This window comes from Anoplolepis gracilipes, chromosome 5, assembly GCF_047496725.1.
Source record: "Anoplolepis gracilipes chromosome 5, ASM4749672v1, whole genome shotgun sequence".
In the NCBI taxonomy this organism is placed as follows: domain Eukaryota; kingdom Metazoa; phylum Arthropoda; class Insecta; order Hymenoptera; family Formicidae; genus Anoplolepis; species Anoplolepis gracilipes.
The window spans coordinates 937,501-1,832,778 of record NC_132974.1 but is presented as its reverse complement, the minus strand read 5'-3'; the positions used below and the strand labels follow the sequence as shown (position 1 = coordinate 1,832,778).

At 34.6% G+C, this 895,278-nt stretch overlaps 44 protein-coding genes and 3 long non-coding RNA genes across 110 annotated transcripts; 26 read left to right on the top strand and 21 right to left on the bottom strand.

Moving 5' to 3' along the window:
- Positions 1-4,143: 4,143 nt before the first annotated feature.
- LOC140665767 (general transcription factor 3C polypeptide 6) lies at positions 4,144-9,212 on the top strand. Of its 2 annotated transcripts, XM_072892274.1 has the most exons (5): positions 4,144-4,250; positions 4,789-5,017; positions 5,122-5,380; positions 5,488-5,583; positions 7,241-9,212. In XM_072892274.1, the coding sequence occupies exons 2-5, from the start codon at positions 4,859-4,861 to the stop codon at positions 7,252-7,254; spliced, it is 528 nt and encodes a 175-aa protein (XP_072748375.1). In that variant the 5' UTR covers positions 4,144-4,250; positions 4,789-4,858; the 3' UTR covers positions 7,255-9,212. The 2 variants fall into 2 exon arrangements, with proteins under 2 accessions (XP_072748375.1, XP_072748374.1); XM_072892273.1 differs by lacking the exon at positions 4,144-4,250 and having other exon boundaries at positions 4,485-5,017.
- Positions 7,179-9,612, bottom strand: LOC140665764 (amidophosphoribosyltransferase). The gene is made up of 7 exons (XM_072892268.1): positions 9,396-9,612; positions 8,918-9,210; positions 8,531-8,780; positions 8,197-8,436; positions 7,985-8,112; positions 7,627-7,848; positions 7,179-7,532 (listed from the first exon to the last, which is right to left on the bottom strand). Exons 1-7 carry the CDS (start codon positions 9,610-9,612, stop codon positions 7,260-7,262), a joined length of 1,623 nt encoding a protein of 540 aa, XP_072748369.1. The 3' UTR covers positions 7,179-7,259.
- Positions 9,613-12,581: 2,969 nt separating this feature from the next.
- On the top strand, positions 12,582-15,618 carry Paics (PAICS bifunctional enzyme). The gene is made up of 6 exons (XM_072892272.1): positions 12,582-12,744; positions 13,262-13,585; positions 13,681-14,024; positions 14,111-14,386; positions 15,103-15,247; positions 15,326-15,618. The coding sequence occupies exons 1-6, from the start codon at positions 12,738-12,740 to the stop codon at positions 15,484-15,486; spliced, it is 1,257 nt and encodes a 418-aa protein (XP_072748373.1). The 5' UTR covers positions 12,582-12,737; the 3' UTR covers positions 15,487-15,618.
- Positions 15,619-15,726: 108 nt separating this feature from the next.
- LOC140665765 (xaa-Pro aminopeptidase 3) lies at positions 15,727-19,052 on the bottom strand. 2 transcript variants are annotated; one of them, XM_072892271.1, is made up of 5 exons: positions 18,940-19,052; positions 18,298-18,480; positions 17,179-18,123; positions 16,729-17,091; positions 15,727-16,651 (listed from the first exon to the last, which is right to left on the bottom strand). In XM_072892271.1, exons 2-5 carry the CDS (start codon positions 18,344-18,346, stop codon positions 16,479-16,481), a joined length of 1,530 nt encoding a protein of 509 aa, XP_072748372.1. In that variant the 5' UTR covers positions 18,347-18,480; positions 18,940-19,052; the 3' UTR covers positions 15,727-16,478. The 2 variants fall into 2 exon arrangements, with proteins under 2 accessions (XP_072748372.1, XP_072748371.1); XM_072892270.1 differs by lacking the exon at positions 18,940-19,052 and having other exon boundaries at positions 18,298-18,670.
- Positions 18,959-38,118, top strand: Herc2 (E3 ubiquitin-protein ligase HERC2). Its single transcript, XM_072892240.1, has 14 exons — positions 18,959-19,098; positions 19,278-19,929; positions 20,196-20,396; positions 20,556-20,766; positions 21,010-21,267; positions 21,990-33,118; positions 33,187-33,510; positions 33,748-34,057; positions 34,155-34,876; positions 34,972-35,410; positions 35,805-36,028; positions 36,285-36,439; positions 36,528-37,568; positions 37,997-38,118. The coding sequence occupies exons 2-13, from the start codon at positions 19,737-19,739 to the stop codon at positions 36,759-36,761; spliced, it is 14,400 nt and encodes a 4,799-aa protein (XP_072748341.1). The 5' UTR covers positions 18,959-19,098; positions 19,278-19,736; the 3' UTR covers positions 36,762-37,568; positions 37,997-38,118.
- Positions 38,010-44,647, top strand: LOC140665758 (sarcosine dehydrogenase, mitochondrial-like). 4 transcript variants are annotated; one of them, XM_072892249.1, is made up of 16 exons: positions 38,010-38,139; positions 38,275-38,371; positions 38,607-38,866; positions 38,961-39,173; positions 39,382-39,705; positions 39,821-39,983; positions 40,076-40,223; positions 40,442-40,580; positions 40,703-40,903; positions 41,003-41,270; positions 41,358-41,487; positions 41,599-41,855; positions 41,934-42,096; positions 42,195-42,302; positions 42,376-42,518; positions 43,822-44,647. In XM_072892249.1, the coding sequence occupies exons 1-16, from the start codon at positions 38,116-38,118 to the stop codon at positions 43,875-43,877; spliced, it is 2,694 nt and encodes an 897-aa protein (XP_072748350.1). In that variant the 5' UTR covers positions 38,010-38,115; the 3' UTR covers positions 43,878-44,647. The 4 variants fall into 4 exon arrangements, with proteins under 4 accessions (XP_072748350.1, XP_072748353.1, XP_072748352.1 ...); XM_072892252.1 differs by lacking the exon at positions 43,822-44,647 and adding an exon at positions 43,304-43,433; XM_072892251.1 differs by lacking the exon at positions 43,822-44,647 and adding an exon at positions 42,733-43,125.
- Positions 42,982-43,883, bottom strand: LOC140665768 (peptidyl-prolyl cis-trans isomerase-like 3). Its single transcript, XM_072892275.1, has 4 exons — positions 43,743-43,883; positions 43,586-43,660; positions 43,179-43,459; positions 42,982-43,108 (listed from the first exon to the last, which is right to left on the bottom strand). Exons 1-4 carry the CDS (start codon positions 43,743-43,745, stop codon positions 42,982-42,984), a joined length of 486 nt encoding a protein of 161 aa, XP_072748376.1. The 5' UTR covers positions 43,746-43,883.
- Nocte (no circadian temperature entrainment) lies at positions 44,506-65,271 on the top strand. Of its 7 annotated transcripts, none has more exons than XM_072892245.1 (20): positions 44,506-44,647; positions 45,815-45,962; positions 46,210-46,458; positions 46,739-46,895; positions 47,932-48,171; positions 50,227-50,307; positions 50,401-50,699; positions 50,809-51,316; positions 51,404-52,114; positions 52,449-52,885; positions 53,061-54,617; positions 56,355-58,289; positions 58,854-59,048; positions 59,149-59,457; positions 59,552-59,737; positions 59,821-59,956; positions 60,045-60,389; positions 60,576-60,721; positions 61,071-61,338; positions 61,424-65,271. In XM_072892245.1, exons 2-20 carry the CDS (start codon positions 45,870-45,872, stop codon positions 61,576-61,578), a joined length of 8,007 nt encoding a protein of 2,668 aa, XP_072748346.1. In that variant the 5' UTR covers positions 44,506-44,647; positions 45,815-45,869; the 3' UTR covers positions 61,579-65,271. The 7 variants fall into 7 exon arrangements, with proteins under 7 accessions (XP_072748346.1, XP_072748344.1, XP_072748345.1 ...); XM_072892243.1 differs by having other exon boundaries at positions 47,911-48,171; positions 52,452-52,885; XM_072892244.1 differs by having other exon boundaries at positions 47,911-48,171; positions 58,869-59,048.
- A 917-nt stretch (positions 65,272-66,188) lies between these two features.
- Positions 66,189-69,223, top strand: LOC140665761 (protein-associating with the carboxyl-terminal domain of ezrin). Its single transcript, XM_072892257.1, has 5 exons — positions 66,189-66,700; positions 66,960-67,413; positions 67,544-67,733; positions 67,828-67,964; positions 68,084-69,223. The coding sequence occupies exons 1-5, from the start codon at positions 66,506-66,508 to the stop codon at positions 69,016-69,018; spliced, it is 1,911 nt and encodes a 636-aa protein (XP_072748358.1). The 5' UTR covers positions 66,189-66,505; the 3' UTR covers positions 69,019-69,223.
- A 61-nt stretch (positions 69,224-69,284) lies between these two features.
- On the top strand, positions 69,285-71,875 carry LOC140665769 (GSK3-beta interaction protein). Of its 3 annotated transcripts, none has more exons than XM_072892278.1 (2): positions 69,285-69,891; positions 71,737-71,875. In XM_072892278.1, exons 1-2 carry the CDS (start codon positions 69,582-69,584, stop codon positions 71,787-71,789), a joined length of 363 nt encoding a protein of 120 aa, XP_072748379.1. In that variant the 5' UTR covers positions 69,285-69,581; the 3' UTR covers positions 71,790-71,875. The 3 variants fall into 3 exon arrangements, with proteins under 3 accessions (XP_072748379.1, XP_072748377.1, XP_072748378.1); XM_072892276.1 differs by lacking the exon at positions 71,737-71,875 and adding an exon at positions 70,221-70,479; XM_072892277.1 differs by lacking the exon at positions 71,737-71,875 and adding an exon at positions 70,221-70,475 and having other exon boundaries at positions 69,582-69,937.
- Positions 71,876-71,943: 68 nt separating this feature from the next.
- Positions 71,944-84,156, top strand: Dmtn (transmembrane and coiled-coil domain 2 protein Dmtn). 10 transcript variants are annotated; one of them, XM_072892259.1, is made up of 12 exons: positions 71,944-72,188; positions 73,289-73,590; positions 75,233-75,449; positions 75,680-75,893; positions 76,420-76,585; positions 76,718-76,946; positions 77,140-77,184; positions 77,393-77,475; positions 78,447-78,775; positions 78,978-79,378; positions 79,698-79,858; positions 80,022-84,156. In XM_072892259.1, exons 3-11 carry the CDS (start codon positions 75,307-75,309, stop codon positions 79,852-79,854), a joined length of 1,767 nt encoding a protein of 588 aa, XP_072748360.1. In that variant the 5' UTR covers positions 71,944-72,188; positions 73,289-73,590; positions 75,233-75,306; the 3' UTR covers positions 79,855-79,858; positions 80,022-84,156. The 10 variants fall into 10 exon arrangements, with proteins under 10 accessions (XP_072748360.1, XP_072748368.1, XP_072748367.1 ...); XM_072892262.1 differs by lacking the exon at positions 71,944-72,188 and adding an exon at positions 72,206-72,336; XM_072892261.1 differs by lacking the exon at positions 71,944-72,188 and adding an exon at positions 72,495-73,008.
- Positions 84,157-84,251: 95 nt separating this feature from the next.
- LOC140665760 (uncharacterized) lies at positions 84,252-89,002 on the bottom strand. Of its 3 annotated transcripts, none has more exons than XM_072892254.1 (5): positions 88,521-89,002; positions 87,659-88,096; positions 87,134-87,376; positions 85,444-86,971; positions 84,252-84,472 (listed from the first exon to the last, which is right to left on the bottom strand). In XM_072892254.1, the coding sequence occupies exons 1-4, from the start codon at positions 88,659-88,661 to the stop codon at positions 85,490-85,492; spliced, it is 2,304 nt and encodes a 767-aa protein (XP_072748355.1). In that variant the 5' UTR covers positions 88,662-89,002; the 3' UTR covers positions 84,252-84,472; positions 85,444-85,489. The 3 variants fall into 3 exon arrangements, with proteins under 3 accessions (XP_072748355.1, XP_072748357.1, XP_072748354.1); XM_072892256.1 differs by lacking the exon at positions 84,252-84,472 and adding an exon at positions 85,140-85,304; XM_072892253.1 differs by lacking the exon at positions 84,252-84,472 and having other exon boundaries at positions 85,140-86,971.
- A 684-nt stretch (positions 89,003-89,686) lies between these two features.
- LOC140666271 (RNA helicase aquarius) lies at positions 89,687-112,310 on the top strand. 2 transcript variants are annotated; one of them, XM_072893280.1, is made up of 15 exons: positions 89,687-89,943; positions 90,062-90,698; positions 90,848-91,026; positions 106,719-106,832; positions 107,135-107,238; positions 107,344-107,455; positions 107,546-107,759; positions 107,916-107,964; positions 108,050-108,285; positions 108,510-108,897; positions 109,208-109,456; positions 109,555-109,912; positions 109,989-110,245; positions 110,320-111,454; positions 111,553-112,310. In XM_072893280.1, exons 1-15 carry the CDS (start codon positions 89,860-89,862, stop codon positions 111,784-111,786), a joined length of 4,350 nt encoding a protein of 1,449 aa, XP_072749381.1. In that variant the 5' UTR covers positions 89,687-89,859; the 3' UTR covers positions 111,787-112,310. The 2 variants fall into 2 exon arrangements, with proteins under 2 accessions (XP_072749381.1, XP_072749383.1); XM_072893282.1 differs by lacking the exons at positions 89,687-89,943; positions 90,062-90,698; positions 90,848-91,026 and adding an exon at positions 106,547-106,591.
- Positions 91,237-94,924, bottom strand: Mthl5 (G-protein coupled receptor Mth-like 5). Its single transcript, XM_072893285.1, has 2 exons — positions 93,586-94,924; positions 91,237-92,991 (listed from the first exon to the last, which is right to left on the bottom strand). The coding sequence occupies exons 1-2, from the start codon at positions 94,433-94,435 to the stop codon at positions 92,339-92,341; spliced, it is 1,503 nt and encodes a 500-aa protein (XP_072749386.1). The 5' UTR covers positions 94,436-94,924; the 3' UTR covers positions 91,237-92,338.
- On the bottom strand, positions 97,056-105,374 carry LOC140666275 (G-protein coupled receptor Mth2). The gene is made up of 7 exons (XM_072893286.1): positions 104,628-105,374; positions 100,922-101,186; positions 100,290-100,597; positions 100,055-100,133; positions 99,768-99,928; positions 99,385-99,625; positions 97,056-99,301 (listed from the first exon to the last, which is right to left on the bottom strand). The coding sequence occupies exons 1-7, from the start codon at positions 104,680-104,682 to the stop codon at positions 99,103-99,105; spliced, it is 1,308 nt and encodes a 435-aa protein (XP_072749387.1). The 5' UTR covers positions 104,683-105,374; the 3' UTR covers positions 97,056-99,102.
- Positions 110,318-114,449, bottom strand: LOC140666276 (uncharacterized). Of its 3 annotated transcripts, none has more exons than XR_012046738.1 (4): positions 114,154-114,442; positions 113,539-113,762; positions 112,356-113,267; positions 110,318-112,117 (listed from the first exon to the last, which is right to left on the bottom strand). XR_012046738.1 is itself a non-coding variant. In XM_072893287.1 (4 exons), the coding sequence occupies exons 1-4, from the start codon at positions 114,187-114,189 to the stop codon at positions 112,057-112,059; spliced, it is 1,152 nt and encodes a 383-aa protein (XP_072749388.1). In that variant the 5' UTR covers positions 114,190-114,449; the 3' UTR covers positions 110,318-112,056. The 3 variants fall into 3 exon arrangements, 2 of the variants coding, with proteins under 2 accessions (XP_072749388.1, XP_072749389.1); XM_072893287.1 differs by having other exon boundaries at positions 112,437-113,267; positions 114,154-114,449; XM_072893288.1 differs by having other exon boundaries at positions 110,318-113,267; positions 114,154-114,441.
- A 153-nt stretch (positions 114,450-114,602) lies between these two features.
- On the top strand, positions 114,603-116,453 carry LOC140666279 (protein C3orf33). 2 transcript variants are annotated; one of them, XM_072893290.1, is made up of 6 exons: positions 114,603-114,835; positions 115,143-115,356; positions 115,430-115,489; positions 115,583-115,784; positions 115,851-115,960; positions 116,058-116,453. In XM_072893290.1, exons 2-6 carry the CDS (start codon positions 115,282-115,284, stop codon positions 116,313-116,315), a joined length of 705 nt encoding a protein of 234 aa, XP_072749391.1. In that variant the 5' UTR covers positions 114,603-114,835; positions 115,143-115,281; the 3' UTR covers positions 116,316-116,453. The 2 variants fall into 2 exon arrangements, with proteins under 2 accessions (XP_072749391.1, XP_072749392.1); XM_072893291.1 differs by lacking the exon at positions 114,603-114,835 and having other exon boundaries at positions 114,971-115,356.
- A 692-nt stretch (positions 116,454-117,145) lies between these two features.
- LOC140666273 (adipocyte plasma membrane-associated protein Hemomucin) lies at positions 117,146-124,303 on the bottom strand. Its single transcript, XM_072893284.1, has 4 exons — positions 123,560-124,303; positions 122,884-123,089; positions 120,058-120,343; positions 117,146-119,296 (listed from the first exon to the last, which is right to left on the bottom strand). The coding sequence occupies exons 1-4, from the start codon at positions 123,667-123,669 to the stop codon at positions 118,216-118,218; spliced, it is 1,683 nt and encodes a 560-aa protein (XP_072749385.1). The 5' UTR covers positions 123,670-124,303; the 3' UTR covers positions 117,146-118,215.
- Positions 124,304-124,635: 332 nt separating this feature from the next.
- LOC140666280 (uncharacterized) lies at positions 124,636-126,094 on the top strand. Its single transcript, XM_072893292.1, has 4 exons — positions 124,636-125,082; positions 125,338-125,451; positions 125,533-125,651; positions 125,725-126,094. Exons 2-4 carry the CDS (start codon positions 125,448-125,450, stop codon positions 125,947-125,949), a joined length of 348 nt encoding a protein of 115 aa, XP_072749393.1. The 5' UTR covers positions 124,636-125,082; positions 125,338-125,447; the 3' UTR covers positions 125,950-126,094.
- A 157-nt stretch (positions 126,095-126,251) lies between these two features.
- Positions 126,252-130,933, top strand: Ttc30 (tetratricopeptide repeat domain 30). Its single transcript, XM_072893283.1, has 9 exons — positions 126,252-126,493; positions 126,714-126,779; positions 126,859-127,197; positions 127,265-127,400; positions 127,485-127,649; positions 127,730-127,998; positions 129,753-130,160; positions 130,222-130,606; positions 130,702-130,933. Exons 1-9 carry the CDS (start codon positions 126,428-126,430, stop codon positions 130,842-130,844), a joined length of 1,977 nt encoding a protein of 658 aa, XP_072749384.1. The 5' UTR covers positions 126,252-126,427; the 3' UTR covers positions 130,845-130,933.
- On the bottom strand, positions 128,041-129,175 carry LOC140666278 (zinc finger CCHC domain-containing protein 17). Its single transcript, XM_072893289.1, has 2 exons — positions 128,916-129,175; positions 128,041-128,840 (listed from the first exon to the last, which is right to left on the bottom strand). The coding sequence occupies exons 1-2, from the start codon at positions 129,030-129,032 to the stop codon at positions 128,181-128,183; spliced, it is 777 nt and encodes a 258-aa protein (XP_072749390.1). The 5' UTR covers positions 129,033-129,175; the 3' UTR covers positions 128,041-128,180.
- Positions 130,934-131,471: 538 nt separating the features above from the next.
- On the top strand, positions 131,472-134,955 carry LOC140666231 (AN1-type zinc finger protein 2A). The gene is made up of 2 exons (XM_072893171.1): positions 131,472-131,864; positions 132,253-134,955. Exon 2 carries the CDS (start codon positions 132,307-132,309, stop codon positions 132,937-132,939), a length of 633 nt encoding a protein of 210 aa, XP_072749272.1. The 5' UTR covers positions 131,472-131,864; positions 132,253-132,306; the 3' UTR covers positions 132,940-134,955.
- A 754-nt stretch (positions 134,956-135,709) lies between these two features.
- On the bottom strand, positions 135,710-137,663 carry LOC140666229 (RNA transcription, translation and transport factor protein-like). Its single transcript, XM_072893170.1, has 4 exons — positions 137,448-137,663; positions 136,797-137,018; positions 136,511-136,609; positions 135,710-136,423 (listed from the first exon to the last, which is right to left on the bottom strand). Exons 1-4 carry the CDS (start codon positions 137,506-137,508, stop codon positions 136,056-136,058), a joined length of 750 nt encoding a protein of 249 aa, XP_072749271.1. The 5' UTR covers positions 137,509-137,663; the 3' UTR covers positions 135,710-136,055.
- A 220-nt stretch (positions 137,664-137,883) lies between these two features.
- Positions 137,884-139,225, bottom strand: LOC140666232 (uncharacterized). Its single transcript, XR_012046732.1, has 4 exons — positions 139,090-139,225; positions 138,287-139,031; positions 138,039-138,213; positions 137,884-137,898 (listed from the first exon to the last, which is right to left on the bottom strand). It is a non-coding gene; the product is annotated as an uncharacterized lncRNA (long non-coding RNA).
- On the top strand, positions 138,585-151,841 carry Ranbpm (Ran-binding protein M). 3 transcript variants are annotated; one of them, XM_072893166.1, is made up of 9 exons: positions 138,585-138,792; positions 143,759-144,141; positions 144,527-144,714; positions 144,965-145,077; positions 145,309-145,737; positions 146,009-146,329; positions 146,445-146,628; positions 146,926-146,956; positions 147,239-151,841. In XM_072893166.1, the coding sequence occupies exons 1-7, from the start codon at positions 138,585-138,587 to the stop codon at positions 146,576-146,578; spliced, it is 1,776 nt and encodes a 591-aa protein (XP_072749267.1). In that variant the 3' UTR covers positions 146,579-146,628; positions 146,926-146,956; positions 147,239-151,841. The 3 variants fall into 3 exon arrangements, with proteins under 3 accessions (XP_072749267.1, XP_072749268.1, XP_072749266.1); XM_072893167.1 differs by lacking the exon at positions 146,926-146,956 and having other exon boundaries at positions 143,786-144,141; XM_072893165.1 differs by lacking the exon at positions 146,926-146,956.
- A 576-nt stretch (positions 151,842-152,417) lies between these two features.
- Positions 152,418-183,378, top strand: Galphao (G protein alpha o subunit). Of its 2 annotated transcripts, none has more exons than XM_072893168.1 (9): positions 152,418-153,411; positions 157,800-158,452; positions 165,024-165,066; positions 168,513-168,654; positions 169,939-170,099; positions 174,181-174,309; positions 174,987-175,116; positions 176,105-176,258; positions 176,333-183,378. In XM_072893168.1, exons 2-9 carry the CDS (start codon positions 158,335-158,337, stop codon positions 176,518-176,520), a joined length of 1,065 nt encoding a protein of 354 aa, XP_072749269.1. In that variant the 5' UTR covers positions 152,418-153,411; positions 157,800-158,334; the 3' UTR covers positions 176,521-183,378. The 2 variants fall into 2 exon arrangements, with proteins under 2 accessions (XP_072749269.1, XP_072749270.1); XM_072893169.1 differs by lacking the exon at positions 152,418-153,411 and adding an exon at positions 153,577-153,699.
- Positions 183,379-185,150: 1,772 nt separating this feature from the next.
- Positions 185,151-205,136, top strand: LOC140665854 (uncharacterized). Its single transcript, XM_072892435.1, is given in 18 exon segments — positions 185,151-185,384; positions 185,798-185,938; positions 186,268-186,399; positions 187,093-192,281; positions 192,741-192,854; positions 192,856-192,898; positions 192,900-195,520; positions 195,969-196,445; positions 197,333-197,458; positions 197,580-197,758; positions 198,232-198,404; positions 199,300-199,490; positions 200,020-200,276; positions 200,577-200,843; positions 201,152-201,341; positions 201,396-201,516; positions 201,637-201,795; positions 205,052-205,136. Coding segments are annotated over 18 exon segments (10,677 nt in total). The 3' UTR covers positions 205,115-205,136.
- Positions 205,137-215,794: 10,658 nt separating this feature from the next.
- Positions 215,795-442,842, top strand: LOC140665970 (uncharacterized). Of its 3 annotated transcripts, XM_072892627.1 has the most exons (12): positions 215,796-216,046; positions 217,527-219,631; positions 228,634-231,964; positions 379,005-379,192; positions 381,285-381,474; positions 389,735-390,343; positions 390,977-391,890; positions 397,768-398,057; positions 405,345-405,699; positions 417,028-417,340; positions 436,680-436,889; positions 438,938-442,841. In XM_072892627.1, the coding sequence occupies exons 3-12, from the start codon at positions 228,701-228,703 to the stop codon at positions 439,574-439,576; spliced, it is 6,972 nt and encodes a 2,323-aa protein (XP_072748728.1). In that variant the 5' UTR covers positions 215,796-216,046; positions 217,527-219,631; positions 228,634-228,700; the 3' UTR covers positions 439,577-442,841. The 3 variants fall into 3 exon arrangements, with proteins under 3 accessions (XP_072748730.1, XP_072748728.1, XP_072748729.1); XM_072892629.1 differs by having other exon boundaries at positions 215,795-219,631; positions 397,768-398,051; positions 438,938-442,842; XM_072892628.1 differs by lacking the exon at positions 217,527-219,631.
- On the bottom strand, positions 235,797-239,265 carry LOC140665974 (retinol dehydrogenase 11-like). Of its 2 annotated transcripts, XM_072892633.1 has the most exons (6): positions 238,840-239,265; positions 237,398-237,479; positions 236,893-237,197; positions 236,657-236,776; positions 236,057-236,273; positions 235,798-235,961 (listed from the first exon to the last, which is right to left on the bottom strand). In XM_072892633.1, exons 1-6 carry the CDS (start codon positions 238,955-238,957, stop codon positions 235,814-235,816), a joined length of 990 nt encoding a protein of 329 aa, XP_072748734.1. In that variant the 5' UTR covers positions 238,958-239,265; the 3' UTR covers positions 235,798-235,813. The 2 variants fall into 2 exon arrangements, with proteins under 2 accessions (XP_072748735.1, XP_072748734.1); XM_072892634.1 differs by lacking the exon at positions 236,657-236,776 and having other exon boundaries at positions 235,797-235,961.
- LOC140665975 (uncharacterized) lies at positions 281,659-323,630 on the top strand. The gene is made up of 3 exons (XM_072892635.1): positions 281,659-284,369; positions 316,931-317,598; positions 318,537-323,630. Exons 2-3 carry the CDS (start codon positions 317,315-317,317, stop codon positions 319,225-319,227), a joined length of 975 nt encoding a protein of 324 aa, XP_072748736.1. The 5' UTR covers positions 281,659-284,369; positions 316,931-317,314; the 3' UTR covers positions 319,228-323,630.
- Positions 442,843-443,183: 341 nt separating the features above from the next.
- On the bottom strand, positions 443,184-447,045 carry Znt86d (solute carrier family 30 member 7). Of its 2 annotated transcripts, none has more exons than XM_072892631.1 (2): positions 446,782-447,045; positions 443,184-446,248 (listed from the first exon to the last, which is right to left on the bottom strand). In XM_072892631.1, exon 2 carries the CDS (start codon positions 446,203-446,205, stop codon positions 445,126-445,128), a length of 1,080 nt encoding a protein of 359 aa, XP_072748732.1. In that variant the 5' UTR covers positions 446,206-446,248; positions 446,782-447,045; the 3' UTR covers positions 443,184-445,125. The 2 variants fall into 2 exon arrangements, with proteins under 2 accessions (XP_072748732.1, XP_072748733.1); XM_072892632.1 differs by lacking the exon at positions 446,782-447,045 and adding an exon at positions 446,626-446,774.
- A 93-nt stretch (positions 447,046-447,138) lies between these two features.
- Rps25 (ribosomal protein S25) lies at positions 447,139-448,513 on the top strand. The gene is made up of 3 exons (XM_072892636.1): positions 447,139-447,225; positions 447,924-448,016; positions 448,209-448,513. The coding sequence occupies exons 1-3, from the start codon at positions 447,223-447,225 to the stop codon at positions 448,470-448,472; spliced, it is 360 nt and encodes a 119-aa protein (XP_072748737.1). The 5' UTR covers positions 447,139-447,222; the 3' UTR covers positions 448,473-448,513.
- Positions 448,514-448,742: 229 nt separating this feature from the next.
- On the bottom strand, positions 448,743-455,876 carry LOC140665971 (uncharacterized). Of its 4 annotated transcripts, XR_012046680.1 has the most exons (17): positions 455,487-455,876; positions 455,144-455,271; positions 454,856-454,957; positions 454,588-454,712; positions 454,337-454,520; positions 454,079-454,182; positions 453,753-453,869; positions 453,561-453,676; positions 453,428-453,476; positions 452,984-453,169; positions 452,659-452,857; positions 451,571-452,060; positions 450,733-451,487; positions 450,372-450,454; positions 449,677-449,842; positions 449,164-449,587; positions 448,743-449,114 (listed from the first exon to the last, which is right to left on the bottom strand). XR_012046680.1 is itself a non-coding variant. In XM_072892630.1 (16 exons), the coding sequence occupies exons 2-16, from the start codon at positions 455,264-455,266 to the stop codon at positions 449,234-449,236; spliced, it is 3,153 nt and encodes a 1,050-aa protein (XP_072748731.1). In that variant the 5' UTR covers positions 455,267-455,271; positions 455,487-455,875; the 3' UTR covers positions 448,744-449,233. The 4 variants fall into 4 exon arrangements, 1 of the variants encoding a protein (XP_072748731.1); XM_072892630.1 differs by having other exon boundaries at positions 448,744-449,587; positions 455,487-455,875; XR_012046681.1 differs by lacking the exon at positions 448,743-449,114 and having other exon boundaries at positions 449,455-449,587; positions 450,372-450,477; positions 455,487-455,875.
- Positions 455,877-458,301: 2,425 nt separating this feature from the next.
- Bark (C-type lectin domain-containing protein bark beetle) lies at positions 458,302-480,303 on the top strand. 3 transcript variants are annotated; one of them, XM_072893348.1, is made up of 29 exons: positions 458,302-458,874; positions 460,022-460,363; positions 460,462-460,906; positions 465,015-465,184; positions 465,252-465,445; positions 465,692-465,866; positions 466,445-466,614; positions 466,728-466,966; positions 467,203-467,452; positions 467,551-467,936; positions 468,500-469,152; positions 469,550-470,021; positions 470,154-470,544; positions 470,888-471,321; positions 471,571-471,816; positions 471,892-472,832; positions 473,441-473,916; positions 474,057-474,253; positions 474,328-474,726; positions 474,792-475,069; positions 475,162-475,415; positions 475,570-475,781; positions 476,030-476,154; positions 476,216-476,446; positions 476,549-476,674; positions 477,069-477,327; positions 477,467-477,668; positions 477,765-478,012; positions 478,112-480,303. In XM_072893348.1, exons 3-29 carry the CDS (start codon positions 460,562-460,564, stop codon positions 478,937-478,939), a joined length of 8,901 nt encoding a protein of 2,966 aa, XP_072749449.1. In that variant the 5' UTR covers positions 458,302-458,874; positions 460,022-460,363; positions 460,462-460,561; the 3' UTR covers positions 478,940-480,303. The 3 variants fall into 3 exon arrangements, with proteins under 3 accessions (XP_072749449.1, XP_072749448.1, XP_072749447.1); XM_072893347.1 differs by having other exon boundaries at positions 460,025-460,906; XM_072893346.1 differs by having other exon boundaries at positions 460,022-460,906.
- An 87-nt stretch (positions 480,304-480,390) lies between these two features.
- On the bottom strand, positions 480,391-485,709 carry LOC140666313 (uncharacterized). The gene is made up of 3 exons (XM_072893350.1): positions 485,262-485,709; positions 484,789-484,991; positions 480,391-484,375 (listed from the first exon to the last, which is right to left on the bottom strand). Exons 1-3 carry the CDS (start codon positions 485,263-485,265, stop codon positions 484,187-484,189), a joined length of 396 nt encoding a protein of 131 aa, XP_072749451.1. The 5' UTR covers positions 485,266-485,709; the 3' UTR covers positions 480,391-484,186.
- Positions 485,710-487,405: 1,696 nt separating this feature from the next.
- On the bottom strand, positions 487,406-519,527 carry LOC140666311 (RNA-binding protein fusilli). The gene is made up of 10 exons (XM_072893349.1): positions 518,836-519,527; positions 504,176-504,370; positions 502,454-502,682; positions 499,168-499,257; positions 496,051-496,105; positions 495,868-495,978; positions 494,752-495,022; positions 494,407-494,622; positions 494,098-494,325; positions 487,406-493,263 (listed from the first exon to the last, which is right to left on the bottom strand). Exons 1-10 carry the CDS (start codon positions 519,007-519,009, stop codon positions 492,298-492,300), a joined length of 2,535 nt encoding a protein of 844 aa, XP_072749450.1. The 5' UTR covers positions 519,010-519,527; the 3' UTR covers positions 487,406-492,297.
- A 137-nt stretch (positions 519,528-519,664) lies between these two features.
- LOC140666314 (uncharacterized) lies at positions 519,665-523,781 on the top strand. Its single transcript, XR_012046741.1, has 3 exons — positions 519,665-519,753; positions 520,884-521,248; positions 523,218-523,781. It is a non-coding gene; the product is annotated as an uncharacterized lncRNA (long non-coding RNA).
- A 5,300-nt stretch (positions 523,782-529,081) lies between these two features.
- Pig-b (phosphatidylinositol glycan anchor biosynthesis class B) lies at positions 529,082-531,328 on the bottom strand. Of its 2 annotated transcripts, none has more exons than XM_072893044.1 (2): positions 531,098-531,328; positions 529,082-531,030 (listed from the first exon to the last, which is right to left on the bottom strand). In XM_072893044.1, the coding sequence occupies exon 2, from the start codon at positions 530,896-530,898 to the stop codon at positions 529,426-529,428; it is 1,473 nt and encodes a 490-aa protein (XP_072749145.1). In that variant the 5' UTR covers positions 530,899-531,030; positions 531,098-531,328; the 3' UTR covers positions 529,082-529,425. The 2 variants fall into 2 exon arrangements, with proteins under 2 accessions (XP_072749145.1, XP_072749144.1); XM_072893043.1 differs by having other exon boundaries at positions 529,082-531,009.
- Positions 531,329-531,857: 529 nt separating this feature from the next.
- Positions 531,858-533,298, top strand: LOC140666366 (protein phosphatase 1 regulatory subunit 42). The gene is made up of 5 exons (XM_072893490.1): positions 531,858-532,054; positions 532,224-532,529; positions 532,660-532,894; positions 532,963-533,085; positions 533,144-533,298. The coding sequence occupies exons 1-5, from the start codon at positions 531,914-531,916 to the stop codon at positions 533,296-533,298; spliced, it is 960 nt and encodes a 319-aa protein (XP_072749591.1). The 5' UTR covers positions 531,858-531,913.
- Gale (UDP-galactose 4'-epimerase) lies at positions 532,960-537,313 on the bottom strand. 3 transcript variants are annotated; one of them, XM_072893489.1, is made up of 7 exons: positions 536,808-537,313; positions 536,201-536,346; positions 535,802-535,920; positions 535,422-535,712; positions 535,181-535,361; positions 534,703-534,987; positions 532,960-534,454 (listed from the first exon to the last, which is right to left on the bottom strand). In XM_072893489.1, the coding sequence occupies exons 2-7, from the start codon at positions 536,328-536,330 to the stop codon at positions 534,402-534,404; spliced, it is 1,059 nt and encodes a 352-aa protein (XP_072749590.1). In that variant the 5' UTR covers positions 536,331-536,346; positions 536,808-537,313; the 3' UTR covers positions 532,960-534,401. The 3 variants fall into 3 exon arrangements, with proteins under 3 accessions (XP_072749590.1, XP_072749589.1, XP_072749588.1); XM_072893488.1 differs by lacking the exon at positions 536,808-537,313 and adding an exon at positions 536,690-536,796; XM_072893487.1 differs by lacking the exon at positions 536,808-537,313 and having other exon boundaries at positions 536,201-536,368.
- A 545-nt stretch (positions 537,314-537,858) lies between these two features.
- On the top strand, positions 537,859-561,019 carry Cora (erythrocyte membrane protein band 4.1 like coracle). 5 transcript variants are annotated; one of them, XM_072893483.1, is made up of 16 exons: positions 537,859-538,500; positions 545,663-545,823; positions 548,699-548,887; positions 548,992-549,139; positions 549,230-549,524; positions 549,633-549,971; positions 550,067-550,239; positions 550,557-550,699; positions 552,381-552,467; positions 553,127-553,357; positions 553,792-557,319; positions 558,112-558,219; positions 558,516-558,626; positions 559,124-559,228; positions 559,759-559,965; positions 560,042-561,019. In XM_072893483.1, exons 3-16 carry the CDS (start codon positions 548,729-548,731, stop codon positions 560,219-560,221), a joined length of 5,814 nt encoding a protein of 1,937 aa, XP_072749584.1. In that variant the 5' UTR covers positions 537,859-538,500; positions 545,663-545,823; positions 548,699-548,728; the 3' UTR covers positions 560,222-561,019. The 5 variants fall into 5 exon arrangements, with proteins under 5 accessions (XP_072749584.1, XP_072749586.1, XP_072749587.1 ...); XM_072893482.1 differs by lacking the exon at positions 545,663-545,823 and having other exon boundaries at positions 537,860-538,500; XM_072893484.1 differs by lacking the exons at positions 537,859-538,500; positions 545,663-545,823 and adding an exon at positions 548,298-548,321.
- A 36,790-nt stretch (positions 561,020-597,809) lies between these two features.
- On the bottom strand, positions 597,810-702,235 carry Unc-13 (unc-13). 11 transcript variants are annotated; one of them, XM_072893172.1, is made up of 21 exons: positions 702,101-702,235; positions 657,672-663,741; positions 644,673-644,716; positions 643,315-643,402; positions 639,721-639,729; positions 636,657-636,731; positions 633,250-633,469; positions 630,131-630,251; positions 626,540-626,646; positions 614,951-615,092; positions 613,597-614,043; positions 612,912-613,062; positions 610,998-611,732; positions 610,690-610,911; positions 610,154-610,606; positions 609,878-610,009; positions 609,587-609,812; positions 609,164-609,313; positions 607,826-607,930; positions 607,247-607,409; positions 597,810-607,157 (listed from the first exon to the last, which is right to left on the bottom strand). In XM_072893172.1, exons 2-21 carry the CDS (start codon positions 663,240-663,242, stop codon positions 606,860-606,862), a joined length of 9,459 nt encoding a protein of 3,152 aa, XP_072749273.1. In that variant the 5' UTR covers positions 663,243-663,741; positions 702,101-702,235; the 3' UTR covers positions 597,810-606,859. The 11 variants fall into 11 exon arrangements, with proteins under 11 accessions (XP_072749273.1, XP_072749274.1, XP_072749278.1 ...); XM_072893173.1 differs by lacking the exon at positions 626,540-626,646 and adding an exon at positions 622,738-622,844; XM_072893177.1 differs by lacking the exons at positions 626,540-626,646; positions 639,721-639,729 and adding an exon at positions 622,738-622,844 and having other exon boundaries at positions 657,672-657,922; positions 658,001-663,741.
- On the top strand, positions 636,727-645,077 carry LOC140666237 (uncharacterized). Its single transcript, XR_012046735.1, has 2 exons — positions 636,727-637,332; positions 639,796-645,077. It is a non-coding gene; the product is annotated as an uncharacterized lncRNA (long non-coding RNA).
- LOC140666236 (uncharacterized) lies at positions 689,898-781,036 on the bottom strand. Its single transcript, XM_072893192.1, has 17 exons — positions 780,089-781,036; positions 765,648-765,677; positions 762,658-762,760; positions 761,643-761,877; positions 750,612-750,735; positions 742,921-743,010; positions 736,252-736,371; positions 734,266-734,435; positions 733,822-734,018; positions 733,507-733,539; positions 732,601-732,722; positions 731,930-732,119; positions 731,661-731,855; positions 729,389-731,440; positions 729,219-729,313; positions 728,922-729,124; positions 689,898-718,020 (listed from the first exon to the last, which is right to left on the bottom strand). The coding sequence occupies exons 1-17, from the start codon at positions 780,108-780,110 to the stop codon at positions 717,931-717,933; spliced, it is 4,071 nt and encodes a 1,356-aa protein (XP_072749293.1). The 5' UTR covers positions 780,111-781,036; the 3' UTR covers positions 689,898-717,930.
- LOC140666234 (unconventional myosin-IXb) lies at positions 774,721-808,440 on the top strand. 7 transcript variants are annotated; one of them, XM_072893186.1, is made up of 16 exons: positions 774,721-774,843; positions 790,220-791,219; positions 791,297-791,601; positions 791,706-792,323; positions 792,401-792,699; positions 792,776-793,035; positions 793,125-793,432; positions 793,507-793,844; positions 793,960-794,020; positions 794,383-794,430; positions 795,018-795,350; positions 796,261-797,178; positions 797,253-797,336; positions 797,405-799,656; positions 799,747-800,757; positions 801,000-808,440. In XM_072893186.1, exons 3-16 carry the CDS (start codon positions 791,306-791,308, stop codon positions 801,095-801,097), a joined length of 6,924 nt encoding a protein of 2,307 aa, XP_072749287.1. In that variant the 5' UTR covers positions 774,721-774,843; positions 790,220-791,219; positions 791,297-791,305; the 3' UTR covers positions 801,098-808,440. The 7 variants fall into 7 exon arrangements, with proteins under 7 accessions (XP_072749287.1, XP_072749288.1, XP_072749284.1 ...); XM_072893187.1 differs by lacking the exon at positions 774,721-774,843 and adding an exon at positions 788,060-789,003 and having other exon boundaries at positions 790,224-791,219; XM_072893183.1 differs by lacking the exon at positions 774,721-774,843 and adding an exon at positions 788,060-789,003.
- A 39,418-nt stretch (positions 808,441-847,858) lies between these two features.
- Positions 847,859-865,323, top strand: LOC140665601 (neurotrimin). The gene is given in 7 exon segments (XM_072891894.1): positions 847,859-848,747; positions 855,601-855,752; positions 857,555-857,762; positions 857,864-858,160; positions 858,470-858,621; positions 858,623-858,747; positions 858,749-865,323. Coding segments are annotated over 7 exon segments (1,077 nt in total). The 5' UTR covers positions 847,859-848,677; the 3' UTR covers positions 858,822-865,323.
- Kdsr (3-ketodihydrosphingosine reductase) lies at positions 865,211-868,634 on the bottom strand. The gene is made up of 4 exons (XM_072891895.1): positions 868,390-868,634; positions 867,391-867,820; positions 866,709-866,950; positions 865,211-865,842 (listed from the first exon to the last, which is right to left on the bottom strand). Exons 1-4 carry the CDS (start codon positions 868,504-868,506, stop codon positions 865,630-865,632), a joined length of 1,002 nt encoding a protein of 333 aa, XP_072747996.1. The 5' UTR covers positions 868,507-868,634; the 3' UTR covers positions 865,211-865,629.
- Between the last annotated feature and the right edge of the window lie 26,644 nt (positions 868,635-895,278).

Sequence of the window (895,278 nt, the reverse complement as noted above, 5' to 3'; positions counted from 1 at the left end):
CTCTCTCTCTCTCTCTCTCTCTCTCTCTCTCTCTCTCTCTCTCTCTCTCTCTCTCTCTCTCTCTCTCTCTCTCTCTCTCTCTCTTTCTCTCTCTCTCTCGTTCTATTTTAGAAACAAGCAATTTATTTTATAATATTTAATCTTATTAATTTCTTGTATTATTAACAAAAAAGTTGATGCGAGACACTTTCTGTAACAACTAATCATGATTTGAAAAGAAAAGGAAAATTACTTATCAAAATTAATTATCCGAGATCATTGTTGCAAGAGACTCTTATATAAGTATATTTATAATATAATTTTATTTTATTTAATTACTGTAATTTTATACATCTATTGACTCGTTTAATTCATCTATTTGTCGCTTTGAATTTAAAATTTTAATAGCAGGACGTTTGATATATTAATTTCGGAAAATGAAACTTTATTAATTACTGTTAATTAATGCCGATTATGCAATTGACATACTTCTACGCGATTAATAATATGTGTCTTCTAATCTTCTCGAAAGTTCGATTTTTATTAATAAAAGATGTTATATAAATATCGACAATGTAATTCACGAGCGGTAATGTATTTTAAAACGCTCGAAAATTCGCTTCTGAATGAATAGGAAAACATATTTCGCAAAGAAGTTATCGCTAAAATCCGCGGGAAGAACGATACCTTCTTTGCGGATTATGTTTTCCTATTCATTCAGAAGCGAATTTTCGAGCGTTTTAAAATACAATACCGCTCTTAAAGTACATTGCTCATATTTATGTAAAATATTTTATTAATAAAAACTAAACTTTCGAGGATATTAGAAGACACATATTACTAATCGCGTACGAGTATATGTTAATTACATTAATTAACAATAATTAATAAAGTTTCTTTTCTCGAATTTAGTGTATGAAACATATTCCGTTGTTAAAATTATAACAAATTAAATAGGTGAATTAAACGTGTTAAACTAATAAATAATATTAGAATAATTAAATATAATTAAACTAAATTAAATAAATATAAATAATTTATATATATTCTAATATAAATATATATAAAATATAACTTTTCAATCATTCAATAAAATCATTTAATTTTGTGCTTATATATATATATTACTCCACTATATATATATACTAAAGTGAAAAAGACTACGCGCTATTAATAATATGTAATAAATCATACTAATATAAATCCATATTGTTTCATATTTTGAGATCCACACAATTGTGGATCTGACACGGACACGAACCTATCGATCGTTTTACCATGACACCGAAAAGTGGATCTAGCCATGTAGTTTCGTTGGGTAAAATGGATTTAGTTAGCGCCATTGTACCGCGGAGAAAAACCATCTCAAGAAAAATGTGGGTCTGTGCCTCTCAAATTTCTCTCTGTTTTTACTATAAAGCATTAACGAAAACCGTAATATCGCCCTTTGTAGGTCTGCAATAAATGGCGCGTGCTTATAGCAGTCTAGTTATTATAAAATATTATATGCATACATTTTTCTTATCAGAGTAATTTCGATTATTCAATTAAAATAAAAGTGACGCTATTAAATTTACAATGAATATTTGATTAAACACGTATTCCATTTATAGTGCAACATTTGTTTTTAATATTGCATTTAATATTAGTATTTAACATATTTTTTATTGAAGTTCTGAGTAATACCGAAGCGCTCAAACCAATATATGCCAAAGCATATCGATTTTTCGTATGACATTTTGCGAAAACCGGACGATACTTCTTACTGAGCGATTATATAGAAATTCCCGAAAATAGTCTAGATTTTCAGTTCCAACCAACACCCGTGAAGGTAAAACCTAAGGGGGTTTTAGTGGGTATTCCCGAAAGGGTGAGTCCCACATAACCCGACGCCTCTTGTACATAGAGCGACGGATATGCGTAAATGCATTTCCCCCTCGTTAAAAAAAAAAATATTTAAACATGCAAAATTTATAACGCTTCTAATAAATAAAACTATTTCGAAATCGATAAAATATCAATACTATGAAAATAATATAAAAATTAAAACAGATCTCCGTTTCGCGCGCGCGGAATCGACAATATTTTTATATATCAATATGTACATAAAAAGTCTTGAAACATAATCGGTTCATTAATAAGATTTTTAAATATAGTGCACCGCGAAATATAAAAAATGTCTTTAACATTTAAGTAATAAGATATATTGCAAAAATATTGCGATTGCTCGCATGACATAATGCGAAAATCATATAAATTTCTCCTCCAGGCGATAGGATCATACAATATAAATGTGAAATAATTGATTATTACTGCTAATGAATAAAACTCTTTTCAACTCTTAAAACTCGATTCTTTAACAAGGTAAAAGACATGCAGTTCACAAGTAATAACATATCTTTTAATATGCTTCATTTCTTATTAGGAGAATATATTTTGCAAAAAGGTACGCTGCAGTAGTTATTATGCACATCAAACAATAATAATATGCCGTCAAATATTTTAGAAACTTCCTCTCTGAATTATTAGAAAATATTTTGCGAAGAGAGATCGAACTAAAAAATTCAGTTCAAGCGGTACACTCGGAAATTTTTATTCTGAGTTACTAGGAGAACATATTTCACAAAGAGCTATTGCTACAATCGGCGGGAAGAGCGATACCTTCTTTGCGAAATATGTTCTCCTAATAACTCAGAATCGAATTTTCAAGCGTTTTAAAATACATTACTGCTTGTGAAATACATTGCCAATATCTATATAAAATATTTTATTAATAAAAATTGAACTTTCCAGGATATTAGAAGACACATATTATCAATCGCGTACGAGTATGTTAATTGCATAATCGGCATTAATTAACAGTAATTAATAAAGTTTCCTTTCCCGAAATTAGTGTCAAACATATTCTGTTATTAAAATAAACCAAATAGGTGTATTAAACGTGTTAAACTGATGAATAATATTATAATAATTAAATAAAATAAAATTATTAATATGTATTTATATATATATATATATATATATATATAAAGTTACTATAGAAGAAAATAATATGTTGGATTATATGTTTCATATTTAAACAAATGTAGAGATATGTTTCTTATATACATATTTAGCATTAACAATTATATATATAACATTAAAAATTGAGAAAACACAACGATGAATTATATTCTCTCTTAACCTCTTTCTCTCTCTCTCTCTCTCTCAAGCAATTTATTTTATAATATTTAATCTTATAATTTCTTGTATTATTAATAAAAAAGTTGATGCGAGACACTTTCTGTAACAACTAATCGTGATTTGAAGAGAAAAAGAAAATTACTTATCGAAATTAATTAACCGAGATTATTGTTGCAAGAGACTTTTAACTTTATAACTACATATATATAATATATAAATACATATTTATAATATAATTTTATTTTATTTAATTACTATGATTCTATTCATCAGTTGACTCATTTAATTCATCTATTTGTCGCTTTGAATTTATAATTTTAATAGCATGACGTTTGATATATTAATTTCGGGAAAAGAAACTTTATTAATTACTGTTAATTAATGCCGATTATGCAATTGACATATACTCGTACGCGATTAGTAATATGTGTCTTCTAATATCCTCGAAAGTTTAGTTTTTATTAATAAAATATTTTACATAAAAATATGAGCAATGTACTTTAAGAGCGGTAATGTATTTTAAAACGCTCGAAAATTCGCTTCTGAATGAATAGGAAAACATATTTCGCAAAGAAGTTATCGCTAAAATCCGCGGGAAGAACGATACCTTCTTTGCGGATTATGTTTTCCTATTCATTCAGAAGCGAATTTTCGAGCGTTTTAAAATACATTACTGCTCGTGAAATACATTGTCAATATTTATGTAAAATATTTTATTAATAAAAATTGCACTTTCGAGGATATTAGAAGACACGTATTATTAATCGCGTACGAGTATGTTAATTGCATAATCGGCAATAATTAACAATAATTAATAAAGTTTCTTTTCCCACATGCCGGCGCCGGCGCCGAAGTAAAAACACGTGCGCCATACTACGCCCGCCGGAGTAAGAATGAATGACTCATGGTTGTCACAGTCACGTACGCCGTACCGCGTGGTCTCCCCTCTCTTACTATGGAATGCGTAACGTCAAAGACAAGGCCGAGTATGCTCTTGCTCTCTCTCTCTCTCTTCCTTCTCGTGCCAAACAATAACAAATACGCATTATACGTAATAAAATTTAACGCATTAAAATATGTACAATCAAGTAAGTGATTCTAAAATATGTAAAATAATTAAATGTATTCAGGTTCTTTAGAAAAATTAATATTTGGACATGACAAAAAATGTCTAGTTTCTAAAACAATATTATCTACATTGACTGTAGCACATTGAGAATTTTCCATAAAACTGAAAATGCCAGTGGACTTAGCCATATAATTGTTAGTGTTACAATGTACTTGATTTACATATGTTTCAGTTTGATTGGAAATTCTTAATTAATAACTTAAAAAAATAATTGATTAATTGGTTTGAATAATCTTTTTTTCTTTGCAAAAATCGATTGTTTTCGATTATTTATTCTTGGATAATCGATTAAGTGTCCATGCCCATCACTAGCGCCCATAGTTTGTGTATGAGCGTACTGTAGAGAAGAGCGTTGTGTGAAAAACGTGACTTCTTTGCGGTTTCTTTCTGTCCTAATTTATCTGATCCAGTGACATGTGACATTACGATTCACGAAGAAGAAGATTTTTTGATAGATGAGACAGTGGAACTTGATAATGAGACAATAAAATTTTTAGGTTAGTTTGGAGACTTCACGTAGTGTGGAACGTGGATTTTTGGACAGAAAGACAAGAATTCATAACAAAGATGCAATCCGACGATGAGTTGCCCGAAGATGAGGAAGAAATGCTGGTTTACGTAGAGTTCGAGGGACTTGTCGGAAGTAATGTGTTTAATAATGAAGAACTTCAATTAGATATGATTGGAATAGACACGGAGCATCCTGTAATGCAAATTAATGGACGGGTATGTTTTTATAACGTTTGTAGCATTTAATACAGGTGAAATACACACAAAGGTATGAATTATATATATTTAAATTTCCAAATTTATTCCTTTAATTGTTTTAGTTTTACGAGGGATCTTACGAAGACACCTTAGGTACCTGTATGTTCTTTGAGAAAGATGACAATCCACACGTGGATGATGTTGTATTCGATAAAGTGCCGGCTTTAAAATATTTTGCTAAAACCAGAAAAGTACTAAAGATGCAGAGAGTTTTTACAAAACCAAGAGTCGATGTCTTCGGTGATTCTGAACATGAGAGTTGTATTCCAAATATTGATATTTTATCACAAGCTGGAGTGCCTCCAAAATATCAAGAAAAAGGTATGAAATCTCTTAAATAAATTTGTTAAGCATAAGTTTTAAACATCTTTCAATTTAAAATTTGACTTAACTTTGATTTAGAATTTTAACTTGAAATTAACTTACAGCTCTCCAATATTGGAACAAGATACGTGATGATAAACTAGAAGAATTAAGTACATATTTGAAGAAACAAAAAATTAGAGAAGAAAAGAAATCCAAAGGTATTTTGTTAGATTCAGAGTCTGATGAGGATAATCGTTTTATACCAGACAAAATCAAAGAAAAATCAGAAAAACTGTGAAACTCATTTATTTCATTATTCAATACACATACATACTAGTAATACTAAATTAAACATTTTCTTTAATTACTAGTATGTTGAAATAATTCTTCTAATTCTAATAATAATTCTAATTTTGATAAATTTATATTTAAGTGGAAAGAGTTATCACAGGAATATATGAAATATTTTAAAGTTCTAATTAACTATTTTAATATTTAAGTATATTAGTGTTCTTATGATGTAAATATTATGCATATTTATAAAATAAAGCTGACATAACTCAGTAATAATGTTAACGTTTTAAACATTCAGATACATTTTCTTTCTTTACAAATTGTTTTTTACAAATTACATGTAATAACAAAAAATAAAACTAAAAATGTTATAAGCAAATAATAAACAAAATTTTCATACTACTGCACACGTCACTAATTGTCATTATCTTGTGAGAATAATTTCTGCTAGAAGAAATTATTGAATTTCTACTTGATGAAGATTTAATATTTTATTTTAATATATGATTTTTCTTACAATAATATTCTGTTGTCATGTATTATTGTTATTACAATATAATATTAGTTGTCATATATTATACCGAATATATTCACTAACACTGATATCAAATATTAATATTATACAAATACAGCTATATTTAAAATGTTGTGGAAATATATTTTTATATACGTTTTGTCTTTGAATTATCTGTATCAAATGTCACAGAAATAGGTAGATGCATAATGATATAAACTATTCCAATTATAAAGAATAAAATATTAATTAATATTAATATCGATATTGATAATAAGCAATATTATAATATTAATATTAGTTTAGCATTTATATGTTGTCAATTTTATATATTGTCAAGTTTTCTTCTTTTTCATTATTTTTCTTATTCTTATTTTATCAATGTTTTATAAACAATTTAAAAAAGACGTATATAAATACGCTACTAATATCTATATTACATGTAAATATTAATTATCACTTAATTAATTTCAATCTGCTTAAACTAAATACTTAAACTAAATTCAGACAGAGAATTGATTATATTTGTACTTCAAAAGATGTGTTTCTGTTTTAAACGTACTGTTATTTCTTTCTAAATTTTTTAATTTTTCATTTTTCTATTCATAATGCTCATTTAATTTTTAATATAGAGTATATAACATGTAGTGAAAAAAAAATTCAAATTTTGTTTTCGCTTATACACACTATACTTCAAAAATTATCTTTTCTTTGTACATTTATTTTTTATTAATGTACATGAAATAATATATAGTTGTAAAATATTGAATTTGGACCCAAATATGTAATTTATTCATTACGAAATATATAACAAGTTCATCTATATAGTATAACTTTATTGTAATTATTTTACGAATGTAAATCTGTTATTAAAATCCAAGCAATTTTTTCAAATGAATAAAATCAAATTTAGCATTTTATAAAATAGTACCTATATGAATTAACATTACACATACAGCTATAATAGCACATACTTTATTAATTGATGATTGCACGAAATATTTATTCGTTGAAATGTAGATTCGTTATTCATGTATTTAAAAAAGTAGAATTTCGTTTGCTTCTAGAATCCAAATCGTGACATCTTTACCAATCAAGGTCACCAGGAAGTTCATCTGGATACTCCCCTGTTAGACAAGCAGTACAATGTCCAATATAATTACTTTCACGATTGTCCATGCGATATCTGACTGCTTCGACAAGTCCCTCGACTGAAAGGTACGATAAACTATCTGCTCCTATATGTTTGGCCAATTTTACATTATCAAGCTTATTCGCGATAAGTTCTTCTCTCGTTGGAATATTGATGCCCATATAACACGGATATTTTAATGGTGGTGATGCTATTCTAATATGAACCTATAATATAATATAATCATAAATGACAAATATAACAAATGTAACATTAGGAAAAATATAACAACAGGATAAAGACGAGTATAAGAAAGCTTACTTCTTTAGCGCCCGCGTCACGTAGTAGTTTGATAATTGGACCAATTGTATTTCCTCTGACGATAGAATCGTCAATAAGGATTATTTTCTTTCCCTTTACATTCTCCGACAAAGCTCCGAACTTCTTAGCTACTCCGAGCTGCCTCAGTCTCGTGCTAGGTTGTATGAAAGTTCGACCCACGTATCTATTTTTGCATAGTACTTCGGCGAAAGGTATTTTGGACTATAAAAGAAATTTCATTCTTGAATGAAGTTAGATGCCACTTGAGTCAAACATTACACACTTACATATTTACTATTCATTTCTATTTTCACACATGTACATAATATTATCTTGTATTACTAGTTTTATTAATCACCTGTCTAGCATATCCATGTGCTGCTGCGGTTCCAGATTCGGGTACAGAGCTTACTATATCTGCTTCAACCGGCGATTCCATCGCTAATACTCGTCCGCATTGCATACGCACAGAATATACCATTTGCCCTTATATAAATATAATACAATGGAATATTCTTAAACATGTTTTCTCATCAATTTTTTAATACCTTTTATTTCGAATTTATTTACCTTCGAAAATACTGTCACTTCTGGCAAAGTAGACATATTCGAAAATGCAAAATGCCTGTGGTTTTTTATTCGGTCGGTCTACTATATCGATAGTTTTAATGCCTTCTCGAGTTAGCTCGACAATTTCTCCAGGAAACACTTCGCGGACGTACCTCGCGCCAATGCTTAAGAATCCGCAAGATTCCGATGAAATTACCCAACCTTCTGCTTCATCATCATCATCATCAGAGTCATTGCTTGCTGCGAATTTAAATTTGTCCATTTTATTATTTCGTATTAATATAAAAGTAAAATATCAATAAGTAAAAAATAAAGTATATATTTTAATATACACCTAGATTGCCAACTGGTACGATTTTCCCTAAGCAAAGAGGGCGATTTCCATATGGGTCTCGTACACCATAAATTTTATCTCTTTGCATTATAACTAAGGAGTATGATAATGGTGCTAATTGCATAAGGTGTTTAATACGCGCAGGCCAATCTGGTCCATTGACTTCGCCTTCTGGTGGATTCAAACAAAGCGCTTGTGTTATAAGTTCCGAATCCGAATGCGTTGATAAACCAACACCTCGACCTAATACCTAGACACAGGATTACAATAATATTGTTTCAATTTTCAGTCAATGTATTAATGATACAATTGAAATATTTAATATTAATTAAAATAATCACGTATATAATAGTTGATACAAAGTTGGAATGTAAAAAGTTTGCTTACCATTTTTCTGAGAGATTCAGTGTTTACTAATTCTCCATTATGAGCAACTGCCAACGCCCCGTGCGCAGTGTGTACTACAAATGGTTGACAGTTAACTTCTTCGCTAGCTGCACTTGTGCTGTATCTAGTATGACCAATCCCAAGATTTCCTCTAAGCTTCCTCATAATTTCATCATTGAAAATATTGTTAATCATTCCCATACCCTTATGTACATGGAATGATTTGGAGCAGACACCCTCACTTGTAACAATTCCTGCACTTTCCTGGCCTCTGTGCTGTAACGCCACTAAACCTGTTGAGTGAAAATAACAAAGAAATGTTTTATCCTGCTTTAATTTAAACTATTAATTTTTTCCTTCATTTTTTTATTCATCTTATTTTTGTATCATTACTTATATTTATATTATTTATTTTATTATTGAATTTATATTTATGAATTTTATCTTTATTTCTTTCATACAGATTGAATATACTTACCTAGACAAACAACTTGAGCAACATCAATTTGTGATGGCCAATCTCCTGCAGCAATACATCCAAAAACACCACATTCATGCGTAAGACCAGTAAGCCTTTGTCCTCTGGTTTTACCTTTACTTTGTGGCCTTATACATTTTGATTCCTCCATAGAAAGACGAGACATTACTTGAGTACAACGTTCCATCTTATTATCTTTATTATGAGATGTTTCCATTGTAATCTGTAATATATAAAATAAATATGTTATTTTTTTTCTTTCGTTCCTTTGCACAAATCATAATAATAATAAGATATAAATTTTATAAGGATGTCAAAAGATCAAAATATGTAACGTCTGTAGGAAATCTTAGGACATATATTAGTTGCGTAATAGTTAAGACAGATAAGAATCAATCAGATATTTGTATTATTTGTTTCATATTACTTGTTATTATTGATATTTTTTAAATTATAGTTGAAAAACTTTTTAAAAGTATTATATTAAATATAATATTTGAAATTATATTTATATTTATATATAGATTTATATATATTATAAATTTATATATGTATTTTCAGTAAATTCTATATATATTACATTTGAAATTTACAAAATATATAAATTGGATAAATTAGATATTGTGTTTATCTCATTGAAATGTATCTAGTAGATTCTTTCGCAATTCCTCTCTGCATATTATCTGTATTGCCCTTATAAACTATTGACCCCCAGCAGACTGATAGAATTGACATATCTTACATTTGTTCAATATTAAAATTGTATTTTCTTCTTATGTTTGCTCAATCTGCATTTCGCAACTGATTTCATCATCTTACATAGTGTTTACATCATGGGTGTCAGAATATGAAATAGAAACAGTCATATATGTTTATAGTAAAATAATCTTTTACGTCACATAAAATAATATTTTTCCAATTAGTAAATAATATTTTACGTTACACAAAATAATATTTTGAAGTTAATTTTCCACTGACAATTATAAACTATATATAGATATATAAATATATATATATATATATATATATATATATATATATATATATATATATATGATAAAATTAATATTATCTTTTCTTCAAGAGTTACTATATTACTATATTATTATATTATCTACATAAAAGTTAATTTTAAAGTTAAACAAAGTGAATAAATTTAAGAGAATAAATGTTCAGAATATAAATTATTTATACAAGGCAGAGAAGAGAGAGAAATTAATAAAATTTATCAAGTTTAACAGCAAGCCATAAATTTGATCTTTTACTGTATTAAAATGTAATTATCCATATTAAATAGGAATTTGAAAAAAAAACATAACATAACATTTATCTAAAACTTGAGAATTTTGAAGAGAATTTTGATGTGTTAACGAATGTGACTACATACGCACAAGTATTATTTTACTTACAGAATATTGCTGTTCTCTCTGTTTCAACCAATAGTGTAAGATTAAATATGTATACACTGTATAGATTTAGTCTACAAATAAGTCAGTCGTTAAACGTGGAAACATTTAATCTAATCTTGACATCTCTTTCCTAACAGCACACATTCAAAAAATGTTAATCCAAAAATAAAAGATCCATAGAATGTTAAAATATGTTTTAACTTTCACGAATAGTCTAACTACGTGTTGAATAAGGACATGCTCAGCGTAATTCGACACGATGTTCTAAACTGGAAAACTACAATAAACGTTGGAATTCGTAGTCTTAAATATATTTCGTAACATGTTTCGATCGTTACGCTTGATCCGTTCCGATGTAATTATCGAATTTATAATTGTTTATTTGATTTAATTTTAAATCGAAAAAAGCATAAACGAAGACAAAGAACTTGGAATTGCAAAAATTATGCAGAAAATAGTAGCGTATAAAGATATAAAAATACCCTGCACAATAAGCTTCAATCTTCTTCTCTTCAAATCACTATTGTTCTCTGTTTGAATGAGAGAATTAAAATTATACATAATAATTTATTCTAGTTTAAAGTTAAACAATGTTTCAGACAGTTGTCATAATTGTACAAAACCATATGAAAAAACTATAAAGTTTCACAAAAAATTGAGTTTGAAAAATTGAAAAGAAAAAAATATAAACACATACCTCTCAGTAGTAAAAAAATTTATAAACACATACCTCGTGTGACAATTTTTTCCTTTCACTTTTTATTAGATTTCCATTTACTTATCAAACTCGATATACATGTGTACACATCACTGAGAAGCGCGCTCGTATTCTTCGGAGAAACGTTTCTCTCTCGTTGTACAAATGATCTGCTAACACGTGGTCCACGTGGTAAAGTAAAATGGAACGATATTGCTCCGGGCCAATGAGAAACCGTCTTTGTCCGAAGAGGCACTCGGAGATTCAAATGTAGAGTCGGCGTGATTGTTATCTCTGCTCTCTCTTTTCGAAAAAGAGGGATTGCGAAAGGTGAAGAATCACATCAAATCACATGCCACATGCTGCGTTTCCCCCATGACAGATGTATGCATATTCATCTTGAAAGAAGCGCACTTTTTTCTCGCAATCGTAAACAAAGGATTGTATGGGCATATTCTACATAGCACACGAATACTGTAGGAAGAATAGATTATTAAACGATATTTCGTCACATGTAACACATGTTTTCAACCGATAACGCAAAAGCGACGAAGAAATATACAGTATATAATTTTATTGTACATTATATGTATCTCGTCAATTTCGAAATTAAAGTTGTTTTAATCATTTCCTCCTCTTGCTCGCTATTTAATGTTCAGATTTCGATGTTACTTTAATTTTTATTACAACATTTTGCAATATGTTTTTTCAACTTATTATCAATGTACTTATATCAGCCTTTTATATTTGCAATTTGAATAAAAACAAATTAATTGATAATAGCGAGTCTGCGATAATCACATTTCCAGTGAAAATGAATCTTATAACAATTAGTAGATTTATAATTATTTATAATTCATAATTTATATAATTTATAATCCACAAAATAAAAAGAGAGCATTTCTCTCTTACGTCATATGGTTGCTGACATGCAAGAGGATTTATTTTGATGTATAATGTGAAAAAAATATATAATTATTTTCGTATATGGTTTAGTCTGATGTAATATACTGGAATAAGGGACCAGTCAGCCTTGAACCAATCGTGAATTAGATTGACAAAGAATGTGGTGGGGATTGCCAAAGAAAAGTATGCGGGATACGAGACAACGGGATCAGGCGATCAAGCAGATTACATTCATTCGAATGTTAAACGTATCCCTGGCAGAGTGAATTAAATTGTTCTGTGCAAAAGGTCAAAGGAAGAAAAAGAAGAATATTAAATATTAAAGTGACAATGGCTGGTGAGTTTGAAGTACTGGTTAGCTTGTAAGAACTTTAAGGATTAAACTCTCTTTGTCACTTATATGAATATATATTAATATTAATTGCACTTACAAATTATACACATTCATTTATATGGATAATATGTAAGTGAAAATACCTTGAAATAATTCTGTAAAAAGATAAATACTTTTGTTTGAAGCAACAGGTGGTTGCCTAATGTATTACAATGGCCTGCCTTCGACTCGCCGGCCGGCATTTTGAACAAGTGCCCTGTTCATTTTTGATAAAACATTTATCGCGTAAACATTTTATCAAAATCTAATTCTAGTCATACAATTTTCAGAACAACACGTTTTTTGTGTTTATGTTAATAGACCATTTGTACAAAAACATTCATATATATAATTTCATAATGTTTACAAGCAAAAAAAGTTTATAATTATTTATTAATAATTCACTAATAAATGTAAAACAGAAAAAGCTTTTTCTTTTATTAACTTTTAAAAAATCAATAAACTTTTTTGTTTGTTTCAGATTATAAACTTGGAAAGCTTATTAATGAGGGGAAAACAAAGAAGATTTATGAACTTTTAAATGATGCTACATTATGTTTGTTGAAAAGCAAAGATCGCATTACTGCTGGTGATGGCGTCAGGTCTCACGACTTGGAAGGAAAAGCAGAGATTAGCACATCTACTACTGTAAAGGTCTTTAGACTGCTTAATCAAGCTGGTGTTAAAACAGCTTATGTTAAATCTGCTGATCCAAAATGTTTCATAGCGAAAAAATGTGACATGGTACCAATTGAATGGGTTACTAGAAGACTGGCAACTGGTAGTTTTCTAAAAAGACATCCAGGTATGTATGAATATACTATCCTTTTGGAATTAACAAATCTAAAAGTATGATGTCAAAATACATAATACATTTATATATAAAATTGTGTTTTATAGGAGTTCCAGAGTGTTATAGATTCAATCCACCTCTGCAAGAAACATTCTATAAAGATGATGCTAATCATGATCCACAGTGGTCTGATCAGCAAATTATTTCTGCAGGTTTTGAAATAGGTGGCATAAAGATAACAAAGGATGAAGTGGATATTATGAAACGCATGACTCTTGTTGTTTTTGAGATTCTTGAAAGAGCCTGGACTGTGCGTGATAGTGCTTTAATAGATATGAAGATCGAATTTGGCATAGATTCAGATGGTGAGATTTTAGTTGCTGATATTATTGATAGTGATTCCTGGAGACTCTGGCCTTCTGGAGATAAGAAACTGATGAAAGACAAGCAGGTAAAATCTTTTTAATGAACAGCTTAATATGTTTCCATCAATATTATACAATTACGATTATCTAAGATTGTTTTATCTGTTATCAGGTGTATAGGAATCTAGCCACTGTAACACAGCAAAATTTAGAAACAATAAAACGTAATTTTAAATGGGTAGAGGAACAGCTGGATTATGTCATTGAAGCACCTAGTCCATTAGTTGTTATATTTATGGGCTCTCCCTCTGACGAAGCATATTGCCAAGAAATTGCAAAACATGCTACAGCATTAGGTCTGAATCCACAACTCCGAGTCTGCAGTGCTCATAAGGGGACTCTAGATACTGTAAATATTCTTGCAGAATATGAAGGCAGTGGAGAAAATGTATGTTGCATCTCATTTTTTATCTTATATAATTTACTATAATAAAGATTCAATAGACTAAATTTGTTAAGAATCGCTTTTCATCTATGAATTCTTTCATAAATGTGAGAACTTAATAGAAACATTGGATTTACAAAGATTTAATCTTTATAAGAGAGAAAGATCAACAAAAATGTTTCAAGAATTTCGGTTTTAGTAAATAGATCACATTATATATCGATCACTTAATATTTTAAATTGTTTTTATTTCAAGAATTACTTTTGGAAATTTATTTAATGTCGAATATTAGAAAAATATCAGTCAATTTACACTGCCAACTTATATATTTTGTTTCTTTTATCTTGAATATTTTATAAGTATTACTGCTTACGAATGTTTTCATTTAATAATACTATTAATGATTGCATTTACTCAGTGAATAATAGTATGCATAAACATATATTTGAATAAGTAATATGATTGTGCAATATTGATAACAGTAGCAGTATGTTTTGATACTGCACTTTTTATCATGATATTTCTCAGTTGGTCGCAATAACTCATTATATAAAGTATGATAGCAAATGAATATGTATCTTTGAATCCATATTGACGTGTCGAAATAGTATTATCCTGTTATATCTTAATTTCAAAACTCATTACGATAAAAGAAATGATAGCAGTAAAAAGATCATTTATTTCTGTTTATCAGTTTTTCTTTTTTTTTTTTCTATAGGTAGTGCTGATAGCCGTAGCCGGTCGCAGCAATGGCTTGGGTCCAGTACTCTCTGGCAATACCGTCTTGCCCGTTATAAATTGTCCGCCTCTGAAATCGGACAATATCGAACGAAGCGTGTGGTCTTCGCTTGATGTTCCGTCAGGTAAATAATTATGTTCATAATGAATAATAATTATATCCTCTGAAGAATCTAAAATTATAAAAATATATCTCTTACCAGGACTTGGTTGTACTACAGTCGTATATCCGGAAGCTGCTGCGCTCGCTGCAGCGCAAATCCATGCAATGCATAATCATTTGATTTGGGCTCGTTTAAGAGCGAAACAACTCGCCAATTTTTTAAGTTTGAAACGAGCCGATAGTAAATTACGAAAATCGTAATTAATTCAGTGTTTGAAATAACAAACCTAATATACACAGAGTAAGTGGCACAAGTTTACATTTAACGTTACAATTTAACAAGAATGTCATTTTGTTAGAACTATATTGTTAGAAGATATAGTATTAAAGATATCACACAATCTGTTTTCTTGTTCTTCCAAGAAATCTTGTAAACACATTGCAATACAATTGTGAAAAGAACTGATATGCTCTTTTATATCATATTTGAAGTTCTGTCAATTTATTTTGTATACTACTCTTGATTTATTTTATAAATTAATTATTTTCGATTTTTTCTCTTCATAATATTTTATATAATTATAGGCAACCTGTTATGTGTCATGTAGTTATATAAATTTAGATATCAATTTTGTTCTATTAAAAATATTAATATTATTGTGCCATATATGATTGTCTGATAAACAACAAACTATAATTGAATATTATTACACCAATGATCATGTTAGCGCTTTTCGTATATACTCTATTGTTATTGATTCTAATAATTCTTTATTGGTTTCAAGTATGTAATATTCATCTATTTCCATTTGAAAAGATTTTTGAATAATGTTATGTAATATGAAACTGTTATAAATATGTAACATGGTACAAATATGTTTATGTAAATATATAGAGAATGCTATGTTTGAATTGAAAAACCAGAAGTAATTTTTATGTATATAAATATCTATACACATATATATATACATTTACATATAGAAAATCTGTATTTTGAAACATTTTAGCTCTTCTAGCATTAAACCTACCTATAGGTAAATAAATATTTCGTGATTAAGAATGGAATTTAGAAAAATATGAAAAGTGATTTTGTTGGATATATCCAAATATATATGAAAAGAAAAAAAAAAATTACTACAGGTTGCAATTATTCATATACAATTAATATGCAATATATGCATATATATTTTTTTATATACATGTAAATAAAAAGCACCTTATTACATATACAGTGGACGTTTGAATCGCCAACATTAATATCCTTGATTTTGACTCGCTAGACTTTCAATCTCTGCTACCTCTTTCGGGCAATTTTTTGTCAAAACTTCCGAGCCATTTTCTGTTACTAAGATATCATCCTCTATACGAATACCTAATCCATGAAAGTGTGACGGTGCGTAAGGATTTTTTGAGTTTATATATACACCTAATACAAAAAAGAATATGTAGAAGCTATTTTACAAACGGTTCATCATTCTTCAAAATATATGCCTTAAATCATACCAGGTTCTATAGTTATTATCATTCCAGGTTGTATCCTTGTGCTTCTGGATATTTTTCCTGTATCATGCACATCCATTCCTAGATAATGACTGACATGATGCGGACAATACGTGTATGCGGCTGCTAACAACTTTTCTTCGCCTATGTTGTTCGGTATCAAGTTAATTTCCTGTAATCTTTTCCCCAGAAGAAAGCACATATGATGAAATACGTTGTCCAACGATGGCATGCCTTCCAAAGTCTTTATTAAATTTTTTTGTACGTCGAGCACTATTTCATAAAGGACTTTTTGTTCTGGTGTAAATTTTCCACTAATGGGCCATGTTCTCGTTATATCAGATGAATAACCATGATATTCGCAGCCTATAAATAAATAAAAGTTCAAAACAGATTTTATATATTTAATAAGATTTTATATGATTATAATTCTATTTATATATCTATATGAACCTGCATCCATCAAAACCAAATCACCACTTTGAATGATTTGATTATTATTGATATAATGTATTATATTTGCATTTCTGCCCGCTGCTATGACAGGAGGATACGCCAAATGTTCAGCTCCGTGCATACGACATTCGTAATCTACAGTAGCGAATAACTGATGTTCACTCATCTCTGGTTTCGAAGATTGAATCGTTTTTGCAATAGCGTCAGAAGCTATTCGACAGCTTTCCCGCATCAAATCGATTTCGCAAGCGCTCTTGATCAAACGAATTTGATGAAACAAAGTCTTGGGAGAAGCAAATATTTGATTGTCCGTCAATTTAATCAATTGGCATAGCCTCTTATGTAAAATCGGTTGAATAACATCAGCATGATCATACCAAATAATGGTTTTCTTATCCTCGTGGATGAGTGAAGCCACAAACTGTTCAAATTTTGTAAGTGGTAAAGCATGATCCGTTCCAAATATTTCAGCCGCTGTTTCGACACTAGTTCTCGGACCATCCCATAATTCTGAATGTTCGTCTTTTGGTCTCACAAATATGGTGAATGAGGAATTATCTTCTTTGCATGTGAGCACTAAAATACTGTCTGGTTCTTGGCACCCAGAGAAATACAGAAAGTCTGTATTTTGTCTAAAGATATATGGTATTTTGTCGGACATGTAGATCTTGGGCGATGCAGGTATGATGACAATTTGTTGCCTATGTACATCCTTAGTCTGCATTGTTAGTTTAACGCTTTCTACTAACTTGAAACGTCTTCTCTCAAGTTCCTGAAGCGATATACCTGGTAGCACTTCTCCATATTTTATTAAATGAGGATGTGTTAGTGACGTAGGTTGTCCACACGTGGTGTGTGGATAAGCATTTCGTGTACATTCTCGTTGCGTTGAATCGCTTTTAACTGTCGTTTCTGCTGAGAAATGTACTAATAACTGATAACCTAAAATTAAATATTAACTATGCTGAACACTGATTTTTTTTGCTGAAAGTGTACAAAGTAGATTCTATTTGTGTATATAAGTAATTCTATATAACTTAATGAACTTAAACGTTAATGAGAAATTTTTTTCGCACTAAAGTATTATAAATATATCGAAATAAATGCACTTCTCACCAAATTTACTTGGATTATATCTTAGTGTATGTTTTATGCTATTAAACATATTTTTCTTCGAATGTTTGTAACGCAGAGATGCCCGATGTTTATTGTAGAATTTGTATTTTACTTATTTGTAATATATACTGTAATATTTTGCAACATTTGATGTAGAACACTGTAGAACATAACCTAAAACATCTTTAAGCCGAATTTGCATAGCCACGTTATACCGTACACATGAGAGATCGTTCAATAACGTCATCTTATATGAAAGGTACCGCGTTTTTTATAAATAAGAATTTTTTAACAAAACTGACATATATAAAGAAATATATTAGTTAATAATATAAAAGATATATAAACTAATAATAAATTAAAAATTAAAAGAAAAGATATGTCTTTCTCTCTTTCTTTCTTTCTCTGTCATGCAACTCACACACGTGCCAACTGCCAATATATACGCTGACAAGAGTGTGTGTGTGTGTGTGTAATGTCATTTGCAATCAATACGTGCACTTTGTGCATGTGCATTCACAATTTTGAATATGCATGAAAATGCATATATAAAATCGAATGGTATTATTTGACAAGTAGATTAAAAATCGCGATGAGTTAATAAAAGTGCAAAAACAGACCACAAAGCGTGGCAAAGCTTACAGACACATGGTTTCCGACAGGTCGACCCATCGCGTCGAGATGTTATGTATATACATCCATGTGAGAAATGACTTATAAACGATGTTGTACGTACAACATTGTTCGATTATCGCGTTATCGCCTCAAAATTAGCGATAGGATAGACTGTAGAGGTACTAGGTAGGTGATCGAACAATCCGTCATACCAAATTATGATATGGACGTGTGCGTGTATGTATGTGGGTGTATATGTGCGTATGTGTCAAAAAATATAGTACCCGGAATGTCACTACACTCGGTTAGCTTTTTTTTTTTTTGTTAACTATAACCGATTGATTTACAACGATGGATGTTTATAGATGGTAATGGGACATTAAAGAACCGGACAGATGGAAAAGGCAAGAAGTCTGAAAGAAACATTGCAAACTGTGCTGATTGTTAACCTCTTCTTCTTCAAAAACAAGTTTTACACTCGAAAATATATTTAGCAGTCTCGAAATCCCTCATCAAGCAAAATACGTCTACTCTCTCTCTCTCTTTCTCCTCTCTCTTTTCTTGCTATCGACATCGCCTGAAAGTTTAATTCTAGATATAATTTATTTATCAATCGAGAGAGACGTTTACTATTTATTGATCTGTCAAGAGATAGATTAATAGCCATCATGCAAGGCAAGAATGGAGAACAATCATTTCCAAGGAAGTGAAACTATTAGTTTCAATTGCATTTTATGCAATCTGTTCATATTTTTATTTCTAAAAAAATTGGACTGTACATCAGAGAGAGAGAAAGGTTTACATAAATAATATTATAGACAAAAATGAGTACCCAATTAAATATAACAGTCAGGCCTGAAGTAAGATTGGATGCCAAGTGGTTGAAAACTGACCTGCAACGGTTTCTTTATCGCGATGGATTGGCTGAATTATGGAATGAAATGGTGCGAGATGGTGAAATTGTTGGTTCTTTCAGTGATGGTTTAATCAATGCTGCAGGAATTGTAGCAAAGAAGGGTATGAATGTAAAAATTAATTATAACGAAATGTCAAAATCTTTATAAGTCCATATCATCTCTTTATGCTATGTCACTTATTTAATCTGTATAAGTATTTAATGTTATATATATAAATATTTATTTACAAATGGAATGTCAATGTATGGTTTATTATTCACAAAAGAAATAGAAATTAAAAGAGAATCTATAATCATTTTAATTATATATCAATAAATTTTTGTTTGAATGATGTGTTTGATTGATTTTTTTAATGTATTTTTTCAGGTGAGAATGGGCATTATTATTGTGGTATGAGAGTATTATCTTGTCTCTGCTGCGATGGAATTTGTGGTCCACAACATGGATGTAATTGTACTCCATGCCAGAAACTGGATGATGAAGAAACTGCAAGAACAGCAGCAATGGTTGAAAGGACTACATCTGCCCGGCGGATAATGGATTCATGGCTTTGGGCGCCGCAACCATGTAAATATATTTTTATATCATATATATTGAGAAAAATCTTGTAGTCATATTTTATTTTAAACTGGTTTAAAATTATTATCTAAGATTTGACTTAATGGATATTATGTTCATATTTGTTTGTTAAATTTGGATTGATATTAATGTTTTTCAAATCTTCAGCATTAACAGATTTAAAGGAATGTATCAATTTATCGATAAAGGAGCAACGCAAGCTATGTTGCGAAGTCGCGAATAGTACATTATCAGCAACGCGTTTGAGACAACGGCTAATAGTCGCTAGAAGATATTTTACTGCTTTAGCCCGACATAAGCCACAAGAGATCAAGGATACCTTGAATATACCAAAGTCTATTGGAAAATTACAAAAAACGTATAGTATATTATTTATACTACATATATATAATATAATTATTTAAGTAATACAATTATATTGTGCAAATCCCTATTACATACAGCACAGGTCAAATTTCCTAAGTGATTTGTTTTCTCATGCACGCAGAGTATCGATATACACTTGTATCTTGATCCTCTTCAGAGTACGTTATTTTTTGTGTTTTGTTTAAAATCAAACATAATTGTTTTTACAAATGCTCAAAATTTTATAAACTTGCAGACCAAGACCTAATGAAAAAGCAACTTTGGGATTAGCACGTGTTGGTTCACGTGCGGCTTTAAATTTCTCGTTCGCATACTTAAGACGGGCTTGGAGATCCGGAGAAGACGTCGAATTTTGTAGCGAATTATTGACCGAATCATTGGAGGCATTGCAATCATTACCCGAGGCAACTCTTTTCGATGAAAGTAACGTTTCTCAAGTTTGGTTGGAAGTCGTAGAAAGATCAGCTAAATTTTTAAGACAAGTTGTCACAGGGTATGTATGCTTCATTAATTTATAGTTTCAATTACGTAATATACAATAATTTTAATAATAGTATAATTACTATTGTAATTTTAATTATATATTATAATTACAATTACAATTATATTAAAATTATATTAAAATTATATAGTACATAATTTTAATATATAATTATATTTTATTTATTAATTATATAAAAGAAATATATGAATTATTAATATAAATAGTATTAATATAAAATATTAATATGAATAGTAATTTCTATAATAATATACTATAAAATTATATAATTAATAAGTAGTAATTATATAATAGTGTAATAATACAGTACATAATTTTAGTCAGAATGAAGTGTAATAAGTGGAAGGAACGAAAAAGACAGGTCGGTTTAAGAGGTTTAGCCATTAGCCATCGTTTACAATTTTAAGATGTAATATTTAACAAATTGATCAATCACAATATTGACTATAAGAAGAATAATCAATTGATTGATTAAATTCTTATGGCTTATGGCTCTATTGTAGACGATGGCTTAAAGCTATAGTACACAAAGTCCATAACTATATCCGTAAGAATCAATTAATAACGAGCGTTCGTAGTATTAAATGAATTTAAATGAATAATAAAATATATTACATTTTTCTACATATATACATACATAATTTTAATCTTATATGTCATACTTTATATTATTATATATAATGTAACATTTTTTTTATATTTTTCATTTTTAGAGAAGTAACTACTGGACGATCATGGCGACCAGTGCCACTGTCGGATCAACATACGGCTCTTTGCTTGTTATTGGAACTGGTCGCACAAAGGGCTACTCTTTCTAGTTTATTGGACTCGGTAGTTTTATTGCTTCATCTCAGTGGTAAACACAAGAATCAAGACAATCGAGTCACGCCACCTGGAAGCACAGCACCGCTCGTCCCTTTGTTACGAAGATTGAATATGATACCAGCGACAAAATCTCGTAGACATCTCGATGGAAACATTACACCGGGACCATGTGAAGTGTTACTTAAATATCTACGACTGCCGGATGACGATGCCGTATCTGTCGATTTGAGAAAAGCTGCAGTTATTATTATGTGTAATTTAAGCAGACTAGCCGCCCCTCTTTTACCGCCGGTTAATACTGAATATGGATTCCCGAGGAGTGGAAACTGCAGGCAAACGTTTCAAGAGGTATTGGCTTGGGGTGGTGTAAAGTTTGGAAATGGCTCTACTCCTTTTTATTGCGACGCAATCGCAGAGTTAGGCATAAAACAGTTATGTTGCACCGAGCGAGCGCTGATGATACTGTCATTAAATGGAAACGTTTACAATATGTATCATGGATCTGAGACTCAATATCCGCAGAGAGTACATGGTTTCTCCGATAAGCCGGTCACGATGATCGCATCTCATTCAGACGGCAAGCACCATTTAGCGTTAACACAAGATGGATGCGTGTATTCTTGGGGCAACGGAGACGGAGGTAGACTCGGACATGGCGATACCGTTTCGTATGACGAACCAAAATTGATCGAGACACTCTTAGAGAAAAATATCGTGTTCATAGCATGTGGTAGCACGTATTCAGCGGCATTAACCATTAGTGGTGAATTATATACCTGGGGAAGAGGAAATTACGGTAGATTGGGTCACGGCAATTTTGACGACGTTATGATCCCGACTCTAGTGACAACTTTGAAAGGTCACACGGTTGTGCATGTGGCCTGCGGTAGCGGTGATTCTCAAACCTTGTGCGTCACTGCGTCCGGCATAGTCTTCTCTTGGGGTGATGGTGATTATGGAAAGCTCGGTAGAGGAGGTACGGATGGATCCAAAACACCAAAGATCGTCGATAAGCTGCTGGATATCAACGTGGTGAAGGTATTTTGTGGTAGTCAATTTTCAGCAGCGTTAACAGCCCACGGAGAAGTATACACATGGGGAAAAGGTGATACATATCGTTTAGGCCACGGCAATGAGGAGCACGTGAGATATCCCAAAATCATTGAATCGTTGAGAGACAAGAAAATCAAAGACTTATCTGTAGGCGCAACGCATATATTAGTGCTGACTGAAGATCAATTCGTTTACGGATGGGGTAGAAACGACTACGGTCAAATCGATCCCTCGTTGGGCTCCGTTATTTCTGAGCCTACTTTATGTCCGACATTATCCTCAAAGACTGTCATTGGTTTGGCATCAGGTCCGACTCAGAGCTTCGCCTGGTGTATGTCGGCATGGTCGGGTGGAGCTAGCAGAGTGGCCTTTGTTGTTGATATATGCGAAGAGACCTTCCAACTGCTCGACACGCTTTTGGCTAAATCTTGTGAGGGTTTACCTGGAATACGACCGCCTACACAAGATCGTGAGTGTTTGGCTGTAGCTACGCTGAATTTGCTCCGATTACAGTTACACACAATGTTGACGCATAATATCGACACTAAATCTATCGGACTCGCTGCAAGTAGTCCCCTGTTAAATTCTCTGAAGCAACGTTGTGTTAATCTAGCGAGCGCGACAGGAATATTAGCGACGATACAGGAAGCAGCACAAGCAGTTCTACAAACAGGTTGGAGCATATTGTTACCAACGGCTAACGAGCGCGCGAAGACATTGTCCAGCTTTCTACCAAATACATTAAACAACGTAGAACAATCAAGTTCAGCAAATATATACATAAACAATGGACAGCGATTTATGGCTGACTTGTTGGTATCCAGCTTAATGGTGGATGGTGGATTGGAATTAGCGTTGAAGGCTGCAATCAAAGCGGAAATAGCGGATATGCCGGATGAAAAGGACTTTCTCGATATAGGCACTTCATCGAACGTTATCAAAGTGAAGACCGATACGAGACAGGGAATAAAAGACGGTTTTAATTCCGGAAAGAATATTACGACCATTTCGTTGCTCCAACTTATCCAACAGTTGATTAGAAATGGTACGTGCATAACGCAATCCAGATTGCAACAAGGTTCATCACAGCAAATGGACCGAAATGAACATCTAAGAAGATTCGATAATTCGCCCAGCTTGAATCTTCTGCTGCGTTTTCAACGGTTACTGATCGCGCAAGTATACGAGTGTATTACACGCAAGTCTCGCACGGAAGATCTGCATGATCAGGAAATGATGGGCGCGGAGTCGCTATTGAAGAAATACATCGCGCAAATCTGCGATCATGCAACTGAGATACTGCCATTAGCGACCGAGGTAAGCGGCCGTTCAGTCAAAGATTTTATCTCCATCGCTAGTGTCTTGAAAGGTGACATAATTAATGTGTTACTTTCCGAGTTAGTAACATGTCTGATATTGTTGCAAGTGGATTGCCCCGTGCTATTGATCGACATGAACTGGATGGAGGTAATCGCGCCGATTTTAAACGCGCTAGACCACTTCGTCAAGTTGGCGCCAACGATGGAGAAAAACGAAGCGGATGATCTATCCTGGCCGGGAATCATTGCGCCGCAACATGGAAATAAGATATCCATTCAAGAAGAACCTACGTTGATACGCTGGGCGGACTTAGAGAATCACAATCGCGACGGTGGTCTCTGGGTAGTAGTGAATAATAATGTTTACGACGTTCAAGATATCAGAAACGAAGGTTCCTGGTCTCCTTATGAGGTACTTCAGAGATACGTCACCGGACGGGACGAGACTTCGGCGGTCACACAATGTAATGTACCATACAGCCAACTATCGCCACCGCGAGGTATGATGGATTCCTGCTTTGTCGGTCATTATTGTCATTCGGAACCTGACGAGAATGCACGAGTCACGATCGAAGTGACTGACGTTTGTTCGTCCCTCCTAGACACGGAAAGAGCTCTTGGATTTTTATTGGGCCTACACGCCTATCGAATGCGACAAAGTTTGAATCTTCAATCAGCGGAGGAAGAAGCTGGCGTGTGGCTTACTGCGAACTTCTTGCGCGGCGGCTTACAAGTTTTGCAACCGCCAAATCCATATGAAGAGGAAAAGGATGAGGCGAGAAGCAATACATCGACTGCTGCTAATTCGCCTACGGAACCACCACTTCCAGTACACGCAAAGAACGAACAACAAAAGGAGAACGACGATCGGACAATCGCGTTTATACATGCACTAGCGGAGGCGCATAAAACCGATGACAGCCACGTTAGAGCGTTCTTAACGATAATCGACAGATACTCCAAAGCTAATAATCTATTTTCTCACGCCGATTTTTGCGGCGACCATCCCGTCGAGGAAATTAGTCGCGTTCTAATGGCTGTTATTGTCAAACACCTTGGCTTAGGGCAACAAGCACTTTTATTAGCAGAACAAGAATTGAAAACCGCTAACAGCGCAAAATTAAGCAGTCAATTAGCTGACATGGCTCGAGCGATTTATCAGACCAAGTGGAACTTGATACGAATTAGACAACAACAGAACAGAAGTTACAAGGAGGTATGCGCACCCGCACAAGAGAAATGTAGATTTCTATTATACGAGGTTCGGTCTGCAACAAGTTACGAAGTTAAAGGACTGGAAGATTTAAAACTACTGCATACCGTCCCTAGATTCAAGAGAGCCGTTCGTACAGTTATAGCGGATATTCGTAAAAACAAAGATTCGTCTGGTGGTAAACCGGAAGATATATTAAACGCATCTATACAAAATGCTAAAACGAAAAATAAACCGACGGATGGGGATACGATGTCTTCCTCCAAGGAAGGTCTTACTACTGTGGCTTCTTCTACAAAATTAGAAGATATATCGGACATAAAGAACAAAATTATGCAAATGATGGAAAAGATTCGACATGGACCAATACGATGGGCTACTGATTATAATGGTTTAATGACGAGTATCATCGAGTTCGTCATCAACGATGGCATCGGTGGAGATGTCGAGACTTTACGCCGTGCGATGTACTGTCAAATGCAACGTGCTCGAGTGCGAGAACAAGGTATTTCGATGATGCGCGAATTATTGAAGAGAGATTATTTGATACCATCGGTGAAATATTCTTTGCTTAACGGTTGGCTTGGCTTGACCTATGAAAACAAGTCTCTTAGCGACGGGATTGCGCATTGTTTGAATGATATACAGCTGACTACTCCCTATCAAAAATCAAAGGTTATTCTGGCTGAAGCTGAAGTAATTTCATGGGCGATACAAGCTTTACGAACTTACATCATACAAGCAGAACTGCCGAGCAAACAGAAAGTCAGTGGAAAGAGTAGTTTGAATCAAGGTACTTATACCTGGCTGCGAAAATTACCAAGAGCAAGGTTCCTTCTTACCATCCTCGGTATGCTGACCAATTATCAATGTGCCAATGAAATCGGATTGTTAGTTAATTCTGGCCTGTTATCGAGCATCTTGACTTTATTAAGACAAATCGGGCCATCGTCAGCAACTTTTTGCGAAGGCGGTGATGGCGGTCAGGGACAGCAAGGTGGAGACAATGCCGATGCACCGAAAGTTAAGACTGAAATCATGGCGATTTATGAAGATACTCTTCAAAAGAACAAACCACCGACCGTACAACTCAGCGGAATGGAGCTTGCAGCATTAATGAAAGTGGGAACTCGAGTTGTACGAGGAGCCGATTGGAAGTGGGGTGATCAGGATGGTCCACCGCCTGGCGTGGGTAGAGTAATTAGCGAACTCGGTGGCGACGGATGGATAAGAGTTCAATGGGACAACGGTGCAACGAATTCGTATCGCATGGGTAAGGAAGGTAAATACGATCTAAAATTAGCAGATCCGCCGACACCTCCCGATGACGACAGTGATGAAACTGACAGCGATGCCTCTCTCGACGCGAATAAAACGGAGAACACTGCAGGTTTCCGCGCAGAAGAACTACATCCAACCACTTGCCTTAAATCGGCATCTACGAATTTACTACGAATAATCTTACTCTCATGCGGTGTAGAAGCGGATAAAATACCTGCTACATCTATCAAGATCCTTACTTCCACTCTGCATGGTATAATATTAACCGCAAATAAATCCAGCGAGTCAACCACGCATGTACAACTGGCGAAACAGCATCATGGAACTTGGGCTACCTTCAGTCTTTTAAGAGCGATTGCAAAGTCAACGAGATTATGCAAGTCTTTGAGCTCTCAGGCTTGGCTTGATCTTCTATTGAGTATTAGTATTGACGAAACTAAGCCCTGTCTCGAAAAACAAATTATGATCACGAAATTATTAGCAGCTGTTTTGCCCTCATGGGGGGTAGAAACAGTCCCGAACGATATGACACAATTTTTACAAAAATCCTTTGAAATATTGGGCCAAGTTGCACTCACATGTGATATTACTTCCGGTTCCGAGCTTCATTCGAACAAGTGCCGTATGTCTTTAACTGCATCATACAGTTCTACCGTAGCTGAGGAATTAATATGGTTAATTAGATTCTTACATTCTCTCCCCGGTTGGAACGAAGCTATAAACAAATTTCTTTCCGCAAAATTGGCTTTAACGGTAGATCTCTGGAATGACAGTCCGTTGTTTCATATACAAATGAATGAGAATGGTGGTGAAAATGGTCTGTCTATTCAACGTACAATTATGGCGACTCTCATTGTCATTGGTGGTTTGGATAACAGAATAAGAATCGGTGGCTTGGTGAACTCTGACGGTGAGATGGGTATGGTTTGCAAGTTTACGAAGCACTCGAAGATCGTTATGCAGCTGTGGAATGGCAATGGAACGCGAAAGATAGTTCCATTTCACACAGTGAAACGAATTAATGATAAATTCCAGTTGGACAGAATGCCTTTAACGGAGTCACTTATATCTATCTGGGCCAATTTATTTTCAGCCGCTACTTGTGGTATGGATAAACGACCTGGTGGTATGCCTGTTATCGCTGGCGTTGTCAACGCCTCAATATTGCGGAGTCAGCAACAACAACTTGCAGCCTTGAATGCTGGTAAAGCAATGCTTGCTTATCAGTCGAAATTGCGGAAGATCTTGAAATATGTGTTGACCAATGACATCAATGACGACGAAAAACGTATTTCCACGCTTTTGCAGGAAATGCTGTTGCGTGCTACAAAGCCACAACCATTAAAACCGATATTTAAACGTAGAGAGTTAGAGGAGGCTGCTCTGGCGGTCTCACAATATTTAGTTTCTGAATTGAGACACACGCCTATTCAACGAACCGGCATGCTTTCGGATCCTACTACTCCTACATCCGATTGCTCATTAGTTTCCTTAACATCGAGTCAGAAGAGACATTGTAAAACTAGCTCAGCAACGAGAAGAAGCTCTGTAGCGGCACCTGCGACTCCTCTGGTAGCTCAGTTAGTCGAAATGGGTTTCCACAGGAAAAGTGTCGAATTGGCTATCAAAAGCATGAGTGTCGCCGAGCAAGGCAGCGTAACAGCAGAAAACGTGGTAGGTTGGTTATTGGAAAATCCGGACGCCGCCCTCAGCGACACAGAGACTTTATCCAGCCTAGATGGATTAACTGATGGTAGCGACGATTCAATTAGCGAAGATCTGGATGATTCTCCATCAGGACAAGAAGGTGCTATAGGTGGCACACCGCCAACATACATGAAACGTTCAGATTTCCTATCAGTCGACGAGTACGCCATATACGTACGTGACAACGTAGTTTCAGGTATGTTGGTACGTTGCTGCAAGAGTTACGAAGAAGTGGAATATGGCGATGTCGGTCTAGTATTGAAGATTGACATGGAAAACTTGCATGATCTGAACGCGCAAGTTCTGTGGCAACGTAAAGCAGTTATGTACTGGGTGCGTTTTATTCATATAGAATTGCTTGGGTATCCGCCATCCTTACCAGGTCCACCGCCTGCATTGAAGGTTGGCGATAAAGTTCGAGTCAAAGCATCGGTAACTGAACCAAAATATAATTGGGGGTCTGTAAACCATCATTGTGTTGGAGTGGTCACAGCGATAACTAATAACGGCAAGAATGTATCCGTAGATTTTCCGCAGCAACATGGTTGGACCGGTTGTGTTTCTGAGATGGAGAAAGTGCCATCTTGTCATCATTCCGTGATCTGTAATTCATGCTGTCTGTCGCCGATTTCCGGTCCCAGATTTAAGTGCAAGTATTGTGATAATTATAATTTATGCGAGAATTGTTTCTATACCAAGCGATCACATCGACACGGTTTCAATAGAATTGCAGAACCAGGTTCAGCAGCTGTTTATGCCGGAAAACCAGGCAGATATCACAGGCAAGACTTATTAGAGTTGTATCTGATCGACGATTGGTCCAAGTGCATCAGAACTTTATCAGTATCTTCGCGGGAAAACTGGGCGACACGTTTGGTAGACGGATCTGGAAAATATTGGCAAAGTTGCGGATCGCAAGGAAAGCACTGGATTCGTCTAGAGATGCTGTCCGGAATCCTGATATACTCATTAAAGATTATCGTCAATCCACAAGATAGTAGTTACATGCCCTCTGTAATAACGGTTAATGTAGGAGACTCTTTTACCAATTTAGTGGAATTAAGAACGATAACCATACGTTATTCAGATACTAGCGTTACACTACTTCAAGATATGAAGGAATATTATCCTTGTGTAGAGATAGCGATCAAACAATGTCGAAATGGCGGCATAGATTGTAAAATACATGGTTTGCGCATAATCGGTCGCCAGAATATGTTTGAGAATCAACTGACAACTTCGGTTTCTTTCCTTGCATCCGACTGGGAAGTCTTGCAAGAACAAGTGGCAGTACAACGCAATATTGATGCAACACCACCTCAAGAATCGGCCGTCTACGTCTGGGGTCTGAATGATAAGGATCAATTGGGAGGTCTGAAAGGATCTAAAATCAAGTTACCAGTGTACAGTGAAGTCTTATCAAAATTAAAACCTATTCATATAGCCGGAGGAAGTAAGACTCTCTTTATCGTCAGTCAAGAAGGCAAGTTGTACGCTTGCGGAGAAGGAACAAACGGCAGACTAGGTTTAGGAGATGATAACAACGTGTGTGAACCAAAGCCTATACCTTTTCTAAGTCAATTTGTAATTAAGAAAGTGGCGGTGCACTCAGGTGGAAAACATGCATTGGCACTTACTCAGGACGGTAAAGTATTTTCGTGGGGCGAAGGCGAAGATGGCAAATTGGGACATGGAAATAGTATGTCGCTGGATAAACCAAAGCTTATCGAAACATTGAAATCGAAGAGAATTCGAGACATCGCTTGCGGATCGGGACATTCGGCAGCGATCGCGAGTAATGGTGAATTGTATACCTGGGGTTTAGGGGAGTATGGTAGATTAGGCCATGGTGATACTGTCACACAAATGAGGCCGAAACTAGTACAGACTTTAGTTGGACATAGAGTAGTTCAAGTAGCCTGCGGTAGCAGAGACGCACAAACAATGGCTTTGACTACTGACGGCTGTGTATATTCCTGGGGCGATGGTGACTTCGGCAAACTCGGTCGTGGCGGAAGCGATGGCTGTTATACACCTTTAGTAGTAGATCGGTTAAGTGGCTTAGGTGTCGTACAGGTGGAATGCGGCGCGCAATTTTCCCTCGCTTTGACGAAATATGGTGAAGTATGGACATGGGGAAAAGGAGATTATTTTCGCTTAGGACATGGTAATGATCACCACGTTCGAAAACCCACATTGGTTGAAGGTCTTCGAGGCAAAAAAATCGTTCATGTGGCCGTTGGTGCATTACATTGTCTTGCGGTGACCGATACAGGTCAGGTGTACGCCTGGGGTGATAATGATCATGGGCAACAAGGTAATGGCACGACGAGCGTTAATCGGAAACCATCATTAGTACATGAATTGGAAGATGCGAGAGTGAATAGAGTATCCTGTGGCTCGAGTCACAGTATAGCTTGGGTCTTAGTCGATCAACCAAGTAGCGGAAATCAAGAACCGGTTACATTCCCAACAGCAAGAGACCCATTAGGCCAGATGTGTCTAGGTCTGACAAATGTGCCGGAACAAAACGGTACTGTCGCCACGACAAATATCGTCGTCACCAGACCATCGCTCGCCAGTATAATACTTTCACTAGAAAGCAATGTTGCAAAGCAGCAAGCCTTACAGCATGTAATTAATGCTCTTCTCATTATGCAAGCACGGGGAGTGATAGTCACTGCTTTACAGAGTCATTCAACACTGAACGGCTGTGCGTCGGTGAAACATACACCGATAGCTTCAGTAATGGATGTGATTCCACCGTCAGAGGTAACTATGACATCGAGTACCGAGCACACAGTTTATCAAAACGTTGGTGACATTGCACAAGGTGGAGGTGAAGCTCCGGCAAATGTTGCTGAAGCGGTCAATGTAGTAACTTGTAGTCCTAAGATGACTCCCGAGTCGGAAGATTATCCATTAGCTATGTTAGCCATGTCTATGTCTAGTTCTGCCAGTTTATCTTCACGCGCTTCAAGGATGTCGACAAGCGCGATGAGTGTTATAGCTGCTACTTTAACGTCCAATGCGCAGGTAGTAGGCGAGGATGGTATCACAGCCTTCGGTCTAGATGAGTTTACGTTGGCATTAACGGAAGATGATGCCAGAGTTTTAGTTGACTTGTTGAAATTGGCTGTAGCCAATAGAGTTTGCGCGTCAGCCAAAGAAACAATATCATCGGTACTGATCGCTCTAGGTAAGAAAAATAGTTCCGTTGGCAGTATGTTGCTAGAATTGTGTGTAACAGAATTGGAAGACACTGCAGCGAATAGCAACTGCGTCAACAATACACCACAACCCGTCGTGCAGGAAACACCGCACCCTTATATCGATGACACTACATTGACGGGTCACGTAAAAATACCTGGCGCGGAGGCCCTTCGAGTGGAATTTGATCGACAGTGCTCCACAGAGAAACGGCACGATCCGCTCACAATAATGGACGGAAGCGGTAGAGTGGTAGCTGTTAGATCCGGCAGAGAGTGGACTGAGTGGGGGCCAGAAATCAAGATTCAAGGTGACGAATTGAAGTGGCGATTCTGCTCGGACGGATCTGTCAACGGTTGGGGCTGGAAATTTACAGTATATCCCGTTCTAGCGAAAACGGCGCCGTACGAGCTCGGATCTGATCGAGCAGTTCTGTCGCAGCCGACTATAGCTTTGGCCGAACATCTACTAATAGATAACAGTCTGATAAATTCCGATAGAAATGTCGCCTCTCGTCTGGCCACCGCTCTAGGTCAATGCAGTCAATTAAGTACTCTGTCCGCGCAGCAGAGGATGTGGGCGTTGAGAAAATTACAGGTGGTTTATACAAACGGACCAGGTATAAGACCTGAAGTGGCACTCTCATCTTTACTTGGTTCTCTACCGCAAGCACTTTTACGACAGTACGCGTATGAAGATCCTCTAGTCAGAGGTGGCAAGCAGTTGATGCACAGCGACTTTTTCAAAGTTCTCGTAGCACTCGCATGCGATCTCGAATTGGATGGAATGCAGTTCTGTTCCGAGGTACACAAGTGGTCCTGGTTTCGCAGATATTGTCTCGCTGCGCGCGTGGCAAAGTCACTCGTCGATCGCATTTCTTTACCGAAAGCATTTTGTCATGAAGTTACAAAACAGCTAAACGAAATGGCAATGGACGGAGACACCGAATATACAAAGGATCATGAAAATCACAATGTATTCAAACAAGGACATGATGAGCAGTTGCTACAATGGCTAAATCGTAGACCGGAGGACTGGACGCTATCATGGGACGGTTCGGGCGCGATCTACGGATGGGGTCACAATCACAGAGGTCAACTAGGAGGCCTAGAAGGTCCGAAGGTCAAGCTACCTGCACCATGTGAAAGTTTGTCTGCGCTCAGACCGATCCAACTGGCTGGTGGTGAGCAAACTTTGTTTGCTGTAACTGCCGATGGAAAGGTTTATTCGACCGGTAAGACGAAACTTAATTATAATATAACTATGTGACATATGTCGTTATTAATCTACAATGTTTTACAGGTTACGGAGCTGCGGGACGCCTTGGGATAGGAGGAACAGATTCCGTTATGATTCCAACGCTATTGGAATCAATACAGCATGTATTTATTAAAAAAGTAGCCGTCAGTTCGGGAGGAAAGCACTGTCTCGCTCTAAGCTCGGAAGGTCATGTATATTCTTGGGGTGAAGGCGACGACGGCAAACTGGGACACGGTAACAAAATGTCGTACGACCGGCCAAAATTGATCGAGGATCTACTCGGCGTAGAAATTGTAGATATAGCTTGCGGTGGTCATCATAGCGCCGCTATCACGAGCGCCGGTTGGCTGTATACATGGGGGAAAGGTAAAAAAAAACATGATTAGAGGCAAGTAATGTAAAACCAATTTTTTTTATTTTATTATTTTATTGTTATTTTATTATTTATTGTATTTATTTATTATTTTATATTTATATAATATGATTTCGATTCATTATTATATTTGCGCATATATCAAATATTAGATTTTTTTATGTGTAAAGTTACTGAAAATATAGATATGCTGTATTATCTTGCTATCACAAAAAGAACTGATTGTACAGGACGATACGGACGTCTCGGACACGGGGACAGCGATGATCAGTTACGACCGAAGGTAGTCGAAGCTTTACAAGATTACAAAGTAATCGACGTGGCTTGTGGAAGTGGTGACGCACAGACGCTCTGCGTAACCGATGATGATAACGTATGGAGTTGGGGTGACGGAGATTACGGGAAATTGGGTAGAGGCGGCAGCGATGGATGTAAAGTTCCATTGAAGATAGATTCCTTAGCCGGACTCGGTGTAATTAAAGTCGAATGTGGTAGTCAATTTTCAGTCGCCTTAACAAGATCTGGAGCGGTCTATACCTGGTAATAACAATTTTTAGCATTAATTTTTTTATATAGTATTATCTTCTTTTTTAAATTTCTTTTTATATTTTCGATCTTTTCTTTTATCTATGTGCAGGGGTAAAGGCGATTATCATCGTTTAGGTCATGGTACGGACGATCATGTGCGTAGACCGCGTAAAGTAGCTGCGTTGCAAGGAAAGAAGATCATTTCGATAGCAACGGGTTCGTTGCATTGTGTCGCGTGCTCTGACAAAGGAGAGGTTTTCACCTGGGGCGATAACGACGAGGGTCAACTCGGTGACGGTACCACGAGTGCGCTCCACAGGCCGAGATTGGTACACGCGTTGCAAGGCAAGAAAATTACGAGAGTCGCTTGCGGTAGCGCGCATACGCTAGCTTGGAGCACCGCAAAAGCTACACAAAGCAGAATGCCGGCGTCCACGCCCATGGAATATGATTTGGTTAAAGATTTATCGTACTCCGTACTGCGCAATAGACTAGTATTACTACATCATTTCGCGGAACTCTTGTGTCCTGCTTTGGCTATGTTTCCGATCACCGGTCATATCGGACTGAGCAAGCTAGCCCCTATGCTGGTATACAGTATAAAGGAAGCGACATTCCGCAAGGTCATTCAAGCTACAATGGTTAGAGACCGTCAACATGGACCTGTGATCGAATTGAACAGGATACAAGTGAAAAGGGCTAGAGCGAAAGGTGGATTAGCTGGACCGGACGGTATCAAATCGGTCTTCGGTCAAATGGTGTCGAAGATGTCTTTACTGACGCAGGATGTATTGTTCCTACCTCACAGAGTTTGGAAAGTAAAGTTTGTCGGTATGTAGCTTGTTTATATAATCACTAAGTTTTCTTATAAAATAAACACGATAGAATATGCAAAATCGTTAATGCATTCGTATTATTTTATTTAGGAGAAAGCGTCGACGATTGTGGCGGTGGTTATAGTGAGAGTATAGCAGAAATGTGCGATGAATTACAAAATGGTTGCTTACCACTATTTATACCTACGCCAAACGGTCGCGAGGATAACGGCACGAACCGTGACTGTTTCTTATTGAACCCCATTGCGGACTCTCAATTGCATATGAACATGTTTCAATTCTTAGGCATCTTGATGGGTATTGCTATACGAACGGGCAGTCCGTTGAGTTTAAATCTAGCCGAACCAGTTTGGAAGCAACTTGCTGGCATACCTTTGACACCAGCGGATCTGACGGAAGTCGATAGAGATTACGTTCCTGGCTTACTTTGTATTAGGGATATGGATCCCGATGAAAAAGTTTTTCAGAGTTTAGAAATGCCATTTTCTACTCCCTCCGCTGCAGGACACGATGTCGCATTATCTAACAGGTATTATATTTTCAAAATTTTTATTATGTTATTTTTCTATATATTTACTATATGTATTTTTTATGTAATAAATATTCATTATAACATATATTTCATATGCAAAATTCTAAAAAGTATTTTAAACATAGAGAAAGAAATATTATATTTTTAAACCTATAAAAATAAATATTTTTAAATGATAAATTATATATATAAAAATTTATATATATTTTACAAATTATATTTTATATTTAAAAACTGCATGCTAATATAAGGTATATTTACTTTGCATTGCTTCAGAATTATCAAACTATAAAATAATATTTAAATAGAAAGAAAGTATAATCCATATTTAACAATAGTTAAAAGCAAAGGATTTTTGTGATAGAGAATAAGTAACTCTTTAAATTTTCAGATATCTTAAGATAACACCAGAAAATAGACACGAGTATGTAAGATTGGCATTAGATTATAGGCTACACGAATTTGACGCTCAAGTAGCAGCTGTCCGAGAAGGATTATCAAAAGTCGTTCCTGTACCCTTATTAGCATTATTTAGCGGTGCTGAACTCGAAACAATGGTTTGCGGTAGTCCAGATATACCACTGAATCTATTGAAATCTGTTGCCACATATAAAGGTATACTCTACATATTCTGTTTTGATGCTTATATCAAGATACTTTTATCATATCAAGATACTGGTACTAATTTTAACATGAGTAATGAAAGTATTAAGCATAATTAATTTTAATAATTTATCCCAATTGTCTTTCTCTAAAAGAATTTTTCATTATAATTGATCTATTAAAATTCTTTATTATATATATATATATGCTTCTTCTTTACATATAATTTATTTATTATGTTTCTAATATTTAAGAATTATCTTTCCAGGTATTGAAGCGATTGCACCACTTGTTCAATGGTTTTGGGAAGTAATGGACGAATTCTCCAATCAAGAACGATCGCTTTTCCTTCGTTTTGTTTGGGGCAGGACACGTTTACCACGTACAATCGCAGATTTTAGAGGCAGAGACTTTGTTTTACAAGTAAAAAAATGCAGTTTTATATCGAATTTTATATTTTATATCAAGTATTATCATATACGCATTCTTTTATCGACTTTTTTCTTCTTAGGTAATGGATAAGTACAATCCACCAGACCAGTTTCTTCCTGAAAGCTATACTTGTTTTTTCCTTTTGAAAATGCCGAGATATTCATGTAAAGCAGTTTTACGACAAAAACTAAAGTATGCTATTCATTTTTGCAAAAGCATCGATACTGACGAATACGCTCGAGTCCAAGCTGCAACTAATTCAGACACTGAAGATACAGATAGTTTAGCGAGCGAAGAGCACACTTCGCTGTAAGGTTTATTCGCTAAATGAAACGTGTTATTTGTGTTTGAAGTGGCATTTTGTTAACTTCTTTACGGATGTGTTCACAGATTCTTTTAAAAAAAATCCTATTTTTTTTACACGATATATTTATCACACTGTACTTAAATATGTATCGCTTTTGTAGTATGTCTAGTTTAATGTATAGTAGATGATAACATAATTAAATATAAATAAACTAAGAATAAGTCTATCAGACTCCTCTTAGTCGATAAAATATAATCCTTTATTTTGTAGAAGTATCGTAATTATCATGACTTTTAAATGACTGTATGTTATATATTAAACTAATTAATACGTAACAAGAACAGAAACTAGTCTTATTATTTTTAGTAAATAATCAAACTGCAGATAAGAAGTATTGCAATGTCATGAGTTGTTTCTTTTAAATTCCTTATTGATAAAGACATAAAAATTGCTATACATTCATATATATGTATAATACACACACACGTTTCAGCACAGCATATTAAAATTGAAATATTCTGATGAAATGTAAAAGATATTATTCTGATAAATTCTGATGAAATCGAAAGGATATTATTTGACTTATTGTATACAGTATGTTATAAAAGACGTTATACAATCTAATAATAAATAAGAAAGTACACAAGAGAGAACAGGTCAAAGTAAAACTCTTGAGAAAGACATCAACAATGACACTTCTCGCAGAGTCCAAAGCTGACAACAAAGAGAAATATTTCCACATTAGGTGTTTATATGTAAGGCGAGTAATAGATAACTGTACAAACATAGAGTGATAATGCACAATTTTATCTGGTAAGAAGATAGATTAATTTTATGACGAAATTACCGTTCCTTTACCTCTTATTATCATTAGCTTGGCAAAAAACAGATATTTTTAATGTAAAATAAAATATAACAATATTTGTGCAATAGGTATGTATTTAGAATATATGTTATCCATATTTTTTTTCTATAGAAAGAGCAATCGTACTTACATAGCGTTTTAAATCTCTTATTAAGTATCGCCTTTTCTTTCTCATACAAACATATTGGGTAATGTTTTGTCGTTTCGCGATTGAACATTGACGTCGTTCGTAATCTCTCTTCACATTACGGAAACTAGAGATTTTTTAATCAAACATTTCACCGCAAACGCGAGTGAGTGATATCACGCGTGAAAGAGAAATTAACGTTGAAAAATGCGACGAGTTTCTTGATAAACATGTACATATTATAAACAGTGTAATTTTGAAGATAAACCACAATTAGAGCAACAAAGCCGAGCGATCCTGGCTGAGAAACGGTCTGTGGCAATATGTTGCAGTTATATATGACGACCTGATTCTATGAACCATACGAGATGCTTCGTCTAATAACGAACAAGGTACATATATATGTATATTCAATTTTGTCGAATCTGATACATTCAAGTACATTGTAAAATTAATGATTTCACTTATATTTGTAAAAACATGAAATCGCATATATTCATCAATATCAATATATTCCTTTTTTTCAGTTCATATCTAAATGGGGTTTTAGAAATAACCGAGCGATCACTACGTTCAATCAGACAAAGATTGGCATACCTAGTAATGCAGACGTTGTAATAATAGGTAATTAAATTTATATCCTTGGAAAAACATAAAGAATTTGTTTGGATAAAAATTGAATACTCTACATTATATATATATAGTAGTTAAGATTAACTGAGGTATCTTTAGCGGTATTCTTTTGTATACAAAATTAGAAAAAATCTCAGCTGAACAACAGTTAATTTTAATTAATATTTATAGATAGATATAGATATTTTTTTATACAGTGTAATACATGCAAGAATTCTTACAATAGGTGGTGGCAGCGCTGGCTGTAATGCACTTTATCAATTAGGAAAACGCGGTATCAACGTTGTACTCTTGGATAAATCTAAACTTATATCTGGCACAACATGGCATACATCAGGTCTCGTGTGGTGTTTACGCGGAGTAGAAACCGATGTAGAAACGGAGTTGCTGAAAGCTTCGAATATGCTTTATGCATCCTTGCAAGAAGAGACAGATATAGATCCAGGATGGATAAATAACGGTGGACTACTTATCGCTCAATCTCCCGTGAGTCTAAATATCTTGGCATTTTCTTTGCACATAATTGATGCCCTCATCTACATTTATTTTCGAAGAATAAATTTTATATTACATTTCATAGAAACGAGTGACCGAGTACGAAATATTAATTACTGGTTGTAAGAATTTTGGCATTGATGCATATATGATTGATCCGGCCGAAACGAAGGAAAAATTTCCTCTGATAGATGAGAATGCATTTCTGGCTGCAATATATTCTCCAGGAGATGGTACTATAGATCCTGCCATGTTAGTAAATGCATTGACAAAATCAGCAGAAAAAAACGGTTGCAAGGTAATTTCATTCATTTTTCTCTTATATCAAAATCAGCCTACATAGTATTACTCACTTGATATTTATAATTCACAATAGCACGATAGATCGTTACATCTGTATTCAAAGTATAATCAATATGTCTTCCATAAATAATTGAAGCTAAAGTGAAATTTTGTTATTAATTACGACGTTTGAAAATTAATCCAATTAAATATAAATTTTCAAGATTATTGAGGATTGTCCAGTGATTAAAATTCTCACAGAAGATAACGATGGCCATAAAATCGTTCGTGGAGTAGAAACGCCTTACGGAGTTATAAAAACCAATGTCGTATTAAACGCTGCTGGAGCATGGTCCGGAACGATAGCACGAATGGTAGGACTGGATATTCCGTTGACACCGATAAAACACGCATACGTCATCACTGAACCGATGAACATACAAGGATTGCCAAATATTCGAGATCCTGATGGTAGTATCTACTTTCGAGTGCAGGGTGGAAATATGCATATCGGAGGTTACGAATCAAATCCTATCATATTGAAATCTGTAAGTTATGTATATACATGTTACAGGCAGAAATTTAATTGCTGTTATAAAAAAATATTTGCAACACAGTATGAGTTCTCTTAATTAATTCTTAAATGATACGTACTATGTAAAGGCACCAGAAGACTTCTCCTTCAGTTTGTACGAGCTGAACTGGGATGTATTCAATGCACATGTAAAAGCGATGAACCGATTGATACCCATTCTGGCAACCACAGGAATAAGAACAACAATATGCGGTCCAGAAAGTTTCACTCCGGACCATAGACCTATTATGGGTACAAATTTTATCATTAATTTATAGTAGATGTTTACATTCATTAACACTATAAGTGCATTAAGTCTAAAATAAAAACAATGACTTCGAAAGGTGAAGATCCACGCTGCACAGGTTTTTATTACTCTTGTGGATATAATAGTGCCGGGATGATGTTCGGAGGTGGTTGTGGGGAACAAATAGCATTATGGATAATTAACGGACGACCAGACAAATACATGTTCAATTACGATATTAGGCGGTAAAGATTCATTTTCGAATTAAAGATAGCAAATTTCTTAAATATATAATGTAATTTAACATCACAATTACTGAACAAATTAACTTTTAAATATATTAATAATTCTTCTTTTACATAGTGATAAAATAGCAAATGTAGAAATATAAGTAACATCAATCTATTCATATTTAAAATTTGTTCCTTTTCTTTACTTTGATATATTTTCTTCGTCTTTCCAGATTTATACCAGAACAAAGAAAAAACTTAGTTTGGATTAATGAACGATGTCAGGAAGCTTACGCAAAAAATTATGAGATTGTCTTTCCACACGACGAACGTTTAAGTGGAAGAAATTTAAAGACAGATCCTTTCCATAATGTAAATTATGTTTTACATAAATATTCAAACTTTATCAACAAACTTTTTCACTTACTATTAGATTATTCATTTTCATCTTTCTTTTATTTATCAATAACGTATTAATCTTTTATGCATTATAGTTACTCATCAATGAAGGCGCCGTCATGGAAGAACGGCAAGGATGGGAACGTCCAGGATGGTTTTTGCTAAATAATAAAACAGCTGCAGTTTTGCCTTATGATTATGGCGGTTATTATGATACGCCAAAAAATACGAATGATACATATGCCGATGTATTAAAAATGGAACATACATTTCACTTTCCACCACACGATAATATCGTAAGTTTAACTTTTTAATTTTAGGATAAGATCGTATGAAAAAATATTTTTCAACAAAAATGTTAAATATAATTTTTTTCTGTTTTATATGTATTATAGATACGGGAGGAAGCGCTTTCATGCAGAAATAATGTTGCCTTATTTAACACATCGTCCTTTGGAAAATTTTACATATGCGGCCCAGATGCAAGAAAGGCGGTAGATTATATATTTACATCTCAAGTAGATCGAGAGATCAATAAGACTGTTTACACTTGTATGTTAAATAAAAACGGAGGAGTAGAAGGCGATTGCACTATCACCGGTCTAGAATCCGGTTTGGGTGGTGTAATTGATCCCATATTTAAAGGAAAAGCATTTTATATCGGTACAGTTTCTTATTTACTTTTATATTTTATCACGTATATAGTATTTTATCTCGAGATTCAATTTAATTTTTTATTTCTGATTTTAGTGTCTGGGGGCATGTCATCGTATCATACCTGGGCACATATCAACAAAGTAGCCAGAGAAAAAGATTTTAATGTATCTGTGCATAATGTCACAGAACAGATAGGAATTTTATCAGTACAAGGTCCTAACAGGTATCCAAATGAAATGTGAATTTGAATATATGTATAAATTATGATAAAAGAATGATATTGTATCTGACACTGTTTATTTATATAATTTATATTTTTCATTTGTTATTACAGTCGTCAAGTTCTACAAATGTTAGTCGAGGATGATCTTTCAAACAAATCATTTCCATATTCTACTTCAAAATTAGTACGAATAAATGGTGAACTGGTGCATATGTTTAGATTTAGTTTTGTGGGTGAACTTGGTTTTGAATTACATATTCCAAGAAGTTCATGTGAAAAGGTTTACAAAGCTTTAATGGAATGTGGTAAAAAATATGATATGAAATTAGCTGGCTACAGAGCATTCTACAGTTTATGTTCTGAAAAAGGTTCAACAGTTCAATATTTGTATATCATTTAATCTATGTCGTAATTGTATTGGGATTATGTATTAATTTGTCTATTAGGAATTCATATTTGGGGTGCTGACTTAAGATCGGATGACAATCCAATAGAAGCAGCTTTAGAAACTGTTTGTCGTAAGAATGGTAAGTATTTAGGTAAAGAATCTGTTGACCGATGTCATAAAAATGGAATAAAAAAAAGACTGGTGCATTTACACATAAATGAGTAAGTATATCACTTTGCAATATATTTATTCTCTAATACTGGTTTATCAATATTTTGAATGCACATTATTCATGGATTAATATTTGTTTAATTCACAGTGATATACCACTGTGGGGTATGGAAAGTGTTTATAGAAATGATCAATTAGTTGGTTATCTAAGAAGAGCTGAACATGGATATACTTTTAAAAGCAGTATCGGACAGGCGTAAGTAAACGAAATAAATAATATAAATAAATATGAATAGTTTATATATTTATACATTAATTTTTTTATCCAGATATATCACAGCACCAAATGGACAAAATATTACAAAAGAATTTTTAGAAACAGGTACTTACCAAATTGAAGCAATGAGAAAAAGATATCCTGCGAGAATGTATCTTCAAAGTCCATTTGATCCACATAATAAGAGAATATTAGGTAAATATACAATGTAAAGGTACTTATTGGCAGCATTATTTCTTGCAAATTTAAAACATCTGTAAAAAAACATATGTATATATATATATATATATATATATATATATATGTGTGTATGTTTATATATTTTCTATACATATAAATTTATTAATTTTATATTTTATGTATTATATGTGTATATTAATCATTAACTTCATATATTTTATGCAAATAGAAGATTTTTAAAGAATATAAATTACTTAAGTCATTACAATAAATAATAAGAACCATTCTACCACTCATAAGTTTATCCCGCTAATGGATTAGCATGTATGGTTATATTATTTATTAATTTTATATTTTATGTATTATATGTGTATATTAATCATTAACTTCATATATTTTATGCAAATAGATTTTTAAAGAATATAAATTACTTAAGTCATTACAATAAATAATAAGAACCATTCTACCACTCACAAGTTTATCCCGCTAATGGATTAGCATGTATGGTTATATTATTTATCCTTATTTCTGCAAGAGGTTTGTAATTCTTAGGATTTACTGGTAATTTTTCTAATTGTTCCAAAGACTCCAAACCATCAATCACTCTGTAATAAATAAGAATGCGATAAAAAAATAACTTTATTTCCTATAAAATAAAATTAAATGCAAACTTACTTTCCAAATAAAGTATATTTTAGGTCCAAATGTGATTGTGGTGCATAAGTTATGAAAAATTGACTTCCATTTGTATTAGGACCATTATTAGCCATAGAGACAAGACCTCTTGCGTTATGTTTCAGTTCCTCTTTGAATTCATCTTCAAATTTTCGATTCCATATAGAAGTTCCACCTTTACCCGTATTAGTAGGATCTCCAGTTTGGACAATGAAACCCTTTATGTTTCGATGGAACAAGCAATTGTCATAATATCCACTAGCACAGAGGGCAAGAAAATTCTGTATAAAACAAAAATGTTAACGCTTGCATTACAAAATTGTCAAGAGTAAATATTATAGGTTATACATTGCTATTATATGCAATAATATGACACGTGATAATATGATACAGAAATCGAAAAATACCTCACACGTTTTCGGACACATCTCGCAAAATAATTCTATTTTAATGTCACCGACGTCCGTATGTAATGTAACGCTCTAAAAAAAATGATATTTATATTATTAAAACCGTATACAAAAGTACATATAATACGTATTAGGGATAATTTAAATTACATACCATCTTCGATATTTTCACAGTGTAAATTACACACTCAGAAAACGGAAGCTAACTTAACGTGAAACAATTTCCTCCACAGCAGATTTTATTTTCTCTCATGCTACGAGCAGCCATGAAGAAAGACGGTTAGAATGAGAGAAAGTGTAGAAAGTGCATCTGCGATGCGTGAAATACGTCGGAGTCAAATAACATCTTTAATGAGACTCGAGGAAAATTTTATGATGCGATTTGCGTATTAAAAAAAATATATACACATGTATAAAAAAAAATTAAAATTTTCCATTGACGTTTGAAAAACATCGATAAATTAATGAAATTTCGTTGGGAAAAAAAATCGTCAACTTGAGTTCCATAGTGCGAATGAAAGGAATTTCCGTGGGAGCGCCACGAGCGGCCATAAATGCGTACTATTTGCGTGCGTCTACTCTCTTGTCGCACGCACAACGGATATAAGTGAACGGAATAGAGGATTATTCTTTGATCCTCCGCGAAGAGCGATCTGCGCGTGTCGTCGTGAATATCGTGTCGAGTTTGTGAGCGTGTGGGCCGCGTAAAGGGGAGGAAAAAAAAAGAAGAAAAAAGGAAAACCGCGCCGCGAGAGAATAGACGCTGCTATCGCCATCGTTGGCGACAGCGAAAATCCGCCGACGAGTGGCACGTCTGTGTGAGAGCGGTTTTCCTTGGTAAGCGTGACGTAATTGTATTGATCGCGCGCGCGGAGGAAGGGCCCCTCGAGAGTCGCGCATTCGCCATCTTGGACGAATTGTAGAGAAGAAGTTTCTTGTGTCTCTGTAGGCGCGGTGGGATCCGGTCGGAAGCGGTAATCCGCGTCGATCCGTGCGTTAATCTAGTTTTACTGGGAGTTAACCCTATTGTGAATTGGTAACCCATTTGGACGGACCAAGGTAAGTCCTTATTTTGTCAATATCCGCCAACGTCCGGACAGCGAAATCCTCCTTCCTACGTGGAGGATGCTTCGCTGTATCCCGACACTTTTCTTCCCTCCCCTCTCCCCGACCCCCCCCCCCTCGTTACTCTGCCCCTCTCCCTCCCCCTCCCCGTCCTTCCGCGGATTGGCATCTCCGCTTTCTTCGACGACGGGGTACCGTTATCATGACGAAATTACACGTTCGCGGCCCTTGATATCACGAAATTACTCCATCTACGACATGGCAAATTCAACAACATGATGCGTATTTAGGTATACGGCGCGACTGTTGTTTTGGGATATCGCGAGCTTTGACATCGCGCACACAGTCGCGAGAGTGAGAGGGAAAGAGAGGGAGAGAGGGGTTGGGTCCGGCGTTACTTGCCCCCTTTGGGCTTTCCATTCGTAATATTATCAGTGTCCAGATTTGGATTTACTAGGTAATAAATCGAGTTGTATTTTCGTCACACTCGAGTTCTTTTTCATTACCGCGCGGTAGCTTGTTCTAACAGCGTGACAGACAAAGCTTTTTCTCGGGCTGTTCGCCTCCACCGCTAATGCGTTGTAACGGATTGCGCGTTTTAGAAATTTCTTTTTCGCGTTATTCCTTCGCGTATTGCTATAATTACACAAATTATAATAGAATTGATAGTGCTATATCGTTATTGTAAAGTTTTGATCGCATGAAGCATTTAAACGAACAAAGTATTATATGCAATGATTGTCATTGTATTATTGTAAATCTTATTATAATGTACTTTTTATTCGATTACATGTTCTATAGAAGCATAGAAATGTATTGACAAATCTATTTACTACTCTAAATCTGACACATCTATTTAAATACATCTACTGTACGTGTACTGTTATAGCTCTTTTACAATTCTTTCACAATTGTTTTCTCAGTTTGAAAATTCTCTGATTTTCAATAAATAGTATTAATTACATTCATATTTAATTTCTAAAAATATGCTATATTCTCTAAAAAAAACCTCAAGATGTAAGTAACATATTGTATGAAGTTATATCTTTTATCACAGAAGGTATTATATTTTTTATCATAGTTTCTTTAAATTACAATTGTATTGCCCCCATTGATTAATTTTTATAAAGAAAAGATATTTAAATAACTTTCTCTTTGCAGACAAAGGGTTCGTTCTTTGGGTCTGATTGGTACTAAATGGTTGCGTGCAGACAGCATGTCTACTCTGTCAGGGATTGTGTCGAAGGGGGAGAAAGGAAAATCCAAGTTTCAATCACTAGATATCAATAGCTTGTATCGGGTGAGTAGGGTAAGTGTTGACTACATTTTATTACTTATATTTTTCTGAGAGATACTTTCTTTTATATTTTGTCTTACAAATTTGTTAATTTAAATAAAATAAATGAAATAATCTTTGTAAATAATTATTTTTAATTTTTATCTCTTTTCAATATACTTCATAAACAGTATTTTTCTTTCTTATATTTTAATATTTGGAAGATAAATTTTTCTATAATGCAAACTAGCTAAATATTTTCAACAAATATTGAATCTAGGGTGAATCTTTGGAACCGCATCAGCAAAAAAATACATTACCGCGCAAACATGGAATGCAAAGTCTTGGAAAGGTGCCTTCGGCACGGCGTCCTCCTGCTAATCTGCCCAGTTTAAAAAGCGAAACTAGCAGCAGTGATCCAGCTGTCAGTCTTGTGCCAAGTGGAGGAAGTGGTTGGGCTACTACTAAGGATTCGACATCGTCGACCACTACTACTACCACAGTAGTAACTTCACTTGATAACACTACTGTAAGTTATAAATTAATTCTTTAGTTTATAGAGAACATAATTATTTTAAAATTAACATTGTATTATCAATATTTTGATATCATTATGATTGCCATTTAAAGTAAAATAATTTTAACAGTTGTATTAAAGTAATTGTTTTTTGTAAAATTAAAAATTAAATTTCTTAATAAGAAAAGTTTATAAAAATAATGTTAATTTTTGTATTCTTATATTGTATATTATATTTATAATTTAAAAGTAGATCAATTTAGGTTATATTGAAGATAATATTTTTTTGCAGACTGTTTCTTCAACAGCACAATGCACAGCAGGAACCACTGTTTCAACATCTCTGCACTCGTTACTACCGGGACAACAAAATGTATCACAAGCTCCTTTTTTGGATCAAACAAACAACAAATCATCATGGAGCGCTATTATGAGCAGATCAGGAGATGGTGCGTAGAACATGTATACTCCATACACTATAGCTGTACTGGCGTGTAATGCATAACATTAATTAAGATAGAATGTTAAGGCTTTTAAGTTACTGTATTCATTTTTCATGTTCTCTATTCAAATTTTTGAATTTGTTTATTCAGAAGCAGGCTTAATTTAAAATAATATAAAAAAGATAGTCCTGAAAGTGTCATCAAAATTTTTTAAAATCTCAAATTTAAATCATATCTAGTTTAAAGTTTTTTAAAAACTTATATCTAAATCATATCTAATTATAGCCACAACTGCGAGATAAGAAAAACTTCAATTTTCTATAAATATTTGTGCTTCCTCCTACGAATAGGAAATATATAAGATCGTAGGCGGGATAGCACATGCAAGTCATTAGCATATATTATAATTATTGATTTCACATAAACTTTTGTTTTATATATATATATATATATACATATATATATATAAAATACACTAATCATTAGGATTAATAATCAGTATATTATATTGTTTATATACCTATTGTATCGACTATATATTATTAGTATATAATTGATACAATATTGTTTAAATGATACAACGTACCAATGCCGAGATTAGAAAGACATTAGAAATATCCAGATATATAGAAAAAATCTAGGTAGTAGCAATTTTAGTATGATTTTGCTACTTTATTATATAAATCATATTTGTGTCATATTATAATGATGCCACAGGATAAACAGTATTTATTTAAAAGAAAATTTATGGGGCATGTAAATGCATATAATACCATGAAACTTTAATTTAAATGTCCAGAGTTGGATTGATAAAGAACGATGAGATCACAATATAGTATAGAATGTGATAATAATTCTAATTCACATTCGCGACATATATTATATTCTTTTAATATCCATTTCTGGACGTTGGGCATGAGTAAAGTGTAAACGGAACGTCGGTGTTTTTTTTTTTTTTTTTTCTTTTTTTTTTTTCTTTTTTCTTTTTTCTTTTCTTTTGGGTAGCACAATTAATTGATAGGTACGCCCATTGTGGCAGCAGTGGTTGGTTACGCGGGGCTCGTGGGGGGCGCAAAGGGGGCAAGAGGTGCCCTTGGACTGAGTTTCCTCGCTCACCAGTCCCCGCAGTTCCAACACGAGTTTCCCAGTCTCAGCGGACAGCCTTCCGCCTCCGTCTCCACTCAGAGCCAGATTCAACAGTCCTCAACAACATCCAATGCGATCTCAGTCGCAGTCCATCATTCGTTACTGCAGCAACAGCCGTACTCCCACAACCACTCAGGTGGGGTGCTGTTTGCCTGTTGCTGTTAGATTCAAATTTTTATCTCTGCCAGTAGTGCTCTCTCTGTGCTTCTTCCCATGGTGGCTTTTATAAGATCGTACTTTGAAATTAAATGAAATTATAAGTAATAGAAGATGAAAGTTGCATAGATTGATATAAATATGTCAATAATAAAGACTGTGTGCAACAGAGATTTATAAGAATGCGCAATGCATGCGGATTCTTTATTCTATATTTGGTCACAAATATAATATATAATAAGTTGAGTAAATTGTACTTTGAGAAGTAGTAATTTCTTAACATTGGATGTTTAATGAAGACTACTTGTCTGTATATGCTTAAAAGGTATTAGTGATAGTAAAAAGTGAAATAAAATTAGAGAAACAAAACTAGTTTTACTTTGGAAAATTATATGATAAGAACTTCAGCCTCTTTTTTATCTAACTTTTTCTCATTATTAATATCTTATGAATCTCAATGCAATTAGAAACATTTGAAATAATATGCATATACATATATGCATATGATTTATCGAGAAAGATAAAGGTCATAAAGAGGTCATAAGAAGATCGTAAAAAAATCTGTAATTAAACGAAATTTGCAATCTCAATTGCATTTAATGATATTATATTTATAATGATATATAATGATTATAATGATGATTATATTTATAATTTCGCGACATTTCTATTTAATAACATTTGCATACAGCTAATGTGTCTAGTATTGTTTAATAAATATGAATTGTTTTTACACATATACAAATTTTGTGCACAATATTTCGTGTTAGTTGCTATTTTATAGAAAAGAAAATTTTTTGAATTTTTCATTAAGATGCACACACATATATATATATATATATAACATTTAAAATACTTTCTCTCTTTAGACGTATATTTAAAAAAATATACTACGATTATACTACTATTATACACTATTAATTATATTTCCTGAATGAAATTTCACGTTAAAATGAAAACTTTTATGGAGCCATCTATATTTTTTATCTTTCTATCAAGTTTTATAAGTAACTTTTTCGTGTGCGGAACAAATATATTTTTATATCATCAATAACAATAAAATTTTAAATTTGTGACTTCTCTAATATTTGGCGCAACTTGTTAAAAAATAGTTGATATGATGTAATTTTAGACATAGATGTTCTACATAGATGTAGAAGATTGATTTGATTATAAATGTTGATATGTATTATTATACGTTTGTAGAAAATTAGATTTAGTATTACAGTATGTACCAAGTCTTGCATATATATTATTGTTTATATGTGTTTTAATATTTATTATATAATTTAGAAAAAAAACGTGAAAACTCGAAATTGGTACATAATGTTAAAAGACGTGTACTTTTTATCTCTTTAATTGAGTGAATCTTTTTTAACAATTTAGGTGTATACTGTATCCCCAATTTCTTATTCTCATTTTTTTAACTTGCACCATGAAAAGCATTACATTATGACACTACATTTTGTTATGCGAAAGAAACATGTTACTTAGTCTTCTTAGATAAGTTTATATGCGTTTTTATCCAGAAAAAAATAATTTGAACAATATTATTTTATCCCTAAATATCATATATAATTATTATAGAATTATAATATTTTATTGAGATTAATTAATGGAATATTGGCAAAATTTGTAATTATTTTAATTAGATAGATATATATGTATAATTATATATATATATTTATCCAAAATGAAATTATAGTACATCAACTCGTATGATTTATTTTAGGCCAATAAATTAGATAATGATTTATTTTAGGAATATTCAAGAATTTAATTTTTTGTGTATTATTCACAGTTCTTTACTATATTCAGGACACTATCTGTAAAGCATGATATATACATGGAAAAGTTTTATGCACAGCCTGCGAAATAATCGCGTGCGAGCATGTGTGTATCCTGTTTTTATCATGTATCTCGTTAAATATCGATTCTTTCTTTATCAATATTGATATATTACTGTTATTATATATCAAAATGCGAAGTATGTTATTTGTCTATACATCAATTCTCTAATGAATGAATTATTTAGGTGGCACGCCGGGAAATCAACAGCAATCGAATCGAGAATTAAATGCGCAATACGGTCCAGGACCAAGCCTACGTCCACAAAGTAAGTAGTCTCTCGCAATTAAATGACAGTAAAATCTTTGAGTTTTTGAAAGTATATAATATTAATATTTTACGATTGTGTGAATTTTTGCAGCCGAAGGAAGTTGGATTCAAGGCGGAAGTCGCACGGCAAGTGGCGCAGCACCAGCAACATCAGCTGGTCCCGGAAATGGGAATACTCCGGGGGGCCAGGGCCTCCCTTTAAATATACCTGTTTCAGGAGGACACACCCAAGAGGGACCCGGTGGAGGGCGGCAGAACTTGGCCCAATCGCCCAACATGGGCGCGGCCCCGGCAGGCCAGCATAATTCCGTAAATAATCAAGGCTCTGCGCCTTCTTCTGGTCAAATTGGGCCGAATCTGCATCACTTTCGGGGACTTATCCCGCCATTTGTACGTTTATTTTTATATAATCTCTTGAAAGAGCTTGACTTTGTGTAAATTCTTTTCTTTTTTCTTTTTTTTTTTGGTTTTGCGGTAACAAAATGTATAATCTTTTTAGATGTATAGATCAAATTTTCCTGGTGGATTTCCTCCGCAATTTTCATCAAATTCTGGATCCAACAGCCCCCGACCTAGATTTAATCATCCCCTGGATCGATTTCCACCTCCTCAACGTGAGCGTGTACCCGAGGAAGAGATTCTGACTAGACCTATTATCAAGGAAGAAGATCTTACTCGTATGGATGATATTTCACGTGATGCAGGATGGGCTGCGCACGATGATATTGATTATAACCAAAAATTGGCCTTTAGCGACGATGAACCTGAACCAGAAACATCGAAAAATGATGAAAAAAAAGATATCAAGGAGAAAAAGAGCGACGATAATGCGGAGGAGAAGGAGAAATCTCGAGACAATCCTCGAGACTCGAAGGAACTTCGAGAACCGCCGCATCGTCCTTGGACTCAACCTTCTATGAATCGCGATTATCGTGGATCAAATGGCGCGAGTGGTAGTGGAGGCTACAACAATCAATCACAATTGCACTCTGTACATTCTTTGAGAGGTTAGTTCACTTTCATTAACAAAAAAAATGCCAAACTCAATGATCTATTCAAGCCTCATTTATTACGCATATTTTCATTACAAATAGGTGTCGAAGACGACGAGACGTGGAACGAAAGACGTAGAATCAAAGTTGAAGTTGCGTCCGTTGTCGAACGTGCACGGTTGCGCAAAGAAGAAGAAGAAAAACGTTTCCAAGAATCGACAAAACAAGCGGCAGCAAAAAAATTACAGGACTTGGAGCAAAAGATGAAAGAGAAACAAGCGAAACACAAAGACGAGGAACGCACACAGTCGGGCGAATCTAAAAGCTTGATCAGTGTCCCACCTGTACCTCTTCCTATACCTGAATGGGAAAGGGAGAAAGAGAATAGGGAACGAGAGAGTAGAGAACGAGAGCGTGAAAGATCTCGTACTTCGTCCGAAGGAAAGGATGAGAAAATTATTGCATCTGGACGCGAAACCCGCGATAATCTTGCGAGAGAAAGCCGAGATCAAGGACTGGCGGACTTTCGTCAGAATGATCGGCAGACTTTCTTACGGCAACAGGACACAGTGCGCAGTGAGCGCGAAAGAGAACGCGATCGCGATCAAAGAGACTCGCGAGATCGCGAACAACCGGCATTTTCTCGACATTTTCAGAATAATTTACCACCTAGATTTCAAAAGCAGCAAGCAGAGAGAAGCGGTGCAAATTTCAATCGAATTTCACCCAATGCGGAAAGACCTGCTTCGCAATCTGTTCCATTCTCCCAGCAATATGATCCTAGCAGATGGCTTCATAATTACAACTCATTGAGTAAGTTTTTAGAATGTAAAATCACTTTTACATTAGAGTTGTGTGACATTTTATCTTAATAATGGGATAATTAAATTGTAAAAAGAGTAGTCTTTAAAATGTTTTGTTAAAAAAATTAAGCAGATATATATTTAATAAAGATGCAAAAATAACTCTATTAATTTTTGAAAACGAATTTTTAACTTGACGAGAGAAATTCGATGTTTAATATCTTAAATATAGGTAATATCTAGTGAGACATTTTTACTTGCAATTAACTGTAGTCTTTCTCTTCTCTTTTGAACTTTTAAACTGTTAAAGTATTGAAGAAGCTATACAATGAAATTTGTATTAGTAGATAGTAGTATGAAGCAGTCCATGCCACCGCAACGTCGTAACAGAACTGATTCTGACGCATCGGTACCATTGGACGATGAACGGCCTCCGTCTCGAGATCATCGCAGTGGTGGTGCGCCGCCATCGAGGGAGGATCGTTATCGGCATTCTTCGCATCGATCCTACGACAGTCGCAAACCCGGCGGTTATTACGATGAATATAACCGTAATTTCAGAGATTACGATTATGACGATAGACATTCTCGTGACTCTTGGGAACGTGAGAGACATTTTGATGATAAAGAACGAGATTCGAAAGACAATTTGGACTCGAGAGATAGTCGAGACAATCGTGATGGCAAAGATTCTCGTCCTACCAGCCGTGATGCTCGAGACGTCAGAGATATACGCGACCGAGATAACAAAGAGAAGAAGGATTATGATAGTTATTCAAAGGTAAATAAGATAAATAAATAAGTTTAATTAATAAATAAAAAAAAATTAAATAAAGTAAATAAGATCAATTAAACTTTAAAATAAAATCAATTAAAATTTAAAATAAGATCAATTTTTGTTTGCAAGGCATAGATTACGCTTGTATCTAAATTGGTAAAATTTTTATTTTGCACAGGATTCTTTCGATGAGCGAGAACAAAGGGAGCGTTCCGAAAGTTCAGAGTGGCGTGAAGAACGTAACGCGGGACAAGACAGACAACTGGAAAGTCGTCGTGATGCGCCCAAGGAAGAGCGCAGCGAACGCCCACAAAGACCAGATTCGCGCGACAGTCGCGCTTCCAGAGAGTCGAAAACATCTTTACGCGATGACGAGTTGCATAAATTACGCGATTGCAATTCTTGGGTGAGTGAAGTGTCCGATTATGAGGAAAAGAAACGAGACTTGTTATATCACGAGGAAGTTAGGGAAAGAGAAAGAGATAGAAGGCAACCGCCTGGTCCAGTTACGAAAGAAAAAATTGAAGCCGATGAATTGAAGAACGAGAAGCGTAGTCTGACTCAATTGAAGAGAGGCAGTTCTGATCTTCAAGATAAGAAAGATCAGCCAAAGGAAAGTTCTATCGAGACGAAAAAAGATACAGATGTGTGGAATAGAAAAACAGAGCGCTCTTCAGAAAGCAGACAGATTGAGAGAGGTGATAATTCACCAAAGGCATGGGCCGACGCAATATCGCCAACTTTTGAAAAAGAAGAGGAAAAAATAGCAGAGGTTACTAAAGAAAGCAAAGAAAGTGATGAAATTAAGCAAAATTTATTGGATAAGCCAACTTTGGAGAAGAGAGAAGAAGCTATCGAAGATGTTAAAGAGCAAGTCAAAGATGAGAAGCGAGAGAAGAATACACGTAATAGAACAAGTAGCGGTAGCTCTAATTCTAGAATTCGTGAATCTCGTGGCGGACGTCAGTGGGGAGGAACTTTCAGTGTTTTCACTCGTTGGCGTGGCCCGGAGTCTAGAGGACGAAGAGGCGGGCCACGACCCGCTGCTGGTAAGTCTGGAATGTCCGCAAAAAGCGGTTCCTATGGGCATACCGATTCCGAAAACAGTGCTGATGAGATATCCGGCTCCACTGAATCTGGAAAGGAGGACAAACGATCCGCTCGCTCTCCGAAGCCGTCCCAGAAAGTCGAGAAGGAGGAGCGCAATCGCGAGGTGTCAAGACGAGATGATAAGCGAGGCACCGAAACATACTCTCAAGCGCGCAGTGAGAAGAGAGGGTACGACGGAAAACCCAGCCATGAGGCTTTCGCACCGTCAGGCGAACCCTCCCGTCGTGGTAGAGGTGGTGGTTTTCGTATTCGAAACACGGCAACGGGTGGCCGCATGGAAGGTTATGGACCGCCGTCCAGCAAGAGTCCATTTTCGTCGGAACGTAATGCGGACGAGAAACATCAACAAAATGCCGGACGGCAAAATCCGTCGACCCCAACCTCCGAGAAAGAAGCAAACCTTTTGCAATCCGCGCCAGTCGAGTCTACTGATGACAAGATAATCGCGAAGCAACAGGCGCTTACGGCGGGTATTACAGGCAGACGTAATAAATCCCCGAGTCAACAAACTCAACAGGCCTCTAATAAACAAGAAGCGAATCAAGTCGCCAATGTTCTATCCCAAAAGACGCAAATACGAAAAGAAGAGTCGCGTTCCAAGAGAACTCGTAGTGGAAGTAGAAGAGTATGTATAATTTCATATATTTATTTCAGATTTTTAATTATTTAATGTTTTATACATAGGCTTAGAATCGGCCATCTATTAATACATATATATCGTTCACATACATTCTTTTTTTTTCAGTTTATATAAGTAAAATATTTTTAATACAAATCTATTATATAGAAAAAAGTTGAGTTATACAAGATTCGATATAAATATCTTAGATATACAGTCGTAGACAAAATTAAGTGGACATGTTATAAATCTTTACAAATTAAGTGATTAATATTTTGTATTGTAGCCTTTTGCTTTTATTACTACTTGTAAACGTCGTGGCATACTTTCAACAAGTTTTTCAAGATAATTTTTATCGATTCTTTGAAATTCAGTTGCAATTCGTTTAGAAACTCTTCTTTATTATGGCGTTTCTTTAGTGGAATTTCTGCATCCAATAAACTCCACAAATTTTCGATTGGGTTAAGATCCGGACTTTGTGGAGGCCATTCGAGAACTTTTATTTTATAATCCTGGAAAAATTGTTACGTTTTCTTTGCTGTATGCTTCGAATTATTATCCTGTTGAAATGTCCATTCTTCAAAATTCATTTTTAGAATTGACTTTTCTAAGTTTTCATTCAAAATGTCAATATATTTTTCTGCATTCATGATTCCATTGATACTAAATTTCCAACCCCATACCACAAAAAACAAACCCATATAATTATTGAGCCTCCTCCATACTTGACTGTTGGTAAAACATACTACTTTTTTAGAGCTTCATTCTCCACATATGCACTCTTTTTTTTTTTTTTTTTTTTTATTTAATAGCTCAAATTTACTTTCATCGCTCCATATTACTCGTTTTCAAAATGATAATGGTTTATTTACATATTTTTTTGCAAGAGCTAAATGTTTCTTTTTATGTATTTTATTAATGTGTGGTTTATATCTAGCTACACAACTCTTTAAACCCCACCTCTCTTAATCTTCGTTCCACAGTAGTTGAAAATATATTTAATTTTAGTTGTTCAAACGTTTCGCAAACTGCAGTTTATAAAATTTATAGAAAGTATTTAGAATATAATACTGTAGAAAAATTTCGTCGAGAACGTCGCACAAATGCATACAATGATAGAAGAATTGTGAGGGAATCTCAAGGAAACCCATCGACAACATCACAAAACATTGTTGAAATAACCTAACCCAATCGAAAATTTGTGGAGTTTATTGAATGCAGAAATTCCACTAGAGAAATCTGTCCACTTAATTTTATCCACCACTTTTATATATCCACCTTCGGCTAAAGAAGTTAGCCACTTACCTTTCTCATTTTCACCACACTTTTACTAGACAAAATTTTTAAACGAAAAATAAAATCGAGAAGCAATTAATCATGACAATAATAATGCAAATAAAAATAGAAGACACAATAGTAACACAAATATTCGCGAAATGATTTCTCCCCTTGTACATATTTGTAGAAGTTGTAATTTCGCTTTTCATATTGTTTTGATTGTATTGCTGATGCAGGCTGTAACTATCATCAACATCGCCGCTTTCAAAAAGAGAAGAATTTCCCATTTATTTGCGAAATCTAATTGTTTCAGATTGCAAAAATAAGTTAAGTTATAAAATAGCCGAATAATATAACGTTTCGAAAAGTGCAGTTCATAAAATTTATAAAAAGTATTTCTCGCGTATATTTAGTTGTTTCTTTTTTAATAGTAATAATGTAATAATGAGCATTTTTATGTTTTAGGGAAGAGATACTCGTGAAGCTCGTTCACGTGGCAGTAGCAGCAATGTGTCGAAGCAGCCCCAATCGGATGTAGGTAATGAGGATTGGGAAACTACGTCGGAAAATAGCGAAGAGCATATAGAGGATCACAAGGACTCGCGTAACAGTCGCAACAAGCATTTTGGTGGACGACCTATTCAAGCTACAAACCAGAATGCTATTGGTGCAAATCCGCATTCGCGTAGGAGCGAACAATCTGCGACAAATGCCAGAGAGCAACGTGAGAAAAATCCCAAGTCTTCCAATCCGGCGTCGCGAGCCCCAGGAGCGGAGAAACGGAATCTGCAGAACGCCGGCTTTGGGGCTCAGAAAAATCACAATACTGATGGCATACCGCCCTTGATGCAAAATACGCAGATACAGAATGGCGGAAGGTCTAGAAGTCAAAGTTCAACTAACAGCGGCGCAATCTCAAATAAATCGAGTAACAAAGATAGTATGGTTAATCGTATCGATGAAATAAAATTGACCGATCCGAACCTCGTGAATCAAGCGCTAAACGATCTCAGTAAAAAGAATCAGATAACGAAAGATAAGAAGCTAATGGATTCAGAAATGGAAGCCAACAGCTGCACCGAGGACACTGCGAATGCGACAGCAGAGGATAAAGTAGACGCCGACGGTTTCCAGGAAGTACGTTCTAAGAAGAACGTGAAAGAATCGAGACATAATCAGAAGGAGGAAACGAAGCCGGTTAAGAGAGACAAGGAGAAGGAACGCGAACGCGATCGCTCGAAATCAAAGTCGAACGGATCGCAGCAAGTTTTACAACAACAGGTACAAAATATTCCACCCTTGCTTGGTCAAAATATTCCTCAACCGGCAAACATACCTCAGAAGCGGGAATATGACAACAGAAATTCCAGAAATCCAAGACTAGCTCCGCGTTTCCAACGTCTGGTGAAACAACAGCAACAGCAGATGTGTGCGACTGATGCGAGTGACATGAATAAGCTAAATAGTTCCGGGAACAATTATGCCAAGGATTCGTCTAGCAATCCTGCGCCACCACCGACGGTCAATGCTTGGGATAAACCTTTTACTAGCCAATTACGTTCGAATTCTCCGTCCGCAGTTCCTACGGACATTCAGCTGATGTCGAGTTTAACAACTCAAAACGATCACAGTCACGAAGGTAATGAAGCTAATTCCGGACATAGCAGCCAACGAAATTCTCCGAGCGGTGAGAAGACGGTGAAAAATCTGAAGGAGACTCTGACGGAGAAGAATGTCGTGTCTGATGTATCTTCGCCTCCCGTGCAGACATTGATCTTCGAGAATACGAATTATTCAAAGACCACAAAGACGACCGGACCAACGGATCTGGCGGTGAAGTCAAAGTTCTCGAATCATATTAAGACGCAACAGCAGCGAGCCGAAAAGCGTGCAGAAATGGAAGAAGAAGGCAACAGTCAGGTGCAACAACATCCACAGCAACCAGCGCTTTCCGTCGCTTTCCCCAATAAACCGAATGATCTGATAAAGGATAAGAATCAGGAACCTATTCAAATGCCATTATCGTTTAATAAAAACGAGGACAATGCTGACATGAAGTTGGACTTTACATTTGACTCGGATCTTTCACAATTGACGGAGGACAAGACTAAAAGCTTGGGCATGCCGCGCTCCATGCATATGACCGGCGGTCAGAGCACGATATCGCCATCGACCGCGGAGCTCAACCTGAAAATCGCATCCGTGAAGAAGGTTTGGGAAAACGCACCACCGATGCCGACTGTGGTCGAACATGAAGACGGCAGCGGTGTGGTTGGGAGCGCGACCAGCTTCCCGCAGGCGTTTGAAAGCGGCGATGTTGATGATAGTTACAGCCCGCATCAGCAATACAATCAAAACAATATGAAAAGCGAAATCACAACTTCTACAAATGTGTGCAAGGTGAGAAATCATTTCGCGAATATTTGTTGTTACTATTGTGTCTTCTATTTTTATTTGCATTATTATTGCCATGATTAATTGCTTCTCGATTTTATTTTTCGTTTAAAAATTTTGTCTAGTAAAAGTGTGGTGAAAATGAGAAAGGTAAGTGGCTAACTTCTTTAGCCGAAGGTGGTTATACAATCGATCACTTACCGATAATCAGTAGATGATTAACACAGTAACCATCATTTCTTATCGTTATGTTAGTATTATTGTAATTATTGCAGTTATCATTATCATTATTACTCATTATCATCATTTATATGTAATTATAACTTCTGTGATTATAACTTTGAATATCAGTTAGAAGACAAGGTATGTGCATTATTACAAAGAGCATAACCTATTCACATTTTCACCAGATTTTCTCAAAACAGATCCGGAAACAATTTTCTTTTTTAAAATCGACGAATGTGTTTGTTAAAAATGGCTGTTTACATGATGTATATAGCAATACATACTTAATATTGAAACATATGATGTCCCTTGTGGGAAAATGCTGACTCTTTGCCTGATGCGCAGCTGGTTCCCCCGCAGGTGAAGCCGCAGCAACAATCTTCGGGGAGCAGCGGTACGCAACCGGGATCTACCGTGCCTGGGCCAAGTCCCATCGGAGCCGGTCAGAGTCCTATTGGTCACCCTCCCGTTAGTCTTCAAGGTCCTCTAAGTCCACCTCCATTCAATTCTACAGGCCAGCCCTCACACATCAACTATCAGGTGCGTTGATGAGTTCTTATTCTCATTTATTATTTCGAAAATAATGATATATGTAAGACAGAACAGAAATGAAAAAATGGTCTTATTTTATTTTTTTCAGGAGTTCCCGCAATATCCTGGTTCACAAGCGGCGCAATACGGTGGCATGTCTGCCATACCGTCGCCACCGGCGGTATTATTCAACACAGGTTCGGGACAATTGCCGGCTCAAGCCGGCGGTTTATACGGAGCGTTTCAATTGGATCAAAGCCGATCACCGTTTACGCAGTACGCGCCGTACGCTCCATCCCTCCAGAGCTCGTTCAGCCAGCAAAACGTATACCTGCAGCAACCGCCACCGCCACCGCCTCACGCACCGAATGCTCCCACACCGGAAATGTATCAGAACAATTTGTCTCAATATCGCATCGTACGTGAATTTTATTTCTCTCATAACTCGTTCTCATTACTCAGATATTTGAAATAGAGTAGATTAATCTTTCGAATTATCTTTCTTTTAATAGACTGCGGCAGCTGCTCCCCCGTTTGGACAAAATCAACAACTCAGCAACAATCCTAATACAGTACTTATCAGCTCATCGTCAAATTCTCTGATGTCAGCGAGTGTCAAACCGTCATCTCAACCAATCGGAGCTATCGGAACTAAAGCTCCGCATTTCCAAACTCCATCTGCTCCTCAACCTAATCAGGTAAGATGTCATTATAAAGTTATTTTTGTAAAAATAATAATAAATTTAACAGTATATTTACAAAAATAATTTCTTTTTTTCAGTTGGCTTATATACCATACGATCCAAATCAAGTGCTTGGTGTGAGCGGCAGTTACTTGAACAATTCGCAACTAGTACAGAGACCTGGTCCAAATGTTCAAGCATCTGCTAATAGTTACTACAGTGCCACATCTGCCGGTAAGTAACGGTTTTATTCGTGAATTTAAGTATTGCACACGTTACTTTTTATTTAACATATTTTATTTGCTATTTCAATATATTTTAGATGTGTTTCCTGGATCGCAAACGGGCTTTTACCAATCTGGCGGTGCTACTCAACAAACTGGAACTCATTACGGTTTGCAAGGATTTGGCCAGCATAACCAAAGTCTGGCAACGGGTAACGCAACTCCTGTTGGTCTACAAAACTATGGCCCCAGTTTTTTGTCTAGTTCAGGATTGCAAATAGCAGCGGCAGCTCAACAATTTCGCAATCCCACTGGTGGTTTACCAGGACCAGGAAATGCAGCCCCGACATTTCTTAGTAAGCACCAACCGCAGGAGCAATCAAGACAATTGAAGAGCCCGTCGGGAAATCAACAAGATGTGCTTGCATCAGTTTTTGGCTCGAGTAAGCGCATTATTCAATTTTGTCAATTTTTAAAATTTTAGACTAATTGCTTCTTTTTTCTAGAAGTTTTATTTAAGTATCGAAATTATCGGATAAATTCATAATTTTTTTCTTCGAGAAAATTTAATAGTTATTATTTATTAAGTTTTTTTTCGAACTGCATTAGGTCAAATATTCTAATTTTAGCATCTCAAATACCGTCACCTAAATCGAGAAATTGCAAACAACAATCTTCGTCGCAACAACCACAGCCAAGTCCTACACAACATCACAAGTATCAACAATATCAGGGCGTTAGCCAGTCTGCTCTGGTAAGCAGCTACAATAACTACGTATGTACCATTTATTCATTAAAATTATCATTTATATATTAAGCATGCGTCTTTTTCTCTCTATTTCTCTCTTGTGAAAATTAAACATGTACAAAAATTATTTTCTATCAGTAAAGAAATAAGAATTAAATATAATGAATCTGTATGAAATCCTAGTATTATATATAGACAAAAATATACAATAGGAATATATAAGAACGGATTGTTTTTTTATAAAAGAATTTTTAAATATAATCTAATATCACAATAAAAGAAAAAATGTATACATTTATAAAATAATATCTGGTTATTTGAGAAATGACACGATATGTATATATTCTACAATCTACTCATACATATAAACATGCAGGTTTTGCAACAGAATGTACGTGGAATGGGTATGCCGCCTCGTGCTGGCATTCAACCATCGCAACAGCGTTACCCACCTCCAATACAACGACCTGTAGTACCATTTGCACCAGGCCCAAATCCGAATAATCCCACACAACAGCAGCCTGCTTGTATGCCAACGCAACAGCAGCAACAAACTCAAATTAATCGTCATAGACCAAATATACATCAGCAGCAGCAACAGCAGCGTAACATGAAGATGCAACAACAATATTACTCATCGCAAGGTTTGTAAACCATAGATATGTGTATAGAAATTATATATCTCTATATGATTAATATTTAATTAACAAATGTACCTTTTCTTTTTAGGAAACGTTAAGATGGATTCAAATGATAAAGCTGATAATCATAATGATAAGATAAATGATGGCCCCTCTGGAACACAGCCTGTAGGTAACAAGTCCAATGTGAACCAGCAAGACAGTGATAACAATAAGGAGGAAGTGAATCAGCAAAACGAGTGAAATACGTGAATATTTACGTGAAGGTGAACACACTTGCTCTTCCATTTGTGTGGAAAAACATCTTTCTTTGGTTAAACCTTTGATATAATTTCATCGAAAAAAATAAGGCAAAGACTGACGTGCTTTTTAATATCATGAGAAAAAGAGCACGCAGTGTCACAATGAAATTCGTTTATCTACGAAATCACGTGCTTATATAATCGACTATAGCAGTTAAATAGATGAATTAAAAATCTGATTTTTGTGCTGTATCGAAAAATGGAAACTTATAGGAAGATAACATTATTTATACGCACCTCTACCCGTTCTTTAGTTTTAACAATATAAACTTTTCGCCTTTATGCAGTCGGAAAGACGTTTATATTAAGCATTTCCATTATTAAATATAATATCGAGTATATATATTTATAAGAATGGCAACGAGTTAATCACGAGCAATGATTGATACTGCTACAAAAAGCTTGGAAAAAGTGACATATTTAAAATGTCCTGTGTAACGTTTAAATATTTGACTCAAGAAGAAATGTGTCGTCGAGTGAAATGTTTAGCTAATCGATCACAGATGCGAGTCAGATAACAAAATATTCTGTATCGTTATGTGTTAAGAATTCATAAGATTGTATCTGTGGAAGAGATAAAAAATAGACTTAATATATATATGTATATTTAAATATATATATATAGATATCTCTATACCCAGATCAATCCACGACAAATGATAATGAATTTTAGGATGCCTGATGCAGGTTTTCTTGATTGATAGAGCTAGGAAGATAAAGTGAGAGAGAGAGAGAGAAAGAGAGAAAGAAAAGGAAAAAGCAATTAGCAAAGAAAAGTTACAATTATGGCAATCTCGTATGTAGCATTGAAAGAACTGAAACAAGCGGTAATAAATCCTCCGTTTATTCAAACAATAAGAAATGGATTTACTTATCGATTATGATTGTATCCATGGATTGGATCTATGCATGACTGTCGCCCTTATGTATCGCGACAAGGAAAACCTCTATATGTATATTTGTCGATGATGCGAGATCATGGCGAAACTTGTGCGGAATAGGAAACCGTTGTTGATAGTATCACACAAATCATCATGATCTGGCTTTACTCACAACGAGTTTCAATCATTAGGTATATAAGATACTGCTTGTGAAGCGTGAAAAGCTGGATATGATGGATTACGTCGAGTCTTTTCACGTTTAGAAAGATTATGTTGGATCAAGCGAACCGCAACCTAAACTACTACTATCGCAACGTATGAAAAAAAAGGATTGTATATTCTCTGCTTTCGTTGCAGTTAAAGCTTTGTTATAAAGATAAAGCTCATGAAAAATAAATAGTAGTATTCACAGGAGCCCGTCGTTGCCAGATTTATTCAGCAAAGAGACAGTGTGGTGATGCCCATTTCGTCTGGTTTTCGTAAGAAACCTACAGCGTTGAAACAGATAGGGTATTAATTTTCAACAAAAACAAAATATACTGCCAGTCGTGCCGACGACCACTATTCTTGAACTCTGAGAATTTTTCATGTCGTATTCGTGATATGTCTGTATGAATAGTGAAACATGTGTTAGAGAAAGAGAAGACACTTCACATGTAGACTTGTTAAAAATTTAACACTTCAATGAATTTAGAAAATATCGATTAAGAAAAAGGACGAAGATTGCAATTATACTCCTTTGTATCCCGAACATCTTTTCTCTAAAACATTGTGGGAATTTTAAGAAAAACTACTAAAAGATGATTGTGTAATATGTAAATCGACATAATGGCAAAGCCACGACACTTAAATTAGAAACGAGGCTACACAATTCCTCTCGTGTTGTAAAGAAATAAGTACTTCGTGAAATCTTGTCAAGTAATACGGGGGCATACATACAATGTATACAATATTAAAAAAAAAGAACTATTGGAATCACGAAAAAAATGAAAAAAAAGCAGTAGTAAATACTTTTCTCTTGTGTTGTTTTAATTCTCTAGTATTTGTATGATGTGCTCTGTTCATTTATCCTTAATTATTAATTTTCTATCACCAATTGTATGCATATTCCCTCACGTATTTTTATATAAACATTGAAATGATGGAAAGCAGAATTTCAATGTATTTGAATCCTTAAAAAAACAATTATTGGCCATATTAGAGCACGATATACGAATACTGAAGAATCGAGTTTTCTATCATAAATATTATCGCGATGGCTCTATTACCACTTTGATCATCAGCAACTGGATTATTATCAGCAGCATTGTAACGGTAGTATAGGAGAGTAGAAGTAGCAGTGGTGATAGTTGGTGTTTGCAGTAAAAGCGATTATATAATAGTATTAATAATAATAGTTTTAATGAGATAATAGTAACTTTGCATATAATGCTGGTAATAGTAGTAGTAATAGCATATACTCGCAGCAGCACTAGCAGTAATAGTATTGAGAAATAATTATATCACAAACTATTCTTCTTACTTTTTAAATAGAATTTCTATGTGATTTTTTCAATATTTTTTAAATTATTAATACTTTTGTTTTTTTTAATGGCTTTTTGCTTTTTTATCTAAAATATTACATATAAGTATATTACGAAAAAGTAATTGTTATCATAACTATTATCATTGCTATTGTTGCTGAATGAGTGCCGTTTATCTTATCATTGTCACAATTTATATTACTACTTGTATATTCTATTGTTCCTCTGCTACTGCTATTACTATCTGTTGTAATATTATTACTGTTACTATTATATTGTCGTTATTATATTGTAATATGTTATTATTAATACTATTATTTCTATTATTATTTACTATTAATATTGTCGCTCTTATTAATACTATCACTGTATTGTAATTATGATTATTATTTCTCTTACGATTATTAATATTATTATTATTATTATTATAGATATTACTATTATTACCACTACCACCTGCTATTGCTGCTGCTGCTACAATTATCACTATTACTATTAGTACGACTGCTACTATTATTATTTTATATTGTTATTTTAATTATTTTTATTATAATTATACTATTGCACGTGTACACTCAGTGGATAATGAAGGTGAAGAACGTAAGCTAAAAAGAGTAAGTAAATGAAAAAGTATGTTTAATTGTATGGGTATGTCTCTCTCATAGGATATTCGAAAATTTTATTGAAAATATTAAAATCTGTTCAAAATAACATTCATTATATATAACTTAAATGCGAAGTGGATTTTGTTTATATCACAGTATATAGATCCGAGCTGATGGTCTGTCGTATTACAATAGTCACTCCTATGATATATGTGTGTGCTAAAATGCTTTAATGTACAAATTTTTATTATAAGATCGCGATTTTAATTTATAGGAATGCGATTATTTATTAGAGAATATGGTTTTTGCGGATCTTGTGCGTTTATCATAATTTTTTTTAGAAAATGAAAAGTTATCCTCTAATATCATATATGATCGTTATTATTGATGGCAATATTGTAAATTGTTGATATTTTAATGTAAAGAGACGAAGATTTCTACGTTTTCCGATATATTTAATGTTGTAAGTATTAACAGACGAAACCTTATAAAAGTAATACGACAGATCTATCACAGGGCGCCTGTAATTATAACGATCTGTAGTTAGAAATATGACGAACACTATACTTATACTACGTGCTAAATCGTGAAAATAAAATAGTAAACGGCACTTTGCTACTATTAATTTATATAATTAATTAATACAACCCAACAAAACTATATAAGTGAGGAAATTAATAAAAAGTTTAATAAAAAAACGAAGTGCAAGATGTATATTGGCTAAGATAATTTCTGTTGGAAGTGTGATAAGTATTAATTAACAAATTAAATATTAAATTAGGTGAATTGATTATCAATTGATGCCGCTTTAAAATATATTTTTTTCTCTTTATTAATTAAAAGAATTTTATCTAACAATATTTTAATGTTAAAAAATACAAGTAGTAAAAATGTGAGATGAAATATATCTTGAAAGAGGAGCAATACTTATATAATTTCTATTGAATTAAAAAGATAATGTGATTGACTTAGTTACAAAACAAAAAATTTATATTTTATGAAAATTAAATCAATGTGTGCAGTGTACATTTATTATTTGAGAGATAAAACAAAGATATACCTAATCACAATAATATAGTGGTAAGTATTAAATAAATTAGCAATTATCTCGGAAATGCACATCTATTAAAATAATTATGTGCAATATAGTATATGATTTCTGGATGAAAATATATATAAAGCTTTAAATCATCCGATGCTATATCTAATTAATAATGACAAAATTATAATGCATATTTTATTTAAGTAAGGAAAGAATGGTTTTCTGATAAGGTACAAATATAAATAAGAAATAGAATATAAATGCATAATTTCTTTTGATCTGATAAAAAAAATCTTATTAAACACAAAAATGAGTTCTTATAAAATATAAAAAATAAGTAAAGTTCAGAGTACATACATATTTTTATCAGTAGAATTGTTTCATAAAAAAAACACGATTAAATTTGCTCAACTGAGATTAAAGGTCAGACATACGTGATAAATTTGAAATAATAAGAGAATCGATTAATCGATTATTTTTCTCGATCTAACCTTTTACCTTGTTGGAAAAAAGCATGAAAAAAAATAGTCGACAATAATTGGTCGATCCGCGCCCGGTTTAACCCAACTCAAGTGACATCAAGTAACATGTCTTGTTGAAGTATAAACGTAATCTGTTATATTGAAATCTGTCAGCTGTCAGCATTTGTCAGTGGAAATTTTCTTAGTATAGGCTATATGTATATATATATATTTAGACGCACAAAAAAGTTATAAACCAAATGGAATTCATAGCTTCTAGCTTCGCATTTACGATATTCCTGAAGAATCCTCTTCTACATTTGACAACTTAGAACAACGTATATGTCACTCAACTAATGGGGAACGAAAAAAGTGTTCTACGTGGACTTGAAATCGAAGATAAGGCTGTCGAAGTAACAGATTACTGGATGCATTATGACGCGAGCATACACGACTCGAATTTACAAAAACTATCAATCTTTATCAGCGAACCATCCTTGCATTTTACAGCAACATTTAGAAGACCGTCACCATTAGAGCGGGCAGCAAAGGTTGAGCTTTATTTATTTTATACAACTTACAAGAGGCATTCTTATACACTTAATATTATAAAAAATACAAGAGAGAAATATTTCCTAAACTATTAATTTTATTTGACAAATACGAAAGAATTCTTTGAGGCAAAATTTATAATTTTTAAATGTCAACTATTTATACACAGTATATTATTATGGCTTTTACAGAATATATACATGTTACTAAAATAAAATTTTAAAAAATATAAATGTTATCTATTGTATTATGTTCTAGAATTTCATGTTATATCGACATCCTTGCATTTTGAAATACATTTCTTCATGGAGCAAAGGTAGCAAGTTTTTTCTTGCCACGGAAGAAGCTAGACCATTGATTCAAGTTATTGAGAAACAAAATATATTACAAATATGTATTGGTTTGCACAGTATCCTGCGAGCGTTAATATTTCTACATGAGACTGCATTAGCATCGCATAACAATATATGCAGCAGTTCTATTTATGTTACTGTGGAAGGATATTGGAAATTAGGCGGATTAGAATGCTTATGTAAATTTACGGATGCAACATCAACATATTATCAAAGGATAAAAAGTTACAGATGTGAAAAAGCAATATCACCAAATGAAGATATAGCAGACTTAATTAAATCTGCTAATCTAACTTCAATAGATTCATATGCATTTGGAGTATTAGTGGAAGATATTTTGAAAAACTTACAAGATGCAGGTAAATAAATATTGAAAATTATATATTATAGACATTGTGTTGACACCAAGTCATATACAAATACATATATATAATTAAAATACTTTAAATTTTATGTTAAGTTAATTGTCAATTTCATGTATAATTTTAGATGAAGCACTAAATTTATCGGAATTTAAAGAGTATTGTAAAAAAAATCTGCAAAATCCAGATGCATGTTTGAGAAGTAGATTATCTAATGTACTACAACATTCGTTTTTCACTCACGAGTTTATAAGGATACATGCATTTTTAGAAGAATTACCGCTAAAAACTGATATTGAAAGAGAAGAATTTTTCACGTAAGTAAATATTTGAAAAAAAAAATGGTAATATTATGCGAATGAATATGTACAATCTGTCTAAGAAAAATAACATTGAAAATATTCTTTACAGGAAATTGAGGCAGCAGCTACAGATGTACCCCGAGGCTGTCGTTGCTGAACAATTAGGCAGAGTACTTCTTTCTAGAATTGTTTTGTTGAATAGCACTGCCCAAGTAAAACTTTTACCTTTTATTTTTAAACCCAAAGGTTAGAACATATCTATTATGATTATTTTATCAAAATCTTTATCATTATCATAATAGTTGTGCGATATGATTGTTTTATTTCATATAAACAAATAGTCTAATAAAATTTAATTTTTACAGATGAGGAAAACGATATGGGGACTAGTCTATTTACAGTTTCTACCTTTAAAAGCATTTTAGTACCGAGACTTTTACAAATGTTTTGCATCCGAGATGTTTCCATCCGTTTGTTACTGTTATCTCATTTCAATTCATTTGTACATGTATTTGAAGCAGATGAACTGAAAAATCACATTCTTCCTGAATTGCTTGTCGGAATAAAGGATACCAATGACGATCTTGTCTGTGCTACATTAAGAGCACTAGCTGACATAGTACCAATTTTGGGCGCAGCAGCAGTTATTGGTGGAAATCGAGGGAAATTATTTACGGACGGTCGACCAAATAAGATAATGACAAATCAAAATAAAAATGTCGATGTTAGGAAAGGTTTAACGTTTGCACAGGAAATTCCTGTTTTCGTAAATATAGACGAGAATAATGTGCATTTATCAGAAAGACCATCACCAGATGGTGGCGAGGATAAGAGGGAAAAAGAATTTGCGTTCGCCGAAGAGGAAACCACCTGGTCAGATTGGGAAACGCAAGAGACAGCTATTGAAAATAATCATTGCGACACGACAGAAACTCCTTCAAATATCATGCAGACGGAATTGCAAAACGTTACTTGCGATGTGGAGTCATTGTCGGAATCGTTGTCAAGTGCGATGAAAACCAAGTATACAAAGAAATTAGTACTTTCTGATATCACAGAGCTTGATATAAAGAATTCAAAAATAATAAAATCTCCAAAGGAAGAATTTGATTTCTTTACAGATATGGAACCTGTGATACAAAAGACGCAGGTCTTGCATATTCCAGAAGTGCAATCACCGAAAAGCATGTTTGATGTAAAAACATTAAGTGCAGCTGTAGAAGAGCATGACGATAATGGTTGGGGAGAAGATTTAAGTGATTTGAGCATAGATGAAACGCATGAATTAGCAGAACAGTAAGTGCTGCCTCTCTGTAAAAAGACAATTATTTGCACAAATGGAATAGTGAATTTATGATACGATAAACATTATACTCATTTAGTTGCATCAATTTTTTATCAACTTCCAATTAGTATATGTGATCGCCAACAATACACACTATGTATACCATTAAAACATATTTTTAATAAATGTAAAATATATGTTAAAAAGTATATGCAACAAAGAGAGGGAGTATTTATTTGTCATCCAAAAATTTCATTATAAAAAATTATAGAAAAATGTTTAGAAGATACGTTACGTATAACAGTTAGATTTTTACATGTAACAAATTAAAATTTCTTACTGATTAATGTGGACAATTTTTTTATATACATCTGAAAGTTCGAATGAGAAAAATGTAACAAATGACATACATATACATATATGTAGTAAGATTATATATATAGGGGAATGTATAGAGATTTTGACTCTTGTGTTGTCTATGACAACAAAATCTAGACCATTGTGATTTTTCGGTCGTGTGGATAAGAAAGGATCGCGATTCTCTGCAATTCCCGTTATATCTCGTGGCAAGAAACAAGATGCGAGACGACGCGGACGATCGAGTTCTCGACGAGGAGCAGTGGCGTCTGGAGGCGCAGGCGGTGATCAATGACGTGAGGAAACACGTGCGGGATCTGAGGATATCCGAGCAGCTGATCAGCACCAATCAGGTCATCTACCTGAATCTGACGACGCTCGAGGGCCTGCGGTTTTGCGTGGAACTGTCAGCCGCCGGTTTCGCCATCGTCGGCAACCGGCACGATGACACATCCAACACGGGTAACGAGCGCTTCGAGACGCCCTACAGCCTCCTGGACTTTGTTAGTCCGCAGTACAGGAACTCCTTCGGTAACTCGCTGTTGGATAAATTGAAGGGACTGAGCGATGCTCGACAGTAGGTTTTTTTTTTTTTTTTTACGAAACTCACGTATCGTGTTCGTAGATATAGGTTAGGATATTACATTAATTAAGTATTCAAGTACCTGTATTATAGTTATTATACTGTATGATTTGATATAATCATACATCACATGCATACACGTACATACACATATTGACAGTTCGTATAATCAATTTAAAGAAAGATCTATATATAGACATTATATATATATATATATATATATATATTTTATTATATATATATATATAGACATTTGCATATACACGTGTGTTTTTAGGTTCATCAAAAGACTTTGGAGAACATAAATACTTTTTTTTGCTGCTTAATTACTCTGATAATGAAATACAATATTATTGTGTATGTTAATTCAATGCCAGAAGTGACCAGAAGAAAAATTAATAAATAAATAATATGCATATTCTGTTTAAATATTCTCTTTTTGCTCTTTTATTATAATATAATAAAAATGTTCTTCTCTTTATTTTAATTCTGTAAACGAACAAACTATATGTTTTTCTCAAGTGCAATTATATAATTATTTATAAACGTGACAAAAGAATTGATATTAATTTCTTTTTATTTAATATTATGAAGACATTAACTTACCCAAATAAGTTATTTAATAAAAAACAGCATTTTTGTGCAATTATTTTCTTTTTTCTTTGAAAAGAAAAATGCTTCAAAATGCTATAAACATAACTGTAAATAATAATTAAATAATTAAATTAAGCAGACTTGAAAGTTAAAAATTATACCGTAAAATAGTTCACGAAGAGTCATTTATTTTGGTTCATGAAAACTCGTATATTATTGTTATCGTTTTCCATGTAACAAAATTTCATGATATCCTGAGTTAATCAATGGCCTTAAAACATTCCGACGCATTTTATTATGTATATATGTTATTCTATATAACTGCAATGCGATAAAAATACAAAGGCATGTAAGTTATGATAAAAAATGAAAAAATGTAACTTAACAATGAAATCTTAATATATTATAAGCTAAAATCATACATATATGTTTGATAAAGGTATATGTATTTATATTCAATTTACTGCATGAGCTTGTTATTATTCTAAACAGTTCTCAAATAGATTCACCATTCACTTGCAAAACAATTTTATTTAAATATGTGACTCAATTCAAATTTCAATATCTCTACATATTCTACATAATACATTTGCTATTGTGTCCAATTTGCATATGCTCAAGGATCAAGGAAGTTAAAACGACTTTTGAGAATGAAAAGTTAAACGCGACTGCCTTTTTAAAATACAGTATGTTTTACCATAAGTTATTTCACAAATTTCAATATTTTTCAAAAGTTCAAATTCCATGCATTATAAATATGTATAAAAAGTCGCTTGATGTATATATGCCTTTAAGTATGAAGGCGTTTTTAAAAAATACATTTATATTAGCACATCTAGATATTCAAGTATCGTGGCTGTTGGTCAAAGAAACCTAAACTATTTCCTTTGACACAGCTTGCCCTATTTATCTAAAATTTAAAATTATAATTATTTTATTATATTTTTTCAATATCTTATATTTATCTAATCTCTTTATTTTCGCTGTCAAATATCATTTCAAGATATAATGCACGAACATCTAGATGCACCAGTGCAGGTGCAAAGGTGCGTCATCAGATATATATCTTTAATGACTCCCGCAAGAATTCTATTTAAATTTTACGATAATTTTATTATTAATTATTATTGGGATTGTCTCGCTCGTTACCTCCACGTCAATGCTCAAGAAATTACCTAAACACTCTTGTCTCTCGGTAGAATCGACCACCAGGGGCATTTGGATCTCCGCAACCGCTCATGCAGTCATTTAATGCACCGCTGTTATCGCAACGACAGTGCGAAGTGTGGCCAGTCTCGTCGCTCGTGTCGTTCGGTGCGCGCGTACTTGAGGTTGTACCTTCGTGCAAAACGACGTTCGAACGAGAAAGAGAGAGAGAGAGAGAGAGAGAGAGAGAGAGAGAGAGCGTGAGTTCGGTATAAATCGCGCGACGATTCTACCTACTGTACGTCCGTCCTCGCGAAGACACCGGGATCGGTCCGACAAGCGACAATATAACGACAGTTACGAGCGGATACCACGCGAGAGGATACTCTCCAGGAATACACATCGGAAGGCGGAATCGCCACCGGTGCTACTGCACTTCGATAGATCGCGCATCGGTGTGGCCGAGGTCGCGTCGTAAGAAGCTGATTGAGCGACAAGCGACGAGGTGAGACGATGGCGAGGAGTCGACGTTGGTTGTGACTCTGGTTGTGACATCAATTGTGATTTCGACGATGTGTCCGCGGAGTCTGTAGGCAGGCGCGGTAGGCGCTGCGACAGACAGCTGCGTCGGACGAAAGTCTCGGAATCGCGAGGTAACTTTGACAGATCGCGTTCTGCGGCAACGTGTCTTCCATATATTCCCTTTGTTTTCTCGAGAAAAGATTTCCGACTCGAGATTGACAGCCGGCTCGTTTCTGGAAAAAACGAGAGTCTTTCTTTTTTTTCTTTTTTTTTTTTTTTTTTTTTTTTCTTTTTTCATTTCGAACGACGATGACTTACTTACACAGGTGTACTTTACGCGTCCAATACATCTATCCGACGTCTGTTTATACGCGCGTTGTGCCCGTCGAGCGGAGAAAGTTTCGCGAATCGGAGAAGACGCAATTCGAGACAGCCTCGATATCCAACCTATTTAATATTCTTATCACGCGTGTTGAACGTGCCCGTTGATACGCATCTCTGCGTGTTTTTGCTCTTGTGTGAGATCATCTGTGCCTTTCTGACAGTTCGACGCGAATCGCAGTGCGAATGGACGTAGCGAGTCGCATTTATAGACCTGGTTGCGACAATATCGCGTTCGACGCTATCGCTCTCTTTGCCAAATCGAATTCTGTTATCCTGTATTAAATGTAGAGTTATAACACAAATAACTGGTGTCGTAGTGGCAAGAAACTTGGCTAAGTGAAACTAATTAACGCGTGTACTACTATCAACGGGATCATTATTAGTGCTTACAATTAGATCAAGTGTCTTTCTTACGTTAGGTCGGAATAAGAATACTACATTATACAATACTTTGTTTCTGGCGGTATTACAATTTTGATAAAAATAATTTTAGCAAATCTTAAAGAGAAACAATTGTAGTCAATTTGAAAGAGATTTCTTTTGCGAAGAGTCGCAGGTTAATAATACCAGAGTTATTTCTATAAATATTAATAAACGCTTTCTACATTCGATTAATTTTCTTACTGGTCTTATTTATATCAACGAAGAGAAAAAAAACGAAATAATAATCGAGTTATTAACTGTGACTAATATTTGCAGGAACGCACCCTGTAACGTAGAGAGGGAGAGAGAAAGAGAGAGAGAGAGAGAGCCTAGCAAGAAATTGACGCATTGTTGTTCTGCCAATCCTATAAACGTGCGCGTTACTTAATCCTGTGTGGGGTCCTGTGTTTTACATCGATACCAATACCACTTCGTGGTTCACAGAACGCGCGCAAGCGAAATAGTTTCCTTGACAGGAGAGCGAAGTCCATGGACTTTGTATTTCTTTCGGATCGTCGAGTAACGCAAAAGTAACGCCGTAGCGCGAATGCGTTTTACAATCGACCCTGCAACCTGTCGTGTGTATCATTTCTCTGCTTTATATTGTACCTTGTGTACGTTTTTGCACGGTTGTGCGTTCTGTTAAATTCTGTAAACTACTTTTGATTGAAAAGCCGAAAGAGACTTTCGTCAACCACGTGATCGGCAAGTTTAATTTCGTTTACCTTGTATTAAGTATGATAACGAATGCGGTTTTTTTATCGCTCAGATGAATGACAGATTCGACGAACATCCTCGAATTTAATCGCTTATACATTCCTGATTTCGCCAATCTCGTATTAGAAGAAAATTTTTGTTATATTTAGGTAATTTTATAAATATGGAGTATAAATATCTTTATTCTTAATTCTCACACTTTGAAAAAGTCATGTTTTGTATATTTATATAAAATAATTAAACAGCAACAAGGTAAACGAGATAAAGTATCTTAAAAAATTTGTATTCTTTAATATTCAGTAAAGTGTGTCATATCATTTATTATGTATTCTTAATTTTAGTTTTACATTAGTAACCACAATCATACTAGCAATGATTCACTGATATATTAATTCAATTTATTTAGATTGAATTAAAAGTACCAATGTAAAAAAAATGCATTTTTTGCTTTTTTATTTAATGTTGCATACAGTAAAAGGGAAACAAATTTTAACATGTTAAATTTAATTTTGATATAATTATATGATATAGAAATTTATAGTACATATATAACATCACTGTTAAGCAAAAGATTCTTCCTTAATAAAATTTAGTTAAAAAGATTTTGAGAAATTTTGTTACAAATCTTTTGAATATGATTAGAACAAAGATACAATAAAGCTTTATGCTATTTTGTTATTTATGCGTTAAACAGGATTTAACAATTGTTATCATAAGTTAAACATGGATTTATCTCTTTGACAAATCTTTCTGTGACATATCCTACATTCTAAATTTAGATACACAGACTGTGCTCAATATATATTTAAAGAATAAATTAGATAATGTAACCTCTTAGAGAGAGAGAAAATTGCTGTCCAAGATAGGCACAGGGGTTCAGCACTGTGGAATGTTTGTTCTGTAACTTGTTATGCTTTATGTTTTATATTACTGTAATAGAAAGGAATATAAAAAAAATATTACTGCTTTAGAAAATTAATATTAAAAAATATTTATATTAATAATATTATAATGAAATTAAATTAATTAATAAATATTTATATAATGCAAAAATTTAAGAGATACATTAATAATAAAATATAATTAAATAATAATAAAATAAAATTATACATGTACTGAAATACATCTTTAAAATTCATATTATTTTGTCACTGATTTATTTTCTGTAAAAGCCTATGAATCATGATAAACTGGAACAAGATAAAGCTTATCGTAGGAAAGATATATTCCACTGATACTTTTATCTAATAATACCAGGAAACATGAGGAATCTCTTAGATTGTCAATTCTTTAATTCCTGATATAGTTATTAATTATTAGAATCTTATCTTTCAATTTAATTCAATTTAAAATTATTAAATATCAAATATTTTTTGAATATATAATTAGAAAATAAATGGATTAATAAGAGATTGTATTAATTAATAATAATTAACATATAGAATTATACTACTATATATTCCATAATTTTCTTTTAATACTTGTATAATTTGCTTTGTCTAGGTTCAATGTGCACTTGCTGAGACAAAGTGATAAATAAAACAAAAGATAGATGATAACCTTCTTGAAAGAAAAGCATGGCAAGCTTGATGGTGAACACCTCTAGTAAGAACAGTTCGCGCAGTGGATCTCCTAGTAGAGCGCCTTCGACATCCCAACTACATCAGCAGCCATCAGCAGTAAGCTTGGAACATACTTCGAGATTGCGTAATGTTTCCATGTAAGATTCCATTAAGCAATATAATTATAGATATTATTTATTTATTGTATATTTAATATTTTAATCTAGCAAATGAATATATGCGTTCATAATTATCTATCAGTGTATATAATACTATTGTGTATATGTAATATTTTTATGTTAATTTTAATACATTGCAAATGTTAATTTGAAAAATTAAAGAAAGTGTAATAATAAATAAAAAATGATTTATTAAATATGTATTTTAGTTCTCAAGCTGGGGAGAGTAGCACAGGCAGTGGAAGTAGTGGTGGCGGTGGTGGTGGTGGTAGTACCCTCAACATGAAGAGCAGTAGTAGACAAAGATCACCAGGGAATATAATTCGCACGGGAGATGCCATGGAGGAACCAAGTAATACTACAAACACTGCCGAACCAGAGGAGTTTGTGCCAAATATTCATCCACCGACAGATGACGAAGGAGTATGTATTAAGATGTTTTCGTTAATTTGAGAGAAAAATTTGAGTCTTTATTCTTTAATAAAGCACTGTACGAGATAATAAACGTTTACATCAATGGCGAGCAGGAAAATTGTCATTCTGATCATTTAATGTATATGTACATTGAGTATTTAACATGACTTTGCATTCTTACATAAAAAGAGTTACATAATATTGTATATGCACTTGTGATGGATTATCAACTACTTACAGACAATCAGGTCGTAGGTTAAATAATATGACTATCCATATACTATTTTCAGCAATTATATTTTTATATCTAAATTATTTATATTCAAAATTAATTTAAAAATTTTACGATTTATTTAATCTCTTACTGCAAAGAAGAGAATATAAGGTAATTTGCTTCTAGTATGTTAAAATTTTATTAAAAAAAACATTCTTATATTTAACATTATATGTGACTTACATCTTATACATCTTTTTAAATGATCCATATATGCGTATGTGTATGTGTATGCGATATTCATGTATTTAATATTTTTAGGAACAATATCACACAACTCAATCGTTCCTATCGAATGGCTCTTCTGAATTGATAGCCGACGACGTTGATTCTAGCGCAACACGGGTTCGTCAAGCTATTGAACATATACAAAGTAAAATCGCTAAGACGCGAGAGTTGATAAGAATTGAACAAACTACGCGGGATGGTACGTAAAACAATGTCTCATTTTAACTTAGTAAATGAACAAAGGCACAAAGAATTTGCCTTTGTCTTGTTTTGATACGTATTATTTACTCTTATATACATAAATTATATTTGTACTATTTAATCTTCATAGAAAACGTCAATGAATATTTGAAATTAGCTGCTAATGCAGACAAACAGCAGTTAACTAGGATTAAAACGGTATTTGAGAAGAAGAATCAAAAATCGGCACACAGTATTTCACAACTACAAAAAAAGTTGGACAGTTACATGAAAAAATTGAAAAATTACGAAATGAATGGCGCACCTACGAGTCACAGACAACCGAGAGAGATGTTACGTGATATGGGACAAGGACTTAAGTGAGTATTAGATAAATAATTATTTTAAATACGTGTGTTTAATTTTTTTTATATTTAGATAAAAATCCATTATATTTTTATATTTAGATAAAAGTCCATTTGTCATGAAGAAATGTTCGTATAAGTTTTACTCTACATATCTTATTAAATAAATATTAAAAATGTCTGGCTAATTTGGACTTGCATTTTTCAGACATGTGGGAGGAAATATAAGGGACGGAATCACTGGTTTTTCAGGGTGAGTGTTCATTTAAAAATAGATCCCATACCAAAATGTGTGTGCTGAAATTATATGGTTGATTCATCACAGAAGTTTTAGAACCATGTTGCCATTAATCTCACTGCATTTTAAAATTAACTAAATACATTTGCTCTTAAAAATTTACAAAAGATATTATATAAAAATATTGTGCTTTATATTTACAATCATATTCTCTCTATTGCAGAACTGTAATGTCTAAACCAAGAGAGTTTGCTCATCTTATTAAAAATAAATTTGGAAGTGCTGATAATATAAATACTTTATCACGTAAGTATTATTAAATTTTTAGTGAAATTTATACATTTACATTTATATATACATAAAATATATTAACTGATAATTATAAATATCTAAATCATATTTATTCATATATTGTAGCATTCGGTTAAAATAAATTGGGTCAGAGTAATACATTTTTTAAAACATTATATGTGTTATTTATATTCTATTTATAATATATTCTATTTAACTGTTAAAGAAATAAATTATATATAATTTTTACAATATAAAAGTCAAACAATCTGTTTTTTAGCATTTATTTAAATTTAAAATATGTTTAAATAAAAGAAAATAAATATTTTTTAACATTTTTGCTATCATGGCAGTTGAAAGTAGTAAGTAATATGTTGCTTAAGGGGCGAAAGAATTCTGTTACACTTTATTATATGCTTCCTGCACACAATATTTGTATTTTTTTCAGCTTTGCTTCAAGCTTCTTATCTTCTTTACTTTAAAATTAAGTGATAACAATATCGCTGTATCTTAAGTATTTGATATTAAAAATTATCTTGTTTATATAATGTATTTCTTTTAAAACTTTTGCTTGTTAACTTTCCATTTCTTTTTTGACAATAAATATTAATATGTATCCTATCTTTAATATTGCATATATTTATTTAATATTATGTTATTATGTAGCAAAATTTTATGTAATTTACAGTTGCTTCTTCTGTGATTATGTATTTGTCTTTCTTTAGTTACCATTAGTTATCCAATACTTAAAAAAGATGCTAAAATTTATAATCTATAAAATTATCAGTTTTGTTATATATTGTTATAATAAAACAAAACTTTTTGCTTTTTAACAATCATTTAAAATAACAAATAGAACGACTTATGCGTTTTGTTTATGTAAGAAAACTAAATAACACAACTTAAAAAAACAATTTTATTTCTCGAAAGGCCAAACTCTTTGGTATTGGATAACATTCTAACTTGCCACCTCTGTGTCTCTACAGATGGCTCGACTTTTTATGTAAACGATACACCGCATGCAGGTAATGGTGATAACGCTAGCGTTGAAGAAGACAAAACTCATCATGGTTCAGCCACGCTTCCTGGTGGATGCAGTCTAGGATCTACCCAAAGTGCAGCGGCTATAAAATTCCCGTCCGAGGAAGGATCAGAGTGTTCTAGCGTGACCAGTGAAAGCGGTCCTGGTAGTAGAGGGCAGCCACACGCTTGTCACAGTAATAATGCAGCCTTGAGTCTCAAATCTATTTTCGCAGAACTACAAGAACATCGGGAAAATCTTGACCAAATGAGAGAAAAATTAGATAGTGTAAAGGTTTGTATTCAATCTAGACTATGATGCATTCAGTACATTTGAGCTGATATTTTAAATAAATAATATATATATATATATATATATATATATATATATATATATATATATATATGTGTGTGTGTGTGTGAGGTAAAAAAATTATATGTGTAATTTCACACTAAATGAGAAATGTGTAGCTACAATAATTTTTTTTTGTTGCTAGACGTTACAACAGGAAGTGACATATCTTTCCCATTCCCTCCAAGAAGAACGTTTCAGATGCGAACGTTTGGAAGAGCAGATTAACGACTTAACGGAACTGCATCAAAACGAAGTAGAAAACTTGAAACAAACTATCACAGATATGGAGGAAAAAGTGCAATATCAAAGCGAGGATAGACTACGTGATATACACGAGATGTTAGAGAGTTGTCAAACTAAGATCTGTAAAATGGAACATCAACAACAACAGCACCAACAATACGTAACGTTGGAGGGTCTAGATAATAGCAATGCGAGAGCATTGGTTGTAAAATTGATAAATGTAGTATTAACCGTATTGCAAGTTATTTTACTTCTTGTTGCAACGGGTGCTGGTATTATGATGCCTTTCCTCAGAACTAGGTAAGGTTTATTAAAATAATTTGTTTTTTATTTTTTTCTATTTATCAATAGAATATTTAAAATTTAAATTATATATTGTGTGTTCTTTATCATTTTAACTGATAATTACACATAATACTTTAATGTGCAATAAATAAGATACCAATATCTTCCTTTAAAAATAAAATTCCATAATCTTCCTTTCTCTCTTCTTAAATTGTGATATTTTATTTTTTCATCGTAAGTTTCATTCATCTTTATATCATAATATATATGATTGTAAATCTGATTTTATTTTGCTCATTCATCATTCTATTTTGTTTTTGCACGTTTGTTACAGCTGTACTAAGCCTCATTGTTTCATGTGTAGGGTGCGTATATTAACAACTACATTCGTTGTGCTTGGCATAGTATTTGTGCTAAAGCAATGGCCTGAGGTACATGATGTTGGTAGTCACCTCATACGCCATCTTAAGCAGACTCTTGCCATGAAGTAGCATTGTAAGTATATTAAATTTTTGACATTTCTTTTGTTGATGCAATTTAGTGTGTCGTTATAATTCAGAATTTGAAGTAAACCAATTATACAAAAGTTCTCAAAAATAATTCCTTATAGAGATATTTTAAGTAAACAATATCATTATTAATTAATTTATTATTTTAGGGTGGAATACTTAAATTTAATTGGGTTTTGTGATGAAGCTGGGTTAGATTGGATACACATTGATTAAAACCTGCATCCATTTATCAATGTTGTAACATTGAAGCAATAATAGTATGTATATAAGTATGTAAATAAGTTTATTTTTATCTTTGGTTGTTTAAATTTATTATTATTATTGTTCTCGTAAAAAGTAAGTAATATGTTAATTTTATTTTTGATATAATTATTTAAATTGACACAAAGTTATTTTGCTATAAGAAAATATGCAATTTTTAAATTAATTTGTATAAATTTTCATTAATTTATATTCTCATTTTGATCTGATATTAGCTTCATTTTTTCATGATTCATTAGCAATCTATAGTACTGAGTGAATGAAACATTAGAAATTAAAGCACAGAAAATAATTCAAATAGTGTTATATAGTGTGACACTGCTTGGGTATATATATGTGATACATTATTATGAAAGTTTAATTTCACTAATTGGCAACATATCTCATATATTTATTTTTTGGCGGATGAATAGTCAAAAAATAGTGTAAAAGAGATCAAGTGAAAAAGTGTTGTTCAAGTGATGCAGACCAGAACACTGTCAACCTGCATGATGATAGATCCAGCGACAATTTGTTAATATAAAAAACGGTTTGTTTCGAATCCTCTTGGATATATATGTCGATAAGTGAAACTAAATGAAGAATTTATAACATCCCAATCGTCCAATTGCTAAACAATAATTGTAAATTAAGTCGCAGAGCTCTTATATCACTAAAAATAGCTGCTGTCCAGCATTGTATAAAGTAGTATATATTGTACATTGTTTACTTGTTATTTGTAAGATTCGATATGTAAAAGGGTATAAATTCTTTAGAGAATGCAAGCTTTTTAATTATCATTGTTGTGCATTGCATAAAATAGTTAGTATGTAAATTGAGTCTCGTGTGCAATGAAAGAGACAATGAAAGAAATTCTACTGAAAGCTATGTTAAAAGATATTGTGTTAGTGGGAAATCAAAATGAATACAAAATTTGGATATGAATAACAAGTTTTACATACAACGCGCGCATGTGCTATTACATCCAATATCAATAAAAGAGGACCAACTGTCTCTTTCCTCTTATACTACGATACAATTTACATCATATTACATATATAATGTTAAAATTGTGTATGACAATGGAAAACGCAGAAGCGATTTATTATTAGCCCAGTAGCAATTTAATCATCAAAAATATAATTCTGCATGTACATTATAATGAGCATAAAGAATTGAACCATGACAGTTAATTGAAATGAGAGAAAGACTGAAAGACTACAATGCTGTAGGAATTATGTTTAATTTAACATTGGCTTGAATTTAATAATGTGCGCTATAATTTTAAGTTGTTAATAGCAAAAAGAAATTCCTTCTCCAAATTATATCATGTAATGTGAGAGAATATAAATTTGTAGAACAGCAAAGTATTTGATACATGGTAAAAAATAAGTTAAAATCACAAAATAGAATTCTAAAACAAGACTCAGCATCTAGTTTGTGTTTCTTCTGTGTATACTATTCGTTTAATAAGAGCATAAATATGACTTATATATATTCACTATTTTATAATATACTTTTTCAGTTTTTCACAATTCTACGGCTGAGAAAATTCATGTTTAAGCACTATTGTTATCTGATACAATAGCAACACACAATACACATTAAAATAAATAGCAAATATCTATAGAAAAATTTCATCTCATCACGCTGTTTCTGTTTTGCACATAGAAATTTCAATGTTTATTCTTATTTCAAGCTGTTATGTATTTGCAGCTTAGTAATAAAATGTATGTGTTTGCAGTTAAGTAATAATAACAATAGCTCGTATTCAACAGTTCGGTATCTGTTGATTTAATGGAATAGCAAATTCAACAGCACAAAGAATTTGCTATTCAGAAAATAATTTAAAAGAGCTGTTTGTATTGTATATAAAAGAAATTTAGTGATATGTTTCACTATTAGCGAACTCGATTAATGCATTAGTATAGTACATACTGGTGCACATTAAAAGTTATCATACGCAAATTTCATAGATATATATAATATATAAATATAATATATATAATAAAAATATAATAAAAATTAATTATATATTTTATTAAATATATAATTTTATACCATTATTATTATTATATATTATTACTTATATATGAATAATATGTAAATTTATTATTATACATCTTAGGACAAATTTACAATATAAACATAACTAAAACATTAAAATAATAATATGAATTGTTATCATTTTTCATATTGAATAATAATAGCTTTTAATATTAATTATTTTTTTAATTACTTTTGTCAATATAAATTTACAATAATCCGTGTGTACCAGTACGCACTAGTGCAATTCAACCGAATTCGCTATATGTGTTGATACAAATATTTTGAATATTAACGATGAGTATACTGCTGTCAAATGTTGTATTAATTTATAAGTATGCAATAAGATGAAAAAGGGATAAGAATGTTTGGTAAATGAGCAGTAATTCAGCATGGGAAATTGAAAGGCGTGATAAAATAGTTTTATACTAATAATGCAAAAAGATGGCTATTCAATTCTCATTCTTGATCTCAAAGCATAAATGGAAATTTTACTGCATATTCATCAAGTGGTCTGTTTTAGTTTTTCTCAAGATAATCCAACAAATTTCTCTCTCGTGTATAGCTTATTGTTAGCATTGGTTTGGGCAATTTAACAATTAACAAAATTCAGAAAAATGGTGTTTAAATATTTTCAACATTGTTTTTCATGTTCCTCTAGAGTAAATATTCCATTTCGGATTTATACAAATTGCTGTGATTATGCTAGGTTTATATATAAGCTTAAAATTTAAGAAGCAGCTTTGGGATCAATATAATTGCAATTGGGAAATATTCCATAAAACATACATACTGTATATATACAGATTTTTCGTAAATACCATCCATCATTCATATATGCAGTAAATAATATTTGCGACAAATAAAGACGTATTAATTTAACTGAATATATCTCACAATATGTCAATATTTTTTTTCGTTGTATAAAAAACACGTAACTAATTTTTAAAATTGTAAATAGGTATTTGATATTACATAATCACACAAGAGTAGCCAAAATGTATAGGGTGTATATTAAGTTTTATATTAAAATGTGACAATGTTTCAACTGCATTTTGTATTACCACTTAGCTTCTTTAAATGAAATATTTAAAAAAAAATTATTAATTCCGTTCTATATGTTCATTAGATAATACACAAAACACCCTATATGTTTGTAATTTTTAGAACATGGTGCTTTGTAACATATATATTTAACACTATTAGGGGATTAGAGAATTTATTCACACGATTGACCACCGATTTTTAATGAGGGCCCCTGCACGCTTACAAAAATACTTGAGAGATATGTAGAGAAAGGAAGCTAAAAGATTAAAATATATAGTAGATGGTGCGCCAATTCTTGAAATTATAAAAGTTGTTAACAACGACGTACGTATTTTGTACTTTATTGAAATCGCATAAGTTTACGTTTTACTATATATAAAGCCGTTTACAATTTTATATGTATTTTATATTTACGAGACTCTATAGCACAACGTCATACATATGTGTACCATATAATTTGCGATGTAATCGGTAATCAGTATTGAAAATAATAATTTGTCGTCGTTTATAGCTTAGGGGCCCCTTACATGTAGATATAACGTAGGCAACAGAACTATTAAATAAATTATATCATCGATGCCTTGCGTAGGTAGGTAGTTAATGTCAAATTATAGACTAAATATTCGTTGTCAATTGTAGAACGGTAATAGGCAAAGCCAGCAGCAGTTATTGTAAAGATTGTTACACTCATTGTGCATACGTATACATATATAAAACAGCTGCGTTCGTAACTCTGGTATTCAAGAGATAATAAAAAGAATATTTCAAAAAAAAAATTTTTTCTGACATACGCTAAATTTATATCCATTTTTCGACACCGATATACTATCTAGACGTGCATCATGTTATTGCTGCTGGTAGAGTCGACGTACCGAGGTACGGATCGAGCAGCTGCTCTACGATTCACATGATTTCGTACTGTCAAAATAAAACGAATTTTTAGTAAAATCAGTTATATTCAATTGTATTTTGACACCTTGCTCGTTTGATTCTTCTTATTAAAAATATACATATCGACCTCGTTTTACGAGAAATTTATGCTACTTCAACGGGTACATTTAGGAATATTGCGGCCAATCATAAAAACATATCGATCCTAAAAGCTCTTTATATTTTCTCTTCCAAGAGAGTTTCTGTTAATAAAATATTACAATCATATCGTAATCTTACAAATAATATATTCGATTATTTTATTATATATCACAATTTCTAGTTTGTGTTGTGCACAGAAAGCTGATTTATATTTATTGAGGAGTTTTCGGATCTGCAACATAAAAATACAGCAGCATATATTTATAATTAAATTTATTTCCTTAAATTTTCATTTAAATTCTGAAAATCTTTATCAGACGCATCATAATTATGTGTTTTGTCATAAAAGAGTATCAGCCTTTGATTTGTTTTAAATTTAAATAATACTTTGCTATATATATATAAGAAAATATCTTACTTTTATACAACGTTATTTTTTTATGTGACAGACAAAAATTCAGAAATATATAAAAAAGAATGTATAATTTTAAGAAACGTTTAATACACACAATGTATGTGATTAGAGTGAACAGAGTAAAATTATTTTACATATTTTATATACATAGTATATATCAATAATATATATTCGAAAATATACATTTTTTTAGACTCATATTTTTCATTCCAACTTAGTCTTCATAAAATATCAAATTATGAAAGCGTGAGTCATATCTTAAGCTTATTCATTAATATCATCAGTTATTTGAAGTTTTGAGTGCTGTATTAGATTTTTATTCTATAAAACATTGTTCTTATATTGTTTTTAGAATTAAAAGAATTTATATCATTAAATTCATTGGTATTATAATTCTTTCAAAAATAACAAATAATGTTTATTCTAATTATCTGAAAAATAATTATTAAATTTTTATAATATATTAAAAAACAATACAGAAAAATTGATATAAAAGATTTATATTTACATTACCTGAAATTACAAATATGTTGCTTCGAAAAAAGAATGATTAAAGAATGATACTGTTGTAGAGAACATATAAAATCATATGTCGCATTAATAATCCAGGATAACTTTTAATTGTATTTTCATATATACCACAAGAATTCTGTTCCTTGCAAAAATAGTTTTATATAAAGTTTTTGAATATACATTGGTAGAGAATACACTATGGTGAGACAAAAGCAGTTTGTTATGTAACAAATGCGGATGAAATTTCTTTAGCACCCCGGAACTTTGCACCTTACCGCGATTCTCGCGAAATTCGTATGTCATCTTTGCCTTGTGACTTCTTCAATCTACGCTAATTTGAATTCCATCGTGTGAATCTCTGACCACGATATCGGACGAGAGGATGATTTTGATCTCCCCGTCCTCGTTTGTAGGCGCATCCTTTTGTACAGCGGTCGTTGTATCGTGATGCTTCTTTCGATGACACATCATGGTTGACCTGGACACAAAACCTTTGCCGCACACATCGCACTTGTACGGCCGTTCGCCGGTGTGCAAACGCTTGTGAATGGCCATCGGACTGAACTGCGTGAACGTTTTATTGCATACGTCGCATCTGTAAGGACGCTCGCCCGTGTGCGATCGCCGATGACAACGTAGGGCCGCACGTCGAGCGAACACTTTCCCGCACATTTCGCATTTAAAGCTTTTCTCTCCGGTATGCATGGTCGAGTGAATCTTGAGATCAACCCGCGTCAGGAATCCCTTTCCACATACCTCGCACAGATACGGCTTCTCGCCTGTGTGAATGCGCAAATGCGTATTGAGATAACTCTTGCTGACAAACATCTTGTTGCACACCGCGCACGGGTATTGGCGATTGTCCGTGCCCGAGTGTATCTTCTGATGACTCTTGCAGAGGCCCTTGGTGATGAAACCGCGGCCACAGATCTCGCACATGTACGGTTTTACGCCGAGATGACGGTTTTCGTGGTCTAACAATGATTGCTTCGTCTTGAAGTTCTGACCGCACGTCAGACACGGGTACGGCTTCACATCCGAGTGTACTCTTTGATGTACAATGAGATAGCTCTTGCATTGGAATCCCTTGCCGCAGGTGGAACAATTGTAATCAAATTGACCCGTGTGCGTGGCCGTATGCTGCGCGAGGCCAATCTTGCTACGAAATGCTTTCTCGCATGTCGTGCATTGAAAGGGTTTCTCACCCGTATGCTTGCGCATGTGCTCCTGCAGTTTGTAATTTGTTCTATACTGTTTGCCACATTCGTCGCATGTCTTCGCGGTCCATTTTCGTTTCACCGTCGGTGATTGTTTCTTTTGCTCTTCTTGATTGCCATTTCTCTCTCGCGACGGTGTCGCTATATTTAATTGTCCTATATTTAATGTGTCCTTCTTTTTCTTATCAACTAGTTTATTTTTATATACAATACACTGCTCCTTATGTAAATTTAATAGCTCGATGTTGGTAAAGTATGAATCGCAGCAACAGCGATAGAAATGTTGCTCGAAATGTGCGGCCAGATTGGTCGTTTCCAAAGCTGCCTCGTTGCAAAACGGGCACATGTACCAATGCGAACCAGTTTCATCCATGGTAGGATTATTGAGTGTGGATTCCAATAACGCGTCTTTTGATTCCTTTGTATATTTAACCATTATTTCGCAAGATATATCATTCATCTGACTTGTAGATGGCAAAGCGTTTACTGAATCGACATGTTCGCGAATTCCATTTTCATTCATACACGATTCTTCTATCTCACCTTCTGTATCAGCTTGAGAAGAGCCAAAATTATCCGCCGATACCTGAATTATAAATTTCAATTACAACTTTCAAATTACACACACAAAATCACATAAGTAATTTTTATATTTTTACTTCTATTTTATACTTTTATTTATACATGTTTTAGATTGCAATTATTTTTCTTTATACAAGTTACTTATTGTTACAAATAATATACTTACATTATTTTCAAGTACATGTTGCGACTCTTCTGTTAGTCTACTTTGTAATGTACGATATTCTTGTTTTATTGGCCCCGGCTCATACTTTACATTTTCACAATAATGCACTATTTGCTCTTGGTTTTGATCTTCAGAACTGATAGAAGTAACATAATTAATTCCTAACTGACTCAAATGACCATCCAAATTTCCCACTACGGTCATATCACTCTCCAAATGCATCGCAATCTGATGATTTGAAACCTAGAAAATATAATTTACAATTTATAATTTACAAACTAAAAACATGATAATAACAAATCATATATCCTATATTTAATTAGATAAACTACCAGAAATTATGTAAATAAATTATTTCACTTTCTCTTTCTCTCTCTTTCCATAATCCACAAGAATTAATCTCTTTTAATTGCAACGATATAATCATAATGCACACAAATGCAAATGTAAGGCATTGATCCAAACATTTACAAGTTACCCAATATATTCAATTTACAAAAAATTAATAGAGATTGCTTCAATTACTTCTCGTATGTGTTCATTGACGATTCTCACAGTATCGCCATCTAAACAATCCATGCTTGCTACTTGAATGTCTGTGTCTTGTTGACCTATCTCTTCCTGAGTAACCACTTGTTCGCCACCAGCTAGATCCATTTCATCCATTACTTGCATTGTATGCATTGTAGATTCGGCAGTCTCATGGGATATAGCTGAATGACTTTGTACATCTTCGTTATTAATCTGTATGTTGTTCAGGTTTCTCCTGACTGTGCCTATATTATTAACACTTGGCAAATTGTGCTCTGATATATGCACAATTTCTTCTTTACCAATTTCTTTCAACATTTCCATAAACATTCCTTCTGTATGTAGACATTTTTCACGAAAATCAAACAGCTGATCTAGTTTAAACGCACATTCTTCGCAAACCACTTTGGGTAACTGATCTGTCAATGATACCTGAAATTTATTAAACTATAATATACAATGTATAAATATTATATAGCCTGCTTATATACTTTTACTGCACAAATAATATCACTTTTGTTTTCCTTCACATTTTAAATAAAAAAGATTATAATTAAATATTTTTAAAAGATACTTGCATTGCTATTCAGAGTAATCTTAGGAAAACTATTTTTTTCTCTATCTATATTTTATAAAAATTATATCAATTTAAAAAAAATTCTTTCAGTTATTCAACGTTGCACATTATTATTAATAAATATATCGATTCCGATAATAAATATGTAAGCTGCCAAAGATAAATTTGTTTTACACACTCTAATATAACCTTTGCACAAAAGTTTGAAAGACCAAGATCAGAGTAAAAAATGAATCCATTGATCTTGGGTCCGCGATCGCTCGTCACATTTTCATTTACCTGAACCGGCAGACAAGCTGCTATCTTCTTGTCAATGTTGCGCATCTGTTCGCCGGCCTCGAAAATCGGCAGTCCCATCAGGATGCCGGTCTTGGTCGCGCACAAACGGCACAAGTAATCAAACTCCTCGACGACGGCCATATCAACGGGAAATCCTTGTCGTCTTCTAGCACAGATTATCTCAGGCTGTCACGAAACGCAGAGGGATCCCTTCAGAGAACGCGACTGCGATCGCGATTCGCTAATCTCGTGGCGTGCATATCCCTTGGAATTCCGAGTAGCGTCTCGCGAGATCTCGTGCTTCAAAAAACCTCGTGAATGTTGTGACAATAATATGTCGCCCCGAAGTGTTTGTCAAATCGGTTGTCTGTACCGTACCATCGAAACTCGTCGTATCGCGATCTCCCAATCGCGGAACGTTTAGTTCGAGAGGAAAACGATGGAAAGAATCGCTTCTCGTTGCACCATAGATGAAGAAAACGCCTTGACAGGAACTCCCTACAAAAAGAACGTTCAATTAGGAGGTTCGAAATCTACTTGACCGACAGCACAGTATATACAGTGCAACTCTCTGTTGGCTCCTTTGATGTCAGCGTATCTAAAAATGAAGTGCACATGCGCGGACTTGGTAGGTAACCAATCATGGCTAGTGTCCTCTGTTTCACTTACTTTACCTTCCTCACTTTTCTTTCTCTTTCTAATACACACTCTACAGGGTGAGGCAACTAACATCAGACATATGACATACACTATACAGGGTGACGAATCTGAATCTCCGTTACTCTTGAGAATGCAAAAAATTCTAAAAGCAAAAATATTTGTTTTAAACGAATAAATATAATACAAAAACAAACATTTTTATCTTAAGAAAAAATTATTGTTATATAATTTATTTATTCAAAACAAATATTTTTCTTTTTACAAGTAACAGAAATATTTCAGATTCGTTAATTCGTCACGCTATATATAAAAAAAAATAACTTCTTATATACTGTATATATACTGTGCCAATAGAGTAATAATTAATCGACCAATCAGGACAAAGTATTTCCCTCCTAATATCGACAATAATGCTTTATCTATGTATTTTAAGTTCATGGCTGTTGTGAGTGTGATTGTATTTCACTTGGCGTTTTAAATACTTCGAATGATTTGATTGATCAGGACGAAAGTGACAAGGATTTCTCTGTCCTGATTGGTCAATCAAATGCTTTTAAACATTTGTAGCATCAATCAAGCGCAGTCTCAGTTGCATGCTAATTGCATGCGATTTTATGTTGTTTACCGGTGAGCGAAGTGAGGTTCGATTATAATTAATTGATTACAATTTACAAATACGATGGAGAATCAAAACGCACCGTCTATCAAGAATAATAATCCTGCTCCGACTGTAGAACAGATTAATGCGGACAGAATCACCCAGGTATCTTTCATGGATTATTATTTTGCTGAATTTTATAAGCAATGATAATATGAATCTTTACAAATGTTTGTTTCATTTTTTATATATTACCTAACCATTACATTATGATTCTGTGCAGCTTGCGAATAAATATTGGGCGCCACACACTACAGATACGCATCTACCGTTCAACTCTCAGATAGTGGAAGATATTTACATACAAGAAATATGCGCGTCCAAATTCTCCATTCGAAGAATCATGATGTTAGAGTTCAGTCAGTATCTGGAGAATTTTCTCTGGCCGAATTACAACGCGGAGAACGCAACGCGAGCGCATACCATGTCCATTGTTGTCATGGTGAATGAGAAATTCAGAGAGCGAGTGCAAGTTTGGGAAGCATTTGAAAAGAATCCAACACACTTTGCTGGATTCTTCCAAAAAGTTCTCGAAGCATGCTTGGAAGAAAGTATAATGGACTTTGATTTAAAGGAACAGACAGCATTGATAGTATTCTTAAATCATTGTTTCAATTCTATGGAGATATCATTAGTTAGAGAAGAAGTCAAAAGATTGGTATCTCTGGCTATATGGATTTCCTTGCAACACGGTAGAAGGGAACTTGAATTTAGAAAGTATCCAAAATGGCGGAAATATTGGAAAATTATTAGAAAGAAGGATAATCCAGAGCAGAAGGAAAAACTTGAGTGGGAACGAAGATTCTTGCACAAGCTTATGATAAAATTCATGACAATATTGGAGACAATTTCTACAGAAAGTACGTCTTAGTTTATGTCGTATGCAAAAAATCGAATTTTATTTATTTATTATTTAAAAGAACATAATTTCTATAAATTTTGTTTAAAATAATGAGATAACGTTTAGTACATAAAATAATTTTTCTAACAATATGAATATTCTTGGCAGAACCTGTACTTCCGGATAAAGTACGATACTGCGAAAGATTTTTAGAACTGATCATCGATCTCGAGGCTTTACTTCCTACCAGGCGTTTCTTCAATACTGTTATGGATGACAATCATCTGGTGGTGCGTTGTCAGCTGTCTAATTTATTACATCGTCCAGAAGGAAGTTTATTTGGACAGGTAAGTCTTTTCACAAAATGTATATTGTAGATAGGTGTCAAATAATTTTATTCAGAATATCGATTCGAATTCTCTCGTTTATCGAATCTAATATCTTTCTCATACAAAAATCGAATTGTGTGTATGTGTATAATATATATATATATATATATATATATATATATATATATATATATATACATATAAAATATACATACACACACATGCTATATAAATACTATGCAAATACCATTAAAAGTATAAGATGATTTAAGGTTCAGTGACATATAATTAATTATATTGTGCAACACATTTGTATAACAGACTTGTCTGTTAATTAAATAATATCATTAATATTGCGCAATATAATCAATTTTATACATAGAATCTATCAATAGTTAGTACATTTGTGGTGACTAATGTTATAAACATTGATATATGCAAGATATTAGTTGTGTCAAAATTGCGAAGTGTCAAAAAAATGTCTTATGTACATTTTATAAGGCAAGAGATTGATTTCATTTAAGGCACGCATAATCACTAAACATGAAATATCAGATACACAATTTTACCAGTGCCATGTCATTTGCTTATTAATTCAGGTCTTTTAATCAATTATGTATCTCATATATGACTTTTTAAAAATTGTTTAAATTTCTAAAATTCTTCAATGTGTGTGAGATTTGACAACATTTCTTGCTTTGTACTCTACTTCTACATTGATTCAATCACTCTGATTTTCGCATCATTATTTTTTATAATAAATTGCCGCATTTTTCTTTTCTAATATTGTCTCGAATATATTTATATATATATCTTTTTGCACGTTTTATACGTTTACTCTTATTTATATAATAACGTTACTACGTGCATAATACTGTTTCCTTCTAAAATAAAAAAACATCCACGCATTTTTCACACTATAGAGGATATCTCTTTTGAGTTTCAATATTATATATGCATATATATATGATATTGAAACTATACATACTTATTATAATATACATAAATATGATAAAAATCACGCGTGAGAAGTATACATTTATGAAAAAACTATGACTTTAAGATTAATTTCAAGACAAGTTCGATCTCGCACAAGGAATACGTATATCAATTCTCGAATATAACTTAAATATATAGTCTGATTATGAAGAATATTTTTCATTTATATATATATAGATGCATCTCTGGTATTTTTTTGTATTCCTCACTATGGCCGTTCGTGCAGATTCACGATCTAAATGCGATGATTGACGTTATTGCTCGATCAGAACTTCAGATTCGCGCTCAGGATATGTTATAGATCGCAATCTATGAAAGATAAAATACCGCGTTAATAACCCGCGTTGATGGCCGTCATCTCCTCGCCCCAATCAAGACCCTCGGTGTTGTCGCCAGGATTGCAACAGTTGCACGTCTTCCCGAGCAAAAACGTGACCCTGCGCTGACCGAACACACATACGTAGAGCACGAACAACGCCTGCAGCAGGTTTACGACGATATGGCAGTATATCAGTCCATCGTATTTGAGTCGCGAAAGCAAGAGCGAGAACCAGCCGGTGCTCAGGATCACGTAGAGAAAGACGAACATGCGAAAGCTGTACTTCATTTTGTGATGAATTCGACCGTATGTGCTCATCCGTTTGATTCTGTTTGCGGTCGTCATTACCAGGCAGAGATCGATCACGACGGTGAAGGCGATGCACATAAACATAACGGATATTCCAAGCCAGCCCACGGTCTCCTGGGCGGGATAAGTCGTGCCGCCCACGGTAGGTTTGTTCGTCTCGAGGGCGAAGTGCGCGAAGATCGCAGTTCCGGCTATGCAGATTGTCAAGCACCAGACCCAGGACGAATAGTAGCAGTACTTCCTACCGTCGGTCACTCTGAGGAAAACGTTGCGCGACCTGAACGTGTTCCACACGTAATAGCCCAGGGCGCTAAGCCAGAAGAAGGCGGCCATCAGGGAAACGTACATGACCATATCTGGAAAAAGAAATGAAAATAAGATATTTTAGTGAACATCTTCAGCCAGACAAATTTGTCTGGCAATTTTACTTTCGGAATAAAAGGCCGCTTATGAGCGATCGCGCTTATTAATTGGTCCTTCCGTCACGTTGAAATCGTGATCATGACTCATTCGACTCTATTTCGCGACGCTCGACTTTGCGGATCTTAAACAGCATTAATGGTCTTGAAAAGGATATGACCGCAAATTTCGCTGTCTCATAGTATTAATGTTTGAGAGAAAATAACTTGTTATAATTTCGTCAAACGATTTGTGCAGAGTGTCTCAACACATTGTTGCATAAAATTATTAAATATGACTTTGTTGAATTATTAAGATATTTATTTCTATAGACAGAATGCGTTCTAACTTCGTGAAAAAAAATCTATATATTAAAGCAATGGACATCGGATATACTTTGACACGCTGGATCACGTCATAGGAAATGATTTCTGAGAATCATTTGCATTTCCTTGCACTCAAAAAGGAGATAACTGAAGGAGTTATGCAAACAGACACGCGTCAACCACAAAGAAAATAATTTGCTTTAACAAATAAAAAAAACAACATACCGGCGATCATGAAGCTGACGTGATTGCCGAACTCTGTGAATATCCTGACGGTGGAGGCGCACTGATTGATCACGAGGCATAGAGTCATGCTGGTGATGATGTTGCCGACGAGGTCGCGCAGCTGCGGCAGCACGAAGTAAACCACCGCGACGATCAGATAACAGGCCATCGACACGGCGTGGAAAGCGGGATCGATCGCATGCTTCATCAGGTAGTTGGTGTCGGTCCAACGCACGGCGACGTCCGGCACGCAGAGCATGGCATACGTCGCCACCAGCCGATCACCGATCAGCACCGCCTTGTCAGCGCAATAATGCCCGAAGGGATAGTCGTAGTGTATGGTCGCGCGTTCAACGTCATCGTCCTCATCGCCGTCGAGATCCGACATTACGGCACCGTAGACATTATCGCTGTTCTTATTCGCGCCTTTTGTCACGTCGACGATATAGTGACGTAGCACTCCGGTTGGCAGAAGTTCCAGACGATCCGGTCCGGACGGATAACAGTACACGTGCCATTGGTGCTCGTCCGGGCTGCACCTGGGCCATCCGATCTTCAGTTCGTATCTGGGTCTGACGAATCTCGATCTCCCAGTTGCCGCGTCTCGCAGCGATTCCGCCACGAACTCCGGTCGCCACTCGGTCTCGTTGGTCTCCTTCAACGACGTGCATCGGTCGTCGAGCAGCAGCTCCTCGGGTTCGCAACACTTCCCGATGTTCACCGAGGTCTTGCTGGCATCGTGCGTCTGACCGCTCCCTGCGGGTCGTGTCTCGGCGTCAGCGAGCGCATTCCTCAGGTCTGAGACACCACAACCGACGACGAGCAACAGCAGCAGACTCTTCGGATACATGACGCCGAAACGCGCGCGCGCGCGCGCTCACGGATGTTCCTCCTTACATTCGCATTCGTGTGTCTACTCGCTTTCTCTCGTATTTTCTTCTCCGTCGAAAGAAATGTCACCGGGTTGCCGTCTACTCGCTCGTATTTCGCGAACAGTCCGTCCGTGATTCACTCATTGTCAGCTCATCGTCAGCGGCGTGTATCATACCTGGCCATACGTCGCCAATGCCTCCCGCGGCTATCTATCTACCTACCTACCTCTACCTACCTACCCCTGCCAGCGTCTGCCGCCATGACATTCCCATTCTCCGCTGCGTCGGGGGCCCCCTGATCCCCTCTCTGTACCCCTCAACGACCACGAGTAAACCTTTGCGGCGGAGCTGCAAAGCACAATAGCACGCGTCGTTACTGCGCTTACATGTGTCTTTCTGCGCTCGTGTTGATGCATTTTTTACCCTTAAATACTAACAAAGAAAATAAAATTTTTTACAATATTTTTTTTAATTTAGTAAAAACAGTTTAAAATACTATTTAAAATTACTATTAATTTAATATACTACGTAAAATTGCATGATATATATTGAGTACATGAGTATTCATGTGGGAGTAGTTTTAAAATAAATGAGATATATTCCTTTATATATATACACACATGCCTGTACGCATATGCATATATATATATATATATATATATATATATATATATATATATATATATATGATTTTTTTAAAACTTAATATAATAATTTTACATCGCGTCATTGTAATTAAAGATTAAATGAACATTATAATATTTATCATGAAACAGTATCGATAATTCGAAACTTCGATGAAATATTAAAGGATTATCAATATATGATATATGATAACGTTGTCAATAAGTGAATGACATGGGAACTAAATTATCTAATTTATCAAAAATATTTATATATAATTTACTTTCTTATTTATCAATATATAAAAAAGAAACAAACATTTTTTAATCTGATATTTTTCTTATCGGAGAATATATATATATATATATATATATATATATATATATATATATATATATATACATATATATATATATATAATTTTTCACACAGACAAAAAAAATTATTTAAAATATTTTTTTAATGCAGTAATTTATATTCTATAAAATTATTTTTATCATTATTTTTTTAATCTCCAACATTATATAAATGTATAATCGTAAAGATGATTCCCACGTGTATGACATTTTATTCGTTCAAAATGTCACAATGTGTAGAATGATGAGGCAAAACGAAATTGTGTCACAATGTGTACGATAATATTTTTTCTAAATATTGTAAGAATTACATACGTAATATGAGTTCACCGTATTTGCTTACAAGCGTGCTCTTTATAAAATTCTATTATTTTTCCTTATGTTTTTTCTCATTTTTTTTCTTTTTCTTAGTGTGTTTGTGTTATTCATCCGCTATTTCAATGAATTGCGCGTTAACTTTAGACCACAAGGGCGCGTGTAAAATACAGCACGTGTTCGTCTTGTCACGTACTCTGAGAAAACGCTGAATCGCGGACGTGTATTACAGCTGCACTGTCGTATATATTTAAGACCGGAAATGGTTTCGGCCTCAGATGAAAAAATATTTTCACTTCCTGTCTTGCGATATAACGAAATTTCTACCAACGCATAAGAAAGAAAAAATAAATCGCGTATTTTTTGTTTGGTATATAAATAAAATATGAAAGGATGTGACATTTCTTCAATCTTTTTTAACCATATATATATATATATATTATTTTTATTTTAAACTTGCGAAGAATAAGTGAACTTTGAAACTGACCTTAGAATGTATAAAAAAAAAAATAATAAATCAATAATGATTCCCCCGAGAAAGACAGACAGTCCCGGACATCTTTCCGGATCGTCGAGCCGCGGTAATTTGTGGCGTCTCTTGTCCCCTTCTGGATATACTTTTTTTACAGCCACTCTTTCAAGACATGCAATATATGCGATATATTCTATTTACACTGGCAATGCATTATACATGAAAATCGTGCATCATTTCTCTTTTGTATCTAAACACAATCGAGTCATCTATATCGAGTATATACACATTTAAAGGTTAACAGTAATAGTGTACATTTAATATTTTTTCGTACATTGTGAGTTGGCCCAAAAAATTAGTTGAATAAATTAGTTGAAAAATTAGTTGAATAAATATTTCGAGTCCTATTCTCACATCTAATTTCTTCCTATACTGAAGACAATTGATTGTGAGAGACATGTAAAAATCATTGCAATATCCTCTTTTGTCGTTTTTAATCTTTTTAACTATATCTTATTAAAGCTACGATAAAATTCTAAGATTGTCGTGGATCAATTTTTATAACTGTCTAATCCATTATTATATTCCTATATATAATCGATCATGATGTAGTATGCATATACAAATCATAGGTGTGAACAAACAATACAACATACAATATATATACGTAATATCTGCATGTCTATGGATCGTCTCTTCTTCCTCCGTTTCTGTTACGTATTCTCTCAATCTTTTCATCTTTATATCAAACGATCGTTCAATTACACGTTATTTTATTATTCTACAGGCAAACGAAAAAAAAAAACACAAAAATCATATAAAAGTGGAATCTCGTTATTATAATGAATACCTTTATCTCCGCATAACAACATGAATCAGCATATTAGATTCTAACAAAATGCTTGACTTGTTTACGAAGAATTATGAAATTTTTTATATTTTTAATGGGAAAAATTCTATTTGCATAGCGCGATGTTTCTCATGATTTATCTTACGCGATTGTATGAATAATGTTAACGAATTATTGTTCATCAAATATACATATTCTTGCATGCTTGCAAATATTTCGTAAGAATTCAATGTACCATCTTGTGCGAGCGACGAACGTGAGGTGTACTCGTCACATCCAACCGCATCGATTGTCACAGAACGATCCGATTTGCTTAACAAATTTCGTCCGCGTCATGCAATCGTGACCTACTCTATCTATCTGCGTCAGTATCATGACAAGCCTGTCAGTACCAACGAGCAAATGTAATCGAGTTCGTTACATCTGTATACGCGTCGTCATTCGCTTTATAGACAAGATGCAGCGTGATAATAGTACATATGACGAGGGATAATCTGGCTTCTTCGATTAATGCGGAATCGATAATTTTTTTTTTTTTTTTTTTTTTTTTTTTACAAAATAAAACTGTCGATGAGAATTAATAATTTTGATGTCATAAATTATCTTTGACATTTTCGGCAAGAAATTGGAATTCGGGATTCAGATGGATCTGTATAAGTAAAAAGATTGGACACTAACAATAAGTAGTTTCTAGAAATCCCGCATAAACTCATATCAATACGCATGGAATTAAAGAATGACGTGTTATGCGCTAAATCAATAAAAGTAGGACAGATGCGACGTGTGTTTACAATACTCGATGTCTGCTCGCGGCGATAATTTTTACGAATATGTTTTCTAGACTTATGTCATACACACACCCACACACACACACACACACACACACATATACATTGAGTAGATCTGATTTCATCGAGAAGGATATATGTACAAAGATATTCGAGTATGTGTACAAGGATGCATACTCGACTGTGAGTCACATGTATATCGCGCGTATTGTTTTGTTTGCGGTGAAAGCATCAAATAGCCTCGAATTCGGAGGAACAAATGACCTTTGCACCGTAAATTATTTCTCAATAGCTTTTTATACCAGATGGTTCAATGCCGGGGAGATAATCGAGTTTGACTAATTCTCTTACGTAATTTATTTAGGCGGTATGCGAAGATTTTGGTGTATCTCTAAAAATTTACATGATACGTAACGAGGTATGAGCGTGATTTATGACGATCGATAGTAGAAGTGGAATAAAAACGATACTCGTGAATGAATCGAGTTCACGCGGTTATTTTTCGTGAGAAATGGTAGAGACTTACGGTGACGGATGACGCTGTCATTGTCACGTTTCCACGAAGGAGAAACTGAATCACGAGCGCGAAATGACATTACGCACCGATGAATAATTGTAATCTTCATTATATTTTTAATTGTTTCTCCACGCGCACATAGCAATTCGGTCCAATAAATCTATATAATTAGTTTACAGAGATTCTTGTACAGTACTTAATAATAAAACATATCCGATTATCGTAAAAAAAGAGACAAAAAAAAAAACAAAGAACAATAATCCACAATAATCGATAATTTACAGAAATATACGATATTTATTATTTAATCCGTTATCAGTCAATGTGTCTTTTTTGAGATGTTATAAGAATAATGATAAATATAAGAATAAGTAATGTGTATACACTAAGAGATACGCCGAGGAAACATTGATTTCGCGAATCTTAATGACGAGACTGATAACGGATCAATATAGTGGAGATAATTTATATAACGCGATATTAATATATAACGAGAATATTCGTATAAAGAATAAAATGTGCTTACAAATAAATTATGTTTGAAACTTTAAACCGAATTTCAAAGCACGATAATAATCGCGTTATCTGTGCTTGTCTTGTCAGATAATAATATAGATAATCCGAGACGGTGTCTTTTCTCTTAGGCGATATTTCTAACCCGCGTGTAATGATGTTGCGGGAAATGTATTTTGAGAGAGAAAGAACGTAAAAATGTGCCTTATTTTATCCCTGTTGAGAAAGTTCGAGTTCCTCGGGAAGCACTTCTTCGCACTCCTCGTCTTCATAGGCCGCCCAGGATTTTGGAAAAACGATACCGCAAGGTCGCTTCTTCGCCAACAGCTTCCGCACTCTTTTCCGTGTCGCGACCAGAAGCAAAAATATGATGAATCCTTGGAGACCATTCAACAGATCCGTTGGTATCCTAACGAGAACATTCGTTGATTATTTTATTTCATAATGATAGATGTGTACGCGCATCGCGAGAATATTTTATAGATTGCTTACCAAAATTCGTCTGTCTTCGTATCGATGCCGAACGATATTAGTTCAAAGATCCAGGTGATGCCCATGACGAGTATCAGTTTAATGTACAACAGACATTTGAATCGCAAAACTCGCAGCTTGCTTCCCGTGTAATCGCGATATTGATGCCACAAACGCCAGCTGGTTAGTCCGAGATAGGTCATGTTTAACGTTAATAAAATACCGACTGGCCCGTAAAAATAAGCCCACGTTTGCGCGGGTCCTGCAAAGTAAATAAGGCTTCGTGTTTTATCTAAGCGTTGGAAAACATGAAACAATCTTTCAAACCGATGTCGACGTACGTTTGTAGTCTATTGTTGATCTTTTTGCCAGAGGGAATGGAAAATAATTTCTGCGTAACTTACCGCTGAACCAACAACTGTAGTCGCCGAAACCCGGTTTCAAGTGGTGCCCGTGTATATGATGCATCGTCAACGAGGTGATCAAGAAACAGGTCGGGCCGCCCCATCCCCAAACGCAGTAAGCGTAGTAGAGCGATTGATCCCTGATCCTGAAGTTCTTAAACCTACGCAGACGATTATATTAAGCTTTAAAGTTACATGCGAAATTTCAAACATTTCATCGATTGACATTATTATAATTTTGCATACGCGACATTCTGCATTTCTCTCGTAATTTGTCTGTCACTCACCACACAGTACGCCACACGTTGAAGGCTACGATGTTCAACCAGAAAAACGCAGACATGAAGGCAAAATACAATATGAATCCTAAAATAATTATATAAATTAAATATTAATGAAAGATTGCAAAGGTACAAGAAAATTTAATATTTATATATGCGCGAGTTGCACGATAAGAATTTCCTTTATCTATTATTTATTTATCAGCTCTTTAATATTATATAATTATACATATATATGTACCGAAAGATACACAAGTGGTGTAATCATTCTCGATCATGATCGGTTGCACGTGCTGAATCGAGAGGACGGTGTAGCTGACCGCCAGAGTAGTGACAGCGGCCATCATAGCCTTGTCCTGGAGCTCTCGCAGTTCCGGTAGTACAACGTAAACCGCCAGGGTGATGATCAGGAAGATGGCCGAGATGATGCTGACGATGCAGACGAGTGTGCTCTTCCACATGATCAACATACTCTCGTTTATCAGGTCGTCGTCAAAGCACGCGAGGGCGACCTCGCTGCCATTTCGTGCCGATTTGGCTATGCAAAAACTGAATGAAAAAATTAACGAAAAACTTGATTAGTAATAAAAAAAAAAAACCATCATCGATTACAAATTTATCGATGATCCATTACGAAAGATTCTACAAGCGAATATTAATTCGCTATTACTATTCGCGTCGTAATAACAGGATATCACGCGAGCTTGGGAAATCTCCAAACATCAGGATTTTCCTCATATTTCTCAACATCCCGGTGCTTACAACTGCAAGTTTCTCTCTTTTTCTCATATGAACACATGAGAAATAACATAAGTAGCCCCCAGCACGATTACGCGTGTGATAAGCCGCACGGAAGCTGCGAGATGACCTTACCTGTCAACCGGGATTTTCTCGTGATTCGTGTCCGGCAGCAGCCAGGCAGTATCGTCTTCGTAGACGACGGTAAAGTTATCGTACTCGTTTTGCTTGGGATCGATCAGGAAGATGCCGTTCGGGCATTGCAGACGAATCTTCGTGCCATCCGAACAGTTGGCCGTGTGTTGCCATAGCGTGCCCTCAGGGCAGCAAGATACGTCGAAGGACAGACTCGGGGAGATCGTGCTCGCGAGCAGCAACAGCCACGGCAACCAGAGGGAACCTGAAAAACGTCGCATTTCGATGAGAGGCGTTGTAGAATTGATATACGCAGTTTTTTTTTTTTTATATGAAAACATATCCGGAAAGATTTCACTTGATATAGTACAGTCATGTCATATTATTTGCTAGAAATTGTTTATAAACGGGGAACTGATAAGGAATTATTTTTTTCGCATCAGGTTTCGTTGCGCAAACATAACTATCTTTTCGAAAAGCTTATTAATTATCTTGAAATGATTTTTTTTTTTTTTTTTTTAATTTAACAAGGATATATTTTTCCTTTCTTGAAATATTTATTTTTCTTGTAATACTTGATATTTTATTTATATATATGAAATACAGAATGTCAAGGTAAAATGTGGTGTGTATATTAAAATAATAAAAGCCGTTTAATTGATAGTATAACGAATGATAAAAAAAATCTCGCGTTTCTATGTCACGTCTAACAATAAGCAACATTCTAGCAAAAGCGTTGTCGCGGAGTTTCCGTGTGTGCGTCACACGAGGATCGGTCTGATACCGAAATCGGTTTCTTTTATCTTGGTCGATACTAGGCTCGGCCTTATCGCGTGACTGTATCAGAGTCCGGGGATACGAGAGATAGAGATTTGCAACGAAAAAAATAATGAACGGGTCGCATATCGCCTACATATTTATGTAATGCAGCTTCGTTTGCAAATGGTCGTGTTTCTCCTCCTCTGAGATGAGAGATGGGAAATGAGTCCAAAGAACGCAATTCGCAATAAAAAACGTAATGGATGGTAACCCAGTTTAACGCTTAATGGCAGATGTACGATATGAAACAATCGTTATGAAAGAAGAAGGGATATATGACTCAGGCTCTCTGTTAACTGTACGCTAACTCTTCATTACCGGCGCTCTGGACTGCACACGCGTGCATGTGCACCAGATGTGCACGTGCGTGTGTAAATCCTCGGTCCATCCGCATACCGTTCGCACGAGTTCGTATTTTCGATTCAAATCGTTAAATGCATTTTCAGCGACGAAAAATGCAAGAAGCAAATACTATGTGCAGCGAATAATTTATCTTATAGAAATTGCAATATCATGTCTTCGCGTGTTATAAAATTTCCAACGCTCGTTTAAGAGCGTTAAAGCAGTTCGATTTATTACATAAAAATTATTTGCAGTCACGAGATAAGAATAGATTATATTTTAATTATCCATAGGTACGCGATATATGTGTTTTTTTTTTTTTTTTTTTTTTTTTTTTTTTTTTTTACGAAAGAATCGCGTGTTCTATTTATTTTTTTTAACATTATACCCCAGCGAGATTTATTGCTATCAGTTAAAGTAAACGCCTCATTTATTTTTTGCATCTTTCATTTAAAACGGATATCGGTCTCTTGTAATCTCTTGACGGATAACATTATTTTTTTTACAATACGGTGTACAAGTGTTGTTACATGCGCTCTTCTCTCTTTCTCTTTTTCACTCTCTACTGTTCGAGTTTTCTAAGTCAATTTCTTGACCTGACAGTTGTAACTATCTTATCATTGCGTACAACATCATGATTTTCAACTTCGAGAACATGAAACTTTGATCACATATCATAAACTATTACAGAATCTATATATAAATCATATTTTATCGATATTTCGTCGAGCGTAATAATCGTCGAATGTTGTAATTTTGTACACGTAGAAAATTTTATTTTTACAGTTTTACATAGCATTTTAACTTGGAATGATCCTAATGGTCCACAGTTACTACATACTGTAGTAATTTTTAAAATAAAATTTTCTCCGTGTATAGTCATAATTTCATATAATTCCTCGGGGTGCTGAAATAAAAATTTTTAATTTTTAAACGGCGCAATTAACCGTGAATCGTACGAGCAAACTCGTCACCTTGGATACTTGCTGCGGCTACTTGTGACGATGACTTAATTAACGCAGATGTAAATGCCGTTTACATTTAATTAAGTACAATTTGTATAATGCATATAATGACCGAGCGAAATAAACACATTATTCTCAGACGTTATTTACATCGTTTATCGGTATGAGAAAAGAAAAGGAAGAATTGTAAGAAAAAAAGAGTAATAAACTTCGCGAATATCTGTTTCATTCAGTTTTGATTATCGCGTGAACTTGATGCGATAAGCCATTCGTATACTATAGAATGTAATTTATATAGGACAAAAACGGAAAAACACAAAAAGCATTGACGTTTCACGATAACCGCATAATTGAGAACAGATAATTGCGCCGAACGGAATGAAAACGTGAAACGAGACACTGTTTTGTGTTTGAGATATTTCATTTTCACAGAAATGAAGGAACGGAGAGCGTCCTGTTGATAATCAAAGATACTTGCTTAATGCACTCTGTATCTTTTCATTAAATCAGATTTTTATGAGAATTATGAAATGTCACGATAAGATATCAATCTTATCGTTTACATTTATTTGTAGACTTTGGTTGAAATTTTTTTCTACCGATTTACAGTACACGTTGTTTTTCAACGACTTTTATCAGATTTATGTTTCCCGCGTGGACAACGAAATACTGTTTATTCCGGGAAACGCGCACATATGTTTAATGTATTCGTTAATATCGACACTGCAAATTAATTATCTATACAATAATTCTCTTCAATATAGCGTCTTCCTTGTCAAAGAAATATTGCCGATTAAAATTGATTATATTTTATAGACGATCGTGAATTTTCCTACGATAGTTAATACGACAGTGAATCGAAGCCGTTGTATAACGTTAGTCCAATCGCTCGTTCTGATAATTGATAAGTCAATTAATTATCAGCTTCGAGTGTTCTATTCCCAACATATATATACCTACACAAACAACTATAATTGTGTGTATAGACAAAATTTACATCGCGCAGAAAATACCGATGAGCTACGTTTCACATTAACAAAGTAATTTTCTGAGGCATACGCCATGAATAAAAATTGCGACAAATCAAGGTGCATTTATGGAATAAAAAAAAAATGTTACCAAGAAGCGATAAATATTATTAATCATAGCTTACAGCATGAATATGATTTCTCGAATATTGCCATTGTTTTTATGAAGATATTTTTACGTGACAGAAACATAATATTTCAAGATTATAAACAAAAGGCGCGGACTTTACAACGGTACGTCATAATATTATTGGAATTCTGTTGATTGACGGAAGGTGTACATCTTTTTTTTTTTGTACACGGGAAGATTTCCATATTAGTCTCGTCGAGTCTTGGGAAATAGAACTAGAAAATGCGAAAAGCTGACTAATTTTGTTGATTAATGCTGATCGTTAATGATTTCATTAATTCAACGATCGTCATCATCATCATATTGTGCAATATTGGTAAAAACGGAAAATAAATTTCCGTAGAAACGAGGATGTATTAGTAACACGAATAAATGGAGAATCAAACGCACCAAGCGAGGAAAAACGTAAGAAAGTTACGCACCTCTGATCGATGACGCGCCGAGCTGCCTGTTGGAACTTACATCGGACGACGACATTATTTCTCACTCTCTCGTTACCGCATTTCTTCGTTCTTTATGACACGAAGTGAACTTGTTTCCCCTAAAGGTAGTCGAGGAATTAGAGAAGCTAAAAGGATCTAGCGAATTTCAAAGGGTCTCTCTTCTTTTCTCTCTCGGGGAAGAAACACCGCTCGATCGGGGTCAACGGACCGCTCAGGTCACCAGAAGAAGCGTGCCGCTTTCTGCAATTTCCGTGGGAAATTCTTCACCGGTTTCAACCGTTCAAGTGACAACAAAATGCGATCTGTCTACGATTGCCTTCTTCGGTCCGCGTGTTTTCTTTCTTCTACCCTTCTTTTCAAAGTCGCGCGATGGTTCGAAGAAAAAGCGAGAACGCTATGACGATCTTATCGATCCTTTTATCAATCCATCTTGATTTTCACTTTGAAAATTCCGAAAACTGACGTAGACAGTCAAGTGGAAAAATCATACTTTTTTTTTTTTTAGAACGACCTGGAATCGTTATCTAAATCGCGAGAAAAGTCCTTACACGAGTCTTTACGGAGAAATCGATGTTTAATATTCGATACGAGGTGTGTTATATTGTCGATACGACCGAAGCCACGATAAGCGGATTGAAATGTGGAGCTCGATGAGACGCTCACGCACTTGTGCTAGGAGCCGAACTGAACGCGACGACGAACTGCTCACCGGAGTCTGCCAGCGACGCGAAGTGCGCGATCAGAGAGATATCTTCTCCCACTTTTTTGCGTTTGAACGGGGCCTGTGCTGTGCGATAGAGCACCGTGTATTTTTTTTTCTTCTCGTCCTGTCTAGCGCCCCATTCGATTACATGGAGGAACAATGATCAGAAGGACCGGTTCGCCGAATCGTTATTAGATTTCTTGGTACTCTTTTTTAAAATGCCGATAGTCAAATTGGGATGTAACACAGTCTTGAAGCTAACTTATGATAAGAGAACGGATAGCACTTGCGTGCTTCAAAAGGATAAACGTCTATAAAAGGAATGAAAAAAGAGATATCTCTAGAAAAGATATTATCTCTATCAAGAAGTAAAGGACGAATATACTGCACGTTATCATGTTGCTTTACGAACGTTACGCGAATAGATTGCGGTGAAGAAGCGAGTATATGATTATGCATTTTTTTTTTAATATAAAAATTATAATGTCAGAGATATATCCGGGTATTAAACTGTGCAAATGTAACTATATTTTAAAAAAGAATCAATAACCTGTAACATATAAATGAAAGCCACTGATGATAGGAAGTTCTGATTACTACGATTAATTGCTATCATTTATGTTCACTACGATGTTGCCTTCAAACGGCAGTCAACTAATCGCGTTTGAAGAGTTGTTTGGTATGTCGAACATGCGAATGAGTTACCAGTTATGAGCCACAATAATTGGCTTGCAAGCTCGTAGCTTATTAAAAGTACATTCTGTTACTTTGCTGATTAATTTAATCAATCTTCGTTGGGAGAGAATAATTATAAGAATTAAATAAATAAATACGAGGAAAATTATAAGAATAAAATAAATACGCATTTAAATGTAATCTTTATTCCTTATTTATCGCTTTAAATACATAGTCTTAATAAATAGAAAGTTTTGTAATGCATTTAATGTGTAATAATAAAAATTTAATAATCTCATCTTGATTTTTTAAAGATATGTATTTAAAATGACTCGAAAGCTAAGCTTTAAATCAATGAATGAAATTAGAAAATAAATATCAACTCCTTGATAGACGAATCTTGAGCTTCTCTAGTAAACATAAGGTTGAAAGAGGAAGAGGAATCTCGTCCGTCAAGAAAAATGATTAACATACCTGCGACTGGTCCTCTCATCGGTTATGACGTCGAGAACGATTATAAATGCAACTATGTACTATGTACTCTGTTGATTCTGATTTTATCGATGTAAGCACCATTCGCAGCCGTGAAACGACGTTTCTCTATGAACAATTGACCATACGTAACGCTCGTAACAATAAATGTCATTGATTCTGACTCCTGAAAAAATAATCAATTCTGCCTTTGATTGCAGCTTCTAGAAATGCTCAAGTTTTACGCACGATTTGAGATCAGCGAGGAAACCGGCAACCCATTAACGGATCACGACATGACGCAGTTACACTACGCTAAAATTACGTCTCTTCAAGTAAATAGATTTTATAAATATATGCCATAATTACTAGAGTATTTAAAAATTACTTTCAAATACTTTTGATACATCAATCTCAAATTATTTTTGCATTATATAAACAATAATCTTCATTTTTTGCATATGATTTCCATAAATCGATCAGAGAAGAATATCACGACACAGGAATTCAAAATTTGATAATTAATTCTACGATCAGCCGTGTCATTGATAAGCTATAATGCGTGCTTGTATATTAAACATAATTATATATTCTCGAGATCGAGAGACTAACAGGTAGAATTTTAAACTCTGTTTAGAATGCTGTTTTCGTGAAATTTCCGGACTTGAGAAGCTTTGCGTTGGCCAACGTAGCAAGCGTCGATGTCAGGGACGCTCTTCACAAGCATTTCGGTTCTCTCAGGTGAATAATGCTATAATATATAAAATTTTTTTATCATACGTTAAAGCATTGCGAACATTTATGAATGGATGAAACATGACGAGTGACGTTGATTTTTATTTTCAGCCAGGAAAAACTGAGATCTATTGCGAGTTATTTAAATTTAGTTCCACCGAAGGAACGGGAAAAGGAAGAAAATTGGTATCGTCTGGACATAGAGTTTTTGCGCGAGCTGCTGGTAAGTGTGAGAAAAAGAAAAAAAAAATGTAAATTTAAGAGGCAGTCGAGTTACGATGCTGGATTCTGAGAAAGCGTCTTTTAATTTCAGATATCGCGACACGAGCGTAGGCCGTCACAACTCGAGGAATTGAATGAGATGCCCCTCTACCCAACCGAAGACATCATCTGGAACGAGAGCATCGTCCCGACCGAGTATTTTTCTGGCGAGGGCTGTCTGGCTCTGCCGAAACTGAATCTGCAGTTTCTCACGTTGCACGATTATCTACTGCGAAACTTTAATTTATTCCGGTTGGAATCCACGTGTAGGTAGACCGGGTAGAAAAACATTACCGTTTATATCTAAATATTTATTACGATTATTAATTATTATTAATCATTAGACTATATATGGTATATATTTATTCTCAATGCTGTATATATATATTTAATATTTATTACTATCTATAATATTTTTATAGATGAAATACGACAGGACATCGAGGATGCCGTAAGCAGATTAAGCCCTTGGTATGTTATTATATGTCATATGTCATATTTTAATTACCTTTCTTTTTTGCGAAAATAAGAATAATCAATGTTTTTTCATTCGTAGGCGGGCGGAGGATGGCGGCGTTTACTTCGGTGGATGGGCCAGAATGGCACAACCTATCACGCAATTCGCCGTAGTTGAGGTAGCCAAGCCTAACGTCGGCGAGAACAGGCCGTCGAGGGTACGCGCCGATGTTACGATAAATCTCAGCGTTCGCAAGGAGATTAAATCCGAATGGGAGAACCTTCGCAAACACGATGTGTGCTTCCTCATCACAGTCAAGCCACCGAATCCTATTGGTAAGACAAATGTTAAAGAAAAATATATGTCATTCTATAAATAAATAATATATAGAGAAAAAAATGTGTGCTGGAATATTTCATATATTGTAGTAAATTTGATCTTTTTATATAATTAACAAATTGATTAAAGATATTAATTTTGCCTGCAAACATTTTTTTTCTATGTTATTACAGCGATTATATAATAAGTCACATATAATAATAACAAAATAATAACGCAGGTACGAAGTATAGTCACAAGCTCCCCTTCGTACCGCAAGTAGGTCTAACGACGGTTCGAGGATGCGAGGTCGAGGGTATGCTCGACTCGAATGGCAGAGTGATAGAAGACGGCCCTGAGCCAAGACCGATTCTACCGGGCGATTCGCGAACTTATAGAGTATGGTTGGACTGCAATCAATATCGGATCGACATGGACAACGCGAGCCACGGCGGCGAAGACGTGTACGAGGGATTTAATATTATAATGAGGCGTAAACCTAAGGAGAACAACTTCAAAGCTGTTTTAGAAACTATAAGAGAGCTCATGAATACTGAATGCGTCGTGCCCGACTGGCTGCACGATATAATTCTCGGCTACGGTGATCCCGGTGCAGCATGCTATTCTAGGTAATTTATCTAACTATATGTATATCTATATGTTACTATAATAAAACTGAATCTATATATCTATTTTATTGCTTGAGAAAGAGCATCAATTGAAAACGATTAAACGATTCTGTCTGATACTTTAATAGAAGATACAATGTATCTTTTATAACTACATCGTTATCAATATTTTCAAACAGTAATTAATCATTAATGTCGTTTGAAGAGTAACTCAATAATTTTATATTATTTTTTGGGATTATTCGCATAATAATTTATTTAACAAATTAAAGCTGTAATTGACTGTTAAAATATGTTAATTCTTTGTCAGAATGCCGGATGAAATTGCGACGATGGACTTCAACGACACGTTTCTTGATATAGATCATTTGCGAGCTAGTTTTCCTCAATACGAAATTAAAACGGATCCAGAGGACGAAGGAAATCTCGTGCGGCCGTTCCAGTTGACTTTCGAGGATATTTTAGCGAAACGGAACAATGAACCGATTAAAAAAATTATTAAAGTTAAACCACATGTACCGCCCAGTAGAGGTCCATACAGAGCGAACGAACCGAAAAAGTTAGCATTCACTTTATTTTCTTTCGTGTATTTATAGAGTATATTGTAGAGCGTGTTATTTTTTGAACGGAGGAAAAAAACATATCGTTACATTGCAGAAATCAAATCCCCTTCACGCCGACGCAAGTCGAGGCTATTCGAGCTGGAATGCAGCCAGGTCTGACGCTGGTCGTCGGTCCGCCCGGTACCGGTAAAACGGACGTTGCTGTACAAATCATCTCGAATCTATATCACAATTTTCCCAATCAGAGAACGCTGATCGTAACACATTCCAATCAAGCTCTCAATCAATTGTTCGAGAAGATAATGGCCCTCGATATCGACGAACGGCATCTACTGCGTCTCGGTCACGGAGAGGAGGCTCTTGAAACTGAAAAGGATTTCAGTCGCTATGGCAGAGTCAATTACGTTCTCGCCAAGCGTTTGGATCTGCTTCTGGAGGTTCAGAGATTACAGGTATTAATTTATTTCTCCTTAAGCTATCTAAATTGATGTGGAATATCCAGCTGTACTTAAAATGTTCTTTCTTCAGGAATCTCTAAACGTGAAAGGTGATGTTGCATACACATGTGAAACGGCGGGATACTTTTTTATGTATCAAGTATCTACCAGATGGGATCGCTTTGAAGCCAGAGTTAAACAAAGACAGCACACGAGCGATAAACCCGTTTTATCTTCTATAGTCGATGAGGAGTTTCCTTTCCACAAATTTTTCGATAACGCTCCGCAGCCCCTTTTCAAGCGAAATTCGTACGAGGAAGATCTCAAGATTGCGTATAGCTGTTTTAGGTAAGAATACACACGATAAATTTTTATAGGATGAAAAATCTAGCAGATGTTCTAACGAGATGTCATTTATACAGATATATCGAAAGGATATTTGCGCAGTTAGAGGAGTTCCGCGCTTTCGAATTACTACGATCGGGTCTTGATAGATCAAAATATTTACTTGTGAAGGAAGCCAAAGTGATTGCTATGACATGTACACACGCAGCGCTCAAACGGCGCGAACTCGTTGACATGGGTTTCAAGTATGACAATATCCTCATGGAAGAGTCCGCGCAGATCTTGGAGATCGAGACTTTTATACCGTTGCTGTTGCAAAATCCCCAGGACGGATACAATCGTTTGAAACGTTGGATAATGATTGGAGATCATCATCAGTTACCGCCTGTTATTAAAAATATGGCTTTCCAAAAGTATTCGAACATGGAGCAATCATTGTTCGCAAGATTTGTGAGGCTAGGGGTTCCCACGGTCGATCTCGATGGCCAGGGTCGTGCCAGGCCTAGCATCTGCAATCTCTACAATTGGCGATACAAAAAATTGGGCAATTTGGCGCATGTGGAACGTAGTCCTGAGTATCTTGTAGCAAACGCCGGTTTCTTGTACGACTTCCAACTGGTGAACGTCGAGGATTTCAATGGCGTCGGCGAGAGCGAGCCTAGCGCTTACTTCTATCAGAATCTCGCTGAAGCCGAGTATTGCGTCGCAGTATTCATGTACATGCGTTTGTTAGGATATCCGGCTGATAAGATCAGTATACTGACCACGTACAACGGTCAAAAGCATTTGATAAGAGACGTGATAAACATTCGTTGCGCGAATAATCCTCTAATAGGTCGGCCGAACAAGGTGACGACTGTTGATAAATATCAAGGTCAGCAAAACGACTATATCTTGTTATCTCTGGTGAAAACGCGCGCGGTCGGTCATCTAAGGGACGCGAGACGTCTGGTGGTAGCGATGTCACGTGCTCGTCTCGGTCTTTACGTCTTTGCCCGCGTGTCTCTCTTCAAGAACTGCTTTGAGCTTACGCCGGCGTTCGATCAACTAATGCAGAGACCATTGAAACTGCAACTACTGCCGCAGGAACTATATCCAGTCGATCGACTGAACAATGCTGTGCCTTCGATGGCTCCAATGGAAATTGAGGATATGCCACACATGGCTAAATTCGTTTACGATTATTACATGGAGAAAGTCAGCGGAATGAAGGTAAACTGTCAGAAAGAATTATTATAAATTGATTCATATAATATATCTTATCTCTTGAATAAGTATATTGATTACGGTCTCTTTTGTATTATTTTCAGGGGTCGCAGAAAATGTGGCAGAAGCCAGGAACCATGCAAACAATGGGCAGTCCGACACATAAGATTCCTGCTCATCCAGGTGCCGATGACGACACCGATGACGAAGAAGAGGAAGAACTTAACCAAGAAGACGATGAAATGAAAGAATCTAAAAAAGAAGATGTAGAGAATAAATATGAAATCATAAAGAATTTAGTCGAAGATCCTCCGAGTGAAGCCGAAGATGACCACTGAATGGATTACGCCGTGATATACTTATGCTCGCGCAAGGACTGATACGTTAGTAAAATAAAAAAATTAATTTTACAGCTTGGAAATGAAATCACTATCTGTTTCAATTCCAAGATATTGATGTATATATTGTAATCGCCATAGGTTAACGATTAATCGTTGATATAGTCACACTATATCAATAATAAGCGTTTTATTACAGATTACTATTATTATAAAATAATATATAGAAGTATTCTTATATACTTGTAAAATAAACTAGTAAATGTTCAGTTAATAGGTCTTCTCATCGATATTTTGACAACTCGCATATTTCGAGACGTAGAAATTGAACCTGCAGAAGAAAAAAAAAATTATTACTTCCATTTTTTTGTATAACCATATTTAAAACGTAAATTAATTTTATACATTATTATAATGATGAAGACAATGATTTTTTTATTTCTTTGTCTCGAAATAAGGATAATAGTGAGTTTTAAAAAATCAAAGGAAAAATCCTTATACTGAACATTTATTATAAACTATAATTTTCTTACAAACATCAGTCTCGTATCCAAAATCTATTGTCTTACCCTGCACAATTTTTTTCATTTTGTTTTTCTTATTTGCGAATTGCGTATCGACATGTAGCTTTAAGCATTTGTATATCTCACGAAAAAAGATCCATCTTCTTCTTGACCAGTGTCTTCTTCCGACGCGCCTCCAGCCTCTGCATCTTCAATTTTTCTGACTTACTCGGAGAAATTTTTTTCGAGTCGTTCGGCTCGCTCGGTGGCATACTCGACGGTACGTAACTATCATCGAACCTCATCAATTTACTCGGGGATTTGAAATCAGGCTCGTACTCTTCTACGGATGGCTTAACTCCTTTGGAATTAGGTACGTATTCTTCGAGAATACTGTCAGGAATTGTCGTAGTGGCATATGGTTCGTAAGTCTCGTGAATCATTTCCAGCTTCTCGACAGAATTTGGCACGTAGCTTACGCTTTCTTCTACGCGTTTGCTGTCGCAAAGAGTCGGCGTGTACTCATTTGTTGTCAAACGCATATTCTCCAATGCGCTCTTCCGACTGGGCACGTACTTGAAGTCCGGACACGATCTTTTCGCTTTCGGTGCGTCCGGAATATATTCCTCCAACGGCGCGTTCTCCAAATCGTCGGAACGCATGTACTTCCGACTCTTCTTCCTCTTCGGATCTTCTTGTTTCGTCGCAATAGTACATGGGATCTCAATCTTCTTCGGGGAAGTTTGCGTCTGTTTCTCGAATGTTTTCTTCAATCGATCGGCTTTCTGATCAGTCATTCGATCGGGAGATTTTTCTTCTCTCGTCCGTTTCGTCACACTGTCATCTGTTGTTACTTTATTCCTTTTCGAAATGTCTATTTCTCGCTTTACTGATTTCTTTCGGGCCGGTGACACGTGTACTTGAATCGTGGGCAAAGATGACATGTCGTTTGTGCAGTCTGGATACTCAAAAGTGTACCTGTAATACAAATATGGATTATTCTTTTACTGCTTTTTAATAGACTCTCGATTATAACAGAAATTTGTTTCTTAATTTATCTACTTTTTGCAAGCTAAATTCGTCTCTATTAGTTTTAAAAAATATGTAGTTTTAACATTAAATTTATTGTAATTATTATTTATAATTATATATATATTTCTCAATTTTCTAATTAACAAGATAATTAAAGTATCATTGCTAAAAAAAAACAATTAATCCAAAGTCGTCGAATCGGTATTGCATTTCTTACGTGATTTCCAATTGACGAATAGATTTTTTCCATTCACACCCCTGACTTTTACGATGTGATCCGTCATCCTGACAGTTTCGCAGAATCGCTCGCTCCAATATCTTGTAAAGCGCTGCCCAATCCTCGACTTGCAGCCACTTGTTAGTGGTGACCTTCTGCTTTTTAATCTCTACTGTTTTCTCTTGCACGGTGACTACGGCGGTTGCCAGACAATCGTCCGAAGCCTGCAAATACGCACACACATCAGTACAAAAGAATATATACTCGAGCCGCAAATCGTTCCGCAAAATTAATGAGATATCCCTTGCCACGTAACCGATATACTTGCTGTATCTCAATTATCAAAGTAATCATAACAGTATAATATTTCAATATAGTACTTCTGTTCGAAGCATAAATGCTTCCATCCATTGTGGCAGACGACGTTTTTCAATGATTAAAAATATCGACAAGTATCGCTAATAAAAGTTACATTGCAAAAAATACGCTATATTATTTCATCGTTCCATCTTCACAGATGTTACACGCATTCCCCGTGCGAATTCGTACATGCGGCAGTCGAGTGCGCGCGCGCACGTTTGACAACCAGCTGTTGACAGCTGTTGCACGCGGTACCTTGATCACTTCCAGATACTGGCCGTCCCGGAACATATTCGCGCTCGACGTACGTTGGCTGGTGCGTAGATGCGGCGGCACGATTGTCCAGCATCCGTGGGAGCTTTTTCCTCCGTCGTTTCGAAAGGATCGCGCGATGCCTCGTCGTGTCGCGACTCGACGTCTTCGAAAACGAACGAGCTGATGTCGCACGCGACTTGGCGCACGCTCCGGACAGCGGCGCGGAATTAGAGCGCGAGTCCGATCTCGCGCGCGTGAAGTCACATCTTTTTTTACGACCAAGTTTTCGACATAATAAATATACGTAATACACGACGTAATGATAAATCAACGCTTGACTGACCGAGGTTTCCTCTTTTTAGTTGAGTTTTCTATATCGAAATTTTGTAAAACAAAAGTGACAACAATAACTAATTAGAATGTTAAACATACCACAATAAATGTGCTAATTATAATAACAAATTATTTAAATTAGTTAAATTATTTATATTGTGTATAAGTGTAAGTTTGAAAGATGAGATCAGTAGTCGTTTCACGTGTCAAATTAGCTCTTTTCAGCTTTTTCGAGTTGCTTTTATTGACGTGAATGGGATAGAATTTTAAATTCTCTGAGGGAAGAAGGGTACACAAGTCTCTTGTGCTTATTTTAAGAATTATTCATATATCCTTCGGCATTCGAAAGGTGATTATGTAATTCATTCATTTTTCTTTATTTCTTTTATTGTAACTGCATTTTTTTAAAGTTTTTCTCTCTTTTCTTTCTTTTTTGTGATATCTCTGTATATATTATTTCAGTTACGTGTATAATCATTACATAATATTGTACAGTGTTAGTAGCTAAAAATCTTTGATTTCATATAGAATTGGTATAAGATATTAAATATATCTATAACCATTTATAAAAAAATGTTGACTATTGTTTAATTGTATAATTATTATTATTTACGATTTCGATATGTTTAATAATAATAATGTTGAATTTAAAAAAGCGCTGCTCTATAACGAACCGATAGGTCGTGACAGTATACGTGGTCAAACGATCGCGATCGGTGTGTATAAATATTTTTGATTCGATCGACCACAGAGAACACATTACGAACGATATTTCTTAATAAGCTCGAGTCAATTATGACGCACGAAAAAGCACCTACAATTTTCGAACGTTTCCAAAGCTTTATGGAGGATGAAATGGGACCAGGCAAGGTATATGACACTTTTCTAACCTCTCTTCTCATCATATGATTGCCAATCATTCACTTATTCTTTCTTTTTCCAGCTGATTACCTATGGAATCGCTAGCGCCGGTTTATTTGTTGCTCTGTATAAGATTAAACCTGTAAGTATAAACTGTCTCTTTTTCCTCTGCACTTGCTACTACTAATATTTTGTCCTACAAATCTCACACCTGCTTTGTTCCATTATTTTTCAGTTTGCAAAATTTAAGGAACCATCTGATGTTCCATCTCATTTCTTGCAATCACGAATTCCACTCAAGGGTACTGTAATGCGTGTAGAACCAAGTCACGGTGCTCTACTAATGGTCAACCATCAACCCTTACTGCCTTTTTTTAATTTTAATAATAAAAATTATTTACCTGTAAAGATCAGTGGTGTTAACATTACAGGTAATGGTATGTATCAAATCTATTACGAGTCTATAAAGCTGTCGTTAAGAAAATAACACATCGATCTTCTAGGTATAAGCTGGTTGCAATATGTAGTCAGTGGAAAATATATAACATTTATACCTGTAGTCAAAGAAAAGAAATATCTGGAATGTATAATTACAATGTCACAGAAAGATCAAGTAAGAGAAGCAGGAAGAATTATTTTTACATAAATATGTATATATGTTGAGTATATAATATTTATACTATGCTTATATGTTATTTCTGAACAAACAGGATTCATTAAAAATTGGTGAAGAACTAATCAAATTAGGCCTAGGAACAATACACGAACCTTGGATAAAGATAAAGGATAAACACATATCAGCGTATGAAAAATCTTTAGTAAGTGCACAAAAGTGGGCAATACGTAGAAGAAACGGATATTGGCATTTTATCAAACAGCCTACAGTTCTGTGGAAAATGCAAATGTTCTTAATTGATAGAATGAAGACATTGTTACCTACTTATATAGTAAGATGGCTTGATCTTTAAAAGTGTTGATTTTTGATAATGATAATAAATGTACATATATATTTTTATCATAGATACATATTACAATAGTTTTCAAATTTAATGAGAAAGAATATTGTATATTTAAGGTTTTTTATAATAAAAATTATTTTAATCATTTCCTACATGTTTCATTAAGAGAACGTTCATATAAGTATTCAATTTAAAAATAAATTTGTGGGTCCCAGAGATGTAAAAATAATTTTTAATTTTTCTACTTTTCTCTCCCTCTGGAACTCTTTTTCTGAATATCACAATTTGTGTCATATAAATTTAATATAAGCAAGTAGCATTATTATAAAGTTTTAAATACTTGCACAATACTTGTACAATTATTTAAAAATTTGTTTTTATTTATAACTGTCAACAATATAATTCTTGTAATTATCTTACATTTTACACCTGACACCATATAACAAAGTTATTATAATTTATAATTAACATCCAACTTAACAAAAATATTCATTATCAATCTTTTTCTTTATCTCGTATCCGTATCGTTTTAAGATTTTTTTACTTATACATAACTTATATAAATTATTTTAATGAATATTTCTCATATTGTGAATAAAATATATTTTTGTATATATTTTATATATTGTGAATTGTGTTATATAGATTTAATCTAAGATTGTGTATTGCACAAACACAAATGTAAACTAACACTTTGACAATATATTATTATCTTTCTTATGGATTTATATTACTGGTTAATTATTTTAATACAATCTTTATATTAAAAAATTGAAAGATGATATGAAGACAAAAGTGATGCCCAGAACTATTAATGTCGCGAAAAAATGTAATAAAAATAAAAATTTGTTTTTCATTTATTTTCATTTCTTATTATAAGAATTTGGGAATACACAATTTCAGATATATAAATACAGTCGGACCTCTTATCCTACGACAAAAAAATCCTCTCATGCTACGACCGCGAAAGGGGAATTATACCCCCACTTTCAAATTTTTGTCGTAGGATCAGAGGTTTAAGGGGAAGATTCCGGACCGAAAATGTCGTAGGATAAGAGATCCGACTGTATCGAAAATATATTTAAAAATGTGCGAGAATGATACTTTCAACTTTATATATACATCATTTTTTAATATATAAACTCACTCTTTAAACTTTTGTTCTATTTAATTACTGTAATAAAGCTGTTAAATTCTTCTAATGTATTGTTGCGTTATCTCATTTTATTCTGGAATGTACACAAAATAAATAGTTGTTGACAGTACAATTGGAAAAAGTGATTTCACATGAAGTAAAAGTACAACAAAGTATGTCTTAAAAAAATTGAATTGAAAAATTAAGAAATTAGCAAGAATCTCTTTATATTAAGATAATATATATATATATATATATATATGTGTGTATATATAAATAAAAATAGAATAATGTTCTATTTGAAAAAATAATAAGAATATTCTTAATATTTTTTGTAATATATCTAACTTCAATTATTTATATACTTTTTTATATATGAATTAACGCATCATACATGCGTAATACATAAATTAAACAATTTATGTTGCAATACAATTAAAGTTATATTAGCTCAAAAATGTATAACAAAGATAGTTTTAATTTTCTTAAAAACAGATTTCTATATTTAAATTATTTTTTCATGTAAAATTACTAAGATAATTAATTTTCCGATTGTATTATCACTTTGTATACACATAATTGATTGTGTACATGAGACTTGGATATAACATATTTCATATAACTGTATATAAAACAAATTATTATGAAAAATCAATATAATCTACAACTATATATATTTATTTTGCATTGGAATGAATATCTAAAAATGGAATGTACCGTTTTCAACAAGTGTTGATGATATCAAAATGCATCATCGACAATATATTTTTTTTATTAGAGATCATCTCTTGAACGAGTTGCTTCCGGTTTAATTTTCTTAGGAGATGATTTCTCTACTTTCTCTTTAATAGAAGCATTTTGTTCCACTTTTGAACTCTTTCTAGCATCTTCTTTCTTATTATCTGATTCAAATTTCGCATTGCTAATGGTTTCTGGATTTTTTTTAACTTCGACATTCTCAGATTTCAAAGTTGATTTAGTTTCCGATCGTTTTGCATTATTACTATCCGTAGTAGGTTTATCAACTTTAGGAGTTGGAGACGGTTTTGGCGCGGTGGTTGTGGAAGCAACAATCGGCTTAGGCGTTGTTGTAGGAGTGGGAGTTGGTTTAGATGTAGTTGATGTAGAGGTTGATATCGTATCTCGCTTCGCTCTTTCTAATTTTACATTTGAAGCAGCAGCATTCTCGTTTCTTGTACGAAACGATTGCTTTTCGCTGTTAGCTAAATCAGGGAAAGCTTGTTTTAACGGGACTCTCGCGAGGTAATTTCGCCATGGACTGCCAAACCATACAAAGCCATTATGTATATAAGCATCACTAATACCATTGAAAATATCATCATCTGAAGAAAGCATTTCCATAATGTTACCCGATGCATCTATTCTTAACATTAAACTCTTCTTGTAACTAGTAAATAATTCTCCTATGCCTTGATATGATCCCAACGCATGCAAAACTTTCTCGGTGAAGATAGTTGGATAAATATCGTGCAGTAATTTAAATGGTAATTTCATCATTACTAACAGTCGTACAATCATCTTTCTCAAGTACGGATGTGGTCCAAGAATGAGAGCAAGTTGAGGATGCTCAGAGTTCATAGTAATAACTATAGGAACAAGGAAACCACCTTGACCATCACTTTGAAGATTGTCTGGTATACCTGGCAAGCCCTCGATAAATATCTCGTGCTGACCTGCTTTTGGTCCTTTCAAGTGATACTTTATGATACGATTTGCTGTAGATTCTACTACAAGTACGAAACTTTCATCGTTGCTTAGTAAAACTCCGTTTGCAACTGCAAGATTTTCCAACAATACTTCATTCTTTTTTTTAGCTGCATTATAACGTATAAGCCTGTAATTAATATATTTAGATTATTTTTCATTATATATATTATATATATTTATATTTTTTATATTATATATATATATATATATATATATATATACAGAAATAGTTCTAAAACAGTTTTTTCTATAATAAAAAATAAAAAAGTTTTTTGAAAGAAGGGAATAAACTAAAATAAATCACCCTGTATACATATATATATATATATATATATATATATATATATATATAAAAAGCTATAAATATTGTTGACGGAGTTTATACTGTATATAGTCAAGAATAAGATAAAAATGGATGCATCGAGAAGCACTGAGCGTTGACTGTTTGTGCTTTTGGATGCATAAGTCACCCTGTGTGTGTGTGTGTGTGTGTGTGTGTGTGTGTGTGTGTGTGTGTGTGTGTGTGTGTGTGTGTGTGTGTGTGTGTGTGTGTGTGTGTGTGTGTGTGTGTGTGTGTGTGTGTGTGTGTGTGTGTGTGTGCGCGCGCGCGCGCGCGTGTGTGTGTGTGTGTGTACACAGTATAAACTCCGTCAACAATATTTATAGCTTTTTTAAAGTGAACAAGTTTCGATTATATGAAACAACTGATATCTCGGGTAATGACCTCAGATGGGAAAAATTACAATACATATATATATATATATATATATATATATATATATGAATATCTACGCGTATATGAGTACATATTTACATAACGACAAAAATTAAGATAAAAAAAAATATATATAATATAAAATAATTCTTGTTTTATATCTTTTTTCTTACCTGCCCGTTGGATTTGTAAAAAATATGTACACTATTTCGTAAAGAGTAAAATCCATACTACTAGAAGACCAATAAAGATCTCCATTTTCCGCTACAGCTACACTATTAGGCAATAGTGGAACTTTTCCGTTAATCGGTTTAGAAATGTCCACTACATTGTTGTACTCCCCTGTTGTAACATTTACTTTGAAAATTCCATAATAAGCATCCGCTACATATAAGTTGCCTTTCTTATCAAATTTTAATCCTAATGGTCTGCCACATTTCTGCTCTTGCCAGATGCCATCTGTAAAGTTCGCGAAATAATATTATTAATTATTATTTTCATTTAAATAATTATATATTAATTATATCAAAAATATTTATATACATACATATATATATATATATATATATATATATATATATATATTACATTAGAATTACATTATATTAATTAATATTGATATCTCAAATGTTAATTCTTAATAACTTTAAGTGTCATACGAGAGGTTGGTCACTAACAGTTATAATGTACAAAAATTACCCTTTGATATAGATTACCCTTAAATTATACCTCGGATTACTTAAGATTACCTAATAGTATCTCAAATTGAAAATAAATTTTGAGAAAGAAATTTTACTTTAAATTATTTTAACGCTAAAGATTATTTAGATTTACCAAAAATAACCTTGGATTACCCAAAATTTTGCTGGGATTGCAGCTGAATTACCTAGCCCTTATACAAAAATTACCTCAGTGACCAACCCCTCGGTGTCATATATAATATTATATAACAGAAACTGTTATCAATATATATTATACTGTTTATCATTAAATATCTTTAAATAGATACAAAATTTGCCTTTGTGACATATTATAAAATAAGTATAAGACTAAAAATCAAGATTAAAGATACTGTATAAAATATTTTAGAAATGATTCTAATATAAAATAAGCTCTTTTTATTTGCAACAATATAAATTACAAAATGTTCACTCTTTTTGTGTGCACAGCCATAAAGAATAAATAAAGAATAAAATAGTGGAGAGTTTTAATGTGTCAATTATTAATTCTTTGCTTTTATAAATGTAAACAAAAATGATAAACGATAGCAGATTCATTGATATTAAAGATAATAAAAATTAAACTATAAAGTAGCTATTAAACTGTAAAGTTTACAATATACAGTTATACAAATATTATACATAATACAATTCCTTTTAAAAATTTTGAAGGATTGACGTTATTTTAAAAAATAATAATTGTGTTAAAATGGAAATAAAATTTATGTCGATTATATTGATTGATGTAACTAAAAAATTTATGTTAAATTTTTGTTAAATAATAATCGTGTTAATTAAAATAATATTTATGTTGATTATATTTCTTTTATTTAACTTGTTTGAAACATGATTTTTGAGATGTAGATTTTGTATTAATTTTTTTAACAATAATCATAATTTTAAAATAATAAATTATGTACTTTTATATAATAATAAATATAATAAATATTATATAAACATGTGTCAAGCTTTTTTAAAAAATATTCCCTAAAGTTGCTTATGAATTGTACACAGCAGTCAACAGTATAATTTGACCATTACATTATGCACCTTTAATATTTATGATTATTTTGATCTTTGATATTTAAAGGCATTTTTCAGCAAGCACAGATGCTAGTGTTCATTGGTGTGAAGGAGAACATATCAGTGTGTCTTACTCACATTAGTGGACACTGTGTTACATTGTCTTGCTGAAAAGTTCCCTAAGTATCTATGACTGCTATCTACGACTTTGCTTTGTTACTCCACGAAGTGGAATGTGTAAGGAAGGTAAAGTGACCAGATGTTTAGTGCCTTATATTTTTATACATTTATTAATATATTTAACTGTAGAAGAGAGAAAGAGAGAAACAGACAGACAACAGTAGTAAAAATATGTTAAAAAATTAAAAGAGTTAAATCTCTCTCCAGAACAATTCGGCCCAATCCAGGACATTTTCTGGGACAAAAATTTAATGCAGGACAAAGAGCTCAAATCCAGGACGTCTGGTCACTTTAGTGTAAGGTTATTTAAATAGATAAAATTTATATACATATAAACAAATTATTAGGTGCACTATTAATTATTAATAATTAATAGTGCACCTAATTTGCAGCAATTTATTTGAATATTTATAAATCCATTTTGAATATTATGAAACTGTTACCTATTTGATACTTGTTTGCCTATATATTTTATTTCTAATCAATTTATCAATCGATAAATTAATATATAAATATATATATATTGACAAATATATTTTTTTAATTGAATATAAAATTTAAATTTAAAAATTGAATTAAAGATATATTTTGAATGAAATATTTAGTATAACTTTGAAAGAAAGCTGGAATAAACATGAATATTTTATTTTATTACAATTATGAACAATAATTAACTAATCTCATTACGATTAATCAATCGTAATGAGATTAGTTAATTATTGTTCATAATTGTAATAAAATAAAATATTCATGTTTATTCCAGCTTTCTTTCAAAGTTATACTAAATATTTCATTCAAAATATATCTTTAATTCAATTTTTAAATTTAAATTTTATATTCAATTAAAAAAATATATTTGTCAATATATATATAGATTAAAGATTATAAAATATTTTAGTAAGTTAGATGAGGATACAATAATGAATCGTACATGATTTAAACTATCGAGAAATTTGTCTAATTTATCAATAATATCGGTAAATCTCTCTCTCTCTCTCTCTCTCTCTCTCTCTCTCTATATATATATATATATATGTATATATACACTTATTTATCTATTCCTAGCACTCAACTCACCGCACTTTTTGCCAAACTTGACAACCGGCACAAAGTCGTCCTCATTGATCCTTACGACGTAACCGTCATAAATGCTGGTGTAGAGCTGACCGTCATATGAATCCAACGCCTCTGGACCAAGGAATCTGCCTTCGAACAACTTTTGGGCATTGTTCAGTCGATTCTTCGTGTCTTTTTTAGAGTCGTAATCGCGCGGTGGCACTGGGCTGTAAAAAAGGCCGCAAATCAGAGAGACTAGTGAAAAGGTCAAATGTGTGTATCGCATTAAACATAGTATGAAGCATCCTACGAGATGCAGGAGAACAATCCAAATTGAAAAGTCTTGTACCGTTTTTTGATCCAAGCTGTTCATTTTTAAAACGTTAAAGTTAACTAATCAGGATATAATGGAAAGTGGAAAAGATCGGGCGGCGAATCCAATTCGGCATTTCTGCTATAGCCACATGCTGATTATTGACTTTGACACTTTATAAAAACCAACAGAAAGCTCAGATCAAAAAATGGTACAGGACTTTTCGATTTGGATTGTTCTCCTGTATCTCATAGTATATTTCATATATGTTTAATACAATACACACACACACACACACACACACATACATACATACATATATATATATATATATATATATATATATATATATATATAAAATATAAATATAAAATACGTATATACCTGAATTCCCGGAACTCCGAGTCCGGTGGTAAACCTGGAATGAATGTAATGATTGCCAAAAAGAGGCCAATATAGATGACAGCGGTGCCGATCGACTTAAGGTAGCTCATCTTGCTGGTGAGACGAACGCTTCTCTGACAGAATGACACTCAAGAAACAATTTTTTATCTTGAAATCCGGTTTTTAAGGAACAAAAAACCACTATCTGTTTTTTATCTTTTTCCGGATTTTGTACTTTATTTTCACCGTCTGACATTAATTATTATGAAACAAATTGGACGGTTGCTATCGGGAGAAAGGAAAAAAACTATTTGCGTTATTAGCAGCCCACTGATGATTGATAACTTTGCGAGTATTAGGCAGCTGACTGATGAGACGATGCAACGATGTAACGATGTAAGGACCGTTGTCGCGATGCGCGATGTGAATAACGGCATTCACGTATTTAATGGCGATTGGAAATATTCTAACACGATTTTTACACTGAGTCATGATATAAAGGTGACTGCCACAAATTCGCAAATCATCGGTTATAATCTTGAAACTTATCTATTTCGCGATCTTCTCGGCTAACATGAAAGGATCGTTCCATCGTTAATAGGAAATGCGCATGGGCACAAAATATAAAGTGAATAGTTGTTATAAACATGATAAAGATCGAGCAGATACGTGGCACGAATCGTAGCAATAACATTTCTTATACATACTTATAATTATTCAATATTCATTATATATCTTGCGCATACATATGCTATTAAAACATTTTGTATAATTATGCAAATTTATTTTGTAAAAAAATTTGCATACAATCAAGCAGCGTGACATCATAGAGAAACATGCGATTTGTGCTGTTAGTCTCTGTTTACTGAACTTCTTTCTCTTCTCACTGCCTTATCATACATGACTTTGGTCGGTATTCATAGTCCGATCTTATATTTAAGATCGTCTTAATATCCCGTTCAACCAATCAAATAGCTGCATAGCATCATTTTATTGGTTGAACGAGATCTAAGATCGGATTATGAATACCGGCCTTTAATATCATACGAAGTGTACGCATCTAGATATTAGTGTTATTATATTTTTTTCACGCTAATTAATTTAATACATAATATACATCTTTTGCTTTTTAATCATATGTTTATTCATTTAAACAAAAACGTGTCAAACTGTCAGCTTTAAATCGTGATCAAACAAATCGACACTTTTATCAGAGACACCATTAGATGTATTCTAAATAGATGAGTTTTTTTTATATATTTCAGTATTCTTAAAAATTAGCTACAATTGTGATGCATCAACAATTAATTGGTAAATTCTTGTTGTAATTTATGTCACGTTCATTTAGAAATTTTATACGTGTGACAACAAAGCAAATCATATGGTCTCCGTGTAGAGGGTGGCGAAAGCTATCTCCTCGTCTCTCGTCGCTCATTGACTCTCGCGAATCTTAACCTAAAATACTTTTGTGACAGTTGTCATTTGAAAAAATAAGAAGAAAAGGATTTTCTTTGAAAAGCGAGGTAAGATAATTTTCTCTTATATTAATTTTATTAAATGTATTTCTTTCAAATCTATATCCCGGTGTAACCAACTCTACCAACTTTTTCAATCGAGTTAAATCGAAATATATGAAATTGTTTATATCATCATTTGGAAAGAACTTTAACTATGAATTTTCATGCCTTTGATATGTTGACATTCTACTTATTAAGTATGTTATTATGTAAAGTCGTTTATCATATATAGATTTTTTTAATAATATGTTTCTTTTTCAGATAATTACAGAATAATAAAGGTTCATATTATCTGAACTTACTATCTTATTATATTTTACAAATATAAAAAAATAAATATCAGGTGTAAAGATACAATTGTATATTAAAAAATGGGTAAGTATATTTTACATTATGTTGCATTAAATTTAAAATTAAAGATGACTTTATTTATGATATCATTAACCTTAAATTCAGATGATCTCGAACAACAGTGTGAAGATGCAATGTTTGAAGTCTGTGATGCTCGTGAAAGATACCCACTGCAATGTGCAAAGGAATTGGGGAATTGTATCAAACTTACTAACGAGATATGTGTAGGTATTATTTATAGAACTATTATTATATTATATTTTTTTATCTTGACATTATCAGCATGTTTTATTGCAGATGGCCAAGGTTCTTGTAAAGCCAATAAAAATTCCTGATTTATCCTCTTTTACAAACAAACACTCCACAATGTTTGAAAAAAATTTTTCCGAAGCAACTGAACTACTAAAGACACAAGAACAGAAATTACAAGTAATGATAGAAAAGATTGATAACTTGAAAACTGTTTTAGATCTGATTAAAAAGAACAAGTCGAACAATATAAATAAATTATTGTGGCAATAGATATATTTTTTAACTTATAATTTAAATTCTCATCTGATGTATGTATGTATCATGAATATTACATATCCCAATTTGCATAAACATCGTTGCAGATTTTTTATTATCTTGATTTACGTAAATAATGTTGCACATTTTTTACTGGATACTGCAATTATAATGTATTATGTAAATAAAGGAATGATTTTTAAAAATTTATAATGCAAGCATAAAATGATTCTATCCCTATTAATTGTATTTTATCAATAGACTGCATTTCATGAAACAGCTAAACATTAGTCTCTATAGTGACAGAAATGTAAATAATAAAGCAAATTAAAACACGTTGAAACACATTTTCTCGTATCGTTTCCTTGACAACAGATTTCATGTAACGTCAAAACAATGCGTGCGAAGAGATGCTTTCTGCAGCCATCTTTCACATATCAAAACAAGGAATAATACTAAATATTTTTTCAAGTTTTGTGTTGTAATTTCTATTATGTCTACATACATAGAAAACGTGCATATAAAGGATGGAGAGTATACGAAGACAATATACTCCATGGTATACATAATCAGCTATGTGTTGCTATATGTACTATACATTAACAAGTACATTATATATATATATATAAAGATTTTCAACAAATACATAAAGAGTGAACATGTAAATTAATTGAAAAGCCACTAAATAAAAGCGGCAATAGTCAAGATATTTTATAAAAAAAACAAACACTACATTTTTAATCTAAAAAGATATAAATGTATAATTGATTTTATTTCAGATAAAAGAACAGCGATATACTGAAACTCTTAAAGTTTTGCTAAATCTTTTAGATTCTCATCCTGATGTATGTATATTATGACATAATATTATATATTCCTCAATTTGCATAAGCATTGTCAATTTTGAATAAAGTGTTCTTTCAGTCTAGACCCTGCTTATCTCTTCTGGCTCATTGTTACTTTTATACGCAAGATTTCATAGCTGCGGCTCAATGTTATGAAAAACTGGTCCAGTTATGTCCAGAAGAAAATCTATACAAACTTTACTATGCCCAGTCATTGCATCAAGCTTGCATGTATCAGGAAGCATGGACAGTGTGTTCAAGTATTATCAATCAAAGTAACTTAGAGTTCAAGGTGAAAAAATTACAGGCAGCTATAAAATATGGGCAGGAAGATATGGTTGCTGCGAAGAATCTCGTTGATCAATGTCCTGCCGATGATGTTGATACAGAAATCAACCTGGGGTGTCTCTTGTACAAGGTAGATAGATAACTATGAGTAAGTTCATTTGATAGACCTACTTGAAGATACGAATTGTATTTTTTAGGAGGAACAATATGAGCAGGCTCTCAAGAAATTTGCAAATGCGTTACAAATTGCAGGTTTCAAACCTCATCTGTCATACAATGTTGCCCTTTGTTATTTCAAGTTGAAAGAGTATGCAGCATCACTGAAACATATAGGTACACTAAATATCTTTATCTTTATCAATTATATTTGTATAAAACAGGGTATCGCATTTGTAATTGAACTTTATTACATTTCAGCTAGTATTATTGAACATGGTATAAGAGAACATCCAGAGCTAAGTGTGGGAATGACTACTGAGGGTATTGAAGTTCGAAGTGTTGGAAATACGCTGACTCTGCACGAGACAGCTCTGACAGAGGCATTCAATCTGAAAGCTGCTATAGAATATCAATTGCAAAATTGTAATTTTATGCGTTACTGTAGATTTTGATTTAAAAAGTAGAAACTTTTTTTACACATTATTCTTTACGCTATTTTACAGACGATGCAGCGAAAGAGGCGTTAACAGATATGCCACCGCGTTCTGAGGAGGAGCTTGATGCTGTTACTTTACACAACCAAGCACTGCTAAATATGGACACAAAACCGAGTGAAGGATTCGAGAAGTTGCAATTTCTGCTGCAGCAGAATCCATTCCCACCTGAGACTTTTGCCAATTTGTTACTTTTGTACTGTAAATATCAGTACTACGATCTAGCTGCCGATGTTTTAGCTGAAAATGTACATCTAACTTACAAATATTTAACACCAGTAAGTTTAATTTTTACAATTGATCATTTATTCATTAAATATTATTTTGATGGTTTAAAATGCTTATAGATAATGCTGTAGATTCATTTCATATGTTTTATACATGTTCAGAAGTTGCATATCATATGTATGTACAACACATACTAGGTCAAGCTATTTATGAAAAAACTTTAGTTGACATATTAATCTGAATGCTTGATTTTAGAATGTTTTTTTGTACAACTTTCATTGTCCTCTGAGTGCTTTCGCTTATGGGCTTTTACATCATGGCTGGACGACGAGCTATTGGAGGAATCATTTGAGCTGCTACTATGTTTCCTTTTGTGCTTCTTGCGTTCTTTAGAAGATTTTTTTGTTTTCTTCTTACTTCTCTCTTTGTCTTCCATATCACTGTCATTGGTAGAGTGTTTACTCTTTTTTGACTTTTTCTTTTTCTTTTTCAACTTATGCTTCTTTTCTTCCTTTTTCTCTGTCTTCTTTTCAACTGGATCTGGAGGGATACTCTCTTCCTCAATTTCCGGAATTAATTCGTATTTTTTCCCATCGGCAGACATAAAACAATCCTTGGACAAGTGTCCTCTAGTCCCACACTTTGAACATGTGGTATTGAGCACTGCCTCCAACTGTATGGCTTTACGTTGAATCATTCCTGGAGCCTTTCGCCGCTGTATGTCCCTTTGTAATTCCACACCATTAGGATCTAAATCCATACCATTTCCTTGATTTACATGTTTCATAGACAGTCCTATCTTGCCATCCTCCGCCACAGAGATCACTTTACACCAGACTCGTTCGCCCTTTTGCAAAACGTCTGCAACATTGTCGACATGAGCCGAGCTTACCTGACAGAATTGTATAGATGTCAATTATGTTATCGTGAAACTATTAATATTTAACGTATTTGAATCTAATAATACCTGTGAGCGATGTATTAAACCTTGTTGCGAGCTACCCGGTATTCTAACAAAAGCTCCATAATTTTGGACGGACGCAATTTCGCCCAAGAATATTTGATTCAGTTCGCAATTTGTCATATTGTTTTTCACTGAAGTAATATGATCACACTTTGTTAATGATCAATGTATTTGACGAGCACAAGTTTTTTTTTTCTTAATATTTAATGTGCCTTCAACCAGTTTGGTCTAATTATGATTATTTAGGCACGGCGAGCACAAGAAAAAAATATAGGTTAAGTTTTTGACAACAAACACAGGACCGTAGTAGCATCAATGGGCGCATTCTCAACCGCGTGGAAGCAATCGAATGTGATTGGCTCTTATTTTTAGAACAAATCAATGTCTAGTAAGCATTGAAAATCTAGTAATGTCACCCAGCTGTTGAATCCATTGAATGAAGACATTCAAAATGTCATTAATGACTAATATATCTAGAATTTCTCTTTGACTAAACATTATCTATTATTTATTAATCAGATAATTTAATATAATATTATACACAGAAATATTTAATAATAAAAAATTAATAAATAATAAAATAAATTATTTAATAAATATTTTTCAAACTTATATCAAAATATTTGCAAGAAATATAACATCTATTATCATAAATATTATCATATCACATTTATTATTAATAAATCATATTTTGCAAAAAGAAATATTTTAAAAAGATTTTGAAATCAATTCCATTTCAGATATCCGTTTTAGATATGCATATTTTTTCTACATATTGTATACGGAAAATTTTTAATTTAAAAGTATTTAAAAGAGATTTCTTTGTAATTATTTTTTCAGTACTTGTACGATTTTCTGGATGCGCTAATAACACAACAAACTTCGCCAGAGGAGGCATATCGTAAATTCGACGATCTCGCTAATAAACATACAGAAGCATTACGTAAAGCGACTAAGCAAGTTCAAGAGGCAAGGTTGAATCACGATGATAATGCCGTCAAAAAGGCCGTAAATGATTACGAGGAGGCCTTGGATAGATATGTTCCCGTCTTGATGGCGCAAGCGAAAATTTATTGGGATCTAGAAAATTATACCCAAGTGGAAAAGATCTTTAAAAAGAGCGTCGAATTCTGTAATGAGAACGACGTGTGGAAATTAAATGTAGCGCACACACTTTTCATGCAGGAGAATAAGTTCAAGGATGCGACTCGGTTCTACGAACCGATTGTCAAAAAGAGATTCGATAACGTTAGTATACAAAAATATAATTCCGTTGAATTTTTCTTCGATTTTAATTTGTTATTTGCAGATTTTAGATGTAAGCGCCATAGTTCTCGCAAACTTATGTGTCAGCTATATTATGACTTCGCAAAATGCGGAGGCCGAGGAGCTGATGAAAAAAATCGAGAAGGAGGAAGAGGCGGTGTCGTTCGAGGATCAAGATAAGAAACTCTTTCACTTGTGTATCGTAAATTTAGTAATCGGAACGTTGTACTGTTCCAAGGGTAATTACGAATTCGGTATATCACGAGTTATGAAGAGTTTGGAGCCGTATAATAAAAAACTCGGCACCGACACCTGGTTCTACGCCAAGAGATGCTTCTTATCGCTTCTGGAGCAACTGGCGAAACAGCTGGTGGTCCTGAAAGATTCTACGTTGCAAGAATGCATCCAGTTCTTGGAACATTGCGAGGGTATATATATATATATATATATATGTATATTTTGTATTCAATGCGTCTGCTATTTACTTAATTTACACACTCATTTATTTCTCCCGAAATTTCAGTTTATGGTAAAGACATAATGACAGTGATAGAACAGCCATTCGATATACAAGACATGCTCAATATTTCACCTCAAGGCAAGCGGACGGTTATTTATGAGGCGCGATATCTGAAAGCGTTATTTCTAAAGTTACAAATATCTTAGATGTGTAAAAAAATATCAATATATGTGTATATTAATATATGAATATGTAAATATATACAGGGTGGCCCAAAAGATTAATTGGTAATTCGTGTCACGCTAAACCCCCCTTATTCACTTTCACCTAAAAATAATTTGTTATTTCTCCACACTGGCAATAATTTATTTTTAATATTAAATAACCAAGTAAATATTGTTTCATTTAATTGAATCTTTCAATATCTAAAAGTTTATTATTGTATTTGTAGAACAATATAATACTCTAAATTATTACATTGTTGAAAGAAAATTTCTTTTCATATAAAATAAATTTTAATTTGTAAAATGTAGAATTTAAAAATAGCGTTTAATAAAAGAAAAAGAATTACAAAAAAATCAAGATATTATTGGCAAAATTAGAATATTGACAATATATTTACTTGGTTATTTGATATTAAAAGTAAATTATTGCCAGTGTGGAGAAATAACAAATTATTTTTAGGTGAAAGTGGATAAGCAAAATGTGTTAATAAATTTTGTGGACATAGCAGGGATCGCAACCAAAACTGTGCACATTATGCGTTATCCATTGAGAACATTCGTGGACATTGGCTATGTAGTTCAATGTCCACAGAGGGCGTTCGCTTTCAGGGATTCAGGTTTCTCTCTGCTTGAGATACACTTTCCTCCGAGAGTGTAGGTCCGAAAATCGTCAATCATCGTTGGTCATCGGTTTCTATCGCCGCGCGAGAATATATAAAGAGGATGCACGTGTTTGATTCATTCCTCATTCCTCATCGGTATGTGACATATGTGATTATCGTTTGAAATCGTTTGACGTCGAGGTTAAGTTACTCTCTTGATATCGTGAAAAATTCGACGAAATTATTCGCAGTTTCTAGAAACATCTGGTCCAAAAATCTGCGTCTTCTTTCACGAATACCTTTAAGATCCATATTACTGAAAAGTTACATTGAGTATAAGAGGGAGAAGGAAATTTGCTCACGACCTGTGTGTGTAGTTTTTCATTTTGGCTGAGTCAAGGTACGTCATTACACAATTAATTACGATAATTGCATTATCTCCTCGCGCTTTCTATAACTACATTTATATATGTTCTCTTTAATAAAGTACTTTGACTGATATTAAAAGAGATCCAGTTTATAATAAATTTTAATGTATCTACTAATTTTATTGCATCAAGGAATGTGTAATTATTTCAAAACAAATTAATAATTTAATAAAATGTTTAAATCCATTATTGATCAAGATAAACTTATTTATATATTATTATTATTTAAACAATTGTTGATTTTTTTATAATAAAAATTGCTTATATTGTTAATAAAATATCTTTATTTTTAAAGAGTACATGCATGTGACTCATTATAAAATAACTGTTCTGATTTATATATTAAAATTATTTTTCCAGGAATCTCACAAGATTATTAATACTAGCTTCTGATAGGATTATAACATAATCAAAATGGAATTTCCAAATTTGGGAGAGCATTGTTCTGAGAACACATGTAATCGTTTGGATTTCTTACCATTAAAGTGTGACACCTGTGCGGGAATCTTTTGCACAGATCATATATCATATGCAAATCATGACTGTCCTAGTGCGTATAAAAAAGATGTACAGGTGCCTGTATGTCCATTGTGCAATGTTCCTATATCGATAAAACGTGGTGATCTACCTGATATGGCTGTAGGATTGCACATAGATAATGACTGTAGAGAAAATCGTAGCAAAATATTCTCCAATAAGTGTTCTTCAAAGGGATGCAAGGTTAAAGAAATGGTACCAGTGAAGTGCAATGAATGCGGTGCCAATTTTTGTTTAAAGCACAGGCACCCCACTGATCATGCTTGCATTGGAGCGGAAGAAGCATTGAGACTACGTAGACTGGAAGCACTAAATAAAAAAGCTCAAACGACAATATCACAGAATAGCAGTAACAGCAATTCACATTCGTTCCGAAGTCTTCAGGGGACAATGAGTGAGGATGAAGCACTAGCTAGAGCTCTCCAAGCTTCCTTAGAGGACGAAGAGAGAAGCAGAAGAGTATTACAATCAGTGCCTTCTGGAAACAGAGATAGGTGTAGACTTTCGTAACTATTTATACATTATTTTATATTATTATAGGAAGAAATATTTGTTTCCTGAAATATCATTAATTTGTATAAAAAATATATATAATTCACTTTTATCCAATGTACACAAAAGTTCTAAATTTAAATGGTTCTATTTCTTGCTGCATTAATTTTTGAGCTATTATATATCATTGTAGGTGTAACTGGTTACTTTGTTACACTTACAAAGTGTTATTATGTAGTGTATATGGAAATTATAACATATTTATAAAATTGCTCACCTAGTTAAGCACATTATACTACAGCATTTTGTGAGATTTCTTAGTAAAATTCGAAATTTTGTAAGCTAAAGATTTATAAAAAAAATCAAGTGATGAGATATTAGCATATATCTAATATGTATATTATATTTGGAAATATTTAAACCACATATGATACACACAACAATTAAAACATTTATCTTATAGACACTATTATATAAAATTTTAAGTTGCATGGGTACAAATTATTCACATAATTTATTATATTCTTCCATAAATCATAAATGATCGTAATATTTCATTAGGATTATAAATTCTTTGGCTTGTAGCCAGAAATTATATTCTGCGGAACTATCATAATGATTCTAATGATGTATTACATGATAAAGCTTCAATCTAGAGTGCCTTAGTAGATGAAGAATAATCTACATTAGAATATGCGCTCATAAGAAATATCTGTTGGTTTTAATAATAAAAATATGCATAAAAGTAATTTTTAAATTCACACATATTAACATTTGTAATCAATTTGCTTTAAAAACTATATTTCCAAACAGTAGCTATTGTGTAGATTTTCACTGATACAAAAATGTACATTCAGATTTAATACATTTAATATTGTCCTCAAATAAAATCGTCAATTATGAACTTAATTATCATGTGTGTGAAAATATACATAATTATCATTGTTACCATTGTACAAGGTGCTTCTTATCAATTTTAACAAGTAATATAAAAAGTACACCTTGATTTCTTAATGCAATATCAAAAACTGTGATGGCAGAAGGAAATCCCATACACTGTATATATTTAAGAGTGTTCAAATATTATAACTTAAGCAAAATCTCGACATATATAGAAATTACATTTTGACATATCATAATCTCACAAGCTTATACAAATTCTTCAATATACTGCTATAAAAGAAATGGATATACATGGGTGTATAAGCTTTATATTCAAGATAAAGCATTGATATTGAGAAAACTGATTCATAAATTCTGTGATAACTTAATTATCATATTTTTATAAATATATATAATTTTACAATATATACAAATTCAGTTTTCTTTGACTTATTTAATTCTGTTGGAAGTGTATATAATACCTAAGCACTTTCTTTTTAGAAAAATAATATCAGGTATGAGTTTTAAAATAATTACAATAAACAGAAATACTTCGCCAAATATTATACATAATAACTGCATTGACAATTAATAACCATATATCAGGTGCATGTTTTTTGCCATTACTACATATTTATATTTACTGACAAATAATATGTGCTTTTAATATTAAATGAACTCAAAAATAATATAATTCTTTATAATATGTAAATATATATATATATATATATATATATGTAGATAGAAATACGCTTTTTTACTATTTCAAAGATTGTTGTATACTCGCCTATGATGTATCAGAAATACCGAAAAGTAAAAGGATGTTTTTTTTATTCGAAATCGTTATTATATTTTAGGGAGAAATAGACTACTTTTCCAATATAATTTTGTTATTTTATAACATATTAACATCTTGTAAAGAGTACTTATAATTGCTTTTCAGTATTTCTAATAAATCTTTTAAGAAATTCGAAATATATAAGGAAAGATAGTTTATTATATACATTCCAATATATTCACATATCTTCGTATATACTGTAACAATTTATATTTAATGAATTCTCTGATATTATAACACAGTGAATATGAAATGGATAATAAAAGCAAGAAGATGGTAAACAAGTAATGTCAGAAATATATTGATTACTAACATATGTTTATAAAAAGTTTATTTATTGATATTACAATTCGTAATCTTTTTATTTTTTATCAGATTTTATTCAATTTGCTATATAAAATACTCATCATAAAAATGTGATCAAATAATTTTTCTAACACTTTTTTTCAAATCAAGATATATATACACATTGATATTAAAAAATATTGATACACATACAATAAATCAGTTAAATCAGTTTAATTGATAGTTCAATGATAGGAGGCAGTTTTTTTCTTTTACTCCGATATTCTTAGGATTTTCATTATCCTATTATAGCTATAATAAAACTAAACATATATATTAATATAAATTAGTTAGAGAAAGTAATAGAGACAAAACTAAATTAAGAAAAAACTAAATTTATTTTTAGCTAATCAGCCTAACAATAAGTAACTTGCATTCAATATATGTCGTATATGAAATAAATTTATATTTTATTTTTTCAAAGAATATTTTTTTTCTAATAAAAGTATATTAGTTCGACACTGGTATAATGATGTAGAAAATAAAATAATTTTTGTATTATCAAAATTTTACACAATTTTCTCCGCAAATTTTTAAATAAATTAATAGGATTAGAAATTACAAATATATATATTTATTATTCACTACTTAATATATATATTTATTATTCACTTATGTATTATGATGTGATGCAACAATTTATTTTCTAATGTTCTTAATCTATTTACCTGTGCATATATAAATTAATGAGATAGTAATTTTTATTTGTACAAGAGCTGAGTATTTTTGTTATAATAGCAAAAATCTATGGTTATTATAATATGTATGAAATATCGATTTTCTATAAAAATGAGAAACGAACGTTATACGTTACAATTCTTCACAAAATCGATGTATTATTATACTTGGCACAAACTAACATAGTAAAAATAAATTGACTTATCTTATTCTGATTTTGATAGATATAAATCGTTTAATATGCATTTAGTTTTACGTTATTTCCAAGATTGTTTCAAGACATATATGTAAGAAGGAATATTTTTCTGATTTGATATATTCCATATTCTTTGTTTAAGGTAAAGATAAGACATAGGTGTCATTCTAAAAGATAACATACATAAATAGCCGTTCATTTACCGACTTTTCCTAATTTGGTGTCCGTTTTCGGATTAGCCGTTATATTTTGTACAGCGACTATCGTTTCGTTAATCTTAGTCTGGAGATTCCTGAGATCCTGTATGTATAACAAAGAAAGACCTTTGGCAGCATTGTCCAGCATTATGTCCCCCATATTGAAACTGGGCACTATAGTCATTGCTGTCAGAGATTTACCCTTGACAGTTACAGCATTATTAGGTTGCTTAAGTGCATCTGCATTCAATTTATTACATACAAGTTTACTACATGCTTGTAACGTTACAAGATGATCAGTATGTTTTGGTACTTTTAGCAATTTTGCTATTGAACTAACTCCAGTTTTGAAAGTATCACTATCAACTAAAAATGAAAAATGCAAGATTTAAAATATTTGCTTTATATGTGATACATTCTTACATAAGATGTTACAAACTGTAATTTACTTACAATCTAAATTATCTAGAGGGTTTGTGGATTTGACACTAGGTATCTTTATTTCTTCCTTAACCTTTGCTTTATTTCCTACAACTTGTTGGTATTTTTGACCTATAATAAATTATATACTTTCTATCAATGTGTCTATTAATCATATATAGAACAGAATTAATCAAATCCTTATATATATATATATATATATATATATATATATATATATATATATAAAACTATTTACATAACATATAAATGTGGAATATAGAAAGTTTCAATATTATAAGTTTCTAATAATACTTACAGTCATCTCCAAATTCAAGCCAAATAGCATATCCTAGGAACCATTCTAATTGATCAGTCTCATTCTTGCTTATTGGACACTTGACATCATTGCAATATTTTTCAAAACTCTTGGGCCATTCTGAGGATGTAATGTTCCTTAATTGTTTACGGTCCTCTATTGTATAATGACGTATCTTTTGATCTTCCAACCACACAATTACTTTTCTAAAGTGTTGAGTATCTAAAATATTTGAATAATTAGTAATAATGATATTTTTTTGTTATATTGCTATATTTTTACTAGGAAACACTGTTCACTTTATCTATAAATTATTCAAAGAGTCAAATATAATTTTTTGCAATGATTATAAATATAATAATTGAGATATTCTTAACAATATTTCAATATTCAATCATCCGGTTAAAATGCAAGACAGAATATTATGAAACGACATATATTAGGAGTCAAAAGGCTAATATGATGCAACATACATAATTTATGAAGCAAACATCGAAGTTTTAGAATATTTTATAAATAATGATAACTTATCGTGTGTGTAAAATTCAAAGTGATCTTTCCTCTTTTTTCTTTACTACTTTTTACTTGAAGAGTTATATCGCATAAAATTTGAAGTATCACAGGTTATGACATGTGTCAACAATCACTCACTATTTCCGTCAACTTTATTCCATTCCATATAACCAAGGGCCTTCAATTTTCTTTCGAACATATTAATTATTCACTACTTTCAGAAAACAATACAAATTTTTAACGTGATATACAGAAAGTTGCAGAAAATAAAGTCTTGGACGTAGTTCGTGGTACCAAATGATTCCGGAAGAATCATATATATATAGCACTTTATATCCTTTGCACTTGCACTGCTTTCTGACGGAAACAGCTGTTTAAAAATTTGTGACCAATCATGTTACATCAGATTCGTGATAATCGAACAATAGACCCCTCTCTCTTTGAGGTTTAAATTTTTTTTTGTTTTTATGTTATTAGTGCAATATATATATATATATATAGAAGTTTTAGATATATAATATAAATCTTTTTATTGTGTTGGAAAAACATACTATCGTGGACGAAAAAATATAGGGAGCCCATTAAACAGCTTAAAAAAAAAAATTTATATTTAAAATGATGGGCATTGCCCGAGGTATGAATTATTCTATTTAAAAGAAAATCTATTTAATTCTTTAAGAGATGTAGGTCTTTTAAATTAAAAAACTAAGTATTTGGTAGTTCAGGTACCTTGGGTTTGCTAAACCTATACTCGCTACTGGTGCGTCCCTGAAAGATTTACTCTCTAAAAAGATTGAATCTTTTATATATTTCCTCTCAGTTTTTAATTCCGCTTCTTTTTTTCTTTCTTGTACTTGATATAATATATGTGCCATCTCATTTCGAATGTGGAAAATGTGCGCAGCTAAATAAAAAAGAAGAGAAAATATATTGTTACAATTCTAATAAAGGCTCATTTCGAAATATTCATATAATACTTATTGTATAAAAAATCGACCAATCAGGCGTCTAACGTGCAAGAGGTAACAATATGGCTCTCTTGACGTGATTCGTCGTCGAATAGCGAGGATCATGCGAAGCGACCATGAAGCGACCGAAAGAGAAGACGAGAAAGGAGAAGAGGGGGAGCAGGTGGCACGCGCGTCTAGCGTCTGTCCCTCGTTCGGGTTCTCGCGTGTCGTCACGAGAGTGCGAGTTGCGCGTGCGACGTGCGCGACGGCATTCGCAGTCCAGGATCACACACAGGCAGGCGATAGAGCGAGAGTGGGGCAGCGGATGACAATGATGGCCGCCACCAGCGATGAACGGAGTGTTATGGAACCTGGGAGAAGGAATTCGGGGCAAAGCGAGCCTGTGGATCGGCTGAAGCTGCTCTATCCGATGGTGAACGAGGAGGAAACGCCGCTGCCGCGTTCCTGGAGTACGAGGGACAAGTACAACTACATAGGCCTGTCGCAAAATAATCTTCGCGTTCACTACAAAGGTACGTGGATAGCCCGTGTACGCGCGCGCGACCTCTCCGCGCGAGGCGATGCGTGTCCCCCCTGGATGCGTGTACGCCTTCCGCGCGATTTTACGCGGACGGTCGCGGCCTGTCAACGGGGCCCTGATGTCCCCGGGCCTCGTGTCCGTGGCTGTGGCAACGATCGGGGCTGCTCCCGGGGCAGGGACGGAGTATCGATTGAAAATGGCAGGGCACTTTTTCGCGTGTGTGTCAGCGACCTAAACAAAGGAATCAGCTGATCAGTCAGCCAGTCTCCCGGCAGGGTCGGGCTATTACTCTCTATGCGGGCGTCATCGTCGTCGTCGAGGGCGTCGATTTGTGTAGACAATACTCGACGTCGGGTCCATCTTCCGAGGTTGATTTTCGCGAATTTCAGCGACTCCTCGGCACGCTTCCCGGATTCTTGCTGGTGCGTTTGGTAGGAGAAAAAAAACTAGAGGGAGAGAGCTCGAATGAGAGACAAAGTATACACAGTGAAAAAGAGGGGGTGAGAGAGAGAAGGAGGGGAAAAGAGAAAGAGACAACGCTTACGCATACATGTATAGACACGACACGCACAATGTCAATGACAGCTACGTCGTACGAACATGGACTGATATGTGGACTCGACCTCGCGCGTAAAATCGACTCTCGTGTTTGAATTTTTCATTCGAAGTGGAATTTTTTGGCGTTTCGAATTTCCAGACATGTCAGTTTACTGCTATAGAGGGTGTCCCATTTTCGTTAGCTTCAGTAAATTAACACATTTTCGAAATCAATTATTTTAGAAAAAATCTACGAAGCAATAACAAATTCAAAAATAAAACAGATTTTGAATTTAACAAGATAGATAAGTAAACAAAGAAAATTTTACAGTTAAAATGATAGTCTATTAACAATAAGATGGAATCTATTGACCGGGCGGGGGGGGGGAGAGGGGATGAAAGGGGGATTATCGGACAGACTTCATTGTTGAAATATTTGATGATGAAAAATAAAGAATCGTCATTTTTCATTTCAACTATCGTTGCCAAAAAACATCTGCTGTAAATCCGTCGAGGAATCTATCATTAAAATTTGATATAATAAATGTCGTATATTCTTAAATGAAAAACATCCTGTACATTTAATGCCCATAAAAAATTTCGCTTTAACGATACAATTTCTTTTCATTATTTTTGTTATAGCAGATACTTTTTTTTTTTTTTTTTTTTTCTTGTATCGGCAGTGAACAATGCCAAAACTGCCCTTTCTTTTCTGCTCTCTTCACCTTCAGAGTTTATTATGGATACAGAGTATACTCCGGATCTTCCGTAAGCTCCAGATTGCATAATGACGACGATGACGACTCGACATTGCGGTATTGACGATACCGCGAGCATTTATCTGCTCCTTTACTGCATGTATGCATGAAATGAGAAACATACAACGTATTTAAAACGTAAATGTGCGTTATGTATCTGTTTCAACCGATCTTTCACGCTCGACGAGCGTGATGTGCGTAGCGAAGGAAAATATTGTTTTTTTTTTTTTTTTTTTTTTTTAATCCATGACAAGACCCAAAGATTGTGTCGAAAGAAAACGGAGTAAAAGATGCAAATAAAAATTATCGCGTTTATTTATTTATTATTGTTGCAGGGAAAAATGATATGCCAATAATAATTCTTTTTTATTTAAAAAAAAAAAAGCGTTTTTGAGCGCTATTACTATGTATGAGAATAATACCGATACCTGAGACATAATATTTAAAATATAACGAATAGAATATAGATTTTTGCTTTGTAATGTGAATATACTTACATAATGTTGTAAAATGTTATAACATATGCCATAGAATAAAAGAGGACCGTTTATTATATTTATATGTGTAAAATAAAATGATACATATGTATAATTTTATTTTACATACAGGTGACATTTATAATTTTAAATTATATACATATTATACAAATCATATATAATGTTAGCAGAACTGTAAGACAAATATTTAGAAAATTACACTATTTACACATGCAATTTATTGGAATACGAATATTCTATCTCTCGATACGTATAATAAATGTAGAATTTTATTAAATACCAACATGATTAATTGCATTGGCTATTAAAATTGGAAAACATGGAATAAGATATCGTGATTCGTGGCAGACATGATGAAACATAATGCACGAGTACTCGACTTTAGCTATGCTGCGCGTCGATAATATCCGTTGCTGGCGAATCCTCTTTAATTTAACTTCGATCGTTGTCTCTTCTACAGAGTCTATGTAGCATTTATTTCAGATCGTTCTAACTTGCGAGTAAATATTTCAACAGTTGTAATCTTTTCAAGAACCTATCAAATATTATAATAAATTAAAGGATAAAAAAAATATATATATTTTTAGATGTTTATGCTTCATTACGAATGTTTATTTATTATTATTTATTATAGTTTCTTTTTTTTCCTGTATTTTTTATTCATCAACTCCGTAATTCACAAGTTACCGATACTTGAATATTTTAATCGTTTTTTTTTTTATAATATAAGGAATTGCAAAAATATGCAAAATCTAAAAATTCGAAATTTATCACTTAAACAAGCCATATTTTTGATTGCATTCTGCATAAGATGAATAATTTTACATATCGCGATAATCGCAAACTTGTTCGTGACGCAATTCGAGAATCGCGATTTCTTTGCGTTTTCCAATTAAATTGTTAGTGACTCGTGCGATCGTTGATTGCGAACCTCGAAGACTCGCCAGATCCGGGCCTCTCCTATTTACGTGCAAGTCCACGATAACAATTTCGAATAAACGTAGCGGGAACTCCGTTTAAGAGCTCAGCCAGGAACCGTGTCTTGGAGCGCGATTCGCAAACGCATCTGTTTACGAAGCACGGCACCGATGCACGTGATATTTCTTAGATCAAGCTAAGAAAACGGAAGGTCGTCCATCCGTGCATCTACCGTTAGCCCTTAACTGTTCTTGCATTTTCCTTGTACTTGCACTTACGTTTGATTCTCGTAAACACGCATCTTGATCTTTCTTGTACCTTTTACGTATCTTCTTGTAAATCTCTGAAATTTATGAGTATTGATTATCATTTTTATAAAGTACGACATACAGTTATTAAAGTATAATTATAATTAACATACAATTACTAAAGTAATTAAAATTAAAATTAATCGAGCAACTGGGTGATTTTCTGGGTTTTTTCCTGAATATAAAACTTCTCAAAATTAAAGATACTTAACATATTATACATTATTCATTATATGTACATCGTTATTTTACCATAATTTATCGCAATTATTTAACGCAAGGATAAAATGTAAAAGCCTCGTATTTTGATTTAAAAAAGTGATATTTTGAACATATTGAGAAGTCATATCGTTTTCATAAAATTCTACGTGACATTTTTGAAATTTTATCAAATCTTTTTACGGAAAGGATCCCGGTATACTCAAGTATCCGATTTTCTCTCTAGCTATTTTGGAATAAACCGGATATCCCTGCGCACTAATATTACATCTCTCAAACGCACAGTTACTTAGAACAGTTTTACTATAGTTTGTGCAACGATGTTTGCACAAATACGAATATAAATTTCATAACGACCTAATAAAAACGATATATCCGAAAGCTATATAAATGATGCCCGATAGAGAGATAGATACGGTATATTACATTGTGTAAGGGCGGGACATGCGCATAACATAAACTCATAGATCACAGATCGGCAGATAAAGCTTGTAATATTGCATCGATGTGCCGCGCGCTGACCTAATGCCCTACTTACATCTGCTCTGCTAAATTGTGTATTTGCACGGATCAATTTGTGCTTTAGCTTCATGTGGTAGTATATTAATTTTTTTTTTTCATAGCAATGAAGAGCTTATTTTCACTCAAACATTTCATTCGGAGTACACATATTGAAATGTTTAAAATTGCGCATCAGAAAGTCACGATAAGTAAAAACCCCAACATTGTGGCAAACTGACGTCACGTTTTAACGTTAAAAATATATATATATATATATATATTTGTACAGATGTTTATACGATGTGTTTACACGATATTTTATTATATAATGAACATCGAAGGAACGATTTGACATTAAAGTTTCTTAACGGGCGCGCGAAAGTCGCTTCCTAAAGCGCGCATTCTTCATCGCCACCGCGTGTTATGCACCAAAAATACATCGCTCGCGTTTCAAGTTACAACAGCGTGAAAGCACCTGGTCGCATTTCACTTGTTTATAGTAACCTGGGTGTCTTTAGATCGCGCGTTCTTCCGCGTATGCACTATGCGACTTACTCGAAATCAATATTTCACATCGTGTCCAAGGCGCATAGCGTATCTCGAGAAGGGGATCACAGGTTCTCGCTTATCTCTATCTTGACAGGAAGAGTTTACTGCTAACTACCCTTGCTTAACCAAATTTCACAACGAATGAAATGATAAATAAATTTTTTGGCACTTTATTCCTTCAATTTTCCTAGATAATATTTTGAAATTGAAAATACGCGAAATGTATATTTCAATTATTATAATAAATATTTCTCTTCATTTTTTGGTAATTTTATTCGATTGTTACTATTTATACCTTTACATGCACGATGATGGGAGTCGATTGATGCAGAAAAAAAACATATGGTATACAAAATAAATTATATAACGCATCTTCAATAACATAACTATCCTTGAAAAAAAAAATCCATGTTTCCACACACATTCTGATAATCATGCCTTCATCCTGCTAATAGAAAAACAATTGGACGCATAGGCAGAAAAGATATATTCGAACATATGGCATCTCCGAAGCGCACGATGACCTTGGTTTTATCTCAAGTGACAGATAAGTTCCATCTACGAGAATGCGTTTCTGTCTACATTTTTATATACGTTATTTGCAACTTGTAACTGTTTCTGTACATATCCGGATTACCTTAAAATTGTCGGATTCACCGATTCCCATAAAGTGAGTCGGGGCCGCGTTCTTTCCTCAGGTTACGGCAAAACTCACAAAGACGCTGCCAGCGTTCGCACAACGCATGCGATACCGGCCGCCTGTGGCTTGTATTACTTCGAGGTGAAGATCGTGAGCAAGGGACGCGACGGTTACATGGGCATTGGCCTCTCGGCACGCGACGTCAATGTAAATAGATTACCAGGCTGGGACAAGCATTCGTACGGCTATCACGGTGACGACGGTCACAGTTTCTGCTCAAGCGGCACCGGGCAACCTTACGGACCGACCTTCACTACCGGTGACGTGATCGGCTGCGGCGTAAACCTCGTTGACAACACCGCCTTCTATACGAAAAATGGGCATCACTTGGGCATTGCCTTCACTGACCTTCCCGTAAGTTACTCGCCACGTCAATTGATACAAACACTGAAACAGATCGTATTACATTTTAAAATTCCTAGACATATATAAAAGACAAGAAGAAGCGATATTAATGAAGACCTGAAATATTGAGACGAATCTCGTATTTTCTTCACACCTTATTAATCTCAGTAATGTATAATAAATCAATTTTCTTTTCGTATGTTTTTATATCTGGAAAAAACTGATGTTTTAAGTTTTTATAACAAGTAAATTTTTATTGTTTTTTTTTTTTTTTTTTCTAATGCGTTGATAAAATTATGAAATTTATTATTCAGAAACCAGAATTAAATTTGCAAATTAAGTAAAATAGATTTAAATATTGAATGTTTTATTTAAATGCAATTCGCTTTTGCAGACCAATCTCTTTCCAACGGTCGGTCTGCAGACTCCGGGCGAAGTGGTGGACGCCAACTTTGGACAGTTGCCGTTTGTCTTCGACATCGGGGACATGATCAACGAATTGCGTGTACGAACGAGATTACAGATCATAAACTATCCCACGCCAGACCACGGCCAGGGCCAGTGGCAGGCAATCCTTCACAGGTACATATCCAACCAGAAAACGAGACGGCGACCGAGTGCGTGATTTTCTACTATTTTTCTTTCTTCGTGGTTATTTTTTCTCTTCCTTCGTTTGTCATTGTTGTCCGTTAAGATCCGCCTTGATATGCGAGAGTTGCTCTCAAAAACGTTTGCGCGGATAAATCAGGCAGTTAGCGGGAAAATATCGCCAACGGACCAATGTTCACAATATCTTTCGAGAGTAATGAAGTACTCTGTACGAATTCGACAGAATGGTGTGTACGTATCTCGTCCATCATGGGTACCTCGACAGCGCCGAGGCATTCGCCAGCAGCACGGGTCAAGTGTTCGAAGAGGACTACAGCTCCATTAAAAATCGACAAAGTAGGTGTTTTCTCGTCTCATGCTTGTTCATTCGAAAGGTTGCAGCTCTTCTGAAGAATTAAAGAAATAGAAAGATTATAAAGAAAGATTTTTAAAAATTATTAAAATCTTTTTATACAGCTTTCTTCTAAATTTTTCACATTTTAAAATTTGGCATAAAGAGTGGCAATTTTGTTATTAAATCTCTGTATCGTTACCTTTATTTCACCACATTTCAATCATGATTCGTAGGGATTATAAAGCTGGTATTATCCGGTCGTGTGGGCGAGGCGATAGATACGACCAATCGGTTATACCCTGGTTTACTTGATCGAGATCCAAACCTGCTGTTTGCGCTCAAATGCCGTCAATTCGTGGAAATGGTGAACGGCAGCGATTCGGAGGTTTGTCAGAATGGCAATCCGAATCAGACCAGTGTGATACAATCGACCAAAGCATACGCGAAGTCGGCGACCGGTACCGTGGAAGAGATGAATATCAGTAATGCAATGAATGGCACTAGCGGCCCGCAGTTCGTCAACGGTCAGATAGAAGATGACGTAGACATGGAGGAGAGCGGTGTCAACGCCGTGAATGGTATCAAGAACAGTAACGGGTATCAGAACGGTAATCTAAGCTCGAATGGGTACAAGTGTCAAAATGGGGAGGATGTAGATATGGGTGAGATCTCACTATAATTGATACTGTGACGCGAATAATTTATGTAGAAGATAGATTGTCTTTTAAATAAAACATTTATATCAATGTTTCATAAGATTTATGTGGTAAACGAAAGTAAAATGAATGAGTTAAATCAAGAATATAATAGAAGAAGATATTAAATGTATACGTAATTAGTGTTTAATTACTTTTATATGATAAATGTGATTTACTATCTTGGACAAATGTAGAATGTACTGTTCTTAGATTAGACAAACATACCTGTTTGCAGAAATCGACAACAGTGCCAATCAAAGTCAGCAACAGAGTAGCAACGTTACCGATAGTAGTACGACAAGTAAAAGTAATAAGAAGCAATTGTGCGGTGGTAACAAACAGGCAATCGAGAAGATGTTAGAATTTGGAAGGCAATTGTACTCACAATCGATGCACCTGAGACAGCAGTATGGAAAAAACGACAGCAATAAAAAGATGTTGCAGGACGCTTTCAGTCTATTGGCATATTCCAATCCGTGGAATTCACCTGTCGGCTGGCAACTAAATCCGCAGGAGAGGGAAACAGTCTGCCAAAGGCTGAATTCTGCTCTTCTCGGTAAGAATAAAGTTTTTTAATGTCATAAAAAAGAAAGGGCACGCTTCTTTTTTTGATCTCTTAAATTATGAGCGAAAATGAGGAAGGGAGAAATATGAATTATTACGATCAACAGAATCGAGTAACTTAGCCCGTCGGCCACCACTGGAAGTCGCGGCATCCCATACGAGAGACCTTGTCCGCGCGATGTCGACTGCCAACTTAGGGGCTTGCGGATTTGCAGTAGTAGATAATATTATCCAATATTGACGGTGCCTACCTCTGCTACCACGTCCGCCTCTTCTACCAGCGCGAGTATGGTAAGTAATATTTACTTCCATTTGCGCATAAAATCGCGAAATTAATTTATCCCAAAATATCTGCTTAGAAATTTGTTTCCGTGTAAAATCAGACACGTACGAATAGTTAAAGTCCGATTATTTTTAAAGGAGATAAAAAATAACGTAAATTTTATTCTCGACATAAGCTAAATTAATTTAAAAAAAAAAACGCAAATCTATCGCGGACAATCTTTTAGAATGGTTGTTAGAAATAAAATGTTTAAGGAGTGTGAACTCTCTTCTAGGTAAATAACGCGGATTTTCCTTTTTATCTAGGTATGGAAACTCCATACAAAGAAAGATTAAGGTAGGAAGTGCTCAGGAACTGATCACTTTGAAAATTGTTTCGGTTTCAAGCGCGGCGATCCAATTATTACTGCGTTTAACGGGTGTCTCTCTCTATCTCTCTCTCTCTCTCTCTCTCTCTCTCTCTCTCTCTCTCTCTCTCTCTCTCTCTCTCTCTCTCTCTCTCTCTCTCTCTCTCTCTCTCTCTCTCTCTCTCTCTCTCTTTCTGTCTCTCTTTCTCGCTATGATATGCATGCGAGCTGTCTCAAGATTGTAAAAAATATTTAACGAGCGAATCTTGTAGGATGCGGAGGCGGCGGAACGTGGAGCAGATTGTTCTGTTGACGCAGCAACATCGCGATGTCGCGTGCCTCTTCAGCTAGAGCAGCCGGATTCGTCGGTGCCTTGGCTCGATCTCACACCACAGACACGAAAATGCAAGATGAACGCTCAGACCTGCCAACAAAAATGACACCTCATCAATTTGTAGCTTAAATCGGGGATGGACGGTCACTTTGGGATAGTAATCCCTACTACTACGCCGACCAAGAGCAAGAAACGGCAGTTCATGATGATGCTGATCCCCCGTTCCCGGCGATTGGCCATATCGCGGCTGATGACATTACGTTTTTGACATTGTTGTGACTATTTATATGATTTTCTGTATCCTCTATTTTTCTCCCCTTTGTATTTTCTTTTGTTTTTTTTATCCGACAACGGTTTATCTTGGTTCGCGAACTTCTCGATCATTTATCGCGGTTAGCGCGTTACCCCAACGTACAACATCGACACGTCGCGATATTCGCGAATATTCCAAACCGCGATAATTTGCGTGTCGCGTTTAGTTTAGTAGCCGCAAGTATTGTGCAATACGACGGTTTCACGACGCGAGAATACGTTACCGGCGATAAAACGGAATGTACAGTTAAAGTCACACTCCGTGCAAAGTGACGTTTCGGTAAGAAATATCATTTTTGTCGCCATCAAGTGGAAATTAGCTCGCGTATCTTGCGGCGGAGGAGGGTAACGCGTAATCTCAAATTTATTTGCATTTAAATGCGGGTTGTCTCAATTAAATTATATCCACAATAGTAGAAAAACTATTGAATATTCAATCTGATTAGATGTATTAGCCAAATTTTGATGATGGAGAGGAATAACAAGTGGGACGCGTACTACTATACATTGCGTCTCGTTTGTTTCGGAAAAATTTAGCCGTGTTAATTTCGCGTTGGCTTAACCATTTTTTTAACTTAACTTTCGTACATTCTAACAATAAAAAATTACTTCTTTGCTTCATTTTGACGAATCGGCGCGACGATTTTTTTTTTTTTTTTTTTTTTTTAAATTCGGTTTTCTAATTATTCTGGGAGCGGCGGAAGCATGTTCATTTTAGAAATGGACGACATCTTACGTTTATATAAATAGTTGCGAAAAACAAAAAAACCTGTAAACTTAACTAAGGAGCGATCTTGTACTCTACACTAAGTAATTGTTTTTTATATGCGACATAGTATATTATTATATTATATATTATTACAGAGTAAAAAAAATGAGAGAGAGAAGAAAAATCACAAATAAGAAAATCGTATGCCGCTAGGCGTGCGTTTAAATACAATAATTTACTATATATACACGAAAAAATCATATTAATTAAAATAGAATTACCCGAATCAAATGATTTTTAGTGTTATTGTTTTGTGTACTATAGATAGAGCTATAATATGAATATGTGCGAATACAGCATGGATTTGGCTAACATGGTTTGATAAATCATTTCGTTTCGTCGCACATGTTGTTGTTATCGCGGTTATCCCGCCAGAACCTTTGTGTAAATTCACTTATGATCTATTGTTAGGCTGATCAGAAATTGATTTCGGGAATAATCGTCATTGTTACTTCGAGATTTGTTAAAGTTTTCGTTTTGTTGACGTGACCGGCGCAAAAAAAAAAAAAAAAAAAAAAAAAAAAAGGGAAATGGACAACCTGCTCATTCTTGTGCATCGGATTATATTCGCCGGCGCGGTACGACAACAATTTAGCCAAATCATTGAGATGTGCTCAGTAGATCGTCGACGTTCTTGTCCCTGGATACATTTTCGTTCGCGCCCTTCCGGTGATTGGATTGATTCCGAATATCGTTTTGCTCCTAGCCTGCCTTCTAAGTCTTTCGACACGATACTTTCAAAATGCATATATATTTTAGGTAATAAAAAGATACATTGTAATATATATATATACACACACACACACACACACACACACACACACACACACACACACACACACACACACACACACACACATATATATTTGTGCCTATCTAACGTAATTTTATTTTCGTTTTTGTTCGATTAACACCCGTACGAACATGTATATATACGTGCATTTACGCATATACGTTTGATACGCATCGTATACACCTGCTTTCGTTTCTCTCCTCGTCCAAGATTCATCAGAACGCCGAGGAAAACCGTGTCGCATTGTATTCTCGCATCGCGTACGTCCGCGATGAGAAAAGCAGGAGGATGATCTCCGTTCTCATAACGAGAGCATGATGATGCACATGCGTGTGTAGAGTATGCACCAACCACGTCGATCGTCGAAAGATAGTAAATGTTCACTCGGAAAAGATTTCTCCTCGTGATCTTCTCACTCAAGCGATTCGTGCACAAAATGTAGCTAGCGTATGCAGAAGGTGACCCGTTTAAGTAGAAAAGCAGTAAACACACTTTTTCGCTTTTACCTTTAACTTTGAGGGACTACTCGCACTCTTCAACGCGCTCGCACACGCACGCACGCGCATAATTTCCGACGTCAATGATATTCTAGTCAATCTCGAGGGTGTTTTTTTGTTTTTCTCATACATTGTTGGAGAAATATATATCAAGGCAAATCAAATCATATTTTTATACTACGGTGGGATTAATCTTCATCCAGGAAGTCTATTTTCTAAAGACATAAAAAACGGGTAACGCTATTTTTTCTGTAAGAGAGAGAGTCCCACAAAAATATATTGTACACACATACAAATATATATTTGTGTCTTTATACTATCATGAAAATTTCATGTAATCTTATGAAGCTAGGAATGTATAATATTTTAGAGAAAATAGCTTTAAATTTCAAGGAATTGTGAGAGAAAGATTCAGCTTGCCCGGATACGAGAGTTATAAATGTTGTTTAATTCATTTATATAGATACGGAGTATTTACTTATATGTAACAATTCGTGATAACAGGACTCTGTTTTGCATTTTCGTATTAAAAAAAGTCAATATTCACGCTGTATACGTCTTGCAATATCCCTTTGTTACGTACGTGCGCGCGTGCGTGTGGTATGCACACACAGTAAAAAAAAAAAAAATATATATATATATATATATATATATATATATATATTATATGCTTTTTTATATATGACGAAATATAATTGTAGTTTATGTACGAGAGTCAAATATCTCTCTCTTGAATCCAGTTTTAAGACGGGCGAAAACAGTGGCGACGGCCATCGAATTAGTTGTTTCTAACACGCTCTGAGTACGTTGAAACATATTTTAACAATAGAAATGTTATTTTTATACGTGTACGATGTAGTTATATTAAATGAGCTGCGTGGCGTCGTGTGTGTAACGAAATCGTGACATGTTAGTAGAAAAACATTAACACTCTGTCGCTATATAAGTTTTCTCCGCGTAGGAAACATGTACAGGGTGATTCAGGTGAGCGGATCTGCGTTCTCCAGCGAAACACTCTGTATTGTGAATAAAAAAAAAAAAAAAAAAAAAGAAAGAAACCAAATCGAAAGTTCATACTGTTAACATGTTTTTAGCAATACTTTGTAATAACGAGAAAAAAAAGAAAAAGAAGAAAAACTGCGAGATATATAAATAATAAAAGTACAACGTACGACGTTCTGCAAACAGCGATAATGCTGCCATGCATTTTTTTCTTTTTATTTTTATATCAGCGCTGAACGTCTATTATATATATATATTTTTTTTCACAAAGCTTTCGAAGATGCGAATCCTCGGCAATCGCGGCGAGCTTCGAAGCACGAAGGTGTATCGGCTATGAGCTTTCGATTCCGATTACTGTGGCAAAACGCTTCTGACATTTCAAGAAATTCTCGAGTGTATAAAACATACACGCAAGCATGTATGTATATGTAAATAAGCAAAGTACACAGACGAGCAATTTGACGGCACGGCGCTTTCTAAACAGGGATCGAAGTCGATGTATAAAATCTCGATGACAAGTTGAACGAATCGAGAACATGTGGTGTTATGATTGCCTGATTCGTGATCCTTAACAATCAATCATTGGCTTGAACACTTGATTAGCAAATTTACATTTTCTTCTTGTTTAAACGAAACACGAGAGTGATTGCATACGGATTATTGAAAGTTTGACGACATTTGGTCCCTGCTTCGAACCATGTGCAATTAAGATAAAGCAATCGATTTACTAGCCAAGAATTCCGATCGGGAGTATCTCGTATGATATCTGTGCACGTGCACGCGGAATACGAATCTGAAGAAGATGTGTCGTACAATTTTATTGTGTAATCAGCATTTTTAATCCGCAATTATATTCAATACTATTTACGCTATCAGCGATTACGTTATAAAGTCGTTACTCGGTAATAAAGCAAGCTGTATTCCCTTACATGTGCAAGCTGCATAAATTATTGCGTACGTCATTCGGTTTCAGATGATTTTAGAATATTATAGATTTCTAATGTCGCAGCATGTAAATCTCGTCAAGATCGATCGTTTTAATGGTGTGCCGCTAAGTTATAATGTCAAGGTAAGTCCACAACAATTTCTTTATATATTTATATAGGCGTGCAATTTTTGTAAAACATTTTGTCGATAGTTATTATCAATAAATACCATTACACGTATATTATAAGAAATATAAATTGCGATAATCCTTACATACGTTATCTAAAATTCTAGCATGATCGCTACACATTAATAATTTTCAGAAATAAAAATTATTATTGATTGAAGAGAACCTAGCTTCCTGAAAAAACCAAAATTATAAACCATAACAATAATGATAAAAAAAATTAAAACACAAATTGTATGATACAAGAAATATAGTGACAGATTGGCTCGCCAAGGCAAAATCTCCTTCGATCTAATAATCTCGACTTCACGACGCCACATGTCATTGCCGTCCGGTCAAATGTCATCCGATGTCACATGGACATTTTTGACAATCGAGATCGACTCGACCGGCGCGCGCCAACGGATCGGGGTCGCGTTCCCGCGACGAGACACGAGGAGCATCGGGTGAACGCCGCGGTGAACGTCGGTCGGCCAGCCCCGGGATCGATCGACGTTCTCCGTTCTCCTCCTGGCGACGTGACGCGACGCGACGCACGACGCGGCCGCAACCCGCGGCGGCAACGACGGCGGCGACGGCGGCGTCGTCGGGCGGGGCGAGAGGTCGCTCCGATCGTCGGCCGATTCCCCCGTCGTCGCCAGTACGCGTTCAGCTCGCTGCCGTTAAGGAGAGTGCGATTTTCGCGGAGCACGAAAGCTGCCGGGTCCGCGGTGTCTCTCTCCCCTCGAGATTCGGAATAACGAGCGGGGCGAGCCCTCGGCCGTTTACTCTCGGTCTCGGAGAGCGCGGAGAGCCTTCTGTTCTCTCTCTCTCTCTCTCTCTCGCTCTCTCTTCCCTCCCTCCCGTCCCCCTCGCGCATCGAGGAGTTAGCGCGAAAATCGCGTCGCGCGTGAGTTTTACGCGGATAATTTTCGCGTATCATTCGGCGGGGGACTGTAAAGCCGGCTGTCGCATCCCGGCCCTCGCGATCGGTGGTTCGCGTTCGTGACGTCGACGTCATTCGGCGACGGGTATCCGGCGCGGTTGGCAGAGTCGACGCGCTCGGCCGGAATCGGCGCCCTTCGTTTTTCAGAACGAACGAGAAACGACAGACGTGTAAAACCGTCAGAGGGAGAGCGCGGCCGTCGGTGACCGGAGAACGAGAGACGCGATAACGGACCGTAATCTGTCGTTCGCGCGCACGCAACCAAGCACGGCACACGCACGTACGTACGCACGCACGCACGCACGCACGCACGCACGCTCCCTCGCTCCCTCGTACGTTTGCTCTCTCTCTCTCTCGCGCGCGCCGTATATGCTCGTTGCTCGTCGTCGTTGTGTCATCGCCTAACCGGAACGAGAACCTCTCGCGCGCGGATCGAGCCTCGCCTAACTTGCTCCTCCTCCCGGATCCCCTGGTTGAATCGAGCTGATGGACCGTTCTCTCTCTCCTGCCGGAAACCCTTCTCCCGGGATATCGATCAAATAGACTGAATTGAGTGAAGGAACTATTCCAGGAAGAGAGCCGGGGGCGAAGAAAACGAGAGAATCTGTGTGACGAATAGGACGAAAAGAGAGAAAGAGAGAAAAGAAAGAAGGAGTGACGGAGAGAGAATCTCAACGTCATCCAGGATACGCGAGGAAGGTACGTAAACGTTTACGTTCGATTTCTATCGATGAATTGCCGGGGAGAGCACTCGCTTGTGTGTGCGCGCCCGCAGTAACACCATCGAGGAGGCTACCCCTGGCCGCGGACTGTTCCAAGAGAGAGGGTGGGAGGGAGGGAGAGAAAGATAGAGAATAGACTGGAAGGGAGAAGAAAGACAGTATGACAAGAGAGGGCGAGGGTTCTTTCGGAATACGCGCGACTACTCTACGCCGACGTTCGATTTACCGTTGACTGCTACGATCCTGTTCCCGGGGTAGTAAAAATGTAAGAGTACTCTTCGGAAAGTGCGAAATGTACTCGTTTTACGATGAGAGATTTTGATAAGGAAAAAGAGAATAGCAGTTGATGAGTTAACCGAGTTCGAATTGTACATACGCGGCTCTATTGTAAATTATTTAGTTATTTATTTTCGTGCTTTTGTCTTTGATCGAATTTCGCTAAAAATAGATATATGATTGTATCTCAATTTCCTTTCAATTATTTTAATAAGTGCCCGTATTTATATAAGTGCTCTCTTTGTTTTCGAAACTTCTATAAGAGATTATATAAAGTTACTTTTGTTGAAAAATCCGCTATTTAAAATGTGGTTTAATAAAGCAATCAGCAAATTTGAAGTAAGTATTTAACTTGCACCCTGGCTTTTAAAAGAGATACAAAAGAGAGAAGGAGAGAGGAAGTAATCGATTTCTCGTCAATCTTCTCGATCTTAAAAGACTCGCTATTGTTTTTCAGAATTAATTAAGGGAGCAATTGTTATTTTTCGAAATAATTATATTTTTGAAAAAATCTAAAGACTCGGAAAAGAAGGCTCTTGTGAATATTATATTTTATACTGCGCTACTTGTTGTGTTCGTTCATGTGCGTAATAACTATCGTATCTTCTGCGGTCATGCTGCGAAAGATATCGGTGAAAACAGGAGTATAAAAAGTGAGGGTAAACATTTTAACAATTTCGCTTTACGATTCAGTTAAGCTCTTCGTGATGCGCGGAATATATTAGCGAGCGGCGCGACATGTCGCGCTCATGATATACGATAAAATTGCAATATATACATGCGATACATGTGGGTCAACGTGTTTTCGTCAAAAAGTCACGGCGGGATATTTTGGTCTCCCGGCGTGTAAAAAAGAAGTACAAAATTTCTCGATAACGCAACACGATAATAATTCTCGTAAAATGTATTTTAATCTTCCTTAACGATATGAGACAAAGCGTTTGGTTGCATTTTTTAAATGATTTTAAATTTCAGATATATATCCGGAATATATATATATATATATATATATATATATATATATATATATCACGTGACCATATAAAAATAGAGAGAAAAAGAAAGATTTCGTATTACTGTTACGTACTGTAGTAAATCGTTTCAATATGAGAAATATAATGTATTTGTCTGGTCGATTCGTCAAAAAACTATTAGAAAATTAATTTAAAAAAATCATATTAAAATTTATAATAATTGTAAATTGTCATGTAAGTGCTCTTAATGCTTAATTAATATTACAGAGAGAAAGATTTCAAATCGATAACTTGTATGACATTGAACAATCAACATTATTCTTAAATCATAAATAATACATAATTTATTTTACTGTAATGTTAATTATTAAAAGATTTTTATATTGTCAAAATGAATGCATTATAATGATGTGAGAGCTGTCAATTATTCAGGTGTGTGAAAAGGCACGCAAAAAGTTTTCATTCGAGTGCGATATTTGTGGAATCAAGCTCGATTATGTAATATATGTTTAAGGATTTGAATTCTTTCTTCTCTGTCGTCTTATATGCACTACTGAATGCAAGCTTGATTGAAAGCCATACAGATAATAAAATCTCTGTCGCAAGATGAAACCGATATTATATCTTGTGATCACGATTGCCTTTAGACCGAAAATCAAATGACACAATCTCTCGAATCTAGAAAATAAAATATATATATCAGATATAATAATATATATTAGATATAATTAATTTTGTTTACTAGCTTGTCGCGGGTCAATGTTATGAGTCTCGCATATACATATATCGTATAAGGGACTTTTTTTTTTTCTGTTACACGTTAATTACGGCGAGCGGCAGAACGCGGGGGAGACCGGAGATGAAACCGGGAAGAACTCGATAAATCGATAAGTCGATTACGATCGTCCGATTTCTGCGGGATATTTTTTTTCCCCGCTCGCACGCTTTACGTCTGTTCGACACATTTTAGTCTTACTATGCCGGCGAGATGGTATTTTATGAAGCGCGACGCGTATCGCTTCCATTATATCAGGTCGTTGCATTTTATTGATCGTACGCTCGTGTGTTTCCATGTAATGCCGTGTGCTTGCAAAGATGTACATACATACATATACATCATGCAATCCGACAAACGAATAAACCATGGACATTCTCGTTGCGCCGAGATTTCCGCTAGTTAAAAATTCAGCTACCGGAACGATTTCGATGAGTTTCGATTTGTTGACAATGGCATGTATGTATGTATGTATGTATATGTACCGGGTATTCAGAACTCTGAACGAGAAACCAACGTGCGGCGTTGTTGCGAAAATTGAAGACTTGAAACTGGATATTTTCAAGGCAAGCTTGTACCAGACAAATAAAAATATATCAGATAAATAAAGATATATCTTATTAAATTTTCGCGCATTGGTTTTCCAGTATCGTCGAAATTGAGGTATTTTAATATCGACTTTTATTGCAATTTATTACATCAGAATAGTGATCGATATTACAATAAGGAATATTTTTGACATTTCGGTTTTCGAATTATTCGCGTTGAAATTAATAAGAAATTATGAAGAGTTATTTATCACGTAAAATTTTGCGATTTGAGATTATTGTTGTTAGTCGGCATTTTATGAGATGAGATCAAGTTATTAAACTAAAAGATAATACTGTTTCGATATCTTGAAATTTAATTTGTTTTTACTAAATTGTCGAATAATTGCCTACAGATTTTAATTGCAATTAAATTTAGAATCTAATTTAGCATTGCTATCTTTTCATAAAACTCCGTTTAAGTTAGGTTTGTTCTCGGTAACTAGGGAACGAGAGAGAAACTTGGATTGAGTTTTCTTAAATAGCTCATCAAGACCCGCAATTTGATTTCTGTTTCATCGTAATGTCGCCTTTCCACTCGGTGACATTTCTCTCTATGAGCCACGTTAAACTAGGCTGACTAAACCGTAAAGCTATTTCACTATCGCGTCTAATCAAACGACGAGTATTCTACTAGTCAATTACGAGATAAATAAAATTTTACATACGGAAAATTTGTTGTAACTTTTTGTAATTTCCGAATTTTTCAGAATTTCTTCAACTCGTCAAGAAAGTAATACTTTTTACATCTGTCATTTTGAATTTCAATCCTAGAACGGGGAATCTTAAATCGCAACAAGCGAGATTATACGAGATGCATCGGTGTAATAAAACTATTATCCGGTTCGCGTCAAGAAATAATAACGAGACACGATGAACGACGTTATCAGTAACGATTGGTCGAAAGAAGCTTTCGGCGTATCAAATGCAGGCAATCTGCCAAGTCTGGCTTATATACTCGTTGTTGGAAGAGTGAAAATCTGAGTATCGTTCTCTTCTTTGTACTCGGTGTACACGTTCAATGAGGCGAGGATTGGTTAAACAACGCCAATATCGGTGATCTAATCCGGAAACTACTCGGTTATATATAATCGATTATTCCAAAGCATTCGCGTTGACAAAGACGAGCCGATTCCTCAGAAAAAGATTTTCGTACTTTAGCGATGTCAAAAACGCGAATCATGTATAACAATACACAATACGGTATCAATCGTCATTTTTTTCATTTAATTCTGAATAATGAAAAATATTGTATATCTGCAAGATATATTTGCGCACGGAAAAAAATATTCTTTTATTTTGACAGTATTTTTAGTTTCAAAATGGAAATCTTGAAATGAGATAAGAAAATTTGCTTGAATGAAAACATTTTATATAGTTCAACCAAGAAAAATATATATCCTTGTTAATTTAAGAATAATTTTCTTAGAAAATTAGAATCAAAATAATTATCGTACTCTTGAGATGACAATTATATTGAAATAAGACTGTAATATTGGCGAAAAATTCAAGATTTTGAAATTCTTCTAAGAAGATTATAAATTGTTGCGTACATACATGAAACAATAAACGCGTTCCTATGAATATATAAATTTTGATTTGACACTTATTATTTTTTTTTTCTGTGCAAGATCTAACACTTGGAACAAAATTTCGTAGAGTTTTATTTCTCACGCATAGAATTACACGATGGTATGTGCAATTACTTAGTACTTATATGCAATTTGACAGGGTTATTCTTTTTTGTTTTCAGGCGCAGCTGACTCGCGCGGTTAAATCGGCGCAAGTGTGGCGGTGGTTAGGGTTGCGTACGGGTGGCTGCGGTCGCCCAGGTAGTTAGGGGTCTACTCGGTGCCGGTTGCCGCCTCGGTAAGGTTGCCATCGGTGACGACGAAGACGAAGACGAAGACGAAGACGACGAAGACGAGGACGAGAAGGAGGACGGCGGTGGTGGTGGCGGAGGAGGAGGAGGAGGAGGCGGAGGAGACGGTGCCGGTGAAGGAGGCAGTGCCGGTGAAGATAGTGGTGTTAGTGGTGCCGGTGGCCAAAGTGTTTACGGTGGTTGTGGTGTCGGCTGGTGTGGTGGCGACGGCCGCGGGTGCAAAGTGCGACGAAGAGGACGGGATTAACGAGGCGGCAAGTAGGTGGAGAAGGGGGAGTGATTGCGCCAGGAGGTCGTCTCATCTTCTTCGGGGCGACCGGGCCGCTACCCGGCCGCGCTGTTTAGCAGCAGCAGGTGATACAGCAAGTGCGTGAGGGTGGCATTTGTGAAGGCAACGTGTAGCAAGATGGGCTGTGCCATGTCCGCGGAAGAGCGGGCCGCTCTGGCTCGCAGCAAGCAGATCGAGAAGAATCTCAAGGAGGATGGCATTCAAGCGGCCAAGGACATCAAGCTCCTGCTGCTTGGTACGTGTATCTTTCTTTACTCTAACTATACGAGAAATATGTATTCCGAGAGAATATATACGTGATACGTGCTCGTTCAAGTATTATCACAAGGTTAATATTTGCAATTTTTATTTTCACGTTTATTCAAATACAGAAAAGAAATGATTCAATATAAAGTTGGAAAGCAGAATTATATAAAATCAGATCTCTTATTATTGTCTGAGTTTGAATTCTCTTATTTATCACTATCTTATTATATCACTATTTCGGTTCACGTTTCGCGATTGAATTAGAATTTAACAATTTAATGATTTTGGATTTGTCAATAATTTATCAGGTCTTGTTTTGTTTACTAAATTTTTATACTGTTACATATTATTAAATTTATTATATTATTTGTTGTATATTTAATGTACAAGTGTTGGGTGATACACGCTATCTATAATAATAATTAAAATGGGCAGAAGGGGTGTGACATCTCAATTGTAAATTATCGAGATAGAAATTGTAAAAGGAATATAATGTTTCTTACTAAAAATTATAATTAATTTATTAAAATATTATTTATACTTGTTCTTGATTATTCGCTTAAAATCAAGTATTATTATAAGTTACAATTTTTTATAATTTCGATTTCCAATTGTATATAGAATAATTTCTTTTCTATGTTAAATAATGCTGTTAAAAAAAATAATAAACCGTTACAAAATAATCGCAATGTTCTTGGTTAGAAAGAATTATAGTCTTGAAAGTGTTCTTTTGAAACGTGGGAAAGGTAACTTTTATATCAAGCCGTGTAAATATTGCCCTAGAAATAATCTTCCGGAAATAGTTTGATACAACTTGAAGACCAGCCGCGATTCTATCGATAACGTCGCGACGTTGTATCTACACGTTGCTTTTCTCGCGCTTTAGATATTTCATGAGCTATGGCGGATCTATGATGATCGGTGAGGAGTTGCGCACCACGTGCACTTCTCGTCTTTATTGATCTACCTAATTTTCTAGATTGCAAGCCAATTATATAAAAGTTCTTTGTTGCATGTAGAAAGTTGATCGAATATTCAATTCATTTTTAATTATCTTCAATACAATACTGCAGTAAAAATTTATAATATTTCTCTGGAAAAAATGTGACCGAAAACATCAGTTTTTAAAATTAATCTCTCGACATTATTGTGTAATTATATCTAATTCAATTATAGACACACATGTTGATACTCTTTTTAAATGCTCGATGAAATGATAAATCAAGTCTTATAGTGTGTTAAATAAAAGGTTAAAGAAGATTCGCTTAAATTTGTCCGCATGTGTTCGAGCGTTCTCGCGAATTGAGAGATAGCTTTTTAAATTGACGGGTGCACAGGAAATTGAACGCGACGTAAAGCCGGAAGAATGGCGCAACAAGCATGTTCCTCCTTATTGCGGAAGGGTAATGCCCGATCGCTCATCCGACGTCAATCCAATGACAGTTCTTTTAATCCACGCTGGTGGATTTTGAACCGCATAATTGCCCGTGTCGACATCAAATATCTTTGACGTCAATGTTTCACAACGATGATGTCAGCGTTTCGGAATGATGACACGGAGATAGTATGTGTCATTATTTGCCATCGGGTGTTATTGTGGTGGAAAAAACTTTAATGATTTAAAAATTAAAATGATGAAACTGCATGTGCAGTATGCCAATATGCATTGAAATATAATATATATATATATAACGTAGCTAAAAATATTTTTATCGAAAATCAACGACTTTATGATCGCTGGAAAAATAGAACTGAAAAAATAAATCAGGCACAATCTTTTTTTTCCCGTCTGGTCTCTAACTTTTGTGATATCTGTCGGCGATTTGATGAGGAATGTCAGGGGATCTGATATTTACCGGGACACATACTGCTGCCACATGTCGGTATCCCTCGGGTTACGAGAGGGAGGGGGAGAGGGTTGAGAGTTATGAAATTTTTAGTCGACAGGAAAAGTCTATCATCAGATTTTTTCAAGCCGAGGGCTGGGGTGATATAAAAATAATTTAGGATTACGGTTTCAACGCGTTTTATCTTCGATCGAGCCACATTATCACAGCTGTATAATACATGACACATGTATATATGTGTGTGTGTGTGTGTGTGTGTGTGTATGTACAAAAATAGAACATCCAAATGATTTCTTTACTTGTAACATTTTAAGAAAATATTTTAGACATAATCTGTACTTGGATGTGTATTGAAATTTATTGTTATTTATAAAAAATGTTTTATCTCATCAAAAAATATCGTTAATAATTATAAAAGTTAGAGCACAAGAATTTCAAAGATTTGTTCGTTTTGTTGATAAGATTTTCGGAATCGATTAGATATTATTATATAGCGATAAATTCATACAACGATTTATGACTGATGAATTATAAATGATTTTATATTGTACGATTATTATATAAACATAGATACAGATAGTTACAATTATCTGAAAATTGATATTTATTCCTGATTGTCGTTTATTTATGAATCTGCACGTGTCGATAATTTTCATATTTTATCGTGATGTTATTTTTGTGTTCGATATCATAATATCCGATATTAACGAGACAAATGTTATGTGGCATTTTATTTGCATGTGATAATTGCGTTCATCATTAAATTTGCATTATATTTTATTGATATTGTTGTGCGCTAATTGTGTGTTTCTGATTTCATCGAAGTCTTAATGAGAAATTCTTCGTTGACCTCGCGCTATAATTAAAAGCAAAATCAGTGCGGGGGCGGTATAAAATGCACCGCGGCGTATTGTCTCCTCTTATCCGTCTGCGTACTAATTGCTTTGCACATTTTCAATTTACTTTCTCGCCTTTTATCATTTTCTGTTTTGTAGTGAGATATTCTCTGGTGTCCCGAAAAGAATCGTCGATCTTAATTTTAATTTGATCTTTTATAGGGATCCGCGTCGCGGATTATATCACATAATATATATAATTTATATTTATATTTATATTAACTTATATTTATATTAACATTCAATTATATAATATCATTGTAATATTTAATCATTTAGTCAATCACCATCAATTATTATATCTACGATTTGAATTAATACACGATAAAATTAAGATCGTTTTGAGATTAAATAAAAATAAAAATTTTATTAGTTAATTACTACAGCGCAAAAAGAAGCGCAGTTCATTCGCGGTTTTTAACGACACATTCGCCTTTTTCGATACACAATACATTCTAAAAATCACAAGAGGCTGAGTTAGCTTGAAACGCGGCGCATTGAGAACCGTGAAAGATACGTTTTCCAGCGAAATATGGGTCCTGTTTATTGGTGTAACAAGTGACGTCATTCGCCAGTGGAACGTGCGTGCGTATGTACGTGCGCAAATTGGCTGCGAGTATTTTCATCCGATTAATAGTGCCTTGGCTGAGAAATATACAAACGCATGTTGCGTATTTCAAGGCGCTGCAGGACTGCTCTATGGCATTAAATGTCAGGGACTGAGACGCTTTGTTGCTACTTTGTAGAGTGTCAATATAAAGAACATTAAAAAGAATAGAAACTGATCTTTTTATTTTTGCTGTTGTTACTTCTATTTCTCATTATTGAAGTTTTGTAATTGGATTCGGCACAAGCGTGTTCACTTGTGTAGGCAAGATATTGCTATACGAAGGTTGATTACAAAATTTTAATGCGACATGATTAATTATGAAAGAATTTAAACAGAGATTTATATATATATATATATATGTATATTTTTTTAAATTTTTGTTATTTTATCAAATAAGCATGTGTCAGTTACAGTCATCGTCCATTGTTCATAAATGATATGTTCCTTCGAAAGTTTTATGAAGTTTTACAGACATATCAAATATAATTTACGTATCTAAAAACAATATTGATTACACATTACTGTGAATGCGTGTAAAACGGAGTAAATGTAATATGGAGTAAAGAACACGGTGTATTTGCTCATAAAACTGGTCGAAATGCTTGAAAGGAGAAATTGCAATAAAATATAATTTATTACAGTTTGCAAATCATAACATGGACGAGATATTTTTCCATGTGATAAATATTAGGTTCCATATTTAATTACATTTATTCATTATTTTATCTTTCAACAAACATTATATAATGTATAGAATTATGTAGGATTTGTCTTAATTTATAATATATTAATTTTTTTTTAAATATATGGTTCTTAAATATTTCCTTTCTTAGCTATTATTTAAACCATAGAGTTTTTAATTATGAGGTATCTTTATTTTATTTTATATCAAAGAATCAGACTGTCTACTACATCATGAATTTATAGTTTAAATAATTTAATATATATGTATATGTATATATATCATATTGTTGTAAATGATAATTACTCGCTGATACATAAAAAAACGTTTAGACAGGGTTGAAAGAGTAACTTTATAAAAATAACACATTAGCGTTCTTTTTTCCTAAAAAAATAACTCATTAAGTTACTAGATCTTAAAAAGTAATTCACTAATATAAATCATTACAATTTTTGTTATTTTTACAGCTAACAAAGTCAAGGCATATCGATATCGAGTGTATAAGAATTAAGTGTATAAGAATTTTAATAGTTTTAATAATTTTGAATCTTAGTCTCTCTCTCTCTCTCTCTCTCTCTCTTTCTCTCTCTCTTTTTCTCATACATTTTTTTTAAATATATAAAATGAGACACTTGAAATAAAACATTTGAATAGCTTTTTTCGTTTCCCTTCTAATTAATAATCATTCAAAAAAAATATATATATATAATAGACACATTTTTAAACAAAAATGTCGAATATAGATTTCGTAGATTTATAGATAGAAAAGTAATCGTTGAATTTGTTATTCATTTGAAAAAATATATTAAAGTTACTCTATGCTTTATACATTTTGTAACGCAGATTTTATCGTTATAATTATCGAGAAAATATAATGGTAACGTCGTTACAAATTATATTAGTTATTTCCCAGTCGCACTTAGACGATGAGAGAGATTCATTGAACGAAAAAGTTATGATCTAAAAAATATTACACGTAATATACAATATAAATTGACACAACTGCATCTATCTTTAAATCTCTTTCTCTCTTCGTGAGAATTATTAAATATATAATGTATAAATCTGAATCTACTTATTTTCTTTAATTTAACGAGAATGGCAGAAGAGTCTGGTTTAAATTTTTATAAATTTTCTCATGTGTTTTATAAATTTCTCATAATTAGCTACATACTAGATTTATATTTAACATCAATAAAGTGCCAACAGCTTTTTTGTTTCTTATCTTTTCGCACACTGAAATTTATCTAAATTATTTCACTCTCTTTTTTCGTACTTATCACGTGCATAAGGCTAAAGATGCTCTCAAAGTGTGAACTTGTCACAGATAAATGAGAATGAAAGACTTGTACGAAATACATAAAATGATCTTCTGCAGACTGGTTTAAATTTTTTTTGTAATAGATAGATATGAAATTTTAATGGATTAAATATTAATAATTGTGAGAATTGTAAAAGAGAGAAAGAAATTTAAAGGTAAATGCAATTGTTAATAGTTTCAAGATTTAACAGAACAATAGTTTAAAGTATGAAATGGTTGATAGATTTTAAATTTCATCACTACACTGTAGTAAATGTGACTTGACTCCGAGTCATATTTTTCTTCCGGAAGTATACGATACAGTATATATATATAGCACAGAGTATCTTCGATAAAATCTAACTAGAGTTATCGGAGTTAGAGTTTAACAGGACTTATACTAGACTTTGAGGTACAATCGGTCTGTCGAGAGTAAACAGAGTTTCGAAACTCTGATCGATGAATCCGTTCCGATAAACTCTAGACAATTTTTTTTAACTCGTTTAGTTCTATTCGATGCTTTTACCTCGACAAGAGCGCGACGAGAGCATCATCATCGTTGTCTCGAGATGATGACTCCTTTCTTCCCGGTCGCTGTCTGTAGAGCGCTCACTCGACATCTCATGTGTATTCAGTCGATACTAAACGACTTTAACCATGAGTAGCTATTATAGATGCCTACTTACACTGCAAGTGCTTTTAAAAGTGTGAGGTATTAAGCAGGAAAAACGAGCTCCATCGATGTATTCGATTAAATAGAGCGACATATTTCGTGACAGCTCGCGACTCGTGCTGTCTTAACCGATTCGATTTACGATTTACCGAAAATTATCTCTCCTTTTTTGCTGATAATTATTAATAATAAATTAACATTTGAATTATATCTATGTGATGATTAATTTATAAAATAATCCATTATTATATGATCAGAAATATTATTGAATTCAAAGGATATATCTATGTTGAAGAATTTTTCTTTGACGGCAATTTGTTTGATGGGTAGAAATTATATGTCACAGCTTTTTAATCTTTGATATAAAATATGTTTGTAAATAGTTCTGTTATCGTGAGTACGTTGAAGCAGAGTAATCTGAAATTAAAGAGAGCACAAGAATGTTTATCTTTCCTTTGTTCATTGCGCAAAGTGCATTTTGCAACGTAATTCGGTGATACGTAATCGCGAGATTGACTGCCTTCAATTAACGCTTCTCTTTTTGTTTTTCAGGAGCGGGCGAGTCCGGCAAGAGTACTATCGTGAAACAAATGAAGTAAGTATAATCTCTTTAGCGCTTTGCCATTACATGTACACTAATTATCATTTAGAAGGGAGAAATTCTATTATTAAAACAAGATTATACATTTGTGTCTGTTGTTTGTTCCGTAACATGTATCATCCGGCTGCTCCCGATTATCAATTAAAATAATTAATCCTAACAGTTGATTATACTTTTTTTTATTTTTTTTTTTTTTATTTTTTTTTTAGAAACGTCGCTCTCTTAAATTTTTAAACTGAATTTTTATTCTAATTATAGTAAAAAATAAAATTTAAATTCTACGAAAATATACGGCATCGAAAATTATTCGGAATTAGAGTTTCTTACGCGGTGATGAGGATGATTCTCACATATTGGGCTCCTAATTAGGCGAATTTTTCTTCACGGGCTTCTGACAACTGAAGATTTAACGGTTCTTCCATTTGAGAAATGAGACGGGAAGAATACGACAAGAATAGCCGTGGATACAATGGTACAATGCGGTGTCAAACAAGGCTACTCCTTTGATGTTTCGCGACGTCGCGGAAATGCTAATTTGCAAACGCTCATCAGTCAGTTGCACACTGATTACGAGAAATATTTTCCCACGCTTCTTTCGTCGGCTAGACTGCCAGCTTTTCGCATTTGAAAGATCCAGCGATTATCTTAATCCTTCACAATCCTGCGATATACGTTTTTTCATTGTTTAACTTGTACTTTGTCGTAGAGGATTAAAACATGTTTTTATGTCCTTTAAATTTTATATATAAATTAATAAATTTTATATATAAATATAACTTGTATTGTTTTATTATTGTCAGCAATATTTAATTTTCAATTTTTTAGTTTTATTTGTATGAATCGCAGTTATTTAGTTGCCTATTTTAATGAGAGGTTTATTAAAAAATGGAAGTTAATTTAAATAACACGTGTTGATAATATGGAAATAAAACAAGTTTTTAATCAGACAAATTTTGATTTTTGCTTGCTAAAAGTTAGTTGGTTTGAATCATAACATGTACCTATATTTGACTTGAAAATTAAATTTGCTTGAATTATATTTCATTATACTTTTATAGACATTCCTCGCTCACAATTCCTCTTGTATTCATCATTTTGTTAAATAAATCGTGACACGCGATTCAAGTTGTCCTAAAATCCAATCAAAATTCCATTTAAAATGTATGTTGCGTGCATGTATGCGTGTAACTATGTGCAACAACATATTTTCCAAAACTTGTAACAGGAAGCGTGAGATTTACATTGAAAATTTTATTTCATCGCAGGCAGACTCGATACGTTCATTCCTTTTTTTTTTTTTTTTTTTTTCTTCCATTATACAATTTTTACAAAACTGTTATCTTTCGATTATAAATCATCAAATGTATATTGAAAAGAACTTTTTACGACGTGCATGTTGTGCACACAATTTCCTCGTGAATTATTGTTGCCGCGTCGCAAGAATAAGTAGAATAGCGGATAATAGCGCGCGTCCATCTCTCGCACGTGCGAATAGATTAATCTTTTCGCGTCCGTGCATCGGCATTATTTCGAGGCAAACTGTTGCCTCGCCTCGGCGAGATCGATACTCCGCTAATATAACGATACGCCTTGCATGGTGTTGGTGAACAGCAGCTGTTCCGTGATATGCGCGCTCGTTCGAGATGTTAGCACAACCGCGTGCACTCTCGTCTAGATTAACATATTCCCTCCGATGGAACGAGTCTCTCTCTTCCTGTGTCCTGCGCTATGAATGGGCCCCGTTCAAGGGGTCCCACGAACAAAGTTACCGCTATGCATGTTTCCTCGACGGAAGGGAAGCTGCTGATCGCCTTATAGATGCTCGTTATATTTCAATAATATCGATATTTTTATCCCGATTTTGATTATTAATTTCTTACGTTATCCTTGATATATTATTCATTGAATCGAATCACGGTACTTGATGGAGTTGAGGTATAAAAGCGGATAAAAGCGCCATAAATTTTCGCAATCTTCTTATATTTTTATTATAGATATTAATCATACCATAAAAATAGGATATCCTTTTTATTATAATATTGTATTTTTTACTTAAATATTAACATGTACACATACTGTATTCTCTTAATCGGGACTCCGTGTTTTCATAATATTTTTAAAATAAGGATCCCTATGTACAATAGAATTGCGTCTCTTGTATATTCCGGCTGCATAATTTATTGATGCGCGTACATACAGTGGGTACCTGAGGCTGAAGTACGAGCAAAGCTCGTGAGTTTACGTACACCCTTATACCCGGTTTTCCTTCGCGTGCAAGTACCCATAAATCCGGTGATATGTGCGTGCGTACATAGTGCTCTTTATACCGTCGTTAATATCATTACTCTCGAAATAGTGAGGGAAAGAGGGCCACTGCATGTTTTTGTGTCATTTATTAACTTAATAGGCGGTATAATATTCTTTGTTGGGATTAATATAATATTAACTGTTGTTTTATGCGTGGTTGCTTTGACAAAGCGAGGAGTATTGTATTACAAAATGTTACAAATATGAATTATAATAATTATTAATTATTAATATTTATGAGTTAAAGCATGCAAATTACACTTCTTTCGTATGTCTAAAGTAAAAAAAATGAAAATACTGCGATGTAAAAGGATATTAAAAATTTTAAATGTCTGTATTTTAAAATATACACGTGATGAAGAAAACTGTATCAGTGAAAGATTGTTAAAATATGTAGGTACTTACAATTAATTTATGTTTTGTTATATTTTTGAAAAACTTTAGGATTTTCTCGAATATAAATAGACGTACTGCATATAATAATATGAAAGATGAATGAAATATATGGCTTATATTTTCTAAAAATTATGTTGAAGGTATTTGGAAGATAAGAGAGAGAGAGAGAGAGAGAGAGAGAGAGAAAGATTATATAAAAAAAATATATATTTAACTAACGTGTGAAAATGTTTTGATTTATATATATATATAATGCCGCCGACTCTATAACTCACGTATCTTGGCTCTGAACATTGTTACGATATGTATGGACACTCATGTAAGTCACATTAATATATGTAGCGTACATTACAATTCATACATTTACAAACGATGCACTACGTGACATACATTAATTCGAGCAGTTGCGTACGTGACACGCGTATATATTATAGCAAACTGCGCAAACTATTTACGAGAAGGAGTAAGAGAGACATTTAAATTAAATGGAATATTCGTACGTGTGTACTCATTTAATATGTATTAAAACAAGTATCGATGATACTCGACATAATATTCGTTTCTTCAAAAAATTATTTTGAAGTGCACAGTATATTTTTTATATATTTAGAATAGACGCGTCATTTTTAAACTTTCTCACTCTCTCTCTATTTTTTGATGGTTATGGGAAAAAAAAAAAAATATATTTCGTCCGTTTGATGGTTTACGTGCTAAAGCGAGTCCGATTCTGCTTTCAGAATTATCCACGAGAGCGGTTTCACGCCGGAAGACTTCAAGCAGTATAGACCCGTCGTATACAGTAACACGATACAATCTCTAGTCGCTATTCTCAGAGCAATGCCTAACCTGGGCATCAGTTTTTCAACTAACGAGCGAGAGGTAATGTATATTTATGCGTTTACTTTTGACGCTTTAAAAAATAGCGATTTTGTTATCGAGAGAAGACTGTGTCGGGATAATATAAATTTTAAATTATAATATGTGCATAGTATCATGCACTGCAATTATTTCATAATAATATTTGAATAACTTTTAACAATTAGGTTTTATTGAATTTTGGAAATTAGCCAATATAAATCAAATACTTTTGATTGTTTTATAGTTTGGACAAGATGATGTATTGATGTAACATGTTTTAACAAACGACACATATAATTTTTTATTGTAATTTGCTTAAAAATTTTCTCTTATTAATTCCACAAGTTTTTTAATTTGGAAAAATATGCATGCAATAGAAAATTATCAATCATTTAATTTAATTTTTTAATATATTTATATTTTATTTTAACGTGACAGAATCTTATATTGTTATTATGCATACAGTACATATATTCACGCGTATATCACTCAGTTTCAATGAAATGTCAACTATAAAATTATGGAAATATGTTTAGTAACAATAGCATATTAATGGCGTATATCTTATATGTTATTTAAATATTGCATGTCGACTAGTTTAATGCGCGAGAGATATGACACGACATCCAGAATGTAGTTCATTGAACGCCGACAGTTATCTAATGAATGAAGCATTTAACGGCGAATCACGACGTGTTGCCTGGTCGATTAGCCGTCTAAAGCGATCGTGTAAAGCGATCCGACTGCCCCAATGCTTGCCTCCAAGATCGCCCCAATAATTATTGACTACTACTCTTTAGTACACAGAATTCTTTATACATAAACGCGAATGTGTCATTGTGTATAACGTATTATAAATTAAATAATAATCACGTATATACACATATACGACAATGCATGAAAAAAATTATCGTAAATGTGTTATTTATTATGATTAAAAAATATAGCTGTACATAAGGAATGTTGATCATATATAAAACGTCCAATATTGAATTTATGTCAGAGATTTAACTCGACACCAACCAGTTATTTCATGAAAATAATTTGACTGGAATTATTATTCCTGTCAAGTAATTAAAAATTGAGAATATTCAAACATACGAGTAGATAGAGCTAAAACGTTAATGTAACTAATGTTATTTTATGATATATTTTCATATATTAAGTTGTATTATTATTTGCAACGCGTAAAATTATTGGCAATTTGGAAAAGTTTGAGAGACAAAGCAAATTTTATAATTCAACATTATGGCAATATTTTGGAGACGTAAAAATTCAACATATTTTGTTATTCTGTGCTTACAGACGGACGCAAAAATGGTGTTTGACGTAATTCAAAGAATGGAAGACACGGAACCTTTTAGTGAAGAATTATTGGCGGCTATGAAGAGGCTGTGGTCCGACAATGGTGTACAGGAGTGCTTTGGCAGGAGCAACGAGTATCAATTGAACGACTCCGCAAAATAGTAAGTGATAATGATTACTCTATCAAAGAATATGTACATTTTAAAAATTTCCGACATTATAAAATCGACACGAAAAGCTGTTGTTAATCTTACAACACCTGTGACAAATTGTAACAGCCTTATAACATACTCGCACAAATTTTGTCAAAATTGCCAATAAAAGGTCAAATTTAAAAGTTTAACATAAAATGGCCGCTTACAAAATTATTTTATGTAAATCGGAAATTATTTTCAAGTAAAATAACACATACACATTCTATATTTGCGAGAATTTCACGGGAAACTAATTTTGAGTTTGTAAATTTTGCATCGGCGCTAGTTTGCTCCTGGCTTTGTCACGCGTCATGGAGAAGGTATTCAGGACTTGAATTTTACTCTAGAGAATTCGCGTGCTCGAAAGGACGCGGATAGAAGGAGCAAACCTCATCCTGAACACGAGACCTGTCGTCCCTTCTCTTTTTCTCTCGGTGCGTTTCGCAGGCATATTTCCGCGCTGCCCCTTCGCTGGATATTGATTTTGTAGTAGCGCTTGTATCTCGGGGTATAGTACCGTTTTCCAATACTTTCATCAGTTATCTCCACACTAAGCATACTTTTTTTTTTTTTTTTTTTTTTAACGAAATGCCTTGAACGCGTGTAATGATGACTGCGAATCTATCTACTTTGATATAAAGTCAAATGACGGTACTCGCCGAGTTAATCGTAAATAATGATTTAAAAAAAAAATAGTTTTTTCTGATGTTATCGGAGCAAATACAACTATCTTCGTGAACAATCATATAAACTCCCTATCTACTTTTTTTTATGTCATCAATATTTTCCTACGATGCTATAGATTGATTAATGCAAGCTTTAAAAAAATGCCAGCGCTAAATTCTGCATTTTAAATGTAATTACTTGAAATTTATAATTTATAATATTTTTTCGCATACAATAATGTTTCAATTATAATAATAATCTGTAAAATGAGACAAGGTTTTAGAATCACGAGCATCTTCATTCCTTATAAAGTTTCATTGCTTGACGTTAAAAGAAATCAGAGCATTGTACAAATAGATTGATCACGAAAGATTTAATCGCCGGCAATTTTCCCCGATATGTCGTGTGGGTACTATTGCGCCGTTGATATTAGCAGTAGATTTTACTGCATATGTGTTTGCCTTCTGCATGCAATAGCCGGTGTATAAAAGCGGTAGTTTTTTTTTTTTTTTTTTTTTTCTTCAACGCTACGCGGGCTTATGCCGTTTCTGGCGCCGTCCTTTCGTTTTAATGAACCGCACTGCGGTTTCGCACCGGGGCTGCACGATACCACCGTTATCGCGTACACTTATTGCACATGCAAGTAAACGTACGCATATACTCTCTCTCTTTCTCTCTCTCTTTCTCTCTCTCTCTCTTTCTCCCCGCCATCACTTAATATATCGTATTCATCGGGGGTGGAGACCTACCCGCGGTAATAAGCGTGTGTAACGAAAATCGCTTTTTCGATAAAAGCCACGATATTGCAGAATCGAAGTAAGAAAAAAGTAGCGAAACGTTTAATAATTGTATCAATTATTTATGTCATATTTGCATCAATCAAGAATATGTTTAGAAATATATTTGGAGTTCGAACACATGCCAAACTTTTTATATCACTCACGGGATATATATTTATATATATATATATATATATATAAAGAAAAAAAAGAAGCTTTTAATAGATCAAATTTGCTCAAATAAATTATTATGAATTTCACTACAAAACAACAATTTACAACGATGCAGCATTTCAAAGTTTTACATACTACATTGTAATAAATTTTATTGTTAGAAGAAATCATGGCCGAAGAAGAAAGCTTTGCTTATTGCGAATGAAATGAAATTTCACGTTGAAAAACATACAAAGAGAGTATACTTTTACATTGATATAATTATAAACTTCTAAAATTTTTTAAAGTTTTTAAATTTTGTGGAAAGAAGGATGTTCTTTTCATCTTTCCGATTGCTTATTATACTTTTATTATGTTAACTCTATAATATCTTGAAATGTTAATTAGGAAAAACTCCACCGCAAGTTGATCAAAAAATATATCATCAATACGCTGAAATTGTGAATTTTTGAAGCGAAAAATGAACATTCCGTAAAGAGGGACCATTCTCGTACATGAACAACCCCTAAGAATTTCGTCTATAGAACGCACACGCTAGGAAGCTAGTAAGACTTCATTTCGCGAGGAGGCCGGAAGAGGGTAACGCGAATTTCCCTCGAAGAAGGAAGAAATCGCGAAGGGTGGGCGTCGAGAGATGCGACAGGTTTGGCGGAAGATCGGGTCGTTCGAAAGGGGGCAACCGGATAAGGGGGTGGGGGATGATACGGCGGTGGCGGACTCTGATAGTTGAAATGTATGAGAAATATACTCTCTCTCTCTCTCTCTCTTTCTCCCTCCCTCCCTCTCTCTCTCTCTCTCTCTCTCTCTCTTTCTTTCTCTCTCTTTACCTCTTTCTTCGAAGTTCTCTCCCTCTTCCTCGCTCCCTCGTCATTATTGATCGCCGATGACGTCACGCCACGCCCGTGTCACGTGGCACACGGCCAAGATGGCCGACCGGGTTCCGGCATACAACCTCTCTCCTATTTTCTCCCTGGTTTATTCGTTTCTCTTTCTTTCTTTCTTCATTTTCGCTTTTTCCCTCGTTGGAAAAATCTAAGCTCTTACCCTCTCTAGGGAGATATTATCTGGACTCTCTTGTTCACCTCGAGTTTGGCATGTCCTAAATTACCGGATCCTTCATGGCGCGACTCGATACTTTCTATCTTCCTTCCATAGTTCAACCTATCCTTCATTTCCTGTGCTCTCCCTCTCTCTCTCTCTCTTCTCTCTTTCTCTCTTTCTCTCTTTCTCTTTCATTTCTTTCATATCATGAACTCTTTCATTCCATCGAATTATTTTTTATTCTCTCATATTTTCTTGCTACTATTTTTTGCATCTTTTTTCTACTTCTTTTTTTTTTCTTGTCAGAAACGCATTTATCTGTCCTCTTTAGCATCAGCTTTCGACTGCTTCTCTGTTCATCTCATTCTTTTTTTCATTACGTAGACCAAAAGGAATGACGTTTCTCACCTTGCAACCCCTAAACCGTAAGCAGTGGCCTAGAAAGATGGCGCTTGCGTGGTTCATCCTCATGGTTTTCCTCTTACTTCCTCTTCTACTTCTTGGAAATTTATACGGAAGTTTAGGGATTGTTGAATCATCGTCACTTGATTTTTTCGCTTTGAAAAATAATAATTATTATTATTCTTAGCACGTAATGCTCTCATTAGCGAGCATTTATTATTTGACGCTAGGCATTCATCATTCAGTATTTGATACTCATATCCTCTCATCAAAATTTCAACAACATTTTATATTCAATATCGAGAAATATATTTATATTAAATTTCTACTTTATTGCTAAAATAAAACCAATAATTTTCACAAACATTTCATGTAAACATTCTATTATTATTTATTTAAAACTTGCCATTTCTATGGCAAGTATCACTAAAATAATATGTTTAAGAAAAAATAATCAGACTTGTCATTTTGGTGGACGTTGAGTTACAAGTATTGTGCCGATTTCGCGGACAATTGGCGAAAAACTTCTAAAGCGTTTGCACTAGTGGAAAACGTTTCCTTGCAGCAGCTAGTTCGCACGATAGTTTACGAAGACCCGATTACAGTAACACCATTTATTATATCTGCGCCCGTTACTTGTTGCAAACCGCGCCCTAAACTCTCATCTTTGTCAAACCAACACTTTCACCATTCGAAATCGAATCTAGATTTATTGCCGATTAATTGTTCGGTCAAGAATTTATTGTCGTTATAAATATAAATATATGCTTTTAAGAAGCACTCTCTCTCTCTTTCTCTTTCATGGAAATACATAAATAAATCGGAATTGGTTGTTATTTTATGAAACTAATGCTAGAGACATTCAAAATAAAATGTCCAAAATAATACATTTATCAACATTAATTGTCAAAATACTTAATGGTGTTACTAAGAGATTTATATTATGTAGTAGGATATTATTTTTACCAATCTGTCATTCTTCATAGCTTCCTGGACGACTTGGATCGATTAGGAGCCAGGGAATACCAACCAACAGAACAGGATATTCTTAGGACCCGAGTGAAAACGACGGGAATTGTGGAGGTCCACTTCTCCTTCAAAAACCTCAACTTCAAGTAAGTTGCATTTAATTTATGTAAAATTAAATTTCTGTTAAGTTCCTTAAGTTATTTTACCCGTTTATTATTATATTGGAACTTTTTTTGTTATATAAAATTAAATAAACAAAAATTATTAAATTAAAATAGAAATAAATTCATATATATTAGATTCGTGATTTTATGTAGAATCGTCTTGCGCCCGATGTTGCAATAAACGAACGATATCAATCGCTCTTGCTTCATTATGTTGACTCATTTCTGTAATCTTGTGGTGAGCGCGGCATTTCGGAGAGGCGAGGCGGCTGTCTTGTTATGAATGGTCGACGTAGAGTGAGTCATTACTGTGAAAATTCGAGCACTCGCTTGTCGACCGTTGACTCTATTTATATTTCTTTTTTGATTTGTCGGAGAAACTCGAAATTAGCGTCATTAGCTGTTGAAAGTCGTGCGTGTCGGGATAACATTATATCTCCATTAAATCAGCCGCCTGTTCTCTCAGAGAAATTAAATGTCGATTAAAAGCTAATTAAAAGACGCGACATTGTATACTCGGGACGGTATAAAAGTTTGATACGATTTTAGATATAAAGTGACGTTTCGTGTGTTTATCGAGATTATTATTTTTTTTTTTTTTTTTTAATAAAATGAGAGAGAGAGAATTGTTATTATTTTTATACTTGTTTTTTTGTTAGATTATTTGACGTTGGTGGTCAGAGGAGCGAGCGTAAGAAATGGATACATTGCTTCGAGGATGTGACTGCAATTATTTTTTGCGTGGCGATGTCCGAATACGATCAGGTTTTGCACGAGGACGAAACGACGGTAAGTACCAGATGTCCTTAATTTGATTTTTCGTCATCTCAAAACTCTAAATACACACACACACACACACACACACGATTTTATATTATGAATATTATCGTAAAATAACAACGTTTTATATTCTTTTAATACATTATTAATATTAAAATTGTTATTTATACCGCATTAAAATAATAATAATAAAATTGTAATAAATTGATTTTTAATTAATAAAAAGTTTGTAATATTAAAATATGCAAAAATTATTGCGAGTTTTATGTTGCAATCAATCACGTTTTTAAATACAAGTTATTTTAATATTCAAATAAAAAATGCTTTTAATCCATGGGAAATGGAAATCAACCGGATTCATTCTCCTCGCAGTGTTCAATTGCAAATGTGCGCGTTCATGCATTATATTGAGCGAGATAATCTTAGGCACGGTTGAATGTACGATTCGTCAGAAGAATATCAAGCCCAAAATTAGGAACGTGACGGAGAGTACGCGTAAACTGAAGCTCCGAAGAATCAAGGGATCAATTGCCGGGGTCGCTGCACGTGGGAAGGACCATTGAACTCTCCGTTTGCGTGTATAGTGACACGCGCGCGTTATCATCTCACCAATGTTGATTGCCATTGTCGATGCCTGTGTCGTGATCTGGATCGTCGATCCATCACGAATCTATACGGATCATACTATGCGGAACGAGTAGATCACGAGTAAATCACGTTCGCCATTAATAAGAGGATACAATATTATACATAAAGTGGACTTTATAAATCATCGGCTTGATTTATACGTGCACTATTTATAATGATGCGGTTACGTAAATGGGTCGTGATTAATTCTTTCGCGCTTAATCGATTATTGTATTTTGCAAAAAAAGAGAGGAGAGTTTTATTAAAAGTTTATCCATTTTGCATGGAAATATCGGCTCGTATAAATAATATCTATCCATGTGTAAATGAACAAAATCACATATGATATCCTTCTGATATATTTTTACAGAACCGAATGCAAGAGAGCTTAAAGTTGTTCGATTCGATCTGCAACAACAAATGGTTTACCGATACCTCGATTATTCTCTTCCTGAATAAGAAGGATCTGTTCGAAGAGAAAATTCGCAAATCTCCTCTTACAATCTGTTTTCCCGAATACGCTGGTAAGTGCTTTTTATACACGCCATTATTCTTATTTGCCTTACTTTTAATTAGCTAACGAGTGTCTCGAATGCAGGTGCGCAAGAATACGGTGAAGCGGCTGCATACATCCAGGCGCAGTTCGAAGCAAAGAACAAGTCGACCACGAAGGAGATCTACTGCCATATGACCTGTGCCACCGACACGAACAACATTCAATTTGTGTTCGACGCAGTCACAGACGTCATTATCGCTAATAATCTGCGCGGTTGCGGTCTCTATTAGGCTAATTCTGTATTCTACGTTAAGCGCAAACGGAGGAGGAAAACGTTACCACGACACGGCTGGCCGGACGACATACTTCAGCAGGTTCGGAAGCTTGTTTCGATTCCATTCCGGCTCGAGAAAGAAAAAGAGAGATAGAGACGATCCCTTTCGTTATCAACGCTGAGCAGAACATGGCGGAACGCGTTTAGTTTTGTCTTGTCTTATACTAACGAATCCGAGAAGCCGACGTCGTTCAATCGTTCGTTATGTCGGTCGAAAAAACGGCACGCTCCTCGGCAGCGTGGAAGAACGATCGATTACGGAAGGAACGCGTGTATTAAGAATGAGCTGTCGTTGACTCCGATTTTCGGACAGGGTAGATATCGTTTTCACAGGAAACGAGACCGAAGCGATCGAAGACGGATTCGTTGACAATGTCTACGATCTTAGTCTATACAGAAAAAAAAAAAAAAATGAAGGGAATTCTAATTATGCGCTCGCGTTTCCACAACCCGTTTTCTCTCCATGGCGAGAAATGTGTCGCAGAATGCGCGCACATTTGACCACCAATGGCAAAGAAAATGCGAAGATTGTCTACGAAAATAGAAATCTATAGTCGCGAATCAATCGATCGAAATAGCATCATCATGTCCTCTCGTGAATATCGAGATTGTCGAGGCTCGAGCATTTTTATACCGCGATCTTCGGCTTCGTTCTCGTTTCGCGAGAAACGCTCGAGCATTCCATGACGCAAAGAGAAACAGAGAGCGAGAGAGCGAGCGAGAGAGAGAGAGAGAGAGAGAGAGAGCGAGAGAGAGAGAGCAAGAGAGAAAGAGAGTCATGCGTGCGCGCCACGCACACGAGTCGAAACCTTTTCCCACAACTTTCGCACACAGATGATTAAGCGCACTCAAAGTTTTGTTTATATACGCGCACACGTTTATATAATATCTTACGTCTCTTTTCATTGAACGGCACATCCGCACATTCGCGATTGGACGTATCTCCCGAGAGTCTTTTCCAGATTTGCATTTTGATAAGTAGAAAGGGCAAATGAAAAGCGGCGCATTTTGTAACACAAGAGTGTAACGTATCTATACTGCGAAGTTTCCAAGCTCGATTGATTACTTCTTTTAACGTTTTATCTACTTTTTTTTTATTTTACGTCATTTTCATATCGCGTAATTGATGTACAGTTAATGTAACGACCACGCACACGGGATATTCCTAGGCACAGGAACTAATATTAGCCACAGATATCGATCTATACGCACATACAACACGCATAATTATTTCGCAGCGGAAAGATTTATTTCTTCATTAATGATCGTCACTGTGAGTGTCACACATACTTTTATCATCATACATGTACACGAATATACAGAATATATACGAGATGTCGATCTGAAAAATCATCGCAACGTTGAATCATCCTTTCGCTTTGCAAAATATCTCCTGATAGAAATATTAGAAAGAAATGAAAAATTGTATCAAATTTCTAGAAAATAATTTGCGGAATCTTATTTGCGCGCGCACGGAATATATTGCAAATATCAAAGAAACTTTTGCGGAATACGAGACATTTGACGTTGTTATCGACATTACTGATAGGGATTCAAGATTTTACCGTTGAACGCTCCGTACGTTCAAGCAGAAACGACACACGTATGCATGAGCGTGTATAATTTTTGGGACATCCTGCGAAAAATGCGAAACAAATGCTATAGCGGGAATCCTAAGAGTGTATTTTTCTAAGTGCTTCGTTTTCTTCCTTTTCGTTTTTTCTATGGGGTGTATCGACAATACCGCTGATTAAGTTCAATATACGGGGGAAGGGGGGAGGGGGGAGGAAGAGAGTGAGGGTGAGTGGATGAGAGAACGGGGGAAATGTACCAGAGCATGCACATATGGGACCTCATATTTAGGTGCGCGTAACCAGCACGTGTGTAACGTGTTCCGGAACGGGCGTGAATCTCGTTGCGCACAATCGTACTGTACTCGGCTATCTCGCATAAGCTATATTTTATTACACGAGGGTTGTGTTGAGGGGAGGGGGGGGGGGCAGAGAGATACAGGCAAAAGAAAAACGACCGATGACGCATCGTCACGCCGCATCGTACGAATGCCATGAGGCGCGCGTCTCCTGACAATTAGCTTTCGCGTCGGAATGAAAGAGGATGAAAAAGATAGAAACGGAGATAGGCGTGCGTAGAAGAATAGACGCGCACATTAGATCCGTTAGAAAAATCGTGAGGGTAACACGAGACGCGATAGAAGACAGAAGCGAAATAACATGAGCTAGAACACGGCTTTTGAACACGAGAGAAGAAAATGTAGAATCTACAACTGTCCAATTTGCGATCCCAACTCGAATCCTGTAAGACTGTGCTTCTATGTCTATGTCTAGTCTTGTCAGCGAGTCGACGCGTTTTTCTTCGTCTTTAAAGTCCCTGTCTGGGTAATCGTCGTGACTTTCCTCGCCGGCGCGTTTCGTCTTTTCGACGAAGTTGGCCAGTTTATTTCCTTTCGCGTGATCGTCGCATCGTCTTGAAATTGCGATTCCGTTTTGTCGCCTGACAGTCACTTTGTCTGAGACCAGCGAGGATAATCATGTTCTTGGAAGAGGAAAGGCGACGACAGATGGCCCCGATGAAAGGGTGAATGAGAACATGTGACTTGTATGCGGTATCGAGGGTGGACCAAGGGTCGTTTTTGAAGCGAGGCGCTTGAAAATATCAGGCATAAATATTAATATTCATATTTGTTCGATACTTGAAGAAGGACGCAATCTCAAAAGACTCGAGCGATACATTTGTTGAATATCTAAACATTTCTAGACATCTTTTTTAGACTTTGGATATAGATTTTCTTCAGAAGTATCGAGTATTTTGTACTAGTGGTTCAGATCATAATTGATACTAACGCGACAAAGGATCGATACTTTAGAAGCAAACGTCGAAAGCGTGGCAGTGATGCTCTTTATATATTATATAGTAGGCTTCAATCACATGATATTTAATCTTTAAGTATCGAACGAGCATGAATGTCAACAGTTGACGCTTTATCAGCATCCGTTATCCGCGAATAATCAATGGCATCGAGGCGTCACCAGCAGAAGGGCTGATGAGCTAATCGCGACTTTAGGGATAAAGTATTTATACGGAAACCAAAAAGAAGGAACTATGTAAGAGGTCTCAAAATGAAACGTACCAAATAGCGCGTGCCAATGCGCATGACTTAACTTTTAGTCTAGCTAACGTTATAGAGTATCGAGCGGAGTTGTTAAGCTGCGCTTTCTGTCAAGAAAGAGAGAGAGAGAGAGAGAGAGAGAAAGAAAAAAAGAGAGAAAAAGAGCGATAAAATACACAGAGATTTTTCGGTTGTTGTCGCGCGATAAGAAGATTCGACCAGTCTTTTTTTTTTATCTCGCCGTTGGACCAGCAACTTCAGATTATCAACTATACCATTTTATAATTCGACTACTACGACTATTTGAAAGAAATAAATTAATTATACAAAGATACGAGAATTCGTCCAATCTCTATCATTCACAAAGAGACGGTCGACATTGGTCGAATCTTCCGTCACTCGCGCGACTTATCATCGTATCGCCGCGAAGCTGATGCGCGAAATCGAGTACAAAGACAAACGATGCCTGAGAAATTCTTTGTCTTATGCAAATTATTCGTTAGAAAATCAAGAATTCACGTTGCTGCTTGATTTGTCTTCGTACCTGTTTCGCGCAAATTTGGAATTAGCGACAGACTGAACGATTCTGACGAGGATGTGACGCAACGTTCGATCGTTAAGTCGCGTCCAGAGATTGTCGTCTCTCGGCTCTAGTCAACTATCGTCGGCGACACGATGAAACGTCTTACAAGACGACAAAGATGAGAAGATTCTCGAAGGGTCTGGAAAAGAGAGAGGGCTGGGGGAAAACGCACGCGTAAAAATTTAATTATGTAATGTTCATAGATATCAAGCGCGCGAGACGCTGAGGATAATATGTGTTATTTTAAAAGTGCTAGGGTGCGAATGGGGTGATACGCGAGAATATATTTGTAAGAGTCTCTACCGATTTACTGCGTTACTAGCTTATAAATGATTCAACATTAAGAAAAGCGATGTAAGCGATGATGTTTCTGTGTACACGTGTGGAATGCATAATTCCCGAGTAAGAGGCGAAAAATTGAAACGAAACAGGCGGCATCAGACGGAAACGGTTGCGAGATCGTATAAGCGCAAGAAGCTTGACTTAATTGTCGTAACTGCGGCTTCAAAACGCGACGTAAGAGACCCATATCCGGTAATGAGAGGTATTGTAATAAATTGGTAAGATCGATAAAAATTAAATTACACGTTTTAATAAGTCGGCAGGAAATGAGTTGGACTGAAAGATGATCGCACAAGCTGATAAACGAGATCGAAAGATATGCGAGTCAATCTCAATGAGAGATGGACACGTCTCGAGTTCATATATATGTATGTAATATTATGTTAAAACGATATACATATATGATTACATACACATATCTACGCCTGAGACGTGGGGGACCACTCGTTGCGTGTCACAGTGATCGGTGGAGGCCTCACGACCGTTTCCTCTTCCGTGTCTCTTGCTCCGTTGTTTCGCACGGCACGCACATGTGTAAGCGAGCTCCTCTCCCTTCGCAGCACATTTCGCGACACACACTTCATTTCGTTTTCGACGTCACCTCACATTCGTCTCACAACTGATCACAACGGGTCCCGGATCGAGCGCGATGATCCGATATTTCGGATAATCTCACCAGGGTGGCCTAGTTCGACATCCGAAGATTGACTCTTTTTTTTTTTTTTTTTTTTTTTTTTTTTTTCTCTGAGAATCGTATTCATTAACGATGAAGTATTTCAAACGATAACAAAGGCGCGTTTGGACAATTAGGATATCTAGAATTAGATTATTGCATTAATTGCAACAATGACGTGGGCTCAAAGATTCCTTTTTTTTATGTAAGATTTTTACCGCCTTTGTTTTATTTATTTGTCTCATTTTTATTTTATTTTTATAAAAAGGAAATAAATAGTTGATTTATTTTTTGTCAAGATATTATTCTGAATTGTCTTTATTCGGATACATTCTACCGATGCGTACTGTATTAACATGTAGCGATTGCGCGCATCCATGTCGTTTTCATATCAATTTATGAATCGCGATAAGCAAGGAAGTTAGACGAAAGGAAAGTGCTTAGTGCGATCGCGATTTCGTTGGCGAGACAATTTGACCACAAGTGCGAATTGAATTGGGAATTCAAGGATGTGATGTTGCACGCAAAGGATTTGTACGAGATAGATCTCGTTGATAAAAGAGGACTTGAAACGCGCGATAATTTAGAATAGTGGAAAAATTCTGCTTTTGTGAAGTGAGATCGATGGGGAATTTTACTTTGTCTTTGTTTATTGCGACAGCAATAACGCGGAATACTTGCGTGAAAACATCGTAACTTTGTGGCATAAAATAGTAGCAGCTTTTGTGTGCATAATTACTTTTATACGTAACATAAAATTTTTCATTTTTTCTTTCATATAAAAATGTACTATAAAGACGATAATATTGTACATCATATACAGATACGTCAGGTACTTGTTTTACTTTCGTTTTTTTTTCTATAAAAAAAGTTTTATCGGTATGTTATTTATTAAAAATATTAAAATTTATTTATTTTTTATAGCGAATTAAAGTTGCGAAATTTTCACGATGAATCTAAAAATATTTCATATTTAAATATTGTGCAGAGAGCCTGTGTATAGCGCGAATTGTTTCGTGGCGTAAAGTGCGACTTAATTTTGCTTGAAACTGTATCTATGATACGATTTTTTTTTTATTTTGTATTATCGTCTCTAAGATTAGTGTTATTGACTGTAGTATCGCGATAATGTAGCTATATTGTTCATTATTCACCATGATTGCCATATTGTTGTAAAATTAGCTTAATTATATAGACAGCCGATAGAAGCTATTGTGACAAGTAATATATATATAATTATACATATATATAATTATACATATATAAATATAGAGATACGTATTAGTTATACTACTGCTAAGTCATACTTTTATGTATGTATGTGTGCGGGCGCGTAGACGGATGGATGGCGCGTATGTGTGTAGCATTTCTAGTCACGTAATCGAACCAAAAAAAAAAAAAAAAAAAAAAGTAACAACTAAATGTCTACGCGTACATGTACGTACACGTGTATACCTGACATTGTTTGCTTGTTTAAGTTTTGCACACAGCGTGTCCCAGATTTGGCGAGAAACATTTTACGGCCGAATCTTTCGACCAATTTTTTATTTCTGAAATCGATTATGCTTAAGATATTTATGTTAAGAATAAAATATACGTATATATTAATCCTTCTTTAAAAATTTAAATTATAGAAAGATACAAAAATTTTCGTTGTGAATAAAAATTCTTTATTGGTGAATAAAAATGTTTTATTTTTCAATTAGTTTCAAGTTGGGCCTGAAAATTGATAATTGGAAAAGTCAAAGATTGTAAAATTTTCAAGCGATGACTTCTCTTCAATTTTGACTTGCGTTATATAAAAAAAACAAACAAAAAAGTTTTAAATCGGTCAAAACCCATAAAATATTTCTTGATAGATCTGGAACATCCTGTATATCAGATATAGTTGCGCGCTTTTCACATGTGACACATCGTAAAAGGGAACGAATCGTGATTGATCGAAACAGTGCGAAGGATTGCGCCAACCTCTAGAGACTGTGAGCTGTAAAACATTGCATTTCCACGCTGATTTATTATCAGAAATATTAAGTTGTCTTCACTCTACTTACTTTTTTACTCTTGTATTATTTTTTTTTTAATCTGTCGCGAGGAAGAGAAAGTCGAAGAAGAGATGTGGCTAGGCCGCCCTGAAGGGTCGTGTTCGCGGAAAAAGTTGAGGGGAACGACGATAAGAACGTTCTTTTCAAAGAGACACGGCCTCCCGGTGAAAATCTACTGTAATGACGACTATACGAGGCGAGATGAAATTTACTGTGTCGACAACAGCTGCGACAACTATTCGCTATGCATCCTATCATATAAAAATATGGTCTCTCTGCCGTTATTACGGTTGAAAGCGAGCGAAATGCAGTAAATTGAGTGGGAGGATTAATTATAGCGTTATATCGTAATTATAATGATTAATGGTAATTATTATAACACACTGATAACGATAAAGATAACTAAAAAAAGTGGATAATAATGTTTAATTGACGATCAATAATCAAGAGCGCACGTATTTCATGATGCATTCATAGTTTAATCATTTGATTTTCGTTGTGAAAGAATGATGTGTAAGATGATATGAGAGTCTTATAAAAAGAAGGGTATGATCAACAGGGGAGTAAGAGCGAGCGTTACACAAAAGGAAAAAAAAAGAGTGAAACGTCTCATTATATAAAGTTACCACCATGGAGAACCTTTCATTATATAAAATTATTATGTAATAATAATTGTCCATACATCTAAAATGTCAGAATAAACTAATAATGAAAAAAAAATTATTTGCTTATTTTTTATTTATTCCTCGTTTATCGTAATTACGAGAATTGTCAATCGTAAGTCATTACAATTAAGCTATTGTAATCTATTAGTAATTGTGATATATTATCAACTCTTATTGTTAGTACTTTATTTGCGATTAAGTAATATTTTTGACGAGCTAAGAATCTTTATCCACATGACAATGATAAAGATTTAACGATAAAGATTTCAAATTAGTAAAGTTTTATTCACACATGTATTTGATTGCGTTGATTATAATAAAATTAACTATAGATGTTGATGTTAAAATATCTTTGGTATTCACAAGTGTTAATTAAATAAAATAGCTTTAGTAAAAAGATTTTTTTGACGTTATTCTGTACACACATACGACTGTATAATAAGACTTAATTATTAAATTATATTTCTCTTTCTCTCTCATATTATTCTACATTTATTTTCCTCTTGCTATAAATATAAATTAAATATTAAATAATAATTTTCAAGATCTAACAGACAAACGAGAATCTAGATGCATCGCATTGACAGGCGAGCAGCTTCATGATCGATATCGAGTTTTACTTCATGCGATTTTAATCAAATTATAACCCTGCACAAGTTTTGAATTTTGTCGATTAATTCAAATACATATTAAAGTACGCCGAAAGAGAGAGAGAGAGAGAGAGAGAGAATACGTAAGTTCCGTGACACATAACTTTCGAGATTATTTAATCTTATATTAGTCGAGAGTTTGGCCAATTATGACATGCGCATAGCGTCAAGATTCGCGATGGGGTGTTTGCAGGGCTCGATATTATTCTATATTTGAGATGAGCCCAACAAGTGATAACAATGTCGCACCAAATGAACTAACATGCCACCAGCTTATTCGCGCCCTTTCAAGATCTTTTGGATAACGTTACAGGTACTTTCTGATATTGATTTATATTTTTTTTTTTTTAATTCTCGTAATCTTTAGTCTTACTGTCATCATGGTTGAATTCATATATTATTATATTATTCCTAGAACAGATTCACACACAAAAGTAAATAAAATTCTTCCAGTAATGATTGATTTTTCTCCTTGACCTCGTCATAATTAATTAAAATACTTAGATGGTGTTCGCGTTAATTGGCCCTCATCCCGAAAGTGCCACCGCGCATTTTCATCCTTATGTATCAGAGTTCCAATACGTTCCCCAATATCATCCATCGAGAAATCCTGACTGCACATTACAATGGCAAAGAGGCGAATTTTACGAAAAGCGATTCGATCATGGCAATCGTCCACGTTCCTCAATCGAAGAACCATTGATTGATCATCCGTGGATTGAAATCAGGGCTGTTTTGGTTCGTTGTTCGAAAACGCGGAAGGAAATGTATGCAAACGTAATCTGCTATAAAATTATTGGAATTACGAAATTGACACAAAATCTATGGCGTGTAATAAATTATAGTAAATATTTTTTCGGTTATCAATATTTCTCCCCATAGTAAAGAAATGCATACGCAACAGAATTGCAGAAGAAAAGTGATTATCAGCATGAAGATTAACAATTTTGGAAAGGTATATCGATATAAATTTATTTAAAATTACACAATTATCAGTGTGATTTTTAATTGAATTTTCTATTTTGATAAATCATAATCGTAATTTTTAATTAGTATTATAATTAAGCATATTACTGTAAATAAATATTAATTTAATTTTAATCCAAAGTTCAAATATTGAAATATATTCTTGAGAAAATATATTTTATTAGACGAATACGCGGGAAGAATTTGTATTGGTAGATCACGTATTGGACCCGATAAAAATGCGTAAAATCAGATTGCATAATCCATATGTCATAAAAATCCGCCAAGAAGCTTTACTGCATTTATATGGACTAAAATTTCAAAGCGTAAGTGTGTGTGCGTGTAATAATTAATTTATATTATTTAAGTCTTTATATAATGATGATTGATAGTAAATTTAAAGAATGAAATTAAAATTCTTATCAAATATAGCCGTCAAAAATATCCGTCAAAGTTTTTTTAGATAAATTATCAAATAAGTTTGTTAGTATTTTATTGACTGAGCTGGACAAAATAGTTTCCATTAACGCAATCTGAATTATCTGCGTCTGATACAGATCATGTTTATTAATTGTTGATAAATTCTCCTTGTTTTAATCATTCGCTTATAATAGAGATAAGAATGTTTCTTAAATATTCGATTACTTTGAATAAGATTGTCAACGCGGAAGCAAGAGAGGAAGTAATTAACAATCATCGAGTTAACTTTACTGGATGTAACGACGGTTTAGATAACCCAACATGCGGTCAAATGTTACTTAACGGCAAACCAATACCATTTAGTCAAGTAAGAATTAATTAAAATATCTAAAAAGGAAAACAATCATCTCAAATTATCACAACAATCACACGTGCACTTTTCTTAAATAAAATAATAACAATAATAGTTTCTGTTGTTAATATTATGTAAAATGTATAATTTATAAAGTTGTTATCTAATAACATTAAAAAAAGAAAAACTGATAAAAGAAATTAATTTGTATATATCTACACAATTTTAAAAATATAATTAGAAAGATGCATTTCTATATAATGAAGAAACTAAGCAACTAATAAACTATGAATAAAATTATAGGACTATGAGATTAATTATGTACATCAATTTTAAAAATATTCATTTTTTTATATTGCAATTGTCAAGTAAAATTAAAGACATACGTTAATATTTAACTATGATGATAATAACTAGATTATCATGTTCTTTTTGTATTATACATTTCTGGCTGTTATTTGTATTTTATTTTTTTATTTAATAAAACTATTATTGTTATTATTAATTATTTGTATTATTATTAATTATAATTATACTTAAAATCAAGCCTGTGTTTCTATCCAAAAGATAAAAATAATCTCGAGATGCCATCGCGTTTACACGTCAGTTTGCCCAAATTGCGGCAAGCCATTTAATTAAACTTTAGACAAGTTATGCCTGTCCCTGCAATTAAGAGTGGCGCACAACAAGGCGACGGTTCGCTTTCAGGGTTTCTGCTGTTCTTGCGAGGACGCGCAACACGCCAAAAGTTTCCGCTCGGTCGCCGCCGAATCAAGCTTTTACCAGCGGAACAACAATACAAACAGACCTCGCAACAGGTCCAAATCGAGCGCGAATTTATTTGACAATGTCAAGGCACAACGCCAAGTCAAAAGGAGCAGAAACGAGGAAGAACGTAACCAGCGAGTTGAACTCGAAACTGGCGGGATGCGAAGACGAGTAACGAGCCATGATATTTTCGCCGTTGATGGTCCACTTGGCGAAGGAAAGCAGTTTCTTCCGAAATATCGAGACGAAAAACAATTTAGAAACAATTCGACTCGAGAGTCTATCCGATCGTCCGAAGGATTCCATTGGATAAAGAACGAGAATAGTGCGGAAACGCTGTCGCCTGTACTGAAGAACGTGCTCTCCGATCCGTCACCAAGCAAGGAAAAAATCGAGGCCTACATCAATGCCGTGTATGAGCAAGCCATGAAAGAGAGATTTATGAAGGAAAAAAATGATAAGGATCAGAGGCCATCGGCTGAAAATTTCAATTTTAATTTGAATTTCAACGATTCGAACAATAGATTTCAAGAATCGAGCCGATGGACCAACGATAGCCGATCTCTGATTCGTGGATCAGTTGTGAGTGATCCCCGATATCCAATCGTGAAACTAACAAAGTTGGAAAGTGAACAGGGTTTTAGGAAAACGAACGGCGAGAAGGATAATCGAAAGTTTCTTGAAGGGGAGTGTGATAGGACGACGAATTTTTCGGAAAGTGGAAATCTCGAGGAAAGGACGAGGGATCGATCTCACGGTGCAGCTCGACTGGAAAATACCTTCGACTACAGACCGATGTTCCTGGCAGTACAACCGTCGCGAATTCCGCAAGAGAGTCAATTTTCGAGACAAACACAGAGGAATGTGTTTTCTAACGCGTCGCCTGATAACGGCAGTCTCGTTATTGAATTTTTCACTTTGTCCGGGATTCCTCTTAGAAATGATACTAATAAGAGTATTAATCGTGATATCGTGTCATCCACGATAAAATCGAGCAGTCTCGAGGGCGATGTGTTCGCGTTATTATCGGAAATCGTGATTTCTCGAACGCATCGGTCGACGGAGAGCGGAGAGCCACGATATGGATTTAGGATACCGGAGAACATCTCGGATAATGTTAGCTTGTTGAGAAATACATTGGCCGAGAGGCGGAATTTGAGCACGGCCGTGTTTCGAAACGGTAATACGAGCAGCGAGGAGATAGGAGTGGAAAATGCTAATGTATCGACGGGAATCTCTAGCGTTCCTGCTTTTACAAGATTACGAAATCTTTCTTCTTCTTCTTCTTCTTCTTCTTCTTCGTCTACCACTGGAATTTCGCGGCTCGAAGAATTCCCCGCGCTCCTCGATCGTCCCGGGGATAAATCATCGACGGATATCCTCGAATCGAGAACGCGCAGTTCGTTACCAGCGAACGAGCTGCAGGGATTCTCCGACGAGTTTAGCAATTTATACGAGGGTCGGACATCGCGTAGAATTTATAGCTCGCTCGACCAAAAGACGCCGAAGGACGCAAACTTGAAAAACAGTTACAAATTTTGGAAGCCCTCCCGTCGCAAGTTGCGCAAGAGGAAGGGCACCACCAATAAGTTTCGCGGGGACAAAGGCATCGGTGAGAATCCGAGACCAGGCTTCCTCGGAAAGTCCTTATCCACTCGCGAATTGATTTGGCAAGAGCGCGGGTCACCGGATCTTAAATGCAATATATTGCCGAACGAATCTTCGAAACGCGAGAGATGCTTCCAAAGACGTCGTCGAAGACATCTTCGAGTCGAAAAGAAAGATTTTAATTCCACGAAAAGCGAGAATCTTCTGAAAGATGACGACTCCCGTCGCAAGCTGCAAGTCATCGTAGATCACTATGCTCGACCCAAGGTAGTTTACTCTAAACGCAAGCTGTCGGAGAATGGAGGAAATGAAAGTCCGAAGAAACAAGTGATTTTGGAATCAGGTCATTCCTACAAGAAAGTCCGATCCGAGGAGGGCGATAATCCGTTTTTTTTCAATAAGGAAAGCAGCAAAGAGAGCAACGTCGATAAGCGGATCGAGGACAAGTTCGCACGAATAAGCAACGTTCTGAAGGAAGACTCTGCCGAGGTCAGAATTATTCAAGAAACTCCAGAGACTCTCAAAGGAACTGCGAGGAGCAAAGTCACAGGAGCCGATATCTCTGAAATTCAGGATAAATTGACAGACGATTCGTATTCGCATAAAAGTGACAAACCGGATGAGCCGATCGCGACACGTGAAGCAACATCTGAATATCCCGCTGAATTAACCGACACCCGTCAACGATCGATTATGAATAAAAATTTTCTCGCAATCACAAAATCTACGACGACAAACAACGAACTTACTACAATCTCGTCGCCGATTATGCTAAAAGATGATTCTGTCGACTGTAAAGAATTCGCTTTTCTTCAATCGGCAGGAAAACTGTCCGATACTGTCATCGGTCCTTTTCTTTCATTACCGATTATGAGAAAGTTTAATCATAATAATGTTTCGAAGGAAACTAACTTCGACGAATCAACAAGTCGGATTTATACAAACACGACGAAGCAGATGCAAGTGTTTGTGTCGAAACTATCGTCCGAGACTCCACGTGGCAGAAATGTCAATAGTTATTTGCCAGTCGCCAACGGGTCGCTTAGTACGTTACCTAGCAGTTGTACGAATTCCAAGGAAACGACAATATATCCCGAAGCGCTCGACAATCGAACCAAGAATAAGTGGGATGAGGCAGTGAACGCGAGATTCCTCGAGCTTAATAATGACTCTTTGCGGATGATTGCCGGCAATTTTACGGGGCCTCGAGGTCCGCCGATCGGCGCAGACCTCTCATTACGCGGTAGCGGTGCGATTACTGAATCGACGGAAGCTTCACGGAGCGAGGAAGGAAAGGAAGGCTCTCGTTATATCCGAGATCCGCTTCGGGAAAATTCGGTGGATATCCCGGAGAGCGAAGATTTTATGGCGAGGTCACAGAGGTCCCGCGAGAGGGAAGAGATCGCCGAGCTGGTGGGTCGGATCGTGAGACAATACGCGGTATACACGCCCATAATGCCGGGGATGCCAACCTTCGACGAGATCACGGAAGCGGAAACCTTGCCGTCCGAAGACGAGACGACAACAGTCACTCCAATCACAACGACCTTGGCGACCACCAGAATCACGGACGCGACCTTCCGACCTTCGATACGTCCTCTGAGAACGACGGTGTTTTCGCGAGAGATGCAGGAGGAAATCGCTTTGGACGAGACCACTTTCGTCGACGAGACGGAAGCAACGACGATGAGTGAGGAAACGACGATCTCTAAATGGAAATTCCAAATTGAGAGATCTAACATCAGTTTCACGTCGGAAGGAAAAGTACAGAGAGTATTGAGCGAAATTGGAAAAACCAAGGGACGACAGAAAACTGTCGACCGCGTTGCGAATATAAAGATGACGGAAGCCGAAAGGGAAGCCAAGGATCATCCTTGGTATCGTACGACGGAAATGCAACAGATAATCCCAGCGAATAGACCCACCCAGAAGGTCAAAGATAGAAGGAAGATAAAACAACGCTACAAGTCACAGTCGGATTATTTTTCGAATCCTTCATCGACGACTATTTCTTCCAGGGTCACAGACGACGTTACTGTCGCGCAGACGAGAGGCAAGGGATGGGACTTTATCCGCGATCGTGACTCTTCAATCTTTTACGACTACGAAGAAGAAGACGACGAGGATCACGCGCTGAACGGAAAAGCGACTTTGAGTAAAGGCGGAAAATCTCCTGATATGACAATGGTAGCGAGTGAATTACGTACTAGAATCGAAAAAGGATTAGCCGGCAAATTCAACTATTCTGCCAACCGGAAATCTTCTCGACAGAGTTGCGAAAGCCGAGATCAGACACAAAAACACAATGCTGCTCCTCGAGATATCGCGACGAGTGATGTGGGACTTGAAACCGACAATCGCGACCAGCGATATCCCGATTCAAACGCGCGGGGGGAGGAACGAAACACGCGAGACATCCTAAAGAACGTCGCTTTTCCGAAGCTGCGTAACGCGAGAGATGACGCGGTTGGCAGATTTGACGAGGACGTTACTTGGCAAAGTCGCCAAGTCGCTATCTCGACGTCGCTCGAAATTCCGTTTCCCGCAAAAATTCCAACGTCGCGGAAGGATCTTTCCGGTTCCGTGCGCAAAACGTCGAAGATAGATCGGCGAACGGAGAAACGCGGGTTCGACGGGCGAGCGACGGCCAAGCTCGACGAGATCGTGGCGCGAAAAATCGCGCTGAATCCGTTTGAGAACGTAAGAACGGCGAGGGTGAACGCCGATGATTTGTCGAATCGCGGCGCGGAAGCGCGTGGGCAATTCGCGGCAGACGGAATATTAAAGGGCCGCGCAAAAAGTTCCGGGGAGCAGGACAAAAATCGTCAAACGGATACTGTCATTCGCGGTGCGAAATTGATGATAGCGGACGATAAGGGTGAGACGCGCGACGTCGTCGCGACTAAAAGTACCGATAAAAAGATCCCGTTGCCTTTCTACGGCGCAAAACAGTGGAAACGTCGCAAAGATGCGAGGAAGATTAATGGAATTCACGCGAAAAATCCTCGAGTGCATCGCGCTTTCGTCGAGGGGGAATATTTTCAACATGCTCGAGGTAAAGTATATGACACCCTTCGCAAGACGATCGGTAAGATCAAGAAGGAAAAGTCGTCGTCGGTATCGGACGAGAGAAACATCAGACCAGCGGGAAGCGAGGATCGATCGTTGACAGATCGTTGGCATCGATCGGGCAGACGACTATTGTCGAGTGGAAAATCCAGCTATATCGGGGACGTCGAAGATGAGTATTACGAGAACGACGGAAGCAAGACGGACGAGGAGAATGACTCGGTGAGCGATAATGAAGCCATTGCCAGGAGGGATGATTTATCGGATCTCGAGGATCAGCCAATTCTGCGCGAGGATCGGGATTCGCGGAAATTGCTGTACGAGACGGATCGATTGGTAGATGAGAATGCCGATGCTGCACGAACTGTAATGCCGGAGGAAACAATAGTTGTGGCCCGCGATACTACGGTGGTCTCTGACGTGCAGAGAATTAGCGAAGGAGCGTTCTCAAGGTTCTTTTTGATATTATACATGTATATCGATATAATATACATGTACAAATATATATCACAGATATATTAATTATAATATATATTTTTAATTTTTTATATAGTAATTTAGTTTTTATATTTATAATATTGTATATATAATACTTTATTTTTATATAAATATATTAATTTCTTTTTATAATTTTTTATATAACATTATAAAGCTATATATAAAAAAGTATATTTTATCAAAAAATGTTTATATATTATTATTACTTTGTATTATATAAAATTAATATGAAGATTATTTGACGAGAATAAAAAAAGCAACGTATTCATAGAAAAATGTACAAATACTAATTATTTTCGGTAATTATTTTCAATAATATAACTTTTACAATAAAAAATAACTTTAATATAACTTCAACTATCCATTTATATACATTGTCAGTCAACCGCTACTAATGGCAATAGCATTTACAGGAACAACGAGAAGGAAGTTATGAATAAGAATACTGACTTGGACGAAAGACACGATATCGAAGATGAATTGGTTGATTCAGCAAGTTTCAATAATGATAAGGTATTAGAGGTTTCTTAAAAAAAAATAATCTATTATCAAAAGCATTGCTAATAATAGTATTTTTTATATAGAAGGAAAGTTTCGATAAATGTGAAAACACTTTAAGAAACTTTCGAACGTACGAAAAGATTGACGAAGAGCCACTTTCATTCCGCGAGAAGATCAGCAGGAGCGACATGCGAGACGAATCTCTTTACGATACTCAACCAACATCCATGATATTTGACGCGAAAGAAATTACGACTAATCGAAGCTTATCAATTGGAAAAACGCACAAAAGCGTTGAATTTTCACAAAAGCCGATAACGTCAAGAAACGAAGGAAGCATAAAAATTTCGCTAACTGGTAGAATTCAAGTGAATGGCGGCTTTAATCAAACACCAATGCTCATAAGTTTTGATGCTATTCCCGATGGATCTTCAGCAACGCAGTCTTCGGTTTCTACAGAATTGTCAAACTCAATCGTAGTAATTGAAACAACAACTATTAATTTCCCTGATTCAAGCACAGCATCTACGTTTGATCTGTCGTCAATAGTTGAACATGCGAATGACAAAACGAATGATTCCTTAAACGTGATAGCGGACGAGAATTGTGAAGCCGGGAAGACAAATATCAACCGAGTCACGATAAAGTCTCGCGAGAAGTTTTTCGATCTGGCGCGAGGAAGTGAAAAAGAGGAACGGAAGACAGCGAAAACAGATTCTCGAATCAAGAAGAGATTTGACAAGTATAGCGCGAACTCAGGAACAGCCAAGCAGATATTTCTACAGGATTACTCAAAGTCGTCGATCGCACCGAGTGACGAAATGAGTAGGATGACATCCGGGCAAATCGACGAGGCCGTCGACAAATTGAATCCTCGTGCATCCGCGGTGCGTTTCCCCAACATTCTCGGATCTGTCCTTGTCGATAAAGACAATGTAAAAGATCAGAATCGCACCTTGATCAAAGAATCGCAATGTCGCGTCGACGTTTCTTCGGGCCAGGCAAACCGACCCGAGCTCGATCGATCGAATACGACTGATCTTCATATCGTACCATTATTGCGCGTCAGAATCGAGAAGCCGAGGTACCGAATCACGCCTTGTCCCGGTGAAGATTCGCGGAACGTCACTTCCGGCGGTTGCTACAGAATTCCCGCGACCGTTCGGAAACTCGAACTTCCCGAGACGGTTGTGCGCCAACTGCAAACTTCGAGCAATTATCGCGACAGCGATTCCGCTGAAACTTTTGCACCTGATATCCAGGAAGCGACGACAAACGATCGGAATGCGGAAACCTTGAGATTCTCGTCATCAACGCGATTGGAGGATGATGTTCTTCGAGTCACCACCGGATACGCGATTAACGAGACGTCTTCTACGGAAGCACAGTGCGACAGATGCAACGATAAATCGATTAACGCAATTCGCATGAGAAACATGATGGCCATAGTGAGATTTATGATGAAACTATTGAGAATCATCGAGGACGAGGAGCCTTGTCTTACAATGCCAGTTGGAGAGACGGTGATTCGCGTGAAGGATGTTATCGTCAACGCGTCGAATCGTACAGGGAATGACGTCGGAGAGCAGAAAAGTGTTACTGATAGGACGACAATGATATCAGAAAGACAGAAGCCAAATTTTACGATCACTGAACGGCAATCGACAATCACGGAAACGATACGTGAGGAATCGTCGCCTTTGAACGACGGTACTTTTGAGTTCGAAGCGTCCACCTTACCGAGTACTTCCGATGAAGCATTCAAGAACCAAGTATCTTCCGCACTCTTTCAGTCCACTTTACCGAGGAGCACGACTTTCTCCGCGACGCCAAAGTCCTTTCTATCTCGAAAAAATATCAGCGTCCCACATCTAATAGATGTAGAACAAAACTCGAGCATCGAGTTTAACGATTCAAAGAAGGATTCGGAAGCGAAGAAATCTCGATTGGACGACAGCCAAAACAATCGTTTGTGGCCGCAGAATCCAAGTTTCACCGATCGATTTCACTTTGGTAAACAAGAAATTGCTTCCACGACAAATTTCAACGGGGATAAAATCGCACCGAAATCTCTCCGGGAGGAATGTTCGGCAAGGAATAAAAATGTTGGAGTTCGCTGGTCGTCGAAATCGATCGGTGTCACGAACGATACCGTCAGACCGACGCGTGTCTCGCGAGATGCTTCATTAGAAGTGATCCGTGCCGTAAGGAAAGACAGTCTCGCGAGGAAGAAATCGAAGAGGGCTGGGATATCTGATCGGAGCGACACGAGGACGAAATTACTTAATAGTTCCAGTAGAGAAGGTTCTCCGGCAGATTGGATCGGGGAACATTCGGCGACGGCCACGCGGCGACTGCCGATCGATAAGAGACTCGGGGAATCGCGCGAAATACCGGGCGGAATTACAGCGTCGGAAAAAGTCGTATTTCGGCGCGTCCGCGGTGAGATTAACCGTCCTCGTGACCCAAATTTCGGCGGCGGTGCAAGTGATTCGGTTAAGATCCAGAGACACGTCGCTGCAAATGACCCTCTGGCCAAACTTTCGAGCGATGATGCTTTACCTCCTGTCAACCAAGGTTTAAGCTCGCTAAAAAGAGCAGACTCCTCGAAAAAAGCAAATGCGATTCGATATTCATCGATTTCATCCATGAACGACAATGTTGACGAGGAACAGGCGAAAGAACCCATGAGGTCTGTCACGAAAATAATAAAATTAATTCTGAGAAAATTATATACATATAACGTGAAATTATACTTAACCCTTACTCCGTATTGTTATTTTTGGCACCTTCTAACTGTACAGGTGGGTCAGCGTATTTTCGATAAGTTTATTAATATGTAAAAGTGTTTTAAAAAATCTGAAAATAATAAATTTGAAAAATAATTTACTTAAATATATTATTTTATGATTATTTGTTTTCGAGAAAAATTGACGTTGTTAGAAAAATCACAGACAAAGATGATGCATCAGTACGGAATAAGGGTTAATTAAACTGTTATATTTTTCAAAGATTTATTTTTTACCATTCTAAAAAAGGCGTTCAATCATAGGAGAAAATTTCTACGTCTTCCGAAAATGTTCCATGTAATTGGTCCTATTATTTTTACATGACAGAGTTTGTAATTTCTCACATTGTAGCTCTCCATATAATAAACGGGATGTCGGTTTCCGGAAAGGTAATCGCGCACTTAGAAAGCGACGGCAGAAGGTTCCGAGCGGGTCGAAGAAGAAGACAAAGTGGCAAAAGAGGAAGAGAAAGAAGAAAAAGGGCGGTCAGCGGATCAAAGATATCTCGGAAACGGGGAACCAACGGCGCTTCAAGAGACACTTATTAATGGCATCTCTCGAGCCGGAGTATGACGCCGATGACGTCGCGGTGAGACCGTCGGGACGCTATGTCATCGAGAAACGAAACGCTGAGAATTTTCGAAAGTTCGCGAGAGGAAACGTGAAACGGCGCGAGGATGAAAGCCGAACGCTCGATAGATCGGAAGTCGATCCCGGACGAGCGCAAATCCGGGGCGGCCAAGATTGCGCGGATCGCGGACACCCGCCGAATATCGATGCGGCCAAATATCTCGAGTCCGCGCATTGTTTGCGCTTCAGTGATTTATGGTAGGTCGCCTATGGGGATTTAAGGGGATCGAATCGTGATTCATGTCGAGTATCACGTTTATGTTTTCGTTTCTCGAGAAACAGACGGGGCCAAAAGCACAAAAATCGTTCTCCGATATTAATATCAAAATTGGTAAAAAGTTAATGAGTTTGTAATTAATACGTTACAATGAAAAGTATAAAGAGAAAATATAATAAAATTTTTCAAAAAGATTTGAGAGTTAAAATTGCAATAATAAATTGAATAAAAAAAAAAACAAGCGCTTTTTCACGCATAAATTGTGAATATAAAGTATTAACGTGAATAATGGTGTTATTTGTGTAAATCCACTCTGTCTGAAAATAATGTTGTTGTTTAGTGAATAATGGGAAACTTTTGTCTCACACTTGTTATGAAGAGAGCGTTGTTTTATCTGTCAATGTAAAGTTTATTAAAAGAATTGGGTGACAATCATGCACACAATAGTGGCATCGACCGATGGTTTATTAAAAGCGTTAAAATGACAGCTCTCGATCATTTATTTTCAGTTTGACAGCGCAATGCTATGCGCCATAACAATTATAGACTTTAGACGTAACAAAAGCAAAAATGAGTGCTTTGTTTCGCGCTTTCGACAGTCTCTGCAGTTGATGTGCGCTGTAAATTCATTAACAGATAATCAATATTTATAAGATATCGTCTCATAATAATGTCCGACATGTTTCAAAAGAGTCTGTGCATATCTATTAAAATTCTATCGCAATTTTTATTTAGCAATTACAAATGTGTCATTATTATTATTATATTTATTATATATATATATATATATATATATATATTAATTATCGATTTTAGAAAGGTTTGTAGAAAATAAATGCGCGTTTACACGGGGGAAACATTTTTTTAGGTATTCCGTATATCAGTTGGAAGATCCTATCGTCGAGCACACAGTCTATCTACAGGTTTACGAAAAACGCACTTTAGGGAATGGATCGATTTACTGGGAGGATCTCACCGGAGATTCCGTAGTCAGGTAAGAGAGAGAGAGAGAGAGAGAGGGAGAGTGTGTGTATGTCTCGCGATTGAATGTGCGCTCAAGTATATTCGAAGCGGTCCGATAAACTTCACGCTAGACAGGTCGTTTATGCCATCAGATTAGGCACGTTCAACAGGCACCATAGAGGCAATCAAGATACGATCGCTTTCGCCTACAAGAAAGTGAAAATGTCGGGACGGAGGGAAGAAGAGAAGGTTCCTAATTTGGATGTCGTTCATGATCGTCTTTTGGTACCGTCGTCGGTAACATCAAAAGCTTCCGGATATCTCGTCGAAGGTATTGAATCCTTTTTAATATCTTCCCTTCAAAATTAGCGAGACGCGAGTTTATAATCAACGACAGTACGAAATGAAGTAGATTAAGATAACTATTCTGATATAAAAAGAATAATATCAATAATTCCTATTCGTTTAATTAAAGAAAGAGTTCAAAGATTTCTTTGAAGTTCAGATTCAAGGTATATCAAAAAGTGTACAATAGTGTTTGAGAAAAAGAAATCTTTTCTGATTAAACTGTGTCTTATACTGTGTTAGTCGAAAAATAATTTAAACAACAAAATATTGATTATTGAAAGATACGAAAGATTTGAATGTATGTATAAGACTTGTACTAGATGTATAAGATTTTATGCTTTAATTATTGTGTCATTTAACAAAATTCAACATGACATAAGAACCTGGGAAGTTTGACATTCGATAAAACGATATTTTCGTTAACATTTCGTTACATGGGCGATTATTTCGATGTAGGCGAATCAAACGAATATCTCGTGGTACCAGCGAGCAGCATCAACGAGAACGGAAACGAGTGCGACAAAGCGGGCGTGGGATTCGCGGCGTTTGCGAAGCAACCTGACCGGTGCGGACATGTCAGTGGAACCTGTTTGAAAAATCAGCCTCTGGCCTACCGTAGGCACGACGTGGTACGTATGACAGGTGCAATAAATGAAACAACACTGGAAATAGCCTTCCTGTCCTCGGGCTATCCCCGGCCGGAGCCTGTCGCACCCTCCCTTCACCCCTCCTAAGTGTCGAGCGTGCAAGACGCTTAAGTGCGCCCGTTGCTCTGGCTGTGTAACATGATTTATCGCACACGAATTTAATACTTATACCCTGCCCGTTCCTCTCACGTGAAAACGTTACGAGCGGAGATTTGTTCGGGACGACGGGAAACGGACAGTCGCATACAAATCGGTCGTCCGGCGAGAGACAGCGCGGATTTTTATGTACGTCGGCTCGTTCTCTGTGTGATACGCGAGACGAGGAATTCGAACCGCATCTCGTTTTGGAACGAAATACCGAATTTGTCTCGCGGTCACAAATGTACGCGCTGATGGTTCCACGCTACGCGAGCCCGTCGTTGTTATGTCATTTTGAATTATTGCACTGCGGACTTTCAGCGTTTCTCTTTTAGATTCTATCAAATCATAAAATTTCCAACACACAAAGATATTTTATTCAATATTTTGACCATTTTATATTCTAATTTTATAAATTTATCATTACTCCTTTCTTCACAAATACGATGTTCAAGTATTAAAGATAAAAGAGATCAAAAGCTTTTTTTATCGGAGTAAGGCTACAGAAGCTCTAGAAGCAATCGATTAGATTTCGTCTGTCCAACTATTTGCCCCCGCGTGAACTATAATACGTCATCTCGAGGTTTATCGGCGAACGCAGACGACGGGTTACAGATGCGTGTTACAAACGTAGTCTCTCCTCCTTCGGCCGGAAACCACCTCGCATTCCCGCGAACATTTCCGTCCGTCGGCTGTCGAAGGTCGGACCGCTGTTCGATCTAGTGTCACGTGTCGACAGGAAGCTCGCGTCGCCGGTCGACCTGGTTGCTACTTCTTGAGCAATTTCGCATCCGTGCCAAGCGAGCCCATCAAGTACAGCGCGAGCGGAAGCGGAAGCCGCGAGTTTCTCGCTCTGGAGTATCATTCGCCGCACGTGTCTGCGATCGACATCGAAGTCGGGGCGGGTTACATTGCAGCGCTCGCAGGAGGGTGAGTCTCGAGAGAAGCGATACATATCGATCTTAAAGGACTGAGTGTGAGATATCAACTCTAGCTTCGCGAGCTAATTTTCTCAATTATCTCACTTGCCAATTATTTCGAATGGCTTAAAGTTACCTGTGCTGGATATATGTTCTTTAAAAAAATTTTGTTTCTTCTTTTATATAGAATAGAAAATATAATTTTAAGATAGCAATGGCACAATATGTTTAACATAAGGATTAGGTAATTATTTAACTTAACATAACTTTTAGAAAATTATGTAAATATTAAATATAAATTTTTAATATAGAAAGTAAAGTACTTACAATGATTCAAGACATTAATTCACTCTAACTAATATCATCAATAAATAACCGATGATGTTCTGACAGATCAAATTTTTCGATATTATAAAAACGATATTTTATAAGTTAAACTAAATTATTTAAAAATAATAAAATTTGAGAATAAATAAAGGATATGATTATTTGAACGTTCAATTCAATTATGTGCTTATGATTATTTTTTTAAATCTTAGATCCATATATGTGGGCCGCATCAGCCAAGTGAACGTGAACAGCATAGCACTCGATCATACCATAGTAACGATCGTTATCACCAACACGGGACTGATTCCGATGTCTTATCAGTCAAAGATCGTGGATTGTCCCGATAACCTTCCAGAGTCCTGGGTGAATGCTACATTTCCTAAAAAACTAGTTCAACCTCGACGAAACCAAGCAATGAGCTTGAATCTTTACGGCGAGCTCTCTATAAACGAGTTTTACTGCTCTGGTAAAAAAAATTCAATTACCCACGATAACTATTATAAAAACAATATGACCTAAAGAATTAAATCCTTATTTAAATAACATTTAATTAATTTCCTTCTTTCTATTTACATTCAACCGTTTCCTATATTTTTTCTTTTAAAGCGAATCGATTTTTTCCACAAATGTAAAGTAGAAGAAAAAGCTGATATAGCACCGCATAAATTATTGTAATATCGAGTATTGTACGAATGTTATTGTCATAGCGTTCGAAATATACGTGAAAAATCGTATATACGTGCAAGTTATATAATCGTGTTTTCAGTGCAATTGCTAAACCGTGTCGGGGAACCGGTGGCCACCAGAAAGATAAAGGTACGAAAAATGGATCGTTGCTTCTGCACATTACACTGTTTATGCGTTTGCGTGGGCGACGCGCGTGGCACCGGCTGTCAACCGATGCCGCCCGAACTTTGTCGCGCCGCTGGATTTCGCGGTCCCATCCCGCCGCATCATCGCCAAATTTTCTCAGACATAATTATGGATGTTACAGTCTTTATCACTTTGTTAATATTCCTCTTGCTTCTGATGGGTTAGTGTGTAATCATTTCAATAGGCTAAAATATTTTTCGTTCATCAATATATCTTTTCACAACTCATGATCTTTTTAATGCATTGTATTTTTAATTTTTCTTAACTATTTAGCTATACAATTTATTTAACCTGATTTTTATAGTATCTTATAATTTAGTTATTTTATTATTTAGCATTGTCTTGGGTTAGGTTGTAATTCATTTTTTATATTCTTAATAATTCTTATATTTAATTATGTTTTTATTATTTTTAATGATATTTTAATAATTTTTATATTATATTTTGAAGCATTCATTTCTTCTCTAGGTTTTTTGAAATGGTTTATGGGCCTGTATATACCGGCGATAGGTCGTTGGGGTTTAGACTCATTGTTGGAAACCACTATAATGCCAGAGTATTTCGAACGAGAATTAAAATGTAAGCGCGTGGTGAGGGATGAGCAGGGTGCACCGGTGCATCCAGATACGCACAAGAGAACCGTCAGAATATGCAGCAGGTGAGAACACAATAGGTGCATACACAGCCGCGATTTAACGAGCGTATTCTTTAGGAAAGCGGAATTTTTCCTAAATACGATGTTCTTCCTGATATTTCCGTTTGCGGTTTGCTGTCATCGTCTCAAGAGATTTTTTCAACACAACCAAAGACGTTCTTACTCAGACGAATCTAAAGTAAGAGTCATCCCCCTTCGTCCTGTTATGTGTATGTATATTAAATAAAATTAGAGTAGAATTTCGCGACACAATCTTATCTCCTTTATTGCGGCATGCGTTCCGCGTCCTTCTGTCTAGATCAGTTTGACGACCAACAAGAGCGAACATTCGAGAACGATCTGCGTGAATACTTATGGCGATAGTCGCGATTCGCAAATGGAAGCCGAGGACATCAAGTACGTGATGGAGGAATTAAAAAAGTCTGAAGAATCGTTACGTAATCATAGTAGAAATAAGGTAAGCATAAAATGAGTAATGAAAAAAATAGAGTATAATAACAGCGATAAAGACAAGTAAATAAAGAAGATAAATGAGACTTTTTACTTGAAATGACATTTCTTTTAGTCTCTCTATCTGATAAAGCCTCTTTGTACTAAACATTCCGAAATTATGAAAAACAAAATAATAATAATCTAAACGTTTGGAACATTTCATAATAAATATTTTGTTTAAAGATTAAAAATTAAAAAAGTAAGAATTATATATAATAATCAACTTTTCCATGTATATGATATATTTATATAATATTCTGCAAATTATTTTTTCCATTTTTGTTTCTAAAAATCGAAACTTTTTCTCTGCGTTAACCGAGTGAAAAATAATCACGCGTGTTGATTTTGATTATGAACGAGATTAAGAATTTTTTGAAGATCGTATATTTGGGAATCGAATTTATCATCATGAAAATAAAACACGAGCAAACGTATGTGTATGTACGCAGAGAGATTAGAGAGATTAGAGTGCAGAGAGAGATTAGAGTTCCGGATATGTGTAAAATATAGGAAGAAGGTAAACGCGAAAACGTTCGCGCGAGCGAGCGAGCACGCACGTGTGGCGCAGTACGTGACCCCAAAATAGCGAATGGGATACGACGACGATTGGCCTGATAAAAGCGATATTTCATTCGCGCATACACGTAATACGCCATTCGTCATGAATGCGCCATAAAGTAGATGTTATTTGTCGTATTTTGAGAAAACTGTATGTCATTTTGAAAATTTTGAGAAAACAAAACATCCAGATAAGCAAAACTAATGCTTATGTGTTTTTACTTTTTAGCATCTTTTTTTTATTCAAATACAAATAGGTATTTTTGTATATATTATTATTTTCTGTAGACATTAAATGTTATTTGTTGTAAATAAATAGAAAGGGAGAGAAAAACAGAGAGAGACAGGAATGATATCGTTGCGGTTTTATTTTTTTCAGAGAAACCGCTGTATAAAAAACTACCGATCGTGTCATTAACATCATTTGGGGGACTGAAATAAGTCTGACGTAAATTGTTATAGGAATTTTAAGAATCGTCTTGGAAGATCCGACATTCAAAATATTTTTATAGTTATTGCTAATAATGTCGTTATATAATATATGTATGAAATATTATAGTTTAATAAACGATTATTTTATAGTCCGTAAATAACGACATATTTAACTAGAATTAAATTCATTTATGGAAAAACGTTTATTATTTCAATTTTCCTCAATTATACTACATGTGACAAGTGTTACTTCATAATTATTGCATATGTTATAATTATGTTTATGGCGTATTGATAGTCTTTAATTTTGGAATGCCAAATAATGAAAATAATTTATAGCGAAAATACAATTCGGAACACAGCCACAAGTTAAAAGAGGAAGCGCACAGAAGGGAAGAAGGGGATCCAAGAGAGTAATGCGCAATGCGGTTGTACCGGAGACTCGGAGAATTTGTGACCGCTTCCGGCGGATATCTATGGCGCGGGGGTGGGTGTATTCCGGGTCTAACCCATTTTTTCGTTGAGTACTATTTATGTACACCATCTGGATGTAAATATTCATGCGGGGGATGCGCGCGCACTGCGCACGTAGCCATGGCGAATCGAAATAAATGTCCGTCTCGCGGGCGAAAGTTCAACGAAGAGAACGGGATTTCCGCTCTTCGATCGAATGGACACTCATCGGTGCTTTATTTGTGTCTTCGATATTTCTGTGTACGTACGATGAAATTATGTTATTGTAACTCGCGTGTAACTACTTGTGCAGAAAACGCGACTCACTCTGTTGATCTATATAACTCCTCAACAAATAATCTTGTAACGAAGAGTTGCAGAAACTAACAGAGAAATGATTCCAAAAAGTTTAATTTAGAGTTACTGCAAAAAGATAATTCAAAGTTGGTCTGAAAAAGCGAATTGGTCTATTTGCAGGGAAGCAACTTTATCGAAAACATGAAATAAAAATTTGCTAGTATTTGTATACGATATATTATTCTAATTATGATAAAAAGAAATTAATTAGTTTTTCATATAATTGCACCATGATGCATACGCGAGTATTGTTTAACATATTATTCCGTAACTGACAATGAATATTATGATTATAGATAATAACTGTTTTGAGTAGATTTTATGATATTAGAATAATTAGATTTCCTGATTCAAATTATCTAACTAAATATCAGTTGTATTTTATTGAAATTAATAGTAATATTATAATAAAATTATTAACGTAAACATATAAAACAAGTAATCTGGTTTTATAATTATATTTGTTGACTTATTTATAATAGATTGTATATATATTCATTCGTATAATATGTAACTTATACAATAATAATTTAAAAATTAAAATTTTCATATATCTCAGTTATTTTGTCAATTTAATTTCTGATGTCACAGAGAAAAATCATAAAGTGTGCAAAAATGAAAATAATAAGTTCTTTGGAAGTAGGAATAATTGTTTATATTGCAGTGTTCCATAACTTGCAATTAGAGTTAATTTATAATTTATAATTTACAGTATTCACTTATACGTTAAGGCCGGACGTTATCGGTTAAGAAACAACAGTTGGTTTGCTCATATTCTAACCGAGATTTCATATAAAATCGCGCGTATATTTCTTTATATAAGTAAGTGCATTCATAACACAAAGCGTATGCAAATGTGTGTACACACCTGTGCAAACCTCCTTATGTCTGTGTACGACGACCTGGAGAAAGGCTGCTTTCCGCCATTGTAATTCGGTAGCCTCCGGGTTCTTTGGATATATGTATATCGGCCATACTTCAATGACCACACGAGAACGGTAAATGGATGGATACGTATATGAACGGAACAATAGCCATGCTGGGTAACGTCTATGGTTCACCACGAGAAGAATGCACCGTCTTAGATTTTCGCGATCGGATAACTCGGGCTTTCGGGTTAGTTTCGCGGAGATTAGATGCAAAAGTCAAACAACGAATACGCGAGTGAATTAGCGAATTTTATATTGAAGTATATATATATATATTGTACTTGAATTAAATTATAATTTCGCGGAGAGAGGATGTCGGTTAAATGCAACAATTAATAACCGATTTAATTTAAATTTCTTTAAATCTTAGATATGTTCCATCGGCGATCTTTTTTAATTTTTATATTGAATGCTTCAAAATAATTTAACACTTGATTGATCTTAAAAAAATTGCAAAAAAATATTTTTCATAAAGAAAATCTTTTTTTTCAGTCAAAATCTATACTTGGTGTAAAACTTGTGCAGCTCTGTGAAAGATGTAGCCATTCCATTTAATTTGGGACAATTTAGTAAGCAGTTATATTTTTATTTTAAAAGCTTTCGTTAAAGTTTTTGAAGTTAAAATAAATATATTATACTAAGCAAATCTATCGAAATGACTACACATACATGTAAAGTCGTAAACAATAATAATAGATAAAATAAAATTAAAAATAATTTGATACCTTACTGACACAATGCGTAGCGACATAGTTGTAGCACAACAACGTGGTGGTCTGTAACATACAAATAAAGTTAAATTATAAAGCAGTGTTTAAACTAAATAATGTTGCAAAGAAATATAAATACATATAATAAATATTTCACTCGTGTTCTTTTTAAATAGTTATTTATAATAAAAAAGTTACATACATAACTTTAGACAAGATTTTATTTTTAAATATAAACTTATGTAAAATGTAATAAAAAAATATAAATCTAATTCTCTTAATTATATATATTCTGAGTAATTATAAATGTTAATATTAAAATATATTTGCATTATATTTTTATAAAAATAACATTTACTATAAATATTTTACAAAATTAAATATTTCAAATTAAAATAAATTTAATTTATTTTATACATGTCTATAGTATGATAACGTAAAACATATGATCACGTAAAATAGATTATTGTCGTACAAATATGTAAGTAAATAATTAATTTTGATGAGTTATAAATTAAATAAGTTATTATACCAATTCCATGACCCATCCGCCATCATCTAATCTTCTCAGATCTCCCTTTTTTTGTTCACATTTTGAGACTTCTTTATGGCACTCGCACTCACTCGCAAAAATACATAATTAATTAGTAATCACACACGTGGAGCTTAATATACAGTACTCCCGGCGCAGGATGAATCGTATCCGGCGTGTACTTTATTACGTTGTGATTGAAGAGTAAAACGAAAACCATGATTGTAGAGCGCTATAATTTTTTCGACATTCGAAACTCCCACGAAATTTATGTGTCACTCGCAGCAATGCTATCTCTATTTTTAACAAATAGCATTTCTGATCCGATCGATTGATTCTATGATTTGTGTATTATTTTGTTTCGAAAAAATAATAAGTAAATTATATTTAAATTGATGAAAAATTTAAACGCGATGCGAAGTATGCTTAAAGAGGGTAATCTCCTAAACATCGGATTATCTTATAATTGTTATTTCCTATTAATTCACGATTATTACCTTCATGAATAAATCGCGCAAAATAAATAATCACGATACATAAACCTTACTCTCTATCAGTCATCCATTGTCGTTAATTATATAATCGTAGAAAATGATAGTGTATCTCGAAAATAATATGATAAGAAAATATACGCAGAGCTTGAATCATCGTGTCCTTCTTACTCATGTGTCGCCGCGCGAATAACGAAACGACCGCGCATGTTAATATTGTCAACCTGCCAATAACACAGGCGAAGGTCAAATACTATCCGACAATTGTTATTATCACGAAATATTTAACGTATAAAATAAATTCATGAGGAATATTATAAGCGTCCTGAATTTTAAATTATTAATATAATTAATTATTAATAAAGAATTGATGTATCGTGACTTTTCTTTGATCATTCGATTTTGTAAATTGTGTATCAATGTATATATAATACTTTGAATCCGGGAGCGATTAACAAATTACATCGATAGAAAATATAAAGCGTGACACAAAACATATTTGAATGTTATTAACAAAAATTGAAATAAAACAATAATTTATAATGAAATAATAATTTATAATTTTAATTTCTGTATTGTTAATTTTCTACCTTAATTTATATAAAATAGTCACCGCTTTTTTATGTGCTGACCAAGTTATTATTTGCTACAATTATAATGATTGTAAAAAATTATCTTATTAATCCAATACATGGAGCGACTCAGATCGTTGTCCTTTCTACTCGAGTGTCGCCACGCGAATGATAATAAGATGATAACCTTGACATAGCACAGGCGATATTAACGACCCGAGCGCTGTGTTGTCAATTGATAGAGATATTTAACATACACATATACACTGGCGGATCCTGGGCGGGGGGAGGGGATAACCCGCTCAATTTTGACAAGAAATGATCAAACCGTGAAAATAAAATTAATATTGATATTAAAGGGATGCCGGACTATCGATCGAGTTCTAATTTAACAAAACAATATATTTGCTTAATATAAAAGTTGCAATTTATACACATAAAGTAAAATAGGTTTTCCCAGGTCAGAATTGCATGAAAGAATATTTGTAGACTTTTAGAAATGAGCTTAGAAGCCTAGAAAAATAAAAAAAAATTCGTTGCAAAAAATGTTTTCTTCAAACCTTAATTCTTGATAAATTATTTTTTTATCCATTATCAGCGTATTTTAAAGAATGACAAAATATTCGTGCATTTTTCAACACAAAACTAAAAAGCGACCGCCACAGGAATTTTTAATCATGAATACATATGCGAGCGTAAGTTTTGGAATATACGGAGAAACCTTCCGAATTCTGTTATTAAATAATTTTGTTACCACAAGATATCGCTAGCAATGCAACATTTATAATTTTTAATTTTGGCACAATTACCGTAGTTTTTTCGTAAAAATGTTAGGATTCTAATATTTTTAGTTTCTTTTATTTTATTTTAGTACTGTCTGTTCATTTATTTCAAAAATTTGCCTTTTATAATTATAAATTATGCGTTTAAATAATATTATCATGATCATTTATGGAAAGTTTACATTTAGTGTGTCAGCAAATTTTTAATTTTTGCTTCAAGAATGCTTTAAATTTCCATGAGACTTTAGGTAACGTAAAGGATACTAAATATTATAACATGTACTTAGAGCATCGTGCTCGCAATTTGCAGCTGGCGATTTGTCCGGGAACCGTCATTTCCGTAATGCACTTACGAGACCGAGACAAGAATTAACGGCATGCTTACAGTAAGTCGACATTCAAGGTTACTCGCGAGTTTTTCTCGTGACTGCCGCCGTCACGAAAAGCGCCGGGCACGTACCAAATATTTATACCACCGATTACACGTGGGTGCTCCCGGAGGATAAGAGAGCAGTTTCGTTTCAAAGAAGGCAACGACGGCGCGGCTGCTAGAGTCCACGCCTCTCTCATGCCGGAAATAAATAAACTGACTTTTCTTCCCGTTGAGGATATCGCGATGTTTCGTTCTTTAGTTCCGGGGCTTCCGGATGTTGATGTTTCGTAACTCGTGAGAAGCTTAGAACATGGCAGAAAGCCATGGGGCATCATTGATGCTCTTGAAAGTTCTATTCCTCGTGTACGACACTTTATTTTAATATGACAAAGTAATGGGGTTGTAATGAACGAACTGCAGTCGTCTTCACGAAATGTACAATAAAAAAAGGAAAATGGTGAATGGCGTGTATTAATTACGCAACTAAAGTTTTTAGGAAGAATAAATAGAAAAAGCGTTAAGTTGAATTTTAATTGATTAATCAATAAATTTTATAACGTCCGATAGTTAAAGAAAAAATAATCAAAATAAATCTAATTGCGTATATAAAAATATAATAATTTCCATTTTCAAGAATTAATTTAGAAATTACCAAAAGAAATTTCAAGAAAATCTGACAAATTGTGCAAGCAATTTCTTTTTTAAATGACAATATTATAAAAATAAGGATAAATAAATTTATCATATTATGTTTAATTGGAAATGAATTTACGTAAAGATAGTCGTCCCTTTTAAACTTTTAAAGAGACTACATTTTTTCCATTGTTGACGAAGGTTTGAAATTATATTCTAGTGAAAAACGCGAGCAATTTATAGAAACAATGTACAAAATGAATTTCATTTATTAAGAAAAAAATATAAATTTAAACTTTCCAAAAAGCCAATATTTAATTATAGACACACATTTTACAATAAAAATGATAATAATACGAGCTTTATTTCTTTTTTTTATAAATTATTTTTTTTATATATTTATGCGTTCTATGATACTTTTACAGACATCAAACCTTTTTCTATTAAGAATACGTATTGCAATATTGTGTGACATTGTGATAAGATTACAGAGCGCATCTTATGTTATAAAATGCCTAAAAATCCATAAATAATTCCTCTATGCAGTTTCGCGAATAAAACTTCTCTTTTCCGAGTGAGAAATTTATTTAATATTTAATCTTCTCGCGATCGCCCGGCTAGCATGATCACGTCGTTGTTTCGCGCGTATACTCTCTCTCTCTTATATACTCTCGCGATAAACTGAAATTAAATAAAACCGCACAAACCGGTTCGATTCGCGATGCAACGAGATGCAACAGCCGCGCGCACATCTGCCGTACAACAAATGCGCTGCATCTGAGGGCGCACAAATGGTGATTAAGGGGACAAAAGGGTGAACACCGTGAATATATCCTTCGTACCACCCTTGTACGCCGATCTCTTTCTTGCCTACCTCTCTTCTCCCCCGCCCTTCCTCTTTCGCCGTCCTTTTTTCACAATTCGCAATCTTTTGTCTTGCCATCGTTGACTCTCTCCGGACTTTTTTCTCCTTGCTTTTCGTCTATAATTCTTCCCATTTTTAGCGCTCCTCTCGTTTTTAGTAGGCGAATTTCAACGTCAATGGCTTATTGTTGAACCGAATGAAAGGCCTGCTCGAAATGATTATACGATGACGTCGTATAATGTCCAGATAATGAACGTTCATGCTGATGGAATGAGGCTTTTGGATCGTATAAAATAATTTGACTAAAGATATGGAAGCAGAGCTATGCAAGTAGATAAAGCTATTGGATAGGACCTATTGTTTGATGACAGTCGTACTTGATTTGAGAAATGTGAAAGTATTATAAAAAAATACTTGTATAAGTATCATTAAAAAATTTCAATTTGAAAAATATGATTTTAACGAGTCGAGCTTATATATCGCAAAGATTAAAGCAAATTTTTTTTCACATAACTTTTATCTAAATATTGATTGACATTTTCTACATTTATGTACATTTTCATTATTGACACTTTTTTCTACATTTAATATATTCTTTAATAAAAAAGAAACACAACTATAATTACGAATTGGATCAAAGATAATTAGAAGATTCGAGAAAACGAGCGATATGTAAAATATCTCGAATATCTCCTGTTGACTTCCAATTAATTTTCTTCCTAAACAGCATATTCTATCACATTTTTTTTAAGTTTTACACTAATATTGACACGTCAAAAATCCAGGATTATGAATCACTATCGCGGAGAGTGCGCCGTAAATTATAACATAAATTCAGGGGTACAATTCTGGCATACCGCACCGGTCCCGATAGCGGCAAGTGTGAAACAGCCTTGAAACGACATGGCGGCGAATTGTTCCACGGTCGTGTATGCCGTATTTCGAAACGACCAAAACTAGGAAACTACGGCGAAAGTTCGACGATTTGGCGAGCCTGTGTTGCATCCGCTCTCGTATTTCAAATAATTCGACACCGAGGCCGAGGCGCTGCCTCAGAAGGGAGGAGAGGATGGCGCACAAATCTCGGGCGCCGAAAACGGCCGCGTTCTCTCAAGTTATTTATCGCAGGATCGTAGATTATCGCCTATCCGGGGATACCATTGTGTTGACCGCGGAGGAATTTGCCGCGTTATTATTATTGACTCTCGGGTTTATCGTCCGCGTTCTCCCAAAGTCCGACGACCGGTTCGGTTAGATCCGCTCGCGCCATTCGGCAACGTAATCCCGAACGCAGAAAGTATAATTGTGCGGCTGTTATATCAAGAGATAGCAAGCGTATATATATATATATATATATATATATGTCACGGAACTGAGAAATCGAATGCTAAAGATTTCTCTAGAGAAATGTATGCCTAATTCTATCGAAGAGATTTGTGTATCAAAGCCCTTCCTTTTTTTTTTTTTTTTTTTCAGTTGAATTTTTTTCCTTTGGTTTATAGTTGTCGTATATAATGAGTTTATACTGCTATTACCGTAATCCTATTTTTGTGGTTCCTTAATCAGTCGCTCGTAAAGATTTTATCTTGGGACATGATAAAATATTGTCACTCTCACGAGTTCATCAAAGAGAGAGAGAGAGAGAGAGAGAGAGAAGGAAGTGGGGGTAAAATAAAGCCGGCATTCACGAGGCAATCGAAGCTGAGCGTTTTTACATTCACTGATACAGCCTCGACAGAGTTACCTATTTCCGTTATCGCGCAGTTGCTCTAATCTCCATTACCGCTCTTCGTATAACGAATCGAATGTACGACCGTTTTCTCATAACCCGTTACATAATCCTCGTGATCCCGTGAGATTATTCAGGGATATATCAGGGCGGCACCGCGACTTCTTCTGCAGCTCGTAAAGATACGGAGTGCAATTTCCTACATTTTGCATGGCCCAATAAATTGCGATTTCCGCCGTGCGTTTTATCCAGTTTCCTTCAGACTTGATAGTACGCTAGCGCGCTACATCTAAACCATCATTTCGTGAGTAACCCAAGTAGATAAGAAATAGCCGCTGCTTTTCATCATTCTTCTTAAATTAACCATAAAGCGATCGTTTAGATATTCCGTAACTTGACTTGTACGCGCGGAAATATCGATCATCGAAGTTTACCGCTTCAAACCTTGGATCAACGCGTTATTTTTGTGATTATTATTATTATTATATATAAGACTTTGTTATAATAATATTACGGTTACAGAGAAAAGAAAAAAGAAAAAAAAAAAAAATAATTTATAACACTTGAATTAAAATTGTCGAAAAGTTTGTTTGATTCTGGGAATCGCGCCCCATGGAATTACGATTGTAACGCTTGAATTAAGAATTTCACAGAGGCTACATATCGTTGATATCGAAAGACACGCGGAATGAAATACTAACCGCCTTCGGCGTTTATGGCTACGCGGGAGGGGACCCTTGCCGACCGAAAAAGATTTGAGCGCGTCGAAACCGGTTTGAGTAAATACACGTCACCGGCATGATCGTCCCTATAATTTACGGCAAAATTATAAATTTATCTAGGCATTACTTGTCTTCGCCGGACAATCACTGAAATATCACTTGGAGAAGCAACAAAGAGGAATGATTAGCCGCTTTCTCGTGTTTCTGCCTCTTTGTTGCTGTCGATAACTGTCGATTATTGCATGAATATAATCACCATCTTCTAATCAATTTTACGAGTATCATTAAAATAATCAGCTTTCTCGTATTATATTTTCGTTTTAATTTGAAATAAAGCAAACATAAACTTGCGAGAGATGTGCCAGGAGTATTATATGTTGACGTTAATATTTTCCTTTTTCCTATAAATACTTCATTTTTTTAATCTTTTATAACTCTTATTAAACAAGGAAAATTTAGTATCACGTGTTACATGATTTCAAAGCGAGGTATTCCATTAATCGCTCATCCGGCACGAAATTCACGTAAAGCACGTAAGCAAGTTGTATGTTTGCATCCATACATGCAATGAACCAGTTAACACATTACGAATTACATACACGGATCGTAAATAACGTCGCGCGCGAATCTTGGCGTAACGCGTCTAATAACGAAGCAACTATCATGAATTAAATCAGCTCACCAGTTGGTGAGATACAACAGAGACGACACAATATATCATACATACATATACATATATCTCGTACAGTTAAATCCGTTAACTTAATTTTAAATGACAGATCTTTTGTCAAATTTGAATTCTTCAAGAGAGCAGAGAAAAATTATATTGTTTAAATAAAAAAAAAAATTCTCCCATTATTTAATTATATAAAAATTATATTAATATCTTGACACATTTTAACCTTTACTCCATATTGTTATTTTTGGCACCTTCTAACTGTACAGGTGGGTCAGCATATTTTCGATAAGTTTATTAATACGTAAAAGTGTTTTAAAAAATCTGAAAAAAAGTACATACCTTCTTTGAACATTTTAAATAAAGACTAAAATAATAAATTTGAAAAATAATTTACTTAAATATATTATTTTATGGTTATTTGTTTTCGAGAAATTGACGTTGTTAGAAAAATCACAGACAAATGAAAAAATGATCCACCGGTACGGAATAAGGGTTAATTCTCCAACAACTCAATTATGAATGATTAAAATTTCTCTCATTATCACAATTAGATCGAGTACTATGGGATAAAATAAAAAGGTTTAAAACACACAAACCTCTTACAACTAGTATTCGATTCTCAAACTATCCACTACTGTTTCGAAGATTTCCGAATCGCAAAGATCCGTTTGCTCGGTAAAACAACTTTATCTCGCCGAAAGCAGCGAAGCGGAACCCAATAGGTTCTTAGAATTGAACGAGAAACCGGTACGATTCGTCGTAATGTTTGCGCCAGCGGAAACTCATTCTGGTGAGAGCCGAAAGTTGCCGACAATACGACACATTTGCCATCGACGAAGGACGATTCTACAGGGAGCATCATCTTCATTCTCTTGCAGCAAGCAAGGGGGAAATAAAGAAGCATCAACGTGGGCGGAAGTGCCGCTCACCTCGATGCTCGACATCCGCACAATACGACGTCGACGTTCTCGACGACATGACACAGCCATCTTTAACTCTCCCTATCTGCAAAATGATATTTTACTTCCGTGTGTAACGCGAAACACTTTGGCTATGATAGTTGAATCTTTCCTCTGTATTATTGAATAAATATTGATTGCATTATCCGATCAATAATATTGGAACATTATTTAATTAACAGATCTTTTGATTAAAATGATATTTTAAATGTACGAGAGCAAGTTAAAAAATTCAAAAACCATCGTGTAATTTATATTACACAGAAAGACGCACGCTTCATTTCATATTCTTTGAATTTAATAAAAGTTTAAAAATATCGTACTATAAAAGAAGTGAATATGAGCAATGTGTCTTCCCTAAAAAAAGTCCACTTTTCACACCGTACTTTCTTTCATAATTTCCTCCCTTTAATTAAACCGACGCAGTGTCACGATCTGTCGCTAATGAACCGCGTGAAAATAATGCCGGGATTATATAAAACGTCGCAAGTGACCACGTGAGGAAGGTCTCACAAGTTGTAACGCGTGTATACCTGCCACTTTTCCGTACCGTGCATTCGCGTGCGTATCTGCGTGTGCGTGCCTGTGCGAAAAACATCGTGCGTGCCGTGGGCCAAACCAGTCGAGTACCTTAATGAGGGAGATGCTCGTGTTTACGTACCTACGTGTGCATCTCAGCGTGCTCTTGGTGTAAGTCTGTGGTAGTGGTACAGCTACACACATGCCATACCGCAAACAGGTATGTGCCCAACGTGGGCACGTGGCTCGGGGCGCTCATGGAAAAGTCTCATGGAAATAGCATTTCCCTTCTTCGCGACTATCTAAGGACTGCGTTTCCTGCTCGAGTTTCTTAAAAGATCCTGCTCGTCGTCAAATCAAGAATTTGAAAGAGAGAGAGAAAGAGAGTCTGGCTTCCGATTCTCGAGATACACGCCTGTGAATGTGAGTTCGAAGTTTTCTTCATTCGATCTCGTATAACTGATTCGTGTGCTACATTTCGATATAATTGACAGGCTAGATTAGATCGAAGTGTATAAAATGTGCTACGATGACGATATGGCGAATTAAAAAAAAAAAGGACAAAACTAAATTATGGAAATGTTAATAAAAAAAAAAAGTATAACACTTTTTCTGGGGATAAATCAAATCAATTCGCATTTATAAAGTTTGTTTTGTCATTTTCTTTTTTGTCTAAATTCTTTGTTATATTGTTCAATTTCTAAAATTTCTAAAATAATAGAGAAATATCATTAGACGTGTTTTTTGTCTCTATATTTGAAAAAAAGTCTTTCTTCATTTTTCAAAGAAATTTTTCAAATCATTTCTTTTTTTTGCAATGTGAATATTTCAATATAATTTTATTTAATAAAATTGAGAAATTATAACGCATTGTATATTAGATCCATCTTTAATCCGCTTTAATCGCTCCATTTCGCAAGATAATGCAAGGTAGAGTAAAATGTTCGCGTATATATTTTCGGCTTTCTCTTCCGTCATCGTGCATATCTCGCACAATATATATACGAGTCACGAATTCACGCAGCAATTTAGAAAAGAGATAAAGATTCCGCTTAATAAATCAACGTTGCGATAACGCGTCGGATTCTTTTATTACGTGCCATTCAAGGAACTGATCTAACAATAAGATTAAATTCTAGGCTGTCCAGATTGGATAAGCCATGTGTTTCTTAATGATATTTCTAGTTAACGATTAAATTAGAAATAAAGATTAATATATTCTATTTTATAAATTCTTAGTTTTTATATGCAGTATAAATTTGCACTTTTTTAACAATAAAAAAATATTTCTCTCATGTTCTATTATTTAAGATTTTATTAATCCTTGCAATATTTTTTCATAATTTAAACAGTACAAATTTTTCATAAATTTAAATGTTATATACTTTTGAATATTTATATAAAAATAATATTTTATATATATATATTATACATATATCAATGTATGTGTGTGTGTGTGTGTGTGTGCATTTTTTAATCTTATTCATTTTAGTAAGTTTTAATAATTTACTTTCTTAAAGTTTATTAAACTCTGATATCAATGCAAAGCTGTTAATTTCACGGTTCGAATATCTCATCAGCTGCACTATTTATGGATCGTTAATGGCATTTTCTTGGTGAACCTGACGTTGCGCCGTCCCTGGTCGTTGTTCCTCGATCACGATCCCGATCCATGCCGGCCAGTCTTGCCGCGCCAGCGCGATCGAGAGGATCGATGCTGCATGGTTCGCGCGCGCGTTTGATACTCCGATTCGAGAACTCGAACATAGTGATTTTCAATATAATCAACCAAGATCGATAGTGGAGAGTGGATTCGACGGTGATGCGTGTCTCCATTTGTGCAATTACTTGCCGGATATGTCGCGTGGATCTGCTGCAATCTGCCCGAAGGGTTCCTGGATTAAATAAATCCACTAACGCTGTGCGCAACTCGTTTACTTTTCCCAAATGTATTAAATCCCTCCGATAAACTCTACGAATCATTCACAAGCTTTCTCCATTTTTCATTTCGTTTACTGCGCCAAGAATCTGTCAAACGATGGAACGGATGGTCGATGGCTTACATATATTTTCTTTTTTTTTCTTACGCGGTTAATTATTCAAATATATTTTTAGAGCTGCAGAGAGGCCAAGTATATAAATAAAACTCTCTCGTCTTTAATTCGAGATTAAATTAATGAATGTCGATTAAGAGCTTCCTTCTTCTCATGAGATCACGACTCGCATTGCCTGGAACGACAGCTTATTACGTTTGATTTAGATTCCAATTGACCGCGTAACTCCGCGTACCTACACGACACTTTGTTAAATATATCATTCGAATTCCCTCGAGTATCTTTGTGAAGTAGCTCCGAGCCAAACAAAACGAAATTCACCGATTACATGGGCTGATTCACTCACAAGAGTTTGACAAATGACATTTTTTCTCCTTAGCTTCAATGTATAAAATTTTTTCAAAATAAAAATAAATTTTTTCGCTCGCATGGTTGTTTTAATCCGTGGCTATACATCCATCAAGCCCTGCAGCGATTTTTAAAAAATATGCGATTCTTTAGGGACGGGTCAGTTAACAGTTCACCGAGGTTATCAAAGAGCCGGGAAAACATTTTATCAGACATCTTTAATCTAGTAATATTTTTGTTTATCTTGTACAACAGCGAGAGAAAGATGGAATTTTGAAGCGTCCGATGTTTTTTTTTTTTTTTTCTTTCTTCTTTCTTTTTGCATTCGTTGTCCGTTAATATGTTAATTCAATTTATCTTACCCGCAATGCGCCCCATTCGTCTCTGTCCATCGCTCGATGTTTACATCCGTTTGTTCATTTCCCTGGCCGTTTCACCGCGGTTTTTCCTGCTCGCGAATTACATCGCATACATCAACGTGATGCCATGCTTTTCCGCATCTCGTGACTTTTCCAGACTCTGTATAGTTATTATTATTCCTTCTACATCCCGGCCCTTCTCCCTTTTCCGAAAAATACGATTAGCTTTCAAAATCTAATAAATATTTAGAATCTCACAAATTTATATAATAGATATTAGAAGAGAATACAATTTGTTATTACGCTTTGCCAAGACGCGGATTGAATTGTCAGATTTAATCTTCGTATTATCTTCGTAAGTCATAATTCATGACAGATTCACGAATATTAAAGCAAGGAAGTTCGAGCTCGTGTCTTCCTGCTAGTTTCTTAAGGCCACTCTCCTCGAACTAACGTAATCCTCAAGTTATTAGCGTAAGCTGAAATTCCTCGCAAATTAAGCCGAACCCTTCGTCCCCAAGTTTAGCTAAACGTATAACTTTAAGCACGGCTCTTTCGCAAATTAGTTTATACAGCTATATAAAAAATTTAAATTGCATAAAAAAATAATAAAAAGTTAATCGTTCGTAACATTCTACAGTTTAGAGATTCACGCTGATGTGACGTTGATCACCGCTGTGATTCACCAAGTGCTTCTGAAAATCGTGCGGAGATACGATCAATATCGCGCTCTATCCTGGTGACAATGCATAATCTTGTGTAATAGTAATGGTACGAGGATAGTGTGCTAGATTCCCCTTTTCAAGTGCCGCACAAGGGGCTGCAATTACCTTTTCGAGCAGCGACGTCGCTGCCAGGTCGCTTCGCGCGGATCGCGGATGAAAAGGATGCGATTAACGCGCGGCGATCTGCCGGTGAAATCTTACGGTGAAATTCGCGTTACAACGCCATTACAACGCAGTCCAGCCGCGGCGGTAATTCCGGAATGTACTTTTTACGCGTGCTACCGCGACGACGGACAAAACTAGAGACCATCGATCGTCGTCGTGTTTGAGAAACTGGCCGCGAGACCATTGCATCGCGATTGGTGTCACGAGAAGAAAACGCAATCAATGTACCGCGAAGTGTACCATCCCTGTAAATTGCGGTGTTCGCGTGCACGATAACGGCACTTGGCGCTCTCTATCCGTGATACAACAGTTTGCAAAAAACGTACCTCGACCTACAGAAACATACAATAACGCCTGGACTGTAATTGGAAACGATGCTACGAAAGTTTAGGAGAGTTTTAAAAACGTTGTTACGAGAAAGTTGACGTGTAGTTAATTGCATCAAGTTGCAATATAATGCAAGAGACTAATAAATAATTATTCCAGTCTCAACCACTATCAGTGCAACGGTTTGATCCGCAGCTCAGGAAAAGACTCTTTATATATTTGTATGAGTAGATTTTGTGACGAATTTTTTGAAGAAATTTGCTGAATACCTTCTCGCAAAATCAGCATTTCTCCCGTATATTGTCACTGAATTTATCACAGTTTCCAACTGTGTTCGCGAATTTCAAACCACCAACTGGCTCGATGTTGCGTATCTTCTACGGTGAATTTCACGGTACTTCAAAAGACAGTTTCCAGCGCGGAATAATAGTTTCGCAGTTTGCCGCGGTTTGTTTCTGCTCCGAAAACTTGGCGATATGTTTCAGTAATTTGCCTCGATAATGTACTGACAAAACTCGCTGCAAAATCGAAATCAAGGTTTGTGATTGTACGATCGGTCAACCAATCGCAATAATAAACAGCATCCTCTATACAAGAAATTGGCACCGCCTGATTACACATTACAAAAATATATTCAATGTAATTATAATTATATCATTGCTGCTAAGTCTCTGAGCACATTCGATACGTTGGAGAAATCTGAAAGACTCGAAAGATAAGAGCAAACTTATTTTCAAGATGTGATGATTGTATGTTTGTTGGAAAACTCGTCTTATCTATTTAAGTTCACTAATCCATTCTGCTGAATCATCAAGTTTATACAAGTCTAAGATAATTAACGTGACTGAAAGTTTATTAAAATCTAGTTCTCGTCTTCGTTTCTCGATCGCAATTTACGCATTGACGAGCAAATAACGATGCAGCAGCTTCTCTACAAATTCCTTTTTTGGCAATTCATCGGACGCGCGTAAATCCACCGTGCAATCTCGGGTAGCAATAATCTCCGAAGAAGACAAGCCGAGTGGCTATTAGAAACCGCACGACCGTATATTGTGAATCACCGCATTGAAGGACAAAGACGAGAAGAAGTTATCCTTTGCGTGGCGAATCGCGTTACATTTTGCGGACCGAACTGAGAACGAGGGAGCTCTCGGTCGTATATGGAAGAAGTGGCCCGATTGCGACTCCGAGAGGCGTGTTCGCGACTCGCGATACTTCGCGGTCGGCAGACTTGAGCAAGTTGGTCGCGCGCGTCACGGGAATTCGTCCCGAGTGCAGTGAGTAATAATGCAGCGCGGCATGCAGTCGTCAAGACGTGTCCACAGCACAAAGTCATAGCGAGAGAAGTAGACGTAGGATTGATGCAATCGACAATTGTCTCGTCCATATCCCGCGGCATTGACTGCCGAGAGACCTTCTTCGGCTCTCCGACACGGAATTGCACGTCAATCGCGCTGTAATCGTCTAAATAACGCACTAGTAGCCGATTATATCGAGGATAAGAGTGACGACTGTCAACGAATAAAAGGTACGAATTGTAAAAAGTAAATTGTGAGGCTTTTTAATATGAACGTGATTGCCAGGACTTGAGTCTTTAACCTTCCGTATCTCTTAAAACATTTTTTTCCCTACCTATCATTTATGTTGTAAAAGCTGTATAATAATATCTTTTATATGTATGATTTGGCTCTTATTTTTAACGGAAAAAATTTTTTAATTATGGAATAACGTTAACATCATGGGAAAGACTCTACTTCGAATGCGAACTATAAGATAAGCTATATTTACTTTTCTTCAAATACAGAGATATATACTTGGATTATTTATTCGGTATGTTTATTCTGGATATACTAAGCGACTTCAACTTTAGGGCTCAATGTATACCACAATCTATACTGAGTTGAATTAACTTTAGGGATTGTGTCGGCTTCGCGGTTGAGTTAAGCGTTAAGCGTTAAGAATTAATGGAGAAGATTCGAGAAGGAGGAGGATATATTTAATCGTTTCGTTCAGGATATATTAGCTGGTGATGTCGTAGGAGGTGTTTATTTCAGTAACCAAAGGTTGATCTAATCGATGATGTAACGATGAAGTAATATCATCTTTTTTTTCTCTAATAGTATCTTAAATTATTTTCATTGATTCGAAAGCATCATTTAGTTTTTATGAAGCTTAACAAAAACAAGTAATAACGTAAATTATTTTTTAAAACTAACAATACAAAATAATATTGTAAAATATTCGTATAAAAAAAAAAAAACAATTAGATAAATTTATTGATAACAGAAATATTGACGTAAAAAATGATATAACAAAATATTTTTGTAAGATATTGATATATAAACAAACTAATTAATTAATACAAAAGTAACAGATATATATTATGATATAAAATATGATATAACTTCTTATTGAAATTACTTTTTCGTAATTTATTTAAAAATATATATATTTTTGCTGTTTTAATAATGGAAATAATTTTATACCTAATTTCCTTCTCTCTCACGCTCTCTTTTTTTATCTTTTTGATTTCCATTTTACCGTTCATATATCTCATATTTCGTTGTTTATTACAATATCGCATATCTTATTGAAAACACACACACAAGATCTGATATGGTAGTTCCTAATATAATACAGCGAAACTAAAACTAGAAATTTTGTATTAAACAGTTAAATTCCTCGACAAAGGAAATCGAATAAATGTTAGGACTATATGTGCATTTGCAACAAACACATGCGCCTATAAATGAAAACTATGCATATTTGTATTACGTGATGAAAAAACGCATCATCCGCGTTGAACGATTTGTGTAATGTTTCATTTATTATCAGCTTCGTGAATGAGTCTCACAATACAAGTTCGATGTATTTGCCACTTATTATTAGTATTTGTTATCTGCGTGTGAATGCACTTGTTGCTAATCACTCATTAGTTTTGAAGTGAGAGAACGACGGAGAGAAAAGGAGCGTCTCGTAATAAGCGTATCCGGCCCCAAACCGAGATCAAATACAGTGGAGCATTCTTCCGATGCGAGGAATTAAATCGTCATTTCTCAGTCTTGTATTTAGTCTCTTGCTTTTAGCTTTATGCCTCATTTTTTCGTAAAGGAACAATAATGACTCCTTACATTGATTAAAAAAATTATATGTATATATAATGTTTATTTCATTGAATTTAAGTTTATTTAAAAGTTAAAGAATGTATAAAAGATCTTTGCTTAGAATTTAGTAAAACATACACACATACACATATTTAGAGAACATATCTATTTATTAATTATATTATTTGATGTATATATTATAGATAGAGAATGTCTCCTTTTCCTCATTGCGCAAGAAATAATTATAATAATTTGCTAGTTTCGTCACAACGTAGTAATTTAAAAAAATGTACTTTGTAGTTTCAGAAAAGATGTAATATGGACAAAAAGCACGCCGAAGGCACTAAGGTCCACTTTCGCACGTGGTAATAACGAGCGAACGTAAATTAGCAGCGTGGAACAAGAGCAAAGCGGTGTTTAGCTTTGCAGTGGTAACGTGTCTCGAGCGGCTCGTGACATTTATTTGTTCGCATGGTTTGTTTGTTAAAAAGAAGCGAGTCTCTTTTGGCAGATCTCGTGTGTCGAGGATAAGAGAAAAAAATAACAGGGAGAGTGAAAGAGGGGAAAAAGAGGAGAAAGAGAGGGACAAAGAAGGTACGGCGAGAACACAAAAGGATCTGGGCTCCAGAGGCCGCATGTGCGGTCTCTAGGGCGAAAAGACCCACGCGGAGAATGTTAAGACGAGCAAAAAGGTTGCCAAGTATTTCTCGGAGCCGCCGTAAGGGACATCTCTGTCAGGAATCAGAATTTCTATGGAAAGATTGTAGAAAATATCGGACTTACAGCATGTATATCTAACTTGCATCATAATACAATATAATATAATTGTTACAATATATATTATAAAAATATAATTTTTTTCTATTATATATTAAATATATTATTCTATAATAATATATATAATTATTAATAATAATATTAATAGGTAATAATAATTATTAATATAATTTTATAGTAATTATTTTAAATTATTATTATAAAAATTACCAAAATAATTTTATAACACATTTTTTTAAATGATTTCGAGACTCTTAGTAAATTTTCTTAAAAAACTTTGTTCTAATTTATTTAAAGCAATAGATCCTCTCAATTATTTAAAACAGATTTTTTATTTAGATATTATTAAAGTTAGATATTCTTAGATTTTTATGTATGAAAAAATTATAAAGATATATCTCCTTTCACGAGAGCAGAAATAGCGGTCCCTTCGGAAGACTCTTGAGTGCGTATAGGCTTTACATAGTTGCGTTCGGGTTATCCACCCCGAAGGCAACTCTGTGAAAGACGTGAATAGCCCATCGGTATAGAAGAAAAGAAAAGGCGAGAGGATTGTGAAAGAGGGCCGAATGTTTTCAGAAGTCACTCGTGCTAGGAAATACCGGTATACTCTGTCTAGAAGAAAGAAATGATAACAACGAGCGGACAAAATCGATATATCATTTTTAGGGGGGAGCTATATCTGAAAAGAAGGGATATGTGAAAGATGGTTTATTGTTCTCCATCACTTAAGAATTATTCAACGATTTTATATCTCGACGAATTTCAAAATCTCATGGGAAATGAATTCGAACAGATAACATTATAGCAGAAAATTTTCTATGAGAATTACGCTTAAAAAAAAAAAAAAAAAAACAATTCTAATAAATATCTACTTTTGAATCGTAGCTGAAAATAAACGATGTCAAAGTGTGTCTATTTTTAGCCAAAAGAAAATATCCACGACTGCTCTCAGAATCTCAAACTTGATTTATCTCGTCGCTCGAGGGGCACATGATTTAATTCGGAAATAATAAGTTTGTGTGTAATTTTATGACATGCGTGACATTAAAATCGGGCCGTGATACGAAACGCGCATCGTATAATAGCTACTAATAATACGATATAAACGGCGGACGGGATGATCTGAATTATGAGCGATACGCGATCGGAAATACCACGTGACAAGTACTCGTCAAAATGATAAATGAACAGCGGCGGAATGCCGAGTGCAAGGCGAAAATTCCTCGCGCATTTAAAAAACCTTGATCTGACCGCGACGCTATATCGACCAGATAATATAGGGCCATTAATCTCCCTAAAGGATTGGTGTTTACCTACATATCGCCGGATAATGTTATCCCACGACGATGCTTAATCACATATGCATACACACGTATGTACTACACGGTACGCGCGATTCTCGATAAGATTATTCTCGTGTGTCGTATGAGACATTTTATTACGAGGCGCTACCACAGGAAACGACCATATTTTCCGGCCTCTACGAGAGATACATCCTCTCGTTTGAACGAAGTAAGTGACAAAACACCCGCGATTATTCTGATTGAGCAATCTGAAAGCTGATTTCCAGGCGAGCGTCTGCCTTCGAGATCATTTTTTCTTAATAATGATCGAATATGTAGTTATTTAAACTTAATTTAAGAAGAAACTGAACGAATCAACTACGTCAAAAGTTAATAAATCTAATACATTTCGAGATTCATCAATTTGACATTGCGTAAAGTATTTTTAGCTTCTTAAAATATAAAGTTAATAATTAATTTGTGAGTTGAAGTAAAGATTTTCCCCTACAAAATTAAAATTTTTATTTTCATAAATTCTTGTTTGCAGTTATTATAAACTTTTCGTCATATACTTACTATAAAAAAGTTAGTTTGGTATAAGATAATATTTACGATTTTGAAATTAAATTATATTTTACAAAGCAAATCTTCACTTTAACTTACAAATTAATTATTAATTTTATATTTTAAAGAATAAAAATACTTTGCGTAATGTCAAATTCAGGAATCTCGAAATATATTAATTAATAAGAATTAATTGAAAAGAGATTAAAAAGATACATGTATATATACATGTATACATAGATATTTCAGAATAATAATCCATATGTTTAGTAAGAGAATATTTGTAAGAGAAACAAATTATTGTTCGTTATTCGACGGGAAAAAATTGAAATTTATTAATTTTTTTAGACGCTAAATGCACGTTAGTAAATGTTTCTTTCCAACATGATGATAAAACACTTGATTAAATAGAAACAATTTGACACGCATAAATGAGTAATTTTCTCATTATTTTTTGTCTTAGTTATAAATATTTTTGTTTCAGAATAAATATCGCAAAAAATATAGTACAGAAATGAATTTTCGTTCTAAATGGACATTTGATAAATTTTCTGTTACCGTGGTATACTTGGTAAGCAAAATTGGTTGGCTTATTTTCTATTTATAATATTAGCTATTTAACACTCATTCTATAATCACATCAACTTGAAAATACTCGTGATAATTTTATAGAAAATTTTCCCGGAGGCTAATACTGATCATAGCTTTTATAATCGATTAATAAAATAAGTTTCCATCAGCCCAAATTTTAAATTTATATGTTCATTAATACTAGGAAAATCTATATCCATCACGTGTCGCATCTCTTTTAATATTTATTATTATAACTATTTTTTATTTTAGAAGAAACAGCGTACAATAAGAGAAGATAAAAGTTTATTGTTTTAATAGTACTGTAATTTTTATATTTATTATTATGTATGCGTTGCGTTATTTTCATTCGATATTTAATATTTGTTTTTATATTTTTCGTTAAAATATAATTTTTACGCTTATATTGTTGCTAGAATAAATTTTTACTGGCAGTATCTCTAGCATGAATAATCCAGCTGATCAGACTTTAGATGGGGCGAGATCAAAGATCTCGTCACTCGATTAATTAAGAGGTTAAAAGGTTTAAACGGCGTGCACAAAGAACCTCACGCTTGGCTAACGAGACAGTTCCCGACGTACGTATTCGCTTCTTTCCGTGATCGTCGGTTGATTATCATCTCTCGTTATTACGCAACCGTGTCACGGCTAGGTAAGCCCACGCAATCATTTTTGCATTCCATTGTAATCTTAGCGAGAGATTCTCGCGCGCTGTGATTCGTCCGGGGATGTCGATCGATGAATTATGTATATGCGCGGCAACTATTTGCAGCTGACAATCTGCAATTCTCTTAACTGAATACATTGTCTTTTATGGATGTTTGTGCAACTCTGCAGAGGCGGTTCGCGAAACGAAATTTTCCAAGATTAAAACCAAGAAATTTTATGCACCATAATAATGCAAACATTATCATGGTACAATTCACGAATCAAAATATTTCCGCGTCTCCAAAAAGGAATTCAGATTTGCTTTTCAACCAACGGAACGATTTATTTATTTATCTTTTACTTTTAACATCGTCATCTTAATCCACTGCAAGAGAAATTGTTGTACGAATCCTGAGGGTTAACGATATCGCGAGCTAAATCGCGATGATTGCCTATAGACGATAAATCGTGATAATCACTGCAAATTGTAGTCACCTTCGTGCATCGCACACTAGTGTGCGCGTAGAAGATTCGGGTCAGTGCATTCGCGGAAACACTGAATTTTGCAGTACCGTTAATTACGTCGGCTAACACATTCCTGGAGTGCAACCGCGGCAAACATTTCATCGAAATTAATATTCCCTAGCGGCAAGTTCAATCTTTGCTCTCATTTGTATTATGTAATGCGTGACGTAATTAAAACCTATTAAAAAAAATAAATTTTCGAGAATAATTTATTTTTCCCGTCTCTGGGACGTGTCTCCCTTTTTTTTTTATCATGCTGTCTTCATTATCTCTGTTTCTGCTTTTTCATTCTAGTAGTCTCTGTTCTCCATTACATATCTCGTGATATGATATATAAATTTATTTTAATATGTAATTATTTCTCACAGAGTACGAATTTAACAAATTTCTAGAGGAATCTGCCTTTCACGTGGAACACTTTTGCAATTGCGCAAAGCACTAAATAAGATTAATTGGAATTAAATCAATCGAGTAATTTTGCCGAATGCTCACTTATGATTTCGCCGTTTTAAAGGTCGATCTCATGCTATGAATGACTCACGGACGTTTCGTTACCACGTGGGTTACGCGTTATCTGCGATCTAAAAGTAGAATTCCAGCCGGGGGGTTTCAAAGCGTGTATGCGTGTGTGTATGTGTGTGTGTGTGTATTTTCGCGTGGGAATCATTAGAGCCCGAGTATAACATCGTAATACAGCACGAAAAGCCACGACAGTTTAATTCAATTTACGCCGCTCGCGCGCGCGATCTTACCGTCTCGTGTGAATTGCAACTACCCTCCCCGTGGGGGGTCGGCAACGTTCGCCGAGTCCGCGTGCGATTTTACTATTTAATATTTACCTGGCGCATTTGCTGATTTCAGCAAGGCTGCCGAATTATATCGATGCATCGATCGTTACCGCGCAACGAATCGTGATTAAATGGTGTAAAATCTACCATCCCCTTTTTAACACACCCTCTGCGAATATTGTATATTATCCGATTACATCCCTTTTCCTCTTTCTCCCCTTGTTCCATCCTCTTATCGTTCACTGTTTTATGAATATTTACCGCTGGGTCGACCTTTATTCACGTCGGACGATACATCGTCACTGAAAACCAATTGTTTGCCGAAAATACGCAATTTACATTGATCCGAACGGCATTTCCGATAAGCATGGTTTTTCGCATTTTCGTTTAAACTCGCTCCATTAAACGTGTTGTATTTAATTTATATTTCAGGCTCGCGCTGCTACGCATTTAATAACTCCTCATCTTCAGATTTTCGAATCCAGTCTTGTTAATTATATGTTAATTTACATTATCAACGTGCGTTATCGCGATTTTATCTGAGAGATTTTATTTTATACCCCAAGGAAAATGTATGCGAAAGAGAGAGAGAGAGAGAGAGAGAGAGAGAGAGAGAGAGAGAGAGAGAGAGAGAGAGAGAGAGAGAGAGAGTCGGAACAGAAATTGAAATAAAATTTAAATCGAAATTTATTTTCTGTTTATAACGAAATTATTTGTGTTTGTTGTTTCATTGTGTTTTCTATCAATATTTTAGTGTTATTTTGAAAGCGTTATTTTTACTCAAATTCTCTTGTGAAATACAATCAATACCAATTTATACTTGTACATATACAAAATGATTCAGTCTATAATTGCTTATTCATATTAATTTCTTTCCCAAGTGCTTTATAAAAAAGTCGTTAAGAAGAAAAATATTTTGACCCATCTCGCAAAGATATTTATAAATTAGATATATGATTAAAAAGAATTTATAAAAAAACTGCTATATACATATAGACGTATTGATTATGTTTTCTATATGATGATAATCTGTGATTTAAGATACATTTTTTCGTGAAAAAATAAGCTGATCCTTGTTGCTGGTCTCTTCTTACAATATATAAAATTCTGTTAGTCTCTTGGATTTTTTAATGATTCCACGCACGATCTTCACGGTGAACGTATTATAATATTTACTGTCCTCGAGTTGAGGAACCAAATTAATTCAAACCGGATATCGGTCAACTGCCGGAAATTCCATGAACGACAGAACGTGCCGCCGACGTCGGATCGGCGCAATCGTTACGGAAGCGCGCCTTCTGCTATTTATCGTCGATTTCCGGAACGTGGTCGAGTTCGAAATGGCAAATTTTGCCGAGGAAATTTTAACTCCTAAATTTAACGTTGTATTTTACGAGACACATCCCTGGTGGTTTTTGCAACCTGAATTATAATTTCTCTCGTTTACAAAATTAAAGTGTGTTTTAAAATTATTCTTAAGATTACATTTGCATAAATTATATTTATGTCAGTCTTTTGCGATTTTGATTATTTATGGCAACATATTTGTGCGAACTTTCGTTGGCGAAACGATGGATTAGAAAGGCTGGTCCTCGCAAATTAAAGCGATGCGTAATGCGCATGTGAGGCATGTAGTCGAAATGCGGCAATGCCATTTAGCCGAGCACGCACGTAAATTTCCGCGCTAGGTGAAAAATTAACGAGGTGAACGTTCTTCGCCGGCCGCTTTATATTGCGCGTCCGCTAGTTTGAGAGTTTGTTACGCTAGATTTGCGAAAGCAGTTACTGCAACAGAGACCATTTCCAGCGGATAATTTTTGGTACTAGCTCGGAGCACACTCGGCGAAGCAGTTTCTAGAATTTTACGCCAAGTTAATCGCGTTATCAAGGCTGATAAATTAGTCGACAAATTGCACGAGTTTCCTACTTTTAGTTGCTATAGCGTATCTGGTCGTATATTTCCCAACAGTGATAACTTTTCATATTTAAACAACATGGTCTTTCATTAAATAAATAGAGAATTCCTATGATAAATTTTTTTAATCATAAAATTCTAATTTTCTATTACAAAAACTGTTAAACTCTTTTTTAGCTGTTTTTTTTGAAATTTTTTTTTTTCAAATCGCTTTTCTCATGAATATGAAATACTTCATTATTTGTTGCCACATGGAAATTTTTTCAAATTTAAAATTATAAAATAGTCATCTTGTATGTTTTTTATACATTAAGATTCAATCATTTTTTCAGAATCTCGTGTTACCGGTATTTCTTCTCTTCGATAAGGCGCGTTTAAGATGCCGCCTTGCGACGGAAGATGAACGATGAAATAATTTCCAAGTCCAGTAACATTCCGTCTGCCAACGAGGATGCGCCTAGTGTGGACAGCGGCGCCTCTCCGATTGCTTCATGGATCACGTCGAGGAGGTTGACAAACACCGAGGCGGGGGACGAGTGCTCGCGGAACGTGCAAAGCTTTACGACCTTTTCGGTTTCCGGTCCGTCGGCGATCGCAAGGTGGGACTTGTCGGGGTCTGACGACGGCAAAATGCTCAATCATCGGCGGGAGTCGCTTCAACAACGTCACACGCGACAATCGTCCGTCTCGAGGAGAGACGAAAACGAAGAAATCGAAAGCGCTTTGCAGCGCTATGAGAACGCGGTGCTTAGGTACCAGAAACCAAGACCGCAATCCAAGCGACAGATCAGCCGGGAACATCAGCAGCAGCAGCAGCAGCAGCAGCAGCAGCAGAACAATAACTCGAGCAGCGACGAGAGCGTCGCGAGGAACAAGTCAAAGAGCACCAGCTCGATAGACGCGCAATCAGTGAACAATATTCTGGACGAATACGAGGATTTGGATTATTGCAGATCGTCGGATCTTAGCGACGTCGGCAATATTAACGTGACCAACTTTGAGGCGATAATAATGGACCAACAAAAGCGGCAGCAGCAACAAGAAATATCAAAATCCAGGGCGAAAGTTCAAATTAAATCGATCCCAACGAGGGAGAAGATTCAACCAGTACTGAAGGTGAATCAGCAGACTCAGGTGAGACAGCGTTCGCGAGATAGACAGAAGGATTCCAGCAAAACACATCAACAGGATAATTGCTGCACCTCGTCACCGACGAGGACGACGACGATGGACGCAATCGAGAGCGATCGTTCAAAAATGCCCGAGATATTACTGCGCAAAGGAGAGGTCCAAAAGCGAGTAGACGAGTGGTTGAATCAGGCACATAATCAGAATTTTCCGTTGTCTCCTCGCGAGAAACCCCTGACGAGGTCCAACAGCAGTGCCGAGCAAAAGAGCCAGCGAAGATATCGCGTCCAGGATCGATCGCGTTCAATCGACGAGGCAAAAAGTAGATTGAACGGTGGTGCCTCGTCGAGCTACGACGATCTAACTCGGATGGATCGTAAAATAGAACGTGGCAGACCGGACAGAGTGAATGTTGGCGTGAACACCAGCAGAGGCACATACAAAGAATACCTAGCGATGAGGAGCAAAGGCAAGCAGCAAGATTACGGTTTCGGCGCTCAGTCGAGCGTCGCGTCATCGAGATCTGGCGATTCCAATCCTTCGAGAATTCCTCAGAGAGAACCCTTCGGTTCGAGCTTCAGGACCAGGCGCGCCGACACCAATTCGGAAGAGAAAAGCTCGACCGACGCCAGGTTTACGAATTTAGTAAAGACGAGAAGCGAATCCAATCATGGCAGAACGACCGTTAATTGTTCCAAGATGGCCGAAGTGTCTACCGTTACATCAACAACAACGACATCAATTATTTCTTGTAGAAAACCATCGCTAAAGCGTTCTGCGAATAGCGCAGATCAGAATTGTGCAGTCGCACGTTCGCTCGTTAAGGAGGAGACAGATCTGCGTTTGCCGCGCGGAGCTGGCTTCTCGAAGGGCCCACAGTCGACTGGCAACCTTGGTGACCAAGGTGAGCTGATCTCACCAAATAAGGATGGAGAAAGTAGGCAGCCAGCTGCTGCGGCGAGCGGACCGACGCCACGATTTGCCGCTGCCGCCGATAAAGCGGCCGAGACGATCTGTAAATTGATGGAAATACCGGCGAGTTGTGCTACCGACCATCCCCGAGGTAATCCGTCGAAAATCACCTCGATAGAATCGGAAATCGCCATCGAACCACGATCGCGTCGATTTCAGATTTCCAGCGATGTTCGTAGGGAGGCTAGATCGATCGATCAATCGCGACAGAAACAACCGACATATGATTTGACAGTTGGCGTTCACGTGCGGGCTTTTCAAGGTCAAGAGTCGCGCAGCGATCCAAGAATCAGATGTCATAAGATGGAAGGCGGCACATCGATGGAGATAAGAAAGCCACCGGTCTTTTCGCGCAAAGATCTCGGCGTGTCTCCTTCGCGAGACGTCGAAATAAAAGATCGAACAAAAGTGCCGATTGACGTGTCTTCGTCGAGCTTTAAACCGAATAATCGAGCTTACATCGCGACGAGCGATCTGCAAAAATCGAACGAACAGAACGTGACGGGATCCAAGGTCGCAATCTGCGAGACCGCCCCGTCTGGCAAAATCACGCGTTATACCTCGCCCGATCACGTGGAGAGGATTTACGAGCGTAGTCTGCAACCACAAGTGATCCATGTGAACGATCTCGAATCGATTCTTCGACCTTCGCTACAAGTGTCGCCTTACGGTGAAAGAATCGACGCTTCCAGATCAGATCGACACTCGCCCGTGAAGGAAACATCGTTGACACTCGATGACGAGCCGTTCGATAGAATCGACGAGTCGCGGCACGAACATCTCGAGACTATCGAGGAAGACGATCGGAAGAGCGAAGATTCCATCTGCAAGTATCCGGAGATTGGTTTGAAGCAGTGCCTGAAGGTGCAGCAGAGTCTGCCGAACGGTAGATCGAGAGACTCGGCTGATAAGAAGAAGGATAATTCGTCGATTTATGCCAAGGACCAGCAACCTGTAGTCTTTAACGAACCTGTGAGGAATTTTGCAACGTTCCGAACAACACCACCTTGTCAGAGTAATGTCAAGTCAAGTGTCCAGTCTCGATCATCGGAGATGAAAGAATCCAAGGAGGAGATTAGACAAAATTCAGACGAGACCACGATGATTCTTCAGGATCTAGTAACCGGCTATCAAAATGCGTCGCGAGAGGATCAGGATCGATTGACGATCCATTCGCGGGAAAATAGCAATCTATCAACTGCTACAATTCCTATCGATGAACTAGAAAGTCAAAGAAGTTCAAGATCAAAGAGTGAAGAGAATTCTTCTCGGAATAAACTTCAGTTTGGTGAAAAATCGCAAGATCGCGTTGAAGAGACAGCGAAGAATGCTGAAGAGCATGGTGCAGTGATTAATGAAGTTCTTGTTAAAAATTTGCGATTTGAGCAAGATTTGCCGGAAATAAGAGTGAATCATAGTGTTCAACAAGTAAATTTTCGTAATATTCTGTGCGACGATTACGAGAATGATAAGAACAAAAAAATATATATGACGAAAGAGGAGATAGATCACCAGAAACTAATAGATATGCTGAAGAAGGGAGACTTGGAAGCGCTAAAAATGGTGAGTAACAAAGTAAAAAACAATTTTATATTTTTTATTAGTTAGACTAGCGATTTATGTCAGTTTGATGACTTTTATCAGAATGTTGAATCCCCCTCTATTCAACACTTTAAAAGAATTAATATGTAATATATAGTATTTCATTACAATTTCATTACATAATAATGTCTGTTTTCCTATAATTGACATAAAAAATGTATTGCATTAAACAATAACATATATTCATCAGCAGTGATTTACAAATTACTGCTGCCAGAAAAAGCGAATTTATCCGGCAGTTGAAATTCAATCCTGACGAATCGACAATGCGTGATTCGGTTTATCGCATCGATTGTTTCCCCTGCAACGAAATACGTATCTCGTTTTAATCGCGATAAAACTTGCCGACAAGATAGGTTTGACAGTAAACCAATAATTACGCGCGTGCCGTTACACGACGAATCCGCGTTCCTTCGCTATAATTACAAAGCCATTATACATATAATCGAGGTTGTACGTTTCATTCGATTCTTTATTCCGATCAGGTAATAAATACACCAAATTGCTATTACACAATGACACGATGCTGTTTACGAATTGTCGCGTTGTCAATGAATGTCCGGTTATTTAACACAGTGCGGATTCTAATTTTCCAACGATACGACGAGTGGAATTAATCCAGCTAATTATGATAGTAAAATAAATTTGAGATTGTAACATTGCACAACGTTAAAGAAACAATATAACTATTTATTATAAAGAACAAGTAATTGTGTGAGCCGTTCTCAGCCAATTATTCTATTTATAGATCTATTTATAGAAGATTATAAATTATTCTGTATTGTATTATACAAATTGCATGTTTAAATATTAAAATATTGTATATTTATAACAAGCAGAATTATTATAATAATAGAATAAATACTACAGTATTCCATTAATTAAATTTGAAAATCATTTCAAAGTTTTATATAATATATATATATATATATAAACAATAACTGATGGAATAAATAGTGTTTGTGTGTGTGTAATCGGTGAATTACCTTTGCTAATAAAGGCTACATTAAAATCAAATTGATTGTAAAAGCTGCATCTTTGACCTGAGTTTGTAAGACGCGTAAAATGTCACTGGTACTAATCATGCGTCACTTAATAATGTTGCGTGTCATAAAAGAGCATTGTGACGTAATGTAATTATCAAGTTTCAACGTCGCGGTTGCCACAAACGTGATGTAATAGGGTTCGTGCGCACCGCAAATGTCTCGGTATATCAAATTTTCCCCGAGATAGAAGGGAGGGGGAAGCAATATTTCATTTCCGGTGTAGCATGCAGGTGCCAAAGGATAATTCGCCAGACTCGATTTGAGATATGCGAGATACCATCGGTATTTCGCCAACGATATTTTGATATCGATTAGATGCGTTATTTCATCGCGGTGTCTATTAAATCGAAAGGTAATTCTACAGCATACAGAAGGAATTTCAATAAAAACTCCGGATCTGGCATACATATGTACGCTGGAAAAGAGCTTTTTTTTCAAGTTTTCAAAAAAATATTCTCGTAAAAAAAATATTTTCCAATTTTGCATGTGTCAACAGAAAGAGAAAGATTTCTTTAATATGCACTAGATTTTGACACAAATATTAACTTTGCTTCCAAGACGTCGTGTAATTGCATGATGAATAAATACCGCGACACGTGTATATGTGGCATCTCGAATGAAGTCGCTCGTAAACAACGCTCGCAAAACATAAAAGCGCGAGTTGTAAAAACGTGCGCGAAACACGTAGGGCAAAGATTTAAATAACTGGCATGGAATGAGTGGAGAACAGAAGGAGACTCGTACATATCCCGAGGAAAGCGACTTTCTGGACGTTGCTCGTGACTGCTCTTAAAGGTATACGAAGGAGAGGATTTCTCGACTCGTCGTGTAAGAAATAAGGGTGACCGTGGTGGACCGAGGGTAAGAGACGGACCAAGATCCGAGAGCGGAAAAGAGAGAGTCGCACGATTTATGATTCGACCCAGCTGGGAACCTAGCATAAGGTATGCGGTTCATAGTATGCTTTAACGCGCAAGAAAGGTGCAATAAATTGTTCCGCGCGTGCAAATGCGTCTCGAGAGCCGGGGGTAAATGCGAGACTCGCCCTTAACGAGATTCGCAGGACGAGGTCGCTCTTCCTCCTTTCCTTACGATGTGTCCTTCAAAGACGTGACGAACTCATTTCTCTCTAACGTGCTTTTATATATCATTGACGCAATACTTTTCTTTTTTTACGTAGAAAGATGTATGCAAATTCATATCTCTATTATATATCGGGAAAAATAACGATAAAAAAAATACTATTACCAATATTTTCCCGATATTACCTGTTTATGAGAAAAATGAAGGCAGAATTAATTATGGATTTTTAAATCCTATCATACCACTCAATTTTTTTTCTCAATTATTTTCATCTTAATATATATATATATATATATATATAATAATAATCCTGAAAATATTTCTCGCAATAATATAAAAATCAAATAAATATGAAAGAAAATGGGATTCGAAAATAATTAAGCGTTACATCGCAGAATCGTTCACCATTTTTCTCTGGTGAATATTGCGATGCACAAATTCTGAACGTGACACGTGAGATAAGTGGCGCAATTTCTGCGACCGTCGTTATACGCGACGGAACGTATCGTCGCAGCGCATGCATCAACGATTTATCGTCCGTGCGATGCGGCTCTCTCAAAAGTTCATCTAGCTGCCCGCGAAAAGGGCGCTTTCGCGAATCGTCGGCATTGAATCGGCCGTAAAGGAAATATTCACTTGCCAGCGTTAATACGAGAGATTAATACGATAGTTTTCCTCGATTCAAAGCGAATGCAGATGGACTCTTTCGCTCTTCCTCGAATCTCGATTAAGCTCAAGCACCCTGTCAACTGCAGTCCCTCGTTTTGAAAGGATCTATATTCTGGGTAAACTGTGCAGCCTTGAATTCTCGCGACGGCCTTGAAATCTCGGCGTTTTAGTAATAATTGTATAATGGAAATTAGTCGATGTAGTTGGAGAATACGTTTATATATCATTAAACATTTTATATTCAATTACACAATATTATTAAAAGGTACTTTGACACGACAAGATACTTTGCATCTCTTATCCGCGTTAGTTAATATCTTTAGAAAGAAGGCTTCATATAGAATTTCACATCGAAGGTTTTCTTCTTCTTTCGTGACATCGATCAAACGGAAAAAAACTGTGATGTCAAGGAAAAAATTAAGAGTTTTTCGTAGGGATACTATCATAAAGCCATTACAAGATCAAGAAATTCTTTTGGTTTTCTTTTGCGATATATAACGGTAATTAAAATTATAAAAAATTATAATAGCAATTTTTTTATTATAACTTTTATGCAATAAAATGTTATAATATCAGTATATTTAGAAAGTACATATCATATGTATATATGACTCGGAGATGTATTACATATTTTATGTTCCTTTTACTTTGTGATTACTTAGATCCATATACCATTAGAGAAAGAAACAGGTGGATATTGTAAATATGCTTGTTCTATGTCATTTTCTAATGAGACATAAATATGTCATCGATATTTTCAAATTATGTAAGATCAATAGAGTAATATTTTCATAATTTATTTCTTTCGTTTTTGTGTTATATGTAATCAATGCAATATCAATGGGATAATAACAGATATACGAAACGTATGTACTGAAACGTACGAACTCAAGACATATAAAAAATTAATAAAATTAATAAAAAATATCTATATATTTTTTTAGTTTTCTTGAGAAAAATAGTAAAACATATAAATTATGACAACATTGTTTAAAAAGAATGAAATATTCTTCTACATTATTTGGCATGAGACGGTTTGTAAAAATGTAGTAAAATCTTCTTCTGGCTCTAAATGTAAAAGTTTGCAGGATACATCCCACAAGTTTTTAGCGTATTGATCATTGTTTGCTTTCTCTTGCGGATTGGCAACCGTGCAATTACTACATAATAAAAAGAGGAGAAGTATATTACATATAAAAAACAAAAATTATAAGTAAAAAAAATTCTATATATAATATATAAAGCATGTCCTCACGAATAATATAATCCAGTCTCGCTAGCCGTCTTTTCATCCACTGAACAATATATCGTTGTCTGTGCTCCTTCTTCAATATTCTGACAAAATAGCCATGTTAAAAAATTATAAATAAAACCTGCACCGAAAAATATCGTGCTATTAGCATGCCGAGTTATTTCTGTTGGTATAAGACCAGGATGCAAAGAATATACATTTATTCCACCAATATTTGCATCTGCAAATTGAAATAATATTTTATTTATTTAATTAATCCGTTTCACTTTTTTTTCTTTTGTGAAACTATTAATGATTATACAGTTTAATAAAAACATAAAAAAACTAACTGTTTCCCATAGTTTTTTTGATACTAAACTTTACCGATAAATGCTCAAAATTTCTCGATTCGTGGGATGGAGCAATTTGGAAAACGATATTCTATTCAGCATAAAAAAACTATGGAAAATGGTTAGTCTTTTTCTCGTGTTCGAAAAAAATTAATTTTTCATTGCACTGTGTTATCAGCCATCAATTAGTAATTAAAAAATCGTAAAGTTTATCTTTCTATATGAATTGTTTTGTAATTGAATTATCATAAAATATATCTTTGTTTGATATTACTTTTTAATCGACGAGCCAGTTCCTTTGTAAACAAAATGTTTGCTAATTTACTTTGCATATAACCTTTACTTGGACTATAAGATTTCTCCAGATTAATATCATCAAAATGTATGTCACCCCCTATAATAGAATATTTCTTTTATAGTTACATTATTATTTAGACTAAACGAAAAGTTCAGAGAAGAATATTCTTATTTTCCGATAAGTGATAAAAACGGTATTGTATTGCTACATACAAATATGAGTAATTGATGACACATTGACTATTCTGCAACCGGGGGAAGATGATTGCATTTTTGGCAGCAGTAAAAGCGTTAAAAGAAAATGGCCAAGATGATTCGTTTGTAATGTCATCTCAATTCCGTCTTCCGTTTTTTCGTACGGATACATACTCACACCAGCGTTGTTTACAAGGATATGAATGGCTGCTTCTTTTGCTAGTAAATTTTTAGCGCATTTTCTCACGCTTTCCAAACTAGATAGATCAAGGGAATAAATTGCAAGCTGGCCCGCAATACTCTGATACTCATTTTCTTTAATTCTAGAAATACAAAAGATAGGCTTCTAAGTTATATTGTTTTTTCATTCATCGTACAAAAGTTTTATTAAAACAAATATAGTTTCATGTAAAAAGCAAAAGAAAGAAAATAGATTTCCTTCTAATGACAGTTTCTAAATAATAACCGCTAATTTAATTGCTTCCTAATATGATTTTATAATATATAATATTTATATATTTACCTTGAAGGTGGGTTATTTTTTATATCTTTTACTGCTTGGTCTGCCTTTTTCATATTTCTACAGGCCAGAATTACTCTAGCTCCTAAATGCATACGTTTGTTTATATATAAGTATTTACAAAATCTCTTAGTTATTAGAATAAATATTACAACAGAAAAATTATATTTATTTTTATTACTTATCAATAAACATTTCTAAATAAAAATTCTATATATAAATATAATATTAATTACATATAAATAATTATACAAGTATACGACAATAGTAAGTCTGACAATAAAATAATGAAACTGATTGTTTATCCTATATTTAACTCTGCAGCTTCTAATATTGATTTTTCAATTCAGTTTCAGTTAGAATAACTCACTCTAATATGTTAATCTTGAGCTAATACTTGAGATGTTAAGATTGATTTGTATTCCTTGTATGAAGAATTATATAATAAATTACATACATTAAGAAACTGGTGATGACAGCAGTAAAATAAATTTAATAAATTTATAAATAAATTTTCTAAACAATTAGTGAATCAGTTAATAAAAGTCATTTAATCAGTTACATTAACATTCAAAACAAGTTGTTAATCTAATAAATATCATCACGAGATTATTTTAATTGATGTGTGTGAGCAAAGTTTTTATCTCCGACTGAAATTCTTCTCAGTTTTTTACAATAAAACAAAAAAGAAAAGAAAAAAGATTATATAATATTATTTACTTCACTCGCAAAGCAATATGCCATTACATTCATTATAATTACTTAAATTTTGAAGGTGCGTATTTTTCACTCTGCCTTGGTATTTACATTTATCCTTGACAGACGTTTACTGCGTTGTCAGTCTTCGATAAAGATTTTATTTTTACAAAATATTTTATACTATACTAGTGAATTTGTCATTAAATATGCTACAAGTTTTATTATAAAATACATTTCAAAATTTTGAAAAATTGAGCAGGGAAGGGGAATTTCGAAAAATTTGACATTTTAGAAAAATTTAATGGCACAGTTTTAGAGTATGTACATTAAGAACCGTAAAACTTTTATTTAAAACTTTTTTTATTTCTATTACCATTTCGACGGTATTTGCTCAGAAATAAAAAAATCGATTTTTTTCAAGAGTTTCACGCCCTTAACGGCCGCATGGGGATGTATAAAAAAATGTGTCTCCTATTTTGACCTAGACTATAACATATAAAAGTTTATTAAAATCGGAAAGGGACACTTCCATACTTTTCCTTGTAAAATCAAATACGGTTAAAGATTACAAGATTATCAATATAAAAGAGGTTATTAATATAAATCAATAAAAAAATTGGTCTCATTATTTTATTGCCAGACCTTGTATTATATTAAAATGTCTTCTATAAAATTTCCTCTTTATTATATTTTTTTATTTAAAAAAAATTTCAAATTTTAGGATAATCATTTTTCCAAGATATTACCTCTTCCATAAAAATCTCTGGCAGTCTCCTTACCAATACCGCTATTTGCTCCTGTTATCACCACAGTTTTTCCATCAAGAGGCGCATTACTTGTACACATTTTTTTAAAAAACCACATTTTTATGTTGCTTCTTTATTCTAGGATGTTACTAATATGCAATTAATTATTTCCAATTCAGCGACTTTGTTGCGATATTTTTCTCACATATGTTTCTTCAGAAAAAAAGAAATTCGAGACTCTTTATTAAAATCTCGAATCGAAGTTTATTTATACTTGGTGAAAAAGAATAAAAAGTTCGTGCTTCATGTACAAATTAAAATAGGTTCATAGAAAAATTAATTTTCTATATAACGGACGCACTACTATCTGCATCTGAATAACCCCTTGAAATTATTTATAGCAATTAATTGTGTTGAATCACTCACACGATTCTATCCAGAGTTTAAACTATTACTCAGTCAGTCGTGAATTTACATTTCTTATATACTGCGTAGGTCACAAGTGATAGTTGCGCACTGAATCTGCGCAGACGTACAAAAAGCAAGAGAGAAACACTCACTCATACAAGACTCATAAAAGAGACATAACTGTTAAATTTTGAATGGGATTTTTATTTGGGATCGTTACCGGATTAGAATCTGGAGATTCGAAATTTAAGAGCATATTAAGCCATAGTTTATTGTAATAATGATGATTTATTTGCAAAATCCATATGTAATTATTCCAACTTTACTTGCGAGTTCTTTTACACTCTATTTTTACAAATTTTATACTGAATTTGACCCACAACGATCGTCAATTCTTTGCTAACTACTATCTGCCATTTAATTGCGATAGGCAAATATGACCAGGTTGTCAAGTGGTGTCGAGGCCAGGAAGCAAATAACGTTCAAAAACTTGTTTGCGCCTTTTCGCAATTAAATGATATCGGAAGTGCTTCTTGGCTTCCGCGGTTTTAATCTTGGTCGCATTCATGGCTCGCTGGGCATCAGCAGCTCATGCGCAATGTTTTGGCCGCAGTATATTTTTCTTTAATTTGTTAATATTTTTTAATATATATATTTATAATTTATAGTTTAGGGCTATAACACGATCTTATTAATCTGTTTTTTATAACTCAACTAATACACACGTACATATCTTTATTGTTCAATTATTTTTATTTTCTTTCTTGTATATTTATTAGATACAAACTGTAAAATTCAAACAAATGATTGCCAATATAGTCATATTTACATTTACATCTAGGTATTATTATTTACATTAATTAAATCTTATTAGAAATTAAAACTTATTCTTGACATATATTGTAGAAGATTTATTTCTCTCTCAAGTAATATATTGAAATCAGGCGTTTTTTTATGTGTTACGTAAGTTTTTAAAGCATTGCTACTTCGCACTACTTCGCAATTGTAAAATATATATATTTATCTGTATATATACAGATAAATATATATATAAAATATACGTATATGTATATTTTATTTACATCTTTTTTGTGAAATAAGATATACAATTTATGTTTCCACTATAGTAAGTCAAATTTTCTATCTCTATTCTAGAGATTACAATATATCATGAAATTCTACGAGAAAATATTCTAAGATAAATATTCTATAATTCTCGAGATTTTATTGTTTCAATCATATATCTTTAACTTAGAATTATTAAGAATTATAAGAGAACATTGTTTGATTTCAATTGCTTATTATTTAGAATGCACGTTCTACAATATGTATTAAGCTTACAATCCGTGTTACGTAAGTTTTTTTTTAAAGCATTAACATACCTGTGCGTACCAGTTATACTTAAATCATTTAAGCTTGATGACTACAATATTTTTATGTTTACAGAAAGGAGTATAATAAGTCGAATATATATTTTACATAATAATTCTCTGAACTTTGCTATCATATTTAATTAAAATAAAAAGATTTTTATTTGTATATAAAATAATTATTTAAATTTTAATAACCGTCTATTGATGACTCAGTTGTAAGTCACTTATAATCTTTTTGTTTCAATTGCAATGCGAAACAACATATCTCTTATTTTGCAGAGAAATATATATTTATTTCATTTAAAAAATATGTAGTCTTTTTTACTATTGATATTTATACTGCAGATTAAACAAAAACATCGCCAGTAAAAAATTAAAAAAAATTTTTTTTTGCAATATTATAATTAAGAATAGGTAATATAAGTAGAACGACGAAGTTGAATCTAATAATTTTGAAATTATAATTAAGTTAAAAATGTGATATTTTACTAATAGATGGTGTAATAATGTTTCTTTTTAAATATGTTTAATGATTAATTATAATAAATATGTTAAATAATTAATTGTTTAATAAAATATATTAAAATGCAAGAGTGACTTACTATTGGGACATGACTTACAACTGGGATAGTTACCTATATAAGAAATAAGTAGCTTTACAGCATTACTTCGTAACTGTAAAATACGTACATCTCTTTCATGAAGTAGGGTGTACAATTTATATGTTCACTACAGTAAGTCAAATTTTTTATCTCTATTCCAGAGATTGCAATATAAAATAAAAGAAAACAAAAAACAATTCTTAAAAACATATGTCAGAAAGCATAGTTCTTCATTTTTTTGGAGAAAAAAATCTGTTTAATAACGAAATTTATTCGTGCGTATTTGTTGATGTAATTAGCCGTTTTACTATAGATACAACTATATCGATTAAATTCACGCAAAATTTATTGAATGACACAAACCTTCGAGATGTTAGGTCATGCACTCGCTCTTTGTAAATTGCATCAAACAGCTCGGGCTTGTAAATTTACGTGATGGAGAAGGGTCTCGATGAGTACACGCGCGTGCCTGGGTCAACTCCGGATTGACGATGTCCATGCACACTTACATAGCATACCCCTCACATAAACTCACGTGCAAACTCGAACAAATATACAGAATGGATCGGTATGTATACACCAATTTATAATCTCAAAATTTTGCGAAAGGCTGTACGCCTTTCTAGGCAAGATATTACGTAGTATCGCTCATAAATTACAAGATAACCAATGTTTATGTATTCTACATAAAACATCAAATTGCTGTTTTATATTACATTTTATTTTTAATAAAGTAAAATATTCGAAAAAAAGAAAAAGAAAGACAATGTTTAATTATTTTTAACTTTATTTTTTCTTTTATCTGTAGATATATACTTTATATATATATATATATATATATATATATATATATATATATATATGTATATATAATGTGTGTGTATGTATATACAGATAAAAGAAAAAATAAGATAAAAATAATTGAACATTGTCTTTCTTTCTCTTTCTTTCGAATATTTTATTAAAAATAAAATCTAATATAAAGCAGCAATATGGTGTTTTCCTTATTCAGTACGCTACGAATGAATGGAATGTAATGAAAAACACATGCATGTATACATATATATATATATATACATACAGTAGAAAACATCAAGCTCTTTGACCATGTATCTATGTGTGCTTTATACACATGCAGACGTATAACCAGATCAATATACATGTGTAAATATGTAACTTGCATTAAGCAGGCCACACTGGTATATACATATGTGTCCGTAATACTGTGTAGATGTAGAGTATCGACTATTTGCGAAATTTAAACAACAAAAGTAATATAATTCACGTTATACAAGCTGATTCAGAAGTATAAAAATTTTAAGGGGTGATAAAAGAGGATAAAACAAATATTATATTTTTTGTCAGACAATGTCCATATAATTATTTCGGTTTTGTATCGAAGGATTACGTATCGTGCTCACCGTGATTGTATGTGCTTTCACGAATCGAAAGACGACTCTCCTCAGATATCTGACTAGTTTTTTTATTCGAATGTACCGAAGTGACCAGCTTAATATATTAATACATGATGCAATGCCAATACTATGTTGTCTAACGAAAAATGTTTTTTGAGCCTCTTGTATCACTTTAAAATTTTTGCACTGACTTCTGAATCATTCTGTAGAGGCTATGAAATATAATGATATAATTTACGTTTTATAGATATCATAAAATATAATGTTATTCAAATGTACAATATATTTTCCCGTCTCTAATAAATTGATGAAGAAGTTTTTTTACGTTCAAATCGATATTTATGTATGACATAATTTCTACAAGTATAAAGTGAGATGTGTGAGCAAAAATAATAAAAATATTAAGGTAGGCATTTCCGCTTTCAATTCTTTTATAAAATATTATAACTATAATGTTATAAGGCTTTATAGCAAAATATTTAATTTAGTATAAAATTTCTGTTTTTCCTATGTAAAGTGATATTATGACTCGTAACATTAAAACTGTTTAATATAGCAAGAGTAATACGTTAATTTAATATTTGACATTATTATGCGATTCTGAAGTAATCAATTCCATTACTAATAAAAATATGTATATAAAATTTCTATTCGCAGCGGTATTCGAAGGATTAATTAAAAATTTCTTAAAATGCAAAATTTCATCGTTTCTGTATCCGAATGCATAAGGTCTATCTGAATAATAATCGGATTAAACTACCGTATGTGTATCATAATAAATTTTTGCGAGAGAAGAGAGATGAGACAAGAAAAGATGCACATTTAGCAGCGACCCGATTTAGCGCATAGTGTTTCATGCACGAAGAAGTGAAATGTAGGCTAGCGGCGAATGCAATCGAGGACATTGGAATGTGAACGTGCATGAATACTAACACACGTGTGCGAGTGACCCTCGTGCAAATACACAGACAATACTGTGATAGTGCGCACGGCACATGTGCCAACCAGATGATACGCTGCGGGGTACGAGATAATTGTCATGTGAGATTCCGGCATATTATTCCCTAATTATATGCGTCAGTATCATTGATATGTCTGATCATTTACAACGTAATTAGTAATCATAACATAATTGTAATCTATTACGTCATAAATTATGTTAAGTAGAGATAATTAAAATAATATAAAAATAATATAATAAAAAAATATAAAAACAATATAATAAAATAATATAAAAATATATAAAAAGCTACTTGGAAGTAAATGCTTATAAGGGAATATGTATAAAGATAAGATGGAGAGATTGATAAGATCGATAAATCAATATACATTTATATGTATATAGAGACGAAAGAGAGGGAGAGACAAAAGAGAGTAATAAAAGATCGAATTTATACATACAAGATTTATAAATATTAGACGTAGTTTAAATATTTGAATATCTTTTTAATTCTAATCAAATATTTGCAATAAATAAAAGTGACGTCAAGTATAGAACTATTTTATTAAAATTTTACCTAATCTTTGGACACAGAAATTATTTTCGGTTGAATTACTTGCGCCACTCGATTACCCTTCTCAATTCATCATGACAGCAGCAACGGCGAACGGCGGCGATGCAGCAGCGATAGTGCAGATATAAACGGAGCTCGTTAGCGTTCTAAGGTCAAGTACCGATCGTCGTTCAAGCATGAAAGAATTCTTGACTACGCGGAGATATTGCCAAGACTGAAGTAAACAGGTGTGCAAAATTTACGAGCCCTACTGCATAGTAAGAGCCTTCATACATTTCATTGCGTTCATGGTCTCGTTGAAATATTATTTGCCTTTTATACATCATCTTCGCTTTTTTTTAAGATCAAAGATTTTCTATCTTTATGCTTTCTCCTTCAATTGCAGATATTGGAATATAAAAGTTGTAATAAATCAAATTACGGTAAAAGGTAACCTCATTATTAAAAGCATCCGGAATTTGAAGGAATCAGATACTTTTTTATTATTACTATACTTTTAATAACTTTTTACTATCATCTCGAATTCAATTACGTAATAGCGGTAATAATTATAATTTCATGAGAATATATAATCAATACCTCAAGCTTTAGTTATGTTATCGAAGATTTCAATATATTAAAAAATTAAGAACAAACTATCCATCATAATACTTTGAGAACATTAAATTTGATTGTCTCTCGATCGACAAAGAGGAACAAAGAATTTATCCGCGTATTTATAATGGTCAATAATACATATAACAGAGAATCTCAATTCTATTCAATTCGGTGTCTCTTGTTCTATTGATCTCTTCCGCGAAGAAGAAAGCTCTCGTCTCGGCGAGCAAGAGCCCTTTACATGACAAACGCTACGCTATTTAGAAACCTACTCGAACGCACAAAGGGATGTCATCTCTCTCTCAGTGCGAAGGTGGCGATGCCATACCTGCCCCGAGCCCCGAGTGCTCTCTCGTGCCACGCACGACACGTGCGTGTCGTGACGCACACGCATCGGTGCTGACTCGCCCACCGATTGTCAACTTTTAATAACGCGCAGGTCGAACAACACCGGCGAACTTTCCAATACGCAACATAGGGAGGAAAAAAGCAAAGTATCGGGGACACGGAAACGGAAGGTGATTGCCTGCCTTTTGTCGCGAAAATGTGTTGTTTCGCGAATCTCATTATTTTCGTTCTGCGTTGATAGTAAAACGATAGATTGTTTGCATGTTATTTTTTATCATTTTTTCATCCGAATTATATATTTTTATGAATATAATATTTATCATTAATTTTGTTACGTAAATTTATTTATAATTGTATATTTATATATGTGCTATCTCTCTTTCAGATTTATTTAATATTTATTATTTAACACTAGCAAACTGCGAGAAGTAATTAATACATATCATCTCAATATTGAATGCATATAATTTTCGGTAGATGATTAGGATATTTATTGCATATGCTCAATTTCATAATAGACATTTAACAATAAGTTGTATGAAAAGAGGATTTTATTGACTTACATGCTGAAAGACTGAAAAAATTGTTTGTTGAAACATAAAGGAGAGTCATACAACATCGCGTAATGAACGTTGCCTCGACGTATTCCACTAGTTTCTTTGAAACCGAAGGTTGATTTACCTTGGACGCTAGGTCAAAGAGCATTCGAGTACTTTAGTATTAGACCAAGGATGCTACGGACGCTACAACCATCCTTGCGCATCGTGCGGCGGAAACATCCTGACATCGTGTTGTTACCGCTACGATGAGAGCGTTTAAAATACTGTTTCTTTATAAAAAAAAAAAAAAAAAAAGACAATAAAATAAATTGAAATTTTCATTCTAATTATCTGGACTGACAAACAGTTTGTTCTGTTATTAATATAAATTAAATTATATTAATTTTTATTAATTGCAAATTGTCGAATTTATATTAATTGTAAAATTATTTTTAAAATGTGTTCTGAATATATATATCTTTGCATTTTAATATTCGTTCCCGGTTTTATTAAATTAAAATTAAATTAAATTTAAATTGTGTCAAACGTGTATAACAATGTAAGAAACCATAAAGTTACGCGAAGATTGGAATTAAATTACCCATTATAATTAATCACGTCAATCGCATATTATTTCGCTAACTGCAAAAGTCTCAAATAAAAGGACGTTGTACTTTCGTGTGTATTTTCGTAAGTCTTGCGCGTTGGAAAGTTAATAATTCCTATTTACGCTTAATTAGGCGCGACATCGTTGTCGACAAGTTTCCGATGCACACTGCACCGCGCGCATCGATGCGCAATTATTAAGGCCTCGCTCGATCCCCAAAGCTGCCGCTCGTTACGCAAGCTTCTCGCGTATCCCCGACGACGTATCGATTTCTGCCGCAGACCTGGAGAATCTGACCTGACGAGAGTTTACGCGTATACGAGTCGTTCGCAACGCGAAATATGTATTCCGCTATAAATTGCTCGATCATCGATAGATCGCCGCGCAGCGCGAAACATGAAAGTACAAACGGCCATCGTCGGCTTGTATCAGTTCCGAATAGTTTATTATCATCATAAATCACGTGCACACTCACACACATACACACCGTCGGCTGCATCGATGTTTGCGATCACTTCAAGCGTGTATTTTGCCGTGAGTACTGATACACTCGCGCACGCGAGAGTTGCATCGAGAGAGAAAGAAAAAGGTGTGGGATGAATAGATCATAAATAAAAAAAAAATATATTGTTCCCTTTTAAAGTGATATTTTGCGTCCGCAAAATGAGAAAAATGTGTGCTAGCATAGTTATCTATGATATATATTTTTAACTATATACTAGATATATTAAGCTAACCGAGCCAAATTATTAAAACATAAAAAAATATATATGAAACTTATTTGATAATTATATGAAAATAATATAAAAAATAATTTTTTTGCCCTGTTAAAAAGTTACGAAGAACTATAGCTTAATCTTAATCTAGCCATTATAAAAAAATAGCGCATAATCATGGTATTTCTCGAATTACTTGCTGTCAAAAAATGCAGGTCTCGAATTTTTTCCTCGCGAAATAAATTAAAAATCGCCTAAAGTAGTTATCTAACCTTTTGTAAGTCTTAAACATTTGGAGTAATAGAAATATTTTTGTAAGTAAAATATAGTAAAAAAATAGCAAAAAGTTTATGTATTATTAATTTTTTGTTTTTATCTCTGTATGCGTTATTTTTTTATATAATAGCTAGACAACTTAAGCTATCTAGCCCTTCGTAACTTTCTAACGAAGCAAATTTTTTGATAATTCTGATTAAGATAGCTTAATATACCTGTATATATATTATGCATCGGAGTCGAATAAAAATGTTTATAAAGTATTTGAAGAATATAGACACATACATATATTAGAGATATACTCGTATAAAATTTTCTGTATTAAGTATTTTACATCCACATACAAAAATTACATTGTTTTATTTTATAATACAAGTAATAAGTAAGTGTGAATAAATAATGGTCGATTACTACTGATTAATCCAATTAATACTCTTTTAAAATTGATTGATTGAAGATTAAGTTTAATTCAAGTTTCAAAAAAGTATAAGCTACAATTTTTTTTAAAACTATTGATGTTTGATATACTTAGATCTTTGTTAAGGAGCATTTCAATTTTGAATAAATTTTGAATAAATCTGATTGTATTGTAAACTAAACATGCATGGTTATTCGTGTACACTTTGTATGTACACACATTCTCGTTTTACGTACAATGACTATTGCACAATGCATGCACTCATTTGTCTCACTAGCGATTTTTCGCGATATCGACGCCGTTGAAGCTCCAGGTCGGAAGGCAGGTTGGTATTTTCCCGGTGGTTGAAGGGCCAATTCGAGAGAGGATATTATGTAGCCTTAGGGAGATGCTATATGGTGACGTCCTGTTGAAGTTCCCAAAGGTGGAGAGAAAACAGGAAGGTGGATTGTACAGAGAAACACCAACGTAAAGAGGTGCGAGGATATTGCGTTCTGCCTGGTAATTTCTACAGCATTCTCTCTCTCTCTCTCTCTCTCTCTTTTCTTCCTTTTTCTATCTATCTCATATATTCCTTATGCTTTTCTGTCATTCTCTACGAGAAAGTCTTAGTAAAGAGTCTAGTAAATTTATATGCATGTGTTTGGATCTGTATAATTAAATAACGCTTATTGAAATAAGCCTGACAATGAGTCTCCTTCTCTCTCTCTCTCTCTCTCTCTCTCTCTCTGTCACACATACACATGCATTATAAGCCTAAGTGCTAATGTAACTGTCTGTTGAGTGATTCTTGATGAATTGCAATAATAACGATGAAAAGAAAAAGCGCAATAAGATGCTTAATGCGCAGAACAAAAGTGGGATATTGTAAGGATGAATAAGGATGAATAAGGATGAATAAGAATGAATACTGAATGTGATCACGCTAAAACGAGATTCAGTAAAGTTGCCGCTTTTAAGTTTACTATATATTCCGTGGATTAGTATTTACATATTCATGTCGGTGGTGCAGATGCAAATGAGCCAAGCGCTAATTACGCTTAATATAATTTTCTGCCTGAGCAGTTTTTTCGCGAAATTTTTTATATGTTTTATAATATATTTAATATTATAAGTCTTAGAGCTTATTTTCTTGTTTCTACGAGAGAACACTCGAGTTTCTTAAATCAATTTTCTTGTATCATTTATAGACTAATACTGCATTTAATTGTAATCAATTTTATTTTTCATAAATCTTAAATTTAATGTTTTTTCTTTTATCTTAGGGTTAATAATTTTTATATATTTATCTGCAAAACTAAAATTATAAAATATAATTATATAACATATCATATGTAAAAAGCTATTTTTTGATGAGGGAAGGAATACATAAACACTGTAATATCTCATCATCATACCCTGTACGTCCTTTGATCTTTAATCTACGAGCCGCGGGTTAACATAGATCTATATCTACGTTCTGCATGTAATAAGCCATGGATTTGTGTTGGTGTCTGTGTTTATGACCAGCATAAGGGCAAGCTTGATTATCAGTCGTGGGCTTGTAATAAATGCGTGCAAGATATTACAAATATATAGTTGCATCTGTTTATTGCAAATTGTACACGGTCTCTATCAATATTATAACTTTTATGCATTTTGTACATAATGATTATTTATACAGAAGTCGGTATCAAACAAAACGCTAATTATCTGAATTACTAATTAATCGAATTACTAGAACTCAGCAATAAAATTTTAGTCTTTGAGTAAGAAGAGTTTTTTTCTCTTCCTCATCCTCTCCACTTTATTTTAATTGCATTGTTTCAAATAATATATTCAGAAAAGATTAATTTTATATATTTACATTTATAAAATATTTATTTATATTTTTATTTATTTTTTTATCATGTTTTATCTGCTTTAAATATTTTTCATCAGTTTTTGTTATTACTATATATTATATAAGAATATTTTTTTCACAAACAAAAATATTTTTTATTTTTAAATATAACTTTTTATTATTATTATTATTATTACTGTACTAATCTATTAATTTCTGCAATGCAACTTTTCACGCCTTATTTTTATTATCGAGATGCAAATCTTTTGAGGTCGTTGTCATTTCCAAGCGCAATATCGCACCACGTTTTAGCGAAACACATTTGCATTCTCAAGTTTTCGAGGGAAGAACAATGATTCTTGTCTCGTTTATCGTCGTCACTCATTGTTTCGATCGACAACTCGATTTTCGCGTCAAGACTGTCTATTTGTAAATCTCGAAAAGCTCGCGAAAATTTGATTACCTACCTGATATACAGTTACTGGTCGGACGTGCTTTTTCTCCGGCAGTAACTTCTGTCTCGCGAGTTTTTTTACGATCGTCTTATTATTGTTAGCGAACCAACTGAATATGTATCTACATACATGAACGTACATATAATCCTGGATTCTCTCAATGGATATGCTCTACATAATATCGCGAAATAGTCATCTCCTTTGTGTCCTGAACAGATACGGATTTGACCATGCATGCGGATATTCTCTATGATATTCGCAACTTCTCACACTGTATGCACGTTGTCTCTCGTCATGTAAATCTCACTCGCAGTCTGATTACGCATGAGATGAATTTGTATGGTAATCTCGCCAAAGATGTCTTGCAAACGGCGATTGTGAAAAATGCTTGACAGTGTAAAAGAATCGCTTTCGGAAAAAGACGCTTTCTCGTGGCTTTCCAAACATTCCGAAACTAGAAACATCACGCTAGTCGACAGAAGTATCACATAGTGGTCTCTCTGTCATGGATCTTTGGTCCTCCAAGAGACTATCGAGGTCCCAAGTTTCTGAGTAAAGTTTTGAAGGTATTCGGAGAAACGCTTTTATCCATCTGTATAGCCGTTTCGCGGCAGTCGATACGATACGACGGTCGAGATTCCTCGCGAGACGATGCGAAGAAGAGCAGCGGCGGCATGATAAGAAGTAGACGGAATAAAGGGGGATAAAAAGTACCGAAAGAAGATGGAGAGGAGATCTCGTATAATGTCGAGTTGGATGTTCGTCGTTCTCTCTATCCTTCTTCTTGTCCTCTCTCTCTCTCTCTCTCTCTCTCTCTATTTTATTCTCTCTTCCTTCGCTGATCCTGCGGTTTTCCGGTCCCTTTGTATCTTTGAACCTTTTTCCCGCAATGACAGAAAGAGAAAGAGAGAAAAACAGAGAGAGAGAGAGGGAGGGAGAGAAGGATAAACGAGATGTGGAAAAGAGAGAGACGGCGGGAAAGAGTATCTCTTGAAACCAGTTCGATCTAGAACAGCGCCTTTGCATCGGTTATACGAAAAACGAGAACGAATGCGCTCCAGTCTATTGGCCATGAATTATAGGTGAATCGAGCTGCAGGATTTGAAACAAGCGACCTTATATTGTGGCACGTATCTATACCGATCAATCCATAAAACTGACCGAAACTCGTACGGTGAAATAAGTTAACGCACTATGGACTGGTCTATCAATTTATAGTGCGTTTATCAGATTACAATAAAATCAATCTCACTTTACATTTATCAAGTAATTGAGATTTTATTTTAACACTCTGAAACTCGATTATGTGCTATCAAACATTAAACTAGGATATAATGGCTATACGAAAAAGTGCGTTTTTTTAGTCATTATGAAAGATAATTGATGTAAAAATATCGGTTAATGACTAAAAAAGCGCATTATATATAGTGATTATTAGAAAAATTACAGCCTATGGCCATCTTTTCCGTATGACCATCATACCTTAATTTACCCTATATGCTCTAACTACTTAATTGTGTGATAAAAGAAGAAACTTATTTTATTTTTTCCCTACGAAATTTGTATACGTGGAATTAATTCCCCCTTCTTCACATTCGAAATAAATTAAATTTCCATACGCTATTTGATTGCATACCGTTTGCACATATTTGCCATTTTTGAATTTTTATTGGAACACATCTACAGAAATAGTTATTAAAAAAAAAATTGAAATGGCTAATTTCACACTAGCCCTTTTAAATTGTTTTAAATAAGTTTTTCTAGATGCGTGCAAATAAAAATTAAAAAATGGTAAACTATATAATCAAATAACGTATAGAAATTTAATTTTTCGAATTATACTAATAAACTTTGACTCGATATATATACATGTACAAACACAGCGATTGTATTTTAAAATGCATTTTATTCGTAAAAATAATAACTTCTGCTCTCATTCCAATTTATAAAGTTGTGCTATCTTATATATTTAAAATTAATTATGTATGAATTTTCTTTACCTTTATTTGTTATTTCTTATCTTTTTCTAACATAAGAGTTTAAATATAATCAGATTGATCAGAAATAATTTGATAATATAATTTTTTTCATATTTAAAAAATCATATTTGAGAAGTAACTACTGTGAAAATGTAATGGAAAGTATGATTATAAAATATTATGAAATATGTAAATATTACTTGTATTTTTAATATGAAATGTTTTCATAAATAATATAACAATTCGATAATATAAAAGTAAAATTTTATTCTAATTTTATATTAATTTGTATTCAGCAAATAAGAGAAAATGAATTAAGCAGTTCTCACTGTAAAATAAAATTATCAATATCCGAGTTTTGATCACACAAGTTGAAAGCGGGTTTATTTTCTATGAAAAGTACGTCGCAAATACAGTTTGGCCTTAGGGAAACATCGGAGGGGCGCAAATTCGCCTTTCTCATTTCAGACCAAGACACACGAGAGCGCACTTATGGCACAGACGGTAAAAATCTTTTTACACACGCGACACACCAGTCAATTTGGGGCCGAGAGAGTTAGGAGCAAGCTCCACCGAACCCCGTTTCTCGACTTCTTCTGTGTGTATGTAATCTGAAGAAAAGTTTCTTCCTAACGCGAAAGAACGATGTCCGAAGTTTCGCAAGTTTGAGATTACGCGCGTATACAGGGTGCCTCTTTTCACGGATCTAGCACGAAATCACACAGCTTTCATTTACAAATTCCTTGATAAATTTTAGATCGAGTCTTTTCTGCGACATCCGGTGTACGTTTCCAGCGGAAAAACTAGTTTTGAGTTTTCTATCGGTATCGTTTTGCGTGTGTCGCTAGTAATATTCATTCGCACGTTTTCACCAGCCAGCGTCGAATGGACGCGCGCGCTCTCGTCCGGTGACGTATGCGCACACACGAGACCTTTCGTATAAAATGCTAATCCAATCCGCCGAATGTACTTCCATGCAATTTACTGCTTTCCGTTCCATTTCTCTCGACTGGCAGTGCACCGCCATCTGTCCCGATTTTGGTCTGTTCCGCTCATGAAAAAATCATTTCCGTCTATTCACAGTAGAAAGTTGCACGAACCCGAACATCGATTAATCTAAATGTATCGTCATAAACAACAAGAAATATCTGCGAGATGTTTCAATAAAAAAAAAAAAAAAAAAAAATAAAGCATGTTTAAGGATCAAAGTAAAAATATAATATATAAAAGTTGATGTATTTGTGAAGATATAAAATCAAAATACATTTAATAAATAATTTAAAAAATTAATTATAGAAATATTATTTGAATCATTTCTATTTTTATCATATCTGTTTAGAAAACTTGTGAATTTTTAATTATACAATATTGGTTGTATATAATATTTTGAATTCAATCATGGAACGATAAATAAACACGCGCGTTGTCATTTAATTTACATGCCATTTTAAGTGATACGACGAGCTTTTTACGAGACTGATCTCTTTGATCGACGACTCGGAAAGAAGCCGGAATTACCTTAATCCCTACCTTTTCATCTTTGGAAAGGGTAAGGATATTTTCAAGATCATCTCATGATGAGACGACTCTTTGGAGAACATGCTAACGCGTTAATAATCTCGTTAATACCCTGGCCGACGAACTCATCGCTTTCGAGAACCACTCGACGGTCAGATAGTCTCTCTTTCTTTCTCTCTCTCTCTCTCTCTCTCTCTCTCTTTCTCTCTCTCTCTCTCGTGTGCTTAAACGTACCACCATCCATTGACAAGGAGAGCCATCAACAAGAGAGATTAACGCGATATTAATCGTTTGCCGACAATGATCCGAACCGAGCGAGAATTAGTTTTCAACAATTTACGGAATCGAGAGTAACTATATAATAAAGATTAAGGAGCACTAATTCGTTTTCTAATATATAATTATATCATGATACTTTTGTTATATCAAATTAAAAAAAATATATCAAAAAGTAGGAAGTACAAAAATACAAATATCATTCATCTCTAATTTAGAAAAAATGAGAATGGATCTATATTTAGAAGAGTAATTTTCTCTCATTGTTTTGCTTTCAATTTATTCAAATATTAATTTCTGATTTTATGTGCACATTCCTTCATCGATCGGTATAAAGAATCGATCTAATATAAAAAAAAATTGTTAGATATACGTATTCCTAGTCAATTTCAATGGAATTCAATGCACTGTTCATTCAATCACAATTCTTTCACTCAACAACATCGTCTTACATTTATGAAACTTCCATTGTTGTAACCTTATTAGGTTATAGTAAAATAAAGATGTATAAGCTGCATTTAAATATATACGTATTGGAACTTTTTGAGACTATTTCGCGAAACGCGACATGCTTAATTAAATCTACGCCTGCAATGCAACGGAAGTTGTGATAAATAACAAATATGTCGCGTCAAAGATACAAAAATAAATTGTAATTGTGATATCTATGTGTTTCGTCAAGTTTTGCAACATAAAGTGTCACAAATATTAAGAACTATGTGTGTATGTAATTCTAATTATTAATTAAATTTTTCTCAAAAAGCGTAATTCGCAGAATAATAATTAAACATAATTTTCGACCTCCTTATTTTTATTCTCGTAAATCTTTAAATAATCTATGTCACACGTTCATCCCTGATTATGTGTGTTTTAAACTATTTTAAAACTATTCAAGATAAAACTTGACAAGACAGAGGGGCAGAAAGAAGGAAAAAGTTTATACTAAAAAACTCGAGTAGAGTTGCGACAGATATGTTTGTCGTGCCAATTTAGCGGGTCGGTTTCCTCGCCGCGGAGCTCAACCACTTGTCGGTGTATTACATGAGCGTGCAGCTGCGACAAGCAGCAAACAAAGTACACACACCGCAATAGTCCTGACCTACATTGCACTCGGGGCGACCCTTTAAGGGAAAATGCAAACAACACGGAGTGGTCTTGGTTTGCTGGTTGCGCACATCTCGCGTTCAGTAGTCATAAAATTATAGAAAAACCACTCGCGATACCTCAAGCATCTCACGATATAGCCTTTTATATAGAAACTTTTTCTTAAAAAAGCCCTCTCATAATTTCTCGAAGACGCTTCGACTGTACGATACAGAATTGTTCAGAAAAATTAAAGTGAGCGATATTGGAGCCAAGCCATATCGGGAGGAAATATATTAAAGCCCGAATGAAAATTCTTTATATTCTATTCTTCGCAAGTCTACGTAATATGTCGTATAAATATATGTCTTCCCTACTTCTTTTTAAAAACGCGATTCGATTTCAAATCGACATCTAAGAAATATGACATCAGAATTAAAAGTAAAAAAAGTCAAACGTGGATTGCATTCTTTACAATGACGCTAGATGAAGCTGTGTCTTCTATGTTTTTCATGCAAAATAACTCCTACCGAGTTCTTTCGTTCGTTCGAGTCAATATATAACATGATAATACAACAGAAAATATCGTATCGTATTGTGTCTTCTATTCTATCCTATTCTGACTCGCACAGTATTTGAAGTTTTCTCACGAAAATTTCATTTCTCAGCATATGGAAGCCTTGCTTTTTGCGCTCGTATTGTTCACAATATCCAGAGGCCATCGTGAAATATCGATACGTAAAACTTGAAGTGACACAAGTCAGATATTTTTTTTATTATTAAATCACGAAATGTTTTTGCTAATAAATCAAAAATTTTTTTTCTTCTTTGTGAGATATTTTTTTATATATGTGTAATATATAAGAAAATTTATATAATAAATTAAAGAAAAAAAATATATATGTACATATTTTAATTTGCCTGAAAAAAGAGAGATAATAAAAAGTTTATGTTTTAGGATTAATAAAAAATCTATTCAATTGTTAGTGTTAAATTAAATAATGCTTATAGACGATAACTAGAGATGTAGTATCAAATTGTTTATAAAAACGTATAAAGAATGCATCTATTATTGCATTTATGAAAACATATAAGCGTAATACATTGCATTGCATGAAATGCAATCTCAAAGTGTGAACGTTGTATAATCTCATGATGATACCATGTGTTCTTCACAGAAATATCTCTTGTCGCAAAAACCTATACCACTGGGATTTCGTGGTCAGAAGAGATAAGATTTAGTCTCTAGACAGTTTCTGCAAAATGAAACTTTCGAACGAAAGTTTGACGCCGGACAAGTACGATCGAGAATGAAAGAAAATTAAGCTTAGCTTTGCTGTTCTCTCTTCACACTTATTGTTAGTTAGTATAAATTCTATTAAAATCACAGATTATATATTATAGAAGTGTTGAAATCGTTAGAAAAATCTCTAACATTGCTTAAAATTTTGGAGAGTTACAAAATTATATTAAATTTACAAAAGCTACTTTATAAATTAATTTATTTTCAACTGATTGATTAAGAAAAATCTTAATTTTTTGTGCTTTCTTTGCAGAATAAAATTATTCAAAAAAATATATATAGATATATTCGTACTTATATATTTAAAAATAATTTTAATTTATTAAAATTGAAATTATTTTTAAATATAAATACGAATATATCTATATATATATATATATATATATATATATATATATATATATTTAAATACTTTAATAGTTTAAAAATAAAAGGAATAAACTAATTATCAAATTGTGTGTGTGTACGAATCTTTTTAGATATATTTTAAAAAATTATCAAATTTAAAACTGCTTATGTTCAGTAAAATCAGCTTCTAAACGCGAGATTTTTTGATAATGAATTATGTATCAAGGATAATAGATCAAAAGAGGAAGTGATGACTACGAAGGACAGTTTAAAAAGGGCTAGCAATTTTCCGAAGTGGTGCTCGTCTCTTGAGTATTGCACAAATGTGCAAGCTACGCCTCGCTGCACACTTGTTCCGACTACGTTTATTAGAACGAGTTTTACCCCCTCCGAAAGGACCACAAAATAGATAAAATCACGCTTTAATACAATGAAAGTCGTAGGAGTTAAAACAATTTTCGCTAATAAAAATAATTATACATTCGTTTAATTATTAAAACTCACATTTTAATTAATAATGAAACAAACGTGTATATATGTAAAAGAAGTGTAATTTCAGTATACTGTTCGTATTTAAAAATATAATTTTACTTTTATTTTTCACACTTTTTGTTCTACAATATTTCTCCCCCATAGATTGAATCTCATGAATCTTGTTACGGTCTGATTTAAATTCTACATTTTTACATTATTTCCCGCGACACTATATGCATACAATTTCGTGGCAAAGTCCTTCTGCGTGATTCTTTGGTCGTAGTTTCATAAGGAAAGAACCACAAAAAATAAGAACAAAGAACCCCCACGCTTTATCTCGCGTAACATCGCGACATTGGGTTAATTAGTATTTATCGCGACTACGTTTTCGCGCGGATCGGCCAGCAGCGAGTGTGGAAGAGTTGGATTTCTCCCTCGAGCGAAATCAGGAATGAATTTTATCGTTCAAATTTCCGGTCGCAAAGTTAACTTCCAACAGTAATACCATATCGCGGCATATTTTTTTACGAGGCAATCTCGCACGTTTTCAAGCAGAACTCGAATAGAATCAAATGGCGAATCGTCGAAAGTTCCAACCCATTAGAAAGGTAAAAACAATGAAAAAATTTGAAAAAAGAATTCTACCATTTTCTACCAATCTCTGCAGCACTTTGAACTTTACATAACATTTAACTTTCATTGCGTATGCTGCTTCTAAATGATTTTAACTTGATGAATTTCAATCTTTGATTTTTTTAAATTAAATAGGTGAAAAAGCTTGGATAAAATATATAAAATTTGAAACCTTTTGAGGTGCTTCAAATGAGACTCTTCTAAACTGTGTATAGAAAGAAAGAAAGAAAGAAAGGGAAAAAGAGGTCATAAAATAAGAGATATGCGAAGTGTACAATACACGGTCTCATAAAAGAAACTAGTTGTGGAAATTGGAAAAGTTGTTTCTCGTTGGCAAAAGTGACGGATAGATTGATGCTCGCTGTAACACGTGCTTTCCGCGAATTGCGTAAATTCGTGATATCGCCACTCGCTGGTTATCGCTGTTTACAATAGCGCCATTCTATGTTTGACGATTCAGTTGCTCGCTGCACGATTCAGTAAAGTTTCTTTGTAACATGTAACATCTTTTTTGCTGTTTCTAAGCTACTTTAAAGCTTGGCATGACCATGTGTCCGATGTTTTATCAATTTCCGTATTGCAGAAAGATTAAATTATTATAAATTACAATTGTTATAAACAATAGTAATAGTAAACAGCGATTTTATTTCTAATTTATGTAAGAAAACTGAAATAAAATCGCTGGACTATAAACAATTATAATTTTATCTAGATAAAATTATGTTCTGTATAAAAAGAATTAAATACAAAATTGTAAATTATAAGATTTTTTTGCAAAATGATATTTTTTACACTTTGCAGACATTAGTACGTAAAATGTTTAGTTATAAGACTTGAAAAGAATGAAAAGAAGAGCTAATTCATTTAATCATTGCATTCATTATGTATTTGATCATTTCCTAACGATTTCAACAATTTGTCAACTTAAGTAGACAATTTTAAATCTACTACCGTCTTCTTCTTTCACATTTATTATTTAAACTCTGTATATACGCGATTCCTCGCTACAAAAAAAATGTACAGAACTGGAAGAAAGAACTGTCGATCGCGACTGTTCATCTCAAAAGCTAGACGTGTTCGCTTCTTTGATGAAGCTAAATTGATTTCCAGGAATAAATGTCATATGCTAACTCTCGACTACGAGAATTCCTTTCGTATCCCTCGAAGAAATCAGTGGCCTAAAAGTTCAGGAGAGAAATTTAAGGAATCTAGTCAATTCTTATTTTAAACAATTATCTGGATTTCGATTATCTTATTTTCATGCCATAATAATCTTAATAATATTTAATAACACAAATATGTATCTGAAAATTATAAATATTAAGACGATATGTATATGCTAAAAATAAAAAAGTGTCAAGAAAAATGTTTTTGCGTAAAACAAAAAAAAAATTACAAATAATAACTGAATCTTTAGAAAAATATAAAAATAATATAATAATATTGTTACATATTATTATGTCAACATTATGTCATAGAATCTTATTAATCACTTTTTTATTCTTTTCTTTGCAACAAAAACGCAATCTACCAAATTGACATTTTATTATAATAACTTTTTCTTTTTTTTACATTCTAATTACAAAATTTTCTTTCTAATACTTTTTGATATTAAAAAGAAGAGTCTTGATGTAAGATTACGGTTTAGTTATGCCACTGATTTCGGGAATACTTTGTTAAAAAAAAAAAATTTTGTGCAAAGCTTAACGCCTCTTTGTGACGCGAATTCATCAACGCCGTTTTCTACATCGCGTCGCGGAGGAGAGGCTGTCCATCCTGTGTGGCAATACCTGTTCCTTCTCCTTCTACTCTGACCTGAAAGAGCTTCGAGAAGTCCTTTAATCTTCGAGCACGATAAAATATCCGCGATGGTGCTTAGAAGGTCGTACGGTATATCCTTCACGTCACCAAGACAAGTGAGTTAGCTTAAGCTTAACAACCTACCACCCTCTCTCTCCGACCCATCTTCGCATTTCGTCGCATCGAGGAAACGAGAGAGGGTGCGACTACTGTACACAATGTTCGGTCATTAATCTTCAAATTCCGTCATAAAACGTGAAATAAAAATATTGAACGGCGCGTGAATGATTGTTTCATAAATATTCACTCTTTTGCTTTTTTCGATAAGGATGATGAAGGAAACATACGTCATACACGTTGTAATTATCATGTGTAAAATTTAGCAAACTATCTTGCATTCAAAATATATTATGTGAAATATCTGCGAGAAAAATTTAAGACTTGAGAAGAAAAATAATAACAGAGTTTCGCAGATAAGTAGGTGATTAGAACTTCTAATCTAATTACTAATGAGTGTTACAGAAAATATCTATCGTTTTACTCTTTTAATAAGTTATGTAACAAAAAGAATATTTTTATTTAGCAAAAAGTTGTAAATTATCTTATTGCTTATTATTTTTTAATTAATATGTCGCACAAATGCTCTTCGCATTCTAATTTGAAGACCTTGTTTCTTAAGTTTTCTTTCTGGGAGAAATGCGTTGCAAGTGCGGAGACGGAAAGGATCAACTCGACGACGGTATCACGATTGGGTAAAGATTTTAACAAGATTGTGCGGAAATAATCATCCGGATGTTATCTGCGAAATGGATTCAAACCGCGACACATAGTTGAGCTTGTAATTTAACTTTACACTTTAAATAAGTTTCTTGTAAAAAGATGTCACATAAAACAGCGATATGCTATAATTTTTCTCTCTGAAGCAAATAGATATTCAATTATTATTATTATATTATTATATTAGATATTATAGATATTTTGCTGAAGTATTAATTTATTGTTCTTAATTAGAGTTTATATTTAATCAGAAAAAATTTTATTTTTTAGTTACCTTGGTTCGTTATTTTTACATTAGTTTAATATATTAATTTTAACAATAAAGAATATTGATATAACTCACCATATGAATGATAATGCAATGGAGCTGTATTACTGGAAGTCGAGTCCTGTAAAAAGAATTAATTTTATTTCTAAAAAGTTCTGAAAACCTGTTTCTTTTTTTTTCAAATTTTAGAGATTGTCAATTGTAATCTGCAAAACCAATCTTGTCGTTCAAACGATTATATTTATATACATATATATATATATACATATGTATATGTTAAATATATAATGTACATATATTATCTCTTTCTTTTTTTTCTTCAATAGTTGTAATATTTTTATAATTTACTCTTTAAAAAAAAATATATATATATATATATTTTTAAAAGAATAAATTATAAAAATAATATAAAGAAAAAGAGAAAAAAGAAAGAGATTTAATTAATGGAATGTAGCTTTTTGTAAAATCCGATTTCTATTTTGTTTTAATTATTATTGTTTATTATTAACGTATATTTATTCAGCTGTAAATATAAAATAAAAAATTTATCATGCACCATTAATATAAAAACCGGAATATTTGTCAATAACTTTCGAGTATTTTTATTATTTTATTCGTGAAAATGGACTGTGAAAATGACCGTTGTTATTTTCAGTCTGTTGTGATAAATATATAACAAAGTGCAGTTATTAACACAATAAAATCGTAGAAAAATAAACAATTAGTTATGAGCAATAAGAAATTTAAATTTACTCACCAATATCGATCGTCGCCGATTTTGCCCTTGCTTCATTGCTTGAAACACTCACACATGGACACACACACGCGAGTCACACGCAAAATTAACTTTAATACGTCACTTTATTCGGCACTCCCGATAATAATAAATACTCGCGATATACCGCTATATACAATGAACTTGAGAAACGCCTCGGAATTTTGCGTCGCAAAAGTGTCTTTGATTCTCGATCACACATGCAATAAACAATTAGTTAATGTTCGCAATTAATAATAATAATTACAGGCAAGAAAAGAAAAAGACAAAATGAAAATTTATTTTAAAAAATTCACTGTTAAAGGACAGTATTTATATTACATGTCGGCAGTTCCACGCTTTGAGTTCGCGACTGAATTACAAGAATGATAAGTGTTTCAAAGTTGCAGATTCGATTCATATATGTATAAAATATGTGACGCACACGACGGAGTAGTTTTCGCGCGCTTTTCGTGACGTTACGTTATGTTGGCGCGCAATTCACGGTCATTTTATGTATGTAATTATCTACTTACAACAGATTTTTCTTTAATCAAGAGTGTTATATAAATGCAAGATCGAGAATAACTATAATTCGAACGAAGTGTTCTCACTTTCGCAATTAAATATTATACATATATTTTCCGATTAAACGATGGCTCCATTCCAGCTTCCGAAGGAATAGCCTATTTATTTTGAAACGTATCCTTTCGCGTTATTTATCCGTCCGAATCGTATTGCGTATTGTAAGATCGAATATCAAAAACATCGTGCGGGCATTTTGTTGAACAATTGAGATATTTCAAAGTAATATTTACCACAATATTCGATGAGATTCTCGGACCGGACTCTCGCAACGTCTTCACCTCGAGGTTTCGCGAAGCGGTATGAAATTGTCATTAACATTTCCCTCCAATTTTTGCATACGTCAGCGCTACGTCATCACACGTCACTGTGCCGGTTCTGTTTGAAAGCTACGGCTATGTTCCAAAATTTGTCTGCCAGTCAGGATATCCTCATTATTCACTGACAATGAATATTAGACAAAGATTACAACATACGGACAGTGAATTTTGTAACACAACGTACGAAAGTATTATCGCTCAATCGGCGTAAAGAAATCTTTTTTTATAATCATTTGAAATAATCTATCGAGATATTAGGCATGATTTATTCGTCCGTCGTGTATTATCGAGAGCACCGCGTGAATTATTTTTTTAAATGTATTATATTATACTGATAAAAAGTATCGCGCATAAATCCTTTATTATTATATCGTTATTAAATTCGAGGATACGATAATAAGAATTTTATTACTTTGCTAACCGAAGCGTTGCCTCAAGTTTTATTTTGACTAGTGCAGTCATCTTGTGTCCATCTCGCCAGTCGCTAATGATCCCCCCTTCGCGATGCCGGTAAAGTTAATCCGAGTATGAAAATGTATTCGTCCGCGAAATGTGCGTCGTGTGATCGAGAATCGGGGGTGACGTGTGGACTTTTATCCCCGGACTGGGTAACATATTCGACAGTAAGAGCGGCAGCGTCGATATCGGACTGTTGTAGACTCGAGAATGTACGCAATAGTAATAACAGCTCTGGTATGTGACCTTGCCGTGACGTCACGTTACGTCACGTCACGTCACGTCGTCACATAGCGTCGCCTCAGTGTCTTGACTAGCGCAGTCACCTTGTGTCCTTCCCGCGTCTCGCGTCGCCTCACGTACCGTTCGCCTCTCGGAATCCGAGATGTTTGTCTCATTGTAGGTTGTTGATCAACGATGAGCGTTAGGTGCGAACAGATCTCGAGAGCGATCGAAAGTGTGTCGCAGTGATTGTGTGGCGAGACTAATATATCCGACAATCGTGTCGCGTGTCGCTTTGTCTTAATCCGCCGTCGCTAAAGTTTAATCTGCTTATCAAAATGTATCTGTCGGAAATTGTGCGTCGTGTGTGTGAGATCGAGGATCGGCAGCATCGCGTGGGGCATAATTCGGATCAAGTGAGACATTCGGCGGTAACCTAAGCTGCGATGACTGATTATCGTATCGGTACGTTGAACTTGAGAATACGTGACGTCACGGCAGTGCTTCCTACGCGTTTATTTACTGTAGCGTGGCCACCCTGCTTCCGTTTCGCGCGCAATTAGCGGTGTCGAGAAAGGGATTATGTTACACGCGGGCGGTATCGAGGGTGTAATCGTGCGTGCCACCAAGTGCGTTCGCGATAAGATTTAGTCTCCGAAATTCGATGATGGGCGCGTGTCGCTTATCGATATAATTTTATTTAAAGAGAGATGTGTCATTTCGTGTCCGAAGTGCGTTGTGCGTGCGATCGTGGATCCGGAAGTGGGATATTCGACTCGAGTAATATTTCCCACAATATTGGCGGCAACGTTTCCACGTCGACGATTCGCGTAAAGTCGCCGGCGCGTTTCTCAAACACGTCGTCACGCGTCGAAGTGTATTACTCGCGAGGCAAACGTCTGTTTATATGTGTGTGTTCAAAGTGCGTGCGACAAGTACCAGGAGTGCATACAAAGTGACGGAAGAGCGATACGACGATTACGTTAATTAGTGTATGCGACTGTTAATTAATTGCGCTCTCCCAATCGGTTTGCATCTGTAAATGAGCGTCCAGAAGTCCGGGGCGATGAAACAACGACAAGGAAGTGGTGGCGATGCATCTGCTGGTGAGTTAATTTATTGCGCGTAATTAATTGCTCACCTAATTGTACGGTCAAACTGGACTTGGTATTGTAACCTTCGATATACGCTTACTGCATATTTCGATGCATCACCGTGAGTTAAATTATGATAAAGCTATAAACTGGCTTCTTGTATAAATTTTTGTGCCATTTCAAGACAAAGTATATAAAACGATTTAAATAAATTTGCAGTAAACTATTATAAAGAATATAATATATGTATAAAAAGTGTACTTTAAAAATACAGGTCTGTGATGTGAAATATATATTACTTTCGTATAAAATTATGTATATAAGGTGTCCGGTAATTCGTAAAAAATCTCTCGTGTACAGATAGAGCGGATCAAATTGAGCAAAAAAGTTCTACATTATTTTGCGATTTTAGAAATAATTATCGAGAAATTAATTTAAAAATATCAACCAATTCGTGTGAGTATATTTAGCACGTGGCGAGAAAAGCCAGCCCGCTGTCACTCGGTTGCTAGTCGCACGCATAGTACCCGTGTAACAGTGGGCTGTCTCTTCTCGTTAGAGCGTTAATATATGTATATTGGTGCGAATTGATCGATATATTTTAATTAATTTCTCAATAATTATTCTGAAAATCGCAAAACGATACAGAACTTTTTTCTCAGTTTGATCCGCTCTATCTGTACACGAAAGATTTTTTACGAATTACCAAACACCTTGTATATATTGCGTACATTAGAAATTTATGTTTTAAAATATACTTTTTTCGTGCACTATTTTTTTAATAACATTTCACTGCAAAATTTTTATTCAATCCGTTTTATAACATTTATATTTTATGTAGAATTAAATCCATTCTCTCCTATTATCTAAATTTAAATAAAATAACTTTTAAAATAACTAATTTAATTTTAAATAAATATAATGTGCGCGATAATTATAAATCTGTATGCACAGTTGCATTTGTTATTATATTTTTTATATATAATATAGGGTGAGTACCATTACACACTAATATTACTAAATATTTATTTGATGATAGTATTTATTTTAAAAGAGAGAAGAGAAGAGAGAGAGAGAGAGAGAGAGAGGAGGGAAGAAGAGAGGAGAATAATATTTGTTCACAAATATTCGAATCGCAAAAAAATATGAAGTATATAAAGGCAATTTCAAATAATGTTATATACATGTGGCATATACTCGACTGACATTTCCCGTAGAAATCCCTAAATGTTCATGGACTGATAAAAGTAAGATAAACGAGGACATCGGTATTTTTATGACTAGAGGAAATTGCGAAATTCTGCCTATATCTCACGACGATTTGCGAGATCGTTTGCGCATATATATATATTATATATTTATAAGACATAACAAATTTATTTGTCTGCATCAATTTTTCTTTCTCTCTCGCTCAATCTCTTATTGTTAGTTATGGAAATTTTGCGTATTGTAAATATCTACATTTTAAATATTAATATGTTTTAATCATCATAAAATATCCGCACGAAAATGAGCAATTATTATTATATGTTTTATTAACAAATATAATATATATTTTACCGATTTATTTATATTTATATTTAAATGGAAAATATACATATTTACTATTATAAATATTAATTGCAGACTTTTATATTAGATTCTTGAAGTTTTACATTCTCGATTATATTTAATAAGAGAAAATATATTTTTATAAGGAAATATATTTTATATTAAAACAAAACTAAAAAATAACAACGAATCATTCGATGCTGTACTTTTGTTGCCTTAAAATTTCGAGATATTTTTTGATACTGATGATAGAAATTATTTCTTGTTGAGGTATTCTATATCTTATATAAGGTACTCATGCGATATTGTAATTCCATATTTACGACAAATACTGATCCATAATATATGGAAATTTTGTGTTCAACAAAAATTAAATATACACAAAGTTGAATATTACACGTATAAACGGCATACAGGAAAGACAAACATAAATATAAACATAGTTTAATTCATTTTTAAAGAAAAATCTCTTTTTTGTGTAAATATATAGATTTGGTTTATTTAATGAATAATTATTAACTTAAAAAGTTTATTTTTTTATTTTAACATGAAAAGCTAATTTTGATGTAAAAACTAATTATTTTTAATGCTATTTTTAAATACATATAATAACTTTCTATTTTTTTTTCATTAAAAATGTAATTACGCGGTAAATCTTTTTATTAATATTTTAATAAAACTAATTCGCTTTATATACGTTCATTAATTTTTTTTATTTAAAATAAATAATTTTTATTATCGTGTTTTGCATTGAGAAACAAATATTACTTTATAATAGTGAAAAGTTAAATTTTAGTTAATTACTAATTTTTCTAGAAAAATTATTTAAAAAGAATCGAATAAAAATTTTCTTATTTGTATATTCAACGATTCTTAACGTAGTGTGTGCACCCTTCCTTAGATATAGATACATGACATACTTTTTCTCTTTGTGCAATTTACATTATTCATTCGTGGAATGAAAAACTTGACATACATATTTTTATAAATAATATGACGCGAGGATATATTTCGAGGATCTAAAAAAGTAGTAAAGGCGGGGAAAGTTGAGAACGGCTGCCACATAATTTCTCGCTGTACAACGTCGTTATCGCGGAATAAGGGTATAAGGAACCGGATGCAAAACGGAAGCTCTTCGCACTAGGTGCATTTTCTGCGTATCGCCGTTGTTCTATGTGCGTGGCAGACCAATTGGGAAATTGGAACGTGACCGTGCGGAGAATTTACGGCCGAGCATCTGGCGTCAGTTTAATAAAGCTCCCGCGACGGTGGCTTTCCGAGCTGACTTAATTAGCTACTGCGCGCAGCATCTCCCTCATCTTGGATTCTCTCATTGCGCGGCGCAACAATGCCGCTGTTATACCTGGGGTACTTCGGTCATTCACGAGTCACGTTCCGAGATCTATCCGCCTCCTTCTTCTTTATCTCCTAATTAAAGGTGCGATCACAACATGCAGTTTAATTTGATTAAATCGCGGAAAAACTCATGAAAGCTCAAAACAGCAAGATTTAAGAACAATTTATCTCGTTCGTGACATATGTGAAATTGATATCTAAAAGATATCAACTTAGAGCTTTAATTATTAAGGATAATTGTGAGAACTTTTTCAGGGGCCAACTCATTTTTTTTTAATTTTTTATAATGACGAGCCAATTTCACATACGTTCGATCGTGAATTAAATTTATTTCTTATTTGCAGATTATTCGTGAAAACGAAATTTACAATCACTAATTGCTTCTTTTCTTAGTTTATTGTTCGAGAAGAATAATAGCTAACAAAAGTATAAATCAAACATATTTTAATTACGAATTTAGAGAAAGAATCTTCTGCAGAAAGATTTTATTTGTACATTTTTCGTTTCATTGTCAATATTCAAGTACAAAAATATCTCAGGCTCTAATTAAGAACAAAATATAAATTCCTTCAATTTAGACGTGAAAAATATTTCGGGAGCAGATGGTATTGTGCTTACACTGCAGCGCTTTTGTTTCTTTATATATCGAATTATCGAAGATTTTTAAACAACATTAACCCTTAATTATATCGTACATAATTACTGCGAGCATATACACGGGCTAGTAAATATAGGCATATAATTGCGATGCAATCTAACGATGATTATAACACAATAGCATGTTTGTTGCACGCTCGGTATCGCGCGAGTTCACTTACCTATATGTACGTTAAGCTTCGCGTCGCATCGCAAGCACGTGCGCGTGAAAATTTGTCGAAGCTCCTCCTCACAACGTGAGCTTCCGCATCATAACGAGCTTACGAGCTGAGCCGCGGCATTCCGGTGACACGTTCTCGCGACAATGATAAATAAAAATGTGATTTTCGGTACGATACGAAACCTGTTTGTAACCTGATTACATTGGATGTATTGGCGGATTTTATATTAAATAACCAAGTGGGAGACAAATATCGGTTTTTCAAGTGAGGTCATATTATTACGTTAGATTGTTACGTAAGATTGTTATTTCATCGTTTGGGATATAAATTTATTAATTGTAATTATTTTGATAAGCTGAGAGTACTATTTAAATATTAAATTGTATCTTTGCATGCGATTAAGCTTTTATACAAAAAAACTATTAATTTTTAAAGGAATTATTGATTATAATATTTGTATATAATATATTTATATACATATATTAGGGATTTCCTTTTTTTCATAGATGATTAATAATGTAAATTTTAAATTTTAAAACGCGATAAACGATGAGACTTAGAATGTTCATTGTATGTAAACTTTTGTATCTGAGGCAATTACTGCATGGATTATTCCTCGAATAGAAATGAGATTTTTTATTACTTTTATATCATATTTTCATGAAAATTCAATTCCTCATTAATGTTCTTCCCAGCGAAATTTAGCCTTCGAATTACGCTCGATGGAATATCGCGTGCCATTTTTTCGTCAGTCGCTTTCAACTTTAAAGGTGATAATTTGTAACAATTTGATCTCGGTCCACGTTTCTAATTAGCACGGAAAAAACGTGAGCAGATTGTCAGAATATCCGTACAAAATGCGTTTATATGTTTGTGTGTGCGAATTGCTGTTGTATAATATTATTAACCGTCAGCACGAACCTTGCCTCGATTTTACAAGCACAGAATATGTTTAATATAAGTTGAGTTTACCTCGGAAACTTTAACATTGCGGGTTGCTTTAATGTTGTTTGACTGTACGCAAGATAGCTTAATTGTCCCATTTTCTATATACTTTATAAAAAAAATATTAAAATAAATATCAGTTTACCTCAGTTTTTCCAGTAATATATAGAATTATAAGCAGATATTTATATAAAGTAACGGATAAAATTCCGGTTTATCTCATAAATTACTTAAGCATTTAAATTGTTTTCTTTATTTAAAGTTTCTTCTTTGCGAAACATAATTTATTATATTTTATTTTAAAGGGCAACTTAGTTAGTTAATTTTTTTATACGAGTAAAAAAGATTTTACAGAATTTCTGAAAGATTTTAATATAGAATGTCAACATTTAATTAATTGACGAAGAATTAAGTTTATTTTATTAAAAGTATTTAGTATCATGTTACGTTTCTATCATCTTTTTACTCAATCCGTTTTGCTTTACGCCAATATTACAATTATGCAGAGTAATACGATTTAAATGCATTCTCGCGCGTATCCTTGTCAAATTAATAAAATATCGATGCAATCTACATCATCACATACGATTAACCATACGTAATCAAAATATAACACCTTTTTAATTATTCCTATACATTGAAAATGCTTAATAATTAAATGATAAATACACAAAGCATGGATAAATTACATTTTTTGCTTAAATTAATATATTTTTCGTTAGCTGATATGAATGAAAACGATAATACAGCAAATGTAACAATATGACGAAGCCCAGCGAACATATCTCAATGTCGATGATAATTTTGTTATCACAATGATAGTGTCGCGAGTATTGATGAGAATCGGCACACACGCCGCAGCCTCATCTGTTTATACATATTGGATATTCTATTTGCCGCATAATGCAATCAGGGAGAGAAGAGAGAGAAAGTTGTGTGTGGTTGCGCTCCCAATATTAATTTAATCCGTAGGTATAAACTTTTCGTTACACTAACGAATATTATAGAAATTATTCTATCGGCCAGTTAGATATATTTTATATAGTAATTATGTACTTAAATTATATATTATATATATTAAATTATGGAATAAATATGTCAGAATTAATGTCATTAAATATGTATATATTTATTTATGTTTATTTAGAGAAATTGTATAGTTTAATTTACGTTTCATAATCTATAATTTTTATAATTTCTTCTCATATATTATTAATCGTGAAATGTATTATTAAATACTTAAAAAATTTAGCAAATTTTACAAATAATAAGGTAAATTTTGCTTTATTCGCAAAATTACGGACAACTGCATAAACGAATGATCTGAAGTTTCGAAATTTACGAAGAACTCGATTCCATTCCTATTTGTGCATAATGTACAATGCAGCCGAAATTATCGTTGATATCCATAATCATATTATTGTCGTTGTCGTGAACATAGTATCAGTCATGACCAACCATTTGTTTGCTGTTAATGCAAGATATCACGATTTAATTTGTTCGAAATGCCAATGGTATTTTGTTAATAATGACAGGTTGCGCGAAAAATTGGATGCGTAACGTCGCGTGACATAAAACAAAAATTATGTTTAATAAATCGCGCGACAAATCATTTATGAGGCAAATTTTAAGATATATTTTACTGTATGTGTGTCAAATAATTTGTCATTACAAATTTTACTAAATAAATAATTCATTGCGCAATTAAATGTTTCTATATTATTATTTGTTTTAATGTATTCAGAAGAATACACAGAAACTGTTTCATTATAAGCGTTACCGCACGAAATTTATTTAAGTTAAATTATAATTAGAAGTTAAAATCACAATATGTAAAATATCGTTTGCACCGTATATGATTGAATTGATTGAAATTAAATGAAAATTTGGTTGAAAATTTTTTGTGCTGATGCTTTGAATATCATGCTGATCTTTGTGTAACGCGAAGATAGTATATAATATCCGACAAAAGTACAAGTTACCTTTACGAGAATATGGAATTACATGCTGAAAATTAAAAAGTACTTTAAAGGACTTTATAATCTTGATTAATAATCTGAAAGCACGTCATAAAAAGGATTTTTTAAAAGTCAACACGGCGATTTTTCAACGCATATGCATAGCTCTTTCATATTCTCATGTCTGAATTATTTAGTATATAATATACAGATTTTCCAGTTTTTTGTTTGTTAATGAGAGGATTTCATTGTCAGTTAAAGAAGTTGGAGTTGATTGTTTATATTTACATTTTTATTTTATTAAATATATTATATATTTTTATTTATTCGAAATTTATCAGAAATAATGTATGTTTATTCTTTTTCTTCAAGTACCTTCTACATCTACACGTATTTATATATTTTTAAAACAGGCTCCACACAGTTTTTTCGATATTAGGAAATAATTTGATTTTCAAATTCTCTGATTGAGAAGTAGCAAGTAAACCTTTTGTACTTATTTTCGCGTGTGCACAACACTAGTGCATATTATAATATCAACACGTGTGCGAACGACAGACAATGCAAGTTGCACGCAATTACACATTTCGTGAAACCGTAACGTATGTCATGTGCGATCTGTTATACGACACACGGTAGATACATGGGCGGATCATCTCGCAACTGTGTTCGTCGGTGTACACATAGAATATCGTGAAACCGCGTGTATAATTGCAGAGACATGGCTCTGAAGTGCGTGAATTATTCGGCGGCTTGTTACGAACATTTTACCGATTTGATCGATTAATTACAATTGTCTGTCTTTTTTTATTACATTTTTACTATGCGGTTTTTTTTTTTTTTTCAATCGACGAACTTTATGAACAAAATGGAACCAACAATAAGTTAAATAGAGAATTAGATTAATCTTCTCTCAGAGCAAATATGATTTATTGATATTATGATAAATTTTCTCTACAAATAATGGATTAAGCTAGAAATAAAAATTGTTATGTATTATGAGAATTGTAAATCGATCGTTGTTGATAAATTTAATCCCATTCGATTTAGATACTACTTACAATACGTACAACACTTATGTCGTATGGTTTTCATAGTTACGTATTTTTTTTTATTAACAAAATACAGACAGAATAACACATAACAATACTTTTCAAATATTATAACGTAACAATAATTTTTCGCTATACTTTTCCGATATATATGTATATACTCGCTTTGTGTACAGCATTTCGCCGACAATAGCATAAACGAACGAGATCGTTGCACAAATCCGACGTGTATACGTCCAGCACAACGTTCGAATACGCATGGCGTGGTTTCATTGTTCCGCAAAAAGTTAATTTGTCGAGCACTGCATGTATCTGCGATGCCGAAACCGTGTTACATCACGTCCGCTTTTTTAACGAGTCGCCATTATGTCGCCCGCACGTTTGCGTGCGCTTTATTAAACTGTCGCGTATTTTCCATTTGCGAGATCTTCATGTTCAGATCAGTCGCGGTGTCTCACGCGCCGTCCATGTCGGATTTTTAATTCCCACGATGAATCTCTGCCTTTCTTTCGGATCTGCTCGCAATCATCGGACAATTTTATTGGACGGATTGCTTCCGCAGATTTTCGCGAAATAACCAAACGCACGCGGCTTGCTACATTTTTTTGAGTTACGTCGAGATTTTCCGAGATTCGCGGACTGCTTTTCCACCGGAAGAACGGTGTTTTATATGTAAAAAAAAAAAAAAAAAGAGAGAGAGAGAGAGACCGCATTCTGTGGAGCTCTATAATTCCGAAAACAAAATCTATATATATATTTCATTAGTTCATACTGTCATCTGATATTTTTGAAAACATGATGATTTTTTATCTTTAATGTTTTTTTTTTATATTATTACATGGTAGGATACTTTATTATATATTTATATATTAGTAGCAACTAAACTCTTTGAAAAATATGTAGTTTGGTCAGTGAACATTACGAGAGAAGATTAAAATATTATTATTTCCTTTTTAATTATTTCCTCGCTTCTTTTCTTCTTCCAAAACCGAAAGATCCACATGCGGTCGGTGCACGATTTGATGGCGAGTAAACATTTGAGATTTACATGCTGTTTCCCGCACCGCGATGGTTTCATCGTTCGATGCACCATGTCGCATCTCCGTACGCTTCGAATAATGCTTAGCGATCCGAACGTCATACGCTGTTCATCATGCAACGCTGCGCATTAGTTTCGAAAATCTGATTTTGATTCTCTCTTATGTACTGATCGCGTGCGGGGAAAATATTTAACCGATTATAATTGTTGACGAATCATACATGAAATAACGAATTTTTTTTCATTATAGATCAAATGTCGAGTTTAAACTTTCGTTTTTGCGATACCATAATTGTTGAGAAAAATCTGTACCAATCAATCGTTGATTTCTAAATATAAAATAACACAAATATATTACTTTCGGTGATTAAGATAAATATCTCTTACTATAATAAGATAATAATATCTTAATAATTAGTTGTCGGAATTAAAAATTCTTCATTATTTTCTCGCAACAAAGTTTATCATGACACAAACGAGGTCAGTCTATAAATTCTCCGCAAACGTTCGCATGTTCGTTGGTCCAGGCACCAATCTATTTTTTTTTATTTTCCGTATGCGGTTAATAATGCGTCTGGGTGCACTTTATCTGCACCTTACTATGTTCTTGTTCTCGCGTGAGTCCATTCGTCTGGAAATGCGACGTGACGCGCCGTACCAGTGAGAATTTCACCGAGAGGAAAAGCGATGCGGGAATAAACCTCTCGCATTTCCCATGGGAGATTCCGCGAAGTGGCTACGACGATGACGACGACGACGATGCCAATGTCTAGACACTGTCAGGCATCGGCGTCAAACCGCGAGCGTTGAACGAACGACAACAATAATCCACTGCCACGTTCGTTTGTTATCCTCCGGGATATTCTGCAAGTGATTGCTGGTATCCGGGAAAGAGAGAGCTCCTAGCAGCATCCATCATTCCATAATTCTTCGCGGACTCATTGACTTATGCAGAATAAAAATGCACAGATTCTAATAAAAGATAGATACAACTGACATATATATATATATATATATATATATATATATATATATACTGGATGATTCTAAATAAGTAAATTTTAGAAAATGATTTTTTATCTAAAATTAAAGAAGGATCTTTCTTTTTTACTTTTTAGAACTGGCTGTGGAATGTGATCATCTAAATATGCATCAAAGTTTGACTTTTTAGAAACTTTTTTATTTTAAAAAATTTTCCAGTAATAATATAAAATACATTATCATACACAACACAATGTTAAATGGCATAAATTACGATGCAGGAAGATTAAAAAAATATTAATAAGTATTCTTTTTACTAGTAGAAAATATTCATCAAATTTCATTTCTTTAACTTGTTCAAAATTTAAGAAAAAAATAATGAAAACCTTAATCTTCATCTCTCCCTTTGGAGAAGTGTAGCTCTTCAAGGAAGGATATAAAAGAGTTTATATGAAAGGTTCCCTTTGATTTTTGACAATCATCTACAATTTTTTGCACTTATTTAGAGTCACCCTGTATACATAATTTAATATATTCAATATTTCACATAATTATATAATTATATAAATATTTCATATAAATATATAACATTCGGTATATAAACATATTAATTGCAAATTACATGAAATGTTACAGTAAACTTTTTGAGAAATTAAGGAAGCTAGAATAGTTTAAACTTCTTTCACGCTCTATAAAATAGTGATTTTCCTCCGAAGGGTGTTTTCTCAAGCACATCATAACGGCAAATAGATCTTCGGTTCAGAAAATCGAAAACTTTACACTCTGAGATGAAAATTTGCTTGAACGATTAGAAGTTAAAATTTACCGGTAATTTTACGCATTAAACTTTTTTTTATTAAAAAGATTCAAATAGCTTAGCTTTCGCTAACAATTCTGGAAAGATTTTTAATTGCTCATTAACTCGCGTTTTTCTTTAAGAAGAAAAAACTTTGCATGATGCATTGCATATACCGTCGTTGGATTCGACAGTCGATAGGACGAAAATCATTTTCACGCGCAAAAGTAAGTTCTCGACTGGGTATCGTTGGTTGGAAAAGTGCTTCTGGGTGTCATAAAAGCAGAGAATGATTCCCAGAATCCTTCTTGCGAGAGGATGGAGAATACAGTGCGGGATACGCTCCATTGTTGTTGCTGCGATCGCTATTTACACCGTACACACGCGCGGTCGATTGTGCATTGAATTGATTTGCCGTCCCATCCAATCGGACGGAAAATATTCAGCTTGTATGTAATACGGTTGCATTTACCGTCCACTGCAATAAACCGCTTGATGAAAAACTATATGAAACGTCAGTTCGACATTATCGCGCTTATCCGTTTGCCGCAACGTATTGCGGTTTCATGATCGATGCACACGTTTCTCTTATCATAGGATTACTGCTGGTGATGATGAAAAATAGAAAGTTTTTTTATTGATCTGCGGAAAATGCGAATATAGAAGAAGATTATATATAAATCTCATAAATGTGTTTTATATATTACATAAAATTAAGGGATTAGAAATTATGGTTTTTTTCTGCCTGTGCATTTTGAATTTTTGCTCGTACTCGAAGCCTCCATTTCTGCACAAACTTAAAAGAAGATGTTATTTCGGTTTTCAATTAATTAGCAGCGTGAGAGGCTTAATACCAAGAGGATACTACGGGACAAGCGTGATACGAAGTCGCGGAGTTAGCGCGCACATTTTCCTCTCTGTAATTCGCTAAAAGTTTGCTCGCCTCCCAGTAAACTCGGTCATAAATCTTTACGATCGCGTTCGCGTGAAAGTTCTTTATTTTACTGCCGGCGGAGATAATCCGCGTATAATGACGACCGTACGATAGAGGAGAATGAGCAATCTTCCAGTAGCGTTAGCTTTAACCCTTAGGTTAAAACGATCACGTAGTGCATCGCTTCTGATACATAGATTTTCCGAGACACGATTTTCAGCGACACAGTTTCAGTTAATCTGAATTGTTTTGCGTTACATATATGTGAACTTTATTATCTTTTATTTGTTTGAAAATAAACATCAATATATTTCAAAATATTATATGTTTACTTGTTTGTAGTTTTTTCTTTCTTCGTGTTTGATATTGCAAAAACAGTTATTTAGTAATTGATCTCTGTTCGATATTTTTTTGGTAATATAAAACTTTATACGTATATTGAAAAATTGCAACTAACTTTACGATCAGGGAACTGTTGTTATTTTGACACAATTCGTGAAGTCGGTTTTCAGAGAGAACTATCGATAAACGTGCAAAAGTAGGACACGAGGGACGTCGTTGAGGAAGGAAGCAGCCTATTCTCAAACAAATTTGTCTTCGATAGTCGTTTTTGTCGAATTCGACGATCATGCGAATTTCACGCTGAGTTCGTCGGATATTACCGAGTTTATTTGTCGGTCGCGCGATATTTCGAGACGTTTGGGAATGGCAGTTTGAAAACTCGAAACAATAAGCGTACAGTTGGTTGTCCGCGCTGAATTCTCTCGTGTAGAAGGCACGCTGCAACGCGCGCCTGTGTATATGCACCCGCATGTGCATTCGAGCATTAAGATACGAGTTTATTGTTTGTATTAGAAAACTTAGGCATACGTTTAGTGCTAAATGTGACTCGCTAATTTTTATTTCATATTGACATAATTTGAAAACAATCTTTATGTTCTACAAATGCGATTCAGAATTAGATTATTTAAGTTATGTTGCATTTTGAGAAAAGTAATTAAAAATATATTTTGTAATAAATTAAGAAAAGATTTTTACTCGGATTTTTATATATAAATGAAATAATGAATTTTGACTTAGTTTATTTCTGCGAGCAAAATTTATGTTTATAGTAAGATTTTAGATAATATAAATATAAAAAATAATTTTAGCTTTTAAATATATTTGATAAATTTGATTAAAAACTAAAAAAATTTTTTCCCAATAATTTAATTTTTAATCACCACATTTTTTTAAATGTGAAAAATATAAAATATTATTAAAATTAATTATAATATAATAATTACAATTAAGTATACTTTATATCATTAAAATTTTGAAGTTTTTTATACAATTATTTGATAAAATTTTGAATGTTTAAATTTATAAATATTAATCTCACATTAAAGAATAATTAAAAGTCGCTATAAAATTTCTCTGAAAAGTAATATATATATATGTGTGTTATATATTTTGATAAATTGTCTCTAATATTATTGTGAAAAGACGAGACAAACGTTGAATCAAATAAATTTATTCTTTAATTAGTACACACACAGTTCTCGCCTTTACGTTGCGTTTATTCGCGATAGCCTGTGGGATCTGCAAAAACATTAGTTGCATCCGTCCGTCGTGCTTGGTACTCTACCATCAGCAAATTGCGAGCGGATGTCGCGGTGGTGTAAGAAATCACGTACTCATACGGATAATAACAGATAAGATAAATAACAGGTGCAGGTGCATCCCATACGGCCAGCAATACACGCTAATTACCTGATGTTATGCATTTACGTAGGCATGCGCCTAAGTAGCGCATCCTGCATCTTGCCATCGTGTAATGCTGTATTCTTGCTCTCCCATCATCGTAAAGGCTGGAAAAGCTTCGCGGAAATGGTTATAAATCTTGACGCCTAGTCATTACATGATAAAGTGAAATTTGTTTATCTGATAAATTCTAAAATGTTAGAGTGACTATCATATCTTATTGTTAGTTTGAGAAAAAATTTTATGCTGTATTATCTTATATAGGTATTTCTAATTTGTTGTAGCTTAATCTATTTAAAATGTTATATTTGAGATATTAAAAGGCTATTTTTTAAGTTATGTTTCAACCTATTTTTTCAATAAATTCTTGCATGATTGTAAGATTTATCTGAGATTTAAAATAATATTTCTATAATAATTATTTATTTTAATTATAATAATGGCGAGCTGTTTTTTTTCTTTGTTAATGACCAGTGGACTTAATAGTAATGAACTAAACTATTAAGGATTAGAGTCACGAAACGATTCACTTCGGAAAAGGGAACAGGAACGGTGAAGGGTGGTGGCAGACAAGAAACTGCGTTTAAAAACCTGAAGCAGCAGTTCAACTGGATTCAGGCGAATGGCCGACGGCGCTATTTCTCTTTCTCATTTCCTCTTATGCGTTGTAGAACTTTCGCGAGCTGGTCGCCACGTTTCGTCCATTTATCGTAAACTATCAGATCGTACCCTTTTCTCTTGCAACCCGTTCTCCGCAACAGTGGATTTGATTTGCATTTGCCGACGCTCGATAAGGCACGTCGCAGCCCAAACTTCATTTAGCTCTTAAATATATCTCGGGAAAATGATAAAAATCTATTTTTTTTTTTTTTTTTTTTCAAATGCCTTGTAACTCTATTCTAGTAATTATAAAAGATTTGACCGGTAAGTACAAAAATGAATAAAACAAGTTTCGAATCTTTTGCGCACACATAATTTTTTTTATATATATCGTAAGGTTATAAGTTTTTTTATACTCTGTCAAGAAGAAATTGAATATAAAATTTAATTTTGCGTTCGCGATATGTCGTCTACATGTACTCGGGAATTTTTTGCGACAGAATGTACGGAGGAGTATATTTAATTAGCGTAAATTGTAATAACGGAAAAAATACAAGAAAAGAGACGGAATTGATAGAGAAAATTATATAGGGTTTTAACGAGAAACTCTGCGTATCTTTTCCTCTTGACCTCATTGTCGTCACCACTTAACATCCTTTTTTTGTACCCAATTTAGCCTGTCATTTTGGAGCTTTGCTTCAGTTAAATTTCTATTTATCCTACATTTAAACTCGGGTTAGAATGCTAGTAAATTAATTTTCCAACAATAATCGGAAGATATGTATACAAACAAAAATCGATCTCGAACAAAAAATATTTTTCGTTGAATTATAATTGCATTGAAATTAAAGGCGTAGATTTTATATTATAAAGTTAATGATATAAAATTAATTTTCTTTATGTGTCAAATTCCTTATATTGATATGAACAAAAGAATTACTATTCTATTCGAAATTAAATTATAATTCATAATCATAAAGTACACTTACATACAGTGTACTTTGATATACGACACGATCAATTATGAAATGCAAAACGCGATTGTCGGAAGGATAAATTATTTGAATGTCGATCATGACTCAAAATCAGAACATTGTGATATTTCAGGCCAAATTGTTAATTGTAAGATAAACACGTCTTAGACGGCATTAGAACGGTAATTAGACTTAGACAGTCGATAATTATTGGAAAAATGATGAATTTCGTCGAACCGGGAAGATGCGCTTAATTGCCAACTAATTTGAATTATATTGATTTGTATAGTATTGAGAATATCGTACGTAATTTAAGAAAATACGAAGAAACTGTTGTGTACAAATATTTTTTCACACTTGGAAAGAATTAGACTTAAAAATTTTATATATGTAGGTATATGTAAAAAATATATTTTCTTTCTCTCAGAAAAAAAGAATATTATGAAAATGTAATGCGCGAGCAGGATTTCACTTTGCATATACAGGCAGACGTTCATTAATACATCTATCAATAAAAATTTATCTCCTTTCAATTCAACATTAATCATTCTGTCATCTCATAGACGTTACGTTTGCAATAATATGCGTTGGTCGGTTTAGCAACGAGAAACACGCCGCAAAAAAAGTATAGGTACATTTATAAAGTATTATTTAATATCGTTTCTTATAAATAGTGATAATCAATTTTTATCAGTAAATTACAATGTAACTAAATTAAACGAAGATAGCAAAATCCGTTTTATGTAACATACGAGAAAAAAATATCGAAATACTAGCGTAGATAATTATAAAAAATTATTGTAGAAGAATATCAAATAATGACGTTGCTTTTTGTTTTTTTTCTCTTCTTTTTAATATCGTGAATCGAGCTTAACGAATTCTCGATAGATTGCCAATTTTACTCGCTTTTTATATCCGCCGAATTAAAATTGACTAGAAACGTTTAATTGGCGATTTAATTACATTAATGTTTATGGATCGCTTTCCGCAAAATTTCACTGTACGATAACTACGGTCGATTTTTGGAATTTAACCACGGGTATAGAGAGAGAAGCGAGACTCGATCAAAGACATTTGCCGTTGCGAAAGTGATGGGACAATTGAGTTCCAATTTGGCTGATGCGTGTCGCGTGTGTTGCTTGGATCTGATCTGGTAAAAATCGTATGAGGATCTAGTGAAGTCAAAAATCAATAACTGATCTTCCAGTCTTCCAGCGACCACGTGCTCGAAAGCATAAATGATCTGCGTCATATCATTAGTATAGCGACGATCGGTGCAGGTGAAAATAAAAGAATACCTCCGAATTAATAAAAATAGTTTTGACATTTAGATTTTAACGAGTAACGCTAAAATTAGATATACAGTTATATTTTTATATTTTCCATATTTGAATACCATAAATAACTTGTCGAGCAGATAAATTTTTCGTGAAAAAAAGGAATTATTTTGCCATATCAAATATTTTTTGCATTTCAAACCAATATTCATCATATATATATGCATATCCAATATACAAATATTCATCATATATACTATAACATTGCTTTACTGCTTTATATATTAAGGGGGCACCCGTAGTTGTATATAATATAGTTTTAATATTGCTTGATATCATGTAGAAGTTACAGAATAATTGACATAATAGTTTCGACAGAAAAAATTCCGCAAAAAAAAATTTTTTTTCCGACTCGCAACTACGGATGCTGCTACCTCGTTAAATAGAAATTTTCTCTCTCCTTCCCCTATCTCTCTTTCGCTCTTCCTCTTTGTCTCTTTCACACTACCATCTTTTATTTAAACAATGGCATATTTTAATACTCAATATAGGAGATGATTATATATTTCTGATAGGAATAATATCTCGAAAGTAGAAACGGATCTTATACACAGCGCGTGAATAGGCACATTATTCGCATAGCATAGTATCGAGGAGTCCACGGTAAACCGATGCACTCGGAGCGTGTGCAACCTCACCACCTTGCAATTCGCGGAACTCGATCAGTGATTCGGAATATCTCTGTCCCGCTGCTTACTGCGAATCGTCGTGAGTACCGGCTTGTGTTATCGCATCGACTTTAATGCACGGCGCTGCAGTAACGGCGGGTTAGTACCTTTGTTACGACGGGTGTAAAAATGAATATCTAGATGCAATACATGGGGCATGCACACGTTGCCTGCGCAAACTGCTCTGATGTGCTTCAGTATTGTGTACATATGATTCTTCGTGACTGTTGTCTCTCTCGAAACAAGAATCGCGATTTCGTTGAGTCAATCAGGTCATGGTTAAATCATAAACATCTTCTGACGTAGATAATACATTTTTTTCTGAATATCTTAAATGACACACCGCTAATAATTAGTATTTGAATCATATAAAGTCATATGATTAAAATCATAATTGCAAAATGGATTAAAAGATGAAAATAAGTGGTATTCTTCTAAAAAATTGGTAATTTTCTATAAAATTTGGATTTTATGCAATCATGAAAAATTAATTATTGTTATTTTGTAAGGAATAAAATTTACGGTATATATTTTATAAAAAATAAAAAATATATAATATACAATATTATATAATATATATAATAAATTGTATACAAGTTTATACGAGATATATAATTATAAATTAATATATATAATAGTCTCTCGAAACAATAATCGCGATTTCGTTGAGTCAATCAGGTCATGGTTAAATCATAAACATCTTCTGACGTAGATAATACATTTTTTTCTGAATATCTTAAATGACACACCGCTAATAATTAGTATTTGAATCATATAAAGTCATATGATTAAAATCATAATTGCAAAACGGATTAAAAGATGAAAATAAGTGATATTCTTTTAAAAAAATTGGTAATTTTCTATAAAATTTGGATTTTATACAATCATGAAAAATTAATTATTGTTATTTTGTAAGGAATAAAATTTACGGTATATATTTTATAAAAAATAAAAAATATATAATATACAATATTATATAATACATATAATAAATTGTATACAATTTTATACGAGATATATAATTATAAATTAATAAAAGCCAATATAAAATTGTATTAAGTTGTACGATATTCAGTTATATTACTCTAATAATCTTCAAATTAAATATTATTGTTGTATAAAAAATTTACAGACTACGTAGATTTAAAAAAAAAAGAAAGGAAAAAAGAAAACCGTAAACAAAATATTGGACTCATAAATTAGAGCTAAAGCGAGCGGTTAAGACGCTTTGTAGCTTCTCTTTTGTTGTAGCTCGATTATCAGATATGATTGAAATGATTTACGGTTTCGAATCGACAAGCTTAGACTGGTTAGATTCCATCGTTCTCGTTCGTCCGGCACGCATCTTGTCGCGATGCGACGCGACGCGGCGCGTCGTCTGGGACTCCGGGGTGGTTGTCTGGGACGCTTGCGTCGCGCTCGCGTCGCTCTCCCCGTGTACGCCGGCGTTGCTCTGGGCAACCGATGGGGATGAATCTACGCGACGCCCGGCGTCGAGTTTCCTCGTAGCGAGCGGGCGGGGCTGTTACACTCTCTCAGTGCGCTTCACGACGTCGAACTGACCACGTACAACGGCGACGTCTCGACCCCACGAGCCCCCTTTCCCTCTCTCTTTCTCTCTTCCTTTCTTCCTTCCGAGACGACGAGGTCGTCGCGACCACGCGATCAGGCTCTCGAGTCTCAAGATCCTCGTGCGAGTTTTATTCAACCTTCGTGAAACACTCGCGGACGTTTGAGAATCGACGGAGAACTTTGTCGAGAGTTAAAAAGTGCCGATGATAAGAGAGCGTGATAGAGAGAAGGGGAAAATTGTCGCGGCAGTGTCGTGTCGGGGTGAAACGGGATCGAGAAGGTAACGGGATCGATTAATTGGCGGACGAGCAGCGACGTGAACTCGAGAGCATCCTTGAAAAGTGTCGAGGCAGGAAGATTAAAGGGTGGGAAGATGCGGCTATCGAAAGAATAAGTCGGGAATCGAGATTGGTGGTTTCACGTGACAAATCATTAGAACGTTTGTTGTAGATCGAGATAAAATTTTTTAATGAATTATTGTAAATATTTCCGCAATTTTTTTTATATTCGAAATTTTTCTCGATACTCGTGAATAATTTCATGACATTGCATGTCATATGTTTAACTTGATTAATAACATTGCGGAAAAATTAGTATTATTAAATAAAGATAGATAAAGAAATGCTAGATAAAAATAGATTTTAAAACGTGTATTTATTGTTAGGAATACTATATTAGAATCAAATATTATTAATGATAATCAAAATTATAATAATCTCCAAACTATAGTATTGATGTGTCAGAAATATCAGTTTTTTTAAATTGTTAAAAGAGATTAATGACAAATCAGAAATTAGATTAATACAGATTGATTAATCAATAAATAGTCATTTAACTGAAGGTGCACGTTCCGCGGGACTACAAAGCGATGGAGAGATTAAGAAAGAGAGATCAACAAGTCGAACATAACGATTAATTGACTCGAGAAAATGATCGTCGCGACTAAGATTATCTCGCGGGCGATCAACGTTAACTGAAGTACAACTTTGCGGAATAATTTTCCAATGATGATCCTTGTTGAGCGTCAGGGAACTTCGCCGAAGACTACGTGGTTCTCCAAGTTAATCTTGTAACGACGTGAGGAAAGTTTGTGATTGGCCGGCAATGTTTGGAGGAAATTAATTGTGAGTTAAGAACTCCAGTGGCGCATTAAGTCAATGGCGATCAATATTTTATGAATCGTCGGCCAATTTGGCAAAGGAGTTAAAATCAAAAGTTCGAAATTTGCGATAATCGAATTAAAAGTCTTTATCGTGCGATTATTTTCCATCGGATGTTAGATTTATATCCTTCATCAATTTGTGTGAAATTAAAAGAACTTTTTATTTACGTGGGTATTGTAACTCAATATTTCATTTTGCGTTTTATATTGACGTACACGAATAATTTATATACGTATAATAGTAAATTTAGTAATCAAGTAAGAGTCTTCGATTTAGCACTCTCATCACTTAAGAGAGAATTTATGTAATCCGACTTCATATCACTTGTCGCTTTAACAGTGATCATAGTTGAACACTATCCGATCTAAACTAACTAGATATCCTTCGAGGACGGAAGTTATCCTATTAATGATGCATCATAAAGTTCGCGATTCAATTTCATTTGTAATTCATGGTATGGTCATTTTATAATGGAAATTAAAGAATATTAAAGAACAAAAGAGTAAACTATTAATTAAATAATAATAATACTTTGATTTTTTTTTTTTTTTTTTTTTTGCAAAGGAAAGAAGTGTTTATATATCGTGAAAGTATACCTAAAAAAATGTTTTAGCTAGATCTATTTTTTTTTATATATTTTAGAAAAATATTTAGTTGCAGCAGAACTTGTTATCAGGACTTGTATGTGAGTTTTATAGTTACACGTAAAAAATAAATTTTTGTTTGTTTCGGAGAGATCACGATTAATGATCTCGAGAATTAAAATTTATTGACAAGAGCCACCAATCTCGCCAATTATTATATAAGATTTTGGATTGTTATTTATTAGAATGTTTAATTTAAAATTAATTAATAAAAACCTAATTCTTAAATTGATATTTATTGCAAGATTTTGAAATAATTACTATTTCTTGTGTGATTAATCGCATCAGAAAATTATTATAAAATAACTAATCGTGAGCGTTCTTAGTTGAAATTCTTGTGGAAAGTGATTATCGCACGTGTTTTTCTTGCCTTATCAAGAGCAAGGAGCTACCTGGATCAAACACTTGCAACCGCGATTGTAAGTTCAATATTCTTTTTATATTACAATTAAAACAAGTCGTTGCGGATTCCTTGATTGAATCATATTATGTTTTCCTGGTCTATCCATCTTTCCAACCTACTAAAATATGTAGTCACTTCTTATTGTTAATGTATGTATAAAATATCTTTAATAGAATTAAGTCGTGAGGTTTGCAAAAGTTTCTACGTTTAAAAAGTCCACGAAAAAGATAATTTGCCGCGGACAAGTACACTTTTTACAAAGTTTCTGTATTTTATTCAGTTGGATAAAAGAGTTAATAGGTTAATATTTAAATTTTGAATGCTCTCTCTCTCTCTCTCTACATATATATATATATATATATATTATATTATAATTTAATACATCAAGTATATGATAATCTAGAACGTAAATCGCGGCAAATTTGATAAAGAAATAAATGTTATGTTTGCCAGCATCCGCAAGATTCACGTTTCTCTAATTCTCCGCAAATATTCATTCTTTATATGCAGAATCTTGTGATATCAAACTTAATAACAAACGTATAATTACAACGGTTATGCGGCCAAACGAAACGCTGTTAAACGCAACTACGTATAAGATAGACGTACATGCAAACAGAATTTCAGTTAGACACACACGAAAATAGCAAGTATATACAATCGAGTACGAAAAGCAGCGCTAGTGAGCACATGAGACGAAATTCGATTAAGGGACCAAGTAACGAGTTAATTGCACGCGATTAACCGCGCGTTAAACTGCCTCGCGGTGGTTCTGACCCGCTGAAAGCACCGTATGTGTACATTGTTCGTTTATTGGTCGCTCTTCCAGACCATTCAACGCTTTCTGATCGTTTACCGCCGAATTTACTGGGATTACTTTTCTTCGCTGTTTGTATCATCGCCACAGCGTTAAACAATCATTTTCACATGGTTTTCGAATTCGTTATTACGGGAATGAAATAGATTATCTCTAGATTTTCCAAAAGTTATGCAGGACTGCACTTTTCTGCAGCAATTTGGTTAGATGTTACATCATTGAAGTGCTATTTTTAAATAAAGCGTTTTAAGCCTGAAATTAAGATTCTGTCAAATTTTATATTTGAAAATAATTAAAAAATGATTCTATCTTTTGACACGTGTTTTAATTTTTCGTTACGTATAACTTGAAAATTATCGACACTTTAAAATAACCACATACTTTGTGATTATTATATTATTACTTAAAAGATACAATGGAAAATATATTTATGAAAATGTATTTAAAATGAAATTATTATTCTGTAAAAAAAAGAGGCAACACATATTTATCGGAATTTCCATTTGGACGCCATGACAGCGAATTTTACATGCTGCGTATCTTGAATTATTCCGATTATTCCGATCGCGATCGCCCAGAGAGATTTCTTAGCCTATACGTGCTTGATGTGGTGTCGAGAATACAGAACAGGATCGACTTAGGATGGAGAGTACGAAGACAGGGAGAGGTAGTCTCTCGCTTTGAAGCTTCCACAAAATAGGAACATCCATAAAATTAAATGACCCGTATGCACATTCTACATTTAGACTACGAAAAGTATCATTATAAAAATATGCAAGTTCCAAATTACCAATCAACTATATATATATAAGAAAGAATTGACAATTGACAACATAAAATGCATTTATTGATTTTAGAGCCTAAAACTCAATTCACTTATTTTCGCGTATCTAAATTAGAAATAAAAAAATTAATTTTAAACGTTCTAAATTACTGCTATATATGTATTATTACAACTTTTACTCGCGAAAATATGTGCAATTTTTTTGAACTAACATACTTAATAACTTCTTATTTAATAATTAAATAAATTAAGCGTTATATATTTAGCATATTTTTTCAAATTGGAGACTATACATAGTCGCGTTGTAAAGAATAATCTTTTATTAATAAAATTTCATACGAGAGACTTTCTTATTATTGACACAAGCGTTGTTTTTACTGATATAAATACGACTATACGACGCGGCGGCGCTTCCACTTACGTTGTATCATAAATCTTGGAGTGTGTTCAATGATGCGAACGAATGCAGCTTCTCTCGGATAAACGGTGGGCGCCATCGTTGTTCATCGCGGGTGACGAAATCGCAATTTCCGCGTTATGCCGTCACGCGTGCGTGTGCATATGTGTGCGTGAAACGACGAGGCGTGAGATAGAAGCAGCGTAGAGGAGTATCTCTGGTGAAGAGCAGAGGCGCGATGGCCCGTAAGCTGTAGATAAGAGCTGAGGCAAAACTTTGGCTAGCTACGGACAGATATAGGAGGAAGTGGCGCTTTTTTCACTGTCTGGGGACAACGAAGTAGATACGTAGGAAGGGCGGGAAAACACAACGGGCGAAAGAATGGCGAGTCGCGACCGCAAAGCCGAAAAATGCAATGCATCGAATGCAAAAGCGAATGCCGGGGGAGAAAATAATGTGGCCGTTTTGTTGCGAAGAGCCAATTTATTTATATGACTGTTGAGAGAAACTCACATTAGATAAATGACCATTTAAATTTTGAACGCATCGTTATCGATATAAATTTGATGCTTTTGCCATAGAGTTTATCAAGCTTACTGAATTACTATTTTAAGGATTTAACCATGTTGATGTAAAAAATATTATAGTAAAGTTAAAAATTAAATTTGATATTAATACGCTTAATAATAATGATAGAGAAAATTCTGATTCGTATTAATAAATGATTTTTTAAATAGCGCGAGTTTATTCAATCGATTTAGAAATTTTGGCAATTTTTCACTATTTAGTAATTATTACACTTAATAGAACAATTATAAATAATTCCGCTTGTTACAGTTATTCGTTGTGTGTATCCGTCACAGTATTCGCTTTATATTACTTCATAAGTTTACCGTGTTACGTGAGGTAATGCTTTTATTAGATCTAGTGAACTAACAATTATTATACACTCCCATTAATCACAGTGCTCGTTAGACTAAATTAATGACTCTTACGAGATAGTAGAATCTAAATTGATGAAGACTACGATATAGCGCAAATATGCTCGAAAGTTCATATGAAAACGAAGATAAATTGTGACATTTAATATTTGCATAATCTTTGGTCAATGCAGGAAGCTAGAATATGACATTTATTAAACTGGAGAATTTTCTGTACAAAATATTATTGACAAAATATTATTGACAAAACGCAAAACCTCGCTAATGATTAAGCAAAGAACTTTAAGCGCGTTATTGAACCAAAGACCGCTTTAAAACCTATCTTTAATATCTTAAAATGCGGATCTTTCTGATCACGTGAATTGATGCCGACGATAAATTCGATTAGATTTTACGTGAGAACAGCGGTACTTTTAATCGTCCGATAATAATAAAGATGTGATTCTAAGATTGTGTAAGAAAACAAAAACTTCTTTATTATTAAAATCATAATTAGGATCATTGCTTTGTTGGACGTTTACAATCGATGGTAAATTCGGGCACAGATGTACATACACATATGCGAGTACGTGAACACATAGGGAGTTCGAAATCAGATCATCGAATCCAGATAAAGTGGCGGCGGGTGAAGGCGGGATTCCGAAATCTTCGAATCGGCTTAATGTCGAATCCTTGAATAAAGCCGGTGTGGGCTCTTCGAAGGCCTGTTAAGCCGGTCATTTAGCCTATACACTATACTACTGATTCTCCGGTGAATTGTACATTCGTTAAAAGCACCGTTTTCTCCGTGTATTTCGTGGATTACATCGTACTTTTTGAGCCTCAACCAAGGATAACGCGTTTGCCGCAATTTTGAAAACGGGATGCAAAGCCGGATTTGTTTTATGTAACATTTTGCTTTACTAGCGAGCTAGTTAGAGACAATTAATCGCGAACATAACTCACGTGGGGATTATTACTTTATTAAGTATCTCCAACGATTTAACCGCGCTCGTGGTGGTATAAAAGTATTGCATTTTAGGAGATTATGTAATTTTTACGCTTTTGCTGTTGGAAAGAGTAATACAGGTATGCAATCTCTTTTTACAGCTAAATTAAGATAAGTAGTTATAGATATTAACTACTTAGTAAATAAAACTCTGTTATTATTTTATTAACAGGTTATATGTCAATTATTAGGTCGATTATGCAGAAAAATATATAGTTAAACACGATGTTATTTATATATCAATAATATTTTATGAACTCTTATAAAAACATTTAATATTGATTAATCTGAAAATTTGTTAAACTAAAATTCTTTTTTAAATAACTAAAATATGTATTTAATAAATGTCACTTTTATTTATTATTTCTTTAACTTTTTAAATTAACGTTTGCAATGTATTGAAATTAACACAAAAATACTATATATATAAATATTAGGATACACAATAGCATTATAACCACAAATAGATAAATTATGAATATACACACACATTTTGCTAGATGGTCTTCAAATATTAAATATACAATAAATTGTATGCGTATTCCTCAGTTGTTGCAAATTTGGGAATTTATTATTTAATTTAAACCATGTATATATTAATTATGATTCAAATAGTGATTAAATTATAATTAATATGATGTGTTATTATTGATATATATATATATATTATTCAAACATTAATTGGATTTGTGTCGCGAAAGTTTAACTTGGTTCTCAATGATAATCCTGACAATTATTTAAAAAGTTCGCAGAAGCTCTTTCTCTCTCTCTCTCTCTCTCTCTCTCTTAAAATTCCAACAGAGTTTTAATTAAAGTTCGATCAATTATCCACGATCATGGTTTACCACTAAGTCAGACCATAAGCTCTACTTGAAGTTTGCGGTCGAGAGTAACTCCCCTCGAATCGCGAACACGGTACAGAATAGCGTCGGAATTCAAAGTCGTGATTTCGTATTCGGGAGATCGTGCGAAAGGATTGACGTGTGACGTGTATCGCTATTTAGAATCACAAATCTATACCATTTCCGGTTCAATGTCTGCCATCGCAAATTTTTGCGGATGTCATGAACAGCTGGAAAAAACAGTGACCGAGTTTTCCTAGCGTGTTTTTCTTGTGTTCTCGATCGGAGAAAAGCGATGACGGAGGAACGCTTCCGGAATTCTGATATGCACTCTCTGCATTCTCATATCCGCCGACGTTTTTTCACTCGTCAGTCGACGATCTTCGACGGCGCTCGAACGGAGATTTCAGATTACTTTTTGCGCTAACCCGCGTCCGGCTGTTTACCTTTTCCGTCAATTTTTTCCAGATTGATTGCGTTTTTATTGTGAAAAGAAAAAAAGAATAGAATTTTAATCGAATGATATTTTAGAAAATATTGGAAAGTAAAAAAGTTTGAAATTACAGTTAACAATTCTATTAACTTTAGATATAGTTCCAATTTAAATTAGTTTAAGAAGAAGTTATTCTAATTACTTTTTCATTTTATTGAGTCTTATACGTTATAGTCAAATTAATTTTAGATTTAGAAATCTTATTATTTTTAGCTTGAATCTGAGTAATTTATCGAGTAATTTACTGAGTTATACATTTGATTTAAATTTGTTTCAGATTTATATAGATGATAAACATCTCAATTTTATTAAAATCTTAACAACACGAATTATTGTATATCTATTTTCTACTTCTGAAGGACATTAAAAATAAATCACACAAGACATAATATAAACGCTTAATCCTTTATTTGATACGCGGTATCATTTCGAGATTCCTTAGAATTATTCTCTCTAAAAATATAAATCGTAGACTCGCGAGAAATGTATTCTCCGCGCGGACAGAACAGTAAGGAACGACATTTGCGAGTTTCTCCGCGATGGCCTTAATCGCGAGAATTTGTTAAAAGTCAGTGAGCTATGCGAAAAAATATCTTCTTACGTCGTTCTTGGTTTTTACGCTAAGTTTTACTAAAAGCATTTCCGAGACATTTTAGTTCGACGGACAAAGGATATTTATGATAATATTGCTAATACGTAAAATGTACTTGAATTTTTACATTTTAAAAGTCGACATAAGAAAAGCAAAAATAATAAAATAAAAAGTACTGGAGTTAAAGATAATTTTCAAATAACTTTCAAATATTTTGGTAAATTTATTATTTAATTATTTTTATTATTTCGGCAATTCATTTTGATAACTATTTGATCGTATTTATAATACATTCTTGACTAAAGTTGTTTTATTATTATTAACAGACATTTTGATACTTTCTTATATTCTTAGCTCTCTTACAATTGATAATTTTTAATTAATTTTTGACACAAAATATTGGATACACTTTTTTTTTATTAAAGTACGTTTTTTTTTTACCAAAGTTAGGTTGTTGCCTTTCTAAATTGGGAACACTGACGATTGTGGACTGGACAAAAATAAACTACGCGAAGTAAACGCAACTTACTTTTGGACACGCTAGTAAATATTGACCAAAACTTTTCTTAGGAAGTGATGGAATTAACAATTTCATTAGAATCGCATGAAAAGATTGGATAGACAATTTCCTTATAGGATATTTGTTTATGCAAGGCGCATTTTGACACGCGAACATATTTATTATCCTTTGCTCTTATATAATATCGACATACATATATGTTTTAATAATTGAAGAATTTACATCAAGAAGATTGCATGGAAAAAAGGTTGTTAAAAAAAAAGAATAAAATTGTTTATATGAGAAATTTTAAATGTATAAATTATTACAAAATATCAATAGAAATATTATGAAAAAAAATGTACAGCACTTTAAGAATTTAAAGTTATTTCGTCTTATTAAAATATTCTCTTTATTTTCCATTAATAATTTTATAAATAATAGCAATTCATAGACTCCCTTCAGATTATTAGTATATTACATACAACCGATACATGCATAAAAACTGAATGCGACACTGAATGTTGTATTTTATATAATATTCACACGATTTTATTGGAATATTCTTTGTTGCTTCTGCATTATCATTTGATATTATTTGCAAATTCCTGATTGGTGATAGTAATTTCATAATACTCGTCGATCAATTACTTGTGCTCACATGAGAGGAACCTTATCCACGAGATACAGTAGCTGACATCACACGATCGTAAATAGTGCTAAATGAATTAAACCAACATGAAATGTACTCCTAATATTTACGATTGTACATTACTTGGTTTGGCGTATCACATATTCGGTATTTCATATAGGTATGTTTGAGTAAGTTCGACTAATTATTGGCATACCGTACAGTAGACATTTCTGACGTTTGTATATACTTTCCATAAAATACAATAGTAAAGTTGAAATTCAATAAAATTTATCCTCGAACATTAAGCATTCTTGAAGATTAAAATTTTTTATTTTCTAGTAAATTTTTAAAAAATTAATTACTTTTAATTTTTTATAATGAGACAATTTATCTATACATATATCTATGCATAATAGCATAAAAGAGAACAACATTAAATTAGTTGATATAACAAAATATTAATCGAAAATTATGTAAGAATTTTAATGGAGATTGTTGAAATCAATGTGTTTGCATACAATCTACAGATTCATTATTCATTACTCGATCTTTAATATTTCATTTGTCGTATTGATGAATATTGCTGTCATGTCAAATTATATTTGAACATTGACAAAGTTAAATATAGTTTCTCTCTCTCTCTCTCTCTCTCTCTCTCTTTCGATGCAGTATATAACTGCTACATATTTCACGCGTTCAAAACAATCGGGAATATCAGGATAAGAACTAAACATTTGCTATTTCTTTCTTCGTAAATTTATATATTGAATTTTATTATATTAAGAAAATAAGAAAATTATACAAGCCTGTTTTTCTATTTCAAGAGGCAATTGATCTTTCACTTTGCCAAATAACTTATGTACTTTATTGTTTTTAAAAGGAATCTTGCTCGCTCTCGCGTGCAATTATTTCCTACAAAATTTGCAAATTGGAGCAAACACGTCGATTAATATTCCTCGCGATGATTTGCAATTTTCCGCGAAACACAGATTGTGTCATCTCTCGTGAGAGACACGCATCGGCCTCGAAATTGGTTAATCTACAGCGGTCGTGCTACGATTGGTTTCGGATCGAGTATGTCGAGTCCTTCCTTTACCCCGCTAGTTAAATAATCGTGCAATCTCGGAACGTGGAATTGCTCATTTCGCGCGGCCACCCGCGGCGTGTTAGGGTATACATATACATTCTATTTTCACAAACTCAGGAAAAAAGTTCAAATCAAATCAAATATAATCTGAAATTTCAATATATTTTAATCAAATCATACGACATTAATACACGAAAATTAATTTCGGTGAGCACTTAATTGTAAGTTGACATTTCAATCCACGCTTTTGGTTTTTTTTTTTTTTTTTTTTTTTTAATATTTTTTATTCCTTTTTCCGAAATACGAATGGCGCATCGTTTTCATCTTTCAATGCTTTTAGATGGATGTTGCGGATTTATTGCACTGATGCGAATTCTATGCACGAATCCCGTCGGGTTAATGATTTTTATCGCGAGCTTGGCGACTCTATTTTCCGGCTGTGGGATTTTGCGTATTTCTTTTTTTTTTTCCGTTTTGGACACCACGCCGCGCGCGTGCAAATTCGCGCGAGATCAAACCTCTCGACCGGGTGCGGATTGTAATTGTCGTTTGTCGGTCGAACTTTTAACGACGATCGGGTCGCCATAAAACCACGCGTATGTAGTATGAAAATGGAAATAGGATTAGTTTCTAAATGTAAACTACGGCTCATAATTGCGAGAATAAAGTGCTTTGTTTTAATGAATATAGGTATGTTTGTGCACGCGTTTTAAATTGCATTTTTTTTTATTAAAAACATTACAGCAAAATTTATTCTTAATGATTGCATTTTACCAAATAAGTAGTTTAATAAATAGTTTTGAAAAGTATTTATTTTCTGTGTAATCTCTTATCTTTGTTATTAAATCAAAATCGAGATTATGTTTTTGCTAATGCGAATATAATTTTTTTCACAAAATTAATATATAGAAATTACACGATAATTTTAATTTGTTTAAAAAACTCTGTCTTCTTTAAAAAACAGGAGCAATAAAACAGCACTATTTTTGTGCAACAATTTGTGAATTGTATACGTTGTGAATGCCAGAAATTTACGAAAGTAAATGAGCTTTCTTGCTCAAAAATATAATCTCAAAACGTAACACAGGAATGAATATATATCGCATGTGACTGCTCGTGAAATGTGATTACAGTTTGCCAATAGTGAAACGCTCGGTCCAACAGCTGCCAGGACATTTGACACGAATGCCACCGAAATCGTTACCATCGGTGTGCTCGGTATTTCGACTTTTCGACATTTTTCGCAATCTACGCTCTCAACCGCGCGTAGATTGCGCGATCGCTATACTTTCGACATCGCGATACACTTTTACGAGTGACAGGCCGCGCACATTGCAAACTTGGAAGCGATACTCTCGACGTTTGCAATAATTTTTATATATCGAATATGTGTGCGCAAGTGGATGTATCAATTTACAATTTTGAACGTAGATTTGCTGATAGGCATAGATGTTCAATTGGAAATGTCCAATGGAATCATTCATTTAACTATCAAAAAATATTTATATATTTTTTGTAGAATTTTATTAATTTATATAGAATATTTGTTATGAATAAATGAAAAAGCGGAGCGCATATTTTACACTAATACAGTTTAACATTGATTGTTGCTTAATACATCTTGTTAAATCGAACTTTAACTACGAGTAGATATCATGGGAGATAGCTATAAGTAGCTATCGGCATTTAATACCTAAAGGAAGTTACTATCGGAGCAATCCGACCAGGTGGAATTTAAATCGCCAAAGTTCATCTTATAGATATAGACGCGAATGGAATCTTCTCATGCCATTTTTTTCTTTACACCCGTCTTCCATTTCCTCCCACCGTTCAGTTATCGATTCTTTTCCGCGGCACGGATATCTTTTCTTTCGCCGCGAAGATCTATCAGGAGTTCTCTGGGTCTTTCTCTCGAATAGGGATTTGGAGAAATTCAATTAGGAGCGAGATTAGACCGCGTGGAAAAGTTGATATTCCATCGCCAGATATTCCATTTTTCCGAAAGGAGCGATTTCATGGCCGCTCGACGTTTTCGGCTGATCGCGACCGATTTTCCGGGTCGGCGGCATTTTTGGTTTCAATATGATCACGCGGAGGCGATTAACGAACGACGAAACTTCGGATAAAAGGACAAACTTTCTCGCCAAGTTTGCGCCTCTTATTCGCTCGACGTAGTGTTGGCAGAGTGTCGACAGTTCAAAGTTTGCGCCGATAAAAAAACAAAGTTTACTAGCCATTGTAATACATCCGACCTAGTATCTATCAGTTTCCGCGAAACATTGGAAAAGAGCAGCTTTGAAAAAGGGTTTTATTCGGGAGAGATTACGATACCTTTTATTGCTTAAATATTTTCACGAACAAATAGAACGGGACTACAAATTTTTGCCTTTAATTAAATGTTAAATATATTGTAGCGGCAGGACGTGTGTGTTCTAAACGCGGCTGTTTTAATTAAAATTTTTAATGACTTTTTGCAATTCGACGAAAACGCAACTATGTGTAAATTAGTATTTAAAAAAAACATTTTAGGAGACATTACTTTGAAATTTTCTTTTTTACTTTGTTTATATATTTTCAAAGTAAAAACATAATATACATATATTAAAATAAATCTGAGTTAATTAAGTTGAAGACTAAATGAAAGATATTTTAATATAATAATAACACCATAATTAAAATAATGATCTAAAATTAAATGTAAATTAGCGGAATATCTCAGCCTTTTCACAATATGATAATTTGTCTACAGCAAATTCATAGTTTTGTCAAGAATTATATTTCTATAATTATGTAGAAATTTATTTTTTCCTTTTAAGAGAATGATATACATTTTCTCACAGTGCTATTACATTTTATCCATTTCATTCTTTGTCATTTACATATTATTATTAGTTTTTCTTATAGTGCATTTTCTTTTTCTCGCGGATTTAATGTAAAGAGGCTTGTACATAACATAAACTTATATCTTACTTTATTCATCACACATCGATTCTATCGAAAAAAAATATAACTAAAATGAGTAGAAAAATTGCGTAATGTATTCGCGCATATAAGATCACGCTATTTTACGCTCTCGTCACGCTCCGTCGCTGGTTCGTATATCTTTTCTTCACTACAATATATATATATATATATATATATATATATATATATATATATATATATATATATATTGAAGTTGTGACGCGCATACAAAGTGCGCGAACGGAAGTTTGACGAAGAAGTGGAAGACGCTGTCGCGGATGTCGTACATTATGCGTGTTTGCTACTCAAAGTTGAGTACCTCTACATCTTCTCGAAAGCAAAACATCAAATAAAATAGTCTCGAAATCTCTCGATAAGAGAGATTGCACTGAACCGATATATTTTATTTACCTAAAAAATAAGCTAGAAATTTTAAAAGGAACATGTTTTTGCCATGTGTATGTAAAGTGAAATTGCTTCGTTAAACTTTATTAATAGAAATTTTTATCGCGCATATTATAGCTTTACTGCATATATTAATTATACATGATATAATGAGTAAGCTAGAAAATTGAATTTGCTTTGGCCAATGTTTTGTAAGGTTTCCTGGCGTATAACGCGCAGAAATTTGCGGTTTCCATTAGTAAGAGATTAATTATACGTTTCCTAATTAGATTGCAGTTTACGTTAAACGTCTCATATTTCGATATGAAATTGAAGGGCTACATTTCACGACAAATATCATTACTTTAAAAATCAATTTTTTTTATCAATTTTTGATAAAGATATATTGTTATATATAATAAGAAACTTAATTACTTAAAAAAAAAGTAACAGCATCATCATGTAGTTAAAAATTCATATGTAACGGTTAATATCGCTTGCTTGGACAGCCAATGAATAAAAAGCGAATTGCAGTTGATGGATTCCCGTTGAAACTTGTCAATCTAAATAAAAAAAAAATAAAAAAAAAAACAAATAGAAATATCAGAAGAAAAATACTTCGTTTTTTTCTTTTATTATTATTTATATAAACATTTTATTCATGTCTTAAAAAATATAGAAATTTAAAGTAATATTACTTATTAAATATATATTTTCCTTAAACATTCTATATATTCTCATTCCATTTTAAATTGGATCTCATTAACATATTTGTATGCATATATTAAGAGAAAAGTAGGAGTTTTAACATTTTTTTGATTTGTAGTTCGCGCTTTATTCGTCTCTCGCGTGATAGACATGAAGGATAAACGGAATATATGTACCCACGGAACGGCGTCACTTTTCCATCTCTCGACGGTATATTGCCCGGGATTCCCTTAAGCCGCCGCGATTCACTCCGAAATTCACGAGATCGGGCAATGCCTCAGGTGCGCCGGGGAACGGATTTGTCGTCGCCCTTTCCTCTTTCATCTCAATCTTTCTTTCTTTCTTCTGCCTCCAGTTCATTTTATATTTTCCTTCACGGACGGCGAGTGAACTTTTATATTCCCTCGAAGGCAACGAAATTCAGCGCGCTTTTTAGACCTGCATTAGCGCCGGTTCGTTAGTTGCACGAGTTATTATAGTAAGTTAACTCTGTAACGTACCTTTTCGATCGCTCGTTTAATGACATAATAATATTAAATGATCATCATAATTAAACATCCCTCACTCGCACATGGTGCTGATATACAGAATTTTATTATTATTGGAAATAGTGTAGTCGCTGCGTGTGTAGATTGGTTTCTTTTCGTGTACGGATAAATGCATAAAGACATAAATTGGAGTAAATTAATTTGTCGAGTGTTAATATGTATCGTGTAAATTTTGTAATGCCATAGTAATAAATACACAGAGAGTAATAATACAGATTTTTGATGCGCCGACTTATGAATGTAATTTCTACTTGAAAATGAAAATTCCAAGTTTCAGTGGAAGAGACCGTTGTCGACGCTTATGGTAGTAATTAAAATTAGAGAGCATTGCGGATTTTCTCCGAGTATAACTTCTGCTTCTAAAAGTACCGCGACGGATGCTGAATTAATTTCCGTGGTGAAATCACCATTGCTTTTAATGCCACGTTGTCGTCGACGTTGCTGCTGGCCATACAAAAAGAAAAGAAGTTAAAATTACGGTTACATGTAAATGTATTGTGAATTTATTCGTTATTATTATTATGAGTTAATTCAAAATAGAGTTCTGTTACTTTCCACGTTCATTTACGCAACTAGTTTAAATATCTTAAATTAGTCTGTAAGGAAGCTTCTAAACTTCTTTGGTTTGTGTTGAATTTTATTTGTTCATTTCGCTACTGCTTTGAAAAACAACAAAAACAAATATCCATCTGGTGAAAGAAAAGACATATACTTGATATGTATGTGTGTTCATCTCATATGCTTTAAAGTCTATTGTTGTAAAAAATGTTATAAACTTTTCGTTATACTCATGTGGCGATCGTAAAAAATGCATATTCTGTCGAGTTATTCTAGAGTTCGCTCGTAATACTCACATGTGATCTTACTGTGCAAATATAAAACCTTTTGCCCTGCTTTATAAAAACTACATACGTCCAGCTATATTTGGAATTTGCAATTATATTAGTTAACGAAAGCGACATATGTAAATGACAATGTGTCGTTCACGTTTTTCCTAATTTAAAAGATGAAAAATTAATCACACAATTATTATTTCCGGTAAAATGTGGAGAGATATTGATTCAGTATTTATATCTCATTTAGTACATCAATATCATATGCGTTCGTGAAAAAATGTCACGTACATTTATTTTTTTATGATACTTGAAAAAGGATAACTCGCACACACACACACACATAAATATTAGAACGCTTTTAACTCATTGTCAGATCACGGTCATAAAATACAACAGTCTCCTTTCTCGAACTGCACTTTACAATCGTGTGATTATCATTTCTCACGATATCGTGAATGTCGAATTAATAAGCGGAAGAATTTCGCGATTCACCATTGATCATCATTCATTTGATTTCGTGGCACGACAATAATTGGGATTACGAGGAATATTCATGGGACGCGGAGTCAGGATACTTTGCATAGCACATCATTTCGCTAACATTGGACGAACGTCGCGGAAATCTCAATGTTGCCTATTTGCATTGCAAAAATCCGCGACGGCCAGTTGGTTACATTCTCGAACGCATTTGCAAGCGATTCGAGAGTCGTGCGAGTAATCCGAGACGGTTTCTCTGGTTTCCCCTTCCCAGTCGTTGTCACTCGACTGAATTTAACGTATCATTGTCCCGCGGCGTACAGTTCGGAACTATGTGAGGGATGACGTTACGTATGGTTATGGGTTCCTACGGGACGGATACGGGGAATTGCCCAGTCGCTTCTTGTCCGGCGGGAGGTGAAGCGAGGAACTCGTTCATAATCGAGCGAGTTAGCGGCGCCGAAGTTTTCGATGGAATTTCGGTATTCCGTTTAATAGTCTCTGCCTCCCTCGTGACACCCTCGAGCCGTCCCTTGTTGACACGCCGACGTCGTGGAGTGATTTTGTAGATCGTTATCGCGGCGAATTTATGGCTTGCTGCTACACTGCGCGTATCGAGGCGGACGGAAAATGGCCTTTGAATATTACACACAGAAATTAATAATGTTCTTGATTATGTGAATGATGCAAAGTTTGTAATTAAATATTGGCAAGAGCCATCCGAGTAAAAAGAATAAGAGATTTCTTTAGCAATTTATCTTAAAACTATTAAATATTAATAACGTATAATGATATTAATGTATCTTATTTTTATAATATTTTCTATATAAAATATTATTTGTTTATGTAGTTTTTGGACATGTTATTTTATAATTATAAAGATTAAAGTTATTAAATGTTTTATTATATATTTATTTATTTAGATTTGATTATTAATAACTTTGACAGAAAGAAATTCAAGTTTATATGTATGAAGTGGCCCCACATTATCATAAGTTTTAAAAAATGATTAGAGATCTGGTAGAAGATTTTTACCAGTTTTCTATCAGTTTTATAAATAGTTCTGTCGTTTAAAGTTTAAAGCACCGAAAATAGCACTTGAAGGTACGAGAGGACCAAATTCACATTTTTCACAACTTTAAGGCGGTATAACTTCTTTGTTAGACTTTGAATATTTGTCTTATCGAAGTGAAAATTTTTCAATAATCGACAATTGACAGTTGTTTCCCTTCTAGCGATAATTATTAATACTCAAAGCGTTACGATGCGAAATAAAAAAAGTTGTATGCTATATTTTCAAACCTGATATTTTGAATATGTTGTGTCGCTTTTGCATCGAACATCTTATTCGCGCTACACAATTGCACATAATCCCACGGTAGCGTAATATCGAAATATATTTTTCTATGCTTTTTCTATACTACTCTATTGTTTGTCGATGGAATTGAACGCTGGCATTGGACTTTGGGAATCGGTTAGGAGCAAAAAACTCTTGTGATCTTACGCATATATCATGCTGTCAACTTTTTTTTTAACATACTTGTTCTACATCGGCTACTAATCAACCAATCGATTTGCTTGAATATCAATACAATTATTTCTTATCGAATTTTCTCAATTAAAACGCAGGAAATTACCTACGAAAAGCTTCCAGAAAAATCTAGCATAAATCAGTTAATATTTAATTTGTTTTCATTGCTGTCACTGGGTGCAATTTTTTTCAATATAACTGTCATTTATGGCAAAAAAAAAACAGTACGTATATCGTATAAAGAGAGGTTGAGAGGATAGAGAAAAGGATGATTCGATATGTCGCAGTTTTTTTATAGACCACAACGTAGTGACAGCGATCAAAAGGAATCAAGTAAAATGAGACTGGCAACAAGAGAACAATCAAAGTTGTAAATATACGAAGGTGCCTCTCGAAGGATCAGCCGTTGCGTCGAGAGTTTCGATTTTGGAACGTTCGAGGATTTGCGTCGGATATTCTTAAATCCTTCTAAATGTATCGGAACGAATAGGAAATAAATATCGTCAGAGCATATCGGGGTTTAGGAATTGAATAAAAATTGGAAGTCTAAGATTCTCAAGTCTACGTCAGTTTTCAACAAAATATACCAAATGTATAATTTAAAAACACATGAGAAATTCTTTAGATTAAATTTTCTCAAACGAACGAGTTATAAAATTTTTTTACGTTTTTATTGTGAATTATTTCATATTTGTTCAACGTATTCAGAGAGCGAGATATATATATATATATTATATTATATTATATTAACACGAACACAGTAGAACATAGAAAATCGCTAACATTAACAGTAATGTTTGGATCATATAGAGTTGCTACAACTTGATAAACGCACATACGTCATACATACATACATGTATGCACACGCATGCACACGTCGTCTCGTCGGATAATAGAATGGTTTCCCGATGTTATCGTGGCAAGACGCGCTGCACCGAATTTACGAGATATTCCACGGTGGTGAAAATGCTAAAGCAACAGTTATCCGCCCTCAGGAGTTACCCCTTCGGCAACGTCGGTATGTATGTACATATACATATGTATATCAAGCGGTGTATATAACATAGCGTGAGAGATCAGGATTACACTAAGCTGCGATTGCCCTTGTGGTGACCCCATAAAAATACGAATAGCTTCCCGAACGACCGCTCGGAATCGCGAAAAATGGCGAGATCATGGATATTCTTCAGTCGCCTATCCTCCTTTTTCTTTCTTTTTTTTTTTTTTTTTTTTTCTTTTTTTTTTTTTACGAAATTCACAACAGTTTGCGATTTTTGATGTATTGTGTGCTCGATATTTACTGTTTCGCCGGGGATGATCCGGGTGGATATTTTTAGAAACGTCGAATGCAGAATGAAATGTATATTTGCATTTTTGTAAATAACGAGGTAAATCGTATAAACAAAAGTTATGTAGTCTCCTGCAATTATATTTATAGATAGCATATATTTTCAAGAGTAAATATATATAATAAATAAAAGATGAAAATTTGAAGAATTTATAGTAAAATAGGGTTTAAAATCAAATAGAACGTCAAGTCGGTTCTTATAATTCTTTTTTTACAAATTTGTTAGATACTTTTATTCTTAAATAAAAAAAAAAAAAAAAAAAAAAATAATCCTTGCAAATTATCTGGACTTTATTTCTATTTAAAAATCATTCATTATCTACACGTGTGTTTCACGGAACAACCTTTTTGTTTATTAACGGAAATTCTTTCCGAAATTCGGATGAGTTCGGAAACAGGTGAAGCGGAAATGCCGGCACGTCAACGCGTATTTACCATGAAAAAGGCAAAGTTGGTTCGCGCGCGGCAGCCCATGTCCGGCATTGTGCGACGCGAACGACAAGCAATCTCTCTGGGAACTGTCAGTCATGTATCACGTTGTAACGCACCGACGTTTCATCGCTTGTAGCCTCGCGTGCACAGGTCTAATTTTCGTCGTATGTTATTCCGGAGGACACTCGCGCGAATGGTGTACATGGCGTATATTGCGGAGTATATCCGGTTCCATCGGGACCGACCGATTAAAATTAGCGAGGGGGAGTGGGCGTTCGATGAAGTTTCCTCCACATTCGCGACAAATAATTTACTAAGATGGAGTCTCGGTTTGGCAATTTGATGTACTCTATCTAATCTAACTCGAAGAGGTTCTCTCCATTACTCAGCGAGCTCGTCAGGTAAACGTTCACTTCTCTGGAGATTGGACGGTGAACAGAGCATCTATTCGATGTGTATCCACATTATTATATCATCTGCCGGTGTATATGTATACATGTACGGATGTGTGCGTGTTTCTATGCTCCATTCGCGAGTAATTTAATGGTCCATCGTTCAAGCAGTTGGAGACATAATCGCGAATAGTAAGCACACTCCTATATCCGTTTTGAAGGCAATGTATTACACGCACTATGCGTACGATAAATGGAGGAAAATTAAAAATCTTTTGGTATATTTTTTTTCTATAACTTTATTCTCTCAACATAGGGGGTTATTTATTCGATATGCATTATCGGCGTATTAATTAGTTGGCAACTGCTTCTTTTTTTTTTTTTTTTTTTTTTTTTTTTTTTATTTTGAAGTTTGTTGGTCTCTCGTAAATATCTGCGTGTTGTTTTCGCGGTCGCAAATTTCGATATAAAACACGTTGCGGAACACTCAGCACGTAAAAGCTCACCGCCACGTTAATGCTTTTCAATTTGTAGCTTTGGTATGCAACGCTATGGAATAATGTTGCGTACGAATGTCAAGTGAAACGGTTCGCAATTAGAGATGAAATTCGTTAACGACGCACGCGTGCGTGGTATTATACATTGTAATTGTTAACGAAGGGCTCTGTATCGGGCTCTCTATCGGAATGGCAATGCGAACCGGTCAAATTTATCAGCTTTGATTAAAATGTACGAATTGGTTATTCATCGTCGTGGTTATTCGTTGATCGCGATGTACATTTTTCGCGATATCGGTTTGCAGCATTTTTCAGTTGATTAGAAAAGCATATTTCACTTTTCAACATTTCATTTCATTTGATTAGAAAAACCATTGAAAGCGATAACTAGTTATTTTAATAATTTACTCGATATATTATTGGAAAGGTGAAACAGATTGCGTCGCAATACGTTCGATTTTATCGCAGATATCGGGGAACGCCCACATTAAAATGGAAAGAATTGCAAAAGCAGGGATGGTCGATTTTAAGAGTGAAGGAGGGATAGAGACGGAAGCGATACTATCTTGGTTTTCCATTGTACGATACAGAGCCCCTTCTCAAGTTCTCACTCCGCGAGAAACCATTCCCTAGGGGATGGCTTGTGGAAACGGACCGGAAACGAGATTTCTACATCCTGATTCAGATAGGAAAACAGTTCGTTTCCTCATTCGAAAACCATAGGGTGAGAAATTGTACGCGTGCACTTGTGTGTGTGTGTGTGTGTGTGCGCGCGCGCGCCAATACAGCGATCTTTTGTGACTTCCTGGAAACATCTGTCATTTTACACGAGGGTGTGAAGAATTACAACTTCCCCCTAATCGAAAGAATTTCCAGAAAGAAAGTTTGAGGTACTATTTCTTGAATCTTACAACACTTGTCAATGAAAGATGAATTATTTGTTTGATAAAATATTCGATAAAAAGAGGGAATTCTAATACATTAAAAAACAATGTGATATATATTATATTTAATCGAATTATTTTTATCAAAACATTAAAGTTGAGATAAATTTAATATTTACAATAATTTTATACGTTGTATAAATTTTTGCAGAGATATCTCTCGTAACTTAATCTCCAAGAAACCATTTGTATTAACTGTAATGGATATTACACTATCTACACGTTGAGATTATGGAAACTTTTCAGTTCTACAGCTTTTAGAAAAGTAACTTTGTCTCACAAGATTGATATTATTATAACCTGAATTATTTCTTTTATCTTATCACTGTCATTGTCAGTGATTTTTACAATACTCGGATATAATTTCTATTTTTATTTTATGAAAAATTTATTTGTAATAAAGTAAATATAAAAAAAAAAACATGCAAATCAGCAATTTACATAGCTTTTAATAAAATCGCTTTGTATGCTGTTAAACACAACTAACTTTACAGTAATACAAATTTCGATATTATCCATAACTTTTTTAATTCTTTCTAAGATATATAAACGATATGAAATAACTAAACAAATATGAAAAATATATAAAACTAAACAAATATGAAAACAGTGAAAGAAACCCAATATTTGTTTATCGATAGAGATTCAATACATATTGATGGGCAATATACATATAACTTTTTTTTTTTTTTTTTTTTTTTTTATATATAAATAAATTAGAATTTATATAATATGGATCTCGATTATTCCGAAATGTTTTTTTATTTTTATATTTTTTGATTGTGCGAATTTTCGAAAGTGGCGACAAAGTAATTTTTTTTAGATATGGAAATGCGGCACGCTTCGTGCAAACTCTGCGATACATGTACATACATATATCTCCGTCGAGTCATCGCTTTTCAATTTAGCGTTCGAAACTCTCGCGTTCTGACGATATTTACGACATCTCTTTCTCCGAGAGAGAGAGCATGAAGCTGTAACGTTGCCGACGTTGCACTTGGCGGGCTTGCGTTTCCCTGTCAAATTAAAATAACATTGGCGTTACGCGACAGCAACGCAAATGCAGCCGCAATGCCGTTCGATTTCCTGCGTCCGAACAACAACTGTCATTATTCAATGTCGACTGTCACGAGGAACCGTTTATAATGCGCCGTTTGTGAGTTGTGTGCGAGTAGTGGGACCGTCTCGACGATAACTCGTTAGTATCGGTTATCGACATTAACAATGGAGGCGCGACGCTCGAGCCTCGGGGCTTCGCTTAACGCCGTTTCGACTCTCGGCGGGGCAATAATGTCACGCATTACCGTTCTCGATTAATATCCCGGGGGAACATCAGAGTGAAAGCACTGGAGTGTTCGCGAAGAGCGACAATCGAGAGGATCGGAAAGAGCTTTACATTATTCTTTATCTCTATAGACACTTTATTAAGTAAATCAAAATGACTTGCAGTGAATTTTTTATTTTTCCTACTGATTTTTCTTTGAGTTTTTGATATACTTTTCAAAGAAATTGTTGATAATCAAAAATAAAAATAAAACACAGCATATCTGAACGAATTGTATTAATTGCGAGCGAATTTAAAAATAAACAAGATAAATTTTAGCTTTTTAATTTTGAATATTCAGGAAGCAGTACGAGTTAACTATTTGAAAATTCAATGTAAATATTACAAAAATATGAAGCAAGCTTAATTGGAGCGTATCGAATTGGAGTACCCGGATTATACGTATAATATTGACGTAAACTTTAGTCGGAGAAGAAAAATATATAATGCAAATGCATTTTAACTTGAACCTCTCGTAGTGAATATCAAAAATATATAAAACGTATATTTGATATGCTATTTTTACGTCGTACCAATTTATGTTACGAATACATATCCGGGCGACCGATCGATGCATTCAATAAACATATATTGACGTGGAATTGTTGAAGATTATTGTAGACTGTAGATTATTGAAAAAGTTTCTTTTGCTCGAAAATTTACATTATCTTTTTCAATTTTTATTTTTGAAATATCTAGAATTTAAAAAAAAAATTTATCAGTTTATAAGGTATTAGTATAAATTTTAATAATTATCCAAGTATTACGGAAAGCAAATTAATTTCATAAAATTATGTGCGATTTAATTTATCTTAGCAATATGATAATGTGAGAAACATGAGTGAACATGAAATTTGCAATTATTCTAGCGGTCGAAAAATCGCTGGAATATTTCGCATGCTGACGATAATTTGCGAGCTAGTATTCGGTAATTTGTAATCCTCCCCTGCATTAACCACTTACTAATTGCATAACCAAGCCAATTAGGATTTTAAATGAGAGAGACTCTGGAGTTTATTTTTCCTACATTTTTATCTTTTTATTCTTATCCCCGTAATGTTTATCGTATATATCTTTTTTTATTACCCATATAAAGTTAGTCCTTTAACATTAATTTTTCGAAAAACTTCAATTTCTATACGTCATTTGATTGACACTATTTGCACATGTTTACGCCCTTTTTAAATTATTGTTTGCACACCTCTAGAAAAATAATATTTAAAAAAAATTTGGGGAGGCTAACTTCACATATGTTTCTTTACTTTAGTATTTTCTTTTTAGAAAGTTTATACAATATTTATGTTTTAAAATATTTATCCTGTAATTATCTCTTTTTATTACGCAGAAATAATTACTCTACATATTGTACAATTTTAAAAACGTTATAAACATTAACTGTACTATACAGACTTTATTAAAATCTAATAATATATGTTTGTGTGTATTGTGGAAGGAAAGTTTGATACATATAATACTTGTTAGTAGTTAACAAATATTGTAGATAATCCCTCGTATTAAAGCATTTCGTATAAATTTATTGCTTTGCTGATGACATAAAAATTTTGTACTTGCCATAAAACGAAGGAATGCGAAAGAGAAACTTTTTTATGGTCTATGTTTAAATCCTCACCGGCATTAGTGTCTTCCGTCGTCTTTCCTTTTGCGGTTTAATCCTAATGGTGCAGCAGCTTGCTCAACGCGATCACGTTCGTAGAATCCTCTTTGCCAGAGAGAGGTTTATAAATTTTCCGGGTCCTCTTCTCGCGATCACACATTTTTATTTTTCTCGGCCAACCCTTTTGCTCATTGTCAATTTTATCCCCGAAAGTATATAAGCGTAATACGCATAATAATTTTTAGTATTTTATATATATATATATATATATATACCAATTTTTAATGTAAAAGAAAAAAACTCTAACGCGAAATATATTAAATATATTAAATTAGGAAATATATTAAAATGATGAAATATTTGTTTAGAACTTTATTTAATTATTAACGTTAGTGAACAGTCGGATATTTTTCTTTCAAAAATCAGGTTTCGCGCTTTCTTATAAACATTTTTGTAAGACATTACATGATTTTAAAATGAGGTGTTGCAGAGTCTGCGGGAATCAGTTGTGTCTCGTTTGAATAAATGATAGATTAAATAAAAAAAAATTTTTTTTAGTAAGTGTGATAATACTTTGCCGTTGGTGGACATTGATATTGGAAAAAAATTTCCTCTTGATACTGTGCAAACTGCGACTACGTTGCCGCGCAAACGAGCTTCGGATCATATTTACTCAACGTGAACCGTGTGCGAACGACTTGATTGCATTCAAAAACACGCGCATTTACCAGAATAACATCCCAATGTACGCGAGAAGTGATATCTACGCGCATTTGTCTCGATGTTACGCGATTCACGCTCCACCCCCATTAAGTATAACCTCCATTTCTCTTTTTTTAAGTTGAATTTACATTCGCAGAGTTGCAAATGTAAATTACAATTCTAATTAGCAATTACAATTAGCGGTGACTCGGTATACAACTATGCTAATTTCCTTAATTTTGTGTACACTTATAAAGAGAAAAAATACGACGAGATCATTTATATAATCTACGTAAGAGACAATGCGTTTTGTACGAAAGTACTCAATTACATATCATTAACATAACATTAATTTGCTTAATTTTGCAATTTCAATTGGAATGGTTCGTATAATGGTTACGAGTGTCATGTCGCTTCTAATGCAGCTATGAATAATATTTTTTTCAAAATTCATATTTTGAAAAGTCAGTCATTGAATCGAGTAATTATTAATTTCTTATCAATTAGAGACAATTCGAATGAATAACATAGTTTGATGGTCGTGAGAATTTCTTCGCACATTGAATATTCTCGTAGCATCTCGGGCTTCCGCCAGTATCGAGAATGCTGACTATTGCAATTGATGGTAACTGCAGCTTGGGAATTGCAGCGATAACAGTACTCGCTCAGTGACTAGGACGGAACTTGTTTCTTTTCAGATGGAATCGTGCCGGCATTATCTTTTCCGTGATACACGAAGAACTTTACGTGCTATCCGTCTATTTTGAGTTTACACGAAATTTTATTTTTATAGTTGCCCTTGAGATGTGAATTTGGCGCATGACTTTATAAAAAATGAATAACATATGAGGTACGTACAGACGGACTATATTATGAATTTTTATTTTTTATAAAGTCAGGCGTCAAAATCACATCGATTTAAAGACCGAAATTTTCTAGACAAGTAGCAAATTTTAAAAGAAATATTTAATATCTCCTAAAAACACAGTATAAATATATATGGCAAAATTCGTGAAAATGTGAATAATAAAAGCTTTAAAACACATAATGTTGAAACGATATTGTCATGATATGATAATTAAATAAAAAAAAATAATATTGCAAATATAATGTATGTTGCCCTGGCACACCTGCAAACATTGATTGAATTTCGAATTTTCTGTGATTAACAGATAAAAATATGACATATAACGTGTATGTAATGTGGATAAAAAATATATTAATAAAACAAGCAAGCAAATTACGTGTCATCGTTGATATTGTCGAAATGTCGGGAACGAAACGAACTCAACTCTGAACAAGTAACAGCTGGTCGACGTCGATTACATGCCGACAGTTGTAACGAGAAATCACGGGAAAGCGATAAAACATAACGCTTGTACCGCAATGAAGCGATGGGGAAGGAAACTCGTAAGCGGAAAAATGGCTAAATTAACCGGCCGTGGGCAATTCGTTTTCAATTATGTGTACAGGTGCGTGAGGGGGATGAAGAGCGTGGAAGGCCAGGAAGATGACCAGGAAAGAGAGACCGAGGTGACCGGTCGGGATTTTACGATCGTGTGGAAGCAGACGCGAACAGCGGACTAAAAGTTATGATTTTCGCCTTCGGTGAAGCGTGCTATCGCGGCATTTCTAAAGTGATTCGCGTAAAAAATAAGGCCACTTCACTTTCCGGGCCGGGATAGCCGGAAAACTATTGTAATAACGAGATCGTCAGGTGCACTATTTATCGCCGTGTGGGATTTAGCGTCGACTATTTCCCGCGTTATTTTCTCATTTCTCGTGCGCGATTGCAAGCATTTGTTGAATTTCGGAATATCATGTGGAATCAGCTGTCGTTTCTATTTTTTTATCGTGATTGCTTTTGCTCTAACACATTAAAATAGAATTATTAAAATTTTGTAGAAAAAGTAATGTCGAGTGTATAATTGTAACGTTTCAGTACTGTCTGATGGTCTATAATCGTTTAGTTGGAAAGCTAAAACTGAATATTAGGTTTTTTTTTTTTAATACGATACTGCAATATTTAAAAAATATCGTTTAACAAGGATCGATGGTCCTCGCGAATCACCAACTCGTAATTATGCGAGTTTGCGTAACTGTCGCGAACTTTTGTGCGAAAAATTAACGACATTTTGCGTTGGATGATCGCAATTTCGGCGTGTTGTATATTTCCGAGGTGTCGTGCGCGCCGTTGTTATTTCCGTTTGCACGGTAACGACGGATACATGCAATTAAAGCGATTTAAAGGGATTCAATTGCTTCCATTTCGCACCTGCCGCGCCGCAATGCGGACGAACGTCCTGGGATAGGTATAGCAATATCGTCCGTGTTGGCCGAATAAATTGAAACAACTGTTTTCCCAACGGCGAGCTAAACGTCGGCCAAATTAAAGAGCGTGTTACAACAAACGCGCGCCGTAGCACAACGACGTCGGGTTTACACACTTTTATCGCCACATTTTTTTTCAGACGCATTTTAATTATTCATTGTCGACATAACAATGTCGTTTGATGAATGCAAAAGCCGCGAAAATTCAGCAAATAATATCAATAAACAATATTGAATGGTGTGTGCCAAGGTAAACATAATTTATTGTATTAAAAAAGCGTTGGCTTTTTCCAAAGTTTGTATTTGTTTATATTATGTTATACAATATAAAAGTCAAGTAATAGCAGTCAACGAGTTTTGAATATATTTAATTATAAATTTTGTTTAATTATTAAATTGAAAAACCTTTAATTATTTTATTTAATTTTTAACTAATTAAGTTTTTTATCGGTTAAAACTTTATGTATTTTTACCCGTTAAAATATGTGTATTTCTATTTAAGGTTTTTTTTTTTTTTTTTTTAACTTACTCAATTACAATTTTAAAATTATACATATAAAGCAATACAAATATCAATATGTTAAAATTTAGCTTACAAATGTCATTAATAGTCGCAATTTAGCGTCGCTCTCAATCGTAGCGAGTGTGAGGTTCGCTATCCAGGATCGTTCCCAGGAATCGAAAGAAAAAGCTCATGAATAGACAAGACCGACTAGACCGTTACCTGCACAGTAGCAAAAGCTTCGTCGCGTCAGACATTCATCTTGTTCTACTTACGATACTCGCAAAATAAGCGCATCGCGACGGGAATGACGCGAGAGAGATTGTCACACCACAGTTTCTCGGGACAGAATTTCTTGGCGTTAAACACTATTTCCATTCATCGCGTCTTCGTGAGGACGCATTGGGGATTTACACTTGACAAGCTATAAAAAGGTGGCGACAAGCAGCTCGTGGGAGACGAGAAGATGTGAGCGGGATATTCAGCCGTATTTTTCACGGCGTCGCGACCACGACAACTTTCCATCGGCTCTAACGCGAAAACAAATGTCCTTTTCGTCCGCATTGCCACGAAAAAGAAATGCCATGAACGCACCGTCGTCGCTTGAAGGGGTGAACCTGCTCAAATAGTTTTGCAAAAATTCCCCAAGGTTTTTTCCTTCCTAGATACCTTGAAGTCTTATCTAAAAATTGAAAAATTTTTTTTGTGATCCAGAGTTGTAGTATATTGATAAATTAACTTTTTCAAACAAAAAAAGGAGAATTTATAACATTTTTAATAAAAATGAATAGAAATTATAAGAACATTTAGTTCATGAATATTAATAGTTTTGCCATAATGCTATTTTCTAGGAACGGAATAAAGATAACTTTTTTTATAGAAATTAACTTTTAATAAGAATTGTAACGTTGGAGGAAAATTAATAATTAATTAATATTGTTCTTTTGAAACATGTAATACTTTCGACGAGTGAAAAAAGTAGATTAATCTAGAATTGGAGATTTGCTGTTTTTTATCAGACACAGCATTCATCAGAATATGACATTTTTCCTTTTCTTAGAATATTATACTTGGGAAATATAAAGCATAAAGAAAGAGAGAGAGAGACTGAAATATATGATTTTTCTCTATGTATATTATGTGGTTTATTCCATGAAATTCTATGGAAATAATCTTTATTACAAACTGCATATTTTCTTCTCTCATTTCAATCGTATCTCGTCATGATTCTATTGCATTTGTCTCGATAATATTTTATTCGAATAAAAATAAGATCGAATTAATAAGCTCGAAAATAATTTTTTTTAATATTTTGCGCTTGAAAAAGAAAAAAAACATTAGGTATGTTAAAGCAATAAAATTGCACAGAATTTATATATTTCGGCTTTTAGACATATTAAATCGTTTTATATATGTATATATACTATTTTGAGAGAAATAGAGAGAGGAGGAATTATATTTATTATTATTGATTGAGAGACAATGAGATAATTTGTATCTCAATAACGTAATACGTACCGTAGAGCGCGATGTATGATAAATACGCAATTAACTAATTATAAATTGAGATCACAAGCGATAGGATATAATTATTTCACGTCTCGCCCGTTTTCATAAACATCGCACGAACGTAAAATGCGTATTATGAAGCTGTCAGAGATGAATGATAAATAAGAATCCTCGATATTCATTGGGAGCTCTTGCACGTCGATCATAAACGTCGATCGCGAATGACATTTTTTTTTTCTTTTTTTTTTTACGTGGATAAGCCGCCTGTCCATGGCACAAGTACATCGATCATATTTTGCAGACAATTAATGACTGGCATGGGAAAAAAAGAATGGGCCAAACAAATCCGCCAAAATCGGAGCGTTATTGATATCGACTGCGAAGATGAAGCGTGCTGCCGATCGCAGGCTCCACGTTTCATAATTTCGTTGACAATATTTATGCCAGACTAGGCGTCGTACTCCACGTTTTCCGTCTCTTTGACCTCATTTAATTTTTTTAAACCATTAATCATCATTCATTGGTCGGCTATTATAAATACGTGATATCGACTTTTACATTTCATTTCCGTTTTTTCTTAGGTCCGTTCTCAGAGAATTCTCTTTTTCTGTCTTGCTTTCATTCTTATATGCGTGACGTATAAAATTATTACTTAATATATAAAATTGTGTAAGATTGTATGTACTTCGTATTTATTAAGAAATCTTTCATTAGCGTGAAATTTTCCTTCTGATAACAAGTATAATAACAATATTGATTATATTTTCATTATTTTTACGTTTCTATTATATCGATTAAAATGATTGTTCATTGACAGTTGTATTAAAATTTTTCGCCTGTTTCTACAGAGTTTGTATGCACCTTTGTTTATATTTTGCGGTTCGGAAATCGCGATGCAACCTTACAGAACACTTGCGTTTCTGTTAAATACCGGTCTTTTTCTGTAGATTTTGTTCGACTTTTACGAGTGTACGCCGTTTCGAGAGTCTAGACGTCGGGTTTACAACGTCGAAATAATGCAACGTGCGCACCACTTCGTCCGATCTACGTATTCGCGTGCTCGTGAACGATGCATCTCGAGAGTTCATGTAAAAGTCGGCGGATTCTGCAAGCGAGCGTGCTGTTTTCTTCTTCCCTACATCCGCTTTTCCGCTGCCATCGCACGCACTGAAAGACCGTGTATTCATGACGATATTAAATGAAAATCATGGTTTTACGCGCGAGTCGGCTATGAAGTACACGAGGAGACGAGTCACCCAATATATGCTCGTTTTGTGCTTATAAAACCGTTTTATAAATATTTAATGACGACCATGCTTTACTATATCCTTTACCGCGGCGTACACTCTGCCTCTCTCTAACTACCTTCGTAAATTTGACTCCTATTTTCCTCACTCTATTGTCCCTTTTTTTTATTTTTACTTGCTGCATTCCCCGGAGGTAATTTTTTCCTCTTATCGACACTGCACCGATACTTCATCATAATACGTATATAACGTTTTATAGATATTATGATATTGGAAGATTGCCTTTAGAACATTTAACGGCACAATATATATTCTATAGATTATTTATCTTTTGCACAGAAAACACGACGTGATAAGAGTGATACAGATATTACTCCGAAAATGAAGACGATATTTTTTTAATTTTTCTTTTATATTAAAGAAAACTGTCTTAATAAACGATATTTTCAGAGATAGACATTTGGCTTGATAAGATATCTAAACTCACTTGTGGCGCGTGTATTTCTTTTTATTGCGGCAAAAAAATGATTTTGTCTAAGTATGGATCGATGATATTAATTAACGTAGATTTTCCGATATGCCTACTATCGCTAACATATAATTTAATTCATGCGGGTTAACGGTATCGCTCGGTACTGCTTTGATGTTTCCTTTTTTTTTTTTTTTTTTGCGTGCGCTTGCATCTTTTTTTTGTACCCGGTCGAACGAGATCGGGATACGCTGATCGCGAACGTAACAAAATTTCCACGAACGTGGCTATTTGCATACGGGTGCGGTCGCGCGGAAATTCCGCGATGCTGCGCGGATATTTTCATATCGGTAATGTTGCATGCGCGCATCGCGATTCTGCAATATTAAATTCCGTGTTTACTCTGTCGGCGTGCGCGCGCGCGCGCTGCTCGCGGTTATTTCACGTCGTAATGACGATGTGGAATCATGCTGGTTTCGCGACCATTCGAAGGAAGGAAACTGTTCCCTCTTGTCCTTTTCGATTCAGTCGCATATTCATTTACGCTTCGTCGGGCATTTCCTCGACTTCTTAAAATATTCACTTATTCATGCATCCATCTTTTTGCAAACATGTTGCGCACATTGAATCGTTCTACGCTCGAGTATTTGATAAATATTTAAGCTCCTATTCTCTTGTTCTTTCTTCTCGCCTGTGCCATACTTGATTTTTTCTTAGTTATTTTTTATTAATTCATGAAACCACGATCGCGTAAACGGAATATAAAAATATTTTTATGAAAATTTGAAACAATCTCTTCTCCCTTTACGATTGCCTCACATTTTAAATAGTTTTTTCAATAGAAGAAATTATATAAAGATATACATATATATTTATTTGTGTTTAGTTAATCTCTTACTTATTTAAACGCTGAGAAAAACATTATTTTATTAATATTGGAATATTTATGTATAATTTTATTTATTTATATTACTTGCATCAAATAGTGCTTTAGGATATTTTAGATATTCGATTCTTTACTTATTATTTTAGTTTACATAAATATACTTTAGAATCTTGTAGATCAGAAACTCTTACTCAACTTTACTCACGAGGGGAAGCTTCGACTGTCGACTTTAGCAAAATAATTAAACGAAGTTATAAAAAATATATTGTATATATTTACAAGAGAATATCTTTTTACTAATATTTACAAACTTTGCATATCTGTATAATTCGCTCGAGAAATTCAAACTTTAGGAGAGCATACTTTACACGTGAATGGACTTAAAATAAATTTCTCTACGTTTGACTAATTTTATAATCAATTAAAAGCGCTGCTACACTGAGAAATACTGTCGCGAAACTTTATCTATCGCAGTCTGACGTGAGATCCTCGTTTCTCGTTACATTTTCAAATATCAAAATCGCGAAACGTGCTCTTAACGAAGACGAGAAGGAAAATTCGTTGGAAGGCCCCCATCAAAGCTGCGGCCGTTCCACATTCGTCGAGGGTTTTCGCGAATAAATCTGTTAAAGCAGAGCGCCTTGCAGAGTTATATCGCGAACGATCTTTGCACATATTCGACTCGCTACGTGAATGGAAAGATTAAATAAAATAGATCGCATCGCGTCGCTTCGAAGCTCCGTCAAATTTTATTGCAAATTTATATTAGAAATTTCCCGTTCTCTCAAAATATCACGAATCTCATCGTATATTTTATTATATTTTTATCACAAAATTATTTCTCTCGGTGAACTGAAAATGTGACTTTTATAATTAAAAATTTTTAGAAGGCAAAATTCTTAACCGTAGAAGACAGAGAAAGAGAGAGAGAGAGAGAGAGAGAGAGAGAGAGGGGAGAGAAGGGCAGATGTAATATATCATTCTGTTGTAATTTCGTACCCGGTCGGGAAATATACGTTTTATGCAATCAACGTGTATGATCGGTTCAACTCCGTAATTTGCTAATTATTATCGCTGCGTTTGGTGTATACTGGGAATTCTAGGAAAATATATCAAGTTTAATTCAGAGAGTTAGATCAGCATATTTAAAGGGTAAACAAGATATTAATTTGATCGCGCAAATATCAACGTTGCCGCTGCAATATTCTTGAAGTAGAATCAAAACATGATTTACTTCTCATTAATTGGCAATATTATATTCAGAAACAGAAACTAATGGTTCTTGAATTCTGAGATTTATTAGATTCACAATATTATATCACTGAAAAACGTCATATTTGTTTCTTTTTATTCCAAATTTTTCAGAATTAAGACTCGAAAAACTGTGTAAATTCATGAATTTAATCGTGTTCCAAGCTAGTTTGACAATTATATACGAACATTCATGAGAGCAGACCGACCGAGAACTCTCTCGTTAGACGGGGGGATGGACCATCCAGGGTCGCTACCACCATATGTTTTTGCTGACGTTTCGACAGCATATCGCTCGTAAATCTCCGTCGGAGACAGCCGACACGAACGGGACAGATCAGACCCCGCGAAAAGGGTCTCGACGATTGCAATAAATCATCGAGTCTGTTGTGCCTCGGTCAATTACAAAGCCGCGTCGGTAAATAACGAATTACGCGGCTTTCAATTTGTCTGTATTTACGGTATAATGGTCAAATCCCATCGAATCTCCATCGGCATTGGAAGCTTTTTACCGATGTTCTCGGAATCGATTCGCATGTGTAGATAGTGCGCCCGCGCCCGGATTGATCGAACTTTACTCCGACTTTCACATTAGTCTTCATTAATGTCGCGCCGTGCATGTCCTGACGAATAAACAAAAAAATGAGTATGGAAGTTATGATTGACAGAAATGGATATAGTATCAAATTTCGATTCGCATATTTCACATTTCTTGATAATCTGCCACGCTGTAAATAGCCTATCTGAATAATTTATTGTATTAAACTGTAAGAAACAGAGAGATTGGGAAAATAAAAATGTCATGATATTATTGGTAAAATAAATTTCATGAAATATTATATTTTTTAAATTTATTTATATATGTTACATTGACGTCGCATAAAACAATTCTTATGCACGCGTGTACGTGTATATAGATGTGTATATGTCTGGCATATAACGCTGACATAGCTTTACTGTATATATAATACAATTAATTAAAAATATAATTAATTAAATAATATATAATAAAGTCGTAAATCAAATTTAATAATAATCATTATTATATTTATTGTCTTTTATAGATATAATATTAAAATTAAAAAATTTTACAATTATAATTATTGAATATGCAATTTCAAATTATCATAATTTTGAATGAATATTTTTACGTTGAGTATAAAAATTGTGTTGGGTATTTTACTAGAAATGTTTATGAATACTATGTCCTAAATTAGATTAAATATTTACATTTTAGGATTATATTATGAATATTAGAACGAATGGTTGTATTCGCTTAGTAGCGAACCAAATGAAATATGGTTGTAACTGATGCGCCAGATGCGATTACGAGAAATTACGGATGAGTTTGCACATTTCGTGAACTGAGTCCAGTAATATTAGAATATCCTGGTATCGTGCTATTGTGTTTCTATGAAATTTTATATCATCGAGATTTAGATAATTTCTCTCTTTAATGTTTCTACGCACAAATATCTCTAGAGTAGTTTTAATGCATTCTTTTCCTACGATTTCCGCTTTCCTTCACAAATCATCCTACGAAAGATCTGCAACGACATTAAATTATTCTGCCTGTGAGCTACAGTGGGGCGAAATCAATTTTCAGTGTCTCGAATCTCCTCGAATTACTATTCGCCTGCAATTCATTGGAAAGAAGACACTGGAGCATCGTGTCAACCATTCAACTATTAAGTAATTCCAGCGATTAGCAATCAAAGAAACACTTGCAAACGCACAAAAACAGCGGGAGGGATGAAGGGCCGACCTTGAAGGATACGTCGGGCCTGTCAGGGCCTGCCAGAAGAAGCGAACAAGAGGAACCGACTGCCGGGAGGGTCGTCACCCCCTCTTAAAAAAAGGGGTCGAGGCCTGGCACCAGATCAAAAGCTCGGTCACAATAGGTTGCCTGCAAAGCTCTGGTTCCAGGGGGTCGGAGGCGGAGGAGGAGGGTGGTGGCGTCGAGGGCAGCGACGGGGGAGGCGGCACGAGCATGTGCTGCGTCCTTCAGGGTGCCGAGAGAGTGTTTCCCTCCACCGGGAACGGGGGGAAACACGGGACGAGTACGAGGAGTGGCAAGGGCGCCGGCGGCACCCCCGTGGGCGCCCAGGATCTACCCCTCGAATCGCTCTGGGCGGCCGGTCTGGACGAGGGGATGGGGTTTCCGCAGAGGTGCTCCTACGCGAATCAGCACACTACCCTCGCGACCTCTGCTTCGAACCACACGTCCCCCGCGAATCCCGATGAGCTCTGGAGAGAGAGAAATCTCCCTCATAGGTATACACAATTATGCACGTAATTGATCGATGGTTTTAAAAATTTTGTAAAATTTTTTAGATGAGAAGGAGAGGAAAAAGATAACACAAAAATGAATTTTTATATCTTGTATATTATAGAAAAGAATATTACAGATATATATTTTTTATAAATATATAAATGTATAAAAATGATATTTATAGATATAAATTTATATTTATATGCATAAAAATTTTATTTGTCTAAATTTATATCTATAAATTTATATCTATAAATATAAATATTAATATATATATATACATATTTTTTTTTATATAATTTATAATTGATATTAATTTTTGAATCGATCGATTTTGTGAGTTACTGCATCTACTACGTCAAAAAGTCCCTTGTTCGATTCGCGTTTATTCTATTAACTTTCATTATCGTTCAATCTCTCAAGTGTTGCTGACAGGAAGTTTCTAAAATTTTTTTGTTTTGAAAAAACTTCGTGAAAGTTTGCACATATTATACACAAGTTTAGAACAAATATTCTAGATTTATTAAGAATTTATTTTTTTTTTTTTTTTGGTTTTTTAATCTTTCTTATCAGCAGTACAAATCGTAGAGAAAATATCTAAGGAAGAAGAAAATTGCACGGCAGTTTATTACGCTCCTAAATCTTCTGTCCTTTCTAAATTAGTCTAGATTAGTATGAATTGCTTTGTTTGTCTTACCGATTAATTTGCATTCACTTTTTCATTGTATTCTTTTTTACAAAAAAAAAAAAAAACCTTAATTTTCGATTCAACTACAAACTTAAATTATTTGAAATTTCGTTATCACGGTACATTCTTTCGTTTTGTCTTAAGAGTATAGTTAAAGAAGGCGAAAATACAACTTGAAAATACAAACGTTATCCTCTCTCCCACTACCCCCATATCAACACACGGCAGCTATAGAAAGACTCGCTCGCACAGAACGCCCACGACCTCCACGGGGATCGGTTCCTCGATCACGGATGAGATATGGACGTCGGCAAACGAGCGGCGCTTCTGCCGCACGTCGACCACCTCGACCGGCATCGGTTCGTCCTTGAACCTGCACGAGAACAACCGCTCGCTGGAGTCGCGCGACGGCGACTTTTACTCCACGGATATCGAGGATTCCAAGGACACGTCTTATCGAAGATATTATCCGACCACACCGACCACGTCCGGTCTGGGTTCATCCTCGGACCGGCAATCCGTAGAGACACAGTGCGGTTCCCGGGATCTGCCGGATCATCTCTGGGCGGCCGCGATGGAGGACGGCTTTTCGCGCTTCAACGCCATGAAGTCCCTGCAGACGATCACGCGTCAGCCTCGTCCGAATCACGACTGGGTGAAGACCGAACGGATCTCAAGATTCACCAAGCATCGCACGATCAGCCAGTCGCCGCAGCGCGAACAAGAGATCTGGACGTCTAAGCTGAATGAGAGCGCCATAGTCTCCGATTACGCCACGCAAAGAAATCCACACAAGTGCCATCATCAGGCACGCAGAAGCTTCTCCACGTCGATCGTCGCGGACCTCGCCATCACACCGGACGGATCTCAGCAGAGCCTCGGTAGCGGCGAGTTTCTGGTGAGTCTTGGTGTCTTTTCGGTGTCGTGTCATGTAGTCTTTTGACAATTTTAATTAATTAATTAATTATACATTATTTCTAATTAATAATGTGGTACTAAACACAGTGAAAAATGGATTTTTTATACAGAATTGAAAAAACGTAACATTCGTAAAGCACAGCTGCGAACTGATTTTTTTTTTTTTTTTTTTTTTTTTTGAAAGAACGGAAAACGTTCGTTTAAATTCAATGAATAGCTCGCTTATTAAATTCGCGTTACCATTACTATAGCTACAATTAGGTTACAACAAATCGCTTACGCCAACCACGATCTTAATACTGCCCAGTTTACGCGTCAAGTATTTTTTTCTTTTCGCCAGGATGGTTTTATACTTTGTCCTGCCGCATGGGCGATCTTCCCGCGGGCGATTGTAAAAATGCGTCATTAGTCAAGAAGACAAAAATATAAGGTTCTATTCCTCGGTATGCGGTCTTCTCTAACCTTGATTATTGTAATGAATCTGAGCACTCGAGCAAACATTTTTGACCGCAAAAGTGAACGATCGACTGTTACTTTTTCTCCTTGCTTCTATTATTGTATAAAGAAATTTAACCTACTGACTTATCACGCTGAGCTTTGGATTACCTTGCGGTGAAGTAGCGGAGACCCATCGTGAAGCTTATTCGTCGTTTTCTTTTTATCACGATGAAGTCTTTGAGAAGAGACTTTGACGCGAACTCCTGGGACTGTAAACTGAATTTATCGCCGCGTTGCGGTTTGTGTACACTTTAAAAGGCGGATTACCGACTTTCTCCTCTCTCGATCTATCCCTCTGGAAATTCTTCGCGATAATTGAATATATACATCTCGGTGCGAGTCACACACAGCAAGAGCAAGAGATCCTTGAAATTGAAGTGAAACAATGTTGACAATGATATCCCATCTTCTAAACAAAATCTTCTATAATAAATAAAATAAGAAGTTATGTACCTATTAATTTTTAGAATTATTAAGATAATAAAATAATTTTTAAAATTATATTTTTATCCCCAAGAATTCGGATAAAATTGATAAATTATTATTTTGATTCAAAACATTTGACTATTAATTATTGTTTAATAATCTTTTTTTTATTTTTTTATTTAATTGTACAATAAGAGATTTTTTTAAAGAAAGTTTAACCTTAAAATGTAACTAAAGGTAAAAGCTGAGGATTGAAAAAAATGTTTCTATGTAACTTTACAATCAGTTTGAAATATAAAAGTAATATTTTATCGTAGACATAACGTTACATCGATTTGTCAGTTTTATTAATTCCGTTTGTATACGAAATCAACACATGCTACATTGTTGGCATCTTTCCAGATTGTATAAATAAAACCCGCGTTCGCTAAATATAAACAAAATACGAAAGCGCCGCGTTGCGTCCGTTCGTGCGGCAAGTAACAGAGTTGACAGAAACTATTAAAACAGTATACGCATTTTGTTTGTGCGGAAACTCGAAGCACGTTGAATCTCGAGAGATTCGTCAGAAAACATGATAAAAATTTTAAGTCTCGCTTTTCACGAGCATATGTCAAAAATTTTATAGATAGAAGCTTTATTATAAGTATATATATATATATATATATATATATGTATGTGTGTGTGTGTGTGTGTGTGTGTGTGTGTGTATGTATGTATGTATGTATATCGTGCGGGCTGAAAAGAAAATGACAGACATGCGCGATTTACTGATATCATTTATGCAATATAAATCTAAGAGATTTTTTGTGAAGAATTTATAATTTATTGAATGTACTTACTTCATTTCATATGAGGAATAATTTCAATTTTAATTAATACTCTTTTATAAAGTTGAATTCAAAATATTAAATTTCATGTTATAGTGATACGTAAATTACAAATAGGAAATAATAAAGAGGTAACTTTTAGCTGTAAAATTACATCGTATAATCTTATTACTGATAACATTACACATAAAATATCTAAAATAGAGATAAGTTAAATTCTCGGAGTTTCTTGGAAAAAGTGCTTGAAATTTGCGCAAACTTTCCTTCAGCCGCAATTATGCATCGCTAATACTTTAACAGCTGTTTTAATTGCTATATTATGGGTCACTTATATTAATAAAATATTTAACAACGATATTTTAACAGTTTTGCAAATATGCATTTTGTATGCTTACAATTAGTGCGATATATACGGTTAGATAAATATGAATGAATTTATTATACATAACATGCATGTATGGGATATTCCATGTACTCATTTCGACGAAAATAACTATTGTCTCATCACGCTGTGCGTCAGGTGTGATAAAGTGACAAGTCGGATGTTCATCGCGCGTGATGAACAAAAGAACGACTCTCGTCAAGCTGGCTGGATGTTTATTATAGCGCATATGTACAACGTCAAAACGCAACGAAACGTCCTGAAAACGATGTACCACGAAATGCGAGACGTAAAAGTGCCATTTCACTTTAGGATATTAGAGTCGGATATTGCGGTGTATCCTTTTTTCATTGTAGTCCGAGATCTCTTTTAAAAAATGAAAGAATTTTATCATCCACGTGTCACGTGACTTGCGGCCGTTTTCCTTCACCGGATAATTCCGACCGTCGTAATGCATCATTAATTTCCTCGCTCCAGAAAGTAGTGCTGCTAAGTTGAAGCACGGTAATTGATTCGGATAACGGAATTTGTTATAGCCGCTAACTTTGGTTTTGAAAATTGAAAGTTGTACATCTTAGAGAATAATTTATTACATGCACATAAAAAGAAGTGAAAAAAGAACGAGAGAATTTTCTTTATGAAAAATATCATTTTGCTGTCTTGTGTAAAAATACATATAAACCAAATATCGAATTGTGTATTAAAAGAATCATAAAATTTGAATTAAATACTATTCATGCACTATTGGCTACAAGATAAATTAAATTATGAATATTGAGTAAACAAACATATTACATAAAGAAGAATTTTTAATTGTCTATATTTCCTTCTCTCTCTCTCTCTCTCTCTCTTTCTCTTTCTCTGTTTTGACACTATTTGAGTCACTCTGCTTAATTAGTTGTTTCTTTCGGTATGTCGTCTTGAAACTTTACATCTCGCAAATAAACGCAAGCAACTCGACTATATTTACACATGGAGAAGAGGTAAAGGAGAGAGTTGTCATGTGATTTCCACGTATAATTCTTGGCAAGATGGGCGATCCAATTAAAGTCAACAGAGTCTTTTGCACACAGCCTGATACCATCCCGGATCGCTAACTTCTTTCACTTAAATGCTTTTACCTTTTTTCCGTGACGGAAACCTCGCAACGCGACGGTCTTTAAGTGGCATCTTTCGACGTGTAATTGATCGTGGTCGACCGTCACGACGAGCCATAAAATGTTCAGAAAGTTCTTCTCTATACCTACATACAGACATTTTAATTACGACACGGAAATAAATATTTCAAACATGAAAATTTAAAATTAATTTAGATTTGTGCTTTCTTATATATAAGTCGAATCGGTAAAATTATCTATCTATTATCAAAATATCTTCTATTGAATCTTTTTAATATTTAACACATTTTAATAATTATATAATAGTAAAATTCGTAAGAAAAATCATAACAGGATGATTAAGAAGGATAGTTTTGAGGAACATTTTAACATCACATTGTTCTGTCACTTTGCAATTGAGTCAAAATTTTCCCTCATTTATGCCGCTCTTTGCTTCCCTCGGCGCTCAAAGGCGAGCAAAATGAAGATTCAAGAGCTTGCAATATAATTTGCAATACCCGAGACGCTTGTAGTAGTCGTGCAAATCACACGCACATTTCTCCCTTGGTATTCGAACGCAGGCACAAGACGATCCAATTAAACTCCGCTGTGAGTTAGCGGAGATGATCCTTTAATCGGCGATATACATGTGTCAAGTGCAGAGAGCACGGGGAACTCCGACTGACGAAATGGCATAAATCGATTCCACTGCCAGTGCTACACGAAAGTCGAGAGACATCGCTCGCTCGTTCGCAAGACGACTTTGATGAGGTCCGCGCGTAATTATCCGCCGATTAATGGCCGGCATACTACTAACGGTGTAATCTCAAGCGGGGATTTACTCTCGTAATTACATTCGCTACTTCGATGGCTTAATGAGGAATGTACGTATGTATTTGTCACTTGATCCAAACTCGAATTGCGATCACATCTCTCACGTATAAGGCGCGATTCCATCCTCGGCAAAGCGAGATTACTGACATTATTGTTTTTTTCATTCGGAGGAAAAGATTCTGTTCTCTTAGAATAACTCGTATAAATGTGTATATATATGTCTTCGACAAATGATAGTAAAAATTAACCAGGCATATTTATTTTGCATTAAACTAAAGAAAATAATACTCTATTTATTTTTCTTTATGTAGATGTCACAAAAATATTATAAATTTCTAAAAATTTCAAAATTCTATATACACAAAGAACAAATAATTCTTTAATTTTTTTGTGATATTTATGCTATTAATTATACATTATACGAATATAATAAATCTTAAAATAATGAATTGTTATTAAAATTACAGTTTATCAAAAATTTTAATTTCTATTATACCTATATTTTTTTATTCATATAAAAAAGAAGATTTCATTTCCAGAACAAATTATGATAAGATAATGTTATTTTTTTTAGGAAATTGTTTCAAACGATAGCTTGATAAGCGAAGTCCAGAATTAAGTGTTTGAATTAATTCGTTCAATCGCTGGAAGCTATCCTTCTTTGCAAACTCACTGCCAGAGTAGGATTTTAAAAGGAATCGATTCAACTATATCAACAATGGCATATTGTAACAAAGCTAGTGAGATTTTTTGCTGTAGCTCATTTAAATGCTGGAAATTAACATTCTCGCAATTTGCTAAATTTTGTGAATATATTATCGTGAATTATATTTATTAACAATATCTAATTCGAACCATTCATATTTATAATATGAACAATATTTAATATTTTTCATGTCAAAAACGTCTAGCGATTCGAGAATTTACACGACTTGAGTTATGTTCGCTCTGTTATCGAAAAAACCTTAAGAGCGTAACTTATCGCTCCAAACACCGTCGCGATAAAACTGCGAACGAACAGTCAACACCCGCCATAAAAGATATGTACTCTTTTCCTGCAATAATTCTGCGAAATGGCCTGTATATAATTTTAATCTCTCGTATTTATTCTGTCTGTTAAATCTAATTATACTTCTAGATTTTCTGAGCTTCTAGGTAAACTGTTCATAAAAGAACAAAGAACGTCTTTTTCTAAACTATACTTGTTTATACTAGAAAGAAATCGTTTTTTCCGGAAGATTTATTTAATTTTTGCAAACCTTAAAAAATTAAATCATGTATTATTGCTAAGTTTGATTTTACCGAATAATTTTTTTTACAAAAAATACAATTATGAGACAGAAATGAGATTCTTTCACCATGTTTTAACTTAATTCTAAAACATACGTGTTATGGATTTCACGAAAACAAGTGGGAAATTTATCATATTGATATCGACATCACCACGGCGGCGATATATCGTTTTCTATTAATGGAAAAATTTGCATGCATTATGCGGAGAAAATCGTGATGCGCACGTGCTTACGCGACTGAGTTCTCGCTGGTGACGGCGATTCGTCATCCTTTGAGTCTGATAAATATCCAGACGAATCGATTTTCCAGAAGACGAGATCTCTGAAACGAAATCGCTCGATCGTGGCGTGCGAACGAATAGCGATGACCTAATTAAGTTCATCGTTAATGCACGTCGCGTGCAAACTCGTAACGTGCACCCGTGCACGTGCATTATTTTTCTGCTGGAACGCGTTTGATTAAAATCCATTTATCACGGAAATCGCTTTCCATTTCTGGCTTTTGTAATGGCGGGAACACACGACGAGGACGAGGATGATGACAATGACGCGATGACTGATTTTAGCCTGCCTGTTTCAACGTACATCCTAATGTTCATTGCTTTCTTTCTGCGTCTGTTTCTTAACATTATTTTACTATCCCAAAGCGGAGAGCGACGATAAAGCTTGAATTAATAATCGCCTCATCTTCTTCCTCCGATCTTCATCCTGTTTCCTTCCGTCGCTGCATTATGCAGCATTTACTGACATTACATTGCATAATGGAGTGTCGCGAGCTACGACCGTTTGTTAACTGTCGTCGTCGTCGTTTACGCGATTCTTTTTTAAGGCCTGCCGCGAATGAGAACAAATGATTCTTTTCTTTCTGTAGAAGCTCAGGTTTTCTAATAGTCATTAAATGCACGCGGGAGTATAGTAGATTTATCTGTGCTCAGTCATCTTCTTTCTTTGTTTTTTTTTTTTTTTTAAAGGGTCAATATATTCGGAATTTTTAAAAATGAATACAAATATATATTATATATATATTTGTATTCATTTTTAAGAATTATAAATATATATTACGTATATTTATTTTCATTTTTAATAATTTTTTTCATACTTTAAAAGCAACAAAAATAATTCTATGTTATGTTGACAGGTGAGAGTACCACCTTTCAAATTGTATATATATATATATATATATATATATATAAAATATACAAACATTACAAACAATAGCCAGTGCTGCGACATTAATAACGCCATTGAAATAGGGCATTCAATATTTTTATGATAAACAGATATATTCTGTTATACACACAGCACAAAACAGTTTTAATAAAAGTGAACAATATAGTATTTGTTGAACTAGGGTGTAGAATTATAGAGAAAAATTTTTCATTAAAGAAATTTATGTAAAACATTGCGATGATGTTTATTAATATTGTAAATGCAAAGCTTAGAAAAATCTATTACACTTATCTTTTGTAAAATGAAATTTTAAGTCGTGTTTGCAAGTATTTATATTAAAAGAAGATTGTAAAAGCAGTTCTCGCGCTTTACTAAAAGCTCGTACGTCTCACACAGCGCCGGATTACCGAGACACTTTGAATCTCGTTCGTTAGTTGATGCTAATATCGCGTTATGTTGCAAGGAGAGTTGTTAGAGCTGGGTATATACATATATATACGAACGCAATATGCACGCGAAGTGTGACGCGAGAATGCCAATTTTACTCGGGCGAGAATAACCATCCACCTTTGAGTGGCAATTTCACAAAGGTGCAGTTAATTCTAGAAAATTCGTAATTTTAAAATCCGCATAAAACAGAGTCGTTGATGAAAGAATCGCGATGATTTTATTCGAGAATTTAGATAAATCAGAATACAAAATTTAATGATATGATTACTTCTACGATCATTTATCAAAAGAAAGAGAAAGAGAGAGAGAGAGAGAGAGAGAGAGAGAGAGAGACAGGAAGATTAAAACGAAAATATTGAAATCGCGTTAAAATTCATCGAGAAATCTCAACCTGTCCGGGGAGGGGACGGGGGTGAGGGGGCAAAGATCCATAAAACGTCTATCGAGCATCGGCGAAAAGTGGTTGGTCGTGAAAATTTACTTTCGTTAGCGGTGTTTCCACCGGCAGAGAAAATAAAAAAAGAAAAAAGAAAAAAAGAAGTGCAGACAACCGAGAAGAAGCGCAGCCGGATCTCGGCTCTTGATTACTTGACGAGAACGGTGCTGGTCTTCGAATCTCTCTCTCTCTCTCTCTCTCCCTCTCGATAATCGGCACATCGCCGCAATTCTCTGCAAGCTAAAATGATAATGTTCCCGCAGGAAATCAGTTTTTTCACGGGTGCAGGTCGTGGGCGGAGGCGCGAATTGCAAGAACACCTCCTGCCAAGGAGGAGAAAAAGGACAAGTACTGTCAATACGTGATCGAATTTTACGCTCGTCTGTTTTCTGAAAATAGTTTTCGAAAAGCTTCACGAGTGTTTCTTTTCAAATCATTAAATTTTTTCACTTCTGAAAAGCTCAATATTTTTTTTATAATTAAGTTTGCGTTATCCGGTTGTGCAATGTCGACGTTTTTAAAAACGTTTTTAAAGAACGTTTTACGCTTTACGAGTCCTTTTATGAAAAGACGTAAAAAATTTATAGAAGAAATGGCTTTTATTGCAACGTTGTCGCATACAATATTACCGATTACTTTTGAAACGAATGGCTGAGTGAGTTTAAACCAGAATTTATATAATATAATGAAATATAAAAATATTAATTTATGCGCATACGATATTATTAGCATTAACGTTTTACTGTTTTTTACTGTACAATGAAACAATCTTGTTTTAAAATGAGATTTTATTCATTTAGTATTAAGTTTTAAAAATTTATACTTAATTAATATAATGTATCAGCATTCGCATTTATATAAGAGACGTTTTTATTCTTTTATATTGGCCAGAATATTAAAATAAAAGAGTATTCCACTGCCAATATGCCATGAAAAATTTCTGACACTTAAAACAGTTATGACGTGTGGATTAATTTTACTTAAAAAATGAAGAAAATCTTTTAATTTATTTATCTAATTTAAATTATTTTAAAACATCATAACGTTTACATATGAAGAATGAATTTCTGACTCTAGACATATATGAAAATGCGTGTACAGCGACAAGGGATAAGATGCATGTCCACATATATATCCACTGATTTATTACTTAGAATATGTTTGAGATAAAGCGAATTATATGTTGCATTAATTACTAGTTCCTTCGATCAGTCGCTGTTCACAGAACCACCTGTTGTGTTGAAGCACTGATCGTGCATGGCCGCCATCAGTGCATGCATACTCTGTCGAGTGCATCGATAACGACTATAATTGTCGTTACTCGAGACTCCTCTTCTATTAATGAGCGATCATTAATGGAATTGATAAATAATATTCGCGATGCACATAATTCTGCATGCATGATTCTTTATCTCAGGACATGATTTTTTATCTGTAACCACAAATTCTGAATTAAATCAGAATTATAGTATATCAAGCGAGTGACATAATTAAATTTATGATCTTTTTTTTTTTTAGAGACAAATACTAAATAAAGCAAAAGAAAAATGATAGATGTTTGTTTGACGCATCAAACAAATAATTCTCATAGTATATAATTTGATTTGATTCACGTTATTATTTAACATCTCGCGTTATCAATCCGTAATCGAGCTACAGATTTTAATACGGCGGCCATTTCTCGGTGAGCGAATATATTCGTGGATTATTGGGAAGTATGATCATGCTGTCAGAGCCTCGAACTTCCGACCGTCCGGAATTCTATCGGATCGAGATACGACAGCTGACACTGCGGATGAAAACGTTGATTGGCTTTGGCGCCTCTCTCACGCTCCGATCTGATAAAGAGTGGACGCGTGCGTACGGTGTCCGTGATCACGTTGGATCAATTGAATACCTGCCCGGAATTGATTTCGGTTTAATTGTCAGCGCAGTTGAGGGCGCGAATCACGTTGCACGTTGTTGTGTTCTTTTTCTTTCGGCTGGAAAAATTACTTGGATTGTCATAGATGTTTCGTGCTACAGTCTTCTTCACGCGTCGAAATTAAATTGGAAAATCATCGCTCAGAACTAGATAATCGTAACTATATAATTAATAATTATTATGCATATTATATGTATATATTGTATAATTATAAATTATTATTATTTATAAATATATATATTAATCATATATTTAATGCTGGCTATTCGAGCTGATTAATTCATTTGTAGATATATTTGGGATCAGCAAAACACGATGCGCGTTGGTATACTTAATTATTAATAATAATTGACTAAGAGTAATTTAATTTATGATATTATTTAATTATGCATACTGCTATACAATAGTAATAACATTGTTGGTTAACATTATTATTACTATTATCGTAATTATTAATTAACAATAATTTTATAATAAATAATTATATTGAATCACGCGCAGTATCTCGTGTAAGTTCTTTTGTTACAACATTTCGTGTTGATTGTATGAGCATTCAGTAAAGTACTGAATTTTATTTCGTTAAATACGTTATGACCTGCGATCACATTTATCGCTTTGTCCACGTATCAATGAGAATGTAAAGCTTATTGTGAGCACATTCTGATTACTGTACCGCAGAAGCTTTGTAGTATGTTCATTGCTATACTATATGGCACGCAATAGTAACGATTTTCATTATGATAATAATATTTCGACCTCAAAATAAATTAAATCGTAATTTAATCATAGTAACATTCCTATAAGCCTCAATGAAGAATTCATTATCTCGAAAGTTTATATGCGCACAGCTGATAGTAATAATAATAATAATAATAATAAATTACACACATTATAATAATATCTTATAATAATAATAATAATGAATAATGAATAATATTTTTTATATATTTTTTAAACAGAAGTATATGTATTTAATGAATAGTACGCTCACGGATCTTCTTTTCTCGAGAATCATATATTTTCCAAGTGTTTTCCCATTAAATAAAATGAGAACGCCAGGTCTGTGTGAGAATAAGAGAACTATTATTATTTCAATTTCGGTCTCCGCGCTTCTCGAACCAGCTTCTACATTTTCACGTATTATGCATCGCGTATTACGCAAGTATTTCCATTTCTGCCGCCTTGCCGTAACAATGCTCACGGTAGCACATTACGGATTAATGATTATAAGGGAATGGGATTTATATATACATATATATATATATATAAACACATCGTGTTCTAGAAAAACTTTCGTCAAGATTGTCACAATAATTATAAAGCATAGTATAGATTAGAATTGAAAAGCGCGCGGATGCAGTTTACGAATATTATGGCATAATTTTTGTAAAATTGTTTTGATTGTTGAATAGATTTATTTGGCATACTTAGTACATAAATATAACAAATATGCGTAAATGTACACTTTTAAATATGTGCATAAATTTTCAATCTTCTGATACAATCAGTCAGTCTTTAAATACTTAATTTTCAATCTGTGTATATAATTTGTTTAATTCTTACAATTTATCGTTTTATATTGCCCCAAATAATACACAAAAGAAATCAAAGAAGACTGTGAATAACTTTCGTATAAATTCTTATATTATTATACAATTACATGTAAAGTAAATTTTAATGAGGAAATGTTGATACAGCCTGCGTATAAGAAATCGCTTATACAACGTTGAATTAGCTTTTTTTTGCCTTATTTAAATTTCTTCAATGTTTGCTTTGATCCAACTTTGCTCTGAATCTGTTCGAAAAAATAACATCGTTGAACCCGAAAGAGGACGTTTCTCGAACTCGCGGACCAAGTTCCAAATAACTGCCATCCGGGCGATTTTCGGAGCGGAACTTGCCACCGAGAAGAATACGTTGCTCGGAACGTATACATACAAACGAAAAACGTATTCCGGAATGTCGCAGAATTTTATTCGTCTGGAAGAATTACAGCATGGAAAACGAGAGACGAGTAGCGACTCGTAGGAAAGTTAAGTTTCCGCGCGCTGAAGCAAGCTCGAATATTCCTCATTTGTGCTCCCGCCACGGTTTCCCTTCCGTTACACCGGCTTGTAAAACCACTCTTGGTGGTGGATGTTCCATCCCGGTTACTACTCGAAAATTGGGTCTCCCGCTGACGTCAACGACGAGATACGAACGGGAAAAACACGGAGTGACGATCGACGACGCATACGAATCGGGGATGAAAACGAGATGGTGACCTGCGGAGTCAACGGGGACACGTGCACTTGCTTGTAAATTTAGGGTACGGAATCGAATTACGCTTCCCTCGGAAGCGTTTCAGGGCGAACGAGCGCGCGCGTTACAGAGAGAGTGAGACCCTCGGGATAATTGGGAGTTAATTGCAGTCGAACAGAAGCTCGAAGGGGGCGATGGTATTTCCAGAGTAATTTCATTTCGGCCATATTTTATATAATAAAAGCGATTTTCTTTTTAACACACACACACACACACATACACTGAAGATTAATACTGCTGCGGTTGCTCAATGTAAATAATGGATTGCACGCATGTGGAGTTAAAAATTTACAATATAATTTCTATTTTAATAAACTGCAGAAATTAAAAGAGAGATGGAAAATAAAACAAAATCTAATTTAAATTATTCACGAATATTTTCTAATTCTTGTCGGTTCGCTGATGCAAAAATGCGCCAAATATTTTGATATTCACGTAAGCAACTGATAGAACACCAAATTGTTTTTATCGCTCATTTACATAACAGTTTGTGAATAATCGATTATTAAATTTAATCCCTTAAATATTACCGATAATATACAAGGTACTTGAATATTAATCGCTGCTGTATTGTACCATGTATTTCGACACAGTAGCTGGTCTGAACATTTCACGAGGTATTGCACAAGCGAGCTTTATATCTAATAGAGGCTAAAGAGACACAGCTGACACAAGTTGAAACCGGTTTAGCTCCTTATTGTGTCGCTCGCCATAACAATCTCACAATTAGTCTTACGCGGTCAAATAATATTATATACGCGATAATATAATGTAACATGAGAGCAGTTTTATTTAAAATTTCACATGATTTTAATTAATATAAAATTTTATTTAACGAAGTAAAAAGATCAAGCATAGTTTATTCTCTATGCTTAATCTTTTTACTTTGTTAAATAAAATGTTATATTAATTAGAATTATGTATAACAAATATATAATAATAAAATAAACTCTTAGATTATTAAAAATGTGCATATTTGAATATTTCACAGAAATGTTTGCTATGTTTTGTTATAATGAGAAAATGCAATTTCTATTTTCTCTCTTTCTCTCTTTCTCTCTTTCTTGGTGTAATTAAGAAGCTCAAATTATCGCTAATATTACAATGCTTCTTGTCAATCGATCTCAGGTTTTTCTTTGCATCTCTAGCATATCGCGTGCATTTGTAATTTATGCTTATTGATATATCGAAAAAGAAAATAATTGAATGTTTGTATTTATCGGAAGCTGCGCCCCATCTTGCCAGAAGATATCTGCAACATAGAGCGCAGCTTCCGGCAAATCTAGTTTATTTTCGATTATTTACTTCCGATTATGTGCATTTCGTTATATGATATTACGTTAAATAATCATCAGGATATCGCGTATCTCACCGGTATCAAGCCATTCGTTATTGTTTGCGAGATTTTTATTTGTGAATTTTTATTCGCGCAACGAATGGAGTTGTGGTGACGTTTAATATGCCATTCGCGTTCTCTTCCGTTGGTTTGTTTATAATGTATCGAAAATGCGATCTCTCTCTCTTTCCCTCGATCATCGAAACGTTGTTTTAAATATTGTAATTGCATCGAAGCAATAAGAAAGATATTTTATCAAGGTCTATCTATTCCTAAAAAAAACCTGGAAAACTTGGAAATTTTTTCGAAAATTTTCTTGATCATTTTTCTCTCATATTATGTAAATAGCCGTGTGTGCGTGTGTGTGAAACTGACATCTCACTTCATAGTAACTTATTAATTGTTGGAACTCCTGATTTTTCTTATTCTTAATGATAGTGTACTTGATATAGATTAAATAACTAGTTTTATTAAACAAAAAAAAATTGACAAACTGAGATGTCACGTTCACGCTGCTTACTTTGTTTGCTGACGATTTTTTTAGCATTTCTTATTAGATTTTAAGCACTTAAAAATTCTATAAATTCTACAAAAAGTTCTATGCGTAAAAATTATTAGAGTATTAATTAAACAAATTAAATAGAGATGTTGGACAGTAAGTATCGAGATGAGACGTTTGTATCTCCGCTCGTCTCTGTAATAAATTAATTGTGCATATGTACTGAAGGCGTCATTAAATACCTTTACAAATGAATTTACACATTAATACAATTATATATTTTGTATATATAGAAAATGTATGTGGGTGAATAAATTCACGTGTAAAGGCATTAATAATTTTTTCTGTACATACATCAATCATCATCAAATATAAAAAAAGTCATGTAGACGTAAGAAGTTTGCGTTTCGAGTCGATTTGTATCGCCTGTATTGTTGCCTTTTTACCGCGTATGTGATTGACGGTCGATGATGTCGTGACAGAGAGAGAGAGAGAGAGAGAGAGAGAGAGAGAGAGAGAGAGAGAGAGAGAGAGAGAGAGAGAGATACATAAATATTATTAAAATATTAATATATATAAACATTATTAAAATACATAAACATTATTAAAATATTAATTAAAAATTAGATTATTTGAGACGCCGTATATATAAATACCGAGGTGAGACGTTCGTGTTTCGTCTATAATAAATTGTCTATAATAATTAATTGTGCACATATACATACTATACAGATGATAAATTATTTGTTAACGATTGTATATTTATTTGTCGAGTTGTTTGCATTAAAATTTGAAATTACAATAGTTCTTCGTAAAACATAATACTCGTATGTAATATTTATATATATTATTGAATAAAAATATTATGCGCGTATATTTTTTATATAATATATATTTATACATTAAGCAGTATATTCTATGATTACAATATATTATATATTCTAATTTTTACTATAATATTTTCTCCATGTAAAAATTTTTGTCATATTATTTCGTGGCGAAAGAAAAAATATAGAGCGGTAAGATGTACAGCGCGAAGCGTGTATTACGGGGAAAAAACAGAGACGATTCTCAGAATTCGTCGACGAGAGCTACACGCGCCTATCACGCACACGCAGTGATGCCAGAAAGAGCCACTTCCTCCGTATGCTACCAGAATCGATTTATAATCATCACTACACTATATCTAATAATTTACATCAGACTATTAAACTATATAATGTATCGAGTGCGTGCTCCGCGAGATATTTTCCGATCATCTACAAAAAATTAATTGTGCATATATGTATAAAAATTATAAATTATGTATATTTTTTATTGTTTATAAATGATTACGCAATAGTTTGATATTTAAAGATTTTTGAATAATTGCAATATTTCTTTAAAATATAATATACCTATATAATATTATTGAATATATAATATTGAATAAAATCATCCTGCTATTTCTTTTATATATGTACATGTACAATTAGTATATTCTATAATTATTCTATTTTTTACTGTAATATTGTCCCCATGTAAAAATTTTTATCATATTATTTCGTCGCGGAACAAGGAATACGAAGCAGTAACATGTCTGTACAGCGCAAAGCGTATTCCGGGAAAAAAACATCGGAGACGATTCTCGGAATTTGTCGACGAACACCTGCACGTTCCCAGGCGCCTATTTACGCAAAGCCTTGTCTACAATAAGTCGATGATCATAAGAAGTTTAACCAATTGCGTTGGATTATTCTTTTCTAAATTCAATCGTGATTGGTTGGGGCTTCCTAAGCCAACGACTTACTGTAGACAAGGCTTAATGCGCGCAGTAATACCAACTACAATATCCCGTAGAGGGGAGGTCAGTATCAGAGAGATCGCTGCCGGGCGATGTTGATCCTCTGTTTCGCGCGTCTTAAATCGGTCGAAAGGGAGAATTTCGCGGGTGAACAAGTGTCGGGGGTGCCGAATCGAATAACGGGCCGTTATCTCAGCACGTTCATTTAGTCTGCGGCAGTGCCGAGAGTGGAAAGACGGACGAAATACGCAAAGCGTATCGTAAGGAAAAAAACATGGCGGAAAATTTTCGAATGTTGGACGCTGCGCGTAATAATACCGCGCGCAAAAACCGATTGAAAGGGAGCTCTTCTACAGCGCTACAGGAGTCAGTATCTGAGAGGGATCGCTGCCAGCGATGTCGATCCTCTCTGTTTCTCGCGTCTTGTATCGGTCGAAAGAGAGAATTTCGCGGATGAACAAGTGTCGGAACGGAAGTGCCGAATCGAGTAACGGGCCATTATCTCAGGACGTTCATTTAGTCTGCGGGAGTGCCGAGAGGAAGGACGGACGATCGTTTCAACATATTATTTATTAATCCATATACCAGATTATATTGATTTATCGAACTAGATGGTGCATTGAGTGCGGGCCCCCAGCTCCCATAGCGTGAAGCGTATGAGGAAGAAAACGTCGCGGTCGCGGATCGCGGGTGATTCGAAATCGGTCGACGGGTCGATGGGCGCTGCAGGGAACAAGTGGCGCCATCGCGCGGCAATACCGCGCGTTAATGCCGCGTACCGCCAACAAGCAAGACAGCCTATAGAGGGGGTAAAGGCTGCCGTGTCGCGGCGCTACGAGGAACGGTATCTGAGGGACGATTGCTGGCGATGCATGCGACAAGTCGTGTTACCGCGTAACATCGCACGGAAACCGACTGATTGTGAGACAGCCTATGGAGGGAAATAGCTGCTGTACTAAAGTGTCACCGCGATTATTTAATCGGAGCCATCACTGCCGGCTATGTCGATCCTCTGATTCTCGCGTCTTGTATCGTCGGGAGTGCCGAACATAATAACGGGCGATTATTTCTTTATTATTATTAGTCTCCGCGATCGTGATTTACGTCTTTCGATATTCGTAAACGACATAACTGAGATAATTTATCGCGTTGCAAATGACGGATTTCGAACGAGTGTTTCGGGAATGCCGAGTTGATAGACAGACAATCGTTTCAGGGTATTATTTATTAATCCGCGCAAAAGAATGCACCGAGTATATAACGCGTTGTACGTGTAATTTTATTATTTGTGTGGCGACAATCAAGCGAGAAAATATCGCGACGTATATCTGTATAATGTAATATCCGAAAATATTTAGTTATATAATTTGCCGATTGCTCGCGCGATGAATACTATTATTTTTTTCGCATTATTCTATGTCGTAAATAAAACAAAGTTCGGGCCGAGGAGTGCGATTATTATCGGGAGTGTCGTGCAAAATGTCGCGCGATCGTCTTAAGTGATTAATTAGTGTACTCATGGTCATTTAAGTGCAAGTGTTTTGTGAGTGTTTTGTGCTTTCGAAAATACATCGACAGAGGATTAGGATAAAACTTGGGATGACATCAGGTTTTTAATAATAAGGTAATTTACTACGTTTTCGTGGAATTAATTTTTTTTTTTTTTTTTTTTTTTTTGTCACGATGATCGCATAGCATGTTTCACGCAATTTCATTTGAGCGTATGAAGCTGGATTTCATTTTGTGAAAACTCTTATTAATTATTAATATTAAATTTAATAGTTCTAGGTAGATTAAATAAATAGTTTTACCTAGTACTATAAATAATAAATTATATATTTGTTTGTGCTTCAAAATATTTGAATTATTCCTTCGTAAAATATAATATTCGTATACATATGAAAATTACTTTTCATATACATACATATATTATTAAACATATTATTATAATATAAGAATAAAAATATCGCGCGTGATTTCTTGTATATGTATGTTAATGTATTCCACGATTACAAATGTTATATATTCTAATTTTTATCGTTGTATTTTCTCCGTGTAGAGAAAAATTATTATATTATTTCGTCGCGGAGCAAAAAATGCAGAGAATTAACGCAGCGAAGCATATTTCGGGAAAAAAAAAAACATTACGGATGATTTCCGTGGTCGACGCGCGCTTATCGCACACGCGCAGTAGTGATATCAGAGATACAAGAGCTATCTCCTCCACATCGGCGTTACCGAGATCAGCTCTGCTACACCATACGACAATCGCATGGTGTCTGCGGAGCTGAACAGCTGAGCAGTCGAGCCGAACCGAGCTGAGTCGAGTCGCGATTGTCCTGCGTGGTTTTTGTCAATTTTGGGCAAATATCGTGTACGTCGGGAGTAAAACGAGGAGTGGGAACAAGTCATAATCTTGAGACAGATTTGTTTCGCACGCATTCATCGCAACCGGTGGCGTTCGTGATCTTCGGGATTGTTCGATTGTCCTGCAACTGCGTCGTTTTGCCACCATTGGTGTGACGATACATAAGCGGGAAAATATCGGTCCGACATTTTTTTCGTGTATTAATAAATATGTATTGAAATCGTGAATGTTTCGTAAGTGCTTTCGAAAATACATGAACGAAGGATTAAGAGAAAATGAGCAGGCCTGGGATCGGGCTTTGTGGGAGCAATCAGATAATATATTACGTGCGAGGTAAATTTATTACGTATTATTCGCGAAATTAATTTATTTTTTGTCGCGATTATCGCATAACATATTTCGTGCAATTCTATTTGGAGGTGTGTGTGAAGCTGGGTCTCACTTCGTGGAAACTCATCTCGGTATTTATACGTTGGCGTTACGGGCGATTTAATTTGTTCAATAAATATTCTAATTATTTTTATAGAATTCTTTCTCTGAAAATTAAAAAGTGCTTGCAGAAATGTATCACAAAATCTCATTGATCGATAGAACTATTGAAATATGATAAGCGTAATTTGACAATTTAATTTATTTAATCAATATTCTAATCATTTTTACACATAGAACTTTTTGTAAAATTATTGTAAAACTTTTAAGCGCTTAAAATCTGGCAAGAAAAGTGCTTAAAAAATTGTTGGCAACCAAAGTGACGTAAGCGTGAATTTGCCGTCTCAGTTTATTCTGAGCAATTTTATTGATTTAATAGCAGAGTTGTTTAATTTGTGAAAGATTCTAGAATTACTAAAAAAGCTAGAATTCTCTCAAGAATCCATAAGTTTCCACGAAGTGAAACGCTAGCTTTACGCATACACACATATCAGTCAGCTAGCCAAATAAATTAGGCGGTTAAAAAATATATAAATATATATATATATATATATATATATATATTGTTTATGTATTTAATGTCTTAACGTAATTTAATATGAAGTACATTTTCTTTACAATTTTTTATGATAAAGAAATAAAAATTTCATGCAAATAAAAAATACTTATCTTATGAAAGTTACTCCGTTTTTTAAATACATTTACAAATTTAGCAAATTTTGAAACTGAAAAGGCTCTACGTTTTTCCTTCATATGAAAAACACAAAACGCATGTAATAAAAAAATTATAGAGAAAGTTGTAAAAAAAATCTTGAAAATGTTCTCTTTACTTGAAAATTTGAACAAAAATATCTGGAAATTCAGGGAATTTTTTTCAAAGCTTTGAGTAGACATCCATTATATGATTACATCAGCAGCGGTATAGCTTATATATTAAATACAAGTACGCATGTGTGTTTTGTGTGTGTATGTGTGTGTATTTGTGAGAGAAAAAAGAGAAAGAGCAAGCACCGTAATATTTAAATTATAATAAAGAATATTGATAGATAATATATACTTTTCACTGGTAAAATGTTCGTGAAATGATACTGGCATTTTTTGAATGCGAAATTCAACAACTTGTAATATAAAGGATCACGTTAGTCTGTGGTTTTTTGTTAATCGGTTATCGATTATGACTATGAAATACTATAGAATTATTTGCATCAACTCTATATCGTGAAACAATGTCTGACATAACTATGACATTATTTACAAGCATTAACAGTACAAACTGATTAGCGTTAATCGTGTCTCATCGATTTTACGCATGTAGCTTTTCATTCTTGTTCGCGAGTCAAGTTAGGAAATGGTTTTCCAACACGAAAAAATGTTGAAAAACGTTCGAAATGAAAAATTCAAATTTATGCTGTCTCCGATGCGTAGAATATGTTCAAAAACAAAAAAAAATGTGTAGAAAACGTGAGAGGATCAAGTCGCGGACCACTGGCGCGGCCGCGGCCGCGGCGGGGCTACTTTTTCATTTTTTAATTTTGCCAACATATCCACCATCCCATTTTCGAGAGGAATAACAAGCCCGTGCTTTTGTCGCGCCGACCGATGAAATTCACGGAAATATTTATCGCTTCGGGATAAAAGAGAATATCGCGGCCGCGGAGAATAATGACGCCATTTTTGCATTTGGATAACGCGCTTTTATTTATCAATCTAATTCGCATGAACACGGAGAACGTTCCATTGAAAATCAAAAGCATCATTATATAAATACGTAACGTTTATAGCATCGGTGTAATCGTATTATAGACGACATGTTAAAGAGCTTGCACAGTTCATATAGATCATATACCTTCGAATTAGCATAAAATTATTTAACGCCGACATTACGTAGCAATATTACATCGTGTAACAATGTCCGAATTGTTATGATAGCGTTTATAAACTGTTTAAGAGATTAACGGTACAAATTAATATCAAAGGATGACAGAAAATACTTGAGAAAAAAAGCATCGTTTTTTAGAAATAAATATATATATTATAATTGAAAAAGAATTCCAACAAGCGAATATTTATCATAATAACTTGAAGTTATCTTGTATAATCCTTTAAAAAGAATTTGAATATTAATTTTTAATTAATTCTTATTAATAGATAAAGAAAGAAAAAGATTTGACGGATGAGTAATAAGAAAATATTCTTCGCGGAATGATGCGTCATCACATGCGCGAGGAGATTCACAATTTATTCCTACGTCATATTTCCTTAAATAGTACAGGGCTAAAAAGACGATTTACACACTTTTCTCGTGTTGAAAGAGATATTATCTTTTGAACACACAGAATGATTATATTCATCAACACATCTAAGCGAGAAACAGAGCGTACTCACAGCAGCGCGATCGATAATTTTAGCGTTTTACGGTAACAGGTGCACGCGCACATAGCGTTAACATTCTATGGCGATAGATCTACGTCGAGAGCTATCTCCGAAATAGAGAGGCAATGGTTCAGCATCCGTTTCGGTCTTACACCGAAGAGAGGCAACTGAATACACAGTCTGCGGCGGATCGTTTGCTCTCCGTGTCGGGTCTTGATCGCGAAAGACAACTCTGTCGCGTCGTCTCCGCCAATTCGCGGGCACAAAGAGACGGTAAATGCCTTACGTCTGTACGTGTTAAGATAAATTTAACCCGCTGCGTTTCAAAGACGCTTAAAGAGAGAACCACGCGAGCTCCTTTACACGGCTAACACCGAAATGGCCGAGTGTGTCTTTCTTTCGTTTCGCACTTTGTTGGGTATGCCAAGGGGCCGTGTTAATGGAATGCATAAGCGGTGCATTCTATCCTACCGAATGCACCGTTATTATCGTCTGTTTGTTATTGGCACGAAATTTATAAAAATAAATCGCACGAAATACGAGGTCGTAAAATTTAAATCTTTTCTTCGTGTTGTGAAAACAGTTTCATCCTTTGCGTGACATGTATTATCCATATATGTATTTCCGACACTTCCGTGATGAAGAGATGTAGACTGCTAACTGTGTATAACGTTTATAACCACCGGATAAATACAACGTGTATAATTTCAGAGCCTAGATACAGTGTCGAGTTTGTTAACAAGTTAAACGACTGCTCGGACCATAAACCTTTTTTCGTACAATCACGGAAACGTAGTGTAAAGATTTATCGTAACCTCGTTTCGGCGCATCGTTCATTGACCCTTACGCCGATCTTTCGCGCGAGTCAAACATTTTCATCGGTAAAATATCGCAATATATAAGTACATACTAAAAATAATTACAACGATTTATTCAAAATTAATCGTTAGAGGAATTAACAATTAAATACATATTATTCTGTTGTGGTATTATTAGCTATAATTATTATATCTTGAATTCACTCTTCTATCGATTATAAAACATGATTTTTTACATTTTTTCTTTACCTTGATGATGAATTAAAATTAATTTATTATATTTAAGAAATTAGACGACAATGTTAGATTATCACCGAAACGTCAAGTGAGAGACTGACAATCCTGGATTGATTAATTCGTCGTATATCTTTTCTGATAAACATTCATACTAGAAGATCATAGAGCGCCGCTCTTTTAGCACGAACAAGCTAAAGCGCAGAGCGCTATGACAGTCGGTCCCTGGCACGCGACGTGGCGCACTCCGATCGACGGCCGCGGTCACGCGACATAGCATTAGGGAAGGTCAGCAGCGAGAAGGAAGGCGCGCTGCGTAGGTAGGGTAGACGCCGTAGACGTCGCGTTCGCCCACGGCGTTCGCCGAGCGAAACGCGCGCGCTGCACGCAGTGCCCGGGCGTTCTTTAACGCGAGTGTTGCTGCTGCTGGCGCGAATAACTCCGTCGTCCATGATCTCTCGTCGGTGTGTCTCCGTTTTTTTTTTTTTTTTTTTTTTTTTCCCGTCGCACGTGACTTTGTAACACGTTCATGAAAGAGGAAAAAAATTAATATAATAAGCGCGACGGAGACCAGATGGTGCATCGGGTGTTAATTAATTACGGCGAAGATGAAGGTGACGTGAGACGGAGAGAGTAGACGAGGAATGTGTAAGCGGTGCTTAGTTTCTCGACGAGTTTTGCAGTGACGATATGTCATGGTCGCGGTTTATCTCTCTCTCTCTCTCTCTCTCTCTCTCTGTCTATCTTTGTCTCTCTTTGAAGAAACACCATAGAATTCAAAATTTATTACCGAATAATTGCGCGCTATACAGTGTAAGCTATTATGTAGGACGTGTTTAACACTTCGGTGACTTTAATGCCTTTTCAGCTGCACATAACTATAATATCCGCATAACTACTTCCGATGTGAAAAGTAAGTTGAAGCAGTATTCGCGGTATTCCAGGCTCATTTTCTTTAATGATAAATTCTCTTAATTACCATCGTTTGGGTCTGTATGTTTTGCGTGAAATATTTCTTCCCGAATCTCTAACTCGTAAATTAAAATTCAGATTTCCACTTGTGAAATTAAACAATGAATAATTTTCTTTCATCCGATCGCATTTCTGAAACTTGACAATCGTTTCGACATTCTTGTCAAAGACAAATTGACTCTACATTGATGAAGGGTGGAATGCCGGCGGAGCGTTCTGTATAATATGCCCCTCGCGCGCGAAACACTCGATTCGGATAATCCCATTGTTCATCTCCACCCGTCTCTCGATCAACGTATCGATTCGATATATAGTCCGAGCGCTGGCGTTTTGTCCGTCCGTCCGTCCGTCCGTCCGTCCGTATCGCCGGGCAGTGCGACGCGTAAATTTCATCATGGAACAATATCGTATGCCCGGCGACGGTTGTCGCGAATGATTCATTCATGTGTCATCGTCTTGATTCGCGACGTACGTGCAACGGCTGGCTGTCTGCGCCCGGTGAGCGCGTCAACTCGTTTCTCTCCACGTACTCGAGAATCGGTATGCAACGTGGATGCACTTTTGCTCGTAAATAGATTGCATCGAGCAGCGACGTGACATGAGAGATCCGACTTAGGGATTGTCGAGATGTGCGTTAATAAAAACGGCCGGGTATCTCTAGCTGACACGGTTGGAGAAACTGTCATTGACATTGAGATCGCGAGAATTCTGGGACATCCTGTACTTATAAGAGCAAGACGCGAATAAAATTGTGTTGAAAAAAATTTAAGTCGAGGAATATCATTTTATTAAAACGTGTTTAATTAAAGATAATTAACGATTAATAAATATCATTAAGTTCTAAATTAATTATATACAAGGAATTATTACATACAAGGAAGGTGAAACATTTAAAGGCTAATAAATTATTATCTACGAAATTATTAATATATAAAAAAAAAAGATTTTTCAAGTCGAAAGCCTCTGATATGTAATTTAGAGGAAGGCATTCGATGATCGTAGATCGAATAATTCCATTGTTGATAACATCACTATTGGAAACACACATTTTCTGGACATACCGTACAAAGTAGGATGAACGATAAATTCATATCAAAGGCATGTAATAGTCACGCACGTGATATATTAAATCCGGATGTTGAGTGAATACCAGCGGGCGAAATTCACATGCCTTTAGATAATATGCGATTAATAATTAAATTATCGATTGATATCGCGTGCGCGATGTCAGTCGATAATTTACGAAATACACGCGCGATGTAACGCGAGATTCCGGGTGCTGCTGCATTCGCGTGCAATGTAATATCCTTGTTTAATCAGAGATTTCGATATCGCGGATTGTATAGGTGTGTACATATATATATATATATATATATATATATGTGTGTGGGCTAATCAGCACGTGCATTTGAACGCGATTCGCTCCGATCGCAGCCGTGTATTCTTGTGGATCAATTTCCGTTGATCGATATCGCAGGCGTTCTCTTGTCACGGATTGTACGTTTGATTATATAATTAAATGAACACCGCGATCTGCGTTAATTACGTACTTGAGAAACCATTAAAATTACACTTTTCCGTAAGATTGCCCTGATTGTACTTTTAAAGGAGTTATTTTTCTTTGATATTTACGTTATATTATTATGATTTCATTGATGTAAAATTTAGATCCGCAAAATTTATTTTATTTATTTCTTTGATTATTAATGTTAAATAATTTCTAACTCGTGTTAGCCTATAAGTTTAATTATGATTTTTTTCTAATAAAACGAGTCCTTTAATCTCTTAATTTATACTATTCTCATCTCTAGCCATTTATTACAATATTTTTACGTAGCATGCACTCGATGCTTGAGTTCAGTACTCTGTAAGTAACTGTAGAAAAAATTACAGGTATCGTAAAATTGTTGCCACAAATTCCAAACAACCTTCAGAATTATCTATCTCATATCTTCTTTATAAAATTATGATATTAGTCGGAGAATAATTTCTGAATATAATCATGATAATTTGTACTGTGATAATTATACTTATTCATTCATGAGAAAACTTGCAGCAGAACATTTATCGCGCGATAAATATATTTATATTTTCTACGTCTTGAACAGACTCAGTTATTTTTACGTTGATTTGTCATGTGCATCTATAATGTTATGCCATTGTTAGACACAAACTTTATATGTTTGTTTTTACGTTAAACTCGATACACTGCTCCTCTGCATGTTTAGATTTCGCCGTGACAACCAAGAAGTTTACGCACATGCCTGGCTATTTAAATCTCGCTTACATGTAGAATCTCGTTATGTGAATGGCCTTCGGCCATGCACTTGCAATGTTAGCTGAGATTTTTGTACGTAAAGATCGCCGCAAACAAACGCGGAAATCCGCGCAAAGTCGGAATATTATACAAAGAAGATGTTATCGATGTCGTTTAATTTTCTGCAGAAAATTGATGCGCTACATTCGAAAGATCTCTTTTTTTCTGCAATGACAACTTGAAATAATATCGTTACTCTCAGTGAACTTATATAAATTATTATCGGAAAATATTGCTTATACCTCTGCACAAAATGATTATTTCATTTCAAATATAAATATTATTTTATGTATTATATAATTTTAAGCAACTGATGTTTTATTAACGAAGCCAAGCAAGAAACTGTATGTCTCTTTTTGTAATAATATTTCAGAGATATCTCTCGTTAGACTCGCTTGACTTTAAACTTCAAAAATTCCAGACTCGCGAATCTTACTTACTTGTAACTTTGCAACTTGAAATTTCCGCTCGTTTGGCTCTCAGTTTTCGTACGACTCTTTCAGACTCCGGTAATTATCGTTTGACCAAGTATCCACATTTTCCGCATATTCGAGCACTAATAGCATCGCCCTCGCCGAACGAAAAGCTTCACGGTGACGTTGCGTGAAAATTGCGAGCTCAAGAATTAGAAATCAAGTCGATTCGCTATCCGAATGAGAGTGCGTGATCATGCGATCTTAAACTGACACGTGCGGAATCAATTAACCGTGTCATTCTATCGTGATTAAATCGATGCTTGATCTTTTTATGAATTTCAATTTTTCTTCATTGTTTGAATAATATTAGTTATACATTGTAAAAAGAGGGAGGGAAATAAAATTTTTGTATATAAATTATTATAATATTTAAAAATTACTTGTGTATTCTATTTAATTAATGTGCCGATTATTGTTATAACTGCGAGTTTTTTGTTGAGAATATTATAAAATTATACATTATTAACACCTGTTATAGATATATATTAAAAATTATATATTATAAAAATAAATATAAAATTATATGCATTATAAAATAATCTTGAACAAAAAGCTGGCAGCTGGTAGCAAAAATTGATACATTAATTAAATAGAACACACAAGTAATTCTGAAATATAAATAATTTATATAAAAAAAATTTCTACGCTATTACGTTATAACAAGCAACGCGTGTCTCTGATAAAAGTTGCAAAACTTTGAACAAAAATAAAGTAAGTTTTCAGAAGCACTGCACAAGTGAAGCAAGCACAGAGAAACACGGAAACAAAGGATACATTCGCCTCTGGATTAGTTTTATCAGTCAAGAGAGAAGGGGGTTAACCGGGGCGGAGGGGGGGGGGAGGGGGCGCGCGTTCCGTTATCGGCGCGCAGATTAACCCACTCTGCCGGTGCATAAATCTCGCGCCTGGAAATTTGCCTCGCCACTGCCGCCGCTTTGTTCTCGCAATTATCGCGACGCTTATTACGCGCAGTCGTTCGTCACGGCAGTTATTATTCGGCAAGATAACGAGCTCGTTAATAACGTCATTCCATTCGCGAGAGAGACGCGTACGAGTGACTTGTGCCGCTACAGTTAACGGACGATAATAGGACCGCAGCTGCGGGCGAATCGCAGGTACATATCTCTCAAAGCAAGTCCCGACTCGCGGCTGCAAGTTTCGCAAGACTTGCGACGTCCACGACGAATACGAACGTTTTCGGGCCGGGATCTTGCGAGAGAGTAACGGAGAGTTTGCGAGGGAGGCGGGACGCCGCTTTGAGCTGGCACATAATTTTCTGTCCAACTTCTCGTTAGCCGCCGTTTTGCCAGCGACGGAGGTTGATTATTATTCGGCGGCAACGTTTTGTAATACGGTAACACCGCGCTTAGCCGATGTGCCACGCCGCCATATCGCTGCATCCGCTTTAATAATGGCGCGACGTCGGCTGCCGCTGAGTTATAATGCTGCATTACGACCTGAAAATCTGCTCCGTACTCTTCGAGGTCCCTAACTCACCCCTCGCTCCTCCCCCGCTTCGCTCCTGCGTTCGCTTTATGAATTTAATGGTGTAAAGTATTAGAAACTGTTTTATGCATGAGAAATTGTTTGATTACATTTTCCTTTAATATAGGCAGAATGCATTAATGAATTTAGTATAATAGATTATTATTATTCGTTGAAACAGAGGGGAATATATTCAGTAGGAGCTTTTGATAAAAAAATTCCTCTTTCATGAATTATGAAATTATTCTTTCTCTTACCAATAACTTTTATTAAATTCTCTCTTTTTTTTTTTTTTTTTTTGTATTTTCTTTATCATGTTTAATAACGAGATATTTTGTGAAATGTTTCGTTGAACATAGAATTACGTAACTTTGTAACGCGTGGATTTTACATTCCATAGTACTTATGCAAATATTATCATAAGCGAAATTCTTGCAAATGCGCGCCAACATTAGAACTCATATACACGTTGATCATACGTTTAATTATGCTAATAAATTTTACCTTGCCCAGAGAATTCTATTGCTGCTTTCACTCTGTCGTATATACGTGTACGTATCTCGGCCTGCAAAAGGAAAATTCTAAAATAAATGTAAAAAGTCATTGGCTCGATACTGTATTACCTTTCGCTGATACAACAAATCAAACAAGCGCAAAAATTAATAACTTATTATTTTCAATCGAAATTACTTGAAATTGTGGTGTTTTGTCTAAAAATATGAACTAACTTGGAGGAGAGAAACTCTTTCAATTCAGCTTTCGATGCTTCCTTGTTGCATCAATCGCGCAATTCGAGCCTTTTGAGAAACTCCCGCGAGAACTTCTCGGGACTTTTCGGTAACTTTATATATATATATATAGTTAGCCAACTCACAATCAACCTAAAACCCGGCACGTTGCGAGCAACAACTCGAATTCACAGAAGCAACACTCGCGCATTGCCGCAGTTACAACAACGTGCCGAAAAGTTGTTAAACATATATTTGACCAAGTTGACTGGCAAAGTTGAGATGCGCGACTCCGTTTTATTACTCGACATGAACATACGACATGCAAGTACGATTTACGGCCGACCGTTTCTGAAATTGCTGTTCCGTCATGATACGCGCACTTCCATAAAATGTGATTGTCAGGATCCGTTTATATGTACATTAAAGCAGTTACTTAAAGATATAAAAATAAAGCGATGACACATTGTCGAAGCAAGATTTTATTTGTCAGATGAGAAGAAGTTGGAAAAAATTATATACAGAAATTATTTTATACAAACAAAAAATAATAAAATCAAATAATAATTTAAAAAATGACAAAAATAATGTTTATTAATTAATTTATTACTAGTAGTAAGTATTAATTTTTTTATGAAACTTTACATGCACACAATAGAAATGAGAAAAATTGTCTTTACAATACATTTTTTTATCATGAAATGATGGTAAATTGTTTCAACCTTATTGCGACTTTCGATACGTGATAGCTTTAACCGGCTTAATCGAAGCGCAGCATTCGCGACGGAATGTGTAACGAGGAGTGAATGGTCGAAACTATTCGACGCGAAGTCAACATGCTTCGAGGTTTACGTCAGCGGTACTCAACGTGTCTATTTTTCCGCATTGTGTCGTGCGTCGGTCTCCGACAATCATCGAGTAATCTGCAACCGTTTTAACTTTAGCACCGCACTAAATTGCACGATAACATCGGGGATAAATTTAACGTGAATTTAATTAATTTAATTTACGATATATGTAATAAGCGTTAAAAATACAACTACTTTTGAACGGAAATATGAGGTTGTACAAATAAATGTTAGAAAACTTAATATACAATAATATATCATATTTTATTTTTCTGATCAAAAATATCACATTCTCTTTACAAATTTTTATTTTTTACATGAACCATTTCTTTAATTAATAATTGTAAGCCTCAGATTGAATTTTTGCAAAAGACTTAACGTAAGGAATTAACAGAAAAATAACTTGAAATATCGAACGATTATAATGTGCATCGAAAGTAATTTAGATATAAAAGATAGTATAAAATCGAAATATAAAAAACAATAAGGATTTCTATTTGTTCTAACTTTTATGGGATATTATGGGTAAACCATCCAAAGTATACTTCTTGCCGATATCTTGCCACAAGTTTATGGAATTGTATGCGGCGGCGTGATGCCGCGAAAATCATTATACTCGGTCGCAATTAACGATTGCCGCGGCGCGGCGTCCTGGAAAATTGGACGGACTGCCGTTGTTACGTCTCTTCGTTTCCTCGTCATTAGGTCGGCTCGAGAGACCTAACCGTTAGAGTTCGTTTTACCACTGCTCGTTCACGCTTTCGTGATTTTATCTCGCCACCGTTCGGCCTCGCTCGGCGAGCGAGCGAGCGAGCGAGCGGTGATTTCTAACGATCGTAATTTCTCGAGCGGCTAATGTCGCCATTAGCAAAAATAACGAGTCATCGAAAGGCCACGGCGCGGATCGCCTCGAGTCTTCGCGATTCACATATGTACATCGTGCAACATCGTTAACTTTATTCGAGGATGCGAACGTCGCACTTAACTTTTTATAGAAGAAATAACATTATTTTCTCACACGTTTAAATTTCGACTAGGCAATTTTTTATGATCATTAGAATGCGAAATCGAATCAATTAAACACGTGTGAACATTCATATTTCAAATAATAATAATACACCAAAAATGTTTACAGTATACCTACATAAAATGTTTTTTTAAACAAAAATAAAAGATGCATTTTAATAAAAATATGTAGTAACAGTTAATAACATGAATAACATGAATGAAAAAATGGGAAAACATAATTTCAGGTTAAATTTATTAAATGTTTTCCGCTTCAAATAATTTCGATATTTAAAGGGACTTTGCGGCTTTTTAATATTGAACTTTGCGATTGTAAAGCGTATTTTAATTACGAGTGTTAGAGACGGCCGTTCAATGGAGAATTTCTCTCAAGTGTAGCCACGCCCACGTATTTGCTGTGGGATTAATTGAGGTAACGTCCTGACGATAATCGGGGGCCAATTAATTCGTCGCGACCCACGTGGGGCAATAAGGTCTGCGTTCGTTTGTGCACGCCTGTCGTTTCGCAGGTGGTTCAATGATAGCTTTCGTGTGCATCGCGCGTGTTTCCGATCCAGGTCTATACGATCGACGCAATATACGCTTATTTGGAGAACACGCTGAAACACGCGTATGCCGTGCTTATCGCATTTACTGCGTTCAATGCGTTCAGCTGATCTCAATGATGCTCCGCTGATTACAGAGACCAGCAAAATTTAACAGTCTCTTATCGGCAACTCTCCGACAGAATTCACGACGAGTAAATATGCTTGTTTAGTGGGTGTTCGTTTTCGTATAATGTAAATAATTAACTGAGCTGCTTATCGAATATTCGATCGAGATATTGTGAAAATATGTGTAGAGCTGTCATAATATATTTAAAGAATGTAAAATAAATTAAAATAATTAGCAGTAGCAAATCCTGTGTTTCGATACATATGTCGGGATTATTGGAAAGTATTTAGATATATTTATTTGAAATATATTCATATTTATGTTAAGAGAGATAAAATTATGTCAGAATATTTTTTTTTTCTTTAAATTGAAGCACTTTAAATTTATATTTATTATTCTATCACATATATTATATAGGTATATGTAATATAAATATTCAGGTTTTCGTTCAAAAGAGATTCAATTAGATCAAGGAAAAATAAAAAGAGTCAAAGGCATTTGCCCGAAAAGACTGCGCCAGATTTGTCTTAAACGATGGAGTCCCGTAGGATATTAGGATCCCGAAGAAAAGTTCTCGATATAAGTTTTTACGACGGCAGCTGGTGCAAGCGCTTGAAAAGTTTCCGCGAAATGTTTGTCTTTCAGCAAAGTTGTCGTTTGTTCCGTGATATCTATGCTGTATAGTGGAACGTAAGTTTGCCATAAAATCCGCTGATTTCATTTTTCCACGGGCGCACAAACAGTCGTATCATCAACACGTTATCTGTCTCTACTAACTCGTGTTTTATTCTCCTATCTCGTTTATATTTAAAATTTCCTAGATTTTTCAACCAAATTCTAAACGTCTGGCAGAAAGAATAAGTACTATTAAAATACACAATTAATGTCGGATTGTCTAAATTAATATCGAAATTTCATAGCTTGAAACAGGGTATCAAGATGCATTATACGCGACGAAAGGACAAAATATATAGCGGCATCTTAATAAATATCTCCAGAAGTTCCCGAGGGGGATGAACTGGACGGAGTCAGCTCGCGCGTTATTTATCCTCGCTTGCACTCCATTGTTGCCTCAATCTCTCGCGCAAGGGGAAGAAAATTATTATACTCCTGGCGTGATAAACCCATGGGAAAGAATGAAAGGAAGAGAATGAAATTTTCCTTTCTTATTGAGACGTCAGTCGAAGTGTCTCTAACTATATATCGTCGTCGTTTTGATGCACCGCGCTCGTTGTTTCTCGTCGTGTACGCGATAACGTCGTTAGGTCAGGCGACGTCTCCGGTGTTTTCATCCCCCGCCGGAGAAATTCGCGGGAGCGTCAACTTCGGAGGTCGCGGAACTTTGCGCAATTCCGCGCGCGACGACGGCGGCAGTTTCTGGGCCGGAATAAGCGAATTGCGGGAACATTGCGTTACGTATACGGGCTCGGACTTTGAAATTTTTCTACACCGCGTTTCGTCCTGCTGCGCTCGCTTTCACTTTGTCCAGCGTTAGATCTCTCTGCAACCTTGTGTGATTTATCCCCCGCGAATGTCTTTTGCCTCGCACGCCTGCATGTGATTTGATTTCAATGATTAGCCTGTAAAAAAGAGTTATCCTCTTTTAACAAATTTTTTTATTTATATACGTGTAGCGTATAGAATAATATCGTGTTGTTTGAAGCTTTATGAATCAAATTTATTACTACCGTAAAACTACGAATATTTGACGTATGCATACAGCGTTCTTTATATAAAATAAGCGCAGTGAAATGCCAGAGTTTGAAAGACAATACCATAATTTTAATTAAGTCAGAATAAACTAGCTTTAAGAATAAATGCAGGATGCTGCAGAACATAAAGCCGTTTAGAGTACTCTAATTAAGTTTACCTACGAGAATCTTTTGATATCTTTATTACAATTTGCCTTCTCCGTCTTGAAAATGAATAACGTCAGTAATTTGCACGTGTTTTAAAAAACACTGCATAAATATTTAATAATTATTAAATTATTAATAATATTATTTTTAAATTAATATTGTATAATATATTACTTAATAATAATTATTAAATATTTAAGAACATAAATAATGCGCGTGTGTGTGTGTGGTAGGTAAATATGTATATATTTTATAATAAACTTATGTTAAAAATACGTACATAATTGTAAAATAAATAAGTAATTGCAAAAGCATATAACATATCGTAAAATAATTTTCAACGAATAACTCATAATTTACTTCGTCGCGTAATCTCACTCGTGTAATGATCTTTGCGAGATAACGAAGCCACTCGTAATGAGATTATTTCTCTTCAACGAATTATTTCGAACTTGCAAATTGTTCCCGCGGCCGTTGGCGATTCCAAGAAGAAATTTCCGAGCTGTTAATTAGAAAACTTTTTTATCTCATCGCACAGTGACATAATCCATTTCAGTTCCTTTTTGTTTGTATTTCGTCGCGCTATCATCTAAATGATGCATCCGCCTTGCATCTTTCGAGTGAAGTTCCAGCTTCTGTTATGAACTATAGCAAATTCGAAGAAGTTTGCGATTACCCTACAAAGTTTAAAACGCGTCCAGTTATTATATTCATTGCGTTTAGAAATGCGTGCGATATAAAGTGCGCGATGTGTGACGATCGTTAGAAAAGCAGAAAGATTAGTTACGACGTAGGAGTCTTAAAGTATTGAAATAATGTTTTAAAATTAAGACATAATAATTTTATGAGTCAAAATTTAAAAACGGAAAAACATTACAAGCGTGTAACTTTGGAATTTAAACAGGGCATGCTTCCCTATCTTTTCCCGGCGGAAATAAAAATCAGGAATTTTCGTACATCGACATGTCTCGATAACTTTGCGTGTATCCTCTCGTGAGATTAAAATTTTCCTCGCAATTTTTAAACTTTAGTTTTAAGGGAATCTATCGATGGATCCTCAAAAATATCGCATGTGTTTAAAATAACAATTAATATAATAAAAAAATCAAGTTTTTTTCGACTAAGATATATATGTGTGTGTGTGTGTGTGTGTGTGTGTGTGTGTGTGTGTGTGTCATACTTTTCGAACGGTTGCATTTTTATTTCTATAAGTAAGATTATAAAAAGAATAGTCGTTTAGTGACATTTAAAAGAATATATAACTGGAAACATTCTAAAGTTACATAACAAATATATGAGCATGTTTAAGAAAGCAAACTCTTTAATTAGTTGAAGCAGGTCACTTTACGGTATAACTTTCGCAAATTATATCTTGGAACATGTATTTAATTATAGCAATCGTGTACATGTAATACATTTCACACAACACTTTATAATTGATAACATTAACAATGCTTACAATATTAATTAGTTTGGTGGAATTTCGTTAGCAATAATTATCAAGATCGTGATTATCGAGTGCTCGTCAAACAAGAATTCATTAACTCCGCGGACGTTTCCTGACTAGCGCGATGAGTCCGTTTCTACGTTTCTTGTACTCATTAGCGGCCGCTGGTATTCGAATCGCGATTTCCTTGTAGTACCTACCGAGTATTTATAACCGGTGATCGGTTGCCGGCGCGTTCATTACGACTACATCTCGATTTTGTGGACCTCAAAGTGAAATACGCGATACGTGCTTTATGCAAAAAATTCTGTGTTAAAACTGTGATTTTGAATATTTTTCGCAAGCATTTTTGCACTAATGTTTGTCGATTGCTTTTTTCGACGTTTTTTATTTTGCAAATATTTGATATAATCTAATGAATTTCGATCGATTATTTTTGTACAAGAAACTAAATATTACAATAATATAAAAGTTGATAAAATATTAAAAAACATTGATGAAAAATATTATTATTTTTGTCAAGTTTTGTGTGTAAATGATTATTATATTATATACAAAAAAATTAAATATACAAAAAATGTTTAATTAATTTTAACAGATATTTATAAACTATTTTATACACGGAGAAAATTTTATATTAAAAATTACTATGGCATGTTGTAACTGTGGACCATTAAGATTATTCCAAGTTAAAATGCTATGTAAAACTGACGTAAAAATTGACGTAATTGACGTAATTTTTATAGTTTTACATAAAATTTTAACTTGGAATGATACTAATGGTCTACAGTTTCTATATATACCATAATAATTTTTAATATAAAATTTTCTCCGTGTAGAACATTTTTTAGATATATGTCTTCTGCTATCGCATATACCTTAATAAAATAAATGTGAAAATTTTTTTAAATATTATTTATACGTTTGAATTTATGAACATTATATACGTATCAGATTTCTATTTAATTCTTTTATCTCTAAAGCTAACAATTAAATTGCACGTTTCTTCTGAAACAGTGCTACATCAGCCTCGCTAGGATAACGCTAAATTTCCAAGTCAAACTAACTAGATTGTCAGGTATGTTTTCGTAAACTGGCACACGAAGGATATCCTTCTCGCGGTAGTATCAAGTTAATTAGGATTGTCCCAAAGGACGGAAAGGGAGCCAAACGAATTTGTAATTTCTCGGATTATCTTGTATCGCCATGTCTTTATGTAATTGTGTTCGTTACGCAAAATTCTGATCTCTTGTACGTACGCGTATACACGCATACACAATCTCTGATAAATGAAATACATAGAATGAATAAATTTAATTTCTTACAGTGTATATTTTAATAATAATTTATATTAATAATAATAATAATTTAGTAATAATTTATGTTTTAATAATAATTTAAATTAATGTGAAAATATGCAATAGATAATATTAGTTTATTACATAACAGACAATATTAGTTTAATCAATTTAAATAAATTTAATTAAAATTGTGTGTTTGATAATCTTGATTAATTTGTTGACAAATCAGTTTGTCTTTTACATTATTTATAGTCGAAATAATATTAAATAAATAAAAATCTAAAAATTACTGAAACTATCTACGGTTTAGAAATGTCAATGACAAAGTATATAATTAAAATAATTAGGAAGAGTGAACAAAAAGTCTGAGAGTTACATAACGCACATTCGTAATCTTGCAGAAAATTTAAGTTCTCTTCGCTGTTGTCTGGCTGAATATCGCGCTCTCATGGGCCCGAACTTTATGAGGTTGCCCTTGTCTTTTCGCGACAACGCTATCACGGATAGAAAGCCTCGGAAATTGGATTATTCTTTATATCGCACACCGACGCTACGGCGCCGTCGATGAGAAGAATCCGAGACGCGCGTAATTCCGTGTTTCGTGTCTGCACGTCACACACACGTCTTTAAAACGAACAATTGGAATAATAATTATTAGGGACGCGTTATTGTACCAAAATAAAATTTGTATTTAAGAATAGGATTACAAGTGATTGATAACATTGCGAACACATTCAAAATGTCAATTTGATAATATTGTCAGTTATAATTTGAAATAAAAGGTTCAATAAAAAATTTCCGGACACAAAGACGAAAATATACGTACAGCGTATGAATGTGAATGAATTAACTATTTTATATAAAGGATATAATTTTTTTTTAATTCTCTTTCTAACGTAATCCCTTTTTACATCGACAATCGTATTGTTATGCGCGTGGCGTATTTTATGCGTCAAAACTGAAAAAATGATACCGCGATCGTCTCGATAATTTTTAACTATTGTCACATTTGCAATTTGCAGATTTAATCCATTGTCATATATGATGCTCATCGTGCTTTTATTTGTATTCGCGCTGCTGTAAAGTCGACCAGTCTAACAAGTTACGTTTCAATCGTATCGCGCTTAACAATCGACGTAACGATGCATAATTATCCATCGTTAAATCAGCACAAGATATAATAGTGAGAGAGAGAGAGAGAGAGAGAGAGAGACGCTTTAAAATTTCTCATGAAATTTGTCGTCTACTCGACTCGTAAAGGAATAATTTACGCGTCGCGTAATCTCTCCGTGGATATAAAACTTACATTCATCTTCAAAAAATGAAGTCAGAGAGAAAAGGAATGTCAAGCTTAATATAGGACGCGACAAGAAAATAAAAGTAAATAACTAACTTTGTAGTATCTAATTTAAAAAGTTAGATACTATGGTAGTAACTGAAAAATTGTTTTTGTATAATGTAATAAGCTTACTACTGGCTGAAAATGATAACATGCAAAGAGAATAAGAAATTTTTGTATAAATATTTCTTTTTAGACTTATTACAGTTTCTAAATTTTTTTCATTACAATGAAAAGTATTATTATTTATCGCATAACTCATATAATAAAACATTAAATGAAAATCATAGTGTGATAAAAAGATTAATATTTTTCTAGCGAATCGTACCTGCTTAAATTGAGTAATTCTTTACATTCTCTTGGGTACTGGAGATTACTAAGATTAAAAAATTGAAATCAAAATTATAATGAAGCAGCGACACAAAGTTTTTATCTTCTTTAATATCAGAAATTGTTATACGTCATATCGGCGAGGTTAATCGTACTCTCGACCTCGTTCATGTAAATTCCAACCTTCCGAAGGCCTCGTGTCTCGTCGAAATGACCTCGTTCACGTTCCCGGATATTTTTAAACGTTTCTCGAACATCGAACTACGAACTACCCGTGGCTCGACATCGCTCTCCAGTCGTTCGTGGATCATCGCACGATTTTTCACGATGTTCTCGCGAAATAGGGGTAGTAAACCGCCCTAGGAGAAACGACCGCGAATTTTTCACTGTTTTTTTCCACGGGTCATCTATAGATCGATTTGCCGGAGGCTGCAGCAGTAACGGACAGAAAAATGCGTTTGTTTCGATGGATGTATTTGTGTCGCGTTTTTAAAATCGTGTCGTGTGTGTTGCTTGTTCTGATATATCTATAGATGTTTGCGAGAGAAAATGGTACATGGTGTAAATAACAAATATTTTTTCATGCCTGTAATACATTTCATATTGGAAATTTGACAATTTAAGAATTTATAATAGAAATATCATATTAGATAACCACTTGAAAATGATCATAAGATTTAAAGAAAAAAAAAAAAAAGATTTCCTAAATTTAATATATAATGTCTGTAAACTCAGATCTTTAATTCAGCCTTTAATTTATCTTGTTTGTAAAGATGTTTATTAAAACGTGTTTCATGCCAGGCTTGAGATTCCATTCACTATAGATGTCAAAGGCAGAAAAGCGAGCAAAAGATAGCCGGTAAATAACTGGGTTGTGAACGATGCGGAAAGTGGTCTTGTTGATCTATATAAAATGGTGCCAAACAACAGTCTAGCCTCGAGACATCTTTTTCAATCGCCCCAATTTTGCACATCCGTGTTCTAATACTTATTCCAATTGTGCCACTTCGTTACGCGAGAGATAGGTACATTTTCATTAACTATATTAAGTTTTTATCCGACACTTTGTTAAATTTTTTCTTATTCTCAAATAATTATTCACAGTAATTATTTTTATTGATTATTGGTGGCATCGCATTATTTTGATTATATACAATAAATTACGAAATCGAATAATTGAAAAAATGTTAAAGAATTATATTTGAATATGTATTATTTTATACATATAAATTTTTATATTCTACGCGTGTTATTCATTTTAATGGCATGGTTATAAAAATTAATTTTTCTCTACCTTTTATATATATTTTTTTACTATATTCAAAAAAGTTTATTAAATTTGTTATAAAACACACAAGTCAAATAATAAGTTTGATTACGTTTGATGACTAAAAAATTTATTTAGGATTTTAATATTCGAAAATTTTAACTTTGAGATATAAGTTTTTGCTATATAACACATTGGAATTAAAAACATCAATTTTAAAATTATCAAAATTATTTTACAATTTAAAAAATTCAATTTTTATAAATCTATACGCAAATATTCGTAATATCATGATATAATCGCATCGATATCAACTAAACGTTAATGTAGAATTCTTAATCAATAGTGACACAATTAATAAGAAATTGCCATACTCAACAGATCGATATTCTTCTGTGAATTAAAAAAAATGTGATGTCCATTGAATTCCTTGTTGATTAAAAGGGTTTGAAAATACCACCTGGGAAAAATGATAAACGTCAAAGACGAAACGATTGAGAAGTGAAAAACGTGTGTTCGTGCATGTATGTGCGATGCCGCAGCACAAGTTCCACTACGATTGCAGCAAAGATCGTCTGCCCGATCTCACCAGTGACATGTGTCGATTATTATCATATCGCAGTCTAAACGGCCTGGTGAGGAACCATCGGCCGGACGGGGACAGGGACCGGAAGCGGCGGTACAACAGAGAGGAAAAATTGTCGTCGGCAATGGACGAGGTCAAGGTAGGAAAGAATCCGCGGTCATCGTGTGGGGTCGTTAAGTTATCGATTTTTAATCGGTGATATATATTCAGCGTTTCTTGCGCTTGATTGCACTATTGATTGGTCACTCGCCGTGTCTCTTCCTCTGATAAACGAGAAAAAAAGTAATGAGACGAGAAATGTGGCGAGAAAAGTTTAATGTCATGATGTTTTAAAAATTAAACTTAGAAAAAGAATAGAGCATAATTATAAAAAATTAAATAATTGATAGGAAATATATAATATTTAGATTATTAGCAGAAAACCTAAATAGTTAATAAAATAGGTTACAGTAAATAGATCAGTAAAATAGATTAGATAGACGCAAAAGAGTTTGGCCGCCAGTATCATAAAACAGATGAGCAATATATACGGAATCTCTTTGAGTGTTAAAGCACGTCGTAAAATCGAAACATTAGGAGCTTTGGAGACAAAAATAACAGTTTGAAACGTAAGTTTCTTTTCGGACGGCGCGACTTGCATGATTTATATGCGATTCGCATATGCAACTTGGATAACGCATTTCGATCGCGTAGTAATAATGAGAAAGTTTCGTTCGAGTTTAAAAATTGAGCATTATCCTAAGTGCATTGCCGTGTTGCCTCGCTTAAGCGACGCGCATCGCGTCCCGTTGAAATTTATCTTGAGAAAATAGACTTCTCTGCATCCCAAGGAAGCCACGGAAATATTATTTTTGATGCGGAAAACCATTGTGCGAGCTGTCACATTTTCTGCGAACAATATTATAAAACTAAAAGAGAATAATATTAAATATAGAAAAATTTAATATTAAATATGACAAAATATAGAAAAGGTAAAAGTTATTATGTACGTTATTCTTTAACTCTCACTTTTTGCAACGCTGATTCTTATTTTTTTTTTCCTTTTTTCTTTTTCTTAAAGCAATTTCTATGACGATAAAATTCAGTTCGAATAATCGTTACAATTCTTGTAAGTCTGTTCGACATCTCACGGAAATCGAAACGGAAACTAAATGTAACACATCCACGGATGGGGATGCGAGAGGAGGATTGAATTTATTTGGACAGTGTGTTAGTTCGAAATGAAACGCTTGACGACATAGTAGACGCCATAACGGAACGTTTTATCCCGATTACGAGCGCGAACCGCGTAACTCAATGAAACGATTTGTCGAAGTGCCGAGAGTTGGATTCGAGTCCGAATCGGTTCCCCAAACCCGATCCACCATCCCTTGATTGTCCATTCTCTCGTCGCCTTCTTTCTCGTTCGGAATGGTGTTTCGCCGGCCGCGGCCGCACGATTTCTATCACATTGAACGTTGAAATATTACGCATCTTCCGCTTCCGTGAATCACGCAGAGATATTCGCGTTCTATTTGTTACACGGAAGAAACGGCGCGGTATCGTTCAGGACGCTCTTCTATATTTCCTTTCACACGATGGATTCGCTTGTTTGTGTGCTCTTTATGTCGCGAGGGGTATTCAGGAAGACACGTTTTATGGAACTTCAAGGTTTCGGAAAATATATGGCACTTGGTGCTACAATCTCAGAATAGTTTATTGCTGTTATAGGAATTACATTATTTATTTTTAGACCATTGAACTTAATCATCTTTTAAGTAAAACTAGATAAAAAGTAATTAAATTTTCTTCTACATAATCTTTTTATTAGAAAAGATGAACAAAGGGAGCGCATGAATTAAAAGAAAAAAAAAAAAGTAATATGAATATTCTGCAATTGAATAAAGATTTCTTTCAACTTTTCTTTACGAACTACTTACATCAGAGTCGCATTAACAATCTTAGAAGGAATACCGCAATATCGATCTGTAGATTGTACTAAGGTAGCGCAATTATCGCCACTCCAGTTATGTACGCAGCTACAAACAAAAGTAGTTAGGCATCGAAGATGAACGGCGGCGCAGCTGGTAGGGACGGGGGCATGCTGAGAGAAGTTTAGCAACACCCTGTGTAAATCACATCAGCGTTTATAGCACCGCCGCATCGGTCCCGTCGGCGCTTTTAACGCCGGGGCATGTGAATTATTTTGTTAATTCCCCCTCCCCCCCTTCCCGAGGGGGCGTGGCAGCTCCACCGGTCGTTTCAACCCTCTTGCTTCTTCACTTTTTGTTCAAAAGAGAAGCCACCCCTCGCGTCGGGAAATTATAGATGGTGACGTCTCCGTCATTCGGTTGCTTTTCATTCTTACATTGAAATTCTTGCCGAGCTCTCGAAGGTTCGTGTGAAATAGTATTTCTCGTGTTAAGTTAAAATTCTATTACTTTGTCGTGGAAAGAATAGCTGCTAGATATTGGATGAAAAGTTGCAGCTTTTTCGCAATATTTTCTTTCTCCTTCTCTTTCTTTTTCTCGTTATCTACTTTTAATTGTTATATAAAACGCTATTCAGGTATTCTTTTTGCCTCCAAGTATTGTGGATATCAATTATAACGACAAATTTATTATGTGCGAGCGATTAAACTTACTTTTGTTTATTAAACGTATTAATAGATATATACGCTTGGCGGACTAGAATATTTTTCCTCGTCGAAGGAACTTATCTGCCAACATAACAGCAGCTTAAAGTATTAAATCGTAAATTTCAAGTTTGCGTAACTTTATCGTTTTCATTTCTCTAATAACTCGGTAGACAGATAATAATAAATAATTTCGCTCGAATTTCTTTGCTCACATTTTTCAAAGCATACGCGAAGCATAAGCCAGAAACAAGAACATTTGCGCCTCATGTTTATATGACCCAATAAATTGCGAATCGTCAGTTTTACAGCATGTTCTATAAATGAACAACGCGAGATTTTTCCGAGACATTTTTCGATTTATCGGATAGAGAGACGAGAAACTTTTTCCATCCCGAAGGCGTCTCATGAAAGTTCTACGGCCGAGCCGTTTGCTAAGTTTGTTAAATGCCGACTGAGAGAGGACGGAAAGTTTCTTTATCTGAAATGAAATCCGCCTGCATGGCACAGACCTGTTAGCTGCGTGACGTAAATTAAAAATTTACCGAATGTAAATTACAACATTTCGTCGGATTTATGTATGTCAGCCGCGTAAAATTGAAGATACAGCTAGAAAATAAAGCTGAATTCCGTATACATTAAAATATTAAGACGTGACTGCAAATAATTTTTGAAATTAGAATAAAATGAACAATATCGTAAATAAATAAATTTAGCTAAAAAAAGAAAAATAGATGAATGCTTCGAATAATCTCGTATACCTTTAATTTACTATTTATTATTTTCTGACTTACTAATCTGGAAAATATTTTTGATGATTTTCCAGTTTTTTATACATTTTTATTCTGCAGATGAAAACATATTACAATGGACACCTCACATTTCGATGAACTGAAATTGAACACTATATTAAAAGTTTTTTTACAGCAATTTATATTTTGCGATGAAAAAAGTAAATTACCTCTTGGAAATAATTGCACGTGCTTTTTAAGTGTTTGCAATTTTATGCGAGTAGCGATAAGTTTTACATCAATTTTCTGACGTAAGAACAGTGATTGTTGAAACAACAAAAAATCAAAGAGAATGAACCTTAGCAAGTAAAGGAAGTTTCAAGAATTGAGTTATTCAAGATTACCAGAACTCACCGATCCAAGAATCTGTATAGTCATTAAAATTCAGAATTATAAAACTCTAAAAGTATTTCTATGATCTAAAGAGCCAGTATAATATATTCATGTTCAAACGTGAAAACATCAAACATATATTATATTTTAAACTTTCATAATTTAAAAATAAAACTTTCTCACATGTGGATAGATACATATATGTGTATAAAACTTTATGTTAAAAAATTTCGTATCTTTATAGCGTTTTAAGTAATTGAAAATTATTTGACACATGTGTTTTGATGATGCCAAATTAAAGTTTTAATACTCCAATTATTGTAAAATTAATTCTTTTTAAACCTACAAAGATGCACATGTAAAATCTAGAGTAAATTTATTTCAGTATTTTTATTTCAACATATAAATCTTCAGTGATTTACTTTATACGAAGTACTAGCCGTGTTTCATAGAAGATAAACGTTTACGCTCTCAGCTATTACATAATTTTATAACATGCCTCTGCAGAAGAATCTCGCTCTAGCGAGAAATTCTCCGTTTTATTTCCGTTAGCATGTTCGATAAAATATCGTTTCAATTCAATTGAGTAATTACTCGCAGCATGGAAAATTAAATCGCGCTGTTACACTCATCGCTAACGGCATTATTCGGTGCATTTTTTCTTATTCGATTTATTTATCAAAAGCGCGGAATATAGGCTGCGCTAAACTAAAACAAAAAATATTTTATATGCAGCACATGTTAATATATAATACACGTAATATGAATAAACACTGAATTTCGCGGATTATAAAATTTATACTTAATACAATCAATTTTAATCAATTAATGAATAATTTTACTAGTTAGTTGAGAAATTTGATTGCAATTGTGCTTACAACTTAATAAATTTATATTTTACACATAAACCGATATAAAATTGAACAATTTTACATACACAGTTGTATTTTATAAAACAGAAGAAAATAATTTTGCATAAAGTTATTTTGCATGAAGTTTATTTTATATAACTATTAAACATACAAATATTTAAATATTTGTTATATAAATATACAAATAAATTCGCGAATTTCACGCTTGTTTTAATGATAACATCGCGTAAACTGAAATCGCCTTTTTTCGGCAAATTTTTACTCTTTGCAGGTAATTGCTAAATATTTTATTATGTTGCATTTTCCGCATTTAGGAAACAACGAGAGAAAGCGAGAGAAAGAGAAATTCATATACTGCATATCTTTGGTGTAACGGTGGGAGTAGAATAAATAAATGTGCATAGAAAAGCTCCTGACAGACGCTCAGATGGTATCGCGATTGTATTGATATACGTATAATCTATATACATCGCATTGTTGGCATGTGATATTGACGTTTCCTTCGCCCCTTCATTTTCGGTTCGTTTAATCTTTAGCTTGGAAATTACAATCCCCTTCAAATCTGTAGAACATATATACGTAAGGTTTTTCCTTGAAAAAAACCTATCTTTAGGACTATCTTCAGTAGTATACAATAATTTATTGTTAACGTTTGAATTTTCCATGCATTTTCGACTCCATATTTTTCTCGGATAACTATCCTCGCATAAATAATGTTAACAATTTATAAAAAATCGAATTTTTTATAATTTATGAAGAAATAAGAATTAAAGAAGGTCACCAATGAAAAAAGTAGTGTTTGCAATTACATATTGTGTAATAATTAAAAACACGAAAAAGTATTAATTATAATATTAATAAAAAATATGTACCGCAGCAAAATAAATGTGCAATCAATGATCATGCGCTGATTTTATCAAGATAAAATTTTGGTTTGGCGAATTTAAACTTTTCTGCATTAATTACATATTTACATAAATGTACAATTAATACGATATATACGAAATTATTATTCTGATTTGTTAATTATGTTTTTTAAACTTACAAAAGCAATTAGGTTTGCAAGTAGATGATTCCTTTTAATGACACGATCATCTGTATACTTATAGGAGGGAATAAACTCTTAAATTTGCATTATTGTGTATTAATTTGTTTTATAAGAACATTAGTCTAAATTACGTTGTATAAAATCGCGTTATGGATATACCGTATTGTTGCCGTATAGTAATTAACCTAGTAGTACTCGGTCGAGGCTCACGAGGATAATGGCATTAATAAATTCCTTTAAATCCTTCAATAATAACCAAAAGGTGGTGAATCCCTTGATCCCGCGGACTAATTCGTAGAATCGGATTAAATCGCGGATAGATAATGGATTGACGAATTGGTACACGAATACTTCAGGCGCTTAGATCCGATGGGAAGAACAAAAGGTGACAAAAACAGCTTGCGGAGATTTCTGAGACAAAGTAGATCGGAAGTAGCAAATTTAGCACTTACCGCTATTTTACGAAGATGCTTCCAATTTTCTCATTTATGACAATTTGGTTTTTCAACGCACTCTACCTTATTTCACTTTCATATCGCAATATATTGTGAAATAGCAATTCAGAAATTTACTAGAATGTCGAATGTAACTTATCTTTCAAGCGTTTGAATTGTTAAGAGAGCTCATTTCATACATTGATTTATATGTATGTGTATCTCGCAAAGCGCGAATGAACTTTGAAAATAACTGTGAAATTCTTATTTATTATTATTTATGAAAGTTTAATTGCCTTATAAAAATAACTTACGCCCCTTTATTTGCTATACAACCCAATTTTCATTCAAATTACATTTTAATGAAGATCTTTAAAAGAAAGATGAAAAGAAGAAAAAATTTAACTATTTAATAAAATGTATTAAAACTTCACTCCCTCTGCTCTGAAGCATCTGTATTTGCATACTGTACTATTGATTTATCTTTATTATACAAGTTTATATACAAGTCTCTTTCTTTCTTTTCTTCTGCAATATACAAACATGTATGGTTGTTATTTAATTCTTTGTTATTTATACGATTGATTATTTAATTCTTCGTTATAAAATTGTTATAAAATTTCTACTGTTCTTTCTATATATGATATATATGTATAACGTAACAAAAGCAAATGAACACGCTTTTTTAAATTTGATTTAAAGTTTTAAATTTATTTGTAAATTCAAAACTGGTTCTGCTTGTGCAGGACATATGAAATAAAAATCTGAGAAAGTCGAGGAAAAAAAATGTGCGACAGAGTTTGCATTAATGTGAATATTTGAAACTTCAAAACTGACTCATACATATTTCTCTTTTTGTATATGTAATTCAACTTTCTATGTAAAAAATCAAATAATATCTGCGTTCTATGCTTTAACTATGGATATGTTGTGAAGACAAAGATTGTTTAATTTTTTTCATTAAATTGGAATTTTATCATTCCTACGTAAAGGAATCTATTCTCCTTTTTACCCGCGGAAAAGTTTACGGGGATTGAGCACACGGAGGGGCGATATTAGATTTCTGCATTTGGGACAAGTTGGTAGAAGAGCTCACCGTTAATTTGAACGATCGCGTATCCGGTATTCTCGCATCACCTGATACAAACATCCGACGTTGATCACAAAGGCAACTGTCGTTGTCTCGCTTGCAATTATCCGAGATATTGCCTTTCGCGTCAACGGAATCCGGGAAAAATGGTGAAAATCCGTTCACCTCTCCCGCCCCGGAGAAAATTGTTCGCGGCGCAACCGAGAACGTCATAAATTCCACCAACGATTCCCGGCGAACGTATTCTCTGGCTCACATTTTCTGGACCGCTATCCTCTTATTACTCGCGAAAAACTGCTGCGCAGATTGTTGGAGCTAATACAATCTCTATGAGTTCAATCTCCAACAATTACAAAAAAAAAAAAAAGAAAAGAAAATCTTATTTAATTTTCTTCGATGCCATCGCCATACACATAAATATAAAAATCGTTTCGCATACTTGCATGAATGAATAATTTACGCAAGTTAGTAAATTAATTTTATTCAGTCTTTTTCGGAATTTTTTAATTTACAATCAAAGGATCCGTTAAGCAGGAACTGCTCTGTAAAAGAGAGAGCACTGTATTGAACAAATTTTCCGATTTTGCTTCTTTCCAAAGACATCAAATCGTTTGGAAGAAGGAAAGAGAAACTTTCTTATTGCCGCTCAATAATTCATGCTACATCGTATTTCGTTTTGTACGAATTCCCGATTCTTTCTGTCGTCTCTTTATTATGTTCTTTCACCGAGTTGTCGGCTCACTTTAGCCGTACCGTCACGCTGCTTTTCTTTTCTGCATCTTTGTTCGCGAATAACGCAATGCAGCGAACGAAATGCAAAATCGAAAAAGCGCAAATTCCCTTAGCGACATTTACCGTCCTTTGCCATCAGAGATTAAAGTTGGTATGGCAGTCGTAATCCCGGAAATTTTCAAGATAAAATTACAAATTCTAGAGGCTGTGTAAGCACCTAATGTTTATGATCCGTCACTGATGAGCAAATGTCTTCAGACATGTAGCGAAAAATATCATCACAATTAAAACGGATATGAAATTTTCCACGAGAAATTACAAGATTACGATTTCCATTTATTGTAAGATTTAATATGTCGCTATATACGAGAAATCTCATCAGCGCTGAGAACTTTAATACTAATTTCTTTTTTTTTCTTGTAAAGTGGACGAAGTAAAATGTTGAGAATAACTGTAAAAGTATAAAATCTTGTTGAGCGTTTTAGGATGAAAATAATGAGCGAATTTAAATCACTTTTCATCGGATTTGTAAGGGAACTTGAAGAAGGATCGAAGGCACGTGCGAGATTTACATTACTCTACTAGCATTACCGCTAATCCGCATAAAATGCGGCTTCTCGAGGCAGAATTTACACGCGATTGCTAATACGTAATGGAGAGCTACAGAGGCTCTCGTCACAACGAGAGATCGAGAACGCAATCTTTGCGGCTCGAAGATCCGTCCGAGAGTAACATGGCTATTTCGAATGCATTTGCTTTGCCAGCGCGTTGATAATAATCTCAGGTATGAATCGTGCAAGAGCCCACGTTCTTCGAATAGTAATTCGTTTGGTCCTCTGTACTCGGTATCTCATCTCGTGTGCAATCTCTCGATAAATGGTATGTACTAATGAAGCGCATCTAGATTATTTTATGGTACAGTCACCCGTGGCTAGGTAAATTATTTCGTAGCGATGAGGCTACGTATATCTCCTGACGTATATCTCGTCTACCAATGTATCTTTTACAGAAATGCACGAGATTATCAAGATTTTCAACATAAAGATTTTATTAGATGTATTAAATTTTTATTACAAGATTTATATAGTCGCATCAATTTTATACTTTACACTTTGCGTATATATTATAAATGGATTATATATCAGTTATATTTTAATATAATATAAAACTCTCTTGCTTTTCTGTGATATTGAAAATTTGTCAAGATTTATAATTGGCAGATTAAATAATAATTCTTTAATTAGAATTTTTTAAAATTACGGAAAGGTGTCGAATTTTATCCAAGTTTGAAAGATAAATAAATTAATGCGTTGCAATTTATTTTTCTTCGCATGCATCTACTTTTTTATCGCTTTAAAACGTCTTAATCGTTAAGACGCAGCTTGAAGCCGAGTCGGAAACGTTGCCGTTACACTGTTGCTTGATAGATGAACTCGAAACAGCTACAAATGTTTCCTGCGAACGCGATTACAGTGCATTAAGTTCGTTGCACGCGTCTCGCGAACGAGCAGATTTCCGGGTCGTTCATGAATATTTAAAGACGGACGAGATAGGGCGACAAAAGGATCGACAGGGCTTCACTAAGAACCTTAAACGCTCGGTAAATAGCCGTCCGCGACGAAAGTTCCCTGACAGAATTTTACATGCACTTGAGGGCGAATCGTTCCTGCGAACCTATAAAAATGCATTGTAAAATATCGAAGAAAATTACTGCTTCTTTTTTTATATATAAAGTTTCTTAAGTGAAAAAAGATATATATATATATATATTATTTATTTTATTAATAAATTTCTATCTTCCTATTTCTTTATTCCATCCTCTTGTGAATGACGTTATATTTATTATAGTGCTCGTTTGTCTACTAAAAATAATTAAGAAAAGATCTTGACACAAGTTTCATTGCTCCTTTGGGGTTTAGCGCGCGTACGACAGTTTGATATTATTAAAGATCCCTCGGAGGATCCCTATTAGGATGTATAATTATCTTCATGGTATTTTCGCGTAAATTAGGTCGAAGGTAAATGGGCACGGAAGTGCTTCTGATGTTCACGTGGTGTAGGTGCCAGTGCGCGTTTATGACGATGGAAACGTTAACAGCACTGGAAGCTCGTCGTCACGGTGGATAAGTAGGAAAGGGATGATAAGTGACAGAGCCCTCATATTTTACGCGCTCTTTCGCAACGACGCGTGTTACGTACAGGGCGGCTTCGTTCACTCCTAACTCTTCTCTCGCTGCAAACTCTCCCTGTCATCTTCCCTCTCGGGCTCTTTTCCTTTCGACCCCGTATATAACTTCTAAGTAGTTGCACCGCGCTGCGCTATATCTTTTCGCGAATATCTAACGAGAGCAGGTGCGAGAGAATCTGTTTTCGCATTGTTTTATATCCTGAATTTTCAAAATTATTGATTTGAAAAAACTGCACTGATAAATTTAAAGGTAGTAAAATATTGCATCTTTTTTTTTTTTCTTTTTAGAAAAAAAAAAAAGTCAATTGTATAAAAAAAAAAAAAATATCATTGAATATTATTGTTTGTTAACAAGGAAAATCAAGCGCAATTTTAGAGCTATGTATTTAATTCCATATTTTCTTCAACCTTATTTTTCGTTAAAGTGGGACATGGAGAAGAGAAAAATCGAGACACGGCTTAAAATGGTTAGAGAAATTAAAATTTCAATTAAAGAGTTTCAAATATCTCTTTTAGTTATCGTTAAATTTTTAACGCTATTTAGCATTTTTGTAAACGTACGTACGAGTTGTAATTGTTGCTCGTCGCAAAACAATCGCAAAAATCGAAACTTGTCTCTCGTATATTTCGAAAATGTTTTTATCCTTCGTCCGCACGCGTCTCGCCGGCTGCCGAAAACACCACCTCGCTTAACGAAACTTTGAGCGGTCCCGTTTTTCCTCCAATTTGCGAGTCGCACGGCCGTTAAAACCTCCCTGGAACGACTTCGAGCGCCGCTAATTTACGGGCGAATTACCGACCGAACGCTCTCATTACGCATCTCGCTGACTCTTGCGCGCGTATTCGTTAATTGCAGTCGAACGAGAACCATCCCCCCCCCCACCCCACTCCGTCGCGAATAAATAGCGACTGCTTTTGTATAGCGGCGATTCTCGCGAGTTATCCAGGCCACGCGGATTCTTTTCCACGAGCGTAGGATGTAATTCTCGGGAGTTTCGCAAGTTCGACGGAAAATCGATGAGATAGAATGCAGCAGTTTATTAGACTGCCGATCGATTAAACGGCAATGCAGAATTAATGATAACGAGCACGAGAATAAAACGATTTTCGGTATGTTTGAGTATGTAACAAGGTTTCGTCGATATAATTATCTTTTAAACTTGTTACAATGAGAGAAGGAAACTTAGGCTGTTAATCTTCGGAGAATTGTTTGACATAATTGATTAATTACATATGATAATACATGATAATAGTATGTTTGTTATGTGTACATAAATATAATATATATTTATACGTATATTATATATGTATATAATTTAATAAAAAAATATATATATATAATACATATTTTATAGTAAACAATAAACAAAATATTCAACTAACAATTTAAGGATTTAATGCCACAATAAAGAAAGCTCCAAAAATTAAAAAAAAAGTTGTTTTAAATACATATATAGCAGTTATGTATTTTTTTGTGAAAAAAAAGAACAATATTACAGTATCAAATTGCATAAAAAATTGATCAGAAACACCTTATCTAGGTGAAATACGCAATTTAACTGCGAGCTGAAACATTAGTTTACAACTGGCGATGTTTAGTTCTAGTGCTCTCTCTCATCTCAAAGCGAAACGCAATATTTCCGGAACGACGATCGTACAAGTTGGAAAACGTAAAGTTAATGATGCAAAATTGCACGCAAACTTTCGCAAGTTTACATCGAGCTTAGCTCGTTCGCCGTGATTATCGCAATAAAAATATCAGCTGAGTTGTTTGAAATTATCTATTGAAATTGCGGTTCAAATACCAGGCTAGCCACTCTGGAGAATCGCCGGTGTACTTTTATTATTAAGATTACTCTCATATTTAATTCTGTTATTTTCGAAAACGCAGAGAGTTCTTTTCATTCCAACATTTTGTAGATCATGATTTTTTTTTTTTAATTTTAAATGAGACGTTGAAATGAACGAGCTCTTTGAATTCAGAGATGAATGATAGACTATATGAGTCGAGAGAATAATTTAAATAGAATATTGCACTTTTTCAGTCGAGTAATATGTGTAGTGTAGTACGTGAGATTGTTTTAATTGGCATTGTTAAAATTATCTTTTTTATTACTATTTACTTATTACTTTGTTCTCATTTATCTAGAAGCATTTTAATTCATTTTCCTTTGTATAAAATTGATTTAAACTTTTGGATCTTATAATTATCTCTCAATTTTATATATATATATATATATTTATAAAATATAAAAAAAAATGTGTGAAGCACGTAAATTAAAAATATAATAAAAATCTATATAAACTTAATCACATATACACACACACGTATGTATGAAAAAAAAAATTAATTTTCTCTATAAAATTATGAATAAAAATTTTAAATGTTATAAGTCTTCTTTAATTTTTTCGAGAGAGATACGGATTTATTGTATATTAAAGTGAAAAATGTATGTATTTATGATATTAAAATTATATTTTATTTCGTATAAATCTATATGATTTTGATGGCGTAGTAAATGTTAAAGGACAAGCTGTCTAAGAATTTAAAGATTGAAAAATTTTGGAATAGAATTCACAAATTTGTATATTAGAATCTATTTATTGCGCAAATAAATACTTAATGGCACATAAAAGGAAGAAAATAACGCGGAGGAGAAGGTCGTTGTTACCGTCGTCGCTTTTCTTAAACGTCCCTATTGCACCCAACGGTACGGTAAAAGCCGTCTGTACGTGAATCAAGACAACCCGTGCATGCACCATCACGCGGCAATCACATCAAAGCGTTCACTGCGCGCTGATGGAAGAAGCAAGGTAAGAGCCGTGAGCTATCGGAAGTTTCTACCTCCAACGGGAAGGGTAGTACACTAATTTCATCGCCTTTGTCGCGCGTTTAATAAACATTGCCGGCTGCTCCGTTCGTTCCTGCGCGCAATTAATTTTGTATAATTACGATTATCCATTAGATGGAGTCGGCTTTGATCGTTTTCCCTCATTAAATATACTAGTTTGGTAACGAAAAGGGATGGCGACCATAAAAAGTTGATGCGAGTTTTAATAGCACAGTTTAAAATAGATGTGTCAGCTAGTGAATTTCCTTTAAATTCTTTTTTTATCCTCGTAGGAATTATTACGCGCATAATTAATTTAGATGTTTTATTAAAGGGTCTTTTTCATTTTTATTCTATTTAAAAATTGTTGCAACTCTGTTCAACGAAAAAGAATTTATTTCTTTAATTCATTTATGAAAAAAATGAAACACGTTTTTATTTTCTGTAACGGTAAATTCATACATCAGTAAACTGTTTTGCTTTTTTTTACTTTTCGCTGTGTTTTCCATATCTCATGCAGCTTTTATTTAATCAAATCTAATTGTTCGATTTCGTTAAAAGATTACGTAATGACAATTTCCTGTAAAATTTTTCCTTCTGTTGTTCCACTTTTAATGGAAAATTGAACGATCGACCCTCTCCTATCGTACCTCAATTTCCCTCGATTTTCACCCATCTTCCCCTTTATCATACGCTCGATAAACAATCGTGTATACGCAGCATCGGTTGATGCAATTAAGTCTACGTAATTACAATTTTCCGCGAGGACGACAACGATTCCATCTTCTTAAGGAAAAAATGAAGTCATTGGGCATTCAGTAATCGAGAGGTAACAAGAGATACAAACTTTGAGAGATAGCTCATTGATTGATTAAATTTGACTCTTATTGAAGGGTCAATTTAAGTTCAATATAACTACAATTATTTTTGCAATAATTGGTAATTATTTCAATTGATGCGAATTTAATAATACTATTGATAACAAAGAATATTTTCTTTATGAATTCATATTAGAAAGGATTATGATTATATTATATTGGAATTTCTATTTAAGAGAAAGACAGATATACTTTTAGATTTCAAGTATTATTTTTTTTTTTTTTTATTTATTTAGATAAGAATATGATCACATATTTAATCTCATTTTATTAGTGTAATATACACAAATAGTACGTATTATATTTATTGTTATTATAGATAATCATGTTTACAGTATACATAATTATTTATATTTATCGAATATATTTATATCTTATTATAAATAATATAAATATAATCTTATATTGTCGATTATATGTATATTATTATATTATTTATGTCAACTATATTTATATATTATATTATTTATATTTGTCGAATATATGCAATTGATAGAAACATATGACCGAATTGATATTACTACGTGATTGATGGGGGTGGATCGTAAATATCCGAGGGCCAAATTTCAGATGTACCGTCCGTCGACAGTTCCGATAATGATGGCCGCAGCGGTAACAAATGTACGTTGACCCCAAACGCCGCGTAAAGCAATTCCGGTAATGGGCATCTCGGCCCGCCGCTCGCTCGGAAATGAGCTGCGCAGCAGTTGAACTGCCAACACTTGCAGCAGAGAGAGAGAGAGAGAGAGAGAGACGGCTGTATCGGCAAGTGTCTCGCAAAAAGCGAGAAGGTGGTGGTGGGCCTCCCCGGGTTTCTGCGAGGCGTGCTTTTTGAGCTTTGCACGACCGGTCGCGCGCGCCCGCCCGCCCCCCCTCCCCTCCCTGCCCCTCCTTTCCCCCGACTATAAGGAACGGTGACGTGGGTGGACCTGTATCGCGGGCCATTTGTTTCCGCGACGTTGAAAAATGCTCTTTCTTTCGGTATCTTCGCTAGCTCACCCGGGTCAATGTCTCGGCAGTGCACCCACATCCACTTTCCTTAACTGGCGCGCACACACACACACGCACACAATTCTGAAAGAAGATTCATAAGATTTTGTAAATTGATACTTTCTTCATTCTCTGTCTCTCCGGTAAAAAAGAAATTAACGAGCAGAAATACATATACGAATGGGAAAGAGATTGTTCGGCTATAAGAATATAAGATGCATCTGTTTGAAAAAATTTAGTGCAATATATATATATATATATATATATATATATATATATATATATATATATATATATATATAGAAGCGGATTGAAATATAAGTGAGCACATGCGATAAAGGAAAACCTGTTTTCCTGCTCCGAGGAGAATTCCCGCCACGTTGGTCGTTGATCAAGAAGGAGCGAAATCGGGACAAGTTGCAGAATTCCGTTACGCGATCGGCATACGGGCATCGTGTCTCACATTTCCGGTCGATTGGGCGGAAGAGCTCCTCACGTGTATACGCGGTGGCGCATTAATTTTGCGTCGCCGTTCCGCGTCAATTGCGACGATATAACGCGTCGCGGACCGCTTTTCCGTTCGATTTATTGGGCTAATCTCATATTTATTGGAGGCCAGTTTCCAATTTACATGGTCGTGGTTAACGTACCGCGAGCCCGTAACTGCAGGCATCCAATCGCCAAGAGGAGGCTTGGCGTTATATCCGGCTTAATTAGATCGGAATTAAATTCACTTCCGGCTGTGATAGAGAAATCTAGCCTTCACGCTCGGAATCGTTATCCTCTTATCGCTTCTGATTCTTATCTTTCATTACTCACGCTTATCCCAGTCGAATGCGTCGATTTTCCACACGTAGCGTGATTTGTTTTTTCCGTTTATGGAGATTCGCATTTTTATAAGCCAGCCTTGTTATCTCAATACTAATAGCCTCGTTGATTTGCAATTCTTTTTGTTACTTCAATTCTGTTAAGATTATTTGAATGATTATTATCCAGTTTTATGCACGAAGCAAGTGAATTTGTAAATATGTGTGATATAATTAAAGTGTCTTTATTCATAGAATAGGATCTTATAACGGGGAATAAATTTTTTATAAGATGCTAGAGAGACTTTATTGTTTTCTTTTTACAACATAATATTTCATATTTTCTCTATTTCCACAATCACATTAATGAAATAGAAATAAAAACTACCATGCCATGTCGCTTGTCGCAAATAAATGCATATTACTTAAAAGTATTATAGATTTATTATAGACAGCGTTATAACAGCACGATAATAATAATTATATTGCAAATTTACGTCGCCCCGACCAATTTATACGATTGAACAATAAAACGGTTGAAAACAAACCGCGCGACGTAATACGATGAGAACACTTTTATTACGATCTATACAATGCTGTTCAATTTCTGTCACAAATTTAATTTTGTAATAATAACGAACTTCTAATTACGAAAGAGGAACTTTATTAGAATCTGCATTGATATTGGCGTGATGGGGAAAAGGAGTATCGAGCATCGAAAAGGGCTTCTGAAACATCTTGTGTATAAAAAAAAAAAAAAAAAATAAGTTGATCAATTTCTTAGTTATGTTCTTTGAATTATCGCGGCTATGACGTTAATTACGGCTCGGTGTACCTTTGAAACGTATTATGCGTCTGCTTATGCGAAGTATGCCGAGCACGTTTTACTAATTACGCGGTTTCAATTACGCATACCTTCGTATGCTCCGGCGCTATCTATTAACGCAAATGGTAATGCTTTTATGAATATTCTCTCATCGGTTATTCGAAATGCGATGTGTGTATATCTGAAATACGTGGCTTACTTATGTTAGTACGCAACTTGATCGCGACATATTACCAATGAATGAATCGCTGAATACGATCAAACTGATTAATTAATTAAACAAATCAACGAGTGTAATATAATCGCGTTACTCTAAATGCAAATGAATTTCACTGAAATGCACCTGCATGCAGACGAATGAATACGACTGATAAGTAAATTAATGCGCATATCAAGAGCAACATCTCGGAGAAAAATCAACGAGAGAAGAGACATTAAATTGGATTAATTCAAACGATCGGAGAAACGGTACAAAATTTTGACTCTTTTAATATAATGTATTTATTATTCCATAGACATTTTATTTTTAATACTTTAAATACTTTATTTTTAAGAGAAAGTAAAGCGAGAATTTTAAACGTCTGCTATAAATGAAAATATTATTTATCTATTATAAATAACTACAGTACTTTATAGATACCATTTTTTTTTAAACGATATATTTCACAAATATTACTTTTTAAAATAGTCTCTCCTTTTTTAGATTTTATCTCTTTGTTTACATGCTAATGAATTTTAGTTACAACAACTGATATGTTAATAGCATTGTAAAAGAAGGAAAACTTTTACAGCGTGCGGTTAAATTATCGCCTTCTAAATTGAGGTCGTTTCATCGAACATCCAGAGAATGTAAAGAATTATTAGGCATTATATATTACGAAGACGAGTATCTGCATGCACATTTTAAATTATTCTCGCGTAATGAGTGTGCGCTTAATTAGATAATAATAACTTTATTAGACGCACTCGGAAAATTTAGTCGCGCTCGTTACCCTCGCTTAAACAACAGCTAATGTAACCTGCGGATAATTGCGGAGTAAATTCTACCGCTGTGTACACAGATGTAGGTGGTGTGCATCGCGTGCGTGGTATATGACTTGGTCGCGAACTTCTCTTCGTCTTGCGCGGCGCTCGCATAATTTCGACCTTCTAATCTCGCGCGCTAACGAGAACGAAGACGCGCAATTTTCCTCTCTCAAAGCATCCGCTTTCCTCCGGAACGAAGGGCGAGAGGATCGAGAGGGCGGGGCGGTCCTTTGTCCGTTCGCGAGAAGGCACAAGGCGCGTGTCTGCATCGAAAACGTGGATGCGCAGCCCCTTCCCCCTCCCCTTCCCCTCTCCCCCGCTCTGTCGTCTCTACTATGGCTGCAATTATCTCGAATTAATGCCGGCACTCACCCTCTCCCTTTGTGCCCCCCCGTCCTTCTATTCCATTCCGGTATTATAGTTTTGCGGTATTCGACGACCATTGTGCGCGTCCCGTTCTAGACGTGCAGCTCCTTGTGTTTGAGATTCGAGAAAACTCATTCTCCCGCCACTCTCCGCAAAGTTGAGGAAATGCCTGGAAATTCCTGCTGGAACGCCCAAGAGTGATGAACTGTGTCAATAATAATTTATAATGTAAAAACCGGAAATTATTTAAACGCGATTTTTATAATCAATTTCTTCAAAAGAGAGAGAAAAGATTTTAGTATGGATGAAAACATCTAAGGAAAAATACGAGAATAATACTTATTTAAACCAGAAGAGAATTTAACAGTCTACGATAAATAAATGTCTAGTGTAGAATAGAAATCTTATATACATAACGAATATAAAGTGGATAGAACAGAATACAGGAAGGAAGATACGTTAATAAAGATGTACTATTATCCTTGTAATCGGATTGCAAAAGTTCTATCATTTTCAAGAATTTAATAGGATTCCTGAGAAAGGAGAAAGAGAGTGAAAGAGAGATCTCTCTACTTTATTCGTTATTTCATTTTATCAATTAACATCCCGACTCAGTGAAGGTCGTTACACAGGCAGCCTCGCCTTCGAGCGGAATTAATATCCGAGAGTAATGCGATTATCAAGGTTTAATCGACGCCAAGTCTTGTCTTCCTTCTTGTCTTCCGCTTTTTAGTTTGGAAAAAAAAAAAAAATGCATCTCTGTACGCATTTTAGACACATCACGTTTGCCTATCTCGGCCAAATATAAAGATAAGCATTAAACGAAGTTTTTATCTCATGATTCATCGAGAGATAATTCGAGAGGGAAATGAAATCATGAGAACGTGGTGAACATAATCATAGTGAAAATAATTGTTTCGTAAAAATAAAAAAAAATTAGATAGGTTTTTTTATCTTTAATTTTAAGATATTTTGCAATTTGAATGTATCACAAAGTTTATGTAACATTAATAACCATTTGTTACTAGTATCTTTACTGAAAAGCTTGAAGCTAAATAGTGAGGATAAAGGAAGATTTGAATAGAATCGTTGAAACAGTATGAACGTACTGTTTTCCGGATTAGTCGTTTGATATAAGATTTTAGTCGCACTGGAAGCTCCGAATCACTTTTTTTTTTTTTTTTTTTTTTTTTTTTTTTCGTTTAAACGGAGCAAGCGATCGCAGACGGATTGGTGTATATAGCTGAGTAATTAAGAGAATATCTGCTGACTTGGGCTACTGATTAGTTGCAGGCGATCGATAGTTTAAATCGCGTCTGATCGACCGTACAAACTGGGGAGAAAAAGTTGCCGATCCTTTTTCAAGCAACGATCTCCTCCTGCAAATTTCTAGAAACTGTCGGCGAAACTCGACGAGGAAAGAAGAAGCTTTGATTTCGTTCGGATTTGCCGTCAGAAAGTTAAACGTTGCACGTTAATAACGAAACTTCCGTTCGGAAGCAGTTTGCGATCGAAGTTATGTACCGTCCATTGAATTTTATGAAAATTTCGATTCAATAATGCGTATCCTTGTTAATAAACGCAATCTCTCGCAATATTGTGTGCGAAACGCAATAAAGCGAGATTAATAAATGTGTGCAAACATGAACATGTTATCGTAAAATGTAGTATGAGATCTTTGGACACTTAATCAAATCCAAAAAGATCTTAAATTAAATTTTCAGTTTTTTCGATGTTGGAATAGATTTAGATTTTTTAAATCATTATGAAAAATATTAGTCAACAATAATTACTATCGAATTTTGTTAAACGTTTCTAATTTAATCTAGACTAGAATATTATAAGCGCGCGTCATTTATTTTGTATTGTATGTATGTATTGTACATACATACAACACAATATACATAACATGTATATGTCATAGATTAAAAATTATTATTATATAAATATGTAAATAATCATTATTATTATTAGATTAATAATAATGATTATTTACATATTTATATAATTTGATTAGAAATTATTATTATATAAATATTATATAAATAGTAATGATTATATATATATATTTATATATAATAATAATTTTTAATTTAATTTCTTTTTAATCTAATTTTTCTCTTTATGAAATATGGCATAAAGCTTCAAACGCGAATATATTAAAGCTTCTTTTCCACAATGTTAATTATGTTTTTGTTATGCACTGCGATTTGCTTTATTCGTGTTATATAAGTACGTCATATATATATATATATATATATAATATATACATATATTTATGATACATGTATCTTTCTTTATTTGTCTCTCCTTTTCTCTTTATTTTCTCCTTTTCTTTCTTCTCTATTCTTCATCTTCTTTAATTTATCTTTATAATTATTGTAAATCTATTATTAACTATCTATTTATAAACTATTGTAATCAGGCAAACTGTCAAAATTTGCATAACAATTTGACAGCTGCAAGCGCACACGAATGAGATATCCAATTAGCATCGCGGAAAAGAGGCTTCAACACGATATATTCGAGTTTGAGGTTTTACACACTTTTTAAAAAGGGATCTAAAGATCAGATGTTTTTAGCAACAATATTGAAAAATGAAACTACCTTTGGTGTGCAGTAATTAAATTTAAAAGAGAAGCATCGTCGGATGCTTGTGTATATGTATACGTGTAGCATCGGTCTACTCGTAAATCTCGAGAGTCTAGTTCAGTTTCCGAAGTTTAATCTCCGAGTTCCGTTAACAGCGTGAAAGCGTGCACGCGCTCGCGATAAAGTCCGATCTCTCGCAAAATCGCTTGAAAATTTCTCGAAACTTAATCCTTGGGTTTAACTAGACCACCGAAAACGGGGCGAGGATCAAACGTTCGCTTAGAGCCGAGAGCTTCGCGAACGACTCTCCTCGAAATCGTAAATTCGATTCTTTGCCCCGATCGTATTCGCGTCTTAAACTGGTGCCCACCATTGTGAAGATTCCTGAGAGAGTCGTAACGCACGGTCATTCTTTCGCCAAGTTTGATTCCAATTTTCTATTTTCTAATGTTGTCCTAATAAATGCTGAAATGATGATATCTTGTAAGATCTGTAAAAACCAGGATGAGCATGAAAAATTAATAAAATAAATTAATGTATATTATACATTCGTAAAAAGAATGTTATGAAATAAAAGATAGTTTTGAGAAATTTAAATCACGTAATAAAAACGAAACGCTTTAACTTCTACTTAACATTGTTTCTTGCGAATAAAAATTGTGGAAGTTAATTGTCGATGACACTTGTGCGCGCACGTTTTGTAGTAAATATTAATTACAAAACGTTAATTTTATTATAAACATATGCGTGAAATTCTCGTAAATCCTTCGATATCTTAAATATAATCTCAAGTATTTCACAAGTACTATTTTACTGAAATAAAACATAAATGAATATAAATCGAGAAATGTTACTTTAGTAATAAGTCGCTTTCTTTTTTTTTTTTCTTTCTCAGACCTGATTTTAACAAAATATATGCAGATAAGAACAGATAAAGTTATGGAATGGACCACCTTGTAATCTCCATAATCTCAATTTTTTTACTTTTGGAATTCAAAGTAGATTAAATCATTAGAGTTTAAATTTTTCTTGGATCTTAGAACATATATTTTTTTCTGTTTTTCCTGCGAATATTTATATAATCATAAACCATTACGATCGCTATCGAATGACGCGAATTTCTTTATACCTTGATAGAATTTTACCAAATTGACTATTATATGCATTAAACAGATATACGTTTAACGATTCTTCTCAAAGGTAACTCGCCCGCGTCATGTCGCGAGCCCGAGGTTCCACTGTTGCATAACCGCTTGCTCGTCTGTTGCAGGAACTGGAAAGGAGTTATACGCTCTCGACCCCGGGGGGTAGCAGCCCCGTTTGTTGTCCGCCTTGCAGCCCGCCCCCCGCGCCGGCCGCATACATATCGAGCGCGCGCGCATCTTCGCGTAGACTCGCCGGAAGTGGCCTCGGCGGGCCCACATCCCCGGAAAGAGATCCCCTGGGAAGACTGTTAAGGTGAGTCACTCGTTCAATGTAGTCGACCAGTCCGCAGGCTCTCTTGCGAGACAAAATCCTTATTTCTTCGAGAGCGGAATCGTCGCTCTCGGAAAGTCTAATTCCATCAGACGTGTTTTTGTCCACTGACACTTGCGTTCGTATTGTCCCAAGATGAGACGATGCTCTCGCGCAGGTAATTTTACTCGGCCACAAATGGATACGACAACGTCGTACAACGGAAAAACTTTGCTTTTGGTCGAAATGTTGTACGTTTTAATTAATTGCGATTACACTTTAGAATTTAAATTTCAGATTGCTTTGCCATTTTTTTCTTGGTTTCTTCATTACATTATGACTGATAACTAATTTAAATATTGCAGATTCTCGAATCAAATTCCGTTATATCGTTGAGGATTACAAAGTATTTGAGTTTATTATAATTGAAGTTATAAATATTAATAAACCTTTGCAATTATATTTGTTATACATAATGAAAGCTCTCACAGAGCCAAAATTAAAAGAATATATAATTTATATTATATACAATTTTATGTTTAAATATCATACAAATTTATTCTATTATTTTTCCTTCGAGTTTTTTAAAATTAATTGTTTTCACAAAAATACATAGTTAGAATTATAATTTTAATTATTACGTGAATTCAATACTGAGCCATGATTAAATACATTTTTTTCGTCTTAATTAATATGATATAATTTAAATTTAATATTAAACTCGTGATTATCCGTTTAATCGACCTTAGTGAATAATCTTAAAACGATAGGAGTATTTGAAATTATAAATGTAAGAGCATTCGAGCGTACGAATTAAATTAACTATTTAGAAATATCTATCGAGGCGAATCAGGAAAGACGTCGTGTATAGGATAGAAATTCGATCTAATGACTTTCATGAAATCAGAACAAGCTTTAAGACCGATCACCCGGAAGTCGTAAAAGCCTCACGGGCTTTCCTTACTCGCTTCCCTTTGGGATGTTCTTCTCCTGATTACCTTTATAGCCCTGCGGGCTTTCCTTCTGTATCCATCAATCTCTGTGGCAAGAGGTATACACGAATGCATCATCCAACATTTTGCTCGTATTACTATTTTGTCGTCTTGGGAAATTTACCGATCACTGGGTAAATGGAAGGTTACTTATGTTAAATTGACATGAGCTCTTTGCACTTTTCGAACGATGTCGAATCTTTACTTTATATTTGAATCTGCTTTATTTATCGGGTTTGTTAAATTTAATTACGTATGTGAAGTTGACCCTTTATTGTCAAAAATTTTTAAAAATTATTAGAGTCTAGTAGGTCCCCGAAAATGTCTACAGTGTATCAGTTTTAGAAATAGTTCTACCATTTCACATTTTTCGCAACTTTAAGGTAGTACTTCTTTGTTATCAACTTTAGAGCTTTAGTTATTAAGCTTAATTGTTAGAGTTTTTTTGGGAACCACCAGAACCCTCAACAAAGAGCTATCGATTTCCGACAAAAATTTTTATCCCCCCCCCCCCTTCCGTATTTTCAAGTGTTATTTTCGGTGCTTTAAACGACGGAATTAATTCTAAAATTTTTGTAATTTAATTTTATCTTTTATATCTTTTTCTTGTAAAGAATATTGCTTACTTGTTAAAGTTATTCAATATATAACAATAGTGAAAGTGACGAATGTAATTATAGTATTAATGAAATAATATATATACCTATCATCGATACCTATATGTATGCTGAAATAAATTAAATAAATTAAACTGCAAAATTCGGGATTCATGTTATTACTATATATATTGAAAAGAATAAAATAATTATTTGTAGTAAGAAATTTTCTAATTAAAAATAAAATTGTTCGCACGAATTAAAGTCCAACTCGAAAGTTATTAAACCGTTTATCATTTTATTCTTTTTATACCTCTCAACAATTTTGAATCCCGCGATAACCAATTTTCCCTCATTTATCTTGCTTGGAGCACCGAAACTATTTTATCATGCTCATCCCCAGACTCTCCCGAAATCCGACGTATCCCCGCTCTTCGACTTCGCTCGAAGAATTTCCGTTGTACAAGACCCACAGATTGAATATTTCCCCGAACCATATCGTTGCAGATTCCTGAAGACCTTCTACAGGGAGCTAGGCACTCGCGACCCACCTCATCTACCGCCATGGGCGTCCCCGCTTCCGCTCGGCACTCTATGTCCGGCGCACTTTCAGCCGCATTTGCAGTTGGTGCATAAAAGCGAGCAGGAGCACCGCTTAGAGAACATCAAACCCGACCAGATCTTCGCCCCCGTTAGGGTGAGTGTTCTTGAAATGTAATTATGCCGATAGCTTAAAACGCAAAATATTGTACGTAAATTCGAAAATATTTTATTTTAAAAATATTAATTAGAAAATAAGGCAAATATGAGAAAGGTGCGACAATTTAAATCACTGATATATAATTCTTTATATCAGTTAAAAATTTCTTCGATCCACGTGTGACGTATATACATATGTGAAAAGTATATTGGGGTGACTGTGTGTATACTTGTATTTTTGCCCTTCTAAATAATGACCAGTGTAGAGGAATAAAAATTACGGGAGTAAATAAAATTTAGATGAGAAATATTGAGAAACGCTGCCTAACATCATAACATGTGCGGCACGCAGTAAAAATCTTCGAGATTCGTACTGAAAACGTCAAGCAGATTTCCGGTTCACATGCCACGTGGCGCATACGAGTATCCGTGCGAGGAGAACGCCGTGCGTTATCAGGGCACGACCGAGATCTTTCGGCGGCAGTCGCGGATTTGCATGATATCGACTACGTAATTGCGCGAGCGAGCAGCAAGTCGAGTCTCGGATGTCCGCGGGGATGGGTCTCTTCCGACGACTGTCGAAGACTCGAAAACTCGCTTCTCTCACTACCGGCTACCGCTGCCGGCAACTTCCCTCCGGAATGTGAAAGCCAAGTTGGTGTCGTCTGAAGTTCAGAATGGCATGAAGGGTGAAAAAGTTCCGCGAACTCTCCCCTCCCCCCTCTATCCCCCGCGATTCGCTGTCTCGAGTTCTTGCGTTCACTGCTTTCTCCGATGCAATCTCCCGCGAGTGAAATGCACTGACGCTCGAATCGGCGCGCTTGCGATTTATTTATGGTCGCAGTTGGTCGCTATCGGATAGTTGTTTTGATTAGATTGCTCCACCGAATCGATTTCCACGAATGAAAGGATAAAAGAACGTATTAAGTACGATTAAGTCGGACGTATGATTTTGTTTCGGTTTATTTATAAGTTTTAGATGTCTCTTATTAAGCGTAAGAAAGAATTAATGATAAAATTCACGAATAAAAGAGTAAAGGTCGATTTTTGTAAATTATAGTAATTTAAACTTTCCCGAATTCTTAAACTTTAAATTAGCGGTTTATCATCATTTTTTATTTCAATATCGACGATATAGTAAAACCAGAAAAGCACGCATAAACTTTTCAATATTAAATTTAATATTAAAAATGATTAAGACTTGAATTTTCTCTCTCTCTCTCTCTCTATCTTTCTTTTTTTCGATTCCCTTGAAATTTCGATATAATATAATATAATATTAATTTTAGTTAAAATTACTATTACTTGAATAAGAAATTATTTATATCCATCAATTGCGAAACCGATCTTCTAAAATTCTTCGGCAAAGTCATCGTAAAATATAATTTAGATAAATTATTGGACGTATTCTCGTAAGTCTGAGGTACACATGTACATATATGGCACGTTGATCACGACGAATGGAAGATGGCTTCAACCCCTTTCGCTGTTTTGTTACGTCTCACGAATGGCCATTCGCGTCTCGCGATAATATATCTTCGTTCTCTCTAGCATAAAGAACATTTCGATTACAGCAAGGCCGAGCATTCTTTTGCATCACATAATGAGGCAATGTTTTCTCGGGGCGTGATAAGTCGAGCTCAGCTTCATTAACGGTTTCCCAAAAGGCGTTAGAAGTCACGCTCTCTCGTATTATTATTGAATAGAAAAGCCAACCGCGACCATAACTGCTGCTGCAAAGTTCTTCCTTTCTTCTCATCAAATGCCGAGATCGCACTTGCATTTTATGCTGGCACATCATAACGACAAGTGAAACTCAATGATTACTACACTATGGAATGTACTCATTATGAACAGTACAATTATTACAAATGTAATTAACAAATACAAACAATAATTATTGTATAAAAAGATCATATCGAATATCACAATATCACTTCTACATTATGATAATTATATTATGATAAATTAAAAATAAACACACAATATAATCTTACAATGATTATTTATAACGATATATAATAAGCACATAAGAAAAGGCAAGTGTTTTAGAATTATAAAAAATCATATAAAGAATCATATTAAATCATTAAAACGCATTTACTAATAAAATATTAATTAATTCTAATTATTGATATATAAAACTTTAAATTTTATTTAAATTAATAAGAATGATTACAATATATATGAAAAATATATATATATATAAGAAAAAGCTTTCGAAATATATATATGAAATAAAAAATCAAAATCGTTTTTGATCGCCCCAAAAAAGTGCAGTTTCATTATTGCATTTCCTTTTTCAAGGAAATCTCTTTTATTTGGGTTGATAATTCGCTGCTATATAACATAAAACCCATAAAATGCAGACAATGCGCCCGAAAACGCTCGCATCAAAAAATGAGCCTCGTAACCACCGGGACATACGTAGGATATATAGGATAGGGAGAAAAGAAGGTGCAAGCACACAAGCTCACACATACTAAGCTTGGAACTGCATGCACATACAGGTAGATGAATCCGTGTCATAAAACCGACATGCTTCCGCCGTGAAAATAAACGAACCAAGCAGACAACATTCAGGAATCGTTCTTAGGACCGCCAAATGTACTCGCGTTTGTCACGAGTTTTCCACAATTTCTTCGTGCACCAGAAATTAAAGAGCTGACATAAAGGAAGGCTGTCGTAAAAAAGAAAGTAAATGCTTCAAAAAAGCTACTTTTTTTCTACATAATATTTTATTCATTCCATAGTCCGAAGAAAGCACCTTACACTTTACACTTTTGTATCATAAGTAACTCCTACTTTTCTAAAATGAGGATTTTTGAGCTTCGTATGTAAAATTTTGTTATACAAAATACATCTTTAAAAATATAACTGATAAATAAAAACAATAATTATTTTATTTTTAATAAAGGGTATACTTTAGATCGTATTTTTTTTAGTAAAATTCAATCTTTAGATATAAATGTATATGTTTAATTATTTATTTTGTCAACTTTTTTTATTACTACTATATAGAAAATGATGTATAAACTTTTTTGTATCGTATTTTGATTTTCTCCGTATTTTATTGAAACGGTCATGTTTTTTTGTTACAATCAATTTTTCTATTGAAAAGAATACAACGCAGGAATATTTCAACGATAAAATAATTATAATACACAATATATGTTTCGAGGCTTTTGTGTTCGTTAATTAACTGCCTTTAAAATATGTTTTCTGTTATTTTACATAATGAAGAATAATTTATTTTGTAAAATTAATTTCCAGTTGAAGTTTTTTTAAAGAATTCATCAATGAAACCAATGACGAATCAGTACACACTGCGAGCAAAAACAACAGTTCTTTCAGTGTATTGGATATAATTCGTGGGGAAACTTCTGTTACTCGATGACAGGTTACCGAAATCAAAATATCGAATTCGATGCTTGAAAAACAAAAAAAAAAAAAAAAAAAAAAAACAATTAAGACCCTCGAATCGAGTGTGTCAAAGGTTTCAATAAAAATATAAAAAATCAGCGACTTCGTTTTATCACAAAAATACGATCGCCGCTTTCGATAAACTCGTAAACTATAAAAAAATTATAGCAGTCACCACAGCGATGTGTTTTTTTCATTATTCGGGAGATCTAGTCATATACAAGAAAGGATCGAGTTATTCGCGGTCGCTATTTGCGCTAATGGATGCTTGAAAGTTCTCTCTTTCATACAATCACGAGATTGCAATATCGTGTGTTTTCAAGAGATATGCAGATACAATGAGAGATAATTTAAAAAAAATAGAAAAAAAAACAAACAAATCTTTTTCTATCTCTCAGTTCCGGTAAATAAAAGACACGGAAATTATATAATTTAAATAATGTAATTGAAATTATTGATGGATCAGAATTTACGGAATATGAAAGTAAATAAAGAAAAACATATATTTGCAAATTTCATCCTTACCAATTTCGCATAATTCGAAAGAAAATACAGAGAGTACTGCATATCTCGAAAGCATCGCATCTAACTAAAAGCAATGATATTTATGTTTTATTATTCAAGTGATTGCTTTTTCCAAAGGACGCGGAATGTTGCATTTTTGCATTTTGCTGCATCGGTTTTATACGATCGAATCAACGATATAAAAATCGGTCGGCGGAGAATAACTGCTAGACAGATCGATCTGCGATCCAATCGTTGCCTGCCATTTTCGATACGGGAGACGTATATCCGGAAACAGTGGCGTTCCGGCTGGCTCGATTCCGCACGGCGGATTTTTCTCATCGCGTTTCTTTCTACGATGCGCCCGCGAAGAGACACATGGCCGTTGTGAAACACCGCTCCCTGTATCACTGTCTCCTTAAATTTTCCACGACGGAAAATGAAGCGCGATATCTCTAGCGTTACCGCATGAATATCAACGCCGGTCGCTGATTCTTTTGTGAAAATTTGTCGACGTACTGTTACCTGTTTTCGATTCTCCCCTCTAAAAATATCTAGTTACGAGAAAATAATGGACACTGTGACATTAACGTAAACGTTATTATAGTGTATAATAATTAGAACAATTACACATTAATTATAATATAACAATGTAACATATATAATGTAATGTTATATGTATATAAAATGTATGATAATGAAGTATGAAATTATCATTAATATTATTAGAAATTTATATATATGCAAGTTTAATTTTATTTAACTTGTCATACAATTTAGACTATAAGCATTCTGTGTGTAGCACATTTGATTTTTTATATTTATGAATATTACATATGCATACCAGGCGTCTAAGAATAAATGATGAAATTTCAATTAATTTTTATGAATAACATAAACTGAATACTAGTAGAAATTTTTTTTTACTAATAATCAACAACTCAAAGTTTTATTATCTATTCAGTAAATTTAGATATGTGCCCCATTCACAGCATGGCATATGTCATAAATTTCAACACTCTAATTTCTATATTCGATCCAGAATATCTGGCATAATTTTTGTAATTGCTTCTTTGATTCCCTGAAATGGCATAAATTTCTGATTTTCATAGTAATTACACAATATTTTTCACGTGTTTCCATAAAAAAAACCTTGATCTTGTCTAAATCGTTCTTTCGTTGAACGAAAGAAGATCACATATTTGTGTTCGCTTAACCATAAGATGCACATTAGTCTCGTGCCATGACGGTTTAGGTGAGTTTTCTTATTGAGACACATGAAAATGTTGTGTAAAAAGAGATTGACGATGTGTGATAATCAGAGACTTACATTGAGAGAAAATCATAGAAATAATTGGGGAGCTTACACTAACAATAAGAAGATAAAAAAACTATAAATAGACAATAATTTTTTATGTAAAAAAATATACTAGTATATAATATGAAAAATGTTAAAAAGAAAATCTTTTTGCACCTCTTCTTACAATACGGTAATTTTGACATTTTTAAAGATTTTTTTGCTTTTCACTCACTTCTTGGCACATTTTATTTTGGTTACAACGAGAAACAGCTGGAACAAATGCCAAAGGATTGACAGCTAAATTTCTCGTGACACAGGCATACGTTGTGCGGAATATTCGGTAACGAGCTTACCACTCTCCATACATTGTTGCATTATCTTGTCAAAACTCATGTCATGTTATCGGCATTTTGTTAATCCTTCTGGGTAAAATGGATCAATTAATTTTACTCGCAAGCTTTATTTTAAGAGAATTCTTTTGCGACTTAAAATTACATAATTAAAATTAAATTTGATATTTTTAAACTGGTATTTCGTTTTTTTAATGTATTAACATTTAGATATTAAATATACAATGAAAATTATACAATTGAGATAGACAAAAAAATTATCAATGATTAAATTTTTATTAAACGAAAAAAGCAGATTATATTAATTGAAGAATCTATTGAATATCAAAGTTAGCTAACTAGATAATGTGTATATATATATATATCAAACATTATGTAGTGTGTATATATATATATATATATATACGAATGTAATATATATATATACAGGGTGGCCCACGTAACCCTTAATATTTATTTATTATAATAACATTTCAGAAGTTATTGATTGACGCGCAAACATCGCGTATCCTTTGCTTCATATTTTCTTTTGTCGTCGGCGGTTCAAACAACTTTGTTCTTCACATATCCCTACAAAAAAAATTCAATGGTGTCAAATCGGGAGATCGAGGAGGCCATTGAATAGGTCCACCACGGCTTATCCATTTGTTCCTAAATTTTTAATTTAAAAACTGTCTAGTGATATTTGCAAAATGTGGAGGAGCACCATCTTGCTAAAATGTTATTAAATGTTAGAAATAATTTCTTGATTCGAATAAATAAATGTTTACAAGTGTTTACACATGATAGGCAGTTTGAATATTTAATAAAATTTAATTAAATAAGTCAGAATAAAGTGTTATTTTTTTTTATTTTATGCCATTATTTTCGAGCGTTTCACGTAGTTATGTGTCAGAACTTCAAACGGTCATATTTATTTAAAACAGCATTTAACAAAAAAAAAAAAAAAAATGTTTCGGATAAAAATAATTTGTTTTCTTCGGTAGAATTCACAAATGTAATCTTATATATGGTGTCCCATTTAAAATTTTAAAGTTATCTCACGCTTTGCTCACACAAATGGAAATTAACTTCCGTTTACATTTGAAGGCTCATCAGTCCCGTACAATTCAAGATATAAATCTTTAAAATCGATGGTATACTTTTCGAAAAATCAAGCTGTTAAGGGTTATATATGGGCCACTCTGTATCGACTAGATACAGTTACCTCGATACATGTAGATATACATATATGTATATAGATGTATATAAGATAAAAATTGTCAGATATATATTTTATAGACTCGAAAAAATTCGGAAAATACATCTTCGATAAACAGAGTTGTATTCTGCTTTTTTCTGCATTCGCAACATTTCAACGAATCATATGTCGCAATCGTACGCTGTATAATTGCCATACATTGTTATCCATCGTTCGACAGATTGTGTACTCTGCACGCGACTGGATAGATTATTGCTGACAGAGTGAATGGCCGGCAAACGCCACGTGTTCCGCGTTCTATGGATTACTGTTATCGATTACCGAATTGAGACTGTTTGCCGATATCGGTTGCCGATCGTACACCGCCACAATCGACGTCGCACACCTTAACAGTCAGTTGACCGTGTTGCTCTCGGCAATGTGTACGCTAAGTTTAATCACGCGTGTATGCTAATCGTTTGCATAATGCTGTAACGCCAGCACTGAATGTTGCCTCTTTGTTCGATCATTAAATGAGTATAGAAACTATTATCCTATTGGAGCTTGCCCTAGATTCACAGAAAGTATTATTCTTCGTGAAATGACACTGATCTTTGTTAACGAAGTAGTATTAATATTTTAATACGTACTGTAAACTCTTGAAAGTAAATTGTTTACTATAAAACTTGAGAAACGCGAATATATATGGTGTAATTTATATGTCGTACTGCCAAGTTGAATTTTGTGCTTTAAGAAAATTTGAATTTTAAGAATAGTTAACAAGATATCGAAATTTGCGAAAAGTTCACCTCGAAAATTCACGAAAATAAGAAAAAACGATCGATTTCTACGTCGACATATTTCATTATAACACTGTCTACCGTGATGTAATATCGCGACTTTCGTATCGAATGCTGGTCCCGCATGTAACAAGCAATAAAGTATCCGTAGTGTTCTGATCCATCTCAAGAGGATTAGCGGTTCGTGGGAAACGTTTTAAGTTCTAATTGGCTGGACGGAGACCGGAGATCAGAAAACTGAGAAGCATCCAAGAAACTGGTCACGAAGTGACTAAAACCTTTTTCCCTTATTTTCGCGCTACGAGTCATCCATTTATCGAAGGTCGGCTTCCGACCTTCCAGGCAAACAATCTGTAATTAATCGCATTTGTTCTTTTTATTTTCGTCCCTTGTCTGTTTTTGACTCGCGTGTTAATTCGCAATAACTTCTCATCTTTTTAATACCAAGTGATATATAATGCATTATTCTTGTACCTTGCTAGATGAAATTTAAATCAAGATCTAAATATATAATTTAATATTTTCGAAGGGTAAAAATATTTCAATTTGGCTTATTCGGAATGGTCTAAGTATTTTATGAGAATCTGCGCTCCATCGAATTTAATTATACAATGATTTCAATGATTTTTTTCTTCTATCAAAGATAAAATAACTTTTAATATTACATCGTGAATTCACGCGGAATAAATGATTATTTTCAGCTAAGCGACGGTACCGTGTCCGAGGCGCCGCGGCGGGTCGCCGTCGAGGGTGGTCCCGGAAGCGGGCGAACCACTCTCTGTCTACGACTACTACATCAATGGGCGACCCAGAGCGACGGTCCCGCTCTGGCCTTTATCGTGCCGCTGCGCGAACTTCGCGGCAGCCCTGTCCTAAATTATCTCGCGCGAGAATTGTTCCCGAGAACGGCCGCGTTGGGCGACGCGGTCGCCCAGGTCTGGCGCACGTTGCACTTGATGGAGGATCGCGTACTCTTCGTTCTCGACGGTTACGACGAGTGCGTGGGCGGCCGAGCGTCCCTCGGCGACGCGGCAGATCTGCTGGAGGGCCGACTGTTTCCGGACGCGAGGATCCTGGTCACGTGCTCGCCTAGTAACTCAACCGCCCTCGCGCCCTTGGTGCAGCGCAGGATCCATCTGGCTGGCCTCGAATGGCCGCACGTTGAGCGGCTTTGCGTGGCCTACTTTATTCACAACGACATTGCCGAGAAGGCCTGCGAATTCCTTGAGGCGCTCAACGTCCAGCCGCAATCCGTCAGGCAACTCGGCCAGCATCCGCTCGGCTGGATCATGCTCTGCTGCTTGTATCAGGTGAAAATTACCTTTTCATAAACATCAAAATGTTTTTTTAATTTTTGTTTATAATTTCATTACTAATGTAAAGAAAAATGATAATTAAATGAGAACTATTTTGCAATATTTTTTAGAAATAAATTATTAGATAAATTGTACAATAATTAAAAAAATTATATTTTAAAATTTAAAGTTTATTTATTTTGAAATTATCTCTTTTAGATGGTAATTGCATTAAATAATTTTTAATAATCTTATACTCGATAATTGTACATATTTCCATTAGTTAAATTTTTCTAATAGGATATCAATGTTCTTATTTTAGCAATAAATTTATATTTCTGTAAACTATATACTCAACATAAGATTTTTCTGTTTTATTAAAAAAATAAATTCTTTTATAATTGAATAAGTAATTGATAGTCAACTTTTATACCTTTCATTGAATAGCAGCGATGATTTTGTTGCAATTGCAAAATTATTTTAAATATCCTTTACTAGAAGATACTTATTAAAAATTATTAAATCGATGATCGATTAAAATAAATAATAGTTTAATTTCTATTAAGACAAGCTTATATATTGTTAGCATAACGATAGAGATAAAACACTGGAACGGCTTGATCCATGAAATGCAACTTTACTTAACAGGATTCCGGAAGTCTACCGACCGAGACAAGCGCTCTCGTACAAGCGGCGGTGAAGTGCATTGTGAAGAGAAGCTTAGACCCGCCAATTCCCTATAACGAAGAGATCCCAGGACATTGCAGGAAGCGTCTCGAGGACTTCGGCAAGGTGTCCCTGGCCGCTTTGCGGGAAAACAGATGTTGTTATACGGAAGCCGAGCTAAGGGCACGGGGCGGCGGCATCGAGGTTACGCGACTCGGCTTCCTGACAAGGGGACTAACTTTTGGACAGAGACGCAAGCCTGACCTCTATACGCCAATTCACACGGCGGTAGCGGAGTTCCTGGCGGCGTATTATCTCACTTCAGTGGCGCAGTATGCCAATATTCTGCGCCGCGAATTGGAAGGTCTGCCCTCGGGCATCATCGGTCATTTGGCTGGTCTACTTGGTTCGAAGACCCACTTAATTTTGAATCAATTATGCCCGTTGGAAGTGCCACCTAGAGCTGTGTTCTCGTTGCTGAAGGCGGCCGGGGCGTCCGATGGCAACATCTCGGCGGTCTGTCGATTAGTCGGGGCAGGACCCGGTTTCGGACCCGCGCCTAACGAACGACCGCCGGCCCCGTTGGTTCACACGTCTCCTCTAGAATTAGAAGGATGGGCCAGGATTCTCGAAAGTCCCGCTTGTACACTCGAGGCGCTCGAGGTAGTATTTCAAGTGGAACGAGGATCTGATCCTCGATATCTCGACGACTTCTTCGACGCGCTTGCCGGCAACGAGAGCGTCAAACTTGTCAGGATCACGTCTCTGTTGGGACAAGAATTCCCGGCGGACGAAGCGCAACGATTGGCCGGACACCTGAAGAGCGTGCTCAGCAAAAAGAAGCTCAACGACTTTGAGCTTGTCATCACTTGTCTCGAGGAAGCGGCTCATGATAGGTAAGTCGTTTTACGAATGTATTTACCTAACCAGACGAGCTTTAGATTGTTGTCTGACGTTTTGCACGAGATTTCGAACAATTTATAAGATTGCCAACTAAGCATTTCGAGGAAATAAACTATGTATGTACATGTAATTAGATGAGACATTACATGATTAAATATTGTCGTGATGCGAGGAAAGTTTGTTCGATAAAAAACTTATATAGCATTTTTATCTGTTTTTTTTTTTCTCTATTTGCGTGTTTATTTACTCGTATTTTTATTTTTTATTATTTTATTTATTTTTTTATATCTACTTATTGTAATTATTAATCTTTTATTTTATTACATTCGAGTTTCTTTGTTGAAAATTTCCGTGCTATTATTCCGCGAAAATCCTTCATTAATAATAGATTATAACGACGTTTCTTCCGCGTCGAAAAGTACCCGACCACTTTACGGCTCGAGTCATCGAGTCGATTCGCTAGCTCAACTCAATAGCCAGGGATAAAGAGCCTGGCGGACGTGTCGGCGTTATTGTGCTTCGACAACACTAGGTATGGCGCCGTCGATAGCCTCGACGACGAAGACCTATTACAGAAAGCGTGCTGGGTTGCTATGAAGTTTGCTAGGACAAATCGTCGAGAATATTTGCTCTTCCGTATCGTGAAGAGAAACGCAAAATACCGGGAGATTTATTTTTAGATCCTTTACATGAAAAATCAATACAGAACGAAAAAAAAATGCTTGAAGTATAAAATTAAATAAAAATAATTTTAATACTTTTTAAATATATAGAGCCATATATTTTGACAAAAACAATCATAGATTAATCTTTTTTGAGAATGTAATTTAAATTAAAAATGAAAGAGAAATAAGTTTTCGTTGACAAACTACGAATTGCATTACTATATTATTTTTTAATTTTTATTAATTCCTTTTTTGTTATAAATAATCATAAGTAGGTAATGTAAATTAAGTTATAAATTAAGTCATAAATTCGTAATATTCCTGAATATTATAAAGATTTGGCCGCCGTTGTACATAGCACTAAATCATCAGGATTTATCGTTTAACTCGCCGACTATCCCCTAAAATTTCCATTAAGCTCCACGATTTCCACGGAGACGTCAAAATTGAAAAATCTGTTTTGTTACGCGCCGAAGGGCGACGAAAAGGTCTACTGCGCGGATATTTGTCTTCGCCTGAGGGGGGGGGGGGTGAATAGCAGACGTCGAAAAAATGTGTTTACCTTGCGAGAATCGGGTTGCGAATATACATTTGCACAGTTGCGGTGTGACTCGCTTGCATACATGAGAGCTTTTACCATTCCTCGCCGAGGAAAATTATTTCTATCTGTGAGAAATTTAGTGACGATTTTAAAATATGGAAGAGAGAGAGAGAGTCATGGTATTTTGAAAACAATTGATAAACTAAGTCATTATCTTGACTCTTTTTAAGTGTTTCTGTAATCAAAAGTAAATGGTAATAGCAGCGTCATTAATTTCTTTTTATTTTTAAAGAATAATAATTGAGAAGAAAACTTAAAGTTTCGCACGATAAAACACTCGCACCGCTAAGTTTCTCGCACAAATGGCGAGTGCTCTGTCTGAGATAATTATGATAATTAGCCTGTGAGTTTATCATAGCTAGAAATCTATGTATCAACTTTTCTAATTTGTATTTTTCTTTCGCGTATTTTTTTTGTTATTTCATTGTTAAAAAGTCGTTTCATACATACTTGTATACACGACGGACGTATGAGCATGTAATTGTTACATATACGTAGTACATGCAAGGGAATCTTTGCAAAACGCTTTTTTCCTCTTCGTTGTTTTTCTCGTAATAGATTTTAATTTCTTGTTTCCCCGACTTAACTCAAACTTTATTGACTCGTTATGTGTGTCTACACATAAGCGCCTTTCGCGTCTTCAGGCTTTATATTTTTCGATCTCGCCGAGATACTTTACTCTCCCTTTCCAAGTCTGTGTCCCCGAGGAGATGGAGAAAGTATTCCTGTGGGCGAGTTTTTGCATGAACTTCTCGATTTACCGATGACTTACTGTCGCCGACCTCGATTTCAAAATAGAACGGACGCGTGGAAGATGATAAATTATTTAGAATTCTTACCACGATTATCGCATGATTTTTAAATAAAAGTATTATTGAGATAGCTCTTAAATTTAAATAGGATCATTTTTACAGATTAAATTTTATTATTGTCTCTTCTTGTATCTGTCAAAAGGAAAAACATTTTATTATATTTAAAAAATTTTTTTACAGTTTCGTTTATTTTACAGCATACGAATTGACTAAACATTTTCGCGAACTATAATTATACGTTACTGTACGGCATTTAGTATTTTCTGTACAAATGTTGCCATTTCGTGAAACGAGACGTAGTAAAAGAGATCTCTCAATAGACATTTTAATTTTACGCGAAACCTTTCTCGTTACTTTGCGCTTAAAAATTCAATCTCGTCCATCTCCGGAGTCAAGAGGCGCCGAGTACCTCTTTATCTTTTTCCTTATCGAGGAATTTTTTCTCGGACAACGTATTGCCTTTCGCAAATTATATATTCCGAGCGCGGCGCGCGAGCTTCCGCTTTTTCGGCCATTACAAACGCGAATGGAACGTAACAATAAGAGGGCACTGTGTAAAGAGTACGGGCAGATGTTCGAGAGAAAGCCTGAAGGTGGAAAGGGGCAGGGAGAAAAAGCCGCGACGGAAAATTAAAGAAAGCGACGAGACGAGACACGCCTTAACCCGCGACCGAATTTCCCATTTCCTTTTTTTCTTATTCTTTTTTTTTTTTTTTTTTTTTTTGTTTTTTTTTTTTTCGTTTGCCTTTTTATTGAATCTCTCAACTTCAAGCTCTTTGATTTCATCGTTGCCTCGAGCTTTTCCCCAGAGACTTTCTCTTCTCCATTGTGTATATCGCAGTATTATTCTGTACTCTCGCGCTACTCTTCGTCTTGCACAGGCGAAGCTCCAGTTTTCTCTATAAAAATACAGATTTTCAGCTAGTTTGCAACAAATTAAATTTTATAAAGTTTGAAATTTTTTTCAAAAATAAGTAATTTCGATGGAAGTTGAATTTAATGAAATTAAATGAAAAGGGATCATACGTTTCTATATATTTGCAACATGGAAAATGTAGATTTTCCTCTTCACTATTCTGCTAAATGCAAAATATCTCATACTAGGCTTTCGTTCACCTTGCTTTTCGTCATCTTTCTTCTTCAGCGAATATTCAACTCTTCTCTCGAAGTCTCTTCAAGCTTCATGAGACGAGTATCTTTTCCGCCATACAACTACGAAACAGAGGTATATAAAAGAAGAGGAACATCTAACTATCGTTCGCCTCGAAGTAGAAAGCTCTCTCTCTCTCTCTCTCTCTCTCTTTCTCTCTTTCTTTCTCTCGATTGCCGGCTCATTGTTTCGCATCTCCTTGTTTCAACCTCCACCCCATCGAACTTGTTCTTGCTCTTACGCTTCATTCTACCGTCTTTCCATAATGTCAGCCTTCACTTTTGTATTTGACGCAACGCACTTTGAGGATCGACTTTGTCTATCTTTGTCTAGTCGAACTATAAGAATCGATTGGGCTATCGTCGACTTGAATATTTCTGTGAAAAGTTCGCTGTCTTATATATTTGATATTGTTGAAGCTATATATTACTGCAAGATAAAAGCTATTGTTGAGCACGACGATATAATATTAAAATCTACATCATTATACCAATCTCATTAGAGAAATTATTTTATAATTTATTATTTCCAAAATTTATAAATTTTTAATAATTCTTTAATTATTTCATAATTTTTTTATCGAAACAAGATTTCGCGTATGGAAAGTTATTAAAGAAAAGGTAAAAAAAGTTTGACAAGTGATAAAATATAATTTTTTTTTATAACTAATCGAAAAATATAATAATGAATTCTTTTTAATGTCGATTTTTTTGTTGTGTGTAATTATTTTTTAAAATATTTTTGGAATTATTTATTTTAACCGAGAAGTTTTAAATACAATTTTCACAATAAGATTATTTTACCATACATTTGGTGAAAAAAATTATTAAATTAAAAGATGTTCCAACTTTTTGTTTAGGCAATCAAATACCGTTGAGAGACGGATAGCTCGAATGAAATAAATCTAAAGTTTGTGATATTTTATAGCACGTTTAAAAGTGATTACCATGCAAAGTAGCCAAGTTGCATCATAAGAATTCTCACTTTTTTCTTTTCCTTTTTACACACGGCAAACTTAACGTTCGCTGTGATACGCCTTCTAAGTATGAATTCTTTCGGCGTACTTTTCGACGATGTTGAAACCCAGAGGAAGACCCCGACCAATTAATATTACGAGCCAGATACGAGAATCGTGTCTGCCTGCAACTGCGCTTAACTGCAGTTTCTGCGCTTTTCGCAAATACGCTGCTTGCGCACTTTAGCCGCAATTCCCTTACCACCATGTCGAATTCGGAACAACCAATTCCGCGCGGAAGCTTCGACCGCAGTGACATAACTAACTAAAGAAGAAATGAGAGATGAAATGTAAATGAGAAAAAGAAACATAATCGAAGGGAGGAATAAAAAATATGAAGGAAAAGAAAAATGCGAATAAGACGGGAGAGAAAGGAAGAGAATTAGAAAAGAAAAGAACAAGAAAAGGACAGAATTTAAAAGATGCCAAAATTTTCAAAATTATTATTTATAACATTTTTTAATTACAATGTCATAGTTTTTATTTCAATTCTTTATTAACATCCATATACTATTAGATTTGTATTTTTTAAATTAAATTTGCATTATTATTCAGATTATTGAAATAGATGTCTAGGATACACATGGAGAGAGAAGGATAATGAATATCGTTTAAGTAGTAAGAGAGCTAACATTTCTCTCTTTACATTTATTTGTGAAAAAGAGGGAGGGAGGAGAAGGAGGGGGTTTTAAACGGTAACGTCACTGACTTGAACCAATTTTCAAGACCAGAATAATCGTAATGCAATGCGAGCATTCTCTTGTGCACTTTCCGCGCGTTTCTCTCGTTGTTAGTATAGCCTACACGCAGGAAAATCGCAGATTCTCGCTTACTCGCTCCCCGAGGGAGCGTTGAGACTTTACATAATGCGTAATGTATCTGCATAGCGTTCGTCGAGAGGAATAACGCTGCGAATAGAAATGCGTGAAATGCGCATTATACATGCATAAATATACGCCGTCGAACTTCCGCGCTGCTGAGTCGGCGCGGCGCGGCGCGCTGTCCAAATTTACATCAGTCGTATCCGGGTGCGGTTACATCCGGAACTGCGTCGTGTGTGCGTGACGTAAAAGCCAAGCTTCGAAAATGCAGTCCCTTTTCCCGAATCACGGCTATTACCGCATACACGTTTTTCCAACTTGTCGGAAAAACGTAATACGCCGATGCGAAAATATCCGCTCACACAGGTTTCCATTTGACAGAATTCAAACTTAAATGCACGTACAACTAGCATAATGTTACTCGTGCTTTTATTAATAGTAAATCGATATGATAATGTCTAAAGCTTGCTTTAAAAATTATTAAAATTTATGAGGGATAATTTATCGAGACTGGATATATGTCTAAGAGTATTTTAATTTAATTTAATAAAGTTATCGGTTTATGAAGAATAATTCAACATTACTCTTTCTCACATATATATATTACTCCTACTTTCTGATTTGGTAAATATATGAATACTTAATAAGTGTTATTTTTTATTTTCTTTAATTAAAAAAAAAAAAAAAAAAAAAAAAAAGAAGAAACTTAAATTTAGTTTATCTGTTCATTTATTTAAAATCATTTAACATGTGTCTTGTAAGATAGTGTCCCATTAATGAAACATAATTAACTTGATTGATTTCAGATTGGAATGCGTGGTGAACGCTCTTTGTCGCGGCTTGAGTCACGCTTCCGGTAGCCTGTCACGTCTGGTGCTCGACATGAATCTGTCCGGCGAGCAAGTGTCTCGGGTGTGCGAGGCACTTCGCGGCTGCATTCAAGTGCAGGCGTTGCACTTGCCCCATTTAGGCTGCGGATGCGAGGGCCTGGCCTCGGTGGCTGAGTTGCTGAAGGAACGGCCGCTGTTGGCACTCAATCTGGCTGGCAGTTGGGGCGCCAAGAACGAGGATCCGTCCAGCTCTGGCATCAGTATGGGTAAAACTTTGTTGTTATTGCTCTCGATTTGTCGACGCGATTCCGTGAATACGTTCAAAAATCAACGAAGCTAACATTGATACGCGTTATGCTTCGTCGATGTTTAATTTATGATTTTCGAATAAATGAATATTTCGTGAAGCATTCGATATATATTTGAGAAATCGATAATTATCTTGATTAAAACATGTTGCCTTTATTTGCAATTATTTTTAGTCTTTAATTGGAAAATACTTAAACGGCTTTTTGTTCGTAATTTTAAAAATTAAAATGGAAAACGTTAAAAGCCCCATTAATTCACATTGGAATGTAAAGGAGGGAGAGGTCGTCTCTTTAATGAAAAATTAATTTTTTTTTTATACGGTTTGCATAACACATATGTACATGTGCACATTATTGAGAACATGTACATTTTCCACGATTAATCGCGTCGACAAAGTTCCGAGTTTCGTACCGATATAAAACGCGAGTGTGCGACTCGAGATTCCGCATCCATGAATTCCGCGAGATACCAAATACATTCCGTGCATTATTGCTATGATTTGACTGACTCGCGAATTTCAACATTCTCTTTTGCGCGATTAAACTGTTCAAAACTGTGTGGTAGGTCGAGATATTCTCTTTTATGCTGGGTTATAAATAGCAAAATCAATATATTCTTTCTTGAAAGAATTAAAAATCATTCAAAGTAGATGAAATACTACTTTTCTTTTTAAAAAAGATTTGACAAATTTTCACATAGATTAAGATGTTTTGAGACATTATACAGTTAAATTTCTAATCTTATTCTCATAATTTTTACTAAATATTACTTAAGCAATTTTTGTATTAAGATCAGCATTAATTTTTTCGGGCTGTCCGCTCGCTCAGCGCTAACGGAAAATTAGCTTTGCAGATAATTATGGGATAATAATTTCACGACTCTGTCTCATAATGGTTAAATTGTTGTCAGCGGTCTAACCGCGATAACTCACATAGGAGAGAGCAACATGGTGACATGTCGCCGGGAAAACTGCACGTTCAACGTCGACGCGGTCACGTCGCGACCACCATAAACCGATACGACCGCGGCAAAAGTACATTGTTGCGGACGTACGTTCGCCATTAAACCGACTTCGGAATTAGGAACACGTGAAACGGAGGCAGGCGGTCGTGTGCGAACCGCGACAAATCCGCGCGAGCGAAAGTTGCAATGATGTTAAAACTTTGCTTCTTCCGGAACTTCGTCTCTGGAGCAAACGCGAAGATTTATACGATTGGCAATTTCGTTATCGTTATAAAGACCATAATATTTCGCCGTAAAATTTAGTTTCATGTTTAAACGACAATTTTTACTACCGAGCTTACCAGACATGTATACAGATTAATAAATTGGGACAAATGTAATCAATTAATTTTTAATATATCTCCTCTTTGATATAATCGATATTATTTTTTATAAGAATGTATGTCGAGAGGTAAAAGATTGTTTGCGTTATTTATTATATCACTTGAGTTTGAATCTGTTGAATTATAATTACTTCTAACACACGCACAAAGACATTTCAGAACGAAAAAATATAATAATACACATTATATATATGTATATATATGCAAATAAATCTTAAATAAAAATTTAATTAAGAATATATACATAATAAAGAATATATTAAAAATTAATACAATTTCCTACAATACGCATCGCTTGTCTTTTCTGTTTCACGGTGAACGTGTTTTACGGATTGGATAAACATACAATATGTACTGTGCAGACAACACGCGATATACATGTATACACTCACACGCGCGCAGAGACAAGAGATTCCCTTTTCTCGCCGTCGTTCATTCGTAGCTTCGAAGGAGGAGCAATTACAGACACCAGCGTGCTAGTGCACACTTTACCATCTAGAAAGGAGTCAATCCGTTTACAAGAGCAAGCAAGAGTCGTTCGGCTCACCGAACGAAGTAAAAGCAGTCTTTCGCATCTTCTCTTCCCGCGAAATTGCCAATCGATCGAACGCGCCGACTTAAAGTGGCTGCGTCTCGCTAAAAAGCTCGTGGTAGATTTTTGCACCAAGAGATCACTCGCGGATTTTCGAAGAAATCAACGCCGTGTTCGTTTTATCGAAAAATATATGTATATATATATATATCTCTCTCTTTTTGTTAAATCTCTCACATAAATCATGAAAAGCTTTTCAGGACATAATCAAAGATTGGATCTCGCGAAGATGACAATTTTTGTTGGTCGTTTCGGTTTAATTTGATCGCGATTTTCGCTCCGCTTTATAGGGGAAAGAAATACGTCGTTTAGAATCACGATCGCGTAGCAGTGTTAATCCGAAAGTTTTTCTAATGGCACTACGTTTCTGTCGCATAATGGCTCGAAATTAAGCGCCATTACAACTTTCGAGCTATTACATAAGATCGGCACAATTAACGATTATTTTGTTAACCCGGAACAAGTTTGCTTATCAACTTCGTGAAACTACATGGACTCTATTTTCCCTGTATATTCATTAAATAATAATACATATAATTATCCGTGTGTATTTATTTGGTTTATAGTTAGTATCAAGTTAAATGCCTCTCAGAAGAGAGAGAGAGAGAGAGAAAATGCCAGTTATTAAAATATTTTCTTTTTTAACATGTAGGCGGAATGAGACCATAAAATATCAAAAGTGGCATTTTTGTGCAAAAATATGCAGTAAATAATCTCAATATTTTCTTTCTACTCTCATCCAAAAGATAATTATGTTAATTTAATTTATATTAATTTAATATTGATTTAATTATAAATAAACATACATTAGAATATTAAATAGATATTACTGAAAGTATATAAGCGGAGTTATGTGAGTTTTTACATAGAATTTACCATAGATTTCACTCTCTCAAAAAATTCAAAGAGGAATTATTGTGGAATTAATCTCTCGAATTTTTCATCGCATTCCTGAGATGCTTACAGCTCGATCATTTTCGATCGTGATTCTCAAAAGAGAGTAATGTTACGCCCAAAGGATCATAGTCAAGTATCCCTTTCTAATCGCTCTGCCTCCTCTCTGTTCACGTCTTGGTTTCGAAATCACTTTGCGTCGCCGTTTGGTGCAATACTCGCCCCTTCGTTTCGGTTTCTCGCCGATGGACGGCATCCAATCACGTTAAAACGCCTCGGATAACATTGAACCGTCCCGAAGCGTTGGTGTAAGTAATACGTGTAACAGTAATACTGTAAATCTACTTGATTATTTAAAACAATCCATCAATCACGGCGTAAAAATTGGGTCACATCTTACGAGAGCTTCGAAATGGAAATTCATATATATTTATAAATATATAAGTGATATATTAAAAATATTTTCATTGTTTGCGTGTTATTTTTTATCAGTTTTATTTTCACGTTAAATGTAATGACAAATTTTCAACCTAATAATTCAACGTAAGTAAAAAGGATAATCAGTCTCTCTCTCTCTCTCTTTCTCTCTCTTTCAAAAAATAGTGATAAATACTATTAAAGTACTCGTTTCAAATTGGGGTTACATATGAAATGCAAATTGGACGGCAAAGCATAAGTTATTGGCATTACGAAATTGCTTTTTCCGGGGTACTGAAAGGATTGGACGCCTCTTTCTTGTTACCAATGGCCACAACTGGGTTGTCGCCCCTGTTGCCAATCGGGCTCTATTATAATTAGTTTGGTGCGGATAAACGCGATGCACAAACCGCGCTGATCGATCGCAGCGCAAAAAGCCGCCGTTGCCGCTGTGTCGTATAATCAACCGTTAAGCTTAATATGACTTGGCAAGAAATATTTCTCTTAATAAGAAGTTACTTACTTCATAAGAAACTTCTATCAGTCGGTGCATAAAGGAAGCTATAATCAATATCAAATTATGCAATCGTGAATCTCTTGCATAGGAATAATAAATGAATTTATAACAAACTTTCTTTTGTATTCGAGAGTAGCGAAAGACAGATTTTAACGAATATAATATGGTTTAGCAAAAAATTATTAAGTCTCTTTCGACTTTTCTTTTTTTCGTTCTCTTTCTTTTACATAAAAGTATATTAAGCATTCAAATATAATAATAGGCATATATGAGTGGTAGAGCTAATAATTTTTTACAAATTTTATTCTCTCTTTGTATTATATTTGAAATGTTTCTCTTCTTTACAAAGTAATATTTGAAAAATAATTAATTTTCCATAACTTTTTATAACATTATTTATGAATTACTTTTATTTATAAAGAGAAAGAAAAAAGTTATTTTATTCTATTTACATCAAATGCATTTTTTAATTATATTGTATAAGTTATTTATTATTTTAAAATTATTTTTTAATTAATCGATTAATTAAAAATATAAACTAATTGTTTTAAATTAATTATATGATATAATTACAAACTAATTTTTACTATGGTCTAGTATCTTTTGAAAATAATGTGTGGAAAGGCATGAAAAATTAACAAAAAGTCCTTTCTTATTTTTCGCATTAGCTGCGTCGATATTAAATAAATTGATATGAAAGGTTTTCATAACACTAGCTATATAATGGTTTTAATCGATGTTCAAAGCCGCGTGTTATCGGACACATTTTTTATACCGATACTTTTTTATAACAAAATTTCTTTATATTGAAGATTTTTTATTTCTTACCTTATATTAATGGTTTATTATCAAGATATTGTATCAATATAGTAGATAACATTAAATAATGATAACAAAGCAATATTATTTATGTCATTAAAAGTAACAATCTTTTTCAAAGTAAGGAAGTATAAGAAATATAGAAAGAACACATTTCTCTCTTAAAATATTTGTATAGATATTTAAATGATAAAATATAAATTTATTTTTATTGGCTTTATATATCTTTTAATATACATTATTTATTTATATATATTTTAAAACAATGAACATTGTATTAATAAATCAACGTGATTAACACTATCGTAATCACTTCACGAGCATCGTGATTACGAAATTGCGAATGCCAACCTCGTTGGATTAATCACCATCATCCGAATGATCGCGCGAGATAACGCGATTTTACGTTCTAGTTACGATGTAACTTCCTATCACGCGAAACTCCAGCAGTGTCCCGACGGTATCCATCAATTTAATCCTCAACAACGATGAGGATAAAAGAGAGAGCGATACATTTGCATCACGCGCATGTCTAACAATAAGAACACGCTCGAAAAAGTGTGTACGCGCAAAATTCGTGAACAAAAGTAAACACTTAAAAGTTTAACTTGGAAATTCTCCGGAGAGTGCGATAGAAAGAGAAAGAGAGAGAGAGAGAGAGAGAGAGAGAGGAAGAGAAAAGAAAATGAGAAGGACTGTCTGTTCATCACAGAACGAAGTTAGAAATCTCCCCTGCCTGCCGGTGGACACGACTTTCTCATCACCGGGTAGACAGCGCGTAATTAATTCGACGGATAGACTAGGTATACGCCTTGTATATGTATACAAGAGTAACTGGAGACTAACAGAAGCATCTGGCTTTGAATAAGGCGGAAACGATACGGTAGATTGAAATCCAACCGACTGATCCATCTCTCCATCGTGTTTGTCGTTGTCGGATCGAATTTGAGGGAAATGTGTACCGCGAGGACTAGAATTACCGTAATCATCTTACGTTCTAACGTGTTATTGCTGGAGAGATCGCTAAATAACAAAAGAAAATTAGGAAAGTATTCTTTATAAAAAAAAAAAAAAAAAAAAAAGAAACGGTTTAAATTTCCCAGACTGGTAAGAGCTACCGGATGGAAATGCGAAAGTTTCAAAGAAAATATTTTTTATCGAACATCTGCTATATACAATATTTATATTTATACTAGAATATATAAAAGTTTCTGGCAAGAGAGAAAAAGTCCAAGCATTTTGTAGTTCCTCAAGAATGGAGGAAGTCAAGTTTCTTAAAAACTGGAGGTTTCTTATAAAAACTAAAAAATGTAAAGCTTGCAAGCTCTACGAACTAAGAATCAAAGAATACATAGACTCCGCGATGTTACAGATTGATACGAAGAGTCAAAAGTCGAGCGAAGAAAAATTGATTGAGTAATTCGAGCTCGACGTATCAATTCAACTTTGAATATAGCCGAATAATTCTCGGTTTCGAAATTAAGGAACATAGCGCGAATATCTCGAATTAATATTCATCGCGGAGCTCGCAGGCCACTTTCCTCGAATTTTCCCGTACGTCTAATTTTCTCCGACCAGCGGAGAATATATATAATACATATATACACGTCGTAGATGAGATCACGTCCAAAAAGGAGTTTGTTAACCCCGTACTCAAACGACAGGATCCGAATTAGATCTCGCCTGGACTGCATATTCACCGGTGAACATTCGAAGCGACGTTAACGTAACCGACATCGTCGTAGCTATCGCTAGGAGGCAAACTGAGGGACAATATGAGAGAGAAAGACGGAGAAAATTTTAATTTTATTAACTGGAAGAAATTATTTTATATAATTTCTTGATTTAATTTAAATTCCATTAAATTTGAAATTCCAAGATTATTAGACCATTCTTTAAAATCTTTTTGCGTATTTTTTATATATTAGAACATAATATAAATTGATGTGATATATATTTTCTCTACATTCTTCTATAAAAATAATATAATGCATAGCTAGTAAAGATAATATTATATACAATTGATAGAGAGATATGGTATTTTCAAGTCCCTAGAAATCTACGTCATTGCAACTGCAATTCTAAACGGATACGACGGTAGGGTTTGCTCCCGAAATAGCGATAAACATTCCATAATTTAATTAGTAATTACGAAATGTTTGTTGTAACGCGCTCAACGCGGTGGCACGATTATCGTACGTGCTGGTGTACTTTGCTTGGATATTCCTCCTACGTGGCCTGCCGTTGATTGATCGTGTTACACAGCGGACCTGATTACAGAACAACGCGTTATCGTGCGGTTTACGAGTTTAATATCGACAAAATTCTCAGCGTTGTAGCTGAAATCTGGTGACATTTGATAAATCGATGCTCAGTGATAAAGAAAGCCCGTATCGCTATCCAAGAATCTAAGAGAACAGAGTTTTTACCTAAAATTTTCATATTCAAGTTACAATCTTTACTATAATATTCGTTTATTCTAGTTATCCGAATTTTCTTTTGCTACTTTTTGACATTTTTTTTACAAGTAATTTAGGACACACAAAATTTAATTTACTGTTTTCAAAGATTTATTAATTTTTTTATTTAGTACGATAACTTTTATTTATTTATTTTTTTAAGATTGCCGTTTATTTTACATTGATTTAATTTTGCGCAGGTTCAGGTTCAGGTTCCGGTTCTGGAAGCAGCGGCTGTGCTTCCAGCACCCTCGGCACCCTACCGTTGAACCGTTGCTACTCGTCTTTGCCCCGAGGCGCATTGGCAGCTTATGGTAGTCTCACAAGACCCGCTACCCTGCCACGTCTTCCCCTGGGTCTTGGCCTAGGCCCGGCACCCGGTACTGGCAACGGGCCTTTACCGCAAAACGATCGGGATCGAGACAGCAACGGTAGCAGCAAACGTAACAGCGACAGCGTACTCTGTCATCGGCTACCTCTGTTACATCCTCTGCCTACGTGTGATGTCAGCAGCCATCAGGGCACCGGCTTTCATGAAATATTCAACGCAATCAGGTAAGTCGTTTTAATGTGATCGTTGCATGTATACATGACTTTTCTAATTTTCTTTTAAATTATTATATATTTGCATAGGAAGATTATGTAATATTAACGCAAAAAAAATACTAGATTAAATTAAATTCTTTGCAAAATATATTTTTTAGACTTTAAAGATTTTTAATTATAATGCAAAACATAATTACATGGTCAACGTGTAATTACAATTATTTTCGTATCACTTTAATTAACTGTTACCATTTTCCCATCTACGTTTCTTTGTATTTTTTTTTGCCGCTTTTATATTTTTTCTGTTAGAGAAAGTTTCATTGCAACTGACGCTATTTATTATTTATATGAATATATATGTAAAGTTATGCACATTATTAATTATTTAGAGAAGGGGGAGATTTAAAGTCATCGCAAAATATTAATGTCGTGTAAATCACGATCGATCTTTGTCGATCATATACGCCAATAGTTTAGCATGAAAACTCAATAATTTCACCGTTACGGTGACGTTAAACGCGGTAATGTTAATAATTATGTGCGACATTTCGTTATCGACTTAATCGCATTTGCCATTTACCATCATAATTAAATGTTTTATGGTCGATATGAATCGCATTGAGATGGACCGAATGATCGGTCTTGATGCATATAGATATTTTTACGCATCAATTAATGTAATATCAGTTCATCGTATAGAGTAGATTCCCAGCATCGTAATCCGGGATAAATAAAATATTCATCAGAGAGTACCATGTCAATGCTGAATATTACATTTAAAATAATAATCGCGTATCTTGTAAAGCGCATAAATTCGCGAAAGTTCTTCGATTGATAATTTCAATAAAAAAGTTTTTACTGAAGTTTCGGAAGAAAATTTTCAAAGAGGGAAAAGGAACAAATTCTAAAAGAAAAAGAATCTTTCTTAAAGAGGAGAAATTTTAGGAAGAAAAATGATCTTACTATTCAATTCGTCTCTCCCGCAAGCTCTTTTGCATACAAAGAAAATATTACATTCGCGACCTTGAAATAAGCTTCGCAAATGACCGAACAACTTGTCCCTTCTGATTACCTCCTCGAAAAGAAGGGACTTTTCGTGAACGAGGATCCCGCGCGATCTAACAATAAATGTCTCTGCAAAAGATATCTTCGAACTTTCTCAGATTCCCTTCTTCTTGAACGGCCTGTTATGGAAATTAGAGGGGACGAGCGGGAATATTTCGTCGGCGAAATTACGCGAACTTTGCGGGCGGCGCCGGCGGAAACTTTCGGCCGGAAGCTGCTGGATTTCCTCGATTACGTCAACAGCCTTCTCTCCGCCACAAGGTCGCGGAGAAGTCGCGCGAAACTTCCGCTATCGCTTCTCTCAGTCCGACAACGAGAAGAAACGAGACGCATTTACCGGCACTTCGGCCGAGCATTAGATACCGTTCCAAAAGTTCCTGGACTAGGGAAACTCGTCGGAAAGTTCAGCGGGCCGTCCGCTCATCCGACCGCGAGAAGCCCGATATTTCGCATAATTACAGGCGGTGTTTGCTCAAAGCTGTATGAGATTCGCGCGAATAATTTACGAAATATTATCTTCTTTTTATGAAATTTTCACTTATATAATGTGCTACAAAAATTTACATTTGTAATCTCTCATTTGGAATTTTTATTAATTTAAAATTCTTCTCGAAGTTTACATTTTCATGACGATCACTTAACCACATTTCTTTATTTTGTATCATTTTTTAATGTTTATATGGTATTAAATATTTTTTCGAACTTAACTAAATTCATTAATAAATTAAGAAAAGATTTCACAGATTTTTACCTGATTATGATGGATACATTTACGGGGGAAATTATGATATTCGAGGAAAAAAAGAAGATAATTATAACTGAGATGTGAGAATGAGATATTAATTTATTTTCGCACGTAAATCTTATATTGTTACGTGTTATGTAATATCCGTGAGCCATTAATAATATTTAAAACAGCGCACACATCTCACGAAATGATTTATAACTCGCGTAAGTTCCGGGATGTCGCACGATATGCTGGTTCAGCCGGCAGCAGAAGAAAGGGAGTCGATCCATTTTTCGCAGATGCGAACCCTGGCACGAGTGCTCCCAACTGTATTCTAAAGATTTCGAAAAGATTTCTTAAGACCGCGACGGGGAATAAAAGTTCCACCGCCATCTGCCCCATCGGCTATTTTTCTTGTCTACGCCTGCGATAAAGTGGACGATGTTGATTTCAAAATTCTGTAAATAAATAAATAACTCGCAATCTTCTGTATCTTGATTAATTGTTCTCGCTCAATCATTAAAAGTACGGATTAAAAAAATATTCGATCCTATCAAAATAATCTGAAGGGGATGATAAAATGTAGCATCTTAATATTTTCTAATAATTAATGATAAGTTCAATAAAATGATGGTTATCGATTTTGTTATTGTTGGAAAAGTGAATTTTCTCAGAGTGTCACATTTATCATTGAATTTAAATTATTAAAAATAATTTATTGATTTGTGAACACAAAGTTCATAGAAATATAAAATAAAATATAAAATATCAATTAAAAAATTCAAACATTAGTTTAATTCTATTGACGATTATTTGTTTGCAATTATAATCATTAAAATAATTTTTAGCAACATGTTCTCTAATTGTGATATGTGTTTTCGGCTCTAGTAAATTAACTTGTATAAAAAATGATAAATGTGACACTGATTGGTATCACAGACTGCGGTTAATGGAAGCGTATCTTGTGTATTATTGCAGATTATCGCCGCATAATATCACGTGAGAAAATTACGTTGTTATCCGTTACATTTCGCTGCCGTTGAATAGACCCGCCGAACAATTCACGAGGATTTGTATTCGTTATCGATATTAAATATAGAACCGTGACCTGGCTTACACAAAGGCGGTTCCAATATATCCGCGAATGCAATTACGCACGTAGTGACGCCCTTACGTTATAAATCGAAATGACAAGCACGTGATCCCAGACAAAACTTCGGTTACGTCACATGTCTTTTTTTTTTTTTTTTTTTTTTTTTTTTTTTTTTTCGACATGCGTTTTGGCCAAGTTTCGAAATAGGTATCGTATTTTGCAACGGCTTTGATGTGATGTATGTGCAATATTATATAATGGAGGTACACATATGGCGAAGTTGATGTTTTTAATTAAAAACTCACCTTCGTCGAGTGGACGCGAGTTTTGCGGTAAATTGGAACTCTCGGCGGAAAAATATTCCCGAGATTATTCCCGGACCTGAACCCTGTCCGCGCTTTTCCACGCGCTTTCCAACGCGTATGCATCACGTGTCCAATGCGAATATATTCCATTAAATTTCCCGTTCTCGGCCTTTAACGGCCCTCCGTGGTGTTGCCTTCATCGACTTTCATTTTGATCTAAACATACGAGCGCGTGGAAAAATAATATCGAAATATAAAAGCACAAGAAACCGTGCGAATTAAAGAAATATTTGGACTTTCGATTAACTCTGATAAAATTTAAGGTCTGTTCGAAAATGGAAAATATATACAATTGTACGGAGCTATTTTATTATATTCGACTCATTTATATCTCTGTGTGAGAAATGTGCGATTATTAAAATGAAAAAGATATTTTATACTTTATAAAATTAAGGAATTTCGAGTAGTAACACAAAAATATAAATACACACATATATGTCTACACTTATGTATACATATAAAAACATGTATATTTTTATACATCAAGCTTCCGTAAAATTTCTATTAAAAATAATGGCCAAGCGTGAAAACACTTTGATATCTCGTTTCACAAAAGTAATATTTAAAAACATGTTATTTTTTTCACATATTCTTGTAAATATTATGTATACAAGTATAACAATATCAGTTGTTCTTTTATAATGTTCCATTTGTATATATATATATATATTTTTAAAGAACGTGAGTTTAAAAAAAACGAACGATAAAACAATTCCAAATTATATTATTCTTCTTGATTGAATTCTGATTACGAATTTTTTGTTAAAAAAAAAAAGAGAAATAAACCGGGGAAAAATAACTTGCTTCGTCATACTTTGTGGCTAAAAGAGATCGATGTGCCGCGGGTGCTTCTAAGTGACGTTTATCGACGTGCTGTGTTTTCCTCCATGAAAGAGAGATACAGGACAAAGGGAACTAATCGATCTCACTTCCTACCCGCGTGTCCCTCCATCCTTCATAAACGTGCTGTTCAAGATTTTCTATAAGCGTCAAAATATACAGGTTCTATATGCTGGGTAGGAAGTAGCCTTGCAAAAGGATCGTTCGTCATAATCGATTTCCATCGTCGAAATAACCACGGGCTATTCTACCCCCGAAATTTCGCGAGTCACCCCGAATCGCGGCGATCTTTCTTCAGCCTGTTAAACGCACGATCGAGACTTATCGATCGATTCCATCTGAATCCGCTCTCGAGCTTCTGATATACGAGCTATCACGTATTAATTCTTTTTCCTTTCTTCTTGTAAAATTTTATCTTGAATCATTCGAAATAACATGTTCAACGTCTGTCAAGTGTTTATTCGTTTGAGAATCAGCAGAATATTCTGCTGATGAAAAAAAATGGTCTTTGCGAATCTGTCGTAATTTGTAGACTTTAATTGAGAAAACTTTGTCAAAAATTTGCGAGTTTTATTAAAAAAATAGAGTGCTTAACTTAAAAAAAGAAATATTTAAATAATTCTCTCAGATTTCTTCAATTTTTAACTCTAACGTTTTGTGCGCGCAAGATTTGCAATATAAAAATATTTTTATTAAAAAAATGTATATATTTTTTTATAAATATGTCACTCAATATTATTTTTACTAAAAGACGAAACTCTATGATGCCGCTGTCACCATGAAAGTAAAATCTTTATGTTTTTTTTTTTAAACATATAACATGCAAGCATGAAATTCGGAGCAAAACAAGAACGGTTATGTTTTCTGATTTAGGGGATTTTGCCCAATACATAAACGAAAAAACAATAGCTTGAGAGTTTGTAGCATCTGGCTGCGTTCTCTCAAAATTTCATAGCTGTCTCGTCATTCACGTGAATTTTTATGGATACCGTAGAAATCGCGCTCGTAAATGAATTTATATCGTAAAGGGTTGAATGCGTCTTCCATTTTTTTCGTATTTTTCATCACTTCCAAGAAACAAATCATTTGGCAGTATTAGTCCATAAAGAAGAGATGAGTAACTTTATACCACGCAACTTTATGAAATATATAACATATAATGAGATCATATATATGATATATCAAAGTAACGGAAAGAAAATTCTTTTTCACACATATATAAATATAATATAAAACTAATGATATAAGATTTATAATCTTACAATTAAAAATAATATCTGTTCAATAAAACAGTAATGAATATTTCACAGACACACATGTACTTTCGTTTAAAGACCGATCTGTCCAGGGTCGGCACAATGTATTCAATATTAAATCAAATCCGCTATTTATCTCGCAATATATCAAGTATCTAAGATCGGGGAAGTAAATCACTTTCATCTAACATAAATCCAAACTTGTCAGACCCGAGGAAAAAGTACGGTAAATCAAATTCAAGACAAATTCATCGTCGTCCCAGAAATTTTGTAATAAACGATACCGCGGTTTTTCTCATCTCTGTTTTCGCGAATCATCTTCAGTGCAAGATATCAACATCATGGACTTGGTATAAGTACTGGGACGCCCGCGAAACGCGTTTTCGAGGGTGCTCGCGAACGAAGATACATCGTTTCAGTAGGGGACGAGGGGATATTTCGCCGACCTGGCGGGCCGTAGCGAAGTTCGTTCGACTAACGCGAGTTCGCGAATTCTCGAGGCCGTCGACGGTGGCGATTTTTCATCGTTTCAAGTTTCGTCGACGTTTTTCATCGCCGCCGGACGATCTTCTCCCTCTATTCTTTCGTCGAGCTCTCGACGAGCTTCCTAAATCACGCGCGCAACACGGCTCGCGATAAGAGACACAGTTACCGGGATTAGAGAGGCCAGTCAGGCACTCGCGATAAAAAAGTTCAGTCTGTGTCCATTGTTCATAGCGCAAATCCAATGGGTCACATATAAGTTGAGATATTCCGGCCAGAGTTTTCCATAGATTATTCTCGATTTATTTGTAAGTCAAGAAATTTTGTAGATAGCACACTAATCGATGATAAGATAATTTTATAGATATTAAATAAGTTGATAGTTTTGATAGAACAGATTTATGAAAATTAGAAATTTGTAAAAATTAAAATATCTAACAATAAGCTAAATAAATATGAATGTGATTAATCACATTCTTAATCGGAGATTAAAAATAATTTATATTTGCTAAAAAAAAAAAAAAAAAAAAAAAAAATATTAATAACAATCCAATACGAGAAAGAAATAACGAATGAGAACGAAAAATATAGTGTTATTTAATAAAAATGGAACGCTTTACATCCTTGATTTCTGCTTTAACGCGTCTAACAAGAAAATTGTAGCTAGTCGTGAGATTTTTATTCGAACCAACACTGTTATTTTCGCGATGAAGCGTGTCGAGGAAAGATTTCAATATTCCAGTTGGGATTGGAAAGGCGACTGAAAGATTTTCGCGAGCCAGTCGAGCGCATTTTATTAGCGTTTCTTAAGACGATGAAACGGATTTAGTCGCGCGCACTTTCTCCAATAATCCGATAACAGCTGTAAATAAACAGCAATGGGGTATAAGTAGTGACATTTAGGATAATAACGATTTAACAAAGACTGCGATATACTACCACACGTGGATCTCTCCGGATAAATAGAGCTCCACTGTACGTAATAAGCTCCGCGAAAGCTCGTCGAGAGATCCCCAAAGTACAACTCGCAAGTAGTCGTCGAAGAAACAGAATGGAACAGAGTTGAACGTGGAAAGGTATTTCGCGGGACTCATGCCGGGCGTAACGCAATTAAGCGTCCGGTATTTTTCTTTCGCGATGTACCTTCGTGCCGCGAAAACTCACCGGTTGTTCTCCGAGAAAAACACGAGATTTATACGCAATTTTGTGAAACTTGTTAACCTGCAATCAAATATGTCAATTCTAACTATACTATTCCAACTAATACCACTAATAATAAATAATGGACTATTTTTTTTAATTGTGCTTAAAGTGTGCTTTGTATTAATAAAATTAGCATCTTTTACCAAAATAATTTGAAATCAATTCATTACCATTAAAATAAATTGAAATAATTTCTGAATTAACTGTGGAAAAAATATTAATAAGCTGGTGAAATATAATTTAAGGTATATATTTTTTACATTATTTACATTATGATATAATATAAATAGTAACAGTGTTTTTCTCGATAAATTGTTGACAGAAACTTTTATCAAAAATTGACGTGCTTATCGATGTTATGAAAAGCGTAAAAATCCAACGTGCTTCTACAACGTCGAGTTCTGAACGTCAAATTATATAACGTTACTACGTCAGCAAATAAATACACATCTCGCAATCGTTTCGAAACGTTTGTTCTCATCGGTACAATGTAGCATACCGCTCTTTATAAGAGTGTAAACTCGAGCACGAATATGATGGCAATAAAAGGCGTCGCGCGATAAAGTCGATGGCGAGGAAAGGGGTTAACACCCCCGGTAAAAATGCATCGTCGCGCAGTTGTATTTTCCTTCAAACCGCAGCCGGTTTTCGCGACTTCCGATGCGATGTGTTTCCGCAGCGAAATCCCTGCGCCAGTAAAACTATCGAAATTTAAGCGCCGTCCGCGGGAAATATCACCGCGGTCGTTTGACATACGATTGCGACTCTATTGCGCTCTCGGGGCTTATCTACGCGATTTCAGATCACAATAAAATGTTTTCTCCGTGCGAAATGCGAAAATCTCGTCGCGTTACTTCTCGACACGTTTCGCCGCAGTTCGCAGATAAATCCAAGTAAATATAAGTAAAATATTGATTGTAGGAATATATATATATATGAATATTTATTGCATAAGTTATATTGAAGCATGTTTGCTAAGAAATTTCAATTTGCATAGTACTATGTTATAATACATGATTATTTATTAACTTTCCATACACAATCTGTATTAATAATTAAAGTTAAAGTATTTAATTTATCTTTAGCAAATTTTAAACCAACTTTTTTATATTTGTGTGTTTTTATTTATATTTTGTAATGTAATTTAAAATATATAAGGAAAAATATTTTATTTATTTTAAAAGTGTAATACAATGTATATATGTATACAATATATCGAGAGACATGATAAAATATCTCGCGCCAAGTATTATTACATGTCTTTAATGCGTTATCGTGCATAGGTACATAATTAGAAAATTTTATTAGATAACATATGTAAGGAAAATTATTATAGCTCTATATTTTTAATCTTCACATATTCTCTCTCTGCAAATTTAAAAAGAAGTGATTTAATTTGAAAGAACTTTACATTTGTATCATGCGTCTTTTTGTTTTGAGATTATATCGCTAAGTAAAGTATACAAACTGAGAGGAAAGAGGCTAATGCTTGTATTTTTATGAATAGCCTTCTCTCTTCGGTGCAATCTATTTGAATAACGCGATCGAGCTTCTCGTGGTTAAAGCCGCGGAAAATTAAACGCAAGCTAGCGCAATAATATCCGCAAGCTTCAAGACATATTTTCCACGCTTTATTTTGGGAAAACTTTCGTCTTTCACACCACGACGTTGGAAGGCCATTTGTACTTTTCCACAAGTACCGAAACTCACGATGGAGGATCGAAAAATTACCGGGTCGCCGATCACGTGCGATTTATAATAAATAAACCGACTGATTTTATTATCTTTCGCCACCAAATGTTGTTGTATCTCGTATGTACGTTACTCGATTTAATGCTACAATGCGCGTACACTTTTTTATTTATCGTTCATTGTTGAATTTCTATTTTCTATTAGGCATTTTTTAACATTTCCAGCATTCTCCAATCTTTACATTACAGAATCCTATTCTAGATTTCTCTATAGGCGAAAAGATAACTTTTAGATATATAATTTAGAGGATAAAATTAAATGTTTTATTCTGACTTTTACGACAAAGACTTACGTAAGAAGGAATGACAAGTCACGGAGGGATCGGCAGCGAATTGAGAAAAATAATGTCGCGGAATATATCGCGATTGCAGGCAATTTAAATCGAAGACGCGACTGTAAGAATTGTCGGTATTCTCATTTCCAAAATCCAGAACTTTATTTATTACGCAAGCCTGGTACGTAGCAAGGTTCGTTGCGCCCGGTCGTTCTCTTCTGGCGGGAACGTTTATTTTTGTTGAAAATTCGCGGCACGACGCCCGCGTACGTTCTCGCTGTAGGTACCTGCAGTATTTTTGTTCTCTCTTCTTTATATATATATATATATATATATATATATATATATATATATATAAAGAGAAATATATACATTGAGAGAGTGTGGCGGCATTGGAGCGAATTTACCGTAGCTGCGAGCAGGTACCGTTAAAGGCAGCGTACGCCATTAGACGTACGTAGTAGCAGATGTATCGCGAAGCATAAGTATAGGTACGTACGTATCGCGGCGGCAATAGCAGTCGAGAGTAAATATGGGCCAAAGTAGATACCATTAAATCCAGACGCGATACAACGCGCCGGAAGCCGGACGGTTGCTGGCTGTTGCTGGCCAGACTCCGAATCGTTCGTCTTAAATTGCCGCCATTAAACGCACGTACGGGCGCGTAAATCCACGTGGTGTCGGCCCCACCACCGCGATTCGATTATTCGTCCTGTAATTCGGCCCGCCGCTGTCTTACGCTGATGGGTGTTATACGCTACTGCCGCGTGTCTGTTCATTATGTGTTTTGTTGTCGTGACGTTGATCGATCTCTCGCCGCGAGATTGCGCGAGATGTTTGAGGAAGGTGCGTGCGTGCGTGCGGGCAGCGCGATAATTACGTGAACCGTGTATCGTTAAATTAATCTTAAATGAAAATTACAAGAAAGTACAAAGTTGGGTGCATCCCTTGTGCAGAATGCGAAATGAAAGTACGATAAAGTTTTTGCGAGTAATAATGTAACAAAATGGAAACGTTTTTTTTTTTTTTTTTTTTTTTTTTTTTTTATAAAAATGTTGAGATAAAAAAGTAATATTTCTAATAAGAAAATTTGAAAATACGCATGCAGTGAAATTTAACAAGAAATTTAATTTAAGAGAAATTTTATTATTTATTATTTTAACTTCAAATTAAACTAGCTTGGAACTAAGATGGAGTTAACTTAAAAAAAGATAAGGCTGATTAATTTTTAATAAATGGAAATATTAACCACACGATTTTAATTCGATAATCTAAGATCAAGATTCTTTCTAATTTCTCTTTTTAAAGAAAATAATTTATGTTTTCTTAAGGTATCTCTTTAAAAAAGATCAATACGTCAAGATAAAATCTGTTCCAAGTTGTTCCTAAAGTTTTAACTTGCAAAAAGAGGGCACTAAAGTTTTTCATGATTTGATATATTCGTAAGCGTCGTTTCATTATCGTGAACGACCGTTCTCTATGTTATGAAAGATTGATGGAAGGAAAGAAATGAGAACCGAGACAGAGATTGCCGGTTAGATGCTTTTCTCTTCGTCTCTTTTAACGGTAAAGTCTTGATCGCGATCCGACTACTATCAATCTTAAATCATTCATCAGCTAATTCGATTAAATCTTTCTTCTTTCTCGTTCAAGTTCTTATTAAAGTCAAACAGTTTGTTGCTAAGATTTGATGAATTACATTCCGTGATTAACAGTGAAATTAGATGAATAAATATTAAATCAGAAAACATGAGAGTTCAAAATTGTTCTTGTAACTCTATACAGGGTGTCCTGTAATGAGTGAAAAATCTGTTAATGGCAGACGTTTGAGATCATTTAGAGTCGATTTTTCCTTGACAAAAATATCGAGAGACGTCATCATTTTTTGCAAGTTTCCAATTTTTATTATTATTATATATCTTTGTAATTAAGCCTTAAATTAAAATTGTATTAGAATAAACTTTGTCTAAAAATTAACTGAAGAATGTAGTTTTGGTAATTTTTTAACTCCAAAAAATTTAGTTTACGAAAAGCGTCTTTTTTTCAATCGTTTATAACTCGGAAATTGTTGATGTCTGACATTTTAGCTGAGGAAAAATCGCCCCAAAATGATCTCAAGAATCTGTCATTAGCAGGTTTTTTATTACAGGACGCTCTGTATAACTAATATTATTTATCTATTTTTAAATCTTATATCGTAAAGTTCTAAACAAAAAAAGTTTTCTTTCTCTCTTGCAAAACAATCCGACTAATCGATAACATTTTGTTTTGTATTTCAGAGAACCAAACTGCAAGTTGAGATCTTTGAACGTGTCCAAGTGTCTTCTGGGTGGCTTGGACGCCGGCTGTTTAGGCGAGACCATTAGAAGAGCCCGTAATTTGGACGCTCTGAGGGCCGCTGGTGCGTCGAGGCCAGCTGATGTGATGCCATTGGTACTAGCCTTGACAGAAGCACCGTGTCTTCAGTTACTGGACTTATCCAGTCCTCGACTGGCTTTGGACGATCATCCCTCGAGACTGTTGTGTCACGCTCTGGCCAGGAATACAACTCTAAAGTTGCTCAGTCTGGAAGGATGGACCTTTCGGATAGAGGTAAGTGAAATACTTGCTTATAATTGACTACAATACATTTAAATGATAAAGTAGCGATATCATCGAAATGAACCTATTTTATTATCATTTTTGATAATAAATTTGAGAATTTATTTGTTAACGATTAAACATCTTATTTTTTACGAAGAAAAATTTTGACAAGATTTATTATTATATCCCAAGAGGAATGAATTTGTACAAAGTAGGCGGCCAGGTCAGTTTGGTTGGTAATATTATTTATTTTCGTACCTTCAGAAGAAAGCACAATTCGCGAAAACGGAATCGCGGGCAGGGAAATAAGAACAAACTAGAAGAAACGAGAATTATTTGTTTTTTTTCGTGCCGACATGCAATTTGGAAAAGTACGAAACAGTAATATTTCGTCGCAGGAACTCATTGATACAACCACATTGAAGGAATTTAATTCTCAACCAGTATTCTTGGATAAAAGTTTTCGTTCGTGCGTCATGTCATTAAAGATTTTCTTTCACAAAGTGGTACGTAAGTTGAAGCAAACGTAATCGAGGTTGTTAATGTCATAAATCTTTTTTTTTTTTTTTTTTTTTTTTTTAAAAGATCAGTAAAAAATGTATTACTTTAAGGATTAAAGATTATTTAAATATGTAAAATAGACACGTGTTTGAATATTGATATAAATTTACGCTAGAATTCACAGGTTTATTCTAAAACTGAAATTGTATTCCACTCTAGCCGGAACGCTTCGGCTAATGATAAATCATCTATTAGTATTAACATCAATACGACTCTAATTAATATTAATTAATTATTGTATTCTCTCTCGCGCGCTGCACTCATCAGCCATTTCACAACGCAATGCAAAACTGTACTGCATTTAAATTATCCGCGTCGCGTAATTGATGTGTTATTCGGTGATATCCAGTACCCTCTGTTCTAACTAATAATAACAAATAGCGATATTTGCGAGCTATTAGTCGATAATCCGTTGTAAAGCAAGATATAAAACTGTGCCACGTGACGTTCCAGTGCGTCTGAGCTTTAGTTTTCGCGTCAGACAAACACCTCTCCCGAACGATATACGCTCTATCCATTTTACTCTTCCTCTCCTCTCCAGTCTTCCAATAATGATAATAATTAATATACCCCAAAGTCGGGGCGCGCGAGATGAACGGACATTAAATAATTCCAGATTAACACGAACGTAGAATGTCGACCGTGTTTTCAATGTTGTAACAACGTGGCGTTTACCATTAATCGTTTCACCGCAAATTTCCGTCAAGCTCTCGCCTCACTCTCGGTCGATACATAATATCCTGGGCTTTCGTACACAAACGTGACAAGAAATAATCGAGTCGCTCTTTGATTTTAGAGTTCTCGTATGCCGCGAATTAATTTAGAAGAGACATATATTTTAGATGAGCTGTACATTTATTTAGTTGTGTTTTTCTCTTCCTTTTTATTTATTTATATATATTATTTGTATATTTCTTATAATATTATATATATATATATATATATATATATATATATATATATATTATTTATTAATTTATTATATATTATTTATATATATTTTATCTAATAATTACATATATATAGACTAGAACAATTTAGTTTTGCCTAATAAGGCTGATGTTTTACTATATGTAGCTATTATGTATATATTTTAAATAGATATTTTACACTAATAATTATATATTTTATTTGATTTATCATTTAATATATATTAGATATAATTACAAACTAGCTTTTTTAATTATTTTGTCAAAGAATCTAAAAAGTTATTTTTTCCACCTATATAGTTGCGACTAAGTAAGTAGTATTCTGCGGAATCTATAAAAGGGGATGTAAGAGGGAATCGTTCGCATCATGAAGCAATATTGTTTCGATACAAAGCTCTTCAGTTAGACATGCGAGTCAATATTGTTTCCATTTTGTTAAGCTTTGAAATACTGGGAAGAGTCGAATGAGAGAGGGGAGAGCGATAGAGAAATGAAGCGAAGGCAGTTCCGCGGTATGCGTTTGGAATCTGCAAAGCTGCACCCTTAGGGTGTACTTTCGAGTTTTCGGGAGATCGACGAAATAAACCGAGAGAAGGATGGCCTTTGGTTTGCCAATAGTAACTTCGTAGTCCGTCGCAAAGGGAATCGATTGAGACTGCGATTTTTCGTCGAATATCCATTGCTGTCTGCCTTTCAAATCAGAAAAGAATTGCTGGATAAAGCATCTTTATACCCTTTAACCGTGCAAACTAACTTTTTTAGTCATTATTGTCACGTGAAAGTAATGTATCATATCACGCGACATCGCGAAATCGTAAGGACTCTTTATGTTGTATTTTGTTCTCCACATTTTAGAGATTAAGATATTCATATTTAAAAATATGAACAATCGGAAATAAAACCTCAAGTGGTGTAAAAATATACATTCTTATTTTGATAATTTAATTTTAATTTAATTTTGACAAGAAAACTCGCGGCAGGGAACATAATTTTCCGCGAAGAATTTAATTTGGCGAACTTGCAACAACATTTACCGTGCAGGACCTCGTTGCATATTTGTTGTATATTTATTTACCCGGTGAATATTGTTTGTGAACCGCAAGCTTCCGGTAAACTTCCGGCTGCAATTAAAGACTTTCAAAGTATGCTAACGAGCGCGGTTGCTTCCGTCCATCGTGCGACGCGACAAACTCGTGCGTTTAATCGCTCGACATTTAATCGCATTCATAACGAAATTCTGAAGCATATATTTGAGACCGCCTTTCTAGAACTCTTAAGGACTTTGAAAATGCGGGAAAGTCTATTTTGTCGATTTTAACTTTAACTTCTGATTATGTATATTAAATGTAAAATACTATATAAAACGAAACAGTTTAATGGAACATCTTCTTATAATTATATTTTATCAAGATACATTAAGATGTTAAGATATTTACAAGAAAGATTTTTTAAAAGAGAGATATCAAATATTATATCATAGATATAAACATACTGAAATAGAAAATCTAATATTTTTAAGGATCAGTTTTATTAACATGACGTTATAAAAATATAGAAACTTTCTCTAAAGTCTCGCAACACACAGATGAATATAAAAAATGTTAAATATTAAATTATAGATTTAAATTATAATCCTCAAAGACAGAGCGCGAAGAGAAAAATCAATCTCCTTCTTTATTAAAAATAATTATATTCTTATCATTTTTCATTTGTGAAATAATAGTAGCTCGGGGGCTAAATTTGAATATGAAATGAAATACAGATACGTGAATAATTTAACAGGCGTCACTTTGCGTCTCAAATTATATAACGTAGCCTTTTTAGTCGCTTCTATTATCCGTCTCTTTCGTCGTATTTCTATCGGAATTGCTGGCGACGAACCATTATCTTGCCAAGACACGACGAGCAAGCGATAGGGAAGATCTTGCCTGTAAACAGCTGAAATTAGGATCGAAGGAACGGAAAGACGAAAGAAGAAGAACGCAGCCGCGGATAATCCCAACAGTCACACGCCCTGCGAGCGGATAATTAATTATCGGCGATTCCGCTTCGTGCTAAGAGAAGCGTAAAGGAAGGGTGGCCACGGTGTGCGCGAGGGGTGGGTCGCCGGAAGATGGCTCGAGTATTGTTTAGACGCTCACTAATTACGAAATAGTCGGCTAGGGAGCTCGACGCGCTCCGAGCGGAAGCGGCACTGGAGATACCTTCAATTTATTTTGTTCTTACGCGGTCCGGACCCCATTGTCTCAGCTCGTTTATTAATGGCGACGCCACTCTGTGGTCTGTTTACGAGGGATCTTTAAATGTGCGGTTTTATCACCAGGATAAGGGATTTGAAATTCGTGTATTACTGTTGTAACACCTACAATTATCCTAAAGACTATCCATAATTTGTACACAGAAAAAAGAATATTCTTATTTTGACGATATTCTTAGTTTCAAAATGAAAATATAAAAGATTATATTAATCAAAGAAAATTTACTTGAAGATATTTTATACAGTTCAACCAAAAAAATATGTTTAAAAAATGTCAGATAGAATATATCACATATTCAAATCGAAAATTATCATTTTCTTATAGTTAAAATAATTATTGTATTCTTGAGATGACAATTATAATATTGTTGAAATTTAAGATTCTTCTAAGAAGATTGTAAACTGTTGCGTATATATGCACAGGCATTCATGTGAGTATATAAATTTTGATTTGACACTTACTTTTTTCTGTAGACTTGATTTGCTTCGTGTAAATTTTAATTCGATTTTTAATTGAATATTTTTATTTAATCTTATATTTATCTCTCTGTAATTTTGCATATTTAATTTAATTTGGTAGCTTTGCAAAATCGACTTGACAATTTCTTCAAATTAACTGTACTTAATAAAACAAAAACAAAAAAAATAATCGCAACATATTGACGATACACACAAATTTATTTTGGAATTCTTTTCGGGGAGTTACGAGATATAAACTCTCTCTCTCTCTCTCTCTCTCTCTCTCTCTCTCTCTCTCTCTCTCTCTCTTTACTTCTCGAAGAGATTATTCAAATCTATAGAAAATGTGTGAAGACACATTTCTCACGGAACTTTTTCCATCCTAAATATCGCTGTGATAATCGATTATTCCGTCGACGGCGGCAATTTTTCGTTCATCTTTGATAACAAGATCATCATGAAAATGACGAGTTTTCTGTTTGCGCACGATTTACTCGAAATGTTCAGTCAATTATAATACCTCTTCAAGATAGATTCTCCTGACGTGAACGTTAATATATTAGACTATATGATTTTTATTTTAATACAGAAATCTTGACTTTCAATTTGGAATAATTCGAATATTTTTATTTCTAAAATATTTCAACACATTAATATATAATTTTTAAATTACTAATGAAGAAGTATTTAAGATTTAAGATGCAATTAAATAACAATATATATTATTCTTTTCATTATTTATAAAAAAAGTAAACTTTATTATTTCGGAATTTTAATTAGAGGTCATTATCAAAATATTTGATATTAATTTTGAATATTGAAGATTGAAGAATATACGTCATATTTGAAATTTAAAATCGTGGCTTTGTATATATTATTTAAATGCGTTGGATGCAACTTTTAATAATATATTAATAATACATTAATAACTTATCATTGATAATAATTTATCAGTCACATTTCTTTGATTTATTGCAATTTATGTGATTTCATCGCTTTACGCGCGGGCATTTCATGTCACTCGAGATAACACTCAGATTTTAATAAGCATCGTTTTCTTCGTACTTCTCAGTTATTCTCAGCCTATTCTTATCTCGCGGATTGTCGCTTCCGGGATTAGATGTTATTTAAGTGCGCCATTTCATTTTCTGTCGTAACGTATTGCTCGCATTGTTCATAGCACTTCATTAGTTTGCTACTTTGCTTTTACGACCCGATTCCTACTTTCCTTTCTTGCTAGATGAAACAGAAACTTTAACTACAATATATATAGAATCGTGTCACGCTTTTTGCCACTTTTCTTTAGTACGTCTGACTGTTTAATCTGAGAACTTGGAAAAATCGAACAAGCGAATGTAAAATTATATTATGACGGAAAAAGAAAATACAATGGAATTAATAGTTATGATAAATTAATGAATATTTATAATATAATATGATTGTAATGTAATAATTCACACTATTTTTATTTTTAAATTACATTAATTATAAATTTTATTTATATTATATATTTAACATTGTGGTTTATATTTCTGACATTTTCCAAAATAATATTTTTAATTTATCATTAAAATTATTTTTTCCTTGTAATTGTAATGTAATTCTATTCACATTAGAATCACAAGGAAAAAATAATTTTAATGATAAATTAAAAATATTATTTTGGAAAATGTCAAAAATATAAATCACAATGTTCAATATATAATATGAATGCCACAATATGTAATATAAATAAAATTTATAATTAATGTAATTTAAAAATGAAAATAGTGAATTATTCTTAGAATGACATTGCAAATTATATTCTGCAAGAGTCATTTCTTACTACATTTCTTACAGAGGATGTTCTTAGACTTTTTTAAACTTTAACGCACGAGTTCTAGTTCTTTCGTATTTTTAAGATTTAAGAATGCTCTCTATACAACAAAAAATTAACAAAAAAACTTAAAAACGTTACTTGCTTTATGATAATTCTAACATTAGTTTATCATTTAATAACACGATTCGAAAAACTGCTAGTGGAAAAAGAAAATTTCTCTAGAAGAAGAACGAGAGCAGAAAATTTAGGAAATAGGAAAATAGTATTATTTATATGGTCGTTGCATCTTGTAAACTATGAAACTTATTTATGGGTTTTGTCGTAATCAATCAATCACGCCTATATTTTTGCGCGAGCGCTTTTATTTTATACGCGCGTAAAAATCTTATGATATACCTGTATATAAACGAAGAAAAGAACAGCTGATGCGTGATTATCGTAAACCGGAATCGCCTTTTCTTGCCCAGTTTCTTCCTCCGATTCCTAGCCATTCTAGCTTACCTCATACCTTACTCTCTTTTTCTCCTTTTTATTAAATGAGAATTTCTCTCTTCTTCTCAAATTTTCTCGCAAGCACATGGTACTCTTTTTTTGTTATATGTTCCAACATGCTAAAGTGTGAAATCATAATAAAAAGTGATCAATGATTGGATCGATGAGAAAATAATATGCATACATTTGCATCTTTAAAATATCCTTTAAAGATTTCCATGAAGATATTATATCTAATAATAAACTCTAAAAAAAAGTATAAAATAATTTATTTAAAAATATATAACTTGTGTTTATATCTAGATAAGTATAAAAGTATACATATAATGATAAATATAAAATAATACAAAACATATTATTTATAGAACATTGAAAGTTTCGACAAAAAGATAACATTTAATTTTATTAAATTTTGACGAAAAGAATTTTTGTCATTTTGATATATAATCGAATTTTTAATTACTGACAATTAGTTAATTACAACTCAATTTATAACAAATAAATGGCTTTTTAATTTAATCTAATACATTTATAACACATCTTTATTTTTTATTTTTCTGGTTATTATTTTTTGAATTAAATTTTCGAAGCACGCACGTTAATTTCTTAGCATACACGTTAATTTATATACGCGTAATTAAATAAGAGAAATAATTAATTGAAATGGATAACAAAAGACTACTGGCAGAGGCAAAAATTAAAGTATCGATCAAAAATATAAATCCCTGACTGAGATAAAAGGGAGCGCGACAATGTCGAAATGAGAATGGATATGAAAACATTGAAGTGACGTTTGAACGAGGAAATAAAACACGACAATGAATAGAATATCGAAACGGCAAATGGGATTCAGCACAATATCAAAACGACAAACGTATACATTTCTGGAAACGTTCTTGCTATATGACAAACGTATACATATCATATTCTCTTATTTACTTGACATATCGTGGATGCGATATAAATCGATTCCAGAAATATATATTATTTTTACAGAGAGAATTAATGTTGTATTTTTAAACATATATAATATCATTTATCATTTATATAAAATATTTGGATTAAATTTTTACAATATATGTATATATATTTTATAATATATGTATTTAATATATACATTTATAATATATATATTTTGCAATACATATCTTACTCGTATATTTACAATATATGTTTGAAAGAGAAGATTCTAATAAACTATTATCTATGCGGTTGAAAACTTAGAAATTGCTGATCATTAAAGGACAATTTTATCGTAGAAAGACGATCATTAGGAAACATTTCTAGAAATATTTAATTAAATTTAATAAATAATAAAATTTAATAATTAAATTTAATAAATAATTAAATTAGTTTCGAGAACAGTCAGAAAAGCTAAATTAGCGAGATAACAACTTTTTCTTTCTCGTCGAGATATTCGGCGTGCAACGAGGACTGAATAGTCGGAAGGAAATATGACATTAGTAGTCGATGGGTTTTTATTGTGAGAGAAAAATCCTGCCTACACAGATTTCGCATCAGACCATAAACAGCGCAGTATCTAAGTATCATCGATTTCCGATTTTCTTCGTGATTCTCTTAAGCATCACTTTGATTTCGAACCATTCAATTTACCATATAAGATTACGCTCATGAAACAAAATATCCCTCTTGATACTTCCAAAATTGCAAAATTAGCAAAATTACAATATCTCATATATCAATGTAAATATTTTAATTAAAATACAAAATTTAATACATTTTTTCTTTTTGTATCATTTTTTTATATAAAATAAGCTACAAAGAGTAAATAATGATATAATAATTAAGAATAGATAATGTTTGATATATATATATATATATATAATATAATGGATAATTATGTAAAAAAGATTTCGAGTCTTCAGGCAGTAAACTACAAGATAGCTTATAAATTAGGGTCATAAAATTTGATAAATCGTTCATATGCTGCATTTTGTTGTATAATTTTCAACGATTATCCACCTATATTTGCCAATCGTTGGCATCTAATTAATTTAAAATGAAATAAATCGAATGAGATTATTTGAATCTGTTATGTGGTTCGCTTAAGTGATTTTCGTCGTAAAAATGCGGAATAAAGGGACCATAAAGCGTGGCAGTAAATACTACATCGTCGAATTAAACGGGTGCTACCATTTTTCCATTATCCAGAATCGTTTTGGTAGAATTGGCCGACTTATTTAAATTTAATGCTGACCCATCTGAGATTACTCGATGCCATTAACCCTGAATTACATACGAATGGTTTTACGAATGTCCGTATAAACGAAAATCTCGTATAAAAATTTAATAAATGTAACAAATTTTATAAAAACATAACATAAAAAAGACTTTATATTTTGAACAACATTTATTTACAAAATAAATAAATTCATATATAAATAAATAAATATATATATATATATATATATTATGTTGCACTGAATATTAAAATTTCACGATATTTTTTTCAATGTCACATGATTATGAATGTTACAGTACGCAATGGGACATGTGACTTATTTTTTATTTTATTCAGTTACAATAAACTTTTTTGTTAACATTATGAAATAAAAAGTCTATATGGACGTTTTCACATTTGTCATGGGAAAGAGTATTAGCTTATTTAACCGATAAAAACAAATTATGTGATAGATAAAAGAATCTTTGTATATAAAATCATTGTATAAACGAATAACGCGACCGAGAGTCAGAAAACGATGAATAAAGGCCACATTTGCATCGACTTATTTAAATCCAATGTCGACTCGAAAGAGTAGTAAGCAGAGTCGCGTTGTAGCAAGAATCTTCGGTCGCTATAAAATACATTTCTGAAACGAGAGAGAGAGAGAGAAAGAGAGATAAAGACGTGGGCTTTTACCATCCCGCTCGCTCGACGTGTCGTCGTTAATATTGCTCGCAATAAATTACGCGGTCCTCTTGCCCAGCATCCCTATTGCCTTCCTCTTTTCCTCCCTCTCTCTTTCCCTTCTCGCCGCGGAATCCGCGTCCCGAATATCCTCCGAGACGACGATCCTGGTCGAGACTCGTGGACGACGTATCGCCAAAAATTTCCATGAGAATGTCGAGTCAGCTGACGTTGTATCTGCTATCCTCCGTATCTTGGAATCATCGGAATTCTAACTCTTTAAACGCGCGCATCTCCGAATACCTAAACCTAATTGCATTTTTATATACATATATAATCATCTTACGAGATCATTTCCGTAATTCTTTCATTTTCAAGTTATTAAAAATAGAGAAAAAAAATATTCTTTTGTATAAATTGTCACGTTGATATGGTATTTTGTGAATATGGCGAGCCAGGAATAATTGGAATTTTATTTTTGGAATACATAACATTGTTTTGTTTTCTTAATTATAAACATAAGATTAATAATATACATTAACATATTTAAATTGTATTCTCGGTTTATATTTTTGTTCATAAACATTGTCTATTTAAAAATTATGATTTGCTTTCTCGAAACTATCGTCTACAATCTCTTCATTATTTTATAATTGTATGGGAATTCAAATACTTTAACGATACTCTTAATGCCTATTACAAGCAGAATTTATTCACGACGTTTAGAATAAAAGATATTGTCTTTTGGAATTATCAATAAAATATAGGTATCCACGAGACCAAGACGTTATCTCAGGATTAAAAGTCTTTGTCTCGAATCACTGACCGCACCATTATGTCCATTCTATACTTACAACCGCTTACATTCTATTTTAAGCGTCCGTCTGCCCTTAACCGCCCCATGCGATCCACCACCCTTAACGCGTATAAGCCATCCGGATGTTGGGAATAAAACGTGCACGCCGGTCCAAGCGTATAATTCGCGCAACATCGCGGATAAAATAAATCGCGCACAACCGGAAAATCTCTCCGGTCGTTCACTGATATCGCACAAAGGGCTAGATTTAATATAACGGGTGGAGGGTGCGATTATAAACAATGCGGCCCGTTGGGGCTTTTTAGTAATCATCCCCGTACCATTGGCCAATTCCATCTATTCTGCACATCATAATCGAGGCCGGTAATTATCTTTCGAGCCGTCAGGGAGAGATGTATAAAGATCTATGTGTATGTATGTGTTTGTGAGAGAGGATTATAATATCAAAAACTTTAGGGAACTAAGTCAAATGTTTTTCTTCTTATTATTATTTTATACTATATTGCACTATTATTATATAATTCTATTTTATACTATTTATAATCGCATCTCTTTGTTATGTATTTTATTATATATAAAATTAGAAACATACTCCTTAACTTGCTCTACAATTTTTTTATTTTAATCTACGTATATCATTAATTATTATTACGGGCCTTAAATTTACTGGACGACGGAAAAACATTCTGGAACATCGCCAACATTGTCTACTCCCTTCTGAAGCTCTGAGGGACGAGACTTGATGTGTTCGCAAAATGAGTCTAACGCGCGGGGTTCAACTGGGCGCGAAAGGCGAGACGAAGGGGCGAGATTTAATACTTTGTCGCCGTATATTAAATCGCGACGACGTGGACAATGCCGAGGTCGGCGACCCTCGTGTGAATGCGAATATCCTGATAAAATTTAACGGGCCAGCTGCACCTGCAACGCGGACTCGCCTTTTCCACCACTTTTCCTTTTCATACGCGCTACACTCGGAGTTGACACACGGTGTTTGCGTCTGACGCCGGTCTATAGAAAACGCGAACAAAGGAATTGATTACTTTAACGCAAACGTGTAAGATGGTGAGCGGAACGCACGGCCAACGGCATTTTCTCGTCGTAACTTACGGCTTTTCGCGATGAATTTGCAGCCGAGGTTTTTCTCAGGGTAAATGTGGCGCGACATCTGGCTCCGATGTAATTTATCGTGGAAAATTAAAGTGTTTTCAGAAAATTAACTTCGAGAACGAAAATAGTCAACAAAATCATATCCTTTGATCAGTTTTAACAGATCTTTAATAAGCATTATGTAAAAAAATTCCATTGCTTTAACAAATAAAAGTTCATGTTGAAAAGAAAAAAAAACAATTATGATTTAGTAAAATGAAAGATTACGATAAAAATTCGAAAATAATGTAGTAGAAAAAATGGTATATCTATACAGATTTTTAAAACTAATTTTGTTAATGTTACACGCAGCTATTATTATTACAAACTAACAAGAAGATAGTAGAAGATAATTGAAAATAATTTATTACTATCAACGAAATAATAATCGAATTTTTATTGTAAATAAAATTGCGAAACGAATATATTTTGCGTTATAGTAACAAAATCAAGCTTATCACGCAACGAACAGAGAAGCTACAATATTTAATAATAATGCGTTAAAATTACGTCGATTTATTGAAAAGGTAGTCGCGGTATCCCGTGAAGCTGTAAAATAATTTGTAACCAGCGAAAAGAGAAAATTATACGGCGCTCTTGCCGACGCTCCGCAATTAGCGGGAATCAATTTGCGTCGGAAACTATTAAACACCGCTTCCTTCCGTCCTAATTTTCTGGCATTATTCGCCATCCCATCCCGACCCCGAAGACAAGTCAGGCCAGTGTACCGCATAAAATGCTGCCAGCGCGAATAACATAAATTACGAAGCCGACACGTGTCGCCAATAATCAACAAACCGACAAGTATATATGCACAACGCGCTGTAATTGCCGAATGTAATTCTCGATTTACAGAGTTGACCTCATTTTGCGCGGAAAATCACCTGCGTAAACGTAACATACTCCCGTCGTTAATTAAACCCGACTCTTTCATTTTCAACTGCTTTTAAATATAATTTATAATATTTAATATATATATATATATACATATTAAATATTATAAATTATAAATGTTAATAATGAAAAAGAGTTCAACTTTTTTTATATAAAAATTTTTAATTAAAAAATATAAAATATATTAAATATATTAATACATAAAATATTTTAAATATATTAAATCAAATTCTCTTTCTCTTCTGTTTTATAAATTTATTTTATTTAATTTCTTATATTTAGAGAATAAAATATGTATAATCAATTCGAGTATTTTATTCGAGCATTTTTGGCCTTGTAGGAATCAATGATTCAATATAATAGTAATTCGGCAAATTTGGAAAAGAATTTAATAAATCGCATCATTTCCATAATTTTGTATACAATTATTTATTTATGCTGTCTAATTTTCTCACGTATAAAGATGTACATACAGATCGAATCAGCTATTTACGTCGTGAAACGATCCCATAAATCTAAATTTGTCCGGTTTCAATCAAAACGCTACACTTTATTCGCTATTGTATCAAACGCTGGCAAATCGCATAAATTAGTAATCTGCACGTTGATCCGTTCCAAATTAAGCAGATTGTGTTATCGCAACGTTTCACGTTACGTCCAAATACGCATATTTAATTTCGTGAAAATTCATGCGTACTGTTCTAATAATTAAATGATAAACTTGACAGAATTTTTTGTAAATTTTTTACGCATATTTGATTTTATCTCTTCTCGGTCTAAAATTAAATATTTCTGTAAAATTTTTCACATCACATTCTCTCTCCACCAATTTAATGCAACGATATATTAATTTTGGAAAAGTTCAACATTTTTTACACACCGTACATTTTAAACATATCATTTTACAAATTTACTTTTATTCAGAATATTTACAATATGATGTTATCTACATTTTACTGTAGCATATAATTATATGTATCTAATTATTATTAAATTTTTGGAACAAGCACACTACGAATACGTAGAAAACTTATCATATTAGGCAAAACACATGGCTCACTTTAACCGACAAGACCAGAGAACCATCACATATAATCGAAAATCGTAAAAAATCTTATCCAGAGGACTGCGCGAACCCGTGTCGTTGACAGTCACGGGGTTCATTACACGATCCCCAGGATGGCGCGTCTCCGTAATTTCAGCCAATTTTCTCGGCATTATTCCAGTCGCTTGGCACGCTCGGCTGGAGTGCCAAGTGAGTGCCCTCGTAAATCTGACGATCCGCCGGCGGAATTATTTCCTGCCAAAAAAAGGACTGCTGTTTCTAGAAAATGGAGAAAAAGTAGGAAGGAGGAGATCACGTGCATAAAACTGGTATCACACGTTCCATACGCTGCAAATCCCCCGTTGGTGAATTACGAGGGCGTGCGGTACGCAACGGGCGACATACGTGCCTCTTTTTTCAACCCCATCCCTCGAGCAGAACGTCGTCAAAAAAAAAAAAAACATTAAAGACCGACGACGTTTTTACAGTTTTCATTCAAGAGCGTAACTAGATGAGGTGGTAACATACAACAAATTTAATATCGTACTGTAAACAAAAGAAATAATTCTATTATAAATAAAATAAAATCCATTCATGTAGAAACTCGCGTATATTTTTCTGCGGTAAAATATAAAAAAAAATAATTGCATTACAATAGAATAAAAGTAAATACTGCGTTTTGTTCATTCTTTGAGATAAAGATACGCGTGCATGTCCAAAAAGAAGAGTAGAGAATGTAAAATTAACTGACATTTGCTGACATTAATATACAGCACACAGTTAATTGATGAAATTAATTGATTGAATTAAGCTCACATGTATAGGATCCATTCGAATGTACCGACCCCAAATGTAAATATGTACATACATTGAATTCTGATGTCTACTAACAATTAGTTGATTTGCATTAGCTAGGTGCATCTGTATCGGACACTAGGTATCTATTATTGTACAGTTTTTAATTTAATTTCGACTTTCTTTAGAACTCCTTTTTATTAATGATGAATTAATTTTTTATATTTTTGTGTCTATTATATAGGTATTATAAAGAAAGCAGAAACATATTATTTATTATATAACGATACACACACACATTATTATATATCATTTATGAGAGAAAAAAGATATTGTTGTGTATGATATAAAACCATTGAAAAGCTTAATTTAATTTGAAGAAATTTTCACCTAGTTACGTCACTGCAATTCGTCTCATTGTTTATCCGGGGCAGTTTTTCACATTGACAAATTCGGCTCTTTCTCGTGCCATACTAGAGCGCGATGAAGCTTTTCCATCTACGGTTTCATCCGGAGAACGGAAAAGCTTCCAGAGGAAAAAAACAGTGAGGGATTTTTCGTGTCGCGGTTTTACGAAAAACGTCGCGGTTTTGCGCTCATTTCGTGCTTTTTGCCGGTACTTGCTGCAATTTGCCTTTTTCATAAAGTTTTTCAGTACGTTCATTTATTATTGCTCTTTCATATATTTATTTTTTTTTGGCAAAAACAAAAATTACTTAAATAATTAATTTGTACAGATGACACTTTATAAAGCAAATACATTTTATAATAATTTGATAACCAATTTTGTGCTTAAAAATATATATCTATAATATATCTCATAAGAAACTTATACACGATATGATATTCTTTTCTTTCGCGATTATATTTTAATTTCAACGAGACAACAAATTTATTACAACAAATACATATATGGTTTTTTCATCATTTATTATTTTAACATTTTTAGATTACATATTGGACATCGTTAGTTTAAATTCGATCAAAAATGATGAGACATTGAAATTTAATAATGATAAAAAGTAAGAGAAAGATAAATATTCATTTAAACTGTTTTTTTCAGTTTCTGTATACATTTTATATTTTTGACAAATGAACGCTACTTATTAATCTCGTGTTGAGAGTTTATTTAGGACCAAAGGTTAATAGCTAAGAGTGGAGACCAAATAGTTGGGAGTTTGAAATTTAGAATTGAGAATTGAAAGCTTACGTACATTCACAACTTTACTCAAAATTACGTTTTAAGATCCCGAGATGGTACTATTTCGTACTTTCTTAGGGACATAAGTCTCGCAGCACTTTATCACCGAATCTGCATCTGCATCGAATGTACAATCTCTAAAGCGCGAATGAAATTTCGCAAATTCGGCTTCGTACGCGCATCCGCGGGATAATGTCAAAGATGGATTCTCGTGTCGTTTGTCGTCGACAACTCTCTTACGTGCTTTTCAAATTAAATAAAGTCAAAAAACAAATTCCAGACACGTATGTACTGTACGCATCTCATCCGCTTTTCATCTCGACGTTGACGACGACGTGCTGGATTCAGCGCCGCGCGATTTTATTCATTCCGCTCTTCAACCGCACGCTGATGAAACCGGGCAGGATTTCGCGAGCGAGTTGGAGAACGAAGCGTTCCCCAGGAAGCGGCGCTCGTCAACAAGCGCTTGTCAGGAAGCAATAAATATCACCGCTCGTAAATATCGCGGTTAGCAACAATAAATCCGCGTTACTTTAGAATTTTACACGAGATGAATCTCAAAGGACAGTGAACGCCACATTTTGCGCTCTCGTTACACGTTTGTTAATCTTACGTGGCTTAACACACTTGAAGATTTATATATGCAATGTATATTTTAAAAATACATAGGATAAATGAAATTATGTATTTATGGAGGAACTATTCAAGTTAATATTTTTATTTTCATGTAATTTTTTGTACTTTAATTCATAAATTAATTATTACTTTTATATTTTAAAAGGCGAAAATTGCTTTGGGTAAAATGGTTAAATTCATAAATCTCGAAATATATTAGATGTATTAACGTTTGCAGCTGATTTGTCTAATTCTTTCTTAAAAACACACTTAGAGAGACAATTAAAAAGTGTAAAATAATTGGTTGCAAATATTTTGAAAAAATAAAAAAGTAAAAGAATTTTTTGTGTATTTTTAGTTACAATTATTATGTTTTTAGAAATCATATAAATAGATAAAAATACTCTCTATAGTTGTTTTATTGTTTTTGAATATTTTAAACATAATTATCCAGCTATCTCTTCAAAATCTGTATCAGTTTTTTTTTGGTAAACAAGAAATTAAAAGAAACGTAGATAATCTAACTGGGTTACCAGTTCCAAATGTATATCACTGACCCATGGAACTGAACTAGTGTTATAGATATCTTATCCAATTTAGAAACTTTAGTGAAGAGAAAAAACAGTATGTGTATACGGTAATGTAAAGTTTAACATCATTATCAAGGGAATATGTAGCCTCATACATACACGTGAAAATTTAAAGTGTACATATCGCACGGTCGAGAAACTATAGAATGGACAGACTACGAAAATATAATATATACAAGGTATTCCCTAGTTCGAGATAGCCCAAGTTTCAACAGTGTGTTATAAAATTTTGAAACAAAGATTTTCGACAAACGGTGCAAGTTGAAATTTCTCGTATAACATCATACTGTATGTATGTATGTATGTGATTTAATTATTTTTTTACGTTAAAATTAAAATGTTTTATTCATGAAATATTATATCTTTAAAATAGAATAAATATCTTTTTTCATATTGAATTATAGTTCATATGCACATACTGAGTTTTTTTTATTTTAGAATGATATGGTTTTTTTTTTAATCACATTTTAATCTGAGTTAGATATTTATATACACAATGTATGTGTAATGTATACATGTATATGTATACATTTGTGTTTGATAATATCATAAACGATTAGATGGACATGTTGGCACTCGTTTGCACGCTATGTGTAATAAAATGTAATAATCTGTCAAAGCGCTGTAAGCACCTTGCTTTTTAGACTTGCTTACTAATATCGAATCTTTTTTTTTATTCGATCGAGATACGTCAGCTGGGTCAAGGTAAATAAATGAACTATCGAACATGTCCTTCGTGAGAATGGGATCTATCCTCGACCCTGTTTGTCCACCGGATACAAAAATAATCCTCACGATGCACGATGCACATTTTTTAATTAAATCGAGAAAGAGGATATGTCGTTATTATTTTACATTTACTGATAAATTACTCCGAGAGGAACGAGCTGTGCGTCAAAAGAAAAAAAATTAATATTCTATTGATATTTTAACGATATTATTCTATTTACGTAATATAAAATAGAGAATTAATCTCTTTAATTCTCTTATTTTTAATAACATTTTATGAAATGATTAAGAAATACACATACGTTTTTATATAATTTTAATATAAGTAATCATTAAAAGAATTTCCTGGAAAATGTTAAAATTATCAAAAAAAACCCAAATATTAAACTTTAAAATATTTCAATACAGAAAATATAAATTTTTATTTACATATCTTAAATACTTATGCAAAATCTTAAATAATATTTCTCTGTATAATAATAATAATAATAATATATTTAATAATGATCTGGACGAAATATACATAATAAGCAATAGTTGTGTGAAGAGGTAAAGCATTTTTTATTTCAATATTTATTATTAAAAAGTATAAATATTTTATCTCGTTATTAATCACGTTCGATGGAATAATCATGTTGCATATATGGCCTCGAAAAACTTTGCTGTCAGCGTCTTGCACAACTCTCATCAAGCTTGGTTTACGCAGCTCGAGATTCGCATAAATCTCGCATAAGGTTCGAAAGTAAAACTAACTTATTAATGAACGCACGCGTTTAATGTACTGCGCGTAAACTGGGCAAACAGCCGGGGTTTGCGCTTACATAGTTTTCCGTAGAGAAGCGAGAGCTCTTCTCTCTGCTTGCTCGCCAACTCCCGTGAGATGCACTCCCCGTACATGACGACGTTTCTTGCATAATGAAGCTATATCGTTCGTGTCCCATTCTCATGGCCCGAGAATCAGCCAGGGCTGCGCCATGTTTTCGGATCCTTCTCATTCCTTCATCATTCCTCAGCCCCTTCGTGTTCGATACATCGAGAAAGGAGATCTAATTTGATAGTACATTTAATTTAACTCTTAATAGAAGCTTAAACGCTTTAGCAGATGCGACTTTGTGAGAAAGAGTTTGATGGAAAATTTCTCTCTCGAGAAATTCGACGAATTCGTCTTCACGACGGAAAGCACGTCGATTAATTCGCACAAGATGACTTTGGTAGATTAATCGCCTCGTTAATCCCATGTTACCGTACCCGGGCGATGCACAGCGATGCCGGTATAATTCACGTTGTGCACACAGTTTCTTCCTCGCTGTCTTATTGTCGGAATAACGTAATATCGCCGACGTGTAGTCGACGAGATCGTCACGACGACGAAACGCGAGCTAAGACGCTCTCCGTTCGACTTAACGACATTCTCGTGGCAGATTAGGTCGAGTGAGACCAAAGTAATCCGGCTACGGAGCGACGAGGTACGACATACCGGGATGGGATTAACCGGAGCTCCGGCGAACCCGAAGCCTGCGCGGATGTTGCACGCTTACGGATTCTGACGTAGACATTTTCACAGGTCCGCGTCGTTTACGCGCGATTTAACGGAAGCATTAACCACTTTGCTCTTTTAACATAATGTAACTTCGTCAGAGGGTGGTGCGTAAAGTACGTTCGAGCGCACTGGCTGTAAACTAATGCCAGTACCTTAGGCGGTGTACGCGAGATGTATAGTTGACAGCTGTAGCAAATCCTGCATTTGTCATTACATAAATAGAATAAAAAAAAAATAGCTCTATTGAAAATAATAATAATAATAATTGATCGAAAAAAATTTATGCATATTTTATAATATATTTAATATATATAAATTATAAATATATAAAATTTAATATATACAAATTATAAATATATAAAATATATTATATTATATTTTCAAATTAATTATTAAATTTAAAAAAAATTATTTTTTTTATTTTTAAACATATATGATTAATATAAATTATACAACATATGCATATACATCTTACAATCATTATATATATATATATATATATATATATATATATATATATATATATATACACACACACATGTGTATATAGTCGTATCCTTGGAGTTTAATTTGTCTGCTTTTAACAGGAATCCGACAGTCTGGCAGTGTTCTCCGAGTTATTGAGATACACGAGCGTCCGTGAACTGAGCCTGTGCAACGCACGTTTGCATTTAGCGGTGCACGAGGGTCCCCTGGCGAGATTAGGACGTCGCGACGATGCCGGCGCCGAGCTTCTGCGAGCTGCACCACCTCCGGCCTGTCCTGCGATCGTCTTCCTGAGACTAGCGGGATTCCAGGTGAGCAAAGTTAACTTTTGATTGTTGATTTTATTTTTTTAATTTATTGTGTGTTGAAGATGGCCCAAAGAGATTATCTTATTTATTTATTTTGTTTTTAAACGCGCTTGTACATTTTCTTAATTAATTAATTAATTAATTTTCCGGTCTTATAATTTCCATTTCAAACGCTTTTAATATTATAAATGTATTACTGTGTGCGAGAAGGTCACGATTTACACAGCAAAGTTAGAAGAGACTTGTGTAAAATGGCTCTGAACTATCTTATACAATGTTATTCGAAATGGAGTATATAAAATAATTAGAAGAGAAGCCATTAAATGTTCTAACTCGCTTACAAACTCACTTACAAACTCGCTTACGAATCTGATCCCGGAATATAACAACGCTGACGTTAATAACATATGCAATCTCATTATACTGGACTAACATACGAAGCTTGCCATCCGCTGATGTGGTTACATGTCTTCAAGTGCGCTACATACGGATATCCGTATCGTTACGAGAAGATAGCATATGTACATAGTATCACGGTATCAGTAGTAGACGCAGATGTAACTGTCCGTCTCTCTGCCCCAACTCCCCTGAATGTATATAAGGCTGTATACCTATCGTGTTTCCGAGATCTCGCAGAATCCATTAGGTACACTCGCGCCTCGATCCAGAGCAGAACAGTTCGTGATCCAGGTTTCCTGTCCCACGGAGATGATCCGTTCCGCTTGAAAAATGAATCTGCGCCATGGTTCATGAACCACGTCACGAAGAAAATCGGTTAGTCCACCGAATATCGTTTTCCCTCGTCTAATATATATAGTCTCCCTCTTCCTGTTAATTTTGACCCTAGTCAGGAAATTGTAAACGTGCTGTATTATCCCATAACATTCCGGATATTGTCTCTTCGCCTAATATCGTCGCTTTGGGGTCAAGAAACTCTGATCCAAGCATGTCTGTCCAAGAATTCATTTAGGACATTTTTTAGAAGGAAAATGCAAGATGTGTCAGTTATATTACAGTGCACCGGCAAACACATCTTTTATATAGGAAGAATGTATCTATACATAAGTATGATACGTAAATAAAATCGCGCGAAAAATAATTATTTTTAATGCTAAATATATGTTTGAATATATAAAGTATATTTTTAGATACTTAGATTATTTCAGTAAAGACTGTATATTTTATTTGTACATTTTATAAAAAGAAGAGATGGATATTAAAATAATTATTTATTTTATTTCACGTTCAAAATGCCAATTCCGTGCTCGAAAAGTTTGCCAGAGCTTGTGTACTCTCCTTTCTTTATCTATGTAACTCATATATTTTCTATTACATGCGCAATTACAGTCGGTTGTGCCACGACGGCGATAAATAAAGGACGGCCCGAACCCCCTCGACATTCGTCTTCGTTGTCCCCGCATTACGTCGACTCCTGATTCTGCTTCCCTTCCTCTGTACAGGGTGACTTTAAAATAGAGCGTCAAGCTTTGCAGACGGCTTCTTCATTTCTACGAATTTACAATCCAGTTTTTTTTTTCTTAAAAATATCTTTACTTATCGCAAATTTTCAATTTTCAACGTTAAGTATCTTTGTTAATTAACTCTCTCCTTGAAGAGTTTGTTGCAACAGTTTAATCTAACCCACTTTTGTTAAAAGCTTGAAAAGATTAAGCTAATTTAAATTCTCTCTCGTGACTTTAAGATTGATCTTTTTAAGTTCTTAAGTAAAAATTAAAAAAGGTGCATAGAGTTCCGCTAAAAAATCTAATTTACAAATTCTTATAAATTAAATTTTATTTAAAATAAAATAAATCTTCACTATGAAACAAATATTAACCTTTGAAGTTTCAAATCAGTTTCAATTCACTTGTCATTTCAAACTTAAGAAACATTAATTTAAAGGAAATATTTAAAGAAATTCATAGAAAAAAATGCCTGTTAAATCAGAGGACACCCTATGCATCTCTCTTTTTATACGTCTCTCAAGCTGAAAGTGAGCGAAACAAATAGCGTCCGATAAGATTTACCGAAGAAATTATTTCTGATTGCAGGTGACAGTGAACGATCGTTTAGCGCTGCGTGGACCGTTGCTGTTGCCGTTCCTGGCGGGTTTCACGTCGCTGAGCGAACTCGATCTGTCGCTGGACAAGTCAACGATCGGCGGCAGCAGCGGCTCGCTGCTCTTCATCGATGACAAGATACTGCAACAATTCTTCAGCTGCCTGGCGACACACTTTCGCAGTCTGCAATCGCTCCGGATCAACTTTTGGCGGATCACTCTGGAGGACAGCGATCGCACGATGCGGCAGATTGCCAAGTATCTCAAGTTGTGCGGTCTAAGCTTTCTCAAGGCGAACGGCCTGATTGTCACTGACAGCGCCAAGCGGGTGCAAATGGAGCACGTGTTTGTGCAGACGATCCTCACGCATCTGCAATGCCTCACTTGGCTATGCCTGGACGGTATCGAGCTTACGGAGACACAAGCTACCAGTATCGGCAAGTGCGTGCGCGATCGTTACCCTGGCACCGCCTTGGAAATCAGTGCCAAAGACGTGCACGTGAGATCGGTCAAGGCTCTGGTGACCGCGGCCGAAGAAGGCGGCAGAACAGAAGTAGTTTATACCGGCGGACCTAGCTGCCGCTTGAAGATCACGAAGATGCAGAAGGGTGGCCGTGGTAAGAAGAAATGAAGAAACCGCGAGTAATTGGAGGAAGTTAGCCTGAAATAATTTGCCGTGAGGCAAGAAGGAACAAAGAGTCGATCAAACGAAATGATTTGATCTCTTCGCGGATTAGATTGTGAGATTAAAAGAATTCAGAAAAGAGGAGAAAGGTAGAGAACAAGAAGGAAGAATAAAGTCGTACTTTGAGGAAGAAGTAAAGAATCAAATGAAGAATTAAATATAAAGAGGCGATAGGTGGATATAATACAGATTTTTTAGAAAAGACGAATATATCAAAGAATATCGAAGAATCAACGTCGTTTTCAGTCGTGTGACGCATGGTGAATAAGAGATGAAAATGTATGGAGATGAAAGAGGAAATGCGGGTTAACTTTATGGATTTTTGTCTTACTGTGATTTCGTTTCCTGCGCGTGTGTTTCGAGGCGCGTTAATCTACTCTAGACTCTGTAGATTGTAGCGATCTTATCAGCTCTCAAGGATGATTCATTGCGATAACGGAAAGTATTTTCATTCATCTAACGTTTTCAAAAAACTAATGATATCAGCACAAACAAAGAAATTTATGTTATGTAAAGTGACTCACTATTTTAACAAAATGAATATTAGGTATTAACTATCGATGTGTCATATGAATAAAAATGATGCCAAATAGCAAGAGCAGAAACATTGGTTTAAAAGTAAAAACATAAAATAGAAATGTAGAATAGATAATATATCTTTTATTTGAAATACTCTTGCTTTTAAACGAAAAGCATGATTGTTTTAAAAATATTAGCGTGTTCAAGTAACATCATTATCAGAGTGGGTCTAATATATGAAAATTATATATATATATATATATATATATATTTTCATTTACATCTTTTTATATGAATAAAATCTTCATTTTTAGATGCCATTTCGAGAAATTATATTATTTTCGATCATTAGTCGGAGATTTGCTTTAATGAAAAAGAGCAAAATCACTTTTATTTTATATTTTATTTATATTTATAATCCGTACTCATGATTAGTGGATTTTTTGTGAATAAATCTCATTATTATTGTTAGAATTCTTAAAAATCTATTGGAAATCCGTTGGATGAACGAAAGTTTATTGCCGTGTAAGAGGATCTCCTTTTTAATATTTTTTAGAGAACGAGGGGAAACGGAAATACTTATCGCGAGGCGAAAAGAATATTTAAGCGGGGAAACACAAGAGGCTGTTGCAATTACATAAGTATGTTGTTGTTAGATGGAGATGTAAAATACGATTCAGAGTAATATATTATTTAGCGATATAGATCACACGATCGTCACACGATATTATTAAATGTTACGACCGACCGTCATTTGTGATCGGCGAGGAAATGCGATAGCTTTACCGAAAAGGTGGCGTGTTGTTGGGAAGTTGAAGAAATTTTATAGAGTAAATTTTAAACGGTAGAATATACGAAAAACATATACACGTATGCGCGTATTACGTATATATTACGCGTTTTTCCGCGAAAGGCGTGAAAGGAAAGAAAGTCGAACATTCATAATTCTTTAAGATAGAAGTACACACATAGGCAGGCACCGATGCAGGCTATTGTTGTATAAAATAATTATTATAATTAAGATGACTGCCAAACACATAATACTTGAAGATCCGCATTCTTCGCGTATTGCATTTAGCGCTAAACTTGATGTTAATATATATATATATATATATCGTTATCTATATATATACAAATGAAAAAAAGATCGCTTCCAATTTCATCGCGAATAAACGTTCGATCATCTTTAGCGCTAGATGTGAACTGCGAATGCTTTGGTATCGTTTATCAATGTCGCGTAAACATTTTAGAAAGTCGTTCCTGCGATTGTGCTACGAATCCAATAAAACGTATCTTACATGAGCTGAGAACGATGTTACGCAACGTGATTTCGATTGATAGATGATCAGTCGTGATCAATTGCACCAACGATAACTGCCATTCAACTGGAACCACTGATAAAAATAAAAAAAAAAAAAAAAAAGAAGATTAATCGGCGAAATGCGAGGGAAATTTTTGCTTATTTTGGAGTTCCGCCTTATATAAAGCGCCCAACGAAAATCTGACATCAGTTTTAATAAAATTGCATAATATTTACTAAGATATATAAAAGGAATAAATATATTAAATATAAAAATTTTTATCATAGATTGAGAAATGTACCTATATACTTAAAAAGTTATAAAAATAATACACAAAAATATTTTTAAATCTTAATCTTATTGGAAAATTCAATTACAATAATTTTATTAAAAAACTGTCTTGAGTTTGCTTTAATTTAAATTTCAATACATCTTCAAAAACACTTATTACATTTTTTAAATTTTATGTTAAATATCTTTTGTGATCAATCTTTAAATCGAAATTTAAAAAAACCTATAATATATATGTCTATAAATAATGCTATAATTAAATTAATCTCTAGAGAGAGAGAGGACCTATTAACTTCAATACATTTTACTATAAAAAAAATTACAATTGAAACATCAGGGACACAAGACTGTTCGTTGCATTCGTTAATTTTTTGATTTATGATTTCGGATTTTGTCTGGCGCTTTTAGAGGACAGTACTCATTGAGAGTTTTCTCTCCCTTTTAGTGTTTTTCCAAGAACGTACAGCACTCCCATCCCGCGTAATCTTTTATTATCCGAAACTAGATACATAAGTGCTCCCGCTCGAGCGTGTGTACGACGAATTTTGTCATTTTTGATAGTTTGCTATGTACATAAAAATCTCTTCGATTATATCGCGCGGAGCGAAAGAGATTACACCGCGCGATCTGTTAACATTTATGACCCATTTTACAAGAAAACCAACACTCGGCAAGACTGAAGTTGATGGTCACATATATATATAAATATACACACATCATACACACCCACGCACACAAGTAAATACACAAACGTACATTTAGTTACGTGGCCAAGCGATCAAAACGGCGACTGGCGAGATAAGCGACCGACATTATTCGCACGTGCCGGGAATCAACTTGAATAATTTTATTATAAATATTTATGTATTTATATGTGTACACATATCTTCTTCAAATAAATGTAATATGTGTTTGAGAATTTGTTCTCGATAATTTTATGCTATCCGCGATTTAAATGCTTGACACAAATATGAAACAAACTTACATAATAGAATTGATACGATATTAAAGCCATCGATTATTTTATAATATCATTATTATCAATAAAATAAAAAGATTATACTTGATTTATTATTAATTAGAATAAATATGAGTGATTACTAAAATTTAAAAAAATAATATGCAGAGGAAGATTAGAAAAATAGATAATGTTATTAGCTAATATATTATTTATTATATTAAATTACATATATTAATATATATTAATACATATATTAATACGTATATAATATAAATATAATATATCAATATATATATATATATATATATATATATATATATGTTAATAAATTAAACACATGTAATTTTTTCATTTTTTTATCATAAATTATAAGAAATTCGTGTTTGTGCTCCAGATGTTTGTAAAGCATCGATAATAATCATTAATTGACATCAGTAAACAGACGCAAACTATGAATTGCAAGAGATGAAGAGCCCATTGTATAAGTACGTATCTTTATTATTATATTTACACGTTCCATTTATGTATAATAGCCACACTTATTTGCGCATTCATAAATTTATACAATGAAGATATTGGAAAAAAAACGTAACAAAGATCCGTAAAGCATGAAGCAGTCTCTCATGCCTTATACAAATATTCGCTCTTATCGTCACACCATTTATTTATCTAAAATCTAGAAAAAGAACATTGATCGCCGCATCTAATGTCGCGATGTATAAGCGCGATCGTCTCTGCATGAAGTCTATAGCGACCAGAAATAATTTCATTGTGATATTCTATTACTAGTAACGTAATAGCTAACAATTTGGCCTGCATCACGTCACACTTGGAAGTAATGTCTCGAATAATATTTCTCCCTCTCTATGTATATTAACATGTATGTAACATGATACATGTAGTATATATATATATGCTGATCGATCTCTACCTCGTGAAAATGCGATGAAATTGTTATTGTTACTCTAAATGTTTCGAGCCGTCTATTATTTATTTATGTGTGAAATTAAGAAAATTTGAAGAAAAACGATATTAACAATTTTTTTCAATTATCCATAGTTTTCTCAAAGATCTAGAAAAGTTGTTTTGGATTAAAAAAAATTTAATTATAAAAATCAAAGAAAATATTTTTCTAAAAGGGAAAGAATGTTTTCCTTTCTGAATTCTGACTTACATGCCTTTAAGCTTTCATCTTTCATTGTTAATTTAGTATTCTCTAATATTTTATTTTAACTATATTGTAGTCACTACAATATCGATATTGGCTTCTAATATAATTATAATTGATAACATAACAATTATAAATTATGTACAAATAACATAAATTCATCTTCAGCAGATTGTATATTATATATAATCAATATTGTTCAACAAGTATTTTCTTCACACATGCTAAGTTATATTTATTGATGTAACATATTACTTTGACAAAGAAAGATAATACTTAGCATGGACGGAAAATATAAATTACAACTTTTTTTTAAATCAATGTATAAAATAATGAATTTTCTGTGTCAAAGTATTCTTTTGCAGATATTTAATTATGTATATGTTATTTACTGTATGTACTTCTGCTTTTGCTTGCATAGATATGACTAGCTTCCTACAGCTGTCCTCAGATTGCTATGGCCATTTGAGTTCTTTATGACAAGCTTACAAATTATAATTTAATTCTATATAAATAATAAATCAGTGGACAAATTATGTAAGATTCAGCATATTCTTTCGTTCACATTGTCTTGGAGGTCTCATTAAAAATATGTTCACAGACTTATATATAAATATAAATATACATATAAATATATATATATATATATATATATATATATATATATATATATATAAAGTATCATTGCAAAAATAAAAAATCTAAGCAATGCTACTCTTACATTATAGTAAACTAAATTAAACTTGGAAATGCTTAGTTAGAATAGTTACAAGTAAAAGTTCGTACAAACAAAGAAATAAGCCTTCACTCTGGTAACGGTAAGGTATTTGTATAAAGTTAAATAGCAATATTTGCTCAGAGAGATTTTAGAAGAAAAGAAATGTAACCGCCTGGTATTTTTAATACCTAACGTGCCTTGGTGGGAAATAGATTTGTTTTTTAATTGTACATATTTGCATTTAAAAATGATTAAGCTAGTAATTTGATTTGGTTGGGTATTCTTTTAGGACTTATTTTTCAATCAGTATTGTGTCAACAGAGTTTCTCTATAAGGCATATATAATTTTCAAACGATTTGTAGTTCAAGACGAGACTGATTGCCATTCAAAAGTGTACAATCACCGACTTTTGACGCGGCGAAGACGATTTGTGGCACCATTGTATTTTCCGTCTCCTTGTGGCAGAGCCCGCAGATAAATACACTTCTGGTACATTTGTAAGAATATTCCACAACGCGCGTCATGCTTTTCATAGATCACATGGGAGCGTAATCTAGCTGAACCGTAAGCTGTCTCACGCCCGCCGCTTGGAAAATCTTTTGGGTCGTTATCACGACAGATTTGGAATCCACTTCTCTGGCCACTTCCAATTTCAGGCATCCGACGTACACGTCTGAGCACAGTGTCCAGAAGTGTGGTTCTTGTACGCTATACACGCCAGGTATCTGGGTTACTTTGTTGTAACACTGTGGTAGAATGTGATCTAGAGCTACTGGCTGTCTCTGCATGAGTATCTCCCATGATTCTTTCATCAACGAGATTACACTTAACACTATCAATACTGCTATCAACATAGAGCAGATCGGATCGGCAATCATCCATCCGAACATTTGCATCAGTACCGCAGACACAATCACGCCCACGGAGCCGAGAGTGTCCGCGAGTATATGCAGGAACACGCCCTTCATAATTTGCGAGTTTGTTCCACTAAATGACATATCGACTTCCACATGATGATCATAATTGTGATTCAAGAGAGAATAGTGATTGTCATGGCTGTGACCGTGATGTCCTTTCGCACCATGACTATGACTATGGCTGTGACTATGTCCGTGTCCATGGCCATGTCCATGCTTAAATGCATATATTCCTACTAAATTCACTATAAGTCCCATGACAGAAACCACAAATAGTCTCTCATGTTTAATTTCTGGTGGTTCGATCGACCTTTCCACAGCCTCCGACATAATGAACAGGGCTATGAATAATAAGAGCAAACCATTTACAAAACCACCTAGTACTTCAGCTCTAACATATCCGTACGAATATCTCTCAGTTGCTCTCCACTTTGTAATGACAGACGCCGCTAAGCCAAACAATAAACCGGTGCAGTCGAAAAACATGTGAAAACTGTCAGAGATGAGGCCAAGACTGTTGGTCCATATTCCATATAGCAGTTCGACGAAAGCGAAGGACAAGTTGAGAATCAGAAATAGGAATAAATTCCGAGTATTTGGATCGGAAAAGATGAGACGTTTCCAACCCAACAGCTTCTCTTTCACTCTACTGCGGAAGTTGGAACGTGAATCACGTGGACTGTGCGAAAGTGGCAGCATTTTATAATTGCTTCAATGTTAATCCTATGAGTCAAAATCTGTCCTATAAAGAAAAAAATTAAACATGTGAGAGAATACAAAGCAACAAAAAAAAAATATTATCAGAGTAAGATTTAAAAATTTTGCTTAATAATATATTCATTAGAAGATTTTAAATACAATTATTTTAAAAATAAAAAACACATGTATATGTTCCCGTAGAATATTTCATTCTGTCAAATTAACTATTCAGAATTTACAGAAATTTTATCATTTTTCAGTGTAAAAATATACCCATTATTAAAAAATATTCGAAAATTCGGAAATTTTTTTTATAAAGAAATCAGAGATAAAATATTAATTGTCTAATATAACCCGTTATTATTACTACTGCTTATCAAAACAAGTAGTTAATTGAATCTATCGTAAATCGCTACGTACAACATCTCCAGCTGTTGACTACGGTATTAATTGGAACAACACGTATATACATACACATTGCACGTATGTACGTCCGGTCGCGTGTACGGCAAATGCGGTGACACGTCTACGAGACTGATAAGTACCATAACCTAAAAATCACCTTCCTCGACTCACCTCTCACTGCGATGGACGATTCGAATTCACGAACTGACGTTCGACAACGTTCGGCGTCGTCAATCACCGGGCGTTTGATACATGCCGGCTGTCAAAGACGCGAAAAATCGGACCGCGCGTGGGATACGGGACAACGGAGCGCCATGCTTCGCAGTCACCAGCCACTCCTGACAGGGGGTGGGGGAAGGAAGAGGAGCAGAAGTGGCTAAATCGATGCGTCACGCGCTGCGAAAATTCACGTGCGAAATAAAATTCGTCACGCGTCGGAATAATTGATCGTAACGGCGCGGTTATCGTGACTTTTCGCGACACGACTTTCCGTCGCGACTTCGAGCAACGTAGTACCGGATATCCGGGGATAATAGATGGAACCACAATCGCCAGAATCGACATGGCGCTCAGCCAACTTCCGACCTCCTTCTTACTCGATCATCAGCCATCATGGTAAGTCTTCGCGTGTGAATTGTGCGATTTCGGAAAGTATTTTTACCGTAATCCTACGATAAATTCGTGAATATTACGTAGAGAGCAAAGGCATTCGTAAAATGATAAATTTAAGTTGAAAATACGTGTCGGAGGTGCGATTTTTGTTTATAAATAAGAAATATAACCTGTCTATAATCAAGGACCCATGTGCTACATACAATCTATTAAAATATAAAATACAATATTTTTTATACCGAAGAAATTACGATTCTATATTGATGATTCAAAGATGCAATTAAAAAACAATTATATTAACGGAAATATAATCTGAATATACTTGATAGTGAGTGAAACATATATTCACCTGTATGTATATTTATGTTAATGTTTCTATAAATTTCAAATAACTCCAATTTTTTGCATTATTTAATATTAATATAATGTGCAAATTATGAATTTTATATGTGAAAAGTATGTATAGAGTATATATAATAATACAAAACATTGTTAAAATATCTCAAGGATATTCTTTTATTGTTTTCAATTAAAGATATATATTTAGTATAACTTGTATAATTCTTCATCCTTATATGATGACCAATTATTTTCTGGATAGCTGTGACAGTAAAATACTGATTTAATGAGTCTGATTATCCTTGGAAGTAATCAAGTTTATCTTGCTGTGAATGTATCTTAATGTTAATCTATTATTACAGCCACCTAAAAAGGATACGAAAGGTTCTTCCAAACAACCCCAGAAAACCCAGAAGAAGAAGGAGGGTGGATCTGGTGGAAAAGCTAAGAAGAAGGTTTGTTAATTTATCATATATGATTTTATAATAGATTTTAAATCTCACTTTATGTACATATATCAACTTTATTAATTGCAGAAGCAAAATCTAATTTAATGTGTTTGACGAGATTCAAATTATGTACAATTTTAATTTTTTATTTTGCAATATTAGAATTGTTTTAACACATTTTCTCTCTTTTACTTGCAGAAGTGGTCCAAAGGAAAAGTACGTGACAAGTTAAACAATCAAGTACTCTTTGACAAGCCGACATATGAAAAATTATTAAAAGAAGTACCACAATACAAATTGATTACACCTTCGATTGTTAGCGAGAGGTTAAAGATTAGAGGCTCTCTCGCCAGACGAGCGTTGATAGAGCTTCAGCAAAAGGGCTTAATCAAGCAAGTTGTGCAGCATCATGCACAACTTATCTATACACGTACTACTAAGGGAGATGATCCAGCAGTTTAATATGTATAAGTCAATTTAATAAAAAACTTAAAGCTAAAAAATGCAATTACTTTTATTTCTTTAATCTTGATAAAATCAGTCAAAATACAAAAATAATATATGTAGATAATAAAGAGAAAAAGCAAGAGTTCTAAATAGAGTATTCAATTAAATGAACATACAATCTCTAATTTTTACAAAATTATTATTACAAAAAAGATAGGAAAAGTAATGCTTGTAAGTAAAATCATTTTTTATTATATCAGTATAATATAGAAAATAACCAAAATTTTATATAACTATTATAAATTACATATATACAATTGTTACAATTTTAAGATAAACAAAAATTTTATTATTTGAAAAGATACGAGCAGAAACTTATTATTTGAGAAAGGAAAAACAAAATTACTCGTGAATATTTTCCTATTTTATACAAAACTAATATTTTATAAAATATTATTAGCATTGTTTCTGCTTTACTATTTATACTTTTTTTATCGTACAAAGTATTTTACCTATCTATCTATTCAACATGTGTTTATCGAGATATTTAATTCCACGTTTTGGCTTTTAATTTCATACAAGTGTATAAATCACGTCAGGAACAATATTATACATCTGCATTTATTCCATATTACTCGTGCAATTTTCTGTAAGTTACTATTTTTTGGTAATAGTTTCTATCACTGTTCTCAATATCATATCTTACCTGTCAAATAATCTCCTTGTCCATATAATCGACTCGTGCATTTATGCCGCTTATCATCAATAGTGCATTTCTAACTTACAAATAGCTCTGGTTTAGAATCGATCAGACTTTGTATTTTACATAAATCTATACTAACTTTGAGACAAGATTCACTATCATTATGTCTAAAATTGTTTTCGTTATTATGATTTACAGTATTTTTATCAAATGCTAAACACCGAATAAACTTTATGGAATCGGATGCATCAATTTGTTTATTTAGAATATTATGCTCGTTAAACATATTATTCGAAACATGGGTGGCACTCCAAATTATTTGATCTATATCACTTGAAACAAGACGCATCTCATTGTCAGTCAGAATCTTGCTCTCCTTGGAATTTTTTATAGAGATATTTACAGAGAAAGTATCATATAAAACCATCTGCATATACAGAGATATTGTGATTAAATTTTCTGCTCTCGGTAAAATGATTAATAATTTATTATTAATCGCTCTACATGTGAATATACCTGAACATGGTCCGGTTTGCAGCATCGAAACTTTAGATCGTGTAAATTTACATATTGCGGTATCAATCTAGGTTGATGACAGGTACTGTGATTGTTTGTGACTCGGGGGAAGACGCTGCGGGTCGCCGCGACATTGTGCGATTCAACGACGTTGCTGCTGTCCGCACTGCACATTAATAGATTAATATTAATATAGATATTAATATTAATATAGATATTAATATAGATCAACCTTGTTTTCTTTCAGTATTTTATTTTCAGTTTCTTTTTTATATTTTTCTAATCACTATAAAAATTACAATACCAGTATATATTATGTTAGTGCAAATCTTAATTAGCTTGCTTTATTTTTTGTAGCTAATAAATATCTTTTTTCCCAACAAAATCATTAATAAACATTAATTTACAGCTCAATTCATTGCAATAAGAATTAAAGAAATTAACTATTTAAGGAGGAAGTCTCATGTAACAAGTTCAAAAAAATCAATTTCTTTTTTACATAAATTATTTTTGCATATAGTAGAGCATATATGTATTTATACATGTCCTGACATGTCATTTTATATTGCAAAAAAAATTTACTCAAATATATCACATCAATAACTTCTCTATATAAAAAAAAGAAAAAAAAGAGAGAGAGAGAGAGAGAGAGAGAGAGAGAGAGAGAATTTGCATTACATTTATATTAGACTCACCTCCGATAGGAAGATGATGGGTCTGTCTTCTTTTGGCCGGATGATTTAATTTCAGCAGGACAGCATCCTGCATCCCCGTCACACTGTTAGAATCGCAAGATATACACTGGAGAGGAGGCACGGGGAAATTTGCTTGAAATAACATACACTCCCCGCACCGTATTTCTCACCAGAATCAATAATGTGCTTATTGTATATTTATTATTACTTTATAAAGCGTAAACGCGGGGTTTACAGAAGTTTATTGCAGAAAAATAAAATATTTTATAAAAAAAATAGTGTAAAACTAAACATAATAATTATTTACATTATTTATTTAAATTATTTAATGTTTAAATTTTTTTAAAAATACATTACTCACCGACATGCCGTTTGAAGAACTATCGTCAGGACTGGATACATTAGCAAATACTTTATTCTTCATCGCGCTAGTTTTCTCATCTAACAAGTTTTTCTGATTGCCGTTTGCAATAACAGGTATAGCTGCATATAGTTCCATCGATTTACTTAGAAAAGTTGAAGGATGATTAATCAAAGTGAAATCTGTTGGCATAATGGTGTTTGATGGTGTATAGAGCATATTTCTTCCTGTAAACTGCATATTGTTTTCCACATCTTTATTGGTTATAGGAACTGGCTTTGGTACTGATGTGTGTGTAAAAGCGGAATTGGGGTAAATATGAGGTAAATTTCCTAGTGGCAAGCAAATTTGACTTTTGCGTTTGCTACTAGGCAAATACGTCCTTCTCAGACTTGCAGAAACTGCAGAATTTTCATTACTCTGCTGTATATTAAGTAATGCGATGTTTCCTTCCGAATTTTCTGCAACTTGACTCGTACATCTTACATCATCCGCCTTATGTAATGACATGAATTGGGTAGACGAGTCATCTTTTTGATTATAATATGAATTGGAAGGTTCGTTTACAGATGTACACGTCAAAGGATTTTTCTTTTCATGAATTTCATTGATCTTACTTGGAGATATTTTTCCATTTTGCTCTTTACTCTCATTACATGCAACAATATTGCAGAAGGCTGTTGAATTATTTTCCAAAGACTTTTCACCAATATGGTTTCTTTTGATTTTCTTATAATTATTGTAAACATTATGTACTGAAAAATGTGATATAAATGTTATCATAATTATATGCATGTAATCATAACGTATACAAACTCAGTTTTTTTTCTTAAATTACCTTCTTCGTATATACGCTTTGGAGGAGCGACATATGTGACAAGTTTTTCCAACGATTTACTCGTTGAAGGAGACGAAGTATCAATGGAATTCTCGTATAATGCTTCGTTAGGTACACTTTCGAACACTTCGGGCGGTACAGAAGTAATGTTGGTAATTTTAATATTCATTTCCGTGTCCAAGTAATCGAAATCATTACTATTTGAAACAATCAGATCTGGCATGGATTCTTGCGATGTAACTAATTGTTTAGAAACAATAGGTTCACTTTTGTTTGAAATGTTTGGTTTTGTTGCAACAGATTTATATAGCTCAATATTATCTTTTTCCAATAAATTAGTTGATGTAGAATTTAAACTTTCAGTTGTTGCAGTCTCTACTGTGTTTAATTGTGACCTAATAATATCGTTTGATGATAATACATGTATATTTGACTGAGAGGTTAATTGCAGTGGAGCTAAAAAATCCGTTCTTTGTTTTAATGTAATAATCTGCAATAAGAATTATAATTATAAAATTATAAAAGAATTATAAAAAACAAAAATTATGTAATATATTATTTTTATATATAATTTATATATTTATATATAAATTATATAAAAATAATATATTCACATGGCATGTAAGGCAATTAAAATGGGCCAATACTGTATGAAGATACATTAAATGTACTTCCATATTACGTCTTTCTCAATTCGCAAAAAGAAATACATTAGAAACAAATGTTATAGTACTTATATAATTGTTTTTTTCTCTTATGTAAATAATTCTAAAAATAATGAAGATACAGAATCAGATAACAGTTCTGATAAGTATTCAATAAATTTTTATTTTATAGATTTTTTAATCTGAATCAGAATCTCTACTTAATAGAATTAATAGAAATAGAAACAAAATCTGTAGGGATTAAACAATGCTATTATATGAAGATGATAATTATTCATCATAGTAATCTAAGATAAATCTTTTAATCTTTTAATAATTTTATACAATAAATGTCGTTTAAAAAATAAAAATAAAAAATATAAAAAGAGCAAAATTCTTAAGTATTTATAATATATTTTATCAATATATTTTAATTTCGTTAACCTCTATTTCATTATCATCATCGCTCTCAATTGTGATAACATCCGCTTCCTTTTGAATCGGTTGAGATGTTACGTCATTACTAGACACCTGTTTTTCTTCCCGAGTATTATTGTCATTATCGCCATTTTTTAATGATGTGTTGGTATCTTGACTAACTTTAGGTGTATTTTTCTTGATAAATTCATTTGTTAATTCCAACCTATTAAATAAAACAATAAGTTAATTGTATTCTATTAAGATAGCCTATTAAATTTGAAGGAATATTGTTACTATAATTATTATCACACACATACACACACACATATACACACAGTTACAGTCTAACCATTTAATCATTCGCTGCTGTAACTTAAAAGAACGTGGTCCAGGACGCAATTTAACATCCGAGTTGGAATCCGGCAAGGTTATCGAAGATGAACTAGAACTAAAATTAGGTGATGGACATGACACAGGAAAGTCCATTCCCACAGAGATGTCTGTATCACTATCTGAATCAGAAGCTCTATTCAAACTAGAAATAAAAGCAATAATTGTATAGGTTAAATATTGCTATTATATAAAGACTATAATTATTCATCATAGTAATCCAAGATAAGTCTTTTGAGAATTTTGTATAATAAAATTTATTGTATAAAATTCTTAAAAGATTTATCTTGGATTACTATGATGAATAATTAATTTTATAAAATAAAATTCTTAAAAGATTTATCTATAAAATTAAGATTTACAAGTTTAATCTATAAAATAAAAAAGTAAATTTATTACATACTCATCAAAACTGTTATCCGATTCTGCATTTTCATTATTTTTAGAGTTATCTGTAGGAGAAAAAAATACAATTATGTAAATACTATAACATTTATTTATAATGTATTTCCTTTTGTGAATTGAGAAATACTTACGTAATATGGAAGTACATTCAGTGCATTCCCATACAGGATTGGCCCATTTTAATTGCCCACAGGCCATGTGAATACCTTGTGATCCACAAATTCGACATAATGTTAATTCCCATTTACTGTAATATTTCATAAACATTTCATAATAATTCGCATATATAATTTTAATATTATTTTTAAGCAGCTATTACTTACGCATTACTGCTTACATGCTTCCTTCCCTTTGGACAGAGACATTTTACTGCGTCACATTGATCATGTCTATATAAAAGTTCTTCAAATGCATTTGGTACTAATTCCCATGATGCATCCCTATATTATATGAAAAATATACGTTTTTACTCTATGTTACGTATGCTTATCAAATGATCAATGTTAGTACCATTAGTAAAATCTAAAAGTAACTTTTAGTTCTATAGTCAAACTAATGTTCACAATTTAAAAAATTCCAAAGAAATGTGTAGTTAAAAAAAAAAAAAAAAAAAAAAAAAAAAAACGACCTGTCAAATTTCTATACTCACTGACTCGGGATGAAAATGCCATATTCTAACATAGCATTTCGAAAATCTTGCTTATTATTACAAAGAGGGCACTTGAAAAAATATCCCGCACTTAAAGCAAGTTGCTGAAATAAAAAATATGTCTTGCATCTACTTTTATGTTTATATTATGCATAATAATAAATGTATTTAAAAAATTGAAATGTTATTGACTTAAAATTAGCAATAACAAACAATCAATACAAGCTTTTCATGCTTGAAAGTATTATTATAACTAACCTGAACACATTTACGATGAAAGAATGCATTTTTTTTACAACAGGGGGCCCATAAGGTGTTCACAAAATCACTTGGGTTTACCTTATCGTAACAGATATAACATAATACATTATCTAATGAGCTAATCTGTTTTAAAATATGTTGATCAAGTTGTTGCTTTGGCCTATGATTTACACAATATGATCTGGAACATTCCAATTACCATAAATTGCTTGGTTGACCATAATTTTTAGCAGATGATTTTTCCTTACCTAAATTCTCCAAAATATTGATGTAATGAACCAGCCTTCAAGCCACAAGGAAAATGAAATATCCGTTTACATTTTACATTACAGCAGCCTAAAGTAGCACCAATCTTTTTGCAATATGAACATGCCTACAAACATTAAGTACTTGTCAAAATAAATTCATAATTTATAGTATCAGACAAACATGACTAAACTAATTATAAAATACTTATTATAAAAGTTATATATTAATATAGTTATTAAGAGAATGCATCATTTTTTAATTATATACCAATCTTTTTCCTCTGCGAAGTTCCTTTTGTATGTCTTCTGTCAAAAATCCAAGTATACCCTCATCATCATTTCCTTTCTGTTCCATATTTGATGAAAGAAGCTAAAAAAAATATACATAATGTGTATTAACAATATAATTCTGACAGCTGTATTATAAGCTTTCTATATTCAGACAGTTTAAAAATTTCATAAATTCCACGTTTAATAAATGTTAATAAATAATGTGAGATAAAAACCAGACAATTCTATATATATTTAAGATTATTTGACTTAGTACTTGACTTACCAGGCAGTAATAATGTGTAACAATTCCATTATATTCATAGAATTTGCCATATTCCACTTCATTGTCTTCTGTTAAGTTGCAAAAACAACAGGCCTTGCGAGAGGAATTGCCCATGGCGGACATTATGCCTAAATGACAAAAGATCGCAGAAAAACTTGATCAAGATCAAGATTGAAAAACGGGAATCGTAAGGTAATAAACCGCGAGCCAAATTTGTATAATTCGGGTAGGACAAACGATCACTAAACAATTTGTTAGCACCTTTACCGATGTTTACGGCATGTTTGACGTGTACGACGATTACTTAATAGCGAGATTTAACAGGACGGAGACATAAAATCACCTGGTTAACAGAAACGACGAAAGACGAAACCGTTTGTCGTCATATATGAAGGCAAGAATATCGCGAATACTAATGAGAACATACGAGAGTCAAAGTACTCTCCGATGTGATTTCTTTATCGCCATTATGCTCTCGACATCACACTCATCTCCATCTATAAGATAACATAAACAGAAACTTTCAAACCGCGTCGGCGCGTCGTTGATCGAAGGAACGTGTCCGAAGCATGTCATAACGAATTGTTCGCACGAAATAACACCTTTGAAGTTACCAATTATAATTTCATACTTTTCATAGTTATATTATTCTGTCAAATTTGTATTTCCTTAATCCTCAATTTTTTTTGTATTTACGAACGTATTTGACACATAAGTTCTATATTTTACGTATACAGGTATGTACATATATGCGAATAATGTGAATTCAGCTAGGATTTGGAGGGAAAACGGAATGACTGGGTGCTCGTTGCTGATTGGTTGTCCTAGATTGCGTTCAGAAATCTACTCCGGATGAATTTTTGAAGACAATCCTAGGGTATTTGTCAAAGGTCTTTTTCTTTTGATTGTAGCACTGATTCAAGGTCAAATCAGCTGCTAGATATTTATCAAAAGTCGTGTCACCATAGACGTAGGGCGCGTTCGGGGAGGCACTATTAGCGCTGACAGTGTCATTCTATCTTTGTTACTCATTAAAAGTTGAACAAAGATAGGACGACGCTGTTAGTGCTAATAGCGTCTCCCCGAACGTGCCTATAGTATGAATAGAAGCGTGACGTCATTAGAGCTGACGCCTGCGAATAATGTGAGAGGGAGACACAACGGAAAGTACATAGCAACTCTTTGCTTCTTCGCGCATGCGCAATGCACATTTTTGTTATTAATGAGAACTTTTTTAACAAGTATAATTTCCACTTTTATTTTTACGCGACAAGAAAGAAAACGAGCAAGGATATAACCTTAAAACACTCATTGTACGTACCATAGACACGTGTCATATTGCACATGTATGAAGTAGAGTTCCTCTAGTAAAGGAACTTGCATAAGCTGCATATGCATAGCATAAAATCGTATAGACCAATAATATTATATAAATCAATATGACGACTTAATGCTCGATGCTCATTGGTCCATACGATCTTGTACGTTAAGGCCGATTCTACAATAGCTGTCGTATTCATAGTCCGTTAAGATGATCTTATATATAAGAACGGACTATAAATACCGGCCATAAAGATCTAGTATGTAGGCCATTAAATTGATTTTGACCTCAGCTATTACAATATGATGAAAAAAACATGTGTAATCCCATTTAAAAAATACCGATGATTTTAAAATCTCCAAAAATATGACCCTAAGAAAAATTTTTTGTTTATTCCAATATATTTGTTTTTTCCAAACAAATATTATTTTCCTCTGATATTTTTTTATATAATCAAAAACAAGTATTTAAAATATTTAGGTAGAATATCTTAAGATACTCCAGAATCATCGGACATTATGATCGTTTTTCTTGGTCAATCTTAAAAATAGTTTTTTCGATCAAAAGTATAGTTTTCGTCGTATCATTTATTGCACCTTCCTAATTTTTTAAATATTTTATATTTACTGATTCTAAACTTCTCAAATTAAAACTCCGTTAATGTAAAACTTGTCGGGGACATACCGAAGAAAATACGATTTTTTCTCGTTTATTTTTTGAGATATCTAAATTTTCTATCTTCAATTGTTAAATGTAAAAAATTGCAGAATATTTCAACAGTTGACCAACTTTAGTATACGATATTTATGATAAATATTTATAAATATTTTACTATTTATTTTTTTAATATTATATAAATATTTTATACATATTTTATATACATTCCCAGACAGAGCACACAATATTTTATAATAAACATTTATAAACATTTATGAAAATGTATTTTTTTGAAATATATAAATCTTATAAAAATATGCTAAAAATGGATTAATTTTAAATCATTATTTATATACATATATAGGACGTTCTGTGATCAATTTTTCTATTTGTCATAACAGTAAAAGATAATAGTATATTAATACCCAGACAGTCCACAATATTTATGATAAATATTTCTACATATTTTATACATATTTTATAAAAATCCTTATTCGACATAATTAAAACATAGATTAAATATTTTATATAATATTTATGATAAGTAAAAAATAAATATTTACAGAGTAATTATTTTATAAATATTTTTCAAACATTTGTTAGAATATTTATGGTAAATATTTATGATTTATTCAATCTAATATTTTAAAAATATTTATAAAATATTTAACTAATTATTATATAAATATTTTGTAAATATTTTATAAATATATTTTGTGCTGTCTGGGTTAAGAAAAAAAAATCGTAAAAACTGTATTCGACTTATATATTACATTAACGCTTTTGCAATGTGGCAACAATGAGAGTAGAGTAAAAATATTGGTAGTAATATGTATTTTGTAAATATTTCTCACATATAATTGTTGGGCTATTTATAATAAATTTCTATTCAATCTAAGATTACAAAAATATTTACAAATAAATATTTTGATAAATATTTATAAAATATTGAAATAATTTTATATATAATTATTACACATTATATAATTATTACATAATTATTATAAATTATTTCGTATATATTTATAAATATTGTGTTGTCTCTACGAAATCCAAGATTGATCAAAGAAAATACAGTGAAAAAAAAATATTGTGGATTATGGAACACCCGGTATAATGGGAGAGACTCACCTGTTTCACAAGAGCGTGACGTATACATACTCGGGTGCATCACGTGACTCACTCTACGGAGCTCGATCGTAGTAGGTGTAGCGTCAGCGCGCTACCAGCTACCAGTGAACAGTGAGTGTAATACCATGGTGATCGCGGTAGTGGCCGTGGTACCTTTATACGAGACGGTGATAAATTGCGTAAAGAGCGATCGCGACGGAAAACTCGCGTGCACGAAGTGACAAAACCGCGCCCACAGTTCGACAAACCTGTCCAGGATGCGGACGGGCATCGATCTTTTCGCCGATGATCAACGACAGCGTCGCGTCAGGAAGATTTAACAGGATCGATCGGCGTCGTGGACGATCGGTGATCTACGAGAAGAAAGATCCAGCGCGAGATCGTTGCGTTGCTTATTCGAGCGTCAGGTCGATTTCGAGTCAGTTTTGACGGATAAAAGCCACGCGAGCGAGGAGACCCGCCGTTTATTGTTTACGTGAAAAAAACGAGAGGGTTTCGTCGAGCGAAGCGCGAATAACGGCGGCGTCCAGTTGGTTTCCTCAAGCGTGAAAAAGCAGGAAGAGTTACCGCTCGAATTCGAATCCGAATAGCATCTATGAGAGTGAGAGATCCGAGGATCGTGGTGAGTGTTCGAAGATCGATTTCCATCTTATCCTTCTTGTTTGCCTCGCGTCGTCAGGTCGCGATTCATTCGCACATGTGTACGAAGGCCGTGATATTAATTAATAGATATGCAATATATAGTGATGATGAGTGATGATAAAGATTCGCGAGAATTTAAAAGAGCAGCTTACATTATCGGGAAGAATGTTTTTTTCGCATTTAAAATTCAAAGATGATTTATTATGTTTTGCGCGAGATGTAAAAATAACAATGATAAAGTAATAACATACGAGACGTACAAAATAAAAATAAATTGTGACTGGAAACAAAATTGTCGATTTTTGTAACAATGATTTTTTTTAATAATATTTAAGTATAGGCACTTAAAGAAAAATTTTTCAATTAAAATAAATGACATTTTAATTTTTATTTAATTTGAAATTAATGTTAAAAATGGATTAAATTATTATAAGAAGAAATCTTAAATATATTAAAGAATAATAAATTATATAAAATGACTGAAAACAAATCCTCCATCTTTGTAACAATTATTATTTTTTATTTTATAATATTTAAGTATATAAGCATTTAAAAAAAAATTTCTTAATTATAATAAATAATAAAAATCTTAATTTTATTTAATTTTAAATTATTTTTTATAAAACTTGAAATTGTAATTTATCAAAATATTTAATCCTAAAAATAAAAAAGTTATCGAAAATGGATTAAATTACTACAAGAAGAAATTGATCTTAAATATATTAAAGATTATTCTACATTTGATAAAGATATGCTAAGTTTAAAAAATTTTAAAGATTTTCTAGAAATTTTAAATAATTTTAAATATTATTTTAAATCTAATAAAAATATGCTGGAAATGAATTAATTTTAAATCATTATTTATATACATATATATGACGTTTTGTGATCAATTTTTCTATTTGTCAGTAAAAAGATAGTATACTAATACCCAGACAGCACACAATATTTATAATAAATATTCCTAAATATTTATGAAAATATATTTTTTTGAAATATTAATATAAATATTTTGTGCTGTGTAGCTTAGATGCTGTGATCAATATTTAAAATTATGTATTTTTATAAATTCCTTCATTTTTTAATTTATTGTTAGTCTGATTAAATTGCACTAATTGTTTTTTAAGGAGGACCTGATCTGTGCCGGATATTATGCTGGTTATTTTGGTCATCGAAGATACGACGAAGCACCGAGTGTTCTTTTATATAAATAAGTATACCTGAAGATAGTGTGCCTGAAGAAATTCATACAATCAGTGAAAGTGTAACATATTACGCGAGGAAAGTCTGACGTCTGACGTATACGAAATTGGCGAATGACACATCAAGGATTAGCCGGCGATAAGTGGATGATTCTCGCGAAGGCTATTGACATAAAAAGTGCACGCCATCGTTTTATACATGTTCGTCTAACAGAATGTGTTCATTTACACGGATCAATTTAATTGGAATGTGTTCATTTATTACATGTAATATATTCAAAAGTCGCGCGATGGACTTTATTTAGAAACATTATAAAGACATCAACTTCGTTGAAACGTTAACGAGAGTATTTTTCTTTTAATAGTGAACAAAGGACAAAGATTCCTAGAGAGTGGGTGGTTATCTTCTCGCTCGTAAATTCTATTTAACGATACCGATGAACCGAGGCACTTGACGACGAAAATATGCGCCGAAAAATGCACCGATTATGCATTTTGCTGCCGTTTCTGGCCGCCTTAATTGCAGGAGTCCGATTAGACAATAGATATGAGCAAACATCGATCTATTACACCGAACCAACTGTGCTGGTGAATACTAGCACAATAAACGGTAACAATGGTGGTTTATACGAGCTCCACGGTGGCCGTGTTGTTCGTGGTGAAAGACTACTGCCAATATCGAAGAGCCCTTATTTGTTGCGCGAGGATCTATTCATCGAGAGGGATGGCAAGCTTATAATAGAACCTGGTGTGGAAATTCGTTTCGGTCCCATGGTCGGCATCACCATCCGCGGTATCATAAGTGCCAAGGTAATAATTAACAATAGAATTTCTAAAAAAAGGTAGAGAGCACGCTTTTTTAGAGAAAGTTACACAAATGCTCTCGAGACGAGAACAAAAGCCTGTTAAGATTTTTTAACTTTTAATTGTCGCTTTAACGTCAAACATATCTTTTGACACAAGCAGGATGATACTTAATAATCAAAATTAATAATAGAGAAAGTCGATATTAAGATAATATTCTTTTCAAAATTGTCTCTATTGATTTTTTATTTTGAAATTAAATTATGAGATACTTTTAGTATAAATAAGTATAAAAAGATATATAATCGATATGCAATACACTAATGAAAGTATATATATATATATATATATATATATATATATATATATATATATATATATTTTATATATTTTATAATATATATATATATATATTTTATTATAAACATTTTAAATATCCAATAAAATATCTAGAAAATAGAATAATGTAGAAATAATGATATGATACAGGAATTAGGTGACTTATTGTATACGTGCGTATAGAATATCAATGTGTATAATTGTAGAGAGCATCCTTATAAAATTACAATATCCATAGGTGTGTGTATTTTGACGTTGAATGAACATGATTCATCGCAGCGTAACTGTGCACGTGTTCTGCATATATGTATACATAAAGGAAAAAGATCGAAAAAGAAAGACAAACTGCGTTCTTAGGAAGCTTTGCGAATTGCAATTCCAGTAAAATTTCAACACTGTCAGTTTGACATTAAATTGTCGACAAATGGTCGATTTGACATTAAATCCTTTACCCATTTTTTACACTAAATATGAAATTCTTTTTGCTCACTTTTCCCTCGTTTTTTTTACACAACTTCCGCATTTAGAGGCTCTACATAAAAAGAATTCCAGCTTACGCCGTTTGATTCGTGCCAAGAGCGATGCCGAAGGTCTTGGCACTCTGTTGAGCTTTTAAGAGGATTACGTGAGGTCATAAGTTAATCGTGCGGGGGCAAGAACCGCCGACCTGAAACGCATCACATGGCACGCTCCACTTGACGTTTGCAATTCTTGTCAGAATCATTTTATCCTTGTTGTTCGTTGAAAATTAAATAAAGACAGACAATAGAACGTATTCTTGAGGAGACATTTAGAGGCAGTGTTGTTGGCTGATTCGGTCGAGACAGCCGTGCGGTCTGCACGCTGTTCTTAATCACTCGATTAGTGAACTTTCTATTACCAACCCTTCTGACAGAAACGGCGGATAAGAGAGATATCCATTTACAGAGATTAGAACAACTTGTTCCTTCCTCTTCCAGGATATTTAATCCTCTTTATTAGCTATTACAGCGCGCTACAAGTGTGATAGCCTTCTAAGTAGAATAAATGATAAATCAGCAAGTGATTACTCATCCGTGAATAATCGCTTCTTATCTTTGTAAGTATTGTACATTAATATGGATTATTATTTCTTAAATCTGAGAGCATATATATATTTTTGTCTTATTTTTATATTTTTATTTTTATATTCCCTTTTAATATTAGTAATTAAAAAATAATAATTTATTTTAAAGCTCTAGATTTTACTGATGATTTATCCGATTTAAAACTTTTTTTTTATTACTTGATTTCAAACTCATTTCATATTTAATATATTTAATATATTTTAATATGATTTTTTCAATATTAAATATTTTAATAAACTTTTTATAAAGTGCTCTTTGTCTCTCTCTCTCTCTCTCTCTCTCTCTCTCTCTCTCTCTCTCTCTCTCTCTCTCTTTCTCTGTACGCTTATCTGTACAATAGATTGCGTATGTGCCCTTTTCCTCTTTTAAAATTGTTACGTGCAACTTACAATTAAAATAGCAACAAAATAATACCTAATAATACCTGTAGCGAGCATTAATACGTAGACAAACGTGAATATATACTATTTTATTATATACACCAATAATGCAACAATAAAGGCAACGATACTCGCGTGTTTGTAGCATTTCCGGTTAATCGGCGTTCTCCGCTCTTTGTATGAAGGAATCCCTTTCCTGTCATACACCTAGCTTTGCATTCTTTTTCACGGCTACATTTATTGAATTAAATTAAAGCACACGAGATCTTTTTAAAACTTCTTTTAATTTAATTATTAAATAAATATTTACTGCTGAATTTAATGATGAATATTAACATGCTATTTACTTTTCTTGACAACTAATGTTATTATGCTTTTACAAGATATAATTATAAACTAAGGAGAAAAATATTACTTTTTTTCTTAATTTATTTTATTATATACAATATTTAATATATACCTATATATGTGATAGTATATAGTTTATTTATTTTCTTCTATAATTTTAACTTGATTGAATTTTATAAAATAACTATAACATATTTTGATAACAAATAGTTTAAAAATAGTTTAAATAGGAATATTTTTAATGGAATCTCGAGAAATATCATGAAAAAAATTATTTGTGATCGTATCATCCATCAGTTGTCAAACATTACTTTAGTGGTTGATAACATCTATTCTAATAAGATTCAACATTCGGTGTTTTGATGATTCAATTACTTTTTATTTTCGTAAAATCGTATTGCGTAAAAATTTATTACTGGAAACTACGTGGATGACTCGCTCGCTAGGAGTAAGCCGACAAATATCGACAATAATCCGTAACATGTGCCCAAGCAGAGACATCCGGCAGTTATGACGATTGTACTGAAAAAAATGAATTCGAGGGAACGAAAGATATAAAATTACTCTACGCATATATGAAAAAAATAATTTATTTATATAGAAATAAAATTATATATTTATAAAAAATGCGCGGTTTATATCTTTACTTTTGCAGAAGAGAGAAGAGAAAAGCATTCTTCTAATATTTATATAGTTTTTATTAGTTATGTAATAAAACACATAAATAAATTAATTTAATTCTAATTTTAGTTATTGTTAAAATACAAAATTTATTATTCGATGTATTATCTTATAGATACTATACAGATTAATTTAGATTAAATAGATTACACAGATTATAATTAATAATAATATATATAATAGGACAATTAATTATTATAATACATATATATATGAAACTCAAATAAAAAAATTAAACAACAAAAATTAAATTAAATCTTATATTTAAATCACTGTGTCTAAATTTCAAAAGAAAACATACTTACAATATAATTATGTCTATATTATCTATTCTTTAATACATTTTATGCTCTATTCATCTCTACACGTTTATAAAACTTTGCTGATAACGCAATATCTTCACCGACATATCTTCAATCTCGTTATCTGTTAATGATATCAACGATGCTATTGATTTCTGATGAAAATGACCATATACAGGGTGTATCATAAATCACGCTCCATCTCTGGAGAATAAATTGATGAAATCAAAATAAGTCTATGTAAATTAAAATTACATTTGAGCCTTTTTTAAATGCAGTTATAATTGAAATAATGCATTTTAAATGTCCATCTGGAATAGCTATTATTTAGAATCCCTTCTATTATATAATTTTTATTTTATTGTCTATTTATTAGTTATAATTAATGTTATATGGTTATTCTTAACTAAAAAGTTATCAAAATAATTACAAACTTTTAATTTGAATAAAAATAATAGTCCAAAAAAATTTTTTGTAATTCTTTAAAAGAAATTTGAATGTAATTTTGTCATTTTCTATTTTCGACTTATTTTGACTTCGACAATTCAATCTCCAGAGATGGGACGTGATTTATAGTACACTCTATAATATAATCAAACCTTTAGCAACTCTCGATTTAGCGTTTTATTATTATTATATTAACGCTCTATGAGAATTTTAAAAATACCTGATTTTGAAATATTATTGAAGTCTTCCTCCCTTTTTTTATAGTAACATAACAATGTAACTGAAATACACCACCTAATCAAATGTAGAATGGAAAAAATAGAATTTTTTTATTACAGTTGTTGATTCTACTTTTTGAAAGTTTTCTTTTATCGCAAATACTGTAAATCATAATAATATGATAATGATATAAGAGAATAAATTTTATCTATTTTTTTGTAATGATTATAAATGTATTATTTATGTATTATAAAAAAATCTAATAATAACACATTTATCTGTGTGTAAAAAGGGTGAAACACATGCGCCGATCCTCCTGACCGCAGCGGAAGTGGAAACGCAAGTTCCGGCTCTTCAAACATCACCTTCGATACGTCTTGTCGACGGACCGAATCCGTTAACGGGTAGATTACAGCTTTTTCATCGAGGCAGCTGGCGTTCCGTTTGCACGAATTCACGAAAGTATGTAATCAATAAACGTGTAACGTGACAACAATGTAGATATATTATTATGTAACTTTTATTGCAGTTGGACTCGTGCAGACTTGGAGACAGCTTGCCGGCAGCTCGGCTATCAGGGCGGACAGTGGTGGTCGTGGATCGACAGACAATGGCCCTCCAAGCCTCGTCTTCTTTACGAGGAACCAAGATGTCGCGGTACCGAGTATTCGCTGGCGATCTGCGAACGTTGGTCGGAAAGACAATTGGGCGCCGGTGTTTGCGGTGAATTGCAAATTTTTTTTCTAGACAGCACACAATATTTATGATAAATATTTCTAAATATTTATGAAAATATATTTTTTTGAAATATTATATAAATATTTTAGACATATTTTATAAATATTTTGTGTTGTCGGGGGAATATATTAATTTTGTGGTGAAGATCATGCGTGTTATTTTAGTTGTTGAATAAAAGATAGAGCTTACTGTGTTATGAATCAATTAATGAAAGTTGGTATTCGATTTTAGATTATCATCCAGATCTGGGTATCTCTTGCCTACCTCGTCACGATGGTACGACCAGTGCGATCAAGCATTGGCGAGGGATACGATTCGAGAACGCGTTGCATGATAAAACGCTCATCCAAGAAAATACACTTTATGTGCATCAGTCGAAATCTGTTTTGCGAAACATAGTAATCGAGTGAGTATTTTGAAACGAAACGATGGACATTTTTATTGGCAATATATAAAATATACATTTTGCTCTCTAATTCCCTAGACAGCACACAATAATTATGATAAATATTTATAAATATTTATGAAAATATATTTTTTTAAAATATTACATAAATATTTTATACAATTTTATAAAAATCTTTATTCGACATATTTTTAAAATATAGATGAAATATTTTATATAATATTTATTATAAGTAAAAAATAAATATTTACAGAGTAATTATTTTGTAAATATTTCTCAAATATTTGCGGGGATATTTATGGTAAATATTTATGAGGTATTCAATCTTAAAAATCTTAAAAATATTTATATCTATTATCTTAAAAATATTTTGATATATATTTATAAAATATTTAAATCATTATTTTAAATATTTTGTAAATATTTTATAAATATTGTGCTGTCTAGGTTATATTTCTTGTCAGAAGGTAGTGACTTCTCTACATATATTTTATAATTTAATATATATATAAATATATATATATAAATATATAGAACCTACAATAAAATATAATATAAAAATCTAATCTGGTAAATAGATATGCTGGGACTGGAAGAGAGTACAATGTGACGTCGGCAATTCATGTGGAAGGAGTACCACCGATAATGGAGTCGATTTCTGTTCTTCATTCTGCCTTCACGGGTATCAATGTTACTTTGCCGGATGCACCCGTCGTGATAAAAAACTGTACCGTGCAATATAATAGAGGTAAAACACAACTCCATCAATCTTGTCATTTACTACGTATTATTATATCTTGTTCTCTCTAGAGATGCCATATTAGATAATATGTTTTATGTAGCGTATATTTATTGTTTCAGGTTACGGGATTTATGTAAATAGTTCGTCCGGCATGACGAATATCAATGACTGTTCGATACTTGAAAACGGAGCTGATGGAATAAAATACGTGCACGCGGACGAACGACCGGATGACAAATTAGATCGTACCGACTTGTTTGATCTGTGCACCTTCCCCATGACAGCTAGTCAAACCTTCCCTGTCACTATATCCATGGAACAGAATAAATATGCGCCCAATGTAAAACGATGTCCACAAGTGAGCATTATTTAATCACTAAAAGTATTAATTTGTGCTTTGCATGAAATCAATGATAAAGCGATAATATTAAATATTATTAATAATTATTAAGTAATATTTACAATATATACAATAATTAAAAATTATGAAATAATTTATAATATAAATTTATAGATAATTTATAAATAATAATAATATAATTTATAATATAAATAAGTTTATAAATAATTATTAAAATAATTATTATTACACAGCATATCTTCACGATGCCGGGTCATCTTTTGACGTTGCATTTTTTGGAAATGAAAACTGATAGGAATGATAGCGCCATTGTGGAAGTATACGATGGTATAAGTGGAGTGGAAAAACTCTTGGCTAGAGTTAAAGTTAGAAATGGAACGTTACCGCAAAGTGTGACTTCAACGCGTCAGAATCTCTTCATAAATTTTGTAGCTGAACCTCGAACCAACACCATCGTGTTTGTGCGATTGTCGTCGGGTTATAGTAAGTCAAAGCAGCTTGTATTATCTCAGATTAATATAAATCTTTAAATTACAGCATTAATTGATAATCAAGATATTAATGTTTCTTTTTTTTCACAGAGAAAACGTATGATCTCAACGTGACTGGTAGTACGATAGCGGGTAATAACGGTCGCGGTATCCTCGCGGAGAAACTCAGATCCGCCGTACACATTCACGAGACTTCGATATCGAATAATGAACACGTAGCCGGCGTGCATGTATTAGGTGGCGCGATGGATGTCAATATCACCGACAGCCGTATTTCGTTTAATCAAGGAGACGGTGTTAATATCACTGTTACGGGTGGCAATCGCAACGTATCGCACAGCAGTATATCATCCAATCGCGGTTTTGGTTTCGCATTGTGGTTGAATGACAGCTCTGCTACCGAATATGTACACTTCAATCAGTCGACTGTGATCGAATACTCGCAGATATTCCGTAATAAGGATATTGGTGTTCTGGTAAGTGCGAATGTAGAATCCCAGGCAGCACAAAATATTTATGAAATATTTACAAAATATTTATAATAATTATTTAAATATTTTATAAATATTTTTAAGATATAATATTAAATAAATCATAAATATTTACTATAAATATCCTAGCAAATATTTGAGAAATATTTACAAAATAATTACTACAAATTTATATATATAAATAAAATTTATATATGTAATAATTATATAAAAAAATATATATATATATATATAATAAATAACTATAATTTATTTTTTATTTATCATAAATATTATGTAAAATATTTCATCTATATTTTAATTATATCTATATTATATATATTATATATAGTTATAATTATATACCTATATTAAAAATATGTCAAATAAAGATTTTTATACAATATGTATGAAATATTTATATAATATTAAAAAAATATGTATTTTCATAAATATTTATCATAAATATTGTGTGCTGTCTGGAATGTGTATGAATATTTTGCACAATAATTACATGTATTTTGTTTGACTTTATGATTGAGTATGTGTGATCTTGATTTACTTGGCAGATTGGCAATTCAACCGGCAACTCGTATGTAAATATAACGGGCAATTGGTTTAACACTAGCCTCGAGACAGCGCTACAAGTGGAATCCAGTTGGAGGAAAGACAATGGTTTAATGAGACTGCAGATCGGATACAATTCGTTCATAAGAAATGCGAAATTGGGCGTTAAACTAAGTCCAGCGCTCAATCTCGACGCAACTATAGAGTACAATCACTTCAGGGATCAAGCGGACGGTGGGATTCTGATAAGAAATCCGCTTTATGAGGAATTTAATGTTCTGCCCGCGAAGATTATGATTCGATATAATGAATTCTATAACAATCGGGGCACCTTTGTAGCTAGCATCGGTTTATCACCCTACAGCGATGTGCAAAACGCATTGTTTACGAGGAACTTCTTGCGTGACAATCATGTCAGAGAACTATTTGACAATGGTAACATACCAAATGTCAAACTAATACCGCGCTCGAGAGTAGCTGCTATTGTCGTCGTATCTTCGAGCAATGTCGAGGTTTTCCGTAACATTTTGCACAATCCTGAGTCGCGTTACGAGATCGGTTCCCACTTGGAAGATCAGAGCAAAGTCATTAATTGTACTTACAACTGGTTGGGATCTGGGGAGGAAAAGAGAATCTTTGATCGACTATTCCATAGGTTTGTATTACACTTTCGAAATTTTATTACTCTGCAAATTGTAATATATATCTCAGACAGCACAAAATATTTATAATAATTATTTAAATATTTTTAAGGTTTTAGATTGAATAGATCATAAATATTTACCATAAATATCCTAATAAATATTTGAGAAATATTTATAAAATTAATATTAATATAAATATTTATTTTTTATTTATCATAAATATTATATAAAATATTTCATTTATATTTTATATTTTTAAATATATCGAATAAAGATGTTTATAAAATATATGTATAAAATATTTTATATAATATTTCAAAAAAATATATTTTTATAAATATTTATCATAAATATTGTGTGCTGTCTAGGATAGTGTGGGATATAATTATAATTTTTATTTTTCCATAGGAAAGACAGGTACAATCTTGCTAAGATTGAGTACCTGCCTTACTTGTTGCACAGCAGTAACCCCAACGCGAATACCATAATCGCAAATCCGACGTTTGTATCGCAATTTGTCACACCTGGCACGAATCTGGTCGGTGGTGAGGTTGACGGTCTCGAGCAATTAAGGGCCGGCGAGTACATTGTCGAGCGTGACATCAATGTAAGACCAGGCGGCAAATTAATATTGCAACCGGGCGTTACGTTACGTTTTCCACCATCCATTGGAATAATGGTAGCCGGCAAATTCGATGCGCGTGGAAAAAGACCTAGCGACATCTTATTTACTTTGAAGGAAGAGCTTCCTGTATTACCAGACAATGAAACTCTCGTCACCGAAGAAGAAGGTACGAATCAAATTCAATTTGATGAAGAAGCGGAGTCCGTGCCGGTGAGGCTTCTCGGTGGCAGAACAAATCTCGAAGGAAGACTACAGGTAACATTTAAATAATATTTTTAACTCAAATACTCAAAAAAAATTTACAAACCTATAATTAAATTTATTTATTAAATCTTTATAAAAATTGAAAAAAATATAATTGTTTTTTTTTTTTTTTTTTTGTAAAAGGTAAAAATCGGAAATAAATGGGGAACCGTTTGCAACTACGGATGGACGATTCAGGATGCGGCGCTCGTTTGCCATCAATTAGGCTTTATTCTAGACTATGAGAATTGGTTTGTCGAGCGATCGCAAATACCGAGCGCGGGAATCAACGAAGATATACTTCTCAGCAATGTCCAGTGTACTGAGAATGACAACGATATAACAAAATGTCAGGCAGAGAGGGAGCAAGATTTCGAAAATTCATGCACTCACTCGAACGATGTCGGTGTTAGATGTTTGGATGTGGCATGGGCAGGTCTGAGATTAGGACCGTTGGCTCAAAGATGTGACCTGCAATACGTGACAATCGAAAAAGCAGGCTTGTTAGATTATAAAACAAATTTGTTCAAGCCAGGTAAATTTATGTAAAGTCTATAGATCTTTTGTTAATAATAATTAAAAAATTAAATAGGTTTTAAAATTAAATATGAGAATTTATTATTACTACATATTCGAGATGTACTATTTTAAAATTTAACTAAAAAAATTCGAATTCAATATTTGAGTTTGACATTACCAAAAAAATAAAATAAAAAATAAATATATCGCGGTTACAAAATAATAATACTATTGGTAGATTTTCTTCAGAGAATCTTTTTAAAAAAATATTCTTATTAAGAAAAATATAATTGAATTGACTCATTTTATTGTGTATAATTTTTATTTCATGTGTGCATAATCGATATTATTTTTAACAGCTTTGCAAATTGATTTTGCTCGGCATTCGTTGGACGGTATCAAGCTCGTTAACAATCTGCAAGATGGATTAGGAGTTCTGTATTCCGATATATATTCAGCGGACGCCATAAATATTGTGACAAATAGCGATTTCTCTCAAAATGGCGGGAGCGGTATCAGTTTCAAGCAATTGGGCATGCGAATAGTCAACTCGCGAATTGAGAGCAACAAAGTTGCGGGAATAAGGCACAATCCCGCTCTCTCGGCGGTTCAGCAGAGAGAATTTGCGGGATGGTTCCTACGCGTTCCAGACACCACAATTGACTCACCGTATAATCCTGTAATCATACCGGGACCGGATGAAAATATTGAACTCGCTAATGGAGAAACCAAGTACATTATAACGACTAAAACAACCGTTCAAGAATCTGTCCGTCGTACAGTTAATATTAAAGTAAGTTTTTTAAAATATACTACATCTTATATACGTACGTACACATATATGTGTCAGTTGATTATTTATTTATTTATAATTTTGATTATATTATATATAATATATAATATACGTTATTATATATATAATATACGTTATTATATATAATATACGTTATAATATATATTATAATAATTTATAATTATATATTATATATTATAATTTATTTTTTAAAATTTATTTATAATTTATATTTTTTTAAATTTATAGTGCACTCCCGGTTATGTCATCGGCATCCAGTTGCTGAATCCAATAGAGAATCGAAGCACGGAACAAATCATACTGTACGACTCGCAGCAGCTTAACAATAATCAGATAAGTTGGCATGTAAAACGGGATCTGAGCGTTTTCCCCGTCTCATCCAGCTCCTACATAGTAATTTTAGAGTACCAGAGCGGTGAGAATGCTCTCGGTGGAGCTGTCATGGCTGTCACATCGATCTTATCTCCAGCGCAGGTAAATGAATACGAATATTACATTTACAGGAATATTAATATAGGCATTAATATAATAATGATAACGATATTACAGAATATACGCAATAAAATAGTCAGCGGGCCTATTCCTTCATTGATCATCATGAAAACGAAAATTAAGAGTAATCAGAAGGGCCTACTCGCGTTTTACTACAATCGATATTTGAACGAGATTGGAGATCACTTTCTCCGAAAAGCGAACGAGACTATTCAATTGATCGGATGCGAGATATCACACAATCAAGAGGAGGCCGTATATGTGTATTCACCTCATTGGAATATCTTCCACTCTAATTTATCGGAAATTTCGATCCACATAAATAACAGTTTGATCACGGATAATGGTAAAGCGATACATCAATTCAGCCGTGACGCGAGACACTCCAACAATCTCTTCCATTGGATAATGCAAGATAGCACGATCGAAAGAAATCACGGGGGTGGATTTGAAGTGTTGTTGCCAGACGTTTGGCAATACAACGAGAATTTCACGCATTCCTTGTACTTTGGTAACAACACTTGGCGCAACAACGAGCAGTTCGGCTTCGTGATAGACGGTCATTTCGCTCATCTCAACATATCCTACAATCATTTCGACGGCAATCGCTGCAAGACTGGCCTGATATCCGTGCGCGGAATGGAAAAGAAGATCAGAATCGATAACAATTGGATCGACGGTAACAGCGGAGCTTATATGGTTGAATTCCGCGTGGACAGCCAATCCGAGATTCTCGGCGACGTCGACGCGCATTTCTATTACAATGAGATTAAACGAAACACGTACGATCTCGTCAACATGGGACCGCGCCAGACATTTGACGATCCCAGTTACGTTGTCGGCTTTCACGGTATACAAAAAGTACTGGTTAACAGAAATCTCTTCGGAGAAAACTCGCTGGATTACGAATTACTGGCGGGTATTAGAACAGCGAAGATTAACAACGAAGTAGATGTCATGGAGAATTGGTGGGGTACCGATAATGACACTATTATCAGGTAATTTCATGTAATTAGATCCATCAATGACCAGACAACATAAAACATTTATAATAATTATTTAAATATTTTTTAAATATTGTTAAGATTTTTAGATTGAATAGATCATAAATATCCTCAATCTTGAACTTCCCAGACAGCACATATAATATTTATAAAATATATAATAATTATATAATAACTATATAATAATTATTTCAATATTTTATAAATATTTATCAAAATATTTATTTGTAAATATTTTTGTAATCTTAGATTGAATAGAGAATTAAAGATTTATTATATTATAATTTTCAATATTGTATATAGTATTTTATATAATATTTATAAGTAAAAAATAATTACTATAAATATTTATTTTTTATTTATCATAAATATGTAAAATATTTCATCTATATTTTAAAATATGTCGACTAAAGATTTTTATAAAATATGTATAAAATATTTATATAATATTTCGTAAAAATATATTTTCATAAATATTTAGAAATATTTATCATAAATATTGTGTGCTGTCTGGGGAGTGTATATGCGATATTTTATTTTAATTCAAAATTCATTATTACTCGTATATGTTTACTTAACTCGTATATGTTTTTCTTTCATAGACGAAGAATCTTCGATTTCGACGATTGGAACGATCACGCCGTAGCCAATTATCGGCCGTACTTGATGCGCGACTCATTCGATTCATCTATCTCTGCGTCGTGGCATATAAATCAAGAGATTGACCTGGACAATTTAGGCGGTCGTATAGTGGAGAGCCTCTCATTACACGCGAGACCCGAGCCTTACGTAATACATTCCGACATCACGGTTATGCCGGAAGCCACGCTACACATCTATCCCGACGTCGTGATGGAATTCGCTCCTAACGTTGGAATCCTCGTTCTTGGAACGCTGAAAGCTGTCGGGGTACCCGGTCACGAAATCGTTATGAGACCAATGAGACGAATAAATGCAAGCGTCAGTTCCGCGTATGTCAAGTTAGCACCGATGAGGAGTTCCATTAATCTTGCTTCAATGTCTGACGAAACGATTCGTTTATGCAAAGATGGACGCTGCTCTTCATTGTACAATGAAGGTGAAAAATACGAATTTCTATTCTCAAAAAAATCCTCATTTTATTGGATATACTGACAGTGTTTTTCTAATTTTCATGATTTTATTGTATAATTTTTTTAAAAATATTTGATTATAAGTTTCCTCTTTTTTTTATGACAGGATTCTTGGAATACTTTAATAGAACGACTCTTCAATGGATACCCATATGCGATCAGCGATTTACCGAGCGAAACGCCCAAGTAGCATGTCGGCAACTCGGTTACGATACCCTCAACGTCTATGTGTCGACCGATCGTAGATATGAACTTCATCCTGGATCGTTGACGCGTGTCTGGTCTTGGCCTGAACCTCTGCAAGTACGATTCGTCTCTTCATTTTGGGTTTTTTTCGCAATATTTTTTTTCTTTAAACAATCTTTTTTTTGTTGCAGTGTTCTGGGAAAGAACAGAGCCTGGAAGACTGTCAGATCAGACTGAACGGTCAGTTGTATGGTCATCGTCACGAATGTTCGTGGGATGGGCAGTTTGTCTTCCTACATTGTGGCCAGCGAAACTTGGATGACGCGTACGATTACTGGGGCGGAATACGCATCACGGACAGCGAATTCGAGCATCATCTGTACGAGCACCGCATCCACAACATCGTCACCCACGAGACTGTCAGACGCGTCGAGTCGGTTCTCAAGTTCATCAACATAACCGGTGCTGGAATCTTACACTTTGAAAGATCGTCCGCCATACAGTCTATCATGAAGTCTCCAGCAATAGTACACGTTAATATAGATCGTAGTGCTTATCATGGGATCAATATTGTATCTCCTACACACACGGTATGTGGGTGCAAATATTTACAAAATAATTTATATATTATATATATATATATTTTTTTTTTTAGATGGAATTATTATTTAATACGATTACTAATGTCCTCGGAAATGGCGTGAATATCCTATCTTTGACGGGAGAGGGTCGCGAAGCGGATGAGAGCTCGTTTACGCCAATTAAGGATCTCAATATTCCTTATTCTTTGTTCAGTATGGTCGACATATGCGATACCGCTAAAGAAATCACGATCGAAGAGCGTGTGATAGTTTATTACAAATACGATAATTACCCTGTGAATTGTGTGAAAATCTTCCGCAGTGCTTACAGAGCCAAACCATTCGGATTTAGGTGCGTAAAGTTTTTTTCGTGTTTACGATAATGATTTTTCAAGTGTAATTATTAAAAAAAAATAAGCAAACATTTCTCTCTGTTTTCTGCAGACTTTTACAATTTAATCTTTTCAACTCCACTGGAAAGCCGGGTCATCCCGATGGTATAACTTTATACGACGGAGACATTTACAATGTTACTTCTAAGAAGATCGGCCACTTGGAAGTTAACGCTCTTGATGAGAAGAAATTCTTTAAAACGCAGACTCCCAGTCTCAGTATAAGGTTCTTCGCTAATGGCGCTAGCAGTGTGCATGGATTTATCGCGGAAATCGTGACTCTTCCGATATCCGCCATTGGTTTTAGTAAGTATATAATAAAATCGTATCTAATATCATATGTAATAAATCATATATAACAAATCAGCATATTTATTATACATTTATTATACTTATGCATCTCAGACATTTCTTCTATTTGTTGATTTATTTTTGTAATTATTTAATTTATTTTTTACAGATCGCGATGTGCAGCACAATATTTCTTATTCTGCGATAACGAACTGTCGCGAGGGTGCTGTAAAATACGCAAGTGCCGGCGAGGTGAATGCTATAATGACGCTCGAACGTAATCAGTTTATCAATAATTGCGAAAAGTTATATGGTAATTTTTCCACGTGCAAGTCTGCCTTATGGCTCGATGTTCAAAATACGCAATCACTTTATTTCAGAGTAAGTTTCAAATGCAAAAACAACGTCACATTTATTTTATTGTTAATTTTCCTATAATTTAAATTTGTCAAAATATCATATTTCTATATTTTTATATTATTATATTTATATTATTATATTTATATTATTATATTGTTTTTATATTTCTATAATTTTATATTATATTATTATATTATATTTCAAAATATTATTATATTATATTTCAAAATATTATTTATATATTGTAATATAATATTATATTTGTTTAGAATAATCTGGTGCAGCGGAATCAAGGCGGTCTTTCTATTCGTGCCGATTCGAGAGGTTCAGCCACATCCCTCAAGGGATGGATACACAATAACCTTTTCACGGAGAATTTCAACAAACCAGCATTGTAAGTATATGTTAATTTTCTTATGCAAAGACGAGGAATAACATTACGGGATTATTTTCAGATATGTCGAGGGTCGCCAGAGTAGTCCTTACCAAGAAGTGACTATATTCAGGAATTACTTTACCAAAAATCATGCTCTCTACGACAATAATATTGTTTTGAAGCAAGTGGTCAGCAATATGACGCTTAATTATTTACACGGAAACCTCGGTATGCATTTATTGGAGATTTCGGGATTCGAAAGGGTTCGTTTACCGATTTATCAAAGTACATCTCACAATGGCTTTTACAAGTAAGTAATAGGTTTTCTTTTTTTACAATTTTTTGCTTCGTACTTCTTTATCTTTGAAAAGAATTATTTTGTCGAGGTAATAAATTATTTATAATATTTTAGGAATTATGCAGTGGATCGTGAAGGCCGTAGCACTATCGTTGCCGGTACTCCCGGACAGCAATACGTCGATAACGTGTTCTTTAATCCTGACAACGATTACGAGATGCTCACGACAAATAGATCTCAGTAAGTCAAAACAAAGCTGATTAAAATGTACAACGCCAGACAGCAAACAATATTTATGATAAATATTTATAAAAAAATATTTTTCTGAAATATTATATGGATATTTTATACATATTTTATAAAAATCTTTATTCAGACATATTTTTAAAATATAGATGAAATATTTTATATAATATTTATAGTAAGTAAAAAATAAATATTTATATAATTATAATTATTTTCTTAAATATTTCCTAGGATATTTATAAATATTTATGATCTATTCAATCTAAAATATTTTGATAAATATAAAATATTTGAATGAATATTATAAATATTTTGTGCTGTCTGGGACATTACGCAGCAAAATTAAAATAAAGACTCTCTTTATAAACGCAAATTCTTTGTTTTTTAGGCAATTAGAAATGTGGAGATCTCACATAGACGCCCGGTACAATTGGTGGGGTTACAACGAGACTTTGGCGGTGGCAGGACGTATCAGAGATCGCGGAGACTTGCCCGAGCTACTGCAAGTCGACTATCAACCTTTTCATATGAACAATAAATCTGTATTAAGCGGTAAATGTCCACCTGGCTGGGACCTCGTCGGCGATACATGTTACATATTAATCGGCGCGCTTATGGATTTTTATAGCGCACGAGAATTTTGCAGGGTGAGTAGGGTAAATGACCCTGTGTGTACGTAACATTTATACATATTTGATTTTTTTTTAAACATAAAATATCAACCCTTTTTATTTGAATTTCTTGAATATTGGATTTTGTTTACATATATATTTTTAATTATTTCAGTCGGCAAACGCATCGATGCCCTTCATTATGGGAGATTATCTGGAACTCTGGAAGTTCGCGCGCAAACAACAAGAACATTTTGATTATTCAGAACGTGTTTGGATACAGCAATTGGAACGCGTGGATCAATGCACGGTGTTCACGTATCAGACCATTGAGATTGACCATTGTGCGCAACCCAATCCGTTTATTTGCGAGATCGGTATGCATAATAGAATATATATTAAAACAAATTATCTTAATGATTTCTTAATGAATCTTGATTATTATAAAAAAATAATTTTCAAAATTTCGATAGATCCTAGAGTCAACATCGATCCTCTATCCTGGAGAAAAGATATCGTCGCAGTGGGCGTCTTGGGATCTGTCGCCGTCGCACTTGCATTGTTGACCGCGGCCATCGCACTGTGGGTGTCTAAATCGAAGAAGCGTAAACTCGAGAGATTAGAGCGACGTAATTCCATCAGACAATCTCTGCACTCCCTACGATCGATCGGCTCCACGTCTGGCTTCACGGAGCTTGCTTATCGGCGGAAACCTATCCCGGTAGGTTCAGTACAACACTACTAGTCTAAAATATTTATATTTTTAATAAGTTTAAGAAATTAATATTATTTTTTAATATATACTACATGTGTGTTTTAGAGCAAAAATTCCACGGATACTCTAAACTCGAAATCGCTGGATTACAAGCGCATGTTGAATGGTGGCAGTCTAGATTCGATGGACAAGTCTCAGCTGAATTCTTCGATAGAGGACAATCAGAGTTACGATGTGTACGAGGCTCATAATCCGCGATACTCGCCGAGTACAAGTGACTTCAAGCACGCGGCGCATCCCAAGTATGGCGCACAGACTGTCGACAATCCGGTCTTCGATTTGGCGTATCGCAACGAGGGCTTCCGCAATCACTCTACTTTCTCGGCTGGAAATACTGCAGCCGGAAACGCTGCTGCTTCTAACTGGCCGTTGCAACCGAACGTCCAACCGACTTTGATCGACGAGAGTCCCATAACGGACCCCAACAACGAGAGCTCATCGTATCTCCACAACACGTCTACACTGCCTTTACACTCCAGTCTCGCGCTCACCGATTCGATGAGTGAGTTGAAACACAACATTGAAGCGTCGGCCGTCTACGATCCCGTGGAATACGACTCGAAACGCGCTTACGATATGGCCACATTAACGACGAGTCAGGGATCCGAGCTCGTTCCAGAGTACACGTCTTCGGAAGGTTTTCAGCCGCCGATACCGCCGCATCCGTATGGCTACGAGCCCGAGAGCAGGCCCAGGAGCGAGGCGCTGCTGGAGACCAACTTTGACATCGGCGAGGAGAAGCCGCTTCGTTCCAAGAGCGAGGCCCTGCTTGAGACCAATCTGGACGCATTTTTAATCAACGAGCCCACGGAACTCACGCAACTGTCAGTGGCAGCGCGAAGCAAAAGTCAACCGCTGGAAACGGCGATGTAATTTCTCTAATTAATATATACAATATATACCAGCATTGTTTACAATTTTTGGGTGCACAACCAAAGCGTGTGCCAAATTTAACAACGGACACTGCCAGCTATTGCACAATCGAATATTTTAAACCATCCGTACAGTAACATGCTTGTGCTAATTAATGATGATTTAAAATCATTTGAATCTATGCACAATAAATCCTGATTGTTGCTGCATAAAATGAACGAAAATGGACAAATATTAAAAATTTAATATAGATATGAAATGTTAAACAAGGAAATATACATCAGACGTCAAATATTTATCATTAAGGGGAAGAATGCAAAATATAGAGATTAAATATTAATTTTATATTTAACATAGAATCAAGAAGACAAAATAAGAGCTAGAAATAATAATTAATTTTTTTACGACGAAGCTGTGAGAATAAAAACAGACCTCATATTCGTAATTAGTAGTAATTATATAGTCTCGTTGCTCTTTGTTAAACTATTAGACAGCTTCCTCTCTTTCTCTCTCTCTCTCTCTTTTTTCTTTCTATATATAATATATGCATATATTACTAGTGTAGAGTCGTGTAGAGAAAAGCGAACAAATTGTCTTATTATTTTGATATTTCGTACTTTAGTAACATCAGAAATTGGCAGTTACCAAAAGCAACGAACTTATAAAATTAAGTTGCAAATAATATTACACTGCCAAATACGTCCAATATCGTACATAACTCTCTCAAGATTATTGAGATTGATAATACTTATTGTTACAAATGTATATTTTACGAAAGTTGTGAGTATGCTGTAATTATTAAATACTCATGTGCAACAGCAAATCGAACACATGAATTTTTATATATAATAGATATATGATTGTACTTTGGAGTATAAAAAGTTATACTCGTTATGTAAAAGCGTATTTTTTCTAGGAAACATATGCTACTCGATAGACTTACTATTCTGCTTAAGTAAGGTGATCTCACCAAATTTGTTCTTAAATACAATTTTTTTACCTTTTTAATACAATAATCCGTCCACGTAGATTTAGAACAAGCGCCTTCTTGCAAGATGCACAATAATAAATAAGATTCTAGTTAAATTTTTGCTATATAAACGTTGTTTGGCGAGAGAGTTCGCGGGATTCTTAAAGAAAAAGATATATATATATTGCATGACATTATGCGAAAAATTTACAAATGTCCAATACATTTCATGTATGCAAAATATAACTTTAATTGTAATTTTAACGAGCTTTTAACAGAGAACGAATTTCTCTTTTAAATTCACTCGCGCGAATGGAACAATAATGTTACAAAAAGCTGCCTTATATTTGTACTCTAGAAATAAATCAAGCGAATCCAAGCAATCAGACAAAAATTATAATGTCCAAAAATTTCATTAAATTAACACTTCCATTACTATCCACTTTTTATGAGACAATTCCATGCGATATACAAATATATTTAATATGTGGAATGAAGGAGGAATACATCTCTTTCGGATAGGATGTCAGAAAAAGCGAGCAAACTTCAAAACAATATATATCGAATATATTAATATTAATATCATCAATAACATAATTAAATATCAGGTTACTATTCGTCGCAGCCGTGTTTTTTTTTTTTTTTTTTTTTTTTTTTTTTTTTTTTTTTCGAACCGCTGAAACGAACATTGGTGTGGGAGATTCTTTCTACATCAAATAATAATTGACGAAGAAATTTTGTGATGCCATACTCTATGTGGCACTCCAATCCGATTTACGTTATCAGCGAAAACGGCTTTCGATCTTGCATTTTTTAACGCAACAAGTTGGTAGATATATAATCGTACAATATTGCAAAATATTTTTATAGGTATGTTTATGTATGTGTACATGTGTATGTGTTGTGCAAACACATACATGTACAATTTTCTCTATATTATATTTATATTATATATATATAAGAGAAGGTTCACACATACACATATCAAGATCACCCAGTACCTCCATTGTTCACAAAAATGCATCTAAATACACACATCATTACTGCCTATAAAGACACGTAAATATTGTATATCATTGCAATCAATAAAAACAATTGAATCGAATTTAATAAACGTCAACACATTTAGTGCGAGTTCAACAAGTTGATATACCTGGTTCCATCAATGCCAAGTGACTTATTCATTACAAAATTACATATATATTCTTATGCAATTCAATTCATCACCAATTTTTTTTTCTATAATCTTTTTTTCTTTTTATATATATTGTATGTATTGTTCTTTTTTATATATTATATGTATCATTTATGAATAATTATAAATATTATTATATAAATATATGTTTATATTATAAAAATATATTAATATATAAATATAATATTTATATATATAATTATTAAATTGTACATACAAATATTAAATTATATATACAAATAATACATATTTTTATTATATATAAATTATATATAATATAATAAAAATATATTTATGCATCCTTATCAAAAAGAAAAAAAATGTATTTGGCAAACTCAGCGGTATGATTAAACGGATCATCAATTAAAATCATCGATTCATCGTTTTATAATGAATTTAGCATTTATCAACATCGGAGGCAATGGCAGCACCTGTTTGATCTCTATTGCACAAGTTACCACGAAGAGATACATTGTAAAACTATTGCACACCAATCGTGCATGATCACACGTACGGTAACGACAACACACGACGAACGCGGGCTCCGAATATATATTATTTTATATCTGAACGCGGAGCCGCGAACATTGTGCCTAAGTCGTGCTTATCAAGATCAGAATCAAAATATTGCAACGCATACGACATAAAATTGTCATAGAGACTAAAGGAGCAAAAATTCACGCACTAAATTAAATAAATCTATTCGTTCACATAACATTTAGTGATTGTTCATTTGCATTTAAACGAAATAGGATGAATCGTCGTATAAATAAAAATGCTAAAATAAACGCATCGAACAAATATGAATAAAAATGTTGAAATTATCTACATTTGAAGCTTTTATAAAAAAAATTCAAGAAAATGTAAAAAATAAAAATAGGTCATTATAATTTTATATATTCTAATACATTTTTAATACAACATTGATATCTTCAAATTTTCACTACTTTAACTTTTCTTACTACCACTGTAAACCATGCATTATATTTGCATTGTATCAGATTTTCATCAGCAGAGTTAACTTTTACTTCAAGCTACATTTTTATTTATCATCAATTCTTTTCTCAAGAACGTTTATTTCACTTTTATTTGTACGAGCTATGAATATGATTTGAAATCGAAAATAACTTCGATATTAGGTCGACATGCACTTGATAACATTAAGATTGCACATGTGCATTTGAATAATTGATATCGCGATATCTATAAACGGTTATCACTTTCTTTCGCACAAAAATTAAGTAAGAGAGTAACCGAATATCGCACTTCAAATCGCAATCAACTTGGCTAAATTTATGTACGTAAATTTAAACTAATCGTGTAGTTGAGCTATATAATGGCTAATTTCTCGTAGCCATGTTTTTAACTTAACATTACAAGTTTTGAACGATATTTCTTATACCACATACTTTTACACACGCAGGTACACATACACATACATACATACATAACATACATACGTACACACACACACACACACACACACACACACATGTATATTGTAAAAGTCTGTACGCTAAAGTGCTGTGATTGTTGGTTAATATGTATTAATATGGTGTACCTAATATATATCTCTCTAAATCTCGATAATGAACGCGGATTAATAAACGATCGCGTAATTTCTCGGAAAGAAGGACAGACTAACGGAAGACTTTTGTAATATTTGCTGTTTCAACGTATTATAAAAAAAAACGTGCGTTGTCGTTGTTTAGTGACATGCGTATGAAAGACACTTGGATCGGATGGTAATGGACAAAAAAATGTATACAACACGCAAAAACAATACGAATTCGCACGCGATAACGATAAAATATGCGTATGCACCCCAGGCAACGCAAAATATTTATAATAAGTATTTAAATATTTTATAAATATTTTTAAGATTTTAAATTGAATATTTGACAAATATTTACAAAATAATTACTATAAATATTTATTTTTTACTTATCATAAATATTATATAAAATATTTCATCTATATTTTAAAAATATGTCGAATAAAGATTTTTGTCAAATATGTATAAAATATTTATATAATATGTCAAAAAAATATATTTTCATAAATATTTATAAATATTTATCATAAATATTGTGTGCTGTCTACACGTGCACACACCCTAATTCTCATAAAATTCTTTAAATTAAATTATATAATATCCTAAAACAAGTAGCGCACATGTAACACATTTAAAATGGAAAAATTAACTGAATATATAATCTATATAATATATGGAATTTTAAAAATTTGATTCTATAAAACGTCATTTTATTTATGTAAACGCATTTGTATTGTTACGTGTTTTTGCAAGTGCGCGCACTTTGTTACGTCTTTAAATATTGCAGATGCAATCGCTTATACGACGTGATCGTCGAATATAATTATTATTTACAATCTATTTAATTATATAATTTGTATATATATATATATTTTTTTTTTATAACGCGAGACGCATCTGAATTGATCGCACGAATATTTAATCCCGTAGGCTCTTTAAAATTACGACGAAAGATCCAAGTATAAATCATGGATCACCATCGTCGCAAACACGGGAAAAGTAAGAGCAACGTAATAATAAAAAAAAAAAATTTTTTAAAAGAATGATTGAATGGAAGAAAATACAACACACAGTTCGTCTCATCCTCGCAAAAATCGGAACAAACAACGAGAAAAGAACGACGCCGCTGTTGCAACGCGCTACAACGGCTCACATCCATCTCTAGACTAGAAAGAAATACGCCGTTCTAACGAACAGTGCGTCGAAGATTTACAAGGAAAGACTTCCTTTGGGAAAAGCGAAATTGCACCTTTTGTCGCACACATACATGGTATACGACGTATTAATATTATCTAAGTCAGACGTTTCTCACTAAAAATCGTCGACGACGCGAGAGCAGAAACAATCATGATTCTAAAAGGATTCGTGTAAATAATTTTTTTTATAAAATAACGATCTCTTTCTACGAGTCAAGTAAAATGCTTCAACGGTTCGATTCCTCGCTGACTCGGGAACAGCACATATACCTAAGATAAGGAATCAGGACGAGATATTGGATATTGGCAAGAAGAAAATCGAGCGAGAAAATCAAACCATGAAAACCTCAATGAAAGGATTGCACTCGGTCTGTGGTGGAGGCAACGCAGCCATTCGTTTCTCCAACTCCACCCGCGGTAGATACGCTTCGAGACACGTGTCGAGACCCGTCGGTGTAGACGTAGCTGTCGGCAGCGTCGTCGCTCCTGATGCTAATTGTAAACATTCAGCTGGCGCCAACTGAAAATACAAGATTTATTTGAAATAACTAATGTTAAAGGTGAAAAAATGATCACGTAAAAATGATAAAAAAATTCATTGTATACATAAATTCAAATGTATACATAACGTGAAAAATGGAATAGGTCGCAATCCTAAAAGAAACAATCAAGGATGCATTTAATTTCTAGTTACAATAATTTTTCTATTTTAATTTATTTATATATTAACGATAAAAAGTTTGAAAATTTATATCTTTTTGTGTATTAAAATATATATTAAATTTTTTTTCATTAAAATAAAGAAAAAATATGAAGTTTTAATTAATAATAAAATATAAGCTTAAATAAAATAAACTATAATATAATAAAATAAAATAAAATATAATAATATATAATAAATATAAAATAAAAAATGAATAAGATTTTAATTACCAGAGCCGCTTGTTGAGGAATCGGTGCCATACCACCGACATTTGCGGGAGTGTAATAATTAGTCGGACTAACTGGCGGTGAAGGGTAAGGCCAGTAGAAAATAGGTGGTGGATAGGGTGTCGCGAATTGCGGCGGAGCTCGAGGCAACATCGCGGTCGCAGGTGGAAATATTGCCACTGGTGGTGGTGGCAACATCGTGCTTCCTACAGAAGAAAGAAAACATGTTAAATTCATTATAATATTTGTTTAAAATAATCCAATTAGTCGGCTCGATTAAATCAACGCGAATAAAATAAAGAAAAAAAAATGGATTTCTCGTTTATTATTGACTTATACTCGATTCTCGCGGATACTTTTCATCTAATCGCGAGCTTCTTGTAACTATCTTGTAAATCATGAATCAAAATTTATTGCGTTTCAATATTAGCGTATTGTTTGAAAAAAAAAAAAAAAAAAAAAAAATCTCTCAGTACCCATGAATGTCCGTTATGTATGTACAAACGTAAAGAAGAAAATGCCCACTAAAATGTAACCACCCCACAATTACGACGAGTGACATCGTGCAGATCCGCAGAGGTTTCTAGAAGCACACAAAGCGTTTTCATTATTTAGTACCAGTAATGCGCCAGTATACAGTCGACTAATACACACAACAGCGTGTCCGTACTATAAAAGTAATTAGTGAATAGTTTTTTTAGTGGAAAATGACCACTAAGATTTCCTAAAAGTTCATACGCTGCACGATTTCACTTTTAATCAGACTGGTCTTGTACGGTTTGAGCAAATATTCCACGGAGCGTTATAATTAAGTTAGATTACAATATAGAGTACTCACAAAATATTTTTGAAATTTAAAAATTTTATTTTTATAATTTATATATAAAAATAAATATAATTTATATAATATATATATTTTTATATTTTTATTTTTAATTTGAAATTTAAAAATTTTATTTTTAAATTTCAAAAATATTTTTCTGTACTCTATTTTAAAATTTAAAAATAATTCAATAATTAAATGTATTATACGATGCACATGCGAAATTATGGAATATGATCTTCCTTGCTCATTCTTCTGCCCAGAACGTACAAAAGCGCAGTCATATCCAAAGGAATAATGACTTGGACTTGGCCTACCTGGAAGCACAGAAGTTAGTATTTGTAGATCCCGCTACCATAACAGAAATCGACACTGCACCATTATAACACGATGTATAGGTATATATATATATATATATATATAAAATGTGCCTGTGTATCTGTATGTACGTATGTACGTATGTATGTATGTATGTATGTATGTAAGTATGTATGTATGTATGTATGTATGTATGTATGTATGTATGTATGTATGTATGTATGTATGTATGTATGTATGTATGTATGTATGTATGTATGTATGTATGTGTATGTATATGTATGTATGTGTGTATGTAATGCAGCACCAACTTGTGATTTCGCCCCACTGCCAAATAATCAGAGACACGCAGAGATTCTCATTTTCTCTCTTATTTCTCTTTCTCTATTTTTCTTCCTCCCTTATTTCCCTCTCTCTCTCTCTCTCTCTCTCTCTCCCTTTCTCATTTCTCATTTCTTTCTCTCTCTTGCGAAAAAGCCTTTTTATGCCATATTTTATAGCAAAAATTATGACTTATGTATATACTTTGTTCTTTTTTAGAATATAGTAAAGAATTTTATCTTTTTTATAAAATTTATGCAGTCTTTTATTTATATATTTTCGTCAAACAAGAGAAATGAATAATAAATTATGAAAGAGATTATTTTAATAAAATTAGTTCGTGAAATAAATAGGTGGAATAGAAATGTGATATAAATAGTAAATCGCGAATTTTACACAATTCAATGTGGATTTGTATTCACAGATATATAGGGAAAAAATGCACGACGTGAAAAATAGATAAAATCCGATAGACTATTTATTAATCTTTCAATAGATCGTTCTATAAATGATCAGCGTAGCAGAAAGCCATGTAGGCATTGACCACATTCAAGGGATTTTAATTAATTTTTGACAGCATCCGATTTTAATAAACTGAGAATTAGCATCTCAGGAAAAGCGATCGTAAACAAATGCGAGAGGAGAGAGACGCTTATTGTTAGAGAATTTTTAATCTTAATCGACTGGAGACAAAGAGAAGGAAGTTTCGCGTATAATAAAATGTCAGAGAAACAGAGAGAAAAAAAGAAAGGAAAAGAAAAACAAAAACCATTTTTGCACGATAAAAAGAAAAATTCAACAAAAAAAAAAAAAACGATATGGACAATCCAAAAAGAGAGAGGGAGAAAAATAAAGAGAGGGGAGGAACGGAGAGAAAGAGTTACAGAAATCTCCAATTTGTGTGTGACCTGTAGATACCAAGATACCTGTGAGCCCAATGAAAAAAAATGTATAGAACGTATAGTAAAATATGGTGGTTGCAATCTTCGCCGGTCTTCTTTGGAAACTATATGAAAAAAAACGTGTTATTCCTAATTCGATTATTTATAAATAATCGTTTTCCATATTCAAAATGGGATATGCAAAAAGTGCAACCATCGGACAAGGTAATATAATCTCAGGGTAAGAGTCCACCAGCCCGGCAAGCAAAAAGATATATATCTCCACAAGGCACATTTATTAAACATGATCGTTCTCGACTGTTGATATAAAATCGTCGATATACAGAGTGTATACAGGAAATAAAAAAAAAGAGATTATACTGAGATGTCACATGTGTGAGTGTGCGTATGCGTAGATAATATGTATATACTACGTGTGTGTGTTGAGTGTCCTATATCTTTAAGAAAAAATAAGAATTCGAGAAAGAAAATATTGATTAAAAAATAATAAATTTATATACATATGTACAGAGCAATTCCGGAAAGTTATGTCAAATTTAAAAAAGAATGATCTCATTAAATTGAATAATTTTGTTAAATAATTCATATTCGACGATGCCTTTTTAATTAAGCATAAATCAATGTATCAAAGGTGTAATAATTGTAACGAGATTAAGAGGGTCGCCAGTTTGAACATTTATTGCATAACAATATAAAAAAAAGATAAATAAAATATAAAAAAATATATTTTTTATTCTAATCTTAAAAACCGTATAAAAATGAAACATTCAATAAAATTGCAAACCAGTAATATTTTAAAGAGGCGTCATCCGATACGGGTTTCTTAATAAAAGTTGTTCAATTTTATGAGATCACTCCTTTTAAAACTGTCACAATTTTCTGGAATCACTCTGTATATATGAAATATCTCTTACATAATATAAAAATATATATGTATACGTATATAAAATGTTCTCTTTCCAAAACCATAGATATATTTTAATCCAACTTTTTTGGCTAATTTGAAGTCGATTTTTCCTTAGTAAAAATGTTGGCATCGATATTTCGATTTATTACCAAATAAAAAAAAGTTTGCTCTTCGCAAACAAAACTTTGGAAGAGCCAAATAAATAACAAGAGAATTTATATTTTTTTTATTAAGTTAAAAAATGGAGTTTATTTTAGCAAAATTTTAAGCTCTTTATTATTTAGATAAATGATAGAGAAAATTGGAAATTGTCAATAAATGATAATTTTCCATAACATTACTCCTAAAGAAAAATCTACGTAAAAATCAACCAAATAATTGTTATTAAATAGACATCCATCTAGTTTTGACAAACACACATATACACACATATACACACTATATATATATATATTGTTTCAAAATCAGTGACATATATACATATATATAAAATATATATATATATATATATATATTGTACATGTATATACATATATAATATATATTTTATATATATGCATGTATATGTGTGTGTTATAAATATATATGTATATTTATATTTGTTTTGTGCTCATATATAGAGTGTGTATGTGTATATATTCGTTATGTTTGCGTGTTAATTGTTTTTGTTATGCTTAGACATTTGCACGCGCGCTCTATACATTTATACTAAACACTCCGAGATGCACCCCTATGGAACGATGCGGAAATGACATTAATGCATATCAAGATCCCCCATCGTTCGATTTGCATCCACTACTTGTATCCGATATTTGCATCTACACAAATCACCTTGACTTGGTTGCATACCAGTCCGTTTCGCATCGTCTCGCTGTTGCTATGTCTATGATAAGAATTAGGTAATGCTATGTAAAGTCGAATCGAATGATACGGTCCCAATATTTTTCAGAATTTTCAGAAATGCACAATCCAATTATATCCCAAGATTATAATCAATATAATTAACAATATGCATCTTCATTCTTCATCTATTATTATAAAGATTTCTTCCTCTTTTGTCTTTTGATTACTGACTAATAGCGTATTGTATTTTTTTGTTGCAGTCAAAAATCGTAGATAACATGATGATTATTTCACTCTGAGCAACCCGAGATTAAAGAATAATTATTTACTGTGTAATTATCTTCAACATTCATTTAAAAAAAAATGAATAATCTTTAATCTTTAAGTAATATATTTTCTCGTACAATTACGTTATTAATAGACAAGAATCAGATTTAGAATGTCCAACACATTATGGTAAATACTTTTCTGCAACTGCTATGACAAAATAGGAGAATAAGAACAAGATTATATATTTGCTCTCCTATAATTATAATAGTAATAACAATAATAATATATAATAATATATACATAATTATTATAACTATTATTATTATAATGTTTTATAATTATTTTTATAATTATTATTATTGTACTTTTGATCCAATTGTGTATGATTTTACTGTATCTCTCTTTTGCGGAGAAAGTAAAATAATTATATAGATAGAGAATCACGCGTTGCAAAATGGGAAAAACTTACGAGATGAGTCGAGAGAAAGGAAGGCGAGGAGAGCATTCTTGTATAGAATAATGCTTGTGAAGAAACATTTACCAATTTATAACATATGTTATACACAAAGAAAAAATATCATATGTAGAAAGAGAACTGAAAAAGACTGGGGATACGATCATCTTTCGTGGAAAAATAGCTAAAGGAGGAAAGTATATCCCTCCAGAAAACCACATGACATTTTGCGGAACAGTATAATAACGACCGTCTCTCTCATGTCGATTATACATATCTATTATATATAGCTATATCCCAGTTGCTCTCTAATTAATAAAAAAAAACATGGCAAGAGAAAGAAGTGAAATTAGTAGAACAGTAATTTGCGATCCGTGCAACAAGAATCAAGATCTTTTTTCTCTTTCGAAGCGCGTTAATTATACGATATCAATGATGAAAGTTCTCAGTTATTGACATGGCAGTGCGTATATATATATATAATATCAGCCCCCCCCCCCATCTACGCAAGAATAAAATCTTGGTAAGGTGCATTTCCGATGAAAAGCCGTTGCTCAAGTTATACTATATCATTCTATCCATCCATGTATCAAGATTGCGCTACGGATATTTCGAAATGTCATTTCATCTTTGTTCTAGATTCCATGAGAATAAAGGTAGAATGACGTTTCGAAGCATCCATAGCGCAATGATCTTAATGATCTTACCAACTACGTCATCACAAAAGTATTAAAGGCCGTAAGTCATAGCTATGAAAGGAGTAAATACCGCCGACACCACAAGTTAAATCACAAGCCGCGTGACAGGAGCCGGTGTTTAATTCCACTATCTTTTTGTTCCCTGTTATTATATCTCGGATACTTTCCAAAACCAATCCGATTATTAATGTACATACTTGAATATATACTAAAAAATATCCGTTACACACGATTGAATTAGTGGTGCAGATCACTTTCGTATACGTCAATGTTCGTTAAATTGATGACTAATACTCGTCGCATAATGACGTGTATTAAGTGCAATGAACGCTACATATAAAGTGCGTGTACATTTGTTTTGCCCAAATATAGGATAGAATAAAACTTAGTTTTGTGTGTAAATAGAAATTGATTCACGTATAACTTCTTAGAAATTAATTTATATGTAATAACTTGAAGATGAAACTCTTATGTCATCATCGTAGACAGAAAAAAACATAAATTCGTGACAAAATGAATTAACGGTAAACTGTCTCATCGTTCACGAACAATTTAGAATGAAATTTTATTTACACACACATATACACACACACACACACACACACAGACTGTAACATACATGCGCGTAATAAATTCCATGTGTATAAAAGAATCTATTATAATATTTTAAAGTTGCAAAATATGTAATATCGTATGGAATGTTTACTAATACACTTACATACTATAGTAAAGATATTTCTAGCAAAATATATGTATATATATAAATTATTACACACACGCATACACACGAGAAAATATTTAGTGACCAAAGAAAAACTTGTAAATTAGTATTGCTAGGAAAACAATTTATATCTGTTGTGTATGTGAATATATGATGTATACACATACACGCATAATATAATATTGTATTTCTGACCGATTTATAAGCGTTTTTTGAGTCATTAAATATTTTTTCATTCCACACTTTTCACTGCAGATACTATTAAGAAATATCAGATATTAAAGTCATCTACAATTGCTATTAAATAACAATATTATAACGCGAAACAACGTAAATCATATATTAGTATAAAATCTCATATTTTGTTTTAACAAAAATTTTAAACAATCACTCAGAGAATCACAGACTTTAATATCTGATATGTCAGTAAGAGAATATATTTACGGTAAAAAGTACCTGATAACAATATTCATTCCAAAAACCCTATTAATTTTTTTATAAAATCCAGATATGTAATTTTTGTGTATGCACCACGATAATTTTGAAACGCTCTGCATATATTTATATATAAAAAAAACAAAAAAAAAGCATTTCAAAATATTTCAGATTTATGTTAAATAAGGCACTTTGCGTTCACGTTAAAAAAAACGTGAATTTTTATGCTGATTTCTCTTAGGCACTCTGTGAACACGAATTCTGCGTAAGTTACAAAAAAAAAAAAAAGAATATATGCGCACGCTAAGTGGAATTAGATATATATATATATATCAATATAATTAACATGCTTACTAAAATTAAGCTTGCTGCCTAAATGCATCAGGATAAGAAAAATAAATCAGATTTCGCGGAATTATTTTAAGTACCGTTGTATAAGTAACGCCCGAATTTATAAAAAAAAAACATTCCAAAATGTTAGTATTCCCTATTATTTCGACAAACGTTGTAAATGACGTTCTGTTAAACTTGCTCGGAATATATGAAACGGAATGTCACGAAGATCTCGCGAATAATAATAATATTTATTCGCTAAGAATATATGTATATAAATCCGTTATAAAAAATATATAAGTCGTAACAATTGGCGATAGTAGGCGAATGTACATATTTCGTGCGAATGAGAAATTCTCGCTCATCCAATAGAAAATCATCATTGATAGAAATAATTATTATCATTCTCCTTATGTAAAATCCTAGAAGACATTTATAAAAACAAGCTAAAGGATCGAACGTAGAGACACATCGGATAAAATGCATCTCAAATCTGGGGATAAAATTGAGCTGGATAAGGCAAGCCGGGCGTCGTGGCCGTCGGAGCTGGCGCGTGAAACGCAGCGGCGGCCGGCGCGTGCCAGGTCGGGCGTTTCGCAGCGACGGCGTTCGCCGCGTTGGCGGGAAAAGTGGCGTCCCACGTTCGTTTCAAGCTTATTATCGAGGCCGGATTTAACGCCGGCGTAGCGGCCATAGCGATAGGCGCCAATAACCCATGCGACGTCGGCGCTCGCAAAATGGGAATACGAGGATGATGGGGATGATGGGGATGATGGGGAACGTTGAAAAGCAAGAAGGGCGCTGCTGCCGCCGCCGCTGCTGCCGCCGCCGAGGTTGCCGAGGGCCCGTGAAGAGCCGCGGCGGCCGCGACCGCGGCTGCCGTCGGGGATGCCACCGCGTAGGCGGCAGGAAGCTGAGCAACCGGATTTGGGCTCGGTAGAGCGAGGGACTTGCTCGTGACGGCAGCGGCGGCTGTCGGAGTAGGCGAAGCGGGGGTGGTCGAGGTAGGAGACGGATTCGACGCCAAAGCCATCAACCACAGATCCTGATTCCTAATAGCCTGCGCCTGGACGGCTTGCGCCTGGACGGCCTGAGCTTGCGCGTGCTGCGCGGCTTGGGCCTGTACCAGAGCGTGAATATCCCATAGGGGTGGTGGCGGTGGCTGCGCTGTCGGTACCGGTACCGATACCGACATCGCCGTCGGCGCAGACGGATGTGTCAAGGTCGCGGAAGTTTGTGTGGTCAACGTACCGGGTGATAGTAGCGCCTTGGTCGACGGCGGTGTTACCGCACCTGTCAATACCAAATTCATATCGTCGCCGCTGCACTGGAACACTTCGATGTACCGCTGTTTTTTCCCGTAAATCATGTACCGGTGGTGCCGCTGAGACGCACACGCGTACGCCGATGCCTCACTGTCCATTTGAATAAATGCCTCACCAGACGGTTGGCCCTAATAAAACCATTTCAAAGAAAATATATAAAATAATTTTTGCGGCGCAAACAAATCTAGTAAAAAATCTTATAATTTCCTAAATAATTTTACGAATTTTTCATAATTTAAATTTATGAAGAATTTAAAAAAAATATTAGATTTATTCAGATTTCTTAATATTTTTTTAAAAATTATAGAATAAGAAATCTTAGAATATTTTACATTTAAACATATAAAAAATTCTTATAAAATTCATTTACGATAAAAATGTAAAATATCTCTTTATTACTAAAAATATTTATATAAAGAATTTTAATGTATTCCATTTAACGGAATATTTTTGAAAAATTCACAATTTATGAGCTTTTATATTTTGCCCTGTCTTTGTGAGTATATTTTATTTAATGATACAAATTAACACAAGCGTTACACTTTATCTTTATTTTCCACTGAATGTCATACTAAAATAAAATAAGACATGCGTTGACTTCTATTAATACATCATTCTACCTTGCTCAATATCCAATGGAAAATAAAGAATAAGTTTGCATTCTTGTATCGCTAAATAAAATAAAATTCATAAACAAGGCAGAAAAATAAAAGTTAAATCGTAGATTTCTTAGGTTGTGAAAATATTTCAGATATTTTCAGATATACTGATCTGAAAAATATGATGAAAAATAATATGAATTTATACTTATAATTTTCATATTCCTTTTCTGAACATTTCTGGAAAGTGTGCCAATTCACATAACAGATCTTAAAATTTTTTAAGTTTTATAGAAATTTGAAAATTTTTATAAGAAATTCTGAGAATATTTTTCGTCGGGATAAACATTTTATAATGTATACCTGAGCATTGTAAACCATATGAACACCCTGGTAGACAATATTTTTAGAATGCTCGCCCATAAACTCCAAAATATGCTCCACAAGCGCTTCATAAGGCAAACCTCGGAGTCTAACACAATCTTTACGTGTGCCAGATGTAATGATATGTTGAGGAAGCAATGGTGGAAGCTGTGTGATGGGTGGTGGTGGTAGTATTACTTGTTTTGGATCAGTCGCTCTATTTAGAACCTGTACAAATGACAAAATTAAAATGTCAATAAAATTTTACATTTTTAACTGTTAAGACATTTATACACTCATTGCACTTACTTGTTGCACTTCTGCAGTTGTACTTCGAAAGAGTTCTATATATCGACTGCCAATACAGTCTCTATGTTTGCTCAGAGCCTTTACAGCATCCTCCTCCTTTGCAAATAATACAAAAGCATCACCCGTTGCCCTTCCATCAGGTTTCTTTACAAACAACACTCCATCCTCTCCATCTAACACTTGACATGGTTTTTGTCCAGATTGAAAAAATTCCAGCTATAGAAAAATAACTGACATTGTATATATAATAGAAAAATAAAAAAAAATATATATTTATATATATCTGAAAAGATATTTATTTCATATTAAATAATGAATTGGAAATTATTAAATAATTATATATACCACTTGTTTAGCAATACAATCATATGGCAAGCCCCTCATTCTAACGATAACTTGAGCACCACGTGACAGAAAAGCATGCGCCTCCCCACTCGTACCACCAGCAACGCCAACAAAATCTTCTCCGGAGGCCTTGTAAACCTCTATGTAACGTGCACCCATATGATGTTTATGTCGTTTCAGCGCCATGTCTCTGTGTTCTTTATTAATAAATCGTATCAATGCCTCGCCGTTACGTCTTCCCATAGGACTTAAACAAAGAGCTACACCACCTCTAAAAAAGTTATTACACCATTGTTAGCATATCATTGCACAGTGATATCAGCTTCTTTATTACAAATAGTTGTTAGAAAATTTATAAAGAATAAGTATAACAAGTATTAGGGAAACATTCTCTCTGACATTTAATTTTCAAAATCATTGTTAGATCCATATAGTATACATAAGATCCATAACTCCAGATAGTGCTATAACTATAAACATTGTTTTGTAAAGATTGGAATATGTAATCATGTTCTTTTTATCAAGACAAACAAAAAAGTTCCTATAAAACATGTCTCTAAAATGCTTCATTAAAAACTTAATGTCAAATTAAGATTAAAAGAATAAATTTTGATGATAACATTAAAAAATTAAAAAAATAAAATTCAAAAAAAATATTCAAAATGTTCACAGCATAAAGCAATGTGATTCTGAATTCTTTGTATCATAAATTGTCTTGTGCATTATTAACTTATTAACAAAGCATTTTAAGGATATATTTTATACAAACTTTTTGGTTTGATGAGAAAAACATGATTATATATAATCAAATCAACCTTTACGAAACACCTTGCATATAACAGCTATAAATAAGAAAATTTCCTCAAATTGCACTTGTTACGTCATATGGAAGAAATTAGAATAATTGAATTTGTGCATTTAAGTGCATTATAGGAATACAACTATCTCAATTACCTGCTTCACATACATCCATGTGGCTTGTGCATAAATACCAAGAGATATATTATATAGAGAAAAACTAATTTGGTTCAACTAAATACATTTCGTTAGTTGTATTCAATTTTGTTTCATAAATCTTAAGATGTATTATACACACACATATATATATATACTTACTTGGCAACATTTAATCCACGAAAAAACTTTGCAATATCCTGATCCGAAGATTGCCAAGGAAGACCACGTGCTCTTACTACACAGTCATTATCTACCTCTTCATCCTTCGAGCTAAATTTATATTTCATTATTAGATCAAATAATCAAGATAAATGTACAGATATATAAAACTCTCAAACTTACCATATACCAGGTTCTAAGACAATGTTAACTACTTCTGGATTTTTAAAAACGTGACCTGAAAATATATACATACATTTAATTAATTAATAACTACAAATATATATTACATGTATTTAATTATTTAATATAACTATTGAAATAATCAAGCGTGATTAATTATATTGATAATCATATTGCTGTCTTGTTGCCAATAATAATACAATTATTGGCAACATGACAGCAACCTCACAGAGTTGGCTATCTGAGTATAAACATATTAAATAAATAAAAATATTAATTGATTTTTATATACTTAAAAAAATTGTAGGGAATGTTTGCAATGTGATGTTTTGTAATTTTGCAATATGTGTTACACTTTCTACAATTTAATCATAATTGTCACATTTTCCATAATTTAATTTTATAGATTTTACAATAAAAGGAGTGTACATTTGTATTTAGAATTGGGAGAAGGAAAAGAAACAAAATATAAAAGAGAGTCTCGAAAAATCTCATGATTTAACCTCAGAAATCGATAAACGGGATTTAACCTCAGAAATCGTTAAAAATATATTTTTATCAACAGTTGATTCAAATTTAAACTTACATGCGCGAAATGACAATTTTCGAATAATTTTTCCTTCGTTAAAGCACTCGAACTCAATTAGAAATAAACTATACGTTTATCGGAACTATACACGAACATTAGGCATATAAACACACAGAATGCACACACGTTTACGTTGCATGTCACCATAGAACTATGCCACTATACCGACTGGCCCATAAGAAGAATACTCCTTTAATTTTTTTTTTTCACAATCCTCCCCACCCAACAATTGAATAATATTACCTAATAAAATCAAAAAATGTGAAAAAATACAACAAAAATACACATCTGTCATATTTTGTTATGTCATAAATATTTTATAAAATTCTCGTAATTCCCAAACAGCACAAAATATTTATAAATATTTATGAAAATATATTTTTTGAAGTATTATAGAAATGAAGTTTTTTGAAATATTATATTTTATACATATTTTATAAAAATCTTTATTCGACATATTTTTAAAAATATTTATAATTATTTAAATATTTTATAAATATTTTTATTCAGATTTTAGATTAAATAGATCATAAATATTTACCATAAATATCCTAGCAAATATTTAAGAAATATTTACAAAATAATTACTATAAATATTTATTTTTTACTTATCATAAATATTATATAAAATATATTTCATCTATATTTTAAAAATATGTCAAATAAAGTTTTTTTAATAAAATATGTATAAAATATAATATTTCAAAAAATTTAATTTATATATAATAAAAATTCATTTATATATTTCAAAAAAATGTATTTTCATAAATATTTATAAATATTTATCATAAATATCGTCTGCTGTCTGGGTTTATATTTTGAAATCTTGTATGCCACATTTCAAATATTCAATTTTTTTTAATCGTTTAAAAATAGCACATAAATCGTTATTTCGAATATTACTCTAGCGAAGAATGAAAAATCTAAAAATAAGAAAAAAAAAAAAAAAAATTAGAACGCATTACAAAGTCTGATTCTAATGCCTCCTGAACTTGCGTTTCCTCTGTAACTCTATATGCGTCACAGTTTGTGTCTCTGCTTTCTCATACCTGCACGAAAACGATATTATTCGAATCGCAGACTCAGCGAAATGTGTGCCGTCGACAAGTAGAAATTTATTTTAAGGAATGTACGCGGAATCAATCATCATTTCTCCAATCGTGTGCATTTATAAGCAACTTTTGTACTTTTTTCTCACTTAAAATGCAACAAATAATTATATCCAAAAATAATAACAAAAGGAAAAAAATCATAAAAAAAAAGTTAAAAAACAAAGTTGAAAGAATAAACAAAATTGTTATTCGGACATTTTTTTGTAAATAAATATATGTTTAAAATTATTACATATCTTTAAATATCTTTTTAATAGCGCTGAAACTAAATATTATGTTTTACAAATATTCCTTGACTTGTCATACATACACAATAAATTTTATTAACAATTACATTTATATTATATTTACATTAATAATTATATATTATAATTATAATATACAATAATTAATAATTATATTTGTAATTAATAAAAATTAAAAAATCTTTTCTTATTTTATTTTGAAATAGAGAAAGAAAGAGAGATTTGATATATTTTACTAATATATTTTAGTTTGGATTTATTATTAAACGCATATTTCACTAATATAGCAGATTAAAAAATACGCGGTGTCAAAAGCGCAACGTTTTTTTTCTGCATACATATCGCGATAGCACACGGTATTAGTACATATTAGTAAATGACGTAATTTTCTGTAGGTTGAGTGTCACTGTGATAAGAAAGCTATAATACGCCAGTAGTACTAAACTTAAAACAGAGTTTGACCTGTGCTCTTTTACTTGAATGCAACTAAAGGAAAGACTATATTAAAGTGCAACAATGTGGGTATAACAATTGAAAATTATTATTCAATTATTAAATCTCGAAATCTTGTCAAAAATTAAAAAAAGAAACTATCTTGACAGAAACCAAACAAGCAATTTAAAAAAATATATTTCTGACGATAATATTTTCTGTATAATGAAAAAAAAATTGCATGTAACTTTTTCAAGCGAAGTAGGTCTTTGATTCAAAAGTGGTTTAATTACTGACGAATTGCAATCTTCAAGGACATCATCATTATGCGTAAACATACTGCATATTATTTGAAGAAATGCATACACAATGTTATATCGTGTATATGTATACTCACACGTAATTCATGTGAGAAGCTCTTATCTTATAAAAGCTAAGTAAAAAGTAAGAAAAAAAAAGAAAGATACGTGCTCCCAAGAAAGCAAATGTTTTAAAATTAAAATACAAGGTTTTTCCTTTTCATAATTTTCAGAAAATCGATCGAATTAGTACTCTTATCTCCCCTTTCTCTTATTTTGCAAGATTAGATAAACTAGATTAATTGAATACTGTTTGTTTTTTTCTTTTTCTCTAGCAACACTGATTGAAGAAATGTAGATATGTTTTTTATGCATTCCCCATGACATTGGTAGATAGAACACGTACAATTGCAGTTCGAAAAACTGATGTACTCGCTTACCGTCCTGGATCATTCTCTGTATCACGTTCACCATGTCCTGTATCTCTTTGACATGAAAATCATTGTCAGTATCAGGCGGCAGTCCGAAATCTGATTTTCAAGTGTCAAGGAGAAATCTGTTCGAATATTCGATAAAATCGACTTCGGTATCGTATAATGCTGGCGCGCATAATATTATTCGTTCACGTTTTCAAGAAGTTTCTCGGAGCAGGATTGTCAAGTTAGAGTTCTTACTACGACCTTTGCACGCTGACTCAAATTTATCAGAAACAAGAATCGTACGAAACGTTTTTATAGAATTTTATACATTTTCTCTCTTATAGGATTCAAAACACAAATGCAGAGTAAATGTCACGATAAAAGGAAAATGTATAAGTAAAAGTGAATAATATCGTAGCCTCTCGCAGAAAATATAAATCTAAAAATTTATATAACTTTACATTTCATTTCAAAAGATAATGTAAAAGATATAAAGATGCAATTTAAAAAGAAAAAAATAATTATTTTGAAACAAACTGAAAATATAAAATATATGAAAAATAATATAATTATTTATGTAATCAACTTTCTGTAACTTTTACACATGTTCCTTTTTCGTATCAAGTCTTTGATTATAAATGACATCAGTGCTACTTTACATATGACCCTAACATGTGACCTAAATTATAAAGATTTTACATAACGATGAGAGATAAAAGAGTATATAAAAGAGTATAAAAAATAATTTTTTATATTGGCATATATATATATATATATGTGTGTGTGTGTGTGTGTGTGTGTGTGTGTGTGTGTTTATGCATAAGCGAGTAAAATTGGAAACTCTAATCTAAACGAATGAGCGAAAGAAGCAGTAAATTTTCCTATACAGTTTGATTTTTATTAGTGTGCCAACATGATAGAGTGCAAACAAAAATAAGGAAAAAGAGAAGAGTGTTACTATAATACCCTTTTAATTAATTGTAAATGTGTACGAACGAATGCTTACAATATCCAGATAATAAGCACGAGCGTCATGTCATACGATAATACGCATCACACAGATTAGTAACGAACACCTAATCAAAAACTGGAACCGTCGAAGAAACTGTGTGTGGATTTTACACACATAGTCACACAAATATGACGTTTCTTCATCACTAGCTTAATATCTTTGCTACACAGCTGACCTTTAAACCGTCTCGATAAGACTATCGCATCGCTAAAGCTTTCTCAAGTCATCTGGTCGTTATTGATTGTAACATAAGTACATTTTCTTTTTTTCCCTTCCCATAATTTTTTCCTTAACTGTAAAGAAATAATCTAAAAATATATTCTATTGAAGCTGCAAGGAAAGAAAACCTATTGTGAAAACAAAATTAATATTCTAACTCACATTTCAACACTATTTAATTAAAAATTAAGAAGGAATCTCTCATTCTTGAAATGACATTTTCGAAATTCTAATCAAGATAGAAGTAAGAATGTCAACAATTTTATGAAAGTATAGTATCAATGATTAAATATAGATAACTCAAATAGTATAAAAATTTCTAATTTTTAATGATATTCAACAAAATGTATAAATAATAATAATAATATGTAGAAATTTGTAAACATTGATAAATAATGATAGCAAATATATTTCAAATTCTTTACAACTTTGCGCTCTGAAATAAGTTTTCAAATTCTTAAATATGCAAATATATTATACCAATAAACTTTATGTGCGCGCGTTCGTGACAAGCTTGTAGAAAATCCAAGTTGCACGTGGATTGACTAATCTCGATGTATTGAACAGGTGAGCGATGAGTCGATTGGAATGCACATGTGTATATTTGTATTATTTAAAGCCGACACAAGTGGTTTTATTTCATTATTACCAGATGGATACATATAACACGGCGCAGATATAAAGCCAGTGTAAATCCGAATTAAGATCGGATTAAGAAAGGAAAGTCTTTTCATGTTCGTGTGTGTGTGTGTGGAGAAAATAAAATTTTAAAATAAATTCATCCATAAAGTGTCTGAGAAAAAAAAATATAAGAAACTGACAGCGCCGATATCTTTATCGAATCAGAAGTGTCACTTTTAAATAAATAAAAATTAAGATTGATTAACTGAACACACAAAAGATTTAAAAAATCTACCCACATCAAGCTTGAAGAGCACAAAGATACAGAATCTTATTTTTCGAATACAATTCACGACCTGATTTTATAATCTTTCAAATACATTGAATCCCACAGAATAAAAAAACATACCTATCTACGATTCTAACTCCAAACATCATTGAAATGCATGCGTTGACGAGCCTAAAATATTAATTTCTGCCACGTGTGGAAGACGATGTTTGGATGATGATGGACTCTCCGCTGCCAAGCTTAAGTTCTCGAATTTCTTGGCTTCGTATAAAAATCACGTGAAGACAGTTGAAGATTTGTCACATTCGTGTTAGCTTCATGGATGGAGCAACGCAGCAACGATACACATACGTTCGTACTTTATACGACCGCAAAGATTACTGACGCCAGTCAGGACGACGATATCGTCCAAGACCGAGTGACTCAATCGGACTTTCGACGCGCTCTCTGGCGGTCATACGACCCGAAAGTCTTTGATGTAGAAATTAACGAACGGTGCAACAAATTTGCTTCTTTCGCGTCAATCATGCCAGTCTGCATTACGCAAATCAAGCTAAACCGCAAGATTGTAAAATGCTACTGCGCGGTGAACACTTAATCGTTATCGATACAATAATATCGACAAAGATGGTACGAACTGGTATTAGCATACAATATCGTATGAAATTTCCTAACAGATAAAGCGCGTTTCGAATCGGTACAGACCAAATAAAATTTCTTAATTAACCACTTTGTAATAATAACTTTTCCATAAAAACGACAAGAGAATAATTAAGTTACAAGTAATAAAAAATGATGACTTCGAAAACAATAGAGAGTGTAACGACAAGACATCATGACGATTAAAATTGTTAATAAATTGCCACACAATTTTTACACTTGATATTCTGAAGTAGAATATCAAAAACGAGAAAATTATCAATAGAAAGTTATGTATAGAAAAAAATACACACATGTATTAAAGAATCGCCATTATTTAACTAGTTGCATGGAGTAGCATTAATGTCAAAAATAATATCATCCATTTTACAAATCGAAAATGGATATTAGAAATGTTTGTTAAGTGTGTAAAAAAATAAAATAGAAAAAAATACGGAGTCAACTTACAATTAGTATTTGATTTGTTACTTGATGACAATTTCTGCATAACAAATTTAAAAGGATACATTGCAACATCTCTTGTACTCCGAGGGTCGATAATTCTCCGTAAGACGAATAACAATCTACAAAATCCTTCCGGAGATCGTGGAAGTAGTTATAGTGTTCCGGTAGTTCAATATCTTTGTTACAGGCTTCAGGATGCAAACATTGCCTCATCGGTGCTTGGCCATCTACGATGAATCGCGGTTTAGCACCGAACGTGACACCAGACATGGAGATCCACCAGGCTTCAAACTTAAAATAAAAATGACATCACGCGATACTAAATGTGTTTTTTATTTATTATATCAATTTCTTAAGTATAATCAATAAATATATGCATACAAAATCATCATTATTATTGCCATAAATAAGCGCTTTAAAAGAAATAACTTTTATCACATATTATACAATTTAAAGATATATGAGACACGTATTAAATATTGTGAAAAAATTTTATAGATTGAGGCTTATTGTTTCTTTTGAATATTTTTCTAAAACTTACAATTTTTGGTTTAATTTATTATTTAATTTTTAGTTTTTATTAGTTTTTAAAAATCGAAAAATTTGATATTACAACTATTAACAAATATAAGATAGAAAACACAGATTATTAAAAGATGATATATATGTATAACTTAAGTTTCTTATATATATTAATAAAATTCTCACATAGGTATTTATGCAAAATTTTATTCGAGTTAACATTTGAAAATTATTTACCTAAAACTTTATATGATGATCGTATAGATTTTTTTGGTATTGAAAAAATAAATTACAAAGAATATCATGTCGGCAGTGTTGCATAGAGAATGCACAATTTTGCAACAAAATATGCTGATTAGATTGACTATAATAATCTAAATATAATATAAATATAATAAACATAAATAATAAATAAATATAAATATAATAAATATAATAATAAATAATATATAATAATAAATCATCTTAACAAATTTTTGGAAAATAATTGTGTGTATGAAAAATGGCAAAAGTACAACGTTGCACTATATGATATAGCAGCTGTAGGTATCATTTGTATTGTACATAGTATTAAGTAATTATGACTAATACTAAGTGATTAAGTAATTATTTTTTTATTTATTCCTTCCACGCAAGTTAACCTTGTTCCTGGCTTTAGTGTCTTCACAATAAAAATTTAAATTATTCGATATTTTGTTCCTTGCAGGAATCATCAATTAGAAAAAAATATTAATTATAAATATTTTCTTCTCAATAAAAACGCATTAAAAATTATAGTACTTTGCAGTAACTTAACTCTTTGCATTAATCCAAGTTTATTTATTTGACGTCAAACAATATAAATTCGATGTGCATTTAAATTTCATATTTCAATGACTTTTTACTACTATTATACGTCATATATATCTTTAAAGACATCTAAACTGTTTTTCAAAACTTTACACAAATTTCTACATCAATTTTTAACTATTTTTCATATAATTATAAATAACACTTTTATTGTTTGTGTCACCAAAGCGAATATTTTTTTTCATAAATACTCATTTATTTTTCAAACAGAGAAAATTCAAATCTTGCTTTATCTCAATAAAGAAATAAATGATAAAAAATAAACAAAAACTTCTCATTAACTGCCTCTTAATAAGTTTCTCTTAATCATAATAACAAATAATCGTAATAAAAATTAATTTCTCTTAATAAAATGCTCAGTAAAAAACAAATCTAAAACTTAATTTTCTTACTAATATTGATATGACAAACACCTTTTCAATAGCTTGCTGTAAAGGTATCCCGTATTCTCGAAGATTTCGCTCAGTCAAGGCTGGAGCATGTGCCAGCGCTGCCTCGCCAATAATACCGCTACTTCCGGCAATCGCCGGGTTGTCACTACCGGTTCCAGAAGTACAACTTTCCTCCATTATCATCGGCCGTACGATATACTGCTGCCTACCTAGTACCTGCAAAAACAAGTCCACCGTGAGGAGATGCTGCAAAAACTTGGCGAACTGTTGCTATGCGGCGTGAAACATATCAATTATTCTTCTTGCGCGCAGAAGATTTACGCACAAAAACTTTATTTTATCCAATATCAGTTGAAGAGTTATTAACGCGAATAACTTTAAAAATTTTTACTTCGCAAAAATATGTACACAACTAAACATTTCAAAGCGTCTGTTCGCGCTTGAAGCTTTTCGCTTTTAGAAATAAAAAACAAAAATGTCTAAACGATATACAGATCGTATATTACGTTAAAATTTTAGATTAAATAGATCATAAATATTTACCATAAATATCCTAGCAAATAATTGAGAAATATTTACAAAATAATTACTATAAATATTTATTCTTTACTTAAATATTATATAAAATATATTTCATCTATATTTTAACAATATGTCAAATGAAGATTTTTATAAATTATGTATAACATATTTATATAATATTTCAAAAAAATATATTTTCATAAATATTTATCATAATTATTATGTGCTGTCTAGGTATAGTGTTTAATTGCTATAAAACTATAATATTATAAATATGATTACATTATTTCTCCTGATATTTACAAGATTTGTAATAAAACCGGAAATTCTTATTTTTGCGAAATATATAAAGTGCTTTGCCTTGAATTCTATTGTTACCAGCTCTTGCTTATATTTTTTTGTTTTGTGCATGATTTCTTATGAATAAAAATACTCTGAACCTTATAAACAATTATTTTCATTATTGTATACACACATATATATATATATATATATATATATATATATATATATATATTCATTATTTTCTATTCAATATATTATTCATTTATATTTCTATCTTTTTATTACATTTACTATTAAATACATGAAGTATAATTTTTTTTAAAATTAAAATATATACAGAATCAGACAGTCAGATTTATTGTGATCAGATTACCAGTCTTAAACCTTGAATTTGATTACATTCTTTCATGCATTGATAATTGATAATCGCGATAATATTAACATCAAAGTGCGCCTGTGCAATGAAACCAATATGCACATACATTTCCATCAGCTGCAGCGATTGCATATTAATAGGGGCAGTAAAAATACATACATACAACATTTATCACATGATAATTTAGAATAATTATTTTTCATGAATAAATTATATCGCCAGTTCGCAAAATTCAATTCTTTTAGTTAAAATTGATTTTTCTTAGTTTTATTCAGATAAATATAAATACAATTTTAAGATGTTCTATATTATCAAATCATAATAAATTGTTATCGTTTATCATTCTTTCTTATCATTTATCGATTTATCGTTTAAAATATTGCATACTCATGATTAACATTAGTTGCATTTATCGACGATACATTTATATCAATTATTTATAAAATTTTAAATAATATAATAATACAATAGTTACATTACAAATACTTGATGCATTATAAAGAATATGTTTCGAGATAGACATTTTGATATTTTTTGTTCATTTCTGAAGTAGAAATAATAAATTAAGAAGAAAAATATAATTAAAATTAAAAGTTAAAAATAAGATTAAGAAAAAAAATATAATTAAATAGAAAAATCTCATTAAATAATTCACAAAAAGGCTAACGTTTCTGCAAGCTACATACATGTTCCTTTGCTACACAAAATTATTCCGTTTTCAAATTTTTGTAATAAATATAAAGTCTAACAAGTGACTATACTAACATAATAGATTCAAAGTTTTTTTTATCAATTTAATTCATTTCCTTCTTTTTGAAACAACCCTAACAAGCAATTCAGAATATTAAACAGCTTATGTTTCAAATTGGGAACATAAATGGAAATTATTATTCATTTATTCTTAATTTGAGGCAAAAATCAGAATTTAATTTCTACATAAAAATATATAATAAATATTAAATCTCGAGTTCCACGATTTAGTTCCACTATTTTCATATAACCTTTAAAAAATTGATTAATAATATATAATCTATATATATTATTAAAATACATTACTTTTATTGTAAACACATGTTATTTTAAACACATGTTAGTATTTTTTTGTTCTTTCTCTCTCTCTATGTATTTATTTAAAAATTTTGTATTAAAAATGTATTTTATAATTTTTTTTCATGCATAAATGTAGTAATAAAGTAAATACAAATCTCGTAAAAATAAATATTTTTATATAAACTATACATATTTTTAAAATATCGTGCACAAAAGTTCATTAAAAAACTTACAGATAATTAGTTTACCACATGTGTTTAAAAATCATTTTTTATAAAGATTCAATTTGGACAAAAGATTTTAAGTCCATCATGTGAAATCAGGATGTACACAAGGTCAGGAATATCTTAAATCATGTAAATTTGCATGCGTATCGAGATATATTCCATGCATGTTTCGTCTCTAAATACTCATGCATCATAATTGTTAATTATTCGGAAAACAAATAAAATAGTAATTTTTTAATTCTCCTTAAAAACACTGTTAAATTGTTATTGTTTTTCAAATAACCAACAAATAATGTATAAATATTTAAAAACAAAGTACACGAGCCGAATGTATGTCCTAATACGTATGAAAATTCTGTATAAATTATTTAAATTTCTTTTTTTTAACTTTAGTGATCACTAAAGAAGAAAAAAAAAGATTACAAAACTAAATAATTCGAAAATTATGAAATGTTGCGCCGCAAAACCATTTATATCAGGAATAATTAATTTAATGCATTTTTCTAGTACATTACCAATAAAATTACGATATAAAAAAATATCATTATAATTACAATATAATAAATTATAATTTATAACATAAATTAAATCACACAATAAAATAATATATATTTTTGTTTTTCCAATTTAATAATATAGTATATATACTAAATTATCTACCAATAATGACGAATTTTATAATTATGTAATTAATAATTTATATAAGATTTAACAAAATTTATCTTTCGATAAAGTTATTATATCATTATACTGTTTGACACTTTGTCGAACTTTCTGTGACTTCTTAAGAATCTTATTCCAATGATAGATTATACTTCTAACATAGATGATATTTCTTTAGAATTTTTTTTACTTTCCTTACGTAGTTTTCTCTAATGTTTGATACATGTATATAGGTAAAACGGGCTTAAGATCAAAGTAATTTATTGAAATTGCAATTTATAAATAAATGTTACTTTTTATACCGCTTAAAATTTTGTTTTTTTATAGATAATATATAAAATTAAAATTTGTAAAAAATTATTCTAAAAAATCTCAGATAATTGGCAGATTTATAGAAATATAAACATTTTAAACATATTTCAATGTGCGATTCAAGTACGTCAAATTTTTATATTTTGTAATATATAATTTTACATTTATATTTTGTAAATATAAATTTTACATTTTTAAGTTTTATGCTTCAAACCATTTCATGTGCAACTTAGAATTTGCGTAAAATTATACATTTTTTAAAATTATAAAATATAGTAAATTAGAGATTACATTTATACATATATATAAAATAGAAAATTATAGTAAAATATAGTAAATACACACAAACTAAAGAAATCATAAGTCGCTTAAAGTCATTATAAATTGATACATAATTGATAACCGGTTAAAAACAAAAACAATCTTTAATTATATTGATTTTATACTTATTTTTAAATAATAATTTTTTTTCAAATGTCTAATAATTCTTCATTCAAAAAATTGTTTAAACTTTCTACTTGCATATAGATTTGAATATTTTTTAATACATTTTGTTATCTTTAAGAAATGAGAATATTTTTACAGCTTGAAACTCTGTACAATCGCGACACTAATGTCGTGTCTATGTAAGAAACTTAATAAGCAGGTTTTTTGAAGTATGGGGTTAACGGATCAAGGTAGTTCTGCTAGAGGCGATTTATCATCATGCTGTGAGCTTGAATCAGCGTCTTCGAATCATACTGCATGTCAATGAAAAGTCGTGGCGTAATATATACATATAAAAGAGAAGAATCTCTCTCTTTCTCTCCTTCTGCCGGTTATATTACATAAATATAAGTCTCTCGTTCGAATGGCTTTCGTTACGCAAGAGATTCTTTTATATATATGTATATATATATTTTGTTATACTGTGACGTATATATATATATATATATATATATATATATATATACGTCACAGTATAACAAAAAAAATTGTCATTTTTCAATGAAAGTGGAAATCAATCAGACAAATATCTGAGAATAAATTCTAAAATACTTTAGTTGATTTAGTTTTAAAAAAATTGAAGAAAACTGAATCTTTCGAAAATTTAGTCATCAAATTTACCATATTCCTATTAAAAATAATCTAGCTAGATATTTTGTACAAAATCATTTTCTAAATTTTATCGAATTACATTAATTTAATGTAATAAAATAAAACTTATATTACACACTGAAAAAAAATAGTGTTGAATCAACAACATCATTGTAGTTGAAATTTATTTTATTAATTCAACAACATTATTATAATCAAATTAATACGCTACGTATTGATTTGATTAATAATGTCGTTGAATTAATAAACTAAATTTCAACTATAATGATGTTGGTGATTCAACATTATTTTTTTTCATTACCTACAATAAAATTTAAAGTTAAACTTATATTAATAGGTATAATAAAAATTGCAATGTTCTTTCAAAATTTTGAAGAAATAGTATTTGAAAAGAGAAATTCTCTGAATGTTTATTGATATATCTAACAGCATAAATATTATTAAGAAACAAATATATGATTAAATTAAATATATCTTGACTTGTACAAAAAAAAAAAAAAAAAAAAAAAAAAAAGAAAAGTGAAGCTTTTGAAGGACAAAAATTCAACAAATAAGCATTTCATGAAGCAAAATTAGCTTTTTATTAGTATTTCATTATTATTTGTATTACTGCATTATTATTGCTCCGAACAGTATTCAAATTATAATATGTATGCGAAGAAAATAAAGTAGAAAAGGAAAAACATAGAGCAAAAAAGAAATTCACAAGGCAAAAAGACAATGTGCTTTTTTCGATAAAACGTGATAACTATATAGAATACGTCATATGCATACAAGGTCGACTCACAAACACGCAACGTTCTCATAAATTATAAATACGTGACGTCACAGCGAACAGTATTATGTTGGAAGATGCGGGGTTAAAGGTTCTGTTTCAGGAGATAACAGGTATATCGTTTTCTAAGAGTGGCAAGAAAGGCAGCGAGAAATAAGAAAACATAAATGAGATTGCAAATTTGACATGACATGCACGTTATGTAATTGTGCCAATTAGTTACACACAAGCGCTTGACATATATGTATATTCTATAGAAATAAGATTATCATTATTGATAATCTTATAAATTGTCATTTTATCTAATTGTAGATTAATAATTCGACCTAAATAATTAATAAGATATTTTTCAGAGATTGTCACGATCTCTCATTATTTTAATTAGAATTGACTTTTAATAATAATGGACTCATTTTATAATGAATTATTTTGTCTATTCCTCGCATCTTGTTCTTTATATTTCATTGGGTGGCTTGGCGTTTGCAATCTTGATTCGCAGCCAGCAACCATAGTTGAAGCTCGACCGAGTGGGAGAATCCATCGCGAACGAAGGAGGGAAAAGAGAAAAGAGTTAAGATGGTGGACTTCTCCCCCTCCTTTCCCTTCTCCCGGAAGACGGGGCAGTCAGTTGCAAAAGCAATTCGTATACACGAACAGAATGTTGGTTACAGGAGAAGCTTACAGAAGAGTCTCGGAGATTGAAGGTTCAATAGAAATTCGTATGGAAATACCTACCTTATGTAAAATTCAAATCTCTATTAACAAGACGAATATGTATATAAAGGCATGCGTACATTCGTCGCCGTTACTCGAAAAATAAGTCTGCCACTAGGTTTTTTTTTTTTTTTTTTTTTTTTACGTACATGTGCATATGAAAAAACATGCATGTATAATTAAACGTTGTTTGTTATAAAGACGTTGTAAAAACAATTCTGAATGTCGTAAGACTTTGACTTGAGTTTTTTGACGTTACATGTTTGAATAAAGGAAAAAATCTAAATTTGACAAACATGACTTTTTCTCGGGCCATTCAAATATTAGAAATTACAAGTATTTATTAATAATAAAAATTTCGGTGTAAAAGGATGTATGTACATTGTGTTTTAAACATGTAGATTATGAGGTTGAAACGCTTTTAAATTTAATTTCAATTTGTAAATGGATATATTCTTCGTTTTGTGTCCCTAAATGGCCGGTTCAAGATAATCGGCCTTGCTGTTTCCATAAGCAAGTATCTACTTTCGCTTCTCATGGGAATATGCTTTAGAAAATTTGTGATGCTAGAATAATATATCTATCAAGTATCAATTATATTAGTTTATTGCAAAAATTATTGGAATAAATTGTGTTACTAAAAAACAATTGATCCTTATCAAATGAAATATATAATTGTATTGTATAAATAATTGTTATAAAATATATAATTAGATATACACACGTATATATTATCATAATAATTAGGCAATTATCTTAAAATTTGTGAATTTTATTACTTTTTAATGAGGAATAGTTTGCTTGAAACGCTTTGCCAAAAAAAAGAGAAAATATCTTTTATTTTAAATTAATAGCAACAATTAATTATAATAAACAGAACATGGTAGGTTTTATAGAACATAAAGTGTTCACATTATAAAATGCTATACTTTATTAAATATTTTATAGTTTTATTCAATCATAAATTTTTTTGTTTTATAAATCAAAATATTGCAAATTGTGTATTGCGTCATTTATTTCCTTTTACATTATATATTATTTAATAAACAATAATTTTATAAAAATTTATTTTATATGCATAAAACTATTAATAAATAATTAATCTCGATCATTTCTGATCGTTTTTTTTGTCTATAGACTTTACGATTAACATATTACATATCTTATAAAAACTCATAAAATAATCAAAACAGTTTTGGCTTCATATTTTCAGTAGTATCTGATAAGTTTAATTAACTCGTCTGATAAATACAGATTAGAGTTTATTTTATCGATCTGATAAATTTGGATAAAATAATAAATAATTCTAAACATTAAATTTAAAAAAATTGAAATTCAGATTTTAATATTTATGCCTGTATATATACTTGATAGTTGTCGTGTAAGCTATATTTGTAATTTCAAATACAATTAATTGAATACCACAAAATAATAAATAACATCTTTTTCCAAACCAGAGAGTAATTTTTCTGATGTTAAATATAATTTTGGTTTTTAAAATATTCTATTACGTTGCAATTTTGAAAAATTTGAGATTAAAATTGGAAAAGAATGTTAACGTATATTATATAGTATGTATTAAAATGTGTTAAAAATTATTTTTTTTCGGAACTTAATACATTTATATTATTAGAATATTAATGTTTATTCATTATAATATTTATATTATTAAAATATTCCTAAAAGAAATTTGTTTGAAATTAATAAGAATTTCATAATTAAATTAATTCAATAAAAAACACAAAAACAAAACGGTCTAACTTTCTGTAAGTTTTTTTACGTTGTATATTATTCTGATTTTCAAATTGCTTCAGGCAATTTAATTCTAATTAAAATTAAAAGTAAAAGTAAGTTGTTAAGACTTTCAACTTTTAAAAGCAATTTCCGATATTGGCAGCCAAAATAATAAAATTTTGAAGAATTACTTATAATTAGTTAAATAAATATATAAGTGTTTTGGAAGATGCTATTTCTAAGTCTACAATTTTCAAGTTCATTATCTATTTAAATTAATTAAAGCTTGAAAATTTAAAATGAAGGATATACAATATACAGATAATAAAGACGATCAAAATATAATTAAAAATTATAAAATATTATTCATATTTAATTGAAACTTTATATTGAAGGACTTTTGTAATTGCTAATTTCAAATCTGTAGTCATAATTAAAAAATTTTAAAGTGATAATTTTAAAGTATTTTAAAAATTTTAAATTTTAAATAAATTTAATATATTTTGTTCAAATATTGAATATTTATGTATTGTCAAAAGAATAAGATAAGGCAGAGATTCAGTTTAATAATTTTCAAATTCTCGTTCTAATAAGAATGGTCACTTATTCTTCTCACATAAGTTTAAGAAAAACTATAACTATTCCATGATAAAACGAATAAGATTTTGACAAATCATTATTGCTACCGCACATAATTCTTAAACAGGTAGTCATCAAACTTAATATGATAAAGATTAAATTTTTGTCACTAATCACAACAGATTGAGGATTAATCTAAATTTTTAAAATTATTATTTAGTGACATAAAACTACTTTTTATAATGCAATTAAATCGTAACAATCGTTATTACTGGACACCAGAAAATCTTTATAGGCATAGGTAAATAGATTCCTAAAATCAATAAAGTTTGTCTGGTGTCGAATAGTGAATGATGTCTTTCTTTGCAAAACAATAAACATTAGATATTTTCGAATTTTACAAAATATTTTGCTTATTTCATTGCAAAATGTTAATTTACATATTAAATAATAGATATATATAATATCAACATAATAGCACTCCACCTCATTATGAATGAAATGTGCATGCGTACTTATTGATATATTTTCTAATATACGACAATTAATCCTAATCAATATTGTGACCATGATTTCTTTCTATGGAGAGTTATTTTTAATAAAAACAGTTTATCGTTAAACCGATTTTAACAATTTATTTTTTTATGAAAAATGCCGCTTGTGCTCAACCAACAATCACGAGAAATGTTTGACTTTTACTTCGGACTACAAATGAACTAATTACGCGCAAAAGAGAGAATAAAGTTTTTTTAAAGTTGGCACATAACTGTTTTTTATATAAAAATGTACATAAAGATAGAGTAAAGCCTCTTTAAATTTATATATATATATATATATATATATATATATAACCAAATTTAAAGAGACTTTATCTTTATAAACATCTATATATATATATTCCAAAATTATTACCAGCATGTTGTCATCCTTATTTAATATTCGGTAAACAAGGATAACGATATTCTGGTAATGAATTCCGGAACACAGCAATAATATAATAACTTCGTTCGTGTAAGTAAACAGCGATTGGACAGCTTTACGTTGAGATATCCTTTAATTTTTCTCTTTCAAAAATTCACTGTTCTTCTCTCGTCCCATAATTTTAATTACATAATATACAAATTCATAATACATGATTATATAAATTCATAAATAAAAAATAAATTTAATTGTTTCATAATCTAATTATATTATTAATAATTATTAATGATTTATGTGTAGTTTTTTTTTCTTTTCTAATACGTTAATTTTAATAATTCTAATAAATATACTAAGCCTTTTAAATTATAATTAAAAAATATAAAAATTTTGTTTTTTTCTCTAGAGACTACAGTTCCGCAAATAGGGAAATACTGTTTTGAAAAACTGGATGACGATTTTCAAACGATGAGCGACGTTACATCAAAAGTCGCTATCTAATACCGATATCATCGGCAAAAGCAGCGAGTGTGCGTTGCTTATCTTACAATTTCCTCTTTATAGCGCGCCTCGCAAGCAGCGAGAGTAGCGCTACTCGCTCGCGGCCGTTGTCCCCGTTCAGGGGAGGGGGAGATGCCACCATTCGAGATTATAGACAGGCAGGTATGTGACTCGAAGGAAAAAGGAAACTGCCGACCAGATGGAACTCGGGCGCACTCTCGTAAAGGTAGGTATATAAGGGAAAAAAAAGAAAAAAAAAACAAATTTTGAAGACATTCACATTCGTGTTCATCATATTCTCATCTATACTGTTTTTTTTTTTTTTTTTTTTTTTACATATTTTATAAGTGGATCCGAATCGAACGCTGATGAAGGTTCCATTCGCAATTGTTATGGCGTATTTTTTGAATTTCAGCAACAAACATTCGCATTCACTCATGTAAACCCAACTTTAAAACGTGATTCGCAATAAGAAATAAAGGTATTACACCTGTTGTCGCAATGCGGGCGTATGTACGTGCTAGATTTCTCAAAATATACGCTGCGAAAAAAAACGATCCCCGATCTAACAATAAAAATATTTTACACTGTTGCATGCAAATATATATATTCATAGAAAATATAGTCTCACAAGTCAGTCCAGAAATGCAACTCGGACAGAAAAAAGTTTCACGATTATGTAGTTATTATGTAATGTCAAATTTAAAAACAAAATGAAATTTTAAGAAGATATATATCTTATGCCATCGAATTTAAGTAAAAAAAATCAAAATAATTTTGATTCTGTAAAAAAAATTCATTTATTTATTTACGTCCAAAAAGACTAGAATTTTCACATGAAAAATGTAAAATTTTTAGCTTCGACACAGAAACGTAAGCCCAGGTACGCAACATTTAATGTACTCAATTGCATCAAATAGACATGCAAAACGTTATATAAGGATTTTTCTTTCCTTAGCTTTCCTTGATTAAAATTACAACAAAGATCACTAAAGATTACAACTACACCGTGAGAAAAAAATAATTGTAGTTGTTATGAATTATAGTGATTTCTGACGGCAACTATATTTAATATTATTACGCATAAGATTATTATTTTAATTATCAACATTTGTAGTAGTAATAACTCTAAAAATATAGAAATTTGTAGTAGTAACAATTCCAAAAATATAGAAATCTCAACTATAACTTTTTTTTACTATGCAATTCTAATCCTTTTGTTCATTATACTTTTATAACGCAACACTAACAATGAGTCGTGTTATTTACGACCAGAAAATAACTCTACTTTTATAACTTCAAGTTTTATATATTGAACAAATGTGAGAACTAAATTAAAATTCTATAAAATTCAAGAACTTGAGATAGACTTCGAGTAGATGAAAAAATTATAATAATTTTGGACGAATAAATAAAATTGTTAAAAAATTCAGGAAAGATTATAAAAAAATCATTAATTTGATTAATTATAAATAATATTAACTTAATTATCTTAAACAAATATGATCTTAGCATCCAATCAAAGTAAATTTTACTCGGGTAAAAAAATGTTCATATGTATAATCAAATATAAATATAAATAATTATATATAATTTATATAATTATGTATAAAATATGTTCATATATTTTCTTTTTTTTTATTTTTGTATAAATTCTGTCCATTTAATACAGGAAAAAATAATAAAGAATAATTAATAAATAACTATAAGACTAATTTTTGCATTGTTTTTTTAAACAAAATTTGAAAAGGTAAGAAAAAATTTATATATGATTGTATAAGCATTTAAAAAATTTTTTTTTCTAAAAAAAAGACCAAACATTGTTCTAATTATTTTTCAATTATTGTCCTGTACATATGGACAAAGATTATACAAGAGAAAAATATATATAAACTTTTCTCTAGATATAATAATAATCTATAAATCACGAATCATGAGTACGCAATATTGTCTGGTGCTAGCTTAAGAGGGAGATGATAATCGAAGAATTGATCGAAAAATTGGATATCGCGACAGAAAGTCGAAGGAGCCGGAGGAAAAGGAAGAAAAAATAAATTTAAAAAAAGAAAGCAAATGTATACGATGCCAGCCGCATTAAAACGAATAATGCGCGACGCGAAGCTGGAGGTAATGGACGACCTTCCGAGGGCGCGATGCTCCGCCTCCGCTGGATAATTCGAGAAACAATGGCAGCCAACGATATGCACCGGCATGTGTTCGTGATGAAAGAGACCAGCTTCCGTGAGAGTAGAAATCACGCAGTTTTGTGGAACACGTTTTCACGAATTTGTCAACGTTCCGTGATACGAATACATTTTGTTTAATTTGGTGATATAAAAATTCATATCTGATTGCACGTGTGCAAATATAGGTTGTATCATTCACTCTGACTCAACTCTATATTAACTAAAACGTGATTATTATACAATCATTGCATGTATATAATTTCGAATTCTTGCAAAAGAGAATAAATAAATATTTAAATTAATTTATAAATAATTTTTTTCATGAAATAATGAATTCCTAATTTTCGAAATCAGAAATTATCATTACTTTCACTAAATTTTTTTTTACAAGTTCTCTTCTGTTTTTTTATTTGATTTTTTTAAATCTTATTATTTATTTAATTTAAAAAATTTGTCGTCTCTTGATTTTTTAATTTTTAAAAAGAAACAATTTAATGAAACGCTTTGTCTTCGACGAAAATCTTGCGGTGATCAAAAGCGAGACAGATCAAAGTGCGATACGCAATAATAATTCAACAAAAATCTTTTTTAATCACAAAAATAAGACTAGTTATCTTCTGTAACTGTTCTGATGCTATGATTACTGTTTCCAAACTATTTCATCATGTCATAATTTTGAGAAATTTGTAATTAAAGTTGCAAGAAAGGGCTATTTTAATTACGAGGGAAAATCATGTATGTTACAAATAATTATTGATTATTGGATTGCAACTATTACAATCAGAAATTGAATTATTTCATTTACAGCTATCTCACATTCATTTGTGTATTTAATAAATAATTTTCTTTTATATATATAATCTACAAAATCAATATTTTTTAATAACTATTTGTGACGTAATGATTTTTCTTTCTTTCTCTATTTTGACATATTATATAGCTATATGACATATTGGAAAAGTTTTATTCCAATCAAAATCAAGTATGTTGTTAGGAGTTCTTGCTCTTAAAATAAATTTGTTGTATCCACTATAATTAATAATATATTTATGATTAAATATGAGATCTATTGTGAAAAAGTTGCGAGATCATTGAGGATTGTCAAATAATTTTCAATTATGTCCAGACTTAAGAATTTTTTAGATCGTTAAATATAAATCTAATGTCAAAATTGAAAATATATGTATAAAAATCCAAATCTTTCTGAATTTTGACTATATTAATTCCATTATTTTCAATTTGTTAATTTTGATATCGGATTCGTATTTAATAATCTAAAAAATCCTTAAGAATTTAAACAGACATAGTTGAAAACCATTTTTTACAAATTTTTAAAATTTGCATCTTTTTAATAAACTTTATATATTTAAATAATCTTATTAACAATAATCGATAACAAATTCCTTTTGATGGTTTTAACAACTTAATTTTAATTGAAAAAAATAATAATATATTATAACGATAAAAAAATAACAGAATTATAATAACAATATTGAAATAATTCTTTTTTGTAATTTTAATTACTTTTAAATTTGTGACAGAGCAATTGTTTTTTAATTGCTTTTAAACTTGTGATGAAGCAATTTATTGTAGAAACCAAAATCGTATTCAGCGAATCAAAAGTTATGAGTCTTGTTTTTTTTTTTTTTTTTCTTTTTTGTTAAACTATGCAAATAAAACGGGATACGATTTGTCCTTCTTACAACACGTCGATGAGATCGAGGTGCAAAGTTTTGAAAATCTCATTAATCATGATGCTTAATCGACACGAGTGCGCATGCGCGTGCATCGTGAATGTGTCTCAAATTTTTCGTGATATAAAAACGACATATTGTGTCAAATTTTCACCAACTCTTATTTATCTCTTCATTGACTGTTTGTTTCCTTCGAAATCATGTACTGAAAGGTAAGATAAATATTGATAGCGGACTCAATAAACTGCTATATTGCCTTGTATTTTTAATATTCATTCCGATTGAACGAAGAAAAAATTTATACGATAATTTGTAGTCATGACAAAATTAAAGTTTTTAAAAGTTTCCATTCAATGAGCTCTGATATCAGTGATTTCCTGCATTTTTTAAATTATAATTTTATGATATAAACAAACATGTAAGAGAGAAAGAAAATTTATATAACTAAATTTATATAACTCCAAATGATATAACAAACAGTTTTAAGTCCGCAATAAATAAATCTATGATAGATAGATATATGATTTGTTATTATTATGGTTTCAGACAGGTAGCGCACACATAATTGTATAAATATGTCAGATTCTCAGACATTAAATAAGATTCCATCATTCACGAAAAATTTAATATCAATGACACCTTCTATATTTTGTCTATTCAGCTCTTTCGTTTCTTTCAAATTCTTTCGAACTCGTATACTATCATCTTAAGAGAAAATACAAGAGAACGCAAAATGAACGCACCTTTATTTCAGCAATCGTTATCATTTTATCATTTTATCTATATCATTACAGCCGATAATTGGTGAATTTATCGCAATAATAGGATTTTACTATCTTGTCTATAATATGAAGCAATAAAGTTTTTGATCATCGCATCATTGTACTACAAATGATGTAGCAAAAGAAAAAAAAAAAAAAAGATAAATCCCGAGTCAACTCGTCCGTGGCGAACCACTTCCGCTTCGGACAATCTCTCCCTCCTTCCGTCCCTCTATCCACCTCTCTCCCTCTCTCTCTCTCTCTCTCTCTCTCTCTTTCTGCTTACCTTATTCTGTAGCTCGTTGATGAGCACGTAAACGAGTAGCGTAATTTCCTCCTCATCGGAGCCGAGCGAGTTTCCTTGAAGGCCGGCGGTCGCGACGTAAAGGGCGACCAGGATATTCGGCGAGCCTCCCTCTCCTCCGCCCTCTCCCCCTGCCGTCATCCTTGTCCCTGTCATTGTTCCCGCGGGAGCCGCACACCTGGCAGGCTCCACCGAAGACGCGGCTCCTCTCCTCTCCTCCTTCTCGTCCCGCTGTTTTTTTTTTTTTTTTTTTTTTTCTTTTCTTCTTCGACCGCACACACTCGACGTCCGAGAGACGTCCTTATCACTGATTGATATTTAATCACTGATTATTCACCACGCGCGACATATTTCTCACGGAACACGGCGGACGCGGCGGTGTTTTGAGGTTATGGCAACGATCGGCGATTTAACCGAGAGGGCACACACCTGGAGTAACTGAAAAACTCGAGGCCCGCGGGCAGATTTGAACCTTCGAGATCCTACCTTACGTCTATCTTTCTCGCCGCTTGTCTCCGTCTCTTTCCGCGTTTCCTGGCCGCTCACCTCGGACGGGGAGCGCCGTCGAAAGTCGCAAAGTTCTATGCAACACTAACCGTATGTTTCCCCGGTTGAACGTAACGAGGCGAACACGTCGTCGTCGTTGCCTCACCTGGCGACTGCGCGTCGACGCCAGTCCCTCTCTCGTTGGCTGAAACCCTTACCCGCTTGGCGTCTTGCGGAAAGAGGGGGGCGAAAAGAGGGGCGGGGGGGAAAAGGAGAAAGAAATATGTCTACATACGTGCTATATAAGAAGGTTCTTGTCGAGTGGAAAAATGTAGCGAAAACAAATTAATATCCAGTGGAATTTAATTTACGTAAATAACGTGAAAATATTTTGCGTTCACGCATAGCATACAGGTATGTAAAGAGAAAGAGGCAGAATGGAAGAAGTAGAGACAGATAGATAGATAGAGATAGAGAGAGAGAGAGAGAGAGAGAGAGAGAGAGAGAGAGAGAGAGAGAGAGAAAAGAAAACACCTGTTGCGCGCTCGACTCTCTCTTTCTCTCTTGCTTTTCACATGTGCAATCGAAGACCTAACGTTTTATCAGGAAGGATACAGGTATATCCTTGAGCGATTTTCGAATTTATACAAATAAAATATATATAAAATATATTTTTCAAATATGCTGTTTATCAGTCTGTGGTAAAATATAAAATTCTACTGTGCATAAAAAATGTTGAAAGTAACTTTTTCAATGTTTCTCTATTTTCCTTTTTTAATTACTTATTTAAAAATAGTTACTCTATCTATTACTGCATATTTACTATATTGTAATTGCTATGCATACTGTTTTTGGATGTTTTTATTTAACACCTCTTTACATAACATACTTCGATACTTTATCTGTAATTGTTACTTTTTTATATTATAATTTAAATTATAACTGATTTATCACCTGAAAGGAACAAGAATAAGTAATAAATCTTGATGATATATTTATATCATTATCATATATTTGATAATCTACTTATTTCATTATTTTACTTATGTTTTATCTATTCCTCGTAAATCAAAATAATGATTTTTAATTTGCACTGATAACAGGCATAAAAAATTAAACATTTAAGAATTAAATTATTAAAGAAAGAGAAGAAAATTGTATTTTGTAATTATTTTTGTAACTGTTTATTGTAATTTGTTGCATATTTATTATGGAAAAGTTCTTTTCGAAAAAGTAGATTATTTAATAAAAGAATCTAAATTATATTTGATAAATTAAGATGTAATAAATATAAATATAAACTAAGATATAATAATATTCAGGAATTTAATTAACAACTTGAATAAAAGAGAAATATATATATGTAAAGCTATATATTGCATGCTATACGTTGACATATTGATAAGTTTTATGTTAAACATAAATTTAAAGCAGGACAGATAGATCATTCGTATCGATATATGTATCTATTGAGCTAAGTACTTTAAATATTTAAATTTTCTGATAAGCTTGGAACTTAATATTATGCTTTAAATATCGTTCAGAAAAATTCAGTTGAAACTGTAATTGGGTCACCTGGAAAGAAACGAGAAAGCGGGGTCGAGTATTTGCTTGCCTAGTGAGCAGAATAAGAGAACACGAAGAAGATAATCCGATATGTCGAACAAAAAAGAAACATGGAAAAAGAAGAAAAAATTGAAAAAGAAATTATGGTGTAAAAGATCACCGAATAAAAGAAGATAAAGCAAGAGTTTGAGACGAAAAATGCAAACTGTTTCGTCAGTTTCGAGCGGTCAACCATTTTGCTCTTTCACAAATGAAGTGTGGCAAATGATGAAAATGACACGCGATCCGGGGGGCTAGAGACGTCCATGCGATCGAAGGGAAAGGCAAATCCAAGTGACAGAAGGTGCGGACAGTCTCAAAATATAACTGAATTTTATACTGTAATGAAACGCTCACTTATAGATGAAAGAAAACGGAACGCGAGGGAGAAAAACAATTTATGATATATTTACATCACCATATATTTGATGATTGATTTCATTATTTGACCTAAAATCTATCTATCTTTCGTAAATAATTAAATAAATAATAGATTTTTAATATATATAATAATCTGTACAAAATAAAGTTCATATCATCCATTTGAGAATTGCATTATGATATGTGAATGCGACGATATTTGTTACTCCAATTATTCAGATTTCGCGACGTCGATATCTCCGATATTTTTGTTGATTTTCTTTTTACACAAGATATTCAATCTAAGAGCTGTCAATAGCATATGTCAATAGCCGCGAAGAAATGCAACGCGTAATATGGATTATGCAAGCTGGATTAACATGGCGACAGAGCGCTTTTACCTCGATACATTAAATCATTAAATATTGACAGAGATAGTAGATTTGATATAAATGAGATAATATGCAAAATATATTGATATAACATGCAAAAATAAATCAGAAAGATAAAATATATATATGATTTATAGATATTTTAAAATTCTCTTCAGAGTTTGTTAATAAAAAATAAACACAATATAAACACTTCGTTATGAATGTATAGCATTATATAAAGTATTATTTTTCATAATTATCGTTTGACTCGCATATCTATTCTTTTATTTCCTTTTTCTGTTTTCTCTGATATAATAAAATATTTTATATACTAAATATCGACATAACTTTTATTTTATAAGTACTCTTGTTTCGAAACTCGGTACCATTGCGCGAATAATTATGCAGCTACGTCATCGAATTTATGCGACTTCCTGTGATTATGCATCTGAAAATTCTCGACCTTAATTTTAATGACAAATTTTTCGGTATCATCGGTACACGTATAAAATTAAATTCTTCCAACAAAATCTCAAATCAAAGATTAAATACTTGCCTTTATCGAAAATACTCGAAAGAAATTGGCACAAAAAGAAACGATGCTATTAATATTATAAAAAAAAATGCGGAAAATTTCGGATAAATTTGTGTAAAATATCACGACTATGTTGGTCATTTTTCGCTAATTTTTGTACTTGTATAATTAATTGTAATGAATATAGTAGTTGTTGAATTATTCATCATTGACAGTTTTTTTTGCTTATAACACAATTTAAAAAATAAAATACAATAAAATTAATCTTCCAGCTTTTTAATATTTAATATGATTCTGATTTCTAAATTGTTTTATTATGTTATAATTTTGAGAAATAATTTGGAAATCAAAATATTCAATAGAAAAAAAATGACATACAAAATGATGTCTATAGTTTTGTATTCAAGAAAAATTTTTTATTTTTTTTAACTGTGTAATCGCAATGATCTTTGCACAGCGTAATGATAGATTGATGTAAATTTTATTAGATAGGATATACAATTGTAAATTTTGCTAAAACACAATGCTATAATATTATTTTTTTATGTTTTTCAACTTGTGTTTACTTAAAGAGAAAATATTATCATATATAATGGCTGTAATAAATTTACATTTTTTATACATTTTGGCCGTCAACAATGACACAGTCAGATTGTATGTATTCATGCATATTTAATCACACTTGCATGATAGTGCGCGTTTGCTTAAAGTATTTCATTCCCGATCATCGTCGCATGAAACATTGTCTTAAAATTTAAAAATAAGTTTAAAATAGTCGCGCAGGATAAACATCAAATTACAAGACGAAACAGTTTATTTTTAATACGATCTATTCAATTTGATATTTTATTGTCATAAATATATCAAAAGCACGTGATATTTATTATATATGTAAGACACGTGTTGTATTAATATTTATATTAGAAGAATAGAGAGGAATACACAGGCACAGGACGACAGGATTAACACTATTCCATTTCTTTATTTCCGTTTCTTTTTAATAGACAAAGAGATGTAAAAGAGAAATGGGAGATATACTTGGAAAGAAAAAGAGCGAGAAAAATGTTGGGACAGCTGTCGACGGATGCGAAATAAGAATATTCTGAGGAGTGTGGAGTGCTTACAATTAGTTCTTAAGCAAGATCAACAATGTCGCGTCGACCGCATGAGATTGGCCGGACACCTGTTACACGCCGACTGTGATTGGTCGAAGCCGACGGTGCGTAACAAGTCGTAAGGGAAGGCAAGTGCATCGTCGAGCGGTGGTGATGGTCTTTACAATGGACCGACGAGAAAAAGATGCTCTCTCACAGTGAAATACTTGGACCGTGCGAAAATCAAATGAATCAATCAACAACTTTTGTGCTTGGGAATTTATTCTTATTCAATTATTAATTAATTTGAAAATAGATGATTAAGATCGAGGCAATTACGAAAATAGTTGTTTGAAATTATTCTGCAAAAGTTCGCTTTCTTTTAAACAGTTTTGAATATTTCTGATAAGATATTTTTTATTATTTTTCTCATCACTTTATCATATCACTTGAGTAATATATATTTTTGATAATTCCAGACAACACACAATATTTATAAAACATATGAAATATTTATAATAATATTATTTGAATATTTTATAAATATTTATAAATATTTTTTGTAATCTTAGATTGAACAGATTGCAAAGATGTATTATAAATATCTTAGCAAATTCAGAAATATTTACAAAATATGACTATAATTTCTCTTGAAAATAATTCTTTGTTTATAGTTTATAAATCAACATTAAAATATAAAATTTAAATAATCTCAATTGTAAATTAGACTGGAATATCACAAGTCTTCTATGCTATCTTTAAAACTAATATAAGCTTAATTAGCTTTCCAAATTATAATTTTATACTTACCTATATATAATAGATAGCATAGAAAAAGAATGCGTTAAGATTAACACTAATTGTAAGCAAAGTTTGTGTGTGCGATCCTTAAAATAATCGTTCACAGTATTGTTTATTCTTTGAATTATTAATGAGTAAGCTACTTTATACTACTTAGAGTTTACGAGAAATTTTCTTTTAAATTATATATCCTGTGAGATATATATTGTGCGAATCAAATCTTACTCGCATTCAGCATCAATTATGAATTGATAGCATACAACATATGTATAAGTACTGGGGGATAATTGATGTATTGATTTCATAACTGTTTTTAAACAATGTTTAACAATTTATTGATTGTGTTTAACATATTTAAAAATTTATATTTGTTGCATATATTTAAATAGCTTTTTATATACGTGATTTTTTTGATTCACGTGCATTTTTTTCTTGAAGAGATACGAATTAATGATACAATCACGCTTTAATCCTAAATAATGTGTTTCTGAGAAATAATAATTTTAAAGTAGCAGAAAAACGTCTTGTTTCATCAAAATGACATTATACTTCAAATTATAATTGATTTTTTGTAATAAGTTTACGTTGTGATTTGAAAAATCTTTAATTTATTTACATTCAACAAAAATAGATGTTTTATCGCCCTCATCACAGAAAGAGATTTTTATATACGTTTATATATCTTATAAATTCACAAATGGAAACATTTAAGCACGCGTGTTAAAATCTCAGAGAGCGAAGTCTATCTGGATTCCAGTATCGTCGAGGAGAGCCAGTTTATAATATCGGACTCTGTACCACCTGTAAACCGCGGCTTACTCGCCACCAGCATATGAATATATTACTATGTTATTATTATTATTATTATTAGTATTACTACGGTATCACTATCACTTTAAATTTTTTTGCATTTTATTAAATCGCGCTTTTTTTTCATTGGCCTTTTTGTCATATTAGAGCTGTCATTTTAATAACAACACGTAATGCAAAAGCTGATTAACGTGACAAAATATCAGTATTTTACAACAGTACTAATGCAAATGTGTGAGTCCAATAGAAATATATTATATATTCTCGTCTTCATATTTTTCGAAAAACCCAATTTCACAAAAGTGTCGTTTTAAATTAAAACATACAGCATAATATGTATCAATAAATTCGAATAAAGTAAAAAGAGAATAATGCAAAAACTTCGCGTTTTTTCGCGACGAAGTAGAAATCCACTTTGAATTCTTTTATGATTAGTAAAAGGATGGAGAACGGATTCACCGTTGCGAGGAACTTTCTCTCAAGCAACGTTCACGTGGTTCTTGTGTCATAACTTTCGAAACGCCACAATAAATCCCTTGTGCAAGTACAGTTTTTTTTAAGCACACGAGATTAATTCTTACACATATATTCTAAAAAACACACACATAATATCTGAGTCAAGAAAAATTTTACAAAGAAGATTACAAAACGTGAGAGAAAATTATACAAGGAAGAAAAATATTTTGTCAATATATATCGAGAGTGAGGGGGGGGACAGAGAAAGGGAGAGGGAGAATATATAGCCACACAAATTACTATAGTTGTACAGTTTATGAATATATATCCGTTTAATATCTGTAGCACCATGTATGTAATTATAAGTGAATTTTATTGATAATTCTTTTTTTGTTACATACTACAAAAAAATTCAAGATTTTTCGGTTTATTTTTATCAAGGAATATTTTTATGTATTTAATATAAATTAATTAACACTCTGTCACACATATCGAATTATGACCTCAGAAGTAAAAAATGATGCACATTTTTTTCTTATAAAATATTCAAATATATTAATATTTACATATATCATATATATATTTATTCAACAATAAGTATATTATTATATAGATTAGTAAAATATGCCCGAAAATTTGCCCTATCATTTTGCATTAATAAATACAGATACATATTTAATTATTCTCTTATATCTTGTTTATAATAAAATTTAATCTTATGTGACAGTTGATAAAGATTTATAGCTACTTAATAATTTAGAAAAAAACCTTTGATATTTTAACAATCCATACTATTAAACGCGTGAGTATATAATTTTATTCCAACATAGTATAAGAAAAAAAATTCATATAATTTGTCACTTCTGACATCATAATATATTATAACTGTAAAAACTCCGAGGCCTTAAAGAAAAGAAATACGTACGCATACATAATTCAAAATTTCTACAATAATTAATATACATCTATTTTTTCTTAAATAAAATGATTTAATTTTTTACTATACTATTTTTATTTTACTATTTTTTACTATTTATTACACCTAAGAAATAATTCTGACATTTATTTCTGTAGGGCAAAGAATGATTCTTTATTTATTAATTTTTTTTTGTGATTTTTTTATGTTTACTATATTAATGTTTTTAAATTAAAAAAATATGGAAAATAAGTTAGGCGCTAATAAATCAATTGTATCAATTTCAAATATTATGCAAACGAATTAAACAATTCGATTGTACCATCGTGCTTTATAGGAACGATAAAGAAATATGCAGACTTCATAAGGAAGTCAAGGATTCCACAGAGAAGCGCGCAAAGCGCAGTTTCACGAATATCTGGCGCGCTCGAGCGAATAGCAGAACCGCGAGGAAGCGGGCTCTCGTCGAAGACAGAAGAGAGAAGAGGGCTGTGAGAGGCCGTGATCGAGAGAGAGCGAGCAAACACATTGTGGTCACTGACCCGTCTGGAACGTTGACTCCATGTAGTCAATCCCTTCTTTATATTTTCCTCCATTCCCTATTTACACCCGGTCTTACCGCGTAGCATACCTTCGATCACTGAGTTACCTCATCTTATCTCTCTTGCATTTTTTTATGCGTTGTTCATTGATTCCGAACGATTATCTTCGTTAGATCTCTCTGAAAAATTTTCTTTTCTCTCCTTTCATATTTCCCTCATCTATTTTCCTGAATATCTCATTTTTCTTCCGTTACTCGTTTATTCAGAGTATATTAACTTTATTTTTATCTATTATTGTTTGTTTTTTTTTTAATTGGTAGAGTAAGCTTTTAATAAAAATAAAAGGTATTATATTGATTTTAATTTTTACATCGACAACATCAAAATATGTATCCCTTCCAGAATAAATTTTAATGAATTAAATCAATTTTCAATATTTTTATAACAAACATATTTATATATAAAACATACATTATATATACGTATAAATAAATAAATAAATAAATAAATATATATATATATATATATGTATATATTATATTAATTAAGAGCATATATATGTATTAATTAATAGTGTATATACAGAATATATTATATCTATATATTAATCAGGATTTTTTAATCATTTTCAATAGTTTAACAAAAAAAGTTTGTAAACAAAAAATCAATGCCTTTCTAATGCAGCAAATTTAAATAATAAAAATTCAAAGAACACTCACGTTTAAATAAAATATAAATTCCAATTTTATCTTTTCAAATAAAAATACAGAATTTTGTTTTGTAAAAAAATATAGAAAATATCAAAACAAATTCATTGATTATCCATAAATTTAACTTTTAATGTTAAATCTTAACAAAACGTTCTAGTAAGATTTTATGTATGTACACATATACATACATACATATATATTGCACGTATAAATATCTGTATATATGCAATAAAATGTATGTATATATATATATATATATATATATATATATATATATATATATATATACACATATATAATTCAATTAATATTATTTTAACATCAGTTAAATAAGAACACTGAAATATTTGATAAATTTTATATTATCATTTTTTTACATATTACTGCTGAAAATGAAATAAATTGGAGAAAAATTTATAACGTAGTTTTTGGCAATAATTGCGTTTTGGTTCTCTAGTTACGATTAATACCGTTATGCGCGAATACCGTTAGAATCGTAATCATTCTCGCATCGGGAGTCTGGGATTCAAGTCCTATTTACTAACGGTATCCATTTATTCCAAACAGAGGGCTTGCCCTACTTCTAATTTTTCTTTTCCAACTCTGTAAATTATTTTTAGCGAAAAGTATTGTCCACTTTATGACTATTTCATATTAATCAGTATTAATTATCAGGTAAACTGAAAGTTTTATCATCAATAATAAGAACATTATTTTCTTTTATTACACTCCTCTATCTTATTAGAAGGTTATTAGAAGATAAAAGAGAATTAAAAATTAAATTATTTAAGAAACTGTATAAAATTGTTATTTATACGCATAGGAAATAAAAACAGACTTGCAAGACGAAAAAATTTGTAGCATACAGAGTGTTCGTTCAGAAACAGAACGCCTAATTATCTTTTTATTTCTCTGACAATATAAATAAATATTTTAAATATAATGTGAATAATTTTGAAAGGCAAATATAAATCAAGAAAGAAAATTTCCTTTCCGAGGTTATTTTTCTTAATATATTTTTAAGATACCAATTATTTTTTTTAAATATACACATATATAATTTTATCGCTTGCATATCGTAGGTATGCATTAGTATGTAATCAAGTACAATGCATAATCATGTATAATGATCCTAAAATATAATCTTCGACTTCAAAATTAAAATTAATAAATGGAACACATTAGAATACTAAATTACTTTTTATTATTAATGTATGTCTGTCGAAATAATGACCTTTAGCGACAAAATATTTTTTGCAAAAGAGAGAAAGGGAGAGAGGAGAGAGATAATTATATATAATATGTAATTAATAATATAAATGGTTCCTTCATTAGTGCTGCGGAAAATAAATAAATATTAAAATAGAAAATTTTAAGTAAATATTTTAGTTTCATTATTAATTGATCTAAATAGCTTTGACTAAGTAATAATGACATTGTATTTAAATATATATAAATTTTTATTATTATAATATATACATAAATAACATTTTAAGTTAAATATTATTTTAAATTCATGAATATGTGGATATAGTATTTGTTATATATCGACTATTTAAATTTAAAATATATTATTCATATATAGGATGTTTTAGGATCCATGGAACAAATTTCTGAAAGTGTTGGGTTTCGTCAAGAGAATTAATTTTTATTAAGAAACCCATGTCCTTCAACGCGTCCTTCCGTTCGGACCGCCTGTGACGTAGGCAACCGGTTGCGCAACAGCATTACACGTGATATTTGACAATTCCACGTGGCATAGATTAGTAGTTTTTTTTATTTTCTTCTTGTTTGTTTTTTATTTGAATAATAATAAACATTCATATTTATTTTATTACACACATTTATTTATATAAAATATATATCATTTTTATAAATAAATGTTACACATGTTTGTACAATAATACATATTCTCCATAATTTGATTGTGGAAAATGTGTATAAAATATCTTAGCGATTAATTTATATCTACTTAAAAAGTTAGTTATTTTATTCACAACATTATCAAATATTATCACATAAGTCGGTATTACAGCATTTTTATTATTGACGTAATTATTATCGAGCCAAGATGTTGGACTCGCAAAAAATTGATCCGCTTCATCCAGATAATTATTAGAATTATCAAAATTAGGTTCACAGGTAAGAAATTTTACTGATGCATTTACATGTAAATAACTATATAATGGCGTAGCATGACATGGAGTTAAAAGTAGCACATTCGTTGATGGAGGATTAACACGAATTTCATGCTGTAAGAACTCTATTACATTTAACGTGCCACGTTGATGAATCAAGGAAAAATAAAATCCAGGTACGACATTGCTCAATATTAAAAGTGCTAAAATACTTTTACGAGCAAATGTTGTAATTTTAACGTTTAAGCGATAAGTACAAGCGGAACTTACATATATCAACATCGGTAAAAGCGGTAAAATAAATCGAAATTCCTTGTGAGGCAACAAAGAGTAGACGAATAACGTCCAACCGATTACTATGAGCATAATTAATTCTCGATGAAAGTAAACGGAATGTCTAAATATTCGCCAAATGGCAATCAAAAATGGGATGTAATACAGTCCTAGTATCACAGGTAAACCGACAAAGATATACCATAATGTATGTTCTTTGCCATAAATGTCTCCAACACTTCCAAGCACATTCACTTGGAAAAACTTCCAAGGGGTTATTACAAATTTTCCATAACAGTAACTATCTATTAATATAGAAATCAAAAAGCAAGAGAAACATATTATTACGTAACGACCAAATAATATTATTTTCTTTTCCGCACTTGAACAAATATGATATAAGCATAACGGAAGCCATATAATTGCAGCAGTAGGTCTTATCATGCAGAGAAAGCCCACGATCCATAAAAACTTTATACTTTGTACATAGTTGTCTTTCCATGGGAATATTGATAATGCTATTGTGGTACCGACAGTTTCTACTGCATTTATCAGTGTTCTTGAAGCACAATAGTACCAATACCAATTCAAGCACAGAAGAAATAACATCCACTTGCTTTTGGTCCATTTATAAAATCTATAATCCCCATAAGCAGCGAGAACAGCTTGAAAAACACGAGGCAATATAGTTAATAGTATTGCAAAGTCTAAGGAAAGTATGGTGAGTGCACGATACAGAATCGATATGAGAAATGGGTAAATATAACTGCGAATCATCAGTGTCCATTCCCATGTCAGGTACCCATAATCGAACGCCAAATAATGAGCCACCTCCAGTGATTGCCAGTATTCATCTGGCACGTGAGCAGTTTGCACTATGATTACAGAGGTTAACCGCCATAGTAACAAAAGTGACAGCATTCCATATCTTCTTGGTAAATGCATTTTAAGCCACTAATCCCGAATATGTACATGTCATTTGTAGTAAAGACGTATTTCTTTTAAATTCTTATCTCGGGAAATTTGGAAAAGAGCCAAGAATTTAGGTTCTAGTATCTAGTGCAAAAAAAAAGAAACCTGAATGCATCTTATAAATATTGTAATTTTTTAATACAAATACTTAAAAGAAAGAAATCCACATTACCGGATATATTTGCGTAGATATCAATAATGTGACTATTTGTTCAGGAACAAATCTATTGAAGATAAATTAGAGGATGTTCTTCTTCTGCTTTATATGAATAGCAGGTTAAAGATTGAATGCAATTCTTCTAAGTCTACAGCTTTTTTGGTTTTCAGACTTACTGCCATGATTGAGTACAATTGTGAGTGTTAATTTAAATTAAACTTAACCTAACATGATTTAACCCGTGGATCTAACGAGGTTAAAGCCGGGTCTACAATAGCTGTAGTAAGCCTTAAGTCGTAAGAAATGAACCAATCATATTCATTATTTCTTCTCTAAAGTCAAATGTAATTGGTTAATTTTTTACGGCTTAAGGCTTACTACATCTATTGTAGACCCGGCCTAAACGTCAAACGTCAAACAGGTGATGGGCTTTCCTTGCGCACGCGCGATACGTGGCACAGATTTAAATTACATGTAAATAATATTTTATATTATTATTTTATTTTATTTTATTTTATATTTTATTACATTTTTTAATTACAGTTTTCTTAAATTTAATTCTGTCAATTTTGATATTTTTTCAAATATTTTCATAAACACTAATATATATTGCACCTCTTTCATCTCATAATAAATAATCCACTGACATTCTCTTTTAATTTATTATATACTAAACATCTATTGCCATTATTATATATAATATAATAAAAAAAGAATTGTTGCATTTATACATTTCCATATCATCGATACGCTTAACGTTTGATCGATAAAATTTTGCGATAGACGATAACAGACCGCTGATTGACCGCTTGTCATAATTTTATTGCAATTATGGTGAAATTAACGACAAATATTATAGAAAGAAAATATTCTCAAATATTGAGTAGTAAATCGCTCAGTAAAACAGTAAAAAAGGAAGAGTTGCAGAAATTAACTCATTTACATATGAATGACATGTTCATCAGCAGTATTGTGAGTTATTAAGAGAGGGAGAGAGAGAGAGAGAGAGAGAGAGAGACAGAGAGAGAGAGAGAGAGAGAGAGAGAGAGAGAGAGAGAGAGAGAGAGAGAGAGAGAGAGAGAGAGAGAGAGATTTAATGAACAATGTAATTCATTTTTGATAAAATTTTATATTTATATAGGGCGACCTCAATATTCATAAAAGCTTGCAAGTCATATATCTACAGAATAATAATATATCAAAAATAAAGAATTTAAATTTTGCATGCAATTTGACACATTTATATTTACAACATAATAATATAATAAAAATAGAAAATTTGGAATCTCTACAAAATCTTCAAAAGCTTTATCTAGGACATAATAATATCATTATAATTGAAGGATTGGAAAATGCAAAACAACTACAAGAATTGCATGTTGAGAGTCAAAAAATACCATTCGGTGAATCATTATGCTTTGAACCTCGCAGTGCTCTTGCTTTATCTGTAAGTGTAATCTGAATTTCAATCTGTAATTAAAGATTAATCTTAATTATTTAAGATTAGTTAAATAATAGGAGATTACTTTATATCCTTTAGCAAACATATGTATATAATTATATGTTTTTTCTTGCAGAAGTGTCTAAAAGTTCTTAATATTTCTGATAATAAAATTACATCCTTCAGAAATTTAATAGGATTTCATGAATTAAATACATTGGAAGCAAAAAATAATCTCTTGAATGATATGGATGATTTGACTGTAGTAATAAGTACATTACCTTTATTAAAAGATTTGTATCTGCAAGGCAACCCTGTTACTCAGTCTTACAGATATAGAGAAAATCTGATTGCTAACAGCATTTTGTTAGGTAAACTTCATAAATTTTCTTTTTGCTATTATGTGTATTACATAATTATCATTTTACTTTATGCATAGTGAATCTTGATGGAAAAATTGTGACTGAAACTTGTCGAAATTTTATGAAAAAATTTAAAATGGAGAAACATAATCGACACGTGAAGAAGGCAATTAAAACTCCGTTGGCAAATGATATAACAAGTATGTTAAAAGCAATCATTCATTTTGATAGCAGTAATTGTAGGCAGAAAATTTGTAGGTTCTCTGAACTTGCCACCAGCATTCAAAAGATCCATATCGAGAGCAATTTTTCAAAATCCTGGATCTCAATTATCTCTAATGATTACTCCTGAATCAATAGGAAATCAACAAGTGTTTCCGCCTTGGAAATCAGCAAAAAAAAGACAGAAATGATTATCTTTTTACACACAAAATATAAATATATTTTTGCATGTAGTATTAGGCATTTGGCATCAGAAATATTAAAGATCATACATTTAGGCTATTGTACAGTAATATAACTAAAAGCAAGGAGATACATTTTTTTATATCATCAATGAAAAAAATCACAGCTTATTTCTATATTTCTTTTTGTCAATCAAATCAACGAAACAGATGTTCCAAAAGAGGCCTTATAATTTAAGAAACAATTATGTAAGTGAAATAAAACATTCAAATGTCAAAATATTATCTCTATGATCAATTTCTAAAAATATAAGTAATACACTGTACAATATACAAGTAAATTAATTTATATATATAACAAATATATATCATTATTTATTTTTATTTTTTTTAAATTTTATTTATGACAGGTTCGACTTACTCAAAATAACTAACATAATTGCTCCCTTTTCAGTTGTGATTGCTAAATAAATATTTACAATTTTGATTCATTCTGATTATCTCTATCAAAAAATTTGTTATACAAGAAAGTATTGTTCTTTAATGCATATTTTATATGTGAAAAAATTTCTTTTGTAAAAATGTTTCTTGAATATATGTTTCATACCTAAATTTAAACCTGTATTTCTTATAAAAGTTACAATATCAGAAAATGCGTAAATTGAAAAAAAAAATTATGCATATTATATAAAATTTAATTTTTTTATTAAGTTTTACATTGTTTTGTCCAATAAAATGCAACATTAATGCAATGTTATGATTTTTACACTCTGTAATTACTTAAAATGGCACAGTAATGCAATAATAAAAGTTAATTTTAATGTACATATAATTAAATATTAAATTGTTCAGTAAAATTATCCAGATATTGAATTATCTTCTTAAATATTACCTTCTTAATAAATCTGTTTAAACTTGCATTATCAAATTTACTTAATATAGCAGATATAAGATAAATAATTATTTTTCTTATATATGTTTTGGTCTGAACTTTGGTAATATATTTGGTAACTATATACCACCGTGATTTCACACACATTCATCTTTCCGATAATATATGAAAGGTAATATCTTCAAGCTTTAATTATTTAAACATAATAGGTTAATATTTATCACTGTTTATAACCATTTGGATTATTTTGTTGCCATTTCCATGTATCTGAGCCTGAAAATATCAGTATACTTTTAATTTTAGAACATTATAATAAATTTTACAAAACTATACAAAAACTGTTTTATATAACTATTAAGTTAGTGCCAGATTATGTGTGTATTCGTGATTCATAAATAATATCCAATTGGCCAAATTTGATGAATCTTCATTATTTACAAACTATAAACGAATTGGAAATATATGCATAGTCTAGCATTACATTATTACTAATTTATTATACTAATTATTATATATCTTACACATGTCATCCATATTTTTTGTAGCAACCCAATTCAGTTCTTTATTAGCAATACTAGCATCTGCATAACTAGTAGATATGTCACCTGGTCTACGTTCAACTATTTTGTATGATATTTTCTTTCCAGATGCTTTTTCAAATGCATGTATAACTTCAAGCACAGAGTAGCCTTTACCAGTACCAAGATTTATCGCCTTAAATCCTTTTAGATTATGATTTTTTTGATAAATTATGGCTTTCACATGTCCTATTGCTAAGTCCATAATATGAATATAATCACGTACACCTGCAAATGTGTAATTGGTAAAAGATTTTATTATAATTGTCTTTAAACTAGTCTTTTTTCGATATATATTTTTTTCCCTATAATATATACTCTTTCATATAGTATCTTTTATACACATTTCTCTCTCTCTCTCTATTAAAAGACATTTATTTCTGATCAAATTTCTTCAATAATAAATATGTGAAACTTTTACCTGTGCCATCAGGTGTATCATAGTCATTACCATAAACATATAATATGTCCCTTTTACCGACAGAGACTTGAGCAATATAAGGCATTAAATTATTTGGTATACCATTAGGATTTTCCCCAATTTGACCTGACGAATGTGCGCCAACAGGATTAAAATATCTCAAAGATATAACAGAAAATTCCTGTAAGCAATTTTCCTGTAATGCTTCTTATTAAAATGAATTACAAAATAATATATGTACCTTGTCTGATATACACAAATCCTTTAATATTTCTTCAACCATAAACTTTGTCCTCCCATAAGGATTTGTGCAATTGCCAGTTTTCATATCTTCCACTAAAGGAAGTTGCTGAGGTACACCATAAACTGTGGCACTGCTTGAATAAATAAAATGTTTTACATTGTTCTCTTGCATAACTTCTAATAAATTTATCGTTCCACTGACGTTGATCTTATAGTACTCAAGTGGTTTTTGACATGATTCACTAACTGCCTTCAACGCAGCAAAATGTATAACACTATGAAAAGTGTACTGCAATGAAATTATAATATTTCTAGTTAAAATCTCATATGCTGTCAAATGTCAGCTATAAGTCAATAAACATCTTCTAAATATCTTACCTTCTGAAATACATTTTTTAAATCATTAATATCTGTGATGTCACAGTTGATAAATACAACATTTTTATTTGTCAATTTTTCTATTCTAAGGAGGCATTCTGGTTTCTCAGAATTTAATTCTGTAAATAGAAGGAAAATAACTTGATAAATCTGTAAAATTTTTATACATATGTAGAAATATATTGTATAAAAAGATACGCATGAACAAGTTACTAGAAATAATTGTTAAAACTTTCATTTTTTTAGTACATTCCTGAGGTAGAAAATATGTTAAAATTAAATATGTGGAAAATAGTTTTAATGCAATTATTTATATATTATCTAATTCCCAATAGATTGAAGCATATGTTATGTATATACATCACTGTTTTATCAATTGTCTTTTTTTATATACTTCACCTTTATGTGCATTGCTAAGGTTATCGATTACTACCACCTGAAAGTCCGCTTGTAACAATTCCAAGACTGTATGAGACCCAATATACCCAGCACCTCCCGTCACCAAAACATTCTCAGATTTGCTTGCCATTATTTTGTGCACAATGCTGTTATAAGTTTGCATACAAATATATATAAACTAATATATACAAATTTTATAAATCTAATATTTTTATATATTTTATGTTCTTGTAACTTTTTACAACTTTGTATTTATTTCTGCAAAAATTATAAAAAAGTACAATAAAATTTAATATACAATATCAAATTCAATGCTTCTTCATAATAAGCTATAATATAATAAAAATAAATTTACTGTAATAAAAAAGAAATTATATAATTGACATTAATAATTTTCTTATATTATAAAAACATATTTTTAAGAGCTGTATGAGTTAGATATAAAAATATATATATATATACATGTATATATATGTATACTATATTTACAGAATATAATCAAGCTGTTAAAATTGTTTTTAAGTTTTGTAAAAGCCAGTATGTAGTTTAATGGACATTCATGCAACTTTACTCTTGTTTACTCTGTGATAATAGAGGATATACTGACCTTATCGCGACACAAAGATGATAGATGACGAGATATATATATATATATATATCACGATGGAGTTACATAATATTGACACATCATCATCAGTATACGTTGCAATCGACGAGTGCAATAAGATATCGTCTTATGCTGAAGAATCACTGTCATGAGTCCGATCGCGAAGCTTGTCAATCCGATAATTTTGCTCGATTCCCATAATTTACCTTCCCTTCATCTACTCGAGTCCTAAATAATATTATTTAGGACTTAGGACTCTATCATCTACAGCATACCGGATGCAATTTGTGTGGCATACTGTCGTGATGATAGCTAGATATTTAGGTCACGTAAATTTTTCTCGTTTCTCTCATCTGTCACTTTGAGCAAACTCCAATTAACTTAATCGTTGATTAATTTGCATAATGACCAACACAATAATTCCAAAATTTTCATTATATTATATATGCAAAAATGTATTAATTTTGACGTTAATCTTTTTGACAGTTAATCTACGATAAATTAATTGGAGTTTAATCCAAGAGACTCTTTCTACCAAACGCCCATTTTTACCAACGTAGGTTAAAATTAATTGTTAACTTGCAAGATGATAACATCGAAGTTTAAACATTTCTATTATATTATATACAATAATTATATCATTAGAAAATATCCTTGTCCCTCTTTCAGAATAAAAAAAACCATAGGCCATAAAGCTTATGCTGGATTCATATTGCATCTGATGTCCAATAATAAAGCTTGTTTTCTAGGAAACAGAGCTAAAATATCTCTAGAAATTTTTATTAATATTAACCTAATGTGTCGTCCCCTAATCTAAAGTTTTACCTATTTATCATAAATAAATATATTGCGTGCCGTCCGGGTTAGGTTTTTCTTATTTCTTCCTTTACGTTTAGATTACAGAAATAAATTTAAAAATCGCGCCAGTTTCCCCGTTAATGGCGGACAGGCCATTCATACTCTTACTAGAGGTACTCTAATCTTATCGGATTCGCCAGCGCCATCTAGCGGAGAAAATGCGCACGAATAGGGCGTATGTACTTGTTCGATTGCGTCATGGGAGAAATTCTGCTTTTCCAAGTCGCCACTAGTTGTGGCCAGCTATGACAGCGGTCGCGTAAGAACGTCAAAAGCAGCGGTGTTTTCGATATACGAACGTTGTCGGGTGTGTACCGTTGTCTTCTCGCGATTACGTGTAGTTTGACATTTCGCGGGAAGAAGCGAGAAGGAGAAACGAAGAGTCACTTCGGAAGGGGCGGCGTCGGTGAATCATTGTCGCGAAAAACGCACGATTTCTCCTGCTCCTCGTATGCTCGATGGATTATTTGAAAATGGCGCGGGTAACGAGGGCCGTGGCCCCTGCGTTTGGCGTCGTTTTGTGATACTGTAATAGAATTAATACGTGGGGATTATCTCTCTGCCGTTCCCGTCCCGTTGGCGCGAGAGAGAAAGAGGAGGAAAGTTGTTTACGCGTGTGTGCTACTCACCACGCCGAGTGCGTGATTAATATACTGCGTATGTGCTCGTTTTTCTACTCGGCTTAGTTTCCAGAAGCGAGAATCTCGGTCGCGGAGAACCAAGCCCTAATCCCTCTCCTTCCGCCTCTCTATATCGGTCGTCCGTGTCATTGTTCGCCGCGCTTCTTGGCATTGGATCGTGCGTCGTATCAGGAGGCTGTGTTCGCGTCCTACAGGTACGTAAGTGTGTCATCTCCCGATATATCGTCTCCTGCGGAGATCGAGGTTGTTTGTTTTGTCGCTTCCAAGACCGCCGATTGTGCGATGTTTATCGTAATGGACGACCTGTCGTCCTTGCGATCAATGATTCTTCGATTATATCGGTGTGATCGGCTCGAAACAATATTCGCACAAATTTTCACACATTATACAGTTCGATATGAAATTTAACACTTTGAGAAAAAAAATTCCAATCTGTCATTATAACTGTAAAAAATATATGTATGTAACATGTAAAGCATACGAGCAAAGCCAATATACAAGGTGTTTCGATCCGGAAGTAGTGATAATTTAAAAAAATAGTACCATAGAGGGTATATAGAGGATTGCACAGAAATATTACATACATTTCAATGGAGTATACATTGCGAAAATATTGCTGCGATCCCAGACACAGAGCCCACAACATTTATAATAAATATTCATAAATATTTATATATTTTATACATATTTTATAAAAAAACTTTATTCAACATATAATTTAAATATAGAATAAATATTTCATACAATATTTATGATCTAAGATTCTAAAAATATTTATAAAATATTTAAATAATTATGAATATTTTATAAATGTTTGCGCTGTCTGGGATGTTACTGCAAGATTGCAGTAACGTTAAAATGATTTGTATGTAATGCCACGCTATGCATGAAGATTTGTAGTTTGTATGCTTCATGGCTCATGCTGGAAAGTAGAAAGTAAAATAAAGACATTATCATTCATGGTTTATCAAAATTATATATAGAACCACTTATCCATTTGCTCGCTGAAATTACGATAAATTATCTATGATGGCGAATCATGATTCACGAATGATTGATTATATCTATGAATGTTGAATAGTGCGAAGGATCGATCTACGGTAATAAACGACAAATTTTCAGCAAATTACGAACTGCGAATCAAGGATATGCGCACAGTCTGGCGCCAAATTGACACAAGGTCATGCGATGCAGTAAGCGTCAGTAATAAAATAAAAAACTAATCAAAATTTGAAGTATACAATTTTTAAATTCCAATTTTTAAAAATGGGATAAAATTTAACCAAATTAAAAATCAAATTAAGGAGGCATGAATTGTTTAACAAAAGTTATTTTATTTGATGAGGTCTACCATCCCTTTAAATTTGCCGTTTTTTAAAACATCTGTATATGCATCTGACTATTAAATCATTTCGAAGCATTCGATTTATATTCAGATGTCGTACATTAAAGCGGAAATTTATTTATTTTTTATTGCTTGTGCATACATGAACACGCATTTTTTTTTTTTTTTTTTTTTTTTTTTTAATTAATAAAATTTTTTGCTTTTGCATCATGCATTTGATCTTAAACAATCCAATAAATTCCGTTGCTGCAACACATCTGATGTAAAAGTCTTTAAACAAAATACAAATTCGATAGCTGCATTTAAGGAAGGATTTAAATTAAAAAATAGGGTTTAAAAATTATTATGCCCGGACATACAAGCCGGTGGACACATACGTTGTTAGGATGTATAATAAAATATATTAATCTAATTGGAAATTTCATGGTCTAAAAATCATTATAATTATATTTTTTAAACGAGAATTATTGAATTGAATTTTGAAAAATTTTTAATCTACTTATATATATACAATCTATGTATGAAGAATTTAATTAATTCCGTTATTATTTTTACATCTACCACCATGCCATGCATTTCATATTATACATACATGTGGTAATAACGCATACAACAGTCACGTAGTATAACAAAAGGAAGCACAGGTTACGTGAGAGGTATCGAATAAATATCGGGCGTCATTGATACGAATCGATTACGGGAATATCGCGTGTACATCGGGTGTCCTGAAAAAAAAAGATGTACGCGTGAGTGTAAATATTATGACGCCACCAAATCTTTCAAGCTTTTATCGAAATTTTTACATTTGCAACATATTTTATATGAAGAAATGTTCTAAAATTGTTTTACGTAAAAAAGTAATTATATAAGCTTCATTCGGTCAATGTTAGAGTTATTTTGTATAAAATAAATCTATATATTTTTTGAATGCTTAATCATCGTGAAATCCTGTCGTAATATTTTTGATGCGAATTTACATATTTAATTGATCAAACTTTTCAAAGAAAAATAAACAAAAGAAAGCCAAGTTACGCACTCATTCCATTTTAACATAAAAATTGTTATATTTAATAACGCATAATATACGCCAATTGTGTACTTTACTACGGTATATGCATACATTTTTTAATGATATGTACACAGCTTGCATATACACATACCTACAAGATATATTTTCAGTAAGGCTATGAAATCATAGTGTCATAATGTTGTATGTCATTTTTCGTCTTTATACAATCGTGCATTTAGACTGCGAAATTATATACTACTCTTATTTCATTTCTAGATAATTTTTAGACCTGAGACATAACTAGACATGTAAACGTTTTGAATTGTTGAAAACACAGTTACTTGAGGATAAAAGTGAACAATTATTCATTAAATATGCAACTTTTATATTATGCGAATCGCAATTAACAATTATAATTAACAATTAGTGAAATGTATAGTGCACTGAACTCTTGGATCATTCTGTGAAGAGAGATATATATCTGTTAAAACAAAAATTTAATATGACTTACGTTATAATTCTTTGGTATTAACCGTGATTGTTTTTTTTTTTATTATATAAGAAATTTAATTTTTCACTTTGGTTGACAATTTTAAATGCGAAAATATTTGTATATTTGCAAGTATATGACGCATTAGAATTATGAACACATAATTTAATGGATTAATAAATTATTAAGTTCTTCTTTTGATACATAGTTGACGCATCTTTGATTTCTTTATTTTACTTCGATTATAATGTTCTCTTAAAATTCATTTAAATAACATTTTAATTAATTTTGATCTAATTATTATTAATGATTAATGTGCTCTATTAAATATGCGAGTTTAATTGATCATGTGGCCATGTCATAAGTATCTGCGATGGAAATAGCGACAATGAGACATCTGATCAGGTTCAAGTACTTGAAAAATAAACGTAGAGATAGGCGTGGTTCTCACTATGTGGCACTGACTAACAGTAACTGGCATGATTTGCAACTTGGATATACTGGACGTTAATTTCTTTTCTGTTTTATCAAATATATTTCTCTTCCGCCTAAATATTTTATATTCAGTTAACGTTTTCTGCTTTTACATCTGTCCATATTTTATTTCAATTTGTCTCAAAATTATTTGAGTTGAATTAAACCGAGAACTCTACTTGAATACGAAAAAAATACACTTGTGCAAAAAAACGATATTAATTCTAATGTTGATTTTTAAGTATTTCAAGATGAATTTTACATTGAATTTTATATTTTTTACCATTACGTAGAGTGACGAAAGGATCGTGTACGTGATTTTACTTTTCCGCCATGGATTCGTGGCGCGTTTAATCCACGCATTACGCACTTTACTGGCTGCGAAACCCCATCGTATTTCGAGGCAGTTGCATTGCGATTCTTCTAGCAAAGCCTTTCTTTTTTTTATCTTCTGGCATTGCATAACTCATGTTTTTACGGCGCAGAATTTTTTTTTTTTTTTATTAAAAAAATTATTAAATTACGGATGAAACTAAAGGAATGTGAGATTTTTTTTTTATGAAAATTTGCGTCCGCATAGAACAAATCAGATAAATACATTCTAAAACAAAACAATTGTGATGAAATAAAAGTGCGAAAATGCAATGGTGATAACCGTGTCAAACTTTAAAGTTCGCGCTCGCGCTTATCTTTTCCGTCATAGGTACATGTATGAGAGGCGCAAATTATAAGAGATAAGAATATTTTATTTTTCTGAACGAGTGTGTGAGACACAAAACACTACAGAAAAAAGTATATACGCAACGTATTAATTGCTTAAATATAAGATGAGATAAACAAAATCTTCCAGAAATATCATTCAATCTAATAGAAATTATATAAAATATTGTGTCTATGAATTTTTCGAAGGTTTTATGATGCACATTTTTTTAGTTTAAATTTGATTAGCTGTCATCATTTTTCTCTTCCATTGATTGAGGAATTTATTGCAGTGAATTTTGAAACGTAGCCAATGGCTACGTTTTATTATCTTAAAATTTCTTATACATATGTATATCAATCTTAATGATTAAGTTATAAATTATTGAAGCTCTTCTGTGTATGCATATGTATGTAATAATTCAAAAACTATTTACTTTTTAATATTCCTTTAATAAAAATTTTAATAAAAGCTTTGTACGTGATATTCATGTTTATAAAACTCATATTAATAAAAGCTTTAATAAGAACTTTAATATAAGCTTGACTATAAATTACATAAACTTTATAAACATGAATATCACATAGAGAGGAAGAGATTATGACTAATTCTGTGTAATTCCAATGTATTGTAATATTCACATTGAAACTTTGTAATATATTTTTCACTGCGATCCAGGATAAAGTACATTCTCCATAATAAAATGTTCTCTTGTAGTTCTCGTCGATGTCGATACAATACAAGAACGCCCCCATAATTATTATAAATTACGCACGTACGTCTCCTCGGTGTGAGTCACGCGTGCTTGTGCATGACGTAATCAAAGTATATGTATCATGTGCGTTTTTTTTTGCTTGCTCTTTGCGTTTTAATTCACGTGTACCTATTTTTACATTCGTATTAAAATATCGTATTTATTATATTTCAATATAGCATTTAAAAGAAGCACTTTTGATTTATCAACAATTGATAACTTTTTTAAAATTAATTTATTTTCTCCAATATTAGAAATTAAAGGTTTATCTATTTCAAAATTAAGTGCTAATTCAGTAAATGCAGAATTAAGCGCTCGAATTGTTTGATAAAAAATTGCATTTGTATTAAAAGACTGATTTAATATTAAACTGCTGTTCTATACAAAAGATAAAAAAAGAACAAAAATGACAAAATTAAGTGCTAATTAAATACTCTGAGAAACCATCAGAACGTATTGAACATATATAAAGACACATATATTACGATTTTCTAAAAATATTGCCATACAATAAAAATTAATTGTTCTGTCATCTAATCTATATGCAAGAGTAAAATAGTAAACTAAAAAAAATTAGTCCTAAAGTTAGAGATGTTAAAATAATCGTTTATTAATATAATGTTAAGACATCTAGATCCCGAATAAAAAGAATATTTGTTTTATAAGAATTTAAATAAATAAATTTTTCAAAAATATTGCCATACAATAAAAATTAATTGTTCTGTCATCTAATCTGCATGCAAGAGTAAAATGGTAAACTAAAAAAAAATAGTTCTAAAGTTATTGATGTTAAAATAATCTTTTATTAATATAATGTTAAAACATCTGGATCCTGAATTTAAAAAAATATTTGTTTTGTAAAAATTTAAATAAATAAATTTAAATATTACGCCACCTTATAAGAATAAAGTCTGTCAAGTAAATCTTACAAGATAATTCTATTGTTCAAATTTCTGCGAAATAAAACAGAGTATCTAATTTGGCATTCATACATCTGTACTAATATATTTATAATTGTAAATATTGTGAGTTAATCTTGAACATCTAATTTTTTAATATTACTTTATTTATTTAAATTAAACTAGAGACAGCTGATTTTTATTCTTTGGCAATATTTTTGAAAAATCGTAATATATATGTTTATATACATTTCTTATATGTTTGATAGTTCCTTAGAGCATTTAATTAGCAACTAATTTACACATCTTACAATTAGATTTTTTATTTTTGTGTTATATATGTATTTATTTTTTATGTAACAAGTAGATTAACGTCAGTCTCATTCAGTATATAAATTTTATATTAAATTTAGTATATAAAACTTTCTGTCAAACGATTAGAGTATCTAATTTCAGACTTAATTAACATCTAATTATCAGTTATGTTAGCAAAAATTATTTTATGGGAATCTATTTTGTATTTTTATTAACTAATGAATTTATCTTGACTAACTTATGAATTTATTTCGAATTTATACGTGGTCTCTCTCTCTTTCTATATACATAGTTGCATTATTTTTTACGATAACTTCTCGATCGATAGATAACATATGCTATAGAGAATTTCTACTGAATATACACAAATTAATTATATAAGGTATGTGGGAAATTATCATACGAAATGAAGATGAAATGACTTAAGAGTCGAATTTTGCTACACAATTATTTTTATTCATACAAGTTTTTGACATACTCGGCTGACCTTTAAAATCGTTTTCTTAAATTAAATGATGAGCAATAGATCGGGAGATCTCGATAAGCCGAATTAATCCGTAAAACGTTTTAAGATTAAAAGAGCAATTAATTAGTTTAACATAAATTATAAGAATATTAAAGAATACATTAAAGAATATAACATTAATCCGTTTTCATTAGCTTTTCTACGTTTTTAAGTTGTATAAAAGAAAAACAATATTTGTATTTAATGTACATACACACACATACTCGATTGATCTTCAAATCGATTTTTTTTTTCTAAAATAAAGCCTTACATGAAAAAAATTTATTTTATATCTTTGATTATGATGTATGTACGTGTCGTATATGCGTGCGTGTGTATGTGTGTGTGTGTGTGTGTGTGTGTGAGTGTATGTGTGTGTATGTATGGGTGTATTATACACTTTTCGACTTTGACTTTGCATTTTCAACTTGTACCTTGATTTCTAACACATTCTGTATAATCTATTGCGCAGAACTTATCTGATCAATATTGCACGTCTATTTTAGTCAAACCGTGCACCAAAATTATAAAAAGGTTTAAACATACACATCTATGCTATTTTATAATAACTTATATACCGTTGAAAAAATTGCTACAAAGTATTATTAATGAAAAAGAAATATTGAACTTTAAATTTATATAAAACATTTGTAAGATAATTAAATATAAATATTAATTATCCGGATATATACATAAAAGAATTGGTCAACTTTTTATTTTTCTTTAAAATTTGATTTAATATTTTAGCAAAATTAAAAGCACTTGACACATGCACGTCTCATATTTTAAATGGATACCACTTATTCTTTAAGTTAGCCTCTTTTTAAATATAAAATCTAATGTATATTTCAAAATTTATTGTTAGCATACGTGCGCGCGATCGTTGCTGTTGCCGTTGCTGTTGCCAACGTCGTCGCTGCCGTGTCATTTCGCGACCAGTAAATCACCAGTATTATCTCATCAGTCCAGTAAAGAGCATGTGTAAAGGCCGCCTACTTCCAGTGATGATGGCACTTTCACAAATTCGTACGTCTGAACTTTGTTCTGCCTGGACATCAATTATTTTTGTATCATGGTTAAATAAAGAAGTTAAGGCAAAGAATGACTAATATAAAATAAGAGCAAAGGGAATACAATTTTTTAATCATATCAAGCAATCGACACAAAGAACTTTCTTTTGAGGATAAACATAATTTTGATTGCAATAAAACTTTTCATACATATTGTAGCTATAATATATTTAAATATTATAAAAATATATCAAAGTAGTTCTTTTTTGCAATTTTAACTGCAAATTTCTCAAAATTATAACGTGATGGAACAATTTGAAAGTTATATTCAATCAAAAAGATTATGGGAAATGGTCCTTTTCTCGTCTTTTTAAACTATGTTATCAGTATATATATATTTACCAAAGCAAATTATAAACTTGTTAAAAATTAAACTTGTTAAAATTAATCAGAATGCCATTATGTAATGTATGAATGCATATGTTTTCACCCCAAGTTTTTTACCCAAAATATTTTTATTTGCATATATTTATTTTTTCTCATTTATATTTATTGTTTCTTGTAGGAGCTTATTAATTCCGTCAACTCAATCGTCAAATCGACGTAGAATGAAAAACATCAAATTGTTATCTAATCAACGAGAGGTTTATGATGATCGATAATTTTGATCAGTTTTTATCGAAAGTATGTGAATTTTAGCAAGCCATGTTCATAAGAATGTTTTGGATATACAATATAGAAGCAAAGTTATCAAAATTAAAAAAAAAAAACATTTTTTATGTTTATACTGTTTGAAAAATCAAATAAATAAATCTGGATTATAAAAAGAATTTAAATGTACCAAAAATCAAAATTAAAAAGTAAATTAATTTTTTTTTAAATTTAATTATTAAATTTAAAATTATTTAAGAATTAAAAAATATCAAAAATTTTGATTGGGTTACTCGTAAAATTAATTGTAAAAAACAAAACAATTATGTTTTACTAAAATTTTTAATAAATAACTTTTAAATGAGTAAGTGAATCTAAATTATGTTTTGTACAAATGTTTATTAGAGTTTTAATAATATGTGAAAATTTTTATTTTGCTGGCAATGTTTTTCGTTGTCAAATTTGTCAATAAACACTAAAAAAAATGCTGTTTTCCATAAAAATCAAGACTAACTTTAAACTTAAATAATTTCTGAGACCAGCCTATGAAATTTTCATACTTTTGTCAATGTTTCGATATATGTCCAGTACATCCGTCAGAGCGTGTTAATCTTGCAAATGTGAATGCGAATGCTTAAAAGTGCTTTATAAGATCTCCGGAATGTTAACGACTATCGTTTCATACAGCACTGATTCAGCAGCAATTGTAACTAATAGCAAATTCAGTTAGATGTTTTAGTGCGCACTTAAAGTGATGCAAATTAAAGACTGCTGAATACAAATTTACAATAGCATAAATAAGACAGTAAAATAATTACAATCGTTATTTGTATTGAATAATATAATTCTTTCGTTTATATGACGACAATGTATATATTTATCTTATATTTAAGTTTTTGTTGAGAAAATATGTAAGGAGAGTTAATTTCTGAAGATTTAAAATATTAAACTAATTTTTTAAAAATCAGATGGCTCAATGGAAAATTTCTCATTTACTAATTGCTTGAGACGCAAAATAAGAATTCAATTCCCATACTTAAGGATAAAAAAGTTCATATGTATGTTCAAAAAAAAAAAGCTTTTATTTCGAATTGCAAACTTCTTAAGATATTAATAATAAATTTTGTAATATTACTTTGCTATATTATTATTATTATTATTATTATTATTATTATTATTATTATTATTATTATTATTATTATTATTATTATTAAATCAACTTAAACTGCAAACAAATTATTTTAATTAAAATAAATGCATAAAATGTGATCTTGAGCAATAACACTTGTCTTATAAAACATCTTATCGATAATCGGATACGTTCAAATATTCTGACAATTTTATATTATGTAAAAACCTTAAATAATACAGTCTAAAAGAATTTGTAAATAGGAAATTGAAATATGTAAACACTGCTCTTGAAGTGTCTCCATAAAAAAAATGGAACAAATATTTTAAGAAACCTGTAAAATTCGAAATAAAAGTAAAAAAAAAAACTTTAAATGCTTAGATGAATTTTTTTATTCTTATGATTAGAAGAATACACTATTAGTTTGACAAGACTTAAACATAAACACTCTGTATATTTTATTTTTCTATTCGTTATGGAGTTCAAGAATACAGATCCTATTTATATGATTCGACGAATTTCGGATCGACAACTGTATACTTTCATTCTTCATTAATAACAAAAATCGTAATTGGCATGTACGTTGCGTGACAAGCGTACACTCGAAGAACCCTCGCAAAATATTGATTATTTCTCCGTGTGGCATCAGGTTTAGACGCGATCTATATAGTGAGATATCGTGTTGACATGAGACCTTCCTTACTCTGCCGATATTATCGAGAGATTGTAGAAAGGTATAAGAGATAAGTTATACTGCAAGCCTTTTCTTTCAGCAGTAATTTTATTGTTAATACATATATGTGTATTTATATATGTATTATACATTAACATTTTAACAAATTTAATCTATTTTATTATATATTAATATATGTGTGTATATATGTATATATATATATATATATATATATATATATATATATATATAATATATATTAATTATATATTATATATTATTATATATTATTATATTTTAATATATTTTGATATTTTGGAATAGAAATAAAGGGAGTTAAAAATTGCTGCTTTCGTCACTCAAAATAATTTTCTCGTCGATAAATATTATTTATTATACATTCTTTCATTATTATGACAAAATGATGTTTTATTTCAGATATAAAGTCGAATATAAAATAGAGCAAAAATGCCGGAAGAGCAAAAGACTGCTGGTGCTCCGACAGAAGCAATGGCGGAAAATGGAACCGGTACAAACTCGCCCACCAAGAGCCCGGTTAGCAGAGGAAAAATGGCTCTTGCTAAAGTTACCCTCCTAGACGGTTCTGTACGGGATTACTACATCGATGTGAGTGTTCAAAAATTTTGATCGTGTTTATTATACGCATATAAATAAAAAAATTTATATTCTGTTTATTTGATGTTAATATTAGATATATTGGTTTATTGCAGAGAAAGGCGAGGGGCCAAGAACTTCTCGATATGATTTGTCAAAGTATGAATTTATTGGAGAAAGATTATTTTGGTCTCATTTACGAAGACAGACACGATGCTCGTAATTGGTTGGATCTTTATAAGAGAATCGTAAAATTCATAAAAAGTATGAAAACAAAAATCATTATCGATATAATGATAGATAATAGTATGTTGGAGTATTTATATTTTCTCTGAAATTAATGTCTGATTTTAGCTGAACCATGGAAGTTTAATTTTGAAGTGAAATTTTACCCACCAGACCCAGCCCAATTGCAAGAAGATATTACGCGTTATCAACTATGTCTACAGATTAGAAACGATATTATTTCTGGTCGTCTACTTTGTTCTTTTGTGACACATGCTCTGTTAGGCTCATATCTGGTTCAGTCAGAAATTGGAGATTATGATCCTGAGGAACATGGAAGGACATATTTGAAAGATTTCAAATTTGCACCCAACCAAACGCCTGAATTAATCGAGAAAGTGATGGATCTGCATAAAACACATAAGTTAGTTTTATTTTTATATAAACAATCGTGTGTTGTAATTTATAGAATGAGTACAAATTGCATGATAAGAATTGTTTAATTAAATAACAATTATTTACTATATTTTAGAGGTCAAACACCTGCTGAAGCGGAATTGCATTATCTCGAAAATGCGAAAAAATTAGCTATGTACGGCGTAGATCTTCATCCTGCAAAAGATTCAGAAGGCGTTGATATAATGTTAGGTGTATGCGCTTCGGGCCTTCTTGTTTATAGAGATTGTTTAAGAATTAATAGATTTGCCTGGCCAAAGATATTAAAAATATCTTACAAAAGGCACAATTTCTATATTAAAATTAGACCAGGTGATTTTGAACAGTTCGAATCTACAATTGGATTCAAATTGGCAAATCACAGAGCAGCGAAAAAATTGTGGAAAGTATGCGTAGAGCATCATACTTTCTTCAGGTAAATATAATAATAATTGTAAGTATTTTTTTTTTTTAATTTATGGCACACATTTTATTTAATCAAATAAAACATTTTTTTTCTTATTCTTAAAGACTTATGAGTCCGGAACCTGTGAAGAAAGTGGGTTTAATTCCATATCTGGGATCTCGTTTTCGATATTCTGGAAGAACTCATTACGAAACTAAGAAAACCCCTATTGATAGACAACCTCCGCAGTTCGAGAGGACTTTGAGCGGCCGACGACTCACATCTAGAAGCATGGATGGTAATAAATAAAATTTTTATTATTTGCAAATAATACCCAAATATGAATGTTTGATAACGATGATTTAGAAACTTCAATCGCTATAATTCATATTATATGTTTATTCAGAGACATGTATGATTTAAAAGTTTTCTTAATTAAGGCATACACAAGCTTGCATAAGCATGAGTTTTTATTATTAGAGCGGCATTATTGGTCAATGTTTCAATTTTTAATTTTATTTTCAAAATATTATAAACCACAAGTGCCTTTTTATAATAAGATTTTCACGTCTATACGATACTATGATGTTGAAGTAGTGTGACTGCCTTGTATAGCATTAGGTGGGCCTAAATCAGTCGAAACGTATGGTTCCGAACCAAGCAAACGGCATACTATGAGCTATGAGCCTGAGACACTTCCTGACGATATAGAACACATAGACCGACGGCCTAGCCCCATCAAGAAACAAAAAGAGAAGGTAATATTTTCATATGTTTTTTTGGAGAGAAAGAGGGAGAGAGAAAGAGAAATTCTTTTTATATAAATTCCGTTTTAAATAACTGCTAGAATGTAGAGTATGCATAAATTTCGTTATGTGAATGTGAAACTGACTCGCAACAATACATAAATGATATACGTCGTAATTTTTAAATCTTACGTCTGCGCTTTCAAATTAAAAATTTAATCATTAAAAATGATATAATTATATATATAAAAAAATATTTACATAATATACACATAATAAGTTAAAAGCGCAATAACATTTATACAATATTTTTCCAAAAGCTTTTATCAGAGAAGTCAAGAAACACCAATTATCTCCATTAATGTATAAGTGAGTCAATAGAGACTGAGTATATTATTTTTTATATTTATCAATATTAGTATATATAGATTTACAATATGATTATTGACTCACTTACGCATATTAATTCACATTGTATATTATAGAGGAATAGGATGATGACTTTACGGTTTGTCTACTTCAAAGAAATTTTATAGGGTTTTGAGATGAAAAAATTGATAACCTTGAACTTCAATTAAAGTTATTTTTCAAAATCATGTAAAAATCAACTTCATTTTTTTTTTTTTAATCAAAAGAAAGATTTTATAGCAGGTTTACTAAAAGATCAATTTTGCGTAAAAAAAACCTCTACACGATCTAAGTCCAATAATGTGGGAGTTAGCAATGAAAAATGTAATTTCGCTAAAAAATTAATTTCACCAACACTGATGCGAATTTATATGTATGTACAGACGTGTGTGTCTGGATAGGATGTAAGTGTATAAATTCTTAGCATTATCCAAAAGCAATGATAAGGATATGACAGATATTTGATCTTTGATTTGGAATGCTTGATTACTTGATGAATTCCTTTACTTCTCACATCCGGAGTGTTTGATTACCGTGAGTCCCTTTGTCTCTTTATGTTCGGAATGTTTGATTACCGTGAGTCCCCTTGTCTCTCACGTTCTGAGTGTTTGATTACTGCGTGAGTTCCTTTGCCCCTTACGTGTGTAAGTGCCTAATATAATGACAACGCTTACAGTTTTGCATTAAAAAACCAACGTGAATTAAAAGATCAACAGCTGAAAAAAAGAAATAATAAGAATTAAAAAATTTGATTTTATATCCAATTTTAGATTGATTTCTAATTAAATTTTTAATCTTTTTATTTAATTCTATTTGTTTGGATTATGGATTTGGTTTGCTAATCAAGCACTCTAAAGGGATAATCATCCTTGTTGGTCCTGGATAACGCTAAGAACGAGAATTTACACACACCTAGCCATACGCACGCATACGCACATATAAATTCGCGTGCGCAAAGAAATTTAAAAAAAAATTGGCAACTCGTTATTTTATCCATTTCTTCATTTTATTCCTCTTTCCTCTCTACATAGATTTGAATTTATTATATAATGTTGCATGGTAATTTATATTATACAACACATTAGAGAATTAAATATCACATATTGTTTGAGACATAAGAGTAGAATTGAACTCACACAAGTACATAAATAATGTACTCACATCAGTACATAAGTAAAAAATTATAAAGATCTCTATCAAAATTAGAAAGCTTAATTCTTGAAAAAATGATATTTTCTATTTTTGGAATATATTGATAGTCTTAATCATTAACTAACACCAATAGCTTACACGAAAAACAAGTGCTGGAACAACATCAGCTAGCAGTACCAGTAGCCTTGAAGGAGAATATGATGCGGATCGTGGGAGAAAGGTATAGAAAATTTTAGCTAGAACTTCTGTATTTCAGTGTTTTATAATGATATACATACACAGACACACATGCATACATACATACATACATACATACATACATACATACATACATACATACATACACATATATAATTATATATATCAATATTATTTTTTTGTATGTGTGATTATTTGATGTTTTTTCTAATGCATGTTATATTTTTTTAAAATTTGTATTTCTCAAAAATTTATGCGGCTATTGCTTCAATAAATGTTAGTTATTTATTTAATATTTAGCAATATTAGTAATGCAAGCAGATAATAAAAACTTAGAATTGCTGTTGATTATTGTAAATTTAGAATTTTAATGAGACTTGGATATGAAATTACTTTATGGCTAGCTATTGTTTAATAAAAATCTTATTTAAATATATGTGTAAATACTATTCATTGTATATATAATGTTACACATTAAATAAAAACATTATATATACGAGATATATTTAATTAACAGATCACGATAAATATACATATTTTGAGAACGCAGACTATAATATGTAGAGCATGTATTGCATCTTAAAATGTGATTTATCGTACAATTTTTAGTATCATTTTAGCGAAGTAGTGGCTTTATGCTTGTGCATGAAGTAATGTGTGATTGAATGAATTTACTTGTAGAAACCGGTCGGAGGAATAGCTGTCCTACCGCCCGGTAATGTATCAAAGAAGAAGAAGGATAAACAGAATGAAAATGAAAAAGAAAATCACAATGATCTGAATAATACTGATCTGATTAATGATAATGTTCATCTTGACAATATTGATGACAAAGTGTCTAAAAAAGAATTGAAAAAGAAGGATAAAGAAACGCCCAAAAAAATTAGTAGAGAAAAGAAGGAAAAAGTTAAGGTAAGCTTATATTGTACGCACGCATTGCTGTTTTTTTATATTTTTATAGAATATATATATTTTATGCTTAGAAAAAAGAATTTTAAATGCATTTGTAGAAGTAATATTCACAAAAGTTTATCATTTTATTATTACTTTTCAATATAATTCAATTAAGTCTTCTTAGAAAAATTAAAAATTGAAAATTTTAATAATATTGAAAAAATGTTTCATTAAAAATGTGTTTCATTAATTATTTCTCAATTCAGTATATGTTTACATAATTTAAGTTATAATTTAAACATGCACATTAGTTTATATTTCTGCGTAAATAGATTTGCATTGATATGTAGATATTAGTTTAAATGTAAAATATATTTTTTTAATATAAATTATACATTAAATGTGTAGCATGTTTTTATACTGCATGTATTTTTTATATTTTATTATCTAAGAGTCCTGTCGGCGGTTTCCTGTTTGCGAAAAAGGACAAAGATAAGAAGCAGAAAAAAAACAAAGAACTCGATGAATCTTTGGACAAAAGTGATGCCGAATCGAATCTTTCCACGTTGGAAAAGCCAGAAAAAGAGATCGATAAAGAAAAAGAAGATGTGGAAAAGAGACAAGATCCTACAAAATCTTCTCAACTTCCTAGTTACACGAAATCTTACGATTATGAAGAAACGGAAGCTTCGCCCACAAGAAAGCCAATCACCTCACACGGTTTTACATATGAAGATCGACCCGCATCTCCAGGAATACAGGATCAATCATCGCCTACTTCAGCAAGTCGAAAAGCTACAGGATTGGCATTTAATTATGCTCCGGGAGAAGAGAAAAAAGTAGCAGAATCTGCAGAAAAGAGAAAAACGAAGGAAGCGGACAAACAAGCGGGGTTAAAGACACCTGGACTTAATTACGTAGAATCTGCTGCCCTTAAGGAACAGCAAAAGACAAAAGCGGATACTGATAAGGATCAAGCAGCGACTTTTATCGCTGGTGAACTCCAGGAAGAGAGTGCTAATCAGGCTGCAATAGTTCCGCCAGTATCAGTAGAACTTAAACCAAACTATCACATTTTACCTCTTCCCGATGGTTCGAGACTCATCGGAGGTATGATTTATACCAAAGAGGGTAAACTACTAGATCAGAGCAATCTTGGACCACATGATAGCAAAATAATAGACGGTAAAGTTTGCGGGAAAGATGGTAAGCTGCTGAAAAAGGCCGATTTAGGGCCACACGGAATTCATGTCAGCAACGGTATAATTACTGGGAAAGATAACAAACCTTTTCATCAGGAAATACTAGGTACCGATAGAAATTTAATAAAGAATGGCATTATTTACTCTTCCAACGGTGAAATAGTAAAACAGTCTTTCCTCGGGCCTAATACCGCAATAGTAAAAGAGGGAAAAGTATTGTTGAAGAATGGCAAACCGGTTCAACACTGTCAATTGGGTACAGATGGAACGTACGTGAAGGAAGGTCTCATCTTTACAGCTAATTCCAAACCTATGACCCAGGGATCGTACGATACAGATGGAAAGTACATAGTTGCCGGTATAGTATACAACAAAGAAGGCAAGCCTTTGACGCAAATTGCTATTGTACCTGACGACACATTTATCTGCGATGGTTTAGTTCATGGACGAGACGGAAAATTGCTCAATGCCGGGAAGTTAGGTCCGGAAGGCCATACTGTTCTAGAAGGAAAGATTTATTCGAAAGATGGTAAATTGATCAAGAATGAATCTTTCAGTTCTGATGGTTCTATTGTAAAAGATGGCATAATTTATTCGAAAGATGGAAAATTCTTGATTCAAGGATCTTTGCTACCAAGTGGTGCTCACTTAAAAGATGGAAAAGTGGTTGGCAAAGATGGCAAGCCTATTAAGCACGCATTTTACAAATCCAACGGTAGTTTTGTGAAAGATGGTATAATATACGGAGAGAATGGCAGACCCCTGAATCAAATTCCATTAATAACCGGTGGTCATTCTATCAAAGAGGGATTAGTGCATGATAGAAATAATAAGCCACTATCCCAAAGTCTTTTTAAGCCCGATGATCTTGTCATTAAAGATGGTATATTGTATAATGCGGACAATACAATAGTGTCAAATATTAATCTTGGCCCTGAATTTGTAGTAAAAGATGGTACCATTATAGGTAAAGATGGTAAGCCAATAAAACAGGAATCGTTTGGTTCGAATGGAAGTTATATAAAAAAAGGTATTATTTATGCGAAAAACGGAAAGTCGCTTAATCAAGATTCACTAGTACCCGAAGGTGCAGCTATTAGGGATGGCAAGATATATAACATGGATGGCAAATTATTGAAGTTCTCATTTTTCAAACCAGATGGTAGTTATGTTAAAGATGGTCTTATTTATGGCGGTGACAAGAAACCATTGAACTTGAATGCAGCTTTACCGGAGGACAGCTTTATCATTAACGGAGTAATATTCAATCATTCGGGAAAACCTTTGAATAGAGAATCGTTCGGATCTGACGGTTCGTACGTAGCCGGTGGATTGGTTTATGGAAAAGACGGCAGGATTGTGTTGCAAGGCGTGTTCGGTCCTGACGGTAACACAATTCGAAACGGTATCATCATAGGTAGAGATGATAAACCTTTGACACAAGACGATAAAGGCCCGGACAATATAGCGATCAACAACGGAAAGATTGTGGATAACTACGGAAATCCAAAGAATTTACCGTCGCTGATACCTGATGGATGTTATATACAAGACGGAATAATCTATGACAAAAATGGACAGTTGCTGAGACAGGGTGCGTTTAAGCCGGATGGATGTTACATTCGAGATGGTCTCGTGTATGGCTGGGGAGGTCAATTGCTGAATGCAGGATCCGAGTTACCTGAGGGTAGCTACGTCGAGGAAGGTAAAATCTACGGTAAAGATGGAAAACCCTTGAATCACATTTCGTTCGGTATCGAAGGTAGCTTCATCGAAAATGGCATTATTTATGGAAAGAATAGAGAACCTCTCAGTCACGGCACGTTTGGTAATGCTAGTTATATAAAGAACGGTTTATTATACGGACCAGACGGAAAGCCGTTAAATAACAGACGAACCATAGTCAGCATCACGTCCGTACGTTATGGCTTAGTGTGCGACGATGATGGGAAACCGCTCAAGTCCGGCAATTTTGATAATGAAGGTAACGTAATCAAAGATGGCAGGATCTACGATCATGCAGGAGCATACTTCAACCAAAATATTTATGGTCCTGATGGTAACTTTATCAAAGATGGCTTAATTTATGGACGCAATGGAAAGCCTCTGTCTCAGGGAACCTTACCACCAGAAAGCAATTATATAAAAAATGGCAAGGTTTACGACGCGAACGGTCAGCCACTGACTCAAGAAGCATTCGGACCAGAAGGTCTGAAAGTTATACAAGGAGTCATGGTGGATAAAACTGGTAAACCGGTGAAGCAAGCGAATTTCGATGATGAAGGAAACATTGTCAAAGACGGAATAATTTGCGGACCCACCGGAAAACCTCTCGACAAACTTTTTATAACTATCACGATGGTGCGTAAAGGACTCGTATGCGACAAAGATGGAAAACCGATCGCACAGGCACCGTTCGGGACCGATGGTGGTTTCGTTAAAGACGGCAAGATACATGACAAATTCGGAAAACCGTATAACCAGGAACTCTTTTCTGAAGATGGATCGTACGTGAAGAACGGTGTGATATATGGAATCAATAATCAACCGTTGGATAGTACGACAATTCTGAAAGATTTACAAGAGCCACTAAAGTCTATTTCCACGAAATTGAAAAAGCCCCCAATTCCGATTACGATACCGACAATTGTAAAAACGACAACCAAACAATCGGTGGTCAAGGATCAGGAAGGTGTGACTCAAAATATTCAGGAAAAAATCGAGGATCTTACACCAGGTGGCACAGGCCAAGTTACAGTATCTACTCACGTCAACAAGGTGATATGCTTGAAAAGAATAAAACTATCTTAGATATTACAATTCACCTTTTCAAGTCGAAAATTTAACATCAGATATATAATTGACAAATCTAAGACTTGCATGTCTATGTTATAATTATATATAGTGATTTTGCCAATGCTAGAACTTTTTTTTTTCATTTATCAATTTCATATCTAAATATTATATTGCATGAAATTGAGTAATACATTTGTTTAGAATGAATATAGTTAAACCTCTACAATTTTATTTGATAATTATTTAAATGGAGTGGATACTTTTAAGTCCACAAAAAAAAGTGATGTGATAAATGACTTACAACAAATTACTTGACAAATATAAATGAATTTATTGTTTAATATTAGTTTCGAACAAACTCTTTTTTGCAACTTTAAATATCTCATTTTTTATAAATCCATGTAGAAACTAATATTAAACAGTACATTTATTTATATTTGTAGAATAATTTCATGTGATTTATCGTATTCAAAAAATTTTTGCAGATTCAAAAGTATCTACTTTTTTTTTTAATAAAGAAAACGTATATTAGTAAGTATGTTTTTATCAAGAATTTAAATCCTATTTTACATGAATATTAATATATCAATATATATGAATGTATATTCATTTTGTACAAACTTGCTTTATAATTGATTTTAACTTGCATAAAAATTAGATGCATAAGATTTCTTTTACATACTTACTCGTATTCACATTTTCTATTATAACTCTGGTATAATTGTTTACTATTAGTATGTCTTGAGATTTTAGTTACATGGTAGTTATATTTAGGCAGAGACATCGGATGATGGTAGAACTCCATATATGACAGCAACAGCTGTCACTACACGTACTGCTACGATGCATGAGGATCTTGAAAAGAATCAGAAAACAAGTCAGGTTTGTAATTAGTATCATTAGTGTCATTTTGTAGAATATTAATTAATGAAAATTTACATATTAGAAACTTGTGCTGCATATATATATATATATATATGAACTTGACTATCTGAGTGTGTGTGTGTGTGTGTGTGTGTGTGTACACACACCTACGTAGATATAATATGTATTTGTAAGAAATAAGTTTTGTGAGAGTATGGAAAGTTATCCTTTTGAATATGTATATTTTAAAAAATTTTATTTTTGCCTAAGCCTATTATTATTTGCTATTTGCTACAATTTATTTTTTACATTAGGTAGAGGAAAAGACTGTAGCACATACAACCGCGACCAGTGCAACGAGGCAAGAGCAACGAGTAGTAACGCAAGAGGTTCGAACCACGAGTCACGTACTTTCTGGTGAACAGGTAATTTCTGGATTTGTATTCCTTTTTCAGGTTACAAGCTTGAAATTAATTATAAGTGAAGCATGTAAGCGTTTTTGTAAATTGCTACATGGATATTTTCTGGATTTTAATTTAACTATATCATTTCACATTTAAGTTTTTATCATTTCATATAACATTGTGCTGTATACATATGATCATAGAACAAATATAAAATAATTGCTTCACATATACATTATATTTACTTGTGTCACATATTTGATGTTTAATTTTAATTATTTTCAGTTGAATAATTTTTGTTTAAATAATGACATTATTTTAACACTTTATTGGATGCATAAATTACACTCATATATATTGTTAATATTTTAAATATATATTAATTATAAACAATATAACAATAACTTAATAATTAACAACATTTAATCATACTCATATTTATAATTATTTATTTTTATTTATTTTTGTTTCTTATAAATAAAATTTTTGTGGCTTGGTTAACACGTTGCATGGCGTAGCTGTTCTCACGAAGACTAAGTACATCGAGTTCAAGCAGCGGAGATTCAGGCACACCGATTGATCTTGATGATGACCAACAAGCATTCTACAATCAATATTATCAGGTAACCAAATAACAGTCGGATCAAATAATCAAATCTACTACTTTCATCTACTAATATATGGAGCAGAAGATTGTGCATATTTAAAAGCATCAAGGTTGCAGGTATCATTTTAGTCTGGTCTAGTATTTTGTTTTAGCAGCTAATCCAATGCAGTGCATCTGCGTTAAGATATTTTTGCTTATATCTTTGAATTGCATAATGTTTAAAGAAATATAATTTATGTATTATTTTTTTATACACAGAGACAAAACATATATACATCATTTAGAATAGATTTTATTAAATATATATGTAATGTATAAAGATTAGAGAGATGAAGATTTTAATAATATTGCAAAAAATTTGTGAGTGTAATATTTGAATACATTAATTCGTTTTTTTTTTTAGTGTTTATTATTCTTATTTTCTTTATTAATGTACAATAATATTGATTAATTTCATATTGTAATTTTTGTTGTTTTTTTTTTAATTGTATTTTTTTATTTTAACGAATTCTCAAATAAAAGATTTGTAAATAAATTTTGATCCAGGGAGATCCAGCCGTGATTGCAACTGAGAAACATGTTTATACGGGAGAACCAGAGAGCAACGTGACGACGACGACTACGGTACCCGTAGTATCAACTGAATCAAGAAAAGTAGCCCTCGAGAGTGAAGATGGTAACTATAGCGCCACAGGAGAAATAGTCAGCACACAGACCATATCCAGTAAAACCCGTACTGTTGAAACTATCACGGTTTGTATATTACATTTTATTAATATATTATATGCTTGTGATTATATAATTTATTATTATTAATTGCTGGTTACAGTATAAAACAGAGAAAGATGGCGTAGTCGAGACACGAGTGGAACAGAAGATAACGATACAATCGGATGGTGACCCGATTGATCACGATCGAGCTTTAGCAGAGGCAATACAAGAAGCCACAGCTATGAATCCAGACATGACAGTAGAAAAGATTGAAATACAGCAGCAAACAGCACAGTAATTCGAAAAAAATTAATCATCACGCATACATATAAAAGGGCACTCTTGGTCTATAAATAGCACGAACGATTCGTTATCTTAGAGATTAGAAAGTATATTGATATTTATAATACATATTTTATATGTTGCACGCATTACTGAATGCATGATGAAAAAAAACTAGACTGAAATATTCTACCAAAAAAAAAGAAAAACGTCGATAAATCTTTAAATATTCTATGAAGTTAATATAAAGGAACAATATTAAGCTTTATACTTTCTTCCTTAAGAAAGTCAGCTTTCTTAAAAGAAGGCTTTTGCTTATATATGGCTTGCCCAATGACTCGAGCTTAAACTCAATTCAAAATCGAGTTTTATAGTTGGAAATAATAAAACATTGATGAAAATTTTTTAACGAAGAGAATGATATCTCGTATTATAAACGCTACAGTGTTCATATTGAAATGATTAAGAAAATATATTTATATGCACGAGAGTATAAATAAACCTTATAAATATAATGTATACATAGCTATGTATATGTATGTAAACAAATGGATAAGGCTATTTATACATAGTTATGGCGATAATTATAGATATAAAAGACGGGGTGCCCTGCAACTTAAAGATAACGAGCATTTCATAGCAGTATAAAAAAAGACATTATTACACATAACCATACAGATAATAATCCACACACGATGCAACAATTATTGAAAATTTTACAGTAAAGTAAATATGGAAACATTTTAAATTGAATTAATGTCACAATTTTTGTAATCAATCAAACCTATTAAAAGCATGTTTCTTTCCATCTGAATTTTCTATCTTCTAATAAAAAACTTATTACTTTCTCCTGTTCATCTTGTAATACTAGCTACTACTATGTATTGTCTATTGTAATGTTTAAATGCAATAAGATAAGCTTTTTAAAAAATATGTGTATAGTTTGACTATATCTATGATATGATAAATATGATAAATATTCATATTGGCTTTCTAAAAAGAAATACGGAGGTTATATAACTGTGTGATAGAATCAGAATAAATACACACACATATATATTATAACATTTCACACACACACAGAGGATGAATTATTAGAAATTGTCATTCTCAATAAATCTTAAAATATGTTTTGTAAAAAAATATTTTAGACAAAATTGTTTAATTTTGGAAGAAACATTCTATAGTCGGCACAATTTTGTTTAAGTTTGTGGTACTGCTTCCCAGAGATTTCTAATTTATCTCTGCTTTCTTTCAAACATACTATATGTTTTTTTTTACATAAATTCATTCTCTTCATTATTCGTCTAAAAATATGAAGATTAAATTAGCAAAAAATGTGAAATATTTTCTAATTTATTTTCATATGGGTATTGTGACAAAATGTACAGCTTGTAAAATATTCACTTTTTCTAAAGATTTTATTTTAATACTTTTATACACTGAATAATGAGTTGAATTGATCGATATTTAAAAATGTATATTTACATTTATAAGAAAATATACAATTTTCTGCAAATACAAATGGTTGCATTTATAAAAATATAGGATTATCAATCATTTTACTCATTATTCCTTGAAAAACTTCGCAAATATTTTAACGAAAGAGTGAATAAAATTTATAAGATATTATGTAACTTATATCATCATAAAAAAAATTATAAAATATCTCGTGAATTATAGATTAATTTATGACTTCAGTATTTTTATGCAGAATAATGGAACAACTCGATTTATATAAGAAAATAAAAGTAACTTTGAATGCAGAAACTCATTTACATATTTGGAACAAAATATTTGTGTCAACCATAGGATGTTTGTCTCGAAATTAAACAATTTTTATTTGAAATAATTTTTCTCTGAAATATATATCTTAGGATTTATTAGAAGTCTTTTAGTGTATGTGACTCAGTCTGTATATAATATTGCTAATTGACAGAAGTATTTGAAATTGTCATAGTTTCTTATATGAGGTAGAGTAAAAAATAAACCGAACTTTACATATCGTTTTGTAAATAAATAAGTGTGACTTTTGTGCGTACAAGATATTAGTAGACATGTTGGGAGAAGATAACTAAGTGGAACACAGTTGTCAAAATGTATTGTCTTATTTTATAAAACACCATTACTGAAAGTAATCGGGTTTAAAAGCTAACGTGTCGTGAAAAGCGAGCAAATATTAAACTCTATGTTGTCTAAATTTGGGGAAAACGTTCAGAGAGATTCTTAATTTGCTATGTGAAGCATCTGGTGAAATGTCACACGTACACAGTACACAAATTTATAAGTTGCATAAGCGCTTCAAAAAAAGGTCTTAAATCAACGATGATTTTTTATAATTCTACTGCCTCTGTACTCTCCAGGTCTTGCTCCTCTGCTGATTTTTATTTCTTTTTCTTTTTTTTTTAATTAAAGGATTTGATGAAGAATCACTGGTTTGAATCAACGGAAGAGTTTTTGCGAGAAGGAAATCGCTAAAACCTTGCAGGACTGTTTTGATTAATGGTATGGAATACGCTGGCAAAAGTGTATCATTGCTGAAAAGGTGCTTATACACTTTAAAGGTGGTATATTGTAAAAACTTGCATTACTTATTTAATAAAAGTTTAAATAAAAGTTTGGTTTATTTTTGACTCTGCCTCGTATATACAAAATGTTAATTATTATATTATAAGAAAATTTCAGAATTATGTTGGCAATAATATTGTATCGTTTTTTAATATATATATGTTGCAGCTATATATAATAAATATGAAATATAATTAAACTATGTAGATTTCACTATATCATATTACTACTAATATATATCTTATATAATAATATATAATACAATAATTAATAAAATAATTTATATAATGGAGTCATAAATTACACACATACAAATGTAGAGATATATCTAAATAGCCAAATCTGTGAAGATATGTTACAGAACTTTGACGGCAGCCGAGTAGTATGATCTGCAATCTAAGTTAATGTCAGCAAAAAAAAAACGAGCTACATGTGTAACGACTTATACATATTCCATTACAATTTATATTGCGATCTGAATAAATAAAAATCTTTACAAATTTTTATAGAAAAAGTACATTTTAATTTTGCAATTTTTGTATGTTTTAATTTATGCAAGAGATTATAAAAAAAAAATAAAGTTATAGTAGTGAAAATGGAAAGATGAGAATAGAATATATGACCATATTTTATAAGGCTGGTTTATGTTTTTTTCTTTAATGTTACATATGTTTTTTTATCATTTATAAACCATATGTAATACATTGAATTTTATTTTTACAGTTTATTAGTATATTTTTTGTTTAATAATGTAAAATACGAATTTCGTTTCTTTCTCATATTGCGAGACATTTTTTATTTTTATTTTTGTATACTTTAAAATGTATGCAAATTATTCGATAATCATCTAATTTTTAAATTAGATAATTGAAAATAAAATTTGAAAAGATATGTTTTGTTCTTATAAATCATTTACCTTGTTTTATTGCTACAAATTTTTTAAAATATTTTTTATATAAAAAAATACTTTTATCAGAAAAAAATCCGATAACCACGCCGCTCTTTTCTTCATATGACACGTTTTTTTCTTTGGAGTATGCTAGCGCTACCAGGATCCATTTTAAAACGGACGGAATTACATGGACAAATCCGTTTTGGACATCCGTTTTTCACATATACATATATACAAAGCGTGACGGAATCATGCGAGTGGAAGTCCGACATGTGTACAGTATTCGTTTGACTAACTGTGATTCGTTAGTCTTTATTCGAGAGTGATATAACATCCTATATATAATTTATGAGATATATATATATATATATCTTATAATTGCAAATGAAGAGATGAAAGGTGAATGAATAGAGACACCCGATATAACTTCGTCAAGAAAAAAATTGGATGTTATAAAAAAAATTAAAACATTTAATGAATATATTGAAATATTCATTGTTTATAATCGTAAAAATGTTTAATTCAAATCGGACTCTAAAAATTGATCTTAAAACGACATAACTATATAATACAATATATGTACTTTCCTGACTCATTTTTGCTTCTTTATAATTAATTAAAGTACATTTTTTATTCATTTACCTCTTGAATGTATGCAACTTCGCAATTTTTGCCGCACTGGATGCTCGGACATCGACTGTCTATTCACGATGGAATTGTTCCGACTCTCGATCTTGAGATTTCCGATTCGGCGGAAGATGAGGGGAAAAAATCATTAGCGTGAATTTGTTGTCATTCATCCTCATCGTCATGATAAGCAAATCGCACTCGCGTCATTACGTCGACATCGCACGAAGCGTCTGTTCACAGATGTCCACAACTGCGAATGCCCTTTGTAATCTAATTTTCTCGCATTAACAGTACACATACGCACATGTAAAATATTATCGCATCTCGATCGTATAATCACAGAATATATTGCACATACGACTGCACATATTATATACATATTTACAAGTGTGTATATACATTATATATACATATATATACATACATTTATATATATATATATATATATATATATATATATATACTTCCATAATCAGATTTTGAATACTTTAATAAATGGAAAAAGAGCATGCGTATTAATGAACGTTTCTTATGTCAAAATAAAACATGGTTAAATCAAGATATAAACTTCCATAATCAGATATATACTTCCATAATCAGATTTTGAAATATCTATTAATTCTAACTGAAATTGGAATTTATTCTGTCTACAGTGGAACTTGAAAATATAACATTATTTTCATATAATGAAAAAAAAAGAAAATATAACACATAATGTTATTATACTCTGGTCCATTATAACGAGGTTACCTCCACTTCCGTCAAATTCAGAATTGTAACGTGGCTTGCACGAACATTAATTATTCATGTATGGTTTGTCAGCTCAATAATGCCTTACAGTTAATTCTTTTTCTCAGCTCGGCATGGCTAGAACGCAATGTATTCGGAAAATATGAGTTGCTACGAAATTCACGCAATTATTTTGAATAATAAAGATGAATCAAAGCGTGCGGAAGCAAAACGCGCGTTCTGGATTATTTTATCGATACTTGTTTAATTTAAGTGAAGATATGAAAATGGAAAAAACTATCAGTTTATATATGAGAACGCATTTTTTTCATGTGTACTTTAATAAACGGAGAAATAGCATGCATATTAATGAACGTTTCTTATGTCAAAATAAAACATGGTTAAATCAAGAGATAAAATTTCCGCCTTGTGTTTATTTGTATTGAAATCTTCCTAATACATCCAATAATATTCACAGTCGACCACAAAAGAAATTTCATAAATGTAGTAAAGTAGTAAAAAGTAAACGACGGAAAAATTGAAATACTTTGAATAAATAAAAATATAGCGGAATTATATCTTGTGAGGTGTTTAAAAATTTATATGTAATGTGATATAATGAGACAGATGTTAAACTTACAATAGAACTATTAACATTAGTCCTACTACTAAAACAATATAAATGAAAAAAAATGATATGATTTCAAAACTTCCTCAAGAAGAAGCTGCAATATATATAAAAATAGCAATATATTGTTATAATAAACCGAATCAACACAATTATAATTTATATCTATCATACAATAATATACATTTAATAACAAAAGCGTTGCATATCCGGGAGGAATATAAGTATTACTGAAACAAAAATTGGAAGTAAAATTGCAATCTTTACTCATACTTATGGTAGAATTTTCAAATATTTACAGTATTTCTCCTCCCCCTAGTCCTCCTACATACAATTATCTAACATATACAAATGGAGGTTTTGATGGAAATTAAAATTATTATCCTTGCAATAAATAAAAATAGATAACATTAGGAATTAACAATGAGAGCATTTTGTAACTTCTCTTGTATTTTTAAAATTAATTAATGATATAACGAGTGAAATTATATGAAAAAAAAATCCTCATCTTCTAATCGTTTTTGTAGACTTGTATAATATTACAATGACTTTAAAAAAAACTGTTGTTATATTAAAAAAGAAAAAGAAAAATGTACAAATCAAATATCCAAATCTGCCAAGATCACATATTGCAAATTATGGCGCTATATATTGCTAATTCTCAAAGTTAGTATTTTTACTGCCACATTATTGTGACAGAGTATTATGCTGTTCGATTTCTTTGTTTCTGTCTTCAACAGTTGATAAAATAAATTGTGCTCGATTTTTGCCGCCTTTTTACCGTCATGATATAACGGCAGAATGCTCAAATATTTACAGTAGTCTCCCCTCCCTAGTTCTCCATGCAATTATTTAACATACGCAAATGGAAGTTTTGATAAAAATTTAAATTATTATTGTTGCAATAAATAAAAATAGATAACATCAGGAGCAATGAGAGCATTTTTGTAATTTGTGTTGTACGAGACCAGGCCGCCGTTTCTCAATGCTTTTTCTTTGTAGTATGTTAACGCCAACTGAATCCATTTTAGAATGGAAGGAACTACATGGTCAGAACCATTTTTCGGTGCCACACGGTAAACCAACTAGTTGGTTCATGTCTGTGCTAAATCCATAATGATACGGAATTGAAAAGTATACGGAAATATTATGAATTTATTAATATATTTTATAACATATCATTTTAGTTGCACATAATCTTTTTCGATTTTAATACATGTTGACAATGCAGGATAACAATAATCTATCAGAGAAATTATTAAAATTATTTTATGTATAGGTATATATAAAAACATATGTGTGTAATATATTATAATCGTTATGTAGACACGTTAATTATTCAATTGTCAAACGTCGCAACAGCACAAATATAATTATAGCACAAGACAAAAATAATCATATACCAAAAAAATTGTATTCTCGAAATGTATACTTTAAATCCTCTTATTAGGATTTTTCTTTTAAACTTAAAGGATGCTTATTTTAAAGAAAGATATTATACAGATAAGAGAAATATTCTTAAAATGAAAATAAAATTTTTTCAGTGTATATATGTAAAATATATTAACAACCCCTCTGTTTTACAACACTCATATGTACATATAATAAATAAATATTTCAAATATATCTTGCAAAATTAGAGTAAATATCACACATTTTTATTTTAAAAATATGTTTTTCCCATCAAATTTTATACAAATATATAGTATTGTATATCTATTTTCACAAAAAAATTTTAAATAATAAATTAAAAATTTAATATAAATTTTTTTTTAAATATAATACGTACAAGAAGAAATTTCTCTATTATTTAAAATTACGAGTAGATAATCCAAAATCCATTATACACGCGGTTATCTCTCCTTCCGAGGGGTAAAGCAACGGATTTATCTACAATCTAAATCTCTATCTACAAAACTCTTTACACAAATCCGTTGCTTTAAAATAAAATCTTTTTATTTTATCACTCACCGACACTGATGCGCAACAGCGAAGTTGTCGACACTGAAGCTATATTGTCTGTAACAAACAAATATAAGGTTCAAATTATAGCAGGGTTTAAAATAATTAATATTCAAGAAATTATTATTGTACTCATCAAATTTTATATTCGATGTGTATAATAGGCAGACAAATATAAAATATTTTTATAAATTCTAAGAAAACTTTTTTTAAATAAAAACTTTGATAACATTTATTTAAAAGTTTTTTTTTAAATATCTCTTGTTAAAATCATTTAAATAAATAAATCAAATTAATTTGTATACATGAAATCTAATACTTAATATACAAATAATAATACTTACCCTAAAGGTGCTCCGCTGGTGCAGGATGCCTCTCCTAGGCCTCCTCCTCCTCTCAGATATTGGGGTTGTCAGAAGCTATTGTTTTATACGCGCGATATACTTTTTTAATTTGTTTAAATCGCACAAAAGTAAAATTGCGCAATATTTTAAATTGTACAAAAGTAAAAACGCGCGATAATTTGACGGCACTCCCGCACTTTTACGCGCGATACTTTGACGGCACTCCCGAATTTCGAAACGATCGAAAATCCCATTTCATCACGCGCGAGAATTATACTTGAAGTCGACAGGTCGGGCACGATCAAACTCTGAACAGGAGTTAAGTCCGAAGCGGAAGAAGACGATATTATCGTATTATTATTACGTATTATCATCGCGAAAACCATACACGGTGCGTTCAACCTCGAGGTGATCGCGAGAACGCGAGACGCACCTGCCGGCGTCGGCGCCGGCGCCGGAGTAAAAGCACGTGCGCATCGTACGTCCGCCAAACTCGGAATGAATGGCGCACAGCTATCGAGTCACCGTACGCGGCGGTCTCCCCCTCTCTTACTATGGAATGCGTGACGTCAAAGACAAGGTCGAGTATGCTCTTTTTCTCTCTCTCTCTTTCTCCTGGCGCCAGACAATAACAAATACGCACTATACTACGTGATACAATTTAACGCGTTGAAATATGTACAATCAAATAATTTTAAAATACATGTAAAATTCCTTAACTAAAATGATATTATTATTCGATTTAATGCGATATATTTAAAATACATGTAAACGCGATTACGAAATGTGTAAAATACTTCAACGAAAGCAATCTTATGACTTACTTTATGACTATTATAACTGCACGATTTATTTATTATATTCGTTGAAAATTATATCAATGATGTGTGTGTGTGTGTGTGTTTGTGTGTGTGTGTGTAAACAATGATTTGTAAAAGCGATAGAAATTTATATTATAGATATACACCTATATTTATAGACGTATAATAATTAAATATAAATTAATAATAAAAAATATGTACAAATTTACTGCCTGTACTTATTCCATTTACTAAATATGTATAACTCTCTGTAATTATAGAAATTTGTCATATTATATTAAATAAATGTTCTCTCTTTCATCGTAACTATTTAATTATTCCTATATATTACATGTGTTTGTTTTAATCGATCAGAGAAAGTAAAAGAGAGAACGAGAGAAAAAACCAGAGATATTCTATCACTTTATTCTATCACTGAAAATTAATTTATTAAATACAATTTATTAATATTTTAATATTTGTTTATTGTATATAAAAAAGTTTTTTATTAAATGTGCCTGTTTTTATTATAGCTTATACTGTTTAATTTATTCGATTAAAATATGAATTTTTATTAATAAAAGATGTTATATAAATATCGACAATGTACTTCACGAGCGGTAATGTATTTTAAAACGCTCGAAAATTCGCTTCTGAATGAATAGGAAAACATAATCCGCAAAGAAGGTATCGTTCTTCCCGCGAATTTTAGCGATATCTTCTTTGCGAAATATGTTTTCCTATTCATTCAGAAGCGAATTTTCGAGCGTTTTAAAATACATTACCGCTCGTGAAGTACATTGTCGATATTTATATAACATCTTTTATTAATAAAAATCGAACTTTTGAGAAGATTAGAAGATACATATTATTAATCGCGTACGAGTATGTCAATTGCATAATCGGCATTAATTAACAGTAATTAATAAAGTTTCTTTTTCCGAAGTTAATATATCAAACGTTCTGCTATTAAAATTGTAAATTCAAAGCGACAAATAGATGAATTAAACGAGTTAATAGATGTATAAAATTACAGTAATTAAATAAAATAAACTTATATTATAAATATACTTATATATGCGTCTCTTGCAACAATGATTTCGGTTAAGTAATTTTGATAAATAATTTTCCTTTTCTTTTCGAATCACGATTAGTTGTTACAGAAAGCGTTTCGCATCAACTTTTTTATTAATAATACAAGTATTTATAAAATTAAATATCATAAAATAAATTGCTTGTTTTTGAAAAAAGAAAGAAAGAGAGAGAGAGAGAGAGAGAGAGAGAGAAAGAGAGAGAGAGAGAGAGAGAGAGAGAGAGAGAGAGAGAGAGAGAGAGAGAGAGAGAGAGAGAGAGAGAGAGAGGGAGGGAGAGGGAGATTAAGAGAGAATATAATTCATCGTTGTGTTTTGTCAATTTTTAATGTTATATATAATTGTTAATGCTAAATATGTATATAAGAAACGTATCTCTACATTTATTTAAATATGAAACATATAATCCAACATATTATATTCTTCTATAGTAACTTTAGATATATATATATATATATATATATATATATATATAAATACATATTAATAATTTTATTTTATTTAATTATTATAATATTATTCATCAGTTTAACACGTTTAATACATCTATTTAGTTTATTTTAACAACAGAATATGTTTGACACTAATTTCGGCAAAGAAAACTTTATTCATTACTGTTAATTAATGTCGATTATGCAATTGACATACGTGTACGCGATTAATAATATGTGTCTTTTAATATTCTCCAAAGTTCAATTTTTATTAATAAAATATTTTACATAGATATCGGCAATGTACTTCACGAGCAGTAATGTATCTCAAAACGCTCGAAAATTCGCTTCAGAGTTATTATTACTCAAAATATGAAACAATATGGATTTATATTAGTATGTTTTAGTACATATTATTAATAGCGCGTAGCCTTTTTTACTTTAATATATACATATAATAGAGTATATATAAGTACAAAATTAAATGATTTTATTGAATGATTGAAAAGTTATATTTATATTAGAATATATACAAATACATATTATTTATATGTATTTAATATAATTTTATTTTATTTAATTATTATAATTTTATTCAACAGTTTGACACGTTTAATTCACCTATTTGGTTTATTACAATTTTAACAACAGAATCCGTTTGATATACTAATTTCGGGAAAAGGGAAAACTTGATTAATTGCTGCTAATTAACGCCAATTATGCAGTTGGCATACTTGTGCGCGATTAGTAATATGCGTTATTTAACATTCTCGAAAGTTCGTCTTTCTGATTGTTGTTAATAAAACAATATGTATAAAGATCGGTAATGCTGTCCACGATCAGTTGACTGTCGCGGAATCGACAGTATTTTTATATATCAATATGTACATAAAAAGTCTTGAAACATAATCGGTTCATTAATAAGATTTTTAAATATAGTGCACCGCGAAATATAAAAAATGTCTTTAACATTTAAGTAATAAGATATATTGCAAAAATATTGCGATTGTTCGCATGACATAATGCGAAAATCATATAAATTTCTCCTTGAGACGTTCATACAATATAAATGTGAAATAATTGATTATTACTGCTAATGAATAAAACTCTTTTCAACTCTTAAAACTCGATTCTTTAACAAGGTAAAAGAAATGCAGTTCACAAGTAATAACATATCTTTTAATATGTTTCATTTCTTATTAGAAGAATATATTTCGCAAAAAGGTATGCTGCAGTAGTTATTATCTACATCGAACAATAATAATATGCCGTCAAATATTTTAGAAAATTCCTCTATAAATTATTAGAAAATATTTTGCGAGGAAAGATGGTGAAATAATTCAGTTCAAGCGGTACGCTCGGAAATTTTTATTCTGAGTTACTAGGAGAATATATTTCGCAAAGAAGGTATCGCTCTCGCCGCCGACCTTGCCTGTAGCGATACCTTCTTTGCGAAATATGTTTTCCTAATCATTCAGAAGCGAATTTTCGAGCGTTTTAAAATACATTACTGCTCATGAAGTACGCTGCCGATATCTATGTAAAATATTTTATTAATAATAATTGAACTTTCGAGGATATTAAAAGACACATATTATTAATCGCGTACACGTATGTCAATTGTATAATCGACGTTAATTAACAGTAATGAATAAAGTTTCATTTTCCGAAATTAATATATCAAACGTCTTGCTATTAAAATTGTAAATTGAAAGCACCAAATAGATGAATTAAATGAGTCAACCGATGAATAGAATTACAGTAATTAAATAAATAAAATTATATTATAATTATGTATTCATATATTGTATAAGAGTCTCTTGCAACAATGATATCAGGTAATTAATTTTGATAAGTAATATTTCTTTCCTTTCAAATCACGATTAGTTTTTACAGAAAGTGTCTCGCATCAATTTTTTTATTAATAATACAAGAATTTATAAGATTAAATATTATAAAATAAATTGCTTGTTTCTGAAAAAAAAAGAGAAAGAGAGAGAGAGAGAGAGAGAGAGAAAGAGATTAAGAAAGAATATAATTCATCGTTGTGTTTTCTCAATTTTTATTGTTATATTTATAATTGTTAAGGCTAAATGTGTATATAAGAAACATATCTCTACATTTGTTTAAATATGAAACATATAATCCAACATATTATATTCTTCTATAGTAACTTTATATATATATATATATATATATATATATAAATACATATTAATAATTTTATTTTATTTAATTATTGTAATTCTATTCATCAGGTTACTCATTTAATTCATCTATTTGTCGCTTTGAATTTACAATTTTAAGAGCAGGACGATTGATATATTAATTTCGGGAAAAGAAACTTTATTAATTATTGTTAATTAATGCCGATTATGCAATTGATATACTCGTACGCGATTAGTAATATGTGTCTTCTAATATCCTCAAAAGTTTAGTTTTTATTAATAAAATATTTTACACAAATATGAGCAATGTACTTTAAGAGCGATAATGTATTTTAAAACGCTCGAAAATTTGCTTCTGAATGAATAGGAAAACATAATCCGCAAAGAAGGTATCGCTAAAATCCGCGGGAAGAACGATACCTTCTTTGCGGATTATGTTTTCCTATTCATTCAGAAGCGAATTTTCGAGCGCTTTAAAATACATTACCGCTCTTAAAGTACATTGCTCATATTTATGTAAAATATTTTATTAATAAAAACTAAACTTTCGAGGATATTAAAAGACACATATTACTAATCGCGTACGAGTATATGTCAATTGCATAATCGGCATTAATTAACAGTAATTAATAAAGTTTCTTTTCCCGAAATTAATATATCAAACGTCCTGCTTTTATAATTGTAAATTTAAAGCGACAAATAGATGAATTAAATGAGTCAACTGACGAATAGAATTACAGTATTTAAATAAAATAAAATTATATATTATAAATATGCATTTATATATCATATATATAGTTATATAAGTGTCTCTTGCAACAATGATCTCGGTTAATTAATTTCAATGCCTTATTAAAAATTAAATATAAGACATAGCCAGAAGGATATGTAATGAGAATGCTAGAAGGATGCGAAAAGAAAGAAATCAGAAAGTTAATAAGATATTGCGAGATGTTCTGCGGTAAACGAAATTCGAATTCTTTATTCGATCAAAAATCGAATAGGTTGATTAGCTATCGATCTAATCTGCATGAATTATTCAATTCAGGAAGTTAGATACGCCATACCGAAATAGGATAATGTATTCGCAAAGAATGAATATGATATAAAATTTAATATAAAATATATTACAAAATGTATAAAATACATTGTAAAATGCACAATATACATATTATGTATAATTAATTCAATGTTACATATAAAGAATTAATTATATTACAAATATATTTTACAAAATTTAATTAAAACGTCACCGAGAAAGGTAATTAGGAGCTAGCGCAGGTGTATACAAAATTTAATATAAAATATAATTTTAATTTTTAATTCAAAATAATTTTATTACATGGAATTATACGAAATATCCGAAATTGACCTATATAATTTATTAGAAATTTTTAAAACGTAATTGATATAGTCTATATCGCGACCAAAAGATCGAATTATTAATAAATTTATCGATACGTCTCTCTCAATTAAGAAAATCTAAAATTTTAATGGAATTTTATGTTATTGTACGTATTCTTCCATTTCGTGTAATTTTACTTTTTACAATAAGTATATAATAAATATAATTCATACATATAATATAACGCAACTTGAATCTATCTCTTACGCAATAATATCTTATACTATTTTAATAATATAATATTATATTTAAAATTCATATTTAATGTTCATATAATCTTATGCAATATAATATATAACATACCATAAATACAAGATTATACCTGTATAATATACATCTTAATATAAAAGATATGCATATTATATACGTACATACAATAAATAAGTTACATTTTTTTACGTTTTTCATAATTAAACTAAATTTTATTATAAATATAATTTTAATTTTTACCTAATAATGTTTTAATACTTGTTTTTACAGTTTTTATATGTAATTTATATTTAATTAATTTTTTATTTTATTGAAAAAAATATTAAATTTTTATATTTTTACAATTTTATATTATCTTACTTTTATATTTTTATATTTTTTTTCTTAAAAATAAATTTAATTTTATAATAGCTATAATTTTTCTTTTATTAAATTTTATGTCTTTTTTAAATGTCTTAATAGCCCTAGCAGACCTAATTCTACTAGCTACATCAGCAAAAACCCGATAAAGCAAGATTTGGGGAGTCCTAATTGGAAATTTGCGATTACATATTTTTTACGTATTGTGGTCAGAATTGACCTCGTATTTTCAGCCAGTTGGACCTACCTTTTGTTGCTCCTGGCTATTCATTCTGACTCGATTTCTACGAGCCAGAACTTGAGGAAGAACAGTAACTTCTTCCTACTGCCGGTTAATTATTATCGTCGGTAAATAAGACGATTTATATTTGTTTAAAATCATTCGATATTATAATCGTTTTGTAGACGCGTTATTCAATCGTCAAAAGTCGTAAAAGATAAATATAATCGCATACATAAAAAAAATTGTATTCTCGAAATATATACTACATAAACCCTTTTAATATTCTAAGATATTCTTAATAAATAAGTATATTTTCTTCTTTTACGTGATATATTTTGAATTACCTTATTTATAAATTAAGTAAAAAACTAATGTATATATATTTAACTCGTCAAAGTTTTAATAAATAGCAAATGTCTATTTGTAAAAATTATTTTTTAAACACGTAACTATTAACTGGGCAAATTATTTTTTGTTATTAAGATTAATAATCCTAAATATATATATTAAATAATATAATAATAAAAAAATATTTCTCATTCAGCATATATATTCTTATATGTTAAAAATATATTCGAAACTATTCTACTTTTTATACGATTTTTCTCTTAAACTTAGAGAATGCTTTTCGCTTATTTTAAAAAGAAAAATATTATACATAGATAAGTAAAATATATTCTTAAAATGAGAATATAATTTTTCGGTGTATATATGTAAAATATATAGTATGCAAAAATATTAGCATGCATATTAACCCCTCTGTCGGCGGATCATTAAAAATTTGTATCATTAAAATTGTTTTATAAAATTCATATATACATATATATAATCAATAAAATATTTCGTGTATCTTATATAAAATTAAAATAAATATCATATATTTTAATTTTAAAAATATTTTTCTTTTTTCTATAATTTTTAATTTATACAAATATTATATCTATTTTAAAGTTTAAAAAATGAATTAAAAATATAATATAAAATTTTATCTTGGAATATAATAAGTGGAATATAATCACAAAAATAATTTTTTTTATGATTTAAAATTGACCCAAAGTTCGCCATGCACGCGGCTATCCCGCCGTCCGAGGGTTAAAACAACGGATTTATCTACAATCTATACATTTGTCTACACACAATCTACACTCTGTCTGTATAATCTACAAATCTATACGCAAATCCGTTGTTTTAAAAAAAAAAAAGGTTTTTTTGTTACTCACCGACACTGATGCGCAACAGCGGAGTTGTTGACATTGAAGCTTATCTGTAACATACAATATAATATCCAAATTATAGCAATGTTTAAAATAATTAATATTAAGAAATTATTATGTATTCATTAAATTTGATATTTGATAGATACAATAATAATACGCAAATATATGTGGAATAATTTTATAAATTAAAAAAATAAACTATTTTTTAAACAGAAACTTTTGTAAGATTTATGCAAAAGTCTTTATCGCTGACTCTCTTTTACTTAAATTATTCAAACAAATAAACTAAATTAATTTGTATAAGGTATTTATAATAATGAATGTAGAAATAATAAAATAAAAATAATACTTACCCTAGGGTTGCTCCGCCGGTGCAGGATGCCTCTCCTAGGCCTCCTCCTCCTCTCAGATTGTAAGGGACGTCAGAAACTATTGTTTTATACGCGCGATATACTTTTTTTAATTTGTTGAAACCACACAAAAATAAAATCGCGAAATATTTTAAACCGTACAAAAGTAAAAACGCGCGATACTTTGACGGCACTCCCGCACTTTTACGCGCGATACTTTGACGGCACTCCCGAATTTCGAAACGATCGAAAATCCCATTTTATCACGCACGAGAATCATACTTGGAGTCGATAGGTCGGGCACGATCAAGCTCCGAAGAAAGAAAGATCAAAATTGGGATAAATGAACGAAAACACGATCGCGATCGCGACGAATGTCAAAAATAATAGCGCGCTATATGTCACTAAGGTCGAATGTTATTATTTTATTTCGGAGTCATTTTAGACGTACTTTAACACGTTAAGATTTATCGTAATATTATTACATATTATTCGTATTATTATTACGTATATTATCGTCGCGAGAAACGTGTACGGCGCGCCTCGACCTCGACCTCGAGGTGACCGAACGCGAGGCGCACGTGCCGGCGCCGACGCCGACATCGGAGTAAAAACACGTGCGCACACTACGCCCGCCGGAGTAAGAATGAATGACTCATGGCTGTCGCTAGTCACGTACTCCGTACGCGCCGGGCTCCCCTCTCTTACTATGGAATGCGTGACGTCAAAGACAAGGTCGAGTATGCTCATTCTCTCTCTCTCTCTCTCTTTCTCCTCGCGCCAGACAATAACAAATACGTACTATAAGTACTACGTGATATAATTTAACGCGTTGAAATATGTACAATTAAATGATTCTAAAATACATATAAAATTCCTTAACTAAAATAATATTATTATTCGATTTAATGCGATATATTTAAAATACATGTAAACGCGATTACGAAATGTGTAAAATACTTCAACGAAAGTAATCTTATGACTTACTGTATGACTATTATAATTGCACGATTTATTTATTATATTCGTAAATAATTATATCAATGATGTGTGTGTGTGTGAACAATTATTTGTAAAAGCGATAGAAATTTATATTATAGATATACACATATATTTATAAACGTATAATAATTAAATATGAATTAATAATGAAAAATATGTACAAATTTACTGCCTGTACTTATTACATTTACTAAATATGTATAACTCTCTGTAATTTTAGAAATTTGTTATATTATATTAAATAAATGTTCTCTCTTTCATCGTAACTATATAATTATTCATTTATATATATATTATGTATGTTAGTTTTTTTTCTATCAGAAAAAGAAAAAGAAAGAGAGAACAGAACAGATATTCTATCACTAAAAATTAATATATTAAATACAATTTAATAATATTTTAATATTTGTTTATTATAAAAAAGTTTTTTATTAGATGTGCCTGTTTTTATTATAGCTTATACTATTTAATTTATTCGATTAAAATATGAATTTTTATTAATAAAATATTTTACATAAATATCGGCAATGTACTTCACGAGCAATAATGTATTTTAAAACGCTCGAAAATTCGCTTCTGAAAGAATAGGAAAACATGATTCGCGAAGAAGGTATCGCTAAAATCCGCGGGAAGAACGATACCTTCTTTGCATAATATGTTTTCCTATTCATTCAGAAGCGAATTTTCGAGCGATTTAAAATACATTACTGCTCGTGAACTATGTTGCCGATATTTATGTAAAATATTTTATTAATAAGAATTAAACTTTCGAGGATATTAAGAGACACATATTATTAATCGCGTATGAGCATGTCAATTGAATAATCGGCATTAATTAACAGTAATTAATAAAGTTTCATTTTCCGAAATTAATATATCAAACGTCCTGCTATTAAAATTTTAAATTCAAAGCGACAAATGGATGAATTAAACAAATCAATTGATGTATAAAATTACAGTAATTAAATAAATAAAATTATATTATAATTATGTATTCATATATTGTATAAGAGTCTCTTGCAACAATGATATCAGGTAATTAATTTTGATAAGTAATATTTCTTTCCTTTCAAATCACGATTAGTTTTTACAGAAAGTGTCTCGCATCAATTTTTTTATTAATAATACAAGAATTTATAAGATTAAATATTATAAAATAAATTGCTTGTTTCTGAAAAAAGAGAGAGAGAAAGAGAGAGAGAGAGAGAGAGAGAGAGAGAGAGAGAGAGAGAAAGAGATTAAGAAAGAATATAATTCATCGTTGTGTTTTCTCAATTTTTATTGTTATATTTATAATTTTTAAGGCTAAATATGTATATAAGAAACATATCTCTACATTTGTTTAAATATGAAACATATAATCCAACATATTATATTCTTCTATAGTAACTTTAATATATATATATATATATATATATATATATATATATATATATAAATACATATTAATAATTTTATTTTATTTAATTATTGTAATTCTATTCATCAGTTTACTCATTTAATTCATCTATTTGTCGCTTTGAATTTACAATTTTAAGAGCAGGACGATTGATATATTAATTTCGGGAAAAGAAACTTTATTAATTACTGTTAATTAATGCCGATTATGCAATTGACATACTCGTACGCGATTAGTAATATGTGTCTTCTAATATCCTCGAAAGTTTAGTTTTTATTAATAAAATATTTTACATAAATATGAGCAATGTACTTTAAGAGCGGCAATGTATTTTAAATCGCTCGAAAATTCGCTTCTGAATGAATAGGAAAACATGATTCGCAAAGAAGGTATCGCTAAAATCCGCGGGAAGAACGATACCTTCTTTGCATAATATGTTTTCCTATTCATTCAGAAGCGAATTTTCGAGCGATTTAAAATACATTACTGCTTGTGAACTATGTTGCCGATATTTATGTAAAATATTTTATTAATAAAAATTGAACTTTCGAGGATATTAAAAGACACATATTATTAATCGCGTAATGAGCATGTCAAATGCATAATCGGCATTAATTAACAGTAATTAATAAAGTTTTTTTTCTCGAAATTAGTGTATCAAACGTCCTGCTATTAAAATTTTAAATTCAAAGCGACAAATAAATGAATTAAACGAATCAATAGATGTATAAAATTACAGTAATTAAATAAAATAAAATTATATTATAAATATACTTATATATGAGTCTCTTGCAACAATGATTTCGGATAATTAATTTTGATAAGTAATTTTATAATTGTTAAGGCTAAATATATATATATAAGAAACATATCTCTACATGTGTCTAAATATGAAACATTAAATACAACATATTATATTCTTCTATAGTAACTTTATATATATATATATATATATATATATATATATAAATATATATTAATAATTTTATTTTATTTAACTATTATAATATTATTCATCAGTTTAATACGTTTAATACATCTATTTAGTTTATTTAAACAACAGAATATGTATGACACTAATTTCAAGAATAGAGAAAACTTTATTAATAGCTGCTACTTAACGCCAATTATGCAGTTGGCATACTTGTACGCGATTATTAATATGTCATTTATCATTCTCGAAAGTTCGTCTTTCTGATTTTTATTAATAAAACAATATGTATAAAGATCGGTAATGCTGTCCACGATCAATTATACGTCTTATTGAAAACATAATTTTAAAGTTATCGTAACTTTCGCGATAAAATAAAAATTATTTGAATTATGATGTGTATCATTTTAATCAAACTTCTACTTTGCATTTTATTAGTTTAAATGTAATTTTAATGGGTTAACATTCTTATGATTAAAATATGAGAGATAATATAATATGTGGGATTATATGGTTTATGTTTAAACAAATGTAGAGATACGTTTCCCATATATTTCACATTAACAATTATATATACATTAGAAATTGGGAAAACACAACGATGAATTATATTCTCTCTCTCTCTCTCTCTCTCTCTCTCTCTCTCTCTCTCTTTCTTTTCTCAAAAACAAATAATTTATTTTATATTATTTAATCTTATAAATCCTTGTATTATTAATAAAAAAAGTTGATGCGAAATACTTTCTGTGAAAACTAATCGTGATTTGAAAAGAAAAGAAATATTATTTATCAAAATTAATTATCGATATCATTGTTGCAAGAGACTCTTATATAATATATGAATACATAATTATAATATAATTTTATTTTATTTAATTATTGTAATTCTATTTATCAGTTGACTCATTTAATTCCTCTATTTGTCGCTTTGACTTTACAATTTTAATAGCAGGACGTTTGATACACTAATTTCGAGAAAAGAAACTTTATTAATTACTGTTAATTAATGCCGATTATGCAATTGACATGATCATTACGCGATTAATATTATGTGTCTTTTAATATCCTCGAAAGTTCAATTTTTATTAATAAAATATTTTACATAAATATCGGCAACATAGTTCACAAGCAGTAATGTATTTTAAATCGCTCGAAAATTCGCTTCTGAATGAATAGGATAACATGATTCGCAAAGAAGGTATCGCTAAAATCCGCGGGAAGAACGATACCTTCTTTGCATAATATGTTTTCCTATTCATTCAGAAGCGAATTTTCGAGCGATTTAAAATACATTACTACTCGTGAACTATGTTGCCGATATTTATGTAAAATATTTTATTAATAAGAATTAAACTTTCGAGGATATTAAGAGACACATATTATTAATCGCGTATGAGCATGTCAATTGAATAATCGGCATTAATTAACAGTAATTAATAAAGTTTCATTTTCCGAAATTAATATATCAAACGTCCTGCTATTAAAATTTTAAATTCAAAGCGACAAATGGATGAATTAAACAAATCAATTGATGTATAAAATTACAGTAATTAAATAAAATAAAATTATATTATAAATATACTTATATATGAGTCTCTTGCAACAATGATTTCGGATAATTAATTTTGATAAGTAATTTTCCTTTTCTTTTCAAATCATGATTAGTTGTTACAGAAAGGGTCCCGCATCAACTTTTTTATTAATAATACAAGAAATTATAAGATTAAATATTATAAAATAAATTGCTTGTTTCTAAAAAAAAAGAGAGAGAAAGAGAGAGAGAGAGAGAGAGAGAGAGAGAGAGAGAGAGAGAGAGAGAGAGAGAGAGAGAGAGAGAATATAATTCATCGTTGTGTTTTCCCAATTTCTAATGTATATATAATTGTTAATGTGAAATATATGGGAAACGTATCTCTACATTTGTTTAAACATAAACCATATAATCCCACATATTATATTATCTCTCATATTTTAATCATAAGAATGTTAACCCATTAAAATTACATTTAAACTAATAAAATGCAAAGTAGAAGTTTGATTAAAATGATACACATCATAATTCAAATAATTTTTATTTTATCGCGAAAGTTACGATAACTTTAAAATTATGTTTTCAATAAGACGTATAATTGATCGTGGACAGCATTACCGATCTTTATACATATTGTTTTATTAATAAAAATCAGAAAGACGAACTTTCGAGAATGATAAATGACACATATTAATAATCGCGTACAAGTATGCCAACTGCATAATTGGCGTTAAGTAGCAGCTATTAATAAAGTTTTCTCTATTCTTGAAATTAGTGTCATACATATTCTGTTGTTTAAATAAACTAAATAGATGTATTAAACGTATTAAACTGATGAATAATATTATAATAGTTAAATAAAATAAAATTATTAATATATATTTATATATATATATATATATATATATATATATATATATATAAAGTTACTATAGAAGAATATAATATGTTGTATTTAATGTTTCATATTTAGACACATGTAGAGATATGTTTCTTATATATATATATTCAGCCTTAACAATTATAAAATTACTTATCAAAATTAATTATCCGAAATCATTGTTGCAAGAGACTCATATATAAGTATATTTATAATATAATTTTATTTTATTTAATTACTGTAATTTTATACATCTATTGATTCGTTTAATTCATCTATTTGTCGCTTTGAATTTAAAATTTTAATAGCAGGACGTTTGATACACTAATTTCGAGAAAAGAAACTTTATTAATTACTGTTAATTAATGCTGATTATGCATTTGACATGCTCATTACGCGATTAATAATATGTGTCTTTTAATATCCTCGAAAGTTCAATTTTTATTAATAAAATATTTTACATAAATATCGGCAACATAGTTCACAAGCAGTAATGTATTTTAAATCGCTCGAAAATTCGCTTCTGAATGAATAGGAAAACATATTATGCAAAGAAGGTATCGTTCTTCCCGCGGATTTTAGCGATACCTTCTTTGCGAATCATGTTTTCCTATTCATTCAGAAGCGAATTTTCGAGCGATTTAAAATACATTGCCGCTCTTAAAGTACATTGCTCATATTTATGTAAAATATTTTATTAATAAAAACTAAACTTTCGAGGATATTAGAAGACACATATTACTAATCGCGTACGAGTATGTCAATTGCATAATCGGCATTAATTAACAGTAATTAATAAAGTTTCTTTTCCCGAAATTAGTGTATCAAACGTCCTGCTATTAAAATTGTAAAGTCAAAGCGACAAATAGAGGAATTAAATGAGTCAACTGATAAATAGAATTACAATAATTAAATAAAATAAAATTATATTATAATTATGTATTCATATATTATATAAGAGTCTCTTGCAACAATGATATCGATAATTAATTTTGATAAATAATATTTCTTTTCTTTTCAAATCACGATTAGTTTTCACAGAAAGTATTTCGCATCAACTTTTTTTATTAATAATACAAGGATTTATAAGATTAAATAATATAAAATAAATTATTTGTTTTTGAGAAAAGAAAGAGAGAGAGAGAGAGAGAGAGAGAGAGAGAGAGAGAGAGAGAGAGAGAGAGAGAATATAATTCATCGTTGTGTTTTCCCAATTTCTAATGTATATATAATTGTTAATGTGAAATATATGGGAAACGTATCTCTACATTTGTTTAAACATAAACCATATAATCCCACATATTATATTATCTCTCATATTTTAATCATAAGAATGTTAACCCATTAAAATTACATTTAAACTAATAAAATGCAAAGTAGAAGTTTGATTAAAATGATACACATCATAATTCAAATAATTTTTATTTTATCGCGAAAGTTACGATAACTTTAAAATTATGTTTTCAATAAGACGTATAATTGATCGTGGACAGCATTACCGATCTTTATACATATTGTTTTATTAATAAAAATCAGAAAGACGAACTTTCGAGAATGTTAAATGACGCATATTAATAATCGCGCACAAGTATGCCAACTGCATAATTGACGTTAAGTAGCAGCTATTAATAAGTTTTCTCTATTCCCGAAATTAGTGTCAAACATATTCTGTTGTTAAAATAAACTAAATAGATGTATTAATCGTGTTAAACTGATGAATAATATTATAATAATTAAATAAAGTAAAATTATTAATATGTATTATTATATATATATATATATATATATATATATATAAAAGTTACTAAAGAAGAATATAATATGTTGGATTTAATGTTTCATATTTAAACACATGTAGAGATATGTTTCTTATATACATATTTAGCCTTAACAATTATAAAATTACTTATCAAAATTAATTATCCGAAATCATTGTAGCAAGAGACTCATATATAAGTATATTTATAATATAATTTTATTTTATTTAATTACTGTAATTTTATACATCTATTGATTCGTTTAATTCATCTATTTGTCGCTTTGAATTTAAAATTTTAATAGCAGGACGTTTGATACACTAATTTCGAGAAAAGAAACTTTATTAATTACTGTTAATTAATGCCGATTATGCAATTGACATGCTCATTACGCGAATAATAATATGTGTCTCTTAATATCCTCGAAAGTTCAATTTTTATTAGTAAAATATTTTACATAAATATCGGCAACATAGTTCACGAGCAGTAATGTATTTTAAATCGCTCGAAAATTCGCTTCTGAATGAATAGGAAAACATGATTCGCAAAGAAGGTATCGCTAAAATCCGCGGGAAGAACGATACCTTCTTTGCAAAATATGTTTTCCTATTCATTCAGAAGCGAATTTTCGAGCGATTTAAAATACATTACTGCTTGTGAACTATGTTGCCGATATTTATGTAAAATATTTTATTAATAAGAATTAAACTTTCGAGGATATTAAGAGACACATATTATTAATCGCGTATGAGCATGTCAATTGCATAATCGGCATTAATTAACAATAATTATTAAAGTTTCAATTTCCGAAATTAATATATCAAACGTCCTGATATTAAAATTTTAAATTCAAAGCGACAAATAGATGAATTAAACGAGTCAATAGATGTATAAAATTACAGTAAATAAAATAAAATTATATTATAAACATATTTATATATGAGTTTCTTGCAACAATGATTTCGGTTAATTAATTTTGATAAGTAATTTTCCTTTTCTTTTCAAATCATGATTAGTTGTTACAGAAAGTGTCTCCCATCAACTTTTTTATTAATAATACAAGAAATTATAAGATTAAATACTATAAAATAAATTGCTTGTTTTTGAAAAAAGAAAGAGAGAGAGAGAGAGAGAGAGAGAGAGAGAGAGAGAGAGAGAGAGAGAGAGAATATAAATCATCGTTGTGTTTTCCCAATTTCTAATGTATATATAATTGTTAATGTGAAATATATGGGAAACGTATCTCTACATTTGTTTAAACATAAACCATATAATCCCACATATTATATTATCTCTCATATTTTAATCATAAGAATGTTAACCCATTAAAATTACATTTAAACTAATAAAATGCAAAGTAGAAGTTTGATTAAAATGATACACATCATAATTCAAATAATTTTTATTTTATCGCGAAAGTTACGATAACTTTAAAATTATGTTTTCAATAAGACGTATAATTGATCGTGGACAGCATTACCGATCTTTATACATATTGTTTTATTAATAAAAATCAGAAAGACGAACTTTCGAGAATGATAAATGACACATATTAATAATCGCGTACAAGTATGCCAACTGCATAATTGGCGTTAAGTAGCAGCTATTAATAAAGTTTTCTCTATTCTTGAAATTAGTGTCATACATATTCTGTTGTTTAAATAAACTAAATAGATGTATTAAACGTATTAAACTGATGAATAATATTATAATAGTTAAATAAAATAAAATTATTAATATATATTTATATATATATATATATATATATATATATATATAAAGTTACTATAGAAGAATATAATATGTTGTATTTAATGTTTCATATTTAGACACATGTAGAGATATGTTTCTTATATATATATATTTAGCCTTAACAATTATAAATATAACATTAAAAATTGAGAAAACACACAACGATGAATTATATTCTCTCTTAATCTCTCTCTCTCTCTCTCTCTCTCTCTCTCTCTCTCTCTCTCTCTCTCTCTCTTTCTCTCTCTTTTTTTTTAGAAACAAGCAATTTATTTTATAATATTTAATCTTATAATTTCTTGTATTATTAATAAAAAAGTTGATGCGGGACCCTTTCTGTAACAACTAATCATGATTTGAAAAGAAAAGGAAAATTACTTATCAAAATTAATTATCCGAAATCATTGTTGCAAGAGACTCATATATAAGTATATTTATAATATAATTTTATTTTATTTAATTACTGTAATTTTATACATCAATTGATTTGTTTAATTCATCCATTTGTCGCTTTGAATTTAAAATTTTAATAGCAGGACGTTTGATATATTAATTTCGGAAAATGAAACTTTATTAATTACTGTTAATTATTGCCGATTATTCAATTGACATGCTCATACGCGATTAATAATATGTGTCTCTTAATATCCTCGAAAGTTTAATTCTTATTAATAAAATATTTTACATAAATATCGGCAACATAGTTCACGAGCAGTAATGTATTTTAAATCGCTCGAAAATTCGCTTCTGAATGAATAGGAAAACATATTATGCAAAGAAGGTATCGTTCTTCCCGCGGATTTTAGCGATACCTTCTTCGCGAATCATGTTTTCCTATTCTTTCAGAAGCGAATTTTCGAGCGTTTTAAAATACATTATTGCTCGTGAAGTACATTGCCGATATTTATGTAAAATATTTTATTAATAAAAATTCATATTTTAATCGAATAAATTAAATAGTATAAGCTATAATAAAAACAGGCACATCTAATAAAAAACTTTTTTATAATAAACAAATATTAAAATATTATTAAATTGTATTTAATATATTAATTTTTAGTGATAGAATATCTGTTCTGTTCTCTCTTTCTTTTTCTTTTTCTGATAGAAAAAAAACTAACATACATAATATATATATAAATGAATAATTATATAGTTACGATGAAAGAGAGAACATTTATTTAATATAATATAACAAATTTCTAAAATTACAGAGAGTTATACATATTTAGTAAATGTAATAAGTACAGGCAGTAAATTTGTACATATTTTTCATTATTAATTCATATTTAATTATTATACGTTTATAAATATATGTGTATATCTATAATATAAATTTCTATCGCTTTTACAAATAATTGTTCACACACACACACATCATTGATATAATTATTTACGAATATAATAAATAAATCGTGCAATTATAATAGTCATACAGTAAGTCATAAGATTACTTTCGTTGAAGTATTTTACACATTTCGTAATCGCGTTTACATGTATTTTAAATATATCGCATTAAATCAAATAATAATATTATTTTAGTTAAGGAATTTTATATGTATTTTAGAATCATTTGATTGTACATATTTCAACGCGTTAAATTATATCACGTAGTATAGCGCGTATTTGTTATTATCTGGCGCGAGGAGAATGAGAGAGAGAGAGAAAGAGAGAATGAGCATACTCGACCTTGTCTTTGACGTCACGCATTCCATAGTAAGAGAGGGGAGCCCGGCGCGTACGGAGTACGTGACTAGCGACAGCCATGAGTCATTCATTCTTACTCCGGCGGGCGTAGTGTGCGCACGTGTTTTTACTCCGATGTCGGCGCCGGCGCCGGCACGTGCGCCTCGCGTTCGGTCACCTCGAGGTCGAGGTCGAGGCGCGCCGTACACGTTTCTCGCGACGATAATATACGTAATAATAATACGAATAATATGTAATAATATTACGATAAATCTTAACGTGTTAAAGTACGTCTAAAATGACTCCGAAATAAAATAATAACATTCGACCTTAGTGACATATAGCGCGCTATTATTTTTGACATTCGTCGCGATCGCGATCGTGTTTTCGTTCATTTATCCCAATTTTGATCTTTCTTTCTTCGGAGCTTGATCGTGCCCGACCTATCGACTCCAAGTATGATTCTCGTGCGTGATAAAATGGGATTTTCGATCGTTTCGAAATTCGGGAGTGCCGTCAAAGTATCGCGCGTAAAAGTGCGGGAGTGCCGTCAAAGTATCGCGCGTTTTTACTTTTGTACGGTTTAAAATATTTCGCGATTTTATTTTTGTGTGGTTTCAACAAATTAAAAAAAGTATATCGCGCGTATAAAACAATAGTTTCTGACGTCCCTTACAATCTGAAAGGAGGAGGAGGCCTAGGAGAGGCATCCTGCACCGGCGGAGCAACCCTAGGGTAAGTATTATTTTTATTTTATTATTTCTACATTCATTATTATAAATACCTTATACAAATTAATTTAGTTTATTTGTTTGAATAATTTAAGTAAAAGAGAGTCAGCGATAAAGACTTTTGCATAAATCTTACAAAAGTTTCTGTTTAAAAAATAGTTTATTTTTTTAATTTATAAAATTATTCCACATATATTTGCGTATTATTATTGTATCTATCAAATATCAAATTTAATGAGTACATAATAATTTCTTAATATTAATTATTTTAAACATTGCTATAATTTGGATATTATATTGTATGTTACAGATAAGCTTCAATGTCAACAACTCCGCTGTTGCGCATCAGTGTCGGTGAGTAACAAAAAAACCTTTTTTTTTTTAAAACAACGGATTTGCGTATAGATTTGTAGATTATACAGACAGAGTGTAGATTGTGTGTAGACAAATGTATAGATTGTAGATAAATCCGTTGTTTTAACCCTCGGACGGCGGGATAGCCGCGTGCATGGCGAACTTTGGGTCAATTTTAAATCATAAAAAAAATTATTTTTGTGATTATATTCCACTTATTATATTCCAAGATAAAATTTTATATTATATTTTTAATTCATTTTTTAAACTTTAAAATAGATATAATATTTGTATAAATTAAAAATTATAGTAAAAAGAAAAATATTTTTAAAATTAAAAAATATATGATATTTATTTTAATTTTATATAAGATACATGAAATATTTTTTTGATTATATATATGTATATATGAATTTTATAAAACAATTTTAATGATACAAATCTTTAATGATCCGCCGACAGAGGGGTTAATATGCATGCTAATATTTTTGCATCCTATATATTTTACATATATACACCGAAAAATTATATTCTCATTTTAAGAATATATTTTACTTATCTATGTATAATATTTTTCTTTTTAAAATAAGCGAAAAGCATTCTCTAAGTTTAAGAGAAAAATCGTATAAAGAGTAGAATAGTTTCGAATATATTTTTAACATATAAGAATATATATGCTGAATGAGAAATATTTTTTTATTATTATATTATTTAATATATATATTTAGGATTATTAATCCTAATAACAAAAAATAATTTGCCCAGTTAATAGTTACGTGTTTAAAAAATAATTTTTACAAATAGACATTTGCTATTTATTAAAACTTTGACGAGTTAAATATATATACATTAGTTTTTTACTTAATTTATAAATAAGGTAATTCAAAATATATCACGTAAAAGAAGAAAATATACTTATTTATTAAGAATATCTTAGAATATTAAAAGGGTTTATGTAGTATATATTTCGAGAATACAATTTTTTTTATGTATGCGATTATATTTATCTTTTACGACTTTTGACGATTGAATAACACGTCTACAAAACGATTATAATATCGAATGATTTTAAACAAATATAAATCGTCTTATTTACCGACGATAATAATTAACTGGCAGTAGGAAGAAGTTACTGTTCTTCCTCAAGTTCTGGCTCGTAGAAATCGAGTCAGAATGAATAGCCAGGAGCAACAAAAGGTAGGTCCAACTGGCTGAAAATACGAGGTCAATTCTGGCCACAATACGTAAAAAATATGTAATCGCAAATTTCCAATTAGGACTCCCCAAATCTTGCTTTATCGGGTTTTTGCTGATGTAGCTAGTAGAATTAGGTCTGCTAGGGCTATTAAGACATTTAAAAAAGACATAAAATTTAATAAAAGAAAAATTATAGCTATTATAAAATTAAATTTATTTTTAAGAAAAAAAATATAAAAATATAAAAGTAAGATAATATAAAATTGTAAAAATATAAAAATTTAATATTTTTTTCAATAAAAAATTAATTAAATATAAATTACATATAAAAACTGTAAAAACAAGTATTAAAACATTATTAGGTAAAAATTAAAATTATATTTATAATAAAATTTAGTTTAATTATGAAAAACGTAAAAAAATGTAACTTATTTATTGTATGTACGTATATAATATGCATATCTTTTATATTAAGATGTATATTATACAGGTATAATCTTGTATTTATGGTATGTTATATATTATATTGCATAAGATTATATGAACATTAAATATGAATTTTAAATATAATATTATATTATTAAAATAGTATAAGATATTATTGCGTAAGAGATAGATTCAAGTTGCGTTATATTATATGTATGAATTATATTTATTATATACTTATTGTAAAAAGTAAAATTACACGAAAAATGGAAGAATACGTACAATAACATAAAATTCCATTAAAATTTTAAATTTTCTTAATTGAGAGAGACGTATCGATAAATTTATTAATAATTCGATCTTTTGGTCGCGATATAGACTATATCAATTACGTTTTAAAAATTTCTAATAAATTATATAGGTCAATTTCGGATATTTCGTATAATTCCATGTAATAAAATTATTTTGAATTAAAAATTAAAATTATATTTCATATTAAATTTTGTATACACCTGCGCTAGCTCCTAATTGCCTTTCTCGGTGACGTTTTAATTAAATTTTGTAAAATATATTTGTAATATAATTAATTCTTTATATGTAACATTGAATTAATTATACATAATATGTATATTGTGCATTTTACAATGTATTTTATACATTTTGTAATATATTTTATATTAAATTTTATATCATATTCATTCTTTGCGAATACATTATCCTATTTCGGTATGGCGTATCTAACTTCCTGAATTGAATAATTCATGCAGATTAGATCGATAGCTAATCAACCTATTCGATTTTTGATCGAATAAAGAATTCGAATTTCGTTTACCGCAGAACATCTCGCAATATCTTATTAACTTTCTGATTTCTTTCTTTTCGCATCCTTCTAGCATTCTCATTACATATCCTTCTGGCTATGTCTTATATTTAATTTTTAATAAGGCATTGAAATTAATTAACCGAGATCATTGTTGCAAGAGACACTTATATAACTATATATATGATATATAAATGCATATTTATAATATATAATTTTATTTTATTTAAATACTGTAATTCTATTCGTCAGTTGACTCATTTAATTCATCTATTTGTCGCTTTAAATTTACAATTATAAAAGCAGGACGTTTGATATATTAATTTCGGGAAAAGAAACTTTATTAATTACTGTTAATTAATGCCGATTATGCAATTGACATATACTCGTACGCGATTAGTAATATGTGTCTTTTAATATCCTCGAAAGTTTAGTTTTTATTAATAAAATATTTTACATAAATATGAGCAATGTACTTTAAGAGCGGTAATGTATTTTAAAGCGCTCGAAAATTCGCTTCTGAATGAATAGGAAAACATAATCCGCAAAGAAGGTATCGTTCTTCCCGCGGATTTTAGCGATACCTTCTTTGCGGATTATGTTTTCCTATTCATTCAGAAGCAAATTTTCGAGCGTTTTAAAATACATTACCGCTCTTAAAGTACATTGCTCATATTTATGTAAAATATTTTATTAATAAAAACTAAACTTTCGAGGATATTAGAAAACACATATTACTAATCGCGTACGAGTATGTCAATTGCATAATCGGCATTAATTAACAATAATTAATAAAGTTTCTTTTCCCGAAATTAATATATCAATCGTCCTGCTCTTAAAATTGTAAATTCAAAGCGACAAATAGATGAATTAAATGAGTAAACTGATGAATAGAATTACAATAATTAAATAAAATAAAATTATATTATAATTATGTATTCATATATTATATAAGACTCTCTTGCAACAATGATTTCAGTTAATTAATTTTGATAAGTAATTTTCTTTTCCTTTTTAAATCAATATTAGTTGTTACAGAAAGTGTTTCGCATCAACTTTTTAATTAATAATACAAGAAATTATAAGATTAAATATTATAAAATAAATTGCTTATTTCTAAAAGAGAGAGAGAGAGAGAGAGAGAAAGAGGTTAAGAGAGAATATAATTCATGGTTGTGTTTTCTTAATTTCTAATGTATATATAATTGTTTATGTGCAATATATAAGAAACATATCTCTACATTTGTTTAAATATAAACCATATAGTCCCACATATTATATCATCTCTCATATTTTAATCACAAGAATGTTAATCCATTAAAATTACTTTTAAACTAATAAAATGCAAAGTGGAAGTTTGATTATAATGATACACATCATAATTTAAATAATTTTTATTGTATCGCGAAAGTTACGATAACTTTAAAATTATGTTTTCTATAAGATGTATAACTGATCGTGGACAGCATTACCGATCTTTATACATATTGTTTTATTAATAAAAGTCAGAAAGACGAACTTTCGATAATGTTAAATGACACATATTAATAATCGCGCACAAGTATGCCAACTGCATAATTGGCGTTAATTAACAGCAATTAATCAAGTTTTCCCTTTTCCCGAAATTAGTATATCAAACGGATTCTGTTGTTAAAATTGTAATAAACCAAATAGGTGAATTAAACGTGTCAAACTGTTGAATAAAATTATAATAATTAAATAAAATAAAATTATATTAAATACATATAAATAATATGTATTTGTATATATTCTAATATAAATATAACTTTTCAATCATTCAATAAAATCATTTAATTTTGTACTTATATATACTCTATTATATGTATATATTAAAGTAAAAAAGGCTACGCGCTATTAATAATATGTACTAAAACATACTAATATAAATCCATATTGTTTCATATTTTGAGTAATAATAACTCTGAAGCGAATTTTCGAGCGTTTTGAGATACATTACTGCTCGTGAAGTACATTGCCGATATCTATGTAAAATATTTTATTAATAAAAATTGAACTTTGGAGAATATTAAAAGACACATATTATTAATCGCGTACACGTATGTCAATTGCATAATCGACATTAATTAACAGTAATGAATAAAGTTTTCTTTGCCGAAATTAGTGTCAAACATATTCTGTTGTTAAAATAAACTAAATAGATGTATTAAACGTGTTAAACTGATGAATAATATTATAATAATTAAATAAAATAAAATTATTAATATGTATTTATATATATATATATATATATATATATATATATATATATCTAAAGTTACTATAGAAGAATATAATATGTTGGATTATATGTTTCATATTTAAATAAATGTAGAGATACGTTTCTTATATACATATTTAGCATTAACAATTATATATAACATTAAAAATTGACAAAACACAACGATGAATTATATTCTCTCTTAATCTCCCTCTCCCTCCCTCTCTCTCTCTCTCTCTCTCTCTCTCTCTCTCTCTCTCTCTCTCTCTTTCTCTCTCTCTCTCTTTCTCTCTCTCTCTCTCTCTCTCTCTCTTTCTTTCTTTTTTCAAAAACAAGCAATTTATTTTATGATATTTAATTTTATAAATACTTGTATTATTAATAAAAAAGTTGATGCGAAACGCTTTCTGTAACAACTAATCGTGATTCGAAAAGAAAAGGAAAATTATTTATCAAAATTACTTAACCGAAATCATTGTTGCAAGAGACGCATATATAAGTATATTTATAATATAAGTTTATTTTATTTAATTACTGTAATTTTATACATCTATTAACTCGTTTAATTCATCTATTTGTCGCTTTGAATTTACAATTTTAATAGCAGAACGTTTGATATATTAACTTCGGAAAAAGAAACTTTATTAATTACTGTTAATTAATGCCGATTATGCAATTGACATACTCGTACGCGATTAATAATATGTATCTTCTAATCTTCTCAAAAGTTCGATTTTTATTAATAAAAGATGTTATATAAATATCGACAATGTACTTCACGAGCGGTAATGTATTTTAAAACGCTCGAAAATTCGCTTCTGAATGAATAGGAAAACATATTTCGCAAAGAAGATATCGCTAAAATTCGCGGGAAGAACGATACCTTCTTTGCGGATTATGTTTTCCTATTCATTCAGAAGCGAATTTTCGAGCGTTTTAAAATACATTACCGCTCGTGAAGTACATTGTCGATATTTATATAACATCTTTTATTAATAAAAATTCATATTTTAATCGAATAAATTAAACAGTATAAGCTATAATAAAAACAGGCACATTTAATAAAAAACTTTTTTATATACAATAAACAAATATTAAAATATTAATAAATTGTATTTAATAAATTAATTTTCAGTGATAGAATAAAGTGATAGAATATCTCTGGTTTTTTCTCTCGTTCTCTCTTTTACTTTCTCTGATCGATTAAAACAAACACATGTAATATATAGGAATAATTAAATAGTTACGATGAAAGAGAGAACATTTATTTAATATAATATGACAAATTTCTATAATTACAGAGAGTTATACATATTTAGTAAATGGAATAAGTACAGGCAGTAAATTTGTACATATTTTTTATTATTAATTTATATTTAATTATTATACGTCTATAAATATATGTGTATATCTATAATATAAATTTCTATCGCTTTTACAAATCATTGTTTACACACACACACACAAACACACACACACACACACATCATTGATATAATTTTCAACGAATATAATAAATAAATCGTGCAGTTATAATAGTCATAAAGTAAGTCATAAGATTGCTTTCGTTGAAGTATTTTACACATTTCGTAATCGCGTTTACATGTATTTTAAATATATCGCATTAAATCGAATAATAATATCATTTTAGTTAAGGAATTTTACATGTATTTTAAAATTATTTGATTGTACATATTTCAACGCGTTAAATTGTATCACGTAGTATAGTGCGTATTTGTTATTGTCTGGCGCCAGGAGAAAGAGAGAGAGAAAAAGAGCATACTCGACCTTGTCTTTGACGTCACGCATTCCATAGTAAGAGAGGGGGAGACCGCCGCGTACGGTGACTCGATAGCTGTGCGCCATTCATTCCGAGTTTGGCGGACGTACGATGCGCACGTGCTTTTACTCCGGCGCCGGCGCCGACGCCGGCAGGTGCGTCTCGCGTTCTCGCGATCACCTCGAGGTTGAACGCACCGTGTATGGTTTTCGCGATGATAATACGTAATAATAATACGATAATATCGTCTTCTTCCGCTTCGGACTTAACTCCTGTTCAGAGTTTGATCGTGCCCGACCTGTCGACTTCAAGTATAATTCTCGCGCGTGATGAAATGGGATTTTCGATCGTTTCGAAATTCGGGAGTGCCGTCAAAGTATCGCGCGTAAAAGTGCGGGAGTGCCGTCAAATTATCGCGCGTTTTTACTTTTGTACAATTTAAAATATTGCGCAATTTTACTTTTGTGCGATTTAAACAAATTAAAAAAGTATATCGCGCGTATAAAACAATAGCTTCTGACAACCCCAATATCTGAGAGGAGGAGGAGGCCTAGGAGAGGCATCCTGCACCAGCGGAGCACCTTTAGGGTAAGTATTATTATTTGTATATTAAGTATTAGATTTCATGTATACAAATTAATTTGATTTATTTATTTAAATGATTTTAACAAGAGATATTTAAAAAAAAACTTTTAAATAAATGTTATCAAAGTTTTTATTTAAAAAATAGTTTTCTTAGAATTTATAAAAATATTTTATATTTGTCTGCCTATTATACACATCGAATATAAAATTTGATGAGTACAATAATAATTTCTTGAATATTAATTATTTTAAACCCTGCTATAATTTGAACCTTATATTTGTTTGTTACAGACAATATAGCTTCAGTGTCGACAACTTCGCTGTTGCGCATCAGTGTCGGTGAGTGATAAAATAAAAAGATTTTATTTTAAAGCAACGGATTTGTGTAAAGAGTTTTGTAGATAGAGATTTAGATTGTAGATAAATCCGTTGCTTTACCCCTCGGAAGGAGAGATAACCGCGTGTATAATGGATTTTGGATTATCTACTCGTAATTTTAAATAATAGAGAAATTTCTTCTTGTACGTATTATATTTAAAAAAAAATTTATATTAAATTTTTAATTTATTATTTAAAATTTTTTTGTGAAAATAGATATACAATACTATATATTTGTATAAAATTTGATGGGAAAAACATATTTTTAAAATAAAAATGTGTGATATTTACTCTAATTTTGCAAGATATATTTGAAATATTTATTTATTATATGTACATATGAGTGTTGTAAAACAGAGGGGTTGTTAATATATTTTACATATATACACTGAAAAAATTTTATTTTCATTTTAAGAATATTTCTCTTATCTGTATAATATCTTTCTTTAAAATAAGCATCCTTTAAGTTTAAAAGAAAAATCCTAATAAGAGGATTTAAAGTATACATTTCGAGAATACAATTTTTTTGGTATATGATTATTTTTGTCTTGTGCTATAATTATATTTGTGCTGTTGCGACGTTTGACAATTGAATAATTAACGTGTCTACATAACGATTATAATATATTACACACATATGTTTTTATATATACCTATACATAAAATAATTTTAATAATTTCTCTGATAGATTATTGTTATCCTGCATTGTCAACATGTATTAAAATCGAAAAAGATTATGTGCAACTAAAATGATATGTTATAAAATATATTAATAAATTCATAATATTTCCGTATACTTTTCAATTCCGTATCATTATGGATTTAGCACAGACATGAACCAACTAGTTGGTTTACCGTGTGGCACCGAAAAATGGTTCTGACCATGTAGTTCCTTCCATTCTAAAATGGATTCAGTTGGCGTTAACATACTACAAAGAAAAAGCATTGAGAAACGGCGGCCTGGTCTCGTACAACACAAATTACAAAAATGCTCTCATTGCTCCTGATGTTATCTATTTTTATTTATTGCAACAATAATAATTTAAATTTTTATCAAAACTTCATTTGCGTATGTTAAATAATTGCATGGAGAAGTAAGGAGGGGAGACTACTGTAAATATTTGAGCATTTTGCCGTTATATCATGATGGTAAAAAGGCGGCAAAAATCGAGCATAATCTATTTTATCAACTGTTGAAGACAGAAACAAAGAATTCGAACAGCATAATACTCTGTCACAATAATGTGACAGTAAAAATACTAACTTTGAGAATTAGCAATATATAGCGCCATAATTTGCAATATGTGATCTTGGCAGATTTGGATATTTGATTTGATACATTTTTCTTTTTCTTTTTTAATATAACAACAGTTTTTTTTAAAGCCATTGTAATATTGTACAGGTCTACAAAAACGATTACAAGATGAGGATTTTTTTTTTCGTATAATTTCACTCGTTATATCATTAATTAATTTTAAAAATACAAGAGAAGTTACAAAATGCTCTCATTGTTAATTCTTAATGTTATCTATTTATATTTATTGCAAGGATAATAATTTTAATTTCCATCAAAATTTACATTTGCATATGTTAGATAATTGTATGTAGGAGAACTAGGGGGAGGGGAAATACTGTAAACATTTGAAAATTCTACCATAAGTATGAGTAAAGATTGCAATATTACTTCGAATTTTTGTTTCAGTAATACTTATATTCCTTCCGGATATGCAACGCTTTTGTTATTAAATGTATATTATTGTATGATAGATATAAATTATGATTGTGTTGATTCGGTTCATTATAACAATATATTGCTATTTTTATATATATTGCAGCTTCTTCTTGAGGAAGTTTTGAAATCATTTTTTTTCATTTATATTGTTTTAGTAGTAGGACTAATGTTAATAGTTTTTTTGTAAGTTTAACATCTGTCTCATTATATCACATTACATATAAATTCTTAAACACCTCACAAGATATAATTCCGCTATATTTTTATTTATTCAAAGTGTTTCAATTTTTCCGTCGTTTACTTTTTACTACTTTACTACATTTATTATTACTACATGAAATTTCTTTTGTGGTCGACTGTGAATATTATTGGATGTATTAGGAAGATTTCAATACAAATAAACACAAGGCGGAAATTTTATCTCTTGATTTAACCATGTTTTATTTTGACATAAGAAACGTTCATTAATACGCATGCTATTTCTCCATTTATTAAAGTACACATGAAAAAAATGCGTTCTCATATATAAACTGATAGTTTTTTCCATTTTCATATCTTCACTTAAATTAAACAAGTATCGATAAAATAATCCAGAACGCGCGTTTTGCTTCCACACGCTTTGATTCATCTTTATTATTCAAAATAATTGCGTGAATTTCGTAGCAACTCATATTTTCCGAATACATTGCGTTCTAGCCATGTCGAGCTGAGAAAAAGAATTAACTGTAAGGCATTATTGAGCTGACGAACCATACATGAACAATTAATGTTCGTGCAAGCCACGCTACAATCCTGAATTTGACGGAAGTGGAGGTAATCTCGTTATAATGGACCAGAGTATAGTATATTTTCAAGTTCCACTGTATACAGAATAAATTCCAATTTCAGTTAGAATTAATAGATATTTCAAAATCTGATTATGGAAGTATAAATGACGGCAATATAGCGGGACAGTTTTTTTTTTTTTAAATCTTGCAAAATCATCGGAAATTACTGCTAGTTTAACTGATATTATCAATTTAACTGGATTAGATTAATAATTAAGTATTTTTATGCATATTTTTATTTATATTTTTATGCATATTTTTATTTTAAGAGTGAATAAAAAACTTATTGACTTCGGTACAATATTGAAAGCATTATATCTAGGAATTAAAAATTAAATATTTTTACTTTTCATGCAAAGAAATATATGTTGATCTTTACTTATGATATTGTTTATTGTACATAAAATCTTAATTTATGGATTATCTATAATAAAAGAAGCAGTACTTTCCCATTAGATAGTTCTCAGAAGAAGCTCTCGAGACCAGACATAAAAAGTATTAAAGGATACAAGGAGAATTATATATATAAACAAAAAAAATATTATTCAAATGGCAAAAATATGTGAATGGAAAAACTCTGCATTTGTCTCTGAGTTTTAAATGTGACGTCAGATAAAGTGAAGAGATGGAATGAAATAAATTGGAGGAATTGTAGCGAAATGTTTGAAATCGCAAAATTATTTTAATCGATCGAGCGGATGAGACAGCAACGGACATGATTATGTATATATTATATATATATATATATATATATGTATATATAATGTATATACACACTTGTAAATATGTATATAATATGTGCAGTCGTATGTGCAATATATTCTGTGATTATACGATCGAGATGCGATAATATCTTACATGTGCGTGTGTGTACTGTTAATGCGAGAAAATTAGATTACAAAGGGCATTCGCAGTTGTGGACATCTGTGAACGGACGCTTCGTGCGATGTTGACGTAATGACGCGAGTGTGATTTGCTTATCATGACGATGAGGATGAATGACAACAAATTCGCGCTAATGATTTTTTCCCCTCATCTTCCGCCGAATCGGAAATCTCGAGATCGAGAGTCGGAACAATTCCATCGTGAATAGACAGTCGATGTCCGAGCATCCAGTGCGGCAAAAATTGCGAAGTTGCATACATTCAAGAGGTAAATGAATAAAAAATGTACTTTAATTAATTATAAAGAGAGAAGCAAAAATGAGTCAGGAAAGTACATATATTGTGTTATATAGTTATGTCGTTTTAAGATCAATTTTTAGAGTCCGATTTGAATTAAACATTTTTACGATTATAAACAATGAATATTTCGATATATTCATTAAATGTTTTAATTTTTTTTATAACATCCAATTTTTTTCTTGACGAAGTTATATCGGGTGTCTCTATTCATTCACCTTTCACCTCTTCATTTGCAATTATAAGATATATATATATATCTCATAAATTATATATAGGATGTTATATCACTCTCGAATAAAGACTAACGAATCACAGTTAGTCAAACGAATACTGTACACATGTCGGACTTCCACTCGCATGATTCCGTCACGCTTTGTATATATGTATATATATATGTATATGGCCGTATATTTAACTACGCGCGTGACTTAAAGTTAATAAATAATATTTAAACTCTCTTTCTTTGATATATAATGCGGTGATATGGCACATGACGCGATGATTCAACGATGATATAACTCTAAGTCCTCTTGTCGTTTGTATCTCTCTCTCTCTCTCTCTCTCTCTCTTTCTCTCTCTCTCCTCTCTCTTTCTCTCTTTTGTCTCATTCCGTTACAATATTTCTCCCTAATTAACTAATTAACCATTCTTGGATTTAATTCCCTGTGTGTAATAATTCTCGCTCTCATATCACACTTCTCTCAACTCCGTACATTCAATTATTCCCTATATATTTACAAATCCATGAATAAATATAAACAATAAATAATTGGGACCGTGTTTTTTTCTCATCGCACAGTTAACGCTGAAAATATATTGAAGATGTTTTTTAACATCAAATGCGGAAGTTAAACAATCGCATTTATTTTAAATGCGCTAAATTGGATTTTAATATTGATTATACGATATTTAGATTTCACATTTGATAGTAACATGGAGTAGTCAACGAATCGATCAATAAAGAAATCGGTAATTCTCTCTCTTTCTGTCTAACTTATATATAGAGGGTATCCTAAATCTTCCCAATTTCCTTTTAAGGGAAAATTCTCTTCTCAATTCAGAAACAATTTTTCCTCAACGAAAATGTCAAGAGAGAGATAATCATTTTTTGCTTCCAATTTTTATCATCTGATATCTTTGGAATTAAGTCTTAAATTAAGATTTTATTAAAGTAAACTCTATCTAAATTAAAATTAGCTGAAAAATGTAGCTGTGTTAATATTTTTCCGCAAAATTTAATTTATGAAAAGAGTTCCTTTTTTAATCGACCCTTTATAACTCGAAAATTGATGATACCTCCAATCATTTTTCCGAGAAAAAATCATTTCCGCCTTTAAAAGAAAGTTCCAAGATTCTAGGACACTCTGTATACGAAATAAAATTTAACTTAAGAGAAAGAGATTCACACCTTTAAGTCTTTCATTTGCTAACTATAAGCGGCACGCAGTACTAGTGAATGACGTGCGATATATTCTTAAAATGAGGCGAGTTGCGTGTATATGGATCTCTCTATCTCTAATTGAACGATGCGATTGATGCAAGTCGATATCCTCCGTGATTATGTATCTATGCATTGATGTCCCTAGGATTGTCAGGATTTCGAGAAGCAACGCTTGTCCGAATCGCACAATCGTATTCGATTCGACGAATTAAATCGAGCGAATCGATTGACAATATCGGTATTTATCGTCATTCGCGATAATGATGATGATGATGATAATGATTCGTTTGCAGGGTGAGAAATGACGTAATGACGATGCGTGCATTCGGAGTTTCGATCGTATGTGAATGTGGAGTCACACAAGTGCAATTCCGCTCATATGTGTATGTGTGTGTGTGTGTGTGTGTGTGTGTGTGTGTGTGTGTGTGTGTGTGTGTGTGTGTGTGTGTGTTTGTATGTATGTATCGTGTGTGGTATTATATACATATGTATGCATCCAGCGTTGGTTGAAAAACAACTAGTGGATGAGCGAACAAACGCGTACTTTTACCGAAGAGAGATTCGGTTCTCTCACACAGTAAATAGGTATTCTTTGTGTCAAATGTGCGTGTTTCATACATGGATACACAATTGCTTCGAATCACCTGTTAAACCCGTGACCTGCGATAGCGACGGTGTGTCCTTGTGAAATCTCTCTCTCTCTCTCGCTTTCTCTTTCTCTCTTTCCTTTTCTTTCTTTTTATTTTCTGTCTTTCTTTTCTCTCGGAAAATTGTCTCGACAATAACAGCGCTCTCCGTGGGACGACAAAGGTGCTTCTCTTTGTTCTGGTTAGACGTAATTACCTAATAAATCACGCGGTAAAATCCGCGCAAAAGTTATGCTCAGTCGTCTCCTCGCGCGCGATTTTACTCGTAGTACGCTTTTACTTACGAAACACAAACATCTCCCCGTCTTGTTTTAAATATTTATTAGGTACATTACACATATGTGTCATACGATTCTCAAGCAGTAGTATTGTCAACAGTTGTGTATATCTTTTTTTTTCTCTCCATAATTTTTTTCATTGTTACGCGCTTTGTTCTCTCTTTCATCTCCCTGTCAACGCGTCTCGCTTACAGCGCTTTTGGAATCTGCCCTGAACTTGATTCATCAGACGCAAAAGTTTGCGATTTTGTTTACAATTAAGTTAGGAGTTCATCTCTTTAATACAAGCAAAGTAATCAAAGTATTTGAGACCTCACTTTAGCGAAGCTTTCTTTGAATTTTTTTGTCATGCTCGAAAGAATCTGAAAAGTGACGATGGATAAAAAAAGTAATCATTACGTAATTGTGAAAAATAAATTGTAGAAATATCTTTTAAGAGGTATAATATTTGATTTATATGATAAAAATTATTAAATATGATGTATGTCGTTTGAATTATAAGACCGTCAAATATGTTATTTTTCCAGAGCTTTGCTTGCAAGAAATCAAATTCGTGAAATGCCTGAAATTTTTTCTTTTTGCTTCAATTCGTTACATTTAATCATTGATTTAATTTCCGAGGCCAAAAGCATCACTATCATTATGCGCTTGCATACTTTTGCGTCCCTTATCATTTTATATATCTCCTTTGCGGCTGATGAAAAATTTGTCAACGCGGTACAGGGTGTCTCAGGTTCCGCGCACCCCATATCTACGGACTCTCCGATCAATTTCGTATATATTTTTCTTTAACAAAAAGTAGCGATAACTTTTGAACTGTAAGAGACGATAAAAAGTCTAAGAACTCGAACGAACGGCGGAGCCTTAAATTTTATTCAATTCGAAGTGAATTTTACTTTCACAGTATTTTTATTTGAGAGGCTTAAGTATGTATTTTGACATTAGAAAGTCGTGGAAAAGGATTAAACTTCCGCTAAGGAGAAATCAGCCGCGAATTGGTCACAGGATCGGTAGACGCAAGGAAGTGGGGGCGAGCCTGGATCACACTATACAAGGTGAGGAAAAAAGTATAGAAACCCTGAAAAATGTCGAAAAATATAAGCTTTACAGAAAAATGTTGCAGACAAAAGTTGTATGACTTCGAGAGGGACGTAAAATGGTGTCATTGATTTGACCTTAAATAGTCGCTTTCACCTTCAATTTCTTACATGAAACATCCTACTTTTAATTATAATTCTTGTAGTTTACTTCGAGAGCTTTCTAAAACACTATAATAAACCTTTTTTTGGTTAATAATTTCCTGAGATATTTTTAAATTTATAATACTAATAGTTATAATACTTTTCAATATAAAATATGAAATAAATAAACAAAAATATAGATCTTGCCTTAGATGGCCGAATCCTTTCTCGATCTTGTCTTAGATTCTTTTTCTGTAAAAGTTATATTTTTCGAAATTTTTCAGGGTTTCCATACTTTTTCCTCGCCCTATATATACGCACGTACTATATACATATATATATATATATATATATATATATATATATATCTCTTTTTGTCTTCCGTTATACCATTCCCGACGATATTCCTCGGACGTTTAATGAAATTACAGAGAATAGAAACATGGGAAATATGTGTTCAAAGAAGAAATATAACTGCTGCTATGTTTGGGATCGGTGTAATGACGTATCTATATCTTTGTTTATATCTGTCCAGAGTTTCTGTACAATTTTCATCCTTGTTCCGCGGATTTATGCGGACTTCATCTTTTCCCTCGTAAGTGTGTGTTTTTTTTTTTTTTTTTTTTTTTTTTTTTTGTGCGTGTACAGTGTAGCGTGTTTTAGTGTCCTCTTTAAGGGGTAATTATCACAGAATACACGAGATATTTTCATTTAAGCTTACAAGAGATATATTAATCGAAGCGGAGAATAGGAGGAAAAATTAGCGACCGATCTCGTCGACGATCGCGTCGATGGATCGAGATTTTTTTTTTTCGATCGCAATCAAATTGATCGAAAGGAGATATTGTCCGGACGTGTTCGTCGACGAGATCGATCTGGATGCCGAATTCGCCAGCCCTTCTGTATTCAATAATGTACTTAGTTAGGCAGCGGAGAAAATAGACACTTTTACAAATGAAGATGGTGGGCGAGGTCGCGGACCCGTGTTTTCCTTTCCTGCCTTGAATTTCCGACTTAGAAACGTTGGCGACAGACGCAGATGCAGGTGCTTTCTTTCAATCATCGATCATGAAATTGAAGTTGAAACGTTCTAGCAAGATTCTAATATGATTCTAGATGTCTCGGATGATTGGCGGAGAATATTTTGAAATATCAGTGTTTCGATAGAATCTGTCTCTCGTTCGTTTTTAAATTTAAACTTAACGAATATATATATATATATATATATATATATATATATATATATAAATGATTAATCTAGAATTAATTAATATTAATTTATTTTTCTTAACTTTAAGATTAAGATTTCTTTCACGAAAGTTCTCAAAGAGGTAGGTCACGTCACTGTTGCATAAGATCCTTCAATTCATGGTGCGATGTCTCGACGTACACACACTCAAATTCGGAAAGCATCTGCAGCTGAGGTGTAAGTGTGTATGTGTTGATCGGACGTTCATTCGTTTTTTTTTTTTTTTTTTTTTTTTTTTAAGTGTTGTACTTGATTTTCTTTCTTTCTCTTTGCCGATCGAAAATCCCGCGCTCGCAGCTACATCAGCAGTTTAGACACTATACACAATACGTAAGTATAATCTAGACGTACTACGTAGTAGAAACTTTTGAATATAGCGTAATCTCTCCGGAGTTGTGTTGTACCTGCCCGGGCTCCGCACGGGCTGGGCGATGATTGGATTCATCGGATACGAGATCGCGTGCATTTGTGTTTTTCTCTCACGGAGGGATCCGACCGAGGCTTCGATCACACGATCGCAGAAGAAGGCTGCGATCGTTTTCGAGAGGAGGCCCCTTCGATATGAATTTCTCAATAAAAGAGGTCGACGGAGACTCGTGCGTACGCGCATTCCTACCAACAGGCGAGCGTCCGTTACGTACAAGTCTAATACGAGACAAGGTGTATAGAAGATGAAGCTAATAGGAAGAGTAGCAGTTTTAACGTCCAGTCTCGACACATGATATTTTCGTGACAGACGCGGAAAAAGCGGCGATCGCTAGAGACAGAATCAAGAGCTACGATATGATTACTTTGCTCTCACTACGAGTAGCACTGATTCAAGAAATATATATCTTTTATCCAAGTGAGCGATCCTGAAAATGATCAGTCACCCGGATAATAGTCCCAGACAGCACACCATATCCAAGATGTATCCAGAGGATGTCCCGAAGATATCTTTGGGATGTCCTCCGGGTGTCTCTTGGATGTGCGCGCTGTCTGGGGCCTGACATTACAAGGGTGTAAAGTTAAATTTTTAGAGCTCGCCCGCTCGCTGTTCGTAGGAGGTGCAAATTCGTTTTCAAAACGCGAGTATATCCGGGTACATCCGGGACATTTATCCTCTCCGTCACATTAATACACGTGAACGATTGCCGGAGACACGAGCGATGACATCGACCTACGCGTGTGTGTCTTACGTTTTTTTTTTCTTTTTTTTTTCGCTCAGCCCGGAATCGTCATCGCGCGTTTACGTAACTTTCAAAGCTCTCGGACGGATCTCGGCATCATCATTCGCAACAGCGGCAATAACATCAGCAGCAGTCAGACGATCCATTTCTGGTATAATCTTATATACGAATAAGAACGTTACTTTACAATTACAATGCCTTACTAACTTTTTTTCTTTTTATTATTATACTAACGGCACGTCGCTGATAGTGACGTCACAGGACGTGCCTATTTGGTCGTACGCAATGCTACATTTAAACTGTATATTTAGAAAAACCTTTTTTTTTTTTTCGTCAACAATGTTTTCACGTATCTACAGTAAACTCGTCTTCCTCGAACAAACGGCCTAGAAACGACGCGGTCGTGTTATACGTGTGTATTATGAATTTCGTATTTTGCGATCCTCCTGCATGTCCTTCTCGCTCTTTCCGTTTTAGCACGTGGCGGTCGAGAATCCTGCACTGGACCCTCTTTGACTCCTCTCGTTGTCAGTCTTTCGGCGAACGGCGGCGCGTCCGATCGAGAGAGTAACATCGCATTTTTCGCGCGAAACACCAGGTATTTCAGTCCTTTTCGCAGTGTTTCAATCTCTCTCTCTCTCTCTCTCTCTCGTCCTATCTTTACGAATATTACCAAATATATTGCATACTGGCAGCACTATTTTCGCGTTTCCTCTTTTCCTTCCCTTTCCCCCCTCTCTCCTCTACGTTTCACCTGCGTCTCACTCGCACTCGAAGAAGAGAGTCCGATGTGTCTCTTGTCTTATATTGTATTAAAGCGTGTCTCGTGATCATTGTCGCTCGTTTCTTCCTCGATTATTTTAATTTCTCGTAAATCTGGGTTGGAGAAAGTCTCCTTTTTTTTTTCCTTATTGTACGCCGGACGAACGCCGAGCCACACGCGGGATTGTCGTCCTAGCTCGGGATCTGTGGAAGGTGGCTTCCCGGTGCTCATCGTCGCTCTGTCCAAGGACGGGGTTAAAGCTCTGTATATATATTTATATATAATATATATATGTGCGTGTGTGTATGTAGGTGTGTATGTGTGTAAGACGTAAAAAAGGGAGAGGAATACCAAACTCGACCGAGCTCTGCGAGGTGCGAGGAGAGCCGGAGGGAGGAAATTCCACAATAAATCACATCCTGCTGCCTAGGATCGTTTCCTCCCTGGCCTGGTTGTGTCTCGCAGCGGAGAAGGGCGGAAGGGTTCGGGCGATCATCGGTTTTTTTTTCGTCGTGTGAATTGCGCGAATTACATCTTTCTCTCGCTCTTTCCCTCGCGAAATTAGTCGTGAAAGATTACGTTCGCTCGTGGCACCATAGGCATCGAAATACGCTAACCCCCTTTGGACGGCCTCCTGTTCCTCCTCCTCCCCTTCGGGCTCTTTCCAAGCTCGAAGTACTCGAAGTCGCTTCGCAGTCGGCTTAATTAACGCGGCGTCGCATCTCCTCAGGTGGGATTCGGCAGCGGCGTCTCCTGCCTGATGTCGCTCTTCAGCTTCACGAACTCCTTGGCGATCTCGTCGTTGTTGCGTTGCGAGAGGATGCGCAGGATCGTCCAGCCGGTCTCGTCCATCTGGATGCGCTTGCCGAGCGATAGCCAACACGCGCACGAACCCTCCTCGACGATATCTTTGAGCTGCATCACCGCGACCCCGACGAGTCTGTCCTCCCTCGCGAAGCAATAATCTTTCACGCAAATGTGTAGCTCGTAAAAGTCCAGCTGTTGTTGCTCGTTACCGATCATGCTGAAGACGAAGGCGAGACAAGTGTCAATGGAATTTTATTTTTAAAAAATTTAACAATGGTTTCAAAGTTGAATACTGCGTTCACTTACAAGTCGAAGCTTTCGTTGAATTGCGGCGACCAGTTATTGCTCTTCGATTTTGTCGACTGCTTCCTCTTTTTGCCAGTGAGATGCGGGCCGATCAGATTCACCTCAACGTACGGTCTAAACATGCCTGTTGCCAGTACCCATTTCAAATCGTTCGCAGCAACAACTAAAAACACAAAAGATTTTATTTTGATTATATTCTCAGCAGATTGATATTTAAAAAATTATCAATTTGCATTATTGATTGCCAAATACATGTAGGATATTATAAAAAGCAGTGGGTACTTTAGTTCATTTTTTTTCAGGCAATGATTTGAGTATTAAATGAATTACTTCTAGATTGTTCCTGTCAAAATATTTAGAACTAGTCGGTTATTGAAATATTCGGGTCCAATTTCGGGCTATTGGTAGGTTACACTTTCCAATTTTGTGTAAACAAATAATAACGACAAATTCTTCTTGTGTAGAATTAATCAGTTATTTATAAGCTTTAATTTAAGGCCATTTGGTTAATTAAATTAATCCGAAAGGTTTAAATTCGTCAGCCAAAAAATGGTTATTTTTACGAAACTACAAACGTACCTTTGACGGTGACTTTTTGTTCTCCCGTTCCCGGATGTGTGAAAAGATCCACCTGGATACTCACTTCGCCTACCGAACCCTCGTCCGAACCGGCGGTATCTGGAACTTAAAAAAATTACAGTTAGAATTTAAGTTCGAGAACGATATCGTGAAGCTAGAATATGCATCTAGATACTACGCGGACTTCGTCTGATTCTATCTGATGCTACGATTTGATGAGACTAAGGCTAAGAATCTAATCTCGATTTGCTATTTCTAGAGCAGATTACATGCTCTGATAATAAGCAGCTTAGGTACTTGTTGATTCTCGTTGCTTTGCGTAATTATCAGAGAAGACGAAGTCAGCCTGCGCCAAGTTTTTGTGCGTCAATCACACAGTGTGTGATAAACTTTCAAGTGGTTTCATCAATTTTGCGTCGGAAACAAATAATTTCCAGAGTTTGGAGAATTTCTACCTCGGAAAATTTAGTGCGTATCCCGAGTCGAGATTTTTCTTCCACTTCAAATCTCAATTTTCAATTTAACATCTACTTTGAATACTTTAAGCAGCTTTTTCTTTAAACTATTTAATTTTTAGTTTTGTCTTTTAAATTTTTAAATGAGAAACTGTTAGTTTATTGCTTAAAATAAGAGTTCAATATCGAAATTTTTTAAAATTTATAAATGTAAAAAAAATTGAAGTTAAAAATAGGAATAAAATTTCGATTCGGGATGATAGTGTCCATGATGTGAGTAATTTTTTTCTTCGAGAGTATTCGTTCCCTCGAATCCTTGTAGAAATAAAGTGATATGCGCTAGGCAATGACGCTTGTAAGAAAATGTTTAGTGTACAGTGATCAAGTGGTCGAATGGCAGACTTTTCTTCACATATGTGTGTATACATGTGTCGAAAGCGTCGTGTTGAAAAAAACATGAGCATCGAAAGAGAGACACTTTGTGGATTCTCAGTAGTAGTAGTAGTAGTAGTAGTAGTAGTAGTAGTAGTAGTAGTAGTAGCAGCAAGAGTGGCGGCAGTAGCAGCAGCGGCAGTGATAACAGCACAGCTTCCTACAACACAGCTATCGAGGCGTCAAGACATCTTTGGAATGGTTTTCTTGGAATGTTTGGGCGAACGAATAAAATTTTGGCACAAATGTATAATAAAATTTTCAACCCACAATCGGACATTACGAAAAATAATTATTTATTTAAGTGTAAATATGAAAGAAGATGACATAAATCATATGACATATGACATATGACATATGACAAAAGACGTCTCAACGCAACGATCAGTTCACTACGTCCTAAAAATCTTTTCTCCGACACTTCCCGCGACCTACTAAGGTCTGTTGGTACCTTGTCGGCTCTCTCGACGAAGAGAGGGCTTGGTCTGCCGAAGGGGTTCCTCGAGGCTTTCCATACCCTCGGCTCCTTCCCCTTCATCACCTCTCTCGCTGCTCATCGAACGCTGACGCTGACGTAGCGTTGACGCGTTGTTCAGCGGCACTGTCCCGACAATTTTTATTACGTCGTAATGTGAGTGTATAAACGCGATATACATCGATTCTCTACGCGTTGATCGCGCGACGGATCGTGTAATGTAATGTGTCATTAGAATATATCGAGTTTGTGTTGTCTGACTAATTCGTGAGTGTTCCTGATTATCTCTTACCGCGATTGTTTACACAATAGTAGCAAGAAACACATATAAAAATAATAATGGTATATTATTACGGCTTATATAAATTTATTACAAACTACAAACTCGGAGTAATGTACCTTGGTTGATTTGCGAAGTGACGAAAGTTTTGATGAGGGTGTCCGTCGTTTGCGTGTACAAACTCAGCGCGTATCGGAGGCTCTGCAGTTCCGGCGATTTCTCCAGGAATGTCTTCTTCAAGCCGTTGCCACCGGCGTGGAAGTACTGTTTAATCGTGTCCAGGGCGACGTCGAGAACCGCGCATTGCTTCGGCGAAAGATTCTTCTCCACTTCCTTGGAGATATCCTGGTGAGACAAGGATGGTTAACAATAATCGCGAAAGCAATTTTATTTAAATTTATTTTTATTACCATAACTCCGCTGAGAGCATTCTTCACGTCGGGTTTCCCGGCCATGTGATTCTTAAACAGCTTCGACATGTCTTCTATCTTAGCATTCGCAGCGAGATTCTTGGCATTATCTGTTAAGTTCTTAAACATCATCTGCAAGAGACAAGAGTTATAAATCGTAAAAACACTATAAGTTATAATTAATATCCATTTTATTCTAATTAAATCTAGTTATATTTAATCATAAATATCATATATAAAAGTTGAAAACACTTAAGCATAACGCGGTCAACGTACGCTCTTATCCGTCATAGGTGGCAAAACTACGGTCTTCTCTAAAATTCTCATGACTATCTTCCATAGTTCTTTCAACAGTCTCTTCAATACCGTCTTCTCGCACGACTCGGCGTACAGAGATAGACTACCGTCGAGCAGAACCATGAGCGGCCTCAAAACGTCATCAGCCTCCGCAGTTACGTTGTTTCTCTGAGCCGGCTGTGACAAAGTTACCTGCCCTCCACCTTTGATCGCTAATAAAAGATCTCCCAACTCTCGGACAGAAACTGTTATTCGCGGCTCCAGACTGTTCGCGAAGAGCATGGCCAGATCATCCAGCGCGCCGTTCAGCTGCTGTTGCAATTCCTTCAATATGTTCGCCGCGTCTTCCTCGAGCTTGTCGCCGCCCATCGACTCGAACATCTTCTCCAACTGCACTCGAAGTTGCTGGATGTTGTTCATCAGAATACATGCCTGAGGAATAAAGTCGATTTATAGTTAAATCAGTTCGCGTTACGCAATTTTCTGGCAGATTGTATCACTCGTACGAAACGTACGATTCGTTCCTCCTTCAGATGGCTGGGGAATTCTTTCTTCACTATATCCGCGTAAGCTACTAGAACCTTGACGATGGTCTTTGCGAATCTCTTCATGTACCTCTTCCAGATCTCCGGATCCGGACACTCGAGTTTCGATACTACGTCGAAGCACTGCGTCAGTTGTGTGAAGACGTCGACGACGGAGACGCTGAAGAGCACATGTTCGCTGCTCTTTTGGAACTGTAAAAGAAAAATTGAAGAGCCAATTAAGGAACAAGTGTTCAAGATAATTCGTGTAGATAAAATTCATACGAGGTATCACTTACGCCTTCCTTTTTATCTCTACTAAAGGCACCGTGGAGATATTCTAACGAGACATCGTCATTCTCGTTAAGCCATTGCATGACGAAGGGCTCGAACCAAGCCGGATATTCCGGCACGGCGCCCTTGTATGGCGGCACGTCCTTGACGTAATTGGCGTGTAGCCACTTGACCTTGAAGTGTAGATTCATATAGGCCGAGGACTTGCACAGTCTATGCTGCTCGTGCTCCTCCAGAGCGTACTTCATGTCCACCGCAAACAGAGACCACATTGTGGCCGCCGACAGTTGACCGATGTTGAGCTCCTGAGGGAATTGATTCAACACGGGCGCATAGCTGTTTTTGTCCTCCTCGATCACCGAGACTATCAAGGCGATCAGCTTGTGCCAGAAGTCGAGCGAGTCCAGCCGCGGCCCGTGATCGTCCGAGTCCCTCTTCGCCTCGTTCGGGTCGGCCTGGAACTCCCGATTGTACAGGTCGTAACAGTTCTCGAAGAGGAACTGATAGGTCGATCGCAGGCATGCCTTCACGCAGTCCTTGACAACGGTGCTGGCCCGCGGCGGACTCGACAGTTCCTGGACTTTCATACGGAAGAACGTGATACTCGTCAGCAGATCCACGGTGCTCTTTAAATCCATTAGTTTTTCTTGGCTTGAGGCCGGGAAGTTGTTCCTATACATTGATAGGTCGATCCTGAGAGAGTTGTGCAGCTGGTCCAGTAGCTTCACGAATTTCTCTTTCTACAACACGAGAGGAGAATCCATTTGAGCGTTTCCTTAATTAGTGTAATGCAGTTGCAATAAATTTTTTTCTTTTTCTCGAGCAAATACGATGACGTTGACTCTTTCTCTTGTATTTTATACCGAGGGAGCTTTTTACCAATGCAGAGTAGCTACGTATTTCATTAAGAGAGACTCTCTCGTCGTTCAGTCTCGGCTATCTCGATGTTCGAAATATTTCCGACCGCGGCGAAAAATTCCGTAATATTTTCGAAAGGGAGAATATATCATGCATAATTCAAGAAGATAAAAAACACGCGTTCTTTTCCAGTATTAAGAGATTCGCGAATTTTGGCTCACGTATCGTTCGTTGTTTTACAAGGACCAAAGGAATTTATAGGTAGAGGTAATTTGCGAAAAAAATTTCCATATTCTCTACACGCTAAAAAAATCCAGATTCTTCACCGTTATTTAGTAAAATGTACATGAACAAAAAAAAAAAAAAAAAAAAAAAAAAAACAGAACGTGGTTGAAGAAAAATCTTAATTAAAATCTTAATTAACTAACGTATACATGGGCTTTCCGTAATTTTTCCCTAAGAAAAGATTGTAGACTAAGAAAGAGAGCAATAAATGAAAATGCAATCATAAACACAGCACAATCTTGAAGCTTTAACTCGGGTATAAATTTGTAATACGAAGATTTCTTAAATCCTATGCAAATATTTAAACTTTGTTGTTTGGTTAAATTTTATTACTCTTACAGAGTTTCTAACGAAAGTCAAATTACCAATTCTTTAGGGAGACCGAATCTAATCCCCTCTAAATGCTCAATTTTGCCGAGAAATTCAAATTTCACTCAAAGCGACCCGGGGAATATATATATATATATATATATATATATGTATATATATGTCGTTTAATCCCTTTCGAAAGTTCGCAAAGTAATTATTTGAATATTTGCGTCAGCTGATCCCTTATTCCTGACCTAGTGAAAACGTAATTGATAGAGATGGGAGGAGATTCAAGTCAACGCGCGACCGTCTAGGATGCGAAAAGCAACTCGGGATAACGGATAGCGTTGGTTGGCAGGAAATTGCGAGAGTATTTCTCGCTACTCCCAGCCCGAGCATCCCCCATCTCTTACTCAGCTACCTACACTTATCTACTACACATGAAACCTTCAACATCCGGCACTCACCCCAAAGTTACTGGCGGCGAATCTATCACTGGCCGACACGGCCGGACTAGCGGTCGTGTGGGCATAGTACGCGTTTATGTTTGCCAGGAGAGTCGACATAACGGCCGGCACGCCTGGACACAGGTACTTGGTTGAGAGGCAGTGGAAGTGCCTGGAAAACATGAGATCGGTTTACGATACGGAAATTTGCATTGAAAAATCGATCGTCTCGATCGAAGCTACGATAATTATCTCAAACCTACCAAAGCTTGTACTTTTTTAATTTCAATTAAATATAACATTAAAATATTACCTCTTCAAGAGAAGATTAAAAAAGGTGCCTGTCGGAAAAATTGTTATACAAGAAAATTTAATGCATATACGAGTATTTAAGGTCGCTGTGTAATCTGTTACTGCAATAGTGATGAATTAAAAATATTCAAATTCTTAATTAGTATTTTTAATGTTGAATCAATAATTAAAAATCACTCCTTGTTTTAATCTCCAGCAAATATGTTATAATATGTAATTTCAATTTCAATTATTATTTCGATTAATTTATCTTTAGTTTTAATCTCAACTTTAATAACGAGAATAAAAATGGTTTGTCGTTGGGAAAAATATTCCGAGATGATAACAAAAGCCTTAATATATATTGAAAAATTAATTGCCGTAGCAAATGATTTTTTTTTTTAACGGTACTCACGTCATCGCCTGGTAGATGCTCTCGATGCCGTAGCGCATGGCAAACTCGTCAACGAGCTCCTCGCCGGGAGGATCGAAGTAGACCTTCCAGGCATCGTCGCCCTTCGCCTGCGGCAGAGTCACCATGCCGCCGTTCTCCTCGCACAGGCTGTGGAAGAGGTTCTCGTGAAGACAGGTGTATTGCACGTGATAGGGCGCCACCTTCTCCTCGCCCTTGATCTCGACGCTGATGTGCAGCCGAATCGCACCCGACACCGCGCTCTTGTCCGTTCTCTTTTCCAGGTTGTACCAGACGTCCATCTCGCCGCTGAGCGTCCGGACCTCGATGATGGTCTGCCCGAGGAAGTCGTCGCTCTCCCTCGTCAACTTTTGCCGCAGCTTCGACTTCAGATCGTTGTCCTCGTCCCACACTCGGACCTTGATCCGATCGGACGAATTGTGACACTCGCTGCAAACAGGGATATGTGATTTTTTTATGATGCTGATACTAAAAAAATAGTTTGTTAATATAATAAAAAAATTAAAGTTTTTATACGAAAGTAATTTTAATGAATTAACGAGATCTGCAGCAAATCACACCAAACACGATATGATGATTAATATGAATTTTAGTTAGATGCAAACAAAATTTGTTATTATGTATTTATCTATGTAAAAAAAATTATTCGAGTTATGTGTTTAATATTATTTTAATCACAAAAGTCATATTAATGCATTAAAATTACTTTAAAAAAAAATTATAAATGCAAGAACTTTTTTTTTATTATATTATATTAAAATATATTGATAAAAATTACAAACTGTTCTTGTATCTATAATAAAGACTGTTTACTCAATTTTTATTTGTTCTTAGAGAATTTATCTAATTAAATATAGTGATTACATAATTGTATAACCAATTGAAATGATCTACATTTAAAATAGTAATGGTTAGTTCAAATCTTTCATCTAAAAAACTTAAAAAAATTAATGACAAATCATCTTACAGTAATCAAAATATAAAAATGTTAAATATTTGGAAAAAAAAATTGAAAACATGAAGTTAGTTTTTATAAAAAAATCTTTGAAAGTAAAAAAAGTTCTTTCTCGAATATTTAAACGACTAGTACTAATGAAAATGTCTCGAATATTTTAAATGACTAGCAATTTACTGATTACAAGTGTCATATTTAAAATCTTGCATCTTCAGCAAATAAATTCCGCTAAATAAACACGTGAACATACACATACAATGATATACGTGCGTATCACAAATGCGACAATTGACGTCACGAAAACTCATAAAAGATTTACAGTAAGATCGGAGAAAATTCTTATTCCATGAGTGTAGGAGAGAAATTGTTGAAATTACTTACAAGTAGAACTTTTCGTGCCATACTGGATTTAACTCTCTTGGCATCGTCCTTGTACGTTTCTTCACTTTGCCAACTTGGACCGTCACGTAGGGGTCGGATGTGCCGCTCTTATCTTTGGCGATTAATCCCTGGGCGCTGATCACTGCGGACGCGGGAGAAGAGTACGATTAGACTATTACTTACTAGACCGAAGTGCCTAGAATCTTCACACGCGATTTTTTTTTTAATTGCGGAAAAACATAAATTTCCAATTTCGCGGTAACCTAATGCGATTACCAGGAGACAATCGAATGAAAACATTAGGACCGAAGTTTGCCAGCTGGCCAGTATCCAAGAACGCGGTTGCGAGAGGGTTAATCCAATAAAGCTAATACGGAATATCAAATATTCGTCGAAACATCTGGTCGCTTTTCAAAAAAAATCGTAAACAATGTAATTTCGTATTTCCATTTATAATCGAATAATAGCATCGCAACGCGGATTCACGTCAGATGTTCATACAATTTCCGCATATCTTTATGGAACTACATTTCCATAAAACCGTAAAAAAGAACGGAAATAAAATTTAAAAAAAATCGCTACGGCGATAGAAGTATGTCGTATAAGCTCTCTCTCGAATTCGAGATACAACGGGAGATTTAAGAGATTCGCGGAGAAACGACGGACTGGTGCACTTATAAGGAGTACCGTCGATAAACGAGCCAGGATTACGATCTATCGTCGTATCGTTCGTCGACGGGAAAGCGTCGTTCCAAGTTGAGTCAACGGAATAGGATGATCGGCCACAAACGCGCGGTTACGGCTCTCGAAATCGGAGCTGCTCGCATCACCGTACGCGAAGTAATGAAATTTTACTATCCCGGCCTGATTCCGATTTACCAGAAGATATTTTATTATATACACTTCCTTCATCAGCGTTATTCCATCTTTATCTGTCTCGACGGTCTCGCGTTTATTTTACTTAGGAGAGATAATTCGCACCAAAATACATTTATTATTATTTATTTATTATTATCATTCAATTATGTACATGTATTGAATATTTTCCGGGAATTTTTTTAATAATTGCGAAAAAAGATTTTTTAGATTTTTACGAAAAAAATAAAAAGTTTGTATTTTTTTTTTCTTGTATTTTTGCCTGTCGATACATATAGATTTACGAGATGTTTTGATTTTTCATCATCGTCGATATAAATAATTTTTCCAACATTTATGGATAATGGACAGCAGGCTATCTGGAGGAAATTTCTTTTTCAAACGTTTCATATTCATCTATTCGCAGGTGCTGTTGGCCGAATGAATAAATATGACTCTGCTTTATGTGAGAATTTAATTAAAAACAGGTAGTTTAAAAAAGTAGCGAGTCCCGCAGGGCTTTTATCTCGAAATATTCAAGGAATAGAGAAAAGTCGATGCATCCGTTGTATCTTCTTCATTAAAACGCTTCGTACGTTTGGAAAATTCTTTAGACTCGCAATTAAAATGCTTTATTTTGTAAAAGAGAGAAAAACTTGCGGTGAATTAAAATTGCGTCTGAGAGAAAAAATATGTATATATACGCATAAATAATAAATCAATGTATGCAGATAACCGGTCTTACGATTTATCGCAAAATAACGTGGAAGATATTTTCCTTATTTTCGATTCGAGTCATTATAAATAATTATATATACGCCATGTGAGAAGAGGCATGCAAAGGCTCAACATTTATCTGGACTGGATACTCGATATCCGTTATGGACAGCCATTTTAAAAGCGTGCAGAAGCTCGGCGTGAATTATGTGTACATATATCATTTTATATAAACATATGTATATACGTACAATGACATAGAGACGTATGTATTGCGGACATAAAGGGAATATTTATAAGACAGATAAATAAATATATATAGGTATTTGTGGTATATATCACATATATTAGTTACACGTGCTCCGATTTGGATCGACGGACAGACACACATGCCCATGCTACTAACTCTTTGCGATTCGCAATCGCCGAATGCAGCGGGGACGATCGCCGATGCTCCCTGCCCCCTCGATGAATGTCGATTTCATACCTAATCTCATTAATCATCGAGTCATCGCCACAATCCACTTCGTGAGAAATGTCAAGAGTCTCGACGCATATATGTATATGTATATAAACGCGTCTGAGTGTTATGTGTGTCTGTGTGTTGTAATTTGCGCTCGTGTAATCCCTCGTCTGGCATAGACGGATGCTGAAACCTCATTAATTTAATAAATACGCATTGCGAAAATATTATATCGCATCATGATTAATTAACTGGATACGTCACACGCGTCGGACTCAATTCATGTTTATGCTTTGTTCGAATCTGCACGCGATGCCTCTAAGATTGTAAATCTAAACGGAAAATGCGTCCAGAATTAAATCAGAAAGATGCTTGAAAGACGCGTTATAAATTCATTACATATTTGTATAACAGATTTATCAAACGTCAAAAATTCCCTGCTACAGCTAATATCATTGAATATGTTGTACATGTTTTATATGTCGTGTCGATTTGATCGGATCCATTGATTTTATATGACCTGATTGTATAATAATGGAAAAACTTAATTCTTGTTTAATTGTTCATAATTTTCTTGCATATTAATTTCAATCATTAATTATATTGTGTTTTATCACATTTATATTCTTTGGCTAAATTTTCTTTTTCATTAATTTCATTCTCCTTGTTAATTTGCCTTCTTAATAATTTATACATTTCATTTTATGTTACTAAAGTTATTTTTTTCTATTTTGTATTTTGTTGCCTAGGAGAGTCCTTTTCCCCGTTTATTCTTTAAATAGAATAAACGAATAAATAATAATTCTCGCAAATTTAATTTTAAATGTCGAAAAATCGGTCAAGGATAATAATATATGTCTCGTGATTCGATTTTGAGAAAGGAAACGTCACATCGGCGTAATACCGGTTGACCGCGATACGATGCATAGAATATCGCACTTGTCATCAGCATCGAACGTTTATATATAATTTCTCGTTTGCGTGTGCGTTACGAGGTTGATCGTTATCAATGCATATCGATTCTTCGTGTTGAGCGACATACTCGAAGTCCAATCTCGTGCTAATTCACTCGTACATTTCATAGCCGCAAACTATATCAATTTTTAATCGATCTCATTTATATTAATATTTATATCAATAACAAATATGAAAGAAAATATTTAACATAAAATAATAATTATTAAAAACATGTTTATAAGTAACAGAAGAATAATAAATTGTTGTTTTTTTATACAAAATTTTCTCAAATCATATCAGTACAATTAAAAAAATCTTATAATTTTAGGAAATAATCAGTTTAGTTATAAATTAATTTAATAAATGTAATATATACATATATATATATATATATATATATATAATAAATGTAAAATATTTTACAATAAATTTACTTGTAGAAAAAAATAAAACTGTATTCTTAGATTATTATCAGCTAAAATAAATTGATTACAAGTTACATCAATTGTATCTGATTGTTTTAAATATTCGCAAATCTGTCAACTTTTTGTATTTCTTATTATTTATTTATTTTATATTTTATCAAAGGTCGTTTATAATCCTTACTTATCAAGAAATTGATGAGGTGCGATTTAAGAAATCAATATGATGTAAACAATTCTCCCCTATAGTCTGTTAATTATAGGCACTCGTGTATCGCACTGATATCGCCATTTTTATTATCATCTTTCTCATGAAAGGAGAAATTTTCTCCTGTGTTTTCTCGCCCTCGATCTTCGCAATATCTGCAGCGATATATCTCGTCAAATCGTAGCCATTTTAATTCACGCCTGAATCAAGAGATTTGATTACTGGGGCGGAAGAGGAAGTGGTACCGACTGTTACCAGGGGTCTATCTCTTTCGCGCCCTCGTTCAGCCCCTCATTTCCTTCCATCTTGTCGCATGTGGTAGCCGTTAACTCGCTAAGAGCCGTCCTCGTTCAAAATCAAATTATTCGCGTCGAGGAAGACTAGAGCATTCCACATGCGAAAGGAAATTGAACGATCCAGTTCCGTTTCTCGGTGTATTTTTACACTTCAACAGTTGAAAGTAGCGCTGAATTCTTACGTAAGAGGTTTAAATGTACATTTCAATTCTAAGATAAAATCGCATTACTTCTTTTTCCTCGATATTCTTTCATCAAAACAAACATCGCAAACAGTTAGGATCAGACAAGGAACCACCGATTGACATCGGCAACTCATAATATCTGAAGTAACTTTGACCTCAGGAAATCGTTTCAATTTTCTCTCTCTCTTGCTCCTTCCCCGATTACTTAAAATCGCTTCTTTAGAGTATTCAAGAGTGCGCCGGAGTACATAAAGGCGCGAGGAAGGAAACGCTCACGATGGAAGGAATAAAATGGTTGGAAAGCAGAAGACGTCACGTTTAAAGCATGGACCATTCCGCTGATTTTCTTTTTTCTTTTTTTTTATACGCTATGCGTCCTATTTACTTATCTCCGTTTCACCGGGACAACCGTAGCCTCTCTTTTTCATACCTCCGACCTCTTTTTTTTTTTCCTCGTCACTTCCGCTGTTAGTGGCAGACTAAGAGAGAGAGAGAGAGGTATATATATATATATATATATATATATATATATATATATATATATTCTGGCAGCTTTTGAAAGGCAAAAAAGTTTCGTTGCAGCTCTCGCTACGCTGACTTTGTTTATCGACTTCCCTTCGTCGGAATGCGCGCAAAATATGCGCTCATCCTCGTTCATCTCTCCAGCTGATCGTAAATAATGAAGTGTCTTTCTCTCTTGCCGTTCGTCCGTCTCTTACATTACGTTAAAGTGCGCGAAATGCAATTTATAAATTTCATATGACTCATTTATGTCTCGTGTCTTCTTTCTTTGCAACTTTTCCTTCAGCTTCGAATAACGTGAAGAAATATCAGAATATGCATATTATGCATATTTTATTATTGAAATTTTGGATGATATATGAATGATGATAAAATATATAAAATGTCCCTATAACCAACTAAAATATTAACGTCTGTTCGAGGTAGAAATGTAAAAATTTGTTTTTTAATAGAAAACAAATAAAATAAATGTGTTTCTTTTTTATTAAACAAATTTTGTTTTTTTTTTTCATTATTTTTTTAAATATAATATCATATTGCTTGCTTATTGTTATCTTTTGTTTATTTTTTTGTTAATATAATATAAAACTAAAGATTTTATACTTTTATTTATTTTTTTTTTAAATAATTTTAATGTGTTAATGAAATTTACGATTAAAATGATACTGAACATAATGTGATTCGAATAATTTTCAGTTAGATATATAATAAAAACTTTTTTATCCAATTAAAAATTATCTGAATTATATATCATATTTAATATCCTTTTAATCGCAAAAAATCTCATTAATCCATTAAAATTACCCTTAAAAAAAGGTACAAAAACTTTAATTTTTTTTTATTATATTAGAATATAGTACTAAAGTACATTTTTAAAAATTATAAATTGTATTTTTGTATTTATAATAAAGACCATTCATTCAATTTTTATTTGTTTTATGGAGAATTTATTTAATTAAAAATAATGATTACATAACCATATAGTCAATTGGAATGCGATCTACATTTAAAATAGTGGTGATTAGTTTAAATCTTTCATCTAAATAATTAAAAATAAAGAAAAATGAAAATAATAATGATGTTAAATATTTGAGGAAACAAAAAAATTTAAAAGAAGAAGCTTATTTTTCTTTCGCAAAGAAACCGTATTTTTTTTTATAGGAAAAAATTTTTTCCTATTCAAAGATTTCAGTTATTTAAGACAATCGAGTTTCACACGTAAGTTTCTCTAGCTAAAAACATGAAACACAAATCTACAGCGGCAGGAACTCGTCTCGAAGAGACAACTGCAATTCGCAGATTTCAATATCGGCACTTTCGTGTGGGAAACGACAAGAGGAAAAATCGAATCTTATGGGATCTCTTTCTTCCATCAAGTTTCTGTATTCTCTCGCGTATTCCCCGACGTGACGTCTCCGATCGTATATATATATATATATATATATATATATATATATATATATATATATATATATTCTTTCAATTGTATCCTTATTATTGACTGCAAGCCACGTCAATCCGTTCTCTTATATATGAATGCTTAAAATATCAGATAAATTTGCCGAAAGAGTCAAAGAAGAGCGGCAATACCTTCTTACGATGAAGAGATGATAGAATAGTATCACATTTGACGAGAACCCTCTAATATTTCTCGGTTAATAAGAAATGTGCTCTCGTTCTCGTTCGATTGTATTCTTTCATGCAGTTTCCGATAGTAGATAAGAAATACATGTATTCATAGCGTGACGTGAATGTGCCGCGGAGGCTGAGCACCACCAGCTATCACCCCTTGTCTGTACGTTGAACTATCGATCTTCTCCGCGAAGGAGCGCATACATACATATGCAGTTTGCACCCCCGCGTTCTCGTCTGCCACGTCGTTTCGCGGCGATGCACCGCGATTGCAATTTCAAACGGGGGAGTGTAATTTTCTATGACATACGCGCTATCCCTGTAATATCGTGCAGGAGTTATTATACGCCTCGGTACGGTTGGCACATTTTTATTGACGTTGCAGCAACGGCAACGGCAACGATAAAAATCGAGAGAATTAAAAGTCGCCGCTGTCAAACATAACGCACGAAGTAACTTTCACAGTTATTCCCGGGGACGGCACATGTACATGACATAATTCACCGTCCGTTATATTTACCAATTCGACACAACGCCGTTCTAGAAATGCATACGAGGTAGCTCTCAGATACATTCAAATCGCTTCGTTAAAACCGACAACTATGTCGGAACAGCGTGTATTATGCGTTTCGACCGACCAACCGACCGACCGGCCGGTGGAACTTGGCGTAAATTGCCTTAGTTTTCATTGTAACAAGAGCGAAACGAGGATACAATAGGGAGTAACGTTGTTCAACTTTAATATATAACAAAACTTTGCGAAAAAGAGAGAGAGAGGACGACTCGCAGATTCGGGGTTTATGTCGCTCGATCGATTCCCGAGAGGGTTTGACTTGGTGCCGGACTGATTGTACACATCGATCGTACACGATACACAAGCATGGTGCACGACTGCAAGTACGCGAAGTATATGCTGCTTCATGTGCTATCACGATCCGTTATCGCCTCCCCCTCCCCTCCCCCCCCCCCCCGATAGTGCTTTGTGACATAAGGATCTTTCTATGTGTTTGGATCGCGAAAGTCGTGTGCACGAGAACACGGTGATGGAAAATCGAGATATGCGAGACTGTGCTTGACGAACCGCGCACAGGATACATAATGTTCCGCTTCTGGTCTCTCGATTGCGGACCGTCGAATGAATCTGTAATCGTGTTTCCGCGAGGGGCAAAGTTTAATTTCAAATTCATCCGAGAGAATGTCTGTCGGTGACATTAAATCCGCAGTTGTCGCACATCCCGATGTATTTCAAGGATTAGAAAATTTGCTCTCGTGTTTCAGAAAGACAGAGAGAAGAGAAGAGAAGAGAAGAGAAGAGAAGAGAAGAGAGTAAACTTTTTTACAAAAGAAGAGTGAATGTTATGCAGCCGATTATTAAATTTCACTAAGTTTTCGTGTAATTGTGTGTCTCAAGCGTGTGTGTGTGTGTGTGTGAGAGATTATCGAGAAGAATCGAGTGACTCATTATTGAGATTGTGGTGAATGATCATTTAAAAAAAAAAAAACGTTCTAAAGGTATCAGTATTGTGTCACCTGTGATGGCGATCTTGCAGGACCACTTGCTGGTACCCTCAAGGACGATCTGTTCCGCCTGCTCGAGACTGTCTATGTGGGTATCCGGGTCCACTGAAAACGTCGTGCTGAAAAGAAGACAATGCCCTCGTCATCGGATCGTCCTTCGACAACCTCTCGTACCCTCTTTCGTGTCTTTCGTCCTCATTTCACTGTTTGGGGAAGAGAACCCTCCCGAGGTGGGACATCTTGGAGGCAACCAGGAGGTGTACGTCTTACAGAGGCCACCGAAGGACGTAGGATCGCGTTGCGAGGCGGGAGATCGTCCGTAATTATCCAACAGCTATCCAGCAGCAGCAGCAACAGCAGCAGTAGCAGCAGCAGCAGCAACAGCGGTGGCAGTTATATTCAGCAGCTCAGCTTACACTAGCGGGACGCATTCGCGCAGCCAGGACATTAGGATGTTTTTCCCGGAGATTAATCCGAAATATGAGTATATCTCGCTATCTGTGTGTATCTCGTGTGAAAGCAAAGGGAGACATGTGTTTCCAAATCCGAGATAGATTAGCTCTGAAAACTGTCCCTGCCATATTTCTCTTTTCAATGTGTCCTTCGCAAGTTGTCGGCGCAAGCCGGATAGTCTATTCGGAATTCGACAAATAAATATGATATCACGATCGGAAGAGGGAGGCTACTCTTACCTCTCGAATTACAGAAGCTTTATTCGAGAATCATAGATCAGCAGAGGAAACAAAGTTCGAATCGAGCAGATCAAGTTCCACATAATATCACTGAAGTTCGATCAAAGTTCCATCCAAAACAAAGAAAAGTCGATCGATCATACGCAAAGTTGTCACATCACAATCATATCAAATATGACGAGCGTTGTGGCCACCTGTAACACCTTGCCAACGTAAAGTTAATATCGTTTCGTGTAGGGAGCTGACCGAGGCGATGCCCCATCGGTTTGGAATAAGAAAACTTGTTGCTCGACTTGCTTATGTGGCGCATCGCCAACACGGAAGTTCCGATGATCTCTCGCGGTAATCTTTCCATGAAAAGGAATAATTTTATAAACGTCACTATGAGCCAATCATCTACTGTCACAAAGATATCAAACTGATTTTGCAATAAATATTTAATCTGTTATTTAATTAAAAATAAATTTTCGCCCGTACAATTTCGGGAAAATCTAATTTTCTTCTCCTTCTCTCTCACTGAGGAATAATTATTAATAATTATTAATTTTTTATCTACGATCGAAAATTTGATTCTATTCACTGGAAGAAAGAAAGAGAAATGGAAACTTTATGAAAAATTATACACTAATATAATTTAATAGTCGAATTATAATTATTTTAAATGACAAAGATAAAATAAAAGTTAATTTCTTCCTGACGTTCACGAATATGGAGAATAAGAAAGAATTGATGGAGCAAAACTTTCTTTCGAGTTACGACCATCGATCAACGCCCTTAAACTTCTCTCTGATAAAGTACACTGAGTACGTTGTAAGAGACTATATACTTATGTCTCTTCTATTCCCAATGGTATCAGGGACGACGAATAAAAGAAGGAGATTCGTTTTCTCTTTGATTCGAAAGCACAATGGATTCGGAAACCGGACCCGGAATAGAAATGATGAATACAAAAAAGACAAAACACCCTCGACATCGCGCGTGTTATTTCGGCCAGGTTACTTTTTCCATGATCGTTCACTAGATTTTTCGCTGTAACAGCTCGCGAAAAAGAAATCGCAGAATGAAAACAACCCGCTGTTTGTTTACGTAGAGTGGATAAACGATACTCTAACTTGATACGATACTTTTTCGATAGAGTCGCGCAATAACTTTATAAGGCCACGTTTAAATGAAGAAATTATGCTCGAGCTTCATAGAATGTATCGATCCAGTCTTGTCTTGCGTCTGACAAACTTTGCTCCATTTATAATTCATAAATGCAATTTATTTCTCCCGAGATATATGTCAGGATGAATACATTTCTCCCTTATCTCTGACACGCGACATCCGTCCTAGTAAAGTGCGTTAAACTAATCCGACATCCTTTGAGATTAATTCATTTATTTATCCTCGACACGCGAGACTCTCCACCTTGAAACGCTAAGATTCGATCCAGAAACTAGAATGACGCTAGATCGATCGAGATGATGATCGATACTTTGATTATCATTTCGCAGCAAAAGAACGCATCTTCGAGATAAACCTGTAAAATTACAGGTGGTCGATATAGATTGCTTCCGATAAATGTCGTATGTGGTATTGGTCTATCGATCAGGGATTCACGTTCATGGGAAGCTCAACGACTATAGCCGGGCCGAGAGTTTACTTTAAACAATGGCAACGACACATACTTGCTACCACAACAAGTTGCCACGTGACCTTAATGGGCTTTCGATTGAATTCCCACCGAAGAGAGAGGAGCATCGCGTGATACCTGACCAGCACAACACGTAGCCAAATACACACACATACTCGTACACACTGTGAAAATTCATACATCTTTGTGTTGATGCAAACTGTAAGCACAGCACGAATGCTGGATCGCATAGGAGATGACGGCGTTCTCATGATTTTTGCTAATAGAAAGTAAATTGGCTGTCCGAGTTGTATCCCGAGCATTTTGAGAGGCATTTCACCGCACGAGCGGTAATCGAGCGCTGTTATTTCTGGCACAATCGCTCGGACCGACTCGCAAGAGATTTTATTTGAAACACGAATTTCCGTGAATTTTTCTCTACCTGAAGAAGAAAAGTTTCTGCAAATCGCTGAGAGCGCGCGAACGAGGAGAGAACTGCCTGCAAACTCAATTTCATCGATCTTGTTGAGAAAGGGCCCGGTTGCTGGCAGCGACCCGGCAGCTGGGAAATTGGCACGGAATTGGAGCAACGAGAAGTACCGTTGAGGAAGAGAAAAAGAGAAAAAAACAAAAACACTGATAGGCAGGAGAAGGAGACAAATACCAGAAGAGAAAATAATGTCCAATTAACCGTATTGTATGCTAACTGTCAGGGCGCGCAATATCGTTACATCCAGTGGACAAATGTAAAAAAAAAAAAAAAAAAAACACAACACACACACACACACATAACATACATGTAAAACAGCAACATAGCGAATGCAGACGCACACAATAGTCTTAATATACCAGCTTGAATGGGATAGTTGCGAGGAATGTATAAGTCAAGGTACTCCGGAGAAGGGTGCACGAAAGTAGCTCGTCCATCGTGACTGACAGTTAAGTTGTCGGGTGTAAAGTGTATCCCAACGAAGTACAAAGAAGTTAAAGAAAAAAAATAGAGATAGAGGTAAACATGTTTATATCGGAGCGATTTGTAGCTCGAACATAAGAACAGCTGACTCTTCGTAACGCTCGCGTTGTCACACGATGGTCAAACGACATTGTTTTAACAACGAAATTACATAATGGGACAGTCAGACACTGTACATAATGTTGGTATACGTTCATGGCAATCAATACAACGCAGCCAGGCGCGGTAGCCATCAAGAGCCAAGTGCCGTTATCACCAGATCTGACGAGGTAAGGTACATATTGACGATAATGACGACAGTAAAAAGAGAAGATTAAAGTGTAAAATTGTGTACGCACACGTATTACGTATAAATGTATGAGGATGTCTATAAGGGTGAGATTCGTAGATGAAGGAATACGTAGGCATACGCAGTAGGCACACATATGGACGTATCGGGGCGAGCATAACCGATACTGATGCTCGCTTGTCGCACACAAGGGGTGCACAAAGACCAAATTTAGGAGAGCCGGCGAGCACGAACTGCCCACAAACCTGTAATAGCGATCTTCGCCGACCACTTGCTGGTACCGTCCAAAACCGACTGCTCCACCGACGTCATGTGACCCGCGTGCGCCTTCTCGTCGACCCCGAAGACTGACCTAAACTCCGACGAGACTCTCTATCACATGAGCTGTGCCAGTGGTCGCGATCTCGTCTTATCTGCCTCTCTCGTATCGTTAAACTTGCCCGTTATTCCGAGATAATCTTCTGTCGCAAAATGGCTTTCCCGTCGCGAGACATCCCCAAAGGAAGATTATCTCGGTAACAAAATATTTTGTTGGTCGTACGAAAAAAAAAAAAAAAAAAAAAAAAAGAAAGAAAGGAAAAATTTAAACCGTGTATTTAGCCATTTTGTTTTGCAATTATCTACGCGACAATTTAGGAATTCTGTCTGTAGGATCAATTGTCCGGTGCCATTTCTTGCTGAATTTTTTATCGATATTGCTGACGATATCAGGGAATAAACGAGAAGAGAGAATCGAGTTGTACACGCGATGGCAATTAAGTCGATGAAAATTTTTGGACAAGCGCTGGACAAGTGGTCGTCTCTAATTAAAACGACTAGTCATCGATCAAGCCGCTAACGAGAACGTTGATTGCCCGATAGTACGATATCGGCTGCTCGATGAGCAACGCCATATCCATGGATTGTCCTGATTAGCATGAATGTCCGCCAGAGAAGACGAGATCGGGCCTTGTAACGGTGATGATTTCGCGCTTTAGCTTCGCTTGCATATCTTGGTTACACATTATCTCCGTTTATTACAACCGTCGCCACTGCATCGCTGTATTTGTCTCTGCGTGTCTCTTTTAATTACGGATTAATTTCAGCCTGTCGCCACCGAGTGGGCAGACAGCCTTTAATTGCCAACTAATTATCGTCGCCTGAGATATTAAATTAATTATAATTCTCAATAATATATATATAATTATTGCGAGCGGGATGTAATATTTCTTGCAAAAGCGACTGCAGCGCTTTTCCAGGAGCGCGTAATAATGAACGTTGCAGCTGTTCCACTAATTTCGCCCGTGCTAATTACGGTTGAAACGCTAAATTACGGTGATACTCGCGTAAACGAAGAAGATATCAGTGCGCATTAATATCTGCAGATATTAATGCGTACGGATTAATTCATACTGAATAAAGCGGACAAAGTGTATCTTTGCTAAGTTCATCGGGGGACATTTTCAACGTGTTGATTGAAAATAATTCGGAAAAATTATCGATATGTATATTCACCCTGGCCTAATTAACTGCTTCACGATTAATCTTGCCAATTGCGAAAATACATTTTCCAATTATTATTCCTATACCAAAAAAAGAAACATATTCCCATAATATGTATAACGTGCACCTAATTGAACAAGTATTCGATCGGTTTATCGGCGCGATTATTCGGCTTTTCATAATGCAAATCCCACAAGCGATAGGTATTAATTAACGTTGATATTCATTAATATTGTTTAGCTGCCGAGTTAATGAAATTGCACATCATTATACGAAGTTTTACGACGCGTCGATATTTATAATCGCTGCGAGATACGGGTAATAAGATCAGAAATGCAGCGTGAGAGGAGCTGAGATATCCCGAATAGTTGGACGCTAAATTAATTATGGCACGAGCAACGGCAAATATGCGACAGATTGACGTAAGGTACGCAAATGCGATTAGACGATTATTATGGCGATACCGCGTGCCTAAGTCGCATGTGTGCTATCCATCTATCATTTATTATGCAAACCGCCTGAGAATGATGTACAAACGTGATCTGCTTGATAGAATATCGAACCGTAAACGAATCAAAACTATCTTCGTCGCGTAAACATATTTATATCTATTTAATTTGAATTATCACCAGAATTTAATTATAATAACGCGATGAAAATGTTGCCTCTTTTAGATGCTCTAAATATGGATTCAAAAAGAGAGGAACAAATTCAATTGGAAAATGATATATTAAGTAATATATATATATATATATATATATATTTTAATCAGATTATAAAACGTATCTTTTTATAAAACATTTAAAAGCATTTTATAAAATGCAGCTATTTTCTCAAATCATTGTTAAAAATAAAACGTTTTACTGGCTAAGAATTTTAGTTATGTGTATTTCTAAATGAGAACATTTTCAGACTGAAACACATTCATTACGATTAAGATTTTATAAAAAGTAATATAGATAAAATTCTTAAAAATAATGAGTACTTGAATAAAATTTTTGAGGCTTTGTATAAAATGTGTTCTTATCGACTGTACTGTCTTTAGAAGTCTCATCCATCTTTTTAAGTATTTTTTTAGCCTAACACTTTCTAAATAATTGTTTTATATATTACAAAAGTAATTATTAATAAACAGCACAGCCATGAGAAATTTAATGTAAACATTGCACGCAACATGTTCATAAAACAATTAAAATAAATCCCTGTCAGGGATTATTTAAAACAATGTACAGTATGTTAACATTTTACAAAAAGACTGAGATTCTTAACCAAATTATAAAACATTTCATTTTTAACATTTCATGACTTGAGAATGTAATCGCATTTTATAAAATGCCTTAATGTTTTATAAAAAAACGAATTTTATAATTCAACTATGACATGTATATAAATGTCAATGTCGATTATTGAGCAGACAATATTAATTTGGGGATTATTTGGCTTCCTATACAAGAGTAACAACGTTCATCGCATTAAGCGAATTTTGCCATTCAATGATACTGTGGGATTATTATAAACGAATAATCTGTTGTTGTTGCGTGACGTTCCTTAACTATTGTTCCTTTTGTTCAGAGTTTGCTCTATACATGTTTCCTAACTAATATGTCATACATATAAAATTACTATATAAATATGTATAATCTAACTTGTTTGCATATAGATTCTAGCACCTTTTGCGATTAAGCAGAAAGATTATTGATCATAGACGATAGGTTTTCAATAATGAAATGCATTAAGCCGTAAAATAAATACACTGCACCAACGAAGATAACAGAATACTACCTACTTCGAAGTTTAGAACGTGAATCGTGCTCGCATTGCCCACCTATGTTTACATACTATATGTTACTCAGAAGTTATATCATCGTTAATATTCGTACAAACAACGTTTATAAGACATTTAAGCGGATAAAATATTTAACGATTTATGATCGTGTATAATAGATTCAGTTCGGCAATTTATTCGCGAAATCGTTTACATTCTCATCTCATGCAAAGTGGAAATGAGCTCCGAATGAAAAAAAAAACTAGATTCTGGAAAGAATTATTTTAATAGCGGCGACCAATTATTTCTACCGCGATTGAAAATGGCTTCTGATTAAAAGCGTGACGTTTTCGCAGGCGACATTAAATATGTCCCTTCGCAAGATTTATATACAATTCGTTTCGAAACTTGGACAATGGATTTTTTAATCCGAAAAACAGCGAGCAGTGGCGATCGGGCATCGATCGACTACATCTATTCATCCTTGAACTGTCATCAATTGACAGTACGGTTGCTTTGCATCGATTTCCGTGGCTGCGACAAAAGAAAAGAAGAAAAAAAAGCGAGCACAATGAAAACGGAAACTCACCGAATCAGTTCGAAGATCTCCGGTTTTTCTCGTTCTCGTTGCTTCATCCTCTCCTTCATCGCAGTAATTATACTAATCGCCTTATCCTCAGCGCCATGCTTCGAGCTTTTCTCAGCCGCTCCTACGAATGAGATGGTAAAACATTAATATATTCGAGAAATTCGCGTATTATTTTCGCTTAAAGCTAATTAATTATAACTAGCTATGGACTGTTAACGGTTCATTAATCAAATTATTAATTATTTACAAGTGCAATTATTATTTATTGCAAATTAATTGTTATTTGCCTCGATTTTCAGGATGTATGTGTTATCGACTCGATATCGACAAAATGTTTATTTCTGATTGAAAGAAAAATGTATCTAACGCGTGATAAAGATTTATTACACGATTTAACGTACATGTCGGACATATTTTTCGAAATAAAAAGATAGAAAAAAAGAGATTCGGATTTTTTCCGAGAAAGAATTCCACACATCGCAAAAACCGTGATTCGTATCATCGACATATGAGTGATTGAGTAGTATATTTTTGTGCTCCGGTATCGCCGGAATACAACGATAATAATATGACATCACGTGTATAACGATCGAGGTATTGCATTTCGTAAAATTGTATACAAACTGGAAAACATATCACGAATCGTGATAGATGGCTATGCATTTTGCGCGTTGCATAATAGTCGCGTCAATTTTGATGACACGTAATCGTTGGACATCAGATATGTTAAATGGAAGAATGATACTGAACGATAGGTAACGAAATATTTTATCATGCGATACGATACACGTGATGATTGATCGTGTTTCGAATTCTACGGGAAGACGAATTTTCGGTATCAGGTGACATGAGCGATTTCAATTACAAACTGGAAATCTTGTCGCGAATCGAACAACGATTATATAAGAAGGAAAGAAAGTCTTGAACGTGGCAGAAGAAGGATAAGTGATGTAACGCGAAATTGCAGTGGCGGCGAGAAATAAGGGAAAATTATGTAATGGCAACGGAATTATAGGGCAAGGGAAAATTGTCGTGCGATGAACCGAAGGAAGAGAGAAATTGTTAATTAATCGTGGATTCTCGTCTGCTCGAGGGAAGAAATTTTATCGGGTACATACATAATGGGAATCATTAGTTTCGAAATCGATAGCGAATTGATGTCGCGACAAAGGAATACATATATGTATAGGAAACCTCGAAGATCCCATCGGGCTTAAATTGAAAGTGTGATGGACGGGTCGACATTACGAGTGTCGTTACCTCACGATTTTTTCAGACAATGAAAATTGATTTATAAATCTCGCATTGCATTATCGATTCATCTGTCGAATCAAAATTAGCTTATTGCGCGTTTGTACATAAGAAAAAAATTATCAAAACTTAATTAAACAAAATTAAAAACTTTTAACTAACGCGATCATTGTTTCATATATAAATAATATATAATCTTCTTAGAAAGATTTAATGAATCTTAAATTTTAACAATATTATAATAGTCATCTCAAGAATATAATATTATCTTAATTTTATTATAATAAATTTAATCTGAATATGTACTATTCGTCCATTTTTCCTCATTCCTAAAAATAATTCTTGAATAATAAGAATATAACTTTTTTCTTGGTAGTAGAATTATATTAAATGTCGCCGAACAAGTAAATTATATTTAATTAATCTCATTATAAGAAATTTAAATGTCGAGAATGGAGGTATTTTTAAAACAAGAATAACCTTTTTTTTCTGTGAAAGTTATATTTCCGCAACAAATAATTTAATCTATAACAATCATTCGATTATTCTGTATACAGAATTATTTTCTATATGATTATAAATCTCGTCGCATCGCATTATCAATTCATCTATCGAATCAAAATAATTTATTGCGCGTTTGTACGTAAGAGAAAAAATTAATATCAAATTAAAAACTTTCAATTAATCGATCGATTATTTCATGTATAAATAATGTATAATCTTCTTAGAAAAATTTGATAAATCATAAATTTCAACAATATTATAATATCATTTCAAGTATATTATCTTAATTTTATATTATAAATATATATATTTAATTTATATTATATTATTTATTGTAATTTTATTATAATAATTTTAATCTGAATATATATTATTTGTCTATCCAACATTTTTTTCCTCATTCATGAAAATTATTCTTGAATAATAAGAATATAATTTTTTTTTTCTTGGTAGTAGAACTATTAAATATGTCTTCAAAACAAGCAATTTATCTCCGTTTAATCTTATTTTAAGAAATTTAAATGTCGAGAATAGAGATATTCTTAAAACAAGAACATAATCTTTTTCTTTTTGTAAAAGTTATATTTCCGCAACAAATAATTTAATCTATAAAATTTAATCGTGCGCTTTAACAACCATCCGATCATTCTGTATGAATCGATTTTACGGCACGAAGATAATATCCGTTTATTGACAAGACGACGGAAATAGCCAGCGTAACTACAAGATGCAACGGACTGAAATTGGAGTGTCTTACGGAGCAAATTAAATATTAATTCCTATCGAAGTAACGACGACGACGACGAGGGGTTAAGAGGAAAATAGAATCGTATATGTCCGTTGAAATTTATTCATTCGCACTAATCCTTGTCTAACGAACCGCGAAGCCTTCCTCGACCTCAGTCGGCTCTTGTTCCTTTGCCAAGAGGGCAACCCCGATTTTACTATCGTACATCCGTTAATGATTAGATCCAAAGCTCTCAATTACAGTTACTTATTGTCCGGTAAGAAAAGCCTTTGTGACCCCACTATCTCCCTGGGATCTTTTAAATACATTTGTAACTTCTCTTTAGAGAGAGAGAGAGAGAGAGAGAGAGAGAGAGAGAGAGAAATCGCTTTAATGTATTTATACACGTGATTATGACAATTATTAACTTTGTTGGCAAGATTTTAGTTAATTAACTCTATTCATTTATTTGATACTCTTTCGAAATTTCGTCATCTTGTTACAATTTTAAGGCTCAATTGAGCAATTAATTGCGAAATGAATATAATTATTATAATTTAATATATTTTTATAATAATAATAATTTGGTACCAATTTTAAATTGCGCTAAATTAGAAAAATAAAGAATGTTACTTACTCTGCAAGCAGTCGGCGTTCAGGAGGTCCTTGCACTTTTCGTGACACTTGACACCGCACTCCATACATCGCACTCCCTGTCGGGCGATCCCCCAGAGAAGACCCTCGCACTCGTAGCAATAGGTCGGCGACGTAGCGGTCCAGGTGACGAAATTGTGAGGGGTGGTCGACGATATCGGATAGATCATCGCCTGCAGGGTTTTCTTGTACACGTGCATCTTCTGCGGGTGCATCATCGCGATTGCATCGCCGATAAGTCGAAAGTAAGCAGAAATAAAGGGGTAGGAAAGGACATAGATGGGAAAGGGTAAGTGGTTTACGCAAACATTTGTTTTTCTACATTTAGTCTCCTGCTCGTAAAAGTTAACGTACAATATTACAACCTTCGAGAGAGAGTAAAACGATTCGCCGGACATTATCGTGAATTATTAATCCTTCGGAAGAATAAATGTCACCTCTGACATACTTAAAAAAAATCTTTTGCTTCTCAATATTAATGTAAAATGCATTTTTATGTCATTTATTAGATTTTTCGATATTATTACTTTGGCGATATATATTGTAATCTAAACAAGAATTGAATATTGAACTTCCGATATTCACAAAGCAATATATATATGATGAAAACGAGCATATTGCGGCTCTGCTGACATACTATAACATTCTATTACCTTGTGTATGAAAAATTAATCAAACAACCGTATGATATATTGGGAATTATATCAGGAATTATATCTCGGCGATGTTATTTCTAGTTGAAAAATGAGACCGCTTTATTCTGACCTTTTAAGAAAATTGCTTTTTCAATTTATTGTTTATTTTGCATTAATTTTATCAAGCTTCAATGCATTAATGTGTATGAAGTATCTACTTGCTTTAATTTACTTAAAATTTACATTTCAAAGTATAAGTACAATAGAATAGCGAAGGATTAGCATTCTTGTCCAAGCGGTTTCTCGCGTAAAAACTCCCTCGTGAATTCAATTATTAATCAGGGATCTTCGTGCCTTTGGATCCTAGTTATATAATCATGTGCACGCAAACTGTATGCAGTACATAAGTTTCACAAAGGAACCCGCACAAGAGTTCAATGGAAGCGAATTGGATACGCTAAGAGGCTGTTTTTGAGGTTCCTACTCGCTCGTGCCACTCGAAATCAAGAAGAATGACTCTCATCGTGCGGCTTTCGATTTTCAAGAGCATTTCTTTTAAGAATAGTTTCTTCTTTCTCTTCCAGATTTCTTCTTTTTTTTCCATGCTTGGGATAAGAAGATTATCTAGAAGCTCTTCGCAAGCTTACGAAGGCAAACTTGTCGATCCTAAAGGGATTATCATCGATGTTTCATGTCGGATATCTAGAATTTCACGCATCGTCTCTTTTCTTTTTGCGAAAATTATTTTCTCTTTCATAAAGTCTCGTGCACTGGGAAATTGTATAACAAGCAGATTTTCTAGATGTCGTTAAATTATATTAGTAAAAAAAAGAAAGAGAGCAAAGGTGTAAAAGCATCGATCCGCTAAGAAGCACTACTCTACTAACGTGTGAGAAACGTGTGGGATGTTCCTTCGATGCATGAATCTTTCAAAATCCATATACTATCTCGATGTAAAAGTCGACTTAAGCATATGGTTAGCCTTTAAAAATTATCCTTCAACGTGTTATTTTTCAGAGCCTCGGAAACGTCATAAATAAGTACTCTTGATCCAAATTTTTATGGACGCAGTATTAATAAATCTTGCTTAAAAGATTATCCTACTTTGAAAAAGATCGAAATTTTTTCTTGCCCCTAAAAATAGTATAAAGTTTTAAAATTAATGTGGAAAAGGTGAAACAAAAAATTCATGATATAAATGAAAAAACAAGCTGTCAAATTTTAAACGTGTTTTTCTCGAAATTATGTTTTTCAAAACGTGTTGTTTGGAATAATTTTATTGACAACACATGTTTAATTTAAAAAATATAATAAAAATCTTTGTAAAAAATTGTAAATAAATTGTGAAAAAATTTAAACATTTTTTCCCGTCAATTTTCAAAAAATTGAAATAAATCTCCGTCAGGTCGAAGGGAATATATATAATATAATTAATAAAAAAAAATTGTTTTTCTGTCTTAGAGAAACTAAACGATATGCATAGAGAGATACGTTTTAGGCGAATTGTTCTCTTTAAATATATATTAATATTTTTAATAAAATTTTAAATACAGAAAACTTAAAATTTATTTTAATATAAACTACTAAATATATTAAATAAATCGCATTTTTTTTTTTTTTTACTTTTCCCACATTCCATGTCCAAAAAAAAGGATAACCGTCAAGTTCTACACGTTGAACATTAACAAGAATGATTTATCCAATAATATAAATAAATTTCAAATCGTGTTGATCTACGCCCATTTTCTCAGAGTACTTAAATAAATTGCGCATTTGGTATCAGCTTGGACACCGAATATCCTGCATCAAAGTGACCTGCAAAAGGACCCCGGATATTCGATATATACGAGGAACATCCGTTACGTCATAGAAACCAGAACCTTTTAACACTAGCCTAGCTATTTCTCTCTGATACGGTATCCTGCGCCGTGATATTTTGTAGACTCCTACATGTTCTAGATGTCTTACAGGTATACCCACACGCGTGGTGCGTCTCAACTGCTAGTTTCTCACCTAATGCATATACGTATGCGTGTACTTTCCTGTACATACGTAATACGCGTATGCATGTATCATAGTCCTAACCGCTAATGTACTTTACACTAGGTCGCTACGTGTTGCTCGAAAATAACTTTGGTGTAAGAAGGAGGTAAATAAGGAAAGAAAGAGCAGCAGTAACATCACTAAATCACACTTACGTGAAAGAAAATAGCGTGGAAATGAGGATAAAATGCAGCATGTTTCGTATGAAAAGAAAGAAAGAGTCCAATGGTTAAGTTAAGCTCCTTCGGCGCCGGTCCCTCCCGCCGCTATTGAAACTTAAAATTAAATGATGTGCGACCTAACACCTGCCTGTGTGTGTGTGTGTGTGTTTGTGTGTGTATGTGTGTGTGATACCTGTCTCCATATTTCTTTCAATATTACCTCTCGCCATAAATCTCCTTCTCGTAACTAGAAACTACACGTACATTTTTTTACTTTCCCTCTCGAAGTTTTTCCTTTACGTCATCGTTGCTAGGGTTTCCGAGGGCATTATAAAAAGTAATTAAGTTCTAGAGCTATCTTGAAACATACCACTAGATGGTGTTTGGTTGCCTCAATTTTTTAAAATAACATTATTATTAAATATTTAGATATCATCGGCGCAGCGCGATAGTGGCTTTCTTCTTATAAAACACATGTTTTTCTTGATTTATTAAACAGTGACGCAAAGTGACGATGATGAAGATATAGTAACTAAAGGGCAAGTCCTTACCAGCTCCTCGTCGTTCAGTGTCGCTCGTGGCACAGCGGACGTAAGACCAGCGTTCCTCTTCGTCGCCGCCATGGTCTGGGAAAAGATAAGGATTAATGTGCATCTGATAAAAGAGTAACATCTTCCTGTCTCTCTCTATCGCATAGTCAGTTTTCAAGTCCTGGGACTGAGAAACTGAGAGAAAAAGAGAGAGAAAGAGAAAGAGAGAGAGAGAGAGAGAGAGAGAGAGAAAGAGAGAGAAAAAGAGAATGAAAGAAAGCGTAGAATAGATAAAAGAAATTGAGAGAAAAAAATGCAGAATTTTTCGAAAAGTGTTATTTACAGATATTTTTCAACATCGAGAGTAGAGCGTGGCTGTTTGCGAGATCAAAAGAAGAGCGAGTGACACGATACGAAAGAAACATTACGTGATGAGAAATTATTCAAGAGTAATAACAATTTTTTAATCAATCGAGAAGTATCAGTACATTTTCAAAGAAGCAACTTGACATCGAGATTAAATTGCATCCGCCGTAATAACGTCGTGGAAAAGTTGCGAGATGAAAACAAATCCAAAGCCGAAGAGAAATACCCTAAGTAATACGTAACGCAAGTCTTGTAACGTAAAAGAAGCAGTGACATTACATGCCAAATAAAATATCGATCAAGTTTGACTTCTATTTACAAGTTTCATAAAGTAAGTATATTCATGTTTTATGTATATTGTATATAAATATAAATATATATATATATATATATATATATATATATATATATATATATATATATATATACACATCGAATCTTTGTGAGAGAGAAAGAGAACTGTGCCAAGAGATTGTATTGCAAACGTTAAAGGAATTTTCTCCGGATATTCTATATTTAGTCCAGAATCTCTTATCGTAGCTGGTTGACATTTATATAACTGGACAAGAGTGCGCGTGTTTTTGAAGTGTATTGCAAATTTAATGCCAGCTTACTGACCGCACGTTTGAGCATACTTTACGACGAATATCAGAGAGCACGTACGGAAATATTCGCTCTCGTGAAACACAAATATTTACAAGTTTGATATATATATATATATATATTATCCATACGACTATCTTTCGCGCCAAGTCGACTTGAATGAAATTAACGCGGCGGTCGACAAACAAGATTGCAAGTATCTAAACCGGTGATAAGATTCAACTCGGAGTTCTATATTATATGCCATGGTATTTCGAGACTCAAAACGGAAATTGTACGAGAGGTTAATCAAGGATTAATCCTATTTAATTAATAAAGTCGAGCACAGTCTCAATGAGACGTAGATTTGCATGTTCGATTCGGAAATGCATATATACATGTACTATATATATATATAATACTGTACAAGATTGAAAATTAGAATCAAGAGAGCGATAGCAAGAAAAGTTAGTTAGAGGCGAGAATTAGGAAGTGAATGGAGCGGAAACATTAAAGGTATGTGAATCAGTTGACAGGTGAAAGATAAGGATGAGAGAAATAGTAAGAAAAACAGAGAAAGAGTGAGATAAAGTCAGATAGATAGATAGATAGATAGATAGATAGAGAGAGAGAGAGAGAGCTTATAAAGGAATTTCTACGGAGAGGGAATCTAATCTAATTAGCTTATGGTGTCTGATAGGTGTGGTGAGCGATAGGATTTGTGGTTAGCATAGATTTCAATTAAGATATTGTGCACAGGACCCCGCGAACCGTGCACGCATTGTTTCGCCTCGATAATCAGGCATTAATTGCATGCACGTTAATCTCGCATTTATCGGCCGCAACTATGGCACATGTTGCTGCGCCATTTTTTTTGTTTTTTTTTTTTTTTTTTTTTTTCCTAATACATTTTTCCATTCGAGTAAGAAATATGCTGCAAGATTACACGGGGTGTGTCGTAGGTAATTTAATTTAATTTTTTTCGAGAGACACGCGCGCGATATCATTTCTTTTAAACGACATTGTTGCGCTTATCTCTCTCGCTTTGTTTTTCGCGTTTTTTTTTCATCGCGAAAAAAAAAGAAGCGAGGAAAAAGTATTGCCGGATGGAAGTAAACTTCTGTTAAAACGAATTGCTTCTAAATTATCATTATTAATCAAAACGTTTACTTATGTAATTATATGGTATTTTCACAACTGTTTGTAACACATGCACCTACTACTATCAAGACATTTATTTAATATTGATAATTAAATGGTGACTAATTTCGCAAATGAAAGAGATTATAATAAAATGGAACAAAATTATTTCACGAGACTAATTGCTTTTATCAAAAAGAGATTAGAAACTACTGGATGGCCGCAGATTAAACGCGAAAGAGACAGAGAAAAAGAGAGAGAAATTAATCATAAAAGCTTGTTTAAATTGAAAATAGTTTGCTAATTAATCTCAATTTGTCTTTGCTTTACTTTTACTGATATTTTTTTTTTTTTATAAAAAGATGTAATTATACATTCGCATGCAAAATACAAAGTTACATATAAGCCATCGAAAAAGCACGTCGACAATGCGTCTCGTTGAAGTGCAAACATCTCCCATTTCTGATTATAATCAAAACACCAACCACGTTCAATTTAACGAGTCGCTGGAGACTTGACATGCTTTTCTCGCAATCGATATTTCATTCGCGGAAGATCAAAATTGCGCGTTTCGCGAAATAGTAAAATTACTTTGACCTTTGTTTAATAATGAATGCATATGTAATAACAGAATCGTATCAAATTAGAGATATAATCGAGATATTTCAACAATGTTGATCGTACGGTCGAGAAGAACGTGACTTTCAACGACTCGCAACAAGATAACATAATGAATCAGCATGCACATAATGAATCATCAGCAGAAAAAAGAATGCACGTCCGAAATAGAAAGTAAAAAATTAGAGACGAGAGAGAAAGAGAGAGAAAAAGAGAGAGAGAGAAAGAGCAAAAATATGAATCATAGAACAAATGAGAAAAAAAAAGTGTGAGTTAAGAAAAAACATGTAGTGAGAATAAAGACTAATCAAAAATGCATGCAAAACACGTTCGAACAAGCTTCTAAATTGACTTGGCTAACGAGGCATTTAATTAGTACCTTCAAGACCTGGAGGTAGAGTTTTTGAGATTTTTTGAGAGGTTTTTTTCAGTGAGTGGTTTTGGTTTTTTTCAGGTGTTCAGGTGGATACAACAACGGGCGCCACAGAGAACAAACAAAGAAAATAGCATTATATGCCGGTTAGTACGTGTATCACTTGCAATTTTTTTTGTTTTTCTTCAATTAAGATATAGGTATTTTAATTAAATAGGTACTTCAAAGTTCGGCACAAGAGAGACACAAAAACAATGTTCGACGGACATAATTACGACTGATTTATCACAAAGAAAGAGAGAGAAAGGGAGAGACATAATTACGTGATACAAAAAATACAAAAAACAATATTACATTAAAATCTCACGCGCACAGGGACAATTTGCATTTTAGGAGTTTATGTCTCTCTCCACAAAATGTAAATTTAAACGGTTAAAATTACTGGACGATAATCGCGTTTTACGCGTGGTCGATCAATTTTGTTGGTGCAACATTGATGCTGGTACTGGACGCCGATAGTTCACCGCAATTTTTCCGACGAATGACACAAAACGCTCCGCGATTATATTCCCAGTAATCTTCTCGCGCTTTCCGCGTACCGCCTGGACAATTTTTTTTTTATTCCCGACACGATAGCACATAAAAATATATTTTACGTCGCGAGATTGTCGGATTTGAGATTATACGTGAGAGATACACAACAATTATATATAAACTGTTAACATTAAACGGGGAGACAAACATACAGGAGACAGACATCGGATTTCGGGATCTAAAAAGATTAAAGAATTTATTCGGGATCACAATGCTACTTTTTGTAGGAAAGAATGGGAATGGTGGTAAATCTTCTAACATAAAATTTATAGAATTTGTAAAAAAAAAAAAAAAAAATATAATGATGGTTCTCGTACAGGGTGAATCAAAGAAACCTAATGATTTTCAAAATGAAATAAAACTTCAGTATTTTTTTTTTTTCAGATAATAACAGAATATAGAATGTCATTTAAGTATATTACTTGATCTCTTATTCATTTTTTAAAATTAAAAAAAATTTTCACATTTATCAAACATCCTCCATATTTATTCTACATTGTTCTAGTCTTATCACCATGCAGATTGGTATCGCTGTTTGCAATATAACGGCCTTAAATTCATTAATATACAGGAAAAAAGTTACAGTTATATCAGATAATATGGTACAAACAGCGATGCAAATTTTCGTGACAGACTAGAACAATATAGAATAAATGCGGAGGGCATTGTTAATGTAATGGCATTTTATATCCTATTGTAATCTGACAAGAAATAAATAATTAATTTTTTAATTTTATTTAGAAAATCATCAGGCTCCCTTAACTCATCCTTATACATAACCACGATTTTCAGAGTAAAATTAAAATTAGATGGATCGATCGTAAAATCTAATTTTCTATTATTCAACTTTTGATCCGATGAGATTACGTTTAATCTGCCAATAATGTATCTCACCCCCTCAGCATTAAATTAAATCACATTTTCCGCGACACACTTATCCCCACTGAATGTTTCCCGAAGCACGATCGATAAACTACTTAAGAATTTCATTTAAAGCATCACGCACTAGTTGCACACGCGAGCTTTTAAGCTTGCAATGGCATCCGCGCGCGCGCGCGTGTGTGTGTGTGTGTGACGCATGTAGGCAAGACATTTTTATTATCGTTCAGAACACGCGCGTCATCGTACATATAATATAAATTGAGTCGAGAAAAAAAATATGCAAGCATATATCCGCATATTTCATAAACTCGGTCTGTCTTGACGTTTTATATTTCTTTTTCATCTCCTCTCGCGTACGTCAAACTCAGTTTCTTCGAACGCTTTTTATTGAATCGTTGGTCGAAATAAGAAAACGCGCCAGGCGATTTATTTAAAAGAATTCGTGACCATTTGCCTCTTTTCGGCACATTGTCTATACGACAAGCGGAACAGATCATCGCGGTTGTATGGGCGACTGATCCGAATTTCAAATCGCAATTCTAGTATTTTCGATCGATCCATCGGGGATAAAAGCACCGTTCGAAAACCGATTGCATCAGCAAATTGCGAATTCAACTTTTGCGGCGAAAATGTTTTCGCCGATTGCTAAAATAACGATCATTGACGTGATTATATATAATAATTGCGATATATTGAAATAATGAAATCACGATACTCTTGCGCTTAATGAATTTTGATGGATATATATTTTATTCATTTATTTTGTTAATGGATATTGAGAAACGAGAAAGAGAGAGAGAGAGAGAGAAAAAAAAGAGAAAAATATATTGATAAATATATCACAATAGATTATAAAATGTCAAATATTTTTTTTATAAGGATTTCAAGGAAAGAGGAAATTACACAAAAGGGAAATATATCATCAGATTCGATCGTTGGCGCTTTGCGATGGTTTTTAATAAAATTAGCAATTCGATTCGTCGCAGAAAACGACGATAACACTGAAACGTAAAACACGCAATTAGGTTACGACGAGGTACACGTTTGTTGTGGATCGCATCGGAAGATCTTTTATTTTATCTTATAAAATACGGTAAAAGAATATTTTTCTCATAACTTTAATGTTACACATTTGCTTTGGCTTTGTAGAAAATCTCCTCAGATGCGATCGTACACGATACACAAACTTAGGTCTCGCGACGAAAGTATTTTAGGTCGTCGTCGTCGTCTCGCAAGAGAAAATTATAAAAAAGTTACAATTGTTTTTCTTTTGCAATGAAAATTACACGATGTTAATTGAATTGTTACGTTTCTATCGAATTAGAAACTAATCAAGATTTGAGGTAACCCAATTTTATTATAACTTTTCATCGAATTACTAATGTATATCCATGAAAAAAAACGGAAGCAAACTGTAAAGTATAATTTTTTCTCTTGAATAAATGCGATAAAAATTATTTTATTAATATCTATAATAATAATTTATATATATATATATAATGTTCAGTAAATTATAGAAATAATAAAGAGAAATTTTCACATGGCAACTGCGTATCAGGTAACATTACTGATTATAATTTGCTGCCGTTCAGCGAGTTCTCACGTATCTCGCGTAGGCACGGTGGTCAAAAACGCACATATCACGGTAATTAATTCTAGCTCTGTTTTACTCGGCAAACGAGGAATACAAAATCACAAAGCGTACAGAGCGATGCGTTAAAATTTTTAAAGAGATCCACGCGCAACCACGCGCGGAGAGATGCCCTCGAGCTAGTTGTAAATTAATTAAATTCAACTGGCCGCATAATCGCCGCGAAAATCGAGTGAGGTCAGAGCTAGTTGCTGGACATGTAATAAAGAAGATGTAAAGAAGCGTTTTAAATAATATTTTGACAATCACGGGGACGAGAACGACGACGACGATGACGACGACGATGACGACGATAACGATAATGACAACAATGAAAACGTCGGATTGATAATTATTTCCGACGAATATATATATATGTACGGACGGTCCAGGCAATGTACATATATGTATGTGTGTACACGGTGTACTTATACATATGTATATATACGCGGAGACAATGACGGAATGGTGTTAATGGGCAACCGGCTACCTACCAGCTCGGAAACCAATGGTATCGACTTCCGGCGCGGTCGTATGTCCGGCATGCTGTCGATGGTGCTGTAGAAATTGTCTCTCGGATGTCTGGAACAAAAAGGATTTCGAAAGCTACGTCAGCAATTGGCACCTACGATCACGTCGATTTTTTTCTCCTCCGACAGCTTGCGCTAAAATTTTCTGGTCTTATATTTTTCATCATTATTTACTATCATATTGTTTAATATTTATTACAAAGTCTTACTCGATATATTCGTTGGAAATTATGAATATAATCTTTCGCCGTGAAACATAGTACGAATATTTCGAATAACTTTAGAAATCAAGTGGAGACTGGAATGTTCGGATAGTGTAATATCGGAAAAAATGAATACCAATAAAGCGTTTGCAAGTCGAGGCTGAGATTAATTCTTGTAGATTTAAAATAGACCGAACTTTCGATTCAAACTCTGTAGGTTTAAGTTAAGTCATACTGCTCGAGGAGAATTTCCCGCACGATTCAGGGCGTTTGAAAATCCGTCGTCAACGCGATGGAAATTTGTTCTTCTTAGAAAGTTTTTACGGAAAATCCAAGTTTTCGCAAGTCTAAATCTCTGCTTCGTCCCAATCGATAATAAGTATAAAATTATATTTGCAATTTTTTTATCGAAATTTTTTTATCGCTTTTAAATTCCTCATAAATTGCATTCGCGTGCGAGAAACATGAAATTTTTTAAAATCAAAATAAAATTATAGACTGATTTGAGAAGAAATTTTACAATACTTGATCTTTATCGTATAAAGACTCATTGAGAATAACGTATCAAATATCCTTTTCGATTTAGTCAGTAAATTTTGCCAAGTCGTAAAAATTTTTATTCAGAAAAAATGCAGTAACATGTGGTAAACATCTATGACTTTCCAAGAACTAAAAGTTGCCATAAAATTTCGCTCAAATGTCAAGTAATGACAGGTTACAAAATATATGTCTTTGTTTGTGCGACTCATAAAAAAATTTATCAATTATCGATTTCATCTTGTTTATTTAACATTTAAGAAGAATGATTGAGATATTATTTCTTTAAAGAATCGACTAGGTATATCTTCCCTCTTATCGCGCACAAAAAAAGATTTGTTTTTAATAATTAAAAATTAATTAATAGATTTAATTTAAAAAAATGTGCGCTATTTAAAATATTATATTACGTATGTTTACGTCAGCTTTAGAAAAAGTGCTCTTAAAGTTAATACAGAATTTGTACACACATTTTAACAAAATTCATATGACATTAGCTTGTTTAAAAAAAAAAAAAACGTAAAGCTTAATTAGAAAAATGAAGGGAATAATTAGAAAAGTTAATATCGCAATGTAACTTACCCGTTCGCTCGTCCACCGGATTCGCCACCTGGTCCGCTGCCGTTCTAACAAACAAAAAAACAAGTTTATTAAAAACAAGCTCAGTAACAGTTCGAAAAACGAAATGGAGAGTGCGCGATGTGCCGCTCGTACGAACGCAACGTGGATTTTCTTTTTATTTTCACACAATTACACAGTCTTGGATGAAGGACGCGCGGTCACGGAAGGCGACGAGCGAGAACAACGCGATGACACGAGCACGGTTTACAGCGCGGAAATTTGCGGAAATCCTTGTTCTCTCCCGTATATCGTAGCGATATTCTAATAATTTCCCAGCTGAGACTCGATATTACAAAACCGCGAGATGAATTTCTCGCTCTAATTTCCGTGGTCGCGCGCGCGCGCGCGCGCGCACACACACACACACATACACACACACACGCACAATGCTCTGCTTTGAGACGTTCTGTCACCCAAGAGAGAAATTGCGAACGGAACAGGATGAGAAGGGCGTAGAGGAATTCGCCGAGTTACACGAGGCATTTTCAATAATAGATACAGAAAGCAAGGGAGAGAAAGAGAGAGAGAGAGAGAGAGAGAGAGAGAGAGAGAGAGAGAGAGAGAGAGAGAGAGAGCCAAAAAAATGGTATCTCCTGGGGTCATTTTTTTAAATTACGGGGCTTCCTATCTCGTTCGTCCTATCTTCTCTTTTTTCTCAACCGTCGCGCCGGCGTTAGATTAAAACCCGATTCGATTGTTACATCTCTCTCCCGTCGCGCTTACAGTCGCATTATCCTCTTCGCCCATCTATTTGTCCCTCGCAACGCAGGTCTCGCGAACAACAAGCGATCCATCGATCGCACGATGGTAAACCTATTTTCTTTCTCTCTGCCAATCCAACATATAAACCACCGTTTTCCGTTTAATCCCTTTCTCATTCGCAGGACAGGTCGAACCCATTCTCGTCTAGCTTGTCGTCATTAATCAACCTTCGGCCTGCCGGACGACCTCGAAGAAGCACAGGCATTTTGTCGTCCGTCAGCCGGCTGGATTCATGGCTCGTTCGAGTTCAGAGTGAACTCGCGATAAATTTTGCCGGACCAGGCTGCTCCCGTGTCTCTCCGAGGGCTCTCTTCCCCCCATCCCCCGCCATAGTGTCCCTTTTCGTATCAGTATCCATAGTGTTTCTTCTCTCACTATTGCCCGTAGTCCTCTCATCCCAATAACAATTTTTCTCAATAAAAGCTCTCGTTCTGTGTCGGGTATTAAAGATCTGGACACGCGAAGAGGACTCGAGGACTAATCGATACTTTCAGGTAGAGAGAAAAGGATATATATCCGCGCTAGTTGATATGTTGGATGTCGTTCACGCTTTTATCGTTTCTCGTGAATGTGTCTCTCTTCTTTCTCTCCTTCGCCCCTCCCTCCCCCCCCTGCCCGCCCCTCTCTTTGTCATTTTCTCACCCTCCGCTGCTAACTTTTCGCGCTAAACCCACGTTCGCTGCGGCCGCGCGGTGAAATGGAAGTTTTGGAGATAGAGAGTGTGTAACAGCCCGTATAAATGTAATATCACGTACAATACGTCGTAAATTCTGTCACGATAGAGATATAATATAAACTTATCGATAGCATAACAAGTGTAATAAGTATTTTTAGAGTTAGAGCCGCAGGTATTTTCGTCCCTTAACGCTGTCTTTCTCTCTCTCTCTCTCTCTCTCTCTCTCTCTCTCTCTCTCTCTCTCTCTCTCTCTCTCTCTCTCTTTCATTTCTTTTACGCAATTTCTCATTCACATTCTCTCGAATTACAATTTTCCGGTCTCACTTTCGCGCTTTTCGCTCTCTCTTTCTCTCTCTCTCTCTCCCTCTCTCTCTCTGAATCTTTCTCTCCAACCCTCTCGCTCGTTCTCATTCTCTCTTTCTTCTAAACAGTCTCGCGGAAAGGGTTCCTTTTTCTTCTGTTCTCTTAAAAAGCTTAGACAACACTGGAGTATGACAATTTTCGTTTCGTATTTTCACATTTAATCACAAAGTGGCGGCCTTCGAGAGCGTCTCTCATTGGAGAGCGCATAAATAAATAAAGGATAAAGCTTAATTGTCATTTCGCAATACGCTTATATATGTGAATTTGCATTCGTAATTACATCGAATGAGAATGCTTTAATTGGCAATAAGCGTAATCTTTGGTCGAGATAAAACGATGCGGAAATTTCGCATCGCTAGTTAAATCGTTATACAATGATAATAAATGCTATAAAAACCGACACAAATATAATTGTGAAAACTTGTAATAAAAGGAATCACGCAAATATCTCTACCGTTTTGTAAAGTAAAAACCGGCTTTTCATTACCGGCACGAAAATTTACGTTTCTCATTCGCGGCGGTAGAGTGACATTTTCTGCTATGGCAGGGCGATACGCAGATTAATTATTCATGATATATATATATATATATATATATATATATATATATATATATATATTGTGAGTTTTGCTGCGCAACCGGCTAATTAGAACTCGGTTAACTCGTAAATTTTGCCGCATAGCGAAATTAGATGCGACATTTGCAATGCTATGTGACGTTATTTTTGCCAACATTTGGTAATTCACACGACATCAAATTAATTTCAACGTGCATGGCGATCGATTAATAAAGATGAAGATAAAATATAACACTCGGAGATGCGCTCGAAGGCAAGGAAGTATACGTACAACTCAATATGGTATATGTGTATGTATCTACACGAAATAGTATCGCTTCGCGAAGATAATTCTGACAAGCGTTCGCTTACAACAATCAAAACCTAGTCGCATTGTGTGAATGTATATCCATACGTGTGTCTGAGTTATATTCGTTATTCTCTAACAAATTTTTCCGTTTATCTATTAGGCCTTAACAACGTATTTTTCCTTTAATTCGCTTAGACACTAGTCGTCAATTGACGGCGCTATTCGCTAGGGAATTGAGAAGCCTTAAGAAATCTTCGCTGTTACTACATCAATCGATGGGAGGCGAATGCATCCACCTCCCGTTGCACGTGATAATGATATGACATTTAATGAAACGATATCGATGATATGCAGGTGCAATTTTAAGATGTCCGCTCGTCGAGACTCTGCGACTCGTGGGATCGAAAGGAATGCAGTCGAAGGAAGATCCTTTTAACGATTATCTCGGCATCTCCTTCTCGACTGAGAGACTCGGATCGCGCTATTTTCATGATATCAAAGTGAATCGGGGTCGCGGAATAATTTATGCGAAACTTGGCTGTCGTCTCGTCTCGACGAAAGGACACTCACGATAAAGCTCTCGGTACCGTGCATGGTTTACCTGCGGCCAATAATGAACGCGCAAAATATTTAGGAGAGCAATTTTTTTTCTCCACTTTGCACGTACATACAGAAAATTGGAGTATTCCCGCGAGTGTAAGCGAAAATTGTTAAATATTTGCTGGTCCGTAATGTTTCGTTGCGGTAATCTAATTCTCGTTTAATTCTCTCTCATCGATCGTAATTACTTACGAGTTTATTTATACGGCATATTTTGCAGAGAAAATAACTACGTTTAATACGGGTGATATGTAAATGCGTGATATAAACGCGAATGATTTACTAGCGATGATAAGATGTGAAATTTCGGCAATCTTTATGTACAAGAATTTAAAGTGTTATTTAATTCAAAACGAAAATAAAACACATCACGTGAGAAACGTAATAAAAATTTTCTCTCACCCACACACAAATTAATTCCAAACAGCGATTATGGCTATCATTACATTGCGTGCGACGCATATTAAAATAAATTTGCGATAATATTCTTGTGTGTGAGCTGACATAACTTATTTAGGAATTCAAGGACAATTCTGAATGGTTGAATTAAATGAACGAAAATACAAGACTTCATATAACTCTCAAGAAGAGAAAATATATCGCGATTGCGATTGCGGTTATATACAGACTCATGGTGCGTAAAAAAGATTACGACGACAGAGTCCAGAATAGATTTCCCATGAGTCCGTATTCGGAAATGGAGTTGATCCAAATGTCACAAAAGTGTGCGAATATCTGTGATTAATGGAAAATGGAAATGGAACAAATACACGCAAGAGCTAATGTAACCTTAGGAAGAATCGGCTCAGGAAACGTCCGCATGCGATATGCACATGCATATTTTGCATAAAAGCCAGCTCTGCATTGCGTCCCGGTATCATACGAGATCGTCGTTGAGTACGCAAGTAATGTACATTTGTAAAAAAAATGAAAACTACGCTACTGTAATAATTGTATAGTATCTTACGAAGGTTGGCGAAATTCCAAAACTCATTATGATATGTATGAACCGTGATTTATGAATATATATGATATTCATTATGAATAATTATGATAATACATTAATGCGGTTGGAGAGAAGGGTATGACGTCAATGTAAATAAATTATTTGGATAGCGGACACAAGAAAGATAACACTGATATGGAACCTGGGGAACGTACGTGCGAATCTCAAAGGATAAATCAATCGATCAATCGAATGACTAACCGATTTATTAGCGAGTATGTGAGCATGTTACCGCATGTGTTTCAACATTAATCCAAAATTGGGTAACGGCCGCAGGTAACCAGAGGCATTCGCCTGTGTCTGTATATGTGTATGACTTTGTGGTAAGTAACATGGACACCGTGTATAGGTATGCGATTTCTGGGAATGATATGTCGGACTGTGTATGTGTGAGGATGGTAGCATGGTGTGTGCCATAACTGTGCTAGCAGGCAAGTTGTAGACCCACACTGGGTGGCAACCTAATCCCACGTTCGCCTAATCATCCCACAGCTCACCGCGATTTATCTTCAACTTCCGTTTCCGTACGTACGTGAATGCATGTAGTAATATTCTCAGATACATTGTGCCCCGTCGTAAATTATCATTACACACCGTACGTATCCGTTTGCATCCGTAAGCACCTTTATTGTTGCATCGATAGTCTTAATTACGGGATATGTATTTGCTACCCTATTGTACCTGAATAATAGGGCGCCATATTTGAACACATAAGACACATAAATATTTTACAGATCAAACTAGGAAGATCGCTTTATATGTGTATATATACGAATCTCGAAATTCTTTTACATTTAACAATTCGTTTGCGACTATCATATTGACGTAACAATATCGTTGCAGCTCGAAAGACACTGGACCTGCATCTGACAGGTTTCCTTACGCTTCGCGTCAGACGCGTTTAATGTTCTGTATAATTTTACTGCGTTTACATTATCACCGAGGATTCGAGATAATCATTCACGGATGGCTGCTTACAATGAATCGCAAGATGGCGAATAAATGGGAAATACGTTTAATCGTCAGACGTGATTCTTGCTAAGTCAGACGACATTGAAAGATAGGTATGGAATAATTTGTGTACCTCAATTAATTTGAAAGGGCGACTTGAATCAAGGGCCAATTGAAGTCACACAATCTCGTCTGTCTATCTTTCAAATAAAATGATTCGTTTAATTACTGATCCAACAAAAAGTAAATTTTTATCAACGTTTCTAATAAATTGCACTCTTCTGTTTCTGTAAAGCTATTCGATCTCGAATTCAATATTTCTATAAATGGGATTTACATGATACACCCTATATATCATGGAACCCGTATTGTACAGTTCCGATCCTTTCGACATGTACGTTAAATAATGCAGTATATCAGGTCTTGAGTTTCCAATTTGGCGTGACTAATGGATTAACTAAGTTGACTGCGCCCCGCGTATGACTTTCAGTAACTTAAGTTATGGAGAGCGCTGAGTGTGCTAAAGTTACGCGTGACTTTATTACTTTGTCAGTTAGTCTCGCAACAATGGGGGAAGATATTTAATAAATCGCGGTGAGACGGAAACACGTCAACGGGGTATTTGCTAATGTCATTGAATCGCACTCGCAATTTATATCTGTTTAGTTAGTTATTCCCCTTATTTTCCTTTGTGCACGAAAGAACACTTTGCATCTTGCTGCTTTTACTTGTATATATATATATATATATATATATATATATATATATATATATATATATATATATATATACGGCATCGTTCTTCATGCTATTTACACGATATATATTCCGCCAAATTACCATCTTTACGGGCCCCGTATTTATTTTCTCGAAGACTACCCCAGATGCGACCTCTCCGACATATGTCACGCCATTTTTTACTTTACCTTGACACTGCGTATTTATCATCGTAACTTTTCCTCTCACATAAGGGAGACCATTTTACGCTCCACTATCCCCGAACAGTTTTTTTTTCTCATTACCGGAGTGCCCCTTCGGGGAAACCGAATAATGAAACTTAATTGTACTTTAAGAAATTTTGTTATACGAGTAGCTGCGATTGTAAACTTTTACATCATCAAAAGCAAAATAAAATTCTATCGGGGTATAATCAAATTGTTCTCTAACTTTGCAGCTGAAAAACTTTTAGATATAATAAATGTGTCATACTCTTTTTTTTTTATCTGACAGTTTGTAAAAGAATCATCTTAAAAATGAACGTGTCGCGCGCGTAAACGAGCGATTGGAAGGAGAGAGATCTATGTAATCGATCATTCCATTATTCCAGCCAGTTTCCCTATAGCGAATCGTGCTAGCTCGCGTTGTCGATATATCGAAAACTGGCAAGTTTGCGCCTGGCTGGATTGCCAGACAAATCAATTAAAATTAATCCATGCTGTCAACTGCACAGTGAAAAAATACAGTAAAATTGCGAGGAATGTTGATGGAAAAACGATTGCATCAAAAATCATAGTAAAAACAAACAAGAATTGAATAACATTTTATATCGTGAACTCTATTGTAAAAAATAATATTTAAAAATGAATCTTTCTCTCTCTCTCTCTCTCTCTCTCTCTCTCTCTCTCTCTCTCTCTCTCTCTCTCTCTCTCTCTCTCTCTCTCTCTCTCTCTCTCTCTTTTCATTAAGTTTTGCTGTAAGATTCTATTATTCACGTCTGACGACTAATTTTTCCGCCACATCGAATTTTTATGTAAGAATACGCATAGATTATTCCCTTAACGTCGCGTCCCTGTAATATCTTATTAAACATTAAAAAGAAACAAATGTAGGATTTTGTTTAGAAATGTGAGCGTGTGAGATGCTATGAGCTACGTTCATTTTTCATTATGAATCTTTATCCCTTTTGTTATCCCGATTATCACACAAAAGTTTATATACTACGGTTTTTATTTCCCCTCCGGAAAAAACACACGACTAAACATTTTGTTATAGTATTAATTGACACAAATCTACCGCATAGGTTAAAGTGATATACATATGTAGATATATACCTTCATGTATATATATATATGTATATATACGTGAATTAGGCGTACATGTGTGTGAGATGTGAGATGTGTCGATGGCAAAGAATATCCTTACAATGATACACTCTATGTACGTGATAGTATGTGTGTGAGAGAGAGCCAAGAAAAAATCGGCCTGGCGTGTACCACTGTTCGAGCAATAACTCGACGAGAAGACGAGATTACGAGCGTGTGTGCCAGACACTTATAGTGATATATATCACGACAGTATACATATACAATTATTAATGACAATTATACTTTTTATACTAGGCATTTAGTACGTACTTAACTCGACGCGAACGCGGTAGTACTCGCTCCTTTCGCTCATTACGCTCATATAAAAGTGAGAAACGGTAGAGAATTGGTCTGGTCGCATATTGGCCTCGTATCGCCGTCGATTCTTCGGAAAACTCATAATTCGACTGACGGAAGCTCGACAAAATCCGATCGATCAGTCCTCATCAACTACACTGGGGAGACAATTCGCGAGTCCACGGGCCGATTATGTCACGCCAGTCGAATCTTGCTCGATTATCTCGAAGGCGATTCACAGAACGTGCAGGAGTCAGCCGCTTGTCTCGCAAGACTCGCTCGGTGTAGCTCGTTGCAATTAAAAATCCCTTACATCGATCGAATCATCCAATTAAAAGGTGTTTCACTCTCGCTTCTTCAATGCTTCTTTTCCTTTTTTTTTTTTTTTTTGTCTTTCTCGCTCTTCAACAAAGTTTTACGTGCCTTCTCTCGAGTCGAACCGTTGCAATTTGCGGAAACAAATTAGACATTAATGAAACGTAATGAGAATTCTTTTCAAGTCTATTGAAATATTTGTCGACGCGAGACAATCGCGGATTTTAACGCGAGTAACTTGTGCGGAAAAATAAACTGTAAAACTATACGATGCGAGAAACTGAGTTGACTATCCGTCGCTTTCGTAAAAGTATTAAATTAAATAATTATAGCTTGCTATAAATTTACGAGCGGTCGTAAAATTAAAGGGGCGAAAAAAGAACACAATGGCTTGCATGCAGGCATCCTCTTGTTATAAAGTTTTACGTTAATTCGCGACTATACTTGACAACACCTTGCTAACGCACGTGTATCATCAACAACCATTAATTAGCAGTCTGTCATTCTCTCTCTCGTCGTTGGTAGAGGCGAGGATGATTAAAGGAAGCTATATAATAGGAAGGAAATGTCAACCGTACGTTGTTATGCAAAATAGCGGTTTGTCGATAGTATGATTGAAGATGATACTATGCGGAAGCGAAATTATCATTGTAATATTTTTTTCCGACATACATTTAACAAATTATAAATTGGCATTTAAAATGTGTCTCTTTCAAATGACATGAATGTATCTACGACAAAGTTAACGAGCGCTTTATTTTCAATTTTTTATAAAATTCAGTTTCGCCCGCGCGCACTCGTTTCCTTAACATGTCGTAATTAACAGGAAATAATTTTCCTTCAATTTCTGCTGGTAAAAGGAATCTGCGTTTGGTTTTATTGTCTCGTTAAAAATGTTCGCTCGACAACGTTGAAATAATCGGACCGTAAGTTAAAATAAATTAACATAAAAAATTATAATTCCTTTTATATACATGAGACACGGCAAAGTGTTTCTTTATCCAGCCGTGGGTTAATTTTAATTGGTCTTTACACGGAAAATGTAATTGCAATTATCGCGAATGTGTAAAATCTTTCCTTTATCGTCTCCATTTTCGAAAAAAACGTGAAGTTAACGTTTTTTTTTTTTTTTTTTTCAGAAACATTACGTGTAAATGGATTAAAAAAATGATTTAAAAAAAATGTTGTACAAAATACTTTCTTTCAGAGTACATTATAAAATGAGCGAAAGTGAAACTTTGGATGCAATTGCAGAGATTGTTTGTCCTTATTGTTACAAATGCACAAAGCTCGACGACATATAATTTCGAGAGATTTGCCGGTTTCTTATCACTTATATATCCATGAAGGAACTATCTCAAAGATACATACTTCCTCCTTCCTTAATTTCCCTTCTTCGTTCTTTCTTTCTTAAGGTAGCACAAAATCTTGTTATCTTCTTCTTATTATTGACTCTTGTACTGGCGACGCCGGTTTCGGTACTTTCTCGATCCTATCCACTTTAAGAAATAACGTCTAAGATTTATGACTTTTCTGACAAGTGTGAACCTTTGTTACATAAAGTTCTCTAATATCCGAAAATAATTCTTGGTAGTTTATTAGGAGTTTTTATGGTAACCCGAACTTTTTCACTACTAGAAACTCTCTGACCACGATATACATTTTCACATCTGCTTTTATACACATTTTTTTACTCCTTTCCTTATAGTCGCTTTCGAATGAATATGCCAGTATCGAAATCAGCGTCTTTACATATATTTCAAATGCCAGGTACTGCCCCAGTCACCTAATTCTAACACTGAATTACGCAGAATATTAGCTTAAGTACAGTACTATAATACGGCTGTAAATCTTTAGATACGGAAGCATATGTATCGGACGTGAATGTTTATGTGTGGTATATATGTCTTTCGCACGCGTATTCATATAATTCATTCATTCGATCATTACTGGGTCTTTACGAAGGTCGAATGCTCGACGGTACACGCAATGCGATCGATCGTAGGAAATATGCACGTCTGTTAATGAGAACAAGAAAAAATGTTTAAGATGCAAGCTATCCACAAATGGTTGTAACACTCGCTGTCATTTATATACACCTACAATTATCGAAACATAAATTAAATTCACTCTCTTGTTTGTGTAAGATGTGTATAAAATAGAATAAAGTAGAAATTAAATACAATAAAAAGAAAAAAAGAGAGAAAACTTTAATATTAAAATTGTATTAATCACTTACTATTACGCTTGAATTACGTATAATACATAATAGGAATTTAAAAGCTCAAATTATACGAGTTCGATGCATATAAATGACATTTCAATTATCTAATGATCATGATATAGTTCTATTACGCTACTACGGTATAAGTAATGTATACTAATTATTATTATTATTATACGACGTACATATTAATGATCATTAGTCTTGTCGCTTTCCACCTTATTACCTTAGTTGCACTGTAACGTACGATGACAGTTAGAAAAATTTTGCGCGCGCCCTGTGTATTTTCTCCGGCGTGACACGTGCATTCCACGAATGTATAATATGTATCTGCATCGGTCGGCACGAAGATTATCGGAGGGATTTGTCGGTTTTATTTATTTTTTCTTTTTTTTTCTAGGAGATGCTCCTGTCTCTCGGAAGAAAATCTACGAGATAAAATTCCCGCCGTTATTTCGCTTCGCGAGGGAGAGCGGGGTAGAAAATGTAACAAGAGTACAAGCTGCGGAGATATTGTCGGCGTAATACTGTCTCTCACGTGACGGCGCGGATTACGAGACGCGAGGTATCGATTTTTCCACGTTCACGCGCGATTGAATGGAATATATTGGCCCGCGAAAAATGTATCGCTGCAACGAGTAGCGCGTCGTATCCCTGGATGGCATTAATATCGGGACCACGATATAAGCGCCGCCGATTTTGGAAGTCCTTGTGCTTACGACGTTGTGTTAACCCGATCACACGAGCAATAGCCCCTGCCTACTTAATCGATTCGAAAATGCGTTAAGTGAAAGTGATTCGGACAATCGTCAATGTTGATAGGAAACGTTGATAGTAAAATGACAAATGCTTGCTCTATACACGTCGTATTTGCGCGAATGGTACGAGAATGGTGCGAGCGAATAATGGCGGATGAAAGTGCGCGATATTCTATGCCAGGAACTAAGAGAGCGCGGTTCACATTCTTATATATATTTCAGATCGCTTTAAATACAGTCTCAAGATGTTTGATAGTTGCGTGTTGCGACGTAAGACTTGTATGTCGTAGTTATACATTTATACAGCATCTCAAGTACGTTTCTTAAGACACGATCTTAAATATATAGGATTAGAGCATGAATACCGCCTTAAGAAATATACCATATTTCCCTACATACCGTACGTTTATTGTTTGCACGAATCACGCAAAATGTACATTTACACCAGCGCTTAATTGCTCCGAGTTTCTCCGTCTCGTTAAACGACTTGTCGCTCTAATAGTCTCGCGTCTGAAAACCCATTTTGTGCTCTTTTCGCGGGCTCTCGTGACGCTAGTTCTTCTAACGGTACACATCACGTGCCTTTTATTCCGCGATGTAGTAGTTCTTTGTAGATCCCGGTGTACATAGGAAACGGCGGGACCATTCGCTGGCGCAATTTCTACTCCGGATCGTTTCCACACACACACACACACACGCACACACACACACACACACACACACATACATACATACATACATACATACATACATACACACGCACACGCATCCATTTTCTTCACTCTCGGTGATCCGCAAGTATTTCCGTTCTGTTTCTTTACAGGTGTTTAAGGGAGCGATGAATTTCGATGTTTTACGAAATGCGAGTTTCCGCGAGTGTCTGCGCGACGCACGTTCTTATCGCTATAATGTGACTTGTCGTTATGCCCTTTTTTATGATCCTCAGGTAACGTTTCAAATGCGCTAACAATAATACTCGATATAATTATAATTTGTAAGTATATAATTATTGACAATGGGAGACATGGAAAATAATAGAAAAATAATAAGTAAAATAATGAAGATGAAATATTAAAAAAGGTATGAAATATTTTTGTTTATAAACAACACCGTGCCGCAGGCATATTTTCACAACACTTTTTTACGTCGCGCAGACACACAGCAGCAAATTCTAACGTTATTAGTTACTACCTTAAAGCGTACATCTACGAATAAAGCACCATCTATAATATTAAGTCTAAAATGCTTATTAAATGAGCTTCTCGGTGGCCGCGTTGGATCTCGAGATCAATCATCGTCAATCACGATAAATCGATCGTCACCGAAACGACGTCCCTTGTCCCTTAGAAATATTGCTTGGCCAAGCGTTAGTGGTGTTACACTTAAATTGACTAGTACCGTTTGTAACGTATGTCTCGTACAACCATTTTAGAGGCTGCGCGCCTCTTTAACAACCTTGGTGAAAGAGGGCGAAAGCAAAACTGTCGTCGCCCTCTTCGATAGCAAAGCTTGACTTCCTTTTGGTGTCGAGCACACCATATTGACTATGTGTACGTGTCCTTTGGTGGCACGATCTTAATTTTAAAACGCCAAATATTAATTAATTCGCAGTATCTCTTGTCCGCTTTACAGTCGGTCGACATACCAGCGCACTCGACATTCGAAAGTACGTGCCACATATAATTTGAATTTGAAGCACGTGAAGAATCAATTGTCAAAAATGTACATTAATCGCCAAACGGTCGAGGCGCTAAAGTACCGACATTGTGGCTGATTTTTAGCGTGTGCAAGTACATCGATAAAATAAAATACAAATTCAGACTTTTGATTAATTATCAATATTTAAATTAAATATAAATTAAATATCAATAGTGATTAAATATCGATATCAGGGATAGATGTCATGCTCAATGAAACATACGATGCTAATCGCCAAAATAATGTGCAAAAAGTGCAAAAATAAATGTAATACATGTTAATTCACAATTTTACCCAACCTCCGAATGTCGAGTACGCTTTACAAAGATTTTCGTGTCCTCACTTGATCATGATACTCACTGCCGTGGGTCCCTGCGAGATAGCGTTTTCCTTCGAGGCCTCTTCGACCTCCTTGAGCTTCTCCTCGGCCTTACGTTCCTTCAAGGCCTTGAGCAGCTTCCACTTGGACCCGGGCGGGCCAGGACTCACCTGGCCCTCCTTCAATGTCGTGTCCGAGCTTCCGCAGGACGAGGAGTCGATCTTGATCTTCGGTAGACTCAAGGTCGCCGTGGTAGCCGTCTCGGCGCTACCGGCTCCGTCGCGCTCGAGGCCTTCAAGGACAGTGCTTTCAGAATCCCAAGCTCCCGGGATGCTGACCGACACTTCGCTAGGTGGTACACTTACGCTACCTTCGCGGGATAGAGAATCCGAGCCCTGCGGCATCTTCTCGCTGTGACGTAACGTCGAACCGTTGGAACTTCGTCGCGATTGCTGTTCTTCGAGGTCCTTCGGTAACTCCTCCTCTTCCTCGTCCATCGACTGTTCGGGACTGTCCGGACCGGATGTCTCGCCGGATGAACCCTCCTCCGTGGATGGCGGAGCCTTTTCCTTCTTGGCTTCCAGCTCGTGTGCCCATGTATGATAATCAGTCACCCTGGCGAACACAGCCTCCACGCTTTCCGCGGACTTTCGTTTCGGAATAGGTTTCTCGTCGCGATATCTATTATCGCTCTCTTCGAAGCGATGCTCCTTGATGACTGTACCGTTCATTCTAGTAGTTCGTGGTTCTTCTCTCTCCTCCTTCTTCTGATTTTTCGGCTTTGTGATGGCTTTGAGTTTAAGCTCCTTCAATACAAACGACATCTTTTCTTTTACCGTCTCGTCCGGCTGGAAAGCTTCGTCTTCGGGTTCCTCGATCAGCACTTCAGTCATCTCCATTTCTCCAGACTGCCTCTCCAACTCTTCGAGTTTTCTCAATTCATAACAGTACCATTCGTCTTCGGAATCGATCGAGTCCTCGGTGCTTTGTCGCCTCGAGGACACTCTCGATGTGCTCCTGTACGAATGTGTACTGCGATTATCTTCATCGGGTTCTCCCGGCCGCGAACCAGTCCAAGGAATCTCCAAAGACTGTTGGTGGCGCGGTAGAAACCGTGTACCTCCCGTGCTACTATAACCTCTCATGCTAGACGCTGACGGGCTACCTTCCGACGGCGGAGCTTCCTCTGACAAACTAGTAACAAGTTCCGGCAATTTTACATTGCTTGATTTTTCGCTCTTCTCGGACACATCTTCCGGATATTCGAAACTTGTTTCCAGAGTTTGCGCTGGACTTTCCTCGACGGTTTTCTTTTCATTATTACTCTCCTCGCTCGCTGGTTGCTCATCAGATACTGTTGAAGATTGCCGTTGACGATATTTCCCGAGAGCTCGAGACACGGCAAATTCCATGCTCGAGCCACCAATTAAAGTGACGGGGGGCAGTTTCGGCGCCTTCTCGTTAGGCGCTTCGTCTGAGCTACCCGTCGATCTCTTGATGTCGCCGACTGTTTGGAAGATCGATGATCCACCGGATCCTGAACCGGTACTTTTTCCCGAAGCTTCTTCCTCGAGCATACCTAATTGATCGTTTACGTCAATTACGTGCTCGTTAACCTCAATCTTTCTCGGTTCTTTCTCCTTGGTCCACGTATCCTGAAGAACTTGTTGATGTAATTGCTCTTGGTGCTGTTGAATTTGTTGTTGAAGCGCTTGTTGCTGCTGCTGGAGTGTCTGCTGCTGCTGGAGCGCCTGCTGCTGCTGAAGCGTTTGCTGCTGCTGCTGAAGCGCTTGTTGCTGCTGAAGCATCTGCTGCTGTTGAAGCATCTGCTGCTGCTGAAGTAGTTGTTGTTGTTGAAGCGCCTGATGCTGCTGCTGTTGCATGTAATCCTTTTGTTGCGTTTGAATCTGCTGTTGCTGTGCCATCATCTGGTGTTGTTGTGCCATCATTTGTTGCTGTTGCTGTTGCGTCATCATTTGCTGCGGCTTTCTTTTCATGCTCGCAGTTTTTACCTTGGCAAAGAAAGGCGGTTCTTGAACAATGTCAGATATGACGCTATCTTCGTCCTCTGACAAACCGCTCTGTCTACCGCTACTCCATTCAGTCTCAGACTGTTCTGGATCGGATAAAGACTGCGACTGATGGCTGCGACGTTTGGCTTTCTGAAGAATACCGGAGACGGTAGAAACCAGTGTATGCTTTTTCTTTTTCCTGGCAGCCTGACCTCTACCTCGGCCTCTACCTACCATCTCAGCAGGCAGTCTCTGCTGAGCGTCTTGAGGCATGTCCAGATCTTCTCTTCTCACTCCACCCGGTAGTGATTGACTCCTGTGACGTTTACTGAGATGCAAATCAGGTAACCAATTGCTCATAGAGCTCATTGCATTTTTCAACGAAGAACCTCTTCTAATCTTTTTCGACAGCTTGCTGTTGTCGACTTCGTGATCTTTCAAATTTGAGGCAATGCTGATATATCCGGATTGCGAAACTATCACACTCGAGGCGTCGTAATATTCACCCTGCTGCGTCTGCTGTTGTTCTATGGATATCCTTCCACCTTCGTGATCTTGAATATACTGATGTTCTCTCTGCCATTGTCTTTGATAACCATCCGCGAGTTGCGCGCTTTCAGCATTGCTCAATCGTTGACTATATGATTGATACTGCTGTTGATAAGCTTGTGGATAGTTTTGATTTGCATAAGTATGATGCTGCTGATATGCCGCATGTGCCTGATAGGCCGGTGGCTGAGGATACCTACGGTCCGTATACGGGCTCTGAGAGTAGCTACCGTCGGAGGTTAAGGATCTAATGCTGGAAGACGTCGAATCGTGAGGTATCTGTTCCTCCATCGAGTTCAGCCACGACGTGCTCTCATTGGTCTCCGTTCGCGGTAGATTAGTCGCACTGGTCGGATAGTACGAGAGAGCATCGGTGATGTTGCCGGTGGGAAACATCGTGCGATACATCGCCGCCTTGTATCCTTCGTGATTTGTCATGCCATCCGTAAATGAGCTTCCACGCAACGGCTTCTTTACGTGAACATTCGTGGCGCTCGTCGTCTCTGTGTATTGAAGAGCGCCATAACTTTCCTGATAGTTGGTATATTGCTCCAGCGAATCAGAAGAAGGATAGTAAGCCGAGGTAGTAGTCTTGGGCCCGTAGGAACCGGAACCACTAGTGTATACGCTCGTAATAACTTGCTGTCGATTACTACCAGCCACGGAGTAAATGGCCGGTTGTTCTGATCTGTAGATATAATCTGTACTTGTGCCGGCAGGCATTGAGAAAGCATGCTGAAGACTCTGTTGACGACTGCGTTTCTTGGGACTCTGACAGGTAGTGGTTACACCCGGAGCTGGCGGAGGTACAAATGTATAATCTTCCTTGACCGGTGACTTGCTGGCGGTCGTATATACTAAATGATTCATCGTTGTTGTGTAAGGAGGATGACTGGCCGTAGTCGTCAAAGTACTTGCGAAAGCGTCTCTACCTTCGGGAGTATCGTAGAGAGGTTCCTGTGTAATGGCGACGGCGCTGGTCGTTTCGGGAAGCGGTGGTATCGGACTGGAGATCCTGGCGGGCTGCGTGCTGGGTACAAGATTGCTCGTACGGGTGTGATCCACCGAATAGGAAGTCAACATTTTAGCGATAGAGCTCTTCGGAGAACTCGGCGACTTATCTAAACTGCTCCAGCCACTCATGGATGATAAACCGGAATCGGATTTTGCCGTTACTATATTGGCGCTACTGGATTTAATCGTGTGTTTCGGCGAGACTCTTGGTGACTTGGGCGAATGAGGAGTGCGGGGACTGAGACGACCTTGTTCCATGGAGACCAACTTCTCCGTGTTTCGCAAGAAACTTGGGCTTTGAGATCTTTTTGCGTCTGGTTCTCGCTGATCGGCGCCAGGCATGAGGAAGGATTCGGTTGTGTCTCGCGGCGCCGGCGGAGGTGGTGAGCTAGGCGACGGACTAGGTGGCGTCCGGCTTTCTTGGAATTCGAGATTAAGCCGAGCCGCGCTACCAAAATAACCATCTTGTCTCGTGCGAAGACCTTGGACGCTATGAACGCTTTGCACGCTACTGGCTGACAAAGTGGGCGACGACACCTTCTCGGTAGTTGTGCTATAAATATTGGGTGAAGCGCAAGTGACAGCCGCCGCGAAGCTTTCGGCCATCAAATCCGTTAGCTCTTTGTTCTCCGCATATCCTTTCGCAAAATTACCGACGTCAATCGGCAACTGAATCACGGGCTCTGGGCTTTTTTCCAATATAGCCGACGTATAACCTAATCTAGGCGGAGTATAGGTAGTCGAAATGGAGTCTAAGTTGCTCCTGGACGTAGTAGTCAGTCTTGGCGATATAGATCTCGTTGTGAAGTCGCCGTCAGTAGCCAGTCCGCTATCGGTACTGACTCTGGAAATTGATCTGCCGCCAGTAGAGCCGGGACTTTTAGAGAAGGTCCAGCTGTCGACGTCGGTCTCCGCGTAGATCTTTCTCAATTGCTCGTCTATACTACTTGCCTCCTCAGCCAGTTTTGCCTCGGCCTCGGACGAGTACTGGCTTCGCTTCGGCGAATCTATTAGTCTCGATTGCAATTCTATCAGATTCTGCGAATCCTTTTGCAGTTTACTAGTTAATCTGTCTATCTCGTGCAATTTTTCTAACGCCACCTGATCGAGAGAACTGAGTCTAGAAAGCTGAGCAAGATCTTGTTCACTGATGCACGGTGTGTTCCCTCGATAGCTTTTATAATCGGCCGCGCTAAATACCTCGCCTTCATCTTCATCTGCTTCATCTTGCTTTTTCATTATGGAGGTTTGTACTTCCTCTTTGGTCGGTTGGTTAGACAGCTCCTCCAGTTCTTTCTCTTTTGGTATAGCTTTATCAAAAATGCTAGGGTCCACCTCCTTCTTACCATTTATATCTTCATCTTCAGCTTCCTCCCAGATCATACCCAGCTGCGACGTCGGTCTCGATGTGTCGCCGCAAATCAAATCTTCTCTATAGGCGTTGTTTAGACTTCTGTAAAATGCCTCATCGGGTATGTTGCCCTCTTCCTCAAGGGTCTCCAAGGTATCGAGATTCCTGACATTTCTGTGCATGTCGGTAACTACAGTCGCGGCTGTTGTACTATCCTGCGTGAGCCCGTGCATCCTTGCTAGTTCCTGTTGAGCCAATTTTTCCCGCAATACGGTAGTATCCTCGATATCTATCGCTGCTCCTAGGCTCTTTGCAATCGCGTCCAATTCACCCACCGAGCCCTGCTGATTAGCCAGAGTCTCCTCGATGATATTTACGTTTTCGTGAGCGCCACCACTAGTATAAAACTCGATCAACTGACTGATCACAGTTTGCTGTTCGTACAGCAAGCCCTCCAGTTTTTCTAGTCTTTCCCACATCTTGATGTATTCCTGACTGAGAAGATCTAGCGCTCTCCACGCGTACTTGAGCTCGGTCTCGAGGATATTCAGTCTCGTGCCCAGTCTCTCCATGTAATCACCTATGATGTAATCGATGTTACCTTCGCCGGATGTGGCGTAGCTCGGCAAAACTGGCGAATGAGCCGGACTAGTCGGCGCCGGACCGCCCAATTTTGTTGAATCCATTTTTTTAGCCTTATCGGATTGCTACGCGTCGTAAATGCTTTATTGTTTTCTTTTAAACTTGTTTTTTTGTTACGCGCCTATGTTTCTATTTGACGATCCCTGAGGCGATTCATCGTATGTCGAGGTTCGCTTCTAAATCAAGTCACATCCCCTCTTGTGGACCAAGAAGGAATATGAATTGCAGCTTGGCGAACCTCATAGAGGCCATTGATGTAGTCGTATTTTTGGTCGTTGCGTCACGTTCCGTAATGATCTCCATGTTGACTCGTTTCAAATTTTCACATTTCACACAAAGTCTAACTATGTTCTACGATTTCTTGATCACCTTTATGTCTACATGTATCAAGTGTTTCTCTTCAGGTTTCGTTCTATAGGCTACACCACGAACACGAAGCTTGGAAGTCGAGGCGCGATCTTAATAGAAGGTTTGAGATCGCGCGATACTCTGCGCAAATGGCACTTTGTAACCAGTCTCGTACGTTCATGCCGCCGTTGTTATCTGCAAAATAGGAAAAGCCAACACGTGTGGCTTGGTACAAGGACAACCAAGTACCAAAATCCACGCCGACACAGTTTCCATGGTGTTTTTCTTATACATCTTACAATATACATCTTAAGATATCATATAATCGAAATAATAAAGTCAGAAATATGTTTAGGCCTTTGCTTACATCCTCAAAGCAAAAGAAAGTTTTGCAAATATTTTATACAATATAAAAAAAAATCAATATGATTAAAATATGTAAGTAATAATGTAATTTATATGAGCGCGTCTTTATTAAGATTTCTGTTTAATTGCGTCTCACTATATTCTCAATCTAAATTTAATAGCGCTGAACAAGTGAGACTCTATTTCGAAATAAAATCTTTAAATCGAAAAATCCCGTCAGATATGTGCCGCTTAAATATTATATCGCGTGATAAAATCGATTGATATAATTTATGAAAATAAAAGATTTAAAAACAGTACTTTTGTCACCCGTCGTCGTGCTTATTGATCTAACACCCGAAGCCGATTTCTATCTGTTGTCTTGCCATAGGATTACTCTTGCATATCTCCGGATGATCAAAATAACTATCACGACCTGAAAACCTACGGTCGATCGTATCTATATCCTGGATCCTTGACAAACTGTCGACGAGTCCATCTTTTACCATCGTTATTGCCATATCGCACGCATATCGATTCTGGTCTCTCCGCGTAGCTCTACTGTTACAATATATTCTCAGCGGTACAGCATAAAATTCTGCTCTTTATGTTTAGCAATCAAGTTACTACCGTTTCATAATAATAAGAAAACGTGTCGCTTAAACTAAGTTAATTCGAAATAATCGTGCAATCTCGAAAGTCGTTAACCTAATTTCGCTTGAATTATGCACAGTATTAAGAGGAGGAAGAGTTTTAATTATACAGTTGTTGACTTTATGTGACACGTGACAAGATTATGATAAAAGTGATGTCATCGGTATAGTAGATATAATACGTTATTTATTTCATATTACAATTGTATTATTTTAATATGTCAAGATTAAAGAAAAAAAAAAAAATTTATAACAACGTGTTCTCTAAACTTGTTTATCTTCTCAATTCAAGAATATTAATATTTACTCAGTGCATCGACAAGCGTTGTAAAATAAAATATCATACGTTTAGCATAATGTATTTAAAGTATCAGGCGGTATACTTAATCTTCGCCTTATACATGTATTACTTGGTTCTCAAGATCTTAACAGCGGGTGACTCGTTATTTACGATCGTATATCAGCCCAGACATGTATGCATTTATCATTGGTGCTCTTTTCATATTTTATACTCGGAATTTAGCTCCGTCGTTTCACGTGCTGCTTTTCTATCGGCTTCCTTCCGGTTAAGCGAGTCGCAGAGACCGAATATATAGAAAAGAATACCCTCGCGACGATATTACGCCATATACACCGCAGGCAGATTCTTTGCCGGGTCAAAATGGCCATTCACGAGTCGCATCACAAAAGAGTTATACGAAAGGTTGTGCGCCATTACTAAGGATTCAACTCGTGGAAGATTCCTTTGGATTACAAATATTTTCCCTCGGCGCGCCTCTTAGAATGACACAGCAAGCAGGAAACAAGGTTGCCCCCCTACGTACTCTACATATTGTCCTGTTTTAATATATTGCATTCTTATAACGCGTAAGTTTTTGCATCGTGCACCGTGTGCTTTAACCATGAACAGCGATGGTGTAAAATTATCGCCGTTAATCACATAATTAACAGCTATTAATATACCATGGCTATTTAGGTGATGCCAACGTGAATACGTTTTTTACGTGCCAGTTATTTTTATTGCTCGTCGATGTACGTCTTTCCGATTGCAGACAACTAACGGCACGTAAACACAGTAAAGCCAAATGATTATCGACCTACTATGTACTATGTACCAACTGGAATGTTTATTGCGCTATATCCATGTCATAGCACGATTACCATTCATGCGGTATTCAGGGCGGTTCACTTCTCGCGTGAGCTTTATATTTTTCATGTCACAAGGCGGTCATTACTGACACGATAAGTATCATTCGATACTCAGTCAGCGGCGGCAAAGCCATTTTTCATTTTCCTTCGGTTCTTTCTACATCTCCGTAAATGTGAATGAAAACGGCGACGCCGTAATAAAGCGAATCTCCGGACGTATCGGACCTTTTGCCTGTTTTACTTTAAGCCAACTTAAGCTGTGCCTCGCAGCTAATTCAATTAAGAGCGGAAGTCCCACGGATTGGAGACGGAAAATCGAGTATTTCAACGCAACAAGTCAGACCATACGTCGAATATCACGCCTGTTGAATAGATTTCATTTGCAAAATCGTCCCGAGATACCGTAAGATTGTTCTCTTATCGAAGATGATATGAATATCTTTGCAAAGTTAATTCGAATTTGCGAATTAAATTGACACAGTATTTTCTTATGATCGATTTTAAAGAATCTTTTACAGCTTCACGGAGGGTTTTTGTTTTCAAAGAGAATTTCGATGAGGCCATAGGAATAAAGTGGATAAAATGTCAGCTAGCGCGACGAGGGATAGAATTTATTATACTTTACACGCAGGAGAAATATTCGTTAGAAAATTTGGGAATTTTTCGAGAATCTAATGTTTTGTCTCGAGTTTGCCTTATATCATAAATCTCTCACGAAAAACTGTGCGCTTTTATTAACATATAAAACGCTTTTTTACATGAGGAGAAAATTACAAGTTTATATGCTTTAAAACGCAGTGATTTATTTATTCTTTTACAATATATGATATTTGATGATTTGTAGATATGCATACTTATGTACGGATCCACGCGACATAAGCTTTCGTCCAACGGAAAATAACATAAAATACTTTTAGCCAGGTGAAGCATCTCGTTAGAGAAAAACCGTCATCCTGCCGCTTCTGGATAGCGTGAAAGACCGTAATCTTGTTAAAAGGGGCCGAGATTAATTCACAACACGTCACGTACACCGAAAAATAGGACAACCTTGTGGGATTTTGCAGTTTACCACCAGAGATTTTCTTATGTATGCACGGGTTTATGAAGGAAGTTTTCCTTTGAAATACGAGCGTGAAACTGGTGTAACAGGAAAAGAGAGAAAGAGATAGGTGGGGAAAGAGAGAGAGAGAGAGAGAGAGAGAGGCGGGGGAGAGGAGAAGAGAGTGCTTAAGGATAAGAAAAAAAAAAGCTTAGTTATTGTTATTTGGAAATTATATTGTTGCGGAAAGTTGCTACTACTTGATATCTGGATATACGTTGCTTAATATGCTCCATAAATTTTAATTTTCAATTTCATCATGACACAGTTATTAAGACTTTTCTTGAAAAGATATAAATTCCGAGATTGCAAAAAATCTCTTTAATGCTTCCAGAGAGCTTCCAAAAATATTTATAATATATTTTCTAATATATTTATTTCTTAAGTCATCTTTTGTATTATTGCTGTCTTATCGAGATAATTGCGATATCAACAATTTCATTACGATATGCAAAAAAATTTCGCATTTTTCCCTTCGTTATGGCTTCATCTTGAATGAAAGTTCTCATTTTGCCGATGATCACGATAATATTGTTTTTACTTGGAGACCTACATACTTCCGTAGCCATTCCTAAGAATCTTTTCAGCCATTCCTAAGAAGTATATATATATATATGTAGGTCAAGGGTTGTGCCAGAGAGAAATGGGATACGAGAGAGACCGGCTAATCCCATTTTCGACTGGGGGAAAATTGTTTTCTGCGGATAAGGTCAACAACGAGATTGATAAACCCGATGTCGCAAAAGTTAGTTTTTCGAGATAATATATCGCATAGGTAAAGTTCATCAGGAAGCGTCAAGCAACAGGTTTCTCTTGCTGTTTCGATATCATTAATTGTTGTAAGACCATACTTGCGCGGCAGAAGCCGTCCGATAATCTCGTTTCAAGATGAAAGAATTAATCTGTATTTTGCCGAAGCAAACATCGCGCTTAAACTGTTACCATAGTTTCTCCATAAATTCTTAATCAACAAAAGCATCGCATAAATTACTTTTGGAAATATGATAATAATGCAATCTCAATGTAACGAGTCATTTAGCATAATCCAAAATGCAACGAGCGTGATCAACTTAATTGTTATTGCTTGCTTCTATATGCTTGTTGCTGCTCGTCTATGTTACAACATTTAACGAGCCAACGACAATTTCACTAATACTCCAATATTCACTGTCTATAATTCAATATTCATTATTCACTGTCTATAATTCAATATTCATTATTTGTAATACCATAGTGGAATTTCGTAGATAAATTTAATTATACATCGAAAACGTGGAATAAGATATTATATTAATATGTACTACTAATTATAATTATAAAATATAAAATTAAAATAGTCATATATATAAATATATATATATTATTATATGTAATATATATTTATATATTTATTTATTAAAATATATAAATATATAAATTAATATATATATAATTGTATATATTTATTTAGAAAATATATTGTATATATAATAAATACATATTTTTTGAGTGAATATAAAATTTTGCACAAATAAAAAGATTACAAAATATTTTTTGTATTAATTGTTCGCGGGCTCGCTCGTATTGTCAGGCGACAGATTTACAAGATGCGTTTTCGTAATATATACAATATATTGTGGTTTTCCAACAATTTAGTTTATCCCCGATAAACCACATCGTGTTGTGGAAGAGGCATTATGGTATAGGAAACAACTGGCAGTGGTTTCGCTGCATCTATACATATGTGTGTGTATTTCGATATCATGCAGTATTCTTGTTTAAAGTTTATTACGAGTGACGTGCGTTGTAAAAATAAAAACTATTTTTTCCTTAGGTCTCTTAAGTTATCTGAGCCAAATGATCAAAACATAAAAAATATATATGAAAATTATTTGCTAATTATTTGCTACTTTTTGCTATAAAAAATACTTCTTTTGTTCTAGCCATTAAAAAATTATGAAGGGCTCGATAGCTTAATCTTAAGTTATCTGGAAGATAATTTGGCTCAGATAGCTTAAGAGACCTTTTTTCTTTCCTAGTTAGAAGCTATCAAAGATTCGGCTGCCATCGATCAATAATTAATCCTACTGAGCGACAAGATAGAAACGTGATGGTCCCGTGTATATATGTCGGTAAAGTACTTTTGCTTATAACATTTAATGACTTTCGAACATAATACAATGGTCCATAATATTTATAGGGGATCTTGCCAGAGTTGTCACTTATGACAAATATTCCACTCGCGTGTTTTTAGTCGAATTTTCAGATTCTGCAAACTATATTCGCGCTAGTCATTTTGTTATACGTATCCGTTTCGTTAGTTGAGGCTAATGTTTAAAAGAAACTCGATAATTCTGCTTTCAGTTCCCGATTTCGTCGGCGCTGTCTGGTTCTGTCTTCGATATTTCGCTGAAGCGAGTTCGAGTCGGTACCTCTAAAGTTTTCATAATACTTCTCGCTTGGTTTCACTCAGAGCCGATAAAACGGCCATCGCCGCCCTCACGGACGCATAAATATACCCGAGACCATTAGAAGAGGATTTACGTGGCTTCTTCTTCTTCTTCCAACTAGAGTTTATTTCTCAACGAGTAGGTAGGTAAGAACCTACGGCGAAATGAAATTGGATTTCACTTGTAAGTCCCGTACAAGAACTTCAATACGCGAGGTTAAGTATTTACACTCGTATTCGTCTGATGAAGATGAATCCCGGAGAGCTATAAAAATATATTCTTTATCATATTGCATTATCATGAGCAATATTTTGCGCGATCGAGCAATAATTCTAAATTTTCCCAACAAGAATGATAACCACCCCTGGCGCTTCCAGGTGATATTATCTCGTATTCCTCCTGGACTCATTCGGCGAAATCGCTTGTTCTCTGAGGAAGCGATCTCGGGAGTACCTTCTTGACGTTACGTGGGAAAAATGACTCACTTTGCAACCCGCTGAGAAGTGCAAAACGAATCACGATTTCCAAAGGGGTACCGACTACCGACGGTGAAATGGAATTCGATTCTGCACGGATGTTGCGCGTGTATTGTCGATAAATTGAAAAAGCCAGGTTCTGGCAGGTGGAGATATGTTCCCGAGCAATAACATTCGAGCATTGAACCTCGAATGTAATTTCTATTTGCTTGGAGAAGCAATTGTTGAAGCAGTGTGTACTCTCTCTTTATGTTCGTAAAAGATTATTCATTATTATTTGTATTTTTTCAGACGTAAATACCGGGCAACGCAGTTTATATGTTGCTTTGATGCAACATTTGATCCGACTTGTCCGAGGTAATATCACGACCAATTAATATTCCATCTAACGAAGAACAGTTTTTTTACAACGTTTGTTAAACTTCTCGCATAAGTTTTGACATTTGAAAGATGAAGTTGCAGAAGTCTTCCCTAGCGAGGGCGATCGAGATATTTCCTTTCTTCCCGCAAAAATACAACTTTCATCGGTATAGCATAGAGCTGTTCTCGGTCCAGTGAAGTTCAAAGCTCGAAAAACTCTGATGATATGTTGTCTTTTCCTTTTGTCGCGATAACCGAATCGTATCAGAAAATTGAACTTTCTGACTATCCTCGAGTTTCTAAGAATTCCATTGGAAAAGGACAATTTCGAAAGATCTGGTATTAGAATCGCTATTGCAAAATGCAACGTGTGCATTTTGAAAATAATATATCTCTACAAAAGTAAAAAAAAAATTGTATTAAAAAAAATATCAGATTGAGTGACATAATAACATGTTAAATAATATATATTGAGATTACGTAAATATTACAGTTTAAGAGTAGGAATTGTATTTTAGTAAAGAGAAGTAAAATCCATGTCCCAGACAGCAAAACAGTATTCATAAAATATATACGAAATGTTTATAATAATTATTTGAATTTTTTATAAATATTTTATATAATGATCTTCGATTAAACGCAGTTCATAAAGATTTATTTTAAATATATTTGCGAATATTTGAGAAATATTTACAAAATTATTACTACAAATATTTATTTTTGTACTTACCATAAAATATTTAATCTATATTTTAATAACGTGTCAAATACATAATTTTTATAATGTTTTTCTCTCAATGCATTTAAAATATGTATAAAAAATATGTACATATTATTTCAAAAAAATAAATGATAAAAATATTTATTATAAATATCGTGCGCCTGGGACAGAAATGTTATACTATGATATCAATTATGTATCAAGTAGTGCAGAGAAATAATTTAAGTACATATTCCGTGTATTAAATATCGCAGAACGTACAATTTTCTTTTCAAGCAAAATTATTAAATGTAAATATAGAGCGAACAAAGCGTGACACTTTGCAAATACTTTTCAACCGCATTTATAGGCAAATACATAATCGAAAATTGGTAGAAACCTCAAGTAAACCCTTAAAGTTCCGCGACTCTGCCATATCTTGACTGTTTAGTGAGTTTGGCGAATATTAACTTTATTTTCCGCGGGTATCCAAGTTTCTCCGCGCAAATTGAATCTCTCTCGGGAGCGTGCGAGTTACTCACGCTCTCGCGATCCGCGGGCGCGGATAATTAGGTTAACGGTAACACAGGGGGTTGCGTGTTTTACGAGGTCGGTGCAGACGCGTGTCTACCAGGCCGTCAATAATAATTATGACGGACGATTTGTATTACGCATACGAGGATCGTAATACCCGGGGTGTTTCACCGGCCATTTTCCACATTGCGGTGGCGCCTCGAATTTCCACGCTAACGAACGCTATAACGGATGGCGTAAAGGGTATGCGGAGCGTGATCTCGGACCCGTAGGTTTCCCCGGACCCGGCTTTCATTCCCGCACGTCCGGGATCAATATTCGCCAGCAGCCGCTCCGAAACCGCGTGCGAATCTATCTTCCTCTCTCTATCTCTCTCCGGCCTTCTCTCCCTGCTGCTTTCCTCTATGATATACGTGCTCAATTCAACGTCCCCCTTATCTACGTGGCCTCTCCTTTTTCCTGATAAATCTTCACTCTATCTGACATTCCGTCCCTTCCATTAAACAGCTGTGTCTCGCAATTCTGAGTATGTACTTGCTCTTGGATCTTATTCTTCCCATACAATTTTTCTTTCGGGTCAAAAGGACTCTCGACCTAGCGATTTTTCTCTCCTTCTCTATTTAGTTGTTTTTCTGCAATTGGATCTTTCTTGTTGTTTCTCTCGCTTTCTATCATTCATCTTGAATCGATGTTTCCTGCGCGCGTGACTTTCTGGTTCATCCGCAGACACACAATCCTTTAACTTTCGAAGTTAAAGAATTGTGTGTAAGAGAAAGAGAAATAAAATATTACATATGGAACGTATCGATCTCATTCACGAAATCCACTCCACATTTTTATTCGTACAAACATTGAGTAGTAATACACAAATCGCGTTGAATCAATCAAACTGTCGCTCGATTATTAAGTTATCACGATCCAATATGAATATCATCGTCCTGCGACTTTTTCTCAGTCTTTCTCGTATCGTTTATTCACTCGTTAAATCGAATAATATATATAACGAATTCAACTTCAATCCATAATATTGACATGTTTGCATAAAAACAATTTTTTCAACATTAGAGCCTCGAGAGAATTCACTTTTAGCATTGTTGTACATACATCCAACATGTGGTTATGACAATCGAGTAACAAAGCGCGGAATTTTACAGGATTGTGTAATTTTATCACTGCTATTCAGAAAACCAAATTATAGCGGATATTCAAATAATAATAGACACATTTACGAGGAGGAAATGATCGTTAGCCTGTATTGTCAATCAGTAACTGCTTCGCTTCGCTTTCGAGTTATCGATTTCGAATCATACCGCATACAACCGGAAATTTAAATTTAAGTTATCAGGAAGGAGAAAAGCGCGACGATATAAGCGGTATCCTTGGCAGATTGTATAACTCTCTGTCTCTACTATATGTTTATAATTTTAGCGAAAAAATTAATTCTACGAATAACAAAAATTGTAGCCAAATTAAGTCAGTCGAAAAACTGACAACCATTAATAAATTCTATACTTTGTTAATTCATGCAATAATGCAGTAAAATCATATTTTAAGAATTATTCACGCGTTATTTTCACAGTAGTTGAATCGATCTCACATTTCACGCAGACGAGAGAGTACTTAAACACAAAGTTGTAAATGCGACAAGTGTGATTAATTAACTGTGCTTTTCGAACAAAACTCCCTACTTCGGCGATCAATATCGTCTGACAAAAACAAGATAAATCTGGGGTAATCGAGATAGATAAAAATATAAAGAAAGATAATAATTCAATTAAATTTCCGTCACATTACTAGTTAAAGAGAAGAAAACCGCGTCGAAGTCCTTTTTGCCCGACATCGATTACATGATAATAAGATTGTAAGGATGTAAATGAGATGGATCAACGGATCGATAGGTAACACTTCTAGGGGTAGAAAAGTGATTGGGGAGGGTAAGCATCCCCCTGCGGGAAGAGAATCAAGGAGTTTCTTCGGGATTGGAGACACGGGAGGGGGAATCCTATTTTGTCGTCGTTGACGTTCATTATCGTTTGTCCTCAGATTACATTTGTGACGTCAATGTTTAGCCTACGAAATAAGCCAATAATATTCTTCGTTAAAAAAAAAAAAATAAAAAGAAAAAAAATAGAAATTCATAGATTTACCTTTTGTACGTTTAATATTCTCCTAATTTTCAAAGTCTTGAATAAAATAAAAAATCGCCAAATAAGTACGAAATACATATGTAAATTATGTATGTAAATATATGTAAAATGTAAACACTAATCAAAATGTTCGAGTTTTATATTTAATCAAGAAATCGATCGCGACTTTAGAGCGAGAGAAATAACAGGGTTGAAACGTGGAAGCACAATACTCGTGGACGCGTGCAACCCTGAAATTCCAGCTTGCGATAAATGACGTGACGGCTGCGTACGTTTCTGTAACCCTCACGTTTACGCCCTAACACGCGATTTCATATGGACGATTAAATAGGGCTTAATAACACTGGCACGTGTTACATCGATCGTGACCGCTGGTGAAAAAAAATCGTTAGATACCAAAACTAGAAGAGCAATCTATGCTGAATAGTGATTACTGAATTTAAATACAGGTTGTCCGATATCACGCGGTGGTGTATAATTCGCGATGGATCGATACATGCAGAATTCTTCGATGGAATCCAAGACGAGAGAGAGAGAGAGAAATGGCGCCGCAAAATGTTCGGCCATTTTTCAAATTTCTCGTATCACGCGCTCTCAAATTCGTCTCTCCTCTTACGAGTCCCTTTAAACGTCAACTCGATTCGATACCCCTGTGCGATCGAAAAATCAAATCGTAAAGAAGAGTCGTTGAAGCTGAGAATTTGCTATATAAATCGGAGATTTTTTTACGAATATGTAGCCGACTCTTTTTCTTTTTTAATAGTAATCCGTGGATATAACAATGCGACGTGTCCCAATCTCGAGTTTTAGATCGAGAGTGAGTTTGATTTTTACCTGTCGAAAAAAAAGGGTATTGAAAAATACGCGAAAATCGCCGTTTATTTTAACATGCTACACATCTGCATAATCGTGACAAAAATATAAAATGTCCAGTAAGAGAGAGGTAGCCAACTTCCTCTCTGCTCTCTTTCTCTCTCCCACCATGTCTCTCTCTCTCTCTCTCTCTCTCTCTCTCTCTCTTCGTGGCAGTATTGATTCGCCGACGACATTCGAATTTCCGAATTGGGTCGATGTCTAACAATAATTTTCGAGAGAGTATTTCGAAGTCGTCTCGATGGGGTCACCGAGCGACGGCGATGTCCTGAAGACAATCAGGCGTATATCACTGAATGGTCGAATTTCGAAACCCGTAATTCTCTCATGATTGTGAAAAGTTGCAGAAAATTGCAACACGTTCCTCGATGATAGATAAATCTCGTTATCCTTTTAGTCGCATTGAAAGTGTTAAATTAATTTGTTCTCAATATTGGTTCAAATGGATAAGCGTCGGGCAGTAGATACGTGCGTGCTTACTTGTGTGTGTGTGTGTATGTGTGTGCGAAAGGAGAAGGATTGGTCGATTTATTTAGCAACGGAAAATCGAATCCAATGGCAGCTTCCACGATCGGAGACGACCCGAGAGAGAGAGAGAGAGAGAGAGAGAGAGTCGATCAAGCTGTGTGCTTCGTAATTAGTCGAGCTTCGTCGCTAAATAAAGCGTATATGCCACTGCTGCCTTCCTTCCTAAAGTGTTCCTGGGACCTAAGACGCGGACTCGAATCTCAATTTACTCCATGCACTTTTCCCCGGGGCTTAAATGTAACTTGAAGCAAACGTAATTGCTTTACTATAGATCAATATTGTAAATTTGTGCTGCCAGAAAGAAAAGTAGAACTTGCAATGACGTTTCTGCTACATTGATAGCGATTAAATTACAATTGAAAAGCATTTTTGGACGTTTTTCAACGTTCGAAACTCTTTAAATTTTAAATAAACCCTTTAAATATCCTTTACGATATTGAACGCATATGTTATTATCTTCAAATATCGCGTCAGTGCAGACAATCGTATTATTCAGCGCGCGAGATTATTCGCAAACAGAGAGTTCAGCTCTCCAGTTTCCGATTCTCCAAGAAAACCTAAGAAAATATCGCGGGCTGAGTCACGACGCAAGGCAGACTCACAATGCAAGGTAAACCTAACTGCAAAGTATTTTGCCTAATTATTTACCAGGCATGAGAATGAAAAGTGAGTAAATGCCGCTTACACAAAGGGCATTTGTGTTACAACACAAAACGCACAGATGTTTTCGCGACGACACACTTATTTCTCTGCACACTCGTCGCATGTTTACTCATCAGAATAAACGCGCAGAAAGGGGCTGCAACACACTGCGCACAAGGATATATACAGTATAAAGTATCACCATTCACGTAGCAGTGGCTCCCATCTTTTTACTCATTTCCAAGATGGTCGCGCAGCACTTGTTTAATCCGACCCTATTTAAAGCCTTTATCACAGCTGCCACTCGACTCACGAAAGATAAATCCGCAAAACTTTCACGGAGGGCCGAAGCTTACGATGAAATTACTGAATATTTTACAATTCGGACGCACGATGGAACCGCGAAGGGACATAGAACTTTCCCGGTATCAAGGACAAAATGGTCGAACTGCCCGAGTGGTGGTCCCAGGTTTTCCGAAATCCCAGGATTGAGGAAACCATCCTGCATAGAGAAACTAGTCAAAAGTTTTGCGTTACTCGTTGAATAATTGCGTTATGCTCTACCTGACTGCGGTTTGTCGTTATTCTAAAGGCGAATCACGGAATAAGGTTGTTCATCAACAAAGAGAACGAAGAGTAATAAGACCCATCTACAAAGCTTCTGATATATTTAATAAATTAACATTTCCAAAGAAAATTAAAAGTTGACATATATATATATATATATATACACTAATAAGAGAGCTATAATTATATATATTAATTATTAAATATAACACCATTCTAAAATACATTAGACTAATCACGAAGAATATCATGATAATCCAATTATTGATTTTTAATAACTTCGGTAAAGATCTCTATCACTAAACTTGAAATTGGATAGAAATCTTTTCGTCTGGAAAGAATTAAGCTCTTCTTTTCTTCTCAGAGTACTCGTCTAACTTTGTCGCTAAAGCCTCTCGTCTTGATCGAAAGACAGTATTGCTAGTGTATTTTCAAAGGAACTGCATCCCCGAAGAAGGTGCACGAGAGTGGACATTGTGCGTGCTCGGCCAATCGAGCGACCGGAAGACGGAGAAGATAAGCGTCGCTTCGAGCAACAGTTTCATTAGTTAGCATAACTGAGTCATTCCCGCTTCCGGACGGGAAAGAATCTGTCCTCGCACAATGAAATCTCCGCGAGGCGACACGTCCGTTGCATCGGACAGGATTACGGCAACGCATGCTCACGCGAACTTGCATTCGGTCGAGGAATCAGGCCGCACGTGTTGATCGGCCTTTCATTTCCGATTGGATCGCTTATCAACTGGGCTTAGGGAAGAGATGTCTATATCGTATACTGCCCTTCTAAATCATACTTTATCATTTTTTTTTATAATTAGTGAATATAAATAACTTCTCTTGATAAAAATATGAAATAAATTAGAAATACAAACAAAAAGTTTTCACGTTACATCCTAAAACAATCAGATTGATGTAACTTGTGTCCAATTTAAGTGATAATAATCTAACATTTTATTCTGTATTTTTTTTAAAAGTCGATTTATTATAAAATATTTTACATTCATTTTTTTTTGTATATATTACCTTTATTATAAAGGTTAAATCAATATAATATTTATAAATAAACTGATCACTCTAAGTCATATCTGTATGAGTTAAGAAAATTTTGCATCAAATAAAGCAAAAACTTATTATTGTCTCCCAGCTGTTATTTATAAATATAATATGTAAAAATTATTATTTTATATCGAAGAATATTGTCTTCCTTATTTGTCATTGATAAAATAAGATTTGATATAAGATATGAAAATAATAATATTACTAAGTTATTTCTTAATTATTATACAACATTTTGATTTAAAAGACCAGTTGTTTAAATCATACCTTTTGCCCGTTAAAAAGATTCACAACAATTAATTTGTTCTTGATAAAAGTTTAATATAACAATGTTAATAATAAACGTCTTGAACATCATGATAAAATATTCAATATTAACTTGTATACAAAATAGTTACCAAGTAGGAAATATAACGTAAAACATTTTAAGTGATGCAATGTAGGCAACTCTCCTCTATATAATTCTTCTATATTGGAAGGGATAAATCAAAACGATGGCCTGCTGTATTTCATCGTCGCTTTGTCCAAAGCTAAACGTCACGTAGTGAGATTAATATGCTCTTCAATTGACATTGCGACCGTAGAGTCGTTAATTTGTTTAATTGCTTCGAATGTAATTCTACAACATTTTATTAAGCTCGTATCTAGAAACATAGTACAAGCGATACACCAAGCTTGTGTGTCACTATCGCCAACGTATGTGTGTACATTGGTGTGCCTTGACTTCCGCTCGGAGGTTTATGACTGCCCGGGCTGATACGGGCAGAGTCGGCAAAGCGCTGTTATCAAGTGGAGTTATGAATTAATCTCTGAACAAGCGCTGTATAGGCGTTGTAAAGTTTGTATCAAAACGAAAGTGTCTTTACGATATTCACACTTGCAAAGGGTATTTGGGCATAATCGAGCGCTTTAGCGGGTGATATCGTGTTAAAATTCAAGTGTCGGCGTTGCATTTTGTGCGGAGAAATTTGTAAATTTAATATCCTCTCTAATTGTAAGATTAAACAAATGCCGGTTCATTAAACCACGTGACCTACCTGCTTGAGAGTTGAGGGGAAAAAAAAAGATTTTTTAGCGACTTTCTCGAATGCACTGCAAAATACAAAGCAAAGGCGTTAATTGGAGCGTTAAATTAAATTCTGCGACAGCAACCGTGTCTTTAGAATATTTCGAAAGTTCGTAACAACAATTATTCACGATTCAGCTGGTTTTTATTCAAAAAAGATAGAACTAGAGCGATTAAATTTTCATAACGTTATATAACAATTTTCGCATTCAACGATAATTGGCTAACGACGTAAATCGATTCTGAAGAAACTTATAAAGAAAGCCAAGATTGTTTTTATTATATTAAAGATCGAGATGTGTAGATAGTTTTATTCGCGAGAAAAGAATCCGGAAATTTTTTCGCTGAAATTGTAGTGGCAAGCGATATTCTTGAGATTCTTTTTCTCTCTTTCTCCCGTTACGTCTCGACGCAAGAATTTTCTTTTGAAAATACTGTTTAGAGTGTTTCCCTTTTTCTTTTGTTCTTTTCGAGATCTCTTGTCGCTGCCTTTCAAGCTGGGAAAAAACTTTTTCCCTCTTATAAAATAGCGATTTAAGCTTTAACCTGATTCGGAAACAATTTTTCACCAGATGCTCCCAATTAACCGTAGTCTTTACCACAATTAGAAAAAAGAAAAAAAGATTGATTTCATTGAAGTTTATCGTGAAGAAAAAGGACAATCGTGGATTTGCATTCTCGGCCGGCTTCCAATCGCGTGACAGTTGCTCTAGAATTCATTTTAAATTCGTAAAGCCAAAAAAATGTCGGGCGAAATTTTTCGTACTATCAAGTTTTTATTCACATAACTTTTTCGCGAAACGTCCAACGAGAAAAATGCGAATAATATCACTGGAAATATTTCTGTCGAAAGAATTATTTTTTGTGCACAGGGAGGACCGTATGTGTGGAAATTATTTAACGATAAATTCAGACGATACTTTTTTTTTTCTGTGGGGAAAGCAATGCGACTATTTCATGCATGCATTCCGATTATTCCAGATGAATCGTAAAATTTAGTGCGCCCGCGCGATGCATTTAAATGAAATTTTGAATTGGATATTTCACGTCCCGAGGGAGGAAGCAAAACTCCAAGTGAAGGCGCTTGTATGTTTCAAACGGTAGACAAACGGAAACGAATTAACCGCGAATTAATAATTATCACGTGTCCTATACGGTTACGTAAAAGTTTTAATTGAAATTTGTCAGCTGTTCGCGAAAAGGGCGCATCCTCGTGGCACGTGTGGCCTTTTCAGTAAGGCGTTTCATCTCGCGTGTTATCGGCACTTTTGCCACGTTAACAGTATAGCATTTATTCCCGAGCGCGTGCAATTAATTTTATCAGTAACTCGGGAACGCCTACACGCGTGTGTGTGTGGTGTGTAAATTAAAAAGGTTCTGACATGTTGCGGCAAAAGGTAACATCGCTTCACGTTGCGTTGTAACGTTGTAACATTCACGACTGTGTACTCGTATCTTTACAAGTTTATTCGTTAGCGAGGTAAATTATTAACGCGACATACACGAGCGAGAGGCAAAACAACGAGAGTGCGACCCACAACAGACATCTCCGGCTCGATTGTTTCACTATTTGACACTGAATCGTGACGTAGATTTGATGATATCGCGACGTAGATTTCCAAAGATGATCCGTCGAGACAGGTGGGTCACATACTCGCGCAAGAGTAATTAAACGTATTCCGCCGAGAAATTATGCCGGATCATATTATGCATACATATATGACATATTGAGTTAGTATCACACACGTCATCGTGATTATTCGAACATACACATATATAGTTTGAAACTCTCGATGTGCACAGCAAATCGAGAGTCGCGGGAGCGAAAATTCAATATTTGTTCAGTATCTTTACGAACCTAACGAATGCCGATTACATCCTGGTGATTGCTATTATTGATGATATGGCGATGCTTTAACATTTTAAGAAAGAATTGAACGAATCAGCTATGTCAAAAGTTAGATATAAATAAATTAATACATTTCGAAATTCATTTTTTTTAATTACAGCTAAGAGCTTTTAGCTCTTTAAAATATATAATTAATAGAATAATTGACTACATAATTAAAGTAAAAATTTGCTCTGCAGAATATAATTTAATCTCAAAATATCATTTAATTTCGTAAATATTATTTTATCAAACTAAATTTTTTTATAGTGACTGTAGCACAAAAATTGTGAAACAACCGTGACAAAAATTCATGAAAATAAAAATTTTAATTCTACAAAGCTAATTTTTACTTTAATTGACAAATTAATTATTAATTTTAATAATTATTATTATAAATTATTAATTATTAATTTTAAAATGTGCTTTACATAAATGTCATATTCATGAATCTCGAAATTTATCAAATTTATTAACTTTCGACAAAGCTGATTCATCCTTTTTAAATACACACGATCAAAAGTACAATGAGGCAGAAATGCTGTGGGCAGTCATTGTTATCCCGCAATCCATAAACATTGTTAATTAATTTCCCGCCGGTAACAAGAACGGGATTAAAGCAAGCTTCCATCAGATATTTGCCGCAGTTGTATGGCTAACAGATGTTAAAACTTTCAAATGATCCAGCATAACAAAGTGCTTAGTCCACTTGGCGTTGGCTTGAATATTCCACGCTCTCCCAATTAATTCAATCAAGGCATTCGCGATGAGATATATGGTTGCCAAATTTCCATCCACGTGTCGTCAATATGGCGGATGTTGTTAGCGCCTCGATTTGTTCTATCTGCATATGCAGAATAATCGTGAGAGATCGCAATATTTTCTTCCAAATATAACATCCACATTCATTTAACAAATACATGTACATATATTTTATTTGTAGTAATATTTAAAAAATATCGACAGAATTTTCGCTCACCAGAAATAACGATAAATACATATACGAATAATACGATATCGAATAATTTATATTATTTGCGAAAAATTAAATTATTATTATTAAATTACTTAAAAAAATTTATTATTTTAAAAAATTTAAATATTTTTTGCACTTAATGACGATATTATATAAAAAGCTAGAAGACAAGCTTTTTATATTAAAGAGTTTATCGCACGCGCAAAAGTTGATTGTGTAGCAATTAAAAGATTAATTATATCAATCCTTTCCTTTTTCCGGATAGCGGCAGTTACTTATACAAGACGTATTTGAGGGTTGAAAAGAAAAATGAGAGATGCCAACATCGAACGGCGCGTATAATGAGCAAGGGGATCGATCTGCTTTGAGACCATTAACCCATTTGCCCTTTTAACAGGAAGGAAGAAAGGATCTCTAAAACTTGTAGCCTTGAATTCCTAAACCATCCGGCGAAGCCTGGATTTCAAGTTTACAGAAGAAGCGACGAGTCTTGCAAGATGGATGAGGCAATAATTCGCACGTAGTCGTGGGTTATTTACTAAATTTCATCGATAAATGTTGTTATGCATAATAAAACCATATATTTGTACATATATTAATATTAAAATTATTAAAAAAAAACGAGCTTAAAATATCTCACGTAGCGATTGAAGTCAGACTGGAAAGGAAATGCAATCATCTTTAATTCCTTTTGCAAAAGCTATTTATTTGATATCGCATTCGACTCTCCGACTGAAGACTCAACAAGTACATAATCCTTTAAAATCTAAGAAAGCGTAGGATTTTAGTGCTTTCGACATAGCGTGAGACATTTTACGATTATTTCTGCGTGTCAGACAAACAGATGGACAGATATATGCGGTTGAGGAGGAATAAACCCATCGTCGTTTTGTCCATCGGGCTTACTTGACCTCGATCGATGCCGGTGAATTGTCTAGCTGCTATACACGTTATACACACGACAGACAGATCCAAACGCGGCCAGTCCATTACTCTATCCCTGGTGTTTCGGAATGGTCAACCAACGGAACAACTGGTGTTCATCCCTCTATGCTACCCGTCGCTCCTTCGCTCCTTCCGTTTCGCTTTGACGAACAAGAGAAGTGTATGTCATGGCTGGTTGGAGCCAGCACGACGGTATCTGATATCTCTCCGGTTTTAGGGTATCCATTCTCACCAAACAATGAACATAACGATCGGCAGTCACTTTTGGCAATATTTACTTTCTTCCAAAAGTCTAAAAGATATCACTTTATTTTATCAAATATAGGGGAGAGTTGTCTACACTCGAGATATTTTATCTTTTCTATTTCGCACTAATTGCGCAAGCTAATATTGGACATTTTAGCTCGATGTTTAAGACATCTATTAAATGTTTAAGCATTTATTAAGAACAAATTAATTTGTGATAAATCGTTTTATGACACATGATACGATTTAAGTAATCTATTTCCTACATCATATCTCCTTTAAAAATAAATTTTATGGGAATAATAAAAAAATAGAGGTAAAAAAAATCATTTAATAATACATATTTAGATATATGCATTAGAACAAATAAAAAAACATCTAATATGTAATAATTGAATAACAACAATATATTAATATTAATTCGTATCTCATATTAAATGATATTTTATTTATAATAATAAATATAGAGATAAAACTATATTCAACATAAAATAGTAATTATTAAATAAAATATTTACAAGTAACAAATGGAATAATGATTTTAATAATAATAATTTTTGCTTTTTTGATACAAAATTTTCTCAAATCGTATCGGAACAGTTTAAAAAAAACCTTGAGATACGATTTAGAAAACGTGAAAGCTTATTTATAAATATCAATTTAATCTTTATAATAAATGTAATATATACACGTAAAATGAATGTAAAATATTTTACAATAAACTTACTTTTAGGAAAATACAAAAAATACAAAATAAAACTGCATTGTTAGATTATTATCACCTAAAATTAATTGATCACAAATTACATTAATCGTACCTGATTTTTTACTGTTTATAGGATGTAATCTACGAACATTTTTATATTTCTCATTACTCATTTATTTTTATCATTAGTGTCGTTTATATCCATTCATTATAAAGAAATTGATGAGATACAATTTAGGAAACCCGTACGATAGAGGCAATTCTTCCCTACAATCATCCCGTAAGATTTGAAAAAGTTTAAACGTTGAACTCAGACGGTGAACCACAATTTTACAACGATTCATAGTTAGCGAACCGATTAACGGATAAGCCGCGAAGGTTAACGGTATATAACGGGAGCAATCTTTCAAACTGCTGAAGAACTCGTGAATCGAAACGAAACTTTAGATTCACTTCAGATTTAAGAATGGTACCATTTTCCGCCACTTGCAGTGGTAAAATAATAGTCCGAAAGTTTGCCGAAATTCTGAGAAAGCTTAACAGTACTCATGCTCAATTCTGTTTCACAAAATGGCGTAGACACGACGAATTCCACCGACAAGGCGGATGTTAACGTCAAATACAAAGGGCAACCGAATCTCGAGATCGTTGACCTTTGCTTCGACACGCGAGGATCTTTCCTGTCGAGTCTCATGGTGACTGTGGATCATTTTTCGAAAATCTCGAGACAGAAGCTCGATGACAGAACGATCCATTAACGACCATTCGTGTTTTCAAAGTTTCATGAAACAAGCCGTAAAAATATTTTCCGATTGCTGAACTTTACTCCCAAGTCCACGTGTAAATGATGCTCTTTCTGTTTCTGTTCTGAGAGAGAGATGACGTAGGGAAAAACGCGAGAGACTCCCGTTGTAATCAGTCTGACAGGAAGACTCGTCGGAAAGGAGAGTGGAAATACGGTCCGTGATAAAATCGAGTTTCTCCTTTCGTTATTCTCGATAATCCTGCTGCGAAAGATTCCTGTCTCGTCTTTCTTTCGCGTCGTAATATCCTTTTTAATTTCCTAATCTCACGTACCTTTATTTGTCGGCTTTAGAGTCGATATGAAAACGTGAGTGTCGTAAAGATGTCCCTTCTCGACATGATAAATTAGATTTTACAATTGCGGGGGGAATAAAGAGAGAGAGAGAGAGAGAGAGAGAGAGAGATTCGCATTCAGTTGTCTACGTGCTCGTACCGAATTAGTGGTGCGATTGCCCCTTGTACCTTGTACCCGGTACAAACCTCAGACCCTGGAGAGATGCCACAGACCGGATATTCAAATGGAGAGATTACGGCGTGGCCCTGAATATCCATGAAGCGCAATAATGTCAGCTGTTATCTTGACTCGCGATCGCGCAATCGTGCTTTTTCGTCTCTGGCTTGCCTCAAGTTCTTCAGTAAACCATTTCGCATAGAACGGGACGCAATTAAATTTATCCGCTTATCAGAATAAGGCAGGGAAAAAGAAAGAGGAAAAGAAAAACGTGTTAAAAGCACTTATTATCAGCCTGAAGCAACCTTTCTAAAGTCCTTGTAGTAAATATAGACTTATAAAGTACCTTTAAGGAATATAGAAAAAATAAAAAGGAAGCTATATAAATGAAAAGTTGAAGAACAAACGAAGGAACATTTTTTTAACCGTACAAAATTATAATAAAGGCTTATTATAAAATTTGCAATTATTATTTAGATAGAATCTAAAGTAATATATATTACCTTTTTCCTTTCACATTTTCTCTTATTGAATAAATAAAAAAACATCTAACATGTAATAATTAAATAACAATTTATATTAGTATTATATTAATTCATATCTCATGTTAAATTATATTTTACTTATAATACTAAATAAAAAAGAAAATATATTCACCATAAAGTAGTAATTATTAAATAATATATTTATAAGGAACAAATGAAACAAAAATAATAATTTTTGCCTTTTTGATACAAAATTTTCTCAAATCATACAATTTAAAAAACCTTGAGATACGATTTAGAAAATATGAAAGTTTATTTATAAATATCAATTTAATCTTTATAATGATATTTAATATTATTCCTTTATTAAATATTTACATAAACAAAATGAAAAAGTATAGCCGAATGATTAGAAGCAAAATTGTGTCGTATAATTAAAAGAAAATGATTTCTGAATGTTTAAAATATCAGAATATGTATCGTAAATATTATGCATGCAGAAAGTTCTCCTCAAAAAAGTAAAAAACGATAAGTTCGATAAAATATCGCTATAACACGTGGCTTTGTATTAGTCGTTCGTGCTTTTTTCTTTGCAAAAGAATTGGCTCTTTCTTCTCTTTTACAAACATACTTGTCATTATTGTAGCGTCATGGCATCTCACTCCAACTTGTAATGATATCTTTACTGTGTTGAGCCAATACCTACTGTGCGTTCTCCCTTTCTTACGCCAAGGTAATATGTAAGTACGACCCTGGAAGGAACGCGCTAATTCAAGGATTCCGTTTAATCTGGATTCCGATCTCGAGCAGTCTCATAGCTCGGATACGTCGATGAACGAAGGAGGAAAATATTGACCATGGTTGTGGAAGAATTATTTGCAGAGCTTCTCGAACAAAAGAGCATAACTCACGAATTAGAAAAGAATGAATATAAATTGCTTTCTCTAAATACCTTATTTCAGGATTTACTCTCAAAATTTTAATTAACTTTATAATTTATTTAATATAACTTATACACACAAGGTTATAACAATAATTTATAAATTATTGTTATCCTCCGTTTCTTTCTCTCTCTCCCTTTATATATATATATTTATATATTTATATATATATATATATATATATATATATTTAAATAATTTAAAATATATTATTAGGTATTTTTTTGCATACGTATAATATTAGTAATTCAGCTATTCTAAAGGGAAAATATTATCTAGTATATTTCTCGTGCATTTTATTGTGAATTTCAGAAAATCGTATGCGACATTTGAAAAATTCTCTCAAGTAACGAGAGCAAACTCTTGCGGTTCAAGATATAACTAGCTTCCCTACGGATCGCAGAAGAGCAAGAGGGAAAATAAGAAATCATATATCTCTTCAATATTTATTTTTGCGAGAAATCACACGAAAAGAAAGGATATTTTCAGTGGAAAAATAACGCGAATATGTTTGTACAAGTGCATTTAATATTTCCAGTGTATTATTAAAACAATGAGTCGATTAATTTGTTCAATATTGTTATTTTCACTCTTGTATAAAATGTTATCTATTATATCAAATATTAAAAAAGTCATGTAGACGTGAAAAGTTTGCGTTTCGAGTCGATATGTATCGCCTGTATTGTTGTCTTTTTACCGCGTATGTGATTAGTGGTCGATGATGTGACAGAGAGAGAGAGAGAGAGAGAGAGAGAGAGAGAGAGAGAGAGAGAGAGAGAGAGAGAGAGAGAGAGAGAGAGGGGGGGAGAGAGGGGGGGAGAGAGAGAGAGAGAGAGAGAGAGAGAGGGAGGGAGGGAGAGAGAGAGAGAGAGAGAGAGAGAGAGAGAGAGAGAGAGAGAGAGAGAGAGAGAGAGAGAGAGAGAGAGAGAGAGAGAGAGAGAGAGAGAGAGAGCGAGAGAGAGAGCGAGAGAGAGAGAGAGAGAGAGAGAGAGAGAGAGAGAGAGAGAGAGAGAGAGAGAGAGAGAGAGAGAGAGAGAGAGAGAGATGTGAAAGTAATCGCGGAAAATTTGATGACAGTTTAATAAGACATTCTGTTCATATATAATTAGATGTAATTATATTCCATAGAATATAGAAAGATTGCAAACATAATTAAAATGTTACAGTGTAATGCAACATATTATAAAGTATAGTCTTATATATTATATATAACCTAATATATATATATATATATATATATATATATATATATATATATATATTAATAATATAATATATATGAAACTAAATTATAATTATTTATAGTTTTATATATTATATTATTAATATATATATAATCTACTATTATTTTCTGTAATTTAAAATCTCTATAGTTCACACTAGAATGCCTCACAAGCATCTATCCATAAAAATTATTAAAATATTAATTAAAAATTAGATTATTTAAGACGCCGTATATATAAATACCGAAGTGAGACGTTCGTGTTTCGTCTATAATAAATTGTCTATAATAATTAATTATGCACATATACATACTATACAGATGATAAATTATTTGTTAACGATTGTATATTTATTTGTCGAGTTGTTTGCATTAAAATACCTAATAATATATTTTAAATTATTTAAATATATATATATATATATATAAATATATAAATATATATATATAAAGGGAGAGAGAGAAAGAAACGGAGGATAACAATAATTTATAAATTATTGTTATAACCTTGTGTGTATAAGTTATATTAAATAAATTATAAAGTTAATTAAAATTTTGAGAGTAAAATCCTGAAATTGCAATAATTCTTCATAAAACATAATACTCGTATGTAATATTCATATATATTATTGAATAAAAATATTAAGCGCGTATATTTTGTATATAATATATATATACATATACATTAAGCAGCATATTTTATGATTACAGTATATTCTAATTTTTACTATAATATTTTCTCCATGTAAAAATTTTTATCATATTATTTCGTGACGGAAGAAAAAATATAGAGCGGTAAGATGTACAGCGCGAAGCGTGTATTACGGGGAAAAAACAGGGACGATTCTCAGAATTCGTCGACGAGAGCTACACGCGCCTATCACGCACACGCAGTGATGCCAGAAAGAGCCACTTCCTCCGTATGCTACCAGAATCGATTTATAATCATCACCACACTATATCTAATAATTTACATCAGACTATTGAATTATATAATGTATCGAGTGCGTGCTTAGCGAGATATTTTCCGATCATGTACAAAAAATTAATTGTGCATATATGTATAAAAATTATAAATTATGTATATTTTTTTATTGTTTATAAATGATTATGCAATAGTTTGATATTTAAAGATTTTTGAATAATTGCAATATTTCTTTAAAATATAATATACCTATATAATATTATTGAATATATAATATTGAATAAAATCATGCTGCTATTTCTTTTATATATGTATATGTACAATTAGTATATTCCACGATAATTATTCTATAATTATTCTAATTTTTACTGAAATATTGTCCCCATGTAGAAATTTTTATCATATTATTTCGTCGCGGAACAAGGAATACGGAGTAGTAACATGTCTGTACAGCGCAAAGCGTATTCCGGGAAAAGAACATCGGAGACGATTCTCGGAATTTGTCGACGAGCAGCTGCACGTATCCAGGCGCCTAATTACGCAAAGCCTTGTCTACAATAAGTCGATGATCATAAGAAGTTTAACCAATTGCGTTGGATTATTCTTTTCTAAATTCAATCGTAATTGGTTGGAGCTTCCTACGCCAACGACTTACTGTAGACAAGGCTTAATGCGCGCAGTAATACCAAGTTCAATATCCCGTAGAGGGGAGGTCAGTATCAGAGAGATCACTGCCGGGCGATGTTGATCCTCTGTTTCATTAACGCGCGTCTTAAATCGGTCGAAAGGGAGAATTTCGCGAATGAACAAGTGTCGGGGGTGCCGAATCGAATAACGGGCCATTATCTTGGCACGTTCATTTAGTCTGCGAGAGTGCCGAGAGTGGAAAGACGGACGAAATACGCAAAGCGTATCGTAAGGAAAAAAACATGGCGGAAAATTTTCGAATGTTGGACGCTGCGCGTAATAATACCGCGCGCAAAAACCGATTGTGAAAAGGAGCTCTTCTACAGCGCTACAGGAGCCAGTATCTGAGGGATCGCTGCCAGCGATGTCGATCCTCTCTGTTTCTCGCGTCTTGTATCGGTCGAAAGAGAGAATTTCGCGGATGAACAAGTGTCGGAACGGGAGTACCGAGAGTGGAAAGACGGACGATCGTTTCAACATATTATTTATTAATCCATATGCAAGAGTATATTGATTTATCGAACTAGATGGTGCATTGAGTGCGGGCCCCCAGCTCCCATAGCGTGAAGCGTATGAGGAAGAAAACGTCGCGGTCGCGGATCGCGGGTGATTCGAAATCGATCGACGGGTCGATGGACGCTGCACGGAACAAGTGGCGCCATCGCGCGGCAATACCGCGCGTTAATGCCGCGTACCGCCAACTAGCAAGACAGCCTATAGAGGGGGTAAAGGCTGCCGTGTCGCGGCGCTACGAGGAACGGTATCTGAGGGACGATTGCTGGCGATGCATGCGACAAGTCGTGTTACCGCGTAACATCGCACGGAAACCGACTGATTGACAGCCTATGGAGGGAAATAGCTGCTGTGCTAAAGTGTCACCACGATTATTTAATCGGAGCCATCATTGCCGGCGATGTTGATCCTCTGATTTTCTCGCGTCTTGTATCGTCGGGAGTGCCGAACATAATAACGGGCGATTATTTTTTTATTATTATTAGTCTCCGCGATCGTGATTTACGTCTTTCGATATTCGTAAACGACATAACTGAGATAATTTATCGCGTTGCAAATGACGGATTTCGAACGAGTGTCGGGAATGCCGAGTTGATAGATAGACAATCGTTTCAAGGTATTATTTATTAATCCGCGCAAAAGAATGCACCGAGTATATAACGCGTTGTACGTGTAATTTTATTATTCGTGTGGCGACAATCAAGCGAGAAAATATCGCGACGTATATCTGTATAATGTAATATCCGAAAATATTTAGTTATATAATTTGCCGATTGCTCGCGCGATGAATACTATTATTTTTTTCGCATTATTCTATGTCGTAAATAAAACAAAGTTCGGGCCGAGGAGTGCGATTATTATCGGGAATGTCGTGCAAAATGTCGCGCGATCGTCTTAAGTGATTAATTAGTGTACTCATGGTCATTAAAGTGCAAGTGTTTTGTGAGTGTTTTGTGCTTTCGAAAATATATCGACAGAGGATTAGGATAAAACTTGGGATGACATCAGGTTTTTAATAATAAGGTAATTTATTACGTTTTCGTGGAATTAATTTTTTTATTTTTTTTTTTTTTTTGTCACGATGATCGCATAGCATATTTCACGCAATTTCATTTGGGTGTATGAAGCTGGATTTCATTTTGTGAAAACTCTTATTAATTAATTATTAATATTAAATTTAATAGTTCTAGGTAGATTAAATAAATAGTTTTACCTAGTTATATTATATTATAAATGTTATCTATTATTTTTTTTGTTTTTATTATATCTATCTCTTGTCCATTATATTTCACTCGAAACTAGACGTTTCTTGTGCATTAAAGCATCCTACTTCTCTGATCGCAATTTATTAACTGTAATCACATATCCATCGAGAAGAACGTGTGAAGAAGATCGATGGCTCTGTCGGTCGAAATTGGATATTTTTTTTTATAGACACGATTGTGTTTTGCAGCATCATTCATTTTGAAAGCTATAGACTGTGAAACGTATTGTTGCGCAAAAACAAAACAGATATCGACACACACAATTAATCGGTTCAACATCATATCTTTAATTAATGTTCAAATAGCAACAATTAATTTTCGTTTGCGAATTTTATGATTTAATTCCTTCGCGTTATTTTACGTTATTGCAAATACATTGTGCATATTTGCATTAGTGGCAATATAATTCAAAACGGAGGATGGATAAAATAAAGAAATAATAATGAGCTGTATGGGAAAGAGTATAATGTATATAGTAATTGTTTCGTAATTTGGTTATCCGATTGGGATACGATGTAAATATTTCCGTTTAATGCGTCATAACATTAGTGTAGTATTTACAAAGTTATTTTCATTAAATTTTGTCTTCCTCTCTCCGCTTATCCAGAGAGAGAGAGAGAGGAATGAGAGATGAAAAGACTGGCGAAATTATTTCATTATTTAAAACTGCATATAATAGTTGTGCCGTTATAAAATAGTTGTATCGCGCTATTATTCCACGGCATATCTGGTTAAGCTTGCAAATGAAATTTTCTAACGGCACCGAATGTAACTCACTTAAATCGCGCGTCCATCCTGACCCGCGAACTTACGAGAATCCGCGAACAGTGTCTGCATAGTTTCATTAAGTGTAAAAGCTCTCTCGGATGTTGTACGTGTGTATATGTGTATGTGTGTATGTGCGTGTGTGTGTGTGGGTGGGTGTGCATTTTCTCGAGTTATTTCGCAAAACTTCCAACAATGTCGAGTGTCATTCGCGTATACAGAAAGAGGCGCGCGAGACCTCTCTCACAGCATATGCATACGTAATAAAATGGCCATAAGAATGAGAGATAATTCTTTGTGTAGTCTTATTTATAAAATATACTCGTCTATCCAGAGAGATCTGTATAGTCTCTCTCTACGAATGAAAGACGTAACTCAAGATTAAAACTGCAATGCTCGACTTCAATATTTCAAGGATGAAATGCCGGTATGAAACGTATCAGTTTCCGGTCAACCGCACCAGGAAATAAACTGGGAAGACAGATGTCTAAATAAACTATATATATATATATATATATATATATATATATATATATATAGTATTATTTTTTTCTGTGCGGAAAATTGGAAAGAAATTCGCCCGAGATTGTGCTCGTGAAATGCAAGCGAGGTACGATAAGATTTATCGTTGTAGGAAACAAGAGAAAAGGTGAAGAGGGCAAAAATGTCTAAGGTAGAGTCTCCATAAAGTTTTCCCTGGCGTACTGTAGGTCGGCAAGAGACTGTCATATATAATCTTCTCGACAAGTTGCACAATTTTCTGATGCGCGTGGCTAAACGCGATCGCCTGGCGACGTTTACTCAACAAATTCGACGCGGATATGCACGACACGAGATTATATTATCGAACGATATGCGCAGGATAGTTTCTGCCGGAACATTTGATTGACAAGTATTCGCACAATCGATATACATTATCTCGTCCATTCGGTAGAAAATGAAATCGTCTAACAAAATTCGCGATAACAATCGCGTATATGATGCAACGAAATTATTCGCACAATGTCAAATAATGATGATAATGATAAATGAATATGTTGTGAAAAATTTTTGAAAAATAACCATTTGATTTACAAGGAAACCACGCGAGATATGGAAAAGAGAGAAAAAAAAAAACATGTTGATCGATTGCAGTCGTAAAATTCTTCTCTCGTGTATATTTGCATTGGAAATTTTATCTGTAAGATGGTTGCTTGCAGGAAGTAATAGAGATTAATTATTGGACAGATCAGGAAAATGTGAGATAGTATCGAGGTCGACAGATTGCACGTGATCCAGTGATATATGGGCGCGACAGTAAATTTTCCGAATGCAACTCTCATGAATGACATGTTTCAGATATTGTCATATTCATAAGAGAGAGATAGAGAGAGAGAGAGAGAGAGAGAGCAGACAAATAGTGTCAACTTTTTACTGCATAGAAATATTTTATATATATTTAATATGTACCTATATTATAATAATTTGTTATATCAAAAATTAATTAATCAATTTTCATTACTTAATATTGAAAATTAATTTACATGTTAAGTTGAGTTAGTAATCTATTTACATTTATTAATTAAAATTAAAATATAAATTAATTATCTCATTATTATGATGTATCAGCGAAGGATATCGAGACAACGAAATAAAAAATAAAAATGATAGATTTATAAAATTATGAAGGCATGAGATAAAAATTGTAAGTAAATTATAATTAAATTATCAACTTTTAATTAAAATTACTCGATGACATTATAGACATTTTTCACGTTACTTTACAAGAGCAGCCGTAATGTTGAAAGAGCGAAATAATGAAGATGTATCGCGTGTGTATAGAATGTCACTATCGAACTCGAAATAATATATCTGACATTTTCAGGGCACAAATAAAACAACAACCGAATCAAATATGTCGAGTGTCCGTTTCCTATTTTTGTTTTTCTGCGTTGTTTATCATTAGTAACGATGTCGCGCTGACGCAATTTCTTCCCATCGTCGGTATCAGGCCGGTGTCGCTTCATTAGACGGCAGCATGAAAATGTCGTTAGTACGATATCGCAATGCGGAGTCCAAAGATAAAAGGGGTATAGTGCTCGAGCTAAACGCTCCGGGTCGTTAATACATCTCACTGTTTTTCCCGTTTTCGGTGAAAAGTGCTGAGACTCATCAAGCTTCACGGATGGCGAGAACGATAACAGGCCCTACCTGTAACGCGCGTCCTCGTTTTTCGAGCTGAGAATGATTAATCATCCCCTAATATCAACGTCAATTTTACGAATTAGCCTCGCGGCTCTCGTCTGTCTTCCTTCGTGTAGATTTTATACGATTGTTCGCGGCCGAAATTTTTGCGCAAGCAGAGACGCGGTAATTAACATAGAAAACCTATTATTGAATGTGCCTTTCGTTGAGCAAATACGTCAGAATGTAGATATGAAACGTAAGAATGTGGATTTTTAATGCTGTTTTTAACGGTTGAATAAATCACAAAGTTATTCTTTATTATTCTTCAGAAAAAATCATTCTTTATATATATATATATATATATGTTGTAAAGTTAATAAACATTAAAATGTTAAATAGTTAATAAATTTTCACTCTTTTCTACCTAGCGAGTAATATTATTTTCGCAGTTATAATATTAATTTTAGGTATATTAAGTTATCTAATTGTAAACAAAATTATTAAAATGTAATCAATTATTAAATAATACATAATATGTGACATAAATTATTAAAATTTAATAAATTATTAAAACATGATAAATTATATATGAAAACAATTTGCTCATTTTTTGCTACTTTTTGCCTTTTTTCTTTTTTTTGCTCAAACTATTAAAAAATTAGAAAGAGCTAGGTAGCTTAAGATTAAGCTATCAAGCCATTGTAAAAATAGCGCAGACATAAGTCAAAGCAAAAAAAGTTAATAATACTTAAATTATTTGCTTTTTTTGCTACTTTTTACATCCAAACATACTTTTTTTCCTCAAACTTTTAAAAAGCTAGCAAGAACAAACTGCGGCGCACAAGGATAAAGTGCATTAAAGAAATTAATTGCTCGCATGATTATGTGGCATTAGAATGTTTCTTGAATTATTTGTTCTCAAGATCCCGGAAAAATTCAGATCTCGAATTTTTTGCAAAATAAATTTAAAAAAATGTATATTTGACTCATTATATAGATCTGTTTAAATAGAACTTTTATTTTGGGATATTTCAGAACAAATAATGAAAATCTCTTCGCAAGTTTTTAAAAAAATTACTTTTAAAAGCAAAAATGTGAGAAAAGCCATTTATTTTCATATATAATGTATTATTCGGATAAAATTTGATTCAGATGGCGTCAATGTACCTTATTATTTTTCTCTCGAGCGACGTAATATTATTTTTCTCACTCTAAATTTTTTCGTAAAATAAAATCATTGCAATCATCACGCAACCATTTTCGTAGCGCGTCAGTTATTTAATGATTCAGCTCGATGCCTCTCTAAGATCTTCTAATAACGTTAAAGGTAATTGAAAAGCGAAGTTCTCGCACTAATAGAATCCTACCAATAGGAACGCTAGCGGGCTCGGGATAACAGAATGCACTTTTGTTCCGGCATGATGATGCAAGTTGTATCGCTTTCACCGGCGTGTATCCTCTTTCCGTCCCGTTTCGAATCTCGTCTCCTCGAGAGAGCAGATTACATTACTCCAAGCCGATCGTCCTTTTGTATGAAATCGGTTGAAGTGCACGCGTAGCATCGTAGGATGCAACGCCATGGAAAAAGACAGGAGTGGACGGAGAGAGAAATGGCAATTCAACAATGCAATCTGCGGTGCTCTCACATAGGAGTACCGAAACCTTTTGATCTTCCGAGTTATTTTCATATATATATATATATTTCATTATCTCGACGAAAAACAATGAAAGGACATACAGACTAGTGCTTTAAAGACGAGGGTACAAAATACCAAATACAAGATGTCTGTGCTCAATTACATTCTCTCTCGGATAATGGGATTTAAAGGATGAATTGTATAAAACGATACTGGCCGCTGTCGCGTCGAATCGCAGAATGTATTGTAATAAATTAATAAGCCCTATCTCCAAAGTATTTTTATATTTCTGACAGCGCATTTTACGTATTTATGGCGTCGAAAATTGAACACGTCGAAATTGTAATCGTTTGCGGTCGTTGGCTAAAAAGAATAATAAAATAATAACATAAAAGAAAATAAAGAATAATAATAAAAATATAAAGCTTTTCTTTCTAGTAAAAATACATGAGAGATAGATTAATAAAATCCAAATTCGAACAAATGTATAATCACGGGAATATTTCATTTTTGCAGCCATTGTGGTGAATTCGCGTAATTGTAAATTTCTAGGTAATTTCATAAATTTGAAAAACCCATTCGATTTTGAGGCCCGCGTAATGCGCAATAAATTCCCTCTTTTCACAATAGCGAATGCAACCTCGTGGCTGAATATAAAATCAATGAAAACTCTTCAAATGGCAGGATATTTCTGTTATGAACTCGACGACTGATGCGTTTATTCCGGCACGACGTATATTGAAATCTCGTCAATATCTTCTATATCATCTGCACCGACTCATCGATTGCTACATCATTAATCTATCAAACTTTGATAAATTATATTATACAAAGATAATTGATCGATTTTATATTGATTTTATATTATGTATTGAAAGAGCTCAGCAAAAACTTTATTACGGTATTTCAGAAAAAGAAAATAAACACGAGTAGCAATTTATCGTTATTATAGTAAGCCAGTACAAGAAGTTATGATACGAGATAACGAGTTGATTCCCGAAATTCATGACTCCGAAGGCGTCAGCAGCTTCGAGAGATATACGATGTCAAAACGTGAGCTTAGGTCGACGAAGATGGTTTCGAGTCGTAGAAAAGTCGCTAAAGATTGAACAATTTACCAAATGGTCTATCGCGGCCATTGCGATGGCTGTAAAATTCCCATGCGGAATAATACCTAATCCCGTTTGTTGACAGCAATAAAACTGCGATAACAGAATCGTTCGGATTAACGACGGTAGCTGCAAAGCGATATGAATTCGATATCTATATATGGGATTTGCATTCAACAAAGTTACGGCGCAGGAAAAATGCAAAAGATAAATAACGAGCGGTAAACAGAAAGGTATTGATTTTGCAGTGACGTATTGTTGCAACCAAGCATTGAAAATGTACGAATGTATGAAACATTTTCATGAAAAAATAACAGTTAGTGACGGCGATGCAGATCGAAGTTCATGCGGGATTTTACAAATGTATAAATTGAGAGGTAAAATGCGGGCTGCGTACAGTAGTGTCCCTCGACATGGAGATTAAGGAAATGCCAGTTACAATTAACGCTGACACACGGATTAAACGGAAATACTCGCTTTTGAAGGCAGCCCGTTACTAAATCCTTAGTGACTTAGTCGGAACAGGGTCTGGATTTGTGAAATATTGCTGGGGAAATGTTACAACCTGACAATCGCAATATCACATAGATTTCTGCAAATTGAATTTTTCACGTTTCATCGATTTCTATGCAAATAGCAAAACACGTGTGACACAGCTCTCTCTTTTTTTTTTTTTTTTTATAATTAAGATTTACCTGACATTAAGTTTCTACACAGAAGAAAAATTAATATTTAATTAGTACTTTGATATTTCAGTTAAAAGACGACCGTTGTTTCATATATAAGCAACAAAAGATACATATAACCATATACATATATTATTATCTCAATTTTATTATAATAATTTTTTAGTTTGAATATATACTATTTGTCTATGCAACATTTTTTTTTTCTCTATTAGAATATTTTTCTTGGTAAAACTGCATTAAATGTTTTTGAAAAAGCAATTTCGTATAACGCTACATAATCTCATTTCAAGAATAAAGATATACGTGTCGAGAATAAAGATTTCTCAAAACAAGAATAATGTTTTCTTCCGTATTTTCGTTTTTCCACAGAACACACACATGTAAATCTTGAAACGACATTATAAAGCGTTATGAATACAAATTGCTTGTTCGAAGACATTTAATAAATTACAGTTTTACCAAGAAAAAGTATATTCTTTTTATTCAAGAATAATTTTCATAAGTAAAGAAAAAGAATATTGGATAGACAATAATATATATTCAAGCTAAAAATGTATTATAATAAAATTAAGATAAGATAATAATATAACGTTATATTCTTGTTCCGAGTATTATAATATTAAAATAAAATTATAATATATTGCTGAAATTATCAAATTTTTCAAGGGAAATTATATATTTATAATTATACGAAATAGTGATTGCATTAACTAAAACTAAAGTATATATATATATATAAATTTTAATTTGATACTAATTTCTTCCTGTAATTACATCGATGTGTGATTACACAACTCGTGTATGCCGTTTTTATAAAATTAAATAACATTGCATGATAGTGTAAGATAAAATTCAGATGATTCAATGCCGACATGATCCGCGTGTCCTAAATAGAGAAATCTTTAAGCTCACAACGCGAGATAAAGGGTCGCCACTGACAACCGGATTATTTCGCGACGAAAATATACCGGGAGGGGCAATTATAGAAATACACAGAGAGCTTATCCTTGGAGAAACTAGCGAAATAGTAGAAATATAATAGAGATAGACGAAGGAAATAGGACACGACTGTCACAACCACTGACAACCTCTAGCGGTTCTCACCAAGTCGTAAAAATAACGATCAAATTTGAAACGCGAACACGGTTATTCCGCAAGAAAACGTCTTACACATCTTCGGTTTCGGGAAAATATAGCATCAACGAAAGTAGAACGCGGCAATAAGAAATTTTTACAACCAAGTATAATTATTTAAAATTGGAAAACTGTGGAAAGCGATTTAAGAAACGATATAAACGACAGAACGGAAAAGTTTGAGAGACAAAAAAGAGTTCTTCACCTGAAAATGAATTATTTCTTCGTAAGTTCAAATATTTCTGCGGTAAAATATGTTCCAGGCAGATATAATGACATATCATCGTCATTGCCATTATCGCTGCAAAAACCACTTTACATGCAAAAAAGATTGAACCGCTATTTCATTATTTATATATCGTTTTCTGCGATAATTATCTCGATTTAACGACATCATTTGCAAGTAACCTTTTTCCAATAAAATAAATCAATACCCGAGATACCGTTGTATCTACATAAATTAAATTTCTCTCTACTGATTCTCCTCGAATCATTCTCATGTGCATACTACATTTTCACGAAAATAACCGCGAGTCTCTTGTAACTTTGTGAGTTCACAATATCTGTCGAAAGAATTCTTCTGGCCCTCTCAAATACGTATATTTATTGCGCGAAAAGTTTGCAGTCTCTCGGTAGCAAGTTTCCTGGGGAGCGAACTACGATATCGTTGCACACATCTCGAGTTCGAAATAAGTCGGCCTTGACGTTAGGGGAGAGGGACAGCTTTTCCGAAGTCGAGTAGTAGGGTCGAGCAATCGACGAGAGAGAACAGGAGGGAGGCCGCGCGAAAAGGATATAAAGCAAGATGATCGAACACGAACGATAGAGAGTGCGAGAAAGATCGGCGGCTACAAGAAGAGTCGATAAGAGAGTCGAGGAAGGGAGAGAGAAAGACGAGTGAGAAAATAGAGGGTCGCCGAGAGAGAAGGGACGGACGATAGAAAGAGGGGGCGAGATGGACAGACGTATTGACGAACGGAAGAGAACGGGAGAGATGGAGAAAAGAGAGCAGTAGAGGAGGAGTCAACGACTCTTGAACCCTTGGCATCGATTGCAAATATTTAAAGCACGAGGTCAGGGAGGGGAAGGGGTGGGGGGGGGGGGTATGGCAGTGCCGGGTGAGATTCGATTTTGGAATGTTCAAAATTGGGATTGCCCACAGGTCTTTATAAAAGATTTAACGGTTGCTGGACACATGGTCGACTGTCACGACTGACCATTTATCTGTAATATTGTCGTCGAATGCATGGCTCTTATAGAGGGGCAACGTTAACGCGTCGCGCAAAGTTTGTAATTCAATTTTCATGACGGTAACGCCTACGCTCCCTTCACATTGTCATGTCTTGATCGATAAACGTGAACGCAAGCGCGTATCTTGATTCTCGCACAATTGTTCGCGCATGATGTGATTTGCATAGAAAAATATCTCGACGACTGGGGGAGGAATCGTTCGGCTTTGTACATCGATCGGCATCAACCGCGATGTAATTAGCCGCCCCGTTGAAATTACGTCGATTTGTTGCCGGCCCGTTTGTTACGCACTAATAGATACGAATCGAGCGTTTAACTATCATAATACGTGGAGAAAGGCTGTTGTATTTTAATTGCCGTTTAATTGATGTGAAAACAATGGGATGCTTGGTACATCGCTGCATTTTTAATACGCCGAAAATAACACAAGACTCACCAGCAAAGCTGCTCATTTGCATATTACTTATCACGACCTGTCACGATATCACGCGTCGTATCATTACTTTGTTACCCGTGTCCTAGGATTTGCATAAAACACTAAGCGCGAATCGAAACACATTAAAGCCAACACAACAAGCCTTGAGACACGCGCAGCTAAGCTTTGCCATTACATTGATAAATCCAAAAGTATACCAACAACAATCGCGACACGTGTTTTTCTCACGTTTCTTTTTAATATTAAACACAATTATTAACGATGAAATAGTTTCTCAAATGGTTTGACATTGTTAACCTTACGCGTCAACTGTCTTTAAACAAATGCCAGAGTATATACTCTCTAAGAAAACATGGAAAATGTGGAATTTTCAGAGAATTTTTTATACCTAAAGAAATCAGGGAATTTTCATGAAATTTTATTAAAATTCAGAGAATTTTTTTAAAAGTTCTCTCTTTAATAATTTTATTACTCTTATACTGTAAATTATAAATATACACATATCTATCTCTGTTTATATTCAACGTCTTAACAAAATATTGAATATGCACACACATTTTTTTTTTTTTTTTTTATTTTAATTGTTAGGTAATTATACAAAATAAAACTGTATTATGAAAATTTTTATCTTAAAGTTATTTAGTTTCTTCTCGATACATTTGTAAGTCTGAACGCTTGAAACTTAAGTCGTTTTGTATTTATTATTTCATATGAGTGAAAAGTGTTCCGAAAACATGGACAATAAAAAATTTACTTTAGAAAACTGCTGCATCAAAGAATCTTTAAAATATTCTCTGGAATTTTGAACAAAAGTATCTTCCAAGACTTGGGAATTTTTTTACAAGATTTAAATAAACATCTCGTTATCGTTTAAAAATTTACATTAGGATGATTTCGGTCATCAATCGAAAAGATGTGCTGGAAAGAGAATATGTTACAAGAAAAATGTCCGGCGAAATAACCAGAGCGATATATCAGGATTGCTTTAAAACCCCCAAATACTATTTCGATAAATTTCAAATATGTCATCTCGATTCAATGATGATACAGAATAATAGAATGTCCTTCCTTTAATACAATTTCTCGTTTTAGAAAACCAGACATTCTCGGTTGATTTGCATATTACGCTAACTACATCTAGGAGAATCCGCCTCTTTTCCACGAACATTCAATAAAGTCGATCGGGGGACCCAACTGTCTTATTAAGTGCTATTCCGTTCCACCTTCGTCGTAGGCATTCAATGGAAACGACCGCAGAACGATCATCGTGTAACGGAGAGGACTACTGTTCGACCAAACCGACTGATACGTAATTGAGATCAACGGTGCGGAAGAACCGGGTGGACGGTGATAAAAGGAAACGATCGGAAGAGGAAGGAGCAAAAAGCGAGCATCCAGCGAGCATTTCGCGTCTAATAGCGGTGATACTTCGCTAACAAATTGCAACAGTTTACGAGTCGCGTCGTATTCTCTTAATCGTCGTCTTTAAATTTGAGAAAATGATAAGACTTTTTTTTCCCCGCGAAGAAAGGCGATGCGTTTAGATGAAGACTTATTAGAAGATTCGAATCTAGCAGGATCAACAGTAGCCTTTTTTGTTATCACGTCACGTAACCGAGTACGAGATTATTCTCGACACGAGTTTTCCGAACGAATATCACCATTTGCGCTAGTGATTGAGATACACCCAGGAAGTAATGCTCGCGCGGTCCCCGGAGTTTTTCTCCAGCGCCGGGAAAAAGAAGAGGTTTTAGTGGGTGAAAATCCTACACCAGGGAGGTTCTTTCGAAAATTCTCCCTCCCGCCCGCTACCCATTGAAAAGAAAAAAAGAAGAGGGCGATTGAAATATAATATAAATAAAACTTCAAAGGGGTAATTAGCGCTTCAATTAGTACTTGATTAAGAAAGAGATGCAGATAAATTAAATTAGTCCGTAATTGATAATTAACTTTCAATGCGTAATTTGACCGAATATTAATTTGCACCGCGAGGAACCAGCGCGACGATAACAAAGTACACGCGATTCATTTATTGTACATTCACTCTCTTTCTCCTCCTGCAATTTTTCTTAAAACAATAGATACATTGCGGTAAATGTTATTCTTGTTCGCAGACGTTACGTAGGCGAACATGACAACGACAAATGTACGGAGCTTCATTGTGAAAACCTATTGTACAGGCGCGTGGCAATAATCGGCAGCGATGCACCTTGCTTTGTTCTGTTCTCCGGTTTTGTGACAGCCAGGAGAGAATGGCGGATATATGTGACACCGCATAACATATATCGGGGGGTGTACGCAGGCAAATAAAAGTCACGACTCGGGATCAAGAGGCGCGTCACGTCGCGTACTCAAAAGCGTTACGTATGTATATTCTCTCTTGCAATTGTGATGCCAAGTTTTACAGGGGTTTTCCGACAAATTATGTCAAATATGTCAAATGTCACCGGTTATTTCGACTAAGGAAAAAAGAAATTTGTTTTCTCAAATACATATTTATATATATGTATATATTTATTATTAAACATCGCGACTAATAATTATTGCAAGCAGGTTGAATAAAATGCAATAATTATTCCTGACGTCCTGAGAAAATATAATTTGACTTTATTTTGGCAAAATGTCGAGAATATAAAATTATCACCATGGAAACTGTTCGGACAAGTTGAAAAATAAAGTCTTCTCTTACCTTTTGAAACGAGATACACGGCACTCTTGTTTTTCGAAGAAGGGGATTTTAATACCTTATCAAACCAGGTACAATCATTGTCGAGATTTCAGATTGCGTGTGACGTTCTATGCACAGATACTGTTTATAGGCCGTTTTCCGAGCTTTCATTGTCGATATAATCAAGAGAGGTAGATTTAACAGGGAACTAACAGACGAACCAACTTTAACATTTATAATAATTGAACGTGGAAACTTTAACACGACGATTAAATAGTAATTGACAACTTTCGTTTGGTCGTTAAGTGTCACCTTTCTTCTCTCTCTTTTCACACTGCTCTACTACATCATTATCTCGTCAACGACATACATGTATACAAATACACGTATACATACATATAATTATAGATTCTTTTATACGGTGATATATCTCTCTCAAATTTCGAACAAACGGTAAATTGTAATCAGACATTCCACACACAAATTATATAATATATTATTAATATCTATTTAGAAGAGAATTATTATTAGTAGGATTATTATTGGTGATGATGTTATCACGTTAAATCAACATAGACCAGTTTATAATTGATCGAGCGAGTGTTTTCGCGCGCCCAATTTTATCCCCTCCACCCGATATGTCACCAGATATCACTCATTTATGACGCTGGAGCCCGTATATCCAATTGAGAATTCTTTCCTCCAGTTTCGCCAGACTTCCTTTCTTGCTGAGACACTGATGAAACAACACTGAGATTTTAGAGCACTCCTAAACTTAATTTCCTCTCGTTACTCGCGTGTTACGATTATTCTCACGCAGGTTTTTCTTTCGCATCGGAGAGGAGTTTTCAGAAATCGTGATTGCACTGAAAACACAACACGCACACACACATGATGCTCGTAATTCGCCGGAAATAAACAAACGGTCTCGTCGTTTACCCAGCAATCGACACGTACGCGCATCTCTCGGCATCGCTAAGATAATTTTAAGAAAAAAAGGTTGCTGCGATCGAACGGAAAAATAATAAAGATCGATAGGCTTTCGAGATTTGATTTCGTAATATTCTGCATTTTTCTTTCATGTAGATTTTTTAATACAATATATACATATTTACCACGGGCAGGTGTAACCGCAAATATACGAATGTATAGGGTGATTCAATATTTCCAAAGCTTACAAGTTTGCTTTCCTCTGAGAAATCTATAGGGAACATTTCGCGTGCAACTTCATCATCAGGGATCCGTGACTTTCGTTACGATGGGAAAGCATTGAATGTCGCGTAATCAAGAAAGTTCCAAGAATTATTTTATTACTCCGATCGTGAAAATTACTGGATTAGCAAATTTGCATTTCGTTTTCCATTCTGAAAGAGACTTACAGCAAAGTTCGCTCTTGTAACCCGATAGTTTATGTTATTACAAACAGGCTTCTAGCGAGGAGGAGAAATAACAGTTCCTTGAACCGGAAAATTAAGTTCCACGAAATAAATAACTAATTTCTCATTTGTTTTTTTCTCTCAGCGGCCTCCTCATAATTGTTATGTCAAGTCTGAAGTAATTAACTGCCAGTCGCAGCGCGACTGTAAAAACGCTAGCGGTTGGTACTTCTTATTTAGCTAAGATTAACATTCTTGTTTCTCGTTATACTTTGCCAATAAAAGCAAACGTTTTATATTACTACCTTATCCGGCCATAGATTCTCTATGAAAGATTCATTGACAGCCATATATCTGTGTCTAAAGATAATCCTATCTTATTGTTAGAAAAAATATATCACAACTTGCTCAGATAAAATAAATACTGCAATTATGAATTAAACAATACGTGTATTGATTATGAAAATTTGTCCAAGTACTATGTTATATACCGTTTATGCCATTATCAGAATTGTCTCTATGAAACTTTGTGCGATTTTACAGACGTACACTTGTTAATAATAAAATTGCTCCATCAAATGATTTGAATTTTTTTATCGAGACTCTGGAAACTTTCCATTCACAGAGGAAAGACATAAATCATTTTCTTCTTCTTCTTTTTTTTTTTTTTTTTTTTTTTTACAATTACAATCGGCTCATTCGCGATATCAATTTCCGTAGCGCAAAGCCGTGGAATTTTATTACATTTGATTGGAAAACTAGTCAGAGGGTTTTGACTATAAGAGATGTGTAGTTCGTAAAAGTACGAGTCCGTTATAAAAGGGGATCTCGTGGCACACCGAAATTGCCTGCTCGGCTTTATTTTGCGCAAACTATGCGAATCCGGGAAGCCTATCATCTGTTTGCTTAACGTATCGATCCCAGCCGGTATAATCGACTAATATTTTTTCGATAGAATAAAAAATACGCTTTTATCGTTTTTCCATTTTGATCGAAATTTCAAACTAGTTATGCAAAATTTTTAATTAAAAGAATCAAGATCAAATCATATATATAGATATAAATATTAAACGTGGGACTGGTCAAATTTATATTGCATAAAAAAGTGCACGGCTAATTGATAATATTGTCCTCTCTTTTTTCCTTAAAAATTTCATTTACAAAAATATATCAATTTCAGAGTCTCCCAACTTTAATTATTTATCAATCAAGCGATCAATTTCTTCTCCCTTTTTTTATAACTCGAAGCAAAATGCCCGAGAAAAAGAATGCGCTCACGTATCGTTCGGCCACTCACGAATGTCCACGACGTTTTTCTTCACGCCTGTCTGCGTGAAACGTTGCCGAAAAAAAAAAAAAACAAAACAAAAAAAAGAAAACGAGCGTTTGTTTGCGGTTTCGAACAACCTCACGCGAAACAACACACAGCGCCGCGTGCAATCACGCCGTTCACTCCGGGGCCCTTCGATCAGCGCACGCTACCCCCGCAGTGCGAAAAGCCCTTTTTCCCTCCCGACGCACGTCCGCGCGCGCGCGCACGCACCGCCGACGAAGACGACGACGACGCATCGTCGTCGGGTTCACGCGCGCACAGAGGAGAGAGCTCTCTTCTCTCCCTCTCTTTCTATTCCTTTACTGCCCTCGTCTCTCAAAACAAAATCCCGAACACCGCCGGGGCGTCCACTCGTCCAGAACGGAGGAGTCGTCGAGGCCGTTCACTCCGCGCCTCCTTCGCCGCCGGGCTGTCGTCGTTCACGCGAGTAGCAGCGTCGCTCGGGCTGCCGGCGACGGCGGGACGCCACTCGACGACGGCGACGACGCCGGCACTTCCTCGCTACCATTATCCACTCACTCGGTTCCTCACAGCCGGGGCGCGCGCGTCTCTCGCGCCGTGTATATATATATATATATATATATATATATGTATATGTATATATTTCCGGAGGGAAGAAGAAGAAAAAAAAAATACGAAGGAGGCGAAAACACACACGCGAAAGACGACGAGTGGCGAAAACACAGAAGGCGACGTGACGCGAGTAGAAGCGGATCGACGAGGGGCGGCCGCCTTTTACGGTCTACGCGCGCAGCGGGTAGGCCGTGTTAAGCACGGCACTCGCTACTGCCGGCTGGTACAACGTGTACCTCCGCTACTAACCTAGCGTGTCCGACCTCTCGCGTCGCCTCGCCACCGTAACTCGTCTCCACCCGCGAGGACGCCCCGCCGACCCTCTCGCCACGGCTACCTGGCCAAACCCACCCGCCCCGCGCCCCGTACTCTCCAAACTACCGACGCCGATCAACCCCCAGGGCGCACGAACCACCACCCCTGCCGGCCGAGACGCTACCGCGCATGACGCAGTGCCGTGTTTTTCCCGCATAAGGCCCGGAGTAGAAAGGATTTTCTTTTTACGGACGTTAAAACTTTTCCCTCTTTTTGTTTCACTATCCTTCCGTGGTATATGCTGATGTTATTCCTAATGTGATAAATGTACCACGTGCGACGAAATGTCATGCCGTTTATAATAAAGGAATTTTTTTTTTCTTTTTTTTTTTTTTTTTTTTCCAAGAAGAAAGATTAACTGATACATATATATATATATATATTTCTTTGCTTTTCTCCGTCCGGATTAAAATTTATAATACGCGATTATCCCTTTGGATTACGCTGCATATGTTTTGCGGTCGTTGCTTGTATTTTTAAATACAATTTCTTGTAAAAGCGCCGCTCTGTATTTATGAAGAATCTAGGATATTTGCGATATAATATCAAGAATGCTAAAGCAGCGATGCATTCGAGCTTGTAGAATTTTCATGATACCGCCACGTATATCTCGTATGATAAACAAGTATTGCGTGTAGTGAGTGCCAAGAAACTTCTTTCTCGCATCGTCCAACGTAAAACGAAAAAGAGACCGCGTACAGGGCGAACGTTATCAAAACCAGATCACGATGCATTGCGTCGTTAGCGTGCCCCGACGACGATATATCGATCGAGACGGGTGCGCGAAATTGCGTACATTACATTCGCCCGGCGGTTTGTCCGAGAGATAAGATCGAATTATACGAGGCGAACGCGCCGACGAAGAAGGGTCTCTGGCTCTCTGCGACCTCTCGCGCCAACTTGTCTCTCCTTTTCATATATTTTCTTCCTCATCCAAATCGACCGGGAAAGATCTCTGAGAAATCATTTTCCCCGCATGCGAGAGCGAGAGGGAAGCGCCGAGTACGATGACACGCACGGCGCTGCCAGCACGCGGCGGTATTCAACCAGTGGCGGCGGAATGGTGGATGTTGACCTACGAGCCAGTTTCGCGCGAACGAATCCTGGTGACTCGGTGACCGATCTGTCGCCGCCCGCCGGCAAGGCCGGAGGTTGCCGTCGAAGCTCGGGCGCCCCTGGAGAGATCCAGGTGGCTTTGACGATGGAGATGTTAGGTGCGCCGAGCGAAGGAACCAGACGCTGGAGAACCGAACGGTTCGAGGAAGAAGAAGAAGAAAAGAACAGGGAAAGAACGGGTAAAGGAAGGAGGAGAGGTAAAGCTGTGGTAAACAGAGAGAGAGAGAGAGAGAGAGAGAGAGAGAGAGAGAGAGAGAGGAGGACGGCACGCGGTAGCAGCCACCACATCGTATACCAACGCTACTTCATATTGATTTTCCGGGAGGGGAGGAGGAATGGGGTTGGAATGGTGGAAGAGAGAGAAAGCGCGAGACGGGCAGGAGGAGAGGGTGGAAGAGGGTCCAAGGCGGAGAAACGGAGAGGGAGACCGAGAGGCAGAAAGAGACGGAGCGACCGGTTCTTCGTCGTTAACCATCGTGGCTAACCCCTAAGGTTGAGTCCGGAGAAAATGGCGGGTTGGGCCGAGAGCGTCGGTATAGCATAAAGTACATATATGCGCTTTATCGAGGAGGCGTTGGGCGCGCGCGACGCACAGCTGAGAATAAAAACCTGGTCCAGGTCGTGAATGGCGGGAATGGAAAATATACGAGCGAGAAAGAGAAAGAGAGAGAGATTTGCACTTGTGTAAATAATTTATATCGCAACAACAGGGTGATGGATATATAATGTATGCCGAGATCTTATACCCCGCTATTTTAATGTGAAAAATAATCCTCTTATATTACACGACGATAGAAAAGTACATAAACACACATATATTATACCGGTATATCTATTTTATGTAATTATTTTTTTTCGGCTTTAAGAGATTATGTGAGAAAAATTACATTAGCAAAATTGTTAAAAAATCTACTTTTACCTAAAATCTGATTTATATTAAATATACAGATTTATAATATTTAATTTGTGCGTAGTTTCTTAATCCAACGTTTATACTTGTTGAATAAACAAGATAATTCCTTTTTAATCTATTAAAGTAAAACAATAAAAAATGAAGAAATTCTTTTATCGATTCAATTCATTCTTGTCACGGTCTTCTAGTCCGTGTATATCGTAATTACATTATCTCGTAATGAAAGTCAATAGAAGAAAATCTAACGAACAAGAATTATTTTCTTTTTCGACATACGATAGACATTGCGGATTATTTCTAAAATAATATTTAAAAAAACACGATAAAAGATACAGTTGTATCGTACAATGTCAGAATACATAATGCAACAATGGACAAAAATACAGTTAGACTCTTCGTTATCTCAATCTTTTCTTGAAGTGCATTAAGAACGCAAGCAACTGACTTTGCGTATTGATAAAAAGTGCAAAGTTTTTCTTACATCCGTATTTTTTCTTACATTTATCGTCGCTTGCTTTCATTAAATTGCACGCGAGAAAAGTTTTTGCAATCCGATACAAGTTTTTAATAACTAAAAGAAACAAGCTTCTTCATAACTTTTGCTTGAAGTTCTAACCAGACAATAGTTGAAACAACATGAATGTCATCAAGACGATATGTTAATCTGGCCATTCAAAATAGTTAGCAACTAACACAATGGAAGCTCGTTAAACGATTCTATGGTTATACATATGTGTCTTCACAGATCGTTACCGAAATTAAATGATTGTACTAGTCTCGTTTATAAACCGCGTCACGATAAACCTTGTTACAAGAGTGATTTAACGGCGCGTTTCTTGTAAATTAAAGTCATGCGATAACATGTGCCATAACAAATGTTTAGATGCTATAATCTCTACATAACTATGCGCTTTATTGCAATGATTATTATCATATTCAGTATTGAGGAATATTTTACTTTGAAATTTTGAAAAAATTAAAACTTTTTTTGCTCCTATAAACATAGTTTGAAGTCTTAAAATTATTATGAAAAAGGTAAGAGCAAAAATAATCATAATATCACACATTGAAAAAAAACAACTTGTCAAACTTTAAACTTGTTTTTTTCGAAACTATGTTCTTCAAAATGATACAATATATATAATACCTCAGAGTGGAATTGATGGATTTTCAAAGTCTAAAAATACATTCAGAAAAAATGATAGTTTTGGTTTGACGGACAAGTTTGCTGGTAACATTTTTAAAAAATATAAAAATCTTTGTATTTGTAAAAAGTTATGAAAAAAAATCCAACTTTCTTTCTATCAGTTTTCAAAAAATGAAACAGATCTGCGCCAGACCAAAAAAAAAGTATAATATGATTAATAAAAAAAAAAATATATTTTTTCTGTCTCAGGAAGACCAAAAAGTAACAGAATCATGTACATCATCTCTCATGCATGAAGAGACACGTTTCAGGCAAATTGCTATATCTCTCGCAAATATTAATATGCTTTTTAATAAAATTTTAAATACAAAAATCTTAAAATGTATTCTAATAAACCACTAATAAATATTAAATAAATCGCATTTTTACTTTTCCCTCTTCTCCTCTTTTTAGGCTGTACTTAAAGTAGGGTAACCTTTTAAAAAATAAAAAATAAAAGAGGGAAAACATGTATATAATACAAAAAGTAAAAATAAATATGTATTTACTTAAATAAAAAGATATTTCCTCTTTAAGAAAAAAAAAATAAACATCTCCCTTAAATAAGACGTAAAATAAAACGCAGCGAAATAAAAGTAAGGCACTATAATCCTACCAGAATTATGAAAAGGTCATGCACCGCGGCGTGAAAAGAATAAAGATAAGGGATTTGTTTTAGCGAAAAAAAAAAGTTAACTGGTTCGAGCGTACTCATACATCAGATTCGTAAACTTCCAAACTTCCTGTAATTATACGCCCGAAACAGGCTAGACTGGATATATATATATCGTCCAGTAGTTAAAATCGACGCTTAGTCCGGCGATTTATTTTGCGTCAAGCGCTAAGAAAAATAGATGACACATAATCAATGCAACCGATGTAACCGTAGAACATTTAAATCTAATCTCACGCGATATATTAAACATTTAAATTTGTCCAAGTTTAAATAAACCGTTGGTTGCTTCGTAAGTATCGATCGACCGAGAAAACCAGATTGAAGCTCGCGCACGTGTAAAGAACATTTTTACCCCGTCGTGATGAAATAATTTACCGTAGCTGTACGCCCGCTCAGAAATAATCTCTCGAACCGTTATGACGAAAAGAGATTGCATAGGGACCATCGTGCGTTTAATTTTTCAGTCTGTGAGATAACAAATGACGTTACTCGTTTATGTTTTACAGTTCGATGGTATATGGTTGCAATTTTTCTTGCGAGATACACTTAACATGCAATCTACGCGACTTAGAATCCAGAGAGGGGGAGGACTTGTTTACTCGTGAAATTAAAAAATAATATTTTCATCTAAACTCTTTCCTTTTCTTTCTGTTCGTGGAAAATTTTATATATTTTCCAAGACGTAGCAGACGCAAACGCAATGTCTTGAAATTTGTTCTCGTGCAGATGCAAATCAGATTTGTCATAGTTAGTTAATTAATTACTCGCCGACGAAGTAATCGATGAAGCTGGTAGCCGGGCTATAAAGTTCAGAGTACGCCAATGGCCACTTGTTGTTGTGAGACCGTTACTTGGGCATCCAAAATGATTGTCCGGTTTCACGAAAGGTGAGTAATTAATTGCGATCGTGGTCAAAGAGAATTATTTCACGGTGCGGACGACCCCTTGTCAACGTCCAATCATCCATTTTTATTCCGAATCTGTGATTCCGCCTTATCGTATTCACGTCATCGGCTTGTCGTCGGTTTAGCTGGATAGGAACGAAGAACGTTTATTTCCTGGGATCGGATTATTATGCGGTCCATTTGGCTGCTTTTCAAACTACATCATTGGAACGCTCCCCACGGAGAATAAATGATAAAATAGGAATAATTCGCGTCGAAAGCGTATAGGCGATTGCTACCTCGCGTCCGTATCACAATTTTCGACGATAAAAGCAGAAAATATAATGCATAGCTAAGCGAGAGCCCGAATACAGAGATCCCGATGTCTCCATCTGACGCCGGTGCAAACCAAATTTGAATATCAACTATGAGATAGAAAGTCGGCTCGAGATTTGCCAGAAGAAACGGAATATGGGGCGTGCAAAAAGGAGAAGAAAAAGAGAACGAGTAAGTTTCGGACTGGCAAAACTGCCGGAAGGTGCATGTAAAAATGTCGGAGAGAGGCTGCCTCGCGACATGGCCGAAGAATAAATTATAAAACCAGAGGGAATTAACTGTCTTGAAAATTAAGTGGGCAGGCCGAAGTAAACTCTGTCATTTTTCTGGCTCTCCGCAATTTTCGAGCAAAACTTTCTAAAAGCACTAGCGTGAACCGTGCACGCATCTTTTTTCCACTCCCTTTCTTCGTTCTTCGTCCTATTTCTTGGCTTTGTGTGTATGTGTGTGTGTGTGTGTGTGTATGACCCGGAATGCTAAATTTACTTTATTTAAATGCAGTTCGTTTCCAATTCTATATCTCGTGGCGGATACAGACAGAGGGCTCTTTCACGTACATTGGAGTAAAAGTAAAAATAAAGATGTCAATCGCGTGGTTGAACTTCGTTGAATAGTAACAGCTTACTATCAATTAGGTCAGGTTGAGTGCGTACTCTTCTCAAACGAAAAACTCGAATAAGAAATGATGAAAAAAAAATGTTATTCCAATCGCGTTGAACAACTTATCGGCAATTTGATTTGCTTATTATTAGTAGTTGCACTTGTGTGATCTTCAAGAATGACAAATGGATGGAAATTATGACGGAATAATAAAGAGGCGAAGAGTTAATATATATCAAACTTGAATCTATAATTGTCATCTGTTATTGAAACAAGGATTGTTTCGTCTTAATTATAAAGACGACGTGACACGACGCCTCAGTCACTTTATCTTAATTAACTAGTAACTCAATTGAGAGCACGAATCCTCGTTAGTAACTAGGACGTCGAATTCCTTCGGTCGTTTACACGAGGTAAATGTCGGGATAAATGTAACTGACAGTTTAGTCCCTCGTTTACACTACTCAGATGTAGAAGGTATTGCTTCGATCTCGTAAAATACGTTAAACCCAGCAGTACTGTGAGAAACAGCATATCTCGCGGGAAGCTTCACCGACATCTCTGTGATGAGGTAATCGATCCAACTCTCGTCGTTTACGAACAATCCTTGAAAAAAAATTTCCAAGAAATCGAAAGAACGCGAATTATCTAAGATGACGAACGATTGCGCGATATTACGAGACATTCAAAATTACCGCGTGTCGAATAAACCCACATAAAAAAAGATTATTTTTGTTTTGAGAATATTTTTAGTCTTGACATTTACATAAATCTCTTGAAATTATATAGCGTTAAATAAATACAAATTACTTGTTCAAAGCAATTTAATATCGTGTCTTACCAAGAAAAAAAATATTCTTGTTATTCAAGAATAATTTTTTCATAAATAGAGACAAAAATGTTAGATAATTAAATTATATATCATATATTCAAATTAAAAAATTATTACAATAAAATTAACATAATAATATTATATTCTTAAAGATGATGACTTGTAATATTAAAGTAAAATTAAAATATTGTTGAAATTTGAAGATTACCAAATTTTTCTCAGAAAATTATATGTTATTCCTTATATAAAATAATGACGTTAATTAATATGTAATATAAGTTTAATTCCTTTTTTTCTATGCAGCTAAAAATATTACGATCTTTCAGGTGTTGTTTGTTCAAATTACAAAGAGAGAAAGAACTGTGTCATTCATGTGTAAAACGATAGTTGTAAGTTAGGTATTCCCGTATTCTGACGAATACGACACCTGTCTCGTCCATCTCTCGGTTCGCCACATCCACAACGTTTTCGGTTGTAATCGATCGGACGTCCTTTCAATTACTTAGTAAGTCGTGTGCTTGGAAAATAGCCAAGAGGTCAAAACGCAACAAGCTTGCTCAATCATTCGGAGATACTCGACTCGATAATTCACATCCGCGGTTATTTGGAATTACATTCGTTTTATGCACGCGACTAAGGCCCTCTGCTCGACACAACTCCAGCTTGATTATTTGGAGCGGAAAACTTTGTTGCACGTAAGGATTAGAATTCGAAGGATGAAACAAGAAAGTTCCTACAGTGGAAAGCACTTAAAAGTGCATGAAATTGATGAGAGGATAAGGGAGACATATTGACGAAAAGTTTGGAGATAAGAGTCGCAGAAACTCAATATAAGAAACAGAATAAAGAGAGATTGAATAAGAGACATGTGTACGTGAAAGGCAACTATCACCTGTCTCTCGTCCTATTCTTTTTGACAAGTCACAAGGCTTCAGTGTGTTTGTTTGAGTAAATGTCGCTGTCCTACTTTCAAAGAACGTTCCTTGTCAGCTGGAACTCGCTTTTTACTTTCGAGTTCGCCTAGAATTCACGCTTGTTTGGATTTTGTTCGCTTCCAGGGCGCGTTCGAGAATCCGGCGCCATCGGAGAATCTCCAGCAAGTAACGCGTACACGAGTTCCCGAACACCTGTTCTCGATCGAGGAACTTGTCTCGAAACACGCGATAGCCTGTTGGAAGCAGCAGAACGTCTAATGATAATTAATGAAGTCTGGAAGAGGCAAAGGGTTCGCGATATCATTTATAACAAGTCGAGGTGATAAGCGAAAAGCAAGAAATTTATGTTTGACACTATTCTTCTTTGCAACGCAAAAGAAAGAGAGAAATGGAGGGACAAGGAACGTTTGCGTCGCGGTAATTGCTGTTTTAATTTCCGCGAGAATATTTCATTAATATTAATATAGCGCCGACTTCTCGAACGTATGATGGAAAATATTGTATGCGGCGAGAAAGAAAGAAAAAAAAAAAATGCGGCAGTCCTACGATAGTAGTAGCATCGAATTAATCGGGCGCATGCTCTGTACGAAAATCATTAATTAAGCCGGAATTAAATGTATGAGAAACAAGCCGCCTGTCATAATTTTCGTTTGACCCCGTAAATTATGATAAGGGTTTTTCTTAGGACTTCTTTCGCAAACGAACAATGTTGCGTCGCTAAATTTCATATTGCTCTTGACATGCGAGAGTCCCATTCGCGAAGCAAATGAATAAAGAAACCCGACACTTTGGCCCACTTTTTTCGGGTAATACGTGATTTGGACATCGTACGAGACATTAAATAAAAGCTTATTATCTGTAGGTTGTTTCTGTCAAAGTGGCACGTGGGACTGAAAGCCGATTATCGAAATATCCAGCTTGCAATTTCCGGTTACTGGAGAGTCACACTTTGCAATTTTGTTTCTAACAGGTAATTACGACAAATCTTTCTTGTGAAGAATTAATTGATTATTTATAAGCTTTAATTTAAATCATGGATGACTAGCCTAGATCTTAAATTCGCGGATCACTTAAATAAGTGGGTCAAAACATTTGCCAAAAGTTCTTTCGAGAGAGAATATTGGATGTGTATCGATCAAGATCGTGGGTATGAAAATGCAAGGTAAGCTCGCGACAAATTACAAATTACGAGGTCGCGAGGTCACCCGATTCTATCCCCTCGAACGAGATATCGTAAAACCGCCGATTCATTAGCCGGTCTGAAAATAAGATCGCGACGATCTTAATTTTCGATGACCTCGTTTGCAATCGCGAAAGTAGAATTTTGTCGCTCCTCTGGGAGAATATCGAGAGCATTATGATGTCGATGGAATGAGATTTATGCGGATACCTATCTCGTCTCCCATCCCGTCCGCTGAACTACTATTTCTGCAAAACCATCGGACGCTCCGGAATCATTACTAGCCTTCGGCGATGACACTTTTATTATCGTTCCCATCGGACAGGCGGTTATATTCTGTTTTGCTCTCGATAACCTGCATATACAAGTACTTTGAGGGGTGAAGAAAGGTAATAACAAGAATAACCTCATGCGGATCGATAATTTCGCCGGCGATCGACGGAACGTAGAGTCTGGGATACATCGGAGAATTCCAATTAGACAATTCTGGCCGAACGATTTCTAGGTACACTCAAGTACTATCTCGAAACTATCGGGGCATTCCGGTCTCAGAAATCATTTATATAAGCATGAGACCGGTCTATTTAGGAGTTTGAAACACATCATGCTCGCCGATGTATTTTGTCCAGCCGATTACTTCGAAACAAATGAGAATTGTGCGAGTTTAATCAGTAGTTCTAGCTCGATCGATTGATTGTCTTGAGAATCACAGTCTTTGTCCGATGCTTACGTAATAGTTCTAGCAACGGTGGCGTTCTAGGTTCTAGGTCGATAGACTTCTTGATGGGTAGTAATAAAAACCAGGGGCTGAAATTATGCAATATAATGTCGCCCGAGGTGTATCTGATAAATCCTTTCCTTCTCCCAGATTCCATCAATTTGTTAACTGGATTCATTAACTAGAATTTATATTGCAATATTTTTTTAAATTAGTTTCAATAATGAAATATAAATAAAGTTTTTTATCACACCCGCGACACTATCAATCTTTTTAAATGATATACCTACAAACTCTATCTTCATTATATGCAAGCTTATTTATCGTGCAAATTTAAGAATTTAAAAGGATTCCTTCAAGAAAAAAAAAAAAAAAATAGCGAATCTAGTATTATTTATCCTCAATCCTCGCGTATAATTCCTAAAAAAGATCCTCGTCACCGAAGTATTCATTCGCTGACTTTATCGCACATTGGTTGGTCGTAAAATGTCTCGTTCTCCTTTATATTGGTGGAAACTATTGCTTCCGATAGTAACGACGGCGCCTTGAGCTTTCTTTCCTTTTCCTCCTTAAGTCGCAGCTTAAGCGAGCTTCGCGAAGCACGTAAGCTGCAAGGTGTTTATGACCGACGAAGCCCGGGCTGCTCGTTTAATTTCGGAGCAGTCGTGCGATACGAAGAAAATACAGTACGTAGTACGCGTAGTCGTTCTTTCAATGCTCTTTTTCTAATGTCGATTTCCGTTCCGATACCGAGGCATTCACGACAATCACCGCGGGCGATGCGATCTGGCGCCAGCTTGATTGATAACGTCAACTCTTACGTCTCGCAAGCACAAGAGGGGAAAAAAAAGGACGTATCTCATCGGGTCGATGGCCAGAAAAAAATCACGTCATTTTTCAGTGGACGATCTACGGCAGGGAAAAAAAAAAGCTGAAGACGCGAGACCCCATGTCCTCGGCCAAACAGATTGTCAGGAAAAAAGACAAATTCGTGATAATATCATTTGTTTACATAAATTGAGAGTATACATAAGCACAAGCCTGCTGTTTGTGTCACATTTATTTTGTACGTGGACCCGACAAATCGATACGATAACTCTTATAACGCTGAGACAGAATAAACTCTTGTACTGGAATGCAGTCTCTGATGGAATTTACGCGTGCAATTACCGTTAACTCGAACCCAATATCGTATGTGCATCTATCGTAATGGGTATTTGATCAAATTGCGAGGGCAAATCAGCAAGATTGATGTATTTCGTCAAGAAAGGGACATAATTAGCGATAGCGAAACAAGCCTCTGATTTTCTAGGAACGCTTTGCCAGATGCGTCTCTCCTAAGATGCGCTTGTCATTATTTTAATACTGGCTATAAAACCATATTACCTCAGAATCGATATTAAAGTTTGATTTTATTGTTTTCCTTCTTGTAACGAGGTGCTATTATTTTAAATAGCTGTCAAATAGAGGATGGTACAAAAATGACGCTTATATAAAAAGATTTGAAACGCGAGCCTTGAATTTTAAGCGTACATGTATTTGCAAACATCTCTCTCGTTCAGCTTGAATATTTTTATATTTCCAATTTTCTCACTTTTTTGTCGCACGTATTGTCTCACAATATATCCGCGTTTTCTTCTTAGGATAGATATAGAACGGATATAGGTATATCAAGTACACTCACTCAATAAAGCCCCCTATATAAAAGATGAAGGCAATTTTTGAAGTAACGCGATGAAACTGTAGATTTTATCAGCTTTGGTCTACTCTGATGCACCCTCCAAATATATCAAATTCCAAAAATATTTGAGCAACCATAGCAGTCACATGACCCCTTTTACAACTGTAAACACTTTAGGGTCGAACTATCGACGCACCCTTTCAATGATATTTGTCAATATTTTCAGAAGCTATTTTTCTTTTTCCCATATAGTTAAAATTGCCGGTTTAAATCGTCAAAACTATTATATAAAGTGTCTTTTATATACATATATATATATATATATATATATTCTAATCAAATTTTCGCGCAAATAAAACTTTTAAAATGCAAGAAACTGCACAGGACGCAAACTGCATCAGCAGCCTCTCAAAAAAAAGACACAGTATTACGAAAATCCAGCTGCACGTGAGACCATAAATTTTTAACGCTTTCCAATAATTTTAAAACCGTGAAGTTGTTGCGAGTTTCATAGTGGATGCTGTAACACGAGCAATAAAAAAAGAAGCTTCTACGTAAATATCGGCTATATTACGCCACGTCTTATGAATATTTAATCGGATTCAGAACGTGTACCGATGCGTATAAACATGCCTACAGATTCAACACACATTTCTATGTATAATATATACATGACAAATGTATACATGTTCCAATATATGGACTGTGATCGTCGAGCTTTAAATGTGCTTGAACATTGATTGTTCCCATTGTAATTGTCGGCGGTTTGAATTTATACAGTCTAGAATTTACATAGAAATAAAAGTAACAAGAAAAAGATGTACGGCAATAATGGAAAAGAATTTTTTCGTGCCATTTAACACTTATGGCACTCAAAATAACTTAATTAAAAAATATCTTATTAATTCTTTTATAACATATTATGTACATAATACTTATCGGTAATTATGTTACTACATTTTACATTTCAAATATTTGTAAAAAATATTTTACGCAGGAAGTCAAGCTTTGCTTTGTACCAGTGATCGTTGACAATTGAGATTTTAAGGGATTAGAGCAGGGTATTCTTAATTCTTAGCAACACACACAATCGCATTTTTACAATTTCATTTTTGGGAATTTTCGTATGGCAAACATTTATTCGCCATTATAATAACACACTTGTTTTGATAATATAGTTAAGAGCAGAGCATTGTGCTAAAAATAAGACTCACCTGTCACAATCAGCAATCTCGCACGTCGCATCAATATAATTATCGGAGCAATTGACAGAATTGTAATACTCACCTGTAACAGAAAGAAGAATGTCGTATTAATACAATACCTTATTTGCACAATATATATATCTGCATTTTAATGAATGTAATATTTAAAACTTATAAATTGGGACATGCAAAAATAATGTTAACTATATGCGTATATATTTTACTCGTACTGAGAATTTTAGAGAAATAATCTTTATACAATTCGAGAGAAACAATTGTAAAGATAATGAAAAAAAGATTAACAAGATCGCGAGAAAAAAAACGAATTTTTATTATTGCAATGAATCTTCTCATGCGAATATGAGGAAGACGCATTCCCGGAATATTTAAAGAGATAACGGTAAAGAAGCTATTATTATTAGCAATTAACCGCGTTTAACCGTGTGCCCACAAGTACGAAACTCTTCGGTAAATATGAATAGACGCGAGAGAGAGAGAGAGAGAGAGAGAGAGAGAGAGAGAGAGAGAGAAGCACTCATTTTAATTATATCGTTGGTATTCATGAATAAACATGAATTCTGGATCTGACGTCCAAAATGTCCGCGATATCACGCGAAACGGCAATCTCTGCCGAGCAGAAGAACAATGAGGAAGAAGACTGGATAATCTTTGTTACGCATAATGAAGCTACCTGGGATAGCTACCGTGAATTTCTATGCAACGACAGAATGATGGGTCAAAAATCACGGGAGTCATATAGTTATGTAAGAAATATATATATATATATATATAAATTTTGTTTTTATTCCTACATATATAGTATATAAGTATTAAAATTTTATAAGTTATAAAATTAAATAAATATGACTTATCAAATTTTATCTTTATTTTAGTACTAAATTTTTAATTTCAACACTAAAATTTGATGAATCATAAAATTTATTTTATAACTTATCAAATTTTAGTACTGATTACTTATTTTTTAAACAAGCAACTGGAAACTGAGCGAATAGCCAAACGCGAATGTTAATGCGTCGATTTCGCAGAAAATAATTTTCTACGAAACTGATAAGTGCACAGAGCACATATTTTTCTTGGTGTAGTTATTTTTTATTCCCACTGTGTATATGTATATATGTATGCAGCATCTCTGTAAATTACAGTACCGGCCAAAAATATATCACCTTCAGGATTTTTGAGCATAAATTTAATTTAATTCACTTACTTATACAATTAATTTTTTATATTATTAAAATTAAATTTTTATATTATATTTTATGAAAAATATTTTATTTGGTAAGTTGTATTTACTATCGAAACATATATTATGATATTATAAATATCCATGCACTTTAAATAAAATTATACTCAAAAACACTAAAGGTGATATATTTTTGGCCGGTACTTATCTAAAGAATAAAGTATCGTATCACGATTAATTTGAATAAAAATATAAAAATTACACGCTAAAATTACGAATGGAAGACATATATATATATATATATATATATATTTCAGTAAATTTTATATCAATTCTTTTATGTACTCTCGTAGATTGCAGTCTCTCTGTCCGAGAATATTTAACACAAACAGTCGCTTTGTAAGCTAAAGATCTATATCGCCCTCTTCATTTTCATGATGAAAGACTACACAGGTAGCGTATTTTCATTTATAATTGCAAGTAACTTTCTCACGGGCGTCATATGCTTCATATATACCATTTGTATTTGCTTTATACATTAAACAAATTTATTAAAAACTTTCCTAATGAGATTAGCTGGTAGTTACAGAAATTACAAATAAAAGTAGCTATCAAACATTAATTGTCAACATACATATACTCTCTTGCATGAAAATTAATACTAAGTAATTAGTGTTTGTTTCTATAGGTACATTCAGAATATTAAGTATATCAAAATATCTTCTCCGAGAATTACAACAACAATAAGGATGTCATTTATATTTATCATTTATATTTAAAGCCTCACAAATACTCACCTTTATTTGAGATACCTTGCTATCTCAAATAAAGTTATCTATATTCAAAATAGGTCGTAATTGAATCATATTAATAAGTCTCGTTCAATTTTCGATAAAGAGGAGTACAATATTTTACGAGGTCACCTCTCGCCAAAGCGAATATTTTCCCCGACACACCCTACGAACATTATAATATTTTAATAATTCAGAGCGTTAGGATTTCAAGTTGTTGCAAGAGGCGAGCGACTGTGATGATAGAAAATATTATGTCAGACGACCGGCAAGTTCTCTTTTCCTGCGCTCGCTCTATTGACTAATCTTATCAGCGTTGTCATAAAGGAAAATAACCCACGGACGCAGGAGAGAAAATTATGGGATATTAACCTCGTTTCGTAGTATACCAGATGTCGAGAGGTCGAAAATCAAACCGGCGAATCCGAGCTTGAAATGTTTGCGATCTGTCGTTTACAAAACGGTCAGCAAGATTAATGCCGTCAATCGCGACGCGATTAATGCGTGCAAACTTTCTCTTTTATTATATACCGAACAAACGGCATAAGCCGATTACTCTTTCAAAACAATATTTTAATTAAAAAAAGAATGAATGAAGAACGTAATTTAATATTTCATAATAAAGTCAGTTCAGGAATCGTAGTTTGTGCCGTTTCCGGTGCTCATATCAGTCGGTTAATCTCCTTTTTTTTTTTTTCGTCGCGTGAGCGTTCCGTCGTTTTTATCTTAGTTACCGTATGTCACATTAAATATATCTATGTAAATATACGTAAAAATATAGTAGAAAGGAAAGTTATTAAAAACAAGTGTGCGCGATAAAATTACACAATGAAATCGTATTATATCATATCTGTGATATTAATTAAGCTTCTCTACAGGAATTACAAATTTTTCTTCAACGGCTTAAGATAGTCATCCGGCATTGCATTTTACTTAACGCATACATTCATGTAAATAAGGAAAAAAAAATGAAGGAAAATGGTAATGGCAATGCCGTTAAATATCGACATTTATTTTGCATTTGCAATTCGTCGGCTTTGCAATCTACGATTTGATGCAAATTGCGAGAATTGATAGAAAAAGGTCCGCTCGGAGGAGCGAGACGCTGAATTAAATCGTTTCTTTTGATGATCGAGTATCTTTGAGACTGCCGTGCGGGAAAGGATCTCTGCGAGATTCGCGACTTGTCCGGATAAGGAGACGAGACAAGTGGAAGAGTCGATGTCTCGTTTACCTGAAACGCGAAACGGATAAAAGGGAACCGTTTCTAAAGGGACCAATATCAATTGCTTGCTTCGACGGATACAGACAATCTCAAAAGATTCTCGCTTTTAATTTCTTTTACATTTGTGTGCGACCAGTTCTCTCGATATGAAATCTTAAATTGTCAGGAGAAACCGTCCACCTTTTGCGATTATCCGAGGAGCAGATAGCAAAGTCATATAATAGATTCTTTTCGATCTTTTCTAGAATATAATTGCATTTATTAATCTACTATCGAGCAGACATGACTGCAACATTAAACAAGAAAAAGCGCGGTATAATTTTTTTAAAAAGAATTTAAAATGTACACGTACTACTCCTTATGATAGATTACAGAAAATAAAAAGATAAGCCCCAGCTTACGTTTTAGCTGCGGCGCAAATAATTCCTCTGTTATTGCTACCAATTAATAATAATGTAAATTTATGACAGCGTTAACGAGCATCTTGAGGATTACTCATACATCTGTTAGAGACGCGTAAGCTGAAAGCGTAAGATCGGATAATCCACGATCAATCGACTATTTGATACGTATCGATATTGTCAAACTGATCCGACAAAGAGCTTCTGGAGCATATAAATTGTTTACCTATACAGGATGACGCCGAACGTTCCAGTCAGATTTTGTGATCTGCTAAGAAATTTAATTCAGAACAAAAAGTTTTATAAACATCAATCCAGAAATGTTTCCTTAAAAAGTAAACCTCTAAAGAATGATTTTCTTTTTATAAAATCAAATAAAATAAAAAGATTTTTATTTTTTATTTTTATTGCATGTAATTTTTTTTCAAGTTTATTAAGTTTTCCATTTTTTTTTTTTTTACCTTTCGTTTTTCCTTTCTTCTTTTTCATCCTCCTATGGTAAAATTTAAATACGGAAAAGTAAAATTAAATTCAAAATTTTTTAGTGGAATAACTAATAGGTAAGACAAACATTAAAAATTAGCTAAACTAATGAGAGCATAAAAAGATATGAAGAATATTTTTCAAAAACTCTACCATCAACAGTCGAGGAAACACATTTTTTTATACATATGAAACTGGTTATCTTAAAACTTATGGAACGTAATGAAAATATTTTAATTTAATTTGAAAAATAATTTAATGCAACTTTTGTTTCGATACTTTTTGTTAATAAACACATACTTTTCCAGATATTTACAAGAATTTATAAAAAAAACCTGATATTTCAAAAGTGCTTTTTAAGGGGGCATTTTTGGATTTCTATTTCACAGAAAATTTTTAATTCAGAATTAAATTTTTTATCAAAGTACAAAATCTAGTTGGAACGTTTGGCTTGTATAATTGCATATTTTGTATTAATATATATTTTATAAAGAGTTTTTATATCATCATAAAAATCTTTTTTTGTTACGTCGCTTCGTTATGTGATATTTGCACGGAATATATTTGAACATATTTCCTAGGCTTGTTACTCGTCGAACTAACGACGATGACTCTCTCTACGGCAAAGTTAAAACGATGGAAACTTTACTCGAGAGAAATTGCATGACGGACGCAACAGGAGCGGTTCCAATAACGCATTAACGGAGGATCCCTCGCGCGTAAAACGCATTAGTTTAAAATACAGAGGCGTTATTATGTTGCAGGTGGAAGTTGCAGGCCGAAGCTCGTATCTCTTGCAAACATTTACAAAACTTCGATACGGCGAGCGAATTTACAGCTGGAGATTTCGACGATGCAAGAAAGTACATGAAAACTGTCGCGCCACAGTAGATACTCGCTCTTAGTTGCTCTCTCGTTACCGAATTTCAAATGACAAGCGTCGAAGGCAAATACCCCGATCGAGGACGAATACAAAGCACTTGACGATAAGTCCTGCACAGGCGGCGAATGCATCATGAATATTTCAAGTCCCGTAAGTGTGTCTGCCGCTCTGCCGGTAGAAGCTGTTTCGAATTCAACCGAAGTTGAAGCAACGACCAAGTGTTCCGCCTCCTCTCTTCCTCGCCTGAAATCGATGAAGCTACTTTTTTGTCGGCCCAGTCGCAAGGGAAAAACAGCCGCGCGAGCAGCCACCGTTATTGTCAATAAAAATGTCGATAAAAATCGAGAAATCGTGTACGCGTCTCCTACCACGAAAACACGAAGCGTTTAAAAATAACAATTCAAGAATAATAGAGGAAATCATTTTCGCTCTTTTGTTGCTTTCGCGGTCTCGCTTGTAATCCGTCAAGAAATACAACATGTGCCTAGCGCAAGTAGCGAGTGACAAATGTGAACACGTGACTTAATCTCGCGGTGCCTCGTGTCTCTACCATTGTAACCTGGTAATACATTTTTCCGCACCGCTGCCGTCGTGGTAAAGTAGCTCTATTATAAACGGGAAAATTTTTTCTCTTTTTTTATTCCATGTTGATTGACGATCATTGTGCTTAGAAAAAAATCTACTTGTCAAACTCCCGTTGATTTAAACAATCTCACAATCTCGATTAAATTAGAAGCAAATTCTGTTGCACAAAGGCATTGACATTTTTTTTTTTTTTTTTTTTTTTTTTCAATAAAAATACACGATTGACGTTATCGAAAATGGTCCAATTTTCGTCGTTTGACTGGCAATGACTCACCACGTTTCTCTGCAGAGTACTAGGATTGAGAACCATCATTCGTTTTTGTTTCTTTCTGATTAGTCTGCTAAGTCTCTGAGTTCTTTGAGCACAGGTCAAGGGCTTCCCTGAGATCGGAAATTCGTCCTGTAGCTCGTCCTCGAGATCGTCCTCCACGCTCTTTTCCATTTGCTGCGAGTTCTGCCTCGCCGTTACTGTACTCAACGGCACAGCTTTCGCGATCAGAGTCTCGCTTCGTACGCTCCAATTGGACCCACCATATTTCTTCATGTTCATCAGATCACCTATGCTGCCCCTCATGCTGCTGCTGCCCAGCTGAAGATTCGTCCGAGACATGGCGGGCGAATGCGGCAGCGATTCCGAGCATTTTTCCGTCGACTTTACGACGTCCGGCAAGATCGTCTTACTTTGAAGCTTATCCAGATCCGATAAGGATGATCCCCGACGTATTTTTGCGCGCGCTTGAAAATTTTTCTTCAAAAACCTCTCTTTCTCGCCACGATTCACGCTCTTCGAGGATAAGGATGACTTCATAGCGAACAGACCCGCCTTCAGAGGGAATAATAAAGCCCATTCCGTCGACTTTTCTCGAGTCTCCATTGTGTACCTTTTTTTTTTTTTTTTTTTTTTTTTTTCTCGTCCCTCTTAAAAGACTGATAGAAGCAGAGAGAGACTCAATAAAATAGCTCTTTTGTTTCAGCGGAAATGGAGAACTCAATTCGTCGAAACGTTATCATTTTCCCGAGTAACACAAGAGTCACTTGATATTCTCGTCGTTCGCGACGATTTGAACACAGTATTTCGTTATACAGACACGAATAAAATATTGAAACAAATGTTGCGGTTACGTTGGAGGATATCGTTATCTTCGCGATAATTTCATATCCGGCCCGATATTTAAGGATTTCCGTTTCTGTTATTATCGGTTATATATTGTGTCTTTGTATTTTAATTTTTACAAAAAATTTTTTATACATGACGTCGCATTATTTTCTTACAGCTCGTTGTATTTGTCTTCATTGCACATGTACAGTTGACAGATATCTGACATTCTCCTCTTTTTTTTATCCTCTTGGAAATAATTTCCTCCGACAAGTTCTTTATATTTTACATATAAATCTCTCATGCCTTTGCGGTATTTTTAAAATTGAAAAGCGTAACGCGATTTTTTATTTTATTTTATTTATTTATTTTGACGCGAATTTATAGCTTCGCGCGCGCGAAGAAAGATCCTCTTTCGGCCAGTTCCACGATCACACTCGCTAAAAAGATCCGAGCGCGAGAATCGAGAAGAAGGAGGTGGTCAGTTTCCCTCGGTCGGATCGCTAGGTGGTATTTTCACTTAAGTTAACACGACCCCCCGTGCAGATGTACCCTTTGCGAGGCACCCGACGACACTTCCGTCTAATAAAAGCCTAATAACGATCGATACAATCGCCCCGCCTCTTTTGTTCGCCGATTCGTTGTAGTCAAGGGTGTGCTTAACTTCGAGTCCGAAGAGAGCCGTAACTTCAAGGGAACTTGAAAAAGCTTGAATAAGTCGCGTTCCCTTCGGTTACGGGCATCTTTTGTACGAGATACCGACACCGACTCGTACTCGTACGGCAATTGTTGACTACTACAATACTATCGAAAGGAAAACGCTCAGCTCGCGTTGACAAGCGCCAGCGAGCGCGATAAGCAAATGGCGGGAGGCGAGACCTTGTCGCGAAGGTGATAGCGATTCTTCGTCGTCGGACGAGGCAATCATACGGGTTTCTGATTATGACACGGGCCACCAGCTTGACCTACATAGATTACGTTTTACGAGGTCCTAACGCGCGTATGCGTATACACGTGTATATGAACAAGCTCCAAGAGTATCACCTTCAATTTGTTCAAAGCGCCGGTAATTAATTTGATTACACGTATGAAAGTTTGATGCTGCCAATAATATATTTCTTGATATATATATATATATATATATATATATATATATATATATATATATATATTCGCAACATAATTCATTAAAATATATGAATTACATAAATTTATTAATATTATAAATATATTAAATATGATTATGACCAATGATTATAACTGGAAAATTATAATGATGGAAAATTAAAATAACTGGATGTTAATAAATTAGACCGATAAACTTTGAAGGAAAATAGAGGATGTTAAAACAAACACTTTTTATTAATATTAAATATTATTTTGCTTTACGACGTTTTGTTTTAATATGACATTTTAAAATAGGAGATTGTGACTGATTGTGAGAAAAATTAAGTTATTATCTTAATCTTGATTTGAATTTTTCTACTTACATCATTTATTTTTTGTTAATTTGTTAAAGTCACAAATTTTCTATTTCATCATGTAGTACCTATTAAAACATAGAGCAAAATAATATTAATAAAAAATGTTTGTTTTAACGTCATATATTTCCCTTCAAAGTTTGTCGGTCTAATTTTTTAACACTCAGTATACGTATATATGTTTACAAATTTCACGTATGAAAATTACAAACAAAGTTTCAATGTAAAGAAAGGCTCCAATAAAAATAAATAATGTATGTAAAGGGCCAGAAGAGAAAAATAAATATAATAATCATAAATATTTACATAAATTAAGAAATCATGAAAAATGCGGATATATGTGCAATATAATAATTTACTTATCTTGAACGCGAGAAATTGTGCGTGAGGAACGGAACAATGGCAAGATAAGGGCCACGTTTATCAAGGCGCGTTCGACGATGGAATGTAAAATGTACGGGACGCAGAGGAATCCGAATATATAAAATGCAAAGTGAGCGTGGCCGGAGCATAGAAACGTACATTTTTATGTGAATAATAAAAAAACGCGGCAGCGCGAGATGCGACGGAGAAATCCGGCGCGATGGTACCCGGACTAGTCGGCCGTCCGCGATCAAGTATAAGAACGTGTCTACACGTAAAAGCCATTTTATCAGCAAGAACAAGAAGGGAGAAAAAGTACGTGCGGCAAACCGACGCTTGAGCTCTTGTAAATCGCTTTTGCAAGAGACCGCGGTTCTTCCAAGCAATAGAAAAATTTCTTTGTCGTCGAAATATCATCGTTCTAATGCGACCGGATCATTTGTCTTTTCGAGAAGGAAAAGAGGAGAGAAAAACTCGAGCCACATCCGGAAATTATATTGCAAACTTTACGCCAGCTTTTTATCGCGGCGACAATGTTTTTCGAGTAGACTTTAGAGACGCATGATATTCTCGCGACATATCGTGAAAATTGCACGCCCAGGACTCCTCGGCCCTCGGCTTAATACTCGGGCAAATCGATCCTAATCGTTTCCCGGAGGACAATTATTCCGCCGAGGATAGTTCTTTCGGGGGGGAGGGAGGGGGGGGGGGCAAGAAAGAAAATAACGAGAGAGCGAATAGAAAAATAAATGTGCGAGGACACGCAAAGGCGATAATTGATCTCTGCAAGAATAGCAACTAAATTCGGCCATTATTTCTTTGAGCTTGAAAAATTCGCATTCACTTGCAAAATGATTGTTTAAAAACAGGATGCATGTTTCTCTTGTGCCGCCGATTCTTTTTATTCTCTTTTCTTTTTTTTTTTTTTTTTTTTTTTTTTTTCAAAAGAGTCGCATTTTTTACACAATATCATGCGGGGGCGTAAGCCTTTTTAAAAATCGACAGTCATTCGAGCCATTGTTGATTGTAACAATTACGGCGCCAGAGGAAGCGACCTTCCGTGCAAGAGGAAAACAAACAATCGCTTCGCCAACTGTCTGTTTCGCGGGAATTTACATTTTCCACCACCGCGGGCCAAAGTTTCTCCACCATATATCGACTGCCGACTCTTGCGGCTCTCTCTTTCCCAGGAGTGCACCAGGTGCGTACTCCGGTCCTCTCGCTCTTGGCCCGACAAGACTGCGTTAATGGAAGTTTCGTGTAAGGCAGGACGATAATCTGGTAGCCGGCGGTAATACGACGACGAGAGCTAAACTTTTCAAGTGCAGCGATATACCTAGACACGATAATGAGCGTCGATAATTCGAGATACTTTATGTCGTCAAGTTTCATTCGCTTCGCACCTAAATCAATAACGGTGTACGACGGTAATAATGTTTAACGATCATCGATTAGCACGATACGAAATGTCGGCGCACACGAAACTCGAGGAAAAATATGTCTTTATCGCGAGTTATGAAGAGAGTTAAGCGAGAGGAAACGTAGCTCGCGGGTAGAAAAAAAAAAGTAGAAAAAAATAGCCGTAATGCGCTTATATCGTGACTCTTATACTTATCATTGTATTCTCGAGTAAACTCGAGATAAAACGAGCGTTTCGCTGAAACGATGCTATCGATATGTCACGCGAATGCCCGATCATTTTACAGTTTCGTCGCATCCTTCTTGAAAGTAACGTCACGCTTCCTTATCTGTCTGACATTTACAAAAAAATATTTGCACAGTTGTTTCGCAGCTGTTATATACATATGCTGATGCACGTGTATACCGAATCGAGTCTTGTTCCTCGTCTGGCGGCCGGAAAAGCAAAACTTTTTCTGTCAATCAATAAAAAGCAAAACCTCCCGGCCTGCATTAATGATAACGTCGTTAGCGTTCTATCAATCATCATGACACATTGCCGAGTGCAAGATATGAGCACAAACTAGTTTATGCAAATAAAATATGTCCGTACAGAGATAGAATCGACGAGTTTCTATTTTACCTAATTTAAACGTCGCCTCATTGTACTTCGTCGATAAGGGATCAACGCACTATCGCGACCTTTCGGCCTTTACAATTAACACAAAAAATGAGCAAAAAAAAAAACCCGTAGTATGCTTCGTCTGTACGCGCGATAAATCGACACTGAAGGTAACGATTGACAAGGCTGTTGTAACTTTCGTCGAGGCCTATGCGGGCCACCGGCATCGCTACATATTTTCAAAGGTCGTCGTTACAGTCATTGACCGTCGTTCGAATCTCGTGTAATTGATTTTTAATTAATCCTCGTTATCATTTAATAGTATCTTGGCGAAGGTAAAAGATCGAAAGTAAATTTGTTGTTGATTCGATTTTTAAAATCGCCATTATAATCGTCGCTTCACCCCAATCAAATTTGAATTCATTTTTTTTTAAAGAGCGTAAACCTTACGTACGTTTAGTTGCATGATGATCTGATTGTACGCCCAATGCCAGCGTTGTCTCGCCGTCATTTCCGGACGTTCTTTCAGCTGCGTGGGTACGGGTGCGACTCCGACCATCTCTAGTAGCTCCTCATCGGCTGGCGGCTCCGGCGGACTCCTCGGCGGAGTGTCCATCTGAACGCTTTCGTCTAGTGACGCCTGCTTAGTTATGCTCCCTGAAATCGAGTCGGCCCATTGATGGATTAATAAATTGTAAAGCAATATAATTTTTTTATTTCTTTAATAATAATTAATAAGATATTTTCTTACCGCGCGGACTTTCAATATGCGACGGGGCCCCTTTATATTGTTCCAGTGAGTCCTCTCGAGAGTTACGAAGCAAGGCTTCTTCACCCCGTTCGTACCTTCGGCAATAATATAAATTTATTGTATACGTACAAATTAAAATATCGAAGGCATTAATTACTTTAATTTTATACCTCTCAAGAGTCTCGTCCCGCATCTGATAGTCTCCGTTTATCGCGTTGCTGAGAACGATATCGCTCTGATCTATCGATTCCTGATCCTTAAAGTGACCGCGTTGATAGCTTTCCGCTCTGGAAATGGGCTGCAATGCATTAAAGTTCTGTCCGTAATTGCTTCCTCGTAATTCTCTCTGTTGATATGAATCGGTCCTGGTGAGAGGCGGCTTGAATCCTTCAGTGGTCGACGAGAAAGAGTCTTTCCTGGTCAGCTGTGAATACGAGTCTCTATGGTTGTAAGAATCCTCGGGGAAATTATCCGAGGCATAAGAGTCTCCTCTAGTGAGCTTCGGCTTCTGCGTCGCTGACTGAGAGTGTTGACTTAGCTGACTCTGATGCGACAGCTGAGAGTCCTTTCTCTGTGGCTCTTTGGGAATAATCTCTGGATATTCCTCGTCTTCTATAATGTCCTCCTGATAGGAATCCGTCCTGGCTAACGGTCGTTTGCCGTTCACCACGATATTCGTGGTGGTATGGACCATCGCAGTGGTGGTTACGTGATTGCCAGTCACGTGATTGACCATTGTCGTCGTCTGAGATTGAGCAATATTCAGCGAGGATTCCACCAAAGTGACGGCTGCGGGGCTTGAATCACCGGCCGTCGAGTACTCGTTGTATCCCTTCTTCAATTGATTGCTGCTGACGGAACTCACAGCAGTCTCGAACGAATCCTTCAGCTCGTCGTCTCTGGACTCGAGCGAATCCGTGTTTTGCTGAAGAAGCGGGCTGGCTTCGCGCTTATTGCCGAGCTTCTTCCTTCTCGAGGTGCTCAATGACGCGTCCTCGTTCTCTTGATAAATGTATTCTGATTCACTCGACGGATAACCATTTGTTCTTGTCTGTCCACGAGGCGTAGTCACGGAAAGCTCGGGCACTTCGCTCTGTCTTCTGTCCGTCGCTGTTGCCGGGCTCTCTTTGTAACGCTGCTCCTCGAAGGATCCTTGATAAGAGTCTTGATACTCGTCGTACAACTCTTGATCGTATTTTTCCTGATAAGGTTCCTGATAATTGTTCTTGTACGTCGTAGGCACATTTTCCTGTTTACTGTATGGCGTTTGATAATTTACAAAATCTTCCTGCGGTTGCTTTGTATAAGATTCCTGATAGTTATCCTGCGATGTAACAGGCACTTGATTGTACGTCTCTTGGTACGTCTTTTGATAATCGGTCGACGTATTGATATTGTACTGGGAATCGTACTGCTCTGGCTGATACTGATTATATGTATTCGTGACGTTATTCTGATCATAAACGCTCGACGGCACGGTGCTAGCATTATAATCGTCGTATTGCTCTTGATAAACGTCCTCCTGTTTAAAATCCTGTTGATGATATTGAATGTTGTTCTGATTAAAACCCATCTCGTGATAATTGTCCTCGATTATCATACCGTCAGGCTTATCGTATTGATTCTTCGTCTGATTCGTGTACTGGTGATCATTTGCCTGGCTGGCGATCGGATATGTCGTGTCTAGATAGGATTCTTGATACGTTTCAGCATTCTGCTGCGCGTAAGGTTGCTGATACTCATCCTTGTACGAATTTTGCTGCGCGTATGTAGTTTGCCCGTAGCTGTTCTGTGTCTGCTGTTCCGGATACGATTGGTCGTACTGGCCGTCGACCTGCGTCACGTATCCGTACTGATTATCCTGATTTATCTCGGGATAATGAGGCTTGTTAGCAGCGTGCACCTGGTCCATCTGGTCCTGGCTCTGCTGCTGACTGTAAATGTTCTCCGCATACGTGTCCTGCGGAAGATTATCCTGACTACGGTAAGCATAATTATAGTCCTCGTTGTAGTCAGACTTGTAGTAGCTTTCTTCGGAGGGCGTTCGGGTCTTTGGCAGTTGTCTGCTCGGCGTAGCGGGCAGAGAGGCGAGCTTACGGTTGATTATCACGTTGCTCGGCTTGGTCGGGGTCGGAGGTAGTTTCTTACCGGTGCCGCCCTCCTGCCGCGACATCGGACGCTGCTGCGGCTGCAAGATCTTCCGGCGACGAGTATTGTATCCGCTTTACAAAAAATATTCAGCAAGAATTACACTTTAATATAAATGTACCTGTGTTTTTTTTTTAAAGTTTTTGTAATTTTAAGTAAAATCAATTTGGCTTTACAATTTTGTGTAATTATGGCTTTAAAAATAAATTTGTACACTCGAGATTTGAAGTAAAATAATTTATATAAATAGAGAAAAATTTACAATAAATATAATTCTTCTCTGGAATAACGTACTTATAATCAAGTTCTTCAGACTCGTAGCTACGCTGTCTGGTAACAGTGGGTCTGTAATCTGGCCGATGTATACCGATGCTCGAAGCTGGCCTTTGTGGAAGCGTCTTTCTGTTTCGCTTATTTTCATAATACGTACTTCCCAAGTGCCGTTTCCCTCCGCTGTCCCATTGTCTGTCTTCGTCGTCCTGACCGTATCTACGAAAAGAAACAAGTTTTAATTTTGTCAACAACGATTTTATCGTTTCTGTTTATTCATTCCTCTGATTTACCTTTCATCTTGATAGACGTATCCCGTTATGTTATCGTAGTATTCGTTATACCTAATATCCGTCTCACATTCCGGATACGTAGCGCTCATTTTACCCACTCTACCGTCGCTGCTATATCCATCGGCGTAATACGAATGATCGTCATATAGAGTCATTTGTCTTTCCAGAGACGGTCTTCTGTATGGAATTGCTTGGAAAATACAGGCACAAATGTCAAACTTATTGGTTTTCATCTCTGACATTATCTTACAACAAATATTCGATAAAAAACAAATAAAAATATGTGGATTTATACATAAAATTGGAACTGGAATGTACAATACATAAAATACATAAAAATAATAAAGGGGAAAAAGAGAGAGAGAGAGAGAGAGAGAGAGAGAGAGAGAGAGAGAGAGAGAGAGAAAGGAAAGATTTAATTAAAAAAATTTTCATTACTGATATTTTACAGCAAATATTCGATAAAACTAAAATATAAACAAATTAATATAAAAAAATATGTGGATTTAAATACATATTAAATTTTAGACATATAACACACAAATGAATATAGCGTTTGAAATTTGTAAACGCATAAGAATAGGGGAGAGGAAAGATTAAATAAAGAATATGGGGAAAAAAATATAGAATTTTATTTAATCTGCAGTGCATTTATAATTAGAACTTAGTACCTTTCCCCCGTCTTTTTGTAGTAGATGTGTTGTTTGAGTAGTATTCAGTATCGCTATAAATTCTCGCGTCGTCGACCTTCGTTCCGTGATAATCGTAACCCTCGCTGTACCAGCCGTCTTGGCTGAAAGCATGAGATAACGATCAAAAAACGTTGATCACATCAGAAATGGGGGATTTAACTGAATGAAATGACTCATGATAAGGGGCTTTTATCTTCTTGAATGATCAGCTGCAATTACTAACCGCATCATGCAAACGTCTGTGAGCTGGTTAACGCATCGTTTTGGCTTGCTAATTAATATCTTTGATAATTCGTAATTTTTAATTTTAATGACATTTTACACAATTTTCTTTCAAAATTCAATATATATCTTCTCATTAAAATTCTATACTTATTGTCAGTAATAAAAATAGCAGAAGTAAAGCCAGGTGTAACTAAAATAAAGCCATATACAACTATTAATTAATTCTAAAGCGTGAATCTTATTTTTTATAACATTGTATATTATTTATTTATTTGAGAAAAAGAAAAACAAGTCCCTCTGGACTATATTATATTTTTATATATATTTTATATATATACATTATAAATGCTTTTGCATTATATATACTTGGCAATGCGTGATGGCCTACATTATAACGAACAGTGTTCGCTCGAGTTGTAATCACTGTTGCGATCGATGTGTTTGCAATTGCATATGGTTAATTGAGTGCAATGCAATCGCACAAGCTAACTCAGCATTGCGATAATTCGCGAGATGGTGCTGTACGAAATCGTGATATGCTTAGGTAAGAATAAAATATGATAGATGAAGTTGATAATCGCGTAGAGCGTGAGCGTGTGCTGTACAAGTAAAAGTCATTGAAATTCTCACGAAACCGCGCGGCCGCGCTCGTATTCGTACCTGTCGTCGTAATCCCACGTGTGCTTCCGTCGTCTGAATCAGGCAAAAGAAAATAATAAACGCTTTTCTTCCGTCATATCAATTTCTATAAACTTATAAAAACTATGCGCAATTGTCGCACAGACAACAGACGCTATACATATTTTTGCATAAAATAGCATCGTGTAAATTAACGCTTGCAGGAGCCGTCAACTTGTGTTATAGCACATTAGTTTACTATCTCTTATTAAGTCTATATGTTATAATTAAATATACTGAATCATTACAATTGAATATATACTAGTGAATTACCGCGATAACTCGACTCTGTAATACCTGTATTCCTTGTAGTGCTTCGGTCTACTGTTGTAAAAGAGTGGCTCGGAAGACTCTGAAGGGTGCTGCTGGGTCTGCATGTATCTCTGCGGTAGAGCGTCCTCTGGATATGGCTCGTCGTATCTCGGACTGTGGCCCGAACCTCCGTAACTTCCGTAATTACCAGGTGCCAGCCTTCCTCCGACGGTGACTGGAACCTGGCGACGTTATCCTCTTAATTGATTGTTGCGTAATTAGCGACAAGAGAATATAAGTGGATTAGAGAAGTTGATTATTCAAATAACAATAGTCCAATCGGACCTTCTACCCTTACAAACGGAATAATTGAAATGAATAATATCGTTATATGTTGGAAATGTCGTAGGATTTCAGGAGTATTGATATATTTATCTGATTCGCGAGTTTTCCTGCAAGTCTTTCTGCGAATCCATCGTCGATCAATACCTGATGATCGTCTCTCTCGTAACTATTTTCTCTCGATGTCTCGAGGGACCTTTGAGGTGTAGCCAATTGGTTGGCCGCCGTACGAAACTGTGAGGCCGAGCTGTTGGCGCCCTGTCCACCTACTGGATAATTCAAGTCCGACGTGTAGTCCGAGTCCTCCGAGTATCCCGCTGAAAGATGGATTACAAAGTATAATCTGTGCCGTGGAAAATGATCCGGAAAAAAAAGCTCCTTTAGTATAAGCTCAACGACGTCTGATAATGCCCTGACAACTTTGCGTATCAAAGATTTATAGATATCGAAATCGTCGCTTCGCTTCGGCAACGTTGTTACCAAAGTATCATTTATTTTTCTGCAGCTGACATATAGCAATAACAAAACGTAGATAACTGAAAGAAGAAGTGGAAATCATACTTGAATGTAGACAGAGATGCAAATTATTTTACAATAATTCTCACAGCCTAGCCTATATATCGCGCGCGCGCGCGCGCGCAAAATGTAAATCGATAATACATTTCGCAAGATTCACGTTTACATCGGCATCGTAACTTGATAGTTCTCTGAACAAAACGTGAAGCCAATTCCAACTTGGGCGTGATAGTTTCGCAACTTCCCGCAGACAGAATTGGTCGATATTGATAGAATCCGGGAACTGAAGTGGTGCAATATAGCAGGAAGCAAGATGAGTATAATTAACAGCCATGCGACAAATTGATCTTTAAGTAGGCGTCGTCTTTGGATTTTCTTTTAGGAGACTCGTGGTGTGTTTCTTCTTTTTTTTCCGGAAAATTGAGAGACCGGTAGAAATGCAAATTACCGTACAAAAGGTATTGTGATAAAAACATAGAACGGAAAAATCGGCCAGACACCAATGAACTATCCAGTACAAAGAAAGAAAGAGAGAGAGAGAGAGAGAGAGAGAGGGAGAGAGGAAAAGAAAGAGCTAATCTGCTTACATGCCTTCTGTTCATAGCTGTTACACTTGGATTCGCTAGAAAGGGGTTTACTAGAAAGGGAGTAACAAGGGTGGTAAGTTACCGACGATATACGTCGATGGCCGATAACACATATGAAATGGCGTCCCTTATGCCTGTTTCTCTCCAGAGCACATCTCGCTACACATATTCTCCGTGGATAAGAACGGCGTATAGTCGCCGATCGTAGATAGAGACTAGCACGAAACCAAATTGATTTCTCGCATGAAAAAACAGGGGCGTAAAAGTTTTATGACTTACTCGGAAGTAGCGTTCGAGCGAACGACCTAGAAAGCCACGGTTTCTAAAAATACTGCAAGTATGTCAGACGTGTAGATGAAAGCGTTGGGTGACGTAGGCTGCAGTAAATTAACGCTCGCGATATAAATTTTACAGCGGTATCCAAGCATGACAATTCAATCTCTCTCTTCGCGCCTTCTCGGAGTTAAAATAAAATAAAATAAAATAAAAATGCGAATATAGTAACGGTCCATAAACGATACCCGGCGCGGGAGAGTATCGCGAGTAGTAAGAGTGTATCATAGATCAGACGCGGCGAGTTAGTAGGAAGCGAAAGGGGATATATCGCGGGCACAAATCTTTTTGAATAAAACTGAAATTCAAATAATGCAATATATACGCTTTTATTTTATAAAGCTCACTCTTTCGCAAAGAACAAATCGATATAAAGATTTCTGCCTTTCGTGAGAAATGCGTACGTTTCATTTACTCGGATTCGCTGCGAATCAAATTTCCTCGGAGGAAAGAAAAAAACTAGATTTTCCGATATATATATATATATATATATATATATATATGATGTGTGTGTGTGTGTGTATTTTTCATATATATATATATATATATATATATATATATATATATATGTATATGTATATCGCGAGCGAATGTGCCGGATAAGAGATGAAATCGATCGGGAACGTTTCTCTCTCTCGCCGCAAAGAGCATTCGAATGAAATATCAGCCATCTAAACTGTAACTTGACGGTACTTACAGTGGCCTATATTGTATAATATCTGCCTTCGTGCCTGTTCGGCCCGTGCCTCCTGGTCCATCATGTTGTTCAGCATTTCCAGCTTCCTCTGCAGATCGGCCGCCTCCGTGTTCTCGGGGTCTTTCGAAAAGATAGATATCGATGGGGAAACAGTTAATCGCGAGTCTCGATAATCTGACGTCTTCAGTCGATCTGTCATCCTAAGTTTACTTAGATACCAACGATTCTCTCGTGAAAAGAAAGATAAATAAATTATTGAATATATACATTGTTTACATATCGTATCTACAATAATGTTCCACTAGTACATCTAACGAGCTCGCGACCAAGAGCAGGATTATAAGGATTCGACATTTAGACAAAATATTATTATTTACTTCTTATGCATTATATATATATATATATATAATTGTAGATTTTTCATTAACCGACGTAAAACAAAACGTAAAGCGTCTGCTTACCGTACTCGGATGTACACATTGCTCGAAAATTCTACGAATTTCGATAAGTGGTCCAGAGAAAGAGCAACTACACTAGATTACCCTGCATAAATAATATAACTCTCAGCAGTTATTTCATCTCTCTCTCTCTCTCTTTGGCTCTTCTCTATTATAATTACATATTGAACCAATAAACTCCGAGGAGAGTTTGTAAACTTTATCAAGCTACGACAACGCCGCGAGTCGCCGCTTCCAGAGTTTCAGGCCGATTTATTACGGGACCACCCCATCCCAGTCAACAATTCTACCTCGCTCTGACGACATTAGAGAATATTTCCCGGTGCAAGGAAAGAGGGGCAGAGAGAAAGAGAAAAAGACGACCATGGCGTTTACTCTGCGAGCAAACTGAGCGCATCAATTTTCCGCGTCACCCTCGCGTTTCTCATTCTATCCTTAAGACTGAGAACTTGCCATTTAACCAGCACTTCGATCGGCTACTTGGAATGTGTGATATACGTACGCGTCATAATGAAAATATCCTTTCGTTGGCGTTATTCCAAAATGGATCGCACTTATTATTTCATCCACGTCTTCTACACTTTTTTTTGGTAGCATTTAAATCTTGCAATTTTACTTGCAAATGGCTATCTTTTAGTATACAGACGTTTTTTTTTCAATTGCGAAATAATAGCTCCTTGCGATCTTGGCACACCTACTTTGCACTTCATCTCTGACGTTACGAAGTCGCGTGTGTCTCGTGATGCATCTTGTGCAAGTTCCGTTGAATCTTAATAATCGTTGGGGCAACTTGCCGCTGTATACGATAAAGAAGTGTTTTCCTACCCCTCTGGATGCAATTAAAAAAAGGGTCAAGCCCTGAAGGAGATCTCCCGCAAACTTCTCGGAAGAGTACTACTTTCCTTTGAGAGAGCCGCTACCGGGGCGCTCGTTTCGGTCCTACCTCAACCTCGGCGTATCTTCACCCTCCTCTCCTCCCTCGGTGACCCTCGTGACTACTCGCCCTGCGGTTCTTCCGTCCGTTTTCTGCCGCGCCGACTCTCTCTCTCTCTCTCTCTCTCTGTCGTCTCTTCGAAGTACAAAGAAAAAGCCACATCGAGCTAGACCCAGAGTACCATAACGGTAGTTTGAAAAAAGCGGCCTCGCAATTTCGACACGCCTTCCCGTTGTTTCGTATTCCCGGCAGGACGGGGTGAAATAAATACAATGTTGCAACTGCAGGCGCCGGTAATGGCGTGACAGTAACAGCTGGCCACCCACATATTAACAAACTTTGCGCGATAACGCGCGGTGACGGGCATAATGAAAACGAAGAGAGTCATCTCCTCCTCTCTCGCTCTTGTCTCCTTTTCAGTATCTTCTTTTCTATTTCTTGCTTTGCTCGCCATTTCCTTTTATTTGTTACTTTATTGGACATCAGCTAAGCGGCTAAATTAGGGGTATTGGCGTCGCGTCGATACGATATCGCATTATCGTAATCGAATATATTGACGACGAGACGACATTTCCTCCATAAATTTTCACACAACAATCCTATTTATGTCATCCACTAATTGTAAGTATTATCGCGATATTACGTATTATTTTGTCCATTTCAATTGCCAGGAATTTCCTTGAATTTCCTCAGTCATCTTTAACTCTGTGCACAATTATGGTAGAGCGACCTTCCGGAATCGAAGGAGAGGCCGTATTTCTCGCGGGATTCTCAAAGAAACGAAATAAATTTCACACAATAGAGCGCCGAAACCGTAGTTCCCACCCTCTTCATGTACTCGCGCTGCTTGAAGAAATTATACCACGTTACTGCTGCTTCTCAAGCAGACTCTATTGATTCTTCTGCGACTTTAGAGAATCGCTTCAGCTGACTTTAAATGGGTATCCGACGTCTCTTCTCGGTGTAAACTCCGATTGAAAAGATTTTCTGCGTCAATATAAAGGGTTTTGAGAACCGCTTGAAATCTTCTCAGACATTTTATCATCATTATCATTATTATTTTATAGAAAATTAGCGTGATAAAGCAGCGCGAATTTAATTCCAAACTTTGACAATTATAGCAGTCTTTTCTTGGAGATTATTACATGTTAAACAATTAATCTTATTATGTTATATAATGTTATTTCCATTTTAATGTATTAAAGCGTATAAAAGTATCTATTAGATGATTATAAAAATCCAATATCCTATTTTCAGATTATCCTTATAAAAGCTGCGAACCGCTTAAAACAGCACCAAAAGTGTGTATTTAGTTCCAAACGGGTCACCTTATATACCGGCAAGCAATACAGGCAAGGATTTATTGGCAAGTTAAATCCCCGGAAGGTCGTCTTCGTTCTATTCATCACCCCTCGTCGCTCTTATCTCTAACTCCATATATCCGGTTCGCCCCTTCGTGCCCGGCCACACACGTGGCTGAGCAGAAGCGTGCAATTAGTCCATTTCAAATAACACGAAGCATATAAATAGAACATTTGTCGATTATTAGACAAATCGTCGATATAAATATTAATGAGCTAATCTAAAAGTATCAATGATGATATATCGAATCGCTCGGTTTTAAAACGATAGTTTCGATTTTCGACAGTGGTGATTTCAATAGTGAATAGTCATTAAGATACGTATTTTTCTTTTGCAGGTTACAATCAATTAATTTTTAATATCAATTTAAAAGTATGAGAGAATATTTTGGGAAGACGTATAAAACAAAATTGCGTTTCGGACTGATATATGATGACGAGGTTGATAATTTGACCGATTTAACTGACAAGTGTTCTATATAATTACTCCGTGTTGCATATAAAGTTGCATATATAGTACATCGTTATTTCCTTCCACTTTGAATGCGTGAACGTTTTTTGCAGACAACAAAGTCGGATATATATCGCGCACAAGATACGTGTTTCGCACATCAAACTTTACTTTAACAAGTATTTTACGTTGCGTTCTACGCATCTGAAGCGGTAAAAGGAAAACTCTTTTTCTTTTTATGATACGCAGTATTGTTTCGAGCAATGTGTACACATCTCTTATTTATCTCCTCTTTAACAATTAAAGAGTTCTTTCTTTTTTTTTTTTTTAATTAAATTATTCTTGCTTATAGTAACTCCCTTTTCATTAAAATTAAAAAAAAATTTAATAATACTCTTGAACATGTATAAATTATTATTATCTTAGCGTACACAACATGAATAAAAAAATTTAAAAAAATACTGTACAAACAATTTAACGCGACGCTTTATCAAGGTGTCTCTTTCGAAATATCATCTTTCATTGTGCGAGAGAAGGATCGCGGTAGAAAAGAATAGGTACATACTTCACAATGCTTGCTCATGCTTGAATAAGATTAAACTATAAGGGCTCTTCCGTCATCGTATTCGAATGAATTCGTATTTAACGATGGACAGTGTACTAACCACTAATATTGATATTGCTCCCCCATCGTGGTTTGTTTGTGATACTCTGACGTTAACTTTACTAATAATGCCACAGCACAATTCTTGTGTAACTAAATACAGATATATAATTACGTAAAACAGATAGGTAAAGAGACGGAAATAGCGGAAAAAGGGGAACAAGTGTCTACGGTACAGTCGTTAATTACAGTGTCGCAGCCATAGCTTAATGTATCTGCAGGTACCCTCTCTTTCATGTATCGTTACTTGAAAGACCAACACACACACCGAACAATAGAATCTCTCTGTCTCCATTTTTTTTCTTTACTTTCTTTACTTTCATTCGAAATCCACCCCTTCCTTTCCCCTCCCCCCTATTGTGCTATCGCCGCGCCACTGCGTGCACGTGCGATGGTGCTTCGGGAATAAGTGTGTGCTCGCAAAAAAAAAAAAAAAAAAAAAAAAAAAAAAAAAAAGATGTACCTGAAGAGAGAAAGTCTCCTTTTTTCTTCAGTCGATTCAAGTTAATATCGACCAATTGAACGAATGCAATGCGCAAAAATGCAGCGCCCGAGAGAGAACGAGGCGCTATTAATGCGCTTTTGAACAATTACTATATGTTATGTTAATCTTAATTTTTTTTTCTCTGATAAGAATTATTTAAAAAAATTGAGAGATACACAAATTAAATAATAATAATAATTCTCGCAATTTACAGAATAGTTGTACGAGCCTATATTTATATGTATATATTCCGCGATATTTTTTTCTAAAGTATAATAAAATATCGAAAGGTTATTTCCTTTCCAATTAAATAATGAAAAAAATTACATAACTTTCTTCAGGTTCTCCACATTAAATGAGTTATGTACTCGTATGCTGCAATAATATAATTCACCGTCACAACATTCATCAGTGCGTATAATAAAGCTAATTAAAATGATATTAAACTGATGCAAAACAAGGAAACAAAGGTCGACAAATAACTGATTATATAACAAAAAGAGAGTGATATTTCAATGAACAAATATTTGAGAACATAATAATTCGAACAAATCGTGTTTGGAATTAAATCGGATATTCATGTTTATCAAATGAACGCATAGTGGTTAAAATTGAATGAAAATCATTATCGTCTGTATCTCGTCGAGAGGGATATCGTTTTCTGCATTTTTATATATGTTTCTCCTGTTAATGCTAGTAAATTTTTTACTACGTGCGTCACTCAAAAAACACTCGGTGCTCGTTTCAAAGGCACGTAACGTTCGGTGACTGCTTCACCAACCATCACCGGAATAGTACTCATTTGAAACTATAAAGCATCCCAATGGGAAATATTTTATCTCATTTCTAACAATATTGCTGCGAATAATACGCGGGTATTTTTGTTTTCTGACAAAATAGAATAACAATAACGCGCCGGACGAGGGCAATCAAAGAGAATATACGTGAAAGCAGAAACATCGAACATCCTACCTCTTTTCGCTAAAAATCACACATGACAGATTCACACGCAGTGATCTGGTGGGGTGATGAAGGTGGGGCGGGGGGGGGGGGGAAGGGGAGGGAGAAGAGAAGAGATCATTCGGGGGCGGTGATGCTGTGCTTGTTTTACAGTGTCGTGTTACTCGATCGACGACGAGTGATATATCGTGCCGATAAACCGATGCATCACACACATCACGACGCGTGAAAAGTAATCGACGAACGGCGGGGAAAAAATTACACAAGAAGGTCGACGGATGATGTAGAGCGCGTGGCCGACGACTTCCGCGGTTTCAGAAAAGTTTCAATAGCTTTCCGCAGTAACACGTCCGCGACATAGTAATTAAAGCTAATCAGGTATGAAATCATATCAAAGTCCGTCGTTAACGTCCGGAACAACTTCTCTGTCTGGTCGCGTGACCAGCACCCACTCAGGTGTATATACGTTCTCGTTTTCCCTCTCTCGACACGCGGGTAGATAGATAAAGCGCGAAAGCAACTGCACACACTTAAGTTAATGAAACGAGCCGAGGGGAGCGTTGGTTATGGTGGACAAAACATACCCGGCGCAATATGTGCGAATAAAAGTGAATGCCCCTCGTAAAACCATCTTTCGGATGGTGCGACGACAAGTCCTATTTCGCGTCGGGAAGGACATGACCGACTCTACTTCGGTAATTATTACACACGCCCCTCGTTATCCCGGCGAAAAGGAGCAATTTGCACGCATTAAAAGCGACGCGTGAAAAAAAGATAAGCCTTGAGAGATGGTTGGAGCGAGGAGAGGAGGCTTCTGGTGCAGTGACTGACGAGCAAGAAGAACTTTGTTAACGCTAATTGCGTACAAATAAATTAAATATTCCTTGTCGCAGATCGTGGACACGCGTATTGATGCATATACAATCCTCCTCAGCAATCAAATTAATTATTCCATAAGAATAAAATTATACCGCAAATAATAGCGACACAACAATTTGGATTTTTATATCTGCGAGATGCATTAGCAAATTTTTGTGACTTTAAAGGAAGATTACGCTCTCTCTAGAGAGACATTATAAATCTTGTAACACTTTTTCGAAAGCTCATTTATCTCAGTGATTTCACAGAATTGGTCTTTACGTCACTCTTGTAATTAATTGCTTCGATAAAGAAATTATTAAATTTTATTTAGCAGAGAGAAATGCGCACAAGACGCAAAATCCACGATCGGCGAAAATATTACAGTTTCACATGGCACTCGGATGCAGATCGGTCGGTGGAGTCGAGACGATAAAGCGAAAATAGAGATCTCGCGATCAACGACGATCCCGCGATCAGGATCTTTTAACGAGGGTACCTGAGCCACACATGGGCCGGGCTGCTCGCAACTGCATTGCTGTTTTGCTCGTTAGCAGGGCTTTCCATCCAGTTCGTTGTACGCGCTTTCCTGATTGGTTAGACACTGATCAGACGGAAGGTTGTGGATGTGCATGATACGAGTGGCGATCATGTCCATCGTTTTGCGCTCTTCAGCGCAGTGTCACTTTGCGCGATTGCGCGATTTCCAAAAGTAATATAATACGAACTTTTTTCATCCCACTATCATTACAATCTTTGCCGCTTGAAAAGCGAAATAATACAACATACGATTGTATGTGTATTTGAAATGTAATTTTTCTTCAATTATATATATATATATATATATATATAAATTTCTAAAGTATATTTAAAATTAAGAAGAAAATGGAAAGAGTATAATTTTTCTTCGTTCTATATAATACTAAAACATTACATAGTTACAAACTGATCAAAGAATTCGTAGATGAAAGAAAGTACAAAAATCTTGGTATCAATGGGAGAAATGTTATAAAGTAATCAGAGAGAAGGAAAAGTCACATTGAAAAGACATAAAAGATTTTGATAACGCACACACAAGACCAATATTTTCCTTTCGTATCTTTCCCTCTTCGAATTATAGCGGTAAATATGACAATTTTCTTCCAGGCGGTGAAAACTCGAAAAAACTTACTCTTAGTAAGTATGTTTTAAAATTACAAAAAAAAAAAAAAAAAAAAAAAAAATCTATCTGACAGTACTTGTCACTTTCGCCAATTTTTGCAGGACGAAGTATATGCAGAGAGAAATTACGCTGCCGCAAAAGTCGCCATTACGTAAGTACGACGTTAATTTCGCACGTTGTTAGTAACTATCTGCAATTTTCAAAGAAATCATATTATCAACTTTCGACATTTTAAGTTTGCTACGCGGAATTGTAGTTTACGAGTTCGCGAGAATTATATTATCGGGTAATATACACTTCGACAAACGGCAACCTATTTCTCGAATAAACTTTAATTATCTTCTTCCGTTCCGCGTTCTCTCTACGAAAATTCTTCTCGACTCCTTTCCTAAGCAACTCCTCTCTTCTATCGCGTCGCGTCGCGTCGTTCCATTTTTACATGACAGGTAGAAGATAGGAGAACCGTCTCTTTTCCTCTCGGAGAAAGTCAATAGCAAAAGGTATTACCGGCGGGCGGGAAATGTACATTGTGTGCGCGGTAAAAATCCATTAAACGGTGCATGGTTGGCGTGAATTGAAAAACCGGAAGCAGCAGCAGCGGCGGCGGCGGCGGCGGGAAAACGCGGGCGGAAAAGAGAAATGGCGTGAGAGAAAGAAAGAGAGAGAGAGAGAGTTTAGCGGATCCACAGCACAATGTTGGCCGCACGTATATACGAGGGTTTATTATAAGCGGCCTCGTTTTCCTTCATTTCGCAACACGGTCAAGCAATGCATATCGCGTGGTGAAAAATAATTTGCGCCTTTAACGGAACGCAGCACATTCGTACGTGGACGCCGGGTCGAGCATCCCCGTACAGCGTTAAAAAAAAAATCCTCGCGCACCCTCGACGCGATCCCTAATCGCGATAGTATTGCGACGAAATCTTTTTAAGCGCTCGAAATAAATCCTTGAAAATTTGCATACAAATTAAGACGGCGCGTCTGTATATTATCGCCCGGAATTTACCCGCGACCCCTATTTAACCCTTATTCCGTACGAGGATGAGTCATTTTTGTCCGTACAATTTCTTACAGTCCAGTTCCTTTAAATGTTTTATTTCATATATTTGCAATAACAATAAGATAATTACTTTTCAAATTTATTATTCTAGTTTCGATTAAAGAGGATCCAAAAGGTCAAAAGGACAAATTTGCTTACATCGTACTGGTCTCTTAAATTGTATCTCACTCATTTATTTATAATGAATGAATATAAACAAGATTTAATAAAATATGAAATAAATGAGCAAAGAAAAATATAAACAAATTGCCAGAATACATCTTACTTTGTGCGTGCTACGAACATTAAAAAAAATTGGGTACAATTAATGTAACTTGTGACCAATTTATTTTAATTGATAATAATCTAACAACGTGATTTTATTCTGTATTTTTTTATTTTTCTAAAAATAAATTTATTGTAGCATATTTTACATTCATTTTATATATTAAATTTATTATAAAGGTTTATTGTATTGGTATGATTTGAGAGAAAAGAAAGAGTAAAAAAAGCAAAAATTTATTATTGTCCCAACTATTACTTATAAATATATTATTTAATAATTATTATTTTATGTTATAAAATATTTTCTCCTTTATTTGTTACTGATAAAATATGATTTAATATGACATATAAATTAATATAATATTAATATAAATATGTTGTTTTTTTATTTGTTAATTATTTGTACACGTTGAGGGTTTCTTTATTTGTTTTTAATATATATAAAATGTATTGGTAAATAATTTATTTTCTTATTCATATTTTTTTATTAGTTTTATTCGCAAGCTTACTACTTTTGAAGAAGATATAATTTAAAAGACTGGTAGATCAACGTACCTTTTACTAATAATGTCATAAAAAAATTATAATAAATTAATTTGTTCTTGACAAAATGTTAAACATCTAATAAGTAGTTAAAACGTTCAATATTAACTCGCATACAAATTAATACAAACAAGAAATAAAACGTAAAACATTTCAAGTAATACGATGTAAGCAATTATCTCCTATATACATTTTTTTCGATTTTTTAAAACACTTTTACACTTAATGATAAATTGTTGTTGGACTCACCTGTACGGTTTGAGACTGCCAAAAATAAATATACAGAGTTTAAAAACGTCAAGTTCTCTCGTGTGTTCGTAAATCGATTTCGAATTCGGGAAGGCGATTGAGCGAATCGTAATGTACGATTAACCCCTTTTCGAAAGTCCTTCTCGTCCAGGAAGGTCGATAGCGTATCGATCGTGCAGGCGTGTCGACGACCGGGCACTAGGTGAAAGCACGTCAATCCTGGTTAAAGGGCCGGATTACGTGGACCCTCGCGGTTCCTCGTAAACAACGCGAATAATGGAACGTTCCACGTGTATTCTATATGTATGTATGCGAAGACGGGAAAAGTTATACTTGTTGCTGCCTACCGAGTTTACCGAAAACTTTCCACGAATTGCGCATCAGCGTGTCGATATCCCGAAGATTGCCAAGGGACCCTCAAGGGCTCGATAATCGCCGAAGCGAGCCATGAATCGTGGGGAGAGAGCAAAAAATTAACAAGCGAAAACGTAAACAACTCCACGCGTACTTTTATGATATTAAAACTTTAGATGCTCGTTACGAACATTTCTCACCCCCCCCCCCCTCTTTTTTTTTCCCTCGCACGTCCCCACGAGGGATCTTAAGCTCGTTGAATATTATATTGAGAAATACGATCGCAATGGTTTAAATTCTAGGGCAGAAAGAAACTCGTAACACGGCGAGAACGTAAGTTCGTAGTTCCTTTTATTTGCTCAGAAATCCCTCGGTATCTCCTCGGGAGTACCATGTGCTGTTTCCTTGTTACCTTTTATTGCGCAAAATTTCAGACATTGAAATAATTCGAGAGGCCACGTAACTGCGTAGAGAGCACGACACGGCAAAGACGAAAATGTACGGGCGTCGAGCCAGCAGCAACTAGGATTCGACAAATTCGCAGACGTACTCAATTAAAAGTTCGTCTCTCTCGTCGACGATGAAAAGTCGCGAACAGCTCTCGTCGATGATGGCATCGAGTCATCCTTTTTCTCGCCTCCCACGAAACCGACATTGCAATCTCGTCGAGTGATACGAAAGAAATCACCTGGCGATTCTCGTATTTTATTATCAACCCCCCCCCCCCCCACCCCCCACCCATTAACCTCGCACCCTCATCTCACGAGAAATCAAATTGATCGTATATGAAGTGAATTATTACCGCAGAGATAAGCGAGCAATTAATTTTGCATTAAAAAATTAATAAAATTATAAATTACTTTATAATTTTTATCCGTCATTCGGTGCCTCTACCAATTGTCTCCTTTTTCTTTCTCTCGTTCATTGTTTGCTGCTCCTTTATGACACTCACATATAATTCATGTACTCGTAAAAGTACAGTTAATTGTGCGACATTTTACATGTCACTTTAGACTTTTGACGTTAATCTTGCAGCTTATTATGTGGCAACAGAATATTAATTATTAGTTATTATATTACAAGTTAAAATATTAATTATGATATTAATTTAGACGCGATGGACAAAAATATTATCGAAATCTAGTATACTGTATGTGTGATAAATTTTAAATAAAACGTTTAAACAAATTGCACAGAAAATCAATAATTACTTTGAATGAGTATATGAATCACGAAATTAATATCGGCATCTTCAAGAAATCGTAGTCGCTTTGACACGCTTACGAATCGTTGCTAATTGTAATAGAGAATGATTGCGTTTGGCATCTATTAACATCTTCCACGATTCTATCTAAAGATATATACTACGACAGACGACAGATACAGGGAGCTGCAACTTGTTTATTCGAGTCTCGTCGTGCGAATGACAACAAGATAAAACACACAGAACAACGTTCTATACGTCACAAAAAGCAAACAAATCGTATGACAATTTTAATGTATATTTGTTATTTTCATACAAAATATTTAATGCAAACAGCATGAAAGAAATGCATGCAAAATATTGTATTGTTTAAATATAAAATCAATTATTATAAAAACAATTGATTTACCACTGTGTTTCTCTCATTACTTTAATTACTCGATTCGTTAATTACTGTACGCATTTCCAATTCTAAAATAATTGGCAAATTACGTCTAAACACAAACTACATATAATTACATCGACAAAGGTTAATGCGAGATACATTAGAATCAAAGCATTAAAGAAATAATTATCCTAATGTTCTATATATTATTAATGCCAATTAGCTTAACGACTCGAAAATGTATATCGAAATAATCACTTAACGTAGTAGATATTTCACGAATTTGAAATGGGATTCAAAACGAGAATTACGATTATGAATCATTCATTTCGTCACAATATTTAAGGCAATAATTATTTTTTTAATGATAAGATTCTCGAGTGTATCTCACACATTTAAACATTTCGTTGAGATAACAAATGTATATTGTAAAAAAAACTAGTTGTCAAAATAGAAGAATTTGTTGACGTACGATAAATCACACCATTCACGACGTTGATGAAATACTAATAATTTTTTTTGCGCATTGATCCTTTCCCCTTCTCCATATCTTTCCATCGTAGTAGGGCATATTTTATTACACTGAGTCGACATTCCTTTCAAATATGTAAACAAGGACGCGCGTCAGTATTTCGTCCTTTAGAGCGCTCGTGTATGAAATGTCTTACCGTGTTCGTACGTCTCACCTTATTGTCATTCATACAGTAAGTCTCGAGCAGATAACAGCTCGTGTGTCGTCGTAGTATCTTTTTAGACGTGATCGCGAAAGGTATTAAAATCTGTCAAACGCGATCATTCTCTAGTACAATTAACGATTTATATACGTGTCAAAGCAACTGACGTTTATCGCGCGAAGCAAATATTAATTTCGTATAATTTATATACTCATTTAAAATAAGAGTAATACATTGATTTTTTATTTATAAAATGTGTATCACACGGCTTTGTTCTCATTACTCTAATTATTCGATGCTGTGATATTTCGCATATCACTGCACGTTCTTAATTTAAAATAATAGACAAATTAATTAAAATCAACGAAAAACTTAAAGCAATAAGCTTAAAACGCAATGTGAGATTTTCGAAAAGTCAGACGTTAAAGAAATAATTATTATCTTAAATACCAGAATGAAATAAATTATAATTTCAATTCTCTATCGTTTCAATTCCTATTTTTAAATGATTAAATCATGTAAAATATTTGCTTCAATAAAGAAATCATTTTCATAGTCATTTTCATAGCAGTAATTGTTGCGTTAATTATTAATTAGAAACTTTAGGAACTAATAAATTGTAAGAATCAATAAATATTTTCTTGATGCTTGAATTTGATTGTATCTCACGTTGCATTTTTCATCGATTTCACGATAAATTGCCTATTATTATTTATCATCGCGTACGATGAACGTCGCATAAAATGATGTTCAAAGTATATGCGATTAACGTCACATAAAATAATGATCAAAGTGTATGCGATCATATATTTTGCTGATTAATAAGCGCGCGTTCATAATTAATTGTACTTTCGTGTAAATTACGTAAGTGCCTGAGGTATATACATATAAGTGCCATAAAGGAGTAGTAAAGAAAAAATCAGAAAGGAGAAGATCCAGAGATATTTAATAGTGGCGGAGCAACTGCGGTAAGTAATTTATAAATTATTTAACTTTTTTATTTATTATTTTTAAAGATTAACAATTCGTTTTCTACACTGAAAAAAAAATTTACTTAATCTAAAAAAATATTTAGTTCAATACAAGTATTTATTTAAATTATTAAGCAAAAATATTTGAATTAGTAAAATAAGATATTGTCTATTTTACTACTCAGCAATATATTGTATTGATTCAAATATGTTTTTGCTTAATTTAAATAAATACTTATTTGAACGTATTGAACTAAATATTTTTTTAGATTAATAATAAATTTTTTTTTTAGTGTAAATATCCGTAATAATAATGTTACGTTATTGTGTAATATATATATATATATGTCGTAGATTTTATTTTAAAAGATACTTAAAAAATATAAATATATTATAAAATACAATGAAAATTTTACATTTAAAAGAAATATTTTTTCTCGTAAATTAATTATGTAATTTTTCATTAATTCTTTTAGTTACGATTAAAATAATAAATTAGCAATAAACTAACATCTTAAACATGTCATACATTCAATTTGATTTCTCGTAATAAATATGCTAGTTTAATAGAGGTTCCATTATCGATTACAAACGAATAAGTGGGCAATTTCAAGCCCATTTCTCAAAGTTTCGCTTCGTGAGTTCGATTTCTTCGGCAACGTTACTTATCTCTTAGCGTTAGTCCACATTCTTTTCGAATCAACCTCCGTCTACTTTCGCGAAACATTCACGTCCGCCATTGTAAATTACGTTTTATTCGGAATTCGTCGATCTTGTGTGTGAAATTGGAAGATCGATTCTTTGTCGACGTCGACTCGAACTCAGCGAGTCGAGCTTTCTTTTTTTTTTTTTTTTTTTTTTTTTTTTTGGTCTACTCCGCAGGCATTACTTTTGGCAATCGCATCGCGTTTAATGAACTACGCAGCAAAGAGCGAACTGCCGCTTTGCGGCAGAATTTCACTTAATCATGGCGCGATCAAAACGCAGTCATGCTGGCGTTCAAGGGACGATTAGGAACGAATGAGCGAATAGCAGATCAGAGATGTGCGATCGCGATGTGAAAATTGACAAATTACGATGTCGAAATACGCATGAATATATATTTTTCGCGTAGGAAACGAGAAATCCCGCTGATTTGCAATCCGGATCTTCTATTCGCTTAACACAGTGACATCGATAAACTGTATAATACGCCAAACGTATTCCCATATCGTACATATACATACATGTACATATATATATATATGCACGATATATATATACATACGTCAGACATGCGATTTCATCATCTACTGTAATATAACGGAATCGTGTCGTCACTTACCGTACGGCAGCTCTAGTCGGCAGTCGATTAGAAGCGAATGACCCGTGGGTTTTTTCGTGCCGATGATATCATTGCCTCTCTGCTCCAATTCTAGACCTAAATTGACCCACTGTCCCGTAGTCTCCTGAAATCGGAAATGCCGGCTATAAAATAAAGATTTATATATATATATTTTTTTTTCTTTTTTTTTTTGAGATATATTATATTATATATTTCCTAGGTTTACTCGGTGGTTACCGGTTGTAACTGTTCGTTACGGTGGCCGATTATTAAAATTGTTATGACGACACTCACGTATCTACTCGCGGACACTGCCACGGTATCCTCAACGTTCGTGTTTAAAATAATGAATTAATTAATACCGGCCATTATTCACTCTACCTTCAACAGTACGTTGCCGGCGGCGCGGGAAATAATTCACCCGAGACAATCTCCCTCTCGTATTCCGGTCCCATCCGCGCGCAACCCCCGAGAGCAGGTGCAATTATTAGATATGAGCCGTCGTGTAATTTATGTAACCAGAATAACTTCGTTCGAAGCCATATTCTTTGCACGGCGTGTGGAATTAATCTGTACGCGGACGCGGTATTACGCCATTGTATAGATATGATGGACTTTACGGACGTGCACATGCAGTTTATATGCACCGCCAGCATCTGCCGCGTCGTTGTTGTAGACGAAGGAAAGAGCGTTAGACGAGGAATATTCCTTCGATTTCTTCCATTTTAACCCGCCTTTCAAAGCGGGAAAAATCGAACGTAAATTGGACTGAACGTGGTGAATTTAGAGAAATTTTTGACAAAGCGCAAAGACCGACAGACGACGAGCGGAATTGGAGAATCGCGAGTTTGATATGTATACCGCGTTATATCGCGTAGCACGTAGAAACAAGAAAAACGTGAACGTGAAACGTAACTTTCAGCTTGGATGGTTTAGTGGCTTAAAGGCTTTATAATCTTCGGGCTCAAATAAATCACGTGCGATCGAGGCGTGATTTGTCCGTAACAATTTTTTACATGATTCTTCCTCTTAAAATTATAAATTTTTCTCCCGAACGTGAGAGATAATGACAATTTAAATATGACGTAATCTCCATGATGGGGATAGTTAAAAAAAAAAAAAAAAAAACCGATTAGCTTGCAAATTATTCACAAGTTTCGCGCGATTGCAGTTGTAAAATACTTTGAACAAGTCAAAGAGAAATGTATGTACTATAATCTATAGATTCACAGAGGAAAAAAACTAGCTTATCTCTGGAAGATGATTTAAACGCGAGAAACTTTAACTTTGCAAACACGTGCCCTGCGCTTCGACATCGACAAAGACGAGGAAAACACCGAGAGATTGTAATACGTCTGCTGGCGAAAAAGTATTCCTCGAAAACAAGATACAAATCCTGTGGCGGCGTTCTGTCTCGAATAGATCTGTTTGTTTCGAAAAATTCGCTCTAGAATCACAATTGTAAAGAAAAAGAAATTGTGGCCAAATTTTTTGACAATGTGTGAAGGAAGCATTAAAATAGTGATACGATTGCCAAATTACATCAGCCAAACTTTGCCGCATAGTATCGTCGATCAATTTCCTTGATTAATTAATTTTATCTCGAAAGAGAATCGTTATACATGTTATTATTTAATACAGCATCAATTTTCCAACGAATGTCGAACAGTAATAGAAATGATTAACAGATTATATCGTTGTGTAATAAATTGTAATTGTGATCGTTCCATCTTCTCTTGTGGCATGAAAAATTACCATGTTTTTGCAATCGATACGTAAATGAGGGTAAAAGGTGGAAATTTCAAAAGATTATTCAGATAGCGACACGTGATCTCGACAAATGCTAAGATATAATCGGTTATTATTAGAACTAAGTTGCATTTCTCTACTGGAAATCGATAAACCATTTAAAGATCAAAGCGGGCTATTTATTGTTCGGTGTACAACAACATTTGAAATTCGTTTCTATTCGTCATATATATATATATATATATATATATATATATATATATATATATAAAGACGAAATATGTGATCAGGGCATAAATTTATATTTACCTGACACGAATCTCTCCTTTTCGAGAAGTCGTTCCCGTTTCATGTAAATGTCACGAGTATATTATAAATTTTTCGCGTACATTTCTTCACGCGAGTTCAGAATTTTAATGGAAGTAGAAAAAGACAACGTGGCACAGAAAAAGATCAATTTTTTATTATCACGGGAAAAGTTATAATTTCCTTCGTTTCTTCGCACAAAAGAGCATTGCAACCGACTTCGTTGTAACGTTACTAAAATAAGAAGTGCCGTGCGGTCGTTCGTTCCAGTTAATTCTGTCCTATTACGGTGCTACTGAGGGGAAGAATCGAATTGGGTTAGCAGTGAACTCGGGTGACGCACCAGTCACCCCTACCTTTCTGATTTCAATCTGCTCCCTCGCAACCTGGCCCAATTAGTATGCCTATTATGTGAGAAGGGATAAGAAAGCGAGATATATATATATATATATATATATGTTGAGAGAGAGAGAGAGAGAGAGAGAGAGAGCGAGGAAATACACCCGCCATCGATTGAGCTCGATCACTTACGAGAGTCCAATATGCACTTTCATCGAGCACCGATATGATTTTTCCAATGATGTTAGTTCGGAGAAAACGAGTTTTCACGCAATTTATCGACTTTCACAACGGCTGTCGTCTCTGCCGACAGAGAAGAAGGCGGCTTTTCTGCTAGCGTCCCAATAGAATGACAATATTTTTTATATTTTTTTCCTCACACGGAGAAAAATATGTCAAAGTAACGAGAGATGATTGTAAAACCGCGTATGCGCTTTTGCCACTCTTGGCTCATATATCTTGGGCCCATCATATTCTCTAGCCGCTAGAGTTATTATTTCGCCCGGGAAAATTGCCGGGCGGCATCATTTATTTTCCCCACGTGATAAATAGTTAGAACGCACCATTAGCCTACGTTTCTGCGTCGGCCATACACGGTGACACCGATGTACCAATGTGCGCGCGACACGATGGCTAATAGTGGTTTCGTGTCTTATTTTTCGCTCATCTGTTTTATTAGGATGTTTATTCTCAAATCTTGTAGAAAAATTCCTGGAAAATTCTTTTTCCAAATATTTTTCAAAATTCTAGGTAAAGAGAACATTTTCGAGACGGTTGGCTGCAATTTTCTAAAATAAGTCTTGTATGCGTTTTCTAATACTTTTCATTACGAAGAAAAATTTAAGTCATTTAAGTTTTAAGTGCTAAATTTGCAATTGCACTAGAAAAAACTAAATAGGTTTCGTAAGATAAATATTTTTTATCACTAAAAATTAAACAGTAAAAAGAATATCTTACTGCATAATCAATATTTCGTTAAGACATTTAATATAAACAAAGATAGATATACATATATTTGTATTTTATATTTATTTTTAAATATATTTTAAACACATAATTAGGTAATAACTTGGTAGATTGCTAATTGCTTGCAATATAAAAATATTATGAAAGAGAATTTTTCTTGCCTTAATTTCCAATAAAATTTCATGAGAATTCCTCGATTTTTCCAGGTACAAAGAAAATCCCCGAGAATTTCAAGTTTCCATGTTTTTTCAGGAAATAGATCCTTGCTTTTACATCCCTCTCTTGCTCATCCGCGCGCAAAAATCTCGTTTTTTAATCTCGCGACAAAGAGAGAATCATCGGGCGACAGTGTCGTGAAAGACGGTGATCATACTGATTGCGGGATATGAAGGCGGAGCTGACGAATGGGACATGACACCCGTGTAATTAAGCGTCCGACGACACAATGACTCTTTACCAGTCGGCAGAAATATTCACGGGTCTTTTGCGCGTACCCTGTCACACCTGTGAGCGGCAGTGTGGAATTCAACGGCTTCCGATTTGGCCGATGGCGAAGATGACGGATGCTGAAGTGGATTAATGGTGACGTTGGAGGAATGCCGATGCACGAGAATAACCGATAGTTTTTAGTCCTTTTGTCAAGAATCTTTCGACTTGTTCGTTTCTTAAATGATTATCCTCAACGCAAACATTTTGTTTATTATTAATTCACAAAACAATTTTGTTATATAAAAAAATTACTACAAATATATGTATATAAAATTGTATAAAAATATTATATATAAAAAAATAATTGTAAATAATAAATAAAAAAAAATAATAATAATATAATATATATATAATAATAATAATAAATTTATTAAATTATTAAATTATAAATTATAAATATTTATTAAATTTATAAACTGTTTATAAATTTAATATATATTATTTATTTTTAATATATTTATTTATTTATAAATTTATTAAATTTATTAAATTAGAATAATAGATAAATCAAAAAGAAAGAAGAAGAGTTGTTGAGAATGTATCGTAAAATCAATTGCGATGCAAATAATTGCGAGTATGACAGACTGTTCGCTTAAACAAGATGTACCCATATATGTTCATTATACGAATGTATTAGTAGAGCATTGCCGGCTAATGTTTGCGCATCTACATTTGCCAGGGATGCATTTATTATGCACGACCGATAAATCCGTCTTAATGTTTACCGTGATGGCTGTTTTCACAAATAAGGATTATTTCGTTCGCATTGATAGGAGATTAAATCGTTGAAAATCGATGGCTAATGCTTAAACAAATTAAAAAAACTCATTATTGGATAATATTAATTGCCCGTTTCACTAAACGATTTTAAGGGACTTTAAAAAGATTTCGAAAAGCAGAAGATGTATAAAGGTAATAATCGAGTATCGTCTCTCTCGAGTAATAAAAATTTCCGAACTGTTCGTTCAACGACAATAAATTTACTTGACGTCGCGTCGCGGATGCCGAGTGATTCTGCGCAACAGGAGGGATAAATACGAGCAATTTATTTCTGTCGTTTTATAACGTGACAATATTTACATGACCAGAGGCAATTCGACTGTAATATCGAATAATGATTATTAGATAATAACGACCCACACATAACGTATCCCACGCAACGACGATGATATGCATTTCGATTTTTTCTTTTTTTTTGTGCACGAAAAAAATTAAAGATTCATGCGTTTCGGTAAAAATTCAACTCGACTTAACGACTTGACTTCCCGTCTTCGACACATTCGGAATGAAATCGTCGACTGGATTGCCGTTCATCAATTCCTCGAGTCAACAAAGTGGTCGACTGAGAGGCACTCACAGGCCTCACGAGCTACCATTCTCTCTTGGGTCGAAAGCCAACAGGTAACTCGTGCCCATTCATTCGGACGGCGATCTCACCGAAATGTCCTAACTCGGAAAATAGGTATCTCCCCTGATTCTGTTCTTAACACGCGCACCGGGAACGCTCGACCACGTGTCTACGATCGCGACGTGATAGGATCGAGGAGAGACGATTTCGTTGAAGAAGAAGAAAAAGAAGAAGAAGAAGGAGGAGGACAAGCCTAGACGGCTCGTACGATCGATCGATAACCCCTTCCACAAGGTTTTCTTCCCTTCTTCCCACTTGCCAAGCCGTTGCTAAAAGTACGATCGTCCATCAGTCTGAAATTCTCCATGGATCACCAAGATGATCCTGGGATCCCTTTTCCATCAGCTGGTTTTCGAGCCGTCGTAGCCGCCGCTGTTACTTTTCTCACGTTACGCGCGACGAATAGACGCGCAGGTCACTTTGCCCCCGCCTCTTTCTCGCCGCTACTAAGTAAATTGACGGTGGTCTCGTTCTTGTTTTCCCGGGTTATAGCGGAAAATGTCAGGGAGCCACTTAAACGGGCCGTCGATTGATTTTTCCGGCGACCGTTAAAGCCGAGATAGAAAAGCATCTAGGTTGTTGTTGCGGCCATGTGTTGCGAATGTATGAGAGGAAGAGAGAGAGAGAGAGAGAGAGAGAGATTCGAGTCGTTAATGAAAATGCAAATCACGAAAAATAGATCGCCCGTGACGAAAGGCCCAGTTTGAATGAGGAAATCCATCTCTCTTCAGACAGAAGCGAATAAAAGCAAAAAAGTCCAGCGCGAGATGCGCGAGCGACGCGCTATTAATCAACGTCTCGCGGATTAAAGCCGAGGCACGGAGATGAGACGAGAGCTCGCGAGAGTGCTAAACCAGCTACCGAAATTCAGCTAGCGGGTAACACGTCGACGTGAAATCTTCCGCATACTAGAAGATATATATCTTCAGGGAAAGCCGAAATTTCACCGTAATACGAGATCAGTCTGACAATGACAACGATGAGATCGAAAGCGCACGTGACGGAGACGCTGTCAAGCCTTATGTCAGCAACACGCACACTCGATACTGTCAACGCGCAGCAATAAGACATCATTCTAGCGGATTACGCGTGTTTCGATTAACACCAGACCGCAATTATTCAATATGATCGAGCAGCTGCCATTTGTAATATTTAGCAAATCGCATATAGATCTCGCGTGCCGTTTTATGAATATTTTAAGCCGCGACTGTGATTAAAATTGTTCTTCTCGCTACACGAAAAAGTAATCTGAACTCGCGATTGGTAATTTAAAGCTCGCGTATCACTCCGGGTTTCTCGCTCGATGTCAGATATCGCGATTTGTGTCATCTTCATCATCTCTCTTGTTAGTCATCCTTCATCCGTTCTCGACCAAGTCTGTAGCTCAAAGCTCCTTATTCACGGGAATTAGATTTGAAAATGTTGCGAACATGGGATGATAAATTATGAAAATATATTTTAATACGTTCCAAAAAAATTAAAATTTATGAAAAATGTTATTAAAAAAAAAGTTTCCATTTCAAATTAACAATCAAATATACAACTACTCAATATGATTGTATAATATTTTCTGAGATCCATACGTGATTAAAATTGCAACAAATTACTTAAAATATTATTAGACGGTTCAGAATTTGGTAATTTTTTTTTTTTTTTACAACAATTTTACAAGCTTCTAAACTCAAGCTTATAGTCGCCCATTGCTTTTTTCCTTTTTTTAAATCAAAACTTCTCTCCATTGAGGGATCAATTTTCATAAAAAATTCACAAAAATAAAATAGAATTGAAATTTTGATCGCGAATATTGAATATGAATTTTCTAGTCGCGAATAAAAAGAGTGGTTACAAATTTTTACGCCATGAATATCGAAAACGCGAATAGTGAACCCGAGAATAAGGAGCTGTATAGCTTTTCGCAGCCGTGTTGTCTCTTCGTTCTTTTCACACATGTGTGTGCACATACATTTACCGTCTCTTTTTCGTTCCCTTCCGCATCGATGCTTTATCTTTGCTGAATGTCAGCGCTGTTGGAGCGCAAAGTTCGTCGATCGCACGTCCAGAAACGTGGAAGGACGATTTATAGCGTGATTTGTAGATTCTCTTCCATTGTTGCCACAATCGTGCCGTTTAAAACGGAAAACCCCGAGTGAAAGAACTTTGTGAGAACGTCTTGACGCGTCGTCTCTTTCTCCCTTTCTCGTCTCCCTGAATAAAAGGCAACGACGTCGCTTTTGTATTCGCGCACTTCGCGGATCATAGATCACACGGTCATCAGCTTCTGATCTTGCACCCAAGAGTAATGTAATATTTCACAGGCTCGGCAAGTAAGAATACGTAATATGTATGCGAGAATAAGACGTATATAAAATTGCCACCGTATTTCATGGATGTGAATGAGGGATCGTTAGCGCGACAAGAGTCTCTTCTCTCGGCCTAGTAAATGTCGTCGTGTCAGGTTTCTTCCGACTGAGGACAAAAAATACGAGAGTCGAATGAATTTTTCGTCAAGGTCGTTGCCTTCTCTAAAACCTCGCTTGCATATACGCCGACTAATGTCGTCGTAAACCTACGGTCGACTACGCGCGCCTACTCAACGATCCGGCTTCCCCGAACCTTTCATTGAGCGTCGCGATTTGGCCGCGCGCCAAGTGACGTCACGAGCAAAAGAGGATCCGGGTATTGTCGATGATGCTGGCAATGCCGTGGTAGAAAACGACCACGGGGGATGATAGGGGACGATGCCACGACTGTGATTTCCACGACTCTTTCGAAAGAGTAAGAAATCGTATGAATGCCATTTTAAATCTTATTTAAGTATAGATAAGTACGAGATTTAAACAAACTGTCGGGGTGATCTGTCTTAAAGATAATCTCGAGTTGTTTTTTAAAGATAAAAATTTTTCTCTCTCTCTCTCTCTCTCTCTCTCTCTCTCTCTCTCTCTTTCTCTCTCTACTCGCATTTTTTCTGCTCTAAAATTTTTATCGTTAAAAGAAACAGCTCTTGTATTGCGCTACCAGAGTTTGCCAGAGCAGTTTCTGAGAAAGAGTTTGTAACAACTTTGCAAAAGCGACACTTGAAGAAAAGTTAGACTAATAGTCGAGGAGCGTACCTAAAAGCAGAGTTGTCATACGTGAACAAATTGTACGCCCCCTCAAGATAATTCCATTTTCTAATTTAATTTATTCCGCGGATACGTTACGTGTAGAAAAAAAAACTGTTTTTCGATGCCATTAATTATTTCTATCCGTACATATTTTTTCACATACATGTATCCGCTTAAAAATTATCTCTATTCATAAATGAAAAAAAAACATGGCTATGTCAAAGTACTCTGATTTCAGTAAAACAATGTGTAGAGAAAATATACTTCAACTGAAATTCCCATACAAGAAAATTCTTATTTGATTTATGATAATGAGATCCGTGCAGCCGCAAGAAGAACAACGAGAAATTGACTTTAAGGCACTCGGGCGGTTGTCCGGGAATCTGAATAACAACCAAGAAGAAGGAACAAAAGAAACGGAGAATTGCTTCTTCGTTTCCGGGTCGCGCATGAGTGACTTCTGTCTAGTCGTTTAAAAGAATGACTGTGAGCGCTTCAAAGAGTTATTATTCTCGCCAGGGAAAGGGTGATTTCGTCGAATAAGTGAATACCTCGCATTTCTTTATCCCGGGACCTTGAGATAAAGCATTCGAACAATTTAATTAATGAAAATTCACTTTTATATAACCTTACAGAAGTGTAGTCGAGCGCAAGAATGGAGGCAAGAAATATAAAAAAAAAAAAAAAAAAAAAAAAAAGAGTAAAATCATAGGGAAAAAGAAAAATCTCGGTTCAAGAATCTCATATTAGGGTACAAGAGCGAAAAGAGATAGACCTTAATTTCGTTCGAGTCTCTCGCAAACATTCACCCCAGTGGAGAGGACGTCAATTTGCCGTATGAGTCGCCAGGTAAAATGTAATTTGTGTTACATGAACTGACATTCCCAAGTTCTGCGACTTGCATTTCAAGATCCTGAGAGTGTGCCCGATGGAAGCGACGATAAGAGAAATTAGGTCTTTCGTGGCCGCTATTAGTATCTAATTGTGCACGCTAATTATGAACGCATCATAAATGTACTTCAGAGAAAGAGAGAGAAAGAGAGAGAGAGAGAGAGAGAGAGAGAGAGAGAGAGGGACAAGAGAGACAGAGAATAAAGTAAATCGCCATCTCTGCGCTATCGCAACCGCGCTGTTTGCTCACGTCAGCAACGTAAATTACACGCTATTGTTAATCACTATATTCGTCGTCGAATACGGTAGTCCACATGCGCGCGCGTGATTGCGTCCGTGAAAACACACGGCGAATTAAACGATGTCGGTATCGCTGGAAAATGGTCACCGTTGCGTCACTTTCGCAAATTCAATTTGTACGCGCGCAACATAATATACCGGTTGAATTGCCCTCGCGAGCGCGGTCACGCATCGGACGTGACGTCAATTGATTGCGTTGACGTTCTTCTCTCCACGTTTCGGGGTGCTTTTCCCTTTTCGTTCGCTTTCAGATTTATATCGCGCCGCAAAAAAAAAGGAAAGACACAAAAAATTGCCCAATGTTGCCAATAGAAGGCCATAATGATGGACATTAGCCAAAGACTGATTCGAGACGGAGGACCGACGATTGTTTCACCGAAAATCGACGGATGATCCTAAGGCGCTAGATGGTAATTGATTTTGGTACTCGTTCAATGAGCAAACACTCGTCGAATTTCATTTCACGTACAGAGCCCCGTTGGTCTCTAAAAGGAGGCTGATGAGAACGTGCTCGGCGAAAGAGAGAGCGGATTCTGCGAAAGACGTTTACGTGCAGAGAGTGTTTAAGAATTATTGTTTGTTATTCGACGTACGATGACGTGCTTTTAACCCTTTATGTTAACAATTTTTATATTATATTTTTTTCATTTTATATTTAATGGATTATTGATGAATCTATAAAGTCAGATTTTTTTAATCCCCCCAAAAATTTGAAATTTTGGTCCATCATATTAAATTAGCCACTTTAAATTTTAAAAAATTGAAAATTCTGATCTCAAAATTGAATTCAATAACCCTTGAAAAAACCCCAAATCATCATAATAAGAGACATTCAAACTATTTATTTGAATTTACAGTAGAAAATATTGGTTTTTCCATATTTTTTAATGATTATTAATTTAAAATAAAAAACAACGTAGCTAATAAAATCTGAAAAAATGTTTTCAAATACTTTAGCGTGTTCTGAATAAGTTATCTAAGTTACCGCTTTGATATTGATATTGATTAATAATTTAAAAATGAATTTTTTTTCATAAAACACAAATTTTGATTATCTATTGACTAATTATTTGTTTATAGTATAGTTATGTAATTAAAAATGTAAATAAAAATGGTTGCCTATTTTTTTTGCACTTGCTCATATACTAAGAGTTTTGTAAAAAAAAAAAAAACCCAATACTTAATGTCAAGAAATTCATTAAAATAATTAAAAATTAAGTGGAAGAAATGGTATGCTCAGCGTACTACTATAAAAAGTTAAAAAAAATGGCTTATCTCTAATGGCGGGAAGTAAATGCAGACGAAAAAAGAAGAGCCTCGGCTGCATTGCTCGGATTATTGCGAATCGTAAGGAATACTTGTTGCAGTCGCATACGATACAGAGTAACACAGTAGTAATTCGCAAATGTCATTTCAATTTCAATCGGTATTAGTGTACTATTTTAGTGTATAAAAGACATGTACGAGAGTTTGGTGTACCGTGTCAGTGATGATGTCTGGTTGTGTGTTGCTGTTGGTGTCACGGGTATCGGACGATGTGTGTCGTTCAAATTGCTGTACCTCTGTATGACTTAAGTTGCACTGATTTCTCGTTACCTCATTCATGTAGGACACCTCTGACAGTGGGATATAATAGTAGCCCAGAAAACGATCCCACAAGAATCCTTTGCACCATACTTCCACCACGAGCCCAGCATTCATGTCATTCGTTTCGCTGTGTAAGAAACAAGTTCCATTAATTTCAGCGAGGTCACAAAGAGAATTATTACGCCGTGAAATAAACAACTATGCTTTTTGTAATCTTTATATAGTATAAATTAAACGTTCGAAATTCAACAACCGAGAATTTTCTAGCGTCAAACACTGCTGAGCGAGCCAAGATCAGTAATAATATATCTTCACGTAATAATATAAAGGTCGACATTAAACAGTGAGACAATCTCTTTTTAATTCGCCAGCCAATTTTACATCATTTTACAAATCTTTTTCTCTTCTCCCGATAATTCATTTAATAACTTTTTCAAAGAAGAAAAATAAGGATCGTAATGGACTGAAGATTTTGTCTCAAAGAAAGGAAGAGTTCGTCAAACTGAGGTTAATAATGTCATATTATGAAAAAGAAACACGTTTCTTCCTTCGTAATTTCATCGGAAATTTTTGCGACTCTTGGCTCGGCTCCGGAAAATTCGCGACCCGTCGACGAACGAGATTGATTTTATCCGAGTTGGAGTCTCGTTAAATAAGACCGCGATTAGTCTCAGATTCTATTAGATGCGCACAAATTACTAGATAGTTATTGTCCTAGATATTTTATTACCGGTGCACACGCGATAGTTTACAATGTTTTCGAAGAGTGCAACGCCATAGTAACCATGTGAGAATTTTTAAATTAAAACACGTTTAATTTGATAAAAATTTTTCATGAGTTCTCTCTCATGCTCTACATTCTTGCGTTTAACGAACATCTGTGTGAAATTAATTATCGGTAACTTACAAGAGGAAATCTTGTTCCCAGCATGGATTGGCCCCTTTCACAGTGACTGTCGTTGACTTTACATTTTGTAGCTTCAACGTTACGTAGGAGTTGAACTGCTCCGCTGGAATTTGGAACGTTCGATAATATATGTTTTTAGCCAGCTAGTTAAAATACAACGCGAATTTTACTACTCACAATATACGAGCGAAATATATTATTATATTTATTTATTACAACGGCAATTGTTCAACAAAATGTCTCAATTAAAATAACTATATTTATTTATTAATATATTTATTATCTATAATATATTTATTATTTATAAATAAATATATATATTACATGTTTGTAAAAAATTCAAATTACAATAAAAATTCTATCGCAAAACATAATTCATCTTTTTACATAATTTTATTATAGATAATACATATATATATATATATATATATATATATATATATATAAAATTAGAAAAAAATTCTTATATATAAATTAGATGGAATTCTTATTGTAATTTTAATTTTTTTATAAACGTATATTAGTGAAATGGGATCGTTTTGTTCGTGATTTGAAATGTTTGCGATGGTATCTTCACGGTTTATATGTCCGAGAATGAGGGTATAGGGAATAGAACTATACCATTAAGTTGGAATAAGTTCCGCCCACTGCATCTACTGTACATGCTCTCAGCTGCACGCCTTCGATAAGTCGCGCAAAAAGCGGAGGAGCGAGGTTTTACGAGCCGCGACACAATGTTTCGGGCACGGGGTAGTGCGTCACCCTCGACATTTTACTTTACGAGGCACGAAATTGTCTCCGAGCGACCGGCGAAATATGTTCAAGGGTCGCGTTCCACGGCTGACTTTGGTAGCCATCCACACACGCCGAACTCAACGGAGAATTCGGGCTATTAATAAAAAATTAGACGCGACATAAATAGAGCTCAGCGAAACGTGAAAATAGCGCGCAGCCTCTCTTGACCTGAGGGGCTATCAAATATGGTACGAATCGAATCGTCGTATACATGATAAGAATAAAGAGTCTCGACGATAGAGGAGAGTTGCCTATATCATAACATTCAAGATATTTTAAATTATATTTCTTATTTGACATTAATTTATACGCAAGTTAATATTGGATATTTTTTGCTTAATATTTTAGATCTACTACTAAATGTTTAAACTTTTGTCAAAAATAAATTTATTTATTATAATAATCTTTATATGACATAGTATTAAAAAATGGGTTCAAGCAACTGGTCTCGTAAATCGTATTTTCTTTAAAAATCTAATAAATTTGCGAATAAAATAATGAAAAAGCATTGATGAGAAAAGAAATTAAATATGTACTAATACATATTTAAACATATTGAGAACAAATAAAAAAATATTCAACATATAATAATTACGAATTAACAATTTAATTAGTTTATGTATTATATCATATTTGGTCAATAACAAATAAAGAAGAAAATATTCAACATAAAATAATAGTTATAAATAACATATTTATAAGTAATAGATAGGATAATAAATTTTTGTATTTTTTGATACAAATTTTCTCAAATCATATCGGTATGATTAAGAAACTTTGTGATGGATTTAGGAAATATGATCGGTTTATTAATAAATATTGATGTAACCTAACCTTTATAATAAATGTAATACATACATAAAATAAATGTAAAATATTCTACAATAAATCTGCTTTTAGAAAACAAATTAAAAAACCTATGTTGTTAGATTATCACAATTGATACAAATTGGTCACGAGTTACATCAATCAAACTTGATTTATTTAAACGTTCGTAGCACACGTAAAATAAAATATAATCTAGGGGAGCTTTTTGTTTATATTTCTCTTTGCTCGTTTATTTCATGTTTTTACCTTTAGATGTTTACATTCATTAATTATAAATAAATTAATGAAATACAATTTAAAAGACCAATATAATATAAGCAAGTCTCTCCTTTTTTTATTCTTCTAAATAAAAACCAGAATAATTTTGAAAAATAATTCGCTTATTGTTATTGCAAATATATAAAGTAAAACACTCTTAAAGCAATTGACAACTCTGCTTTATGTACCTATGTTTTTATAAACGGGAGACGCAAAGAATAAAAAAAAACGAAAACCAAGGGCTTAACTTTGATGAAGCTAAGTTTATTCGTGATAAAGAGAGAGTTATTCATAATATGAATGAATGCACGATCGATGCATTCAATAAATAAATTCATAAAACTAGCTACTTTTAACGTTCGCAATGCGAGTGTAGACGTTATCGTTACTTCAATCTTGCAACATTGCGTGGAATAATAGTCTTTATATGTCCATTCCGTACAATGGCACATACGTGACGCGCGTGGTTGGATATTAAAAAAATACAATATAAATGCAAAAGTGTGGAGGCTGTCAAGGTTACGCGCGCTCGTCACCGTAGAAAATATTGAATAATATTAAGGTATTAATCGACTGCGCGTATAAAGTATAAATTTAATAGATTTATAACACAATTTATATAAAGTCACTTTAACAAACTATTAAAATTATTCATTTATTTCTCTTCTACTGAAATAATTTATAAAATTCATAATAAGAGGAAGAAAAAAAAACACATACAAAGTATTATCTTAGATTTATATATATATATATAAAATTCTCTCAAAAAAGATCTCTTATATCTTCGTAAAAATTATTTCGGTATAAGCGAAACATCACGACATGTTCTGCTTGAGAAATCATATAATCTGAAACTTGGAACCGTTCCAATCACGCGGGCTGCTATAAATTGTTGATGGATTTTAGAAGCGAAGCGTGAGTAAGAGCTTTGATTTCACGGCTTGTCTCAATCCCATTTTTGAGCACACGATTACGCACGCGGTATAATATTTCGCTCGAATATAAATTTGAGAGCAATCGAGAAACAAATCGATTAAATAGATGAACCCTGAAGTTTCCATCTTCTTAAGACGTAACATTCCTCATTTTTGTTGCCACATGATACGAACCATCCTCGCAGACGAAGCGCGCCTTCTTCACTGCAACAGAGAGAACAAAAAAAAGGAATTATAAATTGTAAGTTTTGCGGGAAAAATTACGAAAAAAACATTTACATTCTCTCGCGTTCAAGCAATCTGAGCTCAATCTTAAAATTGTGAAACTTTCGAAATACCTAAAGAGTAAACTCTGCTGTAATCAAAAAAGGTTTATCGTTAATTAACTCCTTCTCGCGTACGTGCACTTATCGGCGATTATTACATCAACATTGTATTATATACCTGTTTACCATTATTTCAACGCGAATTATCGGGCTATGTAATTACTTGGATCGTACCGATTACGTTTAATAAGATTTAAATATGCATACAAAGAGAGGTCAAGCGATGTAAAATCATTCACACACCCGGTTATTACCTTCATGATATACACCACACGCGTATGAAGTTTCAAATTGAAATTCCGCCACGAAGAAAATTCAACCCGCGTGGTATATGTATACCTTTGTCGCGTGGTATTACCTGCTCCGTGAATTTTCTATCGACTTTTTTTGTCAATTATTTATAAACATCCCATCCTGCAAACACATTACGGATTTACGTAACGCGAATATCTAAGCGAAACGAATCGAGTATTACGGGCCATCGGAAAAAGAAGTTTGACAGTTCCCAGTTTTTATAACAAAAACATTTTTCATGAATAGGTCAGGGAGGAACCTAGTAGTCTATAAGAATGTACATAGCAATTTTACACAGCGATTTAAAGCAATGACCTGTGCTAATAAATGCCAGGCAATCTGTGTATCGGGAGCCTGTGCGAGTAAACTACCCTTAGGATTAATCTCCGGCGCCCGCAAGGACGGTAGCATCGACAGCGTCCACGATGCATATGTAACAAATGATTGGGGGGCGGGAGGGGGAGGAGGGCTCAACGCTGATAATGTTCAGTGATGATAAAGCGGGTCAGCCGTGTATCCGCAGGTCACAGTTCATAGAGAACTTTTTCCCGCTCGACACAGACGCACCTTTCTATTTTGTGCGCGTTTATATCGCGCGCGATTAATTAAAAGAGAGAGAGAGAGAGAGAGAGAGAGAGAGAGAGAGAGAGAGAGAGAGAGAGAGAGAGAGAGAGTCTGCGGGTGTAGGAATATTCTCGTCGCCGGGATATAAAATTGTCAGCCACAGGAATGAGCTAACGCTGATGTCACGCAAACAGAAGGGAACCCTACGGCCGACCTATAATGCCGAGAATAATGAATCGACTATTACATCCGCTTCTGATAGCCGGGAGGTCGAACACGGTTACCTTACACATTGACAGTCTCTCCCTCTCTCCTTCTCTGTCGCTTCCTCCGCCTCTTTCTAAATAAACTCCTTGATGAATTAATTGCGCTCTCACTTATTTAAAAATAATTCAACTCATACACGACGCTTATTTATTACTTGCGTTCACGCTTTGGCAGCCGGCCAGTTACTATTGAAATCCGATATGCAGCGTGAAAACCGTGGCCGATATTAAATCGACTTTAAGAATGTTTCAATAAAGCTCAAATGGCGGCGCATATTGAGCTTGGTAATTGCATTAATTTCGACGAAACGCAAGCATATTTCTAACATTTAATCCTTACTCTGTACTCGTCATTTGTGCGTCCGTGCAATTTCTACCAGCATCAATTCCTCGAGAAGGAATGGTCGTAGAACAATATATTTAAGAGCAAATTATGTTTCAAATTAGTCTGGTCTTTATTTAGAAGGAACGTATATATAAATGTGTTTTCAGACTTTTTTAAAATATTTTTACCCGTGATAAACGCGTACGTTGACCTACCGTACGGTTTGTGGGTGGCAAAGATAATAAAAATACCAAAATAATAAAATAAAGAAGAAAACAAACGTAGCAAAAATAACAAAACTGTCAATTCCTCGAAAACGAATAAACAATATATTTACATACATATACATATATGTAATTATATAAAAGTAAATTATTTTTTAAATTTATTATTCCAGTCTTTATTCTAAAGAATCAAAGAAGGTATAAAATTTTGTAAAATACTTTTACACATTGATAAACGCATCGGACATACGTTGACCCACCTGTACAGTTTGACGTGGCAAAAATAACAGAACGGAGTAAGGATTAATCACATTCGGATTCTACGATTTGGCTACGAATTGTCTATACGCTATTAATGATGCAAAAGCCGACGGATAAAGAGTATGCAACGATTTAAAGCAAAACAAAGCGTCATATCAAAAGCTGTATGCGCGAAATTGATAGCTCGGGGCGCCAATGATATACGTAACACAACACAAGGATGCTCGTGTGTGTGTATGCAAGAGCGCGTAGGCAGATGCACGCGCGCACGGCACGAAAGAAAAGTGAAACACAATGACGTCAGCTTTAACGCTTCAGTTGCGATCTTTTACCTTCGAACAACTCGAGACAATGGACGTCCGGCATATGAATACCGTGCCAAGACCGCCGCGGTATCGTTGTGTCACACACGTGCGCACGTGCGCGCGCCCGCGACTCGTGAAATTCACCCTCTTCTGGCTCTACTCCCATGTGCACACACACACACACACATACACGCGCGCGCGCGCGCGCGCCCAAACACAAACGCGTCTTTGTATAGCACGTACACGTGCGGAGGACAAGCGCACGTATATATTATAGGTGACACAACGCTTACTTTTCATCCTGCGGCAGTTTCCTTCGGTGACGACGTTGCCGTGCCGGATGAAAACGGATGCAGAACGATAGGCGACAGACTAAAAGAGGGAGGGAGGGAGGGTAAACGGGGTGGAAAAGCCGGGAGCGCGCGTTAGACACGGTGTTATTTATAGGCCAGGCCGATATTAAAAGCAATATTTACGCGGTACGCGTAAATGCGATATCTTATCGCGCCTTATCAAGGTGCCGTTGGTTCTTTCAGTAATGACCAACGTATACTTCTTTCTCTCCTAAAGCCAGTCCCTTGCCCTGCATGGTATCCCCTATATAAGTGACCCTTCGGTCGTCCTCTTTATCCCGTCCAATGACATACTTAGCGCGCGCGCGCACGCACGCACGCACGCACGTTTGTGAAAAGAAGGAAATAATATATTCTTTAAATATTTTTCTTGTCCCCAAATATTTGCAAGATATTTCTCAGATAATATTTTCGCCCTCGAGATACTCTCGAAGCAATATTCTCGCTCCTTCGAAGAAGATGGCTTTACTTTATCGATTATTTCGTTATAAAATATATCACATGAATTTGAATGGATTTATATTCGCGTTATATAAGAAAATTGAAAGAATATTTGGAATCTCTTATAGATTTTGCCGTGTCTCCTCTCTCGTGTGTTGTGCTCGTGCTTGTCCAACTACCTTGCATCCTTCGTATGCGTTTGCGCGAAGCGCAATCGATGTAACGGGTATAATGGGTCGCGAGTGTACCTCGAAATGTATGCACTTACGTTCAGTTGTGTCTTCAATTAATCATTTTCTTTCGCGACACGTCGTAATGAGACTCTCTCGTCTGAAAGTATAATTAAAGATGGCAGGGAGCGTGAAAAAAAGAAGAGAGAAAAAACTTTGAAATACGGAATAGAACGGTGCTGTAAAGTCGATTAAACGCTACAAGAACCCTCTATCCCTGGTTGAAGGTAAATGCACAGCTGGCGCAATTCTCTTAATGAAGCAAATCGGAAGGCGTTTCGAAATTCTAAATCGCTTAATGCAGACAAATAGAGTTTAATAAAATCTATCAGATCGTTTTAAATAAGATTACGAAAAGAAAAATATTCTACTGTGCAGTAAATGAAAACGTTCGCGCATTATGCATAAAATATCGTATGCATCATCGTCAACATATGAATCACCAAGTGCCAATTCCGCGTTGCGGGTCCACGAATTATCGATTTTACATTTTCGATAAAAGTCAGAGACGCGAGGCACAGGAATGGGACTTTATAGAGTATTTTAAGAGCGAAAAAGAATAATCATCACCATAAATCAGATTTGAAAGCGTGTTCTCGATATTCTGAATACGCGAGAGTGATAAGATAAACCAACCACGTGATTATCACGCGACACACGGATTTTCCAGAATCTCCCCTTGTCGCAAACATATGGCCCTTAACAATGCGATGAATTTTGGAGAAAAATTATCGCTAGCGCGATATTCAATCTCAACTATATAAAGTCTATATATTTAATCTTTAGTTTCGCAAACACACAAATGTTGGAATAGAATATTCCTTTCCTCTCTGTTTAAAAGATAAAAGTTTTTAAATGAACTCGTAGGAGTTAATGTCGAGCGTATCAGCACTTTAGGGAAACAAAAACAACTTTGCAAAGATAGTTTCTAAATAAAATATCGTTGTTTCAAACTATAATGTAAATCTATCGACTTTTATTTCTAGAGAATTACGATCTTTCACAAAGTCGATTGAACTTGCACTTAAGATCTCTTATCTCTTTTCATTTAAGAATGCTCTAGCATTCTTGAAAAGCCGATAAGAGCAATCCAATGACACAATCGACAAAATTATACGCTACAAGTAAATATAAAAGTATAATTTCTAATAATCTAATAATATAATTATGCAGAAAATGAAAACCAACATGAACATCGAATAATCTTCGAAATATTTCATATTATTATGAAAATATGAATTTCCTAGATGCTATTAGTAACGTGTAAATTCAAATTTGTTCAAGCATTAAATAATCATTGCATTTTTAAAAACTTATTATACGCCTTTGTGGATTAATTAAGGTAAGTTTATTCTAGTTACCGCGAGATGAAAATCTGCAAGATAAGAGAATATAATAAATAGTCCAATATTTATGCTAAAGGAAGCATGTCCGATGTTATCGCGATGATGTAACATTTTTTTTCTGCAGCGAGTCTTGCGAATTACGAACGACGGAGCCGCGCGAGATGTAATTAACAGATTACGCGTTAGCGGACTTCAAACTAACGTAAATCTCGTACCGATAAATCTGAAGCTTCTGTCGGATTACTATTTCGCTAAGTCGGCGTGTACATAGTGCACTACATCTCTATCTCTCTCTCTCTCTCTCTCTCTCTCTCTCTGCACGCTCGGATTTGATATATTTACTGGAACTCTATACGTCAGAATAATTTAGAGGGTTCGTGTGGAGAAGAAAATTCACGTCATAACAACTCACTCACTATATATCTTCATTACTTGTATTTATTATTTGTAAACATTATTTGTAGAGAAATATTTCATCTAATCAAAACAAATTGGAAACCGAAAATTCTACTGCGCTTCTTGTCTATCAGGATACTGAAATTTTGTAAAAAAAATTCTTTGAAAATTTCCTATTTTTTTCACATTTTTGTTTAAAATTTCAAATAAAGAAAATATTTTAAAGATCTTTTGGTGCAACTTTCTAAAATATTTTTCATTGTATCCATTTTCTAATATTTTTAAACAAACTACAGAGTTTTAAGTTTCAAGTGTTAGATTTAAAAACGTTTTGAAAAAAATGAATAGCTTTTGTAAAATAAACATTTTTCATTTGTTTATTATTATAACATTGCAATAAAAAGAATATCTACTCCACATTCAATATTTTGTTAAGACATTTAATTATCAGACACTGTATAAAGTATAGATATATATTTTAAATACATTTCAAATATGTAATTTATAACTTAGCGGTGGATCACCCATTGCTTATAATGTGAAAGAGAATATTATCAAAGAGAAATTTAAAAAAAATTCCTTGAACTCAAATAAAATTCTTACAAGAATTCCCTAATTTCTCTAGATACAAAAGAAATGTCTGAAAATTCAGATTTTCCATGTTTTTCTAGATAGTAGACATCCTGATTTAATGTATATAATCCGACTTACTTCTCTTATTCATTTCAATCCAGATAAATGATATATATCTAATCGAGAGAGATTAGCGAAAAGAAGAGAAAATTCTACTGTTTCTATTTACATAAGAAAATGCAGAAAAAAATTAGAATTAAATAATTCGCTTAATATATAATCCGACTTATTTCTCGCACTTTATAATCCCGATAAAAACAGATGATTCGCATTAATGATTTGCTCTGCACGGCGCATTAACCCTGCGGAGGGAGCGATGAACAGCGGTTTTGCCGAAGTTTGGCCTCGCGCGTCCGATAATTCCTTCGATAATATTGTTTTCGCGCATAATTAACTCCGTGGGTAGAGCGCGCGTGGCATCGATGTGCGGCCTCTCTGTGCACGTCCTCTCTGTCATGAAATTTTCGTCAGACGGTCCATTCCCCCAATATAATATCGATAATCGACAGCACGATGCGACCGCACGAAAATGCCCATCACACACACACGCGCGCGCGCGCGCGCACATACATACATGCATACGCACAGGACGAAAGTTATTGCAGGAGATGAGACGTGGAGATAGGATCTCTTCTCTGGCCTCGTGCCTTGACGTCAGGGAACCGGGACGAATTATTAATACCCACGTTGTGTGTGAATTGCATTCGCGCGGAAGTGACAGGCGGAAAGTTTCTGTCGCCGACCGGATTTCTCTATATGCGACATTTATATGCACCCGTTATTAATATAGCAAGTGCCTGCATATTAAGTACGCGACTATCGGAGATACTATCAGTTTACTATTTCCGGTACTTGTCGTCAATAAAATCGGCTTAGCGGCAAAGTTTCCTATCAACGATATCCGTCGATCGCGCGCGGATTTTCCGGCGGCCTTTTATCGGAAAATACAATATAAAAGGAAAAAAATGGAGAAGAGGAGGATCGGGAAAACTGCGTGTCCAAAGACTTGAAACTCTGCTCGATAGTCCGAGCTATTGCATTTTCCCCCACTCGCGATGGAGTTCAAGGACCCCTATTTATTATGACGAAGCCGGTATCCCTTAGATAGCTTCACGAACTCCCGCTGGAAACTCGGGGTATTGGATTCCGATCTCCTCTACACATAAAACGTACTAGTTATATAACGGTGAGCGATAGAAAATGGAGATGGATTGCGTCGAGTAAAAACGAGTAAATTCATATGTAATGATTAATGAGTTATATGAGAATTTTTAGACCAGAGTTACAGATAATTTTCAAAAGCCGAGATTTTTACGATAAAAGCTCTTATCAAATGATACTTTAAACAATAATGCGGTTAATAATAATAGACAATTTCTTTTAGAAGCTGTTTATAAAAATTTCAACGTCATTAATTAACGATTATCTTGCTTCAAAAATGCACTTGCAATAATGCAATAATGACATCTATAATGATATTGTTTAAAAAATTAGATAAATATAAAACGTTAATATAATAAGAATTATATCAGTAATATTATTCGTAAATACCATTAATGTCATTATTCCATAGGATAAATTCTGTATCGAAGGTTTCTGCACTAATCATTGCTCTTTGTAGCAATAAACATTCGTTTGTGAATATCTACTCTTGCGATCAATTCAGGTATATCGGCGTCGTTGTACACAAAATGCCGCTAGCTATCTGCAAGGGTTCGATCAAAGCGTTCCAAAAGTTCATTCCAGCCGAATCCACATCGTCCTTTGAGAAGCATCGGAATATTCGTCGTCAGAAATATGGCGAGTCGTTGCAAGTTCGTTATTGCAACTTTTGTAATGCCCCTTAAAAAGTTCTTTACACCCCTCTTCCGTCCTTCACTTAACTCGAACAAGTTGCAGCGAGCGCGAACTTAAAAACTCGAAGAGCTCGATTATTATGAAGGAAAGCTTTCGCGAACACGTTGGTCATCGGAGCGAGAAGTACAGAGTGTATATATAAGCCGTTCGATAACCCTTTAACACATCGCAAAATTTTTCGTTTGATAAACGAAACCTCCATCGGCTCGGAAAAGTGATTCCCGTTCACCGAGGTGCGAGAAACGCAAGCAAAAAGTAGCCCGTCGTTTTCCACCATCGATAGTCGACACAAGTTTACGCAGAAAATTTTTACTCGGTCAGATTAATTACTATTTTTCACACAAATTAGCTTCTTTACTTTTATTCGTTCATCTAAAAAAAGTACACCAAAAAATTTAGCATCAAATTAAAACCTATATACTTCAGTTAATGCGATTATTATTATTATACGTTTCATATATGTTAAACGAAATATATAATTTTCTTAGAAAGAATATTATAATTTTATTTTAATATTGTAATAGTCATCTCAAGAATATATATTGTTATCTTAATTTTATTAAAATAATTTTTTGTTTAAATATATATATATATATATATATATTATTCGTCCATCCAACATTTTTCTTCTCTAAATAAGAATATATTTTTCTCTTGGTAAAATTATATTAAATAAATTTGAACAAGCAATTTGCATTCGTTTAACGCTATATAATCTCATTTCAAGATCCACATGTCGAGAACAAAGATATTTCAAGACAAGAATAATCTATTTTCTGTGTAGCCACCATTAATAAAAAAACGAATGTTGCGTTTTATTGAAAATATATCGACGAATTCTTAATAGAGAAATTAATGGATTATTCGTGTCAATACAAATTCGATTAATTGCTTGGAAGTTTCGCGTACATCGATACGTTATTAATGTTACAGCGTACACAGAGTGACTTTGCTTTAGTATTCGCAGTCTTGTGAACGATGGTCAAGTTTCAGCGGTTACTGTATTTCACGCTGCTTCAAATGCCGACACGATAAAGGGAAAACTTTTGCCCCGAGCAAGTTACATTTCTTATTCGCCATGTATCCTATTTTCCTCGTAGAATGCTTAGAAACTGATACTAACACTTCTTATAGTCCATATATAGAATCGTATTATATAATTTATAAAAGCTTCTTGATGCCTGAATAATCGTCGTACTTTACCAACTAAGTTTCAGCATCTATAGAAAAAAAAAAAATACATGGCTATTTTGTTGCGTAGTACACGAACGGAAATAGGTAAAATATTTTAGAAGTTGCTGGTTTCGAGAAAACGCTCGCGGAGAATCTCGTTTCCGAACGTTGGATAAGATCAACCTTCGTTTGCGAAAGGCGACGGCGGTGGTTTCCGTCTCTGATAACGTTTCCTCTTTCTTCTCCTCAGGGAAACTACTCGCACGGATACGCCTATATATATTCGAAGAATGGATGCGCACGTGTGTGGATTAAAGTGTGCTACCGCAAAATCGTCCACCGAAAATTCACGTTTAAGGAGATGGAAGGAGCAAAGGTAATGCAACGTAACGTGGATAGTAATTTTCAGCGTTTCTGAAATCAATATTCCACGTGAATTTTCCCCCGATGAAAATTCTCGTTCCGTGTCAACACACTTCCATATAAAAAGTATATTATTATTCGCACGTATACCTTTCTATTCTTTATTTCAATTTATAATGGTAATTTATTATAATTTATTTCAAAATTAAAATTTCTTATTTATAATTTAGTTCCCATGTAACTAATTTATAATTTATATAAGATTCGGGAAAGATACGTCTATTTAAAAATAGAATGTGATCAATCTTGGACAAAAAAAAAAAAAAAAATTCTTACATTATTTGTAGAGGATATTAAGAAAGAAGCTATAAGGAAAATCACGCTCTCTTCCAATTGCCGCATAACAAATTAATAAAACTAAAAGTTTTATTACTTTCGTAAATTGAAATAATAGCAGTTGTGGAAATGCGATTATTACATGAAATAATTTATGAATAATTTATATAAGATTCAGAAAATGTAAAATTAAAAAGTGATCAATCTTAGAAAAAAATTCCTACGTTATTTGCAGAAAATATTAAAAAATATTTTAAGGGAACTCACGCTCAGCTCTCAAATGCCGCATAATAAATTAATAAGAAATAAAACTTCCGTAAATTAAAATAATCGCAGTTGTGTGAAAATACGATTATTACACGAAATATTCTCGAGGAAAGAAGTTTGTGAGAGACGAGCAATTCGTGCCGAAGCATGATTTCTTTGTGATTTTCTTTCCTTGGGATTTTCATGTTACTGTAGGAAGAAATGCTGCTTCTTCAACACGATTTTGCAGCAGCGACAACGCGCGAAAATAAATGTCCGCGCGGTCGTTAACGCAGACAGAACGAATTGCCGTCGTTATTGCGAGCATTTCATCTCCATTAACGATGACACATTTCCGGCGTCGACGATGACGATGATACGTTATAAGCGTGCATATGTAACCCTGTGCAAACGCGAGCGAGCGACAGAAGAACGATAGAAAGTAGGTCTCTGCCAGAGACGTCCGCCATTGAAAGCGTTATATTTTTGCTGACGGGTAAGATACTAGGAGGAGATTTATGTACAATGACAATAGCGTGATGCACACGCGCGCGGCCGAGAAAACGGGCGCCGGAAAATCATCTCGCTAAAGAAAATTCTTTCGAATTTCGGATAAATTTTTTACAATGCACGCGACATTTCGAATTACTCTTGTTATTGCAGACAAACGAGTCCGAGTGTTTGTTTTTCCTCTTTTTTCACTTCTTTCAGAGACAACGAGGAAAAATGCAGAGGCGAGCCGTAGTATTTCGAGTAGCGAGCTTTTTAAAAAAATTAAGAAGACACGTGCAAAAAATGAGAACTGATTGCGAATGGTAGCGCGAAGGCGATCATAAGTATAAAGAGAGTCTGAGTGGATTGAGCTTGAGGAGAACGAAAGAGTTTCCTTTTCATGTAATGGCACTCTTCAATCACTTCTTACTCCTTGTAGACTTCCACTTGCTTTTACGCTATCACTTTTTGCCCTCTGCTATCATTGTAGTTTTTATTACGGCGCTTTTTCTTATACGTGTATTACGAAAATCCTGGAATTTTTCTTTTCCAAAAAAGAATTTATATTTTTCTCAACATATTTACATGGTTGAAAAACACATGTCTCTTTAAAAAAAATTAAATACTATAATTCAAATTTATTTAATTATTTATAAAAAAATTTATTTATATATATTATAAACATAATTTCTGAGATTATAATACTTACACGTATCTCGTCCCACCAATTTTTCTCTTCCAAAAAAAATTTTACATTTCTATCAACATATTACATGGTTGAAAAACACATGTCTCTTTAAAAAAAATTAAATACTATAATTCAAATTTATTTAATTATTTATAAAAAAGATTGATTTATTTATTTAAATATATAAATATATTATAAATATAATTTCTGAGATAATAATACACGTATCTCGTCCCACATACATGATATTCATTTTATTTTCCAGAGATAATTTTTAAACATGAAAGAATCGCTTTAACCAAACCGTGAGGATCTAAATCTAAAATTAAGGAGAGATAAATCTCAATCTAATGCAAAGCGTAAAATTTGCCTTAATCGCAGCCACAGCGGCTTGAGTCCGGGTTTGATCGTGATTTCCGCGTGCAAATTGCCACCTTCTTAACGATACGTCGCTCAGAGTTCTTTGTAATTCGCTCGTCCTACGAAGGAGGAGCACGAAGAAACTACCGAATATCAAATCGCCTCGATTAAACAACAGCACCAGGTTAGTTTTCTCCCGCATGCCTAACATCGTCCCTCGACTCGCAGACAGGAGAAAATTCAAGTTAGTCGGGCTCAGCCCGGTAGTATATAATGCGGGAGAGATTTACATAGGTCGTACCACCTGGTAGATACATCGCTGCTCGTCGTTTACCCGACCCGAGCAGGGTAAGAGAGGAGAGGGTGAGAAAGATAGAGAGGAGGTGAATCGCGCCTGGTGATTGCGATAGCGGTTTGCGGGCCGCGAAAGACGAAGACAGAGAGGTCGAAAGAGGCGGTGGTGGATGGAGCAGAGAAAATGGGCTGAGAGGGAAGGGAGGGGACGGCAAAAAAGCCGCGCTAGGGGCTGGCGGCGATGGCGGGCGGCGAGTGGGGTCGAACCGAGCGCTCTGTGGCTGAAGGAGGGAATGACCCCGCGTACACCGGGGTCAACCGTTGCACTATGCTCTCCGTGTCTCATAGTCATGGACGCGAGCCTCGCGTTGATATACGGGGCTAGCCGTACCGTGCATATATACCAACGACCTGGAAGAAACCACCACCTGAATCCTACCAGAGTCGGATGTTGCCTCCGTCTCTTATCACACTGTCGCGTATACGCACGAGTCGCGTATACGTCGACTCGCTGATGATATTTATGAGTACACGCGGGATGAAGAGACAGCGCGAGACAGGGTTGGCAGAGACATTATTTCTCGTTACATTCAGTCAGTCGATATACTTTTAGGTCGCTCCTTTTCTCTTGGAGAAATCTCTTCTTGTTCAGACGACGTCGACTGTATCTCTTACATACGAAATATATATGTGAGAAAAAATAAAAACCCGACAGTGAATGTTTTTATCTAGATTCATGAGTAAACAACGTATGTGAAAGCTTGCGGAGAATGTAATACCAGGGAAGGTACATAGATATCACCATGTCGTTTTCGCATGTCGAATTTTAGATCTGCCGGAAATATATACCGAGCGCAAGAGCATCTCTCTGACAGCTTATCGCGCGACGTTATGATAAAGTATGGAATTGCATATCGACATTTCTTAAAACTGACAACACATTACTATACCATTAATACTAATATAAAAGAAGATGTAAAAAAAAAAAAAACGCTCTTTAACGTATTTCAAAATAAATTATAGGATGTCATCGGGGGATGTATATCAGAATTATAATTCAGAAAGCAGCAGCAAAACTTTTTCACGTATAAAGAAGAATAATACAGATAAAAATGTGCGAAATTTCCACGTATATATATATAAGTATCTGCCGGGTATTCTTTCGCGAGCGCCGAATTACGTCACAATGTCAGATCTTACAAAAGTCAGTATCGCGGAACAGCGAGCCACCGAAATGGCTTTATGCGCGATCATATTTCTTGGCCAGCCGTATCCTATATTTTCCGTCTAGAACAGCAGATATCCGTGGCAGTATCAAGTCATGACGGATATAACTGTCCTGCATCCATCACAAAATCAAGTTACAGTTACGAGAATGTTCTATCTGTGCAACATTTCGATATCGATTCCACGTACATCCGCATTTAGTACCTATGTATGTATGTGTGTGTGTGTGTGTGTGTGTGTGTGTGTGTGTGTCACAAAATACAAGACGCTGTATAAATCACGCTTCTTAGTCGATAATCGAGCGCGACGCGCACGAGACAATGAGAAGGAGAGATATACGATAACGGTAAAGGTAGCCGATCGATTTGCAGTCTCGTATCGCGCGTTGTCGCGTGCTGTTAGATTATAATCCAACAGCAGTAGCAGCTGCCGCGATGCATTGTAATTTCTCCTCGGTATATATGGCTGAGAATTAAGTGCATCACCTCCGCCTGATATGATAGCGCAGCGGGAAATGTAAATGAGAATTTTTCGTGATACTTAATGCCATGTCACAGCCTGGCACGCCATCGCGGACCGCCTCTCCAATTAACGCAATTAGCGATTTCATTAGCGTTAATTACATCACGCGTCTATCTGGTATCTCGCCCCCCCCTGCCGCTTCTCCTCCCCCTGGATACGCTCATCCCCCAGCGGTGCAACAATGATTGATACGCGGAAAGTGCGGAAGTTGAGTTTCCATCCCTTTTTTTTTTTTTTTTTTTTTTTCCCTCACGACACGCAAATCTGGAAAAGGCCTGGAAATCCTCTTTGAACTTTTCTAATAGAAAGAAGTTTTTACCTCTCCGTCGAAAACCTTGTAAAGAAGTCGAAACGGTTTCGAGCCGCAGCCGCCGCTTTTTCCCTCTACGAGAATTTAATAACCCTCTGTATCACTCATTTTATTCCATTCCGAAATGCGAGATTTTTTTTAATTTTACACGCTGTTACTCTTAATTACACTTTGCATTCTCAAAAGTCTCGTTACTTATTTGATCTTTTTCTTATTAATGTTTTACTTTACCAAAAGTTATTTAAAAATGAAGAAAACTAATTTTTACAAGAGTAGTCGAAATTCTTGATCTTAATTTTCCATTCATATTTATTTTTGTACTTTAATTCAACTGTCAGATTACTTTCTTTTGGAAATTTTTTAAATAGCTTTTAAGGTTTGTCGGAAGCTCGTTTTTTAAACCTTTAAATAGAAAACTATTTTTTTACTGCCTATTTGAAAAGTACAAAATAGAAACTTGTTAAATTTTAAATAAACTCTCGAAAAGATTCTGTAAAAGTCTGTAACGCAGCACAAATGTGAGAAAATTGAGATTGAAAATAAAAAGAAAATGTCGACTCAGATTTGTACTAATAACTAATCTAAATCTAAAATTATAATAATATTCCCCGAAGGATCTAAATTTGGAAGGCTTAAAATGGGAAAAGGATTTAACGAGGCTCAGGTTGCTTCGTTAAATTTTCAGTTACAAATCGACCGGCAAATATTTCATTCATTAACTCCGGCAATAGTTACTTCATTGGGAGTTTGACAAACGACATGTGTTTGGAGAAAAGCACTCACCCGTTACGCTGAGCAGCGACATGATCGCGGAGGATCCTCGGTTAGTCGGCTCAATTTCTCCACTTGTCCTTAATCGGCCGAACAGTGATATTAGACGTAGAGATCCGTACGAAATTGATGCTGCTTCACGATGAGAAAAAACGCCGGATATACACTTTTTTTTTATATATATATATATTTATATATATATATATATATAATTATACGATATTACGTGCCTAATTAATAATTCTCTTTTTCTCTCTCCCTCTTCCTTTTTTTTTTTTCTCTATCTATCTTTTGCTCACCGTGCGCTTCTATCACGTATACGATATACGAACACGAGATGTGCATGCATACATATATATATGTATATGATACGCGCGTGTCGAGTGGTCGCGATGTACGCGCTGGTTACACACAAATGAAAGTTTGCGGTAGGTTCAACACGGCGATCCGTTTCTCCCTTATCTCTCTCTCTCTCGCTCTCTCTTCCTCTAATTATTTCACGTTGTACACAAAACAGTTGTAAAATCTTGTTTACAGTCTGTCTGTCACAGCTTAACCGTTGCGATCACGACAAAGTGTTCGTCCGTACCTTATCGCGCTTATACGGCTTATCTAGATCGACGGGCGACCTGGCTGCTCCTCCTCTCTGTTCCTCTCCTATACCCGGGTTCACCCCCTTCCACCCACACTCGCAGTGTGTACACTGGCCGATGACCGTACGTGACACGAGTTCCTACGTGCTCGTCTCTCTGTAACACTGTTTTCTCTGTATATACCGGCGCGATGACGATCGATCGCGCGGCGAGAGAGAATGACTGTTATACACCAGCGATTGATTCGCGAAAGGTCGATTCGTGGATTATTATCGTTCGTACCCCGCCGCGTTAATCATCATCGCACTATGCGTCATCGTGCGTAGTATCGTCGACTCGGCGAGTAGTAGTAGCCAGGCACTTGGTCACGCGCAACAACGCAGTCCATTCTGGCGACTGAGAGGATGATGGTCACTGTTGGCTGTCACTAATGCCCCGCTATTGTCCGCGTCCGCGTCGAGGATTCTAGGTGCTATTACCAGATCGAGCAACGCGGCTACGTATTTGCAATGATAGCGATAGTAGTACGGCAGCGCCAACGCGATTACCGTGGAGCTGCTGCTGATCCGGTCGGTGCTGTTGCCGTTGCTATTGCTGTTGCTACTGTTTTCGTTCCCGTGTAACGCGCGACGGCCGCAATCCCGAGACAACATCGCCGACGAGACGTAGTGGCGAATTCGGCCGAGCGTGTCTTGCTTCAGGAGGAGGAGGAGGAGCGCCCACCGTACCCTCGTCGTCGTCGTCGTCGTCGTCGCCGTCGCCGTCGCCGCCGCCGTCACCGCGCTTCTCGTTATTAACATAGTAGCGAGGGCTGCAGGGGATGTGCCGTCGCGCGTCTCTCGTGCTTGTCAGGGGAACGTGCACCACCAACGACGCCAGGCACGTCGTCGCCGTCGCTCCGAGGCGCGACCGGTCACGCGCATTTCACCACGGTACCGCGAAGGAACGCCAGGCCGAAAGACACAGGGAGATCAAAGAGAGCCAAATGACAGGAGGAGGGGGAGCGGGAAGGGATAGGAGCGAGAGCGGGAAAAGAAAAAAAAAAAAACAAGGGGACCGCACTCGGACGGGAAGGATTTGGAGCGAAGGATGGGTAAGGAGAGAGAAGAGAGAGAGAGAGAGAGAGAAGAAGAAGAAGGGAGGGGAGAAGAAGGGGATGAAGGGACGAAGATTGGAAGAAGCACGCGGGCACCGTGTAAGAACTCGAGAGATTATCACCGAACACACAGTACAATCCGTGCATACACCGTACCTTCCTCTCTCTTTCTTTCTCTCTCTCTCTCTCTCTTTCTCTCTCTCCCTCTCTCTTCCTTTCTCTCGCTCTCCGGGCACTCTCCGCTCGCTCTTCGCCGCTCTTTATCGCTCTTCCGCGTCGATCGCGGCCGCGTAACCAGCACGCCGCACTTCTTCGTTATAGAGGGGTATGAACGTGCGACATAGCGTCACCCCCCCCCCGGGAAGCAGGAACCGTGTCTCACGCGCGTACCGAAAGTGCGGTGTCGCGTGCGATCCGCCGCTCGATCTGCCGTCGCCGTCGCGTTAATCCACTGCCGAAACGTTGTTGCGAACGTACGCGGACTGCCCGACGTCGAGCACTGTGCGAACGGAGACGCCTCCGACACGCCGCCGCCATCTTGCTACGTCAAGGGGTTGATATAGCGCCGGCGCCGGCAGGGATGATAAAGCCGGCCAGGCCCGAGCCGAGTCGAAGCCAGCCGACGGTCGTTCCGGCCGAGACCACCGAGACCGACCGACCAACCCCCCTTCGCAGCCCTCTCACTTGGCGGCTGCGAGCCACTCACGCCGGTTAGGTTCTCGACGATTCTCCTCCGTCATCGGCCAGAAGAGGAGCTATATCCTTCTCGATGCGTTCGCATCCCGTTTCGGGAGTGCAACGTCTTCGAAAATCGTTGCAGACCCCCGGGGGGAGGGGGAAGGGGCCCCGGCTGGCGATAATTTGCGGATTCGAGGAGGAGGGTTGGAGTATCGTTGGAATATCCTCTCTTTCTTTCGGTACTTTAATAAGAGAATCGCTTTGAAAGTTTCCACGAATAAATATTCATGGAATATTCAATTGGATTCGAATATTTTCCATGTAAAACACCGTTTTACGCCGTGTATTTTTTTATAACGTGAATATATTGGCGTTTCATCGATTCCACCTATGCAACTTGAATAATCTTAATTAACGATGTTATTCGAGTTCTCCACCTGAGTTTTCAAAGCAAACGCGACGAGATTCGTTTTCATACGATTACAATAGAGGAGGGGAAAAAATGGAGATTAATCATTCGTAGATGATCTTAATCCTGATAAAAACTGCCTACACTGCCATTCGTGATTACTTTACGAGCCGATGATAATCTCTCTTTCTCCCTCTCTCTCTCTTTAATTATTTCGAATTAATGCTATTCCGTCGCTATCATGAAGTAGCTATAAAAAGCTACTGAAATGTAACATGCCACCGGCACGATCCAATTTATGTGCCTGAATGAACGAAAAGTTGCTTTCGATTCCGTATAATATATGCTCTACATGTGGAAAATAAAATTTTATTCTACGAATACACACTCGACACGCGAAATATATAAATGGTATATATCGTATAACGCCCAGACTTTCCCGATATTTCCAATTCAAGATACTCCGAGCATTGGCATTACAGATGGAAAATTGCTTCTCATTAGGATGCATGTGCAAACTGTTTTCTCGTTAGCGTGATAAAGAGTCGTATAAATGCGGGGTTGAACGAGCCGAGGGACACGCAACGACTGGTACTCAAAGTCTCTGTAAACGCCGTCGTAAAATAAGATTACATCACGTCGGCCTCAGTATCATCGAGATAAGGGATTTTGCGCGTTGTCGAATAAAGATATTCAATCTTTATTATTTTAATTAACTACGCGGTCTGTTCCCCTTTATGTCAATGTAACAAGATCGTCAAACTTCCCTTTGTACGCCGACAACCCTACGCAGGTAACGCACCGCGTTAGCAAGTAGTTAGATCGTTTTACGCCGAGCCTTGACAAGTAGTGAATCCCGTTCGTGCGAGACGCGCGAGGAAACGGAAAAGCCCGTCGAGAGAAGCCAACCTCGATATATTTTATTCAGATCGAAAATAGCTAAAGAGCCATATCGAGAAAAATACGTAAAGGAAAAAAATATACGAGAGGAAAATCTTTACAATATTCAAAGAGCAACCATATTTAGTTTTATTACTAATTTATTAACAATGAAACTAAATATACATGATTGCTCTTTTAATGTTGTAAAGATTATCGTCTAGTATATTTATTAATTTAGTTTTATTACTAATTTATGTGTATTTAATTTTGAATTTTTTTAGATTTATGTTATTGAATTTTAAAAAAATATCTAATTTATTAAAAAACCTCAAGTTATATATAATACATTTATATAAAGTGGGAATAAAAAACAAGTAGTCAGTGCTAATGATTAAAATTTAATAAAAACATAAAATTATTAATCAATTAATTATTTAATTAATTATAATAATAAAGTTATTTGATTTAAGTAACACTATAGGAATAACGCAATATTTTAAATCTAACATAAAATAAATAAATAATACATTATTTATTTTATAAACACCTTGCAACACATAAGTCGATACAAGAGATTAAAAGGAAGAAAAAGATTGATTGAATTATATACATGTATATTTCCTGATACGAAATTATTTATGCCCTTGTATTTAGGGCATAAAATACGACTTTGACGCGATAGACTATCGAGCGATTAACTAGAGCTTACAAACACAATTTAAGAGGATCAATTATATTTACACGTGCTGATGATCAACAGATTTTAAATAGGAAAAATTTAGTGTCGTACTATATTGACGTATTTCGATCTGACTATTTTGTAGAAGGAAACAACGTCAGTTCGATGTAGGGCAATTTCATTGGACCAGGGTATAAATAGTCTTTCATGCTCCATAGTTATCAATAAGAGATGCACGGTAGCAGAGCGATGTTCTCTTCAGACATCAAGGCGCGCGCTACTGTCACAACGCTGATATAAGCTTTTTATTCCGCGAGAGAATACAAACAATGGCACTGTGTTATGTCACAAATAATAAGAGCCGGAAAAGAATGCTTTAAAAATACCGGACATTGTCATTCGTTTCATTTCGTTTTCACAATGCATTTTACCGATTCAAGTATATGTCCATATGTCTATATAATTTACTACACGTGGCCAGAGATTATAGTCTTCGTATAACTCTGATGTAATGTATTAAAATTCACATCGCGATTTCTATTTTTCCGCATTTCGTAAAGAGGTAGTCAAATATTGTATGTACTTTTGCTACTAAAATTATCCCCTTTATCTTTATTACGTCTGTGCCATTCTTGATAATATTGTACACTTGATAATATTAGCCATAAATCGCAATTGTCAATAATATACAACTCGAGATTGAATTGCGCGAGCCTGTTAAATAGCAACAATTCTATCTTTATATATTTATGATCGATACAATGTAACGCAGGAAATCCCAAAAGGGACAGTATTACGTGAAGAAGCACGAGGATTAACTATTTATAAAAAAAAAAAAAAAAAAAAAAGGAAAAGCGGCAATCGCTTTGGAAGCATTTTAACTTGGGGATTACTGACTGGCGTGCTCTTCAAATATTGTCGACTCGCGATTCCGGTTGCGCGGTTGTGAAAGGAGAATGACGGAAGAAGAAAAGGCGTGGTGAATAAGAGAGAAGTCACACACAGGATAGACTCGAGACTGCGTACAATGCATAAAACTAAACGTGTGGAGCGTAAATGCAACGCAGAGTGGTGTGATATTCGCGATATGTATGCGCGAGTAGTCACAACTCAGCACTCGTACGTATATATGAAACATTTATCAGACAGCTATATATATATACGGTGGCATTTACTGGCTCATGCGTTTTCCCGATATCGTCGAAGCCGACTACTTCGCGAAATCGATACAATTATTTCGCGATAATATGCGACCCGATTTACGTCATGGGTTACGTCCGAGATGGCATGCTGTTATTGAATTAACGATTAATTGAGAGCTCTTATGAGGCCCAATTATCTTTGTAAAGACGTTTAAGATCCGTCAAAGTGTGTCTCGCGCAAATCCAGCTATCTTTTATACATGTATAATCGATCGCATATAATTTTAAGAGCTCTTAACTCGTTGGAACTTTTATGAGAAACTATTATATATATATATAATCATTTTCAATTTATTTTTAGAGTATTTTTATTCCCCCTCTTCTCCCAAGCTAATTTAATTCTCTGCGAGAGAGTAAAAAATATGAAACAATTTAATAAATATAATAAAATTATATTTATTAACAGTTTAATATATTAACAGCTTAATAAATTTAATAAATTTATTGCAGAAAAATAAAATGTTAACTGCCAAAAATTGAAGAAAAATATTTTTATCTCTTTAAATCTTCTGTCATAATATTTATAAAAAGAAATAAAACTTTATATATATCTCAATTCTCATTAAATATATCAGTTCAATACTCATTGTCGATATACTTTATAAATATACTCTAAATATATCAATTTAAACAAGAAATTCGCATCAAAATTTGAATATATTCTCTTGTCAGATTCAAAATCGGCGAAAAAGTTTTGACAAAAAATAACAAAAAAAAAACAGAGAAAGAAAAGGAAAGAAAGAGAGAGAGAGAGAGAGAGAGAGAGAGAGAGAGAGAGAGAGATGTTAAAAATGATTGATATTGACATTTTCCACGGAAAACATTTAAATAATGCAACAATGCGCTTTTTATGCAAACGATTGACCGCCGCAAAATGTGTCAGTGGTTGTAACCGTATTGATCAGTCACGCCGACGCTACTTCCGTTAATGCAGACACCGAGAGAACATCGATACCCCGAAATTCTCCGTGTTACACATGGACCATTAATACTAGACGTATAGCATTCCATTACTATATTCCGAGATGCCTATCCCGATGACGAAGGCAATCGCGGCGTTATGACATCTATTCGTCATCGATCACCGTTAAATTACCTGCCACGCACTGTCGAATCAGATTTTATCTAATAAACAAGTCGAACAGAAATACGAGAAAAAATACTCTAAAATCGAGAGAAAAAACCCTGATATCCTACGCAGGTGTAGAAAATATTGTAAACAATTGACAAGAAGAGAATATAATATCGCACGTGTGCTCTTTTATGAGCATTAATATTAACATGTTTTGTATTTACGTGTGTAAATTTGAAACAATCATAAAATTTTACATCACTCTATTATTGCATCATTCTCATAATAATTGACTATCGATGATGTACATATATATTTGATCGTTTCTACTCCCTCCTCTATCTCTTTGTTAAATTAGCGACTGTTAACATATTATAATTGTGATGCGTGTTACAGGAAGCAAAGATAATCATTTTGACGTCAAAATGATTACTCTTTTTTTTTTTTTTTTTTTTTTTTTAATTTTTTACCTGGATTATTAACAAAATATATTTTCGTTTCACAGGACACACGACACACACGTGTGTATGCGCTCCGCGCGAGCAGTCTCTATGAATTCCCTTTTGTCGATATTTCTTTTAACCTATAGTTGGCCGGCTATCGCGGACCGATTGCTTTTTAAAAAATGCACGAGCCCGCCCGAACGATTGAATGTCGTAAACGGGCCAAATGGAAAATAACGCGGACATGATACGAGTCACCGCCATGTGTGCGCCCTCGTCCAAGTTAATTTCTCAGATTGCGAAAGCGCTTGCTCAAGTATTATCGAATATCTATTTTCGCGGAGCCAACTAAGTTGCCAGTGAAAACCCGCGAGGGTCTTTTTCAGGAATGTTATTAGCGGTGGATCCCTTGATATATTTCGAGGATGGGAAAATATAATGAAAAATCGATGGTGACGGAGAGAGAATTTAAAATTTGACCCGCTTATTGTCCGAGAGGCAGAGTTTTATTATTCCATCTCGTAGGGAGATTTCACACTCGACGTTATATAATGTATATTATATGTATATAATATGTTGTCATACTTTTCGATAATGTACTGTTTGTTACTATTTAATACGATTACGATTCTACTTACATTTTTCGTCTCGATTGCTCGCCTCGCGTCTTGCAACCGTGATTTCGCGCGTCGCCGTCGCCGTCGCCGCAGACCGATCGCGCCCTCTGTCGGCATTCGGCGTGGGTGCCTGTCGGTAACTGGGGGATTCTTGGCCTTGTTACGCGCCTGCGCACAGAGGACGTTGGCGTCACGAATACTTTCGAGTCGATAACGACGTCATGACGTATCGTGCCCAAACGATTCGGTGCGATGACAATTATTACGCATTTGACATATAATGACGTGCGCGAGCCGAGCGGTAGGTATCATCAGTCGCGTCGATTTTTACGCTCGCAGGTCGTAGGCAAAATGAATTTTGATGGGCGTGGGAAATAAAAATCGGACCTAACCACGACGCGGGTGATATCGCTGGTACGTGAACAAAGGTTTCGTCGTGTCAGCGACAGACGGCACTCCAAAAGCATTCCGTCGTCCCAAGTCCGAATGGCAGAGGCGCATCGGCGGGTGATCACGTCGTCGCGCTCGCGCGACCAATCCACGTCCGCCGGCGCTTACCACGTGACCGAAAAAATCGAAATGGTGGACGTATCGGGACGCAGGATCCCGTGCGGAGACGAAGGACGATAAACCGTGGGCAAGGGCCCCGTCATCCGTGTCATCGGTGACCGTGCGTCAATTTCCGCGGCGGGCGAGTGAGAATTTCGCGCGAGGAGCCGAAGGTAGAGGAGAGGCAGGGCCGCGATTTGACAGGGACGCGTCGCGGCCAGGCCGGTGCGCGTGTTCCGATCCACATTCTCTCCAACCGAGTGCCGATCGCGACGCGTGTGTTTACCCAAGTGTCAATCCGCCCGTATTGTACGCGTGTGTGTCCGATATATAATTGTCGTCTGCCCGTTGTGCCCGTTGGACCTCGGGTCCGAGGTCGGGGAAAACGGAGGCACGGCGTTGACGCGAGTGAATCAATCGTCGGTGTTGGTCTCGCGATTTTCGCCGTGCTTGAAGCGAGAGAAAGAGGGAGAGAGGTGAGAGAGCGAGCTGCGAAGCTCGGGAAGCGGATGCGAAAGGGGGAGAGAGAGAGAAGGGAGAGAGATTGGGGCCTCGAGGACAAACGGCAGCATTTTCACGCGGCGGCGAGCGCTCCTGGCCCGCGACAGCACGATGATGTTTGAGTGCGCGCAAATAACCGATGTCCCGCTGCTCCTATCGAAGAACGATGCATCGCGACGTGGATCATCCCGCGATCGACGAAGGAGGTAATAAACGGATTGCAAGGCCGCGAGCGGTCCCTCGCACGCAAGTGAGCGAGCGAACACGCACGCACGCACGCACGCACGCACGCACGCACGCACGCACGCCTGCCTGCCTCGCAATCTCGCAACGATACATTACATTCTTTCGCGGTGATATCGCGCGCGAGTGGAGTGGAGTCGAGTGTGTGGCACATATCGTGATTAGCTCGGCTGGAGAAATTCCTGCGACTTTAAGCCCGGTTTATCATGTTGACGTTGGCTTGTCACGATACAGCGCGTTCCTGATTAGTGGCATGGTCCATGACCCGTCAATCTCTATCACGAGTATTCCTTTTCCAGAGTGTCACACGGTCGTGAGCTCCCCCGTTCTGACGGCATCAAGAGCAAGCAATCGCGTGTTTCGCGGAAACGTAAATACCGCTCTTGACTTATTGTTAGTGTTCCTTTGTGTACGTGTGTATATGCAGTCACAATCTGTTGCCAATCCCCTGGACCGCGACCGCGCGCGCGAATGCTGTATTCTTGGAGCGACGGTGTTTTTTCACGTCGCGACGTCGAGAGTGGGTTATTTACGTGCGTCAATTCGCCGGAGAATCGTCGAGGGTTGAATCGAGATATTTTTAAATTGGGCCGCATCATTTTTTTTTCCACGAAACACGTGCATATGCACCATCCGTACGTACGCGTCGCGTCCGATGTGCTAAAGTGAAATTCTCCGCTGGCAGTAAATATTGCGTGACAGCTTGGATTTAATAATGATTGAAACTTTCAATTGTTCTCATCTGTCTTTGTACATACCTTTAATAGCCGTTCTAATAATTGTCTTTGCCCCTATATAATTCAATATGCATTTTATCTCGATGTGTGTGGGCTTGTTTTTAAAATAGAAATTCAATGCACCACCTGTTCCATTCTTCTTAAGCCTCAAACTAAGAAGGATATAAGATATATCATAAGATAAAGTTAAGATTGATTTATTTCACATAACTTGATCTCTTTGGATATTTTAATTTAAAATTTCAAGCATTCCTGTGCTTTAAATACTTGAAATATAGAGTGCTTACGCTTTAATATATTACCTTAATATAAATAAAATTATTAAGGATATGAAATGATATTAAATATAATTATAACTTTTATATAAATGCCTACACACATATTCTTTGCACAATTTTTACACTCCTCTTTACATTAATGCATAATATACCTTTTTTTCCAGATAGGATACTTTTCTGGCTTAGAAAAAACTTTGTGCAATAGATGGAAATGATACACAGCCATAACAGTAAACTATTGCAATAAATATACTGAAATACTCAGAAGGTACAAGAATATTTTACAATAGAAGACCTAATTTGCCGAGGACTTTGGATTTTTGTCAGAACAAGGAAACTAAGTTACTGCCTACCAACAATAGCACACCCACGCTTGTCACCTGTTCAGTGAATGTTGTGATAATAATTTAATGGCTGTCAGAAAGGTTCCAATAGACAGTTCATGTTTGTTAAAAACTTGATATTCAAATGAAGCAAGCTACTCTACAATTAATAAAAATAAATACTCTAACTCTTAACAAATCACTCTGAACAAATCAAGAACAAGGACCTATAAAATTGACTGAATCTACAAATTTAAAGAAAAAAGAATAAAGTAATTCTCTAATAACTCTATATATTTTATTACTCTAATAATTATTAACCGTAAAACAGTTGGAATACTCTTCTATTCTATGAATCATGTTATTCTGTAATGGACTTAAGAAAGACTTGGGAATAATTTGGAAGGGCTTTACAATTTCTTATTAATATGCTTTATGACCTGAAGAGATACTTGCAAATTTTTATTCTGTCACGGATTTATTTTTAAAACTTTATAAAAATGATGCATATGTGTGTGTGTGTAATTAAAACATTGATTAACTCTTGAAAACTATCTTGTCAACTGACAAGTATATTTGACAAAAATAAACTAAATCAAAATTATAGCAAAAGTATAATATAATTAACTCGTGTAAATAATCATAAACACTGAGACATTATACCCTACTGCAAATTTGTGAAAAAAAAAAAAAAAAAAAAAAAAAAAAATGTATAATAATTATTTTAAACGGTTAAATCAGTGGTTGTATATAACAAATAAACAAAAAGAAGGAGAAACGACATATTTGAGATATTGTATAGATGATAGAGGACATACTTGTTAACCCTCTTAATTATAAGGTATATTTTGTTCTACTAGATTAGATTAATGTTGTGTAAATTTAATTGTTTTGTGTATCTTTATAATTTTATTTTAGGGTTAAAAGATGGACAACAGTGGGTCTGGAGTAGTTCAAGTATTTGTGGGTGAATGGAGCCCTGAATATGAGGCATTATCCATTAAAGCCACGAAACAGACTTTATCAGCTGAGATAGTGGAATGTATTATTGAAAGGCTGGGGCTTGTTGTCGACGCTTCTGTTTCGAATAGCTATGAGTTAGCAGAAGTAGTAGGAAATTCTGTTGGGCAGGAATGTAAGGAAAGAAGACTTGGTCCTACCGAATGTCCTGTGGCACTCATGTTACTGTGGCCGAAAAATGATGCCCAACAAGAATATTATAGGTCTGTTGAATATATTTTGATGAAAATAATTATTATTAATTATTTATAATTTAAGGAACGAGAGATTTCCTTTACTAACATAATTTTTATGTTTGAACTTTCAGATTTTACTTACGAAAAAAGCAACCAGATTATTTATGGTCTGACAGTAGATTTCCAATGGATCCTCAACTTTTAAAGGACTATTTCAATAGATTCCTTTATCAACCACGCGACAAGGAATATCCAGATCTGTGTCAACTTCCAGATTTGAATGAGCAAACGCTGTTGGATAATCTGAGAGCTAGGTTTTTGGCCGGCAATATATATACCTATGTCGGCAGCATATTGATTGCCTTGAATCCATTCAAATTTTATCCCATTTACAATCCGAAATATGTCAAATTATATCAAAATAGAAGATTGGGTCCAGACATACCTCCACATATATTTGCCATAGCCGATGCTGCTTATCATTGTATGCTTAAAGAAAAGAAGAATCAATGTATCGTCATCAGTGGTGAAAGCGGTTCCGGTAAAACAGAATCGACGAATTTCCTTTTGCATCATTTGACAGCACTTAGTCAAAAGGGTTCGCATGGCAGTGGAGTGGAACAAACAATACTGAGCGCTGGACCTGTCTTGGAAGCATTTGGTAATGCAAAAACGGCACATAATAACAATAGCAGTCGCTTTGGCAAGTTTATCCAAGTAAATTACAAAGAAAATGGAATGGTCCATGGGTACGTTTTGCAATAATAATGCATACATCGATACATGTAAAGAAAAAAAATAATCTTCTAATTTGCTGATTTTACAGTGCTGTAGTTCAGAAATACCTCCTGGAAAAATCTAGAATTGTCTCTCAAGGACGAAACGAAAGAAATTATCACGTATTTTATTATCTGTTGGCTGGCGCGAGCGAACAAGAAAAACAACTGTTACACTTGGAGAGCTGTGATCGGTACAATTACTTAAATAAAAGCGGTTGCTACGGATTGGAAAATATCGATGAGCGGCATGAGTTTTCGAGACTAAAACAATCTATGGAAATGGTAGGCTTTACAGCGGAGAAGCAAAGGCGGCTTTTCGCAGTTCTGTCGGCGGTCCTTTTGTTAGGTAATTATCACTCATATATCGTGTCATATATACTTGTATTTGTGAATAAAATAACTATTAAAAATTGTCAATTTAGGTAATGTTGAGTTTCAACCGAGAAAGTCATATCATCATCACGATGAGGCTGTTGGTGTTAAAAATCCAGAAGTAGTTGCATTGATATCAGAGCTTCTTAGAGTAAAACAAGAAACTCTTTTGGCTGCACTTACCGCCAAACGGGCAAGAGCTTCCGGTGAGACTTTAGTTATTAACTACAGACTTCCTGAAGCGATTGCTGCACGCGATGCCATGGCAAAGTGCTTATACGGAGCTTTATTTGACTGGATTGTACTACAGGTAAATAATAAACCTCTGCCTCTAACCGCAAAGATCGATATCATTGTTAGCAGCATAACATATAAAATAATCGCTATTGTCTGTGTCAGGTGAATCATGCACTGCTTTCTAAAAAGGACACCCTTAGAGATCATCAAGGCAATAGTATAGGTGTATTAGATATATTTGGCTTTGAAGATTTCAAGACGTGCAACAGTTTTGAACAACTATGTATCAATTATGCAAATGAACAATTACAACATTACTTTAATCAACATGTTTTCCAATACGAACAACGAGAATATAGAAAACAAGGGATTAGGTGGACAGATATAGGATATAGCGACAACTCTGGATGTCTCAATCTCATCGAAGGAAAACCCAGCGGTCTTTTGTGTCTTCTTGATGATCAATGCAAGTGAGTATTATTGTTCCGATATTTTCCGAAAGCTTGTGCGGATGTGATGCAAAATATCTGACTTTGTTTTGCAGCTTTCCTGGTGCAACGAACGAGACGTTGCTACAGAAATTCAACACTGTGCATAAAGAAAATCAGTTCTATGAGGCGCCGCAGCGACGAGAAGCCGCATTCGTTGTACGCCATTATGCTGGCGCGGTCAAGTACCAAGCTGCCAATATGAGAGAAAAGAATCTAGACCTAATGCGACCCGATGGTGTAGTCGGAGTACTGAAAAACTCTTCTCTCGCCTTCGTGCGGGAATTAGTCGGCGCTGATCCGGTCGCCGTATTCAGATGGGCCATACTACGGGCTTTCTTTCGCGCTCACTTTGCATTCCAAGAAGCTGGTCGAGCGCACAGACATGGTAGAGGCATGTATTAAACTGCAATGTATTGTTTATAAACTTTATCGATACATTGAATAAAAAATAACACGAGAAAATTAGTAAAAGTAAATATATATATATTTTTTTTCTTTTCTTTCAGTCGATGGAAACAAGACGTCTGTACAAAACAGATACAGGACACCTAACGAGAATTTGATAAGGTAATGTTGAAACTTTTTATAACATCCTTAATGAAATAGAATATTTATATATATATATATATATACATATATATGAACGGTAATGACAGACAGTATCAAACGCTTCCACCTGTAATTTATAATAGAGCAAGATTTATATTAGTATGATACATTGACAACTGTAAGAAGAAAGTGCTGATGTTGTTGCGCTTGTTTCTTGAATATGTTTGATCTGTATATTGTCTCATCTACGTATGAACGGCGTATGAGTCTATTGTGCATTAATAATACATGCATCGCTGACAAAGTTGTGATGTTTATATATATAAATTAAGACGAATCTTTATATTTATATTGGCCATGTGTCTTTTGTCCTTTTGTAGCCATCTTGTGACATTGTCGGCCGTCAATCTAACTATTAACCGAATTGCGTAAGTGGTCTTTTGATCCACTGTTTATGTAATTTTTGGCAAATATATATTTTGTTGATATATCCCATGGATTTACAACGCAAATTAAGGACACAGTCAAACTCAGTAAAATACTTTAACAAAAGTATCCATATAAATTGAGTAAATTTGTAAATCCATATATTTTTGCTCCAATTCTTTTTCTATGTCTACAGGTTTTATTTAAATTTATGTTTGCACCTCTTATATTAGCTACAACTAGACTGCAATCCTCATGACATTTGTCATACAATTACATTCTTCCATTTTACAATATTCTTCTTGCTATTGTACTTGGGCATGATTCATGGCGCAAAACTGAGTTCTTTTATTACAGTTTATGTCAGTTCATCTCCTCTCACTTTTTCTATTTTTTTTTTTTTCATATTTAAATCGTTCATCAATTGATGAGATATTCCTTGAAATCACGACACTTAAAGTTTAGTATAAAGAAATAGTTGAGAAAAAAAAACAGAGATAAAAATATAAATAAATAATAAATTAATCGTAAGAGAAATATCGTCGATTTCTCGACGAAGTACTTAACTAAGGAGTAGAGAATTTTTCAGTTCACACAAACATACTCGCCCATCGAGTTATCAGAAGCAACGCAGTGTATGTTTACCGCCAGCCACTACTCCTTCTACCACATTATCTTCTATACAAATTGAAAACAACGACAATATAAACAACAATCGCCTATCGTGGCCGCAATTTCGAAATATTAATCAGACGCAATACCCATCAAACGTTACATCGGCCAAAGGTGGTTATATATTACGGGGCAGGGAAGATCAGCCTCTTAGTAATAATAAATTCAGACGAGATACTCACACACCGCTAGAGAGGGTGCTTCCAAAAGACGAAGCAAATGTCATGGAACGCGCTAATCAGATCGTCATGTATGTAAAATGTATCTACTATGATACTCGATTAATAATGTAATTTAAGCTATGGAAAATTACTGCTCTACACAAGCCAAAATTAGTATATGCGCTCTATAGTAATTCTCGGGTTGGTGATGGGTTTCCTTTCGTAGGTAATAGCTCATTTTTCGTAGACCATTGATATGTTGAAACTGTATCAATGTGGCTTTATCAATTTATCTTGATTCCGCAAAGTGCGCGCACTGCATCTATCTCTCTCAATGATTCAAGAACATTGTGCATCATCATAAAATCATTTGTCATTAGATCTAACTCATCAATCTTGCAGTTGTTCTTGATATATTATTTAATAATGATTGTTGCATGCTCAGTGTTTTGCAATATTTTCTTTAAAAAATAACAATCTTTAGAAAAAAGTGTATTTTATTTAGATTTGTTGTGTCGCTACACTGTTATAATTATAGATAATTTTTATAGCACTATCAATGTAACATAGAGCATTGAATTTTATAATCATAATTATGAATTAAATATAACACAATTCTGTATACTAATATTTTATTTGTACATAATAATATTTACACCAGATATTTTTTAATGTAGCATTTTTAAGCTTACTTTGTTTTTTATTATACATAAACTACTTAAATACTACATTATACTTTGCTGATTTTCTTCCATCATCTTTTATATTTTGTATTTTATATTAGATAGATATTTTTCTCGATATATATAAGGCACTATTATAGCTAGAATATTACTAGAGTGTAATTCTTTCTCCTGTATACATGTTGATTTACAAACATTGTTTCACAATGTATTTAATGGTAATGATGTGAAAATGATAAAGTAACAGAAGAAGGAATATACATTATATGTACAATATATCGATGTATTACAAATCTCAGCATGGAAATATTTACAGGAAAAATAAATCATTTCGACCGAGGGAACGCGGCAAGAAAGGTCTAAAAAATCTGCAAACTGTGAAGACACTCGCTGGAAGAACTCAAAGTTACAGTACTGGACCAGGAAAAGCCAGAAAGCAGCCTATGACAGTTTCAGCACAATTTCAACAGAGCTTGCACAGTCTGATGGATACTTTGAATCAAGCTAATCCTTTCTTTATTAGATGTATTAAGAGCAACGCTAATAAAGTACCGAATGAATTCGATGAGGAAACAGTACAACGGCAACTACGATATACAGGAATGTTGGAAACTGTGAGAATAAGGCAAGCTGGTTTCAATGTGCGATTAACGTACGAGGAATTTATACAGCTCTACCGGATGTTGCTTCCCAAGGGTCTCCTGAGCTCGCAATCGGATGTGAGGGATTTTCTATTGACTCTCAACCTCAACAGAGACAATTATCAGCTGGGTACTACCAAAGTCTTTCTCAGAGAGTCCGAAAAGATCAAACTGGACATTGAGCTACATCAACAGATTATAACGAGCATCACCACTATACAGAAATGGTTCCGCGCTTGTCTGGAAAGGAGAAAATTCCTCAGATTGAAAAATGCCATTGTGCAAATACAATCTTTTTGGAGAATGGTCACCGCACAGCGACTGGCTCAGGTCCTTCGTACAAGAACCGAAGCTGCGTTACACATACAAACTGCCTGGAGGGTGTACAAACAACATAACTGGTATAAAAAGCTAAAATCGTGTGTAATTACCTTCCAGGCGTATATCAGAGGCAATAACGCTAGAAAGAAATTTAATGAATTGAAGAAACGAAAGAGACCACTATTGGATAAAGTTCAGGAAGTCAGGGAAATTCAAGAATACAAGGAGTTTCTATACGACAAAATATGCGCCAAAGATCGAGATAGCGAAGAGTAAGTAATGCTTTTATATATGCTTTGGACGATGATATGAATAACTTTGTATTATTTTATTTTACACATTACAGATTATTCACGGAAGATCGGAGTATCACGGAATATGGCGAATCGCCTCGAAAAATAGAATCTCAGAATCGCTTCACGTTAGCAAGGTAAATGCTGAAATCTAAATTTCACAATTAGAGCTTTTGCGAATGTTATGGATTTTTTTTTTTTTCAGGTGTGATAACACGCATCGGGACGGTGCCGTGGATACAAACGTTTCGTATTCTAAACGTAAACTCACGCCGAACAAACGGATTTTGCATGACGCAACGACGTTGAGGAATATGGAAACGTATCATTTCGACGAAATTGCGGAACGCAAGAGTAGCCTCGAGAGCTTGACAAGTCTGAGGAGTTACGAATCTCAAGCCAGTGTCAACAGTACCGAATCGCAAGACAATTCCGGTTCGAAACCCGTGCCGAGCACGAGGACGAAACGCGGTGATCATTCGCCGATAGTCACATCGAATGTCAATCTAACGAACGCGTCCAGTCGGCTGTCCTCGGTGAGCAGAAGAACCGACAGTTCCTCGACGGGATACAGTGACGGTGAGACCGAGAGCGAGACACCGAGCGCCGTGCAAAGTGCCCCGCCTGTTTTCAACACGAGTCCACCGTTTACCAGCTCGCGCGATACAAAGTATCACTCTGTTAATGTAAATCTGACGCACAATCCGAGTCAGGACATTTGGCATCGTAGAACGGACTTTCCGCCCGCGTACGGCGATTACTTCATGTCGGTACCGCAAAAAGCGACCGTTACACGTTCCCCGAACGTGTCTCGTTACAAGAATGTGACCGACAGTGTTTTCGAACAAGTCCGACAGGATAAGCCTAACGAAGCGGCTAACTATAACGTCAAACTCGACACGAGCGATCGCTTTGTTCAGATGGAAAGTTTGGCAAGCGGTAAGCAACAGCGTAGGCTCAGCGACAACAGCGTACCTGACGAACGAATAGAGAATATTCCGATATCCCCAGTGAAGCGAGATCAAACACACGGATCTGCTAAAAATATCAAAGATCTCGCCTACTTGCGACGACAAAACTCGGAGGGAGATACTACGACGAAAATCGTGGGCGTTGCCAATGATGATAGCACTTTAAAGAGCGCTTTATTGAGAAGATCGCCCCCGAAGGAAAAGAACTCGCGATCGAAGGAGAAATATGAACCAGACGTGCCGGTGAGAAGCGCCAGACGAAACAGACCGTCGAGAGAAGTCCAGTGTCGATCTATGGGCGAAAGTGCAGTTGAAACAAATGCGGAACAAACGCGAAATCTGCTTCTCGGAACGATTAAGGAGAGTGATTTAAATAAAACGACAAACGTATGGTGTCGAAAAGATTATCCGCACGAAACTACTTCTCGATCTGTCACAGATTGGCCCGTAAACAAGAACGAAGGCACGTACAAGGGACAACAACCCGGTAAACGTATGAGATCCAACGCAATCACGAGTTTTGAGCTGCGAAGAAGAAACTCGGATCCAGCTACGAAGATCTCGGGACTAAGCGAAGACAAAATAGGAACGGATACCAGTCCGAACGATTTGAAACTCGCTCCCGGCATGAATCTTCTCGAATGGAAAGGTAACAATCTATTTACCTTGGCTGGCCATCGTTTCCGAAAAGTGGCGAGGTTCGCAAAAGATGACGTTTGCGTATGTTGTCACGAGAAAATGGACGCGTTTGTGACACAAGGTTACAAATGTGTCGACTGCAAACAACTGTATCACGTCAAGTGCATCCAAAACGGCGGAGTTCTGAGAATGCCGTGCATATTGGCCAATACGCCGAGTAGACGAAAAAATAGGAAACCACCGCGTACACCATATGATGCTACGAAACAAACAGTCGCGTCCAAGTTTAGTTTAACCGGTACTTCGGCCTTTTCCGACAGCACGGACAAGATCATTTCCGACGCCAAGGAATTAGCGCTGATGCAAGACTTCATTACCAAGAAAATCTATATAATGGAGGGTCAAGGGGAGGGACGGAAACCGAGCGAAGTGGATCGCGTTTTCAAGCAGGCTCTCAGAAAGTTTAAGGATGATTTGGTAATCACGTACAGCGTTGCCATACAACAGGGCGTAGAAGGCAACATCAAGTACACCGATTTGATTGCCAACTTTCTTCATGTTATGGAGACTGTTTGCAAGCAGGAGAACACAAGGGAAGATTTCCCTGTAACGATGGGCGTGAACGCGTTTAGAGGCTTCATGAATGAATTCATGACGATCGTAAAAACTGAAGCTCCTGAAAAGCAAAGCAAGAGCAAACGGAAAAAAGAGAAGAAACGAAAGCAGGAGGAGCCTATCCGGCACGGCAGTCACATGTTCCAATTGACTATCATCAACATACCCACCGCTTGCGAAGTCTGCACGTCTTTCTTCATGTGGCCCATCGAGCGAGGACTTGTTTGTCAAAGTAAGCAATTCATTCAGATAATAAATTCAATATGTTCCTTTTATCATATTAAGAATCATAATTAATTATAATAATAAATATCTGTTTTAGATTGCAAATTAACTTGTCACAAAAAGTGCTATACAAAGGCGACCTCGGAATGCGGCAAGGACGGTTCATTACTCGAAATGAATTCCCGCAACGTATTCGGGGTACCGCTTTACAAATTGGACTGCGGTGACGGCAAGGTACCACTCGTAGTGGACCGGCTAATCACGACTATCGAGATGCATGGTCTGTATACCGAAGGCATATATAGAAAGAGCGGCGTTAGTTCTAAAGTGAGAGAGCTCAAGATGAAGATGGACGAAGGCGATTTGGAGAAGGTGGACTTTGAAAACTATCAAGTGCACGTCCTAGCGGCGGTGCTGAAGAGCTTCTTCAGAGACATGCCGGAACCGCTGCTGACTTACGAGTATTATGACGATTTTTTGCACGCAGCGAACTTGACGGATCCGCACGATCGAATCAGCACGCTTTTCGCCATATTGAAGAAATTGCCGAAACCCAATTACGATCTGATGGAACGCTTGATTGTCCATTTGGCGCGGGTGGCGCGACACGAGGTGGACAATAGGATGTCACCGTCGGCTCTGGCTATCGTTTTTGCACCCTGCATTCTCAGAACGAACAGAACGTTACCTGCGCAAGACTCTCTTCAGGACGTAGGCAGGCAGACGCGTTGCGTCGAGACAATTGTACATGAAAAGTTGAGAGTCGTTAGAGCGACATTGGCGGACATAAATACCCTCGAGTCCGCCTGTCACACGGCGACTCATCGGCTCTCCAGTCTACGATCGTCCAAAATCTTCAGCCCGGAGGAGTTGAATGCGGTCGCTCCGAGCGCTGCGGGACGGACAGGTGCGATAGATCGCGACAGAGATCGAGGAGACGAAGAAGAGGCATTACTCGTCGATCATATACAAGAGATTCAGAAAGAAAAGGCTCTCTTGACGTCTACTCTACCCAGTCTAACGAGAGCTTCTTCAGACGATGATCTCCTCTTGTCAGCCACGGATCTGGACGATGGATCTCTCGACGATCTTCTCCCGCCTTCCGCTGGTAAGTACTATTCATTGTAATTAAACGCTTTGAACAGACGATATTTCGCCAATAAAGCTATTTTAGCAAAGATTTATTAATAGAGATTATTCAATCAGTTTCACTGAATGTGGGATTTAAAGAAAAATATTTTTTTGTTCTTTTTTTTTTCATTAAGTGATGAAAAATGTTTAAGACATAGTTATAGATGCATAGATAGCTTTATAGGTTCAAATAAGATTTTTAACTTTTATCAATCACAGACGGACTCGTAAGGAAGAAACCCGTTCAAAGGCAAAGTTCGGCAGACAATTCGTTTCCGACGATTATCAATATGGACGACGACATGGTAATGGTATGAATAGCATAGCGATAACATCCGATAGCGAATAACGTTAACGTGCATTTTAAACGGCTATAGTAATCCGACAGATGATGCGAGATGTTGTATTAGGACGGGGAATCAACGACTTTAAATAATTGCTGGATTCCATCAGCGAATCATTAATATGTCTCGAGACTCATTAGTAAATGCAATTATAGATAGCTCTCGTAATTTGTTGACTCCGTAAAAGAAAAAAAAAAAAGTTTAACTGTACGACTGAAATAACTCCATTCTATTGTCGAACCGTCAGTAGAGATGTCTAAAACTATTTCATACAATATGTGATAGGAGCACTGCACAAATTTTAATTTCGCCACATAATTTTATTCGCAATGCATTCCTGTCTTTGAAGACTGTCAAAGTATTTAAGCGCAACGTTTCGTTCGTCTATAGATTCTAAAACAATTGTTATTCGACGTACCGCTTTACACATTTTAAATATAAGAAATGAAAAATGCAAAAAACTTAGAAAGTATTAAGAGGAAAACGTATCGCTCTTATATTATATATATTTTAAGAAACTTCCGCTTGTCAAAATGATGAGGGGGGTTTATATATTGAATTACTCGTTTTACAAATTTACGTTCATTAAAAATGTAATTTATTGTTGCACCATGTTGCAAATTCTCAGTAAAAAAAAATCCTTTTTACGGAGAATTTTTCTAACATATTGTATGTAGATGCGCTATTCCTTTAGAACTATATTCGTTTAGCATTAGTGTATCTGCAAACTTGAAAACTATCTCTTCCCAAAGGATCTACTTGTCACGTTCGAGTAGAATCGATAATCGACTGCCTTAAATTCCTGCGAGATGTTTTTATTGTATGTATTTCGTTTATCATGTCTCCCGACGACGATAGTCGACTTAAAGCGTTAGGTTTAGACGCAGGAATTTAAGGGACGACCAAGAGAGAGAGAAAGAGGAAACCAAAACATAGTTTGTACATATATTATGCAATATAACAATTTCGTAATAATCTGTTATTATTGTTAAATTTACAAGAGTCGTTTAACGCAAGATTATATTTCTATTGTCGATATTTGTTGTATAGAGGTACACATGCGTTGTATATCGGGTCTCTACCAGTTTTATTGTTCTCCGAATCGATTTTTACTTAACATGCTTTTTTTTTCCCTCACGCTTATTGTTAGACGCATATCATCGAGACGCCTGAAAGTACACACACACACACATACATACATACACATATTACAGTACAGGTATTTATGTATATAGACAAATACGCGCGCGAGACTAATCAAACTTCTTTGCTCGGGATTTATTACATTTTTTTCTCTCTTCTTTTAATTACTTTTTAATCCATAAATATATTTTTTCAGTGCATTTTAAATTTCAACAATTTCTTTCCACAATTTTGCTTCACTGTCCCCCTTCGCTCATTCGTAATTCGTATGAACGCGATAACCTGATCCGAGAAAATTGACAATGTGAAAGGAAAGGGGTGAAAGAGATTTCGATCTCGCGTAACAGAAGTCTCTATCCAATAAGGATAATCAGATCAGGTCCCTGCTTACGTACCGCGGACTTAATTGAATTCCCCTGCGAATTAATAGTCACGCTTGATGATGATACCGGAAGGAGACGAGGGGAAATCAGTGAATCGAATTCTTTCTTTTATTTTTTTTTTTTTTTTTTCCAACTTCAGATTTGGCAACCGAATTTAATAACGATATTTTCACTATACGTCTGATACGGGGGGGGGGGGGGGAAGAATGGTGAATTTATTATTACACAAGCACGAAAAGTGACCTATATAAATTTTTTTTTATTTCTGATGTATCACGTTACTGGATCACATACATCATACGTTCTGTTGCGTCCAATCATCAAAGACTCGTACGCAATTATTTTTTCATTCTTATATTTACGTCAATTTAATATTTTTTACTTGGCGTACATTATCCGTTTTTTTTTTTTTTTTTTTTTTTTTTTTTAATATACTGTGTGAAGCGTCCTATATTTTTAATTTCCTCTACATATACTTTATATATATACATATATATATGTATGTATATGTAAAAGAATGGAATTTATATTTCTATCCTCTCTGGAGTAGATCGATAGGTACGTTTGCGCAGGTGAATATTTTAAGTTTCATGCATCGGCAATCGATGACGAGGTAAAAAAACTTCCCTCTTCCATTCAATTAAATCCCGTCTCTGAATATTGGACCACGCGCGACTTTTATCCGGATAACTTTTAGGATTAAACCGAATAATTAGAAAAACAGAAAGAAGAGAGAAATCTCGTTTGTACTTCCAGAATTTTTCTTTCTCTCAAACTCACAAAGAGACCCGCTTCCGCGTTTACATTCGTTTTAAGAATAAATCGACTCGGCGATGATAAATTGTCCAAGCGATTATCGTCACGTCAAATCTCGATCTTTGATCGTTTTAAAAGGACGGTGTCTGAGAAAACGGGACGACTTTAAATTGCCTTTTTACAATCGATAAGTTTTACGAGAGGTAACTAAAGACGAAATCGTTTTCATTTTACGTCTACGTATGGGATAAGCTGTAGTATTATGTAAATGTAACGTTACCTTTCTCTCATCTAAAGCCATGACATCGCGGTGCACAAATGATGACGTGCACGATGACTTCGAAGGCCGAAGCGGAATGATCTTTTAAAACGGAAGAATTTCCAATATATATTTATATATATATGCTAGAAAATATATATATATATTTTCGTTACGTCTACCGAATGCGAGTTCCAGTGTGTGTCGTCCTCCGTTCGTACATATATATATATATGTATATATATATATATATATTATAGTATCGCGGGGATGTTATCTGATATATATATACGGTATGTTAAGAGAATCTTTTTTATGCATCCGTTTGCGTGTGTGTTATTTCGTTGAAATGTTCTTGCGACACATACGGTTGACTTAAAAGATTAATTTCACTCCATTTTTGGGCTAGTCCGTTGTTACGACAGTGAGATATTTCGGATTATTGATTTATCTCTCATCTGTCATATGTGGGTAATAATCGAGTAATCTATATTCTTCGACAATTTTAATGGGGCGGGGGGGAGGGGGGGAAGAGAGAGGAAGAGGATAGAAGTCGCACAACGGTTATAATAATAGATATTATAAATCGAATTACTCTTCGGCGACAGAACTGGGTTAGACGTGTAAGATTAAGGGCGGGGGGGGAGAAGTGAATTAATTATCGTTGTACGGTGTAAAGTATCATCTACACAAACGCATACGCTTCTCTTACTACTTGTGGAAGGTGCTTCGACGGCAGGCTAGTAGCGCGAAAAACGTGCTACCGAGAAACCGAGCCGCATCGCGACTCGCTGAGAGATCGCAAAAAGAAGATTTTTATTTCCTCTCGAGACGTCCCTTATATTATAGACGGAGCGAAAATCTCGAACGGCTCTTCGAATGATAATAAAAAGAAAAGAAAAAAAACTGCAATAAATCCGTGCCTCCCTCACGCAGAGAGGCACGAGATCGAGGTTTCCACAGAGTGTCCAATTAAAGGTAATAATTAATTAAGAGCCTGAATCAAATACATGTATACTCCCCGTTCGAGATTCTCGCGAACCGCGGCTACCTTGTCTATATAAAGATGTACATAGAGAATCAGTTATAAAGTTATCGTAAAGCGCGCAACAAACTCTTCATGACAATATCGTTCTGCAAAGAAAGTCGCAATTTCCGGATATCTCGCAGCTGCTGTCAACGACGACGGTGATTCTCGACAGTTTTTCCTCTCCGCGATAAAATACACGCTTGCCCTCTCTCTTGATCTGCGCCAATTTAACCGAGCCCTTCGTTCTCGTGCACGAATTATATACGTGTCGACGAAGCAGCTCGTTATATACAATCGACCCGCGTCGATCTCTCGGGAATCGAGGTAGCAGCGAGCGCGTATGTCATGTCACGAATCACACGGGAAACCGCGAACGAGATCGGTGTTGCACTACTTGGCCGAATTTTTCAAATACGCTTATTATAATATATAGGTAAAAATACGCTCGCTGTGCTGTATGTGCGTGTGTGTGTGTATGTGTGTGTACAACACGAGTGTTGCGTGCCGATGCGTGTGTGTACGATTTTGTATACGATTCCCGTTCACCGACGCGAGAAACCGCGCCGATTTCCCCTTCTCGGCGAGATGAAGATATATATTTTCGCGCTCCAAATCTCGCTCTTACGATCGCTAGTGCAGTCATGCAGGTTCGTTAAGAAAAAGCAAAAAAAAAAAAAAGAACAATAAAACAAAACAAAAAAATCAAATTCAGATAAGAGAGAGGCAATCGGAGAGAATATATACTTTTCGGTAATCATTAAAATGTCGCGATATTAATGCTCTTCCCGTTTGTATCTTGGCGTAAATCTATAAGAAATGCCGATAAGCAGAACGTCTGTCAATCTCTCCCGAATCATGGATATCATGAATCTATTATATCGGAAAATATATATTTTTTTCTTCCATATTGAAAAATGTATATATTTTTTATATATATTTTGTGCTTATAAAAGATTCATTCTATTTCAATGTGTTTACTCTGAAATATTTTGTATTAATATATATATATATATATATATATATATATATATATATATGATTAAATCAAAATTATTTAGAAGCACAGAGCGGCGAGACATTGTGTAGACATCTTGCTTGTTATATTTAAATATATATGTGTAGCACACAGTGTACCCAAAAAGGTGTATACTAGCGGCAGTACTCTAATCTTGTACGAACGAGTCTTTCTTTGTGGAAATTTTATCGAGCGCGTTATTCGTTATAATATAATTATTTGTTTATAATCATTTATAGATTTTTTATTGTTGGATGTTTTGACACGATCAGAGATCTCGGATTTTAATTTCCGCTAAGAAATTGCGACTCGCTCGTAAAAATAAAAAAAATCTAAGCACTCCTCTCAAAATAATATGTATACATACCATTTATTTTTCTTCGAGTGTGTATGCGTGAGAGATATGTATCGTACCGTGAATATAATGCATATAAAAAGATATAAAAATATATACATATATAAATATATATATATATATATATATATATGTTTACGTGTGTGTATGTGTGCGTGCGTGCGTGCGTGCGTGTGTTGCATATATGTGTGCGTATCGTTAAGCATTTGCAGAAATGATCAACGGTCGAAAAACGACGCAAAATGAACCTGCACGATGGAGATTACAGACTTTTACTCATTTTACAGCTCTCGGAACAGTCTCGAGAGAGATACACGTGAAATGCAAAACGTGTGGAAAAAAAAAAAAAAAAAAAAAAGAAAGGGAGAAAGAGAGAGAAAGAGAGGGGAAGACATCTCTTGAATTCGTGTTATAATTGAAATAAATTTTTTTTTCTCTCTCTCTCCATTCGCTCGTTCATTCTCTCGCGATTTTCACCCTATATTCCTTTCTTCACTTTTAGCGATTGCAAAGCGCTCGCCATAACTCGAGGATCAGATTTCACGCGTAATAAACCGATCAGACTCTCAACGATCTATCGAAGATAGAGCTGGAATTGGTGCCGATGTTTCTGTCATCGCGCGATTCGCGCAACCCTTCGAACTCTCTCTCTCTCTCTCTCTCTCTCTCTCTCTCTTTTACTCTCTTCCAACCAACCTTTCGTTTACTCTCTTCTTTTTTACCACATTCGATCGCGCGTTCGCACCCTAATAACTGAGAATCACCGCGAGGGCGAGATACCGTGAAATGGATCGAGGGCGGGAAGCGATTCGATGGGAACCCCGACGGGAACGATAGAGGCGGTTTACGAAGCGTGGCACTTATCTCTTCTTTTATCCTAACTAATGTATCGATACGTCGTCGATGCGAAATGACCTATGTCACGCATGATGGTCCGTGATTGCGCGTAATTACTCGGAAATTAACACTTCAGGATCAACCGGTGATAGTACGAGCTTATTATTCATCAAACAAAGGATATTTCTTCTCGCGTTTTCTTCGAATATTCAACCGTATCAATGAAGATGAAGGCATTTACAAACGACGTGAGATTGTTGAATCAATCGCAACGAGAAGCTTTTTAATCGATCAGTTAAGGCAAAAGGGGAATGTAAAAAAAAAAAAAAAAGAAAGAAAGAAAAAGGGAGAGGAGGGAAAGGTCGAGCTCTATATCTCCTCGCTTCCTTTTTCGTGCGCCGAAGGAAAACGATTGATATCCGGTCCCAGGAGGAGACATCGATCGTCTTCTATTCAAGTATATCCGATCATTGAACCTTATAGACGGAGATTAAGAAAAGCATCGAGAACACGCACTTTCTTCACAATGCACGCGAATGCGATATTGTCAATCACGCGTGCGCGCATTCCTTTCTTTCCCCGTTTCAGTTCGAAGATGTACCGGCTTTAGTTCGCTTTCGAGTTTACTTTAAACGTTTCATTTGTATGCTTGTCAGTGTGTAAATGTATCTCCAAGTGTGATGTGTAAGATCGTGTACTGCTGGCGTGGGAGTGACGGTGAGCAAGGTTACTTCTCCGTGATCGACTGTAATTTTATATAATATTTGTAAGACAAATGAAATACTATATATATATATATATATATATGTATATGTATATGTATATATATATGTATATGTATATATATATGTATATATGTGTATATATATATATATATATATGTACAACATACCTGACAGTAAATAATAAGTATCTATCTTACATCTCTAAGAGGTGTTGTCGTCTTCTTTTTAAACACCTATGTTGTACATATGGAATAGATTATCAAAGTGAATCAATATGCTTATTTTTTTTCTTATTGTTGTAATCATTATTATCAACTGTCAAAATATCAAAGCACTCATTAATCACGTTTAGAAGAACTCTTGAACATTCGGCAGACCAAACTCATTATCAATCATTGTATGTAAGTTAATATATATCTCGTATAATCTAATTAGGATTTCCATCAAATAGCAATTGTGAATTGGCACAGATAGATTGCCTACTGTGATCGCGATGATACTCATTGCCTAATTAGATGACGTTTGCGCACGTTGGTTCGTGCCCATTGAAATCAGTACCATTCACGTAATTGATCGGAGCAATAACTGACGTTGAGTTATGTCATCTCGTGACGTGAAAAAAGATTTGGGCCTGTCACATCATTAAATTAATTTACAGTAAATAGTCATTGTGACGTAATATTAGATTCTTTTTGTTTGTGTAAATTATTAATATAATTAGCATAATTGTTAAAGATATATAATTACATCATCCATCTTTCAAATTAAAATGAAACAACAAGGCCAATCAAGTACGGCTGAATTAATTAATGAGTTCTTTTTTTTTACGTCGTCGTTTATATCTATCGACGATTATTCTCCCCTCCCAATTAAGGACACCGTTTCTTCCTGACGGTTTGCGGCCAAGGAATGGAGGAAATTCTGACGACGCTGATCCGGAACCAAAATCCCTCGCAACGACGACAGAACGAACGGTAATGTTCCTCGGCCGGCGGACAGAAATGAAATTCCAGTGATTTAGCTGTTCGAATTCACAGAGACATACATACACACATACATTGGGCGGCGGTAAATCCTCCCGAAAAATGGTCCGCGCCACTTCTTTCTCCCGAACGTGCGCCGCACCCTTTTCATCCCTTCGGTCTCTTTTCCGACCGACTTCTGCTCGTTCCGTTCGTGAGGCTGATCCCTTTTTATTGGCACGAGCGGAGGTTTTTGGGTTTTCCGGCCAGTGATGGTACATCCTTTTTCTCTTGCTTTATAAAGATTTAAACAGCTACCAGTTTACTATACGATTAGATGTTACTTTCGTTAAGATTTTTTTTTTTTTTCTTGAGAAAGTGAATTGCACGTGCTTTATTTTTGCAGATAAATTCACTAAACGCAGACGAAATTCAGATTCAACCCAATTTGCTAAACGAGCTGCTCGATTCTCTGCCGATTAGCTACGGGGGCGTGTGACGTAGTGTGTCTGATGACGTACCACATGTCACGAGCAGATCTAAGCGAATTTACCGCCTTACAAATTGTACCGCAGCGAACGCGTAAATACAATTGGCTCGACGTGAACGCGATATTGGAAATATCGACAGTCTCTAACTTCAATGCCAGGCGTTTTGATAATTCAAGTTCGGTAACCGTCTGCTTCCCACTTGTTACGCGAGCTGCGATGTAAATTAATGCTAATTATTTTGTCAGCTTATTGGGCAATATTACTCGAAGCTCCTTTATCTATAAAATAATAAAACACAAACTGAATAACGACGGCTCGGGAACGACAATTATCGAGAATAGCAGTCCCATCGCTCGAGAATTCGTGGCACGGCCACGATTGTTCTCTCCCAGGTTCTGCTAATCGAATCGAATTGAATTTTCTCCCTTTCCTCGATCCGGGAGAAGATCCCCGGATTCTTTAGGATATCGCCTCCTGGGAGTTAATAAAAATTAACGATTGATTTGGGAAATTAGAACTCTCGACATTTAAACGAGAAGAATGACGACTACGCTCAAAGATGCCTCCTGAATAATGGAAGCTATAAGGTTTTGCTAATAATAATCATGGTGCACTTCTATTTGCGTAAGAACGAGTTTCTCCGCAGAAGGATAATAATAAAAGTATGAAAGAAAGAGAGAGAGAGAGAGAGAGAGAGAGAGAGAAGAGAAAGAGAGCTCTATACTCGAGGGAAGCTTTGATTGACGTCGACTTCATTACGCCTGCAAAATCTGGAATATAGAACGGAAGAGTCGAGTATTCTGATTGATCACAGACCGGAATTTCTACCGGAATTTCGATATTCGCCAAGGGAAAATAAGCAAACGAATCGTAGTAGTATTTTACGAGCAGCAATCGCGACCGTTGTTTACGTAACCAGAATCTCTATCAGATGTCGTTCAGATGACTTTTCATTCCGCGAGATTTACATCTGACGACGAGACAAATCGAAACGCGCCGCAGGTTGAAATCCAATTGCTCTCTCTCTCTCTCTCTCTCTCTCTCTCTATATATATATATATATATATATATATATATATATATATATATATATCATTCTCCAATTAGGTCAATGAATTTACACGATTATCTAGCCGAATGATGCAGCATTTTATTTACAGATGAAACACACAATTACTACAATTTACAGACACGAAGGATTATTTTGACGTAGAGTACGGCAGGTTTGTATACAAAACACGTTTGGTCGTATAATCGGACCGTTTCTATTATATTTTAGGAAACAGGACGAAACAAAGCAGTAAGAATAAACGGCATCAAAGATTTATTCTCGACAAATATACTTATCCAGCTGCGCGTATGATTACATATACATATTACCATCTCTTGAGGTACTTTGCTCGGAATATTTCTATAAAATTTTCAATCGCAAATTTACAGTCATATCGAGGCGTCGCGTAATAAAGAATAGTAGAGAGAATAGTGCCAGAGAACAGAAACCAAAAGCGAGTGACCTCAATGTGAACGGCAACTTTTGATCGGCTGGTTTCCAGGCAAACTTGTTAAAAATTGATCAAAGGTTAGCCATCGCGTTGGTAGCAATCAAATAGTTACTGTCATATGAGGTCTCGTGCAAGATTGAATATACCGGGGGAAAAAGCTGGAGTGGCGAATCTGTGAAGGATTTCAAGAATTAATTTTAATTGAATGGAAATTATTACTTAATATATAATACATATGTGTGCAAAAATATTTTGAATAAGAAAGATTAAAAATTATTTAAGTTTGATCTATTCAAAAAATATATTTTATTGTATACAAATATTGTTATTAAAGCGTTTGAGGAATAATTGAATAATAATTATTACTTGATATTTAAGGAGAAAAAAGTACTGTAAAAAAAATGTTACACGCAAAAAGATTTTAGTAAGATTAAAATTTGAAAATAAAAATTATTTAAGATAATTTAAAGTTTATTACATATAAATATTATTGTTCAAGCATTTAATCAATAATTGGACAAATCTTGGAGCAGTAAATCAATAGGTCATAAAAGTTTTCCCTTTTTATCCGTAACATCTGCTAAAAAAAAGTCGCACGTCCTTTCACTAGCCGCACAAGAGGAGACAATGGACCGTGGTGAGTAGGCGACGAGGGTGAGCTCGGTTAAGAAAGATAGCGTGTGTGTAGGTATGTGGCAGAATTTTTGGGCAGCAGTCGGCCTCGTTATGCTGGAAAATCTGAAATCGATTGGTGAACCCGGCCCGTGTCGGCGGGGCGTCTGCGCGACGCAGATGTCGACGCAGACGCCGAGGTTGCTTGTCAGGTCGATAGCGCCGAGCTCTGGTTAAACTCCACGAACGAACTTCGCCGATGGTCCGTGAGGAAAAGAGCCCCGGTCCCCGGTGAGCGAGGTGAGAGGAGGGAGGAGGGCGACGAGACGGAAAACGAGTAGTTGGAGAGAGAGGGTGGAAGAAAAAGGGAAGGAGGTCCTTGCTCTTGCTTTGGGCTCGCTCTGCTCTCTTTCCGTAGGACTTTCCGTCAACGCTATGACGACGAATTAATTAGGGACGCGCGCCCTCGTTGACGAACCGTAAGGCCTCGGTTGAAATTTGAAAACTTGCGCACCCTCGAAATCGGGGTCGACTCTCTCCGAATCTCCCGTGTCGCGATATCCGATTACCGAATGTCGGTCTCGTATCAAAGGGGGGAGAAAAAAAAAAAGAGATGCGATTATTTATTTCCCACCCCGGATGTGCGACGACGACGACGCCGCCGAGGCAGCGTTCCATTTTGTGTCAAGTTACGATGGATTTCGAGAAATAAACCGAAAAGTAGGATGAAAGTTTAGGTCGAGCGGGATCGATCTCTCGCTTTACGTCTGCATACGGGTCTCTTACGGGAGAGGAATAAAAGTTACGCTGCATCCAAATGTTATAAAAGACCGCGTGCGTTTTGCCGAGAGATATATATTTTTTTTTTTTTTTTTTTTTTTTTTTTGTAGCATGCGGAAAATATCGGTATATAATTTATAATGCGAGGTTTGCCATTTTAACGAAACAGAGTGCGTATTCATATTTTAATTATCTACACGGCGGAAAATTTTTAATTTAAGACTGTTGCTTATCCGCTTTCCGCATACTGCAGAAAATTCACCGAATTTACTACGCACCAACACGTACATAATTATTGCTTTACACACGTGCGTGTATACACACAAAATATACATAGTAATCCCTGATTTAATCTATTATATAGCAGTTATGATACCATCTGTACGCCATCAATATCTCCAAACATAGAATCCATAAATAATTCGCATTTTTTTCTTTTTCTATTTACTTTTTCGAAAATAAACGATTGCATTAACAAAGTGCATACGCACACATAAAGATTATTTTATAATATCATAAATATATTATAATATAACAGTCCAGACAAACTGAACTATTTCAAAGCGCAAGAAAATTCATTTAACTTTGTTAATTAAAATCCGTGACTTGCATGAGGCTACAATAACAAGACTAGAATAAGAATATTCATATCAAGTTTAACGTGTGCCAAAATAAGACGGAATAAGGCACAATCTAAAACTTAATAAAGTATAGAGTTTACCGAAGAATATCTCAAATTAAACGAAATTCGTAGAAAAATATGAATGCGAGGCAAGGCAAAAAGGGAATTTACAAGAATATTCGCGACCACGAAGCTCCTTTTACATCTTATCTCTAGAATCTTCAAAGGATCTCAGAAAGCGACTTCAGGCTCACCTCGTTTCGATTCTTCGCCGGTGAAATCGATGTCGAGTTTGAACAGGCGCTGTCACGGTAAAATGAGGTGGTAAAAGGAATCAGGGTCTTGCCTGAGACTACCCACTATACTTGGTTCGACGCCTCAGAAGATTTCGAAATCCGTGAAACCTCTGCTCGATAACACCATAAATCTCAACGAGCGACGCTTTCCTCCGCGCGCGCACACAGTAGGACTTTACCTTAAGCTGGGATCGATCGAGCGCGGTGACAAACGTCGCTAAATAAATTCGTCCCTCGGACGGTTGGAGGCGATCCTCGTGGCTGCCAAATTATTTTAACGTATCGGCTACGTTGAAGGCGTTCAACGACCGTTAAAAATCCTTCCTCTCACACGGACCTTTCACTCCAGCTGGGAGTCACGCTTGGCGTCTATGCCAGTATCTTTTAATGCAGTTTATGGGATAGAGAGAATAATATTAAAAATACGCGAAATATAAAATGGAGAGAAAAAATTGTTCCGTCTAAAACAGTAATCCTTCGAATAATTCGGATGATGTAATATTTAATATTATTTAAATTAGGACAGGAGGCAGGGGAGGAACGAGAGAAGGCGAAACTTAATGCCAGATGAAATACAGACAAGAATTGAATCCCAAAGTGCTAAAAGAAGATATTGCGCAGGGCATACGTTAAAGGCGGATAAAAGCTACAAGGGAGTATGTTCCTGCTTCTCCCTTTTTGAAAGATGCGATGCTAAAGCGACTTAAAAAGCACCGATTGAAATAACGTACGATATAATACGTTATTATATTATATATATATATATATATATATACATGATTATACTCGTCTTTGACGTAATTCATAAGGTGTGCTCGTTACATTCGGTTTTTGTTGAACAGACGAATCTAAGGAACACGTTTCCCCTTTTCGAAAATTGCATAAGTTTTACGCGACAAGGAGTCTGATAGAAATACCCTTAATAGAAGGGCAGGTCCCTAACGTTGCGCCTCGCCCTCGTCGAAACGAGGTCGTCGCGCTTAATGTCGAGCTTAAGAATTTCCCCGTGAAAGAGTTCTCGCCAACTAAAGTCAATTCCATTCCATAGCCGGTTTTCGTCCTGACAGCTGTCGAAGACAAGATGCCTACGTACACAGACCTCGTGCACCGCGTGTGTGGTAATACCATTTCGATCAGACGTGATTCACCTCTGTCACGTCGCTCTTTATCGCGCGCTATAGTCTGCTGTGACGTTTAGGCGTCACATTTTCTGAAAGATATGTACTCCCCTCATCTCACTGTCTCTCCCTCCTTTTCCTTTTTTTTTTTTTTTTTTCCACTGTAAAAAATAATTTCAGACAAAGCGTTCTAAAGTTTTCTTGCAGACACACTGCCTGAATTTTGAGACATTTTTCTAAACTTTCATAAACTAATGTTTAAGATACATTGTTTGAAATTACTTTGCCAGATCTAGAAATTGAGATAAAAATGTGTCTGAATTCTTGGGTAATTTCTTGCAGCGTCTCTCGAATACATCGTAACCATTTGACGTGTAATTGATATTCCCACGATACATGGTATCGTATAACATAACTGTCGAGATCGCGACCGATTCGTCTGACAATGTAATTTCGTCTCGAGTATAGATATCGATCGGCAGGGAGATTCGAAAGCGAATGTCTTATTCCCTCTGTCGTTGCCAAACGTCGTCGTCGTCTTCGGGGACGCCTTGTTCGCATAATATTCGCAAATTGCTGGTACTGCAATTTCTCCCACCTGGCTACAGCGTTCTTCTTCGGTTTATGGCCGGCACTTCGGAAAATATACTGCCATTCTCGTTAAAACTTTCTCGCGGATCGAAGGCGACGGCGTACCGTAACATAATAAGATGCTCCTGGAACGATAGAGATTCTCGTCACGACAATGATGGAAAATCTAATCTCGATTCAAGTTCAATGCAATCGCGAACGTCGATCTAAAATATAGTTTGTAATTTGGTGCACTTTTTGGTTTTCTTTTTTGAAAAGCCGACGTGTATAGCTTGCGCGTTCAAACCCTTGAAAGTAATCTATTTGAAAAAAAAACATATGTACAAAAAATACGGAAACCCGACAATTTTTCAAAATAAAATAAATGAATAAAATATCATTTAAATATTTATTTCGGATAATAGAATATAAAATATCGTTTGAGTATATCATTGTTGAATATTTTTTAAATTAAAAAAAAAAATTCACATTTATTAAATGTCCTCCGCATTTATCCTACATCGCTCTAGTCCATCACGTCGCTGTTTGCACTATGTTATCTGGTATAAACGTAATTTTTTTTATATGTATATTAACAAACTCAAGGCCAACATACAGGAAAAAATTACAGTCATACAGGACACCTGCGTGATAGACTAAAATAATGTAAGATAAATGACGTATAACAGGTTTCTGTTGACTCACCCTGTATGTAGCCATGTTCAAAATTATTAGGCATTCTATATTTTTTAGCATATTTCTCTAAAAAGTATAATGGATTAATTGTTATTTCAATGATTTCTTGAAATTAAATTAGTAATTAAGAATACATTTTCTCGAAACATGTATGCAATTGTATTTATAAAACGTATTAAATTGATTGTAGTCATTTTAAATTAGTAAAGCATATGTGTGTTAAATTGTTTCTTGCTTTCAGAAACTTTGTACCTTCTATATTCTTTGTTCTGTTGTGTTTAAGTTCTCTTTGTTTCGCTGTTCTAGTTCCGTTTATTCCGATGTTCTAATTCTGTTTGTTCTAGTAAATTAGCATTCTAAAATGTTAAAATGCCCTAAACTTGAGAATAAATAAAAGACTTAATTTTATTATTGCATTTGCAAGGATTATCTCAAGTTAAAATTGCAAAACAGATGAAATGTCGATGCATGATTCAAACTACCTTTACACAAGTTAAAATGGATGATGTATACTTATTACATTTCCACATAATATACTATGTAAAAAAAAAAAATAAGAAAAATTTAAAAGTGCCTAATAATTTTGCACATAAGTTCTCATTCATTTTTCATGTCATTGTTCCAATCACTTACTTAAGAAAAAAAAAAAAATTACTTTTGGACGTGCTAGAATTGACCGCCTCGCGCTGTCGTATTTTATTAGATTTATAAAGGGATGGAAAAAAAAAAACTCACGTCACGTAGATAACCACGTAATAAAATACAACAGCCACGTCCTATTGTCCACGAGATACATCATGAGAACGAGCCGCTCAAGATGAGATGACACGAGGAGAAACATTTCGTTGGCGTTCGATATCCAATGACTGCGAAATAATATTTAACCATCCGTACGTTTCCCGCAGCAGAGCAAAAAGCAAAGTCTACCGGAAGTTCGCAAGCAGAAACGACACGTTATCTTGCGGCACACGCGCGCGTACCAGGTTACGCTCTTAAAAAACAAAAAAAAAAAAAAACAAAAAGAGAGAGAAAAAAACGCCGGACAGGAACTCTGTAACGTAATGTAAGAGTGGACGTATGCGGGAAATTATTAAACTTTACTGAGCACGCTGTGCAAGAGAGAGAGAGAGGGAGAGTGGAACGAACTCTCTCTGGCTCTCCCGAGCTCTTAAAAACCTCCATACCTGCCATTGTGCTCGGTCATTCGACGAGGGCTCGGCGAAACGGGAGCAAACGCGGTTATTAAATAACAAACGCGATGAGTGACGGTACGCTATGTGAAAAGCTCTTTCTGTTGGCCGGGAATCCTTTTTGTCGAGAGAGAGAGAGAGAGAGAGAGAGAGAGAGACACGCGATACGATAAAATAACAAATGCAAGATTCAAAAACAAGAGTTCAAAAAGGTATCGCGAGAGAGAAGCTTAAAGAGAATTAGAAAGAAGCGCGCTGCTTTTCGATCGTGAATTTTTCTTCTCGCTCCTGTATAATTTCTACCCCGCGTTAAAATGAAAACGTACTTGATCTCTCGCGGAGCAATAATACCATTACGGCGATATCTCGCTGCGGAATTAACGTTATAAATAATGTTAATTAATAGTTCCATCTCTCTCCGATACGGCGGAACGAATTAAATAATGATATCGTTGACCGCGCGCCCGCGCTGTAATCTCTCTTTCTCTCTCCTCTCTTGGTCCCGTTTACCTTCGTCCGATAATAATTCCGTTCTCATCGTGGCCAACACTTTTGCAATATTTTCCCACTTCCGCTGTTCTACTTTACACCATCACCGTTGAACAGACGCGTCTTCCTCTACCCTTCGCTCCGCAAAAATACATTCGCATTTGTCATCTTTATCGTTGCCGATCTAACGATAAGCCTCGATCCGTCAACGACGAGAGAGAGAGACGTGAAATGTAACTCGATGTATTTTTTTACACAAATACAATGCAAGCGCAATACCGTGCTTGCAATATATTTGCTAATAATTAATTAAAATACAAAGCAGTACGACCTTTCAAATATCATTGTTCCCTAATATTAATTCGAGTGACATATTATATTTGTATTTATACATATATATATATATATATATATTGCATATATATATATATATATTGCAGCGAAATAATTGTCAAAATATCTCGTGACGCATTTAATTTTAAATTATTTCGGAAATAATTTAAAAGTAACCAATTTAGCACAATTAAATCCTTTTTTGCAACCGCACGGTGGTCGTAATTAATGTTTCATAACTTTTGCGGATGATCGAGTTGACTGCACGCGTAAAAAAGGCCGGTTCGAATTCGCGGAAAATTTCTCTTCGAAAATTACCAGCGTGAATAACCAGCGTGACCGCGCACACGCGGGTCGCAATCAAGATCGTCGTCGCACGAAGAAGGCAAGAAAAAAAAAAAAAAAAAAGGGAAGCGGGGAGAAGCCGAGAGGAGAGAGAGAGAGAATCCGGTGAAACGGTCGTCCGTGTCGGTTAGGTCGTCTCTCGCCACCCTCTCTCCACACATCCCTCAGTTTCCTTCCGTTACCCTCCGACCCCGACGTAGGTGTGTTCGTGCGGTCTGTCCGGCTTGTTTACGACGTGGGCATCGAAGCGAACTTCGCCCAGGGCGCGGGACGGAGGAGGGAGGAAGAGAGGTGGGAAATCCGATATAACTCCGGCCAATACAAGCTCGTCGGCTACCTTTTCCTAACGTGTACAGGAGAGAGCTTGCAACCGAGAGCTTGCAGCAGTTGCGTCGCGCGACTGCGAGGCAGCCAACGGCAACCGACGAGTCAAGTCGGTCCCGGGAAGCTAACTTTCTTCTCGTTCTCTCCGTGTTACCTGCGGCCCACCTCTTGCAATTTATATATATATATATATATATATATATATATATATATATATATATATATATATATATATATATATATATATATATATATATATGTGTGTGTACGTGTGTCAGTGTACGTGTGCGTGGGCGCTTGCACCCTTCACGGCTGACTGTAACGTCTCGACGCAACGCAACGCAACGCAACGCAACGCAACGCAACGCAACGCAACGCAACGCAACGCAACGCAACGCAACGCAACGCAACGCAACGCAACGCAACGCAACGCAACGCAACGCAACGCAACGCAATGCAACGCGAACACGACTAAGGAACTCAATTTAATGATAATCTCATTCGCTGATGCAAACTTGCTCGAGTAGCACTATCGCGCGCGGATCACGCCAATTGCGTCGTTTCGCGCGCGAATGCACGCGACATGCATATCTGCCGATGCACGTCTCCGTCGAGTTTGTATATGTAATGTAAAATGGCAAAGAAAATATTAGAATCTCTCTAACGGAGAGAGATATATATATCTTATTAATTGTATCCTTTGTCAATATAAAATATTTATTTCTCTTTAGTGGAAATGCAAGGTGTCTACTTCTTGGAAAAACATGGAAAACCTAGGATTCTCAGGGAATTTCTTTCGTATCTATAAAATCAGAGGAAATTCTTATTGAATTTTTCCTGAGATTTAGAAAAAAATTTTCTTTTAATTCTCTTTTCGAACATTTTGAAAACTCTCATTTTATAAACAGCAAGTTAAGTTAAACAAATTATGAATTTAAAATATATTATGAATATACATTTATTTTTGTTTATATATTAAATGTTTTAACAAAATATTGAATATATGCAGTGCATATTCTTTGTAATTTTTAATGATGATAAAGAAATAAAAATTTTATACAAATAAAAATTGTTTATCTTATGAAAGATATTCAGTTTTTTCAATACATTTACAAAATTTAGCACCTGAAACTTAAATAGGTTTCTTCTTTTACATTAATGAAAAATATTAATAAACTGATGCAATAAAAAATTTATTTCAGAGAAAATTGTATAAAAAAAGTCTTGAAAATATTTTCTTTACCTATAATTGTTGAACAAAAATACCTGGAAAAATCAAGAAGTTTTTTCACAAAATGAGAGAAGTCTACTTAAGTAGACTCTTTAAAATATAATGCGTACAAGATTTTTCCCAGCAATCGTTTAATGAATGGATTTAAAATGGGTTTTAACGAGTTGATTTTCCTCAATCAAATTATTTCAGCGAGGTGTGACGCAAACGAACGCAATATACTCACATTATTCCACATGCATTAAATGTACGATTGCTCGCGAGCGTCGTTATCGATATTAATATAATATCCGCGTCGTCGTCGGCTTCGCGCTATTCAGGACAATTACTGCCATTAGCACTATTCCGCGAATACCGAGGGTTAACATTGAAGATGGGAACGGATCTCTCTAGTCGAAGGATGATCCCTTTCCGGGAGCAAATTCCGGGGAAAATTTAATATTGAATCTGTCGAACGGTGTGTGCAAATCCTGCACGATAAGCACTCGAAAATTTCGAATCGCTCATGCGGGTAATCGCGCACGGTCCAAATTTGTTGTGTTTATCGATTTATTCGCGTCTTTGCGTATGCAAAATCAAGCAAGCAGATATAACAATGTTCTAAACGGCGGAAAATGCGATCGCGAAATTTATTATAACGTTTTGAAAATATATACATATATTATTTAATACATACATGTATTTTGCGTCATTATCTCCGATTGTGAAAACGAGCGAATTGTACATATACTCGGGTCTCTTTGTTCAAGATTCGCGTATTATAATTACGGTAAATTGGTTGCTCAATTGTGTGTCAATACTTATCCGTGATAGCTATTTCATTTTATGTCATTACATCGGCGTTGATGTAGCGGTATAAATAGGTACCGTTAATTTATTTGAGTTAATTTCTCGACATGCATAACAAATTGACCTATATGAGCCGGGATGCATATTCAATATTACGTTTTCAATACATGTATATACAATGTAATATGTATGGCCGACGTAGATGTGCTTTTTCAATTATTCCTTCATACAACTAGCTCATTACACGCAATAAACTTACACCTTCGCGCGCGTTTATCCATTATATAAATTATGTGCATTAAAGCTGACAATGAGGCTAAATATTTCTATCTCTTAAACTGAAATAGAGAATATAGATTGCTGATGTAAATACGTATTACGGAAAGCTATTCTCTTTTCCGTAAGCTCCCTCGCTCTATGTCCCGAAACAATTTTCAGTGGAAAAAGCCGAAACTGCATACAAATACAGCTCTCCCTCTCACCGTCTCTCCCTCTCTCTTTCTCGCTCTCTTTGCAGAGTATGTTTTTGAACCACAACTATTTCGGCGAACTTGTTTCATCCTTTTCACAGGGGTGGGTGGGGTTAGTACTTCATTCCGCTCGGGAGCTTTTCAAAACCAACCCGAGACTCGCCTCTTTCGCCCGTGTGTCTCTCCCTCTGTGAAAAGATCTCTCTGATAACGATAATACCGGGAACAATAGAGTCCATTTGCCGAAGAGGGCCGAAGCTTCTACTGCAATGGCGTCGTCGTCGTATCGTTCTCGAGGCCACCATAGAGAGAAAAACAGGGAGTGAGAGAGAGAGAGAGAGAATGATCGTTTCGATATCGTTCGCTCGGTGGAAATCAGCGCGAATAATCGTCGTCGGAGAATTTCCGCGAGAGAGTTCCTCCTCCCCCCTCTCATCTTCTCCCTCCTCTCTCATGAGTGAGATCGCACTACGGGATGAACGTACGTGCTTGCAGCTGGCTATATAGTCGTGGCAAGGAGGTACGAGGTAACGTGGTCCGAGAATACGATAAATATCGTCCTCTGGAAGCAGCGAGACGTTCAACGTCCAGGCGCCCCGTTACTGCACATCTGGCGCTGTCGCCATGAATATAACCCCGCGCCGGAGCCGACTGCACCCCCCCTCCCTCTGGGCTCTTTCCTTCACCCACCTCCAAACTTTAGCGTCTCCCCGCGTTACCCTTTACTCACCGCACCTTTGACTTCTCTCTCTCTCTCTTTCTCACCCATACATTTTCCTCTCTTACTCTCTCCGCGTCGTTCCCGTTTCTGGAACCGGAAAGTTTCATCCTGTTTTGCAGCCGGGAGCCGGGAGAAGAAGAAGAGCCCGCTAGATCGTCGCCGGAGATGGCAGTGTGTCGGCATGGTCGCTTTGGCGTCCCCGTGCAAATAGGTAGAAATAAGTAGAAATAGGTAGAAGATGGTGTAGATATAATCGTTAGATCTGTGCGCGGAATTTCGTCTCTCCCAAGGTTCCCGGGTCCTTTTCGCGTACGCGAATCGGAGCGGAAGAGTCGACAGGATGTAATCGAGGAGAGTAAGAAGAGCGCACGAAATAACAGATACCGTATTTCGGAATCAATTTACCCGCGTTTCCCGGGAGAGCCACCAGTATCCGGGGATACTTTTGTTCTCGGACGTTTTCGCGAGAGCCGCGAGGGAGTTGCGGGGCCTCTCGCGATATAGGGGTAGGTTTAGAAGTTTTAATATCCATTCTTTCTCCCCCCGCTCCATGAGATGTAGCGATATTCTCTGCCTCGAAGACGAAATCGTGCTCAAGTATCCCTTTAATATATCATCTCGCATCATTTATCTTTTTTTCACAGTTGAATGGGGCGTTACAGATAGTGCTTATCTTTCTGCGCGTAAGGGGAGAAGGTAATTTTATACTCTCAGGTAAGATTTATTTTCCCGAGGAAAAAATTATCACATCCGTTGTAAGTTTATATACGCTTGAAAGGCAGTCGAAAAGCAGCCTCTAAACGTCACGTTCTGCTACCCTAACCCTGGAGCCACCCCCATTCGTCTTGTCCGACGTTCTTTTACTCGCCCAACTTCGCCGCCTTCTGACGTTTGCCTGCCCCGTTTTTAATCTTTCACGTTCACCTAGCACGTCGGCGAATATCTGCATGCTTGAATTCGCACGAGGTTCTCGCGGAGGAGAGCAGGCGGAGAGGCATTTCTTTTTCCCCTATACCGCCCCTATGTCGCGACGATATAAAATCGCGCCGTCTCTCACGGCAAAACATTTATATCGTCACGTTTGCCGCCCCACGTGAACGATTTCGCTTCTCGGATTTTTACGACAACCACGTTTATTCCGCGAAAGAAATTCCGTCTCGTCTCGAAGAATTTATAGCGTTACATGCTATGCCCTTCTCCGGTCAACACATCAATTCGCCCGTTCATTTATTAATTTCTAATGGCGATTCTCCCTCGCGGACGTTCAATGCGAGTCAAACTTGTGTGCTCCTCGTTCCCTCACCTCGTTCGCAATCTTCCCTACGTGCTGAAGCGTTCTAGCTGCCGGCGAGGCAAGCAGCCAACTAAGTCAGCGAACGTGTCAGCTTGCGTCATTCCTGTTCGCTGGACGAAACGCGGGAGAACGACGGACCTGGCTAAAGCCACAAACTAATTACGACCTGGGGCGCCGTTGAGAATAGAAGCGCCCCGTGATGGCACGAGCTACGAACAGAGAAGCAGCCTGAAGGGGGATAAACGACGGCCAAGTTGACGGTTCAGTATCATTAGTACCTAGATACAGAATACATACGAAAACTTGCATTTGAACTCGTATCACAAAACGATTCGAATTTATTTTTTTTTTTTTTTTTTTTTTTTTCATATTAATAATTGTCACTCCGTACTGTTATTTTTGCCACCCCCAAATCGTACAGGTCGGTTAATTGGGTGTGTTCGATCTGTTTATCAATGTATTAAAGCGTTTTAAAAAAATTTGAAAAAAAGAGAGCGTACCCAAGCACTTTGACCCACTTTTTTTCTGGGCAATGAATAATACATTAAATTAAAGCTTATTACTTGTAGATTGCGTATGTTAAAACAGCATTTGAGGCCACTGCCTGATCACACCCCTCAATTTTGTTTTTAACAAATAATGAGCGTTTCCATTTAACCACAGATTCTCTTTTTCTTCAACATCCAATGACAACAAAGATAGAATAATGCTAGTGTCGTAAATGGAAAGCACTGAATAATGACAGCTCAATCTTAAATTTCTTTTTTGTGTATAATTAATCAGTTTTTTATAAGTTTTAATTTAAGCCATGGTTAATTACCTAGATCAATGTCCGAGAGGTTTAAATCTCTTGAGTCACTTAAACAAGACCCACAAAATGACTAATCTACTCTTGAGGCTCTTTATACATCTTCTTTAATCCTTCTAAATAAAGACGAGAATAATAAATTTGAAAAATAATTTGCTTAAATATATTATTTATTTTTGAAGAATTGATGCTTAGAAAAGACGGATAAAAATAATTCACAAGTACGGGAGTAAGGGTTAAGAAAAAATTACAACAGATTGATTTCTCCGCAATTAACACGCTCTTCTACGATAAAGGGGATTACACGAGATCGCGTTATACTTTTTATGATATAGGATCCATTCGCATGATGGTAATCATGGCGGAATGTTGTTTGACGATGTAACGAGCGCCTATTCCGGATGAGAGCTATATGGTACATATGTCTACCGAAACGCCGTAACTACATCGTCGTAGTTGCTGCAGTTGCTGCTGCTGATGTCTGACTCGAATGGTGTGCGCCGACGCAATTAAATCCTTGAGCGCCTAACTGGCCGTCTCCTCGTCGCAGTCTAAACCTAATTGAACCGTATGAACGTAACGAGGTAATTGGCACGGTGATTTTAATTTACGAAAATTTTCATGTCATAATTGGGATGACGTTAAAAAAGAATTAAGAAGTTGCCTCGTATACAAATGTTTCACCCGATATACAGTCGGCTACATGGAATACGCGGGTGGGTGTAAAAGCGAAGGCAATATCATCGGTTTCGATATTCAATTTAAACGTATAATATTATCTCATGGTTACACAAATTACATTCTATTTATCTATGAAGGTTAATTTGGTCTTTTCAATAGATAAATAATTACCAGAGAGTTTAATATTAAATTTGAGTAGACAGTTGATTGACGATTTTCTTTCTCCTGAACAATTTTATTCATTCGTACATACATATGTGAAAATTTTATATCTTTTAATAATAATATATTAAAGGTGAAGTAATTTCCTAGAAGAGAAAGTGGTTGCGCAATATCATAGAAATCATTTCATCCAAAAAGAAATCGTTACTTTTGAGTTTTATATTGGTTCAAAATTATCGTGAGAACTTTTGTAATAAATTCACAAAAAGCACGTATGCATCTCGTTTATAGTAATCATGCCGAATAAATAATACAGATCATCCGCATCCCTCTATAACGATTCACGCACGTATAATGGCGCTAGGAAATAACGAGGACACGTGTCTCACACACACACACACACACACAATAATCTGGATCACAGTTACGTGTAATAAGATGAGACGTGGACGAGACAAAGAAGAGATGCGGATATTGTAGAGGACACGAGAGTAGCAAAACCGTTGTACAAATAATTGTCCTGGAACAAGAAATAATCAAGGTTGTCGGATTACGTCACGCCTGGCCGGTTAGCCCAATTTCTGTCGAAAGGATCGATGAACAGACGACAACGGACGATAACGCGATTCATAGTGGCCCGTACTACACACGTATATACACTGTGTTTGCAAAGAGGTTTCGCAGATCGCATTCGCTCTTCGATTTTCCTGCGAGTTGACAGATATTCGCGGAGGACGAGAAAGAATAATTTTGACCGTGTGCCCGTTTATTTCCGCTCACGTTTTTCAAAGCTTACAGAGAGAGAGAGAGAGAGAGAGAGAGAGATCGGAACTACCTTTCGAAGTTGTAAAATGTTAATTTAAATACGTAGGTGAGCGCGAGCGAGCGATTTGCTGAAAATCCATAAATAAGAAAGTTTTAATACCACTTTAGTAGTCTCGTGGAGAGCGTGCGGCCTGTTCGGTGTTCAGCAATTTGTGGATAACGGCACTGTACTTCGTCTTTAACGATACTTCACCGAGGTGAATTTTTCATAGGCCGGCTTTCGTTTATAAAATAAATAAATGTGCGAGAGAGCGCATTTGATCGATATATTAATTTCCGAGAGTATTTTGTACGTTACCGGTTTTTTTCTCGACAATCTCGGTTTAAGAATTTTCACAAGTTTGATGTAAATATACGCCGACGTGTACTGGCGCCGGACTGACGTTATTTGCATACAGCGGGCGGCATAAATTGACAATAAAAATCAGGGATGATCGGAACGGCGCAATAAAACATGTCATAACGCTTTAATAAATATCACGTGATAGCCCGCCGGCCTTATGGCCCGTGCGTTACGAAATGGTAGCAATAATCTACCCTCGTTCGGATAAGAATCGGCAGTTTCCCGGAAAGAGAGAATTCTAAGAGTTCTGGAAGTCGAGAGTCGTGTCGATACAAAAGGTAAGAACAAAATAGCCGGATAAAGTTTGTTGTGTGTGTGTGTGTGTGTGTGTGTGTATATATATGATTTGTACATATGTATATATTCATGACCAGACTAGTGGAGTCGCATGATTTTTCAGACACGGGGCAAAATTATGGGACGAGGGATATATTGTGATGGCCGATAAAAGCTGCTTATTGTTGTGAAATACAAGATTCTGAAAGTATAAAATAATTGTGTAATAATTATATACAAGTCTGTTACACGTAAAAACACATTCACACTTAATACGTAACTTTTTAACTCTGCTCCTCAAAATCTTTTCCTGTGTAAGAAAAAGTGGATAAATAATAAATGAAAAATTTATATAGCGCCGTTCCTTCTCTCTTTTTTCCAAGCTCTATATGAAAGATTAAACCCGTAACTGGAGCATTATTACTCAGCAATTATTTACGCGGTCATAAATAATTTCGCGTTACTCTCATATACCTTAACTCCAAAGTACGTCGCAACACAAGAAAGTACTTGTGTCGACATCGGGATTTTTTTTTTTTTTTCTTTTATTCCAGACCGAGCGCCTCTCCTTCAATCCGGAGCGCGAGCCGATCGTTCGTTCGCTCGTGTATAACAAGGCTTCTTTTTTTTTTTTCACCTGTCTGCACTCTTTCGATGTGATAGTTATAACGTTTTGCTTTTGTTTAAAATACCCATCAATCAACGCGCATTCAATTACGCAGAGTTCGAGCGCGCACTCGTCTCTCGATATATTTTTTGCGTCGGTTAAACGTCTGTATTGAAAAAAAAAAAAAAAAAAAAAAAAAAAAAGAAGAAGAAAAAATGAAACTGACAGGATCGGAGAATCCCGCGTGACGCGGGAAAAAACGCGCGGATACTTATGTTACGAGTAAACAGACGACGTTGTTGGCTCAAACCTTTCCCCATCCAATCCACATGCCGTTTTATTGTATCACATTATATCCCCGTCCCTATCGTGTGTGCCGCCTATCAATCAAATTATTCTCAAACACTGTCTCGGATTGCTGGGAGTTAGCTTTCGTGCAGGCAGGATACCCCGTCGTGTCGGTCAACCTACGTGATCCTCGATTGCTTACTTAGACACATACCGTTGATGTATGGGCAATGAGGCCGTCTCGGCCGAGACGGCCTTTATAAAGGGCGATCGATCCTGTAATTACGAAGTACAAATACACGGATGGCGAATACGGAGGAGCATCTCATCGGCCTTTCTCGTATTTCGACCATGCATTAAACAGGGCCGAATACCTTGGGGCGCGTTTCTGCAGATAAGAGGATTGGCCTGCTCTCCTTTACCCCGCCCGTGTAATACGTATCTGCACGTTAACAAGAAGGTACTCGTATACGTAGGTGGGTAGCAGTTATTACTGCAATAAATAGAGCTATTACAGCGCGACGCACGGAAAGTTCTCTCCGGGATACAGCCAAGTACGCTCGCATCGTTGCTTACACAACATCCAACTGGCACTTGTGCGCCTTCGATTTTCCCGGGGAATATTTTGTAATTAATGTCTGCGACGTGCCCTCGCGGAAAAATGTCGAATTGAACAATTTGTCATTGTTTTAACGACATTCGTAATCCAATTCACTTGAATAAAGGCTCTTTCGAATATGTTCTTTCAAACAACGCTCTATGTTTAAGTAGTTTGACATTTATTCTCGTTTGATTAGCAATTCTTCTTAAATAATTACGCGTCTGAATTTATTGAGTAGACGTCTAACTCCTATTTATGCGTCATCCATTAATCTCACTTGCGTTAAGAAATTAATAAAATGCATCTGTAAATTTCAACGCGCTGCAGATATCATTACATTGCAATTCCATTGAACTACATAAATAAGCAAATTGTCCGAAGTCGAGTAATTTGGTCGAGCCCGATTGCCGATTTCGGCCGATCTTAATCTACCGCTGCCGGGGCCGCGCCGGCATTGAAATTCATGAGGTAAAATCACTCTCCGAATTTCCACGGCCTGACTAACCGTAATTTGCAATAGCACAATGTTTTGCCAGTTTATTATCGCGAACGTTGATCGCGATAAGTCGCCGCTAATTATTATACAATTCAAGGAAAATAGTGTTGCTTAACCACCTTTGGTAGTAGAAGCTTATTTAAATTTAATCAATAAAATTTTGCAAATTATTTTTTTATATTGTATAAACTATAAATTTTTGAAAAAGTTTTGTAAATTTATTAAAAGGATTATGACTTTGCTTTTGCGAGGATATTCGCATTCTGCCAAAATACCACGATCAAACGCACGTATTCGCGTACTCTGTATTTACTCAAGTACATTTATATGTAACGAACCAGGCGCGTGCACGTTCACGCTACCGACTCTCGGATATGTTTTATGTATTTGATAGGGATTCTGGTTGGTCGACCCCCCCCCCGTCTGCCCTACATCTGTTCCCGTAAAGAGAGAAAGCCAAGAGCGCTACTGTGCCCTTAGCGCAGAGACAAGAAGAAAAAGAAGGAATGGTAGAAGAGTAGGTATCCAAGTCCCTGAGTCTGTATCCATCTTATTTCGATCCCATTGATCCGACGATATAGACGGCCATCCAGACCAAAGAACTCGTGAAGGAGAAATCGCCGGAGCATCGGTTCGCCTGCCAATTGTAAGAAAGCTTCCCGACCTCGCCTCGTAATTCTCGCATCATCCTCTTCCGCCTCGCGTCTGAATTTAAAGGACCATGTCGAGATCATAAAGAAGTTTTGTGGCTCTTTTCCTACTTTATCCACGCGGAATATATTTTACGCGGAATAATATCCTAATAGTTACAAGTAGACCACGTAAAATTCGGCAAAACTAACGGAGGGGAATCTGCGATCGAGTTAAGAAATTGAATTTTTGCTCAACCAACGGAATTTATATGTATTTTTATGTCATGGGTACGATAATTTATATTACATGTGGGGAGCGCACGGATTCCACGGCGAGTGATTTTCTATCGTGACGAACGCGATGAAAATGCAAATTGGTTGTAAGAATGTAATTTTACGTTAGGTGGTGGAGTGATTTTCCGATCTTTGGTGAAAAACGTGGCATTATAATGAGCTGCGCCGACTTCCGCGTTACGAGGATCGTGTCGCGCGAAAAATTTCCAAGAGGACTTCTCTCTCTCTCTCTCTCTCTCTCTCTCTCTCTCTCTCTCTCTCTCTCTCTGCCGTACACGTGTAGCACGTGCTAATGACCCTTGGAATTTTTCTTGTGCGTGCACGCATCGAATTTGATTTTTTATTAAAGCCACTGGTAAAGATAAAAAGTAAGAAGGAGAGAGAGAGAGAGAGGGAAGGGACTGGCTGCTGTGCGACGCGACGGTGAGAATACATTTGACAGTTCATATCCGAGTTTATGGACTTTGCCAAGTTTATATGCGGTCACTACTCGCTATCTGTCGACAATGCTTACGTCTTGAACTTCATCCGCCGATACCCACGAATATTTACTTAATCCGTTGGCTTTCTGACAGCAAAACGTTCTCTCCCACGAGTTACATATTTACATATTATCTATACATATTCAACGTAGAATAGCTCGCGTGACTGGTGATAGCGCCAGTGTATGATTAAACCGAATAATATATTCCACACATGCTACGCATAACGTATTATGTTTATAGTTACGCAAAAATTTTTTTACGGTTTTTACCGTAAGCACAAATTTCAAACTTTTCATTTAATTTTATAGTATTTTTTTCACTTTTTTTCTCTGTTTTTTTTTTATCCGTTTCTATCTGACAGGATGAAAATGTTTGTCCAGGGTGTCTACTTCCCGGAAAAACATGGAAAACCTCGAATTCTCAGTTTTTATTGTAAAAATCAGAGAATTTTTATGGAATTTTATTGGGATTCATGGATTTTTTAAAAATTTTCTCTTTAATAATTTTACTCATATTGTAAACAATCAACGAGCCAAGCAAATTATACGTTTTTTAAAATGTATTATAAATAAATCTATTTTTGTTTATATGTATATTAAATGTCTCAACAAAATCTTGAACATGCAGTACATATTCTTTGTAATTTTTAATGATGTAAGAAATAAAAATATGTAAATGAAAAATGCTTATCTTAGAAAGATACTCAGTTTTTTTCAGAAAGTACATTTATAGATCTAGCATCGAAAACTAAAAGGCTCTGTGTTTTTCCTCCGTATAAGTGAAAAATATTAGAAAATTATGTAATAAAAAGATTTATTTTCGGAAAAGTTGTAGCAAAAAAATCTTTGAAATTTTCTCTTTACCTGTAATTTGGAACAAAAATATCTAAAAGATGAGGGAACTTTTTTACAAGATTCGAGTCGCACACCCAACTTGTTATCGTCACTAGAGTATTGTTGAAGAAAGTATAGATGTGCACCACTTGGTTGGTGGAGTCACCGATCGTGCCTCTTTCTACGGCCCTCCAAGTTTTACATTCCACTTCTCACCCCATCGAAAATTCCCAGCAGAGAAGGGCCCGCCACTTTTTCCATCTCGAGGACGCTTCACCTTGATCCAGGTAACTCCCGCGAAGAGCCTGGCTCTGATCGATGGATTCGAATTCTCAAACTACTACGACGCACGCGAACCCTGGTCCTCCGAACCTCCTCGAAGAGAGCTTAAGTTCTCGCGCGACACTCGCGAAATTTACCATCTTTTCATTCCCTATATCCATGGCATTTATTTCAAGCAACTTTGATGATCGAGATAAGATATTTTTCACTCGACCGTAAAATACACACACACACACGCGTGTGGCCAAATATTTTTCATTTAAAATTGAGAATAAACGTTCGACATTCTCCGTCCGCCCAACTTTGCGATTTTACTTGTGATCATTACGGGATACTTAAGAGAGGGCAAAAAATTACAGCGGCTGCGAGAACAGAGAAAGGGAGAGAGAGAAAGAGACTTCTTTGCTCTGTAGAATTCCGCTTATATTCCTAGTTTCCGAGAAGTTAGCGTAAACAGTTTTGCTAAATGGACCGTAACTCATCGAACGTGGACTTTCTGTATGGGATCTTGCAAAAAGTTCTTTAAGCCGCGCGTTTGTAGTATATTGCATAACTGGAATTTTTGTATCTCGAGTATGGCGCCTGTAAAGTTAACGTGGAATTTGCGCGAAACTTGCATCCTCGAGAGTTTATACTGGCAAAGTTCTATTTATCTGGATTTTCGCGAAGAAAAAAAAAAAAAAACCAAAACCTTACGGTTATAAAATTTTCATGCGTTATACGCACCAAGTAAACAGGATGTTTTCACATTCTAATTCCAGTACTCTATTAATTCTTCCTCCATTACAGAAATTTGTAGAAAGAAAAAGTGAGAGAGAAGTTCTCTTCTCAATATTCATCAGGTTCGTTGACCGTTTAATTCGCGATCCATCTCGCGAGGATGTCGAATCCTTCGTCTGTAAAAGATGAATTTGAAATGAAATCAGAGCGAGCCCGTCCGGCCTCGAATCTTTTTTTGCGGATGAAAAGACAGGTCTCCGCACTTTTTCACGGTCGTGTTATCGTCCGTGAATAGCGCAATAAAATATCGCATCGATTTGATGGGGAAAATTATTTCCCCGCGGACAAGGGAGGCGCAGCGAGCTGTTCTTTACACGTCTGTTTGCTTTTGCATCGCCGATAAAGATGTCATCGCGAGGCTTTAACGAAGGGAATGTCATTAGCAACGTGGCGTCATCGCCGGCGTGGCAAACTTACGATAAAGCGCAAGTCGTTCTATCGACCCGTTGAAAATCGCGCTGCTAGAAACATCTCTCGGCTACTAAAACACCGCGCGGTGCGATAACGGTGTTTCTATTTTCTTCCGCTTTCTCGCTGCAATGCACTTGCTCTGATACGTATCCGGTGGTTTATCTTCGTTTCTCTTTACCCGATTCCCTCGTCAAGACCTTAGAGCTTCGATGTTCTCAGCATGCGATCTAAAAATCGTCATTACTTAACAATTTTGCCGCAATCTTGAACTCGTGGACCAAGTTTAATCGCGATCGAATGTTCCATTTTTAATTACATATTTTTTCAGATTTTAATCAAAGATTATTTTAATTTTATTTATTAAAGATTACTTTAATTACATATTTAAAAAAAAAAAAATTCTCTTTGATAATTAATTTTACTTTTAGGAAAACATTGCGTCAGTAAATAACGGGGTTATCGAAAAAATAAGTTATCTCATGCAATTTTGAAGACTGACTTTAATAAATCGGGGATATAAAACTTTTGCGATGCTTAATTTAAGTCAGAGCAGCTGTGATCTTTTTGCACAATTGTCGTACAATAAATCATCCGTAACACTGTAGTCACGATTATTGATTGGTATTAATAATCATTATCGCGTACAGCGATCTTTATACACGGTCGGATTTAATATCCACACCCTCGCGATGCGGATGCGCGCTGAAGCTGCGGTCTGGCCGATCCTCGGTGGAACGATCTAATTCCCGGCTGCACACTAGAAGCGCAGTACGTACGTATTGTTAACGCGAAAACGACAACACCGCAACCGCATACGTACACAGAAAGTGCGTTACGTACTTTGTGTACCTTAGCGGCGAGATCTACCGAGACTCTCTCTCTCTCTCTCTCTCTCTCTCTCTCTCTCTCTCTCTCTCTCTCTCTCTCTCTCTCTCTCTCTCTCTCTCTCTCTCTCTCTCTTAGTCCTCTTCAATCCCTCAGGCTCGTCACAGGTTGCTTAATGAAAGCAACGCGGTTAAGTGAACGCCGCTTTAAATGTTGCCTTATCTACCAATCTACTCTATCCAAGGATCCATTTCCTCACCGACATGTAAATACGCTCGCGAGATCTCGGTAGACCACACAAATGGATTTTTATTTTCAGGAAGAAGCTGTGCCGTTAACCAGCTAAAAAGAAATGATTGTTATAATTTAGAACTTAAGAATTTGCCTTGATTTCAATTATTTATTCAGGTACACTAAATAAGTTGTAAATCAAATTTATTTCTTGTCCCGTTGAAGAGAGAGAGAGAAAGAGAGAGAGAGAGAGAAATCCATAATTCACAAGCAAAGAAAGATTAGAGTTTATAATGTTCTTGTCCTACAGGTTTAATCTTTTGGAAAAAAAAGAATTAAAAGTTTAGAAAATATTTAATGAATTTGTAAACTTTTCCTTTGTAATTTACAATTGCAACTTTAGACGGAAGAAAAAGGTCTGAATCTGTTGAATCGGCGCCATCGATGCCGTCGTTTCTCTCATTCGTAGCACGCGTGACCGTAATATTATCAATCAGTCAAAGACGTCGACTCGAGTCTCTCGACCCTCGGGGTAAAAAATAAAAAGACCGTAAAAATAGCCATTGCGTATCCCATAAAACGATCTTCTCGGAATCCTAAAGTTAGCAATCACGGACACTCTTTCCGGAGCCTTTAAACGCGCGCATACACACACACACACACACACACACACACACACACACACACACACACACACACACACACACACACACACACACACACACACACACACACACACACACACACACACACACACACACACACACACACACACACACACACACACACACACACACACACACACACACACACACACACACACACACACACACACACACACACACACACACACACACACACACACACACACACACACACACACACACACACACACACACACACACACACACACACACACACACACACACACACACACACACACACACACACACACACACGCGCGCGCACACAAACCAACGCTATCGAGAGACGAGCGCGGAATTCCAGTCCCTATCCGTCTCTCTCTCTCTCTCCACTTGAATTATTTTCGAGGCGGAAACGACGTGTCGCGTCGGCGAAATTCGTGCGCATGTTGCATTTTGCATACAAGATGCTACTGTCACGATTCATTTCTCGTCGAGATACCTTCCACATCGATCGCCACAAAATATGTATTTTTTAGCGATACTCTAAATATCTACAGAGAATTAGAAAATACAAAGCTATTGCGATCAAATTGCTTTAACTCGATAAAACTCGTTCATTTTATATAGTTTATACGCGAATAACGGATAAACTCAAAGCAAATTTTATCTCATTCAATTATTTATATATAAGTAATTCCGCGAGTCCAATGACCATGTATAATTTTATAACCGGCTTGCGAAAAATAGACGAGATGGTTTAATTAATTAATTAATGCAATCTTTTCGAGAGGAAATTATAATTCGTTTCAACTATTTGCTGATGCATAGCTCGATATAAAATTACAATTCTCTCTCTCTCTCTCTCTCTCTCTCTCTCTCTCTCTCTCGTGTCGCGAGATTATTATTCCTGGCACCGGACCTTTCTGCTCAGTATCAATTTCCCGATGACAGTTTTGAGCGTGCTAAACGACGTCACGGAGCGAAATATATTCCAATTTCGCCGGAGCTGTTTCCCGTAATGCAAGTAGTTAGTAGAAAGTTAATCCGCGGGGCGCACACTCGAGAATTTACTTCAGGTTCTGGTTTCTCCACGCTAACCATTTATCCTGCTTTAAGGAGGGATGGCGAAGAGGAAGAGGAAGAAGGGGGAGGGGAAAGTCCGCGGTTTAAGGGAAAGTGGATTACCGGAAGTCCCGGTACGACCGTCCCGTTCCGGTCCAATCTCGACTAAATTCGATCACGTGGCTATTCGCGGGAACGATAAGGGACGATTCAGCAGTTATGGCCCTCGCCTTTTGGGAATACCGGTTTTAATCTTTTTTTTTCTCTCTCTCTCTCTCTCTCTCTCTCTCTATCTATCTCTTTTTTTTCTTTTTTTTTGCCGCTGAGAACTCGAGAAAAGAAACATTATTTTCGAACAGGGACGCTTAAAGCGGTAAAATAAAAATCAGTACTTTTGTTAGTACGAAAACGGTATATACTCATACACCACGAGGAGGAGGGGGTGGACGAAGAAGGGGAAATGGTAACTTTATTCCGCCTCGGTAGCGAGACCGTTCAGAGAAAAATGGTTTATCGAAGTGCTAGAACATCCCCGCACGATCGATATCGGACCCTTGTAAATCCGATCGCCCTCCGGTTGCCCCTTCACGACGAAAAAGTCGGGAATAGAAAAATTGCCGTGAAATCCATTCGGTCTCGTAGGTGCGACTCGTCGCATCTGCAAAGCCCCGCAGAATCGAGCATTCGCGAGACCCTCGACACACGTTGACGACACCCTTGCCAATCATATTCCCGTGTATTTATTTACGAGCGTCTCGCGACATTGTATACTCTAAATCGCTTTAAAAATTTTACCCCTTACTTGTCGCAGACAGTAAAACACACGCCAAACTGTCTGCCATAATTTTGCGCAACTGTAAGAACGGAATAATATATTACATATCGCCGAGAGAGAGAGAGAGAGAGAGAGAGACAGATGTGGGAAGAAGGCTACGTGTATCTGGTTGAATTATTCCTCCTTAAGTGCTTTCTGCATACTACTACGTTTATCTTGGCGCTATTTTAGTTAGTGCCTATTAATGCACATTTGGTATAAGTAAACTTTGTGTAATAAGGTGATATAATCCGACTAAAACAATCTTCCGTGTGTACGTACTATGTGTGCTAGAATTTATAACTAGCATTCCACAATATTATCTTCTTGTAATCGTGGTTGATGCGCCTTTACGTATTACAATTGTGAATATATATATATATATATATATATATATATATATATATATCTGGGAGCAAACAGAGAGAAAAAGAGAATAAAAGAATATTTTAAATATTTTAACAAATTTAAATAAAACTGAAAATCCTCTCTGGCTCTTTTATCACAAAACAAAATTAAATTACTTCTTTGATAATTATAAGTATAAATAGATTTCTCAAGATTTCTAAATATTTTTAGATATTTATTATGTTTTTGCATTATTATAGTTATGTTATGAAAACGTGACACAGATAGCTTGAAAAGAGCAAACTGGATAAGAAAATCGTTGGGTTCTTCCTATCCTTGACGGATTTCTCACGTGAGGCTCACACATCGGAGATCGAGAGATACTTTTTCGACTCATTTTAATGGCCGGGAGTTGAAAGTAGGGGGTTGAAGTGCTTTCCGCTATTAGTGGAAGGGCGATTAATGATTGGACCGTGCGAACGGAACATCTGCTTGCGAAATGGCGGGCTTACCGTGGAAATCGCTTAATCCTGTGTGTATCTTATCTGCTAAAGCGCTAACGTAGCAATCGCGCTTGCACCGCGATTTAAACGTACGTTAAAAATACCGAAACAAGCGTGCATACCGAAAACTTGACAGCTACTCCTGTTCCCACCAAGTTTATCGTTAATTGGAAATACTCGTCTTTCGTAGACTGTAACCGAAGCCAAGTTAACTTTCCTTTTATTTAAGATTAAGTTAGACGCCCACTTTGGCCTCAATCTTAGAGTGTCACTCTTTTTTTATCCAAAACTCACATTACTTTTCGAACTTTGGTCAATGTAAAAATTTTAGCCTGGATCAGCGTTGTAAGTCGAGCCTGTATAAATGAGTTAATCCAAAATCAAAAGACACTCTATCCGATTAAAATTTTAATTATTTATCTTTATTAATTCGTTAATATCCCGCTGATTGATGGTCTTCTAAATAAATCAACGCAGTAATTTTAAATTATATTATAAAATATATTTTATATTACTTTTCATACAATTAAATAACAACACTTTGTTTTCCCTCTTCTAAAAGAGGCATGTTATTTACATTTTGTTGCCTCTTTTCCGAGATGCTGATTGGTTAGGTCTCGATGTCTCGTTGTCAAGTGCGTTATTGCGACTTGCTTCGCGCGTGTCGTCTGTAGCTGTCAAATTTTGACAGTTTATGTGACAACGTGTAAAAAAAATTAAATTAAAGAAAAGTTAAAAAAAAGTTAAAGAAAACGAAAAAGAGAGACAAAAAAGGTACATATATTATATATGCATGTATTGTATATGATGAACCCACGTATAAACTTTTCCTATTAATTTATATTTGTGTAATTAATAGAAAAAAGAAGAGATGGAAGAAAGAAGGAGAAGGGAGATAATATTAAATAAAGAAAGAGAAAGAAAGAAAAAGAGATAGTTTCTTAAAGCCAATCGTTTTAAAATTAAATATTCAACAATCAATTAGAATTGCAGAAAAGAAACTTCAACGCTTAATTTTAACCTACACAATAACAATCATACAACACAATATAAAATAAATGGCGCGCTCTTAAAATGTTCTAGTTTATTTAAAAAAGCATACAAATCAAATAAAAAGGTTATAAGTCTCAACTATAGATCCTAAATAAACTTAAGTTTGACAAGCTCTTATTTTGAATGCCTTACAGAGTTCTTACAGTAGGGGCCAGTTTTGAATATGAATAAACAAGTAACAGAGTGTCTCTTTGCTTTTCGCTACAGAAAGAAAAAAAAATATGCAAAGATGTCTCTGTGCGAGCAGTGACTTTTAACTCGGCATGAATTACTTTGAATGATGCGCAAATTGCTCCGTTAATCCTAATCATGACGTATAACCGACGTCTCCTCTGGCGCTTCAATTTTGATCCTGCCTAAACGCGGCCTGATTTGCACTGGCACGTATAAAGCACTGCGCGCACGTGGAAACGCAGAGCTTATGTACATACCTGTGTTGTGCGAGCACGAGAAGGTGTTTGCACTCGCGTATAAACAGATGTGTGTACTCGCGCGCGGACGTGGAAATCGGTCGTGGTAAAATGACTTTGGGACTACCTCGCGATTCTCGCCGTTCAAACGAAGCATCCGGGTGATATATCGAACGAGGGCGCGAGGGATCGACTGTCGGTCGATGGAATTTATTATCATAATCCGATTTCATTTCTCGCGGCTCGGAATTTTACGGCGAAAAATTTCCAACGAAATTTAAAAGATACAGAAAACCTCTTACAGCTTTGTGCTTTCAAATCTTCGTCGTGTAACATGTTCACCGCTGTAAGAGATTGCCGAAGAATTTAGATAGGGTAAACTAGGGTATGATGGCCATAGGGCTGTAATTTTTTCAATAATCGTTACGTTGTGCGCTTTTTTAGTCATTATCAAAGATAATCGATATTTACAGTAGTTTATGCGCATACATTTCGTATTCGAAATAACGATATTGTGAATCTTGTATCATATTTTTACTTTTGACTACCTGCAAAGTTTGTCATTTATCCATTAAAAACTGTTATAACGTCGAATAAATTACAGTTAAGCTATCGTAATCGACGTTAGGCATATTATAAAGATATGTAAATTGTTATGTGACCTATAATTTTTATTTTCGTTTTCACTATTTTTTTATAAATATTATATCCATCTCTTTCTTCCGAACCTTTATAAATAAGTTAATCCAAAAGACATTTTATCCGATTAAAATTTTAATTATTTGTCTTTATTAATTCATTAATATTCCGCTGATTGATGGTCTTCTAAATAAATCAACGCAATAATTTTAAATTATATTATCAAATATATTTTATATTACTTTTCAGACAATTAAATAACAACACTTTGTTTTCCCTCTTCTTAAAGAGACATATCATTTATCCACTAAAAACTGTTACAACATCGAATAAATTACAGTTAAGCTACCGTAATCGACGTTAGGCACATTATAAAGATATGTAAATTGTTATGTGACCTATAATTTTTATTTTCGTTTTCACTATTTTTTTATAAATATTATGTCCATCTTTCCGTCACTATGGTCATCTTTGCCTTAAAAGTTGAGTAAGATGGCCAATGCCATCTATTATGTCATACTATTTTGATAATATAAAATTTCTATTAAATATTTTCCTTTTAATTTCGATAACAAAAATAAAAGTATGTTTTTTGCATTTTAAAAAACTATGGCCATCTTATCCGAGTTTACCCTACATTTTGGTCTGAATTGTCAGATAGGAATGTAAGTAATTTGAGATCTGAAAATTCAGACAAAAATATGTCTGATAGTGATATATACGCGATGTGTGAACAAACACTTGATCAAACGCATATCGCCGAAAGAGCTTCGGACTCACGATAGTGGGTTCATAATCGAAGATTTCGTTTAACATAAGTGCATCACGGACGCATACTTGGAATACGATTGTGCGGAAGATTACGCCAAAGAGGATAATACCCAAGGATTGTTCGCAATAGGATTAATACGGTATAACGATGCGGAATTCCGCGGACTGCATGCCAATTATACATCCGGCTTTATGATGTCATACGGTTAGCGGCGGTTGTGCAGACGCAACGAAGCACGCTAATCTTATCCTGAATGCGCGACGTATTGACAGCCCATATCCGTGCAACCTTGTCGCATTATGTATCGCTGCATTCATCATTGCTCCAATTTCCAATAATCATTAATAAAAGGCAAATGGAAATCATTTAATTTTATAATTTTACGCAATTATTAAACGCGTCCTGTATTTCATAACTATCCTGCTCATATGTAGATCAGCTTTATTAATTGCTGGTTTTCATTAAAACACAAAAGTTAAATTTGCATAAAAGAGAAAAATAGTTTCATTTTTCTTTTTCTTTTCTCAGTCTTTTTTTTTTCAAAGATGAATCGCTGATGACAAAGCTAAAGTAAGAGTTTTATAAATTTTAAAAAGAAATTTTGATTCATATTGGATTACTCATTAGATGGCTATTTTGAATTAAAAAATTTGAAAAATCTAATCTCAGATTTAGTAATCCAAAAAAAATCCTTAAATAATAAAATTATAAGAGATATTCAGTAGAAAATAATGATTTTTCTATATCTTTTTAATCATTATTAATTTATAATAAAAAAACAAAGTAACCAAAAATTCTGAAAAATAGAACATCCTGGATAAGTATTTAAATTGCCCTTCAATATTGATAATAATTTAGTAAAAAATACATTTTTTACCCTTGTTCATGTATTAGGGACTCTGCGAAAAAAAAACCGATACTTAACGTCAAGAAATTTATTAAAATAATTAAGCGGAAAAAGGTGTTGATATGCTGAGCGTATCAGATATTATTGAAAAACACCAGCAAATTTATATTCCATAAAAATAGTGCGCGCAATTTCAACAGATTCTTGTTTTATAGCCTACAAATATTTAACCACCATGACCTCCGACTACGGGTTAGGGATTGAGCATCAGCTATTCCCCCGTTGAATATATCTCTCGGAACATAATCTTGCAGATGTATCGCATTACCAATCGTAGCGGAAACGGGGATAACAAGGGTGATTCCAATCCAAACGACGCGTTAAAGACCGACCCCGGAGAACAGTCGTCAATGCCGATGTTGTTGATGATATCATCGATCCGAGGTTTATCTGCGGGGACTTGCAACCACCTGCAGCACGGTCGATTGGACTGCAAAGAAGAATAGCGGCAGTTTTTGCGGGAATCCGGGTTAAAAACTAGGTGGTACTCTACATGCGCGCGTGTCAAAAGGACGAAGGGCGTGACTTGGCGGACGACATTGAAACTTATCTATCGTAAACCTAACAGTTTATGCAAATTACGTAAAAAAAAGTAGCTGCGAGAAGTGTAAACTTTGCGGCTTAAGCCTTCGCTTAACTTTTAAATAAGGTTAAGGAATTTTCCTGCGACTCGTGGTGATAGTGCAATTTCACAAGCAACGAGATTATCAGGGTATTCCCGATCTCGCGAGGATTCGACGACCTGGTTAATCCAGCGTCGTCTGGTGTCCGCTTAATTTTCCGTAAGGCTCAACCTTACTGAAACTAATGAGCCTCGATGTGCTCGGCGCCGTCCGGCGTATCGTTGTCTTTGAATCGGCCGCCTGTCGACACGCTCGAAAACACGATAATGAGAAGTTCGCGTGAGGCTTGATAATTAAGGCTCGCATCGAGTCACCGCGTGCCGGCTGGTAGAACAACAAGCGCATCCGGAAAGTCCGAAAGTCGATCCGCGAGCCTCATTTTTTATCCGGGCCCTTTTTACCCGGGCAACGAATAAACTTTACGTGTAACTCTAAAATTCTCACATAATTTTACGAGAGAAAAACTGCAGCGAGCTGCAAGTTTTCCTATCGATCCGACATTGGACCGGATGAGAAAGTGCATTTTTCTAATTAACAGCCTTGCTGCTTTCGAAATCATTCAATGATAAACATTGAGGTTTTATTAACCCTTTGAGTCACAGCGGGTCACCCAGAGACCAACCTAGTTTTTTATTGTTTTAATTACTTTTTTATCAACAAATACCGGATTTTTTGTTTCTAGAACATCAATAAGGATAAAAAAATATAAACAGTCATTAATTGTTAATTGCAAAAATATTATATATAAACAAACAGTCAAAATTAGTACTTTTTTACGAAAAAATGCATTTTCTACTAATCTATTATGACAATAAATACGGCAATTTTTTTGATAATCTTAGTACACTCTAAAGTATTTTTCAGAATTTTTTTAGAATTTTCCACCGTGTTGTTTTTGTTAAATCCTCCTTTTTTTTGATAAAAAATATATAAAAACAATATTTTCTATTCTAAATTAAAAGTAGCAGTCGTATTCTTTTTTAAATGTTTTCTTTGAAGCTTTTTTAGATCGCAGAATCTGAATCTAAAGGAAATAAAAATTTAATTTCCAAAATTTAATATAGGGATCCAATATGACGGAAGTAAAATTTCGTCTGCCATATTGGATCTGTCATCTTGAATTTTGAAAATCTCACAACGGATTCGTAATCAGCGACCCCAAAAACCCTTATATACCAAATTTTATAAAATACTGACAATTAGAAAAATTCGTGACTCAAAGGGTTAATATATAAACTGCAAATGTCATCTCGTTAGATGATCGTAGCCTAATAGTGAATTATACTTTTTTATACTTTCGACGCTCATCGAAAAAATCAATCCATCGGGACGAGTTTGATTAATCATCTTTCGATCGCACAGTTTGAGCCTCATTAGTGCGATATTTCTAATCGAATCGTATTTTTCGATGACGGATCGACAGCTCCAATGGGACTCTACGGGAGACGATATTTTCTTTCCTTGACATAATAAGACGTCATCGTGAAAAAGTCTCGCGAAAATAAATGCAATCGTAGACTTTCTTTTCTCTCTCTCTCTCTCTCTCTTTCTTTTTTCCTTCTTCTCTCTTCGTCGAAAATATTCTTTATACATTTTATAATCTCTTGTTCAAATTTTAATAACAGCATGATTGATTTAGATGGATCACGAGTATTAACGTATGATTAATTTTCAGCATAATATGTACGTTGCATTCTGAGGGAAATGGCAATATATATATATATATCGAGGTAAGTTTTGCTCCTTTCTATTTCCTCGTAAAATATATTGAACCCGTGTAGTACGACAGTAGTACGACGCGACAATAAATGAGGCCGTAAAGTTTGAATACGAGAGAGAGCCGACAGCTCACGCCCGGTACGTCGTATGATGTCTCAAGCCTAACCATTTCGTATCTCATTACGAGAATTATTACATCTCTGTCCGGGCGTCCGCCTTGCACTGTCAAGCGTTACTTTGAAAGTATTATTGCCGTTTTGATGAGCACGAACTTGTCACCGCGGGGTTGCTATGCCAATGTCGGCACACAACATGCTATAAATATACAAACGGCGTCGCTTTGAAGAATCGTTACGATTGATTTGAATTTACTTACCGATAGATTTACATCCCGCGTTATCTAAGTAGCATTGATTATTCGCTTAATTTTCTCGATGACAATCTTGTCGCCGGCAGTGTCAGACACTTGTAATCGGCTGCGCGAATGGACATAAATGTTCACGCCAATCACGCGGTAATTACACCACGCGCGACACTTAAACGTCACGAGGGGGAGGGTGATCTCGCGGAGAGAGATGAATTAATGACTGCAAAAAATAGCGTGCAGTCGAAAATAATCTCTCGCGCTCTTTTATTCGTAATCTTCAGAGCATTTTTCATCGAGCGCCTTTCCGTTTATTCTCGAATACGGCCGCGGTGGGGGGGGGGGGAAGGGAGGAAAAAAAAGGAAGGGACACACGAAGCGTCGAGCAGGACAATAAAGACGATAACGTGGACGATGAAGAGGACAATGGGTTGAGAAGGACGGACAGCGGCAGCGGTGGATAATGGAAAGATCATTATTTTCGCGAACAAAGTCCGTCGTCGGGTCGCGACGGCGACGTCATCATCGTCGTCGACGTCGACGTCGACGTCGTCGTCGTCGTCGTCGTCGTCGTCGTCGTCGTCGTCGTCGTCGTCTTTGCCTAAGCGCGCGAGCGCGCTTTAATTAACACCTGCCCCAATTAGAGTGGCGCTACCAAAAGATTCCGGGGGCGTGTTTTGACTTTCCCTCCCTTGGAACCTTTATGCGTGCCCCCCAGTCTCCCGACTTGCACGTCTCGGTATCGCGTCTTATCGCGCTCGCGGCGGTTCCTTCCTGCTACTTGTTTCCCCGTGAATAAACGTAACAGTGACCCGGTTTCCGACACGACGACACAATTTACTCGACGCGGGAACGCGCGCGCGTTTCGGCGAAATTGGGGGAAAAGGACGCGGAATGTTTAGGGTAGGGACACGAGTCAAATGGAGCGTACTCGATGTATTTATATATACATATATATATCTTCGAGATCAGTCACCGACTGATAAATTCGTCGGGGAAGAGATAGCACGCTACAAACGCGTGACACCTTGCTCGAGATTTTCATCGAGGCATCACAACTTCAAGTTCCACCCTGATTTTTATCCGATTTCGTCCTACATCTTCGAAGCGCGAAAATAGACGATCGCTCGATTTTTACCGCGCACTTTTATCCTATACACAATTTTGCTCGTGCAAAACTTGCTTTTTCGCCATGAGGTAAAATTGCGGCAGAGGAGCACGTAGTGCGCGGTCGTCCTATAAACGCGCTGTAATTTCAAGGCGCGTGGGTCGCGCGTCGATAATTTCTCGCGAAACGGGAACAGGACACATAGTTTCGCGCTCTCTCTCTCTCCCCTCTCTTTCGTGCACATGCACACTTGTATCTTTCTCGTGCACCCGCGGTGCGCCTCCGCCGTTTCTTTTTCTTTTTGCGCCTCGATTTGTCAGGGGTATTAATCGCGAACGCGATAACGTCGTTGCTCGTGCTTCGTGCATGACAAACGACACCGATATGGCATGCCTGCACGAGCCGCCGCGCTGTTAAAACGGAAGAATGTATTTATTCTACGTGTTTCACGAGCTTTCTACAAATTAACTTTCCGCGGAAATGGATAGGCGAAGGAGGACGCAGAGGGCGAGGGAAAGGAGGAGGAAAACAAAACGACCGGCAGGGAAGGAAACGAAGGCCGTGACGGAGGCGCAAGTGCAAAGTGCATCAAAAGTTGCCGCGTTATCCAATTATCCCGGAATCACGTACGCTTCGTAACGCCCTCAATTATCCGACCCGGATAAAACGTCGCCCGGCGTTGACGGAAAAATTCTACGCGAGATGTGGCGGATAACGAGAGAGAGAGAGAGAGAGAGAGAGAGAGAGAGAGAGAGAGAGATCCGCGGAAATATTTATTTACAAAACGCCTCGACTGATTATTAAAGTCGGTGCGTTAGTTTACCCCCCCCCTAAAGGGCGTTTTAAATGCATAACGATATGGTTATTTCGTAACGACTTATTCTCCCTCGCAAATTAAAAAGTCTCTGGCGTCCGATGCATCGTGGTAGGTTCATCCGTTGAAATGAGTGTCAATTTTTTTTAGCGATGCGCTGTAAAAAATTGTCTAAGAATTCAGACACATTTTTGTCTGAAAGTAATTTTAGAAATTCAGACTCTCTTCTGCAGTCATTTTTCACAGTGTAATTGCAAATAAAGTGTCTGAAGCTTCCTTACACACTGAATTTTCATACATTTTTCTAAACTTAGAGATATGATGATTGTGTGAAATTTTTAGACACCCAGACTTGAAAGTTTAGACAAAAATGTACCTGAATTCTTAGACAATTCTGACAGTGCGTTTGTCGAAAAATAGAGAGAGAAAGAGAGAGAAAATACCGTATAAAACGTTTTTCCGTCATTATCGTTGAAAATATATTATCAATCTACGAGAGCCACACATATTTTTTGTCATGAATTATAAGATTGATAAAGAAACTTTGCCTCTAGTGGCCGATGAATCGTGCACGGAATCGCGGGAAAAATTCCGCGGTAAGCGTGTCGCAAAGATATTCGCGGCTGAGGAGGAGAGATTCCACGTGGCTGGTAGGATAGAAGGCGACATTGTACGCAGTCCGATGCACCTGCAGCTGCATGTGACACTCGCGCTTATATTTTATAAAACTTTTTTTTTCCCCTCTTGAAACCTGCAGCAGCCGAAATCCCCTTCGCACACCCACATACACATACTTAAGAACCGTAGAGCGAGCTTCGCATGCAAACGAAAATATAGCGCGGACAAGTATAGCTATAGATGGATGCAGCAACAAAAGGATATTTTCTCCCAGCTAACTTTCCAAGTACCGAGAATTGAAGAGTCGCGCACGCACGGCCTATCCTTACGGAAGCAGCGGCGGAATTTCGCCGCGGGCACAGTCGGAAAAGCCGGGAAATCGTTTAAGGGTAAATGACGTTTTATTAATGGCCCTCCCGGGCCATGTATCTCGCACTGCCCGTAATTCCACCCGCGAGTTCTCCCGCAGGACAGACAGCAATTTAGCGTGTCTAAAAGTTTCAGCGCGTCGCGAGATAAAAGAGAGACATCCGCGAAAACGAGAAAAGAAAAGAGAGGGAGAGAGAGAGAGAGAGAGAGAGAGAGAGAGAGAAATGGAATGGATAGCATCGATAAAAAAGTGAGTAATCGGCTGGGCAAAAAAAGTGCCGCTGTTTTTGTCGACTTCCGACGGTTTATCAGTCACGTGTGAAGTTTATCTTTCTGCGGGTTATCGATATAACCCATGACGGCAGACGCGCAAAATTCTAGAACCGCCGACGATAAGGTTAACGTCGTCTCAGCCAGGTCGATGCGCCATGAAAAGCGTAGGATTTTCCATCGGTGAGGACGACCCTTCGGGTTGTCTGAAGGTGAGGTGAAGGGCCGGGCCGGTGAACGAACAAACCGATCGGCTTTCGTCTGCTCCGATTGAGAACCGAATAATCCCACGACGGTGTGTTTGACTTTGTCGAACAAGTTGCACTGCCATCATTTGTCCAACTCTTTTAGAATTCTAATGTGCCTGACCTGAAAAAACGTATTTATTTATTTACGTTGGTACGAATCATTTTGTTGCGTCCGTTTTCTGATCAGATAATCTTTAATTAATTAGCACATATTTTTTAAATACTATTTATTTATGCGAAATGAGTAGCATTAATTTCTGGAAGATGCGCGAGTAAAGGAAATCGTGCGAGGAGATAAGAAAGTTCCGAAGTAGGAAAGACGCGGATGTGATCAATCGATCATGTATATCTGAGAGAGAAAAGTTGTATAATTTAGCAAATACTGTCATGTATGTTCTCTCTCTCTCTCTCTCTCTCTCTCTCTCTCTCTCTCTCTATCTTATACTACAAATTACGTCAATGTGGTCGAGGTAATACGAAAACTTACTTTCAAAGATGACGGCGGTTAATTTTGGCAAGCGGACGTGAAAGCTTGGAACGATATTCATCGCGATAACATCGAACGGAAAAACCCTTTCCATCGTAAATTATGCGAAATCTGACGGACGCCGAATTGAAATCTGTCTCGACCAACTTAATATATCTATCTATTTGTAATATTTATTGTCGGCATCAGAGAACAACCATCGTAAACGTAATGCAAATGGAATCACATGAAAATACAATATCAATAAATAAAATAGAGCACAATTTCAATATGTAATAAAATACAATAAATAACATAGAAAAATACCAGTACGGAGGAATACAAAAGAGACTCGATTTCTTTTTTACTATCAAAAACTCGTTCATTACATCAAAGTGGAACAAGATCAGGGACATGACATTTATTGTCTAAACGTCTCCAAGAGGGAGAATGCTGATTCAGAACGATCGTGTTGTTCGAAGAGAACACGAACAAAAGCGCGACAGCGGTACCTTTTTTTCCTATTAAATAGCCAAGCCCACTGCACATCAGTCTCCGGGGATAAGATTCATACCGTAAGCGGCTTAACATTTGTCCACAGCCAAGCGAGCTGAAGCTCCACCGAGTGAGAGAGAGAGAGAGAGAGAGAGAGAGACGAGGGACTCGAAATACATTTCCGCCATTCCGTTCCAGGCGGTCTACCTCAATTTCAACGTTGCATATTGCGTAAATAGCCGGGAAACATTATTTAATGCAGCACATGAATACACATCCAATTATACAATTGTTTTGGCAAAAATTCCATTTTTCATATAAATGTGATTATATTCTCGGAAATATCTGTAAATGTAATTTACAGTCTCATCCGGCGAGAGATCTCTCTCTTTCTCTCTCGCTTTCCATTTTCTCGCGTTGCATAAGTCGTTGCAAGTTGAGAAACTTTGGATCGCATAAATATGAAAAGAAAACTTAAACCCACAACACGCGCATCTAAAGGTCTAAGATGTACGCTCGCGAAAGATTAAGGAATCCAAGAATCCGGAAGGAACTCGGAGAATTAATTTGGATGAGACCACAGCGGTTGAAATTGAACAGAAAGAGAGAGAGAGAGAGAGAGAGAGAGGGGAACCGTAATACCGTATTTGAAATTGTTTGGAGCAACTGGAGAAACTCGAAAGAGAGAACGCGTATAGAGACAAAAATAACGAGGCCGTTAAAGCGCTACGAGAGCTCTTTAACGTTCATTAACGAGCAGGAATAATCCGATGCTGTGCGACCTGACACGCTCTTACGACCGAGAGAGATGCGACGTTTCAATTTTCCCTCGAAACTGCTGGCGGAAAGCAGAACACGCGCGCCATTCAATTCCCAAAGAGAAGATATACAGGAGAGGATGACGTCGTGTAAAGAGCGTGAAATTTGTCCACGCTTGCGAGACGACGGGCAATGATCTTGGCGGGGTCTCGTCGCGTAGGATACACGGCGGCGGAAGTAAAAGTAGAGGTAAACGAGAAGGCAGAAAGAAAGAATAAAAAGAAGGGGAAGAAGAAGCAGAAGAAGGCGCAAAAAAAACGAAAGACGAGAAGAGCGGGAAGAAGAATTTGGAGCGGGTGTACCAGCGCCGGTGGAAGCTGCGCGACGCGGAATAAAGCGCGCAAAACCGAAGCGCAGGGACGGAAGGCGGCGGCGACGGCGGCGGCGGCGGCGGCGGCGGCGGAAAAGGCAGAAGGCCTCGAGGAAGGAGGAGGCTGACTGATCGTCGCCGGAGTAGAGAGTAGAGAGGAGAGAGAGAGCACGCCTGCGCGGAATCCCCGGGCGGGCGCGGGCAGTGCCACCGGAGGCCCGGCGGTTTCAGAGCTTCGCCCGGGACGACAAACCGCGGACGAGCCGAGTGCGGGAAACCCCGGTCGCGTTTCACCACCAGTCACTGTCGACCGATCCGAGGTATACCGAATGTTGGCACAGAACGAGGAGTGACAATCGCGGGGGTTGAAAAAAAGGATAAGAGGGGGGGAGATCTCGATTGTTAAACGGCGAGGCAGACCGTTTCGTGACCTTGGTGCGCGCGACACTTTGCGTTCTCTTCTTCTTTCGAGTGACAAAAGAAGGATTCGGTGATCTTGCTTCGGATCGGTTGCTCCGGAATATAACGATAAATTCTGCGCGCCGGGGGGACCGCTCGTCTAGACTGATCAACTCGATCGCGATCCGCCGGTTACGTTCGGTGAGGAGTATCCAACGGCAAGATAATGTGATATCACAGTGTTTGAAGGAAGAAGAGAACGGAAGAAAAGAAGAGAGAGAGAGAGAGAGAGAGAGAGACGGGAAGGTTGGTGAGTGTGCGACGAGGACGCCGCAACGAGCAGGTTGCAACGAGAGGGTTGCAACGACGGATAACGCGGGAGTATGCGCGACTCCTGGTAGCACCAGGCTGCAAGATGAGCGGGACGACGACGGATGATTATTAAGCAGAAGAAGCACCGGGAGTAAGGGATGCATTGAGGTGTTTCATGAGATGTCAGTGGATTCAGGGACAGTTAGGCCGTCGTCGTCGTCGTCGTCGTCATCGTCGTCATCATCATTGTTGTCGTCGTGATCACCATGAGGAGATCCTCCTACGTCAACTACTACGTCCTGTGCCTCGTGTGCTGGATCCTACTAGGTATTACTGGTAAGCTTCACTCGCCAAACATCTCTCGATCGTCCAGGGAAAACGTAACATTTAACCGTTGACGCAAAACAGATGGCGATGAAATATCAGACGCGGCAGGTTATGGTTCCAGAAGAGCAAGACGCTTCGAGAAGGGGGAAAGGAGAGAGGATGCTGCGATAGAGATATTCTCGATTCACGATGCATGCAAGGGTAGGTAGGTAGGTAGGTAGGTAGGTAGGTAGGTAGGTAGGTTGCGATCAAGCCGTCGATGTTGTCGCACGGATTTGCGGGGAGGTGGGGCTCCATGGCACTCGTGCTGCGGATGGATCGATCAGATTTTGGGGTGTAACGATACGTTGCATACGTCTCTCTCTCTCTCTCTCTCTCTCTCTCTCTCTCTCTCTCTCTCTCTCTCTCTCTCTCTCTCTCTCTCTCTCTCTCTCGCATATACCGTATTACGAATGCATACGATGTCACGTTTTTTCCTCCTATCCTGAACCGAACAAGGAATACGCGGAGGAGATCTCGGGGAATACTCGAGAATAGATAAGGATAAAAGGATTGAAGAGAGAACTCCGAACAGGAAGAGAGGAAGGGGGGAGGGAGAAAAGGGACACAACCTCCGGTCCCGGTCCAGGACCGTATCTAGCGCCACCCTTGTTTGTCGCGCCGCAGCATTGTACCTCCCTCCACTAGGTTCTCTCCACGTCTCCCTATCTCTCTTCTTTTGTCCCTTACTCCTATAACATTCTCCTCTTTGTCAGCCTCTTCTCCGCCCGCCATCCCTGCAGGATCTCTCTCTCTCTCTCTCTCTCTTTCTCTCTCTCTCTGCGTGTCGTCTCGATGATTCCGTCATCGGGCGATGAAGACGAGCGGAGAGAGACGAACGGCTCCCCCCTTTTCTCCACCGTGACGTCGTTCAGGGACGTGTCTATCGATTTCATCTCGCGCGGCTGCATCATCGCGATGCAATCGCGTTTTAAAACCCGCTCATGAAACAGAAACGTCGTATCAAGTGGTGTGTTTTGGAGAATCTATTTATAGATGACAGGAGGATGTACGTATTCACGAGACAGTCTAGTCGCGATCGTGGAGACGTTTTGCAGGATGAAACTCTTGCATCTCTTCTTTAAACATGAATTCAATCAAATTTGTCGAAAGAGGCCGACTTTCTTCATCAGTTTGTGAAACAAAGCAGTTCGAAAAGATTATTCATATATAAATGGTAATTTGTTGGTAGCTGTAAGATTGAATCTATTCTGAAAATAATCTTGCCAACTTATTGTTAGCAAAATGTAGGAGCTTTTATCTCGATGGAAAGAATATTTATACCAAGTGCAGAATTAACTTTAAAAGGCCAAGGGTTTCCGAATTGAATAGACGACACAAATATGTGACACCGCTAAGAATTTTTAACCGCGAGTGACGCAATCGCTCGCGAAAGAATATTTGTTTAAAAGACCGACCTCGCTCTCTTCAGCCTGTCTCTTCAGCGGGGCAAAATCAATTCTGGGAGTAACGGAGCGCGAACGGAAAATCCGAAGCGGCGATAAAATCGGATTATCACCATGGACCTCGCCCGCCTTTCGTAGCCGCGTGGAAAGTTCATCGACATCGCCGTTCCTGGCGATGCAATCGGTTTCGACCGTTGGTTGAATAATTTACTCAAGTATCAGCGTAGTTTCTCTCCGGGTAAACCACTTGAAAAGTACACTAATTACTCTCGACTACGAGAAGCTACTACGTGAAGTTCTACTACCCGGTAATGGCGAGTTTATTCCGACATCACCTCGACGATATATTATACACTTTCGATCCGTAGTACTCACATACGCTTTACACATACACCCACGTGTATGTGTCTAAGGCACGCTGCTACACAATCGCTGATTATACCTCACCGGTGATTAACCGCGGGCCGCTTCGCTCGTTCTCCGGAAATGGAGAAGTTCGACGTGCTATCAACGCGGATGCCACAACTCAGGGCTAAACTACTGACTCGAGACGTTGCACGAGCGAAACCGCGCTCGAGAAGTCATTTTGGATGGGCGAAATAGATTTTCGTAAAACGTGATGGGACTTTAGCGAACTTGCATTCGAGAAACTGCATCCCGCGGAGAAACGCGTTCTATCTATAATTGTTAGTATAATAACACAAATTTTTTTTTATTTATTTAGATTTATCATTGACGTCGATATTTATTTTGTATTAAAATTTATAGATTTATTTTCTATTTAAATTATAATTATAGACGGAAAAAAGATTGTTATATAAAAAATGTCACACTCTCGCGTGTGACATTAAATTATTCTTAGCACAAGGGAAAGGATTAATATCATCTCGCACGCATTACGGGAGTATTTCAATATAAGGCCGTCCGCGAGAGTTGAGAGTTATTATAAAATCACGTCACGCGTCGGAGGGAAATAATCTTTCAGGAGCTAAAAACTGGGATTTATGTGGCAGTTTAGTACACGATGACGTCGTAAAACTGCACGGGCATGCGTACGTGTCGTTCTGATAAAGTGGGAAAGGAAACACCAGCCTTCCTGGACGCAGCTTGAGTCTCTCTCTCTCTCTCTCTGCACATCGGGGGTAGCTTTGTCTCTTGGGAAATATATACGATTTTAGATTCGTCTTCTGTTTCCGAGAAATTTACTTCTTCTCTGCTCCTCCTCTCTCTCTCTCTCTCTCTCTCTCTCTCTCTCTCTGTCTTTTTCTTTCACGATCACGTTCCACGCTCAATTACACAGTGGGAAGACGCATCGGCAAGACACCTTCGCGACTTACTGTTACACAAAGTGGAACAAATTTACAAAGAGCCACGTTACCCCGGATTTTCATAATAATTTTCACTCCTCGACAGATTTTCTCGAGTACTTTTTATTTTTTTATTCTGCTCGTAAAACGTTTCAATTTTTTTCATTCAGAGAGCTTCGTAAAAAAACGAGCGACTTTAAGGCAACTTTTTTTAAACTTCGGTCAATTTAATCATTGATTAATTTATATTATAAAGCAACAGTAGAATATAAAAATTTTTATTATATACGAGAATTATATAGTTGGAAATTTTTACGTTGGTCATCTCGTAAAAATTAATAAACGATTAAATTAATCAGAGCGTGGCCCTTAATGATAATTGATAACGATAATCGAAATATTAAAGTTTTATTTTACGCTTTCGGATTAATTATTTCAGCGCTCTTAAATAATGCACGACCGCGTTGTCATCCGAGCTTTACAGTTTTTTATCGGAATCTCCGGTAAACGGGGGCGTACGCGTGATTTCCACGCACCCTTCACGAGGTTGTACGACGGGGTCGGCGCACAATCCGATTTATAAAACGTCGACATGAATAATGCACCTGCCAGTCGCGCCCACGCTCGTCATCGCATTCACGCCCAACGCATTCGATTATTCATTAATGAGAGATAGAGAGAGAGAGAAAACTTGCTTTAGCTATTACGTTGCAAAATTACACGTTTCACAACACGATGCATATCTGTACCGCGTTGTTATCCGTCCTTTACCTCCGCCCGCGAGGAATGTTTCTTTGCTCGATTTAATCTCGAGATAAGCGCGATTATTACGCACCCCTGAGGGACTATCGCGATCTCTCTCAGCAAAGTGTAATTCGGCTGGTGAAAAATACGTTTGGCGCGACGTGGACAGCATTTATATAGCGTATGATATTCGCGGTAGGCAAATGATCCCGACTCGGTGGGCGAGGGAGGGCTTAACCGCAGAGCGCGTGCGCAGATTTTACGTTCCTCAAGATCGACAGGATCGACTGCGCGAGAGGAGAGGACCGATAAACAGGCCTCGTCTCTCGACGCGGATTCATATCTCCGACGCGTTTGACAATACAGCGCTTGTCGTCGCGCCCTGATTGCCAATCTAGGCGCAATCTTTCCTGCGGAAACGTGTTGGCCAGATGGATTCGTCGACTATGACTCACGATCCTACAGGATACGGTTGCGACGTTTCCGGGATGATATGATTTTGCCACCGACTGGAATGAAGCGAGTCATTTTTTTATCGCGAGTGAAGATTGACCTCATTTATTATTCTCGAAAAATCAATATATGACAGTAGGATGATTTTTTTTTCTTTCAAAGTTGAAGATGATAAACTTTAGGAAACTAATAAAGTAATTATTATTTAATATTTAATTTTTAATATGTAATATATAATAAGTATAGTTAATACATATAATTATTATTTATATTATATTAAATTTTATATTATATTATATTTAATATTAAATTTAATCATTTCGAAATCTTCCTAACTCTTTCTCTTTCGTTGCAATTATTTTAAATGTTTATTTGTATAAGAAAAATGGAGGGAAAAACTTTACTTGAAAAATTATGTGAAAAACACAAATCTACAAACATTCTACCAGCATTGTTTATCTTGGTTTGCCGATTATTTGTCAAGATAAATTCATGATTCATTACCCTGCATTTAGCTTGACTGAAACAATAATTAACGCCGTTGCAGCGGCTGTGATTTTCTTGCGCATAAGTAGAACAATCGATGCACGATAAGCCGTGTGGAGCGAGGTTTGCATCGTATACGAAGGATTTCATATTTATTCCTTATCACGTCGCGCTTATCACCCCCGTGATCTTAATTAAGCGTAATTATCAACAGCTTTGTTGTTTGTCAAAGTTTCGGCAAATCTTGATAGCGTGACGACACATGTTTGCGTCTTATGTAATTCAAACGACCCAAGGAATTAATAACATCAATCTACGAATCTAGTTCTCCTAATTAATACAATAATAATTTAATATATATATATATATGGAATCAACGTATTACAATAAAAGTATAAAATGAGCTGAATATTTATCAATTTAGTCAACTACACAAAAAAAGATTATAGTTTAGAAAATATTTTTATTTTCATGTAAATCTTGAAATGAAATTACATATAGTTAAGCGAATACAAATTGCTTGTTTAAAGACATTTAATATAACTTCTATCAAGAAATATATATTTTTATTACTCAAGAATCATTTTCATAAATAGAGAAAAAAAATTTCGATGAACAAATAGTAAACTTTTGTTTACTATTTTATTTTAATCTAAAAATTTGTTATAATAAAATTAAAATAATAATGTTATCTTCTTGAGAACTTCATGATTATACATATAATATTAAATAAAATTATTAATATTATTGAAATTTAAGATTAAGTACTACAAATATATAGGATAGGGCATAAAGTATATATTTTCAACCAATTATTCAATCCATTTAATTTATTAATGATGATCTAAATTTATCTTATGTATCTATATTTATCTTATATACTTTTTCTATCAATTTATAATTGTTTAAATCACTTAAGAAGGCTCGAAAGGAGTCTGAAACGGTTGGATCATTAATAATAAAATATAAATTGAATAATTGATTGAAAATTACCTTATACCCTACATCCACGTCGGCTCTATTACCTAATTGTTTCTATATTTGTATCACTTAGTAATAGTTAGAGCCTCTAATTTATTTAATTTAGATTACGTATTGTTGCTTTTATGAAACAATGATTGCTAAATAATCAAAGTATGTAAGTTTTAATTTAATTTTTTTAACTCTATTTTTTTTTCTGTGTACGCTTCCATGGGTATAAAATGTTCTGTCGTCGTGATTCGGGATATCATTCTTTACACTTAGCTGGCAATCGTGTTCTTCGATTATGGCCATGCGAAACCGGACGAACAGCCGCGGGATCCCACGCGTTATACCGATCGAACATTAGATATCGGATGTGATATCGTCAAGGCCGTTGGAAAGACGCCCGCCGAATGCTGATCCGCCTTTAGATTTCTCCGAAACGGAATCCCCGGGATTAGTATCCATTTCCCTCGGGGACGGCACCTCCTTGGCGGAGTCTCCGCGATAGGATTTATTCCGAATAGCGTCGCACGAACGAGCGAGCGAAAACGGCACACGAATGCGAAATAGCATCCTCTTCTTCGAGGTCTGGCTCGGTTTTATTATTCCATTGCGACGCCAAAATTCACTCCTTCCATGTTAATTTGCCGCATAACGTGTGCCGATGACGCGGGCGATGCGGCTGAAATTATACGGATGTTTTCAGGATGCATCGCCGAAAATTCGCGCGGTTCACGCATCCGCGATTTCTTTCACCGAAAGAATATCTATGCAAGATGTAGCAAAAAGATTAGGAATAAATAAAACAACGTATTTATCAGTGAAAAATGAAGGGATTTCTTAAATAATGGAGGTCTATTAAACATAAAAAAAATTAACTCCTTATCTCCAGTAACGTAAATATGGAACTTGATGGAGCTATTTAAAACACGCACATTAACACATTATTGGCGTTTACAAGTCCATAAATAAAATGCATACATCTGCCATTTCCTTAATGAAATATTTCAACCAAGTTTTTATTAATTTATCTTGAAAAGCTTGAAAGAAAAATTTAATTATTTTATATTTATTTTTTTTATATTTAATAAATCTCAATTAAATCTATTTCTTTTTAAACAAATTTTAAAGCGCCCTGCATCTTCTTTTTATATCCTACGAAGGGAAACAAAGACCCATGACATAACAAAATATATAAATTAAATAAAAATAATAAATAATAATAAATATATATTAAATGAAAATACATATAAATTTATATAAGAAAGTACTTTTTATTTTTCACGATGAACATGCTGCTTTATTTGTTTTCAATCTTTTTGTTACACCCTGTATACACACATACGTTTGTCGTATCTCCGCATTGCGCCCGAGTTTCTCCGTCTCGTGATATCACGCAACGATACCGAGACGTACACACGCCAGACAGACTTTTTTTCTGAGAGCCGGGAATTTTTGCAGGGGTGAGTACGAGATCTCATTCGTTGGTGAAGAGGTTCGACGGGATTTACACGGGGCCTTACTTTGACTCGAACACTCCAACGAATATCACAGCGCAGCTGGGCACTCACGCTTACCTACCGTGCAAAGTGCGGCAGCTTGGTAACAAATCAGTAAGTCATTTGACGATATAATTAAAGCGTTGACCTAAAAAAAGCTGTAAGCGTCGCGGGAATAAAAATCTCGGGATATGTCTTTTCTGACAAATAAAAAAATTAATGTCTTAACAGCGTGACGCTTACAGTTGTTTTTACGTCTTACATTTTGTTTACTATGGTTATCTTATGTAAAGGTAACGTGGAGTCATACGTATCAATACACCTGTCATCGCGCCTTTGAATTGAGACCTAATTTGTCATATCGTCTCCTGTATCTTTAATAGGTCGAGGGAGTTGCCTCATATGTTACATGATATTGACAGTTTGATTTATTAACGAGTTTACTTGACGGATATTGGCATGTAATGGCGAAATTCCTGTCTGACAGTTCTCTGGATAATGCGACTCTATTTGAGTATTCGATAACGATGATGCTAAAAATCGGATAAATTATTACAACTAAATCGAGCAGAGTTTAAAAGACAATTACTTTTACAATTACTGCTCTGGTTTCATTTAGTACCATTTCATCGCTTATCTTCGAGCAAAATTTATTTATATGCAAATGCCCTCATCTCTCGATCTCTATTTTATTAATATTGATTGAGTTCTCGGCGATTATAATTGATGCACAAAAAGCGATAAAACTTATTTCCGTTATCAATCATCTTTTTTACTAACGTTCCGAAAAAAAAAAAAAAATGATCTTGAACAGCCTGCGACCGATTTTAACAAAAGTTTACAGTTTATAAATTACAACGACATGATTAATAATATTTCACAATCGCTATATCGCGCGAGACTTGTCCTATTTCCCTCATGACGGATAATCATCCGCGACAGATAACCCGCCCACGTGTCTCGTGCTATTAAATCGTGAATTGCGATCGCGGCTCCCATCGTCGGATCAATTTACTTCGCTAATAAAACGCCAATCTGTTAATGATTCGCGTTTTATCCGGCCTCCCCACACGCTCCCGTAACCCGCATCACGAAATCAGTAATCGGAGACTCGTGTCAGGGGTCGGGCGGAGGGGGGGGGGGGTAGAGGACGGTTTTGCAGAGGGTGGTCGTCATCAGACGCGTAATTCCCGCTGGCACGCAGAGTACACTCAAAGGTGGTCCCTCGTTAACGAACTTGAACGTGTACGCAGGCAAATACTCGTACTCGAGTACACAGGGTGTACAGCTGTCGTCTATTGGCACGCGCTCGGGGATTAAGTGTCCGGTAACACGCAACTCTCGTAATAATCCCGGCGCGTACTTGAGGACCGTCGCCGTCGCTCGATCCTTATCAGGTCGGCGAATTAAATGTATATTCGTACGTCACCTTCGTTTTTCGAACGACGCAAGCTGCTGCCCGTATTTGTGCACCATCTAGATTTCCGTCGAGGGCGCGCGCGAGCCGTCCGGTCGATGAACGATAAATTAACTTCGCGACACGAGAAGCGGAAGATTGATCGTCCGGAATCGGAAGAAGCGGAATGCGAGCTTTCTTAATTTTTTCACCGTATCTTTGCCGTTGCTTGTTATACTTGTCGAGCTTTTTATACGCAACCTCAACTTTTTCCGCCTCTCTCGATATCCACTCAATTGCGAATAATGACTGGGCGACAGTCTGATGATTCTGAAATCAAGTTAATGTGATTTGAAGGCTAAAGGCTAATGAAAACGAAAGTAAAAGGTCTCAGATGTGTTTGGAAAATTCTTAAAGAGATCAATAATTGTCAAGTGATTATAAAATAATCTTACATGTGTGAAAAATTTAATGTAAGAGATTCCATTTAAGACAGCGATTAATTTCGGATTATTTGAAGGTTTCCTGGATCAGAAGAAGAGATTCGCACATCCTCTCGGTGGATAGAACCATGTTCATTCCGGACGAAAGGTTCCAGGCGATTTTCGGGGAGGCGGACACGTGGACGCTGCAAGTGAAATATGTGCAAGCGCGCGACGAAGGCGAGTACGAGTGCCAAATCTCGACCGATCCGAAGAAGAGTCACATCATCAAGCTCAATATCGTCGGTGAGTCTTAAGCGCGAGTATTAAAAGCCGATTACTCATCGGCTTAAAGAGGGGGAGGAAAAGAAACCCAGAAATATCAACTAATCGAAATCACGTTGCAGTGCCAAAGATCGAGATCTTGGGGGACCGTGACATGTACGTGAAGACCGGAAGTACAGTCGCAATACGATGCGTGATAAAGCAGTCCCTCGAGGGCCCGTTCTACGTTTTCTGGTACCACGAGGGCGATCGCGTTCTAAATTATCAGCTGGGCAAAATCGACATTCAGACGAAGAGGATGGATCAAGATACCGTGAGCAGCCTCGTGATTCACAACGCGAGACGAGAGGACTCGGGTAACTATACTTGCAGCCCGAGTAACCTGGATAGCGCGAGCGTGCAGCTACACGTGCTAAACGGTAAGTTTGTCTTATTTTGGGAAGAGAAAAAAAAAAGTCTGTAGAAATTAAAATTAAAAAAATAGACCAGAGCTCCGAGGCTTTTTTCTTTTTTTCCAAAAATGTAAACTTTTGTCATTTGTATAATTCATGCGGCGTTGTACTTTTTAATATGCACGAGCAGACTTTAACAAAACGCTTAAAAAAATGTGAAATATAAAAATTGCTCAAGCCGAATATGGATGGCAATTTTTCATGACTGACTTTACTCCCTTGTCCATTGTTGTTTCGCGATGCAAATATATCGGGCGTTTTTTTTTTTTTTTCTAGGGGAACATCCCGCGGCGATCCAGAGAGGCATCAGTTCAGCGCCGGGTGGTTGTCCTACTTTGTGGTGGCTGGCAGGAGTGGTAACATTGTACTCGAGTCACGGCAGCCGCCCGTTCGTCCTCGTTCTTCTGATCCTTATGGTTCTCTACTCGAAAAATCCATCTTACTTTGCGACGGAACGATAATCAGGCAAAACCGCAAGGATGGTATACGCGTATAATCGATTATCTCCTGCTACGAGACCCCGACTACCTCGAGAGAAGAGATCCTCGACGTTGCGGACCGATTTCCCGAGATCAGAAACAAAAAGGACGATGGGGTGAGAGGATTAGGAAGATGGAAGGTAAAATGATAGGAAGAAAGAGAAAGATAGAAAGGGAGGGAAGAATAATGATTCTGGTGATAGTATGTTTTTTCTCTCGCGAAGTAAGAGTTAGAGGTTTATCTCGATTATCGAGACAGTGATCCGGCCGTTAGAAATTAGAACTTAGTTAATTATATGAATTCTTGTTAAATTGCTGCGAGAACTATACGTGCTGGAGAAGCTATGAAATTTTTGACGTTGTCGAAAATATAAATTAGGTCGAGTTTGAATATAAAACAAACGGGTGGTCCGTGAACGAGTTTAATTATTTTCAGTAAAAAAAAAAAAAATTTGCGAACAAAATGATAATTTTACGCATAACGTTATTTATTAATCTTACAATACATTTTTTTCAAAAATTTTATCTAAAATAATCATCGTTTTATTGAAGTTAATTCCTATATATTTCTACGAAAACGTGTTTGTCTTTGTGCTTTTTTTTATGTTTGCAAAATAGTTTCACGTACTTCCCGTTTGTTATTAGTCCGACAAGGTAGAAAGAAGTTACGAAATCTCAAAAAAAGCTCTCTAAAAATAATCGTGAGATCTTGTCGCGAGGGCGTTGGGTAGTTTCGTAGCGCCCGTTACAAGAAGGCGATAATGTGATGAGAAATATATGTAGGACTGAAAAAGAGAGAGAGAGAGAGAGAGAGAGGAAGTCGATGAGCGACGACAAGGGAAGGAACCGTGATGAGAATGGGAAAAAAACAGAAAAACTTCGTCCGCGCCGCTCGAATAGAATTGAAACTTGTTCGATGAATTTTCGAAATGCGATGTGATTTATTATATTCGATAGCGACCGATTATAACAAGCGTGTCTATACTCGACGTCTATCGCGTGATCTAGGATCGTCCTGAGATTGAGCAATCTCGACCATTGTCTCTTAGATGATTTGTCGATATGAGCTCAAAAAAAAAAAAAAAAAAAAAAGAAAAAGAAAAAGTGAATTTTTTTTAATTTATCGTTCAGCAGATTTATTCCGAAATGGTTTGAAACAAACCTACGAGGACAGATAGAAAGAATCTTAAGACAAAAGGAATTTATTGGAAGATGAAAAATGTTAATTAGACGACGATGATAATATTTGATCCGAAGAAATGAATTCATATCAAGCGACGTCTTGCCATATCAGATTCAAATTAGTCGCGCGATATTTCCAGCACGAAAACAGATTTGACATACATATATATATATATATAGATGAAATGAATCATTACTTTTAATACGAATCATTTTTATTCGAGGTTCATCGACCGAGAGAACCTTAAGGACAGACGAGATGTCGCGAAGGAAATTATCACTGCCCCTATAAATACTTAAATCTCGTTCAAAGATGACTAAGCGAAAAAAGACGATCCGCGATCAATATTTTAGTATTAAAAGCGCATTGAGTATACACACGCCGATCAAAATAATATCATACGTCCGCGCATGCACAGGCTAATTTACCGCGACGTGGGCCGCGCAGACCGATACATTTTCCACTGATCCACTGATTCATTTATCATCACGTTTGCGATATTTCGAGAGAATATCGAATTTTTATATTGAAAATTGGAACATCTCTTAGAAATTTAGAGGAAAATACACATTCTAATGAAATTAATATTTAATATTCAAATAAAATATTTTTATCCTTTCTGTAAAAGTTGTCGAAATTAATAAAAAAAAGATAGCTATTTCTCTATTAAACGTAAAGGTGATATTTGCCCTATATATAAAAGATTTACAAATATACGCGTGTAATATAATCTATCTACAAGTTTTATATGTATTTTAAATCCTACTTTGATTCTTTTTCGACGGGGTTTTTTGAACGTTTCATAGAGATGTAACGATAGGCGGATACTTTCGGTAATTAAATTACCTTTTGATAAGATTTCGCGTATTTTCACGATGACGGTTTTGGCCCGCGGCGTGCCCGCCTCTGAGCATGATCGGTTGTATAATTTAGCGAACGAGCGTACGGCTTTCCGGATGGGTGCGCCCCCCACGCGCCCCCCGCGAATTTGCTTTCTTCTCGCAAGTACTCTCTAGAAGAAATATACTGTTTTTTATAATATTATATATATATATAAATAAATCTATATATATAAATATATATATATATATACAAACGAACAGAAATATATATATGTATATGTGTACGCGCGCAAATACGTTGCACATGGGTGTTGAATATTGAACAAGTTTCAGCTCGCACGAACGAGGGGTGCATATAAAGCGTATAGGGCGTAAGTTCTCGTTGAGACAATTTTTTGGAGCAAAGTCCTGAAGAGATATACGATAAAGAGATGCGAAAACGAGAGGGAAGAAATATACATCGTGAAATACGAGGACACCGGCAGGAGACGAACGATTCGTTAGAATATCTACGATTCATGTGATTGTAAATAACATAATATAGCATATAAATAACGTAACGTTAATTAATGATATGCCGTACGTGTTACACACTAAAGAAACAAGAAAAAAAAATTAACTAAATAACGTTACTGTGTAATTTTTCGGATCGTAAAACACACGCATTGGAATGGGTCTGGCCGCCCGTGCTAACCGGCTCGGGAATCACGCACGGTATCGCAAAAGAGGGTGCAGATTTTCTCGATTAAAAGAAGAAAAAAAAAAAAAAAAGAAAGAATCAAGAAAGATGCCGCGCGTATATACATGTATACGATGTTCTCCAAAATCGTCCGAGACTTCCATTTCGATTCGAACATTCGCGGGTATCTCGTGATCGAAATGTGAAAATTACCTAGGATACGATCTTCACGCGTCGTCCGGGATATTATCCTAGACTTCCATTCAAAGACTTTTCTTTTTCTTTTTTTTTTTTTTAAACGGACGGGGTCCTTTCGCGCGTCTTATGCGCGATGACAGATCTTCGGTGCTTGTCTCGTCAGAGGGTTAAGTACAACGGAAAAAAAGCGACGCGAAGATCGGATGCGGAACGCAAGCACCGGCGCGCACGCTTTTCCATGGCACGCCGGTGCCAATGTCCGAGTGCGAAAAGAAAGCGGAACGCGCACGTTTCTTCGTGAACGCGCACGTGGATAGCACGGGCCGGCCACACGCGACTAGATGTAACACACTAATTAATGCCTAGCGTAAGAGAAAAAAAAACTAATGGATATAAATGCAGATATATTGTCGGACATAATAGCCAGGCGGGGTGAATGCGCGAGCGACTGTGAAAAAAAAAAAAAAAAAAAAATGCTACGCGGCTCGGATGCGAACGTACGGCTTTAGCGTGTGTGCGTGAGTCTGCTTGCGACGAAAAGACTGAGAGAAAAATCGGCGTGAAAGGAAATGAGAAAGCGAGAACAAAAATTAAGCCACATGCATACATACATATATACGGATACACAGACACACACACACACACACACACACACACATACATACACACACATACGCACATCTAAACGCGTACATTGAGAGAGAAGTTCGTTGGACTGACGTGTACCAAGGCGTTGGTCGAATGACACATTTTAAGATAAAAAGGGTCGATCGGGGATGCGGTGCTTCCTTATATCGTTTCCGCCTTTTCTTCTTCCCGCGCCTCGCGAGGCTAATATCGGATATATAGATGAAAAGATCTGAGAACAATGTTGCGCGCGAGGCCGCTGCCGCGATTAAATCCTCCTTTTTCTCGCTTTGACAGGGGCCTCCCCCTCGCGGGGTGGAAGAAGAAATGCAATTCCGCGCTCATCCCCGTCGCTCTTTTGCTTCACCGCAAAAAAAAAAAAAAAAAAAAAAAGAAAAAAAAAGAGATAAGTAACTTAAAGAGAAGAAAATAACGAGACGGCGGGACGACGAAAAAAAAATCCAATTGGGAGAGAAACGTCGTCTTAAAATCTAATTCTAATGTAGAACAGCATTGAATTTTTGTACCAAAATCTATTGTAGTCCTTAAGTGTCGCGTATACTTCTTTCCGTTCGACGTTGCCGATCGCGGGCTTATCTATTATCTTATTTCTCGTTTTTCTCGAAAAACATCGTCGGAGAAGCAAAACGAAGAAAACCTGCTAAAGATATCTTATTCGTTAATATTAAAGCTCCCGGATCTTTGATTATACGAATCTTTCTTTCTTCGCGATATATACTGTAAAAAATAACCGCAGACAAAGTGTCTAAAATTTTCTTACAGCCACCCTGTCCGAATTTTCAGACGTTCTTCTAAACTCTTTAGAAAAATGACTGATGATAAGACAGACTGTCTGAAATTATTTTCAGACACTCGGATTCGAGTGATTAGACAATAAAATGTGTCTGAATTCTTGAGAAATTTTTTACAGTGACATCGTGAACGAACCTTCCGCATCTCACGTGAAGATTCGAGATAACGATGCGAATCCGGGAGCCTTATCTTCTCCGATTGATCCGACGCAGAAACGCGCGCCGATTCCCGAGAGTCGCGGTACGAATTTCAAAGTGAACATACTTTGTTTCTCGAGAGTGATGTTTGTGACCGTCCTGACAGTACGTCGATGTGCTCTTACGCGTAGATAACACGAAGTTAGATGTTACTTCGAGATAGTAAGCTATATACGAGAGAGAGAGAGAGAGAGAGAGAGAGAGAGAGAGAGAGAGAGATGTTCGTGTTCGGGCGATACGATACCGTCGTCATCGGAAAGATGAAAGACGGGTAAAACGCGGTGACCCAGAAATAGAATCTCTATCAGTTCGCGGGGATTCCAATTCCTACGTGATCCATCCGTGTTGCCGCGCCATCAAGTGATCTTGAATTTTTTTTTTTTTTTTTTTTTTTTTGTTTTCTTTTTCTCCTCAAGACGGAGAAACATCCCGTAAATCGATTACACGGTTCTGGCAGATGAGAAAGAAAGAGAGAAAGAAACAGGTCATCGGAAATCGATTTCGAGTCTGGCGACGGAAAAGAGATGTCTTCTTCGAAAGTGATCAACTTTTTAGGCGAACATGAAACAATTGCAATAGCTCTGCTGGAAATTGTATTTGAAATAATTGAAAATAATTATTGCAATTTTAACCCTCTACTGCATTTATGTATGTCTGAAAGCGCGAACGACCTGAGTCGTTCTCTCTCTCTTCAAATATAAATGTAATAAATCTTTAATCTTGATATATACGAATTATTCAAGAATACAGTCCTCTATATTAAAACTGAACGACTCGCTTTTTTGTCCGAGCGGATATTTATTCCGTCAGCCGTGGAGGGTTAAAAGAGCGAATAGAGAATTATTTGTCGTCGATCGACACCCTCGGGACGGCGGATAACTTCGTTAAAGCGTCACTATAATGAAATTCGCGAAGAAACGCATCGTGCGATTATTACACACGAACATTGAAGCTCCCGAACGTACGATTTGACGAGTATTACGTCATCGGCGGTGGCTTATTACGTTGGTATATCTTTAGCGAAATGTACGCTACGTAAGAGAGATCGACATCGTAAATCAGGAGCTTCGATAAATCCATTGCGAGCAATTAAGTTCGACAACGTCCTCTTAACGTTAAAAATGAGGTCCTACGTTAACGGGCGTTTGGTTGACAGCACGCGACAGATCACACTGTAGTAAGGGGTCTAATTAATCGTTAACGCAACATGTCTGCCGATTCGAACGTTCGACGAAGATTTGCGACCGTAAAAGCCAGAGGGTTGAGACAAGTCACGGAAATTGAAGCGAGAAGGCAGAATTTGTCGAGCGCGCGGATAAGCGGACATCGATTTAAAGTTAATCGTAAGTTTTAAAAAAGAAGAAAAACAGCAAAAAACACTCTGAAGATATTCCTCGAAGCCAAGCCTCGTCTCATGGATTCGCATCTGTACACCTTAATAAGCGCTTTAGGGTTAACGAGAAAAGAAAAATAGACTTTAACGAATCTACGAGATGATGCCGAGGAAAGAACGAAGAATATTGGAGCGAATGGGATAAACGGAGCGAGAGACAGTTAAAAATGAAGTGCACGAGCGAGAGAGAATGAGAGAGAGCGAGAGAGAGAGAGAGAGAGAAAAAGTGAGATAGAGAACGAGAGCGAGATAATAAATCAATGTTAAACCCATCATTATCGAACTTTCGCAATTTCGAGAGACACAAATCTTCGTTGACCGCCGTTTCTACGCATATAAGTTGATTTTAGGAAGCTGGACGTGACAAGCTCGCACTCGGTCGGCGCCGATCGTGGTTGCAGGATTTTACACGAATGCGGAAAAAAGGGAGATTTATTTGAATGAGTTTATAAAGAGGAAGAAGCACGACTTTGATCTTTTACAAATGGCGTGCAGACGCGATCGACGTCGAACGGGGAGCCCCGTCCACGTCTCATGGGAGGTACTCTTTACATACGAATGTTTCAGCGTTTCCGTTTTTAAACTATCGTGGCGAAGCGGGACGAAGAACGGTCCTGTTCTATGTGTGTAAGAACCATAAAGCTTAATAAAAGAAAAAAAAAAACATTATACTATGAACTTACGGGATATCTAATAAAAGTAAGCCAAACCGTTAAGAACGTGTTTTACTTCTTTCTCGAAACACATACATTTTTTGGTGTTACATTATATACATATATTGTTATACAATAATGTTTCTTTACAAGTTATTGTGAAAATGGAAGAGTTTATTTTGAAAAGAAAATAAAATAGACATCATGTAAATCTAAGTAAATTGTGCGAATGTCGATATATCACAAAAAAAAAAAAAAAAAAAATATGTCATTCGTGAAGGTTTATCAAAATTATATTAAATGCTTTGGTTGGGAATATATAAAAAAAAATATCACATGTTAATATCTGATCGATAAGAGAATGTAGAGAAATCACTCAGATTTTTTATTTTTATCACGCGTTGTTATGCAGTTCAGGATGATCTTGTCAAAGCAGATTAGGTAGAACGCACTAACTATCCGCAACAGTCCCATCAGCAATGCTTGTAGCAACAGTTCGCTGATCGACTTGAACGGCGACATTCCCGAGCACAACGTGGCCAGAATAAAACCGTCCAGACCGATGAAAGAGAAGAATTTACCTGCCTGCAATATCATTATCATCCAACAATAAAGGAAATCAAGAAAAGAGAACCCTGGTGAAAAAAATTTTATAATTTCCTGAAAATTTTAGAAATTTAAATGTAATTTAAATTTATAATTTAATTTGTAATTTAAATGTTTAAAAGACTTAAAACATTTTTGAAAAAAATATCAGATTTATTCAAGTTTTTTAATATTTTTAGAAAATTATAAAATAAGAAATTTCAGAATATTTTAGAATAAATTTGTACAAAATTTATTTATGAAAAAAATATAAAATATCTCCATATTACTCATTGTCAGAATATTTATATAATGAATTTTAATGTATTCTTTTTAACGAAATATTTCTAAAAAAAATCCACAATTTATCAGCTTTTATATTTCTCTTGTTTGTGCATTTCATTTAGCGATACAAATTAATGCGTCATTTTAGCTTTATTTTCCACAAAAAATCAAAAAAAGATAAAATAAGATATGTGTTGATTTCTGGTAATGCGTCATTCTACCTTTGTATAATATCTAATAGATAATAAAAATAAAATGGCATTTATGTTCTTTTATCGTTATGTAATACATGTGTATTCAAAGAGAAGAGAGATAAATAAAAACTGATAAATCGTGGATTATGAAAATACCTCAGATATTTTCAGATATACTAATCTGAAAAAAAAACGAGAATTATCGTGAATACTCATAAATTTTTAGATTCCTTTTCTGAACATTTCTGATAATTGTACCAATTCGTATAGAAAATTTTACAATTTTTCTGAGAAAGTTTTCGAATTTTTATAGAAAATCTGGAAATTTTTATGAGAAATTCCGTGAATATTTTTCACCAAAAAATTCGCTATTTTTCGGATACTAACCAGCGCGTCCTTGAAAAGCTTGTCGGCGACTACGTCGGGATTGACTAGTTTTGACGTTTGTGATATGAGTTTTGTTTCCAGAGGCTTCGACAGCTCTTCGATGGCGAAACCAGGCGTGTCTGTGTCAGGCGGTAAAGACAGAGTCACAGAGATATTATATGGTCGCAGTTCCATCGCTATGCTTTCCGCCAGGCCACGAAGCGCGAATTTCGTGCTGCAGTAAGCGGAGTAGCCAAAGATACCTGTGCAAATATGCAAATTCTCCTTTATTTACGCTTATTTAAGTAACAGGGTGTATATTCCCTGAAAAAATACAAAAAACCTGAAATAATCTAGGAAATTCGCATAGAATTTATTTAATTGGGACTAAATTTTTGTCCAAAAACCCTTTCTTTGATAATTTTGCCCTTAAACTGTAAATTATAAATAGATATCTATCTCTGTAGATATTTAATATCCTAATAAAATATTGAATATGCAATGCATATTCTTTATTTTAAAAACGCTTAAAATAAAAATTTTATTTTAGACAATTGAACGAAAAAAGTCTTTAAAATATTCTCTTTACCTAGAATTTTACATAAAAATATCTGAAAGATCAGGGAAGCGAATTTTTTTTACAAGATTTGAATAGACAGCCTGGAGCAGCAAATATCAATGAGAATGTCTAACGCAAATATACCTAGGAAAGCAGCTGCAGATGATGTAAGCACAATCACTCCTTCCCTGGAAGCTTTCATTCTCTGCGTGACAGCCTTTATACAATAATATGTACCGAGCAAATTTATGTGTATCATTTTGTTTAGACTGTCCGGGGTGGTGTCTTCTATTTTACTGCAGATCGCGATACCAGCACAATTGACGAGCATGTAAATTGGTCCCATGGTCTTCTCGAGATCGGCCAGTGCCTTCTCAACGTTTTCATAATTTGCTCCGATATCCAAAGACAAATATTCCACCCTTTGTACATCTTTGTTCTCGCAAGCGTGCAGTATTTCGTTTTTGGCTGCCTCTAATTTCTGAACATCCCTCGCAATTATCGTGACATTCGCCCCGTGTCTTGCAGCGATAATCGCTACGCATTTTCCGATACCGCTGGAGCCACCAGTTATCTGAAAAGAAGTTTATACTTTTAAGATTTTTCAGCTACAACAATTTAATGTGCAATCTTTCTTCTCACACAACCTTTTGCATCCTGTCAACAAACGAGATCAATAAAACTCTGAATATTGTCAGACAAATAAATAGTGCCAAGATTTTTTTATGTAAATATGTATGTAATTTCTTTTACCATTGTGTATATATTCCTTAAAAAAATTATGGAAAACGGCTACTAATCTTTCTAACGCAATATATAGTCTGATAATTTGACATAAATTTAAAGAATTTTCACTTTTATTTGAATAAGTTTTTATATTTATATTAGCTCTTATGATAAATAAGAATCCATTGTCAAGATTTTCTATGTAAATATGTAATTTCTTATCATTGTATAGTCTGTCTATATAATTGTAAAGATAATCTCAAAGAAGTGGGGCATTTTAATAAATTCATTTAATTATTATTAAAAAGTTTTATTATTTTTATTATTTTCGCGCTATTAGCTTGTTTTTATTTGTTTTTATGTAATATTTATATGAATAAACGTTCTTTTTCGAGGTTAGAAGATATAAATACTCACCACAACGTGTTTGTTCTTGACACTCTTTAGTCGCGGATTCCAGAACAATTGTTTGATTATCAAGAGAACAATTATTAAGACAAACGCGACCAGCGTCGCTCCAAGCCAAGCACTCATAATTCGTTTACGTATCTTCTCCAAAAAATGGAAAGTATCAAACCCGCAAACACTCTGCAACAGTATTATATTTCGTTTCGGAGCACTGGCGAAGATCTGCCTTCAAACCAGTAAACCGACTCATGATAGTCACGTGCAGTCACCTACAACCGTCAAGTCAGTGTTCTTCAATACTCGGACTCGGTTTAGACAGACACAGAACCTTATCCACGGCTGCTGATCTTTCCAACGCAATATATAATTTAATAATTTGACATAAATTTAATGATTTTTAATTAATTTTGTTACGTATTTTTATTATTTGCTATACTTTCATTTCAATAAATTTTTTATATTTATATTAAGCTCTCATTCGTTTATTGTAAATAAATAAATATTCCATTGAGAGTAGCACCTGACACATCTCGCTATTATCTCGTATTTATTAATAATCGTTGATAAGATACCTATAATTTGATAAAAATTAGAGATTAAATTTACTGGACTTGTCTTCGCAGAGATTTTTACCGAGTATTATCAGGCGTTTTAGATAAAAGAAAAAAAAAGTTTTCATCATTGAAAACTTTTCGAAAAATATAATCACACTTTTGTGAAAAAAAAAAATTGCTGAAATTTTATTTTTGTCAATACATTTTTCTTATCTAATGTATTTGTTATATTTATACAAAATGTAACTGTATCCGTGAAAAATATTGTGTGCATCCTGTGTTCTTGGAAGCCATCTGGATTACGAATAGGTACCGGAAAAGTCATCCTTCACCGAGTTGACTTACCTTTGCTTCTCACATATTTCATACCGTATAAGAGTTTACACATCGAAAATAGTATTGGGAATACATGCTAATGGTGACAAAATAACATGCAACGTAAAGATTTGCATATAAAAATGAAAATTGTCAATTAAAAAATTACAAATAAGATAAAATATATATATATTTCAATATGAATCATATATTTATATAACGTCGGGAAAAAAGAATAATCTACAGTAAATCCACAATAATTCTGATTTAATTTTTATCATATGTAATTTACATGTCTATATTTATTATTATTATTATTATTATTATTATTGTTATTATTACATATGTTTATATTTATATGGATGTATGGATACAAATGCATTCATATATCCACAAGGTTTCAATCATCAATGCAACAGAATTCATTATGTTACTAAAACCGCAATGGTTGACCTCAATGATTTCTGTTTATAATTTATTACAGATTAATAATCCGCTGTGCAAGATTGATACGGCTGGACGATCGCAACAGTTAACGCAGTCCAAAAATTACTCTTTTCATGTTACATATGTTGATAATTACATCGCGATATCATTATTCATAAAACACAATTTTCTCATCGGCACCAGAGACAGAACCGAGGAGAGTACGCAAATCCGACGCGACACCAATGACGTCATGCATTGCGAACATTTCCGGAATACGAAACGCATGCGTCGAAAAGTTGCAGGATAAGCCCCCTGGAGTACGTGCATTCACCCCCGCGTTACCATAGCGCGAACCATCTCCCCTCCCCCACCCCGTCCCCGCCGTTATCCTTCGTGCAAAAGGTCACGTACCACCACCCTGTGGCGATCGTTCACCTCGTCCTGGGACTCGCTCCTGGTGGCCAGGTTAAAGCGGAAGATACGTTTACGCACTCCGCTCGCAAGATCCTTCAGATATAATCAAACCAGATTGCTCACGTAACACGCTGCAAATAAGAATACTCAGTCAAACGTAAGATTCAAGTTAAACGTTGGGCACGCGAAATGTCGTCGCACAATCACTCTAAACTGTTAGATAATAATGAAAATTAAATCAGACTATATAGCACATGTTTAATACAGTGATAAGCTATACATTAGTAGACCAGATATAATAAGCTGAAGAAACCTCGCCATTTATATTCAGCATGGCACTTGTGCCCATGTGTTTGATTATTGTAAAGATGCTATCGGCAATCATTATATATGCGATTGTAGCACATTATTATATAGTCTACGCCTTACTAGATTTCGCATCGCCGAAATCAAGACTAAAGTTTAAATTGCCCGACAATTCACGCTGCGCGAGACCTCAGTCAGCGCAAGAAGGTAATTTCAGCGGAGGGTAATCTCAGATAAGCGGAAGATCTACGATCGTCCGAAGCACGGAAGCGTCTCGATCGGGTCCTCCTTTCGGAGGGGGAGGGGGGGGGGAGAAGGGAAACAGGAGCGTTCCGCTAAATCACACGCGGAAGAATCAACCCCTCGTCCCTTGGCTAGTCGCGGGGGTGCTTGCAGGAGCTTGCGGCAGTCCGGAGCTGCGATTTTGGACACGGAGGAGAGAGCGAGCGTACATTGCACCCAACAGAAGGGAGTGTCCCGAGCCCTCTCCCTTCTCTGCCCCTCGCTACCCAACACCCGGCCAGTACCCCCGCCCGCCGTGATAGCCTAGCTACGATCCTGGGTGTCTCCCGGGCTGCACCGGAGGGTGAACGCCCTTGCCTGACCCAGACTCGGAATCGATCTCCATTCGTTGCACGATGTTGGCAACCCCCTTGACGTCCCGTCCGCGCGCGCGCTGCCAACCCTCCCCCCCTCCCTCCCTCCCTCCCTCTCCCCCGCCCCCGCCGCCGCAACTCCCCCTCGAGAAGCAGCCATCCACCCTCTCTCACCGTCGTCGTCGCACTCGCGGATTTTCCGCGAAACCGCGCTGTCGTAACCTTAGGAAAAAGCTGAGGGGTGAGTCCCATGCGGAATCGAAAATAAATGACACTAGGGAAGAGAAGAGAAGAGAAGAGAAGAGAGAGAGAGAGAGAGAGAGAGAGGGGATGCATTTTGCACTTGCAGTACAAGGTACGTAAATTGCACGTCGCCCAGAATGAGCGGCCGGGAAAATGAGAAAAAACGGAGATCTACGCGGCACGTGTCGGCGCGCGGCCAAAATTGCGAGATAACCGTTTTTTCGCGCGCGTTATCACGCTCGCAAATGCAAACGGACGACTTGAAATGCAAGAGCGACTTTTTGCGTAAACGGGCACACGCGCGTTTTCTTTTTTTGTTTTTTGCAGATATGCTAAAGCAAAAACGTTTATATCATATTCCCGGCCGTCATCGGAAAAGCTCGCGAGCCAGAATCCGATTTGTTTACGGGAGACGCGAATCCGACAGATTGAAGAAAATGCGATTTCTACCGCCGTATAACTGACTGAAATTTTTCGACTCTTCGCGAAACAAAATGCACGATCTCCGACATGATATTAAAAAAAAAAAAAAAAAAAAAAAAATCCACGAAAAATAAAAGTGTGACGTGTTCTATAACGGCATAACCATCATATAAATCGCGTTATAATGAAGACTTGAAATGACCGATGATGGCACGCTGTCTATTCTAGGACTCGAACGTGCATGAATGCTTTATAGCATACTATTTCTAGTCTTTGCTTTCTCTGCGATAGTGCCCTACCTCTAGAACATCCGTCGCGAGAGAGAGAGAGAGAGAGAGAGAGAGAGAGTCATTTTTATGAAAGACTCACCTCGTTTTACGTATCGATTCGAGAGTATGTTTTAAAAAATTCATACATAATCCGTATGATTCTATCTTACCGATCTCTTAAACGGTTTGCGATAAACTTATCTTTAAACTAAGCCAGAAAAATCTTTTCTTAGCATTGAGTAAAAATTATACAATTATCGATAAATCCCACTTTCTCTTCCAAGTATGTATATTAATTATATATTCATAATTATGCAATTATATTTACTTGTATAATTATATTCATTATATCATCATATAATTATGGATAAATTTCATTTTCTATTTTATGTATATTAATTATATATTTTTAAAAAGACGAATTTGCAAGTATCTCGGCAGAAGGAGAAGCATTTAATTGATCGCAAACCGCAAAACTGTTACTCCAGAGGTTCTCCACGATGTCAGAAAGCGTCGCGACAGCCGACGCAAAAGTTGCCGTTGATAAATATGGTCGAACGCGCGTATCTAACATCCGCGAGCACAAGAAGCAGCATACTATATCGGTGGCTCCGGCTGCGAAATGAGGCCATTTCACGCCCCTCGTGTATTCCCTCGTGGAGGCGATGCGTCCCCTTTTTCCACTTCAAGATACGTCAACGCTTCGCGGAACAATCGAGGGAGAGTTCAGTGCACCGGGTATCGTCAGGGAGTTGCATACGAGTCTCTTTCCCTCCCTCTCTCTCATTTTCCTTTCTCCCTCTCGCGGTGATATAGATTCTCACCGGTGAGAACAACGCCTGATTCTAATGAAGTTTCAAACTTTTCGAGCCAAACCGCAATCCCAAGTGTTACCAACGCGTGGCCCGCAGACAAACGCTCCGCGTTTATTTCGCGATGATTTCGATATGCGCGAAATGACTCGAGCGCGAATGATACGGATTCCAATTAAACTTTCCCCGCGACAACAATCTCATTTAATTTTTGCGGTCCCCAACTGCGCCACAACCAGCTACCGTGTGTGTGTGCATTAGCCAATTAGCGTGCAATTTGCCGTACTGGTTTTAAGCGGCGGCCCTCGTAAAAAAAAAAAAGAAAAAAAAAAAAAAAAAACACAGTCTGATTCGACCTCTAATCGTTCTAATCGGCCTGAACTTTATTCTTTCGTGACAAACGCGGTACACTCCCTAATTCGAAACATCGGTCCGTATATCATTACGTATTCAAATTCGACTAAATCACACCGCGTCGCGAGCAATCGAAATTTACGTCCTACGTTAGCGTGTCTGCTACCAGTTTAGTTTGCTAGATTCGATAACGCTCGTCGAGAGAAATCGGTCGTCTGTTTTTCTACTTGGCGATATACGTCATCGGCGCCCGAAGTGATCGGGCCGCTGGGTTCGTTGTACTTAAAAAGTCCCTCGAACTCGGTCCGGCTAGCGAATTTCCCGCAGGAACGGCACACCGGCAGCTTTCGCCGAAGTCTCAAACTCACCACCACCACCCGCAACGTTTGTCAGAAAACTCGGGGACTCTCTCATTTAATTAATAGAATATCCGATATAGCTCTTTGCTGCAGTCTGTTTAAATCCAACCGACTAAAAGTAAGAATGGTAATCTTAGAATCTTCTATACAGTTTCCACACCAACGCGTTACATAAACTTAGTTACCAGTGGTCTTTAGAATTCCATATCGAATTCAGAATCCTATGTAATGTAGCGAGCATAATTAATTTTAATTTATTTTAATTTTTATCGGGCGTCAAAAAATCATTATATCAGAATTTCACATAAAACTTAACATATTCATCAATTATCTTCATTAATTCAGACATCAATGAAAATGTTACATTTATCTTCGCGGCTGCTGGAGAGAAAGAGAGAGAGAATCATCTCTCGTTACATCCCCCTCCCTACGCGAATGGGTGCACCATCCTCCGTGGAGCAAGGTGCAACGTCCGGGCGCAGCGTCCTTCGCATCTCGCTGATTTGAATGCGACTGCAGAATAACAGATCCATACAGTGCAGTTTCCACGACTCAATTTTAAGAATAATACCGTACTATGTAGGAAAAAAGGGGCGGAAGAACACGTAGACGATGTTTTGGCGGCCGGCGAGGGCTAATGGCAAGACCGATGGCGGGGAGGGGGATGAAAAAAATTAAAGCATCGAGACGCGCCGGCAGGGGCGTACGCCACGCCGGCACCGACATAGGGTAGGAAACGGAGGAGAGACGACGGGAGGAGGGTTAGCCGCTGGCCGGGTCGTGTGGTGCGCGCCGGGAGAGGAAAGGAGGGAAAGAGGGCGAACGGGGGGGAGGACAGGGAGAAGAGTTGTTCGGCGACGCATGCGCCCATCGCTCGGCCCTGACTGCATCGCGGGGCGGTTCAATGTTACGGGAGGGCACTGACCCGAGCGGGCCGAGAGAGGAAACCACCCCACTGGTGCACCAGTGAGGTGAGTACACTCCTGGTTATATCGTAGAAACCCGCCGCCAACACCACCGCCGCCACCGCCGCCGCCGCCGCCGCCGCCGCCGCCGCCGCCGCCGCCGCCGCCGCCGCCGCCGCCGCCGCCGGTCCCTGCAGCCAGCCCTGCGATGATCCACCCTCGACGTCCGCCACCCCCGTCGGCCAGCGTTCACCGCCCTTTCCCACCCGCGTCGTCCTCGTCTCACCGCCACATCGTTTTCTCTGTCTGTCTTTCCTCTGCCGCCGCCATCGCCACCCCCGGCACTGCCGATGAGGGTGCAGCAGCAGCAGCAGCAGCAGCAGCAGCAGCAGCGGCAGCAGCACCATGGCCCGGGATACCCATTATCCACCTCTCACAAATCACCTGGACCACCGTTTACGCATCGCGGAGTGTCTTGTGCGAGCAGCCGGGATTCCGGCAACGGAATTTCTGCCGCTGATGGGGTTGGACGACAGTTTGCGCAAAGAGCGCATTTGCTTATGCTCGATCACTCGTTTGAGTTATGGTGATGGTATATTTTACGCTTGTAACGCAGTCATGGATACTCGATAGAAGGAAAAACTTTCAGCCAAAGTTACTCTAATATATATTATTTGCACATTAGAGTAGCGCTATATTCCTTGCTATTAATTATATATTATCCTGCTTCTGTGCAAAACACACCATCTACTTTTCTCTCTTTCCCCTTTATCATTTTTAATTTTAGTTCTATATTAAATCTAGTTTTATAAATTTCACCAGATACCACCATCTACTTATCATTACAAATTAAAAGAAGGATCAAATATTTCTATTCGCAGATCAACGTGATCAAATTTGGATATCGAGGAGATGCACGCAGCGCTGTCGCGCCATAACTCGGGGTTGTTCAACCCCTCAGGTCGTTACTCCAGGAGAACAAATCCCGCCTCGACCCTGAGGAGGGGTCGGTTTTTGTCGATCGGACAAAAAGTCATCCGAAAGTAAAACTGCGTGGCGTCGTGTTATAATTTAAAAAGAAGCAAGTTCCGTATATATATATATATATATATATATACGCATATTTATGAGCACAAAAAGAAAGGAGCGTTGCAAACCAACTTTTTCGTACAAATGATTGCCAGAATCACGTCCATTGAATAAGAAATATGACTTAATGGACCCTTAAGAAAATTAAATCATTAGGTCGAAGAAACGAATCCTCTGAAAATTTCATCGCAAGACATGGCCGAAGAAGAGTAATGAAAGCGATAAACGAAATAATGAATTGCGAAAGCCACTCGATAAAAACGATAATAATCATCCTTTACATAGAGTTGTATAGAAAATATTTTTTCTACAAAATATCTCTCGTACTTTGACACTTAATCAAATGAAAGCTGCAACACTGAATAATTAATGATTAAAACATAATTTACATCAATTGTCTGACTTAACCGTAATAACGAACAGAACACAATTCGATACACTCTTTAAGACTCAATACCAATTGTAAGCTAATATCTTGCGGAATCGAGTCTTCGTCGACAACTACACAACATTTAACATCGGAAGTCGGTTCCCATCGATGTCTGTTCTCCGCGGGCACTCGAGACGCTCTTGGAAGAAGAGGAGGGGCTAGGGGGAGAGAGGCGGAGTTTCGATGGGGTTGACTCGAGGAATCAAGTCGAGTTGAGCCGATTCCCTGTTATGCTAATTTGTTAACGGGCGAAACCAGGATAGCCGTACGGGAATAATTCCACACGACCGGCCAATTCTCTGCCCCTTCTCACCCTGCCGTCTCTCTTTCTCACCCTTCCTCTTTCCTTTTCTCCCGATTCACCACCACCTGGCCGGTGGTGAAAATCCTTACGAGAGTGCATCTACGTCGAATATTCGTTCGTTCCGGAAAATAATTTCTTTTCTCTCGACTGACATTTCGTTTGTCGGAAAACGAAACGTCACCCATCACATTTGTCTTCCTCTGGCGGGAACCGCCTCGCTCGAGAAATTACGCCATCCGTCTTTGTGGAACTGCGATAAAAGAGAGAGAGAGAGAGAGAGAGAGAGAGAGAGAGAGAGGGGGGGAGAGAAGCAGAGAGAAAAATAGACGCGGTATTGCCGGAAAGAAATTACCGCCGATTATCGCCGTCGACGCGAGAGAAATCGGCTAGAAATATCGTCGACTTCCCCCGACGCCGGCCTCCGGTGAAAAGATAATAAGCTGCGAGGAAGACCTCATCATTGGCCGTAGATCCAACGCGACATTTCTGGACCGGATTCTGGGCCGCCAATTAGAAGCCGAGCATTTGCATTAGACTTATGATAGGTAATGGGATTAACACGTAGCGCCATGAGATTTCATCTTCGCGACATATTAAAGAGAATTTTTATTACGAGATATTTTTAAAAATATCGAAATATCTCTCCAAGAAAGTCTTTCTAACTCAAAGTTGACAATGTTGAGACGACTTCCTAACAGGATTTGTTCTTCGATAATCGTTAATTTTAATAATTCGATTTATCAGAATTCGGGCAGCTTGAAACGCGTCTAAATGCGTCGAGTTTTTCTCTATCATTTAAATATAAGACTTGGATTTTAGTTCTTGTAAATCTCTCGTTACGAATTCCTACGTAAAGTATGAATTTCATAAGAAATTCGCAGAAAATGTCGATTACGTGAGAGATAGATAAATTTTTTAACCCCCTTTTCAAAGAACAGAAATGATTCTTAAAATATTTTAACCGGATCAGCCAAATTTTCGATCGATCGGAGCTTTAAGTACGCAAATACAAGTAAAATTTTATTTTTCCGGCTTCGACAAATCTCGAAGACGATTGGTTAGGTAGCAAGCGTTCGTCTAAATATTTTCCAAGCATCGCACGGAAAAATATGTTCGCAGAAAAATTCCTCGTTCTTGGAGGAGAATCGCGACGGGATCCGTTCGCAGGTACGATACCCCGTTGCGTTTTCCTCTCCACATTTACGAGATATATCGGAACGTTCAACGAGAAAAGAAGACGGAAATAGCGAGAGAAGGAATAAAGAGAGAGAGAGAAACAAGTAGGCCGAGAGAGAAGGAGAGAGAAAGAGAGAGAAAGAGCGAGAAGCACATTTGTAAAAAAGAGAAGGAGAAAAGATAGAGAGAGAAGGGGAGAAACAAGAGAAACAGGGGCGTACGTCGTTATTTCGCGGTGGATGCTGCGGGATCAATAGCGTGAAGAGCCGAAGAGCCGACAGGGCGAGTGAGACGGAAAGAGAGATCGAGGCGGAAGAGGGGAGTTCGTCGACTGAAAGAGAAGTGCAGCGGGGGAGGAAGAAGGAGAACGAGAGAGAAAGGAAAACAGGAACAGCGACGGGGGTGGCGGAGAAGGACCTGAGCACGGGGTGGCTAAAGGAGCAAGAAAGACAGGGAACAAAGGGTGACTCCCCAGTTTCCAGCACCTTTCTCTCTCGTTTTATCTCTTTTCGTCTCCTCCCCCCCCCCCTTCTCTCTCTCTCTCTCTCTCTCTCTCTCTCTCTCTGCTTCTCTCGCGTCTTGCTTCTCAACACTCCTTCTCATCGATTATACCTGTCTCCCTTCGTTTCCCTTGTCATCTCATTCTCTTCGTCTACACGCTACCCTTACCACCGAACAACCCCAGGAGTCGATGCATCCAGGGTCGTTGCTACCGGCAGCGAACGATCCAATCTTCCAGGCATTCTCCCTCCGTCTCTCCTCCTTCCTCATTCATTCTATCTGTCTCTTTCTACTTTTATTTTTTTCTCCTTTTTATCTTTATAAATATATATATATATATATATATATATAATTTTATTTTCCTATCTTATGCTCGATCTACGTTTCTGCCTGCACGCTCGATGCATACACGTATCAGCATCGATGCGCAGTTGGCGTATGCGATATATGGTGAAGTCATTGGACACACCGGTATGGGTGAACATACACTTTCTCTCTCTTTCTCTCTTTCGCAAACACAAGTACCTGTGCGTGTATGCGTTTACGTGCACGTGCGTATCGCGTTCGCCTGCATCGCCTGCCACGCCAAAAGAAACACGACCTGCGCCGCACGGTGGACTTTCTGCCCACCTTGCAACCGCGTGCCCGCGTCGACTTTTCAAGGACGAGCGGTCGCGACGCCTTACTTTTTCACGAACGATTCGATTTTCACGTAAAATTCGACGTATATCCTCATCCCCGCGTCGACGCGTCGACGAATCATACAATTCTAATAATAATTTTCTTCTTCAATATTCAGAGTGCATTTTTTTATGATTTAATATTGTGAATTAATATTAGTAATAGAGAGATTGCAAGCAAAACTGCATTTTAATTAAATTTTTATTAAACATCATGATATATAATTTTTTTTTAATTTATTGCTGTATTATATTTATTAATATTATATATAATTTATGATACAATTATATTATTGTATTGTAATATAATATTAATAATGAATTCTTAATTAGTAATAAAGATTGTAAGCAAAAGCTGTATTTTTTCGGCGTAAAAAGAATCTTTTTATTTTTATTTATAAAAAATGATAGTAGGTAAGACATTAACCTAAACTAACTTATTCTCTACAATTCTTCATTTCACAAGCGCAATAATCGATACACAAATATCATATACGAAAGTGAAGTTTCGAGACAGACTTTTCGAAAGAGTCTCAAACTCGCGTTATCCGCGAGACTCTGTATCCGGAGGGAGGGGAGGCGACTCCATATATCGCGTCAAACAACAAGAAGCCCACGAATTTCGCTGTTGCGGATACCGTTTTTGTCCCGTTCCCTTTAAACAGTATATTTCCGTCCAAAGTGAGAAGAGTACATCTCGAAAAATGTGAAGCTTAAAATTTATCTCGCTCGCAGATGAATCGACCGAGCGCACCCGGATTCCCCGACGTACGCATCTTCAAGCCAGATAGCAATTAGCGTAAATCTGACTTCAACTGTACGTATAAAATTTTGCTTTTTTATGTATACCGTAAAGGAGAGACTTTTTAATTCCTTAATTAATTCATGATTGATCAGGCACCACTACTAAGAGGTAGCACTTAAGCCATCTATTACACTTTAAACGTCAAGTAAGTCAAGATGCTCGCGTATTATGATTTGCTCACTCGCGGTGAAATAATTATTGTGATCACACCCGATCGCGCGCCGCGCCGGCCGATGTGACTTTCTGAACGTCAAGGCCCGAGCGGTTGCCGGCACCTTGCTCGCTACGCACTAGCTGACTACACAAACGATAATAATTATTATATTATCATTATAGCCGTTAGTCATCATCATTCAGCTCTCTTGCGATGGAATTGAGAGAAGCGCGGCGCCGCAATTCGCGGAACGCAATCCGAGGAGATGACGGAAAATGAATCCATGGCTGCGCATCCATTTCTGCCGGGCTGTACGTTTTTACTGACACACACACACACACACACATATATACATACATACACGTGGCGCGCGAGCTGTCCTTCGACCATCACGTATTCTCGTAAATCGAGAGAACGTGCTTGCCGCGATAAAGTTACGTATTAGAATTAGACGATAAATAATGGCATTCGTAACATTTTATCGATGATGAAACGCGAGAGAAACACAAATGAATTTTGCGTCAAAAAGAATTTCACCTCTTATTAAATACGAACGCACTTAGCCATGGCTGTAGATTTTTAATGAAATATATTAATTAATAAGTTAAAGAATTTTTAATTTTGTTACATATATTTGATTATTTATACGCTCTCTACGTTCAGCTTTTCATTTGGATAAGCTCTTTTATATTTTTATCAAATTCGTTCAACAAATAAATATTTTATTGATGGTAATAACTAATATACATATTTCTGCTATTCTCTCGTACGTTATTAATAATCAAACAATAAGAAAACTATATAATTTAATAAAAGTTCGAGATTGAATTTACTGGATTAGTCTCTGCTGAAACCGAGTGCATTACTAATCATAACTGAAGCACAAACAAACTTTGTTCCGAGAGAATTTTCATCCAGTCTGACAAAAAAAAAAGAAAAAAAACAATTAATGGAAATTACGACATTATAGAAAGAAGTAGCCGATCAAATTTTCGCTGAGCAAAATTTCGACGGCGTAAAAAGTAAATAATAGATCAGCACTATCCCGATTGATACCATCTTCGATATGGCCCCCGGCAGTGCGTTCTAGATACACCTACACGTTGGGCACGCGTGTCATGAATATTTAATTTCATTACACGCATCTACACAAGAGCCTCTGGCGTACAGCCCACGGTGCGAAGAAATTACGCACGAGCAACGTTGCGCATCCGCTATGGCGTCTCCTTTTTCTCCGAGTGCATTATTGAGAGAGTACATTAGATACATGCTCTCGTATAGGTGTCTAGATAGATAGTACGTATCCGATCAAAGCGCGCGGAAAATGGACGCGCGCGAGTTTCTTTATCTCTCTTTCTCGACAGAAAGTATGGGACGAGGTAGCTCGGACGGGGAAAAAACGAGGGGAATGCAACCATCGATCGGCAAAAATTTCCATCCGCCTAAGTGCACGCTTAATCGTGTGCCGTTTCGATGAACGTATGCCTGGCAGATCCGGCGTCATATTCGCGCTGCAAAAGGATAACAAAAGCGCCCAACACCCATCCCGATGCCAGGGCGAGCGAATGCGCCAACAGTGCACGCTGGCAGAAGGATGCACTGTGGAGAAGCAGCGCATTGCAACGTAATAATGCGCGGGCGTAAAAAATGCCCGAGATATTCGATTTATATTTCACGGTAAAGTATACAGATATAGCGATTTTCTCCTTTAAACCTGCATCATCCTACTGTGTGGAATAAAATCTATATAAAATAGAATGTCTGTCTGCAAACTCCCTATAAATTCCTAAACATCTTTGACCGATCTGGACCAAATTTTGCATAGGTACTATTTTGCATAGAATCCTGCGGAAAATTTAGGACAGCCTATCCCCTGATTTCCCACCTTTTGATAATTTAGGAAAGTATTTTTAGTATGCTCAACTATATTTGCTCCAAAGTGGACAGAAAAAACATTTTTATCCCGGAAAGAAAGATGAAAAATATTGTGTATCGCCAGGCATTAAAATAATAAATTTTGTTGCAATAATATATATACTTATTATGTCGAAATAAAGTAATACACTAAATAAATTTGTAAATTATATTACTATAAATTACTTTCAATATTATTGTTCGATATTTACATTTCCACAAATGCTGATAAAGTATAAAAAGCCCAGGCAACGCCCAATTTAATATGCTAAAGTTAGAGTAGCGATTCTTCCAAATCATACCATAATCAACTATGAGTAACTGATAAATAATATTTAAATTTGAAGGAAGAATGTTTCCATAGAAATATCACAGTGAGGGAGGAAAATTAATTCGAGATCATGTTCCCGATCGTCAAATATGTTTATTAACGAAAAAGAAAGGAACAAATGAAAAATTACCATAAAATTACAAAAGTAAAATTAAAAAAGAAGAGCCATGCATCAACAATGGCTCGGCAATGGCTCGTCGATCCGCCAATACGCGCGTCTGGATTCGCGTATCGATTTCATCCCCTTGAAAACGGAGGCAGGCGACGCGACATGTATGTACGCGTACATATTTAGCATGCACAACTATTGTATACTGACGTGCGTGCGTGCGTGCGTGCGTGCGCGCGCGTATAAATCAATGAACTTTGTACGGACGATTCAAAGAAGAAACGATCAAAATGGAAATGCACACGCACATGCACACGCATCAAAGCATCTGCGAGATCGATCAAAACTTGGCGAGCACGAGCGCAGCGTCGGTGAAGCCGCCCTAGAGGCGCGAGAGGGACTGTAAATTAAAAAGTTTCCAGTTTTCGGGAAACAAAATTGAAACGCAGCGAGTCGCTGGAAGGAGAAAAGAGAGAGGACACTTTTTGACAGTGATTCGAAACGATTGGTTTTGCGGTCCCCGCATATTCAATAGATCTAACGGAATAGAGAATTTGGTCGATCGATCGGGAACCTACGGTTCAGAATATATCGAAAACCGGAAGGGCTTGGCCTCGCAATGCCTATTAAATTGATGTCGGCCTCGAATTCATCGCGTTCCTGATGAACTCCGCGTCGCGTGATATCGACCGAAATTAATACCGCGACGTGGTCAGCGCTATAATCGAGAGAAACACACACACAGAAAGAGAGAGAGAGAGAGAGAGGAAGGAGAATCAATTAAACCGTTTAAAGTTATAAGCGACTAATGAGACTGGTTATTATTACTATAAATCGTATTTAATTGTAATTTGGGAATTTTTGCATTTTCTATTAATAATCCCGGTCGCTTATACGTAAAAAAAAAATCCCATGAGTCATATATTATCACCATGGCATATACATCTCGTATATAGTTAATGAAATATTCCGTCACTCGTTTTACCAACATGCGCTACATCTAATAAATTACATATGTTTATGCAACTTTATTACGAGCCTCCGACAACGAAATTACGATTATCATCATCCACACACGCGGTATAAGTACGTATGCATTATCTCGACCAGACTTGGCCGTCTTTATGAGGCAGCTTTTCACCTCCTCCTCTTCCACCTCCTTCTCCTTCCCCTTATTATTTTATTATTATTCGATCCGTGTTCGTCTTTCTCATCGCGAGCATGTGAACCTAAAATTCGTGCATGAGAGAGGGTTAAGAGCTGATGGACGTCGAGCAGGAGCAGGGCATCTGCCAGGTGGCGCACCCGAATTATACCTCCCTCCCCTTGGTTCGCTTACGTACCTGCCGTGACACTCGTCGTATGCACGTACGCGTCCAGAGTGCATTCGTACAGAGAGTGCACGAGTGAGAAACAGCAACAACAACACAGCTCGATCGCCTGCGCGACCCGTCCCAGGTGGGAGGCAGCTGCCAGACGGCAAGACACCTGCCCTGCCTTTCCTCGTTGATCGTTCGGTCGACCCGTTTCCAGAGGAGTTCACCGCCTGTCTCTTTCTCCTCTTCGCCCTCCATTCCGCTGAAGATGGAAGACGCGCGTTGTTGCGATGGTCATCGCCTCCTATGCGGGCGCCGGCCCGTGCACGTGCCTGAGCAAGTGCTGTATTTCTCTTTCTTGTATTAAGCATCTTTCCATTATTAGTGCATTAGTCTTATGGATACGTGTGAAGTATACACACCAGCCGACATGGCAGCCGCCAGTCTTTCCGTGAGGCCTACCGTTCCGATGATGACGACTTCCGTTTTGAACGACATATACAAGATGTTTACAATTATGTACTTAACGCATGGAAGGGAAAAAGCGCTTACGTGGAAAAAAAATTAGTATCAAATTAAAACTTTATTATATATATATATTTTTTTTTTTATTTAACGCAATCATTGTTACATATGTAAACAACAATATATATAATGTTCTTAGAAAGATTTGTGATAAATTCTTGAATTTCAATAATATTATAATTTTATTTTAATATAATGTAATGTTATAATAGTTATTTCATAATATTATTATTACAATTTTTTTGTTCGAAGATAATACTACTTATCTATCCAACATTTTTTCTCTATTTATAAAAATTATTGAATAATAATAAGAATATATTTTTCTTGGTAGATCTACATTAAATATCTTCAAACAAGCAATTTGTATTCGTTTAATGAAATATAAACTCACTTCAAGATTTATATGTCAGGAATAAAGATATTCTCAAACAAGAAGTTTTTTTTCTGTGTATTTATATTTTTATAACTGTACAATTATTATCTGTATCACTTCATTTTAGAGCATGTATATTTATTTAGAAGGAATAAGTCTCCGAAACAGAAACTTTGTTACTAAAGAGGTAACAAAAAATCATTAGCAGATGTAAAATAGTTTTCATTACACATGTATCATTGTATTGTTAAAAGAGAAATATGTACGGGAAATTTATAACACTCAAAAAAATATTTTGTTGATATAGGTAGATTTATTACTAATTTTTTAATCTGTTAAAACACTGGCCATTTAACCCGGCGGCACCCTGTATAACATGTAGGATTTATAGCAGCAAATTCTAGTAATACCTTCTGGCAAATTTAGGTCCCATTGCCAAATATTAATCATTACATTGAACAAATATGAGTTTTCATACTACAGCTAAAGCGAATCTTTGTGAGAAATAATTCGTGATAGATTAGGACAATGTAGGATAAATGCGGAGGTCATTTGATAAATGTGAAAATTTTTAATTATATTTAATAATTTAATTTTAAAAGAGATAATTTCGGATAAATTATATTTTTTAATTTTATTTTGAAAACTGTCAGGTTCCTTTGACTCACTCTATATAATTTATGGGGCAATAATTTTTATTTTTATTTTTTTAAACAAAATAACAAGATGAAAAAGAGAGTAATTAGCTGCTTTTCTCTTAATCTGTTCGCTTAAAAAATACAAGAACAGTGAACTTTTTAGAAAAAAAAAAGTCGCAGAAACGCCACGAGAAAACCACACTCTTCTTTTCTTATACATACCACTTAATTTTGCTGGGTCGCTATAAAAAAATTCATTATACGACGACACGAAGGATCGCGTATAATACGTTATTTCTTACGGCAAATATCCTTTGGTCACTGTTCCCCATTTTTCCCTTCCTCCTCCAACGCGTACCATCTCTTCCAGTCCCACCAGCAATTCCACGTGTCACGGATGCCGACTATATGAACGAGCACGCGCCACCACCTGCTCCTTATTATCCCTACCCCACGCTACACAAGGAGCACCCTACAACCCTCGCTGGTGCGCTCGCCTGGCTTGGCTGGCCGACCTATGTTATTTTCTTCGGCGCCTTTGCTGTCGCCGCCGGATAAAGGAGGCGCCGAGTGAAATCCTTCACGGAATTTTCTCGCTCTCTACAAGCTTATATATCTCAGACAGAAAGAAAAATTATTGTGAATGATTTATGTATACATATATACAGAACATTTTGAAAATAAGTCTGAGTAATAGTTAAAAGAAAGTTTAATTGACAATTATATGTATATCAGTCAGTGCATGTATATGTGTATATATAGATATACATACATATACGTATACATAGGATGCATCGTAACTACCAGTTACGGTTAGGTACTTTTAAGGGTGGATTCTTTGATCAATTTAAAGACGGTTTTTCTTCAGCGAAAATATCTAGGGGAGGTGATCATTCTTTGCAAACTTTTAATTTTTGCCATTATATATTTATATAAGTAAGCCCTAAATTAAAATTTTATTAAAGTATTCCATCTGGAGTTAACTAAAGACTGTAATTATGTTAAGCTTTTAACACCGCAAAGTTTAGTTTGCGAAAAATCCTTCTTTTTCAATTACTTATAACTCGAAAATTATTGATGCCTCAACATTTTCGTTGAGAACAAAATCTCCAAATAAGCCAGAAAATCTACTCTTAAAAGGATATCCGACAGTTATAGGATGCTCTGTATATAAAAGTCTGCTTATACATTATTTAATTTCTTCTTTTTTCCAATTCCTTACAGCTACACCTCCTTTTCGTAGGAATTAAATTAAAAATGTGCAAAATACATATATCTTTTCAAACGCGTTGCAAAGGGGTTAAGCGCAGGGTATTATATGCGACATCTATTAATTTTCACTGTCCTTGTCGACTGGCGCATTTGTATCTGGGAGTCGGAATTGCTGCCTGAAATATTTAGCAGTCTAGCCTTGGACGAGAACGAGAGGGGCGTTGCGACTGCCGAGGGTTAGAAATATATAAGGGGTAGTGCCGATACGTGTTTCACGAACGTGAGAGACCTTGGAAGAATAACTGTGTTTGAAGGAAACTCGGCGTATATATATATTTTCTCTTTCCCTCTTGCACTCTCCTCTCAATTCCTTAACGTAATTGCAGCCTTTAATTTATACTCACAAATGTGCACGACATAATGTTGTTAATTGATCCGCAAATGCGAACGATGAAAATTGCAAAAAATAGTAATAATATGCAACACATAGTAATATCGTTTTATAATTAAATATTTTAAATACCAAATAATGCAATGCAAGAGAAAATGTTGCTACGAAAGTTCCTATCAGTTTAGCTCTGATGATGAAAGAGAAAAAGTCGCCGGTCGACGGCGGATAATATTACGGAAAAAGGGCGGCGATCCCCAGGATGCAGGGGTTGGAAAGAAGCACAAGGGATGGTAGCGAATGCCTGGGTGCTGATACCGAGACCCATGATGGCACCCTGTTTCATCTAGCAACCTCTCTTCTTCTTTCTTCGTTTCTCCCTCTCTCTCTCTCTCTCTCTCTCTCTCTCTCTCTCTTTCTCTTTCTTTCTCTCTTTCAGTTTCTCTTTTTCTCTCCCTTATTTCTCACTCCGATGCATAATATCGACGACTCCCACACTGCAAATTTCCCTCTCGCATACGACGACTGTATACTATTTGTGTTACATGATATTTGCGAGCAGCGTAAATTTTCGAAAAAGGAAAATTCAAAACGTGTAATTTAAACGATGTGTTATTTAAACGCCAGCAAATGATGCGAATTGTAGTACTGATACAAATAAATGCTACAGATCTATAAACTATTAATTGAAAAATTTTTATTTCATTCATTTTATTTTAGTACTTAGAAAATTTTTAAAAGGTTAAAAATAGAAATGTGAAAAATTTGGTTTTGCAGGAAATTAAATAAAAAATAAATTGTGTAATTTTTTTTTTGAATCGTATAAAATGCAAGTTTTTATTTTACGACTAATATTTAGATTGTGAAAAAAAGAGGCACTTCTGCGAATTCAGCATTCTTAAAAAAAAAAAAAAAAAAGACGCCGATCTAGCCCTTAATTTCCAAATTCAGTGGCGAATCTTTAACGAAGGCAACGAAAAGAAAAGAGGGAAAAGATTTCGTCGCGTGTACGTAATTAATTATAAAAACGAGGCGAAGAGTGACGATTATCCCGAACGGAAATCCGCGTTAAAAAAGTCGTATCTGCAATTAGCGTTCCCTTCAACGCCCGCTGCGCTCCCCCCTCCCCCCCTCTCCCCCGCTCCTGTCGATCGGCTCCCGTGTGTGAGTGTACGCGTTAATTAATCCCAAATACACCTGAACTGCCAACATCGAGAAGGGAGAAGGGAGAAATGGGAGGTGAGAGCGGGCGAAATAATTCACGAGGCCCCGCTGCAGAGGGTCGAAACGACGTCGCGTTCTCTCTCCTCTCGGCCTCCGCGCTCTCTATTACCACTCCACCCCCCCCTCCCCGCCACCCTCTTCTCTTCGTCTCTTGTTGGAGCTCCCTCTTCGTGGACGGCCGTGATATTTACGAGCAAACCGTCCGGTCGTTCGCATAGAAATTACCAGTAATTCACTAATCGATATTACAAGTTGATACAAAGAAAGAGATGGAGGTTTGAAAGAATTTCGCGGCAAATAAAAAGACACGAGATAACCAAATTTAATTTTATTTTATACATTTACCACTCAATATGATCAGTATTATGCGAAATAATTTCATATTATTGTCCGCCGCTTTCAATCCTTGATATTTTAGTTTGCTGGAGGATCTATTATTTCATGACAAAATTTGAATAAAATTTTATTTATAATTTTATATGTCGTGTATTCCAAATTATGTATGTATTCTCTGATATGTATTTGGAACATGTGTATATGTGTTTCACTTCTTCACATAGAGTAGAAATATTTTCTGTACATGACGATAAAATTATGAATAGAACTCTGTCCTGAATTTTATTCCGAATTATATATCGTCCAAAGTAAAGTTGAATTTCTCGTGTATTCATGCTGTAATATTTCAAATTTCTATCGTATATAATTTTATATTTTACATCCTCTACATTTTTTATTTAAATTTATCTTATATTAATTAAATATATATATTTCACATAAAAATACCTCTATTATCGCTATTGTTATTATTATACTAATATTACTATTATTATTGTATTATTAATTGCATTATTATATTATTACCATTATTATATGTACTATTATTATATTTAATCTAATTTCTCTCTCCCTCTTCAGGGTATAGATAGGGAAGAAACACGTTATTCCGGAAAGCGTCTCTAAAAGGCCTCCCCATTTACGAATCAAAATTGCCACTCTCGCGTAATCAACTCTGTACCTGAGCAATTTTGGCCCCGCAGGGCCCGTGGCGTAGAGCGAGGCACCTCAGTCACCCTTTCCCCATATCCTGCCGGAACGACTGCGGTTCTCGGTGCGGATCCGCAAAATGGAGCGGCCACCCTCTTTTCAACGTGTGCCGCGCCGGAGGGAGAGAGAGAGAGAGACGCGTAAAATAGAGAGGGCTGAAACGGATGCTCGAGGAAGCGGGCGAATGAATCGTCGCCGAACGAGAAAGAGAAGCGGAAGAGGAGGTAGGACACGAAAGGAATCGAGTTATCGTAGGACAGTTATAAGCCAAACTTTTTCGAAATAAACAATAAGACAGAATGGCACTAGTATGACCATCTTGTACGTAAACAGACTGCTGAAACCGCAAAACAGAAATTTATTTTTATTCGCAGTTTCATTTAGAAGCGGGATCTTAAAACAATAAACAAAAATAAATAATTAAAAAGAAATACAAAGAAAAAAATACTTAGGCTACAAGAATTAGAAAGAAGATAAAAACTGGTATAATGCCAAGCTCGCATTTCAACTTTTGCCGTAGATAAAATGATCTCTATATAATTTATTCACACATTATGAAATAATCGAATCTTGATCGATTACGATGTAGGTCACATTTTCTTCGTCTTTGTTTCGGTAAAAGAAAAGGAAACAAGGGTGCTATACAAAAATTTACACGCTTTAAGGACCATCTTACTCGACGTGTGTCGCTCACACATAAATGCTAACGATCGATCGACGTAGATTCCTTAGGGGATAAGTAGAATTAATCGCAGAGACTATATGGGGGAGGACAGGGGGGGTGGGGGAAATAAAACTTTTGTCGCAAGATGGCACATCTTCATTTCGAGGCTTTGTATCCTCAATTTTCTCGAAAATTGTCGAGTTCTCTTCCTCGTTTCCGGAATTCTCGAACCGGCACGAGGATCGCGCTTAGCGTACAACCGAGGGCCACCACCCTCGTAGACGTAGGGGGGTGGCGGCGTGCAGGCACCAGGGACAGAACCGAGGAGGTGGATGAACCGGGCGGCCAGAGTCTGCAGAGTCGCGCATACATACGTACGCGGCGTGCACGCGGTAGATGTGTAGGGCGCGTAGAAGCCGCAGGCGGGAATTGGCGTGGCTGCGGAATAAAGAGAGAGAGAGAGAGAGAGAGAGAGAGAGAGAGAGAGAGAGAGAGATAGAAAGAGAGAAAGAAACGAGAAGCGAGAAAGAATGTTTCTGCAAACGGGTCAGAGAGAGAATTGCCAATGTGCAGATGGACGAGGATAGTAATATTAAATACATTTACATGCGCTCGCGGATGTGTGTAACAGGGAAAGAGAAAGAGAGAGAGAGAGAGAGAGAGAGAGAGAGAGAGAAGAGCGAATGGAAAGAGAATTGCGAGAGAGCCAAAGGGAGTGTGAGAGAGTGGCTGGGTTTCCTGGGTTCGTCGTCATGACGACGAAACCTCCGCTGCCAGACAGAGATTCGCGCCGACGGGAACGCATACACAAACGCACCACCCGGGTGAGGGAGAGGGAGAGGCGGAAAGATGCAGAAGGAAGGAAAAAGCTGGGGATACACGAACGCGCGCAGACGGAGAGAGAGAGAGAGAGAGAGAGAGAGAGAGAGAGAGAGAGAGACGGCGCGACGAGAGAGCGAAATGGAGATTCGTCTCCCTCTCGAAAGCTACCCCCGCGCGGAGCGGTTCCTTCAATCGTCCTCCTCCCGTCCTTCCTCCCCATCTCACCCCAAATCGTTCCGCAACCCCCGCTGTCTGGCCGTCGTTTGTTGCACCGAGCAAGCCGAGCCAGCGATTCTCAACCCGGCCGGGAAATGTACCGGCGTATCGAGTGCTTCGACCCCTTGTCAACCGAGTTTGTTGCACCCCTGCCAGTGATTCTCCATCGCCGGTCGCTCGTAGAAATCGCGGGCCTTCAGTACTCGGTAAAATGTGTGGTTGCCTGATTCTGCTGAATCAACATTCTCATAATAATCTAAGAAACCTTGGATCAAACAAGCAAACTTTTAAGCACACTAACTTTCCTCCCTTATTTCGAAGAGAAGGTTTCTCATTCAGATAAACGACTAAAAAAGTAAAATATGATATTAGATAAATATATATATATATATATATATATATCATAAATATATAACGAAAAATATTTAAAAGACATACTAAATATATAAAAGATACGCTGGAAAGGCAGACGGTTCTTGGGGAAAAGATGTAAAAGTTCAATGATAAGACAAACATGTTAAATGTGATATTATTTATTAATATAATGTATTTTATATAATATATATACATATATAGGTGTAAGTGTATGTATGTATATATATATTTTCATATTTATTTTCATATATATATATATATATATTTCATATATTTATATATCTATATATATATATATAATTCACCCATCTTTATTTAATTTATCCTCTTTCATATCATTAAATATATATGTGAAACCCTGATAGATTGGGATTAACCGCGTTATTTCCCTTTCTCTCTTCCTTTCTCTCCTATCATTCGCATATGTATAGTATATCTGATGTTCGTTAGGATGCACACAATACACATATCGAGTGCCGAGTGTTTTGCGTACGTATTATGCTTAAGCTCATCGCGCATCCCTGCTGCCTATTCGGTATGATATACATATCTCTCTATTTCTCCCTTCCTCTCTCTCTCTCTCTCTCTCTCTCTCTTTTACATGCACACGTACAATCACGCACACGCGTACTTTAGCTTAAATAACAATTTTTCTTTAGCGACGGTACGGTCGAACGACTAACCGTCTCCTGGAACACGTTTGACTCGACGTATCGTCTCTCGAGAATGCAATGCCGATGCAAATCCGATGCGAATAGCGCGAGTTACGAGGCAGGGTATAATCTCGAGTAAACGGGGAAGCGAAAAAAAAAAAAAAAAAAAAAAAGAAACAAACAAACAAACGCCCATAGCATACGCGATGACGCGCTTCCTATGCGCTTTGCATGCGCTGGCGGAATCGAAAGTTAAGAAAGGCAAGCGCGTTCAAATCGGCCGCGTCTCTCTCTTGGTATAACGCGAGATAATTATTCAGATTAATTCAAGCGTACTTTTTCTCGGTGCATAATCCCGGCTTTGATCATCCTTTTCTATAGGCGTAGAGAGGGGACCGCCACCCTTTGACGGGGTGAAGGGAGACGGTCGCCTCTAACGAGTACAAGAGAGGACTCCCGCGGAAGTGATCGATAGAAGGGCACTGACGCTTTTACCAATCCTGACCTGCCCCTACACTCGCACGATTCGCGCAGCACGTATTCTCTGCGGACAGGCCCGGATTAAGAAAATCCGCGGCATCGGATCTCTATCGCGGATTTCCCACCGCGCTTGAGCGATTTGCGCTACAGTCTGTCAATTTTTATTTTTTTTTTTTTTCTCTTTTATTTCTTGACGCGAATGCCGAGAAAGGAATGTCCGTCATCGCGTACTTATCGCGCGATGATTGGCACAAAATCTCTTTTCCCTCTCTCTTTCATTTTACAAAAGATGAAGATCTAAACGCTTTGCTAAGAAAGTGAAGCCGCCTTTACCGCCAATTTTCCGCTCATCGAATTTCATCGCGGCAAATTTTCCCATCGGCGTTCTCCACTTCCGACTCGCAGCGTCGATAAGAATCGCGATTCAACTAGAAAGACACTAATCTAGGCCTGTCGCAAACTCGTACACACGTTTAAATCGCTCGAGGTCATGAAAAAAAAAAAAAAAAATCGTAGATAAATGCTCGCGCGAGTGGATCACGGATTGCTCCCTCCAGTCGAGATGTCTTATACAATGGTGATAATATTGCAAAAATAGATTTCTCGTGAATATAAACTCGCGATGTGAAAACCGGCCCGAATTTTGTTCAGTTCACCGTGTCCACTCTCCTCACCCTCCCCTCGAGCGGCGAAATATTCGTGTGCGGAGACGCACGCTCATGTTCGAGGACGAAACTCTTATTAGCCCTTATTAAGAAAACACGTTTAACCGCTTAAAACACATTTGCGGTACAGTCTTTAACACCTTTACAGACAAACAGACAGACAGACAGGCAGACGAACAAACAGACAGATATATAAAACACCGAAGGTATATGAGGGTGCGATCTGAACCGAGAGGAGATGTTTCACCGATACTCGAAGATACATCATGAAAATTTATGTGCGTTTTATTCGACGGTTATCTTATTCGTCGAACGCGGTTAAAGATCATCGTAAAAAAGAAATATTTGAAGAATCATTGTAAAAAATAACTACAAAGTGTCTAAAGTTTTTTTTTTTTTTTTTTTTTTTTGCGGACACACTGTCCAAATTTTCAGACAGAATTTTTAAAAGAGTGTCTGGATTTTCATTCTCCTGAATTTTCAGAAAAATCACTCTGACGATTAAGAGAAATTGTACGAAGTTACTTTTAGACATCCAGATCTGAAAATTTAGACAAAAATGTGTCAGAGTTCTTAGGCAACTTTTTACAGCGACCTTTTATAATCAAACTAAACACACTGTAAAAAATAACTGCAGACAAATAAAGTTTTTCTTACAGACGTCAGAAGAGTGTCTGAATTTTCAGACAGTCTTTCTAAGCTTTCAGAAAAATGACTCTGGTGATTAAAACAGATTGTCCGAAATTACTTTTAGAACATGTATATTTGACATGGGCAGTCTCTCCTCTCGGTTCGACAATCCGCGGACGCTCGTTACGCGTATGCATCGTCGACAACGACGACGACGACGACAAATCCTGACCCCGCGCAACGTGCAGGACTCGCACTCGACGGGCAGGGCAGGTGCATCGGAGGACGCGGTAAGTGCACTCGCATCTGGACGAGACGTGCTTCGTCGGCCGCTCGTTGGCTGCCACGTGTCGGCGGCGTTCAAAGGTCACGGCACGTGCCATCCCATCGGATAGTCAATATTATCATCGCGCCGCAGTCGCCGCCGCAGTCGCAGTCGCATCGCCGATACATCGATACACATCGGGGATGAGAGATTCGGATGAGCGTTTAAGATTGATTTCAAAAAAAAAAAAAAAAAAAAAAAAAAAAAAAAACGGAACGTACCCGACCGGAAGCGTGCATAATGACGGGGGATAATCGCGTATTTGATTATCCCCCGATAAGAGAGAAGATTTTCCCGTCTCTACTTTTTCTCTAAAACCATCTCGCAGAGCGCTAAGCATGTCTAATTTTACGGGATTAAATTGATTTGAAGAGGGAAACGAGACGTCTGGAAATTAAAAGGAATCTTCCTTTTACACGCTTTTAGACTCTTTATAAATTTTATACAACGTATTATTTATACAACATTTATAAAACGGCTATAAAGACAGGCATTTGTTTTATATATCTATTAATTTTATGAGATTTTCAACATTTTGTACGAAAGAGTTAGCTATTTGTTTTTTTTTTTTTTTTTATATAATAAGTACTGTATATTTGCATTGGACTTGTTTCCTTGTACCGACACTGGTCTCGTTTCTCTCTCCGAGTCAAAGATTTTATTGTGCGATAATAAGTACACTCGTAGAAATTCGCCGAAACGATATTTCGCGATATAAATGCAATCGTGACAGTCCAGACATGCCGACTCGCGGTACCAAGGGTACGTCCGTTCGCCGCGATCAGCTGCACGCGCCGAAGTATGTATACATCAGTCGCTCGCAGAGCTGAGAGAAACAGATTATCGCCGAAAGCGATTTCTATATACGAGCGATCTCGTCGAAAATATTGTATTCGCGCGCTACGATACGAATGCGCGATAAAACGTCGATACGAATATCGAGGATTTTACAAGACGAGGATGGAGGATGGGAGGGCGGAGAGAGGATATACATATTGCTGGATTCACCGTTGCTGGTTATTGCGTATCAGAGATGAGAAGCGTTCGCGTTAATGAAGATCGAAGAGGATCGTTTGAGTGAATGGATTAGATGTAATCGTTCGAGAGGGGATACAATTTGAAGAATTGTGTTTTTCTCTCGTGCCGTGCTCATCTCTCTCTCTCTCTCTCTCTCTCTCTCTCTCTCTCTCTCTTTATCTCTCTTTTATTACGATAAAATTTGATAAAAATATCAAGTCATCAGCGACATTTTTTCCCTTTTTATTTTTATTTATTTATTTATTTTTTTTTTTAGTAATTTAATCTCGTTGCCCTTAAAACACGAACGTCGATTCAGTTCGTGAGAGAATGATTATCAGTCTACATCTCGGCTGCGCGCCTTCGCTAAAAGCCGAGTGAGGGAGCGCTCTTTTCTCTCTACGCTCTTTATTTAATATTACGCAAGGATATCTCTCTCTCTCTCTCTCTCTCTCTCTCTCTCTCTCTCTCTCTCTGTCGGCAAAACGGTATCCTCCATACCTTTTTCCTATACCGCGCCGAAAAAGAACAGCATTCTCTCTCCACACTTACGTCCCTTTACATAGAGATTAATATATTAGCTTATTGGGATATTTATAATTATCGTTTATACACACACCGAATACACTTGTGTATATTTTATTTTATTTATTTTTACTTATAAATCCATTTCTCTCAGACGTACGATTAACATCCTGAGCGTGTGCGTCTTCGGTCTTTTTTTTTCTTTCTTTCTTTCTCTTTTTTTTTTTTTTTTTTTTTTTTTTTTTTTTTTTTTTTTGAGCATGACAAATCGCGCGTTGCGTGATTTAGGATACACTTTTCAGTTGCCTCTCGTTAACATTAAAAAGAGTTT

Excerpts from the sequence above, each read along its gene's own strand:
- Gale (XM_072893487.1), bottom strand. The coding sequence starts at position 536,363 with ATGCAAACTTATAACAGCATTGTGCACAAAATAATGGCAAGCAAATCT. Across the intron at positions 535,713-535,801 it reads TAAAAAATGTATTTCAGAAG|TACACTTTTCATAGTGTTAT; the intron begins GTAAGATATTTA and ends ATTTCATTGCAG. Across the intron at positions 534,988-535,180 it reads TGATACACCTGATGGCACAG|GTGTACGTGATTATATTCAT; the intron begins GTAAAAGTTTCA and ends ACACATTTGCAG.
- LOC140665758 (XM_072892249.1), top strand. The coding sequence starts at position 38,116 with ATGCTTCGTCTAATAACGAACAAG. Across the intron at positions 38,140-38,274 it reads TTCGTCTAATAACGAACAAG|TTCATATCTAAATGGGGTTT; the intron begins GTACATATATAT and ends CCTTTTTTTCAG. Across the intron at positions 42,097-42,194 it reads GTGCATTTACACATAAATGA|TGATATACCACTGTGGGGTA; the intron begins GTAAGTATATCA and ends TTTAATTCACAG.
- LOC140665761 (XM_072892257.1), top strand. The coding sequence starts at position 66,506 with ATGGGGAACGAAAAAAGTGTTCTACGTGGACTTGAAATCGAAGATAAG. Across the intron at positions 66,701-66,959 it reads CATTAGAGCGGGCAGCAAAG|AATTTCATGTTATATCGACA; the intron begins GTTGAGCTTTAT and ends ATTATGTTCTAG. Across the intron at positions 67,414-67,543 it reads GAAAAACTTACAAGATGCAG|ATGAAGCACTAAATTTATCG; the intron begins GTAAATAAATAT and ends GTATAATTTTAG.
- Paics (XM_072892272.1), top strand. Across the intron at positions 13,586-13,680 it reads TTTTCTAAAAAGACATCCAG|GAGTTCCAGAGTGTTATAGA; the intron begins GTATGTATGAAT and ends TGTGTTTTATAG. Across the intron at positions 14,025-14,110 it reads AACTGATGAAAGACAAGCAG|GTGTATAGGAATCTAGCCAC; the intron begins GTAAAATCTTTT and ends ATCTGTTATCAG.
- Ranbpm (XM_072893165.1), top strand. The coding sequence starts at position 138,585 with ATGACAATGATGGCCGCCACCAGCGATGAACGGAGTGTTATGGAACCT. Across the intron at positions 145,078-145,308 it reads CTCCATTAAAAATCGACAAA|GGATTATAAAGCTGGTATTA; the intron begins GTAGGTGTTTTC and ends CATGATTCGTAG. Across the intron at positions 146,330-146,444 it reads GCTGAATTCTGCTCTTCTCG|AATCGAGTAACTTAGCCCGT; the intron begins GTAAGAATAAAG and ends TACGATCAACAG.
- LOC140665971 (XM_072892630.1), bottom strand. The coding sequence starts at position 455,266 with ATGTCCGCCATGGGCAATTCCTCTCGCAAGGCCTGTTGTTTTTGCAAC. Across the intron at positions 454,521-454,587 it reads CAATATTTTGGAGAATTTAG|ATCATATTGTGTAAATCATA; the intron begins GTAAGGAAAAAT and ends GGAATGTTCCAG. Across the intron at positions 449,843-450,371 it reads CCATCATCTTCCTATCGGAG|TGCGGACAGCAGCAACGTCG; the intron begins GTGAGTCTAATA and ends ATTAATGTGCAG.
- LOC140666279 (XM_072893290.1), top strand. The coding sequence starts at position 115,282 with ATGACGCACGAAAAAGCACCTACAATTTTCGAACGTTTCCAAAGCTTT. Across the intron at positions 115,357-115,429 it reads ATGAAATGGGACCAGGCAAG|CTGATTACCTATGGAATCGC; the intron begins GTATATGACACT and ends TTCTTTTTCCAG. Across the intron at positions 115,490-115,582 it reads CTCTGTATAAGATTAAACCT|TTTGCAAAATTTAAGGAACC; the intron begins GTAAGTATAAAC and ends ATTATTTTTCAG.
- LOC140666229 (XM_072893170.1), bottom strand. The coding sequence starts at position 137,508 with ATGTTCGAAAGAAAATTGAAGGCCCTTGGTTATATGGAATGGAATAAA. Across the intron at positions 137,019-137,447 it reads GAATAAAGTTGACGGAAATA|ATACTCAACACTTTAGAAAA; the intron begins GTGAGTGATTGT and ends CAAATATTTTAG. Across the intron at positions 136,610-136,796 it reads GCTTGAATTTGGAGATGACT|GTCAAAAATACCAACAAGTT; the intron begins GTAAGTATTATT and ends AATTTATTATAG.
- LOC140666280 (XM_072893292.1), top strand. Across the intron at positions 125,652-125,724 it reads AACTTACTAACGAGATATGT|ATGGCCAAGGTTCTTGTAAA; the intron begins GTAGGTATTATT and ends GTTTTATTGCAG.
- Rps25 (XM_072892636.1), top strand. Across the intron at positions 448,017-448,208 it reads GTGGAAAAGCTAAGAAGAAG|AAGTGGTCCAAAGGAAAAGT; the intron begins GTTTGTTAATTT and ends TTTTACTTGCAG.
- LOC140665974 (XM_072892633.1), bottom strand. The coding sequence starts at position 238,957 with ATGTGGTTTTTTAAAAAAATGTGTACAAGTAATGCGCCTCTTGATGGA. Across the intron at positions 236,777-236,892 it reads GTCATCAATTACTCATATTT|GGGGTGACATACATTTTGAT; the intron begins GTATGTAGCAAT and ends ATTCTATTATAG. Across the intron at positions 236,274-236,656 it reads ACTGGCTCGTCGATTAAAAA|ATGCAAATATTGGTGGAATA; the intron begins GTAATATCAAAC and ends TTCAATTTGCAG.
- LOC140666276 (XM_072893287.1), bottom strand. The coding sequence starts at position 114,189 with ATGTTCCGGGACGGCCAGTATCTGGAAGTGATCAAG. Across the intron at positions 113,763-114,153 it reads AGTATCTGGAAGTGATCAAG|GCTTCGGACGATTGTCTGGC; the intron begins GTACCGCGTGCA and ends GCGTATTTGCAG. Across the intron at positions 112,118-112,436 it reads AAGAAGATGGATCTTTTTTC|GTTCAATTTCTACGTCTCGA; the intron begins GTGAGATATACA and ends TTTCTTCTGCAG.
- Nocte (XM_072892242.1), top strand. The coding sequence starts at position 45,870 with ATGTCTACTCTGTCAGGGATTGTGTCGAAGGGGGAGAAAGGAAAATCC. Across the intron at positions 46,896-47,910 it reads TATGAGCAGATCAGGAGATG|GTACGCCCATTGTGGCAGCA; the intron begins GTGCGTAGAACA and ends ATTAATTGATAG. Across the intron at positions 59,458-59,551 it reads ATTTGTCTCAATATCGCATC|ACTGCGGCAGCTGCTCCCCC; the intron begins GTACGTGAATTT and ends TTCTTTTAATAG.
- LOC140665975 (XM_072892635.1), top strand. The coding sequence starts at position 317,315 with ATGTGCTGCGTCCTTCAGGGTGCCGAGAGAGTGTTTCCCTCCACCGGG. Across the intron at positions 317,599-318,536 it reads GAGAGAAATCTCCCTCATAG|AACGCCCACGACCTCCACGG; the intron begins GTATACACAATT and ends TCGCTCGCACAG.
- Ttc30 (XM_072893283.1), top strand. The coding sequence starts at position 126,428 with ATGTCTACATACATAGAAAACGTGCATATAAAGGATGGAGAGTATACG. Across the intron at positions 127,198-127,264 it reads TGGGGTGTCTCTTGTACAAG|GAGGAACAATATGAGCAGGC; the intron begins GTAGATAGATAA and ends TGTATTTTTTAG. Across the intron at positions 130,607-130,701 it reads GTTCTTGGAACATTGCGAGG|TTTATGGTAAAGACATAATG; the intron begins GTATATATATAT and ends CCGAAATTTCAG.
- Galphao (XM_072893168.1), top strand. The coding sequence starts at position 158,335 with ATGGGCTGTGCCATGTCCGCGGAAGAGCGGGCCGCTCTGGCTCGCAGC. Across the intron at positions 168,655-169,938 it reads TTTCAACTAACGAGCGAGAG|ACGGACGCAAAAATGGTGTT; the intron begins GTAATGTATATT and ends CTGTGCTTACAG. Across the intron at positions 174,310-174,986 it reads TTCAAAAACCTCAACTTCAA|ATTATTTGACGTTGGTGGTC; the intron begins GTAAGTTGCATT and ends TTTTTTTGTTAG.
- Kdsr (XM_072891895.1), bottom strand. The coding sequence starts at position 868,506 with ATGAGTGCTTGGCTTGGAGCGACGCTGGTCGCGTTTGTCTTAATAATT. Across the intron at positions 867,821-868,389 it reads TCAAGAACAAACACGTTGTG|ATAACTGGTGGCTCCAGCGG; the intron begins GTGAGTATTTAT and ends ACTTCTTTTCAG. Across the intron at positions 866,951-867,390 it reads ATCTGCAGCTGCTTTCCTAG|GTATCTTTGGCTACTCCGCT; the intron begins GTATATTTGCGT and ends ATATTTGCACAG.
- LOC140665970 (XM_072892628.1), top strand. The coding sequence starts at position 228,701 with ATGAACGATGAAATAATTTCCAAGTCCAGTAACATTCCGTCTGCCAAC. Across the intron at positions 391,891-397,767 it reads GAGGAAGCGGCTCATGATAG|ATTGGAATGCGTGGTGAACG; the intron begins GTAAGTCGTTTT and ends GATTGATTTCAG. Across the intron at positions 398,058-405,344 it reads CAGCTCTGGCATCAGTATGG|GTTCAGGTTCAGGTTCCGGT; the intron begins GTAAAACTTTGT and ends AATTTTGCGCAG.
- LOC140666275 (XM_072893286.1), bottom strand. The coding sequence starts at position 104,682 with ATGTCGTCGTCCGATGTAAGTTCCAACAGGCAGCTCGGCGCGTCATCG. Across the intron at positions 101,187-104,627 it reads CGGCGCGTCATCGATCAGAG|GTTCCCTCTGGTTGCCGTGG; the intron begins GTGCGTAACTTT and ends GACGTTTTTCAG. Across the intron at positions 99,626-99,767 it reads CTACAGTTGTTGGTTCAGCG|GACCCGCGCAAACGTGGGCT; the intron begins GTAAGTTACGCA and ends TTTACTTTGCAG.
- Herc2 (XM_072892240.1), top strand. The coding sequence starts at position 19,737 with ATGAGTACCCAATTAAATATAACAGTCAGGCCTGAAGTAAGATTGGAT. Across the intron at positions 34,058-34,154 it reads TCTGGAGCGGTCTATACCTG|GGGTAAAGGCGATTATCATC; the intron begins GTAATAACAATT and ends ATCTATGTGCAG. Across the intron at positions 36,029-36,284 it reads ATCTGTTGCCACATATAAAG|GTATTGAAGCGATTGCACCA; the intron begins GTATACTCTACA and ends TTATCTTTCCAG.
- Dmtn (XM_072892258.1), top strand. The coding sequence starts at position 75,307 with ATGGCAAGCTTGATGGTGAACACCTCTAGTAAGAACAGTTCGCGCAGT. Across the intron at positions 75,894-76,419 it reads CACCGACAGATGACGAAGGA|GAACAATATCACACAACTCA; the intron begins GTATGTATTAAG and ends TAATATTTTTAG. Across the intron at positions 78,776-78,977 it reads AAAAATTAGATAGTGTAAAG|ACGTTACAACAGGAAGTGAC; the intron begins GTTTGTATTCAA and ends TTTTGTTGCTAG.
- Pig-b (XM_072893044.1), bottom strand. The coding sequence starts at position 530,898 with ATGCATTTACCAAGAAGATATGGAATGCTGTCACTTTTGTTACTATGG.
- LOC140666313 (XM_072893350.1), bottom strand. Across the intron at positions 484,376-484,788 it reads TTCCTCAACAAGCGGCTCTG|TTGGCGCCAGCTGAATGTTT; the intron begins GTAATTAAAATC and ends TTGTATTTTCAG.
- LOC140665760 (XM_072892254.1), bottom strand. The coding sequence starts at position 88,661 with ATGGCCGTCGTCGAGGAGTTTGATTACTTGTGCCGTTTGTGCGCGACC. Across the intron at positions 88,097-88,520 it reads CAGCTTGTCTGCCGGTTCAG|GTATCATTGACAGATCAGTT; the intron begins GTAAATGAAAAT and ends AATAAATTTCAG. Across the intron at positions 87,377-87,658 it reads TCAATGAACACATACGAGAA|GTTTCAAATCATCAGATTGC; the intron begins GTAATTGAAGCA and ends TATATTTTCTAG.
- Bark (XM_072893347.1), top strand. The coding sequence starts at position 460,562 with ATGCGCCGAAAAATGCACCGATTATGCATTTTGCTGCCGTTTCTGGCC. Across the intron at positions 460,907-465,014 it reads GCGGTATCATAAGTGCCAAG|GGTGAAACACATGCGCCGAT; the intron begins GTAATAATTAAC and ends GTGTGTAAAAAG. Across the intron at positions 467,453-467,550 it reads GCGATTGTCGTCGGGTTATA|AGAAAACGTATGATCTCAAC; the intron begins GTAAGTCAAAGC and ends TTTTTTTCACAG.
- LOC140666278 (XM_072893289.1), bottom strand. The coding sequence starts at position 129,032 with ATGACAAATTGCGAACTGAATCAAATATTCTTGGGCGAAATTGCGTCC. Across the intron at positions 128,841-128,915 it reads GTTTAATACATCGCTCACAG|GTAAGCTCGGCTCATGTCGA; the intron begins GTATTATTAGAT and ends CAATTCTGTCAG.
- LOC140665764 (XM_072892268.1), bottom strand. The coding sequence starts at position 9,612 with ATGGAAACATCTCATAATAAAGATAATAAGATGGAACGTTGTACTCAA. Across the intron at positions 8,781-8,917 it reads CTGAATCTCTCAGAAAAATG|GTATTAGGTCGAGGTGTTGG; the intron begins GTAAGCAAACTT and ends TCCTGTGTCTAG. Across the intron at positions 7,849-7,984 it reads CACATGGATATGCTAGACAG|TCCAAAATACCTTTCGCCGA; the intron begins GTGATTAATAAA and ends TTTCTTTTATAG.
- LOC140666273 (XM_072893284.1), bottom strand. The coding sequence starts at position 123,669 with ATGAGCTACCTTAAGTCGATCGGCACCGCTGTCATCTATATTGGCCTC. Across the intron at positions 120,344-122,883 it reads CAAGTTTGGCAAAAAGTGCG|ATGGCATCTGGCAAGAGCAG; the intron begins GTGAGTTGAGTG and ends CGAACTTTACAG. Across the intron at positions 119,297-120,057 it reads TTTACAAATCCAACGGGCAG|GCTTATACGTTATAATGCAG; the intron begins GTAAGAAAAAAG and ends TATTAATTACAG.
- LOC140666271 (XM_072893280.1), top strand. The coding sequence starts at position 89,860 with ATGGAGAATCAAAACGCACCGTCTATCAAGAATAATAATCCTGCTCCG. Across the intron at positions 107,456-107,545 it reads AGTTTTTGCGCGAGCTGCTG|ATATCGCGACACGAGCGTAG; the intron begins GTAAGTGTGAGA and ends TTTTAATTTCAG. Across the intron at positions 108,898-109,207 it reads GGTGCAGCATGCTATTCTAG|AATGCCGGATGAAATTGCGA; the intron begins GTAATTTATCTA and ends ATTCTTTGTCAG.
- LOC140665769 (XM_072892276.1), top strand. The coding sequence starts at position 69,582 with ATGCGAGACGACGCGGACGATCGAGTTCTCGACGAGGAGCAGTGGCGT. Across the intron at positions 69,892-70,220 it reads GCAGTACAGGAACTCCTTCG|GTTCATCAAAAGACTTTGGA; the intron begins GTAACTCGCTGT and ends GTGTGTTTTTAG.
- LOC140666231 (XM_072893171.1), top strand. The coding sequence starts at position 132,307 with ATGGAATTTCCAAATTTGGGAGAGCATTGTTCTGAGAACACATGTAAT.
- LOC140666236 (XM_072893192.1), bottom strand. The coding sequence starts at position 780,110 with ATGTCGCTGCTCAGCGTAACGG. Across the intron at positions 736,372-742,920 it reads CCGGCCCATGTGTGGCTCAG|ACCCCGAGAACACGGAGGCG; the intron begins GTACCCTCGTTA and ends TCTTTTCGAAAG. Across the intron at positions 734,436-736,251 it reads ATTATACAATATAGGCCACT|CGGGATACTCGGAGGACTCG; the intron begins GTAAGTACCGTC and ends TCCATCTTTCAG.
- Mthl5 (XM_072893285.1), bottom strand. The coding sequence starts at position 94,435 with ATGTATCCGAAGAGTCTGCTGCTGTTGCTCGTCGTCGGTTGTGGTGTC. Across the intron at positions 92,992-93,585 it reads CGTCAGCTTCATGATCGCCG|ATATGGTCATGTACGTTTCC; the intron begins GTATGTTGTTTT and ends TTCTTTTTCCAG.
- Cora (XM_072893483.1), top strand. The coding sequence starts at position 548,729 with ATGCCGGAAGAGCAAAAGACTGCTGGTGCTCCGACAGAAGCAATGGCG. Across the intron at positions 557,320-558,111 it reads TATCTACTCACGTCAACAAG|GCAGAGACATCGGATGATGG; the intron begins GTGATATGCTTG and ends AGTTATATTTAG. Across the intron at positions 558,220-558,515 it reads AGAATCAGAAAACAAGTCAG|GTAGAGGAAAAGACTGTAGC; the intron begins GTTTGTAATTAG and ends TTTTTACATTAG.
- LOC140666311 (XM_072893349.1), bottom strand. The coding sequence starts at position 519,009 with ATGACAGGGACAAGGATGACGGCAGGGGGAGAGGGCGGAGGAGAGGGA. Across the intron at positions 504,371-518,835 it reads TCAACGAGCTACAGAATAAG|GTACTAGGTAGGCAGCAGTA; the intron begins GTAAGCAGAAAG and ends TTGTTTTTGCAG. Across the intron at positions 502,683-504,175 it reads TACAGCAAGCTATTGAAAAG|TTTGAAGCCTGGTGGATCTC; the intron begins GTGTTTGTCATA and ends TTTTATTTTAAG.
- LOC140665765 (XM_072892271.1), bottom strand. The coding sequence starts at position 18,346 with ATGTTTAATAGCATAAAACATACACTAAGATATAATCCAAGTAAATTT. Across the intron at positions 18,124-18,297 it reads ATATAATCCAAGTAAATTTG|GTTATCAGTTATTAGTACAT; the intron begins GTGAGAAGTGCA and ends ATTTAATTTTAG. Across the intron at positions 17,092-17,178 it reads TTTGGTTTTGATGGATGCAG|GCTGCGAATATCATGGTTAT; the intron begins GTTCATATAGAT and ends ATTTATTTATAG.
- LOC140666234 (XM_072893186.1), top strand. The coding sequence starts at position 791,306 with ATGGACAACAGTGGGTCTGGAGTAGTTCAAGTATTTGTGGGTGAATGG. Across the intron at positions 794,431-795,017 it reads CTAACTATTAACCGAATTGC|TTCACACAAACATACTCGCC; the intron begins GTAAGTGGTCTT and ends AGAATTTTTCAG. Across the intron at positions 797,179-797,252 it reads AAAGATCGAGATAGCGAAGA|ATTATTCACGGAAGATCGGA; the intron begins GTAAGTAATGCT and ends TACACATTACAG.
- LOC140665768 (XM_072892275.1), bottom strand. Across the intron at positions 43,460-43,585 it reads TGTGTCCGAAAACGTGTGAG|AATTTTCTTGCCCTCTGTGC; the intron begins GTATTTTTCGAT and ends TGTTTTATACAG. Across the intron at positions 43,109-43,178 it reads AAATATACTTTATTTGGAAA|AGTGATTGATGGTTTGGAGT; the intron begins GTAAGTTTGCAT and ends TATTTATTACAG.
- Unc-13 (XM_072893172.1), bottom strand. The coding sequence starts at position 663,242 with ATGGATTCAACAAAATTGGGCGGTCCGGCGCCGACTAGTCCGGCTCAT. Across the intron at positions 633,470-636,656 it reads CACTGAACGACGAGGAGCTG|AAGATGCACGTGTACAAGAA; the intron begins GTAAGGACTTGC and ends ATGCACCCGCAG. Across the intron at positions 610,010-610,153 it reads CACCTATGACGGATAAGAGC|ATGATGTTTAAGAACTTAAC; the intron begins GTACGTTGACCG and ends TGTCTCTTGCAG.
- LOC140666366 (XM_072893490.1), top strand. The coding sequence starts at position 531,914 with ATGGTGAAATTAACGACAAATATTATAGAAAGAAAATATTCTCAAATA. Across the intron at positions 532,055-532,223 it reads ACATGTTCATCAGCAGTATT|GGCGACCTCAATATTCATAA; the intron begins GTGAGTTATTAA and ends ATATTTATATAG. Across the intron at positions 532,530-532,659 it reads GCAGTGCTCTTGCTTTATCT|AAGTGTCTAAAAGTTCTTAA; the intron begins GTAAGTGTAATC and ends TTTTTCTTGCAG.
- Znt86d (XM_072892631.1), bottom strand. The coding sequence starts at position 446,205 with ATGCTGCCACTTTCGCACAGTCCACGTGATTCACGTTCCAACTTCCGC.
- LOC140665767 (XM_072892274.1), top strand. The coding sequence starts at position 4,859 with ATGCAATCCGACGATGAGTTGCCCGAAGATGAGGAAGAAATGCTGGTT. Across the intron at positions 5,018-5,121 it reads TAATGCAAATTAATGGACGG|TTTTACGAGGGATCTTACGA; the intron begins GTATGTTTTTAT and ends TAATTGTTTTAG. Across the intron at positions 5,381-5,487 it reads TCCAAAATATCAAGAAAAAG|CTCTCCAATATTGGAACAAG; the intron begins GTATGAAATCTC and ends ATTAACTTACAG.